This window comes from Narcine bancroftii, chromosome 1 (assembly GCF_036971445.1).
Source record: "Narcine bancroftii isolate sNarBan1 chromosome 1, sNarBan1.hap1, whole genome shotgun sequence".
Lineage (NCBI taxonomy): Eukaryota > Metazoa > Chordata > Chondrichthyes > Torpediniformes > Narcinidae > Narcine > Narcine bancroftii.
The window spans coordinates 223064368-224217800 of record NC_091469.1 but is presented as its reverse complement, the minus strand read 5'-3'; the positions used below and the strand labels follow the sequence as shown (position 1 = coordinate 224217800).

The 1153433-nt window shown below is 40.6% G+C and overlaps 10 protein-coding genes and 6 long non-coding RNA genes across 38 annotated transcripts in view; 10 read left to right on the top strand and 6 right to left on the bottom strand.

The window, feature by feature from the left end:
* The window catches only part of pcsk1 (proprotein convertase subtilisin/kexin type 1), a 220175-nt gene extending 28377 nt beyond the window's left edge, over window positions 1–191798 (top strand). For 3 of the 6 annotated variants that reach the window (XM_069892155.1, XM_069892147.1, XM_069892163.1), the window contains exons 3-15: window positions 129683–129787; window positions 131805–131927; window positions 137462–137608; window positions 142332–142408; window positions 149856–149944; window positions 166840–167012; window positions 167746–167958; window positions 169713–169813; window positions 170998–171231; window positions 176343–176500; window positions 184084–184217; window positions 185378–185539; window positions 190349–191798. In XM_069892155.1, the coding sequence (XP_069748256.1) occupies window positions 129683–129787; window positions 131805–131927; window positions 137462–137608; window positions 142332–142408; window positions 149856–149944; window positions 166840–167012; window positions 167746–167958; window positions 169713–169813; window positions 170998–171231; window positions 176343–176500; window positions 184084–184217; window positions 185378–185539; window positions 190349–190720 (2088 nt within the window). In that variant the 3' untranslated portion in view covers window positions 190721–191798. Of the gene's footprint in view, window positions 1–69332; window positions 69560–108047; window positions 108300–115761; window positions 115898–129682; window positions 129788–131804; window positions 131928–137461; window positions 137609–142331; window positions 142409–149855; window positions 149945–166839; window positions 167013–167745; window positions 167959–169712; window positions 169814–170997; window positions 171232–176342; window positions 176501–184083; window positions 184218–185377; window positions 185540–190348 lie in introns of those variants that run through there. The other 3 variants (XM_069892136.1, XM_069892171.1, XM_069892125.1) reach the window with 3 other exon arrangements.
* A 23178-nt stretch (window positions 191799–214976) lies between these two features.
* LOC138739586 (uncharacterized) lies at window positions 214977–441709 on the bottom strand. 3 transcript variants are annotated; one of them, XR_011342334.1, is made up of 5 exons: window positions 441315–441709; window positions 364207–364350; window positions 236347–236452; window positions 235878–235948; window positions 214977–218852 (listed from the first exon to the last, which is right to left on the bottom strand). It is a non-coding gene; the product is annotated as an uncharacterized lncRNA (long non-coding RNA). The 3 variants fall into 3 exon arrangements; XR_011342333.1 differs by lacking the exons at window positions 214977–218852; window positions 235878–235948; window positions 236347–236452 and adding an exon at window positions 309833–309970; XR_011342335.1 differs by lacking the exons at window positions 214977–218852; window positions 235878–235948; window positions 236347–236452 and adding an exon at window positions 362915–363990.
* On the top strand, window positions 239171–246775 carry LOC138749611 (uncharacterized). The gene is made up of 3 exons (XR_011348781.1): window positions 239171–239226; window positions 239580–239735; window positions 246634–246775. It is a non-coding gene; the product is annotated as an uncharacterized lncRNA (long non-coding RNA).
* A 115-nt stretch (window positions 441710–441824) lies between the features above and the next one.
* Window positions 441825–572744, top strand: ell2 (elongation factor for RNA polymerase II 2). Of its 2 annotated transcripts, XM_069891901.1 has the most exons (12): window positions 441828–442342; window positions 473368–473415; window positions 499236–499360; window positions 502422–502585; window positions 512734–512990; window positions 524203–524327; window positions 539639–539732; window positions 545688–546243; window positions 560291–560357; window positions 561998–562169; window positions 563982–564026; window positions 568470–572744. In XM_069891901.1, the coding sequence occupies exons 1-12, from the start codon at window positions 442199–442201 to the stop codon at window positions 568578–568580; spliced, it is 1908 nt and encodes a 635-aa protein (XP_069748002.1). In that variant the 5' UTR covers window positions 441828–442198; the 3' UTR covers window positions 568581–572744. The 2 variants fall into 2 exon arrangements, with proteins under 2 accessions (XP_069748011.1, XP_069748002.1); XM_069891910.1 differs by lacking the exons at window positions 563982–564026; window positions 568470–572744 and having other exon boundaries at window positions 441825–442342; window positions 560260–560357; window positions 561998–562085.
* Window positions 572745–574642: 1898 nt separating this feature from the next.
* LOC138739571 (uncharacterized) lies at window positions 574643–593374 on the bottom strand. Its single transcript, XR_011342323.1, has 3 exons — window positions 591939–593374; window positions 590799–591050; window positions 574643–576956 (listed from the first exon to the last, which is right to left on the bottom strand). It is a non-coding gene; the product is annotated as an uncharacterized lncRNA (long non-coding RNA).
* Window positions 592270–616317, top strand: glrx (glutaredoxin (thioltransferase)). Its single transcript, XM_069891880.1, has 3 exons — window positions 592270–592762; window positions 601913–602029; window positions 616129–616317. Exons 1-2 carry the CDS (start codon window positions 592556–592558, stop codon window positions 602027–602029), a joined length of 324 nt encoding a protein of 107 aa, XP_069747981.1. The 5' UTR covers window positions 592270–592555; the 3' UTR covers window positions 616129–616317.
* On the bottom strand, window positions 615862–797389 carry rhobtb3 (Rho related BTB domain containing 3). Of its 3 annotated transcripts, none has more exons than XM_069891828.1 (12): window positions 797354–797389; window positions 763692–764058; window positions 719697–719889; window positions 683309–683466; window positions 664143–664248; window positions 659912–660274; window positions 657582–657694; window positions 648583–648709; window positions 635661–635834; window positions 631317–631483; window positions 629934–630030; window positions 615862–616278 (listed from the first exon to the last, which is right to left on the bottom strand). In XM_069891828.1, the coding sequence occupies exons 1-12, from the start codon at window positions 797368–797370 to the stop codon at window positions 616163–616165; spliced, it is 1998 nt and encodes a 665-aa protein (XP_069747929.1). In that variant the 5' UTR covers window positions 797371–797389; the 3' UTR covers window positions 615862–616162. The 3 variants fall into 3 exon arrangements, with proteins under 3 accessions (XP_069747929.1, XP_069747947.1, XP_069747938.1); XM_069891837.1 differs by lacking the exons at window positions 763692–764058; window positions 797354–797389 and adding exons at window positions 755345–755570; window positions 755753–756253 and having other exon boundaries at window positions 616046–616278; XM_069891846.1 differs by lacking the exon at window positions 659912–660274.
* LOC138739554 (uncharacterized) lies at window positions 638797–648121 on the top strand. 2 transcript variants are annotated; one of them, XM_069891868.1, is made up of 4 exons: window positions 638797–638891; window positions 643226–643306; window positions 643918–644011; window positions 644273–648121. In XM_069891868.1, the coding sequence occupies exon 4, from the start codon at window positions 644443–644445 to the stop codon at window positions 645475–645477; it is 1035 nt and encodes a 344-aa protein (XP_069747969.1). In that variant the 5' UTR covers window positions 638797–638891; window positions 643226–643306; window positions 643918–644011; window positions 644273–644442; the 3' UTR covers window positions 645478–648121. The 2 variants fall into 2 exon arrangements, with proteins under 2 accessions (XP_069747969.1, XP_069747959.1); XM_069891858.1 differs by lacking the exon at window positions 638797–638891 and having other exon boundaries at window positions 643119–643306; window positions 643918–648121.
* LOC138739570 (uncharacterized) lies at window positions 696898–699925 on the bottom strand. The gene is made up of 2 exons (XR_011342322.1): window positions 699000–699925; window positions 696898–697070 (listed from the first exon to the last, which is right to left on the bottom strand). It is a non-coding gene; the product is annotated as an uncharacterized lncRNA (long non-coding RNA).
* On the top strand, window positions 702718–727446 carry LOC138739566 (uncharacterized). The gene is made up of 4 exons (XR_011342321.1): window positions 702718–702965; window positions 718157–718281; window positions 719817–719935; window positions 725714–727446. It is a non-coding gene; the product is annotated as an uncharacterized lncRNA (long non-coding RNA).
* Window positions 797390–804041: 6652 nt separating the features above from the next.
* Window positions 804042–804509, top strand: LOC138749580 (uncharacterized). Its single transcript, XR_011348763.1, has 2 exons — window positions 804042–804163; window positions 804269–804509. It is a non-coding gene; the product is annotated as an uncharacterized lncRNA (long non-coding RNA).
* A 42568-nt stretch (window positions 804510–847077) lies between these two features.
* LOC138754180 (uncharacterized) lies at window positions 847078–850910 on the top strand. Its single transcript, XM_069918109.1, is given in 3 exon segments — window positions 847078–848008; window positions 849675–850760; window positions 850763–850910. Coding segments are annotated over 3 exon segments (2160 nt in total). The 3' UTR covers window positions 850906–850910.
* Window positions 850911–855115: 4205 nt separating this feature from the next.
* arsk (arylsulfatase family, member K) lies at window positions 855116–918936 on the bottom strand. Of its 4 annotated transcripts, none has more exons than XM_069891791.1 (10): window positions 918784–918936; window positions 904116–904245; window positions 888737–888896; window positions 886920–887075; window positions 881062–881344; window positions 878975–879146; window positions 864779–865003; window positions 862274–862495; window positions 856308–858242; window positions 855116–855200 (listed from the first exon to the last, which is right to left on the bottom strand). In XM_069891791.1, exons 1-9 carry the CDS (start codon window positions 918913–918915, stop codon window positions 857965–857967), a joined length of 1758 nt encoding a protein of 585 aa, XP_069747892.1. In that variant the 5' UTR covers window positions 918916–918936; the 3' UTR covers window positions 855116–855200; window positions 856308–857964. The 4 variants fall into 4 exon arrangements, with proteins under 4 accessions (XP_069747892.1, XP_069747907.1, XP_069747915.1 ...); XM_069891806.1 differs by having other exon boundaries at window positions 886968–887075; XM_069891814.1 differs by lacking the exon at window positions 886920–887075.
* Window positions 918937–919129: 193 nt separating this feature from the next.
* On the top strand, window positions 919130–1067156 carry skic3 (SKI3 subunit of superkiller complex). Of its 3 annotated transcripts, XM_069891773.1 has the most exons (42): window positions 919146–919198; window positions 921604–921695; window positions 925939–926032; window positions 927941–928084; window positions 943870–943961; window positions 956967–957042; window positions 958640–958780; window positions 962581–962679; window positions 963118–963226; window positions 965425–965565; window positions 968086–968187; window positions 972428–972564; window positions 973095–973175; window positions 973534–973637; window positions 978676–978802; window positions 983752–983931; window positions 992373–992497; window positions 993040–993293; window positions 998504–998606; window positions 1002581–1002763; window positions 1011398–1011542; window positions 1019815–1019893; window positions 1021020–1021081; window positions 1021251–1021307; window positions 1021488–1021556; window positions 1021931–1022005; window positions 1022897–1023038; window positions 1024134–1024227; window positions 1027306–1027383; window positions 1030621–1030745; window positions 1034124–1034247; window positions 1034744–1034965; window positions 1038006–1038078; window positions 1040479–1040532; window positions 1040686–1040797; window positions 1045472–1045600; window positions 1049318–1049442; window positions 1051937–1052095; window positions 1053188–1053340; window positions 1058091–1058221; window positions 1060731–1060854; window positions 1066649–1067156. In XM_069891773.1, exons 3-42 carry the CDS (start codon window positions 925943–925945, stop codon window positions 1066724–1066726), a joined length of 4698 nt encoding a protein of 1565 aa, XP_069747874.1. In that variant the 5' UTR covers window positions 919146–919198; window positions 921604–921695; window positions 925939–925942; the 3' UTR covers window positions 1066727–1067156. The 3 variants fall into 3 exon arrangements, with proteins under 3 accessions (XP_069747865.1, XP_069747874.1, XP_069747884.1); XM_069891764.1 differs by lacking the exon at window positions 921604–921695 and having other exon boundaries at window positions 919130–919198; XM_069891783.1 differs by lacking the exons at window positions 919146–919198; window positions 921604–921695 and adding an exon at window positions 919199–919271.
* A 4510-nt stretch (window positions 1067157–1071666) lies between these two features.
* Window positions 1071667–1123211, bottom strand: fam81b (family with sequence similarity 81 member B). Its single transcript, XM_069891717.1, has 9 exons — window positions 1123012–1123211; window positions 1115374–1115449; window positions 1094682–1094931; window positions 1090509–1090627; window positions 1082072–1082201; window positions 1077488–1077591; window positions 1076448–1076583; window positions 1073354–1073549; window positions 1071667–1072011 (listed from the first exon to the last, which is right to left on the bottom strand). Exons 2-9 carry the CDS (start codon window positions 1115412–1115414, stop codon window positions 1071887–1071889), a joined length of 1101 nt encoding a protein of 366 aa, XP_069747818.1. The 5' UTR covers window positions 1115415–1115449; window positions 1123012–1123211; the 3' UTR covers window positions 1071667–1071886.
* Window positions 1123212–1123503: 292 nt separating this feature from the next.
* The window catches only part of mctp1a (multiple C2 domains, transmembrane 1a), a 534415-nt gene continuing 504485 nt past the window's right edge, over window positions 1123504–1153433 (top strand). For 2 of the 7 annotated variants that reach the window (XM_069891661.1, XM_069891604.1), the window contains exons 1-2: window positions 1133579–1137033; window positions 1142648–1142711. The gene's annotated coding sequence lies outside the window, so the exon portion shown is untranslated. Of the gene's footprint in view, window positions 1123635–1133578; window positions 1137034–1142647; window positions 1142712–1153433 lie in introns of those variants that run through there. The other 5 variants (XM_069891645.1, XM_069891672.1, XM_069891635.1 and 2 more) reach the window with 5 other exon arrangements.

The following is a 1153433-nucleotide window of genomic DNA, read 5'->3' as shown; positions in this document are numbered from 1 at the left end:
TTGAAACATCTAAACCCTGGTACATGTAATCTTGTCCTTGCTTCAGCCAAGTCTCTGTACAGCCACAACATTGTAATTCCACATGCTGATCCACGTTCTAACTTCATCTCCTTTCTTCCTAAAACTTTTTGCATTGGAGAAAACACATTTCAAGCCTCCAATTAACTGCATTTATTCTCCATCCACTACCTGTCTTTCCTCATCCTACATATTGCACAAACCTTTCCATCAGTCCTGTTCTCTGCCCTATTTCATTCTGGTTCTCTTCCCATTGCTAAACTAGTTTAAACCTTTCCCAACAATTCTAGCAAACCTCTCTCTGCCAGGATATTGGTCCCTTTCCAATTCAGATGCAGCCATCCTTTTTTTTACAGATCATATCGAGGCACGAATAGATACCAAAGATCCATAAACCTGAAACCCTGCCCACTCCACCTATTATATAGACACTGATCTGCCATAACATCCTATTCTACCCACACTGGTGCATGGCTCAGGCAGTACTCCTGAGTTTACTATCCTTGAGGTCCTGTCTCTCAGCTTTCTTTCTAGCTCCATGTATTCTCTTTAGATCTCCTCCTTTTTCCTACCTATGTCATTAACACCAATATATACCATGACTTCTGGCTGCTCATTCTCCCTTTTCAGGATGCCATGGACCCCAAGATGTCCTTGACCCTGGGAGGCAACAAACCATTTAAGTATCTCTTCTGTATCCAATGAATCTTCCTAGTCATAAGCCAGGCTCAGTACCAGAGACCGCGGCTTTGTCCTAGTGGGTTGTTCTCCCCAATAGTATCCAAAGCGGTAGGTACCCTCTACTACCTGCCTGCTTGCTTTTGCTTTCCCTTTCCTGTCAGTCACCTAGCAACCTGCTTCCTGCAGCTTCGGTGTGACTGCCTCCCTGAGGCTCTTGTGAATGACTCCACATTCTCCCATATGAGCTGAAGATCATCGAGCTGCATCTCCAGTTCCCTAATATGGTCTGTAAGGGGTTGCAACTAGACACATCTCATGCAGATGCAACTTTCGGGGAGATGACAAGTCTCCTAGAATTCCCACATCTCACAAGGTGACAACTCCACTAAACACCTTACCATTCTGACCATTTCTATCTTGACACTCATACCAGGTGAGAGAATAAATAAAATGTCACCAGAGACTCAGCTTCTTCCCCTCAAAACCTCTTGAGCAAAAGCCTCAACTTACCCCTCTAACTCTGGCCCATAATTACTGCTTGCATAATGGTTGGTCTGTTTATATTTCTTACCTTCTTAAACTGTCCCACTCTGGCAAGCTCCTGCTCCATCTCCCATTCGCTGGAAAAGAAACTTTCCGAAAAAGGTCTTAAGCTGTAAAGGCACATTTTCAAATAAATTAAATATTAAATAGTAATTTCAGAATCAATTTTCTACCAAACATATTTTTATCATAGGGCTCTAAGTGAATTGTCTCACTGCCATCTAATTCACTATCTGAACATTAGCTCTATGTACTCCGATTTTCAGCACTCTTCACCATGTGATTCCTACCCACGATCTTCAGTATTCATATGATTCAACCTTCAACAAATTTAGATCTTCACCCATCACTTCCTTCGATCTTTAGCATTCCCCAATAATATGAGGTCTTCAGTATCTCTTATATTGAATATTCAGCCTCATGAGACCTGACCTTCACTTCCCTACATCCAATATTAGTTCCCTGAGAACTGAACTTCAGCATACCATGTAAATGATATTCAACTTTGTGTGATCCAAACTTTAGCTCTCCCAAATCTGAGCTTCAGCAGAGCAGTTTTATTTTACAGGAGAAAATACAGTCTCTCCTGTTGGTCAAATATAAGAAACCAAACTAACTCCACCTTCCCACACTGGGTCTATAGTCCTGCAGATACCAGCTCTTCAAGCACCTGTAATGTCATGAGAGTTTCTGTTGCAAAGACTCTTTAAGACAGAGTTCTAGACCCTCATTATCCTCTGGATGATTTGTTTCTCCATTTTCAGATATCAGATTTATTGTCAGAGTACATATATGACATCACATTGTTGCGGAGAAAGAATCAACTACTGATACCAGGGTAACGCTTCAGAAGTGTTTTATTAGCAAGATATCTTGGGAGAGCATGCCCAGCACCCTAGCCTGAGCTTGTTCTGCTCACAGCCAGTTTTAACAGAGTTTATATTCAATAAATGGAAGTGCCTTCCTGCATGCGGGCTTCCTGTTGCGGTCAACCTGACAATAGTTTATCATTGTCAACATTTGGCAATAATTTAATCATTGTTTCACAGATTTCCAAAGATTATCATGTCTGCAGATAAATCGCAACCTTGAGGTTCCCTGCCTCCACTTAAGCAATATGCAACTGACTCTTGTATGTTATAACATAACATAACATAACATTTACAGCACGGAAACAGGCCATTAGGCCCTTCTAGTCCACACCGAACCAAACACCCCTTTCTAGTCCCACCTCCCTGCACAATGCCCATAACCCTCCATCTTCTTCTCATCCATATACCTGTCCAACCTTTTCTTAAATAATACAATTGACTCCGCCGCCACTATTTCTCCCGGAAGATGATTCCACACAGCTACCACTCTCTGAGTAAAGAAGTTCCCCCTCATGTTACCTCTAAACCTCTGCCCCTTAATTCTTAACTCATGTCCTCTTGTTTTAATCTTTCCTCCTCTTAACGGAAATAGTCTATCCACATCCATTCTGTCTATCCCTTTCATAATCTTAAATACTTCTATCAAATCCCCTCTCAACCTTCTACGCTCCAAAGAATAAAGACCCAATCTGTCCAATCTCTCCCCATACTCCAGATGCTTAAACCTGTTCTTGTAAGCAATTTATGGGTGAACCCTTAACCCTTTGTGTTCAGATTTTCCTCCACACACATACAACCTTGAGATTCTTTTTTCTGCAGGCGAGGCAGAATTACCACTTATTGGTAGTGCAAAAAGACTGTTCAAACCGCCCACACATAAACAAATAAAATGTAAACAAATTGACTGTGCAATACAGAGAGAAAAAAATCAGTAAAGTACACAAGTCCTTAAATGAATCCCTGATTGAGTTTGTTGTTGAGGAGTCTGACGGTGGAGGGGGTAGCAGCTGTTCCTGAACCTGGTGGTATGAGTCTTGTGGCACTGTCCCTCTTGCCTGATGGCAGCAGCGAGAACAGAGCATGTGCTGGGTGGTCTGGATCCTTGATGATTGCTGCTGCTCTCCAACAGCAGTGTTCCCTATAGATGTTCTTGATAAGTTGGGAGGGGGGTGGGATGGGGGAAAGAAGATGGGGGTTGACCTTGATGCAGCCAGTTAGCACACTTTCACCACACATTTCTAATCCTTCCTCCAATTTCTAAATCTCCTTGGTCACTTCTTCTCTGCCAAGAAAAGCAATTCCTTCCTGTTTATTCTCTCTTAATCTTACCCCTTTGTTAAAATTCCCCAGTCTTGGCAACACCATTTTAATTTTCCACTTCACCACCACCATTTACATTCACATCTTTCCTCTAACATGATCTGAACTGCATACAGTACTTGAGCCATGGGGAAACTCAGGGTGTATAACCTCCTTACTCTTTTATTCTATGTCTCAGCCAAAATTCAAAATATTCTGTGTATGTTTTTAACCACCTTATTTCCCTGTCCTGCTACTTTTTGGGATGTGTGGGTGTTCATGCGACAGTGGCTTTGTTTCGTCACACTGCTCAATATCCTATCATTTGTTCTGCGCTTTATTGCACCTCCCTATTTAATATTTTTCTGTCCAAACTGTCATAACATCCTGGAATCGAAAATCCCCTTCCCCAGAAGCCATCTGAAAATCTCTTCCCTCCCCTCTCATATAAACCCGTTGCCTCTAGTTCTAGAATGATCTACCTTGTGAGCATTCACTTATCCATGACTGACATGAACCTCTTTAAGATCACACCTCAGCCAGCTGCACTCCAGCCATTAAAGACACAGTCAATATAACCTCTCCCTATAATTCAATCTCTCCAGTTTGGCAACAACCTGGTGAATCTTCTCTGCATCCCTGGGTGACCAGAACTGCACACAGTGTGGTCTCATCAATACTCTATACAACTGTATGATGAGGTCTAACGTTTACATGGAACATTACAACACATTACAGGCCCTTCAGCCATGATCTTGTGCCGACCTACGGAAACCTATTCCACAATTTAATTTTCCCTACCTCACACCCATAACCCTCATACTCAATACCCAGGCCAATGAAGGGATCTTCAGCACTCTGTCCACCTAAGTTGCCACTTTTAGGGAACTGTGCACCTGTGTTCCTCGGTTTCTCTCTTCGACAACACTTTCCACAGTCCTGCTGTGTAAGTCCTACCATGGTTTGACTTACCAAAGTGCGGCATCTCTTTCTTGTCAGTGCAAATTATCATGACCAAGTACGTAAATGGGAGAGTCTCAGAGGAATTGAGAGAAATGTGGGGAAAAAAAAAATGGGATTAATGTATGATTAAAGTAAAATGCTTGATGGTTTAAACTAGATTTACAGGGGGATGGGAACCAGAGTACCAGAGTAGATGGTGGAGTGGAGGAGGAAAAAGATGATGTGAAGATTGCATGTAAAGTCAGAAATCAAAGGATTGTATGTGGTGGAAATGTTCTCAAGTGCAGCTATTTCAATGCAAGGAGTATTGTAGGAAAGGGAGACAAGCTTAGAGTGTGGTTTGGGACATGGATTTATGACACTGTGGCCATTAGTGAGACTTGGTTGCAGGTGGGGCAGGACTGGCAGCTCAATGCTCCGGGTTTCCATTATTTCATATGCGAGAGAGCAGGAGGGATGTAAGGGGGAGGAGTGTCATTGCTCTTTGGGGAATATATTACAGCTGTGTTTAGGCAGGACAGACCAGAAGGCTCCTCTACTGAGATTATATGGGTGGAGCTAAGGAACAGGAAAGGAATGACCCACTCATGGGGTTGTATTATAGACCCTCCCCAATAGTCAGTGAGTATTGGAAGAGCAAATCTGTAGAGATTAACAGCTGCAAATTGTGATAGTGAGAGATTTTAACTTTCCACATATTGACTGGGACTCCCTAACTGGATGGCTTGAAGCTTGTCAAATGTGTTCAGAAAAGTTTTTTCAGATTTCAGATTTATTGTCAGAGTATATGCATGATATCATATACAACCTTGAGATTCTTTTTCCTGCATGCAAAAAAAGCAAAAAAACCCTGACTTAACATACTCTTGTAAACAAATAAAGAACTGACTGTAATAGAGAGATAGAGAAAAAATCAATGAAGTGCAAAAGTGATTGAGTTTGTTGTTGAGAAGTCTGATGGCGGAAGAGTAACAGCTGTTCCTGTACCTGGTGGTGTAAGTCCTGTGGTATCTACACCTCTTTCCTGATGGCAGCAGCGAGAACAGAGGGTGTGCTGGGTGATGTAGATCCTTGTTGATTGCTGCTGCTCTGCATAGCAGCTGTCCCTGTGTATGTTCTCGATGGTGGAGATGTCCTGGGTTGTGTCCATTACCTTTTGCAAGGTGTTATGCTCAGGGGCAATGGTGTCCCCATACCAGACTGTGATGCAATCGGTCCGCGCACTTTGCACCACACCTCTGTAGAAATTTTCCAGTGTTTCTGGTGTTATGCCAAACCTCTGCAAACACCTGAGGAAACAGAGGCATGGAGTGTTTCCTTCATAATACCACCGTGACAGAGGTGCACCAAAGAAAAGGTACAAGGACTGCCTAAAGAAATCTCTTGGTGCCTGCCACATTGACCACCGCCAGTGGGCTGATATCGCCTCAAACCGTGCATCTTGGCGCCTCACAGTTTGGCGGGCAGCAACCTCCTTTGAAGAAGACCGCAGAGCCTACCTCACTGACAAAAGGCAAAGGAGGAAAAACCCAACACCCAACCCCAACCCACCAATTTTCCCCTGCAACCGCTGCAATCGTGTCTGCCTGTCCCGCATCGGACTTGTCAGCCACAAACGAGCCTGCAGCTGACGTGGACTTTTTACCCCCTCCATAAATCTTCGTCCGCGAAGCCAAGCAAAAGAAGAAGAAGAACCATTAGAATGTTGTGTCCAGGAAATATCCTCCGAGATAATGACTCCCAAGAACTTAAATTTGGTCACCTTCTCCACCTCTGATCCCCCAATGATCACTAAATCGTACACCTATGGTTTTCCCTTCCTGAAGTCAATAATCAGCTCTTTGGTTTTGGTGACACTGAGTGCAATGTTGTTGTTGGTTCACCATTCAGTCAACTTTTCAATCTCCCTCCTGAATGTGGACTCATTGGCCCTTTTTATACAACCCACTACCGTGGTATTATCAGCTAATTTGTAGATGGTGTTGTTGTCGTAGCGAGCCACATGGTCGTAGGTGTAAAGCAAGTAGAGAAGGGAGCTAAGAATGCAGTCCTGTGGTGCTCCGGTAATGATGGGGTATGTGGGGGAGATGTTCTTACCAATCCTCAATGATTGAGATCTGGAGTGAGGAAGTTCAGGATCCAATCACATAGTGGGGTGTTGAGGAGATGATGGGGTTAAATGCTGAACTTCAGTCAATAAAGAGCATCCTGATGTATACATATTTGCTGTCCAGTTGTTTCAGGGCTTTGTGGAGAGCCAGTGAGATGGCATCCGCTGTAGACCAGTGGCTATGATGGCCAAATTGGAACAGATAATTAATTTGAATCAAAATATAGAAGTACCAATTAGAGAGAGTGCAATACTGGTTCTCCTATTAAAGAACGAGATGGGACTGGAGACAGAATTATGTGTAGGGGAACATTTTGGGTCTTGTGATCATAATGCCATTGATTTCAAGTTAATTAAGGACAAGGATAGGTCAGGTGCACAGGTTGAGATTTAAACTGAAAAAAGGTCAATTTTGAGGAAATAAAGAAGGTTAAAAAAAAAGCATGATTTGGGAGAAGTTGTTTTCTGACAAGGATGTGTGAGATGAGTGGAAGGCATTGAAAGGCAAAATTTTAAGAGTACAGAGTTTCTATGTTCCTGTCAGGATTAAAAAGCAAAGTTAACAGGCATAGAGAGCCTTGGTTTTCAAGAGATATTGGGGATCTGGTTCTGAAGAAGAGAGCGTATAGGCAACACAGAGCAAATAAGGTTCTAAAAAATGCAAGAAAATCTCAAGAAAGAAATCAGGAAGGATTAAAGAAGACATGAAGTTGCTTTGGCAGACAATGTAAAGGAAAATGCGAAGGATTTCTACAGGTACATTAAGAGCAAATGGATAGTAAGGGACACAATTGGTTCCCTTGAAGATCAGGGTGGTCGGCTATGTATGGAGCCAGAAGAGATGAGGGAGATTTTAAATGTTTTTTTTTTGCATCAGTATTCACTCAGGAAACAGGCACAGATTCGTTGGAAGATAGGAAAACAAGCTGTGAGGACATGGAACCTATACATACTAAAGAGGAAGAGGTGCTTGCTGTCTTAAAGTAAATAAGGGTGGATAAATCCCAGGTGCTGATAAGATATTCCCTCAGAAATTGAGAGAGACTAGTGCAGAAATTGAAGGGACCCTGGCAGAAACATTTGAAATGTTCTGAGCCACAGGTGAGTTTCCGGAGGATTGGAGGGTAGCTCATGTTCCTCCATTGTATAAAAAATACTGCAAATATAACTCAGGAAATTATAGGCCAGTGAAACAGACGTCAGTAGTAGGTACATCAATGACAGTTGTCTTTAGAGAAGGGATATATAAGTGTTTAGATGCCAGGGACTGATTTTATATAATCAAAATGGCTTTGTGCACAGTAGGTCATGTTTAACCAATTTAATTTAATTTCATTTAATTTAGACGTACAGCATGGTAACAGACCATTTCAGCCACGAGTCTGTGCCACCCAATTAATCTACAACCCTCATATGTATTAAAGGGAGGAAGGAAACAGGAGCCGCTGATAAAACCCAGGCAGAACCCCAGTCCTGACTGCTGGCGCTGTAAAGGTGTTGCGCCACTGTTGCACCAATCTTATAGAGTTTTTCAAGGAGGTGACCAGGAAAGTTGATAAAGTTGTCTACATTGATTTTAGTAAGAACTTTGAAAAGGTGCCACATGAGAGATTAGTAAGTAAGGTTCAGACCTAGATATTCATGGTGAAGTAGTGAACTGGATTCAAAAATGGCTGGACAGGAGAAGCCAGAGAGTGATAGTGAATGATTGCTTCTCAGACTGGAGGCCTGTGACTAGTGGTGTGCCTCAGAGATTAGTGCTGCGACCATTGTTGTTTGTCACCTATATCAATGATCTGGATGTTAATGTGGTAAATTGGATCAGCAAGTTTGCAAATGACACAAAGATTGGAGGTGTAGTGGACAGTGAGGAAGGTTTTCAAAGTTTGCAGAGGGAGATAGGCCAGCTGGAAAAATGGCAGATGGAATTTAATGCAGAAAAGTGTGAGGTGTTGCATTTTGGAAGGGTAAATCAAGAAATGGTGAATGGTATGGCACTAAGGTGTAAAACACGAAAGTCTGCAGACACCATGATTAAAGTAAAAACACAATGCTGGAGAAAATCAGCAGATCAAACATTGTCCTTCATATAGCAAAAATAAAGATACATAGATGACATTTATCAGAGGGATCTTGGAATATAGATACATAATACCCTGAGAGTAGTGTCTCAAGTGGATTGGGTTGTAAAGAGAGCTTTTGGCATATTAGCCTTCATAAATCAAAGTTTTGAGTTTTGGAGTTTGGATGTTATTGTCAAGTTGTATAAGATATCAGTGAGGCCAAATTTGGAATATTGGTGTCCAGTTTTGGTCACCTAACTACAGTAACATTAACAGTAAGATTGAAAGAGTGCAGAAAAGATTTACTAGGACGTTGCTGGGGCTTCAGGAACTGAGTTACAGGGAAAGGTTAAACAGGTTAGGACTTTATTCACTGGAGTTCAGAAGAATGAGGGGAGATTTGACAGAGATCAAGAAAATTATGAGGGGTCTAGATAGAGTAAAGGCAAGTAGGCTTTTCCCACTGAGATTAGGTGAGATACAAACCAGAGGAGATGGGTTAAGGGTGAAAGGAGAAACATTTAGGGGGAAAGTGAGGGGGGAATTTTTCACACAGAGAGTTGAGGGAATGTGGAACGAGCAGCCAGCTGAAATGGTGATTGCAGGCTCAATTTTCACATTTTAGAAAATTCTAGGTGGTATGTGGATGGGAGAGATATGGAGGGCTATAGACTCGATGCAGGTCAGTGGAAGAAGGCAGAAAAATAGACTAGAAGACCCGAAGGGTCTGTTTTCTTTGCTGTAATGGTCTATGATAGTAGGCTGCTCTGGAAACTACAGATACATGGAGTCCACTATGAATTGATAGTTTGGATATAGAATTGGCTGGCTCATAGAAGACAGAGGGCAATGGTGGAAGGGTGTTAATCTGACTGAGGCCATAACCAGTAGTGTTCCACAGGGATTGGTGTTGGAACCCTTATTGCTTGTGATGTGTGTGTGTGTGTGTATGTGCGTGCGTGCATGCCCACACGTGTGCACGTGCATGCGTCTGCAGTTGGTTAAGTTTGCAGATGCCACTAATAACACAAATATTGTTGGAGTTATGGACAGTGTAGAGGCTATCAATAAATACAGCAGAATATAGATCAGTTATAGATATGAGCAGAAAAATGGCAGATGGTATGTAATCTGGTCAAGTGTGAGGAGTTGCACTTTGGGGTTGGGGTCAAATGTAAAGGGAATATATACTGGTAATGGCAAGACTCTTAAGAATATTAATGTGCTGTGGGTGCAGGTTCACAGCTCCTTAAAAATGCCCATGTAAGTACATAGGGTAGTAAAGAAGCCAAATTGCGTTATCTTCATCGGATGGGGGAAAAGATATAAAAGTAAGGAGCATCTTCATATAACTGTTTCGGCCAAACTGTCTGCAGTTCTGTTCGCTCCAATGCAAGAAAGATGTGAAGGCTTTGGAAGGGGTTCAGAAGACGTTTTCCAGGATGTTGTCTTGTTTAGAGGGTTTGTGATTTGGGGAGAGGTTGGACAAGCTGAAGTTGCATTCTCTAGAGTGTGGAAGGCTGAGGAGGTGTTCTGTTGAAAGTCAGAACGATTCACACAGACTATAGGATATGTGATCAAGGTGAGGGAGAGGAAGTTTAAAGGACGTATTTGAGGAATTTTTTTTAATGCAGGTAATGTTTGATGCCTGGAACGAGCTGCCAGAAGTAGTGGTTGAAGTAGATACCATAATAGCATTTAAAAGGCTTCTAGATAGACACTTGAATACAAAGGGAATATCTATCAAATTCAAGCAGCAGAGGTTTTGTTTGATTTGGTCATCATGTTCAACGCAGACAAGTGCATGAAAGGGCCTGTTGCTGGGCGGCACTCTTCAATGTTCTCTGTGGATTTGGTGGGTGGAAAAATCTATTCCCATACGGCGTGATCTGTGACTCCATGACTCGAAGATGCAAGATTGACTAGCTCTTACAAATGATTTGGGTGGCCTGAAATTTCTTGGTTCACCTCTTCCTCCCTCTTCAAACAATGTTAGCAATCATCTGACCCATTTCCCATCATCCCTATAACAAGTTTTGGGGAGTGGGGAGGCTTCATTTCAATTTTTACCTCTACTTTTAGAAGTGCCTGTTCTATTGGGTGATTTATCAGTTTTCAGTAACCCAGATTAGCTTTATTAGATTCTGTTTTACTATGTTTAACACATCCATTATTTTGTACTCATCTACCTGAACTACTACATTAGTACTGCACCCTTAGGTGAAAATGTTTGCAAAATATTCATAAATAACTTTGCTGATAACCTCCAGCTTCATGCACAGATGAACATATTGGTTTTTAATCATGGCATGGTCATTCTCTTGCTTACATACTTGGAAAAATACTTCTTACATTTTGCCATTTGCTGAAATTCATATGATTTCACATAACTTCTTGGTGACTGCTTTGTGTCAGATAGTTTTAAGTTTATTTGTCACAAATACAATGAGAAGGGTTCTTCTGTGAACAGACCAATAAGTTATCTCTAACATCCATGCAGCCATGTAAAGAGTACAACTTACAGACCATGGGATTACACTGAAAAGGGAATTCAATTAGCACCAAGCAAGGGCACTATGATATCACTGCTATGGGGCTAATTCAAGAGCCTGACGTCTGCAGGGAAGAGCTGATGGTGTTCATTTTCTCATTCTTGAGCCTTCTCTCCGACGGGAGGAGGGGAGCAGGGTGTATATGGGTCTTTCAATAATTTGGCTGCCTTTCCTAGATAGTGGGAGATGTAGTCAGACTCAATGGCGGGGGAGGGAAGTTTGAGTTATGTTCTGAGCTGCATTCACTATCTTCTGCAGCTTCTTTCGATCTTGAGCAGTGCAGCCTCCCATGCTATGCTGGGATACATCCAGCAAGTACCCTTTTGATAGTGCTGAGGGACATGACGAACATCCTTAGTCTTTTAAGAAAGTAGAGGTGTTGTTGCACTTTCTCTGGAAATACTCACGTATTTATTTTTAATTAAAACATTTGTAAGGAAAGGTTCAAATTACCTTAAAAGAAAATTGATCTGAAAACAGTACCAATTGCAAAAGGGATAAAAATAGATAAAACGTTTTTTTGATGCAGACTTTTGCTTGCTGGCGTACATTTACAGACAAGTAACCTGGAAATGAGATCTGAAATTTTTTTTATTGAGTTGAATAAAGGTATTGATAACATAAATCAAATCATATCATATACATATCAATTGTAAATTAGAAGCATAACCATAATTTATTAACTAACTTATTTTGTTCAGGACATCAAATTCTGTAATTATAATAATTAAACAATTAAATCATAACTTGCAATATGTCCAAAAATAATATTGAATACAAATATTATACAAATAATACAGATACCATTCCCTTGTACAAGATATTTTATACTTCTCCAATGTGATCATGTTTTTTCTGGCAAACTCCCAGTCCTGTTCACTGGCGCTGTAAAAGCATTGCACTAACGGCTACGCCAACCATGCTGCCCAATCAGCCAGGACCCATGGAAGGAGATATAGTATGAATACTTTAGCTTAAAGACCCTTTCTCTGAACCAGAAGAAGGAGGAAACAAGTAACTTTTTGCACAAGGATTTCTGTAAACATTAAATATCTATATTCTATATTTATTGTCATTTTTAATTGAATTCAGTTAGTTTACTACTATAGGTTTTCTTGACAAGTACCTGTTCAGCTGAACCAGGTAAGAATTTTGGTGTATATTTACACTGCACAGGGTGTACGACAATAACCTCATTATCATGAGTTCCAAGTTTCAAAGAGAGAGAGAGAAGGGTTAAAGAGACAAAAAGAATATCTGCATTAGGGTGTAGCCAGAGTTACGATGGTGAAATGCTGTTTACAAAGATGATCATTTGACAGACAAATAAGAGACTTTGAGAGATCCAAAACAAATAAAGGATTACATAAAAGCTGTGAAAATGTAATTCAAAACTGTTGGAGGTCCTCAGCAATGCAAAAAAGGTGCTGAACAAAATCAGCAGGTCAGGCAGTATCCATGGAGAGCAATAGACAACCAATATTTTGGGCCCAAGCATTTCTTAATGGATGCCAAAGATGGAGCAAACGCCTGAATAAGAATGAGCAGAGTGGGGTGGGAAGGGAGAGTAGCACAAGCTTACAGGTGAATGTTGGTAGGTGAGGGAAGAAAGGAAGGGATGTAGTAGGTGATGGGGAGGGGGGCAAAGGGCTTTGAAAGATGCTGTGATTGGAGGAAAGAAGGAAAAGGGCGGGGAACTAAAGGAAGGAAGGTATAGGTGAAGGGCAAGAGAAATAAAAGGAAATTAATCAGAGGGATGAGGTGGAGGGGATAAAAATAAGGGGGTGGGAAGAACTCAATAATGATGCTAGCTGTTAAGAGACTGCCAAGACAGAATACAAGGTGTTGTTCCTCCAATTTACATGTGGCCTCAATCTGCCAGTACATGAGGTTATGGACAAACATGTCAGTGTGAAAATGGGATGTTGTAGGCCCATCCTCACCAAAAACTCCCTTTTTGTGGCACAATGGTGGGTAATCACAGGTGATACAACCCTAAAGATTCCTTCCTTCACACAGTCTAGGGAACCAAGAACTTTCACTTGGACTCCTTCTAAACCAGCATAATGATTTAGTTCTTCTCCATTCCAGTGTCAGATTGTTAGAGGGTTTAATATTCATAAACATCTCATAATACTCTGATTGCTCTGATTATTACTAGCCTTGTTTTGGCTATGTTAGTGAATTCTCAATGCCATTTATTTTATTGTTGTATTACGCTCACAGTAGATTGCTTGCCTGCTTGAATTTTACTTAACAGCTGCCCTTTTGATTTTAACCCTACTTCTGCCAGGGGGAGACTGTGGTGAATCTATGTGGAGCTATCAGTACTGCCGGAGTCAATTAAGCAATTGACAGTCTCACCATTCACCTCCCCCTTCATAGTCAACCTTTCTAGTCTGTAACAACCTCCAAGCTTCACAGTCAATTGAGCTATCACAGGGGAACTTTGTGTTGATCTCACCTCGCCATCACTTGAAGTCGATTCAGTCGGCTCATCTGAAGACTCCCCCCTTTCTTAGTTGTCTTCCATCCCAGCGGCCCCAGGATGAATTTTCTTGGCACTCTTCTTCTTCTTCTTCTTATCAGTCGGAGTATTTTTCGCCCTGCATGCTCTAGTGAAGTGGCCATGTTTCCCACAGTAGCTGCGAATCGAGCCAGGCACTTCTGTCTGGGGTGCAAGCTCTCAACACAGAAGTAACATTTGTCAGGGGTTCACCCTCTTCCTCTCCTTTGGGGTTCCAGCACTCCTAGATGTTTTCTTTTCAGTTTCCAGCATTTTGCTGGACTGTAGAGCACTTCTCAGCATTTTGGCTAGTGTGACTGCCCGGCCATAGGTCAGGGGCTCTGTCTCTAGTAGCCTCTGATGGATGTAACTGGAGTTGATGCCGTTGACAAAAGCGTCCAGCTTCAAAGCATTGCAGTGTTGTTCCACGTTGACTGCCCCGACATCACATTAATTTGCCAACGAGTTGAGGGCCAGTGCATAGGCAGCATTGCTTTCCCCAGGTTTCTGGCATCTAGTCAGCAACTGGTGTCAAGGAAGTACCACATTCCATGGCGCCGCATAGTAAGCGGTCAGTCGCCAGAGTTGTAGCTCCTTGTGCTACAGCAAAAGGGATCTCACCCAGTAGGGAATTCAGGAGGCCCCACTATATCACCTCATCGACCACATTGTTCCGAGCCATGTAGTAATCAAAACAAGTAATCCAATGGTTAAAGATTTCTCTATTTCTCAGGGCAGACTGGTTGATTATCAGCCGCTCTAGCTTGAGTGCTGCATCCATTTCTGCTAATAAAATTGAAGTGCCAGTTAATGAAGAAGACGAAGGCTGTGTAGTTAACCAGCAACTAGTGGTACAATATTGAAAGACAATGGGTGCATACACAGTTATACCCAAGGGGAGTGTCTTAAGTGGTAGAGATAATACACGTCCAATGTCAGTAAAGCAGGGCTAAGCACAGAGAGAGACTGACAGCTCCACATAGATTCACCACACATTACCTGTGAAAAACGTTTTGAGAGATTAACTATTAAAGGAGGAAGAAGATTAATATCCTTATTTTACAATCAGAATTGGCTGGCCTTAAGTATTAGGTATAAAAAAATTACAAATCATGTTTGAAGATGACCTAATTTTTAAAAACTTAGACATACAACCCGTAGCAGGGCCTTTGGTCCCATGAGCCCATGCCACCCAATTACACCTTAATGACCTTCAACCCCCGGTACATTTTGAACAATGGGCAGAAACCGGAGCCCCTGGGGAAAACCCACACAGACATGGGGAGAGCATACAAACTCCTAACAGACAGCGTGGGATTCGAACCCTGGTCCCAATCACTGTATTAGCATTGAGCTAACTGCAACACCAACCATGCCACTCGCATCTAAATTGACTGTTTCATACCCAGGGAATGGTATACCAGTAAAAAACTCCCAAGAGTTACAAAATGTTTACATTATTCTTCTGACCAATAATCAAAGTCATGGGTCTTTCTTCTGAGATATAAAATGAGTCATAGAGTCAGAGACTTCTGCAGCATGGAACTTGCCCATGTTGACCAAGCTCATCCCATTTGCCCTTGTTCAGCCCATATCCTTCCAAGTCTTCCCTAACCATGTACCTGTCCAAATGTCTTTTGAATATTACAATTGACTCCACTTCTACCACTTCCTCTAGCAGCTTGCTTCATATACCTGCCATTCTTTGTGTGAAGAAGGTAGCTCTCAAGTCCCTTTTAACTCTTTCCCCTGACATCTTAAATCTATGGCTTCTCGTTTTAGATTTCCCTGGGAAATAGCCTATGGCTATGACCTTATCTATGACCCTCATTATATCTTAAACCTCTATAAGTCACTACACAACCGGGGAGAAAGGTCCCAGAATATCCAGATCCTACTTATAATTCAAGCTGACCACTCCCAGCAACAATCCCATGAATCCTTCTGCACCTTTTCCAGCTTAATAGCACCTTTCATGAAGCAAGGTGACTGAAAGTGCACAGGTACTGGCGGATTGAGTCAAACATTTCTCAGGATGTATCTTGAGCCGTGTGTCCCAATGCTTATTTGATTGAGGATTGAATTAAGAGATACAACATTAGTTGAGTGCTAAAACCTTCAAAAGGAGCAAAGAGGAAACTGGCAAGAGATAAAGCCATGACAGTCATCCACCAGACAGCACAGTACAGAGACAACTCCCTTTAAAGCACCTGAGGAAATAGAAAATATTGAAACAATTCCTGCAACATCAACATATTTACTCTGCAAAGACCTGGAGTCAGTTTGTGCTCTTTTTTTAAAATGTAGAGTAAATAATGTGTTTGATTTAAAATGCAACGCTCTGTCACTGATATATTGTTTCTGTTTTTTTTCAATATTCATCTCAAATTGTTAAGAAATATATATTTAGCAGCAAGAAGTTGCATTGATATAATGTTTACAATTAGCAAACTTGCCAAGGCAACTTCTGAGGACATTATCACGCAAAATCCACACCAACTTGCATGAGATTCGAGTGAAAGAAGGAAGTCTCCAACACTCACTGGGGTTGAGTGCAACACACAGATACAGGAGAAACGCAGCATCTACAAAAATGGAAAAGTAACCAAAGTTTTGGGCCTGAGCCCTTCCTCAAACTAGGAGCAAAGAAAACCAGGCGGCTAACTGGTGTGAGATGGGGTGGGGGGGGGGGAGGTGTGGGGAGGGGGGTGGGGTGTGAAGAGGAGTGGAGGCCCCTTCATCCCTCCACCTTTTTTATTTTTCCTCCCTCTCCAGCACTTTTCTGTTTTGCTTGAGATTTGTGAACACTGCACCTTAAAGATGGCCACAAAAGTGATTTTTAAGGATAGCTTTAAATGAGTAAAAAGAGGTAGTGGACTAGAAAAGTCTGGAGCTTCAAGCCTTGGCATCTAAATGTAGGGTCAGCAAAAGTGGAGCAATCAAATTTGAGATTTTAAAGTGGCTTGAGCGAGAAGAATATTATATCCTTGAAGGAAAATATACTGCATACAATTCTCTACACTGTAACTAAACAAGTCTTCCTGTGAAGAATACTTTTAAATTCAAGTTAATTATTGGTTGTTAACACCCAGGATATTGAACTAGCACATGCTCTGTAACGTGATCCATGTAGAGGAGAGGAAAATAATAAAAGAAAGATTCACGTCAAATTAATCCCCATTCTGATGACTATAACTGGACTATCCCCAACCTCAAATTAATCCCCATTCTGATGACTATAACTGGACTATCCCCAACCTCAAATTAATCCCCATTCTGATGACTATAACTGGACTATCCCCAACCTCAAATTAATCCCCATTCTGATTACTATAACTGGACTCTCCCCAACCTCAAATGAATCCCCATTCTGATGACTATAACTGGACTATCCCCAACCTCAAATTAATCCCCATTCTGATTACTATAACTGGACTATCCCCAACCTCAAATTAATCCCCATTCTGATTACTATAACTGGACTCTCCCCAACCTCAAATTAATCCCCATTCTGATAACTATAACTGGACTCTCCCCAACCTCAAATTAATCCCCATTCTGATGACTATAACTGGACTATCCCCAAACTCAAATTAATCCCCATTCTGATTATTATAACTGGACTCTCCCCAACCTCAAATTAATCCCCATTCTGATGACTATAACTGGACTCTCCCCAACCTCAAATTAATCCCCATTCTGATTACTATAACTGGACTCTCCCCAACCTCAAATTAATCCCCATTCTGATGACTATAACTGGACTATCCCCAACCTCAAATTAATCCCCATTCTGATTACTATAACTGGACACTCCCCAACCTCAAATTAATCCCCATTCTGATTACTATAACTGGACTATCCCCAACCTCAATTAATCCCCATTCTGATTATTATAACTGGACTCTCCCCAACCTCAAATTAATCCCCATTCTGATGACTATAACTGGACTCTCCCCAACCTCAAATTAATCCCCATTCTGATGACTATGACTGGACTATCCCCAACCTCAAATTAATCCCCATTCTGATGACTATAACTGGACTATCCCCAACCTCAAATTAATCCCCATTCTGATTATTATAACTGGACTCTCCCCAACCTCAAATTAATCCCCATTCTGATGACTATAACTGGACTCTCCCCAACCTCAAATTAATCCCCATTCTGATTACTATAACTTTACTCTCCCCAACCTCAAATTAATCCCCATTCTGATGACTATAACTGGACTATCCCCAACCTCAAATTAATCCCCATTCTGATTACTATAACTGGACACTCCCCAACCTCAAATTAATCCCCATTCTGATTACTATAACTGGACTATCCCCAACCTCAATTAATCCCCATTCTGATTATTATAACTGGACTCTCCCCAACCTCAAATTAATCCCCATTCTGATGACTATAACTGGACTCTCCCCAACCTCAAATTAATCCCCATTCTGATGACTATGACTGGACTATCCCCAACCTCAAATTAATCCCCATTCTGATTACTATAACTGGACTCTCCCCAACCTCAAATTAATCCCCATTCTGATTACTATAACTGGACTATCCCCAACCTCAAATTAATCCCCATTCTGATTACTATAACTGGACTCTCCCCAACCTCAAATTAATCCCCATTCTGATTACTATAACTGGACTCTCCCCAACCTCAAATTAATCCCCATTCTGATTACTATAACTGGACTCTCCCCAACCTCAAATTAATCCCCATTCTGATGACTATAACTGGACTATCCCCAACCTCAAATTAATCCCCATTCTGATTACTATAACTGGACTCTCCCCAACCTCAAATGAATCCCCATTCTGATGACTATAACTGGACTCTCCCCAACCTCAAATTAATCCCCATTCTGATTACTATAAATGGACTATCCCCAACCTCAAATTAATCCCCATTCTGATTACTATAACTGGACTATCCCCAACCTCAAATTAATCCCCATTCTGATTACTATAACTGGACTCTCCCCAACCTCAAATTAATCCCCATTCTGATTACTATAACTGGACTCGCCCCAACCTCAAATTAATCCCCATTCTGATTACTATAACTGGACTCTCCCCAACCTCAAATTAATCCCCATTCTGATTACTATAACTGGACTCTCCCCAACCTCAAATTAATCCCCATTCTGATTACTATAACTGGACTATCCCCAACCTTGTCAACGTGACTCCCAGTGTTATGTGCACGAATCATGTGCACATCCTTCATACATTGTATGACTAAAAAAGAAAATATTAATTGCATGTACTTCCTACAATAAACTATGCTTTCTTTAACTCCAATTGTCCATTCCTCTCTGTGCAACTCCCTACATTGTCTTCTACTGTTCATGGCTAAACACTCAGAAAAGCTGCAGAACATGTTTCTTTTGCAGTTTCTTTAACTATTACATCAGCAGATTATCCATAAGCACTCCTAACTGAAATAAACGCCTCACCCAAAATGAATGCCAGGAATCTTTCATAACTAAGTGCCTTCTAATTAGGAATTTCTGCGGCCGTCTGTTGGCTATTTGTGGTATTCCATGCTGTGCAGATTCACAAAGATTGCTGAACACAAATAAATGCTTTCTTCTTGCTTTCTGCTCATATACCTCATCTATCAAACAAATGATCAAAGTGGGCATCAGATCCAACTCTTGCTTTCAAACCCATTCCATTCTATTATTCATGCTTTACATGAAAATGCTTTCTGATACAAGTTAGGAGTAACCTTTTCATTCAATTCTTACCTCGTCTACTGAAGGCACAGTTTAAATTAAAACGTTAATTTCATTTTTATTTTCTGTGTTTTTATATCCCTATTCATCTACTTTGAATTATTTCTGAATGATACACACAATTTGATAGCACAATCAGATTAAAAAATTTGAGGATAGAAACAGGATTTATTACTTAATGCAGAAGTAGCCCATCAATGTGATTTGATGGGTTAGATCACAGTGGTGGTAAATTTTGGGTAAAACCAGCGCATTGCAAAATTTGATGCACATTTGAATATTTGCCATTATTCTATCATGTGTCTCACAACAATGACATTCAAGATTCTTTTATTGTCATGTATTAAAACAGATGTCATATTACATTAAATTGCATTTACTCTATCATAAGGCAGACAAAGATTCGCCATTAGCAGAAATTGTGCAGCCCCTTTATGGTCAGAGAAAGAGAAGCAAAAGTGAGTCCTTTCAAAGTCACTGAGTATCTGTTAATTCGCCTCCAGCGCTCCCATAACCTCTGCAGCCACACACAATTCATCGGCAGCCCAAGCTCCAGATCCAATTCACTTGCCGTGATCAGAAAGCCTTCAGCGCCTGAGTCACTTCAGGAGTCCCTCCTGCCCTCGGCACCTTCTCTCATCCTGGTTCCGATACCTGGTACTGTTTCAGCCAGTCTCCAGCCGTCTGCAGCCTGGTCTGAGTCTTCTGACCACATCACCAGCAGCCTAATGTCACCTCATGAATGCCCCTTCTGGTATGCAAGACATTGGTGGAACAAGAGAAAGTGTTAATTTTTAATCATGATCATTTTTTCTCTATCTAAACTGTTTTAAGAAATTTTCCTTTAATTTTTTTTAGTACTAAGATAAACTTTTGACTAACTGATGCTGAATAAGAACTATATGTACCTGATCTGACTTATTTACAAATCCGACAAAGACAGACGTAGGAAAGGATCTCGTTCATAACTCAGGGACTATCACATATGTACACACATATATTAAAAAGAACATTCTAATGAGATTGGGAGACTGAAACTAAAATTTTCACAACTGACTGCAGCCTGATTAAGTGCCTTCTAAAGTTCTCAGGATGTGCTCAACCCAACATTAGAGTATTTTGTTTCAGCATTCAGCAGATGTTTCAATGGAAGCTTGAGTGGTGATACTATTGGCAGTCTTCCAGTACCTGAGTAATTGTTATGGCAACAACTGACCAAATAGAGTGTGTCAGGAAGTTTAGAGCAGCAGGAAAGGCAACTCTTCTGAAAAGGCGTTAGACCCACATTGACAGGAAGATCACACCACCAGACATTCAGTGACAAGCCCTGCCTGGCAGGATGGCTCCTGAGGTGCAAGTGCTACCCTCTACTGTCTTGGATTCTCACACTAATTGGTTGGTCCCACCACAGATGATGCATACACCAGACTCATTGTGAGAAAAGTCTACTGGTGAAAATGAGATCTTGGTACCTGCCTCTCACATGAGGAAACTTCAATATTATGTGCTCTATGTTACACAGCCTGACAATCTCACAAACCTAGTAAAAACTGTAGTAGTATTGAAAGAAAAGCAACATGTAGACTTCTAGTCTGGGTCATATAGCATGGAACAGGGCCTTCATACAGACTTGGCCCAAACTGGCTTTCCACTCCAGTTTCTTTTGCTTGCATTGAGTCTATTTCCTTCTAAGTCCTTCCTGTTCCTATTTCTAAATGGATGGGGTATTGAGTACAAAATTTGGAACCTCATGACTCATGATTCAGTTGTACGAAGCATTGGTGTGACCACATTTGGAGTACTATGTATAATTCTGGGAACACAGCTGGAGGAAGGATATCAAATGTCTTTATAATATCGTAATTGTACTCTACTCTCGCTTTTGCTGGCAGGTCATTCCAGACACAAACCACTTTCATCGTGAAAATGTTGCTCCTCGGGTCTCTCTTAAATCTCTTTCCTCTCACCTCGAACTGATGTTGTCAGCTGTCAAATCATTTACCTTGAGTAAAAGACTGTGAACATTCACTTTAACCCCATCTTTCATTATTTTATAAACTTCCATTAGCTCATCTCTCTGCCTTCCATGCTTCAGAAAAAAAAGATCTAATCTCCCCCTAAATCCCAAGCCTCCGTGGTCCTGGAAGCAACCTGACGAATTTCCTTTCTAACTCTTCCAAATTACTGATATCCTTCCTATAGCTGGTTTACCAGAATTATACACAGTGCTCCGAGCATGGTCACACCAATGCCTCGTTCAGCTGAATTATGAGGTTCCAACTTTTGTACTCATACCCACCCAATGAAGGCAAGTGTGCCAAACACCTTCTTCACCCGAGTCGTCACTTTCATGGAACTATGCACCTATACCGCAAGGTCTCACTCTTCTACAGTACTCTCCAAGGTCTTGCCCTTTACTGTGTAAAACCTACCTTGGTTAGACTTATCAAAGTGCAGCCCTTCATGCTTGTCAGATTTAAATTCCTTTTCCAGTACATTAGCCCATCTTCTCAACTGATCTAGATCCTGTTGTAAACTTCAATATCCTTCCTCAGTGTCCAATATACCACCAATTGTGGCACAATCTGTGAATTGTTAACTGCATTGCCATCCAAATCATTAATGTAGATAACAAATGACAATGGACCCAGCACAAAGCCCTGCGGTACATCACAAATAAACAGCCTCCAATGAGTGATATGAGGTTAATGCAGTAGAGCAAGTGGATGAGGAGGGGGTTGATGTCACCAGCCTCTCATTATTCTGTAGATTCTGTCAGGGACTTTGTGACATTGAAATACCCTTCACAGTCTTCAAATGTATTCTGATAAATCATACTCACCAATATGAATTGACAAACCCTTGCATTCACTCTTATTAGTGTATTTTTTGGACCATTCCATAATTTTTGTTGGGGGACCAGAATGGCCGTTAGCTCTATGTTCAGCACGTCTAAGGCCACCAAAAGGTCCAAAGTACATTTTATAAGAAGATATTTTACAGGCTTTGAATCTAGATTGTTTTAATATCCACCAAATATTGGCTGTTCTTCTACATGAATAAATTTCCAAATAAAATTCAGTAGTGATGCTGGCCCTGCCCTGCCTATCAAGGACTCTTCTTTCTATCATTAATTCTGAAAGTGTGACTGCGTGTGGCATGACCATTTGGAAATGTGTGTGGTGAGGCTCAGTGGTGGGGGTGGTAGGATTGGAATGGCTGAGTGAATCTCCAAAGATAGCTTTAATTGGCAGAAAAAGAAGGATGAAGTGTGTGTTTAATTCAGTAGTAGAGTGAGGGTGGGGGTAGGGAGAAATATGTCCACAAGAGATGGAAAAATTGTACAAAATGGAGCTAATTAGGAATTAAATAAGGAAAAAGGGATTACTCCTTGAGAAATGGAAGGAGAGATCAGAATCAGAATTTATTATCATGAACAAGTCACGAAATTTGTTGTTCTGGAGGGCAAACATTCATATAAACCACCTTACAACAATAAATAAAAATAGTGCACAAAAAGTCAAAGTACGGCAGTGTATTTGGTACATTGATCATTCAGGAATTTGTTGGCAGCAGGGAAGAAGCTGTCTTTATGCCACTAAGTGCACATCTTTAGGCTTCTGTACCTAGCAGAGTGAAAAGGGGATTGGCCTGGTTGGTGGGGGTCATTGAGGATAGAGGCTGCCTTCTTAAGGCACCACCTTTTGTAGATGTCCTCGATGGAGTGAAGTCTAGTGCCTATAATATTGGAGGCCGAATTAACAACCCTCCAGAATATTTTCATGCCCTGTGTGTTGGCACCTCCATACCAGGCAGTGATGCAACCAGCCAGAATGTGGAACTTATCGAGAGTCTTTGGTGCCATACTGAATCTCCTCAGAAAGTATAGCCACTGGTGAGCCATCTTCATGATTGCATCGACATGGAGGCTCCAGGGCAGATCCTCAGAGATGTAAACAACCAGGGATTTGAAGTTCTTGACTCTCTCCGCGACTGAGCCCCCAATGAGGACTGGGTCATGTTCCCTTGACAAAAATTGTATTTCTTTCAACCAAAAAGAAAAAAAAACCTTTTCAATATTGATGGCTGGGCTGCATTATTGAATGCTCCAATGTAATTTTCTCTGTTTTTGCATAAAATGATTAAGAAACATGATAATTGATTGAGCAAACTAATATTATAAACCATTGGAACCTTTGAAGTGTTACCTCATTAAATTGAAACCAGACTGTCTTAAATAAAGAATCACTCCAGAGTAAAATGCCTGACATTTAAGATGACAGTCAGAAAACGTATCTTCTCTTCATGGATTGTGAAGTTTTCATATTATTAAATATTTGGATTTGTAAGATCAGACAGCCTTAGTGAACATCAGAATAGATTTGCTCCTCCTGAAGTTCCTATTCAGTCCTATTTAACCTATTTTAATTAATATTCAGTTCATTCATGTGGAAGGATATTTGGCTGTTGGACTACTGAGCTTCCCATCATTTCCCAAAGGTGTTCTGTAGTTATTAAGGGATTGCTTAAGGTGGCATGTGTGTGTGGGGGGGGGGGGGGGGTGGGGGGGGAAAGGTTGAGAATCATTGGTGTCGACCATATCAAGAAATCACTGTGACAGATTTATTTAAATAGCCAGGGAAGGTGATCTGGCCTTGTGCAGGCAGCACAAAGTTGCATCAACAGGCAAGAAAATTGGATCCCTGCTGTGCTGTTTAACTACGATAATGTTCACGACATTCACTAATCCTGAGTAACAAGCAGTACCCAAAAATCTTCAAGATGGGGCTCAAGCAAGAAGGAAGTCACGTGATGGAGTAGAAAATACCAGCCCTCTCCAGAAAAGTTTAAGAAAAGTGAAGAAAAAACAAAGCTACAAACGCAAAAACCATGACAAATTAAAAATAAAAGAGTGGAGAAAATGGCAGCAAAGAAAGAAAAATCAAAAACAATGGGAAGAAAAGAAGAAAGAAAGATGTGGGAAGAGAAAGGTGAAGGCCTTACCTGTACGAGGAGGCCCGCCGTGGAGAGAGAAGCCTGCTCCCTGAGGTCAGTGGAAACCCCGAACTCAGGACTACAAATATGGCAACCACGCATGCGAGAATCCTCGTGCATGCGCGATGCACAAGACTAAAACAACACTGATGGGAGGGGGAACCAGCTGAGGAGTAAATCTCCACAGCTGAAACAGACAAGTATAACACGACAGCAAGACTCCCAACAGGAAAACATAGAAAATAACGGGAACAAGCAGGAAGAGAATAAAAAAAGGAAATCAGAGAAATAACAGATGACCAACCCAGAGGAAGACGACCAACACCAAGACACAATTAATAAAAATAATAAAAACAAAAATACCCAACAAAATAAAATCAACAACCCAACAAGAAAATCAGAAGAGACAGAGGTAAAGGACACAGATCCTGGAGTGGACTCAGAAGAAGAGGAGGGAGAACATCAAACTCTACACAGAGAAATGGAAGATGAAGGGAAGGGACAGTACATGGGTAAAAAAAAAATTAAAGAATATATGGAAACATTAAAAGAATGGCTGACACAAGAATTCAGTGAAATAAAACAAAGAATAAAAGGTACAGAAGAAAAAGTGAATAGATTAGAGATGATCATGACAGAAATAGGGAAAAGACTAGACAAGGTTGAAGAACGAAAAACAGCCGTAGAAATGGAGGTAGATGACTTAAAAAAGAAATTAGAAGAATCTGATAAAAAAGATAAAGAAACACAGGAACTGTTAACTCAGAAGATAGATATAATGGAAAATTATAATAGAAGAAACAATATAAAGATAGTGGGCCTTAAGGAAGATGAAGAAGGCAAAAATATGAAAGAATTTATAAAAGAATGGATCCCCAGAGTCCTAGGAATGTCAGAATTACAGGAAGGAATGGAAATAGAAAGGGCACACAGAACATTAGCCGCTCAACCACAACCACAACAAAAACCAAGATCCATTCTAGTAAAATTCCTAAGTTATACGACAAGAGAAAATATATTGGAGAAAGCAATGAAAAAAATAAGAGAAGACAAAAAGTCACTGGAATACAAAGGTCAAAAAAAATTTTTCTATCCAGATATAAGTTTTGAACTCCTGAAGAAGAGGAAGGAGTTTAATGCAGCAAAAACGACCCTATGGAAAAAAGGTTATAAATTTATGTTAAAATATCCAGCGGTGCTTAAAATAGTTATCCCAGGGCAGCAAAGCAAACTGTTCTCGGATCCGGAAAAAGCACGAAAATTTGCAGAACACCTACAAAACAGACAGAGAGATGAAGAGATATAACAAGAACACAAATGACAACAAACTATATATGAAGAAGAAGAATAAAGAATAAGTAAGAACTAAGAAGAGAAAGAAAGGGAAGAAAGGAAGTAAGGAGGGAATTAAGAGAATGAGCTTTGTTATATATGAAGATTAAAATCTTTTCTGGGGGGGCTGGGTGGAGAAGAATAACAGTCACTGCAAAATCAGTTGAAGCTTGCGAGCGGGTTCGCAAATCCAAATGAAGAGGGGAGATGTGGTTGCCCGACAAGGGACAAAGGGCAACTCAGAGAGGGGAGGGACTATTGGGGTTAAAGGAATTTTAAATATGGGAATAGTGAAAATATTTTATGTTTTAGAAATGTTGTCTTACAATGTGTTTAAAAAAAGAAAACAGAAATGGATAAGAAGGGAAGGTGGTGATGAGGAAATGGAAAGGAAAGATAAACAAAATATGAAATGGCCATGTTGAACTATATGACTTTAAATATTAACGGAATACATAACCAAATCAAAAGGAAGAAGCTGTTAAATTTACTGAAGGAAGAAAAAATTGATATAGCGTTCGTGCAAGAAACACATTTAAGTGAAGTGGAACACAAGAAATTAAAGAGAGATTGGATAGGACATATAACAGCAGCATCATATAATTCAAAAGCAAGAGGAGTGGCTATATTAATCAATAAAAATGTACCAATCAAAATAGAAGAGGAAATAATAGATCCAGCAGAGAGGTATGTAATGATAAAATGTCAGATATATTCAGAATTTTGGAATTTACTCAATGTATATGCACCTAATGAAGAAGATCAAAAATTTATGTAACATAACTTTTTGAAGATTGCAGATACGCAAGGGAATATACTAATAGGAGGGGATTTTAACCTTAATTTGGACTCAAGCATGAATAAAACTGGAAAAAAGACTATCAGAAAGAACAAAGTAATCAAATTTATAATTAAATCGATGCAGGAAATGCAACTTTTGGATATATGGAGGAAAAAACACCCAAATGAAAAGGAATATTCATATTATTCGAGTAGACATAAAACATACTCAAGGATAGACCTATTCCTGTTATCAGCCCACATTCCAGGAAGAGTTAAGAAAACGGAATATAAAGCTAGATTGTTATCAGATCACTCACCCCTGTGATTGGCAATAGTGCTAGAAGACATCCCACCAAGAATGTATAGATGGAGATTAAACTCCATGCTACTTAAAAGACAGGATTTTAGAGAATTCATTGAGCGACAAGTTAAAATGTATTTTGAAATAAATATGGAATCAGTGAAAAATAAATTTATACTATGGGATGCAATGAAAGCATTCATCAGAGGACAGATAATAAGTTATGTAACTAAGATGAAGAAGGACTACAATCGAGAAATAGAACAGTTGGAAAGGGAAATAACAAATACAGAAAAAGAATTAGCAATAAAGGAAGATACAACTAAAAGAAGAGAATTGACAGACAAGAAAATAAAATATGAAACACTACAAACATATAAGGTGGAGAAGAACATAATGAATATAAAATAGAAATATTATGAGCTAGGAGAAAAACGCACAAAATACTAGCGTGGCAGATTAAGACAGAACAGACTAAAAGAACGGTATTGGCATCAAGGAAAAAGGACAAACAAATTACATATAACCGAATGGAAATCAACGAAAACTTCAGGGAATTCTACGAACAATTATATCAAACTGAAAATGAAGGAAAAGAAGACAAAATAGATGAATTTCTAACTAAAAATGAACTACCGAAATTTCAAACAGAGGAGCAAAATAAATTAATAAAACCATTTGATATAGAAGAAATACAGGAGATATTAAAAAAAACTACCGAACAATAAATCACCGGGAGAGGATGGACTCCCAATAGAATTCCATAAAACATTCAAAGACTTATTAATTCCTCCTCTCCTGGAAGTAATGAACCAGATTGAAAAAACACAAAACATACCAGATTCATGCAAAACAGCAATAATTACAGTAATACCAAAGTCGGGGAAAAATCCACTAACACCAGCATCGTATAGACCAATATCTCTACTTAACACAGATTATAAGATAATAGCTAAACTATTAGCAAACAGATTGGCCGACTGTGTACCAAAAATAGTAAAACTAGACCAAACTGGATTTATTAAAAAAAGACGAACAATGGACAATATCTGTAAATTCATTAACTTAATCCATGCAGTACAAGGAAACAAAACTCCAACAGTAGCGGTTGCTTTAGACGCAGAGAAACCTTTGACAGAGTAGAATGGAATTATTTATTCAAAGTACTACAAAAATTCAACGTACCAGAGAAATATATTAATTAGATTAAAGCATTATATAAGGGACCATTGGCGAAAGTGACAGTAAATGGATATATATCAAACCAATTTAAATTAAGCAGATCAACAAGGCAGGGATGTCCACTATCTCCCTCACTGTTCGCGTTAGCTATAGAACCACTAGCAGAACTAATAAGAACAGAAAATAAAATACGAGGAATAAAAATAAAAGAGAAGGAATATAAAATCAGTCTATTTGCAGATGACGTTATAATATACTTAAGAGAACCAGAAATATCAGTAAAAGAATTACATTAAAAAATTGAAGGAATATGGAGAAGTATTGGGGTACACGATCAATGCAAATAAAAGTGAGGCAATGCCAATGAATAATGCAGATTTCACAAAGTTTAAGGAAGAATCACCATTTAGATGGAAAACACAATCAATTCGATACCTAGGTATACAACTAAATAATAATCTCGGCCATCTATATAAACTAAATTATCAGCCATTAATGAAAAAATTACAAGACGACTTAGAGCACTGGAAAGACTTACCACTAACACTGATAGGAAGGATAAACTGTATTAAAATGAACATCTTCCCAAGGATACAATACCTATTTCAATCATTACCAATTCACCTAACAGAGAAATTCTTCAAGCAGCTAAAGAAAATAATAAGGAAATTCTTATGGAAAGTGGGGAAACCAAGGATAGCACTAGATAAATTAACAGAATGGTACAAACAAGGAGGCTTACAACTACCAAACTTTAAGGATTATTATAGAGCAGCACAATTAAGAAACCTATCAGATTTTTATCTAACAAGGGAAATACCAGATTGGACCAGATTAGAGCTAGATAAAATAGGGGAGAAGATACCTGCGCATATATGAAGAAAAATTGGTGCAACGTAGGAATTCACCAGTATTACACCATCTGCTCAACATTTGGAAGAAGATTCATGTAGAAAGGAATAAAATAAATTATCAAATACCAATATTAATATTGACACAAAATCAATTAATCCCTTTCACAATAAATAACCTTTCCTTCAGAGAATGAGAGAGAAAAGGGATCAAAAGAATAGAAAATTGTTTTTAGGGAAATAAATTATTATCTTTTGAACAAATGAAGGACAAATATAATATAACTCATGATACAAGGCTTGCATACCACCAACTGAAAACCTACTTGAAGGACAAATTGGGAAAAAGTCTGAGGTTACCAGAAGGAAGCAATTTTGAATATGTGATTACAGACACAATGATAATTAAAAAATTTATAACAAACATGTACATCAAACTGCAAGAAAAGGAGAATGAGGAAACAAACTGTAAACCTAAACAAAAATGTGAACAAGATCTAAACATAAAGATAAAGAATGAAACATGGGAAAAGCTATGCTCCGGAACCATGAGAAATACAATAAACACAAGGTTACGCATGATACAATATAATTGGTTACACAGGCTATACATCACACCCAAAAGTTAAATAAATGGGACCCAACAGTATCAGACAGATGTTTTCGCTGTAAAAAGGAAACAGGAACAGCAATACATGCAATTTGGACATGTGAGAAAGTGGAAAAATCTAAACCAGATATTAAATAAAATCACAAAAAGCAATATACCAAAAAACCCAGAGATCTTCCTTCTAAGTAATATAAGAAATAAAGTATTTGGACTCGATTTGGATGGAGCACAGAAAAGATTTATTATGATAGCCTTAGCTGTAGCAAAAAAATGTATTATGTCAACCTGGAAATTAGAAGACAACTTGAGAATACAACAATGGTACATAGAAATAAATAAATGTATTCCATTAGAAAAAATAACATATAATTTAAGAAATAACATCACAATATTCAAACAAATATGGGAACCATACATGAAATACAATAGAGAAATCCTACCATGAACCTCCACCACCTAAAATGACAGAAGGAGAAGACAACAAAATGAACTGACTCAGTATATAAAAGTAAAAGATAAAAATTTCTTGTTTATTTTATTAAGTGACAACATTGTTTAATGGATTTAATGTATCTTATAGATTGAACTTTGAATAAATGTGAAGCGGGGAGAGGGAGGGAGGGAAGGGAGGGGGGAAAAAGGGGAGAAAATGACACTGTCTATATTCAAGAGAAAAATGTCTGTATGTATTTTGGTCAAGATGGTTTATCGTGTAAAAAATAAAAATTTTTTTAAAAAGATGGGGCTCAAGCCCAAAATGCCGACTGCCTTTGACTTGCTATGAATGCTATGTATTCTTCTGAATTTCTCTACCACTTGTGTGTACTGTGCTTGAGCCCAAATTTATTTGTTTACCTCCCCATTTTGTAATTGGTATTGTGACAGAGTATATAGAAATATTTTTGGGAGATAAATTGGCAAAGGTTAGAGTAAGTTACATACAAACATTTTAAAACAGATCTTATTTGAAATACTGGTGACTTCATGTCCATAGTGACTTTACAGAAACTTTGAAGAATGCCTATGGAGACTTCATAAGTACGTATTAATTGGACTGATGTTGTGGAATAAATGGACTATTGTCTTTTAAAGCAACAGAAGAGAAATAGTGGCTTCTCACACCTTTTTGTAGGAGCTTTGAAGAATGCTGAGAGAGGTGACTGATGGGTTCTTTTTACCAAAAAGCAACAGATGAAAGAGCAGGTTGGTGGCCTGTTGTCTACAGAAGACTTGCTGTTGTAAGAGGGTCATGTGGTTTTGCAAGCAGAGAGAGTCAAACAGGCTGTCTCAGCTTCAGAATGTGTGAGAGAGGGAGAAACAGCAGTGTCAAGCAGTAGAAGTTGCTGGAACTGAATCAAGCTCCAGTGTGGAAGATGACTTAGTCAGCCCTTGTGATTCATGCAAGAGGAGAGGTCTGGCTGTGTAATGTTTCACTTGAAATAAGAGAAACAGAAAGGAACTCTGTTATGACCTGAAAGAAAGAAGTTATCATCTGGAGAACCCTGATGGGGAAGTTTCATCAGCAAGACACTGACGTGACTGAGGGAAGTCCCTCAGTTGTGGATGTCTTAGAACAACATATTTCTCTCTGAAAACCTTCCTGAGCGGTAACCATTTATCTTTAGAGCACTAAAGCCTGGTGAATGTTATACATGTTAAATTCTGTGCACAGTCTAGGAATTGACTGCAACCAGTGAACTTGGAGGAATGAGAAGTGAGATTGAACTGTGAACCAAATAACCTTTCTGGACTTACACACACGTGCGCTTAGAATTAGAAGGGGGTTGTTAGGTAAAGAAAGTTAAAGTGTAATTCTGTTTTCATGTTTAAAGATAATTAAATTCAACTTTTGTTTAAGTAACCATTTGTCTTGGTGAATATCTATTGCTGCTGTGTTTTGGGGTCCTCTGGACTCGTGACAGTAAAACATAGGATGGTTAGAAAACTACTACAAAAATGCATATCAATTTGGAGAAAAAAAATATTATTTTTAAGGCTGAGTGTATAAAATCTTGTGCAACTAAGCAGCAGTGTATATGTGCGGACACTGACACCTTTGTAGCTGGTTCTGGTAGCATTTGAAGCTGCCTTTTGTGAACATGTGGTTGCATTATGTGTGAAAATAAACTTTCACATAACATTGCTTCAGCATTACTTCAAAGTAAATATATACTGAAAAACCTTGGCAAAAGGCATCTTAAAACTCTGTAATTGGTTTGCATGGAAACTGTGCCAGCTGATTTGGATCATGCAGTAGATCATTTACTTTCCATCAATATTTGTTTTATGATTACTGCTAGAATTCACTAAATTTCTCTTTCTCTCAATAGTGGAAATTAATGATACAGAGCTCTGGAACCCAAGAGACTGACGATGCCAGAATCTGGAGCAAAATAATGCTCTCTTCTGGATGATCTCAGTGAATCGAGCAGCATCAGTGGGGGTATTGATGAGGGGTTCCAACCCAAAACATCAACAGTTCTTTTCTCCCTCTGATGCTTCGTGACCAGCTGAGTTCCTCGAGGTTGTGTTTCAAAGTGGTGCTGTGGGTTGCATGAGAATTTTGCATTGATGTAGAAGAGGAAAAGTAAAGAAATATTTTGCTTCTTCGAAATGACATCACTTGCCTTCACATTGCAGCTAACACCATGACCAAATGTACCTGGGGGAATATGGCGACCTCTTGATGAGGTCGATCGCTCCACCTCATTCTATGTCCTCTGTTCCTCATCAATGCTCAGAGCCGAGGTGGATTTTTTCCTTTCTGCATGCTCTTGTGCTGCCTAATCCAAAACCCCCTCCTCCTTGTAACAGAAGTAATATAACTACATTAAAATAGGATGCCTGAAAGAGAACAAGGCTGAGTTTACCTTGAACAGGATGATTGGGGAGGAGTCGCGTGATGGAGTAGTGGCCGGTAGGAGAATACCAGCCCTCTCCAGAAAAGAAGGAAAAAAGTGAAGAAAAACCAAAGCCCCAGACACACAAATCACAACAAATAAAAAATAAAGGTGTGGAGAAAATGGCACCTAAGAAAGAAAAGTCAAAAAGAACGGGAAGAAAAGAAGAAAGAAAGATGCCAGAAGAGAAAGGTGAAGGCCTCACCTGCACAAAAAAGCAGGGACCCACCATGGAAAGAGGAGCCCACTCCCCGAGGTTAGTGGAGACCCCACAGGGTCGTGACCCAATAACCGGAGGACTGCAAAAATGGCTCACTGAGCCAAACAGAGGTGCGCAACTGCGCACGACAAGGACAACACCGACGGGAGGGGGGAACCAGATGTGGAGTGAAACTCCACAGCATGAACAGCTGAGAGAGGCCCAACAGTAAGGCTCCCAGCTGGAAGATAAAAAAGCAACAGGAAGAGGAGGGGTGAGAAAGAAAAAAGGAAACTAGAGACACAGCAGATAATCAGCCCAGAAGAAGAGGACCAACATCAAGAAACCATGGAAAAAAAACCCAACAAAATGAGACAAGCAGCTCAACAAGAAAGTCAGAAGAGACACAGATACAAGGAAAAGAAATAGAAGACACAAACCCAAGAGCAGACAAAGAAGAAGCAGAAAAAGAACACCAAGCTCTGCACAGAGGAATAGGAGGTAAAATGAATGGATAAAAAACATTCAAGAACAAATGAAAGCATTAAAAGAATGGCTGACACTAGAATTTAGTGAAATAAAAAGTAAAATGAAAAGTACAGAAGAAAAAGTGAGTAGAATAGAGCTGGTCATATCAGATGTAGGGAAAAGATTAGAAAATGTGGAAGAACGTGTAATGGCAGTAGAAATGGAAGTGAACAACTTAAAAAGAAAATTGGAAGAAAGTGACAAAAAAGTTAAAGAAACACAGGGGTTGTTAGCTCAGAAGATGGATATAATGGAAAACTATAATAGGCGAAACAATATAACGATAGTGGGCCTTAAGGAAGATGAAGAAGGCAAAGGTATGAAAGAATTTATAAAAGAATATATCCCAAAAGCCCTTGGAATGCCAGAAATACAGGAAGGAATGGAAATAGAAAGGGCAAACAGAACATTAGCCCCGAAACCATAGTCACAACAAAAACCAAGATCCGTTTTAGTAAAATTCCTGAGATACATGACAAGAGAAAATATATTGGAGAAGGCAATGAATAAAATGAGGGAAGACAAAAAACCACTGGAATACAAAGGTCAAAAAAATTTTTTCTACCCAGACATAAGTTTTGAGCTCCTTAAGAAGAGGAAGCAGTTTAACGTAGCAAAATCGATTCTATGGAAGAAAGGCTATAAATTTATGTTAACCTATCCAGCGGGGCTTAAAATAGTTATCCCGGGGCTGTAAAACAGACTGTTCTCGGATCCGGAGAAAGCACAAGAATTTGCAGAACACCTGCAAGACAGAAAGAGTGATGAAGAGATGTAACAAGGACAAAGAATGACGACAAACTACATATAACGAAGTAAAAATAATGTAAAAATAAGAACTAAAGGAGGGAAGAAAAGGAAAGTAAGGGAGAAGGGGGGTGGAAGAGGAGAGGTTAAAAAATTAATAATAAATAAATAAAAAAGAACAAGAAAAAGAGAAGAAAAGAGGGGGAGCTTTGTTGTAATGTGAAGATAAAAGTCTTTTCTGGAGGGGGTTGGGTGGGAGAGAATAACAGTCACTGAGAATTCAGTTGACACTTGCGAACGGGATCACAGTCCTAATGGAGAGGGGAGTTGTGGATGCCCGGCAAGGGACAAGGGGTGACTCAGAGGGGGGGAGACACTTGGGGTTAAGGGAATTTTAGATGTGGGAATGGTTGAAATTTTTAAATGTTTTATAAGTGTTGTCATACAGTGCGTTCAAAAAAAGAAAACTGAGAAATGGAAATGAGGAAAAGGGGAAAGATGGTGGTGAGGAAGCAGAAATGAGATGTAAACAAAGTATGAAATGGCCATGTTGAACTGTATGACTATAAATATTAATGGAATACATAACCAAATCAAAAGGAAGAGGCTATTAAATTTACTGAAAAAAAATAGATATAGAATTCGTGCAGGAAATGCATCTAACTGAAGTGGAACACAAGAAATTAAGGAGAGACTGGGTAGGGCACATAATGGCAGCATCATATAACAAAATCCAGAGGGGTAGCTATATTAATCAATAAAAATGTACCAATCAAAATAGAGGAGTAAATAATAGATCCAGAGAGAGATACGTAATGTTAAAATGTCAGATATATTCAGAACTCTGGAATTTGGTCAATATATATGCACCTAATGAAGAGGATCAAAAGTTTATGCAAGATTATTTTTTGAAGATTGTAGAATCACAGGGGAATATATTGATAGGAGGGGACTTTAACCTTAATTTGGATTCAAAGATGGATAAAACTGGATAAAAGACTAGCAGAAAGAACAAAGTAGCCAAATTTATGGTTAAATTAATGCAGGAAATGCAACTTTTGGATATATGGAGGAGACAACACCCAAAGGAGAAGGAATACTCATATTATTTGAGTAGACATAAAATATACTCAAGGATTGACCTGTTCCTGTTGTCAGCCTATATCCAAGGGAGAGTTAGGAAAACAGAATATAAAGCTAGATTATTAGATCACTCACCCCTGTTATTAGCAATAGAGCTGGAGGACATCCCACCAAGAATGTATAGATGGAGATTAAACTCCATGCTACTTAAAAGACAGGATTTTAGAGAATTTATTGAGCGCCAAATTAAAATGTACTTTGAAATAAATACGGAATCAGTGAAAGATAAATTTATATTATGGGATGAAATGAATGCCTTCATCAGAGGGCAGATAATAAATTATGTAACTAAGATGAAGGAGGTATACAATCGGCAAATAGAACAACTGGAAAGGGAAATAGTAAGTACAGAAAAAGAACTAGCAACAAGGGAAGATACAACAAAAGGAAGAGAATTGGCGGACAAAAAAATACGAAACACACAAACGTATAAGGTGGAGAAGAACATAATGAAGATAAAGCAGAAGTATTATGAGCTAGAAGAAAAAAATGCACAAAATGCTAGATTGGCACTTAAAACAGAACAAGCTAAAAGAACGGTATTGGCATCAAGGAAAAAGGACAAACAAATTACATATAACCCAACAGAGATCAATGAAAACTTCAAGGAATTCTACGAGCAATTATACCGAACTGAGAACGAAGGGAAAGAGGACAAAATAGATGAGTTTCTAGCTAAAATTGAACTACTGAAATTATAAGAAGAGGAGCAAAACAAACTGGTAAAACAATTTGAAATAGAGGAATTACAGGATATATTAAAAAAAGCCACTGAACAATAAAATGCCTGGAGAGAACGGACTCCCAAAAGAATTATATAAAACATTTAAAGACATTAATTCCTCCTCTCCTGGAAGTAATGAACCAGACTGAAGAAACACAAAACATGCCAGATTCATGTAAAACAGCAATAATTACAGTAATACCAAAGACGGGGAAAGATCCACTAACATCAGCATCGTATACACCAATATCTCTACTTAACTCAGATTATAAGATAATAGCAAAGCTATTATCAAATAGATTGGCTGACTGTGTACCAAAAATAGTAAAACTAGATCAAACTGGATTTATTAAGAAAAGACGAACAACGGACAATATCTGTAAATTCATTAACTTAATCCATGTAGTACAAGGAAATAAGATGCCAACAGTGGTGTTTGCTTAAGACGCAGAGAAAGCCTTTGACAGGGTAGAATGGAATTACTTATTTTTTTTAAAGACTTTATTTAAAATTTTATAACATGAATACAATAAAGAATTACATTTAAATAAAAATAGATAAAAAGAATTTAAAAAGGTATGATTACAATATTACATCAGAAAACTACACAAAATAACCCCCCCGTTAATTGTAACACAATATTAATAGTCTAACTTAAAATTAGTCCAACCCTCCCCCCCAAAATAAAGAGTGAAGAGTTAATAAAATTGACAATATTATATATGAAAAAAAATACCCACTTACAAAAAAAAGAGATAAAACTTAACCTAAAACAATTCTAACAACAACAAAAAATATTGTCAATACTAAAATATCACACTTAAACATATATTTAAATCAAACTTAAATGCATATAATTAGCAAACGGAGTCCACTTTAACTTATAAAAAGACATCTTATCCTGAATTGAAAAAGATATCCTTTCCATAGTCAAACAAAATTTCATTTCCAAATATCACTTATCTAAAGTTAGTATATTTCTATCTTTCCAAGTAAGTGCTATACATTTCTTAGCCACAACTAAAGCTAAATAAATAAATGAAATCTGATAATCCTCTAAACCTAAATCGATTAATGATTGCATGTTCCCTAATAAAAATATATCGGGATCTAATACAAGATGGATATTATATAAACTGTTAAAAACAGATTGAATACCTTTCCAAAACTGTTGCAATCGATCACAAAGCCAAACAGTATGCAAAAAAGTATTGGCCATCTGATCACATCGAAAACAAGAATCCAACTTACTAAAACCAATTTTTTTAAATTTCTCCGGCGTTAAATATAGCTGATGAATAAAATTATAATTAATCATCACTAGTTTAGCATTAATTAATTTCCGAATACTATTCTGACAAATTTCCATCCAAGCTTCTTCAGCTATTTTATGTCCTAAATCTTTTTCCCATTTCAACTTATCTTTATCCCAGTCTTTTTTACTATCACTTTCTTGTAAAATACAATACAAATCAGATATATATCCCTTTTTTGGTATTAAAAGTACATATTCTTCAAAACTAGATTCAGGCAATAAAATCATATGTCGACCACATAACTGTTTTACAAAAGATCTTAATTGATAATATACAAATATAGAATTTGCACTAATATCATATTTCCTTTGTAATTCGTCAAAGGAACAAAAACAACCCTCAGAAAAACAATCAGATAAATTTTTTATTCCCTTCTTTTCCCATTGTTTCAAAGTGGCATTAGAGACCGTAAAAGAACAAGTTGATTATTATATAATGGCAATCTTCCAGAATATATATTTTTAAGTCCCAATTTTTTAAGTTTACTTGTCCATAAATTCAATAAATGTTTCAATATTGGCACATCATAAGTTCGTAATAAATTTTTATTCCATTGAAACAAAAACTCATGAGGACATTTTTCTAAAATAACCGCCATTTCTATCTTTACCCAACTAGGTGGGTCGTCCATATTCATTAATGCACTAAGAAATTTGAATTGAGCTGCTTCATAATAATGCTGAAAATTCGGTAATCTTAAACCTCCAAATTGAAAATCCCACATCAATTTTCTCATTGCTACTCTTGGAAATTTTCCCTTCCATAAGAATTCTCTAATCGCTTTATATAAATCCTTAAAAAAACTTTTTTTTTAAAAATAAGGAATTGATTGAAACAAATATTGTATTCTAGGAAAAATATTCATTTTTATGGTATTAATCCTCCCTAGTAAACCCAAAGGTAGATCCCTCCACCTAATCAAATCTAATTTAATCCTTTTTATTAAAGGAAAATAATTAATTGAATATAATTCTTGAAATTCCGTATTAACATTAATTCCTAAATATTTAATTTGTGTAGTCCACTTCAAATTTGTAATATTTTTATATACTGAATAATCACCTTTACAAATTGGTAAAATTTCACTTTTAGCCCAATTTACTTTGTAACTAGATAACCAGCCTTCGGATGAACGACGCCTATCTGGTGTAGGCTTCATGGTCAAGAGCTTCATTGCCTCCAAACTCGAAAACCTTCCGACAGGCCTCTCGGACCGAATCATGTCCATGCGACTCTCCCTTCAGAACAAGCGTCACATCACCCTCATCAGTGTCTATGCTCCAACCCTCCAGGCGGAACCAGCAGAAAAGGACAAGTTCTACACCGACCTGCGCAACCTCATCCAACGCACCCCTACAGCCGACAAGGTTGTCATCCTGGGCGACTTCAACGCTCGTGTCGGCAAAGACTCAGAAACCTGGCCAGGAATCCTGGGCAAGCATGGCGTCGGCAAGTGCAACGACAATGGGCGCCTCCTGTTGGAGCTCTGCGCAGAACAGCGGCTTGTCATTACAAACACCCTTTTTCAGCAGAGGGACAGCCTTAAGACCACCTGGATGCATCCCCGATCCAAACACTGGCACCTCCTGGACTACATCCTGGTGCGAGAAAGTGACAAACGAGATGTGCTCCACACCAGGGTCATGCCTAGCGCGGAATGCCACACTGACCACCGGCTGGTTCGCTGCAAGCTCAACCTTCACTTCAAACCAAAGCCCAGGAACAATAAAGCCCCCAGAAAGAGGTTCAATGTTGGAAACCTGCAGTCAGACGAAGCGAGAAGAAACTTCCAGGCAAACCTCAAAGCAAAGCTCGACGATGCAATCCGCCTCACGGACCCGTCCCCTGAAACCCTCTGGGATCAGTTGAAGACTACCATACTGCAAACCACTGAAGAGGTACTGGGCTTCTCCTCCAGGAAAAACAAGGACTGGTTTGACGAAAACAGCCAGGAAATCCAGGAGCTGCTGGCAAAGAAGCGAGCTGCCCACCAGGCTCACCTTACAAAGCCGTCCTGTCCAGAGAAGAAACAAGCCTTCCGTCGCGCATGCAGCCATCTTCAGCGCAAACTCCGGGAGATCCAAAATGAGTGGTGGACTAGCCTCGCCAAACGAACCCAGCTCAGCGCGGACATTGGCGACTTCAGGGGTTTCTACGAGGCTCTAAAGGCTGTGTACGGCCCCTCACCCCAAGTCCAAAGCCCGCTGCGCAGCTCAGACGGCAAAGTCCTCCTCAGCGACAAGATCTCCATCCTCAACCGATGGTCAGAACACTTCCAATCTCTTTTCAGTGCCAACCGCTCAGTCCAAGATTCCGCCCTGCTCCAGCTCCCTCAACAGCCCCTAAGGCTAGAGCTGGATGAGGTTCCCACCCTGGATGAGACATATAAGGCAATCGAACAACTGAAAAGTGGCAAAGCAGCAGGTATGGATGGAATCCCCCCAGAAGTCTGGAAGGCTGGCGGCTAAACTCTGCATGCCAAACTGCATGAGTTTTTCAAGCTTTGTTGGGACCAAGGTAAACTGCCTCAGGATCTTCGTGATGCCACCATCATCACCCTGTACAAAAACAAAGGCGAGAAATCAGACTGCTCAAACTACAGGGGAATCACGTTGCTCTCCATTGCAGGCAAAATCTTCGCTAGGATTCTACTAAATAGAATAATACCTAGTGTCGCCGAGAATATTCTCCCAGAATCACAGTGCGGCTTTCGCGCAAACAGAGGAACTACTGACATGGTCTTTGCCCTCAGACAGCTCCAAGAAAAATGCAGAGAACAAAACAAAGGACTCTACATCACCTTTGTTGACCTCACCAAAGCCTTCGACACCGTGAGCAGGAAAGGGCTTTGGCAAATACTAGAGCGCATCGGATGTCCCCCAAAGTTCCTCAACATGATTATCCAACTGCACGAAAACCAACAAGGTCGGGTCAGATACAGCAATGAGCTCTCTGACCCTTCTCCATTAACAATGGCGTGAAGCAAGGCTGTGTTCTGGCACCAACCCTCGTTTCAATCTTCTTCAGCATGATGCTGAACCAAGCCATGAAAGACCCCAACAATGAAGACGCTGTTTACATCCGGTACCGCACGGATGGCAGTCTCTTCAATCTGAGGCGCCTGCAAGCTCACACCAAGACACAAGAGAAACTTGTCCGTGAACTACTCTTTGCAGACGATGCCGCTTTAGTTGCCCATTCAGAGCCAGCTCTTCAGCGCTTGATGTCCTGTTTTGCGGAAACTGCCAAAATGTTTGGCCTGGAAGTCAGCCTGAAGAAAACGGAGGTCCTCCATCAGCCAGCTCCCCACCATGATTACCAGCCCCCCCACATCTCCATCGGGCACACAAAACTCAAAACGGTCAACCAGTTTACCTATCTCGGCTGCACCATTTCATCAGATGCAAGGATCGACAATGAGATAGACAACAGACTCGCCAAGGCAAATAGCGCCTTTGGAAGACTACACAAAAGAGTCTGGAAAAACAACCAACTGAAAAACCTCACAAAGATAAGCGTATACAGAGCCGTTGTCATACCCACACTCCTGTTCGGCTCCGAATCATGGGTCCTCTACCGGCACCACCTACGGCTCCTAGAACGCTTCCACCAGCGTTGTCTCCGCTCCATCCTCAACATCCATTGGAGCGCTTACATCCCTAACGTCGAAGTACTCGAGATGGCAGAGGTCGACAGCATCGAGTCCACGCTGCTGAAGATCCAGCTGCGCTGGATGGGTCACATCTCCAGAATGGAGGACCATCGCCTTCCCAAGATCGTGTTATATGGCGAGCTCTCCACTGGCCACCGTGACAGAGGTGCACCAAAGAAAAGGTACAAGGACTGCCTAAAGAAATCTCTTGGTGCCTGCCACATTGACCACCGCCAGTGGGCTGATATCGCCTCAAACCGTGCATCTTGGCGCCTCACAGTTTGGCGGGCAGCAACCTCCTTTGAAGAAGACCGCAGAGCCTACCTCACTGACAAAAGGCAAAGGAGGAAAAACCCAACACCCAACCCCAACCCACCAATTTTCCCCTGCAACCGCTGCAATCGTGTCTGCCTGTCCCGCATCGGACTTGTCAGCCACAAACGAGCCTGCAGCTCTCGTGGACTTTTTACCCCCTCCATAAATCTTCGTCCGCGAAGCCAAGCCAAAGAGAGAGATAACTGGCCATAAATTTCTAAACATTCTTGAATTGCAGGTAAAGAAATATCCGGATCCACCAAATATAATAAAACATCATCAGCAAATAAATTAATCTTATATTCCTCATTCAGAACTCTCATACCTTTAACATTTTCATTTTGACGTATTAATTGTGCTAAAGGTTCAATAACTATAGCAAATAAAGCAGGTGACAATGGACATCCTTGTCTAGTAGATCTTGTTAAACTAAAAGATTCTGAAATTTGGCCATTAACAGCAATTCTAGCCTTCGGGCTATTATATAAAGCCTTTATCAACCCAATAAATGAAGAATGTTTGGCCTGGAAGTCAGCCTGAAGAAAACTGAGGTCCTCCATCAGCCAGCTCCCCACCATGATTACCAGCCCCCCCACATCTCCATCGGGCACACAAAACTCAAAACGGTCAACCAGTTTACCTATCTCGACTGCACCATTTCATCAGATGCAAGGATCGACAATGAGATAGACAACAGACTCGCCAAGGCAAATAGCGCCTTTGGAAGACTACACAAAAGAGTCTGGAAAAACAACCAACTGAAAAACCTCACAAAGATAAGCGTATACAGAGCCGTTGTCATACCCACACTCCTGTTCGGCTCCGAATCATGTGTCCTCTACCGGCACCACCTACGGCTCCTAGAACGCTTCCACCAGCGTTGTCTCCGCTCCATCCTCAACATCCATTGGAGCGCTTACATCCCTAACGTCGAAGTACTCGAGATGGCAGAGGTCGACAGCATCGAGTCCACGCTGCTGAAGATCCAGCTGCGCTGGATGGGTCACGTCTCCAGAATGGAGGACCATCGCCTTCCCAAGATCGTGTTATATGGCGAGCTCTCCACTGGCCACCGTGACAGAGATGCACCAAAGAAAAGGTACAAGGACTGCCTAAAGAAATCTCTTGGTGCCTGCCACATTGAACACCGCCAGTGGGCTGATATCGCCTCAAACCGTGCATCTTGGCGCCTCACAGTTTGGCGGGCAGCAACCTCCTTTGAAGAAGACCGCAGAGCCTACCTCACTGACAAAAGGCAAAGGAGGAAAAACCCAACACCCAACCCCAACCAACCAATTTTCCCCTGCAACCGCTGCAATCGTGTCTGCCTGTCCCGCATCGGACTTGTCAGCCACAAACGAGCCTGCAGCTGACGTGGACTTTTTACCCCCTCCATAAATCTTCGTCCGCGAAGCCAAGCCAAAGAAATGAAGAACCAAAACAAAATTTCTCAAGTACTTTGAACATAAACTTTGAACAGAAAAGCCTTTTCTGCATCCAATGAAACTACTATTGGATAATTCAACTGAAATTTAGATTTATTTATCAAGGTTATTAACCCTAAAATATTATCTGACGCATACCTGTTTTTTTATAAATCCCGTTTGATCACCATGTATAATTTTAGGCAGATATTGAGCTAATCTATTAGCCATAATTTTAGCTACAATTTTATAATCTACATTTAACAACGAAATTGGTCTATAAGAAGAAACCTGTAAAGGGTCTTTATCTTTTTTTGGTATAACCGTAATTATTGTGTTAGAACAAGACTCAGGTAATTGAAAAGTATTGTAAGTTTGTTGTAGTACATCCTTATAAATAGAAGATACATCAGCATAAAAAACTTTATAAAACTCTATAGAAAACCCATCTTCACCAGGTGCCTTTCCATTTGGCATGTCTCTTATTGCCCTTTCTATTTCATCTTCTGTAAAAGGTTTATCTAACTCTTGTCTATCTTCTTGATTCAATTGTGGCAAGTTAATATTTTCCAAGAAAGAATCTATTGCGTCACCAGTTACATCTTTACATTCCGAAGTATACAATTGTTTATAGAAATTACAAAATTCCTCATTAATCTCCTTTTGATTAAAAGTAATACCTGATTTCTTTCTAATCACTGGTATAATCCTAGATAATTGTTCCTTTTTTAATTGCCATGACAAAACTTTATGAGCTTTCTCACCCCATTCATAAAACTTATGCTTAGTTCGGTTCATTAATCATTCAAACCGATATGTTTGTACTTCATTATATTTAAATTTTAAATTAGTTAACTGATTCTTTTGCATTTCGGTAGCATGTTTTTGAAATTCTTTTTCAGTAGCAGTTATCTTTTCCTCTAAGTCTTTAATCTCTTTAATTCTCTCCTTCTTTACTTTAGAGGCATAACTGATAATTTGACCTCGCAAAAAAGCTTTCATTGCATCCCATAAAACAAAATGACTAGAAACAGAATTACAGTTAATACCAATAAAAATTTCAATTTGCTGTTTTAAAAAACTAATAAATTCTGGTTTTTGCAATAGCATAATATTAAATCTCCATCTTGAAGCTTTCTGAACATCTTGTGAACTCAAATATTCTAATAATAATAATGAATGATCCAAAACCAATCTAGCCTTATACTCCACAGATGTAACCCTATCCTGCAAATGTGCTGATATTAAAAAATAATCAATTCTAGAAAAAGAATTATGTCGCGAGGAATAAAAAGAAAAATCTTTCTCTGTAGAATTAACTCTTCACCAAATATCAATTAAATTCAAATCTGCCATCATATTAATCACTTGGATTGCCATCTTAGACTTCTTAATTACTCTTGGGTACTTATCCAATAAAGGCTCCAACACCACATTCAAATCTCCCCCAATCATCACATTAGAGTTCGATTGTCCAAGTAATAAAGACATATCCACAACAAAACCTGTATCTTCAACATTAGGAGCATAAACATCAAGCAAAGTCCATGCCTCATTAAAGATTGTACAATTTAATTTTAATAATCTTCCACCATTTTTCTCTTCATTCTGTAACTGAAATTCTTATGTACCAAAATTGCCACACCTTTTGCCTTAGAATTAAATGAAGAATAAAAAACTTGCCCAACCCATTCACGTTTGAGTTTCAAATGTTCCTTATCTGTTAAATGAGTTTCCTGTAAAAAAGCAACATCAACTTTTAATTTTTTTAAATAAGCAAGTACTTTCTTACGCTTAATAGGATTATTTAAACCCTGAACATTAAGAGAAGCAAACTTCAATTTAGACATTTCTTACACTCAATAAAACACAAGAAACAAACTAAAAAAAGGAAAAAGAGAGAAAAAAAGAAGAAAAAAAAGAAACCCCCCAAAAAAAGAAAAAAAACCCTTAATTCCCCTTTGAAATTACAACCAAAAACTAAAAAAAAGTTATATATAAAAAAATTTTAATTATTTAAAAAAGATTTAAAAAAAGCTTCACTCCCTAACCCAAAAATTAAAAAGAAAAAAAAAACAGGTCGGAGGTCACAATTACCTCCTCCTGTTTAAACTGCCTAATGCGGTACCTCCCCCAAAATATAGGGTGTGAGATAACTCACACGCAGCTGATGACTTCTGGAAACTGGTGCCCACCCAGTTTCCTTTCCCAACTCCCATCACTATTTAAAATCTTCTCAACAAAAATAATATATTAAAAAAATTTTTAAAAATTTTTTTTAATCAACTTTGCCATTGCGACCACCATTTCTTCCATTTCTTCCAGAAATCAAATTCCCTTCTTGCAGCTCTGCCCCCTTTGGAGACTGTGGAGGACTACGTCATTCCTGGAATTGCATAATTGGCAAAGACTGAGCAAAATCCATAGCTTCTTTAGGATTATCAAAGAACTTTGGTTGATATCCATCCTGAAAAATCTTCAGTACCGCAGGGTATCTAAATGTTGCCTTATATCCTTTTTTCCACAATAATTCTTTCACAGAATTAAATTCACGTCGTTGAAACATAATTTCCTGACTCAAATCCGGATAGAAGAAAACACGATTACTCTGAACCATCAAAGGAGATCTGTTTTGCTGTGCATTTCTATTAGCCATATGTAAAATAGTCTCTCTATCACAGTAATTTAAACAGCGAACCAGAACAGGTCTTGGATTCTGTCCTGAGAAAGGTCTCCTTCTCAAAGCTCTATGAGCCCGTTCCAATATTAAACCTTCTGGAAACTTATCTTGTCCCAACACTTGTGGAATCCATTCAGTGAAATATTTTCTTGGATCTGACCCTTCTATGCCTTCTGGCAAGCCAACAATTTTCACATTATTCCGTCTGGATTGGTACTCCAAATAATCAACCTTTTTTGCTAAATTTTTATTCTGAATCTGTAGCATTTCAATTGTTTTATTCACATTTTGCAATTGATCTTGTACATCAGATAATCCTTGATCACACATCTCAAATCTTTCAATAGTTTCGACTTTAAAAGCTCCATAATCAGCCATCTGTTGAGTATTGACATCCACCAATGCATTAATCTTAGAAGTAAGATTATTCATAGAATCACCTAAATGCATCATTGAAGAAAATATCTTATGTTCAAGACTCTTGAAAAGTATATCAACATCAGTAGATCCAGACATGGTGGGATTCTGCTGTTCTTGTGGAATCAGAGGACCTTCTATCCCTTCTTTTAATTTAGTAGCTTTTCTTGCAGTTTGACTCCGTGTAAGAGCCCCTGCCACAGACCCCCCAGAAGTATCAGGAGGCTGATGATCAGGGTTATCTTTGATCCAAACCTCCTTTAAAAGCTTCGTTACGTCAGTATCTGGAAGAGCTGATATAACTGGTGGTATAGCAGTCAAATAACAACTCTTTAACTCTCCAACTGGTGGCGCCCCAGCTAATTCAGCAGTCAAAGTCTCAGTAGACGTTGTTTGAAATACTGGCATCCGGCCAGCCCTTTGTTCTAAAGGCAGCTGAAAACGACCTTCGGAAAGACTTACGGAATCAGAACGGAGCTCCAAGGCCGAATTCTTCGCTTGTTTTCCTGGATCCATTTCACGCTGAGTCGTGGCTTTTTGTAAACAAGCAGGCTCAGATAATTTCGGAAAATATAATTTTTTAACAATCTGTTGATGTTTCCTTTTACTTTTTTTAAACAAATGTACCATTAGGTATTAATTCAACACCTCATACTATTTATAAACTTTAAAAAAAAGTTTTAACGGGCACTTAAAGACAAAACAAAAAGTTAGAGTCAGGAGAGGACTGGAAGGCACATCTGTTCCTTATGCCATCTTGCCACGCCCTGAATTACTTATTCAAAGTACTACAGAGGTTCAATCTACCAGAGAAATATATTAATTGGATTAAAGCATTATATAAGGGACCATTGGCGAAGGTGACAGTAAATGGATATATACCGAACCAATTTAAATTAAGCAGGTCAACTAGGCAGGGATGTCCACTATCTCCCTCACTGTTCGCTTTAGCTATAGAACTCTTGGCAGAATTGATAAGAACAGAAAATAAAATAAAAGGGATAAAAATAAAAGAGAAGGAATATAAAATCAGTCTATGCAGATGACATCATAGTATACTTAACAGAACCAGAATTATCAATAAAAAAATTACATAAGAAATTGAAGGAATATAGAGAAATATCGGGGTACAAGATCAACTCAAATAAAAATGAAGCGATGCCAATGAATAATGTGGTTTTCACAAAGTTTATGAAAGAATCACCATTTAAATGGCAAACACAAGCAATCCAATACCTAGGTATTAGACTAGATAATAACCTAGGCCATCTCCAAATTAAATTATCATCCATTAATGAAGAAATTACAAGATGACTTAGAACATTGGAAAGATTTGCCACTAACGCTGATAGGAAGGGTAAATTGCATTAAAATTTATATTTTCCCAAGGATACAATACCTATTTCAATCGTTACCAATTCCCTTAACAGAGTAATTCTTCAATGAGCTAAAAAAATAATAAGGAAATTCTTATGGAAAGGGAGAAAACCGAGGATAGCGCTAGATAAATTAACAGAATGGTACAAACAAGGGGGCTTACAGCTACCAAACTTTAAGAATTATTATAGAGCAGCACAATTAAGATATCTATCAGATTTTTATCAAATAAGGGAAAAACCAGATTGGACCAGGATAGAGCTAGATAAAATAGGGGAGAAGGTACCAGAACATATACTTTATAAGTGGGATGAAAAACTGGTGCAATATAGAAGTTCACCAGTACTGCACCATCTGCTCAACATTTGGAAGAAGATTCACGTAGAAAGGAAAAAAAAAAGAAATTATCAACTACCAAACTTATTATTGACACAAAATCAACTAATCCCTTTCACAATAGATAACCTTTCCTTTAGAGAATGGGAGAGAAAAGGGATCAAAATAATAGAAAATTGTTTTTTGGGAAATAATTTATTATTAAATAATTTAATAATAATTAAATTGGGAAGCAGGCTGAGGTTACCAGAAGGAAGTAGCTTTGAATATGTGATTACAGATACAATGATAATTAAAATATTTATAACAAACATGTACATTAAGATGCAAGAGAAAGAGAATGAAGAAATAAGCTGTAATCCCAAACAAAAGTGGGGACAAGATCCAAACATAAAGATAAAAAATGAAAAATGGGAAAAGCTTTGCTCTGGAACGATGAGAAATACAATAAACACGAGGTTACGCATGATACAATATAATTGGTTACACAGGCTATATATCACGCCCCAAAAGTTAAATAAATGGGACCCAACAGTATCAGATAGATGTTTTTGCTGTAAGAAGGAAACGGGAACAACAGTATATGTAATTTGGGCATGTGAGAAAGTGGAAAAGTTTTGGGAAGATCTAAATTAGGTAATAAATAAAATCACAAAAAAGCAACATACCAAAAAATCCAGAGATCTTTCTTCTAAGTAATATAAGAAGTAAAGAATTAGCCCTCAAACTGGATGAAGCACAAAAAGATTTATTATGATAGCCTTAGCTGTAGCAAAAAAAATGTATAATGTCAACCTGGAAATCAGAAGAGAGCCTGAGAGTACAGCAATGGTACATAGAAATGAATAAATGTATTCCATTGGAAAAAAAATAACATATAATTAAAAAAATAAAGTCACATTATTCGAACAAATTTGGGAACTGTACATGGAACACAACAGAGAGGGCCTACCGCGGACCTCCACCCCCTAAAATGACAGAATGAGAAGAAGACGAAATGAACTGACCCAGTGTGTAAAAGTAAATGATACAATTTTCTTATTTATTTTCATTGTGTGATGACATTGTTTAATGGGTTTATTGTAATATATATGTTGAATGTTTAGTGGGTAGGGAGGGGGGTGGGAAGGAGGGAGGGAAGGGAGGGGGGGAAAAAGGGGAGAAAATGACACTGTATATTCAAGAGGGAAATGTTTGTGTGAATTTTGGTTAATGTGGTTCATAGTGTGAAAAATTTTTAAAAAAATTAAAAAAAGAACAGGATAATTGGTTGTAGCAGCCAAGGTGACTGAGGCCCAACTGCTTTTTAATTTCCAAGAAACAGTTTGCCCTCATGATCATCCCTTTCTGCAACAGAAACCTTCCCTTTTAATATACAGCTATTCCCCGGCATATGTCCGAGTTCCATTCTGAATGACTGGTTGTATTTTGGCAGCCTGTACTTCCAGATTAGGTAACAGTTTTCCACCCCCCCCAAGCCATCATTCTCCTGAACCTATGTGGACAGGGTACTGTGATCTTTTACTGTATACATCTTAATATTTTAATGTGTTTAACTTCTATTCTAACTTGTATTTATGTAAATATGCTCTGTGGTCCTGGAGAAATGCTCTCTGTCTTTACCGTGTGGGCATGGTATGAATGATAAATAAAGCTGACTTGTGAAGTCAGAAGTATGTTAGAATGGCATGTAGAAGTTGTAAATCAAGACATTTAATCAAATTCCAAATTGAGCGTCTTCCTCGCCTTCTTTCCAGGTCTATCAACGGGGTTGGATTTTTCCTCTCGCACCCCATCTTCTTTGGCGAGCTTACCGCGCTTACTGAATGGCAACTGAGGGACGGTCACTGTCACATGCACACAGCTGTTATTTTTTTCAGTCGTATGTAAGGATGGTTGTAAATCGTGTAGGTTGTAAGTCGGGGAGAAGCACTGTATTAAAAAGCATTGCTATTTGACCAGCTCCAATGGCCCTCCATTATTTATTTTCTGGCTTGTTTCAATATGAGTTGTCAAGTTCTTCCAAATATTTCTCATTATCTTTTAATAGCACAGGGTGTGTTTTACAAATTCCATTGATCCTTGCTGTTGTCATTGTATTTTGTATTTTGTATTAAACAGGTACTCTGATGTTGGGGTGGGGTTGTGAACTTTACCATACCTTTGTCATCTTTATAACATGCTGCCAAACTTGCAGAATTCAGCTGAAGGGCATTATTTGCCCTTCAGGTGAAGGTCAATGGCTTCTACAACATAGTCCTTGAATTGAAGCAAATCAGTCAGCAAGTGCATCTTGTATTGACCAGTACAATATTAGAAATAGATAGCACTTTTAGAAAAAAATGTTTATTGTCATCCACAGTTTAGGTTATGATTCAATAAAATGATTGTTACTTTGGTTGGAATATAATATTAATAAACAATGCTATTAATTGTTAATTGATGAGGAATTGGATTTAAAAAAAACATTTGCTGTTTAACAGATTTTTAAGGAGATGGTTAAAAGATGAGTTTTTAAATTTCAATTTTGTGGTTTGCCTTAGTCGGAAGATGCTGTTCAACCAGTTTCTCAAGTATGGAGATAAGCTGTAACTTGCATCTAGCTAAAGTTTCTCTACAGGTTGCTACCTATGACACAACCAGCACTGATACAAATCCAACTCTTTTTTTATAAATAGAACTATGTATTTTTCTGACAAACTGATCAGATTATCTGAAAGGATAGTGAGTAACTTCATTGCCTGCTGATTATAATTACCAAACACACATCCTTCATTTGCCAGTGTTGCTCTATTTGCTGTGAAATAAAATGCCAAAAATGCACATGCTGGAAATCTGAAATACATGCACCAAAAAAGAAAATTGTTTGGAGCATTCCCTTGACTATCGAGGGAACACAGATGGTGATTTAACTCCTGACCTATTTTCCCCATTTATTGTTTTTTTTCTGTTCTTTAATCTGCCATAAATTCATAGTGACTTTTAACTTCTGCCTTACTGCTTCCTCCTGCTGGTACAGATAATGCATTACCAAGCCAAAGAATACTGAGCCACGGCTAGCTGCAGAATGGAAATTTGTGATTTCAAATCCACGGGATTGATCAGTAACATCTCCAATCCAATTCTCTACAGCCATTCCTCGACTTAAGCCCGATCGAGTAATGTCCAATCGCAGATATATCTGAGGTCACTATCAAGGCTTAATAAACATTTTAAAATTTATGCTGGGACTGATGTTGCCGGGTGTTAGTGGATGTCAAGTCACACATCACGCATTTGACATGTGGGGTCAAAAGCAAAAACAAAGTGAATGCACTGCCAGCCTTATAATGGTACACTGTAGCAGCGGCTACACTGCTAATTGAACGATCGCATGACCAGATGGGTTGAGTTCAGTGAGCAAAAACTGATTTATTGCAGGCTGCCTGGCTGGTTTTATAATCCCAACCCCGACCTGGCTGAGAACCGTGCTGGGGGGCCCCGACGTCACCGGGGCATCACGTAGGTCGCCAAGCGCAGGCTTCTGAGCCCGGTGCCAAGGTCGGGAGGAAACCCCCAACGGCACAGTTTTGGCTGGCTGCCCCTGGCATGCGTGACAAGTGGGACCAGTTCGCCTGCCTAATGGTGTACCGCCACACAGCCACCACCACACAACACCCCCCCCCCCAGAACCGGCGCCAATGTTCTCTTTTGCTGGGCAGCCTCGCTTCTTGGGTTGGGCCATAACTACTGGCTCAGTGGGGTCGAGGTGGGCTGGCTTTAACCTGTCCACTGAAAACAGTTCCCTCTTACCACTGATGTCCAGTGTAAAAGTGGATCCTGAATGCTGGATGACTTTGTACGGCCCTTCATATGGTCTTTGTAGAGGTGCTGTGGACAGGCCCCACCTGATAAAAACGTACTCTGCGGCATACAGCTCACTGAGGACATAAGAGGCCCGTGTGCCATGTCTGGGCGGCAGTGGGGGTGTGAAGGAGTCCAACTGGGCCCGGAGGCAGGGAAATAGACCGTGCGGTGACTGCTGGGGGTTGTGAGGTGCGTTGATGAACTCACCGGGTGGGGCTGGTGTTGCACCGTAGACCAGCTCGGCTGATGATGCCTGTGGGTCTTCTTTGGGTGTCAAGCAGATGCCCAGGAGCACCCAAGGCAGCTCGTCCACCCAGTCGGGCCATCAGTGCCGAATTAAGGTGGCGGTGCAATCGCTCGACTAGCCCATTGGCCTGTGGCTGATAGGCCGTGGTGTGATGTAGCTCGATTCCCAATCTCTTGGCGAGCTGTGCCCAGAGTGCAGAGGTGAACTGAGCGCCCTGATCACTGGTGAGGTGGTTCGGGATGCCAAACCGGGTAACTCAACCATTCAAAAGCGCTTGGGAACAGGGGTCCGTGGAGGCATCTGGCATCGGGATCACTTCGGGCCAATGAGTGGTGCAGTCTATCTCTGTTAAAAGGTAACGGTTACCTCGGGAAATGGGTAAGGGTACGACAATGTCCACATGTATGTGGCTGAACCATTCCCAGACGTGTTCGAAATCTTGTATGGGCGCTCTGGTGTGCCTGTGTACCTTGGAAAGCTGGCAATGGGTGCAGGTTCTGGCCCAGTCCGCAATCTACTTCCAAAGCCCGTGCCAGATGAAAAGTTCTGCCACCATACGGACCGTGGACCTGATGGAAGGGTGGGAAAGGTCATGGATATGGTGGAAGACTTGCCTGCACCACTGCTGGGGAACCACTGGACGCGGGGTGCCCATGGAGACATCGCACAGGACGGTGCCCTCACCGTGAGGAATTGGGAGGTCCTGGAACTGCAGGCCCATGATGGCAGTCCTGAAGGCCCTCGTCTTATCGTCGGACTTCTGGTCTCGGGTGAGCTGGTCAAAGTCGAGGCTGAGTGTCAGCACGCAAATGGCCGGTCGTGATAGTGCGTCGGCGACCACGTTGTATTTCCCTGCCTTGTGCCGAATGTCGGTGGTGAACTCCGACACGAAGGAAAGGTGATGCTGTTGGCAGGCCAACCAGGGATCTCTTGCCATAGCGAGCACCTGAGTGGGGTTTGTGGTCGGTAAAAATGGTGAAAGGCCTCCCCTCCAAGAAATAGCGGAAATGATGCACCACCAGGTACATGCCCAGCAACCCACGATCAAAAGTACTATACTTGCGCTCTGGCGGGCGAAGAAGTTGTCTAAAGAATGCCAGTGGTTTCCACTGTCCATTCACATGCTGTTCCAGGATGGCGCTGACGGCTGTGGCAGAGGCATCGACGGAGAGTGCCATATGCAGGTCGGTGTGTGGGTGGATGAGCAGGGTAGCCTTCGTGAGGGCATCTTTCGTGGCTTCAAATGCCCTGCTGGCCTCTGAAGTCCAGGCGAGTGTCTTGTCTTTGGCTGAGATGAGGGCGAAGAGCGGCTGCATGATGCACGCAGCGCCTGGAATTAAGCTGTTATAGAAATTGACCATACCCGTGAACTCCTGTAGCCCCTTGAGGTTGTCCGGGTGTGGGAACTCCCTGACTGCAGCGACCTTCGTAGCGGCAGGTGTAGCTCCTTCAGCCATGGTGGTATGGCCAAGGAACTGCTTGGATTCTTTCCCGAACTGGCATTTTGTCAGATTGATCATTAGGCCAAAGTCAGCCAGTTGGGAGAAGAGGGTGCGCAGGTGAGACTTGTATTGTGCCTGGTCTCTGCTGCTGACAAGGATGCCATCCAGGTAAATGAATACGAAATTCAAATCCCTGCCCACTGTGTCTATGAGGTGCTGGAAAGTCTGGGTGGTGTTCTTGAGCCCAAATGGCATGTGTAGGAACTCGAACAAGCAGAAGGGGGGTGATGATGGCCGTTTTGGGTATACCCTCATGGTGCACTGGGATTTGGTGATACCCGCGCACCAGGTCAACCTTGGAGAATACCCTTGCACCATGCAGGTTGGCCGTAAAGTCCTGGATGTAAGGGATCGGGTAACGGTCAGGTACTGTCGCGTCATTAAGCCATTGATAATCTCTGCAGGGGCACCAGCCGGAGGCTTTCTGGACCAGGTAGAGTGGTGAGGCCCAAGGACTGCTGGAGTGTCGATTGATCCCCAGCTCCTGCAGATGCGAGAACTCTTCCTTCGCTATCTGGAAATAATCGGTGGGAGCCGGCGTGCCTTGGCATGGACTGGCAGGCCTTGGGTGGGGATGTAGTGAAACATCCCGTGGCGTGGTAAGGTGGCGGAGAACTGTGGCTTGAGGAAGGATGGGAACTCGTCCAGGATATGCTGAAACTCGTCCTTGGGTGTGATGACCATGACCATCTGCGGCTGCTCAGTTTGGGAGGCATTGAGGTGAATGGATTGGAAGTTATGGGCATCTACCAGTCGCCTACCTCGAATGTCAACCAGGAGTCCATGGGCGAGGAGGAAGTCAACATCCAGAATGGCATTTGGGAGGGACGAAATGGTGAACCTCCACGAGAACTTCCGCTGGCCAATCTGGAAGTAATCAGTCTTGTCTCCATACGTTGGGATCTCCGTCAAATTGGCTGCACGGAGGGGAGGTCCTCGAGGCCGGTTCTTGGACTCGATGGCTGTGGCTGGGATGACGCTGATCTGGGCCCCGGGGTCGACAAGGAAGCATCGGCCGCTGACTGAATCCCGCAGGTAGAGAGGCTGTGTTGTTGGCCAGCCGCTGCAGCCATTAACAGCGGCCGGCCTGCTTGTTTCCCTGGAACGAGCAAGGCTGATGACACTTCTGAGCCTTGGCTCCCCAGTGCTGGTGGAAGAAGCAGAGGCCTGAAGTGGATGGCTTGCTTCTGGCTATGCTCTCTGAAGCCCCTACAGGGGCCGAGTGTTCCACCGCAGCGCTAGAGGAAGGCTTGGCATGGTCATGCCCATGACTCGTAACCTGCTGGACTGCTGAGCCCTCTGGGAATCGTTCGAGCCATAGCTTCTGAGCCTTTTGAGCAACCTTCCTAGGTTCGACGAAACTCTCCTGGGACAGTAACGGCCGGATGTCTTCAGGCAGATGGTCAAGGAAGATGCGCTCGAAGAGTGGGAGGTTGGTGTGATTGTCCATGAGCACAAGCATCTCGTCCATCAACTCGATTGGAGTTCTATCCCCCAAGGCATCGAGGCGCAGCATCCAAGCAGCACACTGGTGCCTGGAGAGGCCGAGGGAGCCAGTGAGCACCTGCTTGATAGTCCTGTGCTTATCTTCCGCGGGTGGGTGCTGAACGAGGGGCAGCATTCATTTTGCGGTGGCCTGATCCAGGGTGGCGACCAGATGGTAAAACTTGGTTGAATCCAATGAAATCTGGCGGAGGTGAAACTAAGCCTCTGCGTGGCTGAACCAGGTCTTTGGCTCCTGAACCCAGAAGACAGAAAGCTTGCTGGCTATAGCGTTGATCGAAAGGTCTTTCATGTCGGGTTCAAAGACGTTTGAACCTGTCGGGGTCACCAATTGTAGCAGCGGCTACACTGCTAACTGAAGGATCACACAACCAGACGGGTTGAGTTCAGTGAGCAAAAACTGATTTATTGCAGGCTGCCTGGCTGGTCTTATACTCCCATCCCAGACCTGGGTGCCCTGTCGCGTGCGTGATAAGCGGGGCCGTACAGCCACAACACAGTATAAAGCTAAATTATAGTACAGTACATATATAGATATATAATTGAAATCTATAATGTATGTATGTACTTATTATTGTTATTGTGTTATTACATTAATGTGCATTCTCTCTATTTACTATGAAAAAGCCAATGGACTATATAATATTTTTCTAGTCTCTATCATATGAGACCCCAAGATCTGGCATCAAATTACATTCCTTGTGGTCTCCTGTTTGCATGCTATCTCATCGGCTAACTTTTATCTGAAAATATACAGTGCATTACGGCCCCTAAATACCCCCAAGGCAAGCCTCAATAGAGGTTTAGGTAAATATGTATGTGTGTCATGGTATCTTATGTTGTACAGTATATTTCACCTATAATGATTAACTTATGGCCAAATCAATTTGTGTCCCCATTTACAGAACATAACTTGCATGCAATTCGATGCATGGCTGTATTGTATTAATTGGTTTACCTCATTACTGGATTGTTAAAGTAGCTGAGGAGATTCCCTGCTGCTTCCCTTTCTCTGACTGCTAGGGACACTGTGATGGTGACTAGCATCAAATCACACAAAGCAGAGTGAGGGTAAAACATTAGTTTCGTAGGCTAATATATACAGCTAGGTCTTGAGGTCTTGCCTCTGTGCAAGCCTAGGCCAGAATGAGGGGAGATGAGTCTCCACCGGTTTATATATGCAAGGTCACCAGGTAAGCCACCTGGTGACCTAGTGATGTAATAACATACTACCACACACTGGACAATGCTATTGCCGAATCTTTGTCTCTGGCAAACTAACATGGCTGAATGGTACATCAACAACAACCTCACACTCAGTGTCACCAAACCCAAGGAGCTGATTGTTAACTTCAAGATGGGAAAGCCAGAGATATAAAATCCAATGATCAGTGGGCGATCAGAGGTGGAGAGGGTGAGCAAATTTAAGATGTTCTGACTCAGTATCTTTTGTGGACCCAACACACTAATGTCATCATGAAAATAACATGTCAGCCCATCTAATTGCTCAGGAGTTTGTGGAGGTTTGGTATGACATTGGAAACCATGGAAAATTTCTACAGAGGTGTGGTGGAAAGTGTGGTGATAGGCTGCATAATGATCTGGTATGGGGACACCAATACCTCTGAGTGTAAAGCCCTGTAAAGGTTAATGGATACAGCCCAGGACATCACTGGCAAAACCTACCCCCACCATCAAGAACATCTACAAGGAATGCTGCTATCAGAGAGCAGCAGCAATTATCGAGGATCACTCCATCCCACACATCCTCTGTCTCACTGCTACCATCGGGAAAGAGGTATAGGTGCCACAAGACTCACACCATCACCCCTCAACAACAGACTCCTCAACAACAAACTCAATCAGGGACTTATTTAAGGACTCTTAAATTGTGCACTTTATAGATTTTTTTATTGCACAGTCAATTTGTTTATATTTATTATCTGTTTACAGTTCTTCATTTGTTTACATGTGTGCACTACCTGTAAGTGATAATTCTGCCTCAGCCACAGAAAAGAGAATCTCAAGGTTGTTTGTGATGTGTAGTATGTACTCTGACAATAAATCTGAAATCTAACGGTAACTTCATGTAATATTACATTTCTGTATTATTGCAATAATTCAATAATATCCGATCTGATCTGAACATAAAAACAGTTTTATATCTTGTTCACGCCTTGAACTAATTATACAGAGCTAGAGGAATTGAATAGATCACGTAGCATCTGCTGATGCAGAGGAATAATTGATATTTGGCATTGAATGCCTGTATCAATTCTGATGCCAGGTCAAGAACCAAAAATCCCATCATCTTTTTGCCTTGACCGATGCTACTTGATCTGCTGTGTTCCCCAGTAATTTGATTTCTTTTGCTTCAGATTCCACATTTTATGTCTCTTGTGTCTTTAATTAACAAAAAAAAAAATCAGATGCTCAAAAACTGAAGTTAAAATACTCAACGGATCAGGGAGCATTTGCCAAAAGAGAAAAACTGAGTTAGCCTTTCAGGGCAATGACTTCTCAACAGAACCAGAAAAAAAGTAAAAAATTAAGCAAAGTTTTCTGAGAAGCATTCAACGTGTTTTTGATTCACAGGCTGACTAATTTGTGGGAGGAGGTAAAAATGACTATCTCACCTCTGAAATGCCTATGCTCATTTTGTGGTCATTGCATATGATTTAGCCAGGCCTAAGTGAGCTCACTAACAAAACTGATGTGCAAGGATTCATCATGAAGAACAGTCCCTGGGATATTTGTAACTTCTCTGGAAGAGTTAATTTGCTCTTCAATCCCTTGTGGATCCCAGCCGGAGAAACCATCAGCTGATTTAATTTGCAAGAAGATAATGAACCAGAGCTGTCGGCATAAAGTTAACATCAGTCGATCCAAGATATTCAAGCATCTTCCATCAAACATGACACACTGACATATGGAGAAGGCAGAATCCAGACACCAATAATTAGTGATATGTGTGTTAAGTATTTTGTAATCCAGCTACATTAGGCAGAATCCCTGAGATCAATTTAGTCCACTGGAAATGATCCCGATCGTCACTGTGCCTTTTATAATTTGTTTAATTTTCTATGCTTTCCCTTTCAGTTGAACTGTATCTTACCTGTGTCTTACCTTAGCCAGCAACCACCCCTTAGAAAAGAACATCCAGGCATCATCCCCGTAGATAGTGTACCTAAAACAGGATCTGTATGCTTATCTCCAATAGATAACAGAGTCTCCTGGAACACCATTTATCACGGCCATACCCTCAATAAATATATTTGTGGAATAGAACAGCATAAAGCAAGAGAGAAAATGGCAGTGAAGAATGACCAAGTTGACTCTTCAGTTCTGATGACCAGTCATTGGGGTTTATTTGTGGTGGGGGTGGGGGGGTGGGTTGGCATTTATACCAACATGTAATGGATTTGATATTCGTTTCTCATTATTATGTATTTTGTATCTGGCTATTATGGAAATTATAACATTTTCAAAAAAACCCAGAATGAGCAAGAGTTGGACTAATGCATCATTAATAAAATACAAACCAATAAAATCATCCTTCTAAAGACATTGCTAAATGAATAAAATAGGGTGTCATCAAACTTTATATGACAATGAAAGAGGTATAGGTCCACAAGACTCAGGTCCAGGAACAGTTGCTCCACCTGCTAAACAACAAACTCAATCAGAGACTCAGTTTAGGACTCTTAATTTGCATATTCTTTATTGTTAAATATTTAATTTATGTATGGCACAGTTGGTTCAGATCTGTATACTTATCTTTTCTTGAGCACAGTTTTCTGCACTACTCACTGGTAAGTAGAATCTCTGCCTGGAAAAAAATAATCTCAGGATTGAATAACAATACATTTTAAGTTTGAGCTGATTTTCAAATGTGGTTGTTTAGCATCATTTCAAATTTAATTTAAAACACAAAGAGAGTTGACAAATACTGCCACTAGGTGGCTCGCTGAGATCAGCAAAGATGAAACAATATTGATGACATCAAGCCAGGCCTTGCTGGGAAGGGCTCATGGTTCCCTTCTGTAATGTCAATACTTCCCTATATATGTGTCAGAAACTTAAACTTCCTCTCAAATACAGAGATCCAGAACTTTTATAATTGTTTTTATGTTAGTATGATTGATCATGATGTAATATTTATGTCAGTTCTAGAATTTATATATAAAAAATATTTCTTTTTGATATAATTATTGAGGTTTTTTTTTAAATAAAGAAATTCAAAAGCATTCAATCCTTGACAGCATTGTTCTAGAGGCCTGGCTTAACCAGGCATCCCAAGCTTTTTATAGATTTTTAAAGGTGAAAACTTTATAAGGCCACTCAATCTCTTGATATTATACAGCACAAAGTTCTGCTGTCCGACAGCACCTTGACATTTTGGATCATCTTGACATCAGCAGATAAAAAGAAGATGCACATATTGTCAGTTATGAGCAGAGGGAATCAAGTTCTGGCTAGGTTTAAAAAATTATTTTATTTAAGTTTGAAGAAAATACAGAACATAGGACTCAATTAATATAATGTGAGAAACAGAAGTACCTTCACAGATTTCGCTCAAGACAAAAATTGAGAACAAAGAACATTTATTGTACAACAGTGCAAAATTGGGTGCTTCCCCTTACCCTGGGAATACACACACATACTGGGGCTCACCCAACTTTTATACAGTTCATTTCAGTGTAGAGGTACCCTCCCCCCCCCCCCCCCCCCTAACATTCTTCTGCCTCCTGGATTGGTTTGGCATTTGGTAATTCTGTCTGCCTAAGTGCAGTTTCTGTAAACTTGAAAGACCATGGGGTATCCTGTCTGGGTCCTATCATATCATTGTCCTTATTCATGAATCTGCCTTTGTCCTTATTCACACATCTCAACCCCCAGGACTTACTAATTCTATATGCAGAACTTGCTAATTCTTTCTATCACTATAAGACCCTTATTCTATTATATTTCCGTAACCCTTCCTCACACTCTTATCGGAATTCATCCCTACTCAGCACTGGACTAGTCCAGTCCAGTATTCCTTATTTCATTCATACTAGCTTTACTCCCTATATTCTATTATCTCTCACAATAACAATAATACATTGAATATAAATCAGAGAAAAACATTCATAAGATGCCAAAAAAAATGTAAAAAGGAAAGGAGAGTCCTTCTTCTAGATCCCCCTCCCCAGATTCAAAAGAAAAGGGGACAGATAGCAGGTGTTAAAGGGGACTTAATTAAGGTATTAAAAAAATAGAAGTTTAAGTTTATTTATCATCTGATTGCACAAGTACAACACGACAAGTACAATTCTCTGGTCCATGGTGCAAAACATGCAAACATACAAGCAGACATAACACACATACGAACAAACAATACATATACAGGACAATTCAGAATGAGAATCAGAATTTATTGTCATGAACAAGTCATGAAATTCAGTGTTTTGCAGCAGTATCATAGGGAAAACATTCATATTATAACCATCTTACATTACTATAAAAATAAAAATAATAGAGCACGAGAAGTAAGGCAGTGTCTGGTTCATTGATTATTCAGGAATCTGATAACAGCAGGGATAAAGCTGTCCTTGTGCCGATGAGTGCTCATCTTTAGGCTCCTGTATCTTTTCCCCACTGGTAGCAGTATGGTGGGTGTGGCCTGGGTGGTGGTGGTCTTTGAGGATAGAGGCTTCTTTTTTAAGACACCGCCTCATGTAGATAACCTCAATGGAGTGGAGTCTGTAGCCTGTGATGTCACAGGCCGAGTTAACAAGCCTCTGGAGTTTTTTCTTGTCCTGAGAGTTGGCGCCTCCATTACAGACAGTGATGCAACCAGCCAGAATGCTCTTTACGATACACCTTTAGAAGTTTACTAGAGTCTCCGGCGACATACCGAGTCTCCTCAGAGACCTCACAAAGTATAGCTACTGGTGAGCCTTCTTCATGATAGCATCAACATGTAGGCTCCAGGACAGATCCTCAGAGTTATGGATACACAGGAATTTGAATTTCTAAACCCTCTCCACTACTGAGCCCTCAATGAGGACTGGGTCATGTTCTCCTGACTTCCTCCTGAAGTCCACAATCATTTCCTTGGTGCTGTTAACATTGTGCGCAAGGCTGTTGTCATTACACCATTCAACAAGCTGGTCTATCTCCCTCCTGTACGCTTCTTTATTACTGTTTATGATTCTGCTAACAACTGTGGTTGTAGATGGTAATGGAATTGTGCCTGGCCACATAGTCATGGGTGTACAGTGAGTAGAGCAGTGGGCTAAGCACACAGCCTTGGGGTGTGCCTGTGTTGATAATCAGTGAGGAGGAGACGTTGTTTCCAATTCGTACTGACTGTGGTCTTCCAATGAGAAAGTGAAGGATCCAGTTGCGGGGGGGGGGGGGGGGGGGTGTGGGGTGTACGGAGGCCCAGAGTTTGTAGCTGCTTGACAAGCACTGAGGGAATAAAGGCCAAGCTGTAATTATGAAGAGCAGTCATATGAATGAATTGCTATTTTTGAGGTGATCCAGAGGTAAATAGAGAGCCAACAATATTGTATCTGCTGTGGAGCGATGGTGATGATGGGTGAATTGCAGTGGGTCCAGATCTTTGCTTAGGTACGTGTTAATTCTGGCCATGACCAGCCTCTCAAAGCATTCACAGTAGAAGATAGTGCTATGTATGTGTATATAAAAATAAATAAGTATTGTTTAATAAATAGAAGAGAATTGGATGGTTAGTGTGAGTAGTTTATTTGGTCGTTCAGCATTCTCACTGCCCATGGGAAAAAGCAGGTAATGGTGGTTCTGAAACTCCTGTATCTCTTTCTCAACAGGATTAACTGAAAGATGCTCTGTGAGGAGTGGTAGGGATTCTCGATTATTTTGCGCACCCTCTTCAGACAATGATCCTGGTTGATAATGTTGAAGAGGGGGAGACCCCAGTGATCCTCTCTGCCACTCTCATAGTCCTGTGGATTCACTTCTCCAGAGCAACTCGACCATACTTTGATGCAGCTAGTCAGAACACTCTCGATAGAGCTCCTGTAGAAAGTTGACATGTTGGTGGCCAGTAGCCTTGCCCAATTCAGTCTTCTCAGTAAGTGCAGTTGCTTTTGCACCTTTCCAACAGGTGAGGAGGTGTGTGTCCAGGATAGGTCATTTCTTTAATGGACTCTGAGGAACTTGGTGCTTTCTACTCCCTCCACTACCGAGTTATTGATGTGTAGTGGAGGGTGGTTGATCTTGGACTTTCTGGAGTCTATGATCATCTCCTTGACCTTGCCAACATTGTGACTCTGGTTGTTATGTTCACATTATATCATGAGATTTTCCACCTCTTCTCTGTAGTGCAGCTCATCATTGTTGCTGATGAAGCCAATTACTTTGTGTCATCTGCAAATTTGATCACTAGATCACGCAAGGAAAAGGAACAGAAGTAGGCCATTTGGCCCATCAAGTCTGCTCCACAAATCCACTCTGAGCTAAACTGTTCTCACATCTAGTTCCAAGTTCTGGCCTTTTCCCCATATCCCTTGATAGCTTGACTAATTAGAGGCCTGTCAGTCTCCCTCTTAAACTCCCCCAGTGATCGGGCCTCCACAGCTGTATGTGGCAATGAATTCCACAAATCCACAACTCTAGATTTGGATCTGACAACGCATTTGTGGGTCAGTAGCATGAACAAGTCCAGGCTGAGCACGAGGAGTTTGGATAAGCTAAATAGTGAGAAAATTTAACCCTTGAAAGAGGTTAATTCTCATGTCCCCTCTCAATCTCCTACACTTGACCTCAAACTGAGGCTATAGGTAGGAGACTTAAAGGGGATATGAGAAAGATTTTATTTTCACCCAGAGGAAGTTGGAATCTGGAACTCATTGCCTGTGATGCTGGAATCAGAGACTCTCACAACACATGGCAAGTACTCAGAACATCATGGCATTGAAGACTGTGGGCCCTGCACTAGAAATTAGTTTAGATGAGTGTTCATGGCCAGTATAGACACAGGGTTTATGTTGGTGAGCTTGAAACTCCATGAAGTTGAGGAAGAGGTGCTAAAGTTTAGAGATATTAGATTTACTTGAGAGAATTCTTTGGGAAAGTGGGGAATTTCCCATCAACAGTCCCAATGACACCAACAGAAGGTTCGTCTCTCTCCTCGTGTAATTAAGTTGAGACCCATTTTCCTTTCTCTTTGCTCCAAAGCAGTGCAATTTATAGGCAATGTATTGTTAATAAGAAACAAAATGCATTTAAAGGTAGTATAAAGATTGAAGACATATGGCCTACTGAGCTACTTGAAAAATTAAGTAGAAGCCTAAGTCATTCTATTATTCAATGATTCTATCATCTACCTCAATTCTTTTGCAGGATTTTGCTGTCATACCTGGGTTCCTTTTGCAATAATATTTCCATACTTAGGAACATAAGAATCTTCGCCATTGTTGGAGGAGTGGACCTCAAAAATGTTTAAGCCTTCTTTAGCATCTTTACTTGTCATGTGTCTCAATCACTTTTCAACCCAAACCCCAAATTTTCTATTTTCTTGATGATCCAAAATATAACAATCTCCACCACAGGCATTTGACAATGGATTTCAGGAATTTACAGAACATTGTGTGAATGGCATCTCCTCGTCTAAGATCTAAATGTTCACCTCTATAGTTCTGAATTAATGAGAAATACAAGCATCATTTGCTAATTTGTATAAAAGGCAAATATATATACAGGTATCTATGTGATAGATAGATACCTGTACACACACACACACACACACACACACACACACACACACACACACACACACACACACACACACACACACACACACACACACACACACACACACACACACACACGGATATATTATAGGTATTAATTAAGGTGGTACATCCGGTACCGCACGGATGGCAGTCTCTTCAATCTGAGGCACCTGCAAGCTCACACCAAGACACAAGAGAAACTTGTCCGTGAACTACTCTTTGCAGACGATGCCACTTTAGTTGCCCATTCAGAGCCAGCTCTTCAGCGCTTGACGTCCTGCTTTGCGGAAACTGCCAAAATGTTTGGCCTGGAAGTCAGCCTGAAGAAAACTGAGGTCCTCCATCAGCCAGCTCCCCACCATGACTACCAGCCCCCCCACATCTCCATTGGGCACACAAAACTCAAAACGGTCAACCAGTTTACCTATCTCGGCTGCACCATTTCATCAGATGCAAGGATCGACAATGAGATAGACAACAGACTCGCCAAGGCAAATAGCGCCTTTGGAAGACTACACAAAAGAGTCTGGAAAAACAACCAACTGAAAAACCTCACAAAGATAAGCGTATACAGAGCCGTTGTCATACCCACACTCCTGTTCGGCTCCGAATCATGGGTCCTCTACCGGCATCACCTATGGCTCCTAGAATGCTTCCACCAGCGCTCCATCCTCAACATCCATTGGAGCGCTTTCATCCCTAACGTCGAAGTACTCGAGATGGCAGAGGTCGACAGCATCGAGTCCACGCTGCTGAAGATCCAGCTGCGCTGGATGGGTCACGTCTCCAGAATGGAGGACCATCGCCTTCCCAAGATCGTGTTATATGGCGAGCTCTCCACTGGCCACCGTGACAGAGGTGCACCAAAGAAAAGGTACAAGGACTGCCTAAAGAAATCTCTTGGTGCCTGCCACATTGACCACCGCCAGTGGGCTGATATCGCCTCAAACCGTGCATCTTGGCGCCTCACAGTTTGGCGGGCAGCAACCTCCTTTGAAGAAGACCGCAGAGCCCACCTCACTGACAAAAGGCAAAGGAGGAAAAACCCAACACCCAACCCCAACCAACCAATTTTCCCCTGCAGCCGCTGCAACCGTGTCTGCCTGTCCCGCATCGGACTTGTCAGCCACAAACGAGCCTGCAGCTGACGTGGACTTTTACCCCCTCCTTAAATCTTCGTCCGTGAAGCCAAGCCAAAGAAAATGTGAATGGAAAGAAAAACATTTGAAAACCACTGTTTTGATCGTACCTAATTGACTTGTTATGTACACCGTTTTATAACTCCAAAGGAAATGGGCCAATGATGATTTTTATCAAGCAAATTATTTCAGTAACAATTGGGTCTAGAACAGTGATTCTCAACCTTCCCTTCCCACTCACATACCACTTTAAGTAATCCATTAATAATCACAGAGCACCTATGGCATAAGGATTACTTAAGGTGATATGTAAGTGGAAAGAAAAAGTTTGAAAACCACTGGTTTATTCCTTGTTTCCTGCCAATCAGCCAATGGTCTACCCATGCCAGTATCCTTCCTGTAATTCAATGGGCGTTCATTTTGTTTAGCAGTATCAGGTGTGGCACCTTGTCGAAGGCCTTTTGGAAGGTCCAAATGCATAACCTCCATTGCCTCTCCCCTGTCTATCCTACTGGTGATCTCTTCAAAAAATTGCAATAGGTTTGTCAGGCATGATTTTCCTTTAAGGAAACCTTGCTGACTTAGGCCTACCTTTTCATGCACCTCCAGGTATTCTATAACCACATCCCTTACAATCGACTCCAACAGCTTCCCAACCTCCGACGTTAGGTGAATAGATTCCTTTCTGCTGCCTCGCTCCTTTCTTAAACAGTGGAGTGGCATTTGCGATTCTCCAGTTTTAGATTAAAAAAAAAAATAGGATATTTTTTTTAAATGTTCCCCACCTCTGACATAATAAATGAAGGCAACCATGTTGGACACCTTCTTCATAACAGTATCAACTTGAGTAGACTTTCAGAAAACTAGGGACCTGGACTCACAGATCTCTCTACATTTGAGAAACTAATCTTCAACTAATTTGTGTCACTTCATGGGTATGGTTAGAAATGAGTAACAATAATGCATGGGGGGGTGGTGGGTTTGGAGTTGCTGAGAACAGCAGTGAAGAAGGAGGGAAAAGAGAGGGGTGTAAGGAAAGAGTATGACATTGAAACATAAATCGGAAGGCAGGACCAATGGGGGTGGTGATCAAAAGGAACTCAGCAGGTCGAGAGGCATTGTTGGGAGAAAAAAAATGTCAACATATTGGATTGGAACCCTTCCACAAGACTGAGAGTGCAAATGGAAGGTGAGGATGGAGGGAGGGATTGGACAGCAGCCAGTCAGGAATTGGTGAACAATTGATGAGTGAAGGATAATGGACAGAGAGTGGTTGGTTGGCAACTGTCAGACAAAAGGAGAAAGGGCCAAGAGTAAAAAAGGGGTCAGATAGAAGAAACTAAGCATGGGTGATCAGTGATCAGTGGAGACAATGCTAGCCAGCGCAGGAATACAAATACACAGCTTTAAAATATACACTGGAACAACAATACATCCACATGTACAAAAGTGAACATTTTTTGGGAGGATTTAAACCTAATATTAAATAGAATTACAAAAACTAGGATACAAAAAGACCCAAAATTCTTCCTGTTAAGCAACATAAAAGACAAAGATTAAGCCTAAAATTAGACAGGGCCCAAAAAAGATTTATCCTGATTGCACTTGCAGCACCAAAAAAGTGCATAATGATAACTTGGAAAACAGAGGCAACCTTAAAAATACAACAATGGTACATAGAAATGAATAAGTGTATTCCATTAGAAAAACTTGCATACAATCTAAAAGACAAATATGCTTTATTTGAACAAATTTGGGAACCATACATAGAGCATATTAGAAACCGCCAATTTCAGACCTCCATCTCTTGATGTGATGTTACAGTTATGAAAATAGTTAAATATGAAATATTGGAGAATGCAATTTCTTTCTCTTTTTTCTATTCTTCTATTGTTTATTTATTTCTTCTTCCTTTTTTTCTTTCATTTCTTGTTTTAGGCTATGAGACCTTCCTGATGGGGGGGAATAAAGGTGTACAGTGAATGAACCTCCATGGAGAAGATGAGATGATGGAAGCCAGGAAATCAGAATGGTCAAAATGGAGGAGGGCATGCAAGATATCCCAGACATAGGTGGTAAGGGACTGGACAAGGGGAGAGAGACTCAAGGTATGAGGTGATAAGATCAATGGGGCAAGAGGAGGTCCTGTTTTAAGTTGAGATAGAAGTGGGAAATGTGGAGTTAGGGCTGTAACAAGTTGGAGATTGTGAAGTGGAGATCTCCGACGGTGTGGGAGACATGGCCTGGTGTTCATTGGTGAAGTTATAGTTCAGGGGTAAGTATCAGGAGGTATCCAAGAGCTGGCATCTGGCCTCTGCAAGGGAGAGGTCAGTCTGTTCTCTGCAACTTTGATAAGATTGAAGGGTGTGTGAAGACCGTGGAATGCCACATGTTCCAAGGTGATGGGATTAAATTGGGTGAGGGGAGTGGAAAAGTAAAAGTGGCTAATATCGCATCTGCATGTAAAAATGTAAAGGTCAAGAGAGGGCAAAAGACCCTCTTGGTAGGGGTGTCCAACAGGACAGGGAATGGAGCAGCTGTGAAGGTCTAAATGGTCGAATACCTGCATGAGCACTCTTTTCTCCATACATGAATGGCTTTCTCTTTCTATCTGAACCAGCCCACTCAAGACCTCTCTCTTCCACTAGCATGGCTCCTGCATCACTTTTACTCCCTTTCGCTGCTGTTTGACATTCATTATGTTTCCTTTGAATATATGTATTTATTTAGTCTTGCCCACAGTTCTCTCATAATATATCAGCTCCAAATCCTGGCACCTTTTTCATCTCACATCTAATATTAGTGTATTTTTTAAGGTTGGTCTTACTTTTTTTCTGTTATTTCTATTTTTAAATTAAATACTTTCCTTTGACTTTCTGTTTCTTGTCTTTTCTTTAAATAGGTAGCTCCTAACATACTTAGTTAGTTTTGGTCCTGGTCCTTATTTTCATTCTGCTGTTTCTGGTATTTCTGTTTTCTTTGCTACCACTGCCAGCTTTTTCATTTAAACGATGCACTCCTTTGCCTTTTAACATTCATGTGGGCGGTAGTATTTCTTTTTTTATTCTCATTACCTTTCTGCCATCTTCCTTCCTCCTACCTCTGTGTTCGCAATTTAAAGCCACTTAACATAGAACCACAGAACATTACAGCACAGAACCAGACCCCTTTGGCCCTTCCAGTCTGTGCCGAACCATTTTTTTTCCTGGTCCCACTGATTTGCTCCCAGTCCTCCATACCTCTCCCATCCATGTACCTGTTCAAATTGTTCTTAAATATTAAAATTGAGCCCGCATTCACCACTTCAGCTGGCAGCTCATTATTCTTACATATTCTAAAATCATATTACTTTTGGATCTTTTAATTACCACTCTGAGTTTTATTCTTTTTATAAAGAACACAAACAGTGAACAAAAAAGGCTCATATTACCACTGCTTATAAAAATTACTAGGCCATAAAGTTCCTGGCTGAACTTGGTGCCTCCCCATGTTCCTTCTCTGGCCAAGATTTTATCAGAAAACAAAATGAAGTTGAACCTATTTTTCATCTTTCCTTGGATTTCCCATTTCTTATGATAAAAAACAGATGAACCCTTTCCCAGCTTTGATGGAAGTTCTCAGATCTAAAACATTAATGGTTTCACTTCTCGCCGGTGCTGCCTGTGTGCTGAGTGTTTCAAGTGTTTTGTGGTTTTACTTTAGATTTCCAGCATCTGTAGTTTTTTTTAAATGTTTATTCTTTTATTTCCTGTTTAGCTGTTTCATTGGTTCTGACATATCCTACATTAACTGCATCCAGTTATGTTTTTGTGGCCATAACCAAGTTGTCAATGAGAGAAAAATAAATCTTTGCTTGTATGGGGTGAGGCCCTGTGGTAAGAAGGAAAACAAGGAAGAATACATTTCTTGGGTAACTCCCAAAATTAATTCTAAAATTACTTCAAGGGGACCTCTGATCTGTGATGGCAGCTTGAGTGACACCAAAGAGACCTTTGTGCTGTATATCTCTATGGCTTTCACAATAGGATGGGGGTTTTGGGAGGGGGTGGTGAGCAGGGGGAGTGTTTTACCATGAGAACTACTGTTGGTTCACAAATAATACCTTGAAAATGGATTCTCAATAGTCCTTTCCAGCTACTTCCACCTTTCATGTTTCCTGAGGCCTGGATTATATTAAAATTTAATTTTAATTGATCTTGGTAACAGGCCCTTTTGACTCACGAACCTGCACACCAATTAATGTATGATTAGGGTACAACTTGAAGGTTGGAGGAAATCAGAGTCCCTGAAACAAAAACCCACACAAACATGGGGAGAGCGTATAGACTCCTTACAGGCAGAGCTGGATTCGAACCCAGTTTACTGGTGATGTAACAGCATTGTTCTAACTGCTAAGCTAACCCAAATGTCCGGTTGATATAAGTTTCAATTATGATGACTGAAAAATGAAGTCGTGTATCATCAATCATCCTTGATTGCCCATTCTTTGACCACCCTGTTAAACGTGGAAGTGAGCTTGTGTTCCTGTTTCAGTTTATTTGAATTATAATCTCTGAGTTTACTTCTATTTTACAGTTTAGTATCAATTCACTGAGAAATTATTGCTGATAAACATTTACTCAGAGTATATTTTATCAGATTCTACCAAAAACAGACAATTCCTGCCTTTTCAGTAAGGGGGCTGTTTTAAGTTTAAAGGAAAAAATATTTTGTCCAAATTCCAAGCTCAGAGTTGGACTATATTGGCTGGACTTCAATTTCTGTGTTTGTCTTTATATCGCTGAGCCTAAACTTGCTCCAGCTCTGTCTCCAGTGGCAAACTTCCAGTGTAGTAAGTCCCCATGATTTTCTGCCCTGCCTTTTCCTTGAATTACTTGGAGTACACCATGATTTTATCTCTAATAGGCTAACCATTAGGCTGAGCCTGATGTGACAGTAGGTATGGATTTTATTTGCTGAAATAATTCAATAGGATTTACTGCACAATGGAAATATATCTTCCTTGATGCACTATCAATTAATCTGACATCAGTGAGTCAGAGTCCAAAACTGGTCATCGAAAACGTGCAGTAATAGGATGTGGTTGTAGGTCAATGAGCAAAATTGCTGAAATAATATCAAAAATATCTTTCCAATATTTTTTCTGTGAAGGGCACCTCAGAATGACATCTGTCACAGCTGGAGTTTTCCTTCCCTTTCCCTCAGGACCCTAATATACGTACAAAATGCTCTCTTCACATTATGGGCAGTGAAATGAAACATGAAATTTAGCAGACACTGTGATTGTAATAAAGATGCAAAAATGCTGGAGGAACTCAACAGATCTCATAGCATCCAGAGGAGGTGGGAATATACGGTATTACCAACGTTTCAGGCCTGAGCCCTTCACCAAGGTATGACAAGATATTTTAACACAACAATGGAAGTTGTTATGAGACCATTCAAAACTTATTGCTCCTTGGAAATGAAACAATTTGTGATTTATTATTCAAAATGGACAGAAGTTATTTATTGTCACTGGACATTGACAACATCAAATTAATATATGATAGGTTTCACATACAGAAGCAATTTAAAATAAAAAGCATTCATTTTATTTAGTAAAGTGCAGTTTGTAATCAAGTTTATAAAGAAGTAGATCTGCTTCAAATCCATATAACCCAAAATAAAAATGGCATACTGTAGGGAGAGCAGCTGCCTCTTGCTTACATGTCCAGGAAAGGTTAACTTCCTCTGTTTGGTTTATTTCATGCCCACTGAAATCTGAGTTTGGGGTTACCCAGGTAATCTCGTCCAGTGTAAATAAATGCAGCTGGCATGACTGACATACTTAAAATGTCATATATCCCAGCAAGTCATTTGTTGAAAAATTAGTTGTTTCATTGTGATCATGTGAGAGGCACTCAAGGATCATGTATTAGAAAATGAGACCTTAATTATTTCAGTCAATTAAATCATTGGGCAGATAGGAAGAATCAATTTATTTTATTCCCCAGAATATACAAGATACGAACAGCTAATGTCAGAGCTGTCTATGCCAAGGCAACACTGGAAAAACAAAGAAGCTCGTTGAACCAATATATTCAGATCAACGTCATAAAAAATCTCAGAAAGCTTATTGTAAATGCCAATAGATAGTTCCATATTGCATCAACTCAGGTGGCAGGAATTTCTTGTTGAAAACTTGGAAAACGTTTTAAAAAACTATTTATACCTTCCTCTCTACTGTTGGCTGCCTTTCTCCATTTGTTATTGCTTATCTAAGCATCGGTCAGCTACTATTGTAAAAATATAAGTGACCTCCCCAATCAAAACTTTCTTTTTTAAACCCACCTGTAAGCCCTGACTATGTACGGATTTATACTGTCTTCACAGTTTTGTTTTGTTTTGTTTTGTAAGAAAAGGTTATATATTTATATCTATAGACTTTGAAAATGGAAAATTTTGATATGTATATTCACGAAAAATAAGAAAAAGAAAATATTCATAAAACCCCAATAAGTGTTGGCAGCTCATTAGAACATTACAGCAAAGAAACAGACCCCTTCACCACTTCTAGTCTGTGCTGAACCATTTTATTTTTGCCCAGTCCCACTGATCTGCACCCAGTCCACAGCCTTCCATACCTCTACCATCCATGAATCTGTCCAAATTCCTCTTAAATATTAACATTCAGCCTGCATTCACCACATCAGTTGGCAGCCTGTTACACACTCCCACCATCCTCTGTCTGAAAAAATTCCCCCTAAACTTTTCCCCTTTCACTCTTAACCATGTCCTCTGGTTTGTATCTCATCTACCTTCAGTGGAAAAAAACCTACATACATCTAAATCTCCCCTCATTCTTTTACACTCCAGGGAATAAAATCCCAACCTGTTTAACCTTTTTCTGTAACTCTGTTCCTGAAGTCCAGGCAATATCTTGGTAAATCTCTGCACTCTTTCTATCTTACTGATATCTTTCCTGTAGTTAGGTGACCGAAATTGCACATAATACTCCAAATTTGGCCTTACAGATTTTTTATACAATTTTAACATAACATCCCAACTCCTTTACTCAATTCTTTGATTTATGAAGGCCAATATGCCAAATGGTCTGTTTACAATCCTATCCACCTGTGATGCTACTTTCAGGGAATTATGTATCTGTATTCCCAGATACCTTTGTTCTACTGCACTCTGTTCAGAGCTCTTCCATTTACCATGTATGTCCTTTCTTGGATTGCCCTTCCAAAATGCAACACCTGACACTTGTCTGCTTTAAATTCCATCTGCCATTGTTCAGCCCATTTTTCCAGCTTGTCAACATTGCTCTGAAAGCTTTGAAAACCTCCTTCATTGTCCACAACACCTCCAATCTTAGTGTGATCAACAAACCTGCTGATCCAATTTACCACATCATCATCCAGATCATTGAAATAGATGACAAACAACAATGATCACAGCACTGATCCTTGAGGCACGCCACCTCAGCCCTCCAGTCTGAGAAGTATCCATCCACTACTACTCTCTGGCTTCTCCAGTTCAGCCGATATCGAATCCACTTTACTACTTCATCATGAATACCGTGTGTCTGAAGCATCCTGATTAACCTCCCATGACATACCTTGTCAAAGGTCAAAGGTCCATCTAGATAACATCCACAGGCTTCCTTTGTCAACTTTCCTGGCAACCTTCTCAAAAAACTTCACAAGTTTGGTTGAGCATGACCTACCACACACAAAGCGATGTTGACTATCCCTAATCAGTCCTGGCTATCCAAATAATTGTATATCCGATCTCGTACAGCACCTTCCAATAATTTACCTACTATTGACATCAGGCTCAAATTTCCAGGGTTACTTTTGAAGCCTTTTTTAAACAACAGAGCAGTTTAAACTACTCTCCAATTCTCCAACACCACACCCATGGCTAAGGACATTTTAAATATATCTGCCAGAGCCCCTGTATTTTCCACACTAGCCTCTTTAAAGGTCTGAGTTAATAACTTGTCAAGCCCTGGGGATTTATCCACTCTTATTTGCTTCAAGACAACAAAAACCTCCTCCTCTTTAATCTAAATAGATTCCATGACCTCACTGCTTGTTTTTCTTGAGTGAATACTGATGGAAAAAAAACCATTTACGATGTACCCAATCTCTTTTGGTTCCATAAATAGCCGACCACTCTGATCTTCAAGGTGACCAATTTTGTCCCTTACTATCCTTTTATTCTTAATATACCTGTAGAAAACCTTAGGATTTTCCTTCACATTGTCTGCCAAAACTACCTCATGTCTTCATTTAGCCTTCCTGATTTAGTTCTTGAGGTTTTTGTTCCATTTTTATACTCCTCAAATACCTCTTTTGCTCCAAGTTGCCTATTCTTGCTATATACCTCTCTCCCCTTCCAAACCAGATCCCCAATATCCCTCATGTAGTCACATGACAATAAGTGCTGACAGATGATTACTCTGTAGTCATTTTAAATCTAAGCTTACCCCAGTTCTCAGCCAATATCTATGCAAGCACTCTACACATAGTTATAGGAAACACGATCCTTAACTCCACTCTACTCTCCCGAGCTGAAATGCAACACCACAATTACTGCCAAAACTGAGATGAGATAATACCCATTTATGAGTGTGCTGTGAGTCATCTCTATCATGGTCAGTGCATTCACATAGACGTCTCATAACAGCTAGAATGTTTTGAATGGTTATTCAATGAGATAATTATTTGTGACAGGTCAAATAATTAGGATAGCATTGGTGACTGGTAATACCACTGGACCTGAGGCTTCGATTAATAACTAAGCATGAGTCCTAATCAAATAATGATAATACTGGACAATGAAGATTTTGCTTCCTGAACATTTTTGGATGTATTTTATGGATTTTGGGCTGCTGATCAAGAAAATTGCCTTAGAATGTTACTATTGTGTACTGTTTTTAGATATAATTTAATTTTGTGATTTCCTATCATATTTTAAGTCTACTTCAAGCAATCAAAACCATGAAGTTCAATATGTCATTGAAAATTCATTTTCTTCATTTGCACTTGGACCTTTTCCCTGCCAATCTTGGTGCAGTCAGTAACGAACATGGTGAAAGGTTTCACCAGGATATTGCAACCATGTAAAAGTGAGTAACTGGAATCCATCAATACTTGCTGTTTATTGTTGGATACTGACATGAGAGACATCAGATGCTAAGTACCAATGAAAATCATCATCAAAACATTCTTTTGGTCAGTTGAACTAATGCAATGAGTCGGCATCATTATACGATTAAACATGCTAAATTCAATAAAAGGTAATTTAATATTCCTCCAACTTCCTACGTGATATGACATATCTGAAATTATCTTTGTGTTCAGCTTGAAGTTTTTTATCATAATCCCCTCATTTTTTTCAGGAAGCAAACTTTTTTTAAAAAAAATGTAGTCCAGAGTAATTGATCTGATTAATTCAATATTGGAATGAATAAGTGACAATCAGTGTTGATGACCTTGAGGGTTTCGTTTGTTACTTGGTTACTAATTTCCTTCAGGGATCAAAACCTATTGTCCTGACCTAGTATGTCATTCCAGACACAACTGCTCTCTGAAGTGGTCATGACAGATAATAGAACAGATGAGTATATAATAATAAGAGTGAAAAGCTGGATAGTCATTATTGGGTGCTTTCATGCCAATCCACCATCCATCATCACTCATAACAATTTCCAGGTAGCAAAACAGTCCCAGTAAAGATAGCAAATAGTGGAATAGTCCTCAACATCAATCTTGGAGGTCTGTGCCCATTGCGGTGACTGTGCTTGGCAGCGGCTACAAGGGATTGCAGTCTCTGGGGATTCAGCAGACTGCTGCAGGGCATCAGAAATGGGGTGAAAAGTGTTAGCAGTGGTAGATCAAACAAGAAGTTCCATGTCTGTGTCTCAGTGATTCCATTTTTTGCTTGAGCTAGCTCATTTCTAAATCATATCAATGCCAGATGGAACATACTGGTCAAAGAATTAGGATTGTAATATTCATAGTAAACTCTTCAGTATCAAAATATACATACATATAATAAAACTTTTTCTTACAAAAAACAAACAAAGCAAAATGACCCCCCCCCCTCCCTTTTCACAATATAAATCCACACACCACCAGGGCTCACATTCATGTTGACCATAAAAATTTCTACATGGGGAAGTCATTTGCATTTATTCTAGAGAAGCACCTATTATTGTCCTTTTTATTATTGTATTTATAATTATAAGTGAGCCCCTATAAGATACAAATATGGCTACCATATCTTAATAAATATGTCATATTTTTCTTTGTTACATGTAATTTTTTTTAGCACAGGGATAATCGATCATGTCCCAAAGTGGCAGTTGGACTTTAAAACAATACCAGCCTCAGTAATTGTGAAATTGCTGGATAGTTGTAAAAGCCCACCTAGTTCAGAGAAGAACAGGTGTCTGGTGTACGATTCCAGATTCACCAATATACTTGAGCTTCAACTTCCTCCTCAATTCAGCAGGAATTAGGACTGAGCAACTGATTCCTTTGATGTCTATTGTCCATGAATGAACAAACACTCATTAATACGATAGGTAAGACCATGTTTTTGGTTATAGGGCACATCCTTCAAAGTGGCTTGGCACCAATTTTTTTTTTGTTTTGAAGGCATTTGCTAGACTTTTACTGCATTAAGACGCCACTCAAAATAATTGTATTTTTTTAAAAAAAACTAGTAATGATAAATGAGATGCTATTTTCTGCAAATATCTGCCTATCTGGTTTTATAAGGTCTAATCAGAGGCAAGGCTTTTGTTGGGAAATATTACAATTCGCGCTTCTTGCATTAGCTTATTTTAAATTTAGACGTACAGCACGGTAACAGACTATTTAAGCCCATAAGCCCGTGCCGTCCAATTACACTCAATTAGCCTTCAACCCCTGGTACGTTTTGAACGGTAGGAGAAAACTGAAGCCCCTGGGGAAAACCCACGGAGAAATGGGGAGAATGTACCAACCCCTTACAGACAGCATGAGATTCGAATCCCGGTCATTGGTACTGTAACAAATCTGCACTAACCACTACACTAACCATGTTGCCCCGATGTTAATCTGGTTTTGTTTGCTTTATGAAATAATATTGAAATTTCCATCTGCTTCCTGAAACTCCCTACAATGTTTTTCTTCCAAACTTTATTTAAAAGAAAACAGAAACATAGCATACAATATAAAAATAGTCAAATAAATTTTTTCATTAATACCCATCCCCCCTCCTACCCTTACAGCCCTTAAGGGCAGCAAAAAAATAAAATAATTATATATAATTTTTAAAAAATGTTAACAACATTTCAAAGTATACCTAAATGCATATATTTCAAATATGGAGAGCACTTACTAACAAAAGAAGAAGAATTATTGTGTAAAGTATAAGTAGTTTTTTCCATAACAACACATCCTTTCAATTCATTATGCCAATGAGCTATATTAATCTCAGTATCATCTTTCCAGGTACCAGCAACACATTTACGTGCTACTGATAATACCAAATGTACAAAAGCAATTTGAATTTTATCCAATCCCATTCCTCTTAACAAATATAAATTTGCCAACAAAAAAATTGTTGGATCTAACAGTAGTGTAAAATTATATAATTTCTCCAAAACTACTTTAATTCCTTGCCAAAATGATTGAACTTTAACACAATTCCATACAACATGTAAAAATGTTCCAATACATGAACCACATCTAAAACAAGAATCCGAATGACTAAATCCATATTTTTTAACTTTTCCGGGGTCAAATATAATTGACGTAAAAAATTATAATTAACCATTCCATATCGCACATTGGTCAATTTAATTACATTGTCTTGACACATACTTGCCCAATCTTCTTCAGGAAAAATAAATACTAAATCACTCTCCCATTTAAGTTTAGATTTCTCCCAATCTGGCTTATCCATACTATCTTGTAACAAATTATACAAAACTGAAATATAATCCTTTTTCAGTATAGAGGAAATCAAAGATTCAAATCTCGACAAAGTCGGTAAAACCATCTCTCTACCATAATTATCTTTTATCAAAGCTCTAAGTTGATAATATGCAAACAAAGAATTTACAGGTATATCAAATCTTTCTCTCAATTGATTAAAAGAAAGAAATTGCCCTTCTACAAAACAAACTTATATTGTCTTTATATCTTTAGAATCCCAAATCTTTAAATGATTGTTGAACATTGAAAAAGGAATAAGCTGATTATTATACAGTGGAGTTAAAATAGATAACACCCTATTTTCTTTGGCAAATTTTTAATAAATGTTTCAATATCGGCATATCATATTGCTGTAACATATTCAAATTCCAAACAAAATATAAATTCATGTATTTCAACCCAAGGAATATACGCCATCTCAACTTTAGCCCAGCTAGGAGACTGATCTAAATCCATCAATCTACTGATGAACTTCAACTGGGCCACTTCATAATAATTTTGAAAATGTGGTAGTTGTAATCCACCCAATGTATACATGTAAGTCTATGCAACACCATTCGAGCTAATTTACCTTTCCATAAAAACTCTCTCCCTGCTTTATTCAAATCTTGGAAAAAAAAACCCTTAGAAAGTAAACAAGGTAGTGACTGGAATAAATATTGAATTCATGGAAAAATATTCATTTTAATACAATTAACCCAACCAATCAAAGTTAATGGAAGATCTTTCCACTTAATCAAATCTGCTTTAATCCATCTTAATATAGGTACATAATTTAATTGATATAATGACTGATAATTTGTATCCATAAACATACCTAAATATTTAATTTTACTTGTCCACCTTAATTTTATAATTGTTTTAAATTCAGAATAATCTCCCACTCCAACTGGTAAAATTTCACTTTTATCCTAGTTAACTTTATATCCCGATAATTCTCCAAATTTCAACAAACACTCTTGCAATTGTTTCAACTACTGTTCCGGTTCCGTCAAATATACCAACACATCATCCGCAAATAAATTAATTTTATATTCTTCATTCTTAACCCACATCCCTCTAATTTCTTCATTTTGTCTAATAGCCTGAGCTAACAGTTCAATAACCAATGCAAATAAGGCTGGTAACAATGGGCAGCCCTGTCGAGTTGAATGAGTCAATTTAAATGGTAACGAAATCTGTCCATTCGTCACCACCCTAGCAGTCGGGTTCATATATAAAGCCTTAACCCAACCAATAAAAAAAGGGCTGAATTTAAATTTCTCTAACACCTTAAATAAAAAAAATCCCACTCACCCTATCAAAAGCTTTTTCTCCATCTAGGTTGTTTTCAATATGCATTAACCAAAGTAATTAATTGAAATATATTGTCTGATGTATTTCTATTTTTAATAAAACCTGTTTGATCAATATGTACCAATTTAGGCAAATATTTAGCAAGTCTATTAGCTAATACTTTCACTATAATTTTATAATCCACATTTAATAAAGAAATAGTTCTATACAAAAACATTTTTAATGGATCTCTATCTTTTATAGGAATGACAGTTATTAAAGCACTAGAACATGATTCTGGTAGCTTCTGATCTTCAGTAACTTGATTCAACACATCTCCAAATTCATTAGATAAATCATCATTAAAAAATTTATAAAATTCCACAGGAAATCCATCATCCCCTGGGGACATTCCATTTGGTATTCCTGAATAGCTTCCTTAATTTCAAAATCCGTAAATGGAGATTGCAATTCCTGAACATCAATTCCATCTAATACTGGTAACTTTAATTTGGATAAGTAAGAATTAATAAAACCATTATCCTGCTTCCCCTCAGAAGTACATAATTTTTGATAAAATGAATAAAATTGGTCATTAATTTCTTGAGGCTTATAAGTTGTTATTGAATTCTTAACAGCATTAATAGTCCGAGATGTCTGTTCAGCTTTCAATTGCCAAGTAAGTACCTTATGAGCTCTTTCCCCAACTCATAATAACGTTATTTAGATCGATTAATTAAGCACTCAAACTGATAAGTTTGTAAAGTATTATAACGCAACTTCAACCTCTCCAATGCATTTTTTTTTTATCTTCTGTTACCCTTTTCTGAAAGTCCTTCTCTAAGTCAGCAATCTTATGTTCTAACTCTAAACTTTCTGCCATATATTTTTTCTTAACTTTTGTAGAATAACTGATGATCTGCCCTCTCAAATAAGCTTTTAAAACATCCCATATTACAAAATGACTATCCACAGAATTAACATTTTCAGTCAGAAATAAAGAAATCTGCTCTTTAACATAAGTAACAAACTCTGTTTTTTTTCAATAACATTGCATTAAACCTCTATCTAAACAACAGATGCAATTCCTCCAAACTTTCACAAGAAAATAATAATGAATGATCTGATATAACTCTACTTTTATATTCAGCTCGTAATACTCTACCTTGTAAATGTGTTGATACCAAAAATAAATCAATTCTAGAAAATGAATCATGTCTCGAAGAATAAAAGGAAAAATCCTTCTCTGTCGGGTTAACTTTTCTCCAAATATCCACCAAATTTAAATCTTTCATTAACGCATTAATTTGTGTTGCCATCTTTGATTTCCTTATACTTTTTGGATTTCTATCCAATAAAGGGTGAATCATCACCAACTAAAACATTTTCATTAGCTTGTGTTAACAATAAAAAAGCTTCTGAAATAAATCGCTCATCATCTACAATAGGGGCATAAAGATTCAACTAAGTCCACAATTCCAAAAAAATTTTACAATTCACTCTTAGTACTCTACCAGCATACCCCTCTAAAGATTCCAATTCAAAGTGTTAATTTTTATGAATCAAAATAGCTACTCCTCTTGCCTTAGAATTAAAAGAAGAGAAAACATGACCAACCCAATCCTTTTTCAATTTCAAATGTTCTTTCTCAGTCAAATGTTTTTCTTGTAAAAAAACAATATCAATTTTCATTTTTTTAAATATATGCCAATATTCTCTTAATTGGATTTTTTTACCCTTGCACATTAAAAATTGCAAAATTCAATTGAGACATCTTTTATTAAAACTACTAATATAATTATACACTATAAAATATTTAAAATGTCCTTAGCCACAGATCTGTTGCCAGAGGTTTGCAGGGTAGCTCATGTTGTTGCATTGATTAAAAAAGGCTCCAAAAGTAACCCAGGAAATTATAGGCCATTGAGCCTGATGTTAGTAGTAGGTAAGTTATTAGATAGTGTTTTAAGTGATTGGATATATAAGTATTTAGATAGCCAGAGAATGATGCGGAATAGTCCACATGGCTTTCTGCATAGTAGGTCGTATTTAACAAATCTTTTTTTGAGGAGGTTACCAGGAAAGTTGATGAAGGAAAGCTTGCTGATGTTGTCTATGTGGATTTAGTAAGGCTTTTGACAAGGTCCTGTATGGGAGGTTAGCCATGAAGGTTCAGATACGGTATTCATGTTGAAGGAGTGAATTGGATTTGACAATGGCTGGATGGGAGGAGCCAGAGAGAAGAGGTGAATGATTGCTTGTCAGATTGGAGGCATCAGGGATTGGTGCTGGGATCATTGTTATTTGTCATCTATATCCCTGCAATGCCTGCAGAGCAAGTGCAAGCAGGCATCCAAGTAGCCCCCCTGGCGCCACCGCAGCAATGTGAGCTGGAGGCCGGATATAGGAATGGCGGCGCCAGCTCTGATGCCCTGGCCAGGCCACAGCCGCCGACCAGAGCTGGAGCAGCACACTGAAGGCATGGGCAGTGAACCACAATGACCGGCCCGGAGGAGATGAAAGACAGGTTTTATGAAGAGCTAGATGCCCTTCAATCAGCAGTGAGCAACACCGATAAGCTGATCTTGCTTGGCGACTTCATTGTAAGAATAAGGAAACATGGAGTGGCCTACAGTAATGGCCTACTCTTACTAAAGACCTATGCAGCACATGAACTCCTCATCACCAACACAACTTTCCCCCTCCCTACCCACAACAACACCCCTTGGAAGCATCCCCACACTAGGCATTGGCATCTTATTGATTATGTTATTGTCAGGAGAAAAGACAGGCAGGATGTCAGAGTGACCAAGGCCATGTGTGGTACTGACTGTTGAAGAGATCACAGTCTCTTTGACTCCAAAATGAAGCGCTGCATCAGACTTAAGAGGCAACCACAAAGAAGCAAAAAAAGAAATCAATGTGGCCAGGCTGAAGAACCCCAGCACTGGCTGAAGACTTAGAAACCAAGTTACTGATCTACACCTTGCAGGTAGTGCTGAAGATACTGGGAATGCTTCAGGGATCCTGTCCATTCATCTTCACTGAAGATGCTCGGGCCCTCTCCCTGCAAGCAGCATGACTGGTTTAGTGAAAATGATGGGGAGATATAGGCTATATTTGTTGAGAAGCATTGCCTACATCATACCCATCAGAATGACGCCTTCACCAGTGCTCGTAAGACAGTCCAGAATAAAATGTGTAAAATGCAAGATGGCTCACTGAGCACCAAGGCACATGAAATACAGGGATACACTGACAGAAATGACTTGAAATTGTTCTATGAAGCCCTCAACACTCTCTGCAGACTTCAGTCTCTTGGTAGCTCCTCCCCTCCTGAGTACAGATTGTACAACTCTTATTACAGAGAAGGCTCAAATCCAGCAGAGATGGGCTGAACATTTTGAAGCCTTCCTCAACTGACCATCATCTAACAGTGATGAGGTGATAGACAGGATTCCCCAGGTGGGCATCAACAGCAGCATGGATAACCCACTAGTAATAGCCAAAGTCACAGAAGCTGTCAGCCAGTTATCCAGTGGCAAAGCTCCAGAGAGTGATAGAATATGTGATAAAAGTATTTGGGAGATAAATTGGTAAAATTAGAGTAGGTTACATACATATACACACTTTAAAACAGATCTTATTTGAAATACTGAAGAATTCATATTCAGTGATTTTACAGAAACTATGCAGAATGCTATGCACATTTCACAAGTAGCTGCTAATTGAAATGATATCATGAAATGAATGGACTGGAGACACTCTGGCTGTTGAAAGCTCTTTGCAAGGGTTTTGTCACAGTGCACAGAAAGGTAACTCCTGGGTTCTTGTTTACCTAAAACAATAGATGGGAGCAGAAGACTAAAGGGAGAGAGAGAGAGAGAGAGAGAGAGAGAGAGAGAGAGAGAGAGAGAGAGAGAGAGCGCGAGAGAGAGAGAGAGAGAGAGAGAGAAAATTCTTTTCTCTCAGCCAGTGTGTGCGACACTGAAAGCTTGCTAAGCCCGCAGAAACTGCTTTTAAACTGAATCAGAGGCTTCAGAGTGGTGGATGCCTGGAAGTTCTATTTGTCTGATGTTTCTCTTGGAATTAATGAAACAGAAAGGAACTCTGTGATACCCTAAAAGAAAGAGCTTATCATCTGGATCCTGGACCAACAATTCTCTCTCTGCAAACCCTAAGACAACCTTCCTGAGCAGTAAACATTTACCTTTTGAGCACTAAATCCTGGTGAACTTTATACATATTAAATTCTGTTCCCATTATAAGAATTGCCTGCAACCAGTGAACTTGGAGGAACAAGAAGTGAGATTGAACTGTGAACCAAATAACTTTTCTAAACTTACACACACATTACATACACGTGTGCTTAGAATTAGAAGGGGGTTAAGATGGGTTAGTTAAGTTAATAGAGATAAGTTAAAGTTTGATTCTTGTTTTTATGTTTAAAGATAATTAAAAACAATTTTTGTTTAAGTAACTACTTGTCTTGGTGAATGTCTATTGCTGCTGGGTTTTAGGGTCTTTTGGGTTCGTAACAAGGGGAAGACGCCATTCCTGCAGAGATCTACAAAGCCGGTGGTCCTGTACTTATAGGGAAGCTTACCAAGTTGTTCCAGTCTTTTTGGACACAAGGATCCATTCCTCAGGAGCCTAAAGATGCATCCATCATACAGCTCTATGAGAGGAAGGGCAATCAACAAGTATGCAATAATCACCAAGATATCTCGCTGCTTTCCATTGCAGGAAAAACTCTGGCAAGAGTCCTGCTATTATCATCTGGTGCTGGGCCTGCTGCCAGAGGTTTCCACAAAGGTCGTGAACTATTGACATGATTTTTGCCAAGTGCCAACTTCAGGAGAAGTGACAGGAGCAGAATTGCAAATTCTACACTGTTGCCACATGCGACTCAAAAGAAGACACACACATGTAGTGTAGTCAGGTTAAACTCTGAGTTTTATTAGGGCTCAGGCCTAACTTTTATACTTGCACTGTTCCCGCTGTGGCCCTCTTTGGCTGATGTCACAACATACATAACAAAAGTGGGTTTCCTGCATGCGGGTACTTTCCTGCATAACATTGCCCTTCTTCCCCACGTGCTGTCCCTGTCTGTTGGCTCCACAGTGAGGCCAGTGCCATTTTGGCATCACTGACTTTTAAGCTGCCCTTACTGTTCACTTGACAGTTCGCTTGTTGGGGCCAGTGCCACTGTGCAGGCTGCTGGCCTTTGGTTGCGCTCATCATCTGGAGCGCCGGCTCGATCAGGGCAGTAGTGGGCCACCACAACACAACCTTTGTTGACCTCGTAAAAGCCTTTGATAATGTCGGCAAACCAAGCTCATGGAGGATCACGTTAAAGTTTGGCTGTCCCACCAAATTCTTTTAGATGGTATGCCAGTTGCATGCTGGCATGATGTTCAGAGTGCTGAATGGCAGAGAATCCTGTAGGGCTTTCCCAGTCACCAATGGCATCAAGCTTACTGCCATGCTGAAGGATGTCTTCCAGGACAGTGATACTAGAAGCAGCCTCAAGTACGGAGTGGATGGGAAGCTCTTCGACCTGAGGAGACTTCAAGCTATTACCAAAGTGAAGAAGACTCTTCTGAGAGACTTCACCTTCGACGATGACTGCACTCTTGTATGCTGGCTCGGAGCCAGAGATGCAAATCAGTATGGAGAAATTTTCCATAGCTTCTGTCAACTTTGGACTCACCAGCAACATTAAAAAGACTGAATTCATGTACCAGCCTGCTCCTCATGCTCTGTACACAAGACCCAAAAATAAAATCAAAGGGCAGAAACTACAGGCAGTGGACCAGTTCACTTACCTTGGCAGCACCCTCTCCCAAGCATTGACTATTAATACAGAAGTTAACAGCAGAATAGCAAAGGCAAGTTCTGCTTTCGGAAGGGTGCATTCCACTGTATGGGAATGTTGAGGGATCAGTCCAACCCTAACAAAGCTGAAGGTCTACAGAGCCATGGTACTCACTACCCTCTTGTACGCCTGTGAGATGTGGACTATGTATCAAAGGCATACCAGGCAGCTGAACCATTTTGTCATGACTTGTCTTCACAGAATATTAGGCAAGTCATGATGCTGAAGTTCTCTCTAGAGCAAGGCGACCAACAGATCACACACTGCTGATGACAGCACAGACCCGGTGGAAAGGTCATGTCATCCATATGCCGGACGAGCATATACCCAAGCAGCTCATTTTTGGAGAACTCTCTGCTGGTAGACGCTTGCATGGAAGGCAGAAGAAATGTTACAAAGACATATTAAAGGCCTCCCTAAAGTTACTTGATGTAGTCACGACAACTTGGGAAACACTGGGACAAACCGCCTTACCTGGCTGGGCCTTATCGACAAGGGTCAAGCTTACGAAGAAAAGCGCATTGCCGAAGCACAATATAAGCACAATCTACGCAAGTCCAGAGCCACCAGCACAGCAACTGCAGTGCCTACACATGTCTTCCCAACGTGCCAGGACATTGCATGCCCCAATTGGCTTGACCAGTCATCTTGGGACACACTACCTCCAATCTTAAAGAGACTAATGGAGAATGGGTTTAGTAGGATATGGGCCAAACGCAAGCAGATGGGACTAGTATGAGTGAGACTTTGTTCACTTGGCCATTAATTTCCGATGAAGGGTTCAAGCTTAAAACATCAACTCTTTTTTTTCAAAAGAGACAAAAGTGACTAATCGTGTTGAGGTCTTCATTGAAGATGATGGACGAATGACAACATCGATATTAATGATCTGGATGATAATGTGGTGAATTGGATCAGCAAGTTTGCAGATGACATAAAGATTGGAGGTGTTGTGGACAGTGAAGAAGGTTTTAAATGGAATCTGGACCAGCTAGAAAAATGGGTTGAAAAATGGGAGATAGAATTTAATGCAGATAAATGTGAGGTGCTGCATTTTGGAAGGACAATCAAAGAAAGGACATACACGATAAATAGTAGGGCACTGAGGAGTGTGGTAGAATAGAGGGATCTGGGAATGCAGATACATAATTCCATGAAAGTGGTATCACAGGTGGGAGAGCTTTTGGCACATTGACCTTCATAAATCAAAGTATTGAGTATAGGAGTTGGGATATTATGGTAAAGTTGTCTAAGACATTGGTGAGGCCAAATTTGGATTATTGTGTGCAGTTTTGGTCACCTAACTACAGGAAAGATATCAATAAGATAGAAAGAGTGCAGAGAAGATTTACCAGGATGTTGCCCAGACTTCAGGAACTAAGTTACAGGGAAAGGTTAATCAGGTTTGGACTTTATTACCTGGAGCATAAAAGAATGAGGGGGGATTTGATAGAGGTATTTAAAATTATGAGGGGGATAGACAGAGTAAATGTAGGTAGGCTTTTTCCACTGAGGGTAGGTGAGATACAAACCAGAGGACATGGGTTAAGGGTGAAAGGGGAAAAGTTTAGAGGTAATATGAGGGGGAAAATTCTCCACACAGAGAGTGGTGGAAGTGTAGAATAAGCTGCCAGCTGAAGTGGTGAATGCTGACTCAGTTTTAACATTTAAGAAGAATTTGGACAGGTACATGGATGGGAAAGGTATGGAAGGTTATGGACTGGGTGCAGGTCAGTGGGACTAGGCAAATTAAATGGTTTGGCACAGATTAGAAGAGGCTTTTCCTGTGCTGTAATATTCTATGGTCCTATGATAGAGCTCCGAGAGAAGGTTGATATAATAGTGGCCGGTAGCCTTGCCCACTTCAGTCTTCTCAGGAAGTGCAGTCACTGTTGCACCTTCCTGACGATGTTGAGTGTTGACAATAAGGCACTATTTAAGTGAACTTAAAGGAACTGGTGTTCTCCACTCTTTCCACATTCTCCATTCTTTCCACAACAGAGTTGTTGATATGTAATGGAGGATAACATTCCTGGTCCTTCTGAAGTCCACGATCATCTTTTCCTTGTCCATATTTAGACTCAGATTGTTAATCTCACACCATTTCATGAGATTTTCCACCTCATCTCCATAGTGTGACATCCTTGTTGCTGATGAGGCCAATGACTGTTGTGTCATCTGTAAACTTGATGACACTGTTGGAGCCAGATCTGGCAAAGGAGTCATAGGTTAGTAATGCAAACAGGAGTGGGCTGAGCACAAGGGCCATGGATAGATTAAATAGTGAGCGCCAGTGCTCAGCGTGCGTGATGGTGCTCAATATCTTGCTACCAACTGGGACAGACTATGGTCTTTCCGTTAGGAAGTCCAGGATCCAGTTACAGAGAGAGGTGTTGAGTCCCAGTGAGGACAACGTCTCCACAACCCTCTGGGGAATGGTTATATTAAATACCGAGCTGAAGTCAACAACTAGCAGCTTGCCACATGAGACATCATCTCCAGGTGGGTCAGAACGGAGTGAAGGGCAAGGCTATAGCATCATCTGTGGAAAAGTTTCTTCTCTGTGCAAAGTGAAATGGTTCCAGGATCTCTGGGAGGAATGAATTAATGTGTTCAATGACCATATGCTGAAACCATTTCATAATGGTGGAGGTCGGTGCCATAGTGGTGGAGGGCAGTAGTCATTGAGTTCTGTTATGGTCACCCTCTTGGGTACTGGGATGATGGTGGCTGTCTTAAACCCCGTGGGAAGGATGGAGTGCTGCTGTGAGATGTTGAAGACATCCATGAAGATCTCTGTCAATTGGTCTGCACAGTCCTTCAGTACCCAACCAAGTATATTGTCTAGTCCTGTCTCCTTGTGTGGGTTCACTTTGGATAAGATACTCCTCACCTCAGCCACAGCTATGCAGGGGCCTGATCATTAGGGGGACATGGAGCTTTCTTTGGCGTCATTCTGTACTTCTCATCAAACCGTGCATAGAAGGGGTTCAGTCTGTCTGGAAGGGAGGCATCATTGTCCTTAAGCCGCAAGGTTGACTTGCGATCTGTTATGTCCTTGATCCCTTGCCACATGTGCCTCATCTTGCCAGTGTTGCACAACTGTCTGTGGATCTTCTCCGCGAATGTCTGTGGCCACCTCCCTGAAACAGTTCCAGTCCATGGTCACAAAGCAGAGACAAATACTGCCTATGAATTTATGCCCAATGCTCCCACAGTCTCTACAGATGCATAGACTCCTGTTTGATTCCAAGCAAAATTGATGAAAGTAGTGGGGTAGATGTGGACTACATGGATTTTAGCAAGGCATTTGACAAGGTCCCCCATGAGAGACTCATCCAGAAAGTCATGAGGTATCAGTGGAACCTCAGCTGTGTGGATTTTAAAAAATTGGCTTTTAGGAAGAAAGCAGAGAGTAGTAGCACAAGGAAAGTATTCTGCCTGGAGGTTGGTGACTAGTGGAGGGGCCACAGGATCTGTGATTTTTATAAATGACCTGGATGAAGAGGAGGAATGATGGGTCAATAAATTTGCAGATGACATGAAGGGTGGAGGAGTTTCAGATGAAGCCGGAGGTTGTTGAAGGTTACAAGAGGATATAGACAGAATGCAGAGTTGGACAGAAAAGTGGCAGATGGAGTTCAATCTGGATAAGTGTGAGTTGATATATTTTGGAAGGACAAACCAGAAAGCTGAGTACAGGGTTAATGGTTGGTTACTTAAGAGTGTGGATGAACACAGGGACCTGGGACCTTGGGTTCAAATCTATACAGTCCTCAAGGTCACCGAACAGGTTGATAGGAGAGTTATGAAGGCCTATGGAATACTGAGCTTCATTAATAAGGGAAATGAGTTCAGGAGTAGAGAGGATATGTTACAACTTTACAAATCTCTAGTCAAACCATATTTAGAGGTGTTCAGTTCTGATCACCTCATCATAGGAAGGATGTGGAAGCTATGGAGAGGGTACAGAGAAGATTTACCAGGATGTTGCCTGGATTGCGAAACAAGTGTTATGAGGTAAGGTTTGCGGAGCTAGGACTTTTCATTTTGGAGCATAGAAGGATGAGAGGAGACTTGATAGAGGACTACAAGATTATGAGAGGCATAGATAGGGTGAACAGCCAGCACCTGTTTCCCAGGGCAGGATCAGCGAACATCAGAGGACATGTGCACAAAATGAGGGGAGGGAAGTTTAGGGGAGATAAGTCAGGTGTAAACACTTGTTTTTTTTACCCAGAGAGTTGTGGGGGCCTGGAATGCCTTGCCAGGGATGGTGATGGAGGTGGAAATATTCAGGGCTCTTAAGAGACTCTTAAACAGATACATGGATGAAAGAAAAATAGAGGGTTATGGGGTAAGGAGGGTTTAGTGGTTTTATTTGGAAGGAATATAGGGTCAGCACCACATCAAGTGCCGAAGGGCCTGTACTGTGCTGTATTGTTCTATGTTCTATGATTCATCAGCAATCTGAGCTCCAGATCCAAACTTATGAAACAATCAAGAAGCTTTCTGTGCCTGAGGCCTTTTGGGAGCCTTTCTTGCCCCCAGCACCCTGTCAAACCCCAGTCCCGCTGCTGTACCATCATGAGGAGGTGTTGTGCATCAGGACAGGTCGTCCTTTCCATTCACAATAACAAATTTTGTACTTTCCACTCTCTCCATGATGGAACCATTGATGTGTGATGAAAAATGGTCAACCTTCATCCTCCTGAATTCCACAGTTATCTACATGTATTAAATTTAAATTTTAAATGTTTAGACCTACAGCATGTTAATGGGCCATCTCGGCCTACGAGTCTGTGTTGCCCAATTAAACCCAATTTTTGTACAGCCCCGGTACATTTTGAAGGGTGGGAGGAAACCGGGACCCCCATGGAAAACCCACGCAGACATGGGGAGAAATTACAAACTCCTTACGGACAGTGTGGGATTCGAACCCCATTTGCTGTAAAAGCACCGCACTAACTGCTGCGCTAAATTTGCCACCATTTTTCTTTGTCTTCTCCATGTTTAGACTCAGGTTGTTGTTCTTGCACAACCTTCTATCTGTAAGTCCATTGTTGTCAATGAGGCTAATTCCTGTTGTGTTATCCACAAACTTGATAATTCTGTTTGAACTGAATCTGACAGTCGAGGTCATGAAGCTGTAGTATGAACTGTAGCGGGCTGAGCACACAGCCCTGAGGTCCACCAGTGCTCAGTGTGATGGGACTTGAGATTATGCTGCAAACCCAGATGGACTGTGGTCTTTCGGTTAAGAAGAGAGGGCTGTTGAGTCCCAGTAAGGACAGATTATCAACCTGCCTCTGAGTTAGTGTGCCTGAGTTGAAATCAATGAACAACAGTCTGGTGTATTCTCTAGGTGGGTCAGAATGAAGTGGAGGGTCAGGGTTATAGCATCATCTGTGGATGAATTTGATCAGTAGGAATGGGTGCAATGTCACTGTAAGGTGTGATGCATTTCATCACCAGCCACTCAAAGCTCTTCATGATTGTAAAGATCGGTGTCACTGCATAGTGGTTGTGTAGACCAGTTACCATCCCTCTCATCACAGGGAATTCTGTAGGGACAGTGGACTGCTGCAGTGAGATGTAGAAGATATCTGTTGGGACCTCCATCAGCTGGGCGGGTCAGACCTTCAGCACCGACCAGGTATGTTGTCTTAGTCCTGCTGATTTGCATGGGTTCACCCTGAAGAGGATCCTTTCCATTTCAGCGGTGGCTATGCCGGGTGCCTGCTGTTGAGAGGGAGATTTTGGTATCGCATTGCTTTTCTTTTTGAACCATGCGCAGCAGGTATTCAAACCATCAGGAATGGAGGCATCATTGTTGCTGACCCGTAGGGTTGGCTTATAGCATTGGTGGTGTCACACTGATGACTGTGGATTCTCTGTGTTCCCATGTTTGCCTTCATGAATGCGCGGGAGAGTTCAGACCTTGCAGATCTTAATGCTATCTGTCACCTGCCCTGAAGGAAGCATCACAAGCTCTGAGCAACGCATGAACCTCCATGTCTAGGCATGGTTTCTGATTTGCTCTGACTGTGTAGCATTTGATCACTGTAACATTCCCCGTAGTTAATCTTTTAGCTCATATACTCATCAGTGTTGATGTGGAAATTGTAGGCGTTTGCCTCCCTAGATCAATTCTGAAGGCAGTCGTGCAGGGCTTCTGTGGTTTCCTCTGGCCAGGTCTTATCTCCCTGTGAACTGGTTTGCCTCATTTAACCCTGAGGGTGAGTTGCCAGCATTTCACAGGTGGTCCCGTAAAGCTCTTTCAGTGCTTCCCCAGCATTCATTGAAGTAAATAATCAGTGTGGTGGTGAATTCCCTGGATAAGAGAAAGGAAGTTACCAAATGTGAAAGTGGAGGACTAATATGATCTCTGTCACAGGCAAGATTACCCACTGTGACATAAAATTCACATTCTTGTGTCGGAGGCTGACGGCGTCATTGCAACGTCATCAGCCCAGCCCTTTGGAACCACATTCAGCAGAAATCCTTTTACGGAGAAGGTGGAGCATCTTTGCTTCATCTCTGACACTATCCCCCCCCACCCCCCCAACCCCGTAGGAGGAGGGAACGTGGAGCAAGTTGGACCAGCCAATCCTCCTTTGGACCTTTTATGGAGGTTAGTGGAGCACACTTTAAAAGCAGAGGAAACCAGTCTTTACACCATAAAAGGGCCTTGTGCTTCAATCACTGAAACTGCATACATAATCTAATGTCAATACTGAACTCTGTGATGCACTCCTGGCACTAATTATCTGATCCCTTTCATGCCTATGTATTGAGCATCATTATGGAAAGAAGCAATCTTTCTGATGTAAACTTAAATTAATTACAGCATCTATCAGTATCAAAGATTAATAAAACATGAATTTTTATGAAGAGTAATTTTATGGTGAACATTTTTGATATAATGCATAGAATCAAAAACCATTCAAAAAGTATGTATGAAATAATTTTCAGAAATTGTTTGAATTGTTATGAGACCTTTGGGAATTGCAATGGAATATTTAATAAGAATGGAATGAAAACAGTGCATCTTCTGTTATGTTTCTTTTTTAATATCCCATTCTCACTCATTCATCTAACTGATTTTTCATCCATATCCCTTTATTATAAGTCATCGGTGGTTTCTATGGATACTGCCTTCACAATCTAAATTAAATCCCGTGAGCAAGTCAATTGAATTGAAAGCAGAATGATGCCATCTGCTTTGGTTATTGGTCTAAACTTCCCCTCACACCTTTTCTCAAATATAATCCACTGACATATGAGGCATTTCCACAATGACACAACACAATGTGTCCATACGTAGGCCTTTCCAGAATAGCATGGATTGTGTGTTTGCGTTCCATCACCCTGTTTGAAGGGGTGTTGTCATTCCATTTTATCAGTAAATCAAATCTAGCCACACAGTTGCCCGCAGTTTCTATTTAATATATCTGTTCTGTTATTCTTCAAATACTAGGCAGACATTTATCACTGTCAATGTTAAGATTTTCCCATTTTCTGTACAAGTTAAAGGAATTTAGAAAATAAACACCAAACATTTGCCATCTCCATTGCTGTAAATAAATGGTTATAACAGTGAGAGCCAGCTCAAATTTTGACTGTATGATGGATTTTATAGAAGAGTCCAAATTTTCTTCTCAGAATATGAGAGAGAAATGCTTCCCCCTTTTTAATCGTATTATGGTATCGTTCCTAATTTGTATTCCTCATGCTAGACACCAACTTTTAAAGCTGGAGGATCTCAGCAGGCCAGGCAGCAGCCATGGTGAGAAACTGACAGGCAACATTTTGGATTTGGATCCTTTTTCGAGGGTCTCTTCCTCTTCACCTTAATTATTGATGAGGTATCAGTTGCCTGGACTCCCTCCCCAGCCACTTCAACCTGACTGCTCTGAACCAACCTTGACTTTGTCATTAAAACTGCAAAGGAGATTCCATCTGGTAGACTGACCTCTGCCTTGCAGAGACCAGATGGCAGCTCTCAAATAGACCAGGACCCTGCTAACTACTATCTCCTATATTATCATGGATCTCATTGCCTCCAACCTGTAAGTTCCCCAGCCTCGTACTGCCCAGTTCTATCTATTTGGGATTCACAAGCAAATTGCCTTGGTAGGCCCATTGTTTAACCTGCTCTTGTCACAGAAAATTCATCTCCTCACACCTTTTCTCCATCTTGTCCCTCTTGTCCAGTCATTCCCACTGACATTCATCTATATCTGTGACATCTCACATGCATGTAATCTTTTTGAACCCTTCTGACCCCCTGGCCTCACCACTCATCTTTTAGTATAGATGTGCATCTGATACACTTCCATTTCCCATCAGAAAAAACTCAGGGCCCTCCATTTCTTGCTGGAATACAGATCTGATCAGGACCCCCCCCCCCACCTCCCACCAACAATCTCATCCACTTGTTCACATCCTAAACAATTACTCCCATTTTCTCCAAATCCCTGATTGAGCCATGGGCACACACATGGGGCCAAGCTCTCCCTGCCAACATCTCGAAAAAGGGTCCACCCCCAAAGCATTGCCTTTCCATTTCTCTGTGTTGACCTGCTGACTCTCTCCAGCTTCTCAGTTTACTCCAGGTTCCAGCATCTGCAACTCTTGTGTTTAACAAGCTCTCTAAAGCATGAACAAAGTGTTCTTTATTTTATTTTCATTTTATCATTTTCATAGAATTATTACAATTGAATAAGATTATATTTAAACTACCTTCTTTATTCATGATAAAGCAGCAAACTAATGTAAGCTCAAGAAAGTGCTTCTGATCTTTTAACTAGACATGTTGCAGTCTTCAAGATTCAACACTGAATTTAATAATTTCAGAGAACAATCCTCTCTGGTCTCAGCAGGTCACATAGTGGCTATGGGAAGCAAACGGATATAACCAGGCTTTCAAGCATGAGCCCTTTGTCTGGGAAGCAGAAAGTGGGCTGGTGTCTGAATAAAAAGATAGAGGGAGGAGGAGAGAAGGGGCAGGGGGAAGCATAGGCCAACGGGCAAGAGTCATAAGTAGAGAAGAGTGGGATAAAAGAGAGATAATGGCTGAGGAGTGATGGGGGAGGCAGTGGGTCTCTGAATGGAGAGGGAGGGAAGGGAGTGGGGAGCTGGAGGAATGGAGACAAAGGGATAGGATAAGAGAGAGAGAGAGACAAGGGAGGGAAAGCAGAAACCAAAGAAGTCAATATTAATGCCATCTGCTGAGTGCCCAGATGGAATATTAAGTGTTGTTCCTCCAATTTGCCGTGGCCTCATTTGACAGACATGTCAGCATGGGAGTGGGGCATGGAATTCAAATGGTTTGCCATTTCCACATTCCCACATCGGTATGATGGTCCATGGCCTCCTGCACTGCCAAACCAAGGCCACCCGCAAATTTGAGGAACAACACCAAATATTCTGCCTGAGCACTCTCCAACCAGATGGCATTAACATCAACTTCTCCCATTCTGTTAAGCCCATACACACACTCTCTCTCTCCCCCCCATCCTTCTGATTCCTTTCCTCTAGCTCTCCACCCCCTTCTGTCTCCAATCAGAGAGCTACCTCTTTACCCCCTACTCCATCATTCCACAGCTTTTTTTCTCTTCTCCCCTCACACCCTTTTCCTCCTATGACCTCTTGCCTGTTGGCCTGTGCTCCTCCTCCTCCTGTCCTCCTTTTTTTTCAGACTCCAACCTGCATTCTGCTCATACTCTAACAAAGGGCTCAGGTCCGAAATGTTCATAGTATCCCTTTGCTTCCTACATATGCTGCGTGACCTGCTGCGGTTTTCCAGAACTTTTGTGAATCGCCCAACAATCTCAGCATTAACAGACTTTCCTGTATAACATCCCATCTAGTTTGTTTTAGGACTGGCCACTTCTGGTGAAGGGTCATCAACGTATCATGGAAATGTTCATTTTTCTCTTTCTACAATTCAATGTCCTGCAACTATTTCCAGAACACTGATATCTAACATTTGCAGCATCTTGTATCTCATAACTCCTTATTCACCTCCTTCCATTTGCATCTTCTCTTAGCTGATCAGCTGGGATGAACAACCTCTCTCGACCAGCCTCACCCCCACTTGTGTCATTTATTCCATCCTGCTCACCATCCAGGCATGGCCATTCTCTTTGTCCTCTCCACTCTACCCCCCTTCTCTGTGACAATCAAACATATTTATAAGTTTTAGTCTTTCCAAGATTTGATGAAAGGTCAATAACCTGAAACGTTAACTCTGCTTCTCCACAGATGCTGTCTGGGGGCTGCTGAGTGTTTCCAGCTTTTACTGATTCTGTGTTCGGTCCTTAGCCCTTCCCCATTTATTATTCCTGTTTTCCCCATAAAAAACTAACAGCATTTACCATTATTAACAGAAGCCTAATAGCCTAAATACACTGAGAATGTCTGATCTCAGATGCTAAGCAGGCTCAAGCCTGGTCAGTACTTGGGGGGGAGACTACATAGAAACACCACGTGATATAGGTTTCTGTGAGGGGCGCTGGACAAAGTTTAGTAGACAAAGGTTAAAGAATTTCAAGTATATTACATTCTAAATGTAGTATTACTTGACAATAATGGAGCCTTTACCTTCATCTTTTACCTTTAATGCAACCTGAAAGTGGAAATAGAAAATGTCAAGAGCTCAGGAAATGGCATCCCAGCGGCTATGCACTATTAATTCATGTTAAACCAATGTCTTTATATTGCAGATTAAAGGTTACATTGAGATTGCTCTTCCGCCACCAGCTATCAGTGTACCATGAAGTACTTTTCTCTCTGGATCCCTAATTCCTGATGTTTGCTAGTGTCATTTTAATACCTCACTGATGCACTTTCCACTGCTGTGGCTGTCTGAGCTAAAGATCTCGGTAAACAATTTGCAGGCTCGTTGCTAGGTTAAAAGATTAGAGTTTCTCTTCCAACTGCTTCCTGTTTGCAGATAGCGTACAAAAAAAATGAATCTAATCCACGCAATCCACTTAAACTCAATTGAATGTTTTCCTGTAAGTGCATATTTGCATACATTTCACTGAGATACTAATAAGCTAGATTTTAATATTTGCTCGTGACCTGAATTGAAAACGCATCACAAATATGAAAGACTGGAAATGCAATGTCCGGAAGCATCTGCAGACTATTAGGTAGTGAGAGAATTCTGTGTAACAAGCAGTGTTTGCTCTACATTAGAAATGCATAATAAAATAAATCCACATTATCTCCACTCACCTTTTGTTTTTACTTTCCTATATACTTTATTGCCACTTTCCACGCCGCCATCTGAGAAATTAAAGAGCTGGAGACATTATCTTTTGGTACTTTCAATGAGCAATTATGTACACAGACATGCAGTAGAAAAAAATAATCAGCTTATATCATTGGTATATTCTGTCAAGAAGTAATACATTTGCAGAATCTGGACCAACACATGACAAGCATGAATACAGATCAAAATACATGCATATGATTTGTATACTTAGAAATTATTGTCAAAAATCTACCAGGAGAAAAAAACTAAATGTTACTGTCTGGCATTGAGAGGAAGAAATGATCCTTGTGTAAACATCAATAAATGTAACTGTCAAGTAACTGGGTAGATTATAATGCAACCATTGGTAAACAAAGAAAACTGACTATTGATACTGTAAAGCAGTAGAGTAATAAATATCATTTAGATGTGCAGTGACCAAAACAAAAACACACAGAAGTCTCAAGTCAGAAACAAGCCATTTGCCCATCTACCCATAATGATTTCAATGACCTGACCATTCAACTGTTTTAAATAATTCATTTTTTTTATTTTTTTTTCTTTCACATAGTCCTAAATACATCTACTTCATTGCCACATAATCTACATTGTCTTATAAACTGCTTAAATCTTTGACCCTGTGTGAAACTCCAGGATCAGGATAACTTAAGTGCTACCCTGTAGCTGGCCATATTGTGGCAACCATTTGACTGAGTGTGAGAAGCTGTACTTCACCATGGCATCTTGTGGCAGCATTCCTTGGACCACCACGATGTCAAGGGAAATCATTAAGAAAAATACAGAATATGGAAACATTTTGTTGTGCTTCTAGTTGTATCAGCATTGTAAAAAGACATTACATGGTTAAATTCTTACTATTTGTGCAAATTATAAGAAAGATTTTAAAGATCAATTTTCCACTTGTTTGTGATTGCAGATCAATTCTGTGAATGGAGTTATTGTTGGCTTGGGTAAAATAGTTTTAATTGGTTCAAATCAGTTTTTTGATTTGCATTTACTCAGGAATTTGGCACAAAGTATATGGAAGTGCGGTAAACAGCAGTGAGGTCTTTGAACTATACAGATTAAAGAAGAGGAGGTGTTTGCTGTTTTAAGGCAAATAAGGGTGGATGAATCCCCAGGTATTTCCTCGGATCATGAAGGAGCCTAGCACAAAGGCTCTAGCAGATATATTTACCATAACTTAGCCACAGGTGAAGTGCCCGAGTATTGGAGGGTAGCTCGTGTTGTTCCATTGTTTCAAAATGTCTCTAAAAATAATCCAGGAAATTATAGGTCAGTGAGTCTGACATCAGTAGTGGGTAAGTTATTGGAAGGTATTCTCAGAAATACAAGTATTTGGATAGACAGGCACATGGCTTTGTGCATGGTAATTTGTGTTCAACTAAGTTTATATATCTTTTTGAAGAGGTTAGCAGGAAAGTTGATGAGGGAAAGGCAGTGGATATTGTCTACATGGACTTTAGTAAGAACTTTGACAAGGTTCTGCATGGGAGGTTTATCAGGAAGGTTCAGCAGCTCGGTGTTCATGGTGAACACAAATTGGATTTGATGTTGGCTGTACAGGAGAAGCCAGAGAGTGATCATGGATGATTGCCTCTCTGAATGGATATCTGTGACTAATGGGATTCCTCATGGATTGATGCTGGATCCATTGCTGTCTGTCATTTATCTCAATGATCTGGATTAGCAAGTTCACAGGTGACAAAAAGATTGGATGTATGGTGGACAGCAAGGAAGGATTTCAAAGCTTGCAGAGGGATCTGGAGAAATGGGCTGTAAAATACCAGATGGAATTTAAAATAAATGTGAGGGGTGGACTTTGGAAAATCAAACCAAGGTAGGACATACACAGTAAATGATCGGGCACTGAGGAGTGTGGTAGAAAAGAGGTATCTGAGAATACAGATACACAATTATCTGAAAGTGGCATCACAGGTAGATAGGGTTGTAAAGAGAACCTTTGGCACATTGACCTTCATAAATCAAAGTATTGAACATAGGAATGATATTGTAGTCGGCGCACAGTGCGGTATTGCGAACCACCACCGTCAGTTCACAGATATACCTGACACATCGTGGGCTAACAGTGCTGGGTGCCAAAGTACAACAAGTGGATCAGATGAAGCCCCTGCCTAAAGGCGCGGGGCGCTAATGGCTCATAGCTTTAACCTGCTGGTCCTGTGGACCAGAAGCTGTTCACTAACGAGCTCATTAACAGGCAGGGAATAAAAGGTCTGTGAATGTCTGCAATAAACTGGTCTTAAGGTGTCTACCTCTTTTGTGTGTTTGCCTTTATTTAGTAGCATCTACCATAGTAGCCGCTACAAATTGGTGACCCCGAAGTTAAGATTCAATGAATTTGAATCATTATATGGGAAAGGAGGAAATTTCAACAGCAATAATAATTGCAGTTAATGCAGTTGGGCTTCATTTGCTTCCTTTCTGGACACATCAGCCTCGAATTTGGTTTCTTCAAGCTGAAACCCAGTTTTGTCTTCAGGGTATAACAGCGGAAGACACAAAATTTTGGCATATCGTGAGTACATTGGATGCGGCCACTGCATCGCGAGTAAGCGAATTTATTGCTCATCCTCCAGCAGAAGACCAGAAAACCAGGTTCCGCCAGTTTCTTCTTGACATATTGGAACTTACTAGGCATGAGCGTGGCATGCGTCTTTTGAACATGGAAGGCCTAAGTGTCAAGAATCCATCAGACCTGATGAATGAGATGCTGGCATTGTCACATGGTCATTCCCATTGTCTGCTTTTTGAAACCTTATTTCTGTCAAAACTTCCAGCTCACGTTGCCATACCCATTAGTAACATGGATTTCTGCCGTCACCATGGCTCGAGAGGCAGACAGGCTATTGTCTGAAATGTCTGCCTAAACCAGATTCATGTGCACATGCTCAAATCTTCTGCGTATTGTCGGGAAAGCCTGCAGGGGTGCCTTGGTGTGGTGTTGAATTTTTGCAGATTGGCAGGATATACACATTCGTGCCCATTGCCCAACATTTTATTTCAGCCCATGCCAATGTACTTGTTTGACATTATGTTGACTGAAGTCCTGATGGATGGGTGTGATAGATTGTGAATGTCATCAAAAAGACGCCGTCTCCAAGATAATGGGACCAATGGTTGAAAATAGCCCAATGATACATCTCAAAGGAGTTCTGGACTACCTTGTTGTGGTGCCACCTGTTGAATGTCGAGTCCAGTAATAGCTGTACTGTATGTCTGTATATCCGGATCTGCTGATTGTGCCACAGTCAGTTCAGCAATGTTGAGTTCACCTTGAATATGGCACACACTTGATCTAGAGAGCACATCTGCCATTAGATTGTCCTTTCCCGAAATATGATGTATGTCCATAGAAAACTCTGGTCGGATTACATTAGCCAGCGACTGCTAGAACAGGATGAGCTGAAGCTGCAGAAAGCCATCGGACTGGCTAAAACCCAGGAAGTAGCCCTCCGCAAATCTAAGCAACTTTCTAATCCAAGTAGCACTGCATAGGGGGGAGTGGGGTCTTCCACTAACTTGGACAACGTCACTTCTGACGGGGCCGTCGCCATCTTGGACAACATCACTTCTGATTAACCACAGCACCCCGTGCTTGTCATGGGAGCCGCCATCTTGGAGGGTGCAATCTTCCCAGACCACAAGCCAGTACACCGGATCAGACAGCAACTCTACTCTAGCTTCGGTCACGCTTGACCAAAGCAGCCCTCATCAGCTTGCCAGGACTATGATGGACATAGAGGTAAATGGGCACAAGGTAGGCTGTCTGCTGGATAGCAGAAGCACGGAAGCTTCATCCACCCCGACACGGTGCAGCATTACTCCCTCTAGGTCCCACTAGGTAGAGATCCATGGCAGCTGCGTGGTGACGTTGACCATGCGTGGCACAGAGTACAAAATTTTAAACTGCTTGTGATACCACAGCTCTGTGCGCCCACATACTACTGGGGTTGGACTTCCAGTGCCACTTTAAGAGAGTCACCATGGCATATGATGGGCCCCATCCACCCCTCACAGTCTACAAACAACAGTTTTTAAACTGGCCACCCTCCTCTCCAAACATGCCCAACCAACAACATGATCTCTCCACCCTCCAGGTCCCCCCAGCACCTCTGTTAACCAACCTCACCCCCAAATGTAAGCCCGTTGCCACCAAGAGCAGGCAGTACAGCTCTGGGACAGGGCCTTTATCACATCAGAGGTGAGTCACCTCCTGACAAGGTGAATCATGGAACCCAGTATCAGTCCCTGGAGGTTAAGAGTGGGGAAAACACCGAATGGTTATTGACCACAGTCAAACTATTAACAGATTCACGCAACTGGACGCATACCCCCTCCCTCACGTAGCCAACATGGTAAATCAAATCACCCAATATTGGGTATTTTCCATCATTAACTTAAAATTGGCTTGCCACCAGCTCCCTATCTGCCCGGAGAACCACCAGTACACTGTGTTCGAGGCAGATGGCCACCTCTGCCACTTTCTGAGGGTCCCTTTCAGGGAGATGGATGGAATGGTGGATGAGCACGAGCTGCTGACCACATTCCCTTACCTCGACAATGTCACTATCTGCAGCCACAATCTGCAAGACCTTGATACCAACCTCTTGAAATTCCTCCAGACAGCCAAAACCCTTAACTTCACCTACAACAAAAATAAATATGTATTCTGCACATCACGCCTGGCTATACTCAGCTGTGTCATGGAGAATGAAGTCATTGGCCCTGATCCTGACTGCACGCACCCCCTGTTGGAGCTCTCACAGCCTCAAGGTCCTGAAAAGGTGCCTGGGGTTTTTCTTCTATTATGCCCAGTGGGTCCCAACAATGCAGATAAAGCCCACCCCCTCATAAAAGCCACCTCCTTTCCCCTGTCAGCAGAGGCCCAGGAGGCCTTCAACCACATCAAAGGTGATATTGCCAAGGCTGAAATGCACACTGTAGTCGAATCCACCCCATTCCAGGTGGAGAGCGATGCATCTGACTTTGCCCTGGCTGGCACATTTAGCCAGGTGGGCAGACCCATAGCATTTTTCTCCAACACTTTCCAAGGCCCTGAGATCCAGCACTCCTCAATTAAGAAGGAGGCCCAGGCCATCGTTGAGAAGGTACAGCACTGGAGGCACTAACTTGCCAGTAAACAATTTACCCTGCTGACTGACTAACGTCCAGTTGCCTTCATGTTCAGTAACAAGCAGTGGGGTGAAATCGAGAATGACAAGATTCTGAGGTGGAAAATTGAACTCTTCACCCATAACTATGATATCTTGTACTAACCCGGAAAGCTCAATGAGCCTTCAGAATCCCTGTCCTGAGGGACTTGTGCCAGTAAAACTGTTTACAAGCTCTCCGCAATGACCTCTGCCACTCCAGGTTCTACCAATTCATCAAAGGTCGCAACATTTCCATTTGGTCAAGGACATTAGGACGATGACCAGAAACTGCCAGGTCTGTGCAGAGTGCAAACCCTACTTCTACCAGCTGGACAGGTCACACCTGATTAAGGCCACCCATCCCCATGAGTGCCTGAGCATGGATTTCAAGGGGTCCCTGCCATCTTTGAACCACAGTGTGTACTTCCTCAACATCATTGATGAGTACTAACATTTTCTATTTGCTATTCCATGCCCGAACATGACTGCTGCCACCGTCATTAAAGCCTTGTGCAAACTCTTTATCCTGATCAGATACTCATGCAACCAGGGGTCCTCCTTCATGAGCAATGAGCACCAATATCTCCTGGCCAGAGGTTTTGCCACTAGCAGGACCACCAGCTATAATCCCTGAGGGAACGACCAGGTAGAAACGTCCACCATCTGGAAGGCCGTCCTCCTCACCCTGAGGTCGAAAGGCCTGTGTGTCTCCCACTGGCAAGAAGTCCTCCCTGAATCCCCCCTCACAATCAGACTCCTCTGTGCGCCACCACCAATCCCATCCCACATGAAAGATTGTTTCCCTTCCCCAGGAAGACCGTGTCGAGGACTACGCTGCCATCTTGATTGATGTCCCCAGGGCCAGTCCTGCCCCAGAAGCATGTGCAAAGCCAACGGTCTGACCCACTGGTTGAGAGGGTCCACCAACTCCAATATACCTATGTGGCATACCCGGATGGGCACGAGGTCACTGGGACCTGGCACGTGTGGGAAACCCCGGGACTCTGGCTAACCAACCCCCCACCCCCACCCGATCACCCATCACATACCATGTCACCCGACCCCAACCCCCAACCCAATTGTCTCAGTTCAGTCACCGGACACCCCACCAGACCAACCAGGAGTCAATAGCTGAGCCACAACTGGCACTACAATGGTCACAGTGGCAGATAAGACCACTGGACAGACTGAATCTGTGATGGACATGGAACCCACTTTACCCCACTGGACTTCCTTTCAAAAGAGGGGTGAATCCGGTGGAACCATCATATTACAGTTTGTACGTGTACGGCCGGCCTGTCCCTTGCTCATTGAACATATGGCTCCTCCCCCTTGATTCCCTTCACAAAAGTGGCAACGCCATAACCCCTCCCCCAGAACAACCTTGGGTCTTGGGTCAGCAACATGAAACATGCCATCAGTTTATGGTAATAAAAGCCTATTAGCCAGGTAATTTCTAGTGTCTGGAGTTATTGATAGGGTATCAGATAGGAAAAAGGATGAAGTTCTGAAGTTAGGAAGGAAGCTAAAAAGCAGGAACCCAAGGGTGGAAACTCTGGAATGCAGCCTGTGCCACATGCCAGTGAGAGCAGGAAGAGGAAAATGTGGCCGTTGAATCTGTGGCAAAAGAGTTGATGCAGAGGGCAGGTGTACAGATCTGTGAATCACTGGGATCTTCTCTGGGGAAGTTATGATATGCACAGAAAGGACGGGTTGCACCTGAACAGGAGGGAGACTAATATCCTGGCATTTACATGTGGCCTCAACTTGGCAGTACATGAGGCCATGGACAGACATGTGGGATGTAGGAGGTCCTCGCTGTTGCAGCTCTCACTCTGTCTCTGCTGCATCTACTGCTTTCCATGGATGCTCCATGACCCTGCAGAGTTTTTCCAGCGCTTTTGTGTCCCACTCTTCTGTTGAATCAAGAGTGCTGGTCTTCAGGCTTCTGTACATACTGCCCAAGCACGGCACAGAGAAAGTGTGATCAGAGTGATGGGGGCCCTTTATGATGTCGACTGCCTTTTTGAGGCAGCGCCTGACATGAATGTCTTCAGTGGATGTGACAGATTTGGGTACGTCTGGACAACAACGATATTTAGCTGATAAATATCAAGCGATTAACTTGGGCTAACAGGTGACACACAATAACAATTTATAAAAGAATGCATTCACCTCGTTTGATGTTCATTGGTATGGCGATTGTCACATACCCAGCTATCAAAGTCTGGCATTTGGTGTTCTACTTGCACCTTTCCTTCTCTCTTTTGAACTACTATATGTTTTAATATTTATGTGTTTTTTTTTAATTTAGGGCTGGGGGCCCATTATAACATATGCTGTAGGCCCATTTGCTTAATCCAGCCCTGGTTGGTTCATTCTCCCTGCGTCAGCGTGGGTTATCCCCGGAGGGGCCTCCGGTTTCCTCCCACCATTCGAAATGTACCAGGGGTGTAGGTTAATTTGATGTATATTTGGCAGTATGGACTCATGGGCTGAAATTTTTAAAAATTGAATTTAAATTCATAGAAACAATAACAGGGAATGTCAAAATGTCACCTTCACCAGGCTACCAGTTAAATCTCATAAGGTCTTTATGCATATGCCTGTCATAAATCAGATTTAAAATCTGATTCACTCAGGAAAGGATACTTCCTGTGGCTTATGTGGATATTTGTTGAAGCATATCAAAATAGGTTTTCTGGGTTAATTCTTTACAACGATAATTACCTTGGACATTGTAAATGTCTAATATTTAGTTGAGTCTGCCTATTCTCTCTCAGCAGTGGGAGTTGGGGAATCAAGCAAGCTTAAAAACATATCTGGGCCATACATTCTCCTTCAGATTCACAATGTGACAGATTTGGTAGTGAATTGCCTGGGACTAAATGGCCCATGGCAAAGAAGAAAGCACAGAAAATAATTAACAACGGTAATGAAATAAAGCTTATGATAGAGATGGTTCTTCTCAGAGCTGTCAAATATGTTTTCTTGAATAAACCACTAATCAACATTATTTTTCAGTTTATAATAAAAATTTCTGTAACTGATCAAATGAAAACACATTGTTTTTATATTAGAAATAAGAACATAACGAAATAGGAGCCATCCGGCCCATTGAGCCCATTCAAACTGATCATGTCTGATCTGATGATAGGCTCATCTCCACCTATCTGCCTTTTCCCCATAATTCACTTACTATATAGAAATCTATCCAACCTGGTCTTAAATATATTTGCTGAGGTCACCTCCTCTGCTTCAATGGGCAGTGAATTCCACAGATTCACCGCCCTCTGGGAAAAGCAGTTCCTCCTCATCTCTGTCCTAAATTTATTACCCTGAATCTTGAGGCTATGTCACCTAGTTCTGGTCTCCCCTATCAATGGGAACAACTTACCTATCTCAATCTTATCTATGCCTTCTATAATTTTATACATTTCTATAAGATACCTTTCCCATTCTTCAAAATCCCAGTGAGTACAATCCCAAATGACTCAATCTCTCCTCATATTGTCTGTTCTAAATATATATATATATAAAATCAATTTGTTAAAACTTTTGTAGCATATCCATTACCGGTTGTCTCTGACTCATGCATTCAAATATAAGTATTGTCAGTCCTTCTTTCGTCTGTATGAGCTCACTATGGGTTAGGAACATGGTCTCTATGGCTACTGAACTAAAACGGTGCTCTACTTACATCAGCAGCAGGAGCAGTGTTTTATTTTTTATAAAAAAACATTAAAGGCATAGAGCATAAATTGTTTTTCTTGGGTGTCATAACATATTTTTATTAGTATTTATCTCCACCTGCACAGCTGAAGTCATAAATATTGTAAAGTGGGGAAAATAAAGCTCACCCTCCAGGCACTAAATATCACAAAAAAATAAAAAAATCCTGTGCTAGTTCTTCACAGGAGGAGATGCTTCTGCCTTGGGCTGAACGTTGACGTTATATAATTTTCACTCAGCAGTGGAGATGACATGAGAGAATGGACATGTTTTTCATCTGTACTTTTAAAATGACAGATTTGGGATTGAGTTGCCTACTCTACCAAGTGGCCAATAACACAGAGAGAATTGAAAGGTATTAATTACATTATTCCATCATCATTTCAAAGTTTTGGGCCATCAATTAATATCTTGCATTGCAGCAATTAGTATTCAACCATTTTATTGTACTGCTATCAACATGAAGGCATATTATCAGGTAAGAGATCTAGAATGTTCAGGCAATTTCATTTCATGTCAGGATGTTGTGTGTTTAGGACATCCAATTATCTTTGACATATGCCTTCTAGTTATGGTAATCCTGGGCTTGGGACAGGCTGTTCGAAAACCCATGGCTGTGAAAGATTTTCATTTCTTAGTGTTAGAAGGAGGTCAAGTATATATAAATATTTAATTGGTTTCCATACCAATGGTCTTCAGGCAATCTCCTTCATCAGAGATTGAAATGAGCTACAGCTGGTGATGAGCATTGCAGTCCTTAAATGTTCTTGCTTCTTCCAATATTCAAAATTCATCATTTCAGGGAAGCCAGTATGTTGTGATCATTAGAATGAGATGCCCTAGCCCATCTTTAACCTGATAGGAGCACAGCAATAGGGTTAAGAGATCTCTGTAATTGGTATCAATATGACTCCATGGAGTCTGCGGTCGATGTTGAAATCCTGATTGTCCTGAGTGGATGCCAATGAAGTAAAATAAAAAATAAACTGCAGATTCAGGAAATTTGACAATAAAAAAGGAAAATGTTGGCAAAACGCATCAGCAGATCAGGCCGCATCCCGGTTAAGGGTTTTCAACTTGAAATATAGTTCTGTTTCATTTTTATACTAATTACTTGTTATTTCAATCTCTCCTTTAATATGGATTCCATTCCATTTCTTACTTGTAAGATGACTGGTCTATAAATCCCTGGTTAGTTTCTATCCTTCTTCTTAATTATAGGTATACATAAGCTGTCTGCCGGTTTTCTGGTAGCACCCCCTGTTCTAATTCATTTAAATATTAACGAAAGCAATCCATCTGGACCAGGGTTTTTATCCTCTTTAAGTCTGAGTCGTTTATTTAACACTTAATCTGTCTCTTTTCTTGTCTTTAATTATTCTTTTCTGTTTTGTTATAATATATGCATCACTTGAACATTTCATTTGCTCTGTCCTTATGGCAGAATATATTCTTTGCTGCAATCTATTGAACTTCATTTTAAATGTATTAAATTTGGGTTTTCTCCAATCTGCTTTTTATTCATAAAATGTTGGGAACTTCATGATGAACTTAGTTGACTGTATTTAGGATGAATTTCAGCAACAGAGGTGGCACGGTTGGCCTAGTGGTTAGCACAACACCAGCGATTGCGACCAGGGTTCGAATCCCACTGTAAGAAATCTGTAAAAAGTTTGTACATTCTCCCCATGTCCGTGTGGGGTTTCCCTGTGGGCTCCAGTTTCTACACACCATCAAAATATACTGGTGGTTGTTGGTCAATGTGGTGTAAATTGGGCAGTGTGGACTCGTGGGTTGACATGGCCTGTTAGCTGTTCGTCTAAATTAAAAGAATATGAATGTGCTGCATTGTCCAATCTTTTTATAAGCTTAAAAGGAGGGGTTTTTTTTAGCAACACAGAAAGTAGATAAGAATAAGAAATAGCTTTTAGTCTGTAAGATATTTTTTCTAGGGGGATTTAATGTTTCAGAAGTCTTTTAATTGTTGGTTGCTCTTATTTTTCTATTTGTTGATTTGATTTTTTTAAAATAGTTTGTGATTCTCCTGCTTGTGATTAGAAACAGCAGTCTTTCATAAAACTGTGAAAAAATATTAAAATTTACTCACTAATTGAATATAAACAATTATTTGAGATATTATGAAAGCCAGTTGGACATCTGATTCGGGTTGAACTAAACACTATTTAACCACAGATGGAAATATTTTTTTCATTTGCTAAGTTCTTGGGAGTCACTATCTTGGAGGATCTTCCCTGGACCCAACACACCAATGGCATCATGAAGAAAGCTTGACATTGTCTCTACATCCTCAGGTGTTTGCGGGGGTTTGGTATGACATCAGAAACCCTGGCAAATTTCTACAGAGATGTGGTGGAAAGTGCTGACTGGCTGCACCATGGTCTGTTATGGGGACACTAATACCCGTGAGTGTAAAGCCCTCCAAAGGGTACGGGACACGGCCCAGGACATCACAGGCAAACCCTCACCACTAGTGAGACCATCTCCAGAGAATGCTGCCATCAGAGAGCAGCACCAATCATCAAAGACCCACATCACCCAGCACACGCTCTGTTCTCACTGCTGCCGTCAGGAAAGAGGAATAATAGCTGCCACAAGACTTGCACCACCAGGTCCAGGAACAGCTCCTACCCCTCCACCATCAGACTCCTCAACAACAAACTCAATCAGGGACTCATTTAGGGACTCTGACCTGTGCACTTTATTGATTTTCTTTTTTGTTCTCTCTGTATTGCACAGTTAAATAAAGAATGAATATTCTTTATTTGTTTACATGTGTATGCTGTTTTCAGTTTCTTTTATTTGTTTACATGTGTATGCTGTGTACAGTTTCTTTTGTGCTACCAATTAGTGGTAATTCTGCCGCGCCTGCAGGAAAAAGAATCTCAGGGTTGTATGTGATATCATGTCTGGACTCTGAAATCTGAATCGAACAATGATAGCCAAAACACATCTGGTCAGAAACAGAACTTTAAAAATAAAATACTGAAAGCACTTCGGATCAGAACAATATCTTGGATTGGCTATCCTGCTTTTGAAATAAAATCACGTTATGCCATTTTTATAAAGCGTGATTTTTATTAGCTTTTACTATATTGGCTAACTTTCTACGCGTCTTTAAAGCATCTTTCACACTTGCCAGTGATCCCAGGTCGCCAATCGGCCTTAAATGTGGCAAGTGTGAAAGCAAAATGCTTTCATCTCATGCCGGGGATTGCCGGCCTCGACCCCTGCAGACGCCAGCGTTGTGATCAGGCAAGTGTGAAACGGGCAGCAACATTGCAGGCACTTACTATTAAAGGGAGAACAGACAAAACGCGGGGATAAACCCTTGCAAGTGTGAAAGCTTTCAGTGTCCCGGTTAGGAGAGGTCTTGTGCGAAAGGCCAAACCCCCATTCCTATCCCGGGACACTGGACGGCCGATTTACTGGGATGCAAGTGTGAAAGGGGCTAAAGATGCCTTTTTAAACGTGGCTCCGAATAGTTTGAACTTCTGCATCAGGGCACTTAACCCTTAGTGTCCCGCTGCAGATCTAATGCTTTCCCGCAAGGGTATGTCGATTTGAAAGAACTCAGATTCTTCATGACAAAAGTTTCGTCTAGATTACAATTATGGAAAAAAAACTTATGAAGAATATGAATTGTACCAATTTATTGCGATTTTCACCCTCGCATGTTACAAAGACCACAAATAGTTTAATTCATGGCATTTAGCCAGAACTGGCCATAATTGATTCAACCGGATTCACCGAAGAGTTCCCAATTACACCCATTGCAGCCATTCCAATACAAGAATAGCCTCTATCGATTCTGTTCGGCCATTCATTACGCCGACTGTTTTCCCTCTCCTGCTTCGTGGTTCGCGATTGAGTACTGTAACCGTTCGAGTCGTCTGGCCCGACTTCCGATTGTTGTGAACACTGCGCTTTTGGAAATTCGGACCCTACCTAGCCCATCGTTTACCTTTCTCGACAGCTGAAGAGCTGAATGCTTTATTTGTCAGGGAGATAGAGGGGGGTGGGGGGGGGGGATCAGCAAAATTCGTTTTCGGGAAGTGACCTCTCTGTATTGCATTTATTTTGCATTCTCCTTCGAATGGTAAAAAGCATCTTCCCCGAAATTAGTTGGCAACTCGCTATCTCCAGCGGCAAAGCTGCCTCTGAGAGGTCATTTGTTGGGGGACGTGAGCTGTTGGCACATGACGACGGCCGAGCTGGGCGATTTCAGCACTGGACAGTTCCCGTTGGCCATGTGTCACGTTGGCCATGTGTCACGGCACTTACACCACGAGTGCCTCAGACCGCTTTTAGCAGTTCCCCCCTTGGGAACACATGATCAACGCTGTTGGAGAAGGGACAGTGATTTGACGTCAGGACGATGCCTTTCGTCGCATTCGGTGCGTAGACACTATTTTCGATTCCCACTCGGGGGAGGGGGGTTAGGGAGGGAGTGGGGGGGGGGGGGTACCGTTCTTACATTTCGTCTGACACCATCCAGCCCATCGCAAACGCAGGTTGCCGCTTCCTCAGCTACACCGGGACTCCACACTGGGCTGCGGCGACTTCTCTCTCCAAGCCCCAGTATTTCACGGCATCGAAGCAACAATGGAACAGAGATGCCCTTGGCCGCGATTTACTGCTCTCCTGGTGTTTGCAATGTGCGCCAGCCCGGGCAGAGCCAAAGCAGACAAACAATACGTGAATGAATGGGCAGTGGAAGTGGTTGGAGGACCCGAGGTGGCGAGAGCTATTGCCGAAGAATTGGAGTATGATTTCGTGGGTCAAGTAAGTGTTCTTTCCTTGCAACCTTTATTAACGTTTTCTCCGAGGAATCTAGTTTCTTAAATGAGTCGTATGAGACTGTTTTCCCACCCTCAGTCTGGTGACGCTGGGGAAATGTAGCCCCTGATGTGCGACTTCCTTGGGTGTGGAGCTAAAGCAACAGTGGGAGTCGAAATCCGAATTCGAGACTCTTCCGACGTTTTCATTTTACCTGGGAGATACGAAGTATCATTCGGACCACGGTTCCAGATAGGGGACTTAGCAGTTCTGCAGAGAAAATGATCGCAAACATTCAATTCCAGGGCTTGTGGTCCATGGTTAGTTGAAGAGCGGAGGATCTGCTGGAAGAAGCCAGTTGGTCAAGCAGCATCTGTGGAGGCGCAACTGTTGCCCGACGTCGCGCTGAGTTCTTCCAGCAGTTGATTTGCTCCAGGTTCCAGTCACATTCCGTTTATGGTCACGGTGACTTGTCCCACTTCATGGCAACATAGTCGAGTGGTCCACTTCTCAATCTCAAATAGATTGCTTTAAAAAAAATTGTCTGTACTTATTAATAACATGGACGTTTGGAAGTCCTCGATCCAAAAGAGACTATTTACACGCCCGTCGCCCATCTGATTCCAATTGTACGTAGTAATAGGTGTCCAGCGCTCAACACCTTCCTTAACCGAGACCACATCGTTTAGACATATATTTAGGATGATGGGATAGAACGAATTAACAATTTAAATGTGGGTGTAATGCGATTCCTTTTATTACTAAAAGTTGATAACAGAAAACAAAAAGCGGCTCGAATACCGAGAACAAATGACAACCTGAATCACATGAGCTATTCTTAAATGAATTCACGAAAGGGATTTTGGAAACTTCTGCGCCGTTGTTAACTTCAATCACAGCCGCGCAGATTTTTTAAAATCCAGATACATCTTTTTTTTGAGCGCAGAACATTGACAGGATGGATGCAGATAAAATATCTCCGTCATGTGATTCCGAGAAGACTTTAATTGAAGTTATGCACGGGAAATATTGCCACATTCTGCATCATTTTCAAATATCCCATCGGGTTGTTTTTGTTTTGAAGCAGGGATCCGGTCGTTTAAGCGAACGCAAATTGGAGTTTATTATTAAACATTTGGTTTGCGAGGAAAGAGTTAAGCACAAACGTGGGAGAAGTGTCACCCATTACATTGATGTTGGAAGCGAATAGAAAAGGGATGCATAGTCGGCTAGTCACGGAGAACAGGCAGTTCACGATAGAAAGATCATCCCCAATGAATACAATTCAAATATTTTGTTGCACAGGTGTTTCTTTAAATTGTCGTCGCGATGTAACGGGCAATGTGGTAAAACAAAATGCAGTTGAATGTAATTCCTCCAGATCAAAAGGAATCCTGGTCCATCATAGATCTGGATTTTTTTACATGAAGAAACTCGATCAATAAATGTCAGTTGAATGATTTTTTTTAATGACTCACCAGCAAGAGCTTTTTGGCAATTTGAATTCCTAAACACCCCAATCAGATATTTGGCTATTTAATTTTGATCCTGCTGTTTGGATGAACCCCATCTGGTAATTTCTCAGCGTTCTCATGGTGCAAGTTCTGCTTCTTGTAACCTTCATTTCTGTCTTAGTTCAAGAGTAAGGTAGGGTTGTAGACATTCAAAAGAGAGAAGTTTTAAAATGACACCTGCCATGAAATTTAAGGTCCTATTTTGGCGATTTATTATTGGACACAACCAGTTAGAGGAAGTCCTTTGTTTTGCTGATGTTGACAGTAGGGTCCACTCCATCCATTTACCAATCCAGCCACTCATCCATCCACTGTCTATCACCAGTCAGTCATCTATTCATTCATCAACTTTACTCAATTTAATAACAATTAATTGGAGCTCAGTTAAATGTCTGCAAATGCTAACATCATCTGTACAATGCAACTTGATTACTGAATTTGGAGTTGACCATAGTTCTGGAATTAAAAAAACCTGAGATGAATATATTTTTATTGGTCCTCTCGAAAAGATCCACACCACAGTGAATTTTGTTGGAGGCAAGCCATAGCACTGTGGTGAGAAAGGCAGATAAAGGTATTGGGAAAATGATGCAGGTGTGATGGATTATATCATATTTTATATTGTATACAGTTATGTTTTTGAAGGAGATAGATTGTGGGGGTAGTGTAGGTCAGAAACAAACACAAACATCGCATTTAAAATGCAAGAGCTTTGCTCAAACCAGACATTCTGGACCCAGGGCCTTTGTAGGGACAAGGAAAACTGCTTTACTAGAGGTTTTCATAAGGAGGTGCCAGTAGAAGAACCAGAGCTCAAGGAACTTCACAAGTAGGTGTTAATTGAACCTGCTGCGGAGTAATTGATTATTCTTTTAAAAGCAACAGATGAATGGGCTCAGGAGTTTGGTTCTGGTTCTGTAATCTGTCTGATTGCAGTTTGTTGTTTTAAGAAGGTCATGTGGTTTTACAAGCAGAGAGAGAAAAAAACCCTGGTTTCTGCAGTCATGGCAAGCTGGAAACTTGTTGAAATCCCATTTTGAAGACGGTTTGTGAGTTCTGAGTTCAGCCCGTTGAAAACCCTTGTGGTCTATACAAGAGGAAATGGCTGGCTAGAGTGCTTCACCTGAAATAAGGGAAACAAAAGGAAGTCTGGGGTGATCTGCAGAAAACCCATGATGGGGCAAGTTTCTTCAGCATCTGAAGTGGCTGATCGGAGGGATTCAATTTGTGTGTGTCCAATGAGCAACAACTCTCTCTCTCTCTCTCTCTCTCTGAAACCAACAAGAACCTTCCTGAGCAGTAAACATTTATCTTTAAGCACCAGAGCTTGGTGAAAATTGATAAATGTTAAATTCTGTGCACAGTATAAGAATTGTCTGATTCCGGTGAACTTGGAGGAGTGAGAAGTGAGAGTGGACTGTGAACCAAAGAACTTTTCTGAACTTACACACATTACGTACTCATGTGCTTAGAATTAGAAGGGGGTTAATAGTAATAAGTTAAAGTTTGATCCTGTTTTTATGTTTAAAGAAAATTAAAAATCACTTTTGTTTAAGTAACCATTTGTCTTGTTGAATTTCTATTGGTGCTGGGTTTTGGGGTTCTCTGGGCCAGTAACACAAGCTTGTTTGATTCCAATCTTCACTGGGTTGTCATTGTGGACAAGTTGTGGAATTAGGGTCATGGCTTACATGCCAATACAAGCAAATATAAAATGGATGTGCAGACCAGTCTGCTTAGACCAACAAAATTGCCAAAGACATGCATATGACTATTCTAAACTTAAATTTCAGTTTGATTGATTTGAAAATTGCTGTCCTGTTTTATTCAGGATACCACTGGTTTTAAGTCTCTTTCTAAGTTTCTCAGTTCAATTCATTTATTCTATTAATATGTCACATGGATGATCAATGTGCATTATTTTTACATATATATATATATATATATATAGCAGGAAATGTGGTACAGATCATTAATTTAAGGATTTGCATAAAATGATTAACTTTAATGGTGCTGTGGTACATGAGCTGCCACACAGTTCCAATGGCCTAGGTTCAATCCTGAACTCCAGTGCCGGAGTTTGCACATTCCCCTGGGTGTCCCAGTTTCCCCCCACTTTGATGATAATTTACTTTGCTTTGGTGATAATTTACCAAAATTCTCAACTCTGGGCAGGTCCTGGGGGATTGGATGATGGTGAATATTATGTCACTATTCAAAAAAGGCTGTAGGCAAAAAGCACGGAACTATAAGCCAGTTACTTTAACATCTGTAGTTGGGAAAATACTTGAAGCTATCAATAAAGAAGAAATAGTGAGGCATCTGGAGCAAAATGGATCAAGCAGACACAGCATGGATTCAGAAAAGGCAGGTCCTGTTTGGCAAATTTACTGGATGTAGATAGAGGAGAGCAGGTGAACATTGTTTACCTGGATTTAAAAAGGAATTTGATAAGTTGTCACATAAAAAGACTTATTCAGAAGATAAGAATGCATAGGATTAATGTATTAGCATGGATAGAGGATTGGTTAACCAATAGAAAGCAGAGTGTGGGGATACAGGGGAGTTTTTCTGGTTGGCAATCGGTGGTGAGCAGGGTGCCAAGGGGGTCAGTGTTGGGCCTGCAACTGTTCATGATATACATAAACAATCTTGAAGAGGAGACTGTGTGTAGTGTGACTAAGTTTGCTGAAGACACTAAATTGAGTGGAAAAGCAAATTGTGCAGAGGATATGGAGCGTCTGCACAGAGATATAGATAGCTTAACTGAGTGAGCAAAGGTTTGGCAGATGGAGTAGAATGTTGGCAAATGTGAGATTATCCACTTTGGAAGGAAAGTAGTAGATCAAAATATTATTTAAATCACAAGCAATTGCAGCATGCTGACATGCCGAAGGACTTGGGAGTGCTTGTGCATGAATCGTAAAAAGTTGGTTTTCACATGCAGTAAGCTAACAAAAAGGGAAATGGAATGTTGGCCTTTATTGCTAGAAGGATTGAATTTAAGATCAGGGAGTTTATGCTGTAACTGTAGTTATGTAGACCCCAACAATGAAGACGCTGTTTACATCCGGTACCGCACGGATGGCAGTCTCTTCAATCTGAGGCGCCTGCAAGCTCACACCAAGACACAAGAGAAACTTGTCCGTGAACTACTCTTTGCAGATGATGCCGCTTTAGTTGCCCATTCAGAGCCAGCTCTTCAGCGCTTGACGTCCTGCTTTGCGGAAACTGCCAAAATGTTTGGCCTGGAAGTCAGCCTGAAGAAAACTGAGGTCCTCCATCAGCCAGCTCCCCACCATGACTACCAGCCCCCCCACATCTCCATCGGGCACACAAAACTCAAAACGGTCAACCAGTTTACCTATCTCGGCTGCACCATTTCATCAGATGCAAGGATCGACAATGAGATAGACAACAGACTCGCCAAGGCAAATAGCGCCTTTGGAAGACTACACAAAAGAGTCTGGAAAAACAACCAACTGAAAAACCTCACAAAGATAAGCGTATACAGAGCCGTTGTCATACCCACACTCCTGTTCGGCTCCGAATCATGGGTCCTCTACCGGCACCACCTACGGCTCCTAGAACGCTTCCACCAGCGTTGTCTCCGCTCCATCCTCAACATCCATTGGAGCGCTCACACCCCTAACGTCGAGGTACTCGAGATGGCAGAGGTCGACAGCATCGAGTCCACGCTGCTGAAGATCCAGCTGCGCTGGATGGGTCACGTCTCCAGAATGGAGGACCATCGCCTTCCCAAGATCGTATTATATGGCGAGCTCTCCACTGGCCACCGTGACAGAGGTGCACCAAAGAAAAGGTACAAGGACTGCCTAAAGAAATCTCTTGGTGCCTGCCACATTGACCACCGCCAGTGGGCTGATAACGCCTCAAACCGTGCATCTTGGCGCCTCACAGTTTGGCGGGCAGCAGCCTCCTTTGAAGAAGACCGCAGAGCCCACCTCACTGACAAAAGGCAAAGGAGGAAAAACCCAACACCCAACCCCAACCAACCAATTTTCCCTTGCAACCACTGCAATCGTGTCTGCCTGTCCCGCATCGGACTGGTCAGCCACAAACGAGCCTGCAGCTGACGTGGACTTTTTACCCCCTCCATAAATCTTCGTCCGCGAAGCCAAGCCAAAGAAGTTATGTAGTCCTGGTAAGACCACATCTGGATTACTGTGTGCAGTTCTGATCTCCTTCCTGGCTTTGGATACAGTGCAGAGGAGGTTCACCAGGTTAATTCCAGGAATGAAGGAGTTAGCCTTTGAGGAGAGATTGAGTGGTCTGGGACTGTACTCACTGGAATTTAGAAGAATGAGAGGGAATCTTTTATAAACATATATAATTATGAAAGCCATAGATAAGATTGAGATATGTAAGAAAGGGCGATCAGAGATGGGGGACATCACCTCAAGATTCAGGGCAGTAAATTTCGGACAGAGATGATGAGGAACTGCTTTTCCCAGAGAGTGGTGTATCTGTGGAATTCACTTCCCATTGAAGCTGTGGAGGCGACCTCAGTAAATATATTTAAGACCAGATTGGGCTGATTTCTACTTACTAAGGGAATTAAGGGATACAGGGAAAAGGCATGTAGGTGGAGATGAGCCAGTCATCAAATCAGCCATTGAATGGCTTGGTGGGTCAGATGGCCTACTCCTGCTCCTATTTCTTATGTTCTTACTGAATGTATGGATGGTTCATTAATTGGCAAGTGTTAAATTTGACTGCTTCTTTTGGCCATTTAAATTCAGTATTTCTTCAACAATGGCTATAATCTCCTTGTGAAGGGGCATAATTTCACTTTTTTCCCTAATTTATTTTATAACATGAAATCTTACCATATTTTTCCAAATTTAGATGTAGTTTCCACAAGGTCTCAGGTTCTGTCAAATTATTAAAACATCATCTGAAAATAAACTAATTTTATACTCTTCCTGACCAACCTTGAACCCCTTAATTTCTAAGTCACTCCTAATTACCACTGCTAGTGGCTCTATAGCTAAAATAAATAGAGTTGGGTATAAGGGACAACCTTGTCTTCTAGATCTCACCAATTGAAATGGAGTGGACATTTTTCCATTAGTTACTAGTTTTGCTTTAGAGTTATTATATAGTGCCTTAATCTAGTTCATAAAAGTTTGACCAAACCCACATTTATCTAACACTTTAAACAAAAAGTTCCACTCAAGTCTATTGAATGCTTTTTCTCTATCTAGAGTCTCTGCTACACTCAGACCTTTCCACCCTTGTGCTGAGTGCATAATACTAATTAGCCTAGCCACATTGTCTACTGATTGTCTCTTTTTTCATGAATCCTGTCTGACTACGTTTATTAATTCAGGCAATAATTTAGTAATTCTATTCACCAATATGAGAGTCTTTTTTGGTATCACAATAATTATTGCTGTTGAAAATTAATCTGGAAGAGTATGAGTTGTTGATGCTGGATCTCACATTTCCATAAAAATAAGAATCAATGCGTCTTTAAATTATTTATAAAAATTCAGATGGGAAGCCATTTTCCCCCAGAGACTTGTTATTTTGTAATGAACTCATTGCCTCCTTCACCTTTAATTGTGTAAAGTGTGAGTTCAAATCTGTTTGTTCTTCCACATTCAATCTAGATAAATTTATACTGGATAAATATCTGTCTATTTTATTATTGTCTTTAAAGTACTCTGAACTATATAATTTTGAATAAAAGTTCTTAAAACATTCATTTATTTCTTGAGGTTTTATAACTAATGACTTTCAAGTCATTTTTAATTGCATTAATCGTTCTTCAAGCCTGTTCTGATTTCAATTGCCATGCAAGTACTTTGTATGCTCGTTCACCTAACTGGTAATATCTATGTTTAGTTCCTGTAATGACTTCTACTGTTCTGTAGGATTGTAATATATTGAAGTTTTTTTTGCTAATTAATTGCAGTGACCTGGAAATCAGGCGCATATTTAGGTATGGAGAGATGGAATGTAGAATTTCAAAGTTGTATTCCTTTGGAGAAAATTACATACAATTTAAGAAATAAATACGCTACCTTTTTGCAAATTTGGATCCCATATATGCAAAGTTTAGAGGTAAGTAGATTAAATTGTATGAACAGCCTCTTGAGACTTGTAATAATCTTCCCTAAAATGGCCATACAAATACTGTGGGATCCCAGTGTGTGCACCGATCATTTGACCAATCCAGGAAACTATTTTCTTCTTCCTTTTCTATACTTCATTTATATACCTCACTTATATTTTTCATTTTGTTTTTGTGTGAGGGGGCATAGGGAGTGAAGGAGAGGAGGGCAAGGGTGGGGTAAAAACCATGATGTAACCATTGTAATTTTTAAAACAATCATTACTGTTTTTTTAAATGTTTATTAATTACATGTATGAAATTTTTAAAAATAAAATACTAAAAAAAGCAAAAAGTTAAAACTGGAAGTAACAAAGAAGTAAGTGTAAAGTGTTTCAAAATAGAAATAAAGTAAAGGAAGAAAATAATGATATTTAATGTTGACTGAAACCAAAGACTGTAGGCTGAACTGTGGGAATGAAATTTAAGACTCCGTCACCATGAGCGCACTGCTTTATTTTACTGGAAACTCCATAACAAATATAACTTCAACTCCCATTACTCCATAATTCTCCATTGACTTGTTGATCTACATCTTGTGAGTTGATGGAATGCTTTGTGTTGACAGTTGCTTCAACTTGTAGATGAAATGCCCATACAATTGAATGCTTTGTTATGAATGGGATTCTTAATTATTGTTACAGCCACTTAGGTAACTGATCACAGTAATAATAAAATAACTAATTCAATTGCTAACTGAACAGAATGCATCAGAAACTTCAGCCAATACAAATGATACGGCGGCATGGTTAGCTTAGCGGTTAGTGCAACGCTGATACAGCACCAGTGATTGGGATTGGGTTTCGAATCCCACTCTGTCTGTAAGGAGTTGGCATGTTCTCCTCGTATCTGGGTGAGTTTTCCCAGGGGCTCCGGTTTCCTCCCACCGTTCAAAACATACCGGGGATTGTAGATTAATTGGGTGTAATTGGGTAGCACGGGCTCATGGGCTGAAATGGCCTGTTACCATGCTTTATGTATACTTTTTTTAAAAAAATGAATAAATTTAAAAAAACATATAAAATAAACCAGTTATTAACTTTCAATATTTTGACAAATTAATTAGCTCTGATTGGTCAGGTCATATTTTATGACAGTTTGTAGATTTGTCCCAATGATCTTTTCTTTCTGTTGAAACCAATCATTATATAACCCCTTCTTATTTCCAGTTGTAACCCATGATTATAATTGCCATTAAAATATTTGTTTTTTTAAAAAAAATCATAGCTATGTTTCATAATCTAGCTTCAATGGTGAGAGTCTGAAACCTCATGTGTTTATACTCATAATGTTAAAATTTTTCAAATGATTACATTGAAAAGCAATTCTGCTGTTGAGATATACTGGCAGCCTTATTCCGTATTTAATGTAAAAGATGATATCATGGACCAAATAGCCAGAAGAAAGATTTCCAGGTTAGTTATCAGAGGTTGGATCAGAATATTTTGGTGCACATTATATTGACAAATGAATAAATGAATGCTTCGAGCAATATTTCTCAATGCATTAAATTATTTAAAAACACAATTCTGGATAAAGACAGCAGGTCAAGCAGTGTTCTCTATGTAGCAAAGATAAAGATGCATGACCAAAGTTTTGGGCTTGGACCCTCCATACCTTGATGCAAAAAGATTTTAAAATGATCTAGCAGGGCATGCTGCTTTTTTTATATATACAAGAGGACAAATGTTTTTACCCCCAAATTCATTGTTGTGGTATTTCAGAGGTAAATTTTTTGCATCCATTCACTGTTTTTTTCAATAATAGTTAAATTGCCACCCTAAGGTTCACTGTTATGATCTTACTCTGCAGTTAAGTTTACTCTGTTTGAAATACATCAGCCAACTGTTGAAATCAACTAGGATTCGAGTTCATTCATTAGTAAAACACGAAAGACTGCAGACACCGTGGTTGAAGTTATAGAGCAAAAATAAAGATACTGACGTTTCGGACTTGAGCCCTTCATCAAGTGCTTATATTAAAATTTCCAAATTCTGATGTAAGATCATTAGAATGAAATGTTAGCTTAGTTTCTCTTTTCACAGATACACTTTCAGCACTTATGCTTTTATTTCTATCACTGAGCCACCTTGACATGTAAACCAAAATAAAGTATTGCAGATATTATTTTTATTTTATTTTATTTGTGATTTACCAATCTTTGTTGCAATTAGATTATCAAATTGAATGGAATGTTCAGAATCAGAATCTATTGACAAGAACAAGTCATGAAATTCATTGTTTTGTGGCAGCATCACAGTGTAAACATTCATATAAACCACCTTGCAACAATAAATTAAAATAATGCGCAAAAAGTCAAAGTCAGGCAGTCTTTGGTTCACTGATTACTCAAGAATCTGATGGCAGCGGGGAAGAAACTGTCCTTGTGCCATTGAGTGCACGTTTTTAGGCTCCTGTACTTTTTGGCCTGATGGTAGCAGAGTGAAGAGGGCGTGGCCTGGCTGATAGGTGGGTCTTTGAGAATAGAGGCTGCTTTCTTAAGACACCGCCTCTTGTAGATGTCCTCGATGGAGTGAAGTCTGGTGCCCGCAATGCCGCAGGCCGAGTTAACAGCCCTGTGGAGATTTTTCTTGTTCTGTTTGTTGAGCTTGCCATATGTTTGTGAGCTTGCTATATGTGTGGTAAACCACTGTTATACTGTGATTGGCTACTGCTGGCTGGACATGCCTCAAGAGTCTGATCCTACCTATTACCTCTTTGCCTGCTCCCCACACTTTCTGCCATGATTAGTTGATGAGGCTGGGTGCTGCTCCAGTCTACAGTCGAAAGAAGCCCATCAGTTTCACAACCTCAGTCTTGTGGTAATTGATGGTCACACAAGATCACAAGAGAAAAGAACAGAAGCAGGCCACTAGGCCCATCATGTCTATTCTGTAAAACTTCACTAAGCCACTGTACACTAGTTCCAATTTCCAGCCTTTTCCCCATATCCCTTGATGCCCTCACCAATGAGATACTTGTCTATTACTTGTTTAAATACTCTTAGTGATCTGGCTTCCACTGCTGTATGAAGACATTCACGGTATTCAGGACTTTCAAGGGTGTTAGGGAAGAGAGGCGAATACAGTCAAGCTCACTGGCAAGAAGATGCTTGGGTAGCTGAAAGGTCTGAGAGTAGATAAGTCTTTTGGACAAGATGGTTCTGAAAGAAGTAGCTATAAAGATTGTGGAGGAACTAATAACAATCTTCGATTCTGGCATGGTTCCGGAGGATCGAAAAATTGCAAAGGTCACCCTGCTATTTAAAAAGGGAGAGAGGCAGCAGAAATCAAATTATAGATCTGTTAGCATAATATCAGTGGTTGGGAGGTTGTTAGAGTTGATTGTCAAGGATGAGGTTAGAGAATACTTGGAGGTGCATGAAAAGATGGGCCAAATTCAGCAAGGTTTCCTTAACGGAAAATTCAGCCTGACAAGCCGTCCTCAGTTTTTGTTTGAAGAAACCACATGCAGGCTAAACAAAGGACATGAAGTCGTTGTTGTATATTTGGATGCTCAAAAGGCCTTTGATAAGGTGCTGCACACGAAGCTGCTTCACAAAATGAGAGCCGATGGAATTATAGGAGAGGATAGACAGTACGGTGGATAGAGCATTGGCTGGTTGGCAGGGAATAGAGATTGGGAATAAAGGGTTACCAGTGATGTATCGCAGGGGTCCATGTTGAGGCCACTACTTTTTATGTTGTATGTTAATGATTTGGATTGAGGAATAAATAGCTTTGTTGCTAAGCTTGCAAAATCAAGGATAGGTAGAGGGCCAGGTAGATGAGGAGGGAACAGGACAGGAAATCTGCAGAGGAACTTGGGTGCATTAGGTGAATGGGCAAAGAAATGAGAAATGAAATACAATGTTGGAAAGTGTACAGTCATGAACTTTGGTAGAAGAAATAAAAGGGCAGGATATTATATGGATGGGCTGAAAATTCAAAATTTTGACATGCAAAATGACTTGGGAGTCCTGGTGCAGGATACCCTAAAGATGAACCTCCGGGTGAGTTAGTGATGAAGAAAGCAAATGCAATATTGGCGTTCATATCCAGAGGAATAGGATATAAGAGCAGGGATGTGACGTTGAGGCTTTATAAGGCACTGATGAGGCCTCATTTGGAGTACAGGCTCCTCATTTAAGAAAGGATGGCATTGGAGAGGGTTCAGAGAAGATCCACAAGAATGATTCCTGGAATGAAGGGATTAGCATATGAGGAACATTTGACGGCTCTTGACTGAACTCCTTCAAATTCAGAAGAATGAGGAGGATCTTATAGAAACGTTTTGAATGTTGAAAGGCCTGGACGGATTAGATGTGGCAAAGTTGTTTCCCATGGGAGGGGAGAAAAGGACAATAGGGAACAACTTCAGGATGGAAGGGTGCCCATTTAAAACAGAGATGCAGAGGAATTTCTTTCACCAGAGAGTGGTGAACATCCTGAATTTTTTGCCACGGGCGAGCGTGGAGCCTAGATCATTGGGTATATTTAAGGTAGAGATTGATAGCTATCTGAATAGTCAGGGTATCAAAGGTGATGGGGGCGAAGGCAGGACAGTGGGGCTGAATGGGAGAATGGATCAGCTCATGATGGAATGGCGGAGTGGACTCAACAGGCTGAATGGCCTATTTCTACTCCTCTATCATATGATTTTACGGTATTTTCCCAAGTGAACAGTTGCCATGGCCTGGGTGTTAACTTCTTTTTGGTGTAGATGTGGGAGAAGTCAGACACTGAATGCATTGAAAGTAACACCATGTCAGGAAGCCACCCCCAACCAGTGACATCTGTATTTAACCCAAATATTTCAGTCTGCCTGTGAGCCCCACCCTTGGGATGGGCAGCTTGCCAATTTTAATGGGCTAATGGCTATAAGTAGGGAAATTACAGAAGTTTTGAACTTAAAATTTATGTGCAAAGATGCCAATGAAAACAGAACAAGAGTGTTGAGGGGGCTGAAGATTTGACAGGCAAAAATTTCAGTCCACAAGGTAACCTCACAATTGCTTTCTTGAGTGACCCTGTGAAAGGTTTACTTCACAAAACATGTGGCAGGAAGCTGGCTAGAAAACCTTGAAGCAAAGTATGTAACATATATTTAAGTCCCAAACTTTGAATTGCTTGTGTATGGTAGGCCTCTAATTGGGTAACACTGATGTTTTGAGAGTCAAAGCAGGACCTCAGCAAATTTCAATCCCAGCAGTAAATGATCCTTTATTGTAGCTTCATCTGCGCAAGAGAAGCACTCAACAGGTGGGAGTTGAACCTAACACTTGACCATATTTGAAGACCAAAGCTGCTGGAAGCACAACTACAAACATGCACTGCATAATGTTCGTTTGGACAAAGTTCGACCACATCTACATCCGTGGTCCCATAAATGAGTTCAGAAATCCCGATCAGAGAACGGGACCTACCTCACGTAACTGGACTTAGCAAATGCAACAGCTTCCCGCACGCAACACGTATATCTCATGCCTCTTGTATGCAAAACAATTGTGCTGCCAGGCATATAATGGTGCTGTACATATTTAAGGCTTGATGGTCATAATAAACGCCTATGTTACTGGCTAAGTGTATGTACTGATTTACTTTCTATTGTTATTTTAATGAGAACTTTCCTTACTTACAAATAAAAAGTTTATCATATAACAGTGTGTGCTTTGACTTGTAGGTAACAGCATCCAATCTCACGTATCGCAAATCTCTTGAGTTTTGTAGTGTTCTCTGTTTAAATATCACTCGAAAATAATACCGTGAAGTGCATCATGGCTCCCAAAGGCAGCAAAACCAGCGCTGGTGATAACAGCAGCAGCAAGAGGCAAAGGAAAAGTATTGATTTGGAAGTGAAAAAGATTATTAAACGACAAAGGTGGAAAAACAGTGAATGTTGTTGCTTGTGATTTAGGCAGGTCGTACTCGACAATCACGACGATCCTCAAAAACAAAGAAAAAAATTCTCCAAGATGTTAAAGGATCGGCTTCACTGAAAGCTACAAGGCTAACGAAAATGCGAGAGGGACCTATATCAGATATGGAGAAATTTCTAATGACGTGGTTTGAGGACCAAATTGGTTGGCATGGGATAATGGGCCGAAATGGTCTAAAAAAGAACAATTAGGCCATTCAAGTTTGCAACTTTGATTATTTTCCTCCAAGTGTAGGAAATTAGTGATTATATACATGCAGTAATAATGGATTCCCAGGTTATCCAGGAGTGGAGATCAAGGGGAAATCATTCTAAGACATTAAAAAGTGGGGCTTGTCTGTGCCACCAAAGGGTTTGATGCAAATGAGCATAGGAGTTATGATCAACTGCCTTTAATTTGCAGCAATTAAGAATTTGAAGCAGTCTTATCACTTGGCTGTTCAAAGGGAGTGAGTAACATTTTAAATGAGGTGGACAGCGACTTGTTTCCAGAGGGAATGCAACTAAAGTCACTCAACAAGCAGAGGTGTCAATGCCCGAGGATCAACGTCTCCAGCAGCATTCAGATCTCCAGGAAGCACAAGCCAGAGAGGCAGAAGCTGAATTAAACAATGCGGGGAAGTGAACATTGATCCCCATGATGTCTTCGATATCCTCTATTCATCAGAAATCCTTTTTTTTTTACCTTCACCACTTTCTCCAACACAAACCAGTCCTCTGTACAGCCATGCTCTCCTTCCACAGCCCCCTTCATTGGCATAAATTCATGACTCACTTGTTGAAAGGCCAGTTGCCAGCTGTTAACCAAAAGTACATAAAACTAGCAGAGCCAATAAACATTTATGCGGGTCAAAATAACAGGAATGCAACACTGCACCATTGTGTACCCTCGTTCAGGCTCCTCTGTATAGAATCCCGCACTGTGTTTGATTTCAGCACTGACAAAGATAGATGAGATCACTGTCTGAGGTGCTTTTGTCCTGTAGGTTTTGGAGGCCTCATCTCACGCTTTTCCAGCTGCAACTGCAGGGGACATGCAAGACAGGATGCGAGCGACTGAATAAGGGAGTGAGCGGAGGGTAAGATGTGTTTGAGGAGAGCCCCCACTTTTAAGACCCCCTTTTGTCAGCCTTTTATTCCTGGCCCTTCTACACTAGAACTGAGATACTGATAACTGTTGTGCAGATTAGTAGGTGTTACGGGCCCAGAGGACCCCAAAACCCAGCAGCAATAGAAATTCACCAAGACAAATGGTTATCTTTAAACATGAAAACTTTAAACATTTAAACTTTAACTTATTACTATTAACTTAACCCGCTTCTAATTCTCACCACATGTGTATGAAATGTGTATATAAGTTCAAAAAAAGTTCTTTGATGCACACTCCAATCTCACTTCTCACTCCTCCAAGTTCACCAGTATCAGGCAATTATTATACTGTGTACAAAATTTAACATTAATGAATTCCACCAGGCTTAGATGCTTGAAAGGTAAATGGTTATCACTCAGGAAGTTCTTGTCAGTTTTCAGAGAGAGATTTGTTGCTCATTGGATATCCACAACTGATCCCTTTAGATCAGCCATTTCAGTGTCTTGCTGAAGAAACTTGCCCCATCAGGGTTTTCCAGATGATAACTTCTTTCTTTCAGGTAACCGCAGAGTTCCTTTTTGTTTCCCTTATTACAAGTGAAACATTATGCAGCCAGTCCTCTCCTCTTGTATGGACCACAAGGGCTTTAACCAGGCTGAACTAAGAACTCACAACCCATCTTCAAAATGGGGTTTTCCACAAGCTTGCCAGCTTGTCCTGTTCCAGTCCCAGCTGCTACTGCTGAACTGTAGCACTGAATTTTCTCTCTCTCTCTCTCTCTCTCTCTCTCTCTCTCTCTCTCTCTCTCTCTCTCTCTCTCTCTCTCTCCCTCTCTCAGAGAAAACTACATGATCCTCTTAGAACAGCAAACTGCACTCAGACTGTGGCACCGGACCCAATCTTCTGAGTTCATTCATCTGTTGCTTTCCAAAACAATCTGTTGCTTTACTCCACAGCATGTCCAATTGACATCTACTTATGAAGTCCTTATAGGCATTCTTCATAGTTTTGCAAAGCTTACACTGTCTGGCTTGAGCAGAGCTCTGGTATTTTAAATGAGATCTGTTTTGAAGTGTTTGTATCTGTGTGTGACCTAACTAAAAAAACTTGCCACAATTTATCTCCCAAAAAACCTATCTATATTCAATATAAAATATAACATAATCTGTCACATAGGACACTGTGCAGCTGAGGTGTGAGGGGAGCCCTCTCAAAATGGCATTCATGCTGCACAAGCGCTCAATGAGAATTTGCACACATTGTGTTTCATGGTCCATCCAGATGGTCACAGTCTCCACGGATGAAGGGTAGTGACATCCTTTCAGCCATGGGAGGCACAGCTTTCCTCATTCTCTCTGTAAGGGTAAACAATGCAAGTGAGATATCTGCCTGTATATTCTATATTATTTGCCGTAGTGCTACAGATTGCCAACCCTGAAGTGTCGTATCTGTATGCAGCTGAATGGAGTTGGAAATCCCTGAGCCCTCCAACTCTGCTTCCCATCTGCCTTTGCTCATTCTTCATGTGACGTTTACCGATTGAAAGCACAAGGATCTTTCTGGGCAGATGGGTTTGGATGGTTATACCCTCAGAGTGAGGGACATCTTCTAAGAAGGAGTCAACTTCGTCCTTCCATTTAATATCGGGAATGGAACTTTGGGATGTTAAAGACTTAAAGAAGCACCTAAATCTGTCACAAAGACTGGGGTGTTGTGGGCATGATTATTAATGTTCTGGCACAACCAGCAGCTGGGAAGAACTAGAGTGGTGCCACAGTGGGAGGGAAGGCAGGGAATCTAGTGACACACAGAAACACAAGAGGTTTTGTGTAACATGCTCATCAATAGTTTTTTGATGGAAATGATGCATTAGCTTAGCCAGTCAGGCAAATAGGAAGGCATTGTTCAGTGTCTTCAGTATCTTACAACGATAGAACATTACAGCACAGAAAACAGTCCATTCGATCCTTTTAGTCTGTCGAAACATCATTCCACTAGTCCAACTGACCTCCAGACCTCTCCCATCCATGTATCTATTCAATTTATTCTTAAAACGTAAGTGTTAACCTGTACTTACCATGTCAGATGGCAGCTCATTCTGCACTCCCATCACTCTCTGAGTGAAGAAGTTCCCTCTGAACCTTTCCCCTTTCACAATAAAGTCATATCCTCTTCAATTTATCTCTCCTGATCTAAGTGGAAAGAGCCTACTCACATTTACTCTTTCTATGCCCCTCATAATTTTGTAAACCTTTATTAAATTTCCCCTCATTCTTCTACACACCAAGGAATAAAGTCCTAACCTATTTAATCTTTCCCTTTAACTCAACTCCTGAAGACCTGGCAACATCCTAGTAAACATTCTCTCAACCTTATTGATGTCCTTCCTGTAGTTTGACAACCAAAACTGCACACAATACTCGAAATTTGGCCTCACCAATATCTTATACAACTTTACCATGACATCCCTACTCCTATACACAATACTTTGATTTATGAAGGCCAAGAAGCCATAAGCTTTCTTCACACCCTGTCCACCTGCGATGCCACTTTCAGGGAATTATGTATCTGTATTCCCAGATCCTTTTTTCCTCCACACTCCTCAGTGCCCTACCATTTACTATGTATGTCCAACCTTGGTTTGTCCTTCCAAAATGCAACACCTCGCACTTTCATCAATATAGAGACTCAAGGCCAGATCCTCAGAGATGTTGACACTCAGAAATGTTCTTGACCCTCTCCACTACTGATCCCTCAGTGAGGACTGTATCCTGTTCCCTGACTCCCTCCTGGAGTCCACAATCATCTCCTTAGTTTTGCTAACGTTGAGTGTCAGCTTGTTGATGTGACACCACTCAAAGAGCTGATCTATCTCCCTCCTGAACACTTCTTCAATGTTGTTTGTGATTCTGCCAACAAGTGTGGTGCCATCAGCAAACTTGTAGATAGCATTGGAATTATGCCTGGCTATAACAGTCGTGGGTCTTAGGTTCTGTATTTTATGGATGCACAAGGAGGGGAGAAGAGCCCTATGACTGAGAACAATGGCATGTGTTAATGAATAGACAGACAGAATCTTTGAATTACAATTTTGACCCAGGTGGTCAGTGGTATCTAGATACAGGAAATCTGCAGAAGGAAAAATGAATAGGATATAATGTCATGAGGATAGCCATAAAAAAAAAATCAAAAAGTTACGGATGCTGGAAATCTAAAATAATTTTAGAATCACCCAGCAGGTCAGATAGAATCTATGGAAAAAGAAACCATATTAACATTTCACATCAAAGACCATTCATCAGAACTGAATTCATCCTTCCTGGTCAGATCTAGATATTAAACTATTTGCATTACTGAATCTAGGTGAGGCCGAGTAGAAATATCCGAATTCCCTGCTTACTCCTAGAATGTCTTTTTCCCCTGCCACTGCAGTGTTCATAAAAACCTCCCAATAAGTTTGATAAAGATCTTGATTTCCTGTTTGTCAGCAAACACCATCATGTCCCTGTTCCCTTACTCTTCCACCTCTTCCTTGCTTCTTATGTGTCAGCTTATTAAAAATCACCGCTTTCCTTATATACCTCACAATCAGAATGTCATGAAATTTGTTGTTTTGTGGCAGGTTCACAGTGCAAACATTTATATGAGCCACCTTACAAAATAAATAAAAAATAATGCAAGAACAAGTCAAAGTAAGGCAATGTCTGGGGTTCATTGAACATTCAGGAGTCTGATGGCAGCTGCAAAGAAGCTGTGGTTGTGCAGCTGAATGCTCATTTCGTTCTTATTCTTTTTAAAAAAATATATTTTTCTCACTGTGAACCATATCAATCAAAATGCACACCAATATTTCCCTCTTAAATATACATAGTGGCATTTTCTCCCATTTTTCCCCCCTACCTTCCCTCCCCCCTTCCCACCCCCCTCCAAACCCATTAAACGTTCAACATATACAATACAATAAAACCATTAAACAATGTCATCACACAATGAAAATAAACAAGAACATTATGTCATCTACTTTTACACACTGGGTCAGTTCAATTCGTCTTCTCATTCTGTCATTTTAGGGGGTGGAGGTCCGCGGTAGGCCCTCTCTGTTGTGTTCCATGTAAGGTTCCCAAATTTGTTCAAGTAATGTGACTTTATTTTTTTAATTATGTGTTATTTTTTCCAATGGAATGCATTTATTCATTTCCATGTACCATTGCTGTACTCTCAGGCTCTCTTCTGATTTCCAAGTTGACATTATATATTTTTTTGCTACAGCTAAGGCTATCATAATAAATCTTTTTTTGTATTTCATCCAGTTTGAGGCCTAATTCTTTACTTCTTATATTACTTAGAAGAAAGATCTCTGGATTTTTTGGTATGTTGCTTTTTGTGATTTTATTTAATACCTGATTTAGATCTTCCCAAAACTTTTTCACTTTCTCACATGCCCAAATTCCATGTACTGTTGTTCCCATTTCATTCTTACAGCGAAAACATCTATCTGATAATGTTGGATCCTTTTTTATAACTTTTGGGGCGTGATGTATAACGTGTGTAACCAATTATACTGTATCATGCGTAACCTTGTGTTTATTATATTCTTCATAGTTCCAGAGCATAACTTTCCCCATATTTCATTTTTTATCTTTATGTTTAAATCTTTTTCCCATTTTTGTTTGGGTTTACAGCTTATTTCATCATTTTCCTTCTCTTGCAGCTTGATGTACATGTTTGTTATAAATCTTTTTATTATCATTGTTTCTGTAATCACATATTCAAAGCTGCTTCCTTCTGGTAATCTCAGTCTGCTTCCCAATTTATCCTTTAAGTAGGCTTTCAGTTGATGATATGCAAACATTGTACCATGAGTTATTCCATATTTGTACTTCATTTGTTCAAATGTTAATAAATTATTTCCAAAAAAACCATTTTCTATTCTTTTAATTCCTTTTCTCTCCCATTCTCTAAAGGAAAGGTTATCTATTGTAAAAGGGATTAGTTGATTTTGTGTCAATAATAATTTTGGTAGTTGATAATTTGTTTTTTTTCCTTTCTACGTGAATCTTCTTCCATATACTGAGTAAATGATGCAGTACTGGTGAGCTTTTATATTGCACCAGCTTTTCATCCAACTTATAAAGTATATGTTCCAGTATCTTCTCTCCTAGCTCTATCGAGCTCTATCTTAGTCCAATCTGGTTTTTCCCTTGTCTGATAAAAATCTGATAAATACCATAATTATGCTGCTCTATAATAATTTTAAAGTTTGATAACTGCAAACCACCTTGTTTGTACCACTCTGTTAATTTATCTAACACTATCCTCGGGGTCCCCCCTTTCCATAAGAATTTCCTTATTATTCTCTTTAGTTCATTGAAGAATTTCTCTGTTAAGGGAATTCGTAACAATTGAAATAAGTATTGTATCCTTGGGAAGACATTCATTTTAATGCAATTTACCCTCCCTATCAAAGTTAGTGGTAATTCTTTCCAATGTTCTAAGTCTTCCTGTAATTTCTTCATTAATGGCTGATAATTTAATTTGTACAGGTGGCTTAAATTATTATCTAATCTAATACTTAGGCATCGGATTGCTTGTGTTTGCCATTTAAATGGTGATTCTTTTTAAATTTTGTATAATGCACATTATTCATTGGCATTGCTTCACTTTTATTTGTGTTGATCTTGTACCCTGATATTTCTCCATATTCCTTCAATTTATTATGCAGTTCTTTTATTGATATTTCTGGTTCTGTTAAGTATACTATGATGTCATCTGCAAATAAACTGGTTTTATACTCCTTCTGCTTTATTTTTATCCCTTTTATTTTATTTTCTGCTCTTATCAGTTCTGCCAATGGTTCTATTGCTAATAGTAGCAGAGTGAAGAGGGCATGGCTTGGTTGGTGGAGGTCCTTGGTGACAGAGGCTGCTTTCTTAAGACACCACCTCTCGTACATGTCCTCTATAGAGTGAGCTCTGGTGCCAGTGATGTTGTTGGCCAATTTAACAACCCTTTGGAGCCTTTTATTGTCCCCAGCATTGGCACCTCTGTACCAGACAGTGATGCAACCAGCTGGAATGCTCTCCACAGTACAGCTGTAGTCATTTTTGAGAGTCTTCAGTGAAATACCAAATATAATTATTAGGTTCTTCCCTTCCTAAATAAAAGAATGACTTTATCAGATTTTCAATCCAAATACACAAACCTGAATTTATAAAGATCAGCAGTAAATACAGAAAGAAAACTTAATGAATGAAATTCCATGCTAATGACCGTGCACTTATGCACCGTAATTCTTATTGCAGCTGACCAGGTACTTTGCAAAAAAAAACACAAAAACCATTATGATAGTATACACAAAAGTACTGGAGAAACTCGGCCGGTCCCACAGCATCCACAGGAGGTAAACCCTGATGAAGGGCTCTGGCCGAAATGTTGATTATGTTGGACAGAGCCGAAATGATCACCTGGTCTGTGTCCAGTCTCTCTGATGAACCCAAAAGTGCTAGTCTTCAGGTTTTGTATCTTCTGCCCTAACGTAGCAGTGAGAAGAGGTTGTGACCAGAGTGATGTGAGTCCTTTTTGATGGTGGCTGCCTATGTGGGGTGGCACTTCACATACGGTATTCAATGGACAGGAGGTCAGAGCTTGTGAAGAATTTTGTTGTGATACAATGTATGTTAATCATTCTCTTCCATCTTTAACTTCTCAGATTGGAGAACTTCAAAATCACTATTTACTTCGACACAAGATTCATCCCAGAAGATCCCGAAGGAATGCTGACCATATTACAAAACGATTATCAGAAGATGAACGGGTATAATGGTTTTCTTAAAATATTAAAATGGGACATAACAGATTCTTTGTTTTCATAGTTGCATGGAAATATAGATGACCAATACGGAGTTCACAAACAATCTTGTATGATTTAGTAACATCAAATTTTAATTATATGATCTAGTCTTATATTTACCTTTTGAAAAATTCATAATGTTAATTTTTTTTTCCACTTGGGTGGGAATCTTCTGGGGTTGATTAACCATTCATATATAACATATCTGATTCTGTGTCCAATGAAATTAAAGTCAGTTATTTCTAACCAGAAAAAAAATGTCCTAAAGGAAGTGCATTTGTATAGATAAATAGTCAGTAAAAGATCAAGTTGAGTCATGTGGTTAAGTCAGCCCCACCCCACTTCTCAACATTGAGTCTTATTTAAAAATGTTATGAGCCCAGAGGACCCCAAAACCCAGCAGCAATAGAAATTCACCAAGACAGATGGTTACTTAAACAACAGTTACTTTTAATTTTCTTTAAACATGAAAGCAGGATCAAACTTTAACTTGTTAATATTAACTTAACCCTCTTCTAATTCTAAGTGCACGTGTATGTAATCTGTATATGTTCAAGAAAGTTCTTTGACTTACAGTCCAATCTCACTCTCACTCCTCCAAGTTCACCAGTATCAGGCTATTCTTATACTGTGTGCAGAATTTAACAGCAGGCTCTAGTGCTTAAAGGTAAATGGTTACTGCTCTGCAAGATTCTAGTTGTTTTTGGAGAGAAATTTGTTGCTCTTTGGACACACACAAACTTATTGCCTCCAATCAGTCACTTCAGTGTCATGCCGAAGAAACTTGACCCATCATGGGTTTTCCAAAGGATAATCTCTTCTTCCAGGTCACCACTGAGTTCCTCTTGTTTCCCTTATTTCAGGTGAAACACTCTAGTCAGCCATTTCCTCTTGTATAGACTACAAGAGTTTTCAACAGGCTGAACTCACAACTCACAACCTGTCTTCAAAATGGGGATTTAACAACCCTCAAAAAGCAACTGCAGAATTCAGTTCTCTCTCTCTTTCTCTCTCTCTGTCTCTCTCTCTCTGTCTCTCTCTCTCTCTGTCTCTCTCTCTCTCTCTCTCTCTCTCTAAACCTGTTTGTTTTCCCCCCTCTCTCTCTGCTTGTAAAAACCAGAACTTCTTGCAGGGCTAACCCAATCCTTGAAAGATCTTATCAGCACTTTGAGCCTGGAGTGTTTATTTGCACCTACTTTTTAAAATTTCATCCAAAATAGTTTTATTGTCTTTGCAAAGGCAGTGCTCAATATCTCACTTTCACCAAAGCTCTTGTATTTTAAATGAGATCTCTTTTGTGGTGTTTCTGTTTGTAAATTGACCTACATCCTAAACCCCCCACAATCTATCTCTTTTAAAAAACATATATATAATATAACCTGTCACATAAGAAACATGGATGCGTTATAGGTTGTTAACACAAAGAGAAATTCTTTGATGCTGTAGCCAAATCAATTAGATTAAAAAAAAATGCCTCATGAAGTGGCCATGTCTGAGAAATTGGTCACCCTTAACTTCCTATGGATTCTGTGTGACCTACTGATTTTTTTCCAGCACACTTGTATATTGCACACTTCTTTTAATTTATGAAGCTTAACAATAAAATCAGAGGTAAAACTGAAGGAGGCAATTTAAAAAAAACAAAGTATCTTGAGAGGTTTTTAATTAATTGTTGGTGGGGCTTTGAATCCCTGATTCATATAGGTTTAAACATTGAAATCAAATGCTGTTTATTTCAATGTAGAAGAAATCATGAAGAGTAGCATCCACACCAAGTTATGGCAGTGGACGGAATCATTTCTGTGGAAGTTCACCGCACGTGTTTCTGCCATCAGCATATGAATAACAATGAAGGAGGACATTTAAAACAAAAGAGAATTGCCAAGGTTCACTTATCGATCAGTGTTTGTGAATAATAAAGCAAATAACGTTATCATCCAGTGACACCCGTCTTCTCTTTCTGTGTGCGACTTAACTATAGGTATCTTGGGCAGAACAGCAGTATGAAAAGCAAAGAAGTAAGCGCTCTCCACCAAGGGATTGTGCAGACTGCAGCGCAGAGAAATTGTTCAGAGATCCCATGTGGAATCAGCAATGGTATCTTGTAAGTGCTTTAATTAGTATTAATAATATATGTAAGATAAATAACTGCCTTCAGTTTAGCTTGGAGACTCAACCCTTTATTTGGCTCCACGAGAGACCAGAGACATCATGTATGGTTTTTGTCTATTTAAAAGATTGAATAGCAGCTCAATTCCAATGAATGTTTGTTGGGTTGACATGCTCAACAGTGGATGATAATCATTTGTAAGAAACTGTTCTTGAATTTAAAGTTTCTGGTCTTCAGGATTCTGTGCCTTCTACTCTAAGGTAGCAATAAGAAGAGGCTGTGACCAGGGTGATGGGGGTCCTCTATGATATTGGCTGCCTTCTTGAGGTAGTACTGCAGATAGATATTGTCACATTTGTGGCCTGAAATGTGAAGTTAATAAAACATTAAACACAAGTTTATCAGGTAAACTTCTTAGTGTCTTTTTATTCTCCGGTTTCCTTTGTTCTCCTGCTTGTGTTCTTATCTCCCTCTCATACCACGTGACTTCCGGTACATCTCATACATATTCATTATCATGACATCCCTCCTTTAATCAGAAATAAACTTTACCTTCACTTATCACTATCCCTCGGAAACATACAAACATCGTAACTAATGGTAATACTATAACTCAACTACATAAAATTTACTTCCTACAGCACTCATACATGCACTTTATGATATAAGATTAAATACTGTCCCAAAGTTCTTATTAAAACTATGGCACAAAGTCTTCGTATCGTTTGGGCACTTTCCAGTTTCGTTTCGGCCTGCCTGCGATATTGTCGTCGCTTCTCGGTTGTTCACTCTCGGTGTCGGAAATACTGCTCACCACGGCTTCGGGTGTTTCTGGCGCTCTAGTCACTTCATCAGGAGTGCTGGTAACTGCCTCTGGAACATCATCAGGTCTCTCAGTTTCAGCATCTCGTATTGGCCTTTCAACCTCTTCGTTCGATGTATCTCTGGACTGGTACCTTTTTACACTTGATACATTTCTCTTATACAGGACTCCAGTCGGAGACTTGACTGTCACCATACTGCCACTTCTGGATACAACAGTATAGGGTTGATGGTAATAAGGTGTGTCTAGCTTACCGCCAGTTTCATGCCTCACTAGAACATTATCTCCTGACATGATGTCTGAGTACTTGGCTCCACGTTTTGAATCTGTGTACAGCTTTGCTGCACCTTTCTTTTCAGCATCGTGGTCCCTCATCTCCTGGTCGTCTCAGATTTTCTTTATTTCTGGCATTTTTGTGCGGATTTTTCTCCCAAAAAATGCTTCTGCAGGACTTTTTCCAGTGGTTGCATGAGGCGTTGCTCGATAGACAGCCACATAAGATAGCAATGCTTCTCGCCAATTTTGTCCTTCTGCGTGTGCAATCCTCAATCGTTTTTCAATGGACTGATTTCTCCATTGGCTTGCGGCCATTTCAGAGTTACTTTATGATGGTGGATACCTGCGGTCCTCATGTATTCTGCAAATGTCTCTGAAATGAACTGTGGACCATTGTCAGAGTATAATGTAACAGGTAATCCATATCTTGCGAATATCTCTGCTAATGCTTGTATTGTTTTTTCAGTGGTTGTGGACTTCAACACCACGTACTCATTGTATCTGCTGTAGTAATCTATCACTACCATAATTGATTCACCCGTCGGTAAAGGTCCAAGAAAATCAACAGCTACGTCGATCCATGGTCCTGTTGGAAGTTGCGTACTCCGGATCGGTTCTGGCGGATTACTCCTACTTGTGATTTGACATCCGTGACAAGTTTTAACAAATTTCTCGGCGTCTTTATCACAACTTGGCCACCATACCTTGGTCCTGAGGTTTTTCTTGGTACCAACAATACCTAGGTGTCCTTCATGCGCTAAGGATACGATCTTCGGTCTCAATCTTTGCGGAATCACCAATCTGCGACCTCTTAATACACACTGTCCGATGCAACAAAGTTCGTCTCTAATGGGAATGTAAGCCTTGTGAGTACACTTGTCCCATTGTCCACTCTGTATGCATTCTCTTACTTCCATGAGTTCTGGATCACGTTCGGATTCTCTCTCGACTTCCTTCGTAGTCACAGCTTTCGGTGTCGCCTGAATAGCTATGAAGCGTACAAAGCTCTCTGTTTCTGTTCCCAATTCTGACTTGGATTGTGGACCTCCATCCTTCACAAATCTGGACAGCGGATCAGCAATGTTTGCTTTCCCTGCAATGTGGATTACTTTATATTTGTAGGGTTGTAGTCTGAGAACCCATCTCTCTATTCTGGCACATGGTTTGGATCTAGGTACATAGATCACCTCTAATGGCTTATGATCTGTGATGAGTTCAAATTCAATGCCGTATAAATATGCATGGAACCTCTCACAGGCCCATACAAGTCCTAGTGCTTCTTTCTCTGTCTGAGAGTATCTTCTTTCCACATCTGATAACGATCTGCTGGCATAGGCAATGATTCTTGGTCCTCCATCATGCATCTGGACCAACACGGCTCCTAAACCAACCGGGCTGGCATCCACTATGACTTTGGTTGATGCCGCCGGATCGTAATATCCAAGAGTTTTTGCATCTGTCAGGCTTTGCTTCAGCGCTGTGAACGCTTTCTTCTGCTCAGATCCAAAATGAAAAGGTACACCTTTCCTGTTTAGTTTCCTTAGTGGTTCTGCCATTGTAGCGAGATTAGGAATGAACTTTGCACAAAAATTGACTAATCCCAGGAAACTCCTCACCTCTGTTGCGTTCTGAGGTGCACGTGCCTCTGCAATAGCTTTCACCTTGGCCTCTGCAGGGTTTAGTCCTTCTCGTGTAAGTCTGTGTCCCATGAAGTCCATTTCTGACACACCGAACTGGCACTTGTTTCCATTCACGGTAAGGCCTGCCTCCTGTAGTCTAGATAGTACACGCCTCAACCGTTTGTCATGCTCTTCCTTCGTTGGTGCATGGACTATGATGTCGTCAGAAATGTTGGCAACTCCAGGAATGCCTTGAATCACTCGATGGATTTCATACTGGTAGATCTCCGAAGCTGCATTAATTCCAAATGATAGTCTCTTGTAACGATACAATCCACAGTGAGTCACAAATGTAGTTACATCTCGGGAACCTGGATCCAGCTCTAATTGATGATAGCCCCATTTCAGATCAATTTTTGAGAATATCTTACTGGTAGTTAGTTCTTGAAGTATTTCTTCCACTGTTGGTCTAGGGTGTCGTTCTTTAATTATAGCTTCATTGGCCATTCTCATGTCAACACATAGTCTTATGTCACCCTTTGGTTTGGGACAATCACTACGGGACTGACTCATTGTGTCGAATGTTCCACAGGTTCAATAATGTCTTGTTCGATCAATTCTTTAATTTTGGCTTCGACTTTCCCACGAAGTCCAAACGGAGTTCGGCGCATTGGTTGTGCCTTGGGTTTGACCGTTTCATCTACCGCTAGCTTCAATTGTCGACCTTTCAGCTTTCCTACTCCTTGGAAGACTGCGGGGAATTCTTGCTTCATATCCTCGTATGACTGAATTGAATTGACACAAGCTCCAATATGAAGTATTGCCAGGTCTTGCGCTGTGCTTCTACTCAGCAATGGTTCTCCCCTCTCTTCTATGACCATAAACTCTGCTTCGGTGTACTTATCTCCAGCTTCAACAGTTGCAGTAAAACATCCAATGGTCTGCAATGGCTTTGTTGCTGTGTATGGATACAGTTTCTTGGAACACTTCTTTGAGGTACAGATGATCTTTTTCCTTTTCAACTTCTCCCATAAATGTCGATCAATCACATTACTGTCACTGCCTGAGTCTACAATGACCTGAACTGTCACTCTACCAATGATCACTGGGACCTTCTCATGACGTACTTCATTCAACGTAAATTGGTAACAACTCTGTTCCTCCTGGGTATCATCATCGTCACCGTCTATCTGGCGAATGGTATCTTTCTTTCCAGGATTCTTTCCTTTCCCCCAGGCTTTGCCTTTGGAAGTTGTACTCTTCCTCTTCTGGTCTGCATTGGACTTGCTTTTGCACTTCTTTGCAAAGCGGTCCTTACCTCTACATTTTCTGCAAACTTTGCCTTTGGCCGGGCAATATGGGTCTTTTCCAAAGTGACCTCGGTTTCCACATCGATAACACTCCACGTCCTGTGTCGACGTATATCTTGGCTGATTATGGCGATGTGAGAGCCTCTTAATTTGCTGGCTTGAGTTGTCTTTCAGGGTCATGGTATGAAATTGCCCTTCAACAGCCTCTAATCCAGCAGCAATGGTTAAAGCATCGGTGAGTTCCAACTCACTCCCTCTTTCCAGTAGACGTCTTCTGAGTTTATCTGATCTGCAGTGCTGTACGACTTGATCCAATAATTGGTTGTCCAAATCAGCTGGCATGTAATTGCATCCAACAGCTAGCTGGCGTAGTCTCGTCATGTACTGAGCAATTGTCTGGCCATCTTCTTGTCTCGTTCTCCGAAACAAATGGCGTTGAAATGTAGCATTCGGTGTCACTATATAGTGTGCATTTAATGCATCTACCGCTTTCTGGTACTCATCCTTTCTTCCAGTATTCAAAAGTGTCTTAAACGTTTCCCAAACTGCGGGTCCTGCGGTGAAAAGAAGTAACGCCCTTCTCTGCGCTTTTTGTTCAACTGTACCGGTATCTAGAAATAGGCCACGACTGTCGGCGTAGGATTCAAATTCTTCCTGCCATGCCTTCCACTTCACACTTACAGTACTTGCATCACCCGTTAGGTCAAAATGAGCAATTCTACTATGTGTTAGAAAGTCACTGTCTGCCCCAGCCATGAGGAAATATTCCAGCCCCAAAAGTACTGAGACACAGAGAAAATTCTTATCACCTTGAAGTTGTCTGTAAACCTCTGTAATCTCGTTTAGTCTTTAATTTTCTTCAAGCTTCTTTCATCCTCGTCGCCAATGTCACACTTGTGGCCCGAAATGTGAAGTTAATAAAACATTAAACACAAGTTTATCAGGTAAACTTCTTAGTGTCTTTTTATTCTCCGGTTTCCTTTGTTCTCCTGCTTGTGTTCTTATCTCCCTCTCATACCACGTGACTTCCGGTACATCTCATACATATTCATTATCATGACAGATATGATTTATAGATTTTACCCAACAATGACTAGCAGTTGCACTGATTTCAGTCAAATGTATTAAATATCACCAATAATATGCTGTGGCTATTTGACAATAAATACAGAATTGTTTTATTCAGAAAGAAAGAAATCTATAATAGACGAATGTGAAATTGTAAAGTAAATGATGCAACATCTAAGAGTCATCCCTATAACAGCAGAGCAGAGGTGGATGAGTCAATGTAATTTCTGTTGATCAAGGTACATTTTTGTAACCGATGAATCAACAATCTCCAACAGCCACCCACAACTTTCAATTATTTAGCTCCAAATTAATTATTTTCAGCTCAAATCTGTTAACTTCAAAAATAACTTGCCTTTGAGAGATGCAACTTGTTATAAAAGTTGAAAAAAAACCCACAACATATCATTTTACATATCCGTCTCTCTAAAGCAAGATACAAGAACTTCATCATCCCTCCCAAAACTGGACCTTCATGTTATCCCAGTGTGGAAAAAAGGAATAACTGGCAAAGGAATTGTCCTTACTGTGCTTGATGATGGATTGGAATGGAACCACACAGACATCCAAGCAAATTATGTGAGTAAAACTAAAAGGTATATTTTTACATTTACTTTCTTTCATGGTTAATGATCTCTTTCCCAAGAACAATGCAGAGATTCGGTGACACTTTATAAATATTTAAAAATTTAAAATTTAGACATAAAGCATGGTAGTAGGTCATTTTAGCTCACGAGTCCACGCCATCTAATTTACATCCAATTAACCTATACCCCCACAGTACGTTTCGAATGGTGGGAGGAAACCGGAGCCCCTGGTGAAAACTCATGCAGACACGAGAAGAACATGCAGACAGCGTGGGATTCGAACCAAAGTCCCGATCATTGGCCCTGTAAAGGCGTGGCGCTAACCGCTACGGCAACCACGCCGCCCCAAGTAACCTCAGATTTGGGGAAAAACAGATGGCCGTGGTTCACAAATCCCATACCACAGTTTCCAAAATGTCTCCTATTTCTCTCTTGAGACTCTCACAGTTGATTAAATTCCTACTATTATGGAAGGTAAATCCTTGATTTTGGAACTCAGTACTGAATCACATTTTTACATGTATGCACACGCTGAATTTAATGAGTTGTTCGTCATTATCCTTAAATATCATTACACGAGTGAATTCGCAGGGAAGTCGGCAGACTAGGTCTGAGAATTTGCATGGATTTACATAATAATAAACTAGAATGTAATTCTTAAGGCGTTCTCTGTGTGGATAATACAAATGAAAGGGTTGCAAATCAGGCTCATTCTGCTCCTACCTTGCAATTGTTTTAACACAAACCCACTTCAACCAGATGATAAGCACCTATCAACATTACTTGTTTGTGAAGGTAGAGGATGAGTTTCTAATGGCTGAAACACTAAAGATGGGTGGTGCATGAAATGTCTATGACTGGATGATGGACCACCGTGTCCGAGTGTGTCTATATTACGTCCAGAGGAAGGGTTCAGTATGAAATGGACACTAAGCATGAGAAAGGGGAAAGAAAAAGAGAGCCAATGAATACAAAAATGCAGAGCCAAGATTACATGATAGAAATTGATCATCAGCTAATAGGCCACCATGGAAACTGAGCTCATCACCATTTGAACTGCAAGAAGAGAGCATACATTTTTTAAATTTATTTTTAAAAAATTTAGACATACAGCACAGTAACAGGCCATTTTGGCCCATGAGTCCATGTCACCCAATTACACCCAATGAACCTTCACCCCGGTACATTTCAAATGGTGGGAGGAAATCGAAGCCCCCAGGGAAAACCCACGCAGGCATGGGCGGGGGGGGGGGGAAACGTACAAACTCCTTACAGACAGTGTGGGACTCGAGCATTGGTCCATACGCTGGTGCTGTAAAGGCGTTGCGTTAACAGCTACACAACCATGCTGCCCCACTAGCAGCCATTACTAATAACTAATAGACCATCACCAATGCACTGTGTAGATGCTATAAAACTACGAGTTTGGCTGTGGCAGACCAGAGCTGTACAATTGCTGTTAGATATCTTGAGTCACACATCATAAATAAAAAGACAAAAAGAAATACTGCATATTTGTTTTGATCTTTCAGTTTATAAAAGCTTGTTCAATGGCCAACTCTTCAAAAGGTATTGCCATATTTCCCCTCCACATTCATTATGGTTTATCTTTTATGAGGTAAATGGTCATAAATATGTCACCCTCTTTCGCTCCCCAACACCCCTCCCCTCCCTTCTGAGCTTGCTCTCCTTTGCAGTGTCTGCTGCTCTTTCTTGGCTGGATCACATGATAGTTTGGAAAGGCACATGGTAACCTCATGGAGTAAAGGCAACAATTAAGTCCTGCGTAGTTTTGGGTGGCTTGATTTCAAAGTACAATTTTAAGGATAAAGAGAAATATATATTTGGGCTTGAAATCTATAACTAGAACTCCATTAATTGCATGTTTTATTTCCTTTGAATTTTAAGAAAATTCCTTTTTAATACATCTTATTTATTTTTGTGTGTTAAAAATTCTAAAACCATAATGAACAAATTAGCATGTATTAATAATACAATACAACCCTGAAATTGTTGGGTCTGGGCCTATGTCAGACGGTCATTTTTTAAAAACAGCCCAGTAGCAACAGCAAATCTCTTGTAACAGTGTTTAAACAACAACAAACAACAAGGGAAAGATTTTTAAGCATTAAAATAATGTTTAATTCTCACAAAAAAAAAATGCTGGCTTCTGCCGATCACTGACACCTCCCCACCAAGGCCCTGCTCCTGCCTGGGAACCCGGCATCCCCGCTCCTGCCCAGGAGCAAGACATGCCTGCTCCTCTCCTTGATGAAGCCGAGACAAGGGATTCTTCCAACCACTTATGGCTGGGAGACAGCGGCACACAGTTTGAGAGAAAAAGTTAATAGGGGAAGGTAAAGAAGAAATAGAAAAAAGAAAGGGGAAGGAGTTACCTGAAACGAGAACAATTGTTGTTCTAATTTCATGTCGGGTGAATTTTCTTTTCAACCTGTGAGGTCAGTTGGTTTCTAAAAATATTTCAGATAAATGAGATTTTTGGAGAATCTGATTTCAGATAATCAGAGTTCTGTAAATAGATAAGTATATTGTTAAATGATCTTGATGCTTGATATTTGTCTCAAACATTTTAATTGTACAGATAAAATTGAGGCAATGACAATTGTAAAATTATTGCATTGTTCTTTCCACTTACTTTGCACCCCTTTAGAAATCCATTGTGATAGAAATTATCTGCTTTACAGTTCACTGTAATAACAAGGATATTAACCACTTCTAACCTCCATTAAAAATACTCCCGCATATACATATATGTCATGTTGAAGGAAGAGTCCACATGCTGCTGTGCTGAGTGGTTAGTGTCCAGGTGAAGGGCCAGGTTTCCCATTCAGCAAAACAGCTCAAAATGTATCAGGGGTCTCGGTTAATTGGGTGTAATTGGGCAGCATGGGGCAAAATGGCCTGTAACGGTCATATGTCTACATTTTTTTAAATTAAAAAAAAAGCTCAGGGTCTTGCCAAACCAAAATGACAGGTGATGCTGGCAGAAAGGCTTTAATACCCAGTAAAGCTGTATTCCCAGGGCTCACTGGCAATGACGTACTTTGGCATTTACAAATTTTGGTTTGGCGAGACCCTGAGCTTTTTTTTTAAATTAAATAAAATTTAGACATATGACCGTTACAGGCCATTTTGCCCCATGCTGCCCAATTACACCCAATTAACCGAGACCCTTGATACATATTGAGCTGTTTTGCTGAATGGGAAACCTGGCCCTTCACCTGGACACGAACCACTCAGCACAGCAGCATGTGGACTCTTCCTTCAACATAACATATATGTATATGCGGGAGTATTTTTAATGGAGGTTAGAAGTGGTTAATACCCTTGTTTACAGTCAACTGTAAAATAAATAACATAAAATTATGAGCATATTAATATAAACACAAAAATGCTCGCACACCAAGCCAACGTAAATTTACTGAATTAAACCAAACAGAAAGGAAATGAGCCAATATTTACTGTTCTGTGGTCTGCCTCATGGTTCCACTGATTTCAGTGAGTTGCTTTACATAAATTAGGATGACAATGTTCTATTGTATATCTTACTTGTATTTTTGGACACTGGAGGGTGTGAAGCTGAGACACTTGAAGCAGGAGACTAAGCCTCTAACCTGGTGTAGCAGCTGAACTAGTTATATAGGTGCTCCAGTTAATTTTGTAATGATTGATAGTCGGGTAGAGCTGGTAATGCTACTGACTATTATAGGGAGGTGATTAAAATTGTCTGGCACTAGTATGACATGAAACCTATTTGTGGCCACAAGCAGCAAGATCTGTGAGTTATTTAATTAGCCTAATCCTGAACATTGTGCAGGTTTTGCTACACGTGGCCCAAATTACTTTTATCTGAACAGAGCAAATGAAAATACAATTTATGATTTGTACTGACAATAACTACAAAAGCAGTGCGAGTATAAGACAGCTTTATTAAACGAATATGTACTCTAAGAGGTCTTGTCTCTCTGCAAGACAAACCTGGAAGGCTAGACTGTAGCTCTGGACTGCTTTATATACAAGGTCACCGGGGTGACCCCTGGTGACCTAGTGGTGTAATTACATATCACCACATTATTATCAGCAATTATTATGGAGAAAAAGAATGGAAGTTAATTGGAGCCAGACTTCTTTAGATCATCTCTATGCCCATGCCTAGATATTTCTCCCTGCTGGGAGAGGTCATGTTCAATGTGTCGTGAGCAGAGGGATGTTTTGTTCTAGGCATGGAAACCAGTGCAATATTTTACTTTGCAATGATGCCCAATAGACACCAGGCTGTGAATGGACTGGAAACCTCTTCAGAGAGAAAGGTCAAGAGATTAATAAAGACTGAGATCACAATAAACTTCTCAAGGTAGTGGGTGAAGTTGCAAATGGCAGATTTTGCGATTGGATGTATGTCGAAGGGAATCACTGCAAGTTTTCAACTTTAAAGGCACTTACCTGCTCCTAATTTCCATGGCCTGAAAGAAAAATTATGAATTTTGTGAGAGGCTCAACAAAGGAATGTTATGTGATTTGTTTACCTGAAGAAATCTCACCCATCCCACACAAAGATTTTGCTCAGACCGTGGAATTTCTAGGCTCTGAACTTAAAATACACCAGAGAAATAAACCAAAATCCCAAAGTTGAAAGATAAGTTGTGATATTTGAATACTAATGAATTTCTTTTTCTTTTTTTTAATTTCTATAGGATCCAGAAGCAAGCTATGATTTTAATGATAATGATCCGGATCCCTTTCCTCGATATGACCCAACTAATGAAAATAAGTAAGTTTCCCAATATTAAAAAAATGTATAATTGAACAAAACCTCCCACATGCCAAGGTATAGATGTAGTTTTGAAGTAAGATTAATTTGTAAAATATGGCCAGTAGTTTTCTTCATGACCAAGCTTTACTGGAAGTTGTACCTAAATTTCCTACAATTCTGAGAAACTTCCTGTGGATTTGCTTTTACTTTTAGATCAAAAGGACAGTAGAACATTTCTGTTAAAAATAACTCAAGAAAAAAAATTGCCTAAGTACAAAATGAGATCTTTATCTCATCTTAATATTCTCAATTAGTTTATTTTTTTTAGTAGAAGATGATTTAGGTCAATCTGTTGTACTTTATTGTACATGCCCAAAGCTAAACCCTACCACATGTGTCGAGAGTCAGAAATATCTTTATATTATACTTCGTACTACTCTGCATGTGTCCATGGTCTAATTTTTAACTGTGTGAGAGCAGAATTACACCCAAATGATTCAGGACTCACTTGAACAGTTTCTTGTGGCTACCCATAGCCAATGAACTTCACTGCAGTGTTTGGTACCAATACACAAACGTGCTGGAGAAAATCAACCGGTCAGGTGGTATCTGTAGGAATTGAAAGGCAGTTTCAGACCTGAGCCCTTTGTCAGGAATCTAGAAAAACAGAAAGGGGTGTGGGGAAGAGGTGAAGAGAGGAGGGGGAAAGGGAATCAAGGGGGAAACACAGGCTAGCAAGTTGTTACATCTCAGAGAGCAGCAATAGAAAATTTCCAAGACAGTGTTATATTTAAAATATCATTTTTATAATTAATTACTAATAATATAACAACTTATCTAAACTTAACCTCCAACTATGCACGAATATACATGTGTATGTGTATGTGGGGCATACCCCAAACCATTACAGTTTAGGCTCAATTCTGGATGGTCAGTTCAAAGTTCAGTCTCAGAAATCCAGTGTTCACATGCTGTAATGTGAATAAAAGCTCTCATGACTGGAGGGAAAACAACAAGTGCTTTTATTAGCTTATAACTATAGGTAGGGTCTCACAGTAGTCTTCAGAAGGGTTCTGGGTTTAGGCGGGAAACCAGGGTTATATGTGGGGAGATGGGGGTGGAGCCAGGAGGCGGGGCCAGCTATCAACACAACACACTACCTGTGAATCCCAGTTCACTGCATTCACCCCTTCCTGCAGTATTTAGGGTCTGTGAATGAAGACAGAGAACATGGATTCAGAAACAAGTAGTAAAAAAGTATACAGTTATTTACAAATTTACAGATTAAGCGGTCCGGGGGTCTGGAGATCCTGGTGGAGCACCTTAGCACAAGGGGGCCTTGGATTCCTTGGGTCTCCTGGTCCCCTTGTGAGGAAGAGGGGTGGGCTGGGTCTCTGGCTCAACAGTGGAGGGGAATGCTCTTTCCTCCTGAACCGAATCCCCTGAGGCCCTGACTGGGGGTGGAGAGAATGAGCTCCGTGGCTCACAGGGCACTTCAGGCAACGGACCCACTGTTACAGTGGGTGCCAAGTCCCTGATGGAGATGGTGTCCTCCCTGCTATCTGGGTACTCCACAAAGGCGTACGTGGAATTGGCATGGAGCAGTTTCACCCTTTCCACTAGGGGTCGGTCTTGCTTCTCTCACGTGCTTCCTGAGAAGGACTGGACCAGGAGTGGTAAGCCAGATTTGGAGTGTAGTTCCCAATGCCGACCTTCTTTTGAAATTGAATAGGAGCTCATGAATCGTAGCGTTGGTCGCCAAACATAGTAGTGGCTGGATAGAGTGGAGCACCATAGCGTGTCTCTGGAAGGCTTCCTGACATCAGGGCCAGTTTGACAGCCTTCCAGACTGTGGCGTTCTCCTCTTCAACATGCCCATTCTCCCGGGGGTTGTAGCTAGTAGTCCTGCTGGACGTGATGCCCCTCACTAGCAGGTACTGATGTAGCTCATCATTCATTAAGGATGAGTCCTGGTTGCTATGAATATAGCTGGGATAACCGAACAGGGCGAAATTTGAATCTAGGGCCTTTATGACTGATGATGTGAATGTGTCTGGACATGGGATAGTGAACAGGAAGCGGGAGTACTCATCAATGATAGAGAGGAAGAAAGTGTTCGCGTTCGTGGAGGGGAGAGGTCCCTTAAAATCGACACTGAGCCATTTGAAGGTCCTGGAATACTTGATCAGGTTCGCCTTTATGGAGCGGTAGAAGTGCTGCTTGCACTCCGCGCAGACCTGGCAAGACCTGGTCATTTCCCTGACGTCTTCCATGGAATAGGGAAGATTGCGCGCCTTGATAAAATAAGCCATGCAGGTAACCCCTGGATGGCAGAGCTCATTATGCAGAGACCACAGTTGGCCAGTGTGTGCAGAGGCACAGCTTCCTCTGGTTAAGGCATCTGGAGGGTCATTAAGGGCTCCTGGCCGATAGGCAATGTCATAATTGTAGATGGGGAGCTCGATTCTCCACCTGGCAATCTTATCATCCTTGATTTTTCCCCTTTTGACATTATTAAACATGAATGTGACTGAACGCTGTTCAGTGAGGAGTGTAAATCTCCTACCAGCCAGGTAGTGTCTCCAGTGCACTACGGCTTCTACAATGGCTTGAGCCTCCTTTTCCGGAGCTCATGTCCTTGCAATGTCCAAGAAAAAAATGCAACCTGCCTGGCCGCTTGGTTGAGCCTAGCGGCCAGGGCTATGTCTGAAGTGTCGCTTTCCATTTGGAAAGATACATTCTTGTCCACCGTGTGCATGGCAGCTTTCGTAATGTGGTTCTGGAGATAGTTAAAAGCTGTTTGAGCTTCAGCAAAGAGGGGAAATTTAGTGGCTTTTAAGAGAGGGTGAACCTTATCAGTATATTGAGGGATCCACTAGACTTAATATGAGAAAAACCCCAGGCATCTCCTCAAACCCTTCGTGGTCCTGGGAATGGGAAGCTCTAAGGGGGGCACATCCTGTTGGGATCGGAGCCAATGATGTCATTCTCCACCACGTAGCCAAGGATAGCCAGACATTTAGTCCTGAACACACACTTGTCAGAGTTATAAGTGAGGTACAGGGTTTTCACCGTGTGGAGAAAACTCTGGAGATTGGCATTATGGTCTTCTAAGGTGTGGCCACAGATGGTGACATTATCGAGGTAGGGGAAGGTAGCCTTCAACCCGTACTCATCCACTATTTTGTCCATCTTCCTCTAAAAGATAGAAACTCCATTAGTGATTCTGAAAGGGACCCTCTGGAATTGATAGAGATGACTGTTAGTCTCAAATGCTGTATATGGATGGTCCTCGGAACGGATTGGCAGCTGGTGATAAGCAGCTTTCAGGTAAATGGTTGAATAAATCTGATACTGCACAATATCATTCACCATGTCTGAAATTCAAGGGAGGGGGTATGCGTGCAGGTGTGTGTACCAATTAATAGTTTGGCTATAGTCAATTACTGGTCTGGACATGGGCTGGTGCCAGGTTCGATGATACCGTCATCGAGCAGACGTTGTGACTCAGACAGGATGAAATCTCGGACTGCTGTGCTGTACCTCCTGCTCTTGGTAGCAATGGGCTTGCAGGCTGAGGACAGATTCGGGAAGAGAGGAGGGGGGTTGATATTCAGTGTGGAGAGGCTGAATGTGGGTTCTGATTTTTAGGGGCCCTCCAATCTGAACCGTTACAGGGGGGAGGGGACCAGAATACTCCAAGGACACGCTTTTAAGGCGGCACAGGAAGTCCAGACCCAACAAGACCAGAGTACACAGTTCATCAAGAATATACAAGCAAAATTTACAGATTCACCCCCCATTCAAATGACAGGCGAGCTGTACAATTGTTGTTGACACGCGTGGAATGCGATTGAAACGCGAGAAATATGCGGTAATTAGAAGGATCCATCTTCAGGTTGTATTCTTGCACAGTCCATGAGTCTATGAAGCTTTTCGTAGAGCCTGTGTCGATTACTCATTTAGTGGAATGTCCATTTACCTTCACAGTCACTATGGAGTTGCTGAGCTGGTGAGGTCTGTCCTGATCTAGAACCATCAAGGCTAGGTCCCCAGAGACTCCATACTCCTCACTTGAGTGGCCCCCACTATCCTGGGTTGCCCTGTGTGGGTAAGATGGCATCAACCTCATGGCACGGCAAGAAGGCTGCCTTCCTTCCTTGTGTGGGTAAGATGGCATCAAAAAGGCTGCCTTCCTTCCTGCGACGATGATAACGCCGAATTTGAATTTGGGTTGCAGCAAGATGGCCACTAAGCCTTTTCATGCTGTTTCCTCACCGCCATCCTCCGTTGGCATGTCATGCAGTAAGTGGGTTGGGTGAATTTGGGCAGACGGCTTTGGGCTGGATTCGTATGTGGGAGCAGTGCAGGCCGCAAACTTCCCTGGGTTTCCCCTCGCGAAGCCAACCTTTGCCCAATGTCCTTTCTTGCGACAGCTGGAACACACTGAGTCTTCTGCAGGGCAGCGAGATAGGGGATGTCGGCTCTTGCCGCAGAAAAAGCACTACTTGGCATGTGAAGCAGCAGCTGTTAGGGCAGTGGTAGTGGGATCAGCTGGTCCTTGGAAGGGCTCACCTGGGTGGGTGAGCTTGTTGGCTTTGAGGTCTTTGTTCTTGAGCTTGGCCTTTCCAGTGATTTGGCCAGCTTGACGTAGCTGGCCAGATCCTTCTTACCTGACTCAAGCAGTCAATGCCCCAGGTACTTCGAGTGGACCCATGCAACTAGAGCATCCCGGATCTGTTCTTCCTCATGAACGCAACCCATAACCGCTTCATACGTGCACTTCTTGGCAACTGTCCACAGATCCAGCAGGTAATCATCGATGGTCTTTCCTGGCTGCTGACAATGGTGCCTCGCTAGGACCTTGTTTTGTGATTTCAGGTACTGAGCCTTCAACGCCTCTATAGCAGCGTCATGTGTAGTGCAGTCCCTGATGACTGCACACCCTTTCGTTCCTACCTTTGAAACGAATGCGGACCTCTTGAGTTCATTGGTGTGGAAGACATCTCTGATCATGCTCAGGTAGGGCTGGAAGCAGTCTAGCCAGTGTGTGAACTCCTCAGCTGCATTGGGTGACAGAGGGTCTATCAGTAGCATTCCAGGCTTGAGTAGTGATTCCATTGTTAGGGAATAAGGTAATAAAATTATAGCGTGAATAAAAGCACTCACAATTGGAGGGAGTACATATGCTTTTATTAGCTTATAACTGAGGGTAGCGTCTCACAGTCATCTTCAGAAGGGTTCTGGGTTTCGGCAGGAAACCAGAGTTATATGTGGACAGGTGGGGGCAGGGCCATCAATCAGCACAACACCTGACCAGTGAATCCCAGTTCACTGAACACACAAGCTTGAAATTGGTGCCAAGCAGTGATCACGAAGTAGGTGGGAGAGACTGGGTGACAGACTGTTGTAAACTCACAAAATCCTTGTCAAGTGCTTCCAAAGTAAATGTCCTTTCAGACGAGTGGTGGCCAAAACTTCCCTTTTTGCATGGGGGATCGAAGCGAGTGGCCTTCACAAAGTGCCCAACCTCTCATGGGTCAGTTGAAATAATCGTTACAATGGTCAGAATCCCAATGCAGTATTTCCTCTGCTTCCAGAATCCTTTCGTGGATCAGCTGAAATGACCGTCACAGTGGTCATGGTGTGGTACACTAATTCTCCTTACAGGGCGAAAACAAATTGTCCATTACCTCACGGGGCCACTTCAACACAGTATTGCTCCAAAGAGCTACTACTCCAAATGCTACTTCCTTAAAATGGCCCCTGATCAAACAATGCACTGTTTTTTTTAATATGTGTCCCTAGAACACATTCTCTTTCTTCAGAGGTAGCAAAATGAGGACATGCTGTCCCAGTCTGCTGTCAGCCACAGTCATCTCCAAACTTGCAGCTTGATTTGTTCGCTGTTAAAGTCACAGACCCACTCAAATGGAAATGTAAATGGGATGTGGGTGGGAGTGTAGAAGAGAAATCTGAGGTGATAGGTCTCTGATCGAAGCAAGTGGATGGGGTGGGGGGCTGGAGGAAAAGAGACAGGGGAAGAGGGAAAGAGAGAGACCAGGAAAGGGGGTTATCAGAGATTGGAAGTCAATATTGATACTGTCTGGCTGGAGATAGATGAGGTGGAATTTAAGGTTTTGTTTCTGCAACTCACTATCACAGCCAAAAGGTTCATACCTCCTTCTCTCTGAACCTGCTGTCTGCAGGATGCAAATAGCCAGGAATATCTGTATTTCCAAATGCTGATAGGACTCTATGGTTGCTTCCTGTTGCAAGACAGTGTGCTCTCAGTGAGTGGTATTTGAACAGTTTTGAACCATTTCCCTGGATGTTAATGAATTTTACATATGTGTCTGATCCATTTATGTCTGACTAGAATACCTACCGCGGCCCAGTGGAGTGGTGGAAAAAATTCCAGGGCTCGCCTGGTTTAGAATGTTGCAGTTTACCCACATCAATTTCCTCCTTTGGGAAATGAAACATTTAGTTCCACTCCAAAACTCTTTGAAATGCAGATAGCCAGAAATTCTCAGTTATATCTATTGCATCCATCATTGGACACTAAACTGAAGACACGCCGAAAAATGTGTCAGACTCTTTTTACTTCACTGGAAAAGGATTATGTTAGCCTTGGCATATTAGGCGAGAGGGTGGTTGGTGGGGGGGAGGGGTGGGGAACTACATGATCTTCACACTTTGGTTTTAGATATCCACCAAAGCAGTTCCCACAGGTCATCTTAGTGCATCTATCCTTGCACAAGAGGTGTGAATACGATTTTGGAGAATGTTTGAAGATTCAGACGACGGTCATTGTATGTTCAGGGAAATGGAAATTTAAATTGCTTAATTATTTACATCTAGCACTCGGCATTGAAAGGTTTTTGATACAAAATTCTCGTCATTCTTTTTCCTGTATGGCTTGAATAGAGAGAAGGTTTTCTTTGTTTCTTGCTTTATTATGTTCTTTCATATAAAGACCTGAAGTTGCAGCTGCCAGTATCGTTTGTGTGCGATGAAGATATTTCTTGGCCTTTTTGTAATTTGGGCTATGATCAACAACCAGAAACGGCAGGGAGCATTGCCTATTCTCTAAATTATGGTCAGCATAAAGAGGTCAAAGGTCTCCCATGGCAATCATATTTACATTTAAAGGAATGATGGAAGTGCCAGTTTAAGTGATGGATCCAGTTTCATCAGTGCCTCTGGTCACCCGCCAATCAGAAAATGTCCTCAATGCCAACTGCAACTTACACTGTACTTTTTCAGCAGAAGTGCTGTTTACGTTGGATCACAAGCAAGAGAAGCATTTTTACATTACTGCGTTGAGCTTTATGTAAATATGGGCACATTACACTTGAGTACATTTTGTACATCATTAGCTATATATAATAGTGACACCAAAATAACAGGCTACAATTTCTCTTCCGGTTTTGACCAATTCTAATCTGCTTAATTTTTATAGACACGGTACCAGATGTGCTGGAGAAATTGCAATGCAAGCCAACAACAAGAAATGTGGAGTAGGCGTGGCATACAATTCAAAAGTTGGAGGTACAATTGAACAGAAATATTTCTGGTTTAAGAATATGTGTGATCCAGAAATAGTGGAGATACAGATTTTCTGTATTCTTTGTCTTTGTGTGAAATGTAGAAGGCTGGGCTGATCCACATTTCTTATGAAGCTCTGTTCTAAAATCCACTTGGAGTCCATTGTCAGAGATCATGTTTGGTGCGATTCCCCTATACTAATCCAAGCAATCAACTCTCAGATCCAGCCCAGCAAGGGATGGGAGACCCAACTGAATGCAATGGGAATTCTAGGTCCATGGACTCCTTCCCCGGCTGGTCTTCGGTGTTTATACTTAAACCTTTCTGTTCTTTGCTTATTCCTTGAAGGGCTCAGGCTTGCAACATCGGGAATATATCTTTACCTCCTATGGACTCTGCGAGTCCAGCAAGGTTTCTCCAACATTTCTGTGTGTTTTTACTACAATCACAGTCTGCAGACTTTCGTGTTTACTCTGGACTAGAAGGCAAAGTGAATGTCCTGAAATCATTTTGTTTTAGTTTTCAGTTTTTACTAAGTGTTCATTTATGTTTGACACATTTCCTTTGAATTTAAAAAAAAATACACAGTGGGTGGTGATTGTATGGAAAGGTCTGCCAGAGGATATGGTTGAGGCAGGGTCTATTACAATGTTAAAGAAAAACTATTTGGATAAATGGTTAAGATAGGGTTGGAGGGATATGGGTCAACTGCAGGCAGGTGGGACAAGAGTGGGTGGAAAATTTTGGTTGGCTAAAGGGTCTGTTTCCATGGTCAATTTAAATAGAGTAATTCATTTTTATTTGCATTAACTTTTATGGTTTTTTTAAAATATCCCTGAATATCAAGGTGATGCATTATCATTAACTCCAGTCACTAGAAGTTACCTGACTGATAGGCTTTTATTACCATAAGCAGAAGGCACATCTCATGTTGCTGACTTGGGTCCCAAACTTGTTCTGGGGAAGGGGTTATGGTGTTGCTGCCTTTATAAAGGGGAATCGGGGAGGGGGGGGGAGGAGTCACAGGTACAATCAGCAAAGGGTGGGTTAACCGTACATGTACAAACAGCATTAACAGTGGTTCCACCGCATTCCCCCACTCTTTTAAAAAAGAAGTCTGGAGGGATGAAGTGGATTCCATGTCTACCACAGATTCAGTTTGTCTGGTGGTCTTGTCTGCTGTTGTGAGCACCAGCTGTAGCTCAGCTGTTGACTCCTGGACTTTCTGGTCATTGTCGGTGGGTGGCGTATCTGGTAACTTAACTGAGAAAGCTGGGTTGGGCTCTGGGATAGGGTGACATGGTATGTGGTGGATGATCGTTGGGGGGGGCAGATCTACTGGTTAGTTGCTGGAGTGCCGGGGTCTCCCGTGTGCACCAGGTCTGGGACGGACACAGTGTCCTTGCGCCCATCCAGGTACACCATATAGACGTATTGGGGGTTGGTGTGGAGGAGGCGGACCCTCTCAACCAATGGGTCAGAATTATGGCTTCTCACATGCTTCTGGAGGAGGACTGGCCCTGGGAACGTCAATCAGGATGGCAGCGTGGTCCCCGATGCAGACTTCCTGGGGAAGGGAAACAACCTTTCATGTGGGGTGGTATTGGAGGCAGTAGACAGAAGGGATCTGATTGTGAGGAGCACTTCAGGGAGGACCTCTTGGCAGTGGGAGACAGGCAGGCCTTTTGACCTCAGGGCGAGGAGGACGGCCTTCCAGATGGTGGCGTCCTCACTTTCTACCAGGCCGTTCCCTTGGGGGTTGTAGCTGGTGGTCCTGCTTATGGCAAAACCTCTGGCCAGCAGATATTGGTGTAACTCATCGCTCATGAAGGGGGACCCCTGGTTGCTATGAATATAGCATGAGTATCTGAACAGGGTGAAGAGGTTGCACAAGGCTTTAATGACAGTGGTAGCAGTCATGTCCAGGCACAGAATAGCTAATAGGAAATATGAGTACTCATCAATGATGTTGAGGAAGTACACACTGTGGTTCCAGGATGGCAGTGGCTCCTTGAAATCCATACTCAGGCACCGGATCTCAGGGCCCTGGAGGGTGCAGGAGAAAAATGCTATGGGTCTGCCTGCCTGGTTAAATGTGGAGGCCAGGTCAAAGTTGGGTGCATCGCTCTCCATCTGGAATGGGTTGGATTTGTCCACTGAGTGCATTGCGGCTTTGGCAATATTGCCTTTGATGTAGCTGAAGGCTTCACAGGCCTCTGCCCACAAGGGAAAGGAGGTGGCTTTTATGAGGGTTTGGGCCTAGTCCACATAGTTAGGGACCCACTGGGCATAATAGGAGAAAAATTCCAGGCATTTTTTCAGGGCCTTGAGGCTATGGGGAAGTGAGTCCATGCAGTCAGGATCGGGGCCAATGACTCCATTCTCCACGACACAGCTGAGTATAGCCAGGCGTGATGTGCGGAATACACATTTATCCTTGTTGTAGGTGAGATTAAGGGTTTTGGCTGTCTGGAGGAATTTCTGGAGGTTGCCATCATGGTCTCACAGATTGTGGTCACAGATAGTGACATTGTCAAGGTAGGGGATTATGCCAGTAGCCCGTGCTCATCCACCATTTGGTCCATCTCCCTCTGGAAGATGGAAACTCCATTGGTGATCCTCAGTAAATGGTAGAGGCGGCCATCCGCCTCGAATGCGGTGTACTAGCCTTTGGGCGGAAAGGGAATTGGTTGTATGCCAACTTTTAGTCAATGGTGAAAATACCCTATATTTGATTTACCATGTTGGCTATGTGAGGAAGGGGGTACGCGTCCGATTTCGTTAATCTGTTAATGGTCTGACTGTAGTCGATAACCCTGTCAGTGTTTTTTCCCCACCCTTAACCACCACAACCTGAGCTCTTCAGTGGCTGGTACTGGGTTTGATGATCCACTCAGTCAGAAGCCATCTGAGCTCTGATTTAATAAAGGCCCTGTCCCAGAGTCATACTGCCTGCTCTTGGTGGCGACAGGCTTATATTTGGGGGTGAGGTTAGTAAACAGAGGTGGGGGGGATCTGGAGGGTGGAAAGCCCACAGGTTGAGTCCGGTGTGCGTTTCGCGGGTTACTGGTTGGACACATTCGGAGGAAAGGGCGGGTAGACTGTGAGAGGGGTGGATGGGGCCTGTCATGGTGATTCTCTTAAGGTGGCATTGAAAGTCCAACCCCAGTAGTTTGGGGACACAGAGCTGTGGTATCACAAGGAGTTTAAAATATTTGTACTCTGTGCCATGCATGGTCAACGTCACCACGCAGCTGCCATGGATCTCTATCAAGTGGGACCTAGAGGCCAAGGAGACTCTCTAACTCACTGGTACCACCACGAGGGAATAATGCTGCACCCTGTCAGGGTGGATGAAGCTCTCTGTGCTCCTGCTATCCAACAAGCAGTCTGCCTTGCGCCCATTATGTCCATCATCAACCTGGCAAGCTGATGAGGGCTGCTTTGGTCGAGCGTGACTGAAGCCAGGGTACCGTTGCTGTCTGATCCACTGTTCTGGTTGTGGTCTGGAAAGATGGTGACACCCTTGGTGTTCTAGCGGTGCTGCTGTTGTTCGTTGGAAGTGACATCATCCAAGATGGCGGTAGCCCCCACGGCTCGCACGCAGTGCTGCTTGGGTTAGAAGGTTGTTTAGATTTGCATACCGTTGCAGAATGTCCCTTCTTACTGCAGTCAGAACAAAACCCTGACCTTCGCTGGACAGTGCTTACTGGGGTGTTTCTGCTGGCCGCAGATGTAGCATTTCGGGTGCTCACCGGTGGTGATGGCTGAAGTCAAGTCGGGGCATGAGGCGGCCTGCGATACCGTTTCCCAAGATGGTGACACCCACGTTTCCCACATATCGGTCGAGAAAGAATCCACATTGCAGAAGGCTACTTCTAGGATTTTAGCCAGTCCAATGGTTTTCTCCAGCTTCAGCTCACCCTGTTCTAGCAGTTGCTGGTGAATATAATCTGACCTGATGCCTGCTACACAGGCATCTCGGATCAGCCTCTCCTTATATGGCCTTGCAGCCATAGGCCTGTCTGAGGTCTCAGAGGACCTGAAGGTAATCATCAATCGACTCTCCGGGTTTCTGCTTAGGGGGCTAGGACATACCTGGTGTATACTTCATTCACCTCAGCCAGGTACTGGCATTTCAGAATGTCCATTGCTGTGGTGAATGTCTCGCAGTCTCTGACCATTGGGTAGACCTTGTACATGATCCGTGAGAACAGTAAGTTCAGCTTGTCCGTGTTGAATTAAACAGTCGCTGTGGAGACCTCCACAAACATGTTGAAGCAGCAAAGCCAGAGTTCAAACTTGTCGGATGCTTCCGGTGATCGCAGTTTGATTTCAACCATTTCTGGTCTCAGCAACTTTTCCATTACAAAAAAAAAATCATGGTAATAAAATTGATGTGCTATCAATAACTCCAGACACTAGAAGTTACCTGACTGATAGGCATTTATTACCATAAACTGATGGCACATCTCACTTTGCTGACCCAAGACCCAAACTTGTTCTGGGGGAGGGGTTATGGTGTTGCCGCCTTTATGAGGGCAATCAAGGGGGAGGAGCCACAGGTACATTCAGCAAGGGGCAGGCTGGCCGTACATGTACAAACAGTATTAACAGTGGTTCCATGACACAGGGATAGTTAAAAGATAAAATAATTTACAGCTTGTTTGGCTGATAAAGCTCTTAAGCTTTCCAGCTGTTAGGGACATGGATTATGTATTTCATCACCAACAGCTCAAGTCAATAGTTGGCTTTTGCCTGTGATCTCAAGTGTATGCAGAAACAGTGAGATATGCCGTCTTCCTCTGTCCCTGGATAAATTCAGGCTTGCAGGAATCACATTTGGCAATTCGAGACCATGAGCCTTCATTGGCCAGGTAAACCGACTGAAGTGGGGAATTTATAGTAATGGGAATATTGTTGTCTACAGTGACACTTAACTGTCTGTCTCCAGTCTGACTTTGCCTTAGCAAAAGAAATTAATTGACTTCATCCAAAATGGATGAACTAGTTCCAGAAGACTAAAGTGTTGGGGAGACTCAGCAGATCAAACAGGACGTTAAAGGAAATCAACCTCGAAGGACTTAAGCCTGAAACATTGATTGCCTTTTACTTCTTATGGATGCTGCGAGGTCTGCTGAGCTTCTCCAGCACTTTCATCTTCTGTGCTCGACCCCAGCATCTCCAGATGTCCTTGTTTAACTGGTTTAACTTGTCATTCTCTTATTGTTCTTTGCGAGTTGCTTCTGTCAGTCCAACTCGGTGTTGTATTGACCCACACGAAAGTAGGGATGACAGTTCAAAATAAACCTTTGTGTAGAGCTTTTCGGCAAAACTTTGTTACGATATTTTCTTTTGTCTTTGTTTAATTTCCCCTGAAGCTCTTCCCAATTAGGGGAAGTCACGTGATGGAGTAGTGGCTGGTCGGGTTGAACCAGCCCTCTCCAGAAAAAAAGAAAAAATGTTTGGAAAAGGCAGAGCTCATCGAATACAAAACTCAAGAAATAGAAGATAAAGTTACAGAGAAGAACAAGAAGATGGCACCCAAGAAAGTGAAAGTAAGAACAATGGGAAAAAAAGAAGAAAAGTCACCGGAGAAGAAAGAAGAAGGCCTTACCCACAAGCAGGAGCAGGGAGCTGCGGTGGTGAAGAGCAGCCGATCTCCGAGGTTGGTGAGTGCCCTGCGAAGTCGTGACCTCCCAACCGGTGGACTCCAAAAATGGCTCTCGGAGTCAAACAAAAATGCTCAATCAAAGGAAAAAGTGAACATCAGCTGGAGATGGGCTCAGCCGAGGAGCGGACAGTTACAACACGACCAGCTGAGGGACGCCCGGCATCAGGGCACTCAGATGGAGGATAAAAACTACAGCAAGGAAAGGAACGAGGAGCCAGATAAAGGAGAACGACAGCAAGGTGACCGACAACAAGAGGATCAACACAGGAGGCCAGACAGACAGACAGCCCGTGAAAGGGAGACCAACAGCAAGAGGCCCAGCAAGAGGAGGCCCAACAAAGACATAGAAGCAATTCATCAGGAAAAACAGAAGAGACACAGATACAAAAAAGAGAAGAAGACACAAACGCAGGTACAAATACAGAAGAAGAATTTAGTGCAATTAAAAGAAAAATGAAAAGAACAGAAGATAAAATGCAAAGATTAGAACTGGTCATGACAGAAATAGGGAAAAGTAGAAAATGTGGAGGAGCGGGAAATGGCTGTAGAATTGGAAGTAAATGATTTAAGAGAAAAATTGGAAGAAAGTGACAAAAAAATTTAAGAGACACAAGAGTTGTTATCTCAGAAAATTGATATTTTGGAAAACTATAGTAGGCGAAACAACATAAAAATAATAGGCCTGAAGGAAGAGGAAGAAGGTGCAGACATGAAGGAATTTATAAAAGGATGGATCCTGAAGGTTTTGGGAATGACTGAATTGCATGAAGAAATGGAAATAGAAAGGGTACACAGGGCACTAGTACCGAAACCGCAGACACATCAAAAACCAAGATCCATCTTAGTAAAATTTTTAAGATATACGATAAGAGAAAGTATACTGGAGCGGGCAAGGAATAAAGTTAGAGAAGATAATAAACCATTGGAATATAAGGGACAAAAAATATTTTTTTGCCCAGACATAAATTTTGACCTCTTAAAGAAGAGGAAGGAATTTAATACAGCGAAAACAATTTTATGGAAAAAAGGTTATAAATTCATGTTAAGACATCCAGCCGTACTTAAAATATTTATACCTGGGGAGCAAAACAGACTGTTCTCGGGTCCAGAGGAAGCACAAGAATTCGTAGAATGTTTGCAGGACAGAAGAAGAGATGAAGAGAGGTAACAAGAAATAAGACTGGCAATAAAGTATATATAAAGATGTAAAAATAATGTATATGTAAAAGAGAAAAAGATGGAAAAGAGAAGGGAAAGAAAGAAGGGGGGAAGAAAGAGCTTTGTTATATGTATTAAAAAAAAGTTTTCGGGGGGGGAGGAGAATAACCGTCACTACAAAATCAGTTGATGCTTGCGAGCAAGGTCATAAACCAAATGGAAAGGGGAGTTGTGGTTTCCTGACAAGGGATAAGGGACAACTCAGGGAGGTGGGGGAGGGGTGCATTTGGGGTTAAGGTGTTATTGGGTGTGGGAATTGTTGGAGTATTTCATGTTTTAAATGTGTTGTCATACATTGAGTTTAAAAAGGGAAAACTAAAAGGTAAAAATGGGAAAAAGGGGGATGGAGGTGGCGAGGAGGCGGAAAAGAGATGTAAATAAGATATAAGATGGTCACGTTGAAGTATATGACTATAAACATCAATGGAATACATAACCAAATTAAAAGGAAGAGGCTACTAAATCTACTGAAAAAAGAAAAAAAATAGATATAGCATTTTTGTAGGAAATGCATCTAACTGAAGTGGAACATAACAAATTGAAGAGAGACTGGGTAGGACACGTAGTGACAGCATCATATAATTCAAAAGCTAGAGATATAGCTATATTAGTTAACAAAAATGTACCAATCAAGATAGAAGAGGAAATAATAGATCCAGCAAGGAGGTATGTAATGATAAAGTGTCAGATATACTCAGAATTTTGGAATTTGCTCAATATATATGTACCTAACAATGAGGATCAAAAGTTGATGCAGGATATTTTTTTGAAGATTGCACACACACAAGGAAATATATTGATAGGAGGGGATTTTAACCTTAATTTGGATCCGTTGTTGGATAAAACTGGACAAAAGACAAGCAAAAAGAATAAAGTTGCCAAATTTATGGTTAAATCAATGCAGGAAATGAAACTTATGGATATATGGAGGAGGCACCACCCAAAAGAGAAGGACTATTCATTTTATTTGAGTAGGCATAAATATATCAAGGATTGATATATTTTTGTTGTTGGCCCATATTCAAGGGAGAGTTAGGAAACTGAGTATACAGCTAAACTACTTTCAGATCATTACCCCTGTAATTAGCAATAGAACTGGAGGTCATCCCACCAAGAACATATAGATGGAGGTTAACCTCCATGCTACTTAAAAGGCAGGAATTTAGAGAGTTTATTGAATGCCAAATTAAAACATATTTTGAAATAAACATAGAATTGGAGAAAGATAAATTTGTACTATGGGACGCAATGAAAGCTTTCATTAGAGGGCAGATAATAAGTTATGTAACTAAGATGAAAAAGGATTACAATAGGGAAATAGAGCAGCTGTAAAGGGAGACAGCATGTATAGAAAAGGAACTAATGAAAAGGGACGATATAAAGAAAAAGAGAAAATTGGCAGACAAAAAAATAAAATGCGAAACATTACAAACGTACAAGGTGGAGAAGAATCTATTGAAAACAAAGCAAAAATATTATGAAATGGGAGAAAAAAAACACATAAAATATTGGCCTGGCAACCTAAAACAGAACAAGCTAAAAGAACTGTATTGGCATCAAGGAAAAAGGACAAACAAATCACATATGACCCAATGGAGATTAATGAAAACTTTAAGGAATTTTATGAACAATTATACCAAACTGAGAATGAGGGGAAAGATGATAAAATAGAAGAGATTTTAGCTAAAATTGAACTGCCAAAATTGCAAGAAAAGGAACAAAACAAACTGATAAAACCATTTGAAATAGAGGAAGTACAGGATATATTAAAAAAGCTGCCAAACTATAAAACACAAGGAAAATATGGATTCCCAATAGAATTTTATAAAACATTTAAAGAGTTATTAATTCCTCCTCTCCTGGAAGTAATGAATCAGGTAGAAGAAACACAAAACTTGCCAGACTCATGTAAGACAGCAATAATTACAGTAATACCAAAGACGGGGAAGGATCCATTAACACCAGCATAATATAGACCAATATCTCTACTTAACTCAGATTATAAGATAATACCGAAATTATTAGCAAAATTATTAGATTGGCCGACTGTGTACCAAAAGTAGTAAAACAAGATCAAACTGGATTTATTAAGAAAAGACGAACAGTGGATAATGTCTGTAAACTTATTAATCTCATTCATGCAGCTCAAGGAAATAAGAAACCAATGGTGGCTGTTGCCTTAGATGCAGAAAAAGCCTTTGACAGGGTAGAGTGGAACTACTTATTTAAAGTATTACGGAAGTTCAATCTCCCAGAAAAAATATATTAATTGGATTAAAGCATTAAATAATGGACCGTTGGCAAAGGTAGTAGTAAATGGATATGTATTGAACTAATTCAAATTAAGTAGATCAATTAGGCAGGGATGTCCATTATCCCCCCCTCATTGTTCGCCTTAGCAATAGAACCATTGGCAGAGCTGATAAGAATAGAAAAGGGATAAAAATAAAGGAGAAGGAGTATAAAATCAGTTTATTTACAGATGACATTATAGTATACCTAACAGAACCAGAGATATCAATAAAAGAATTACATAAGAAATTGAAGGAATATGGAGAAATATCGGGGTACAAGGTCAACGCAAATAAAAGTGAAGTGATGCCAATGAGTAATGCGGATTATACAGAACCATTTAAATGGCAAGCACAAGCAATCCGATACCTAGGGATCACGTTAGATAATAACTTAAGCCACTTGTACAAACTAAATTATCAGCCACTAATAAAGAAATTGCAGGAAGATTTAGAATATTGGAAAAAAAACCACCACTAACGTTGATAGGGAGGGTGAACTGCATTAAAATGAATGTGTTCCCAAGGATACAATACTTATTTCAAACGTTACCAATTCCCTTAACAGAGAAATTATTTGATGGACTAAAGAGAATAATAAGGAAATCCTTGTGGAAAGAGGGGAAACCAAGGGTAGCATTAGATAAATTAACAGAGAGGTATAAACAAGGTGGTTTGCAGTTACCAAACTTCAGAAATTATTATAGATCTGCATAATTAAGGTATTTATCAGATTTTTACCAGATGAGAGAAAAACCAGACTGGATTAAGATAGAACTAGATAAAATATGGGGGAAGGTACTGGAACATATACTTTATAAGTGGGATGAAAAGCTGGTGCAATATAAAAATTCACCAGTATTGCATCATTTACTTAATATATGGAAGAAGATCCACGTAGAAAGGAAAAAACAAATTACCAACTACCAAAATTGTTATTGATGCAAAATCCACTAATCCCTTTTACAATAGATAACCTTTCCTTTCGAGAATGGGAGAGAAAAGGAATCAAAAGAATAGAAAATTGTTTTTTGGGAAATAATTTATTAACATTTGAATAGTTGAAGTACAAATATGGAATAACTCACAGTACAATGTTTGCATACCATCAACTGAAAGCTTATTTAAAGGATAAATTGGGAAACAGACTGAGATTACCAGAAGGAAGCAGCTTTGAATATGTGATTACAGACACAATGATAATTTAAAAATTTATAACAAATATGTACATTAAGCTGCAAGCTAAGGAAAATGATGAAATAAGCTATAAACCTAAACAAAAGTGGGAAAAGGATTTAAACATAAAGATAAAGAATGAAACATGGGAAAAGTTATGTTCTGGAACTATGAAGAATATAATAAACACAAGGTTACGCATGATACAGTATAATTGGTTACACAGGTTATATATCACACCCCAAAATTTAAAGAATGGATTCAACATTATCAGATAGATGTTTTCGCTGTAAGAAGGAAATGGGAACAACAGTACATACAATTTGGGCATGTTCAAAAGTGAATATGTTTTGGGAAGAACTAAATCAGATATTAAATAAAATCACAGAAAACAATATACCAAAAAATCCAGAGATCTTGCTTTTAAGTAACATAATAAGTAAAGAATTAGGCCTCAAATTGAATAAAGCGCAAAAAAGATTCATTATGATAGACTTAGCAGTAGCAAAAAAAATGTATCATGTCAACTGGGAAAATGGAAGAGAGCCTGAGAATACAGCAATCGTACATGGAAATGAATAAATATATTCCATTGGGAAAAATAACATATATAAAAAATAAAGTCACATTGTTTGAACAAATTTGGGAACCATACATGGAACATAGAGAGAGCTTGCCTAAGACCTCCATCCCCTAAAATGATAAGAAGACAAAATGACTAGATTCAGTGTGTAAAAGTAGATGACACATTTTTCTTGTTTATTTTCCTTTGTGTGAAGACATTTTTTTATGGTTTTATTGTCTTGTATATGTTGAATATTTTTTAGTTTTGGAGGGGAGTGGGAAGGGGGGAGGGAGGGAAGGGGGGAAAAAAGGGGGAAAATGCCACTGTGTATATTTAATGAGAAATGTTTGTACATATTTTGGTTGATATTGTTCACAGTGTGAAAAATTAAAAAAAATTATTAAAAAAAAGTTCTTCCCAATATGAATCCATAAAGAAAGGCCTCAAATAGCTCAATATTTTCATTATCCTTTGTGAATCTTCCTTGGTTAAAATTATAATGAAAAGTTGTTGTAAAAAAGCCCTTTTGAAATTTTGATTTTGATGCTTTAATAAGGAATGTTAACTGCTGGAGTTACCTCTTCAAAGTGTCTTCCCAGTTTTGAACACCACTGTTAGTTTTCCTGTTAACCTTCTCTGATTCAGTATAGTGAATTCCTGGTATTGTCCTGTGGGACGACTTTATGCCAACTCCAAGCAGCAGTTGCCACTATTGGTTGCTATCCAGTGAAATCCATCAGTACATGACTCTGGGAAAGAAAAATTAGGGTTCAGCTGTGTTAACCTCCAAGATGCAGTGATGTGGGAATATTTACAGAAGGGTATAATTTTAAGTCAAGGTATATGTACATAGACATGCAAGTTTATCCCAACCATTGTAATCAGGTTGCAGGTGAACCCTTGTGAGGAACTGCAAGGAAAGTAGAGAAATTTGGAAGGTGAAAAGCATCATAAACCAAAATTACTACCAACATAATTAGGATGGCACAGTAGCAGATCAGTCAGTCCTGATGCCTTACAGTTCCAGCCATCCTGATTTGATTTTGACTCCTCAGGCATTGACTGTGTGAAGTCCCTGTGGTTGTGTGGGTTTTCACTGGACTATTCTGTTTCCTCCTACGGCCCAAGAATTCTAATCGATAAATGGGAACTGGAAATGAGTCCTGGTGAAGATAAGTGGTGAAGAACCTTTGATAAGTATTAAAGGGTAGCTGATGAGTCTGACAAAGAGAATAAATTGTGGGACTACAGAGAAATATGAGAGGGAATAAGACCAATGGGATTATGCTGCTGAGAGCTGGCATGGATCCAATAAGCCAAATGGCCTCCTTTGGTATCATAATTAGTCAATCATTGTATTGATCTTTCTCATATCAAAAATGTTTCGCTAACATTTTGTGAGGATTTATTTGATAACCTTGCCCTGCCTTGACAGTCTGATCCAGCTGGAGTTAACAATTAATTCAATGCTATTGGAATGATTGAGAACCAAACACCAAGCTTATTGTGCCTAGAACAGGATGTAAAAGGGGAACACTCATCCTGGAGGAGGAACCGATTGATTTGCATGGGCGATTTAACATAAACACCTGTTCAAGTTATCCAGACTGCAGTGGAAATGGAGAAAGCAACTCATATCCTGGTAGTACTGCCAATGTGTAAAATGCATTGTTTTACTCATTTTTAAATCTTATTTTTAAATTGCCAGTATCTGTTTGGACAGTCCATTGCTGTTCCATTGCAAATATCAAGCCTCTGTCTCTCCAGATGTCAAATTAAAAAACTCTCCAACAAGAAATTAGGGAGGTAAGAGAACGACATCACTCTGAATGACTTTCTTTGCTGTGTAGCTTAATTTGAAAGGTCTATTGATAGAATGATTGCCTTTCATCAACATTCTGAGTTGATATGTGCCTAATTGTATCTTTGGATAATCAAGGCTTCCCTGCAGACTGGCACAGCATCTTCTCAGCCAGCATTCCAACAACTCCAACCAATGTGCTGCATTGCGATCCCTGATCTGCAATTGGCTGGTTTATTGGAAGTGGATTATTGGCAAATTTGTAACATGCATTGGGTTAATATCAGAAGAAGGGTATTCCTGGTACAATGACCATTTGACAATGGAAATAAGTATCAAACTCAAGAATCATAGAGCATGAAAACAGGCCTCTCAGTCCACTATGCCCATGCCTGCCATCAGGTCCCCATTTACACTAACCTACTCCAATCCCATTTTATTCTCTTACTTGAGGAAGAATGTACTAGCCTTGGAGGTTCGCCAGGTTGATTCCAGAGATGAGAGGAGAGATGAGAAAGATTGAGTTGCCTGGGACTGTACTCACATGAATTTAGAAAAATGAGAAGCGATCTTAAATTTTACATTTAAATTAAATTTAGACATGCTACACAGCAACAGGCCCTTTCAGTCCATGAACCTGCGCCGCCCAATTACACCCAATTAACCTACAACCCTGGTACATTTCGAAAGGTGGGTGGAAACCAGAACCCCTGGGGAAAACCCACGCAAGCTTGGAGAGAACATACAAACTCCTTTCAGACAGCGCGGGATTCGAACACCGGTCCTGATCGCTGGTGTGTGGCGCTAACCTCTACACTATGAAAGGCATAGGTACCTTAGAGGTAGTGAAGTTGCTCCCATTGGTGGAGTAGACTAGAACTAGAGGACAAAACTTCAAGATCCATGGTAGTAGATTTAGGACAGAGAGGAGGAGGAACTTATTTTCCCAGAGGGTGGTGAATTTATGCAATTCACTGCCCATTGAAGCAGTTGAGGTGACCTCAGTGAATATATTTAAGACCAGATTGAATAGATTTTTACAAAGTCAGGGAATTAAGGGATATGGAGAAAAGGCAGGTAGGTGGAGATGAGCCTATCATCAGATCAGCTGTGATTACTCATTTCTGCTCATCTTATGTTCTCATTCCCATCAGCTCCTCCCAGATTCCAACACTCACCTATAATTAAGGGCAATTATTAACAAGCACATTGACTTGCCTTGATAGCACACAAATCAATTTTTCGCTGGTTCTTTGTTCATGTGGTAATAAATAAATAGTTCAAAAATCTGCAAGTTCTTGAAACATGGCAGGTCACTTGCCGAGCCGCAGGAAATGCACACCGACACAAGGAGAACGTGCATACCCTGCAAGCACACAACATTGGAGGTCTCAGCATGTCACCCAGATCACTGAAGCCATGTGGCCACAGCTCTGGTAACTGCATCATTATTCCAACTATTTATTTCTGCATTTAATTCCCAGATTTTAATTTCTTCACAAAATTATTCAGTAAATATTTTATGCTCAAATATATAAGCTTATCTTTATACTATGGGAACATTTTGGTGAATATTTCTAGTGTAATGAAGATAAGGTGGGTCAGATTATGTTGATTGCCATGGATAGGGTGAAGATGGAAATCAGTATGATCATTCTAGAAAGGTTTGATACAATTAAGATGCAAGATTCAATGTATTGTCATGTAATAAAACGGTATCATATTACATGAAATTGCATTTGCCCACTGTAAGGCAGACAGATTTGCCATTGGCAGAAATTGCCTGAAGTGTCTCTTGCAGTCAGAGAAAGAGAAGCAAAAGAGAGTTCCCCCCAGAGTCACCAAGCATCTGTAGATTCGCCACCAGCGCTCCCTCAGCCCCCACAGCCATACAGAGTCCAGTCCAAACCATTGGCAACCGGAGCTCCAGATCTGAATCTCCAACACGGGTAGGGACCCTTCAGCGGCTTCAGAAACCCTTCGCATCCCACGTTCGATGCCTCGAGTCACCAGCAGCTCACCGCATGCATTGGTCTTTCAGCCTACAGAGCCCCCTCACTGGTCTGTCACCGTGGTCACCATCCTGTGGATCATCTCCTCTGCCTCTCCTCAGATGGGGGATGGTCTCCCTGTTTTCAAGTGCCCTGTGCCTGTCCTCTGCTCCCCCGGAGTCTGCACCGCCATCTTGAATGCAGACACTGTGGTCGCGGGATTTTCTGTAAAACCGCTGTCGGCTCCATTAATGGGGTGTTCAAAGCCTGTGCGGAGCTGACAGCAGTTGACTGGGAGAATGGACCCCCCGGAGCGCTGTAGCTCTGCTCCTCGCTCCCCATGGGTCTGCACTGACGGCAGTGCTGCCGTTACAGCGGCTCTGTCAGTGCTACCATTTTCACGAATTAAATGCCAAGCATATGCCAAATTACACCCTAATTACACACTCTTCATCCTAGTTAGAAATAAATTATCTATAGGTTTAGTAATTCACACCACATGGCTCCAACACAGGCTCTGGTACATTGAGAAGAGTGTACTTTGCCAGCTTATTATTTACAAGCTGCATCATGCAGAGTTTAGAATCTATATTGCTGTGGTAATTTTATTTCCCATGTTTTAATACAATGAAGGAACCTTTATTCATTGCGTCTAAATATTTGTTATGGCACCATTGAAATTTGATATATCCTGATACATTTTCTGAAATTCAGCTATGGTATGTTACTATTGTTTATATCTGTAATTCATTACCATAATTCGCATGGAAAAATGAACTGATACATTTATGAAATATAACTTGATAGAGCAACCAAACAAAAGTGAAGAAGGTCTTCAAATTTACCTAATTCATCACTTCTGATTAAGCAGCAATTCAACTGTAAAAATTCTGGAGAAGTGTTGTGAATGTTTTACCTCTCGAGCCCTTGTGTCCTGTGCGGACAGTTCCAAATCATACTGCAGATAACGGGACATTTGTAGACCAGTCTAATTACTTCAAATGTGCTGATGTTTTGATTTATTTAGTGAAGAGGGAAATTTAGAACAAACAACAACTTGCTTTTACATAATCCAATGATTATGAAAATCATGCTTAAATGCTATATGGAATGCGCTTTTACAGTAAAATTGCTAACTTTCAGATTTCTAAAGTCATAGTTTAAATCATTGTACTTGTAGCCTATCATACCCCCTCTCTCTACTTCAACCTTCCCTTCTATTAATTATCACAGCGCTTCCTGAATGAAAGATTGGACAATAATCTGCACCCTGGCATTTGCCATTAAATTAATGGAATGACAAGTGGCTCACTCTCGGGTTTATCTCATTCCTTGAAGAAAAATATCTACCACTATGTGACAGAGGATAGGAGTTTGTTGAGTATGAAATTCAGGCCACAAACCTACAATTATCTACAATCTCACAGCGTGTTGAAGATTCTAAGTTCTGATGTGCACATAGCTGCTAAAAGGTGTTGGAAATAAAACGCGAAAGTCTCCAGACATGGTGGTTGAAGTAAAAACACAATGCTGGAGAATCTCAACAGGTCAAGCAATGTCCTTTATTTTTCTTTGGCTTGGCTTCGCGGACGAAGATTTATGGAGGGGGTAAAAAGTCCACGTCAGCTGCAGGCTCGTTTGTGGCTGACCAGTCCGATGCGGGACAGGCAGACACGATTGCAGCGGTTGCAAGGGAAAATTGGTTGGTTGGGGTTGGGTGTTGGGTTTTTCCTCCTTTGCCTTTTGTCAGTGAGGTGGGCTCTGCGGTCTTCTTCAAAGGAGGTTGCTGCCCGCCAAACTGTGAGGCGCCAAGATGCACGGTTTGAGGCGAGATCAGCCCACTGGCGGTGGTCAATGGGGCAGGCACCAAGAGATTTCTTTAGGCAGTCCTTGTACCTTTTCTTTGGTGCACCTCTGTCACGGTGGCCAGTGGAGAGCTCGCCATATAATACGATCTTGGGAAGGCGATGGTCCTCCTTTATAGAGCATAGGTAAAGATACATCACCAACATTTTGGACTTGAGCCCTTCATCAAGGTATGAAACATGTCAGAATACATTTTAGACAATTACATGTTCTATTTACAACATACACTTTACAAATGCACTTTAATGTTTTAATTGAAATGATGTGACAGATGAATACAATAGTGGCTTATGCAGAGATCTGGATTTTGCTCTAGGTATCAGAATGCTGGATGGTATAGTAACAGATGCAATTGAAGCTACTTCAATTGGATTTAACCCACAGCATGTGGACATTTATAGTGCAAGTTGGGGGCCAAATGATGATGGGAAGACCGTGGAAGGTCCCGGAAGACTTGCACAAAAAGCATTTGAATATGGTATCCAGAAGGTCAGTAGGACATCTTTGAGTAGATGAAGGTTTATTCTCCAGATTTTAATCGTTGCCCTTGGATACCCCTGAATGTGAATAAGAATAATAGTTAAATATCTGTGAATAAACCTCTCATGAGGTGAGGAATTTATGTTATTATTCAAACAGTTAGTTTTAACACATTATTATCAGGTGCTTTATGAGCTCTTTTAAAGATATAAAATGTAAGCACATTATGAAAGAGAAGGTAAAGTCATTCATGAATGAATGAGGAATCTGAATTTGAGGAAGCAAAGTCAAATTTTGAAAATATCAAGCCGTTATAGGGAAGTATGAGGCTTCTCCATGAAAGCAGAAGGGTTTAAGAGATTTAATACTCCAGCATAAGGAGATTTAATAGTGTATGTAAAGACTGTTCTCCTGGTTGAAAAATTGATAATGATGGACCATCAATTTAGTTTTGACTAAGGGAGTGTGGAAAATATTCTGCAAGTACTATATAAGATTGTTAAATATGGAACAAATTATTGGTACCACTATTTTTTTCTATGAATGCATTGCTGAAGTTTCATTGAAAAAAATAGATAAATCGTTGAATTGAGAAAGATGGAAAGCTATAAGATAGCAGGATGGGATAATTCACAGTCAATATCTCATGAATTAGATGAAAGAAGTACTGTGATCTGCTATTGTTTTATAATATGATGTCCAGGCCAATGGTAATATTGACTTTAAAATTATGCTGTTCCAGGGTAGAGGAGGAAAAGGGTCTGTTTTCGTCTGGGCATCTGGGAATGGGGGTCGTCAAGGTGATAACTGTGACTGTGATGGATATACAGACAGTATCTATACTGTGTCCATAAGCAGTGCATCACAACAGGGATTATCTCCATGGTATGCGGAAAAGTGCTCTTCAACACTGGCTTCAGCTTACAGCAGTGGAGACTACACTGATCAAAGAATTGTAAGTAGCCGCGTCTGAAGGGAATATTGTTCATTTGTTTTATTGTAATTTAGAAATGGGTGTGATACTATTATTCCAAAATCACTCGGACTCTCCCTGGGAGCTTACACTATGATGAATCTCAACATCATTAACTAGTAGAAAATCATTGAATTTATAGAATTCAACTGCAAATTTCATCATGAACAGTACTGTATATAAAAGGCATAAGGAAATGATTAAGTTAATTAAACCAGGAAGATGTGATCTAGAGCACTGAAACACAATATTGAGGTTCTAGATAAAGTATGATGCAAATTCACCTTGCCTAAAATATAAAAATGCAGAAGAAAGACTTGGGAAATTAGACTTTGTTTATAATGTAATTATTATAGAGAATGAGATTAAAATTCTAAGTGAATAGATGAAAGACATTTTTACCAAAATATGAGAGGCCTAAAAATTAGGCAGAAGAAGATTGGAATGGACACCATACTTGCAGCGCACTGATTCAATAAAATAGATATATAATTCCAAGGATATCTCCATTTCAAATTCAATTTGGATAGGAGATAGAAGGGAAAGGTTCAAATGATTATGAGAACAAATGGACAATATGAATGTGGATGATTTGTTCATATGGACATTGAGCAATGATACTCACTCATCAGAAAACAATTGGCCAAACCATAGCCAAAGATCAAGGCAATGCATGTGTGTATCGGTCAACATGAAAATCTAAATTAATTCATTATGTTTTTAATTTAAATTTTTGCGCATGAGTCCAAGCCTCCCAATTTACACCCAATTAACCTACACCCTCTGTACATTTCGAACGGTTGGAGGAAACTGGAGCCCCCGTGGAAAACCCACAGAGTCATGGGGAGAACGTACAATCTCCTTACAGACAGTGTGGGATTCGAACCCTGGTCCTGATCGCTGACACTGTAAAAACATCGCACTAATTGTTACACCAACTGCATTGCAAATGAAGCTCCATCCAAGTGAATTTAATTGTCATATCACATGATTACATTTGTGATTTGATAGCAGCTTGATCCTGCCCACTGCACTGATGCCCTAAAAGTGCCTCTTATTGTCAGACGTCTCCTCCTCATTAGACCATCTCATAACGTGGGTGTTAAGGAAGGAAAAAGTAATTCGAGTGGAATCCCTGAGTCTCAATTACAGCCAGGATACTCAAGCTGCGCTCTAGATCTCTCAGTGTCAATGATGTACATTTACCAACATTTTAAGTCTTTTACCGATTTCAAAATTGATTATAAACATACATTTAGGTTATATTATAGAAAATATCTCAAAATGCACAAATGTCAGTAACACGGACCTTTCAAAAAATAAGCAATTGTGGCGGTGTACTCGCTCAGGGCGAACCGGCCCCACTTGTAACGCCATGTGGCGGGGCAGCCCTGGGAAGATGGTGCCATTGGGGGTTTCTTTCCCAGTTGAATCTCCCATGTGGTGTACACCCCAGGCAGCGTCTGTGACATCATCACACACCAGGTGACTGAGCCAATGCAGCCCTTAAAAGGGAACGCGCCAAATTTAAAAAAAACAGTCGTTAACGACCCTCAACGTGGTGGCTGTGTCACACAATGATATAACTTTGAGAAATATTTGTATTTTATAGCCTAAGGCCTGAATATATTTATTGTATATTGTCCTATCATGATTTTTAAAGAATAAAGCATGATTTAATAATATACTATAAAATAATAACCCAAGCAATGATGCTCCTTTCTGTTCTTTTTCAGACAAGTGCTGACCTTCATAACGACTGCACTGAAACTCACACTGGCACCTCAGCCTCAGCCCCCCTGGCTGCAGGAATTATCGCCCTTGCTCTGGAACAAAAGTAAGTCAGCTGTCAGAATCGAATAATAACTTGAAAGTGGAAGGCTTGATCAGCTTTGTCGTATTTTAAGAGTCTCGCAAAATGCATTGAAACTGTATTAGTGTCCAGTTGAAGGGACGTACTCAGAGAAGCAGCCAGTATAATGTTTATACAATTCCCTCATTTAGCTACATGGCTAAATTCAAAGTGTCAGAAGTGTGCACCCGGGTCATTTTTTTTTGTTGGGAAGATATGTTTTGCAAACTGCAGTGAGTTTGGCTGAAGTGGGTCAGTTATGGAATACAAGAACAAAATTTAAACAAGAAATCTTGACACACTTGGAAGCAGGTTCCTTTGCAGAAGTCCAAAGTGAATACCATATTCGATCCTGCTAATAATCGACTGCTTCTTTTTTGACCCCAAAATATTCTGTATGACCCATGTAAAAGTTCACTCACCCCTATGCAGATTGGTAGATGCCAATAAGTGTATTTTCCAGTTGCTTGAGACTTACTCTTACAATGTCAATCTAATGCTCCTGCATTAAGAATAAACAGTTTAAAAGACAAAAATACTATACTGTACTTAGGTGAATGTATAATTGTATGAATATATAAACTTTAAAATATTTTATTTTCAGTCACATTCTGACTGAAGGTTTCTCCCCCTCCACGGAGCTGCCAAAAAGACAAAAAATGACATTATAGGTAATTCACCTCCCTCCCCCAAGTTTACAGATAAAGCCTCTGACTGGGGCGATTCTTACTAATCAGGGATAAGGAGGCACTTTAAGAGAGTCACCCCAATGGCGAGTGGCATCAACCAGCTCTTCATTCTGGGCGATGCCATTTTATTCAAACACAACTTTATTCAAACAGCTGCTACAAGCAAAGCACAACCAAGGCACACCACTGGCTGAATATTTGCTCTCATCTTCACCAAAGGTTTATGTTTTACATTTACTTTTACAATTTTAAACATGTATTTTTTTTACCTATTATTTTATTCTTATTTATTGTAAATTTTTAAATTTATTTTCCTCGATTGTTTTTCTGGTTACCTGAGGCTGCCAAATGTTTGAATTCAGGATTCCAGGAGTTTTACTGTAGTTGAATTGAATTAACAATCAGAAATACATGGTTATTTCAACTATCTCACCAGCATAAATCCTAATTGAATAAATCTTGCTCTTCTTTTTACAATAGTCCAAATCTCACTTGGAGAGAGTTGCAACATTTAATTGTCTGGACCTCTGAATATGATCCATTGGCCAACAACCTGGGCTGGAAGAAGAATGGCGCTGGTTTAATGGTGAACAGCAGATTTGGGTTTGGTTTGCTGAATGCCAAGGCATTGGTTGATATGGCAGACCCTAAAAAATGGAAGGGTGTGCCAGAGAAGAAGCAATGCATCGTCAGTGATAATACTTTTGAATCTAGGTTTGTAATTTTGTCTTCCTTTCATTTTCACATAAATGTATTAAAATATTAATATTTTACCAAAAATAATTCTTAATTTTAAGTTCCAATTATCCTGTTCCTGAATTGAGTACATTTCAAGTGTTAGGAGGAACTGAAAGGAAGAGGATTGGCAACATTCTGCTCCAGTCTATTCATTCCTTCAATGGAGATGGACAATATAACTTGCAACATGACTTTAAGTCCATTCTTCCTAATTTCCTGTGAATCTGTCTAACAGATGGCCTAGTTTGCAACAGCCAACAAGATGCGGGGAAGTTAAGTCCTACTTCTAGGCCTAACGAATTCCTATCCTTCAGCTTCTATCTGATTGAATAACTATATGTTGTTGCTTCCTCCAAATGATTCCAGAGTTACCTCTGTCTTAATAATTAGGGATCATTGTTCCCTTGTTTCCATGCATTAACTTTGGGAATCTTTTCTGCCTTTGTCTCTTTAGACGATAAACCCATTTTTACTGTTTCTTTAAATATCATGATAGAATTCCTATTTGCTTAATTTTTAAAATTAATATTTTGGATGTAGGTTTCCCTAGCACAATGATTCTCAACCCTTTTCTTTCCACTTACATACCACTTTAAGTAATCCCTATGCCATCGGTGCTCTGTGATTAGTAAGGGATTGTGTAAGGTGGGATGTGAGTGGGAAGGGAAGGTTGAGAATCACTGCTCTAGACCCAATTGTTACTGAAATATTTTGCTTGAGAAATATTATCATTGGCCCATTTCCTTTGGAGTTATGAACCCGTGCACATAACGAGTCAATTAGGGACGATTAAAAGAGTGGTTTTCAAACTTTTTCTTTCCACCCACATGCCACTTTAAGCATCCCTTACTAATCACAGAGGACCGATGGTAAAGTGTTATGTGAGTGAAAAGAAAAAGGTTGAGAACTACTGCCCTAGCAGCATTTATTGGCCTTCTTGAGGAAGTAGTGGTGAGTCACCTTCTGTAATTACTGCAGTATAAACCATGAAGGTATTCACGCAATGCTTTTCACTGAGTTCCAATTCAGAACAGTGTGTTGCTTGGTGGGAAAGTGTAGACACTGCTGTCCCCATTTACCTGTTGTGGGTAGAGGCCAAGAGCTTGAGAGATGCTACTAAAGGAATTTTGACAAGTCCTTTCACAGAGATGCTACACTGCAGCTACTTGTGGTGCCAGTAGTAGAGGAAGTTAATGTTCAGGGTAGAAGATTAGGCACCAATCAAATAAGTTGCTTTCTTTCAAAGCTGAGAGCTCCTTAATAGTTGGTGCTGCACAACTCCAGAAAAGTTGAAAGAATTTAATTTTCTGACATAAGAAATAGGAGCAGGAGTAGGTCATCTGGCCCATTGAACCTGCTCTGCCATTCAATAAGATCATGGGTGAAAGTTGACATTGACTTGAAGGTTGTAGACAATGGAGTGGATTTCAAGAGTCAGGAGGTGAGTCAGTCCTCACAAGATGCCCAGTCTGTGAGCTGACCTTGTGACTTCATGTATGGATGTTCTACTCAGGTTTTTGATTAACAATTATCCTGAGGACATTGATGGTGTTGTGGACACTGAAACTGGTAAAGATGTAAAAGGTCTTTATTGTACCCTGCAGACCTCGATAGAACGCCAAAGTTGAAGTACATCAAGTTTTTATAAATTTAAGGAAGAAGATAAAGGCAGGTGATCCAATATAGTTTAAATAACTAGAATAGTTCCTTTGAATAAGACTCTCTCTCTCTCTCTCTCTCTCTCACACACACACACACACACACACACACACACACACACACACACACACACACACACACACACACACACACACACACACACACACACACACACACACACACACACACACACACACACACACACACACTTTTTCCAGGGCATAACATTCAATATGGTTGGAGTAAAAAGCTTCCAAAGGCAAAGATTCTGGCCACCCATGTGTTGTGACATCTCATTTTCTTCTTTGGCTTGGCTTCGCGGACGAAGATTTATGGAGGGGGTAAAAGTCCACGTCAGCTGCAGGCTCGTTTGTGGCTGACAAGTCCGATGCGGGACAGGCAGACACGGTACAAAATAACTTAGCTAAGGGCGTCTGAACCGTGGTTTGGCACTACAAGTCCCCAGGAGCACAAAAATCTACAGAAGGTAGCAAACATAGCTGGACCCATCACTGGCTTTAATCTCCTATCCATTGCAGTCACTGCCTCAAGAAATCAGCCAACATCATAAAGGACCCCTACCACCTTAGTCATGACATCTTCTCACTGCTACCTTTGGTCAGAAAGCACGGAAGCCTGGAAACCAGCACCGCGAGTTCAAGAACAGTTTCTTTCCAACCATTATCAGACTCTCGAACTTCTCCTTGTTACACTAATCATGCTCTGTCTGTATTATTGCAAATCACCTCTTTGCTTGAGGATTACTGCGAATATTTATTATCAATCTTTTTGCATTTATTGACTAAATTTAATTCAATAAGTTTATTATTATAGTTTTTCTTTACACGTAGCTGTTTGACTGCAGGAAATAAAAATTTCGGGCATATATTCATTGTACAATGTGTACTTCATTATCATTGTAAACGAATTGACGCAACCCCATGGTCTTAAGTGAAATGGCCACAGGAGGGTGTGTGCTCTTGATTAAAAACACACAGAGATGCTGGAGGAACTTAGCCGGTCTCACAGCGTCCATAGGAGGTAAAGGTATATTACCAACGTTTCGGGCCTGAACCCTTGAGAAAGACTGCTGTGAGACCAGCTGAGTTCATTCAGTTTGCTGTTGCGAGCGTGTGCTCTTTAAACAGTACTGTACTGTCTGTTACAAGGCTGTCTTTTTAATTTCAAAATGGATCACTGCTTGTAATATGTTTTAGAGCAGGTTTTATGAAGACTGGTTCTCAATGAATTCATCTCTCATATTGCCACATAATTCCATAGTCCATAAATCCTAAATAATCCCTAACATTTGGTTTGGAATGGTTAACGGTAACACAATCAAAAATTGAGAGAAGATGGTCATTTTTCTTGCTGGTAGAGGTATCAGCCCTGCAGGTTAAGATCCACATTCATATGCCATATCAATATTGGAATTTTCTTTCTGATACAAACAGCAAGAAGCTGGAGTGAGTTAATGGGTCAGGCAGCATGCATGGATTGAAACGGTTAGTCAACACTTATGGTCAGGACTCTTTATTGAGACTGATAGCTGAGCATTAGCTATATTGGCTTTTAATGTTGGGCCTGTTTGCGGATGAAGGGTGGCATGGATGGCGTAGCAGTTACCCAACGCCTTTACAGCGCCAGCGATCGGGACCTGAGTTTGAATCCTGCGCTGTCTGCAAGGAGTTTGTACATTCTCCCTGTCTCTGTGTGGGTTTTCCATGGGGGCTCCCAACAATTGAAAAGTACCAGGGGTGTAGGCTAATTGGGTGTAATTGGGTGGCATGGACTCGTAGGCTGAAATGGCCTGTTACTGTCTAAATTTAAAATAAGGTGCGCAAACTCAAGAAAGCAATTAATAAAGATATTGTATGATTAAATGTGTTAAATATGAAACTTCTCACCAATTTTAATGGAATTACAACAGATTCTCCTATAGCCATTTGTGGAAATTTATTAATAAAAATAAAGATTGCAAGAACATCATTTTTAAAAGATGCAAGAACGGAAACTTGAAAATCCTTGAGTGTAATTCGGGTCAACAGTGATCATTAAGTTGAAACTGATCCAGAAAAGATTCACGTGATGTTACCAGGACTGGTAGGCTTGAATGATAAGGAGATGCTGGGACATTTTTTCTCCCTGGAGCATAGGAGGATAAGGGGAGAACTCATTGAGGTTTATATTGTCATGAGAGGGACAGATAAGGTAAATGTTTGTGGCCTTTTTCCCAGGGTAAGTGAATCTAAAGCTAGAGGGCGCTGATTTAAAGATTTGCAAATTACTATTTTTACCTTCTTCCTACATTGGGTGGTGGCTGTATAGCACTGCATGAAGGAGTGGTAGAAGCAGGAACAATGGTAATACTCAAAAGGCATCTGGACAGATTCTTTGATAGGAAAGGTTTAGAGCAGTGGGTCTCAATCATACTTTTCCACTCACATACCACCTTAAGTTATCCCTTACTGACCACAGGGCACCTATGCCATAGGATGCCATCGGTGCTCTGTAGTTAGTAAGGGATTACTAAAAGTGGCATGTGAATGGGACAAAAAAGGTTGAGAGCTGCTGGTTTTGAGGGATATGGGTCAAACACAGGCAAATGGGGCGAGGTTGGTTGGCCATGGACGAGTTGAGCTGAAGGACCTGTTTCTAAGCTGCAGTCTTATATGATTCTACAATACAATCTTGCCAATTTTGGGCTAAATATCTCAAAGACTAGTACATCCCACTCGTAGGTAAGTCATGAAATAAAAATATTGATCCAATAAGCCAAGGTAAATTATGGAGATCTTGAAAGTTTTGGAGCATTTGAAAGAAAAAGTCAAATTTCTTTGTTGGTATCTTCATCATTTTAATTATGTGATTACATTAAAACCCTTAGTATCCTGTGTCTATGGGATTGGTAGATGGCGGATAAGTGAATTTTCTGATTACTTGTGACTGCGTGTTGTGTGGACTGGCGAACTGGCCAGAGGTCCAAGGGTGGGGGGGGGGGGGCACCAATTTTAAACTTTTTTATTTTTTACCTATTTATTTTCTACTTTTATTTTTGCCTTTTGCTAAAATTCCAGATAGCTGGGATTTTACTGTACTTGAAATCAGTTTGAAATCAAAATGTGTAGCAATATATCCTTACAAATATTTAATAAGTTGACAAGCTTTCATCGTTGTCCCCAGTCTTTGAAAGATCAGATGGTGGTAACTTTGCTCAAAAGTTGTAGTCTCACGTTCACGGATCTTGAATGAGGGAAGATATCAATTTCAAAGAAACTTACTTATCTACTAACTTACTCAAGTAATACATTGTATCCATGCCTCAATTTTAAATCCACCAATGGAAGTTGTTTCCGAGCATGCAGTGGGAATCTTGGGTCATTTTTGTTATAATTGCTGCATGCCAACCATTGAATATATTTCCACAGGCCTTTGAAAGCTGGTGGAGAAATTACAGTAGAAATCCCCACCAAAGCTTGTGAAGGGCAAGAGAATCATATTATAGCATTGGAGCATGTGCAGCTGGAGGCAACCATCGAGTACACCCGGAGAGGGGACCTTCATATCACTCTCACATCACCAGCTGGTGAGTCAGCCCTGCATTCTGCGTTACTAATATCAAAACAAATTGTGTTGAAATGGTGGGGGTTGGGAGGTGAAAGGGGCATTGAAGGGAGTGTCATGGGGCTATTGGGGAAGGTTGGTATTGAACTACTGGGAAATATCTTTGATGATGGCAGTTCATTTTTACCCACCTTAGAATCTCAGAAATTATAAAAATGTTAAGATAGAGAAAAATAAGGAAAATAAAGCAAACCATTTATTTACACTTCTCTTTTTACTCAAGATCAACAAGTGCACTAGAATGAATGGGGTCGAAATATATATTTAGGTGTTTAAATTTAGACATACAGCACGGTAACAGGCCTGTGCCACTCATTACACCCACTTGACCTAAAACCCTGGTACGTTTTTGAACGGTAGGAAGGAATCAGAGCACCGTGAGGAAACACACACATCGACAGGGAGAACGTACAAACTCCTCACAGACAGCGCCAAATTTGACCCCTGGTTGCTGGCGCTGTAACAGTGTTGCACTAATTAACCACTATTCCAATTGTGCTGCCCTTATACTTAGGTCAGGTGTTGCTGATGTAAAGCTGAGAGGCTGGTTGCATGTGGATTGAGTTGCATAAGAGATTATGCACTCAGCATCTGACCACCAGCTCATTTCAGACCTGTATTTCTGTATGCAGCTGTGGAAGCCTTCACTGTCCCCCAACAGACCCAGATCTGATTCTGTGGAGTAGGCAGGTTCCCCTGTGGCTCCATGAGATTCCTCTGGGTGAAATAAGCTCCTTTTCCACTGGCACTCTGTCCTTGGAATGAACTGGGAATTTACTGGGACAGGGTCCAGTGGAAAAGGAACATTGTCCAAATGCCGGCATCATATGGCCTCATTTCACGCCGGGGATTAACCATCTCTGTCTCTACTCATATCCCTGCCGTTTGCTGACACCAGCGTGCAGATAAAACCACTGGAAAATGAACAGCAGAAAGTCACCTGTTTCCAGTTGAAGGTAGAACAATCTGATCCACAGGGATGAGTGTGTTCAGTGGAAAAGCAATTAGACTCCCAGTTAAAGGTTGCCCAGTGGAAACGGCACAAAGAGCTTCTTAACCTGGGACACTGCACAGCCAATTAACTGGGATGCCTGTGGAAAAGGGGCTTTATTTAGTTTCCCTGCCAACCCAAAGAACTTACTCGGCTACTCTAAATTACCGTGAGTGTTGGAAGGTGGTCGACAAACTAGATGGCATGCGTGAGAGAATAAGTTACAAATGGGGGAATGGAATTACCCTGAGAGCTGACATGAATGCGGTGGACCAAATGTCATTATGAAATATATGGGTAACGCTTTATATACACAGCTGTGAGTTTTTATGTGTACAGTGAGTGGGCTGGAGGTCAGCCACAGATATCATAAATATTCTTGCAGTAAGATTGCCAATCCATTTATTGTTTCCAAGCGTGATTTTTGTGAGGCTGTCAGGAAATTATTTTCTTTGTTGACTGCTAGTTACATGTCCCATCTGACTATTCCTTCCATTGACCTCGACGGAGTTTAACACGAAAGTCTGTACTCGCAATGAATGTAGTAAAAACACAATACCGGAGAAATTCAGCAGGCCACACGGCACACCTTAGACAGCAAAGATAAAGATACATGACCGACATTTTGGGCCTGAGCCCGTTATCAAGGTGTGAGGAAAATGTAGGCAGGAGTTGTATGGGTCAGGAAATAAAATCAAGGGTCACCCTGATGTCTCCAGAAGTGAAAATCATTCTCTTGGTACAAGCCAAACTCTTATCTCAGCTGATTATGTTGGACACTCTCAGAAAATCAGACATTTGGAAAGGAAATATAGACAATTTGTATGTTCAGTCCCTCTTCATAATTGAGTTAGTGTTTATATGTGAAGAACAATTCAAACATAACAGAAGAAGGAAAAGGATAGGCATATTGAGATGATTCAGGTCAGCTGATTCACTTGTCATTTAAAATCCATGTGTGGGATTCTCTCAGATCAGAATCAGAATTTATTGTCATGAACAAGCCACGGAATTCGTTGTTTTGCAGCAATATCAGAATGAAAACATTCATATCAACCACTTTACAATAATAAATAAAAATAGTGAACAAAAAGTCAAAGTGAGGCAGTGTCTTTCATCAGTGTCAACAGATTCTTGTTGCTTAGAGGACTCGATTCTAATTTTGAACCTTTCAATTAAGGTCAACTAACTGCAAACTAGATGGCAAATAATTCAGTAAATGAATAATATTCAGTTTCAATACTCTTTGTTTAGATCATAAAAGAATCAACGTCTTCTGTATTGCAGACTTTTTTTCAAATTCATTCTTTTCCTTTTTAGTTTTTCCTAAAATTTCTTGTCAAGTTTCCAATTTGTCAAGGCAAAGTCATCAGTAGGGCAACCGTTTTGCTTTTGTTTGAACACCTTGCTCACCAAGCCCAAATGGGTATAAATAAAATGTGATATAGGCAGAAGTAAACATGTTGATTGAAAGTTACCTTCGCAATAAGAAATCCTTAGCTGGTTAATAATTAAACCTATGTTGGATTTTGAATTTCATCAATAAATAAGTTCCATTTGTATGCTGGCTTCGACACAACAAAATGTCGCAAGATTCTGCACGGGAAGGCTTTCAGAAATTAGCAGTGTTAGATGGTGATACACTTGGTCACTATAGATGGTTACAAGAGTATTTTAGAGATGGAAGAAAAGTTAGAAAAAAAGGGTTTTGTAGAAGAATTTCAGAATTTCAGGTCAGGACAGTCAAGAGTTTAAAATTCAGAGTAAAATCAGATAAAATTTTTGATATAGAGGCCATTGAGTTTTGTGACAGTCAAAGAGCGACTTAACCTTATCCCATCTTCCAGCATTGTTGATGTGCAATACACAAATGTACTGGAGAAATTCGGTATCCACGGGAAGTAATGGCTAAATAAATAATGCTTCGGACAGGGCTCTTCGACAGGAATAAGGAAAAGCATCTAGCCACCTGAATAAAAAAGGTGGGAAGGGTGGGGATGAGAGAGAAAGATGCAAAAGACAGGTGCGAAAGAGAGAGGAGAGAGGGCTGGGAGAGAGAAAAAGAGTGTAGACAGGTTAAGGGTGGATACAGATGGGAGGGCAGATGAGAAAGCTGAGAAGCGAGGGAAAGGGAGCAGAGGGCTAAGAAGGGTAGCTCTCTGAAAGGATAAAGAAGGTAGGGAGCTGGAGGAAAGGAGGAAGAGAGAGCAGGGGAGGGGATTAGCAGAACTTGGAGACGTTGATATTAATGCTGTTTGGTTGGATTTCCTCTGGCACATTTGTGTATGGCACTCGACCCCAACATCTGCAGAATTTCTTGTTTAGCACTGTCCATGTCCCCGATGAGGGTTTCTGGCACGACAACTCATTCAGGTGGTGAGGCCCTTTAGATGAAAAGATTTTTCCTCATCTCCCCACTCATTCTTCTATTAACTACTTCAAACATTTGCCTCTGCATTTTGATCCTTCTGCTAAGCGTTTCATCTTGTATTCGTATGTGTGAGTTCTTAGACAACACATGGATGAAGGAAAAGGTTCTTTAAGTTGTGGTACATAGTTCATGAGGCATGCCATGAGGTTTTCAAGGCTCCATTACAGATCTCTCATACAGCAATCTCTTCATCTGCAGCCAAGTATAATCAAACAGGATCTATAATCCTTAAGACATTGCTAGTTGCATGAAAACGTGATCATTATCAGTAAACTAAGTATAGAAGCTTATTCCTATTTAATCTTTCTTGGACCTCATGATTTTGGACATTACATTTGCTTCCCCTCAGCCTCCTCCCTTCCAAAGGGAGGAAACATTAGCACACCTTTCCAATAAATCCTGGCAGCATCTGTGGAAAAAAAAGCAGAATAAATGTCTGCGTCCGATGACCTTTCAATCAACCTGGTGAACGTCCTCAGCTCCACCTCCAAATCCAGTTCATCCGTATGAAGAGAGGTCAAGTCATCTGGGACTGTACTTTCTGACATTTAGAAGAATGTCATCAATTTGAAACAGTCATTCTCTCACTACAGATGCTACCTGATCTAGATCCATAATCAAGGTTGTGGAGAGATATAGCATGGAAGCAAGGACCTTTGGCCCAACCATCAAGTACTTGTTGTATTCTCCATCCCCACTCCATTCCCATCAGATTTTACCATCTGTCTGGAGACCATGAGGCAGCAGATGGTGGAATCTGGAGCAAAAATGCAAACCGCTGGAGGAACTCAGTAGGTTGAGCAGCATCTGTGGAGGGAAAAGAACCTGCTGAGAACCTGTATCGGGGCTGAACAAAAACCAGAAGCTGGAAATCTGAATTAACAGCAGAAAATGCTCAAAGCCATGATACAAAGCCTTAATGGAAGTGTTGATAATTCCTCCCCCCACGCCCTCCCCCTCACAGATACTGCTCAACCCATTGAGTTCTTCCAACAGTTTTTCTTTTCTCTAAGGAGAAAGGGAAGGAAGGCCATGAGAAAAGATCAGCACAAAATATAAAAATGAGCAGTCAATGTTTTTATAATTATATAAAGTGCAAAAAGTTGGCGAAGGATGGACCCTTGGAAGATGAGAAGGGGGAATTGATATTAGGTAATGAGGAAATGGCTGAGGCTTTGAATATCTATTTTGTGTTGGTCTTCACGGTGAAGGACACATCAAACATGCCAAATACAGATGTTATGGATGTGATGGGAGGCAAAGTTCTGGATGTAATAGCTATTGCTAAACAGAAAACTTGAGGGTCTAAAGACAGATAAATCCTCTGATCCTGATGGAATGCATCCCAGGGTACTGAAAGAAATGGCAGAATTTATAATCAAAGCTTTGCTGATAATTTACCAAAATTCTCTGGACAGGTCCCAGTGGATTGAATGACAGCTAAAAAAAGGATGTAGGCAAAAGGCAGGGAACAACAGGCCAATTAGTTTGACATCTATAGTTGAGAAAATGCTTGACATTGTCATTAAAGAAGAAATAGAGAGGCATCTAGAGTGAGATGTATCCATCAGGCAGACGCAGCATGGATTCAGCAAAGACAGGTCCTGTTGACAAATTTACTGGAGTCCTTTGAGGATATAAATCTGAGGTTATCCACTTTGGAAGGAAGAATGGAAGATCAGAATATGATTACAGCGTGTTGCCATGCAGAAGGACTTGGGAGTGCTTGTACATGAATTGCAAAAAGTTGATTTTCTGGTGTAGCCGGCTATCAAGAAGGCAAATGAAATGTTAGTTTTCATTGTTGGAGGGGTTGAATTTAAGAGCAGGGAAGTTATGCTGCAACTGTACAAGGTACTATTGAAACTGGATCTGGAGTACTGCGTGCAGTTCTGGTCTCCTTACTTGAGGAAGGATGTACTGGATTTGGAGGTGGTTCGGAGGATGTTCACCAGGTTGATACCAGAGATGGATACTAGGAGAGATTGGAATTTAGAAGAATGAGAGGGGATCTTATAGAAACATATAAAATTATGAAAGGCATAGATCAGATTGAGGTAGGTAAGTTGTTTCCATTGATAGGGTAAATCAAAATTAGGGGGCATATGCTCAAGATCCATGGTAGTAAATTTAGGACCGGAGATGAGGAGGAACTGGTTTTCCCAGAGGGTGATGAATCTGTTGCCCATTGAACCAGTGGAGGCGACCTCTGTAAATATATTAAAGGCAAGGTTGGATAGATTTCTACATAGTCAGAGAATTAATGGATGTTGGGGAAAGGCAAGCAGGTGGAAATGAGCCTATTATCAGATTATCCATGATCACATCGAATGGCGTGAAACATGGTAGGGTTAGGGTTGAATGGCGGTCAGGCTCATCAGGCCAGATGGCCTACTCCTGTTCTCACGTGTCTACTATGAGTTACACATTAGACATTATTTACAGCGTCAAATTACCTACCAACCTTTATGGTTGTGAGATATGTGAGAAAATAGGGTGAATATGTAAACTTCACCCAGACAGCACCGGAGGTCAGAACTAAACACGAGTTGTGAAATCAGCATAGCAGCTTCTCTACCAATTTTCTTTTGCTTTGCTGAGTACTTAGAGTGGTTTCTGTTATTCTTCAGATTTCCAGGTGTTGTTTACCATATATTGAGTTAACTTGTCAGGGTCCTTTCTCAACTATTTTACATCATTTTGGACTTCTTCCAACATTGGCATATATTCTTTCTCAGCCTGTTCTTTTTTTTTTAACTTTATTTAAAGGTTTTTTCATAGGAATAAAAAGAAAAATTACATTTAAAGAAAAGATATAAAATAAAATAATATAATTACAATACAACATTGATAACCTAACTTAATTCAACCTAACCCCCCCCTACATATACAAGAACTAAAAAATCTATATATTAAAAAAAACCCACTCTTCCCCTCCCCCAAAATAAAGAGTGAAGAATTAGTAAAATTAATATTATGTATTAAAAAAAAACACACACAAAGAAAAAGAAAAATATGACAAATAAAAATAATTTTAAAAAGATTTATCAGATCTAAAATATCACATCTAGGAACATACTTAAATCAAACTTAATTGCATATACTTAACAAATGGAGTCCACTTCAACTTATAAAAAGACATCTTATCTTGAATTGAAAAATATATCCTTTCCATAATTAAACAAGACTTCATCTCTAAATACCACCTATCCAAAGTTAGTATATTTCTATCTTTCCAAGTAGACGCTATACATTTCTTGGCCACTGCTAAAGCTAAATAGATAAAAGAAATCTGATAATCATTTAATCCTGAATCAATTAATGATTGCATATTCCCTAATAAAAATATATCAGGATCTAATACAACACAAATATTATATAATCTATTGAATATAGATTGAATACCTTTCCAAAACTGTTGCATTCGGTCACAGGATAACGAAAACAACAATCTGACTTACTAAGACCAAATTTTTTTAAATTTTCTGGTGTTAAATATAATTGATGTATAAAATTATAATTAATCATCGCTAATCTAGCATTAATCAATTTCCGAATACTGTTTTGACAAATTTCCATCCAAGCTTCTTCAGCTATTGTAGAACCTAAATCTTTTTCCCATTTCAACTTATTTTTATCCCAATCTTTCTTACTTTCATTTTCTTGTAAAATACAATACAAATCAGATATATACCCCTTTTCTGGTATTGAAAGTACATATTTCTCAAAGCTAGTTTCGGGCAATAAAGTCATTTGCTGACTGTTTTACAAATGATCTTAACTGATAGTACACAAATACAGAATTTCCACTAATACCAAATTTACTTTGTAATTCCTCAAAAGAACAAAAATGTCCTTCAAAAAAAAACAATCAGATAAGTTTTTTATTCCTTTCCTTTCCCATTGTTTCAAAGTGATATTGGAGACCGTAAAAGGAACAAGTTGATTATTATATAATGGCAATCGCCTAGACCATTTATTTTTAAGCCCCATTTTATCAAGTTTACTCGTTCTCAGCCTGTTCAATGAAGCAAAGCGCCTTTACATTTTTCTTCCAGAGCCTTTAGACTAATCTTAGAACAGCACATCTGTAACACTGCATCGTTATTTTTGTTGAATGCAGGAACTAACACTGTACTGTTGGCAGAACGTGAGAGGGACGCCTCACCTAATGGCTTTAAAAGCTGGGCTTTTATGTCAGTGCACACCTGGGGAGAGAATCCAGTCGGCACATGGCTTCTGAGCATTACTGACATGGTATGTATGAACATTCACTTCCACTCTGAGTTACTTGAAGTGTGGAATTTTTAAAATTAAATTTAAATTTAGACATACAGCACGGTAACAGGTCATTTCGGCCCACAAGTCCATGCCGCCCAATTTACGCCCAATTCATCTACACCACCCCCCTCCCCCCCCCGGTATGTTTCAAATGGTGGGAGGAAGCTGGAGCCTCTGGGGAAAACCTAAGGAGACATGGGGAGAACGTACAAACCCCGGTCCCGATCACTGGAACAGTAAAGGCATTGTGCTAACCGCTACACCAACCCGTGCAGCATATAATGTCTCAATATATTTTGTTAATTCTTCAGTGAAGTCAAAGAGACTTGAAAAGGGCCACGTACTTGGCCTATTATTTAACATTACTTTTATAAAATGATTAATAAAGGACACTCTTAGACTTTCCTTGGTGCTTTAAATAATAATTGGATTGGAAGTTTGACAATAATTTATTTGCAAATTACTATCCTATGCCCCATGACAATTACCTCATAGCGACATGAATTGAGCAAGGTATGGTACAGAAAACAAAGGGCCCATTGAATCCATATGGACTATGATCTATTCTGTGTTCCAGAGGATGTGGCTTCCTCCTGTGAACACCTTATCAATGGGCAAGAATTCTCAGTCATATAAGATGTAATAAAGATATCAAAAGAGTTATTTTCACATTTCTACAATCCCTCTGCCCTTGAGGGTTTATTTCAGAAGCTAGGAGGAACATGGCTTATAATTTTTATCTTCTGTGTTGAATCGTAAATTTCCAACTAGCATGTGGGATAATATGCCAACATGTCATTGTTTAGTTAATCAGCCAGATCAGGCAGATAACTTGTGACTGTTCTGTAAAGGACTGCTGACGTTTCTTGACTTGTATTACCATGCTCTGGGGTTGCATGCCTCTGCTCTACAATATAGCAAGAAATGCAGAATGTATTGAAAGGTAGATCTGCCCCCCATCTGACCTTCTGCTCTGTCCCTGAACTCAGCATTGTGGCCTGAGCTGATTGGTTGTGACTAATTTCAATGAGGCCTTATGGCTTTATCCACTGAAGGATTGCCAACAGCTTATGTCTCTTCATTCAAATATTCATATGTGATATGTTTGTCTAAATATTCGCTCTCTATCCTCAAAGTCTGGAAGATGGGAAAACAAAGGGAAAATCATTAATTGGAAGCTGATTTTACATGGCACCTCCACAAAGCCTAAACATATGCAAAAACCCAGGGTGTATACACCATACAACGCTGTGCAGAATGACAGGAGAGGTGTGGATAAAACAGAAGAGCGAATAAAGGTAAATATGTGCTCTTACTGAGAGGGCGTGAAGCCTCAATATAGTTATTAAATTCTGTGCATGAGAAAAGTTTTGGCACCGAAATGTAATGCTTCAAAATGTGAAAGAGCTAGGGGTTAGGTAGAGAGTTGGCTAACTCTTTCAAAGGACTGACACTGGCACAATGGGAAAGATGACCTTCTTTGAGAATAAAAGATTCAATGTTTGAAAAAGGTCACTGAACATTCAAAGTGCAGTAATTAGTCACAAGGATTTTACTTACTATTCCAAATCTTCATAGCTATGTTTAGTCAATTGAAACGACATAAACATTGAGATTCAAATGCTATAAATAAGTATTACAATTAAATGTGGTCATTTTATAATCAGTATCACAATGGAACATTATAGTCTGGTCGATTCTCCTTTTCTATCTCAGACAGAGTGCAGCATTAAGGCTATCACAATCCAAGCAACCAGCTGTATTGACAGAGTAACTTTGACAGGTGAAGCCCCATCTCCAACTGATATCACTGTTATTCAAAATCATTCAAAACATATTTTTTGAAAAATTACCCACATTTAAAACCAATTAAATCCTTTAAATTCTTTGAAAACAAACAAATCTATTTCCATTTCTGCTGCAAGCCTATTTCCCCTATTCATTTTGGTAGGACTGCTGTTCCTTCACCAGATGCAGGCTTACAGGCAGACATCCCAGTCAGAGAACTCAGGAAGAGCTCAGTCACGGGTTACCTGTCAACAGTTACCCTTCTGAAGATTTATTTCTTTTTCAATATTTTTATTAACATCAAAAAAATTACAGAGTATATAAGGATACATGTTAAAAGTCAGAGAGATACAAAACACTTAAATCGTATCATTGCATCCAAGGTACCTCACATTCTCAGTCAAATAAATTGCTTTGTATTAATATTTTATTGTAAAAAGAAAATCTAAATCCACTACCATGAAAGAAGCTGTTTGGCCAGAAAAAAAAAGACAGGGTTCTTATCAGGAGTGATAAATTACCTCATTATTCAACAGTTTTATCTTCATATCAAATCAAAGATTATGAAAGAAATTCAAAAGGGTCCCCACAGTGTTTGAAAATTTAAATTCAAATCAGAAATTGAACATCTAATCTTCTCTAAATTTAAATATGACATGGTATCACGTAGCCATTGAGCATCATTAGGCGGGGTAACGTCCCACTATCTGAGCAACACCACCCACCTAGCCATAAGAGAAATGAAAGCTAATACATGCAGATCAGATGCCATTAAATTTATCCCACTCTCTCTAACAATACGAAATAAAGCAGTTAAGGGATTAGGTCTAAAATTAATTTTAAAAAGTGTAAATAAAGTTTGAAATGCTTAGTTCCAATATTTCTCAAGATTCTGACATGTCCAAAATTATGAATTAATGAAGCCTCTCCATTGTTGCATTTATCACAACAAGGAGATACATCCACAGAAAAACGAGATTGTTTGAATTTGGACGTGCAAGCCTTATTGACGACTTAAAATGGTAGGAGAGAGTTGCGGGGCACATAAAGATGAGGTATTGACCAATTTGAAAATTACACTCTAAGTTTATTCAGAAATTAATAGTCATACATCCTGTTCCCAGGCTTTTTAAAATTTTACCTGAGGGAGCCTCTCTTATTCCCAACAATGTATCATAAATGTTAGATATTGAACCATTATAGAAACCATTATAGAAAAGTTGTAAATTAAATTCTTATCTGTCCTCTTAGGAAATCTATGTAATTGAGATCATAAAAAAATCTCTAATTTGTAGATGCTGAAAGAAATGAGTATTTGGTAGTCCGTATTTAACTGAGAGTTGTTCAAAGGAAGCGAGACTCCCCTCGACAAATAAATCTTTAAAACATATAATCCCCAATCTGTTCCATTCTTTAAAAGTTAAAGAAATAATTAGAAAAAATAGGACTGGAAAGAGAAAATCTCATTAAACCAAAATGTTTTCTAAATTGTATCCAGATCCTCAAAGCATGTTTAGCCATCAGATTATTAGTTAATTTATTTTAAGATATAGGAAGTGAGGATTCAAGAAGAGAAATAAGAGAGAATTTTGTAACAGAATTATATTCCAAAGAGACCCATATTGGACAATCTTCTCAGTTAATATATAACCAAAACACAAGGTTTTGTGTATTGACTGCCCAATAATAAAATCTGAAGTTTGATAAGGCTAAACCTCCATTCTTTTAAAATTTTTGTAAATGGACTTTATTTAGGCAAAGATGTTTATTCTTCCATATATATGTGAAGATAAGATTGAATCAAGGAATCAGAAAATAACTTAATTATAACAGGCAATGCCTGAAAAGGGTAAATAAATTGAGGTAAATATTCATTTTCATAGTTGATTTGACCAACCAAAGATAAAGATCAATATGATAGTACCCCTTTCATGTGTTTGATTATGGTGAGAAATTTTTCTTTGAATACGTTTTTATAATTTTTAGTAATTGTTACACTCAAATAGGAAAATTGATTTCTTATAATTTTAAAAGGTTAGTATTGATCTGTGCTAAATTAGTCAAAGGAAAAAGTTCACTCTTATGTAGATTTAATTTATAACTTGGAGATTGTCTAAAATGAGAAATTTGAAGATTTAAACATGCTGGCCACAAATGCATGGGCTTCAGAAATTCTGCAAAGGATCAGGATAGACCGGTAAGGGCCAGGGCTGGATAAAATATTCCTCATTTCGTATTAACTCTGCAGGTCCAGAGAACAGATTAAACTACCAGGTAGTGTTAGGTCTGCTTTGTTCATGAATGAGTGAGACAAACACCAGGCTGAGTCGAAATCAGGGTTCTTTGTTCTTTATTACCGGATTGTAACACTTGCGACCAACCAAGTTAGTCGGAGAATGCATTCTGCCGTTATCAGCAAAATGGTGATTTTTTATACCCTTGGATACATGCTTAGAACATCATCATATCATTACTTGTCCAATGACTAAAACTGTTGCTATCCTTTCCCTGCTAGCTTCCTGCCTCTCAATCCATCAATGTCTCTCTTAAACTGTTGCTATCCTTTCCCTGCTAGCTTCCTGCCTCTCAATCCATCAATGTCTCTCTTATCTTGTAAGTACAAGGATGCATTCTGTTACTCCTTAGTACTGGGTGACTCCTTCTCCGGTCCCATCTCATGATGTTTTACCTTACAAGAGTACAAGGACACCTCCCCTTCTTGTTACTGCCCTGTACAGGGTAACTCCCTACACATTCCCATCTCATGATGTTTTACCTTACAGTAGGAATGGGAAAAACCCACATTATGGCATTATGGCACCCTCTCACTGATCATTTGATTCTATAACTTTGCCTAAGAATTATTGACTATCTAATCTGAAGCCTGCACATTGCTTAATCAGGTAGTACTTTCACAGTGTACTCCAGCGGCCGAACTCTGTAAATTTGTTCAAAATTGACACAGTTATAAAAATAATATTTGTTCTTTAGTGACAATTATTTATTTCCGGCGTGGAAACATCAAATGCCAAAACGGATAGGTTTAAGGGGAAAGGGGCGATTTACAAGGCATTTTTTTTTGCACATAGGTGGCTGCTGTAGGTGTTGGAGGCAAAAACAAGAGCAACATTTTCAAGACAATCAGACTCTTCAACCTCACCTTGTTACACTAATCAGGAACTGTTCCAACACCACAAAAAGACTGTCCACTTTTTTGCACTGGGATAACTAAATATTTATTATCCATCTCTTTATTGTCTCTTTTTAATTCAATAGATATTCCATTGTAGCTATTTTTGCAGTCTTTTTTTTACAAAGTACCTGCTCTGTTGCAGCAAGTAAGAATTTCAGTGCATATTTACATTGAACAATGTATAAAACGACAAACTCATCATTATTATCGTTATATGTGAGGAGCGAGCTCGGGAAGGCAGCCAACATCATGAAACACCCACATCACCCTGGTTACAGTCTCCTCTCACTGCTACCCTTAAGCAGAAGGTACAAAAGCCTGAAGTCCCACATTTCTTGGTTCGAGAACCATCTTTATCCAACAGTTATCAAGTTCTTGAATTTCCCTGCACTACTCTAACCATAAACTGCTCTGGGCCACCAAAAGATCGACAGTATCTGCAAAATTGCGATGCAACTTTTATAATGAATAACTGCAGATGTGACTATTTACCTCTCTATCCTTTTTTTAGACATGCACCATGGTATCAGGCCATTTTGGCCCAGGAGTCTGAGCCGCCCGTTTACACCCAATTGACCTAGAACCCCTATATATTTCATATGGTAGGAGGAAACCGGAGCCCCGGTTGAAAACCCACCTAGAGACGGGGGTGAACATACAAACTCCTTACGTACAGCGCGGGATTTGAACCCCAGCCCGATCACTGGTGCTGTGAGTTACTTGAAGTGTGGAATTTTTAAAATTAAATTTAAATTTAGACATACAGCACGGTAACAGGTCATTTCGGCCCACAAGTCCATGCCGCCCAATTTACGCCCAATTCATCTACACCACCCCTCCCCCCCACTATGCCACCCCACCACTATGCTAACCCTTTATACCTTTTTAATGTCTTTTTTTAATCTCTTTATCTCTTTTTTTCTGTTGGCATATTGTTGTAATTTAATATTCTCTATTGTAATTGGTACTCCTTAGGTATACCAATTTTGGCTGCAGCAAGTAAGAATTTCAATGCATTGTACTTATGTATATGACAATAAACTCTCATAATTTATTACTCACAGTCATTCAATATGATCTGAGTAAGCAAGATTAACTTATTTTGATTATCCATTTTGTTTTGCAGGATGACATTTCCAAGAATAATGAACCTGAAAATCTATACATGAAGGAAAACACCAGCAAAGAGAATGTGAACATGGAAGCAACTGAAGAAGAAGTAACCTTACATCCTGTTGAAAAAACTTACATTCATCAAGCTCAAAATAATAATGCTCTGCATTATTTCCATAATAGCAAGTACCATGAGGATGTGGAAGTGCCCATTCAGAGTTTGCATCGTGCCACTGGAAAATTCAACCAACAGCCCCAGTTGAAAGACTTTGAGGAGGATGCATACAGTGATTACAGTGACCTGTTTGATGATACCAAATCACATAAGCATAGAGACGATAGATTGCTGCAAGCTTTATTAGAGAGGCTGGCAGAGAGCCAGTAATTGTTAGCATGTGGTTAAGTTTTGTGTGGAGCATTTAATTGTTTAGTCTTGGTATTTTTTGTGATTCTGTGTAAAGTAAATGAATTTGACAAGAAATAATCTTGACAGATTTATATTATATTTTCATTATTTATTTGTCGGCGGTCTGTGATTTTAACCATATCTATCCATATGCAATGTGACTTTGTACAGTAGATTTTGTTTCACAACAGGCCTTAGGCCTGAACACAAATGTTAAGATCACAAAGTGATTTGAACTATGATACCAATAACATATAGTTTAGTAGATTCAGGCAATCATTAGGATGTTATTAGCTAATAGTTAATATTAATACTTAACTATTAATACAAACTATTAATGGAGTACCAAAAAAGTGATAATGATTTGTTTTGCTATTTATGAGCAAGAAATCTAGTGCCGATTTAAAAAAAATACCAAGTTATTAATGTTTCATAATCTGGAAAGTTTGACAATCATTTCTACACAACATGTTTTATTTAAAAGTAAGCTTATTTGCCTTATCACTAACTTTTGTAAAGTAGGTTTTGTTTCAAGACTCTGACGAGTAAACTGTTGGCTTGAGCACAAACACAAAGATTTCAATGCTACAAGATTATCTTGACAATCAACTGAACATAGATCCCAGGCCCTGAATAATTTCCTTTCATTATCTACTGCTACTGTAGAGATGATTTTGGATTCCATTTGATGATTTCACCAAATAAAGAATACCTCATGACCATGAAGATTTCAACCTCGATCCTTCCATGTGCTAATCCCAAGTGACATCTGTTGATGAGGACACATTCACAGGACCAACCTTTAACCAAGAGTTGAGTTCAGTGCATGATATTGAGGGCCATTTTGAGGGCATATACAAGGTCTGTTCGCACAGTGTTAAAAATCTTGGACCATTGGTTTAGCTGTGCATTTGGATTAAGCTTGGTGTTAAGCCACTCAAGATCAATGAGCATTTCTGAATGGCACTGTCATTCGCAAAAAGAATGCAAAGAACACCCAAATAAATTACAAATCAATGAATTATATTTTTATAAATTAATAAAGACAAGATGAAAAAGTAACATTCTAAAAATGCTTAAAATGCAAAGCTTTTGATTAAACATTTTTTTAAGTAAAATATTTAATCCTTCTCCTTTGCCATCTATACTGAACACATGACCACAAAAAATGAAAATGTTGGAATCAAACAAAAACTAAAGGGACTCAGCAGGCCTAGAAACATCCATGGGAACAAATGGCCAATCGATGTTTCATGGTGGGACCCTTTATTGAGACATCTGGATTTTTGGACCTTAGGGAAATCAATGTTCAGAAGACAAATGTCTTTCTTCTGAGGAATTGCAACCAGGTCCCAGGCAACATTGAATTCATTCAGGTACACCCCATTGTAGAGTGGCCAAGAAAAGTCAATAATACCTGTATTCCCACTGGAATCCATAAATCCTGTCACTCAGATAGTATCGGCTCCTAGTTCTTCCTGAAACCACTGATTGTGTGAGAATCTGCACTCCAGTTCAGAAGTGCTCTCTGATATTGTCACTTGTTATAGTCACAACTGCAATTTATTATCACTGGTAATTATCTTTTATGCAAATAGATTTTTCCAGATTAGAAGTGCAATCATTTACAATATCATATTATTTGCATCAGGGAAGTATGGATCCTCTCTTTTCATGTTTATTATCCTCTGATTGTACACAAATAACTCGACAAAGCAGCATCTCTCCAGAACATGTTGCACGTACAAAACATGCAATGCACAGTATGTAAAGATCACATAAACAATCAAAATACAAATATGTAAATATGTGGGATGATTGTCATGGTTGCATCAGTCTCACAACCTGTGGGAAGAAGCTATTTCACCAGCCTGGAGACCTGATTTTGATTCCCCTGTTCCTTCTACTTGATGCTAATGGGTTGAAGATACTGTGCACTAGATGGAAAGGTTCTTCTATATTTGCTTCATCCCTATTTAGACAATTTTCTCAGGAAATGCTGTGTATAGAGGAAAGTGATCCTCTCGTCTGTTTTAATGATCCTTAGTATAGACTTCCAGTCAGAAGCTTTGTACCTACCATGTCACACGATGATACATTCTCACTTTTCAAAGATAACATTATTTTTCAGTCTATTCCTCTACCGTAACCCTTTCAGAGATGTCAAAAGGGAGAGATTATGTAGCTTTGCTGTAATTGCATTTTTCTTCATAACTGCACGGACATCACTTTGCAACTACCACTCTTCCCTATACTGGAACATAAATTATTCTATTCCCTCTTTGTCCAACCATAGGAAGTGAGTCATTAATATCCTGCCAGTTTTTTAAATGCCACCTTTCTGCAATTCAGACTCCCTACACAAAATCTCATTGAACCAAACACGGACTTGATAAAATAATACTTCCTATCTCTGGATTGCTTGAGAAGACTGGGATTGTTCAATCCCACTCAAGATTTTGGCTGGTCTACAAAATGGTCCATACCTTCAACATCTAGAGGCCACGTCTTACCACCAGCTACACAGTGTGCAGTAGGGAACAGGATCGTGAAAAGGATGAAGAAGGAGAAAAGCAATTTAAAGACTCCAGTACCCAAGAATGCTGGAATAGCTCATCAGGTCACGCGACAATGCATGGAAAGGAATAGGCCGTTGACATTTTGGGCCTAAGCCTTTCTTCAAGTATGCTGAAAATCAGGCAGACACCTGAATAATGAGGTAGAGAGAATCACAGGCTAGCTGATAGGTGGGAGGTGATAGGTGATTTCCAGCTCAATTCTCAGCTGTCTGCAGGAAATCACCACGTCCAGTACTTGGAGACCATTTCCAAATTCTGGGAATGGTGGGTATTTATTTTGTTCTGTCATTGAACATCACCTTGTCTACAGGTCAAATTCTTCTTCAAGGAGGATTACAGTATTTTTTATACCAAGTCAAAGTGATGAAGTAAAAACACAACATGCTGGAGAAGCTCAGCAGGTCCAACAGTGTCCCTTATGGAGCCAAGGTAAAGATGCAGACCCAATGTATGTGCAACATGTTCTGGAGAGATGCTGCTTTGTCGAGTTATTTGTTATTTGAGCCCTTCATCAAAGTATGAAAGAAGGCCGGCAAGCATCTGAGCAAAAGGGTGGGGGGGGGGGTGGGTGGTGGTGGCAAGGCAGGAGATGAAAGGTGGAGAAAGGAGGGAAGAGGACAGCGGCAATGAGGGGGAGGGGTGAAAGAACTGGAAGGACAGGAAAGGGGGAAGGGAAAGAAAAGGCGAGCAGGTTTAATGGAAAGCAGTGACGTCGATGTTCATGCCAGACAAAAAATAAGGTGTTTTCCTTCAATCTGCGTCACTTGAGGTTTAATGTCATAACCTTTCAAATGTTGCACTCCACAGTAGTGTAAAAAGGCATCTCAAAATCGCAACTTGTTTTAATTTTGCACTACTCATGTCTTCTGTATGCTTCAAACAGAAGAGGTCACAACCAAAATAATTAGGGGAGACAGTTAAATATATGGTTGATAAGACAAAATCTGTCAAATTTCCTTCAGCTCTACTGAAAGGGTGTATGGAAGATAGCCATTATAAAAGGATGAGGGGGAGGAACAGAGTAGGCGATAGGTGAATCCAGGTGAGGAGAGGTGATGGCAGACAGTGAGGTGGGAGAAGGAAGAGAGGAGCTAGCAACAGAGGCTGACAGGTGATAAATGAAAGCAACAAAAGGCAGATCATGGTACCTGATCAGGAAAGCAAAGAGTAGAACCAAGTAAAGCAAGAATGATGATCAGATCGAAACAATGATGAGATATAATAGGGGGCCCATGGAAGGAGAGTTTGGGTGATGGGCAGATGCAATAGGTGGGGGAGGAAAAAGACATTGGGTAATGGGACTGCAAGCAGTGTGGTCAAGATCTAGGTACATCAGAAGGGGAGAAGAAAGGATGGTGGGGGGGGAAAGGTTGGGGGGGGAGGAGTGGAGGGCAGCAGTTTACCTGACTGGAGAATTCAATGTTCATGCTGTTGGATGTAGATTCCAACATTTGCAGTCTCTTGTGCCTTTATGGAGATTAAAGGGACAAGAGGGAGTTTCTTCTTTGTTGGAATTTATTACAAGATGATATTGATTTCAGAAGAAGAGAATTCAGCTTTAAGAAGGACATGAAGAGGAATTTATTCACTCAGAGAACTTGAATGTTTAAAATTCTCAGAGAGTTGTGAATGATAAATCATCCAATGTATTAATTCAGAATTAGAAATATTTTTGATCCAGATAAGAATAAATCCTATTAGCAAATAAGTGAAAATAAATAAAACTGCCAATGCTGGAAATCTAGAACAATAACAGGAAATGCTAAAAATACTCCGAGGTCAGGCCACATCTATGGGAAGAGAAACCGAGTAAAATTCAGGCAATTTTCTGTTTTAATTTTCTCAACAAATTGATTTTCCAGAAATTGAAGTAATAATCAATTGCCTATTTTCAGTTCCTTTTAGTAATTTATCCAAACTTTAAACAGTGTGGAATATATGTGCGGGATATACCGGAAAGTCTTGCTGAACCAAAGATCAGATTGAGCCCCTTTTTATTGGGTGGTAGAGGGCATCCACAGTTTACTTCTGCTCCAACTCCTTTCGTTTTGCTGTTGGCTCATGACCTACCGGAAGAGCAACTTGCCAATCTTTTTCAATGCTTTCATCATGTGGTCATCTCTTAATTGTGATACAAGATGCTGCACATATGCTATTTGTTTCAAATAATTATGACAACTTGTGACTGTTAATAAATGCCAGCCTTGTCTGTGAAGCCTATATCATTACAATAATTTTCAGCAAGCATTCACTTACCTTTTCCTTGGTGGACATCAGTTCGCAGTATAATGAAACAACAGAGGAAAGAATTAATTAATTCTTTTGTGATGTGTGACAGAGTATATAGATATAGTTTTATATATATGTTTATGGGAGATAAATTGGGAAAAGTTTGTTAGAGTAGGTCACACTTTAAAACAGATCTTATTTAAAATGCTGGTACTCTGCCCCATGGTAGACATATCGGCTCCAGAGCTTTTGCAAAAGCTTTTGAAGAATGCTCGAGACTTCACAAATGGATTGTTGTTTGCAAAAGGCAACAGATGAAAGAGCATGCTGGAGCTGCTGCTGTCTGGAAGAGAACTGGCTATTCTGAAAGGGCCATATGGTTTTGGAAGCAGAGAGAGTCAAACAGGCTTTCTCTCAGAGAGAGAGAGAGAGAGATCATTTGTACAGTGTTACAGCCAGCGAGACAGTAGCTGTAACTGGAACAGGACAAGCTGGCAAGCTTTTGGAAAGCCCAGTTGTAAGACACCCTGGTCAAAGCCCTTGTGGTTCATGCAAGAGGAGAGGACTGGCTGTCTGATGTTTCACTTGGAATAAGAGAAACAAAAATGAACTCTGTGGTGACATGAAAGATAGAGGTTATCATCTGGAGAACCCTGAAGGGGCAAGTTTTGTCAGAATGACATTGAAGTGGCTGATTAAAAGAGAACAACAAATCTCTCTCTGAAAACTGACAAGAACCTTCCTGAGCGGTAACCATTTACCTTTCATGCACCAAAGCCTAGTGAATGTTAAAAATGTTAAATTCTGTGCACAGTATAAGAATTGCCTGCAACCAGTGAACTTGGAGGAATGAGAAGTGAGATTGGACTATGAACCAAAGAACTTTTCTGAACCTACACACTCATTACATACACATGCGCTTAGAATTAGAAGGGGGTTAAGTTAGGATAAGTAAGTCAATAGAGATAAGTTAAAGTTTAGTTCTATTTTCATGTTTAAAGATAATTAAAAGCAACGTTTGTTTAAGTAACCATTTGTCTTGGTAAATATCTATTCCTGCTGGGTTTTGGGGTACTCTGGGCTCATAAAAGATGACTCTCACTTTTATGAATATATCAATAAGTGGGGTATTTTTAATATCTTTTTTTTCAGGCCTGAGCCCTTGTTCAGTTGTTCAGAAGAGAGGGTGGGCAGGTGGGAACCATAGGGGGTAGGGCAGTGGTTCTCAACCCCTATTTTTAATATCTGATCTTTGTACTTGCAGCAATTAAAATGTAATTTTAATTTCTCTCCCTTTGAAGTTCATTTGCACAGTTATGTGCATAAAATGTTAAAGACCTAACAATCAAACAATAAAGAATATTAATGTTTACAGTTTGGATATACAATTGAGAGCAATTGAAAATCCGCAATTTGTTACTTCAAATTCTATTAAAAATATCAATAAAACTTCATCATATCTGTATGTTTCAAACCTAGATTAAGATCAAAGACTCTATCAATAAATTAAAAAAATACATCAATTAAAAATGTTGCTAGTACCAATATTTTGTGGGCATTTCAGACATTAAGATATGAGCAATCTGTTAGCAGACTCACAATCGGCAATGAGGAAGTGTTCAGGAGGGAGACAGATCAGTCAGTTGAGTGGTATCACACCAACAACCTTGCACTCAACGTTAGTAAAACCAAGGAGATGATTGTGAACTTCCGGCAGAAGTCAGGAAAATATGAACCAGTTCTCATTGAGGGCTCAGCAGTGGAAAGGATCGAGATCTTCAAATTCCTGGGTGTCACCATCTCCGAGGATCTGTCCTGGAGCCTCAATGTTGCTGCAATCACGAAGCTGGCTCGCCTACAGCTTTACATTGTGAGGAGTTTGAGGAGATTTGATATGTCACTGAAAACTCATGAAACTTCTACAGGAGTACTTTCAAGAGCATTTTATCTGGCTGCATCATCATCTGGTACAGAGGTGCCAACGCTGAGGTCGAGAAAAAACCCCAGAGGATTGTTAACTCGGCCTATGACATCTTCACTCCATCGAGACATCTACAAGAGACGATGTCTTAAGAAAGCATCCTCTATCCTTATCGACCCCCACCACGACCCAGGCCTCTTCACTCTGCTACCATCAGGAAAAAGGTACAGGAGTCTGAAGACAAGCACTCAGTGGCACAAGGACAGCTTCTTCCCTGCTGCCATCAGATTCCTGACTAGTCAAAGAACCACAGACACTGCCTTACTTGAACTTTTTCTTGCACTATTTTGATTTATTGTTGTAAGGCAGTTGATATATAAATGTTTGTCCCATGATGCTTCTGCAAAGCAACAAATTTTGTGACTAATTCATGAAAATAAATTCTGCTTCTGCTGCTGAATCTTTACTTGGGGAACCAGTATTTTTGTAAGAGGCAACGATTTCCAAAAATCAAAAGGTAAAAGCCATGATTCTCTCAGAATAATCAGTCCCATTCTGAGTTGAGTTAGTTTATGCAAGTTTTGCGGAAACTGCCAAAATGCTTGGCCTGGAAGTCAGCCTGAAGAAAACTGAGGTCCTCCATCAGCCAGCTCCCCACCATGACTACCAGCCCCCCCCCCCACCCCCCCCACATCTCCATCGGGCACACAAAACTCAAAACGGTCAACCAGTTTACCCATCTCGGCTGCACCATTTCATCGGATGCAAGGATCGACAATGAGATAGACAACAGACTCGCCAAGGCAAATAGCGCCTTTGGAAGACTACACAAAAGAGTCTGGAAAAACAACCAACTGAAAAACCTCACAAAGATTAGCGTATACAGAGCCGTTGTCATACCCACACTCCTGTTCGGCTCCGAATCATGGGTCCTCTACCGGCATCACCTACGGCTCCTAGAACTCTTCCACCAGCGTTATCTCCGCTCCAGCCTCAACATTCATTGGAGCAACTTCATCCCTAACATCGAAGTACTCGAGATGGCAGAGGCTGACAGCATCGAATCCACGCTGCTGAAGATCCAACTGCGCTGGGTAGGTCACGTCTCCAGAATGGAGGACCATCGCCGTCCCAAGATCGTGTTCTATGGTGAGCTCTCCACTGGCCACCGTGACAGAGGTGCACCAAAGAAGAGGTACAAGGACTGCCTAAAGAAATCTCTTGGTGACTGCCACATTGACCACTGCCAGTGGGCTGTTATCGCCTCAAACCGTGCATCTTGGCGCCTCACAGTTTGGCGGGCAGCAACCTCCTTTGAAGAAGACCACAGAGCCCACCTCACTGACAAAAGACAAAGGAGGAAAAACCCAACACCCAACCCCAACCAACCAATTTTCCCTTGCAACCGCTGCAACCGTGTCTGCCTGTCCCGCATCGGACTTGTCAGCCACAAACGAGCCTGCAGCTGACGTGGACATACCCCTTCATAAATCTTCGTCTGCGAAGCCAAGCCAAAGAGAGAGATGAATTTACGATAGTTTTCATTGCATGTCTAGTCTTGTCTTTTTCATCTGTTTTCATAATTGGGCTGTTAGTTATATAATCCTGAAGTTGATAATATGATTGCAGTTTTAATAAAGGTTAATAAATGCATACAATGCTCCTTGCAGATCATAAATTGGAATCTTTGTAACAGAAAATGAACCATTACTTTTGTTTCATAATATTGGTTGTGATCAATAGCTATTTGTGTTGCTTTAGGGCTGTCACCTTCCTAAGGATTGTACCACTTCTTCTTGTGGCTTGTCTGGCAATGCTTTCCTTAATTACCTCTTCTCTACTTTCCCTTCTTAGACTTGTGGAGAGTTAGCCTCTCATTTTGTTTTGGACCAATGCTGCCAATCCAGGTTTTGTGGTGAAGCCAATCAATTTGCTTTCTCAAAACTTTCAATATAAAGCAGATTGTTTTCCTTTATCTCTGAAATAATACAAATGAATAAATACAAATAATTTTAAATGATGTGCATAATATGAAATATGATGTTCTAATTCATTACAGTTCATGAGTTATTAAACAAAGCCTACTTAAACTGTATTATCTGATGTGATGTCTTAACACTCCTTTAACACTGTGGCAAAATAACATTTCATAAACTTTACTTCAAATGGCTGTCAACTAACACTAAGAAGATATCCATTTCTTTTTTTCATAATAGTCGCTATGGACTCATTGGAATGGTCCCTAGGGAGTTTCCATGCCTGGAGTAGTAACTCACAGGTTACACACCATCCATAGAAAGTTAAAAACAATCAACGATTCTGGTCTGAGCCCATCGTCAGGGATGTGGAAAATCAGTCAGATGTGGGGGAACATGAACGAGGAGCGGAGAGGAGGGGAGAAGGGGAGGATCACAGGGAAACAGTTAAGAAGGAAGAGGTGGATACAGGTGGGAGGGGAGGGGAGAAAGAAGTTGAAAAGTAATGGGGAGAGGGCTAAGAAGGATACCTGCAAGAAGGAAAGGAAGATTGTGGGGAGCTGGGGGAAGGGAGACAGAGGGGTAAGGAAAGAGAGAGGGACAGCAAGGAAGATAATGTAAATTGATGCCGTCTGGTTGGAGGCTGCCAAGATGGAATATTAAGGTTTTCTCAATTTGTAAGTGGCCCCAATCTTGCAGTACATGATGCTGTGGACAGTCATGTTGATATGTCAATGGTATGTGGAATTGAAATGGCTGGCCTTGCTGTTGCAGCGGACAGTGTAAAGGAGCTCAACAAAATGATCTGGGGAAAGCTGCTTCAGGGGAACTGGATTGCTCTCATCCTTACCTACCACCTCACCAGCCTCTGATCCAAAATATAATTCTCTGCAGGTTTTGTCACTTATGACAGGATCCCACCACCAGACATAACTTTCTCTCTCATTAAATCTCTAAGTTCAGTAGGGACTGCCAACTCATCTCTTCCTATCAATCGCCTAGCCTGGCAGTACTGATTTTGATGTTCCTGTACCTCCCTCTTGATGGTAGTGGATTAAATATACTGTGGTCTGGATGAAAAGGACCTTCTATCATTCTTTGAGCCATACTTAAGCAACACTCCTGGTAAATATCATCAATAGAGAAAAGGGAGACCCCAGTGATCATCTTGGCCATTTTGATGATCCTCTCTATTGACTTCCAATATGATGCTTTGTAGTTACCCATGCCACACAATTATACAGCCAGACATGACATTCTCACTGCATTCCTATAAGATATTGTCAAGATGGGGGCTGGTAGCCTTGCTCTCCTCAAACTCCTCAGGAAGTGTAGACACTGCTGTGCCTTCCTGACTAATGAGGAGGTGTTATGGGTCCAAGATAGGTCCTCCTTTATGTACACACCAAGGAATGTTGTGCTCTCTGCCCTATCCATGGCGGAGCCATTGAAATCTAGTGGAGAATGGTCAAACTTCATCCTCCTGAAGTCCACAATCATCTCCTTTGTATTGCCCTATCATATGAAGCAACACTTCACGTGAATCTATCGGGAGATCATTTACTGCATTTGGCGAAGAACTATTGGAGTACATGTACTTCAGTGACATCGAAATAATATTTAATAATGGTTTCATGTCTCAACAATCTTCTCTGTTATTATTTCTACTATAACAAGGGTTACGGTGAGTGGGGCTGAGTGGGAGACTTGATCAGCTCATGATAGAATAGCAGAGCAGACTCGATGGGCCGATTAATCTACTTCTGCTTTGATTTCTTGTGGACATTCAGAAAGCAAATTAAGCTGCATTAACAGATCAAATCTTCACCAAGCTGTCAGGATTGGAATTATGGCACTGATAACTCAAGGACTAAGCACAAGGGGAATGGGTGAAATGTGTGAAATGCAAATGCAATGGGTAACATTTTTCTGAGTGATTTCTGTGGTTGCTTTGCAGTTGTTCTTTCCCTTTCCATTTCTGAACAAAAATATCTTGCGTGACACTACTCGTATAATTGTATTCTGGAACATATCTCCATTATTAAATTAAACTGCTGAGGTGAAGCCTTGGACATCAGCTTGTTCCCTGAAGGTTACAACGCTTTCTTCTTCTTTGGCTTGGCTTCACGGACGAAGATTTATGGAGGGGGTAAAAGTCCACGTCAGCTGCAGGCTCGTTTGTGGCTGACAAGTCCGATGTGGGACAGGCAGACACGGTTGCAGCGGCTGCAGGGGAAAATTGGTGGGTTGGGGTTGGGTGTTGGGTTTTTCCTCCTTTGCCTTTTGCCAGTGAGGTGGGCTCTGCGGTCTTCTTCAAAGGAGGTTGCTGCCCGCCAAACTGTGAGGCGCCAAGATGCACGGTTTGAGGCGATATCAGCCCACTGGCGGTGGTCAATGTGGCAGGTACCAAGAGATTTCTTTAGGCAGTCCTTGTACCTCTTCTTTGGTGCACCTCTGTCACGGTGGCCAGTGGAGAGCTCGCCATAGAACACGATCTTGGGAAGGCGATGGTCCTCCATTCTGGAGACGTGACCCATCCAGCACAGCTTAATACAGGTACAACTGTTTTGTAAACGTCTGACAAGAATTAGCACAATGTAACTGCGTGCACACTTTCACTTCCTTGTCCGAAGAATCCACTAGGAAATTATTCATTTCCTCTCTTCTTGTTTTTATAATTTTGGGTCAGCACAGATTACGTAGCAGTTAGGGCAACACTATTATGGTGGCAGTGTCTCAATTGATCTATGAGTGGAATCAAAGGATATGGGGTGTGATTGAACAGCAAGATGGCTCTGAAGTAAAAGATTAACATGCTATTGAATAGCAGAACAAGCACAAGAAGCCAAATGGCTTCCTGCTTCTTTTTAATTAAGTGCTTAATGTACTGACACCCACTGAGAATCAGAAAGACTGTGGGAGAAATTTTGAAAAACCTTGAAGCATTGAATTATTTAACTGGAAAATTCTGACTCACACTCCTTAGGTAGAAGTCATGATGCTTTCAAAGCACATCATTTCACCTGCAGCAGAAAGATAAAGAGGTGACTCATATCCTGTATTGTTCATTTTGACAAGTGGTTTTCTTATTAAATTCCAACTTCAGTAATGCAGCTGACAATTTACTGAAATAAGCCACTCTTTTGCCTGCTGCTGGCATCCTGTTACACTTCATGGGGAGTTTCTGGATGCTGTTAAACCACAAATGATAGCGTGAATATTTGCACTCATGATTATATTTGCCATTGCAGCAACATCCCAGCATTTTGACGTCATTCAGATAATTGCATTTGCATTTCTGCTGTTCAGCTGTACAATATTATTTTAAATATAATGCATTTCTTATCCATTCATCTTGACTTATAAACAGGGGTGCAGTACTCATTTTTGTTTAAGTGCCAGAGCTCACCAAAAATGGTGGAAAAAGGGGATTCTCCTTGAATGATTCATGGACAGGGGAGTTACGGCCATTCAACCCATCATGTCCATGCTTGACAAAGAACTCCCTCACTTTATTCCTCCACACCTCCCTCCTACCCTTGTTCTAGTGCCCTGCTGGTCACAATTCTCGAAAAACACATCCAAATAAACATTTCTCCTTTAATCTATCACCTAAATGTTTTCAATGTCTCCCCCCTCTGCTGAAAGAAATTCTAGTATGACAGAAGTTCCAGAGTGATGCTCCAGTGAGCTCCAGCAGTACTGCACCCCTGCTTGTAAATATAAAGAGTTCAGTTTTGTACAAACCAGTGGTTCTCAACCTTTTTCTTTCCACTCACATTCCACTTTAAGTATTCCCCATGCCATCGGTGCTCTGTGATTAGTAAAGGATTGCTTAAGGTGGTATGTGGATGGAAAGGAAAGGTTGAGAACTACTCCTCTAGACCCAAATGTTACTGAAATATTTTGCTTGAAAAAATTGTCATTAGCCCATTTCCTTTGGAGTTATGAAACCATGCACATAGTGAATCAATTAGGGATGATTAAAACAGTGGTTTTCAAATGTTTTCTTTCCACCCACATACCACCTTAAGCAATCCCTTACTAATCACAGAGCACCGATGGCATAGGAATTACTTAAAGTGGTATGTGGGTGGAAGGAAAAAGGTTGAGAACCACTGATATAAACTGCCTTACAGAAATAAATTTTAAAAATGCACAAAAAGTCACAGTGAGGCCATGTCTTTAGTTCATTGATCATTCAGGAATCGGGGAATAAGCTGTCCTTGTGCCACTGAGTGCTTGCCTTTAGGCTCCTGCACCTTTTTTCCTGATGGTAGCAGAGTGAAGAGGGCATGGCCTTGGGTGGTGGGGGTCCTTGAGGATAGAGGCTGTTCTCTTAAGACACCGCCTCTTGTAGATGTCCTCGATGGAGTGAAGTCTGGTGCTTATGATGTCACTGGCCGGTTAACAAGCCTCTAGAGCATTTTCTTGTCCTGAACGTTGACATCTCCATACAAGACAGAGATGCAAGCAGCCAGAATGCTCTCCACGGTACCCCTGCAGAAGTTTTTGAGAGTCTTCGGTGACATACCAAATCTCCTCAAACACCTCACAATCTATAGCTGTTGGTGATCCTTCTTTGTGAATGCATCGACATGTGGGCTACGGGATGGATCCTTAGAGATGTTGTCACCCAGGAATTTGAAGTTCTTGACCCTCTCCACGACTGAGCCCTCAATGAAGACTGGTTCGTATTCTCCTGACTTCCTCCTGAAGTCCCATACTATCTTGAGCATAACATAACTCCAAGGCCACCAGAGACACTATTAAACAGCACTTTTTTGCTGTACTCCAAATTTAAATATTTATCTATCCTTTTATATTTATTATCTTTTATTACTTTAATCTTACTTGTTTTTTGTTAGTCTGTTTTGCAAATCTGTGTAGCTGCAACAAGCAAGGATAACATTGCATCTGCATAGAGTTAGAAGTCTGTCTTGGCAAGATGTGCGAATGTTGATTAATCCAATGTATCAAATATATTGATATTCTGCAAGGAGAAAAGAGAGGAATTTCCAGCCTATGAAGATAGCAGCAGTGCAATGAAAGCAGTCTCTGCCAGGGTCTTCCAGAATGTTAGTTCATCTTCCCCACTTTCCCTGTCAATAACGTTATTACAGCGCTTTGAATCCCATCCTGTCTGTAAGGGCTCTTTATATTTTTACCATGACTGCATGCTCCATTCCCTTCCACCCTTCCAAACGTACAGCAGCTGTAGGTTAATTGGGGTATTTGGTCAGCATGGGCTCGTGGGCTTGAAGGGCCTGTTATTGTGCTGTATGCCAGTTGAATCAGCAGGCTGCCCCCTACAAGAGGCCCAGGTCAAGCTTTATGATGCTCTTCTGATTCCTCCAAGGGGAGATCTCTTTACAAATTGAAGCCACGGATAAATATTTGAGATAAGAATAATTTATTGGTGAAGTGACTGAAGAATAAAAGTAAAATTGATGGTGATAAGCAGAGGGCCAATGGATCTTGCAAGATGTTAAATTCTATAGTTTCAAATGCACAATTAGTGCAGACATTTGGTAAACATGCTTGTCAGTCCAAACCTTTGTGTAAGATTATTGCACAGTCAATAAATGTGAATAATATTTCTAATGATCCTTCTTACCATTCAGGTAATAATGCTTTAACTGAAAGATGCAATTGTCAGTCATTTATATTTAAAGATTTATTTTTCATACATTGTAACTATGTTCTCAGCTTTTTGGTCTCTCTATCCTTGATGCTTCCAATTTTGACCAAGTTTTGGACAATCTTTGTCACAAAAAATCTGCCGCCACCATAGCTGCTGTAATTGCCATTGATGTGGACATGGCAGAGCAGGGAACGGAGACACAACGCTGCTCCGCAGGGTCATATTGCCTGGCCCTGATGCTGATGGCTTCGTTCAGGCTTTAAAAAGCCTGTTAAAGGAACTGACAGTTTTTAAAAAAAAAACTCCTGCAATAATGGAGAACTGTGCCCAAAGTGGCTGCACCTCTGCTGGGCCACGATGGGAGGTAGACTCTGGGGAGCAGAGGATTGGCACAGGACACTAGATAGAAGGAAAACACCCCTATAAAGGAGAAGTATTAGAAGTGACCCTACAAGAACATGACCATGCCAGCGGACCAGAAAGGGGCTTAGCAGTCGAAGGTCTCACACAGTCTATGGGCTGTTGGCGACTTGCGGTTGAAGGACCCACACTGGCTGTGGGCTGCTAGAGACTGGCTCGTGGGAATCAAGTATCGGAACCAGGATTCAAGAGTGTGCTGGGGGCAAGAAAGGCTCTCAAAGGCCTTAGGCACTGAAGGCTTCCTGGTCGAATCAGAGGTTTGGATCAGGAGCTCGGGTGGCCGATGGTTCGAACAGCAGTCTGTGCAGATACAGAGCCTGCGGGAGCACTGGAGAAAAATCCACAGACACTCAGTATCTCAGAAGTGACTATGATCTGCTTCTCTTTCTCTATTGTTAGGGGCATCAGGCAATGCTCACGGCAACTCTTTGTTTGTCTTCAGCAGGCAAAAGCTCGTATATCTAGCATATTACATTTTTAATGTATTATTACATGACAATAAAAAGAACCTTAGAACTTTTTACATTTCTTTATTTGACTGAACTTTTGATGATACATTTATTAAAAAGTCTTGAATTATTTTTGTTATAATTTGTTGTCATACAGTGTACAAAATGCAAAGTTCAGATTTATTTTCAGAGCACATACACAATGTATTTCTCCAACCCATTACTATTCTGCAAGATGAGTGTCTAGTTTTTTGTGTTTGCTGATTTTGTGCATTGTGTATTCTTTTATTAATTGGTGTACAGCACCTTGGAGCAACATTTTGTTGTGTTTAAAATATGCTATATAAATATTCAATTCAATTCTATTCAATCACATACAACCCTAAGATTACTTTTCCTGTGGCCAGGCAGAATTTCCACTTATCAATAAGTGTATACTATACTTAAGAAAAAGATACAGCATGTATACAAAAGAGAGGAATGTATACAAAGAAATAAATGTTAACAATCTGACTACAACATAGAAAAACAATTAATAATAATTAATGTGCCAAGTAAGAGTCCTTAAATGAGTCTCTAATTTAATTCGTCGTTGGAGAGGTAGCAACCGTTCCTCAACCTTGTGGTGTGAGATGTGGCACCTACACCTCTTTCCTGATGGTGACAGTGAGAACAGAGTGTGTGCTGGGTGGTTGCTGTTAATGGTTGCTGTTGCTTTCCGACAGCAGCATTCTTTGTAGATTTCCTTCATTGTAGGGAGGGTATTGCCTGTGATGTACTGGACCGTGTCCACTACCTTTTGCAGGGCTTTCCACTCAGGGGTATTGGTGTTCCCATACCAGGCCATGATGCAGCCAGTCAGCACACTTTCCACCACACATCTGTTGAAGTTTGCCAGGGTTTCTGATGTCATGCCAAACCTCCACAAACCCCTGAGAAAGTAGAGGCGCTGATGTGCTTTCTTCATGATGACGTTAGTGTGTTGGGTCCATAATTCCAAATCATGAGCAAGCAATTTACTGACACCACTATGACTATGTGAATGACTATGGGTTATGTTCAAATGGCACTAATAGGGATTAAGAGCTGATTTGAGGAAATTAACAAGAATATTTGAATAGATTTTTTATGAGCCTAATTAAGTTCGCTTCACAACAAAATAAATAGATACCAGGACAGATGCTGAATCTTCTCCGGTGGCACAGTAAAATGATCTGGGGTGGGGGGGGGGGGGGGAATGTGTGATCTTTGAGAATGATCCAGAGCGTCAGGGAGGAAAGAGACAACTTTTTCTTTAGATCAATTAAGATTAAATTTAAGAGGAGCATCATTACCTTTGTCATTTAATATGGCATTGGTTCGACCTTATCGCACACCTTCCTTTTGTTCTTTCTCCCTTCCCCACTTCTCTGCATCTAAAAACCTGAAGCACTAATGCTGGCCTCACTCCAAAAGATGCTGCTGGACTTTCTGGGTATTTCTAATATTTTCTGTTTTATTTCAGATTCCCCAATCTGTAGTCGGCTTCCCTTGCATTTTTATTATTCACTATATCTGATATTTTAGATTGTATTAGGCTTGCAAGTTTTCTGAAGTTGTCTTTTAAGCTGAATTGATTTTTTTCAACTTTTTCCATGGTGAGTTTTGAACTCACTTTTATGTCTTTTGTCTTAACCTAAGGATTAGATGTCTTGCAACATTACCACTGTACTAATATTATTACTGTCATTCATTTTCTTATAGTCAGATCTTTAAAATGTTAGCAGGATTTCTCTCTGTTTTATTTGTGTTGGGGAGAAAAATGTGGAAGGAAGGCGCTTTATCCGGGAGTTACCCGGTAGGTAAAATCTTTGACTTGAATTATTTTGTATATGCAGGCACTTACATGGATAATGCATGCAAGTTACAAAATCAATACAATGAAATAACGTTTGTGATGTAAAAGCAGAAACATCTAAATCATTAGGCTACAATCAATTCACAATTTATGCAGATTTTGGCATTGCGTTTTTGAGAAATCAGCTCTGTCTGACAGTAAACCTAAAGAAGCAAACTGCAGCAAATTTAGGGCCCATTTTAGTTTGGCTATTCATCATTACCATGTTGCAACTATTTAATTTTTCTATCATTAACTAACATATTGAGTGATTTTAAAAAAAATGTTTAAATTTCAGGCATTTGGAGCAGAATTTATTCTGCACCCTCCCCCCCAAATGACCATAAAAAAGTTGTGGTGAGACACTTCTTTATGCTACTGCAGTTTTTGTGTGAATTTTCTCCCATCGTGTTGCTATGCAGAGAGTTCCAGGATTTTGATACAATGTTAATGAAGAAATGGCAATATTTTTTCAGCTCAGCATGGTGAGTTACTTGGCATGGAACCTGCAGTTAGTAGTGTCCTTTGCAGTGGAGGATTAACTATCATCCGAGCTCCACCTAGGCTGAGCTTCTGTAAGGCTCCCCTGACCTTGTCCCCCTTGCCCCATTGAATAGAATAAAGTGATGTTACATAACATTAAATAACTTATATTAGTTATTATGCTGGAGCCTGACGTCCCCACTCCTGCCAGTCCCCCTTCCCTTCCAGGTCCCTGGGCTTAAGCCTACTCAGCCTAATGGTTAATCTGCCACTGTTCCCATGTAAAACCAAGTGTTGATTAGGTGACAAGTTTTCACAATATCTGGACTCTATCTGCCACGGTTTCTGTATGTCATTTTAACTCTCTTTCCCATTCTCACATTGACCTGTCTGTCTTTGGTCTTCTCCATTGCATTAGAGAAGCAAATGGTAAATTGGAAGAGCTTCACTTTATATTCCATGTGGTAGCATGGTTTGAACATTGAATCTTGCCAAGTTCAGGTAACCCACATACGTCGTGCTCTCCTCTCATACATACTCATCTTTCCATCTAGTTTTCTTCTCTCAAAGCCATCGATGGACTAGCCCCCTCCTATATCACTGATTTCCTAACACCCTACTCCACTTTAAGACCCTCTCAGATCAGCAATTTATGACACTTGGTTGTTCCTTGCTCAACTCGCAAGCTCAGGGGAGATCACGCCTTTGTGATAGCAGCTCTCAAACTGTGGAACAACATTCCTCCCTCCATCAAATCAGCCCCTTCCTTTTAAATCCAGGCTGAAGTTGCATTTTTACTTGCGTCTTTGGAAGTGATTGTTGATTGTTGTCTGCACAATTCTAAATCCCAGGTATCCGTTTTAAATAGCTGCTTTAAGTTAAAATGTAATTTATGATCTGTACAGCACATTGGTCAACGTGAGCTGTTTTAAATGTGCTATATAAATAAACTAAACTCTTTTTGTTCATCCCCTTCCCCTCTTGGTTCTATCTGCTACCATCCTCACCCCATCTGGTTCTACTCATCACTAACCAGCCTATATCCCTTCTGCTTTATACTGCTACATATAGCATTCTTCCCTGTTGCCTCTCAGTCCTGATAATGGTTTCAATCATGAACATCAACTTACACATTTTGCTTCCAGAGATACTGCTTAACCCACTGACTTCTTCACGCATTCTGCTTTTTATTTTTCTACATTCTAGTATCTGCAGTTTCTTTAGCCTTCTATCTAACTTGCCTTCTTCACCTTAATGTTAGATGATACTCTTAGTGGTTCTCAACCCATAGAACCATAGGACATTAGTGCACAGAAACAGGCCCCTCCTAGTTTGTTCCGAACCATTTTTTTGCCTAGTCCCACTGACCTGCACCCAGTACATAGCCCTCCATACCCCTGCCATCCATGTAACTGTTCAAATTCTTCTTAAATGTTAAAATTGAGGCCACATTCACCACTTCAACTGGAGACTCATTGCACACTCCCACCACTCTCTGTATGAAGAAGTTTCCTCTTGTGTCCCTCTAAACTTTTCCCCTTTCACCCTTAACCCATGCCCTCTGGTTTGTATTGCCCCTACCCTCAGTGGCAAAAGCCTATCTATAATTATTCTGTCCATCTCCCTCATAATTTAAATTCCTCTCTCAAATCTCCCCTCATTCTACTATGTTCCAGGAATAAAGTCCTACCTGTTTAATCTTTCCCTGTAACTCAGTTTCTGAAGTCTGGGCAACATCCTAGTAAATCTTCTTTGTAATCTTTTTATCTTATTGATATCATTCCAGTAGTTAGATGACCAAAACGGCACACAATACTTATACAACTCTACCATATCATACCAACTCCTATTCTCAATAATTTGATAAAGGAAAATATGCCAAAAACTTTCTTTACAACTCTATCTACTTGTGATACCACTTTTAATGAATTATGTTCCTGTATTCCCAGATCCCTCTATCCTACTCGACTCCTCAGTGCCCTACCATTTACCATATTTGCCCTTTCTTGCTTTGTCCTTACAAAATGCAACACCTCATAGGTGTCTGCATTAAATTCCATCTGGATCTGCACTAGTCCATTTTTCCAGCTGGTCCAGATCCCTTTGCAAGGTTTGAAAGCCTTCCTTACTGGCCAAAATGCCTCCAATCTTAGTGTCATCTGCAAACTTGCTGATCCAATTTACCACATTATCATCTAGATACCATATATCATCCTCGGATACCAAACTTTTTCTTTCAAATATGCTTAATTGACTCTCACAACTTTGACCTCTTCATTCCTTTCAAATTACCATCCCATAGAACCATAGCAAAATACAGTACAAAAAAAATAGGCCAATCGGCCCTTCTAGTCTATGTCAAAACATCATTCCTCTTATCTCATTGACCTACAATCATTCCATAACCCTGCCGACCTCTCCCATACATGTATTTATCCAATTTATTATTAATTGATGACCCATTTACCATGCCAGATGGTAGCTCATTTCAAACTTCCATCACTCATTGAGGGAAGAAGTTCTCCTTAATGTTCCCCCTAAATCTTTCACCTTTCACCCTAAAGCCATGCCCTCTCGTATTTATCTCTCCCAATCTAAGTGGAAAGAGCCTACTCATATTTACTCTGTGTATTCGCCTCATAATTTTGTAAACCTCTATCAAATATCCCCTCATTCTTTTTTGCTCTAAGGAATAAAGTCCTAACCTGTTTAATCTTTCCCTAAGTCAGCTCCTGAAGACCTGGCAAAATCCTGGTAAATCTTTTCTGCACCCTTTCAATCTTATTGATATCCTTCCTATAGTTAGGTGACCAGAAATGCACACAAAACTCCAAATTTGGCCTCACCAATGTCTTATACAACCTCACCATAGCATCCCAACTCTTGGTTAGGTGACCAGAATTGCACACAAAACTCCAAATTTGGCCTCACCAATGTCTTATACAACCTCACCATAGCATCCCAACTCTTGAACTGAATACTTTGATTTATGAAGGCCAAGATGCCAAAAGCTTTCTTTACAATCCTGTGTACATGTGAAGCCACTTTCAGGGAATATGTATCTGTATTCCCAGATCCATTTGTTCCTCCACACTCCTCAGAGCCCTTCCATTGACTATGTATGATTTACCTTGGTTAGTCCTTCCAAAATGCAAAACCTCACACTTGTCTGCATTAAATTCCATCTGTCATTTTCTGTCCCATTTTTCTGGTTGGTCCATATTCCTCTGCAAGCTTTGAATGGTTTCCTCACTGTCCACAACGCCTCCAATCTTAGTGTCATCAGCAATCTTGCTGATACAATTTACCACATTACCATCCAGATCAATAGTTTCAACACCAATCTCTGAGGAACACTACCAATCACAGGCCTCCAGTCTGAGAACCAATCATCCACTACCACTACTACTCTCTGTCTTCTTCCATTCAGCTAATTTTGAATCCATTTTACAACCTCTCCATGGATACCTAGTAACTGAACCTTCTAAACTAGCCTCCCATGTGGGACCTGATCAAAATCTTTGTCCATGTAGACAGCATCCACTCCCTTTCCTTAATCTTGGTAATCTCCTCAGAAAACTCTATAAGATTTGTTAAACATGACCTACCATGCACAAAGCATATCTCAGAACACCCTCCAATCATTTACCCACTACTAACAACAGGTTCACTAACGTGTAATTTCCTGGTTTACTTTTGGAGCCTTTTTTAAACAATGAAACATGAGCTACCCTCTAATCCTCCGGCATCTCACCCACAGCTAAGGACATTTTAAATATATCTGCCAGGGCCCCTATAACTTCTACACTAGTCTCCCTCAAGGCCTGAAGGAATATCATGTCAGGCTCAGGGGATTTATCTACCTTTATTTGCTGGAAGGCAGCAAGCAACTCCTCCTCTTTTATCTCTATATGTTCCATGCCACTCCTGCTTGTTTCCCTTCCTTCCTTATACCCCATGCCAGTTTCCTGAATAAATACAGATGCAAAAAAACTGTTTAAGATCTCTCCCATCTCATTAGGCTCTACACATAGATGACCACTCTGATCTTACAGGGGACCAATTTTGTCTCTTACTATCCTTTTACTCTTAACTTACTTATAAGGACCCTTCGGGTTTTCCTTCACAATATCTTCCAAACCAACCTCATGTCTTCATTTTGCCTTCCTCATTTCCTTCTTAGTATTTTCTTACATTTTCTGTACTCTTCTAGTACGTCATTTGCTCCTTGTTGCCTATACCTGCCATACACCTTTCTCTTCCTCTTTACCAGATTTCTAATATCTCTTGAAAACAAGGTTCCCTATGCATGTAAACTTTGCCATTAATTCTGACAGGAACATGCAAACTCTGCACTCTCAAAAATTTGCCTTTCAACTCCTTCCACTAACCTCAGACAACAATTTATCCAATGCACTCTTCCTAAATCCTTTCTCATTTCCACAAAACTGGCCTGTCTCCAATTAGAATCTCAACTCGAGGACCAGACCTATCCTTATCCATGATTAACTTGAAACTAATGACATTATGGTCACTGGACCCAACATGTTCACCTACACATAATTCTGTCACCTGACCTGTCTGGTTCCCTAATAGATCAACTACTGCATCCTCCCTCATTGGTACCTCTATATATTGATTTAGAAAACTTTCCTGAACACATTTGACAAACTCCAAGTCATCCAGCCCTTTTACAATATGGGAGTCCCAGTCAATATGTGGAAAGTTAAAATCTCCTACTACCACAACTTTTTGTTTCTTACATTGGTCTGCTATCTATAGATTTGCTCCTCCAATTCTCTCTGACTATTCGTCTGTCTATAATACAACCCTATGCATGTGTTTACACCTTTCCCGTTCCTTAGGTCCACCCATATGGCCTCTGTAAGCATGTCCTCTGGCTGTCCTGTCTAAGCACAACTGTGATATTTTTCCTGATGAGCAATGCCACTCCTCCCCTTTCAGCCCTTCCCCTGTACCACATTTGAAACAACGAAATCCCAGAACATTGAGGTGCCAGACCTGCCCCTCCTGCAGCCAAGTCTCACTAATAGCAATAATGTCATAATCCCATCTGCCAATTCATGCCCTAAGCTTGTCTGCCTTTCCGACAATACTCCTTGCATTGAAATAAATGTACCCAAGAACATTTCTATCACGTACAAACCTTTGATTTCTGTCTATACATACAGTCTTCGCATGACCTTTATCCTCCTTCAACTTACTATCTACTCGAACACATTCCCAACTTGCATTTCCTCACCTAAGTCCTCAGATGTGCTGCCTCCTTCTAAATTCCCTGAACCCTTTGTTTGAATCCTTCCAATCAATTTTATGTACATATATAAAATAGCAAAATAATTCTTATCAAAGTTGGAAATGATGTGTGTGTCTTTGGCAAAGGTCATTTGCTTCTCCTTCTGCCTTTAATTTTTGGCTCAGTCGACTCATTCTTCCCTCACCTTCTGGCTGTGACTGCGCCCACTAACTTCCGCTTTCATGCATTCATTGAGCAAGAATCACCTGACCTTTCTTCTGAGGTCAGCTCTGGATCTCGAGTGTCCTGAAAGGATTAGTACTTGGCCAGCTCCTAATTCACATCCACATGCTGGCCATCAGAACATTATCCAGAAACATAGGCTGAGTTCGCTGATGGCAGTCAGCTCTACCTCAACACTTGGGCCATTTCAATTTGTTGCAGGTGGTAGACAAATACCAGTTGTTGCTATCGGAATTAGTATGCTGAGTTCTAATTATTGTGCCCATGGCCATTCGATAGAACACAGTTTGCTTTCACACCCAGTGTCCTACTGCTGCCAGATTGGTAGGGTGCCCATTTAAACTAACATTAGACACTGATGCCTTGAAATTACTGCTGGCATTCCAAACAATGTCTGCACTATTTCTGAGGTCAGAGGAGTAATATTGGTAAAGCAACTCAGCAACCAGTTCCCACTTATTTATCTCGTGCCGACAATTTGCTATTTGTTGCAAGCAGCTTGTGGATGTTGCTGTGTGTGGTAAGTTAGTTCAGCTTATTATTGTCACAATAGTATACGGTTTGCATAAAGGCCCATTTTGGCATGGTGCATTACCAGCTCATGTTAATTAATTAAATAGATATGATTTTATAAAGTTATTAAAGTTAAACCAACTTAAGAGAAAGACCAGCAGGAGTTTGAAAGGCAGAAGAAAGTTAACAAATCACTTATCACTGATTTAAATCTTACTTTAGATAAAGAGCTCTATTAGCTGTTTCTTTAAGAGATGCTTTAGTGTCTGCCTATTCTGCTCAATAGCCTAGGCACATTGACCAATGTTTAACTATGCTGTCATAGAACCATAGAACTATTTTTTTTTGTGCCTAGTTCCACTGACCTGCACCCAGTCCATTGCCCTCCATACCTCTTTCATCCACAAACCCATTCAAATTCTTCTTAAATGTTAAAATTGAGCCTGCATTCATCTCTTCAGCTGGCATCTCGTTCCACACTCCTGTCACTATCTTATAATCCAGGACAATGCCTTGCAGGATATTTGTCTTTTGCCTGTAACCTTAACCATTTTGGTAGTGTATTAGTGAAATATTTGATCAGAATGGGAGGATATTGTTACAAGATCAAACCAGCAACCACAAAGAACACATATCACACAGGGGTAAAAATGAACAATTACTTTATTAACAAAAATTTCACCTTCAAACTTTAATTCAAAATCCCCCCCTTTTATAACAATGCCCACTGGTTACTATGCAAATTTCTATAACAGTGTAAAACTAATAAATTCCCCAGCCTAAATATAACATACGTAATTAAAGTCTAAGCTACATTTCCAACCAGCCCACAGAAAAACTTAGACACAAAATACACAAGACTCACAAAACTTCGATCTCAACTGAAGCAAAGATCATAAACAAAATTCAGTTTGTTTGGTAAACTGAAACCAAAAGATATTTGAGAGAGAGAGAGAGAGAGCACAAAATTTGAAGTTGTCTTCTTGTGTTGCTTGCAGAGAGAAGAACAACGGCTTGGTCCGGATCCTTCTGGCTGCCTTTGGAGTGTTCATCCTTTTTGAAATCCCAACATTCTAAACTGTCCTCCAGACCATGACTCATGCTCTGGGCCTTCTTCCACTCCACAGCACCACCCAGTGGTGGTTTATTGTCCAAGTCCAGAATTTTTTAGATCATTTTCTGCACTTGCCCAGTCCGTCTCCCACTCTCTCAGCACCCCACCTTCACTTTGGCTCTTAAAGGCAAACTGTCACTTTTTAACATAAAACCACACAACACATAGGCCAATACACAACACAGAACTCTGTAACAATATGAATCAACCAGGGTGATTTATTTCACAGTATGCCTACTTAAATTGAAATACACACGACCAAGCAGATTGAAGACCTTAGACCATGAAGTTATCGGAGCAGAATTAGCCATTCAACCCATTGTATCCAGCCTGCCATTCCATCTTGATTCCTCCATTAAAGTTATACAGCAACATGAATTTATGTTTTTATACAAAATAATGAGAACAATATAACTTCTGTGTCAGGTGTTCACCTTCATTAACATGCAATATTAACATTCTAATTTCCTCAGTTGTTAAGAGCTTACCATTGTGGCATGAAATAATGGAACCAAATAATGTGACAATTGGTCAGTTAGTCTCTGTAAAATTGTGCTATTGTTGCATACCCTGAGTAATGTTGTTTAGTCTAGCAATTAATACAATGCTGTTACAGCACCAGCGATTGGGACTGGAGTTTGAATCCCACACTCTCTGTCTGGAGTTTGCACATTCTCCCAATGAGTGGGTGCGTTTTCCCTGGGGCTACAGTTTCCTCTCATCCTTCAACACATCCTAGGAGTTGTAGGTCAATAAGGTGCAATTAGGTGTCATGGACTCGTGGGCCGAAAGGGCCCGTTACCATGCTGTATGACTAAATTTTTTTAAAAATTACTGGGTCATGTCAGAAATAAAACTTCTCACACATGAGTCTCTTTAAAACTGATGACACGACAAGCTTTATTTACAAGTCTGCAGAGTTGGACTCAACTGGCTTCTCACCAGTTAAGCCCCGATACATACAGTGCATTGATTTTTATACCCTTATTGTTTGCCCTTCCCCTTCTTATTAATACTGTTTTAATTGGTTAGTATTACAAAAGCATTCTAAGTATAACTGCATTTTTAATTATCACGTTCGTTACGTACGCTGTGAACTCTACATACACTAAATTCTGTTTCTCACCCTTCTTATCAATCTTTTGTCTCCTGCATGTCTCTCACTATGACCATGAAAAGAAAGGTTTAAAAAAACATATTCAGCAGAACCTTTTGGCTGCTAGTAAGCTCCCTGTCCGTTCTGGCTTCCCTTTTTATGATTAATCATCACATTTTAACTTAAGTCATTTTAACCTAAATTCTCTATATAACAATCCACCCCTTTCTCTCTTTAAAATGTGTGTAATATATATAGATATGAATGGGGATTTTAACCTGGGGAAGAGAAACGTTTTATGATACATTAATCTCGTGCTGAAGTAAAATTCTAACAGGGTCTCCCAGTACCCCTGGTTGCATAGCCTGTTGGACCATGGAAATCACCAGGCTGCGTAGACAGGGAATAATACAGGGCAAAATAAGTAGGAGGAATAAAATACCTCCGATGACCCACAAGAAGGTACGCCACCAGGTTCCCCCAAACCATTTGTCCATCCAATTTAATTGTGCAAAAGGATGCCAGGTTTGAACCGGTACATGGGACAAAGTACGAATATTATCAGCGATTTTTCGAATGGCTTGGCCATTATCATCAATCTGTAAGCAGCAGTTAGTCAAATTAAGCTTTCCACATACACCTCCTTCCGTGGCTAGGAGATAGTCTAGGGCCAGACGGTTCTGATATATAGCAGAGCGCATTTGACCTTGCTGGGATGCAAGTAATTGCAGGGCTAGAGCTGTTTGATTTGTAACAATTTCAAGGACTGCTTGTAAGCGAATAATGCGATTTAACATATAAATAGGAGTACGATAACCCCAAGATCCAACCTGAGCCCATGTAGCGGGACCATAATATTGAATTATGCGTTCTGGAGGCCAATCATCTCCCCATTGTCCCAAATGTACCGTGCTAGAGCGGGGCTGACGGTGTAATGTATCAAAAACCTTCACGCCTAATTTATGACCGTGATTGTGGGGTAGGAGGAAAAATTCTGGGCGGATTATTCCTAGGAAACAAGTTCCACTCCACTGTGAGGGAAGACGAGTATAAGCTTTATTACCACATACCCAGAATAATCCATTTGGGGATACTCCATACCCCCTTTCCCAAACTCTTTTAAGAACGGGGTTTGATTGGTATGGTCCTGTGATGGTGGAACTGGTACAATTCCAAAGCTGAATACTGCTATTAGACAGGGGTAGGCAATTAGTTTTAAAAACAGTGGATAAGAACCAAGTCAGGGGTTTAGGAAACCAAGTGAAAATACCAGGCGAAATGCGAATCCATACAGCCTTGCAGGGACTTTTTCCTACTGGGTATTTGCCGGTTCGTGAGAGACAATAAAAACCAGAGGGGACGTTAGAGAGAGACCAAGTTTCTCTTGATCTCGTTCGGTTAGTTGTCCAAATTCAGGAAATCATGGTCAATGAATTGAGGGGAACCCCCCACCAAGGCCATTGCTCTGACATCCGTGGACCCCCGCAGACCCAACAATTGGTTACATTAAAAGTTCCTGCAATTTTAGTTGCAAGATCTACAAAAAGGTTATCTCCCCCAATTGCATTACCGAAACTTTCATGGTTATTTGGATGGACTCGAACTAAGTCCGGCTGTCTTAAAGGGGCAGGCACTTTCGAGTGTGGAGTGGAACTTTTCATTGGAACAGTACGCTGGTGTATGCAAAACCAGAGTCCATCAGGGCATGGTGGGCCTGAGTCACCCTTCCAACCGTTAAGAGGGAAAGGAGTGGTATTAGGAATCTGTATATAATGACCCATATTATTTCCTTCTTTTTCCATACAAGGGGTATATGGATGTTGGGTGGTATTTTCTGCCCAGCATTTCTCAGGAACTGAGGTATGGGAAATGAAATTACCTTCCTTTCTTCCCCAAATGTGGTCCTGAAACAGGACCACTGTGTCTCTGCATTTCTTACATTTCACACCTGATAAAGACATAGGCAAACTAAGAAAAATCAAAGAACATAACAATAACATTGTGAATCAAGTCTTTCTGCGAAATCGTAAGGTAAGAGGTTTTTCTCCAGGAACACAAGTCCAATCTGAGTTCGTATCAGGGTCCTGAGGCGCCTCTACAGGTCCCTTAAATCTGGATGCGTGCGTCCACCCCTTCTCTCTTGTTCGTGCTGCAGCCTCTGTAGTTAAGAGAACTTGGTATGGACCTTCCCACTGGGGCTGGAGTTTTTCAGTTTTCCAGGTCTTGATGAGAATCCAGTCTCCTGGTTCCACTTTGTGTAAAGAAAAGTCTAAAGGCGGTGTTTGTGCCAATAGTCCTCTCTTTCGTAAATCTGCAAGAGAGCGTGACAGTGCCTGTAAATAGTTCCTAACAAATATATCCCCTTCCCCCAAGGTGGGACACCCCTCAACTGTACTCCAGAAGGGAAGCCCAAACATCATTTCATAAGGGGACAACCCTACATCTTTTCGTGGGGCTGTACGAATTCTCAATAAAGCCAGGGGCAGACACTTTATCCAAGGCATTTTAGTTTCCACCATTAATTTTGTCAATTGCATTTTTAGGGTTCCATTCATACGTTCAACCCTCCCTGAGCTTTGTGGATGCCAAGGGGTATGTAATTTCCAAGAAACCTGTAATGCATTACAAATCAATTGCTGGATTTTTGAAGAAAAATGTGGACCCCTGTCTGAGTCTATAGAATCCATTATACCATATCTGGGGATTATCTGCTCTAGGAGGAGGCGAGCTACTGTAGAGGCTGTAGTATTTACTGTTGGGAAGGCTTCCACCCATCTGGTAAAGTGATCTATTATCACCAACAGATATTTCCATCTTTGGACTTGAGGTAACTCTATGAAGTCGATCTGGATACGTTGAAAAGGGCGTATGGCTAATGGTTGACCTCCCATGGTCCCTGTCCTCATTACCTTCTTATTAATTTTTGTGCATAGGTGACAATTCTGCACCTCCTGTTGGGCCAAGGTGTAGATTCCCTTACACACATATTCTCAAAGCACTGTGTCACATAAGGCTTGGGTGCCCCAGTGGCTCTGATGATGCAGGTGTTTTAAAATATTGCGAGTTATTTCTTTATTTAGAACCATTCTTCCATCTGGTGTCTTCCATGTTCCATCAGGCAGCTGGCTTGCGCCCAGCTGAGCCATGTCCTTTTCTTCCTTAGCAGTGAAAATGGGAGCCTTCTTTATGCCTTGCCTTATTGGGATTAAGGTCAGCAAACGGACTTCTTGTTGCATGGCTGCCCTTTTGGCTTCTTCATCAGCCAGTCTGTTTCCAATTGCTGTCGGGGTATCTCCCCTCTGATGGCTTGGTATGTAGACCACTGCTATTTCCTGGGGTAATGTCAAGGCTTCTAAAGTCAGAGTAATCATCTGTTCGTGTGCCAATTCCTTTCCTCTTGATGTAATTAGACCACGCTCCTTCCAGATCTTACCAAAGGTATGCACTACCCCGTATGCGTATTTGGAATCAGTGTAAATCGTTCCAATTTTCTTTGCCAGTATTCTGAGGGCTCTTTGCAAGGCATATAGTTCACAGGATTGTGCTGACCAGCTTCCGGGTAGTCTCGTGGATTCTACTACTTTCCAAGTATTTCCTTCTATTATAGCATATCCACTTCTTCTCATTCCGTCAACACATCTGGCGGAGCCGTCAATGTAGAATTCATATCCTTCTCCCAGTGGAGTATCGCAAAGGTCTTCTCGGGTCTTGGTCTGAAGATCTGTCAACTCGACACAGTCGTGCTCCACCTCTCTCTCTGTTTCACTGCCGTATAAAAACTGAGCTGGGTTGCAGCTATTAATCTTTGCAAACTGTAGATCTTCTCCGACCATTAAAATGGTTTCATACTTTAATATGCGAGAATCAGTCAGCCATCGATGGGCAGTTTGTGTTAATAAAACACTCACAGAATGGGAGGTGTACACAGTCATCTTTCCTCCAAAAGTAAGTTTACGTGCTTCCTCTACCAACAGAGCAGCAGCCGCTACTCCCTGGATACACGTCGGCCATCCGCGAGACACTGGGTCCATCATTTTGGAAAGGAAAGCCACTGGGTGTCGCTGACCGCCTTTTTCCTGTGTTAAAACTCCCACAGCTGTTCCTTGGTTATGAGTGACAAATAGCTGGAAGGGCTGTTTTAAAGAGGGCAGAGTGAGTACTGGGGCTCGTGTCAGGCGATGCTTCAAGTCCTCAAACCATCCCTCCTCCTCCTGGGTCCATTTCAATGGATATTCATTTTCATTTGTCAGCTTTTCATACATAAACTTCACCAAAGCTGAGTAGTCCTCTATCCATAACCTACAGTAACCTAAGAGTCCCAGGAATTGTCTTATTTCCTTCTTATTACGGGGTAACGGCATTCTAGTGATTCCCGCAATCCGTTCAGGGGTAATCCGTTTCTGTCCTTTACTTATCTGGTGTCCCAGATATACCACAGTTCTCTCAACAAACTGTAACTTGTTCCTGGACACCCGTAGACCCTTTTTCCCCAGATAATTCAAGAGTCTAATTGTATCTCCCCTCATTTCTTGTTCCTTGGGTCCTGATAATAGTAAATCGTCCACATACTGCATTAGTTGGGAATCATCAGATTGTGGATAGTCCACCAGGATTTGTTCTAGCATTTGTCCAAACAGGTTCGGAGATTCAGTGAACCCTTGGGGCAATACAGTCCACCGAAGCTGTCTCCGTCTACCTGTCCATGGATTTTCCCATTCAAACGCAAACATATCTCTACTTTCCTCTTCTAATGGACACGTCCAGAAGGCATCCTTCAAGTCGATAACACTAAACCACTCATGGTCTGGGGGAATCCGACTCATAATAGTATAGGGATTAGGCACCACTGGGTGGCGGGTCTGAACAATAGCATTCAAACTTCTTAGATCCTGAATTAGGCGATAGGATCCATCTGACTTTTTCACTGGGAGTATAGGGGTGTTATAAGATGACATGCATTCTTCTAATAGTCCGTCTCGTATTAGAGTCTCAATTACCGGCTGTAGCCCTTTTCTCCCTTCCAAAGAAATAGGATACTGACGTTTCCTTACCGGCTGATGACCTGGTATTAATGTGACATGTAAAGGTGGGATGTCCAGACCTCCTCGATTTCCCTCCTTATACCAGACTCTCTCGTCAATCTGCCGTTCATCCTCTTCCTTTAAAGCGCAGAGGTGGACTCGCACTTCTCCGTCCACAGGGAGAGCACCCAAACCTAGGAGAGCCTGTAAGTCCCTTCCTAGGAGGTTAAATCCAGCCGACGGTAACAACAAGAGGTCTTGTACCCCTTCTCTTTCTTCCAGTTTCACTGTTACTTGGGGAATTATTGATACCATTCTGGGAGCCCCTTCTATCCCAGAAATTGTCAAATTACTTTTTACAGGCTCAGTTCCGATTGGCACAGTTATTACACTACTTCGTTCCGCTCCTGTGTCCACCATAAACACCACCTCTTCTCCCTTGGGACCAATTTTTAGTTTTACCAGGGGTTCCCTCTTATACTTGGTCCCTAACATTTGGAACCCCTGACACCCCTAATCTTCTTCCATAAGTTCGAGGGCACGCAATTCCCTCTTGTATCGGGGGCATTCCCTCTTAAAGTGTCCTTCCTCATTGCAGTAATAGCACTTAACGAACCTCCGGGGTCTTCCCTCTCTTGGATATCTTGGATTGTTTAGAGGAAGGTTTTGTTTTCTTTCCCCTCTGGATTCAGCATTCATCTGTCGGATAGTCTGTACCATAACCTTTGTCGCCCTCTTTTGATCTTCTTCTTCTCTCTGCACATATACTTTTTGCGCCTTTTTTAACAGGTCACTTAGGGGTTTTTCGCTCCAGTCCTCCTCCTTTTCTAGTTTCTTTCTAATGTCCTGCCATGATTTGGAAACAAATTCAATTCGAATAAGCTGTTCACCCATTGGTGTACTAGGGTCCACGCCCGCATACTGTTGGACATTCTTTCTCACCCTCTCCAAAAAATCAGTAGGGGACTCGTCTTTCCCCTGGTGGTTCCCAAATGCCTTGGTGAAATTGTGACCCTTTGGCACAGCCTCCCGTATCCCTTTAATTGTCCACTCTCTATATTGTCTCATACTTGCCAATCCCTCGGGTATTCGTTTGTCCCACCTGGGTTCATTTAAGGGATATTTTTGTTCATGGGGTCTGGGGTCCCCAGGTTGTTCATATTCCTACATGAGGAGGGCAGCCCGTCGAATCATCTGCCTCTCCTGGGGTGAGAATAATGTTCCCATTATTGCCTGCATCTCTTCCCACGTATATGTGTTTGGTCCCAGGAATTGGTCAAGCTGTTCAGCCAGTCCTATAGGATCTTCTAATAACTTTTTCATTTCTTTCTTAAATCCCCGCACCTCTGTACTAGTTAGGGGAACATTCATATATCCCGTTCCCCCTCCCGGTCCTCCCATAGGAACTTCCCTCAGGGGATTTAGGCTTATTGAAAATTTTGATGGTCCTGGACCAGTCTGGGATCTTGTCCAGGGTCGGTTTACCGGTGGAAGTTTAGGGTCCGACTCCCTTAATTCATCCTTTTTTTTCCCGGCCCCTTTCGGGGCAATCAGATTCATCACCTTTCCCCTCCGGTAATGAGCTTTCCTCGGGCGCAGTAGGCACCGGGGGAATATAAGGAGGGGGAAGGTTGTCCAGAGGTTCCCATTTCTTTTCTCCCGCTACCCTCAATTTAAAACATTTTGTTAAGGATCCTGGCCAGGGAACCCAACAACATGCATATGCTGACTCTTCTTGATTCACCTTTGGTCTCGAATTTACATATATGTTTAATGCTTGTCTAACCCAATCCTCATCAGATCCAAATTTCGGCCACCAGACCGAGGAACCTTTAATAGGTTGTTTCGACCAAAGGAGACAATATTGGACCATCTTTTTCTTGTTTTTGTCTCGATATCTTTTACTATCCCAATTTTCAAACATTCTCCCCAAAGGGCTGTCAAGGGGAACTCCCAGGAATTGTCCTGAATTTTCAGATGAGCCCTTAGATTTTGATCCTCCCATTTTCCCACCTAGATCTGTTTATCGTTGCTGAGGACCCTCTCGTTCTGGACCCTACTCCCTTCTTCTCAGACGCCTCGTCGGAGGTACTGTCCCTCCTTCGGTTACCGCTGAGGTTTCCCTGGGGTTGACCCCTCTCTTCTCGGCACTTCGTCAGAGGTGCTGTCCCTCCTTCGGTTACCGCCGAGGTTTCCCTGGGGTCTATCCTAGAGTCCCACGACAGGGTCCTCACGCCACGACAAAAGCTCTATACCTGATCTATTACGTTAGGTTTTTTATCCAAACAGGTGTATCCCGTTACACCTGTTACCCAATCCCCACACCACAATTGTAAGTCGTCACTTACCGGTGTCTTCCCGGGGATTGAACCGTCACCCTTCTCCTCTCCGTCTTGTCGTGTCACCTTGTCCGGATACCACTCGCTCAAGCCGCCCGAAGCGACGAGCAAGGGACTAGGAGCCGCTGAACTCAGCGGGGTGCACCGCCTCCGATGTCCCTCTTCTCGCCTCCCCTCACGGCCGGAGTGTAGATCCCGGACGAGCCCCCATTTGTCAGAAATAAAACTTCTCACACATGAGTCTCTTTAAAACTGATGACACGACAAGCTTTATTTACAAGTCTGCAGAGTTGGACTCAACTGGCTTCTCACCAGTTAAGCCCCGATACATACAGTGCATTGATTTTTATACCCTTATGGTTTGCCCTTCCCCTTCTTATTAATACTGTTTTAATTGGTTAGTATTACAAAAGCATTCTAAGTATAACTGCATTTTTAATTATCACGTTCGTTACGTACGCTGTGAACTCTACATACACTAAATTCTGTTTCTCACCCTTCTTATCAATCTTTTGTCTCCTGCATGTCTCTCACTATGACCATAAAAAGATAGGTTTAAAAAAACATATTCAGCAGAACCTTTTGTCCTTGGCTGCTAGTAAGCTCCCTGTCCGTTCTGGCTTCCCTTTTTATGATTAATCATCACATTTTAACTTAAGTCATTTTAACCTAAATTCTCTATATAACAATTTTTTTTTTTTTTTTTTTCTCTCTATATAGTCTCATACTTGCCAATCCCTCGGGTATTCGTTTGTCCCATACACTACATACACTAAATTCTGTTTCTCACCCTTCTTATCAATCTTTTGTCTCCTGCATGTCTCTCACTATGACCATGAAAAGATAGGTTTAAAAAAACATATTCAGCAGAACCTTTTGTCCTTGGCTGCTAGTAAGCTCCCTGTCCGTTCTGGCTTCCCTTTTTATGATTAATCATCACATTTTAACTTAAGTCATTTTAACCTAAATTCTCTATATAACAGGTCATACCCAACAAGCCAGACTATACAAATGATGGAAAAGAGGAAATAAAAGATGGCTGGATTTGTAGTTAAAGATGAGGTATCATTTCTTGAACTTGCATTGGGCCTTATTGTGTCAGGGCAAGAGTCCACAGACAGAACATCAGAGCATGAGGGTAATGGGGAATTAAAATGGCAGGCACCCAAAATAGTTGGAATCATTCCTGTGAACTGAATGTAGACACATTGCAAAGAAATCAATGTTTTGTGTGTGGTTTCTCCAATGTCTAAGAGGTCACATTGTTAACACTGAATGCAGTACACGTGATGAGAAGCACCTCATCTGGAAGATTTCACTCTGGATGGTGAGGGCATTTTACCTCTTGCAATTATATGGGTAATCTTCTAGTGCCAATGTAAACTCTGACTGATTCATAATTTTTTATTTAATTATATATTATTTATTTTATGGACTTTCTCTTAATCTTTTTTTTGTTTTCTAACAATGAATAAGTTCTAGCTTCATTATTTATAGAAATCTTAACACATTTTAAAACATTTCTGAATATCAGATGCATCTTAATAACTGTTAAAAATGCCTGTAGCTGTGACAGACACATCTGCCAGCCTCACCTCTTGTCAAAGGCTTCAGGACAGTTCCATTGTCAGGGCTCAGTGGTGCTCTGACTGAACTTGATTGGCCCCAAGGCCCTCCTGCAGCCTGCTGGCTCCCACAAAATGCTCCAACCCCTGATCTCTATCCATATGAGGACGGGATGGGGGTGGTTGGGCATGGGTCAAAAACAACTCCGCAGGCAGGTCTTGACCAATCTCTACTTGTCTGCCTTGACCCATTTGTGTACTATCTTTGGTCCATTGAACTCTTATCAATGTCAGTTAAAATTAATGTGACCTTGCATCAATTACTGTTGTTAGAAGTGGATAAACTGTATTTAGTTCAATAATAGTGTGTTATAGTTAGCAGGGTTGAATCTAGTGCTGTATATAAGGAGTTTGCAGTATTTCCCCATGACCTGCATAGGTTTTCTCCAGGTGATCTGGCTTTCCACCACCCACCAAAAATATTCAGGTTTGGTAGGATAATTAGGTGTAATTGGGCAGCATGGGGCAGAAAGGACTTCTACCGACCTGTATCGTTAAGTAAAAAAATAATTTTAAAATAACGGGCTTTGCACTGGGGCTCAGCTAACCCTATATTTTAATTTTAAATTTAGACATACAGCACGGTAACATGAAATTCTGGCCCCCGAGCCCGTGCCCCCCACAATTACACCCAATTAACCTACAACACTCTCCCATCCATTTTGAGGGATGGTAGGAAACTGGAGCACCTGGGAAAAACCCACGCTCATACAGGGAGAATATATACAACCCTTACAGCTAGCACTGGATTTGAACCCGGGTCACTGGCACTGCAATAGTTAAATGTAGTTAGTGTTTCTATATTTGCATGCTCCAAATGTTAATATGTTTTTAGTATTCATAAGAGATTTGGTACATGCAAAATAAATAGATTTGGATGTCAATTTGACACAACGAGTTCAGATCTGACTCTTCTGACTATTGTGTCATGAGTCACATTGTTAAAGTGATAATGCATACAGTCAGCAGGGAGAGGTGGTGGGGGGTGCGGGGGTGGGGGGGGGGTAAGGATGAATATGGAGTTGGGTGGTGACATGGGGATGGAGGGAGATGCAGGAAGTCAATCTCCTGTCAAGGCAAGTTAATCAAACTGTGAAGGAGGTCCTTTTCTGCTCAAAAAACAATCACATTCAAGGCAACTTCACTTGTAAGTATGCATTCCAAAAATTAAAATCAAAGCAAAATATCTTGGAACAGACTTATTCTGACTTATCCTGCAGAATGGTCAATGTAGATGGATTTCTTAACTCTTTATTAAGATTGCAAACATTTCACAGGATATTGTCATTTCCAGACTTTGCAATTTTGGACTGAAGAATGATCAAGCAAGATCATGTCAGGTTATGCTTACAAAGATGGGAAACCTTGGGAGCTCTCAGAGCTGGAAATCAATGTGCCTCCCACCTGACTTGGCTAGGCTTGGCTGATTGATGAGTAACTGCATCCATCACTGCTCCATATGGACAAACTGCTGTTACACTCACCAACCTGATTTCACAAAAGGATGACGGTTTTTTTTTAATCTCTCCTGTATTCTAGTCTTGGAAATAGCTGCTGGACATGACTGTAATCATGTCCACTGAAGAACTGAGTACAGCTAAGCAGAACTAAAGGAAAGAATACATCAGAAGGGGGAGAGTAAAGACTCAATTAATAGCCTTGCTTTTAAAAGAAGATGCTTTTAACATGCTTAAAATTTGCAGGAGTAAACCGAGAAAAAAAATAAAGAAATATTCCTTGAAAATTTTTCCCAGGGCGACAATGGCCAATCCCAGAGGACATCCATTGAAAGTGAGTGGTGAAAGGTTTAGCAGAGGTATGTTTTTTTTACACAGAGTGTAAATGCACTCCTGGTGGTGGAGACAGAGGCTGGTATGATAGGGACGTGGCTGTAAGAAAAATGGAGGGTTATGGGTGTGTGGGAGAGAAGGGTTAGATTGATGTGGTGTAGGTTTAAATAGGTGACTACTCATGTCTAGTCTATGTATTCCCTTCATAATTTTAAATACCTCTATCAAATCCCCTCTCAACCGTATACGTTCCAATGAATAAAGTCCCAGTCTCCTTAATCTTTCTCCCTACTCTAGATGTTGTAAGCCAGGCAACATTCTTGTAAATCTTCTCTGCATCCTTTTCACCTTATCTATATCCTTCCTATAATTTGGAGACCAGAACTGAACACAGTACTCCATACCTGGCCTCACCAATGCTTCAAACAGTCGCATCACTTCCCAGCTCCTATACTCTACACTATGATTTATTAAGGCCAGCATACCATATGCCTTCTTAATCACCCTGTCTACTTGGGAATCCACCTTCAAGGAAATATGTACCATAACCCCAAGATCCCTCTGTTTCTCTGTATTCTGCAATGCCCTCCCCTTAATTGCATAAGTCCTATTCTGGTTATTTTTTCCGAAATGCAGCACCTCGCACTTGTCTACATTAAATTCCATCTGCCATCTTTCAGCCCACTTTTCCAAACAAACCAAATCCTTCTGCAATCCAAGAAAACCTTCCTCACTGTCCACCACTCCCCTTATTTTTGTATCGTCTGCATATTTGCTTATCCAGTTCACCACCCCTTCTCCAAATCATTAATATAAATGATAAACAACAGGGGACCCAGTACCGAAGCCTGAGGCACACCGCTCATCACAGGCTTCCATCCTGACAGACAGTTGTCCACCATGACTCTCTGCTGTCTATTTCCCAGCCACCTCTGAACCCATGTCACTATCTCTCTATTAATCCCTAGTGACTGAACCTTCCTTATTAACCTTCCATGCAGAACCTTATCAAAAGCCTTACTAAAATCCAAATAGATCACATCAATCGCCCTTCCTTCCTCCACTTTTCTTGTCACCTCTTCAAAAACCAAGTCGTTTTGTGCAAAGTTCTCAGGCTGCCTTATTTAACTCTGGAAGAGACCTAAGACATCTGCACAAATGCGATTTACATACACTGAGGTACGCAAAGGCTTATCTTTCTTGTTTTTGATTAAACTCAGTTATATTAGTGCATAAAAAAACATGCTAGAATTTTTGGACTGGTCTTCTTCCCTATTCTTCTCTATTCTTCCCTACTGTTTATTCTTTGAAGAAGGGCTCAGGCCTAAAACATTGGCAAAGTATCTTAGTCTCCTATAAATGTTGAAAAGACCAGCTGAGTTCCTTCTTCTTCCCTATTGTGTTTTTAAAAACTTTATTTTCTATAAAAAGCTGCTCCTGCCAAGCTGATGACAAGTGTGGGTTTCCTCCGAGTGCTCTTGTTTCCTCCCACCGTTCAAAACACACTGTGGGTTGTAGGTTAATTGGGTGTAATTGGGCGGCAGCTGCTTGTGGGCCAAAAGGACCTATTATATAGTGCTATATGTCTAAGACAACATTATCCAGAAATGCAATCAAGAATGACTATCCTGCAAGTAGTGGGTCTTATCAGTCCATGATAATGGCTGAAGTATTTTAGCTGGTCTCCAACCTGACACTAGTTTTTCTTCATTTTTTGATTCATTTTTCAGAAGGAGCCCATCAAGTCTATAACCACTTTCAGGTGCATTCCCCTCCAAGTATGCACCTCCAGCAGTGGATTTAAACCTGTGGAATGGTCATTCAGGTGGTAGAGCAAAAAGCACAGCACTGGCCACCTGAAAGGGACAGCTGCACGCGAGGTGCCTGGGAGCGCACTCCGGCTCTTGTCCCTTTGGGACGTCAGGGTTGGGGTGGTCGGTGTGGGCAGTCAGCGCTGGGGCGGTCGGCGTAGGATATCAGAGCTGGGGCAGCCGGTGCAGCTGCCCTGCCCTGATGTCCCACACCGAGGGGGGGTGTGGGGTGGCAGTGGGAAGGGGGACTGTCAGGCATTTGCCAGCTAATTGTCACCCCCTTAGCAGCCGCTTTCAGGCACCTGCATTCAGGTGCCTAGGGGGACTTCAATGCTCCGGTAATTATCCCTCTCGGAGGAGGTTTAGAAAGTGCGCCGCAGAGGTGCCTCCTGCTCTTTCAGGTTGCCTCCCGACAGCCACATAGGGGTAGAATATGCGGCTTTACATCGGGGTGTTTTGGCCACCTGAAAGTGCCTCATCAGCTATCTTATTCCCTCACTAACTATTGTGTGCAGTTTTGGTCACCTAACTACAGGAAAGATATCAATAAGACAGAAAGAGTGCAGAGAAGATTTACTAGGATGTTGCCTGGACTTCAGGAACTGAGTTACAGGGAAAGGTTATTACCTGAAGCATAGAAGAATGGAGATTTGATAGAGGTATTTAAAATTATGAGGGGGATAAACAGAGCAAATGTACATAGGCTTTTTCAACTGAGGGTAGGTGAGATACAAACCAGACAACATGGTTAAAGGTGAAATGGAAAAATTTTAGGGGGAACATGAGGAGAAACTTCTTCACACAGAGAGCGGTGTGAGCGTGGAACAAGCTGCCAGCTGAAATGGTGAATGCGGGCTCAATTTTAACATTTAAGAAACGTTTGGACAGGGTACATGGATGGGAGAGGTAAGGAGGTTTATGGACTGGGTGCAGGTCAGTGGAACTAAGCAAAAACAAAAATGGAAATGATCTGAATTGCAGTAATCCATTTTGCATAAGCTACTGTGGTTAGGAATGACTCTGGTCCATGGTAGCGCATTTTCTTGCAACATTTTAGAGTCTGTGCATTTAATTGTTCTCTAAGAGGCTGTGGACTTGCATTTAAAAATGTAGTTATGGACATATTTTTGTTAATGGAACAGATTATCAGGTCTATTTTTTTATCAGTTATTTCCAGCCATTATTCTAGCACCATTCTCTGTCCTCATTGAACTTCTTTTGCAATTCAATAGCCCGACAGCCAGCTTGTCTGCCAGACCCTACATGGCATAAACTTCACTCATAAACTCCAATAATCAGGTCTGTGAGTGCACTGATGCCACAGATGGAGGAAATGTTGGTGCATCATCTGGGCCAATGCACTCTGCAATCCCACTCCCCATGAATTTTCCCAGTTGCCTATCCTCCTCTCCTCACAGTCACATCAACCCCCACCCCTCACCCCCGACCTACTAACCTGCATGTCTTTGGGATGTCAGAGGAAACTGAAGAAACCAGAGAAAACCCATTATATCACATGGCATACAATGCAGACTCCATGCATCAGAGGTCAGAATTGAACCCGGGTCACTGGAGTCATGAGGCAGAAACTCCACTAACCATGTCATTGTCCCACCCAAAACTGACCACAATGAAAATGTTTGCCTCACTTAAAACTTGACTGAGAAGTAACTATCTGATGGCATTTCACTGCAGTGTTCCTTTGAGGATGGAGGGGTATCAGGCCATTTCCCACCCCGAATGAAGGATGTAGCAAAGGAACATGAACACCTCAATCATTTGGAATATAAAGGAAATTTTGAATGACATTTTATAAATAGATCAGCACAGCTTCTGTCCTCAATTTATCTTCTGCTATTGCCCCTTGAGTTCCAGGCCAAGCTGCAGATTTAATTTAGAATTATGGGTCACACTGCAAAAAAACAGACCCTTTGGCTCACACAGTCCATGCTCACCATCAACCATCCATTTATCCAAATTTAATCCCACTTTTTTTAGTCTTTCCACATTCCTATCAACCCCTCCGATATTATACCACACTGTGGACAATTTATTGTGTCCAATTAACTTAAAAAATTTACATCTTTGAGAAGTAAGTCAAAACTGTAGGAAAAAGCTGGAGGAAACCTACATGGTCATTGGCTGGATTTATGCTGATAAAAAGGTGGAAGATAATGTAGGCCATGGGATCTTAACAGTGGACTGGCTTGAATGATGCACAGGACGGTCAGATTTGCGTTCGACATGTACATCTGCCACAATACCAATGTTTCAAGCCTTTGCTGACGGGATGCACATCAACAGAAACTAATATAATTATCAAAAGAAGAATGATTCTTATATTTCAGATTTTCAGATATTCAGATTTCAGATTTATTTTCAGAGTACATATATGACATCACATACAACCCCGAGATTTTTTTTACCTGCAGGTGCACAAAAATTATTTCTAATTAGTAGTGCAAAAAAAAACTGCACAGTGAAATCATGTGAACAAACAAAGAATTGTAAATAGATGACAAATTTAATACAGAGAGAACAAAAAAGAAAATCAATAAAGTGCACAAGTAAGAGTCCTTAAATGAGTCCCTGATTGAGTTTGTTGTTGAGGAGTCTGATGGTGGAGGGGGAGCAGGTGTTCCTGAACCTGGTGGTCCAAGCTTTGTGGCACTAACACCTCTTTCCTGATGGCAGCAGTGAGAATAGAGCGTGTGCTGGGTGGTGGGGTCTTTGATGATTGCTGCTGCCCTCTGATAGCAGCATATCCTGTAGATGTACTCAATAATGTGGAGGGTTTTTTTTTGCCCAGTGATGTCCTGGGTTATGTCTATTACCATTTGTAGGGCATTACACTTAGGGGTATTGGTGTTTCCATACCAGAGTATGATGCAGCCAGTTAGCACACTTTCCACCGCACATCTGTAGAAATTTGCCGGGATTTCTGATGTTGTACCAAACCTCTGCAAACACCTGAAGAAATAGAGATGCTGTCAAGCTTTCTTCATGATGTCTTTGGTGTGTTGGGTCCAGGAAAGATCCTCTGAGATAGTGACTCTTAAGAATTTAAATTTGATCTCCACCTCTGATCCCCCAATGATCACTGGATTGTACACTTCTGGCTTTCCCTTCCTGAAGTCAACAATCATCTCCTTAGTTTTGGTGACATTGAATGCAAGGTTGTTGTTGGTGCACCATTCAGCCAAATTTTCAATCTCCCTCCTGTATGTTGACTCATCCTCATCCTTTATACAACCCACTTCCGTGGTATTGTCAGTAAATTTGTAGATAGTGTTATTGTCATAGTGAAGTGAGTAGAGCAGGGGGCTAAGAACACAGCCCTGTGGTGCTCCGGTACAGACAGATTGAGGAGGGGCTGTTCTTACCAATCTTCACTGATAGTGGTGCACTGAGGTAGCAGCAAAAAAGACTACGACTTTATTCCTGTAAAAGTCTGAACACCAGTTCATGCTCCACGTGTGACTGGCTCAGGTTTATATTCAGGTCAGCTGATTGACAGCTGGCCAGATGGAGTCAGCACCTTAATTAGTCTTCCTACAGGTACAGAAATTTCCCCATGCAGTAGGCTGGTGGTCGTATCACCACACTGATTGTGGTCTGGAGCTGAGGAAATTCTTAATCCAATTACACAGTGGGGTGTTAATTCCCAAGTCTTGAAGTTTGCTGGTCAATTTTGAGGGGATGATGGTGTTAAATGCTGAACTGTAGTTGATAAAGAACACCATGATGCATGGATCTTTGCTCTCCAGGTGTTCCAGGGCTTTGTGTAGAGCCAATGAGATGGCATTCACCATGGGCCAGTTTCTATGATAGGCGAACTGGAATGTATCCATGTCACTGCTCAGACAGGAGCTGATCTGCTTCATCACCAGCCTTTTAAAACACTTCATCACTGTTGATGTAAGTGCTACTGGTCGATAGTCATTAAGGCAGGTTACTACACTCTTATTGGGCACCGGTATGATTGACTGACATTAATTACAATTAATAATAATAAGAAGCATCATTATTTTTTTCCTTGTCTTTCCAGTTCATTTTAAAATTCAAGCTCTAATGTTTGGTGGAAAACATGGAGTGAAACTCCTAGCATTCGATACCTACGGGGATTGGTAGATGCTGGATAAGTGAGTTTTTTGGTTGCTTGAGACTCATGTTTATAATGTCTAATTAATACACATGCATTAAGAATAAACAGTTTAAAAGATAAAAATACTGAACAAGCTTCACTTGCATGAATATATGTACCTTAAAGTATTCTACTTTATTTTCAGTCACATTTAAAAAAAACATTTAAAAAAAAACTTCTGCAGGTTCCTCCCCCTCCGTGGATCCACCCAAAAAACTAACAAAAACATTATAGATAATTAATTGCTTCCCCCAAGTTTACAGATAAAGCTTTACCAATTTACTTAATAATATACTTATAAAAATGAAAATTCTCACTAAGCAGGGGTAAGGAGATACTTTAAGAGAGTCACGCCAATGGCAAGCGACATCAAACAGCTCTTCATTTAATTCAAGCACAAATTTATTCAAACAGCTGCTATGAACAAAGCACGTCCAAGGCACTCCGCTGGCTGAATATTTGCTCCCATCTTCATCAAAGGATTATTTGTTATTTGAGAGAACATTTACTCCTACAATTTTAAACTTTTATTTAAATGTTTATTTATTCTTATTTATTTCAATATCCAATTATCTATCTATCTATCTATCTATCTATCTATCTATCTATCTATCTATCTATCTATTTATTTATCTATCTATCTATCTATTTATTGATTTATTTTCCTTGCACTTTTTTTGCAGGTTGCTTGAGGTTTCTATATGCTTGAATTCCAGATAACAGGTCTTACTGTACATGAAACACTGTCAGACAACTGCTTTGTACTGACTGATCACCATTTTCAAAAAAATTTATTTTATTTAATTTAGAGATACAACACAGTAGCAGGCCCTTCCGGCCCAGGAGCCGCGTCGCCCATCCCACTTTGTCATGTAGTAGGAAACCAGAGCACCTGCACAAAAACCATGTGGACATGGGGAGAACATTGAAACTCCTTACAGACAGCAGTCAGTTTGAAGCCAGGTGCTCTAACGGAGTTGTGCTGACTTCTGTGCTAACTGTACCATGCATAGTTAAAACACACAATCCAAAATATTAAACAAAATTGCTTTCTTTTCCTCTCCTATCTATCAGTTACAGTTCTGTAAACTGTTTACATAAAGGTCAATTTGTTAATATATTACTTTCCTTCAAATACCTGGTTGAGAACTAAGCTTCCACAAGTTGGCAATTATTACTCTTGAAACCAGCTGCTATGAGTTTTGCTTGTCCTGTCAAATTATTTGAGGACGTGGTCAACTATTTTTTATGAAACTCTCATTTTCCTAAATTCATTGCTTATGTTAGCAATGAGTCATGTGATGGATTTCAGTCATGTCACAATGTTTAGTTACATTTAATAATTTACAGGAACTGAAAATCTGGCAGGCTCTCACAGTAATTCCAGCAGGAATGCAGTAGAACGAGGAAACAGGCCAGCTCCCAGGAATGCCACATCCCAGCCATCCATGCCAGTTTCTACAGAGCTTTCTGAGAAGTGGAAGCTTTCCTTTCTATAAACAAGGGCAGGGGAAGATCCTGGTCTGCAACAACTTGAGAACAAATATTTCAATATTTCATGGTTCTCTGTGTTACAAGCCCAAAGGACCCCAAAGCACAGTAGCAATAGAAATTTACCAAGACAAATGGTCACTTAAACAAAAGTTGCTTTTAATTATCTTTAAACAAAAAAAACAGAATCACACTTTAACTTATTATTAACTTAACCCCCCTTCTAATTCTAAGCGCACATATATGTAATGTGCATATGTTCAAAAAAAGTTCTTTGATTCACAATCCAATCTCACTTCTGTCTCCTCCAAGTTCACCAGTATCAGGCAATTCTTATACTGTGCACAGAATTTAACGTTTATGAATTTCACCAAGCTTTGGTGCTTGAAAGGTAAATGGTTACCGCTCAGGAAGGTTCTTGACAGTTTTCAGAGAGAGATTTGTTGCTGATCCCTTTAGATCAGCCACTTCAGTGTCTTGCTAAAGAAACTTGCCCCATCAGGATTTTCCAGATGATAATCTCTTTCTTTCAGGTCATTACAGAGTTCCTTTTTGTTTCCCATATTTCAAGTGAAACATTACGCAGCCAGTACTCTCCTCTTGCATGGACCACAAGGTCTTTGAACAGGCTGAACTAAGAACTCACAACCAGTCTTCAAAATGGGGTTTCCACAAGCTTGCCAGCTTGTCCTGTTCCAGTTCCAGCTGCTGCTGCTGAACTTAGAAGTGAATTCTCTCTCTCTCTGTGAGAAAACCACATGACCCACTTAGAACAGCAAACTGCACTCAGACAGACTGCGGCTCCGGACCTAATCTTCCGAGTTCGTTCATCTGTTGCTTTCCAAAGCAATAATCCATTACTCCACAGCATGTCCAATTACCAGCTACTTGTGAAGTCCCTATAGGCATTCTTCAAAGTTTTTGCAAAGGTACTCAGAGCCTGGATTGTCTGCCTTGAGCAGAGCTCCAGTATTTTAAATGAGATCTATTTTGAACTGTTTGTTTGTGACCTACACTAAAAAAACCTGCCATAATTTATATCCTTTTAAAACATATACAATATAAAACATAACATAATCTGACAGAAGATAATGAGTGAAAATAGGCATTCTTACCATGCGTCAGCCAGAAGTGTGTCTCGTTGAAACCTTGTTCTTCAAAATGGTCAGTGCAATGTCTATAAACTCTATTGACAAGAAGGATAGTCACAGATGCAACTTCTTTTCACAGAATAGGGAGGGGGAAGGGGGGGGTGACAAAACATGGAACTGTAGACCATCACTTCCAGCCGACATTGTCATCAAAGATGTGGCCAAGGTGGATGTGATAGTACAGATTCTATCACCAATGTGTCTATGTACAGATGGTAGTGTAGGATGACTCTGATTGGCTGACAGTGTAGCCACACCTACTGGCAGGTCTTAAAGGATTGCTCCTAGCCAGACCAGGTCATTCTGGACTGGTCGACCTACTTGTGATATGCTCCAGTCTTTTAGTTAATAAAAGCCTTGGTTCGGATTAACAAGTCTTTGGTTCTTTCGACGTGCATTACAGTGGAATAGATGGCGACTGGTTTGAACTTACATGATCTTTCTTCCTCTTTGGCAAATGGCATTTGATCAGCACAGGTATCTAGGTTGCTGGTGGGAGTGTGGGGCCACCATCTTTATACTGAATAGGCTTGTTGACCCTTTGTGAAAAAAAAGTGAAAACAGTTACAGGCTCAGGTCAAATGCACAAGTTCACGTTTAAATTAAGATTTAAAAAAAAATTAAATAAACATCCATTGCATCTGCTGGTTGTGAGCATGAATTCTTTAGATGTCAGCTGGAGCAAATCAAAAACCAAAGATCCAAAGGAAAGTTTTACATTTATATGGTGCCCTCCTAACCTTATGACATTTCAATAATTTTATTTCCAATGCAATATCTCTGGAGTGTTGTCATAACTGTAAAGATGGAAACATTGGAAGTGTGGTGCACCTGCAAAGCCTCCCACACAGAGCAATGAGATGGCAATCGGATGCATGGTTTGTTTCAGTGGTATTGATTGCTAAATAAATATTGGATAGAAATTGAAAGATAATTCCTACTCTACTACTACTACAGGACTTTATGTTTATATTTGAGAAAGTACATGAAGCCTTGGTTTAATGGTTTAACCAATGAAAAGGCCAATATTCAGGAGGCCAATACTAATTATGTGCTCAAATCTCAATCTTTTGACTCAGTACTATCTGGCTTGTACATGGGAGCTTCCATTCCACTTCTCACAAGTGTCGACGTTGAATCATTATCTGAGTTAGGGAGCTTTGGTGCTTTCCATATGATAATGCACCCAGCACTGGCAAACAATGTCCTGGGAGACAACTGGCTATTGTCGAAGGCTTTCTCCAGATCTGCTGAAAAGCAAGATCTTAGAGACACCATGTTCAAGTTCAATGCAGCCAGCATACTAAAAGACTCATCCCACTCCCGTCATACTCTATTTAGCCTTCTCCCATAGTGAAAAAGATTCATGAGTATGAAATCACGCAACACCAGATCCAAGGGCAGTTTCTTTCCCACCATTATCAGAATATTGAACTTACATCGGTCTTGTAAAATAATGTTGTCTTTGCTCTGCTCTAACTGAACTCTCCCTGTAAGTCTTCACGCTGTGCTAATTTTTACACCTGTCTTGGATCCCACCCGCTGCCTTGTGGGCAAAGTCTCTTTAGGTAAAGGCTAAGAGACAGTAAACTCTGACTTCAAATTCTCGGGCTCGACTCGCCCAGCTGTCAGTACCTGGAAAGGGCCCTCGCTATGGGAAAATAGTACATGTCAGTCCGGCAGCCGGGGTTGGCAGCTGTGACAGAGTGCAGGAAACAGTTTCCCTAGCGGTCTGCAGCAGCAAACTTGGTGGGCGAAGAATTCGTAAGAACAACGGCCAGTGAGCATGGTCTTGAAACAGACCACTGTGGGGCAATCCCATGTCACTCTGGCTGTCGTGCCTCGCACTCCGCCAGGCTCAGTGGCGTGGGACCCAGAGGGAGGCATTCGTCCTGGGCAAGCACTCACCTCCAAGTCTTTGCCCCGGCACACGGTGTCTAAAGCTGAAAAGCGGCAAGGCACTGTGTTCATCTTCGCTTGTGAAGGGATGGGCCATGGATGGGATGGATGGATGGGACTATGCTGTACAATGCATGGGTTGACTAGCTGCACTGCTTGCCAAGCAAACTTCCTCAATGTACCTCAGTACGCATGACAGACCCACTAATTATTTTCAGAATTTTCTGCCTTTAATTCCGAGTTACTGATAATCAGAATGAGGAAGGTCATTTCCATTTCCAGACCGGTAAAGTTATGTTACTGACCTCTCCATTTTATTTTATAAATTATGAAAATATTACTGTATAATAAGATACATTAAATAATGCCACTTGTCAAAATACCTGAAATGTAAAATTGCTGGAATGTAAAATTATCTTCACGGTATGAAAATAGAAAACAATCATTCAAATTGGAATAAACAACACTGAATTGTCACCACAAGGGGGCAGAAAATACTTATCTAAGCTAATATTATATTTAAAAATTTTAAAACTGCTGCTGTTGCTATAAATCTAAAATCAAACAGAAAGTGCTGGATTCACTCAGCAGACCAGGCACCATGTGTGGCAAAAGAAACCATATGAATGCTTCAAGTTAATCTTAAACATTGTTTCTTTTTCCACAAGTACTACCTGACCTGCTGAGTGTTTCCAAAATGCTTGTTTTTATTTCAAATGTTTTGTTTTCCACCTTTCCTTTATTAGGAATACGACTGGTGCTTTTGTGGGTACAATCTCTCTTGTTCCATTTACTCCTCATGTATTTTGCCTGGGCTGCTTCTCCTTGTTGCTTGAAGGCTAAGTGTAGGTTAAAGGGATCTGGTAAAATTGGAATAGCCTGTCTGATTCCATCGGTGTGCCAAAGGATTACAGTCTACGGACAAAATCTATTCGCCCCAAACAACAGTCGACAAATTTCTGGGTATTTCACACAGTTGGCACTCTAACACGTGGACAAAATAACAAGCCTTTCCTACGGCATTATCCAGCAATAAAAAGAGACAATTAATTCCTCTTTTTTCTACAGTCTACTCTTCTGTATTGGCTACACATTCCTGTTCTTAAACATTGCTCAATTAATACCTGCATTTAAAATTCATTCTTCATCTTTACCTCACAGGGATGTTGTTATTTTTGTCTGTAATATCATTCAATGCATATTGAAAAAATTCTAGGATTATCATGTAGACAATATGTGTTCCATTCTTGAGAAATTAGATCATGATCATTTTTTTTCTCAAAAACAGCTGTTATCTTTGTACACTGCAATTTTCAAAATATTAAACAGATCCAGCTTGCATTACATTGGGCAAGCAGACAGAATTAAGCCTGATGAAGGAGAGGAGGTTGGAGATTGTATGCATATAAACCGAGTACGTTGTGTGATTTTTATTGTTCTTTTCACTTTCTAAATTTTGCTTGAAAAGTTAACAACAACGTGAAAGCAGGTCAATTGCTAATTCATTAGACTTTTAAATGATTTTAATTTTAAAGTTAATATGCCTATTTTCCCTCGCACCCCACAGCTTGAAGTAGATTGATGCTAAATTGATACCAGTCTATATTTATACCAGCCAGAAAATCAGCCAGTGGATTTATGAATTCATATAAAAATAAGCGTATGCAAGTCACTGTGTGATAAGGTAGTCTCCTGCCATGAAATATATGTATTTATATTGATGTGGTTATGAAGCTTGGCTGCTATATGTATATCTTGTCTCTACAGGTGAAGTCGGTCCATCTGGAGCCCAGGGACCAACCAAACTATCCTGTACAATGCACATGTATTAAGACTGCAACAACAGAGACACTACAAGACTCACACTAGAAACTTCACCTTATTCCATGACATAATGCATTTTGTTTCAAATACAATTGAGAGGTATATGACCATCTTGACCTAGCATTTCTAGTCATGAGTTCTTTAATCACTATGGATAGATTTTCACTTTCTCGCCATGTGGAATGACCCAGAGGGACTACATATTTACAGCTCTTTAAATTGGCCGAGTGCCAAATACCCTGCTATTTATTGAGGAGCCTGAGAACATGGCGATTAGAAACAGGAGGCAGTCCTATTTTTATCAGTTCCATATATTCGTTTGAAGTGCTTTTGTTTACTTTTATCATTAATGCACTTTGCTTATGAAGAAGGCTGGAATAAATGTAGAATCACATGAAGTTAACTAAGGTCATCAGATAATATGGCTGAAAAAGCCAAAGCAACCTGACTAATTTTCTTTGGAGGGATGAGTTAAAACACATTAACATTAAAATAGGGAAAGCAAAGATGAGCAACTTTTGTGAGGAGGGGCAAAATAATTTCTCTGCATTTGTGGACTCTGACCAGTCCTATTAGTAGGACGTTATTTTTAAAGGAGCAAATAAAGGTTTTGGAATTGCTAATTCAGCTGCTTACTTAAATCAAATTCTAGTCTGCTTGACTAAATAATATGCACGTGTACCAGTTTGCATTAATTGAAATCATGGTTTAATAATTCAAGGAAGAGAAGTAATTTGTCTGAGCAAGTTACAAACATTGCCCAAAACCAGAAAAGATCTGGAAGGTAAGCATCTTCTCTCAGATTGTGTTTGACTCCTGACTTCATGTGTCTAGACTGAAAAAGAAGAGTTTATTATCTCGATGGGTTTTTTTTGCTCGACTTCAGTCATATCATTATGAGCTGTCTTGTGGAGAAAGTCCCTGAAAAAGACTTACCTAAAGATATTCATGATGTTTATCATGATAGGTTTATTATCCAGAGATTATAACATGTAATTAGACCAGTTATTCATCCCATGATAACCAAAGAACATGTCAATGTTCACGGTAAACAGATAATGCTGGAGAAACTCAGCAGGTCAAACAGTGGTCAAAGATAAAAATACATAACTGGCATTTTGGGCTTGAGGCCTTCATCAAGGTGTGGAAAAATGTCGGCAGGCATCTGAATAAAAAGGTAAGGGGGAGGTGCATAGTCCCAAAGGCACGAGGTGATAGGTGGGAGAAGGGAGGGAGGGCACAGAAGCAAGCAGGGGGAGGAAGGATGGCTCAGTGAATAGAGAGAGAAGGGGTGGAGAGCTGAGGGAAAGAAGAAAGGGGAGAGCAGGTAAGCAGAAACCAGAGAAGTCAATGTTAATGCCCTCCAGCTGGAGAATGTCCAGAGCGGATGGTGTGGACAAAGTGAAGGTGCTCAGCCAAGCGATCTCCAAGTTGACAGAGCGAAGGTGCTCATGCCAATGACAGGGACCTACCAGTGGCCAACCATTTCAGATCTGCACCCCACTCCCATACTCAAATGTCTGTCCATGGCCTCCTGTACTATCCCACCTAGACCACCGTAAATTGGAGGAACAACACCTGATTTTCCATCTGGGCAGTCTTCAGCCAGATTGACACTTCCAGTTTCAGCTTTCCTGCTCTCCTTTTTCCCTCCTTTCCCTTCCCCCTGTCAGGTCTCCATCCCCTTCCCTCTCTATTCACCTAGCCATCCTTCCTCCCTGTAGTGCACCACTAGTAACCACAAAGACTAGGCTGAAGGAATGTTAGGCTTCAATGTACAGAAGAACCTTGCTGGCCCGAATCCAGCTATAGGAATGGCAGGAAGGGAGAGGTGGCTCAACCTCTATGGCCCAAGACCACGGGGGAGGAGTCACAGGGTATGAGTCATCAGTGAGCGGGCCAGCCCCATATATACAGTAGTCAGCAATTCCTCCATTATATATGAAACATATCACCACACTCCCCCTGCTTGCTGCTGTGCCCATCCTCCCTTCTCCACCTATTACCTCCTGCCTTTAGGACCATGCTCCTTCCCCCACCCTTTTCTCTCTTACCTTTTGGTTCCAACTCCTACTGACATTTTTTTCATACCTTGATGAAAGGCTCAAGCCCAAAACGTTGGTTATTTATCTTAATCTTTGCTATATAAAGAACACTGTTTGGCTTGCTGAGTTTCTCCAGCATTATGTTTCATGCTTTACTAATGTTAATGTTCAGAACTTTCCCATGATACATTTGCTATCATGAATTGCTTGAGTGGTTTATTCATTCTGAAACAACTACTCTTCATTTTCCATACATGAATCCAATGCATCTCAGAAGAGAAGTCAATATTTTGTCTTTCCGGGTGCCACGGTAGTGGTCAGCACAGAGCTTTTACAGTGCCAGTAATCCTGGTTCAAATCTGGCACTGTCTGTTTGTATTTTCTCCCCATGTCTGCATGCATTTCCTCCCAGTGCTCCGGTTTCCTCCCACCTTATCCAATGTACAGATGTTGTAAGTTAATTGGGGTACTAGGGGGGTGGGAAGGAGGGAGGGGAAAAAGGGGAGAAAATGACACTGTGTATATTCAAGAGGGAAATGTTTGTGTGTATTTTGGTCAATATGGTTCATAGTGCGAAAAATAAAAAATTTAAAAAAAATTAATTGGGGTACTTGGGCAGCATGGGCTCGTGGGCCAGTAGGGCCCATTACCGTGATCTATGTCTATTTTTTTTTAAATTGACAACTATTTTTCTTAAATAGTAAAAAAAAACATTATCTTCATATGAAAAATAAGTTATACCACAGAATGGCTCGTTCTTACAAATAATGGTCAATAAATGATTTGCTTGGTTTTGTTACATCGATGTGTTAATTCAATACCAGAATTCTAGTAATATAATCATACTTTGAAAAAAATCATGACTTGAGCTAAAATGATTGTGATTGAGAATAAATTGTAGACCTACATATGCAAGAATTAGTATTTACAAATATGAACTTTGTTAGAAGATAATTGAAAGAGGAATCTTATTGGTTTTATTGTAGAAATTGGCCAGGTTTTCTGGTGTAATTCCAAACCTCTGTAAACTCCTGAGGAAGTAGAGGTGCTGACATGCTTTTTTCGTGATGCCATTAGTGTCTTGCATCTAGGAAAGATCCTCCGAGATAGTGACTCCCAAGAACTTAAAATTTGCTCACCCGTTGATCTGCCAATGAACACTGGATTGTATTCCTCTGTTTTTTTTCTCCCTTCCTGAAGTCAACAATCAGCTCCTTGGTTTTGATGACTGAGTGCAAGGTTGTCGCCGGTGCACTATTCAGCCAAGTTTTCAATCTCCTTCCTGTCTACTGATTTTTGTGATATAGTCGGCAAATTTGTAGATGGTGTTATTGTCGTATCAAGCCAATAAAGTCAGTAGAGCAGGGTGTTAAGGACACAGTCCTGTGGTGCTCCAGTACTGATGGAGATTGTGGAGGAGATGTTCTTACCAATCCTCACTGATTGTGGTCTGGAGGTGAGGAAATCCAAGATCCAATTACACAGTGGGATGTTGAATCCCAGGTCTTGGAGTTTGCTGATTAGCTTTGAGGGGATGATGATGTTAAATACCAAACTGGTATATAAAAAGCATCCTGATGAATGCATCTGAATGTGTTTAAGGCAGATTCCTGCCCAGATTCTGAAAAGTGAACAACTTAAAATTATTCAAGTAGATTCCAGGCTGTTAGTGGAGGGGAATTCCATCATCTGAGTAAAATGCTTGCAAATAGTTGTCAGCAAAGTTTGGACTTTCACATTTATACTTAGAAATTCCAAATATGCTGAAAATTATGCAGGGAAATGCCTACAGTCCTGGATGAAGCTACAAACATTTCCACACAAAAAAAACAGAACTCAATATTTTGTGAACATCTTTCAGCAAGTACCACTTTACAGAATAAAAATGATAAAGAGAAAACAGAGTTTAAAATTTCCAGTGATCTCAAGCTCAAATAAATCCAAAAGTTTCCAGGTGGTTCTTTAACAAGTTGCCAACATTGCACTTGCATGTCTCCTATATTTTCAATGAGGGACGAGGTCTCCTCTACATTGACGAGATTGGACATAGACTGGGAGATCATTTTGTTGAGCACCTTGGCTCTGTCCACCGCAAAAGCGTGGATCTCGCAGTGCCCACCCATTTCAATTCTCCATGCCATTCCCTTGCTGACATGTCTGACCATGGTCTCATGCACTGCCAGACTCAGACCACCCACAAATTGAAGGAACAACACCTCATTTTCCAATGGAGCATGCTCCAATCAGATGGAATTAATATCAACTTCTCACCTTTCCCCCTTCTATATCCAATTAACAAGTTTTGTTGGTCTGAATTCCTCCCCCAGCCAGTATTGACTAAATTGTGAGATTTCCTGCTTTTGGTTCATTCTGCTTACTCCTTGAAGAAGGGCACAGGCTCAAAACATCGGCAATATTATCTTCATCTTTTATGGATGCTGAAAGACCGGCTAAGTTCCTCCAACTTTTTGGTGTGTGCTTTACATGTTGATATTTGTGCATCTTTAAATGGGATAGTTGGAGGAAATATGCAATGATCCAAGTTTGGTTATAATGCAATTGAATATTTGGGAATGTTTTTGGGAGATAAATTGGTAAAATTAGAGTAGGTTACATACGCACACTTTAAAGCAGATTTTATTTGAGATACTGAAGAATTCATATTCAGTGACTTTACAGAAACTATGGAGAATGCTATGCACATTTCATAAGTAGGTACTCATTGAAATGATGTCATGAAATGAATGGACTATTGTCTTGGAAGAACAACCAGAGCCAGGTTGTCTGTTTTGGACCTTTTTGCAAGGCTTTTGACTTCTCTGCAAAGTGCTCACTCAGAGGTCATTGAGGGGTTGTTGTTTGCCTAAAACAACAGATGGACCAGAAGACTAACTCCTATTGTTTGCTGGAGAAGGAGGGGTTTTGCAAGTGAGAGAGTGAAGGACATACTGCCTGGTAGTTTGAGTCTGAGAGAGAGAGAGAGAGAGAGAGAGAGAGAGAGAGAGAGACAGAGGGAGTCTTTGACTGTGTGTGATACAGAAATGCTGTAACAAGCCAGGAGAAGCTTATTGGAACTGAAACAGTAACTCCAGAGTGGTGGATGGCTGGAAGTGCTATCTGTCTGATGTTTCTCTTGGAATAAGGGAAACAGAAAGGAACTCAGTGGTAACCTGAAAGAAAGAGGTTATCGCCTGGAGAACTCTGATGGGGCAAGTTTCATCAGCAAGTCATTGAGTTGACTAATGGTGGTACCTCAGTTGTGGAAATCCTGGAACCATACATTTCTCTTTGCAAACCTACAAGAACCTTCCTGAGTTGTAACCATTTACCTTTCGAGCACCAAAGCCTGGTGAACTTTATACATGTTAAATTCTGTTCACACTATAAGAATTGCCTGCAATCAGTGAACTTGGAAGAATGAGAAGTGAGAATGAACTATGAACCAAAGAACTTTTCTTAAATTTACACACACACATTACATACATGTGGGCTTAGAATTAGAAGGGGGTTAAGTTGGGTTAGTTAAGTTAATAGTGATAAGTTAAAGTTTGATACTGTTTTCATGTTTAAAGATAATTAAAAACAACTTTTGTTTAAGTAACTATTTGTTATGTTGAATATCTATTGTTGCTCGGTTTTGGGGTCCTTTGGGCTTGTAACAATACAATTCACCTGATCTGTTGGGTGACTGAATTATTACACTAGAGCAGTGGTTTTCAAACTGCCCCTCTAAAATCACATTCTAGTTTAAGTAATCCCTTTTCCATAAGTGCTCTGTGATTAGTAAGGGATTGCTTTAAGATGGTATGTGAGTGGAAAGAAAAAGTTTGAAAACCACTGTTTTAATCATATGCAATTGACTTGTTACGTGCATAGTTTCATGATTCCAAAGGAAATGGGCCAATGGCATTTTTCTCAAGCAAAATATTTCAGTAATAATTGGGGTAGAGCAGTGGTTCTCAGTCTACCTTCCCACTCACATCCCACCTTCAGCAATCCCTTACTAATCAGATAGCACTTCTGGCATAGGGATTACTGAAGGTGGAATGTGAGTTTAGGGGGGCAGTTTGAAAACCACTGATCTAGAGCATTAACCTAATACTAAAATCTGATTTGCACTGGGAAATCAATTGAATAATCTGTCCCAAATTAATTCTGAAGTGAGAATAACAGCTTTAATATTTTAAATCAGTGGTTCTCAAACTTTTTCTTTCCACTCACGTAACACTTTAAGTAATCCTTATGTCATTGGTGCTCTGTGATGAGTAAGGGATTGCTTAAAGTGGTATGTCAGTGGGAAAGAAAAGTTGAGAACCACTGCTCTAGACCCAATTGTTACTGAAATATTTTGTTTGCGGAAAATTGTCAGTAGCCCATTTCCTTTGGAGTTATGAAACAGTGGACATAACGAGTCAATTAGGTACGATTAAAACAGTGGTTTTCAAACTTTTTCTTTCAACCCACATACCGCCTTAAGCAATCCCTTACTAATCACAGAGCACCAATGGCAAAGGAATTACTTGAAGTGGTATGTGAGTGAAAAGAAAAATGTTGAGAACCACTGATTTAAATGCCCAGGTGGGGTACCGAGGATGCAGGTAACACATTTAATTTCATTAAGCTACTTTAATTAAAGAATGTAATCTGTGTATTTGAAGGGACAGCTAGAGTATGGACTACTTCTTTGCATTCTCTACTGCTAATTACTTGACTCTGGTTGGCAAGCTGTCATACAAATATCATTGATCCGCTGCTGAACTCACCCAAATACGCAGGTAATCAGTGGTGCAGTAAACTCAATGGCTCCTAAAGATTGCCTCACATTCATCTAAGTGCCACAATGCAGAGTACAGTCAGTAGCCGATATTTAGCCAGCTATTGAGATATCTCTGAACTATTAATTTACCTCATGGCTTCAAAGTCCATTCCCTTTGTTTCTTTGATTTCCACAGCAACAATAAATGGCATGAATCCCAGACGGAAAACATCACCTGAAGCAAAAAACTAATTCAGGATTCATCATTAAGGCAATGTAGGCTCCATCTGTCTCAAAGAACACGGGCAGTTCTAAACAGATCCAAACAGGACACCGACAATGTGGTTACGTATTGCATGAGTGCAAATCAAACTCTTCTCTGTCTGCGAACATGGTAACCCAGATGAAGCAATAAAATATATTGTCATATATAATTTGCTAGATAATTGTTTGCAATACTGTAAACTCAATCTGCAATGGAGGTCATAGAGTGGCTTATTCAAGACTTTTTAAATATTATTTTATTGTCATATAATAGAGAAATTTACTTTTGTCTACTGTAAGGCAGGCAAAGATTTGCTATCAGCATAAATAGCCCAGCACACCATACAGACAGAGAAAGAGAAGCAAAAGAGAGACCTCCCCCTCCCCCCCCCCCCCCCGTTCCGATAGATGGTACCCCTTCAGCCAGTCTCCAGCAGTCTGCAGCCCTGTGTAGGTTCCTCGCCTCGTGTCATCAATCTGTGTGTTCTTCAGCCTCGGAGCCCGTTACTGATCCAGTGCCATGATCACCATCCCGCAGATCGTCTTTGCTTTTCCTCAGACAGGGGATGGTCTCCGCTTTCTGCCCTGCGCCAGTCCTCCGCTTCCCTGGAATCTGCAACCCCTCAAAGACCAGCACCTCTAACTTCAAGAACAGTTTCTTTCCAAAGCATTTCAGCTCTTGAACCTCCCTTTGTTACACTAATCAGGGACTGCTCGGCGGCCACACAGAGTCCAGTCCAAATCATCATCAGCTCGAGCTCCAGATCTGAACCTTCAACACGATCAGGAAACCTTCAGCACCCTCGGCATTCTCCCACATCTCGGTTCCAACTTGGTCAGCAGGGGTAAATTTGGCTGATGGGCCTGTTCTGTGTTGCATGGCTCAGTGATGCTACCTTGGCTTTATTGTGATGAACCTAAGTTGCACATTCTACAGGACCATGAACTCTCTCTGTTTTCAAGAATGAAACAAAATTTCAGGTGCAAATTATCATTCCCAAAATAATCGCTGTCAAAAGTATTTAATTGACAATAAAATACTCGTCCTGAGGGTATGAATGATGTCTGTAAATTAAAGCCCTTTATTTAACACGGATTCACCCACATAAGGTCATCATAACTTTAGGTTTCGTACTCCACTATCTCCGTAGAAGCTTCAAAATACCATTTAACTTATTAATTTTATGTCATCCACACTTTTCTGAAATTATGTCATTGAGTCATACAGCATCCCAATTAACCTTGCACATTTTTTGAGAGTGGGACGAAACCGGAGTTCCCGGAGGAATCCCATGCAGCCATCGGGAGAATACACAAGTTCATTATAGACAGCGCTGAATTTGAATCCGGGTCGCTAGTGCTGTAATAACACCATGAAAACCACTATACGAAAGCTTTAAATTACATTTACCCTTGTTATTAAAGTGGTTAAATGGAACATTTTGTACCTGATTAAATACAATTGTCAATGAATGATCTCTTATTTATCAATATTGAACAAGCATCACTGATGTAATTTAGGTCTGCATTTATTTTGTTAAAATAGTTCATGCATGAAACATCTCACCATGTGTATTTACCAGCAGATTAATTCATCATGAAGATTTTTACAGATGAACCTCTATTTAAAGAAAAGTCATTTTAAGTACAATGGCCCCAGAAATAAATCATATTTTTAGCATTACCACACGATTGAACAAATTTGCAGAAAATGGCAGTCTTGCTATTGGTGCAGATCCACGGTCCAATCGCCCAGTCAACTGCTGTAGGCTCTGCACATTGATTTAAGATCCCGTGACCGTGGGGTCTGCACCCAAGATAGTGGTGGCTGTGATTGGCAGCAACCATTGAATGAACTACTGTGGCATCAGTCTGTTGCAGACTCCAACAGAGTGAAGGACTGGTGCAGGGCACCAGAAAATGGGGAGACCATCCCCCTATCTGAGAAGGAGAAGCAGTGGAGACAGCCCAAGGGATGGTGACCATGGTGGTGGACCAAGGAGGGGGCTATGCAGCTGAAAGATCAACACATGTGGCTGGCTGCTGGTGACTCAAGGCAAGGAACCTACGGAGGCTGTGGGCTGCTGGAGACTGCTGTCAGGGGACTCGTACTGGGCTGCGGATTGCTGGAGACTGGCTTGAAACTGGCTGAAGGGGTTCCAAGTATTGAAACCGGGATAAGATGGGGTGCTGAAGGCACTGAAGGTTCCTGACCATTTTGGAGTTGCCAATAGTTTCGAATAGATTCTGTGTGGCTGCGGGAGTGCTGGAGGTGAATCTACGGATACTTGATGTCTCGGGGGGGGGGGGGGCTTCTTTTGTTTCTTTTTCTCATGGTTCTCAACCTTTTCCCTTTCCACTCACATCCCACTTTAAGAAATCCCTTTGCCATCAGTGCTCTCTGATTAGTAAGGGATTGCTTAAGGTGGTATGTGGGTGGAAAGAAAAAGTTTGAAAACCACTGTTTTAATTGTACCTAATTGACTCGTTATGTGCACGGTTTCATAACTCCAAAGGAAATGGGCCAATGACAATTTTTCTCAAGCAAAATATTTCAGTAACAATTGGGTCTAGAGCAGTGGTTCTCAACCTTCCCTTCCCACTCACATCCCACCTCAAGCAATCCTTTACTAATCACAGAGCACCGATGGCACAGGGAATAAATAAAGTGGAATGTGAGTAGAAAGAAAAAGATTGAGAATCACCGCTGCAAATGCTTCAGGCAATTTCTGCTGATGGCGAATCTGTCTGCCTTATAGCAGGCAAAAGCAATTTCATGTAATTTGACACTCTTTTATTAAAAGACAATAAACTTAATCTTGAATGTTAAAATCCCAAACACTGCTATTTAAAACTTTTGGAAGGAGTGCAGGATTCCACTCCATCATTTAATAAAGAACATTGCCAGCACTGTTACATATTTCTCAACTGTGAGCAGGCAATCTGAAGAGCTCTAATTAAATTTATTCCAGCTCCTGGCTCTACTGATACCTCATGAGTCAGCATTTAGAACTCATAAATTCACACAGACTCACTGTCCATCAAGGTCCCACTTACACCAATTCTACTCTTTTTTTTGCACACATAGTCAATTTCTCACAGATTCTACCATTCTCCTACCTATCAGAAGTCAATTACTGTGGCCAAATATCCTACCAATATTTAGGATGTGGGAGGAAATTGGAGGAATCCTATTCAATCAAATGAGCTGCATGCAGTTGGCCTTAAGTGCACCATTGTAAAGTCCAAGAAGCCAAATGGACTACAGTGTTAGAGGTTTGGCTCCAATTTCAAAAGAAACCATTGGGTCACTGAATATATTTTTTTTGTGAAACAATGACAATTTATAGCTGATGCCCCAGTAGTTCATTCAATCAAGTGGAGGTTACTAAGTGCTCCCCTGATATATTGAGCAGCCCTGCTGCTTTGAATGGTTCTGATCCTAGATTGCCATCAAACTGCACACACATCAATAACTGCTCTGATGACACTGATAAATGGGTGTGAAATATGAAAGCCTGCAGATGCTGTGAAAAAATAAAAATGATGGAAGGACTCAGTAAGTCTCACAGCATCCATAAGAAAAAAAAGCCAACGTTTTAGGCCTGAGCCCTTTTTCAAGGTATGAGCAAAAAGCAGGCAGGTAGCAGAATTTTTTAAAAATAGTAGTGAGGTGGGAGGGGGGAGGGAGTAAGGAGCAGGAGGAAGAGCAAAGGCTAACTGGTCGGAGGTCATAAGTGGAGATAGGTGGGAGGATAAAAAGATGAGGCGATGGGGAGGGGGTAACTCATTGAATAGAAAGGGCGAGGAACTGGAGGCAGGTGGATAGGAAAAGAGAGAAACTTGGGGAGGAGTTAACAGAAACTAAAGAAGTTGATGTTAATGCCATCTGGTTGGAGAATACGAATCAGAATTTATTGTCATGAACATGTCTTGAAATTTGCTGTTTTGCAGCAGTATCATAGGGCAAACATTTATATAAACCACCTTACAAAATACATAAAAATAACGAAAGACAAAGACAAAGTCAGTCAGTGTCTTTGATTTATTGATCATTCAGGAATCTGATGGCAGAGGGGAAGAATTTGTCCTTGTGCCACTGAGCGTTTGTCTTCAGGCTCCTGTATCTTTTTCCTGATGGTAGCAGAGTGAAGGGGGTATGGTTTGGGTGGTGGAGGTCCTTGAGGATAGAGGCTGCTTTCTTAAGACACCACCTCTTGTAGATGTCTTCAATGGAGTGAAGACTGGTGTCTGGGATGTTTCAGACTGGGTTAACAACCCTATGGAGTTTTGCCTTGTTCTGAGCGTTTTCACTTCCATAGTAAACAGTGAAGCAACCAACCAGAACACTCTCCACAGTACACATGTAGACATTTTCAAGAGTCTTCGGTAACATACCAAATCTCCTCAGACTCCTCACTAAATATAGCCTCTGAAGAGTCTTCTACATGATTGCATTGAAATGGAGGCTCCAGGACAGATCCTCGGAGATGCTGACAACCAGGAATTTGAAGTTTCTGACCCTTTCCGCCACTGACCCCTCGATGAGACTGGTTCAAGTTTTCTTGGTTTCTTCCTGAAGTCCACAATCATTTCCTTGGTTTTGCTGATGTTGAGCATAAGATTGTTGGTGTGACACCACTCAACTAGCTGATCTATCTCCCTCCTGTACACTTCCTCATTGCAGTTTGTGATTCTGTCGTCAATTGTGGCATCATCAACAAATTTGTAGATAGCATTGGAATTGTGGCTGGCCACACAGTCATGTTGTATACTGAGTAGAGCAGTGGGCTAAACACGCATCCTTGAGGTGCACCTGTGTTGATAATCAGTGAGGAAGAGATGTTGTTTCCAATTTGTACTGACTGTGGTCTTCCAATAAGGAAGTCAAGGATCCAGTTGCAGAGGGGTGCAACAGCCCAGGATTTGGAGCATGTCGACCAGAACTGAGGGAATAATGCTGTTGAAGGATGAGCTGTAGTCTATGAAGAGCAGTTATTGTTTAGGTGTTTCAGAGATGAGTAGAGAGCCTGTGATATTGCATCTGATTGTGACAATAAGCGAATTGGAGTGGGTCCAGTCCTTTACTTAGGTACATGTTAATTCTGGCCATGACCAACCTCTCAAACTTTTCAGCACAGTAGATGTTAGAGCTACTGGGTGATAGTCATTGAGGCAGTTCACTCTGCCCTTCTTGGGAACTGAGGTGACTGATGCACTTTTGAAGCAGGTGAACATCTCCAACTACAGCAGTAAGACTTTGAAAATGTACATGAACACTCCAGCTAATTGGTTTGTACAGATTTTCAATACCTTACCATTATGTTCTGATGCCACCCTCAGAGAGAGATATCACAGGGTCCTCAAGCTTTGTAGGGATTCTCGTACATATTGTAGAGTTCTCCTTCTCAAAGTGGACATAAAATATGTTCAGCCCATCGGGTAATGAAGCATCACTACCATTTATGGTATTGGTCCTTGCTTTGAGGATGTAATGGCCTGTACTCCCTGCCATAGCTGGCAAAAATCTGTCACTAGTAAAACACAAAAGTCTGTTGACACTGTGGTTGAAGTAAAAACACAATGCTGGAGAAACTCAGCAGATAAAACAGTGTATATAGTAAAGATAAAGATACATAATCAACATTTCAGGCTTAAGCCCTTAATCAAAGTATGGAAAAATGACACAGGTGTTCGAATAAAAAGGTAAGAGGTGGAGGGGTGGGGGATGGGGGGGGGAGAAGCATAGTCACAAAGGCAGGATGTAATAGGTGGAGAAGGGAGGGAGGGCACAGCAGTAAGTGAGGGGAGGAGGGATGGCTAGGGGAAAGGGCTGGAGACTGGGGGAAAAGAAGATTTGGGAAGGGAAGGGAGGGTGAAAAGAGAAAACAGAAAAGCTGATGTTAATGCCATCTGGCGCAACATCAGGTGTTGGTCCTCCAATCTACAGGTAGTCTTGGTGGGATAGTACATGAGGCTGTGGACAGTTATGGGAATCCAGCTTCAAGGAACTCTGTGCCATAACCCCAAGATCCCTCTGTTCCTTTGCATTCTGCAATGTCCTCCCCTTAATTGCATAAGTCCTATTCCGGTTATTTTTTCCGAAATACAGCACCTCGCACTTGTCTACATTAAATTCCGTCTGCCATTTTTCAGCCCACTTTTCAAAACAAACCAAATCCTTCTGTAATCAAAGAAAACCTTCCTCACTATCCACCACTCCCCTTATTTTCATATCAGCCGTATATTTGCTTACCCAGTTAGCCACACTCTCCTCTAAATCATTAATATAAATGATAAACAAGGGACCTAGCACCTCCCCTGAGGCACCCCACTTGTCACAGGCTTCCAACCTGACAGACAGTTGTCCATCGTGACTCTCTGCCTCTCTATCTTCCAGCCACCTCTGAACCCATGTCACAATCTCTCTACTAATCCCTAGTGACTGAACCTTCCTTATTAACCTTCCATTGTGGAACCTTATCAAAAGTCTTACTAAAATCCAAATAAATCACATTAACTACCCTACCTTCATCCATTTCTTTTGTCATCTCCTCAAAAAACTCAACAAGGTTCGTCAAACATGACTTTCCCTTTACAAACCCATGCTGGATGCCCCTGATCAATCCCTGCCTATCCAGATATGCGTATATTCTATCTCGAGGAATACGCTACATAACGTTCCCCACCACCACAGTCAAACTTACTGGCCAATAATTACTTGGCCTCAACAACAGAACTACATTCGCAACCTCCAATCCTGCGGTACCACACCCTCCTCCAGAGATCTTTGAAAAATTACTGTCAGTGTCCCCGCTATTTGCTCCCTGACCTCCCTTAAAGTCCTGGGAAAAATCCCATCAGGACCAGGAGACTTATCCACCTTTAGTGACCCTAGAATCTCCAAAACCCTCGCTTTACTAATCCCTATCCTCTCCATAACTAAGCCCTTTGCCTCCCTTATCTCATATAGCACAATGTCCCTTTCCCTCGTGAATATGGATGAGAAAAAATTGTTCAATATCTCTCCCATCTCATACGGTTCCTTACATAGTTCACCGTTCCCATCATCTAGTGGACCTACTCTATCCTTAACCCTCCTTTTACTGTTTACGTATCTGTAATAACCCTTAGGATTTACCTTCGCCTTCTTAGCTATGGACACCTCATACCTTCTTTTTGCCCTTCTAATTTCCCTCTTAAAGTTCTTCCTGTAATCTAAGTAACGATCATACATCTCTTCAATCCCTGTTTTTTTATATTTAGCATAGGTCTCCCTCTTGTCCCGAACCAACTTCTTAATTTTTCCAGAAAACCATGGCTCCCTTGAACCTTTGGTCATCCCCTTTGGCCTGACTGGAACATAAAGATTCTGTACTCTCAAAATCTCACCCCTAAATCCTCTACATCTTTTCCGGCAAAAAGATTAGCCCACACAACTCTCTGCAAATCCCTTCTCATTTCTCCAAATCTGGCCTTCCCCCACTCAAAGACCTTTAACCTCAGACCTGACCTATCCCTTTCCATCATTAAGCTAAAGCTAATGGACCCATGATCACTGGATCCAAAGTTCTCTCCAAAGCTCACCTCCGTCACCTGCCCCATTTCATTCCCAAACAACAGATCTAACACTGCTCCCCCTCTAGTGGGGATCTCAACATATTGCTGCCTCCTCCAACTCCTCCCCTGAACTTGTAGCATTCTCCCCATAACCTTTGATACCCTGGCTAATCAAGAACCTCTAAATCTCAGCCTTAAATGCAGCCAATGACCTAGCCTCCACAACCACCCGTGGCAACAAATTCCACAGATATACTATCCTCTGGCTAAAGAAAGTTCCCCGCATCTCTGTTCTAAATGGATGCCCTTCAATCCTACAGTTGTGCCCACTTGTCCTAGACTCTCCCACCATGGGAAACAACCTTTCTACATCGACTCTGTCCATTCCTTTCACCATTCAAATTGTTTCAATGAGATCCCCCCACCTCCCCTCATTCTCCTAAATTTCAATGAGTACACGAATTGAGCCATCAAAAGTTATTCCTATGACAACACTTTCATTCCCGGAATTATACTTTGAACCTCCTCTAAACCCTCTCTAGCACATCCTTTCTTAAATAAAGAGTCTAAATTTGCTCACAATACTCCAAGTGAGTGCCTTATAGAGCTTCATTCCTGCTCTTATTCATCTTGCCATGAATGCCTACATTGCATTTGCCTTCTTCGCCACTAACACAAATCTTCAATTTTACCTTCAAGTTATCCTGCACAAGGACACCCAGGTCCCTTTGTATCTGGGAATTTTCAATTATCTCCCCATTTAGAAAACAGGCTGCCCTTTTATTGCTTCTGCCAAAATGTATGACCTTACACTGATTTTCCGACATTGTATTTTATTTGCCACTTCTCTGCCCCTTCTTCTAATCTGTCTGTCTTTCTGTAGCTTCACTCTTTCCTCAACACCACCTGCCTCTCCACTCAGCTTCAAATCATAGGAAAGCTTGGCTACAAAGCCATTCATTCTATAATCTAAATTATTTATATGTAACATAGAGAGAAGCTGCCCCAACACTGACCCCTGTGGAACACCAGTAGCAAATGGCAGCCAACCAGAATATCATCCTTGCGTTCCAACTTTATGCTTCCTGCCAATCAGCCAATGGTACTGCCCATGCTGGTATGTATCCAGAAAAAAAAATTCAATATCCACTGCATCTCTTTTATCCAGTCTGCTTATTTTTTCTTCAAAGAATTCCAATAGGGTTGTCAACCAAGATTTCCCTTCAGGGAAACCATTCTGGCTTTGGCCTATCTTGTCATCTGCCTCCAAATACTCTGTAACCTCATCCTTGACAATCAACTCCATCATCTTCCCAACTAATGACATCAGGCTAACATCTATCATTTCATTTCTGCTGTCTGCCTCTTTTCTTGAGTAGCAGGTTGACATATGCAATTTTCTAGTCCTCTGGGGCAATGCCAGAGTCTATTGATTCCTGAAAAATTGTCTCGACAAGTCAGTGTTGGAATGATGTGTGGAAATAAAATGGTTGGGCACTGGGAGGTCTCTGTTATTGCACCAGACACAACAAAGGTGTTCAATGAAACAAAATCCCAGTCTGTGTCCAAACTCTCCAATTGTAGAGGAAGCCAGAACAGGAGCATGGGATGCAGTAGATGACTCCTGCAGATTCAAGCCTGGTTTCACTTGGAAGAACTTTTTGGGTGCTCAAATGGTGGGGAGGGAGGAGTTGTGGGAACAAAAGTAGCACTTCTTGTGGGTCAGTGGGTAGGCATCGACAGGGCGATTAATGGAAAGGGATGAGTGGACGAGGGAGTCACAGAGGGAGTGGTCCCTCTGGAAAGTGGAGAGGGGAGGATGGGGAAGATGTGTCAAGTGGGATCACATTGTAAGTTGGTGGAAATTGCAGGGCAGTACATGTTGGATGTGGAGGCTAATGGGGTGATAGGTGATGACAAGGGAAATCCTGTTATTGTTGCTTCTCAGAGCAGATGATGCCAGGATAGGTGTGCAGAAATAGAGGAGATTCAGGTGAGGGCTAAGTTGATAGCAGTAGAGGGGAAGCCACATTTTTGAAGAAGGAGAACATGTTAGATGATCTGGGAACAGAGGTGAAGGAGGCGAAGGAATTGAGAGAAAAGAATAGAATCCTTACAGTGGTTAGAGTGCGAAGAGGTGTAGTTGAGGTAGCTGGTGGTCAGGAGTTGACAGGTTTTAGAAAATATCTGTAGAGAGTTTGTCTCCTGAGATGGAGATGAAAAGATTGACAAAGGTGAGAGTACTACCAGATATGGATGAATCAAGGTTGGGATGAAAGTTATCAGCAAAGTAGATAAAGATGACATGCTCATCATGGCTGTGGGAGGCAACCCCAAAGTAGTCATCAATGTAGTGGAAGAAGAGTTTAGGAGCCTTGCTTGGGTATGGATTGTGCTGGGTGGTGTGGATCCTTGATGATCATTGCTACTTTCTGACGGCAACATTCCCTGTAGATGTTCTCAATGGGGGGAAGATTTTGCTGTAATGTCCTTGGCTGCGACCACTAGCTTTTTCAGGGCTTTTCCATACCAGACCCTGATGCAGTCGGGCAGCACACTTTCCAACACACATCTGAGGAAATTTGCCGGGGTTTCCAATGTCATACCAAACCTTCGCAAATGCCTGAAGAAGTAGAGGTGCTGACATGCTATCTTCATGATGCCATGAGTATGTTGTATCGAGGAAAGATCCTCTGAAATAGTGAATCCCAAGAACTTAAATGAGCTCATCCTCTCCACCTCTGATCCCACAATGATCACTGGATTGTATACCTCTGGCTTTCCCTTCCTGAAATCAACAATCATCTCCTTGATTTTGGTGAGACTGAGTACAAGGTTGTTGTTGGTGTACCATTCAGCTAAGTTTTACATTTCCTTCCTATATGCTGACTCATCACCCCTTTTTATATAGCCTACTACTGTGGTATCATCAACAAATTTGTAAATGATGTTGTTGTCACACCAAGTCACATAGTCATAGATAGTAGAGCAGGGGGCTAAGAACATCGTCATGTGGTGCTCAGCTCTGATGGACATTGTGGAGGAGATGTTTTTTACCAATCCTCATTGACTGGGGTCTGGAGATGAGGAAATCAAGTGGAGTGTTGAGTCCCAGGTCTTGGAGTTTGCTGATCAATTTTGAGGGGATGATGCTCTTAAATGCCAAACCGTAGTTGATATAGGGCATCCTGGTGTATGTATTTTTCGTGTCCAGGGCTTTGTGTAGAGCCAGTGAGATGGCATCTCCCACAAATCTGTTGCTACAGTAAGCAAATCGGAACAGATCCATACCGCTGCTCAGACAGGAGCTATCAGCATCAGCCTTTCAAAACATTTCATCACTAATGATGTGAGTGTCATTGGTCGATAGTCATTTAGGCAGATTACTACTCTCTTCTTGGGCACCGGTACGATCGATGCCTGTTTGAAACCGATGGGTACCACACCCTGAGATGTTGAAGATATCCATGAATACATTGGTAAGTTGGTCAGCACGGGTTTTAATACTCGGCTGAGTATTTTGTCCGGACCGGATTGTTTCCTCGGATTCATTCTCCTGAAGGTATCCACACATCATCCTTGGATATGGATGGGAGAGGATCATCAGAGAGTCAATATGGAACAAGCTGCCAGATGAAGTGGTAGAGACAGGTACACTTATGTAATTGAAAAGATATTTGGACAGGTACATGGATGGGAAAGGGGTAGAGGGATATGGTCTAAACACATGCAAATACAACTAGCTCAGTTGGACAAGTTGGTTGTGGCGTGTTGTATAACTATGATCTAATGTGTCTTAATAGTAAAATCCTTTCAATCACTCATCAATCAAAATGATTGACCACTTCTTTCATACCAACATTCCTATTCATTATCCTGTGCTTACCCAGTGATCACCTCTGTGATATCATGTTCTTGTGATCCTGATCAGAACTATTCTAATATGGTGTTACCTCCCATCAAGCAGCACCCTCGCCAGTATATTCACAGTTGCCTCAACTGTGCTATCCACCTTTCCCTTTCCTACCTCATTTGTATATTCATTTCACCTTGACGATATTCTGTGCAATCAAGCATCCATGTTTCTTTATGTTTCTGAGGACATCAATATAATTTCCAACTCCCCTCTTGATGTAAAATTACACAGAATGTACAGTAAGGAAACAAGCCATTTCCTGTGCAGCCTCTGACCTCCCATCTATGTGAGGAGTTGTCTCAAGAAGCCAGCTGTGATATGGTGTAGACACAATTATCAGGTGCTCCTTTCAACTCTAACTTTTTCACATCTTACCTTTCTATTTTTCAAAGTGCTATATTGTTTGTAGCTTTCCCTTTTTTTAATTATTCTTGTTTGCTTCAAAATGATTACAAGAAGTAGGAAATCTAGAAAAAAAGAAATAACAAAAGAAGCGACTGCTAGCCTAATATTAGAGGCTATTTCTACCCTACGGCTGACTTCAAAGCTTCTTTTTCCATGTTAGAAATCAAAATCTATCAAATCCAGTTGTTAGTGGAGGAGCACGACCAGCATTTGTCATCTCTGAAACATGCTTATGAATACCTAATCCCATATGTTACTGAATTAGAAGATGTCTGCCTCATCTTATGTGAAAGTAATTCAAAGTTAATGACTAAAGTTGTTTATCTGGAGAACCAGAACAGATGACAGGATCTGTGTTTGGAATCTACTGAAGAAGGGCAATTTACAAAATTCAACTTTGATTTATTATGTGAGGTTTTTGAGGAGGAGACACTCCCATCCCCGCCTGAGATTGATAGAGCTCACTGCTCTTTACGTGCTCGATCATCATTTATCTAAATTGTTATCAGATAAAGGACACTCTGTTCAGAGACGCCAGGCGGAGAGGGAAACTGTAACATCGTGGTCAACAGATTCGAGTGGTGGAAGATTATGTACCTGCAGTTATGAATTGGTGAACTGAGTACAGTGAAGTAATGTGGGAATTTAAGTCCTCCTTGCTGCTTCCTGCACGACTCCATATTACACTCTCCAGCAGCCACAAGAAGTGGTTGTGTTCAGTTGTGGAGGTCTGGAATTATATAGATGGTCTTTCTTCCACATCGTGCCCATCATAAATATCTGCTTGATGTCTGGGGCTATTTGACTATTATTATTTGCTTTTGTCATACAGTATTTAGTGGCAAGATCAGTCTGGTCCTCTCTGTTCTGGTAACACTTTATGGGGTAATATATTCATTTGGGCTGTTGTTCCGTGAGCATTCTTTTGCTTTAAATTCTGGGTTTTCTTCAGTCTTTGTGGAAAGAACAATGGAGTAACATGAGGGGGATGTTCTTTACTCAGAGAGTGGTTATTGTGTGGAATGGGCTTCTGGGAAAGGTGGTGGAGGCAGGGTCAATTTTGTCATTTAAGAAAGAGTTGGATAAGTATATGAATGGGAGGGGGATGGAGGGATATGGGCAGAGTGCTGGTAAGTGGGAAAAGAGGAGGGTACTTAGATCAGTGCGGACTAGAAGGGCCAAATTAGCCTGTTTCCATGCTGTAATTTTTATATGGTTATAAGTTTATACATTTTTTTAGTAGCAGTTTATATAACCATATAACCATTTATAGAGCGGAAACAGGCCATGTCGGCCTTTCGAGTCCACACCGGTTCACTAGAACAACTCCACTAGCTCAAACCTCCCGCTCACTGCCAATAACCCTCCAACCCCCTCACCTCCATGTACACATCCAACCTTCTCTTAAATGACAGAAGGGACCCTGATGCAACTATCTCATTCAGAAGTTCATTCCATTCTGCCACCACTCGCTGAGTGAAAAAGCCACCTCTAATATTTCTCCTAAAGTATTGCCCCCTTACCCTTAACTCGTGGCCTCTTGTTCCAACCTCCCCTGCCCTCAGGGGAAAGAGTCTGTTTATGTCTAGTCTGAAAACAACATATAACGTGAATAGGAATACAACAATTATATTAAAAATAATTACTTTTAGAATTTCTTATTCATTCTAAAAAGTATATTACAAAATAGAAATAAATTGTTGTATTCCTATTCATATTATATGTTGTTTTCAGAGTGTTAAACTTTGTTTTAATAACAATATTGGAGCCAAGATTTTATTACATGGGACAGGAAGGATGAGAAATATTTAATTTGATGAACTTGCTGCTGGGGTCTTTGGCAGCTATCTGGATTTCGGGAGGGGGGTGGGAGGGTGAGAGTGGGTTTTTTAAAGACTGTTATTGTGTTAGGAGACTACATAAACTTTGTCCTTGTGTGTTGTTTTTATTTTAATATCTGCTGTATGCTCTGTTCTTGCTCCAAGGCCAATACCTGGAGTTTTGTTAACATATGTTTTTCAACTCACTTCTCTAACCATCGACAACCAAACATTCTAAAATTTTGTTAGTTGGAATGTTTAAAGTTTGAACCACCCTGTTAAGAGAAGGAAAATTCTTTCTCATCTTAAATAACTTTTAAAAATTGCTTTTATTTACAAGAAATACATATTTGTACCACTGATAGCTCTGATGGGGGCATTAATTTCACTCCAAGTTTTATTGCCTGGGTAAGATTACTGTAATTGCACCCTACTGCTTCAATTCTCACTAACTTTCAACAGTCACAACCTTCTAATCTCCAACAGGGAACCTGTCAAAGGTGTCCTCTAAATCCATTACTTTTTGATTTGGCTATAGAGTCATTAACAATTGCATTTCGAAGCTGCAAGGATATCTCAGGGATTTGGAGGAATGGAGTGCAGCATTATGTTTTCCTTTATGCAGATGATCTTTTGGCTTTTACATCAAGCCCTAGAACTTTCCTGCCTTCTATGTTGTCATTACTTACTCAATTTAGTCAGCTTTCAGAGTACAAATTAAATTTGCATAAAAGTAATCTGTTTCCTGTGAATACAATTGCATCAATGTAAACTAACTTTCCTTTTTAAAGTTGTGAAAGATCGATTTACCATTAGGTTTTATAGTTACAAGAAAACATAAATGTAATTTTAAAGAAAATTTCCTTACCCTGGTAAAAAGGGTAAAACAACGTTTAACAGTGATCACCCTTGTTCACATTTTTGGTGGGCTGCATTAACTCTATCAAAATGAATATTTTGCATAAATTTTATATCTTTTTCCAGACTATACTAACCTTTATTCCTAATTTTTTTTTGACGATTTAGACTCTATTATATCATCCTATATATGGAAGAGTAAGTGACTTTGATTAAGTCAAGTTTAACTTCAGAAATCAAAAGGTAATGGAGGTATGGCATTGCTTAATTTCTGATTTTATTACTGGGCGGCTAATATACACAGCCTGCATTTTGGATACACTTTCATAAATGACTTAACTGTCCATTGTGGGTAACAATGGAATTGCATACAATTAAATATCTCTCCATTCCAGCTTTTCTTGGATCTTCTCTTCCTTTTTCTTTAGATAAATCTATTGATAGTCCATTTGTTAGACACATTGTAAGGATATGGGCCCAGTACAGAAACATTTGGAATTTTATGGATTTTCTCTTTCAAGCATATTCTATCCAATTATTTCTTCCAAACTTCTTTGCATGATTCTGCATTTCAAGAATGGTATAGACTGAGTATTGAGTTTTTTAAAGATTTTTTTGTTGATAATTGCTTTGCCTCATTTGAACAACTTTCTGAAAATTTCAATCTACCTAGATTGTATAGATACTTGCAAATCAGACATTTTCTCCACTCTGTTACCTAACTTTTCTGGTATACCTGATATGAACATTGTCAATCTGATTTAAAAAAAAATGTACAACCCACTCTTAAAGGTTTAATATCCGTTATTTATGATAAGATGGTAGATTTAAGATCTTCCCCTCTTGATAAAATCAAATCTGCATGGGAACAGGATTTAAGTCTTTCATTGTTGGACAAGGTTTGGGATTTAATCCTTAAATTGGTTAATTCGACATCCATTTGTTCCCGTTATTGTTTGTTGCAATTTGAAGTTGTGTGTCAGGCTCATATGTCCAAAGCTAAATGATCTCGTATTTATCCAGATGTCAATCCATGTTGGGATGAATGTAAGAGAGATGAGGCCTCTCTTTATCATATGTTTTAGATGTGCCCTAGTCTTTAAAAATGCTGGAGGGATATTTTCCAAACCCTATCCTTAATCTTTAATTTAAACCTTCAACCTAACCCTCTGGTTGCCCTCTCTGGTATCACTGGAGAGAATGACGTCCATTTGACCCCAATGAAAGCTCTGGTTCTGTCTTTTCTTTTCCCTCTCTTTTGACCAGATGTGCGATATTACTCGTTCCTCAGTGGCTGAGGGATATTATGTCCTGTTTAAATCTAGAATTCATTATTCTGTTAGTAACTTAGACATAGGGTTTCAAAAGCTGTGGGGACCTTTCCTGAGCTACTTTCAGAACCTCTATTATAAAACCTGACTTCCAATACTTTATCATATTACTCCAAGCATAAGGCATACTTCAACTTGGTAATGGGCTCAAGAAATGGGGGATAAAATGAAAATATAATATTCAGGATAAAACTGTAAGATGTTTTTATTCTTTACAGATGTACTCCATAAATTAGATAATTCTGTTCATTTCTTCATATTTTTGTTGTGTACTTTACAAATTTTCTGTATATATCTGTTATGTAAAATTTAAAATTTAATAAACATATTTAGAAAGAAGGCAGCCAACATTAAAAGGGTCCCCATCACCCTAGTCACCACTTTTCCTAATTACTACCTGTTGGGAAGAAGGTACAGAAGCCTGAATGAAGTGCAGAACCTCCAGGTCCAATTACAATTTAAATCCAGTAGCCATCAGGCTCTTCCACTTCCACTTACGACTCCAACCATAGACTACTCTGGGACCACCGAAAAGATCTGTCTGCACTATTGAAAGACCCCTTTTATTTTCTTGCACTCTGAATATTTATTATCTATCCTTTATATTTATTATCTCTTTCTGTACTGGAGTAAGTTAATGTATACGATCAGTGTTGCTGTATCTTACATACCTATTTGGCTGCAACAAGAAAGAATTTCAGGCATTAGGTCCCCATAGGTTTTGAAACCCTATGTCTAAGTTACTAACAGAATAATGAATTCTAGATTTAAAGAGGACATAATATCCCTCAGCCACTGAGGAATGAGTAATATCGCATCTCTGGCCAAAAGAGAGGCAAAAGAGAACCGGGGATTTATTTGGGCTCAAACGGATTTTCAACAATTAACTCAAATTCAGACTCAAAGTCACTTGGCCCCAACAGTGTATGTGGGCATTTATGGATAACACATTTTATGGAAATTCCTTTTCCATCTCAGCTCTTTAATACGTTCCAATTTCTCCTGCTTAGTTACTTTCTTTTTGAAGAAAGCTGAGCTCTTTGCATCAGCAATAACTCTATGTGTGATAGTTGCTCCCTGACTAAATAAATTTCTCACTGGTCTGTTACAGTCATGTAATCATGTCAACTTTCAGCCAGTCAGAAAAAGGTCCCTTTTATTCCCATTCATTGTCTTCTGCCAGTCAGCCAATCTTTTATCCATGCTAATACCTTTCCTGTAAAACTATGGGCTCCTATCTTGTCTTGAGGCACCTTGTCAAAGGCCTTCTGAAAATCCAAGTAAACATTCACTGGCTCTCCTTTGCTAGCCTGCCTGCTACTTCCTCAAAGAATTGCAAACAGATTTGTCAGATAAGATCTTCCCTGAGGGAAACCATGCTGAAGTTTGCCTATTGTATCAATGTATTATCAAGTTCCCCAAAACCTTATCCTTAATAATAGACTGAAGAATCTTGCCAATCACTGAAGTTTGGCTGACTGGCCTATCTTTTGACTTTTTCATTTCTTAAAGTGCGGAGCGACATTTGCACCACATTTCTGGAAAGATTGCTGCTAGAATGTTCACAATCTCTTCACCTCCTTCTTTCTGAAACCTGTAGTCTGTTCAGTCCAGCTGATTTATCCACCTTCAGCCCTTTCAGAAATGGCCAGTTAATTCTTTTTTTTTTAATTTTACCTGGTGTCCAGAATATTGACTGACTATTTCTACCCACATTCCTCTTGCAGCTCCGTTTGCTACTGGAACAGAAATGTTTAAATCTCAAAAATTGATGATGCAGTACAAAAAGGAATGCTTCACAGCATGGCCAGATTTCTTCACCAAACTTTTTCCCCATTCAGCTTCTTATTTTCTAAGTGAAGCAGAATGCTTTCTGAGAATAGCCAGATTGATCATTCAAAGCTCTTCTGAGTTTCCCAAAGCCTGAATTTCCAAGAAAATCTTTGCCACTGGTATCCTGATTGAAGCTAAATGTTGAAATCTTCATGGACTTCTTTCCCCACTTCTTGTAGTTTCCCGGGAATCAAATTCACTCATTTATCCTGTGCCAGATTTTACCTTGAAATAATATCTGAATGTAAAAAAACTTCTCCACCAATGGTTCTGAGGGAGATAAGAGGGCTTCACGTTATTTACAAACCTTGAATATTTATTGAATATGTTAGCAACTTTGCTTTCCCACACTGAGTTTGTGCTTAATGATGTGGGTTAAGTGCACCAAATTTCAATGGTCAGGCATTCAGAAAATAATGATCTTAATATCATACGATTTAGTTCAATTAACATAGATAAAGGGGCAAGTAACTAAAAATCATTATTTTCAATGAGATGAGGATAGATCTGGACCAAGAACTTGGATAACACAAACTGGAAGATTGCTTCATTGAGCACCTTGACTTGACTGCTGTAATAACATGGTGGCAACCCATTACCTTGCCAACATGTGTGTCCATGGTCTCATGCACTACCAAACTGAGACCACTCACAAATTGGAGGGACAACACATCTTATTCTGGCTGGGCACCCTTCAACAAGATGGCATGAATATCAACCTTTTAGGTCCAGCCCCCCCTCCATCTCTCTCTTTCCCTATCACTATGCCTCCTTTCCCCCAGCTCTATATTCACAGGGATAATCCTATCCCCCAATTTATTCTTAGCTTTTCTGTCTTGCCCTCCCTTCCATGTCCACCCATGGCCTCTTGAATGCAGATTTCAGGAAGGGGAAATCAGGAGAACACAAACCAATCTTCATCGAGTGGACAGCAGTGGAAAGGGTTAAGAAAAATTACTAGGTGTCAACATCTTGGAAGATCTATCCCATGGCCTCCATGTGGATGCAATCACAAAGAAGGCTCGCCATTGGCTTTACCTTGTGAGGTGTTTGAGGAGATTTGTTTTGTCACCAAAGACTCTTGCAAATTTCTACAGTGGAGAGCATTCTAATGGTTGCATCATCGTCTGGTACAGGACAGGAAAAGAGTACTGAGAGTTGTGAACTCAAACAACGCCATCATGGGGATCAGTCTTCACTCCGTTAAGGATATCTACAAGAGGCAGTGTCTTAAGGAAGCAGCCTCCATCCTCAAAGACCTTCACCATCGAGGCCATGCCCTTTTCTCCCTGCTACCATCAGGAAGGTACACAAACAGCTTCTGCACCTCCACCATCAGATTTCTGAATAGACAAAGAAGCACAGACACGACCTCACTTTATCTTCTTTTGCATTAACATATTTTTAATGTAATTTATAGCAATATTCTGCTGCCAAACAACAAATTTCATAAAATGTTCATGATAATAAATTCTGATTTTAATTCCTGGTTGGTTGCCCCTATTCCCTCCTTCTCCCTTCACAAGCTTCTTTACCTCCTTTATATACACAATATCACCCCTTTCCTTCAGTCTTGATAAAACCCCTGTTGGTCCTAAGCTTGAGTATTCTGGCGACTTCATTTTACAAAGAATATGCATAAGGATCTAATAGAGGAATATAAAATAATGTAGGGTTAGGATTGGTGAAGGCTTCAATAACTAGAGGTTACATATATAAAATAAAAGGGTTGAAAATTAAAGATAACATGAAAAAAAACCCTTGTTTTTGTGCTGTGTGTGGTTGGTATCTGGGACACACTAGCAAGGAAGATTCATGAAGGCCTTTCAGAAGGCATCAGACAGATTATCTTGAGAACATTTTTCAAGGGTAGAACTGGCGAGTTGCTCCTTTTATAAACAAGAAAATGAAGCCATGAGTCAAATGACCTCCTCTGAACTGCAACCATTCTGTGACCATGAGTTTTTGATTATTACTGAATGTTTGTGAATAAATAAGTTGATGTTTCAAGTCAATAACATTTTCATTCACATGGCATACAGTTTCCTACTCCTACCAATATTTCTCCCAGTGTTTATGTTCCTATTACACAAATTTCACTTTCCTGTTAATAACAATGATAATGTTTCTTGTCATATACTGTAACATTGTGCAATGTACATATTCACCAAAATTCTTATTTGCCGCAGCCAAACAGGTACTTTGTAAAGGAAATCAACTACAATAATGTACATAATTGAATTAAAGGGGACAATAATTTTTTTTAAAGATCATAAATATTCCTAGCTTAAAAAAAAGTAATTTTGCAATAGTATAGACCATCCTTTTGTGAAGTCAGAGCAGTCCATGATTAACGTAACAAGGGGACTTCAGGGCCATGATAGCTGATAGAAGGAAACACTTTTTTTTTTGAAAGAAACAGTTCTTGAACCTGGAGGTACTGATCTTCAGGCTTTCATCCTTTCTGCCTGAATGTAGCAGCGAGAAAAAGGTTTTGACCAGGTGATGGGGGGTTCCTTCATGATGTTGGCTGCCTTCTTGAGGCAGCATCACACATAGATATGTTCATTCTTCTGCCTTCCTAGGCAGTTGAATTACCAAACCAGGTTGTGAAAGTCATCAAATGTGTACATTGAGCTGGAGCCAAATTTGGCTATGCAGTCATGAATGTACAGGGAGTGGAGTAGGAGACTAAGCATGTACCTTGGGGTGCCCCTATGTTAATGGCCAGCGTGGAGGAGGTGATATTGTCAATCTGCACTGATTTTATTTTTAATTCCATTTCCTGTAATATATTTGATAATTTATTGTCCATACTTTCATTTCCAATAAATTTAATTTATTAATGTTTGATATGAATGCATCATGCTATTCCTTATCAAAGGTTTTTCAAAATTCAAAATATTTGACTTCTACCATGTAATCTTGTCAACCAATTATAGTTACTGTCTTTATATGTTCTACTCTATCTTTTAGTTTAAATTTAAAAAAATTAGACATACAGCACGGTAACAGGCCTTTTCAATGCACAAGCCTGTACTGCCCAATACACCCAAATGACCTAAACCCCCACCCCACCAGGTACATTTTGGTGGGAGGAAATTGGAGCCCACCAGGAAAACCAACATTGACACGGGGAGAATGTATGAACTCTTTACAGTCAGCGTGGGATTTTAACCCTGGTCCCAGTCACTGACGCTGTAACGGCATTGCCCTAACCGATACGCCAACCATGCCACCCATGACATGCCGCTCTCTGACATTATTTTAACCTGTCAATAGTGCCAAGTTTTTATTCTTTTTTTTTAACCTTTCTGAATAATATTAGCAATCCACCACTCATCTGCCACTACCTGCTCTTCCACTGAGCTTTGCTTACATATAAACCAGTGTCACACCTGGCACAGGATCCATGAAAACTTTGATTTCATTGGTGTAAAAGGGATAAGATTTAGAAGCCAATATTTTGCTTTAGTTAGAGGCTTTTAATTATTATAAGGATTATTTATATATATTCTTATCATCAATAGCGATCTCCAATTCCCATTAACTTCTCACCTGGTCTCTTTCTTTCCTTGGTCTTCTGTTTCCCTTCATCCAGTTCCCTACCCCTTCCATTTCTTCTTCAATCAGATAGTTACCCTTTTTTTCCCCTCTGCCCTCTCCCCATCACCTCAGCTTCGTTCTCTTCCATCCTCCCACCTGTTTGCACCATGTACCTGTCAGCCTATGCTTCTCCCCTTTCCCCTTTCTCCCTCCTCTCCTCCCCTCCCCTCTTCCTCTCATCCCTACCTTTTTATTTAGACATCTACCTGTTTTTTTTCCCAGATACTTGATGGGACTCAGGTTCAAAATATTGATTGGCTTTTACTTTCTACAGATACCCTGTAACCTTCTGAGTTTTTCCATTTCTGGGATTGTGTATTGCACTAGATCCCAGCATCTCCAGATCTCGCTAAACTTAATGTATTAATTAATTTCAGAGTATTGACTTCAATTTGAATATAATTGGGTGTGAATGCAAGATTTATTTAAAAACTATTGAAGAACAATTAAATGTTATGTGTCAGAAAACATCCTACCCCAAATGGCTCAGTTAGTGTAGTGGTTAGCACATTATTTTAGCACCATCAACCCAGGTTCAAATCCAGCGCTGTCTGTAAGGGTTTATTTTGGGATCACAGGGTCATAGGCTGGAAGGGCCTTTGACTACACATGATCTCCAATAAAATTGATTTCATGCTCTGTACACATAACCAACTGAATTTTTCCAGCAGCTTTATTTTCTATCTGTTTTATACTTATTTTTTCAGTATTTTGCATTGGGTTATTATGCAAACATTAATGCATTTTGGTTTACTTTTGTGCTTTCTTTTTGTGTAAAAAAACATCAGAGGAGGGAGAAAAAAGGGAGAGAATGAAAGAGCGAGAGAGAGAGAGAGTGTGTGTGTGTGTGTGTGTGTGTGTGTCTGTCTGTCTGTCTGTCTGTGTGTGTGTGTGTGTGTGTGTGTGTGAGAGTGAGAGAGAGAGAGAGAGAGAGAATGAAATGGTCCATTAGGGTTTACTTAACTGCAAGAAATTAACTGATATGAAAATGCATGGCTCCCTATTCTTTGGGAATCTAATTACATCGTTAATCTAATGAGCACTATGATTTGAGTAAAGCAATAAAGATTTCACAGCTTTTAACAATTGCATGGGAAATTTTAAAAACATAAAATTAACAGCACATGTGTGATCTTGCTGCAAAAGACAAGACAAATTTATTGCATAATCATGTAATATAAATGTCTGCATTGGATTGAAGAATAGAAATGTTATAACTGCAGTTTTAAGTTAATACTTTTACAGATATTTTGGATAAGTTATTTCTTTTTAAAATATTTTTATTAAGTTTAATAAAAAAACCTATGTACATAATAATCTCATGGATGGCCTCGGCCATGTACATAACATACATGAATTTTAAATCCAAAATATAACCATTAGTTAACTCAATCTTAACCAATACATTCAATCTAAGATTGGATTGAATTAACAATTCACACTTTCTTCATAATATGTCAAAAATAATATTGGAAAGAAAAAGAAAAGAAGAAATCCCCATGTAAGGGTGAGAGTTAAAAAAAATAAAATAAACAATAAAGCCTGAGACAGAAAAATATTTTCTTTTAAAATAAAGTAAGTTATAAATAAACATCCCTAATAAAATAAAGGGAATTGATGCTTCCCAGATATTAACTTAATCTTCTGTAGTAGAATCAATGTTTACAATTTTCGATTAAGCTCATATTTATCTAATATGATTCTAATAAAAAAGAAAAAAAGGAGAAAAAACTCCATTTAATCAAACTCCTCCCTCTAAACAAGATTAACATAAAAAATAATATACATATGAATCGAATGATAACATCCAGAAACCAGACAGTGCATCCCAGGAGCATTCAAACACTAATTCTTGAAATTAAGATAGTAATCCAAGAATGTCTTATGAAAATTAAACTTTACATTTTTAACTTTATATCTGTTTTTTTCTAAACTTTGGTAGGACATGATATCAGGTAACTATTGAATATGAATGAGTAGGTGGAGTGTTGTCTTTCCATTTCATCAAAATTACCCAACTAGCTATTGGAGAGGTAAAAACTAAAATTTGCTTTTGAGATGAGGTCAATAATACATCCTCTTCTTGAGAAAAACCAAAGAAAGCAATTAAGGGCAGGGTTCTAATTTGATCTTAAAAATCACTGATAAAATTTGAAAAATGTTTTTCCAAAATTTTTCTAAACTAGGGCAAGCCCAAAACATATGGATCAGTGAAGCCACAAACATTTTTACACTTATTACATAATGAATCAATATCAGAATAAAAGCGAGATAATTTAACTTTAGATATATGCACTCTGTGCACCACTTTGAATTGCAACAAACAAGGTCGTGCACAGAAAGAGGACACAGTAATCAAATTTAAAATAGTGTCCCAGTCCTCCTCTGCAAGAGATAAATTCAAATCAAATTCCCAATCATTCTTGATCTTACCTAGCAAACCTATTCTTAAGTCCATCAAATTATTATAAATAATTGAGATTGAGTCTCTATGAGACAGTTGAAAGTCAAAAAATAAATCAAGAATGTTTGTTTCAGAGATTTGTGGAAAATCAGAGCACTTCTGACTTGTAAATATATGAAAAAAAATGACTATTTTTACAAAGTTTTGCTGTCAAGTGTTCAAAAGAAGCAAAATTCTCTCGAATAAAATGATCTTTAAAACTTTTAATACCTAGTCTATTCCAATCCCTGAAACCTGTATCTAACAAAGAGAGTAGAAAAAGATGGTTAGATATAACAGGCAAGAGAAAAACTAAGTTCTAATCAGAGTTTTGCTGCTTTCAGTGTCATATTTTGTTGAAACTATAAGAGCTGTATTTATTGAGGAACACCAATGATATTGTAGCACACGGTCCATACAATTTGATTATTATTCATTTGTCTTGGAATGGCATGTCTCCATGCCTCTCCAACATATATTAGAACATATACAATTACCAAATTATTGATAAAATGAGACAAGTTTCATCTGAATACTCAAACTTGATTACTATGGTTCTGGAATGTAATTGCCAGTAGGTTTAATAGCTTCCCATTCATCCAATAAATTAGTCCTACTATCACCAGAATTGACAGCTCCACCGTTGAGGTTGTCAAGAGTATTAAGTTCCTTGGAGTGCACTTGGTGCAGAATCTCACCTAATCCCGCAACACCAGCTCCAAGGCCAAGAAAGCCCAACAGCACCTCTACTTCCTGCGAAGGCTGAGGAAAGTTCATCTCCAACCAGAAGGATTCATTGAGAGCATCCTGTGAAATTGTATCACCGCCTGGTTTGGGAACCACCTCAGACTGCAAGACCCTGCAGAGTATAGTGAAGTCATCGGAAAAGATCATTTGGGGGCTTTCTTCTACCATGAGGGACATCTACAACAGTCGATGCAGGCAAAAGGCATTAAGCATTGTGAGGACTCCACACACCCCTCAAATAAACTGTTCACCCTTCTGCCATCTGGTAGGAGCTATTGTAGCACTAGGGACCCATATGTATAAATTGGGCATTTTTCCCCCCAGGCCATCAGACTCCTGAGTTTCCTGAACACATGTGCACAGAGTACCTTGGGACTGGGGACTCTTATAATATACATCTTAATATTTAATATTTTAATGTGTTTAACTTCTATCTGAATTATATTTATGTAAATATGCTCTGTGATCCTGGAGAAACACTGCCTCATCTTTACCATGCAAGCACGGTGTGAACGATAAATAAAGGTGACTTGACTTGACTTGACATTGCTGTTTGAAAGATAAGAATACTGTCAGGGCAAAGATACTGCCTTGCTTGAAATGGTTCTTTGCGGAAAATGGAGATGACTTCTATGGGCAGCAGAATCTCGGGAGACTGTCCCAAATAATTGGGGTAAAAATATTTCATGAGACCAAGAAAGACCAGATGGTGATACTGCCTGCATTTCTGCTTGAGTTACTGTACAGATTATGTCCACCATGTCTCAGGATGAATGGAATCAAAGCCGATATAAAGGGAATCACAGGTTCATAGAACCATGGAGTTTTACAGCAGTGAAACCAACACTTTGGTCGAATTTATTTATGCCAAATAAACTGGTTCCAACCCATATCCTTCAATCTTGGATCTAAGTGAATGTCTTTTGAGTGTCATCACTTTCTCTAGCAGTTCATTCAATATACCCATCACCCTCTGTGTGAAAAAGGTGCCCCTTGGGTCACTATTAAATCTTACCCTTCTCACCTTGAATTTATGCCCTCTACATTTAGATTCTCCTGTCCTGGGGCAAAAGTGATGATCTTCATGATTTTATATCTCTCTGTAAGAACCCCTGTGATGGGCCCAGAGGACCCCAAAACCCAGCACCAATAGAAATTCACCAAGACAAATGGTCACTTCAACAAAAGTCATTTTTAATTTTCTTTAAACATAAAAACGTGATCAAACTTTAACTTATTACTATTAACTTAACCTAACTTAACCCCCTTCTAATTCTAAGCGCACGTGTATGTAATGTGTATAAGTTCAGAAAAGTTCTTTGATTCACAGTCCAATCTCACTTTTCACTTCTCCAAGTTCACCGGTATTGGGCAATTTTTATACTGTGCACAGAATTTAACATTTATGAATTTTCACCAAACGCTGGTGCTTAAATGGTTACCACTCAGGAAGGTTCTTGTTTATTTCAGAGAGAGATTTGTTGCTTTTTGGACACACACTGATCCCTTCCAATCAGCCACTTCAGTGACTTGTAGATGAAACTTGCCCCATTAGGGTTTTCTAAATGATAACCTCTTCTTCTGAAGAGTTCCTTTTGTTTCCCTTATTTCAGGTTAAACACTCGAGCCAGCTATTTCCACTTGTATGGACCACAAAGGTTTTCGACAGGCTGAAATCAGAACTCACAACCCGTCTTCAAAATGGGGTTTCAACAAGCTGCCAGCTTGCCATGACTGCAGAAACTAGTTCCCCCCCTCTCTCTCTCTCTTAGAGATAGCCTGTTTGGTCTCCTCACTCTCTCTGCTTGCAAAACCACATGTCCTTCTTAGAACAGCAAACTGCAACCAGACAGATTGCGACACCAGACCCAAACTTCTGAGTTCGTTCATCTGTTGCTTTCAAAGCAATCATCCATTACTCCACAGCATGTACAATTAACACTTACTTGCGAAGTATCTATAGGCATTCTTCAAAGATTTTGCAAAGGCACTCAGAGCCTGGACTGTCTGGCTTGAGGAAAGCTCTTGCATTTTATATGAGATCTGTTTTGTGAAGTGTTTGTGTTTGTTTGTGACCTACACTACCCCCCACAATCTATCTCCTTCAAAAACATATCTATATACAACATAAAATATGATATTATAGTGGGGTAAGCGGCTCCATGAGTAAACAGGCCAAATCGCCACAACACGTGACCGGTCCAACATGGCGCAGGCCCCCCCTTCACTGCCAAGAAGGAGCTCATGCCAAGCATCATGGGCTGGCTAAGGATCCCTCCACTTCAGTGTAGCAGCCCGCAGGCCGGAGAATGACTCTGGGACACGATGACGTCACTTCTGGAAGATGGGGAGTATGTCACCAGAAATGGACGGGCCAGCGAGGAGATGCAGAAAATTCAAACCAATAAAGTCATTCTTTGGTTCACCCTCACGCTGTGTGGACGTCTCTTTACTCGGTAGTGCTGCCACATCAGTCACTACAATATAATCCATCACACCCCCCCTTAGTTTACTACATTTCAGGGAGAAAAGACCCGGCTTATCCAGCCTCTCCTTTTAATTCAGGCTCAGCAGTTCGGTAACATTCTTATGAATTTTTTCTGCATCCTTCCTGCTCAATGATATCTTTTCTACAGCTGGTTGACCAAAACTGCGAACAACTAATATCACACCAACTTCTTGTGCAGTTGTAACTTGACACCCCTGCCTCAATATCCTGATCAATGAATGCAAGCATGCCAAATACTGCCTTCACCACCCAGTCTTCTTGCATTGGCACTTTCATGGAATTAAGTACTTATGACCCCCTCCCCCATCCCCCACCAAGTCTCTTTGTCCGATAATACTCCCTAGGGCCCAAACATTTACCATGTAAGTCATAGTCTGGTTTATTCTACCTAAAAGAATACTTGTCAGAGTTAAATTCCACCTGCCCTTTCTTGGTCTACTCTCCTAGTTCATCTCAATCTTCTTGTTATCTGAGATCACTGTCCATTATACCACCAATTTTGGTGTCATCTGCAAACTTACAACCATGCTAACCACATTGTCATTCAAATCATTAATACAGATGACAAACAACAGTAGATACAGCACTAATCCCTGCCACACACCACTAGTCACTGACCAATCTAAGAAACCATCTTCCACTCTTATACCTTCTGTCTCCAACCATTTGCTAATTCTGTATCCAATTGGCTAGCTTACCCGTGATCCCATGCAATCTGATCTTCCAGACCAGCCTAGTGGGACCTTATCAAAAACCCTGCTAAAGATAATGTAGATAATGTCTACAACTCTGCCTCATCAATCTTCTTGGTCACCCCTTGTTCAACTCAAATATATAGACTGTTCATTCATGAAATCCAAATAAATATTGCTCAATTTATTGATTTCTTTAAATACAGGACTTTTTTTATACGCCTTGAGATGAAATGGCCTCTCCTGAAGAATTGGACACTTTTCCACTATTTGTGTTTTAGATAGAAGTCAGAGATAAACCGTTTCTCCTGTAAAGTATTTCTGTGCAAATTTCTGCCCAAGGAATCAGTAGAGGCTGCCTCACTCACTGAATACATTTAAGATACAGATCCTTTTTTTTTAAGAATAGGGAAATTAAGGATTATGGGGAATAGAAATGTAAATGGAGTTGAATCCATCACCACATTCTATTGAATGGTAGATCAGGGTTAATGGGCTAGGTGGCCTCCTCCTTTCTTATGTCCTTGTGTATCCAATGGCAGCAATACAATAAAAGTAAATATTTTAGGAACTTATGAAATGCTATTGTAATTGCAAAAGGCACCCCAAATATAGAAAGGTAGTTAGATTGTATTATAGACACAAGGAATTTTAATACAAAACAGGGCATTCAAGGTTATTGTGACTTCCACAGGTAAGTGTATTTGGTCAGGACTCTGGATTCCTGATTACCTTGAATGTTTTTGTAAGAAAAAGGCATATAGTTCTGCCAGACTTTGTTTTAGTTTGAATTTCCTGGCTTTGAGTCAGAAGGTGGAATGTTCCAATGCACTGTTGCAAAAATGTCAAAAGAAGGATGGAATTTTCCACTCCTCTGTGGGCAAGAATGGCAAAAGAAGATTAAAGCTCTAGCTCTAGGATCTGTCCACATCTAGTGAAGATAGAGATGGAAGCTGACCACTTTTCCATCCCATTCCCAACCTACTTCCCATCAAACTTAATGGGCTCCATAAGCCCATTAAGTGGGTCATTGGAGCCCAATAAATTGCTAGGGACTATCCACCTTATTGACAATAAAAAAGGTGATCATAGCATTAACTGACTGTCAGAACTGTAGCATTACAGACTGATTACTTCCAACATCTTATTCAGGAAGTACTATTGGACACTTAGTGAGGTGAAGTCAGGAAAGAAAAAGTTTATTTCCACATATTCCATTCTCCTTACCAGTATTATCAGCTGACTCAAGTTACAAAGGCCTGATTTGTTGACACCCATACATACAAATGAGCATAATATTATTCAATTCAAAAGTCCAACATACATTCTGAAATGCAAAACTAGTTTCCCCCCCTCTCTCTCTCTCTACCTTCAGTAATTGTTCTTTATTATCAATCTGACTTGCTTTTGCTGATATTTAGAACAATACTCTGGAGATATGCTTACCATCTCAAGTGATTTTTCAACACGAACAAAATCGATTAATGGAATTCTGTTAAAACAGAACCTATTTGTCACCCAAGAACAGCCTGTTTTGAGATCCAATTGTGGAAATATTAATAGGTTTCTTACAACACCCCTCAGAAAACATCTTAAGCATATTATTTAGTTGTCTACAGTTAGTCATTTGTTTTTGCTTATAAGCTGATACATCTTTGGACCAAATTGTATTCAGTATATAGATATCAGAATATTGTATCTCCATCTGATTGCCCTGAAATGTGACATTTTTCTAAAGCTGTTCATTCCAATTCAATTTAGAGGTTAACCTTCTCTTTAGCACTGCAGTAGCTCTCTCTTTCTGCTGATGGCAATTACAATTCTTGATGATCAGTTGAAATGTGTGACATATTTCTTAATTCCTTAGAGTCAAACTGCAAGAGCACATGCTCTGTTCTTGCTGCTGCCATCAGGAAAGAGGTATAGGTGCCACAAGACTCGCACCACCAGGTTCAGGAACAGCCTCTACCCCTCTACCATCAAACTCCTCAACAACAAACTCAATCATGGATTCATTTAAGGATACTTACGTGTGTACTTATTGGTTTTTAAATTTTTTCCGTATTCCACAGTCCGTTTGTTTATATTTGTTATCTGTTTACATTTCTTTATTTGTTTACATGTATATGCTGTGTACAGTTTTTTTTTGTACTACCAGTAAGTGGCAATTCTACTTCACCTGCAGGAAAAAAAATCTCAGGGATGTACGTGATGCCATGTATTTGCTCTGACAATAAATCTGAAATCTGAATCTGAACAGAAGAGCACAGAAGTTCATAGGTTTAGTTATTCAAACCTTCAGCAGTGGGCAGAAAAATTAAAAAAAAACAAGTGGGATTCTTGATTTATAAGTTGCTCAAATATTAAATGTGAACATATCCATTGTTATATTGTGGTTAAAATATTGCATTCATTTTTAACCTTCCCACTTTGAGAAAGATGCCAAAGCAATGGCATAAGAGTGAAGAGGCTTATTGAAAAAATTAGGAAAGAATTTTATTTTGTTGATCAATGATAGGAATAAGGAAAAATTTCCATTCATTTGAGAGGGGTGGCAGTATATCAGCGGTCACATTCAAAACTATTAATTTATTTAATCTGTAAAGTAAATTGATAAAATTATATTCACAATTTAAGACAGTAACTGAAATTAATTTAAGATTTCTTGAAAAATGAGGGAAGGGATTAGAGAGGTTATTTTGTGCTCTGAGCTATCAGTAGATAACATACATCCTAACAGATTCAGAAGTAGAAGCAAGTCTATAACATTATTCAAGAGGCAAGAATGCAAATATATGAAGAATAAAAATATTGAAAAAAATATTTAGGGAGCAAAGGGGTTGGGGAGGGGGGTGAAATTGAATCTTTTCATAGTTAATGAAAACACAAGAGCTCAAGTAGACCTTTTCAGTACTCCAAAGTCAGGTAAGTTGGAGCCGTAGCCCAAAATCTGAATTTTAACTGCTGCAGTATATGACCTAAAGTGTTTCTCTGGCTGTTATATTTATTTAAATAACATTAAACATTCTCTTAGGCATTATGCCAACTTTTGCTGTTGCTGGAAAGTGTTCAGGCACTTTTCTCTCAGTTCTCCCTTCTTTTGACCACAATTTTTACAGAAGTGAGGAGTGAGTCACTGATTTTAATGGAGTTGTGTTCCTGCTTTCAAAATGAATTTGTGTATCTTTCTACAGCTGGTTCTTAATAACAAATAGTGAATTTTTACTCCTGTTATGCTGGTGATAGAGAATGTTCCAGCTGCAACAGCAGATACACTATTTTATCAGTTAAGTGTGAGGTAGGTTGTTGAGTCATGCCTATCAACAATTACTTAGCAAAAAAATCCCCAGTTACTCAACATACAGTCACTCTTGTGTTTTTGCATGCTGACAGAGTATGTTCAAATTTAATGATGCCAAGTCATGCAACAGTTAACATTTGCAGCTTTTCATTTTTTCTTGTTACACATTTGTCACTATATAGCTGACAACTACGGTCATTCAACTGAAAATAGAGATTAAAATGACTACATATTATAGCATTAAAACTGAATGAATCAACAGTCAATGAATAATGATGATGAGTTTGTTATTATATACTTTGTACAAATGCACCAAAATTCTTGCTGCAGCCAAAAAGGTACTTTGGATCTAAATAGTGTACATAATTGAATTAGACAATATATACAAAAGATATAAACAAAAATCACAGTTATCTTAATGCAAAAAAAATTGAGCAATAATGTATAAACATTTTTATGGCGTCAAATTAGTCCATAGCAAGGGGAAGTTCAAGAGCCTGTTGGCTGTTAGAAAGAAACTGTTTTTGAACTGAGAGTTGCTGGTCTTCAGCTTCTGTGCCTTCTGTACGAATAGAACAGTTAGAAGAAGTTGTGACCAGGGTGACCAGGGTGATGGAAGTGCTTTATGATGTTGGCTGCCTCACATAGATGCATTCAATGGATGGGAAGCTGGAGCCTGTGATTGTCTGTTACCCTCTGCAACATTCTGCTCTCCTGGGTATTTGAATTCCTAAGCCAGGCTGTGATGCAACTGGTCAGTAGAGTTCCACAGTGTGCCTGTAGAGGTTTTATAGAGTATCCAACAACATGCCAAATCTTCTCAAAATTCTTAGAACATTGAGATGTGGGGGAACAATCTTCACGATGTATAATATAATAAATTATTTAAAATTGTAGGATTTTTAACTTCTAAAATAAACAAATACAATTTCTGAGCAGATCATAACTCATTATCATTTTACCACCAACAATCTTGCTCCAGAAATGTAATGGATATAAATTAATTTATGTCACAATTCTAACCAAATCCTGCAACATGAGATCTTGGGGTAAACCTCTCTATGACATTGTCAAAATTAATGGCTCATTATTGTATTAAATAACATGGGATCAGGGAAAGAATTTGCTTAAGATTTATATATTTAAAATTGATTAAATGAAAAGTACAATAAATGTGAGATATTGGGTAGTTCAATATAACTATTCATCAGTTATATAACACTACAAAAGTTACATAATATGAACTAAACTTACTCAGATTTATGTTTTAGATGTATACAAGAAGTGGTCACATTTTTTTTGCATTCAGTTTAGCAGTGTTCCACAATTAAACCTTTTTGACTTGAAATGGGTAATTCATTAGAATGAATAACTGGAGTAAAATTCTTACAGGATCCAAGGTTATTTTTACAGGAAGATATTTACCTCAATTAAAACTGAATATGTATCAAGTAAAATTTGTTCAAATTGCTTTGGCAATAGCTTGAAAATATATTGCTATAACATGGAAGTCTGATATTAATTTGGGAATGGACAGATGGCATGCAGAAGTTCAGAGTTGTATTCCATTTGAGAAGATTAGTTATAATTTAAGACACAAATATCATGTAATTTGGAAAATATGGAGCCTATATTTCTCCCTCTTATAGGCCTCCATATATATATACATAAAGGTATCAGAAGTGAAGTACTCCTGTTGTGGTTCTCTTGTCCCATATCTTTTTTTTTCTTTTTTTGAGTTCGTAGGGGGTTTGGGGATTAATAGGAGGCTTTTTCTCTTTTTTTAATGTTCTTTTTATTTTCTTTCTTTATATATAAATACCACATGTATTTGGATTAAGTTTGAAATGTTGTAATATGTTTGCTTAGTGGTTTTAAATTTTAAATAAAGTTTATCTTTAAAAAATAAACTGATTATATACAATTTACTGTAGTTAACCTAAGTTCTAAATGACATCTAGATTCTTCATCTGCTCTTCATTAGCCAGGTGCTAAATTAAGAACAAGTAAGGTTGTTCAACCAATTGTTTCTGAATTCACATGATGAATGTTGACACTTGCTTTTCCTGTGCTGTAATCCAATTATCTGCAATCAGCCTGAAACATTGGTTACCTTTTACCTCATATGAATGTTGCATGACCTGCTGAGTTTCTCCAGCACTTGACCCCAGTCTCTGCAGCTTTTCTTGTCTTACTGCTTAAATAGATTCCAACTTTATACAGAGAGAATAAAATGAATGTGCTTCCTCACTGGATATCTACTGAACAAGCCTTCTTTTCATCTGGAATGGCAAGTTCTCCTCGATTGTAAACAGCGATACCTAAATGTTTCTTTGAAAAAATTATAAACCAATGCCTACCTAAAGAAGAAACCCCTTTCCTTTTATATCTCAGAATATTGTTGCTGTTAAACATGGAGTTTGATGGAAATGCCTAAAATAACAGCTTCCTTGCAGAGAATTATGAGATGGCATAAATTAGATCCTTCTGGAAAAGCTGCTTTAAATGATGTAATACTGGATAAGACAATCATGGATTCAAGCTTTGGAAGGCTGCCTTTCATCTTCAGGTCCATGCATCACTGGTCTTGTCAAAGTAATACACAGGTAATTATTTTGTGTTAAAGGCATTTATTGAATTTGAATTTTATTGAATTTGTACTGAGGATTTTTAAAAAATGATACCATTTTAATTGAAAGAAAATAAATAATAACCTGGAATGGAAAATTAACAAAGCTGGATAAAGTAAAAATAGACTTTATAAAATAAAGGTTGGAGAACAAACATAATTATTTTCCATAAGGTCAAAGATAACATCGTATTTATTGGCAAAATAAAATCTGAATCTGTCCAGATAATTTCAGGTGATTATAATTTACAGATGTACTTATTATAGAAGTAAAATTAATAATTTGAAAAAATGTCATAAACATAAGTTATTTTTGCCACCAATCTTTAGATAAGCAATCATCTTCAAATAAACCTAATTTTAAACTTTAGAGGAATTAACCTCCACTGACCTTGGGTATGGTGTTAAAACTAATGAGACAGGATAGTTATCTCACAGCTGCACTTTAACAGTTGGATAATATACATAAAGTATACTATCTCATAGGCTGATACTTATCCCTTACCTCTGACTTTCTGTAAGGATTCCATATCAATTCTGTTAGATAGCAGGGACCAGCAGGGACAAACAGGTAATGCAGGAGTCTACTCTGCCTGTTCCCCTCTAAAACAAATATGCTATTTGAAATACTGATGGGAGTGAAGTGACCACTCTGGGGGAAATGACAACAGCAGCCAGCTCAGTGGCAATACTCTAAAGTTCTGGGGAAAGTTAGCAGGTCACACAGCATTCATAGGAAGTAAAAGGCAATCAACATTTCAGGTTTGATTCCTTCATCTGTCCGATTTAACTCCAGATCAGTGGCACAATGACTGGCTCTGTTATACAGCAGTCTAGACAAATAATAGTGACAGGGGACTCTTTAGTCAGGGACACAAACAGACATTTCTGCGGCTGCAAGTGAGAATACTCACTGTTGCCAAGGTTAAGGATAGCTCTGAGCAGGCACAGAATGTTCTGAAGGGGGAGAGGGAATAGCCAGAGGTCATAGTACTAATGACATAGGGAGAAAGAGAGATGAGGTCTTGGGATAAGGAGATAGGTAGAAAGTTAAGAAACAAGATCTCTAGGCTTAAAATCTTAGTTTTAGTCTCTGTGCTGCATGATAAAAAGATAGCAAATAAGAAGAGAGTACAGTTAAATGCATGTCTTAGGAGTTCCTGCAGAAGGAAAGGCTCCAAATGCATGGATCATTTGGCTCTCTTCCAGGACAGACGGGACCTGTAAAAAGTGATAGGTTACACCTGAACTAAGGGGAACCAATATCCAGAAAGGCAGATTTGTTGTATTACTTGGCTAGTTTTAAAGTAATCTGGCAGGGGAGTCGATTTCAAAGCTTAGTGTGTCCATTGGGAAAGTTTAGATCAGTTCAAAAGATAGGACGGGCAGGGACAGAACAGGGAATGTGGAAGGTTTGGTGAATAAAACTGCATTTATTTTAATACAAGAGGTCTGACAGGTAAGGCAGATGAGATCAGAGCATGGAGGCTTATGTGAAACTGAGATATAAAAACTATTACAGAAACATGGTTAAGTGAAGGGTGGGACTGGCAGCTCAGTGCGCAAGATGTCAGATGCACCAGGCAAGGTAAAGGTGAAGGTAAGGAGAGGGGTTTTGCATTTTTAATTAGGGAGAACATTGTGTCAATACTTATTCTTGGGTATTCTTAGGATTTTCCCCCAATCAGTCTATATGAATAAAAATGGGATGATCACTTTGATGGGATTGTACTATATGCCCCCAGTCATCAGCAGGAATTGGAGGAGCGAAAATGTTGGAAAATTGCTAACAGCTGTAAGAAGTATAGGGTTGTAATAGCTGTGATTTTAATATTGATTGAGGCTTCCACAGGGCTAAGTGTTTGACTGGGGCTGGATTTGTTCAATGTGTCCAGGAGAGTTTTCTCAAGCAATATATAAGTAGCCCTGATATAGAGGGAGCAATACTGGACCTACTATTTGGAAATGAGGCAGGGCAAATCACTCCACTGTCAGTGAGGGAGAACTTTGAAACTAATGACCACAATTGTAAGGAAAACCCAGGGAACTATAGGCCAGCCAGCTTAAAGTCACTCATAGGCAAGTTCCAGGAGGATATTCTGAGAGACAGGATCAACTTGCATTTGAAAAGGCAAGGACTGATTCAAAATAGTTAGCATGGCTTTGCATGAGAAATTGATTTTTGAAGATAAGACGAAAAAATCGATGAGGGCAGGAGGATAGATATTGCCTGCATGGACTTTAGCAAGGCCTTTGAGACACTCCCCCATGATAAGCTAGTCTGTAAAGTCAGATTGCATGGGATCCAGGTTGAGCTGGGCAATTGGATATATAATTAGATTAATGGTAGGATAACAGATAAAGTTTTTTTAGAAATTAATGAACACTTAGTAGCAAATAAATTTATTATATGGGACTCTATGAAAGCCTATTTAAGAGGACAAATAATAAGGTACACATCTAAAATAAAAAAGGAATATATTAAAGAAGTAGATCAATTAGACAAAGATATATTGTATTTAGAAAAGGAAGTGCATGTTCATAAAAATGAAGAGAAACAAAGATTATTGGAATCAAAAAAATTGAAACTTAATACAATACAATCTTATAAAGTAGAAAGAGATGTACTGCACACAGGATGGAAATATGATGAATTAGGTGATGGAGGCAACTCGAAGTGGAGCAATGATCAAGAACAATAATAGCAACAAAATGAGAAACTGGTCAAATTGCATATAAAATGCAAGAAATGAATGATGATTTTAAGAATTTTTATAAACAATTATATCAATCCGAATCTTTAAACGATGAGGGAAAAAAAGATGAATATCTATCACAAGTTATATTGCCAGAATTAAGTGTTGATGTAAAATTGAAATTATCCAATTCCTTTATATGATACTTTGATGTCTTTGCCAAATAATAAGGCTCTGAGAGAGGACAATTTCTCTCCAGAGTCTTATAAAGAATTTAAGGAGTTGTTCATTCCTGTTTTTATGGGACTTTTGGATCAAATGAGAGACTCTAATGACTTATCATCCAATAGCTAAAGTGGTCACAGATAGGCAAATATCTAAACCTTTTCCATTAGAAAGGTCATCTAGACAACAATGCCCATTATCACCATTTTTATTTGCATTGGCTATAGAACGATTGGCAGAAGTGATAAGAAGAGATAATGAGATTAAAAGTTTAATGATAGAAAATAGAGAACATAAAATTAGCTTGTTTGCAGATGATGTTATATTATTTCTTACAGAACCAGAAATATAATTGAAGAAAATAAATGTACGATTGACAGAATATGGATTGATATCAGGTTATAAAGTCAATGTAGGAAAGAGTGAAGTGATGCCTATGAATGATAGGGACTATGCATTAAGTAAGCAGGTGATGAAGTTTAAGTGGCAAAAGGAAGCAATTAAATATTTAGGAATTAATATTGAAAAAAAAATTAAATAATTTACTTAAATTGAATGATCTACCTTTACAAAAAAATCAATGAAGCTTTAAAGAAATTGAAAGATTTACCAATAACTTTGATAGGAAAGATAAACTGTATAAAGATGAATATTATTTTTTCCAAGGTTGCAATATTTATTTCAGTCATTATCCATTCCCATACAAACAAAGTTTTTTTCAAGAATTAAATAAAAGTGTAAGAAAATTTATTTGCCTTGATAAAATGCCAATGATAGCTTTGGAAATATTAACTTGGAAATTTGATCAGGGAGGATTATGGTTGCCGAATTTAAAAAAAAATTATTATAAAGTATCTCAATTAAGATTTCTCTCCTCCTGTTATCAAATTGGGGAGAAGACAGCATGGGTACATATTGAAATGAATAACATAGGAGAAACTAATCCAGAACATTTTTTGTATAAATTGAACAAGGAACCTTTGAAAGGAGTTCCAATTTTAAAACATTTATTCAAGATATGGAATGAATTTCATGTACAAAGAGGAATTAAGAACTACCAAATAGCTAAGATGATGTTAAAGCAGAATCCACTTATTCCTTTTACTTTAAATAATCCTTTCTTTGATATCTGGCACAATAATGGGATGAAGATGGTAAAAGATTATTTCTTAGGTTCTTTTTTCTTGAATTTGAACAAATGAAAGAGAAATACAATATACCAAATAATACTATTTTTCATAAATCATATTTTAAAAAAAGTAATTAGGTGCAAATTTTAGACTTCTGGAACAGAGCCCATTTGAGTATTTAATAATTCACACATTTATTGAGAAATTTACAATTACAAGATACAATGCAGAAAAAGAAACTATTTAAGTCAAGAAAAATATGAGAAAAAGATTTAAATATATAAATTCATGATGAGGCCTGGTTAAGATTGTGCTAGGAGAGTGCAACTAATACAATTAACGTTAGATATCAAATGGTACAATATAATCTTTTCCACCAATTATACTCCTTCTTCTTCTCTTTGGCTTGGCTTCGCGGACGAAGATTTATGGAGGGGGTAAAAAGTCCACGTCAGCTGCAGACTCGTTTGTGGCTGACAAGTCCGATGCGGGACAGGCAGACACGATTGCAGCGGTTGCAGGGGAAAATTGGTTGGTTGGGGATGGGTGTTGGGTTTTTCCTCCTTTGCCTTTTGTCAGTGAGGTAGGCTCTGCGGTCTTCTTCAAAGGAGGTTGCTGCCCGCCAAACTGTGAGGCGCCAAGATGCACGGTTTGAGGCGATATCAGCCCACTGGCGGTGGTCAATGTGGCAGGCACCAAGAGATTTCTTTAGGCAGTCCTTGTACCTTTTCTTTGGTGCACCTCTGTCACGGTGGCCAGTGGAGAGCTCGCCATATAACACGATCTTGGGAAGGCAATGGTCCTCCATTCTGGAGACGTGACCAATTATACTACACTCCACATAAATTACATGGACTCAATTCAAATTGTTCTGACAAATTTTTCAGATGTAACAAAGAAACAGGAGCCTTATTACATGCAGTTTGTTTTTGTGAAAAAGTGGGAAAATTTTGGGAAGATTTGAATATATTATTGGGACAAATTATGAAGATGCAGATACCAAAAGATCCCAGAATATTTTTGCTTTGACATCGATACTAAATTGAAGTTGGACAAATATCAATGAAAATTTTTGAGTGTTGCAATAGCAGTGGCATGGAAATGTATGGCAGTAACATTGAAGTCAGATAGATGGCATGTGGAAATTCAAAATTGTATACCATTAGAAAAGATTACTTATAATTTAAGGAATCAACCTGAGCATTTTTATATGATGTGAAAACCATATATGGATTTCATTAGTAAGAGTCCATCCACATCGTCCATAACACCCACTAGTCCCAATTAATATATACAGGATAGAATAATATGTTAGGAATATATGAATAGTTAATGATAAATAAATACAGACGTTTTCTCTTTTTCTCTCTTTTCTTAGGGGGAGGGGAGGGAGGGGGATAAAAAGAACAATTTATATATATATTTTGTATCATTTTTATTATATTGTATTGTTATATGGTGAAGAATTTATATGTATGTATTGGTGCAAATGAAAAATAAAATTTTCATAAAAATAAATAAATTATGAAAAATTATGCACATCTGAATTGTTACATAATAAAGTGGCTATAGATGAATATTTGTCACAAATTGTACTACCAAGATTAACAGAAGTAGGTAAAGATGATTTAGATAGTCTTTTTACTAAACAAGAGATCTATGATCCAGTTAATTGTTTACAAAATAATAAATCTCCAGGAGAAAATGGGTTTCCCATTGAATTTTACAAAGAATTTAAAGATTTATTGATTCCTCTATTTATGAATGTAATAGAACAAGCTTTTGAATTACATTATCTTCCAGAAACCTTTTCAATGGCAATAATCATGATTATTCCTAAAAAAATAGATATCCATTAAAATAAGCTTCATATAGACCTATATCATTATTAAATGTTAATTATAAAATTATAGCAAAAGTGTTAATTAATAGGATTAATGATTATCTTCCTGAATTAATAAATATAGATCAGACAGGTTTTGTTAAAAATAGACAAACTTCAGAGAATATAGTAAGGTTACTAAGTATAATTCATTTAGCACAGAAGAAAAAAAGATTTGAGTGTAGTAGTGGCTTTAGATGCAGAAACAGCTTTTGATAGGTTAGAATGGGATTTTTTTATTTAAGGTCTTGAGTACATTTGGATTTGGACTGAAATTTATAAATTAGATTAAAGTTTATAAATCCTAAAGCCAAAGTAATAACAAATGGATAGGTGTCTCAATCTTTTAACTTAACTAGATTGAGTGGACAAGGATGTCCTCAATCACCAGCTTTGTTTGCTCTGTCTATAGAACCAATTGCACAAAAGATTTATACTGATCAACAGTTGAAAGATTTTGTAATAAACTAGATTGAACATAAAATTAGTTTATCTGCGGATTTAACTCAGCCACAATTATCATTACCTAGACTTTATAAGCAGTTGTTAGAGTATGGAGAAATTTCAGGATATAAAATAAACTGGGGTAGAAATGAAATAATGGAATTCAATTTAAGTGGACAGTTAAGATGAAATATTTAGGTATACATATTGATAATAATCTGAAAAATTTATTTAAATTAAATTATATTCCATTATTTAAGAAGACGGATGAAGATGTTAAAAACTGGGTGAATCTTCTTATTTCCTTAATTGGTAGTTAATTGTATTAAAATGAACATTTTTCAGAGAATTCAATATTTATTTCAGACTTTTCCTATTTCTATACCTCAATATTGTTTTAAGGATTTAAATAAACAAGTTAGGAAATTTCTTTGGAAAAGAAAAATGGCAAGAAAATCATTAGAAAAATTAATATGGAAATATGAACTAGGAGGATTAAAACTTCCTAATTTTACAATTACTATAAGGCAGAAAAACTAAGATTTCTTATTTATTTGTTTGCGAAAACTAAACTATCTTGGGTAGTAATTGAATTAAATAAAATTGGAGAAACTATATCTGAAGAGTTCATTTATAAATGGGAACCAAAATTAATAACAATTAATAGAGATGCTCCAATATTGGAGCATTTGCTTAATATATAGAATAAAATTAAGTTAGAAATTGAGGAAATCTTTTATTGTTAAAAATGCTATTAATTAATCCTCTCTTAATTTTTTCAAAAGATAACCTTTTTTTAATATTTCGAATAATGAAGGAATTTCTAAATTAGGAGATTGTTATGATAATGATAGATTGATGTCATTTGATCAATTCAAAATTAAGTATGATATTCCTTGTAACATGCTATTTTGTTATTTTCAATTAAGACCCTATTTAAGAGAGAAATTAGGATCTGATATAATTTTTTAAAATCTTACAGATTTAGAACAGATTATTGTTGATGGAATGACTAAAAAATGTATTTAAATAGTATATATGTTGTTACAAGAAAAAGCATCTAAATTAGGTTTGTTTAATTCAAAGGAAAGATGGGAACAAGATTTAAACATAACAATAGATCAGCAGGTTTGGCAAGATTTATGTAAAGAAGTTATGTCCAATACTATTAATGTAAGGTATAGATTACTCCATTACAATTTTTTTACATCAATTATATATTAAACTTCAGAAGTTGGATAGATGGAGATTGGATATATTGGACCAATATTTTAGATGTGGAAGAAAAGTTAGAATTTTTGTTCAAAGGTTAAACCTTTTTGGATTTCTGTTAGTAAGTTTTTACAATGAATTACTGATGTTGTTTTTCCATTAAATCCTAAATTATTATTGTTGGGAAATTTTGAGAATATAACTCTAAAATTATCTTTATCATATTTTCAATTGAAATTTGTTGGTAGTTTTGGTAACAGCAAGGAAATGTATTGCTGATACTTGGAAATTAGATGTTTCATTAACACTAGGAAGATGGCATACAGAGATTTAAAGTTGTATTTCTTTAGAAAAAATTACATATAATTTAAGGGGTAAATATTCTGTATTTTTACAAGTTTGGAGCCCATACGCTAGAATAATGAGATTAAAATTATAATTTTTTTCTTTGATTTGAATTCCCCAAACCAGTGATGTTTTCCCTAAATGAATAATAGTCTTTGGAAAAATGTTCCTTTTGAGATTCTTGAGTATCATCTGAAGCAATCCAAATTAAATTATAGTTATGTTATCATATATTTTAGATTTAGGTTTTAGTTATTGTGGTTAGTAAGGGTTGGGGGGAGGGTTTCATGTTTTTTAGTTTTTGTAGGATTTTTTAGTAGTTTTAATATCTTTTTGAAGTTTTAATAGTATTTTTTCCTTTTTGTTTCTTTTCTTTACTATATATTATCAACACATTTGTAAACACTGTAACATTGTGATATGATTTAAAAAACTGTTATAATTATCATATATGTGTTGATTTAAATAAAATATTCATAAAGACAGATTTAGGCATGGATATGAAAGGTTTGGAGGGATATGGGCCAAATGCTGGCAAATAGGGCTAGCTTGATTATCATGGACAAGATGTGCCAAAGGGGCTGATTCTGCACTGTAGAAATATAATTATTTGAAAGAAGTAACACAAGTGGATAGAGTGATGAAAAAAGGTATATGACAGTCTTGACTTCATTGGACTGGCATTGAATAGAAAGATTAAGACGTTATGTTACAGTTATACAAAACTTAAGGTATTATGTGCAGTTCTGGTCACCACATTACAGGGAAGCATTGATTAAGCTAGAGAGAGTGCAGAAAAGATTTACAAGGGTGTCACCTCAATTGGAGAACTTGAGTTTTAAGGAGTGATTGTACAGGCTGGGTTTGTTTTCCCTGGAGAAAAGTATGCTGAGCGGTGACACGATAGAGTGATATGAAATTATGAGAGGCAGAAATAGAGTAGATAACCAAAGTCTCTTTTCCATAGTAGTGGTACCTATAACTAGAGGATATACATTAAGTTTAAAGTAAGAGAGAGAAAAAGCTTAGAGAGGACTTGAGAGATAAATATTTCACACAAAGTGTGGTTGATGTTTGGAAAGTGGAGGCAGTGGAGGTAGGAACATTAACAACATTTAAATGGGATCTGGACAGGTAATTGAAGGAACAAGGCCTGGAAGGATATGGAATTAATTCTGGTAAATGGGATTAGTATAAATCTGCATGATTGCCATAGATGAGATGGCTTAATAGTCTGTTTCTATGCTGCACAACTTCATGACTTGATGAGAACGATTCTTTTTCAGGATGAGTGGTTGGAGTTGAGTTTCTGATATCACCCTTAAATGATAATTATATCATTCCTCTCCATATATTATGTGTGGTTTACTGAATAGTTCCATTATTTTCTGTTTTATCTCAGATTTCTAGCATCTTTGTTATTTCACCTGCAAATTTTTGACATTGTTTTCAATTTGTCCACCAAAAGCTAAATTTATTTCTTGTTAACAACTACAATCATAATCTTATTTACACATGACCTTCACAGTCATAACACACTGTACCAAAGACAAATGGTACAGAACTGAACCTTACGTTTTAATTTTTAACAGTCTATTTGCTATTTTGATAAGGCTTTTAGCCTTAAATGTTAAAAAAAACTGGTACTTTTCAAAAATGATTTAGCCTCACACAATTCATGATGAGTTCGCTAGTTTTCAAAAATGCAACATAAGGAAATTTTATTACTAATGTTAAAATATTTAACACTTGATTGATGTGTTTTTGTGAAGTAAAGGTATAAATGAAAATCTCAAATAGAGAACAATTTGCATCATTAATGATAGATTGCAAGAGTTTCTTCAGCATTTCACTTTAAATCCCACAATGCTATGTTGACTTGGGGATACTGGCTATTGAAAAGTAAAAGTATTAAATATTCTTATCCTCAAGAATGGCGACCCTCATCTTCACACTGGACAACATTTTTTTTAAAAGGTTGCTTCTTGAAAACAAAATTGTGTTTATGATAGGCAACTTCATGCTGAACACAAAGATAATTTCAGATTTGCTATATCTCATAGGAAGTTGGAGACACATTAAATGAGCTTTTAGTGAATTTAGATGTTTAATCACATGATGCTGACATTGTCTTAGTTCAACTTAACTAAAAATGTTTTGCTGCTGATTTTCATTTTATCTGATGCCTCTCATGTCAGTGTCCAACAATAGTCGGCCAGTATTGATGGATTATAATTTTTCCATGGTCGCAATGTCCTGGTAAAACCTTTTACCATGTTCGTCTCTGACTGCACTAAGATCAGCAGGGATTATATTGAATTTTCTTGAAGACAATCAATCCTATTGTCAAGTACACTCACTATGCCATTGCCTGAAGAGCATGTGCATCAACATGCATTCAATCTATATTAATGTAATGCACAGCATCTGTATATGTGAACTGCTTTTCTAGCTTGTCTGCACCTATCCTGACTAAGCATGCCCAGGCCTCAGACAACATTTGTTTAGCACCTCCACTGGGTGCATGCCCAGGCATATCTGGACTGACCAAAACAACTTGGTTTGTGGTATACAAAAAGAAGTATATGATAAGAAAATTTTAATGTGATTTTTGTGATCAGCAGAAATCCATAAAATACACCCAAAAGTTTTCAGGAAGTAAAATCTTTGTTGTCCAGTGTAATGATGGACCCAAATTTTCTTTGAAATCAATTATATTATTTCACATTTTAAATGATTTTTCTGGAACACTGTTTTAAAAATTGTTATTCATTTGAATATTATTGCATTAGAGAAAAAAATGAATAAAATATAAAATCGGGCAACTAACATTGAAGTTAAATGGAGGAAAATTTAAATGTTTTCTGGGACAGAAATGGGCTGTTCAGCTACTTGAGACTTTTCCATGATCAATTAAACTAGTAAAACAAAGCATGATAAATAAGAACAGAAAATATGGTGGAATAAAATAAGTAAGGAAGGCTGTCATTTCCTTACTGAAAAGACTTAATGGGTTGCTACCAAATCATAATTACTAAGGCTGGTTAGGAGTTTCCTGCGCATATTTTTAAAGTGACATCTTACTTATTAGTCATGTCACAAAGATTAGAATCTCTAAATCAAGTTTACTGTAATCTTTATATGAGAGATTGTAAGATGTTGTAGCGGCTACTACGGTAGATGCTACTAAATAAAGGCAAACACACACAAAGATAGTCAACTCAAGACTGATTTATTGCAGACATACACAAACCTTTTATTCCCTGCCTGTTAGTGATCTCATTATTGAACATCTGCTGGTCCTGTGGACCAGCAGTGATTAAAGCTATGAGCCATTAGAGCCCTGCGCCTTTAGGCAGGGGCTTCATCTGATCCACTCGCCGTACTTTGGCGCCCAGCACAGCTAGCCTGCGATGTGTCAGGTAAGTCTGTGAACTGATGATGGCAGTTCGCAATACCATGCTGTGCACCCGCTACAATGTGAAAATGAGTTTAAAATTGATCAGGGGTTCAACCTATTATGTATATGTGGTACCATGTCAGATGCCCACTGGCTTCTATGTGACTGCATTTAACCCAAGGAAGTCAACCAGCGTGAAGGAAGCCACTTTGGAAATGTCAATATAATAATTTATTCACTAAGAGTAATATTACTAGGACTTAGGGTTTTAATACCATCTGTTCTCCAAATTCACAAATAAGCATTGAGTAGGGAGAAATGGTGGTGTGTGGAGCATCTCAGATGCTTTCTCACAGATCCGAGATTATTTAAAGGAAACCAGAGAAGAGGCATTATAGACATTAATTCATACAAAAGCTGAAGCATGAGAACATAGAAGATTTTAAAAAATTAATTGGGACACAGATTTGAGGAAATTAGTTCAAGAACCTGAAATGTCATGAACTATTAGATTAGAAAAATGCATCCATTCACACTCTTGTACCAATTTCATTTGCTGGATTTCTTTCAGTTTTAACAATCCATATCCATCTGTTTTATTTCTAAACTTCTTATTTTTGCTACATTCACATAATTTGCTGCTTTGGAAAAATGCTCAAAATACCCAGATTCAAGTCACTATTGTCTATCCAAAAGTGAAGTGGTTCTCGCACCACATTTAGAAAACTTAACTGCATTCTTTCCCACAATCTCTCACAAAGTTTCCTGGATTCACATTTGATTTAGAGAGTCTAATAGTCATGAAAAAATGCTCAGGAAAATCATAACCACTTTTTTGACATAATGACATTGTTAGTAATTATAGTTTGATGGCTAACCATGGGGTTTATTTCAAGAAGAAATTGACAGTCTTCCTTATTTATTCTGTTCTACCATATTTTCTGTCATATTTTTTGAGAACAAAGAATTTTATAACAGTTCCTGAAAGTGGAATAACAAATGGCTGAAGACTGGCAAACTGAACTGAATCATTGTGGTGTGATTGAAAGAGGCTGAAACAGTCTAGGTTTTTTCCCTGATTGCCCTCTGCAGAGAGGTAGCAAGATCCAAACCCTCTGTAGTGATATGTATATATTTATATAGTGCTCCCACTTTGTACACAAGTGGCTGGCCCGCGCATTGATGGCTCAACCCCATATAACTCCTCCCCCTGTGACCTGGCCATAAAGGTCAACCTCCCAGCCCTCTTCTATTCATTCGAGCACATGGAGTTGGCCCAGCCAAAATCTAATGTGTATAAAAACCTATCATTTCTCACTCAGTCTTTAGAGTCATTGAGAATGCGTATCACCTTCAAAACTATCCATTGATAGGTCAAAGGGTCAATTCTGCCAATTTCTGACTGACAAGTCTGTTAAGCCAGCCCTTCCTCAAATTTCCATCACCTTCAAATAACCTCAATATTTGATATCCTGGATAAAAGGCTCTTTATATAATGAATTTAGTCCCATTATCTTGTTCAGTATTGGCAAGACTGTGCTCCTAGTATTTTATCCCTATATTCAAAAAAAATATTCTCCCCATGATCTCAGATTTTGCCAGCTACCAGCAAATTCGACTTGATCCAATTATTCCATCACCTAATGCACAAATCTATAGATCAAGCAATACATCCTGACTAATCTTCTTGGGAAAAAAAGATATTTTTTTAAATCATGGAGAATAATATGATTATTTTGTTTATAAAATTTAAAAAGTTATTATATTAAACCATAGAACACCACAGCACAGAAACAGACCATTGAGCCCATCTCATTAATGTCAATCCACCGTCCTAGACCCATCGACCTGCACCTGGACCATGCTGACGACGTATATATCCACTCTTAACTTAAATGTTAAAATCACGCTCACATCCACCACCTCTGCTGGCAACTCATTCCATACTCTCCTACCTCCAAGAGAAAAAAAAATTCCCACCAAAATTCCCCTTAATTCATGTCTTCTTGTTCTTGTCTCACCTAACCTTAGTCTATACCCCTCATAATTTTGTATACCTCTATCAAATCTCCCCTCATTCTCTGACTCTCCAGGGAACAAAGTCATAACCTATTCAAACTTTCCCTATAACCAAGCTCTTAAAGTCCTTGTGAATTTTCTCTGTAATCTTTCAAACATTGATAACTTTTCTGTAGTTATGTGACAAAACAGCAAACAATACTCCAAAAGTCACCTCACCAATACTTAGTACAACTTCAACATAATGGCCCAATTCTTGCACTCAATACCTTAATTTATGAAAACCAATGTGCTAAAAGCTCTCTTGACAATTCTATCTATGACATCACTTTCAAGGAATTATGTATCTATATTCCCAGATTCCTCTGTTCTATCACACCAATGCAAAAAAATCTATTTAAGATCTCCCCATCTCTTTTAGTTCCATGAATAGATGAACACTCTGATCTTCAAGAGGTCCAATTTTTGTCTCTTGCTATCCTTTTGCTCTTAATATTTAAAAACACTTGGAATTTTCTTTCTTCTTGTCTTCCAGAGCAACCTTATGCCTTTTAGCCCTCCTGATTGTCTTCTCAAATGCATTTCTTATACACGAGTACATCATTTGTTGCTTATTGCCTACACTTACTATGCACCTCCTTTTACTTCTTAATCAGGGCCTCAATATCTTTCCAATACCAAAGTTCCTTATATCTGTAGTCTTGCTATTAATTCTAACAGGAACATTGTATTCTCAAACTTTCACTTTTGAATGCTTCCCATTTATCAAGTACACCTTTGTCAGAAACCATCCTATGCCAATCCACCTTTGCTAGATTCTTTCTTACACCTCCAAAACTGGAGTGCAATATACAAAAGTGCAAATCTCAATCCCAAGGCTGGACCTTTCACTTTCTGTAATTATCTTGAAACAAATGCCATTATAATCATCAGATCCATAATGTTACACATGCTTCATCACCTCCCCTATACTGTTCCCTAATATGAGATCCAGTTTTGCACTCTCTCTTGCTGGGGCTTCTATTTTGATTAAGGAAATTTTCATGAAGACATCTGACAAACTCTAACCATCCAGCCCTTTTACAATGTGGGAGCCCAGTCAATATGTGGAAAGTTAATATCACCCACTATTACAATGTTTTGTTTCATGCAACTGTCTGCCATCTCTACAAATTTTCTCCTCCAATTCCAACTGACTATTGGGTAGTTGATAATATAATCCAATTAATGTGGGAGCTATGAGGTTGAAAAACATGGTGGCTGCTTTCCAAGCTTTAGTCAACTTCATTGTACAGTTACAGTCTGAAAACGGCAACAGTTAGAATTTAAAAGAAAGGCATGAGGCAGCAGCTAGAAGCTGATTGGAGGAAGAAGCTGATTGGAGCAAGAGAGATCAGTGACCTGAGGCAGCCAGGATCAACTAAATATGAAATACAAGCTCATTAAGAATAATCTTGTAATATTACATTCTTCCCTCTTAAAAAATATAAAACACCAATCAACACTTTAGGGGACTCTTCCAATTCATATAGATTGGGAGGTTTTTGTAAAAAATCGGATCTCCTTAGTTCTTGTGGAGCTACTGTTTCATCATCGGCCACACTATGGCATGTCATATCTTTCTCCTCCACCAGTATTGATACCACCAGATTTCTTTGATCTTGTTCCACAATAGGATATGTGGGGATTACCTGGGCTTCTGGACAAGGTGCCAAGTCATGAACAGACACAGTAGATTCCTGTCCATCTGGGTACCTGATGTTTGCATATGTTGCTTTACTGTCAAGTAGTTCAACTTGATCTAAAAGTTGTTTGTTTTTGTTACTCCTCACAAACCTTCTTAGTAATGTAGGTCCAGGGGTCATTAGCCAGGATCAAATTGTAACTTATTACTATTAACTTAACCCCCTTCTAATTCTAGGTGCACATGTATGTAATGTGTATAAGTTCAGAAAAGTTCTTGATTCACATTCCTCCAAGTTAACTGTATCAGGAAATTCTTATATTGTGCACAGAATTTAACATTTATGAATTTTCACCAAGCTCTGGTCCTTAAATGGTTACCGATCAAGAATGTTCTTACTGGTTTTAGAGAGAGATTTGTTGCTCATTGGGCAGACACAAACTGATTCCCTCCGATCAGCCATTTCAGTGTCTTACTAAATAAACTTGCCCCATCAGGGTTTTCTGAATGATAACCTCTTCTTCTGCAGGTCACCGCAGAGTTCCTTTTGTTTCCCTTATTTCAGTAGCCAGCCACTTCTACTTGTATGGACTACAAGGGTTTTCAACAGGCTGAACTCAAAACTCACATACCGGCCTCAAAATGGGGATTCAACAATCTGCCAGCTTACCATGACTGCAGAAAATAGTTCTCTCTCTCTCTTAGAGAAAGCCTGTTTTGTCTCCTCTCTCTTTCTGCTTGCAAAACCACATAACCTTAGAACAGCAAACTGCAACCAGACAGATTGTGGAACCAGAACCAATCTTCTGAGTCCGTTCTTTTGCTTTCAAAACAATAATCCATTACTCCACAGCATGTCCAATTAACTCCTACTTATGAGGGTAAAAACATCGGATTCTGTTGACCCCATAGTTAAGTGAAAAAACACACAGATGTTGGAGAAACTCAACAGGTCAACAGTACCTTTATGTAGCAAAGGTAAAGATACATCACCAATGTTTTAGTTTTGAACCCATTTTCAAGGTGTGGGGGAACATGAGAGATGACCAAGTAAAAGGGGGAAGGGGGAGGGGGGTCGTGAGGGTGGGAGATGATAGGTGGAGGGGGGGAGGACCGCAGGAGGAAGGGAGGAGTCTAGGCTAGTGGAGAGAGAAAGGAAGTAGGAACTGGAATAATTAGTTAAAGGGGGGAGGGGGGAAAAGGCAAGCTGATTAGTGGAAAGCAATGAACTCAACTCAATGTTCATGCCCTGGGGTTGAAGGTTGCCCAGTCGAAAAATGAGGTGATGTTCCTCCAATCTGCAGGTGGTCAGGGTGGGATAGTGTGAAAGGCCATGGACAGATATGTGCGCTTGAGAATGTGACTCAGAATTGAAATGGTTGGCTATGGGGAGGTCTCTTTTGTGGCGGACAGAGAGGAGATGCTGGGCGAAGCGATCTCCTAATCTGTGACTGGTCTCTCTGATGTAGAGAAGGCCACAGAGAGTGCACTGGATGCAGTAAATGAGTTCTTTGGAGGTACAGGTGAAGCTTTGCTTCACCTGAAAGGTCTGTTTTGGACTGTGGTGAGGGAGGAGGAGGTGTGGATGCAGGTATTATTCTTTCTATGACCACAGTGGAATGTGCCAGGGGGCAATGGGTGGAGAGGGAAGAGTGCACATGGGAGTCACAGAGGAAGTGGTCCCTATGGAAGGCTGAGAGGGGTAGAGAAGGAAAAAAGTGTCTGGTGGTGGGGTCCTGTAGTAAGTACCAGAAATTCCAGCGGATAATGTGTTGGATGTGGAGGCTGGTGGGGTGGTAGGTGGGGACGAGAGGGATTCTGTGCTTATTGTTTCTAGGAGCAGGGAGGCTAGGGCATATGAGTGTGGAATGGAGGAGATGCCGAGTTAATAGAGGTGGAGTCTCTATGGGCATTCTTCAAAGTTTTTGTAAAGGCACTCGGAGCCTGAACAGTCTGACTTGAGCAGAGCTCTGGCATTTTAAATGAGATCTGTTCTGTGAAGTGATTGCATTTGTTTGTGACCTACATTACCCCCACAATCTATCTGCTTCAAAAATATACCTATATACAATATAAAATATGATGTAATCTGTCACACTTCTAAAACAACGTAATCCTGAAACACTGAGCTCCCATTCCTGCCCCTCCTACAACCAAGATTTACTATGTCATGAATCCACATGTTGATCCATGCTCTAATCTCATCTTCCTTTCCTACAATTCTCTTTACATTGAGGTAGAGGTAATTTAGAACATATTCCCATCATGCTCAACTTTCTATTCCTATCTTTGTCTGCAGGCTTAATAACATCTCTTTGTACATCTACTCCATTATCTGCTCTAACATTCTGGTTCCCATCCCCCTCCATCTCGCATTTAAACCTCCCAGACCACCACTAGTAAATCTTTCCGCAAGGATATTTGTCCACCATAGTTCGGATTTGCAGCTATTTTATTGCAATTTATATTAGCAGATTTCTGCCAGCCGAGCAAACATTACATGTAGTGATATTTACTGTAATGAACTGCACCTTATACTGTGGAGACTAGTGGATACCAATTTTAACATTTAAAAAAAAATCTCTATAGATGGTTACCAGATGACTTATGCAAAAATATCTCACAAAATGTACTCTTCAAACTGTGCTATTTGGCAACTATAAAATATCTCCACTTCCATGCCAATTAAATAGAAACTTTTAAATGATTATTTCTCTTTGCAAATTGCTCCTTTAGTATTTAATATCAGTTAGGTATCTATGCTGTTGGTACCCAAAGTACAGGTCTAATAAACTTGCCAGATTTAAGAAATTTAGTTCAGAAATAATTAAGCAGCATTATGTATGATATCAAGTTACACTGTTAATGTCGTAGCTTGGTTCAACTGTCACTTCTGAATCAGAGGTTTGCGCCTTCCAAGAATTCAGCATGTAAATAGAAATAATACATGATTTCAGGACTGAACAAATATCTTTTGTCAGAGTCCTGCCTTTCACATAAAAGCAAGCCTTCATTTGAAAAGTAAGGTGAATGACTAATATTTTCCCTTAATCCATAGTAGCAAAAGGATCCAATTAACTGGGCTAGTTATATAATTTGTTTTATTTAAGTAACCTTGCTGGGTGCATCTAGGTTTGCACACGTAATGATGACTGCACTGGAAATATATTCTGATAATGAGGTTAAATCTGAAAGAAATACATTTTTTTGGACAGGTAAATAGAAACACTATTAAAAGTTCATGGACTAGAGATTCAGACCAAAAGGGGGATGTCCCTTTTTCTCTGCATAGCAGGCTATGATATGGAACTTGCTGCTTTTAAGTCATCTTGCAATAAAGTCAAAGGAGCTTGAGATAAGAGTTGAGGGACAAGAATTTGCAGGGAAAGGAATTGTAAATAGGATTGCTAGCCAGGACTTAATGTACCAAATGGTTTCCTTTTGTGCCATATTAACGGTAGGATTCCATTTTCCTTTCCTTTGCTGTTTAATAAATCACTGGTTAATATGGAAAATTTGGTAGAAATAGGATGAAAATTCATGCGTAATCATGTTTGCCATATTTTCTATCTGTACAGTTTGCTGTCTATTCTGTAACTTTGATCAAAATCCAAAAATGGGAATTTTTGAATTGATGCATCAATTCAGGCCAACAAACTTGTCTTCACTGTGGTTCTTTGAGATAAAAGCAATTCTTTTGGTCACACTGACCACAGATCAAGACACGGAGGATAATATTTGACTCCCTGGTGACTGGAAAGTGGGCAGTAGCTGGTAAGCTTTCCGGTTGACTCCCTGTATCATTTTCCTCAGAACAAGAAAGATAGAACTGTACTGTACAGAAATGGTTGTTAGACCCATCCTATCTGCACTGACTTTGATGCCAATCCAAACTAATCCCATCTGCCTGCATATGGTCTGTATTCTCTAAACACATCCCTTGTCACATCCAATTAACACTTTTTGTTGGTCTGGATATCCCCCCCACCCCCACCCCCACCCCCACCCCCCCCCCCCCCACCATTGTTTGTATTCTGAGACTTTCTGGTATATCCTGCTTTTGTGTTTTTTGATTTTTCCCTGAAGAAGGGTTCAGGCCCAAAATGTCGGCAATATACCTTTGTCTCCTATAGATGCTGAAAAGACCAGCTGAGTTCCCCCAGCACTTTGGTGTGTTTATTATAATCTCAGCATCTGCAGCCTGTCGTATTTCCTTCTATTCTCTGCTTGTCCATGCATCTGTCTAAATGCCTCTTCATTGTTCCTATCACATCTGCTTCTATGATCTTTCCTGGCAACATATTCTAATCACCTATGTAAAAAAACTTACAAATCTCCTTTAAACTTTCCCCCTTTCATTTAATTTGCCTCTCATCATTTTACATGCTTCTACCAAGGCACCTCACAGCTTCCAAAGTTCCAGAGAAAACAATCATGTTTGTCCAACCTCTTGTCATTGCTAATATACTCCAGTGCAAATGATAACCTGGTGAATCTCTTCTACACTCTCCCTAGGCCTTCACATCCTTCTGATAGTGTAGAGAACAGAATTGCACACAATATTTTAACCTTGATTAACCAAAGTTTTATACATTTGAAATATCACTTCACATTTTTTTATGGTCAATCCTCCTCTAAGAAGGGAATCATGGAATACACTTTTGGTACTACCTTATTCATTCTTGTTCCATGACATCCTACTCTTAAGAGTTCTGCCATTCATTGTATAGCCCACTGTAAGTTATTCACCATGCCACCAACTGTTCTGACATCTGCAAACTTACTGATCAGACCTCCGATTCTCTCTCTCTCTCTCTCTCTCTCTTTCTCTGTCTCTGCCTGTCTATCTTTCTCTCTCTCTCTCTCTCTCTCTCTCTCCCCACCTCCCCTCTCTTTCTTGGTAATGATCACTCATCATAGACTTCTGAACACTCATCTGCTATTACACTCTATCTTCCATGACTTTGGCGATTTTGCATTCAATTTACCAGCTCATGATGATTCTTGCTTCACATAACTTTCTGGATCACCCTACCATGAGAAACCTTGTCAAATCCTTTACAAAGTCCATGTAGACTTTGCCATACCCTCATCAATCATCATTTCCACAAAAAACTCAAATCAAATTTGTGAGGCAGAACCCCCTCCACACAAAGCAATCCTTCTCGTTTAAATTGAAATTAAAATTTGTCCAAAAAAACCCAAATTATTGCCCCATTAGAGGTAAAAGTTAAAACCAGCCCAGCCCATGTTTACAGAAAACTAGAAAATCAGGAAACATGACACACATTTCACAAACAGCACAGATCCCAGTGTTGCTATAATTCCATGCCTATTTTTTACTGTGTTGAATCTACTAATGTGAGGATCTGCTGAAAGGCAATTGATCTGAAACGTTAAATTTGCTCAGATAATGAGTTTCTCCAGCATCCATTTTTTTTAAAAATTCAGATATTCAGCCTCAGAAATATTTTACTTTAATATCTGGATGGATGTTGATATTTTAGAGCATTGAAAACATATTTATTTGGATCAATTAAGTATTTTACATCAAGCCATCTATGACTTAGAGACAAACCCTCATTCTTGTGTTATCTGCTGGTAAATATTGCATCATGCTTAGATTTTATCAATGATAAATCTGGACCAAGGTCAACATAGATTGACTGAGAAGATTTAAATAGGAGTTTTTTGTTAAGCAAAGCCAAAAAGATTTGATTTTTATTTTCACCTCATGACAGAAATAACGAGCACGGTACTATTGTAATGAAACCCGTCCTCAGCTGAGAAAGAGTATTCTACTGAAAAATACAAATCCCATGCTTACCACCATATATTTCAATATGCTTGTTTCAACAAATGCATGTGCATTAGTATGGCATTTATGCAATTTAAACTAACATAGGATTCAGAAATGCAAAAGCCGCAGATTCTGGAATCTTGAATGAACAAAGAGAAGCTGGATGTACTCAGCAGATCAGGCAACATCCACAGAGAGAAATGGTCAGTCAATATTTCAGGTAAGAGATGATGAAGGGGTGAATAAAAGAGGGGGCACTGGGGAAAGGACAGGATTGAAGGGATACTGAGGTGAGCGAGAAGGAGAGATTGGTGAGGGAGGAGACCATGAGGAGAGAGACAGGGGAAAGTTAAGATTCAAAATTCAATTTATTGTCATGTTCACAAGCTACACAAAAAATATTTCATTTGTTTGCCCTGCAATGACAAACAAATTGTCAGCAAGTAATCCAGTGTCATTAAGTACAAGAGAGTCTCTTCCCACCACCTCCTCCTATGTAGCCTCCTCCAACATAGTCACCTCTTGTGCCCCTCAACCTTCATAGCTGCACAGAAAGTTGTTGAGCAGTGAACCCAAACTTGAGGTCTCATATCCACAATCACACCTCTCCGAGAGAAAAATTAGAGATGAAAATAGCAAAACCAGAAAGAAGTGGGGCGGGGGGGGGGGGCGGGGGGGGGAATACCTAAACTTGAAAATTCATGGTGTTGGGTTTAGGGTAGTCCAGGAGAAATATGATGTGTTGTTCAAGTTTATGGATGAGACCAAGGACAGACACATAGTATGGGAATGGTGAGGGGAATTAAAATAGCTCACAACCAGGAGTTCCAGCATGGACCCACAGACAGGGTGGAAGTGCTTGGCAAAGTGGTCGTCCAATCTGTGTTTGGTCTCATCGATGTAGAGGAGGTCACACTGAATGCAGTACTGTAGAATAGGTTGGACAAGGTCCCTGTAAAATCCTGCATCGCCTGGAGGGTCTGTTTCGGACTCTGGATAGAACCAAAGACACTGCCTCACTTTGACTTTTCATGCACTATTTTTATTTATTGTTGTAAGGTGGTTGATATGAATGTTTTCACACTGAAGCTGCTGTAAATCAATGAATTTCGTGGCTGGTTCACGACAGTAAATTCTATTTCTGAAGTGAGGAGTCAGACTCCACTTTCTGCAATAAGTTTGCTTTAGTGAAATTCTTTCATTGGTTTTGAGGTATGAGTGTGTTTTGTCATGATTTAAAAAAAATATTTTTTCTGTCATAATTTAATAATTATTTATTTCATATGGCTGCTGGGGTACTCCAAAGACAGCATCTCTGCCCTACATCAGTTTTTTTTAAATTTTCACACTGTGAACCATATCAATCAAAATACATACAAACATTTCCCTCTTAAATATACAGAGTGGCATTTTCTCCCCTTTTTTTCCCCCCGCTACCTTCCCTCCACCTTCCCACCCCATCCAAACCCATTAAATGTTTGGCATATACAATACAACAAAACCATTAAACAATGTCATCACACAATGAAAATAAACAAGAAAATTGTGTCATCTACTTTTATACACTGGATCAAGTCATTTTGTCTTCTTCTCATTCTTATCATTTTAGGGGGTGGAGGTCGAAGGCAAGCCCTCTCTGTTATGTTTATTCAAATAATGTGACTTTATTTTTTAAATTATGTGTTATTTTTTCCAATGGAATACATTTATTCATTACCATGTACCATTGCTGTACTCTTGGGCTCTCTTCTAATTTCCAAGTTGACATTATACATTTTTTTGCTACAGCTAAGGCTATCATAATAAATCTTTTTTTGCATTTCATCCAGTTTGAGGCCTAATTCTTTACTTCTTATATTACTTAGAAGAAAGATCTCTGGATTTTTTGGTATGTTGCTTTTTGTGATTTTATTTAATACCTGATTTAGATCTTCCCAAAACTTTTTCACTTTCTCACATGCCCAAATTGCATGTACTGTTTTACATCTATCTATCGGATAATGTTGGATCCCATTTTTTTAACTATTGGGACGTGATATATAACCTGTGTAACCAATTATACTGTATCATGTGTAACCTTGTGTTTATTATATTCTTCATAGTTCTAGAACATAACTTTTCCCATATTTCATTTTTTATCTTTATGTTTAAATCTTTTTCCCACTTTTGTTTGGGTTTATAGCTTATTTCATCATTTTCCTTCTCTTGCAGCTTGATGTACATGTTCGTTATAAATCTTTTTATTATCATTTTTTCTGTAATCACATATTCAAAGCTGCTTCCTTTTGGTAATCTCAGTCTGCTTCCCAATTTATCCTATAAGTAGGTTTTCAGTTGATGGTATGCAAACATTGTACCATGAGTTATTCCATATTTGTACTTCATTTGTTCAAATGTTAATAAATTATTTCCCAAAAAAACAATTTTCTATTCTTTTAACTCCTTTTCTCTCCCATTCTCTAAAGGAAAGGTTATCTATTCTAAAAGGGATTAGTTGATTTTGCGTCAATAATAATTTTGGTAGTTGGTAATTTGTTTTTTTTTCCTTTCTAAGTGAATTTTCTTCCATATACTGAGTAAATGATGCAGTACTGGCGAACTTCTATATTGCACCAGCTTTTCATCCCACTTATAAAGTACCTTCTCCCCTATTTTATCTATCTAAGTGCAATTTGGTTTTTCCATTGTCTGATAAAAATCTGATAAATACTTTAATTGTGCTGCTCTATAATAATTTTTAAAGTTTGGTAACTGCAAACCACCTTGTTTGTATCACTCTGTTAATTTATCAACGCTATCAATGCTATCTTCGGTTTCCCCCCTTTCCATAAGAATTTCCTTATTATTCTCTTTAGTTCATTGAAGAATTTCTCTGTTAAGGGAATTGGTAACGATTGAAATAAGTATTGTATCCTTGGGAAGACATTCATTTTAATGCAATTTACCCTCCCTATCAATGTTAGTGGTAATTCTTTCCAATGTTCTAAGTCTTCCTGTAATTTCTTCTTTAATGGCTGATAATTTAATTTGTACAGGTGGCTTAAATTATTATCCAATCTAATACCTAGGTATCGGATTGCTTGTGTTTGCCATTTAAATGGTGATTCTTTTTAAAATTCTGTATAATCTGCATTCCTCATTGGGATCGCTTCTCTTTTATTTGTGTTGATCTTGTACCCCAATATTTCTCCATATTCCTTCAATTTCTTATGTAATTCTTTTATTGATATTTCTGGTTCTGTTAAGTATGTCATCTGCAAATAAACTGATTTTATACTCCTACTCCTTTATTTTTATCCCTTTTATTTTATTTTCTGTTCTTATCAGTTCTTCCAATGGTCCTATTGCTAAAGCAAACAGTGAGGGAGATAGTGGACATCCTTGCCTAGTTGACCTACTTAATTTAAATTGGTTCGATACATATCCATTTACTGTTACTTTCGCCAATGGTCCATTATATAATGCTTTAATCCAATTAATATATTTTTCTGGTAGGTTGAAACTCTGTAATACTTTGAATAAATAATTCCATTCTACCCTGTCAAAGGCTTTTTCTGTGACTAAAGCAACAGCCACTGATGGCATCTTATTTCCTTGAACTGCATGAATTAAATTAATAAATTTACAGACATTATCCACTGTTCGTCTTTTCTATGTTGTTTTACTATTTTTGGTACACAGTCGGCCAATCTGTTTGCTAAAAATTTTGCTATTATCTTATAATCTGAATTAAGTTGAGATATTGGTCTATATGATGCTGGTGTTAATGGATCCTTCCCCATCTTTGGTATTACTGTTATTATTGCTGTCTTATATGAATCTGGCAAGTTTTGTGTTTCTTCTATCTGGTTCATTACTTCTAGGAGAGGAGGAATTAATAACTCTTTAAATGTTTTATAGAATTCTATTGGGAATCCATCCTCTCCGGGTGTTTTATTGTTCCTCTATTTCAAATGGTTTTATCAGTTTATTTTGCTCCTCTTCTTGCAATTTCAGCAGTTCAATTTTAGCTAAAAAAACTCCTATTTTGTCTTCTTTCCCCTCATTCTCAGTTTGGTATAATTGTTCATAAAATTCCTTAAAGTTCTCATTAATCTCCATTGGATTATATGTAATTTGTTTTGTCCTTTTTTCTTGATGCCAATGCAGTCCTTTTAGCTTGTTCTGTTTTAAGTTGCCAGGCTAATATTTTGTGTGTTTTTTCTCCTAGCTCATAATACTTTTGCTTCTTCTCCACCTTATATGTTTATAATGTTTCGTATTTTATTTTTTTGTCTGCTAATTCTCTTCTTTTTGTTATATCTTCCCTTGTTGCTAGTTCTTTTTCAGTACTTACTATCTCCCTTTCCAACTGTTCTATTTCCTGATTGTAGTCCTTTTTCATCTTAGTTGCATAACTTATATGACCTCTAATGAAGCCTTTCATTGCATCCCATAATATAAATTTGTCTTTCACTAATTCTGTATTTAATTCAAAGTACATTTTAATTTGGCATTCAATAAATTCTCTAATTTCCTGTCTTTTCAGTAGCATGGAGTTTAATCTCCATTTATATGTTCTTGGTGGGATGTCCTGCAGTTCCATTGCTAATAACAGGGATGAGTAATCAGATAGCAATCTGGCTTTATATTCAGTTTTCCTAACTCTCCCTTGATTATGGGCCGACAACAAAAACATATCAATCCTTGAGTATGTTTTATGCCTACTCGAATAATATGAGTATTCCTTCTCCCTTGGGTGCTGCCTCCTCCACATATCCATAAGTTTCATTTCCTGCATTGATTTAACCATAAATTTGGCCACTTTATTCTTTTTGATAGTCTTTTGTCCAGTTTTATCCAACATTGGGTCCAAATTAAGTTTAAAATCTCCTCCTATCAATATAGTCCCCTGTGTATCTACAATCTTCAAAAAAAATCTTGCATGAACTTTTGATTCTCTTCATTAGGTGCATATATATTGATCAAATTCCAGAATTCTGAATATATCTGACACTTTATCATTACATACCTCCCTGCTGGATCTATTATTTCCTCCTCTATTTTGATTGGTACATTTTTATTTATTAATATGGCTACACCTCTGGCTTTTGAATTATATGATGCTGCCGCTACGTTTCCTACCCAGTCTCTCTTTAATTTATTATGTTCCACTTCAGTTAGATGCGTTTCCTGCACAAATGCTATGTTTATTTTTTTCTTTTTTCAGGAAATTTAATAGCCTTTTTTGTTTAATTTGGTTATGTATTCCATTAATATTTATAGTCATATAGTTCAACATGGGCATCACATATTCTGTTTACACCTCATTTCTGCTTCCTCACCACCACTTTCCCCCTTTTCCCCATTTTCATCTCTCAGTTTTCCCTTGTTGAACTCAATGTATGACAACACTTTTAAAACATAAAATACTTCAACAACTCCCACATCTAAAATTCCCTTAACCCCAAATCTCCCCCCCCCCTCTCTGAGTTGCCCCTTGTCTCTTGCTGGGCAACCACAACTCCCCTCTCCATTTGGATTGTGAACTCGCAAGCATCAACTGATTACGCAGTGACTGTTATTCTCTCTCACCCAACCCCCTCCAGAAAAGACTTTTATCTTCACATATAACAAGCTCACCCTCTTTTTTCCCCCTTACTTCCTTTCTTCCCTTATTTTTCCCTTCTTTAGTTCTTATTTATACATTATTTTTATATCTTTATATGTAGTTTGCCGTTGTTCTTAATTCTTGTTACATCTCTTCATCTCTCCTTCTGTCCTGCAGGCATTCTGCAAATTCTCGTGCTTTCTCTGGATCCGAGAACAGTCTGTTTTGCTCCCCCGGGATAAATATTTTAAGCACAGCTGGATATCTTAACATAAATGTATAGCCTTTTTTCCATAGGATCGATTTTGCTGTGTTAAACTCCTTCCTCTTCTTTACGAGTTCAAAACTTATGTCTGGGTAAAAAAATATTTTTTGACCTTTGTGTTCCAATGGTTTTTTGTCTTCTCTAATTTTATTCCTTGCCCTCTCCAGTATGTTTTCTCTTGTCATGTATCTCAGAAATTTTACTAAAATGGATCTTTGTTTTTGTTGTGTCTGTGGTTTCGGGGCTAGTGTTCTGTGTGCCCTTTCTATTTCCATTCCTCCTGTATTTCTGGCATTCCCAGGACCTTTGGGATCCATTCTTTTATAAATTCTTTCATATTTGTGCCTTTTTCATCTTCCTTTAGGCCCACTATCTTTATGTTGTTTTGCCTACTATAGTTTTCCATAATATCAATCTTCTGAGCGAACAACTCTTGCCATTCTTTAACTTTTTTGTCACTGTCTTCCAATTTTCTTCTTAAGTCATTCACTTCCATTTCTACAGCCGTTTCTCATTCTTGCACATTTTCTAATCTTTTCCCTATTTCTGTCATGACCAGCTCTATTCTCCTCACTTTTTCTTCTGTACTTTTCATTTTTCTTTTCATTTCACTAAATTCTAATGTCAACCATTCTTTTAATGCTCTCATTTGTTCTTGAAAATTTTTAAATCTATATACTGTCCATCTACTTTACCTTCTATTCCTCTGTGCAGAGCTTGGTCTTCTTCCTCTTCTTCTGTGTCTGTACCTGTGTTTGTGTCTTCTACTTCTCTTCCTTGTATCTGTGTCTCTTCTGACTTTCTTGTTGAGCTGCTTGCCTCACTTTGCTGGGCATCTTCTTGCATGGCTTCTTGCTGTTGGTACTCTTCTTCTGGGCTAGTCATTTGTTGGGCCTCCTGTCGCTGTTCTTCTTTCCTATCACTCCCTTTCCTGTTGCTTTCCTCTTCATCCAGTGGAGAGCCCTGATGTCGAGCATCCCTCAGCTGGTCGCGCTTTTTAGTTTATTCCTCAGCTGGGTCCGCCTCCTGCCGGTGTTTTCTTTTTCCTTAGTTTTCTTTTTCCTTTTTCCGCCGTTGCACGCTTCTGTTTGGCTCAGAGAGCCATTTTTGCAGTCCAGCGGTTGGGAGGTTGCGACTCTACGGGGTTGTCACCAACCTTGGGGAGCGGGCTCTTTTCTCCACGATGGCTCCCTGTTTCTTCATGAAGGTAAGGCCTTCTCCTTTCTCTTCTGGCGTCTTTTCTACTTCTTTTTTTTCCCATTGTTTTTACTTTTTCTTTCTTGGGTGCCATTTTCTTTCTTTTCTCCACAACTTTACCTTTTATTTGTTGTGTTTTGTGTTTCTTGAACTTTGTATTTTCATCACTTTATTTCTTCTTTTCTGGAGAGGGTTGGTATTCTCCTAACAGCCACTACTTCATCACGTGACTCCTCGCCCTACATCAGTTGAAGCCTGGTAACTATATATCTTCATGATATGAACCTCTCCTTGTTACTTGAATCAGGAACTGCTCCACTAAAAGGATTGTTGCTAAATCACTGTTTTTGGACTCGGATCACTGTGGATATTTATTATCTTTTTTTGAGTTTTTATTGTCTTTAATTCAATTAAGTATCTATCATGTACTGCATATTTTAGTGTTAAGGTTGCCTTCAGATAAGACGAGACCAATTTCAGTTTGAAGTTCATAGTTTTATTTCATTTCAGTTGTATGAAATGACCCCCAAACATACTAGTACCATACGAGTGTTGGCTGAGCTGGTGGGCGTGGCCAATATCACAGTTCAGTCTGTTGCCAGCTTCTGTCTTAACCAGCTTAAAATATTTTTTAATACCAGATTGTTATCATGGAGCCACCAGCAAAATATAAAAAGTATGAAGTAAGTTTTAAGTTAAAAGTCATTGAAGTGGCCAAGGAATCTAACTGTGTTTCAGCAAGGACATTTAACATAACTGAAAAGATCCTAAAAGAGTGGAGAAAGAATGAATGGAGAAAAAAATGCCAAAGAAATAATGTTCGGGGAAGAGGAATCATTCGTTGGCCAGAGCTAGAAAATCACATTGCAGAATGAGTACTCGAACAGAGGCAGGATTGCTACATATAACCATATAACCATTTACGGAGCGGAAACAGACCATACAAGAAATAACATCAGAGCATGTGCACTGAAGTGGGCAAGGTTAACCCAGAACAAAGTACAGTGCAATGGATGGTACAGAAGATGATTTATTGTGAGACACTGCTGACAAAGCCAAAGCCAACTCACCAGACTGGGACCCATATGATAACAATGTTAACAGTGAGACTACGGATGTGCCGGTTGAGTTCTTTGCCTCAGACAATGAGACTAGTGATTTTCAAGGAATTTAAATATGTGTGATGTGTTTTTTTTAATTTTAAAATTCTTTTATTGGTTTAACACCACTTTGGTAATGGATTTTAGGGCAAAATAAAAATTGTGTACACTACACCAGCTTTTTTAAAAATATACTAGGAACTTAAAAATTTGTTATAGGGTAGGATCTCGGTGAGTTATGGAACCAATCAAATGGTACTTTGAGTAGAATTTTAAGGTCACTGTTTTTGTATCTGGCCGATAGGACGATCCTTTTTTGGGGTGTTTCGTGTCGTTTTATCCACCAAAATATATGCTAGTAGTTTTTTTCTCTCTTTTTTTTCCAAAGTATCTGTTCATCTGCAGCAAGTAGGCATTTTGTTTTGTAATATATATGTAATATATATGCAATATATATAACAATAAACTCATTATCGTTATCATATGAAGCCAGTTAGTTTATTTTTCTGTGTTCAGATTCTGGGAAGCAAGTTGGATCCAATGCAATGCCACTCAATAAAAATTGCAATTCATTGCCACAATCTATTCTGAAGCGGAGCAACATGGTACAATGTTCATATCTGACATCATCTGGAAAAAAAAATTCTAGTTAACAAAACTAGCCTCAGTTTCAGTTAACTATTTTGAATAGACAATATAACTTAATTAGAAATAGATATACCATTTAATATCATCATTTAAGATAAAAGCATTATTCCTGATATATTGTCATTATTCATAAGAAACACTTACTATGTTTTAATGTTAATGAGCATATGTCCACAGTTAAAGGCACAACATGGGAATGTGGGAGTGAGATAAATAATAACATGTGTGGAGGGAATATTAAAGAGATAAATCGGGATAATCAACACAAACAATTTCCTAGAATTTGTATCTTAACCCCCATGGAATATTGAGAAATCACACAATGAATGGAAAAATGTCTGTGCAACTTTGTGTTGAACTGAAAAATCTCTCATTAGACTTTAAGAAAGATTACAAGGAAGGACAAGGCTCTTTGGCCATTGGATCCATACAGACTCTCTGGAAGTATAATCCAGCTTGTCCTGCTCCTGCATGTTGTTTTCTCTTATCTGACTCCACGGAAACTCTTGGCATTACATTTCTGATTCTTTGGATTTTGTGACACTTAATTCAATCTATGGACTTTAGTTCTTAACTCTTCCATCAATGGAAACTGCCTGTCTACCTACTCTATCCACTCTATTCATGACTTTAAATATTACTATCAGACCCCCTTGCAAATGCAGATTCACTGCAATGACATCAAGGGTTTGAATCTGATGTTATGCAAAGAGGCAAATCACTGACATTACCAGAGAAGCATAGAATCATAAAAAGAGATTTATTAGAGACAGAGGGAGTAAATTAGGGATTATTTCCTCTGATTAAAGAACTAGCTACCAGGAGTCAACAAAGAGGCAAAAATATAGGAAGTAATTCCTTTTCATATAAATTTGGTGGAACATTAAGTGTTTTACCACAGGGAACTTGAGATCCAAACCAAGCCATTTATGAAAGGAGTAGGCACAAGGTTTAAAGTAAAAAATTAAAACCAGTAAACTTAGTACAGTTAATGGGCTAGAGTATCTGTGGAAATGCTTTCATCCTATGAAAAATCATCAAGCTGAATTGATAACTCAGTTTCATTCTCACTGATGATACATGAGCCTCTGAATGTTCAGAATGTTGTGTCTTGACCTAAATTTCAAATATTAATCACATGTGTTTGTCTCATCACTCTAAAGATAATCCAAATGATCTGACCTCATGCAGCTGATCTTGCGTTGATTGTTGCTGAATCATTAGTTTGAAGCAACATATTATTTCATCTGCATTGCTTTGAAATTTACTTTTCAAAGAATGGCACAATTTTCAAGATGAAAATGTTTTGATAATCATGTGTTGATCATGAATTGCAGCATTTATATAATTGTTAAATCATCTTTATGTCTTAATCCTGGTCCAAATATTTCTGTGAAGATCTTCTTCTTTCTTTGGCTTGGCTTTGCGGACGAAGATTTATGGAGGGGGTAAAAAAAATTAAACCGAAAACTATTCATATTAAGTGTGTTCCTCAAGATTAACCTAAAATGCGAGTGTCATTTAGAGTATGAAGTAGACCCCATTATCCATGGGGGATATGTTTCAAGACCCCCCCCCCCAGCAGATGCCTGAAACCTCAGATAGGACTGAACCCTATATAGTACAGAGTATGCATGTCCACAATATGTCCTATGAAATTCGGTGTTATGTTATATGGACGATGTACAAACACCATATTATATACTTAGCAAAGCTATATGGGATACTGCAGTGTACCTGTAAACTTTTTATTTGTAAGTAGGGATCAGTGTGGGGACTGACACAAGGCTGTGGGGAGAAAGCAGGGCAGTGGGATCAGTATAGGGACCGACACGGGGCTGTGGGGAGAGCACAAGCCAGTTGGATCAGTGTGGGGACCGACATGGTGCTGTGGGAGAGAGCTGAGCAGTCAGATCAGGTTCGGACCACAAGTAATTGAAACTGCAGAAAGCGAATCCATGGATAAGGGGGTCTATTGTATAACTTAATCTTTGAGACTTACCATGCCAATAAAAGCACCATCTTTTCTTATTCATTACATAAAGGGATCTTGTACAGGTACACGATCCTTTATCCGGACATCTAAAATCCGGAAAGCTCCAAAATCCAGCAAGTGGGGAGAGAGGCAGCAGCACGAGTCAGGTGGGTGAGAGACCGGCAGTGCGAGTCGGGTGGGTGAGGGGGGGAGACCGGCAGCACGAATCAGGTGGCCGAGAGAATGGCAGTGCAAGTTGGGCAGGTGAGTGAGGGGAGACCGGCAGCGCGAGTCAGGCGGACGAGGGGGCGATACCGGCAGTGCGAGTCAGGTGGCCGAGAGACTAGCAACGCAAGTCAGGCAGGCGAGTGAGGGGAGACCGGCAGCGTGAGTCGGGCGGGTGAGAGACTGGCAGTGCGAATCAGGCAGCCGTGAGACCGGCAGCGCGAGTCAGGCGGCCGAGAGACCGGCAGCGCGAGTCGGGCGGGTGAGAGACCAGCAGCGTGAATTGGGTGGCTGGGAGAATGGCAGCACGAGTAGGGTGGCCAAAAGGGGGAGACCAACAGTGCGAGTCGGGCGGCCGAGAGACGTTCGGCAAGGGGGGGGGTGAGACTGGCAGTACGAGTCAGGCGATCGAGAGACCGGCAGCGTGATTTGGGCAGGTGAGAGACCGGCAGCACGAGTCAGGCAGGCGAGAGGGGGTGGGGGAGATGGCAGGGTGACTGGAAGGGGGTGAGGGTGGATATGGCAGCACAATTCGGGTGGGCTTAAATCTGGCTTTCTGAAATCCGGAAAAATCCGAAATTCGGAACACACTGTCCCCCAAGGGTTCTGGATAAAGGATCGTGTACCTGTACATCTATATAGTTAGTGTGAATTTTTGTGTCAAAGCAACTGCTGATAATTTGCACCTTTGATGTACCTTCACATCTTGTCATTGATTGCTGCAAGTCTAAACATATGCAGAGAATGGACAAAATATTTCAAAAGTTAGAAAGATTTTAATTACAAAAGCATTATTCCTCTGAAAATCCATAGGTTGTAATATTATTTTTAAGTACGTTCATACAGATTCCTATGTTACTATCTTCTCTTCTTTCTTTGGCTTGGCTTCACGGATGAAGATTTATGGAGGGGTAATGTCCACGTCAGCTGCAGGCTCGTTTGTGGCTGACAAGTCCGATGCGGGACAGGCAGACAAGGTTGCAGCGGTTGCAGGGGAAAATTGGTGGGTTGGGGTTGGGTGTTGGGTTTTTCCTCCTTTGTCTTTTGTCAGTGAGGTGGGCTCTGCGGTCTTCTTCAAAGGAGGTTGCTGCCTGCCGAACTGTGAGGCGCCAAGATGCACGGTTTGAGGTGATATCAGCCCATTGGTGGTGGTCAATGTGGCAGGCACCAAGAGATTTCTTTAGGCAGTCCTTGTACCTCTTCTTTGGTGCACCTCTGTCTCGGTGGCCAGTGGAGAGCTCGCCATATAACACGATCTTGGGAAGGCGATGGTCCTCCATTCTGGAGACGTGACCTACCCAGCGCAGTTGGATCTTCAGCAGCGTGGATTCGATGCTGTCGGCCTCTACCATCTCGAGTACTATAAGAGTATAATAAATAGGAGCAGAAGTAGGCCATCTGGACTGTCAAGCCTCCTCTGCCATTTAACATGATCATGACTGATGTGGGCATCAACTCAGCTCCACCTACCCATCTGTTCCCTGTAACCCTTAATTCCCCTATTTAAAAATCTACTTATCTGTGTCTATATCTTATCGTTTTAAGATGGCTTCTATATCTTAAGACAACAAGATATAGGAGCCATCAATTCAGCTCTGCCATTCCATCAGGAGCTGATCCATTCACCCATTAAGCTCCACTCCCCATAACCTTTGATACCCTGGCTATTCATATAGCTTAAATATATTGAATGAGGTAGCCTCTAATACTTCACTGGGCAGAGAACTCCACTGATCCACGACTCTCTGGGAGAAGCTAGTCCTTCTCATCTCTGTCTTAAATCTACTATGTTCCCATCTTCTAGTCTCACCTACTAATGGAAACAACCTCCCTGCTATCTTATCTACCTTTCATAATCTTATTTTTCTATAAAATTCTCTCCCCGCAACCTCCCACCCCCTCCACCCCATCCATCTAAACTCCAATGAGGGTAATCCCATTAGTCTCTCCATTAGTTAATCTGCCTCATTTCCAGGATCAACCTGGTAAATATTAGATGTCAGTTGAATAAATGGAAAAGATTACTTCCACAATGTAGATTATAAACTGGCAATATAGTCAACCAGACAGTGATGTAACACCCAAATCTTTTATCCTTCACCACTTGTAATCACGGCCCCCAAAAAAAGAGAATATTGTCATTTTTGTTTATGCTGCAGAGAGAATTGAAGGTAACTGGGAAGTGACATGGAAAAAGCATACATTGTCCCCCCACTCCACACAGAATCTCACATGACTAAAAGTTATGGGAATGAGGAAGGGAATGATTAGATCGTTGTGGATTAGGTTTACTTAGGCTGGCACCATATCGTGAGCCAAAAGGCCTGTGCTGCCCTGTAATGTTTAATGTTCTTCAGCAAGTATGGTTATTATTGCTGTGACAAATATTATAGATCTAAGAGGCACAAAAAACAATTATTGTTGGCATCATAAATAGGAGAGGGTATGTCAGGCTTCGAATGTGGAGCAGCAGAAATTAAGTTTAGAGTCTTTAGCCAAAATAAGAGATTTTTGTATTAAAATTGAACATTTTGGAAACTTCAGTAGGATGCACTGCACCACCTGGCTCAACTCCAAATTTATGTTGTGTTGCAAAAGAATCTTCATCTCATGTGCGAAATATTACCACCCTTTGATGTAATAGACACATTTTCCATGATACTGCACAGATAAGTTGGCTGCAACAAATGCAAGGACAGTTTTCTGTTAGTGACTGGGGAATAAATACTGGGTAAAACTTGGCTGGCATAGCAGTTAGTACAACACTATTACAGAACCAGCAACCCAGTTTGAATTCTGTGCTGTCTGACAGGATTTTGTATGTTCTCCCCATGTCTGCAAGGGTTTCCAATGAGTAGAATTTGGTTCACATTTTACATTATTTTTAATGACATCAGCATCAGCTTTAAAATACCACTACCACATGCTCCAGGTTTCTTCAATATCTGTCAATGAGACATCATTCTGCAGCCAATGGAAGCAATTTGCATTGAAGTCAGAATCTTAAGTTTCCCCCTGGAGCCTGACACATTTTCTTCAGTAAAATGTCTACCAGATTCAGAGTAAAAACCATTTTAGGTTAGAAATTCATTTTGGGTCACATACACATTTTCATACACCATACGTCAAGTCAAGTTTATTGCCATCTGATTGTACAAGTACAACCCGGCAAAATTGCATTCTCTGGTCCTCGGTGCAAAAACATGCAGTCACACAGCCTGACATAACACACATTTCGACAAATAATACATATGCAGGACAAGTATTATAGCGATAAAAATAAAGAAATAAATACATCACCTTTTCATATACTGAACATCACACTCTGTTCTGAAATGAGTCAACAGGGTTAAATTCAAGACTCATTCATGTTAAACTACTTGTTCAGTGGAACAGGCCAAAAATACATTTGTATTCCACTAGCTTTCAGGTGAATGTTAGGCTGGATAATGCTTGACCTGATCCACCATCTGTAGCTAGTTGCCTGTGTGTTGACAATGACCATTTTCAAATAAATGAGTTTTATACTACCCAATTCTGGTGTCAAACTGATGGGCAGGAGCCATGCAGGATTGGCCAACATCTGTCCTTTCACTTGTCCCTGCTATTCATGCTACGAAATGTACTGCATGTATGATTGGGTCCATGAAACTGAAGCCATGTTGACTTTCTCAGACAGAAAAATATCCCAAAACAATTGGGAGGGGAAATGTTTTTATTTTTTAAATTTTATTTATTAAAAAATTTATATTTAGACATATAGCATGGTAACAGGCCATTTTGGCCCACAAGCACATGCCACCCAATTACACCCAATGAACCTACAACCCTCCAGTACATTTTGAACAGTGGGAGAAAACTGGAGCCCCCAGGGGAAAATCCACGCAGACATGGGAAGAACGTACAAGCTCCTTACAGACAGCCTGGGATTCAAACCTGGGTCCTGGCACTGTAACAATGTTGTGCTAACCACTACACTAACCCTGTTCTCTCACTGTCTTGGCCAATATTTATCACTCAAGTAAGAATGTTTGAAATGAATATTTTTTTTAATTTACTTCTGGCTGTTTGGGGAATCCTGGTGTAAATAATTTGATGGTTGCCTTTCACTGTACGAGAATAGTATTTGCACTTCAGAAATTGGTTTTGGTGCATTATGGGATGTCCTTAGGCTAATAAGGGGATCTTTTATCTGCAAGATCCTACTTTTGGTTTTTGGTTCCATGTTGGCAACTTGCACTTTGTTATTATGAATCTATCCCAGGATCACCAGTGTTTTCTTCATTAACCCTAACGATGATGAGTCACTTATACATAATTATCTCTTCACAGTGCAAACACAGCCAAGAGTAAACATTTGTTTTACAAGTCATTCAAAAGATGGGAGCATGTGTTTGACTTGAATCTTGAACAAAAAATCATGTTGGGAGAATGTTTCGGACAAAGTGTGAGTTTTGGTAGATATGTATATTTGCATAAAATGAGGACAACTATTAGATCCAACAGCAAAATATTAGAAATGTTCATTTCAGCTAAAGGCTTTTAAACCATACATAGTTTCAACATTATCAGAAAGTTAAAGGTTTGTGACAGAGATTACTGAAAATCAATAACTAATTCACTGTCTTTTCCAGTCACACCCATCTGTAGACTTATCTCCACAGAATGCACACTCATAGCTCTTAGCAGATAACAAGTGGTCATTACTTCACAAAATTTATTAAAAAATGTTGTTGCTACTTATAACTTAGGGCTAACTATTTTGGAAATATTTTGGAAAACAAATGATGGATAATTAAACATTTAAGCTACACATTGCAAATAACAGCCAATTCATATTTCCTTTACCTAAACTAGTCATCAATAGGCTCATCTAATTAAAACTTTCAGTTTATTTGTGATCTCCAACACCATCTTCCACCTCTGGTCACTTCCCTCCCATGGCCACCAACCTCATTGTCTCCCATCTCCACACTGCTCATTTCTACCTTCTACCCAAGATACACAAACTCAACCATTCGGCTAGACCCATTGATTCTGCTTGCTCTTGTCCCACCAAACTAGTTTAATCTTACCTTGATTCTATTCTTTCTCCCCGGTCCAATCCCTCCCCACTACATCCCCGATACCTCACCTGCCCTCGATCTCTTCAATGACTTCAAATTCCCCAAACTGGACTACCTCATTTTCAAGATGAATGTTCAATCCCTTTATACCTCCATCCCCCATACAGAAGGTCTTAAAACACTTTGCTTCTTTCTGGATCAAAGACCTAACCAGTCACCCTCTACCACCCTCTATGCCTGGCTGAACTTGTCCTCAATCCAAACAACTTCTCCTTTCACTTATCTTACTTCCTCCAAATCAAAGGAGTAACCATGGTTACCAGCATGGGTCCCAGCTACGTCTGCCTGTTTGTGGGCTTTGTGGAGAAATCCATGCTGCAAGTCTACACAGGCAAGACCCCTTAACTCTTCCTCCGCTATACTGATGACTACATTGGGGCTGCTTCATGCACCCATGATGAACTTGTCAACTTCATTCACTTCATAGCTTGTCCATCTCTGACAACACTCTCCCCTTCCTGGTTAATTGTTTCCATCTCGGGAGACAAGTTTTTCACCAACATATATTACAAACCCACTAACTCCTACAATTATCTTGAATACACTTCCTCACACCTTGTTCCCTGCAAGGATTCTATCCCCTTCTCTCAAATTTTCCATCTCTGCTGCATCTGTTCCCAAGATGAGGTCTTCCAGTCCAGATCTTCTGAAGAATGTGCCTTCATCTACAAACGTTATTTGGGAATTATATATATTTATGAACAGAACAATTTTACAAGGTCAATTCTTTTCATGAAAATATTCCTTGAATATTGTGCAATATACATCATCCAAGTCAGGGAGAAGAATGTCAGCCCCCGACAGCCAATTGCATGCATCTAGGTTGCTTTGGAATTTATCCTCACATCTTTTTAAAACAATAAGCAAACCTAGGCCATCATGATTGATTTCATCATCTGGAAGACAAGAAGGCACAATGTGCTATAATTAACTGATGTTAACCCTCAAGGATAAATGATAATGTGTTTCCTTTGAAGTGTCCATTTTAAATAGCTGCATTACTTCAGGGGGCCATTGTTTGGGAATAAAATTATCTTAATCCATTGTGAAATGTATGCTCTTGCACATCTACTAAGAACCAGGGCTTGAGTGCATTAACCTTCCGCTCTTGAGATTGGTACCAATGGACTGCATAATGCTTGCTCTGAACTACCTCTTGCATGCAACCCATGGTGCTAACTGAAGCCATCCTAAACTTGTGCAGACCAATAGATCAAGTTGAGTTCCAAGACTTGGTTCAAGCAACAATTAGGCAAGGGATTGTGAGCTTCCATCCTTAAGTCTTATTGAAGCATGTAAACTTCAAAATTCTTCAACTAAAGGGGGATTAACTGAATGGATGCTAGGAGGAGATTTCCCTGAGTTGGGGATGTGGATAGAAGCAGGGGGCATATTTCAGAATAAAGATTGCCTATGAAGATGAATAGGAATTTTTCTCTCAAGAGATTGTGAATCTTTGAAATTCCTTACCCCAAAGGAAGTTGAATACAGTATATTCTAGATGGAGAATGACAGACTGCAACACAAAGGAGTCAACGTATTCGGTGAAGAGAGCAGAAAATGGATCAGCAATTACCTTATTGTATGGCAGAAAAGTCTCGAGGAGCCCACAGGACTACACCTGCTTTTACTCCTATATCCTGATATTCTGATAGATATCCCAAAACCCTTTTTACACCTCATGCAGTCAAGAATCTGATCTACTCTTTCCAAATTGCTCTGAGGTTTAGCGATTTTAAAACTGCTGAACTAGTTATATGATTAAAAGTTAAATGTTATTTAAGATAATAAATTTACTTGAAACTGTATAAGAAATCAATAATAATAACACTGAGATTGGTTAAAATAAGGAAATGAAGATTTCAACTTGGATTGGAGACTTCATTGAAATGAACATCTCTGTCATAGCTCAGTCAAACATCCCTACATAATACCACCCACAGCTCAATGGGATTGAGCTCTGCCTTCTGGATGCAGCAGATCAAGGACTTAGATTAGAAACATTTACTCTCCAACATGTCCCTGAATTCCATTTGACTATGCCCAGGTATAGAAATCAGGGCATGCTTGTCAGTGCATTGAAGTAAGCTGTTGTGGAAACTAGCAATTATTAGCATCATCTGGCCCCAGAGTGCCTTAAGCACAAAGGGAATGCAACCTCTTGCAGATACAAGAAACAAAATCAGTCTATTAAGCTTTTAAACTCTTTCCTATTATTCCTCTGTATTTGCCTATCATATAACTAAAGTTTTCCACCTACAGTCCTTGTACCTTTTTTCTTATTTCCACTTTACAACGCAAACAACCATTATTAAGGACATTGTATTCAACAACTTTGCCTGATTGTAGATCAACATTCACAGATAACTAAAAGATACCAAACATGTTAATCCATGCTCTGGGGCTGTCACGGTTGGTGTAGCAGTGATCGTCCCACGCTGTCCGTCAGGAGTTTGTATGTTCTCCCTGTGTCTGCATGGGTTTTCTCTGGGAGCTCTGGTTTCCTCCCACTCTTTGAAACGTACTGGGGTGTAGGTTAACGGGGTCTAAATTAGGCGGCATGGACTCTTGGGCCGAAATGGCCTGTAACCTTGCTGTATGTCTAAAATTTAAAATTAAATCATGAAAAAGAAATTATGTGGCCAGAGCATGGATTAGTAGATTAGGGCAGCCAGTCTCAACAGGGGCCAAATGGTGCCCTGAGGGCCAGAGCACATTTAAGAGGCCACAGACTAAAATTCTGAATAAGGTGTATGCGGGGGTGGGGGGGGGCATGGAAACTGAACAGGTCAAACGTTTCTGGGGGAAGGAAAGAACTTCGGGCTTTGCTGTATAGTTGCCAAACAATGCAAGATATTTTCAAGTTTGGAGGCATTTGGGTACAGCTGAGAATGACCTAGATATATGTGGAAAAATAACAATGTTTTCAGAGTATTCCTTGCTTCGACTGTCAACATGATTGTGTTTGACAGATGTGCAATCAGCTTTGGCTATGAATTGGCTTCCACATAATTTTCAATCTTAGTTCTATCACCTTCAACTCTGGGCAATAAGCATGCAGGGTGAAAGGTTTTAGATTATTCTTAGACATACAGCATGATTACAGGCCATTTCGGTCCATGAGTCCATGCTGCCCAATTTACATCCAATTAAACTCAACCCCCAATACATTTCAAACAGAGGGAGAAAACTGAAACTCTCGGGGAAAACCCACACAGACACAGGGAGAACGTACAAAGTCCTTAAAGATAGCGCGGGATTCACATCTTGGTCCTGATCAGTGGTGCTGTAAAAGCGTTATGCCAACCCTGCTGCTCTTTTTATTCCACATTTCTCATGTCCACAAGCATTGTTGTTTAGCTTTGAGTTTTCGTGACCGGTAGTGAATGCATGTTTTCTTCTGCTAGCTTTGATTGAAGGTAAGTATTACTCATTATTTTTCATAAAATTTAAGCTGATGTTTGAGTGGATCCTTGCTTTGTAATAATTCATTATTACTACTTTCAAAAATAATTTTACCCATGAGTACCTCAGCAACAACAAAGTGTCAACAGTATTCGATGGAATACTTTTCATATGGTTTCATTAAATCTCTGCAAGACCCTTCTCTGCCCATGTGTTTGATTTGTTTGAATACATTTTTGAACAAAAGCATGAGGTCAAGCAAGCTGAAGCAACACTTAGAGATTATGCATAAAGAGAAGAAAGATAAACCCTTGAATTACTTTGAGGTAATTTAAAAATAAGGTCAATACTCAAACAGATGATTACTGAAATATCACAGAAATTAGAGAAGGGTCTTCTTGCATTATGCAAGATAAGTGGAAAAGATCATAATGTCACTAAGTCATTTATCTTGTCTTCCGTGTCCACAATAATATCTGACATTATGAACTTAAATGCCAAAGAAACAATTCAGGTCATGCCACAATTACTAGAAAAATTGATAAGAAAGCAGGGACATTGAAAAACAGTCATTTTATTATAATCCAAGAAATTCTCTTTAAGATTGGACAACTCCACTCTGCAAGAGAACGACATTCTTCGCATGCTTTATGCCAGATTCTGAAATGAAACGAGCTGATGGAAGTTTGCAGAAAGATTAAAGCAGATACCAAGGGACTGATTGTTTTCAGAGTTACATAAACAAGAACAGTATCCCATTCGAAAATATGCCTGTGCATATGGTGCTACTTTAATAGTTGGATGATACAGAAGGTTCATCGCAAGCCTGAAAAATGTTATAGCTTCAGTCTTTACTGTTCATTGCGTCATTCACAGGGAGCACTTAATGACTAAAAACTTCAGAGAACGTGGAAGTGCTTTGGCATAAACACAGTAAACTTTATAAAATCACATCCCCTTCAATTCCATCTATTCTGACAACAGTGTGAAGATAATGATGAACATTTCTGTCCTCTGCTACTACATACCGAGGTGAGGTGGCTGTCCAAAGGAAATTGTCTTTGCCATTTTGTTGCACTCTGCAATAAGATTGCTTTATTTCATTCTCATAATAAGCATAAAGAAAAATTTGATGAAAAGGAGGACATATTTTATCTGGCAGATATCTTCGTTGAACTCAATTTATTGAACAAGACCTTACACGGGTAAACGCAATAACCTCATTGATAGTCAGGAAACCATCATTTCTTTCCTTAAAAAGTTCAAAGTCTATTGTAGCAATATCAAGAATATTTACAATTTCCAAATATGAACATGAACGCAGAGGCACCGAAGGACAATAACATTACTGTTTATGTGAAACACTTAAAGCAAATACACACAGATCTGCAGGAAAGATTTAATGACCTTTTACACCTAAATATCCCATATTGAATATTAGATCCATTTGAGGAACAAACCACTGATATTGACACAGAAATACAAGGTCAGAGTGTTACACTAGCACACCATAAATTCAATCTTTTTTTTTAAAATGGGTTAAGAGTGATCTGCTGAATAGATTTCCAAAACTAAGGGAAAAAAAGGCGGAAATATTTTTTATTTCCTTTCCTTCAATATACTCAATCGAAGGTGGATTCAGCAAGGTAGGTTCCTTGACAAAATCCAGGAACAAACTTGATATTACAAGAGGTGGCCTTCAAAAATTACTATTCAATTTGAAGCCTGACATCAAAAAAATTTGCACAGAAACATCAAGTTCATTTTATAAGAATTATTTTTTAAAGTTCTCTTTATTAGTTTTCACATCCTGGTGTTTATGTTTGAAGTTCCCCATTACGCTCTAAGAATGTTTTATAGTTTTATGTTCATGCTTTCTTCTTTCCTGCTGCATGTTCAATAAGAATGATTTCCTATTTGTTTGCTCTGCAAGCAAATAGTTGTTACACTTGGAGTAAAAGCCTTGTTTTATTTTCACCTCACATAAAATAATTTTTTTTTAAATGTTTTTCTTATGTAGTTAGTAGAAGAGAAGTATGGAAGAAACCAACTGCTTCACAGGCAAGGGGATCCATGACATTTGAGCGGAATCATGAGGGGGCCATGGCCCAAAAAAAGGTTGAGAATGGCTAGATTAGTGCAATGAATATCTCACTAAATTTAATGCAGCAAGCTTGGAAGCAACAAACTCTGGTAAGGAGAAATATACCTGGCGAAGGTTGTTCTGTTAGCCAATCATCAGTATTAACGGCATACCACTGATATGGATGCAGTATTCCTGTTCTCAATTATAATTTATCAACATATATGGAGATAAAAGCCTGAAAAAGCTGCTCCTGTCATTGTATTGCACAGTTTGAAAAAAATCATTCAACTTTCCTCATTAAAATTGTAAGAATTTCACTTGACAGAGCTTGAACTTGAACTGAAGTTCAGAACAACTGAAATGTACTTATTTAAACTTCCATCCAGCTTATTTTTGCTTGCAGAACCTCGCATTGTCATTATCTCCTGTCATTCAACTGTGCAACACTCGCAGGCTATTGCAATGTTGGAAGGCTGATATTAACTTTTTCTTGAAAGATATGTCTATTTATCCCTCCATCTGTCCATCAAAACCTCAAACATTTGTTTTGTTCTGCAAAGTCAAGCTTTGTTAGAAAACAATGAGATTACAAGCAATGACAGTTGCTAGCATTAATCTTTGGAGTCAGGAAATTGTAGGTTCAAATCTGACTTCAGGTCTCTGATCTCTGCTGACACTTCTGTATTGTGCAATCATGAAGTAGTGGTGATGTTAAAGTTTTTTTTCAGTTAGTTTAGATGGATGTTAAGAATTTTATCTAAGTTCCTTGGTCAACCAGCTTCCTCAACAATTATTAAGAAAAACAGTTTAATTTACATTTTTCTTTTGCTCGTTTTGAATTCTTAAAACCTTATTTACCTAAATTAAGAACATTATTTCAAATTATTTCAGAATGTGACATCCTGAGGTACATATAAATGTTTACTTTGTCTTCCTCAATTTTAAAATAATGATTTTTACATAATCTTTTAAAGTGTAGTGGAAACAATCTGTAGTTCCCAGAACTAGAGTGAATTTAAGAAGTGAATTTCAAAACGGAACTATTTCTGTGTTATGTTTTCTTGGAGTCTGTTTTCCTCTTAAAATTTTGAAGGAACTTAATCAGATGAAGGTAATCAAATAACTGGCAACTTCTGCAAAGGAAATAGATTTGAGAAAATTGATCAGAATTAAATCATAAATTGTGGCCTCCATTATCAATATCCACGTAAGTTCAGGAGACTATCAGGTTATCTGGTGATTTTTGCATATTATTCCAGAAGCCCAAACAACCGATGAATGGTACATAAAAGTGCTGGAGGGACTCAGCAATTCATACATCATCCATGGAAAGTAATAAGCAATCACGTTTCAAGCTTGAGCCCATCTTCAGGCCAGAAACATGCCAACTGCTTTCCATGCTTGCTGCGTGAGCTGCTAAGTTTCTTCAGCACCTTTGTGCATTGTACTAGTTCCTCTGCATCTGCAGATTTCTTATATGCCAAATGGTGAATAATGCAGAATAAATAAAAATCCATTCAAACATTGAATGAATGCCAATTCTCACTTAAATTTGAATGGACTTGAGATTCCTTTACTGTCATGTAATAGCACCGAACATATAATATTACACAAAGTTGCCTTGTCACTGCTGTAAGATAAAGAGTCACCATTAGTGTCACCCGGTGCCCTTTACAGTACGAGGGAAAGAGAAGCAAACGAGTCCCTTCAGAGTCACTGAGTGTCCGTGGATTCACCTCTAGCCTCTGCAGCATCATCAGCAGCCCAAGGTCCAGATCCAAACCTGACAGAACCCTTCATGCCCTCAGCACCCTCTAGAATCTGAGCTCCAAAATGGAGTTCCTATGAGCCAGTCTCCAGCAGCCCTTGCGGGTTCCCCGACTGTAAGTTGTCCACAGCTTGTGTGGGTCCCTCACCAGCTGAGCCTCTCACTGGTCCACTGCCATGGTTACCATCCTGTAGGGTCCTTCAGCCACTGAGCCACTTGCTGGTCTGCCGCCATGGTCAACATCCTATAGGGTCACCTCCTCTGCTTCTCCTGCTTAACAGGAGATGTCCTCCTCAATTCTGGTGTCCTGTCCCTGTCTGCTCCTCCCCATAGTCTGCAACACCTCATGGCCGCTGCTGAGCAGCGGTGTCTTAGCTCTCTGTTCCCCATGTCAGTACCAGTGGCAGCTCTGCCCTTTGCCCTCTGTTCCCCAGGTCAGTACCAATGGCAGTTCTGCCCTTTGCCCTCTTTTCCCCAGGTCAGTACCAGTGGCAGCTCTGCCCTTTGCCCTCTTTTCCCAGGTCAGTACCAGTGGCAGCTCTGCCTTTTGCCCTCTGTTCCCCAGGTCAGTACCAGTGGCAGCTCTGCCCTTTGCCCTCTGTTCCCAAGGTCAGTACCAGTGGCAGCTCTTCCCTTTGCCCTCTGTTCCCAAGGTCAGTACCAGTGGCAGTTCTGCCCTTTGCCCTCTGTTCCCCAGGTCAGTACCAGTGGCAGCTCTGCCCTTTGCCCTCTGTTCCCCAGGTCAGTACCAGTGGCAGCTCTGCCCTTTGCCCTCTGTTCCCCAGGTCAGTACCAGTGGCAGCTCTGCCCTTTGCCCTCTGTTCCCAGGTCAGTACCAGTGGCAGCTCTGCCCTTTCCTGCAGCTCCAGCACTGATACCCATTTCAACCATTTCAAAGATAGGTTTACAAATCTTGTGTGAAATTGTTGCATGGTGGAGGGGCAGGATAGGTTGGAGCAGAATCTATACCCATTAGGTTTTTTACACCATTGTCAAATTACTGGTTTGGTTGAGACCCCACAATGAGTACTCTTCAAAGGTAGTCTCAGCTCTGAACCTGCACCTGGGCCTCACTGCATGGAAGTTAGAGATGAGCTGGAGTGCAGATGCTTCGTGCCTGGCCTTCTGTTCCAATAGTGAAAACTTATTTCAAGGATGGAGTTTTGGTTGGCATGCTGCCACCAGGAAAGAGGTAGAGATGCCACAAGATTCACACCACCAGGTTCAGGAACAGCTGCTCCCCCTCCACCATCAGACTCCTCAACGACAAACTCAGTCAGACCCACTCAGTCCTTAAATAAGGACTCTCACTTGTGCACTTTATTGATTTTTTTATTCTCTCTGTTTTGCATATTCAATTTGTTAACATTTATTATCTGTTTACAGTTATTTACTTGTTTATATGTATACGCTATGTACAGCTTTTTTTTTGCACTACGAATAAGTGGTAATCCTGCTGCGCCCGCAGGAAAAGGAATCTCAGGGTTGTATGTGATGTCATGTATGGACTCTGACAATAAATCTAAAATAACATATCCATATTGGTTTCAGTAGAACAGTGACATGGATTGAAAAGATAAATACAAATAAGTGTTTTTTTTAACTTAGACTCAATGTTTTTAATTATTTTTACAGATAAAGGAAATATAAATTGTTAATTATTTTATTATTAATAATTATTTTTCAAATAATCTTTATATTTTTTAATTATGAGAATTCTTCTTATGTCTGCACCTCTTCCTTTTAGAATGGTGGGAGTTCTAACGTTGATCAGCCCCACCAAGATGCTGTCCCTGTTATGCCAATACATTTGAACAGAGAGATGGATAGAACACAGAACATGGAACAGTACAGCATAGGTCCTGGCCTTTTGGCCCAAGTGACTGTGCTGATCATGGTGTCCTAATCAAAGTAAATCTTTACAGGGCATGTAAGAGCCAAAATGTGCATATTTATTTTATTAGTTGGTGTCCTGGGGTCCATAGGCTGGGTGCAGCCATCTTGATTCCTGTACTCATGGATTTGCATGGTGAGTTTACATCTTGGAGTTTGGTTGGCGCATGCGCAAGCATTAAGGGCATGAATTCAATATCGTCAGGGCACTTAACGCTTGCGCATGCGCCAACCAAACTCCAGTATGCAAACCCACTGCACATACACCAATCAAAGACTTGCCCATGAGCACAGGAATAAAGATGGCCATGCCCAGCTTATGGACACACATTTTGGTTCTTACATGCCATTAATCCCTGTTATAGTTTGTCAACTACAACATAAACCACATAAATTTTATATTTTTTCTTATATATATGTTTTAAAAATTCAATCATATATGCGTATGGATGTAAGTCACATAGTTGCAAGTTAGGGAGTACCTGAATATATCAGGATATTAATTATCTATTTCTCTGAGCTGAACTTGAATATAAAAGTTTCACTGAATCAGAATTGAATTTCTTTCATCCTTTTGCATGGAAATATTAAAGTAAAACTGAAATATCAGAAATAATCTGGAACAAGAAAGTTAAATAAAAAATAGCAATTAGAGATAAATGGAAAGGTTATTACAAGATGTGAAAGGAGAAGGATTGAAAAGACAAGCCAAAAATGGTGGAAAGAATAGATGACTAAATGACAAACGGGGTGAAAATGAGGCAAGTGAAAAAACAAGAGCAGAATTAGACATAATTAGAAATGGTTGAATCATGATCTGTTTCTTCTGATTTTCTATAAGCTTCCTCGGTTATGTACATTTTCTTCAATTGTCATCATAAAAATAAGTCAACAGCAATACGTTAACAGCATCAAGAGTTACGTTACAGTATAGTCAAAAGAAAGAAATCTCCACTTCTGTGCATCATTTATGATCTTGCAGCATTCAAACTAACTTTACAGAAAATGAAGCTTTTGAAGTGTAATCATTGGTAGCAAGTAGGAAATCCTCAAACCAATTTACAAATATGCAAAACAACAATTTCAAAATGACCAAATAATCTATATTAGGACTGAGAGAAACCTATACAAATCAATAGACTAGATGGCTCATCTACTGAGGCGATATGGGTGGAGCTGAGGAACAGAAAAGGTATGACCACACTCATGGGGTTGTGGCGGCCCGCAATTGCGGAGATCGGGCCGGCACATCGCGCAGCAGCAGACACGGACAGAGATCGCTAAAGCAACTCCCAGAAGAATGAACTGGTGGGGCAAGAAGCTGGGGCAGCAACAGACCAACAGCCCTAAAATGGCATTGGTCAAGTTGTCCAGCTAACTCAGCAGAAACAGCCTGGGGAGGAAGGGTATTCATATGCATGAATGTTCCCACCCGCTTTTGTTATTCATATGGCTGACTCCGTCAATCAGTAAAAATGGCGGGAACTTGAACAGTATAAAAACAGCCTTTCCCGCCCTAATAAATGAGTGAGCTTAACCTGCCATCCTGTGTGTCTGTGTTTCTTTGTGGCAGTCGGCTACAATTGGTGACCCCGAGGGTTTAGAAGGAATCTAAACCTAGCGATGGAGAATGAAGCAGCAGTCAGCACATTCGGCCTGAAGCTCCCAACCTTCTGGACAGTTCGACCCGGCGTGTGGTTCCACCAGGCGGAGGTTCAGTTCCAGATCTGGGGCATCGTAGCAGAGACCACCCGGTACTACCATGTGGTCAGTTACCTGGATCTGCAGACAGAGTGGCCAACTTTATCCACAGGCCACCATCGGAAGGCACTTATACTGCCTTCAAAGAGCTATTAACTGAGACATTCAGACTCTCGCGGCGAGAGCGAGGAGCACGTATGCTCCACCTGAATAGGCTTGGAGACAGATCCCCGTTGGTCCTCATCAATGAGATGCAGGCTCTCCTGGGAGATGAGCAGTCTGGCATCATGTTCGAGCAGGCGTTCCTGGAACAGATGCCTGAAGACATCCAACTGCTCCTGGCGGATGTGGATTTCACCAATCTCCGGAAAGTCGCAGCATGGGCAGACATTCTGTGGAAACAGAAACACGAGCTCGAGCTCCATGGGGCTCATAAAGAAGTCTCACAATCAGACCAGAGCAGTCACAAGTAAGGAACAGCAGATGAGAGGCAGGAGTGAGTCCAGCGACAGATGGTGCTTCTACCACTGGAGATGGGGCACCAAGGCCCACCGATGCCATTCCCCCTGTGAGTTCCAGAGAAATGACAAGGCCAGCTGTCGCTGATGGCCATGATGGCTGGCCACCAAGAGAGCCTTCTGTATGTTTGGGACCACCTGTCCAGCAGACGCTTCCTGATGGATACAGGAGCAGAGGTCAGCATGATACCCCCAGCAGGGTTGGGACCCACGTTGAGGGCTGCCAACAGACCTATGGCACTCGTAGGGCCGAACTGCAGTTTGTGGGCAGTCACTTCTCGTGGGAGTTCATGCTGGCCGCAGTGGAACAACCCCAATCCTTGGAGCGGATTTCCTGCAATCCCATAGCCTTCTAGTGGACCTTAAGGGGAAGTGACTCATCCACACTGAGACCTACCAGACCATCTCACTGAGGGGTGCTAGGTTTCCGGCAATACACCTGGACTCCATCCACAGCTCGGAGGATGAGTTCTCCAAGGTGATAGTAGGATTCCCGGCAATCCTTTCCCCTCAGTTCACAGCAGAGATCGCTCGACACGGTATCAGACATCACATCCTGACCAAGGGCCCACCTCTCCATGCAAGGGTGAGACAACCTCCCCCATAGAAGCTCCGACTGGCCAAGGAGGAGTTCCGCAAGGTTGAGGAGTTGGGTGTTGTTCGACGGTCAGACAACCCATGGACCTCACCCCTGCACATGGTGCCTAAAGCAACTAGGGGCTGGAGACCACGTGTCGACTATCGTTGGCTCAACGAAGCCACCACCCTGGACTGTTACCCCGTGCCACACATCCAGGATTTTGCGGCAAACCTGCATGAGACAACAATATTCTCAAAAGTGGACCTCATGCGAGGATATCACCAGATCGCAGTGCATCCTGATGACATCCCTAAGACGGCTATCATCACTCCATTTGGGCTGTTCGAGTTCCTGACGATGCCATTTGGGCTCAAAAATGTGGCACAGACATTCCAGAGACTGATGGATGCAGTGGGCCGAGATCTGGATGGCACTTTCGTCTACCTCAACGATATCCTTGTGGCAAGTAGAACCCAACAGGAACACCTTCAGCACCTCCGAAATCTCTGTAGTCGTCTGCAGGAGTTTGGTCTCACCATCAACCTGGCCAAATGCCAGTTTGGCCTAAACACCATCAACTTCCTGGGCCACAGGATTACAAGGGACAGGGCCACACCACTGCCCGACAAGGTAGAGGCCACTCACAGCTTCCCAAAGCCCAGTACAACCAAAGGTCTGCAGGAGTTTGTGGGGATGATAAACTTTTATCGCAGGTTTATCCCAACAGCTGCACGAGTGATGCGCTCTCTGTTCATCCTGATGTCCTGCAAGGAGAAGGACCTGACCTGAGACGACGAATCCCCAGATGCATTTTTGGAAACCAAAGAAGCCCTGGCCAAAGCTGCACTCCTGACCCACCCCAGACCAGATGCACCCACTGCCCTCACAGTCGATGCCTCAGAAACAATGATTGGTGGAGTCCTGGAGCAGCAGATAGAAGGAAGTTGGTACCCACTAGCTTTCTTCAGCAAACATCTGCGGCTCCCTGAGCTAAAGTACAGAGCTTTTGATAGAGAGCTGCTGGCGCTGTACTTAGCCATCCGCCACTTCCGGTACTTTCTTGAGGGAAGGGCTTTCACGGCTTTCACAGACCACAAACAACTGACTTTCAACCTGCCTAAAATCTCTGATACCTGGTCAGCCCACCAACAGAGACACTTGTCTTACATCTCGGAGTACACCACCGATGTCAAGCACATCTCGGGTAAAGACAAGGTGGCCGCGGACGCCTTGTCAAGACACAGCATCCACTCCCTGGTCAATGGTCTGGACTTCGCAGCACTGGCAGAGGCAGAGCAGCAGGACGACGAGATCCCACAGTACAGGACCGCTGTTACAGGCCTTCGGCTTCAGGACATTCCAGTCAGCACAGGTACTACCACCCTCTTGTGCAACATGACCACCGGGCGGGTTCGACCTATTGTCCCAATGGCATGGAGGCGACAAGTTTTTGACTCCATCCACGGACTGGCACACCTATCCATCAGGACTACACTACAGTCTGGGTGTTAATAAAACATTCCTAAAACATTCCTGTTCAATCAGCTGCATTCAGACTCGTTACCCTTAGTACCCATCAAACCAGTTTCACACACACAAGTATATATAGTTTATCAAAGAAACTGAAGAAGACAATTTAACAATTTTGTTCCTCCTAATTTACAGAGTACATATACTTGAACTTTCAGAGAGATCTCTCCTTGCTTAAAGGCACACAGGGTGGAACTTTATCTCAATGAAAGCAAATTACATGGTAGTAAACTGCATAATTAAGTATATCAGGTATTCATTTACAATTCTAAATGGCATTTTATTTAATCTTTGTGCTCATAATTACTTCTGATTTTAGTAGAAAGTTTTCAATCTGTTTCTATTAGTTTAGATTAAAATGCAAGCTGAGTAAAAAAAATTGAATGAGTTGTAAGTAGAACCACTTACCTTTACATTTTCTGGTTAGTTTCAATCAACATAAAACATGCCTTTGACGGAAACTTATGATGGCCATGTATTAAAATTTGGAGAAATGGGCGATTGCTCTGGAGATTAAAGGTTCTTTAAATTATATTCATTTCTTAGGCAGTCTGACATTCATAGTCAATAATATTAACAATAAAATGAATGAATGTTTTAATCTAGTTTTTAAGTCATGTTCATTGATGTGCAAGTTAGTGTAATCATCAAGAACTATTTCATGTGTTACGGGGTATATTATATTTTATATTATATATTAATTTATATGGTTATATGGTTATTAATGTCTTTAAAAGAGATGGATTGTGGGGATTTAGAGTAGGTCACTTCACAAATAAACAGGTACTTACAAAACACATTGCTACAACCTATGGTTCTGCGGAGCCTATAGCGCAGGTGAGGTTATAGCTATATGCAGGTTAGCTCTGAAAGAGCACACTGTTCCCAGAAAGAACAACATGAACCCCAGTTGAGTGTAATTAACATTGAGCTTTATTAGGTTCACAGCCCTGCTTTTATTCTCAAACTGAGGGGCGTGGTCAAATCCCCCTCAGCGCTGATTGACGTATTTGCGATCTGCTTTCCTGGATAGGCCATTTAGGCTCCTTTAGATGTGGCCAATTGAAGGACAGCACTGCTGATCTCCTGCAGCCTGCTGGATCATTGCATTCATCCTTTATTTTGTGAGGCACCCAGAGGGGGCTGCGAGGGACCGCCACAACATCTCATTTAAAATGCAAGAGCTGGGGGCTGCGAGGGACCCGCCACAACATCTCATTTAAAATGCAAGAGCTATGCATAAGTAGAGACTTCAAGTCCACAGTGTCTTTACAGAAACTTTGAAGAGTGCCTTTGGAGACTTCACAAGTAGGTGTTAATTAGACTAATGCTGTGGGGTAAATGGACTATTGTCTTTAAAGCAACAAATCCCTAGGCATAAACCGATTCTAGTGCCAGCAATCTGTCTGGTTGCAGTTTGCTGTTCTGAGGGGTCATGTGGTTTTGCAAGCAGAGAGGGAGGAGACCAAACAGGCTTTCTCTAAGAGACAGAGAAGAGAGAGAGAGAGAGAGAGAGAGAGAGAGAGAGAGAGAGAGAGAGAGAGAGAGAACTGAGTTCTGCAGTGGCTTTTGGAAGCTTGTTAAAACTCCATTTTGAAGACAGGTTCTGAGTTCTGAGTTCAGCCTGTTCAAAACCCTTGTAGTCCTTACAAGAAGAAATGGCTTGCTAGAGTGTTTATCCTGAAATACGGGAACAAGAGGAACTCTGTGGTGACCTGGAAGAAGAGGTTACCATGTGGAAAACCCTGATGGGGCAAGTTTCTTTAGCAAGACATTGAAGTGGCTGATCGGAGGGAATCAGTTTATGTGTGTCCAGTGAGCAACAAATCTCTCTCTGAAACTGACAAGAACTTTGCTGAGCAGTAACTATTTACCTTTAAGCACCAGAGCTGAGTGAAAATTCATAAATATTAATTTCTGTGCACAGTATAGAATTGCCCGATACCGGTGAACTTGGGAGGAGTGAGAAGTGAGATTGGACTGTGAATCAAAGAACTTTCCTGAACATATGCACATTACATACACTTGCACTTAGAATTAGAAGGTGGTTAAGTTAGCTTAAGTTGAATTAATAGTAATAAGTTAAAATTTGATCCTGTTTTTATGTTTAAAGAAAATTAAAAGTAACTTTTGCTTAAGTGACCATTTTTCTTGGTGAATTTCTATTGCTGTTGGGTTTTGGGGTCCTCTGGGCCAGTTACACATGTGTCTAGCCATTTTTGGTCTGCATTAATCAAACTGCATTCTTAGATACATAAACAAATGGTTTCATTGGAAGGAAAATATGTTGTTCTCCTACACACATATTTTACTGGTTTCTGGAGATGTTATGTTTTTAAAAAAATAAATTAATGGAAATGAAAAACAAATCCTAGTCAGTTTTGATCACAAATTCCAACTTCTGCTGAAGTAAAAATTCTGGTCTATAAAAATTAGGAAAACAATATATGGCAAATCTTACTTTGTCAGCATATATGATTATGATGGGCTTTGTATAAGATTATGAGGGGCTTAGATAGGGCAAGCAGCCAGCAGCTTTTTCCTGAGGCAACAATATTAATTGCCAGAGGAGAGATGTTTAAGACAAGTGGAGGAAAGTTCAGCAGAGATTTAAGAGTTAAGTTTTTTTTACTCAGAGAGAGGTGGTGCTTGGAATGCATTGCCAGGAATGGTACTGGAGGTTGGTACAATATGAACATTCAAAAGACTCTTAGAAAGGGACACAGTCATAAGAAAAATAGATGGTTATGGGTGTAAGGTGGGGATGAGTAAACATTCTGGAATAATTTACTCAATCCCATTAATATGAGATACAGGATAACATTCATCAATCTCACAGCTTGTGGGAAGAAGCTATTTCCCAGCCTGACTGTCCTGATATTAATGTTCCTAATGGTAGTGAGCCAAAAACACCGTGTGGTAGATGGAAAAGCTCCTCAGTGATTCTTTGTGCCCTATTTCAGCAGTGAATTTCATCAATAGAGAAAAGGGAGACCCCAATGAACTTCTCAGCTGTTTTAATTATCTTCTGTATTGGCTTCCAGTTCAATGCTTTACTGCTACCATACCAGACAATGATATAACCTGACAAGGCACTCTCAGTTGTGGTCCTGTAAAATGTTGTCAAGATTGGGGCCGGCAGCCTTGCCTTCCTCAGCCTCCTTAGGAAGTATAGGCTCTTCTGCATCTTCCTAACTAATGAGTAGGCATTGTTGGTCCTCGGTAGGTCGTCCTTCATTTGTAAACCAAGGAACTATGTGCTACCAACTCCCTCCATGACAGAGCAAATGATGTGCAGTGGAGAGTGGTTCATCCTCCTGAAATTCACTTTCTTCTCTTTTGTCTTATACTGTACATGTTGAGACTCAGCTTGTTGTTCTTGTATCATTTGATGATCCACTCAACCTCCTCTCCATCAGCTGACTCATCATTGTTGGTGATGAAGCCAGACACAGTTGTATCATCCACAAACTTGATGATAGTATTTGAACTGAATATGGCAGTGCTGTCATGAGTTACCAGTGTGAACAGTAGCGGGCTGAACACACAGCACTAAAGTGTCTGCCAGTGCTCAGCCTGATGGGTTTTAAAATTTTGCAACCATCCCAGACTGATTGTGGTCTTTTGATCAAGAAGTCCAGAATCCAGTTGCAGAGAGGGTTATTGAGTCTCAGTGAGGGCATTTTCTGAGGTATGGTGGAGTTAAATGCCAAGATGAACTCAATGAACAACAGTGTGGTGTATGAGGCATTATTTTATGGGTGGGTGAGGATGGAGTGGAGGATCAAGCATGATCAATGGTTCAGTTTCGATGGCAGGCAAAGTGCAATCTCTCTCTCTCTCTCTCTCTCTCTCTCTCTCTCACATAATTTATCTTCTATTCTTCCTTTTGCCATCCACCATCAGATCTTACTTTCTGATCATTAACTTCTTGACGGAGACCTGATCTCCAAACGACAGTATTCTCACCACAGTGTTGATTTCCTGATAAGCGAACCAGTTCACCCAGTCTTCTTCCAATGACAAAAACATCCTCCACCCCAAAACTCACTTATCAGCCTTCTCTCCCTCCTCTCATAAAGACAAAAATTTAACCTGGCTCGTGCACTTTGCTTCATGCCTAGTGTAGGAATGGTTGGGAGAGTTTAAATGGTTGGCCACTGGAAGCTCAAGTTTCGACTCACAAATGGAGCACAGATGTTCAGTGTAGTAGCAACCCAATCTGTATTTGGTCTCACCAATGTAGAGGAGGCCACCCTGCAAGGAGGCCACCCTGCAGTGACATGTCTGTCCTTGGCCTCATACATTTTCAGGGTAAGGCCAAATGTAAGCTTGACTCTGATTTATGGGCTGTTCCCAGGGACACACACAGAAACAGACATCCAATGTTGATCATCAACTAAGTAAAGGATTCCCTTTGGTCTGCCCAAAACTTGTGTTCTTCCCAAAACTTGTTGTTCTTCCCAAAAACTGCTGGTCTTCAGCACAGTGAAATGTCAGTGAGGGGCTGCTGCTGGCTGGTGTACACTGAGGAATGCAATGAGGCTTGGCGCAACTAACTCAAGATCTCTGTGGGGAAGGATCCTTCTGCCTCTGGACATTGAGGGCTAGGATTGGTGGGAAAGTCCTTCAAATAACAGAAGAAGGTGGAACCCTGGGGATGGGGGGGTGGGTGCACATTATAGAGGCATTAGTACTATAAATGGAAAATGCAACAAGGTGCACTAACAATATACAAATGAATATGAATATGAATGTTAACAGACTTGCAATGTTCCTAACTATGAGCAGGATACTCATTTGAAAAGACCTTGGGGGAAGGGGTGTGTGTGTGTGTGTGTATGTGTGTGTGTGTGTGTGTGTGTATGTGTGTTGTAAATTAATTTTGAAATTTAAATTACATTCCTCTTGGACAGCCTTAACCTAAGAGAATGAACACCAATTATTCTCATTGTTTTCACCTCTTCTTTACCTACTCCTGTATTTCAGTTTCTCTCTCTCTCTAAGATTTCTTCTTCATCCCCTCTGCCTTTGGTTTCTCCTTCTACCCTCTCTACCTATCTCTCCATCTCCCATGCTTTCTGTCGTTAACTTGGCCCCACCCCTCAGCTTCTTTCCCCCTTCATATATGTAATTTCACCTGTTCTAGCTTGGCTTTGATTAAAAAAAAGGTTCATATCCAGAATGTTAACTGACCCTTGGATACAGTCTGACTTGCTGAGTTCCCCATCAATTCATTGCATCATATATTTAATGCAATCATTCAAAGTCAAATTATGCCCAAATGGTAACCTGATTGCTGCAGTTTCTCTTTGTAGGCTACTGTTGCAACATGGAGTTAAACAGAAAAGTCTACAGATGCTGGGATTGTAGTGCAAAACAGCAATGGACTTGAGAAACTCAGCAGGTCACACAGCTTCTATAGGAAGTAAAGGGTAACCAACATTTCTGGCCTGAGCTCTTCATCAAGGTATGACCAAAATGTAGACAGGCACCTGAATAAAAAGGAGGGGAGAGGGTCAGGAGAGGAGATGAGGGAGGGGCAAGAGTACAAGCTAACAGGTAAGTGGCCATGGGTGGATATTATCAAAGGTTGAGGTGATAAGGGAAGGAGTAGCTCTTTGAAAGGAGAGGGAAGGGAAGGGAGTGGGGAACTAGAGGAAAAGAGACAGGGATATGGAAAGAGAGAGAGACTTAGGAGAGGGGGGCTAATAGATACTGGAGGTCAATGTTAATGCCATCTGGTTGAAGAGTGCCTGGACAAAATATTAGGTTTTGTTCCTCCAATTTCTGGGTAGCCTCAGTTTGGCAGTGCACAAGGCTATGGATACACATGTTGATGTGGGAATGGTGTGTGGAATTAAAATGGTTGGCTTCTGGGAGGTTCCTGTTGTTGTAGCAGACAGAACTAAGGTACCTATCAAAATGAACTCTCACTCTGCATGCAGTCTAATGTAGAGGAGGCCACAACAGAAGCACCGGATACAGTAGATGATCCCTGCAGATTCACAAGTGAAGTGTTGCTTCACCTAGAAGGACTATCTGGGGGCCTGAATGATAGTGAGGGGAGAAGTGTGCATGTAGGTGTAGCATCTCCTGCAGTCACAATGGTAGGTATTGAGGGGGCGATTACTGGGAAGGAATGAGTGGATAGGGATTTAGAGAAATAGCAGTCCCTACACAAAGTGAGAGGAAAAGGGAAGGGAAGATATCTCTAGTGGTTGGCTCACATTGCAGGTGGTGGAAATTGCAGAGGATATAATGTTGGATGCGGAGATTAGTGGAGTGGTGGGCGATGACAAGGGGAATCCTGTCCTTGATGCTTCTCATGACAGAGGGAGCCAGAGATAGATGTCCAGAAATAGAGGATGTGGGTAAGGGCTGAGTTGATGAGAGAAAGCCATGTTTTTTGAAGAAGGATGACATCTTAGATGATCTGGAATGGAAGACATAATCCCAGAAGCAGATGTGATAGAGGTGGAAAAATTGAGAGAAAAGAATCGAATCATTACAGGGGACAGGGTTGGGGGGGGGGGTGAAAAGGTTTAGTTGAGGTAACTGTGGGAATTGGTAGGTTTTAGAAAATATCTGTAGAGGGTTGTCTCCTGAGATAGGGACAGAGAGATTGAGAAAGGGGAGAGTGTTGCCAGATATAGAACAAGTGAATTTGAGGGTGGAGTGAAAGTTAGCAGCAAAGTGGATGAACTTTGATGAACTCAACACAGGTGCAATAGTCCTCATTGTAGCAGAGGAAGAGTTGAGGAGCCTTGCCTGTGTCTACAGTAGATTTCTTCACATAGCCAACAAAAAGCCAGCATAGCTGGAGCTCATGCGGGTACCCTTGGCTAGCCATTTGATTTGGAGAAAGTGGGATGAACTAAAGGAGAAGTTATTGAAGATGAGGACAAGTTCTGCCAGCCTGAGCAGAATGCTGGTGGAGGGAGACTGATTGGGTCTGTTGTGAAATAAACAAAGGGCTTTGAGACCTTCATTATGGGGGATTGAGGTGTATGGAGATTGGAAGTTCATTGTGAAAATTAGGCAGTTGATTCCAGGGAATTGGAAGTTGTTGAAGTATTGGGTGTAATTGGGTGACATGGGCTCATGTGTCAGAAGGGCCAATTATCATGCTGTATGTCTAAATTTAAATTAAAATAAAGATTAAAAGGAAAAAAAATCAAATTTAAAAATTTGATGGTGGGCATGTGAGGTATCATGGATGTAAGTAGGAAGTGAGTGAACCAGGAGGGACAAAATAATCAAGGTAAAATGATAGCTGTTCAGAGCATGTAGAAACAATGTATCTAGTTGGATAATTGGGTTTGTGGATCTTGGTTTCGAGATAGAATCGGGCAATGCAGGTTTGGGAAACAATGAGGTTAGAGCCTGTTGAAGGTAAATGACCAGAAATGATAAGGTTAGTGAGCCTCGGCAAGGTAGAGATCAGTGCTCTAGACCAGAACAGCACCACTCTTGTACACAGGTTTGTTAGTCAGGTTGGGATTGGTGCAGAAAGAGTGGAGTGCAATGGGTTCCAAGGGGGCGAAACTGACTCCAACCCCGACTGCAGTGGTTCTCAACCTTTTCCTTTCCACTCACATACAACTTTAAGTATTCCCTATGCCATAGGTGCTCTGTGATTTGTAAGAGATTGCTTAAGATGATATGTGGGTGGAAAGAAAACCACTGTTTTAATCGTACCTAATTGACTCAATATGTGCACGATTTCATAACTCCAAAGGAAATGGGCCAATGACAATTTTTCTCAAGCAAAATATTTCAGTAACAATTGGGTCTAGAGCAGTGATTCTCAACCTTTCCTTCCCACTCACTTTCCACCTTAAGCAATCCCTTACTAATCACAGAGCACTTACGGCATAGGGATTACTTAAAATGGTATGTGAGTGGAAAGAAAAAGGTTGAGAAACCTCTACCCTACTGGATCTTTACTATCTTCCAACCTTCCCCTCTCTGAGAAAGAATACTCAAATTAAATTATTTACCTTTACTTCATAAAATTAAAAATGACTTGAATCGATGGAAATATTTACTGATAACATTAATAGGCAGCATTAATTGTATTAAGACTAATATTTTTCCTTGAATACAATATTTTTTCAATCCATCCTTTGTAAAGTTGCTCAAATTTTTTTAAAAAATTGAATTCTATTGTAAGGAAGTTTCTGTGGAAAGATAAAATGGTAAGGGTATCTTTACAAAAAATAACTTGGAAATATGAATTATGAGGTTTACAGCTTCTGAATTTTAAATATTATTTTAAAGTGGGACAATTAAAATTTATTAACAGAATGTTTGATCTGGAAAATCATTGGTATGGGCAAATATTGAATGAACTCAAATTGGTGAGAAGAAGATTAATGGAATTCCAAGTTATTATGTAAATATAATTCACCTATTTTGATACATTTAATGGAATATGATAAATGAAGCAATAGGTACACAGGGAAAATTACAAGCAAGACACCTTTATATCAGAATAAACTTTTTTCCTTTTATGCTTAATCGGTTTTTGAAATTATGGGATCAAAAGGGGATTCAATTTGTATAAGATTGTTATGAAGTGGGTTATTTTATTTCTTTTCAAAAAAAATGAAAGAAAAATATGAAATACCATCAAATACTTTTTTTGTTATTTTTTTGTTTATTATTGGATCATTTTGGACATACCAAGACAATTTCAATTTGAAATTTTACTTACAGAAGGTAGGAAGAAAAAAATTTGTATCTGAAATATATTCGTTATTACAGAATAAAATGCCTAAATTAGATTTACAAAAATCTAGATTAAAGTGGGGAAAAGATTTAGGGATTAGTAATTAATCAAGAAGATTGGAGGAACTTATGTAAAAATAATATGACAAAAATTGTTTATGTTCATTTATAATTTTATACATTAATTATATTTAACTCCAGAAAAATTAAAGAGATATAATTTAATTTCTTCAGATTTATGTTTTAGATGTCAAAAGGAAGTAGGCTCTTTTTTACATTCAACTTGGCGATGTGATAGGTAAAACCTTTTTGGATGTGACTTAAAGAACTTTTAGAAGGTATTTTTAAAGTTAAATTTTCATTGGACCCATCAGTATTTTTGTTAGGTAAAATCAGAAAGTTGAGTTTGGAATTGAGATTAACTAGGTTTCAAATTGCATACTCACATTGGCTGTAGCAAAAAAGTGTTTAATAATTACTTGGAAAAATGAGACTGATTTGAGTTTACATAGATGGCATATGGAATTGAGATCTTGTAATTTACATGATAATTATTTTTTAAATTAGAAAATTTGGAGCCCTTATTTGGATTATATGGGTTTAAAATTTTGGATTTTCCGCCCATGCTGTAGTTACTCTAATCCATGGTAAATAATTATGTTATCGTGGTTTATATTTCCTTTCTTTCTTTTCTTCTTGGGGTTTAGGTTAGTGGGTTAGGAGAGATTTTGGGGAAGGGTATAGGGGAATAGTGTGTGGGAGAGGGCTGGAATGGGGGAGGGTGGGTAGGAGGGGTTATTGTGTTTATATAAACCATGTATTTTTTATTAATCATATGTTATTTTTCTGATTGTATGTATCATGGTTTTAATATTTTAAATAAAATATTCATAAAAAAGAGAAAGAATACTCTATCTTCAGTAGAGGCCTTTACCCGCACTTCAACGAATTCTGCACAAGCCACGATGCTGAACTCATCTTTCGTCATCTCTATCTCTGTCCCGACTTCTTCAACTAAAATTTTTCAACCCCTAATGAAGACCCCTTTTTCTACCTTAACCCTTCTTTCTCCTCTTGGACATCCCATTCTGGCCTTCTGGATTTTTTAAATATCCAACTGCTGCTGAGACATCAACATTCCCATCACTTTTTTGAACCTCAGACCCAAAGCATTGGTTACCCTATTGCAACTTGCTGCATTTTTCCAGCTATTTATTTTTGTATGTTCAGCATCTGAAGTAATTTCTTTTTAAATATTACTGATGGATTTTTATACTCTCATCATGGGAAATTTGCTGATAATTCCCAAAGTGACATCATGAGCTGCTTTGTGAATTTCCACAATGTCACTAAACTATGACTCTATGCAAATGACTGTTTCCCTGGCTATCTTTAACTCATTTATATTGTACGAGGTCTGTATTACTGGTGTTGATTTCCAATTGTGTGGGAGTTGTGAATTTGGCTCTGAGTTGTGAATTTGGCTCTAAGTCACAGATGTTTCAATTTATCAAGATACTGGTCAGGAAGACTAGGAGAAATGATTTTCGTTAAAGTTGCAGCTGGTTATTTACATATGTATGCTGGAAACCAGAACCTGAAACAGGATGCATTGCGTAATGAGTTTGCAGTTTCAAACTTTAAAGCAATGAATGTATGGAAACAAGAAAGAGCTAAATTCAGCTACTTAATTGATATAACTTTGATCAAATTGTAGCAATCTGCAACTTCAGTTTGACACACTTCCATGTTAATAACCATCAATTAAATTAAAGAACATTTGAAATATTAGAAAAGTAATTTGTGCTCATATACACAGTATAAAGATATATGTGCTAATATGTGTGTGTGTGTGTGTGTGTGTGTGTGTGTGTGTGTGTGTGTGTGTGTGTGTGTGTGTGTGTGATATTGTCTAGACGTATACCCATAGGTATACAGAGAGATATATGAGTGCGTGTGTTTATATACACACACAATATATATGTATGTGTATGTATATAAACACACACACACACACACACACACACACACACACACACACACACACACACACACACACACACACACACACACACACACACACACACACATACACACCAAGATAATCTAAGCCTTTTAATTCAGGTTCTAAAAATTAAGATCAAAATTTAAATATATTAATATCAAAAACCTTCATGTAGTTGTATATGTCAGGAAACAGGGTGGCATGGTTAGTGAAACACGGTGACAGGTTAATGTAACTGGGTGGCACGATCAATGTAAGAGGGCAGCACAGTTCATATCGTGGCTAGCACAACGCTATTACAGTGCATTCTAATCTGGCACTGTTTGTAAGGAGTTTGTATGCTCTCCCTGTGTCTGTGTGGGTTTCCTCCAAATGCCCCAGTTTCCTCCCACATTCCAAAGCTGGAAGGGACTTTTACTGTGCTGCAGCCTGCAGCTGACGTGGACTTTTTACCCCCTCCATAAATCTTCGTCCGCGAAGCCAAGCCAAAGAAAGATCTCTAAATTACAATAGACATTTAATTTGGTCTTGTATAGATGCTGTATTTTTCCAGCTTTGAGAAGTCCAATGTAAATTTTGCCACTTTACATTTCAAAATGAATAAAAGTTGTACTATTTTGCCTGGTCTTGTCCTAATGTTTCCTTTCAATTTACTCTCAGAATGTTTATTCTCAAGACATGTGATCTCATTTGACCTTGTGTGAAAAGAAAATTGAAGATTAGAAAATTAAAGATGCTTGTATTGCTGTATGAGATTTGTTAATAATTTATTTTATTGTTATGTATCTATGGAACATTTATTTAACAAAACCAATAAAAATATTGAAAAAGAAAATTGAAAATGTGCAAGAAATTACTTGAAAGCAAATTTGCATTGACATTGATGAACTCTGTAATGGAAATCTTAAAAAATGTTTTCAATTTTCTTTCCTTTCATGCAAAGCTTATAGCTTTTTACAGAAATATAACAAAACATTATTTGCAGCTGTTTCATAAAAATTCTCTAGCTACACTGATGGTTTACATATTCAATGTTTTGACCATTGGCATCTATTTGGTTGTTTAATAGAATGGTCTATCTTAATTAGCAGGAATAACACAAATATGGCATTTACCTCTACTCAAAACGGACATTATTGGGAAATGGGCTCAGGAAGTGAAGGGTGATGGTCTTTCTACACATTAAAAAGTAATTCAGATAAAATGCCACTGTTTCTTTTTCTCTTTCTGCACATACTGAATATTTCTAATAGTTTCAGTTTCTATTTTAGATTCCCAATATCTATTTTATTTTATTTTTTTTAACATAGCACTGTTTCATTTTCCTTTACAGTTGGAAACCAGGATCATAAAATCTTTTTCAGGATTTGTCTGGATATAATGCCAATGAAATGCTATGAAATCAGATTTTTTCAAATTTTAGTTTTATTGTCAGAGTACATACATGATTCACACACAACCCTGAGATTCCTTTTTCCTATGAGCAAGGCAGAATTACCACTTATTGGTAGTGCAAAAAAATAAACTGTACACAGGGTAAACATGTAAATAGAAAACAAATATAAACAAACTGACTGTGCAATACAGAGAGAATTTTTAAAAATCAATAAATTGCACAAGTAAGAGTCTTAAATCAGTCCCTAATTGAGTTTTGTTGTTGAAGAATCTAATGGTGAAGGGGTACTAGATGTTCCTGAACCTGGTGGTGTGAGTCTAGTGGCACCTGTACCTCTTTGCTGAAGGCAGCAGCAAGAAAAGAGCATATGTGGGGTGCTGTGGATCTCCAACAGCAGCGTTCCCTATAGCTGTTCTCAATAGAGGGGTGGGTTTGCCTGTGATGTCCACTACTTTTTAGAGGGCTTTAGACTCAGGGGTATTGGTGTCCCCATACCAGTCTGTAATGCAACCATTCAGGACACTTTGCACCACACATCTGTAGAAATTTGCCAGGGTTTCTGGTGTCATATGCAACCTTCGCAAAGTCCTGATGAAGCTTTCTTCATGATATTACTAGTTTGTTAGGTCCAGGAAGGAACCTCTGAGATAATTACTCCCAAGAACTTAAATTTTCTCACTCTCTCCACTTCTGATTCCCAATGACCAATGGATCATTGAAGTCAAAAATCAGCTCCTTAGCTTTTGTGACGTTGAATGCAAGGTTGTTATTAGTGCACCATTCACCCAAGTTTTCAATTTCCCTCCTAAATGCTGATTCATCACCTTTTTTTATACAACCCCGCTACCGTGATATCATCGACAAATTTTTAGATGGTGTTATTGCTGTACCAAGCCACACAGTCATAGCTGTAAAGCAAGTAGACCAGGGGGTTAAGAACGCAGTCCTCTGGTGCTCCAGTACTGATGGAGTGTGTGGAGGAGATGTTCTCATCAATCCCCACTGATTGTGATCTGGAGGTGAGGAAATCCATGATGCAATTACGGTACTCAATGGGGTGTTGAGTCTTTTATTGACTTTTGATGATTGATGTTACAGGATTTAGAAAACACTGTTCATACCCCATGACACTAATGAAATTAATTAAAGGGATGACTGAAATGAAGGATGGGGCAAATATCTGCAGGTGTAATTTTTATGGGCCCTTAGAAGGCAATTAATTGACTTTTTCATAAGATTCTGTTAGAGTTCATGAAGGTAGAGGCAAATTATTGACCTGGTTAGAACATTGACTGAATGCAGAAGACCAAAAATTGTATCAAGTGTTCATACTCCAAATATGTCAGCAATGATTTATGTCAAGAAACTGTTCTGGGAAAGTAATTAATTGATATCGTAATAAACAATTTAGCTAATGAGTCATTCTGGTCATAGTTACAGAAACAGGTTCTCCAAGCTTACTTCATCCATGCCAACCTTTTTGCCAATCTACATTAATTCCATTTGTCTACATTAGATCTGTTTCTTTGTTTGCTGTGTCTAAAAGTGGCTGCCTAAGTGCCTATTAAAGGTAGCATTTGTATCCAATTCCACAACCTCCTCCAACAGCATGTTGAAGTTAAGAATGAATCTCTATGTAAAAAAAAAGCTTCCCCTCAAATCCCTTTTAAAATTCCTTCTCACCTTAAACCTATGTCCTCTCTTTTTTTGATACCTCTATGAAGGGAAAAAATATTCTATCTTCCCTATCTATAACTAATTTAATCTTATGTGCTTCTATAAAGTTCCCCTTCAGCCTCTCTCACTTCAAGGAAAATAAGCACAGACTTTTCTATGTGTCCACAGAACACATTCCTCCAATCCAGGAAACATCCTGGTGTATCTCCTCTACATTTTCTCTCCCAACACAATGGAACAGCAAAATATAAATTTGTGCTTCCTGCAGACATGAAGATGAGCAACATTTTACTGAGTATAAGAGAAGCCTTAAATTACTGACTGTTATTAATAGATTAGTAAATGTAATGAATGCACAAAATAGAGTACTGTTACAAATCTACAAAGCTCAAAGGAATCAGGGATGAATGAGATTTAAAGATCTATAAAAATGCAATGAAGAGCAAGAGAAAATAATAATATATTAAATTCATTGGAGCATAACTTATGCTGCATTTATACAAAGCCCTGGTCTGGACAAAACCTGAAGTGATATGACCAATTATGAACAAAAGAAATATACAGGTATGTTAACCATAAGGGAATCCACTAGAGATTAACCAGAGCCAAAAGACTAGAGTCAAGTTCCCTGGAATACAGGAAGTTCAGTGATAAAAACACTGAAATGCTAGAGGCACTCAGCTGGTCTTTTCAGCGTCTATCAGAGATAAGATATATTTCTGACGTTTCAGGCCTGAATCCTTCTTGAAAGAATAACCAGAATAAGCCAGAAGCAGGAAGTCTCAGAAAGTCTCAAAATGGTTCAGTAATAATCTAATTAAAGTTTACAAAATAGTAATAGGAATTCATCAGGTAGATAAAGAGAAATATGCAGAAGACCCATGCCATTTAGGAGTATAATTTTGATCTATAAGGAAAATTAGTACATAAGGGAAGTTCACAGTTCATTCTGCAAATAGCAATTGCTGTCCAATCAATTATTATTTTTAAATAATAGGTAAAAAACAGAGACTTTTGTTTATCATAAGCTTGGGGCAAATATTGGTAAGCAGATTTAAATTGCAGATAACCCATGACGCGGCACAGTTGGTGTAGCAGTTAGTGCAGTGCCAGTGATCAGGACTGGGGTTTGAATCTGTAAGGAGTTTGTATGTTCTCCCCATGTCTGCATGGGTTTTCCCTGGGGGCTCCGGTTTTCTCCCACCTTTCAAAACCTACCGGGGGGTGTAGGTTAATTAGCTGTAAATTGGGCGGTACAGGCTCGTGGGCCGTAATAGCCTGTTATCATGCTGTATAAATAAATTAAAAATTTTAATGAATTTAAATTTAAAATTCATTGAACAGTAGACAACACTGAAGGGCTAAGTAGGGTATTTTTGTTCCTTTATTCCTAAATTCCTAACAGGAAATTACATAGAGTTATAGAATTGTACAGTACAGAAACAAATGAGAACCAGATCAAAGTAAATTCAATTAGCAAACTGTGGTGATATGACTGTTTGTACTGGTTGGCCCGCCCTCCAGGGTCTCCCGACTTTAGCTCCTCCCTTGATCCTTCCCATGTGACCCCTGGCCATAAGGGTTGAGTCCCCTCTCCTTCCCGCTCATTTTCCTAGCCTAGACCCGGGTCAGCAGTCTCTTGCTCAATAAAGCCTATCATTCCCCTCATTCTTCTGTCTGTGTAATTATTGGGCTATTGACAGCGCCCAACAATTTATTGAGCAAGATTTTTAAAACTCTCCGGTTATGGAGAAATTGTTGCGCCCCAAAAGGCTGGAAGTAGACCCCCAAGTCCCAGGTGCATCGGTACTCTTTGAGAAGTGGGTGAATTGTTTTAATAATTACCTCAACGCTGCTGCGGAAGTGGTTGACTACGACGAGAAAAAACTCACGATCCTTCAAGCACGAGTCGGCCTGAAAGCCTACCTGACCATCCTAGGCTGTGCAACCTACACTGACGCTATGGCTGAGCTACGGGTGCTCTATAAACCCAAGGTGAACTTGGTTTACTCCCGTTACCTGCTGGCATCATGGAAACAACAGCCTGGTGAGTCTGCCGAAGAGTACATCCGATCCTTGGTTACACTGGGAAAAGACTATTTGGGGGATTTCTCAGGCCCGGGCACGATATTGGTGAACCAGTACGTGGAAGAGCTGATCAGAGATGCCTGTATGTCGGGGTTGCGGTTGGACTACATCCAGCAGAGACTCCTCCAGGAGGACCCACTCCCCCTTAAAAAGGCTATCAAACTGGTCAGAACTCTGGACTCGACCCAGCGCCAGGTGGTGTCGATTGTGGGCAGAAGTGGGCCGACAGTGTATGTTCCACCATGAGGCCCATCGGCCTGGGCATCAGCAATCTGACTGCGGCCACAATCGCACCAACCGCGTTGTCGAAGTGAAACTTTTGTGGGCAGGCTAGGCACGCGAGGCATCTCTGCCTCACGAAAGGAGCGACATGCTCGGGTTGTGGTAAGAGGGGCCATGACCAGAGGGTCTGCAGGTCCCAATCGCAGGCGGCGAGCAGTGCAGCGTGTGTCCCCGAAGAACTTCAGGCGCTGACCACATGCGCAGTGAGGGGAGCACCATCTTACCGACCTCCGCTCCCAACCTCGATACCTCTGCCTACCGCGCTGGTGACATCACTTCCGGCCACCTCGACTCCACTACCGGCTTCTTCTTCGTCTGATGCTGCATGGTCAACATGGAGGTCGCCATCTTGGGCTGGCCTCCCCACCGACAACGACGATGGAGAAACACCTCTTCTCACTTCTGTGACTCTAAACCAAGCTAGTCCTCACCCAATCTTGAACTCAATGATGCAGATCGAGGTGAATGGACATAAAATTAACTGTCTTTTTGATAGCGGCAGTAGAGAAAGCTTTGTGCATCCTAATGTGGTCCAAAGACTCTCCCTCCCGGTCCGGCCCATGACCGGGATGGTTTCAATGGTGGCCAGGGACCAACAGATGAGTATCCGGGGGTTTTGTGTTGCATCGCTGATGGTGGGGGGGAATGTTATAATGACTTTGTGTTACTGGGAATGCCCAGCCTCTGCGCACCAATCCTCCTAGGCCTTGACTTTCAGAGTCAGTTTAGGAGTGTGATGATGGCGTTTGGAGGCCCCCAACTACCGTTGACCATTCGCAGCCCTCAGCTTTCAGGTGACCATCCCCGACCCCTGTTACCATCCTGTGGCCCTGACACCCAGTCCACAGCAACGTCCAGCGGCCCCGGCACTCAGTATCTGGCTATGACCTGTGGCCCCCTCAACCTCACCTCAGACTGCAAACCCATTTCCACCAAGAGTTGGCGCTATAGTTTGGAGGATATGCAATTCATCCGGGCTGAGGTTCAGCGACTTCTGGTGGAGAGCACAGGTCTTCATGGTTAGAGGGATGGGCAAGCCCCAGAATGTAATTGACTACTGTCAAACCATTAACCATTTCACCCAGTTGGATGCGTACCCACTCCCCCGCATTGCTAACTTGGTCAACAAGCTTGCCAAATATAGAATTTTTTTGACTATTGACCTCAAGTCGGCTTACCATCAACTTCCCCTCCGACGGAACGATCAAATCTATACCGGATTTGAAGCCGATGGGAAAATTTTCCACTTCCTGGGGGTACCCTTCGGTGTTACTAACGGTGTTTCTGCTTTCCAGAGTGATGCACCAGATGGTGGAGGAGCATGGGCTGATGGTGACTTTCCCCTACCTCGAAATGTCACCATCTGTGGCCATGATCAGCAGGACCACGACGCAAACTTCGCCATGTCCTTGCGTATGGCCAAGTTGCTTAACTTGACGTACAACAAGGACAAGTGTGTGTTCAATACGGAGCGCCTGGCCCTTCTTGGATGCATCGTGGCCCATGGTATCATTGCTTCCGACCCTAACCGGATGTGACCACTTCTAGAACTCTCTGTCCCAAGCACTCTGAAGGCGCAGAAGTGATGCCTAGGGCTGTTTTCATACTATGCACAGTTGGAGCCCAACTACGCTGATAAGGCCCATCCCCTAATTCGGTCGACCACTTTTCCATTATCGGCGGAGGCCCAGGCTGCCTTCAACCAAATTCGAGGAGACATTGCTAAGGTCACGATGCATGCCGTGGATGAGTCCATCCCCTTCCAGGTGGAAAGCGATGCCTCCGACGTTGCACTGGCCGCCACATTAAACCAGGCACGCAGGCCAATAGTGTTTTTTTTTCCCATATCCTTCATGGCCTCGAACTCCAGCAGGTGATCGTTGAGGCAGTGCGCCACTGGTGGCACTACCTAGACCTTAAAAGATTTACCTTGTTGACTGATCAGAGGGCAGCTGCCTTCATGTTCAGTGCCAAACAACGGGGTAAAATCAAAAATGACAAGATTCTGAGGTGGAGAATTGAGTTATCTACCTACGATTATGACATCTTGTACCGGCCAGGTAAGATCAATGATCCCCCGGATGCCCTTTCCTAAATGACATGTGCCAGTGCGCATCTCGACCATCTCCAGGTCCTGCACAACAGTCTTTGCCACCCTGGAGTCACAAGGCTCTATTATTTTATTAGATCAAGGAACCTCCTCTACTCTGTTGAGGATGTCCAGTCCACGACCAGATGCTGCCAGATCTGCACCGAGTGTAAGCCTCAGTTCTACTGGCCAGAGAAGGCACACCTCATCAAGGCCACCCTCCCTTTTCAATGGCTCAGTATCAATTTCAAGGGCCCCTTCCCTACCACAAATAGGAACGCCTATTTCCTGACGGTAGTGGATGAGTTTTCTAGGTTCCCCTTTGCAATCCCCTGCCCGGATATGACCTCAGCCATGGTCATCAAGGCCCTGACCAGTATCTTCACTTTGGGTACCCCGACTATATTCACAGTGACCAGGGAACCTCATTCATGAGTGAAAGGCTGCGTCAGTACTTCCTAACCAGAGACATAGCCACCAGCAGGACCACCAACTATAACCCCAGAGGTAATAGCCAGGTGGAAAGGGAGAACGTCATCATCTGGAAGGCAGTACTCCTAGCCCTCAGGTCCAAAAATTTACCAGTGTCCCACTGGCAGGACGTTTTGCCAGAGACCCTCCATGCTATCCGGTCATTACTCTGCAACTCAACTAACACCACTTCGCAAGAACGCCTCTTTGCTTTCCTAGGAGATTGGCGAATGGTTCTTCCATCCCTCCATGACTGACATCCCCAGGGCTGGTTCTCCTTCAGAAGCATGTCAGAGGCCATAAGATGGATCCACTGGTTGAAGTGGTATGCCTCGTTCATGCCAACCCCCAGTACGCATTTGTGAGGTACCCGGACAGCCACGAGGACACTGTGCCCTTACGAGACCTGGCAAGTGCCAGAGACCCTGAGACAGCCTTGTTGGCTGCTGACTACGCCGTGGTCCCGATGGTGCCATACCCAAGCACAGCTCTGGAATCCAAACTGCCAACCCTGCAGCTGGACACTTAGGCTCCTCCCGCTCCTACAGCTGCGGAGGACTCCCCAATGATTCAGGAGTCCACTGCCAGCACCTCAACCTCTACAGTTCCGGCAGTGGACACTCCCTCGTCGGCCCCCTCTTATAGGAACATGGTACTGAAATGCCGGTTCTCTGGCGGTCCGGCAGACAGAGAAGTCACCTGTACGACTCAACCTCTAGCTTGGGGTGGGGGGGGCGCCCACCTCCTCTGCCAGGTTGTTGATTATTGATTGTTAAAGTTACTGTTTTTTCACTGTGGTATTTGCCTCTGGGTTTTGCAATTACCGGTGGGTTTTTTGTTAAAAAGGGGGGTGATATGACTGTTTGTACTGGCTACCCCGCACTTCGTGGTCTCCCTACGTTAGCTCCTCCCTTGATCCTTCCCATGCGACCCCTGGCCATAAAGGTCGAGTCCCCTCTCCTTCCCGCTCATTTTCCTAGCCTTGACCCAGGCCAGCAGTCTCTTGCTCAATAAAGCCTATCGTTCCCCTCAGTCTTCTGTCTGTGCAATTATTGGGCTACCGATAGCACCCAACACGGGGTAGGGGGAAACTTTTCACAGTGGACCGCCTAAAGCTAGCTCATTTGGACAAAATCCAGCCGGTCCAAGTACAGCAACCAGCGCGCAGAGGCAGGCCTCCAAAGCGCCAAGATGCCACTGGTGCCAGTTCTGTGGGGCAGGGGGGTTATGTAACAAAGCACAACTATGCCATGACGAACCAGCCCCACTTGTTATGTGCGGTCAGCGGGGCAGTCACGACAAAGATGGTGACGCATATCAGTCTCTTCCATTCCAGAACGGAAGTTGGTGTGCGTGCTTGCATGAGTGTAACACAAGCGGCAGGACGTATGCAGGGTCCGAACTGCCAGCCTAGTAAGCGAGAAGTTTGAATAAACATTGTGTTGTGACAATCAGGCTAACAGCCTGTGTCTCCAGTCTGAACATTCACTCTCTCACAACACACTAGTTTCCTCGACCCTCAATGCTTTTCATTAGCCCATATATTCCACTTACATTTATTCATCATTTTGGCCCAAAACAACTCCAGTTCCAGTGCCTATTTTTTTATGTGACTCTGGTAGCACACACTCCACTAGAAGATTGCAAAATACAATGGCTCTCAGGGGTACAAATGAGCTGACCTATAGAATTCGAAAATTGCAAATTCTCCCATGTATTTTTACAGTAGTAAAAATAATATATACGACAAAATATTTTAGTATTAGTGACTGGGTAAAGCAATACATTCCAGTAGTTTATGGGTAGAGTTAAGGTGATTATTCAAAGAAATGAAGAAATTATAGCTAGTGTATGAGGAGTTACTATTAGAAAATTGATGTTTCTGACTTAAGAAATTAGCTGTCATAGGAATAGAGGCCTTACATAACCTTATTTGAACAAATAAATTATTCTGTATTTCTCAGAACAAATCTGAACTGAAGGACCTATTAAAGTTCACCTAATGTGCTTACCAATGGAAATGCAACAATTGACGTCAGTAATCCTCAGCTAGAGAATGTAAAAAACATTACTGAATGTTTCTATTCTCTTTTGTTGCCAAGTCGACCTTGTTGGACAATGGAAATATGTAGATATTGGTTTGGGACTGGATCATTCCTTCTATCTTGGCCAAACATTGGCTAATTAAACTTCCAAAAAATGTCATTCATGGCTTAGCGTTATACTGTTACCTCTAACTCACAAGGTCAATGATTTATACCACACTTTGCACATTTAACTATTTCAAGGTTCAAAGTTTAGAGAAGATATCAAGGGTAAATTTTACACAGGGAGTAGAGGATGCTTGGGTGCTAAGTGGTGGAGGCTGGTACAAAGGGGTAGGAATACACGAAAAATAGAGGGTTATGGATGTGAGGTAGGGAGGTTTAGTTTGTTGAGTAGGTTTCTATCGGTTGGCACAACATTGTAGGTTGAAGGGCCTGTATATTGTTGTAAAGATTCTATGTTCTATTGTCTTTGCATCAATCTTGTATAAGTGCAGTAAGGGCAAAATGCTAAGGTAAAATGCATACCAGGAACATTAGTCATTTGATTTTTCTTCCATTCAAATTAAGTCTTGCCATCATTTTTTTTTTCATTCTATGCTCTAGCTGCCAATTCTGTGCCCAAAAAGATATGAATACCAATCTCAATATTTTAAATGTATTCTAATGTTGAAGAAAAACTTTAATACATCCACGGGGCACCTGAAAAATTCATAAAAGTGGTGGGGCCAACTGCTTTTCTAAACCGCCGTTTAATTGATAAACATAATGTAAATCAAACTTGTCAATTTTAATGCCAAAAAATATTAATATATCAAACAACATTTTGGAAGAGCATAGCTCTCAGCTGAGATACCTATTGTCTGTGTTAAACATCTGGAGCTTATTAAATTGGTTCCAACATTTCATTCACATTGCTGATTTGTTTTAGTAAACAATTCTCTGCGTGGAGAAAGTTGGCAATAGAGTATAAAATCCAACATACGTTTCTTGGCTAAAGCAAAGGTTTGCCTCACAAAGAGGTTTAAAGATCAATATGGTGCTCTTTTTACACCATTTTTTGTTTTGTTTTATTACAGTGTGAATCAAGAAATGTAGCTATGTAATTCATTCGACTTGCCTCACCTCTGATGAAACCATGGAAAGTTGAGGAATGCAGACAAGCATCAAAATCAACAGCGTTCCTCTAGACTTCATCTCCGTATCTCTCTGACGGCTTTTGTCTTTATTCACTTATAAATTTCAAAAGGGTTGGCAAATCTAACCTACAATTTTGTCAAAGATTCTTACTGTTTTTAGTGACTATAATTGGATGTTGATGCAACAAGAATAGAAACAGTAATTTGACAAGAATTTTAAGGAAAATAAATACTGGTGAAAAAAAAGCAAAAATCTCGAGTATTTTTTTTGTTTTTGATTGATATTGAATTCGTTCGCAAGTATGCTGTTTAGAAACTTCATAACAGCCCAGTAAAACCATTCTAATTTCTTTCTGCAGATTAATTAGATCCGTCAGGCCAGAAGTCGAGATTAATGGGAATTAGGTGGTACCACCTTTATTAGGGATCCTGGAGCAAGAGGAGTTACAGTATCAGAGGCGGGTCAACCAGTATAATGACAGTAATACAGTGTTCCACCATATTCACCCCTTCTTTTGAAATAAAGTCCAGCAGGGTGAAGTGTCAGAGTCAATTTAGAATCCATTCAGAGTCTATTTGCAGGTTGAGCCTATCCAGTGGTTTTGTCCATCGAAATGACTATCGCTGTGGTGTTGCTGTAGGCTCCTGGGCAGTGCACTGTATGATGGGCTGTGATTCAGATGGCTGAACAGAATCAGTTGGGGCTGGTTCGGGGGGGTGGGTGGGGAGGGGGGGTGAAGTTTGGGTTGGGGTTGGGGCGGTGCAGCTGGTGTTAATGGTGGGGTCAGATCCTCAACCATGTCTCTGCTAGTTGCAGGGTAGGGGAGGGGTGCTGGTCGATCAACCATGGTGAGTTCAGTGAGTGCCTCAATTGTGGAGGGCCCTGTATAAGCCAGGTCCTGGACAGAGACAGTGTCTCTTGCCCATCCTTGATCAGGGGGTCTGCTTTGTAGGCTCTGGTGTGTCTCCGAAGTAGCATGGGTCCTGGTAGCATTGTTCACAATGTCAACCTCCTGGGCAAGGAAAATAATTTTTCATGCAGGGTCGCATTTGCATTGTATAGAGGAGGGACTTGGTATCATGCAGTGCCTCTGGTATGACCTCTTGCCATTGGGATACAGACAGCCCTCTTGACTTGAGTGCCAGGAGGACTGCCCTCCAAATAGTGCTGTTCTCCCTTTACACCTGACCATTCCCTCGAGAGTTATAGCTGGTGGCCCTACTTGTGGCTATGCCTTTGGCCAGCAGGTATTGGCACAACTCTACTCATAAATGAGGACCCTCAGTCACTGTGAATGTAACTTGGGTATCCGAAGAGCAGGAAGAGGGTCTTTAATGACAGTAGCTTTAGTCATATCTGGCCAGGGGATGGTGAACGGGAATTGTGAGTATTCATCAACAATGTTGAGAAAGTATACATTCCGATTCGTGGAGGGGAGGGGGCCCTTGAAGTCCATTCTTAGATGTTCAAAGGAGCAGGTGGCATTGATCAGGTGAGCTTTCTCTAGCCGGTAGAAGTGCAACTTGCACTCTATGCAGACCAGGCAGCTGCTGGTCAGTTCTCTGATGTTCTCCACCGAATATAGGAAGTTGTGGGCTCTCACAAAGTGATGGAGCCTAGTGACCCTGGAGTGGGAGAGGCTGTTGTGAAGAGCTTGGAGGCGATCTGCTTGTGTGTTGGTGCAAGTACCCTGGGACAGGGCATCAGGAGACTTGTTGAGTTTCCTGGGTTGGTACAAGATCTCGTAGTTGTAGGTGGTCAACTCAATTCTCCACCTCAGGATCTTGTCATTCTTAATTTTTCCTCCATGTTTGTTGTTAAACATAAATGTGACTGCACTTTGATCAGTCAGCAGGGTGAACAGTTTGACCACTGGGTAATACCTCCAGTGGCTCACAGCTTCCACTAGGAACTGGGCATCTTTCTCAATGACTGAGTTCAGGGCAATGGAGACATGGGAGAAAAATGGCACCGGCCTGCCTGCCTGGTTCAATGTGGCATCCAGGGTGGTCAGATCCATCACTCTCCACCTGCGCAATTCCTTTGACATTGAGTTATATGGTGTGGAAATCAGCCCTTCAGTCCAACTTACCCACACAAACCAAAATGTCTCACCAACACTAGTCCCACCTGCCTGCAATTGGCCCATAACCTCTAAACCCATCCTATTCATTTATCCCTCCAGGTTTTTCATAAACATTGCTAAAGTACCTACCTTAACCACCCACTCTGGCAGCCCGTTCCATAGAGCCACTATCCACTGTGTAAAAAAGTCACCCCTCAGATTCCTGTTAAATCTTTCCCCTCACCTTAAACCTATGTCCGCAGCTTACTAATTCCCAACTCTAGACAAAAGACTGTGTTCACCCAATCTATTCATCTGGTGATTTTGTATATCTCTATGAGGTCACCCCTCATCCTCAAAGGAATAGAGACCCAGTCTGCTCAACTGTCCCTAAAGCTCAACCCCAAAGACCTGGAAACATCCTCGTAAATCTTCTGTGCACCCTCTCCAGCCTGACAACATTTTTCCTATAACTTCAGGAGCCAAGACTAAGCACAATACTCCAAATGGAGCCTCATCAATGTCCTATACAACAGCAACATGATCTCCCAACTTCTATACTCAATACTCTGAATGATAAATGCTATATGCTGAAAGTCTATTTGACCACCCTATTTACCTGTGACATCACTTTCAAAGTATTATATACCTGTACTCTGAGATCCCTACCATTCACTGGTCTATTATGTCTATTATGCTAGTTGAATATACTGCTGAAAAGAAATGAAGTTTACAATATACATTACATGATTTCTATGTGATTATTCTCTTGTGATGAAATATTTGGGAATGTTTTTGGGAGATACAATAATAGACAATAGACAATAGGAGCTGGAGTAGGCCCTTCGGCCCGTCGAGCCAGAACCTCCATTTTACAGATCATGGTTGATCACTACCATCAGTACTCCTTTCCAGCCTTATCCCCATAACCCCTAACTCCTTTGCCCACTAGAGTCTTATCTAACTCTCTTTTGAACATAATCAGTGAATCTGCCTCTACCACCCTCTGTGGCAGAGCATTCCACAGATTCACACTTCTCTGGGTAAAAAAATGCTTTCCCATCTCCGTCCTAAAGGGCCTACCCTGTATTCTTAAACTATGCCCTCTAGTCCTCGTCTCCCCCATCATTGGGAACAAGTAATCCGACTTCACCCTGTCTATCCCCCTGATAATTTTGTATACCTCAATCATGTCCCCCCTCATCCTTCTAAACTCCATTGGATACAAGTCCAGTTTTTCTAGCCTTTCAGCATATGTCAACCCCGCCATCCCTGGAACTAACCTTGTAAATCTACGCTGCACACCCTCTATAGCTAGTATGTCCTTCCTCAAAATTGGAGACCAGAACTGGACGGAATACTCCAGGTGGGGTCTCACTAGGGCCCTGTACAACTGCAGAAGGGCGTCTGTTCCTATACTCCAATCCCCTCTTTATGAAAGCCAACATGCCATTAGCCTTCTTCACAGCTTTCTGAACCTGCATGCTAGTCTTCAGTGACCGGTGAACAAGTACTCCCAGATCCATTTGCTCCTCCCAACTCCCTAGCTTATCTCCATTTAAATAATACTCAGCTTTCCTATTATTTCCCCCAGAATGGATAACCTCACATTTGCTTACATTGAATGTCATCTTCCATTCAGCAGCCCACTCCCCCAACCTGTCCAAGTCCCTCTGCATTTTCCTCACACCCCACACCGCCACCCAGTTTCGTGTCATCTGCAAATTTGCTCAAGTTATTAATAATCCGAGGTGGGGTAGCTCTGTTGGTAAGAAATGAAATTCAGGCTTTTGAAAGGAAAGACATTGAAACAGGTGGGGTAGAGTCTGTTTGGATAGAATTAAGAAATTGTAAAGGCATAAGGACCATAATGGGGGTCATTTACAGGCCTCCAAAAAGTAGCTTAGATATCAGTAGAAGTATAAATCAGGAATTAAGAGTGGCATGTCAAAGTGGTAGCAATACAGTAGTTATGGGGGACTTTAACATGAAGGTGGACTGGGATAATCAGACGGGGGCAGGAGCACAAGAGACTGAGTTTATTGAATGTCTACGAGATACTTTCTTGGAGCAGCTAGTGGAGGAATCTACCAGGGGGAAGTCGATTCTGGACTTGGTGCTGTGCAGTGACGCAGAGTTAATAAGTGACCTCGATGTAGGGGAGCCATTAGGGAATAGTGACCATGGTATGGTTACTTTTGAGCTGCAATTAGAAAGGGAAAAAGAAAGGAAGTCAGAAGCATCTGTACTGCAGTTAAATAAAGGGGATTATGCAGCTATGAGGGAGGAGCTAGTCAAAATAAAATGGAAAAATACACTAGCTGGGAGGACAACTGGGGAGAAATGGCAGGTATTTTTGGACATTTTTCACAGGTTTCAGGACAAATTTATTCCAAAGTGGAGGAAAGGCTCTAGGAGATGCAAATGGCAGCCGTGGCTAACTAATGAAATCAAGTGTAATATCAAATCCAAAGGGAGTAAATATAGGATAGCGAAGAAGAGTGGGAAGTTAGAGGATTGGGAAACCTTCAAAGAGCATCAGAGGATAACTAAGAAAGTCATAAGAGAGGGGAAAATGAAGTACGAGAGGAAATTAGCAAATAATATAATGGAGGATAGCATAAGCTTTTTTAAATATGTGAAGAGGAAGAAATTGGTTCGGTCTAAAATTGGTCCATTAAGAATGGAAAAGGGTGAAATTATTACTGGAAACAAGGAGATGGCTGAGGAATTTAACAAATACTTTGCAACTGTCTTCACCAAGGAGGATATAGGTTATAGTCAGTTAGGGGGTAGTGGTCATGCAGTATCAAGAGACTTGGGGAACTTTCCTGGGGAAGTAGGGGATCTAATGGATATCCGGATCCAGAAACAGGAGGTTGTGAGTAAATTATTGGGACTGAGGGCTGATAAATCCCCAGGGCCTGATGGGCTGCATCCCAGGGTGCTTAAAGAAGTTGCTATGGAAATTGTGGAAGCACTGGTCGACATTTTTCAAAGTTCCATAGATTCGGGGGAGGTCCCTGAGGATTGGAGAGTGGCTGATGTGGTGCCGATTTTTAAGAAGGGAGGGAGGGAGAAAACGAGAAATTATAGACCGGTCAGCCTGACGTCGGTGATGGGGAAGATATTGGAGTCTATCATAAAAGGAGTAATAGCAGAACACTTAGGCAGAAATAATAGTATAAGGGCTAATCAGCATGGATTCCTTAAGGGTAAGTCATGGTTGACTAACCTTCTGGAATTTTTCGAGGATGTGACAAAGAGGGTGGACTTGGGAGAGCAAGTGGATGTGGTGTATTTGGACTTCCAGAAGCCCTTTGATAAGGTACCGCACAGGAGACTAGTGGGCAAGATCAGGGAGCATGGTATTGGAGGTAAGGTGCTGACATGGATAGGAAATTGGTTAAGAAATAGGAAACAAAGGGTTGGAGTAAGCGGGTCTTTTTCAGGATGGCAGGATGTGACGAGTGGAGTGCCGCAGGGATCGGTATTGGGTCCTCAGTTGTTTGTAATTTATGTAAATGGGAAAAAATCAAGTAGGTGATATTTGAAATACTGAAGAATTCATATTTAGTAACTTTACAGAAACTATGGAGTATGCTATGGAGATTTCACAAGTGGCTGTTAATTGAAGTGAATGAATGGACTATTGTCTTTAAAGCTACAGCAAAAGACAGGCTGTCTCCTAATACCTCTTCACAGAAAGGACATTGAGAGGTTCTTGTTTACCTAAAAACAACAGATGAACCAGAAGACTAACTCCTATTTTTTGCTGGAGAAGGTCAGGTGTTTTTGGCAGTCAGAGTCTCAGAGTCTCAGAGAGAGAGAGGGATACTGAACAGTGTCAGCCAGGAGAAGCTTGTTGGAACTGAAACAGAAGCTCCAGAGTGGAGGATGGCCTACTCTTGTGTGTCATGCAAGGGGAGAAAATTACCTGTCTGGTGTTTCTCTTGAAATAATGGAAACAGAAAGGAACTCTGTGGTAACCTGAAAGAAAGAGGTTATTATCTGGAGAACCTTATTGGGGCAAGTTTCATCAGCAAGAAATGGAGGTAACTCAGTTGTTGAAATCCTGGAACCACACATCTCTCTCTACAAAACCTACAAGGATCTTCCTAAGCAGTAACCATTTACCTTTCGAGCACCAAAGTCTGATGAACTTTATACATGTTAAATTCTGCGGACAGTATAAGAATTACCTGAAACCAGAGAACTTGGAAGAATGAGAAGTGAGATTGGACTGCGAACCGAAGAACTTTTCTAAATTTACACACACATGACATACATGTGCGCTTAGAATTAGAAGGTGCTTAAGTTGGGTTAAGTTAAAAATAGAGATAAGTTAAAGTTTGATTCTTTTTTCATGTTTAAAGATAATTAAAAACAACTTTTGTTTAAGTAACCATTTGTCGTGGTGATTATCTATTGCTGCTGGGTTTTGGGATCCTTTGGGCTTGCAACACTCCACACTGAACATTATACAGAAAATATCCTGTTTTATTGTTGGAAGTTACTCCTGTGTATTTCAACGTTTTTGTTGTACAATAAATTGCATGCTGTGAGTCAAACAGCCCATTTGTCTCTAATGTGTTATTTGATTTGCTATCAATGAATACACTACAAAAAAAGAGGTAGCAGAATTCTGAAGGTATGCAGCCACAATTTTCCACAGTTGACACGTGTTCAGACTAAAAAGTCGAGATTCTCAGTCATCATTAACCTTCTTACGTATAAAGAGAATCACTCATCATACTATTAGAAGTTAACTACTGAGATTTGTGCACAATTGTGGTCACCCAGCTATAGCAAGGATATCATTAAGCTTAAAACTGTGCAGAAAAGCTTAACTTTGAATGTTACTGGGACCAGCAAGCTGGAATTATAAGAAGAGGCGTACAGGCTGAGACTTTTCTTAGAGGCTGAAAAGGGAACTCATGGACCTTTATAAACTCATGGAGAGCAGAGATAATGCCTTAAATTTTTTTTAAATTTCAATTTAGACTTACAGGACAATAATAGGCCATTTCGGCCCATGAGTCCGTGCCACCCAATTTACACCCCATTAACCTACACCCCCCCAGTACGTTTTGAATGGTGGGAGGAAACCAGAGCACCAGTAGAAATCCCATGCAGACACATGCAGAATGTATAAATTCCTTGTATACAGTGCAGGATTTGAACCCAAATCCAGTAATCACTGGAACCTAAAACTAGAGGGTATATAATTCAGGTGAGAGGGATAAGATTTAAAATGGACCTAAGAGAAATGTTTTTACAGATTGTAATGGTGGGTAGAAACAGCTGAGTAAGTGGTTGAGATGGCTATATTTAAAAGATGCATTACCAGGTACATGCATAGGAGAGATTTAAAGGGATGTTGGCTGAATACAGGCAAATGGAACTAGCTTGAACACACAATCCGTTTGGCATGGATAAGTTGGGTCAAAGAGCTTGTTTCCATGGTATTAAATTCTATGGCTCAACAACACCATAAAAAAAAGTAGCTAGCTCCATTTGCCACTTAGAGAGGTGGAAGGAATTATTGTGGACACTCGGGTAAGGGTGGAAGTAATGGGAAAAGGTGTCATTAGAATGGATTTCAGTCAATTTGAGAGTGACTTAAAAATGATCTTTGTTCAACATAGAATATTGCAATATATTTGGATTCAGACCAAAATAGTCCATAGATGGTCCTTAAAATTATTACTTCATCCTCTGAAGGGAAGTAACTACAAGTATATGCAATAGATCAAATGATCTTCTAAATATTAAGCTGCACATCGATCTTCAATTTCCCATGGCAAACATTAAAGTAGCACAGTACCTTGTTAAATCGTTGATTTACTGCTGAAATAATGGCTTAAGCAAATAGAACAATAAATAGGCAAGAATCTATTAGTATTTTGTTCAATGTAGTCATTATATGCCATGGAGTAACTATCGTATCTTCACTCATATAATGTGCATGTGCATATAATGCATTGAAAATTTTAAACAATATAAAAATATTCTTGTATAGCGCACACATGCATATACCACATGTGTGTAATATTCTACATTCCAACTCACAAGAGCAATTTGTATTTACTTAGGACATGAGACAAAATGGATTCCACAGTTCCTCTATCTGCCACAGTTAATCTCCCACAATTTACAACCTATTCAACATCCCCCAGAGGTATCAATCGCCCATTATATAGATGATATCCTCCTGCAACACATTAACAAGTTTTGGAGAGGATCTGGAGGAAAGATATGCAGTAGTTATTTGCAAGGATAGAAGGAATCAATTAAATACATCAAAGACAGGCTTCAGAATTAAGCAGGATTTTAATTCTGTCATGATCTAAAAAGCCTTTCTTTAAAAAGAAACCTTATTTTGTTAAAAAGAGTGTGCAATTAATAATTTGTGGTTTGATTTAATGTAATGAGGATAATTAAACTGATGCTATAGGGCAGAATCATCATAATATTTTCTCAGATCAGAGACACTTGATATGTTAATCTCCAACAAGGGATGGATTAACATTGATAAGGTGCCATGCCCTAGCCAGAATATCCTGTTTGTCAGAATTCCATGGCACCCATATTCCCAAGACTGCCAAGATCAAAATGTTGAATTTTTCCATTTTGTATGTACTCAATTCCCACGTTCGTCTGTAAATTGTACACATATGCTTCATTGCCGCTATTACGATCCCACACCGACTATAAATTGTATGCATGTGCTTCATTGCCGCTATTACATTCCCACGCCCACTATAAATTGAGCGTATTGTTTCATAGCCACTATTACTTTTGCACATCCATTATAAATTATGAGCATTGTTTCATTGCTGTTATTACTTTCCCACGCCCGCTATAAATTGTGCACGTTGTTTCATTGCCATTATTACTTTCCCATGCCCACTATAAATTGTATGTGTTGTTTTATTGCCACTATTACTTTCCCACACCCACTATAAATTGTATGTGTTGTTTTATTGCTGCTATTACTTTCCCACGCCCTCTATAAATTGTGCACGTTGTTTCATTGCCATTATTACTTTCCCATGCCCACTATAAATTGTATGTGTTGTTTTATTGCTGCTATTACTTTCCCACGCCCACTATAAATTGTGCACATTGTTTCATTGCCATTATTACTTTCCTATGCCCACTATAAATTGTGCACGTTGTTTTATTGCCACTATTACTTTCCCATGCCCTCTATAAATTGTATGTGTTGTTTCATTGCTGTTATTACTTTCTCTCACCCTCTATAAATTGTGTGTGTTGTTTCATTGCTGTTATTACTTTCTCTCACCCTCTATAAATTGTGTGTGTTGTTTCATTACTGTTATTTCTTTCCCACACCCACTATAAATTGTGTGTGTTGTTTTATTGCTGCTATTACTTTCCCACATCCACTGTAAATTGTACGTGTTGTTTCAACATGCAAAAAAAATTCTTGTATATAATATGCAGTGGCTTACTTGGTTTGTAAAAAATGCATATAATGCACATGTTATATCCATAAAAATACGATACTGTGGCGACATACATAATTGTAGTGTGAACCAGCCCCACTTGTCACGCGTGGTCAGTGGAGCAGCCGTGGCAAAGATGGCATCGCAGGACCTTCTCTTCCAGTCCAGACTGGAGGAGCGCATGCACATTTGCATTAGCGTGATGTAAGCTCCGGAATTAAAGGAGCAGGCTAGACAGAGCCTTAAAGGCTGCAGCACGGACTTCAAAGAAAAGGAGATGTGTTAAACAAGCTCACAGCCTGTTGTCTCACTCTTTTTGCTGCACTTGTGTATAATCCGCTACAGTAACGATGTTTGTAAGACAGTTAACATTGAATCCCATTCATGTTTGCTTCTGGAGCAGATAAATGACAAGCTTCATTTGCGGGCTTTGACTAAGTTGAACGTTAGCTTTTGCAGTGGGTGTTGCTCTACTGTGGACATCCTCAGGACATGAAAGAGTCAATCACTTTCCTCCCTGCACGTGATGCTAATTTTACATATGGATTTACCTGCTGCACTCATTTGGCTATTTGACGGGCTATTGAAAGAACTCTAAACAATATGTGTTCAGAATCAGAATTTATTGCCATGAACAATCATGAAATTCAGTGTTTTGGAGCACCATCATAGTGCAAACATACATACTATAACCATCTTATAACAATATTATAAAAAATAAAATAACAATAATAATAACAATAAGAGTGCACAAAAAGTAAGGCAGTGTCTTTGATTCATTGATTATTCAGGAATCCAATGGCGGAGGGGAAGAAGCTGACCTTGTGCCGCTGAGTGCTCATCTTTAGACTCCTGTATTTTTTCCCTGATGGTAGCAGAGTGAAGAGAATATGGCCTGGGTGGTGGGGCATCTTTGAGGATCGAGGCTGCTTTTTTAAGACACTGTCTCCTGTAGATGTCCTCGATGGAGTGGTCTGATGCCTGTGATGTCACAAGTTGAGTTAACAACCCCTCTGGAATGTATTATTGTCCTGAGAGTTGGCACCTCCATGCCAGGAAGTGATGCAATCAGCCAGAATACTCCCCACGGTACACCTGTAGAAGTTTACGAGTGTCTTCGGTGACATACCAAACCTCCTCAGACACCTCATAAAGTATAGCCACTGGCGAGCCTTCTTTGTGATTGCATCAACATGGAGGCTCCAGAACAGATCCTCGGAGATATTGACACCCAGGAATTTGAAGTTCTTGACCTTCTCCACTACTGAGCCCTCAATGAGGACTAGGTCATGCCCCCCTGAGTTCCTCCTGAAGTCCAAATCATCTCTTTGGTTTTGCTCACATTGATTGCAAGATTGTTGTCATTACATCATTCAATGAGCTGATCGATCTCTCTCTTGTACGCTTCCTCATTGTCATTTGTAATTCTGCTGACAACTGTGGTGTCGTCGGCAAACTTGTAGATGGCATTGGAATTGTACCTAGCCACAGTCATGGGTGTATAACGAGCAGAGCAATGGGCTAAGCAAGCATCCTTGGGTGTGCCTGTGTTGATGATCAGTGAGGAGATGTTGTGGCTGCAAATTACTGATAATGTGGTGGGTGGATATTGGATCATACAATCAGGACCAATATTACTAAAACAGACCACATTCTGACAAAGGTTGCAGTCCCAAATGATTCATTGTTTCTTTGTCCACAGATGCTGCCTATTTGTTGAATCTTCTCTACCCTATGGAGATCAAGTGAAGTTTGGATGATTTATTTGAGGAAAACTCAGAAATATTAATATTTAACAGGATTATGATCATGTCACTTTAATTACCTACACTCCCACATTTCAGTTCCTTACAGTATTCCAAATGAACGCAATAAAAACTCATTTGGATATCATTCAGCCATGTTATTTTCAATGAATATAAAATGTAAAGAATAACCAGGCACTTACTGGAGAGTCTGCGATTTTTCTTTTAGGTCCTTTGCGTTCTAATGCACACGTCAATGCATTTCTTGAATTTACGTTATCTACGGTACAGAGGTAAATGTTGATGTCTGCTCCAGTATTAAGCTGATCTGCTTTGAAAGGTCTAGCCTGTAAAGTAAGAAGATACCTCAGTTACGTCCTGTTTAAGCAATGCACTTACTTGATGCTCCCGCCAACCCTCAGGCGAGATCTATAAATTCTCATCCTGCCTGCCAATCAACTGTTCCAGACATGCCAAACTCTAACTCTTACCCAACAATTCTACCACCTTCAGGGCCTAACAATCCATCACTAATCCTGATCAAATGACTCCATAAAATCTTTTACTGCATTTTCTGTTCTCATCATACTATTACAATAATTTGTCTATAAAATGTAAAAAGCATAACTTTACTTATTATTACAATGATTATTAATCACCTTTTTAATGAAAAGTTTCAGTCAAAAACTTAGTATATTTGTCCAAACATCCCTCACAGGCAAATAAAGAAAGCAATCATAATTCAAAATTTTTCATTGTTTCTTCATGGCCTAATATTGATGCATTCCTAAGATGGGATACATCAAACATTGGAATTGTCCAAATGCAACAGCTGAATGGTGTAATAATTTTCTAACTAGTTTTGTTCTCTGTGGCATAAAGGCAGAAGGAAGTTGAAACATTCTGCAGATCTGAGACGCTCTGTAGATGGGCTGGTTTGTCACATTACATCTTATACAGATTTTCATGGAACTATGCACCTGTAGGCTTCAGCACCAAGTTTCTTTATTCTTTAACAGTCCCCATCTCCTCCCCTGCCCTCGTTCACCTTGTAATTCCTGCCCTAAGGTTGAGAGACAAATCTTTTTCTCATGATGAAAATATCACATACTTGAGGACATGCATTTAAAATGAGGGGAATTTAAAGTAAATTTGTGGGGCAAGTATTTTGTTTATACCTGACGGACTGTCAGGTATGAGATATGCGTTGCGCGTCGACCCAAAGACTTGTCGACTCAAACCAAGGCTTTTATTAGCAAAAGACTGGAGCATAGTACATCGAGGTCGACCAGTCCAGACTGACCTGGGTCTGGTTAGGAGGAGCCCTTTATGACCTGCCGGTGGGCGTGGCTACAGCTCTCAGCCAATCACTACTACTATATGTAAATATATACAAATATATACATTGGTGATAGTATCCATACTATCACAATATGACAGGAGTATTCAAGATCCTTAAAGATATACACTTGAATATGCAAGAAATGTAGAGGTATACACAATGTGCAAACAGTATCTTAATGTGATTCGGATATCATGTTCAGTGTACAGGTATTGTGTGCTGCAATGTTTATTTTTTGTTCCCTATTCATTAACCATTCAATAATCGTGATTATTTTTGTTTTCATTAATAAAATCCAAACAGGAGACAACCGGCTAATAAATTTGATAATACATTGATGAAAAGTCTGGACTCAAATCCATGTGAATGATAGAATTTTTTTTGGCATGAGAAACTTCATCCAAAACTGGTTCATGGTTTTATTTGTGAATATTTTTATTTCTACAGAGATATTTGCTCTTTAAAAAAAGCTTTTCTTTTCCACTAAAATGCCGAAAAGCTAAAAAAATATGTCCACTGAGTCCAGTTCACATATAATAATCCAAAAGTTTAAGAAACATGTATTGCATGTAATTACTTTTAAAATAATGACATGTTGTAAGCAGTACTTTGAAAGAACGAAGAAGTTTGGTGCTAATGTGTGAGATAAGGTTTCTAAAGTTAGTTGTTATAGTGATTCCAAGTAGAAAATTTATCCTTTCTACAGTTAAGTAATTTCAGGGGCAAACTATTAATGTAAATAAATGAAATGCAAAATTTCTTAAACAATTGTGTTTAGAAGTAACTAAAGTAGAGGATAATGTAATATTATCTAAATGGGGAGAGACTGCACATCTCTGAGATGCAAAGGGATGTCAGTGTCCTAATGCAATGATTACAAACAAAATTGTATGCAGATATAGTAAGTAATATAAGGCCATTTCATGTCAGGCCTCTGCCTGGAGGCCAGCTATAACAGCAAATCGAAAACTTAAAACTTACCTTTCAGACAGCAGCCCTAAAAGGCTGCTCCAGCATCGCATTGATATCAAGAGGCACCTAGTAGCGCTCTCTGGAGCCAATGGAGGTGAGGCCACTGGTGCCGTAGTGCCATCTGTCATAAATATGCCACAGAGCAATGGCCATCTTCCCTACCCATAATCCCACATGCAGCTGGAACCACTCTGTGGGGGATTATGGGTAGGGAAGACGGCCATTGCTCTGCTGCATTTTGAGCCACAAAGAGTGGCCCTGAAGGCCGAAGTGACCCAGTGAAGCTGTCACAGCCTGCACCGGCCGCCTCCTGATGGCTCCTGCCTGCTCCAATGGCTCCCGCTGCACAGCCAGCTCCCGCTGGCCCCCGCTGCCCTGAAGGCTCCCACCTGCCATCCCTGCCTTGATGGGGTCATGGAGGGAGGGGGTAAGTGGTGAGATGGGTTCGCAGGCTGACGCATTATCAGCCTGCCCCTAACCAGCCGCTTGCAATGGTTGTGCATTCAGGTCAGGCAGTGGAGCACCGCGGTCTGCCGATTATCCTTTCCCGAAAAGGGTTGGAATCGGTGCCTCAGAGCCAGCCACGGTGTATTCAGAAAGGTACATCTTCAGGCATAAGGGCAAAGAACCTCTGACTTTACAGACTGGTGTTTTCCCTGCTTGAAAGTGCCTAAAGAAAACTAACTGTATAATAACAGTTACTACTTGGGGAATTATACAAAAGTAGGAAGGGAAATTAGACTTCAGTTTATAATTTTTTTAGAAATACAGCATGATCACAGGCCCTTCTGTCCCATGAGACCCTGCTGCTCAATTGCACCAATGTGACTAATTAACCTACTAACTACATATGTCTTTATTATATGAGAGGAAACTGGAGCACTTGGAGGAAACCCATGCAGTCACAGGTAAAATAAGCAAGCACCTTATAGACAGCAGCAGATTCAAACCTGGGTTGATGGTGTTGTAATTGTTAAGCTGACTTGTGGAAAAACATCTACTGTACAGGATACAGACTTGGACTTCTGATTAAAAAAAAGGTTATTGCTTTGGAAGCAGTTCAAAAATGGTTTCCAAGACTCATACCTAAGAACACAAGAACATTAGGAGCAGGAGTCACAATCTGGCCCTTGAACTTGTTCTGCCATTCAATAAGCAATCTGGCTATGAACTCATATCCATATACCCATCTTTTCTCCATAATCCTTACAAATTTCCCAGCAATGCAAAAATATATCTCTGTCTTAAATATTTTTAACAAGCCAGCCTCTTTTCCTTCCTTGAACAGAGATACTTGGAATTGAAATGTTATTGTAGTGCCAGTTGATGAAGTAGACTAAGACAATACGGTCAAACAATATTCATGGTTTTTATTAGCAGAAACTTCTGGTACAATAATGAAAAACAATGGGTGCATACACAGTTATACCCAAGGGGAGTGTCTTTAATGGCAGAGATAATGCGCAGCAAGGCTTGCCAGAGAGGAGACAGGCAGCTTAGCAGAGATTCACCACAGTTTCCCCCCGGCAGAAGAAGAGTTAAAATCAAAAGGACAGTTGCTAGGTAAAACTTAAGCAGGAAATACATGGATACCATATTTGGCATTGAGAATTCTCTGACAGCCAAAATAGGCCAGCAACTAGCAGCAATCAAAATATAATGAGATGTTTTATAAATACTGCAGCTTCTCAGGTTGTCTATGAATTCTAGTTGACTTTCTCAGAGAAACAGGTTCAGGCCTTGTACGCTTTGCAACCTTGGGAACTGATACAGGTCCTGGGTCCGTAGCGTGGGAAGGTTGGACTTCTAGCTCCAGAATCGCCAGCGTGAGGCAGTGGAGCCTCAGCATGGCCATCTGAAAGCTTACCGGGGTCACAGGCTGGGGGGGTGGGGGGTGAGTCCACCTCTCAGGCTCACTTGGAGTAGGGGTGCGAGGAAGGGGTGAACCAGGCGGGGCCAAATCTCTTAGGGGTACAGTGTCAGTGCTCCCATCTGGGAATTTAACATGAGCATAATTGGGGTTAGTATGCAGTAACAGAACTGGTTGGACTAGAGAGTCCATTTTACTCATCCGAGCGTGGCTCTTCAGCAGCATGGTTCCAGGCTCAGATAAACAGGCTGGCCAGTCCATCATAGTTCCTGATTTCCTAGGAAAAGTATGAGGTGTTTGATTTGTTGCAGTACACAATAAAGACTGAATAGAATGTAGCACCTCAGGCAGCACCTCCAGCCACCGGGTAACAGGGTAATCATGTGTCTTTAAAGCAAAGTTAACAGTCTTCCAGACTGTAGCGTTAGCCCTTGCGACCTGCCCAATCCCCTTAAGTGGCAATCCCCTTTCGTAGCAGGGCTTGGCGGAGCTCAGCACACATAAATGCTGAGCCTCTATCTGTATGAATGTAATTGGGAAAACAAAAAACACTGAAAATTCTGTCAAGTGCCTTAATGACAGACACTTATGAGACATCAGGGCATGGAATCTCAAAGGGAAACCTTGAATATTCATCGATTGCTGTCAGGAAATATACATTTTTGTTGTTGGAAGGTAACGGCCCTTTAAAATTTAAGATAATCCTCTCAAAAGGATGGGTTGCCTTGATGAGAGTGGCCGGAGCTTTAAAGTACTGAAAGAAAGGTTATGAAGAAAGGTGGATAGGCTAGGTTTAGATCTGTCAAAGTTTAGAAGGGAGAGAGAGGAGTCTTGATTGAAATATATAAGGTCCTAAGAGTCTTGCCAAAAGAATGTGGAATAAATATTTCTTATTGTAGCTTGGTCTAAAATTAGGGAGCATTGTTTAAAGATATAGAGCAGCTCACTTAAGGCAGAAATTAGTCAGGTATGGGGAGGCATGGGGTTCTCTCGCATATTGTAAGATTAGGAACTCTCTGTGGAAAGTAAAGTGCCCAAATGTTTTTAAAGTAGAAATGCAGATTCTTGCAAGTCAGGATTGAAAGATTATTAGAGTAGGCAAGAATGAAGAGCTGAGGTTACATCCACAATTCTTTTGAAGGGCCAAAATTCTTAAACCTGCTCCTAAATAGTACATTTACATGTAAATTTGTGTAGGGAGCTGATAACAATAAAGTTTGTAATTAAGCTTGTAGGATTAATTATAAACTTTTTTTTATTAACTTCCTACACTTCTTCAGGATCTAGGCTTCAGCAGCCCACCTGCAACAGTCCACAATTAGCAAAGATGGGTAACATCTCCATGATCACAGTCAACACTGTGAATGTCAAGGATCTGTACTTACTCCACTTCTATATTCTTTATACCCACAAAGGTAGTGCTAAATATCATTCGAACCCCATCCTCAAACTGCTGACAACACCACAGGATGACAATGTGAATACTGGAAAGAGACTGAAAGTCTAGTGGCAGGGGGCCAAGATAATATCCTCTCCCTCAACATCAATTAGTTGAAGGAGATTATCATTGATTTGAGGAAAGGGGGCAGACAAAATGCACACCCCTGTCTACATTTGTAGCACTGAAGTCAAAAAAGTGGATAACCTCAAGTTCTTAGGAATAAATATTTCCAATGACCTGACCTGGGACAAGCACATTCACACAACACTCAAGAAAACACTTCCACTTTCTAAGATGATGAAGGAAATTCAGTGTTTCCCCTTTTCTTTCAACTTCTTTTACAGATGAAGCATCAAAAACCTACATACTATTCCCAAATTTGTTCGAATACAGTGATGTTATATCTTAAATTATATGATATTTTTTCCAATGGAATACATTTATTTATTTCTATGTACCATTGGTGTATTCTCAGGCTATCTTCTAATTTCCAGGTTGACATAATACATTTTTTTGCTACAGCTAAGGCTATCATAATAAATCTTTTTTGTGCTCCATCCAAATCAAGTCAAAGTTCTTTACTTCTTATATTACTTAGAAGAAAGATCTCTGGATTTTTTGGTTTGTTGCTTTTTGTGATTTTATTTAATACCTGGTTTAGATCTTCCCAAAACTTTTCCACTTTCTCACATGCCCAAATTGCATGTACTGTTGTTCCAGTTTCCTTCTTACAGCGAAAACATCTGTCTGATACTGTTGGGTCCCATTTATTTAACTTTTGGGGCGTGGTGTATAGCCTGTGTAACCAATTATATTGTATCATACGTAACCTCGTGTTTATTGTATTTCTCATAGTTCCGGAGCGTGGAACACAACAGAGAAGTCCTACTGCAGACCTCCACCACCTAAAATGACAGAAGGAGAAGAAGACAAAATGAACTGACCCAGTATGTAAAAGTAGAAGACACAAATTTCTTGTTTATTTTCATTGTGTGATGACATTGTTTAATGGGTTTAATGAATCATATATTTTGAACGTTGAGCGGGTGGGAAGGGGGGTGGGAAGGAGGGAGGGAAGGGAGGGGGGAAAAGGGGAGAAAATGACTGTGTATATTCAAGAGGGAAATGTTTGTGTGTATTTTGGTCAGTATGGTTCATAGTGTGAAAAATTTTTTAAAAATTTAAAAAACCCACGTATTAGATACATCAGAGCTTGATATGGGAACTGGTCTGTTCAAAAGAGAAAGAAGGTACAGAATGTAAAGAATGCATCTCAAAATATAATGAAAACCCCTCCATCTAGATCCTCACCTCTCATCACATCCATAACATCTGTCTTTGGCATGTTTGGCATGTCCTCCACCACGAAGACCAGCACAAAATAGATATTCAAAGCCTTAGCCATTTCCTCATTACCCACTATCAATACCCCCTTCTCATCTTCAAAGGACCAACCTTCACTTTAGCCACTCTATTGCACTTTAGATAATTATAAAAACTTTTACTGTCGCATATTTTGTGCTAATCTTTTGTCATGTTCTACCTTCCTCTCCTTATTGCCTGCTTCGTGGTTCTTTGTTTCCCAATCTTCTAGTTTTCCACTGCTCTTGGCAATTTTGTACGCATGAGCTTTTAGTTTCCTTCGTTATCCAAGGCTGGCTGTCCCCACCCTTACTGTCCTTGACTTTAACTGGAATATACTTTTAACATAACATAACATAACAATTACAGCACGGAAACAGGCCATTAGGCCCTTCTAGTCCGCACCGAACCAAACACCCCTTTCTAATCCCACCTCCCTGCACAATGCCCATAACCCTCCATCTTCCTCTCATCCATATACCTGTCCAACCTTTTCTTAAATAATACAATTGACTCCGCCGCCACTATTTCTCCCGGAAGATCATTCCACACAGCTACCACTCTCTGAGTAAAGAAGTTCCCCCTCATGTTACCTCTAAACCTCTGCCCCTTAATTCTTAACTCATGTCCTCTTGTTTTAAACTTTCCTCCTCTTAACGGAAATAGTCTATCCACATCCATTCTGTCTATCCCTTTCATAATCTTAAATACTTCTATCAAATCCCCTCTCAACCTTCTACGCTCCAAAGAATAAAGACCCAATCTGTCCAATCTCTCCCCATACTCCAGATGCTTAAACCCAGGCAACATTCTGGTAAACCTTCTCTGCACTCTCTCCACTCTGTTTATATCCTTCCTATAATTAGGCGACCAGAACTGCATACAGAACTCCAAATTAGGCCGCACCAACGTCTTATACAATCTCAACATCACCTCCCAACTCCTATATTCCATGCAATGATTGATAAAGGCCAGCATACTAAAAGCCTTCTTCACCACCCTATTCACGTGAGTTTCTACCTTCAGGGAACGATGTACCGTCACTCCTAAATCTTTCTGCTCTTCTGTATTCCTCAATGCTCTCCCATTTACCACATATGTCCTATTCTGATTCTTCTTACCAAAATGAAGCACCTCACACTTATCAGCATTAAATTCCATCTGCCATTTTTCAGCCCACTTTTCTAAGCAGCCCAAATCCCTCTGCAATCCTTGAAAACCTTCTTCATTATCCACTATTCCACCTATCTTAGTATCGTCTGCATATTTACTAATCCAATTCACCACCCCATCATCTAGATCATTAATGTATATAACGAACAACAATGGGCCCAATACAGATCCTTGAGGCACACCACTGGTCACCGGCCTCCAACCTGACAGACAATTATCCACTACCACTCTCTGGCCTCTCCCTTTCAGCCAATGTTCAATCCATTTGACTATCTCAAAATTTATACCTAAAGACTGCACCTTCCTAACTAACCTTCCATGTGGTACCTTATCGAAGGCCTTACTGAAGTCCATATAGACAACATCCACTGCGCTACCCTCATCCACATTCCTAGTCACCTCTTCAAAAAATTCAATCAGATTGGTCAAACATGACCTTCCTCCCACAAATCCATGTTGAGTGCTCCTGATCAGACCCTGTCTATCCAGATGTTTATAAGTAATATCTCTAAGAATTTTCTCCATTAATTTACCTACCACAGACGTCAAACTTACAGTCCGATAGTTGCCAGGCTTCCTCCTTGAACCCTTTTTAAATAACGGAACCACATGCGCAATGCGCCAATCCTCCGGCACTATCCCCATATCTAATGACATTTGAAAAATTACCGCCAGAGCCTCTGCTATTTCCTCCTTCACTTCTCTCAATGTCCTGGGGAAGATCCCGTCTGGTCCCGGAGACTTATCCACCTTTATATTCTTCAAAAGCCTTAAAACTACACCTTTTGTAATCTCTATATTCCCCATATTTACCCAATTTGCTTTTTTTAATCCCACATCTCCCAATATCCTTCTCCTTAGTGAATACCGAAGAAAAGAAACTGTTCAATATCTCCCCCATTTCTCTAGGTTCCACACACAGTTTTCCACTCTGATTTTTCATGATGTTGAGCATCATGAAGAATCTTGTTGAAAGTCCTCTACTATTCCTCAAACATCCCTCCATATTGCCTGTATTCCCAGTCTAGCAACTCCTCCCTCATCCGCTTGTAGTTTTCCTTGTTTAAACATAACTGACTTGATTTAGATCGAACTATTGAACCCTCCATTTGCTTGATAAACTCAATGATCATGCTGTGATTACTCTTTCCAAGAGAATCCCTAACTATAAGATCACTAATTTTACCTCATTGCTCAGGACCATATCCAAGATATCATGCTCCCTTGTAGGTTCAGTAACATGCTTTTCTAAAAAGCCATCAGGTATGCATTCTATGAAGTCCTCCTCAAGGTTGCCTTGACCAACCTGATTAACCCTATTTATGTGCACATTAAAGTCCCCCACGATAACTGCTGTTCCATCCTTCCAGGCCTCTGATATTTCTTGGTTTATTGCCTGTCCCACTGTAATGTTATTATTGAGTGGCTTATAGACAACTCCCACTGGTATTTTTTTTCGCTTTACTATTCTTAATCTCTACCCAAATGGACTCAACGTTTTGCTCCTTCTATCTTAATTAATTTCTCACTATTGCCCTGATCTCATCTTTAACTAAGAGTGCTACCCCATCACCCTTACCTTCCTGCCTGCCCTTCCTTATTACCTGATATCCTTGGTCATTTAATTCCCAATCCTCTCCATCCTGTAATGACCACTAAATCATACCCCTTTGTACTGATTTGTGTCACAAGTTCACTGACCTTGTTTTGAATACTATGGGTAATCAGATATTGAGCTTTTAAAATCTGGTAATCTTCGTCTCATTTGCATTTGACTTTTATCCCTCTGCTCTTACTTTTCTCTTTTTAAATTTTTGCTTTTACTTTATCCATCCCTCTCCAATCTGTTGAATCCAGCCCCCTACTATTTAAAGCCCTGTCTGCAGTCCTAGTTATGTGATCTGCAAGGATCCAGGTCCAATCATGGTTCAGATAGACCCCGTCCCCTATGAACAATACCTTCCTTCCCCAATACTGGTGCCAATTTCCCATGAATTGGAATCTACTTCTCCCACACCAATCCTTGAACCATATATGTAACTTTCAAATCTTTTGGAAGAAGAAAAGAATAGAAGCTAAAAAAAAAACTCCATAGCTGGCAATATTATTTTTCCAAGATGCTGCTTGTCCAAATTTTCTTGCATTCCCTGTATTTCAGATTTGCAGCCATCTGCAATATTTTTTCAATTAATTATGATTCTATTTATTGAATTCTTAAAATGGAATCAGAAACTATTTGTTCAAATTCTACTCCAGAATCTTAATCAAATAAATCTGACTTAGCAGCAAAATACTGAAAGAGTTCTGTTCTGAAAGAGTGAAATATTGAATATTAAAATCATTGAATGTCTACCCTCGCAGATGAATGAAAAATATATTTTGCACAATTTCAAACAGGAATACTGTCCAATATTTATCCATCCTGTCACAATGTTTTAAAATAGTTTATTTGGTCTTTATCATATTGCGAATTGTGGAAACTACCTTTGTGGAAATTACATACAGTTTAATTAGCTGTAAAATTTTGGAATTACCCAAGGCCTTACAAATACAATATTAATTACATTGCAATTACAAATGCAATACAAATTTATTTTTTTAAATGTTCTCCTTCCATCTCTTTCTCTCTTTCCTTCCTTATTGATTTTGACTTTTTTGTACACCTTCCACTGCTATTTTTTCATTAAACATATAACCACTTTACTCCCATCATTTATTTATCCAACATTTATTTTAAACTATTTTTCTCATTCATTTATTTATTCTGTCCATCCTTCTGAAGTATTTTAGGAGTTTTTTAAATTTTTGCCAAGCCCTCTGGCTATCGTTAACAAAAATCGACTCTGACCTGCTGTATCCAGGTCCATATCATCGTGACAACCCTCATTAGCGGTCGCAGGAGAAGCAGCTTTTAATCCATTTTAGCAAACAAAGTGCATTTACCACAAAAAATATCCTCTCCGTCAAGTTGAGTTGTATCAATGTTTCTGTTATGGGTGTTTCTTTTCCAGAGTGCAAACCAGAGCAAACTTCCATAACGTCAAAGTTCAAAGTCAAAGTCTAAATTGGTAAGAGTACCTCAATGGCATCACATACAACCCTGAGATTCTTTTGTCCTGCTGGCTTATTGGGAGTGAAAAAAATCTGTACTGAAGGAAAGATACATATAGAAAAGGGAGAAATATAAGCAAAAGAAAGAAATGTAAACAAACTACTGTGCAAACAGAAAAAAAACTATCAGTCATAAATAATGTGCAAAGTGAGAGTCTTTAGATGAGTCTCTGATTGAGTTGTTGTTTAGGAATCTGATAGTGGAGGGGGGTAGCAACTGCTCATGAATCTGATGGCATGAGTCTTGTGGTACCTATACCACTTTCCTGATGGTAGCAGCGAGAACAGAGCATGGTGGTGTGGATCCTTGATGATTGCTGCTGCTCTCCAATGGTAGCGTTCCATATATATTTTCTCATTGGTGGGGAGAGTTTTGACTGTGTGGTCCTAGGCTGTGTCCACTACCTTTTGCAGGGATTTTCACTCAGAGGTATTGATTGAGATATAGAGGTTGGGATGCAGCTGGTCAGCCCATTTTCCATTACATCTGTAGAAGTTTGCCCAGGTTTTCCTGTGTCATATTAAGATGCTACAAACTCATGAGAAAGTGGGAACACTGATGTGCTTCCTTCATGATGACATCAGAATGTTAGGTCCAAGAAAGCTGCTCCAAGAGAGTGACTCACAGATATTTAAATTTGCTAACCCTCTCCACCTCTGATCTCCCAGTGGTCACTGGATCATATGTCTCTGGTTTTCCCTTTCTGAAGTCTACAATCGGCTCCTTGGTTTTGGTGTCATGAATGAAAGGATGTTATTAGTACATCATTCAGCCAAGTTTTTAATCTCCCTCCTACATGCTGACTCATCACCCCTTTTTATACAACCCACTATACAACAGTTGGTACTGTTGTTTCATCAAAAATTTGCAGATGGTGTTGTCCTACTGAGCCACACAGTCATAGATGCAAATTGAGTAGAGCAGGGGCTAAGTACACAATCCTGTGGTGCTCAAGTACTGATGGAGATTGTCGAGAAGATATTCTTATCAATCCTCACTGATTGTGGTCTATAGGTGAAGAGATCTGGGATCCAAGTAAACAGAGGGGTAGTAAGACCCAGGTCTTGGAGTTTGCTGATTAGTTTTGAGGGGAACATGGGGTTGAATGCCAAATTGTAGTTGATAAAGAGCATCCTGATGTATGTTGTCAGGTGTTCCAAGGCTTTGTGTAGAGCCAGTGTAGCGATAGGCAAATGGGAACAGATCCATGTCACTGCTTAGACAGGAGTTGATGTGCTTCAACACCATCCTTTCAAAACACTTCATCACTGTGGATGTGAGTGCCACTAGTCAAGTCATTTAGGCAGATTAACACACTCTTCTTGGGCACTGGTATGAATGAGGCCTGTGTGAAACATGTGGATACCAGAGGGAGATGTTAAAGAAGTCTGTGAATACATTAGCCAGTTGGTAAGAACAGGTTTTCAATACTTGGCTGGGTACGCTTTCCAGACCAGATGTGTTCCTTGGGCAGAAAACTCTCTGGAACAAAACACAGCACTGCTTCAAAACTTGAAACATTCTCTTCATAATTACTCAAATGGTTGCAACAGGCTGATTCCAAAGTGATAGAGCTTTTCCAATATTCATTCTTCAATTGATATCCTCAGGAAAAAAAAAAGTACTAACAACAGGATATGTGCACAGCAAATCAACAAGACATTAGTGATCTAATTTTGACTGCAGTTGCATCTTATAGCCTGTACCCCACAACCCTTGGCTCCTCAATGGGCAAGAAATACAATGTAGATGAGAAACATTATCATGATTATATTTTTTATGATTATACCACATGCCCCATTTTTTTTGCTGCAGCTGAACTGATAACTTGCAATAAAAATCTACAAAAATAATGAATGCAATTACAATCATGTACTTAATTGAATTAAAAAGAGACAATAAATGCAAAAAAAATAATTAATATTCACAGTTATCCAGTACAACAAAGTGATAGCCGTAATGCAGAGAATCATGTTGTGGCATCAGAATAGCCCTTGATTAGTGTAACAAAGGGAAGTTCAAAAACCTGATAGATTCAGGAAAGAAACTGTTCTTGAACCTTGAGGTGCTGGTCTTTAGGTTTTTGCATCTTTGTCCTGAAAAGAGTAGTGAGAAGAGGTCATGACCAGGGTGATGAAGGTCCTTTATGATGTTGGCTGACGTCTTGAGACATGGCCTCACATAGGCTCATTCAATAGATGGGAGGTTGGAGACTGTGATGGACTTGGCTCCATCTGTTACCTTCTGGAGTTTTCTGTATTCCTGGGCCATCGAATTGTGATACAGCCAGTCAGTATACTTTCTTCAGTGTACTTGTAGAAGTTTGATTAAGTATCCGACAAGATGCCAAATCTTTCTAGTCTCCTTCTCTACGGTTGCTTTTATGTGCTGGTTTCTGAAGATGTCTTCTCAAATATGGACTTCCAGCGTCCTAACCCCTTCACCCAGATTCTTCATCTCAATCTGAATTCTTACTCATCACTTCCAGTTAATCAGCCAACAATGTTTGTGTCGTTAGCGAAATTGTAGATTGAGTTGGAGCTGAACTCGGCTACACTCAAGAGTGCACAGAGAGAAGAGCAGGGGACTAAGCATGCAGCTTTGGTATGCCCCTGTGTTGACAGTCAGTGTGAAGGAGGTAATGTTACCAATTTGCAATAATTGGGGTCTGTCAATAGGTCCTTTACCACTGCCAACCTGTCCCAGGAATTAACTGGGAATTTACTGGGACAGGGTACTGTGGAAAAGGAACATTTTTGAATGCCAGTGTCAAATGACATAATTTCACGCCGAAGATTAACCACCTCTACCCCTACTCATATCCCTGGTGTCTGCAGACACCAGCATGCTGATTAAACCAGTGAAAAAGGGACTACAGAAAGTCACCCGTTTCCATTTGAAGGTAGATCACTTTGATCCCCAGGGATAAGCTTGTTCAGTGGAAAAGCAATTACTGTCCCAGTTAAGGGTGGATCAGTGGAAACGGCATAAAGGGCTTTCTATCCCAGGACACTCCACAGCCAATTAACTGGGATGCCAGTGGAAAAGGAGTTAATGAGTGTGGTGTGCTGTGGTGCAGCAAGCAGAAACAAACACAGAAAAGAATGTTCTACAGGCTTTAATCCACTTAAACTCTGTTATAAACCAGTAGTAGTCTCGATGGCTCCACATGTGACTGGCCCGGGAGGGGCAGGCTCATCTATATACAGGTCGGTGATTGACAACTGGCCAGGTGGAGTCAGCCTCCCAGGTGGTCTTCCTGCAGGTACAGAGGTCACCCTTCTGCAGTAGGCTGTTGGGCACATGGTCCAGTGCTGAGGACACTGCACAGCCAATTAACTGGGATGCACTGGGTATAACAGAGACCCAGATCCTTTAGCTTGGTCATGGGTTTTGCTGGTATGATGGTTTTGAAGGCTGAGCTGTAGTCAACGAACAACAGCTTGATGTAGGCAATACAGAGTGGAGGGCCAGTGAGATACCATCTGCTGCTGACATGTTGTAACCATAGGTGCATTGAAATAGGTCCAGGTCCTTCCTGAAACTCGAGTTGATTTACTCATTAACCAACCACCCCCCACCCTCCTTTGTGCATGCAGAATATAAAACTAGGATTTTATCTGATCATTCACCACTTTGATGCCATGTATAATTTCTGAAAAGGAAAAATTGTTTTATAGATGGAGATTTAATTCTACATTGTTGAAAAGGGTAGATTTTTGTGAATTTAAAAGAAAACAAATTCAAAATTTTTTAGAAATTAATTCTAATTTTGTAGATTAAAAAATTATTTTATGGGATACTTTGAAAGCTTATTTGAAGGGTCAGAAAACATTGTTCAGCAAAAATTAAGGATTATGTTAAAGAATTAGATTGTTTGGAGAAAGTGGTAGAAAATTTGGAAAAAAGATTTGCAGAGAGATGTTTCTGAGAAAAAAGGAAAAGTTCAATAAAGGAGAAATTTTATTATAATTCTATATAGGCATAGAACTGAAAAAGTAATTGAGGAAACTAAACAAAAGTATTATGAATTGAGGGAAAGAGTGCACAAACTTTTGGCTTGGCAATTGAAGACAACAAACCAAGAACAATTAACACTATTAAAAAGAATTCTAAGATTACTTATAAATCTCAAGAAATAAATGACTCTTTTTAAGATTATTATTTTAATTTGTTTAGATCTCTGTTCGATACTGATGAAGTTAAAACCAATAAATTTTTGACTAAAAATTGTTTACCTGTTTTGGATTATCAGAATTGGTAAGATTTAGATGCTCCATTTATATTAAGAGAAATTATTGAGGTTCTTAATTCTTTGCAAAGGTTTCCCACCTGAATTTTACATGAAATTTAAATATTTATTAAAACCTCCTTTTGTGGAGGTGTTGAAACAGGCAATGGAAATCCATTCTCTACCAGAATATTTTTCAAATGCTGATACTGTGATACCTAAGAAAGATAAAGATATATTGAATTATATTGAATTGAAATGAATTGAATCATATAGGCCAATATCTTTATTAAATGTTGATAACAAAATTATAGCTAAAGTTTTGGTGAATAGAATAGCTAGATATTTACCCAATTTAATTCATATGTATCAAACTGGTTTTGTTAAAAAGTGTCATTCGGCTGGTAAGGTTGCAAGATTGATTAGTTTAGTACACATATCTCAAAAGATGAGTGATTGCGTCTGCCTGTCCCGCATCGGACTTGTCAGCCACAAACGAGCCTGCAGCTGACGTGGACTTTTTACCCCCTCCATAAATCTTCATCCGCGAAGCCAAGCCAAAGAAGAGATGCTGAGAAGTCCTTTAATAGATTAGAATGGAATTGTTTATTTAAGAAAATTTGGAATTGGATCTATATTTATTAATTGGGTTAAAACTTCATATAAAATTCCATCTGCTAAAGTTGTGACTGACAAATTACTTCTGCTTTCCATTGACTAGATCAAGTCGTCAAGGATGTCCTTTATCTCCTGCTTTGTTTGTTTTAGCAATTGAACCTTTAGCAGAGTTAATAAAACAAGATTCTAATATTAAGAGTAATAAAAATTAGTCTAGAAGAAAATAAGATTAATTTATTTGCTGATGATGTTTATATTATGGATCCTATAAATACTTTGTGAAAATTATATGAAAGATTAGAAGAATATGGTGATATGTCAGAATATAAGATCATTTGGGACAAAGTGAAATTATTCCCTTCATTAAAGGTGATTATACTTAGTGTTGGGAATTTGTTAGATTTAAGTGGTCAGATGATTAAATTAAATATTGAGGGATTAAAATTAAAAATAATTTAAATAATTTATATAAATTGAGAAGGATTTAAATAGATGAAATGATTTGCCTATAACTTTAGTAGGTAGAATCAATTGCATTAAAATGAATATTTTTCCAAGGGTTCAACATCTCTTTCAGTCAATTCCTTGTTGGATCCCTCAAACATATTTTAAGGATTTGAATTTGAGTATTAGGAAGATTTTGTGGAAAGGAAAGATGGTGATCGTTTGTTTGGAATACTAAATTGGAAATTTGGATTAGGAGGTTTGCAACTTCCCATTTTAAGAATTATTATAGAGCAGCTCAACTCAAATTTATTAAAGGGATCTTTGATTTAGATAAACTTTTAGCTCGGGTTAAAATAGAATCAAGTAAAATAGGAGAAGGTTTTATGCAGGACTTTATTTTTAAATGGAATTCAAAACAGGAATTAGAGATATGCCTATTCTGAGACATTTGATTGAATTATGAAATAAAATAAATTTTGAAATAGGTCGAAAAGGTTTGATTTCTTGAAAAAATTCCTTTGTACCAAAAGAGACTTCTTCCTTTCTCTAAGAATAATCAATTTTGAAAACTTGGAATCAAATGGGAATTAAGAAAGTAGAGGACTATTTTGAAGTTTGTAAATTTATTATTTTTCAATGAATGAAATAAAAATTTAATGTCCCAAATAATACTTCTTTTGTTATCATCAGGTTAGAGCTTTCTTGATTGATAATTTAGGTCATAATTTGATATTACTTAGGCAGAATGAATTAGAAATATTGATAAGTAAAGGAGGTACAAATATGTTTATTTCAGAAATGATAGATTACGAGGGAGGAGTCACGTGATGGAGTAGTGGCCAGACGGTGAACTCCAGCCCTCTCCAGAAAAGTCGGGAAAAGCAAGGGAAAGCACAAAGGCACAGAAATAAAAGTTAAAGAAAAGTGAGTATAAAGGTGGAAAGAAGATGGCGACAAAAAAAGAAAAATCAAAATCAACGGTAAGAAGAGAGGAAGAGAAGACAACGGAGGAAGAAGGAGAAGGCCTTACCTGTCCGAAGAGGCCCGCTGTGGAGAGAGAAGCCCGCTTCCTCAGGTCGGTAGAAATTGGACTACAAAAATGGCTCGCTGAGCCGAGTAAAAGTGCGCAACCGCGCATGCGTGACCCCTCGAGCATGCACGATGCACATGAAAAAAAACACACCGACGGGAGGGGGGACCAGCTAGGGAGTCGATCTCCACAGCTGGCAACGACAGCTGCAGAACACCTGCAGCAAGAAGAGAACACAGAAGACAATGGAAACAAGAAAGAAGAGAAGAAAAGGGCAACAAAGAAACAACAGATGGCCAACCCAGAGGAAGAAGAAGAGGAAGAGTACAGTGAAATAGAAGAAGAAGGGAAAGGCAAGATAAAGGATATACTTTCTCTTGTTAGAGGATACATGGAGTCATTTAAAGAATGGCAGACACAGGAATTTAATGATTTAAGAAGAATAAACAACACAGAAGAGAAAATGAACAAAATAGATATGACCTTAACAGAAATGAGAAAGAAAATGGACAAGATGGAAGAGCGGGCAGTAGCAGCAGAAATGGAGGTAGAAGACTTAAAAAAGAAATTGGAGGAATCTAATAAAAAAACTAAAGAGACACAAGAACTACTAGCTCAAAAAATAGATATAATGGAAAATTATAACAGAAGAAATAACATAAAGATAGTGGGCCTTAAGGAAGATGAAGAAGGCAAGAATATGAGGGAGTTTATAAAAGATTGGATCCCTAAGACCCTAGGATGTCCAGAACTACAGCAAGAAATGGAAATAGAAAGGGCACATAGAGCATTGGCCTCTAAACCACAACCACAACAAAAACCAAGATCTATTGTAGTAAAATTCCTAAGATATACTACAAGAGAAAAGGTACTGGAGAAGACAATGGAAAAAGTAAGAGAGGGCAACAAACCACTGGAGTATAAAGGGCAAAAAATCTTCATTTATCCAGATATAAGTTTTGAACTCCTAAAGAAGAGAAAGGAGTTCAATACAGCAAAGGCGATTTTATGGAAGAAAGGGTATAAATTTATACTAAAGCATCCAGCGGTATTGAAAATATTTATTCCAGGACAACAAAACAGACTATTCTCGGATCCAGAAGAAGCACGAAAATTTGCAGAACAATTACAAAAATAGACTGAGGGATGAAGACGGGTAATGAGAGTAAAAATGATCACGATTGATATGTATGTGGGTAAAGAGGTATAAGAGTGAATAGATGCAATGTGCATACGTGAATGTATCTGTACTTAGAGGAAAATATAGATAGTATAGACAAGAATTAATAAGGGAAGGTAATGGAATAGAGAGAATAAGGAGGGAATTAAAAGAGTGACCTTTGTTACATATGAAAAGTGAAATCTTTTCTGGGGGGGGCTGGGTGGGGGGAATAGCGGTCACTGCAAAATCAGTTGACGCTTGCGAGTGAATTCGCAAACCCAAATGGAGAGGGGAGATGTGGTTGTCTGACAAGGGATAAAGGACAACTCAGGAGGGGAAGGGGAGATTGGGGATAAAGAAGATATAAATAGGAGAATAAGGAAAATGTTTGATGTTGTAGGAATGTTGTCTTATAAAGAGTTTAAAATAAGAAAACAGAAATGGAAAAGGAGGAAAGGTAATGATGGAAAAACGGAAAGAGAAGAAAAACAAAGTATAAAATGGCTACGCTGAACTATATGACTTTAAATATTAATGGAATACATAACCAAATTAAAAGGAAGAAACTACTAAATTTACTGAAAAAGGAAAAAATTGATATAGCATTTATCCAAGAAACACACTTAACTGAATTGGAGCACAAGAAATTAAAGAGAGATTGGGTAGGACATGTAACAGCAGCATCGTATAATTCAAAAGCAAGAGGAGTGGCTATATTAATTAGTAAAAATGTGCCATTTAAAATAGAAGAGGAAATAATAGATCCAGCAGGGAGATATGTTATGATAAAATGTCAGATATATTCGGAGTTTTGGAATCTACTTAATGTATCTTCACCTAACGAAGAAGATCAAAAGTTTATGCAAGATATCTTTTTGAAGGTAGCTAATACGCAAGGGAACATACTAATAGGAGGGGATTTCAACCTGAATTTGGATTCAAATATGGATAAAACAGGGAAAAAAATTAACAGAAAGAACAAAGTAACCAAATTTATAATTAAATCAATGCAAGAAATGAAACTTTTGGATATATGGAGGAAACAAAACCCAAAAGAAAAGGAATACTCATACTACTCGGCTAGACATAAAACATACTCAAGAATAGACCTATTTTTGTTATCAGCTAGTATGCAGGATAGAGTAAGAAAAACAGAATATAAAGCTAGAATACTATCAGACCATTCACCCTTAATATTGACAGTAAAGCTAGAGGACATCCCTCCAAGAATGTATAGATGGAGATTAAACCCCATGCTACTTAAAAGACAGGATTTTAGAGAATTTATTGAAAAACAATTAAAAATGTATTTTGAAGTAAATACGGAATCAGTGGAAGATAAGTTTATACTATGGGATGCAATGAAAGCATTCATTAGAGGGCAAATAATAAGTTATGTAACCAAGATGAAGAAGGACTATAATCAGGAAACAGAACAGTTGGAAAGGGAAATAGTAAATATAGAAAAAAAATTAGCAATGAAGGAAGATACAACTAAAAGAAGAGAATTGGCGGATAAAAAAATAAAATATGAAACATTACAAACATATAAGGTAGAGAAGAATATAATGAAGACAAAACAGAAATATTATGAACTAGGTGAAAAAACGCACAAAATCCTAGCATGGCAGCTTAAGACAGAACAAGCTAAGAAAATGGTATTGGCATCAAGGAAAAAAGACAAACAAATTACATATAATCCAAAAGAAATTAAGGAAAACTTTGGAGAATTCTATGAACAATTATACCGAACTGAAAACGAAGGGAAAGAAGAGAAAATAGATGAATTTTTGACTAAAATTGAACTACCAAAACTACAAATAGAGGAACAAAATAAATTAACAGAACCATTTGGAACAGTAGAAATACAAGAGATAATAAAAAAATTACCAAATAATAAGACACCAGGGGAGGATGGATTTCCAATAGAATTCTACAAAACATTTAAAGACTTATTAATTCCGCCCCTCCTGGATGTAATCAACCAGATTGATGAAACACAAAGCTTACCAGATTCATGTAAAACAGCAATAATTACAGTAATACTAAAACAAGGGAAAGATCCACTCTCACCAGCGTCATATAGACCAATATCTTTGCTAAACACAGATTATAAGATAATAGCTAAACTACTAGCAAACAGATTAGCAGAACAGGTACCGAAAATGGTAAATTTAGACCAAACTGGATTTATCAAAAAAAGACGCACAACAGACAATATTTGTATATTTATTAACTTAATTCATGCAGTACAAGGAAATAAAGAACCTGCAGTAGCAGTTGCTTTAGACGCAGAGAAGGCCTTCGACAGAGTAGAATGGAATTATTTGTTCAAAGTATTGCAAAAATTCAGTTTACCGGAGAAGTATATTAATTGGATTAAAGCATTATATAAGGGACCGTTAGCGAAAGTGACAGTAAATGGACATGTATCAAAGCAATTTAACTTAAGCAGGTCAACGCGGCAGGGATCCCCACTATCACCTCTATTGTTTGCGCTAGCTATAGAACCACTAGCAGAATTGATAAGAATAGATAATAATATAAAAGGAATAAAAATAAAAGACAAGGAATATAAAATCAGTCTATTTGCGGATGATGTTATAGTGTACTTAACAGAACCAGAACTATCAATAAAAGAATTATATAAGAAATTGAAGGAATATGGAGAAGTGTCGGGTTACAAGATAAACGTAAATAAAAGTGAAGCAATGCCTATGAATAATGCGGATTTCTCAAAATTTAAGATGGCAAATGCAGGCAATAAGATACCTAGGTGTACAAATAAACAAAAATCTAGGCCAATTATATAAACTCAATTATAATCCACTAATGAAAAAATTACAGGACGATTTAGAGCATTGGAAAGATCTACCACTAACACTAATAGGAAGGATAAACTGTATTAAAATGAACATTTTTCCAAGGATATTGTACTTATTTCAGGCATTGCCAATACAACTGACAGAAAAATTCTTCAAAGAGTTAAAGAAAATAATAAGGAATTTTTTATGGAGGGGGGGAAACCGAGGATAGCACTAGATAAATTAACAGAATGGTATAAACATGGAGGCTTACAATTGCCAAACTTTAAAAATTATTATAGAGCCGCACAATTAAGATACCTATCAGATTTTTATCAAACAAGGGAAAAACCAGACTGGACGAGATTAGAATTAGATAAAATAGGGGAAAAGATACCTGAACACATATTATATAAATGGGATGAAAAATTGGTACAACATAGAACTTCTCCAGTATTACATCATCTCCTCAATATTTGGAAGAAGATTCGTGTAGAAAGAAATAAAACAAATTACCAATTACCAAAACTAATATTGACGCAAAATAAGCTACTCCCTTTTACAATAGATAACCTTTCCTTTAGAGAATGGGATTAAAAGAATAGAAAATTGTTTTTCAGGAAGTAGATTCTTATCCTTTGAACAAATAAGAGATAAGTACAATATAACTGGAGATACAGCGCTGGCATATTACCAACTGAGATCCTACTTGAAGGATAAATTAGGAAGCAATTTGAGTTTGCCAGAGGGAAGTAACCTTGAATATGTGATTACAGATACAATGTTAATCAAAAGATTTATAACAAATATGTATATTAAACTGCAAGAAAAGGAGAATGAGGAAACAAATAGTAAAACTAAACAAAAATGGGAACAAGATTTAAATATAAAGATAAAAAAGGAAACATCAGAGAATTTATGTTCTGGAACGATGAGAAATACAATAAATACGAGGCTACGTATGATACAATATAATTGGTTACACAGACTATACATTCCACCTCAAAAGTTAAATAAATGGGACCCAACAGTATCTGATAGATGTTTTCGATGTAAAAAAGAAAGGGGAACAACAATTCATGCAATCTGGACATGTGAGAGAGTAGAAAAATTTTGGGAAGATCTCAATCAGATATTAAATAAAATAACAGAAAACAATATACCAAAGAATCCAGAGATCTTTCTCCTAAGTAACATAAAAAACAAAGAATTTGGAATTGATTTGGAGGATGCACAAAAAAGATTTGTTAAGATAGCCCTAGCCGTAGCAAAAAAATGTATTATGTCAACCTGGAAATTGGAAGATAATTTGAAAATACAACAATGGTATATAGAAATGAATAAATGTATTCCATTAGAATAAATAACATATAGTTTAAGAAATAATATTGAAATATTCGAACAAATATGGGAGCCTTTCATTAAATACAATAGCGAAAACCTACCGGGGACAAACATTACCTAAGTTGATGGAAGGAGAAGGAAAGAAAAGAATGGACTCAATAGAATTTCTGGTATATTTTTGTTGAATGACAACATTGTCTGACTGGTTTAATGCAACCTAGATTGTATACCTAAAATGGATGAGAGGGGGGGGTGGGGGGGTGGCTTGGGAGGAGGGAGGGGGGGGAGAAAAAGTCACTGTAAATGTGTGAAAAAGAAAAAGTGTATATCATGGCTAATGTGATTTATGGTGTGAAAAATAAAAAATTTTTAAAAAAAAAGCTGAAAGAGAAAGAGAACGATGACATAAGCTGTAAACCCAAACAAAAGTGGGAACAAGATCTAAAAATAAAGATGAAAAATGGGAAAAACTAAAAAAAAAATGATAGATTACCGGTACTTCAAACATTTGCTCCCAATTTAGGAATTCATGGATCAAGATTATGGTGGGAGGTTGATTTAAATAGATAAATAGATGAAAATGACTGGAATCAATTATGTAAAGTAAATATGACAAAAATTATTAATGTTAGGTATTGACTGGTTCAATCTAATTTTTTACATCAATTATATTTAACTCCTCAAAAATTTTTAGAAGTTGAATCCAACATTGTCAGATTAATGTTTTAGATGTGATCAGAAAGTTGGTTCCTTTTTTAAAATTCTATTTGGGAGTGTTCTAAAATAAAGCCTTTCTAGTTAGAGGTTAAATAATTTTTGGAGAAAATATTAAATGTTAAACTCCCACAGGATCTGATGCTATTTTTGCTGGGTAATATTAAAGTGGTTAGTCCTAAAATATGATTAACTATGTATCAAATTGAATTTTAATGATTGGCTTTATCTGTTTCTAGGAAGTGTATAGCCATTACTTGGAAACCAGATATGGATTTTGGGATGGAGAGATGGCATGCTGAATTGCGTTCTTACATTCCACTTGAGAAAATAACATAATTTATGTAATAAATATCATTTTTTATTGAAAATATGGAGCCCATATTTCCAGTATGTTGGTTTCAAGTTGCGAGGGTCTCTTGAAGGCCTATCCTGATGGTAACCCTTAACTCCATTATAGTTTGTATTTAAAATAAAAATTCTCTTTGGCATTCTCCCTTTTTTCTTCTTTTCTTTCTATATTTAGCATAGGATTGCTGGCAGAGGGATGGGGAGGGTGGGAAGGATGAGGGTTTTATATATATATATATATATATATATATATATATATTTATTTATTTATATATATATAGCATACACACCTTTATTGATCATGTATGTATGGATATGGTTTTAAAATTCTTAAATAAAATGTTAAATAAAATAACCAACCCCTCAAAACACTTCATCATGGAGACATCAGTGCCACCAGCCAATAGTCATTGAGGCAGGTCACCTTGAAATTGATCAATGTCTTTTTGAAGCATCTGGGGACATCTGCCGTGAGGTTGGAGATATCTGAATCAACTCCACCCAGTTGGTTCACATAGGTTTTATGGACACGACGAAGTACACTGCCTGGGCCACGTGCTTTTCATGGAATTACTTGGCCTTTAATTTATTCAATGTTTCAATGTATGGGTTACAAAACTACAAAAATACAGTCCCACTGAAAGAAAGTCAACCTCATCTCTGTTTTAAATGAGGCTTCCCTTGTATTAAAGCTCTGCTTGCTTCTTTCATAATAACACACAAATGCAAGAAAGTAAGAGTAGACCACTCAGCCCCTCCAACTAAAAGCCACTATTCAAAGTGATAATGGCTGATCTATGACCTCTCAAATCTTCTTCTGAATAGTTCCCCATAGCCCTCAGTTTCAAGATCTTTCAAATATTATCCATATCTGTCTTAAATATTTCTAATGATCTGATCTCTACCACCCTGAGGCACAGAGAATTTTGGAGATTCTCTGCCATCTCGGAGAAGAGATTTGGAAGTAGTTTTAAATGACCAGCCCCTTATTTTATAACTATGCTCCTTATTTGTGGCTCTTAACCAATACCTTACTTCCAACTGCATTACAATCTGGGAGAATTGCAGTCTTCTTTTGTATGGATTTTTTTGTTTGCTATATTTTTGCCAGCCTATTCTTGCAATCTATTTTTCTCCCTGTTTATAATTATTCACACAACCAGATTATCTGGTAATTTCCTCAATGCTGTCTTTTGGATGCTGTCCGCACACTGGTTGCTGGTTCTCCATATTACTGTGGTGATTATGATTTAGAAGTATAATCATTGGTTGTGAACAACTTTGGATATCCTGAAGGATAAGTTTCCATCTAAATGAAAGCTTATTTATTAGTGTTGGATAGGTAGACATTGGCACTCGTATTATCAAAGCAAAGAATAAGTTGTGGTCCCCTGCATGTCTTTATTTTAAAAAAGCCAATAAATTGAACTGCTGAATCTGAGGGCATTAAACTGCTGACAACGAAGAAAATAGCAAACTAGAGAATGCATTGTTAGTGGACTGGATAGACAGTGGTGACATACAATTCCTCCCTGAAGAGGAACTTCAAAAGGCTTAGAAATAGAAGTATTATGTGTTGATGATGGTTACATTTGCAGCGCTCTGTAACTTGAAAGATGCAAGACAAACTTTGAATTTGTTTGGTCCTACAAGAAGTCATACAAAAATGAATAAAAAATTATCGTTTTGGAAACATAATGTCCATGGCCTGCCAAGTGCTGGAACACAGCACACCTGGTTAATATTGCAGGATTCCCAGCCTGCTGCTTGGAAAGAGGTTATGGGAGGCATGAAGAAAAAAATGAAAACGGATCACAGGGAAAACTCTGGGGAAATGGGAAAGACCAAATCATATCACATATTAGCAGATGGTTGGGAAGGGGGAATGGAAAGTTTAAATAATGGGGGAGAGGGGCATAGTAAATAGCAGGGAACTAAACAACAACAATTATGGGAGGAATACAGAGAAAAGGATTGTGGGAAAGGGGGATTAAAAGTATCACAGGAGGAAGGCTGGTCAAGAGGATCTTGGAGCTGAAAAGTGGAATGGAGAGCATCACGGGGAAAAGGGAATAAAAGGGAGGAAGAGGTTAGGGTATTATTGTAATGGTTGGAAGGGTGAGGGGTTTCCAGAAGGGTCAGAGAGAGAGAGAGAGAGACAGACAGACAGACAGACAGACAGACAGACAGACAGACAGACAGACAGACAGATAGACAGGTTCAAAATGAAGGGGGGAGGATTATTGTGGGTGTAAGGAGGTATGGAAGAATATGGGAGAAAGGGAAAAAAAGTTAAAGGAGAACCGATAGGGTCAAGGGAATGGAGAGGGATCAAGAGCAGAAAGGGAAGAGGGCAAAGAAAATTGTGAGTGAAACAGAATCGAGAGATTTAGAGAAAGCCAAATGGATAAATAGAACAGAGAGGATCACTGGAGAAGTGAAATAGAAAGAATTGCATTAAGTACAAATTGAAGTTCAATTTTATTGTCACATGGATCAAAAATATTCTGGTAGATGTTGTTTAATGAGCAGACTGGTATATAACTCATTCTTTGTACAGGTAAGACACAGTACAAATGTAACAAAGTGGAGAGTTCCAGAGAGAGATCAGATGGTATGGACCAATGGCAACATAATTTTACTCTTTCGGGGTTTATTCAGGGGTCTTATAATGACAAGAAAGAAACTGCTCTTGAATTTGGTGGTGTGTGATCTTATACTTGTCAATCTTCTTCCTCACAGGATGGTGAAGAGAATGTGGCCATAATAGGATTCATTCAAGCCAGATCAAGAGAAGTGAATGGAAATGAAAATAGAGAGAATCACAGAGAAAAAGAGATAGGATGACAACTATTGAAATAAGAAAGTGTGAAGAATACATGAAGGGGTAGCACAAAATGAAAGGTTTTGACCTAAAAGATGAAAAATTCTTTTCCTCCCCCACTCTTCCTCTTGAAGATTGATTTTTGCTAAATATGGGGGGCAGTGGAGAGATTCATAGATAAAAGTGAATTGAGAAGAACACAGGAGAAGGTGCTAGATAAGATTGCAGGAACGGTAGGAGGGAGGCCTTAGAGAGCAGTGGATTAGAAAGGATTGTAGGGGAAGGAGGTTGGAGTTGATTGAGGTGAAGAGGAGAGGAAGAACACAAAGAAAAGGGGAAATTTCCATAATGTGTGGAGAGGTTGCAGTAGCAAGGGGATAGAGATGATCACACAGTAAGGTAAGGTCACAGAAAAGGAGGAGATAGAGTATCATGAAGAGAGCAGAGGGGAGTTTTGATATTTCCTGTTATTATTTCATATTTTCATCACCTGATTTTCAGAAGGAAAAAAACACAATCAGAACTTTTCTCCTATAGTCCTGCAACATATTCTCTCCAACATATCCATCAACAGTTATGAGAAACTCTAATTGAAATCACCTATTTTAATTTCTTAAATGAAAAATGCAATTTGTAGGAAGGTAACCTAAGGCATTTAATCTTTATGCATTTCATCCAGCTGCTTCCTTTCTCTTCATTTGTGTGAAAAAAAATGCTCTCTGAATTCAGAGAAGCCAAGCTGTTGAATTACAACTTGCTGGGAAAAAGTCACCAGATAAAATGTGATTTTATTTAAAACTGCCCAATTCAGCATTCCACACTGTTTATTTAACTTTTTTCTACACTTGATATAAGCATCACCTCCACTCTAAATAAACGCTCTGCTACTGCTGATGTGGCAATGAAAAATGGCAGAGCAAGACACGCCTGGAGAAATCTGATACTATTGAAATGTATTATCAAAATGAACACCAACACACTTGATAATCAGTTTCATTTTGATGAGGAAATCAAAATGTAAATATGAAGAGCCAGACTTTAATTTTTAATCTCTGGGCATAGAATGGTGCTTAAATGTATTGCAGGTAGGAAAGTTAATAGGAAAGCATTGTATAGCAAAGATGTACTGTATATATAAAATTGCAAGAGGCATAAATTAGATAAAAACCTCATCTTTTTTTCTCCCAGGATAGGTGAGTCCAAAACTAAAGGGCACAAATCTAAGGTGAGAAAGGTAAGGTTTGAAAGGAATGTGAGGGGACAGTTTTCCACTCAGAGGGTCCTTGTTATGTGGAACAAGCTTCCAGGGCAAATAGTAGAGATGGGTAAAATTATAGCATTTTAAGAAATATACATCAGATAATTCAGGACATCATAGATAAGAGTTTTAGTGAGGAAGTATTGCTGAGAGACCAGACAGGAAGTAGGGGGTGATCTCCCAGATAGAGGGCATAGCCAGACTGGACAGGAACCCCCCTACCTTCTCTACCCCCCAATGGCCTCCCCTTGGTAACAGTACCCATGATTGTGTGGCTAGGTACAATTCCAATGCTACCTACAAATTTGTCGATGACGGAGATAGATCAGCTCATTGAGTGGTGTCACACCAACAATCTTGTGCTCAACATTAGCAAAACCAAGGAGATGATTGTAGACTTCAGGAGGAAGTCAGGGGAACATGACCCAGTCCTTATCAAGGACTTAGTAGTGGAGAGGGTCAAGAACTTTAGATTCCTAGGTGTCAACATCTCCAAAGCCTCCAAAGTCCTGGAGCCTCCTCATTGATGCAATCATGAAGAAGGCTCACCAGTGGCTATACTTTGTGAAGTATTTCAGGAGATTCGGTATGTCACAGAAGATTCGCTTAAACTTCTACAGGTGTACTGTGAAAAGCATTCTGGTTGGTTGCATCAGTGTCTGTTATGGAGGCACCAAATCTCAGGACAAGAACAAACTCCAGAGAGTTGTGAACTTGGCCTGTGACATCACAGGCACCAGACTTCACCATCAAGAACACCAACATGACGCAGTGTCTTAAAAAAGCAGCCTCTATCCTCAAAGACCTCTACCACCCAGGTCACACTCTCTTCACTCTGCTACCATTGGGAAAAAGGAACAGGAGCCTACAGTCAAGCATTCAGCAGCACAAGGACAGCTTCATCCCTACCGCCATCAGATTCCTGAATAATCAATGAATCAAAGACACTGCCTTACTTTTTATGCACTATTATTTTTTATATATATATTTATATGTTGTAAGATGGTTTAAACTAAGATGCTGTCACAAAACACCGAATTTTATGACTTGTTCATGACAAATTCTGATTTTGATTCGAATACTGTTTTGGATTCTACTGGAGGGGGAAATTACTTACCAGGAGGAAGTCACAGCAGCCATGTCTCTATCACAAAATCTGGTTCTGAGGCTCAGAAGGGAAAGTAGAAAAAAAAGGAGAATGGTAGTGACAGGTACTCAATAGTCAGAGGAAATGAAAGAAGATTCTGTGACCAAGATTAAGATGCCCATAAGGTATTTTGCTTCTGGATTCCAGGGTCAGAGAACATCTCAGAATAAATCTATACCATTCTGAAGGAGATGGCGAGCAGCCAAAAAATGTAGTTATACTTGGCACTAATGATGTACAAAGGGAGTGGGAAGAGATGAGTTTGGATGTAAGAGTTCCAAGGTGGTAATCTCCTAATGCCACATGCCAGTGAGAAGAGGAATGGGAGATAGAGCACATGAATATTTGCTGAGCAGTTGCTGCAGGAAGTTGGCCAACTACTGTCATGTCATCTGCAGATTTATAAATAATTGGGATCTTTATTGGGGCAGAGGTGACCTATACAGAGGTCAGTGGAGAAGATGCACTCAGCTGGGCCTGACCCCCTCTCTGCAACTGGATTCTGCATTTACTAACAAAAATAAAACCACGGGGTCCAACCAGTTGACAGTGAAACGTCGAACATAATCTTTTTTTTTCCAAACTTTATTTAAAATTTTCAAGAAAAAACTTTTACAAAGTCCATAACATAAAAATGAAAAACTACAACTAACCCACCACACCGCCCCTCCACACACCCTCAGCAAACCCCGCAAGGGAAGCATACAAAAAACATCATAAAAGAAACACATACAACAGTTTAAGATATTACTAAATCCATACATTTCAAATATGGCGACCACATCTTAATAAAGAAGTTATAATTATCATGCAGATTATATGTTATTTTCTCCATATAAATACAAGACCTCAACTCATTATGCCAACGAGTTACATTTCTCCATGAAATTGCCACACACTTACAATGAAAAGCTGTCTGAAACTTGTCCAACCCCAAATCACTAAATAGGACAGTTCAACCCAACAAAACAATTTTTGGATCTAATAAAAATTTAATCTTAAAAAACTTTTGAAAAACATTCCCTATTTTTTTTGCTAAAATGGTTGAACCTTATTGCAAAGCCAAACTGAGTATAAAAATGTTCCTACACATCTTCTTTCGCTTGGCTTCGCGGACGAAGATTTATGGAGGGGGTAAAAAGTCCACGTCAGCTGCAGGCTCGTTTGTGGCTGACAAGTCCGATGCGGGACAGGCAGACACGATTGCAGCGGTTGCAAGGGAAAATTGGTTGGTTGGGGTTGGGTGTTGGGTTTTTCCTCCTTTGCCTTTTGTCAGTGAGGTGGGCTCTGCGGTCTTCTTCAAAGGAGGTTGCTGCCCGCCAAACTGTGAGGCGCCAAGATGCACGGTTTGAGGCGTTATCAGCCCACTGGCGGTGGTCAATGTGGCAGGCACCAAGAGATTTCTTTAGGCAGTCCTTGTACCTTTTCTTTGATGCACCTCTGTCACGGTGGCCAGTGGAGAGCTCGCCATATAATACGATCTTGGGAAGGCGATGGTCCTCCATTCTGGAGACGTGACCCATCCAGCGCAGCTGGATCTTCAGCAGCGTGGACTCGATGCTGTCGACTTCTGCCATCTCGAGTACTTCGACGTTAGGGGTGTAAGCGCTCCGGTGGATGTTGAGGATGGAGCGGAGACAACGCTGGTGGAAGCGTTCTAGGAGCCGTAGGTGGTGCCGGTAGAGGACCCATGATTCGGAGCCGAACAGGAGTGTGGGTATGACAACGGCTCTGTATACGCTTATCTTTGTGAGGTTTTTCAGTTGGTTGTTTTTCCAGACTCTTTTGTGTAGTCTTCCAAAGGCGCTATTTGCCTTGGCGAGTCTGTTGTCTATCTCATTGTCGATCCTTGCATCTGATGAAATGGTGCAGCTGAGATAGGTAAACTGGTTGACCGTTTTGAGTTTTGTGTGCCCGATGGAGATGTGGGGGGGCTGGTAGTCATGGTGGGGAGCTGGCTGATGGAGGACCTCAGTTTTCTTCAGGCTGACTTCCAGGCCAAACATTTTGGCAGTTTCCGCAAAGCAGGACGTCAAGCGCTGAAGAGCTGGCTCTGAATGGGCAACTAAAGCGGCATCATCTGCAAAGAGTAGTTCACGGACATAATGTGTAGTTCCTACACATAATCCACATCTAAAACACACTTCTGAATTACTAAATCCATATTTTTTCAATTTCTCAGGGGTCAGATACAACTGATGCAAAAAATTACAATTAACCATACTATATCTTACATTAAGCAATTTAGTCACTCCATCAAAACACATAATCCCCAATCGGCCTGATTAATATCGCAAATTAAGTTATTTTCCCATTTAATCCTAGATTTATCTAAATTTATTTTATCCATAGTGTCTTGCAACAATGCATACATCTCAGAAATAAAACCCTTATTAAATCAAAACCTCAAATTTTGTTAACTTAGGAATTTTCATTTCTCTTCCAAAATTATCTTTCACTAATGCTCTAATTTGATAGTACACAAATAAAGAATTCACTGATTTACAAATTTCTCTCTAAGTTGATTAAATGATAAAAATTGACTTTCTTCAAAACAATCCTGCAACAACTTTATTCCTTTAATCTGCCATTCTCTTAAAAATCTATTATTCAGCGAAAAAGGTATGAATTTTGATAGATTGGAGCCTGAACCGATATTTTACCTTTCATACCTATCAATAAATTCCTTTTAGTCCAAATTTCTAACAAATGTTTTAAAATCAGTATGTTATATCTCTGTAATAAAACAGAATTCCACTTAAATATGAAATGATGTGAGTAAGGTTCTGAAATACTAGCCAATTCTACCCTAGCACAAATAGGAGGATACAATGAATAAATCTTAATTGAGCTGCTTCATAATAATTTTAAAAATGAGGCAATTGTAAACCTCCCAAGTCAATTGATGTATCGCTATTCTCACTAACTTCCCCTTACATAAAAATTCTCATACTACTTTATTTAAATCCTGAAAAAAAGATTTCAAAAGTAGACAAGGAATCGACTGGAAAAGATACTGAATTCGCGGAAAAACATTCATCTTAATACAATTTACTTGACCTACTAATGACAAAGGTAAATCCTTCCATTTAATCAAATCAGCCTTAATCTTTCTCAATAATGGTACATAATTTGTTATACAATGATTGAATATTTACATCAGTCATTATACCCAAATACTTAACCTTATCAGTCCAATGAAATTTAATAATTTGTCTACACTGATCATAATTTGCATCAGAAATTGGTAATATTTTACTTTTGTCCCAATTCACCTTATATCCTGACAACACACCATCTTGTTCTAAACATTCTTGCAAATAAATTAAAGATTGTTCCGGATTAGTTAAATATATCAAGACATCATCAGCAAATAAATTAATCTTATATTCATCGTATTTATATTATACACCTCTAATATTCTCATTCTGTTTTATAGCTTGAGCTAATAGTTCAATGCCAAACACAAATAGAGCTGGTGACAAAGGATAACCTTGATGAATTGAATGCGATAATTTAAATAACAAAGAGGTTTGACCATTCGTCGCCACCCTAACAATTGATTATTATATAGTGCCTTTACCCAACCAATAAAAAAGGATCCAAATTTAAATTTCTCCAAGACTTTTTAAAAAATTCCATTCGACCCAATCAAAAGCTTTTTCAGCATCAAGAACAACTACTATTGGTAGGTTGGGTTGCTGACATGATCAACGAAATCACTCTAAGAATATTATCAGAGGCATACCTATTTTTAATAAAACCAGCCTGATCTACATGTACTAATTGAGGTAAATACTTAGCAATTCTTTTTGCCAATAATTTTGCTATTATTTTATAATCTATTATTATTTTATAATAAAGAAATTGGCCGATATGAAGCTACATTCAAAGGGTCTCTATTTGTTTTGGTATAACCATTATTATTGCACTCAAACACAAATCTGGTCAAGTTTTTTCCTGCACCACTTGCTGAAGAACGTCCATAAATAGAGGAGACAAATCATAATAAAAAGCTTTATAAAATTCTACAGTAAATCCATCATCTCCTGGAGACTTCCCATTAGGCATTTGTTGAATAACATCCTTTATCTCTAAATCAGTAAAAGGAGAGTCCAATTTCCTCACATCATCTTCCCCTAATATTAGCAAATTTAAATCAGACAAAAAAGATTCAATAGAACCATAATCTCGAGCTCCCTCAGAAGTATATAATTTCTGGTAAAATGATAAAAATTGATCATTAATTTCCTGAGGTTTATAAGTAACTGAATTATCTTTTCTCACAGCATTAATAATTCTTGATGCTTGTTCTGTTTTCAATTGCCACGCTAAAACTTTATGAGTTCTATCACCTAACTCGTAATAACGTTGCTTAGATCTCTATTATCTTAAACAAAAAAGATTCAAATGTTCATACTGTATGTTTGTAATGTATTATATTGTAACTTCAATTTAGTTAAAGCTGTTTTATTATCATCCGTACAATTCCTCTGGAATTCTTTTTCCAAATCAGCTCTGTTTTTCCAATATCTTACTCTCCATCAAAAAATTCTTCTTTTCTTTTGTTGCGTAACTAATAATTTGACCATGTAAAAAGGCCTTTAAAGCATCCCATAAAGTAAAATTACTCTGAACTAAATTCTTATTCAAATCTAAGAAAGAAGCAATTTGATCCTTAATAAATTTACAAATTCTGGCTTTTTCAGTAACATTGCATTAAACCTCCAATGAAAAGTTAAATGAGTGACTTCTGGCCCAACCCAAGAAGTAAGTAACAATGAATGGTCAGAAACTATTCTACTCTTATATTCAGCTTCAGTAAAACGTGATTGCAAATGTGCTGATGCCATAAAACAAATCAATCCTTGAAAATGAATCATGACGCGAAGAATAAAATGAAAAATCTTTCTCAGTTGGATTTAGCCTTGTCCAAACCTCTATCAATTTTAAGTCTTTTATCAGAGAAACTAATTGGACCGCTGTTTTTGATTTTTTCAAAGTTTTCGGAGATTTATCCAATACTGGGTCTAATACACAATTGAAATCTCCCCCAATCAAGATATTTTCCTCAGCTTGACTCAGAGTTAAAAAAGATTCAGACATAAATTGGTCATCGCCAACATTAGGTCCATACACATTTAACAAAGACCATGACTCGGCAAACAATTTACAATTAATCATTAAGATTCAACCAGCTGTTTCCACCGAGGATTTAAGTTCAAATGGTATTTTCATATGAATCAAAATCGCCACTCCTCATGCTTTCAAATTAAAAGATGAAATTACATGATTGAACATTAAAAGTTGCAAAATTCAAACTAGACATTATTTTAACAATTAAAGAAAACCGTCTATTCACTCAATCAATAAAAAACCCCTCAATAAAACAAAATAAAACTCCCCTTGCCAAGAAACTCCTGAATTAATCAAGTATTAAACCCTTCCCAATAAACAAAATAGAGATTACACAAATAAAAAAAAGTTTTTTGGATATAACTAAAAACTACAAAAAAAGTAGTAACTACCCAATTAACTGAGTGTGGAAAGAAATAAAATCCACCCCCCCCCCCCCACAGGTGGCAGATGACTTCCAAAAGCTTCAGCGGCATCCATTCCCCCCCACAACCAGACTTTAAAAATTATGAATCTAAATCAGTTCATAACCCCAGTGAATTCAATCCCAAGGCTTGTTCTAGGTCATCAATGTCAATCAAACTCTTTGATATTTCTGCCTTCCCATTCCCATTTCCATTCTTCTTATTGCAGGTCTTCCTCTTAGGTGAAGAATGCCTTTCAGTAGCCCTGTCTAGCAAAGAATTAGCAAAAATCAAAGCATCATCATCACTCTCAAAGAACAGTGATTGGAAATTGCCATAAAAAATCTTCAAAACTGCAGGATATCGAAAAGAAAATTTATATTCCTTCCTCCAAAGCACCTCTTTAGCAGAATTAAATTACGCCTTTTAATAATTTCTTGACTTAAATCTGGGTAAAAGAAAACCTTATTACCCTGCCCCATCGTAGGAGACTGATATCTACATGCATTTTGCAAAATAGTCTCCCTGTCTTGATACCATAAGCAATGAATAAAAGCTGCTCATGGAGGTTGACCTGGATGTGGTTTGCTTCTCAAAACTCTATGTGCCCTATCTAATTCCAAACCCTCCAGAAAAAATTCAGGTCCCAACACTTCAGGGATCCACTTTTAAACATTTTTTATTTGATCTGAACCCTCATTTCCTTCTGGAATTCCCACTACTTTGACATTATTCCGGCCACTTTGATTTTCCAAAGAGTCTATCTTCTTCAATAAATCCTTCTTCTGAATTTCCCATCCAAGAAAAGAATTTTCCACTTTTTCTATTTTTTCTTTATTACGTTCCACTTGTTCTCTACAGTCTTGAAAGGTGCCTTCCATTTTCTTAAAATTATCTTGAACTGTAATCATCATATTCAAACATCCATTGACATCAGCTTTAACAACAGAAATATCTTTCTTAACAGAAGAAACATCCTCACAAATATTATTCATTTTTTCAGTCATATTCATAAATCCATGGTCAATCTGAGTAGACAATTGTGTTGACATGTTGCCCATTTGATGAACTATAGATTCAAGAATTGTAAAGACAGCATCAAAAGTAGATTCACTTGTCTCTCCTTGAGGCCTACCTTCTCTCAATTCCACAGTCGTCGATGTTTCTTCTTTCATATCTTCAATTTGCAAAGAAGCTTTCCCTTGCTGTTCTTTCAGTTCCACCAACGATTTACTCACCTTACTCCTGGTCTGCATGCCGACAAACCCGGAGCCAACATGTTCGGCCCATTGCCGGCCAGCGTCACCGAGAAGATCGCGGATCCACAACGCACTGCACATGCCTGGCAGAGCCAGGGCCCGCGCATGGGCGTCTTCTGATATGCTGCCTTGGGCTTCCGCGCCACCAGGTCCCATAGCCCAACATTGCACACTCCAGCAGTTCCACAGCGTGTTCAACATTGATCGTGCTGATCGAGATAAGAAGAAAAAATCGGTAGCTCAGTGCCATCATGCAAGGGCGCCAGTATAATACTCAAACAGGCTGGAGTATGACGGTGCTTGGATGACTGACCAATCGATTCCATGGATTCCACTTGGTAAGTAGGCCTCAGTTCTTCAGTACTCTTGAAAGGACGTTTCTTCTGAATCTGAGCTTTCGTCTTCTTTATATTAGTAGCCATTGTAGTCTTGTAATATTCAGACAACCTCAAAGTAGATTTTCAGAACTTTAAAAAAATCTTTAATTTGGTTATTTATTATTCCAACTGGGGGAAGGTGGAATTACACTTCTTCTTCCTTCGCCATCAGGCCACAACCCCACAATGAATATCATCATGCTGGTGCACCTCAGGGCTGTGTGCTCAGCCCACTCCTATTCATGCTACTGATTGCAATGCCTGATCTAGATCCAACAGAGGCATCAGGTTTGCAAATAACATGACAGTAGTTGGCCTCATCAGCAACAATTATAGAAAGAAGAGGTAGAAAATCATGAGAAATGGTGAGAGAATAACAACCTGAGTCTCAATGTGGATAAGACAAAGGAGATGATTGTGGACTTCAGGAGGATCAGGGACAACATATTAATAGCTCAGTAGCGGAGACAAGTAGAGACCACCAAGTTCCTGAGAGTCCACTTAAGATGTGACCTATCCTGGAAACATAACATCTCCTCATTTGTCAGGAAGGCGCAACAGTAACTTAGAAGGCTGAGGAGGGCAACACTACTGGACACCATTCTATCAACTTTCTACAGGAGTTCTATTGAGAGTGTCCAAGCCGGTTGCATCACAGTGTGGTACAATTGCGGTAGAGAATTGGATCAGAGGTCAATCCACAGGACCATAAAAACAGCAGAGACATAGATCAGAAAGAAAAAGGAGGCAAATATCAGATAAAGGCAGACAGGTTGAAGGGAATTCCTTGAGGGGTATAAGATATGTAAGGAAGAAAGAGGGAAATAAGGAGAGACAAAGGAGGTTTTGAGATGGCTTTGACAGATTGTGTAAGGGAGAATCTAAAAAGACATTATGTATATTGAGAACAAAAATGTCTTGAGGGAAAGTATGGATTCCCTTAAGAAGCAGGAAGGGTGTCAAGTGAAGAGCCAGAAGAGATGGAGAAAACCTTATTTTCAAATATTTTGTGAATCTGTTTACTGTAGAGCAGAGAGGTGACTAAAGACAGCCTTGGGCTTGTCATCAGTAGTGAAGAGATGTTACCAGTCTTCAATCATATCGGTGATAGGAGTCAGAGTGACTATAGAGGGCAGTTTTGCAGACTGAAGGACTGTGATTAATGGAATGCCTCAGTATTCAGTTTTAGTATTTTTTTGTAATATACATGAATGATTTAGAGAAGGATGTTTGTGGCAAAGTGAACAAGTAGGCTAATGTTACAAAGTTATGTGTTACGATGGACAGTGAAGGTTACCTGGGTTTGCAACGGGATCTAAATCAGATGGGGAACTAGGCTAAGGAATAGTATTTCAACTCAGAGAAGTGAGAGGTGCTGCATGTGAGTAAATCAAACCAGGGCAGGCCTTATTCTGTTAATGGCACTGCCTTAAAGAGTATTATAGAGCAGAGGATCCCAGGGGTGCAGGTAAATACAGTAGTTCTTTGAGGATGGCATAACAGGTAAACAGAGTAGTGAAATAGCCAAGGCATTGAATATAATTGTTGGAATGTCCTGTTGATGCTGCATGACCTGCTGAGTTCAGGAGTTGAGAGGTCATGTTGAAAATCTGCAAATCTCTCATGAGACCACACTTGGAATATTGTGTGCAGCTTTGGTCATCCAGCCATAGGAATAATACTAAAAAGTTGGAAAGGGTACAGAAGAGGTTCACAAAATTATTGTCAGGATTAGGGAAGTTGAGGTACCACAAGAGACTGGAAAAACTTGGCCTGTTTCCCTTATAGCATAGGAGGATAAGAGGAGATCTTATTGAGGTCTATAAAATCATGAGGGGCATAGACAAGGTGAATAGCGACGTCTGCTTCTTAAAGTTTGAGAATAAAGATTGGATTTAGAAGGACATGAGATAAACTTTTTTCACTCAAAGAGTTCTGAGTGAACACATGGAATGAGCTGCCAGTCAAAGTGATAGAGGAAGGTACTGTACGTTAGTTTGCTTCAAGAAGCACTTGGATAACTACATGGATTGGAGTTGTAAGGGCCTAATATGGTCAAGTGGGGCTAAAGTAAGAGGGCACTTTGTTTGACATGGGAAAACTAGACCTGGGGGCCTGTTTCCATGCTGTAAGACCCTATGACTATGATTCTATGACACAGGGAGAAAGGTTTTAGCGGGTCATGGCCCAAACTGAGCAAAATACCTCTAGCTTAAGTCAACATTTTGTTTGACATGAATGAGTTTGGCCAAAGGAGCTGTAATCATGCTGTAAACCTATTCTATTCTTGCAAGATTAGTCTTTTCTTTAAATGTAGCTAATTTCATCCATTGCACCAAATGCATCAGCTACTTTCTTAATGAGACAGTTCACTAGCATGAGCCAACTTACTTCCCCTCTGAATATGGGAAATAGATTTTGTTTCAACTTAAATTAGATGATGGAAAACAAACACTGAAAGAATTGGAATAGAGGTGAGAATGGATGAGAGTTTTAGAGGAGCTGAGGCAAAGCAAAGTTGAGCAACACAATGAAGGCAAAAGTAGCGAGTCTTGATGGATAAAAAATATGTGATTAATGCAAATGAGCAAAACAGACTGAATAAAGAATATTGAACACTACAGTACAGTAAGGCCCTTCATCCCTCAAACCCTACCAAAAAAAACTAAACCCTTCCTACCTCATAACTCTCTATTTTTCTTTCATCATGTACCTGTCTAAGAATCTCTTAAATGCCTCTAATGTTTCAGCCTTCACCACCATCCCTGTCAATGAATTCCATACACCCACAACTCGCTGTGTTAAAAACTTACCCCTGATGTCTCCCCTAAACTTTCCTCCCTTCACTTTGTACATATGTCCTCTGGTATTCTCTGTTCTTGCCCTGGGAAATAGGTGCAGGCTGTCCACTCTGTCTATCCCTCTATAATCTTATAGACCTCAATAGAGGTCTAACCCTAACCCTAATGTCTCCTCTTGTCCTTCTTCACTCCAGAGAAAAATCCAAGCTCTGTTAACCTTGTCTCATACTTATTTTCCAATCCAGGCAACACCTTAGTAAATCTCCTCTGCACCCTCTCCATAGTTTCCACTTCCTCTCAATAATGAGGTGACTAGAACTTAACACAATATTCCAAGTGTGGTCTCACGAGAGATTTACAGAGTTTCAACATGACCTCTCAACTCCTGAACTCAGCAGGTCATGCAGCATCTTTGGAGGCAAAGGGATATCTGACAATTTAAATTGTGACCCTGCATCAGGATTAAGAGGGTAGAGGGGAGAGAGCCTGCATAAAGAGATGAAAGAGAGGCAAGAGCTGGCAAATAATCAAGCATGAGTTCCTCCGGCATTTTTGTGCTTTTATAAATGATCGATAGATCTAGATGGAGAGAAGTTGATGGGCAGATAGAGCCAGGGAAGGGTGGAGAAAGGGATAAAATCTAGGAAGTTATAAGCAGAGACCACAAAGAGGAGAGATGAGTAAACCAAAGAGACACAGTCCCTGCAGAAAGCAGAAGGGGCAAATGGGTAAGATGTGATGTAGAGAGTTCACATAGCAATTGATGGAAATGGCAAAGAATGTTCTGCTAGAAGCAGAGGCTGGTATGATTTGGAACAAAGATTGCTCCATGTAGCCAATAAAAAAGTAGACATATCTTGGGCCATGACTACACTTTTGATGGTAGAAGGTGAGAGGAATCAAAAGAAGAGTTTTTTGGAGTAAGGGTAAGTCCTGCCAGGCAGAGAAGAGTGTTAGTTGAGGGGTACTATTTGGATCTATGTTCCTGAATGAAACAGATGCCCCTAATGGGGATTGATGTTTATGGTCTGAAAAAGTGTTGATGAGGCAAGGGTAAGGGATTTTGAAGTAGGTAGGGAGGGAGTGGAGAAGGCAGGACAATGCTTATATGTTAAGTGTTTGTCGTTGAGGGAATGGGGCGGGGAGGGAGAGAGGGGAAAGGGTGTTAGGTTTGGACAATAGAAAATTCACAAAGATTAGTTGTAAATGACACAGATTTGTTGATGACAAAGTTGTGAACCGTTGAGTTCAAATCTGAAAACTATAAGTAAACTATAAGTAAAATATTCAAAAAAAGAGAAGGCAGGACCCGCATTAGGAGATAATTTCAGTAAGACAAGAGCAGGTAGAAACAATAGGCCTACTTGGACAGTCTTGTTTATGGATCTTTGGTAAGAAATATGCTCTGAATTCAACAAAATAGTATGGGGTTGGATCAGTAATAGGTTGGAGGCTGGAGAAATGTGGTTGGGGGCAGGGACTCAGGGGGGAGGAAGAATTTAAAGTTTTGAGGGGGGTGATGTCTGAGCTGGAGTGGGATATGGGACCATTAGAGGAGGATAGAGAGACGTGTGGTGGGAACAGTGGCAGAAAAAGAGGGGGAAGCTCCCCACCCCCGCATAACATCATATCCTGGAGCAGCTTACATGTGAGTTTACAATCCTTCAAGGAAGCCAAAACCACAAAAAGAAAGCACTAATTGAAAGAATGAAGAATTGTGGTCTTTGGCCTATTTGGGAAAGCTGGACCAGAGCTGTGGGGGAGAAAGCAGAAGGAAAGAAGTTCAAGTGAGCTTCTTTTATTCCTTTATTCCCCTCTCCTTGCTTACAGATCCACCAATTTGATTTTAGCTTATCTCACACAAGTCCTACATAATTACCCGATGAAGTGATATGTCAGATAACATATATATGTATTGTCAACATTTTGTCGCATAGTGCATCAAAATCTTCATAAAAATGAGATAATTTAACTTTGGACATGTGTATCGTATGCACCACCTTAAATTGTAACAAACAATGTCATGCACAAAATGACAAAACTCCAAAATTCAAAGTTAAATTATCTCATTTTTATGCAGATGTTGATCCACTATGTGATAAGTGTAAAATCTTTGAATCTTCATTGATTCGTATATTTTGGGAGTGCCTTAATTTAGATAGCCTATATCATTAAGAACCAATTAAAATGGAGCGGTCATGTTGTTTGGATAGAAGATAAACATTTGCCAAAAGAAATCTTCGACTCCCTCCTTAAAGAAGGCAAACGTAAAAGAAGTGGACAACAGAAAAGATTCAAAGACGTCTTAAAATCCAACATGAAGAAATGTAAAATCAACAACAATAATTGGGAAACCAATGCCAAAGACAGAAAACTCTGGTAAACTATCATCCGAGAAGGAACAGCTACTTTCAAAGCCAACAGATATGAAGAACTAGAAGAAAGGAGAAATAAATGGAAAGAGAGGCAGCAACAACCAAAGCCTGACTTGCCATCTGGAACTGCTTGTCCTGAATGCGGAAGATCTTTCAAAGCCACAATTAGACTTATAAGCCACTTAAGAGCTCATAAATAGTTCAATGGAACAAAATCCAACATCCTCGACGTTGAGGAATAGACACAATGACGACGAATTTAGAAAAATTTTGGAAGATATTTTTCAAACTTTATCAAGGATTCTTAAGTTTAAATTAGAATCATGCCCTTTTGTTACTTTGTTTGTTTTTTCTTGAGAAGAGGATATACTCTTGACTTCAACCCAAGAGAAAATTTTAACTTTTACCTTGTTGATAGCTAGACAAGCAATTCTAATAAAATAAAAAGATAACTCTCCACCCACTCATGCCCAGTGGTTACATTAAGCTTGGAGAAAATTAGATACAACATTAAAGATAAAATTTTAAATCTGACATGATGTGGGGCCCAGTCATAGAAGTCTGGACACTCTGTCTTGTATATGAAGGCTGCTATTCGATCCATATCTTTACAATTTTACATGTTAACCTTAGTTAGAGGGAGGGGTTAGATTAGTCAGAAGATTTTTAAAATCTATTAATTAGTTAAACATGAGTTTAAATATGGTTTATCATAATTAAGATATAATTTACCCTTTGTTTATATAAAGGAATTATTAATTTAGTCTTATCTACTTTCTATCCAGAATTATACTGGATATATTATGAGAAAGTGATAAACTGTTAAATACCATATTTATAGAATTTGATGTCTTAAAGAAACAAGTCAAATAAACAATTATAGATAGGTTTTTGATTTACGTTATTTTTTTTTGTTTGTTATTATTAGATGACTTTGTATGTAGGATTTATATATTAAACTCAACAAAAATATTTAAAACTAAAAGAAAGAAACATTTTCTCTTGCACCACAGGTCAATATGAATTCCTGAACCTTTGTCACTCCCAGATGTTATTCTGAGGTAGTGAAAGAATAGCAACGTCTTCCTCTCTTGCCATTCCTTGTAAAACATATACAATGATGTTTAATTGCAGACAATATAATCACAATTAAAATCCTCTAAGCTGAGATGGAGGAAAATCCTGCCTTGATACCTGTTCAGGATATCAAATAATTACTGAATTTAGCTAAGGTCTGGATATGCTCATCTGTCATGTCTCTCATAGTTCGCAGGCTTGCTGAAGCTCACTACTCAGGTTAACATGTGAACAATGAGCATTTGGCTGAAACCATCCAGTGGCTTCAAGCCTGCAACCACCAACAGGAAGACTGCTTTCCTCCAGTTTTTTTTAAACTTTAAACACAGATCAATTAATCATAATATTGTTGACATATACCTGCTTTTTATAGCTTCTATGGCAAGCATCTGGGTTATTATCTCTCCAATTCATTACATTAAGGAAAAACTTCAGTTAAAAGCCAAATCTCTCGTTGAAAGCAAAGTGCTTGGTAAAATGTAATTCAATCAACATTTCCAGTGTAAAGTTGGTTCTTTCTTCCCTCAAATAATTGCAGGTAATGTCAACAACTGTAAGTTAGTAGAGATGTCAAAAAGCACAATTTTGATGCTTTCCCTCTTCCTTCATTCAAAACATATACCCACACTGAAAGAAGCATAATAATTTGTTGTATCTTTAAGAAACCAATAGAACATCACCGCCCCCCACCCCCAGTCAATCCAGGCTTTTCCATTGAATTGTAGTAGCCATATCAGTGGCCAGAAGACCAACAGATACATAACTAATGCAGCCACTGCGACTCCCATGTCTCTTGACACAATTAAACCATTAGCTGATTCATATGATCCAAATACATGTTAAAAACATTATTTTTTGCATTGAACTAACAAAAATAAATAGAGCTGGCATTCATGATGCTTGAAATACCTAATCCTGATAAGTTTTTTTTATTCCCTTTACACAAATAACCTACAAATCCAGACACACATAGCTTTAGTCCAGAAGTTCTCAACCATTCAAATACCATTTTAGGTATTCCCTATGCCATCAGTGCTCTGTGATTAATAAGTGATTGCTTAAGGTGGTATGTGAGTGGGAAGGGAAGGTTGAGAATCACTACTCTAGACCCAACCGTTACTGAAATCTTTTGCTTGAGAAAAATTATTATTGGTCCATTTCCTTTGTAGTTATGAAACCATTCACATAACGAGTCAATTAGATAGGATTAAAACAGTGGTTTTCAACCTTTTTCTTTCCATTCACATAACACCTTAAGCAATCCCTTACTAATCACAGAGCACCTATGGCATAGGGAATACTTAAAGTGGTATGTGAGTGGAAAGAAAAAGGTTGAGAACCATTGGTTTTACTGACAAAATGTGGATTGAACCACAAAATCCTCTAAGCTAAATCAAACATATAATAACAGCTGCACAAACTAGGCTTACTATGAACCACTCTGTTAATCAACTAAAAATAAGCGCTAGCAAGTCACAGGTGAGTCTCATCCTACTGGGCAATCTCAACACAAATTAAAAACTAGGCATAAAATACTCAACCTGCTCTGTGTGAACAAGATGCCTCTCAAATACTTTTTTAATTTTTTTCCCCTCTCACCTAAAATCTATGCCTTCAAGTTTTAGATTCCTCTATCCTCTATCCTACAAAAAAGCTAATGACTATTTTACCTTACTATTTTATATGCTTATCATGAGTATATTATTTTGAGCTCCTGTTTTAGTAAAATGGGATTATCACTGTAAGAGATAATTTAGACAGAAGGAACTGAATGGACATAGTTAACATTTAACATTTCACACAAGCAGCATCACAACACGTCAAAGCCCATCAACAATTCAATACATTGGAAGAACTAAGGAAGGGCTTGTCACAGTCTGTTTCAGATTTGATACATTTGCAAAGATGTGATTTTGCGAGGGAGAACCATTCTGATTGCTGAAGAGAAAACAGCTTTTCGAAGCAGCTCTTGTGGCCAGCTATTTTGTTGAATTCAGAGCATAGCTTGCTCTATGAATGTCTGGGCCTTTTCGGTGGATTGACTTGTGCCATGAGGATCTTTTGGGAAGCAAAGTGCTTCATTTTGATTGTTTCTAACAGTGAAGGTCACTTGGAGAGACTGCTTCATTTTGAGTGAGACTGTTAACAGTGAAGGTCATTTGTTTAGTCTGGTGCTATGGTCTTGGAAGCTTCATGGAAGCTGCCCAGTTCGAGTCTTACAGCTCAAAGGCAACACAAGGAGAATTAGTGAATCGGTAGCAGCCACAACTTCAATCTTCCCATCAGTTCATCATTAATTCTGGGCAGCAAATTTCAAAGGCCTACCCTTAAACACTGAATTTAAAAGACTGGACTTTGAAGTAAGTTTGTAGATTGGGGCCTGGATTCTAATGGTTTGGCTATATCTCAAACACGCACACACACGCACACACAAACACACCTGTGCATAGTTAAAGATAGATTTAGTGTTAAGGATAGTTTGAGTTAAGACTATAGTTTAAGGTAAGAAATAAAATGAGTGTTTTAAAATTAAACATTGTCTGGTTCATTGTCTATTGTTGCTCGTTATATGCAGTTCATAACAATATAAATTCCATAAGGTCCCCCTTAGCCTCCTACACTCCTACAGCCTATCAAGCCTTTCCTTATCATTCAAGCCTACCAGTCTCAGAAATATTTTCATGAATCTTTACTATTCTACAACATTTCCCAAGGGCCCTATTATTCATTGTATAAATCCTGGCCTGGTTTAATCTACCAAAGTGCAACAACTTGTACTTTTCTGAGTTAAGTTCCATATGCCATTCTTGGCCCACTTTCCCAGTTCCCCATTTTAATAATATATTTTGTGTAGCTGGGTGACCAAAACTTTACACAAATATTCAAAGTGTTGTCTCTCAAAAGTTGTAACATGATGTCTTTGCTTGTATACTCAAGGCCCTAATCAATAGAAGCAAGAGTGCCAAACATCTTCAATCTGCATCACCACCTTCACGAACTATGTAAGTGTAGAACCAAATGTTCTACAGCTCTCCCCAGGGCCCAACCATTCACTATGTAAGTCCTGCCCTAGTTTAGTCAATCTAAATCCTGTTATAATTGTTGATAACCTTCTCTGTCCATGGTGTCATCCAAAAACATGTTAACCATGCTAATTATATTGTATCCATCATTAATATCGATGACAAAAGATGGGTCCAGAACCCTTCCCTGCAGCATACCACTGGTCACCATTCTTCAATCTTAGCAATAATCTCCACCACAACTCTCCAACTCCTACCATCAATCCAGCTCACCCTGGATCCTATGTGATCTGACCTTCCAGACTAGTCAACCATGCAGGACCTTGCTAAAGTTCATAAAGATAATATCTACCATCCTACCCTCATCACTCTCCTTGGTCACCTCTTCGAAAAACTCAATCGTTTGTGAAACGCCATCAAAGCCCTAATCAGTCCTCGCATGTAGATTCTGCCTCTCAGAATCCCCTCCAGTAACTTACCCAAGACCAGCATTAAGATTACAGGTAAATAGTTCCCTAATGTATCCTTACAGTCTATTTTTAAAGAAAGGAACTACATTAGCCACCCACCAGTTTTCAGGCACCTCGCCTGTGATTAATGATGGTGCAAATATTTATGCCACGGCTCCTGCAATTTCTTCCCTAGTTTTTCATAACATCCTAGGATACACATGATCGAGCCACAAGGATTTATTTATCTTTATGCCTCCAGTCCCTCCTCTTCTCTAATGTGGTCTCTCTTCAAGATAAAGCCATTTTACTTCTCTGACCTCCCTCGCCTCTATGTCAATCTCTTTTTTTAAAAAGAAAACTTCTCCCAGTAACAGTAATAAAGTGAGTTTCTGTGAAAACTTATCTGGTTCATTTTTTTCAGGAAAGGAAATTTCTTCTCCTTATCCACTTAAGACTTCAGACCCACCAATGTGATCAACTTGTAACTGTCTCTTCAATTCAAAGGCAATTAGAAATGGACAATAGATTTTGGCATCATCTGCAATGTATTGTTCCTGTATTAATAACTTTTTAAATTTTCCTCCAAAATATGTTGGGAAGCATCCCCCATGAGCACTGCACATGGTGGAACCAAATTAAGAAGAGTGAAGGATTATCAATCTTTTAAGACTCTTTTTGCCAATCACATTAACTTCTCATTAATACACTAGGTTCAAAAACAAATGGATGCTATAAAAAAGGAAAGGAGGGTAATATGTATTTCTCCCCTCCTCCTAATCGCCCATCTTTCCACACAGGGATGGGATATTAGGTCAGGGGTAAAATCACAGTTTCCTGTCTTATTACTAATACAGAAGCTCTCAGAAGAACAGTGTAAACTTCCATTCTGCTTAGTGGAACATACATTGCATATTAATAGTCACACCTGACAGCAAAGGGTGTTTGAAACCAAGTTTATGGATTGTAACATTTGCACTCATCACTATGAATGAGTGATGAGCCTTCTGAATATGGCAGTGGTATCAGAAGAGTGGAACATGTGGCATTCACTCAGCATGGTTGCTCCCCTGTCATCTCCTCAATGAGTCCTGATAAAATAAGCCACCTGAACTATTTAAGGCACAGGATTCTCAGTTAAAGAGCCAATTGTATTGAAAGTGATCCTTGGGGCTTTGTTTGTCTCCTAGGAGTTAAACTAACATCCCCAAAATGAGGAAATAGTACCAAGAGAGCTGACAATGGAAAATGAAGGAAACATGACAGGTATCTGGAATTCTGGCATAAACTTACATTATTCAGTTTTAGCGAATACTGGATGGCTACACATTGATTGAATTAAATCTTTTACCACTAACAGATGCTTCTGGCTGGTTTTTTGTTCTTTGATGGCCACCAGATCACGGTTTATGATCACTGCCAGCCAATGCAGCAGACCGCTGAGCTATTTCATTTTGATTGCTGACATCCATTAAATAGACTATGAAATTGATGGCTTTGGCAAACAAGGCTCTAATGATGACCTAACTGACAAATACAGGAAATATTGCCTGTAGCACCTTGGAAAGAGCCTCAGGCAAAGACATGTGAATTATAAGATATTTCTTTACAGGTGGAAGAAAATTGACAGACTACTTTCTCCCATTCTAAATTATATTTTTCAAATGTGCCCCTTCTTATCCTGGCAAATATTTTAAATGCAGCAAACCCTTACTGTAATATCACTGACATAATATATCTATGAATGGTCATAAATACAAACAAGGTAATGTTGGGTGGCATGGACTTTCTACATTTTACCTGGCTGTGCATAATTCCCAGGGCCACAAAATGACAGAGACAGTACACCTCAACATGTAGCAAAAAGAACACTGGCTACCCCAGTGGCTTTTTCTCCATCCCTTAGGAGTGACAACTTCCTTATTACTACATCTTTGATCAGCAACGTGAGCAATGCAATTCCACTGAAGAAAATACTTCACATTTCCAGTAATGCCTCAAGATGTATCAACATTTTGAGAGATTTGGGAAGAGAAGCCATAAGCTTTATTCGCATTTTATTCTCAATACAATGTACTTGGTGACTCATTAACTGTAAAGACTTCAAAAAATAATTTACAGTATCTTTATGTAACCACAGGTCTTTCAATAACAAATTCAAAGGCAGTAAACAACAAAAGTCTACAATATTAGGAAAATTAATGGAATAACATTAAGAATGGACATTAAACCATAATGTTTTTCATATTACAAGCATAACAGGCAAACTCATCCTCTGGACCCACGTGGCAGCAAAAGATTACTCATTGTCAGCCAAGCGACCACCAGTGATTAATAAATGAATTTACCTCTGCAAATGGTTGAATCAGTAAATCTATAAAACAATGGAACTCGCCAATTAAAATTCATTTCAGACAAACATACACATTTATAATTATTCATGAAGCAGCAACCAAAAGTGAACTAAATAATTTCATAGCAAGTATTGGCAAAACATTACCAAGATGATCACCACATGAGCGAATCATTCAATAATTTTAAGGAGAATTAAGCACAAATGAACTTGTAGTGGCTCACCGAAGGCTTAATCGAACCGGTTCGGGAGATTCCGAGTGACATCATTTGGAACACTGGGGGTTTTCAAAAGCTACAGGTTTGAGTAACGACGCTTACTGAACTTTGACTCAACTACGTCTGATTATTTCCTTGTTCTTCATTTCGCATTGTGACACGGTTGCTACAAACTAATATAACTGTAAAATGGCAGCCTCTAGCCAGTCAAAATAAACATATGTTACTTGAACAAATTATACTGAAAATTTAAGTAAGATTTGTTGTTGTATCCTGCGAAAGAAAGCATACGGTATCTTGAGTAATAAAGTTTTATTAATGGAACAAATCTCATTCAGCTTTGAGTTAGTGATAACTAAGACTGTAATAAGCCATCTTAATACTTTCAAAATATAGAAGCCTTTTGTTGGTTTAAAATTGTATTTTATTTAGAGATGGAAGCAGAAGTAGGGAAGGGGAAAGTCTGATGTAAACTGATCTGGCAGTAGGATTTTGAAGACAATGCACTTGGAATGGCAAAATGAAAGCCATATATCTGGCCAGAAGTTTTCAAACACTCATAAAATGAGATAACGCTACAGTCACTATGCAGAAAGTATGGCAGGCAGGGAGTAAAAAAACTGCCAAGATCCAAAGGAAAGAAGCAAGCTAGATATACAAAATGGCTTAGTAAGATAAAGTAGAGAAATCCTGAACTGAAATTTTAGTGATGTGGGGGTGGGGGTTGGGGGGGGGGGGTTCCACATGGTTCAGTATTGAGTCCCTCACCTTAAGTAGTATACATGAGCTATTAGACTTTAAGGGAAGAGTCATGATTAAGAAATTTTCCAATTATAACAAAATTGGCAGATGATTGATCGCGAAAAGCAATGTTCTCAGCTGCAAGAAATATCAAAGGCGTGATAAGACGATCACATAAATCGCAACTGGAATTCAATCCAGACAAGTGAGATATACATTTGGGGAAAACAAACAATGTAAAGAATATACAAATGATGCAGGTTTCAAAAAAATATAGAGATCTGTAAAGGTAGCAGGCCAAGGAGATGAGGTGGTTAAGAAGACATAGAAATAATCTGCCTTTACTGAATGAGACAAAGAATACAAAAGATAGAATAGGAAATAAAACTACTTTGGAAGAAAACATTACAATCCTTTCAGAAAAGGCTAGCACCAAAAAGGATTTTACATGTTTAAGCACAATGCTTAAAATATGAATGTGATTGTCATTCAGTATGGTATCATTGTTGACTACAGATAAATTAAACAATGATTTGGTGGGCATAGAATATTTCTAGTTGTATTTATATTTATTTTGTGGCAAAAGGCTTACCAATATAGTTGTGATAATATACTCTCCTGAGAATCCAATTTAAAATGAAAAAGAGAAATCCCTGTTGCAACAAGACAGGGGTCCATTATAGTTAATTATAGACATTAGATGTAATGTAAGTAAGAGTCAGTGAAAGCTTAAAAACTTGGGTTATCATGTCTTGATACCTTACTGTGACAGACGTTGCTACTAGTTATGAGAAATTGCCTTCAATAAAAAGTTATAGAGTTAAAGAGCAGAGAAGAGGAACATCTCATAGAGGTTTATAAAATCATGATGGGCATAGATAAGATAGATTTATGTATTTTTAAAAATTTAGACATACAGCACGATAACAGGTCCTTTGGCCCATGAGTTTGAGCTGCCCAATTACACTCAATTGACTTACAACCACTGGTACGCTTTGAACAGTGGAAGGAAACCAGAGCACCTGGAGGAAACACATGCAGACACAGGAAGAGGGTATAAATTCATTGCATACAGTACGGGATTCGAACCCCAGTCCCAGTCGCTGGTGCTGTAAACTAACTGTGCCGTCCTAGTCAAAGCCTTTTTCCCAGGGTGGAGTATCTAAAACTAGAGAGCACAGATTTAAGGTGAGAGGGAAAAGATTTAAAAAGGACCTGATAGCTACTTGATGTTTCAGAGGGCAAACAATGTATATGAAAGAGGTATAAATAGGAAAAATTGTTATGTTGAAAAGGCACTTAGACAGGTACATAGACAGGAAAGGTTTAGATGGATGCGAGTTGAATACAGATGAATGTGACTAACTTGGTCACATATACATTTTGGACCAAAGCTTCTGTTTCTTTGCTGTAGACCTCTATGACAATGACTCGATGACTAGATCATGTTGTAACCTAAGACAATCTTCCTGACTGCACCACCAATTTTAGTGTTGTCCACAAAGTTACGAATCATACCACCTATGTTCTCATCCATTTTCTTAATATACATGACAACTGATAGCTCCAAGTCTGTTATTTGCTCATGCAAGCAATGGAAAAGAGCCCAGAGACATTACCTTGGCATTAAGCTTTGGGTTTTGAAGTTTACAGGAGCAGGAGGCAGTGGTTTAGTGGAAAGAGAGAACAAGGATCTCTAGTTCAAGCAGTGACAATGGTAATTAATATGTTGGCTGTATCAGTGACCTGGAGAGATGTGAGTAAACACAGCCACCTTCCATTTATATGGAATTAATGGAAATGTTTGTAAGATAAGATTGTCAAGGACTTAGGTGAGGACAACGGATAGACAAATGTGATGATGTACAGAAAGAGGAAGATGGGGCTGGGTCTGGAGACATAAAATGTTGTTGAATCTGCTAATGCCATAAATTCTGTATGAAATCTCACACAAGGACATAGTAAAAAACTTAAAGGGACACCAGCGATTTCAGAGAGCTACAAATTTAACATCTTCATTTGGCTGGTGAATGTGCCATTACACTAAAGTTGTAACTTCCCGATATTTTTGTAAGACTTTGTATGATCACTTATTTAGTGGAGTAATGAATGAGAGAATTTAAGCAAAACTACTTATGGTGGCATTGACAGAGTCAACTAGAATCTGAGAAAGGAGACTGACCAACAGCATTGTCATAATACTAAGCCAGTGAAGCCCAGCTACAGGATGATCAGAGGAACATGCATAAAAGATCAGTGCTACGTTGAATTCATAGTTTGCATATAAATAATATTTCAAATATGTGTTGTGAATGAAATATTAATTTGAAATCCATATAATTTTCCAAAACGTAGATCTATGTCACACTGACATAAATAGTAAAATTAAGCTAGAAATTTTAATTTTAATTTTAAATTAGACATACAGCACAATAACAGGCCATGTCGGCCCACGAGTCCATGCCACGCAATTACACCCAATTAACCTACAACCTCTGGTACATTTCAAAGATGGGAGGAAACCTGAGCCCCTGGAGGGAACCCAAGCATATACAGGGAGAACATACAAACTCCTTACATACAGTGCAGGATTTTGAACTCCAGCCCCAATCACTGGCGCTGGAATGGTGCTGTGCTAACCGCTACGTAAACCATGCCATCCTGTGTAGCATGAATTATGCTATCTTTGCTCTGTATTATAACATAATTTCAACTTAGTTAATGCTGCTTTTTTAAAATCTTCTGTAACATTCTTCTGAAATTCTTTTTCCTACTCAGTTAACTGTTTCTCCAAAGTCAAACTTTCTGTCAAATACTGTTTTTTTTTAACTTTTGCTGAATAACTAATGATTTGGGCCTGTAAATATGCTTTTAAAGCATGCCATCAAATAAAATTATTCCATACTGAATTAGTATTTATACTCAAAAAAGAAGCTATTTGTTCCTTAATAAAAGTAATAAACTCAGGTTTTTTCAATAACATTACATTAAATCTCCATCGATAAGTTGATTTTAGTGTTGTCCACAAAGTTACGAATCATACCACCTATGTTCTCATCCATTTTCTTAATATACATGACAACTGATAGCTCCAAGTCTGTTAACATGGAATAACATGGAATGATCAGACACAATCCTACTCTTATATTCAGCCTGAACAATTCAAGCTTGAAGATGTGCCAATATAAAAAAAAACAAATCTATTGTAGAAAATGAATCATGCCTAGATGAATAAAAAGAAAAATCTTTTTCTGTTGGATTTATTCTCTTCCAAATTTCAACCAAATTCAAATCTTTCATCAAAGACCCCATTTGTACAGCCACCTTAGATTTGTTTATACTTTTCTGAGATTTATCCAATAATGGATCTAAAACACAATTAAAATCCCCTCCAATTAAAATGTTTTCATTAGCCTGATTTAATGTCAAAAAGGTTTCAGATATAAATCACTCATCATCCACATTAGACGCATAAACATTCGACAATGCTCATGATTCTGCAAAAATCTTACAATTCACTATTAAAACCCTACCCTCAGTTTCAGTAAATGATTCCAACTCAAATAGTATTTTCTTATGAAACAAAATCATCACTCCTCACACCTTAGAATTAAAAGAAGAAGCAACCACATACCCGACCCAATCTCTCTTCAATTTTACATGTTCTTTTTCAGTTAAATGTGTTTCTTGCAGAAAAGCAATATCAACCTTCATCTTTTTAATATAAGCCAACACACATTTAATCTGATTATTCTGATTATTAATCTGATTATTTAACACACTTAATCTGATTATTCAATCCCTGTTCATTAAAAGTTGCAAAATTCAAATTAGACATTTCTTTACTAATTCAAAGATCTAAGCAGTGTTATTATTAATTGGATGATAGAGCTCATAAGGTGTTGGGAACTATTAATGCTATTAAAAAGAATTCAATAGTTACTTATAAACCTCAGGAAATTAAAGATGATGGTTCTGTTGAATCTTTTTTTATCTGATATACATATTCTGGTTTTAGGAGAAGATTAAGTGAAAGAATTGGAGTCTCCATTTACAGATTTTGAGATTAAGGAAGCTATACAGGAGATGCCAAATGGGAATTCTCCAGGTGATGATGGATTTACAGTAGAGTTCTATAAAGTGTTTTATGAGGACTTGTCCCCTATATTTATGTATGTGCTTCAGCAAATAACAGATGAACAATCATTACCAGAATCCTGTTTGAGTGCGATAATTACAGTAATTCCAAAGAAAAATAGAGATCCATTGAATATGGCTTCATATCGGCCAATTTCTTTATTAAATGTGGATTATAAAATAATAGCTAAAATATTGGCAAATAGACTTGCTAAATATTTACCTCAATTAGTACATACTGATCAAGCAGGTTTTATTAAGAATAGGTATGCTTCTGATAACATTCTTAGATTGATAACATTGATCAGTGCGTCGAGACAGCAACCCAACCAACCAATGGTTGTTGTGCTTGACGCGGAAAAAGCTTTTGATCGGGTTGAGTGGAATTTTTTATTTAAGGTGTTGGAGAAATTTAATTTTGGAACTTTTTTTACTGGTTGGGTTAAGGTATTATATAAAAATCCAGTTGCTAGGGTGGTGACAAATGGCCAAACTTCTTTGCCATTTAATTTAGCATGATCAACACATCAAGGTTGTCCATTGTCACCAGCCTTGTTTGCATTGGTTATTAACCACTAACTCAAGCAATTTGACAAAATAATAATATTAAAGGGATAAAAATTGCAGATGATGAATATAAGATTAATTTATTTGCTGATGATGTATTGATTTATTTGACACATCCAGAACAATCTTTGAAGCATTTACAAAAATGCTTGAAACAATTTGTTGTGTTATCTGGGTATAAAGTAAATTGGAATAAAAGTGAAATAATACCAGTTTTGGATGGGAATTATGATGAATGTAAACAGATTACGAAATTACGATGGTCTGATAAAATTAAAAATTTAGGAATAATTGTGGATGTGAATTATCAATCTTTATATAAACTAAATTATGTACCGCTATTGAAAAAGATTAGGATGGATTTGATTAAGTGGAAAGATCTTCCATTAACATTGATAGGTCAGGTAAATTGTATTAAGATGAATATTTTCCACATATTCAATATTTATTTCAGTTAATTCCATCTTCACTCCCAAAAGTGTTTTTTCAAGATGTGAATATGGCAGTGAGGAAATTTTTATGGAAGGGAAAGCATTACAGAAATTGACGTAGAAATATGCTCTGGAGGACTTCAATTACCTCATTTTCAAAATTATTATGAGGCTGCACAATTAAAGCTTGTTAATAGAATGATGAATATTACGCAACCCCCTAGTTGGGCTAAAGTGGAATTAGCTTGTATTTCTGAATTTCAGTTTCATCAGTTTATATTTAAGAGGAATCCCTGTTTATTACAGGGTTAAAATATGCCAGTATTAAAACATTTATTAGGGGTTTAAATAAAAGGAATTTTGTTATAGGTATGAGGGATAAGTTATCAATTCAAACTCTGTTATATCAAAATAAGATTATACCTTTTTCAATGAATAATAGGTATTTAAAGGTATGGCATTCTGAGGGTATACAAGTGATTCAGGATTGCTTTGAAGAAAGACAGTTTCCTTTTTTTAATTGACAGAGAAAAATTTGGGATACCATTTAATTCTTTGTTTGTGTACTATCAAGTTCGAGCTTTGATAAGGGATAATTACGGAAAGGAAATGAAACTACCTGAATTAACAAGTTTGATTTTTTGATTTCTCATAAATTAAAAAAGGGTTTTATTTCTGATATGTATGTGTTGTTACAAGATGGTAGGGATAAACCGAATTTAGAGAAATCTAGAAATAAATGGAAAAGTGATATATTTTATGATATACCTCAGGAGGATTTGGAGGTTATGTGTCATGAAGGGGTCACTAAATTGCTTAGAGTAAGATATAGTTTGGTTAATTATAATTTTTTACATCAGATGTATTTGACTCCTGAGAAATTGAAGAAATATGGATTTAGTCATTCGGATTTATGTTTTAGATGTGGATTACATACTGGAACATTTTTACATGCAGTCTGGTTTTGTGATAAAGTTCAGCCATTTTGGGGGAAAAAAATCAGAATATTTTTTGAAAAATTATTTAAGATTAAATTATCTTCAGACTCAGAATTTTTTGTTGGGTTATACTGTTTCATTGACTGGTTTGGGGTTGGATAAGTTTCAGATAGCTTTTGTTCATTTAGCAATGGCAGGGGCACGGGAAAAAAAATGTAAGGCAGAGACTTTATTTCATTGAATATTCAGGAATCTAATGGCAGCAGGGAAAAAACTGTCCTTGTGCCATTGAGCACTCATCTTTAGGCTCCTGTACCATTTTCCAAATGGAAGCGGAGAGAAAAGGGCATGGTCTGGGCAGTGGGGTCTCTTGAGGATAGAGGGTACTTTTTTTAAGGCACCGCTTCATGTAGATGTCCTCGATGGAGTGAAATCTGCTGCCTGTGATTTTGCAGGCTGAATTAACAAGCCTCTGGAGTTTATTCTTGCCCTGAGAGTTGGCACCTCCATACCAAACAGTGATGCAAACAGCCAGAATGCTCTTCATGGTACATCTATTAAAGTTTTTGAGAGTCTTCGGTGACGTATCGAATCTCCTCAAACACCTCACAAAGTATAGCTGCTGTTGAGCCTTTTTCATGATTACAATGTCATGGAGGCTCCAGGACAAATCCCAGGAATTTGAAGTTCTTGACCCTCTCCACTACTGAGCCCTCAATGAGGACTGGGTCATGTTCTCCTGAAGTCCACAATCAGCTCCTTGGTTTTGCTAATGTTGAACGCAAGATTTTGGTGAGATACCACTCAATGAGTTGATCTATCTCCCTCCTGTACACTTCCTTATTGCCGTTTGTGATTCTGCTGACAAGTGTGGTGTCATCAGCGAACGTAAAGATAGCATTGGAATTGTTCCTGGTCACATAGTCATGGGTGTATAATGAGTAAAGCAATGGGCTAAGCACGCATCCTTGGGGTGCACCTGTGTTGATAATCAGTGAGGAGGAGATGTTGTTTCCAATTCATACTGACTGTGGTCTTCCAATGAAGAAGTGAAAGATCCAGTTACCGAGGGGCCTGCAGAGGTGCAGAGTTTGTAGCTTTTTGACCAGCTCTGAAGGAATAATGGTGTTGAAGGCTGAGCTGTAGTCGATGAAGAGCAGCTGTACATGAGTTGCTGTTTTCAAGGTGATCCAGAGCTGTGTGCAGAGCCAGCGATAATGCATCTGCTGTGGAGTGATTGTGACTATAGGCGAATTGCAGTGGGTCCAGACAGGGTCAGACCAGAATGAATGTTAGAGGGGGGCATTAGAGTGTTGGGAGGGGCGCTTCTGATGCTTGGTACATGCTAATGACATGGTCGGAGGTAGGTGGAGAGTTGCTAGCGTGCCTCAAGCTTGATGCTAGTAATGCTTGATGCATGCTAGTGACACGGGAGAGGATGGGGGCAAGTCTTATGGTGAGCAATGGCCGTGACCGTATGGGGGCACAGAACTTCGCTGGGGGGGGGTCAATGTCCATGAATTCTACCCCTTGGCAGTGTCCCTGGGTCCAGACTTTTACTTAGGTACATATTAATTCTTGTCATGACCAGCCTCTCAAAGCATTTCATCAGAGTTGAAGTTCATGCTACTGGTCAGTAGTTGTTGAGGCAGCTCACACTCCTCTTCTTGAATGATGCCTTTTTGAAGCAGGTGGGAACCTCTGACTGCACCAATGAGAGATTGAAAATGTTTATGAACACTCCAGCTAGTTGCTTGGCACAGATTTTCAGTACCCTGCCAGGTTTGCTGTCAGGGCCTGACACCTTACGCAGGTTCACCCTCTTGAATGATGTTTTGACATCTCCCTCAGAGACAGGTATCACAGGGTCCTCAGCTTTAACAGGGATTCTAGTAGGCCTTGTCACAGTTCGACCCGAGCAGCAGCATGACAGAGGACTCTCTGATTTACAGGCTGTTCCAGGGCTGCCCACAGAATCAGACATCCAGAACTGCTGGACACCTTGGTCTGCTTGAAACCTATTGGTCCTTCAGCATGCAGAGATGTTGGTGAGGGAATGATGTCAACTGGAGCATTTCAGGTTGCAGGAGCACATGCTGAGGGATGCTCTGAGTCTTGACACGTCCAACGTGAGGGAGCTATGGGGAAGCTCACAGTCTAGAATCTTCCCAATACCAAACATTGAGGGGATGAAATGGAGGGGAAGTCACTCAAACAACAGGGCGGGGGGGGGGGGTGGTGGGGTAGTATGAACAAGGTGCCACAGTGGTGTAAAATGAATGCAACAATGTACAGTGATGGAAATGCATGAGTAAAAACTAAGGGTAAGAATAGACTCTGAATAGCTCTTCTTTTGTAAATAACTTATTGTGTTAATTTTATCTCTTCCAGTCACTGGAACCTACGACAATCCTCCGTCAGCGGGGTAAAGGAATTAAAGCTTGATAAAATCATTGGTGCCCTGTACCCTATCCAAGTACAATCCATTATCTCCATCTTAGTTTTTTTTTCTCTTTCTTCCTTTCTTATGTTTCTATATTATTATCATTCTTTTTGGGGGGAGGGGGGTGAGGGAGGGACTATTAAGTGCACTATTAAGTATCTCTTCTTGTTGTCAGAAATAATTTGTTTAAATATGGTAAATGTATAAATAGGTATACATACTGCATGTGTGAAAATTTTAAAATAAAGCATTAAAAAAAATTATTGTGAATAATGTCTATTTATGGGAAAAAAATCTTTACCTCCTATGGGCGCTGTGAGACCCGCTGAGCTCCTCCAGCATTTCTGTGTTTTTACTACAATCACAGCATCAGGAAACTTTTGTGTTTCACTACAATCATTCGTATGTGTGATGGATAGATGCATGTTGAAGATTGTAGATACTTGCATATCTTCTGTAATTATAGCATCTTCAGTTGAGAGAGAAGTTCAAATTGATTGACCCAATACTTACTAAAAAGAGCAGCCTGGTTTATCTTTTGAACTGGAAAGGTCCGTATCAAGCTTGTGACATACATCTGTTAAAAGATGCTTTTAAATCATTGAATGATGTAGCTTAAGAGTGTGTGTGTGTGTGTGTGTGTGTGTGTGTGTGTGTGTGTGTGTGTGTGTGTGTGTGTGTGTGTGTGTGTGTGTGTGTGTGTGTGTGTGTGTGTGTTTGTTTTTAATGGTATGAAAACTGCTGTAAAGAGTCAAAAATCTTATGTACTTTCAATCGTGCAAACTACAAAACTAAACCAGACTTTCATTGGAGAGAGTTGGAGGGAGGAAGCCTACTTTGACATCAGTTGAAGAGACCCTGACTATATCTGGAATGTCACTGGGAAAACATCATATCCTCATAAATTCCAGGAAAGGCTTATTGTCACAAACTTCCCTGCTATCTCCTTTAACTCCAAATCCTATGTCCAAATAGCCCCAGATCATCTGATCCTACCCTCTCCCTGATTCTATGACATTTCTTTCCAGCAAACATTCCGACTGACAATTTCAATTGTGATCGATTCTTCTCTAATCCAGCTCTTTTTAGGGCTACCACTCTTGCACCCACATGTGCCCAAACATCAAGACTACCAGCCTTCCCATCTTCCTCTTTCTGCTCCATATAAGTCCTTATGAGCACAAAGCTGGAAGAAATTCATTAACCTTTACAGGCGGAGAAAAATTTTGTCTATAATGAATCATATGAATAAATAAAGTGATCATTTTTACCACAGTTTTCAAAAGATGTTAATTAATTTGGTAGTCAAAGATGTGCAAAAGCAGTTTGGTGTGTATAAAGCAACAAGATCAAATTTAGGTTGAATTATATAATTAACATGACAAAATATCCTGAGGTTCTTTCCATGGATGATTAAGAAAACTCAACAAATGCACAATGAAGGCACTCAGGAGACTGTAGATGCTGGAATCTATAGCTAAACACAATGTACTGGAGGAACTAAGTGGGTAGAACAGCATCAGTGGGAGAAAAGAATGATTAATGTTCCAGGTTGGACTCCTTTGTCAAGACTGAATGAACAAAGAAAGTGGAAGATTCCAAAGAGATATGAACAGGAAGAGAGAGAAATAGCAGACTATTGGATAAAGTTTCACATGTAGAGATAAGCTAGCTTAAAATACTGTCATGAAAGCCAGGCATTTCCTTGGAGTTGTTTCTGTTCAACCACCAAAATTATGCTGAACTAACAATATGAAACATATTTAGTAGTTATATGGATTTCCTGCAAAGGCTTATGGCAAAATGTTCAAACCACATTCAGTTTAAGACAGCATGATTAGTGCAGCAATCATGGCAATGCTGTTACAGTGCCAGAGACTCAGCTTTAAATCCAGGGCTGTCTGTAAGGAGTTTGTACATTCTTCCCATGACCTGTATGAGTTTCATCTCGGTGCTCTGGTTTCTTCCCTCCCTCCAAAAACATACAGGGGTTTGTAGATTAATTGGTGTATTTGAACAGCATGAACTCATGGGCTGGAAGAGCCTGTTACCATTCTGTAACACTTAAAAAAAATAAAATTTATGCTGATATTATAGTTGCTTTAGATCCAGAATTATAAGATTGAACATTTGTCGAGTTGGAAATGATTGCAGGGACAGGACTGTTATGTTTGTAGCGGATTTATAATTAAATACTAACATTTTGATGCATTGAGAATTAGGAAATCATTAAATGGTGATAAGTGAAAAAAGTGTAATGCAAAAAATATAATAAAATAAAGTAGGGTTAAAGTTACGAGAAGGATTTGGGAAAATGCAAAGAGAAATGTCTAATATAATTGAGGTCCTTTTTGATAGCTGTAATTATAAACACATGGAGATAATTTCTCTTCTTGGTTACAACAGTGTTTGGTAACTGCAAGCCAGACTTTCCACTAAATCAAACGACTTGTAACTAACATTTTAAGTTCATGTGGCTAACATTGTATAAACAGGTTGTTTACGGTGATGAAAGTTAGAAATGTCATGATGAAGTCTTCAAATGCATGTATGCAGCAAATTCAAACAAAGTGAATTTGCTCACCTATCCAGTCATAGCATAGCATCTACACAAATATCTTAATTGAATTATCCCACTTTGCTCAAGTTCTTATTTATGTGTGATCTTTTGATGCTATCAGAAGACACAAGATGTATATACCATGTATATACTTCTTTCTTCTTTGGCTTTGCTTCGCGGACGAAGATTTATGGAGGGGGTAAAAAGTCCACGTCAGCTGCAGGCTCGTTTGTGGCTGACAAGTCCGATGCGGGACAGGCAGACACGGTTGCAGCGGTTGCAGGGGAAAATTGGTTGGTTGGGGTTGGGTGTTGGGTTTTTCCTCCTTTATATATACTATATAAGACCATAAGACCATAAGGAATAGGAGAAGAAATAGGTTATGGAGCCCATTGAGTCCACCCCACCATTTAACCATCAGCTGATCCATTCTCCCACTCAGCCCCACTGCTTCGCCTTCTGTCCATAACCTTTAATGCCCTGGCTAATCAAGAACCTATCAATCTTTGTCTTAAATACACCCAATGACCTGGCCTCCACACCACCTGTGCCAACAAATTCCACAGATTTACCATCCTCTGGCTGAAGAAATTTCTCCACATCTCTGTTCTAAGCAGGTGCCCTTCAGCTCTGAAGTTGTGCCCTCTTGTCCTAGATCTCACCATGGGAAACAACCTTTGTGCATCTTCTTGGTCCATGCCTTTCAAAATTCAAAATGTTTCAATGAAATCTCCCCCTCATTCTCCTAAATTCTAATGAGTACAGGCCAAAAGCTGTCAAACGCTCCTCACATGATAATCCTTTCATTTCTGGAATCATCCTTGTGAACCTCTCTGAACCCTCTCCAATATTAGCGAATCCTTTCTGAAATAGGGAGCACAAAACTGCTCACAATTCTCCAACTGAGGTCTCATCAGTCCCTTATAAAGCCTCAACATCCCTGCTCTTATATTCTATTCCTCTTCACCACTGACTCAATCTACTAATTTACCTTTAGGCTACCCTGCACAAGAACTCCCAGGACCTTCTGCTTCTCCCTATTAAAAAAATAATCTGCCCATTTTTTTTTTCTACTCAAGTCCATGGCCGTACACTTTCCAACACTGCGTTTCGCTTGCGCTTAACTCAACATCTCCATGATAATACAGTTAAAATGCCTTGGATTGTCAAACTAAAATAATTACAAAAAAATTCTGATAATACTGAAAAGATGAGGCAACATCTTCCACAACTTTAATTTTAAAAATCCATATTTACATCTATCCCATATTTCTCAAGCCTATACTCCCAGATTCAAGTACCATTAAAAAATGGGAACAGCTTTTCTATGTTTATCTTATCTATATTTCTCAAAATTTCTCCTCAGTCAATGACTCCAAGGAGAATGATGTCAGACTTCACAACCTAAACATGAAATCTTTTTGTCCCTGGAATCATTCTGATCAATTTTCCTGCATCCTCATATTCTTCCTAAATATGTGGACTTTCCATAGCTTTGAAAATGTTTGGTATAACTTTCTCCAATTTTATCATTAATTTATGAAACCTAATTCCCAATATGCTTTGGTAACTGCTCGCTTATATGTTCTTCTACTTTCAAAGGATACCTCGTTCCTGCTTATTATTCAGAACTGTGTCATTGCCCACAATGTTGCTCCCAATATTTTCTGCATAAAGGCACAACCTCACTTTTTCTTGTGTTACATTCTTCCTATCTGCCAATTGTTAAGTTAAATCAAGTCAAGTTTATTATCATCTGATTGCTCAAGTACCACCCAATGAAACAGCATTTTCCAGTCCTCGGTACAAAACATGCAGATACACAATCAGACATAACACACCTACAGAGAAACTATACAAACGCAGGACCAATATTCATATATACAAATAAATATTTTGTTTCATAAATATGAGCAGTTCCTTTGGTTGCTCAGCATTACCACTGCCCGTGGGAAGAAGTTGTTCCTCAGCCTGGTGGTGGAGGCTATGATACTCCTGTATTTCTTTCCCAGCAGGAGCAGCTGAAAGATCCAGTGTGCAGGGTTCAAGGGGTCCTCAATGATTTTGCGCGCCCTTTTCATACAATGATCCCAGTAGATCATGTAGATGGAGGGGAGGGAGACTCCAGTGATCGTCTCTTGTGATCCTGTAGATTGATCTCCGATCCATTTTTCAGCAACAACCACACCACTCTATGATGCTGCCACCCAGGATGCTCTCGGTAGAGCTGCTCTAGAAGGTTGACATAATGGTGGCCACATCAGTCTTCTCAGGAAATGCATTCACTGATGTGCCTTCCTGGCAAGTGAGAGAATGTTGCGTGTCCATGATAGGTCACTCCAAGGAACTTGTGTTGTTACGTTGTGTAATTAAGTAGTGGAGGTTGGTCATTCCTAGTCCTCCTGAACTCCACGATCATCACCTTGATCTTGTCCCTGTTGAGACTTAAGTTGTTGCTCTCACACCATTTCACGTGATTTTCCACCTCTTCTCACTAGTGCGACTCATCTACCATTGTTGTTGCTGAACAGGTCAACTATTGTTGTGTCATCTGCAAACTTGATAACACTGTGGCAGCTGGATCTGGTGATGCATTAGTGGGTCAATAGCATGAACAGAAGCAGACTGAGCACACCGCTTTGAGGTTTGTCAGTGCCAAGGTCAGCGCCAAGGGGGGAATCTGCAAGCATTGCCTACCCAAATGAGTGCTATACCTCCCCCAAATGAGGTGCGGTGCCCCCCATATGGTCGCAGTCATACCTGGCCATCAGACCTGCCCCACTCCCTCCCATGCCAGTAGCATCTAGACACGCTAGCAATGCTCCACCTGCCCCGGGCCATGTCACTAGTGTGCAAAAGCATCAGTAGGGATGCTTGATGCAATAAAAAGAGCATCCTTGTGCCCCACATTGGAGAGGTGGATGGTGTTAAAGGTAGGTAGGTCTCTGCCAGCACCCACCCCACCCCCTATTGACAAGTCCCTGCTAGCATCCCCCAACCCCCTCCCCTCATCATTGACAGATCCCTGCTCATGCCCACCCCTCTACTGAATGAGCCCCCCTCAAAATTGCCAATGCTCCCTTCTAAAATATGTTCTGGCAGTGTGACAGTGCTCAATCTTCTGCTATCAACCTGGACAGATTGTGGTCTTTCCATCAGGAAGTCCAGAATCCATTTACAGAAAGGCACGTTGAGACCCAGCAGGAATAGCTTCTCCACCAGTCTCTGGGAAATTATCGTATTAAATGTCAATGTGAACAGCAGCCTGACATATGAGGCATCATTCTCCAGGTAAGTCAGGATAGAGTAAAGGGACAAGGCTATAGCACAATCTGTGGAATGGTTTCTTCTATAGGAGAATTGAAATGGGTCCAGCATCTCTGGGAGATGAGCTTTGATGCATTCCATCACCAGGTGCTCGAAGCTTTTCATAGGGCATTGGTGATTGAGGCCTGTTATTCTTCCTCGATGAAGGTGGCTGTCTTGAATCTGTGGGATGATAGCTTGTTGCAGTGAGGGGTTGATGATGCCCATGAAGACCTCCATCGATTGGTCTGCATAGACCTTCAGTACACAAGGTATGTTGTCTGGTTCCACTGCCTTGTGTGGGTTCACCCTAGATCAGGTTCTCTTCACCTCACCCACAGCTATTCAGGGAGCCCATTCATTATGGGGACATGGAGCTTTCCTTGGTGTCATCCTGTTCTTCTCATCAAACCATGCACAGAAGATGTTCAGTCTGTCCAGAAGGGAGGCCATCATTGTCTTTAACTCGCAAGGTTGACGTGATCTGTTATTGTCTTGATCCCTTCCTACAAACACTTTGTGTAGCTAGTGTCACATAGCTATCTGTGAATCTTTTGTGCTTACTCATGCTTTGCCTTCCAGATTGTACAGGAGAGTTCAGCCCTGGCTGATCTTAGTCCCATCTTGTCCCCTGTCCTGAAGATATCTTCAAGAGCTCTGAGAAGGTCCCGGACCTTGGCATCCTACCATGGTTTCTGGTTAGCCCTGGTTGTGAAGCATTTGATCTTGCTGACATCCTCAATGCACTTTCTGATGTAGTCAGTCGCTGAGCTCATGCACTCGTCGATGTTTACATGTCATTGTAGGTGCATGGTCTTAGTGGTCTTAGCACTGGCCCTTGGAACACCATTGCCTACCTTCCACAATTCCTGATTCACTCTCCGCTCCTAAAGCCTTTATTTAGCTCAGCTGCTATTGACTCTCCTGTTTCATGAGCCGCAACTTTCTTTATTTTTCTTTTATATGATGCTTTGTACAATGGTTTCTTAAAATTCGCACAAATAACATCACTGCACTCACATCACCTAGCTCTTTTGAACCTTTGTCAATCATTTCAAATATTCAGACATAATCCACATTACAAAACCATGCTGGTTCTCCTTAAATTAAATGGCACAAAACTCTCCAAGTATGTGTTGATTTTTCCCTGATTATTTTTTTTTTTGGATCATCCTTTCATGCATGATAAACTAACCATCCCATTCACAGATTTTTTTCAGATATTTATCGTGTTTTCAAGGGGATTTAAAAAGAAATAATTTTTGTATGGAGTGGTAGAATGGACTGATATGTCAGTGGAGAGAAGGTTTAAGGATAATCCTGACATTTTATACATTATTAAAATCAAGAAAGTAAGTGGAGATGTAGAACTACTCAGGAAAAAAGGGAGAGCTGAACCAGTGCTTATAAATATATTGATCATGAGTTACTTGTTTTTGTCCTCCTTTCCTCTATTTATAAAACTCAGAACCTGTGTACTTCTCTAAAACTTTGTACCTTTCCATGAAATATATCATGGCTCTTCCACATTTCATTTTTCCTGCTCCCGTTTAGAATTGTGCCCGAGGGTTTATATTACCATCTCATTCTTCCTGGAGAACTGTACTTCTTCACATTTCTCATATTAAATTTCATCTGTCGCCTAACAATCCCTTCTGCCAACACTTCTATGGCATTCCTCCTTCAGATCTATGTCCATCCTCCTTATTTCACAACATCTCCGAGTACGTGTGATTTGCAAATGTGGAAATTGTGCCTATATATCCAAGTCCAAATCACTAATATAAAAGAAGAAACATTCATGGCGAGTGCCACAATACACTTCTGAAGAATAATCCTTTATTACTATTGGCAAAGGAGATGCTGGAAACTGGAGAAACACAAAATGCTGGGGTACTCAATGGATCAGGCAGCATCTTTAGAACACTATAAAATTCTTAATAAATACTGGCACTCACCAATCTTACTTCACATCCCTAGCTTTCATAAGTGCCTTGTATCCAGGAATACTTAAAATCCATTTTTGCTTATTTACTGAGGTACACAGCATCTTTCAACTGCTCCCATCAGGGAAGAGAAACAGAAATATCAGAGCCAGCACCACCAGAATGAGGAACAGCTTCTTCCCAGGGGCAGTGAGATTGCTGAACGACCAAAGGAACTGCTCACACTAACCATCCGAGACTCTCATTTGAACAAAACAATATTTATTTATTTTTATTGATGAAATACGTTCTTCGTAAGTATTATTTGACTGTATGTGTGTTATGTCTGGTTGTGCGTCTGCATATTTTGCACCAACAACCAGAGAACGCTGTTTTGTCAGGTTGTTCTTGTACAATTAGATGACAATGAACTTGACTTATTCAAATTCAAGTTTATTATCACCTGACTACATATACAACCTGACAAAACAGTGTTTCTCTGGATCACACTGCACAAACATACTGTACACACACAATTCTTTGGCTTGGCTTCGCGGACGAAGATTTATGGAGGGGGTAAAAAGTCCACGTCAGCTGCAGGCTCGTTTGTGGCTGACAAGTCCGATGCGGGACAGGCAGACACGATTGCAGCGGTTGCAAGGGAAAATTGGTTGGTTGGGGTTGGGTGTTGGGTTTTTCCTCCTTTGCCTTTTGTCAGTGAGGTGGGCTCTGCGGTCTTCTTCAAAGGAGGTTGCTGCCCGCCAAACTGTGAGGCGCCAAGATGCACGGTTTGAGGCGTTATCAGCCCACTGGCGGTGGTCAATGTGGCAGGCACCAAGAGATTTCTTTAGGCAGTCCTTGTACCTTTTCTTTGGTGCACCTCTGTCACGGTGGCCAGTGGAGAGCTCGCCATATAACACGATCTTGGGAAGGCGATGGTCCTCCATTCTGGAGACGTGACCCATCCAGCGCAGCTGGATCTTCAGCAGCGTGGACTCGATGCTGTTGACCTCTGCCATCTCGAGTACTTCGACGTTAGGGGTGTAAGCGCTCCAATGGATGTTGAGGATGGAGCGGAGACAACGCTGGTGGAAGCGTTCTAGGAGCCGTAGGTGGTGCCGGTAGAGGACCCATGATTCGGAGCCGAACAGGAGTGTGGGTATGACAACGGCTCTGTATACGCTTATCTTTGTGAGGTTTTTCAGTTGGTTGTTTTTCCAGACTCTTTTGTGTAGTCTTCCAAAGGCGCTATTTGCCTTGGCGAGTCTGTTGTCTATCTCATTGTCGATCCTTGCATCTGATGAAATGGTGCAGCCGAGATAGGTAAACTGGTTGACCGTTTTGAGTTTTGTGTGCCCGATGGAGATGTGGGGGGGCTGGCTGATGGAGGACCTCAGTTTTCTTCAGGCTGACTTCCAGGCCAAACATTTTGGCAGTTTCCGCAAAGCAGGACGTCAAGCGCTGAAGAGCTGGCTCTGAATGGGCAACTAAAGCGGCATCATCTGCAAAGAGTAGTTCACGGACAAGTTTCTCTTGTGTCTTGGTGTGAGCTTGCAGGCGCCTCAGATTGAAGAGACTGCACACACAATACACAGTCATAATAATCACATATATGCATTAATAAACATTTTTTTTTTTGGATGATTTACTTGGTTACAGAATACTATTCATCAATCACACAGCCTGTGGGAAAAACCTATTTCCCAGCCTGGCAGTTCTGATTTTGATGCTCCTGTATCTTGATGGTAGTAAGTCAAAGAAACTGTGCTGGATGGAAAGGGCCTTCCATAATTCTTTGAGCCCTATTCAAGCAATGCTCCTGGTAAATGTTCTCAATGGAGGAAAGGGAGACCCCAGTGATTTTGTTGGCTGTTTTGATGATTCTCTGTATTGACTTCCAGACCAATGTTTTGCAGCTACCACATCACACAATGAGGCAGATAAGACACTCTCAATTGTACTCCTGTAAAATGTTGTCAAGATGGAGGCTAGTGGCCTTGCTCTCCTCTGCCTCCTTCAGATATGTAGATGCTGCTGTGACTTTCTGATTATTACCCCATCATCAAATTCCCACATCGTAATTATACTTGAAGTGTGACAAATTTGCATCATAGCCTTCTTGCATTCACAGAAATGGATTTCAAACACTCTCAGTCTGATTTTGTCTAAAACTTATGTGGAAAGTTTTTGTTCTGGTATTAACTCTCTCTCTTAAACCTTCTTATTGAACTTCGTCACTGGAGCCTGACTACAGCAGAACTACTTGGTCTTTGTCCATTTCCTGTTTTTTTTCCCTAAGCCAAAAAATCAAATCTGTCTCTCACCCTTGCAGCACCCCTCTAAATCCATACATCTCTTTTGCAGCTTCATTTGCAAAATAATAGGGATTTGCCTGCTAAAGTTTTAAAAAAAGGCAAATTCACTTTTTATGCTGACGACCAAAAATGGGATCATGTGGTGTGGAGTGAATTGTGAACCGGCTTCCAAAGCTGATGGAGGTGGGACATCGGGGCCTCAAACAAATGGTCTGGGAAGGGAAAGCAGCCTGTATTGAAAATGGCGGCTGAAGACCAGGTACAATCATTAGTGGAGATCTGTGCAAGCAGTCTTAGGACTCAGACAGATCTGTGGAACATGTAAAAAATGTACTCCTAATGCATCCCTTAAATTTTATTTCCTTCACTTTGCTGAGATGTCCTCTGGTGTTTGCAGATCCCGCTCTGGGGAAAAAAGTGCTGACTGGTTCCCTTATCTATACTTCTCAGAATCTTGTAGATCTCTATTAAGTCACCTCTCATCTTTCTTTGCTCCAAAAATGTATAAATTATTTGACAATATGGGTTCTTTAAAATTCACGCTTTTGGGTCGCTGGCTGACGGCGTCATCACAATGTCATCAGCCTCCCCTTTGGAGCTGCATTCAGAGGCAATCCTTTTACAGAGGAGTCTACCCACCCCCACCCCAGGTGGATGGAAGATGGAGTGAGTTCGACCAATCAATCCTCCTTCACACCTATTATGGAGATAAGTGAAGCAATTTAAAGACAGAGAATATTTGTCTTTACAATCGCTTGTTTTTCTACTATAAAAGGGCCTAATTTAAAGTTGTGTCCAGAACTCTAGTTGTAGTCTAATTTACATTTAATGCATTCAAGAATGACTTCTCTATTCTGGTATTCCATGCCTTAATAAACATACATTCTGTTCATCATTTATATCTATAATTTGGCTGAGGTGACCAAATTATAATTTTCCAAACTGAATGATGATATTAAACAAGATGGGATTGTAAATATGAAGAGATGGTGGAGAGTCTGCAGAGGAGATTTACCAGGATGTTGCCTGGATCAGAAAATAAGTCTTATGATGCAAGGTTAGCTGAGCTACGACTTTTCTTTTTGGAGCAAAGAAAGATGAGAGGTGACTTAATAGAGGTCTACAAGATTCTGAGAAGCATAGATAAGGGATCCAGTCAGCACTTTTTTCCCCAGAGCGGGATCTGCAAACACCAGAGGACATCTCAGCAAAGTGAAGGAAATAAAATTTAAGGGATGCATTAGGAGTACATTTTTTACATAGAGTTCCTGGAATACCTAGCCAGAGGCAGTCGTGGAGGCTGAAACATTAGGAGCATTTCAGAGAATCTTAAGACAGGCACATGGATGATATGACCACCAGCCTACTGCAGGGGACGATCTCTGTACCTGCAGTAAAACCACCTAAGGGTCAATCAGCCAACCAGAATATAGACCTGAGCTGGCCCCTCCTGAGCCAGTCACACAGGAGCCATCAAGGCATGAACTGGTGTTCAGACTTTTACTGGGATAAAGCCTGTGTACAGTCTTTTGAGTTTATGCTTGCTTGCTGCTACCTCAGTGCATCACAATTTATTCCAGTAAAATTTTAAAGAACGACCATGAAGAAGTTCCTGTCAATTGGGAGCCTGGAGATCAACTCTCAACTCTCCTGGAGAGCATGTACAAGCCCCCAACAAACATGGTCTATGCCAGGTACCTGCTCAGCATCAGGTCTCAGCAGCCAGGTGAAATGGCAGATGCCTATCTGGGGGCCCTGAGGGAGTAAGCTCGCCCGTGCCTGGCTGAGACCGGGGTGACCAAAGGGGAAGTGGAGCGATTGATCCAGGGCGCCTGTGTGTGAGGGCTGCACTCGAGGAGTGCCTGGCAGAAACTGCTAGAAGAAAACATCGCCTCACTTGCCAGGAAAATGGAGGTGGTCCACTCCCTGGAGGCTGCAGCTCTTCATGCTGAGGCTTTCGATGCCCGACTCCCCCAACCTCCAGTCTAGCAAAAGCAGATGACTGCCATAGCCGAAGGGCCTCACGTGGGGGAGACTATTGCTGCTGCTGGCAGCCTGCGCTCCTGTAAGTACTGCGGGTCCAGGTGTGGGTCAGATAGGCAATCCCTCAAAGGCTGTCCAGCAAGGAACTCTTACTGCTCCCATTGCAGGAAGAAAGGCCCTACGCGAAGATGTGCCTTTCCAGACCTGTCGGGAACACTGCAGCCCTCCGTGACCAGCTGGGAGCCCCCCCAAACATTGCCACGTGCGAGGACCGGGTGATGCCATCACTCACCCCTCCTCTTCCGCCCGCACCGTTGACGTCACTTCCAGCCCAGCCACCGACTAATACCACTGCAGTGTGCTTTCCCCAGGTGCTGCCATCTTCCCCTGGACGACTTCCACCCACACCAATGACGTCACTTCCACCAGGACCGAAGACGTCACTTCCACCAGTACTGATGATGTCACCTCCTGCTTCACAGCCAGCCGGGTTGCCCGACCGCATTGACACCACGTACGTCTGCTGAGCGGCACCACCTTGGGCCAGCCGGGCCCCGATGGCACATTGACGGGATGACATGGTCAACATGGGCACATACACGATCACCCACCCGATGCATCCCATGCCTGGGAAGCAAGCCACTGGGCACTATTTGCCTCATCCATCGGGGAGCAGCCACTTGGACCCCAAGATGGTCCTAGCGTCCACCACCTTAAAAAAGGACATTCCCCACAGACCCAAGTGCTCAACGATAGACATCGCTGTCAACGGGAACCTCACAAAATGCCTTTTCGATAGCGGTAATAGTGAGAGCTTCGTGCACCTGAATGTGGCCCGGACACTAAAACTCAAAATCTACCCCACGAACTTTGCTATTGCTTTCGCAGCCCAAGACAGTTCCATCACAGCCATCGGGCACTGCTCAGTGGATAGCCAGACCATAAACCGGTACACCCAACTGGATGCCTACCCCTTATCCAGAATAGCTGACATGGTCAACAAGATAGCCCGCTATAAGGTTTTCTCGACAATTGACCTCAAGTCGGCCTACCACCAGCTCCCTATCCATACGCAGGATAAGCCATATACTGCCTTCAAGGCAGACATGCACCTCTACCAATTCCACCGGGTTCCATTTGGGGTCATTAATTGGAATCTCCGTCTTCCAGCAGGAGATGGACCGCATGGTAGACCAGCACAACCTAAGAGCGACCTTCCCGTACTTGGACAACATCACAACTGCGGCCACGACCAGCAGGACACTGATGACAACCTAGAGAGATTTCTCTGAATGGCCAAGGAGATGAACCTCATATATAACAAAGAGAAGTGCGTATTCAGCACCAACCACCTCGCCATCCTAGGGTACATCGTGGAACATGGTGTCATTGGTCCTGATCCAGAATGCATGTGCCCACTAATGGAACTGCCCCTCCTCCACATGCTCAAGGACCTGTCTTGGACTTTTCTCCTATTACTCCCAGTGGGTCCCCTCCCCCCCACTTCTTGGACAAAGTCCGCCCACTGCCCCAAGCAACCACATTTCTTCTCCCCCCCCCCCCTCCACACCCTGAGGCGCACGCAGCTTTCTCTCACATCAGGCAGGACATTGGCGATGCCATGATGCATCCCGTGGAAAAGGACACCCCTTTCCAGGTGGAGTCCGATGCCTGTGATGTTGCTCTCGCAGCCACCCTCAACCAAGGGGGCAACCTGTGGCCTTTTTCTCCAGGACCCTCCACGGTTCCGAGCTCGGACACTTGAAAAAGAGGCCCAGACGATCGTGGAAGCGGTCCGCCATTGGTGATACTACCTGGCAGGCAGGAGGTTCTCCCTCCTCACTGACCAGCGCACAGTGGCCTTCATGTTCAGTATCACTCATAAAGGCAAGATCAAGAATGATAGGATCTTGCTTCGGAGACTTGAGCTGGCCATGTTCAGCTACGACATCCAGTACAGACCAGGGAAGTTCAACGACTCCCCGATGCCCTGTCCTGGACCTGCGCATCGGTATAGTCCAACCAACTGCAGGAGCTGTATGACACCCTTTGTTACCCGGGCATCATGCACCTGTACATTTCATCAAGTCCCGGAACCTCCCCTTCATCATACAAGAAGTCCGGACCATGACTGTGTCATGCAGGATCTGTGTGGAGTGCAAACCGCACCTCTTCTGCCCACCACAGGCCCACGTCGTCAAGGCCTCTCAGCCCTTCAAATAGCTTAGCATCGAGTTCAAGGGCCCCCTACTTTCCACGAACAAGAACGTCTACTTCCTTGCAGTCGTAGATGAATACTCCCATTTTCCCTTCTCCATCCCTTGCTCTGACACCTCTACAGCCACCGTTATCAGGGCTCTGACGCAGATCATCACCATGTTCAGATACCTGGCGTTCATCTACAGTGATCTGGGGTCCAGCTTTATGGGTGAAGAGCTACGCCAGCATCTGGTAGCGCGAGGCATTGTGACTAGTCTTACAACTAGTTACAACCCGAGGGGCAACGGGCAGGTGGAGCCTGAAAACAGGGTGATCTGGAAGGCAGTCCTCCTGGCCCTGAGGTCCAAAGGTTGGTCCGTCGATTACTGGCAAGAGGCCCTCCCCGAGGCACTCCATCCCATTAGGTCGCTCTTATACACGGCTACCAATCAAACCCCTCATGAGCGCCTTTTCTCATTCTCCAGACGACTGGAATCTCACTCCCAGCTTGGTTCACATCTCCAGGACCAGTGTTCCTACACAGACACCTGCGGGCCCATAAGGCTGACCCGCTGGTGGAGCAGGTGCTCCTCCTCCACGCCAACCACAGCTACGCATACATCAGATACCCCAGTACTCGATGAGGGATCTGGCACCAGCAGGGTATCACGACTACCCGACCCAGCCCCCCCCCACCATGGGTATCATTGGCCCACCCAGGATCCGGGGGCCAAACCACTCCCTCCGCCCCTCCAGCGAACCTACTCCAATCAGTCCACACCTATCTGGCCAACCCCGCAGACAAACCTGCAGATAGACACCACACTGCCCACACCGACGCATGCCACGACTACGCTGAACCCAGCCAGCCCTCAGGCAGCAACCACACCCTCGCCGACCTTTGACCAGAAGCCAACCCTGCGAAAGACCCAGAGACTTCAATGGCCACTGCACCATCTAAATTTGTAAATATCACCCAGCACCATCCCACAAGCCCCGTCCCAGGACAATTTTAAGGGGGTGAATGTGGTGATACGACCACCAGCCTACAGCAGGGGGCGATCACTGCACCTGCAAGAAGACCACCTGTCCAGCTGTCAATCAACCGACCCGAATATAGACCTGAGCTAGCCCCTCCTGAACCAGTCACACGGGAGCCACCAAGGCATGAACTGGTGTTCGGACTTTTACTGGGATAAAGCCTGTGTACAGTCTTTTGAGTTTTGTGTTTGCTTGCCACTACCTCAGCGCACCACAGTTATGAAGCAAGAAGGGTTTCTTTTTTTTTGGTAGGAATATATAGGTCAGCATGGCATTGAGGGCTGAAGGGCCTGTACTGCGCTGTAGTCTATATTCTATGTAATTAAACTTTAGGGAGAAATAGATGAGCTGAGTGAGCACCATCATGGCAATATTATATAGAAAATGTGAAGTTATCAACTTCAGTGACAAATCAGAAGATTAACATTGTTTTTAATTAGTGAGAGATGGTATAATAATCTTGCCAACTTGCTGGTGCAGCAGGAACTTAGGAAGGCAAATTGTATGTTGGCACTTATTACCACAATATCCAAATCAGTAAAATTGGCAGGCAAATGAAATATTGGCTTTCTTTTACAAGAGAGTGGGAGTTTATAAATAGGAAGTATTATTGCAATTGTAAATGAGTGCTAATGAGGCAGCACACTTTTGTCACCTTAATTAAGAAAAAATGTGCAAGCATTACGATGCAGTCCAAAGGAGATTTTTTGGCTTAATTCCTTGCAATACAGGGATGTTGGAAGAATAAATTGGCTCTGTATTTCTTGGAATTTAGTAGAACGAAGGGTTATCTGATTGAAAGATACAGGATCCTACGGGAAACTTATGTTAGATGTTGAAATATTTCCACTAGAACAAGAATCACATATGAGAGAACATTGGTATAAGGTAAGAGAGCAGTCAATTAAAACTCTATTGTGCCTTCCTTTATAAAATGATCAAAACATCCCCGAGCGTGATCGTTTCCAAGTCGTCATAGGCTTGAAAAGTTAAATCAATGCTTCAAGTCCAAACGTCAGTGATGTGTCTTTATCTTTGCTATTTGAAGCATGCTGAGTTTCCCCAGCACTTTAAAAACACAAAGAAGCTCAGGCAGTGTCCTTCAGATATAGTAGCAAAGATAAATATGCATTAATGAATGGATCAAGCCCGAAATGTTGGTTATGTATTTAAAGGGCACTGTTCTCCAGCATTGTGTTTTTACTATTCTTAAAGAAGAGGATTTGACGTTGGATTGGATATTTCTGTCAACTAAGTAACCTAGTACCCTCTCCAAATAAAGAGCAAGCTATTTAGTCCTGAAATGAGGAGTGATTCCTTCAGGAGGTGAATCTTTGGAATTCTTTACTCAGGTGGGTGGTCAGGCTCAGTTGTTGAGTTTATTAAAATTGCTGGGTTTCTAGGTATTCACGAAATCAAGGATAGGGAGATAATGCAGACAAAAATTGCATTGAGGGAAGGAGATCAACAACAATTTTAACAAATAACCAAACAGGCTTGAACAGCCAGTTGCTCTTTAGGTTTTTTTTCTCCTAAACTAGATACAAGAATATATTATTCTTGTCAATGTGACATGTTCATGGGATAGGAATTTTTTTTTAAACGCTGGCAAAATTCAACAAACAATCGGGATATCTGTGAAAAAGACTAAAAACGAAAGTCAGCAGACAGGGTGATTGAAGTTAAAAAACAATGCTGGGGAAGTAAAATACAAAAATCTGTAGACACCGTGTTTGAAGTAAAAACTCAATGCTGGAGAAACTCGGCAGTTAAGCAGTGTCCTTTATATACAGTAGCAAAGGTAAAATACATAACTGACATTTCAGTCTAGGGACCTTTTGTTCGGATGCCCACCGACATTTCGAATACCTCGGGCTAGAGACCTTTTGTTCGGATGCCCACTGACATTTCGAATACCTCGGGCGAGAGACTTTTTGTTTGGATGCCCGCCAACATTTCCTATACCTTTGGACAATGCAGTGGTTTCACTCAAACTGCCTGTCTTTTGGACCACTCAACCTGAAGTTTGGTTCAGACAGGCTGAGGCACAGTTCCACATTCACAAGATAGAAGTGGACGTGACGCCACTAAGTACCATCATGTAGTTAGCACCATCGACCAGGACATGACTGGTTAAGTAGTGGATTTCGTTCAGGACCCACCAGCTCTTTGCAAGTACAAAGACCTAAAAGCCTTCCTCTGGATTTACAGTCACTCATGAAGTGAGTGAGCTGCATGGCTCCTCTATATAGATGGCGTCACATCCACAAGTACTGGCAACAAGGACGCACGTTCCCTTGGACAACCATGACTCCGTGACAATGGCTACAGTAGCTGCCCACTGTAACAGTCTACTCTACATCTGGGATGAACTTCCCAGCACAAATTTCTAGTCAACACGTGTGCAGAGGTTAGTGTCCTTCCTCCTTCGGGCTTTGACACCAGTACCAGGAGTGTGGGTCCAGCACTCACTGCAGTGAATAACAGTTTGATTTGTACATATGGCACACGGATTATACCCTTGAAATTCAGTGATAATAAGTTCACATGGAAGTTCCTTTTTTCTGCTGTGTCCAAGCCATTGCTGGGTGCCAACTTCCTCAGAGCCCACTCACTGATGGTGGACTTAAAACAGCGCCAGTTAGTGAACACTACAACATTCCAGACATTCCACCTGGGAAAAGCCAAATTACCCACCCCGCACCTAGACACTGTGGAGGACTCAAACAACAAATTTGCCAAACTTCTTGCAGAGTTTCCAGACATTGTCATTCCCGAGTTCTCCACTGCCACACCCAAACATGGCGTCAAACACCACATTCTCACCCAAGGGCCTCCTCTACATGCCTGAGCCTGATGCCCGACAAGTTGCGGCTTGCAAGAGTTCCACAAAATGAAGGAACTTGGAATCATACACAGGTCTAATAGCTGACAAGGCTGTATGGCATGGACTCAAAAAGCAGGTCACATACTGGGCAAAGACATGCACGGACGGCCAACCTGCAAAAGTCCAAAGGCACATGAGAGTGCTGCTTCAGCCTTTCCAAACACAGCAGCACAAATTCAACCAAGTGCATATCGACATTGTCGGCCCACTTCCGATGTCACGAGGGTCTAGGTACTTATTAATGGTCATCGACATATTCACTGGAGGCAGTTTCTATAATGGATTTATCAACTGATTTATGCACCAGAGCTTTTATTTCTGTCTGGGTTTATTGGTAAAGTGTACCCACACAAGTCACCTCTGACAGAGGCCCACAGTTTACCTCCACACTCTGGGACATTTTGTCGTGACTGCAGGGAATGCAGCTCCACCACCTGTAGTTGAATGGTCTGGTGGAGCGGTTCCATATGCACAGGAAGGCTACATTGATAGCCCGCCTCCAGGGACCTGATTGGGCAGACGAGCTGCCATGGATCCTGGGAATAAGAATGGCACCCAAGGAGGATCTCAACTCCTCATCAGCCGAGTTGGTTTATGGAGCCCCGCTCATTGTATCTGGGGAGTTTGTGCCCACAGCACACAGACAGGAGGTGCTGCTGACTGAAGTCTTAGGCAGACTATGGGAGCGGCTTGGAAAATTGGCCCCAGTTCCCATCTCAAGGTACTTATTAATGGTCATCGACACATTCACTGGAGGCAGTTTCTATGATGGACTTCTCAATGACACCCTTCATCCCAAAGGAACTGTGAAATTGTGTTTGTGCGTAGAGGTGCACGCAGAGCATGTATGAGGGGCTGGTCATGGGGGGGGGGGGGCATCCAGTGACATTTATGATTGACTGCTCATCTCAACTTCGATCAGCCCTTGCCACGACCCCTGACGCAAAGGTGCGGTCGACCGCCCAAGAGCGGTGGACACTGATGGTGCCAGAGGTTGAGCCCCCTAATTGCCAATTCTAGGTGGGGTGGGAGCGGCCATGCAGCGGCTCACCGGGGGCTTAATCGGGAAGTTCCGAGAGACGTCATCAAACCACAATGCGAAGCACTCATTTGGAACGGTGGGTGATGGGGGGGGGGGGGGGGGCGGGTTTCAAGTAAACGAACTTCGACTCGACGACGTCCGATCATTTTTTCGTTCTTCATTGCGCTCTGCGACACGGTCTCCAGCTCTGTGTTTTTAGAATGCTGGGGAAACTCAGCGTGGTTCAGGTAGCAAAAAGACAGACACATCCCCGACATTTGGGCTTGAGGCATCCATTAAACTTTTCAAGGCCATGACGACTTGGAAACGCTCAGGCTCTGGGATGTGTTGGTCATTTCATAAAAGGAAGGCACAGCATCATTCACAACCGCAGCATATCCCGAAGCGTAGTCACTGTGGCAATATAGGGTTTGAGTAATCCGCCTTAGTTTTGCTTAGGCTACCTTATCCCTTTGGGAGTTACTTGCGAATATGCATCATTCCCGCTGACAGTTCACCGCAAGGCTGTGACGTCCATTATTTAAATATTTAAACTGACGTCAATGTACGTCATACCTTTGCAACCAATACCATTGTTTGTTTTGTTGGTGTCCAGCCCGTGACATCCCGTCGCCGCCAATCAGCTGCCCGAGGATCAGAGGGCGGTCATTGCTTCCAAAGACGGGCTTCGACCCACGGGGTGACGTCATTAACTCCCGCCCGCCCTTCGCCAAATGGATTTTCCCGTCCGTTCCGAGGGCCGAGCGAGAAAGACGGACGTCTCAACCGGCCAATCACCACGCCGAGACGTCCAGCGGCGGCCGAGGCGGAATGGGCCAATGAGAGAGCCCGGGAGGCGGTGAATTGGGCGGGATGTGCCGGTCCGAAGAAGTCGGGTGGCAGGCGTTTGCCCCGCACTCGCCTCCTCGGTGGTTCCGCTGCATGGTGCCCTCAGGGCCCGGGGAAAGGACGGCGGACGTGAACGATGAGAGGCGCGTCGAACTGATGCCGGCGGGCCGAGTCCAAGATGGCGGCAGCAGCAGCAGCGCTCGCTGAGGATCAGCGTTACGGGCTGTCGTGCGGGAAAGCGAACCCTGGCCGAGTCACCGTCTTTCATGTTAAATTGACAGAGACAGCCTTTCGGGCATTGGAAGCCTTTCAAAATGCAAAGGTGCGGGTGGGCAAGGTTTATCATTTCTTTAAATGCTATTGGAACTTCTAATTAGTGGGTCTAGTAATGACTGACACCTCAGATGCCGACAGTATAGAGGAGGGTGGGAGTAAAAGTAGTGTTTTAAAGAGAAACTTGTACCATCGTTACGCAACCTATTTCAATTTTGGGAAAAGCTGCCCTGTTACCCACTTTTTTCTCTCCCTCTGAGCTGTTAAAGAAAAACGCTGCCGGTACCGTGGACTGGATTTTATTTCTATATTTGCGGGGGGGGGGATTTGAACCTGTAACTTGCCAACCCTAGTAAAACTTGACCAGCTGGGATTGTTCCCTTGAACACAACTCAACAAACTCAATCGGCCTCCGGTGTCTCCATAGCCCACTGCTTCTGTTAAATCGTTAACAGATGTTAATTGATATTTAATTTCCAATATTACACGCCTTGCACACTTTGGCAGCAAATGGGCCAAGTTTTGATACGATGGTCCGATGCTGAAAATGTTTTTTGGCAATAGAAATAATAAACTTCGCTATTTTAAACTAGTTTCGCGTGGCTGTAGACGATTCTCTGTCAACATTTATTAAGGGAGACACCGAGTACGTGATGTGTGTTGGGAAGCGATTAGGCGAGGCTGATTAACCTCTGCAGTAGCCATTTCAATCGCGACATACTGTATTTCAGTAGTTTTTAACCCGTTACAATGTAATGACTTATAACATTGTCAATTTCAGTGAGTTAAAATATTTTTAAATGATCTTTCGGAATATCTGGTAGATACTTTTAATCTGAGATGTATTTACTGAACCGTATCTTGGGGATGGTGGCCTGGCACCAGCAGTAGCCAACCCAGTAGGGTGATTGAATCTAAACTAATGCACACAGGCTTGATTAACCAAAAAAAAAACTTGATCCCCGTTTTAATCTGGAAATCTTTTTGCATTTGTTGATGTGGTTGGGAGATGTAAAGGTTTTATTTCTTTCTCCTCCCCCCACCCCCGTTCGTTTGCTTGGCTTTAGACACTTTTCCCCCTGCAGGCTGTTATTTTGCAGATTAATTTGCGTAGGGAATATTGACACAGCAAACGTGGCCTCGGTGTACGAATCTTATTGCAAAAGTGTAGAATGTTTTATCTTTTCGTTGCTATTGAAATAATGTCATTATTCATTAAACGACTATTTGCTATGGTGTCTAATTTTATGAATAATTTATAAAGAAGGCGTTTGTCATTGTATTGGCTGCTTAACCTGCCCAGACGCCAGGCTGACCTACAATTGCAGTTCCGTCCATTTAAAAAAAAATGGTCTACCTCAAACCCTCAAGTCGTAGCTTCACTTCATAAGCGAGCTCTGGTTTGGGCGCAAATGTTTTCAAACCGACTCTAAGTTTTAATTTTTAAAAAACGTACAGCATAACATTTGAGGTTTCTTTAAAGCTGAAGGAAAAAGAACCTACGGATCCAGATCACACGGTGAACTGCTGGCAGACTTGGCTGTACAGTATTTTTAATCGGTGGTCTGACTTGTTACATGTATGGTAGCGGAGGTATGTTTTGTTTTCCAGGTTTTGTGTCATTAGGTTGGGAACGAGTTTGCTCTATGTTCCCGATGTGTCAGCAAGTTTGATCAGAGCATGCTGTTTAAATACTGCAGCAGTCCCTAATCAATTTAATTCTGGACATTGACACTAATTTGTTCGCTAATTTGGCACTCCCAACAGGACCTGTTTTCCCAAATCTGTTTAAAACTTGGCTTTTTGATCTAAAGTCCAAACATAGGATTTGTGGAGTTTCCGTAGCTTTCAAAGCCAACTGATATTGGTTAATGTAGAGCAAATTTGAGTATTTATTCTTGAATATTGCGTTTGAGTGGCGAGCTGGTTGAATCCGATTCTTTTTTTATTTGCACATTAGTTTTCTTACAATGTAATAATTAAAAATTTATGTTAAATGTAGACATACAGCACGATAATGAGCCTTTCGGCCCACGATCCCATGCCATCCAGCTTACACCCAATTACCCTACACTCCTGGTACGTTTTGAACGGTCGGAGCCCCCCAGGGAAAACCCACGCAGACACAGCGCGGGATTCGAACCTTCCCCTATCGCTGGCACTGTAACAGCGTCGTGCAAACCGCTACGCCAAACGTACCAACCAATATTAAATATCAATAGTTAATAAATTTTGATTTCTACTTTTTTTAATTACAATGTCCGCCAGCTTTCTAGTGAAACTGTATTTTATACCAGAATTCCAAGGCTGAGTTCATTAATTTTACCTAAAAGTTGAAGGACCTGGTGCTATTTGGGAGAGGTCGTCACTCTGCGGTTCTAGTTGTGGTTGGTAATGAGCAGTTTGCTTTGGATATCGTGAGCACAATGTCTGATGCATTCAGAAGTACCTCTGGCATTATTCTTTGCAAAAGTTAATAGGATAATTTCCTGCTTTCCAAAAGATGCTGATTTTATTTTTCCCTTGCAGGACACAATTTAATTATCTCACCAATGGGCCAGTTTTTACTGAGCAGTGAACATCATGACAAAGTCTTGACTTTTATTTCTTGTCAGCCAAAGTTACAGAATGCACATTTCAGAAAATCCTATTTTTTTCTTTCTTCCTCCCACTCTGACCCAAATACATGATTTTTAATGCAATTGTATCATCTGTCTGTAACAGGGTTCAGATTAAATTTAGTCCAGCAACTAAATTGAGAACTTCCATTCACTGTTCTCTCAAATCTACTTAAGTTATTAACCTTATCCTCATTTCCATCCAAATCTGACTTTTCCAATGTTGTTGTGTCTGATGTTTTACTTGTTGATGCCTAACCATCTCTAAATACATGAGTATTTAGCTAATTTGAGCTAATATTTTCTTTGTGTCCTAAATTTTCTCACCCTTACACTGACTTGCACTTTTTATTTTTGCTTTCAAATTACCCATGTTTGTATTTTGTTCAATCTTTAGATCACTTAAATTCCATACTCTTGCAAGTTCTCCTTTGATTTTTCTCCTTTCATTTCCAGAATTTGGTTGGTGCTGGGCAATTCTAGCATGTATTGTCATTGAAAAGAATGGCTTTACAAGAGCATTTTACAGGGCTGCAGTGCTGTGGGCCATAAACATAACAGAATGGGTAGGAATGACAATTTTTGTTTCCATAAACAGGCTCTGGTGGATATGATAATATGGTTGTTTCACAGCAACACTTGGATTACAAATCTGTTACTTAAATTCCAAAATTCTGTGGTGCATTCAAACTTGTGTTTGGACCATTGAATGTTGCCTTTTTTTTTTTTTGCTGCTTAGCCCCTCAGCCCTTGATTAGTGAAATCTAATTTATTTTTAACATTTTCTTCCTTAAGGTACTCATTACCATCTTTTGACCACACTTTAGGACACCCAATGTACTAATTCCTGTCGTCCTGTGCTAAATTTTGCATTGGGCATTTAACTTTGCTTTTAAACTATAAGATGTAGATTGTACTTGTGTATTGAACAAGTTGATTTCATTTTTGATTCTAAAGAATTTTCATGTGGTATGATATGATGGAGTGCTTTAATCTACTCAACTAGTTACAGACAAGTGTAATTTTATTTTGATATTGTAACTAGTTTTGTTTGAATTTTTTTGAGCATCATTAAATAATGGAATGAAAAGTCTGATAGCCCCTCATTCTCAACCCTCTAATAGGATGAGAACTGCCCATTTTTGACCAGTTAAATGCACCACTCCTTGCAGCCAAAATTTGCGCTTTTTGCATTTTCAGTTGTAAAATGTGAAATGTTTTTAAGTATTAATGCTAATATCCCAATTAGTTTGATATTTAGCATTTCATTGATTAAACAATTTGATGGTTAATGGTAGCATCCAATTTTATCAAATTTTCCAAAATATGTCTGGGAAAAGTTGCTTTACCATTTGTCAGCAAATTAGACCATGCATGGTGTATGTATTTTGAGAAGTACTGAATATAAAAATCGAATTTTGAAAAGATATTGAAGTTTTATTTTGCAGACAATTTTGGCTTAATTGTTATTTCCCTCTTTTACCCCCCCACCCCCACCCCCACCCCGATTGTACCATTGCTTTCAATGTAGCTGAAATTTGAATGTGAAAACATTTTAGTTTTAAAATGTACAATGTTGGTTGTTTAATATAGCCAAGGACCATTGCTTTTTAGTTTCATTGAAGTTTGTGTACACAAAGCTTTGGAGTAGAATGAAGTTGAGATTCAGTGTTGCAAAAATTCAGAATGGGGGAAATTAAAGGAACAGCCTAATAGTCAGCCATTGTTTACATTAGAGCAAATATGATTTCACTAATTTCAATGTTGGATTGTTCTTGCCAATTTGCCTTGAAACTCCAAAAGATTTTTTTTATTTGTTTTTAGCCTTTTTTGTGAATTATTGGAAATTATGCAAAATGAGATATTGGAATGTTCATGTTAATTTCCCTGTTTTCAATTGGGCCTTTTAAAACAATTAGGAATTGATTAGTGTGGTAACTATCTGTGTGCTAATATCCTCTTTACCAAACTAAAAAAGGATGTTGATTGCTGCTATATAAAGACCTGCCTTAAGTATATAAATAAATCCTTTGAAATGCTTTTCTTACAAATCAAATGCATGTGCATAATTGATAGTAGTACAGTATTCATGTGAAGCACTGGACTTCAATTTGATAAGAGAACAGATCATAAGTCCTTGCTTATTAGGAAGAAACTGGCATCTATTTATTCCTTGAATCAATCATTAAAAGTTGGTTAAAATTGAGGGGAATTGTACTGTAGTGCCCTACCAACAAAATAATTTTATGCCCACAGATTTAAGTTTGGCTGCCTTTACCAGTTTGACTTGCCCAATTCCAACTGCAAAGTTTGATTCTTTTTAAAAAAAAAGCATTTTTTTTATAATATGTTGCTTAAGTTGTAGTGCATTTGCAAAGCTTTTCCTTGCACCATGAATCTGACAGTGAAACAAAGGAGTGAGGAGTGGGACTTTGAATTAACTGTAAGTTAATGTATTGTTAAATATAAGTTCACTTGAATATGAACTTTCACATTTCCATCCTTGATATAAAGTGTCTGGTGCAGAGATGACATTTTTACTTTAATCTTTCATTAATTCCCCCCAGAAATAATTTGCAGTTAAAGTTGTGGCAGAGATGAAAACTATTTCGTTTATTATGTTCATACCAGGTGAAGATATCCAGCCTGTTCCTCTCAGCTATGTGTGTTTTTAATACATTGAGAATTTTGGTCTCAAATGCCCTTTAAAGCAGTAAATTCTTTATCCTCTTGGCAATTTCAATCATTTAAATGCCAGAAAACAACCCCAGCCTATACAGTGATAATTCAGGTGCCTGCCTGCTTTTTGCACAGGCCTGAAATGTTGGTTATGCATCTTTAACATTGATTGACCTGCTGAGTTCCTCTGGCATTTTCATTTTTTTTAACCCCAGCCCATCTAATCTTTTTTCACAACTAAACTTCCTGTCTAAATCATCTTTGAAATCTCTTGTAATATTATATTCTGTACGGAGTTGACTGGAACAGTATGCAAGACTGTTTCTGTGGCATAACTGCAGTCTTGTTCAGTTTTAGCATTACCTTCTGGACCCCTTCTACCTTGGACAATAAACACAAGTATTCTAAAAAAAATTGTAACTGGCTTGCTGCCTGGAATCTGTGCAAGTCCCCACTGTTATTAGAAATTGTACTTTTTGCCTAGTTTTAAACACATTATCTTCCTTGTGGAAGTCCATCCAAAGCTTTCCTGATCATCTGAAGTTCAAAGTATCTCCTGAGTCTACAATTTTCTTTCCTTCCAGTCAACCAACTTAGCACGTTTTGTACTTTTGCAAGCAATCATGGTCTGTACATTTAAGTTGTTGAAACAGTCTAAAGGATCTAGCATTGAGCCCTGCAGAACCTCTACAAATATAGATCCAGGCACTAAAACTTGTGTTAGCCATTATCCTTTTCCCCTCCACTCTCCCTTGGATCTCAGGATTAACATGCACTTTGTCAAATGCTTTGCTGAAGATTGTTGATAAGAAATTAGTTTTTTTTCCTTGTTACTTCAATTGCCTATGCTTGAACTGGTTAAACTTGCATGGGAACATTCAAATGTAGATGCATAGACATATCTTCTGTCAAATATTTCAGCCATTCACAGTTTAGAACAGCCCCTCTAGAAGTAGTGCTATAAGCAATATAACAAGGGAAAAGTGTTTCTGGGTGTTCCATCATTGACTTCTGATTACATGAAATTTCATGCCATTAAGTTCCATACAGGCAAGTAACCCTGATAACCACTTAATGCCTTCTCTTGGGTAATGTTTAACATCAGCTGGAAGAAGCAGTGAAAGTGATAAATACAGAAAGGCATTCTAGCTGGGATATAAATGTCCATGAAGTATTGATATGATAGCATCAGCTGAATTTGGATAGAAACAGGTTCTTGGCTGACAGTGAAAACCACATAAAGGGGAAAAAACTTCTCTATGTCAATTGCTGTTGAGTTTGACTGTGACAATGGTGGGAATGACCTCCAGTTAATTGAAGAAAATGAAATCTTGTCTTCATGGGTGTGGATACTTTCTTTCAAGTTGTGTGATGTCACATACAGGCTAAATAGAAGCGCAAGGTATAGATGCGAATGAGAAATCCTTGAACCAGTATGATATGACTGCAACATCTCCATCCCTAATGATGGCAGAACCAGCAGATGAGTACATGAAGCAAGGCTGGTGCAACTGTTAACAATCTCTGCCATTCTGAAGGATTTTAATCATTCTAAATAAATCTTTGGCCAATTCAATTTGTACCACATAACTGCTAGAACAGATTAAACCTATAGAGCCTAATAGTACCCAGCTGTAATACCCAAGGCCAGTGCTTCCAAACTAGCTATATCTTCAGCCAAGCTATTTCAGCATAATTACTGAGGTAATTGCCAGTGTGCGTGGAAGGGGAAGGTGGAATAACCAAGTATTATCTACAGTTCTGGCCATCTCATTGCAGGAAGGATGTAGAAGTTTTAGAGAGGGTGCATAGAGACTCACCAGGATGTTGCCTGGATTGGTGAGCAATGACTTGTGAAGCAAGGTTGACAGTACTTGGGCCTTTCTCTTTGAAGCAATGAAGGATAAGAGGTGACTTGAGAGGTATACAAGATTGTGAAGCATAGATTTCCCTGGGGCAATAATTGAGAATACCAGAAGACATCTTTAAGGTGAGTGGAGGAAAGTTTAAGGAAGATGTCAGAGTCTAGTTTTTTTTTCCCCCCACAGTGGTGGACTTTTGTTTTACACTGGATGCATGCTAAGGATGGTGGTGGAGGCTAGGAATGTTTGAATAGGCACATGGATGTAAGAGTGTTATGGTCTGAGGTGGGGAAGGATTAAATTATTGTGGAACAGGTTTATATAGGTTGATGCAATATTGTTGGCTGAAGGGCCTATGGTGTGCTTGTTCTGTTTGTTCTTAAGCAGGCTGTTTAAGCAGTTATGTTTTCACCTCTCCATTTTTACTTATTTTTCATTGCTCTTGATTATCATTTCTCATGGCTTGGCTTCTCAAATGAAGATTTAGGAAGGGGCTGTCCACATCTGCTGCAGGCTCACTGGTAGAATACAAGGCCATTGCAGGACCAATATGCCCAGTGGCTGCAAGGGAAATTCTGTTTTGGGTTTGGTGCTTCTGTGTCATAGTTCTTCCTCCATCTCCTTTCGTCCTTAAGGGCAGCCCTGGGTGCATTCTCGATGGAAGAGACACTCTGGTGAATGGTGTGTCACCAGGCTACATGATCAAAGGTTAGAGCAGACCACTGGCAATGGTCAATGTGTCAGGCACCAAGGGATTTCTTCAAAGAGTCCTGGTACCTCTTTCTCGGCATCCCTATGTCACGGTGGCCAGTGGAGAATTTGCCATATGGCACAATCTTGGGCAGGCGATGATCCTTCATCCTAGAGACATGCCCGACCCATCGTAGCTGCATCTTCAACAGCATGGTCTCAATGCTGGTAACCTCTGCCTATTAGTAACAAAGCCATTCCAGTGGATGTTAAGGATGGTGTGAAGCCAGTACTGGTGGAAGCGTTCAAGGAGTTGTAGGTGGTGACGGTATGTGACCCATGACTTGGAGCTGTACAGGAGGGTGGTCAGTAAAATGGCTCTGTACACACTGATCTTTATGGCTCTGTACACAAAGATCTTTGTGGCTTTCTTCAGGATGGTTGTTTATTTTGTACAGCCTGTCAAATGCGCTGTTTGCCTTTACCAGTCTGTTGTCAACCTCTATCGATCTTGGCATCTGATGAGATGGTGCACTGTCTTCAGCTCAATCTTGCCAATGGTAATGCGGGGAAGATGGTACTCTTCCTGAGATGTGGGCTGATGAAGAACTTCTGTCTTCTTCAAGCTGACTTCCAGTCCAAAGAGTTTGGCAACCTTCAAAAAGCAGGATGTTATATGCTGCAAGGTTGTCTCTGTATAGGCAACAAGGGCTTCATTGTTGAAGAGTAGCTCTCGAATGAGTTGCTCCAATGTCTCGGTGTGGGACTGTAGTTGCCTCAGATGGAACAAGCTGCCATCGGTGCAGAATCAGATGTAGATAAATGACTTATCATTTAGTTTATAATTAACCCATCAATTACCTGCCTACTAATACTCTGTACCTTGGGCCTAAAACAAAGGCCAAAAAAAATGACATTCAGAAGCTGGTTATGATGATAGTTTAGAATCAAAGGAAAAACTTTTCACTGGTTGGAATTGCACTTCCCAAGAGGGAAAATGATTATGGCTGTTAGAAGCTGTCCTTTCAGCTGGGAGGTTGCTGTAAAAATTCTTCAGCATAATGTTTTGGGTAAACCATAATATTGGTCTCCTGACCATTGGACAACTGCTACTTCTGCCATGAAAATTAGTGAGCGATATTGCCTTCAATATCTTGACTGTGACGATTGACCAGAAACTTAAATACATCAGTGGCTGATATTCTTAATGTTTTCATATCGTGCTGTTTGATAATGTAAGATAAAATATTTGCTGATTGGATGAGCAGTTCCAACAGCACTTGAAAGTGGACAACTTCCAGGAAAAAGGAACCATTTTGCAAATCTGCTGGAGGAACTCAGCAGGTTCCGCAGCGTCCATAGAAGGTAAAGATATATTACTGACGTTTTGGGCGAGCCCTTCCTCGAGCTATGAGTAAAGTCAGACCGGCATCTGTATTGAAAGGCTGGGGGTGAAAAGAGATGAATGGGGGAGAAGGAGTAGTGCAGACTAATGGACAAAAGGTCTTATTGGATACAAGAGGTTGGGAGAGAGGAAAGGTGAGAATTGATTGGGGTGAGGGGGTTGGTGTTTTTTGGCTCTGTGAGACATAGGGAAAGATGGTATGGGGGGGGCGGTTCTCTCAGACTGGAGAAGGCATGTTAATGCCATCTTGTGGAGGATGTCCAGATGGATGATTAGGTGGTGTTCCTCCAATTTGCAGGTGCTCTCAGTCTGGCAGTGCATGAGACCATGGACATGCATATCAGCAAGGGAATGGGGCGGGGAATTGAAATGGATAGCCACTGGGAGATCCATGCTATTGCTGTGGAGTGAGCCAAGGTGCACCCAGTCTCTCCGATGTAGAGGATCTCACCCTTGCTCTGGCATCTTACAAGACCAATGTGCACTCTCAGCCTGACCCTGGCTGCCTATAGAAGTGAGCCTCTGACACAAACTCTCACCTTAACCCCGGTTGCGTACAGGAATAACCCCCCATTGTGAGCTCTGACTCTGGCCCCAATGATCCACATGACTGAGCCTCTGTTGTAAGCTCTCTATCCCTGTAGCCCCTCACCTCCCTCCCTTGAATCCTTCCCCTCCCGCCCCCCACTCTATCTTCCTCCCAACACCTTCCATGCTATTGACACCCCATCTCTCACAATCTTCCCAAACACTGTCTAGTCTTCACCATCCCTTTCAACTTTCCCCTCTTGGTGGCTGATTGCTCTATCCTTGGTAGAGGCCTCACCTTCACCCACACATTGAGATCTGTACACGTCATAATGCCGTCAACTTTTTCCATCAGCTCCATCTCCGTGCCAAGTTCCACAACCAGGATTTTTGACTCCCCCCCCCCCCCCCCCCCCACACACACACACACACACACACACACACACACACACACACACACAACCTTTATATTTCCAACAGCTGCTGAGGCATCAATGGTCTCAAGTTCACTACTCCCCTCACTCATTCCAGTCTCACCCCATCGGAATGCCTGGCCCTCCATTCTCTCTGCACCAATCCCAACCTCGCCATCAAACCTACAGACAAAGATGGCACTGTTGTGGTCAGTAGCATTGACCTCTATCTGACCAAAGCCGGTGACCACTCTGTCACCTCCTCTTACTTAACCCTCCAAAAGAATCCCACCAAAATCATCAAACCACTATATCATGCACCATCTCTGAATTTCTCACTTCCAGTCATCTCCCAAGCATGCCCTCCAACCTCATTGTTTCCAAACCCCACACTGCCAGTTTCGACCTCCTACTCAAAATCCAAAAACCCCTTTGTTCAGCAGGCCCATTGTGGCCACGTGCTCCTGCCCAACCCAACTAGAATTTGCTTACCTTAACTCTGTTTTGTCCCCCCAGTCCAGTTGCTTCATACCTACACCCATGATATTTCACATTCCCTCCATCACTTCAACAACTTCTAGTTCCCTGAACTTGACTGCCTCATCTTTACCATGGATATCTAATCACTATACACCTCTTTTTTTTTTAAATATATTTTATTTTTTTCCCTCCCATACTTAAGGCCTCAAAGTCATTCAATTTTTCTCAACAGACCCAACCAGTTCCCCTCCTCCTCCACTCTCCCCTGGTGGCAGAACTTGACCTCACCCTCAATAATCTCCTTTAACTCATCTCACTTTCTCCAATTCAGAGGGTGGCTGTGGGTATCTGGATGGGCCTCCGCTACGTCTGGCTTTTTGTTGGCTACATGGAGCAATCCATGCTACAAGCTACACAGGCAAAGCCCTTCAACTCTTGCTGCGCTACATCAATAACTACTTTGGTGCTGCTTCATACACCCATGATAAGCTCATCGACTTTATCTACTTTGCTGCCAACTTCCTTCCTAACCTCAAATTCACTGGTCCATCTCTAGCAATGCACTCCTTTTTCTTGCTCTCTCTGTCTCCATCTGAGGAGACAAACTCTTAATAGACATCTACAAACCCACCAACTCCCACAGCTATCTCAGTTACACACCCTGTCCCCTGTAATGATTCAATTCCTCCATTTCCATCACATCTGTTCCCAGCACAAGGTCTTCATGCCAGGTCATCAGAGATATCCTCCTTCAAACAATGTAGTTTCTCCTCTTCCACCATCAGCTCTGCCCTTACATGCCCTGACCACCTCTGCCCCCACATGCAATAAGGACTGGATTCTTCTTGTCATCACTTACCACCCCACCAACTTCCTCATATCATCCTTTGCCATATCTGCCACCTTCTACACAATTCCACCTCCAGATACGTATTCTCCTCTGCCTTCTGGAGTGACCAATCCCTCATCCACACCTCCCTCCCCACCAATTGCTCCATTAGCTCCTACCCCTGTGACCACAGGAGATTCCCCACTTGTACTCAAACCTCCTCATTCACCACTATTAGGGGCTACCAAACAGTCCTTCTAAATAAAGCAGCATTGCATGATTATCTAGTGCATCCAGTGAACCTGTTGTAGTCTCTTCACTGGAAAGACTGGGCGTAGAGTGGAAGAACCCTTCATTGAGTGCCTCCGTTCTGTCCTCCAAAATATCAAGGATCTCCCAGTGGCTACCCATTTCGGTTTCCTGCCCCATTCCCTCACTGACATGTCTGTCCGTGGTATCGTGCTCTGCTGGACTGAGTTCACTCGCAAATTGGAGGAACTGCACCTCGTTTTGTCCTCCATGTCGGCCCCAGTGTGATGTTCAAACTTCTGTCATGTTTAAAGAAAAATATTAGTTTTTAAAGCTTTAGTCAATTTGGGCACCCTCCATCTAGATGGCATTAACATCAACTTCCCTGGTTTTCATTGGACTGCCCACAACCCCCCTTCCATTTTTTCCCCTATGTCTCCTTTCCTCTAGCTCTATCTCTCTTTTTTCCCTCTTTCCTTTCAGAGCCAAAAGCAACCTCCTCCCCCAATCAATTCTCACCTATCCTCTCTCATGTCCTTCCTTTTATTATATCCATTGAACACCTTTTGCCAGTTGGTCTGTACTCCTCTACCTCTCATTCTTCCTTTTACCCCAGCCTTTCAATTCCTTGCTCTGATTACTACAAAACTCTGGAAAAAAATATTTCAATACAGATGGTTGTCTTTTTTTACTCCTACCTTGAAGGGCTCAGGCCAAAATGTCATTAATATATCTTTACCTCCTATTGGACGCTGCGAGACCTCCTGAGTTCCTCCAGCATTTGTGATTTGATTTTTTTTTTTGTTCCTACAATCACAATGTCTGCGGACTTTCACCTTAAATGTTCAATAAATTTCTGATGCTTTTTTTTATTGATGTATGCCCTTTACTAACCTTGCTAGCAGCTTTTAAGTGCATTCTCTGCCTGCCCATCTGCAGCTCGGCTGCAAAATACTTCTTTTGTAAAATTAAGGAATCTACAATATGTATCAAAAGCATCTGTTCAATTTGTTAAAACGAAGAATGAGAGTTCTTGAAAAGACTCAAGACAGAGTTCTGTAGTTAAATGTTTTAAGCAGTTTAGACTTGAAGGAAGATTTTTTAGCTGATAAGCAGGAAGAAGTTGAAGTGACATTAGATGAATTGGCAGCGTTTTAATTTAAAAAAAAATTAAAATAAAATCTGATATTCTCAGCTATGTGCTTTAATAGAATTCTGATCATTATATTTCCCTCAGGATTTGGTGTTTCCCTGAGGATTTGGTGGACTTTCACCTACTCTGATTTGACCTATTTTTAAAAAATTATATGGCAATCGAGGTTTGAAATAAAATCTCACTACATAAATTGTGAAGTTAACTTGCAAAAATATTTGATGTTGAATCTGGAGCATGAATTGATTTAAGCAGTACTTTATCAAGAGCAATCATCTTTTTCAAATCGATGGAGCCTTGGAAAGGGTGTTTTTGATATGAATTGCTCTGGTATAAAAGTTATTGAATTCTAATGCTTATCACTGTAAATGATTGATTCTTCATAATTTGCTATGAAAAGGACACCATTGGAAGTTTTTGCTTGACTTCACTTCATCCAAGAACACATTGTTCTCAGTCATCATAGTTTCAAAATGACATTTAGCCGAGATTTTGAGTTAGGCTTGTTCTTAAACTTGCTACTGTTAATTCCATTACATATCTATTAAATTAATCAAAGTTTCCTTTAAGCATATCAGATAACTGGTGAAAATTATTCCATTCATGCAATAATTGTTGCTTTTATTAAATAAATGCAAAATACCTCTACCAAGTTTTAACAACACTTGTTTTGTCTGGTAGCAGGATTCAAAGGTGGCAATTTTACTTTAAACCAAGTTTTGCAGTATTAAAGTGTTTATTGCACACCTGTTAACCCTTAAAACAAGGTCAAAACCTGCAGAGTTGATAGTTTCAACGCCACATGCTACTTAACCTGACCTGATGACTATTTTCAGTATTTACTATTTTCATCTATTGTGATGTGCTGTATTTTTTTTTAATAGTTGTCTTCAGTTTCTCCACTGAAGTCCACATTTTGATTTACTGTAAACTTTTGATAAAGATGAATCATTAAGCAGCTGAACTGTTTTTTTTTTAATAAAGGACATAAATTAAGTTGAGAAGTAAATTAGCAGTGTCGAATGGAAGGGATATGGGAATCCTGGCTTCAATGTTCATAATTACTGAGGTCTTGTCATAAATGTACCATTTTGCTATTGTACAATTTAAAAGAAATTATTTGTATTGTTAATATTCAGTCCAGTATGATATGAGGTGGGAATAAGGTCTTTTAATTTTTGGGGCATGGAAATAAAAAATGGGAGAAGCAGGTGTGGTAGAGATTGTTGGAGAAAATATTATGGCCTCTGTCTTTCTCATCACATTAATTAAAAAAACAATTTGTAGTATTTTTAGTGACACTGGAGAAGGAACTTCATGCTTTTCTAGTATCCAACAGCCTTCAACAAAATAAATGTAAAGTAGTGCATTTTATCTTTAGAGACTAGTACTTCTAACAACTTGTAGATTTATTTCCCAACCCCAAAGTATGGGAATGACACATTAGCTAACAAAATTTATGGATTGGTCTTTGACCACAAGGCCATTAGGAAAAACTTTCTTGGACAAGGTTGTTGCAGAGGTAAATATGGTGAGTTTTTAAATCTGATGGATGCAAAGTATAGTATTCCAAAATGAGGTCAGAGCAACCCTTTGGAAGCTAATTTAATTTTTCTTGTATCTGATTTTTTTTTAAAAGATATCTGCAGATATCACAAATGCAGTATTAAACACAGTGCACCTTTCCTGTTTGGACGAGGTGAATATATGCAAATATATTTTTGTCAGGCTGCAAATTTGTATTGCTACAGTTGAACTTGAGATAGCCAGGTTTACTTCTGTGGGAAAAAAAGTGTGTGTGTTTCTATAGTCTTCAGTATGATGAGAAAATAGATGCAACTTGTCCCAGATGCTGATTGTGCAAAACATTTTTATATCTTTTATGTGGAATTATTGCAACTTGTATCTGGTATAGGTGTTTTCTATTTATAATTATGAAATAATATAAGCAACTGAAAGCATGAATGTTTAGTTTGTAAATTTAACTGGCAAGATTGACACAATAAATTGGAAATTCTTCTTCTTTCTTTGGCTTGGCTTCGCGGACGAAGATTTATGGAGGGGGTAAAAGTCCACGTCAGCTGCAGGCTCGTTTGTGGCTGACAAGTCCAATGCGGGACAGGCAGACACGGTTGCAGCGGCTGCAGGGGAAAATTGGTTGGTTGGGGTTGGGTGTTGGGTTTTTCCTCCTTTGCCTTTTGTCAGTGAGGTGGGCTCTGCGGTCTTCTTCAAAGGAGGTTGCTGCCCGCCAAACTGTGAGGCGCCAAGATGCACGGTTTGAGGCGATATCAGCAAAAGAGCGCATCGGATGTCCCCCAAAGTTCCTCAACATGATTATCCAACTGCACGAAAACCAACAAGGTCGGGTCAGATACAGCAATGAGCTCTCTGAACCCTTCTCCATTAACAATGGTGTGAAGCAAGGCTGTGTTCTCGCACCAACCCTCTTTTCAATCTTCTTCAGCATGATGCTGAACCAAGCCATGAAAGACCCCAACAATGAAGACGCTGTTTACATCCAGTACCGCACGGATGGCAGTCTCTTCAAATTGGAAATTAATGGCTAATGAAAAGCATTATTTATTTAAAAAGTCTTTTCAACATTTTATTTTGGCATCCAATCTGCATGGAAGAAGATTAGACTAACACTGAATAACTGCAATTTTCAATGAAATCTGAATGAATAAATTTAAAAGTAATTTTTGGTGCTTACAACAATGGATTGAAACTATATAAAATTATGCACATTTTGTTAGATGAAGGGGAAATTAGGAGCTATTTTGAGTCGAAAGTGTTATGATAAAAGATGTGAGAAACCTTGTTACTTCCAAGTTTTAATGGTGACTTCATTTGAGATGTGATACAAGGATGCATATGTAAGTATAAAATACCATGATTAAAATGTTGAGGTCATTCAGGCCTAAAGGACAAAATGCACAAACTTAAACCTACCATTCATTACTTACAAAATACTTGACTCGAGCTAGAAGCACTTGAAACTGATATTAGGTGTAGCGACTTTCCTTTATAGTCACTTGGAGGATTGAAGAATGTTGTTGTTGTCTATGACATGTTTATACAAATTTGTACTAAAGTTAAGATGAGCTTTCCAATGTTTATTAAATTATAACATTATTATGTTCCTAAATGTTGTTACAAGATGTTAGGCAGTCAATAGAAGAATATTGGAACATTTTCTGATTCCTCCATTTAGCAGAAGAAAAACTAAATTGAACATCTTTATCTCTCAAACAAGCTGAATGACCCTGGCTCAAAGATGTTGCTAGGAGACAGCATAAAAATATATTAAACAAAGCCACAAACAGACTGCTTTTGAGCATGAAATACATTTTAACCATTTCAATATGGCTGCAATGTTCAAAAAATAATTACCATTATAACAAAAAAAGTCAAATATAGTACACGGAGTACATATAGTAGTATATATCGGTTTAATTTCTAAAGAAAATAAAAGTCAATTATCAAAGCTTCTGCCTCTTGTCATAGACAGATTTTGGTAATTGGTCTGTTCAGAAAGCCAATTCTAGTCTTGATTCGAACTTGACGTACAACTCTTCTTTTGTCTTGAATGATCAACAATCTTCCCCATCAACCAGGAATTTTGAGGCACTGTATTGTCCATGATGATCACCTAGTGTGAATTGGTGCCTGATATTGGACTATTTTTTTTGTCGCGTCTGGCAATAGTGGAAGATATTCTTTCACCCATCTTTTTCAGAACAAATTTGATATGAATTGCACCTGATATGAGCATGTACATCTTCCCTTTGAAACAGCCCTGGCAGCTACAAAGGCTTAGTCTTAAGCAAAAGGTGATTTGGGGTAAGTGCCCATAGATCATTTGGATCTATAGAAGTCTTAGTAATTGGTGAAGATCCTCCTTGTCCATCCAAGATAGAATTGAGAACTTTTCCCCACTGATCTAATCAATCTTTCCCATACACCTCCATGGTGTGAGCCAGCAAGGGATGGAAGATCCAATTAATTCATTTCTAAAGTAGTTCATCATGAATCTCATCCTGATTCCAGTACATAAGTGATTTCTTAAATTCGTATTGAGCCCCTCCAAAGTTGGTACCATTGTCAGATCATAGTTCTTTTACCTGATCACATACAGCAATAAAACTCCATAAGTGATTTCTTCAATTCGTGTTGAGCCCCTTCAAAGTTAGTACCATTGTCAGATCGTAGTTCTTTTACCTGACCACGCCCAGCAATAAAATGCCGAAGGGCATTCATGAAGGAGTCTGTTTCAAGAGGTGATGGCAATTTGATGTGAATTGCTTTTATGGCTAAATGTGAAAATAGCACCATAGCATTTCACAACACTCCTTCTATGCTTTACTCCAAATGGTCCAAAATAATCAACTCCAATATGTGAAAGGAGGTTCATCAGGAGACACTCTGTCTAGGGGCAAATCTGCCATCTGCTGTTGTCCAGGAGGACCATTTACACACCAACAAATAACACATTTTGACATAGTTTTTCTGATTGACCCAGTGAAACTAAGAATCTAATTTTTGGGCATAGATTGGATAACATATGGTTGCAACCACGATGGCCCACCTCTTCGAATTTTGAAGAATAAAATCAAGATATAAAGAACCTTGGCAATATGGCGGGACGTTTTATCTCTTCTGGCAATGCTGCTCTGCTATATCACCCCCCCATCCCAACTCTTAATATGCTATGCTCCAGAATGGGTTTGAGTTGATGAATGTGGCTTGTCCTTTTAATATTGATTCCCTTTCTCAGACTTGAATTTTCATCTTCAAATTTCTTCCTTAGACTAAAGCAAATGATCGCCTCAGCATTAACCAGTTCTTCAACTGTGAGATCACCATTTTCTTGAGTCACAAGATCTGTCTTTTTTTGTAGTAGATCTCTTTGGACGTTATCTGATTGAAATTGAACAAGAGCACACCCTGCTTGTTTTTTTTTTCTTTCTGCTACGATTCAGAAGCAGTCTTTAAGTGTGAACATCCATGCTGTTGCTTTTTTCGAATGATTCTAGGATGAGAAGTAATGGATTAAGCAGGTAACTGAAAACATTTATCTGAGCAACATTTGGAGTCTTGCTCCTGATTTCAAGGTCTTCTGGTAAGATTTTGAGGACATTCTTCCTGGAAGCTGTAGAAGAACCAGAGCCCTGGAGACCCAAATTTCTTTCTCCTGCAAAAATTTGACTTTCAAACCTCAGAAAGCCAGATCGGCAGAATTGTTAACATATCTCTGCTGTATTGGAAGTGAAACTTTATCAATTTCAGTGATTCAGTTAGCTGCGAAAGTTCGAAACCTTGTGGTTTTATTGTTGATGTATTTGAGCACAAAGGTGTTATCAAGTCCAAAATAGAGTCTGTTGGTTCCATTTGCAACATTTTTCAGCATTGTGTCCATTCTGCTCGACATCGTAATGGCTGTCAGCACCATTCGAGGGATAGTGGGTGATTTCAATGGAGCCCCTCTGGCCTTTCCCATTGCAAATCTACAATGTACCTGATCCTGGTTATCGTGCAGTAATAGGTAACTAACAATTCAATGACTGCCTTCAGTCATGATGCAATTAAGCTGATATAATTTTTCCAAAATTTGTGTGTTTGAAGCATCTGTCAATCTTGAAGTCTTCCAGCATATAAAGAACCTGAATCCAGCATGTCCATTCTTGTACAATGGATTCTGGTATTTCACCATCCCAACCAATCCTTTTCCTATACAAATCTTGCAGGATTTACTTGGCAGTCAAGACTACTGGTGCCAATATTCCGAGAGGATCATGTATCAAACTGACTGTTGATAGTATCCCACTTCTTGTGAGGTCAGTCCTTCAAAATGATTTTGAACTTAACATTACACTGAGCACACCATTGTTCGTCTAGCACCCTCTCCACAGGAAGGTTGTCAAGGTCAAAATCTTGATTTTTTCATTTATTTTGCCCTGTCTGCATCAGGTATGGCAGCCAAGACGTGACAACTGTTAATTATCCATTTGAAACCGATTGCTCAGAACTCATGATAAAGAGCTCTTCTTCTATAGCTACAGAAGCAAGACTATCAGTCCTCCACATAGAAGTTATTCCTGATGCTGCTTATAGCTTGAGAGCAAAACTGTTCCATATTGTCCTCAGCACAGTTCCTCAGATCAAAATTCACACAACTTGGTGATGAAGTCACTCCAAATAGATGCCCTGTTGTTCTGTATTCCACCATGTTCTCGTTGCAGTCTCCATCAGACCACCAAAGCAATTGTAACAAGTCACAGACTTGTTTCATTACTGTCACCTGGTGGAACATTGCTTCAATGTCAGCAGTGGTTATGATATCTAGTTAAGACTCCTATCAACATACTAGTCAAATCTGGATCTTGTAAAAGTTGAGTATTTAGTGAAACTCCCTGAAAGGATGCTCCACAAATCAAACAACTCATCAAGTTTCACAATCGATAGCTTGTTGATGCTTATAGCCAACTGGCCCTGAACCTCATTTCTTCCTCCTAATGGTCCGTTAATCATCCAACCAAGCATAGTTTTGACAGCATAAGGTCAATCTCCCACACTCCTTATCATATCTAGTAGTTCCAGAGCTTCTGATGCATATGAACCAATCTCAGAGTTGATTTTGTGTAAATAAGTATTTTTCAAATGCATCCACAGTTCAATGTTGTTTGATGTGGGATGTTTGATGTGCGCGTGCATAGTTTTCTGAGTTTATATGCCTGGGAGATCACAAAAATCATTACTATCTAGTCCAGCAATCTCTAGCCCCGAAACAACATTGTGTTAAACCTGACCTATAATTCTCAATAGACTTTGACCTTATTGAAGATTAAGCTTATTCATTAGTCCCACAGTGGAAAAATGGTGCATACTACCTGGGTCAAGAAATGCACAAGTATGCATTATTACACTTTTTTTTCCTTGGACTTGTCTTAATAGGTACTATTAAAAGTTTGCAGTTGTTCTCCCCGGTCGCCAGTAGTTCCATTTGTCTGTACTGAGACTTCAGCACTGTTTCTATCTTTTTCTTGCAGTGTGTTCCTTTTCTGTATTCTTTTCCTGGAAGATGAGTAGCATTTCTGGATGCTTTATGCAGCCAGCATATGTCGCAGCAGAGTCGCTTTTTGCTGATGTGTCCTTTACGCAGACAGCTAAAACATACTCTATTTTCCATCAGAAAACCAATTTTTTTTTTCCTGTCTTCTTTCCAACTGTACACACTTCTCCAAAGCATGCTTATCTTTACAGAACAAACATATCTTCACAGCAGGTAAACTTTCCTTTTCTTTAATTTCTTTATTCATAACTGCCAGAGAGGTGAAAAATGTTTTTTTAAAAATTTTGGTTGAGGATATGATTTGGATCTCTCAACTTCTTTGCTTACTGTCTGAGTGCCTTTGATATTTCCATACACTGGGTCTGTGACAACATCCATTTGGTCTTCAATGAACTCTACCAAATCCATAAAAATAACTTTTATCGTATCTTTTCTGGTATTCAACAACTGAACTTCTCTATAGTTCTCTCCTCCATTAGGGTAATTTATTTAAAATGATTATTATATTTGTAGATATTTCAAACTCTTGTAGTTGGCCAATCTCCACCATGACATTGCAACATCCTCTTAGAGGGTGTAAGCTTGTAGAATTTTTGTGTCATCTGGTTTTATTGATGACCATAAAAGCCTTCTGTATATAAACTAGCAATTTTATGCTTGTTGCCAAAATGCTTCTTTAGGTAAAGACTTCGCTTTTTTGAATCTATCATTTAGGGGCATCTGATGGAAACTCCTTACAAGTTCCTGTGATTGCTTGTGAACTGTTCCAAATAATATAGACAAACCTCCAAATTTTGGCTGTTACTTTCTATACTATGTACAATGTTTCTCATGAACGCTGGGAACTGAATTGGGTCACAATCAAAAGCTTGAATCTATCTCTTGAGCAGAGAAGAGTGGGAGTGTAACTGGATTAACGACACAGCCATTTAATCTTTCTCATGCTTGGCCATACATTACTTTGTTCACCCAGATTCCTATTACCTGACGGGAGCATCATGTAGCCTTGTAAGATTGTATTTGGCTCACGTCTCTGTCCACTGGGTCATTATTGAGGTTCAAGGTTTGGCACCATTGTGCCTTAACCTGCTTTGTTCTGGTATATAGACATCTTGTAACTATGGCACTGGCTCTACTTTGGTATTAAATATTTTCTTTTTCTGTTGTCCTTCTTCAAAACATCTCCAAAATGTTGGACTTTTTAGATCATTTACTTCAAACCTCTGAGCTTTCTAGTGCCTTTGCCCTGCCCTGACACATGTAACAGCAATTTTTGTTTCCAGTTGCAGCTCATCCTTTTACCTTTTTAGCAGCCCTTCCTCCCTCCTTTGCTGCTCCTCCTGCAGTTCCTTTTCCATCCTTAGCTGCTCTCTTATCCTCCTTAACTACTACTCCAGGTGCAGTACTTGAATCTCTGGATCCTGCTTGAGAACTTCTCTTGCTTCCAGCATTTTGTCATTCTGTACGTCAGATGTCTTCTTCATATCTGACTTTAGACTCCACTTTGGATTACCCATCCTCCACACCTCCATTTTGTGGCACTCCTTAGGACAATTCCAAGTGGCTGTTCTTAGACTCTATTGATTTTTTTTTTCCCCCCACAGTATTTCTGCAGGGTTTGTTTCCCAGCAGACTAAGCCTTCTCTTCTCTTTCCTTCTCTTGTCTCTTTCAATCTTGTTTGAAGTACAGTTTTGGGTCCACTTGAATCCAAATCCCAATGTTGAAATTCTTTTAAGTTCCTTGACCTTCATCACCTCGACATGTCGCACCTCAAGGGCAGAAGCCTCAGCGGCAGCTGCCATTTTATCTTATGCATTCAGCTGACTGTCACAGTCAGGCCTCAAACTCTCTCAACAATAACTCAAACCAAAACAGTCCTCAAAGGGAAAGTGGCAGTTTCTTCAAACTGTTCTAGCTTGCAATGAACACAAAAAGAATCCTCAAGTTAAGCTTATCACTTCTTCATTGGTCTTGATGCTGTTGACAATCGTGCCTCCTTGAGTTTGAAATACTCTAAACAGAGCCCAATCGATCCAGGACAAATCCAATTTCCAATTCTTCTTTTAACTTGATTGTAGTGACTGATTTCCTTTATAGTCACTTTGAGGTTCAAAGAATGTTCTTGTCTATGACTTGTTCATACAAATTTGTAATAGTCAAGTTGAGCTTTCCAATGATTACTAAACATTGTTAATGTTATGTTGTTAAATGTTGTTACAAGCTGTTAAAACATTGTTAAATGGTCAATAGAAGAATGTAGGAACATTTTCTGATTCATCCATTTTGCAAAACAAAAAACTAAACTGAACATCTTTATCTCTCAAACAAGCCATGTGCGTCTGGGTCAAATATGCTGCTCGGTGACGGCATAAAAATATGCTAAGCAAAGCCATAAACAAACTGTTTGCAAGCATGAAATATATTTTAACCCTACATTAGGGGTTGCATACACTGCTGAATGTTCTAGATGAGGAGATTCATCCACGTTACTCCTTTGCTGCTTGTTCTTTAGGAATTGAGTCTTGCCCCCTGCCATACCATATCTTGTTTTTTTTTTAAACTATTACAAATACTTAGCAAGTCCAGCAGGATCTGAGTGAGGGAAAAAAAAACAAAGATAAGGTTCCAGGTCAATGTCATGTCATCAGAATTTGGATTATATACAAATGAGTGAGGTGTATGATCCAATGATCATAGGGGGATCAGAGATGGAGAGGGTGAACACATTTAAATTTGGAGGACCTTTCCTGGACCTAACACAATAAAGTCATTGTGAAGAAAGCATGTCAGAGCCCCTACTTCCTCAGGAGGTTGCAGAGGTTTGGTATGATATTACAAACCTTGGCAAATTTCTACAGATGTGTTGTGGAGTGTATGATAACCAGCAACATCAAGGCCTGGTATAGGGCACTAATACCTCTGAGCGGAAACCCTGCAAAAGATGGTGGACATGTCCCAGTAGATCACAGGAAAAATACTCCCACCTGTGAGGAAAATCTACATGGAACACTGCCTTCAGAGAGCAGCAGCAAATATCAAGGATCAACATGACACAGGACATGCGCTGTTCTCACTGCTGCCATCAGGAAAGAGGTATAAGTACCACAGGACTTGCACCAATAGTTTGGGAACAGTTGCTGCGTCCCTGCCATTAGACTCCAAAAAACAAACTCACTCATTTAAGAACTCTTATTTTGCACATTATATATTATTAATTATTTATTTTCTGTATTGCACAGTCAACTTGTTTATATTTCTCTCTTTTGCATGCATATATTTTCTTGAGTACAGGTTTTTTTGCATTACCAATAAGTAGAAATTCTGTCTGGCCTTGGAATATAATCTCATAGTTATGTGATGTATGTATTCTGACAATAAATCTGAACTTTGAACTTTAGAATGGCATGCAATACTCCCAAGTGCGGTCTCATCAGTGTTTTGTCAAGTAATGTCCTAACTTTCATATTCTATGCCCCAACCTTTGAAGGCAGGTATGTAATTTGCCACCTTTGCCCTATTTACCTGTATTGCCACTTTCAGGAAACTAAGAATTTGAATCCCAAAGAAAATCTGTTCATTAATATTCCTTTACACTCGGGGGTGTCACGTGATGGAGAAGTGGCTGGTCTAGTAAAACCAGCCCTCTCTGGAGAATAACTCAAAGTTTAAAAAAAAAACAAAGTGCAAAAAAAACTATATGAAACTGGTCATAAACATTGAAAGAAAAGAATGAAAATGGCTATGAAGAAAAAGAGTCACGATGAACATCAAAGAAGAGCCAAAGAAATTGCTTGGAAATAAAAAAGGGCTTACCTGCACGTCAGAACCAGGAGCTCTCTTGGGTAAGGCAGCCCAAGCTGTAAAACTGACAGGTGAGCAATATTGGGGAGAGAAGTCGCAGGACGGGCTCAAGCAATAGCGTTCCACTTTCTTTTTTGGACAGCCAATGTGCATGCGCGATGAGTTGCAGTCCAGACACTGAAGAGAGCAGTCACCAGCAGCAAACTCCTTCAAGCCCAATAAAGAATAAAGCAGGAGAAACTCCCCTGGAAACACTCTACATCAAGTGAAGGTGCGGAGCAAGAGATCGAAGACTTGGAAGACAAGAAAGGTACAGAAGAAAATTAAAGGTAAAAGCCAAAAACAAACAGTAGATATAAAGTACTTTGACAATTAGATGAGAGTGATGATGGAAACATTAATGTCAGAAATCGGTTAATAGAGAATGTGTACTAGAAGCAGATATAAAAATTCAACACATGGAAAATGTAATAAAGGATATGGAAAAAAAACAATGTGAAGAAGTAGAAGAGAGAGTGAAAGGTATGGAAATGACTGTCTTAAAGGAAAAAGCAGAAGCAAGGAGTAAAGAGGTCATGAAGTCACAGGATTTATTGGCTCATAAAATTGACATTCTTGAAAACTTTAGTAGACATAATATTATTAAAATAGTAGGCCTGAAAGAAAGTGTAGAAGATACGGACATAAAAGGATTTTTAAAACAATGGATCCCACAAATTTTGGAGAAGGAAGAACTTCAGGAAGAAATAGAAATCGAAAGAGCCCATAGAGCATTGGCATCGAAACTGCAGTTGCGACAAAGATTACGCTCCATCCTGCTCAAGTTATTAAGATATCCGACAAGGGAAAAAATATTAGAGCTGGCGGCCAGAAGAACAAAAGAAATTAAAGTTCCATTGGATTAAAATGGGAATGAAATCTTTTTCTACCTGGACATAAGTTTTAAACTTTTAAAGAAACGCAAAGAATTTAACCCAATAAATGACACATTATGGAGAAAAGGTTACAAGTTTGTCTTCCAGCACCCAACAGTGTTTAAAAATATTTATCCCGGATGGACAAAATAGACTGGTGACCCAAGAAAGGTTCGAGACTTTGTTGAACAATTGACAAATATTCAACAAGGAAGAGAGTAATTGACAGAAATAAGAGACAGTAAATATGTTTGGAGGTTAACCAGTGTTAGGTCTGCTTTGTTCATGAATGAGTGAGACAAACACCAGACTGAGTCGAAATCAGGGTTCTTTGTTCTTTATTACCGGATTGTAACACTTGCGACTAACAAAGTTAGTCGGAGAATGCATTCTGCCGTTATCAGCAAAATGGTGATTTTTTTTATACCCTTGGATACATGCTTAGAACATCATCATATCATTACTTGTCCAATGACTAAAACTGTTGCTATCCTTTCCCTGCTAGCTTCCTGCCTCTCAATCCATCAATGTCTCTCTTATCTTGTAAGTACAAGGATGCATTTACATCTTGTTACAGCCCTGTACAGGGCAGGGTAACTCCTTACACATTCCCATCTCATGATGTTTTACCTTACACCAGTTGATTAATAGTTGGATTATATGAGATCTTTGTGTTGAGAAAATATGCTATAAATTCACCAGGGGAGGGCTGGGGCAGGGAGGGACCATCTGCTGCAAAATCAGTTGACAATTGCAGTTTGTACCACAGCCCACAAAGTTAAGGGTGTTATGGTTTTCCCGTAGGTCAGCAAAGGCAACTCAATAAGGTGGGGATTTTCTCTGTTTTCTTATTTTTACAATTTCTTAGTCTTTATGGCTCTTAATTTTTTCAGGCTGTTTGTATAGTAAGATATGTTAACTTTTGAGATGTGATGGGAGAAAGAGAGTTGGAGGATCTGAGAAGGTCCATGGGTTAACAGAATGAATACGTTGAAGTTTATGACTATTAATATTAATGGAATACATAAGCAAATTAAGAGAGATTATTGACATCACTAAAAAGGAAAAAATAGATATAGCATTTGTACAGGAAACTCATTTAACAAAAGAAGAGCATCTTAAATTGAAAAGAGACTGGTAGTCATGTGGTAGCGTCATCTTGCAGCTCAAAGGCTAGGAGGGTGGCTATCTTGATAAAAATATGCCAATTAAAATAGAAAAAGTAGTTACAGACCTGGCTGGGAGATAGGTTATGATAGTATGCCAGATTTACTTGGAATCCTGGAACTTATTCAATGTATACGCGCCCAACTTGGATGATCAGGAATTTATGCAGGATTTTTTTTTTTTACAATTAGCAGATGCACAAGGACATATCTTACTGGGTGGAGATTTTAATTTTTGCTTTGATCCATTATTAGATAAAACCAGGAAAAATACAAAAAAAAGCTAAATTTACATTGTTCAATGCAAGGTATGAAAATAATAGATATATGGAGAAAACAATACCCAAAAGATAGAGATTACTCGTAAGACATGAGACTTATTCCAGGATTGATATGTTTTTACTTTCAGCCCAAATACAAGGGAGAGTCCACTATGTTGAATATAAAGCAAGATTGTTATCAGATCACTCACCCTTATGGCTAACAATTGCTCTGGAGGATAATGCAATTAAATGATATAGATGGAGACTTAACCTCATGCTGTTAAAAAGACAAGATTTTAGGCAGTTTATAGAACAACAAATTGAAATATATTTTGATATGAATGCAAATTCTGCAACAGATAAATTTATGTTATGGGATGCAATTAAAGGCTTTATTAGAAGGAAAATAATAAGTTATACAACTAAAATCAAAACAGAACATTACCAAGAAATAGAAAAATTAGAAAAAGATATAGTAAGTCTAGAGAAAGATTTAATGCAAGGAGAAGATGTAGGGGGAAAAAAGACAATTAACAGAAAATATTAAATATGATGTGTTACAAACATGCCAAGTAGGGAAAAACATAATGAAAATGAAACCAAGATATTGTGAATTAGGAGAGAAAACCCACAAAATCTTAGCATGGCAACTGAAGACAGATCATGCAACAAGAACTATTGTAGCAACAAGGAAGGGAAATAATCAGATTTCATATAAACCACAAAAAATTGATGAAAATTTCAGGATATTTTATAAGCAACTATACCAATCTGAGGACTTAGAGAATAATAAGTAAATAGATAATTTTTTGTCGAATATAGAGTTACCCCAGTTAGATTTGGAAGAACAAGGTAAATTACCAAATCCCCCGACGAGTATGTAAGTATATGACACATTAATGATTCTACCAAATAATAAAGCACCAGGTGAAGATGGATTTCCCACAGAATTTTACAAAACATTTAATAACTTATTAATTCCACCCTTTCTAGATATAATAAAATAGGTGGAAGAAACTCCAAATCTACCTGAATCTTGAAAGATGGCAATAATCACAGTAATTCCAAAAACAGGGAAAGACCTGTTGTCACCATCTTCATATGGACTAATTTCCTTATTAAATACTGTTTATAAATTAATCACAAAATTACTAGCAAATAGATTAACAAATTGTTTACAGCAGTTGGTGAAATCTGATCAGACGGGATTTGTTGAGAATAGAAGATCAGCAGATAATGTGTAAATTTATCAATCTGATGCATACAACACAAGCAAATAAATAACCAACAGTGGCAGTAGATTTTGATGCAGAGAAGGCCTTTGAGAGGCTTGAATGAAGATTTCTCCATAAGTTACTACTGAAATTTAAATTACCAGAAAAATTTATTAATTGGATCAAAGCCCTATATAATAAACCCAAGGCAAGAATGGTAACCAATGGTTATATTTCAGATTATTTCAAAATGAGTAGGTCAACAAGTCAAGAATACCCATTATCACTTTTGTTTTTTGTCTTGGCAATAGAACCATTGGCAACAATAAGAACAGAATGATAAAGGGAATAGGATTAAAGAGGAAGAATTTAAAATTAGTTTATTTGCTGATGACACTATAGTATATTTAACATCCTGAAGAATCAATAAAGAGGTTACATAACAAATTGAAAGAATATGGGGCAATTTCAGGGTACAAAGTTAACACTGATAAAAGTGAAGAAATGCCAATGAATATGGCAAACTATAAACAATGTTTTTAAAAAAAATAAAAAAAAAATAACTAAAAATCTCCTTTTAAATGGAAGGTTCAGGCAATACGTTATTTAGGCATCAGAATAAATAATAATTTAAACATTTGTTTAAATTATCATCCATTAATGAAAAAAAATACAAGAGGACAGAGAAATGGAAAGACTTGCCGATAACTCTAATGAGAGTAAACTGCATCAAAATGAATATATTTCCATGGTTTATAATATTTATTTCAAACTCTACCTAGACCAATAATGGGAATTTTTTCAAAAATTGAATAAATTGATACGAAACCAAGAATAACCTTGGAAAAGCTGATAGGGACATATAAACAAGGGGGAATTGCAGTTGCCAAATTTTAAAATAGGGTTGTGCCCAGTTAAGATTCTTGTCAGATTTGTATAAGGAGAAAAGTCAACCTGGCTTAGGATGGAACTATATAAACTAGGGGAAAATGTTTTGGTACATGTACTTTACAAGTAGAATGACAAGATAGTGCCACATAATAGTCTATCAATACTACACAATATATTGCTAAATCAAAACCTTTCACAATATAATATATATTTTAAGGAATGGTCAAGAAAAGGAATTACAAGAATTAAAAAAAAAACTTTTCGGGGCAATAACCTACTGACATTTGAACAGCTAAAAGATAAATATGGAATATCACATGCTTCAATATTTTCATACTATCAATTAAAAACATATTTAAAAGAAAAACTGGGAAACTATCTAAATGTAGTAGCTTTGAATATATAATCACAGAAACTATGATAATTAAAAAGTTTATTACAAATCTGTATTAAGTTACAAGACAAAAGAAAAGATGAAGCAATATATGGACCCAAATGCTGTTGGGAAAATGATTTAAACATACAAATAGTGAAACTTGAAAATAAGGAATTGTGTGTGGCCACCATGACAAATATAAAAAATGCTTGATATCGAATGAATCAACATAATTGGCCTCAAAGATTAAAAGAATGGTACCCGACATTAACTGACAAATTCTTTCACTGTAAACAAGAAATTGGTACAATGGTACATTCAGTTTGGACATGTGCAAAAGTGAAACCCTCTTGGGAGGATTTAAATTCATTGCTAGATCAAATTACCAGAAACAAGATACCAAAAAACCCCAAAAAATTCTGTTAAGCAATATAAAAGACAGAGTTCAAATTAAATTGAAATAGATTCCGAAAACGATTTATCAAGATTGCATTAGTGGCAACTAGAAAATGGAAACACCCCTGAAAATACAATGGTGCTGCACAGAAATGAGCAAATGTATTCCATTAGAGAAAAGCACTTCTAACTTGAGAGACAATTATGCACAATATGGAAAAAAAATTGGGACCCATGTCTAAAATTAATTGGTAACCGCAACCTCAGGCCTCCAGCTCTTAATGAGAAATAGTATATGTAAGGAAAAAATGAATCACACAATCACAATATTTAAATGACATGCTCCCTTTTGTTATTTTGTTTTCTCTTTCAGTTTTGTTGTTTCTTCTCTTTATAGTTATGGGGGGGGGGGGTGGAAGGGAGGGGAGTTGGGAGAAAATGGAAAAGTCGCAATATACGTGCAAAGTTTGTGTAAATATTGTTACAGATTGTATTAAATTAAAAAAAACATTCTTTTGCATTCAATCATTTGCTATACATGTTCTACTCTTGACTTCTCGACATGCTTCATCTTATACTTGGGGTTAACTTGCAATTGCTAGCACTGTCCAAGTTTCCATCTGATCTATATCTTGCTGTAGCCTTAGACAAACTTTCTCCTTTTCTAAACCACCAACTTTTGTGCCATCTTTAAACATCCTAATTTTGCTTCTGGCAGTCTCTTCCTAACCTTTACTACGTATCACAAACAGCAAGAGGCCTATTACCAATTCCTGTAATACACCACTTGCAATCATTTTGGCAGTCCATGTGTGCAGTTAAATTACTCTGTGGATGCAGATTCCTTAAATTTGCACAGGCAGAATTTTTGGTTAGTTAAACACCAGCAGTTCTATACATGTGATTCATAATTCTACTGTGACATATTGTATTATTGTATATAGGTATGTTTTAAAGGAGATGAATTGTGGCAGGTGTTTTTGTTTAGAGAGAGAGAATTCAGTTCAACAGTTCAGCAGCAGCAGCTGGGACTGGAACAGGACAAGCTGGCAAGCTTGTGGAAAAACCCATTTTGAAGATGGGTTGTACGTTCTTAGTTCAGCTTGGTCAAAGCCCTTGTGGTCCATACAAGAAGAGAGGACTGGCTGCATAAGGTTTCATTTGAAAAAAGGGAAACAAAAAGGAACTCTGTGGTGACCTGAAAGAAAGAGGTTATCATCTGGAAAACCTTGATGGGGCAAGTTTCTACAGCAAGACACTGAGGTGGCTGATCAAAAGGGATCGGTTATGGGTGTTCAACGAGCAAAAAATCTGTCTGAAAACTGACAAGAACCTTTCTGACCGGTCGCCATTTACTTTTCAAGCACCAAAGCCTGGTGAACTTCATAAATGTTAAATTCTGTGCATAGTATAAGAATTACCTGCAACCAGTGAACTTAGAGGAATGAGAAGTGAGATTAGACTGTAAATCAAAGAATTTTTCTGAACTTACACACACATTACATACACATGCTTAGGATTAGAATGGGGTTAAGTTGATAGTAATAAGTTAAAGTTTGATCCTGTTTTCATGTTTAAAGATAATTAAAAGTAACTTTTGTTTAAGTGACCATTTGTCTTGGTGAATTTCTATTGCTGCTGGGTTTTGGTGTCCTCTGGATTTATAACACTACATTAAAATTCCACTGTGAAGATAGGATTTTGCACGATATTTTTGTCAGCTGGATAATTCAGTTTCTGTCCCAATATTCTTCAAACTCTTCTACACTCCCTATTCTTTTGCCTACACTTCTCCTTGCATACATAACTGTTCTGTCAAGGTGTAGTTTGGTGTTAAATTTATACTAACTCCCATGAAGTATTCTCTTTTGCTAATATTAATTGTATGGCTAGAAATGCAAATTGTCAATGTAATATATTGACTTGAAATTGAAATTAATTGGGAAAATATATTTTAAGTGAAACTTTAAATAGTTAACTGCTTGCAAAAGCAAAATGTGTAAGTAAATTAAAATTGATTATTGCAGTTATTTTAATTTTTTATTTTAGCTTAATTATTGTGCTTTCTTTTCAGAATTCATCTGTCTCTCAACCAACAATAAAATTCCAAGGACTACAAGGGGTAAGGAGAACTTGCTATTTTGAATAAATGAGCTTAAATATTTTACTAACATCTTATGGTCATTAAATGGCTCAATTCTATCATTAGAAATTATTGTCAAATACTTGAGTCTGGTAAGTGGAGTGCCGATTTGCTCCCAGCCTTCCCAGTAGCAAGACTCTCAGGACATGGATGCAAATTCATGACTTTTGATTTGAGGAGCTGAGTGTAGGTTCCCAATTCTTCTGTTACCACAGTCAGCAAGAGTTGATCCTGTATGTTCCAGTAGGCTCACACTTCCTCATTTTCTAAACATCAAAATTTTGGCGAGTTTTGGTGATTTTTAAAAAAAAAAATCTAAACCTCCAATTTAGATTTAATTTAATCGACTTGAAAAACAAATTTTGCGATTATAATAAACCTAATTCTGAAATATTTTCCAATCTGAATCGACCTATTTGATAACAAGTTATCTCCTCTCCAGGAGCCTTGTACGGCTGCTTTTCTAAGAATGTAAAAGGAAAATAGCAAGTTTGAAAGCAAACCTGACAAGTGTTTGACAGCAGTGATTTCTGTTTTGATTTACAAATTTCTATTTTGATTTAAATGCATACATCTTTGGATTCTCTGCTCTACTGCTAACAGCACTACAGTAACCCTAATCACTGACTCAAACAAAAAAGTTCCCGTTCCCTGCTTTCTATCATCCACACCATATAAAAATACAATTTTTCACAAATCTAGAAAAGTTGGTGCTTTTAAGTGGATTCGTAGTGTGTCAGTTCCTTACTTTAAATAATATTTAAAATTGTTACAAACATTAAAAATGAAATATTGAACAAAACTAGGAAGTAGACAGTACAAAACTACATTTTACCAAGAGCAGGAAACAATCTGGAAGAAAGCAGTAGGTGAAAAAGAATGGTGAATGATTTTTCTTACACTGATGCCACTTGGACCTGCTCAGCTTCTCCAGCAGATTTTCTGCTCCTGATTCCAGTATTTACAGACTTTTGTGCGTCCCCACATTTAATATGGTGTGTTTAAACATTTTACTCCGCTTGTGGATGATAGGAAGCAGGGAACGGGAACTTTTTTGTTTGAGTCAGTGATCAGGGTGACTGTAGTGCTGTCAGCAGTAGAGCAGAGAATCCAAAGATATATGCATTTAAATCTAATTAAGCTAAAGAAATTAGTACAGTGCATTGCTGTAACAGATGGGCTTTTATTCGAGTAGGACTGACAAACTTTTGAACTGTCTACATTTAAGCAAAGTCAACAAAAAATATTGCTGAATCTGACAAGCTTTTAAGGCATTTAAATTAGTGATGCTACCATTGCCTATTGGAATTAGTAATCCTGATGCAAGATCAGTAAATACAAAAAACCTGGAAGCCCTAGGAGCTCTCCATTGTGCCTAACAATGTTGCTGGGGTGGATCCAGGTGAGACTGAAACTCTGGACTGCATGCCTCCTAGCATCCTAACGGCAGGTGTCCAATCCTGACGATCCTGTTAGGCACCTGTACCATCAAATAGAGTCTTGGCGGGGACTTGATTTCCCACTCACTTGATGCTACGTGGGAAATCAAGAAAGCTCCTTGTATTCTGGATGACTAAGTATTGAGGAAGTGTCAAATAAAAACCAAAGGTCTTGCATTTTAAATCTTGTGTAGCATTAAGCACAATTGCCATGAGCAGGTACAGCTCAGAGTTGCCTGGAATAAATGTCTTGGGAGCTATTCATCCTACGGATTAAGAATCTGCAGGCAGAGAGAGTAGATGAACCACACAATGCAGCTGCTCTTCAAGTACATTCTCTTCGGGTATTTGCCACTGAATTCTGGAGAAAGTGAGAATTCTTTGGAGGAAAGCATACGGAGCCAAGCCATAATTGGGAGAGAAAAGTAGTGATAAGAAATTTGGTAGTTTACTTAGAGTGGAGGCATGAGGACTAAGAATTTCTGATCACAGATGTGATTCCAAAATCGTAAATTAACTCCTGAGCACCAGTATTTAAAAATCACTGAACTATTGCAGGACATTGAAATGGGTGGTGTAGTACCATTGGTTCAGGTTGGTGTACATGATTGGTAGAAAGGGCCATAGTACTCTGCAAATAGGATGTAATGGATGAGATTATAAAGCTGGATCTCAAAGTTAGAATCTCCAGATTATTGTCTGTTCCATGTGCCAGTGAGTACAGATGTAGGAAAGTGCACATGAATGAGTGAATGGCTGGAAGATTAAAGGAGAGACAACTATGGATTTTCTAGGTAATTAGATCTGGTTTATTGGAAGGGCATTTGTGTAAAACAAATGGGTTACATGTTTTGGGTCTGGGATCTGCATCCATATGGAGAAGTTTATTGTGCTATTTTGATAGACATGTGAACCTGATAGTAGTTTCAGAAGCAAGCAAGCCAAAATAGAATGTTAAAGGTATGGGTTTTAAATGAGTCTGGAAAGCAAATGAAATAAATGTTGGAAAAGAATGTGATGAAGGAGAAAAGGAGTCTCGGCCTGAAGTATTGACCCTTTTTCTCCCACTGGTCCTTGAACTGCTGAGTTCCTCTAGCAAATTGTTTCTATAGAAGCAAGTAATTTAGTAGTGTTTTTAATGCAAGAAATACTGAAATTTGAATTAAACTCATGTATGTGGCAATTATCTTGGTCATTACTGAAATACAGTTCTCTTCCTGGTCCAAAGCATTTTCAGCAAAAGTGAAATAAGGAGGTAAAAATATCCAGGTTGGTTAGCTGCAGCTATGTCATACAATTATCGAAATGACTTGATGGAAAAATTAACAAATGAAGCCATGTGGGTTAAACTGGAGCGAAAGGGAATTTACATTTTTTAAAATGTACTATGGATCTCCAAGCAGTATGAGGGAGGAACAAATATTGGCAAGTTCTAAACAGCAACCATTTACAATAAACAGGAAATGTTGACCAACAATAATATTAATTTGGGGAAGAATACGTTAAAATGTATCTGAGGGAATGGCTTTAAGGTGATGGGGAAGATTTCAAGGGGACCGGAGAAGTACTTTATTCACATATGGTGATGGGTAAATGGAGTGAGCTGTCAGAGGAAGTGATGAGGTGGGTACAATTGCAAAGATTAAAATCTATTTAAACAGATGCATGAATAAGAAAGGCTGAAAGGGATACGGGCCAAATATAAGATAATAGGACTAGATTATAAAAGCATCTTGGTGTGGACAAATTAGGCCCAAGTTCCTGTTTTAATGCCACATAAATCCTGCAAACTCTCATAGTGAGAGTTCATTTTAGGGAGTTAACCAGGTAAAATTGAAAGTGGCCTTATGCATGTTTTTGGAGGCAGCTATCATATTTCAGCCCCATTGAGCCTGTTCTGACATTTTAATAAGATTGTGGCTGATCTGGCTGTGGATAGCTTCGTTTACCATAAACCTTTAATTCCCCTACTAAGCAAAAATCCATCAAACTCCATGTCTTAAATATATTTAATTAGGCAGCCTCTGAACTTCCTTGAGTAGAAAATTCCACAGATTGACTACTCTGGAAAAAGCAATTTCTCCTTGTCTCAATACTAATTCTACTCTCTCAAATCTTGGGGCAGCATTTCCTAATACAAAGAAATTGCCTCCCAATACAAAGAAATTCATGCCCCTAACTTATCTATCCTTTTTATCATTTAATGTTTCTATAAAATTCCTTCTCATTTTTCTGAATTCCAGAGAGTAGTCATAGGTTAATGCCCTCACTTTCAGAATGGTGGGAAAAAAATGGTAGTGCTACCAGAGCTGTGAATGCACAGAGCAGGGGGCAGAGACACAGAGCTCATGATATTTAAAAAAAATCTTGAACCTCTTCTGCATTGCCTCCAAAGCATTAATTAAAGAGAGCAAAATTGCACACAGTTTACCAGGTATAGCCTCAAAGTACACTGTACAGTTGTGTAGAGCTCTCGTGCTCTTAAATTCAATCCATCTAACATTCCATTTGTTTTTATTATCTGTTGCACTGGCAATCAACCATTTGCAATTTATACACAAGTACTCTCAGTTCCCTCTGCAGAACAACATGCTGCAATCTTTCACAATTAAAATAATCTGATCTATATTTTTTTTCTTCCAAAGTGGATGACCTTGCATTCATATGTTGTATTCCATGTGCCAGATCCTCTCCACCTAGGTAATTACTTCACCTATCTATATCTCTGATGACTTTGCATTCTCTGCCCAATTTGCTTTTTTCACTTCATTCAGCGTCATCATCAAACAGTGTCACAAGATATGGAAACGGGCCCTTTGGGCCACTTTGCCCACACTAACCAAAACTTCCCACCCACACTATCCCACCTGCCTGCATTTGGCCCATATAATATTGTTCTAAATCTATCTTATCCATGTATCTGTCCAAATCTTTAGATATGATACACACTGTTCCAGTTGCAGGCCTAGCACTGACCACTGCGGCACTCTGCTCACCTCTGTTCCAGTTGCAGGCCTAGCACTGACCACTGCATAATTTTACATTTAAAATTAAATTTCATCTCCCCATGCCATCATATGGTCCTCTCACTTTGAAGACTGGTACTCCATATTTACAACTTTTGTATTCTGTAATTACAATTTTAAGATTCTCCCACAATACCTCTTGCTTTGCCTTGAGGTAAGTGTTTTGGTCCGGGTACATGTATTGAAATGATGTGGTCTTGCTGCACTTGAATCACTGAAATAGATTATCAATGTTTACAACATGTAATGAAGGCTTGCTCAATGGTAGTGTAGCAACCCTGCACGTTCCAAATGACATCTTCTCATTGTGATATCTTGGCATCACTTGGAACCTGCCAAGCCGGTTTGATTAAGCCTATGGTGAAACACCACATGCATCCCCCGGCCTCAGAATTGGTGATAGGCTAAACCTCGTGTGCCATCACTGTCCACCACTCTTTGGCGGTCGTCCACACCTTTGCATCAGAAGTCATGGCAAGGGCTGATCTAGGTCGAAATGAGCGGGCTTTAGTTGGTCAGTGGTAAATGTCTTGGATGCCCCCCAATGTCCAGTACACAAGTTTTACAATTGTTTTGTAACACTCTGAAGGGGCCCTCATACAACCTCTGTAATAGTGGCCCATGTGCACTTCTACACACACATACACTCACAGTCCCAGAGTTCCTTTGGAACGAATGGTGTAATTGTTCCATGCCTTGACATGAAAACTGGGCCAATTTTCCAAGCCGCTTCCGCGTTCTGCCTAAGACTTCAGTGGGTAGCATCTCCTGTCCGCATGCTGTGGGCATGAACTCCCCAAGTACAATGAGCAGGGCTCCATAAACCAACTCAGCTGATGAGTGACGATCCTCCTTGTGTACTGTTATTATTCCCAGGAGGATCCATGGCAGCTCATCTGCCCAATCAGGTCCATGGAGGCGGGGCATCAGTACAGTCTTCATGTGCCTATGGAACTGCTCCACCAGGCCATTCAACTGCAGGTGTTAGGCTGACAAGTGGTGGAGCTGCATTCCCAGCAGTCAAGACAAAACATCCCAGAGTGTAGAGATAAACTGTGGGCCTCTGTCAGAGGTGACACGTGTGGGTAGGCCAAACTGAGATACCCAGGCAGAAATAAAAGTTTTACTGCATGAATCGGTTGATGAGTCCATCATAGGAACTGTCTCTGGCCACCTAGTGAATCTGTCGATGACCGTTAACAAGTACTTAAGCCCTTGTGACGCTGGAGGTGGGCTGACATTGTTGACATGCAAGTGGTCGAATCTGCGCTGCGATGGCTGGAAAGGCTGAAGCGGCACCTTCACGTGCCTTTGCAATTTTTTAGATTGGCAATTTGTGCATATCTTTGTCCAGTAGGTGACCTGCCTTTTGAGTCCATGCCATACAAATGTGCTAGCTATCAGGCAGACCGTCGCTCAAATTGATGGGTGGGACAGTCCATAAATGGCATTGAAAATGCAAAGTCTCCATGCAGCAGGGACAATAGGGCGAGGCTGACCTGTGGAAACATAGCATAGGAGAGTGGTACCTTGTGCCCCAAAGGCTACATCCTCGAGTTGAAGGCTCGTGACAGCAATTCCATAAGCGGGAGTTTTTCATCCTGGTGCTGAATTTTGGTGAACACCATGTAGTCTACATCTGGAGAGGGGGCAAGTACTGCTTGAATGGAGGAATGGGACAGGGCATCTGCCACCACCTTACTCTTACTGGAGGTGAAAACTCGGATAAGCAAGATATGTGGTGTTGCTAGCAGGCTGACCAGGGATCTGATGCCTTTGCGAAGGCAAACGTTAGCGGTTTGTGGTCAGTAAAAACAGTGAAGTCCCTGCTTTCCAAAAAAAATAGCAGAAGTGTCTGATAGCTAGGTACAGCGCCAACAGTTCCCTATCGAATATGCTGCATTTCGTTTCTGGAGGGAGGAGATGCCTACTAACACTAGAGGTTTCCTGCTACAGAAGACTAAAATTTTGCAGAAATTTCTAAACTATATTTGCATAGCAGAAAATATCCTTTGCATCTCAGCAAATGATATTAGTGGTTTTTGTCACCTTTTACTGCCAGTGTGAGGACAATAAAATGATTCTAATACAATTTATGGTGATAGTTGAAAAGATATCTTACTCAATAATGATGTTAATTCTGCTAAATTTTATCCCACTTGCTGTATGGCAACCGTATCTTCTCCCTTGATTTAAAAAAAAATAGTGGTGCAGCCGGATCTGCCATAACGGAAGAATGGGGAGCAGAGACATAGTTCACCTTCAGAGTCCTGATCCCCAGTCCAACTTCCGATAGCTCCATAGAGGCTTTGAATGGTCTGTTGATAATGTTTTCTGCAACTGCAAGGTCTGAGCTGAAGATTGCGGCGCCTGTTCTGGCAGCAGCCTTGAGTGGTTGTAGACTCTAGGGAAGCGGAGGACTGGCGCAGGGCATAAGACAACAGAGAGAACAGCCCCTCCCTCCCTATTTAAGGAGGAGCAGAGGAGATGACCCTATGGAACAGTGACTCTTTAATCCAGAGACAAATGTGACTATTGCTCTCATTAATGAAGATGTGGTCCTCTGTGAAGGACTAGATCAGCAAAATAGCATCTGCCATTGACCCATTGTGACTACTGGTGAATTAAAGTGGGTTCATGTTCTTCCTAAGATGGGAGTTGATTCACTCCAAAACCAACCTCTGAAAACACTTCATTGTAGAGTCAGGCCACCAGCCAATTAATGGAATAATAGATATATTTTTATAAATAATGTTGTAGTGAGAAGTTGAAGATGTCTGCAAAAACTCCAGCCATTTGGTTCTCACATGTTTTAAGGATGTAGCTGGACATTTGCCCTTTCTGTAGGTTCTGTTCATGTCTCCTTCAGAAACTGGGAGCCCAGAGTCATTAGGGCTGTGGGGGTCTTCATTATTTTCCCTTTTAAGGCAAGTTCAAAGGCTTTGAGTTTGTCTGGAAGTGATTTATCATAGTTAATGATGCTGCCTTGTTTCATCTTGATGGATACAATATTGTGCAGGTCTGCCATAGCAGTCAAGTGTCTGACACTCTAGCTTGGAACTGAATTGTCTCTTTGCATTGGTAATATGCTTCTGGAGATTCTTCCTATCTTTCTGTATATTTCTGAATCTCCTGTCCTAAATGCACAGTTTTGGCTTTAACCAGGAGTTTACAGATCTCTTGGTTTGTCCATGGCTTCTGATTAGAATACACTTGGATTGTTGTTCTGTCTTGTTTGTCCACACACACATATTTATACAGATCTGCTGCAGAATCCTTGAATGTTGCCCAGTCCACAGACTCCAGACATTCAGAAAGCTTATGGTGGTACTCTTGAAATGTCTTTCCTTGATGGAAAGCAAAATTGTCTCTGGTAGCAACCACTTCAAGTTTGTTGCAATATTATAGAATTTTAACTTGTATTATCTGCTGCTCAAAATTCATACCATTGGGTATATGCCCTCTACCTTTCAAATAGAGTGCAGTGGATGAACAAGATAATGCATTGATGGTCATATTCCTATATGGCTTTAGATAATGTGATTCAAGTGTAATTTGACTAGCCCCTGTTGTACATGGCGATCTGTCTATTGTGTTCCCTTTTGAAATGTGAACAACATTTCAAATATTCTTACATCACATTTGTAGCTTCAAACTTGCATTTTAATTTGTGTAGTTTGTTTTAAGTTCCCAATTCTGCTTCTGGTCAAAGTGAGAGTGCACAATTTGAAGCAGACCGTAACACTAGCTGTGCCACTCACATGGGTTTCCTTTGGGTGTTTTGCTTTCACCTTTCCTTATAAAGATGTGCAGGTTTTTTTTTGAGTGGTGGGTGCCAGGACTGCACTGCTGGGAGTAATGGTGGAGGTGGATAAAATAAATTTGAAAGACACTTGGGTAAATGACTGATGGAAGGAAGGGCAGGGCACGGTCAGTGTAGCAGTTAACGCAATACAGCACCAGCAATTGGGACCAGGGTTCAAAATCAGCCCTGTCTAAGAGTTGTACATTCTCCCTGTGTCTGTATGAGTTTCCTCCCATCGTTCAAAATGTACCGGGGTGTAAATTGGTTTGCGTGGACATATGGGCTGAAATGGCCTGTTGCCGTGCTACATGTTGAAATTTAAAAATTTTTAAATTCAGAATTTATCGTGGAGTAGGTTTATATTGGTCAGCACATCATGTCTGAAGAGCCTATAATGTGCTGTAAGGTTGTATGTTCTATGCATGTTTTATATTCTAATTGTTCTCAAAAACCTGTCAACATTGAGTGATAGAATTTGGGTGAATTGATGAAAAGTGGGGAAAAGAAGAATAGAAAGGGATTAGTGTAAGAGAGTAGTTGATAGTCAATATTGACTTGTATAAGACCCATATCCATCCTAATTGATTTTGATTTCTGCACTTCTGTATTTGTTAAATTCCCTTTTTCTTTGAAAAGTTCTTGTTATGTCTTTGGGGTGAACATCAGTGGAAATTATGTCTGATTAAACAATCTGCTTAAGCCTTCGTGCTTTTAGCAATAGTTTATTGTCTCTCTGCTACATTCTTTCTCATTGTTACATTGTCTTTGTGGCATCCAAAGCTGCAGCTACATATTGGGATAGCCAATAATTCACCTTGAATTTATTGCAGTGATTAAATAATAGTGGATTTCACGTTGGGGAAAAGAGTTTCCCCACAATGATTTTGTGGTCTTCTATGGCAAGAAGATGCCCTTTTCTGAATGTGAAATCAGAATTCAAAGAAGCCCTTGACTCTCAGCAGGGTGTATTGTCTTTGGTTAACTGAGCAGCAAGTCCTATTGAAGAAGTCATTGAAAAGTAAAAATAAAACTATTAAATTTTAATCATGGAGTGCTAAGTAAACTCAGACATTCATGGGATTAAAGTAGAATCTGAAATATCATGTATATTAAGTTTAATTTTAAAGCCTTTATTTTGAAATATTAATTCTTTTGATTTTTAAGTCGTATATAATTTAAGTGGTAAAAATTGCTTAAGGCATATGTGAGACCGCAAGTGTTGATATTCAAGTAAAAAAATGCTGGAGAAGCTAAGCAGCATCTGCGGAGGCAAAGAAATGGTCAAAGTTTCATATTGAAATCTGCATCAAGATATGGTGCTTCATTTTAAATGCCAGGGAGCATGTGTGTAGTTAAGTAGATTTTCATTTTATTTTACTTTGATAGCAGTTCATAAACCTAAAGCAGAATTCAGTGCATCTTCAAGATTTTTGCATGTCTTACCAATTCTTAGTAAAAAATCTTAATTGTAGAATTACAATTATCCGAAACTCTCTTGACTGGACATGTATCAGTTAACTGCATTTTCTGGATATCTGATCTACAGCCCATTTTAAGCAGCATATAATACTGATATCAGCCGTGGCTGATCCTGAAGCCACCCCACTACCATTGCTGAACCTGCCCGGGAGCTTGAGGTCTTCGCTCGGATCCCTGACACCTCCCTACCACCGTCGTGGAACCTGCCCAGGAAACTCCAGCCCTAGCCCTGGCTGCTGACCCGAACTCTAGCCCCGGCCGCCGATCCGACGAAGCCTGCCGACGTGAATGTTAGCCCCAAACTACCAACCCAACGGAGCTCCCGCTGACACAAAAACTGACTCCGGATGCCAACTCACTGGAGCTCCCGATGCCCCAGCTGCCGACTCACCAGAGTTCCCAATGCCATGGCCGCCGACTCACCAGAGCTCCCATCACAACCTCCGACCCGAACCCCAGATGCTGACCCGACCGAGCTCCCGCCGACACAAACTCTGGTCCTGGCCAACGACTCAACAGAGCTTCCAATGCCACAGCCGTCAACTGGAGCTCATGACGCCACGGCTGCCAACTCTAACCCGGACCATGACTACCTACTTACCGGAGCTCCTGAAGCTTTGATCTCTGACTCCAGTGTTGAACCAGTCCACCTACGTGCAGGGGATCCTGATGCTGATTCCCAGGTGCCCAAGGTCCCCACTCTGATCACAGGCCAGTAGCATCAGCATAATGCTTGTACAGTATCAGCAGTTAAAACAACAAAGAACAGGAGAAAGATTTTCAAGCATGAAATAAAGTTTAATTCTTACCTTGAGTACACGAGAGCTCTGTTGGATTCAAAATGGTGCTAACGGCACCTCAGTCCCACTTGAGCATGACAGGTAAAAAAAAAAATTTCAACTTGTGATGTCATGTCATTGCCGAAAGTTTTCGCAGATTACTGGTAATTTCAATAAAGTGGGTTTTGGATAATCAGAAATATACTGCAATAGTATTGTCCTGTAGTATTACTGTAATCATTACTTTGGGTTTTCTCCACAAACTCTTCTCCATCTACTAATTCTTGTCTTCTATACCAACTTGTTCAAAAGTGCTATGAAGTCATGAACACTAATTCTGAGCAACAAACAATAAGTATTGTATATGTTGGTATATAAGACTGTATTTGAACCTTAAAAATTGTACCCCAAAATCAGGGATTGTTTTGTATGCCAAGTATAAAATCCAAACCTTAATACACTGTCGCCACAGTTTCTGTGGCAGAGAATGATGATTGCCTCCAGGTGGACTTCTTCAGCCTTTAAATGCATGTAGTATCACACATTCATTGACATTACCTGCATTCATCTTTTTTCCTAGGATTCAGACCAGGATCACAATGGTTGTGTGGCTTCTTCATCAATGTGCTGATAAAGAATAAACAATAGATTTTAACATTCATGTTTAATTGCTGCATATGTCATATTATTTGTTTTTTGAACAAATAAATAAAGTTTAAAAAGAAAACAATAGATTTTAATCCCTCTGCTCAGTTGTGTATCATATTTTCGCTTGTATAGAGTGCACATGCATATAACGTGCAGAAAATCAAATTGTGTAAAAATGTTCTTGTATTGCGCACACGCATGTAGAATTAGTCGCTTTTGTCCAGCACCTTAATATGTCCTATAAAAGTCACAAAGAAAACAGTGAATCATGTGCAGATAACATTATCAGCCTGTATTGCTATTACTATATGTAGTCTAATCAGCCATAATTCAAAAATTCATATAAAAGACCCTCTGCATATATTACTTTCTGAGATCTTGAGTGGTTTTGACAATGCAAGGAATCAAATGCAAATCTTAGACTGCTAACTTCAACTTGAAAGTAGTTACGAGAGCAGAAGAAACTGGCAACAGAGCGGCAACAAGAGAGTAAAAAGGTTGGCGACTCGTCCATTCGTGAATGAAGGAAAGAGAAAGATGAGCTTGAGAATTCACAAAAATGTGCATGTCATGGCCCCAGTTAGAGTCTACCTTGAAGGAATGGGTTCTTAGTTGAAGAGAACAAAATCAGGTTGGATCTACAGTTGCCATTCAGATGAAAACGAAACTATTGGCAGGTGAAAGAGGCATCCCGGATTTCAAGGCGGCTTTCCCATGGATATCAAAGTTGATGCTCAAATAGCTTCCAATTTTATATTCAACTTGTAAGAAAAGGTTATGGTATAGTGTGCTTACAGATATAACGCACAGTGGTTACCCGGTTTGTTTAAAAAAAAAAGCAATATAACCAAATCGCACTGTGTTACAGACATCTTCACGAGTTTGCTGTGACCAAAATAAAATATCTCTTATGGTCGGAAGCGATGCCAGGTTTTAACGCTCACTCGATACTATTTTTGCGCTAAATGCTATTAGAATAAAACTGACTTAATTTACTTCTGATCGGGAGGCAGCGGTAATACATTCGGTCGCTGCCATGTAATAATCAAACATAAGAACACAGGAAATAGGAGCAGGAGTAGGCCATCTGGCCACTCAAGCCTGCTCCACCATTCAAGGAGATCATAGCTGATCTGATGATGTGTTCATGTCCACCTTCCTGCCTTTACCCCATAATCCCTTAATTCTCTCTAACCTTTAATATATTTACTGAGGTTGCCTCCATTGCTTCAATGGGCAGCAAATCCCACAGAATTACCACCCTCTGGAGAAAAGTATTTCCTCCTCAATTCCATCCAAAATCTACTACCTTGAATTTTTAGTTGTTGTCCCCTAGTTCTAGTCTCTCCTACAAATGGAAACAACCTGCCTACCTCCATCTTATCTGTGATTTTTCATAATTTTGTTTCTATATGTTCCCCTCTCATTCTTCTAAATTCCAACGAGTGCAATCCCAGCTGACTCGATCTCTCCTCATAGGCTAACCCCTTCATCCCTGGAATCATCTGGTGAACTTCCTTTGCCCCGTCTCCAAAGCCAATACAGGAATGCACTGCTTAACTTCCACAATACGTTCTGTAAAAGTGGATGTTGTGTGAATACCATATATCCTTAGCAAAGCTATATGGGATATTATAATGTACCTGTAAACTTTTTATTTGTAAGTAGGGATCAGTATGGGAACTGACATGGGGCTGTGGGGAAGAGAGCAGGACAGTGGAATCAGTGTGGGTATACAATTTCCTATAGCTAGTGATTGCTTTTTCTAAATTGCTGCAGACTTGCTCACAGTAACTGAATAATTATGGGACCACAGATGTATATGCAATCGAATGTTGCCCGAACAGATGTTAAGTGGTGCATACCTTCACATCCTTCCTCAAGTAACAAAACTAGAACTGCACGTAGTACTCCAGATGCAGTCTCAATAGTACCTTGTTCAGTTGCACCATAACCTCCCTGCACTTGAATTCAATCCCTCCAGCAATGAAAGGTAACATGGCCTGCTGCACCTGCAATCCAACCTTTTGCGATTCATGCACAAGCACTCTCAAGTCCTTGCAAAGTGGATAAACTCACATTTGCTGACATTACACTCCATCTGCCACATGCCCACTCACTTAACCTATCTCCATCTCTCTGCAGACTCTCCGTATCCTCTGCACAATTTGCTTTTCCACTAGTGTCATCATCAAACTTGGATACACTACACTCTGGACCCTCTTCCCTGCGGCACCCCTCTCACCACTGATTGCCAACCAGAAAAACATCCCTGTACCCCAACTCTCTGCTTTTTATTGTTTATCCTCTATCCATGCTAATACATCAACCCCAAAACTCTTTGCATCCTTATCTTTTGTCTTTAACGTAGCACCTTATCCAATGCCTTCTACAAATCCAGGTGAAAAACATCCACCTGTTCCCCACTGTCTGCTGCGCTTATTCACTCCAGTAAATTTGTCATACAAGACATGCCTTTGCTGAATCCATGCTGTATCTGCCTGATGGATCCATTGCGCTCTTGATACCTTGTTCTTTCTTTAATGAGCATTTTCCCAAATACACATATTGAGCTAACTGGCCTATATTTCCCTGCCTTTTTTTGAATAGCAGCGTGACATTTTCTGACTTCCAACCCATTATGACTTGCTGAGTGTCCAGAGAATTTTGGTAAATTATCACCAAAGCCTTGATTATGTACCCTGGGATGCATTCCATCAGGACCTATAAAGACTTATTTATCTTTAGACCCTCAAACGTTTTGAGTACCTGTACTACTTTAGTTATATATATTACATCCACCACCCATCATATCCATAATGTCTGTCTTTGGTATGTTTGACTTGTCCTCCATCGTGAATAATGACACAAAATTGTTATTCAGAACTCATAATTACCCATTATCAATTCCCTTTCTAATCTTCCAAGGGACCAATCTTTACTTTAGCCACCCTTTTGTGCTTTATATAATTATAAAAATGTTTACTGTCGCTTTTTGTGCTAATCTTTTCCCATTCCACCTCTTTATTGCTCGCTTCATAGTTCTTTGTTGCTTCTTAAAATTTTGCCAATATTCTAGTTTCCCGTTGCTCTTGACATCTTTATGCGCACAAGGTTTTTGATACCTTCCTTGATTTCCTTAGTTATCCAAGGCTGGCTGTCCCCATCCTTACTCTTTGTTTTTAGCTGGAATATACTTTTGTTGAGCACCTTGAAAGATCTTTTTGAAAGCCATCCATTGTTTCTCAACTGTCCCTCCATTGAGCCTGCATTCTTAGTTAACTCTAGCCAACTCCTCCCTCATTCCCTTGTAGTTTCCCTTGTTTAGGCATACCACTCTGGTTTTAGGCCAAACTATTTTATGATTATAAAGTGATCCCTAACTACAAGATCACTAATTTTACCTGCCTCATTGCACAGGATCAGATTTAAGCTAGTATGTTATGAACCTACAAAGGAATACGCTGTTTAAGATAGCTATCACGTATGCATTCTATGAAATCATCAAGGTTACCTTGACCAACCTGATTCACCCAATCTATGTGCATGTTAAAAGCCCCCCAATGATGTCTGCTGTTCCATTCTTGTGTGTCTCTGTCACACTGTAACAATATTATTGGATAGCTTACAGACAACTCCTACTCATGGTTTTTTCCCCACTTTATTATTTCTGACCTCTACCCAAATGGACTCATTATTTTGCTCATTAGATTTTATATAATCTCACTATTGCCCTGATCTCATCCTTAACTAAGAGCGCTACCTCACCTTCCTTACTTTCCTGCCTGTCCTTCCTTGTTAACTGATGTCCTTGGATATTAAATTCCCAGTCCTCTCCATCCTGCAACCACGTTTCTATAATGGCCACTAAATCCTACCCCTTTGTACTGATTTGTGCCACAATTTCACTGACCTTGTTTCTAATACCACAGGCATTCAGATAAATGTCCAGATTGTGGGGAAAAGAACAATTAATTTTCAATTGGATCTTTTGCCAATTAAATCTAGTGGTTTTGCATTCCAAGTTATACCTGAGGACACACCCATAGGCAAGGGTGAATCACAACTGTCTCAACAGTTGATTGGCAGTAAAATTCAGCATTCTCACCCCCATCTACATCCAGAGAATGGATTGAAGTAATGAGTAAAGGGAACTGATTTCAAAGCTTTCATTCGATCCTGGTAACATTGTGCTAAATGCTAATGTTCAACATCTACACAATTATGAATGGTGATGCAGAATTGGAATGTTTGAGCTGACTCGCGGCAATAAACAGATTTTTCAAATAATGAAGGGAGTGAAACCCAGCATATGAATTTTGTGGAAACAGGTTTTCACATTTGCACTCCTTAACAGCATCATTTGATTTGTCAGTGGGATGGTTGGTAAAGGACAATTGGGGAGTGAGCTCTCAGTGGTAAGTACCAAACTTGTAGAGCTTAATACCTATATTTTAAGTGGAAATTCTGGTGGCATCTTTTACATCAACCATTTTGTTCACCAACATGTACAGTAATATTCCAGGCACTTAGTTGCTAGCCAAATTATGGATAATGATGAATCGGTGTGGATCAGATTTCAGAGTACAGACATGACATTACATACAATTCCCTTTTCCTGCAAGTGAGGCAGAATTACCAAATGCAATGAGTGCAAATAAACTGGACTAAATGTACGCATAAAGAAATGTAAACAAACAATGTTATTAGTGTGTTTGGTCCTGGAAAGGTAGTGACTCCCAAGAACTTAAATTTGCTCACTCACTCCAACTCTGATCCCCCCCCCCCCCTCAATAATCACTGGATTGTGCACCTCTGTTTTTCCCTTCCTGAAGTTAACAATCAGCTCCTTGGTTTTGGTGACTTTGAGTGAGAGGTTGTTGTTGGTGCACCATTTAGCCACATTAATGCTGACTCATTACCCCTTTTTGTATAACCTCAGTACTGTGGTATCGTCAGCTAATCTGAGGATGGGGATGGAGAGTCTGGTGCAGCACTGCCAGAACAATCTTGCTCTCAACGTCAGCGATACTGAGGAGCTGACTGGACAGGTCTTCAACGTGCAGATGACTGTGGAGAGTGAAATTGATGGCTGTCCACACATTGGAGCATCTCTCCTGGGGCCAGCATATCGAGACAACTGTGGGGGGGGAAAAAAAAACACCTCTACTTTCTCAGCAGTTTGAGGAGATTCGACATATTGTCGAACAATCTATTGAAATGCTACAGGAATACTGAGGAAAATAGAATGACTGGTTGTATGGTGGCTTGGCTTGGAAATTTGAGTGCCCAGGAAGTGACATTTATGGCAACTTCTATCACTGGTATTGACCCCATCCTCTGAAGACATCTAGGTAAGCTGCTGCCTCAAGAAAGCCAACATAAGACACAAATCATCCTGGCAATAATAGTCTTGCTGAGAACTTCAGGCAGAATACTGCAGCTGACACCTGAAGGTCAAGAGCGGGGTTTTTTTTTCAGCAGCTTTCAGGCTCTTGAAGCTCCCTGTATTACCTGAAATGTGTCACAACACAAGACTTCCAAAGATTTATCAACAGAACAGAGAGCACATTTTTGCACTACTGGTCAAATATATGAATATTATTTATTTTTCTTGTGTATTTATAATCCATTTTCTCTTTTGTAATGTTTTAATTGTACGGTGTGATTTACACAATTGGGAAGCTGCACCAAGTTAAATTTTCATTGTATCTCTGCTTTATGTTTGTGTAAATGGCAAACTTATTCAAATATGGAATGCACCATTTAATGGTAGGGTGCTGCAGGGTAAAGCACTCTCCCATTTCAAGTCTTTCTGGAATGAGAGTGTATTGTATGAGATTCTTGGGACTTGTGTGTTTTCTCTGGAGCAAAGGCTTCTGGATTTCTTCTGGACAGAAAAAAAATTTTGTAAGTGTGATGCTTGCAAGGAAAGATATGTTTGTAATTTCACTGTCTTCGGGGACTAATTTCATTACTTTTGATTGCAGTTAGTTTTAGTAGAACTGTGCATTATTTAAAATCTCAATAGTCAAACCTGGAAAACTGCAGTTGTCGTTGACTAACTATATAATCATTTGTAAAGAGAGGAGTAAATAGAAAAAGTCACTAGGCCAATTATTGTGGAAAATGGATGTGTTCGTTAACCTTTTTGGTAGACTGGGAAGATTAAAACCAAAATATTATTTGGGAATTTGTTGTTTTGGTCAAAACTAATTCATTATTTGCTGAAATGATTAACAATGTGGGTGAAAATGCTGTACCTGAACTTTGTGAGAACATAGTGTATGTAAACAGGAGTAGTTAAAAAGTCTGCTTAAGTTTGACAAAGTACTACAAGATGGTAAAAAGAAGCCAACACAACCAACCACCAGCTGCTTTAAAAAAGGATATTGTGACAAGGTGTGTATTTAAGACATCAAATAAGCATCTTTCTCAGAAGTCTCTCCACAAAGTATGATATCGCAGATTTATCACTAACATTGAGATAGTTAAAAATTATAATTGTATTAAATATTGTTGAAATTGTTTTATTTTCCAATAAGAATTGGATGCAGGTCTGTTTTGCTGTTGGGTAACAGATGAAATCAGCAAAAAAAAAAGCAGTACGTATCTTAACACAGCTGACTGTGCCCATTACAGAAGCCCTCCATATGCTTGTGAAGTGGTTGTGTGTGGTAGGTAGCATTTGGGGTGGAGAATTGGATCTGGATGAGAGGTCCCAAGGTAAATGGCAGATTGATTATTAGAGCCAAGAGATTACTTGTGCAGTTGCTTGGCAGTTTTGGAGCAATTGGAATATTTCCTGCAAATGGAGCAGACAAAGATTTTAATGTACACTGATAGGTAGAGGCTTGGTTCACAGGAATTTTTGTGACCTTTGTACAACTCTGCAGTGAAGATGGAAACCAATAAGGTTCAGTGCTGAGAATGTTTCACTTGCATTTGATGTAAATGGAAATGCTGCAGAAAAACCAGATGGAGTTTTAAAGAAGAACCTTGTTTCTGAGATTTTGTTTCATGACCAAATGTCCTGAATTGCTGATTAACTAGGATGTGTTTAGATGACTGCATTACTGTGGAGGGTTCACATGTTTCAAAGATCCAATGAAAAATGGTGCAGAAGGCATAGAACTTGCTGTTAACCCTTTCATACTTGCAAGTGATCCCAGGAATCAAACGCCAATTGGCCTTTGAAGTGCCAAATGTGAAAGCAAAATCAACTCAACTCCAGCATCAGATGATGTCATCTCATGCTGGGGATTGACTGCCTCTACCCCTAATACAATTCCTGACATCTGCAGATGCAATCAGGCAAGTGTGAAATGGGTAATTGCACCAGTAGAAGGTAGAACCCCAGGGTTGGCACCTTGCAGATGTGAAAGCCTTCAGTGTCCCAGTTAGGACTGGTCAAATGTGAAAAGCCAAACCCCTATCCCAGGTCACTGAATGGCCAATTTAGTGGGATGCAAGTGCGAAAGGAGATTAAGACTCATCATAACAGAACTGTAAGCATTGAAGACATTGTAGAGAGAAAGTCAGAGGCATGGAAAAAAGGAAGCTTAAAAAAAAAGGAAGGGCAGTGTCCACAAGGAATAGTGTGGAATTCAGGATGCAAGAGAATGCGATTACCACAAAATTGGAGTGTTTTAAGAGAATCAAAGTTGAAGTTGTAACTGTAGCCGGCTCTGTCATTTTCCTGAGGATCCCCTTCGGCATCACCAACATGGTCTCGGTCATCCAGCGGGATGGTAGATCAGTATGAGCTGCAGGCCACATTCCCATATCTAGAAAATGACACCATCTACGGCCATGACCAGCAGGGCAATGATGCCAACCTCCAAAAATTCTTCTTGACCACCAGATTCCTTTAACCTTGTGTACAATAAGGATAAATGCATATTTCTCACAACCCGCCTTGCCATCCTTGGCTGTGTTCATTGAGAACTGAGTCGTTGGTCCCACCCTGACTGCATGGACCCACTTTTGGAAATCCCTCGTCCCCACAGCTTTAAAACCCTAAAAAGGTGCCTGTGTTTTTTCTCTTACTATGCCCAGTGGGTCCCCAACTATGCTGACGAGGCCTGCCCCATTTTAAAATCCACCTCCTTTCCCCTAACACCAGAAGCCCGTGCAGATCTTCAGCTGCATCAAGGTAGACATTTCCAAAGCTACAATGCATGCCATGGATGAATCCACCCTGTTCCAGGTGGAGAGCAATGCATCGGACTTTTCCCTGGCTATCACACTTAACCAGGTGGGCAGACCCATCACTTTCTTTTTCAACACCCTCTAGGGCCCTGAAATTCGGCATTCCTCTGTTAAGAAGGTGGTCCAAGCCATTGTCTAGGTGGTAAGGCAAACAATTTACCTTGCTGACTAACCAACATGCAGTTCTGTTCATGATCAATAACCAGCAGCAAAGTAAAATCAAAAATAACAAGATATCGAGATGGAGAATTGAACTTTCCACTTACAATTATGCTATCTTGTATTGGCCTGGGAAACTCAATGAGCCCTAGATGCTCAATCCCACAGAACCTGTGCCAGTGCACATAATGATCACTGACAAGCCCTCCACAATGATCTCTGCCACCCTGGAGTCACTAGGTTCTTTCCCTTTGTCAAGGCTTACAATCTACCTTACTCTATTGAGGTGGTCAGGTCAATGACCAAAAACTGCCAGGTCTGTGCGGAGTACAAACCACTCTTCTATCAGCTGGATAGAGTGCAGTTGATAAAGGCTACCTGCCCCTTTGAATGACTGAGAATTGATTTCAAAGGACCCCTCCCCTCAGACCGCAATGTGTACTTCCTCAATGGAATTGATGAGTACTTGTGTTTTTCGTTTGCCATCTGCCCAGGCATGACAGCTGCCACAGGCATAAATGCCCTATGCAGTCTCTTCACCCTGTTTGGCTTCCCCTGCTATATTCATCGTGACAGTGGGCCCTCCTTTATGAGCCACAAGCTGCACCAGTACCTGCTGGCCAGAGGCATTGCCATGAGCAGGTCTGCCAGCTACAATGCCCCGAGGGAATGGGCAGGTGGTAAAGGAGAACACCACGATCTGGAAGGCCTTCCTCGTCCTGTGGTCTGGAGGTCTTCCCATCTCCCACTGGCAAGAGGTTCTTCATGAGGCGCTCCACTCAGTAAGGTCACTCCTGTGTACTGCCACCAATACCACACCACATGAACAAATGTTTTAATTTCCTGGGAAGTCTGCAACAAGGATCACACTACTGGCATGGCTGATGTCCCCAGGGCCGATCGTGCTCCAGAAACAATTACATCTCTCACCTTTCATCTCATCTCCATGATGCATCAGGGCTATGGCATGTTATCCCAGCCCCAACATCTGGCATCCCAGACTCGATGCTGCACACACCCACCAAGTCAATGCCGACGACTGCATACAGGCACCTCAGACTGTCCAGGACCCCATCGCTGCACCGCAGTCACAACTGGTGCTATAACGATCATAGCGGCAAATCAGGCCACCCAAAAGACTTGTGATTGTATCTAATGCACTTCACCCCACTGGACTCTTTATTTAAAAAAAAAAACAAGGGGTGAATGTGGTAAACCACACTGTCTGTTGGGGCACACACATTGGCTGACTGTACCTATGGCTCAACCTACAGACTCCTGAATAAAGGTCACTGTTCCATAGTCCCCTCCCCAGTTCAGGACAGTCAACCAGCATGGATGCGTCTCCATTCTTGAGTGAATAAAAACCTGTCAGTTTTCAGAACACTTCCAGTCTTTTGGAGTTATTGATGATGCATCAGTAACTTTCCAGTTAAAGCTGAGTTCTGGAGTGTTTGAAAATTTACTGGTCCCTTCAAACTCGTTCATTTATTTTACCCCTACACAAAGTTAAAATAAGTGAATGGGTATTAATTGAAGTATCATTGAGTAGCCCAGAAAATTTCCTCATCCAGCAAAGTAACCAAATTATCAGAGTTTTACTGTATAACATACTTATGATCCAGCATGTTTATTGAGACCACACTGATAACAACTGGAACTAATGGTTGGGATGGGTACAGAGGTTAAATACAGCTTAGATTTTATTAAGGGGAAGTAATAAGGGTTGTGTAAGTTTAACAATGAGTATATCAAATGGTGTGACTTTTAATGCACTGTAGTTTATGCTGCTGTTGATTTGCAGCTGTCTTTAAATTAAGGTATTCTTTATGGATCTATAATTTCATTCTCAAATTTACCATTGAGAACATCTACAGGGAACACTGCTGTTGGAGAGCAGCAGCAATCATCAAGGATCCACACCACCCAGCACACGCTCTGTTCTCGCTACTGCCATCAGGAAAGAGGTAGAGGTGCCACAAGATTTGCACCACCAGGTTCAGGAACATCTGCTACCCCTCCACCATCAGACTCCTCAACAACAAACTCAATCGGCTGGTCGGGTGGAACCAGCCCTCTCCAGAGAAAAGGTAAAAAAGAAGCGTGGAAAAAAACAGAGCTCAATGAAGAGAAAGATAAAGTTACAGAGAAGAGACAGAAGATGGCACTCAAAAGAGAAAAAGTAAGAATAACAATGAAAAGGGAAGAAGTAAAATCACTGGAGAAGAGAGAAGGCTTTACCTGCACATCGGAGCAGCGAACCACCGTGGAGAGAAGCGGATGATCTCCGGTGTTGGGGAGTTTTCAGAGGAGCGGTGTCCTCCAGACCGGTGGACTTCAAAAATGGCTCTCAGAGCCAAGAAGAGGTGCGCAGTGTGCAAGTAAAAGAAAAGGTTAACGCCAGCGGGAGGGGTCTCAACTGGGGAGCGTCCAGCTGAGAGACACCCAGTATCGGGGTGTTCGGCTGGGGGAAGCAAGCAAGAAAAAAGAAAAGTGGTGAGAAAGAGAATGAAGGGCTGGAAGAGGGTGAGTGGCAACGGGATGATCGGCAGGGGGACAACCAGCGGCAGGGGGCCCGGCGGCGGGACGACCTGCAGCGGGACGACCTGCAGCGGGGGGCCCGGCGGCGGGACGACCTGCAGCGGGGGGCCCGGCGGCGGGACGACCTGCGGCGGGGGGCCCGGCGGCGGGACGACCTGTGGCGGGGGCCTGGCGGCGGAACGACCTGCGGCGGGGGGCCCGGCGGCGGATACAGAAGCAGCTCACCAGAAAAGGATGAAGATACACAGGTACCAAGAAGAGAAGAAGATGACACAGACATGGATACAGACACAGAAGAAGAGGAGTAAGAAGCCCAAGAATTTCAAAGGAAAGAAGGTAAAATAGAAGGACTAAGTTTAGATAAAGCCTTTTTCAAAGAACAAATGAGGTCATTAAAAGAATGGCTATCATTAGAATTTAGTTCAATCAAAAGAAAAATGAAAATAGCTGAAGACAGAATGCAAAGCTTAGAGTTGGTCGTGATTGAAATAGGGAAAAGAGTAGAAAATGTGGAGGAACAAGAAGCTGCTGTAGAAATAGAGATAAATGATTTAAGAGGAAGTTGGAAGAGAGCGAAAAAAAATTAAAGAGACACGAGATTTATTATCACAAAAAATTGAAGTATTGGAAAACTACAGTAGGCAAAACAACATTAAAATAGTGGGCCTGAAAGAAGGCAAAGAAGGGTCAGATATGAAGGAATTTATAAAAGGATGGATCCCGAAGGTGCTGAGATCGACAGATTCACATGAAGAAATAGAAATCGAAAGGGCACATAGAGTGCTAGTACCGAGACCACCACCACATCAAAAACCGAGATCCATATTAGTAAAATTTCTAAGATATACGACAAGAGAAAACATAGTGGAGCAGGCAAGAAAGAAAGTTAGAGAAGACAATAAGCCGTTGGAATATAAGGGACAAAAAAAAAATATTTTTTTTTACCTGGATGTAAGCTTTGAACTTTTAAAGAAGAGGAAGTAATTCAACACGGCGAAAACAATCTTATGGAAGAAAGGGTATAATTTTATATTAAGACATCCAACAGTACTCAAAGTATTTATTCTTGGGGAGCGAATAGACTGTTCTTGGACCCAAAGAAAGCCCAAGAATTTGCTGAACATTTGCAGGACAGGAGGAGAGAGGAGGAGGAGTGACAAGAAGGATGACGGCAAGAAAATATACAAAAATATGTAAAATATAAAGTATTTATATAATGTATATATATAAAGATTTAAAGATTGATAAGAGAAGGGGAAAAAAAGAAAGTTTTGTTATAAGTATAGGAAAATAGTGTTCTCTGGGAGGGGCTGGGAGAACAATGGTCACGTGAAATCGGTTGACGCTTGTGAGTAAATTCACAAACCGAATGGAAAGGGGAGGTGTGGTTGCTGTCAAGGGACAAGGGGCAATTCAAGGAGGGGAGGTTCATTTGGGGTTAAAGGGTTATTGCTTGTGGGGATTGTTGGGGTATTTCATGTCTTAAATGCGTTGTCATATATTGAGATTAAAAAGGAAAACTTAAAAAACAGTAATGGGAAAAAAGGGATGGAGGTGGTGAAGAGGCAGAAAAGAAGTGAAAATAAAGATATAAGATGGCCACGTTAGACTATATGACTATAAACATTAATGGAATATATAACCAAGTTTATGTGTATCCCATTGGAAAAAAAAAATCACATATAATTTAAAAGACAAAGTTAAAATGTTTGAAAAAACCTGGGAACCATATATGGAACATAACAGAAAGAGCAGGCCTAGGACCACCACCACCACCTAAAATGCTAAGATAAACACGATCAGATTTAATGTGAATAAATAGATGATACGTCCTTTTTGTTTGTATTCCTTTTGTATAAAGAAATTGTTTTATTGTATTTTATATGTTCAGTATTTACTGTTTTTGGAGGGGGGAAGGGAGGGATGGGGGAAAAAAAGAGAAAATGTCACTGTGAATATTTAAAGGGATGCATCTATAAATATATTGGTTGATATGGTTTGTAGTGCGATAAATAAAGAATTACCAAAAAAAAACCAACAAACTTAATCAGGGTCTCATATAAGGACTCTTACTTTTGCACTTTATTGAATTTTTAAAAATTCTCTATTGCACAGTCAACTTTGCATTCATCATCTGTTTACAGTTTATTTGTCTACATGTAAATGTTGTGTAATTTTTTTTTGCACTACCAATAGTGGTAATTCTGCTTTGCCTGCAGATAAAAGAATCTCAGGGTTGTATGTTATGTCATGTATGTACTCTGGCAATTAATCTGAAATCTAATTGGGTTGGCCCAAAGACTTTGGGATGGGAGTTTCCTTTCAAAGGCTTGCAGACGAAAATTACTTTGGAGATAGACCAGTAGTGGTCAGAATGGTCTTTTGATGGAGTTGATAACCAGTGCCAGACCCAAGTTGTTTCCAAAGATCAAAGTTCTGAAAAGAATAGGTCAAACATTATAAATGTTTTGTCAGTAGATGTGATTCAATGAAAAGTTGAAGCATCATTTAATGAACAATGAAGTCAACATAATTTGAGATGAAATTAAGTCTTGATAAACAAGAGAAAAAATAACACTTTGTATTTGACTAATCATATCCTTTAATATAATTAATGGAGATAAATATTTCCTTGTGAATGGGTCCTGGTGTTTATTTAACAACTTCATGTTGAAATTTCTATGATTCTAGGTATAAATATGGGCTGCTGATGCCCTAACCTATAAACGGTTGATATTTATGTCTGAATTTCATTGCTAGTAAGCAATGACAGACAGTACAACTCTGATCATCCAAAATCAGATTCTCCAAAATCTTCATTTATCCAAAATCTTTTTGAAACTGAACTGAGCTCATAGGGTGAAAATAAATTCAACTGACATGAAATTAGAATGACAATTGTCTTGTTTCAGGCAACTCCTCCCTCCTCTCTTTCCATTTCTTCTTAACCTTCCCCTATTGACTCTTCTCTCCTACTCTGTCTCTCAAACTGTATGCCGCTGTCTCCCAGCTACTAGCAGTCAGAAGAAACCCTTGTCCCGGCGTCATCAAGGAGAGTGGCCTTCCAGGCAGGAGTGGGACCTCTGGCTCAGTGGCGCTCCCTCCCTCCTCGGCACACTGGACACCAACTCTGAATCCTCCCCTCAGCCTATTTCCCCAGGATTCAGAGTCAGGACTCTGGTGTCAGGAGCTCCAGTGAGCGGAGAGACAGGAGCCCATTGACTCACCAGTGAGTGTTCCACCAGCCCAGGAAGCCTCCTTGGGGATGAGCAGCAGTGGTAGGTTTGTGTCGGTGATGGGTAGTGGAGGTTGGGTGTTCTCGGTGATCGGAGGCAGCCAGCATTTTGTGGTGAGAATTAAACATTATTTTAAAGTGTAAAAACCCTTCCCTTGTTGTTTGCTTGTTTAAACATTGATACAAGTGATTTTGCTGTTGCTGCTGGGCTGTTTTTTTTTTAAAAATGACAAAATCTCCCAAAATAAACATTCAACATGGGCCTGATCCCGACCATTGCCCGGAGTTGTACTGTCGTTGAATATTAATTTTGGCCAACAGTGCTAGCTAATTCTTCAGTTTTTTATCGTAGATAGTTTTAACATTTTTATGTTCTATTGCTCATCAGATATTATGTAGGAGTTATACATTAATTTATCTGAGGAAGGACTGTTTGTCATCAAAAATACTAATACAATTTTGTTTTTATCTCTATAGTTGATAAAGATTCCAAGAACGGATAACCGTAATGAAGGACGAAATTTTGATTTTTATGTATCCAATGTTGGAAAGGATAATCCTCAGGGAAGCTTTGATTGTGTTCAGCAGCAGTATATTTCCAGGTATTCTAAACTAGCTTTCCCATACAATATTTTAGATAATAAAATTCACTTTGTTTTAACGTATTCATTTCATTCTATATATTATATCCAAGTCCTTTAGTTGCATTTATATATGAGATCCTTTGAACATTTGGTTTCATACTTGTTGTTTTAGAGTAGGGAAATGGGCCCCTTGGCCCAACTTGACCAGAGCAATCCACTTGTTTAGCTAAGCTCATCACATTTGTCTGTGTTTGGCTCATACCTCTAACTCTTCCCTGTCCAAATGTATTTTTGAATATTGCATTTGGACCCACCATTGGCAGCTCATTCCACATGCTGACCACCCATTATGTTAGAAAGGTGCTCCTTGTATCCCTTTTAAATCTTTTACCTCTCGCCTCAAACCTATGCCTTCTATTTTTGTACTCTCCTACCCAGGTAAGAAGACCATAACCATTGACCTTATCCATACCCGCGATATTTTCATTAATATCTGTAATGTCATATCCTCTAACATGCCGAGGAGAAAAATCCCAGCCTCTCCTTGCAATTCTATCCAGACAGGATAACAATCTCCTATCTTTTATGAAGTCTCTCCAGCTTAATAAGATACAGTAAAATTCCTGGTTGTCTGGCACCTACGGGAATTGGTAGATGCTGGATGAGGGAGTTTACTAGTTGCTTGAGAATTCCTATTGTGGGAATGGAGAACTAACAGCAAGGCACGCCAATTACAAACCTCAGCACTTTTTTACTCATTTATTTTCCACTTTTTTTTGATGGCTGCTTGAGGTTGCAAGTTGCTTGAATTCTGGATACTGTATTTACTTTTGGTGAAAACTGCAAATTTCCATATTCTGTGGACAAAAATATCATGGGCAGGAGTTAATCTGTAGACTCAATTTATTAATCTTATCAAATTCTATGAAATTAACAAGTACATTAGCAACTTTTCCTTTCACTTAAAGGGCTTATCTAACTTAATGAAGCATGGAAGTCTGTAGATGCTATGATTGTAGTAAAATCACAGATGCTGGAGAAACTCAGCCAGTCTCGCAGCATGCGTCAGAGGTAAAGCTATATTACCAATGTTTCTGGCCTGAGCCCTTCTTCAAGGTATGAGTAAAAAAGAGAACCGGGCATCTGTATTCAAAGGCTGTGGGGTGGGGGGGCAGGGGGAGAACAGGTAAGAATGGGAGGGGGAGACCAGCAGACAAGAGGTGTTAATTGGATATAAGAGGAAAGGAGAGAGAAAATGTGAGAACTGATTTTGGAGACAGAGGGAAAAGTGGAGAGAGAGACAGACACAGGACAGGTTCAGCAATGACAAAAAGGCAGTGGGGAGGGGAATTGAAATGGGTAGCCACTGGGAAATCCATGCTGTTGTGGTGGACAAAGCCAAGGTGCTCAACGAAGTGATCCCCCAGTCTTTGTCCACTCTTTCTGATGTAGACGAGATCACAACTGGAGCATCAGATGCAGTATTCACAAGTAAAGTATTGTTTTATCCACTTTGCTGCCAACTTCCACCCTAGCCTCAAAATTATTTGGTCCATCTTTTTCAACACTCCATTTCCTCAATCTCTCAGACTCCATCTCAGGAGATAAAGCAGTCCAATTCCCTTGCTGGCCTGTCTATTTATGGTCTCGTGTACTGCCAGACAAAGACCAAACATAAATTAGAGGAACAACAATGTTTGAGTACCCTCCAACTGGATGGCATTAACAACAACTTCTCTGGCATTCATTCTCTCTTTCTCTTCCCCACCCCACCAATCACTTCTTCCCCCATTCTCCTGTATCCAATTATTCCCTGTTGTCTGCACTCCATGAAAGACTCAGGCCTGAAATATTGATAATTTATCTTTACCTTCTGTGGACTATGAGACTGGCTGAGTTCCTCCAGCATCTAACTTAGTGCTCAACTTATTTTGAAATTTGAATTTAATAAAGGAAAATTAGCAAGCACTGGCATGCCAAAAAATGGCACAGATTATTGCCTTCCAGTTTTGCCACTTTAATGGAGGGATGATGCAGTGTGTTGGCCAACAATTTTCGTCTCTAGGGTCTGAATTGATTGGCTGCTTTTTCTGACAAAGTTTCCTTCATAATTGTCATAAAGTAAATTGAGATTGCATGTATTAGGACATTTTATACAAATTAGAAGTAAGGCAATGTATCTTTAAGATTACAGATATAATTGCATTGGAGAAATCTAGCTGGTTTCACCAGTAGATTACTCGGAGGACCCAGTGGGATATCTTTTTGATGGAAGCGTGCTGACCCCATTGAAAGATGGGCATCAATTTTTGAGATAAAAGATGTACCTAATTTTCTCATTGACATTTTTATACTTGTGTTGTCTCAGCATTAGTAAAGAAATGATAATACAACAAATTGGTTGAAGATAGCGACCCAATTTTAATTGGAGGAGATTTTATATGTCAAATTACAATGCACAGTGCTTCAGGACTAATTCACCATTTCAATTTTTTCCCTTGAAACTTACCAACCAAGTAAGGGCCAATCACATCATATTAATGTGGTTCTTGAATGATAAGCTAGACAAGATGACAGATTTCTTTCTCTGGATTGTGGGGGTTTTCATGATTGAGAACTTGATGGTAGTTTTTCTTTGAATTTCTTAATAAGTTAGCTGAATTTCCATGTCCTACCTGTTGCTCCGAATTTGTTAATCCAAGCCTCTGGACAATAATACAGCAGCAGAAGAACTGTTCATTGGGGAGACCATAGTTGAAAGATGATTACAACATTTAATAGCAAAAACAAACAAAAAATAATAAACTGTTAAATTCCTTTCCCTCAATGAACTGAGGCAACTAAAAATATATTCTCAGAGTATCTATCATTCCGTCATTTACACTTTTTCAAATGCATAATTGCCATTTAATTATAATAGAACTGGGAAATGCAATAAAAAGCACAAACAACCGAGTTAATGCATTTGTGTGCTTCAACACAAATCATCATAAATTGTGTGTTTAAATGCAAATTTGAACAATTTGAGGGTAAATGCCACATCAACCACATTTAATTTAACATTCCAAACTCTCTGTAGGGATGGTGTTGCAGAACTGGATTGTTTTGGAAGCATACAGGATAAGATTACAATATGTGCAACAAATGACTCTTATCTTGTCACTCGAGAGCGCATGACTCAAGCAGAGGAGGAAACGCGTAGTCGAAGTACAAAAGTTATTAAACCTGGTGGGAGATATGTAGGTAAGAGAAAATTTTTCATTTGATGAAAGTAAGAATTTCTCAGGATCACGTAGGAGTACTAGAAGATCCCTTGAGCTTGTTCAGCTTCTGTGTGCAATTGGAGATCACCTGTAACTTTATTCGGGCACTTGCCTGCTTTTTCTCATACCTGATAAAGGGGCGCAGACCTGAAACTTTGGTTTCCTTTTACTTCCTAAAGAAGCTGCGTGACCTGCTGAGTTTCTCCAGCATATTTGTGTATTTTGTCTGTAATTTATCCTCATTGTTCTTATCTTTTTCCTGTGCCTCTTAATAACTTTTGAAAATAAAGTTATAATTGAAAATTGAATTACTTTGGTTCCAGCTGCAATTTGAAAGACAAATGGTGTTAATTCCCATTTTCATTCCTGAAAAAAGATATTCCCTTTATGTAAATCTCATTTAATTTAAAACATATACCAGCCATCAGTCCATTAAATTCGCATTATATTTATTCAAGCTCAACAAATTTTTCTTAAAGTGAGTACTCAAAACACCACAGTATTTGTGTCAAAAGAAACTGTAGAAGCTATAAAATCAGAATAAGACTCGTGCTGTAACTCTGCCTGCCACAAGTGCTGCCCACCTGAGTGCTTCCTATATTTATAGGTTTTGATTTCTGTCTTGACAGGTTTGCTCTACTTGAGTCTTTATACTGCCGTACCATAATTCGTCATTTTATAAATGGTGTAACAAGAGAAGTTCTTCCATGAACAGTTTATTAACATGTTGATGAGAAACATTTTCAACTCTTGCTTTATATCCTTTTACATTTTTAACATTTTAACAAAAGGGAGAGCATTTCCTGAGAATTTTTACAACAGTCTCAAGCTATTTATCATATTTTAACCTTTGTTCACCCAAGTATACTTGTACTTGCATTGTTTCGGGATTTTCACTGAGTTTGCACTATTTTGGTCTTGTGTTCAAAATGAATGAAATCTGACTTACCAACTATTATACCATTATTTTGCCCATTTCATTAATCTATAAATATCCTTGTGAGGATTGTAGATGCATTAAATTACAGCATTCTCTAACATTGTGCTATGGGGCAGATCTGGCTATGTAACTGTTGTGAGTGAGAAAACTGGTTTGGTAGGTCTCAAAGGCAAGGACTCTGAACACAGTTTTGGTAGGGAAGGACTTTATTTACAGAAGGCAAGTGTTGGAAATGGTAACTGGTGCAATACTCGCACACTTCACGGCAGCCGTGGGAAAGAAATAGCGAACAATTAATAACGAACATGAGGAAAATAGTGTGGGCACACACACCCCTTGACTCAGTGCAGACATGGCTCTATGCTACAAGGGACACTAATTAAATGCTCCCAACCTTTTTAACAGTGCACATCTTACCAACAGTTTCTCCAGCACCCTTCCACATTTCTAGGCCTGGAGTGAAGCATGGTGGTCCCAAGCTGGCAAAAAGAGAGAACAAAGAACACATGGCACCTTTATAGTCCTGGAGGGTCCAGCCCAAGTCGTTAGCAGAAAGTCAATGGCTCTGTGCCAGGATTACATCTATTACAACAGCCAATATGCCAAGGCCAAGTACAGGCAGGCTGGAGAGTCCAGTACAGGTAATTTACATGGGTACCAACAGCAAGGTGTGCACTAATGGTGGGGTGAAACCAAACCTTGATTGGTAGCTGGTGTGTCCTCTGACTAGGTAGGGGGCAGTGCTGCCACATGACAGGCATAACCCTTCCCAATACAGTTACATTCTGCTCTGTTATTTAAAATGAATACAGTAAAAGTCTTAAAATCTGGACTGCTTGGGGATTGGATCAGTCTGGATTCTCAGGCAGTACTTTTAAAATTAAAATTTAAGGGTAATGAAGAAAAGTTGAACAGGTAAATGTTGATAATTTATTTATGAAACATTTTTCATACAAAATACAAAGTACAAAAAAAATTAATTTCCACATCTTCTGTGCATCTGTGGTTCTTGTGCATGCACGCACACAAAAGGCCGCTAAATTTAAAAAAAATTCAAGAATTTGAGAAATCCAGATTCTTGAGTTGTCTGGATTTTTGGACTTTTATTCTAGTTTCTGTTGCTTTGTTGGATGCCACTAATCAGAATCTACCAATTTAAATGCCTGTCAATTATTCCTATTTCTTAACCAGTTCCATAATTTGGCTTCAAATTCATGACGTTTCATTTCTTAGCTATCATGGATGTTCCATCATTCACAATTTTAAATTTCTCTTTGAAATGCTTTTTTTGTCCAGCCTGTCTTCACAAATACATGATGTTTCACTCTGATCTGAAAGTTTCTATTTATGAACCCTGTGTAATTATAGATTCTCATCACTTCTTTGTGTACCAGTCAGCTTATGATTGTTGTAGCATCCGAAGTGTCCATGCTACTCTTGACCACCTTTTTTTGTATATTAGATGTCATCTTCAGAAATATTAGAATCCCAAATGAAAGGCTTGTTGTCCTTTACACAGAGGTTAACATGGAAAAATAGTTTAAGAAAAGGGTTTCATGATCATCTTAGATTCTTTAGTCTGAAAAGTAGTGGTGTTCCTTTGGTTAGCGCTGAATCAATTTTTAGAGGTAACGAATGCTGTAAAAATTAGTTTGCAAGATAAAATTGCATAATTTGCAGAGAATGAAGGTACTTAGAGGTTTGGACAACAATGAAAGAGTTGATAACCTGGAAGAATGTGAAAACTGAACAAAATTTAATACAGAGGAGAGTTGAGTGTTAAACCTGACATCAGACTGCTCAACAACAAAGGGAGAAAGATGTCTGTTTGCAGAGGAGATAGGGTGGTCCTTTTTTAATATTTTATTTAAAGTTTAAAATCACATAACATTAGTTACTATATTTTAATACAGACATAATGTGATTAGTCATTTATATATTTAAACACCCCCCAACCACCCCACTAATACCCTCCCTCCTCCCTTCCTCATCTACAGTAAAGGAGATCATCATCTACCACAATCACATTTAAATTTTTTGGCCGCAGGAGCGGTGCCACCTATCGAAGTGGACCGAGAGTTCAAATTCTAACACCAATAGTTTTCAAATAAGGGCTCCAAACTTTGGTAAAGAAAAAAATATTTGTCCCTTAAATTATATGTAATGTTTTCGAAAGGAATACAGGCTTTCACTTCATTATGCTATCTTTTCATACCTAAAACTGAGTCAGATTTCCAAGTAATAGCTAAATACCTTTTGGAAACAGCCAAGGACAAATGCAAAAATTCAATTTGGTACCTAGTCAATCTCAATATTAAAGCCATCGACTTAATATCTCCTAATAAAAACAACAGTGGATCAAAAGGTAAATTTACTTTTAATACCTGGGGTGGTCTTTGATGAATACTTCAGAATTCATCTGGGAGATAGACCTTGATGAATGTGACATCACTGTAGAACAAGCTAATGTGTTGGACATATTGAGGTTAAGAAAGAGGTAATGTCGGAGCTTCTGAAAAATATCAGGATAAGTTCACAGAGACAGACAAGGATATATCCCAGGTTACTACAGGAAATAAGGGAAGAAATTGCTGGGATGTTGACTATGATCTTGGAGTAGTCATTGTTATAGGAGTGGTTCTGGAAGATTGGAGGATAGCAAATATTGTTCAAAAATGGGAGAGAAAATGGGAGTATTTACTCTGGAAACTGCCACAGAGACTAGGGAAGTAAGGAAAATGAGCAGTGAGGTCTTGAAGCCTATTACATATTAAAGAGGAGGGAATGCTTGGTGTCTTAAAGCAAATAAGGGTGGATCCATGCCCAGAGCTTGATAGAATATTCCCTTGGACCTCGATGGGAGCTAGTTAGAAATTACAGGGGCTCTGGCAGAAATATTTAATGTCCTTAGCCACAGGTTTGGTGCAGGAGGATTGGAGGGTTCATGTTTTTCCATTATAGGCCTGATATCAGTAATAGGTAAATTATTGGAAGGTGACCTAACAGATTGGATATAGAAGTATTTGGAAGTCAGGGATTGATTATGGATAGTCAACATGGCTTTGTGTGTGGTAGCTTAACCAATTTTATAGAATTATTTCAAGGAAGGTACCAGGAAGTTTGAAAGAAGGCTGTGGATATTGTGTACTTGGAGTTTCGAAAGGCCTTTGATAAGATTCCACATGGGGTGTTAGTCAGGAAGATTAAGATGCTCAGTATTCAAGGTGAGGTAGTAAACTGGATACAACTTTGGCTATACAGGAGAAGCCAGAGAATGGTAGTGGATGATTGTCTCACTGACTGGTGGTGTGTGATTCATGGTGTCCCTCAGGGATCAGTGCTGGGACCATTGTTGTTTGTCACCTATATCAGTGATCTGGATGATAATGTGGTAAATTGGATCAGCAAGTTTGAAGATGACACAAAGATTGGAGGCATTGTGGGCAGTGAGGAAGGCTTTCAAACCTTGCAAAGGGATCTGGACCAGCTGGAAAAAATAGCAGATGGAATTTAATGCAGGCAAGTGAGGTGCTGCATTTTGGTAGGACATGGTAAATGATAGGGCGCTGAAAACAGAGAGATCTGGGAATACAACTTAAGTCCCTAAAAGTGGCATCACAGATTGGGTTGTAAAGAAAACTTTTGACATATTGAATATAGAGTTGTATGGTTAAGTTGTATAAGACATTGGTGAGGCCAAATTTGGAATATTGTGTACAGTTTTGGTCACCTGACTACAGGAAAAATATCAGTAAGAAAGAAAAAGTTCAGAGATTTACTAAGATGTTGCCTGGAATTCAAGAACTGAGTTACAAGGAAAGATGAAACAGATTAGGACTTTATTACATGGAACATAGAAGAATGAGGTGAGATTTGATAGAGGTATTTAAAATTATGAGGGGGATATGCAGAGTAAATATGAATAGGCTTTTTTTCCCCCACTGAGGATAGGCCAAATACAAACCAGAGGATATGAGTTAGGTGTGAAGAGGTAAAAGTTTAGGGGAAACACGAGGAGAAACTTCTTCACACAGAGAGTGGTGTGGCTGTGGAACAAGCTGCCAGCTAAAGTAGGGAATTTGGGCTCAATTTCACCATTAAAGAAATTTTGGGTGAATGGGAGACACATGGACTAGGTGCAGGTCAGTTGGACTAGGCTGACTAATAGTTTGACACAGACTAGAAGAGCTGACTTTGTGGGTAAGGGATTTGACTGTATTCGGAACCAAAGTGGTGGCTATCACCTTGTGCAGCCTTGCTCTTCTGTCTTGCACCCTCCCTGCCTTTGCTCTTCTGTCTTGCGCCCTCCCTGCCTTTGCTCTTCTGTCTTGCACCCTCCCTGCCTTTGCTCTTCTGTCTTGCGCCCTCCCTGCCTTTGCTCTTCTGTCTTGCGCCCTCCCTGCCTTTGCTCTTCTGTCTTGCGCCCTCCCTGCCTTTGCTCTTCTGTCTTGCTTCCCCCCACCCTCGTTCTTCTGTCTTGCTTCCCCCCGCCCTCGTTCTTCTGTCTTGCTTCCCCCCGCCCTCGTTCTTCTGTCTTGCTTCCCCCCGCCCTCGTTCTTCTGTCTTGCTTCCCCCCGCCCTCGTTCTTCTGTCTTGCTTCCCCCCGCCCTCGCTCTTCTGTCTTGCTTCCCCCCACCCTCGCTCTTCTGTCTTGCTTCCCCCCACCCTCGCTCTTCTGTCTTGCTTCCCCCCACCCTCGCTCTTCTGTCTTGCTTCCCCCCGCCCTCGCTCTTCTGTCTTGCTTCCCCCCGCCCTCGCTCTTCTGTCTTGCTTCCCCCCGCCCTCGCTCTTCGTCTTGCTTCCCCCCGCCCTCGCTCTTCTGTCTTGCTTCCCCCCGCCCTCGCTCTTCTGTCTTGCTTCCCCCCGCCCTCGCTCTTCTGTCTTGCTTCCCCCCGCCCTCGCTCTTCTGTCTTGCTTCCCCCCACCTTCGTTCTTCTGTCTTGCTTCCCCCGCCCTCGTTCTTCTGTCTTGCTTCCCCCCGCCCTCGCTCTTCTGTCTTGCTTTCCCCCGCCCTCGCTCTTCTGTCTTGCTTCCCCCCGCCCTCGCTCTTCTGTCTTGCGCCCTCCCTGCCTTTGCTCTTCTGTCTTGCTTCCCCCCGCCCTCGCTCTTCTGTCTTGCTTCCCCCCGCCCTCGCTCTTCTGTCTTGCTTCCCCCCCGCCCTCGCTCTTCTGTCTTGCTTCCCCCCCGCCCTCGCTCTTCTGTCTTGCTTCCCCCCGCCCTCGCTCTTCTGTCTTGCTTCCCCCCCCCGCCCTCGCTCTTCTGTCTTGCTTCCCCCCGCCCTCGCTCTTCTGTTTTGCTTCCCCCCGCCCTCGCTCTTCAGTTTTGCTTCCCCCCCGCCCTCGCTCTTCTGTTTTGCTTCCCCCCCGCCCTCGCTCTTCTGTTTTGCTTCCCCCCGCCCTCGCTCTTCTGTTTTGCTTCCCCCCCGCCCTCGCTCTTCTGTTTTGCTTCCCCCCCGCCCTCGCTCTTCTGTTTTGCTTCCCCCCCGCCCTCCCTCTTCTGTTTTGCTTCCCCCCCGCCCTCGCTCTTCTGTTTTGCTTCCCCCCCGCCCTCGCTCTTCTGTTTTGCTTCCCCCCCACCCTCGCTCTTCTGTTTTGCTTCCACCCCGCCCTCGCTCTTCGGTTTTGCTTCTCCCCCACCCCTGCCTTTGCTCTTCTGTTTTGCTTTCCCCTTTGCCCTTGGTCTCTCCACAGTTTTGCTTTCCCCTTTGCCCTTGGTCTCTCCACAGTTTTGCTTTCCCCTTTGCCCTTGGTCTCTCCACAGTTTTGCTTTTCCCCCAACCTTTGCTCCCTCCTCCTGCTTTTTCTTCCCCTTCACCTTTAATTTTGTGAGAAAAATGAAAAACTGCCATAATCTTGTAACTGCATATTATCTAAATTTTGTAGAATTTAAAGGTTCAGCATTTTCGTATTTTAGTTTTTCCAAAATGTTTTGAGTGCAAGTTGTGACGTTCTCTTCAATTTTGATATTTACCCCCCCACCAAAAAAAAAACTTCAATTAATGTTTTTCATGTTGGTTGAGTCCTTGAATTCTGGATTGTGTCTCACATGCAGACCCATGCATGATTAATAAGCATTCACTTGGTGCTCCATGTTAACTTGAATTTGTTAAGTGATTGTGTTGACTCCATATAATCAGCACAGAAACAGACCATGTCGGCCCTTCAAGTCCGTACCGGTTCACTTGAACAACTCCACTAGCTCCTCCGCAAACTCCTGAGGAAGTAGAGTACAAGGATTGATAGCACTGTAAAATATGATGAAACAAATTAAAATTATGTTGATATTTTTGACCAACCTTTTATTTTCAGTTATTTGAAAGTGATTCTATTCTTCCAACCACAATCTTGATCTTGAATTACTTAATTGATTATACCGCATAAAGAATGTTTTTACTTGACTGAATCAACATTTTCTCTTTAAAACACTTGGAATAATTTAGGTGTTGCTTTATGTTGTGAATTTTTGTCTTACCACATTTGCATCCCTTCAGTTTTAGCAACTTTGGCAGAATAGTTAAATGCCGAAGAGGGCACAAATGCTCTTTGCTACTCTGATTTTCTGTGGGCATTGTTGTATACTATTGGGTCAGTATCTGGAAATTCAGTTGCGCCACTTCAAATTTTGCTATTCATCTGCATTTTGATCTAGTGATGAATATTTTGTCATGTATGGTACAGATAGATAAGAATTTATTTCAAACATCAAAAAATCTCCATCACATGAGAAGGCTGGTTAATCTGAAATATTAAACATTTTCTATTTAATAGAATTAGATTATGATAAAAGGCAAAATGATTCAATCAGTAAGTAGTTATAAACCAGAGGTTTGGATAAACAATCTGCTGGTCTGTGAGTGCAAATCAACATGTAGAATTTAAATTCTATTATCTGCAATTTAGTAATCTTAGCTTTTTTTTTGTTACTTCCACAAAACTAAGATTTTTAACAAGACATTAATTGACTAATTTTATTTTGAGGAAGATATCTTGTGTCCTCGTCTGATGTGACCAAATGCGATTTGGAACCCACAACAAAGTGGTTGATTCTTAAAATATATCTCAAAATCTTCCAAAGTTCCCTATTCAGGTGACCTCACAGGATGAGAAATGACGGCCTTGTCAGCAATGCCTGCAGCCTGAATTTTTTTTTAATTGTGTCCGAAATCCTAGCTGATCTATTGAATGCTATTGGTCATTTGTACTATTCATTAAATGTGGTTGATTTAACATTGAATTTTAGCAGTTAATATACAGTGTTTAAGATGTAAATTATGAAGATGAATTAAAATAGGATTTTTATAAAAATACATACTTGCAGAATGAGTCATCAGGGCCTAACTTTTAGTGGCATTTTGGCTTCAGAGCTAATTAGAAGTTAAGCGGTAGCCTTTGGCCTGGTTTGTATCCCAAAATCGGATGTTGTTGGAGTTGGTTGCAGTTGCAGATTTCATTCTGGTGCAATGTGACTGTTGAGAATTTAGGTGGCAAGAAAACGAACATACATTGTATTATTCTGAATTCTGCTGACACAGTACCTTAGCTATCTTATTGAAATTCTGCTAAAGGCTGAGAAGATTCTGAATCATAAACTCCATTTGGAAGGCATACCAGGAGTTGAGGGTGGTCAGTTTTATTTAACATGGCAATAATGTAGAGTGTCAGATTTAGCCTGAATCTACTATAAACCAAGCATATTTTGAAATGTTATATTGGCTTGGAGCGCATTAAAGGTGAGAAATAACAATGGAGTCAAAATAACTGCAAGATTAAATTTTGTGGATATTTTTTGCAGTTATTTCATCTTGAGATGCAACTAAATTCTGAAACTCGTCTGTAGATTAGATGCAAAATCTACATTCGTTATACTTGGTTTCATGGGCATTGTATTTGGTTCTATTGTATAAAGTATTTTAAAAGTGGGCATTGTTGAAAAATTTAATCTTCATTTACAACGTTCAAGACATTTAGGCAGGTATATGGATAAGCTGGAAGAATACAAGTCAAACTCAGGAAAATGAATCTAGATTGGGTAAATGACCAGATCAGCATGGACAACTTGGGCCAAAGGGCATATTTCTGTGCTGTTAAACTCTGACTATATTATAAATCACTTGATTTTTTTTTGTCAGTTATTGATCTTTTCTGATGATGTTTCTATAGACTGGAATAGATTTAATTGTGATTTGAAGCTGTTAAATGTCTTACTTTTGGGAGTGAGGTATCTGTTGAAAAAAGTGAGTTGGTTGGAAAATCTGGAAAGGGTTGAATTATTTGCATAAAATGACCATTTTTTGTTTTGAAATACTAATTGACCTTTTTAAACTAGCTGCACCCTTTTTAAACTTGCTGCTTGCTTGATTTTTCTCTTGCCTTAAATTAGTACACTCTGAATAGGTTTATTCTATGTCATGACAAATTGCACCTGCCTTCTCCCAGAATATCCAGCTTGTGCCATAGGCTTTTGGCCTGTCTATTTTTCAGATGTGTCACTGATATCTCGTGAAATTAATTTACTGATGTGATGCTTGTGTGAAATGTTACATTTAGCATGTACCTGTATAGCATTAAATAATGGGTACGATTAAACTTGTACTTTATTTTAATAATTTACAATTGTACTAATTTTAGTAGAGTAGGTAGTCATGGCACTTTTTCTACATGTTATACAACTGATTTCTTTGGCTTGGAAGATAACCGATGAGAAAATTAATCTGCTTATAGAGTCCAAGTTTTATAGCATGGAAATGGACCCTTGGCTCAACTTGAACACTCCACCCAAGTTAGTCCCATTTACTTGTATTTGCCAAGTTTCCTTTTAAACCTTTCATATCTACTGTCTAAATGCTTTAAAAATGTTACAATTGTCCCTGCAACTTTCACTTCCATTGGCACTTCCATACTCACCACTCACTATTAAGTCTATGACTCCATTACTCTTTGGCAGATGATGAAAATTCATTTGCTTATTATATAACAAGGTAGATTCATAGTTCATTATGTGCATGGACAAGTATGTTCACTTAATTACAAAGTATTTATACTGGTCATTAAAAATATTGAAATAGCATTGACCAAAAATTGTTTATTTACTTCAGACTGGAAGATTTTTTAATTTTACATAAATATACATTTTGACTTTCTTGTGATTAGGTTTTTTAATTTAAAAGTTTTTTTTTGTGCTATTTCTAGGTAAGCGAGTGCAGATTCGTAAACCAGCACCGGGCATCCCAGATGCTGTACCTGAACGGAAACGGTCAACCCCCATTAATCCTGCAAGTACAATAAGGAAGTGCAATACAAACAGTGTTTCCCAACGGTCGTACAGGGATAGGGTGATCCACTTATTGGTATTAAAACCTTTCAAGAAGCCAGAGCTTCTGGCTCGATTACAGAAAGATGGTGTTAGTCAGAAAGACAAGAACTCTCTTGGACCAATTCTACAACAGGTCAGTAGTGTCAGATGCAGTTTTCATATTTCACTCTTCAAACTATTTTTTTGGTCATAGAAATAATTAAAGCTCTCAATTTGTCATTAATTTATCATAAACTTATTTTTCTAGATGCATTACCTAATGATGTGTATGTAAATTGAAGATGTTTGAAACTGAATGAAATTTCTACCTATAAACTGGATCAGTTAAAAATAGTTTCACAGACAATAAATATCTTTGAATCTAAACTTGTGTACTTTCAAATTTAATTTGGTAATTTCAGTAAAGTATAAAGAGGCCAATCATTCAAATCAAGGAAAGGAATGGTGGACAGTCTGTTAGTATTTTAAAACTAACACTTTTTTATTGTAGCTTGATGAATGTGGTAAACTTTTAAACTCAGTGAATTATCATTGAGTGTACCAGACTATGCTCTCATGATCTAGTCATTTAGTAGGCTTCAACAATAACCTGAAAAATCATTTCCTGTTGTGTACTATAGACTTTAAATTTTTGCTTTGTTTGTGGTTGATATAATTACAAGAAATTTTAGTGCCTTTCAAATAATAAATACAAACTCAAGATTTTCCTGGATCAATGCAATTGATTTTCCATATGCATTCCATCTTTTGTGCCAGAATTATTCCATTTTAAATTTGCTATAACTTTCAGGATAAAGTTCAAAGTTTAGATATATTCTCGTAGTGCCTTTGTGATATCACATACAACTCAGATTTTTCTGCGGGATGTGACTTTTGTAGCACACCAGAAATATGCCATTTAGTTCATCAACTTTGTTGTTTTGACAATATTTGATTTTTTTTAACCTTGACTTCAGACCTGTGCCTTAGCTTCATATTCTTTGAAGCTCTTTCCAAATACAAAAGATTGATCTTCCATTTGAACAAATTCTAGTCATCATAGCCATGTGGTAGAAGTATATCCTGATTTCATTTCAGAATGGCCTGCCTCTAAAAATTTCTTTTGGTGCAGGCTTTCCTGGAGAATTGATCAAAAATTATTCACTATCTTAATTATTTTAAATATTTTAGACAAGTTCAAGCTCAAACATTAGTCTTTTTCATTGCATTTTCTCCTAGTGTACCAAATTTAAGTTCCTCTACACTGTAAATATTGATAATTGTTGATAGAATTCTGAATTCCACCAGACTCTGATTACTTTTGTAAAATCATGAACCCACTCAGGTGCTGTTCACAATTTTACATGGATGACCTAAAAGGACAAGGATGAAATCTGTGCTGAAAAGTGGTTATTATATAAAGGGAAATTAATTTAATTTAGACATACAGCTCGATAACAGGCCCTTCCAGCCTAAGAGTCCATGCTGCCCAATTAACCTACAATTCCTGTGCATTTAGTTTAATGGATATATGGAAGCTTTATAAATGAACAGATGGTTCAGGTTCTATTTACTCAACCTCTGAATTTTTAACTATTGTTAGAAATCTAGTGCTTTTTGAATCCTGTTGAGGCTTGCTCTGGTATTTGAAGTACCACCACGTTTAGGAACACTTGCTATTCCTCCACCATCAGACTCTTAAATAACAAGTTCAATCAGAGACCCATTTAAGGATCATTGCTTTGCACATTACTTATGACTGAATATTTTTTTCTGTATTGCACAGTCAGTTTGCTTACATTTCTTTATATTCCTTTCTTGTGCATTTTTTCTTATACTTTTTTTTGCATGACTGAGAAGTAGAAATTCTGCCTGGGCCACAGGGAAAAGAATCTCAGGGTTGTATGTGATGTCATGTATGTACTCTGACAATAAGTCTGAGCTTTGAACTTTCTTAATAAGAATGGGGGCCTAATGTTTTCTGGAAGTGAATGAGATCAAATTTTGTAAAGTGAAGGAGAGGATAGAACAGCAGAGAAACGGTCCCTTCAGCACTTGTCTGCACAGAACACAATGCCAAATTAAAACTAAATCTCTGCTGCTTGCGCGTGAACATAGCCATTCTTTCCTGTATTTTAATGTGTCAATCCAAAATCTGCTTAAATCCTACTATTGTATTTATTTTCACCAGTGACCCTGCCAACTGCTCCTGGCATTGACATTTTAAAACTGTGAGCTGCCCACACCTCTTTTAAACTCTGCATCCCACCCCCATATCCCCAGTTTAAACATGTCCTCTAGAATGTGAAATCTCCAACCTGGGGATAAAAAAGACTCTGCCCTATCTCTGCCTCACATAATTTTATGAACTCGAGGGCCTCCCTTCAACCTGCATAGCTCCAGTAAAAATAACTTGCATTTGTCCAACCTCTCCTTGTGACTCATATCTTCGAATGAAGCTCATCCTGTACCCTTTCCAAAGCCTCCATATCCTTGCAATGGAACAACCATAATTGCATGCAATACTCCAAGTGTGGCCTAGCAAAAGTTTTATAAGATTATAATTGGACTTCCTTTACTCTTGTACTCAATGCCCCAACCAATGAATGCATGCATGCTATATGACTTCTTTATCACCTTTTCTATTTGTATGGCCACTTTCAGGATGCTATAGACTTTAACCACAGTTCCTGCTGCACATCAATGCTGATAAGGTTTGCCATTAGTGTATGCTTCCTCCTTGTATTTGACTTCCCAAAGTGAAATATCTCAAACTTATTCAGATTAAATTCCATCTGCCATTTCTTTCCCCATATCTAAAATTGATCTATATCCCTTCATCTTCTTTGATAACTCCACCAATCTTGTTATCCACAAACTTGTTAGCCCAACCACTTGCATTTTCATATGTATATCTTGACATTTAACCCTGGGGAACACCACTAGTCATAACATTTAGCCACAATAACATCCTGTTGTTTGGGTTTGTGTGGGTCCCACAGGTTAAGAACCAAACCAAAGTTGAGGGACAAAGCGCATGCTTATTTTGGGGATGCAAACTCAACAACAGGGTCAAACCTCGGCACACATACACAATATGCAAGGGGTAAATATACATCAGATAATGAGGGAGGAACTGACAGGACTGGGGGAAATTACATGAACATGCACATTAAATGGTCAGGATCAAGGTGATACTACGTGCCCCCACCCCTTGAATGGTACGGACATGGATCTTGCTACCTGACCTCGAGACTTACCTCAACCCAGTTTGAAAGGTGCTACTTACATGCCACGAGGAGTCCAAAGAGGCAGAACAAAGGGACACATGGTCCTTTATAGTTCTGCAGGCAGTACTGGGGGGCCAATCACTCTGGGCAGGCTGGGCCCTATTGGTTGCTGTGGGCAATGGCTCGAAGCCAAGTGCAGGGGGTCAGCTGAGCTGAGTCTGGACAGGCTGCCTGGACTGTAGCACCTGGCGATTTAGGTGGGCCAATTGCAAGGGTCAGAGTGAGTCTTTGACTTTGATTGGCAGGTAGTGTGTCCTCTGAACAGGAACGCAGCAGCGCCACCAGGTGGGGACGCTGCCTGTCCATTACAGTCAACCCCTTCGGAAGACACACTGCACGCCAATAATATGTGACCGGTGATAACTAAGTCTAAGGGGATAATGATGAGGTGCGAATAATTTGACAAGTGCAATAAAGGATAATTATGGCTAATAATAAGAATAAAAACAGTCTCCCAGTGTATGATAGTTGCCCAAATATCCCTAATGGAGCCAAATGGCCACCAGTCTCCCCATGAGGTGGTGTGGTGGTCCCTGGATTTTTAAATTTTGGCCACTGAGTCCCAAATATGGTGAGCCAGATGGGTGATGTTGACTCCTGGCCACTAGCCATGAACATTTAGTCAGAATAACATCCTTACACCAATACCTATGGGCAAGACAATGCTAAATCCAAACTATCAATTCACATGTCTTCTGCATCACCCTATCATGAAAGACTTTGTCAAACGCCTTACTGAAGACCATGTAGTCAACGTTCACTGCCTTACCCTCATCAAAGACTTTTGTCAGCACCTCAAACTCAATCAGATTGGTAAAATTCCCAAAATCCTTCTCTAATCTGAGCCTGCCTTTCCTACCACTGAGGCACACAGGATATCTGATCATCAAGATATTTTTGTCTGACTAGATGTTTATTCCTTTCAACATTTACTCAAAGGTTTTGTGATGAATGGCCAATACCAGTTATGAATGGAAACCAGAATCAAGATATATCATTTTGTTTCGTGATTGAGTTGTTTTTGAGTTCTTGGGCTCAATTGACTGGATAACTTCGGGACCTTTTAAGTTTACCACCTCAAGCAGCAATAGGATATTAATTATTTTATTTTAGTGCAACATAAAATTTCGATCAGTCAGCATAATGCTTTTTTTTAAAAAAAAATACAATCAAAATATTTAAAAATAAGAAAATTGTTTTTGTGATTTTTTTTTCTATTTTACATTTGTTTCAATGCTAAATTTATAAACTATCTCTCTAAACACACTCCATTGTTTCCTCTGTGATACTCAAATCTTTTCATGTGCACTCAATTTGAATTTGCTTCAGTAACATTGGCTCTAACTTCTACACCAGAGATGTGTAAATCGTGTACAATATTTGCAGAGTCATGACTGTCATCATGTAACTGTATATTCTGTTAACTCACATTGCCAATGGGCCTGGTTTTAACCATGTTTGGAAATGTTGGAGGGGAGGATTTGGTAAGTGTAGTCTTTTCTGACTTCACAACTGTCCCATATGCTGCTACTATTGCTGCAGGCCAACTTGTGGCCAAGAATTTATGCAGTTTATTTATAGCCAAAGTAATTTGATTGACCTTATTTGCAATTTTGAAGTGCATTTTTATATAGACAGATGGTAATTCTTTATTGCAGGTGACTATCGCACTTGCACTGAAATTTCTGCTTCAATATAATATGCAATCTGTTCTTTAATGTAGCAAAATGGTGTTTTGCAGAACTGCAAACATAATGTAATTATAATCAATTAATGCAATCTTACTTTTCTTGACCATGCACTTTCTTCATTTTATTGACAAATTCTGCAAGTGGTGGAGGTTTATGAGTAAGTTACTGTGCAGGAATTTTTTTTTTTTTTTTTTCTTTGGCTTGGCTTCGCGGACGAAGATTTATGGAGGGGGTAAAAAGTCCACGTCAGCTGCAGGCTCGTTTGTGGCTGACCAGTCCGATGCGGGACAGGCAGACACGATTGCAGCGGTTGCAAGGGAAAATTGGTTGGTTGGGGTTGGGTGTTGGGTTTTTCCTCCTTTGCCTTTTGTCAGTGAGGTGGGCTCTGCGGTCTTCTTCAAAGGAGGCTGCTGCCCGCCAAACTGTGAGGCGCCAAGATGCACGGTTTGAGGCGTTATCAGCCCACTGGCGGTGGTCAATGTGGCAGGCACCAAGAGATTTCTTTAGGCAGTCCTTGTACCTTTTCTTTGGTGCACCTCTGTCACGGTGGCCAGTGGAGAGCTCGCCATATAATACGATCTTGGGAAGGCGATGGTCCTCCATTCTGGAGACGTGACCCATCCAGCGCAGCTGGATCTTCAGCAGCGTGGACTCGATGCTGTCGACCTCTGCCATCTCGAGTACCTCGACGTTAGGGGTGTGAGCGCTCCAATGGATGTTGAGGATGGAGCGGAGACAACGCTGGTGGAAGCGTTCTAGGAGCCGTAGGTGGTGCCGGTAGAGGACCCATGATTCGGAGCCGAACAGGAGTGTGGGTATGACAACGGCTCTGTATACGCTTATCTTTGTGAGGTTTTTCAGTTGGTTGTTTTTCCAGACTCTTTTGTGTAGTCTTCCAAAGGCGCTATTTGCCTTGGCGAGTCTGTTGTCTATCTCATTGTCGATCCTTGCATCTGATGAAATGGTGCAGCCGAGATAGGTAAACTGGTTGACCGTTTTGAGTTTTGTGTGCCCGATGGAGATGTGGGGGGGCTGGTAGTCATGGTGGGGAGCTGGCTGATGGAGGACCTCAGTTTTCTTCAGGCTGACTTCCAGGCCAAACATTTTGGCAGTTTCCGCAAAGCAGGACGTCAAGCGCTGAAGAGCTGGCTCTGAATGGGCAACTAAAGCGGCATCATCTGCAAAGAGTAGTTCACGGACAAGTTTCTCTTGTGTCTTGGTGTGAGCTTGCAGGCGCCTCAGATTGAAGAGACTGCCATCCGTGCGGTACCGGATGTAAACAGCGTCTTCATTGTTGGGGTCTTTCATGGCTTGGTTCAGCATCATGCTGAAGAAGATTGAAAAGAGGGTTGGTGCGAGAACACAGCCTTGCTTCACGCCATTGTTAATGGAGAAGGGTGGAGGTTTATGAGTAAGTTACTGTGCAGGAATTACCTCAGACCTATCAGTTTAAACTATCTTCTTAATAGAATTTTTTGTAGAATAAATTATTTTTGATTGATAGAAATGCCTTGCATGTAGCAGGACTTCATAGTATCCTTGCCTTGATTAATGGGGAACTGTGAGTGACACAAATGTATCTTTGTTTCATTTAATTGAAAGGTAGTCTCATTCACAACCTATTGCAGCCTATTACAACTTTAAACATTGGTGTGAATTTTGTTTATAGCAGAGCATTTTCATGTGCCACAGAACTCTAGGAAGCTGGCCTAAAGTAATTGATCCAATTTGTTGGCATGGTCTTCACCTTTTCTGATTTTGCCAATTGTACCATTTCTCAGGAACCAAGTTGAATGGGAAGTAAGAAAAACTTTAAAGTATTTTACAAGCCTTTTTTGTGATTTTTTTTTTTTGCTTTTTTTTTTAAATCACTTTTTCAATAGTGTATACTTTCAAGATATTTTGAGTATCTTTTGTAAAAACTTTTGTTCTTAAGATTTTGTTGGACAAGGTTGCAAATAGTTTACATTAATGAGGACTAGCAACTTGGCAGCAGCTTCTATATTTGGACTTAACTGCCTGCGCACAATTTTCGAATTGTAGTTGGCTATTGCAAAACAAGGCCCATGTAGGATCTTGCCTTATATTGAAACTTAATTTATATTTTTTTGTGTCCACTCCTGAACTCTGCTTTCAAGTAAGAATTTACAGTAATTGGTTACATTTTTACCAAAGTTATGCTTGCCATACACTTTCAATGTTTTGAAGTACATTGTGGCAGGAAATTGCAAGTACAATATTTTTTCCTCCAATACACTTTTCCTAAATGAAAAGTCTCCTCTTTCCTTTTTATTTTGCATGAAATACATTCTTTAATGAAAAATTAATTACAGCTTGCCTTAATTCAATTACTTGCAGGATAATGTTCAGAGATCACTTGCTTTTTTGGAGGTGAATGCTCTGAAATATTCCAGCGTAAATTAGTTATCCATGTGTTAGTTTTTGCTGTAAATTTGCAGTGAAGTGGGTAGCAGTCATTGCAGAAGAGGAAATGTTAAATTTAATTATTCTTGACCCTTTTTAAAAATTACAAGTTGTGGAAAGTTTTAATGACCTGGTATTGTTTTACTTTGACATTTTGGAGGTGGGGATGCAAATCTATAGACAAACTATGGAGAAATCTGAATAATAGGGTTTTCATGGTTGGGGATTTCAAGATACCCAGTTTTGGCATCCATTACCATTGTGTGAAAGGCACAGAGGAGATTGTGTGTAAAGAGCATGCAGGCAAGCTTTTTAAAGCTGTGCCTAATCCAACTAATGATGGGACAATTCAGAACTTTTGATGTAACAAAATAAACTGAGGGCAAAAATGGATGATACTGTCTTTGAAGACTTCAGTGAGACTTAACAAGATCAAACATTGGAAACTGATCAATTTGCCAAGGGAATCCAAGGCAAAGTAGATCCAAATTTTCATTGGAATTGGAAGACAGCAGGAGATGGAGGATTGATTTTGCAATTTGAAGATTGTCTAGTAGTGTATCACAGGGATTTGTGCTAAGGATCTGAGGAAGACATATGGGACGACTGGTCTTTCTTTGCTGTGTAATAAAGAAGCAAGGAGTTTATGCTGTATTCTCTTGCTGACATGTCTGTCTGTGGTCTCGTACTTCCAGACTAAGACCATCTGCAAATTAGAGGAACAAAACCTCGTCTTCCATCTGGGCACCTCCTACAGTATGGCATAGACTTCTCCAGTTTCTGTTTATAAAAAAAAAAACACCCCTTCTTCCCTGACTCCTTACCTCTAGTTCTGCCTCTTTCCTTTTTCCCCTCTACCTTTTCACAGAGCCAAAATCAATTCTCACCTTTCCTCTTATCATATCCAATGAACAGCTTTTGGCTGTTGGTCTTGACTCCTCCCCATTCATTCTTACCCCTTTCTCTCTCGTCTTTAATTAAGATGCCTGTCTGCAATTTGCTTGTACCTTGAAGAAGGCCTTGAGCCTGAAAAATTGGCAATATATCTTTACCTCCTGTAGTCACTGCAAGACTAGCTGAGTTCCTTAAGCATTTCTGTGTTTTTACAAACTCAGTGTCTTCAGACATTTGGGTTTCATGATGTATGGAGTCCAGCAAGGGGTAAACTGAAAAATTCACCCTCCTTCCTCTCCTTCACTGACTGAGTCTTGGACCTTTCTACAGCTGAACATCAATGATATCGAATGAAATAAAATAACTGGAAAAATGGAAATTCTGGCACTGGACAAGAGATGCTGTGTTAGGAAGTTCTTATGTGCAACAAATAATGACTTGGAACATGCTACAAGGTTGTACAAGTGAAGACCATCAATAATTTCAAATGAAAATGGGGTGTTAAGGAAGGGAAATGGGGCAGAATGGTGTATCTGCTTCAATTGTTCTTCAGAGAGCCATCATAAATTCCTTGGGTTGAATGCTTTCCTTTTGCATCGAGTCTGATTTTTAATGATTTAGAAGCTGATTCTCTGAAGATTTGGTTCCTGGAAATAGGTTCAACAACTAAAAGGATTAGAATTGGTACAACAATGCAGCTGTTTATTTTAATTCCTTCAAATGACTTGCCTTTTATATTGTACATCTTGTGCAGAGCAAAGTAACCACAGTAAATTGTTCATGAGTGATTAAAAATAACCAGCTTGAAATAGAGAACAATGGTGAAACATTTTTACAAAATCTGCCTGATTGTAGCGTGAGATTATGTTTTAACTGAAATGTTGTACTAAAAATCAATGATGTGTTGTATTTTTGATTAGTTTTTAATGCCAGAACAAACAGCTGTTTGAAATTGATGATTTGATTTCAGTTTTGATATTGTATGCATGTTCAAAAATTATTGGTAAAATGTCTTTCTTCTTTGGCTTGGCTTCGCGGACGAAGATTTATGGAGGGGTAATGTCCACGTCAGCTGCAGGCTCGTTTGTGGCTGACAAGTCCGATGCGGGACAGGCAAACACGGTTGCAGCGGTTGCAAGGGAAAATTGGTTGGTTGGGGTTGGGTGTTGGGCTTTTCCTCCTTTGCCTTTTGTCAGTGAGGTGGGCTCTGTGGTCTTCTTCTAAGGAGGTTGCTGCCCGCCGAACTGAGGTGCCAAGATGCACGGTTTGAGGCGATAACAGCCCACTGGCAGTGGTCAATGTGGCAGGCACCAAGGGATTTCTTTAGGCAGTCCTTGTACCTCTTCTTTGGTGCACCTCTGTCACGGTGGCCAGTGGAGAGCTCGCCATAGAACACGATCTTGGGAAGGCGATGGTCCTCCATTCTGGAGATGTGACCTACCCAGCGCAGTTGGATCTTCAGCAGCGTGGATTCGATGCTGTCGCCTCAGCCATCTCGAGTACTTCGACGTTAGGGATGAAGTCGCTCCAATGAATGTTGAGGATGGAGCGGAGACAACGCTGGTGGAAGTGTTCTAGGAGCTGTAGGTGATGCCGGTAGAGGACCCATGATTCGGAGCCGAACAGGAGTGTGGGTATGACAACGGCTCTGTATACGCTTATCTTTGTGAGGTTTTTCAGTTGGTTGTTTTTCCAGACTCTTTTGTGTAGTCTTCCAAAGGCGCTATTTGCCTTGGCGAGTCTGTTGTCTATCTCGTTGTAAACTGGTTGACCGTTTTGAGTTTTGTGTGCCCGATGGAGATGTGGGGGGGGGGGGGCTAGTATTCATGGTGAGGAGCTGGCTGATGGAGGACCTCAGTTTTCTTCAGGCTGACTTCCAGGCCAAACATTTTGGCAGTTTCCGCAAAACAGGACGTCAAGCGCTGAAGAGCAGGCTCTGAATGGGCAACTAAAGCGGCATCGTCTGCAAAGAGTAGTTCACGGACAAGTTTCTCTTGTGTCTTGGTGTGAGCTTGCAGGCGCCTCAGATTGAAGAGACTGCCATCCGTACGGTACCGGTTGTAAACAGTGTCTTCATTGTTGAGGTCTTTCATGGCTTGTTTCAGCATCATGCTGAAGAAGATTGAAAAGAGGGTTGGTGCGAGAACGCAGCCTTGCTTCATGCCATTGTTAATGGAGAAGGGTTCAGAGAGCTCATTGGTAAAATGTAAAGCAGTGGCTAAAGTTTTTAATATTTCCCTTCTCCACCACTGTTTCGGAAGCCTATGTGGTCTTTTCTTTGCTGTGTGATGCACCATGCACTCTTGGTGTTTGAGGTCCCTAAGCTGGGCATACATAGATTTGGGCATTCCTGTGTTGCACAGGAGAAATATTGGCTGAGGGAATTTGTTTTCGTGTAATCTTTACACCTCCATAAATTACCCGAGATTTATTTTGCAAATATATTAGTTTAAATGAACCAGTGAAATTTTCCAACATTCTTGAGGCCAAATCATTTAATATCTTAAGGAAGTTGATATGGCTCTAAAAGTTAGAAATATCAAGAGATATTGGGAGGAACTGGAACAAAGTATTGAATTTCATTAACCAGCCCTGATGATATTGAGTTGTGAACCAGGAACAAAGGGTGGAACAGCCTATTTTTTTGTTTCTCTGACTGTCCAATTTATCTTTTTAACAATATTCAAAGTATAATATTTTGAATTTTAACTGATTCAATAAAATCTAATCAATTTTATCCCTCCATCTCTTTCCTCTTCAATACTTTTTCAAATAGTTTTCAGATGATCCTAATTAGAAGCTTACTTATTGGTTGAAGGGCCACTGAATTTCCGTATTTACTCCCTTAAGATGCGATCTTGATTGTGAAATATTCTGTATTAAACTGGTATATTTTGTAGATATGCCTCTCTCTAACTTTATATAATGCTGCATTAAGCAAGATCCAAATGTTTTGTTTATAATTCAGTATTTTGTTATACTAGTCTTAATGTCTCTGCTTTTAATTTTTTACCCTTGAATAGCCGACCCCTTGGTTTCAAAACAAAAATGTTTACTTTCTAAATAGGTAGCTAATCTAAACCCAAAAGACAACTCCTACACTGTGAAGGATTTTGTGTACAAGGATGTTCAGCGGGATTGGCCTGGTTATTCTGAAGAGGATCGGCGATTATTTGATAAAGTGGTTTCCAGGTAAATCAAATCTTGGTTAGTACAATACTCAAGCATTCATTACTGAATAATTCTGAAGATTATTTAAAGGAAATATGGTTCAGATTCTGAGGGAAAATTATTTTACTGAGATTATGTTCATAATCCTTCAGATGCAACTGTGGTTCAGCGAGCCATTCAAGAGGGGAGGAGAGGAGAGAAGAGAAACATAATAGTGACGGTGTAGACAGGGGAATAGACACTTCTCTGTAATGAAGATTGAGAATCCTGAAGGCTTTGTGCCTGCCCGGTGCCTGGGTTCATGACATCTCATCTGACCTGCAGAGGAGAAAGATCCATGGGGGGCTTGGTGGGCATAGCGGTTAGCGGAATGCCTTTACAGTGCCAGCGATGAGGACCAGACTTGGGTTGGAATCTTTCTGTAAGGAGTTTGTATGTTTTCTCCAGGGGCTCTGGTTTCCTTCCCCTTCAAAAAGCATACCAGGCCGTAGGTTAATGGGGTGTAAATTGGGCATCATGAACTGTAACATTGGCCTGTTACAGTGATGCAAGTCTAAATTTAAAAATAAATGTCATGGTCCATATGGGTACCAATAACATTGGTAGAACTAGGAAAAAGGTTCTGCTGAAAGAATTTGAGCAGTAGGGACTAAATTAAAAAGCAAAACAAAAAAGTTATAATCTCTGGATTGCTACCTGAGCTGTGTGCAAATTGGCCCAGGATTGATAAGATTAGGGAATTGTATGCATGGGTCAAATGCTGGTGTGGAAGATGTGGTTTTGAATTCATGGAATATAGGCACCAGTATTAGGGAAAGATGGAGGTCTTAAGATGAGACGGGCTCCACCTGAACTATGCAAGGACTAGGATCCTGGTGAATCACGTAACTAGGGCTTCGAATGGGGCGTTAAACTAAATAGCGGGGGGTGGATTGAACAGATTGGAAAAGTATGGATAATGTTAAAGGGAAGGAAAGTGAAGAATAAATTATTGAAGTCTCCAGAATAAAAGATGGGACAGAAAGTTTAGAAATGGATAAACATTTAAACTCTAGCAACATCAAGACAAATGTGGGAAGGATGATAAACTGGATTGAAGATGCACTTAAATGCACACAGTGTACGAAAGAAAGTAGATGATCTTAAAGCACAGTTAGAAATTGGCAGGTATGACAGTGTAGGCATTACGGAGATGTGGCTGAAAGAGGATCACAGCTGGGAGCTAAACATTAAAAAAAGGTAGGTGGATGGGTACCTTTGGTTTTTAAAAAAAGTATGAAATCAAATCCACAGGGACTGAGGATCAGAGGATGTAGAATACTTGAGGGTAGAGTTAAGAAATGGAAGGGTAAAATACCCTGATGGGAGATGAACACAGACCTCCAAATAGCAGCCAGGATGAAGGATATAAATTACAATGAGTTGGAGGTGGCATGGAAAAAAGGCAATGTTATAGTGGCTATGGGGGACTTCAAAATGCTGGTAGACTGGGGAAAATCAGGTTGGCACAAGAGCCCAAGAGAAGGAATTGTGCAATGCCTATGAGATGACTTTTTGAAGCAGCTTGTGGTGTTGTGCAATGGATCAGGTATGATTAGGGAACTTTAAGTAAAAGAACCATCGCAATTTCATAGAATTCACTCTGCAGTTTGAGAGTCCGGGGGGTGGGGGGGGTGGGGGGGGGTGGGGGGAAGTAAAATCAGATGTGTTGGTATTACAGTTCTGTAAAGATAACTGAAGTTATAAGAGAGCTTCTGGCCAAAGTTGATTAGAAGGGCATCCAAGTAGGGAAAAGAGAGAGTAGCAAAAGCAGGCATTTCTGGGAATTTTTTTTAAAAATGCAGGTTTGTTTTATTATGAAGAGCATTCTAAAGAGAGAGTGAGGCAACTGTGGCTGGCAAGGAAAGTCAAAGACAGTATAAATGCATGTGTAGGTGAACAGTACTAACAAAAGTTTGTGGGAAGCTAGAGGATTGGTTGGCATTTTAAAAACTCAAAGGTTCTAAAGAGGTAGCTGAGGTCATTGGGAACACATTCGTAATGATCTCCCATTAGTAGTTACTAGTATTGGGAATGGGTTCAGAAGTTGGGAAAATTGCAAATGTCACACCACCCTTTAAGATGGGAGAGAGGAAATTATAAGCCAATTAGCCGAACTTCAGAGGTTGGCAAGATTCTGGTCTATTATTATGGATGTGGTTTCAGGGTACTTTAAAGCACAAGATAAAATGGGTCAGTTAGCATGATTGCCTTCAAGCTTCATCTTGCTCAAGAAATCTCTTGTTCTTTGAGGAAGTAACAAGCAGGATAGACAGAGTCGATGGATGTTGTTTACTTGGTTTTTCAGAAGCTCTGTGTCACAAATGAAGCTGCTAAACGTACGACCGTGGATAGAAGATTGGCTGATTGGCAGAAGGTATTAAGTGTGAATAAAGGGGCCTTTTCTGGTTGCCGACCAGTGACTAGTGCTGTTCTCCAGGGTCATTGTCAGGTCCCTACTTTTCATGTTGTATGTAAGTGATTTATATAGCAGAATTGTGGCAAGTATACAAGTGATAACATTGCTGGAGAGGCAGATAATGCTGAGAAAGTAGGAAATCTGCAGAGGGATTTAGATAGGTTGGGAGAATGAGCAAAGGTGTGGCAGATAAAATACAGTGTAGAGAAGTGTATGGTCATGCACTTTGGGAAGAAGGAATAAAGAAGTAGACTATTTTGTAAATGAAAAGAGAATTCAAAAAGCAGAGATTCAAAGGGACTTGGGAGTCAAATTCCATAAAGTTTAATTTACATTTTGAGGCAGTAATAAGGAAGCCAAATACAATGTTAGCATTCATTTCAGTGGGACTAGAATATAAAGGCAAAGTTGTAAAGCTGAGGCTTTACATGGTGTTGTTCTAAACACATTTGGATTATTGTTGTGGTGGAACACTAATACATGCATTGTGCTGGTTGGCCCGCCCCTGATACAAACTCCTCCCCCTAAAGATCCCTAATGAAGGTGGTACCGCCCAATCCTCTCCCTCAGTACTGCCTTGGAATCGGGCCAACAGCATGCAAGATTTCTCTGTGAGTTTATAGTAATTAAACCCTATTAATCTTGACCTGGTCTGTTTGGTCTAAGTCATACATGTCAAACTCTGGCCCCTTGGCCCGCAAGATCATTTCAAAAATGTATTAGAGGTGGCCCGCCCTGCAGCGAGAGCCGATGCTGTTTTTTGGTAATGTCACCCCCACCATCCTCCCCCTTCATTGCACATCCTTCCCCATTGTAACACGAGAAATTGTAACACGAGAAGTCTGTTGGAAGGCTCCCCACACAACCAGTCACTTCTCCCACCTGTCGAGCGGTGCGGCGGATGGGCGAGCGCCTGTGATTTCCTGTCGGCGGGACGGACATGGCAGGCTGCGCACGACCCCCGGGCAGCGCGAGCCCTGCGCGACTGGCACTGGACGGCCCTTCCACAGCGCGAGCGCACTTCTCCCAGTCGCCACGGCCTTCAGCGCTTGCACCCGCGCGGACCCCAGGGACGGCTGGTTCGGCCCTGCATGTGAAGAGAGAGATGGTGGCTGTCCGCAAAGGCTGATCGGCACCGTGCTGGGCCTGAGTGGGTGGGTAAGCTGGGGTGGGCAGAGGGTGTAGGTGAGGAGTAAAGGGCAGGGGAAGTTATGGTGGTGTGAGGGGCAGTTAGAGGGAGGGATGAGTAGAAGGAGGGGTGGATAGGGAAGAGGTAAAAGGGGAGGGGCAGGGCGAGTAGGGGAGGGGTGATTAGAGGGTGAGAGACGGGTAGAGGGAGGAACAGGTTGAGGGGAGAGGCAGTAGAGGGGTGTGTATAGGATGGGGTGGGTAGAGGCAGAGCGAGTGGAGTGAGGGGTGAGTCTTTGTCTTTGGCTTGGCTTCGCGGACGAAGATTTATGGAGGGGGTAAAAAGTCCACGTCAGCTGCAGGCTCGTTTGTGGCTGACCAGTCCGATGCGGGACAGGCAGACACGATTGCAGCGGTTGCAAGGGAAAATTGGTTGGTTGGGGTTGGGTGTTGGGTTTTTCCTCCTTTGCCTTTTGTCAGTGAGGTGGGCTCTGCGGTCTTCTTCAAAGGAGGCTGCTGCCCGCCAAACTGTGAGGCGCCAAGATGCACGGTTTGAGGCGTTATCAGCCCACTGGCGGTGGTCAATGTGGCAGGCACCAAGAGATTTCTTTAGGCAGTCCTTGTACCTTTTCTTTGGTGCACCTCTGTCACGGTGGCCAGTGGAGAGCTCGCCATATAATACGATCTTGGGAAGGCGATGGTCTTCCATTCTGGAGACGTGACCCATCCAGCGCAGCTGGATCTTCAGCAGCGTGGACTCGATGCTGTCGACCTCTGCCATCTCGAGTACCTCGACGTTAGGGGTGTGAGCGCTCCAATGGATGTTGAGGATGGAGCGGAGACAACGCTGGTGGAAGCGTTCTAGGAGCCGTAGGTGGTGCCGGTAGAGGACCCATGATTCGGAGCCGAACAGGAGTGTGGGTATGACAACGGCTCTGTATACGCTTATCTTTGTGAGGTTTTTCAGTTGGTTGTTTTTCCAGACTCTTTTGTGTAGTCTTCCAAAGGCGCTATTTGCCTTGGCGAGTCTGTTGTCTATCTCATTGTCGATCCTTGCATCTGATGAAATGGTGCAGCCGAGATAGGTAAACTGGTTGACCGTTTTGAGTTTTGTGTGCCCGATGGAGATGTGGGGGGGCTGGTAGTCATGGTGGGGAGCTGGCTGATGGAGGACCTCAGTTTTCTTCAGGCTGACTTCCAGGCCAAACATTTTGGCAGTTTCCGCAAAGCAGGACGTCAAGCGCTGAAGAGCTGGCTCTGAATGGGCAACTAAAGCGGCATCATCTGCAAAGAGTAGTTCACGGACAAGTTTCTCTTGTGTCTTGGTGTGAGCTTGCAGGCGCCTCAGATTGAAGAGACTGCCATCCGTGCGGTACCGGATGTAAACAGCGTCTTCATTGTTGGGGTCTTTCATGGCTTGGTTCAGCATCATGCTGAAGAAGATTGAAAAGAGGGTTGGTGCGAGAACACAGCCTTGCTTCACGCCATTGTTAATGGAGAGGGATGGTGGGTCGAGGGTGAAAATAGAGGCCTAGAACCTGAGGAGTGAGCAGGAAATGCTGACCCTGATGCAGGCCAAAATGGACACAGCCTGTGAATGCTGACTACATCTCCACAGGGACCAAATAGATTTCCCTCAGGTCAAGCAAAGGGTGAACTTGAGCTACCTACTCCTGACCTGTAACATTATCCTCCTAAAGTTATATCCTAAAGTTTAACATTACATATGTTGAAAGAAGAGAAAACATGCAGATGTTGTTGAAAATCTTCAATAAATATTTAGTTCGGCCCTCGACTTAGTCCAAGTTTTTAATTTTGGCCCTCCGTGAATTTGAGTTTGACACCCCTGGTCTAGGTGATAGCACTAAAATTGTGAACAGTTTTGGGCCCCATATCTAATGAGGGGTGTGCTGGCGTTGGAGAGCATACAGAGGAGGGTTACAAGAATGATTCCAAAGATCAGTTAGTATGTGGCTGTTTGATGGCTTGGGGCCTGTACTTGCTAGAGTTTAGGAGGTGGTGGGTGGGGGGGAAATTTTGTTGAAACATACCAAATATTAAGTGTATGTGGAGAAGATATTTCCAGTGGTTAGAGAGTTTAGGATTAAAAGGAGATCCCTTTAGAACAGATGAGGTTTTTTCAGAGGGTGGGGAATTTATTGGCATAGTGTGCATTGGATGTCATAATTGGGTACATTTAAAGTAGAGATTAATAGGTTCTTGATTAGTAAGGGTGTTAATGTTTATGGGGCCAAGGCAGGACAATGGAGTGGAAAAGAAGAATACCTCAGCTTCGATTCAAATGATGATGTATACTCAAAACCAAATGAATTAATTTTGGTCCCAAGCCTTAAGGTAAACAAACCAGCAGGCGATGTCATAGAGCACCAACCAACACAAGACTGCTTAATTGTAGTAAAAAATAACTTGACTTCTGTCTTCACTGGTGATGGTACTTGACGACTTTTAATTGCTGGTGTTTACTTTTCAAAGAATATCATTATGATACTCTTATCTTAAACTGAATTAAATGGTATGTAGTTTATTGGAATTTCATTCCAATTTCTGCTTTTTATTTCAACATCACAATAAGGGGCAATTCCTCCAATTTTGTTGTGTACTCCACTAAATGTCAGTCAATTTAAACTCTCCTGCTTCATTTCTAATTCACTCGAACTCCAACCACCTGTAACATTTGTGCTTGGTTTATTTGAAATGTGCTGTTTTTTGACATATCATTTGTTTTTAAATTTCTTCATAGATTTATAACATTCTAAGTGCATTGTGTGCTCATTAAATTGTGACAGTCATCTAAGTTTATCCACTCTTTATGCTGCTTTTTTTTTGGTCATCTCCACTAATATTTCTTGATGTTAATTTTTTAATAACATGCCTGTAATGCAAATTGATGATTTGCCATGTTCTTGTGCAAGGTTCTTATTGTCACTGCTTCAGAGGCTCTTCCTCAATACTTCTACTTTCACCCATCTTAATAATTTAATGAGAGCTAGCCACAACTAAACATGAGAGCCATTATCATTTTTTCAAAAGGTTGCCATTAGGATCTTGTGTTGATTAAAACAGCAGTACATTTCCATTAATTTATCTGCATGATGTAGCCAGTAAACAATGTAGTTCAGAGTTAAGTTTCATTGTCTTGAATTATTGAGTTGTTGGAGATGCAATGCAATGCCAGGCTTGTAAAGATTCATTCATCAGGTAGTTTGAGTTATATTTGTACTTCAATTGATGAGAATTTTGGCCAGGCTATGTTGTCTTCATATAGATGGTATACAAAATGCTTCCAGAATTTCAAATAGATGAAGATTCAGTTAATTGCATCTAAAGCTACATAAAAATTCTGTAGGTATCAATTTTGTTACCTCTAATTTTTAAAGAGAATATCATCTCAATTTAATCTCTTCGTGACCAAACCACCAACCCAACAATCAAACTGGTAAGCCTTTACTGCCCTCCATTGCAAGGTTGCTTTCTTTAATTGGGAGATGGATCTTCACCAGGGCCTATACAATTGGATGAAGATATCTCTTGTTGGTCAAATCCAAATTTGCAATAAAGGCCAATAAACTGACTTGCTTCCGAATTGCTTACTGATCTGGCATCTTTATTTTAAGTGATGTACGAGGACCTAGTTCTCTCTGAATACTAAAATCTTTTGATTAGTCACAATTCCTCTTTGCTCTGTCTGCATGTGCTTGTGCATCAACTTGTCCTGTCTGAATCACTTCAAGGCTCTTCTTTCTGTGCAGCCCAATTAATTACTCTTCATAAATTCATATGGGCTCTATCTACATTGCCTCTGTCCTATATGTTCCAAGTACACTGAATAACTATCACAGCATTTCTAATGATCTATAGCTTTCTGCTTTCTCTTCCTTGCTTAATTAGTGGGTTTGTATTTGCTACCTTTCAGCAAGTAGGACCATGCTAGATTCTAGAATTTTGGTCAATGAATACATTCTTTATCTCCGTAGCAGTCACCTTCAAGATCCTTGGCACATATTTGACGTGGGTGAAAATTCAGGGAGCACTTTTGTCACTTAACAGCATAGAAATCTATACAGACCCTTTGGCCAACAATATTGTGCTGACCTAATAACCAACACTAACAACTGCCTGAAAATTCCCCACTGCATAGACCTCCATTTTTCTCAGTTCCATGTACCTATCTAATAGTCTCTTAAAAGATCCTGTTGTACTTGCCACCATTGTCACCAGCACTTTCCATGTGCCCTTCACTCTATGTGAAGAAACTTGTCTTTTGCATCTCACCCCCACCCCCACTCCCAAGCACCTTTAAAATTATGCCCCCTCATGTTAGCCATTTCAGCCTCTGGCGATCCACGTGATCAGTGGCTCTTGTACACTGCTATCGGATTATCCTTGGCTTCAGTGAGAAAAGACCCAAGTTCATTCAATCTATCCTCATGAGGCATGCTCTCCAATCTATGCAACATCCTTGTAAATCTCTCTGCACCCTTGCTATAGCATTCACACCTTTTTTGCAATGAGGTGACCAGAAATGAACACAATATTCCAAGTAGGGTGTGACCAAGGTCTTGTATATCTGCAGCATTACCTCACTGCTCTTGAACTCAATCCCATGGTTAATTAAGGCCAACACACCATATGCAGTCTTACCAACACAATCAATATTTGGAGCAGCTTTAAGAGACCCATCGATGTGGGTCCCCAAGATCTCTGTTTGCCAACACTGCTCAGTATCCTCCCATTAACATTGTATTCTGCCTTCAAATTTGGCCCATCAGAATTAGCCTCTTCACACTTTTCTGGATTAGTCTCCATCTGTCACTTCTCAGCTCTGCAACCCTCCAAACTATTCAGAACACCACCCACTTTCATGTTATCTTCAAACTTACTAACCTGACTTTGTACCCTGGTACCAATTCTCCTTCTACCTACACAAGAGTCAACTTACAGTAGCCAATTAATCAAGCAACCTGCATTTATTTGGTATGTGGGTGAAAACTAGATCTCTTGCAGAAAAGCAGAATCATAGGAATATTCAAAATCCAAACACAGAACCCATTTCCATATTGAATCCAGAGCTGTGAAGCAGCAGTGCTAGTCATTGTACCACTGCTTGGTCTATATCACACATGTCAAACTCTGGCCCGCGATATAATTATATTTGGCCCGCAAGATCAAATCAAAAATGTATTAGAGGTGGCCCGCTGGCCGGTGCGCCAGAATAGCGCATGCACAGTAACCGCTGTGTCCCAGGGTGAGAGAGAGAGAGAAAAATCCTGGTCCTTGAAAAGTAGTGGTGGGTGGTTTTATAAACACGCTGTCGTGTCCCCCCGCCCACCCCCCCCCCCACCGCAGCGCGGCCTGGCCGGTGTCAGGGGAAGCCAAGGCTGCTTCCCAGCGCCCGGAACCCCAGTGGCACAGCGTTTCTTGGAGCTGCAGATGGAGTCAGGACGCCGGAGGGAAGATTGGGGCTCCCCACCGGGCGATGGGGGCGCCGGCCGCCCTGCACCTTCCCACCGGACCAGCGGCGGGTGCCCGGAGTACACGTGGAGAGCGAGGTTGGTCGGGCAGGTAGGGTGGAACTCCCCGCCAATCTCGGGAGTGGCGTGGGCTGCATCGGGATTAGCCACGCTCACCTGCTCCTCCACCACTGACCGGGATCCCAGCACGTTCCTGAGCGCGGAGACTGCCCTGGAAAGGTCCTGGGATACCGGCACGGAAAGAAGAGCAGGGTCCGTAGAACATTACAGATCAGAAACAGGCCCTTCGGCCCTTTGACTCTACCTTGTGAAAACCCAACACTGGAGAAACTCAGCGGGTTAAACCATATCCTTTATCCAGCAGAGAGGTACCTGACAATGTTTGGCCCTTGATCCCCCTCATCAATGTATGAGCAAAAGTCTGTGGTTCTCGTAAAAACACCAGAAGGGAGAAACTCAGCAGGTCAAAGGGGGTCCGGGAGAAACTCAGCAGGTCAAAGGGGGATCCGGGAGAAACTCAGCAGGTCAAAGGGGGGGTCCGAGAGAAACTCAGCAGGTCAAGGGGGAGGGGTCCGGGAGAAACTCAGAAGGTCAAGGGGAGGGAGTCCAGGAGAAACTCAGCAGGTCAAGGGGGGTCCGGGAGAAACTCAGCAGGTCAAGGTGGGTCCGGGAGAAACTCAGCAGGTCAAGGGGGGTCCGGCAGAAACTCAGCAGGTCAAGGGGGGTCCAGGAGAAACTCAGCAGGTCAAGGGGGCTCCGGCAGAAACTCAGGGGGGGCCTGACCTCGCCAGGACCGTTGCCCACTCCCCCTCCCTGCCGTAGGCCGACCCGCGACTCACGGTGACGGGGCCGCTGATCCGCCGAGATGCCGCCCTGCAGCGAGAGCCGATGCCCCCGCACTGTCGTTGTCCAACCCGATCGCCCGCAAACCCCGCCCTCCCGCACACAGGCCTGAGTAAGGATTATGAACTTTAATCTCAGGATAAAATGATCTTCCAATAGTTTCATGTCACAGTGATAAATATATTCCTGGTTAAAAATGGTCCTGCTCCTGGATACAAGCTCATTAGGCATAAAACTTGAAAAGTGTGTAAATCAAAGGATATCTGTACCAATGGAAAAAGGGCATGCCAAATAACCCTGCTAGAGTTCATGCCCACAATCAGTCACCCATTTGATTGTTTCAGGAATCATGTTATTCTCCCACAATCTCAATAGCCCTCAGATTTTACTATTCGACAGCACACTAGCAACATTTGACAAATCCTCTATAGAGAAATATTATTTATTGAATATTTTATTTCTCATTTGTTAATGCTTCTGGAAAAAGTTTATCCAAAACTATTATTAAACATTTATTTTAATAAGAAAAAGTTTAACATTACATATGTTGAAAGAAGAGAAAACATGCAGATGTTGTTGAAAATTTTCAATAAATATTTAGTTCGGCCCTCGACTTAGTCCAAGTTTTTAATTTTGGCCCTCCGTGAATTTGAGTTTGACACCCCTGGTCTATATGATGAATACTGCAACCACTCTTCCTGTAGGGTTTTTTGCCATTGTGGCATGAACAGTACAAATCCAATTATCCAAAATGGTCGGGATCAGGCCTATGTCAGTTTAATGATTTTTTTTCAGACAACTGGTCATTTTTTAAAAACAGCCCAGTAGCAACAGCACATCATTTGTAACAGTGTTTAAACAACAACTAACAAGAGGAGGCATTAAAATAGTGTTTTTAATTCACCATAAAAAAAATGCTGGCCACTGCCGATCACTGACATCTCCCCACCGAGGCCCCGCCGCTGCCAGCAGCCCGACATTCCTGCCACTGTCTTTGATGGCGCCGGGATAAGGGATTCTTTCAATTGCTTGCAGATGGAAAACAGTGGCTCGCAGTTTGAGAGGGAGAGTTGAAGAGAAAAGTCAATGAGGGAAGGTAAAGAAGAAATGGAGAGGGAGGGGGGAGGAGTTACCTGAAGTGAGGACAATCGTCATACTAATTTCATGTCAGGTGATTTTTTTTTTTCAACTTGTGAGGTCATTTCTGCTCCAAATAATTTTGGGATAAACGAGGATTTCTGATTTGTTTTGGATAGCCTCATTTATCCAAATTTTTAAAAAATTTTGGATAAATGAGGATTTCTAAGAATCCAATTTTAGATTATTGGAGTTGTTCTGTATTTATAAGAATGCATTAATTCATTAAATGTTAACCATTACTTTAAAAATCATACTTGTGTACTATATTGTCCCCAATCTGCCATAGGTGACTCGTACTTTATACTTTATAGATTGGTTTGGATTGAACTAGATCACTCAATTTTTATACATTTCAATCATATTTTCATCTTTGTTTCTTGGAAGATCGCCTTACATTATGGATCATCAATTAACTTTCTTACTACACGATACAAGATTTAAAATGGCCTATTCCCTCACTAGTTATTCTCTACTCACTTCGTGAATTCAAATGCCACAGATTTTGAAGCAAAGATAGATAGGTTCTTTGTTGGCAAGATGAATAATTATCAAGGAGAGACAGGAATGTCAGGTTGAGATTGCAATTTGATTATTAACTATGATTATATTAAATGGCAGAGTGGGCATGACTATACACCTACCCCTAATTTGTATGTATGCAATCACCATTAAAATGTTTTAAAAATTGTAAGTAATTTGAAACAAATGAAATACTAAAGTGTACAACTCTTGTGATTGGTGAAAAAACACAAAAATGCTGGAAATACTCACCAGCTCTCACAGCGTCCATAGGAGATGAGGATATACATATATTACCAACATTTCGGGCCTGAGCCATTCTTCAAGATGTGGGCCATTGAAGATGGGTTCATTACCTTGAAGAAGGCTCAGGCCCAAAACTGACTTCCTCTGTCAGTTTTGTGAAACATATAAATATTTGGTTAGAAATCACAGATTAGTGTGAAACTAATGAAGACATCAATTTGTTGTAAATTTTGACTGGAAAAACTCAAGTATAAAACTCAGTACCAGTACAATCACCCATCCTTTCCACAATCACTGTACCACCTCACATAATGTATTCTGCCTCTAACCTTCACTCTTGCTCATTCTTGATCTGATCTATTTTAAACAAGATTGAATCCAAAGGTGCAGTGTTAATGGTGAAAATCAGTACTGGATAAAACAGTTTGTAATTTATAACTTAAGGGCTATCTAGAATGTGGTATTTCCACTTTTTTTTAGCCACATGCTACATTAATTTTTAAGGTGTGACCTAAATAAGCCAAAATTTCTTGGGCTTTTAATGTATTGCAGTACACAACTTTGTTATGTGTAATCTGAAGTGAATGTGTTGAAATTTAATGCTAGATTTGTGTTGAGGGAATGTATGCAAAATAACTTTTTTTGTCCAATGCTGTCATGGAATTTATCTTAATTAAAATCTTTATTCAATGTGTTTGTGTTATCCAGTTCATTTTGGTAGAATAGTTACAGCCTTCATTATTCAGAGATGTAATGCCACATTACTTAGCCTGGAGTTAAATTGTTTTGGAATGGGTGGTAATTTGACTATTGGTGAAAGATTAAAGTGTAAGATAGCCACTGGGAGTAATATGTCTTGTATTTGGGCAAATTCTGTTCTCTTTAGTGTGTACTCCATGGTTGGTAGACATGAATTGCAATCATAGTTCTACATTGCACTACATATTGAGGTGGTATTTGGCATCTGAATGGTTAGTAAATTTAATAAATAGAAGGCTTGGCATTCTCCTAGAATAATAAAGTTCTAACATTAGTTCAATTTAAAGTTGGAATGAAAATATTATGGACTTTTAGTACCAATGTTTATGAGTCTCTTGTCACTCAGAGGAAAACACAAGGAAGCTTCTTGAGAAGTATTGGTCACTGTCAAGTAAATACAGAGTTAAAAGGGGATTTGAATGAGTTCCATGCTGAGGGAAGGGAAAGGGAGCCTAGAACAAACAGACACACAAAAGACTGCATATGATGGAATCTGGAACAATGCACCATCTGCTGGAGGAACTCAGTGGGTCGTGTAGCATCACTGGGAGAAAAAGAATTGTCAACGTTTTGAGCTGCAACCCTTATTTAGGACCTGTGCTGAGCCTAGAACTGATGTGGTCGAGAGGAGGCAAAACAAAATTGCAAATCATTTTCACTTGTGGACCTCTAGCTCCAGATTCTCTCATCACTATATTGACTTGCTGAGGAGCTGCAACAGGCAGAATTAAAATGTAACCATGACTTTGTTTTTTTTTAAATTAGCTGGTCTGAACAGCTTAAGAGCATTTTTTGTTTGACAGGAACTACAGAAAATAGTTCAGTGGGCATTCCAAATAATGCAAAATGAGAGAGATTATGTATCATTTGTTCTTGCAGCTTTGGATCTAACTTCTAATTTTGCCAATGTTGTACCAGTAACTCTATAAGTTTCATGGTATTAAAAGAACCATTTGAAACCTTGTTATGGAACATGATAATGCAAATATCTAGTGGTATGATTTTTGTAAACTTTATATACAGATGTGTGCTGGAGTATGTTAAGGTTAAGAAGGAGACAATGTTAGACCTTGTGAAAAACATTATGATGGCTAAATCCCTAGGGTTCAACTGGAAAAACCCCAGGAAATGAGGGAAGAGATGGCTGGGGCATTGACAATGATGTATGCATTCTCCCTGAACACAGGAGTGGAACCAGAAATTTAAAAAATGGCAGTTTTTCAAGTTGGTTTTAGGGTTAGAACAGAATTTTGCATCAATAGTGGGAAAACTATTGGAGAGGGTTCTTTAGGGACAGGATTTACAAGCATTTGGGGAAGCATAGCCTTGTAAGGGATACTCAGCATAGTTTTATGAGGGGAAAATCATGCCTCACAAGCTTAAATTGAGTTTTTCAAGGAGATGACAAAACAAATTGAAGGTAGAACAGTGGATGTGGTGTATGTGGATTTTATTCATATGTCTGATAAAGTTCCCTGTGGTCGGATCAGCCAGAAATTAATGAGGCCTGGGGAAATGTGGATTTAAAATTGACTTGCCCACCAAAGACAAAGGGTGATAGCAGATGGAGTGTATTCTGTCTGTAGGTCGGTGGCTAGTGAGATTCTGCAGGGTTCTGGGACCCCTGCTCCTTTTGATTTTTTTTTAATATGCAGGTCCTCCTCAACTTACAATGGGGTTATGATCCAGCAAGTCCATTGTAAGTCGAAAAAGAATACCACATCTACTATTTTTTTAGAATAATTAAATTTAGATACCTTTATTCTACACTAGAAAAAAAAATAATGTACGCAACTGAAAGCACACTGGGCATGAATGTTTGAAGCATTGAACTAAAATTAATTGCTGGATGGTGGGGATGCTAAAGCAACAGGGTCTGCGAGCATGGTTGGGTCAGCATTGCGAGAGAATATGCTGTACAATACTCTCATGCAATGCTGCCATCACCCAGCATCATGAGAGGAGGGTACCACAAATCGCAAATGCAGGAATAGTTCAGAATTTGAAATTGAAAGTACAGATTCAAACCATCGTAACTTTGAAAAATTGTAAGTTGGACCATCTTAAGTAGGGGAGCACCTGTATATATAAATGAGAAAATGGAGGGTTGAGTCAGTATGTTTACATATAATGAGAAGATTGGATATATTGTAAGAGTGTGGAAGTTTGTCGTAGGTTATAGTGGGATATAGATAGGACAAAGAAAGCACACATGAAGTTCAATCTGGAAAAGAGTGAAGTGATACTTTGGAAGATCAAATGGAAGCAGAGTACAAGGTTAATGGAAGGATTCTTAATGTGGAGCGATCATGGAGTTCAAGTCCATAGATTCCTCAATGTTGCCACCCCAAGTTGTTCGGATAGTTAAGAAGGCATATGGTGAGTGCCTGAAATTCACTGTGGGGAGTGGTGGTAGAGGCTTGTACCTCTTGGTGTAACAAGAATGTAAGAAAAATGGAGAGTTATGAGCTGAGGGAGGGGGTGGTGAGATTGATCATGGAGTAGGTTTATATAGGTTGGCACACATTGTGAGCCAAAGTTCCTGTTATGTGCTCTGCTATTCTGTTTATTGACTTCATTCTGCAGGAATATTTGTACCTTGTAAGTATCCACATGGCAGTAAATTTGTTTTGGTAACAACAAAACTTTGGTTCTCTGAATGGAGTGCAGGTTTGGGGGACTAACTGCATGGGGCCCATGGTGAGAAGAAAGCTCTAAAATGTTTGTTCTCTGAATCTTTAAATCAGGAAATTATCTCAACTGCAGAATTCCAACAACCATCCAACAGACCATGTTCCATCAAACTCCCCTAAAGGTAGTGAATCTGCATCCCTGCCAGAGGTTGGTAAATATCAATTGATAACTTGTTTATAATGACTGTACAAATAAATTTGATTCATCTTGTCTGTCAAATTACATCAGAAACAGGTCAGATGGCAGCAGGGCAGCGAATCAGTTGCTGGTTTGGTTTCTAATTTCTTCATGGTGAAATGTCATTGACTTGAAACTAGTTCTGTTTCTCTTTTCATAGATAATAAAGCATGTTATGCTTGGATTTCTTGCAACTTGGAAGGGCTACTTGGGGCCCCGAATGGTGGTTAGGGAGGAGGTGTGGGCGCAGATATTTAGTTTTTCAAATATTTGGTTGTTATTTTTAACTTTGAAAATGTGAAGAAAACAACTGACAAATTTACAACTTGGTTGATTTTGTGCTGAATACACATACCTGTCGGCATTTCTAAATTATGTTTCAGTTGACGATGACTTTTTAAAAAAGCAGGCCTTCAATATTTTTTTATTTACAAAATGGTGGAAGCTAATTCCGGCCTTTGAAACTGGTGCAGCACAATTACACATAATTAACCTGCAACCCCAAACTAGAGCGTCTGGGGGAAAACCCACACATGTCATGGGGAGAATGTACAAGCTCCTTACAGACAGTGCTGGATTAGAACCTGGGATATGGGCATTGTAATTGTGTTGCACTAACTATGCCAACCTTGATGCACTAAAGGGGACAAGCTTCTTTTCAAATTGCTACTTGTCTTGGAGAGAAGTTTTTGATTTTATGTTTTTAATATTTTCAATTTGAATTTTATAGCAGGAGCACAAGTGCCATTGGAATGACTTGGCAATGAAAGAGGCTAATAACCACTGGAACGTAGAATGACATTTTGGAATCTTCCATCAAAATCTTGTGGGTTATAATCAATCAGAAACTTATCCATGTAATCATAAAATGGTTACAGCATGGGAAGCCATTCTGCCCGTGTTTGCATTCCTCTCTGGTTTTATGCATTGGGCCTTTCTTAGCCTTGGAAATTTTTATCCTGACATTTAATTCTCTCCCTCAGCCCACAATGGAACTTGCTCCCACTGCTTCAGGAAGCAGTACCTTTCTGATTCCACTTTTATGTAAAAAAAATTCTCTCACCAAATTTCATTTTCCAACTTCATATACTGACTTCTGTTCTTTGACCCCTTCATTAAAGTGAACAGCCTCCAACTATCCATTCTGTCCCTCATTTACATGCACTTTTATAGAATCTCCCCCTGCCTCATCTTCCAAAGAAAGTTGTAGACGCTCCAATCTATCCTTGTGACTGTGGTTACTCATTCAAGGACCATCCTTCAAAATATCTCCTTGACTCTGCTTAATGCTTTCATGTCTTCCCTGCAATGTGGTAGTTAGAATTGAACACAATATTCCATTTAACGCTAGACCCATGTTTTTTGAATGTTAAGCATGACTTCCATGTTTTTGTACTATGTCTCTATTGTTAAAGCTCATAGTTGTTTAAGCCTTGTTAACTGCTTTGTCAACCTATACTGCCACTTTCAAAGATGTATGCATATGTACTGTAGGCCCCTCTTCTACACTCTTTTTAGAACAATATCCATTATTCTATACTGACCACTGACCAAAATGCATAACGTTTTATGTCTAAGCATACTATTAAGAGCCCAGAGGACTCCAAATCCCAGCAGCAATAGAAATTCACCAAGACACTTGTTAATTGAACAAAAATTTCTTTTAATTTTCTTTAAGTATAATAAGATCAAACTTTAACTTACTACTATTAACTTAACCCCCTTCTACTTCTACGCGCACATGTATGTAATGTGTATATTTTCAGGAAAATTCTTTGATTCACAGACCAATCTCACTTCTCACTCCTCCAAGTTCACCAGTATCAGGCAATTCTTATACTGTGTACATTATTTAAAGTTAAATGATTACCTCTCAGGAAGGTTCTTATTGGTTTCAAAGAGAGATCTGTTGCTTGTTGGACACACACAAACTTATTTCCTCCAATCAGTCACTTCAGTTTTGCCAAAGAAACTTGCCCCATCATAGGTTTTCCAAATTATAACCTCTTCTTCCAGGTCACCACAGAGTTCCTCTAGTTTCCCTTATTTCAGGAGAAACACTCTAGCCAGCCATTTCCTCTTGTAAGGACTATAGGGGCTTTGATCAGGCTAAGCTCAGAACTCACGGCTTGTCTTCAAAATGGATTTTCATCAAGCCTGCCAGCTTGCCATTTTGAAGCCTCAACTGCTTCTGTAGAACTGGTCTCTCTCTCTCTCTCTCTCTCTCTCTCTCTCTCTCTGTCTCTCTCTCTCTTTCTCTCTCTTTCTTTCTCTCTTTCTCTCTTTCTCTCTCTTTCTTTCTCTCTCTGACAGATTATCCTCATTCTCCTTGTAAAAATCAAATTACCTCTCCCAAGGCTCCAAACCCAATGTTTGAAAGATCTTATCAGCACTTGAGATTGAACTTTTCCACTTGCACCTCATTTTGAAATTCTTTCCAAAGCAGTTCCATTGTCTTTTGCAAAGCCAACCGGCACCTGAATGTCTAACTTTGGCAAAGCTCCTGCATTTTAAATGAGACGTCTTTTGCTAAGTATTACTGTGTTTGTGAAGTGACCTACACTAAAACCCTATAATCTATCTCTTTTAAAGACATTTTGATATTATATGTAACATAACCCGTAACAATACAATTTAATCTACCCATTTAAATAGATTTTTCATGTTGAGAGATAATCTGTCATTGTACTCTTTACAGTATTCAATATTGGCAACTTTTCAGTTTTTCTCAAATTGAAATTGTGGTATGCTTCACCAGGTTTGGGTCACTTTAATTTCTAGTAATCCTCCTACCTATCTGTGTAAAATGCCACTATACTCCTTCCTTAACGCTCTGATACTTTGTATTGGGCAATGAACTTGGACTTCGATAAAGTGCAACATAATAAATAGGCTTGTTAGTGAAGTCTTAAAAGTGCAAATCCACAACATCCACTTTCCTGCTCCATTTGACCTGCTAAAGTTCAACACCTCACTGATGCTCAGATTAAATTCTAACTGTCATTTACGCTCGTATCTGTAACTGATCCATATCCTGCTGTATTCTTTGATAGTCCTCTATGCTGCCACAACTCCAATCTTTGCATTATATGAAAACTTGCTAACCCTGTGTCATTTACTGTTTCCTCCTGTATTGGCCTAAAAATCCTAAGATGCATCTCATCTGGCTCCAGTGATTCATCCACTTTTCAGTTCAGCCACCTTTGTTATCAATTTTTAGCATGTGTGTTAACACTGACCTCAGGCTCCATGTTTAAGTTCCTATTTTTGTCCATTAGTCTCCATTCACAGCTCTTTAATATTTGTCTGTAGAATATTTTTGGCTATCATGTATGTTTATGGTGTGTACTCATATGTTCTCTTTGCATCTCAGTTTTCACTTCCCTTTGTATTCTTGGTTACAAAAGAGTCAAAAACAACAAAACTGAGTAGTCTCTCTCTTTCAATCTTTTTATTGAGTGTTGTAGAACAAGCACACATTGTATAGAGAATACAAGGTTACCAAATATGAAGAATATAAGTACATACTCAAAAATAAAACAATAGTTATATATCTCTTCCTCATACAATGTTGTCAGGATGATTAAAAAAAAAGAAAATGAAAACAACCAAAGAACTCTAGCCCCCTATTGAGAAAAAAAACTAAACTGAATAGTCTATCAGGCTCCTCAAATCTGCTATGTAGGCCTCCGCTTCTGTTCTCTGATATTTCCCACCACTTCTAATCCCCTTTCAAGTTCAAGTTTATTTACCCTCCGTTTACACAAGCACAATGCAACGGAAACAGCGTTCTCTGGTCCTCGGTGCAAAACATGCAAACACACACCAGACATAACACATAATACTTATGCAGGACAAATATATATGTATATAAATAAATAAATATTGCTTAATAAATGGTTAGTGTGAGCCGTTTTTTTTGTCGTTCAGCATTCTAACTGCCCATGGGAAGAAGCTGTTTCCCAGCCTGGTAATGCTGGCTCTGATACTCCTGTATCTCTTTGCTGATGTGAGTAGCTGGAACTTGCTGTGTGCAGGGTGTACCCTCTTCAGACAAATATTCCAGTAGATCACATCAATGGGCGGGAGATCCCAGTGAATGTCTCTGTCACTCTTATGGTCCTGTGGATTGACCTCTTATCCAATTCTCTACAACAGCTATACCACTCTGTGATGCAGCCAGCCAAGATGCTCTCGATAGACTCCTGTAAAAGGTTGATATGGTGTTAGCCTTGCCCACTTCAGTCATCTCAGGAAGAACAGTCACTGTTGCACCTTCCTGACAAGTGAGGGAGATGTGTGTCCAGGATAGGTCACTTCTTAAGTGGACTCTGAGGAACTTGGTGCTCTCTTCTCTTTCCACTACTGAGTGTATAGTGGAGGCTTGTCATACCTGGTCCTCCTGATGTTCACGAGCATCTCCTTTGCCTTGTCTGTGTTGTGACTCGGGTTGTTATTTTCACACCATGTCATGAGATTTCTTTCGAAATTGTATCTCTTGTCTGTTTTAAAAACATAATTATCAAGCTCACATAACCACTATTTGGTGTAAAGAATTCAGTGAAATATCAGTCTGTGAAAATAAATTTCTAACCACCTCTACTTTAAATGACAGGCCCTTTATATTATAGATGTCTGCTCATTAGGGAGAGTGCCACAGTAAAAAAAAATTCCATCGTCTATTTGCATCCATCCCTCAGGATCTTGTATATCTCAGTAAAGTCACCCCTCATTGCTCTAAATTCCTTGTTCGAAGCGGATATTGGAGGGATTTTTTTGTGTGCTAAACAAAGTTAGCTTGCAGATCCACCAAGTTAACAATCCATGTCCTCTGGCACTGCATTTTTTTTTTAAATGACTTGATACATGTGCATCAGTGGGTCTCATCTTCTAGATTCTCTTGTTTTTGTGGATACCTTTTGGACTCATTTGTCTGTGCAAAGGTATTGATGAAGTACTTGGGTGAATCTGAACACAGAGTTGATGATCCCACATCATTTGGTCTGAAAATGATGATGCCTCGAAATGAAGTGTTGGTGCTGGATAGAAAACTTCAGAAATGTCTTTGCTTGTTTCCCTTTTGACTTCCACGTCGTAAGAAATTGTGGATACATGAAAGATTTCAAGATGGCCTCTGCTTTCTGTCAAGTTCCTAAATGCATGTTTGCTTTCCAAATTTGTGCGGATCCTCCTTTCCCCACCCTCCTCTTGTTTGGGGCTTCTGTTCGTAGTGTCAGCATCAAATAACTTTACCAAAGTTACCAATTCAATCCTATTTGTCAGTGATTATGGTAAACTAAACTTTTTACTTTCCCAAGCTGCTTGTAGCCTTTGATATCATTGCCTATTTCTTTGTTCTTGAATGCCTCTCCGTTGTTGGGTGAGACTACCTTCAATGGTTCAATTTTTATGTTGCCAGAAAATTGTCTAAAATGACTTCTTTTGTATCATTAAGTCCTTGGGTTTTTACTTTTGTTCCTTTCCTATTTTTGGCAAAATCCTGTACTCCTCTAGGCAAATTATGCCTCTCTTGACCACTCCTTTCCTTTTGATTTGTCCTCCTGTACGTCATCATTTTCTCCAATTAAATGTTGCAAATACTGAGATCATTCTCCTTCGCCTTTGTCATAATCCTTTCCCAATGGCTGCCATGTCTTAAGCTACACAATTCAAAGATAGTTCCTGATGAATCGTTTCTACTTGTTGTAAAATAATTTGCTGGTTCTGACCAAGATCCTAAATGTCAGTAAGAGCTCATTGGACTCATTCGTAGCATTGCTGTTGATTTGTGTATATTTGTCTGAATCTGAAGGGAGCTGCTGTAAAGTATACATGTATGCATGCAGTCTAAGTCGCCACATTTTCTATTGTATTTGGGTTTGAAATAGAATCAAACAATGCTCAATATTATCAATGTTTTTGCAGAAGCGATTGCTACCTTCAGATTTCATTGATCCACTAGCAAGCAAGAAGCCCAGAATATCTCATTTGACCCATCATGTGCAGCCAACCCTTAATGGTGATTTAACTTCTTCTGGTGGGAAAAACAATGTTACTGCTCCAATCATTCTTCCTCATCTTTCACCACCTTCTCCCCCTGCTCCACCACCTGTGCCACTTCCACTTTCTATTACCCACACTGTGAATTCTAACTCCAATTCCCCATGGACACCTGAAGGAAGGGGAACTCAAGATTTGCCAGTTGATGCCATTAGTCAAGCTGGTGAGGGTTATGAGGACCAGCAAGAAAAGCATACCTCTAGGACTACAGTAGGAAGTCCACCACACCAAATGGAGTGCTCAGAAGTCATCAGCAAAGACTGTTCTTCTATTGGAAAATCAAAAAAGAAAGCTAAAAAACACAAAGACAAAGAAAGAGAAAAAGAAAAACATCATCTGAAAACTGAGGATGATAGAGAATACAGAAGTGAAATTGAGGAACGCAAGCCCATTAAAGTTAAAGATGCTAATTCTGATTCAGGTGTGTAATAAAGTTGTACATGTTTAGATATCAGTAGCCAAGTACATGAAAGGAAAATAGAAATTTTTCAGTAATCAATTGGCTGCAATATAAATGTAGGATGTTATTATGAACAGCCAGTAAGATGTGAATTTGCATTTATTTGAGGGCACATTGCAGAGCAAGGCTGAAGGTATTTGCAAACAATGCTTATTCTGCCTTTTAAGATGATCTCTGGGTCATAACTGCCATTGCAGGTTGAAGCAGTGTTATATATTTTAAGGTCCCATCTTCACAGAATGCTTTGCATCTCTCTGCATCCAAATATTGCATATAAAGTTGACTTAACTGTATCTGGATGTTGTACATAAAGAATGGAAAGCTACTTGATTAAGATGCATCTGATGAATTTTTTTTTTGGTGAACATAACATTCATAATCTAACCTTGGGTTTTGGAAATTACCTATTGAACAAGACTCAAAATTACGGGTGGTAGTTGGTGCTGCTACTTCAGAGATTAGAGTTGAGTTCTGGTTTTTGAATACAGAGTTGTTCATATTCTGTAATTTCATAGGTTCCCCTCTGATCTGATTTTCACCCACATTCCATAGATGTACTGTAGGTTACAGCTACCATATATTGCTCCTCTGTGTAGATTAATAGCAAAAAAAGGGAATTGATGAGTATATGTGAGACCAAATAAGTTGCCACAGCTGGAGGGAAACAAAAGCAGGTGATATGGGATAACTTGGAAGTTGGCATGGATCAGATGTTCTCTTTCCATGTCACTGAGTTTGAAGACGCATTTCTACTCTTAGTTATACTGCAGAAATAGGGCCCTTTGGCCCACATGTTCATGATAACCATTTATGCTAATCTCATTTACCAGCACATTGTCTACAGCCAAGTAAGTGTTTGTTCAGATACTTTTAAAATGTTATTGGTGTACCTGCCTCTGCCTTCTCAAACAGTGCTTACCAGTTGTAAACAAGAAGTCTGCAGTTGCTAGAAAACTGGGGCAATACACAACGTGCTCAATTAACTCAGCGCAGCATCCAGATTTCCACACTGCTTTCCAGATTTAGCCACGTTCTGGGTGAAAAAAGTCTCTCCCCGCCCCCCCCCCACCCCCCCTCCCCCCCACCGCATCCCCTTTAGCCCTTAATCCTTGCTATAAACAAATGCCCTCACGTTTTGGAGTCAATCATACAAAACAGAAATGCTCTTCAGCCCAATTTGTCCATGCCTCACAAGTTGCAAACCTTAGCAAGATCCATTTGCCTGTGTTTGGCCCCTATTCCTCTACCCCTTTACTATCCATATATCTGTCTAAATTACTTTTGAACGTAACTGAAATTGTAACTCCCTCTCCTGCTCATTCCATCTCCCTCAATGTGGAAAAAGTTGTCCTGTGAGTTCCCTTTAAATATTTAAATCTATGCCTTCAAATTTTATACTCCACTGGGGGAAAAACTGGTTAGTTACCTTGTCTCTACCCTTAATAATTTCTTCAACTCTCTAAAAGCATCAACCTCTCAGCCCCTTGTGCTCCAGGAGAAAAATGCCCCTGCTTATTCAGACTGCCCTTGTAATTCATGCCCTCCACTCCCAGTAATATGTGAATCTTTTCTGCACCCTTTCCAGCCTAATGAGATCCTTAGCTAGGTGACCAGAACTGAATATTATACTCCAAGTTTGGTCTCGCCAACATCTTGTGCAGTTGTTATACTATCTCCCAACTCTTGTACTCAGTGCCCTGACCAATGCAAGCAAGCATACTATACCACCCTGTCTACTTGTATTGCCACACATGTTCAAGTTGAATTCCATCTGCCATTCTTTGGTTCACCTTCCCAATTGATCTAGATCCTGCTGTAATCTTGGATAACTTTTGTCACCCTATATGATACCACAAATTTTGGTGTCATCTTTCTTTCTTTTTCTTTGGTTTGGCTTCGCGGACGAAGATTTATGGAGGGGGTAAATGTCCACGTCAGCTGCAGGCTCGTTTGTGGCTGACAAGTCCGATGCGGGACAGGCAGACACGGTTGCAGCGGTTGCAGGGGAAAATTGGTTGGTTGGGGTTGGGTGTTGGGTTTTTCCTCCTTTGTCTTTTGTCAGTGAGGTGGGCTCTGCGGTCTTCTTCAAAGGAGGTTGCTGCCCGCCGAACTGTGAGGCGCCAAGGTGTACGGTTTGAGGCGATATCAGCCCACTGGCGGTGGTCAATGTGGCAGGTACCAAGAGATTTCTTTAGGCAGTCCTTGTACCTCTTCTTTGGTGCACCTCTGTCACGGTGGCCAGTGGAGAGCTCGCCATATAACACGATCTTGGGAAGGCGATGGTCCTCCATTCTGGAGACGTGACCCACCCAGCGCAGCTGGATCTTCAGCAGCCTGGACTCTATGCTGTCGACCTCTGCCATCTCGAGTACTTCGATGTTAGGGATGAAGTCGCTCCAATGAATGTTGAGGATGGAGCGGAGACAACGCTGGTGGAAGCGTTCTAGGAGCCGTAGGTGATGCCGGTAGAGGACCCATGATTCGGAGCCGAACAGGAATGTGGGTACGACAACGGCTCTGTATACGCTTATCTTTGTGAGGTTTTTCAGTTGGTTGTTTTTCCAGACTCTTTTGTGTAGCCTTGGCGAGTCTGTTGTCTATCTCGTTGTCGATCCTTGCATCTGATGAAATGGTGCAGCCGAGATAGGTAAACTGGTTGACCGTTTTGAGTTTTGTGTGCCCGATGGAGATGTGAGGGGGCTGGTAGTCATGGTGGGGAGCTGGCTGATGGAGGACCTCCGTTTTCTTCAGGCTGACTTCCAGGCCAAACATTTTGGCAGTTTCCGCAAAACAGGACATCAAGCGCTGAAGAGTTGGCTCTGAATGGGCAACTAAAGCGGCATCGTCTGCAAAGAGTAGTTCACAGACAAGTTTCTCTTGTGTCTTGGTATGAGCTTGCAGGCGCCTCAGATTGAAGAGACTGCCATCCGTGCGGTACCGGATGTAAGCTTATTAACTATGATAACTATGTTCTTGTCAAAATCATTAATACTCTTGACCCATCACCAATCCTGATGGAACAACAGGTCATGGTCCTTCACTCTGCAAAAACAACGTTCATTGTCACCCCCTCGCAGGTGACATTCTGATAATATTCCTTGCACCCTCTCTAATGCAATCACGTTCTTCCTGTGAGGCAACCAGTACTGCACATAACCAAAGTTTTATAAAGTTGTAAGATGATCTATGTTCTTTTAGAAACTTGTTTAATCATCAGTTGCAATTGAAAACTTGAGTATGAGAGTGAGGAATCAAAATCAACTAAAATGTTAATATATTGGCTGTGGGAGAAAATTGGTTGGCCAATCTGTTGAATTAGCAACCAGAAATATTTCACAATAACGATAAATAATAATGTCCTTTAAGCTTTCAAAATTAACTGCTCATACTGCTTTTTACATTTAAAAATGAAATGAATGTACTTTTTTGCCATTATCCTTTATTGTGCTTGAAAAAAACTGAATAATCAACTATTTGAGATCAGTACCTTAAAATTTGAAATTACATGAGAATACAGAATTTTGAGTTCTATTTCCACTATTTGCTACAAATTCCATTCAAAAATTGACTAATGTTGAAATAGAACATTTATTCTTGAATATTTTAAGACAGGGATTAACTATTTGGACAAAAAAATTGCTTGAAAGATACCTTGGTGTAAAGGAGGTACAGAGAGATCTGATCAGTAATTGACACCCAGAGAGAGTCCAAAGATATTCTGGATTCTATTTTCCTGATCTGGTTAACCAACAAAGACGGATCACAATACCCAGTACTGTAAATTTCAACTGCATACTTGCTCCAAGGTCGAATGCTCGATTTATATACCTGCTCCCAAACTTCAAAATTCCACCAGATTTGTCAACTTTCTCATTTATATTTTTAGTACATCTTAAATCCAAGCTTGAAACCACAATTCCATATAATTTTCTCTCTGAGCCTCGGAGCCCTTGAAGTAGTACAATCATGCTTGATTTTAAATGCTGTTTTAATGTGGTTGACAAAAAAAAGCTGAAAATTCTCTGCACCAGACAAGATCAGGAAATGCTCAGATACTGAGGAAATTAATGCATTATTTTCATGTACAGTTGTTTGGGAAGAAGCTAACCTTTGGGGACCTCCTTATCAAGAGCTGCAGGCAAATTAACTTGGTAACTTGGGAAAAATGGCAGCAGTAGGTTACTTGCGATTCAAGCTGTTCTGCCATTCACAATGATTTTCTATCTTAATACCTATTTCCTATTCAATCCCAATAGCCTTTGATGCCTTTTGGGTCTAGAAATGTGTCTATTTGCTATCTGAAATGGATTCAGTGAATCTTTCTGTGACAGGGAATTCCATAGGCTCATTTCAGTCAGAGCCAAGTCTATGACCAGATCAGCCATAATCTTATGAAATGGCCAATTCCTATTTCTTATGTTGTTGTGACCCAAATATCATATCTTTTATCCTAAGGCTGTGAACCTGTTTTTTGACATATTCAGCTCAGGAAAAACAATTTTGTACTGTTCAATGATTTCTCAGTCTTTCATGTTTTAAGGAATGGAGGGAAAATCAACCACTCATGGTAATGTTTCACTATCCCAGGAATCAGCCAGGTGAATGTACATTACACTTGCTGAGTGGCAAGTATATCTTTGTTACAGAAGTAGTTTTGGTGTAGTCTCAGTCCTGTGTAATTATTGTAAGATATTCTTTCTGTTGTACTCAAAAAATCTTGCAATATATGCTAATTGCACATTTCCTGACTTATTTGATCACAACACTTGCATGCATATTTTCAATGATTGATATGCTATAATACCATGATACAAACACAATATGTTTGTACATCTATATTTTTTAAAATATCAACATTAAAATAATTTTCTGCCTTGTTGTCCCTACCAAACTGGATAGCGTCATCTTCCTATTGAACTGTAATAAATTTGCCCACAGCCTATATTGCCCCTAACTGTTACAATTTACTAAAATTAAAAATGCATTCGTCCCCCCTTATCCATGGGGGATAAGTTCCAAGACCCCCAGTGGATGCCTGAAACTGTTGATAGTACCAAACCATACATATACAATTTTCCCTATAGATACATACCTATGATAAAATTTAATTTATAAATTAGGCACAATAAAAGATTAACAATAACTAATAAAATAGAACAGTTATAGCAATATTTTTAAAAGTTACTTGAACGCAAGCAATGCGATACCGCTACAGTCGATCTGATAACCGAGACAGCTACTAGCAGGCAGGTAGCGTATACAGCATGGATACGCTGAACAAAGGGATGATTCACGTCTTGGGCGGGACAGCACGTGATTTCATCATGCTACTCAGAACGCTGGGCAATTTAAAACTTACGGATTGTTTATTTCTGGAATTTTCCATTTAATATTTTTGAACCGCAAGTAAGGGGGAGACCACTATATTACATTCCAATACTTTAACCAAATTGTTTGTGCAAGGAATAACTGGAGCCCAAACAATGATGTCTGTGGTTTATCACTAGTCAGTGCCTACTACCTTGAAAGTACATTTATGCCAACTCTATTTCTCATCTGTCAGCAATTTTCAATCCATGGCACTTACCACATTAGTGTCCAATGTAGAACTTTTACGGTCCTAAAAATCAATATCCTCCTGTGGTGTAGCAGGTAACACTGATCCTCACAGTTCTAGTTCATTTCTGACTTGTGGTGCTGTCTCTATAGAATTTGGAAGTTCTCCCCAAGATTTAATGGGGATATCTGATTTCTTCCTACCTCTTAATGATGTTCTGTTTGGTAGTTACTTGGCTACTGTAATTTCCCACTATATTTGTTGAGTGACAGAGGAAACAGAGTTGTTGACATTGTTATGAGAGTTTTAAGTTACCAGGAAAGGAGATTGTACTGAAACCTGGCTTTGGGCTGGCTGAATCTGATTCTTCCATATTGGAATAAAGTACGGAGGGGGAAACAAAACATCCATTGGCTCTTTGAATTTTTTTTTAACCAGTTATATTCCAAAGGAAAACTCGCAATATGTTTGTTAAATAGAATTCACTGTTCATACATTATAAATCCATGTTTACTTTGTCTAATCCCATGGATAGTTTAAAAATATCCTTTGTAATAACTCTAGTATTTTTCCTACAAAGGAAGTTAGGCTAACTGGTCCTGAATTCTCTTTCCCTCCATTTTCTTTAAATTAACCAAATTACACTTGGCACCTTTTAGCCTGTAGGAACAATTTTGATGATCTATAACATTTGGAACATGACAACCTGTACATCCACTTTTTTTAATGGCTATCACTTTTCATATGCTGTGAATGCTGATTATTAGACACTGAGGATTTAGCTTTCAGTCCATAAATTTTGCCCTAATTTTTAAAATAAAATTTCCTGACCTAAGGTTGCAAATAAATTCACCCAACTTAAAATTAGAATGACCATTGTCCTCATTTCCAGTAACTCCCTCCCCCCTCCCTTCCTATTTCTTCTTTACCTTCCCCTATTGACTTTTCAATCCAATTCTCCCTCTCAAACTGTGTGCCATTGTCTCTCAGCCGCAAGTGATCGGAAGAATCCTTTGTCCCAGTGTCGTTAATGAGAGCTCCCTCTGGGCAGGACTCGGGACCTCTGGCTCCCTGGCGGGAGTGGGACCTCGGCCTCAGTGGCGTTCCATCCCCTTCCCTCCTCTTCTCATCCCTCCTTCCCACCTTGGCACATCGGATGCCAACTCCGAATCTTTCCCTTGGCTTATTTCCCCAGTGTGCATGTGCTATAGACCTAGGGGAGAATTCTGAGTCAGGAGTTTCAGTGACCGGGGATACAGGAGCTTGTTGACTCACCAGTGCGTGTTCCACTGTCCCGGGAAGCTTCCCCGGGGGTCAGCAGCAGTGGTTAGGTGGTCTCGGTGATTGGTGGCCACGTTGGGTTCATTTTTGTGAGAATTATGATAAACATTATTTTAATGTTTAAAAAGCCTTCCTTTGTTGTTTGTTGTTGTTTAAACATTGATACAAATGATTTGCTGTTGCTACTGGGTTGTTTTTTAAAAATAACCAGTTCTCTGGGGGCGGGGGGGTGGAGTTTAAATAGGCCCGGACCCAAGCGTTTTGGATAATTGGAGTTGTATTACATTTAAATGCTTGGCTGTTTTGCTATTCACAATGATAAAAAAAATCTCTCATTTGAGTGTATGGTAGCTACATTTGTCCTCACTAACTTAGTTTTTGAAAATGTGTAGAAGCATATTTTTGGTCTCATCATTTTGCTGTGTTCTCAGTTGCTCCGTCCTCCAATCTGTTAACTCTGACAGCTTTGACCACTTTGAAACCAATACTGTACTGAAAACTATTCTGTTGGGACCATGGTTGGGACACTTTTTTTGCTCAATAAAGAAATGTATTATAGTTTCTGGTGCGCTATCGGACAGAAGCAAACACACAAAACCTAAAGACTGTCCAACAGGCTTTATTCGACATAAACTTCCACAGAGCCAGCTGTGAGGAGAGCTGCTGTAAACTCTGAGAGAATCTTCAAAGGGCCGGCTCAAGTTTATATCCCGGAGGGTGATTGACACCCAACCGGCTGGGGCTTGGTCTATTCAGGTCGGCTGATTGACAGCCGGTAAGGTGTTGTCTTGTCCCCATGCTCTTCTGCAGCTACAGAAGTTTCCCCCTGCAGTAGGCCAGTGGTGTACCACCACATTCACCCTCTTCTTTAAAATTGTCCCGGGGTGGGGGGAGGAGGTTGCAGTCAAGAGCCCCAAAACATATATACACAGTATTTACAGATTGAGACATTCCGGTGGCCGTTGGAGTCTCTGTGACCGTCGTATGACTGGCTCATGGTCACTGGTCAGTGAGGGTGTGTGGGGGCCGGAGAGGCTAGTGTGGTGCAGCGCGGAGGAGTGGCAGGGGTTGAGGTGTATATGTGTTGCATCGGATAGGCTGGGGGCAGGTTCGTCCCCCACAATCGTCGTGAGTCCTTGGGTACCCCATAGTTGTCCGGGGTTGGGGGTGTGTGTCAGGCCAGCGTGGTCCTGGGCTGGAGGATGCTGTCCTCCTGCTGGTGGCAGGTCCCTGGTTGAGATGGTGTCCTCCCTGCCGCTGCTGAACCTAACGTAGGCATAGTTGTGGTTCGCATGTAGGAGGAACTCCTGCTCGACCAGGGGTTCGGCCTTGTGTGCCCGCACAGTCCCAGGGATGCGAACCATGCTGGGAGAGATGTTCCCATCGCTGATTTCCTGCACGTTGATTTTTATGCCTATTCTGGAGTGCCCGAGGTCGTGGGGAACGTTGCTAGTCAGAGTGGTGGCTGCTAGGACCATCTTGGGGTCCGAGTCGTCGTTCCCTGATGATGGAGGCGATTTGTGGTCGTCGGTGTCCTCTGCAGGCATCGTGAGAGGTGAGCGTCGACTGGTGGTACTCTCCGTAGTCATGGGGTGCAGTGTGCGGTGGTTAGCAGTATCCGGAGGGATGGGGTGCATCGGTAGGGTGGACTGGTCAACACCCGTGTTGACCACGTTGTCATCATTAGAGGCCTGGGAGGGCGTCAGTAACAGCGGCGCCCGCGCCTGTCCGGCCCAAGGTGGCGGTGCTACATGGGAGGGTGAGGCATGGCTGGCCTTCTTCCACCGCTGCGCTAGTTGCGCTGGGGGAAGTGACGTCACACTGCTGACTGTCGGGGAGAACAACATCATCACGGCCGGTGGAAGTGATGTCATTCTGTAGATCGGAAGTGACGTCGTTGTATTCTTTGGGAGGCAGCGCTGGCAAGAACGAGGGCTGGTCCGGGCGCATGGCGCACACGTGGTGATCATTGCCGGCGAGACCAGAAGTTGGGGCGCAGGGGTTGGGGAGGTCAGAAGTAGCTGCGGACCAATGGCGTCGCACGGAAATTGCATGTGGTGGGGATTGTGAGGGAGGGGGTGAGGTCGTAGAGGGCCGCTGAGCTGCCAGCTGGCTTTGAGAGGCATACCTTCGCGAAGTGACCTTTCTTGCCACATCTCCAGCAGTACTGGTTTTTGGCCGGGCAGTTTTGGCATGATCGACAATCAGTCCCACAGTACTTACAAGGGTGCTGGGCACCTGCAGCAGCAACGTTTTCTTCCCCAGCTTGATCCAGGGCCACAGCAGCCAATTGTGTTGACCACGTGGATGCCTAAGGAAGCCTGGAGTCAAAGTCTTTGATGTGCAGGGCTGCTGCCTCCAGGGTTCAGACTACCTCCACTGTTTTGGCCAGGGAGTAGATATTGTCCTCCAGCAACTTCTGCCTGATGGTCCTCACACGTAACCCTCGAACGTACGCATCTCTGATCAGCCTCTCGACCTCCCTTTCATTTACCCCTGGTTCAGCCAGACAAGGTCAGGCCAACTCGCGCAGGGATCCCAGGTAGGACTCTGCCACCTCCCTGGGCAGTTGGGCACAGATACTCAAGAGGTACCTTGCAAAGACCACATTCGTGGGAGGTTTATACATGGTCTCGAGGGTGTTCATCGCTTCCAAGTAGCTGGTGCAGTCTTTGAGTGCCTGGAAGGCTCAGGGACCCAGCTTTGATCGAAGTAAGACGAGACTCTTTCGATCGGAGTCCAGGATGTCGTTGGCGTAAGCCTTGATGATCGCTTTGACCGTGTGCTTCCAGATCTCGAAGCACATTTGTGCTTCTGGGTGGCGTGGGTCAATTTCAAGGCTCCCGGCACACAGGAGCTTTTCCATAGCAGCTTTAATAATTTATGTTTGACAAATTGCGGTGCGCTATCGGACAGAAGCAAACACACAAAACCTAAAGACTACAACGGGTTTTATTCGCCGTAAACTTCCACAGAACCAGCGGTAACATTGTACTGTTGTAAACTCTGAGAGTGACCTCGAAGGGCCGACTAGGCTTCTATCCTGGAGGGTGATTGACACCCAACCGGGTGGGGCTTGGTCCATTCAGGTCGGCTGATTGACAGCCGGCCAGGTGTTGTCTTGTCCCCATGCTCTTCTGCAGGTACAGAGGTTGCCCCCTGCAGTAGGCCAGTGGTGGACCACCCCATAGTTGCATTACTTAAGCATTAACAATTGCCTATCTGCCATGCCTTTCACTGAAACTCCGATTGCAGATTTATTGTCAGAGTACATACATCACTTCATATATAACCCTGAGATCCTTTTTCTAGCAGGCGAGGCAGAATTGCCAGTTATTGGCAGTGCAAAAAAAAAACTGATTCAACATACACATGTAAACAAATAAAGTGAGAAAAAAAATCAGTGCAAAAATAAGAGTTCTTAAATGAGCCCTTGATTGAGTTTGTTGTTAAGTCTTATGGTGGAGGGGTAGCAGCTGTTCCTGAACCTCTTTCCTGATGGTAGCAGCAAGAATGGAGCATGTGCTAGGTGGTGTGGATCCTTAATGATTGCTGATGCTCTTTGACGGCAGCATTTCCTTTAGATATTATAAAATACCTTGAGGTGCATGTCATTGATAGGTCCAAGCCAGCACGGTTTCATGAAGAGAAGATCCTGCCTGACCAACTTATTGGAATTTTTTTGAGGAAATCTCAAATATCATGTCATTGATAGGTCTAAGCCAGCATGGTTTCATGAAGAGGAGATCCTGCCTGACCAACTTATTGGAATTCTTTGAGGAAATCTCAAATATCATGTCATTGATAGGTCTAAGCCAGCATGGTTTCATGAAGAGGAGATCCTGCCTGACCAACTTATTGGAATTCTTTGAGGAAATCTCAAATATCATGTCATTGATAGGTCCAAGCCAGCATGGTTTCATGAAGAGAAGATCCTGCCTGACCAACTTATTGGAATTTTTTGAGGAAATCTCAAATAGGATGAACAAGGAGAGGCTGTAGGTGTGGTGTATTTGGATTTTAAAAAAGCCTTCAATAAGGTGCTGCATAAGAGGCTGCTAAATAAGATGGGAGCCAATGGAATTACAGGAAAGATATTAGATTGAGTGGATCATTGGCTGACAGACAGAAGGCAAAGGGTGGGAATAAAGAGATCCTGTTCTGGTGAGTAGATTGATGATTTAGATTATGGATTAAATGGTTTTGTGGCTAAATTTGCAGATGATGCCAAGATAGGTGGAGGAACAGGAAGTGTGGAAGAAACCAAATGGTTGCAGGGGAAACACGGACAGTTTAGGAGAGTGAGCAAATAAATGGCAGATCAGATGCAATGTTGAGCAATATACATTTGTACATTTTGGAAGAAGAAATAAAAAGGTAGATTATTATTTGGATGGGCAGTAAATTTGGAAGTGCAAAGGGACTTGGGGGTCCCTGTGCAGGATACCCTAAAAATTAACTACCAGGTTGGATCGGCAGTAAAGTAAGTGAATACTATATTGGCATTCATTTCAAGAGGAATAGTGTATAAGAGTAAGGTGGCTCCCTGGGACATTGGTGAGATCTCATTTGGACTACTGTGTGCAGTTTTTGGCCCCTTATCTCAGAAGGGATATACTGATGTTGGTGAGAGTTCAGAGAAGATTTACGAGAATGATTCCTGGAATGCAAGGCTAATGTATGAGGAGCGTTTATCGGGCTCTAGGAATGTATTCATCCATATATAGCAGGAGGAGAGAGGATCTCCTAGAAACATTTTGAGTGCTTAAAGGATTAGACAGAGTAGATGTGAATAAGGTGTTTTCCTTGGTGGGTGAGTCCAGGACAAGAGGGCACAATCTTAGAATTAGAGGGAACCCATTTAAAACAGAGATGAGGAGAAATTTCTTTAACCAGAGGGTTGTGGATTTGTGGAATTGATTGCCACATACAGCTTTATAGGTCCGATCATTGGGGGGAGTTGTTAGGTATCTAGTTAGTCAAGGTATCAAGAGATATGGGGAAAATGGAACTAGAGGTGAGAATGGTTTAGCTCATGTTGGAGTGGCAGAGCAGACTCGATGGGCCGAATGGCCTACTTCTGTTCCTTGATCTTGTGGTGTTCTCAGTGGTAGGGAGAGCTCCTTCATTTATTATTGCAATTCATTCCTCATACCTTTCTATAGCTTATTTGGACTTGGTTATAAATAATTCATAATAATTCTGTCAAGATAATGTCACTTTTCCCTAAATTACTCCAAACAATTGAACCTTTCACAATGTACAGTACCTATCCAGTACAGACTTCTTGCCTCATTATACCACTTTAAACAAAAAAATGGTGTAGATACACCAGGAATTCATCTTAATGATATTATTGCTAATGTGGTTTGAGCAGATTATATATAGGTTAACTGCACTCCTCTTCTATTTGATGCCATTCCCGACATTACTGTTTGGAAATCTGTGGACATCTCCTATCAATGATAGTGCTGCTTAACTTCATCCAGACTGATTCAGCATCTTGATTTTTTTCTTTTTGACGCAATATTCTTTTTCACTATTGCTCAGGTTGTATTTTTCATAATAGTTCCAACCCAACTCCTTTATCTCTTTGTCCTTCCTATATATTCAATCTATTTGAACATTCAACTCCCAGCCTTGGTCACTCTGCAATTAGAACCATGGGACATTACAGCACTGAAATAGGCCCCTCCGCCCTTGTAGTCTTTGCCAAACTATTATTCTGCCGAGTCCCACTGAATTGTATCCAGTCCATATCCTTCCGTACCTCTCCTATCCATGTGCCTATCCAAGTTTTATGTTAAAATTGAGCCCACTTTCACTTCTTCAGCTGGCAGCTTGTTTCACACTCCCTCCCTTCTGTGTGGAAAAAGTTCGCCCTAAACTTCCCTTTCACCCTTGACTCGCGTCCTCTGGTTTGTATCTCGCCTAATCGCAGTTGAAAAAGCCTATTTGAATTTACTCTTATCTATACCCCTCATAATGCTGAATTCCTCTATCAAATCTCCCCTCATTCTTCCATGCTCCACAGAATAAAGGCCAAACCTTTACCTTCTCCACAAGTTCAGTATTTTACATTTATTTGCATTACTAATGTATTTTTTGTTATGAATTCAACAGAACCTTTAAGTGATTTGACTGTGCCAAGGCAGCATTCATTATAATCGCTCCCTAACTTACTTGCATTGTTTCTATGTCCTTTCTCTGTAGCATTCTAAATTTCTCTCAATCTTGCCCTAAAATGCATGGAGAATTATAATTGGACTGATTTTAACTGGAAGGAATGCAAGGAAGCAGGACCCGAAAATTCTAAGTATTTCTCAATCCAATAAATTAATGAAAAATAACTTGCTTTGACCCATAAATCCCTTCAGAAGGAAAAGTATATCAATGGTGATATCAGTGTACTCCTATAAAACTTACTATAATACTACAATCCTTTGAAAAATTGTTGTTCCAGGTAAATACATTAAAATGCAAAAACTTTTATAGCTGATCAATACTCAACCCTAATTGGCAAGTACTCAAAATATCACTTTTAAATTTCTCTGGTACCTGTTTTGAAAATTGGGTTTTTTTTTATGCATAAGAGAATTTGTAGCTTCCTGACTAGTGTTGTGGGGGGGGGGGGGGGGGGAAGTTATTTGTATTTTACAGCTGCAGAAAATTTGGCATCGGCATGAGACCTATGTACTTTAAGCTAGTTTTAGTTTAAACCACGCTGTGTTATCTTTAATTCCTGAAATGCATGGGGTGGGAAAGGCCCTAAAATTAAATTCTTCATCATTATACTCACATCTGCTGCTTTTAATAAATTAATCCCTGAATGGTCCTTTGTCTGGAGGATTTAGAAACAGTAGGAGACTGGCTGTGGGTGGAGATTGTAAAGCTTTGACCTGCATTGTGTTAGTAATTCAGTTAATGCCGTTACAGATTTGAGAGCCCTTATGGTAGTGACTGAATTGACCATATGGCCACTGTTGTTTGTAATCTGCCAAGGTTAAAACAAGTGCATTATTTCCATGAGATAATAAAATGCAACACAGCGATTTAAAAACATTCCCTCAAGTTTTAGCTGCCGGTGTGACAAGGGTCAAAGGTTTACCGTTTTTGTACCTTCTGCTGTATTTTGACAGATATACACAAGGCTCTCTGTCCTTTTTACAGGATTGAAAATGAAGTGCACTGGTTCCAGTAATTCGACATCACCAACCAAAAAACCTGACTATTTAGTGTGAGTAAATGAAGTTTCCTTTTGCATACTTCCCTCAGTTAAGTAAATCAAATAAACTACCACTAGCTATTTGATTTCTTCCATTTTTTTTCCCATAGCTCTATTTTGTTTTCTGTTATTTGTTGTAATAAGTTATTTTACAAAGTGAAGTATACAGTGGGGATATCTAGCTTGCATTGATTAACAAAAAATTTGAATTTTTATTCAAAAAACAGAGAAAGGAAAAATCTATGATGCCAAGATGCGTGAAATCACTTCCTTAATCTCCACCAGTTTCATTTGAGTGATTATCAGATATAGAAAGATTCTGCAGAATGGTTCACTTAATGACCAATTTCAAAAAGCTAAGCAACATTTTGAAAATGGGACTCAAACAAGTTCTTTGTTCTCATATTTTTATTTGCAAATAAAGTTTCCTTTACAATCTTGGCATATCACAAAAATTTTCCAATCAATGGAGAACTTTAGAAGTCATGGTTATACAGTAGAGGAATGTGGCACCCCATTTTCAGACAGCATGATTCCTCAAATACTGTATAAATGATTTTTCTTTTAAGGGCAACGTGGACATGTAGAGAATCTTTTAAAATAGCCTTGTATATTTGCCCATGAACTCATTCAAGAATTGAATGTTCAAGCTTACTTGAGTAAAACAAAATCCAATGACTCGTAACCCTTTAAGTGAATTTCCCTCTGTATTCAAGATTCCTTTGTCATGTAATAATACTGAATGTGTAACATTACACAAAATTGCCTTCTGCTGCTATAAGGCAGACAGAGTTCCCATTAGTGTTACTGTGCAGGAGAAAGAGAAGCAAGACTGTCCCTTCAGAGACAATGTGTGAATTTGCCACTGCCTCTGCAGCCACACAGACTCTTGTTCGATTCATTGGCAACCTGAGTTCCAGATTCAATCCTCTGATACAGTCATGAAGACTTCAGCTTCTGGGCCTTTTTTGCTCTCAGCACCCTCTCAAATTCTGGCTCTGATAAATCATTCCCATGAGCCAGTCTCCAGCACCCATACAGTACGGGGTTCAACTCTTTAATGTGTTCTGCAATTTTTTTTTTGTTCTACAACATCAAGGTTCAAGATTCTTTTTATTTTCGCACAATAATACATTAAATATTTAACTTTTGCCTGACGTAAGGCAGTGTCGCCATTACCATTGTTCAGTGCCCCTAACAGGAGAAAGAGAAGCAAAAGAGAGTCCCTTCAGTCACTCACTCTCAACAAAATACCTTGCTTCCTGCAGTGTTTTTATAAATTAAATATGGGTCATTCTTGTTGTTTCCTCTTTGATCCATAAGACTGCCTCATGCTTTTGTCTTAGTATTGAAGTAATTCGCTAACAATTCGAATCATTTAAGTAACTGAATTGTTTGTACTTCTGCAGAGTACAGCTTGAATCAAGATTCTGAAACTAGTAATGACAGGCATTTTGCATGTTTGAATTATGGTTATGCCATCCCAAGTTGGAAATGTCTTCAGAAAAATAGTGGAGACATCTACTGTACCAATTGTTTTTCACCTTTACTTATTTCTGTCAAGCCATCTATCCTAATTCAGTTGAATTGTAGCTGAGAAAGCAAAAGGAATACATTTAATGGATAATGTTCGTAATCATTTTGCTCAACAGCAAATATGCAGCCATTATGTCACATGAACAGAGACAAAACTACAAAGATGATTTTAATGCAGAGTATGGTGAATACCGAAGTTTGCACGCCAGATTAGAGAGGGTAACCAAGCGATTTTTGGAGCTGGATGCAGAACGGAAGCGTGTCTCTCCTAACACTGAAGAGTACAAGGTACTGGCATTAGCATTTCCACTATAGCAAATTCTAGTCACTTGTTGTTCTAAATTATTATAATTTCCATACACGTGAGGCTATTCATCAGGGCACAGACCAAATCCTGAGTGCATAACTTATCCTGTGCATTTGATTTGCAGGAACTTGAAAATTGCCTTTACTGTACTGTGAAATTTACATGTAATGAAATTAATTCTTAAATTCTCATGGAGGAGAAATTGCATATTCATAGACATCACTTTTTTGTAAAAAAAAAAGTCAAATTTTCTCAGATTTTTTTTTTCCCCTGTTCTTACATTGACTCACACCAGTCAACCAGAATGAAGAGTCAACTGAAAAGTAGGAACAATAGACTATTTGGGCATTTAGGCAAAGTCCCTCATTCAATATGATCACAGGGGATCTTCCAAATTTGCTGATTCAACTTTGCCACACGCTGGTGAAGTTTTGCTTCATCTCAGATTGCAGTGGCTTTTCCATGGACTGACCTCTGGTCCTTGACCATGGGGATAATCCGTGCTACATTTAATCTGTCCTGTTATAGTAGAATGTAGTTGCTTGTATTGCCACGATCTTTTGAAATCTAGTGAAAATTAACCTAATTGATCTTTATCTGTTGATCTTGCTATCCCATTGCTCACTCGGGTGAAATAGTGAGGCCTCAAATTTAATTGAACCCCACAGGGCCACAAGATTAGTGTATTTGAGGGAAAAGTGAAACTGGTAGATGTAACTAGAATCATAGAAGTGTAAGAGGAGATCATTCAGATCATTTTTTATTAATCACTTTCTCAAAAGGTTTTTCCACTTTCAATAACCTGTGTGCTCATACCCCTGGTCCCACTGCTCCTACACCCTTTGAGAACAGTATGCTTTATTCTATAGAGCATCTCTTCATTCTTCCTCACATTTCCCCTCATTAAACTTCATCTGCCATGGATTTGCCCATTCTATGATCTTGCTTACAATTCACTGAAATTTATTATTATCTTCCAAACAGTTCACAATATTGCCCAGTTTTATCAACTGCAAATTTAGAAATATTGGTTTGCGCTCCTAAGTCTAAGGTCATTAAGATTTTTTTTTTAATTCAGCAATGGCCCAGACACACTCCTGGAGAATGCTGCTATTTATCATCTTCCAGACTGAAGAGCAACCATTCACAATGATATTCTATTGTTTGTTACTCAGCCATTTTGGTGCATATGCTATCAGTGTCCTCTTTGCATCATATGCTTCAACTTTCTTGATCAATCTGTCATAACTAATCCTTCATAAACAGCTTTCTGGAAGTTCACTTTCACCACAGTAACCCTTTTACCCTCAAGTCCATCCAGAATATCAAATTCTATCAAATTGTTTAAACAAGATTTGCCCTAAAATTACAATAGAGAAATAATGTTGATTATTAAATTTTGCATACGTGATGGAACAAACACTTCACTACGTCTTAGCATCTGCAAAAATGACTTTGGTAAGGAGATCCTAGGTATGTTTCAGTTACTTGACAAAAATTTTAAATTCTCCACTGAAACATTAAGCAATTAATAGTTCACTTGAGTTGTAAGCTAATATGGATTAATAAATTCCAGGAGAGATATTTAAAGTCTACTCAATTAAATATTTCTTGGCAAATTTATTTACATTGATTTGCAAATCAGAGCATCCTAACAAAATATAAAAAGGAAATGCATTGTTACTTTAAAAAAAATTACCATCAAATTAAACAATATGGCATTTAAACCTTGTGATATGCAATGTATTTTTGGCAACATTTGGCTCCAGTAATAGATCCCAACTTGTTTGCAGATTATTGATGAAGAAGTTTTACAAGAATACTGGAAAATTACAAAGGTTGGTGATTAGTTTTGAAGTAGTACACCATCTTCACAGTGTAATTTGCATCTTATTATGTTGGTATCAAACACTGCCGCATTCTTAAATTTTATACAAACTAATTTTAGAATCCGAGAGTTGCACAGAACAGAGCCTTTGTCTGTGCTCGCCAAATTAGCATTTTGGGCTTGTCCCATTTGCCTGCATTTGCTTCATATTCTTCTCAGACCTTCCATAAGTATCTGTCCAAATGTCTTTAGGCTGTCAGAATTGAATGTGCTTCTTCAGTTTCCTCTAGCAGCTCATTCCAGATTCAGACTGCCTTCTGAATGAAAAAAATTGCTTCTCTGATCCCCCTTAAATCTTTTCCCTCTCACTTTAAACCTATTCCCCTCTATTTTTGGAATCAATGACCCTGGGAAGAAACTAAGCGTCCAGAACATGACAGCACAGAAACAGGCCCTACAGCCCATCTAGTCCTTGCTGAACTATTTTCCACCTAATCCCATTGACTTATGTTTGGACTAGAACCCACCATACCCCCTCCCATCCATGTGCCTATTCAAATTTATTTTAAATGTTGCAATCAAACCTGCATCCACTACTTCTGCTGGCAGCTCGTTTCCCTCTGTTACCCTTTAACTGTCACCCTAAATGCATGTTCTCTAGTTCTTATCTCACCTGACCTCAGTGGTAAAAGCCAACTTGCATTGAACTTGCTGTATCCCTCATAATTTTGTATATCTCTATCAGATTTCCCTATTTTCTGTTGTTCCAGTGAATAAAGTCATATTCAACCTTTCCCCACAACTTGGCTCCTCAAGTCCTGGTACCATCCTTGTAAATTTTCTCTGAACTCTTTCAATTTTTTGTTCTCAATAGCCATATAAAACTGCCCACAATACTCCAAATTTGGCCTCACCAATGCCTTGTATAATTTCAACATAGCATCCAACTCCTGTACTCAATACTTTGATTTATGAATGCCAATACCTGGTGCTACTTTCAAGGAATTATGCATCTGTATTCCCAGATCCCTCTGTTCTACCCCACTGCATTGTCCCTTACTGTGCAAGTCCTACCCTGGTTTGTCCTCCCAAAGAGGAATGTCTCAAACTTGTCCACATCTGCCATTTTGTATCTTTTTTTTGGTCCATTTCCCATTTGAAGCTTTGAAAACCTTCCTTGTGGTCCACTGCATCCATAATCTAGTGTCATTTGCAAATTTACTGATCAAATTTACCACATCATCCAGATCATTAATATACACGACGAACAATAATGGATCTAACACCGATCCCTGAGACACAACTCTTGTCACCGTCCACCAGTCGGAGAGGCATTCGTCTACTACCACTCTTTGGCTTGTCTCGCCAAGCCAGTGTATAATGCAATTTACTACATGGTCACGAATACTGAGTGACTGAAACTTCTTGACTAACCTCCCATGCAGGACTTCATCATAGCTCTTACTAATGTGGACCATATTCACTGCCTTTCCTTCAACGTTCCTGGTAATCTCCTCAAAAAATCGAAGGTAGACTTCTAATCCAGGCACCATCCTGGTTGAATCTCCTTTCCTCCACTTACTGATGTCCTTCCTATAGCTGGTCAACCAGAACTCCACACACTATTCTTTAGTGGTTTCACTATTGCCTTGTATAGCTGAATCATAATGTCCAAAATATTGTACTTGATAGCCTGCCAAATGCTGCTTTCATCACCTTGTTCACCTGAGTTGCCACTTTCAAGGAACAATGCATCTGTACCCCTTGGTTTGTCTGTTCAACAACTTGTATCAGGCCCTACCACTCACCATGCAAGTACCATCTTCATTTGGATTACTGTAATGCATTTGTTCAGTTTAATATTGAACTGTATTTCATATCTATCTATGTAAAGTTAGTTATGGGTGGACAGGACAATATACAGGTCACAGCACATTTACAGAAACACCATTGCACCTAGAGAGAGAGAATGCATTTTGGAATCACCAAGTCTGGAAGGACCAGGCTCTAATGGAGCTGAAATGGGTCTTAATTGATTCCAGGACAATGGGTGTGTATGAACAGCCTTCTGCTGGCAGCTGTTCACTTAAGCATGTTCTTCCTTGAGTGACGTGATCAGGCTTTCAGGAATCACAACCACTTAAACCTCTTGGACAGGGATGAGGTCAGATGTTTTTATGATGTGAAGTGATAATTTAAAGGAAAAATGAAACTGGAACGGTGGTGATGTCATGTCACATGATTCAGAGAAACATAACTGAAGGAAGAGAGACGTTTTGAAACCATACTGAAGAGATTGACCATCCTGTGAGTAAGACAGGACTGAGATGCAGTAACCAGAAAAGGTACTGTTGTGGGAAAAGGGGAACACAGAATAAGTGGCTTTGAAGTAAGAAAGACCACTTTGCTCTTGATTAAGAAAGCCATCATTGTGGAGATCACAGTTCTGTAACCCTGACAAGATGGGGGGGACCTTGTGAAAACACAAATTAAGAATATCTGTCGAAAAGGTAACATCAAAAGACTTGAGTTTAGAGATTTGAAGATATGATGTTTAAAAGTGCTTCATAATTACCTCTAAACTGTGATTAAAAAATCTTCAAGCAACACAAGATGTTTGATCCTGAAGTTTAAAATTGTCTTTTCAGACAAGCTCAAACTGTAATGGTTTGGATTTTCTCTCTCTCTCTCTCACACACTCACAAGAAATGTTATGTTATTAATAGTTTAATAAAAACTTTTGTTTTGAATTTACTATTGTCTGGTGAATTTTCCATTGTTAGTTCATAAACAAAAATTGTTAGTAACAGTTACCAAAGGCAACAGCTCATTAGTTAGAGTTAAATTCAGGTGGTCCTTGACTCACCTTCCCAACTGATATTGATACAGTTATAAACTTGAAATTCCTTCCTCACTCTCCACTGTATCACCAATTTTGGTGTCATCTGCAAGTTTTTACTGATCATGTAAACTATATTGCCATTTAAATTGTTAATATAGATAAGAGCCAACAGTGGACCCAGTACCGATTCCTCCAGTACACAATGATTACATTTTTCTCAAACATCTGATGGCATCATTTGTATTTCTTAGCTTGCCTCTTTCCTGAATCAGATTTATGATTTTAGACCCTAATTTAGCACTTGATTATCAAATACAGCTTGGTGTTCTTTTGCAGCACAGAGTTACAGCAAATGTACATTATTTGAATTTATAATTTCTGAATATGAATTCAATTGTATCTAAACTTTTGTGCTGGGCCTCGCGAGATCTTGCGTGCACAGCATTGTATCTGATCTATGGTTGTCCCATCATTTTGCACCTAATAAACCCAAGACATCAGCTTGCCATTATTCCACAAGTGAATCGGGCCACACATCCCATCCTGCCTTTAGATAAATACCATTGATCCCATTTCACTGATTTTTAGTTTGATAGAGATATTTTTTGGAATAGAGTTGGAATTGACTCATTAACAGTAATTTGGTCCTTAACTTTTTTAATTAAACCTGCAAGCAAAGAAAAATTCAAAAGTGATCATTTTTAATGAAAGTTGACAATCACATTCAAATGAATGGAAATATGCAGAATATTCAACCCCTTGACCCCTCAACAATTGAGTGTTACACTCTTGGGCAAGGACTGAGCAGAAAGGAATGATCCCCATTTAACCTCTGTTTGTTCTGCACTGCATCAACAGAGTAGTCTGAATCATGCCAATGTGTACATTAGAATGTTAAAATCACGTTGCAATGTGTTCTCTATGGATGTGCCAGTTAGCCATCAGCATAATGAGACATAATGTGCCATATGGATGGAAATTTTGCTAACTCCCAAATACACATCTGCTTGTTGATGATTTGGGCTGCTTTTAATTGTTTTAATGAGCAAAGAATAACAAGCAAAACTAAGATGCAGTCATGTCCTTGAATGCTAAAAGAATCTGAAATACCAAAATACGGTATTATTATTTTCCTGGCATTATTTCCCTTTGCTGCAGAGGTTGGATGTCAAAAATTTCACTATCTTGTTAGTACAGTTTTTGTGCTTTCAAGAAAGATGAAAATGTTTACCATTTTTTAAATATTGGCCAGAAATAACTAAGGAAAGCGAAACAGTGGAATAGATGTGCAACATGAAATCCCCTGAAATATACAAATTGTGCACAACATTCGTACTAATAGTAGAGCAATTCGATGGTGTGGTGTGGAATAACTTCTTGAAAAAAAAATTTTGGTGTAGGAAATTGGAGAAGATCATTGTAAAAGGAATGAGATGAATATTTTGCTTAGAGAATTTCATTTACATACCATTATTGAAAGAATATTTACCAGTAATAATGCACAACCATTCACAGTATAATTAATATTTATATGGATAATATTGTTAATTGGTGGCATGAGTTGAAGTATGTATCCAGCTACAATTTACATGCCATTCCTTTTGTCTTCAGAACAGTCCCAACTACCATGAAGAGAAACATAGATGTGAATATCTGCATAACAAATTGGCTCACATAAAGAGACTTGTAGCAGATTATGACCAGCAACAACAACAATCGTGACATGAGAACTTGCAGGACGTTTGCAACATTGGTTTGTGATCAGAAAGAGATGTGTAATAAGCTAATTTATTTTGAAATTTTGGGAAATGTTATTATAGTGTCTGATATTTCTGAATATTTTCAGAGGTTTTAATTATTTTGAGTTCTGTTACTCTTGAAACATCCAAACTATACCATGCCTCCTTTATAGATGCTGTTTGCTTTAGAACTTCCATCCTTTTTACTTGTGTACACATTTTGTTTATTCAAATTCCTGGCATTAGACAAAGTACTTGGACTGCCCTTCAGCCTCGAATATTATTTGTACATTAACAATTAATAGCACTAACACTGTAACAGTTGAATAAATACAAGTATGTCGAATTTTCTATGTATTTTGCTGATTTAAACATTTGCCTTAAGTGGCTGAAGCTTCCCAAGGTAATGTGCACATTCTCAAAATATTCTTGGAAATGAAGATTTGGAGAATGACAAAATTGAAAAGCACGATGAACTTCCTGATTCTTTACACTATGCTACAATTGCAAATTGTATACTAAAATTAAAACAAGATGGTCAGCCCCTATACCCTTTGCCTTAAGATGTTTGCTTATGTACACTTAATATTGTGGCCATTGGCCACATATAGTTTCCTATTTTCCCGTGCAGTTGGGGAAACTGTGTGTGTGTGTGTGTGTGTGTGTGTGAATTTGCATCTTGAGAGGCAAAAGAGAAATCTATCAATAAATGCTCAGGAGAAAACATCTGATGTGTTATTGTCGGTATTTTCCTACAACTGAACCACTTCCTCAAATTTTGAAGCCTCTCCATTTCAAGTAATTTATCAGCTTTATTAAGGAAGAAATACTGATACCGTGAAAAATTTGAGATCTATAGTTTTTGGAAAATTGAACTAATCTTCATGTAGGAGACTTGTTTGTATGCTACATTAAAGTATTTTTGGAGAAAAAAAATATATACGAAGAACCAGTCGCCTGCATGTACTAGTTTATTTGTTCTCCTGCGTGCCAGGAATATAATTGAAAAAAAAATGTATTTAATAACATTGTAACCATCAAATAGCACAAATTTATTTGAATTTGTAACGTCTCTGTACTTAAAACAGTGCATTATATTTCAGTTGATATGGTTGTTAATTTATCATATGGGAACATTTAACTTATTTGGTTGAAAGATGCAAGGTTTTGGATAAATATCAAGATTAATACTGTAATGTAATTTTTGCCTTTCCAAAGTGCTGCCAATTGAAAGGGGGAGTATTGTTTACAAATGAATATTGGGAAGCTTGCCAAATTGTTTGTTGAATCTTTAATAAAATGTTGTCTCCTAATTACTTCAAATTCTGGTATCTTCAGCCATAACTGTAATACAAATCACTCAAAATGTAAGTTTCAATGAAAACAAGTCCAAATACAATGCATTATTAGGCAGTGGATAGTTGCAGGACTCATCACTGAAGTAATTCACCCTAAACTTAATTTGCACTTCACCTTCATTGTATAGCAATGGTTTCTAGTTATTCCCACTTTAAAAGTTCTTAAAAGGAAAGGTCAATAAAAGATTCAGTCCAATGATCATAACTATTACATCAGATCCAGTTTCACTGATTTATACATCCCTTATCTTTAAAAAGAAGCTTGGGTATCTTTAGATCAGCATATCCTGATTTGGATCTGTGTTTATTCATATAGTCATCTGCCAACATGCAATTTATCTGCATTGGGTAGGGAGATAACATTTAACACCAGTATTGCAATTGTTACCTAACTGAAATGTAATTTTACGGTTTGTTGCTTTGAATGCCTCTTGCGGTCTTGAGTGATAATCCAGGGTTGTTGTTTAATCACTTTCGATAAATATACCCTTGGATCTGATTTAAAATATCAGACAATGTGAGATTCTCTGAAAGGTCTTGAAGCCATTTGATTAAGTATCAAGATCATTGTAAAACTATAAATTGCTTTAATGTTTAATGTCTGCAGTGAGATTTTGGAAATTCTGGGCAATGATTGTTACATATGTTTACTTCAACCATCCCATTGTGCAATAAGCTTGTGCGCGAATGCTAATTTTGAAGTTCTCTATTATAGAGTGGCACAGTTGGCATAGCGATTAACGCAATGCCCTTCTAGCATCAGTGATCAGGACTGGGGTTTGAATCTGTGCTGTCTGAAAGGAGTTTGTATGTTCTCCCCATGTCTACGTGGGTTTCCTCCCACCATTCAAAGAGCACCAGAGGTTGTAGGTTAATTGGATGTAAATTGGGTGGCATGGGCTCGTGGGCCGAAATGCCCTGTTTGCAATGCTGACAGTCTACATTTTTTAAATCTATAAAATTACTTTGTTACAAACTCCAACATTAAATACACAGGTGTTTATAATTCATTAGGGATAAGTGCCAAATTGTATTTTGTGGCAATGGTGTTTTTTTTAGAAAAAGTCTGGAGGTGCCTAACATGCTATATAAAACACTGATGAGTTGTCTATTTTCTTTAATTTCTCCCCCACCCCCTCTCCCCACACTATTTAACATTTGAATAATCCAAATGTGGCCTTTCAGAATTCATGGGTTTTAAGGAGATTAGGAACAGAATAGTTTACTCTTGCAGGTTCGCTCTGTAAAACATTGTTTCCACATCAGTTTCACTAAATGTTAGAGTTTCTATAAATTCAAATCTTTATGTAACAGAATTACTTTGAAAGGAGAATTCTCAACTCACTCTGCATCCTTGTAATATGATGGCTTGATGATTTTTTTTTTGTTTGCATATAATCATTAAATTTTACTAAATTTTGACTACTTAGTATTCAAATTTTGGTCCAAAGCCAAATTCAAACCTTAAACCACAAAGTCCTTATTTCTTATTAACTAAAGTTTGGCTTTAAAAGCTGTACTGCCCAAATTCCTACCAGCGCTTTGAACTTTGGAAATCGATCTTAAGTTAATGAAGCAAATGTTAGTATTAATTAAATTTGCAAACCACACTGTTCACACCAAAGCTGCCTCTTCTAATTCCAAATGCATTGTGTAGCACCTGCTGGCTTGATGCTTTGTGCAAAGTACAAGTCTTATTTGTGTTTTTACTTGTAATCTGTTCATTAAAACATGTAACCCATTAAATTATTGGAAAGCTTTCAATTGTACTGTAAAAAGGGGATGCTCAAGCCTTTGAAACAAGCAGTACATTGTTGCAAGTGTCTGGCTTACCTCCAAGATGTTGCATTGCAGCTATCAGAAACCTAACTTTGTATGTTGTGTGTGTGGAAAGTTAAATCGTCCAAGCAGTGGTACTTTATTCATGGGTTTATAAAATTATTTTCATACATTGTAATCAAAGTTCCTCAGTGGAAAATGTTACAATCACTTTCAAAAGTGACCCAATCTAACTTAAAAATCTTTGACAACTTGTCATCACTAAGATTTTCATCAGGCAACATTAGTGCATATGCAGTGCCTAAAAATGTTTAATTTCTATTTTTATTGTAATCTGCTTCAGTAAATTAGAATAAAATCTTTGCATTTAACAATTCGGAAAATATGAACTACTTTTTAAAAAAAAAACTAATTGCTATTTACTTGCATATAGTATTACACTAATACAAAGACTTTAGTATAAACGTTATTTAATTCTGTGCTGTCATTTTCATTTATCAGCAGTGTTGAATATTTTTGATTTAGTAGTAAAGTGAAATTTAAGTCTTTGTAATACAGTATTTTTTTGTGAAACAGGGCTTCCCTGCCACTTCCATTCTTGTATTGCTTCCTTTTAATGTCTTAATCTTATAAGTTGTGTGCCAGGAGAAAAAGTTTACCCTCAAGGCTCAGAAATCTCATTTATTTAATTGCATCTCATTTAATATCTCTGGATGCAGTTAAAGCCAACTCTTCAAGTTGTTTTAGAAGCACATGCTACACTTGATAAGAATGGATGGAATTAAAACCCAACAGGAATGTGTTAAATTTTCAAGAGCCTCTTGTAGCAGATGTGAATGTCTTTGATTTTGGAATTGCACAATAAATCTTTAATTTGGACCATTGAAACTGGAAATATTGCAAGAGTGTTTATACTGATTTAAAATATATTTGAGCCACAATGCCTCCATTCCACGTATATTGTAAGCAGTTTATTTAAAATGTACATTAAAAAGTCAACTTTGCAGATGTGAGAAGTCTTGTGTTTTGTAATAAATAAGTACATTTTTTGCAGTTTTTAATGTCATTATGAAACGCATTTCCATATTCTGAGAATTTTTTTTAAGTTTCTGACTTTAAACAGAATGGTCAGTGTTTTCTTTCTGGGACACTGGCTGGTTTTTTTTCGTACTGCTGACCAAAGGATTGTGTGTATTTTCTATGGAATGTGGACATACCTTATTTCTTATCAGGTTAGTACCTAGCAGTTGACGTCAATCAGGGACTCTTTGAATAGATACTTCCACAGTGTGTTTGGGTAGGGAATGCCAGCATTTAAATCCAGTTACAATGAAGGCAAAATTAAGTGTTCTACTTGAGGAAATTTCAGGTGATCTTGCCTCGTGTCATTCTACCCTTGGAAGAGATTGAGGGTTTGGAAGATGCTCTAGAGTAGGAGTTCCCAACCTGGGGTACATGTACCCTCAGTGGTACATTTGCACTTTTCAGGGGGTACATTGGGTTTGAGAGAATAACCACTACTGTACGATACATGGTGTAATCTGCAGTCAGATTGCACAATGTCGTGTTTTTTTTAATCCTTAATTTTTAGGGGTACATGGGAACCTATAAAAATACCCAAGGGGTACAGAGGAACAAAAAGGTTGAGAACCCCGCCTCTGGAGTAGCTCAGGAAGTAACTGCAATGTAACGGCAGAATGTGAGGGGTGAGGGAATAGCAATCATGATGACTGCTACCTTACGAACAGTTGCACTCGTCCCAACAAGTGGAGCAATAGAAATCTGCCCAGACAGTGGTATATTTAAAATAGTATTTTAATTATTAATTAACATTACTATAACACCATATCTAATTTATCCAAACTTATCTACTCAACTCCAACTATTTGTGAATCTATTTGTACATATGTGGAATACACCAAGCCACTACAGCTAGGGCACAATTCTCAAAAGGCAGTTCAAAGTTCAGTTTCAGAAATTCAGTGTTGATGTGTAGGCTTGAAATTGATGCAAAGTTCTCAAAGTAGGTGGGAAAGTCTGTTTATAAACTCAAAATCCTGGTCAAGATGCATCCAGAGAAGTGTCCTGTTCAGGTGAGTGGCAATCAAAACTCCCCTTTTACTTGTGTAGGGAACACAACATGTGTGATTTTTCACAAAGCTTCCAGAACCCTTTCGTGGGTCTGCCGAATTGCAGAATTACTTCTGCTTCTCAAACCCTTTCCTGGATCAGCCTTTCCAAGTGGTCACAATGGTAACAATCCAACCACAGAATTCCTCTAGTTCCAGAACCTTTTCAATGGTCAGCCATTCAAAGTGACCTTCCCTTTTGATCACTGAGTGGTATACTCATTCCCCTATAACACTGAGAAATCTGACAAATTGTCTATCACCATATGAGGCCACCTCAGCACAATATTATTTCCAAGAGCTGTTGCTCCTGTGCTGTCTCCTCAAAATGGCCCCTGAGCAAGCAGTGCATTGTATCTTCAACATGCTGATCACATGGTCTCTGCACCTGTGCCTCCAGGCTCTCCCTTTTTCTTCTGAAGTATCCAGTACACGCTGTCCTAGTCTGTCAGCTCAGTGTCCCAAACTTGTAGCTTGATTTATTTTAAAGTGACAGTCACACTCAAATGAAAATAAACTGTAAATGGGAGCCTGAAATACCTCCCACCAACAAAGAAAATTTTGAGCTGTGAGCAAATTTTTAACTGCAATCCACAATGTTTGAAATAATACATTCACTATTTACGTGACATAATACAGAAAAATATAACATTTTTCAGTAATGTTGCAAATTTAACTTTTTTTTAAAAGCAATCAGCAATTACATTATCCTTGCCCATAATTTACTTTTAACTAAATTAAGAGTAAGGCTTGCTTTTGAATTTTTGTCAAATAGTTTCTCTAACTCAGAGATATTTGCTTCCATGTAACTAAATTATCAATGTATGCTCTAAACCTTGAGTTACAGAATTAATAATTCTTTGGAATGTCCTTGGAGCATTCTTTATTCCAAATGGCCAAATATTCATAGAAACCTGATGAGGTCATAAAGGAATAAATTTCCCTCCCCCCTCTCTGTTAAGGTAACACACCTGTAACCTTTTAAAAAGTCTATCTTTGCAAGAAACCTTCCAACCTTGTCCACACAATCATCCACCCTAGCGATAGGATAAGCACCTGTCTTTGTTACCACGTTAACTTACCTATAGTCACTCAAATTAGACAGATGAACTGGACAATGTTTTGCTTGAAGTGACCCTCACAAGTGTCAACTTGTGCCATCTCAGAGTCCCTAGACTCCTTAGTGCTATCAACAACCAAGACCTCTGGTGAAGGCTGTTCTTTGCCGCCAACCAAATTCTCAAAATAACATGTTGACATGGCAACTGTATTTTATGTCTCTGATCAGGTGTTTTAACTACATAGTTAACTTCATTTGCTTTTGATTCTATCTTGTATGGGCCTGAAAATTTTGCCATAAGGGGATTAGAATTGGTTGGGAAAAGAAGTAATCCTTCATCCCCTTCCTTAAAATAACATACATCTGCCACTTTCTTAATTTTCTCCTCAGGGCCAGCCTTACTTCTCACCTCAGCAAGATCAGGATTTCCATTCTGCTCCACCATAACCTCTCCTTGGGACAATGACAAGTCCTTATTCTCAGGTTTACCACCAGAACACATTTTGGAGATAGCTCACATCACTGCACAGGCTGTATGGATGTGAGTGTGTCTGAATATCTCTTTGCTTCCTCAATGTCTGGCTTGGCAGTCAACCTCCCTGCAGGGACAACCTTACCCTCTGCAAGGTAATTTCCCAATTTGTTTTCTAACTTATGTGGATATTCTACATTACCCCTTTGAAAGGTTATACTTGGCACACAATTTAACCCTTTAGAAGGCTCCACATATCACAAACCCTGTAGGTTAATCGTATTCATCTGCTAATTTAGCAGATTCCTGCCATTTCCATTTCTGCCTCAAACTGTCTTTGCCTCTCAGCTTTCTAAGTTTTTCTAATTCCAGCTCAAACCACTTCTGTTTTTTCTCACATTTCCTTTGCTTCTCTGCATCTCTAAGGTTCTCTAATCGAAGTTTTTCTAACTCAAACTGCCTTTGTCTCTTGGCTTCCTCCTTCTGCTTGTCGGCTTCTTTCACCTCAAACCTAATTTGCCTCTCTGTAAATCTAAGTTTTTCTAACTCAAATTGCTTTTGATTCTCAGCCTCCTCCACCTCAAATCTCCTTTGCATCTCTGCAAATCTAAACTTTTCGAATCCAATGTGTTCCACTGATGACTGCTGTGCATAGGATTCACTTTGAATAAATTGTTTTATTTCCTCTCCAAACTTCCCTTTTTATTACATGATAGTCACCAATAACTTTTTGGATCTCTGCCTTTTTCATCAATTGTTTTACCACAGCACGTTCCAACTTTTGTGCGATAGTCAACAACTTTATCTTTTTTGCCCCCTGTAAATCTGTCAAGGTGGTTGATCCCAAAAAAAATTATCAATGTCCATCACTGCTTTCACTTAACACACAAGCCTTTTTTGTGTTTTTTTTTAAATTTAATCACTCAAATTGGGAGCCAAGTGATCGATTAATTTCATTTTGGTGTGATCCCAGACAACAAGCTTCCAATTTTGTTACATGATAGACAGTAGCAATAGAAATTAGCCCAGACAGTGGTATATTTAAAATATTTTAAATTATTAACAATAATATAAAACTGTATCTAAACGTATCTACTTAACCCCTGACTATGAGCAAATACACGTGTGTGTATGTGTGTATGTTTGTGTGGAATATCCAAGCCACTACAGCTCAGTCACAATTCTCAAAAGGCAGTTCAAGGTTCAGTATCAGAAATTCAGTGTTGATATATAGGCTTGAAATTGATGCAGAGAAATTCACAAAGTAAATGCGAGAGACTGGAGTGACAATCTATAAACTCACAAAATCCTGGTTGAGATATTTCCAGAGAAATGTCCTTTGCAGACAAGTACCAATCAAAGCTCCCTTGTTATTTGCAGAGGGGACATGAAGCAAATGATTTTCATAAAGCTTCCAGAAGCCTTTTTTGGGTCAGTCATTCCGTGACCTTCACAACGGTCACAATCCAACTGCAGAATTCCTCTGTCTCCACAACCCTTTCAATGATCAGCCATTCAAAGTGACCTTCCCTTTTGATCAAGGAGTGGTATTCTCATTCCCCTATAACATGGAGAAATCAGACAAATTGTCTATCACCACACGAGGCCAATTCAGTACAACATTCTTTCAAGTGCTGCTTCCTTAAAATGGCCCATTCACAATGGTCACAATCCAAATGCAGTACTCACACTTCCAGAACCCTATCAATAGTCAGCTGTTCAAAGTCACCTTCCTTTTTGGTCACAGATGGATAAACTCTAATGTTCAAAACATTGAAATTGGACCTGCCTCTACTACCTCACCTGGCAACTCTGTTTATATGGCCCACCTGTGTGGAAAATGGTGCCCCTCTGGTTTCTTTTTAAATCTTTCCCCTCTCTTAAATCTCTGCCATCTGGTTTGTCCCATTCCCAGCATAGGGGAGTTGATGATTATTTACATTTTCTATGCTCTTAGATCACCCATTAGTCTGTGGTTCTGGGAGAAATGATCCAGCATATCCAGTCTCTAGTCATTCATTTTTTATGGTAGGAATACATGGGTCGGGGGGTGGGGAGGGTGGAGGTGAGATGGCGTAGGAGAGAGACATGGGTAGTCACCTCTTCCGACAGATCAATTTTAATAGAGAACTATTGGAACAACCTGAAATAATGTAAAAAGCAAATGTTGAGATTGGAAGAGGTGAGGCCTACCTTTGAGATGGATCCAGGCAACTCAGGTAATATTCCTCCTTGCTCCCAGTGACAACAGCCGGTTACTCTGAGGTTAACACTGGCGCCTGCACCACGGAGCCCCGGGAAAGATGATGCCAACGCGAAGTGCCATTCTTCCACAGATGTTGAAGAGACTTCACGCATGTGCACTATCCCTAGTATTTTTCTCCCGGGGGTGGGGGCTGGTGCTCGCCGATCCAGTGAGTCTGGATTGGTGGAGGATCAGTCTAAGACCCGGGGGTGGGTGGGGGGGGGGTTGGGAAGTAAAAAAGTAACAGTGGTGGAAGCAGAAAAATTGGGAGCTGGAGCAACGGAAGAATTTGAAGAGCCAAGTTCAGAAGAACAACTTCAATTTAGTGAACAGGAAGAAATGCAAGAAGAACCTGTTGCAGCTCAGGGTTGGCATTTACCTAAATGTAAAGACTATTTTGAGCAACAATTACAGGCAATGTCTCAGCAGATTTCTTTGGGTTTTACATCTGTTAATAATAAGCTTTCAAATGTTATGGAGGACATTGCAACTGTTAAAGATGATGTGGCAAAATATGCAAAGGTTGTTGATAAAGTACAAGAGAAGGTAAAGAAGATGGAAGACAAGCTGGAGGATTGTGTCTGTGATATTGATCAGTGTCAACAGAAGTTGAATATTTTTGATGATTCTTTTACTGGATGGAGGATAATGGATTCATTGGAAAATCAGAGCCAGAGGAATAATGTGAAGATAATGGGTCTTCCAGAAGATTTGAAGCTCTGAACCAGTAAAATTCTTTCAAAAATGGATACCTGATTTGGATTTGTTTCTGAATGGATTGGAACTAGATAGAGCCCATACAGCACTCAGAAGGAAACCACTGCCTGGTCAACCACCTCGATCTGTTTTGGTCAGGTGCTTATGACATCAAGATAGAGAACTGATTTTAAGTTTGGCAGTTCAAAATGCACGGCAACATAAAGGCCCGTTGATGGTTCAGAACATGAGTTTTTTTATGCGGATTTTAGTCAAGATATTGTTAAAAGGGTGTAAAGAATTTAACTGAGCAAAAACAGTCCTCTGGCAGAAGGGTTACAAGTTTGCTTTTAGATTTCCTGCTATTTTAAAAGTTTTTTTTTATGGGACTATTAATGGTGAAGCATTGATTTTTGATAATTCTTTGCCCGATCTTACAAAAAATCTGTCTTTGTCCTCTCAATTGCAAAAACTGAATGAAGTTGTTAAAAAAAATGGTAATGGTGTCCAGAAGGAGAAAATACAGAAAGATCGATTAGAGGAGATGCAAAAAAAGGGAATCTAATGATTCTGAAGGGATCTTGATTAATGATGAGCAAATGAATAGAGACTTGGAAGAAGCTCATCATTCCTGAACTTTTTGTTCATATATTCTTGTTATTTCTGTTCAAAGAGATGAAAAATCTCATGCAGCTCAACCGACACCTTTGCTCTCTTAGTCTTAATGGCTTAGACCACTCCCTATACAGTAGAGGGGAGTAGTATTTTTTGAACTTAAGGTGGGGGGAGAGGGTTTTTTACGTATTATTTTCGGTGTGTCTTTGATTTTTTTTTTCTTTTTTTATTCTTTTGAGGAGATTTGGATTAATTTTATAATTGTTATGTGGATGGAGACCCTGCTGTACTCTATGAAATTAGATAGCTAATTCCAAATTTGCTACATTTAATGTGAATGGGCTCAATAACCCAATTAAATGCAAGAGAGTGTTAACTTTAATTATGAAATTAAAAGTTGATATTTCATTTTTTGCAAGAAACTCATCTAACTGAAATTGAACATCAAAAGTTAAAAAGAGACTGGTGGGTCAGGTTTTCTATTCTTCTTTTAATTTAAAGCTAGAGGGATGGCAATCTTGGTTCATAAAGATTTGCCATTTATTTTGGAATCATTAAATAAGTCAATAGGGAGAGTTTTGTTAGTAAATTGTAAAATATATTCTGAATCTTGGACTTTGGTGAATATTTATGCAACAAATGTGGATGATGAGATGTTTTTTACTTAATTTATCAATTTCTCATGATCAAATTATGATATTGGGTGATTTTAATTGTTGTTTGGATCCTTTAGTTGATAAATTTGGTAAGGTGATGCCTGGAACAAAGATGGCTAAAAATATTATTTTTGATGAAGGAATTTAATTTGATTGATATATGGAGGAATTTAAACCTGAAAGAGAGGGACTATTCTTTTTATTCAGCCCAATATGATACTTACACTAGAATTTTTTTTAATTATCTACTCACTAATTGGATAATGTATTGACTGAATATACATCTAGGATTTTTTCAGATAATTCACTTGTATTATTGATATAAACAATAACAGACAAATGGTCTCTACATATCACTAGAGGTTTAATTCTTTATTATTAAAAATGAAAAATTTTGTAAATATATTAATGAACAAATATAACAGTTTTTAGACATAAATAAAAATTCCGTGAACAGTAAATTTGTATTATGGGATGCTTTAAAAGCATATTTAAGAGGTAATATTATTAGGTTTACAGTCAAACTTAAAAAGCAATATTTAGTTGAGGTTAATATATTAGAGAATGATATAAATGTTTTGGAAGAAAAGTTACAGAGGAATCCATTTGATAAAGAGAAAAAAGTACAATTAGATTATAAGAAATTGAAATATAATACATTACAAGATTATAGAGTTGAACATTTATTAAAAAGATATAAACAAAAATATTATGAATTTGGGGGAAAAGGCACATAAAATTTTGGCATGGCAATTGAAATCTGAGCTAGTATCTAGAACAATAAAAGCAGTTAGAAAAAAAAATTAAAATTCTTATAAACCCCAGGATATTAATGAGCAGTTAAAATAAAATACTTCAGAAATGCAGCAAGATCAAAGAAAAATAGATGGATTTTTAAATAAGTTACATTTATCTATTTTGAATGATTGCATTAAGGAACAATTGGAGAAGACAATAGATTTTAAAGAGATTATGTTAGTTCTTAATTCAATGCCAAATGGTAAATCTCCAAGAGAGGATGGTTTTACTGTAGAATTTTATAAGAAATTTCAAAAATTATTACTTCCTTTGTTTGTTGAAGTTTTACAGCAGGCTAGAGATACACAATCTCAACCAGAATCTTCTTCATAAGCTATTATAACAGTCATTCTTAAATAAGAAAATTATCCTTTGAATCCTTGATCTTAGACCAATTTCATGATTAATTGTTGATTATGAGTTTTTGACTAAGATTCTAGCTAATAGGTTAGTGCAATTTCTACCTAAGTTGATTCATATTGTTCAAGTGGGTTTTATTAAGGGTAGATATTCTGCTGATAATGTAACTAAATTAATCAGTTTAATTAATATTTCACAAAATGGTCCTTCATTAGATGTTGAAAAGGCATTTCAAAGGGTAGAAATGTGGGTTTTTTTTATTTAAAGTATTGGAAAAATTTTGGTTTGGACCAATGTTTATAAGTTGGATTAAGGCAGTATATAAACAACCAAAATCTACAGTTATGACAAATGGGCTTTTATCTGAATCATTTAATTTAGAGACCAGCATATGCATTGGTTATAGTACCTTTAGCATAATTAATAAGGCAGGAAAGGGATATAAAAGGTAGGATGAATTTAGGATTAGTTTGTTTGTTGATATTGTGTTGATTTACTTAATGGAACCACAAGAGTTGTTAAAAGTTTTACAGGAAAACTTAATACAATATGGAGAATTATCGGGTATAAAGTGAATTGGAATAAAAGTGAAGTTACGCCATTGTCTGAAGCCAATTGTTCTGTTTGTAAAGGAGTGGCACATTTTAAATGGACTAATCATATTAAATATTAGGTATTAAAATAGATAGACACATAAATCATTTATATGCTTCAAATTATTTGCTGTTATTTTCTGTAATTAAAGAGGATTTAATTAAATGGATAGATTTGCTGATAACTTTATTTGGTAGAGTGAAATGTATAAAAATGAATGTATTTCCTAGACTTCAGAATTTTTTTCAAACTATCCCTTGTAAATTCCTAAAAAAGTTTTTTAAAGATTTGAATGGAATAGTTGGGAAATTTTTATCGAAGGGTAAATTGTCAGGAATTTCTTCTCATAAGTTAACATGGAAATATGAATTAGGGGGATTACAACTTCTAAATTTCTAAAATTACTATAAGACCTCTGTTAAAATTTATTAATAGAATGTTTGATCTTGGTAGTTCTTTTCACTTGGGTGGATATAGAATTAAATAGAATTAGTGAGGATAGAAGGGATCAATTTGTTTATAAATGGAATGTTAAAAATTTAAGTTCTTACAAGTCACCAATTTCATCTCATTTGATAGATATTTTGGATGGGATAAATAAAGAAATTGGTACTCAAGGTAAAATATCTAGATATACTCCTTTGCATCAGAATAAACTTTTTCCTTTTATGCTTAATAATTACTTTCTTATAGTGATATCATGGAAAGATAAAAGAGAAGTGCTATTAAGTAGATGGTATAATGAGATGGAAAATTGTATACCTTCGGGGAAAAAATTACGTATAGATTAAGGAATCAAGTTGAAAATTTTTATAGTATTTAGAAACCATATGGATTTTATGAACAATTTTCCATCCACCTCCTATCTTATCCACTCCTCTTAATTATTAATTTTTAATAACAATTAATGATTGTACAAGCTAATATTATTGTATATTAAATGGTAGGTGTTTCTTACTTTTCTTTCCTTTTCTTACTTTTGGTAGGGGGATGGGGAGAAAAATATAATAGTTTTTTGTATCATTGGGCTATGGACATTTGATTAATATTTTTTTAATTCATTTTTTTCCTGTAATGATGCAAACAATTAAATAAAATTAAAAAAAAGATTTGGGAGAAGGAGGTGCACCAAAGAAGAGGTACAAGGACTGCCTAAAGAAATCTCTTGGTGCCTGCCACATTGACCACCGCCAGTGGGCTGATATCGCCTCAAACTGTGTTTCTTGGCGCCTCACAGTTCGGCGGGCAGCAACCTCCTTTGAAGAAGACCGCAGAACCCACCTCACTGACAAAAGGCAAAGGAGGAAAAACCCAACACCAACCCCAACCCACCAATTTTCCCTTGCAACCGCTGCAACCGTGTCTGCCTGTCCTGCATCAGACTTGTCAGCCACAAACGAGCCTGAAGCTGACGTGGACATTACCCCTCCATAAATCTTCGTCCGCGAAGCCAAGCCAAAGAAGAATTGCTATGAATTAGGCCAATTTCTTTCATTTAAAAGAATGAAAGAAAGATAATCAAGTACCAATTCAGACTCTTTTTTGTTAATATCAAATTAAATCGATGTTGTATGATTCCTTTGGGAAGAAGGGATTTATATCTGAAATTATTGCAACAGAAAATGTATAAAATTGATTTGCACAAATCGAGACTAAAATGGGGGTAAGATTTGGGAGTTGATTTAGATAGAGATCATTGGAAAACTATTTGTAATGATAGTATGACAAAAATTATAAATGTCTGATATCACTTGTAACTTATAATTTTATACATCAATTAAATTTAACTCCAGAGCGTTTAAAAAGATATTATTTGGTTCTTTCTGATTTGTGTTTTTGATGTAATGGTCAGAAAGGTACGTTTTTACATTCACTAAACCTTTTTGGTCTCATGTTAAGGATTGTTTACAGAATATTTTGAAAATAAAACATTCTTTTGATTCAAAAATGTTTTTAATTGGTGATATAAGTGGAATTTGCTTGGTATATAAGTCAGTTAAATTTCAAATAGCTTTTCTGAAACTGGCATTAGCAGTGGCGAGGAAATGTACAGCAAGTTCGTGGAAAGATCAGGTAGAACTTAGTTTACAGAGAAGGCTTTCAGTATTAAGGACCTGTATTCCTTTGGAGAAGATAATGAATAATTTAAGAAATAAATACTATATTTTTGGGAAGGTTTGAACCCAATATTTGGATTATTTTAATTGGAAAATGTGAAGATTTTGATCTGGATGTTGTGGGGTTTCCTCATTCCACAATGTATTAAATTTTGTTTTGGTTTTCCCTTTTTTTTTCTTTTCTTGTTCTTCTATTTTATGGGTTAATTTGGGGTATGTGGGGTAAGAGTGGGAGGAGGGGGCATATTATTGTAGGGGTTAGCAGTGGATAGAAGAGTTTTTGTTTCTTTGTTTGTTTTTATATAAAAACCATGTTAAATTTAAGGATATATTTGTATTATTGGTGTAATCATTGTTGCTTATATTTTAAATACCCACACTCCTGTTTGGCTCCGAATCATGGTCCTTTACCGGCATCACCTACGGCTCCTAGAACGCTTCCACCAGCGTTGTCTCCGCTCCATCCTCAACATTCATTCGAGCGACTTCATCTCTAACATCGAAGTACTCGAGATGGCAGAGGCCGACAGCATCGAATCCACACTGCTGAAGATCAAACTGCGCTGGGTAGGTCACGTCTCCAGAATGGAGGACCATTGCCTTCCCAAGATCGTGTTCTATGGCGAGCTCTCCACTGGCCACCGAGACAGAGGTGCACCAAAGAAGAGGTACAAGGACTGCCTAAAGAAATCTCTTGGTGCCTGCCACATTGACCACCGCCAGTGGGCTGATATCGCCTCAAACCGTGCATCTTGGTGCCTCACAGTTCGGCGGGCAGCAACCTCCTTTGAAGAAGACCGCAGAGCCCACCTCACTGTCAAAAGACAAAAGAGGAAAAACCCAACACCCAACCCCAACCAACCAATTTTCCCTTGCAACCGCTGCAACCGTGTCTGCCCGTCCCGCAACGGACTTGTCACCCACAAACGAGCCTGCAGCTGACGTGGACATTACCCCTCCATAAATCTTCATCCGCGAAGCCAAGCCAAAGAAGAAAAGATATTTTAAATAAAATATTTTAAAAAAGGAATTTATGGGTCAGTACAACATCGAGTGCCAAAGGCCCTGTAAGCAGTCATTATCTGCATTCAAAACAGATCAATAATTTCTGTTACATTAGAAAATCAAAAGATAATGGGGTACGTGTGGAAAATGGTACTAAGGAGAAAATTCAGGAATGATCTTGATGAACGGAACGTACTCGAAAGGCCCAATTGCTTATAATCCTCATGAATTTATATTCCATCTGGAGACATTGTGGCTCAATAATAAATATGGCTTTTTCAATCACCATTTTATTTCCCAACATTATTGCTGGATGATTTAGCTTTAGTTTGTTCTTTTTTTCCCCTCTAACTGCTATAACCTAAAGTAATTCCGCACTCCTCCGTATAGTCCTACTGGTCCGTCATCCTTCCCGACGGACCCGTGCAGACTTATACTGCCTGCTGAACTGAGCTGGCATCTTTACACAGAGATTCCACTAAATTGGCATGACAACGACACATGTTTAAAGCCAGGATGGGTCAGATCGGAGCCTTCACACTGAACCAAGATCTCAACATCTTCAGTTTTCACCCGGATAATGCTGTCCAGATGCAAACTCCATCTGCTGCTTTGATGAAGGGCATTGACCTGAAATATTGGCCCTGCTTCTCCATGGGTGCATGATGTGTACATGAGTCCTAGAATTAGACAATGGAAATGGGACTTCCAGCCCAACTTGCCCACACCAACCAAAATTACCCACCACATGTCCCCAATACCTGCGATTGGCCCATATCCTGCTAAACCCATCCTATCCATGCATACATCTGTTTTTCTTAAAGGTTGCAATAGTATCTGCTTCAACCACCTCCTCTGGCAGACCATTCCATACACCCGCCCCCATCTGTCTGACCTCCTCTGGCAGACCACACACCCCCATCTGTGCGACCTCCCCTGGTGGACCATGCCATACACCCACCCCCATCTGTGCGACCTCCCCTGGCGGACCATTCCATACACTCACCCCCATCTGTGTGACCTCCTCTGGCAGCCCACACATCTCCATCTGTGCGACCTCCCCTGGCGTACCATGCCATACACCCACCCCCATCTGTGCGACCTCCCCTGGCAGACCATTCCATATACCCACCCCCATCCGTGCATAAACAAAATACCCCCTCGATTTCTATTAAGTCTTTCTCCCCTCATCTCAAACTTTTGTCCTCAGCTTATCAATGTCCCCTTCTCCGAGCAAAAGACTGTGTCCACCCAATCAATTCCTCTCGTGATTTAGTTCATCTGGGAGATCACCCCTCATCCTCCCGCGCTTCAAGGAATAAAGCTCTAGCCTACTAAACCTCTCCCTGTAGCTCGTGATCCCGAATTTTTTTTTCCCCCAAGAGTTCAGGAAAGTTATCATTTCCCTGATACGATATTCTTTCTTCTTTGGCTTGGTGTTCTTGTGTAAATGGCAGGAATATTTACTGGTAATATAGTGCCATCTGCTGGTATCCTGGTTATCAGCAGTCATTTAATTGGCATTCAAGATTTCTTGCAATAAGTTGTATCAACTTGTTCGAAGATTTTGCATCTGTTTGAAAGTGTTCTATACTGACAATAACCACACCAGCAGTGTGAGTATAAGACAGCTTTAATAAACTAATATGTACACTAAGAAGTCTTGTCTCTCTGCAGGACGAACCTGAAAGGGTAGACTGTAGCTCTGGACTGCTTTATATGCAAGGTCACTGGGATGACCCCTGGTGACCTAGTGGTGTAATTGCACATCAAGACACAAAAGTGAAAACAAAAGACAATCCAATCAGAGACCGTGTGTTCAGAGATTTTGCCTCCTGCACCCCCGTAAACCATTCGGGTCCCAAATTTGAAAAGCGAACAAAGCGTGTTTTTTTAAGATATAAGAATATGTTGTTCCCTTCCGCAGTTTCCCTCTGGACCTCTCTGTATACCGTGAAGGGCCCAACGGAGATCATGGAACTGTACAGCACAGGAACAGGCCCTTCAGCCCACAATGTCTGTCCCTACAGGATGACATTTAAACTGCACATATACCTGCACATAGTCTATATCCCCACCATTCCTTCCTTGCCTGTCACTCAAACATTGCAGTTTTATGTGCTCCCAGCACATTCCCCTGACTGTGTGTGACAGAAGCACCTACCACACTGTGGGGGAGAAAGGACTTGGCTTGTAAATCTCCTTTAAACTTTCCCCCTCTCACCTTAAATTAATACTCTCTACTGTTGGGCATTTCCATCTATGGGAAAAAGATTCTATCCAGCCTATCAATACATCTCAATGTGGCAGCCTGGCTACCGCTGGTACGAACAAGAGGAGCAGCTTTCCGCACTCCTCCGAATAGTCCTACTGCTCCATCATCTTTCTCGACGGACCTGTGCAGACTTAAACTGCCTGCTGAACTGAGCCGGCGTCTTTACACAGAGATTCCACTAAATTGGCATGACAACGACTCGTGTTTAAAGCCAGGACGGGTCAGATCGGAGCCTTCACACTGAACCAAGAAAACCCTGGCTCAGTCTGACCTTTTACATAGGGACCCGGCAACCCCAGTGCAAAAGGAGGTGGGACCTGCAGCATTACAGTGTTGACATCCTGGGAAGGCAGGTAAGCCTTTTACACAGGATTCGATGCGAAACACATTGGCTCTGATACTACCTACCTTGGTGGGTACATACTGGGATGAAAATGACACCCCCCCCCCCCCAGCCCATGTTTGTCATGTTCACACAGGCAAGTGAAGTGGTTAAAAAGTGATTAATTACCATCCTTCAAGGGCAGTGTAAAAGGGCATTCAGTTTTACATTGAAAATCATGAAGGTTCACACCCGAGACAGTGGTGCCCACACTCAGCAGTCCAGATCACAAGGTTGCAGGGTCTGGGTGAGCAGCAGTCCTGCAGAGGGCACCCCCTTCGCAGAAAAATCCTTGAGTGAATCCTAAAGGCCAGAAGATCACAGCAGAGGACTAATGTAGAGCTTAGCAGTTGAGGGCCCACACCAGGTGGCAGACTGCTAGAGGTTCTGGAAACAAGGTAGTTTGGGATTTATCAGGGTGATGGTGGTGAGCAACTCTCCTGGAGGACCTCAGGTACTGATGGTTTGTTGATCTCACTGGGATTTCAGAACCAGTGGCTGAGGAAGGTGACTTGGATTCTTCACCACTGGAATGGACCAGAGGCCATGCACCTACAGAGGTTATGGGAGATACAATAGTCTATAGACACTCTGATTGTAGTAAAAGCACACTGGAGGGACTCAAATGGTCTTTTACACAGGAGATGGAATGGAGAGAAAGGGACAGGGAAAGGCACTGGGGAAGAAGTGGGGGGTGGTGGCACCAGAGAAGTCGATATTAATGCCATCTGAGGGTGTCCAGTCGGAAGATGAGGTGATGATTCTCCAATTTATGGGTGGTCTCAGTCTCGTAGTGCATGAGGCCATGGACAGCCAGGTTGGCGAGGGAAAGGAATGGGGAATTGAAATGGGTGGCTACCAGGAGATCCACGCTATTGCAGTGGACAGAGCTGAGGTGCTCAACAAAGCGATCTCCCAGTCAGCGTCCAGTCTCCCTGATGTAGAGGAGACCAGTAGACGGCCCCTGCAGATTCACAAGTTAAATGTTGCTTCACTTGTTTGGGGCCCCAAATGGTTTACAGGGGTGCAGGAGGCAAAATCTCTGAACACGCGGTCTCTGAATGGATTGTCTTTTGTTTTCACTTTTGTGTCTTGATATTGGGATTAACTAATTACTCCTCTTTGCTCTTCACAGAGCAAATAAAGGTAAACAAATTTTATGTGCCTAACAGTAAATGAAATCTTGATGATCAGGTCTGTCTCCCAAGCTCCAGAGAAACAAATCCAAGTTTGTCCAACTTATCCCTTTAGCTGGTACTCTCATCCAGGCAACATCCTGGCAAACCTCTTATGCACTCATTCCAAAGCCTCCCCAGAGAAAAATGGTGGCATAGTTAGTGCATTGGTCAACCCAGTATTTTTACAGCACCAACAACCCGGAAGGAGTGTGTACATTCTCCCCCGTGTCTCAGTTTCCTCCAAGTCCTCCAGTTTCCTCCCATATTCCAAAGGCGTATGGTGTCAGTTGGTTAATTAGTCACATGGTTGTATTTGGGTGGTGCAGACTTGTGGACCAAAAGGACCTGTTACTATGTTGTGTCTCTAAATTTTTTTTTTTAATTTAAATCTAATAGGTCTGTTCTGCTGACTTAGTATTTTTTGCACTTCAGCCAACTATATGAGTACCGGTTATTCATTTATATTTTCTTTCTTTTATATTTATTATATTTTTCTCCATTTTTAAAAATTTATCCGGGACATTAAGGAACAATTTCATTTCATCTGTACATTTTACTTATGGAAATGACAAATTTAATTTGTTAAGTGAGTGACAGATGTGAACAATGTTGGCAAGTCTGAAATGACTTTGGAAAGAAGAATGGAAGATCAGAATACTATTTAAATGTCAAGCGATTGCAGCATGCTAATGTACAGAAGGACTTGGGAGTGCTTGTGCATGAATCACAAAAGGTTGGTTAACAGGTGCAGCAGGCAATCAAAAAATGGCCTTCATTACTAGAGGGAGGGAGGGAGGTTGTGCTACAACTGTACAAGGTGCTAGTGAGACTAAAAAATTGCGTGCAGTTCTGGTCTCCTTACTTGAGGATGGATAGACTGGCTTTGGAGGTGATCCAGAGGAGGTTCACCAGGTTGATTCCAGAGGTGAAGGGGTTGGCCTATGAGGAGAGATTGTGTTATCTGGGATTGTACTTGCTGGAATTTAGTAGAATGAGAGGGGATCTTAATAGAAACATAACATTATGAAAGGCATAGATAAGATAAAAGTAGGTAAGTTGTTTCCATTGGTAGGGGAGAACTAGGGGACATAGCCTCAAGATTCAGGGTAGTAGATTTAGGATGGAGTTGAAAAAGAATTGCTTTTCCCAGAGGGTGGTGAATCTGTGGAATTTGCTGCCATTGAACCTTGATAAATACATTGAAGACCAGGTTGGATAGATTTCTACATAGTAGGGGAATTAAGTGATATGGGGAAAAAAGAGGCAGGTAGGTGGACATGAGCCAATCATCAGACCAGCCATGATCACATTGAATGGTGGAGCAGGCTCGACAGGTTGAAATGGCATACTCCTGCTCCAATTTCTTATGTGGCGACTGGAACTGAATACAAATGTGGCCTGACCAAAGTTTTATACAGCTGCAACATGAATTCCCAATGCCCTGGCCAATGAAGATAAAATATGTCCTGCCCAGACCTTTCTTTTAACACCATGTCAACTTGTATTGCCACTTTCAGAAAGTCCAGGACTTGCACTCCTGATTCCATGCCTCCTGTTTCCCTTATACTCCTCAAGGGCCCTGACTGATTTCAGCTTCCCAAACCTTATATATGCTTCCTTTTATTTTCTGATTATATCTCATGTCATCCAAGTTTCCTGAATCTTCCATCCTTGTCTTTATTCCAACAGGAACATATTGGCCCTGAATTCTGATCAGCTGGGCTTTAAACAGTTCCCACATGTCAGATGTTGCCACACCTAATTTCCTCTCCTCAGCTCCCATCTCATTACCTTTTCCCCCAACTTAGTGCTTTTGCCCAATCTTATCCATAACCATCTGAATGCCTATTGGAGTTATGATCACTGTTCCCAAAATGCTCTCCCACTGAAACTGCAGTCAAGTATGGCCCCATCCCTGTCTGAATTATTGGCATGCTGTGTCAAGAAACCCTATTGTGATATATTGCAACTTTGTTTGTTCCCTTTTTATGTTGCCATATAATACAACATCACACTCAGCAAAGTCCAAATTTTGCTCTATTTGTTTTTCTGCATGTTGCTATCACAGCTGAGCGCAGGAAACCAAACAGACCCAAGTGTTTCTCCGAAGGTAGCAAGACAGATATTTATCTACAATGCCAATAAATGTGTGTCTTGCACATTATCTTTAGCAGTTACCAATACATTAAGTCCTTATCTTTACCAGTTAGTAGGACATAAAGTTTCAACTTGGAACCAAGTCCTGGGGTGTCAAAACAATACTCCTGATTATGGCAATTAAATGTGAGACATTTCAAACAGCAACTTCACACAGCATTCACGTCAGGTGACACATTCCCTGAACTTCACAATTGGGTACACCTAACAAATTCTGTCCCATCTTCAGGACCTCCACTGCCTTTAGGCAGCCACCTAGGGTGCAGACCTCAGGAGGTGGGGCAGACGCCGGATGTAGGGGCCAAATGTGCAAAAGTGTACTTACTTTATTAGTCGGTGCCTCAGGGTCTGGTGGCTGGATCTGACCCCATTACCAGTTCCAGAGATTCCCTCACTGTTGGGTACATGGGAGAGTGATGATCCTCCAAGGGATGTCCCAACAGGAATGACCCAATCTCCAGGGTAAGCTGATGAAGAAATGGTATTTTCTCCTGTGAGACCAAAAGTTTCCCAGAGAGACCAAAGGGTTCTCCTGTGAAGTCAAAAAGCCTTCTAAGTCTTCCATTGCCGATGAGATCTAAACGTGAGAAATATCCCTCGTTACATTTGAAGGACTATATCCCATGAGTGATTGAGAAGTACCATGCTTAATAGTTTACTTGTTGCCACTAACTTATATTGCTGTTATTCTTAGTTTAGTTTTAATTTTTTTGGGGGGGTGGAGTGTTATGGAACATGCATGCATGTGTCATCAGATAACAGCTTTGTATTGTGGGACATAGTAGAACCATTTTAGATTGAATAAAGAACACAAAGGATTAACCACGTCTTGTGTGAGTGCATTCTAAAATGGAAGGAATTTACAGCAGAACTCAGTACTGCAAGTGTGGTCTAAGCAGAAGTTCATTGAGCTGCAACATTACCTCAATCTCGAACTCAATTCCTCCACACCATGTGCCTCCTCAACCTACATTAAACTTCTCCACCCCATCAACTTGGGCTGTAACCTTGAGGGATGTATAAACCTAGACCCCAAGATCCTTTTGTTTCACCACTGTTAAGAATCCTGCCACTAGCCACATACTCTACCTTCAAGCTCGACCTTCCAAAATGCATCACTTCACACTAATCCAGATTGAGCCAATTCTCTGGCCAACTCGATGTCCTGTCTATATCCTGTGGTAACCTGAGGCAACTTTCGACACTATCCACAGCACCGCCACCCTTCGTGTTATTTGCAAACATAAGGACCCACCTTTTCAGTTCTTCAGGCAAGTCACCTGCAGAACAACACTTGAAACCGATCTCCAGACAGACAGCAGGCAAGCCCATTCTGAATCCAAGGTTTCATGGATCCCATTCCTCATGACTTTCTGAATAAAGCCTACCATGGGGGGGGGGGGGGGGGGGATAATTATCAAAAGCCTTCCAAAAATCGATCTATAACCAATATCCACCACCCTACCTTCTTTGGTTTCTTTTTTCACCTCCTGGAAAAACTGAACTGGCCTTCATCTTGAAACTCAAGTGATTTTCTATGGCCTTGTGTTGGATGTTCCAGAGTTAGAGATTGAGAAAAGATTCTTTTGCACCAGATTCCAAGGCAAGAAATAGACTGTATTCTGGCGCATTTTCAATGTTGAACTCCAATACATTGTACATTTCAAATGAAAGGGAGCTGTATTGATATATTTTGTATACGTTTGTATCTTTTTGGGAACAATCGATATCATTTAACTGCGAGTGACATTATTTGTGGCAAAATTCGACGTGGAGCGTGAGATGTTGGTTCATTGACAAGGTTGGCGAGGGCAACGCTGTTCGAGCGGCGGGGCCGCGGGTTCGAATCCAGCGCGGTCGGGACGGAGCTTCTTCCCCGTGGCTTTTCTCCCGCCCTGAAAAACGTACGCGGTTGCTTGGTTAATCGGCGCGGGTTTCATGGGTCTTCTACCGTTCTGTATCATTAGATTCAATTAAAAAGAAGTAGTCTTGCTGCTGAATCCCCGCTGCGCCAGCGGGTGCCTCACGGAGAGGTAGCTCCTCCCAGTTCCGAGAGGCCGGCGGCGGGAAGCAGGGCGGACCATGGCGCGGGAGTACGTGGAGGCGAAAATCCAGGCGGAGAAAGTGGTGGTCTTTGTAAAGGAGGCCTGCCCTTACTGCACGTTGGCGAAGAGCGTGCTGGAAAAATACGACTGGAAGCCAGACAGGCTGGAGATCCACGACATTACCGGCCACCCCGACATGAGGGAGATCCAAGATTACTTCAGAAGTAAGACCGGGGCCTCGACGGTGAGTTGACGTCTGGAGCCGCGTCGAAGGGACGTTTCCCCGCTCCTCTGCATTGTGCTTCCTATCTGAGGAGGAGGGGTGGGGTCCTAAGGTTAGAATGAACCCCGCAAGCTGTCAACAGGCCTTCGGAGTCCTTGGTGCACAGTGGAATTACATTTCTTTGGTGGGAGGTGAGCCGTCATTTTAATACAAACGCCTGCTTGAACCTCCACGTTTTAAGAAAGGCTCTTCATCCGTTGAAGGGGCTCCTGTGGGGGAATCCATGCTGCCAGCCCACAGAAGGCGAGCTCCTCCATTCTTTGCTTGGCAACAGCATCCTCCATCGGCGGGGTCACCTTTCTCAACTTGGCGCCCTGAACCTCGAATGTTATACAGCTCTCGCCCTTGATCCATTTGGAGAGCCAAACCATCTGCAGGTAGTGGGTGGGTGGGTGGGTGGGGGACGTCTTTGCGTTTACCAAGGCTCGCCCCGCGAATTTCCCCTTCACTCACTGCTATTCTGGGTCCGTGGAGCTTCCCACGTGGCCCCTCCGTGTTGGGGAGACTGGGCGATTGCTTCAACAGTGGCCGACCACTTGAATTCCACACCCCATTGCCACACTGATATCTGTCCATGTGCTGCCAAGTTGAGGTCACCTGTAAAATGAAGGAACATCTTATTTCCTGTCACTTGGGTGACTCAGCAGGACACAAACCTATCGACAATGAGTCTCAGCCAGACGGGATCAATCTCCAATTCCTGTTAAAGTGCTCCTTCCCTCATCCCTCTTTCTTCCTTCCCCTAGCTCGCCAGCCTCTTCCCTTCCTTCTGGTATCTTTCACTTTTTCACTTCTTTCCCTTATCTGCTTAACTATTATTCTCTACTCCTACCCCTCCCACAATTTTATTGAAGTATTTCCCTGATTTTTGGCTCTCATGACTGGAAGCATGGACAGTCCTTTACTTTGCATGAATGCTGTGTGACCTGCTGAGTTTCTCAGCACTTTTGTGTACTGCATTATATTCCAGTACCTGCAGATTTCAGGTTTACTTCACAGTTACTATTGAGTTTAGGCACACAATCTCTATTGTGGGCATTGGACCCATCTGCTCTCTGATTTCTTGCCACTTTGAAGGTGTTATTTAAATTTAACCTTCTAGGATGATAACAGGCCTTTTCAGCCCACAAGACCCCCAATCTATTGGAGCTTTGGATCTGGTTGCCAAGGGGTTGAACAGAAGTTTGTGTGGCTGCAGAGGCTACGGGAGCATGAAGACGAATCCACGCACACTCGGAGCCTCTGAGGGGGCCTCTCTTTTGCTTCTCCTTCTCTTACACCCAATTAACCTACACCCCCTGGTATGTTTCGAATGGTGAGAGGAGCAGACAGCGCAGGATTCAACCCCTAGCCCTGATTGCTGGTGCCACACATAACTAGGGACATTTGAAAGTGGGCTTTTCTTTTGCAACAGAAGACAAATCCACGCACACTCGGAGCCTCTGAGTTTGTGTGGGAAGACAGGCAGATAGGGCAAAATTGCATCCATGGGGATGAGTTACAATGCAATTAGGACATAGAGTCAAAAAAGAGGAACAAGCCTCTTTTGCTTCTTCTCTTATAGTGAGGGATGCTGGACGATACTTTGCTTTATGGCAGAAAAAAGTTGAAGTATATCATGTATATATTACTGTGTGTCAACATGAACATGAATCCAGCATAGGAAGTGATGCCGGTGGCAAATCCAAAATAGGAAGCTTTGTGGTTCCAGTTAATGTGGAAGCTGGTTCCATCTCAGTTAGCCAACATTTCCTGTTGGAATCCTTTCTCCAGTCCCGACTCGTCCACTTTGACTGATCAAAGCCTGCGGTTATTGAGAGTCAGTAGAGTATGTTTCATACCAAATCTAATAACTCATTCTTGGTTTGCAGCATTAAACATGCCATATAGTCATGTCAATCTGTTGCAATGTGCTATCCCACCTGAATTTCAAGGCAAATACCTTTCCAACTGTTCAGCATCACTTTTCACGGTTATCCTATGGAAGTGTTCTTTATTGCATTCAAAAACTCAAATTCAATTTGCAATCTTCCAGGAGCAAGTTGTCTCCAAAACCAGCACCAACTCGAGCCTTTCAACTTTAATCCTATTAAAATCCTCTGACAGCAGTTAACCATGTTCCAAAGACAAACAGGTTGTTGGAACAGTTTAAATGATCCTAAATGCACAAGCACTCAACGCTGCCAACAGTATATTAAATTAACAGACCTTAAAAAAGTTAGAAAATTGACATAAATACCTTCAAAGGATTTAACAAATTGCAAATTACCTGGACCCTCCCTTGTGCCCCCCACCACCCCCCACCCCCCCCCCCCCCGCCACGCCCATAGTTATAACCAGGATGATTGTCCACTGCCAGATCCCACTGTGGCTTCATGGGGATATCGTCAAACTGCAAGGTTGGAAATTGTGTTGGATATTTGGGATCTCCATGTTCTTGCAGGAGTCCTGAATATCTTGACGATCATGTTGGGAAATGCAAGTGTTTCTTGGGGAAAATCCAAGAGACTTCAGCTGTGTCTAATGCAAATCTTGTGGAGTTCTTCGTTGATAATTAACAAATGATGCAGTACTGTTTACTCATCACAACTTGGAAATTCATTTATGCTATTTTTCTACTACTAAAATGGCATTGGCAATCTCCCAAACACTGTATCCAATTTATTTTCTGTGTTAGCATAACACACTAGGTATTGGGGATCAAATTGTGACATTATCAATCCTCAACAACTCTGGATCTTTAATAGCTAGTTGGTTGAAATGTAGGTAGGGGTGCCCCAGTGTCAGGAAGGGCAGTGCCAGTAGGTGGTGGTCCAGGAACCGGAGTGGAGTGTTTAAAGCTTTTGTTGAGAAGTTTCGCTAAGCAGAGGCTGAAGCCACAGGTAAATTCAGGTAAGATCTTTTTATAGTAACCCAGAGCAGGTAGTGGAGATGGCAGCTTGGGCAGTGCTAAGCCCCAATTGCAGCAAGTGGGATATCTGGGACAGCACAAGTGTCCCTGATGACATCACCTGCAAGAGGTGCATCCAGCTGCTGCTCCTCACAGACCTTGTTAGGGAACTGGAGCTGGATGAATTCTGGATCATTCAAGTGGGGTAATAGACTGAAGCTGTAAGGAGGCAGTTACACCCATGAGGCAAGTACTGGGTGCCTCTTAGGAGAGGGAAGGGGAATAGGCAGTCACTGCAGTGCACCCCTATGTCCATTCCCATCAGCAATAAATATACCACTTTGGATATTGCTGAGCTGAATGTCCTATCTGGGCAAGGCAGCTGCCAAACTAACAGCACCGTGGTTATCTCTGAGCCTCAGAAGGGAAGGGTGAAGTCAGGCAGAGTGAGACATAGGGGACTCAATAGTCAAGGGGACAGATAGGAGATTCTGTGACTGCAAAAGATAGTGCTTGGATCCAGGAGAAATTGCAGGTATTTGAAAGGGGAGGGTGAGCAGCCAGAGGTCGTGGTACATATTGGTATCAATGATATAGGCAGGAGGTCCTGCAAAGTATGTTTAGGGAATTAGGAAAGATGTTGAAAATTGGACCTCCAAAACCATAACCTCTGGATTACTTACTCCCAATTCATGAGCGAAGGAAGGTCAGAACAGAAAGATGGTACAAGGGGCAGGGTTTCAAGCTCTTGGATCATTGGAACCTTTTCTGATGAAGGGGTAACCTGTACAAGGGGAACCAATGTCCTGTCAGGGAGTTTCCTGATGCTGTTGAGGGTGGTGGTTTGCATTAGATTCCCATGGAATGGGAACCAATGTTAAGAGGCGTTTGGTGCACAAGTAGACACAGCTGGTATGGAGTTTGTGTGGGAAGACAGGCAGATAGGGCAAAATTGCATCCATGGGGATGAGTTACAATGCAATTAGGACATAGAGTCAAAAAAGAGGAACAAGTACAGGGCTAAAGGTTTTGTATTTAAACGCACACAGCAGAAATAGTGGATGACGTTGTAATACGGCTACACATTGACAGGTAATGATGTTATGATCATCATGGAGTCGTGGCTAAAGGATTGATGCCATTGGGAGCTGAATGTCCAAGGATACACAATGTATCGAAAGGTTAGGGCAGGTAAGCAGAGATGGTGGTCTGGCTCTATTGGTAAGGGAAAACAGTAAATCGTTAGAAACAGGTGACTAGGATCAGAAGATAATCATTATGGGTTGAGCTAAGAAATGGCAAGGGTAAAAGAAAACTGTTGGCAGCTAGCTGAATACAAACCTCCAAACAGTAACTGGGATGTGTGTTATGAGCCCAGTGGACCCCAAAACCCAGTAGCAACAGAAATTCACCAAGACAAATGGTTACTTAAACAAAAGTTGCTTTTAATTATCTTTAAACATGAAAACAGGATCAAACTTTAACTTATCACTATTAACTTGCTTAACCCCCTTCTAATTTTAAGTGTACATGTATGTAATATGTATACAAGTTCAGAAAAGTTATTTGATTCATAGTCCAGTCTCACTTCTCACTCTCCCAAGTTCACCAGTATCAGGCAATTCTTGTACTGTGCACAGAATTTAACATTTATGAAGTTCACCAGGCTTTAGTGCTTGAAAGGTAAATGATTACCGTTTGTTGGTTTTCAGAGAGAGATTTGTTGTTCACTGGACACAAACTGATCCCTTCAAATCAGCCACGTCAGTGTCTTGCCGAAGAAACTTGCCCCATCAGGGTTCTCCAGACGATTACCTCTTTCTTTCAGGTCACTACAGAGTTCCTTTTGGTTTCTCTTATTTCAAGTGAAACATTATGCAGCCAGCCCTCTCTCCCTCTCTGAGAAAAGCCTGTTTGACTCCCTCTGCTTGCAAAACCACATGACCCTCTTAGAACAGCAAACTGCACTCAGACAGCCTGTGGCACCGGACCAAATACTCTGAGTTCTTTCATTGGTTGCTTTCCAAAACAACAATCCATTTGTGAAGTCTCTATAGGCACGCCCCAAAGTTTTTGCAAAGGCATTTGGAACTGGCCTGTCAGGCTTGAACAGAGCTCCAGTATTTTAAATGAGATCTGTTTTGAAGTGTTTGTATGGGACCTACACTAAAAAAAATCTCCTCCAATTTATCTCCTTTAAAACATATCTATATACAATATAAAATACGACATAATATGTCACATGTGGACAACAAATTATAACAGCAAATTTAAAAAATGCCTGTCAGAAGGGCAATGTTATGATAGCCATGGAGGATTTTAACATACAAGCAGATTGGAATAATCAGGATGGGACTGGAATTTGAGAGAGCAATATATATAGGATTGCTTTTTAGAGCAACCTGTTAATGAGCCCATGAGGGGATTGGCTACACTCGATTGGATGTTGTGTAATGTACTTGTGGTGATTAGAGAGGTTGGGGTAAAGGTAAAGGAATCAATAGGGAACAGTAATCATAATATGATTCAGTTCAATTTGAAATTTAACAAGGAGAAACTAAGGGCAGATGTGTCAGTATTTCAGTGGTGTAAAGGGAATTATAGTGGGATAAAAGAAGAACTAGCCAAATTAGATTAGAAGTGGGCTCTAGTAGGGAGGATGACAGAGCAGCATATGATCAGATTTCTGGAAGAAATGAGTGGAAATATTCAAATGGGAAATTGTCACCATTGTGGCTGGCGGGAAGTCAAAGCCAACTTAAAAGTAAAAGACATACATGGGATGGCACGGTTAGTGTTGCAGTTAGTGCAATGCTATTACAGTGATTGGGACTTGGGTTCAAATCCTGTGCTGTGTGTGTGGAATTTGTATGTTCTCCCTGTGTCGGCATGAATTTTCCCCAGGGGCTCCGATTTCCTCCCACCATTCAAAAAGTGTACTGGGGGTTGTAGGTCATTCGGGTGTAAATTGGGTGGCATGGGCTCATGTGCTGAAATGGCTTGTTACCATGCTGTATGTCTAAATTAAAATTATACACAGAAGCAAAAATTGGTGGGAAGATAGAGGATTGGGAAATTATTTAAAATTTGCAAAAGGCAACTAAAAAACATAAGGTGGGAAAAGATGACATAAGGAAAATAGAGTAGCAAATAATATCAGAGGATACAAAGAGCTTCTTCAACTATATAAAAGGTGAGAGAGGATATAGGACCATTAGAAAATTGCATGAGAGAAATAATAATAGGAGACAAGGAGATGGCAGAAAAACTAAATGAGTATTTTGCATTACTGTGGAAGGTATGAACAGTGTGCCAGATGTCCAAGGGTATCAGGAAAGGGAAGTGAGTGCAGTTACTATTTCAAGGCCCTCAGAAATCTGAATCATTTAAGTGTAGATAAATCTCCTGGACCAGGTGGATTGCACCCTCAGGAAGTAGCAGTAGAAATTGTGGAGGCATTGGTGGGGATTGTTAAGGAATCAGTGGATTCAGGCATGGTCCCAGATGACTGGAAAAGTGCAAATGTCACCCCAATATTCAAGAAAGGAGGAGAAAGGAAGTCATAGTCTGGTGAGCCTGACATCAATGGTTGGGAAGATGTTAGAGTGAATTGTCAAGGGTGGCGTTATGGAGGCATATTACAAGATGGTCCAAAGCCAGCATGGTTTGCTGAAGGGAAAATCTTGCTTGACCAACTTGTTGGAATTCTTTGAAGTGACGGGGTTGTTGTGCATTTGGATTTTGAGAGGGCTTTTGACAAGGTGCTGTACATAAGGCTACTTAACAAGATAAGAGCCTGTGGAATAACTGGAAGCAGAGTAGAATTGCCTAATTGACAGGAAGCAGAGTCAGAATACAGGGATCATATTCTGGTCAGCTGTCATGTGCTAGTGGTGTTCCACAGGGGTCATTTTTGGGGCCACTTTTTTATGTTGTATTATCAGTTATTTAAATTATGGAAGAAATTGCTTTGTGGCCAAGTTTGTAGATGGTAGGTGGAGGTGCAGGTATTGTTGAGGAAAAGGGTAAGCTACAGAAGGACTTGGAGAGATTAGGAGAATGGTAGAGAAGAGGCAAATTAAATACAATGTTGAAAATGTATGGTCATACACTTTGGAAGAAGAAATAAATGGGGAGAAAATTGAAAATTCCCAGATGCAAAGGTTCCTGGGAGTCCTCATGCAGGATTCCCTGAAGTTAAACGTGCATGTTGAGTCAGCGGTGAAGAAGGCAGATGCAATGCAGGCATTCATTTCAAGTGGAATAGAATGCAAGAACAGGAATGTGATGTTGAGGCTTTATAAGGCACTGGTGAGATCTCACTTGGAGTATTGTGAGCAGTTTTGGGCTTTTCATTTATGAATGGATATGCTGATGTTGGAGAGGGTTCAGAGGAGGTTCACAAGGATGATTCCGGGAATGAAAGTGTTATTGTATGAGGAACATTTGACAGCTCTTGGCCTTGCTTGTTGAAATTTGGGAGGATGAAGGGGAATTTCAGTGAAACATTTTGAATGTTAAAAGGCATGGACAGAGTAGATGTTGAGCAGTTGTTTCTCATGGTGGGAGAGTCTAGGACAAGAAGAGATATGTGGTGGAATTTCTTTAGACAGAAGGTGATGAATCTGGAATTTGTTGACTTGGAGGCCAAGTTGTTGGGTGTATTTGGGTTCTTGATTAGCCAGGGGCATCAAAGGTTATGGAAGAAGATCAGGTAGTGAGGCTGAATGAGGAAAATGGGTCAGCTTATGACTGAATGGCAGGGCAGATTAGATGGAGCAGAAATAGGCTATTCAGCCCAATGTCTTGTGATCTTTCTGGTTTTATGGTCTGCACTTTGCACTAAGTGCGAACACATTCGAGGGTGGTGCGCACTTGAAATGGGTTATGTTAGCATTGCTGAATTTTTTTTGCAGTGGTAATGTATCCTATTTCAAGCTATGTTTATGAAGGTTGGATGGAAGATTACTGACCCAAAACATTAACTATGTTTCTCTTTCTGGAATTGAGATCTGGCCTGCCTGATTATTTCCAGCATTGTTCTATTTTGTATCAAGATCATGCTAATGCAACTGTTACATTATTAGAATCTCACTTGTGAAACACCTTTCATCAATTTTCTGCAAGTTGAGTGCACCATGTTTTCTGGATTTCCTTCCTTCCTTCATTTATTTATTCATTCATCTTGTGACATCTTTAAAACAAATCTACTTTGTTGTGTGCATTGGTTTTCTAATAGTTGTCGGTATTTTAAGTAGGTCTCTCTCTCTCTCTAGGCACTTTCAGATAGGGAAAATGTCCAAATGTAAAGGCGGAGAACCTTTGCCAAAATGCATAACCACATACCGCTCTGAATGTGCCGAAGCCGTCTCCGAGCCGTATAATCCAACCTCTCTCGGAGAAGGATAATCGACGGGGCTGTTTGGGGGCGGGCTGATGATGCTGTCAGCCCATGACCCATCTCCCCACTCATCCCTCTCCCTCCAAGTTAGGGGCCGGCAGGAGATGTTCACAGGGGTGGCCCGGTGTGGGCTGGGGCAGCCACATCGGGCCACTCTCTGCGGCTCAAAACACAGGAGAGTAATGGCCGTCTTCCCTACCTGTAAACCTCCACACAGCTGGAACTGTTCTGGGAACCACAGGGTGGTTCCAGCTGCCTGGGGGATTATGGGTAGGGAAGCCGGCCATTGCTTTGCTGCGTTTTTATGGCAGGTGCTGCTACAGCACCAGTCACCCCGCCTCCATCGGATCCGGAGGGCACCGCGAGGCACCTCTGGAAATGAATTTGATGCTGGAGCAGCCTTTTAGGGCTGCTGTCTGAAAGGTAAGTTCTTAGTTTTCCATCGGCTCCTGTAGCCGGCCTCAAGGTAGAGATCTGATCTGAAACGGTCTCTTTTTCTCTCTTTCCCCTCCCATTAAAGTAGATATCAAGTACAGTAAAGCCTGTAGTTTACTGGCTTTATTTTTTTTTTTAATGGGCTTCATTTGAGCTATATTCCAACAAGGGACATTTCCATTTCATCATGATTTGATTTCATGAGCAAGGGGCTGAGGAATGTTCCATCTTCCCTTCACAGTTGACCTGGTTCACTTATTCCAATTATTACTATTTAAGCAGTATTTAAAAATTGTATCAATCTGTTCAATAATAGAATTGAGGAACCATTTATTGTGAGAATTGTCCTTTCTGACTGAAAGTAATATTTTTGATTCTATTGTAGGTACCTCGTGTATTCATTGGGACAGAATGCGTGGGAGGTGGTTCAGATGTTCAGCAGCTGAATGACCATGGACTGCTGAAAGACAAACTGACTGCCATTGGTGTCCTATCATCCTAGGTAAGATGAGAATCAATGAAATTCCAATGGCTTGAAATTACCATTTTTTAAAAAAAGTGGTAGTTCTGTGAAGACCAGCCAACATTTTATCGGCAAAACATTCAGAAAGTTTGGAATTCTAGGGCAAGTGTGGTGGCAGATCAAGTCGCGTGCTTACCCACAGTTGATTATCTGCAAATAAAACTGGATTTGGAGTTTGGACTCTGCTCGGAGTGCAGTGGTGGAGCCTCAATGTCCATTGGGCAATGAAATTTTTTAAGAATGCAGTTGCTGAAGTCTGAAATGAAACCAGAAGATAGTGGAAATACTCTGCAGTCATACAGCATCTGTGGGCAGAGGGAGTTAACATCAGAAGAGATGAAGGAAAACTGTTGGTTTCAGTTGGTGATTGGGTTGGGAGGGATGGTTGGGCCAAAAAGAATATTGCTTGAAAAAGGACATGGTTGCCATGGGGCTAAGCTGTTGTTGCAATAATCTGGTGGGTTTGTTAATGGTGCCAAATAGAAATAACACAAAGAAACCTAGAAGATCAGGGATGTAGTGTTAGAGAAAACACGTTAATGTGAAAGGTGCTGTAGGCCATGCTAATGAATGAAGGAAAAAAACAGTCAATATTACATATGTTTGACCTGGTACAGAGAGAGAGCACGTTACCTATCGATATTGATTTGGAAGGCTGAGAAGTCTATAATAGAAGTGCTGCTCCTCAAGTTTACATTAGAATGATGTGTCCAATAGCCAAATCTCCTTTCAGCATTTTGAAGTGAATGTACTCTTCACAACTCTCTTCATTTTCCACCAACCATCCCCGTATGGCATTTCCTCATTCAACCACTAGAAATACCATACTGATTTTTTTAAAAATTCAGATGGAGGGAAATTAAAATATAAGCAGAGAATGCTAGAAATAACAGTAGAAATGCCATACATCCTTTAACCTCAGAAAAAAACACTGTTGGTTGAACTTGGTGGGTTGGGCAGCATCAGTAGTGATGCGGATGGCCCCATTGATGCTATTCCACCTGCTCATTTGCTTGCAATTTGTTACTTGCTCCACATTCAGTGTCTGCAGTCATTTTACCTCCTTCCACTGTCTCTGGACCTTTCAGGTGAAGTAGCAATTCTGATGTATCACATTTGGCACTCACGATGCTATCTCTCTATTGGAGATGCTAAATACGGATTGGTTGACCTCTTTGCAAGGCACTTGAGTTTGCTTCACAGAGTGAACCAGAGTTCCCCAGTTGCCAACCAGTTTAATTCTACACCCACTCCAATCTATCTGAATGTGGCTTCCTGCATTGTTGTAATGAGGCCCTATGTGAACGTGAGGTATAACACTTCACCTTCAATCATGGCAAATTGAAGCCTTTTGGATTCAATATGATACTCAAAAGGTTCCAGTAATGCATTTTCTTGACATCAGAAACAGCCAATTCTATATTGTTTAACATTACATAATGCTGTATTGGAATTTTTTTTTCCCTCTCACCTGATCTTCTGGACCTGATGAAGCTTTGTAATAGTGGCTTCTACATACTTTTGTTTGTTTCCTCTGTCTAACTGGTCCTATCAACTCATCAAGCTAATTATTTTGTTAACAACTCTTTCTCACTGAATTTCTGACCTTGACCAGAGAACTTTTTTTGTGTTATCCATCTTTTCCCCCAACTACTCTGCATTGTAAAACTGACATGTTCTTTCTTTGCCAATTCTGATGAAGGATACTTGATCAGAAACACTAGCTCTGATTCTCTTCCTGCTGCCTACCCTGATGAGAATGTTCGGCATTTTGTGCTTTTAAATGGAGCTCTATCAAAATCTTGACCTTCAGATGCCTTTTAAATTTCCCCCCTCTCATCATAAGCCTGTGGCCTCTCTAATTTTAGACTCCCCTACGCTGGGGAAAAGACCATCTGTCATGTATATGCCCCTCAATTTTGTAAACATTTATATAATCACCTCTCAACCTAATTTGCACCCAGTAAAACAGTCACAGCTTATCAACCTCTCCTGTCGCTCAAACTGTCCAGTCCAGGCAACATTGTTGTGAATCTTTTCTGCACCCTCTCTGGCTTAATCACATCCTTTCTGCATCTTGATGACCAGAACTGCACAATATTCCAAATGTAGTCTCACCAGTGTCTTGTACAATTGTATCGTGGTGTCCTTAGTGCTGTACTCATTGTCTCAGTCAATGAAAGCAAACCTGCCATAAGCTTCTCCACACTGTCTGCCTGAGTGGTGCTTTCATCCTTTTTTATCCCTTGTTCTCTCTGTTCATCAATACTCCACAAATACAGTTAATGCCAGATACGAAATCAATTATATTATACTCCACAAAAATTAAATGGACTTGATTCTAATTATTCCAGTAAGTGTTTTCCATGTACAAAAGAAACCGGGACTTTTTTTACATGCGGTATAGTCTTGTGGAAAGGTTTTGGGACGATTGGAGTGTTTTACTAGGGCAAATTATGAAGATAAAGGTACAAAAGGATCCAAGAATATTTTTACTTGGGAATGTACATGAAAAGGATGTAATGTCAAGAAAATTTTTTTAAGTGTAGCAATAGCGACGGAAGAAATGTAGAGCAATAACATGGAAAACTGAAAATGTAGTCTCATTAAGTAGATGGCATAATGAAAAGCAAAATTGTACATCTTTAGGAAAAAAATAACATAGTTTAAGGAATAGAGTTGGAAATTTTTTATAATATTTGGAAACCATATATGGATTTTATTAATAAATTTCCATCCACCTCTTCTACCTTATCCACCCCTCTCAATTAGAAACTATAATAACAATCAGTGAATATGCTGACAACATAGGTGTTCTTTCCTTAAATTTTTATCCCTAAAGAAAGAAAAAAAGTGCTTTTTATTGTATCACTATACATGACTAAATGATTAATGTTATATTATTGTTAGAGTTTTGTGTTGTGTATTGGCCTATGTGTTGTGTGGTTTTATGTTAAAAAGTGACAGTTTGCCTCAGAGAACCAAGGTGAAGGTGGACTGCTGAGTTAGTGGGAGACGGACTGAGCCTGTGCAGAAAATGATCTAAAAAATTCTGGACTTGGATGATAAACCACCAATGGGCGTGTTGTAGAGTGGAAGAAGGCCCAGAGCATGAGTCATGGTCTGGAGGACAGTTTAGAATGTTGGGATTTCAAAAAGGATGAACATTCCAAAGGCAGCCAGTTTACCAAACAAACTGAATTTTGTTTTTGATCTTTGCTTTGGTTGAGATCAAAGTCTTGTGTGTTTTGTGTCTAAGTTTTTCTGTGGGCTGGTTGGAAATATAATTTAGACTTTAATTACATATGTTATATTTAGGCTGGGGAATTTATTAGTTTTACACTGTTATAGAAATTTGCATAGTAATCAGTGGGGATTGTTATAAAAGGGGGGATTTTGAATTAAAGTTTGAAGGTGAATTTTTGTTAATAAAGTAATTGTTCATTTTTACCCCTGTGTGATATGTCTTCTTTGTAGTTGCTGGTTTGATCTTATAACATAATTTGGGGAAATCGTCCAGGATCAAACCAATTTGGAAGTTTTTGGGGCGATTGACTTGTGCTTAGTTATCATTCATCTGAGTTTGACTCAACCTCCAGCTTGAAATTAAAAATAAACGGTGAGGGTATAAATCACCAGCAGAAAAACCAGCAACTATGAATATTGACCAGTTCATAGCTAACCCTTCAGTGGTTAATTTAAAAATGGCTAAAAAGTCAGAACTGATGGTTATGGTTGGCAAGTTAAAACTTCTTGCAGTAAGACTGGGATGAAAAAAAAAGGAAATTGCCTGAATGATTGTTAAGCACTATGTACGAAAGTGGGTATTTGAAGAAGCTGCATTAGAACAGTTTCCAAAGGAGAAAACTTCAGAGGAAGTAAAGTTGGCTTTGAGAAAACTAGAGTTAGAGGGAAAAAGAGAAACAGAAAGGAAAGCCGAACGAGAAGCAGTAAGGCAGGCAGAAAGCGAAGAGAGAGGAAAAAAGAGAGGCAGAAAAGAAAGCCGAATGGGAAGCAGAAAGGGAAGAGAGAGAGGAAAAAAGAGAGGCAGAAAGGAAAGCTGAATGGGAAGCACTAAGGCAAGTAGAAAGGGAAGAGAGAGAGAGGAAAAAAGAGGCAGAAAGGAAAGCAGAACAGGAAGCAGTAAGGCAGGCAGAAATGGAGGAAAGGGCAGCCGCAAGGGAGGAGAGAGAGAAAGAATGGAAACATGAGCTAGAACTAACTAAATTGAGGCAGACCCTAACCCAAGGAGAAGGAGAAGCCCAAAACCCACATGCTGGTCAGGAGGAGAGGTTTCTGGTCAGTAGAGAAGTGAGGTTAGTTCCTCCATTTGAGGAAGCTGAAATAGACCAGTATTTCCAGCATTTTGAGAAAGTAGCTGTAAATTTAAAATGGCCACCAGACCAGTGGTCACTCCTGCTACAAAGTGTTCTTAAAGGGAAAGACCAACAGGTGTATTTGACTGTACAACAAGCAGCTGATTACAAATTTGTAAATCGGGGTATACTCTGATCTTATGAACTAGTTCCAGAGGCTTATAGACAAAAGTTCAGGAATTTAAAAAAGGTAGCAATCCAATCTGACCTGGATTTTGCTTATAGGAAGGTTGTATGTTTTGATCGGTGGTGTGCAGCAATGAAAGTAGAAAATAACTTTGATTTATTGAGGGAAATCATTCTGATTGAGGAGATTAGTGTTCCTGACGATATTCAAGTGTACTTGGCAGAGAAAAATATAAAAACTTGGCAAGAATTGGCTAAATTCGCAGAGGAATATGCTTTAACCCACAAGCCTAAGTGGACACCATGGAAAACCTTTCAAAGGAATACTGCTGATAATCCAAGTAGAGTAGAAAGAAAATCTAGAAGTGAAGTTAGAGGAAGAGAGGAAGAGAAATGGGTGAAGGAAAAATTTTCGAGTGTTATTTGCCACTATTGTAAGAAGCCAGGGCACATAACAGCAAATTGTCCTGTACTGAAAAGGAAGAAAGAGAAAGGGGTGGTGCCAACTGCCTATGTTCAAAGTGAGAAAGTTAGGGATATTTTTAAACCATTCATGACTGAATGTTTCATTTCGGTTAAAGAAGGATCCAATCAAGTGCCAGTTAAAATCCTGTGGGATACTGGAGCAGCCCAATCACTTGTATTAAGCAATGTTTTGAATTTTGGTGAGGAGACCGATACTGGAGATGTGAATTTAATTAAAGGCATTGGTAGTGAAGCAGAGTCTATACCTTTGCATAGAATAGTGATGAAATCAGACTTAGTTAATGGCCTGGTTATGATAGGGATAAGATCAAGTCTGCCAGTGGATGGAGTTTCTCTTTTGTTAGGAAATGATTTAGCAGAGAGTAAAGTCATACCTGCAGTGAAACTCACAATTAAGCCATTGGTTTATGAGTCTGAAAAGGATTTGGAAATCTCCCCTGTGTGTCCCATTACTGGAGCCTTGTCTAGAAAAAAGGTAGAGGTAGAGAAAGTCTGTGATGATCCGTTAGCGGAGGCAAGCATTGAGGACAAACCTAAGGATCCAGCTTTGCTGTTGTCAAGAGAGGAATTAATAGCCAGACAAAAGCATGATCCTGATCTTGCTGGGATAAGAGATAAGATTCTTTCTAAACAGGAAATAGAAACTGTGCCAGTAGGTTACTTTGTTCAAGATGGAATATTGATGAGAAAGTGGAGACCACAAGTGATGCCTGCCAGTGAAAACTGGGTGGTAGTAAGGCAAGTTATAATTCCCAAAACTTACAGGAATTAAATATCAAAGTTGGGTCATAGTACACCTTTAGGAGGTCACCTTGGAGTGAAGAAGATGGTAGAAAAGATAAGGAAACAGTTTAATTGGCCAAAATTAAGAAAGGATGTTGTGAACTTTTGTAGAACCTGTCACACTTGTCAACTGGTGGGAAAGCCTAATCAAGGACCACCAGTGGCACTTTTACAACCCATCCCAGACCAAAACTGCACACAGTACTCCAGGTGTGGTCTCACCAGGGCCCTGTACAATTACAGAAGGGTCTCTTTGTTCCTATACTCAACTCCCCTTATTATGAAGGCCAATATGCCATTAGCTTTTTTCACTGCCTGCTGTACCTGCGTGCTTACTTTCAGTGATTGATGAGCAAAGACATCTAGTTCTCATTGTACTTCCCCTTTTCCTAACTTGACACCATTCAGATAGTAATCTATCTTCCTGTTTTTGCCACCTCACATTTATCCTCATTAAACTGCATATGCCACTCACCCAACCCATCCAATTCACCCTGCATTCTCATAACATCCTCCTTACATTTCACACTGCCACCCAGCTTTGTGTCATCTGCAAATTCGCTAATGTTACTTTTAATCCCTTTATCTAAATCATTAATGTATATTGTAAATAGCTGTGGTCCCAGCACCGAGACTTGTGATACCCCACTAGTCACTGCCTGCAATTCTGAAAGGGACCCATTAATCCCTATTCTTTGTTTCCTGTCTGCCAAACAATTTTCTATCCATGTCAGTACCCTACCGCCAAAATCATGTGCTCCAATTTTGCCCACTAATCTCCTATGTGGGACCTTATCAAAGGTTTTCTGAAAGTCCAGATACACTACATCAACTGGCTCTCCCTTGTCCATTTTCATAGTTCCGTCCTCAAAAGAAATTCCAGAAGATTAGTCAAGCATAATTTCCCCTTCATAAATCCATCCTGACTCTGGCCGATCCTGTTGCTACTATCCAAATGTGCTGTTATTTCATCTGTTATAATTGACTCCAGCATCTTCCCCTCCACTGTTGTCAGGCTAACTGGTCTATAATTCCCTGTTTTCTCTCTCCCTTCTTTCTTAAAAAGTGGGACAATATTAGCTACCCTCCAATCTGCAGGAACTGATCCTGAATTTATAGAACATTGGAAAATGATTAGCAATGCATCCACGATTTCTAGAGTCACCATCTTGGGATGCAGACCATCAGTCTACCCAACATCATTTTCTGCCTAATGTGAATTTACTTCAGTTTCTCTGTTACCCTAGGTCCTCTGTCCGCTATTACATCTGAGAGATTGTGTCTTCCCTAGTGAAGACTGGTCCAAAGTACCTGTTCAACTCATCTGCCATTTCCTTGCTCCCCATAATAATTTCATCCTTTCTGTGTTCAAAGGCCCAGCTTTGATTTTAACTAATTTTTTTTCCTCTTCACATACCTAAAGAAGCTTTTACTAACCTTTGTATTCTTGGCTAGCTTGCGTTCGAATCTCTTCTTTTCTCCTTGTATTGTCTTTTTAGTTATCTAAAAGTTTCTTCCTCATCTTTGCTATGTTATACTTATTGTTTATTTTTGTACTGTCCTTGACTTCCCTTGTCAGCCACAGTTGCTCCTTACTCCTCTTAGAATCTTTCTTCTCAGTATTATTCCCAGAAATACCTGCCATTGCTGTTTTGCTGTCATCCCTACTAGGGTATCTTTCGAGTCAACTTTCGACAGTTCCTCCCTCATGGCTCCATAGTCCCCTTTGTTCAACTGTAATATTGGCATTTCTGGTTTTCCCTTCTCCCTCTCAAATTGTAGATTAAAACTTGTATCTCATCCAAGGCTAATGAAGGTACAAAAAAAAAAATCCTACCAGATCTTTACTGTTTCCCCATAATATCCTTGGATGCACCTTGTCAGGCCCTGGAGATTTTCCATCTCTTTGTGTTCCAAACTGCCACCTTTATAATGTTGATATGTTTCCGGATATTACTATAATCCTCTCTGAACTCAGTATCTTGTATATCCTCTGAGATAAATATGGGAATCGGGTTTTATTATTGTGAATGTGTCACAAAATTTGTTGTTTTGTAGCTGCATTTCAGATGTAAAATAGCTATAAATTACTTTTTAAAAATGATTGTGAAAGAATAGAAAGTGAGGTCGTGTCGATGGTTCATTGTCATTCAATAATCTGGTGGCTGAGGGGATGAAGCTGTTTCTGTTCGTCTTCAGGCTCCTGTTCCTCCTTCCTGATGGTAGCAGTGAGAAGAGGGCGTGGCCTGGGTGGTGGGGGGTCCTTGAGAATGGAGGCTGCTTTCTTGAGAACCGCCTCTTGCAGATGTCCTTAATGGCGTGAAGATTAGTGTGCATGATGACCTTGGTCGAGTTCAGTCTCTGTAGTCTTGTGCATTGGCACCTCCATACCAAAAAGTGATTCAGTCAGACTGCTCTCCATTGTACACTGGTGGAAATTTGCAAGGAGTTTTTGATGATGCACCAAATCTCCTCACAAAGTATAGCCACTGGCGAGCCTTCTTCATGATTGCTTCGACATGGAGGTGCCAGGATAGATCTTCAGAGATGTTGGCACCCATAAATTTGAAATTTTCGTTTCATCTGTTGATCTCTCAATGAGGACTAGTTTGTGTTCTCCTGATTTCCACCTCTTGAAGTCCATAATCATTCCTTAGTTTTGCTAATGTTGAGTGCAAGGTTGTTGTGACACCACTCAACCAGCTGATCTTTCTCCCTCCTGTACACTTCCCCCTTGTCATCTGATTCTACCAGCACCCGTGGTGTCACGGGGAAATTTGTAGATGACATTTGAATTGTACTTACCCAGTCATGGATATATTGTGAGTGGAGCAGTGGACTAAGCATGCATCCTTGAGGTGTACCTGTGTTGTCAGTGAGGAGGAAACATTGTTTATGATTCATACTGACTGTGGTCTTTCAATTATGAAGTTAAGGATCCTGTGCAGAGAGAGGTACAGAGGCCCAGGTTTTGAAGCTTGCTGACCAGTACTGAGGGTATGATGGCATTGAAAGCTGAGCTGTAGCAAATAAAAAGTAGCCTGATGTTATCTAGCTGATCCAGGGCTGAATGGAGAGCATATGAGATTGCATTTGGTGTAGAGTGATTGTGAAGGTAGGCAAATTGCAGGATGATCCGATCTTATTTACCATTAAGAAATATTAATTTAAGACCTCACCCATTTCCTATTACTCTACTCCTAGCTCTTGCCTTCTCCTTAAACAACAATCTGGATCTTGCAACGGGTCTGTATACAGGTCACTTCTGGCCCTTAATCAGTTCTGGGTAGGTATTGGCGACCAGGCCAGACTGTGAAAGGAATTCTAATGCAATAATTTCAAATCCGAGTCATCAAATAATGTCTGGGGATGGGAGTGGTGGGGGGCGGGGTGGGTGGGGTGGGGTGTGGTGGTCTGCCCTACAGAGATTGGTCTTTTTTTACTTCTTTCTTGTCATTCTTTTTGTTTCTCATCTCCTTCCTCCCTCCTTTCCTTCTCACTCCAAACCCCCTCATTTGCTTCCTCTTCTTTCCATCCCTTTCTCACCACCATCATCTTGCTCTTAACCTGCTGAGTTTCTGCAGCACTTTTGTTTATTTGAAAGTAATCATTTGTCTCATTCTAGGTTCTATTTTGTGATTATATTGACGGTTGTAATTATAGGGGGTTATGCCTGGTAAGTGTATGCAATTTACATGAACATTGGTGGTATTGTGGAGAGTGAAGAAGGTTGACTTGAGCTACAACAGATTATAGATTAGAAAATTGACAAATGGTATTTACTTGCAGCAAATGGAGTTTGTACTCTCCAAAATTGTAAAGTGATGCCTTTTGGAATTTCAGATTGGGGATGGCCTGCACCATTAATAGTAGGGTGCAAAGGCATGCTGATGAATGGAGCAACCCATGGATCAGATCATTATCACAAAGTGTTAACTAATGCATCAAAGGTGGTGAAGAATCCAGTTGGCAATGGATGCCTTAGTAGCTCAAGGCATAGAAGATATGATGATGCGTTGGTACTTTACAAAGCATAGATCAAACAGTTCTTGCACTATTGTGTGCAGTTCTAAAGAAAAGGGGTTTCATTGGAGAGAGCACATGGTAGATTTACCAGGATGTTGGTTGGTTTGGGGACTGTGGAGAAAGTCTGGAGAAATGTTCTTCTTGGAGAGGAGAAGTTTGAGGAATTATCTAACAGGGGTACATAAAATTCTAAGAAACATAGACATAGTTGATCCCCCCCCCCCCCCATGGTAGGTAGGGTAAATCAAAAATAACACTGGACAACAATTTTTTTTTCCAAAAGCTTTTCTTCCTGGAGGAAAAAAAAATTAAGAGTTTTGATAGACAACTTCAAGCTGAACACAAAGATAATTTCAGATTTGCTGTATCACGTGGGAAGTTGGAGAAACATTAAATGAACTTTTATTGAATTTAACACATTGCGTTAATTCATCTGACCTAAAAATGTTTTGCCGATGATTTTTGTTTGTACTCAGCATCAGATCCTTCTCATGTCAGTGTCCAATAATAGTCGGACAGCATTGATGGATTCCAGTTGCCCCGATAGTGCTTTTCTGTGGTCGCAATGTCCTGGTGAAACCTTTCACCCATGTTCGTCACTGACTGCACCAAGATCAGCAGGGAGGAAGTCCAAGTGTCAAACAGAAAATGAATTTTCAATGACATGTTGCACTTTGTGGTTTTGGATGCTTGAAGCATGTTGTCAATCAACTGGATGTAGTTTGGTGCTCTATAGTTGCCAAGAAAACCTCAACAACCTCTTTAAATGCCTTCCAAACATGCCCAGGCATGCATGGACTGACCAAAACATCTTCCTTTATGGGCAATATACCAGGAAACTTAAAATATGACAAGAAATCACAAAATAGGTTATATCTTAAATGTTCCTATCATGTACTTTTTTTAATAAGGTGATTTTCATGATTATTATAAATTACACCGAAAAGTGTTCAGGAAGCAAAATCTTTGTCCATCGTAATAGGATGTGAAGGTTTCAGGTGAGAGGAAGGGAATTTGAGGGGAACTTTTTTTTTATGTGAATGGTTGATATCAGGAACTTGCGGTGGAGTTGAGGAGCATAGATAGTCACTTAGAGAGATAAAGACCAAATGTGAGTAAATGGAATTAGTGTAGATGGGCAAAACTATTGTTAGCGACAGTCGGTTGACTTTTTTAGCTGATGAAAATAAGAATGGCAAGTTTCAGATTATGGAGAATTTTTATTTAATTTGATGAATGTATTGCATTGATTTTATCTTTGTTTTGATTTTGATTTAGTTAGCTTTTGTATATCAATAAAGATGAGAGATGTCCACAAAATGCAAGTTTTATGAGCGCCTGTTCAGCCAAAAGGAAATATTAGGTCCCAGTCAATGCATTTCTGTGGCAGCTGCAACCATGTGCAAAGTCTCAGCGGTTGTTTCAGAGCTTGTCCATTCAGGGTGTGCATGAACAAGTTTAGCAAATGGGCGAGTGTGGGCGGAATGCCACTTTGATGACATTCCAGACTGTTTCGTACTGTTATAAGCTATTCCACGGATTAACAAATTATGTTCTAAGTGCCGGTGTCTATGGACCCCAAACTTTGAAAATAAGTTGATTAAAATTCAGAATACCAATATTAAAGAATGCGCTTGCTTTCTTTCATTGAAATTTAATTATAGAGAGCAGATTCTTTGAAAACTGGTAATATTTGGGTTTGATTATCCGTGGGCACTCTTGACATATATGCATCTGTTCCACGACTTGGCTGTAACGCAGTTTGAAATCTTGGACCCCAAGTACCGCGTTCTAATGAGGTTTTACTATACATTGTACAACAGCCATCTACATTGACTTAGTTACATGTTGATACCAAAACAACTTAAGAAAACCCTTCTCAAAAGATGCTCCCAATTACTGGGGAAAAAATATTACCCTCTTTTAAAATGAAATTTCACCATTACAATTGCACAATTTGGTAGGATATTTAGGTGCCACAAATATTATTCCCTGCAAGTTGTAATATGGTGAATAGAATATGATTAGCTGTTTAAAATCTGTGAGCTTATAGTTTCTGGGAGGGTGGATTGGCTGGTGGTGATAGGATACATTTCAATTGTATTTCAATTACAGAACGATTGAAGTTTTGAGCAATGAAGTAGGCTTTTGAATGTAATGCAGTAGGAAAGCATCTTTGGCCACTGTTAAAAGGTTAATTGTACAGATTACCTGTTTACTTTTCCTAATATTTATTTCCTTAAATCAAAGGAATCAGGTTGACCAATGCTTTAAGACTTTTAGCCTTAGCAACTAAAGATCCATTTCTAACCTGTGTACTCATTTCACATATTTGTTCTCTTGCCAAGAATTAATTCTGTCTTGGTTCAAACAGTTAAAGCAAAACGATCTATGCTCTTAATAAAAATTGCACTTGGTAAAATTCATTCTGAACCTTTTCCTCACTCCTGATAACTTGTATTGAAAATCTCATATTGCAGATCCTCTCAGAATAGAAAATGGTCTTTCATTATTCTCTATTTCAATAACTTCTTTTTCTGGAAATGTTAAAGTTAAAAATGATGTAAATGTACATTAGGTCAAAGAAAAAAAATAATTAATGAGTTAAATCAGTTGTAGATTGTTTTGTGTAATTTTTAATCTTGACTACAATATATACTTGAGACATTAGCATGTTTATTTTTTGAATTGACAAATGTTTATTTCCAATACATTTTAAATTGGCTAATGTTAATTATTCAAATGTCAGCAAAATTATGTTTGCTTTACTGCAACAATAATTTCATTCACCAATGGAAAGGAAGCAATAATGAATCACATCAGCAGAAGGGGCAGTGTGCTCTAAGTGGCCATGCTAGCCAAAAATGAACTTCAGGTTACTCCCACTACTCAGTCCTTGGTCCATAGCCCTGCAAGCTGTGGCTCTTCACTGGCTTACCCAGGTCATTTTAAATGTGATGAGTGTTTCCACTGCCACCACCCTTTTGACTGACTTTCATTTTTACCACCTCTCAATTCATGTCTAATCCTTGTGCCAACTAACTTTAGCTCCATGTTTCCTATTTATTGACCTTCCTCATAATGGAAATGGACCTTTCAGTTTATCTTTTAAATCTCCCCTTTGTTTTCTTTGTTCAAAAGAATCCCCCACCATACACCCTCTCCTTCATAACTATAATTCTCTAGCCCTGGCAACATGCATACTTTTTTCTTTTACTTGGTCTTCAGTTATCACATTTGTCCCAGGATCCGTAGTCCAGCAATGTACACAAAACTCAACCTACGGCCTAACTCAAGTCTAAACACTACATCACCATTGTAATTCTAGCTGATATAAAACAAGTTTGAATGGATTTGACAACATGCTGCAGTTAATAATTGATATGATTTGGGGGGGGGGGTACAGATCATGGGTGAGATCTCTCTAGCCTATGTAAAAATTCTGTAAAACACATGGGTAAAAATGCTCCATGAATGATGTTCTCCTTGCTGGTCAACTTGTCTCTGACTATGTAAAGTCTGAAATAAGTAGCAGGTCAAATGCCTGCATATTTGTTCTCTTACTGCCCATGATGTTAGAAGCACAAACCTATTCATTTGAATTCTGTTGTCAACCTGGACTTAAAAGGATAGGTGCAGATAAATGAATTGTTTACATTATCTTTATTTTTAATTAGTGTTTAGTAGTTCCAGCTACTTTTAAGTCATTTTGTTAGTTTAAATTCTGTTTTTGCACATCTCAGTTTATCTGAGCTAAAATAAAGTATCAGGCTATTGTGAAATGGGGCCTAAGAATATGCCACCTTGAACATAATCAGGTGTATTATAAATTTATTAAGATTCTAAGGAATATTTTCCCTTATCATTAATCAGCAATGGCAAAAAGGCCACATCTTTGACATTCTTTCTATGAGGAACATGGTTGCTGTCTGTTGTGTGACCTACTTCATGGGCAACATGTAGTGTAATGGCATCTGAATTAATCTGACTTGCTCAATGGTTAAAATCCAAGAGTTTATGTTGTGCATCACAGTTTATTCCCAAGATCAAAGTCCTACCAGTGAGATGGTATGTAATATCCTGTTCTGCAGATATAATGGGCAAGATGCATACCTTTGCCATTCAAATAAGTCTTGATGTTCGTGTGTATTTCAGAACCAGACTGGGGTAGACACAAAAGCTTCTTGCAAGATGACAGTTGCCATTAGGAATGCAATTTAATTGTCTTCGGTCATGTTTTACCATAATAGAATGAGGTTTTCTAACTGTCTGATCTTTCAGCCTTGATAGGTATCCAACGACGTGCAACAAAATGTCACATGAGAATACAACGAGATCTCCCAGAGTGAACATGGTGCCTGTATTCAGTCAATTCCTGCAAGTAAGAACTTGATGGCCATCTATGACTTTCCACAAATGCTTTTTCTTCATCTGCACATAAACAAAATAAATAAGAATATAATTAATAAAGCTGCTCTCACAGGACTTATTTTATTGTGCTGTTTGATCTTTTTCTGAGGCATTCCCTTGTGAAAAATCGATTTGAAATTATTCAAAGGAGGTAAATGGGCATTCCTAATTAACAGAAATGTTATCAGTTCATTTAAGATGTTATACAGTACAACTCTGATTTTTGAAAATCGTTGGGACCGGGCCCATTTTGGATAAGCGTTTGTTTTTTTTTCGGAGAACCAGTCATTTAAAAAAAAATCCCCAGTAGCAACAGCAAATTACTTGTAACAGTGTTTAATTGCACAAAAGAAAATGCTGGCCGCCGCTGATCACTGACACCTCCTCGAGGTCTGCTGCTGCCACCACCGGGAGCCTAGGTCCTGTCAGTTCAGCTCCGAAAAAAATTTGGATACATGAAGATTTCGGATTTCCTCATTTATCCAAAATTTTTAGAAACATTCATATAACTGAGGATTTCAGAGTATCTGATTTTGTATCATTGGAGTTATACTATATTAGCAAATTTCAGGAATCACACTATTTCAAGCATCAAGTACAAATGCAAGGAAGCAATAATAAAACATTGATTCATTTGTGCACACTACATTTCACAAAAAAACTATTGCGAGGATGCAAAGGAGATTTATTTAAATGATTCCAGAGTTGAGAATCTGGAATTACATTGATAGACAAAAGAAGATGGGGTTGTTCTCCTTAGATTGAATTTTTAAAGACTGGCCATTTAAAATCCTAAAGAGAATGGATTGTTATGCCGCAGACCAGCAACAATAGAAATTCACCAAGGCAAGTGTTAATTTTTTCTTTTAAACTCTATTTATTAATTACTACTAATAATATAACACACAAGTCAAATCAAACCCAACTATGAGTGAATGTACTTGTGTGTGCCTATGTTTGGGATACCCAAACCATTACTGCTTAGGCCGGTGGTTCTCAACCTTTTTCTTACCACTCACATACCACTTTAAGTAATCCCTTTGCCATAAATGCTCTAGGATTAATAAAGGTGGTATGTGAGAGAGAAGGGAAGGTTGAGAATCACTGCTCTAGACCCAATTGTTCCTGAAATAATTTGCTTGATAAAAATTGTCATTGGCCCATTTCCTTTGGAGTTATGAAACTGTGCACATAACAAGTCAATTAGGTACGATGAAAACAATTCCTTACTAATCACAGAGCACCTATGGCATAGGGAATACTTAAAGTGGTATGTGAATGGAAAGAAAAAGTTTGAGAACTACTGGCCTAGGCACAATTCTGGAAAGTCATTCCAAATTTCAGTCTTAGAAATCCATTGTCAAAATGCAGGCTCTTAAACTGATGCACAGAAGTAATTACAAAGGAGGTGGGAAAGACTGAGTAATCTGACTGCCAAATCCTTGTTGAGGTTTTTTTCCAGAGAAAAGATCCTTTTGTGCGAACAGTTGTCACAACTCCCCTTTTCCTTATGTAGGGGAAACAAAACGAGTGACTTTCATGATGCTTTCCAAAACCCAGATATGGGTCAATCAAAATGACCAGTACAGTGGGCACGGTAGGGTACAATAATTCCCCTGACAGGGGGAAATCATCCCAATTGTCCATTATCACACAGTCATTCCTGCTCTTGTTCATGGCTGTTCCTTCAGTGTTCCACTCACATGACTTTCACCACTTGTGACCCTGGAAAAAGCAACAAATGTTCATTCTTCTCTCCAAAGTAGTGAATCGCCAGTGCTATTTGTTGCCACTCAGTCTCTCCACGGCTATGAATGGTTGCAGCCTGTACTAGCCTTTAGACTGACATTCACACTAAATGAAACAGGATATAGAGAAACTTGGTGGAAGAGCCAATAAACAGAGGAACTGGAATGGTGATTGACCAAAGAAACCAAAAGTGAAATTAAAAATTCTTTGCCAATGAGTGGTTATGATCTGGAATGCACTTAAAGATTAGGTTGTGGAAGCAGAATCAATTGTGACATTCAATAGAGAACTGGGTAAGAACCTGAAAGGAAGAAAAAATGGAAGCCAAGGAGAAAGGTCTGAGAATAGGGATGAGCTAAATTGTTCCTGCTTTAATTCAGTATGTGCTGGATGTTAGAAACAACAAATCACTACTCTTGCATCTGTTCAACAATATATAGCTTATCAATGTTGGTGTCATGGTTTGTGATCATCTTCAGATCAAAAACATCTCAGAAATGAGAAACACATGAGCATTTTACTGATTTTCATCACAAATAATTTCATGTCATATACACATCACTTTAGACTTATTGCTTTCTTGAAAGTGCTTTCTATGTCATGTCAAGCCTGATTGCCTCTCTCATTAGGTCAAGGCAATGTATTTTCCAGTGCCACCACATGGCCAGCTACTAATGTATACAATTCAGATTTTTAAATATTACTCCAGGTATGCAGTGACAAGGTAGATCCATGATGCATTCTAGCCATTGACTAAATATTCACCTAAAATATAAATCAGTCCATTGACTCAAGAAATATTGTTTAAAATTGCTTCAGTTGTATTGGTGCTAAATGGTAGCAAGGCCTCTTCATTTGCACCTTATTCTTCTGCATCTTTACAAGATTGGAATATGGAATCCTTTGACCTTAATAATGGTCAAGTTTATCATCATCTGATTGTACAACCTGACAAAACTCAGTGCAAAATATGCACACAACCAGATATAACACACATACAGACAATACATATGTAGGACAAGTATTTCATCTCTACAAATAAAATAAATATTTTGCACATACGAGAGTCTTGGATAGTTAGAGTGACCAGCTCCTTTGGTCATTCAGCATTTGCACTGCCTGTGGGAAGAAGTTGTTCCTCAGCCTGCTGGTGCTAGCTCTGATACTCCTGTATCTCTTCCCTGACAGGAGCAGCTGAAAGATGCTGTGTGCAGGGTGGAAGGGGTTCTCATTGATTTTGCGCACCCTTTCCAGACAACGATCCTGGTAGATCATGTCATTGAGAGGGGGGGAGATTCCAGTGATCCTTTCTGCCACTCTTATGGTCCTGTCAATTGACCTCTGATCCATTTTTCTGCAGCAACTTACAGCAATATGATGCTGCCAGCCAGGATGCTCTCGATAGAGCTCCTATAAAAGGTTAACTCAATGGTGGCCGGTAGCCTTGCCCACTTCAGTCTTCTCAGGAAGTGCAGTTACTGTTGCGCCTTCCTGTCGAGATGTTGAGTGTCCATGATAGGTCACTAGTTAAGTGAACTCCAAAGTACCTAGGGGTCTCCATTCTCTCAACTACAGAGTGGTTGATGTGTAGTGGAGGGTTGTCATTCCTGGTCTTCCTGAAATTCACAATCATCTCCTTTGTCTTGTCCACATTGAGTATCAGGTCATTACTCTCGCACCATTTCACAAGATTTTCCACCTCTTCTCTGTAGTGCAACCTATTGTTGCTGATGAGACCAACTATTGCCGTGTCATCTTCAAACTTGACATTAGTGATACAGTTGTGGGTCAGTAGTGTGGACAGGAGCTGACGTGCTCCAGTGCTCAGCGTGCTACCAACCTGGACAGACTGTAGTCTTTCTGTTAGGAAGTCCAGGATCCAGTTACAGAGAGGGATCTTGAGATCTAGCGAGGACAACTTCTCCACCAGTTTCTGGGAAATGATCATATTATCCGCCCAGCTGAAGTCAATGAATAGCAGCCTAGTGTATGAGGCATCGTTCTCCATGTGGATCAGGATGGAGTGAAGCGACAAGGCAATAGCATTGTCTGTGAAATGGGTCCAGCATCTCTGGGAAGTGTGCTTTGATGCGTTCCATCACCAGATGCTCGAGGCATTTAATTATTGTGGAGGTCACTGCCACAGGGCGGTAGTCATTGAGACCCATAGTTGATTACCTGGATGATGTGGTTGACTTGAAACCTGTGGGAGCTATGGACTGCTGTAGTGAGCTGTTGAAGATGTAAAGACCTCCGTCAATTGGTCTGTGTAGTCCTTCAGGACCCAACCAGGTATCTAGTTTGGTCCTGCCATCTTGTGTAAGTTCACCTTGGATAAGATTTTCCTCATCTCGGCCACGGCTATGCAGGGGGCCCATTCATCTGGGGGACAAGGAGCTTTCTTTAGATTCATCCTGTTCTTCTCATCATACCATGCATAGAAGATTGGTTGGTATATCATCTGACAGTGGAACCATAGAAAAGTGAAGCTCTTGCTCAGTTAATCCTGCTGAAGGTCATGCAAATCTGCTGGAAAATGTTCATCTTTAAAATCTAGATTTTCCACACTATTCATTATTATTCCTGACCTTGCTTCTTTTAGTTGTATGTAATATTCAATCGGTATAAATATTTAGACAAAATAAGGTTCTAGTTTTCATCGCCAGCATTTATTATGCATGTTATTTTTCAGTAAAAGTCCTCTTTGACTAAAAATAAATTAATGTGGAATAGTGTATTGATGTTAAGATTTATTTTCCTGTTCTAACTTCCTTAATGCAACTAAGTTAAACAGGAAAGTCTGCAAGAAGTCTGCAGAAAAGAGCTGGAGGAACTCAGTCAATCGATCACTCAGCAACCAGAGGAAGCAAAGGGTAACCAATGTTTCGGGGCTGAGCCCTTCAATATATGAGCAAAAAGCAGACAGGTGCCTCAATAAAAAGGTGCAGGTATGGACCTAAAGGTGTGAAGGTGATGGACTTCCCACATCCTTGTTTATCAAAGGGGGTTGGCTGAAGAAGATGAATCTAGGTACTTCATTCCTCAGGAAAGCAGTCTGCTGATTGAGATCTCACCCCAGAACTTGCATGAGATATCAGCGTGAAAAGAAATAACCAGGCAGGGCAAGTCCATATCAACCGGGCTGTGAACTCTGCTCAACTCTTAACTCACCAATCGCCTTCTGTAGGTGTGAAATGACAACCAGTCCTACCAGGTACAATGAGTGGTGTTAGTGCCTGTGTGCTTGCATCAGTCTGGCAGGTACATTTCACAGAGGTCTAACATGCCATCACATAAGGCTTGCTATATAAAATGATGCATTGACCCAGAAAAAAGCTGGCTTTGTTCTTTTCAGTACAAATGACCAATGCCAGCATATTGGAGGCTCTTCCTAATGGAAAAATCATGCAAATGTTGTGTGGGAGAAAAAACATATTTTGCTCTTTCCATTTCCTGCCTCTTTAACAACCTGCCATGCGCACAAGTACATCATCGTCGCATCATTAATGGGACCCGGCGTTCCAGGTCGCCCATTCACATTGGGTAACCCAGAATGCTGATTCGAAATGGGGGAATCAGCAATGATATAGCGTCCCTAGGCGGTTAATTCCCAGGTTGATTTGGGACCCCCCCCCCCCCCCCGATAAAGTGGCAGTGAACAGATAAATTGGCAGTTAATTCCCATTTTCAAGTGCCAGTGTGAAAGGGGCTTTACTTATCGAGTATGTAGATGATCACCTGCTATGCAGCCCATCTCTTACTGGAAGTTAGCAAGGCTCTTATTAATCTGCTGGCCAAGAAAGGGCATAAAGTGAAGCTCCAATTCTGCTGGGAACAAATTAAGTATAAGCCAGTATAGGGCACGTATTAGATAGGGAATCAAGCAGATTCTCCAAGACCAAATTGAGGCCATCACGACACTGCCAAAACCAGGAGCGGTGAAGGAAATGCAAAGTTTCCTGGGAATAACTGGTTATTGTAGGCAGTGGATTCTTGACTATGCAGAAATGGCAAGACCACTCAGAGACTTGTGCCTTGGCAAGACCAAATCCCAGAGGCTGAAGGGAATCAACATTTGAAGACCTGAAGAAAGCTCTGCAAAGGATATCTACATTCGGACTCCCAGACGATGGGAAGCCTTTCTATCTGTTCAGCAGTGGAGAAAGGGGAATTTTCAACATCCGTTCTTACCCAGAAGGAAGGTGGAAATCACAAAACTGTGGTGTAATGTAGCACACGCATGGACTCAGTCAAGAGGGGACAGGGTGCGAGAGGATTGGCAGCAGCTGCATTCACAGTGGACGAGGACATTCCAATAACCACTGGACATGAAGTTTCCCTTTATGTATGACAAGCAGTAGAACCATTATTGCGCAAAGGAAAATCTCTCATGCACAGGAGAGTAATGGGCTATGAGGTTCTGCTGACACAACTGGGACTGACAATTGAGGTGTAAGACTGTCAACCCTTCAGAATTGATGATGACACCAGATGATGGAGGAGAGCATGAGCACCAGGCCATTGTGGATTAAGACCTCCAAGCCAGAAGTGACCTGTATACAGACCCGTTGCAAGATCCAGATTGTTGTTCAAGGATGGGTCATCCTTTCTCGACTATGGTACTGGATTATTGAAGAAATAGCACTGAATTTAGGTCACAATGCAAAACAATCCAAACTCGTAGCATTGACAGAGGTATGCAGGAAGATGGTTCATAGCTGGGGTATGGTTTGGGCTAGGAAAGGGCTACTCGCTGCAGGAGAAAACCCTGTTAGGTACATGCATGAAATTAGAGAATTGCTTGAGGCCATAAAACTACCACCCAAATCAGCAGTGATGAAATGTGTGGGAATTTGGAAGAGGCACTGATCCAGGGTCCATTGGTAATGACCATGCTGACAAGGCTGCAAAATCTGCAGCCGAGAGTTTTGAACACTGTCAGGCATTCACTGGCAAATCAAGCAGTGTTGGTAGAAATAAAAGAGGTGCCTTTACAGCATTTCATTGAAGCACAACAGGCCACAATAGTTAGTGGAAAAGCTGAGGGTGCACCCTGGACAAACAGTAGGCCTGTGGAGACAAACTATGACAGGAAAGATTGTGGCACCAAGTTCATTAATACAGGAAATTTGCAGAGCACCTCATGAAGTGAGCCACTTTGAAAGGAGAGAGAGGAATAAAATTCGGAACCAAATTGATTTATACAGAAATTGACTGAATATGTGAACAATACAATTTCAAGATGTCAAATTTGCCAGGAAACAAACATAAAGAAAGGAATTCCTAGCACACTAGGGTCTGTGGGTTAATTTATTCATCTCATAATGGACTACATACTCATGGTCAACCACGCAGATGGAAAGCACTACTGCCCAGTAATAAACAATTGGTTGTTGAGGTGGGTTGAAGTTTCCCATCATGCATGCAGACACCAAAACAGTAGCAAAAAGGCTTACAAAAGAAATCTTCCCAAGGTTTGGAGTGAGTCAGATGGTTAGCAGTGATAATGGACCTCATTTTGCAAATGAACTTACAGATACACTGTGTGAAATTAGGAGAATTAGACAGAAATTTTCTTGGGTGTATCATCCACAACCAGCCAGCATAATAGAAATGTGCAATGGTAGCCTGAAAGCCAAACTGGCAAAAGTCTGCAGCCAAACAGGTTTGAACTGGATATAATGCTTACCGTTCGCATCAATGGCCATTAGAAACAGTACCCATTTAACTCCATGTAAGATAGTGACTGGATGGGTGATGTCAGTGCCAGTGATTAAGCTCAGTAGCAATGAGATAAGTTTAGATGTGTTGGAAGAAGAACTAGGAAAGTTCTTGTAATGATTAACATTGTCTGTCAGATCTGTTTATTCCTAGGTAAAGGACCTCCAGTGAAACACAACAAACTGCAGGTAAATCCCAGAGATTTAGTGTACATAAAGAAGTTTAATAGAAAGTGGAAACAGCCGAGGCATATTGGACTATTCCAGGTGATCTTGTTGCCACCCACTGCAGTCAAGATAAAGGTGACAGGACTATGGATTCATCTCAACTAGTGCTGGAGAGTTGTACCAGCCAGGAATCCGAAAGAGAGGACTGAAAGAAAAGTCTGCATGAAAAGCATCACTGCAGAATATGCAGAAACAGACTGTTTAGATTTGTCTATTTTGTTCCATAACCTTTTGCTTTTATTGGGTTTAGAAGCGGGATGTGGAGCCCCAGTAGGGAAAGGGAAAATAGGGACAGAAAATTAAGTCTCCATTTTTAAAAATGAAAGTGGAAAAGAACAGCTGGTGGGGATTTATGAAGTGGCTAAAAAAGGGAACCATTGGGAATAAAGTGGACGGAATCCAAAACAATGGAAATCCGTATTTAGAATGAAGCCAAGGGTCCCAGAATGTAGCGAGCTCAGCATAGCTGCACAAGGGCCATATCACTTTAAGCACCATGCCTTTACAGTTCCCTCAGCACTTTCTCAGTTATCTGTAGGGCTCTGGATAAAAACTACACCTCACAATCTTGGCAGCCAAATATTACACATTGCAAAGACACCTTGAATAGGGCAACATATTGTGGCACAGAAAATGCAATGTCATATATCAATACAGCCTGCTCCAAAGCCCAGTCCTTGATAGAATCTAATGATAATGAGAAAAGTGTATCTGCTGAACTCTTAAAAGAGCAAGCTTTCACAGCATGAGATTGCACTAGACTATATTTTGACACGACAAAGTGGACTCTGCATTGCAATGAATTTGACAGATGACACAGGTGTCACCTTGATTCCTGACTCAGAAGATAGCATGACCAATGTTATTGATGCATTGAGAATAATTAGCGAAGCATTTGAAAAGTGTCCTTCAAAAAGTGTGGGAAACTCATTCTCAGCGTAACTCACTGATCCTTATGGACCCTGGGGAGCTATGTTAACACAAATTCTGATCCCCATAGTTGTAGTCTTGGGCATTGCTGTTTGTGGATGCACCACAGTACTAACATGTGTGAAGCCCATGTTGGGTTACTGAGTGGGAATGATGTTGGAAGGAGGGAGTGTGATGATTCAAAAGGATGAAAGAATAGGGGAGCGTGATAGCTTGTGTGGTTATACAGATGGAGGAAGGAAGCCATGCTCATATTTGGGAATGTAGTTCACCTGATACCTTTGGACCCAGAATCTTTTTAGCATTTTCAGCTTAGATGTCACTTATTAATTTATTTGCTTATAAAACTGTAATAGTAACCTCTCTCTGACCTGGGGATGTAAGGCTTAAGGTTTATCATCTCTGACTGAGGTCATGTGTGAGACTGTAAAAGTCTCAAAGGTTGGAATGTGGAGGTAAGGGTCTATTAGTTGAGACTGATGTTGATTCATACAACTTAATTAATGCTTATGCTGTGATAGTTGCAGATACCCAAGGGAAGTTGGGGGGGGGGGGGGAACACTAGGATGTGTGTTGCCTAACAATGATAGCCTAGCTGATAAAATTGCAATAGCCCTGATCTAATATCATCTGACTTACAAGAATTAGGGGAACAAAAACTAAAAATACCAGAGGGGAAGGGCACGCATCTCTGGAATTGGTCCACAACATAATGCAACTTGTAGACAGACGTTACTTATCTTAATATCAATAGGATAATGGTTGCCACATAGGAGGAGATTGTTTTGCGATTGGTTAATTTCAGATAGTGCTGGGAGTATAAAATACATGCATGTGTATGTTCAGAGAGCTCCTCAATCCTCTGAGGAGGTGTGGATCTTGTGTATCAAATAGAGAATTGGCTGGAGAAGACAAGTCTGGGTCCTTTGTTCCTCAGGAGAGTAGACTGCTGATGGAGGTCTCGCCTCAGAACCTGGACGAGTTATTGATTGCAATCCTCTACAAGGCCAGGTCAATTGATCAAAGGATGTGTTAAAAAATACCAATGGCACCTAGGGTTTCTGGATCAAATAAAAGAATTTGGAGAGGAAAGAAGCAAGTCTCAGTAATGGTGACCATGAGACTATTATTTAAAAATGGAAGGAAATTTGTAGATGCACTTGTGACTCCAGACTGACAGCAGAGTGGACGAGTCGTAGCTGAAGTAGTCTAACAAGTCTCTAGTGTGGATAATAAATGGACGGATAAAACAAAGCTGTTAAAATCATAGATACAGAACAGGAAAGTCCAGTTACTGCACTGCTCCTCTCTATAGGAGTCTCTTAATATTCACATTATAATTCTGCTTGCCAATTTTTGATTCTGATCCAACTGGGTGAGGTTTAATTTCTACTCTATGGAATTGTTTGCCTTCTATTTTTATTATTTATTTGCCCATAATTTAGGATCACCTGCACAGGCTTTTATGTAAAATTCACATATATTTTAAAAAATTGCACATCCTTTCCATAGATTTTGCAAAAAAAAAAAATTGCTGTATACAGTGACTTCATCACAACCAATATACACATTGGAGTTACTAATGGAAATTAAATTGTTAATGGTGCATCATATGGACCTTTTGAAACAGAATGACAAAGATGTGAATTAAAAGGCTCCCTATGGTTCTCTCTGCCTTTCCACTCTGCATCTGCAGGTTTCTCATTCCCTTATCCAACTCCCTCCAGTTCCCCACCCTTCCCTTCTGCCCCAGAGCGATCTTTCTTTGCCTTCTCCTCCTCTCACTTGTTAGCATCTTTCTCTTCTAACCCTCCTACCTGCGTTTACCTCTTACCTGTTAGTCTATGTTCCATCCCCTCCACTTTTTTGTTCTGATATCTGCCTGATCTTCAGCAATTTTGTGTACTGCACAAGATTTTCTTGTTTTTCTGCCAGTTTTTATTGTTCAGTGTATTTCAAGCAATTGTTCTATATCCCATCAGGAAAATTGTGTTGCCCAATTATTTTAAGATGTAACTGTGGATTAATTCAGTCACTCCAATGGACATGGAGTATTTAAATTCTCAAAATACTTTAACGAGGCCCCATACAGTAATTCCAAACTTGCAGCATTTGGGGGAACATTTTGATGAAGACTGAGCATTTATTAACTGGCAAAAAAAATTTTTTAAAACATACCTTTTTGCTCTGATGCTCAAATTAGTGAGGTACTGCAAGGATTTGTTTTTAAGAACCAGCCATTCACAATCCATATTACTTATTTGGCTGAGAGGAACAAATGTAATGCTTTCAGGTTTCTTCTTTTTCTTTGGTTTGGCTTCGCGGACGAAGATTTATGGAGGGGTATGTCCACGTCTGCTGCAGGCTCGTTGGTGACTGACAAGTCCGATGCGGGACAGGCAGGCACGGTTTCAGCGGTTGCAAGGGAAAATTGGTTGGTTGGGGTTGGGTTTTTCCTCCTTTGTCTTTTGTCAGTGAGGTGGGCTCTGCGGTCTTCTTCAAAGGAGGTTGCTGCCCGCCGGACTGTGAGGCGCCAAGATGCACAGTTGGAGGCGATATCAGCCCACTGGCGGTGGTCAATGTGGCAGGGTAAAAATAAAACTGAAGTGGATTATGAATAAGGTAGATATAAAGAATAGACAAACTCAGCAAAAGACGAAAAAAAATGTGACATCATCATCTTTGGTTCACAAAACAGAAATACAGAGCATCTTTACAAGTGATGACAGAGTGAGAAATGTGATTGTTTAAAGGATCATTGGTGTCCTTGTACAAGTCACTGGAAGCATGTGGATAAGGAAGTCCAAGCTATTGGGAAAGTACAGTGAAAAGAGGTTACAATGGGATATGTTACGTGAGCATGCAAAATATCTGCCAAGTAGAATATGTATTTGCCTATTTTGGCCAAAATAAAAAGGAAACACATAAGTAGTGAGATATTGCAATTGTAAGATTCAATGAGATCTGGATGTGCAAATGTCTGGTACTGCAATTAGTTCAGAAAGCTAATGGAATGGTTGGCATAGCGGTTAGCACAACATTGTTATAGTGCCAGCAATTGGTACCGGGGTTCAAATCACATGCTGCCTGAAAGGAGTTTGTTTGTTTGTTCTCCCTGTGTCTGCATGGATTTTCCCTTGGAGCTCCAGTTTCCTCCCACCCTTCAAAATGTACCGGGGGTTGGAGATTAATTGGGTGTAATTTGGCAGTATGGGCTTGTTAGCAGAAATGGCCTGTTACCATGGTGTATGTCTAAATTAAATTAATTATTTTTAATGAAAAATTAATTGCAAGGGGAATTGAATCAGAGGTAGGGAGATCATGCTTCAGTTTTATAGAGCACAGGTGAAACTACCGGTACATCTGGAGTAGGCTGCAGTACTGGTCTCATTAATGGAAGGATATTAATGGACTGGGACTAGTTCATAGGGGGTTTATTAGACTAATATCTAGACTGGGCGAGTTGCCTTATGAGGAAAGGTTAGACACGCTGGGCTTAAATCCACTGATGTTTTGAAGAGAGAGGGCTTTATTGAAACAGACAAATTTCTGAAAGGCTTGCCAAATGGGTGTGAAGAGCACATTTCCTCATGAGAAAACTTAGCACGACACTATTTAAAAATGAATCATCAATTTAGGACAGAAGATTTCATTTATCTTTGAGGCTTTTTGGAATTCTCTTCTTCAAAGAATGGTGTAAGCAGTCTGAATAATTTTTAAAGCAAAAAAAAAAATACTTGATACAAAAGAGATGAAAGGTTACTACGTCAGAAAGAATGGTGGGATCTCGTGCTCCAAATTCTTGTGTTCTATCCATATGCCTGTAGAATATGGCATAACAAATCCCTGCCAGGGTGATCACCCAATTCCTCGCAGTAGCATGGGGCATCTCATAACATTGTAGAGATGCTATGGCAAAGGAAGACAGATGCACCACCTCATCTGTATTTTCTATTACTGTCGACAAGCTTTGCTGGAGCTGCTTAAGGCTCTGATTTTCTTATGCTTTATAGAGGCAACGATGCTGCAGTTATAATTCTTGGAGGTAGCTGAATCACGTGCTCTCCTTTGTAACAGTTCAATGCTATTACCTGTATATTAAAGTCCCATACACTTCCTTGCAGTTATAATTCATCAAGCACATACTTCAAATCCATTTTGAGTTAGCTTGTTTTAGTTCCTGTTTCCTCCTTCCTCTTTATAAACTTTTTTTTAAAAATATAATTGCTTTGCCAAATTTGAACTAATTCTTTGGCTTGGATTCGCGGACGAAGATTTATGGAGGGGGTAAATGTCCACGTCAGCTGCAGGCTCGTTTGTGGCTGACAAGTCCGATGCGGGACAGGCAGACACGGTTGCAGCGGTTGCAGGGGAAAATTGGTTGGTTGGGGTTGGGTGTTGGGTTTTTCCTCCTTTGCTTTTGTAAGGAGGTTAGTGTATGCTCCAGAACTGGTACCTTGTGTCTCAACCCCATTTAAAATTGGCAGAGGAAATGGTGATTTTCTGAGCACCGCACTATTACAGTACCAGCGACCTGGATTCGAACCTGGTGCAGTCTGTAAGGAGTTTGCACGATCTCTCCATGTCTGCGTCACTTTCCGCCGGGTGCTCCAGTTTCCTCCCACCCTTCAAAATGTACAGGGGTTGGAGGTTAAATGAGATATTTGACCAGAACGGGATCATGGGCTGGAAGGACCTGTTACCGTGCTGTATGTCTAAAAAATTATGTTGAACATTATTTTTGTAATTCACAACATTTAGAATACCAGTGAAGAAAGAAGACTGTAGAAAATATATTTGCTTTCATAGAAAAGCTGCTTAACAGTGAGGTAAAAACTGAAAGAAAGTGGGAAAATACTTGGCTCACCTTAAAAAGATTATGAAAACATTTGATGCAGAACCTGATCAATGTGACTGCCCTTGGAGGCAGCAGCACCACCTCAGTGGAAAGCTAAGTTAGCTGGCTATATGCGGGAAAAGAATAAATCTTTATAGAGAATGTAAAATTGTTTGCTTGCCTGGAGATATATATGCAAAAGGAACCCTTACCAGAAAGCTCCTGAAATTCCAGCTTCTGACTGAAGATGAGGTAGTTGTTGGCAATGAAATGCAGTAACCAGGTAGACAATCGTGTTGCATTGTGAAACTAAAATAAAATATTTCAGATCAAAATGCATCCTACAAATGGTTTCCATTAAAATCCTGAAACAGGCACAATAAGTGCATTACAGTGTTTAGGTATTGCATGGTCACCATAGCTTAATAAACACAGACAGAAATCCAGAGCAAACTTATCCAGGAGACTAAGAATGGCATTTGCAGTCCCAGGAGTAAAACTAGCATTGAGAATTGTTCACAAGTTCTCAGTCATACAACTTCCCTTCAGCAATGTTTCCCTGGTCATTGTCACATTGTCAATGTCCAGACTGGGAAGTTCATTGACTCCTCCGATCTCAATAATGGGTGGTGGTAATTCTAGGGAGAACTGCTGGGTGTGCAAGTCACTGTATTCTTGACATCTGTGCCTGTGAACAACAATATCAAGTGTGGAACACACATCGAGATGAGATGTTGGCATATCAGACCTCCCACTCCACTGCTGGACTCTGCACTGAGCTTAAAAGCTGAAGAGTTGAATACTCTGCAAATGGCACTTCAGCTCTACACCTGCCACAATATATGTAAAACAGATCATTTCAGTACCTGGCATCACAGATTTGGATGGAAAATATTATCAAAAGTATTTTTCCTGATTTAATATTATTGTTTAGATTAATTACATCGGTTAGTTGTGCTTTTCAGTGTTTATTTTTTATTGATTTTAATTGCTTAATTTTATTTCAACTTTTTAAATGTTGCTAATTATTATAGGCCTTTAGGAATGATCAAAATGATCTTAACAGCATCAGCAGTCTAAAGGCAATGGGGTGCATCAGCGATAGGGCATTGGTATCTGCCACCTCCATCATCGTTCTGTCTCACAGGATAACTATATCAGAAAGGTCTTCAACTAAATTGGATCCATGGGACCATAAAAGTTAGGTGCATCATGGGCAATGCATCAAGGTGAAAAGAGATGGTGGCCTGTGCAGACACAATATTGTAGAGCTCACGGAGACAGCATTAGGAAACAGTCATTCAAAATAATTCAAAATTGCAAATAACGTGATAAACATAAATTACACAAAAATGTATTGACAGCATTTCATGATAAGATTGTGAGATTCAGCACAGAACATGCTTTTTCTCAACTTGTCATTCAATCAAAATGGAAACGAGTGTGTTATCTGAATTGGCCTGGCAAAATTAATGTTTTCAGCTTTCTATGAGGCTAAATCAAATTTAAGAGTTAATTCAATACTTATTTTTCAAAAGGTATATTCCTGCTGTAAATGGCAGGAACCCTTCCATTCTCAGAACGTGCTGGCTTACCTTGGCCTTGTTTAACAAGTTCACAATGCTGAGATTGGTTGATGCCAGCTCTCTGCTGGGCATGCTCTGTAACTGTGTAACAATGTACGATTCACATATCTGCTGCAGTCTATGTATCTGATACATTTCAGCACATATTAGTAGAGCCATTGCCTGGAGAATGCTGGCTAGACAAAAACAAGTTAAAAAAAAGTTATAAAAAAGGAAAACATCAGTAACCATGGCACACATATTTAAACATGCTGCGTTACATCTGTCAACCTAGCTTTCTTATCACAATGACACCGTAGTTCCCATCTGCTAGATACAAATGATGTGGAGTTGGCATAACCTCAATGAAAAGCTCCAGTGTATCTTGCAGATGAAATGCTCCATAGCACGTTATGCTGGGGTTGAAGAGAGTGACCAGTTAAGGTGTGGATGGGCTCCAAGTGACTGTTTTCTCCTCAATGATGTCAGGTTTCCTGGATGTTCTTTGTTCCATTCATCGAGACAAATGGCATGGTCTCCATCACACTCCTGACGTGCTTTGTACGTGCTGAAATGCTTTCGTAGTCATGGGTTGAATTATTTGCAGCGGAGTACTTAGACTCAGGCCTGTAGGCCAGGCCTACAGCTTTTATGTGACTGTTCAGGTGGTGAACTTGGCAATAGTAATGTTCCTGAATAGGAAGTTAAACTCCGGTAGAGATAGTCATTTCCGTGTATGTGCATTGCCATGAATCATCCCAAGCCTTAAGGGAAGTTTAGGGGACACATCAGCAGTAAGTTTAGTTTTTACACAGAGAGGTGTGGATGCCTGGAATGCCTCGCCAGGGATGGTGGTGGAGGCTGAAACATTAGAGGCATTTAAGAGACTCTTGGACTGGCAAATGGATGATAGAAAATTAGAGAGTTATGGGGTAGGGAGGGTTTAGTACATTTTTAAAGGAATATGTGGGTCAACACAACATCCAGGCCCGAAGGGACTGCACTGTGCTGTAGTGTTCTATGTTAAAGTTGCCTTGGATTTGCAACAGTCCCTCACAGTCTGCATTACTTACTAAGTAGCTGTGAACAGAATTAAATATTGTCCAATTAATGAACATTCCATGTCTGACCTCGTAATGGAAGAAAGGTTGTTGAAGATGCAACTAAGAATAGCTGTCTATATCACACTGTTCTAATAAACAATAGTACTGCATCAAGGTCTTGGACTGTAAATTATTAATCTTCATAACTTCATAAATGTTTTCCATTTTTAATGTTTGACTCCAGCCAGAGGAGAGATTCCCCTGATTTAATGATCAGTTTTACCACAGTTCCTAGATGACACGTTAAATTAATTGTTGTTTAAACCTCAAGGATGGCTACTTTCACCTCATTTTTGGAATTCATCTGCTTTGTCAATATCTGGACCAAAGCTATACTGAGGACTGGAGCTGAGTGGTCCTCATACATTACCAATTTACGGCATGATGCTCATTGGTAATATGCCACTTGATGGTAAAGACTACATATTTCATTATTTTGCTGATAAGACAGATGGAACAGTAATTAGTTGGGATGAAAGCTTCTTGCATTATGTGGAGAGGACAAAGCTGGGTAATTTTGCATATTAGAACATTACAGCACAGTACAGGCCCTTCAACCCTCGATATTGTGCCGACCTATATATTCCTACCATAAAAAAATCTAAACCCTCCTACCTCATAATACCCAATTTTCTTTCATCCATGTGCCTCACTAAGAATCCCTTAAATGCCCCTAATGTTTTAACCTCCTGGCAAGGCATTCCATGCACTGTGCATTAAAAATGATGTCTCCCCTAAACTTACCCCCACTCCTTCATTTTGTAGAGATCTCCCCTGGTGTTGCTATTCCTGTCCTGGGAAAAAGGTGCCTCTCAGAATCTTGTCGACCTCTATTAAATATCTTCTTATCCTTCTTTGCTCCAAAGAGAAAAGTTCCAGCTCTGTTAACCTTGCCTTATAAGACTTATTTTCTAATCCAGGCAATATTCTGTTAAATCTCCTCTGAACCCTCTCCATAGCTTCCGATAATGAGGTGACTAGATCTGAACACAATACTGTAAGTGTGGTCTTGCCAGAGATTTGTAGAGTTGCAATGTGATCTCTCAACTCTGGAACTCAATCCCCCTATTTTTGAAGTCCAGCATCCCATAGGCCTTCTTAACTATCCTATCAACCTAGACGGCAACCTCGAGAGATGTATGGATGTGGTCCCCAAGGTCCCTCTGTTCCTCCACACTGATAATATATGACCATTAATCCTGTACTCAGCCTTCTGGTTTGACTTTCCAAACTGCATCACCTCACATATATCTGGATTGAACTTCATCTACCACTTTTCCGCCCAACTCTGCATCCTATATATATATATATATATATATATATCTTAGGACAACCTTCCACAACTCCTCCAACCTTCACATTATCTGCAAACTTATTGACCCATCCTTCCACTTCTTAATCTAGGTCATTTATTTTTTTTAAAAAAATCACAAAGAGCTGGGGTCCCAGAGCAGATTCCTGTGGAACTCCACCAGTCACTGACCTCCAGGCAGAATACTTTCTGTCCACTTCTACCCTCTGCTTTCTACATGCAATCCGATTTTTAATCCACACAGCCAAACTTTCGTGGGTCCCATGCCTCATGACTTTCTGAACCAATCTCCCATAGGGAATGTCAAATGCCATATAAAATCTATATAGAGCACATCCACTGCTCTACCTTCATCATTTTCCTTTGTTACCTCCTCAAAAACCTCAATTAGGCTAGAGAGGTATGACTTGCCCTTCTATCGTTGAGTAGACTGTACATCTTCAAATGCTCATAAACCCCATACTTAAGAATCCTCTCCAATAGTTTTCACACCACTGACGTAAGACTCATTGGTCTATAACTCCCAGGATTCTCCCCATTACCTTTTTTAAACAAGGGTGCCACATTTGCCATTATCCAATCCTTCAGCACCTCCTGTGGCCAAATGCCATTTATTGCGGGTCTCTTGAAGCTCCCAATATCACCATTGCTTGAAACTACCTTTAAGAAACTTCCAATTACATTACACCAGGTCACAAGACCACAAGTGTGACACCCTTGCTACATGGGGTTGTGTTCCGAGAAAATAGTCCACATTATGGTGCATCATCTGTGGTGGGTTCAAGTCAAGAGAGTTACTGTTTATTTACTTTTTTCACGCAAGATTCATGAGAGCAATTTTCAACATATATTTGAATTTTTAGGTCATGATTTGCAATGGTTGTATCATGGGAGGTTGAGTTGCCTGCATTCTTAAGGCACAGGTTGAGTACCCTTATCCGAAATGTGTGGGACCAGAAGTGTTTCAGATTTTGGAATAATATGTTTAGGATAACTAAGCAGTACAGTAGCATCAGCAGACACTTGTATCAGCTGTTAAACAACAACAACAAACAACGCCAGGCTTTTTAGTCTCCACCTATGATGTGTTTTGATCAAAAGGTTACAGTACACTGTATGTTATTTTTCCAACACAATAATGTTACTGGTCATGTTACACTCAAACATGGCATTTTAGGAGGAGATGAATTTCAGATTTCACATGAAAATATGTGTTGTACTTTCCAAAAAAATCTTGCTCTCTGCTTACAAAGAAGATAAATGCAGCACCAAACACCAAATTCTGCTGGATGGCTTTTTTAAATGTTTAATCCAGAAACATCTGCCTCATTAACATTGGTTTTTGTCTGATGGTGACGATGGTTAGTAACATACTGGTGCCAACGAAGCATGAGAGCCCCACATGGGCAAATGAGGTCAGGTGTGGAATTTCCAATTGTGACATCAAAAAGATTTGGATTTTGGAGCATTTCAGGTTTTTAGTTAAGGGGTACTCAACCTGTTCTCAATCCATCTCATTTTTTTTTTAAATCATGCAGTAATATTAACTGTGCCTCTATATCTTAGAAAGGAAGTATCAGTGAATACATTGGTATTGCTTGGATATTGAGCCAATGTGGTTCCTACATCAATGGTTAACTTTGGGGATGAAGTAATAAGAGACAAATGAATTCCACCAGTAATTCATTTGGTAGCAGGCTAGAAAAAACAAAAGTACAGCATATGCGGAGAAAGAAACAAAATTAATGTTAACTGTGGCTGGACTGTTGATGGAGTCCTTGACTTGTTTGTGTCAGCGATCTTGTTCATCTGATTTCTGACCAATAGTCCACTCAGTATTATATTCATATCTCGTAAATAAAGTTGAAGTTAAATATTTGTCACATTTGGAAACAGATCGATCACGTTGTTATTTTCTTGCAAATCACTCCGTCTACTTCTACAGAATTGATTCCTCACCTGTGCAGCATGAATCAGTATACAGGTACTCCAAAAAAAAGAGGAAGGTTTCCTTGGAAACACCATGAATAGGAACGTGATATGCTTTTGTTTCAGCATAGTTTCCGCTAAACATTGCAGCCATTACCTCACAACGGGCCACCAGTACTGCTTTGTGAGCATATATGGAGATACCTGGAGAAAAAACCAAACCACAAAATTAAAGCAAATAAAATATTTCACTTGGTGCAACATTGTTCTTTTTAAAAAAAAACCTTAATTTAAAATTTTCAAAATACATAAAGAATAATACATATATATAACAAAATAAACTAAAAAAAATCCAAACCCACCCCTCCACCCCCCCAACCTCAGCAAGCCCTGCAAGGGGAGTAAAAAAGAACATATCAATTAATTACATACATAGACTGTGTGATATCTCAAACTTATGATAAAAAGATTTAAGGTATTTCTAAACCCATATATTCCAAATAGGGTGACCACATCTGAACAAAAAAAGAATAATTATCATGCAAATAATATGTTATTTTCTCCATATAAATACATGATCTCAATTCATCATGCCAATGAGCTATGTTTACTTCTTCATTATCTTTCCAAGTAATCGTGATACATTTCCGTGCTACCGCCAATGCTAAACGAACAAAAGCCATCTGAAACTTGTCCAACCCCAAACCAGTTAAAGATACAATATAACACAGCAAAAACATTTCTGGGTCAAATTGCAATTTAATCTTTAACAGTTTTTCAAAAAATACCTGCAACATTGTTCTTCATTATAAATTTTCAAAAAATAGCTTTCACGCACATTATATTTAAAATTTTTGTGGCAATAAATGATTTTGAGGCGCTAATGCAGTTTAAAATTTCTTAAGATAGGTAATATTCATGAGTAGATGCACTTACAAATGAGAGGCGAAACTTAAGCTACATATTTATTGCAGGAAATAATAATCTTGATCAAAAATTTTGAATCAATGTGAGAGCTCCATTGAACAGGAAAAGTAATCTGACCACAACTAAGGGCTGGAACTCCTTGGCCTTATAGAAGTAAATCACAAAGATCTGTAGACACCGTGGTTGAAGAAGTTCAGCAGTATATAACTAACATTTTGGGCTTGAGGCCTTCATCAAGGCATGAGAGAATTCTGGAAAGCATCCGAGCAAAATGGTAGGGTGAGGGGTGGCAAAGGCAGGATATGATAGGTGGAGAAAGGAGGATGGCTGGGTGGATAAGGGGGAAGAGAGGGGAGAACTGGAAAGACAGGAAAGGGGGAGAGCAAAGAAAAGGCGAGCAAGTTTAGTAGAAAACAGGGAAGTCCATACAAATGCCATCTGACTGGAGGGTGCCCAGACAGAAAATAAGGTGTCGTTCCTCCAATCTGCGGGTAGTCAGGGTGGGATAGTACGTAAGGCTATGGACAGACATGCGAGTCTGGGAGTGTGACTCAGAATTGAAATGGTTGGCACTGAGAGGTCGGTGTTGTTGCAGACGGAAAGGAGGTGCTCAGAGGCTTGATCTCCCAATCTGCAACCGGTCTCTCCGATGCAGAGAACACCACAATGTAGAGAATAAATACCTGGGTTTATAGTTGTCATCACTCGTGTTTCTAATTCTAGTTAATTTATCTTTTTTATATTTCAGTAACAAAATTATACATATTGACAAAATAGTCATGAAATGCATTGCTCACCATGGGGGAAACTGGTTCAAAGCCTTTGAGATTTAAGGCACAGAATTTAGATTCAAGGCACTGGAGAGTATCTGTGGCAGATAGCACCAGGCAGACTGGCAGTTGGCAAATAAATATCAAAAATGTGAGGAGTTTGTACGTTCTCCCCTCCGGTTTCCTCACACCATTCAAAATGTACTAGGGGTTCTTGAATAAGAACCTCCATTTTACGGCTTGTGACCAGTCTCTCTCACACACACACACACACAAAATCCTGTAGAAACCAACACCTCCAACTCATCCCATATCCCTTGGTATATTCAATATATAAGCTTTAATCACTTAATTCAATTGATCAACATAAAAAGAACGTAATCACCAAATTCTTCTATCTCAATTATGAAATCAATCAAAGAAAGAAAAACTAGTTAATTGCATCAAGTCTGTGGTAACTAAGGGTTGAGCTTGAGGTAGACTGAACATATTCTTCTGCTTGAGCAAAGTTTGTAAAAAATATATTCTGTTGTCCCGGAACAAAGATCTTCAAGGTAGCAGGGTATCGAAGAACAAACTTGTAACCTTTATCATCTTCTTAGCAGTATTAAATTATTTCCTTCTCTTCAACAAATTTTCACTCAAATCAGGGTAAAACAAGATCCTAACCCTTTCCCATAACTAAGGACCTTCTTGTTCCTTCACATTTTTCACATCAAGATTCAAAACCTCCTCTCTATCTTGATAATGCAGAAACATTATTATTATAGAACATGGTTTTTGATTAGGTAGAGGCTTAGGTTTCAGGGCCCTATGAGCTCTTTCAATTTCAATCTTTTTCTCAAAGTAATCTCCTCCAAATATTTTAGGAATTCAATCTAAAAAGAAATGAGTCACATCTGGGCCTTTTTCCTTTCTAACAGACCCACTATTTTGATATTAATTCTTCTCCTAAAATTCTCCAAAACATCCACATTATCAGAAAGTTTTTCAATTAATGTAATTAAACCATTTGTTGTATCTTCCACATTAGTTACCCTTTCTTCAACATTTTGCATTTTAGTAATTGTTTCTTCCAATTTCTCTAACTCTTCTTCATTTTATTAACCACGTCCAATATTTTATCTTTCATCTCCTTAATTTCAGCTTTAATCTCAGTCTCAACTTCCTTTAATTCTCTCATTTCCCCCTTTCATTACTTTAAATTGTTCCATTAACATTATGGATAAGTCCTCTTTCTTAATATAAGATCCAAATTTAATTTCCTCCATTACCTCCTCTTGTATCCCCTCTTCCTCATCTTCAGCTGAAGAGCCTTCTCTTGTACCCGACTCTTCCTCCACTTGTGCAGAAGTCGAGGTCCCCAACTTTCATCCAAGGGACTGCTGCACTCCTGGTAGTGCTCTAGATTTCGTCGCACCGCACATGCGTGACACACTTATGAGTTCTCCACTGATGCCATCTCTCCACAATAGCAGTGGGGAGGTGCCGACAGGAGTCCCCTCCTGAGCAATCACCGAGTCGGGAGGAAGAATGAAGTCCAGCAACCTGCTTCGATGTCAAGGTAGGCCCAAGTTATTTTTTCTTCTTATCTTCCCGTCAGGTTCCCGATCTCATCGCTATCACTTTTTCTTTTTTGGAGACATCATAGGACAAAGGTAAGGAGGTTTAAGTATACTTCTAAAATATTTTAAACTTGAAACAGTACTTATTTAAAACTTTTAATCTAATTTCTCAAGGGAGTCAGGAGCCTATGTGTTCATCCTACGGTATCTATCCTAGAGCATCCATGTCAATGCAATAAAGAAGTAAGATTTTCAGAGATGTTGTCACCCAGAAATTTGAAGTTCTTGACCCTTTCCACTGCTGATCCCTCGATGAGGACTGGTTTATCTTCTCCTGAAGTCCACAATTAGTTCTTTAGTCTTGCTAATGTTGAGTGCAAGGTTGTTGTGACACCACTCAACCAGCTGATCTATTGCACTCCTGTACAATTCCTCATTGTCATCTGTGATTCTGACAACACTCATGGTAAATGGCATTTGAATTGCGCCTAGCCACACAGTCATGGGTGTAGAGTGAGTAGAGCAGTGGGATAAGCACACATCCTTGAGGTAAAAATACAATGCTGGAATCACAGCAGGGTAAACTGAGTAAAGATAAAGAGACACAACCAACATTTCAAGCATCAAGGTATGAGCAAAATGTAGGCAGGTGTCCGGAAAAAATATTGGGGGGAGGGGTTAGTGCGGCTATGTTGATTGTAAAGGTAAAGGTTCCATTATATTTATTTTATTTTTTATAAACTTTAATTAAAATAAAACCACTAAGCAAACATATTACAATATTTCAAGCTTAATTCAAATACAGGTGGTATTTATATAAAAAAGAAAAGAAAGTAAAAAGAAATTGAAAAAGAAAATCTTCCTATTGATCCCCCTCCCCCCCATCCCCTACAAACAAAAAAAGAAAAAGAGGGACAGAAAAACCACAAAAGGAGTACTTCACTTTCTGATACCTTTAAATAAGAGAGAGAGAGAGAGATAAGAGAAAGGGATTATTTAAGATTCATTTCAATTTTAATACCAACACTTTGTAAATACGGGGTCCATATTTTACAAAATGCATGATACTTATCTCTTAAATTATAAGTAATTTTTTCAAGTGCCATACAACTCCGAACTTCTGCATGTCATCTGTCCATTCCTAAATCATCATCAGTCTTCTGTAGCACCGCTAAAGGCAGAGCTGCTGAAATAAATGCTGTCCACACCAAGCAAGTAAACCAGTAACTGCTGTTTACTCAAACCCCGAAAGTTCCTTTTTTGGGGGGGGGCGACAGACTCACGGGAGTGATGTCAATAATGCTGCTGTGAGGCCTGGCTGTTCCCCTAGCAACACGCTCCTGCAGCCTGGAACTTCTGCATGGTGGGGGGAAAGCCTCTGTGCTCTGGTGCGCTGGCTGTTCACTTTGGCGATTCGGCCCATCATGTGTGGGGTTGACCCAGCCCACTACACTTCCAAGTTATAGCAATACTTTTTTCTAGCTATTGCCAAAACAATTTGAAAAATTTTTACTTGATACATATTCAGTTTTAATTTAGGTTCAATCCCTCTAATATCTCCCAGTGAAAATAACATATGATCCTGTTGAATTTTACTCGTTATTTGTTCTAATAAATTACCCATTTCAAGCCAGAAAAGTTTAATTGTGGTATACTGCCAAGTTGAGTGCAAAAAAAAGTACCAACTCTTGTCCACATCTAAAAACATAAATCTGAATATGTTTAGTTCATATCATGTAATTTTTGTGGTGTTAAACATAACTGATGAATAAAGTTATATTGAGCAAACCGATATCTCACAATGATTGTACTTTTCATACTCTCTCTACATATTTGAATCCATCTACGTTCATCTATTTGCTTATTTAAATCTACCTCCCATTTATGTCTTGATTTATGAACTCCTTTTAAAGCCTTCTTTTGTAATAATTTATACATCTCTGAAATAAATTTCTTTACATCTCTAGTACATAATAATATTCTTCAATTTTCTTCCCCCAAGATTCCAGGAATACATTTCTGTAAAAAATTCCACAGGGTCACCGTTCCTTCAAAATCTTCTTTAAGGCCAATAATCTTAACATTATTTTGTCTACTTTGACTTTCCAGTATATCAATCTTATCCATCATTTCTTTTCTCTGTTCTTCCCCCAGAGTATATCTGAATTTTAGACCCTTTCAATTCTATCCATGTAGATGCCCATATATTTTTAACCATCTACAGATCCAAATCAACTCTTTGGATTGTTGCTTTAACTTCATTTTTGAAGCATTCTTCAACACTTCACTTTTAACCTCATTCATATCAGATCTAACATCTTTAATATCAGCTCATAACTTGATATTGACATTATTAGCAAGTAAAGATCTTTCCTATTTGGTTCTTTTTTTCCAAGACCCGAAGCCCCTGGTATTTCCTCTCCATCTTCTTGATCCTCTTCATCTTGATCTGATTCTCCTTGATTTCCCTTCTTCTCTTGATCACCAGCTGTCAAAACTGCAGGTACTCCTGACAGCTATGGCATGTTTGGATATCTGGTATATCTGTCTGCAGTTCCTTCATTCCACCAGCACTACTGGAAATGGTGCTATGAAGCAACTATTCAAGAGCATATTCGACCTCCATGCATGCGCGCAAGGTTAGTATATTCTTCAGGGGACATCTGGATCTATCCGGCATCATCTTCCCCAGTATCCTTGAGAAGTGGTGCTGGCTTCAGTTGAAAATAGACAGTCATCGCTCAAGTTATTCGCGGGGGCTTCGGAACTTAAGGCCCAGGCTCCAACTATAAGGTAGGCCACTCTTCTTCGATTTTCTTAGTGTCTTTACTTACAATTTTCTTCTCTTGCTGCTTTCCTTCCTCCAGTTGTCATATCCAACAGCTTCCAGGTAGATTCCAGAGGATTTTAATATATTTTAAAATTAAAATTAATTTTTATTTTGGGCTTTGTATTTTAATCCCACGGGAGAGTTGTGAGTCCATCTCCTTCCCCTTCACCATTGTGCTCTGTCCCCAAAGGTTCATTTTTGTCACACAATACTACATTTAGAATGTAACATACATGAAATTCTTTAACTTTTGTCTGAAGTAAGGCGGACAGAGAGTCCCCATCTTGTCCAGCGTCCCTCACAGAAACCTACAGCACCTGGTGTCTCTACGCAGCCTCCCCTCCAAGTACTGACCAGGCCTGTGCCTGCTTAGGTTCTGAGATCAATCCCAGGTGTATTCATGTTATTAGGTGCTGTCAGTGAGGAGTAGACATTGTTTCTGATTCAAGGTGACTGTGGTTCTTCCATTACCTGCTCCTATTCTACTTTTCTCAAATCATACTCCCTTATGCCTGCCCTGACCCCTCTCTTCCTCAATCTGTCTCTTCACAAACCTGCCTTTATTTTTCCCGTACCTATCGATTCTTGGACCCCACCCCAAATCCATTTTTTATGCTTGCTGTCTCCTCCCCACTTTAATCTAGATAAAGGATACTGACCCAAAATACTTGAGTGACCATTTCTCTCCGGGGATCCTACCTGACCCGCTGAGTCCCTCCAGTCGCACAAGATTGCAGCATCTGTGTAGTGCACTAAGATAGCAGCAAGTCTGTACAACAGACTTTATTCCAGTAAAAGTCTGAACACCAGTTCAAGACTTGGTGGCTCCTGTGACTGGCCCAGGAGGGGCAGGCTCAGGTCTATATTCGGGTCGGCTGATTGACAGCCGGCCAGGTGGAGTCAGCCCTTAGGTGGTCTTCCTGCAGGTACAGAGATCGCCCCCTGCAGTAGGCTGGTGGTTGTATCAGCACATTCTGCAGTTTTTGTTTCTCTGCACTTTGAAATGGTGGGATGAATGCCTGCTTCTGTCCTAATGAATGATGGCATTTGAAGGAGGTGTAAACTGCCCTCTGACTCCCCACACTTCCTGCATCGAAAAACATTCCTCACAAATTTCTCCAAGTATTTTGTATTTTCAATCACAGCTACAAAAAAGAGATGATTTGCTGACTTTTCTGGAGTGAGAAACATTTCCTGAGAGATAGGAAATGTTATTTAATACTTTCTGCAGCATTGTTAGTCATATAATTACATTAGGAATAAAATATAGCAGATACTAACACAATTTCATTGCTGATTTCTTAAAATCTGCTTTTCCTAATTGTTTCCCAGCTTCTCATAACATACTTCTTTAATATTTCGAAAAGTAATATTTTATATTTGATGTCTCAGGAGATATGATTAATTGATTACAAGCATTTCTTTACAATGTATAAATATGTAGCATTTAAAAAGAAAATTAAGTTACTCTAACATTTTTACTGCCTCTGTGAATAATGAAAGCTGTACTCAAGACAGAAAATCCTGGAGAAATTCAACAGGTCAGACAACATCTGCAAGAAACTAGATGTTTTCACACTGCAGGTAAGCGGTGACCCTACTTTGTCCTGTAGAAATTCTCAGGAATTAGGACCTCCCAGCCCTTTCACATTGTGGTCCAAGTTCCTGGAAATTTGCCCTCCCTGGAAATTTAAAGGGAGTCCCGCCCCAACCGATGATGTGTTTCACACTCACAGAAATAAGAGCAAGCCCCCCCCCCCATCCATTGATTACCCACCTGCTCCCTCCCCGCCTGTCCATTGTTCTCTCACCTGCCCTCTCCCTCCCTCCCATTTGTCCGTCAGTCGGTCACTCACCTGCCCACTCCCTCCCAGTCTTCTGTAGGTCGGCCGCTTGCTTGCCCACTCCCTCTCCCTCTCCCCTGGCCATCTGTCGGTCAGTCAGTCACTCGCCTGCCTGCTCCTTCTCCCCAGCTCACCCCACAGCTGACAGTCAGTCACTTGCCTGCCTGCTCCCTCCCTCCCATCAGTAGGTTGGTTGCTCATTGGCCTGCTCTTTCTCCCACTCCCAACCCTGGCCATCCATTGGTTGGTTACTTTCCCAGCCCACCCACTTCAGGGCTGCTTTGGCCCATCACGACGATGGCACAATGCGGGATGAATAGCCGACTTTGTTTTCCATAATCCCTCACACAGCTGGAACCACTTGGGGAAATACATCTGCGTGAGGGACTATGGTTAACAAGGACACATTGTGCAACGTGCTGAAGTGGCCCACTGTTGTCAGGGGGTAAGTATATTTTAATTGCCTACGTGATGAAACACACAAGCACTGGCATCACTGTGGTGATATATAATTACACCACTAGGTCACCACGGGTCATCCCGGTGACCTTGTATATAAAGCAGTCCAGAGCTATAGTCTAGTCTTCCAGGTTTGTCTTGGAGAGAGACAAGACCTTTGGTGTACATATTAGTTTATTAAAGCTGTCTTATACTCGCACTGCTGTTGTGGTTATTGTCAGTACAATTTAATAAACTAATATGATAGCTACTAGGATGGAAGCTGCTTCTGCTCCAACATGCATTCCCAACCACCTGGAGACTCTTCCTGAGGAATGGAATCTGGGGACGACTAGCATGCACGTGCTTCCAAGGTCAGAGATGGTGAGGAACCACTATATTGGAATTGTGGTGGAATGCAAGTAAGACCACAGAAGTATGATAGGGCAGGTAAGAAACGGGCAAGAGCCATGCCTCCCTGTGGGTTCGCCGGTACAGGTGCCGCTGACCCTAAACCCCGGTCCGATCAGAAAGGGGCCACTACAATTGCGGGTGGAAGGATCTCCACAAGTCGTGCTCCCGATCCCCAGGTATGTGCAGAATTCCCAACCACACCAGAGCCAGGGAAAGCAGACACCACTACTGTCACTCCCCCAGCAGCAGTTTCCCCAGTACCACGGAGTAAGCCCACTGCAAATGTCCCAAAGCCAGAGACTCAGCCAACAGCCCCAAGCACCCAGGTTACTCCTCCAGCAGACACAAGCCCCACAGAGACTCTACCAGCAGCTCCCAGTACCCCAGGGTCAACCATTGATACACCTAAGGGACCAGAGACTGTGGCTTAGCCATGTGCTGCGACCAGACAGGCTGGAGCTCAACCCCAGAAAACCCAGAGCTGGCATGCACTTTGGCCGCTGGCAGAGATGCTTTCTGAAATATGTGGAGGGTGCTGAGGCATCGGATAAAGAGCTATTAATGCTGCTGTTAGCCCAGCTGGGAGACCACCCTTACTCCCTTATACAGTATGCCAGGTCCTCCCAAGAGGCAATGAGCATTTTACAGAGGCATTACAGTAAGGGGCATAGAGAACTCCACTCCCGGTACAGGGTCATGACCAGGTCACAACAAGTAGGGGAGTCCGCCAGAGACTTTATACTCTCTCTGAAAGACCTGGCGAGAGGCTGCAACTTTAAAGCAGTATCAGCTCAGGAGTATACGGAGGACCTTATTAGGGACAGAATTGTTGCGGGCATACGGTCCACTGAGACGAGACATCGATTGCTGGAGAAAGGAATGGTGGGGCTAGAAGAGGCAGAGACTATTGCAGAAGCTTTAGAAAGCACCAGGAAAGAATTGGAGGAGTACTCACAGGACCCTGGGACTGGGACAAACGTCATACTGCTGGACTCTCTAGCCCCACAAAAAGAAAAGTATGTTGCCTCACAGGAATTCACAACAGCAGCAGCACCTTGAGGGTCCCAAGTGCTTTTTCTGTGGACAAAGAAAGCACCCCAGAGCCCTCTGCCCTGCCAGAGAAAATGTCTGTTCCAACTGTGGAAAATGTGGACATTATGCAAAAGTCTGCAGAAGCCCCAAGGCCCATTCTCATGCTAATGAGAGGTGGGAAAGATCTTCTTTCTCCACAGACAAACAGAAGAAGAAGAATGCCATGTGCAGCCGGCCATCTTGGACAAATGCTATGGAGCAGAGGACACAGTCTTCAGGAGTTGAATATGACTATCAGATGGAAGGACACACCAGACTTGCTTCCCTACGCATGCATCAGGCGAGTCCACACAATTTATCTGACACCACTGTGTGCATCAAAATTAATGATGGGAGGGTAAATTGCTTAATAGATAGTGGATTACAGCCAGACAATCAACAAATTTACACAAATAGATGCCTATCCCCTGCCATGCATAGCAGACATGGTCAACAACATTGCACAGTACAAGGTGTTCTCCACCATAGACCTGAAGGCAGCATACCACCAACTGCCCATTAGAAACAGCGATCACATTTACACAGTATTTGAGGCAGATGGCAGGCTGTATCAATTTCTGCGACTTCCCTTCGGTGTCACCAATGGAGTTTCAGAGAGAAATGGACCAAATAGTAGATGAGTTCCAACTGAAAGCAGTGTTCCCCTACTTAGACAACGTGGCAATCTGCATCTTTAGCGCCAGGAAGTTGCCAATCCTGGGCTACATAGTGCAGAATGGGGAAATCAGCCCAGACCCAGCTCGTATGCACCCTCTCCTAGACCTCCCAGTGCCACACATGCTGAAAGCACTAAAAAGGTGTTTGGGGCTGTTGACTTACTATGCCCAATGGATCCCCAACTACACCGACAGGGCCCGCCCATTTATAAAAGCCTCAGTTTTCCCACTGTGCCCAGCAGCCACCAGAGCATTCAGGGACATTAGGGACCATATCGCTAAAGCTACCATGCGGTCCATAGATGAGTCGATCCCATTTCAAGTAGAAACGGATGCATCCGATGTGGTTCTGGCAGCCACCCTAAACCAAGACAGATGACCGGTGGCCTTTCTCTCGCAAACCCTACAGGGGTCAGAAGTAAGACACTCAGCAGTAGAGAAGGAATTGTGGAAGCAGTAAGGCACTGTCGACATTATCTGGCATGCAAACACTTCACCCTCATCACGGACCAACAGTCTGTGGCTTTTATGTTCGATAACCAGAACAGGAGGAGAATTAACAACAACAAAATCCTGTGCTGGTGGATAGAATTGTCTACATTTAACCTCAACATTCTATACTGCCCTGGGAGACTCAACAAGCCCCTGGATGCACTGTCCAGAGGCACTTGTGCCATCCTTAATCACACGTTCCAGTTGCAGAACTTGAACAATGAGCTGGGCCACCCAGGGGTCGCTAGACTGTTTCACTTCATTAAAACCCAAAACCTCCCATTTTCATTCAAGGAAGTGAGGTCAGTGAACAAGAGCTGCTACATCTGTGCGGAATGCAAACCGCTATTTTACTGACCAGACAAAACCACCCTGATAAGAGCTACCAAACCCTTTGAGCGCCTCAGCCTCGATTTTAAAGCCCTGCTCCCGTCCAATAATAGAAATGTCTATTTCCTAAACGTGATAGATGAATATTCCCGTTTCCCCTTCACAATCCCGTGTTCTGATGTATCAGCAGCCACTGTTATAAAATGCCTCCAACCCATCTTCAGCATATTTGGGTACCCGAACTATATACACACAGACAGGGGTGCTGCATTCATGAGTGCAGAAGTACAACAGTACCTGCACGAGAGGGATTGCTACCAGCTGCACTACAAGTTACAATCCCAGGGGGAATGGACAAGTTGAAAGGGAAAATCACACTCTCTGGAAAATGGTCCTCATGACCTTTAAAGCAAAAGACCTGTCTGTTACTAGATGGCAAGAAGTGTTGCCAGAAGCCCTACACTCTATACATTCTTTGTTGTGTACTGCCACTAACATGACCCCACATGACCGTATCTTTTCTTTCACAAGGAAAGCTACGACGGGCATAGTGCTGCCTCAATGGATGATGACACCAGGACCTGTTCTCCTCCGGAAGCACTGCAGACCCACAAAGTGGACCCACTGGTGGATCAAGTGGACTTGAGGCATGCAAACCCTCAGTACGCCTTCATCACATTCCCAGATGGAAGAGAAGACTTGATGGCCAGCAGGGATCTCGTGCCGGCCGGATGTGTGAACAACGCAGAGGAAACACAGATGTCTACAGATCAACAAGGAGCGCAGCAGCAGTCACTAGAACAGTCATCCATCGAGTCACCCCAGATGACTATACCACCCACCTCGAAAATCAGGACCCTGGGTATGCCCGGCCCCACAAAATATCACTACCCTAGACTTGATGGCAAGACCTAATCCCATACAAGAGGATCCCCAGCCCACATGACCAACCAGTACTTCCCACTCCCACACCTCCACCAAGAAAGGCCAAAAGGTAGACCACACTCCCCACCTCTATACCACTACTGAGGAAATCCAGAAAGCAACGGAAGCCACGAAAAATTTTGGATTTATGAACGTACATACAAGGGAAGGAAAGCTGTGGGGGGGGGGGGGGGGGTGGATAACAATTTTTTAAGGGGAGGTGAATGTGGTGAAATGTAATTACACCACTAGGTCACCAGGGGTCATCCCGGTGACCTTGTATATAAAGCAGTCCAGAGCTACAGTCTTACCTTCCAGGTTTGTCTTGCAGAAACCTCTTAGTGTACATATTAATTTGTTAAAGCTGTCTTATACTCACATTGCTGGTGTGGTTATTATCAGTACAATCACAAGGCTTCCCTGCTTGGCCATTGGCTCTTCACACCGTAGGAAGAGGGCAGTCTGGGAAAATTTACCAGGGCTGCGGCTCAGCTGCAGATCTGTTTAAAATTCTCAGGCCAACCTTTTCACACCACAGGTTCATTGGAGAGTTCCCAGGAAAATTTCTGGGGAAATTTCCATTTTACAATGCAGTTTGAAAAGGCCAAGGATTTTTTTCCCATTTGTAGACAATCTATCTGCATTTATTTGCTTTGCAAAGATATCTTACCTTGCACTTTAAAGATGACATCAGCCAAGTCAGGGTTTCTGAGGAAATGACTTAATGAACAGCAACCACTTTGAAGTTGTTCCTTTCTTTTTGCACTTTGAGTGTCAATCCCACTGGAATAAACTGCCTGTGAGATATAAATAAAAAGACATTGGATAATTTGTTTTCATCATTTTCAGTTTCCCCAAATAGCCTAACTTAGTCCATTATTCTAAAATGTATATATTTTTCTTTTTAAGGAATTCCACCAAAATGCAACAAACTTAAGACTGAATTACGCTGAAGGTCAACATATCTGTTGTAGTAGTAAAAACTTAATTGTTAATGTACAGCACTGAATTTTTTTTCTTTCCCAAGTGTACAGTTATTTGGGAGCTTATTTGCAGGAGACTGCAAAGGAAGGAGACACATTCTTACTATTTAAAATTTAAAAGGAAACATCAGGGTCAGTGATTTAAAAGTTGCATTTTTCAATTCAACGCTTGTAGATCATTATCATTAGACTAGCTCCTTTTGAAAATATCTATGTATCACAATCAAGACATTTGCTTTAAATAGAAACATTGTAATTAATCACAGCAACTTACTATTTTGTGACTATGAAGCACTCATTAGAAGCTGAAGTGATACAATTGTGTCTATTGTGCAAGTATGAATAACTGAATACAAACCATTGCCAGTACATTTTGATGAATAAGCTGCCTCTACACAAAAATAATATGCCCCAACTTCTTTGGAGAGGGAAGACAGCCAATTGTAACTCTGACTGGAACTTACCCAGAAAAGCAATATAGTATCATCTTCTTCTAATAGGATTAATCTACAGTGCATCTCTAAATGATATACATTCACAAATTAAGGAACTTTTGCTTGTTTCACTAGTTCGAATCCTCTTAAACTGAAAAGTTAAAGTATTCAAGAAAGAAATAATTCACTTCAACATGACATCATTTGCATATTTTAAAAGTTCATGAAAATGCCTGCAAAGGCTTTTTAAATATAGCAACATATTTTGGAACTAAAATGAATAATTTATGTAAAAAAGAGTGATCTATATCAAAACAAGTTTTCCTTGATGTCCACCAGTAAATCATTTATTTCTCCATTCCCTTTAATAATTTCACCACTCGAGTTCTCCAAAAAAAAAATTACTGTTCCACTGTAGTTAGTAAAAACACAACGCTGGAGGAACTCAGCAGATCAAACAGTGGGCACTTTACGTAGCAAAGATAAAGATACATAACCAAAGTTTTGGGATTGAGCCCTTCATGAAGATGTGCACAAAATGTAGGCAGGCGCCTGGACAAAATGGTGGGAGGTGGCGGGAAAGAGTACAGTCGCACAGGCAGGAGTTAATAGGTGGATAAAGGAGGGAGGGCACACCAGTAAACATGGGGAGGGGTAATGGTTTAGCAATAGTTTTTAGTTTCTCACAGTTTAGAAATTACTTGGATTTTCTTTGATGAAAAAATGCCTGCTGCCCATTTACAGCAGCACTGAATATTCACAACAAAATAAAATTTGAGCCTTCATTATAATTGGGGGCCTGATTTAAAGCTGACTGCCGCTGTGTGGCAGACAGAGGAATTCCACAGGGATAGGGAAACAGGGGCAACCATTTGGAGCCTTCCTCGTCGGTACCAAAAGCAGAAGTGCCTCCATTCCCCTGGTGCAAGTCTTTTTAGCTTCTCTCTCTCAAATTAAATCTCTCCATCACTCTGTCCTGATCTAAGCCCTCCTGATTGCACCGTGCTTTCTGTAAACACAGTTCTCTCCCTCTTGCTGTTTATGAACTTACACTCTCCATTCAGATTGTTTTCTCAACCCTTCCAATTATATTCTCGCACCCCCCCCCCCCACCCCATAATCACTATTATTGTTTTTAGACTGAGGGCATGTAACGCCATAATCGAGAAATTTTACCACTACACGGGCAGTCTAAAAAGGAACGTGCAGGAATTTTGTCAATTCCTGAACCGCGATTTATCCTGCAGGACCTCGACAACTTTTTGGAGGAAGCCTGCAGTGCAAGTCATACCAAAAAAAATTGTTGTTGGTCATTCACTCTACTGCACGTCCAACCCCCGGGATTGTTCCACTCAGGTACTTGCAGTCTAAAAAGGTGCCCAGTGTGAACAATCACGTGGGCAGTGTAGTGCAAATCGAAAGAATCAAAAACTTGTTGATCCGAACCAAGGTTTTTATTAACAAAAGACTGGAGCATATCACATGTAGGTGGATCAATCCAGAATGATATGGGTCTGGCTAGGAGCAACCCTTTAAGACCTGCCAGTAGGTGTGGCTACACTCTCAGCCAATCACAGCCATCCTATACTACAATATACATATATATATATATACATCAGTGATAGAATCTGTATTATCACATTCACCCCTTCTTTGAGAATTGACCTTGAGGTGAATGGAGGGGCTTTAAAAAAAAAGGGGGGAGAGAGAAAGACTGGTGGGAGGTGAGGGGCAGTAACAGTCGGGGGGGCCTGATCGTCCAGCACGACCGCAGTGGTGCTGGGATTGGGGCCACTGGAGTCGTGTCGCTGGCGGGATCATTGGGTGAATACACTGCCTCACTCAATTCCCCGACGGTGTTGTCGACAGGCTGGTCCGAGTTGTTGCCACAGCCGCTGGTGGGGTAGTGCTGATCCCTCTGTTCAAGCACATGACCTAGGGGAGAAGGATTTGTAGGAGGTTGGGTTGGGAGCAATGTGGATCCAATCCGGCTTGGGCTAGGCCCCTTACTGAGACCGTGTCCTCCCACCCGTCCAGGTACTCAATGTATGCAATAATGAGGGTTCGCATGGAGTAGCATCACCCGGTCAACCAGAGGGTCGTTTTTTGAGTACCGGACATGGCGTCGCAGGAGGACAGGTCCAGGAACCGTGAGCCATGCCAGCATGGTTGTTCCTGATTTGGATTTTCTCGGGAAAGAGAACATCCTTTCATGGGGACTGGCATTTGTCGTGGTGCATAGGAGGGAGCGGATAAAATATAGGGCACTAGTGAGTATGTCCTGCCAGTGAGCGGTGGGGAGGCCTTTGGACTGGAGGGAAAGTGTGACCGCTTTCCAGACGGTGGCATTCTCTCTTTCAACTTGCCCATTACTGTGTGGGTTATAGCTGGTGGTCCTGCTCAAAGCAACTGAGGTACTGCCGCAGCTCAGCACTCATAAAGAGGACCCCCAGTCACTGTGGATGTAACTGGGGTACCCGAAGATGGCAAAATGCTGTGCAAGGCCTCTATGACTGAGGAGGCAGTCATGTTCAAGCAGGGCACAGCAAACGGGAAGCGAGAGTACTTGTCGATCACCATAAGAATGTAGGTCAATGGTAGGGGCCCCTTGAAGTCCATGCTTAGACATTCAAATGGCTGAGTGACTTTGATGATGTGGGTGTTCTCTGGGTGGAAGAAGTGGGGCTTGCACTCAGCGCACACCAGGCAGGCTTGGGTCATGGAGCGAATCTCCTGGACCGTGTAGGGCAGGTTGCGGACTTTAATGAATAGCGCGAACCTAGTAACCCCCGGATGACAGAGCTCCTCCTGGAGTTTCTGCAGCCTGTCCAGTTGTATGTTGGCACAAGTCTCCCTGGAGAGTGCGTCTGGCAGGTCATTAAGCTTTCCAGTCCAGTACTGTTTGTTGTAATTGAAGGTGGAGAGTTCTTGATCTTACCTCACTGGGTGGTGCTAAACGTGAATGAGACTGCGCATTGGTCAGTCAGCAGTGTAAAGCACCTGCCAGTGAGGTAGTGCCTCCAACGACCTACCACTTCGACTATGGCCTGGGCCTCCTTCTCGACAGAGGAGTGTCGGCTCTCTGGGCTCTGGAAGGTCCTGGAGAAGAAGACTACCGGCCAGTTGGCCTGGTTCAGGGTGTATCGCTCTCTACTTGGAATAGAATGGACTCGTAAATGTCTGATTTGATGCAGTCGAAGGCTGCTCTGGCTTTGGTTGACAGGGGGAAGAAGGCAGTCTTGATAAGTGGCCATGCCTTGTCAGCATAGGGTGGAACCCATTGGGCGTAATAAGAAAAGAAGCCCAGGCAACATCTGAGTGCCTTTTGGGTGTGGGAGGGGTTGACAGGTCCATGAGAGGACGCATGCAGTCAGGGTCTGGCATTACCACCCCGTTCTCCACCATGACACCTAGAATTGCGAGCCTAGTGGTCCAGAAAACACACTTGTTGAAATTGTAGGTTAAGTTCAGCCGAATCGCTGTCTGAAAAATTTTCTCAAGGTTGGCATCATGATCCTCCGTGTCAGGGCCGCAGATGGTGACATTGTCCAGATACGGAAAATTAGCTGTTAGCCCGTTCTGGTCTACCATCCGGTCCATTTCCCGCTGGAAAACCGCGACGCCATTCGTGACCCCAAAGGGTACCCTTAGGAATTGGTAAAGCTGCCCGTTCACTTCGAAGGCTGAGAAAGGTCGGTCTTCTTGGTGGATCGGGAGCTGGTTATAGGCCGAACGTAGGTCAATGGTGAAGAACACACAGTATTGGGTGATCTAATTCACCACATCCGTCATCTGTGGGAGGAGGAATGAGTCCAGAAGTGTGAAGCGGTTGACTATCTGGCTGTCCGCAGCTTCTCCCCGTTTTTAACAACCACCACCTGTGCCCTCCAGGGTCTTGTGCTGGGTTCGATAATGCCCTCATCCAGCAGTCTGCGCAGCTCACTTGTGATAAATTTCCTGCCTTCATAACTATACTGCTGGCATTTGGTGGCCACTGGTTTCCAGCCAGGGGTGAGGTTTGCGAAGAGTGCTGGAGGAGCGACTTGGAGGGTGGAGAGGCTACGTGGGGCGCAGGGGTTGGTGGTGTGAACCGTCGCTGGCAGGAGGCGTCCAAGGTGGAATGATTACAGACAGAGAGTGGAGAGTGGGCCCCCCATCGTGCAGGGAAACAGTTCGGAACTGGCATTGAAAATCCAATCCCAGCAATACAGGTGCGCACAGTTGAGGGAGGACTAACAGCTTAAAATCAGTAAATGTGATGCCCTGGACTTTCAGGGTCACCATGCAATACCCCTTCATCCCAGTCGAGTGTGATCTGGTCACCAATGAAATTTTTTGGTCAGTGGGGAGAATGACCAATCCGCTACATTGGGCCAGGTCTGGACGGATAAAAATCTCATTTGACTCCGAGTCAAATAATTTGTACAGTGTCCGTGCACTTTAATCAATTCCATCGCTTCTGTAAGGGGATGGGGGCAGTCCTGTTCCAGGGTCACTGATGCAGCAACCTGTGCTGGGGATTGTGGAGTCTTGCGTGATGATGTCACACAGCATCGGGCCTGAAGTGCACCACATGTGCGTGGTGACGTCACTGGAGCAGTCGGGCTGGAGTTGTCAGTGGCGAATGGCTGGGGCTGCTGCTCTCAGGCTGCCAACAGTAAGTGCTGGGATGCGCTGCTTGCAGTCGGCGGTGTGAAGGTCAGTCGGGCAGTCGTCAGTGGTAACGGCAGTGGGTACTGGGTCGGCGGTGTCGGTGGGTACCTGGTCGGCAGTGGCAGTTGCTGAAGTCAGGGCCAGGGCAGTCGTCACCGGAGTCGAAGCTGAGGCGATTGTCACTGAGGTCGGAGCTGAAACTGGGGCGGCCGTCACTTGAGTCAGAGGTGGGGCGGCCGTTATCGGGGTTGGGGCCGGGGCTTGGGCGGCTGTTGTTTCGGGTGGGCGGTCCAAGCAGGCCAATGTCATCGCAGCGAGGGTGGAGTGTCCCTTCTGTGCGTGGTGCCTGCATCGTGATTGGACAAGAGCTCTGATGAAGAGAAGTTTGAATGAGGGGATGATGATTGGGCCTCACACGAGAAACTGTGTTAGGCAGCAGCCATTTTGGAGCGACAGACTACAGCAAAGTGGCCATTTTTAAGGCACTTCTGGCACCTGGTTTTCCTTCCTTGCTTGTCCCTCCCGCAGATGTAGCACTTTGGGGTCGCATCAGGCAGGGTAGCAGTGGCAGCCAGGCCATCAGAGGGCCGTGGGGTAGTAGGGTTAAGATCAGGCATCCGACTCACTTCATAGCACGGGGTCCAACCTGAGAGTAAGCGTCCATACTTAAGGCCGCAGCCTCCATCGTGTCTACAATCCGGGTCGTGTCCTCTAGGTTTTCTCCCCCGTGCTCTAGCAGGCGCTGCCTCACCTCATTCAATCGGACCCCTGCCACATAAGCATTCTGAATGAGATCGTCGGTGGTTTCAGCTGCAGTTCTGTCTGTGCAGGCACAGGTTCTGCCAGGTAATGTTAGTGCTTGGAGGTAAGCTCTACAAGATTCACCGGGCAGTTGCCTCCTGGTCGCTAGCTTGTACCGGGCGTAGACCCTGTTCACAGGTTGCTCAGAGTCCTTTCAGCACCTTCATGGCTGCTGTGTAGGTGGCTGCATCCTGGATGCTCTCGTAGACCCTCGGGGACACCATAGACATCAATACTAGCTGTCAATGGCTATCCTCCACGACGGCAGGGTCAGTGCTGTAGGTAAGCCTCAAAACACCTCACCCAGTGCTTGAAATTATTCAGGGCAGTAGCTGACTATGGGTCAATGTTGAGGCGTTCCGGTCGCAGCATATGCTCCATCCCTAGAAAATTTTTTGTTAATAAAATTGTAGTGCATGTCGAAAGAATCAAAGAGGTGTTGATCCGAACCAAGGTTTTTATTAACAAAAGAATGGAGCGTATCACAGGTAGGTTGACCAGTCCAGAATGGCCTGGTCTGGCTAGGAGCAACCCTTTAAGACCTGCCAGTAGGCGTGGCTACACTCTCAGCCAATCACAGCCATCCTATACTACAATATACACATATATACATCAGTGATAGAATCCGTACTATCACAGCCAGTAATTATGTTAATTTTCTTCTGTTATTTTCCAGACATTGCACCTTTCTAAAACCATAATTCCCTCTCTCTCTCTCCCCCTTTCTAACTGGACCCTCTTCCCTTCATCTGGTCATTAATTTCTCCCGTTTTTATGCTTCCAATCCAATAAGTGCCCTATTGCTGGTTTCCTGTCCTAGTCACTAGTCAGACCATTAATTCTACTTGTCAGACCATCTATTGGCCAGGAAAAGGAGCTGGAAAATAGCACTGAGATTCAGATATTGATAGAATCTCAGTGTCCTCATCCAGATCAAGCACCTGGGTGCCAGATTGATTCATTCACTTCACCTATTTCTACTTTAAACACTTTTGCCACCCTTGAAAGAATTTTTAAAAATTTAAATGTAGACAATACAACATGAGTCCATGATGTCAAATTATACCCAATTAACCCCAGTACATTTCAAAAGGTGGGAGGAAACCAGAGTCCCCAGGGCAAACCCACACAGACATGGGAAGAACGGTACAAGCTCCTTACAGTCAGTGTGGGATTCGAACCCAAGTTCCAATTGCTGGCGCTGAAAAGACATTGCGTTAACCATTACACCAACCATGCTGCTCAGGAAAGAAATCAGAAATAAATATAAAAGTGCTGGTAATATTCAGCAGGACAGGGAAAATTTGGAGAAAGAAAGAAGAGTTAATGGTTCCAGGTGTATGATTTTTCTATCAGTACTAGAAAAAGTTAGTTTCAATCTTCTTCAGCATGATGCTGAACCAAGCCATGAAAGACCTCAACAATGAAGACGCTGTTTACATCCGGTACCGCACGGATGGCAGTCTCTTCAATCTGAGGCGCCTGCAAGCTCACACCAAGACACAAGAGAAACTTGTCCGTGAACTACTCTTTGCAGACGATGCCACTTTAGTTGCCCATTCAGAGCCAGCTCTTCAGCGCTTGACGTCCTGTTTTGCGGAAACTGCCAAAATGTTTGGCCTGGAAGTCAACCTGAAGAAAACTGAGGTCCTCCATCAGCCAGCTCCCCACCATGACTACCAGCCCCCCCACATCTCCATCGGGCACACAAAACTCAAAACGGTCAACCAGTTTACCTATCTCGGCTGCACCATTTCATCAGATGCAAGGATCGACAACGAGATAGACAACAGACTCGCCAAGGCAAATAGCGCCTTTGGAAGACTACACAAAAGAGTCTGGAAAAACAACCAACTGAAAAACCTCACAAAGATAAGCGTATACAGAGCCGTTGTCATACCCACACTCCTGTTCGGCTTCGAATCATGGGTCCTCTACCGGCATCACCTACGGCTCCTAGAACGCTTCCACCAGCATTGTCTCCGCTCCATCCTCAACATTCATTGGAGCACTTTCATCCCTAACGTCGAAGTACTCGAGATGGCAGAGGTCGACAGCATCGAGTCCACGCTGCTGAAGATCCAGCTGCGCTGGGTGGGTCACGTCTCCAGAATGGAAGACCATCGCCTTCCCAAGATCGTGTTATATGGCGAGCTCTCCACTGGCCACCGTGACAGAGGTGCACCAAAGAAAAGGTACAAGGACTGCCTAAAGAAATCTCTTGGTGCCTGCCACATTGACTACCGCCAGTGGGCTGATATCGCCTCAAACCGTGCATCTTGGCGCCTCACAGTTTGGCGGGCAGCAACCTCCTTTGAAGAAGACCGCAGAGCCCACCTTACTGACAAAAGGCAAAGGAGGAAAAACCCAACACCCAACCCCAACCAACCAATTTTCCCCTGCAACCGCTGCAACCGTGTCTGCCTGTCCCGCATTGGACTTGTCAGCCACAAACGAGCCTGCAGCTGACGTGGACATTTACCCCCTCCATAAATCTTCGTCCACGAAGCCAAGCCAAAGAAAAAAGAAAGAAGAAAAAGTTAAAAGATCTTGATTGAACACAGAGACAACAGAAAGGAAGGAAAGAAAAAAGGGTAGAAGAGAGGAGGAAGGATGACAGCAGAAGAAAAGAATGAATAATTTTGAAAATTTAAGTATTAGAATAGAGAAACACACAGTTATGGAGTAGATGTAATTTTATACCACATTTTGTACCATTAGAACATAGTTTTAAATAATAGTAGAACAGATTAAAAATGAAACCAAGTTTCCAGACCAAGTAGATGTCTTTAACATACCTTAGTATTGGATTTGAAGAGTAGTTTGAGTGTTTTGAGCATTTGCCTGACTTCTTCTGGATTTTTTAACTTCTTGCAGAGGACTGTTTTCAGTCCCTCCCAGCTGTCTGTCCCTAGTCACAGATCAGACCTTTTAATAATTCATTATCAAACCAAATTACAAATGGTAAAATTTAATACATTATCTTTTAATTAATTCTGCATTTACATATGTCAAGCTTTCTGCAATCTTGTGGCTAAAAACAAAGCCATTAAAGCAATTTACTTTTAATTTTATCTTCCCATTTTAAATTTTAAAATTAATTTCAGACATATAGCACAGTAACAGGCCATTTTGGCCCACGAGCCTGTACAACCCAATTACACTCAACTGACCTAAATGTCCTCTTGGTACATTTTGAATGGTGGGAGGAAATTGGAGTTCCTCGGGAAAACCCACACAGACATAGGGAGAACATACAAACTCCTTATAGACAGCACGGGATTCGAACGCCAGTCCTAATCGCTGGCATTATAAAGGCATCACACTAACTGATACATCAATCATGCCGTCCACAGTTAACATAGTATAATGATCAGAGTTTATTGTCATACACTTAAGTACAATGCGGTGGCACGGTTGGCATAGCAATTAGCACAATGCCTTTACAGTGCCAGCGATCGGGATGCAAATCCCACGCTGTCTGTAAGGATTTTGTATGTTCTCCCCGTGTCTGTGTGAGTTTTTCCTGGGGGCCCCAGTTTCCTACCACCTTTCAAAATGTACTGGGGATACAGGTAAGTCAATTGAGTGGTACAGGCTTGTGGGCCAAAATGGCCTGTTACTGTGCTGTATGTTTAAAATGTATTTAAGTTTTCAATGTACAAATGCACTTCAATTATTGCTTGCCGCAGCTACACAGGTGCATTATATTTGGACCACAAAGTAGCAACTCTTGGGAATTAAGAGCAAGCAGTAATTTTATAGTAAGTACCAATTTTTTGACCAAGCACATGATTCCAATAGGCTCTGCCAATCATGCTCTTGCTTAGATGGTAAGTGGCCAATACTCCAGCCACTCAGTTGGCAGCTGCATGTGGATCAACATATCAGAGATACGGCTTGGATGCTCAAAGTCAACTTGCAACTTTTTAATGGACACGATTAACTGCTGTGTCGGAGGAGGGATAGAGTGAAGACAGGTAGGTAGAGAATGGGGCAATTGCCCCACAACTTGATTCACTTCCTTTTCAGTTGGCATGTGAGAGGAAAAGGGGGAAGACAACAATAAGCAGGAACTCCTTCAAGATATTTGATTCCAGGAAATTGTCTCAGTTCATCAATCCAGTGAAACCAGGTAAACACAAGTAAGGACCAGTCTTGCTATGTAATATTAGCATTCTAATTCATCAATATGTTCACTGGAAGAAAAACATGCATGTCATGTTTTTAATGTTGTTAATGCAGGGCATAACATCACCGCGATGTCCAAGTAAAAAAGTATATTATGCGAACTCTGGGGGAAACACTGAGATTGCACAAATTTATCTCATTCAGAAGCACTTCAGTATCACCTGAACATCTTAACTGTGTGTAATATTCGCAAGTGTTGAGTGGACATTAAAAGTTTGAGGAAAGTGAAAAACTATAACACAATGGCTGGGTTTGTCAAAGAGAATCCTACAGGCTAGATCATTATGGTTTTTTTGTAAAGAAAGGATTGAAGAAGTTGAGTGAGAACTGGAAAATCTGTTGCACTGAGTAGAAAAAAGTTTATTTAGCTAGATTTAGCAATAGAATGGAACTTCAGGTCAGCATAGGAAGCAAGAGATATGACTTGGTGTTATCATCACATAAAAAAACCTCCTCTGTGCTATACATTAATGGGAAGAGCAACCTATTAATTAAGCCTCAGCGGAGTCTCAGAAGTGACCTGTTGCTGGCAATACACAAAAGTGCTGAAGAAAACTCAGCAGGCCACAGGGCATCCATAGAAATTAATAGGCAAGAAATGTTTCAGGCCAGAGCCCCTCATCAGGATTCCTGACAAAGGTCTCAGGCCTGAAACTCTTATTCCCTTTTACTTCCAATGGATGGTACCTGACCTGATGAGTTTCTCCAACACTTTTGCATGTTATACTCTATCCCAGTAACTGCAGATATTATTTTTTGACCTATCACTGGTCTCTCAACTGTCTATAATTACAATTCAATTACTCCATTTGTATTTTAACCTTTGGGAAGGCATACAGGAAGTTCTAAAATAGCTATTCAACAAAATAATGTAAAGAAAACTCTCTGGGATTGTCAAGCCCTGCATCTTAACTCTTCAGCAGTACAGGTTCTATACCTGCATAAATGAACTTCAAGACCTCTGAGAAGCAGGCACAGAGCAGTGAGTCTAAAATGATGACCCTTACTGGCTGGCTGTTATGAAGTAAAGTTTGGCTGGAGTTCAATGCAATGTCCTTTTCTATTACAAACAGATTGTCAGAAATCTTTCCAGGTAATTCATGAGGGTTGTTGGGGATCTCCACACCAAATAGAAACATGAAGATATAGCTTGCTGAGCACAGCACAATCCTGTGAGCTCGAGCCACCTCTTGTCCATCCTTGGAAGAAAAGAGCACATCCATACACAGAGAGTTGTGGTAAAGGCTTCGCAAGTCAGAATGGTATCGGGATGTCTCAATCTTTAAACATGGTAGTTTGACTAGAGGAAAAACAACAAAGTCAATAATCAATTTCAGTTTAAAACTAAAAATAGGTATATGCTCTGTGTGTGTGTGTGTGTGTGTGTGTGTGTGTGTGTGTGTGTGTGTGTGTGTGTGTAAATAATAAAAACATGTTAAGACCTGTGTGTGTAATAGAAACATGTTAAGACCTGTTCCCTATCCACAAGGTTAATAACCTAGCAAATAGATTAAGCCAGTATCACTATGCACATTTTCACAAGAGGAAAAACCTAGCACAATAACTTACCACCATTTAATAATACTTTTCCACTCCAAATGTCTGTGCAGTAATGATAATTCTTTTGAAATAAATGGGAATGTAATTTTTTAAAGCACATATTTTTTTTAAATAGAAATTTGGATGTCAATTCACCATACACCAAAAATTGTCTGAAGAATATCTTAATGTTGGAGGAGACCATTTTTGAGTGTCTCTTGTGACCACTCGAAACAGGCAATATGATCATTAGAAAAGCAAATATGGAGCATAATACCAGTTTTAGATTCCCTCTGGAAAAATAATTGCAGAGCTGACCTAATGCCTCGGCTCACAGCGTGATTCCTGGAAGGATTTGGCCTGTTAAACTTTTACCGACTGTATGTTGCAACAATCCACCAACTCCCACTCTGCCCCTTGCTCCCCTTGGATCTGCAAATTCTTTCCTTTCAAGTATATCTCTAGCTCCATATGGAAGGCTGGAATTTAATTGGCTTTCATTATTATCTTAGCAGTGTGTTCTAGCCCTTAACAAATTGCTGTGAAAAAATATTTTTGTTAATTTCAGTTCATTTGACTTCACCTTCATCCAATGACTTCTAGCTCTTTATTTCTCTGCCAAAAGCAACTGTTTCTCTCCATGAATTCTCCCCTTATTCTTTGTAATTTTAAATACCTCTCTAAAAACTTGCATACTCCCAAGGAGTACAGGGTGAAACACGAAAGTCTACAGATGCTGTGATTGAAGTAAAAACACAATGCTGGAGAAACTCAGTGTCCCTTATAGAGCAAAGATAAAGATAAAAAAAACAATGTTTTGGGCTTGATGATGGGCTGAAGCTCAAAACGTCGATTCTGTATCTTTATCTTTTCTATATGAGGGACACTGTTTGACCTACTGAGTTTCTCCAGCATTGTGTTTTTACCCCAAGGAGAACACTTCAGCTTCTCCAGTCTATCCACATTGTTAAATTCCCTCCTATCTGAATAATTTTGCTGGCTCTCTTCCACATCCTCTCCAAAGCTGTCACATCTCTCCCAAGTGTGCTGCCCAGAACTGGACTCCTCACTGTAGTTATGGTCAAATCAGTGTTTTATAAATATAGTAAAACCTCGTTAGAACGCGGTAGTTGGGGTCCAAGATTTCATACCATGTTACAGCCAAGTCGCGGAACAGATGCATATATGTCATGATTCAGGAAGCAGGAAAACAGAATACTGTGACTCAAACCCTATAATAAGTCCTTTAAGACCTTTAAACTCCACATGTTAACAAACACATCTGGTAAATGAGACATAAGAATCCATTTATGAGTTTGTGGCTGTTAGCCACTGTTAGCCTGGCATCCTAAAATCAATGTTTGGTGTCCACAGACACCGCGCTATAAGCAATTCTGCGGATCAATGAATCTCGTTCTAATGAGGTTTCACTGTATTTATCGTAACTTCTCTGTTAATGTTGTAAAATGATTATAATATGAATGTTTGTACCATGATGCTGCCACAAAACACCAAATTTCATGATTGTTCATGACGATAAATTCTAATTTTGAAATGAGTATGTACCATTTGAAACTTTCGAATGCTCAGGCATCATCGTTGAATCCCACAAAGATCGTAGCTACAGCCTCTGGAGTTTCTGCCTTGCGTTTTGTTTTTATCAGTTTGTGGCCCATGCAGAATCTAAATGACATCTTTTTATTGACTCAGGGCGAAGAAGACTCATTTTGTGCCTATTTCATGCCCTCCAACTCCAGGACTAATTATTGGTCCCTGATCTTCCCCACCTCCCACAATTCTTTTGCTGTTCACATGTGTAAAGAAGAGTTGAGGGATTTCCTTTCATGTTTGCTGCCCATCTTTCCTCAAGCTTTCTATTTGCCTCTTGTTTATTTCTTCACATAACATCTTCACTTTCTTTTCTCAGCCTCGTTCTTACTTACATTAATAATTGGGCACTTGATTGTTTTTTTAACTGCTTTGTTCCACTCTGTCTTTTTGGATATTCACGGAGTTGATTTAATGTCCTTGTCTTATTGATTCATGAGAAGGTACGTGAAATGCAACTGAGGTCACTGTACTCTTTGGTCAATTATCTTTTTGCTTGCCTTACTTTAATTTCTATTCACATGGGCTTTGATTTTCACTTTGGCATCCTTTCTAATAGCATAAGGTTTAGCCTTATGATTTTTATTTCCTTTTCCAGGATGCAGGGCTGCCAGAGGCAGTGGTAGAAGCAGATATGATAGTAGCATTTATGAGGCTTCTAGACAGACACAGAAATATGCAGGGAATGTGCAAGGAGCAGAGAATTAATTTAGTTTGGCATCATGCTTGGCGCAGACATCATGGGTTGAAATGCATGTTCCTGAACTGTTCTATGTTCTACAGGCCCACTCATACTTGCTCATTTGGCCTGCCTCATTTCCTAACAGTACCATCTACCCTACAATGCCAGAAAGACAACAGATTGAAGAAAGTTCTGGACATCTTTCAGACTGTGGTGATATGTAATTACACCACTAGGTCACCATGGGTCACCCCGGTGACCTTGTATATAAAGCAGTCCAGAGCTACAGTCTAGCCTTCCAGGTTTGTCTTGCAGAGAGACAATACCTCATAGTGTACATATAGTTTATTAAAGCTGTCTTACACTCGCACTGCTGGTGTGCTTATTGTCAGTACACAGACATTGGTTCCACGCTTTCTTCCCTCTGGTATTATTGTGCCATCTCTGGATAGTTCCTCATACCTCTCCTACACATAATATTCCTTCTGTCAACAGTGGTCATGAATACAACATGGGATTTATGTCATTCCTCTCACAGCCATTTGTATCTGAAAACTATTGATGGGGGGAAAAAACATCTTAAAGCCCTCAACACTGGAAAGCACCTTGTGTTGACCACGGCCACCTCTCCCAACCACTCCTCACCCCTCCACACTTGGTATCCTTTTGTGTTTCAACAGAGAGCTCCATTTAAACAATGAAATATTAATCTCTTAACTGGTGTGTTAATTATTTTTAAAAATATATATATTTAGACATACAGCACAGTAACAGGCCATATCAGTCCATGGCGCCCAATTTACACCCAATTAACCTACACCCCGGTATGTTTCAAATGAGGGGGGAGGAAACTAGAGTCCCTGGAGAAAAACCATGCAGACACAGGGAGAACGTACAGACACTGGCGCTGTATCAACAGTGCGCTAATCCCTACACTAATTGTGCCTCCCTGATAAATTATAATTAAGTAAATAATTTTGTTAAATCTTTAAATACAAAATTAAGGGTTCTTTATGGTCTGCACCTTAAATAACGAAGAACAATAGTGTGGTTACCTTGCACGTCTTACTCAGCTCTTACAATGAGCTGAAGTTTTACCTGACCAGAATGGGTTGAATTCATGGCCGACTTATAGAAATAGTCCTCTGAAGTAGTTTACTTATTCTCATGATTAGTCAAAACACTGAGTTGATTATTCAACTGTAATGGTGAAATAATCTTAGTGATATAAATAAAATTAATTTTTCTGGAGTTCATTGTCAAAGGAACAATTTGGCCATTGCCCATATTCTCATTACATATCCATACAAAAGCACTTTCCTTCAATATATTCTTTTACCTGGCTCTTTAAGTCTTGGCGGAGGAACTAGTTGGGGTCTGCTACTCCTTTTCTTTTTCTTCTGAGAGGACTTCTGTTTCAAACATTGGATGATGAAGTATTCTAGCTGTTAAATCAAACAAAACGTAAGGACAGGAATCTAAATTACACAGATCCAAATAGCTGGGGAATGAACCTTTTGCATGCTTTTCCCAAATGCTGCACCTCTCTCATCAACAATAGTTCCTTTACCCTTAACTCCCTTCCTTGTCTCAGTGGGACAAATCTATACAGAGTTCCATGCAAGTGGACCCGAAACAACTCCCGCATTTCTGTTGTGGATTTTCCCATTAACATTGGATCTCAATTAATGCTCTCAAGTTTCTGCCCAACACAATTGTAGATAGCCCTTCCCTTATTAAATACTTTCCTATATTGTCTGTATCTGTCCTTGTCCACGGCTACACTAAAGGATGAAGAGTTGTAGTCACTATTCCCATAATATTCGCCCACAGCGAAGTCTGTCAACTAATCAGGTTCATTGCCCAGTACTAATTTAGACATACAGCACAGTAACAGGCCATTTCGGCTCACGAGTCAGTGCGGCCCAATTTACACCCATTCTACACCCTGTATATGTTTTGAACTGTGGAAGGAAATCAGAGCCCCTGGGGAAATCCCACGCAGACATGAAACCATGTAAAAACTCCTTACACACAGCGTGGGATTCGAACCCCTGTCCTGATCCCTGGAGCTGAAAAGGCACTGCGCTAGCCAACTTTGTCACCCAGAATGTTCTAGTACACCTATACTAGATCCAGTATGTCCTCCCCTCTGATTGGCTTATTAACATTTAGTCATGAATCCTTCTCGGACATTCCCAGCAAATTCTTAACCATCCAAACCCTTGGCATTAAGGAGATACCAATCAATATTAAGGAAGTTGAAGTCACCCATGACAACACTATTATTTTGCACTTTAACAAAATCTGCCTATTTATCTCTTCCTACGTGGCCGGATAACTATTTGGGGGCCTATAGTATACTCCCATTACTGCTTCCTTTTTTATTTCAGACTTATACCCACACCGACTCAGCAGACAATTCTTCCATGACATCCTTTCTTTCTTCAGCTGTGATACTGTCCCTGATTAGCAAAACTGTTCCCTTCTCCCTTTATTACCTCCTTCCTTTTTCTGTTGGAAACACCTAAATAACGAATCATCAAGCAGCTAATCCTTCCCTTGTGTCAGCCAGGACTTTGTAATGACCAGCACCCACTGTATCGTAATTCCATGCACTAATTATCACCCTTAGTCTTAATACATCTCACATTAAAGTAAGCTCATTTCAACCCATCCAACTGCCTGCAGTTACGCTTCATTCACTGCCTGCCTTCCCTTACTGTCTTCACTTCACACTGCATTTACCTTGACACCAACTGTTCCATCTCTGACTGAACACTCTGGTTCGTCTCCCCCAATAAACTCATGATTTCAGATGTGAGGTGTACCATATCTGAGTTAGCTGAGTTTCTTTGGATTAAGAGAGAAATTGTTGACTTTTCTTCCAGTGGCTAAAAAATTAGTTTAAGCTCATTGTTTATGGGTGAATCATTCAAGCACAGAATAGTACTTTAAAATAAATCTGCCCTCCACAGAGTGAATCTAATGAAGAGTGGTGTAAACCATAAGTCCAAATTGGATTGATTGCCAATTCACGGTAAGGTGATAAAACCCTAGAACTTTAGAAGATGACAGCAAAGAAACAGGCCCCCTCATAATTTTAAATATCTCTATCAAATCTCCCCTCATTCTTTTACGCTCGAGAGAATAAAATCCTAACCTGTTTAACCTTTACCTGTCAAATATCAGAATCAATAAAATTACTGCAAAAATACTAAATGTCAAACCTGATTTTTCAGAAATTGTAAAGGAGTTTTGTGAGTTTTTAAAAAATAATGTAGAGATACTGCTCAGTACCAGGCCCTTCTGGACTACGAGCCCATGCCACACAAACACACCAATTAACCTACAAACCTGGTATATTTTTAGTGAGTGGAAGAAAACTGGAGCATCTGAAGGAATCCCACACAGACATGGAAAGAACTACAAATTCCTTACAGACAGCACCAGACGTGAACACGGGTCGCTGCCACTATAACAGTAATGCGCTAACTGCAATGCTAACCGTGCCACCCTATGCTAACCGTCATAAAATATCTATGTAGTTTGTACCTCCACTTCCACAGGAGGCCTAGTTTATTTCCAAAATGGACCCCTTCTCCTTTGACACACCTCTTCCAGCAGGACATATTCAGCATCAAATGTTACCAGCACGACTCAGTACACCACGATGATCATTTATGCAACATTTCTATTCTGATCAATTTTCCAGCTGCCACTATTTTCATTTAATGTATTCTTTACCTGACATTAATAACTTCCCATTCCTGGCAGTCCTTGTCATTTTAGAATGATAGAACCATAGAACATTATTGCACAGAAACAGGCCTGTTATCCATTCAAGTCTGTGCTAAACTGCTATTCTGCCTAGTCCCACTGACCTGCACCCAGTCCATATCCCTCCATACCCCTCCCACCTATCTAACTGTTAAAATTGAGTCCACATTCACTACTTCAGCTGGAGATTCATTACACACTCCCACCATTTTCTGCTCAAGTCCAAGTTTAATCATCATCCAACTGTACCAATACAACCTGATGAAACAGCGTTCTCTGGTCCCCAGTGCAAAACGCACAAACAGACATCACATACATACAGATAAATGATACATAGACACAGACCTATGCACATATAATAAAATAAATATTATTTAAAAGTAGTAGAGTCACCAGTAGTTGTTCAATAGTCATTCAGCAGTCTCACTGCCCATGGGAAGAAACTGTTCCAAAAGCTGGTGTTTCTGGCTCTAATACTGCCTTATCTCTTTCCCGACAGGAGTAACTGGAAGATGCTGTGTACAGGGTGATAGGGGTCCTCAGGGATTTTACTAGCCATTTTAAACAGAAATCCCAGTAAATCACACTGATAGAGGGTTGGGAGACCCAAGTAATTCTCTGCTGCTCTTATGCTCCCAGGGATTGACATCGAATCCAATGCTCTATGCAACCATACCACACTGTGATTCAGCTCACTAGCATGGTCTCTCTAGAGCTCCTGTAGAAATTTGACAATAATGCTGGTTGGTAGCCTTGCCTACCTCAGCCTTCTAAGGAAGAGCAGTTGTTGTGCCTTCCTGACAAGCGAGGAGATGTTGTTTCCAGGACTCCGAGGAACGGTGCTCTTTGATCTCCCCAAATCGGAGCTATTAATGTGTAGAAGAGAGTGGTCTTCCCTCATCTTCCTGAAGTCCATAATCACCTCCTTTGTCATGTCCATGTTGAGTCAGTTTGTTATCCTCGCACCATTTCACGATATTTTCCACCTCTTCTCTGTATTGCAATTCAATGTTGTTGCTGATGAGGCCAACGACTGTTGTCACATCTGCAAACAATTACTCTGTTGAAGCATGATTTGGCAATGCCACCTTAGCCTTGAGGTGTTGCAATACTCAGTGTGATGATGCTCGATGCTCTGCTGCCAACCCGGACAGACTGTGGTCTTTCCGTTAGGAAGTCCAGGATCTAGTTACAGAGAGGGTATAAGAGTATTCCAGTGAGGACAACTTCTCCACCTGCCTTTGGGGAATGATTGCATTAAACATCGAGCTGAAGTAGCCTCGTGGATAAGGTGTCATTCTCCAGTTGGGTCAGGATAGTGTGGAGGGACAAGGCTATAATATCATCAGTGGAATGGTTCTGTTTGTAGTCAAATGTAAATGGGTCCAGTGTCTCTGGGATGTGTAAAGAAGCTATTCCTATTTTTCACCTTAAACCTATCCCCTTTCACTCATGGTGAAAACATGTAAATGTTGGAGAAACTCAGCTGGTCTTGCAGTGTCCATAGAAGGGAAAGATGTAGATGTTTCAGGCCTGTGCCCATACCTTGAGGAAGGACACAATATCCCAAAAATGTTTTGTACAACTTTACCATAGCATTCCAACTCCTATACTCAATACTTTTATTTATAAAGGCCCATATGCCAAAAGCTCTCTTTACAACTCTTTCTATCTGTGGCATCACTTCCATGGAATTACATATCTGTATTCCTCAATCCCTCTGTTCTCCCACAATCCTCAGTGCCCTATAATTTACTGTGATTGTCCTACCTTGGTTTGTCCTTCCAAAATGCAACACCTCACACTTGTCTGCATTAAATTCCATCTGCAATTTTTCCAGCTGGTTCAGATCTTTCTGCAAGCTTTGAAAGCCTTCCATGTTGTCCACAACGCCTCCAATCTTTGTGTCAAGAGCAAACTCACTGATCCAATTTACCACATTGTCATCCATATCAATGATCTGGATGATAAACAACAATGGACCCAGCACTGATCCCTGAGGCACATCTCTAGTCACAGGCCTCCAGTCTGAGATACAACCATCCGCTACCAATCTTTGGTTTCTTCCATAAGGCAAATGTCGAATCCAGTTTACTACCTCACCATGAATACCGACATCTGAATCTTCCTGACTAACCTCCCATGTAGGACCTTGTCAAAGGCCTTACTAAGGCCCACACAGACAACATCCACAGCCTTTTCTTCTTCAACTTTCCTGGGAACCTCCTCAAAAAAAATACTTTCAGAATGGTTAAACACGACCTACCACACACAAAGCCATGTGGACTATCCCTAATTAGTCCCTGACTATCCAAATACTTGTATATCTAATCTCTTGGGACACCTTCCAAAAATTTACCTACTACTCACATCAGGCTTAATGGCCTATGATCTTGAGGGTTACTTTTGGAGCCTTTTTTGAACAACAGAACATTTGCTACCCTCCAATCCTCCGGCACTAGACCTGTGGCTAAGGACTTTTTAAATATTTCTGCCAGAGCCCCCTGCAATTTCTACACTAGCCTCCCTCAAGATCCAAGGGAATATTTTGACAGCCTCTAGGGAGCAAGCACCTCCTCCTCTTTAACCTGTATAGGTGCCATGGCCTCACTGTTTTCCTTACTTGCCACAACTCTGTTCTCTCCCATCTCTTCTAGTTCAGTATATAGCTAACCACTCTGATCTTCAAGGGTCCAATTTTGTCCCTTACCATCCATTTGCTCTTAATATACCAGTAGAAACCCTTCGAATTTTCCTTCATATTTTCTGCCAAAGCAGCCTATGTCTTCTTTTAGATTTCAGAATTATAAATTATTGTCAGAGCACACACATAACATGATTCTTTTTCCTGTGGGCGAAGGTAGTGTAAAAAATGTACACAATGTACACCTGTAAACAATAAAGAAATGTAAACAAGCTGTGCATTGCAGAGAGGAAAAAAAAACAATAAGGTGCAAAAGTAAGACTACTGGATTGATTTTATTGTTGAGGATTCTGATGGTGGAAAAGTAGGAGCTGTTCCTGAACCTGGCGGTGCAAGTCTTGTGGGACTTACACCTCTTTCCTGATGGTAGCAGGAAAAATAGAGTGTGTACTGGGTGATGTGAATCTTTGATGATTGCTGCTGCCCTCTAACAGCAGTGTTCCCTGTAGATGTTATCGATGATGGGGTGGGTTTTGCCTGTGATGTCCTGGACTCCGTCCATTACCATTTGGAGGGGCACCATTTGGTATGGACTCCATCCATTACCATTTGGAGGGACACCATTTGGTATGGTGTCCCCATACCAGACCATGATGCAGCCGGTCACCACACTTTCCACCATTCCTCTGTAGAAATTTGCTGGGTTTCTGATGACATACCAAACCTCCACAAACTCCTGAGGAAGTAGAGGTGCTGACATGCTTTCTTCACAAAGCCAATAGTGTGTTGGGTCCAGAAAAGATCCTTCGAGATAGTGATTCGCAAAAACTTAAATTTTTTCACCCTCTCCACCTCTGATCCCTATGATCACTAGATCGTACACCTCTGGTTTTTCCCTTCCTGAAGTCAACAGTCAGCTCCTTAGTTTGGTGATAATAGGTGTGAGGTTGTTGTTGGTGCATCATTCAGCCAACTTTTCAAAATCCCTCCAGTATGTGGACTCATTGCCCCTTTTTATACAACCCACTATATGGTTGTATCATCAGCAAACTTGTTGATGGTACTATTGTCAAACTGAGCCACACAGTCGTGGGTGTGAAGTGAGCAGAGCAGGGAGCTAAGAACGCAGCCCTGTGCTGCTCCAGTACTTTTAGCCTTCCTGATTTCCTTTGTTTTTCTTGCATTTTTATACTCCTCAATTAGCTCATTTGCTTCTTGTTGTCTCTACCTGCTATATACATTCTTAACCAGATTCCCAATACTCCTTAAAACTGAGGTTCCCTATGCCTGCTAACATTGCCTTTAATCCTGACAGGAACATACAATCTCTCGCTTCTCAAAATTTTGGCTTTGAATGTCTTCCACTTATCCAGCGCATCCTTGCCAGAAATCATCCTATCTCAATCCATGCTCTCTAGATCCTTTCTCATTTCCTCAAAATTGGCCTTTCTCCAATTTGGAATCTCAAACTGAGGAGAAGTCCTACCCTTATCCATTATTATCTTGAAACTAATAGTATTGATCATTGGACCCGTGCTCCCCTACACATGCAGCTGTCATCTGTTCCCTAATAGGAGATCCAGTATTGTATTTTGTTAGTGATGTACCTCCCTGAACCACTCTAATCCACGACGATTCCCCCAAAGCTCTGAACAGATAGTTGCTGCATTGTTATGTGCAGGGGATGAGGTAGTTACAGCACCTGGTCCAGTGATGTGTGCAGGGCTGGTGGGGGGGTGTCACATGGATATTTCTACTGGTTTTGTATGTTCATCAAGTTGTTCTATTGCACTCCATGAAAAAGTGAATACTCTGCTTATGGAGGTATGTTGGAGGCAAAATGAAAAGATTGAAAAGCAAACCATCTTATCTTGGATGGTGATGAGCTCTCGTTTCATGGTAGCTCCAACCATCACAAAATATTCAATCACGCTGCATGACTCGATGATATTACACCCTTACAAAGTGCTGCAGGAAGCAGGAATCCAAGAACAGGACAGAACATCAAATTCTGTAACCTACAGGAGCAGGTCAAAGTCCGAGTATCCTGCCATGACATGCCAAAAATCCTTCAACTATCCAGATCATCCATTCTCAATTATTCTTTGGCTCTGTCCCTCTTAAGACTCTGCTCAAAGTTTATGGGTCCCCTTCCCTATGAAGCAGTCAAGTTTAGTTGATTACTTCTGTACTCTTCTACCAACTGTATAAAAAACTTTTAAAATATATTTTGATTTAAATCCATGGCCCCCTCTTAAATGTGCTGTGATTTCCCCCGACCTTAAGCTGGGCTGCTCGGCACCGATTGAGAATGGCTGATCTACCTGACCCAAAGCAGGAGCAAAATGGGCAACACTATGCCTTCCTGGCTGAATTAAACTCCAACAACATCAGGACAAAACAATCCTCTTGATTATTATCCCATCCAGAATCATAAACATTCATTCCCTCTACCACCAGATGTATGCTATCTGCAACAAGAATGTTTACTCTCCTAAGCTACTCTGACAGAATCTTCCAAACTTCTAACCTCTGCATTAAGTATAGGTGCCTCAGAACATCACCGTGTGCAGGCTTTCCTTCAAGATGGACATTTTCTTGACTTGGAAATACATGTTGGAAACATATCACTGTTCTTTCATTGCTGCAGGGTCTAATCTAAACCTTTAAATCCTAAAAACCACTACTCGCGTTCCTTCACCAAAAGGCTGTGGCAGTTCAAGAAAGTGTCTCACTATCACTTTCTCAGGGGCAATCGTGGGTAGGAAAAATACTGACTCTGCCAGTACTGACCATCGCCTGGAAAAAAATTAAAAACTTGCTTGATGTAATCAGCAACTCCTATGAGGCTCATTCCTAAGAAACCTTTTTATTACAAACCATTCCAATTTTCCTCCACAATAAATTCCTTTGATGAATTCTTTCTAAAGCTGGCAAGCTAACAAGCCTTTGAATGCTTCGTATTTATGGTCATGCAGCAGTTTGCCAACAAACTACCACTGAGAGGAGCAGAAATCATGTGGGGATAAGTTTAAATAAGAAAAATTACAAGTGTATTCTGATGATGGATATTCCAGGGAACTCTGTTCCCCCTTTTCTGCATTCACATACTTTGTCATTGTTCTGGAACAGAAAATCTTTTGTGATGGTTGCAGCAACTGTGAGTGCACATGAAGTTGTTTTATTCAATTTCAATAGTCAACAATTAGTCTTATTTAAAATTTTTGCATCTCTGCTGACGTTGAGAATTACGAACCACTTATTTCTGACAAAGCCAGAAAAGTTCCTACATTCTGATTATATAGAATTCCTTTCTCAATTTGTGTTTAGAGGAACAGATTTATTTTTGCAAGGCACCGAGGGAATGGAGTTTCACACTGAGCGAGAATTCAACAAGTGAATGATACAGGGGTGGAGGAGTGGGCAGCAAACTCAATGGTATTCGCTGTAATTATGAAAGCTGTCACAATTGTCAAGGGGTATTGTTTGCAATCAAAATTTTCCACATATGACTGACAATGCTTTCATTTGAGAAAGTAATGAAGTTCACTCTGGGAAAACATATACAACTACCAATATGTCATATTATTGAGTGGTTGGGCTGAAGGATTTGACTGGGGTCTGCTCCTTGTCTGTGCATCAGGGGTGGCCAACCTTTTAATTTTTAATTTAGACATACAGCACAGTAACAGGCTATTTTGGCCCATGAGTCTGTGCCAGGCACGTAGGTTAATTCAGTGGCACAGACTCATGGGCTGAAATGGCCTGTTACCGTGCTGTATGTCTAAATTAAAAATTAAAAGGTTGGCCACCCCTGGTTTAGATAAAGTGAATACTGGAGACTATTCCTATTGGTCGAAGGAAAGAGGACAAAAGGTCACAAGTGTAAAATAGAGGGGGAAAAATTAAGAATTTCATGAAGGAAAAGCTTTTCACACAGCGTATTTGAAATCTAGAATGCACTGGTGGATGTGTAAATGGGATAATATAAGGTGAGGAAGTATCTACAAACTCCTTAGGGACAGTGCTGGATTTGAACCCTGATTGCTGGTGCTGCACTAACCTCCATGCTAACTTTGTTATCTCTTTACATCAACTCCATTAACCCTGAAAATATTGAGTCCTCCCTCCTTCTGGATAAGATCATGAGAATTCAATGCTACCAACAAGCCATTTTGACTTTCCATAATATGGAATGGAGGACTCTTTCAAATTCGGGTAAAAGAATCATTAAGAAATTTGGTATTTATTTTGCATTTTCACTCGCAGAGGGCTGTGAATCAAAGTGAAAAGGCAGTTGGTGTACAAGTAGGGACAGCTAGTCGGGAGTATCTAGGAATACTGCCCATTCCCCAGATTACAGTGCATGGGCAGTAATCTGCGAAGCATACATTACCAAAGTTACCTTCTTGATAAATAAAGGTGAATGACCCAAATGAAAATTTCACTTCCTCGGTAGTAAAGGTGAAATCTACCCACTCATGCCAATGTGTTCCCTTATGTCAGCTAATTTAGTGTACCCTCAAGTCATGCTTGCCTTCTTTGTTGGCATATTGAATAGAACAGGGGTTCTCAACCTTTTTGTTCCTCTGTACCCCTTGGGCATTTTTATAGGTTCCCGTGTATCCCTAAAAATTAAGGATAAAAAAAACACAACATTGTCCAATCTGACTGCAGATTACAACACCATGTATTGTACAGCAGTGGTTATTCTCTCAGACCCAAGGTACCCCCTGAAAAGTGCCAATATACCACTGGGGGTACATGTACCCCAGGTTGGGAACCCCTGGAATAGAAGATATGGGATTTCATGTTACAGCTGTGTAAGACATTGGTGAGACCACATTTGAACTTTGATTTGCAGTTCGGCTCATCCAGAAACACATCACTAAACTGGACTCATTGCAGAAATGATTTAGAATCAGAATATATTGTCATGAACATGTGTCATTAAATTTGTTGTTTTGTGGCAGCAGTATTGTGCATTTGCAGGTACTACAAAATACAATTCCATAAATCAAGATTGAAAAAATATAATTAGTGCAAAAAAAGAGATAAAGTGAGGTCATGTCCATAGGTCCAGTATCCGTTCAGAAATCTGAAGGAGGAGAGGAAGAAGCTGGTTTTGTAACGATGGATGTTTGTCTTCGGGATCCTGTACCTCCTTCCTGATGGTAACCAAGAGAAAAGGGCATGGCCTAGGTGGTGAAAGTCCTTGATAATAGAGGCAGCTTACTTGAGTCACTGCCTCTTAAAGATATTCTTAATGGGGCAAAGACTAATGCTCATGATGGCAGTGGCTGAGCTCACAATCCTCTGTAGCCTTTTCCTGTCCTGTACATTGGCACCTCCATACCAAACAGTGGTGCAACCAGTTAGAATGTTCTCCATGGTACTCAGGTAGAAATTTTCAAGAGTCTTTGGTGACATATCAAACCTCCTCAATCTCCTAATGAAATATAGTCGCTGGCGTGCCTTCTTCAGGATCCATTGTCATGGTGGCTTCAGGACAGATCTTCAGAGATGTTGACAGCCAGGAATGTGAAATTTCTTACCCTCTCCACTGCAAAACACCTCGATGAGGACGGGTTGGTGTTCTCCTGGTTTTCCCTTCCTGAACTCCACAGTCCACTCCCTCTGTTTTGCTAATGTTAAGTGCAAGGTTGTTGTTGATGACATCTTGCATTTCCAGGATCCCATTCATGCTTATTTACCTTGGGCAAGCACTAAATTACTCTATCTCCAATTTGTACAACATAAAATTATCTCAAAATTTCCCACCACAACACCACCCCAAACCAAAAAAAATAAGTGAAACACCGATTTAACACAAATTTGGACCTTTTATTGGCCCTTTCCAGAATTGAAAAGTTTTTTGGTGAGTTAATTTCATGTGTTCTTTTTTTTATAAGATCAAAATGTTTATTAAAATGCTTTACTAAAAATTAATTTGTGTTTTTAATTTCTACTGTAACAAAAACCGTTTATTCACAAAATTCTTTAATTCAAAGAAAGTAAACATGCAAAAAAAAGGCCAAATAGGGATGTTTTTGGATATTATGTCAACATTGGTCAGTTTGAACACTGATTTTCTTGAACCCTGATTTAGCGCACCCCCGTTTTTTTAGAGATGATATTTTACGTTATAGTGGAGCCACACTATAGAATGGTGCTCATTTCCTCAGTTCTTTAACATTGAATGAGAATGGATGCTGAGATCGTACAGTCAGCAAGAATGCAAATTGTATGATGGTTTGTAGTCAGACCATAGGGAATTGAGATAATGTATGTCTTTTGCCCTTTAACACCCAAAAGTCTACAAAGGGAGAAAGCAGTGTGGGAAAAAATCAGTGGAAATCTGGTACTGCACTTCAATGACAGGGGTATCTTCTTGCCATAAAATATACCTTTACAGGTGAAAAAATTGCTATAATTAACATTGAAATAAAATTAGTGCAAAAGTGAGGTGGTGTCTGTGGTTCATTGTCCACTCAGAAATCTAACGTCAGAAGGAAAGAACCTGTTTTTGTAACAGTGGTGTTCATCTCCCAGATCCTGTACCTCCTTCCTGAAGGTAGCAGTGAGAAGAGGGCTTGACCAGGGTGTTGAGGGTCCTTGAAGATAGAGGCTCCTTTTTTGAGATGTCCGTAAGGAAGTGAAGACTATCGCCCACAATGATGCTGGCTGAGATCACATCTCTCTGTAGTCTTTTTCCTGTTCTGTGACCAGACAGCGAGGCAACCAGTCAGAATGCTCTCCTCAAACTCCAAACAAAGTATAGCCACTAGTGAGCCTGCTTCTTGATTGCATCGACATGAAGGTCCCAGGATAGGTCTTCAAAGATGTTGACACCCAGGAATTTGAAGTTCCTTACACTCTACACTGTTGACCCCTTGATGAGGAGTGGTTTGTATTCTCCTGATTTCCCCTTCCTGGTACACAATCAGTTCCTTAGTTTTGCTAATATTGAGTGCAAGGTTGTTGTTGTGACACCACTCAATGAGCTGATCTATCTCATTCCTGTATGCTTCCTCATTTCCGTCTGTGATTCTGCTGACAACCGTGATGTCAGTAGCAAATTTGCAGATGGCATTTGAATTGTGCCTAGCCACACAGTCATGCGCGTAGAGAGAGGAGAGCAGGGGATAGGCATACATCCATGAGGTGCTCCTGTGTTGATCATCAGAGAGGAAGAGATGTTATTACTAATTCGCATTGACTGTGAACTTCTGATAAGGAAGTCAAGGATCCAGTTGCAGAGGCCGAAGTTTTGAAGCTTGTTGACCAATACTGAGGGGAATGAGGCTGTAATTGATGAAAAGCAGACAGGGGTATGTGTGGTTGTTTTCTAGGTGATCCAGGGCTGAGTGGAGATCCAGCGAGATTGCATCTGCTGTGGAGCGATTATGATGAGTGTGAATTGCAGTGGTTACAGGTCTTAGGTATGAGTTAATTCTGGCCATGACCAATCTCTCAAAGCATTTCATCACAGTTGATGTGAGTACTACTGGGCAATGGTCATTGAAGCAGCTCGCACTACTCTTCTTGGGTACCGGTATGATTGGTGCCCTCTTGAAACATGTGAGGAAACTCTGACTGTAGCAATATCCATGAACACTCTAGCTAATTGGATGGTACAGATTTTCAGTAGCCTACCAGGGACTGACACCTTGTGAGAGTTCACCCTCTTGAAGGATGTTATGGCATTGGCGTCAGAGACACATATCCGAGGGACGACAGTTTTTGCAGTTTTCTCACTGGTACCATTGAATTCTCCTTTTCAAAGTGAGCATAAAAAGTGTTCAGTTCACTGGGGAGTGAAGCATCACAGCCATTCATGATGTTAGGTTTCACCTTGTAGGGTGTAATGGCCTGCAATCCCTGCCAGAGCTACCGAGAATCTGTTTCTAGCTTCCCTTGGAAATGCCTCTTTGCGACAAATATAGCCTTCTGTAGGTTGTATCTGGACTTCCTGTAGAGATCTGGATCACTGGTCTGAAACAACATTAACCTTACCACAACTTTTGGGGTATTCATGGCATTTACACGTGGCCACACACTCATCAACACAGGTCCTGAAGTCAGTGATAGCGTGGCATTTTCATTCAAGTTTGAAGATGAATCCTTGAATAGGGTTCTGTCTTCCGATTTAAAACAGCCTTGTAGGCACTCCTCTGCCTCCTACGACTATACTTTCACCATTTTTACCACTGGTACTGTAGTTCTGGCTTGTACGCCAGGAGTAGAAGTACAGCCAGTTGATCAGACTTGCCAAAGTGCAGGCAGTAGAAGGTGAAGTCCTCGGGCTGTCACACTGTGTCTGGAATGCTCTCATTCAGCCATGTCTCAGTGAAGCACATCACACAGCAATCCCTGATATCCCTCTGTTGCTGTAGTCTGGCTCACCCAGTTTATTTTCTAAAGATTGCACGTTGGCCAGTTTAACCTGTAGCCCCTTCACTCCTGCATCTGCATAGTCAGGTCCACTTTAAAAGGATTGTGCGCAGGCCACTTGAATTGTCTAAGTCTTCCAACATGCTTCAGATTTCAGATTTAGATTTATTGTCAGAATATATACATGACATCACATACAACCTTGAGATTTCTTTTTCCTGCGGGCGCGGCAGAATTCCACCAATTGGTAGTGCAAAAATAAACTGTACACAGCATAAACATGTAAACAAATAAAGAGCTGTAAACAGACAATGAATGTAAACAAACTGACTGTGCAATACAGAGAGAACAAAAAGAAAATCAATAAAGTGCACAGGTAAGAGTCCTTAAATGAGTCCCTGGTTGAGTTTGTTGTTGAGGAGTCTGATGGTGGAAGGGTAGCAGCTCCTCCTGAACCTGATTGTGAGAATCTTGAGGCACCTATACAGGTACACATTCCTTTATGCGGAACCCTTGGGGGTCAGTGTGTTCCGAATTTTGGATTTTTCCCAATTTCAGAAAACCAGATTTAAGCTCACCCGAACTGTGCTGCCGTATCCACCCCCACCCCCTTCCAGTTGCGCTGTTGTCTCCCTCCCCACCTCGTCCGCCCGACTTGCGCTGCCAGTCCCCCCAACCCCCTCACCCGCCTGACTCGCGCTGCCAGTCTCTCCCCCTTGCCCACCCAATTCGCGCTTCTGGTACCCCCAACCCCCCTCGCCTGCCTGACTCGCGCTGCCGGTCTCTCCCCCTTGCCCGCCCGTCTCGCGCTGCCGGTCTTCCCCTCTTCCCCGCCCGACTCGCGCTGCCGGTCTTCCCCCCTCGCCCGCCCGACTCGCGCTGCCGGACTCCCCCCCTCGCCCGCCAGACTCGCGCTACCGATCTCTTCCCCTCGCCCGCCCAACTCGCTCTGCTGGTCTCTCCCCCTCGTCCACTCGACATGCGCTCTGTCTCTCTCCCCACTTGCTGGATTTTGGAGCTTTCCAGATTTTAGATGTCCGGATAAAGGATTGTGTACCTGTACCTCTTTCCTGATGGCAGCAGTGAGAACAGAGATTATGCTGGGTGGTGTGGATCTTTGATGATTGCTGCTGCCCTCTGACAGCAGCATTCCCTGTAGATGTACTTAATAATGGGGAAGGTTTTGCCTGTAATGTCCTGGACTGTCTCCACTAACTTTTGGAGGGCTTTACACTCAGGGGTATTGGTGTTCCCATACCAGACTGTGGCACACTTTCCTCCACACATCTGTAGAAATTTTCCAGGGTTTCAGGTGTCATACTGAACCTTCGCAAACTCCTGAGGAAGTAGAGCCACGATGTGCTTTTTTAATACAATGTTACTTACAGGTATGTCACTTTCTGTGTCTGTGGGTTCAAGCTGTAAGGGGAATATCTGATGATTCCCCTCGGAGCTGCACAGAAAGAGTTGCTGCTGTAAGGCGCTCTTTTTCCACAAGGATATTACAAGTTATGAGCAGAGGATGGATAGTTTTGGGCTTTTGACCCTGGAAAGTAGGAGACTGATGTGTATAAAGTCATAAAGTAGCTTAGATACGGTGAATGGTCACAGTCTTTTTCCAGGGTAGGAGGATCTAAACCTAAGGTGAGAGGGGAAAGATTTAAACACCCCTGGGGTGCATCTTTTTTTTTTTTACACAGAGGATAATTGGTACGTCAGAGGTAGAGTCAGGTAAAATTGCAATGTTTAAACAACATTTGTACAAGTACATGGATAGGAAAGATTCATAGGGATGTGGTCCAAACAGATCAAATGGGATGAATCTAGGTGAACAAATTGTTTGGCATAGACTAGCTGCGCCAAAGGTCTCACTTTCATGTTATAAAATTCTCTGACACCATGGCTCATAAAAACATAAGTAATAAGAGCAGGAGACGGCCATGTGGCCCATCAAACTTGCTCCACCATTCAATGAGATCATGGCTGATCTAATGATGGGTTCATCTCCACCTCCCTGCCTTTACCCCATATCCCTTAATTCCCTTACTCTGTAAAAATCTATCTCACCTTCTTTCTTTTTCTTAGTCATAGTATAGGTAAACAATGCATGAGGAGAATAGGGGAACAATGAAAAAGGTAAAAATATTGTATTACACCACAATTAATGAATATGTTCTCATCTCTACCAAATGAAATCTTCAAAAAAAGAAAAAAAAATTATATAAAAACCCACCTAATCTAAGGGAAAAAAGACTGGCAGCCTATCAAGAGAATTTATTCATAAAAATTAATTGTCTGGTCTTCACCAACAAAGAGAAAGGAAATAAAATTAAATATAGTCTGGAAAACCTATCCAACCTTGTCTTAAATAGATTTACTGAGGTTCCCTCCACTGCTTCAATGAACAGTGAATTCTAGATTCACAACCCTCTGGGAAAATCATCTGTGTCCTAAACTGACTACCCTGAATCTTGAGGCTGCATCCCATAGATCTGGTCTCCCCTACCAATGTAAACAACTTACTGACCTCGATCTTATTTATGCCTTTTATAATTTTATGTTTCTATGAGATACCCTCTCACTCTTCTAAATTCCAGCAAGTACAGACCCAGTTGACTCAATCTCTCCTCATAGGGTAAATCCTTCATCTCTGAAATCAATCTGGTGAACCTCCTCTGCACTGGCTCCAAAGCCAGTACATCCTTCCTCAAGTAAGGAGACCAAAACTGAACACAGTACTCCAGGTGCGGTCCCACCGGTACCTTGTACAGTTGCAGCATAACCTCCCTGCTCTATAACTCCAGCCCTCAAGCAATGAAGGCCAACATTCAGTTTGGCTTTGCGATTCGCCAGGATCCAGGTCCCATCACAATTCAAATGGACCCAGTCACCTTTGACTCCATAACACCAATACAGTGTTCTACATGTTAAGTAGCAAACCATGTGAATTCACTGCCACTTAGCTATCTAGTTCTTGTCTCTATGGGCTCATAGAAGTCAGTTTGTCAACCTTTTGATGGACTGATCCTCAAACTATACTTTTATAATGCTAAAGCAAAGATAATTTGCAATGTAAGCTGCTGAAAGGAAAAAGTGCATGTTAAAATTTTAGATTCAATCCTGCTAAACCCTCATTGCTTTAAATATTCAATTTCTTCATAAAATTGAGCAGCTTGATGGCTATTATCATTTTTTTAAATTTGAAGTTGCAAAATTAAAAGTTTCTCTTTTTATCTTGAATGTTAAAGATTAATGTTAGAATATCAAAAGTATTTTCCAGTTCCAAATAAGCTGAACTTAATTACATCTGGAACTTCTGTCATTGCGAATAAGCTTTTCTGGTAATAGAACCAGCACAAACAAATTATGAAAGGGCATATATTTGGTCAGGAATTGGATAGTCGATGTTGAAGCTTTTAACATTATCGGCAATGAGGACAAGCACCCTGAGTGATAGTAATGCCCACTTTAGAGATTCAGGCAGATACATAAAAGATTTGTGTAAAGCAACACACTTTCCCTGGAAGGCAACATGTATGGTTTCTTTTGTGGGGAGAGGCTCTGAATATATTTGTAATGGTATAAACATGTTAGAAAAAGGTACACCTCCAACCCTTTGGTCTTGTTGTGTTAATGGCAGAGGCTATAATTTTGTTCAAAAGCAAATACAATGAGCTAAAAACTGGAATAATTTCCAATGCATTCATTTGAACTAAAAGTAGATGGTGAAACAAATAACACTGGACAACAAATTTTTTTAAAAAGATTTGCTTCATGAAAATGATTTGGTGATTTTAATAGACAACTTTAAGTTGGCTACAAAGATCATTTCAGATTTGATGTATCACGTAGGAAGTTGGAGAAACATTAAATGAACTTTTATTGAATTTAGCATGTTAATTGCATAATGATGCTGAAACATTGCGTTAGTTCAACTGACCTAAAAAATGTTTTGCCGCTGACTTTCATTTGTACTCAGCATCTAATGCCTTTCAGGTCAGTGTCCAACAATAGTCGGCCAGCTTTGATGGATTCCAGTTGCCCTGATACTGCTTTTCCATGGGTACAATGTCCTGGTGAAACCTTTCACCATGTTCACCACTGACTGCGCCAAGATCAGCAGGGATGAACTCCAAGTGTGAATCGAAAATGAAATTTCAATGACATATTTCACTTCATGGTTTTGTGTGCTTGAACACAGAACATTACAGCACAGTTCAGGCCCTTCAGCCCTCAAAGTTGTGCTGACCCATATATTCCTTACAAAAAAACTAAACCCTCCAAACCCCGTAACCCTCTATTTTTCTTCCATCCACGTGCCTGTCTAAGATTATATTAAATGCCCCTAAGTTTCAGCCTCCACCACCATCTGTGGCAAGGCATTTCAGGCACCCACAAATCTCTATGTAAAAAAGAAACTTATCCCTGATATCTCTCCTAAACCTCTCTCCCTTCACTTTATACCTATGTTGTCTGGTGATTAAAATTCCTGCCCTGGGAAAAAGGCACTATCTGTCCACCCTATCTATGCCTCTCATAATCTTGTAGATCTCTTCAGTCTCCTCTCATCCTTCTACACTTTCAAGAGCAAAGCCCTAGCTCTGCTAACCTTATTTCATAAGACATTTTCCAATCCAGGCAACATCCTGGTAAATCTTCTCTCCATAGCTTCCACATCCTTTGTTTGATAAGGTGACTGGAATGGAACACCATACTCTAAGTTTGGTCTCACCAGAGATTTGTAGAGTTGCAACATGACCTCTCAACTCTTGAACTCAATACCCCATTATTGAAACCCAACATCCCATTATCCTTCTCAACTATCCTATTAACCTGCACAGTGACCTTAAGGGATATATGGATTTGGACCCCAAGATCCCTCTGTTCATCCACATTCTTAAGTAACTGACCATTAACCCTGTACTCAGCCTTATGGTTTGTCTATCCAAAATGCATTACCTCACACTTATCTGGATTGAACTCCAACTGCCACTTTTCCATACAACTCTGCATCCTGTCTAGATCCTTTTTTTTAATTTAAAATTTAAATTAAAAAATTTTTTTAGACCTAAAGCCCAGTAACAGGCCCTTCTCTTTTGTGTCGAGCGGTCAGTCTATGTGCCAGAGATGTGACTACGTGTCCCTGGTAGATCATTTCCCCCCCACCACCAAACAGTATCCCAATAAATAGTTATTGATGAGGGGAATGGCCTCATGGGTGATCTGCACTCTCTGTCTATTCCCCTTCTCTCTCCTAATAGTCAACTAGCTACCTGCCTCCTAATGTTTGAGGTGACTGTCTCCCTGAAGCTCCTCTTTATCATTGCCTCCAACTCCTGAATGATCCGGAGTTCATCCAGCTGTAATACTCACTCTTAACAAACACTGTTCTGCTTAACCCTTAAATTGCCCTCTGCTCCCTTTTTAAATACACTCACCAAAGTTGGTTCCCAACACCCACAGCTCTCCCGACTTAAAATATTATAGAAAATCACAAAAATAAATTATAGCTAAAAAATGGTACATGATAGAAAATTTTTAAGCTGATTTTCGTGGTCAGCAGCCCAAAATCCATAAACACCCAAAAATGTTCAGGAAGCAAAATCTTTGTTATCCAGTGTAATGTTATGTTAAAATATAACTTTACAGATATAAGTGCCAAGTGAAAGCATGACAATCTTGCTCACCACTCCTCCGAAGTACTTCCTCACATTGAAGTCATTGAGACTATGAAGCTCCAAGTAGGCTGCTCCGATTTCTTTTGACAATTCTAATCCTTCGTAGAATGGCACGTAGTTCTGCTTATCTGATGTGCACAATGGGCATGAACAAGGTGGACTCTCTTCTGTTGAAAATTTTGAAATTTCATGAATTTCATGTAAAAATATTCCTCACAAATAAACAGAATAATGAAAGATATGATTAAATTCTCTGTAATTTAGATCTCCGAAGGCAATGCCTTTATTTATAAGGCACCACAAGTACATTTCTAGAGCACTTTCCTACAATTATTTAATTGTATTTAATTGCATAGCTTGTAAAAAAAAGTATTTTTCTACACAGAAAAATCCAGCAGGTAGCAATGAGATTAATAATTAAATAATCTGATTGCACCAGTTTTAGCGGAGGGGCAAATATCAACGAGGATTCTCAGGGGAATCACTCCTCACTCTTGAATAAAATTATGGGATCATCCCTACCAATCGGTAGCTAGATGGGACTCCCAACAACTTCATAGAATCTTGCAATGATTGCAGCAGAGAAACCATTAAATCTACACAACTACAAAAGATCATTCCAGCTAATCCTGCTCCCCATACATATCTGCACAACCTGACAAACTCTTTGCATCCAGATACAAATCTAGCTCCCTTTTGATGCTGCAATTGAATCTGCCTCAAACACTAACCATAGCAGTGAACTTCAGATTTTACTCATTCATTGTGCTTAAAAGTAAATTTTCTTCATGTCACTTTCAATCACCTTTCTCTGAGGCAACCAGAACAGCTTTTCTCTATCTACTCTGTCTTTACCTGTCATGAGTTCAAATAACTAATAGATCTTTTCATAATCTTCTCAATACCGAAAGGAACAATTTAAATTAGATTTGGACATAAAGCATGGTAACAGGCCCTTTCGGCCCATGACCCCATGCTGCCCAATTACACCCAATTGAACTACAATCCTTGTATGTTTTGAATGGTAGGAGGAAACCCTTGAAGACATGTACAAACTCCACACAGCCAGCATGGGATTTGAAACCTGGTCCTGATCACTGGTGCTGTAAAAGTATTACTCTAACCATGTTGCCCTATTTAGTCTTTGCACATAACTAACCTCATCGCAGGAATTTGTCTTGATTTACAGCAGAGTGATTGGTATGGCAAATTCATCCAAGTGAGTTCAGCTTATTTTTAGTAGGTCTGTTAAATAAATTTATACCCAGGAGAAGAATCTTGCTTGTGTTCTTTTCACTTACACAAGGCCAAGACTTTGAAATGTGAACGAAAACAATGAGAATTTTTAAATTATTTATTTATTCTTTTGGATCTGGGAATTATTGCCAAGGACAATATTTATTGCTCCTCATTAACTGCCCTCAAAAAAGTGATGGTCAGCTGCTGACTTACACCACTGACATTGTCCTGCTGAAGATACTCCCACAATCCTCTTTGGTAGAAAGTTTCAGGATTTTGGCCAAATAGCAGAAATATCTTTCCAGGTCAACACGGTGAGCACCTTGACGAGGGGCCTGTATGTAGTAGTATTCCCAATGCGCTTGAAGTCTTTGTCCTTCTTAGTGGCATTAATCATGGATATGGAAGGCATTGAAAATAGCCAACATGAGCAATTGGGAGTCAGAGTCAAACTGGAGTTGTATAGAGTTCCACAGAATGAGAACAAGCTCTTTGGCCCCATTTGTTTGTGCCTACCAAACTAATGAATTGCTTGTGTCTAGCCCAGATTCATCTAAAGCTTTCCTTTCCATGTTCTTGTCTAAGCATCTAGGATAGGCAAATCTAAAACTAGGACATAGATTTAAGGTGAAATGGGAAAATTTAAATGGAGCCTCAGGGGCACCTTCTTCATACAGTGTAATGAGCATATGGAAAGAGCTACAGATGAAGAGGTGGAGGCAAGTACAATTATAATGATGAAAAGGCATTTAGACAAGACCGTGGAAAGGAAAGCTTCCCTAGCACCCAAGTTATTTTCTGGCAAGGATGTGTTCCAGTAAGCAGAAGGCTTTAAAAGGTGACATTTCATGAGAACAGAGTTTGAATGTTCCTGTCAGGATTGAAGGCAAAGTTAACAGGCATAGCGAACCTTGGTTGAGGTCCTCAAGGAGCAGATGAAGTACTTGAGGAGTATAAAAATGTAAGAAAAAAACATAAGCAGGAGAGTTATGAGAGACAAGAGATTGTTTCTGCAGACTATGCGAAGGAAAATCCTAAGGGTTTTTATAGGTATATAAAGAGCAAATGGATAATAAGGAACAAAATAGGTCCCTCGAAGATAAGAGTGGTTGACTATGTGTGGAGCCAGAAGAGATGAGGGAAATCTTAATTTTTTTTTGCATCAATATCCACTCAGGAAACTGGCACAGAGCTGTGGGAAGTAAGGAGTTCATGGAATCTGTACAGATTAAAGAGGAGGAGGTACTTCCTATCTTAAAGCAAACAAGGGTGAATCAATCCCCAGGACTTGACAAGACATTACCCTGGACCTTGAGGGAGGCTAGTATAGAAATTGCAGGGGTCCCAGCGGAAATTCTTAAAATGTCCTTTGCAATGGGTGTCGTGCCGGAGGATTGGAGGATTCCTTGTGTTGTTCCATTGTTTAAAAAAAAGGCTCCAAAAGTAACCATGGAAATTATAGGCTTGGCATCAGTAGTAGGTAATTAGGGATAGTCAACATGGCTTTGTGTATGGTAGGTTGTGCATAACCAATACATTTTTTAAATTTTATTTATCATTTGTATCAATACAAATTATAAATTCAATAATACAGTAATTATGTTAAGTCATACAAAATGATACAACATTTTTTATTTTTTCTCCCTAAACCCCCTCCCCACAAAAGAAAGAAAAGGAAGGAAAAGAAGAAAGAACACCTACTTCTACATATATAATATTATTAACATATATAATATTCATTGATTATTTTTTATAATTTCTAATTGAGAGGGGTGGGTAAGGTGAAAGATGTGGATGGAATTTTATTCATAAAATATATATATGATTCCAAAATTTTATAAAAGTTTTCAATTTGATTCCTTAAACTATATGAATTTTTTTTTAAATAAAGGTATACAACATTGCATTTCAATATGCCGTTTGTCTAATTGTACCACTCTCTCAGTTTCCCATGTTACTGCTATACATCTTTCTGTTTAACCAAACTTATGGAATTTTCTGAGGAGGTTACCAATAAAGTTGATGGAAAAAAAGGCTGTAGATGTTGTCTACATTGGTTTTAGTAAATCCTTTGACAAGGACCCACATGGGACATTAGTCAGGAATGTTCAGATGCTTAGTATTCATGGCGTGGTAGTAAACTGGATTTAACATTGGCTATGCGGGAGAATCCAGAGAGTGGTGATGGACGATGGCTTCTTAGACTGGAGGCCTGTGACTAGAGGTGTGCCTCAGGAATCAGTGCTGGGCCCATTGTTGTTGTCATCCACATCAATGATTTGGATCATAATGTGATAAATTGGAACGGCAAATTTGCAGATGACTTGAAGATTGGAGGCATTGTGGATAGCGAGGAAGGTTTTTCAAAACATGTAGAGGGATCTGGACCAGATGCAAAATGGGCTGGAAAATGGCAGATGGAATTTAATGCAGACAAGTGTGAGGTTGTTGCATTTTGGAAGGAAAAACCATGGTGAATGGTAGGGCACTGAGGAATGAGGTAGAACAGAGGGATCTGCAAATACAGATACATAATTCCCTGAAAATGACATAGGTGGATAGGGTTGTAAAGAGACTTTTTGGCACATTGGCCTTCATAAATCAAATTATTGAGTATACGAGTTGAGATGCTATGGTAAAGTTGCATGAGACATTCGTGAGGCCAAATTTAAAGAATTGTGTGCAGTTTTGGTCACCTTGTGACAGCAAAGATATCAATATGGTAGAAAGAGTGCAAAGAATATTTATGAGAATGTTGCTGGGATTTCAGGAACTAAGTTATAGTGAAAGGTTAAGCAGGTTAGAACTTTATTCCTTGAAGATATGATAGAGATATACAAAATTTGATGAGTAAACTGCTGCTGTTACCACCTTCATCAGTGTGTAGAAGACTGCAAGAAGATGATGAAGGTGTTCGTCAATTGGAAATCATAGATGAACTGGGATGTCAACTCACTGCTGAAGACCAGGTTAGAGCCTCTACAAGAAATCCAGATACCACATTTCCACAAGGCTATCAAAGAAGCAAGGGATGGCATCTCACCAAGCTCGAGTCCCAAGAGAATATCACAGACATACGGTGAATATGCAGGGCAAGCATGCTATCATGCAATACAAAGCAAAGCCCAGCAGCATAGAATCCAATAGCACAACACTCCCTGTTGAGTTTAACATGGTCTATGCTCACTCTGAATGGGCAGCCAGCAGTGAGGTGACATCATCAACTACTGCAAGCCAATTCCACCACGGTAATATGGTGGGTATCAAATAACGTCAAAACAGAATACAGGAAAGAGATTGAGTCTATAGCATGACACCAATATAACAAGCATCAATAAGATGAAAGTAATGATCACTGACTTCAGGAGAAGGGGCAGAGTTCATACCCTTGTCCATATTAATAGTGCTTAAGTTAAGAGTAAATAGCTTCAAGTTCTTGGGAACAAATTCTCCCCCAACCTGACAAACGTGTTGACAGGACGGTCAAGAGAGAGCTCCAATCCCTCTACTTTTTTAAAGTCTAATGAAGTTCGGCATGCCCACTCTGTCCCTCAACAATTTCCACAAGTGCACCATTGGAACCTTACCTGCTGGATGCATCACTGCCAATTATGGGAGCTGCTCTGCTCAAGATAGGAAGAAACTGCAGTAGAAGGCAGTGAATGCAGCACAGAACATAATGAAAACTACCCTCCCTTCCGTGGACTCCATCCACACTTCTCACTGTCAAGGAATGGCAGATAATATACTGAAGGACCCCCTCAAACCCTGAACATACTCTCTTCTCCCTACTCCCATATGGGAAAAGGCTTAAGAGTGTGAAGCCACGCAACAGAAAGCTTTATAATAGTTTCTTCACTGCAACCATCAGGCTCCTCAATGAATCCCAAAAACAATGTTATCTATGCTGTTCTTGCTTGGTGCAAATTAAGCTTTCTTTTCAATGCAATACTATACTCTGTAATTGTGCTCTTTACATGGAAGTATAAATATCTGAATTAACCTGCAAGTCTGCTCACAGAAGAACTCCCCTCACTGTACTAGCTGTTTTTTGACAAACAAACTTAAACTTAACATAAAACTTAACTCTATTAATATAAACAGCATCTTATTTTTGATGAAGTATTTACTAGCTTGTGTGGACTCAACACTGCCATGAAGTGGCATCCAATGAGTTTGTTCCTCATTTACAACTCCCCACCCCCCACCCAGACTCCCCAGTTAATGACTCTTTCTTCACAATTCATGCCTCCTATAATGAGATTCCATCACTCGGCACATCTTTCTCTCCCCTTTCCTTTTCAGCATCCAATCTTCTGCAATGACTCTGCTTCTCATGTCATCTTCCCTATCAACCACAGAAGATCCAACACTGCATGGCTGAAAACAAATTGCAGAGTAGGCAGCCACTTTGCAGACCAGGATTCAGTCTGCGAAGGCTGTCTTGAACTTCCAGTTGCCTGGCAGTGTATTCTCCATCCTATTCTCATCTGTAGCCACCTACTTTATTCAGTCAAAGCACAAATTAAGATGAATAATGTGACTAAGGAAGGTCAAATCTTTATTTTGGATTGTTATGTATGGAGATTGGATTTAAAGTAATATAATTAACCAATTGAAAATCAGACACATCTTTGAAATAGTCATCAAAATAAAAGGCATTTAAAAAGTTACTGATGTAAAATGTACAGACAGTAATACGTACAGGTTCTTATAATGCTAGAAAATCAATAAAATGTATTATGAAGACTTCCCTGCATGGGTTAGTAAAATAGAAATGAAGAATTCTGGCTCTGTGCTGTAAGAAAACAAGTTTAAAAATATTTTCCCATGGGAAAGTCCTGCTGAGTGACAAAGTTCTCAACTTAGAACAAAGAAAACACTACATTTATATTCATGTCACCAATTTCTGTGGACAATAAGTTTTTGTCTGAAGAAGTACAACAGATCCCAAATGTTATATTTTTAAGACTATTTTTGAAATAGACCTCAAATGGAGAGCTACATGTTAAATTCATAACTTACAATAAAAAACTATTTATCACACAAAGAAACAAATAAGCTATACTTTATGACAAGAAGATACCCCTGTCAGTGAAGTGCAGTACCAATTTTCCAATTATTATCCCACACTGTTTTTCCCCTTTGAAGGCTTTTGGGAGTCAAAGGACAAAAGGCATACAATATATCAATGTGGGACTATAATACAGGTATTATTCCCGATAATCTGACCACAAACCATCATACAGAGGATTCTTGGTGACCATTCAATCTCAGCATCTCATCCGTTTCAATGTTACAGAAATGAGGACCAAACTACTGTTTTTTTTTGTTTGGAGTGGTGCTGTGATGGGAAATTATGAGATATTTTTACATTGTACAGATTGGAGATAGAGTAATTTAGTGCTTGTCCAAGCAAGAATGGGATCCTGGAAATGCAAGCTTTCATCAACAACAACCTTGCACTTAAGATTAGCAAAACAGAGGGAGTGGACTGTGGAGTTCAGGAAGGGAAAACCAGGAGAACACTAACCCGTCCTCAACGAGGAGTCTGCAGTGGAGAGGGTAAGAACTTCACATTTCTGGCTGTCAACATCCCTGAAGACCTGTCCTGAAGCCACCATGACAATGCATCATGAAGAAGGCATGCCAGCAACTATATTTCATTAGGAGATTGAGGAGGTTTGATATGTCACCAAAGACTCCTGCAAATTTCTACCTCATGGAGAATATTCTAACTGGTTGCATCACTGTTTGATATGGAGGTGCCAATGTACAGGACAGGAAAAGGCTAGAGAGGATTGTGAGCTCAGCCACTGCCATCATGAGCATTAGTCTTTGCCCCATTAAGAATATCTTTAAGAGGCAGTGACTCAAGTAACCTGCCTCTATTATCAAGGACTTTCACCACCTAGGCCATGCCCTTTTCTCTTGGTTACCATCAGGAAGGAGGTACAGGATCCCGAAGACAAACATCCATCATTACAAAACCAGCTTCTTCCTCTCCTCCTTCAGATTTCTGAACGGATACTGGACCTATGGACACGACCTCACTTTATCTCTTTTTTTTTGCACTAATTATATTTTTTAAATCTTGATTTATGGAATTGTATTTTGTAGTACCTGCAAATGCACAATACTGCTGCCACAAAACAACAAATTTAATAACACACGTTCATGACAATAAACGTGATTCTGATTCTATGATGTCCAGTGGGCTTCACATCTTCTAGGGTATATTATTGGAGGAAATAAAAATCATCCTAGAACCTCCAAAAATTTGTATGCACTAGTTTTTTTTTGTACTAACAGCAACAGTGAATATTTTTTGGTATTTTTCATCCTCTTTGCTGTTTTGCATTTATGGCAATTTATATTTTAACTATTAGAGTTGATATATCTTACCTACCTATTTGTCTGCTACAGGTAAGAAATTCAATGCATATGGTACATTTTAGTTATATGTATGACAATAAACTCACATTGAACACTATATGCATGTCCAACTTGATGTGGTATATGATTTGGAGAGCATTTTTTTTTTAATTTTTTTATTTTTCACACCATAAATCACATTAGCCATGATACACACTTTTTCTTTTTCACACATATACAGTGACTTTTTCTCCCCCCCACCTCCTCCCAAGCCACCCCACCCCACCACCCCACCCCACCACCCCCCCCCCTCATCCATTTTAGGTATACAATCTAGGTTGCATTAAACCAGTCAGACAATGTTGTCATTCAACAAAAATACACCAGAAATTCTACTGAGTCCATTCTTTTCTTTCCTTCTCCTTCCATCAACTTAGGTAATGTTTGTCCCCGGTAGGTTTTCGCTATTGTATTTAATGTAAGGCTCCCATATTTGTTCGAATATTTCAATATTATTTCTTAAACTATATGTTATTTTTTCTAATGGAATACATTTATTCATTTCTATATACCATTGTTGTATTTTCAAATTATCTTCCAATTTCCAGGTTGACATAATACATTTTTTTGCTACGGCTAGGGCTATCTTAACAAATCTTTTTTGTGCATCCTCCAAATCAATTCCAAATTCTTTGTTTTTTATGTTACTTAGGAGAAAGATCTCTGGATTCTTTGGTATATTGTTTTCTGTTATTTTATTTAATATCTGATTGAGATCTTCCCAAAATTTTTCTACTCTCTCACATGTCCAGATTGCATGAATTGTTGTTCCCATTTCTTTTTTACATCGAAAACCTCTATTAGATACTGTTGGGTCCCATTTATTTAACTTTTGAGGTGTAATGTATAGTCTGTGTAACCAATTATATTGTATCATACGTAGCCTCGTATTTATTGTATTTCTCATCGTTCCAGAACATAATTTCTCCCATGTTTCCTTTTTTATCTTTATATTTAAATCTTGTTCCCATTTTTGTTTAGTTTTACCATTTGTTTCCTCATTCTCCTTTTCTTGCAGTTTAATATACATATTTGTTATAAATCTTTTGATTAACATTGTATCTGTAATCACATATTCAAGGTTACTTCCCTCTGGCAAACTCAAATTGCTTCCTAATTTATCCTTCAAGTAGGATCTCAGTTGGTAATATGCCAGCGCTGTATCTCCAATTATATTATACTTATCTCTCATTTGTTCAAAGGATAAGAATCTACTTCCTGAAAAACAATTTTCTATTCTTTTAATCCCTTTTTTTCTCCCATTCTCTAAAGGAAAGGTTATCTATTGTAAAAGGGAGTAGCTTATTTTGCGTCAATATTAGTTTTGGTAATTGATAATTTGTTTTATTTCTTTCTACATGAATCTTCTTAGTATGTTCCCTTGCGTATTAGCTACCTTCAAAAAGATATCTTGCATTAACTTTTGATCTTCTTCGTTAGGTGAATATACATTAAGTAGATTCCAAAACTCCGAATATATCTGACATTTTATCATAACATATCTCCCTGCTGGATCTATTATTTCCTCTTCTATTTTAAATGGCACATTTTTACTAATTAATATAGCCACTCCTCTTGCTTTTGAATTATACGATGCTGCTGTTACATGTCCTACCCAATCTCTCTTTAATTTCTTGTGCTCCAATTCAGTTAAATGTGTTTCTTGGAAAAATGCTATATCAATTTTTTCCTTTTTCAATAAATTTAGTAGTTTCTTCCTTTTAATTTGGTTATGTATTCCATTAATATTTAAAGTCATATAGTTCAGCGTAGCCATTTTATACTTTGTTTATCTTCTCTTTCCGTTTTTCCATCATTACCTTTCCTCCTTTTCCATTTCTGTTTTCTTATTTTAAACTCTTTATAAGACAACATTCCTACAACATCAAACATTTTCCTTATTCTCCTATTTATATCTTCTTTAGCCCCAATCTCCCCTTCCCCTCCTGAGTTGTCCTTTATCCCTTGTCGGACAACCACATCTCCCCTCTCCATTTGGGTTTGCAAATTCACTCGCAAGCGTCAACTGATTTTGCAGTGACCGCTATTCCCCCCCACCCTGCCCCTCCCAGAAAAGATTTCACTTTTCATATGTAACAAAGGTCACTCTTTTAATTCCCTCCTTATTCTCTCTATTCCATTACCTTCCCTTATTAATTCTTGTCTATACTATCTATATTTTCCTCTAAGTACAGATACATTCACGTATGCACATTGTATCTATTCACTCTTATACCTCTTTACCCACATACATATCAATCGTGATCATTTTTACTCTCATTACCCGTCTTCATCGCTCAGTCTATTTTTGTTTACCTTCCCTTATTAATTCGTCTATACTATCTATATTTTCCTCTAAGTACCGATACATTCACGTATGCGCATTATACCTATACACTCTTATACCTCTTTACCCACATACATATCAAACGTGATCATTTTTACTCTCATTACACGTCTTCATCTCTCCATCTATTTTGTAGTTGTTCTGCAAATTTTCGTGCTTCTTCTGGATCCGAGAACAGTCTGTTTTGTTTCCCTGGAATAAATATTTTCAATACCGCTGGATGCTTTAGTATAAATTTATACCCTTTCTTCCATAAAATCGCCTTTGCTGTATTGAACTCCTTTCTCTTCATTAGGAGTTCAAAACTTATATCTGGATAAATGAAGATTTTTTGCCCTTTATACTCCAGTGGCTTGTTGCCCTCTCTTACTTTTTCCATTGTCTTCTCCAGTATCTTCTCTCTTGTAGTATATCTTAGGAATTTTACTAAAATAGATCTTGGTTTTTGTTGTGGTTGTGGTTTAGAGGCCAATGCTCTATGTGCCCTTTCTATTTCCATTTCTTGCTGTAGTTCTGGACATCCTAGGATCCTAGGGATCCAATCTTTTATAAACTCCCTCATATTCTTGCCTTCTTCATCTTCCTTAAGGCCCACTATCTTTATGTTATTTCTTCTGTTATAATTTTCCATTATATCTATTTTCTGAGCTAACAGTTCTTGTGTCTCTATAACTTTTTTATTAGATTCCTCTAATTTCTTTTTTAAGTCTTCTACCTCCATTTCTGGTGCTACTGCCCGCTTTTCCATCTTGTCCATTTTCTTTCCCATTTCTGTTAAGGTCATATCTATTTTGTTCATTTTCTCTTCTGTGTTGTTTATTCTTCTTCTTAAATCATTAAATTCCTGTGTTTGCCATTCTTTAAATGACTCCATGTATCCTCTAACAAGAGAAAGTATATCCTTTACCTTGCCTTTCCCTTCTTCTTCTAATTCACTGTACTCTTCCTCTTCTTCTTCCTCTGGGTTGGCCATCTGTTGTTTCTTTGTTGCCCTTTTCTTCTCTTCTTTCTTGTTTCCATTGTCTTCTGTGGTCTCTTCTTGCTGCAGGTGTTCTGCAGCTGTCGTTGCCGGCTGTGGAGATCGACTCCCCAGCTGGTCCCCCCTCCCGTCGGTGTGTTTTTTTTCATGCACATCGCGCATGCGCGAGGAGTCACGCATGCGCGGTTGCGCACTTTTACTCGGCTCTGCGAGCCATTTTTGTAGTCCTATTTCTACCGACCTGAGGAAGCGGGCTTCTCTCTCCACATCGGGCCTCTTCGGACAGGTAAGGCCTTCTCTTTCTTCCTCCGTTGTCTTCTCTTCCTCTCTTCTTACCGTTAATTTTGATTTTTCTTTTTTTGTCGCCATCTTCTTTCCACCTTTATACTCACTTTTCTTTAATTTTTATTTCTGTGCCTTTGTGTTTTCCTTTGTTTTTTCCGACTTTTCTGGAGAGGGCTGGAGTTCACCGTCCGGCCACTACTCCATCACGTGACTCCTCCATTTGGAGAGCATTTGAGCACGAATCTTTTCATACCCATACCACCCATTTCTTTCAGGTAGACAGATCAGTTTGTGAAGTACTGCTAAAAATGAGGAACTCTCTACAATGTATCCTTCTAAGATGCAGGGGCAGTGAAATGCCAGTGTTAAAGTGAGTGGACTGTGAAGTCAGCAAATGGAATGTCAGCAAATGAATCAGTTTGATTTAACATTTTACATAGGAAGATCCATAAAGGCCCCAAAGTGCTCAATCCCCATTTTGTACTTCTGCAATATTTATAACTGGTCTTGCTTGGCAATGTTCTGCATTTGCTATTTTAGTTGCTTAGCTAGCTCCAGAAGACTAAAAACTGCTTTATGGGTCCAGTGTGGAAAACAAGTCTTTTACTTTAGTCTGTTGATTGAAAGTAAAATAAAAACTGGAACAAATAAAACTCTGCTTAGGAAGTAAAATACAAAAATCTGCACACACCATGTGGAAGGAAAATGACACAAAGCTGGAGAAACCCAGCAGGTCAAGGAGTGATCTTTATATAGCAAAGGTAAAAATACATAACTGATGTTTTGAGCTTGAGCCCCTCATCAAGGTATGGGAAAAAGTTGGTAGGTGTCTGAACGCAAGAGTAGGGAAAAGGGGTGGTCACAAGGCAGGAGATGATAGGTGGAGATGGGAGGGAAGGGACAGCAGAGATCAAGGGGAGAAAGGATGGCTGGGTGAAGAAGAGAGGGATGGAGAAAAATGGGAAAGTGGAAGAGAAAGCAGGTTAGCAGAAACTGGAAAAATCTACGTTAATACCATCTAGTTGGAGAGTGCGCAGACGGAAAATAAGGTGTTGTTCCTCCAATTTGCAGGTGGTCTTGATGGGACAGTACATAAGGCCCTGGACAGACATGTGAGTGTGGGAGTGTGACACAAAACTGAAATCGTTGGCTGCTGTTAGATCTCTGTAGCATACGGGGTGCTCAGTGAGGTGATCACCCAATTTATACCCAGTCTCTCCAATGTAGGGAAGGTCACAAAGGGAAGTCCGGAGGCAGTAAATCAGCCCTGTGGATATAGAAGTGTTGATTCACTTGAAAGGACTGTTTGGGAATCCAAACTGAGGTGAGGAAGGAGGTTCGGGCACAATTGTTGCACCACATGCAGCCACAGGGAAAGGTTCCGGGGATGGGGGGGTGGAATTAGTGGGGGGGTGGAATTAGTGGGGAGGTGGAATTAGTGGGGAGGGATGAGTGCACAAGGGAGTCACAGAGGGAGCAGTCCTTACAGAAAGCAGAGAGGGGAGGAGAGGGGAAGATGTGTCTGGTGATGGGATCCTGTTGTAAACTCAGTATAAGTTATAAAACCAGTGGTTGCAAAACCTTTCAATCCTAGACCAGTGTAAGTATTGCTTTTTTTTAAACCACAGGCCATCTGTAACAAACCCATGGACCACCAGTTTGAGAACTAGGGAGGGCTAGTGAGCTCAATCTCCTTCCCAGAACTCTGATAGGAATTTTGTTTTATTTTGGTGGGACAATATGTTAAAGAGTTTTTGTCTTTTTTAAATCATCAAATTTATCACTTTGTTTTACTCATTACATCACTAAAAATCATCTGTCACATGTCAGCATAGATCACCCAAAGCAAACCCACAGGTTAATTCCTTGGTGTGGAGGACCACTACACATCAATATCTCTGCTATTGAGGATACGCAACATCTCTTATTAGGAAGGCATAACAGCGACTGCACTTCCGGCCACCATTATGTCAACCTTCTAATAGGAGCTCTATTGAGACTGTCCTGGCTAACTGCATCACAGTGTGGTATGGATGCTGCAGAGAAATGGATTGGAGGTCAATCCACTGGACAAGAAGAGTGACAGAGAGGATCACTGGAGTCTCCCTCGCTCTTATCGTCATTATCTACTGGGAACGTTGTCTGAAGAGGGTGCGCAAAATCATTGAGGACCCTTTCCACCTGCACACAGCATCTTTCAGCTGGTCCAGTTGGGGAAGAGTTACTGGAGTATCAGAGCCAACTTCTTCCCACGAGCAGTGAGAATACTGAACGCCCAAAGGAACCGCTCACACTAACCATCAGAGACTCTCATTTGTAGAAAACAATATTTATTTATTTTTAAAGATATAATACTTGTCCTGCACGCAGATAGGGCATGTATTCATTGTCTGTGTTTTATGTCTGGTTGTGTGAACCGAGGACTGGAGAAAGTAGTTTTCTCAGGTTGTACTGGTACAATTAGATGACAATAAACTTGACTTGTCCTGCAGTATAATTGAAAATCACAGTTAGAGAAAGGATTCTCTCTAAGGGGCTATACATTACACCTGAGTGGGCTTCACCATCCATGGACTAATGATGCAGAAGCAGGCTTTTACAGCACATTTAAAGCCTGTTTCAGCAATTCTAGGCTGGCAAAAACAACTCCACCTTCACAAGAGCTTATCTCTTCTTTAATAAACTGATCTGCCAAGACAATAAAAAATTGCCATCTTGATTTCAATAGCCCAATGACCTCCATTCATTACCAACCATCTGTCCCTGGCCAAACATTTCCTGACACCCACCCACTTCATCCAGGCAACACACTCCAATGATCAATCACACCAATCAGGTTTCTGATTCAGATTTATTGTCAGAGTTTATGCATGACATCACATACAACCTTGAAATTCTTTATCCCGCAGGCACTGCAGAATTACCACTAATTGATGATCCAAACAAAAGTGTACACAGTGTGAATATGTCAACAAAGAAATGTAAACAGATAATGAATGTAAACAAACTGACTGTGCAATACTGAGAGAATAAAAAAGAAAATCAATATAAAGTGCACAAGTAAAAGTCCTTAAATAAGTCTCTGATTGAGTTTGTCATTGAGGAGTCTGATGGTTGAGGGGTAGCAGCTGTCACTGAAGCTGGTGGTGTGAGTCTTGTGGCACCTACACCTCTTTCCTGATGGCAGCAGCAAGAACAAAGCAGGTGCTGGGTGGTGTGGGTCTTTGATGATTACGGCTGCTCTCCAACAGCAGTGTTCCCTGTAGATAATCTAAATAATGGGGAGGGTTTTGCCTATGATGTCCTGGGTGGTGTCCACTATCTTTTGGAGGGCTTTATGCTTAGGGGTATTGGTGTCACCATCACAGACACTGATGGGCAGCTGGTCAGCCCACTTTCCACCACACCTCTGTAAAAATTTGCCAGGGTTTCTGGTGTGAAACCAAACCTCAGCAAACTCGAGAGGAAGTAGAGGTACTGATGTGCTTTCTTCACGATGTCATTGGCGTGTTGGGTCCAGGAAAGATCCTCCAAGATAGTGAATCCCAAGAACTTAAATTTGCTTACCCTCTCCTTTTCTGATCCCCCAATGATCACTGGATTGTATACCTTCAGCTTTCCTTTCCTGAAGTCAGCTCCTTAGTTTTGGTGACATTGAGTGCAGTCACACCCCACACTATGAATTCTGCCTCATCACTGACTACATCCTAATTCTCAATGATCCTTGAAGACTGATGTCCAGAGCCTCCTATTTCTGATCCCTCATTTCTTGTTACTTTGTCTTGTGTCCCTACAAACCTGGCACCAGACTAATCCCGGTCGATGATAACTTCTTGAAGCACTAGAATCTAAAGCCACCATGCACCTTCAGTCTGATGCAACAGAAAAGGCTTGCTGGGCACCAATAGTTGAATAGGTTGAAGGACAGGTCCTCCAGCATTGAGATCTACTCATGACACGTGTTCGTGGGGTTAGAAACAGGAGAATAATGCAGCTCATCATATGGCTAAAGAGATTGTGCAAGAGGGAGGGATTCAGATTTCAAGGATTTTGGGATTTTTTCCAGGGAAAGTTGGACCTGTACCTGTGAGATGGTATGTATCTTGAGGGGGACTAATATCTTTGTGGGGAGTTTTGCCAGTGCTGCTTCAGAGTGTTTAAACTAGATTTGCAGGGGGACAGGACAAAGCAGAAAGTGGAATAGAGGAAGAAAGAGATGATGTTAAAACTGCATAAAAATGCAGACCCTTCTACCTGTCCAGGGAATTCATGGTCATACTGATTACTGCAGTTTACTTATGCCTTCGGCAAATGAGAGTGAAGCAATGAAGGAGCTATAAATTGCCATGTGCCAAGCTCAGAGATCCCTCCCTGATGATTGCATAACTGTGGCTGGCAACTTCAAACTCACCAACCTAAAAACTGTTCCTCGATGGTTTCAACAGCACGTCAGCTTCGCCACGAGAGGAGAGAACATCTGAGATTGAGGGTGCTCCAACATCACTGGTGCATAAAGGCTTCCCCGCACCCATCCACCTTGTATACTTGGATCACATATCTGACCTGCTAACATCGTCATACACACCACTGGCAAAATGAACAAAGTTAGTTCACAGGGAGATCAGGAAATGGACCAGGGTGGGTTGGTTTCTATAACAACATTACAAGACTGATTTGAGACCACAAACTGGAGCTGTTCAAGTGGGGCGGTGACCTACAATGGCCACGTAAACATCAATGAATACACGAGTTCAGTGATAGGCTACTTTAGCAAGTGCATTGAGGATGTCACAGAGATCAAATGCTAGCAGGGCTAATCAGAAACTATGATTGGACGAAAAGGTCTGTGCACTTCTCAGAGCTCAAGATGCAGCCTACAGGACAGGATTAGCAATAAGATCAGCCAGGGTTGAACTTTCCTGTGCAATCCAAAAGCCAAAGCTTAGGTATGCATAGAGGATCCAGAGTCAGTTGTGTGACACCAGCATCATGAGGCACATGTAGCAAGGGATCAAAACAATAACAAGTCACAAGACATCCTTGCAAGTCAACAACAACAGTGATCCCTCCAATCTGAACAGACAGAATATATTCTGCACACAGTTTGACTTGAAGAAGAACAAGCTGATGCCAAAGAAAGCTCTGTGTACCACTGAACAGGCCCCTTGCATAACCACAGCCAAGGTGAGGAGAATCCTATCTAGGATGAACCCACACAAGGACACAAGACAGTGGGACCAGACAACATACCAGGTCAGATACTGAAGGACAGTGCAGACCAACTGAGTGAGGTACTAATGGAGACCTTCAACGTGTCACTGCAGTCCATTGTCCCTGCAGGTTTTGAGGCGGGCACTATTATCCCAGTACCAAAGAGGACAACAGTTACAGGCCTCAACAACTACTGCCTAGAGGCATTAACCTCCACCATTATGAAATTCTTTGAGTGTCTGGTGATGGAACACATCAAAATGCAACTCCCAGAGTCACAGGACCCATTTCAATTCATCGACAGAAGGAACTGTTCCACTGACGAAGTATACCCTTGTCCCTCCACTCTATCCTGATCCACCTGGAGAACGATGCTTCATATTGCCAGTTACTGTTCAATAACTTCAGCTCAACATTTAACACAATCATACCCCAGAGGCTGATTGAGAAGCTGTCCTCGTTAGGCCTCAACACCTTTCTCTGTAATTGGATTCTGGACTTCCCAACAGAAAGAATATACTCTGTCTGTCTGGTCAAGCGCCATCATGCTGACCACTGGCATAACTCAGAGCTGACCCACGACTGCATCACCAGATCCAACTCCAAAAGAGTAATCAAGTCTGCAGATTAGTCGACAGTTGTTGGCCTCGTCAGCAACAAAGATGAGTCACAATACAGAGAAGAGGTGGAAAATCTTGTGAAATGGTGCAAGAGTAACAACGTGAGTCTCAATGAAGGAGATGATTGTGAACTTCAGGACAATCAGGGATGACCACTCTCCACTGCAAATTAAAAGCTCAGTAGTGGAGAGAACCAAGTTCCTTGGAATCCACTTAAGAAGTGATCTATCTGCATCCTTGACACACATCTCCTCATTTGTCAGGAAGGTGCAACAGCGACTGCACTTCCTTAGAAGGCTAAGGCGGAAAGGCTACCGGCCGCCATTCTGTCAATTTTCTACAGGAACTCTATCAAAAGTATCCTAGTTGGCTACATCACAATGTGGTGTGGTTGCTAGGGAGGACAATAAAAGTGGCAGAGAGGATCAGTGAACTCTCCCTTGCCCCCATCTATGTGATTTATGGGATCTTTGTGTGATCACAAAGAGGGCTTACAAAATCTGTGAGGACCCCCATGGAGCATCTTCCAGCTACTCCTGTCATGCATTCATATTGTTATTTTTAATAATTGATTTTTTTGCTTTTACCTGGGTTGAAGTGGGAGGGAGGGTGAAAGATGGAGGGGCGGCAGGTGGGGGGAAAGAAAAGGGGAGGACTCAGCAAACAATGACCTGTAAAAGGGGAGGATTATTCCCCAATAACACCTGGCTAATACAATTCTGTAAAACTATGTAAAATTTTCAAAAAAAAGAAAGCTTCTTCCCACAGGCAGTAAGACTGCCAACTGACTTTTGAAATAGTAAAACAACTCCCCATGACTCAACTACTTATTGGTAATATGTATTTGTCCTGTATATAGGTACTATAAATACCCTATGCATTGTTTATTTGTATGTATGTGTGTTTGCACTGTTTTGCATTGTGGACGTTGTTTCGTCGGGTTGTACTAATACAATTGGACATAAATAAACTTGAATTTGAACTTAAAGGCAAAAATTTGGGCAGCACGGTTAGCGTAGTGGTTAGCGCAATGCTGTTACAATGCCAGTGATTGGGACTTGGGTTCGAATCCTGCATTGTCTGTGAGGAGTTTATACGTTCTAAATTTAAATCAAAGGGCTGTGTGTGGTGGAAATAATGCTCTTAGGTGCATCTAGTTTAATGCAAGGAGCACTGTAGGAAAGGGCGTCGATTGTCACATAGAATTATGATATTGTGGCCATTGGTGAAACTTGGTTGCAGGAGGAACAGGACTGGCAGCTCCATGAGCCAGGGTTCCATTGTTTCAGGTACGATTGAACAGGAGGGATGAAAGGGAGGAGTGGCATTACTTGTCAGGGAAAATAATCACAGCAGTAATCACACAGGACAGACCAGTGGGCTCATTTACTGAGGCTACGTGGGTGAGGCTCAGGAACAGGAAAGGTATGATCACACTCATGGGGTTGCATTACAGAAGGCCCAATAGTCAGCGAGAATTGGAGGAGTAAATCTGTGGAGAGGGAGCAGACAGCAGCAGGAAACACATGGGTGTGACAGTCGGAGATTTTAACTTTCCACATATTGACTGGAACGTTGAGACTCAAAGGGCTGGATGGCTTGGAGTTTGTCAAATATGATCAGGAAAGTTTTCTAAATCAATATATTCGAGGTAACAACAAGAGCAGGGCTTCCCAAACCTTTTAGCTCACGGAACTCTTTAGGAGAGCACTTGGAAATCGCGGAACCCCAATCGTCAATTAGTTTAAAAAGCCCGGCATATACACAGGGACGGCGTCATGGAGAGCATTTGCAGGCCATGCCCCCCCAAATGAGTTATTGTGCCCACCCCACCCACCTGCAGCACCAGCGTCTGGAGTTCTGGGTTGTATTACTGCTTGAGAAGACATGTCCGAGACCAAGGGTCCCCCATGCCCCAAATCCCAGTCACCACCTGGTGTTCTGCCCCGAGTTCAACAACTGATCATTTCTCCCAAGGATGCTGTCTGATTCCAGGATGGGCAAGCTTTTGTGATTCTCAACAACTCCTTTGTTGACCTTTCAGCTCCAGGGCAGGTCAAGACAGTATCTGCTCAACTCCTTGTGAAACCCACAGTCACGGGGCTCTTGCAACTATCTTTCCTCACCTCTCATTCACTTTTAAAAAATTTTCCAAATCAAGCCTCTCCCCCTACCCACGTGTAGCTCCACTGCACTTGCATGTCAAGGTGGCACGGTTTGCACCATCAGTCAATGAGAAATGGAGCACACCACACAAGTGGGGGGGGGGGGGGGGAAGAAACAGAGCTCAAGAACTCCTGCACATGGGGAGTGAGTGCTGTGGATTAGACAGAGAGAAGCTTCTGGACCTTAACCCCCAATCGAGCTGTCCGCCTGCTGACATCACAATGGGGCTGCGGCCCAGTGATTGGCTGCACGGGTGGGGAGGAGATGTCACAATCTCCACTACTCCCTCCCCCATCATTCCGCCTGCTAATTGGTCCAGAACCCTGCCACCGGACCCTTTGACAGACAAGCCAAACCTGGAGACTGATAGGAGCGGTGGGGCAGGTAATTGTGCAAATGAATGGCCAAGGTGAACATCAGCGGAAGGTCATGCGCGTTTTCCCCTCCATTGTCCCCCCCCTGCGGCTGCCATCTTATCTTCCCCACCCACCCCCCCCCCCGGAAACAAATAGAACTAAAAACAAAATGGAATTAAAGGTAAAAATTAAATTAAAGAAAAACAGATAGATCTCTGTTATTTCTTCTGCAGAACCCCTAGGCTTTTCCATGGAACCCCAGCATTCTGTGGAACCCAGTTTAGGAAACACTGAACTAGAGAGGAAGCAATAGGGAATGCGACAGGTCAGGGGACAGATCTGTGTGTGGGGGAACACAGTGTTCAGTGATAATAATGCCATGAGATTCAAGATAATTATGGTGAGATTAGGTCTGGTCCTCAGATTGTGATTCTAAATTGGAGAAAGGCCAATTTTGAGGAAATGAGAAAGGATCTAGAAAGCATGGATTTCTGGCAAGTATGTGCTTGGCAAGTGGGAGACCTTCAAAGGTTAAATTTTGAGAGTATAGAATTTGTATGTTCCTGTAAGGATTAAAGGCCAAGTTAATAGACATAAGGAATCTTGGTTTTCTGAGATATATTGGGGATCTGGTTAAGTAGAAAAGAAAGGTGTATAGCAGATATAGGCAACAAGGAGCAAATTAAGTACTTCAGGATTATAAAAATGTAGGTAACAACTGAAGAGGGAATATTGAAAGTTAAAAGAAAACATGAAGTTGCTTTGGCAGACAATATGAAGGAAAATCCTATGGGCTTCTCCAGATATATTAAGGGCAAAAGCATAGAAAGGAACACAATTGGTCCTCTTTAAGATCAGTGTGGTTGGCTATGGATGGAGCCAGAAGAGATGGCTCCATACATTTGCATCTGTATTTCTTAAGAACACTGGTGTAGACACAAGGGAAATAAGGAAATCAAGCAGAACGGGCATGGAGCCTATACAGATTAAAGCAGAGGAAGTACTTGCAGTATTAAAGCAAATACAGGTAGATAAATCCCTGGTGGCCTAACCAGGTATTCCTCTGACCTTGGGGGAGGGGGCTAGTGTAGAAATTGCAGGGGCCTTGGCATGTACATTTAAAATGTCCTTAGGCACGCGTGAGGTGCCAGAGGATTGGAAGATAGCTCATTCTCTCCCATTGTTTAAAAAAGGCAATAACCCAGGAAATTTTAGGCCACTGATAAACAAATTTTAGTTTGCTGTTTTAACAAATCTTATAGTTTATTGAGGAAATTAACATGAAAGTTGATGGAGGAAAAGCTGTGTATGTTGTCTACATGGATATTACAAGGTCACACATGGGAGGTTAGTCAGGAAGGTTCAGTCACTCGGTATTCATGGTGAGGTAGTAAAATGGATTTGACATTGGCTTTACAGGAGAAGCCAGAGAGTTGTAGTGGAGGATTGCCTCTCTGACTGGAGGCCTGTGACTAGTGGTCTGCCTCAAGGATTGGTACTCAGTTCATTGCTGTTGGTCATCTATGTCAATTGTGACAGAATATAGATATGTTTTTGGGAGATAAATTAGGGCAGGGTTTTTAGTGTAGGCCACATACAAACACTTTAAAACAGATCTTATTTAAAATACTGGAGCTCTGCTCATGCTAGACATGTTGGGACCAACAATCTTTGCAAAAGCTTTGGAGAATGTCCAAGAGTCTTCACTGATTGATTGTTTACAAAAACGCAACAGATGAAAGAGCTTGTCGGAACCACATTCTGTCTGGAGTGGAACTTGCTGTTCTAGGAGCGTCAGGTGGTTTTGTAAGCAGAGAGAGTAAAACAGGTTTGTGTGTGTGTGTGTGTGTGTGTGTGTGTGTGCTTGTGGAAAACCCCATTTTGGAAGAGGGGTTGTGAGTGCTTAGTTCAGCCTAGTCAAAGTCCTTGTGGTTCTTGCAAGGGGAAAGGACTGGCTGTCTAATGTTTCACTTGGAATAAGCGCAACAAAAAGGAACTCTGTGGTGATCTGAAAGAAAGAGGTTATCATCTGGAAAAACCTGAAGGGGGCAAGTTTCTTCGGCAAGTCACCGAAGTGGCTGATTAAAAAGGAATCAGTTGTGGGTGTCAGCATACAACAAATCTCTCTCTGAAAACTGACAAGAACCTTTCTGAGCGGTAACCATTTACCTTTCAAACACCAAAGACTGGTGAACTTTATAAATGCTAAATTCTGTGCACAGTATAAGAATTGCCTGCATCCAGTGAACTTGGAGGAATGAGGAGATTGGACTGTGAATCAAATAACTTTTTCTGAACTTACACACACATTACACACCTGTGCGCTTAGAATTAGAAGGGGGTTAAGTTAGGTTAGTTAAATCAATGGTGATATGTTAAAGTGTGATTCTATTTTCATGTTTAAAGATAATTAAAAGCAACTTTTGTTTAAGTAACCATTTGTCTTGGTGAATATCTATTGCTGCTTGGGAACCTTTGGGCTCATAACACAATGATCATGTAGTAAATTAATCAGTAAATGTGCAGATGACACAAAAAATAGAGGTGTAGTGGACAGTGGGAAGGCTTTCATAGCTTGCCTAGGGTCTGGACCCACTGAAAAAGTTGGCTGCAAAATGGCAGATGGCATTTAATCCAGAAAAGAGTGAGGTGCTGTATTTTGAAAGGACAAACAAGGTAGGACATACACAGTAAATGGTAGGGCACCGAGGAGTGCGGTAGAACAGAGGGATTTTAATTTTTAAAAAAATTCAATTCAGACATACAGCACGGTAACAGGCCCTTTCAGCCTACAAGCCCGTACTGCCCAATTACACCCAATTGACCTACAACCCCAGTACATTTTTGAACAGTGGAAAGAAACCGGAGCTCCCAGGGAAAACTCACGCAGACACAGAGAGAACATACAAATTCCTTACAGACAACGTGGGATTCAAACCCCAGTCCTAATCACTGGCGCTGTAACAACATTGTTCTTGTGCTAACTGGAATACCAACCCTGGGAATACAGATACATAATTCCTGAAAGTGGAGTTACAGGTAGACAGGGTCACAAATAGAGCTTTTGACAATATTGGCCTTCATGAATCAAAGTATTGAGTATAAGAGTTGGGATGCTATGGTAAAATTGTATAAAACTTCAGAAGACCTACTAGGATGTTGCTGGGACATGAGGAACCGAGTTACGGAAAAAGGTTAAAATGGTTGGGACGTTATTCACTAGAGCAGAGAAAAATAAGGGGAGATACCAAGTTATGATTAAAAATTATAAATGCAAGTAGGCTTTTTCCACTGAGATTAGGTGAGGTATACACCAAAGGACAAGAGTTAAGAATGAAAAGGGAAAAGTTTTAGGGAACATTAGGGTGAATTTTTTTCCACACAGAGAGTGGTGGGAGTGTGGATCGAGCAGCTAACAGAAGTGTTGAATACAGGCTCAATGAAGAAAATTATGGACAGGTACATGGATGGGAGGTGTATGGAGGGATATACACCTCCCATCCATGCAGGCATTCAGGATGCCTGTTCAGTGGGACTAGGCAGAATAATAGATTGTCAAAGACTAGAAAGGCTGAAGGGCCTGTTTCTGAAAATACACAACTTATTAAAATATAGTCTTACTTCAAATAAAGAAAATAATGGATGAACTTGCAGGATTTCATATTTTCCTCACCTTTCAAAGCATTTTACAACTAATTATTGTAAAAATTATTCATTCTTGTGCCATTGGCGAAATAGCTTGTTGGAATGGAATTAAATAAAGTTCACTGATGACAACAGTTCTATAGTATTTCTGTTGAATCAAAGCCATTCATTTTAAGAAAAGCTTACTCGTCAAGAAGAGGAGTCAGCTTATGTATTTTAGAGGAGATTTTTAATATTGTCCAAAACAGATGCAACATAGTGGTGACTCTTGTGTGTGTTCTAAATATTTGAGAGAGGTGTGGCCATTTATAAATTTACCAAATTTAAAAAAAACAACCAGAGAGTTGCCAGTAACCAATAAAAGCCAGAAAAAAATTTGGTAAGCTGGCAATGCCAACTGAATGACTCCATGAGTGAACAAAGGTGGAGGTGAACAGTAAAACAGTATATATGAAGGGCAGCGGGATCAGAAAATAAAATAATTAAAGTGAGATTTGTGCGTGAGGGGGTGGGATTGGGGATGTTGGCCACATTCTCTGATATTCACACCATTTTTGTGCTCAGATTATGCTTTAAAAATGGACCTGCAGAATTATAGCATGAAAGACACTTACTACATGGATTTTGCCATTTGTAGGAATTTCAAGTCAGTTAGATAGATTTCAAAGTATCAATTAAAGAAAAAGTTTCCATTATTGTCACATAATACTACATTTAGAATGTATCATACATGAAATTCTTTAACTTTTATCAACAGAGTCACTACTTTGTCCAGCACCCCTCATAGAAACCTACAGCACTCTACAGGAACATCAATGGTTGTTCACCAGCTCAAATGAGTTGGGAGAGGAGTAAAAGTCTGTGGTGGCGCACATCTTCATGACGAACCGGCCCGCTTGCATCGCCAGGTGGCAGGGGCAGCCATGGGGAAATGGCGTCGTCAGTGGTTTCTCTCTGACTCCAGTATCCCTTCCAGCGCACACCCTGGGCACCAATTATGATGTCACAATGCACCAGGTGACTGAGCCCATGCTGCCCATAAAGGGGCACGGTGAATTTGAATAAAAACAGTCGTTAACGACCCTCAATATGGTGGCTGTGTTTCTTCCACTGCTCACACCACCACAGTAGTGACCCCGACAAGCCCAGACATTTTTCTGGACTCAAAACACCAAGGATTGAGCAGAGGTTAACGCTGTCTCCATCAACCTTCCCCTCTTTTGGACCCACCGACCGAGAATGTGGTTCGGGCAGGCGAAAGCACAATTTCAAATCCCCAACATCTCCTCAGATGCCACGATGTTCTATCATGTCGTGAGCACTCTGGACCAAGATACGGCAGGGTGGACGACATCATCCACCATCCCCAGGCTCACACCGCCCTCAAAGACCTGCTGCTTGGAACTTTTCGGCTAACTCTCCAGCAACGGGCTTCCAGGCTCCTTCACCTAGATGGGCTTGGGGACTGCAGTCTGTTGGCGCTGATGGACGAAATGCTGTCCCTGGCGGAAGACCACAAGCCTTGTTTTCTCTTCCGCCAGATTTTCCTGGAACAGATGCCAGAGGACATCCAGCTGCTCCTCACAGATAGAGACTTCTCGAACCCGAGAAGAGCAGCAGTCAACGCGGATGCCTTCTGGCACACGAAGAGGGAGAACGAGGCAGGTCTCAACCAGGTGGCATGACCAGGAAGCATGAACAGGAAGCAGCCAACCGCATGCCGCTCCCAAGACCAAGCCGGAGGAGGGCCAGTCAACCTGGTGTTTCTACCACCAACGTTGGGGTCAGCAAGCCCATAAGTGCCGCCAGCCCTGCGGGTTTCAGGGAAACGACCAGGCCAGCCACCATTGATGGCTGCGACAGCAGCCCACATAAACAGCATTGGCACCTCTGCACCAGACAGTGATGCTACCAGCCAGGATGCTCTCCAGGTACTCCTGTAGCAGTGGCGTAGCCAGGGTTTGATGTTGGGGGAGCGAGAGCACATAAAGAAGATGTCATGACCATGGCTGTACATGTGTGTGAGTGCACACAGATTTTCCAACCGGCACTAAAGCCTTCATGTCCTCCTCTGCCCTCCCCGCCACCACTCTCCTCTCCCCTACCCTCCTCCTCTCCCCTTCACTCCCTCCTTCCCCTTCCCTCCTCCCCCTCCCATCCCCTAGACAGTCCTCTTCCCCTCCTCTGCCCTTCCTAAAAAGAAACAATGAATGACTTGTGGTGGTGTGAGCAGTGGAAGAAACACGGCCACTATGGTGAGGGTCGTTAACGGCTGTTTTTATTCTAATTCACCGTGCCCCTTTAAGGGGAGCCTGAGCTCAGTCACCTGGTGCATTGTGACGTCATAATCTCTGCCCCAGGGTGCACGCTAGAAGGGATGCTGGAATCAGAGAGAAACCTCTGTCGATGCCATTTCCCCATGGTGCCCCGCCACGTGGCGATACAAATGGGGCCAGTTTGCCATGAGGAAGTACGCCGCTACACAAACGCCCCCCCCCAGAACCGGCTATGTGTCCTGTTGCTTTGGCGACCGGCCCCGGCACTTGGGTGCGGCCTTCTGCACCGGCTGTGATAAGTCCGGATGGGCTGCCTGAAAAAGTTCCTCTCTTCCCCCAACGTCCAGGGTGGGGGTTCCGCCGGACCGGTGCAGGACTTTGTATGGCCTCTCGTACGGTCACTGTAGCAGTGCACCTTGTGGTCCCTCCGCATGAAAAAGAACTGGGCCGAGTTGAGCTCTTTGGGGAGATGCAACACCTGGGTGCCTTGGCGTGCCTTAGCTAGGGAGGCTAGTTGCCTGCATAGGTCCACCTATGTCAGTGGCCGTGGTGTCAGGATCTGGGCCAGAAAACTCACCCAGTAGGGAAGTGGTGCGCCATAGAACATCTCCACTGCTGAAGCCTGCATGTCCTCATTGGGTGCTGTTCTAATCCCAAGGAGGACCCAGGGTAGTTTGTCCACCCAGTCTGGTCCAGAGAGCCTGGCCATAAGCGATGCCTTCAGGTGCCTGTGGAACCTCTCCACCAACCCATTGGACTGCGGGTGGTATGCTGTTGTGTAGTGGAGCTTGACCCCCAGGAGCTTCGTCATCTGAGTCCAGAGGGCAGATGTGAACTGCGCCCCTCTGTCACTAGTGATGTGTGCTGGGACTCTAAAACGGGTGATCCATTGGCTGACCAGAGTCCTGGTGCATGTCTTCATGGAGGCCTCCTTAACTGGGACAGCCTTCGGCCACCTTGTGGCCCGGTCCACCACCGTGAGGAGATAATGAGCCTCCTTGGACACCAACAGGGGCCCGACGACATCAACGCGGATGTGTTGGAATCTGCAAACGGCCGGGTCGAAGTTCTGGATGGGGGCTCGAATGTGTTGCTGGACCTTGGAGGTCTGGCACCTGGTACAGTTCCGCCAGCTCCTTCTTCAGCCCGTGTGACACAAACCACTCCGCAACCATCTGCACGGCTGTCTTTACCGCTGGGTGAGCGAGGTCGTGGATCAGACTGAAGACCTTCGCCCACCAGTGCGGCGGGAACACCGGGCGCGGCGGGAACACCGGGCGCGGCGGGAACACCGGGTGCGGCGCGCCTGTTGAGACGTCACAGAGCAATGTGTCCAGGCTGCTGGGCACCCGGACATCCTTGAATTTGAGGCCTGAGATGGCAGTCCGCAAGGCCTACGTCTCCGCATCATTCCTCTGTGTCTGAGCCAGTTGCTTGTAATCCAGGCCGGGCGTGAGAGTGTTGATGGCTATGCTAACCTTGCCTCATAAGCCTTACTTTCCAATCCAGGCCACATCCTGACAAATCTCCTCTGCACCCTTGCCAGAGCTTCCAGATCTTTCATGCAATGAAGTGATAAGGACCGAAAACAAGATACTAAGTGTGATCTCACCAGAGATTTATAGAGCTGAACATTACCTCACGAATCTTGAATTGAATCCCTTAATTAATGAAGCTCAGCATACCATAGGCCTTCTTAACTGTGCTATCAACCTGTGTGGCGACCTTAAAAGATCCATGGATTTGCACACCAAGGTCCCTCTGTTCATTCATACTGTTAAATATCCTACCATTAACCATGGACTCTGCCTTCAAGTTTGACCTGCCAAAATACACCTCACACTATTCTGGATTGACCTCCATTAAAGGATATGTTAGAAAAGTCAAGGGTAATATATGTCTTTAAAAGAGATAGATTGTGGGGGATTAGAATAGGTTATATTTCACAAACAGAGTAACACTTCACATAATATATCTCATTAAAAAAAATGCAAGAGCTTTGCTAAAGTTAGGCATTGAGGCTCTGGTTAACTTTGCAGAACTTTGAAGAATGCTGATCTATTTTGTATGGGCAATAAAGTCCAGGTTTAGAGATACTTACAAGATCTTTCAAAGATTGGGTTTAGAGCCCTGAAAGAAGTTGTATGGTTTTTACAAGCAGAGAGAGGAAAAACAAAGATGATTTCTCTTTTAGAGAGAGATCAGTTCTACAGTAGGAATTGAGGCTGCAAAATGGCAAGCTGGCAGACTTGTTGAAAACCCCATTTTGAAGATGGGTTGTGAGTTCTGAGTTCAGCCTGTTCAAAACCCTTGTAGTCCTTACAGGAATAAATGGCTGGCTAGAGTGTTTCTCCTGAAATAAGGGAAACAAAAGGAACTATGTGGTGACCTGGAAGAAGAGGTTATCATTTGGAAAACCCATGATGGGGCAAGTTTCTTCGGTAAGACACTGAAGTGTCTGATTGGTGGAAATCAGTTTTTGTATGCCCAACAAGCAACAAATCTCTCTCTGAAACCAACAAGAACATTCCTGAAGGATAACCATTTAACTTTAAGCACCAGAGCTTGGTGAAGATTCCACCTGCCACTTTTCTGCCCAACTCTGCATCCTGCCTATATCCTGTTGTAACCTACAGCAGCCTTCAACACCATTCCCAACCTTTGTATTATCTAGAAACTTACTTATATAAAATTAATCCATATTCAGGAATTCATAATTTAGAAACACACCTTTTAAAGACCCAAATAATTGGCAAAAAGCTATGGAATGTACACTATCAATTTCTAAAGGGTCAGCAACATTGGACAAAGTTCTGATTTACAAACTAGGCACCAACATGTAGCTAATAAGTGAATCCATTAGAATTTAAGATCTGAAGTAGATGAACAATATAATGCAACTAAAAATATTGCTTTGATTTGCAAGGTCAAATGTAGAAAATTAATTATGGATTTGAAAATGAATAAATACCCATGTAGTCCTTTTAATTTGAATGTAAATAGTACTTTGTGATTTGACAAAATCTCTGATTAAATTTTCCAGAACTTTTCTGGTCTACTTTTTAAAGATTAAACTGGAATAAAAAGCTGACCAGAGGCTGAGGAGGGTAACCTGGATGCCTCGATCACGGGTTCACCGCTGGACCAGTCAGGGGGCCATGCAGAGGTTACAGGTGTTCAGGAGGCAGCAACACCAAAGGAGGTAGCAGAATCCATGGACACTTTATGTGTCTGAAGAGCATCTCTTTTGCTTCTCTCACTCTCTCTCTTTCCACCCCCCTCCCTCCCTCTCTCTCTCTCCTCTTGACAATGGCTCTGAGCTCATAGTGCCTTTTTGTGTGCCTTTACAGGGCAAATGAAGGAAAACAACGTTCTGTACTTTGTGACATGACAATAAATGGAATCTTGAATCTTAAAACTGACAGTTGCAATGTACCAAAATGGTGAAGTAACTTGAAATGGATCTTTTCTACAGCTAAAATCTCCTAAACTGCTCCTTAGAGAAAACTTTGAAGGAGATGAGCTTTCTGAATATGCAGCGAATATAACCTTTTTGTTATGCACCATGTGGTCCATGTACTTTGATTTGTAGGATGCATGAAACCAACGAGCTTATATCTATTAAAATTGCACATTCACACAAAAGTGCTCATCATAAAAATGATTTACTTCAAAGGTACTGGGGGTTTTTTTTCCCAAAGAACAAATCTGGAAGAGTTTTCAATTTGCATTTCAAGTCGTTCAGCAGGCTGTCTGCATCACTCTGCAGTGCCAGTACAAGTCATAACAGTAAGCTGAGCAGACAGCAGTATCATTCAGCTCACAGTTCCAACTAGATGAATGATTTATCTGTTAAGCCCTACTGTCTTTATTTTACCCTTTTAATTTATTTTCATTTTCAATTATTTATCCACCTCGATATTAAAACTCTCCATGGATGTAGCTTCTCGTAGAATATTAATTTGCTCGAGCAAATCTGCATATGGAGTAAAGTTCCATTTCACTGCTTTTCTGATGAGTTTGTAACCATGACCTCCAGTTACTGATTTACCAACTGAAGAAACACAATAAGTGGAGATGCTGGAGCACTGAGTGAATAAAGAGAAGCTGGAAAGACTCAGACAGCATCCATGGATAAAAATATTAGTTTACATTGCAGATCATGTAAGAATCCTGACCTGAAATGTTGAATTCTCATTCTGCTTGAGAAATGGTGTAAAAGGAAATCATATAGCTTTTTACTTTAATCATCTTATCAAGGTATAACTGAACTCTTTCTACCAACAATAGTGAATTCATCTGAGAGGTTGTGGAATAAAACAGCATCACATATGGTCACATAGTTTATTTTGATTGATAGGGACTATTTGTAAAATATGATTTTGCCAAAATTATAGACAAGAACAAAGTTAGTTAGTAGAATATTGATGTTTGGCACATGTAGGCTCAGCATAAGCATGTAGTCGGTGAAAGATTAATGAGAATAATGGACGAAGGCTCAAGGTACTTGATATCACATGACTCAAATAATGGCAATAAATGTTTTTCAGGAAGTATATTGCAAGCCATGTATTACCATCAGCATTCAGTACTGAAATAAGATAAAGCAGAAAATTGGATATGAACGTTCAAGGTGTTAAGATGACTGTAACTACTTTCTTTGCTTTTTTCCAGATCCATTCTTTTCATTTATTTTTCATTACTATTTATTATTCATTTATTTTCTTGTTCTATTTTTAATACATCCATGCAGCTAATGGTAGAATTCCATTCAGTTATTGGACTGTACCAAGAATACTTACAAATATTCTTTTGTAAAGTGAATGTTTGTCACACACACACACCCAAACCCCCTCTTAAAATATTACCAAAAATGTGTGTATTTCAATTTAATAGTTTATCAATGCTCTTAAATGTCAAAGATTTTCACAAAAATGTACGAGGCCGAGCATCATATTATATTATGAAAAATTGGGTCCAGTAGTCTTTTCACCAATAAATTCTTCTGGGTGGTAACTCTAGGAGAAGTGCTCACCTCTACAGAGCCTGCTATCAAAAAATGTGTCAAAATCAAATACAGTAGCAAATGTAGATAATGAATTTATTTTTTTAATTTGTATGTGTTTATACAATTAATTTGTAGTAGTTTGATATTTTAAGTAACTTCTCATATTTTAAATAATTTTCATATTTGTTAACATTTTAAATCCTTTGAACTGATTTCATGTGTTTCATATCGAGGCATTCTGAGGGCAGGATCTCAGGAGCTGCTGGTGGAATCCTTTCTGGACAGCAGGAACATCCTAGCCTTCAGATTAATTAGTACTGCAGACCCACGGAAGGTGAACATGCCCAATGAAATGCCTGAACAAAGTAGTCTGGTAGCCAGATCAAGCACTTGATCTCTATTATGATTCCTAAACTTCTCAGGCTACAGACTGCAAAATTAAATATGCCACACAGTTCACACTTCCAATAAGTTGGCATGCTCTAATAATTAAAAACACTGCAGTCTGAATTAATCTTCTTTGAGTGATGAGACAATCAACGGCCTTTTTAACACCTGCACGATTTTTCCATTCAAATTCTGTTGATTGTATACTTTGTTCTAAAACCAGTTTCATCCTATTGTGTCTTATTTATAGACAAACTATAATTCTGAGCAATGTAACTGAAATCTCAGTTACAGAAACCTGGCCTGAAATCAAAGTTAAAAAGTGTCTCAATGGTGAAATTGCATTATAATGCAATTATCATGACTAATTTAATTTAATTACTAATTACTACAATTTTCACAAAAATGTATAGGTCAATACTAAGCTGAAAAACACAATATTCATTCACAGTAGTTTATTAAACCATAAATGGACTTTGTAATCAGTTAGAATACTGTTAATTAAATTCTTGTGTTGTTAGTTTGAGCTAATAATTAAAACTGAGATTGCAAAGCAACATTGCTAGATAAGCTGCTCCATATAAAATATCGAGCCCAGATCTTCCTACTTTATTTCTCAGTCTAGTTCAAAAAATCCCATGAATCATATGGATACGTAGAAATCCTGCCTGAATAAGAATCTCAGGGTTGTATGAGATGTGTATGTACTCTGACAATAAATCTGAACTTTGAACTTTTTGAACCTTTATGGAACAAAAGCCCTCATTTAATATCCAGGTTAACATTTCACTCTCAACATACATCCTCCAAGTAAAGGATTATTGGCCATTTTTCTGTTTGTTGTGGCTGGAATACTGACAATTATGAAATCTGCATTTGTTTACAGATAGAACTAGTTATATTAGCTTATGTCATTAAAAATAACAATCACATTGCAGTTATTGGGAAAAAAAACCTTAATAGTCCTGAACTGAAATAATGTGATCATCAGATGAAAGCTGAAATTTAAACATCAATGGTCCAGTGAACATTTATCTTATTCAAAAGTAAGCTACTGCTATTATACGCATGAAAAAATACATATTATTTGTCATTTTATAAAACAGGTAGCTTGCCCTCCCTGTTGATAGTTAATTAGTTGCCAGTTTTGCATGAGGCTGTTTTGAATACAGTTGAATTTTTTTTTTTAAGTATAGTTCTTATTTGATTTTCCTTTTATTTGGTTCAATATTATTAAGATTTGTTCCCCAATATCACGCAGGACAGCCAATGGTTATTTATTATATGCTTTACTAATCTATATTATGTATGCTTTCATCTGCAAATAAATAAGGTTAAATTATTGAGAACATGCCAACAAATTGCAAGCAGTTAAAATGGGGGGGGGAGGGGGGGGGAACAACATAGCTTGAAAGTAGAACATTAGTCTAGATGTGGTGTAATACACATCTTGCTTTGCTGCTGGTGTGTCTAGTCCATTACTAATACTGGATCAAGATGAGCTCAAGGACATTCATATTTTACTGTTATGTTTGCCATAGTTAGCATAAATCTCATTAAATTGAATGAGGCTGGACCTTCATTAAAGTGGTAAATTCAGGTTAAGGTTTGGCTTACTTCTCTTTATTTCACTTTGCATATGTGATTTTGTGAATTCAATTATTTTACTGTAATGTGGATTTAACTGAATTTATTATTTTTATTTATAAATATGTCATGTTCATTTTAAGGGATAAAAGTGGATAAGGATTTGTGCAATTTATATCAACTTAATTATCGATCTTTGTTCAGGAAGATTGAGGAAGATCTTATTATCTAGGATTCCACCAGCAGCTCCTGATGGAGGACTCTGCCCATAATTTTGGTGGACAGGGTCAATTGTATTAAATTGAAAGTGATGCCAAGATTATAGTATCTATTTCAGTCCTTGCCAATTTCATTGCCCAAGGGCTTCTTTAACTTGCTCAACAGATGTGTCAGAAAGTTCTTGTGGAACGGTAAAGTAGCTGCAACCTCCATGGCAAAGCTGACCTGGGATTATAAATTGGGAGGTCTGAAATTGGTGGATTTTAAAAAATAAAATTGGGTAGCCCAGTCGAAGTTTATGGTGGTACAAGCTCAGAGGTCCCCAAAACCCAGCAACAATAGATGTTCATCAACACAAATGTTTACTTAAACAAAAGTTGTTTTTAATTAACTTTAAACATGAAAACAGAATCAAACTTTAACTTATCTCTATACTTAACTAACCCAAATTAACCTCCTTCTAATTCTAAGAGCATGTGTATGTAATGTGTGTGTAAATTTAAGAAAAGTTCTTTGGTTCACAGTCCAATCTCACTTCTCATTCCTCCAAGTTCACTGGCTGCAGGCAATTCTTATATTGTGCATAGAATTTAACATTTATAAAGTTCACCATTCTTTGGTGCTTGCAAGGTAAATGGTTACCGCTCAGGAAGGTTCTTGTTGGTTTTCAGAGAGAGATTTGTTGTTCCTTTTTAATCAGCCACTTGCTGACAAAACTCTCCCCTCAGGATTCTCCAGACGATAACCGCTTTCTTTCAGGTCACCAAAGAGTTGCTTTTTGTTACCCTTATTCCAAGTGAAACATGAGACAGCCAGTCTTGCAAGAACCACAAGGGCTTTGACCAGGCCATCTTCCAAAATGGGGCAATCTACAAGCTTGTGAGTTTGTCCTGTTCCAGTCCCAGCTGCTGTCTGCAACACTGTACAAGTGATCTTTGTGTGTGCATCTCTCTCTTTCTCTGAGAGAAAGCCTGCTTAGCTCTCTCTCCTTGAAAAACCACATGACCCTCCCAGAACAACAAGTTCTCAAGCAAGATCTTTCATCTGTTCCCTTTTGTAAACAACAATCCATTAGTGAAGTCCCCTGAGCACTCTTCAAAGCTCTTGCAAAAGCTGTGAATCCCCGATTTGTCTAGCATTGGGCAGAGCTCCAGTATTTCAAATAAGATCTGTTTTAAAGTGTTTGTATGTGACCTACTCTAACAAACCTTTCCCAATTTACCTCCCAAAAACATATCTATATACTCTATCACAATAGCTTCATTCTTTGAGGGAGCTGGGACCCCTCCTGGGCACAAATTGGGCTACACATGGCAAGAGAAAATATAGCAGGAGAGTTTATATAAAAATGGGACATCAAATTGATACCAGGGAAAATAGATAACCCAATATTAAAGCATGTAATGTAGACGTGGCAAAAAATAAATCAACTGTGTTGGACTAAAGGTGGGGATATTTCCTAAAATGCTGTTGTCCCAGAACAAATTAATATGACTCTGGTTGATAAAATCCCCAAATGTCATAATTTCGGTGCTCCTCTTGTAGAGACGTCAAGGAAATGTGCTTTGATGGACACAGCGCCATTTTTTGTTTAAAAAGGTGATGTGGAACTCATGAGCAGATTGCCATTGCAGTGGAGGAGAGAGATTGAAGAGGGAGAGAGAGCAATGGCAATCTGTGCATGCATTCCAAATCACAGCATAGGTTAAAATGCAAGGTTACACCACTGCCCATAGTTACCCAGCACTGCCTTGGGCTCCCGGTAGCAGCAGGGACGTCACCCATCACCCCCCCCATCCCGGCAGGGAAAAGGTTGTTTTCTACAGCACAGGTAGATCCCGACATGATAATTTCTACTTACAGTGCAAGTCCTGGAACTGAACCCAATCATAAGTCGGGGCCTACTTGTCAGGAAGGTGATGAAGAACTAGATAGGGGACACATGATGATAGTCAGCAATAAAACAGGTGGGGGAAAAAGGAATGAAACTAGATTACAGGGAGTTTCGGAGAATTTAGGTGAATCAAGAGGATAGTGAATGAGGACAGTAGGTGCAGGTTGCCTGAAATAATAAGATGATAATTCTTACTCTCCCAGATTTTACAACCATTCCATTGATACCTATAAACACAGCTGGACTTTTCAGATATCAACTCCATATTTTATGTTGACACCACAAATTATACCTTCTTTCTCTTCAATACCTATCCATCGAATACTCGGTAAGTATTCAGATTAAAATGTGGTTCTCTTTGTCTTGGTGAGAATACTTAATTTTTCTTAAAGATGCACAACTTTCCAACTAACACATGACATTGCCCCCTTCCAAGACATTGTACTGAGAAAGATACTGAATTAGAGTAAATCTACACAGAGAAATTCACAGAGTGTGGGGGAATTTCAGGATGGCTTGTTGCAATCATTTCCCTTGCTGCCTAAGATTATTTAGTGTAGCTATAGGCCAATTAATACACAGAACCTCTCCTATCCCACCATCCCAAAAGACATCCAAAAATAATGTACATCTGGGGTTATGGACTGGTGTGCACATGCTTACACCAGGCAGACTTCCAACAGCTGCCAACTTAAAATGATATTGTTTCCCATGTACCTTTACAGTTTTGAAGGCCTCCCATTGTTCATTCATAGTCGTAATGGTTTATGGACTGCCTAATTTATTATGGCCATTTCCTGCTTTACCTTTCAAAATGAGCCTTGTTTAATGACACACTTACTTTTCAAAAATAAAATCAATTTTAAACATGTCATGTTCACTCTAACCTGGGTGTTCCTTTACTTATAAATTATTGATTAATTCAGGATCATTACTCAAAACTCAATTTAACATGGTGTGTTATGGGAGGGTCACACCTTACTTCCAGCATATTACATGGTTTGGTCATTCTTTCCAGCAGGCATCAAGAGACATTCAACAGCAGAAAACACCAATATGATCCCCCACAACTCACAACTGCCATTAACCTTTGCCACCAATTTGCTGAGTTCAGCTGACCTTAAACTGGAAAATAAACTCATTTGTTTGTTTTGTGAACCATCAAAAGAAATGCACATTTTAAACACAGAGAAAGTTGATTTGATTAGATTTTTTTTCATTTTTGGTAAATGAATGAAGCATCAAATTTCCAGAATGATTTGCTCAAGTACTCTAACAATGGCAAACACAGTTTTCCTGTGAAGTACAGTCATACCTCAATTTGCACCCGATGGAATAACGTCCGATCGCAGATACATCCGAGGTCACCATAAGGACTTAATAAAAATCTTTAAATTTATGCCGGAACTGATGCGGGTGAGCGTTAGCTGCCTTCAGCACCAGTCATGGTAAGTAGAGTACATATATAGTCTTTTTACTATTATTACCTGTGTATGTATATTTTTATAGGTACTCTACAGTATTTACATTTTATTAACTCTGGTATTTAGACGTGCATGTACAATATAAAGGTTTAGATAAATACGTATGTGTGTCATGGTATCTTATGTTGAACAGTATATTTCTATTATAATGATCAACTTACGCCCAAATCAATTTGCATCCCCATTTCCAGAACGAAACCCGGCCGCAAGTCAATGCATGGCTATATTTGAAAGGAATGTGCACGACTTCTTTACTCACCATTTTCTCTTGTGCCCACTGCAGCAACTATGACTGGAACTGTCCACTGATTCAGTATCCTCTTAATGATTGTCACATAGTTATCTTTAACTTCTTGAAATGTGGCTTTGTCGTTGATAGAATATTTGAGAACAATGATGTCTGCCAGCCCAACTACGTTCCATGACCTGTACCAGTCATTGTCGAATAATTCCTAACAAAGAAATGGTGAGAATGTTCATTGACACTGAAAACAAAAGGTAATTCAATTGACAGAATCTTCTCATGCAGTTTCCAATGTTTTACTCTTTACAGAGCCCAGCACAAGTTAGAAATGCTAACCTAAGCATGTACAGAATTTGAGCATGTTGCCATCAGGATCAGAGTCGTAAATTTGCCACCACAGTGGTTACCATATGCTATTTACAGGAAACATAATTGGCAATCACCCATGAAGCACTGAAGGGCATACCCCCAATACACTACCTGTGCCACGCAACAGTGAGGGCAGGAAGAGTAGAAGGTGGAGGATGAATGCGTAGCTGATGGGGTGGAGCAAGGGGCAGGGATTCAAGAGTTTGGATCACTGAGACCTTTTTTTTTGGAGGCAGTGAGACCTGTACTGAATGGACGAACATCTGAATCCCAGAGGGACCAAGATCCTGGCGGGGTAATTTTCTAAGGCTACTCAGGAGGCTTTAAACTAGAATGGTTGGGGGAAGGGAACCAAATAACAGCAAGGAGAGGGTTAGACTGCAAACAGAGAAGGCTTGTAGACAAATTTGGGGGTGGATAAACAAGATTGAAAAGGAAAATGATCAGTACAGTGATGGAGGGGAGATGATGGAAATAAATACCAGAGTTGACTGTAAAGATAGGGGCAAGCAGAGAGAAAGATGTGAGAAATCTCTGAACTGCATTTACTTCAATGCTAGGAGTATTGTAAGGAAGGTGGACGAGCTGAAAGTGTAGATAGACACTTGACGGTATGACGTGGTAGTGATTAGTGAGATGTGGTTGCAGGAGGGTTGTGACTGGCAGCTAAATATTACTGGATTTTGCTGCTTTATGTGTGATAGAATTGGAGGGCCAAGAGGGAGTGATGTAACATCACTTATCAGGGAAAAATACTACAGTGGTGCTTAGGCAAGATAGATTAGAGGGCTCGTCAAGGGAAGCAGTATGAGTGGAATTGAGAAATGAGAAAGGAGGAGTTACACGTATAGGGGTGTATTATAGACCACCTAGTGGGGAGCGAGAAATAGAGGAGCAAATTTGTAAAGAAATAGCAGATATTTGTAATAAGCACAGGGTTGCGTGAGTGGGAGATTTTAATTTTCCTAATATAGATTGGGAAACACATTCTGTGAAGGGGTTGGATGGATTAGAGTTGTAAAATGTGTGCAGGATAGTTTTTTGCAGCAATATGTTGAAGTACCAACTAGAGAAGGGGCAGTGTTGGATCTACTGTTGGGGAATGAGCTAGGGCAGGTGACAGAGGTATGTGTTGGGGAGCACTTCGGTTCCAGGAATCATGGTACCATTAGTTTCAATGTAACTATGGAAAGCGATAGGTCTGGTCCAAAGATTGAGGTTTTTGAGTGGGGAAAAGCAAGATTGGAAGAGATGAGAAAGGATTTGTGAGGAGTGGATTGGGCTGATTTGTTTTATGGGTAAGATGTAGTTGAGAAATGGAGGTCTTTTAAAGATGAGATTTTGAGGGTACAAAATCTTCATGTTCCTGTTAGGATTAAAGGCAGGGTCAAAGGATCGAGAGAGCCAAGGTTTTCAAGGGACATTAGAAATTTGGTTCAAATAAAAGGGGAGGCCTACATTAAATATAAGAAACAAGATGTAAACAAGATGCTTGGAAAATACATGGATTGTAAAAAGAATCTTAAGAAAGAAATCAGGAAACTGAAAAGAAGGTACGAGGTGACTTTAGCAAACAGGGTGAAAATAAATCTGAAGGATAAAAATGGTCCCTAAGAGGCTCAGAGCGGACAACTGTGTGCGGTACTAAATGAGACAGGGGAGATATTAAACAAGTTCTTTTTTCTTTTTTTTTGGTATTCACTAGGGGGAAAAATATTGAATTGTGCAGGATAAAGGAAGCAAAAGGGGTAATTATGGAAAATGTAGGGATCAGGGTATTGGAGCTTTTGAAGCATATAAAGGTGGGTAAGTTTCCAAGTCCCGAAGGAATCTTGAGGGAAGTCAGGGAAGAAATAGCAGAGGCTCTGACAGTGATTTTTCAAAAATCATTGGAGAGGGGCATAGTGGCGGAAGATTGGCGTATCACACATGTGGTTCCTTTGTTTAAAAAGGGTTCGATGAGTAAGCCTAGCAATTATAGGCCTGCAAGTTTGGCGTCGGTGTGAGCTTATGGAAAGTATTCTTAAGAGATAATATATTTAAGTATCTATAGAGACAGGGTCTGATCAGGAATACTCAAAGTGGGTTTGAGCGTGGAAGGTCATGTTTGACAAATCTTGTTGAATTTTTTGAGGAGCTGACGAGGAATGTTGATGAGGGTAGAGCAGTAGATGTAGTCTATGTGAATTTCAGTAAGGCCTTCGATAAGGTTCCACATGGAAGGTTGATAAGGAAAGTTCAGGCGCTAGGTATTAATTTTGAGATAGTTAAATGGGTTCAACAATGGCTAGAAGGTAGATGGTAGAGAGTCATGGTGGATAACGGCCTGTCAGGATGGAAGTCAGTAACAAGCAGAGTGCCTCACGGATCTGTTTTGGGTTCCTTGTTGTTTGTCATTTACATTAATGATTTGGATGATGGAATGATAAAGTGGATTAGTAAATATGCGGATGATACAAAAAATAGGGGGAGTTATGGAGAGTGAAGAAGATGGAGTTTAATGAAAATAAGTGTGAAGTGCTTCACTTTGGAAAAAATAATCAAAAGAGGACATATGCAGTAAACAGGAGGGCACTGAGGAATGCAGAGGGACAGAGAAATCTAAGAATAATGGTTCAGCTTTCTTTAAAGATGGAATCTCATGTGGATAGAGTGGTGAAGAAAGCTTTTGGTATACTGGCCTTTATAAATCAAAGCAGAGACTATAGGAGTTGGGAAGTGATGCGGAGACTATTCAAGGCATTGGTGAGGCCAAATTTAGAGTACTGTGTGCAGTTCTGGTCACCAAATTGAGTAGATTAGTCTTTATTCATTGGTGCATAGAAGGTTGAGGGGGGGATTTGATAGAGGTATATAAAATTATGAGAAGGATAGATAGAGTAGATGTGAATAGGCCTGTTTCCATACTGTAATTGTTATATGGTTATAATAGTTTTCTTACAGAGAGATCCTGGGTTCCAAGTCCATGGATTCCTCAAGGTTGCTGTGCAAGTTGATAGGGTGGTTAAGAAGGCATATGGAGTGTTGGCCTTTATTAGTCAGAAGATTGAGTTCAAAATCTAAGAGCTAATGTTGCAAATTTATAAAACTTTGGTTTGACTACACTTAGTATATTGCATGGAGTTCAGGTTGCATCATTACAGGAAGGATCTAGATACTTTAGAGAGGGTGCAGATGAGATTTACCAGGGTTTTGCCTGGATTGGAGAACATGTCTTATGAGGCAAGATTGACAGAGCTAGTGCTTTTCTCTTTGGCATGAAGGAAGATGGAGGGATGACTTAATAGGGGCATATAAGATTATGAGGGGCTTAGATAGGTGGACAGCCAGCACCTTTTTCCTGGGGCCACAACAACAAATGCCAGAGGACATCTGTTCAAGGTGAATGGAGCAAATTGAGGGTAGCTAGAGGTAGGTTTTTGTTTTGCACAAAGTGGTGTAACAGACAGGAATGCCTTGCTAGGAATGGCTTTCCCTCTAAGCTGTGCATACGCACACTTGAACACAAGTCTGTTGAGTTCCCTTGTGTGCGAGTGCCTAGACCATTTGTGCATGCATATGCGTGCACAACTTAAAAGCACTGGTATGTACATAGATGTTAGAAAAATGAAAGATTATGGGTGTGAGGAAGGGAAAAATTAGATTGTGATGGAGTAGCTTTACATGGGTCAGCTTTACATGGGTCAGCACAACATCGTCAACTGAAGGGCCTGTTATATTCCTTGTACTATAAATGAGGACTGCCTGTTGCTAGAACTTTTGATAGTATTAAATGGTGATCTTATTTTTATGTAAGTTTTCATAGAAAATGGAAAAATGCATTTAATTCTTTAATACTGCAGAAAGCAAAAATGATTAAAAATGATCAAAAGTTGTATGTTTGAATGAACTGCGACTAACAGCAAATGATGCACTGGCATGCAAGAATATTGGCTGTGCTGACTAACTTAGATAGACATAAAATCAGTTCATGGCAATCCCTAATATTATCGATCGATGACAAGATAATTAATTAAAATTAATAACTTTATTTATTCTTCAGTCCAATGCGTTATTTTCAGGAATTACTTTTTTTTTAATTTCAAATTTCCAACAACATTTTATTAGAAATGTTATTGAGAGTGACAACCTAGCCACTAACAAAGTCTGATAGCCACCCAGATAAGTGGACAACATTTCTGTGTCTTGCTTGTAATATGACCACAGCTTTTTCATAACTTTTTAAAAATGTTACTATCCATTTATTTTAACAGGCCTCATTCACAGAAAGGATGTGCAAAATACAGAGGGAAAAAAAAAATCATGTCACATTGGTTGGACATCAGACCTGCATTTTTTGGAATAGCTTTTTTTTCCAACTCAGGACAGCAACTTGACATGAATTAGTCAGAAACACTTAGTACAAAACAGCCCACGCAGCCCAACTCATCCATGCCAACCAAGGTGGCATGCACATGCTCTATATACACCCGAGTAATTCCTATGCATAATCTGTCCAAATGTCTTTTGAGTGTCAGAATTCTACAGTTTTTTCTGGGAGCTCGTTCAAGATATGGGTCACTTTCTGTGTGGAAAACATTTCCCCTTAGGTCACTCTTAAATCTCTCCTTTCACCTTAAACCTATGCCCACTAACTCTAGAATTGTCTATCCTGATGAAAATATTATGAGCATCCACTTTATCTATTTAACTCATGATTTTATAAACCTTTATAAATCAACCTTTAATCTCCTAAAATGTAGGAAATATAGGCCCTTGAGGTCTTGCGTCTCTCTATAAATCAAGCCTTAACATCCTATTAAATCTGTTCTGTAACCTTTCCCAATTATTGATATCCTTCCACAGCTGGTGACCAGAACTGCATATAGTATTTTAAATGTGGTCTCACTATTTCCTTGTCCAGCTGAGTCATGAGGTCCCAACTTTTGTTCTCAAAACCCCACCCAATGAAGCCAGGCATGCTAAATGCCCTCTCCACTACCTTATCCACCCGAGTTGCCACTTTCAAGGAGCTATGCGAACATTATCAGATTGTCATCAGCAAAAATTTGCCACTTGGGACTTTAGAATTATCAGAGGATTTTAGAGTCCCTGTATGAGAAATGGAAGAAATCAGTGGGCCAGCAGACCAATAATGGGTCATTTTGAGGAAGTCAGGCCTCAGGAAATGGGATAGTCAAAGCCTGGACTTGGCACCATTGGGGGTGGGAGTCTTGATGATTCAAAGGTTAAAGCTGGTAAGGCACAAATCTGGTGTTATATAGTTTTTTTAAAAATTAGTTAGATTAGGATTGCCCATAAATACTATAATTTTTCTTGCAGTTTTGACAAAAGATGGTTACAAAGAGAGTGACAAAATGTGATGTACATCAAATTCAAAATCAAGTCAGATGTGTACACACATTAGGAAGTAGCACAAAATGATCAAGAATTTTCATCTTTCATGATTTTTTTTTCTGTTGTCCAGAGCATTTTCAGTAATGTGTAACAATGCTGTATGGTCTTCATTGATATTTTAAAAGGAATAGAAGGGAAAGGATATGACTAAATCTGAAAGATTTGATTCTAAACATAGATATCAGAACCAGAATCAGTCCACATTAAATAATATGATTAGCTTTTTGTTTAATCTTCTGTTGTACATTTTCGAATTATTGTCATAGGTACAATCAGCCAGAAGAAATGCTGAAGAAACATGGCAGCAGATGGTTGTAACAAAAAGTGTCTATCAATATTGATACAACACTGTATTCTAATCTCAATGATCCATGAATAAACTGGAGTTTGGCAATTACTGGATGCAAAATACAGTGTATACAAATTCTTCCCAAGTACTCTACAGGCAGAATTGAAGATGCTCTGAAAGATAATGATGTAATGGAGATCTCGAGAGAAACTTTTGTTGTAATTTTCAGGTGAGTTTCAACCAGTTCAATAAACATTCCATGAAAACAATAATGAGTTTTAATCTCCAATGGACCTCCAGGCAAATACATATCAAAGTAATCAATTTCCCTGGACAGAATTAGACTTTTTTCTTGTTTCAGGTCAATCTTTTTAAGAAAGTCAATGCAAATTCAGTAAATTATATGGCTAGAATTGGCCAACTCATTGCCTGTTTAAAACACTCAAGATAAGATTATCTAAAAATGCACACAAATGTATTGAACCATAAAACATAGTTAAATGGAATTATGCAGCTAAATTCTACAGACCCTGCCATTTAGATTCTTTTTTAGAAATATTTGTTTATCTATTTATATACCTGGGGGAAAATAATTATATTCCAAATCCTTGTGCTGTGGAAGACTAAATAAAACAACTGCTTTATTACCACAAAATATTGTGACCTGATAAATTTGACATATTTTCCCTTTTATCCTGTGGAGACTCTAGTGAAAGCAATTGTCTTTTTATTGTCTCAACATCAAAATGCCAAAAAAAATCTGTATTATTAAAACAATATAATTATCCTTCATTGTAACTTGTGGGATTCATTTAGTACAGCAGCTGAATCAAAGCATCTTGATTTCAATGGAACAATGCACAGTATTATTATCTATTTTGCATGCACATCATTGATGAGAATTCATGCAATATTAATGATGTGTGTCATACCCAGTTCTGGCTGCACTAGAGATGACTCAGCAATCTGTGGGACCACAGCAAAAAAAATTAAATGGTTCCAATAATACTTCACCGTCTTTACAAGAATAAATTGCTTCTTTTAATGTTAGAAAATTCTAGCTTGTTAGCATGTTAAACAACAAGTCAATATTAAAAGTTAATAAATCCATTTCACATCCATTAAATGGTTTCATCTCAGTGGGAAAAGCTTAAAAGATGGGTGGCTGGAAAGTTTTGTTCTCAAAGGTCCAATTTCAAGCTATATTATCACATTTATCTCCATTCCACAGGGTCCAAAACTAGAAGAGTTTAAAAAATTGAATTTTTAAAAGCAATATATTATTGCTTAATTCCTTGGGGTTGGTATGGTTAACTAATTCTTGCATCTAATAAATGATTCCTATTGCTTTAGATGTAAACATATTGAGGAAGAACATTAATTCTGTGAAATAATACTTTTCACAGGGTTACTAACCATTTTTTTTAAATTTAAAGATAAGTTTAGAGTAATAGGCACTTCCAGCCCAATTAAGCTAGAAAACTTTTTTTTTGGAGGGTGGGAGAAACCAAAGCACCCAGAGGAAATCCACGCAGATATGGGGAGAATGTACAGACTGCACCAGATTCGAACCCAGGTTGCTGGCGCTGTAATATCATTGTGCTGATCACTACGGTAATCGTGCACCCATACTATAGTTTCTCAAAACGTTTTGTAGCAGAAAGTCGAGAATCTACATTTGTGATCAGATATTTAACCCGTGCATATTGTAATAATGCTGTTGTCAATTCACAAGTTCTCAAATATAACTTCTTTTATTCAATGTTCTTTCTTAAAAATAAACTATATTTGGATTACTTACATCTTGCTCATTCTGATGTTTCTTCTATAACAAAAAAGAAACTTCGGTTCTTTTTAAAACAACTGGATTTATTAGCTAAGCAAACAGCATGAAGGGCAAAAAATACACATGCCAGAAATGCAACAGCATTTCCCAGATACTACACACTCCATCTCTGACTCCTCCTGGTGGTAGCACTCTATCACTACATTCCCTTCCCTTGAGATGTTTAATCAAACATGACACATTAATATAGTATTCCTTCAATTTAAAGTTCAGCACAAACGTAACATGAACATCAGCAGCATAAACTTTTAAGTGTGCAGTTCTTTTCCTTTTATAGATTCAGTCTGTCAGCTGCTTTGATAATGCATGTGGATCTTATTAACGCAGGTGCTGTGTCAGCTCTGCAGGTTCACTACTGTCCAGCACAGGTAGTGGTACCTCAGTTTCTGTGCGGGCTGGATCTTCTGCACTTATCTGTTCGTGCAGTATCTCGGGCATTTTCAGCAGACTCTTTCGATTCCTCCTCAGTATTTGACCCTCTTCTATTCTGACAACACTCAGCTCAGCTCTGATGTTCTAGTATGGCGGACATTCACCTCTTGGCCATTCTTCATTCAGATTCTTGGTGACCTTCTGTAGAATGGTGTCCTTTTCTATTTCAGCTGTGATCTGCTTGGATTTCATGTCACATATGGGAAGAGATTCAGTGATCAGATTCACATGGAGATTTACATTCATCTCTGTGGAACTCTCATTGTGTGCTTCATTTTGTATCGTTGCCCTGGATAATGCACAAGCTAACACAATAAGTTTTCCTGGTGTGAATAATAGTTCAAAGTCATGATGTTGTAGATTCATCATCAGTCTCTGGATTTTCAGCGACATTTCACTGAGATTTTTCTTGATTATGTCTATTAATGGCTTGCGGTCTGTCTCTGCCATGAATGTAATAGACCATGTACATAACTGTGGAACTTCTCAAGTTCATTAGACCAGACCTAGGCACTCTTTCTCGATCTGTGCATATTGACATTCAGATGTTGTCATTGCCCTTAATGTGTATGCAACTTCCTCCAATCTTCTCCCTCAGCCTGAAGTTGTACAACACCTATTCTATCTTTTGAAGCATCAGTGAATATTTTTGTCTTTCTGGGAGTGTCAAAGAATGTCAAAAGTACTGGCTCTGTAATTAGAATGGTCTTCATTCATCCATATTCTTCCTCATGGTTGTCTGTCCAGTTGAATTCACTTTTTTCCTGTAACAACTCCTTAAGTAATTCTTTTGGAAGACAGGCTTGGTATGAATTTACCATTGAAATTGATCATTCCCAGCACTCTCAATGTGCCTTTTTGTCAGTGGGTCTGGGCATCTCTAAAATTGTTTTCATCTTGCTGCTCTTGTCTGGCAGTTTATCCTGCAGAAAGGTGGTTTCCATCACACCAAACTGACATTTTTCTCTGTTTAATTTTAATCCATACTTCTAGATGGGTTGTAGCACTTTTATAAGCCTCTCGTTGTGTTGCTTTTGTGTGGATCCCTAGAGGATCATGTCATCCGTGTACACACGTACCCTATTTATGCCTTCTATGATGTGCTCCATTGCCCTGTGGAACACTTCTGGAGCTGAGGAAATTCCAAAAGGCATCCTCAGACAGCTGGTTTGTTATTATTCTCATTTTCTTTCCTATTTTCCCTCTGGAAGAGGAGGACATGCCCACCTGATCTCATAAAAATCGACCAACGTGAGAACAGGCTATTTGGCCCAATTCATCCATGCTGACCATAAGAACTAACAGCAGGAGCCATCTGCCCCCGTCAAGCCTGCTCCACTATTCAATAAGATCATGGTTGATCTGATGATAGGCTCATCTCTACCAACCTGCTTTTCCCCCCAATATCTCTTAATTCCCTTACTATGTAGAAATCTATCCAACCTTGTCTTGAATACTTTTCCTGAGGTCACCTCCATTGCTTCAACGGGCAGAGAATTCTATACATTCATGACTCTTGAGGAAAAACAATTCCTCCTCATCTCCAACCTAAACTTTGAGGCCCTATCCCCGAGTTATAGTCTCACCTACCAGTGGAAACAATCTACCTACTTCTATCTTATCTATGCCTTTCATAATTTTATACATTTATGTAAGATCCCCTCTCCTGAATTCCTGTGAGTACAGTCCCAGATGATTCAATCTCTCCTCATAGGCTAACCCCTTCATCTCTGGAATCAACCTGGTGAACTTCCTCTGCACTGCCTCCAAAGCCAGTCTATCCTTCCTCATGTAAAGAAGGAAAGACAGTACTGGAGATGCAGCATCACCAGTACCCTGTACAGTTGCAACATAACCTGCCTGCTCTTAAGTTCAATCCCTCTAGCAATGAAAGCCATTATTCCATTTTCCTTCTTGATAACTGGCTGCACCTGCAAACTAAACGTTTGCAATTCATACACAAGCACTCCCAAGTCCTTTTCATGACAGCTTGCTATAATTGCTTTCCATTTTTCATTCCAAAGTGGACAACCTCACATTTACCAATATTGTACAGCAGATGACTGCAACAAACGGCAAGACATTCTTCATCAACACTTACAGCAAGTCAAACGAGTGATCTTGCGTCAGTTTGAAGAACGGAGAGCTAAGCGAAGAGCACAGTGGACAGAAGACAACAATTCAACGATGCCCTATATTTGCAGCAACTGGGGCAGAGCCTGCTGTTCCAGGGATAGCCTCCATAGCCACAGTCGATGCTGCTAAACAAACTACCAGAGGTGCAATACTCACGGTCGACCACAACCGACAGAGGCCAAGAACACTCATCTGCCAGACCCTTGCCCACTCACATAACTATCTAGATTTCTCTGCAGACTCTCCATATCCTCTGCATAATTTACTTTTCTGCTCAAATTAGTGTCTTCCACAACACACAGTCCTCTCATCCAGATCATTAATATATATCGTGAACAGTTGTGGGCCCAGCACTGACACCTGCAGTATCCCACTCACCACCAATTGCCAACCAGAAAAACACCCCTGTATCCCAACTCTCTGCTTTCTATTGGTTAACCAATCTTCTACCCATGCTGATACATCAACCCCATCATCTTATGGATGTCTTTTATGTGGAACCTTATCAAACACCTTCTGGAAATTCAAGTAAACAACGAATATCTCTTCGCCTCCACTGTGCTTGTTATATCTTCAAAGAACTCCAGTAAGCTAGTCAAACAGGACCTGCCTTTGCTAAATACATGCTGCGTCTTCCTGAGGGATCCATTTTGTTCCAGATGTCTCGTGATTTTTTTTCTTTAATGATAGCTTCAAGCATTTTTCCCAACTACAGATGTTAAATAAACTGGCTAATAGTTATCTGTTTTTTGCCTACATACCTCTTTGAAGAGAGGTGTGACATTTGCCATCTTCCGCTAGATTGGAATTCCTTTCCAAAGGAAATGATCACCAAAGCCTGCTATAAATTCTGCCATTTCATTCACTACCCTGGGTTGCATTCTATCACGACCAGTGGATTTAGGCCAACAAGCTTGGTCATGACTGTCTCTTTAGTGATAACTATTTCATCCAGGTCGTCAACTCCCATTGCATCCATAACTTCAGTCTTTGGCATTGTAGACACGTCCTCCACTCTGAAAACCAACATGAAATAGTAATTCAAAGCCTCATCCATTTCCTCATGACTCAATATCAATTCCCCATTCTCATCTTCCAAGGGACCAAACTTTATTTTAGCCACCCTTTTCTGCTTTATATAATTATAAAAACTTTTACTGTCTGTTTTTATATTTTAAGCTACCATATGTTTTGGCGTACAAGTCAAGTCTTGAAACCCAAAAGAAATCTCTCAGAAAATAGGGTCAACTTATACACCAGATATACTTTTGAGTCCTTAAATTCAACTCAAAATCTAATCAGCATTGATCCAGCGTACAAGTTGACTCTTGAAAAACAATAAAACCCTGATATTTAGCACCCTTCAAATCCCTATCATTGTCTGAAAACAACACCACATTTAGAACACTTCAAAATCACTCACTCTATCATAATCTGAAGCAAAGACGGCAGAAAGCACATTATTCTCTCAATGTTTAAACAGCCATCATATGGGTCCCAGTCTGTATCTGATGAGGCAGTTTTTGCTTCACCCACCTCACTGACAAAAGGCAAAGGAGGAAAAACCCAACACCAAACCCCAACCAACCAATTTTCCCCTGCAACCGTGTCTGCCTGTCCCGCATCGGACTTGTCAGCCACAAACGAGCCTGCAGCTGATGTGGACATTTACCCCCTCCATAAATCGTCGTCCGCGAAGCCAAGCCAAAGAAGAAGTGTTCCACAATAAATCATCTTCCGTGCCATCAATTGCACAACAGATACCTCACTTTTTAAATGATTTTATTAGTGTCTAACTTTGTCCCATGCCTTGAGCACCAAGTTACACAGCACATCAAGTGATGCAGCACACATTACCCAGTCTTTTGTAAAATACTTTTCTGCACTCGACATCCATGTATCCCATTCCTTGCGCACATGGTCCTTGAATGGCTTGTTCAAGCAGAGATTGAGAGATTGCAATAGAGATGTCAAACCACCTGGGATAACAGCCATGTAAGTATTATGTAGTGCTAATCCACTTTTAGTGTTCTCAGTTAAGCGGCTACAAAACATATCCGAGACCAGCAAACTCCATTCTTTGCGTTAAACTGCCTAGCCTCCTATTCCACACATCATCTATCCCTAGTTTTATACCATTTTCATCCATCCATTCTTTTTCATGAAAATGTACAAATAATACCTGCTGGGAATTTTATTTTTGGTTTAATTTTCCATTTGAAGATTACTATGGGTCTTAACTTCATCCCATCTGCCATGCACAACAACACCACAGTAAACTTGGTCCTTTCATGGCCTGTACTCCTGGTTTGCACAGTTTTAACAGTTTCAATTCCACTGTTCTATTGTTGAAGTTCATGGGGCTTCCTCCATGTTTCTGATATTTGCCAATGCAAACTGGTGCTTCTGCCAGTTCCGTATAATAAACTGATGAAAACTTACAACTTTATGATCAAAATCTTTTGGTAATTTCTGTGCAATTTTTGTTTTTTGTTGTAATACCAGATTTTTCCTTTTTGTGAAATGGTTGCATCAGCCAACTCTAGCATCAAAATCATCACTGAGGTCTGGATGCAACTTGGCCCACTGCAGTGCAAATGTTCTCATTTTATTTTGGGTGACTATGTCGCAATTTTGCCGCTGTTCACCTACCCATTCTGCAACACAATTTTCCAACTCTGGTCAACGAGTGATTCCTTTTCTCAATGAACATTGCTTTTTTGGTACTTTTCTTAAAGTCTCTTCTTTCTTCTTCCAATCTCTTACCAACTTCTCACGCACATCAAATTTTCTTGCAGCGGTGCAGCTGTTGGTTTTCTTGGCCATTTCTATCACCTTCAACTTAAAGCTCACCATATTTTCGTCATGTGCTGCATTGTGTCGATGGACCCTCCGTGATAGCAATCACCTCCATCAACAGCCAGCAGATCAATCCATGCAATCTATTCAGCTCGATGTATACGCTGGTCAATGGGCCATCTCTGGCATCGCACACTTTGCGGGGGGGGAATTGACATACACCAGTCAACAGGACCCCTCAGGCATCCAAAAAATGGGGGTCGACTTATACACCGGATATATCATAAAATGAGGCTGAAAGGTGGGGGGGGGTGGGGCAATCTCAACTTGTACGCCAATCAACTTAAACACCAAAATATACAGTAATATTTTCTATCTTCCCTTTTTTATTGCTTCCTTTGTGATTCTTTGTTGCTTTTGTGATGGGTTATATCATATTTCATATTATTTGTCTTTAAAAGAGACATAAGTGGGGCTTCAGTGTAGGTCACTTCACAAACAGATACTTACACTTCACATCTCATTTAAAAAGCAAGAGCTTTGCTAAAGCTGGACATTCAGGCACCAGAAACTTTGCAAAAACAATGAAACTGCTTTGCTAAAGAATTTCAAAAGCAGGTGCAAATGGAAGAGTCTGGCTTTAAGACACTGATAAGATCTTTCAAAGATTGGATCTGGAGCCTTAGGGGTCATGTGGTTTTACAAGCAGTAAGAGAGAAAAATATGATTCTTTGGAGGGAGAAAATTCAATTCTGCAGTGGCTTTTAAAACTGCAACATGACAAGCTGGCAAGCAGTTGAAAACCCCATTTTGAAGACAGGTTGCGAGTTCTGAGTTCAGCCTGTTCAAAACCCTTGTCCGTTCAAGAGAAAACGTCTGGCTAGAGTGTTTATCTTGAAATAAGGGAACAAGAGGAATTCTGTGGTGACCTGGAAGAAGAGGTAATCATGTGGAAAAACCAGATGGGGCAAGTTTATTTAGCAAGACACTGAAGTGGCTGATTGGAGGGAATCAGTTTATATGTGTCCAATGAGCAACAAATCTCTCTCTGAAACTGACAAGAACCTTCATGAGAAGTAACCATTTACCCTTAAGCACCAGAGCTCGGTGAAATTTTATAAATGTTAAATTCTGTGCACAATATAAGAATTGCTTGATACTGGTGAACTTGGAGGAGTGAGAAGTGATTTTGGACTGTGAATCAAAGAACTTTCGTGAACATATACACATTACATACACATGCGCTTAGAATTAGAAGGGGGTTAGGTTAAGTTAATAGTAATAAGTTAAAGTTTGATCCTGTTTACATGTTTAAAGAAAATTAAAAGCAACTTTTGTTTAAGTAACCATTTGTCTTGGTGAATTTCTTTTGCTGCTGGGTTTTGGGGTCCTCTGGGCCCGTTACACTTCTTAAAAGTTTTCCAATCTTCTGGTATCCCCCTACACAGCGACTTTGAATGCTCTTTTAGTTTGATGTCTTCTTTGATCTCCTTAGCTATCGAAGGCTGGCTTCCCCCAGCCTTACTGTCCTCACTTTTAACTGGAATATACTTTTATTGAGCACTGAAAAAACCTCGTTGAAAGCCTTCCGCTCTTCCTCAAACATCCTCCTGCATTCAGAGTCTACACCTGCCAACTCCTCCCTCATCTCCTTGTAGTTTAGCAAAATAGACTGGTTTTTTACTGAACTGTTGAACTCCTCATTGCACAAGAAACTATGAATCCTCTTTCCAAGAGGATCCCTAACTACAAGATCACCAATGTTACCTGTCTCACTGTACGTTCCCTTGTAGGTTCAGTAACATGCTGTTCAAGAAAGCTTTTACAGATGCATTCTATGAACTCCTCTCAAGGTTGCCTTGATCAACTTGATTCATCCAGTCCATGTGCATGTTAAAGTCTCACACAATAACTGCTGTTCCATTTTTACATGCCTACACTATTTCTTGGTTTATTGCCTGTGCCACTAATGTTATTATGGGTTGTCCTTTAGACAACTCCCACCAGTGTTTTTATTTCCTTTACTATTCCTAATCTCTACCCAAATGGACTCAACATTTTGCTCCTTAAATCTCTTACTATTTCCCTGATCTCTTCTTTAACCAAGAGCGCTCCCCCTGCACTGCCCTCATCTTCCTGTCTGTCCTGTAGTAACTGATGTCCTTGGATATTAAATTCCCAATCCTCTCCATCCTGCAACCATGTTTCTATAGCGGCTACTAAATCATACCCCTTTGTGCTGACTGGTGCCACAAGTTCACAGAACTTGTTTCGAATAATACAGGCCTTAAGTAATCTGGTAATCTTTGCCTCTTTTCCACTTTCCTTTCATATGCTCTACTCTTCACTTTGTTTTTTTAAGCTTCTTCTTTTACTTTATCCACATTCTTCTCTTTTACTTTATGCATCCTTCTCCAATCTGTGGAACCCCACCCCTCACTATTTAATATAAAACCCTATCCACCATTCTACTTGTGTGATTTGCCAGGATTCAGGTCCCATCACGGTTCCAATGGAGCCTGTCCCCTATGAACAGTTACTTCCTTCTCCAAACCTGGTGCCAATTTCCTATGAATTGAAACCCTCTACTCCCACACCAATAATTGAGCCATACATGTAACTCTCTAATCTTCTTGACCCTGTGCCAATTTGCACATGGTTCAGGTAGTAATCCAGAGTTTATTTTTTTTGGTTCTGCTTTATATTTTAGCCCCAAGCTCCTCAAATTCCCTCAGCAGAACCACTTTCCTGGTTCTACCCATGTCATTAGTACCCATATGGCCACGACAAATGAATATTTCCTCTTTAATTACAAATACATCTTAAGGTCTGATGAGATGTCCTGAACCTGGGCATCAGGCAGCCAACACAGCCATCATCCTTCCTTCAGCCCCCACTCTCATCCACACAGGGAATAAGAATCTCACACCTGTCAGACAAGCTCAAGGGCTGATCCTCCTCCAGCACTGTCTCCTGGATCCCACTACCTATCTCACTCACAGTCACACCCTCTTGTCCCTGATCACAGGCAAAATTTGAGGCAGCTATTCTAATGGGTGTGATTACCTCCTGAAACAAAGTGTACAGGTACCTCTCTCCCTCCCCGATGTGTCACAGTGTTTGAAGCTCAGATTCCAGGTCATCAATTTGGAGCCCGAGTTTCTCGAACAACGAACACTTGCTGCAGATGTGGTCAGCAGAAACCTCAACCAAGTCCACCAGCTTCCACATCATGCCATTACAACTCATCACATGATCCTGCATGCCTACTTTAATTATTTGGTGACTTTTATATAACCACTTCTAAAAAGATAGTGTCTGATCTTGGCCTGTGGTAAAGCCTGCCTCCCATGGGCACCCTTGCATATTAACACATTTATCTAGCACGTGGTCCAAAGCCCTCTACCCCTAAGTGATACAAGTGTTCAGCTGGACACTTTTTAAAAGCTGTTAACAACCAAGCTTCAACTACTCAGTGTTTCCAAGTACTTAACATTCTCTGGATGAAAGATGTGCCCTTTTATCCCCTTTGACTGTATTCACCTTTACCCTAAAGCCATGACCTCTAGTTTTATCTACCTCAATGACTTCTGGTTCTGCCTTTCACAGCTTCCACATTTGTTTTTCTATTTTTTTTTAGGCTATTTTGCAAATCTTCTCATTCTCTAACTGCTCCCATTCAGTTATTGACCAATTACCCAAGAACCATTGGACACTAGAACATAGAAGCACGCCCTTTGGTACATCTAGTCTGAGGTATACTATTTATTCTACACATTCCCATTGACGGACCCCTGGACAACAGCCATCTGCACCCCTCCCAATCTTGTATCTATCCAATCTTCTCTTCAATGCTAAAATCTAACCTGCATTCACTACCTTCCCCTGCAGTTCATTCCATCCTCTCACCGTCCTCTGAATAAAGAAGTTCCTCGTAAATTCAAGTCAAGTTCATTGTCATCTGATTGTACAAGTACAACCCGACAAAACAGCGTTCTCTGGTCCTCGGTGCAGAACACACTAATGATAGATATGCAGGATACGTATTTTATCTATAAAAATAAATAAATAGATTTTGTTTTGTACAAATGAGTCTTGGATGGTTAGTGTGAGCAGTTCCTTTTGCCCTTTTCCCCTTAAACAATTCACTTTTCACCATTAAAACATGTCCTCCAGTTCTTGTCTCACCCAATCTAAATGGAAAAAGCTTGCTTGTATTTACCCTATCTCTACCAATCATAAATCTCATCTCATTCTCCAACACTCTAAGGAATCAAGTCCTAACCTAGTCAACCTTTTCATATCACTCAGCTCTCCAAGTCCCGGCAAGATCCTTGTAAATTTTCTCTGCACTCTTTTACTCTATTGATATCTTTCCTGTAGTTTGGTGCACACAATACTCAAAATTTGGCCTCACCATCGTCTTACACAACCTCAGCATACGTCCCAAACCTGTATTCAATGATTTATGTACCTGTTCTCAATGTCCCAACCCTATTAAAACCCTGTCTACCTGTGATGATCTTATCCACATAGTCACCCAGGTTTTAACCCATCAGAGAGGCACTACTGGGCTCGACCCACACTACAGATCCTCAGAAATTTAGCTGAATTGGGGGAGCTTAGTGAACTTGAAAGATTGCAGGACTGGAACATTGGAAAGAGGAAGGATGTGGATTAATTTAAAAATAATGTCGAACTGTTAAAGTCAAGGTGTCAGCAAACCAGGAACAAGGAACATAAATTTCAGGATTGCCCATTTATCTGCCCATTCTTCAGCTCAGCAGTACCAACTTTGAAATAAACTCATCAGCCCTCTCCCTTAAACCTACTCTGAAAAAGAGTTTGAAGACGAGAAAACATATTTGCTTTCCATGGCTCAGGGACACCAACTTTTCTTAAGTTACTCTCATAACTATCGATTCATTTCATAACTTAACATTTCAAAATATACTCTAATTTTGGAGTTGAATCTGTCTCAGCTCCTGCTTTTACATGTATTTCAGCAACTCAAACAGCTTCCCAACACTTCAGAGTCAAATTTATTGGCAATTAAATCCTGTCACCGCCACTTTGAAAGGAGGAATAACACAATATATATTTTGTTTTTCCTTCACTTTTATTTTGAGTTGCAAAAGGTCTTATCTTGCCTAATTACATGTAAAGATGTTAAACCTTTGTCTAGGATTCTACATTCCTTATATGTAGCTGGTCTTGTGGTTGGGCTTGATCTGCCCAGCCTGTAGAAAAAAGAGTCTCAGAGTTGTACGTGATGTCATGCATGTTCCCTGCCAAAAAATCTGAACTTTGAACTTTTGAACTGTTGTCGAGCCCACTCGGGAAAAGGCAATTTGGGTTTGGTGCAGTGCAATGAACTAGATTTGATTTGCGAGCTGAAGGTACAATAACTATTACAAGGTTGTGATCACATGATAGAATTCACTCTGCTTTTTGAGAGCAAGAAGCTAAAATTGGATGTGTCAGTATTTCTCTTGAGTAAAGGTAACTACAGAAGCATAAGAGAGGAGCTTGAATTGGAAGGAGACTCTACCAGGAAAGATGGTAGAACAGCAATGGCAGGAGTTTCTGGGAATCATTCAGAAGATGCATCCCCAAGAAGGAAAGAAGCATGGTAAAGGGAGGGTCAGGTCATTGTTGCTGACAAAGGAAGTCAAAGAAAATATAAAAGCAAACGAGAAGGCATACAGTATGTAGCATGAATAAAAGATCTCACGACCGGAAGGAGAACATGCACTTTTATTAGCTTATAACAGAGGGTAGGGTCTTATAGTGGTCTTCAGTAGGGCTCAGGGTTTAGGCGGTAAACCTGGGTTATATATGGGTAGATAGGGGCAGAGCCAGTCATTAGTATAACACACCACCAGTGAATCTTAGTTCACTGCACAGTATTACAAACATTAGCAGGAAGCCAAAGGTTTGGGGAGCTTTAAAAAAAAACAACAAAAGGCAACAAAATAAAAGTATTATGGGAAGAAATGATAAAAATATGAAGGGAAGTTTGCCAATAATATAAAAGAGGACATCAAATGCATTTTATTTTTAGAAATGTATAGAGTAAATGAGAGGTAGGAGTGGACAACAGATGCTGTAAAATGATACTGGAGAGGGATTAATGAGGAACAAAAAAAAAAGCAGATGAAACTGATTACTGAAAACTGTCAACTGCTCTCTAATTTTCATTATTCAATGACATCAAATCGACTGTACGATGCATCAAGTATGCATATATCATTAACATTTTGGGGGAGTACGAACGGTTTATTTTCAAAATCCGAGTATCTAACACGGTGGTGAATCTCTGCTAAGCTGCCTGTCTCCCCTCTGGCAAGCCTTGCTGTACTAACATTGGCTGTGCATTATCTCTACCGTTAAAGACACTCCCCTTGGGTATAACTGTGTATGTACCCATTGTCTTTCATTATTGTACCAGAAGTTTCTGCTAATAAAAGCCATGAATATTGTCTGACCACATCATCTTTGTCTACTTCATCAACTGGCACTTCAATTTTATTAGCAGAAATGGATGCAGCACTCAAGCCAGAGCGGCTGATAATCGACGAGTCTACCTCGAGGGCTAGAGAAATTTTCAACCACTGGATTGCTTGTTTTGATTACTACGTGGCTCGAAACAATGTGGTCGATGAAGCAATACAGTGGGGCCACCTGAATTCCCTGCTGGGTGAGATCTCTTTTGCCATAACGCAAGGAGTACCACTCTGGCTATAGCCCAGGAATGTTTGACAGCTTACTATGCGGCACCACGGAACGTGGTGCTTGCTTGACACCAGTTGCTGACTAGTTGCCAGAAACCTGTGGAAAATGATGCTGCCTATGCACTGGCTCTCGACTCACTGGCAAATGAATGTGATGTCAGGGCAGCCAATGTGCAACAACACCGCAATGCCTTGAAGCTGGATGCTTTTGTCAACAGAATCGACTCCAGTTACATCCGACAGAGGCTGCTGGAGACGGAGCCCTTAACCTACGATCCGGCAGTCACTCTAACCAAAACACTGAGAAGTGCTATGCGGTCCAGTGAAATGCTAGAAACCAAAGGGGAAACATCCAGGAGTGCTAGAACCCTGAAGGAACGAAAAAGGTGAACACCTGGCAAATGCTACTTCTGTGATAAGAGCTGGCACCCCAGACAGAAGTGCCTGGCTTGGTTTGCTACCTGCAGCTATTGTGGGAAACTCGGCCACTTCGCTAAAATGTGTAAGGCAAAAAGTACTCCCACTGATAAGAAGAGAAGCACCAATAAAATTCATCATGGGGCTATGGGAATGAAAGACAACTGTGAAAAGGAAGAATCTTCAGATGAGCAGGCTGAATCGGCTTCACGTGACGGCGAGGTGAGATCAGCACAAAGTGCCTGTGATAGCTCAATTGACTGTAAAGCTTGGGGGATGTTACGAACTGGAACAGTCGACCATTATGGGGGAGGTAAATGGTAAGACTCTCGATTGCCTAATAGACTTGGGGGATACTGACAGCTACATCCACGAGAAGGTCGCCAAAGCCTTAAATTTGTGGAGATATCCAGCGAACCAAAAGATATCGATGGCTTGTAGTGAACTTACAAAAACTGGATGGGACAAGTGTAAAGTTACTTTAAACTTGCTGGGACATTGCCTTGCTGATATTTGGCTTTTTGTAATGCCTGAGCTCCGTGTTCCTGTGTTACTGGGGTTGGATATTCAATCTCAGATGAAAAGTGTAGTGTTAAATTTCGATGGGCCACTACCCACACTTACCATCCCCCACGTTAGTTACTGCAGTCATCCACATTAAAGATCAAAGCTCTCTCCCTTTACAGTGATTTTTCCCTCAAGTGTCGGTCTATTGCCACTAAGAGCCATTCTTACAGCAAAGAGGATCGTGAGTTTATCAAAGCTGAGACCTAGAGATTGCTTAAAGAGGGAGTAATTGAACCTAGTAAGAGTCCGTGGCAGGCCCAGGTGTTAGTTGTGAAAAATCACACTAAGAAACGACTGGCTGTTGACTACAGCCAGACAATCAACCATTACACCAACCTGGATGCCTACCCCCTGCCACGCATCAATGAAATGATTAATCAGATAGCACAATTCAAAGTGTACTCCACTCTCGACCTCAAAGCAGCTTACCACCAAATCCCCAAAAAAAAGGAAAAACCCTACATGGCCTTTGAGGCTGATGGTGGGGTTATACCAGTTTAAAAGGGCATTTTTTGGAGTGATACCCTTTTAAATGGAGTGTCAGTATTTCAGAGGGAAATGGATAAGATTGTTAGGACATACGAGTTACAGGGTGCGTTTCCCTATCTGGATAATGTCACTATCTGTGGGAAAACACATGCTGAGCATGACAATAACTTAAAAAAATTTTTAGCAACAGCTAAAGAACTCAACCTTACATTTAATGGGGCAAATGTATTTTCAACACGACAGAGCTACCCATTCTGAGTTACATTGTCCGCAAGGGCGAAATCAGCCCCAATCTGGAAAGAATGGCTCCCTTTAAGAAGTTACCACTCCCAGACTCAGCAAAAGCCCTTAAAAGGTGTATGGGATTATTTTCCTACTACTGCAAATGGGTACATGACTACGCTATGAAAGCACGCCCTCTGTTTGACACTAAATCTTTTCCTCTCTCTTCAAAGGCCTTGAAGGCTTTCAAGAGAAAGCTGCACTCTCGTCCATTGATGAGGATGTCCCGTTCCAAGTGGAAACTGATGCCTCAGATTGTGCTTTGGCAGGAACCCTTAATCAAAAGGGCAGACCGGTGGCATTCTTCTCCCGCATGTTACACAGACCTGAACTAAAACATTGAAAAAGAAGCCCAGGCTATCATTGAGGCTGTTTGCTACTGGAGACACTTTCTAGCCGGCAGAAAATTTACCCTGGTCACTGATCAGAAATCTGTAGGCTACAAATCAAAAATGATAAGATGGCATGCTGATGAATAGAATTCTCAACTTACAATTATGCTCATGTTAAATTCCCAGATGGGAGCACTGACACTGTGCCCCTAAGAGATCTGGCCCCACCTGGTTCGCCCCTTCCTTGCACCCCTACTCTGAGTGAGCCTGAGAGGTTGGGCTCACCCCCCCTCCCCCAGCCTGTGACCCCTAGTCAGCATTCAGATGGCCATGCTGAGGCTCCACTGCCTCACGTTGGTGATTCTGGAGTGAGACCAGAAGTCCAATCTTCCCAAACTTACAGATCTGGAGCCTGCATTAGCTCCCAAGGTTACAAAGCAATCTGTTCCAATTAGAAAATCAACTAGAATTCGTAAACAACCTGAGAGGCTGCAGTATTCATAAAACATCTCATTATATTTCGATTGCTCTGCTAGATACTGGCGTGTTTTGACTGTCAGAGAATCCTCAATGCCAAATATGGTATCCATGTATTGCTTGCTTAAGTTTTACCTTTTGATTTTAACCCTTCTTGTGCCGCGGGGAGACTGTGGTGAAAATCTGCTAAGCTGCCTGTCTCCCCTCTGGCAAGCCTTGCTGTACTAACATTGGCTGTGCATTATCTCTACCGTTAAAGACACTCCCCTCGGGTATAACTGTGTATGGACCCATTGTCTTTCATTATTGTACCAGAAACCAGAAGTTTCTGCTAATAAAAGCCATGAATATTGTCTGACTACATAGTCTTTGTCTACTTCATCAACTGGCACTTCAAACACTTCACCAGTAATGTGCCAGAAATTCAAGAGTCAGGGGACAGAAGTGAGTGTAGAGGCTTGATTTGGAAACTCAAGTGTCCAGGAATGCAGAAGCCTGCAAAAAAAAAAAAAGAAACAAATAGGCACTGCCCTTCTGTCTGTTAAAGGCATCTACTTGAGGCACTGCCTCAACACCATAAAGGACCCCATCACTTTGGTCACACTTTCTTCTCATTCAGGCCAAAGGTACAGAAGCCTGACATCCACCACCTCGAGGATCGTCATGGGTACATTGAGTGGGCAACTGGGAATATTCACTTATTCTTTCATATTTATCATCTTTTCTTATTTTGTCTGATAATTTAACTTATACTTGTTGTTTATTAGTTTATCTTATGTACTATGTACTTGCTGTGGGCAAGAATTTTAGTGTATCTATATCTTCACGTGTATAACAATAAATTCTAATCTCATCATCCTTATCAAGTACTCTCCCATATAATCATGTCAATAAAGTTCTTAATTTATATTCTGCTATGGCAAACTTAAGCATTTTGTTTATCTTCACATTCTTACTGAAATTCTGACCTGCTCTCTAACTTGCATTATTCATTGACATCAGATCTACTGTGTATGATGCATCAGGTATGTACCGTATATATCATTAAAACTTTGGGGGGTGGGGTAGAAATATGAATGGTTTATTTTCAGAATCCTGGCATCTAACACTTATCCAGACTGGAGTCAAAATTTGAACATTAAGGTAGTATTAGGGAGCTGAAAGGTTTTACTGAAGTCATGGTCTATAACAGCTTCTTCTCCTCTGCCATCAGATTTCTGAAAGGACAAAGAAAGTGACTCTGCATCATTTTCAGATTGATTGTCAGAGTTCATACATGACATCACATACAACCCTGAGATTCTTTTTCCTGTGAGCGAGGCAGAATTATCACTTACTGATAGTGTAAAAAAAACTGTACACAACTACACATGTAAATATATAAAGAACAGTAAACTGATAACAAATGTAAACAAACTGTGCATTAGAGAGAATTTTTTTTTTAAATCAATGAAGTGCACAAGTAAGAGTCCTTAAATGAGTCCCTAATTGAGTTTGTCATTGAGGAGTCTGATGGTGGAGGGGTAGTAGCTGTTCCTGAACCTGGTGGCATGTCTTGTGGCACCGACACCTCTTTCCTGATGGTAGCAACGAGAACAGAAGGTGTGCTGAGTGGTGTGGATCCTTGATTATCGCTGCTGCTCTCTGACAGAAGCGTTACCTGTAGATATTCTTGATAGTGGTGAGGGTTTTGTCATTGATGTCCTGGGCTGTGTCTACTACCTTTGGAGAGCTTTACACTCAGGGGTATTGGTGTTCCCATACCAGACCATGATGCAGCCAGTTAGTACACTTTCCACCACACCTCTGTAGAAATTTGCCAGGGTTTCTGATGTCATACCAAATCTCCACATACTCCTGAGAAAGTAGAGGCACTGATTTGCTTTCTTCACAATGCTCAGATCCTCTGAGATAGTGACTCCCGAGAATTTAGGGCAGCATGGTTGGCGTACCGGTTAGCACAATGCTTTTACAGTGTCAGTGATTAGGACCAGGGTTTGAATTCCACGTTGTCTATGAGGAGTTTGTACATTCTCCCAATGTCTGCATGGGTTTTCCCAAGGGGCTCTGGTTTACTCCTATTGTTCAAAACGTACCGGCATTGCAAATAAATTGGGTGGCACAGACCCGTGGGCTGAAATGGCTCTGTTACAGTGCTTCAAGTCTAAATTTTAAACACCTTTTAATCCGCCAATGATCACTGGATTGTATACCTCTGGTTTTCCCTTCATGAAGTCAGGAATCAGTTCCTTACATTTTGTGAAGAGTGCAAGGTCGTTGTTGATGCACCATTCAGTCAAGTTTTCAATCTCCCACCTCTATACTGACTCATCACCTTTCTTTATACTACCGTGATATTATCGGCAAATTTGTAGATGGTGTTATTGTTGTACTGAGCCACACAGTTGTAGGTGTAAGTCGAGTAGAGCAGGGGGCTCTGGCACCGATGGAGATGTCTTGGTAATCACAATGGTTATGGTTTGGAGGTGAGGAAATCCAGGATCCAAATCCACAGTGGGATTGCTGGGTCCAAATCCACAGTGGGATTGCTGGGTCCAAATCCACAGTGGGATTGCTGGGTCCAAATCCACAGTGGGATTGCTGGGTCCAAATCCACAGTGGGATTGCTGGGTCCAAATCCACAGTGGGATTGCTGGGTCCAAATCCACAGTGGGATTGCTGGGTCCAAATCCACAGTGGGATTGCTGGGTCCAAATCCACAGTGGGATTGCTGGGTCCAAATCCACAGTGGGATTGCTGGGTCCAAATCCACAGTGGGATTGCTGGGTCCAAATCCACAGTGGGATTGCTGGGTCCAAATCCACAGTGGGATTGCTGGGTCCAAATCCACAGTGGGATTGCTGGGTCCAAATCCACAGTGGGATTGCTGGGTCCAAATCCACAGTGGGATTGCTGGGTCCAAATCCACAGTGGGATTGCTGGGTCCAAATCCACAGTGGGATTGCTGGGTCCAAATCCACAGTGGGATTGCTGGGTCCAAATCCACAGTGGGATTGCTGGGTCCAAATCCACAGTGGGATTGCTGGGTCCAAATCCACAGTGGGATTGCTGGGTCCAAATCCACAGTGGGATTGCTGGGTCCAAATCCACAGTGGGATTGCTGGGTCCAAATCCACAGTGGGATTGCTGGGTCCAAATCCACAGTGGGATTGCTGGGTCCAAATCCACAGTGGGATTGCTGGGTCCAAATCCACAGTGGGATTGCTGGGTCCAAATCCACAGTGGGATTGCTGGGTCCAAATCCACAGTGGGATTGCTGGGTCCAAATCCACAGTGGGATTGCTGGGTCCAAATCCACAGTGGGATTGCTGGGTCCAAATCCACAGTGGGATTGCTGGGTCCAAATCCACAGTGGGATTGCTGGGTCCAAATCCACAGTGGGATTGCTGGGTCCAAATCCACAGTGGGATTGCTGGGTCCAAATCCACAGTGGGATTGCTGGGTCCAAATCCACAGTGGGATTGCTGGGTCCAAATCCACAGTGGGATTGCTGGGTCCAAATCCACAGTGGGATTGCTGGGTCCAAATCCACAGTGGGATTGCTGGGTCCAAATCCACAGTGGGATTGCTGGGTCCAAATCCACAGTGGGATTGCTGGGTCCAAATCCACAGTGGGATTGCTGGGTCCAAATCCACAGTGGGATTGCTGGGTCCAAATCCACAGTGGGATTGCTGGGTCCAAATCCACAGTGGGATTGCTGGGTCCAAATCCACAGTGGGATTGCTGGGTCCAAATCCACAGTGGGATTGCTGGGTCCAAATCCACAGTGGGATTGCTGGGTCCAAATCCACAGTGGGATTGCTGGGTCCAAATCCACAGTGGGATTGCTGGGTCCAAATCCACAGTGGGATTGCTGGGTCCAAATCCACAGTGGGATTGCTGGGTCCAAATCCACAGTGGGATTGCTGGGTCCAAATCCACAGTGGGATTGCTGGGTCCAAATCCACAGTGGGATTGCTGGGTCCAAATCCACAGTGGGATTGCTGGGTCCAAATCCACAGTGGGATTGCTGGGTCCAAATCCACAGTGGGATTGCTGGGTCCAAATCCACAGTGGGATTGCTGGGTCCAAATCCACAGTGGGATTGCTGGGTCCAAATCCACAGTGGGATTGCTGGGTCCAAATCCACAGTGGGATTGCTGGGTCCAAATCCACAGTGGGATTGCTGGGTCCAAATCCACAGTGGGATTGCTGGGTCCAAATCCACAGTGGGATTGCTGGGTCCAAATCCACAGTGGGATTGCTGGGTCCAAATCCACAGTGGGATTGCTGGGTCCAAATCCACAGTGGGATTGCTGGGTCCAAATCCACAGTGGGATTGCTGGGTCCAAATCCACAGTGGGATTGCTGGGTCCAAATCCACAGTGGGATTGCTGGGTCCAAATCCACAGTGGGATTGCTGGGTCCAAATCCACAGTGGGATTGCTGGGTCCAAATCCACAGTGGGATTGCTGGGTCCAAATCCACAGTGGGATTGCTGGGTCCAAATCCACAGTGGGATTGCTGGGTCCAAATCCACAGTGGGATTGCTGGGTCCAAATCCACAGTGGGATTGCTGGGTCCAATTCCACAGTGGGATTGCTGGGTCCAATTCCACAGTGGGATTGCTGGGTCCAATTCCACAGTGGGATTGCTGGGTCCAATTCCACAGTGGGATTGCTGGGTCCAATTCCACAGTGGGATTGCTGGGTCCAATTCCACAGTGGGATTGCTGGGTCCAATTCCACAGTGGGATTGCTGGGTCCAATTCCACAGTGGGATTGCTGGGTCCAATTCCACAGTGGGATTGCTGGGTCCAATTCCACAGTGGGATTGCTGGGTCCAATTCCACAGTGGGATTGCTGGGTCCAATTCCACAGTGGGATTGCTGGGTCCAATTCCACAGTGGGATTGCTGGGTCCAATTCCACAGTGGGATTGCTGGGTCCAATTCCACAGTGGGATTGCTGGGTCCAATTCCACAGTGGGATTGCTGGGTCCAATTCCACAGTGGGATTGCTGGGTCCAATTCCACAGTGGGATTGCTGGGTCCAATTCCACAGTGGGATTGCTGGGTCCAATTCCACAGTGGGATTGCTGGGTCCAATTCCACAGTGGGATTGCTGGGTCCAATTCCACAGTGGGATTGCTGGGTCCAATTCCACAGTGGGATTGCTGGGTCCAATTCCACAGTGGGATTGCTGGGTCCAATTCCACAGTGGGATTGCTGGGTCCAATTCCACAGTGGGATTGCTGGGTCCAATTCCACAGTGGGATTGCTGGGTCCAATTCCACAGTGGGATTGCTGGGTCCAATTCCACAGTGGGATTGCTGGGTCCAATTCCACAGTGGGATTGCTGGGTCCAATTCCACAGTGGGATTGCTGGGTCCAATTCCACAGTGGGATTGCTGGGTCCAATTCCACAGTGGGATTGCTGGGTCCAATTCCACAGTGGGATTGCTGGGTCCAATTCCACAGTGGGATTGCTGGGTCCAATTCCACAGTGGGATTGCTGGGTCCAATTCCACAGTGGGATTGCTGGGTCCAATTCCACAGTGGGATTGCTGGGTCCAATTCCACAGTGGGATTGCTGGGTCCAATTCCACAGTGGGATTGCTGGGTCCAATTCCACAGTGGGATTGCTGGGTCCAATTCCACAGTGGGATTGCTGGGTCCAATTCCACAGTGGGATTGCTGGGTCCAATTCCACAGTGGGATTGCTGGGTCCAATTCCACAGTGGGATTGCTGGGTCCAATTCCACAGTGGGATTGCTGGGTCCAATTCCACAGTGGGATTGCTGGGTCCAATTCCACAGTGGGATTGCTGGGTCCAATTCCACAGTGGGATTGCTGGGTCCAATTCCACAGTGGGATTGCTGGGTCCAATTCCACAGTGGGATTGCTGGGTCCAATTCCACAGTGGGATTGCTGGGTCCAATTCCACAGTGGGATTGCTGGGTCCAATTCCACAGTGGGATTGCTGGGTCCAATTCCACAGTGGGATTGCTGGGTCCAATTCCACAGTGGGATTGCTGGGTCCAATTCCACAGTGGGATTGCTGGGTCCAATTCCACAGTGGGATTGCTGGGTCCAATTCCACAGTGGGATTGCTGGGTCCAATTCCACAGTGGGATTGCTGGGTCCAATTCCACAGTGGGATTGCTGGGTCCAATTCCACAGTGGGATTGCTGGGTCCAATTCCACAGTGGGATTGCTGGGTCCAATTCCACAGTGGGATTGCTGGGTCCAATTCCACAGTGGGATTGCTGGGTCCAATTCCACAGTGGGATTGCTGGGTCCAATTCCACAGTGGGATTGCTGGGTCCAATTCCACAGTGGGATTGCTGGGTCCAATTCCACAGTGGGATTGCTGGGTCCAATTCCACAGTGGGATTGCTGGGTCCAATTCCACAGTGGGATTGCTGGGTCCAATTCCACAGTGGGATTGCTGGGTCCAATTCCACAGTGGGATTGCTGGGTCCAATTCCACAGTGGGATTGCTGGGTCCAATTCCACAGTGGGATTGCTGGGTCCAATTCCACAGTGGGATTGCTGGGTCCAATTCCACAGTGGGATTGCTGGGTCCAATTCCACAGTGGGATTGCTGGGTCCAATTCCACAGTGGGATTGCTGGGTCCAATTCCACAGTGGGATTGCTGGGTCCAATTCCACAGTGGGATTGCTGGGTCCAATTCCACAGTGGGATTGCTGGGTCCAATTCCACAGTGGGATTGCTGGGTCCAATTCCACAGTGGGATTGCTGGGTCCAATTCCACAGTGGGATTGCTGGGTCCAATTCCACAGTGGGATTGCTGGGTCCAATTCCACAGTGGGATTGCTGGGTCCAATTCCACAGTGGGATTGCTGGGTCCAATTCCACAGTGGGATTGCTGGGTCCAATTCCACAGTGGGATTGCTGGGTCCAATTCCACAGTGGGATTGCTGGGTCCAATTCCACAGTGGGATTGCTGGGTCCAATTCCACAGTGGGATTGCTGGGTCCAATTCCACAGTGGGATTGCTGGGTCCAATTCCACAGTGGGATTGCTGGGTCCAATTCCACAGTGGGATTGCTGGGTCCAATTCCACAGTGGGATTGCTGGGTCCAATTCCACAGTGGGATTGCTGGGTCCAATTCCACAGTGGGATTGCTGGGTCCAATTCCACAGTGGGATTGCTGGGTCCAATTCCACAGTGGGATTGCTGGGTCCAATTCCACAGTGGGATTGCTGGGTCCAATTCCACAGTGGGATTGCTGGGTCCAATTCCACAGTGGGATTGCTGGGTCCAATTCCACAGTGGGATTGCTGGGTCCAATTCCACAGTGGGATTGCTGGGTCCAATTCCACAGTGGGATTGCTGGGTCCAATTCCACAGTGGGATTGCTGGGTCCAATTCCACAGTGGGATTGCTGGGTCCAATTCCACAGTGGGATTGCTGGGTCCAATTCCACAGTGGGATTGCTGGGTCCAATTCCACAGTGGGATTGCTGGGTCCAATTCCACAGTGGGATTGCTGGGTCCAATTCCACAGTGGGATTGCTGGGTCCAATTCCACAGTGGGATTGCTGGGTCCAATTCCACAGTGGGATTGCTGGGTCCAATTCCACAGTGGGATTGCTGGGTCCAATTCCACAGTGGGATTGCTGGGTCCAATTCCACAGTGGGATTGCTGGGTCCAATTCCACAGTGGGATTGCTGGGTCCAATTCCACAGTGGGATTGCTGGGTCCAATTCCACAGTGGGATTGCTGGGTCCAATTCCACAGTGGGATTGCTGGGTCCAATTCCACAGTGGGATTGCTGGGTCCAATTCCACAGTGGGATTGCTGGGTCCAATTCCACAGTGGGATTGCTGGGTCCAATTCCACAGTGGGATTGCTGGGTCCAATTCCACAGTGGGATTGCTGGGTCCAATTCCACAGTGGGATTGCTGGGTCCAATTCCACAGTGGGATTGCTGGGTCCAATTCCACAGTGGGATTGCTGGGTCCAATTCCACAGTGGGATTGCTGGGTCCAATTCCACAGTGGGATTGCTGGGTCCAATTCCACAGTGGGATTGCTGGGTCCAATTCCACAGTGGGATTGCTGGGTCCAATTCCACAGTGGGATTGCTGGGTCCAATTCCACAGTGGGATTGCTGGGTCCAATTCCACAGTGGGATTGCTGGGTCCAATTCCACAGTGGGATTGCTGGGTCCAATTCCACAGTGGGATTGCTGGGTCCAATTCCACAGTGGGATTGCTGGGTCCCAGTTCTTGGAGCTTGGTCATCAGTTTTGAGGGGATGCAAGTGTTAAATCCTGAACTGCAGTTGATCCTGATGAATGCATCTTTGCTATCCAATTGTTTCAGGGCTTTGTGCAGAGTCAGTGAGACAGCATCTGCCGTAAACGATAGGTGAACTGGAACGTATTCCTCCCCCCTCCCACTTAGACATAATTTGATTATTTTTAAACATGAAAATTTCCCTTTATAAGCACAAGTGATCATCAGTACTTTCTGATTAATTTAATTCTAAATATGTAAGACCCAAGAAAAGTGACCTAGATATTATGTTGTGTTGCATCTACTGTAGTTAAAGCAAAAGATCTTCATATGAATACTAAAAAATATAGCAAGAATATAGAGAAAAAATTTCTCATTATCTTTTCCATTAAAAAAAATGGAAATTATAGCAATTTCGCACATGTGATGCTGCCACAAAACAAATCATTTTAGTGACATGTTCATGACAATAAATTCTGAAGTTTCAGTCATTCAGGAACATCAATTTTTGACTGTTAAACTAACATTAAATGAAATGATGTCACAAAATTATTGTAAGCTTTTTTGAATAAATCTCTTTCTGCATTTGAAATAATATGATCCAAGATGCCAAACCTTAGTTGTGAAATCATTTGTGATAAAGGCCTACTTTAGATTGCCCTTTCCATTAATTACTAACCATGCAGATGAGAACACAACTTTGCAGCTTAAAGAAGGTGAAGATGTATTTGTCACCTCACCAATTTTGATGGATCCTGGGAATCCCTTATCTTTCTCATGGGAGTTAACAGTTCTGAGACTTGTATAAGACAAGGATAGTAAAATTAAAATTTATCATACCATGTAATCTTCATCCCTTCAGCAGAAAAGCTCATTGCTTTAGTATGCTCCATTCAAAGTATTTTCTTTAACTGTTAGTAATTTTTCTAAATGATGAGAGAAATTCTCAATCCATCTTTCATAACAAAAAGATGCCACCAAAGCCTAATTTTTGGAAGTGTCTCTTCTGAAGCCTCAATCCACACATTTCTCTTGTTTATATTCACCTCTGAATACTACTTTAGAACACTGCATTTTCCCTTTGTTTCCACTGAAATTATTATTTTTTCCCCATGTAATGCTTTACTCAGCTATGGCCAAGAAAGAGGTTGTGATCAAAATTCTGTGCCATTCATCATCCTGAGCACTCATTAAGCAGAACCCAATAGGAACATAGCAGTGGTTTGGATAGTAATGTTCCATTGCCTTTAATATATACAGCAGGGGTGGCCAAACCACGGCTCGCAAGCCACATGCGGCTCGTGGAAAATTCGAATATTCTATAAATATTCCTTGCCCGCCCAACTCACGCTGACAGTCTCTTGCCTGCCCAACTCATGCTGCTGGTCTCTCGCATGCCCGACTAATAACACTAATTTTGTAAGGTGGAAGTCTGATTAAAATATCTCTAATATTTTGGTTTACCTTTTTTTTTTAACCTATTTGTGTCTGTGATGACTGAAACTAATACAAATTAACAGTTTAAAAACTGCATGCATGAATAAATATTGCATTTAATATGCATTTCTTAAAATTTATATAAAAGTTTGGTAACAAAATGTGTATGTAACAATAAAAACGTATGTGTGAATTCTGTTCATGTCCTGCAGCTTTCAAGCATCTGAGCTTTATCTTTTGAGGCTCTTACCTTAAGCAAGTTTGGCAGCCCCTGATATACAGTATATTCTCCCTTTTGGAAGAAAAAAAAGCACTGCCATTCTTAGCTTTGTTAATTGGATAATAGAAGTACTCAATTTCTATCATGATTCAATTATTTGTTACATCAAACTTGGACCTTATAAGCACAAGCTAACAATAGGTGCTCAAAACAGTTCAGTACTTGCTGATTAATTTAGTTCTAAATACTACCCAAAAAAAGTGACCTACCTATTATGTTGTTGCCTCTACTGTAGTTACTGCAAAAAAACGTCATATAAATAGTTGAAAATATAGCCAAGAATATAGATGAGAAAACTGTTTTTTCTCATTACCTTTCATAGATTTGTAGCTAAGTTTTATCTTCATGAACTTTAAGAAAATTCCAGATGACAAATTTAAACTATTTTAGAACATAGGACATAGAAACGTACAACAAAGGAATAGGCCCTTCACCCCATGATGTCTGTGCTGTTTGTAATGCCACATTAAATTAAATCTGTTCTGCCTGCTCACATGATCCATATCCCTCCATTTCCTGCAAATACATGTGTCTATCTAGAAGCCTCTTAAATGAGACAATTGTAACTGCCTCCATCACTACCTGTAATAGATATCTACCCCTCTGTGTGTGTAAAAAAAAATTCCCCACACATTTCCTTTAAACTTCGCCACTCCCGCCACCATCCCCCCCCCCCCCCCCGCACCATAAAGGTAAAAAAAAGTTAAGATTCCATTATTGTCACGTAATACTACATTTAGAATGTAGCATACATGAAATTCTTTAACTTTGTCCACCGTAAGGCAGAGAGAGAATTGTCCAGCTCCCCTCACAGAAACATATAGCACCTGGTGTTCCGAGGCGATATTGACCAGACCGGTGTCTGCTGAGCTTCCGAGATCAGACAATCTCAGGCATATTCAGGCTATTAGGAATACATGACCTCTAGTAATTAACACTTTTACCTGGGACAAAGTTTCTGACCATCTTCCTTATCCATAAACTTCTATCGTCTCCCTTCAGCCTCCAACGCTCCAGAGAAAACAGCCTGTTTGGCCAATCTCTCCTTTCCCTTTAATCCAGGCAGCATTCTGCCACATCTCCACATCTTTCCTAGAATAATGCAGCCAGAATTGTACACAATTCTTGAAGTGCCGCCCAACCAAAGCTTGATATAGCTGCTGCTTAATGTTTTTACTCAGTGCCCCCACCAATGAAGGGAAGCATGCTTTTTTTGCCTATCAGCATGCATGGCCATTTTCAGAGAGCTATGGACTTGGACGACTAGATCCCATATTCTTAATGGTCCTGTCATTAACTATATACTTCCTCCTTACAATTGACCTCTAAAATGGAGCAGCTCACCATTGTATGGATTAAACTCCATCTGCTCTTTTTCTGTAAATGATCTATATTCTTAAGAATATATCCTTAAGAATTAAGGGGCAGAGGTTTAGAGGTAACATGAGGGGGAACTTCTTTACTCAGAGAGTGGTAGCTGTGTGGAATGATCTTCCGGGAGAAATAGTGGCGGCGGAGTCAATTGTATTATTTAAGAAAATGTTGGACAGGTATATGGATGAGAAGAAGATGGAGGGTTATGGGCATTGTGCAGGGAGGTGGGATTAGAAAGGGGTGTTTGGTTCGGTGCGGACTAGAAGGGCCTAATGGCCTGTTTCCGTGCTGTAATTGTTATGTTATGTTATGTTATGCTATATATTTATAGCTGTCTACACAGTCCACAAACCCATCTATCTTTGTGACATCTGCAATCTTATCTATATTCTCATTCAAGTCATTTATTAACATCACAAAGAACAGGTGTCCCTGCATCCATCCTGCAGAACATCACTCATCACGAACGTCCAGTCAAAATAACATTCTTCCACAACTATCCTCTGTCTTCTATGCGCAACCCAATTCGGAATTCAAGCTATAAATTCATCACGAATATCGTGCACCCCTTCTGGATCTTATCAAATACCTTGCTAAAGAACATGTAGACAACCTCCACTGCCACCTCCTCAAAAAACTCAGTCAAGTTTGTAGGACAAGACTTGCTCTGCTCAAAACCATGCGGACGATCCCGAATCAGGCCATTCCTTTCCAAATGCACAAGACTTCACTTCAATCTCTGGAAGCCATTTTTTTAAAACGCCATTAACAGAAACAAAATATTCTTCTGTAACATAGATCATAAAGGCAAACATTTATTTTCCCTGGTGTTGTTCACATGTAAATTTAGGATCTGAAGCATGGTTTTTTTCAATGAATCTTTAAAAGGAATGCTGTTCGCCCTGGCCTTCTCCTTTCATGTTACTTAATAGGAGGGGGAGATGGAGTGCTGGAAAAAGGCATCTCTTGAAGTCAACTGAATAGTTAGGGGGGGAGTTTCTAGAGTTGCAGTTGTTGAGAGATATTGAATTTTAAGACCTTGAAAGAAAACTAGATAAGGTAGAAAATAACTGTTTTCTTTCCCTGAAAAAAATGTTTCTGATTTATGTTACAAAATAACGAAAACGTATGCAAGACTGCGTCTGCAAAGTTTAGAAGAATGAGAGATGCAAACTTCTTAATTGGCTTGACTGGACAGATGTGGAGTTGATAATTCCTCTGACAAAGGTGTCCTTCAGTCTGAGACGAGATTTATTTTTCTCCCAAAGGGTAGGGAACCTTTGAATTCTCTACCGAAGAGCGCGTGGACGCCTGGACCATAAGTGACAGAGGAGATCACTGATTTCAAAGAGAATGGGGTACTCAAGGAAGGTGGGAAACGCACGAAGAATAAACTCCTACTTCCATTTCTTGTAGTTTGACACTTGCGACATTAAGACCGTGTGGGGAACAGATTGAAATTCCACAACGTTGGAGAAATGGAAAACAAATGTGCCCAAAATAAGGCAACGTTTACTGTCCACACATTGAACAACTCTAATTTTTTTAAAAATCATAGTTTGAAATTGCAAACTTTAAAACTATTCGCCCTCAGGCCAACTGGACTTCCTATAGCAGACTACTGAACTGAGGCGGTGGGATGGGATGTCCAGCAGTGCTTGAAGCGGACGCCTGTGCCGTCCGGCACAGCGCTCGGATGGCCCGAAACGGAGTCCCGTTCGGTACCCGCTGCTCCCTTACCCAACTTGCACAGTCGTGAATCAGCCCCCTGACTCTGCCGAAGACACAGGCTTGGTACTCGACGAAGGCAGGGCATGTCACGGGGGCGGCAAAGCCCAGCAGTCGCCTCTCCTCCATGTGCCGAATGATTGCCCGTCTGCCGAAATAGGCGGTGATCAGATCCGGCTGCTGCGGGGTTTCTTCAAAGCCCCCCTTCTCGTTTCCCAGAGCCACGATACGAACCGACCTAAACGAGTGAGGGGGGTGGGGGGAAGAAGAGTCAGTGGAGCCGGCATAAACACTCCGGAGCAACGCGCTCGCCAGGCTGGCCGGCGCTTTGTGCCTGAGATCCAGCTCCCCAGCCTGATCGGGCCGAAACAAATTTAAACCAAAATATTCACGCCGACAAATCGGTGCCTGCCAACTTACATGATCACCGCTGCGGCTCCTCGAAAGCCGAATGCAAACGGCGCGGTTCTTTCATCGTCCTTTCAATCCGAATAACAAAGAAACGAGAAGTGAGTTGAAGCGAGTCGCCAGCGGCAGGCGCTGAACTTTACTCCCCTCCGCAGTTGCCCCGACGTGCTCCGGGCGCTCGGCGGTGCCTGCCGGCCGACCGACCGACCGACCAAATCACAGGGCGGCCGGCAGAGCCAGTGGTCGCCGCGAACCGGACAGAGGGTCGATTTCTATATATATACATCCACAAGCCCCGGTCCGAGTCCTGACGTCAGTGAAACTCATCGGGCGGACACATTCGATTTCAACCCTTTCCAAAACCATTCCAATGCAAGCAGAGCGACTGGGAGATTTAACCACACTGGAAGTGTTGGCAGCCGTTTCTAAAACAGTGGTTGATTTAAATAGAGGGAGAGTTCATCTGCAATCCGGTCATTTGTAAAGAGAGAGAGAAATCGAGGATTGCAGCAGGTGGCTGAGATCAATGTGCCCCGTGTCCTTTAAACGTGTGGTGCAGACAGCTGCGGCGGTCACTTAACATCATTGTTTGCTGCTGGTGACCTAAGTGAATGAGGCCAAGAGTCGTCGGGAATCAGCAGATTTGATACAGCGGATAGCTTTCGAAACTCCCCCCCCCCCCCCCCCCACCCCACACCCCATGTAACTCATTCCACCTTAATTGAAAGGACTGGTCAACGCATCCCAATAATTGTATTGTCCCTGCAAAGTCTTAGAAGGTCCGACCCACGTTTGCAATTCATTATAGCCCACTTGCATCCCAGTAAATCGGCCGTCCAGTGTCCCGGGAAAGGAACGCTTTCACATCACAGGCTGATCCCCTGCGTTTGGTCTGTTCTCCCTTTAATGGGAAGTGCCTGCAATGTTGCTGCCTGATCTCAACGCCGGAGATTGGACTGGGGTCGAGGCCGGCAATCCCTGGCGTGAGATGACGTCATCGCACGCCGGGGCGTTGAGCAGATTTTGCTTTCCTCTTTGGCTTGGCTTTGCGGACGAAGATTTATGGAGGGGTAATGTCCACGTCTGCTGCAGGCTCGTTGGTGACTGACAAGTCCGATGTGGGACAGGCAGGCATAGTTGCAGCGGTTGGAAGGGAAAATTGGTTGGTTGGTGTTGGGTTTTTCCTCCTTTGTCTTTTGTCAGTGAGGTGGGCTCTGCGGTCTTCTTCAAAGGAGGTTGCTGCCCGCCAAACTGTGAAGCGCCAAGATGCACAGTTGGAGGCGAGATCAGCCCACTGGCAGTGGTCAATGTGGCAGGCACCAAGAGATTTCTTTAAGCAGTCCTTGTACCTCTTTGGTGCACCACTGTCTCGGTGGCCAGTGGAGAGCTCGCCATAGAACACGATCTTGGGAAGGCGATGGTCCTCCATTCTGGAGACGTGACCCACCCAGTGCAGTTGGGTCTTCAGCAGCATGGATTCGATGCTTGTAGACTCTACCAGCTCGAGTACTTCGATGTTGGTGATGAAGTCATTCCAATGGATGTTGAGGATGGACAGAGACAGTGCTGATGGAAGCGTTCTAGGAGCCGTAGGTGATGCCGGTAGAGGACCCATGATTCGGAGCTGAACAGGAGCGTGGGTATGACAACGACTCTGTACATGCGGATCTTTGTGTGTTTCTTCAGGTGGTTGTTTTTCCAGACTCTTTTGTGTAGTCTTTCAAAGGTGCTATTTACCTTGGTGAGTCTTTGTCTATCTCTTTGTTGATCCTTGCAACAGATGAAATGGTGCAGCCAAGGTAGGTAAACTGGTTGACCGTTTTGAGTTCAGTGTGCCCAATGGAGATGTGGGGGGCTGGTGGTTATGGTGGGGAGCTGGCTGATGGAGGATCTCAGTTTTCATACTTGCCACTTGAAAGGCCAATTGGCGGACGATTCCTGGGATCACTGGCACGTGCGAAAGGGGCTTATGTTTAATCTTGTTCTCCAAACTGCAGTATATTTACAGCATTCTTTAAGCACTCGAAGTTCATGTTTCCACAAAACTATAACATGCGGCAACAAAGAGAGTGATAACACTAAAGTCACTGGGGATCAAAGGGAAATGGCCATAGTCATATCTCGTTCTTCCCTAATTCATTCGTATCATCCTCAGGGCAGTGTCCTTGGCCCAAACCCTCAGCTGCTGCTTTAGCAACCTTCCCTCCAGCAATAAGGACAGATGTGGCTGCATGATATTCAATGCCACTTGCAGCCAATCAGCAAATGAAGCAGTCCAGGATTGCCTGCGGTAGCAAGACTCAGACGATATTCGGGAAAGATCAGAAGCGGGACAGAATATTCTTGCTTGCCCAGATGAGGGCAGCTCCAACCTTCAAGAAGTTTGACATAATCCAGGACAATCATCAGCGCCCTGGAACATCATCATCTGCATGATTCCATCGAAATCACACACATTCTGTCTTAGACATATATCAGCATTTCTTCCTCACTGCTGGATCTGAATGTATGCAGGTGCTTGCTACTCAAGGGCATTTTAAAAGTACCTTGGCTAGAAGGATTATAACTGTTCAAAATGGTGACACCATCTTCTCAAGGGCACTTATGGGTGCAAAATAAATATTGGTCTTGCAAATAATGTACACATCTATAAAATGGAAAAAAAAACCAGCATGACGGAATGCCATCCACTCACTTGGAGGAGTACATTTCCAATAACACCCAAAACGCTTGAGATCATGCAAGCTTCCTTCATTTGACCCCATTCACCACAGTAAACATTAATTCCTTTCACCACTAGCTGTAGTATTTGTTATCTTCAAAATATGCTACAGTTTCTTTCCCATGGTTATCCAACAGCAAAATCAGAATTTATCATCCTAAATATGTGTCACAGAATTTGTTGTTTTGCGGCAGTATTACAAGTGCAAAAATTCCATTTAAAAAATATATATATATATAAAACTTAGTGCAAAAGAAGAGGAAAGAGTAAGACAGAGTCTGTGGTTAATTGTTCTTTCAGAAGTCTGATGGTGGAGGGGAAGAAGCTGTTTTTTCTTCCATTGGTAAATGGACTATTGTCTTTAAAGCCACAGAAATTGATTCCAGTGCAGCAATCTGTCTTGTTGCTGTTTGCTGTCCTAAGAGGGGTCATGTGGTTTTGCAAACAGAGAGAGAGAGAGAGAGGGAGAGAAGGAGAGAGAAGGCAGTTCTGCAGTGGCTTTTGGAAGCTGCAACATGGGAGGCTTGTTAAACTCTCATTTTGAAGATGGGTTGTCAGTTCTGAGTTCAGCCTGTTGAAAAGCCTTGCAGTCTTTACAAGAGGAAATGGATGACTAGAGTGTTTCTCCTGAAATAAGGGAAACAAGAGGAACTCTGTGGTGACCTGGAAGAAGAGATTATCATTTGCAAGTTTCTTCGGCAAGACACTGAAGTGACTGATCATGGGAGATCAGTTTGTGTGTGTGTCCAACAAGCAACAAATCTCTCTCTGAAACCAACAAGATCCTTTATGAGTGGTAACTATTTTCCTTTAAGCACCAGAGCCTGGTGTTACGGAATCCAGAGGACCCCAAAAACTAGCAGCAATAGATATGCACCACAACACAGGGTTAAACAGAATTAAATTTTAACTTATTACTTAACCTACCTAACTACTTAATCCCCCCTGTAACACTAAGCGAAGATGTGTGTAATGTACATTTAAGATTAGAAAGGTTCTTTGGATCACAGTCCAAATCACTGGTTGTAGGCAATTCTTGTACTGTGCACAAAAGTTAGCATTAACAAAGTTTACCAGTCTTTGGTGCTTAACAGGCAAATGGTTACCACTCAGGAGGGATCTTGCTGGTTTTCAGAGAGAGATTCCTTTTCCAGGACATCGCAACTGATTCCTTCTCAATCAGTCTTGCTGACAAAACTTTCCCCCTTCAGGGTTCTCCAGATGATCATCTTTCTTTCAGGTCACTTTTCAGACTGCCAATCTCCTCCTTTGACCAGCAGCCTTCCAAAGTTTGCCAGCTTGTTCTTTTGGAACTGATTTCTGTCTCCTCTCTCTCTCTGTTTCACACCCTCCCTCTCTGAGAGCAAAACTGTTCTCTTCTCCCTGCAAAGATCACATGCTCTCCCAGGCAAGCTGCTGTCAATACTTTGTTGCCTCCTGCAAAAAGCATTCTGCAAAATTCCTGCAAATATTCTGTTTTAAAATGTGTGTGTGTGCAAGCTGCTCTAACAATTCCTCCTCAAGCCACCTCTAAATACTCTGTCACACAGGTGAAACTTTGTAAATGTTAAATTCTGTGCACAGTATAAGAATTGTCTGATACTGCTGAACTAGAGGAGTGAGAAGTGAGGTTAGACTGTGAATCAAAGAACTTTCCTGAATATGTACACGTTACATAAACGTGCTTTTAGAATTAGAAGGAGGTTAAGTTAATAATAAGTTAAAGTTTGATCCTGTTTTTGTTTAAAGATAATTAAACACAACTTTTGTTTAAGTAACCATTTGTCTTGTTGAATTTCTAATACTGCTGGGTTTGGGGTCCTCTGGGCTCGTAACAATTCACTTCAAGTTTTTTTTAACAATAGAGCAGATCCTGGAGCCAGAAAAGCTGGATATCGGCCTTCAATTGCCAGAGGCATCCACCAACTTTGAGCTATGATTGAGCTTTTTAGAAGCATTCCTGCAGGCTTCCTCCACCACTGTGTGATCAGAAACAGCTAAATTACAAACCCTCTTGGGTTTGCATCCTGGTATATTCCATGATCAGGGATGCCACATCAAACCAGGAAGCCATGGACATACTCAAAGGACAGTATCTGTGTAAGTTTAATGTTGTCTATGCCAGACACCTTTTAGTGACCCGCAAACAACGACCCAGTGTGTCCAACACTGAATATCATCGGCCCCCACGAGTCCTTGCCAAGGCCTGTGAATGCAAAGCCGCATCCACTGTGGAGTGCACAGATAACCTGATCCAGGATATCTACGTCGCAGGGATCAGGTCAAACGACATTTGACAGAGACTCTTGGAGCAAGAGGAGCTCAGTGTGCTGAGAGGAGTCGAGCTGGCAGGTATGCTGGAGGTGACTCTCCAGAACACGGAAGCCTACTCAACAGATAACACAGCCTCCTCGTGATTACCCCTGGCATTGCCATCTTGGGACGTGCTGCCAGCCCTTCACTCTGCTAACGACTCGACCACGGCAACAGTGCTCCGCAATCACCTCCCATCACTTTCCCGGCTCTGGCAGCGACTCGACCACAGACGCAACAGGAGCATCCAAAGTGCTATTATGTGGCCTGGGCAAGCATCAGAGGAAATGCTGCCCAGCGAAGGGTTCAACCTACTCCAGCTGCGGGAAGAAGAGCCACTATGTCAAAGTGTGTAAGTTGAAACCTCTTCCTAGCAGCGCTGCATGCGGATCATGGGGGCTGCCAACCTAGACACTGTCATCACTCGGGGCCAGAGCACCATGTGCTATCCGTGGGGGCCGCCATATTGGGTGGCATCTTCAGGATCTAGCAGGGCCCTGGGGGACACCATCTTTGGCACCACCATCTTCCACAACAGTGATGAGCAGCGACCTGATACTGGCCTTCATCACACTTGACCAGGACAGTCCACATCAACTTGCCTGGTCAATGATGGATATTCAGGTAAATGGCCATGCAACGAGTTGCTTATTCGATAGCGGAAGCATTGAGCGTTTCAAACACCTGGACACAGTGCGGTATCGTTCCCTTACAGTATTGCCAGTGAATCAGAAGGTGTCCTTGCCATCCAAGTCACACACAGTAGACATCTGGGGCTTCTACACAGTGACTCTAACAGTGCAGAGTACTGAATATAAAGAGTTTAGACTGATGGTAATGTCGCAGCTCTGTGCTGCTGTGCTATTGGGGCTTGATTTTTAGAGTCACCTTAAAAATTTGACGGTGGAGTTCGATGGGCCCCATCCACCCCTCACTGTATGTAAATAGCAAGTTTTGAACTGATCATTGCACACCCTCCTCAACCCCCCATCATACACGGCACAACCTTTGGACTTCCTGCACTTAAAATGATCCCCCCTTCGTTATTCACCAACCTCACTCCTGACTGTAAACCCATTGCCTCTAAAAACAGACAGTACAGATCTGGGGATAGGGACTTCATCTGGGTAGAGGTACAGTGCTTGCTCAGGGAGGGGATTATTGAAGCCAGCACTAGCCTTTGGAGAGCGCAGGTAGTGGTAGTATGGAATGGGGAAAAGAATAGGATGGTCATCAACTACAGACAGACCATCAACAAATACACACAATTGGATGCATACCCCCTTCTATGATCACCAACATGGTCAACCAAATTGCCCAGTATCAGGTCTTTTCGACCATTGGCCTGAAGTTAGCATACCACCACCAGTATATGGCATTCGAGGTGGATAGCCACCTCTACCACTTCCTGCAGGTCCCCTTCGGTGTCACGAATGACACTTCTAGTGGGAGATGGACCGCATGGTGGATCAGTACAAGTTGCGGGCCACTTTCCCATACCTTGACAACATCACCATCCCTGGCCACAGCCTGCAGGACCACGATGCCAATCTCCAAAAATTTCTCGAAGCAGCCAAGCTCCTTAACCTTACATACAATAAGGCCAAGTGCATGTTTTGCAGAACCCCACCTGGTCATCCTTGGCTGTGTCACGGAGATTGGAGTAATCGGCCCAGGCCCTGACCACATGCAGCTGCTCCTGGAGCTTCCCCTTCCATGCAACCTCAAGCCCCTGAGGTGCCTTGGGATTTTCTCCTATTATGCCCAATTATGTGGACAAGGCCCACCCCCTCATCAAATCCACATCTTTCCCCATGATGGCAGAGGCTTGTGCAGCCTTCACTCACATCAAGACAGCTATTGCCAAGGCCACAATGCATGCTATGGACGAATCCACCCCGATTCAGGTGGAAAGCCATGCATCAGACTTCATCCTGGCAACCACCCTTAATCAGGCAGGCAGGCCAATCAAATATTTTTCCCCATACCCTGCAGGGCCCCGAAATTTGACACTCCTCAGTCGAGAAAGAGGCCCAAGCCATTGTTGAGGCAGTGCAGCACTGGTGCCATTACCTGGCCAGTAAAAGATTCACCCTGCTGACTGATGAATGCCCAGTTGGATTGATGTTTAACAATCAGCAGTGGGGCAATATCAAAATACTGAGGTGGAGGTAGAACTGTCCATCTACAATTACAGTATTTTGTACCGGCCAGAGAAACTTAATGAGATGCCAGATGCCCTGGCCCGCAGGATCAGCGTGCAGATTGACTGGCTACAAAACCTCTACAATGATCTCTGTCATCCTGGAGTTAACAGGTGTTTTCATTTTGTCAAAGCACGCAACCTGCCAGTACTCCAAAGATGAGATCTGGTCCATGACAAAGAACTGCCAGGTCTGCACTGAGTGGAAGTTGCACTTCTACCAGCCAGACAAGATGCAATTAATTAAAGTCATCCACCCCTTCAAGCGACTCAGTCGATTTTAAAGGACCCCTGCCCTCCACTGACCACAATGTGTATTTTCTTAACATCATTAACGAGTACTCCCATTTCCCATCCCCTGCTAGGACATGACTGCTGACACAGTCAAGGCCCTATGCAGCCTCTTCATTCTGTTTGGCTTCCCCAGTTATATCTATAGTGACTGGGGGCACTCCTTTATGAGTGATGAGCTGTACCAGTTCCTGTTGGCCAGAGGCATTGCCACAGCAGGACCACTAGCTGCAACCCCCGGGGTAATGGGCAAGTGGAGAGGGAGAATGCTATGGTTTGGAAGGCAGGCCTCCTGGACCTCCATCAGTCGTACCTGGACTTGCTGTAGAGATCTTGATCACTGGCTTTAAATACCATCGACCTAGCCCCCAGTAGGTTGCGAATCCTTTGATTCATCCACAGCTTTTGGTTAGGGTACTCACAGTAATATGCACATAGGTCCTGATGAAGTTGGTGACAACCATGGAATAATCATTCAAGTTTGAAGATGAGACCTTGAGTGGGGTCCAGTCCTCCAATTCAAAGCAGTCCTGGAATCCTGCAGGCAGGTCCCACGACCATACTTTCACCGTCTTCACCCCTGGTGCTGTAGTCCTCAGACTCTGCTTGTATGCCAAGAGTAGTACAGACAGATACTCAGACTTGCCGAAGAGTGGGTGTGGGATGGCTTGGTAGTCTTTCTTGATGGTGGCAGAATAGTAGTTAAGTGTGTTGGTTCCTCTGGTTGCACAAGTAATATGTTGGTGATAGGTTGTCAGAGATTTCTTCAGGTTGGCCTCGTTGAAGTCCCTGTAAATGACCAGGAAGGCATCTGAGTGTGCTGTCTACCCAAACCTGCAAACTCTACCATCAAGAAGGACAAATCAGCAGGTACATAGAAATGTCACCACATGCATATTTTCCATTAGCTGCACATCATTCTAATATGGTGATATATCACAGAGCCTTCATCATTACTGGACTTGCATACAAAAACTCCCTGCCTCATAGCACTGTGGAAATAGTTTTACCAGAAGGAGTAGCTTCCTTCTTCGACTTCTTAGATTATTCCAGAGATCTATATGACATCAGTTAAAACAGTTCCTCTATATCAGTGATTCTCAACCTTTTTCTTTCCACTCACATACCACTTTAAGTATTCCCTATGCCATAGGTGCTCTGTGATTAGTAAGGGATTGCTTAAGGTGGGATGTGGGTGGAAAGTAAAAGTTTGAAAACCATTGATTTAATTGTACCTAAGTGACTCGTTATTTGCACGGTTTCATAACTCCAAAGGAAATGGGCCAGTGACAATTTTTCTCAAGCAAAATATTTCAGTAACAATTGGGTCTAGAGCAATGATTCTCAACCTTCCCTTCCCACTCACCTACCACCTTAAACAATCCCTTACTAATCACAGAGCACCGATGGCATAGGGATTACTTAAAGTGGTAGGTGAATGGGAAGGAAAAGGTTGAGAACCACTGCTCTATATTCATCCATCAGTAGCCTCAAAGCTGAGAGGAGAGTTGAGTCAAGAATAGATCAGCCATGATCATAAGGCATAGCATGCAAGGTTTAAGGTGCTGAATAACATATTCCTGCTCCTGTTTTCTTGTGTACTTGTAATTTTGAATGGCAAAGTGAATAAGATTTCACTGTTTTTTTTAAACTTATGCAAAAAATAGTGTATCAAGGGTAACTGTGACATTACTCTATCAAAACCTTTACACCCTTTATTTTTGTTAATTCTTGCAATTAAAATACTGAGTTGACTAATTAGTATGGAATTTAAAATATTGTATTCCAATTACAGGGAATGGTTCTCTATGATCAGAATAAGTGGATAATTTATGGATTCTAAAGCTGATTGAAAAATTAACATACACTGCCCTCCATAATGTTTGGGTCAGACACTTTTTTCTTTTATTTGCTCCAGAGCTCCTAAGTTTTTAATTTGTAATCAAACAATTCATATATGATTAAAGTGCACATTCCACATTTTTATGAAAGTTTATTTGTACACACTTTGGTTTAGACATTTAGAAATTACAGCACTTATACACAGTTCCTCCATTTCAGGGCACTATAATGTTTGGTACATTGCAGTGTCTGTATATTAAAGTAGTCTCCAGAGCCAATACACCCTTCCTAAGGACACCAGAACTGCATGCAGTATTCCAGATGCAGTCTCGCAAGTACCTTGCACAGTTCAATCCTAAATTCAATCCCTCCAGCAATGGAGGCCAACATTCAATTTGCCTTCTTGATAGCACTTTCAAACTAACCTTTCGCAATTCATGCACAAGCACTCCCAAGTCCTTCTGGGTGGCAGTGCACTGCAGTCATTTGCCTTTTAATTATAATCTGATCTTCCATTTTTCCTTCTAAAGTGGATAACCTCACATTCACCAACGTTGTACTCTTTCTGCCAGACCCTTGCCCACTCATTTAACCGATCAATATCTCTCTGGAGACTCTCCGTATCCTCTGAAAAATTTGCTTCTCCATTCAATTTAGTGTTATCAGCAAACTTAGATACACTACAATCTGGACCCTCTACCAGATCATTAATGTACTGTATATCATGAATAGTTTCAGGCTCAGCACCATCTCCTGTGGCACCCTGCTCACCACTGATTGCCAACTATAAAAACATCCTGGCAACCCAACTCTCTGCTTTCTATTGGTTAATATTCTTGCTAATGCTTCACCTCAACTCGATGCATCCTTATCTTCTGTATGCCTTTTATACATATCTCATGTCTCCTGTTCACCTTCCTAACAGCTTTCTTAAGATTGGTAAAATATCCTCTATTAACTTCCCTTGATAACAATTTCCTGTAAGTGGCATAGCCTTCCATCTTTTTCTCTGATTAAGCCCTTAATTTCCTTTGTTAAGCACAGTTCTTTAATCTTATCACCTTTACTTCTTACCCTTAGAGGGACGTGACCTCATTGGAACTTTTACTATTTTGCTTTTAAATGCTTCCCACTCATTGGATGCTGGCTTTTGCCGAGCTGCTGCCTCCAGATTAATTTTTTTTCTATATGTTTGGTCTTAACCACTAAAACTAATCCTTCCCCGACTTAAGATCCAAACTCCAGGTAAAAGGTTTTCTATGAGTAGCTTAAAGCTGAACCTTTTATCTGGGAATAAGAAACACAAAATAAATGTCTATTTTTGGAAGCAGCTCATAAGACTAATTCAGCATTGTCCTTCTCAATAGTGTGGATACTATGTTGGAAAAACAAAAAGGAAAAACTGCATACAATTCCATTCCTTACATTACTCGGTCTGTCATTTGGAGTGCAACTAATTAGAAAAAGCAAGTGCTGGCTGCATGATGCCATGACACCTCAGAATTGGCCATTTCCACATTGAGGCTTGTGTTCAGTTTCACCGCCACTTTTATTTTTGTCAGGGCTGGAAAGAACATACAAAATTGGTGACTGCATTATTCTATGCCAATTTAAAGCATGTTAGGCTAAAGCAGTAAACAAATACTGTACCAATGTGTAGTCTAATTCACACAGTTCAGTTTTTGTTTCAGCATTTCTGTTCAATATGAAATGTGAGTGCGGCTCTGACATTTCTCGCAATGATTCCTACCAACAATAAAAGTACGAACATTAAGTCACTGTGAGTAGTTTTTTCAAGTTTAAATTATATGAATTTGCTTGAACTTCATTCTTGGAAATATGATACTTACTGCAGACTTCAAACAGGCCTATTGTATATTAAAACAAATATCTGCCTTTCGTGGCAATATGTGGGATAAACTACAAACCAATTTTCTATGCTCTTGCACTATTTTCTCCTTTGTAATATCCAAGAAGTATGAAAGGGCAATGTTTGGGTCTGCTGCAGGCAGAAGCAATTACACTGGCTTCAAATTAATGCATTCTACTCCCTCTTCCAACACTGAGCAAGTGTTGATGAGGAGTGACAGCTAGAAAAAATGGGCCTTAGGTCTTTTGCCCCTTGTACTTCAACTGAGGATCTGAACAGGGCTCAGCTACTGGGCAGTTGGAAGCAAGCACCATTTTATGCAGATGAGGCAAAAGAATCAAGATTGAAACTTGCTAGACCATGACTCCACATTTTTTTTCTGGTTAGTTCCTTTTTGCTATTTCCACCAATCTTTGATCAAAGTATAACAGAGCTTAGTATTAATTTGCTATTGTTAGTTTTCCAGAAAGTTCAAATCCTTCAGCTGGTACCATAGAAGCATCATAAGAGGATGACATCTAGCCCGTTAAGACAATCCTAGTACACTTTAAACCAGTCCAGTTGATGCCACTCCTTTCCTTCCACCCTGTAGTCTTGCAAAACTATTTTTGTGTAACTTCATCCAATTCCTTCACGATAGCTCTGAGACAGAAAATTTCATATCATAGCTAATCTCTCTGCCCAAAGTAGGTTAGCTATCCCTAACTACTTTACTCAGAAATTTGAATATTTGTGCCCCTGTTCTTAAATGATCTGATAATTAAACCACTTACACTGTCTAAAGGTATCTTACTATTTTTTAAAAACTCTGCTGCAAGCAGAGCAATCGCAGAACCTCATTTAACCTCACACCTGAAATACCTCACCCTTGCAACCATTCCATTAAATCCTGTTTAGCCTTCTCCCTCACACTTTCACATGCTTCCTAATATGTGGTGAGCAGAAATGGATGCATTGCTCAGATTGTAGCCTGACCAAAGTTCTATGGAAGTTCAGTAAAACTTCCCTGCTTTTACATCCTCCACCCCTACTGATGAATCTGAGAATCTCATTGACTTTACTAATTACAGTAAAAACCCTGCTATCTGGAATTCAAGCAACCAGCAAAAAAAATCGAGGAAAATAGATTTTAAAAGTTAAAATAAATAATAATAGGTAAAAATACGTAAGTTTAAAATTGGAAATGTTCTCTGAAGTAACACATTAGTGAAGATGGGAGCAAATATTCAGCCAGTGGAGTGCCTCAGTCATGCTTTGCTCGTAGCAGCTGCTTGAATAAAGTTCTGTGAAACAGCAATGGTGTCGGCCAGTTTGAAGAGCCAGTTGATGCTGCTCGCTGTTGTGGTCATTCTCTTAAAGTGTCTCCTTATCCCTGCTTAGTAAGTCACACTGGTCAGCAGCCTTATCTGTAAACTCGGGGGGAGTGGGGTACATTAATTATATATAATGTTATTAGTTATCTTTTGGGCGGCTCCATTGAGGGGGAGGAACCTGCAGATTCAGTGACGGTTAAATGTTTTCAAAGAATATGACAGAAATGAAAGTAAAATGCTTTGTTTATATATGCAGTGTAAGTATAGTATATTATTGTTGTCTTTTAAGCTGTTTATTCTTAAAGCAGATGCAATAATTAGGGATTTTAAGAGTACGTCTCAAACAACTGGAAAATACACTTATCCGACATCTACCAATCCCCATAGTGTCAGATACTATGGGTTTTAATGTATTTTCTATATGTGGCCTGCTACCTTTAAAGATCAAAATTCACTTATATCCATTACCCTCCTTCATACCCCTTATTACCAGGTCATTTGGTCAACATGGTGGATCCTCATTCTTTCTGCCAAAATATATCACCTTGTGTACCTTGGTGAAATTGTTGCTTCAGTTTGTGTGCACCTTTGTTTTGCTGATCTGAGGATGGATGGTGTTGCTATAGAGGAAATTCAGTGAAGGGGCACCTGACAGATGGCAGGACTGATAAACGAAGAGGATCGGGTCAGCTAGACATATTTGCTAGATTTCAGAAGAATGAAAAGGTGCCACAGAGAAACCTACAAAATTCTAACAGGACTGGACACAGAGGCAGGAAGGATGTTCGTGTTAGCTAGGGGTAGACCACTTACATTGAGATGTGTGGTGATACGACCACCAGCCTACTGCAGGGGGTAATCTCTGTACCTGCAGGAAGACCACCTAAGGGCTGACTCCACCTGGCTGGCTGTCAATCAGCTGACCTCAATAGACCCCCTAGGGGCCTGACTCCACCTGGCTAGCTGTCAATCAGCCGACCCAAATATAGACCTGAGCCGACCCCTCCTGAGCCAGTCATATGGGAGCCACTGAAGCATGAACTGGTGTTCAGACTTTTACCTGAATAAAGCCTGTTGTACAATCTTCTGAGTTTTGTGCTTGCTCGCTGCTACCTTAGCGCACCACAAGATGAACAGAACATTCTTCTCCCAGAGAATGGAAAACTTGTGGAATTCTCTACCACAGAAAGTTGGCAAAGCCAGTTCACTAAATAGGGTTGGAGGGATTAAGAGATGTCAGGAGAAGGGTGAAAAAGGGGAATGAAAATGAATCATCAGGCATGATCATATTGACTGGTGGAGAAGGCTCAAGGTCAACAGACTTGCTGCTTCCCCTAATAGCCTGAATATACCTGGGACTGTCTGAAGCTAAGCAGGCTCAGGCCTGGTCAATACTTGGAGGGGAGACTGCTTAGGAACATCAGGTGCTGTAGGTTTCTGGGAGGGACACTGGACAAAGTGGTGACTCTCTGTCTGCCTTAAGGTGGACAAACATTAAAGAATTTCATGCATGTTACATTCTAAATGTGGTATTACGGTGACAATAATGGAACCTTTACCTTTTTTTTAACTTGATAATATGTTTAATAGTTTTCTGCATTAACTTCCATCTGCAATTTTCTACTGATCTCTATCCTTTTGCAGTTTGCTGCTATTCTCGTCATTGTTTAATTTGGTGTCATCTTCAAAATTACCTGTACATCTTGTAAGTACATTGGTCCCAGCACTTATCTTTGCGAAACATGACAATCTATCAAATACTGTATTTTACCATGATTCTCTGCCTTCTCTCCTCAAGCTTTTTTATTTACCCATTCTGCCACTAATATTTCTAACGCGTAGGCTTCAGATTTGCTAACAAAACATGCGCAGGGAACTTTGGCCAATACCTTCTGCAAATCCATGTAGGAATCCTTTTGCAGTTGGAATCCCATGCAGACCATTTGGCACGTTTGCTTTAAGCATGGTCAGCCTTTCTAATACTTCTTCCTTAACAATTTTCACCATATACCTGCAATATATAAACCAACAAAGAATCCATAGGAGTTTGACAGCATTCACTTCCTCTGAAGATTGAGAGAAAGGACTCATTAAGTATTTCACCTTTGCCTTTTGCTGTTCATTACTTTTCTAGGTCCTCTCCTAGAAGGGTTCTACCCTTTCTACTGTTTAGATGCTCACAAAAGGTGAAAGGGTTTTCTTTATTATCTCTGGATATCAATTGTCTCTCAACCTGAAACTATGTTTGGATTTCCTTAACATTATCAAGGTTCTTGCTGAATGATTTTGCACTTTGGGTCTGTTCCACCCAACCTGGAACTAGGCCATGAGGACAGAAAAGGGAGGAGGCTCCCTTCTAAAAGGGTGTGTTTATACTTCTGCATTGATTTGAAACAAAGTTATTGTGCATTACAACAACATGAAGGCCTGGAAATTCCATGACAATTCTCCTTTCTTACACTATATTTATAACCTAGCACACGCTCATATTTTTTTTGAATTATTTCTTTCTGACTAGTCAACATAATTGTCAATGTTGGCTCTTCGGATTTTGTCATTACTGGACACTAAGGGATTGGGCCTATGTAACAGCCTCTCAAATACCTCACAGATGCATTATTTAAGGAGGAAGCTTTTACACTGACAAATTGGAAGAGAATGTTATGAACAAATAGTACAATGAAAATGGAGAATGGCCTGATTTTATTTACTGTATACATTTTGAACAGAAGATATATATTAAAACTCCTGGTATCTAGCACCTACAGGTGCTATGCCAGATAAGTGAATTTTCTGGTTACTTGAGAAATGTGTGTGATTGATGAATTAATGGAAAGGTCCGCTAATTTACACTTCCGTATTTTTTACCTATTTATTTTTTGCAATAATTTTGCCAATTGCTTGAGGCTGCCGGTTGCTTGAATTCCAGATAATAGGGGTTTTACTGTATTTGAAAAATAAAAATACACCCATATAACCATATAACCATTTATGGAGCGGAAACAGGCCATGTTGGCCTTTCGAGTCCGCACCGGTTCCCCAGGCAGTTAAAAGGTAACACTTTGATAGGTCTGGAGTCAGATCCATGGCAGGATAACAGAAATCATTCCCCGAAAGTTATGAGCAAACGAGAGATATTTCAATGTCAATCATTTTATATTTACAGTGTAACCTTGATTTTACACGCCCCAATTTAACACAAATTCGGATATAATTCAATGAGTCATTGGACTTGGATGTCAGGCTCCTGGCAGGAGCAGGAATCTTGGGCAAAATGCAAATACAGTGAAACCAAATTTAGCGCGATGAGATTTTATGGACCACAACGATCGTGTTATAAATGGGTTTCACTGCATCATTTCTGAGTATCTTTTTACTTAAAGTCTTGAATTTAAATACAACAGCTGCCATGAAGATCCACACACAGCTGTGTAGCACCAGTGATGTGAGGCACCTGTGGCAATGGATCAAGACTATAAGTCAATCTTACTAGTTCAAGACAACGATCCCTCTCTTCTGGATATGACTGAACATCTTCTATGCACAATTTAATGAGAAGAACAGGATGAAGTGGAAGAAAGCTCTGTGTTCCCCTGATAAATGGGCCCCTTGCACAGCCATGGCTGAGGTGAGGAGAACCCTAACAAAGATGAACTCACACAAGGCAATAGGACCAGACAGCATAACTGGCTGGAAATTGAAGACCAATTGATGGAGATCTTCATGGATATCTTCAACACTTCATTACAGCAGACCATTGTTCCTGCAGAGTTCAAGGCAGCTACCATCATCCTGGTATCCAAGAGAGCAACAATAACAGGCCTCAATTACTATAGTTCTGTGGCACTGGCCTCTACCATTATGAACTGCTTCGAGCATCTGGTGATGGAACACATCAAAGCACACCACCCAGGAACGCTGGACGCATTTCAATTTGCCTATAGAAGAAACAGTTCCACAGAAGATTCTTGTTCCTTCACTTCATCCTGGCCCACCTACAGAACAATGCCTTGTATACCAAGCTGCTGTTCATCGACTTAGCTTGGCGTTTAATACGATATTCCCCAGAGGCTGCTGGGGAAGTTGTCCTGGCTGGGACTCAACACCCCTCTCTGTAATTGGACCCTGGACTTCCTAACAGAAAGACCACAGTCTGTCTGGGTCAGCAGCAGAACATCGAGCACTGTCACCCTGAGTACTGGCACACCTCAGGGCTGTGTGCTCAGCCCGCTCCTGTTCATGCTACTGACCCATGACTGCACTGCCAGATCCAGCTCCAACAGTGTCATCAAGTTTGTAGATGATTCAACAGTAGTTCGCCTCACCAGGACACTAATGAGTTAGAAGAGGTGGAAAATATTGTGATATGATGCAAGAGTAATAATCTGAGTCTCAATATGGACAAGATTAAGGAGATGATCGTGGACTTCTGGAGGACCAGGAATGACCACCCTCCACTGCACATCAACAAATGTAGACAGCAGAGGCATCTCTCAGCAAAGAAAGAGGTCACAAATTGTTGGGTAATCACAAAGACTGCAGAAAGATTTCTGTGTGAAATTTTGTAATTTTAGAATTTGATCGTTTGCAGAGTAGGACTACAAGTTTTAATCACTCAACTAATAGATTAAGCATTTCCTTAGATTTCTTTTGACTCCATGACCATGACTTATTTGTGAGTGTGGTAGAAAGTAAACACCATATCCATGAATGATATGGCTGCAGAGCAGAACTGACTCAGTTTTTAAGTTTTGCTAATGTCACTAGAAAGTTTAAAAAAAAACACTGCTTACTTCCTTAATAGGTGGAGTCCTGTGTTTCTATATTAGCAAGTTTGTGTATAGCTTCCTTCTTGTTGAGAGAAAACACTAATCACGGGCAGATGCTGGCTTCAGTAAATTCACAGGCAGGTGCTGGACTCAGTTAATTCAGACAGATGCTGGCTTCAGTAAATTCACAGGCAGATGCTGGCTTCAGTAAATTCACAGGCAGATGCCGGCCTCAGTTAATTCACAGACAGATGCAGGCCACAGTAAATTCACAGGCAGATGCAAGGCTCAGTAATTTCATAGGTAAATGCAGGTCACAGTTAATTCAAAGGCAGATGCTTGCCTCGCTAAATTCCCTGACAGATGCAATCCTCAAAATGACTTGCTCTTCATGGGTTTCTTTTTAACTACAGTTAGTTGGATTGCTTAATCATGTTGGATTTCAATAAAGAGCCCCTTCAAAGCATTAGAAATGTCTCTGCATGCATTGCAGTTTTGTAATATCAATACTGTATGACTCTACATGCAGCTCATGTATTGCATTCATAGAGCACAATATTGACATGTAAAGTCAGCTTCAATATGCACAAACACTTAGATTAAAATAATGATGTGAGAAAATATGAACTTGTCATTGTATTGAATTTTAAGGTAAGAGGGAGACATTATTCTAGCTAATACTCAATTACTCTCTCAATTTCTCAAACAGATTTGAAATCGGTGCTGTTCGTAAGGAGTTTGTACGTTCTTCCCATGTCTGCCGGAGTTTCCTCTGGGTGCTCCGCTTTCTTCCCACCTCTCAAAGCATCCAGTAGATGTGGGTTAATTGGGTGTAATTGGGCGGCACGAGCTCATGGGTCGAAAGGGACTGTTACTGTGCTATATTCTAAAAATTTTTAATTTAAAAATGTTAAAGAATCAAAGGAAGATAAAGATAACTTCTGTTGGTCTAACTTTCATTTTTTTCTATTTCATTTTCTTCCTTCTTCGACACCACTTCGCAACCTGGGGTCTGGCAGGTTTTAACATCTGCCAATTATTCTTTTGATCTTGTCCTCAAAGATATAGAAAAATACTTAAAAGGCTTTTCAGATGCGGACTTTCATAGCGTATTTGAAGAGTCAGTGTACAATATTTCTGCAGCAACTTCTTGAGGAGATTTATTTCTCATGACATTTGCATTATGTAATGGAAGAGGGTCAAGCCAGGAATCTTATTACCGTATGTTTTATCCCACTCCCTTTTAATTGATCTCGACTGGTGAAACGAACACCACTAGGCATGAAGTAATGGAGTTGATCCCAGAGAGAAATGTGAAATTCAATGGGCGGGATAAACATATAATGTGTACTGCAAAGATTAAATAATGGTAAATCAACAATGAGTTTGCATTTCATTGTTGTGATATTAATCAGGCAGCTATTAACAGAAACATGTGAAAAGGCTTCTCAGAAAAACTCTTATAAAATTAGTTACTCACACACAAAGCCATGTTGCCCATCCCCAAGCACTAACTACTTTGTTTGCCTCTACTATGCAAATAGAGCATACAAGTAGCAACAGACCATGCTTGCATCCTGTAGGTCAGTGTTAGGAAGATTTAAACTACACTAACTGTTTGCAAACAATGAGATTATCACTGATTAATATTGTCATTTTACTTTTACAAGCTTTCTGAGAATTTGTAAATCCAAAATGGTTTCAGAGAATGGCAACTTTTGTGCAATGCCTGCACGAGCACACGAAATTCATGATTAATTATATTTTGCTGCTTGGGTGAGACGACAACTTCGCCCTGGCCATTGAAGCTTAAGATGCTCTGACTCTTAATCTTGGCCTACTGGCAGATAGTTGAATCATGTACATATGGCCCAGATACCAAGATCAATGCATATATGATACATTTTTGAAAAAGTGACAAAGAGAATTGATGTGGGCAGGAACATGGATGTTTTTAAAATACTGCAAATGTATTTCAGCAAGGCCTTTGACAAGGTCCTGCTTTGCAGGTTGTCTGGAACGTTAGATAAAAATGAGTTCCTTTAGATTCAAATTGGGCTTAGTGGAAGGAGTCAGAGGGTAGTAGTGGAGGAATGTTCTCTGATTGGAGGCTGTGAAGAGTGGTGTGCTAGAGGGGTCGGTGCTATACTCTCTGTACACGCACGACTCTGTGGCTAAATACCACTCCAGCTTCAGCTATAAATACAGAGATGACACCGCTGTCGTAGGCAGGATCTTAACGCCAATGAGTCAGACTACAGACTGGAGATATAGGGATTAGTGATTTGGTACAGGACAACAACCTCTCCCTCAATTTCAGCAAGACCAAGGAGCTGTTATAGACTTCCAGAAGAGAGATGCAACTCACTCTCTGGTCTGCATTGACGGTGATAAGGTGGAGATTGCAGACAGCTTTAAGGTCCTGGGTGTAAACATTTCCAGTGAATTGTCCTTATCCACCCACTTTGACATGCTGGTCAAGAAAGTGCATTAGCACCATGACTTCCTGTCACCTGAGGAAATTTGGCATGTCACCAGCATCCCTAAACATCTATAGACTTACCATTGAAAGCATCTATTACAAAATGTGTTAAGGTGTGGTGCAGGAACTGCTCTGCCCAAAAACGAGAGAAAAATGCAGAGGGTAGTGAGCACAGCTCAGACCATAACATAGAACCCCCTCCCCTCCATCAATTCCCCATCTATAACTCCCACTGCTTTGGAAAACAGCCAACACATTAAAAGACTCATCCCAACCTGAGTCCACTCCCATCAGGAAAAAGATTCATGAGTATAAAATCAAACACCACCAGAATCAAGGACAATTCTTTCTATCTGTTTCTAAACTTCTGAATGAACCTCAAAATAGTAAAATTATACTCCCTATTCTTTGCGATGGTGATCTCTCCCTGTAATTCTGCACTTATACTGTGCCTTATTTCTTGTACAATGTTACGAGATGTCTAATTGGTCTGCTTGCAAAATAAATACTGTCATTGCATTTTGAAAATTGTGACAATAAACTTGAACATGAAGATTAATATCTGTTATCTATATTAATGATTTGAATGGAAGTGTAATTAACATGATTGGTAAATTTGCAGTTGACACCAGAATTGGTGGAGTAGTGGACTGTGAGGAAAGATAACAGGATTTGGATCAGTTGGGAATGTAAGACAAGGGAAATAGAGTTTAACTATGACAATTGTGAGGTTTTGCCCTTTGTTCAAGTTTATTATCATCTGTCTGTACATATACAACCAGATGAAACAGCATTTCTCCAGACCACAGTGAACACACATACACACAAAACATGTTTCTCACATGGCAAATAAAAATCACATGCATATATAAACATATTCTGAAATAATTTATTCTATTGTGGTGGCGCACATCTCTGTGAGCGAACTGACCCCGCTTGTACCGCCACGCTGGTGGGGCAGCTGCAGAAAGATGGCGCCGTCGGGGCTTGCTCTTGCCTCGTAGCTTAGGCCACAGCTCGCACCCCGGGCAACGTGGCGACATCACCACTGCACGGGGTGGAACTCCTGTTGGTCTTAAAGGGGCGGGTGTGAAATTCAAATAAACAGTTCAACTGAAATCCCCATCGTGTTCAGTGGTGTGTTTCTGTGTGTAGCAGCTGCTACACTGTTTTATAAATAAGAGACCTAAGGTTGAGGATACATTCAATCTCATGCCCTGCGGGAAGAAGTAATTTCTTCTGATTTTAATGCTTCTGTAAAGGGTAAAACTTTGAGTTTATGACTTTCCCTTTAAGAAAGTTGACTGTTTTGTAGAGTTACCATTAGTTACTATGACTTCACATGTCATAATATTCCAGCAGACGAGGAGCTCGTTCTCATTCTTAGAATAACCATGGAAGGAGAGTAAGCTCACTCAAGAAACTTTCTTAGAATTCATTATTAATCATTTATTATCATTTTAATGTGTTTGGTTGAGTATCGTTATCATTTATAATATGCTTTGTTTTACTCATCGTTATGAAGTACGATGAAAATGTTTATTCGCTTTTATCAATGAAAAATTAAACCTATTTACAGCTGCAATGATGAAATTTGATTTATTTGGATGAATAAGATGCAATTCAGAATATCGAGGCTTATGTTTCTTGAAGATGACATGTTTTGAAAGTGGGACATATTAGAAAGAGAGAAGTGTCGTCTATAGCTTCTGTACTTCTTTCCTGATGCTAGTCAGATATTGTGTGATGGATGGTAAAGATCCTAAATAATTATGCCCTATGCCCTATTTAAACAATGCTCCTGATGTCAACAAGGAGATGTCAGTAATCTTCTCTAGTGTCTTAATAATCCTCTGCACTGACTTCCTGCCTGGTGATTTGGAGCTATCACAGCACAGTTGGGGTAGTGGTCAGCAGAATGCCTTTACAGCACCAGCGATCGGGTCTGGAACGGGATTCGAGTCCCACACTGTCTGCCAGAAGCTCGTACATTCTTCCTGTGTCTGTGTGGGTTTTCTGTGGGGGTTCCGGTTTCCTCCCACCATTTAAAATGTACCAGGACTGTAGGTTAATGGGGTGTAAATTAGGCTTGTTACCATGCTGTATGTCTAAATTTAAAATTTAAATTTAAAAATAACAATGCACTCTTATATGTCAAATCTGGTCAGGACTTACAAAGAAATGGCAGAGCTCTGGAGAGTGTTGTACCACCTTACAGTACAGGTGCACAGTACTCGGAAAGTGGTAATTCAGATGGGCAAGGTGGTGAAGAAGACGTTTGTCATGCTTGTGTTTATAAGGTGGTGTACTGATTACCAAAGTTGAGACCTGATGATTCATCAACACAAATTCAAGAACTGGATTAGGTTTAAGGTGAGAGGGGAGAGATTTCAAAGAAACCCGAGGAGCAACTTATCCGCTCAGGCAGTGGTTCATATCTCAAACAAATAGCTGGATAAAACTGTGGAATCAGGCATAGTTCTGACATACAAAGTTATTTGGACAATTACATGCATTGGAAGGGCTAAAAGGGATTCGGACCAAATGCAGGCAAATAGAACTAGCCCTGAAAGCAATTGCTTTGGATTATTTCCTGAATCTAGAACAGAGACACAGTAGATTCACAAACTGATCTAAAGGAATTATACTTAAATGCACACAACAGTAGAAACAAGGTGGATGATCTTGATTACAGCTACAGATTGGAGGGTACGATCCTGTGGCCATAACTGAAATGTGGCTATGGGATAGATGTCACTGGGAGTTGAACATAGAACACTCGAGCACTGTACAGGCCATTTTGCCCTCGATAATATGCTAACCCACATAATCCTTAATACAGTACAACTCCATTTATCCGAAATGGTCAGGACTGGGGCTATTTCAGATAAATGTTTTTTTCCGGAGAACTGGTCACTTTTTAAAAACAGTCTATTAGCAACAGCAAATCACTTGTAATAGTGTTTAAACAACAACAAACAACAAGGGAAGGCTTTTTAACTATTAAAATAATGTTTGATTCTCACCAAAAAAAATTCTGGCTACCGCCAATCACCGACACTTCCCCACCGAGGCCCCGCTCGTACTGGGTGCCCTAGAGTCCTGCTCCTGCCCGGGGCTTGAGGTCCCTGCTGTGGCTGGGAGCCTGAGGTTCGCTGCTGCCACTGCTGGGACCCTGGGGTCTGCTGCTGCTGGCTCCAGGAGCCCGAGGTCCACTGTTGCTGGTGCCGGGAGCCCAAGGTCCACTGCTGCCACTGCCGGGAGTCTGGGATTTGCTGCTGCCACCACTGGGAGCCCAATGTTCCCAATCAGTTTGGCCCCAATCAGTTTGGCTGCAAAAAATTTCAGATAAATGAGGATTTCAGTGAATCCGATTTCAAATAATCGGAGTTGTACCCTGTAACCCTCTATTTTCTTCCATCCATGTGCCTTTTTAAGAGTCTCTTAAATGCCCCTAATGTTTCAGCCTCCATCAGTAACCCTGGCAATGCATTCTAGGTACACACAACTCTCTGTGTAAAAAAGATTTACCGAGATGGCTCCCCTAAACTTCCCTCCCTTTGTACAAAAGTCCTCTGATGGTTTCGATTCCTCCCCTGGGATAAAGGCACTGGCTGTCCACCCTATCTATGCCTCTCATAATCTTGTAGACCTCTATTATGTCTCCTCTCATCCTTCTAAGCTCCAGAAAGAAAAATCCCAACTCTGCTAACCTTGCCTCTTACGACTTGTTTTCTGATGCAGGCAACATCCTGATAAACAAGAAGATATCAAAGGAACTGAATGAATATTTTGGATCAGTCTTCACTGGGCAAGACTTGAGTAGCATACTGGACTTTCATGGTTCTCTCAGAAGAGGAGTAATCGTGGCCAAAATCAAAAGAGAGAAGGTACTTGGGGTAAGGGTAGATAAGAGGATTTGGGTCTAAGGGTAGATAAGTCTCTTGGATCTGATGGAACGCACCCTCAGGTTCTGATGCAGGCAGCTGTAGAGATTGAGGAGACATTGGTAATAATCTTCCAGGAATCAATGGAGACTGGCATGGTTCCAGTGGACTGGAGGATCGTGAATCTCACTCTACTGTTTATGAGCCTGAATGTTGGTAGTTGGGAAGCTGTTGGAGTTGATTGTCAAGGATAAGATTACAGAATACTTCGAGGTGCATAAAAAAGATAGGCCCAAGTCAGCATGGTTTCCTTAAAGGAAAATCATGCCTGACAAACCTATTGCAATTTTTTAAGAGATCATCAGTAGAATAGACAGGGGAGAGGCAATGGATGTTGTGTATTTGGACTTTCAAAAGGCCTTTGACAAGGTGCCACACAAAATGAGAGCCCATTGAATTACAGAAAGAATTACAAGAGCATTTGCTGGTCGGCACGAAACAGAGAGTGAGAATAAAGGGATCCTACTCAGGTTGGCTACCGGTTACCAGTGGTGTTCCGCAGGGGTCGATGATGGGGCTGCTTCTTTTTACATTGTGTATAAATGAATCCAAAGGAGGTGTGCAGTGAACTGGAATTCACTGTCTGCGTGTTGTTCAGATGTTTGGCTCCTCCCTTGGCTCCACCCTCACCTACCCCAATATAAACCCTGGCTTTCCTGACTTACCTCAGATTTGCTTGAGGACTATTGTATCTACTGGCCATTGATTGTAAGCTATTAAAAACGTGTTTGTATTCCTCTTAAGTCTGTGAGTACAGTCAGTCACATTACAATTTTAAAGCAGGATGGAAGCCCTGTTGATTGAAGCCAGACATGCTCCAAGTCGACCCTCTGTCTCCAGAGGCCCCGGAGGAATTTGCCAACTGGAGTACATCCAGTTCTACCTGATGGCCACACAAGACGTCTTCAACTCGGATGGTCTCTGGAGATCGGCACTTCTCTCTCGAGTCGGTCCCAAGGAGTTTGCTGTCATCAAAGACTGTGCTACTTACGAGTCGGCCATAGAGAACTTGAAGGTCTACTACATGAGGCCCCAGAATGAAGTGCTGGGAGGCATCAATTCTCTCAATGTCGGCAGAATCCAGGTGAGTCGCTGGGTGATTATGTCCTTGAACAGTGCCACTATGAAGTGGCCTCGGCCCGGATGAGAGAGGAGGAACAAATCCGGGACACCCTTGAGGCAGGGGTGAGGTTGAGGTACGTTAGTCAGCGACTGCTGGAGTTGGGAAAGAATGACTTGGCCAGAACCCTGGAGTTGGCAAAAGCACTCAAGCAGGCCCAACTGGGAGCTGATAACCTCACAGGCGAAAGCAGCATCTTATCAGAGGACCAGGTCATTGGGACGTCTGTGACCCCCGCAGCCCCAGCGCTGACTACTGTTGCCACCCGTGACCGGGGATGCTACTTCTGTAGATAGGCACAGCACCCCCACTCCCATGCCCTGCAAAGGACTCCGTGTGCTCAGGATGCAGTAAGCGAGGGTACTGGGTGAAGGTCTGCCGGCTGAAGGGAACCCAAAGAGGGTGACCGCATGTGCAACCTCCAAATCATCCCTCGACCCATGTCTGGATCCCAAAGTGCCGGCCTCAGCCTCTCCATGCAACTCACCACCAGCATCTTGCTGCGCCTCATGGTGAAACCCGCCACCGGACGGAAAGCACCACAGGAAGTAATGGCAGCCATCTTACCACTCCTCATGATCAACGCTCCTAGTCCTCCCTCAGATCAAGAAGGGGGCAGCCATCTTGTCGCACCTCGTGTCTGACATCATCTTGTCTGCTCGTGGGCCAAGAGGAGAGAGTTGACATCAACATGGGGAGCAACGGGGTTACTGGAGCACTGGCATTGGTCATCCTGGATCAGGCAATAACTCACCAATTGAATATATCAACGATGGAGGTGAGGGTAAATGGACACTTGACTGATTGCTTAGTCGACACTGGCTCCATATATTGCACAGTCTCTGATGACAGCGAGTCCCTTGAGACCGACTTGAGCGAGAAGTGCAGATCTCTGGAGTCCATCCGCTTGAAGACGTCTTTTGTGGTCAGCAGTAGGTGAATACCTCCGGGGTCTCTGTGGACAGAGAATCGATCTGGAGCATACCTGGCTGCAACAGGGCTTCCGTCCTGTTTCAAAGTTAAGCTATTAAAATTGTAATGCGACTGATTGCACCCAGAGACTTGTGAGGAGTACAAATAGCTTACCATCAGTGGCCAGTAGACACAATAGTCCTCAGGTGAATCTGAGGTAAAGTTTAGAAAAAAATTAGAAGCTGCACTTTTGATACCTCCGTTATGATTGAAGAGACTTGACGTCCTTTTATAAACTATTTTCCTACGAGTTAATTTGTATTTTGGCTTTAACTTCCAGATTGTTCTGGATTTCTGTTGATTTTTTATTGGCAAAAACCAGATAAATAGTTTGTACTGATGTGTTGAAGTGAACTCTCATTTTAGGATGCCCAGCCATGGGGTTTTAACAATAATTTTTTCTCTCTTTTTTGAATATTCCAAATTGAGAGAAAGGGGACCATGTTGTTCAATGTTATAATTTTATATGTTGTATTATGCATTGCAAAATATTGATGTTTCTGTGTTTTTACTATGATATTTTGTATTCTATTCTATTCTCCTCATGCATCAATTACTATAATAATATTTAATAAAAAGATTGAAAAAGAAAGAAAGAGACTCTATAGGGCACTGATGAGTGCTCATTTGGAGTACCGAGTACAGTTTTGGGTACCTTATTTGAGAAAGGATGTGCTAGCATTGGAGAGAATTCAGAGAAGATTTACTCAAATGATACCAGGAATGAAAGGGTTAGTATATGAGGAACGATTATTGGCTCTTGGCCTGTACTCGTTGGAGTACAGAAGGATAAGGGGGACCTTTTAGAGGCTTTCGAATGCTAAAAAGCCTAGACAGAGATGTGGCAAGGATATTTTCCAGGGTAGGGGATTCTAGTTTAGTTTAGTTAGCACATTTAAAACAACTCACGTTGACCAAAGTGCTGTATAGGTCACAAATTACATCTTAACTTAAGCAGCTATTTAAAGTGCAGTATAAAACGAGTTTTAGAATTGAATGTACAACATGGTAACAATCAACAATCACCTCAAAACACTTGTAAAAATACAACTTCAGACTAGATTTAAAGAGGTAAAGGAAGAGACCCATTTGATGGAGGGAGAAATGTTCCTCCACAGTTTGGAGGCTGCAATAGCGAAGGCGCGATCTTCCCTGAGTGCGATTTGAGCGCGGAACAAACAAGCACCCTAAATTGGCTAATCTGAGGGGTTTTGAAGTGGAGTAGGGCATTAGAATACCAGTGATGCAGGACAAGAGGGCATAGTTTCAGGATTAAAAAGGTGTCAATTTAAAATAGAGATGCGGAAAAATGTTTAGTCAAAGGGTTGTGAGTCTGTGGAACTTGTTCCCACGGGCAGCCGTGGAAGCAATGTCACTGCGTGTATTTAAGGCAGAGATTGACAGGTACTTTATTACTGAAGGCATCAAGGGTTACGGGGAGAAAGCCAGGGAGTGGGGCTGAGTGGGAGGATGGATCAGCTGATGAGTAGAATGGCAGACCAGACAATGGACCTATTTCTGCTCCGATATCTTGATCTTATGACAATGCAGTGTTCAGCAAAAAGGTAAGGAATTTTTAAAAATATTAATATTTGCTGCACGCTACAGTGATGTCATTTATGTATTAACAATTGAAAGACATTTAATATTCTGCAAATATTTGAAATTATTTACTGTATTGCAACTAAAAAGCTTTCAAATCTGCAAATATAGGGGCTTTCTAAATTAACAGACTCACCTAAAAAATTTTTTTTCAAAAGTGGAGTACTACGAATTTAGTAAGAGAAAATCTAAACTGTTTTCTAGGAAGGGGTTTTCATAACTTCCAAAATGAATTTCAAATTTCATATTTATTGTCAGGGTACTTGCACATCAGATACAACCCTAAGATTCATTTCCCTCAGGCCAGACAGAATTTCTATCCAACGGTGGTGCAAAAAACTGTACTCAAGAAAACATATGTACACTAAAGAGAGAAATGTAAAGAAAGAAAACAAACAAGTCTGTGCAAGTAAAAAAAATAAAATGCTGGAGAAACTCAGCTGGTCAAACAATGTCCTTTATGAGCAAATGATATAGTACATAAATGACATTTCAGGCTTGAGCCCCAAGTCTGTGCTCGTCAATAATAAATAATGTGCAAAGTAAGTGTGATAGGTCTTTGAGTTTGTTGTTGAGGATTCGGATGGTGGAGGGGTATCAACTGTTCCTAAACCTGGTGGTATGAGGCTTATGGCACCGATACCTTTTTCCTGATGGCAGCTGGGTGGTGTGGATCCTTGATGATTGCTGCTGCTCTCCAGCGGCAGCATTTCATGTCGATTTTCTTGATAGTGGGGAGAGTTTTGTCTGTGATATACTGGGTTGTCTCCACGACCTGCTGCAGGGCTTTCCCCTCAGAGATATTGGTCCCTCCATACCAGGCTGTGATGCAGCTGATCAGCACACTTTCCACGACACATCTGTACAAGTTTGCCCAGATTTTCAATGTCATCTGTAAACTCCTGAGAAAGTAGGTGTGCTTTCTTCATGATAACATTGAGGTGCTGGGTCCAGGAAAATGACACCCAGGGATTTAAATTTGCTCATCCTCTCTATCCCTGATCCCTTAATGATCAACAGATTGTACACCTTGGGTTTTCTCCTCCTAAAGAATTTGGTGTTGAAATTTAAGTCTAGACTCTGTATTTCACAGGACTTAGATTTAATATTGGAGACTTCAGATAAATAGGAAAAATATATTGCAATCAGATGTTTTCAAAACAAAATAATGACCAAACAGCTATTTTCTCCACTGTGCATTGAAGACACAATTAACAGCTGGTGCTGGGAAGAGCATATGTTTTATACAGGTACTTCTTAGAAATGTGGAGTTGAGAACATTTTGGAGAGATGATGCAATTTAATGTCAAAGCAGTCATTTTCATGTGTTTTTAGAACAGTTTCTTGCACTGAACCTCAATTACTAGAAGCACAATAGGAGCAGAAATCATCTCCCCAGTAAATACCAATCACTCCTACCAAAACTGAAACTTCTCCAATTCCAATATGAATTCAATACTTTTTCACTTTTTTAAATTTTATTTCACATGTTGGATTTAGGATTTATTGAAACTTATGGTGTGATATAGAAGGGCCTAATGGCCTGTTTCCGTGCTGTAATTGTTATGTTATATGTTATATATATCTTTCACCATCTTGTGATTATATTTCATGCTTGATCTTGTCACTGTTGAGTTGTCCTGTTTAGTTTGCAATTTAAGGTATCTATTATATCAGGACACCACAGGCCTGACTGTTCACAATGTGTATTAATGATGTGAATGGAAGACCAAGTACAATGTTTGCTCATGATACAAGGAGAAGTGACAGTATGACTTGTAAGTATAATTCAGAGTGCGCTCGGGGAGAGAGAGAAAAATTAAGTGAATGGATAAGATAATGATTGATAGGATATAACTTAGGACAATGTGACATCAAGAAAAATTGGGTGGCACAGTTAGTATAGCAATTAGTGTAACGTCATTAGAATGCCAGTGACACGGGTTCAAATCCAGTGCTGTCTTTAAGAAGTTTATACATTCTCCTAGTATCTATGTGGTTTCCTCAAAGTGCTCCAATTTCTGCCCACCCTTCAAAAATGTATGGGCATTGTAGGTTAAGTGGTGTATTTGGGGGCTATGGGCTGCATGTCTATGTCTATGAAAAGAACTGCAGAATATATTTTACATGGCAAGAAGTTGAACAGTTTTGGTGTCCAGAACAACTCGTCTACCATCCAGGTGCAGCCAGCAAGAAGAAAGGCATCTGATAGGCTAGGCTTTATTGGATGAGACTGTGAGTACAAGATTAAAGGCATCTTACTGGAATTATTTGAGGCTCTGGTGAGACCAAATCTCGAACAATGACAAGGTCTCCCTTGTCAATGAAATATATATTTGTGATAGGAGGGAGAACATCCAACATTTACCAGATTGCTTCCTGGGATGACTTGGTTTTTCCTCAGAGGCAAGATTAAGCCGATTTGCACCTACTCTTGAGTGCAGAAGAATGAGTGGTGAAGCATTGAGACATTCAAAATTCTCATAAAGTTTTATAGGCTGGAGATGGAGATAATAATGACCTTGGCTGGAAATCAAAATAATTACAGATTGGGAAATCCAAAGCAATATCAAAAAATGCTACAAATCTCAGCAAAGCAGGATGCATCTGTGGTAAGACAAAATCAAGTTTATGGTCACCTGACTGGACAAGTACAATCCGATGAAACAGCGTTCTCTGCTCCTCAGTGAAAAACATGCAGACACGCAACCAGATGTAACACACATACAGACAAACAAAACATATGCAGGTCAAGTATTCATATATACAAATAAATAAATAAATATTGTTTCATGAACATAGTGTGAGCAGTTTCTTTGGCCATTCTTACTGCCCATGGGAAGAAGGTGTTCCTCACGCTGCTGGTGCTGGCTCTGATACTCCTGTACCTTTTTCCTGATGGGAGCAGCTGAAAGATGCTGTGTGTGGGGTGGAAGGGGGTCCTCAATAATTTTGGGCACCCACTTCAGACATTGATTTCAGTAGATCATGTTGATGGGAGGAGGGCAACTCCATTGATCCACTGGCATTCTTATGGTCCTGTTGATTGGCCTCTGATCTATTTCTCCACAGTAGCCATATCATTCTGTGATGCAGCTGGCCAGGTTACTCTCGCTAGAGCTCCTATAGAAGGTTGACATAATGGTGGGCAGTAGCATGAACAGGAATGGGCTGACCACACAACCCTGAGGTGTGCCAGTGTTCAGCGTGATGGTGCTTGATGTTCTGCTACTACCCGGACAGACTGTGGCCTTTCCATTAGGAATTCCAGAATCCAGTAACAGACAGAGGTGTGATCATACCAAATGCCGAGCTTAAGTCGATGAAAAGCAGCCTAGCGAATGAGGCATCGTTCTGTAGGTGGCCAGGATGGAGTGAAGGGACAAGGTGAAAGCATTGTCAGTGGAATGGTTTCTTCTATAGGTGAATTGAAATGGGCCCAACATGTCTGCAAGGTGTGCTTTGATGCATTCCTTCACCAGACATTCAAAGTATTTCATAATTGTGGAGGTCAGTGCCACAAGGTGTTCAGTCATTGAGATCTGCTATCGCCTTTCGCTTTGGTACTGGGATGATGATAGTTGCCTTGAAACCCACAGGGATGATGGACCACTGCAGTGAGATGTTAAAGATATAAGTAAACACCTCTATCAATTGGTCTGAGTAGTCCTTCGGTAACTGACCAGATATGTTGTCTGACAACATATTAGTACCGGTGTGAAACAGACCAGAAACGTTGACATTGTTTCTCTTACCATGGTCCTTGCCTGATGAGCTGACTATTTCCAGCATTTTCTGTTTCTCTTGGCTGGGATATTTGAAACCAGGAATCACTATCTCAAGATCATGATTTTCCCATTCAGTCTGAGATGTGGAGAAATTTCTTCCCTCAGAGGATTGCCAATCTTTGTAATGATCTCTCAAATATTGCTCTGGAGTCCTATTATCTGAGTACATTCAAGACAGGTTTCAATGAATTTTTGGATTTTAAATGCATTATGGGTTATGGGGTTAGTGCAGCACCATGGTGCTGAGGTGAACAATCAGCCATTATCATCTGTTTGATGATTAGGATTCCAACATGCAATTTCTGTATGATACTATTGAAGTGTCCTTCTAATATGAAACTGAATTTGAAAAGCTTTAAGTGAGTATTTACTATAAAACTAAAGAAACTTTATTTTATTTCTTTCAATACAAACAGTCCTGACAAGACTGAAGTGGGCAAGTCTACCAGCCACCATTTTGTCAACCTTCCACAGGAGCTCTTTCGAGAGCGTCCTAGCTGGCTGCATCACAGTGTGGTATGATTGCTGCAGATAAATACATCAGAGGTCAATCCATAGGACAAGATGAGTGGCAGAGAGGATCACTGGAGTCTCCCTCCTCCATCGATGTGATCTACTGGGATCATTGTCTGAAGAGAGCGTGCAAAATAATTGAGGACCCCTTCCACCCCGCACACAGCATCTTTCAGCTGCACCCATCGGGGAGCAGATTCAGGAGAATCAGAGCCAACACCTCCAGACTGAGGAACAGCTTCTTCCCACGAGCAGCAAGAATGCTGAATGATGAAAGGAACTGTTCACACTGACCATTCAAGACTCTCGTATGTACAAAACAATATTTATTTGTAGAGATAAAATACTTGTTCTGCATATGTATTTTTTTTGCCTGTATGTGTGTTATGTCTAGTTGTATGTCTACATGTTTTGCATCGAGGACCAGAGAACTCTGTTACCTCGAGTTATACCTGTACAGATGACAATAAACTTGACTTGATTTGACTAAAGCAATTGTTATAACATTAAAACAGAAAAGATGTAAAATCAACTGAGGAGAAATTAACTGAATGTTAACTTTCATACTTTTAAAATATCTTGAGAGTTGTAACCAAAAATATGGTTTCTGTCTAAGAATTTGCATTGAAGGCATTTGTTTGAACTGAAGCAATAGCAATAAGTGTGCCCATTCAATGGTCCTGTTTACTTATATGCATCACTGAATTTAGCCCTCACGAAAACAAGGGCAGCAGGATGTGCAAGTCTAATGATTTGAAGCCCAATTTTCAGATTGGATGAGAAGTCCACAGGACAAAACTGTTGCTGGTCCTTAGAAGTGCATTATGTGTTTAGAACAAGGCTGTTCGGCATCCAGATTAAAGGCGAAAGGCAGAAATTTGACATCACTTACTCAAAATTCAACTTCAACTATAAGGCTAAATAGAACTGTAAAGTTGGTCTCAACAGAAGAAATTAAAATTCCTTCAGCAATACATAAAGTGCTCTACCTGGACTGCTGTAAGGAATGAAAGATCAGTTCTCCACAAGGGGAGACAGCCCACATCATGGAAGTCTTCCTCATCAACTAATTATCTAACAAAATGACCAACATGAATGTGAAGAGGCCCACACTTAATCGCCAATAACTTTAAGAATAAGCATATCAAACTCTCCAGTAACTGACATATGTAAATTCATATATTCACCTCATCTTTCAAGATGGTCCAAGTTAGGATATATTGATTGGTACAAATTGACAACAGAGAGCAAGATCTTCCCGAAACATTATTCTTTGAAATCATGATACTCACTGAGTCATTAATGCCTAATTTACACAGGACATTATGTAATCGAACCATAGAATATTACAGCAAAGACAACAGGCTCTTTGGCACTTCTACTCTGTGCCAAATTACAATTTGCGAGGACATTGCAGGGAAGGAGCGGTGGGTCCTCCCCCCCCGCCCCCCAACCAATTATCAGGCTCTGAGGGGCTGACACTGAGGTGAATCTCCCTAAACCAACAAAGAGAAGAGAGAAACAGCAGGTGCCATGGGGTGGTGACTGAGCAGTAAAGCAACAATGTCAAACGTACATCGACGAGATGACAGACAAAATGTAAAAAGTTTCTGAATAGTTTTTTCTGTATTGTAAATAAGTTACTCAATATGAGATAACTGATGCTACATAAAAATTTGAAAATATCTTACCCAATAGGAGTGAAACTAATGAATGTAAAGTCTGGAACAGCTTTTGGTCTTGTTTTGTACATAATTTATTGTGAATAAAGTTTAATTTTTGGAAAAAAAATACAATTCTGTCGGGTCCCACTGACCTGCACCCTGTCCATAGCCCTCCATACCTCTCCCATCCATGTACTGTCCAAATTTTTTTTAAATGTTAAAATTGAGCCCGTGTTCACCTCTTCAGTTGGCAGCTCATTCCACACTCTCACTATTCTGTGTGAAGAGGTTCCTCCAAATGTTCCCCCTAAACTTTTCCCCTTTCATCCTTAACCCACGTCCTCTGTTTTTTATCTCACCTAATCTCAGTGGAAAAAACAAATTTGCATTCACTGTCTATCCCCCTCATAATTTTGTATACCTCTATCAAATCTCCCCTCATTCTTCTACGCTCCAGGGAATAGTCCGAACATCAGTTCCTGATGTCCAGGCAACATCCTAATAAATCTTATCTGCACTCTATCAATCTTAATGATATTGTTCCTGTAGTTAGGAGACCAAAACTGGACACAATACTCCAAATTTGGCCTCAGCAATGTCTTATACAACTTTACCATAACATCCCAACTCCTGTACTCAATACTTTGATTTATGAAGGTCATATGCCAAAAACTCTCTTTACAATCCTATCCACCTGAGTCGCCACTTTCAGGGAATTTTGTTTCTGTATTCCCAGATCCCTCTGTTCTTCCACGCTCCTCAGTACGCTACCATTTACTGTGTATGTCCTACTTTGGTTTGTCCTTCCAAAATGCAACACCTCACATTTGTCTGCATTAAATTCCATCTGCCATTTTTCATCCTATATTTCCAGCTGGTCCAGATCCCTCTGCAAGCTTTGAAAGCTTTCCTCGCTGTCCACAATACCTCCAATCTTTGTATCATCTACATTATCATCAAGTTTATTTAGATACATGATACACAACAATGATCCCAGCACTGATCCCTGAGGCACACCACTAGTCACAGGCCTTCAGTCTGAGAAGCAATCATCCACTACCACTCATATAGCTAATGTCGAATCCAGTTTACTATCCCACCATGAATACTGACATCTAAATTTTCCTGACTAACCTCCCATGTGGGACTTTGTCAAAGCCTTACTAAAGTCAATGTAGACAATATCAAGTTTCCTGGTGACCTCCTCAAAAAAACTTTTATCAGATTTGTTAAACACAACCTACTACGCACAAAGCCATGTTGACTATCCCTAATCAGTCCCTGGCTTTCCAAATACTTGTATATCCAATCTCTTAGGATACCTTCCAATAATTTACCTACTACTGACGTCAGGCTCACCGGCCTTTAATTTCCTGGGTTTCTTTCAGAGCATTTTTTAACAATGGAACAACACGACCTACCCTCGATCCTCTGGCACCACACCCATGGCTAAGGATATTTTAAATATTTCTGCCAGAGTCCCTCCAATTTCTATAATAGCCTCCCTTAAGGCCCAAGGGAATATTTGTCAGGCCCTGGAATTTATCCACCCTTATTTGCTCTCAGACAGCAAGCACCTCTTTCTTTCATGCAAAAATACACTACTTATTTTCCTTACTTCCCTAGATTCCTGAGTAAATACTGATGCAAAAATCCCATTTAAGATCTCTCCCTTCTCTTCTGGCTCCATACATAGCCAACCACTCTGATCTTCAAGGGGACTAATTTTGCTCTTAATATACTGTACCTCTCAAAACTGTGACAGATTATGTTGTGTTTTATATATAAATGTTTTAAAGTAGATAAATTGTGGCAGGTTTTTTTTATGTAGGTCACATACAAACACTTCAAAACAGATCTCATTTAAAATACTGGAGCTCTGCTCAAGCCAGACAGGCCAACTCTGAGTGCCTTTGCAAAAGCTTTGGGGAGTGTCTTTAGAGATTTCACTAATGGATTGTTGTTTTGAAAAGCAACAGATGAAAGAACTCAGAGGATTAGGTCCGGAGCCATATTCTGACTGAGGGCAGTTTGGTGCTCTAAGAGGAGAGAGAATTCAGTTCTACAGTTCAACAGCAACAGCTGGAATTGGAACAGGACAAGCTAGCAAGCTTGTGGTAAACCCCATTTTGAAGCCCTTGTGGTTCATACAAGAGGAAAGGACTGTCTGCCTAATGTTTCACTTGAAATAAGCGCAACATAAAGGAACTCTGTGGTGAACTGAAAGAAAGGGTAACAATCTGGAAAACCCTGATGGGGCAGTTTTCTTTGGCTACTAATGTGGCTGATCAGAAGGAATCAGTTTTGTGGGTGTCCAGCAAACAACAAATCTCTCTCTGAATACCGACAAGAACCTTCCTGAGCGGTAACGATTTACCTTGCAAGCACCAAAGCCTATAAATTTAACATTTATAAATGTTAAATTCTGTGCACAGTATAAGAATTGCCTGCAACCAATGAACTTGGAGGAGTGAGATGTGAGATGAGACTATGAATTAAAAAAAAATTCTGAACTTACACATACACATTACATACATGTGCACTTAGAATTAGAAGAGGGTTAAATTAGATTAAGTAAGTTAATGGTAATAAGATGAAGTTTGAGCCTGTTTTCAAGTTTAAAAATAATTAAAAACAACTTTTGTTTAAGTAACCATTTGTCTTGGTGAATTTCTGTTGCTGCTGGGTTTTAGGGTCCTCTGGACTTGTAACAAAACAATAAGGATTTTCCTTCATATTGTCTGCCAAACCAACCTCATTCTTTTAGCCTTCCTGATTTAATTCTTGGTTTTACACAATTTTTTTTATACTCCTCAAGTATCTAATTTGTTCCTTGTTGCCGAAACCTGCTATTCACCTCTCTTTTTCTTACCCAGATCGAAAATATCTCTCAAAAACCAAGGTTCCCTATGCCTGTCAACATTGCCTTTAATCCTGACAGGAACATACAAACTCTGTACTCTCAAAATTTTGCTTTTGATGGGCTTCCACTTACCAAACATATCCTTGCCAGAAAACATGTCCCGATCCATGCTTTTTAGATCCTTTCTCATTACCTCAAAGTTGGCCTTTCTTCAATTTAGAATCTCAACCCAAGGACCAGACTTATCCTTCTCCATAATTAACTTGAAACTAATGGCATTATGATCACTGGACTCAAAATGGTCCCCTACACATACTTCTGTCACCTGACCTGTCTCGTTCCCTAATAGGAAATCCAGTATGGCACTCTCTCTAGTTGGTAACTCTATATATTGATTTCAAAAACATATTTGACAACTCCAAGCCATTCAGCCCTTTTACAGTGTTTGAGTCCCAGTCAATATGTGGATAGTATCAGATTTTCAGATTTATTGTCAGAGTACATACATAACATCACATATAACCCTGAGATTCCTTTTCATTTTTTCCTGCAGGTGCAGAATTACCACTAACTTGTGCAAAAAAAACTGTACATAGCATAACAAACAAAGAGCTGTAAACAGATAACAAATGTAAACAAACTGACTGTGCAATACAGGGAGAACAAAGAAAATCAATAAAATGCACAAGTAAGAGTCCTTAAATGAGTCCTTGATTGAGTTTGTCGTTATGGAGTCAGATGGTGGAGGGGTAGCAGCTGTTCCTCAACCTGGTGGTGCTAAGTCTTGCGGCAACTATACCTCTTTCCTGATGGCAGCAGCAAGAACAGAGGATGTGCTGGATGATGTGGGTCTTTGATGATTATTGCTGCTCTGCAATAGCAGTATTCAATAGTGAAGAGGGTTTTGTCTGTGATGTCCTAGACTGTGTCCACTACCTTTTGGAGGGCTTTACGCTCAGGGGTATTATGCAACCAGTCAGCACACTCCTCTGTAGAAATTTTCTTGGGTTTCTGATGTCATACCAAACCTCCGCAAACTCCTGGGGAAGTAGAGGCACTGATGTGCTTTCTTCACTATGCCATTGGTGTGTTGGGTCAGGCAAAGATCCTCTGAGATAGTGACTCCCAAAAACTTACATTTTCTCACCCTCTCTACCACTGATCTCCCAATAATCCCTGGATTGTATACCCCTGGCTTTCCTTTTCCTGAAGTCAACAATCAGCTCCTTAGTTTTGGTGCCATTGAGTGCCAGGTTGTTGGTGGTGCAGGTTTTCAATCTCTATCTTGTATGCTGACAGCTTTGTTTCCTGCAGCTGTTCGTTATCTCTCTGTAGATTTTCTCCTCCAATTCTCATTGACTATTGGATGGTCTATAATACAACCCCAGTAGTATGTTGATACCTTTCCCATTACTCAGTTCCACTCATACAGCTTCTGTAGATGAGCTCTCTGGTCTGTTCTGCCTGAGCACAACTGTGATATTTCCCCTGATGAGGAATGCTACTCCTCCCCCTTTCATCCCTCCCGCTTGATTGCATCTGAAACAATGAAAACCCAGAACAGTGAGCTGTCAGTCCTGTCCCTCTTGCAACCAAGTTTCACTTATGGCCACAATGTCATAATTCCATGTGACAATCCACACTCTGACTTTCCTACCATACTCCTTCCACTGAAGTAGATACAGCTGAGAACATTTCCATCACATACAACCCTTTGATTTCTGACTTTACACACAGAGCACCTTTTTCCTCCTTCAATCCACTATCTGCTCTGGCACTCTGGTTCCCATATCCTTGCAAATCTTGTTTAAATCCCAGAGAGCAGCACTGGACCAAAGCCTCAAATTCCCTCTCCCATTGTGGCTGCTCCCACACAATGGCCAATATAAAACCAAGAATAATATCTTAAAAATACATAATAATGTATTTACCACTAACTTGTGCAAAAAAAACTGTACATGATCTATCAATGGGCTGAGATTTAACAGTTACAATATAGAACATATCATAATCTACATGTTAAAAATATAATGATCATTGCAAGGGCAGCGAAATGATAAATTTCAGAATGCCTTTCCAGCTGACCTTAGACAACCTACTTTACGATCTATGACTCCAATGTTTTTATATAATATACTATACACCACTGAATATTCTCCATTTTGAACTCTTATTCCAGTACAATCTTTGTTCTTTTCCATAACTTGGGAAAACTTAATTGAGTTTGATCGACATGACCAAAGTGCAGATTTCCCCTCCCACCAGCCCCATTTCATTCTCTAGCATAAGTTGAGAACTGTCCTTTTTCTTTTTAGTTATAGTTATACAACACCAAACAAACCCTTGAGGCGCACTTGTCCACGCCAATCAAGCTAGGGTCCTAGGCTGATCCCATTTTCATGAATTTGGTCCATATCCTTCTCATTCCTTTCTATCTATACATTTGTCTAAATATATTTTAAATGTCAAAACTGTGCCCGTTTCTACAGTCTGTTCTTGCTGTTTGTTCTAGACACAGACCTACCTCTGGGTGGAAAAAAAGTTCTCACCTTAAACTTATCTGGAATCATCAACCCAGGGAAAAAGACCATGAGCATTCACTTTATCCATGCTTCTGATTGGGACTTCAAGATTCATCTGAACAAGGCTTGGTGAGACTACACTTGAGTACTGTGTGCTTTTTAGGTTACCCAGGTTGTGAGGTTAAAGATTCTGGTATTGTTTCTCTTGCAGCAAAAATGTAGAAGAGATGATTTAATAGAGGTATATTGGGTTTAGATAGGGGAAATGGAGATTAGATGTTTCAAGAACCTGGGCACAAGAATTCAAATTGTTGGGCAAATTCAGGGTAGCTGTGAGACAAAAAAAAAATTCTAGAGAGTGTGGCTATGATCTGAACTCCACTGCCTTTAGATCTATTGGAAATAAAATCAATCATGGCTTTCAAAGTGGAATTGGATAGCTAATACTGCAACAAAAAAAAAATCTGTAGGACTGCAGGTTAAGGATAGAGGAATAGGATGGATTGGATTGCCCTAAAGTGGACTGACTGAATAAGCCAAGAGGCCCTCCTTTGCAGCAATGATTCTACAGTTTATTTTCTCTGATGCAGAAAGACAAAAGCAATTGTCAATAATATTGAAAATGGTGCTGGGAAAAGACTACACAAAGAACAGTGATTAAAACCAAAGAGATAAAAACTCAATCAGTGATAAGATCATCAGAGAGATATGTTGTTGACCCTACTTTTTTAACATTCTTTTATGCCCACTAGGTAATTATTGAACATAATTATTCAAGAAACTATTAGGAATGTAGCAACAGCTAACTGTACCCAAGCTGGAAGTGTGCAAGATGGTAGGGGCTCACTTGAATAGTGTCTAAACAAGATGATGAAGTAATATTAACTCATGGTAATTAATGGTCTTCAACCTATTTCTCTTAGCATAGAAGATGCCCAGCATTTTCTGCTTTAATTTCAGATTTATATCATTTTTTTTCCACCACATTTTATCACACATCCACTGTCATTATGATTATACTTTTAAAAAATATTTATTATAGCCATTAAATAACAGGTATTGATTTCTAAATTAATATTTAAGTGTTTATCAAAACAATAATAGAACACAAGACAAGCTTTAGAGTCAACGACAACTCCTTTCCAGACAGACTGAACATTTTCTTATGCATGGTTCGACATGGCTGACACCAAAGAAAACACCATTTCCCCTGAAGAACAGGCCCTTAGCTGAGGTGAGCAGAATCCTATCCAGGGTGAACCCACACAATGTAGACAGTATACACAGTGAAGTACTGATGGACTGTGCAGACCAAATGACAGAGGTCCTTACGGAGATCTTCAGCATGTCATTACCGAAGTCCATCATCCCTGTAGGTTTCAAGGCAGTTACCATTATTCCAATACCAAAGAGGATGACAGTAACAGGCCTCAACAACTTTTGCCCAGTGCCACTCACCTCCACCATTATGACATGCTTGAAATGTCATGGCCATGGAATCTATCAAAGTACACCTCCCAGATAAACTGGACCAATTTCCATTCACCTACAGATGGAACCATTCCACTGTTGATGCTATAGCCTTGTTCCTCCACTTCAATTGACCCACCTGGAGAATGATGCCTCATACACTTGGCTGTTGTTCATTGACTTCATCTTGGTGTTTAATAAAATCATGCCCCAGAGGCTGGCAGAGAAACTGTCCTCCTTGGGACTCCATTCCCCCCTCGGTAACTGTACTCTGGACTTCCTAACGGTATGTCCGGGTTGGCAGCAGGACACTGAGCATCTTGCACTGAGCAATGGTGCACCTCAGAGCTGTGTGATCAGCCCTCTCCTGTTCATGCTACTGACCCATAACTGCATCACCAGATCCAAATCCAACAGTGTCAACAAGTTTGCAGATGACTCGACAGTCGTTGGCCTCATCAGCAACTATGATAAGTCAGAATACAGAGAAGAGTGGATATCTTGTGAAATGGTATGAGAATAACAACCTGAGTCTCAATGTGGACAAGGCAAAGGAGACGATTGTGGACTTCAGGACTAGGTACGACCACCCTTCACTACACATTAATAGTTCAGTTGTGGAGAGTGTGGAGAGCACCAAGTTCCTTAGAGTCCATTTAAGAAGTGACCCATCCTGGACACACAACATCTCCTCACTTGTCAGGAACACGCAACAGCGACTGCACTTCCAGAGAAGACTGAAACGGGCAAGGCTACCAGCCACTATAATGACATCCTTCTATAGGAGCTCTATCGAGAGCATCCTGGCCAGCTGCATCACAGTATGGTACAGTTGCTGTAAAGTAGTGGCTTTTAAACTTTTTGTTTCCATGTTATATAGTCAGGATAATGTGAACTATTTTGTAACCACGTAAGAATACACCCTTTTCATTGTAGTAAATGTAGTGCACCACTGTGGGGTGTATATGTATAGGGTTTGTGTGAACAGTTTCCTGAGAGGGTGGAAGACATCAGTAAGTAAGTCTCTTCTGTTATTTGAATCTTGCGTCTCTAAGTTAATTAAGAAGCCTCCCAAGTAACACAGAGGTATAACATCACCCAGATACTACCTTAAGTAATCCCTATGCCATAGGTGCTCTGTGATGAGTAAGGAAAGGGATTACTTAAGGTGGTATGTGAGTGGAAAGAAAATGTTTGAAAATAACTACTGTAGAGCATTGATCAGAGGTCAGTCCACAGGATGATAAAAGCAGCAGAGAGGATCACTGGAGTTTTCCTCCCCCCGTAGAAGTGATTTACTGGGATCCTTGTTTAAAGAGGCCTCATAAAATTAGTGAAAACCCTTACCATCTTGCTCGCAGCATCTTCCAGTTATTTCCAGTTATTTCTGTCAGGAAAGAGATACAGAAGAATTAGAGCCAGAACCATTGAGGTTAACATATAAACATAAATACAAAATTGACAATTACATAATAATTCATTTGTATACAAGTAAGCAAGCACACAAAAAAGAAAAGTAGATGAAGCTCCATCAATAATTTTGCTTGTAATACAGTTCCTCAAAAACATTTAATTGAATTGATCCATACAACCATGTTAAACCCTTTTATTGAAATAACGTATAAAATAAAGATAAAACAAAATCTCACCCCTCCCTCTAATGAAGGTTACCTTTTGAATTAATTTAAAAAAAAATCAATAATATGGAACCACTAGCGACCCCCAGAGAACAGGCAATGAATGACTGGAACATACAGTAATTGTTAATTTTTCCAATTCTAAAATAATTCTAAGAATGGGCCCCACAATTGCATAAATTGAAACTTTCTATCTTTGATATTATATCTAATGTTCTCTAAACTATAATATTTATTTTAATATATGTATGTAAGTGCTGTGTATACATATCATTTGTCTATATTTCGCTATATGTGTGTGCCCTGTTCTGCACTGTGGACCGAAGAATGCCGTTTCGTTGGATTGTACTGTTATAATCAGAAGATAAATAAAGTGTTGATTGTCATTTGTAATTCATTATTTGCCAAAATCAATAGGCAGACCATGACCCAAGTTTTACAAAAGATCCTGCCAACATCAAGTTCAATAATTGTATCATTTCAACAAACTCTCTGGATAGCTCAGCTGTTAGAATTGGTGGATTTGCTCCAGTGATGTGTGAAGGTTACAGCATTTCTAATACTTGGTTTAGACGCAATCTCATTTGGCATTCTGTTCAAGATGGGAATGAATTCCTGAAATGCTTGAACCAGAGTTTGAGGATATATTTGTTGTTCTAAAAGGCAAACCTCTAACAGTGTTGTCTTGAAAGGAGAGAAAGCATGAAATTGGACAAAGCAGTCCTGCATTGTTGGCTGAAAGGAAAGCAATGTTATCTTGAAAAGAATGTAAATACATGAGTGTCTTTCTTATAACTGTCTCAAATTCTTTGGTTCAGCTTAAGATGTTGATAGTTAATAATTGATATCCTCAAAGTATCAATGGATATTTGAAGCCTCAGTCAATTGTGTTGGCATGTGTACCAAGCATACAATTTGTCACAGACTCATTTTGCTAAATTGGTATTAATTATTACCAAAATAAACTAAAGTTAGATAACTATCATATTCATATATTTCATAGCTATTTTTGACCATGTTCAACTTTTGCTTGGACCATCGTAAAAATCTAAGATTGAAAATAAATATAGATTTAAGCATAAACAAAGCAAATAGTGACAGATTTATTATCTCTGATTTTACACCTGCCTGTCAATTCTGAAAAAAAAACTCATGGAAGGTCAAAGTTCAAGTTTCACAACAACCTACTTTTTAGTGGTCGTATTGTGTTGCTCTATTTTTCTGAATAAGCCAAAAAATTGTTTAGATAAATTATATGATACAATAATTTTGAATTTAATCCTTAATTTACAAAATAAATTTGCTCTTATAAATTTTTGTTGGCTATATCTTTCAATTTACTTTAGGGTGGTACGATTGGCATGTCAGTTAGCGCAACGCCTTTACCGCGGCAGCAATTGGGACCAGACCGGGGTTCAAATCCCGCGCTGTCTGTAAGGAGTTTGTGTTCTTCCCATGTCTGCATGGGTTTTCTCCAATGGCTCGTTTCCTCCCACCATTCAAACCGTACCGGGAGGTGTAAATTGGGTGGCACCGACTCGTGTGCCGAAATGGTCGGTAACTGTGCTGTATGTCTAAATTAGCATTTAAAAAAAATTCTGCATCCAACAGACTTTATCCTGTACTCGATACGAGTTAATGGTATATGCACTTAATATATAATCGCCCCCAAGGGCCAAGAGTTCTGCATTAAAATGTGCCCAAGTTCAGGATCTTTATTCAAGTAAAACGTGGAAGTCCTAAACATTCACACAACTATCATGACATCTGGAGTCTCTAGAACCACAGATGTCAGGAAATCCAGCAGTGGAGTGAAACATGTAGATTACTGGAAAATGCTAAACATACACAGAAAGATGCTAGGAATACTCAGCTGGTCTTGGGAAGTGGACAGCAAAAGCGAGGCAATGTTTCAGGTTCATGAGCTTTCGTCAGAGGTAGGAAAAGCTGGGAAGAAAGCATGTCTTGCATTGTAGATGAAGAATGATAAGGAGGGCAAAGGCATTATGAAAGAGAGAGCAGAGACAAAAAAAGGCTAATTGGCACTGGTGGTGGTGATGCCAGCTGAGAGAGGATGTTGAAGGTCTGTTAATTGTGGTTGATCTCTCTTGAGCAAATGGGAGATAAAGGAAAAAAATTGCTGACATTACAAGCAATAAAACACTGCAGTAGCTGGAAATCTGAATTAAAAGGGAGTGTAGGAAATACTCAGCAGAGGTGAAAACACAAAATTAATTTCACATTTCATCAGAACTGGAAAACCAATGCCAATTAGATAGGCTGATTATCTGAAAACATCAAGTTGAGTCTTGAGGGCTGTAATGTGTCTGGGAAATCTCCCAGCTGAACATGCACCAGGTTCATTCATTTCATTGGAGATGAGCAACTGCAATTAAGAAATGAAGGTGACAAGGAGTTTTCATTTTTAAATTAAATTACCAGGTAGTTAATTTAATTTTAGTATATTTTTATGGTGTTCTTAAGTGTCTTCTCTATTTTAGTTGTTTTAAAATTATCAGACCATGTTTAACATTTAATATCTATGTTATATATTTGAATGGTTGTAAATGGACTTACAAACATTCAAACTCTTTGACAGCTTTGACTGACAGTTCAGTCAAATAGCTGAGAAATTCTTTACTTTTGAAGATTAACCAGAAGAATCAGATCAGAGCTGGAACTTGGTTCTCTTGGAATCGGAGAACTGTTGGACTCATTCCAATGCAAAGCAGTCAGCCACGTGTGATTACAGTTATAGATTTATTTAGAGGCCATTTGCAGAACACTAGTGACACAAGCGAAAGTGGTGGCTGTCGAAGCATTTATATTCTTGGACCTCACTGGATAAAAGGATAACAGTCAACTGTTTCTACTTTTTCTTTCTCCTTGTTTTTTGTTTTTCCTTAGGAATAAGGAGAGCATTAAGCGACGCTCACTTTCAGGTTCACTCTTAGAACCCTTCTCTTAAATATCGACATGGACACAACCTCAACCCACATTTTATGTTCTTCTTGCTCAAAACATTGGATGTCTTATCTATTTTATTGCAGTTGTATTCTTCTTGTTTTATGATCATTCAGTTTAAATATCTGGAAATGTGTATTGATGTCCTCAAACCTCAACAAGTTATTTACCTGCTGTATCTACAGTGCCCTCCATAATATTTGGGACAAAGGGACTTTTTTCCTTTATTTGACCTTGTGCTCCACAGTTTTAAATTTGTAATCACACAATTGACATGTAATTAAAGTGCACATTCCTGATTTTTTCAAGGTTATTTCTATGCATTTTGGTTTGGGACATTTGGCTTCACAGGTGTTTGTCAATTCACAGGTATAAGAAAGCTAGGCTTGCTTCTAATCACCTTTGGAGTCTCTAGTTTCCATTTTTCAACACAAGGACCAGAGTTGTGCCAATAAAAGTTAAAGAAGCCATTATGAGGCTGAAAGACAATTTTTTCCTTTATTTGCCCCTGTGATCCACCATAAACTAAAACCATAAGAGACATTGTCCAAACCTTAGGACTACCAAAATCAACAGTTTGGAACATCATTAAGAACAAAGAGCGTACTGGTGAGCTCAGTAATCACAAAGGGAAGACCTCCACTATTGCTATCAGAAGAATTCTTATCATAACAAAGAAAGAATCCCCAAATGAATGTCTGACAGATCAGAAACCCCCTTCACGAGGCAGGTGTGGATATGTTAATGACTACTGTCTGCAGAAGACTTAATAAACAGAAATAGAGGCTACATACACAGCAAGATTCAAATCATTAGTTTGCCACAGAAAATATGGCAAGATTACAGCTTTCCAAGAAGTATTTAAAAGAGCCTGCAGAATTCTAGAAAAAAGGTCCTCTGGACAGAAAAGATCAAGATTAACCCGTATCAGAGTAATGGCAAGCAAAGTGTGGAGGCATAAAGGGACTGCCTAAGATCCTCAGCATACCACCTTTGGCATGGTTTGCATATTGCAGTCTGGCCTTTGTATTTCTGTTCATAATGTCTTCTACAGACAGTGGTCATTGACATATCCACATGTGCCTCCTGAAGAGTGTTAATGATCTATCAGACATATGTTTGATGAGAATTCTTCTCTCATCACCTGTGGAGGTCTTCCATGGAATACCAGTCCCTTTGTGATTACTGAGCTCACCAGTACGGTCTTTCTTCTGAATGATGTTCTGAATTGTAAATGTGTTTTGGTCAAACCAAAATGTATACAAATAACCTTGAATAAAATCAGGACTGTGCACTTTAATTACTTGTCAATTGTTTGATTGCAAATTTAAGACTGTGGAGCACAGGGGCAAATAAAGGAAAACAGTGTTGTTGCCCCAAACATTATGGAGGGCACCGTATCTCTAGGTGTTAGTTGTTGCTATTTTGATACCCTGAGACTTTCCAGCACTCATATATGGTGGAAGTTTTGCAATGGCTATTTCGCATTTCAATTTAAACAGATTAATCTAAACCTTGTCATGGAGAGGCAAAAAACATAGCAGACATATATATTTCATATTTTGGCAACATACATCTTTCCTCTTCAAGTGATAATAAAGTAAGAAATAGAAGCAGGGGTAGAGTATTTGGCCCGTCATACCTAGTTCATCATCCATGGCTGTTCTTTAAAAAGCTCAATTGTCGTTTTCTTGCTCTAATCATATTACTCGGTTTCCTTTATATAAAATCTCTTGACCTATATCCTGAGCATTTTCAGTGATTGATCCTCCACAGCTCTCTTGTATAAAGAATGCCAAAACTTCCCTCCTCTCTGGGTGAAGATGCTTCTTCTTATCCACGCTCTGAATAAATGAACTTTATTTAGAGTCTACTGGTTCCAGACAGCCAAGCTAGGAAAGTCATAATCCCTGAAACTACTCTGTAAAACAGGTAAAGAATTCTGTATTTCTCAATAAGATCTCCTCTTGTTTTTCTGAACCTTGGAAAGGATAGACCCAATCTACTCAATCTCTCCTCATAGGAAAATCCTTTCAGGATGTGGAGTGAAGCACGTACCCTGTCTACATCAACAGTGCTGAAGTGGAGATGGTGGAGAGCTTTAAGTTTTTATGTGCAAATATCACCATCAAATTGTCCTATTCTGACCACGTTATTGCAATGGCCAAGAAAGCACACTTCCTCACCAGCCTAAGAAAATTCAGCATTCCCTCAGTGTCTCTTACCAGTTTCAGCTTGAGAAAGGAAGTGCTCTGCTGAGGTTTCAAGAAACTGCAAAGAGCTGTGAACAGAGCTCAGGCCATCACACTAACCAACTTCATCTCCACTGACTCCATCTTCATCTCCCAATGCCATATTAAAGGATACTTTCCCAACTCAGTCACACTCTCTTGTTCCCCCCCCCCCCCTCCTGTCAGGAAGAAGAGATATGAGTTCGGAAGATGAACCTCCAGATTCAAGAATCTGTTTCTTTTTTCCTGCTATCAGACTCTGGAAAGGATGTCTGATTAGTAAAAAATGATTATGTACTGTTTAACCGTACATATCTCCTTAATTCCATACCCTGCTCTTTTATCCTATATGATGTTATATCTTGTACCTTTGTTTAATTGGAACACAATTTGCATCTTTTGCTTTTATTCTTGTATATCTGTTGTATTACATATAGGCTGACTTGACTGGATAGCAGGCAAAACCAAGTTTTTCATTGTATCTCAGTACACTTGACAATAAACAATTCAATTCAATTCCCTTTCCTACAAAGAAATATAGTCAACCTTTATGTAAACACTAATCACACATGCCAAAGGTGCCCTTGTCATAACTTTCTCCATAACCTTCTCCTTCATAGATGTAAACATTCAATTTGTGCTGCAGAGTTCCTTTTTAATGGAAGTTAATACCTTGTTGGCTTGAATACACATATTGTTGTACTGTAGAAAAATTCTGGGACTTTGCTCAAAATAGCTCTTTGAAAAGTAAGACAATGAGCAGGTAAAGGACAGGTGGAAATGGCAAAGCCAGATCAGTGTGCAGGTCACCTAACACTGGACAACCCAACGTTCATGCTGCTTGTGGGAGTTGAAATGGCTGCCAACTAGATGTTTCAACTTCCATCAAAGGACAGGGAGCTGGTGCTCCATGAAGCTGACACCCAATCTGCATTTAACCTCCTCACCTGTGTTAAGGAGGCCACACTGAGTACACTGAAATTAGTAGATTAGGATGAACGAAGTACAATCAAATACTAGCTAAGAACTAAATTCACAATCTTTTAGCTCAGAGGAAAGAGCAGATCAAACCAAGACAGAGCAATTTAAAACCACAAACATGCAAATTTTTGAATTGCTGTTCTATCCATTCATGTCGCTACATCTGCATCACAATTAGACATATTATTATCCACTGCTGCATTGAGGATTGACTTAGTCACAAGCAGAAGACTCCCTCTGGCTGCATTTTGTTTTTTTTCCAGTCTTTACTCTTAAACATCCATTGACCATTTCACTATGATAACGTGCTCATCTCCTGGGAAGGCCCATTGGAATTGACACTGGTATGTTCACAAGACCAATAGGGTGGTTAAGTGGTGAAATTCTCTCTAAGTTTTCAGGGCATGGTGAGTTAAATGTAACTCCATTTTTCTTAACTTTTATTGCAGGAATCTAAAAGGGTTAGTCGCTCACCTTCATTCTGAGATTTGGCTTCAAATCCAGCTCCTATTAACAGAAGGCACATCTCCTTTTGACAGATTCTATGTGAAATGTGTTTGGTCATCTCACTCCACTGTTTGGTAGGCAGAGGTCAAAAGCTTCACACCTCTCCCAGTTTAATAGCTTCTGAAAGTGGCTGATGCAGAAAATGGGAGAATAAAATGTGGAATGCTGTCTTGAGGTTGACAACTTCTGGAATGGTCATTATTCTGCATTGAACATTTCAATGTTTGATCTGGAAGGACTAACAGGAAAAGTAATTCATCTTGGGATATTTATGGAATCAAATCTTATGGGTTGCTGCAAGAAAGTAGCTCTGAAATTAAAGAGCACTCATAAATGGTGAGGCAGGTACAATGGGCAACATGGCCCACTCCTGCTTTTATGTTCTTATCATTCAGGTTGAAAAGATACCTGTTTTCACCTTTGTGATTATATTTCCATTTTTTAAAAAAACAAGTGAGGATGTTTGGTTTAGCTCATTCAAACCTGAACACTAACTAATTCTGTTGGTAAAAATTGAAATCAACTCCTTAGCAAGAATAAATATAGGATGAGAGGATGCATAATCCTTGTTGGTAGAGTTGAACAACTGCAAAGGTAAAAAGACCCAGATGGGAGATACATCGAGGGCTCCAAATAGCATACAGGATGCAGGTTGCAAATAAGAGTTAGAGAATGCATGTAATCAAGATTATATGATGGTGAACCTAGCGATCTTCAATATTTAATTTTTTTTTAGAAATACAGCACGGTAACAGGCCACTTCAGCCCACGAGCCCATGCTGCCCAATTAACCTACACCCCTGGTATGTTTCGAATGGCGGGAGGTAACTGGAGCTTACAGGGAAACCCCATGTAGACATAGGGAGAACATACAAACACCTTACAGACAGCGCAGGATTTGAACCCCAGTCCCAATCGCTGGTGCTGTAACGCCATTGCCCTAACCACAATATCAACTGTGGCAGCCCCTTTTTTTCTGTAACAGCATGGTAACAGGCCCTTCCAGATCATGAGCCTGTGCCATCCAAAAACCCCAATTAACCTACAACCCCATACATTTTTTGAAGGGTAGGAGAAAACCGGAGCGCCCGGAGGAAACCCACACAGACACGGGAGAATGTCCTTACAGGCAGCACTGGATTCAAATCAGGGGCCTGGCGCTGTAATAGCATTGCTCTAACTGCTACGCTAACTGAGTTGCTATTGATTAACTACACTAATGCAGGTAGATTGGGAAAATTAAATTGGTGCTAGATCCCAAGAGAAGGAATTTGTGGAATGCCTATAAGATGGGTTTTTAGGGCAGCTTGTGGTTGAGGATGCTACGGAAAGGTCAATCCTTGATTTGGTGTTGTGCAATGAACCGATTTAATATGGAAGCCCAAGGTAAAAGAAGATTCACGAGGCCATGATCACCATATGAAAGAATTCACTCTGCAGTTTGAGAGGGAGAAGCATAAATGAGATGTGTCAGTGTTACATTTGTCTAAAGGTAACTACAGAGGCAGAAGAGGGGAGCTAGCCACAGTGGTTTGGGTGGGCACTCTAGCCGGAAAGATGGCAGAGTAGCAATATCAGGAGTTTCTGGGAATAATTTGGAACATGCAGGATTGTTTCATCCCAAAGAAGAGGACGCAGCATTCTAAGGGGAGGGTCATGTGAATGTTGCTGACAAAGGATGTCAAAGACAGCTTGAAAACAAAAGTGAGGGCATACAGTATTGCAGAAATTAGAGAGAAGTCAGAGAATTGGATAGCTTTTAAAAACCAACAGAAGGCAAACATAAAAACAAGCAATAAGGGGTGGAAGGACGATAAGACAGCCAAAGAATAAAACAGCATACCCAAAGTATTTTTTTCAGATATAAAAAGTGTGAAGGCGAGGCAAGAGTGGACATTGGACCAGTGAAAAACAACATTGGAGAATGATAACGGGAAATGAAGAAATGGCAGATGAAATGATCAAGACTTCACTGTGGAAGATACCAGATCATGCCAGAAATTTAAGAGGGTCAGGAGGAAGGAGTGAATGTAGGTGCAATTACTCAGATTTAGATTTATTGTCAGAGTACATACATGGCATCACGTACAACCCTGAGATTCCTTTTTCCTGCTGGCGAGGCAGAATTACCACTAATTGGTAGTGCAAAAAATAAATTTCACACAGCATGAACAATCAAAAGAACTGTAAACAGATAATGGATGTAAACAAACTGAATGTAAAATACAGGGAGAGCAAAGAAAATCAATAAAGTGCACAGCAGGAGCCTTAAATGAGACCCTGATGGAGTTTGTTGTTGAGGACTCTGATGGTAAAGGGGTGGCAGCTATTCCTGAACCTGGTGGCGCGAGCCTTGTGGCACCTGTACCTCTTTCCTGATGGCAGCAGTGAGAACAGAGCGTGTGCTGGGTGGTGTGGATCCTTGATGATTGCTGCTGCTCTCCAACAGCAGTGTTCCCTGTAGATGTACTCATAGTAGGGAGGGTTTTGCCTGTGATATCCTGGGCTCTGAACACTACCTTTTGGAGGGCTATGGAAAAGGGGGTGAAGGTGGATAAATCACCAGGACTGGATCAAGTACACTTCAGGGTTCTGAAAGTGGTAGCTGAAGAGATTGTGAATGCATTGGTAGTTATCTTTCAAGTAGTGCTAGAGCTGGGAATGGTTCCAGAGGACTGGAAAATTGCAAATGCCACTCCACTCTTTAAGAAGGAAGAGAGGTAAAAGAGTGGAAATTATAGGCTGGTTGGCCTAAATTCAATTGTTGGCAAGATTTTAGAGTCCATAATTAAGGATGAGGTTTGAGAGTACTTGACAGCACAAGTCTGCATGGATTCCTTCGGGGGAAGATCTTGCCTGATGAGTCTATTGGAGCACTTTGAAAAACTAACAAGCAGGACAGATAAAGGAAAGTAAGCCAACATTGTTTACTTGGTTTTTCATAAGGTCTTTGACAAGATGCTACATGTGTGGCTGCTAAAAATATTGGAGCGCAGGTTTGTGGATGATAGAAAGATAGGCGGAGGGGCAGGTAGTATTAAGGAAGCAGGGAGTTGGGGACTTGGAAGTTTTGGAGAATGGACAAAGAAGTGGCAGAAGCAATACAGTGTTGGGAAGTGTATGGTTATGCACATTGGTAGAAGGATGAGGAAGTGATCTATTTTCTAAATGGGGAGAGAGTTCAGAAGCAGAAGTCCAAAGGGGCTTAGGAATCCTGGTGCAAGGAAGGCAAATGCAACATTAGCATTTATTTCGATAGGTCTAGAATATAAAAGCAAAGATGTAATGCTGACATTTTATATGGCATTGGTCAGATCACATTTGGAATATTGTACACAACACTCAGCATCCAGAGGATGTAAATGACAGTCTACATTGTCCTGTGTCCATTGTCAGGAATGTCAAAAACTTGGCAGATATCTGAATCAAAAGGTAGTGTGAAAGAGGGGAAGGGAAAGGAGAACGGCTAATAGATAAATAGGTGGATACAGGTTGGGGGTGGTGGATAGATGGGGAAGAAGTTAAGAGGGGGAGAGGGCTAAGAAAGATCGATTTAATAGGAGAAGGGGTTGTGAACTGGAGGAAGGGAGGGTTAGGGCAAGATAGAGAATAGTGGGAGAGTGTTAACAGAAATCTGAGAAGATATTGATATCATCTGGTTTGAAATTAATGTGATCCACATTTTTGGACCCCTGGCCCAAGGAAGGATGTAATGGCATTGGAGATGGTTCAGAGGAGGTTTACATGAACGATTCCGGGGATCATGAGGAACGTTGAAAGCACTGGGAAAGTATGAGGGGAGATCTCATTGAAATATTGAAAGGCTGGAAACAGTGGACATGGAAAAGATATTTCTAATGGTGGGAGAGCCCAGGACTAGATGACACAGGCTCAGAATAGAAGGACATCCCTTTGGAACAGTGATGAGGAAAAATTTCTTTGTCTGGAATATATGGTGAATCAGTGGAATTCATTGCCATAGGTGGCTTTGGAGAGCCAAGACATTGGGTATATTTAAAGCAAATGTCAACAGGTTCTGATTAGTAAGGGCATCAAAACTTATGGGGAGAATGTAGAAGAATAGGGTTGAAAATAAATATACATCAGCCATGATTTGAATGGCAGAACAGACTTGATGGGCCAAATGACCTTGTTTTACTCCTGAGTCTTGTGTTTTTTAACAACCTTAATTTTATGGGCTTCATTTGTTGTTCTTGAATTAAAGATTTCAGTTTGTTTTAAAAAGTGATAAAGTAGGTTAATAATTCCTGAACTGGTTCTGAAAAATTGTTTTTTTTTTCAAGTTTTTTGTAAAGAATCACATGCTGATCATTTTGTCAAATTAATCTTTGACCTGTCTTTTCTCTGTTCACATGCTACTTATTTTCAAATTTCTGCTGTTTCAAAGTTTTTTTTTGCATACATTTAAAGTTTGCTGCATTTATCATAAAAATGGACTACTCCAACTTACAATAGTTTATGTTTCGATAAATCACATGAAAGTTCTTTTCTAATCTGTTGAGAAAACAGTTTTCTGTGATTCTGTTGATCTTGCAGCCTCTGCCATCCAACGGGCAGCCTTGGGTATTGTGGATGAGGCGAAGGACGAGTTTCCAAATCTGACATCATTGGTGCAATCCCAGGTATAACACATGGCTGAGAATGGGAAATCTGTACTTCTATTGAAATTATCTATACATGATAATAACGTGATCAATATGTGAACTGAAGTCCTTGCTCCTCAAACTAATAAATTATACTGAGATTTTTTTTTAATGGAGTGTTTCCCATACATTAGCAACCAGCTATGTAGTAAATGGAAAACCAGATGCAGTTTCTTGGAATGTGATCAGTAATATTAAAAAAGTAACAAATAAGTAACCTCTTAATAACTACATTTAAAAGATATTTGGACAGGTATACAGATTGTAAAGTTTTAGTGGGATGTGGCCCAAACACAAGAACATTGGACCTGCCCAGTCCAATTCTGCAGTCCCTAATTAAAGACTGATTATTTCCCCATCCCAACTAATCTAGAAAATGGGGCCCCATCCAAAATGTTGACTGTCCATTGATATTGCCTGACCTATTGAGTCCCTCAAGCTTCTTATTGTTTGCTGAAGATTTCGGTATCTGCATTTTTCGAGTTTCAATCAGTAACTGTGGTTGGGCATGTGATCTTTATACTAATATTTAGTGACCTAGAGGATTGATTACGGCAGGGTGGTTGACATTGTCAACATGGACTTTAGCAAGCCTTTTGCCAAGGTCCTGCATGGTAGGCTGATCTGGAAGGTCAGATCACATGGGATCCAGGTTGAAATGGCCAATTAGGTACAAAATTGGTTTGGTGGTAGTGGAAGGTTACTTTTCAGATTAGAGGCCCATGACCAGTAGTGTGCCACAGAGATTGGTGCTGAGTATTCTATTGTCATATATTTTAATAATTTCGATGAAAATATAACTGGCATGATTAGTGAGGTTGCAGCTGAGGGCCAGTTGGTGAGATCAAATCTGGAATAATGAGTGCAGTTCTAGATTCCTTGCTATTGGACAAATGCAATTAAGCTACAGAAGGGTGGAAAAGATTCACAATCATGTTTCCAGGACAGAAGAACCTGAGTTATAAAGCAAGATGGGATGGGATGGAGCTGTTTCCCTGGAGCAAAGAATACTGGGGTGCTTCATTAAAGCGATGCATAAAATTATGAGGGATGTAGAGAAAGTGAGTAATCATGGTCTTTTCCCTAGGGTTTGATGCCTCAAATTTGAGGGCATAGAGTTGGGAATGGGGACTGGAGGGGCAGCTTTTTCACAGATGATGGTGTGTATGTGGAAAGAGCTGCCACAGGAAGCGGTAGAGATATGCTTAGAGATAATTTTAAGAGACGTTTAGGTATGTACCTGGATAGAACAGGCTTGGTACAATATGACCCAATACAGGTCAATGGAATTAGATCTGGAAGTCAACATGGTTGGCTTGACTGAGTTGGTCAGAAGAGCCTGCTTCCATGCTGTATAAACTTATGATTCACTAAAAAAACATTTTGCGTGTACTTTAATTTTTGTGAACATTTGCTGATAAAACAGCAGGGTGTAAAGCAGAGAACATTGAGCTTATAATTACAGGAGATTCTATGGATGAGATTGAATAGCTGAAGATTTGGGGCAGAGGTTCAGATTTGTGGATCATTGTTATCTTTTCTGGGGAGGATAAGACCTGTACCAAAGGGATGGGCTGCACCTGAACTCAAGAGAGAGAGCAATGTCCTTGTGTGCAGGTTTGCTAAAGCTGTTGACAAGGATTTAAATTAGGTGGGCAGGGAAATTAGAACCAGAGTGTTGGGTCAGATGATGGAGCAGTTGGCAGAAATGGAGATGTATTGTGCAGTGTGAGAATGAGGAAAGGCAGGCAGTGGATAGGTTATGCGAAGGCCTTGGAAAGTAGGATTAAAGAAAACCCAATGCTTCTGCGTTTATGTGAAGAACAGGAGGATGACTAGGGTGTGCATAGGACCACTCAAGGACAAAAGGAGCAACAATATTTCTGGAGTTTGGAAATATGGAGGATAAACTTAATTAATACTTTGGTTTGGTGTTCACCAAGGAGATGGACCTTTATGAATGTGAGATCAGCATAGAGCAGGCAAATGCATTGGAGCATATCGAGGTAAGAAAAGCACTGAGCAGTTTTCAGGTGGATAAGCCAGACAGGGTATGCCGCAGGTTACCATGGTAACCAAGGGAAGAGATTGCAAGGTCATTGACAATTATCTTTTCATTCTCCCTGACCACAAGGAGTGGTGCCGGAGGATGGCAAATACTGTTTAAGATTATCTGGGAATAGTCGGTGACTATTGGAGAGGATTCTCAGCGACAGGTTTTATGAGCGTTTGGAGAAACAAAGTACTATCAGGGATAATCATAATGGCTTTGTGAGGGCAGACCATGCCTCAAGGGCCTAATTGAGTTTTCCAAGGTGACAACAAAAAAAACTGATGAAGGTAGGATGGTAGATGTTGCGAATATGGATTTTAGTGAGGCATTTGAGAAGGTTCCCCTTGGTAGGATTATCCAGAAAGTCATGAGGTATGGAATCCATGGCAATGTGGCTGTGTGGATTCAAAGGTAGAGACTGGTAATGGAAGTAGCATATTCTACCTGGAGGTCAGTGACTTGTGGTGTTCCACAGAAATCTTTTCTGCAATCCTTGCTCTTTGTGATTTTTATAAATGACTTGGATGAAGAAGTGGCAGAGTGGGTCAACAAGTTTGCAGAGGACACAGATGTTGTGGGTAGTTTAGAACATTGCTAAAAGTTGCAATGGGATGCAGGGTTGGGTAGAGAAGAGGTAAATGGAGCTGTTCAGATATCAGATTTATTGTGAGAGTACAGTAATGAAATCACATACACATCACACGTTATTTTTCCTGCAGGCACAGCAGAATTACACTTATTGGCAGTGCAAAATAAATGTACACAGCGTATACATGTAAATAAAGAAATGTTCACAAACTGACTATGCAATAAAGAGGAAAAAAATAAAGTGCACAAGTACGAGTCTTTAAATGGGTCCCTGATTAAGTTTGTTGTGGAGGAATCTGATGGTGGAGGGGTAGGAGCTGTTCCTGAACCTGGTGGTGTGAGTCTTGTGACACCTGTACCTCTTTCCTGATGGCAGCAGAGATAACACAGCATGTGCTGGGTGGTGTGGATCCTTGATGATTGTTGCTGCTCTCTGATGGCAATGTTCCCTGTAGATGTTCTTGATAGTGGGGAGGATTTTGCCTGTGATTTCCTGGGCTGTATGCAATCCAGAAAAGTGTGAAGTGAATCTCCTTGGAAAATCGAACTTGAAGGCAGAGTATATGGCTTAATGGCAGGGTTCTTCAAAATGTGATGGGACAGAGGGATCTTAAGATCACATCCATACACTTCTCAAATTTTCCACGCAAGTTGATGGTGCGTTTAAGAAGATGCATGGTGTGCTGGCCATGATTCATCATAACACTGTTGGTGAGACAAGACTTGGAATATTGTGTGCTGTTGTTGTTGCCTAGCGATAGGAAGGATGTCATTCAGATGGAAGATGGTGCAGAAAAGATTTACAAAGATACTGCCAAGACAGAAGGCCTTGAATTATAAGGAGAAATTGAATATTCTGGGGCTGTTTTCCATAGGATACAGGATGCTGACTGGTGACCTTCTTTCTTTCTTTCTTTGGCTTGGCTTCGCGGTCGAAGATTTATGGAGGGGGTAATGTCCACTTCAGCTGCAGGCTCGTTTGTGGCTGACAAGTCCGATGCGGGACAGGCAGACATGGTTGCAGCGGTGTGTATAAAATCATATGGTGAATGGTCACAGTCTTTTTCTCAGGATTTAAAACTAGAAGGCATAGATTTGAGGTGAGAGGGGAAAGGTTTCAAGGGGACCTGAGGGACATTTTCCACAGATGGTGGTAGGTACTGTATATGGAAATGAGCTGTTTGAGCATGTTAGAATTGGGCTAAAGGGGCCATTTCTATGCTTTATGACTTCTGTATACAATCTTTCTCTCTTTAATTTAAAAAAAATATTCGAACGCTGGAGGAGGTCCAAAAGAAATTCAATAGGCCAATTGCTGTGATGTGCTGGCTGAATCTGTATTCTTTGCCATTTGGAAGAATTAGGTGGAAGAGTGTCAAGGGAGGGAAAATAGGGACAGGAAAAGGGGCAGTTATTTAAAACTGGGATGCAAAAACATTTCTTCTCAAAGAGGTAGATGAATCACTGGAATTGCCCACTCCAAGGCTTGTGGAGGCGAGATTATTAGAGGTATTTAAGAGGATATAGGTATATTTTTGAAAGATTCCTAAATTGAGCGATGGAAATGGGCTCAGACAAGGAATTAAGGCCCACAGCAGATCACCCATAATTGTACTGAAGAGTGGTGCAGAATTGAGGCCTACCCTTGCTCCGATTTTCTTTTTTGTTTGTCTTCTCTCAAGTTCTTTGGCATCAGTGTGCAACTTTTCTTACCCCATGCAATAATCTCTTTCAGAAATAGCCTTATCAATGCTAAAAACAGAAAAAAAAACCTACTTTTTTGATCCATTGCCCTGTATCCCAAACTTCTGGCATTGAATTTCAAATGGTGACAGAATTATTGATCGCATTCATTATGTACTGACACTGCATCCATCCGGTCAATTTGAAATTATATCTATTTTTCTATGGATAATCAATGGCATGAATACAAATATGCAATCTTGCGTGAATCTTCTCAATCAAGCAACATCCAGCTCGATTTGTATCTGGAACTCGAGGTGCATGCATTCAGAATGAGACAGATGGTACACAGCACCTTCCTTGCTGCTTGCTCGGCCAAAAAAAAATTCAATATTTTTTTTTAGTATTCCCTGCCCACCGAAGGTGGAATACAGAAAATGAGCTCTGCAGCATTTTTTCTTCTTAAAATCTGGTGTGATCTCCGCAAGAACCAGTGCCTACCTGAACCTTTGATTTACCCCCAGTTGCTGCTAGTTTGCCTAGAATTTGTATGCCTTCCACGTCACATTTTACCATTAAAAATAACGTGAAAGATGAAAATTTTTAATTCAGTTTTTTTGCTGTTTGCTGCCCATTGGTAAATTTTGGACATTAGAACAGATTGAACATTGCTTGTATTATGTTTATCTTTCCTGCCAACTTTTATAGAATTAAATGCAGTCCTGACAGCTACCACAATTTTCACACAATGCCGATTTGAATGAGAAAGACTGAAGCTAGAAATTACTAGTGAAGGCTTCTGGTGTTTACCTGCCATGAAAATGTAGCAGCCTGTACTTCTTTAACCTATGACCTAATGCAAGTTACTTCTTAGCTTTACTTCCAGCTCTTCTTAAAAGCTACCAAGCGGAAAGACCACTCTGGCTTCTACCAACCTTCATTAATATTGCCACATGTTTATTTGTTTTAATCCTTCTATTTATTCATGAAAGAATAGTTTTTTTCTTGACCATCATGTTTCAATTAACCATAATCAACAAACGTTTTTTTCCTTTTCTCCAGTACATTAATTTAAGCTGACTACTATTGCCAAATTTATTTTTCCTAAAAGGTTCAGATCAACTTTCAACATTTCATCATGCCCAGGACCTGATTGCAGAATTCTAAAAACTTCTCCTTTAAACACCCTCATTTCATCCAAAGGTGGATCAGGCTACCCTGAATTAAGCTGCTCAGTAGGGAAAAAAAAGTTAAGTAAAAACAAAATACTGAGAAACTCAACAGATCTTTATCTAGCAAAGATTTTTAATTTTAAAAAATTTAGACATAGAGCACGACAACAGGCCAATTTACACCCAACTAACCTACACCCCAAGTATGTTTCGAATGGTGGGAGGAAAGCTGAGTCCCCGGGGAAAATCCATGCAGACACAGGGAGATCATACAAACTCCTTACAGATAGTGCCGGATTTGAACCCCAGTCCCAATCACTGGCGCTGTAAAGGCGTGGTGCTAACTGCTACGCCAATCGTGCTGCCCTATCCAGTGGAGTGGATTGCAGAGATTGCAGAAGATTATATGATCCCAGTGGGAAAATTGGTAAGTGGAGAAGACCGGGCTGAGGGAAAAGGTCAATCACTGAGATTCCAAGTGTACTAGAAAGAACATCAGAGTGGGCTGGGAGAACACTGGGGATGGTCAGAGAGCAGGGAAAACGACAAAGAGGCACAAGGTCAGGGTTTAATTAAATAGACATGGAAAAAATCAGTTACATCTGCCGCTTGGAAGTAAAAAGAGACCCTCCGGGTCAGATAACAGATTCCAACTGTCAAGTGGAGGGCCAGCACTTGGATTGCATCTTTTGGACTTATGGGAAGTCAAATGATGGGCTGATGTGAATGATCAGCGAAATAGATAGCACTACTCTAACCATGATCTACTGCAAGACCACAAAGAGGCATGTCTGCACTATTGAACTACCACGTTATTTTCTTGCACTAACTGTAATTATAATTATTATTTAGCTAGCTATCTTTTATAATTATTAACTCCTCGATTTAATGTTTAGTATTGCATATTTTGCTTTTACAAAAAAGTACCTGTTTGGCAAGTAAGAAATTTGATACATGTGGACATTGCTGTTATGTGAATGACAATGAACTCATTATTATCACCATTGATGGAAATTAGGAGATCAGTGGTGAAGTGCTAATTGAGCAGAGGCCATGGTGAATGGTGAGCCCAGGGTCCAGGTGTAGAATTAAGTAAAATTAGAATATGGAAGGGAAAGCATTACAAAAAGTAACAAAGCCACACAGAATGGAACTGGCCCATTGACTTAATGTCAATGCCATCCAAGCTGGAGTTCTAGGCTTAATCCCATTTGCCTGAATTTGGCCATAACGTTATCTATAAATACCTTCTTTTGAGGGGGTTAGCCCTCAGACAGCTCCAAGAAAAGTGCAGAGAACAAAACAAAGGACTCTACATCACCTTTGTTGACCTCACCAAAGCCTTCGACACCGTGAGCAGGAAAGGGCTTTGGCAAATACTAGAGCGCATCGGATGTCCCCCAAAGTTCCTCAACATGATTATCCAACTGCACGAAAACCAACAAGGTCGGGTCAGATACAGCAATGAGCTCTCTGAACCCTTCTCCATTAACAATGGCGTGAAGCAAGGCTGTGTTCTCGCACCAACCCTCTTTTCAATCTTCTTCAGCATGATGCTGAACCAAGCCATGAAAGACCCCAACAATGAAGACGCTGTTTACATCCGGTACCGCACGGATGGCAGTCTCTTCAATCTGAGGCGCCTGCAAGCTCACACCAAGACACAAGAGAAACTTGTCCGTGAACTACTCTTTGCAGATGATGCCGCTTTAGTTGCCCATTCAGAGCCAGCTCTTCAGCGCTTGACGTCCTGCTTTGCGGAAACTGCCAAAATGTTTGGCCTGGAAGTCAGCCTGAAGAAAACTGAGGTCCTCCATCAGCCAGCTCCCCACCATGACTACCAGCCCCCCCACATCTCCATCGGGCACACAAAACTCAAAACGGTCAACCAGTTTACCTATCTCGGCTGCACCATTTCATCAGATGCAAGGATCGACAATGAGATAGACAACAGACTCGCCAAGGCAAATAGCGCCTTTGGAAGACTACACAAAAGAGTCTGGAAAAACAACCAACTGAAAAACCTCACAAAGATAAGCGTATACAGAGCCGTTGTCATACCCACACTCCTGTTCGGCTCCGAATCATGGGTCCTCTACCGGCACCACCTACGGCTCCTAGAACGCTTCCACCAGCGTTGTCTCCGCTCCATCCTCAACATCCATTGGAGCGCTCACACCCCTAACGTCGAGGTACTCGAGATGGCAGAGGTCGACAGCATCGAGTCCACGCTGCTGAAGATCCAGCTGCGCTGGATGGGTCACGTCTCCAGAATGGAGGACCATCGCCTTCCCAAGATCTTATTATATGGCGAGCTCTCCACTGGCCACCGTGACAGAGGTGCACCAAAGAAAAGGTACAAGGACTGCCTAAAGAAATCTCTTGGTGCCTGCCACATTGACCACCGCCAGTGGGCTGATAACGCCTCAAACCGTGCATCTTGGCGCCTCACAGTTTGGCGGGCAGCAGCCTCCTTTGAAGAAGACCGCAGAGCCCACCTCACTGACAAAAGGCAAAGGAGGAAAAACCCAACACCCAACCCCAACCAACCAATTTTCCCTTGCAACCGCTGCAATCGTGTCTGCCTGTCCCGCATCGGACTGGTCAGCCACAAACGAGCCTGCAGCTGACGTGGACTTTTTACCCCCTCCATAAATCTTCGTCCGCGAAGCCAAGCCAAAGAAAGAAATACCTTCTAGATCTATAATCATCTTCCTTCATGAACTTGAATACCTCTAAGTAAAAACTCAATGCTGGAGACATTCAGCAGGTTAAACAGTGTACTTTATAGAGCAAAGATAACGATACACAACCAATGTTTCAATCACAGTGCCTGCAGAATTTTGATTTTCTCCTACCTCTGTAAGGTTTCCCCTCTACCTCTTACAGGGGATAAAGAACCAGCCTAACCAGTTCTCCCTATAACATTTCCCAATAACATCATGGCAAGCCAGAGATGACCTAATCTGACACAATGAAAGCACTGAGGTTTGAGAACATGGTGAGAGCAAGGAGCAGTCGGAAACCTGAATGGCAATTCATATGTAGAGAGAGATTTAAGCAAAGCAGGAGGACAGTATACTCTGAAGAGAGAGAGAGCGCACACAGTAAATTTAAATGATGTTCCAGGGACATAATCAAGTATATTGCTTTGCCTTGAATGGTGTTGATGTTTCTGCAGAATGATGCTACCCACTTTAGACAAGTAATGATTTAAGCCTTACAGATACAAAGAGTTCTTGAAAGGATTCATTCTTCAAAGTGTTTCCAGTCTTGCTTGTACTTTTGTAATCATAGTGTTACATGGATTATAACTGATAGTTCAACTATGTTTCAATTAAGTGGATTCCCAAAAAGTTAATGGTAAGGGATTTATAAGATTATAAAGACATTCAAAGTTGTGGGAAAATTGTTGCAAATATTCCTTCAGATACTCCGACAGACGTTGCATGCACACATGCACTCTCTGATCTTTTTTTTATATATAAAACTTTATTTAAAGATTTTATCACAAGAATAAAAAGAAAAATTACATTTAAAGAAAAGATAAAAAAATAAAATAATAAGATTACAATACAACATTAGTAACCTAACTTAAATCCAACTAACCCCCCCCCCCCCCAATACGGCCACTAAGAAAAAATAAAATCTATATATAAAAAAAAACACCCTTCCCTCCCCCAAAATAAAGAGTGAAGAGTTAGTAAAATTAATAAAATTATATATAAAAAAACACTCACCTACAAGAAAAATAATAATAATAAAAAAAGAATCATCAAATCTAAAATATCACTCTTAAAAACATATTTAAGTCAAACCTCTCTGATCTACTTGAATTGTCCTTAACTAATGAGTATTATTTCATCGCAGAAGAGAGAACAGGTATTAAAAAGATCAAGAAATATAATGTCTAAAGTCATGAACGTGCACAATGATGAGGAGCTTGCTAACGGAATGACCAATATCTTCAAATTCAGCAGATCAACACCTCAACTTCTACAGAACAAATTATTTCCGAAAATGGTGAACCTGCCACTCAGCACCCACCAATCGCCAATAGCCAAACCACAAGTAGAAACATGCCTTAAGGAAGGGAATTTGCATTTCTGTGGAATATATTGTTCGGCAGATTGTTGTTTGTAAAGGGTGAAACTAAAAGCAAAGGATGAAACTAAAAGCAAAGGAATGGTTATTTAAAATATCGATAGATGGAAAGACTGACACTTGAAAATTCATTGTCGTGGACTTCTAATGGACAACATCAGAATTGCAATCCAATTTTAACCAAAATTATTATTTTGTCTAGTTTTGGATGAAAATACTTCTAATATGAGATAAACTCAGGACAATCTAGGTGGAAATTGCAAAGGGGTAAATTTGAATTTAGTGTATTTCACTGTTTCTATACATATAGAATTATTTTCCTGTTCATGAATTTTCCTGGTGGTATGGTTGGCATAGCAATTAGCACAATGCCTTTACAGGGCCAGAAATTGGGATTCGAATCCCATGCTGTCTGTAAGGAGTTTGTATGTTCTCTCCATGTCTTCATGGGTTTTTTCTGGGGGCTTTGGCTTCCTCCCACCATTCTAAACATCTGGTGGTTTAGGTTAATTGGGTAGCATGGACTCCTGCGCCAAAATGGCTTGTTACCATGTTGTATGTCTAAATTTTAAAAAATTCTACAGTACACAGTCAGCACAATCTTCTCCATTTCATGGCATAATTTCCTTGTGCTGCCTCCTCGAAGTCAGTGTCAAGGATGTAATTGAATGGCTACAAAGGATCCCTATAGGTAAACATAAACAGCAGTGTGGCCCACTTCAGTACCAAGAAACAGAGGTAGATAAGCAGAATGATGTCCAATGAACCAATTTTTGGGAGCGTGGAAAAAAAAAGATTAGGACTTCAAAGGTAACAATCTCAGAATTACACCAGTATAGAAATAGATAGATAAAGCAAATGAATACAGAGCTGATGGATAGCGAAGGGTTAGATTTTGAGGCATTGGGGTGTTTTCTGGGGAACGTGGAATGTAGACAAATGGATGATAATAGGTAAGACAGGAGCAGAAATGAGATCAATATCCAGGTAAGAGAGTCCAATTTCCTCAGTTCTGATGAAAGATCTTTGGCTCTAAAATCGACCAAACTCCTTACAGACAGCATGGGATTCGAATCCCAATTGCTGGCCCTGTAAAGGCATTGTGCTAACTGCTATGCCAACCATACCACCAGGAAAATTCATGAACAGGAAAATAATTCTATATGTATAGAAACAGTGAAATTCACTAAATTCAAATTTACCCCTTTGCAATTTCCAGCAGTTTATACTCAACTTCAGAACCCAGCATCTGCTGACTCCTTTGTTGATTAGGTCAGCCACAGCCAATCAGGACTTTGGTCATTCAATCAGATCTTAACCAAATCCGATTGTAACTCAGTCAACATTCCTGCCTGCCTGCGATAACTCTTATCAAAATTTATCTTCCTCCACCTTTTAAAATATCCTGTTTTCATCAACCCACGAGGAAAAAAATCTCAAGGACTGGTATCCCTCCAACAGAAGAAGAATTTGCTTTACGATAAGTTAAGTAGATTGTGCCTAGATCTTTTTGTCTTTGAAAAATTGGAAGGAGATCTAAATGAAATGTGTAAAATTCTCAAAAGGATTGACAGGATTGGTATTTTTCTCGGCAACAAAAGTGATTGCAGAGGTTAGTAGTGAATCTTTCCCATTCTCTGCCCAAAAGAGCAGTGGAGGCTCAGTCACTAAGTATTTTAAGGAAAGCCATTGATAAAGTTTTAGATATTACAGGAATCAAGGAACGTAGATTATTGCTATAAAATGAAACTGAGGCAAGTGAACAGCATAACAGCCAATAAGGAGCCAAATGAACTTGTTTCTGAAAAAAGTGTTGGGACTCCTTATAGAGCAAAATAGATTAACATATTTTGAAACAATTTAATAAATGTTTATTATGACTATTTTTAGGAATGGGAGGGTTGTCTGTTGAGGATAGGTTGGTAAGTTGGTCAGGATAGGAGTGCATCAGCTAGAGTCTAGAAGAGTGAAGTTTTTCCTCCATTTATGTCAGTGGTTCTCAACCTTTTTCTTTCCACTCACATACCCCTTTAAGTAATCCCTATACTATTGGTGTTCTGTGATTAGTAACGGATTGCTTAAGGTGGTCTGTGAGTGGGAAGGGAAGGTAGAGAATCACTGCTCTAGACCCAATTGTTACTGAAAAATTGTCATTGGCCCATTTCCTTTGGAGTTATGAAACCGTGCACATAATGAGTCAATAAGGTATGATTAAAACAGTGGTTTTCAAACTTTTTCTTTTCACCCACATACCACCTTAAGCAATCGCAGAGCACCTATGGCATAGGAATTATTTAAAGAGGTATGTGAGTGGAAAGATAAAAGTTGAAAACCACTGATCTCCATAGAACTACAGTTGCTTCGACATCTGCAAAGCCCAAATGTCCCACTCTGATGGTGCTATGATTGTAGCTGGCAACATCAACCACTCCAACCTGATAAATGTTCTATTACAGTTTCAACAGCACGTCAACTTTGTCACCAGAGGAGAGAAACACATACACATAGATTCTTTGGCTTGGCTTCGCGGACGAAGATTTATGGAGGGGGTAAAAAGTCCACGTCAGCTGCAGGCTCGTTTGTGGCTGACAAGTCCGATGCGGGACAGGCAGACACGATTGCAGCGGTTGCAAGGGAAAATTGGTTGGTTGGGGTTGGGTGTTGGGTTTTTCCTCCTTTGCCTTTTGTCAGTGAGGTGGGCTCTGCGGTCTTCTTCAAAGGAGGTTGCTGCCCGCCAAACTGTGAGGCGCCAAGATGCACGGTTTGAGGCGATATCAGCCCACTGGCGTTGGTCAATGTGGCAGGCACCAAGAGATTTCTTTAGGCAGTCCTTGTACCTTTTCTTTGGTGCACCTCTGTCACGGTGGCCAGTGGAGAGCTCGCCATATAACATGATCTTGGGAAGGCGATGGTCCTCCATTCTGGAGACGTGACCCATCCAGCGCAGCTGGATCTTCAGCAGCGTGGACTCGATGCTGTCGGCCTCTGCCATCTTGAGTACTTCAATGTTAGGGATGAAGTCGCTCCAATGAATTTTGAGGATGGAGCGGAGACAACGCTGGTGGAAGCGTTCTAGGAGCCGTAGGTGATGCCGGTAGAGGACCCATGATTCGGAGCCGAACAGGAGTGTGGGTATGACAACAGCTCTGTATACGCTTATCTTTGTGAGGTTTTTCAGTTGGTTGTTTTTCCAGACTCTTTTGTGTAGTCTTCCAAAGGCGCTATTTGCCTTGGCGAGTCTGTTGTCTATCTCAACCGATGGTCAGAACACTTCCAATCTCTTTTCAGTGCCAACCGCTCAGTCCAAGATTCCGCCCTGCTCCAGCTCCCTCAACAGCCCCTAAGGCTAGAGCTGGATGAGGTTCCCACCCTGGATGAGACATATAAGGCAATCGAACAACTGAAAAGTGGCAAAGCAGCAGGTATGGATGGAATCCCCCCAGAAGTCTGGAAGGCTAGCGGCAAAACTTTGCATGCCAAACTGCATGAGTTTTTCAAGCTTTGTTGGGACCAAGGTAAACTGCCTCAGGATCTTCGTGATGCCACCATCATCACCCTGTACAAAAACAAAGGCGAGAAATCAGACTGCTCAAACTACAGGGGAATCACGTTGCTCTCCATTGCAGGCAAAATCTTCGCTAGGATTCTACTAAATAGAATAATACCTAGTGTCGCCGAGAATATTCTCCCAGAATCACAGTGCGGCTTTCGCGCAAACAGAGGAACCACTGACATGGTCTTTGCCCTCAGACAGCTCCAAGAAAAGTGCAGAGAACAAAACAAAGGACTCTACATCACCTTTGTTGACCTCACCAAAGCCTTCGACACCGTGAGCAGGAAAGGGCTTTGGCAAATACTAGAGCGCATCGGATGTCCCCCAAAGTTCCTCAACATGATTATCCAACTGCACGAAAACCAACAAGGTCGGGTCAGATACAGCAATGAGCTCTCCGAAACCTTCTCCATTAACAATGGCGTGAAGCAAGGCTGTGTTCTCGCACCAACCCTCTTTTCAATCTTCTTCAGCATGATGCTGAACCAAGCCATGAAAGACCCCAACAATGAAGACGCTGTTTACATCCGGTACCGCACGGATGGCAGTCTCTTCAATCTGAGGCGCCTGCAAGCTCACACCAAGACACAAGAGAAACTTGTCCGTGAACTACTCTTTGCAGATGATGCCGTTTTAGTTGCCCATTCAGAGCCAGCTCTTCAGCGCTTGACGTCCTGCTTTGCGGAAACTGCCAAAATGTTTGGCCTGGAAGTCAGCCTGAAGAAAACTGAGGTCCTCCATCAGCCAGCTCCCCACCATGACTACCAGCCCCCCCACATCTCCATCGGGCACACAAAACTCAAAACGGTCAACCAGTTTACCTATCTCGGCTGCACCATTTCATCAGATGCAAGGACACATAGATTACACACATAAATATATACACAAAGACACACACACAGATATACATATATATATATGTATACACACACAGATATATATATATATGTATACACACACAGATATATATATATATGTATACACACACAGATATATATATATGTATACACACACAGATATATATATATGTATACACACACAGATATATATATATATGAATACACACACAGATATACATATATATATGTATACACACACAGATATACATATATATATGTATACACACACAGATATACATATATATATATATATGTATACACACACAGATATACATATATATATATGTATACACACACAGATATACAAGGACTGCCTAAAGAAATCTCTTGGTGCCTGCCACATTGACCACCGCCAGTGGGCTGATAACGCCTCAAACCGTGCATCTTGGCGCCTCACAGTTTGGCGGGCAGCAGCCTCCTTTGAAGAAGACCGCAGAGCCCACCTCACTGACAAAAGGCAAAGGAGGAAAAACCCAACACCCAACCCCAACCAACCAATTTTCCCTTGCAACCGCTGCAATCGTGTCTGCCTGTCCCGCATCGGACTGGTCAGCCACAAACGAGCCTGCAGCTGACGTGGACTTTTTTACCCCCTCCATAAATCTTCGTCCGCGAAGCCAAGCCAAAGAAGAAAAAAAAAAAAAAGATATATGTATACACACACAGATATACATATATATATGTGTGTACACACACAGATATACATACATATATATATGTATACACACACAGATATACATATATATCTTCTTTTCTTCTTTGGCTTGGCTTCGCGGACAAAGATTTATGGAGGGGGTAAAAAGTCCACGTCAGCTGCAGGCTCGTTTGTGGCTGACAAGTCTGATGCGGGACAGGCAGACACGGTTGCAGCGGTAAATTGGTTGGCTGGGGTTGGGTGTTGGGTTTTTCCTCCTTTGTCTTTTGTCAGTGAGGTGGGCTCTGCGGTCTTCTTCAAAGGAGGTTCCTGCCCGCCGAACTGTGAGGCGCCAAGGTGCACGGTTTGAGGCGATATCAGCCCACTGGCGGTGGTCAATGTGGCAGGCACCAAGAGATTTCTTTAGGCAGTCCTTGTACCTCTTCTTTGGTGCACCTCTGTCACGGTGGCCAGTGGAGAGCTCGCCATATAACATGATCTTGGGAAGGCGATGGTCTTCCATTCTGGAGACGTGACCCACCCAGCGCAGCTGGATCTTCAGCAGCGTGGACTCGATGCTGTCGGCCTCTGCCATCTTGAGTACTTCAATGTTAGGGATGAAGTCGCTCCAATGAATTTTGAGGATGGAGCGGAGACAACGCTGGTGGAAGCGTTCTAGGAGCCGTAGGTGATGCCGGTAGAGGACCCATGATTCGGAGCCGAACAGGAGTGTGGGTATGACAACAGCTCTGTATACGCTAATCTTTGTGAGGTTTTTCAGTTGGTTGTTTTTCCAGACTCTTTTGTGTAGTCTTCCAAAGGCACTATTTGCCTTGGAGAGTCTATTGTCTATCTCGTTGTCGATCCTTGCATCTGATGAAATGGTGCAGCCGAGATAGGTAAACTGGTTGACCGTTTTGAGTTTTGTGTGCCCGATGGAGATGTGGGGAGCTGGCTGATGGAGGACCTCAGTTTTCTTCAGGCTGACTTCCAAGCCAAACATTTTGGCAGTTTCCACAAAACAGGACGTCAAGCGCCGAAGAGCTGGCTCTGAATGGGCAACTAAAGCGGCATCGTCTGCAAAGAGTAGTTCACGGACAAGTTTCTCTTGTGTCTTGGTATGAGCTTGCAGGCGCCTCAGATTGAAGAGACTGCCATCTGTGCGGTACCGGATGTAAACAGCGTCTTCATTGTTGAGGTCTTTCATGGCTTGGTTCAGCATCATGCTGAAGAAGATTGAAAAGAGGGTTGGTGCGAGAATACAGCCTTGCTTCACGCCATTGTTAATGGAGAAGGGTTCAGAGAGCTCATTGCTGTATCTGACCCGATCTTGTTGGTTTTCGTGCAGTTGCATACATACACATACATTATATACATACATATATGCATACATATATACACAAATACATATGTATATACACACACACATATATATACATATGTATATACACACACACATATATATACATATGTATATACACACACATATATATATACATATGTATATACACACATATATATATACATATGTATATACACACATATATATATACATATGTATATACACACATATATATACATGTATATACACATACATACACATATACATATACATACACTCATATATACATTCTCATATATACATATACATACATATATACACATACATATATATATACATACATCTATATACACACATATATATACATCTATATATACATATACATACATATATGCACATATAAATACATGTATATATACACATACATATATATATACATACACATATATACATATATACACATACACATATATACATATATACACATATATACATATACACTTATATAAATGCATATACATATACATATATACACAGATATACACACACATAATACACAAACACATGCACATGCGCAGACACATACACAATGCATGAATACACATGCACACATGCGCGCACTAACAACCACATATACACATGAACACAGATACATACAGACACACATACAGAGACACACAAACATGCATACACATACATATATACCCACATACAAACACATACATATAGATTTCACACATAAATATATACACAGACACATGTGTGTGTATATATATATATACATAGATACAAATACAAACATAATCATACAGTATATACAAAAACATATCACACACACATATCTACACAAAAACACACATGTACACACATGCATGTGCACATATATGTTGGTGCTGCACAATCACTCATCAAAAGGAGGTTAAGGTGCACCTTTCATCCAATAGCCTGCAGGTCACTCTTGGACAAGGTGTAGAACCTGTTTACCCTCTCAATCAGGCTCACGTGAAGTCATGAAATGCCTATAGTGGATGGTTTTTAAAGGCAGAATTTATGTTTTTAAAACTAAAATCACTAGGCAGATAAATCTGCTGTTCAATAGCCAGGGTTACCTGTCCACTTTGGATACTGCAATTGAAGAAGGCAACGGGAAACCACATCAGTATTTTTCCCTTGTATAATCATGAACTCAACATCGTCTATGGTCTCAGCTCAAAAATGGAGCCTTCACCAAAGAACAGGGAAAGCAACTGCAAAATTTGGAGGGTCAGAGATCGTGACCCATGCTGATTGATAGATATACACACACAAAAATACAGTAATATACACATATAAAAACACACACCTAATGCAAGTACACACACATGCACAAACACACACCTAATGTATGCCACACACATTCACAAACACGCACACATATACACAAGTTTAGTGGTAGCTACCAAGGGAAGCGAAATAAGGAGTTGCTTGCACTTCCAATGGTTTTTTTTTTAAAAGCCCGCGCTGCACCTTATAAGGCAGCCAATAAGTCAGTGACGTCACGATGCAGCCCATTTGAGCAGGGGAGAAGATGCACTCAGCGTCATCTTCCGCGCCATATCCCTAACAGTGTGGAGCCAGATCATCTGCATCTCTATGTGCACTGCCACCGCCACCCCCACCCCCAAGAACTGGCTCTAGCGTCCCATTAACTCCTGAGCACAGTGGGACTTGGGTTGCACTGGCATGACCAGCTGGCTGAGGTCGAGATGTATGGCTGTGAACAGTTCCTCCCTACCCCCATTGTCCAGCATGAAGTTTTGCCCATGCTGTGTAGGACTTTGTAGGGGCCCTCTTAGAGTCATTGGAGGAGGGCAGAATGCGGTTCACGGTGGACTAAAACAAAGACTGCGGTTAATAAGTCCTGAGGAATGGACATGGGCCAGCGCCCATGGTGTGAGGGTGGGGCAGGGGGGTGTTGCCAAGGAGGCTAACCTGTCCCGTAGTTTCTGTAATACTGCTTTCCCCTTGGCATCTGGGTCTTGGGATGATGGGAAGAATTCACCTGGAAGGATTAATGGGGCACCATACACCAATTCTGTGGAGGAGGCCTGCAGGTCCTCTTTGGGTGCAGTTCAGATGCCGAGGAGGACCCAGGGGAGTTCATCCACCCAGAAGAGGTCAGGAGTGCTGACTTCAGGTGGCAGTGTAAACATTCAATGAGGTCACTGGATTGTGGGTGGTGGACGGTGGTGTGGTGTAGCTTAATGCCTAGGAGGGTTGCTAGCTGTGTCCACAATACCGATGTAAACTGTGCCCCTCTGTTGGTGAGCAGTGCCCTGGTGCAGAAATCAGTGGGAGTGTCTTCTAACAGGATCGCTTCTGACCATCTTCTGCTGCAGTCTACCAACATTAGCAGGTACCGGGCCCACGATGTTGACAAATATGCTCAAACTGCCTTTTCGAACTGATGGACGGGGGTCTTGACATGACATTGACCTTGGAGGCTGACATTAGGTGCAATTGTGGGCCAGTTGGGCAACTTGTTTTCTCAGGCCATGCCATGTGAACCTCTCCACCACCATGCGGGTTATGGATGGGTGGGTTAGGTCGTGGACAGCCTGGAAAACCTAGCGCCTCCATTGCTGTGGTATGACTGGGCACAGTGAGCCAGTGGAAACGTCGCACAGCAGTGTGTCAGAGCTGCCTGGCAGGCTGACATATTTGAAGTAGAGGCCGGTGATGGCTGTACGGAAAGCCTGCATTTCTGTGACCTCTTTTTGGGCCTGCACCAGTTGGGAGTAGTCCAGACCAGGGGACAGGGTTTGGATGGCGGGTCGAGAGATGGTGTTGGCCACAACATTGTCCTTACTGGAGAGGTGCTGGATGGCGGTGATGAACTTCGATATGTATGTTAGGTGGCATTGCTGGCGCATTAACCAGGGATCCTTAACCAGAGAAGGCATGCGCGAGAGGCTTGTGATCAGTAAAAACTGTGAATGGCCTGCCCTTCAGAAAATAGCAGAAATGCCAATGCCAAGGAAGAGAGCCAGGAGCTCCTTGTCAAATGTACTGTATTTAAGCTCCGGTGGGGGGGGGGGGGTTGGGGAAGGCACAGATGACAGCTGAAAAAAGCTATCAGCCTGTTCAATGTCGCCCCCGATGCCTGTTGCTGATGCCTCAATGGTGAGAACTGTGGGCACATCTGATCTGGGGTGTACCAACAAGGTTGTGGTGAAAGCCGTGTCGGCCTCCACTATCCAAGCTAGGATCTTGCATTTAGCCGACATCATGGTCGCATGATGTGGGCAACCCCTGGGAATGAAGCAGTGGTAGAAATTAACTATCCCGGTGAATTCCTGGAGGCCTTTGAGGGTGTTAGGGTGGGCAAACTGATGTATGGCTGCAAATTTTTCCCAATGAAGGTGTTACCCCGTTTGCAGTGATAGTGTGGCCCAGGAATTGTATGGAGTCTTTCCTGAACTGGCACTTCGCCAAGTTGATCGTGAGGCCAAAGTCAGATGGGTGTGTGTAGAGTCTGCAGAGACAAACTTTGTGCTCTTTGTGATCCTTGTTTGTGATGAGTATGAAATCAGGTAGATGAACACAAAGTCCACGTCCATCAAGCGCTGGAAGGTTTGCGCCATCTTCTTGATGCCAAACGGCATGCGAAGAATTCAAAGAGTCCGAATGGGGTGATGATAGCCGTCTTCCCAATGTTGTTTGGGTGGATGGGAATCTGGTGAAAGCCATACACTAAATCAACCTTTGAGAAAACCTTTGTGCTGTGCAGATTGGCCATGAAGACTTGTATGTACAAGAATGGATAGTGGTCGGGTGTGATGGAGTCGTTAAGATGGCGGTAATATCCACAGGGCCGCCATTCGCCTGAGGAATTGGGGGCCACATGAAGTGGAGATGCCCATGGACTGTTGGATCTGTGGACTATGCCCAGCTCTTGCATCCAAAAAATTTTTTCTTTGGCCAATTGCAGTTTATCAGGGGGAAGCCTTGGGTCGGGATGTGGTGTTATACCTCATGCTGTGGCATGGTGGAAGTAAACTGCGGCCTGAGGATGGATGGGAATTCATCCAGGTTGCAGCTGTACTCGTCTTTTTGGGTGCTCTCCGTGGCCACGCTTGCACTGCGAGCGTTGGTTGCTTTAAGTTGAACAGTCTGGAATGTCTGGGCATGGACCAGGCATTTGCCATTAACGTCCACCAGCAGGCTGTGTGCTTGTAGAAAATCTGCACCAAGGAGTGGTGTGTCCACTGCGGTGAGTGTGATATTCCACCAAAAGTGTTCTCTGTCAAGTTGTATTTGGATGTGTGAGTGCCAAAGGTCTTGATGGTGGTGTTGTTGGCCGCCCTGAGAGTGGGACCTCGAGGGTGCATTCGTGTCTCTAGCGTGGTTGGTGGGATGACACCGAGTTAGTCACCCATGTCAACTAGGAACCGCTGGCCTCTAGCCTTGTCGGTGACATGCAGGTAGATGTGGTGTGGTCAGCCACCATAGCCATCAGCAGCGGCGGCTGGCCTGGGCATTTTCCAAAAATGAGCAGGGATGTCTGCATCTTCATGCTTGTGTCCCTCAGTGTTGGTGGTAAAAACACCAGTTAACGTTTGGTGTCTCTGCTGGCTTGCTGGGGTGCGATTGTGCTCAGTTCGGATGGGTCTGCTGACCCAGGTGGGGACGAGTCAACTGGTTCATGGCGGACTTGATTATGCATTTCGTGCACCACAGAACATCTGCTCTAGCCGCGATCTTACGTAGGTCTGAAAAATCTTCATCCGCCAACAGCAGTTGTATGTCGTCTGGCATTTGTTCCAGGAAGGCCTGTTCAAATGTGACATGGCTTGTGGCCCTCTGCTAGTGCGAGCATTTCATCCATAAGGGCACATGATGCCCAGTCACCTAAGCCATCCAGGTGCATGAGCCTGGCTGCACGCTGTCATCTGGACAGGTCAAAAGTACTCAGGAGGAGTTTCTTGAGGGCTGGGTATTTACCTTCCTCCAGAGGGTCGTGCATCAGGTCGTCCACCCTGGCTGCAGTCTCTTGGTCTCGGGAACTGATGATGTGGCACAACATTATCGAGTCAGAGGTAATCTGCCAAGTGCAGAAGATTGGGAATTTCATAGCTACTGCAATGACTGCTGCAACGTCCATGGTGTAAATTCCAAAACTGACTAGGCTTGTCGGGGTCACCAATTGTAGCGGTAGCTACTATGGAAAGGAAATAAGGAGACTACACACAGTGAGTCGCTTGCACATCCAACAGTTTTTTTCAAAAAGTCTGCGCTACACCTTATAAGGCAGCCCATAAGTCCCACCGACACGTGGGTGGTGATGTCACAACGCATACAACTGCGCGTGCATGGCCCGTTTGAGCACGGGAGAAGATGCGCTTGGTGGCACCATCTTGATGTAGCTGGTCAGATCCCACAGCTGTAACAGTTTGCCTGTGTCTCAATGTGTGCACTACACACACACACACACACACACACACACACATACACACACACACACACACACACACACACACACACACACACGTGTGGATGCTTTATGCATTACTCGACCTCAATATCTAGTATCTGGAGTGTAGAACTGTTATCTGGTACAGCCAGTGGGATGAGGTATAAAGGACAGAATTCCTGATTGGAGGTGACAGTTTGGTATGCATCTCGATGCAAGTGATATAAGCAAACATATTATCTAAGTTCCATGTCAGGATTTCCAGGTTAAAAAATTTAATAAGTAATAATGATTTATGCACAGCTCAGAGTTATAATTGTATCATCAGATAAATATGTATCATACCAATCCTTCAAAGGGGTTTCTATAGTTGGTAAACATTTGAAGGAATGGAGTGGAGGATTTAGAAACTATTTTCACCTGTGTTTCTCTTGAGCAATGGTGAGAATCAAAGCACAAACATTAACTTTGTCCATTGTGGTAAATAGATTAAGCAGCTGTTCAAATTGAATTAAAATATATGATTATGCAATTTTAAGGTGGACTATCTATTTAGCATTGATCCACAGCAGACATGGGAACAGAATTATGCCATTAGACACATCAATTCTGTCCTGCTATTCTCCTGCCTTCTCCCATAATCTTTGACATTCTTTCTAATCACAGATCTATCCACCCCTGTTTTCTTTTTTTTTAAAATTTTTTTATTTTTCACACCATAAATCACATTAGCCATGATACACACTTTTTCTTTTTCACACATATACAGTGACTTTTTCTCCCCCCCCTCCCTCCTCCCAAGCCACCCCCCACCCCCCCAAGCCACCCCCCCACCCCCCCGCCCCATCCATTTTAGGTATACAATCTAGGTTACATTAAACCAGTCAGACAATGTTGTCATTCAACAAAAATACACCAGAAATTCTACTGAGTTCATTCTTTTCTTTCCTTCTCCTTCCCTCAACTTAGGTAATGATTGTCCCCGGTAGGTTTTCGCTATTGTATTTAATGTAAGGCTCCCATATTTGTTCGAATATTTCAATATTATTTCTTAAACTATGTGTAATTTTTTCTAATGGAATACATATATTCATTTCTATATACCATTGTTGTATTTTCAAATTATCTTCCAATTTCCAGGTTGACATAATACATTTTTTTGCTACGGCTAGAGCTATCTTAACAAATCTTTTTTGTGCATCCTCCAAATCAATTCCAAATTCTTTGTTTTTTATGTTACTTAGGAGAAAGATCTCTGGATTCTTTGGTATATTGTTTTCTGTTATTTTATTTAATATCTGATTGAGATCTTCCCAAAATTTTTCTACTTTCTCACATGTCCAGATTGCATGAATTGTTGTTCCCATTTCTTTTTTACATCGAAAACATCTATCAGATACTGTTGGGTCCCATTTATTTACCTTTTGAGGTGTAATGTATAGTCTGTGTAACCAGTTATATTGTATCATACGTAGCCTTGTATTTATTGTATTTCTCATCGTTCCAGAACATAATTTCTCCCATGTTTCCTTTTTTATCTTTATATTTAAATCTTGTTCCTATTTTTGTTTAGTTTTACCATTTGCTTCCTCATTCTCCTTTTCTTGCAGTTTAATTTACATATTTGTTATAAATCTTTTGATTAACATTGTATCTGTAATCACATATTCAAGGTTACTTCCCTCTGGCAAACTCAAACTGCTTCCTAATTTATCCTTCAAGTAGGATCTCAATTGGTAATATGCCAGCGCTGTATCTCCAGTTATATTGTACTTATCTCTCATTTGTTCAAAGGATAAGAATCTACTTCCTGAAAAACAATTTTCTATTCTTTTAATCCCTTTTTTTCCCCATTCTCTAAAGGAAAGGTTATCTATTGTAAAAGGGAGTAACTTATTTTGCGTCAATATTAGTTTTGGTAATTGATAATTTGTTTTATTTCTTTCTACATGAATCTTCTTCCAAATACTGAGGAGATGATGTAATACTGGAGAAGTTCTATGTTGTACCAATTTTTCATCCCATTTATATAATATGTGTTCAGGTATCTTTTCCCCTATTTAATCTAATTCTAATCTCGTCCAGTCTGGTTTTTCCCTTGTTTGATAAAAATCTGAGAGGTATCTTAATTGTGCGGCTCTATAATAATTTTTAAAGTTTGGCAATTGTAAGCCTCCTTGTTTATACCATTCTGTTAATTTATCTAGTGCTATCCTCGGTTTCCCCCCTCTCCATAAAAATTTCCTTATTATTTTCTTTAACTCTTTGAAGAATTTTTCTGTCAGTTGTATTGGCAATGCCTGAAATAAGTATAATATCCTTGGAAAAATGTTCATTTTAATACAGTTTATCCTTCCTATTAGTGTTAGTGGTAAATCTTTCCAATGCTCTAAATCGTCCTGTAATTTTTTCATTAGTGGATAATAATTGAGTTTATGTAATTGGCCGAGATTTTTGTTTATTTGTACACCTAGGTATCTTATTGCCTGCATTTGTCATGTAAATGGAGATTCCTTCTTAAATTTTGAGAAATCCGCATTATTCATAGGCATTGCTTCACTTTTATTAACGTTTATCTTGTACCCGACACTTCTCCATATTCCTTCAATTTCTTATATAATTCTTTTATTGATAGTTCTGGTTCTGTTAAGTACACTATAACATCATCGCAAATAGACTGATTTTATATTCCTTGTCTTTTATTTTTATTCCTTTTATATTATTATCTATTCTTATCAATTCTGCTAAGGGTTCTATAGCTAACGCAAACAATAAAGGTGATAGTGGGCATCCCTGCCGCGTTGACCTGCTTAAGTTAAATTGCTTTGATACATGTCCATTTACTGTCACTTTCGCTAACGGTCCCTTATATAATGCTTTAATCCAATTAATATACTTCTCCGGTAAACTGAATTTTTGCAATACTTTGAACAAATAATTCCATTCTACTCTGTCGAAGACCTTCTCTGCGTCTAAAGCAACTGCTACTGCAGGTGTTTTATTTCCTTCTACTGCATGAATTAAGTTAATAAATTTACAAATATTGTCTGTTGTGCGTCTTTTTTTGATAAATCCAGTTTGGTCTAAATTTACCATTTTCGGTACCTGCTCTGCTAATCTGTTTGCTAATAGTTTAGCTATTATCTTATAATCTGTGTTTAGTAAAGATATTGGTCTATATGACGCTGGTGAGAGTGGATCTTTCCCTTGTTTTAGTATTACTGTAATTATTGCTGTTTTACATGAATCTGGTAAGCTTTGTGTTTCATCAATTTGGTTGATTACATCCAGGAGGGGCGGAATTAATAAGTCTTTAAATGTTTTGTAGAATTCTATTGGAAATCCATCCTCTCCTGGTGTCTTATTATTTGGTAATTTTTTTATTATCTCTTGTATTTCTACTGTTCCAAATGGTTCTGTTAATTTATTTTGTTCCTCTATTTGTAGTTTTGGTAGTTCAATTTTAGTCAAAAATTCATCTATTTTCCCTTCTTTCCCTTCGTTTTCAGTTCGGTATAATTGTTCATAGAATTCTCTAAAGTTTTCCTTAATTTCTTTTGGATTATATGTAATTTGTTTGTCTTTTTTCCTTGATGCCAATACCATTTTCTTAGCTTGTTCTGTCTTAAGCTGCCATGCTAGGATTTTGTCCGTTTTTTCACCCAGTTCATAATATTTCTGTTTTGTCTTCATTATATTCTTCTCTACCTTATATGTTTGTAATGTTTCATATTTTATTTTTTTATCCGCCATTTCTCTTCTTTTAGTTGTATCTTCCTTCATTGCTAATTTTTTTTTCTATATTTACTATTTCCCTTTCCAACTGCTCTGTTTCCTGATTATAGTCCTTCTTCATCTTGGTTACTTAACTTATTATTTGCCCTCTAATGAATGCTTTCATTGCATCCCATAGTATAAACTTATCTTCCACTGATTCCGTATTTATTTCAAAATACATTTTTAATTGTTTTTCAATAAATTCTCTAAAATCCTGCCTTTTAAGTAGCACGGGGTTTAATCTCCATCTATACATTCTTGGAAGGATGTCCTCTAGCTTTACTGTCAATATTAAGGGTGAATGGTCCGATAGTATTCTTGCTTTATATTCTGTTTTTCTTACTCTATCTTGCATACTAGCTGATAACAAAAATAGGTCTATTCTTGAGTATGTTTTATGTCTAGCCGAGTAATATGAATATTCCTTTTCTTTTGGGTTTTGTTTCCTCCATATATCCAAAAGTTGCATTTCTTGCATTGATTTAATTATAAATTTGGTTACTTTGTTCTTTCTGTTAATTTTTTTCCCAGTTTTATCCATATTTGAATCCAAATTCAGGTTGAAATCCACTCCTATTAGTATGTTCCCTTGCGTATTAGCTACCTTCAAAAAGATATCTTGCATAAACTTTTGATCTTCTTCGTTAGGTGAATATACATTGAGTAGATTCCAAAACTCCGAATATATCTGACATTTTATCATTACATATCTCCCTGCTGGATCTATTATTTCCTCTTCTATTTTAAATGGCACATTTTTACTAATTAATATAGCTACTCCTCTTGCTTTTGAATTATACGATGCTGCTGTTACGTGTCCTACCCAATCTCTCTTTAATTTCTTGTGCTCCAATTCAGTTAAGTGTGTTTCTTGGACAAATGCTATATCAATTTTTTTCTTTTTTCAGTAAATTTAGCAGTTTCTTCCCTTTAATTTGGTTATGTATTCCATTAATATTTAAAGTCATATAGTTCAACGTAGCCATTTTATACTTTGTTTATCTTCCCTTTCCGTTTTTCCATCATTACCTTTCCTCCTTTTCCATTTCTGTTTTCTTATTTTAAACCCTTTATAAGACAACATTCCTAAAACATCAAACATTTTCCTTATTCTCCTATTTATAACTTCTTTAGCCCCAATCTCCCCTTCCCCTCCTGAGTTGTCCTTTATCCCTTGTCGAACAACCACATCTCCCCTCTCCATTTGGGTTTGCGAATTCACTCGCAAGCGTCAACTGATTTTGCAGTGACCGCAACTCCCCCCCATCCAGCCCCCCCAGAAAAGATTTCACTTTTCATATGTAACAAAGGTCACTCTTTTAATTCCCTCCTTATTCTCTCTATTCCATTACCTTCCCTTATTAATTCTTGTCTATACTATCTATATTTTCCTCTAAATACAGATACATTCACGTATGCACATTATACCTATACACTCTTATTTATACCTCTTTACCCACATACATATCAATCGTGATCATTTTTACTCTCATTACACGTCTTCATCCCTCAGTCTATTTTGTAATTGTTCTGCAAATTTTCGTGCTTCTTCTGGATCCGAGAATAGTCTGTTTTGTTGTCCTGGAATAAATATTTTCAATACCGCTGGATGCTTTAGTATAAATTTATACCCTTTCTTCCATAAAATTGCCTTTGCTGTATTGAACTCCTTTCTCTTCTTCAGGAGTTCAAAACTTATATCTGGATAAATGAAGATTTTTTGCCCTTTATACTCCAATGGCTTGTTGCCCTCTCTTACTTTTTCCATTGTCTTCTCCAGTACCTTTTCTCTTGTAGTATATCTTAGGAATTTTACTAAAATAGATCTTGGTTTTTGTTGTGGTTGTGGTTTAAAGGCCAATGCTCTATGTGCCCTTTCTATTTCCATTTCTTGCTGTAGTTCTGGACATCCTAGGATCCTAGGGATCCAATCTTTTATAAACTCTCTCATATTCTTGCCTTCTTCATCTTCCTTAAGGCCCACTATCTTTATGTTATTTCTTCTGTTATAATTTTCCATTATATCTATTTTCTGAGCTAACAGTTCTTGTGTCTCTATAACTTTTTTATTAGATTCCTCTAATTTCTTTTTTAAGTCCTCTACCTCCATTTCTGCTGCTACTGCCCGCTCTTCCATCTTGTCCATTTTCTTTCCCATTTCTGTTAAGGTCATATCTATTTTATTCATTTTCTCTTCTGTGTTGTTTATTCTTCTTCTTAAATCATTAAATTCCTGTGTTTGCCATTCTTTAAATGACTCCATGTATTCTTTAATAAGAGAAAGTAAATCCTTTATCTTGCCTTTCCCTTCTTCTTCTATTTCACTGTACTCTTCCTCTTCCTCTTCTTCTTCCTCTGGGTTGGCCATCTGTTGTTTCTTTGTTGCCCTTTTCTTCTCTTCTTTCTTGTTTCCATTGTCTTCTGTGTTCTCTTCTTGCTGCAGGTGTTCTGCAGCTGTCGTTGCCGGCTGTGGAGATCAACTCCCCAGCTGGTCACCCCTCCCGTCGGTGTGTTTTTTTTTCATGCGCGGTTGCGCACTTTTACTCGGCTCAGCGAGCCATTTTTGTAGTCCAATTTCTACCGACCTGAGGGAGCGGGTTTCTCTCTCCACCGCGGGCCTCTTCGAACAGGTAAGGCCTTCTCCTTCTTCCTCCGTTGTCTTCTCTTCCTCTCTTCTTACCGTTGATTTCGATTTTTCTTTTTTTGTCGCCATCTTCTTTCCACCTTTATATTCACTTTTCTTTAACTTTTATTTCTGTGCCTTTGTGTTTTCCTTTCTTTTTTCCGACTTTTCTGGAGAGGGCTGGAGTTCACCGTCCAGCCACTACTCCATCACGTGACTCCTCCCCTCCACCCCTGTTTTCAATGTACCTAATTACTTGAACTTACAGCAGACAGTGGCAATGAACTTCACAGGCTCACCAAACTCTGGCTGCAGAAATTTCTCTTCATCTCGGTTTTATTCTGAGACTCTGATCTCTAGTCCGAGACTCTCCTACCGGGAGCATCTTCTCCATGTCCATTCTATCCAGCCCTTTTAATATTCCATAGCTTTCAATGAGATCACATCTAATCCTTCTAAACTCTAGCCAATACAGGTTCAGAGCTGTCAAATGCTCCTCATACATTAACCCTCTCATGCCTGGGATAATTCTTATAAAACTCCTCTAGGCCCTCTCCAGTACCAGCACATCGTTCCTTCGATATTCCTGCTCACAATAGTTCAAATGTTGCCTGTCCAAATCTCAGCATTTACATCCTTGCTTTTATATTCAAGTGTTCTTGAAATGAACACTAATGTTGCATTTGCCTTCCTTACTACCGACTCAACCTTCAGAGAATCCTGCATTCAAACACCCAGGTCCCTTTAGATCCCTGGTTTCTGAATTTTCTCTTCATTTAGAAACTAGTCTGCTCCTTTACCTCCTTCCACTAAAGTGTAAGATTATACACTATCCTGCATTCCTTCTGTCAGTTCTTTGCCCATTATCATTGAGAAGAATAGATCCTGTACACATGACATGCCTTCACTGAACCCCCTTCCTACCACTTCCAAATTGAACCCTTTTGACTCTGTTAATATTATATGCTTTCTCTTTTAAAAAAAATATAAAGATGGTACACAAGTATCTGTTGAAGGTGAACTCTTTACCTGCAAGAACAGCCGTCATCAACTTTGTCCGTGCAATATTAATTTGGATGGTAGGTAAAAATAATATAAATAGATTTTCAACAATTTCTCTATTTGTATTAATCTGATCCATTGAATGAGTATTTTTTTTCTCTCAACTCCACAGAGGCAATTAACAGCAAAATGGCATTAGGACTTTTGAAGGAATTTGCCTTCATTTCACCAACTCAACAGGGAAAAGATGGCAGCACTAGTAATTAATATGATTTTTTCAAAGCATCACACGACAAAGAATGAATCACCATTTAGAAACTAGCAATTAAGTTCTGAAGAAATTAAACAACGACACGGTCAGGATGAAAGTAACAAAATGTGCAAAATGGGCCTGTTTAAAATTGCTTTGGTGCACCAAGAGATATGCAAACAACCAAGATTGAACCAGCGCAAATATTCCAAGTGTAATGCAATTTTCAAGGCTGTATTTTAAGATCCAGTGTTTTCTCTTTTTCTCACTGACAATGAAAGAAGTAAACATGGTTGAGAAAGTTTTTATATCAGTTTTGTCTAAACGAACACCCAAGCAGTCGCTATCCTTGCAACATGTACATGCAGGGAAAGTTTTTTTTCTTCAATTAAACCAGTATCTGTTACACCAAAATGTATCAAACTGTTAGAAAAAGTAATACAGTACAACTCTGATTATCTGAAATAGTCGGGACTGGGCCCATTTCGATTAACTTTTTTTTCCAGGGAACTAGTCATTAAAAAAACCCAGCCCAGTAGCAACAGCAAATCACTTGTCACATTGTTTATACAACAAACAACAAGAAAAGGGTTTTTAACCATTAAAATACTATTTAATTCTCACCAGAAAAATACTGGTGACTGCCCATCACTGACACCTCCCCGCTGAGGTGCCGCTCGTGTCGGGAACCCAAGTGTCCCGCTCCTGCCTGGGAGCCCGAGGTCCGCAGCCGGGAGCCCGGAGCCCGTTACTGCTGTCGCATCCGCCGGGAGCCTGGGGTTCGCTCCTGCTGCTGCTGCCGCCGGGAGCCCGACGTCTCAGTCTGATAAATGAGGATTTCGGAGAATCCGATTTTGGATAATCGGAGTTGCACTGTATAAGTAAAAACACAACACGAGAGAAACTCCGCAGGTCAAACAGTGTACTTTATATAGCAAAGATAAAGATACATAACCAACATCAAGGTATGAAAAAAATGTAGGCAGATGCCTGAACAAAATGGTGGAGGGAGAGTCAAGGGAAGGAGCAAGGTCCCACAAGCAGGAGGTAATAAAAAGATGGATAAGAGAGGGAAGACATACCAGCCAACAGGGGGGAAGGAGTGATGGCGCTGTGAATGGAGAGGGGAAGGGTGGCGAACAGAAGGAAAGTAGACAGAGGGATGAGAAAGAGAGGGGGAACAGGGAGAAGGCTGCAGAAATCAGAGAAGTCAATGTTGATGCCATCCAGCTGGAGAAAGCCCAGATGGAAATTAGATGTTGCTCCTCCAATTTACAGGTGATCTGGGTTTGTCAGTATATGAGGCCATGGACAGACACGTCAGCATGGGAGTGGGGTGCAGAATTGAAATGATTAGCCACTGGGATATCCCTGTCACAGATGCAGTCAGTGCAAATGTGTTCAATGAAATAACCTCCCAGGATTCATCCAGTCTTTCCACTGTAGAGAAAGCCACAACAGAAACACCAAAAGCAGTCAGTGATTACCGTGGATACACAAATGAAGTGTTACTTCACTTGACTGAACTGTTTGGGGCCCTGAATGGTGGCGAGGGAGGGGGTGTGGGCGCAAGTGTGGCATGTCCTGTGGCTGCAGGGGAAGGTGCCATGGGGCTGATAAGTGGAAAGGGATGAGTGGACAAGATAGGAGGAAGCGGTCCCTATGGAAAGCGGAGAGGGTACGAGAGGAGAAGATATGTCTGGTGCTGGGATCATGTTGTAGGTGGTGGGAGTTATAGAGGATAATCTGTTAGAAGCAGAGGCTGGTAGGGTTATAAGGCCAAGGGGAATCTTGTTTTTGTTGTGTCTGGGGTAAGAGGGAGCCAAGGCAGATGAGTGGGAAATGGAGGAGATGTGGGTAAGAGCTGAGTTGATGATAGTGGAGGGAAAGCCACATTTTTGCAATGAAGAGGACATGTCTGATGATCTTGTGAAAGAGTATATAGAAATATTTTTGGGAGATAAATTGGGAAAAGTTAGAATAAGTTGCATACACACACTATAAATCAGATCTTATTTGAAATACTGGAGAATTCATATCCAGAGAGACCTTACAGAAACTTTGAAGAATCCCTATGGAGACTTCCCAAATAGGTGTTAATTGAACTGAGGATTTAGAATGAATAGACTATTGTCTTTAACGCAAGAGCAGAGTCTTGATGGCTTTTCACAAGAGTGCTCAGAGAAGTCCCTGATGGGTTCTGGTTTACCTATAAACAACAGTTGAACCAGAAGACTGACTCCTATTGTTTGATGGAGAAGGTCAGGTGTTTTTTGCAAGCAGAGGGAGAAAGCAGTCTCTGACTGATGGTCCAGTGTGTGTGTGTGTGTGTGTGTGTGTGTGTGTGTGTGTGTGTGAGTGTGTGAGAGAGAGAGAGAGAGAGCTGTGACAAGCAGCAGAAGCTTGCTGGAACTGAAACAAAAGCTCCAGAGTGGAAGATGGCTAGAGGACTGGCTGTCTAATGTTTCACTTGGAATAAGCAAAACAGAAAGGAACTCTGTGGTGACCTGAAAGAAAAAAGTTATTATCTGGAGAACCCTGATGGGGCAAGTTTCATCAGCAAGACACTGAGGTGACTGATGGAAGTCCCTCAGTTGTTGAAATCTTGGAAAAACACATCTCTCTCTGCAAAACCTACAAGAACCTTCCTAAGTAGTAACCATTTACCTTTTGAGCACCAAAACCTGGTGAACTTTATACATGTTAAATTCCATGCACAGTATCAGAATTGCCTACAACCAGTGAACTTGGAGGAATGAGAAGTGAGATTGGATAGTGAACCAAAAAAAACTTTTCTAAACTTACACATGCACTTAGAATTAGAAGGGGGTTAGGTTAGGTTAAGTAAGTTAAAGTTTGTTTCTACTTTCATGTTTAAAGATAATTAAAAGCAACTTCTGTTTAAGTAACCATTTGTCTGGGTGAATGCCTATGGCTGCTGGGTTTTGGGGTCCTTTGGGCTCGTAACAATCTGGACTGAAAAAGTCACGCTTACCATTTTGTTAAGAGTGGGACTCAATTAGTCACAAGTGGAAGTTCGAGCACTCAGTCCATATATAGCATGTACTGAGTGCTATGAATGGATTCCATTTTCCTGAGCTGAGGAGGAATAAAATTCAGTTATTCTTGCTGAAAGTTTTTGTAGCAGATATCAGCAGTAATATCTGGCTTTGAGCATCTCCATTCTCAATCATCCAATAACTATCATTAGCTAATTTGACATAAAATTACAGGTTATTAATTTTTCTGCTTCCAAGATATTAAAATCTTAGCAAAAACTGGTGTCACAAAATTCCATATAATCAAACTTTCAAATCTACTCTTGTCTAATTAAACATCAATAGTGATCCCAATGATTTTGCAACTTTACTAGATAAATATCTAATGACCGTGTAAGCTAATAAAGTTGCAGTGATAACCCAGGTGTATAAACTGGGAAATTTGTTAAGTTGAAAAAGGAAATAGAATCTCAAATCAAATACACAAGGGGAAAATATTGGATTAAGAAAAAGATGTTAAAAAAAGACAGAAAAGTTAATAAATGTTTCTTTCATGCCCGACAAGCACTTTAGCAGGTGGTGAAATCTGCCCAGCGGATTATCGGCATTCATCTGGCCACCATTGAGAACATTTATCAAGAACATGGGGCAGGGCAAAGAGCATCATCACCTCATCCAAACTAGGGACTTTTTACTCTTCTTCCATCCAGTAGACACTACAGGAGCCTTCACTCTTGAACCAGCAGGCTCAAGGGGAGCTTTTATCCCCCGAGGCTGTAATCCTCCTGAACCTTAAATCACAGCGTTGAGTGGGACCCAGCTCACATTGTTTGGTTGCTAAATGTGCTTGTTTTTAGTTGCACGTAATGAGAAAGAGAAGTAAAAGAGAGTCCCTCTGGAGTCACTGAGTGTCTGTGGATTTTCCTCCAGCTCTCTTGCAGCCACACAGACTCTCATTCAATCCATTGGCAACCATGTCTCCAGATCCAAACCTCCAATATAACCAGAAAGACTTCAGCACCCAAGGGCCATCAGGAGTCATCTTGCCCTCGCCACCCTCTCGAATCCCAGTTCCAATACCAGGTCCCCATGAGCCAGCCTCCAGCAGCCCATGCAGGTACCCCAACACCAAATTACCTGCAGCCTGTGGGGGTCTCAGCTGCTGAGCCCTTCGCTGGTCACCATCCTGTAGGGTTGTCGCCTCTGCTTCTCCTTCTCAATGGGGTGGGGGGGGTGTGAGTGTTCTCCCCATTTCTGGTGCCCTGCGCCGGTCAACTACTCCCTGGAGACTGCCAAGCACAAGTGGTGTCATCTTGGGCACAGACGTGTGGTTGCAGGAGATTTGGTTAAAAACACCATTGGCTTCTCTAACAGGCTGTTTAATGTCTGTATGGTGCTGCCAGCATTAGGACCAGGTGGTTGAAATCTTCGGAGCAGCACTGTGTCTTCGCTCTCCTGGGTCCACCAGCACTGCCATTATAGCAGTACCAGCAGGACTGCCATTTTATTGAGCCATTATTATGCTATTATTTTTATTTTAACAGCAAGTTATAATTCATCATATCTGAGAGCGAAATACTATTTTTGAACTAATATCAATAAAAATTTCTTGTAAAGCCGCAATACTAAAATGAAATTAATGCTCGAGTCGTACAAAGGGAGTGAACAATAAATCCTTACATTTTTGAAACACTGACAAAATAAAAACAGTTGGACTACAATAATCAAGGAATATTTTGGCAAATACATCATAAGTGAGCCACCATAAGAATACCCTTCTCTCACTGGACATCATGGAATTTCAGAGTTATATTGCTTTATTATCAGTTCTTGCATTCTGAGATAGCTCTGCACGAATACATAAAAACTTGCCAAATAATGTTTGGAATACTTACAAGGTTAATGAAAATTAATAAAAGCAAGTATAACAAAGAAAATAGTACAAAAACTGAAAGAAACCAGAAGGGCAAAATAAAATGACCACAACAAAGGAGCTGTCTGTACGTCCAGTGAATGTCCCACTCACCAGTTATCTGAGCAGAGTAACCACTTTCTGAACCCAAGGGTGTCACAGCTGGTGTGGCGGTTAGCGCAACGCCTTTACAGTGCCAGCCATCAGGACTGGAGTTTGAATCCCACGCTCTCTATAAGGAATTTATACACTCTCCGCATGTCTCTGTGGGTTTTCCCCAGGGTCTCCAGTTTCCTCCCACCATTCAAAAATGTACCAGGATCATAGGTTAATTGGGTGTAAATTACGAGGCACAGATTTTTTGCGCCAAAATGGCCTGTTACTGTGTTGTATGTCTAAATTTAATTTAAACATTTAAATTTTAAAAATAATAAAAAATTGAGATTACTTAAGTTCAGTGAATCTTCTTTTTCTTTTCAGTAACATCCTTCAGGGGTTCTTTCAAGCATGTCAATCTCCCTCTCTTAAGAGGATTATTTTTAAAATAAACATTAACGTGGACTAATTTTGCATTATTGGTGTGGTGAGAAAATTAATATCCGGTCTTACATCTCTACAGGAGAAACAGATCACAGCTGGATATTTAAAAACATCCCGCTGCTCCTCTTGCACTCACAGAGGAGATCAAGTGCTGTTTTAATGAGCTCTTAACCTTCAGTTTAAATTTCTTCAAACTTTCAGACATGTATTATTCATCACAGGAAAGTAACAGCAAACCTTTTACTCATTAGTGTGTGCTTTCTGACAACCACAATAAATGCCATTCACAAGTTTCCACAAGTAATGAAATATATTGCATCACCAGTGAACACACAATTGGGGAGTCAGCACAGTATTCCAGTAGTGATTATTTGATATCATGCAGCTTTTAAACAAAACTATTAATTTAAAAGGAGAGTTGGAAATAGAGATCAGGTCATTTTAAACAACCATCTGATTGAAACATAGTTGGGGGATTAAGAAAACTCATTTGGGGTAGATACAACAGAACATAATATAATGGTGTAGCAGCCAAGCGACTTCGTGAGTAAACGGGTTGAATAGCCGCAACACACAAGATGGCGTAGGCTGCCCTTCACTGCTGAGAATGAGTTCGTGGCAAGCGCTACATGTGGGCTAAGGAGTCCCCGACTTCTGTATCTCCGCCAGCTGGAGATTGACACCGCGACGCGATGACATGGCAAATTCAAACCAATAAAGTCATTCTTTGATTCACCCTCACACAGTGTGGAGGTCTCTTTACTTGGTAGTGCTGCCGCAGCAGTTGCTACAGTGGTGACCCAGACGGTTCCGATGTTTTGGAACCAGCATCACTCATACGGAATGCAGCAACCGGCTGAATCCACAGTCGCACTGCCGGCGACCAACACAGTGGGTGTACATCTCCCACCGTTCTGGGCGAGCCATCCCAGGAACTGGCTACAGCTGGCTGCGTCCCAGCTCCACTTCAGGGGAATTGTTTCAGAGGACACCAAGTTCTGGTACGTCGTCAACACCCTGGATGCTGCCACAGCTGCTTCATAGAGAAGCCACCGATGGAGTGCAAGTACGAGCAGTTCCGACGTTTTCTCCTCGACACCCTAGAGCTCAACTGGCACAAGTGTACTGTCAGAATCCTCACCATGCAGGGTCTGGATGACAGAAATCCCTCGAGCTAATGCATAAGATGGTGGCCCTGGTGGACGGGCACACAAAATGTTTCCTGTTCGAGGCCCTATTCCTCTCAAAACTACATGAATCCCTGGCAATTTCGTACATGGATTTCAGTGCCCCTCGTAGCCAAGGAGGCAGACAGGCTGTTCTGCACACCATAGCAGAGCTCCCTCCACATGCAACCAGCCTACGTGATCAATGCCGCCAACCCGTCCAGTCCACCAGAAACACCAATGGTAGCTGCAGCACAGCGGCAATGCAAAGGGCGCGCAGAGCAGAAAAGTGAGTACTGTTTCTATCACTGCCGATGGGACAGGAACGCCTGGCAGTGCACCCCCCCCCCCACCCCCCGTGCTCGTACCCCACCACCAAAACCAACATTGCGATGGGAAACGGGCAGATTGTCCATTGATAGTGACCTCGGCAGTTGGCACACAGAAAGGACTACTCTACCTCATCCCACCCACATACTTTGAGGCAAGACACAACACCAAAGGCTTTCCCCTGCAAGCGGCCATTGGGTCCTCCATTTCCAGCTATGGTCACCATCCACATTGCAGATGCTGTTTTTCAGTGAGAGTGCACCATCGCGGCCGTACGACAGGTACTATTTGGAGCAGATTTCCTCTGGGCTCATGAATTGCTGCTAGACATGACAAGATGCTGGTTAGTAAATGCCACAACTTTCCAGTCTTTCCCTCTCACCCTGCGGAGACACTCTTTCCTGCCACTTGGGAAACCACACCCTTGTCCAAGACGAGTATGTCTCCCTACTGGCCAAATACCCAGCTTTATTGGCACCAAACTTCCATGACTCCAACCTGTCACATGGTGTGGAGCACCACATAGAGACCGATGCGCCCTCCCCCACCCCACCCCACTCTGTGCATGCACGAACCTGGTGCCTCCCGCCAGACAAACTCCAGCAAGCCAAGGCCAAGTTTGCTGCCATGGAGGAGTTAGGGATAGCCCATTGTTCCAACAGCCTGTGGGCCTCCCCGCACCACAAGGTGCAGAAGAGCTCCACAGGTGGCGTCCGTGTGGAAACTACCATTGTCTAAATGAGGCAACCATCCCAGATAGATACCCCATCTCCCGCAATCCAGGATTTTGCCACGAGGCTACAGGGTATTCTCCAAGGTGGACTTCATAAAGGGGTACCACCAAATCCTGGTACACCCCAGTGATGTCTAGAAGATGGCCATCATCACACTCTTCGGCCTCTTCAAATTCCTAAGAATGCCTTTCAGATTCAAAAATGTGGCCCAGATATTCCAGCGGCTAATGGACGTGGTCAACAGGGACCTCGACTGCTATCTTCATCTATCTAGATGACATCGTCATTGCCAGACCCGATACTAGCACCCACAAGACGCACCTCACCTGTCTGTTTGACAGTCTGCAGCAGTTCAGGCTCACAGTGAACCTGGCCAAGGGTCAGTTCAGCCTGCAAACAATAGACTTCCTGGGGCACCACATCACCTCAGAGGGTGCCATGCCACTACCCGACGTGGTGGAGGCAATCCAGAATTTACCTAAGCTGAGCATGACCAAAGGACTACAGTAGTTCCTGGAGATGGTCATCTTCTATCAACGTTTCCTCCCAGGAGCGGCCACCCTCATGCAGCCCCTGTTCTGTCTCATCAATGGACACCAGAGGCCACGGAGGCCTTCCACACCACCAAGGCGGCACTGATGAAGGCCACAGCATTAGCAGACCCGGATGCCACCTCCCCCCGCCCCTCACAATAGGCGCTTCAGACAGAGCGGTGGGCACGGTGCAAGAGCATTGGCAACCCCTCATCTTCTTCAGTAAGCACCTCCTTACACCAGAGCTCAAATACAGCATGTTCGACTGTGAACTGCTGGCCTTGTACCTGGCGATATGGCACTTCCACCATATGCTAAAGGGAAGAGTGTTCACCGCCTACACAGACCACAAACTGTTGACCTATGTGCTGAGTAAGGTCTCGGACCAATGGTTGGCAAGACAACAACGGTACATCTCCTACATATCAGAATTCACTGCGGATATCCGCCATGCCACCATAGTCCTGGCCTGTTGTCACCACAACCTGCTGAGGGTTTAACATCGCCCAGCTCACCAAGGACCAGAGGAAGGATGCAGACATCCAGGTGTACCAGATGGCCATCACCAGCCTGAAGGTCAGAGTTTTCAGCCCCACACCAGAACCAACCCAGCTGTGCAACATCTCCCAAGGCCGATCCTACCCATGACCTGGTGATGGTAGGCTTTTGACCAGATTCATGGTGAATCTCACCCCTCCTTAAGGTCCATGGTCCGTCTGTTCTCGGACAAGTTCATGTGGCATGGATTCCATCAAGATGTTACCCTGTGGGCTTGAACCTACTTATAGTGCCAGAGTACCAAGGTGCACCAGCATACCAAAGCCCCCCCTACAGACTTTCAAGCTGGCACAACACAAGTTCAAACATGTCCAGGTTGACATCGTCGGCCCCCTCCCAGTGAGCCAGGGTATGAGGTACCTGTTCACAACCATTGACAGATTCACCCGCTGGCCAGAGGTGTTACCTATGTCTGTGTGCAACACAGAGACATGTGGCTGGGCTTTCCTCGCCACCTGGATCATGTGTTTCAGCGTCCCAACCCACATTACATCAGTCCGAGGAGCGCAGTTCACCTCCCCCCTCTGGTCCAACCTGGCAAAATTCTGTGACAGCCAGGTCCACCATACAACAGCCTACCATTCCAAAGTAAACTGTCTGGTCAAACTATTCCACTGCCACCTGAAGGCTGCGCTGAAAACCCAACTGACCAGGCTGAACTGGATGGACGAGCTCCCATGGGTACTGCTCATGATCCGCACAGCACTGAAGGAGGACCTGCTAGCATTATCCGCAGAGATGGTGTACAGCACACCGCTTACCATCTTAGGGGACCTACATTTCAACCTCCCCCGCCCACAGACCAGCACATTAGATGTCCTGCACAGGCCGAGAGAGCAAGCAGGTGGAAACCCCCCCTGCTACCGTATAGATATAGCTTGCCACCCAGCCATGTTCCAGCGGATCTGCAGTCCACCCACTATGTTTTCATATGCAGAGGACAGTAACGGACACTCCTACAGTGCCCATATGAAGGCCCCTTCAAGGTACTGCGGAGAGACAGTATGGTGTTCACATTTGGACATGGGCAACCAACAGGACAGATTCACAGTCGACCGCCTCAAAGTCATGCACCTGGATTCCGACCTGCCAGTCCCCCGGGTCAAACACAAAGGTAGACCTTCAAACACTGTACATCTTTGAGAGTGGTGTCTCTTTACTCGGTAGTGCTGCCACAGAATCACTACAGTGGTAATTGTATTGTAAGGATTCTTCTTGTTTGATAACACAGAAGAGGCATATGAATTTGATGGGTGGGTAGCTGCTTTGTTCTTCCATCATTTACATTAGGCTTCCTTGTGCCCCCATGTATGAACTCAATATTCCAATGCCATCTCCAATATTACTCCTCCACCTTGAATGGTCATAGGTCAGGAATTCTTACAAGTCAATGGGGATTTTGCACTCCCAATAAAGCTTTGACAACATCCTTTCATCTTTTGGGTTGCTCACCTGCTGCTCTCACCATTTTCTCACTGGCACAGCCTTTGGGTCTCACATCAGCCTCGTGAGCAATCCCAGAACAGGAGAGCTTGCTTGCTGCGGTTGATACTGAATTATCAACCAAGAAGAAGATTATTTAAATTATTATTACCATTACATCAGATAATCAGGGAGGTGACATCACTTGTAGGAAATATTAACTTCTCCTTCCAGTGCATATGATTGGGACATATGTAACAAGGGAGTTTTATTACATTTATTTAGGAAAAATAATACTTGTTTAAAGATTTGCTATTTGCTCACCATCTACAAAACATCATGTTATCAATTTCTTATCAAAGTCAACTGTTTTCTCCACATAAACTCCTCAACTACTATCATTGCCACATCTTTCAAAATCAGGCAAGGTGTAAGTTGCCATTTACAAAATCATCGGCGAAAACTTTAAAATTGACTGAAGCATCAATTAAGGCAGAATGAATAGACCAAATTTCAGCTTTATACATGACATTTCTGTTTCTTGCTGGCGAGGCAAAATTACCACTGATGGCACTTGCAAAAAGAAACTGTACACAACATACACAGTTAGACAAAAATGTAAATAAACTGAATGTGCAATGTAGAGAGGAAAAAAAACAATAAAGTTTAAAAGAGTCCTAAAATGAGTCCCTGATTGAGTTATTAATGACGGCATTAATATTGAGGTCTCTGGCTTTTATTAACCCCCCACACACACACTTGGTCTCTCCATTCCCTGTCTCCTTTCACACAGACATAATAAATTCTACCTTGTCTCTTATCACATCCAATTAACACCTTTTGTTGGTCTGGATGCTTCCCCCATTATTTGAATTCTGAGACTTTCTGATTTATCCTGCTCTGCCTTTTCTGATTTTCCTTGAAGAAGGGCTCAGGCCTGAAACGTCGGTAATATATCTTTGTCTCCTATGGATGCTGAAAAGACCTGTTGAGTTCCTCTAGCATTTCCGTGTTTTTACATTGACCTCTTCTGCATACTTGAAATGTCATGCACGGCAGATATGGTGATCGATTGAAGGGAGAGCTCCAGTAACCGATCCATTTACGTGGAAGGTCTTCAACCTGTACAACAGTAGTGTCATTCGAGGTAACAAACGCGAGGTTGTTTTTAAATGGAGACGCGCAGAAGGGAGAAGACGAGCAAAAAAAGCCCAACGCATTTCACAGTCAAGACGTCAGAGACGGTCTCCCGCTAACTTGAACCATTTGGCTCACTGAACCCACTTGCGTCGACAGATGGAGCAGGTATAACACGCGGACAGAATCTTTCTTTCTGTTTCTTGGGCTCTCCGGGACAGCGAACGGAGACAACTTTATAATCCGAGGACGTGCCGTGGAGATGGGGATAACTTTGGACAATGCGCTTCAAGCAAACCTCTCTCCGCTGATGTGGACGATGAACGTGTTCGGTAATAAAAGCGAAGTAATTGAACTCCCATTCTACAACAGACAGATCAGGATTGTCTCCATGACTATCATTGCCACCCTGGCTTTCGTGGGGAACCTGGCAGTACTGCACAGAACCTGTTGCAAGTGCAAGAAGCGGAAAATTGATTTCCTCGTTACTAACCTGGCTGCTGCGGACCTGTGTGTGTCTATCGTGACTTTGCTCCCTCAGATAATTGGGGAATCGTTGGACGGCGAGTGGCCGGTTGGTGATCTTGCATGCAGATTTTTCAGAGTTCTCCAAGCTTTTGGACTCAGTGCGTCTTCCAATATTATAGCGGTGATCGCATTGGAAAGGCACCATGTCATAGTCACTCCAATGGACTCTCCTTTCCCCGCCAGGATCTTAGCTGCAGTTCCCTGGATCTGCGCTCTCTTTCTCGCAGCTCCCCAAGTCTACCTCTTCAAAATGGCAGTGCGGGGAAAAAGCAGGAAATGCTTGTATACTTTTGACCAGCTGCCCTTGCAGATGTTTCTAATATTTGAAGCTACGGTCGCGTTTTTGGCTCCCTTTTGCACTTTGTGCGTGGTGTTGATCAGAATCCTCTGGACTATTTGCAGGAAAGCATGTCTCATTGAAAATTGCAAACTAAGTGGAGAGGGTGACCAAAATCAGATCAATCGGTCAACTGATACCAGCAGCTCTCTTCCGAGAGCCAAGATAAAGACATTGAAAATGGTTCTCGTCATTTGCATACTCTTTATAATTTGTAGGTTGCCTTATTTTATAATAGAGCTGGAAGTTGCCTTTGGGGCATTGCCCGAGGCAGACGTGGAGATGATCGGACTCCTCGGAATCTTCGTGGTTTCCAACAGTGCCGTCAATCCATATGCCTACCTGTTTTTCAAGACCGACAACATCCACTTGAGCCGACTGGAAAAGAGAGTATGTTTCTCGTGTTTGAAAGGTTGCAGAGAGAACACCTTCCACAGGCGCATTGGGGAAAACACACGGAACACACCAGCATGACTGCCCCCGAGTCCGGGTATGATTTCCGTTCCCCAACCGTTAGACCGCCTCTTGTGTCACTTGTCGGTGAAGATTGCTTTGTCTTAATAGCTAGTGGAGAGTGCGCCCCATAGATTACACAATTCGATTCCTTGGATTGTTTCAAGTAGTAAGGGAGATATGGTAGTTAAGGATTCGATTATTTTCGTTGCATTCTTTGTTCAATCTTGAACTATTCAACCGTGTTGAACGACAGAAATCACATTTTAGAAACTTGTCTTCTATTTTCCGTAGACTGGGAATGCAGTCCGCAGGAAAGCTTCCACCCCCCCCCCCACCCCCACCCCCACCCCAACCCCAATATTTTGATACGATTCTCCTAACAAGGGAGTAAATTTCCTAGTCTCGGCAAAATCTAAGTATCCGAACCCGTTACACCGACTGTAGCATAATTAAAGACGTTTCGGAGTCAAGAACGAAGATGTCGAATTTCAAGCATACTCTCGAACAAATCATTTAATTCGTGTTGCACCTTTTAATTAAAGGTCATTAAATTTCAGAGCCTGGAAGCACGCCTGTCAGCCCGAACATTCCACGCGGACAAAGCAATTCTCATTTGCCCCCGTTTTCCTGTCCGTCCAAAAGCCATATGAATATTGTGATTGTATCCGCTCCATCACTCCGTCTGGCAGCTCCTTCCATTTGCCTCCCAGCCTCTGGTAAGTTTTTCCTTTGTCTAGTTCTTGCTCCTGCTCTTCACCTACATCAGATGCCTTGTTTTCTTACCAAGCCCTTTTCACTATTCTAGTTCTCCTCTTTCCCTCAAGTTCTTTCCACGTCACAATTTCCAGTTTCCTGAAGTAGGGATAGAATTTCCGAACTGAATCTTTGCGCCCTGTCTATATTTTGCTTCCGTCTTCCTTTTGACCAAATGTTCCGCCTCTTTTGTCAACCTTGGCTCCTTTACCCTACCCTCCTTTCCTTATCTCAGCAGAACAAATGTATCTAGAACCACCTGCAAGTCGTCCCAAAACAACCGTAACATTTCTGTTGTGCATTTCCTCAAGTCCATCTGTTTGCAATTAATGCTCCCAGGTTCCAGATTTTCAGATTTATTGTTAGAAAGATATACATGACATCACATACAACCTACATATTTTTTTTCCTTTAGGTGAGGTAGATTTACCATTCATTGGTAGAGCAAAAAGACTGTACACAGCATATACTGTACATGAAAACAAATAAAAAACTGTAGATGTTAAACAAACTGACTGTACAATACAGAGAATTTTTAAAAAATCAATAAGGTGCACAAGTGAGAGTCCTTAAATGAGTCCCTGATTGAGTTTGTCCTGGAGGAGTCTGATGGTGGAGGGGTAGACACTGTTCCTGAACCTGGTAGTATGAGTCTTGTGGCACCTCTACCTCTTTCCTGATGGCAGCAGTGAGAAAACATAGCACATGCTGGGTGGTGTGGATCCTTGATGATTGCTGATGCTCTCCAATAGCAGTGTTCCCTGTAGATGTTCTCCATGGTGGGGAAGGTTTTTTGCCTGTGATGGCCTGGGATGTGTTCACTACTTTTGGAGGGCTTTACACTTTAGGGTATTGGTATTCCTGCCCAATTAATTATTTTCCCATATTGTCTGCTTCTGTCCTTGGCTATGCTAAAGGGTGCCTGGAATTTAGTGGTGAATGCTGGAATGCATTGCTCGGGGTGATGGTGAAGGGGTACAATAGAAAAATTAAAAAGCTCTTGAATAATGACATGGATGTCATAAAAATTAGAGGGTTAAAGTATGAGGTAGGGAAAGATTAGATGGCTGTGGAGTCAGTATATACAGGTTGCCACAACAAAGTGGGATGAATGGCCTGTTTTGTGCTATAATGTTCTGTGTTCTGAAGGTCAAGGAGTTGTGGTCATTATATCTAAAGTGCTTGCCCTCAGATCTCACACCTGACCAGGTTCATTGCCCAGCATGAGATCCTGTGTAGACTCTTAACAAGCTCTTCCCCTTCCAAACCATTAATGAGATGCCAATTATAACAACAGCCCTCTTATTTTTGCACCTTTCAAAAATTTGCTTACGTATCTGTTCCTCATGGCTCACTGGCTATTTGGGGGCCTATAGTATAATCACAATGGAATAACTACTCCCTCCCCGTTTCTGACTTCCATCCACTGTTTCAGATCACTCCACTTTTATAGCTCTGATACCATTGCTGATGAGCATTCCCACCCCTTTTACTCCCTTCCCTATTCCTTTTGAAACATCTAAATCCCAGAGCATCAAGCAGCGAACTATGTCCTTTCATTAGGCAGGTCTCTATAATTTTATGTACTAATCCATGCCCTAAGTTCATGGCCCTTATTCTTAATACTGTTATGGATTATATTGGTGTGGTTAAGGATGAATACATGGGTTATATTGGTGTGGTTATGGATGAATACATCTTTAAAAGAGATAGATCGTGGGGGGGGGGGGGGGGGAGGAAAGTAACACTTCACAAAAGATATCTCATTTAAAATGCAAGTGCTTTGCTGAAGCTAGATATTGAGGCTCCAGTTGGCTTTGCAGAAGCAATGAAGAATGCTGATCTATTGTGTATGGACAATAAAGTCCAGGCTCAGAAGTAATGGGTTTGGAGCCTTAGGAGAGGTTTTTGATTTTCACAAGCAGAGAGAGGAAAAAAAAACCAAACCGGATTCTTCTCAGAGAGGGAGTCACTTCTGCAGTAGCAGTTGAGGCTGCAAAATGGCAAGCTGGCAGGCTTGTTGAAAACCCCATTTTGAAGATGGGTTGTGAGTTCTGAGTTCTGTCTATTCAAAACCATTGTAGTCCTTACAAGAGGATATGGCTGGCTGGAGTATTATTCCTGAAATAAGGGGAACAAGAGGAACTCTGTGATGACCTGAAAGAAGAGGTTATCATTTGGAAAACCCATGATGGGAAAAGTTTCTTCAGCAAGACACTGGTGACTGATTGGAGGAAATCAGTTTGTGTGTGTCCAACGAGCAACAAATATCTCTCTGAAACCAATAAGAACCTTCCTGAGCAGTAACCATTCAACTTTAAGCACCAGAGCTTGGTGAAGATTCATAAATGTTAAGTTCTGTACACGGTGTAAGAATTGCCTGATACCATGAACTTGGAGAAGTGAATGACTGGACTGTGAATCAAAGAACTTTCCTGAACATAAACGCATTATATACACAATCCCCTTCTAATTCTAAGTGGAACAAGTTAATAGTAGTAAGTTAAAGTTTGATCTTGTTATTATGTTTAAGGAGAATTAAAAGCAACTTTGTTTAAGTAGCCATGTCTTGGTGAATTTTTATTGCTGCTTGTTTTGAGGTCTACTGAGCTTGTAACAATACTACTTGCATTAAACACATTGCAACCCATAATTTGTACGGTGTTCACTGCATTTCTTTTTTCAGTCTCACTGCACATTGCATCTCCCTCTCCCCCAGCTACTCCATCATCTGTCCTAACACTTACAAACTTAGTTTAGACTCTCCCGAATAGCTCTAACAAACCTGCACACCTCTTGAGTTAAAATGCAAGCCATTTTTTTTTTGCACAGGTCACGCTTTCTCCAGAAGAGATCCAAATGATCCACAAATCAAAACCCCTGCTTCCTGCACCAATTATTCAGCCATGTCTTCAACTGCCAAATCTTTCTGTTCTTACACTTACTGGTTCACAGCACAGGCAGCAATCCAAAGATTAATATCAGTGTGGCCCTACTTTTTAAACTTCCTTCCTGTGTCCTAAGTTAACTCCCAAGGACTCATCCTTGTTCTTACCTTTGTCATTGGTACTTACATGTACCAGGACATGTGGCTGCTCATATTCCCTTGCAAGTATGCTGTGGACTTGATCAGACACATCCCTTATGCTGGCACCTGGAAGCATACCATCTGGGAATCTAGACAATAGAATCTCCTGTCAGTTCTCTTAATTACTGAGTTCCCCATCACTATCGTTCTCTTCGACTCTCCCCTTCCCTTCTGACCCAAAGACCCAGGCTGTGCCAGACACCAATAAACCCTTTGCAGCCAGCAGAAAAAAAGTTTTGGTTTACGATCTCAATTGAAGAATGGAACCATCAGCTCTAGTATTGTCTCAGAGGAGGAATATCAGTCTTGATTACATAGTCATGCCTCTGGAGAGGCAAATTAATTATCAACCTCTGATTCAGAGACAATAGTACAACCACTAATCCACATAGGTATCAAAGTTAAACAGGGTATTGATAGCAAATATACATGAAAGTTAAATTTAAAAAAAATTACATTTACATTGCATCTTTCACACCCTCAAAATGTGAAAAATATTTACAGGTAATTAATTACTTTCTGAAGTGCAGTCATTTTGTACAATTATTTCAATGAAGGAAGCACAAAAAGCAGTGCACCCTAGCGCTGAAAAAAAAATGAAATATCAATTAGAACAATATAGCACAGTACAGGCTTATGTTGTGCCAGCCCATTCCACCATCGAATTGAACCCTTACAGCACATAACTGCATTTCCTTTACATCCACATGTCAATCTTAGAGTTTTTGAAATGTCCCTGTTGTTCATCATCCTGACAATGAATTCCAGGCATCCACCACACCTTGTGTAAAAAAAAAAATCTACATCTCCCCTAATCTTTCATCCACTCACCTGAAACTGATGTCTTCTGGTATTGTCCATTGCCGCACCGGGGAAAAAGGTGCTTGCTATTTACAGTATTGATGCCCCTCATAATTTTATACACCTCTAGAAAGTCACCTCTAATTTTCCATTGATCCAAAGAGAAAAGCCCTAGCTTGCTCAACCTTTCCCCATAAGACATGTTCTCTAATCCCGGTTACATCCTAGTCAATCTCCTCTGCAACATCTTGAAAACTTCCACATCCTTCTTTTAATGAGGTGACATGAACTGAACACAATACTTTAACAGTGTTTTAATCACAGTGTTTTCAAGATGCATTGTTGCCTTGAGGACTTTAATTCAATCTCCTGACTAATGAGGGCCAACACAACATGCACCTTAACCACCCTATCAACTTTAGGGGTTTTTGATGAGTCCATGGACATGAACCCCAAGATCACTCTGTTCCTTCACACTGCTAATATTTCTGCTATTAACCTTGAACTCTACCTTCGTTTGATCTTCTAAAGTGTATCACTTCACAGTATTCAGAATTGAACTGCCATTTCTCTGCCCAACTGTCTAAATCCCACTCTAACTGATAACCGTCCTCTACACCATCCACAACAGTTCAACATTCATGTCATCTGTACACTTACTGACCCACCCCTCCACTTAATTGTCCAAGTTATTTGTAAAGATCACAAAAAGCAGGAGTCCTTGAACACCACTAATTACTGACTTCCAGGCAGAAATCGCTTCATCTACGACCATCATTTGCCTTCTGCGGACAAGCCAATTCAGTGATGTTGTCTGACAAATAAATATGACCAAAACATTTGGGATCAACATATTTTCCAAAATAAATCTTTAAAGATTAATATACTCACATATTTGATTAGTCCAAGAAACAGTTGAGAATTGTGGAGAAGTACATGCAATCATGAAGAGATAAACCATCATCCAAATGTGAAATGTAATTTGCGTCTTCAATTTCTCTTATGCTGGTATTATATAAAATAGTCGCAATGATTATTTATGGACCTCTTTGCAGATAGTTGTTTTATTAATGTTACTAAAGAATACAAAACATTCTGTAAAGTAGCAAGCAAAAAAAAATACAGTACTATGATAAAATAGCTTGCTCAAAAACAAAAATACAACATACCAAGAAGCCATCAAACTGGAATGTTGATAAAGCAATAATAAGAAATAAAGTAGTTCACTAATAAAACTAATCATTGCATCATTAAATTGAAAGAATAAAAAGTGTAGGTTTTGGTATTTTAATGCTTAACTGGAATATATGACAGGAATTCTGGCAAACTCTAACAACATGGTAAAGGAGATGCGTTGCAGTGTTGAGATGGAGTTGGGTAACATCAGCATAGATGTACATTTGAATAGGTAACTTGGGCAATGATACTTCCTTGGAGCATTCCAATCACATTGATGCACAATGAAAAGCAAAGATCACTACATTAATACTCCACTTTTGGCTGAATACCTGTAAATGAAACTGAGTGGGAGTATCCAATTGATAGACCAGAGTTATTGTGTAATTGGTTCAGGATACCTTGATTGACTTCAATAACATTGCTTCCCCTGGATAGTTTAACCAAATTGTGACTAAACAGGCAACCTTTACACTGATTAATGCTGTTATATAGCATTTGAATTTTCCCAGTTTGCTTTTTGATTCAATGAAGCCGTCTTTACTAACAACCTACTATTCTCACACAATTTACCTTCAAAGTACAAACTTCATTCCAACCCATGTTTATCTGTAGGTTTGGAGATTACACCAAGTTCACTATCTTTTAGTATCAACAACATACAAGAATAATTAATATTTAAGCTTACCACTCCTTTGGAGTGACTTGATTCCCCAATATCCTTGACAATATTGAACACAAAATATAATTCAGCATTGGAACAGATCCTTCAGTCCACAATCTCCTCACAGAAAATCAAATACAATAATGCTATATTCCACTTGACCCAAAGCCTTACAAGTTTTGACAATTTAAATGCAGGTTCAGATACTTAAATGCTGTGAGGATTTGCTTCCATCATCTTGTCAACCAATGTATTCCAGGTTCTAGCCACCCTCTGGGTGTAAAATATTCTTCCACAAATCATCTCTAATCCCCTAATCAGAACCTGTTTATAAGAATTTTATAAGAATTAAGCTAGTAGTAAGGAAGAGAAGAATGTAAAGATGATGGCTATGGTCCTTCCAATTGAATCTCAGATAACCTGAAGGTAGAGAGTTTAAAAGTTGATGCAGAGATAGACTTGCTTGTTAATTGCAAGTATATAGCAGCTGACTCTACATTTGTGGATAATATCTATCATCTCCAAAGATTAGCAAGTAGATACAAGGACTACACTTGGATCCCTGAGGTAAATTAGATATGTAAAACTATAGCAAACAATGAGATGTTGGCGGAACTCAGCAGGTCAGCTAGCATCCATGTACAAAAATGGTCACTCAATGTTTTGGGTCAGGACCTTTGATCGAGACTAAAGTAATATGATATAATGCTAAACATCAGTTGAATTTAACCAGTTTTCAATAGCTTTTTGATAAGATACAGGATCTTTTTGCCAGTTCTCGTGCCATCTGAGATTGGCAATAATATTTGAGTAATTCTTTCCGAGACCTTCCTTCCATTTGATGAATTGAAGTTTGTTATATTGATGAACAGCTTTGGACACCTCTGGGTAATTTAATATGGAGCGAAGTTTCTTATCAAGAGAGCTTGTAATTTTTGTATACTTAGTAGCAACATTTATCAATTCATCTGGATCAGCAATCAGATCTGCAAGGAAGTGATAACAGTACGATCAGCACAAAAGCTTTTGAAACCAACTTGATTGCAAAAGGATAGTTGACATCCAAAATATATAGAAGTTTCAGTCACCATTCATTTCATTGCAAATATTTTACACCTAGTTACCATGCCAAAACATTGGAACAGATTCAGGAAGTAAACAACCTTTGGTTTATCTTTGGTTAACAAGGATGACTTTGTACATCAGGCCTAGAAGCAGACAATAATTGTGGGCACAAACTTAGTTCTGCACAACTGGTTCAACTGCTTTTATCCTTGCCTAAGAATAACACGTGGACTTCTCTGGAAAATAATAGACACACAACTTGCGAGTCATATTAATATTTTAACAAACCCCAGTTTATGCCCAAATTCAGTACTGAAATGCAACACTCATCCTCAAACTGACATCACCAAAACTAGATTAACTAAGCACTCTTCTACTGGCTGGACATTTATTGTAGACAGATTACCTGTTGGCTTCACTGTATAATACTTCATAAGATTATACATGATAAATAGTAGAAATATTGAATTAAAGATACTGAAAATGCAGCAAGTCAGGCATTGTATACGGGGAAACAATGTTCTGTACAATTATGTTATCTTAAAACTGATAGTTGTATCATTACAAAGAAGAACTAGAGAAGTATGGAAAAGGAGTTTAACAAAACACAACTTTGGTTAGAATAACCATTCCTTCCCATTTTCCAGGAATAATAACTGAATTTCTGAATCCTTCAGCAATGTCCTTAGCAGGCTAGAAGCTCTTTTCCATGGAACATATAATGGAAGTATCTACTTTAAGTTGACATAATCAGCCATTGACGATGAGACACAAAGTATAGTAAACCCCCTGGTATCCGGAATTCAAGTAACCGGCAAAAAAATAAATCAAGGAATATAATAAGATTTAAACTTGTACAAGTAAATGTTCTCTGAATTAACACATAAACCTTTGGTGAAGATCGGAGCAAATATTCAGCCAATGGAGTGCCTTGGTCATCCTTTGCACATAGGAGTTGTTTGAATAAAGTTGTGTGAAACAGCAATGAAGTCACCCAGGATGAAGAGCTGGTTGATGCTGTTGGTGGTTGGGGTGACTCTATTAAAGCATCTCCTTATCCCAGCTTAGTAAGAATCAGAGGCTTTATCTCTAAACTTTGTGGGGGGGCGGGGGTTAATTTATCTATAATGTTATTGTTTGAGTTTTGGGCAGCTCTGTGGAGGGGGAGGAACCTGCAGTTTTCAAAGAATGTGACTGAAAATAAAGTAAAATGCTTTAAGGTTTATATATTCATGCAAGAAAAGTTTTTAGTAGTATTTTTACATTCTGTCTTTTAAACGGTTTATTCTTAATGCAGGTATATTAGTTAGGCATTGTAAGAGCAAGTCTCAAGCAACCAGAAAATACACTTATCCACCATCTAACCCCTTAGGTGCCGGATACCAGGGGTTTTACTTACAAGTAATTGACAGGGTAAGGGGAGGGGGAGAAAGGAGCCTAACCTTGCAAAACTTAGTTGAAGAGAGAACATTTCATTTTGGTATTCTCATAGTGAATCCCCATCCCAAAGCTGGACTTCCCCATTCTAACCCTGAAAAGCAGAAACTTCTCTGATTTTTAAACATTGAGAAAGCAGAAGATTGCTCATTGTGGCAAATGTACAATTTAATTTATTGGAGGATTGGAGGATGGGAAATGTAGTCCCCCTGTTCAAGAAAGAAAATAAGGGAGAATCCTGGGAATTATAGACCAGTGAGTTTTACGACAGTGGTGGAAAAACTATTGGAGAGGATTCTGAGGGACAAGATTTACAAGCATTTGGAGAAACTTCATCTTATCAGGGATAGTCAGCATAACATTGTGTGGGGAAGGTTGTGCCTCATGAACATAATTGAGCTTTCTGAGGTGATGACAAAAGAAATTGCTGAAAGTAGGGTGGTAGATGTGATGTATATGGATTTCAGTAAGGTGTTTGACAAGATTCCCCATGATGGTCTCATCCAGAAAATCATGAGATGGGATCCATGAAATCTTGGCTGTGTAAATTCAGAATTGGCTTGCACACAAGAAGGCAGAGCGTGGTAGAAGGAGCATATTCTGACTGCAGTTTGGTAACTAGTGGCATTCCACAGGGATCCATTTTGGAATCCCTGCTTGTAGTGATTTTTTATAATTGACATGGATGAAAAAATGGAACAATGGGTCAGTAAGTTACAGATGACAAAGATTGGAGATCTTCAGTACTATTACTGAAGGTTATCATAGGTTACAACAGGATTTATACAGAATGCAGAGTTAGGCAGAGAAATGATAGGAGGAGTTCAATCCATAAGAGTGTGAAGTAATACACTTCAGAACATTGAACTTGACAGTGGAGTACATTGTTACTGGAAGGATACTTCATAGTATGGAGTAACAGAGGAATTCTTGTGGTCTAAGTCAATAGATCCCTCATAGTTGCCATAAAGGGAAATTAAAAAAGGCATATGGTATGCTGGCATTTATTAGTCAGCAGATATAGATCAAGAGCCGGAAAGTAATGTTGCAGCTCGATATTATAGTTAGTCCACAATAAGAGTATTCAGTTCTTGCCATCTCATTATAGGAATGAGGTGGAAACTTTCGAGAGAGTGCAGAGAAGATTTATCAGGATGCTGCAAGGATTGGAGGAATTAAGTGAGCTTAGCATTTTGTCTTTGGAATGACGGAGGATGAGAGGCAGACTTAATGGAGGAGTATAATATTATGGGAGATCTGGTAGGGTGGATAGCCATCACAGTTTACCCAAAGTGGCAATGACCAATACCAGAGGACATCTGTTTAAGGGAGAAGTCAAAGGATTTTTTTTTAAAAACACAAACAATGGTAGGTGCCTGGAATGGTAGTAGAGGCTGATACAATAAGGACATATTAAAAAAACTACTAGATAGGCAGGCCTGAGGATATATTATCGCAATTCCTCAGATGTTTCACAAATATACCATGCTCCACTTTATTACCCAAACTAGATCCAGCCCTTCTTCCTTTCTCATTGTATTTAAAAACATATTGTCCAATGTATATATTCTTCTATAAATCACAGGAGTTTCACTTCCTCTTTGCACTGTTAGCCCCACTAGAACTGAAGTTCCCCACTGTCTCTACTGTGTAGGTCTTGGATCTTTCTGAAGTCTGCCTACAAATTACAAAATGATACTGATGAGCTATAGAGAATGCAAAAGAGATAAGTTATAAATAAGGAATGGTCAAGATGTTAATTCTTAATACACTGAAAATACACATATGCACCACTTAACGTTCATAATACGTTGTGAAATTGGGCATTATGTGAACATATTATATACTTAGCAAAGATATATGGAATACTCTAGTGTACCTGTAAACTTTTTTTATTTTTAATTAGTGATCAATGGGGACCTACATGGGGCTGTGGGGAGAAAGCAGGGCAGTGGGATCAGCGTGATGACTGACACAGGGCTGTGGGGAGAGAGCAGGGCAGTGGGATCAATGTGGGGAGAGAGCAGGGCAGTGGGATCAATGTGGGGACTGACATGGGGCTGTGGGGAGGGAGCGGGGCAGTGGGGTTAGTTCGGACTGATACAGGCCCGTGGGGAGAGAATGGGGCAGTCAGATCAGTTTGGGTATACAATATAAAATTTCCTATAGCTAGCGATCGCTTTTTCTAAATTGCTAGGGACTTAGCGCGGTAACTGATTAATTATAGGACCACAGATGTATATGTGCATACATGTATACAAACCTTATTGGCATATTAAAATAATGAAAATGACAGATTATTTTGGAAGGCACAGTGGAAGTTAGTAAACTTTATAAATGGTTAATATTTTGAAACATTCCAATATCCATAAAATACAAAACAGAAAATTGGTAACAAACAAAATTAAATATTCTTATTAAGAACAAAACACATATATATTTGGAATAATTGCTAATATCATAAATTTTAAATAAAAACTTAGAAAATGTCAAAGTTTAAAATAATCACACTTACCAAACAGTTGGCAAGGTACTGAAATTCCATCAGCATAGGTTATGTACTTCCATCTGCCGGTTGTAATCATGTAAGTGGAGGCATTAACATTGCAGCCATGGTATTCACTAAAAATCCAGTCAGGTCGTGGGTTTTTGACAAAAATGTTCTTTGGTGATTTTCTTATCAATGGAAGTAGAGAATGACCACTCAAATTCTTGGAAGGAGAAATTTCAGCAATATCTGATTGTAAAGATAAATGTTCTTTTTTTCTAAATATGTTTGAAATTCATGCAATCAAATTCAGTGAATACAAAAAATATTTAACTTAATAAAAATCTATTCAAAATTATTCTAACGATAAAAATGTATAAATAGAAACCCAATCTAAAATTGCATAAAAGGAATAATTAGGTTAGTTTCTGCTCAGTGACATACTGGTAAGGCAAAAAAAATCACTTACTGAAAGAACCATGGTCCCACAATTATCCATGTCCCATAATTATGCAACAACCTTATTTTACCTAATGCTTTTAACTTGTGATGGAGATTCAAGATTTGAGATTCAATTTATTGTTATATGCACAAGATAGCCCAAAATCTTTCCTTCATTTGCCCTCACTAAGAGCTGGCAAGAATTCCAGCATTATTAAAACAAGCAAGAAAAGCAAAAGGGAATCATGAATTACTGACATTTAACTGGCTAAATGATGGCAGCTCTATCCATAATATAGAAATTAGACAGCAACAAATGAAACCCATCTGCATCAGCTGCTCCAGGGAGTGCTCATTCATGCAGAATGGTCCTCATTCTAATCTACAGACAGAGCAAGTGTCCAGATGTCAGATAGTGGAAATTCTATTACAGTGATCTTGTGCATTAAACAATAGAATTTTACCCAAATAAATCTGTTGAATGTATTCGGATAAGTAGTGTGCTGACATAGCATTTCCTGAAATTAGATATGAATCTTATACTGAAACTGCTGGGGATATCATGATGTCAATGAGCATTCATTTCTAGTTAACTTTTTCAGTGTCTCTTCCTGCTCCATCCTCTCCCCCAAAACCACCTACATCTTGATGACAGACTCCTATCCCATATTTTTATTTTACCCTTTCCTCTCCTTTCCACGAGCTCTAAGCCTCACAATGAGAAGTGCTTGCAGAAAAAAAAAGAAACAGGTGGCACAGTTAGCCGAGTGGTTACCACAACACTGTTACGGCACCAGCCATCAGGACTGAGGTTTGAATCCTGCACTGTCTATAAGGAATTTGTACATTGTCTCCGTGCCTGTATGGATTTTCCCTGGTGATCGGTTTCCTCCCACCATTCAAAATATACTGGAGGGATTGTAGGGCGATTTGGTGTAATTGGGTGGCACAGGCTTGTGGGCCGAAAGGGCCGGTTACCGTGCTGTTTGTCTAAATAAATAAATCAATAAACAAATAGCTAAGAAAGGACTAAATTTGAGATTAACAGACTCCACTAAAGAAATAGTCAATACTTTTTCTTCCACTAATAGTGCTTGGACCCACAGAGTTCTTCCAGCAGAAATGGGTTTGCTCCATATTCTAGCATTTGTAGTCTGTTGTGTCTCTCTGTACGGGCTTTCCTGACCAAGGCCCATTTGATATGGATGTCTATGAATAACTGAAGTTTCGCTGAAAATTGCCCATCACATAAGCACTTTACAATTTTCAGATCATTTGCTGTTTGTACACTTACTGGAAGAACTATTAGTACACTTCTAAATGTTTATAATTTATATATTGACTATAAAATATCAATAAACATTAAAAATAAATAACTTCATAAAGATAATTTTCTCAAAACAAAAGCTTGATAATGTAAATGATTTTGACATGAAAAGACATTTTATTGGCATTGCAACTTAAGCTATTTCAGTATATTACATTCTTAATGTGCAACACACAGAAAAAAAAGACACGAGGGAATACAAAAAATTGAGGCAAAAATCTTAGGATGGGTTTTGTTGGGGTAGGGGGTGAGAGGGAATGCTAGCTTCATGGTGGACCATGCAGCTTTTCTACCCATCAACACTGTGCCCAAATTGAAAATTGGTCCCAAAAACAATTATTGAATTTTGGTCAACCTTGGTTCTGATGTTATGGTGCATACACTACGATGACAATAAATGAATTTCATCAACCTCTAGTCATGTTCAATATTATAAGTTCAGTCTTGAGGATAGAATAATAATATTGAAGCATATTGTTACTCCAATTACAACAAATAATTCTAGTCAAATTTGAGAATCTGTACAAATCCAGGATTTCTGACTGCTGAATTGTTTATTTAGTGATGGTTTAAAAAGGTGATGTCAAGCAACTAAAGATGATGAGCTTACACAAATTTAAATTCCTTTGACATTGCAATTCAAGAAAATTCTCTCAGGATTATGACAAACTAAAATAATGTGATCGTATCATTTACATGACCAAAGTCTGACCCAATATTTGCTTTATAAACTCATTTATCTCAGATATCAACAAATTACATACCGAGAAGAGTCGGATAGATGTCCACAAGAGATACCAAATTAGAAATTTGTTGTCTTCCCAAAATACCTGGTCCGGTTATCAGTAAAGGAACATGAGAACTTCCTTCATACATGCTCATTTTATAGAACTGACGATGCTCCATTGCTAACTCGCCATGATCAGATGTAAAAATTAAGAAAGTATTGTTTTGGAGCCCAGCATCATGAAGAGCTGTTAAAATCTTACCTGTGCAAATAGAAACAATTATTCAAAAATAATAATTTTAACTTGAGCTGCAAAATCCATGATAAAAAGTTTTAATTTTATCTGATGATGTTCATATTTTTGGATCTGATTTTGCTTCTCAGCTCCACCCTGCCCCTCTCCGCCTGCACTTTGTTGACTTTCAAGTTGAGGTGTTGCAATGGAACAGTGCATATTGGTTTTCTTTGGTGTAGGGGAATACATAAAAACTGGTACCATGATTGTATAGCATATTAGAATTTAAAAAAAATAAACAGCATCATGTTGACAGTTTTTTTATACCCATCTTAACACTTCATCAGAAATCACTTTGTTCTGGTTGGGACATTTTCAGATGGAGACAGAGGTTTACCATGACTTCCTCTTCAAAATAGTCTCATCAATTTGTCAAATATCTGTTCACGCATCCTCTTCTTTAATCATAAACAGAGTCCTTACTTCTCACTCCATCAACCTTTGCATTTGTTTTATCCTCCATGAATTCTACTGTTTTAAGATGAAAAAGATACCAGAAATTTTCCTGTTTCCTTTCAGAATTCCGAAGTAATTATTTCCAATACAATTCCCTCATTCGCCCTTCCACCTCTAATATCTACTCTCCTTTTTTACTTCCTCATGCAATTACAGCCTTTCCACCAGCGCATCCAGGACCCAAGCAAAGCAACAATTCATTTGTATCTCTTGCAAATTGGGATGCTGCATTCTGCCTCTTAATTTAGTTTCCACACCTCTATCGAGTTCACCACTTGAGTTTCTGGTTGCCTGTTACTTTAATTCACCCTCCTACTTCCACTCTCAGCTCTCTGGCTTTGACCTTTGGTACTTCAACAAATCCTCAAGGAACAAGAGCTAATTTGACATTACAGTTCTCAGGACTGGATGACAATGTTGAACATTTATTGACATATACAAGGTTCAAGATTCCTTCATTGTCATGCACATAAAAATAGAATTTTTAAAAACTTTTGTTTGTTTGTTTGAAAGGCACACAGAGGTGTTACTAGTCCAGCACCCCTACAAAATAGCAAGAAGATCCTGTCAACACATCAAATATCTTGGGATCCCACCACCTCCACTGATCTCCTTTTGGGTTTCTCACATCTCTGTAGTCACATGGAGTTCTGTCTGTTCCAGCACTTATTTCAAACTCCAGGTATCCAAGTCACCCATGTCGCAGTCACATACTTGCCTTCATCTGGAGCACTGCTCATAACTGCCGATTAAGTAAGTGATGCAAAAGGGGGTAATTGCACATGTGTGTGGTTGCATTAAGCATCAGTATATAGGTAATGAATTTCAGATGCAGGAGGAGGAAAGAAAGTATCAGGGTCACTAGTCTGTGGGTAAGCCATTGAAAAGGTCACAGGAGTTTAACCAGGAGGTGTTTGGTGAATTGAATAATGCAATGTTGTGTCTAGTGAATAATAAAAGAAAGTTGACTACATGTTATGCTGTAAGAAATGAGTGAGTATATTTTTTTATTTGTTTGTAAGCTATGGCAAATCAGTGCCATTACACCCTCCTCATCCCTTGGTTCCGAACCCTCTATATGATTATGGAGCTGTTAAGGAGGCCCTTTGGGAGTTCTACTTGCCATCAGCACCATCACAAATCATAGTCCTGATATCCTGATCCATATTCCTGATATTCACACAAACCACTCTCCCACAACCTGGTGCAAGTACTTAGATGCCAAACCCCTCACCTATACACTGGTTTGGCTTCCTACCCTGCAGTCTTCTCCCAAGCTTCTCCTTGTTGATGGGGTTGTGTTCTCCCACTCTAGCCCCCTGCAGCAGTCAATTGCTCTCCAGAACCCACACCCTTGTGGTCTGGACTGCCATGCATGGGCACTGTCATCTAGGGGTCAAACTTCTTTGGGTTCTCTGATGATAAGATAAACGCCGCCAGCCCTATTCTACGAGCAGTTAAAACCTGTCCAAGGCAGTCGGCATAATGACTGGGCTTCAGGACCCAGCTGAGGAGCACCAAAAGACACGTCTTGGCTCCCAGCTCCTCCTGGGTCTGCAATGTACTGATGCACCAATGTTTTTACTTGCTTCAGCCAATGCAAGATACAACAACTACAATAGTATACATTAAATTAACACAATATATCAAGGCAGGGGAAAAAATAAATAAATTCTTAGTTGTAGTTCGAAAAAAAGTCATCTTTCAGTTGTACTGACAGATCATTTGTTGCCCCTGGTGTAGTTTATGGTTAGCATGTTTATATTTAATTTACATTTTGTTTATTGTTGGGGAGATTCAAGACCCTCAGAGCTGTTGAGAAAGCAAAATGTTTTTGAACCTAGAGATGCTGGATTTCAGGTTTCATCTGCTTTCTTGATGCAGCTTCTCACATAGATGTTTTCAGTGGATGGGAGATAACTACCTATGATGGGCTTGGCTATGATTGTCATTTTCTTCAGTCTTCTGTATTCCTGGGCACTCAAGTTTCCAAACCAGACCCTGATACAGCCAGTCAGTATATTTTCCACAGTACAGCTATTGATGTTCAATAGAGTATTCGATGACATGCCATATCTCCTTAAACTTAGAAAGTAAAGGGATTAGTGTAAAAACACAATGCTGGAGAAACTCAGCAGGTCAAACAGTGTCCTTTATATAGGAAAGATAAAGACATAATCGATGTTTCAGGCTTGAGCCCTTCATCACAATATGGAAATTTCTTTCCATATTTCCATACCGTGATGAAGGGCTCAAGCCTGAAACATCAATTATGTCTTTATCTTTCCTATATAAAAAGCATTGTTTGACCTGCTGAGTTTCTCCAGCATTGTGTTTTTACACCAACCACAGTGTCTGCAGACGTCCATGTTTTAATAGAGGCACTGGTGCACCTCCTTCAATGTTGTCTCAATGTGCTAGCTCCAGGAACTTTAAGTATTGTCAATGAAGAAGAGCAAGAACAAAAGATTGCTCCATCCTATACTTTGACATCACTTCCTGCTACTCAGCTGACAATAGTGATGTGGTCAGTGAATTTATAGATTGCGTTGGCTGCACAATCACTAGCATATAGGGAATAGAACAGGGAACCAAGCATGGAGCCTTGAGGTGCTTGCGCTAATGATCAGCAGGGAGAAGGAATGTCGCCCATCCACACTGATGGAGTCAGCCAATGAGGAACTAACAGATCCAGTCTTTTAACATCAGCCTTAGTAACTGGAAGCACAGAGATGACAAGGGCTGTGGGGGAGTTGTGAGGATATATTGTTGTTTTTCCTTTCAAAGTGGGCAAAAAAGGTGCTGAGCTTGCAATGGAAGTGATGTTTCAGTTAATCTCTCAACCTTGTTTCGCCTTATAGGAGGTGATGGTTTACATTGAATTTAGCAATTTTAATTAACCCACCATACTAATTTGTACCACAAATGGCAAGTCATCGACCTGGATAATTAACTGGTTTTATTTGCTCAGCAACTGCAGTGTTTTGTCACTCAAGTTTTCACAGTAACAAGCCTTCATTACTCCATCTCAAGAGGAATCATCCTGTCAAGTGCCAGTCAGTTCCTCTTTGTCTTCACTTCAGAGAACTGTAGAAAACTACAGCGCAGAAATAGGCCCTGTGGCCCATCTAGTTCACACCCAACTATAATTCTGCCTAGTTAAATTGATCTCCACCCATACCATAGCCCTCCATACCCCTCCCATTTAAGAAAAACCTTTCCAAATTTTTCTTAAATGTCAAAATTGAGCATATATTCAGCATTTCAGTTAACAGTTCATTTCACAATCTTAACACTCTCTACATGAAGAAATTCCCCCTAAACATCTCACCTTTCACCATGAACTCATGTCCTCTAGTTAATGTTCCACCTAACCTCAGTGGAAGGGGGGGGTATCCTCAAAAACTCCAGCCTGGACAGTGTAATTAGCTGTGTGCAAATCAACTAAATAGAGTTTTTGCTGACATCTTCAACCTTTCACAGCAATGATCGAAGGTTCCCATCTGTATCAAAAGAACATTCATTACTCTGATGCCTTCGAAGAGCATGGTGACATACCTTAATGACTATTGGTTGGTGGCACTGATACCTGACGATCTTACTCGCAAATTTAACATTGCTAGAGAAGAAAATGGATTACTTGAGGCTGCATTTATGCTGTGCTCTAGTGATAACAGAAACATGGCTTTCGGAGCCCATTCCTGATTCATTGATCCAGCTTGATGGAATTTTCTCCATCAGAACAGACAGAGATGCTGCTGCTTCTGGCAAGACTCAAGGACGTGGTGGGGGTGGGGGGGGGAAACTATTCATTTATGTCAGTGAGAACTGGTGCACAAATGTCTCTGTTGTAAAGACCTTCTGCTCCGCAGAGCTAGAGTTCCTGATGATGAAATGCACACCCTTCTACCTGGTCAGGGAATTCTTGGCCGTGCTGATTGCTGCAGTTTATGTCCGCCTGATGCAGGTGAAACAATGAAGGCAATTTACGGTGCCATCTGTGAAGTCCAGATGTCCCACCCTGATTGACTTTAGCTAGCGACTTCAACCATACCAACCGGAACATAGTCTTTCCATGATTACAACAGCATGTCAAATTCACTACCAGAGGAGAGAACATTCTGGATCAAATATACATCAAAGTCCCTGGTGCATTCAAGGCTGCCCCCATCTCCACCTTGGAAACTCGGATTACATATCCATCCTACTAACCCTGGAATATAGACCATCGGCAAAACAAACTAGGCCAGTTCGCAGGGAGATCAGGTCATGGCCAGGGAGCAGGGATTTGGGGGGGGTGTCATGATAATGAATATGTATGAGATGTACCGGAAGTCACGTGGTATGAGAGAAATAAGAGCACAAGCAGGAGAACAAAGGAAACTGGAAAATAAAGACATCGAACACAAGTTTTATCAGGTAAACTTCTCAATGTTTTATTAACTTCACATTTCGGGCCACAAATGTGACATTGGCGACGAGGATAAAAGAAGCTTGAAGAAAATTAAAGACTAAAGAAGATTACAGAGAACTTCAAGGTGATAAGAATTTTCTCTTTGACTCAGCACTTTTTGGGCTGGAATATTTCCTCATGGCTGGGGCAGACGGTGACTTTCTAACGCATAGTGGAATTGCTCATTTTGACCCAACGGGTGATGCAAGCACTGTAAGTGTGAAGTGGAAGACATGGCTGGAAGAACTTGAATCCTACGCCGACAGTCGTGGCCTATTTCTAGATACCGGTACAGTTGAACAAAAAGCGCAGAGAAGGGCGTTACTTCTTTTCACTGCTGGACCCGCAGTTCGGGAAACATTTAAGACACTTTTGAATACTGGAAGAAAGGATGAGTACCGGAAAGCGGTAGATGCATTAAATGTACACTATGTAGTGACACCGCATGCTACATTTCAACGCCATTTGTTTCGGAGAACGAGACAAGAAGATGGCCAGACAATTGCTCAGTACGTGATGAGACTACGCCAGCTAGCTGTTGGATGCAATTGCATGGCAGCTGATTTGGACAACCAATTATTGGATCAAGTTGTACAGAACTGTAGATCAGATAAACTCAGAAGACGTCTACTGGAAAGAGGGAGTGAGTTGGAACTCACCGATGCTTTAACCATTGCTGCTGCATTAGAGGCTGTTGAAGGGGAATTTCATACCATGACCCTGAAAGACAACTCAAGCCAGCAAATTAAGAGGCTCTCACATCGCCATAACCAGCCAAGATATACGTCGACACAGGACGTGGAGTGTTATAGATGTGGAAACCGAGGTCACTTTGGAAAAGACCCATATTGCCCGGCCAAAGGCAAAGTTTGCAGAAAGTGTGGAGGTAAGGACCACTTTGCAAAGAAGTGCAAAAGCAAGTCCAATGCAGACCAGAAGAGGAAGAGTACAACTTCCAAAGGCAAAGCCTGGGGGAAAGGAAAGTATCCTGGAAAGAAAGATACCATTCGCCAGATAGACGGTGACGATGATGATACCCAGGAGGAACAGAGTTGTTACCAATTTACGTTGAATGATGTACATCATGAGAAGGTCCCAGTGATCATTGGTGGAGTGACAGTGCAGGTCATTGTAGACTCAGGCAGTGACAGTAATGTGATTGATCGACATTTATGGGAGAAGTTGAAAAGGAAAAAGATCATCTGTACCTCAAAGAAGTGTTCCAAGAAACTGTATCCATACACAGCAACCAAGCCATTGCAGACCATTGGATGTTTTACTGCAACTGTTGAAGCTGGAGATAGGTACACCGAAGCAGAGTTTATGGTCATAGAAGAGAGGGGAGAACCATTGCTGAGTAGAAGCACAGCGCAAGACCTGGCAATACTTCATATTGGAGCTTGTGTCAATTCAATTCAGTCATACGAGGATATGAAGCAAGAATTCCCCGCAGTCTTCCAAGGAGTAGGAAAGCTGAAAGGTCAACAATTGAAGCTAGCGGTAGATGAAACGGTCAAACCCAAGGCACAACCAATGCGCCGAACTCCGTTTGGACTTCGTGGGAAAGTCGAAGCCAAAATTAAAGAATTGATCGAACAAGACATTATTGAACCGGTGGAACATTCGACACAATGGGTCAGTCCCGTAGTGATTGTGCCCAAACCAAAGGGTGACATAAGACTATGTGTTGACATGAGAATGGCCAATGAAGCTATAATTAGAGAACGACACCCTATACCAACAGTGGAGGAAATACTTCAAGAACTAACTACCAGCAAGGTATTCTCAAAAATTAATCTGAAATGGGGCTATCATCAATTAGAGCTGGATCCAGGTTCCCGAGATGTAACTATATTTGTGACTCACTGTGGATTGTATCGTTACAAGAGACTATCATTTGGAATTAATGCAGCTTCGGAGATCTACCAGTATGAAATCCATCGAGTGATTCAAGGCATTCCTGGAGTTGCCAACATTTCTGACAACATCATAGTCCATGCACCAACGAAGGAAGAGCATGACAAACGGTTGAGGAGTGTACTATCTAGACTACAGGAGGCAGGCCTTACCGTGAATGGAAACAAGCGCCAGTTCGGTGTGTCAGAAATGGACTTCATGGGACACAGACTTACACGAGAAGGACTAAACCCTGCAGAGGCCAAGGTGAAAGCTATTGCAGAGGCACGTGCACCTCAGAACGCAACAGAGGTGAGGAGTTTCCTGGGATTGGTTAATTTTTGTGCAAAGTTCATTCCTAATTTCACTACAGTGGCAGAACCACTAAGGAATCTAACCAGGAAAGGTGTACCATTTCATTTTGGATCTGAGCAGAAGAAAGCGTTCACAGCGCTGAAGCAAAGCCTGACAGATGCAAAAACTCTTGGATATTACGATCCGGTGGCATCAACCAAAGTCATAGCGGATGCCAGCCTGGTTGGTTTAGGAGCCGTGTTAGTCCAGATGCATGATGGAGGACCAAGAATCATTGCCTATGCCAGCAGATCGTTATCAGATGTGGAAAGAAGATACTCTCAGACAGAGAAAGAAGCACTCGGACTTGTATGGGCCTGTGAGAGGTTCCATGCATATTTATACGGCATTGAATTTGAACTCATCACAGATCATAAGCCATTAGAGGTGATCTATGCACCTAGATCCAAACCATGTGCCAGAATAGAGAGATGGGTACTCAGACTACAACCCTACAAATATAATGTAATCCACATTGCATGGAAAACAAACATTGCTGATCCGCTGTCCAGATTGGTGAAGGATGGTGGTCCACAATCCAAGTCAGAATTGGGAACAGAAACAGAGAGCTTTGTACGCTTCGTAGCTATTCAGTCGACACTGAAAGCTGTGACTACGAAGGAAGTCGAGAGAGAATCCGAACGTGATCCAGAACTCATGGAAGTAAGAGAATGCATACAGAGTGGACAATGGGACAAGTGTACTCACAAGGCTTACATTCCCATTAGAGACGAACTTTTTTGCATCGGACAGTGTGTATTGAGAGGTTGCAGACTGGTGATACCGCAAAGATTGAGACCGAAGATCGTATCCTTAGCGCATGAAGGACACCTAGGTATTGTTGGTACCAAGCAAAACCTCAGGACCAAGGTATGGTGGCCAGGTTGTGATAAGGACGCAGAGAAATTTGTTAAAACTTGTCACGGATGTCAAATCACAAGTAGGAGTAATCCGCCAGAACCGATCCGGAGTACGCAACTCCCGACAGGACCATGGATCGACGTAGCTGTTGATTTTCTTGGACCTTTACCGACGGATGAATCAATTATGGTAGTGATAGATTACTACAGCAGATACTATGAGTACGTGGTGTTGAAGTCCACAACCACTGAAACAACAATACAAGTGTTAGCAGAGATATTCGCAAGATATGGATTACCTGTTACATTATACTCTGATAATGGTCCACAATTCATTTCAGAGACATTTGCGGAATACATGAGGACCACAGGTATCCACCATCATAAAGTAACTCCGAAATGGCCGCAAACGGAGAAGTAGAGAGACAAAATCAGTCCATTGAAAAACGATTGAGGATTGCACACGCAGAAGGACAAAATTGGCGAGAAGCATTGCTATCTTATGTGGCTGTCTATCGAGCAACGCCTCATGCAACCACTGGAAAAAGTTCTGCAGAAGCATTTTTTGGGAGAAAAATCCACACAAAAATGCCAGAAATAAAGGAAATTCGAGACGACCAGGAGATGAGGGACCACGATGCTGAAAAGAAAGGTGCAGCAAAGCTGTACACAGATTCGAAACGTGTAGCCAAGTACTCAGACATCATGCCAGGAGATAATGTTCTAGTGAGGCATGAAACTGGTGGTAAGCTAGACACACCTTATTACCATCAACCCTATACTGTCGTATCCAGAAGTGGCAGTATGGTGACAGTCAAGTCTCCGACTGGAGTCCAGTATAAGAGAAATGTATCAGGTGTAAAAAGGTACCAGTCCAGAGATACATCGAGCGAAGAGGTTGAAAGGCCAATACGAGATGCTGAAACTGAGTGACCTGATGATGTTCCAGAGGCAGTTACCAGCACTCCTGATGAAGTGACTAGAGCGCCAGAAACACCCGAAGCCGTGGCGAGCAGTATTTCCGACACTGAGAGTGAACAACCGAGAAGCAACGACAATATCGCAGGCAGGCCGAAACGAAGCAGGAAAGTGCCCAAACGATACGAAGACTTTGTGCCATAGTTTTATTAAGAACTTTGGGACAGTATTTTAATCTTATATCATAAAGTGCATATATGAGTGCTGTAGGAAGTAAATTTTATGTAGTTGAGTTATAGTATTACCATTAGTTACAATGTTTGTAGATTTCCGAGAGATATTGGTAAGTGAAGGTAAAATTTATTTCTGATTAAAGGAGGGATGTCATGATAACGAATATGTATGAGATGTACCGGAAGTCACGTGGTATGAGAGAGATAAGAGCACAAGCAGGAGAACAAAGGAAACTGGAAAATAAAGACACCGAGAAGTTTACCTGATAAAATTTGTGTTCGATGTTTTATTAACTTCACATTTCGGGCCACAAATGTGACGGGGGTGGGGGAGAGTGCATAGCAGCACTAATGGACTGCTTTGAGTCCATGGACTGGAGCTCTTTCAGGGAAGTGGCCACCTACAGCAGTCATGTAAACATAGAGGAGTACACAAGCTCAGTGACTGGCTATATCAGCAAGTGCACTAAGGATGTCACCGAGATCAAATGTTTCACATCCAGAGATAACCAGAAACCATGTTGGATGCAGTGGTCTGAATCCTTCTCAGAGCTTGTAATGCTACTTAAAGGACAGCAGACAAGATGGCACTAAGATCAGGGCTGAACTCTCCCATGCAATCCATAAGGCAAAGCATGGGTAAGCACAGAAAATTCATAGCTGGTTGTAGGACACCAGTGACACAAAGCACATATGGCAAGGAATCAAAACTGTAATGGATCACAAGACAACCTTGCAATTTAAAAATAACAACACATCAGAGAGCAGCAGGAATCATCAAGGATCCACACCACCCAGCACGTGCTATGTTTTCTCAATGCTGACATCAGGAAAGAGGTACAAGTCCCACAAGAGTCACACCACCAGGTTCAGGAATAGCTGCTACACCTCCACCCTCAGACTCCTCAACAACAAATTAAATCAGGGACTCATTTACAGACTCTTATTTGTGCACTTTATTTTATTTTTTTAAATTGTAGTCAGTTTGTTTACATTCATTATCTGTTTACAGTTCTTTATTTGTTTTCATGAATATGCTGTGTACAGTTATTTTTGTGCTACCAATTAGCAGTAATTCTACCTTGCTCATAGAAAAATGAATCTCAAGGTTGTATGTGATGTCATGTATGTACTCTGACAAGTCTGAAATCTGACCACACTTTTGGACAGACTGAACATCATCTATGCATGGCACAATGGGAAGAGCAGATTGACGCCAAAGAAAGCTCCTCATCCCCCTGATGAATTGACCCCCTGCATAGCTGAGGATGAGGTGAGGAGAACCCTATCATCACAACAGGTCAACAGCAGATGGCATCTCGCTGGGCCTCCACTCAACATTAGATAATGTATACTACAGGAACTTCTACGTCAAGCTGTTGTTCATTGACTACAGGTCAACATTCAATACTATCTTACCAGCTTATGACCAAACTAAAGGATCTGAACCCAGTTCATCCCTTTGCAACTCTGAACACTGATGACTGTGTAGCCAAATTCATCTCCAACACAATTTACATACAATGATGACATCACCATTGTTGGCCCAATAACTGGAAATGACGAGTCAGTCAACGTTTCCAAGACAAAGAATCATCTTGTTGATTTCAGGGAGGAGGAGGCATTTGTCTGCACTGTCAGATACCCTAAGGTTCTACAGATACACTTTGGAAAGTATACCTATTATTGCATTGGAGCTTAGATTTGGAAGTCAACTGCACAGGAATGCAGAAGCTTCCTAATGTAGCAACCATAGCCAGTCTATCACAGGCTCTGACCTCCCATCCACTGAATGCATCTATGTAAGACAGTGCCTCAAGAAGACAGCTAACATAAAAAAATCCTCATCACCCAGGTCACAACCTCTTCTCACTGCTACCTTCAGTCAGAAGGTGCAGAAGCCTGAAGAGCAGCACTTATAGGAACAAGAACAGTTGCTTTCCAACTGCTATCAGGCTCTTGAATCTCTCCTTTCTGCACCAAGCAGGGTATGCACAAAAGCACCATCTGCACAATTGCAAAGTCACTTTTTTCTCAGTTGGATAAGTGAATATTTATTTTTGTATTTATTGTCTTTTTTAAATTCAATTGTATACTACTGTAGTTGTAATTTAGTTGTTTTGTTTTTCTTTTAAAGTACCAGTTCGGCTGCAGCAACTGAGGATTTTGGTGGATATGTACATTGAACAATGTATATGACAATAAACTTACCATCATTATCAATTAGCCTGTCTTTTGTATTTCATGGCCCTTCCCAATTATTTGCTATAATTGCATGTAAACTTTCATCATTTCAGCCAGAAATTCTGATGGCATCGTTCTCCAGTCTTCTTCCATTAAAAAAATAACCTTAGCAACTTTTCTTACCAAAATGGATACATTGTCATCCCTACATCAACCTGCCATAACTTTTGCCCATCACTTAATCGATCAACTAATTTTGCCATACTCCATGAATGGGAATGCTAGAAAAGAATGATGTGGACTAAAAATGTGAGTGGCAGAAATTAATATTTGAATTATGATGGTTACAAAAAGAATCTGGCAAGTGTGGAATGGAACAGATTGTTTTACTGACAAAGATGTGATGGAAAGTGGAAGGCCATCAAATGTGCAATTTTGAAAGCAGAGTTTGTATATTTCTATCAGAATTAAAAGGTAAAGTTTAAGGTATACATAATCTTGCTTTTTGAGAGACAAATTGATTAGGACCAATTTTAGAGATTTTTGAGGATTCCAGGGAAGTTGGACAAAAAGGTGTTATCTACATGGACTTTAGTAAAGCCTCTGACAAGATCCTGTATGGGAGGTTGGTCAAGAAGGTTCAGTAGCTCAGAATGAAGGATGAGGTTGTACATTTGATGAAACATTGGTTTTTTCCAGAAGCCAGAGATTGGTAGAAGACGATTACTTCTCTGACAGGCGGCCTGTGACTAGTGGTGTGACTCAGGGATTGGGAATTAGTCCTTTGTTGCTTATCATCTACAGTAAATTAATGATCTGGATGATAATATGGTAAATTGGATCAGCAAATTTGTAGGTGACACTAAGATTCAGGGTGCAGGAAGGAAGTCTTTCAAAGCATGCAGAGGGCTCTGAACCAGCTGGAAAAATGGACTGCAAAATGGCCGATGGAATTTAATATGAACAAGAATGAAATGTTGTACTTGGAGAGGACAACCCAGAGTTGGAATTACATGGTAATTAGTAGGGAACTGCAAAGTGCGATAGATCAGAGGGATCAGGGAATAGATACACAATTCCCTGAAAGTGAAATCACAGGTCGAAAGGGCCGAAAAGAGAACTTTTGGCATACTGGCCTTCATAAATCAAAGTACTGAGTACAGGAGTTGGATTCTTTGTTGACATGTAAAAGAAATTGGCGAGGCCAGATTTGGAGTATTGTGTGCAGTTTTAGTCACCTACCTATAGGAAAGATATCGATAAGATTGAAAGCACGCAGAGAAAATTTACAAGGATGTTGCCAGGTCTTGAGGATTTGAGTTACAGGGAAAGGATGAATAGGTTAGGACTTTTATAGCCTAGAACATCGGAGAATAAGGAAAAATATTATAGAAGTACAGGTAGTCCTTGACTTATGACTGTAGTGGGGACCGACGAATCGGTCGTATATCAGAATGGATGCAAGTTGGTGTGGACACACATGTGGTGTACCGAAATATTAAAACAAACTTTTTAATTAAATCATTTTTTCGTTGTACATTTGATGATAACGACTTAAGGTTTCCTGAATTTATTGATTAACCTTGGTGAATCTTTCCACATTCTGGTCCATGCTTACCTTGTTAATCGGTATTCCAGGGTGCTGATGCTGGGCGTGGCCATCTTTATTCCTATGTGCATGCGCGAGCCATCAGTGGGTTCACATATTGGAGTGCCATGGGCGCATGTGTGAGACTTAAGCGCACAAACAATATTGAATTCACATCCTTAGCTCTTGTGCATACGGCAACCGAACTCCATTACAAAAACCCACTGCGCATGTGCCTATGGAAGACTCACACATTCGCACAGGAATCAAGATGGTCGCACCCAGCCACGGACCCTAGAACGCCAACTAACAAGGTAGGCATGCATATTTTGGTTCTAACATGCTCTCTATCCTTGTCATAGTTTGTGAAATACAACATAAACTATGTAACATTTTTATATACAAATATTTTTTAAAATTTGGCCATATGTGCGGATGGTCGTAATTCGCATAGGTCATAAGTCGGGGACAACCTGTATACAAAATTATGAGGGATATACATAGGATAAATGCAAGCAGGCTTTTTCTACTGAAGTTGGGTGAGAGAAGAACGAAAGTAAATGGAATAAGGGGAAATGTTTGAGAGGAATATTTAGGGGAACCTCACTCAGAGGATGAGAACATAGAACAAGCTGCATGGAAGTAGTGAAAGCAGGTTTGATTTCAACTTTTAAGAGAATTTGGATAGCTACATGGATGACAGAAGTATGGAGGGCAATGCTCTGGGTGTAGGTCAATGCAACAAGGCGGATGAGAGGGGTATGGAGGGCTATGGTCTGGATGCACGTCAATGAAACTAGATGGGTTGAAGGGCCTCTTTCTGTGCTGTAGAGTCTAGGTTTATAATACTATCAAGTTGTAATACCATGCAACAAGTGAAATCCACTGTTGTTATGAACTTGACAGATAAGTAAGTTAACTAAAATACATTACATCGTCATCAGCCACAGCTAAACTGTGTCAAATGCAACTTTTCACAACTAATAAATCACTTACCTAGCATTGAGTCTGTTTCAGCACACATTGCATAGTAAAATGCTCTGATGTCTTTGATTTCCTGATGTGTGAAATTACTGGTACAGTTCTTGGTATAGGAGGAATAAAAGTCCACAGGATGCATTTCAGAGAAAGAAGGCCACTTTGGAATTCTGATTGATTGATAATTCACCTTTAGTTACAGAAATCAAAATGTATATAGAGTGGATGAAATTAAAAATTATGTTTTGCAGGTTAAGAATTTAAAACAAAGAAATAATCAGAATAAAATGTGCACATAACATTGTAAATTTCATTTATGGACTTAGGACAGTTAGAGAGACATGTTTGGCATCAAAATTAAAGACAAGGTTCAACATATCAATACAATACAGTGCTGGGAAATGAATTTTCCAAAAGGTTTTAAGGTAACTGCTGGAACAGTAGAAAGAAATAAGCTTTTTGCATTTGCTCAAAATATAATGCTGAAATATTAAAATATTTGATGACATACAAGACCCCCCCCCCACCTCCCCTCTTTTTAGCAGGAGATTTTAGGAAAAAATTGTTTTAGTGTATTTATTGGTAAGTTGGCAATCCTGCAAGGCCTCTTGTAGATAACGGATGTGTGTGTGCGCCTTCACTCACCTTGATGGAAACCCTCCAGCCTTCAGTGGTCAAGACGCTGAAGCCTCCTTCCACACGAGCAACAGCAGCAACACGTCCTCCTTCCCGAGGCTCAAGCCACTCCCCCCGCCCCCCCACCCCCCACCGACCGTGTAAATGGCAATTGATCGACAAGCTCACCGAGACCTGCAGGCATGTGAGGGCCAGGGGGAGAGAAGGCAGTCATCAAGGGCCCACCATCGCAGGGAGCAGACAGTCGATTGCTTCCTTTGAGGGGAGCACTGGGCCTCAGTGATAAGGCTCCACGCTTGACGTGCACGGCCCCCAGAGAAAATTGAATAAGGCAGAGGGGCGGGTGGCAGAGAGTGAGCGGTATGAGTGTGGAGCCCGATCAACCGAGGCCCAGTGCTCCCCTCAAACAAGCGATTGATCCGCACCATCAGCATGTACTACAAACACAGCCATTGCGCTACTGGCGGGGGCCACCATGGTTGGCCTTCTCACTGGGGGAAGTGAGCGGCAGCAGTGGTTCCAAAAAGCACAGGCCACCTGAGGGAAGGTGGTCCGCGAAGGTGTGGGCCCACCTCCTGGAGTGCTGCAGCACCTCCATGGGGTTCTTGAAGCTGGGTGAGTAGCTTGAGCGCTTTTTTCCAGTTGCCATCTTGTGGATAAAAGCTTCCACTACGTTTCTATTTCAGTGCGTAACACAATGTCAGGAGTTGGGGGGAGGGGTTTTGTATGCTGTCAAATACTGTATTTAAAGTGTCCCCCAAATTGTTTGACTACAGCAGAAATAATTTGGGTGCACATGTACCTTGTGTAATACATGTGACAATAAACTAATTATCATCGTTGGTGTATTTAAGGGAGAGATTGATAGGTTCTTGATTAACCAGTGCATCAAAGGTGATGGGGAGAAGGCCAGGCAGTGGGGCTGAGTGGGGAAATGGATCAGCTCATGATTGAATGGTGGGGCGGACTCAATAAGACTGAATAGCCTATTTCTGCTGCTATGTTTTATAGTTATCACGTTTGATGATTTTCACCACTCTTCTATTATGCTTAGAACCACAGAACTATAGAGCACTAGAACATAGAAAAAGGTCCTTCAGCCCATCATCTGTACTGAACTATTTTCTGACTAGTCCCATCGACCTGCACTTGATGGGGAACATGAAGACAATAAATGGGAATATAGCAAAATCAGTGTAAATGGATTCTTGATGATTGCCATGAACTCAAGTGGGCCAAAAATTAACAACTTTACTACCTTAACAATAGTCATTTTTGTAGCATGAAACAGACCCTATTATCATACCAAACTGCTTTCTGTAGAATTGTGTCAAAGCATGAGCATTTAATTATACTTTACTATTAAACATATCGAAATAATGTATCAAAACTAAATAATGAATTTTAAATCATACATGAAAAATAAATGTATTTGAAAGCAAGGGTCTTAAGTCAGGCCCACACATTACCTTTTTAAGCCAATACGGAGAGGTTTTAAACGTGGATCCTCCGCATGCTTCTCCCATGCTTGGAGTAGGATAGGGATGAGGCAAATTCAGACCCAAGCTAAGAGCAAATGGTTGATTTAACTGAGTTGCTTTGTATCGTATCCATTCAGTTGCTTTATCTACATTCTGCCAATCACGGTCCATGATTCTCACAGTTGATTCATTACCAACCAGTGCTGCTGTCGGTCTCCCTTCTTGTCTGAGCAAAAATTTGACATCTCTGGTCCAGGCTTCTACACGGTTACTGAAATCAATGAGAAACAACGGCTTTGTTTTGGCTCTGTAAGAAGTTATTCATGGAGCAGATACAAATGATTGTAATACAACACAAAAACAGCAACTTGAAGAATTTTCCTGAAAACCTATAATACTATTTGCCTTGAATACAAGGCCATAAGACTTAGGAGCAGAACTAGGGCATTCAGCCCATCAAGTTAGCTTTGCCATTCAAACCATGACTGAAGGATTTTTTTCCTTTCAACTTCATTCTCCTGACACTCATCACAAACCGATTAACCTCGGATTTAAAAAAATATTCAATAACTTGGTTTCCCCTTCATCTGTGACAATGAATTCCACAGATTCACCACCCTCTGGCTTATAAAAATTCTCCTCATCTCTGTTTTAAAAGAACAACCTTTTATTCTGAGGCTGTGTCCTCTGGTCTCAGAGTATCTCACTAGTGAAAACATCTTCTCCACATCCAATTGATCCAGACCTTTTATTCTTTGGTCTGTTTCAATGAGATCCCCGTCATCCTTCTAAACTCTAGCAAGAACAGACCCAGAGCCATCAAATGCTCCTCGTACGTTAACTCTCTCATCCCTGGGATCATGTTCGAATGGCAGTGCATCCTACCTTAGGTATGGCACCCAATGTGATCTGACCAATACCCTGTAGAGCCTCAGCATTACATCTTTGCCTTTATGTTCTAGTCCTCTTGAAATGAATGCTAACATTGTATTTGCTTTGCTTGCTACTGACTCAACTTGCAAGTTAACCTTCATGGAATCCTTCACTGGACATCCAAGTCCCTGTGAACCTCTGATTTTTGAATTCTGTCCCCATTCAGAAAATAGTCTTCATTTTATTCCTTCTCCCAAAGTGAAGGACTGTACAGTTTGAACTTGTAGGTGGAGTTTGTAGAAAATTAAAGTATTCTTAACAGCGTGGAGGAACAGACAGATCTCGGGGACCAGGTCTCAAGTTTGTTGCACAAGTTGATAGGGTGAAAGAAGGCACATACAGTGCTGGCCTTGATTAGTTGGGGAATTGAATTCAAGAGCTGTGAGGTAATGTTACAGCTCTATAAAACTCTAGTTAGGCACACTTGGAGTAATGTATTCAGTTCTGGTCATCTCATTACAGAAAAAATTTACCAGGATTTGCCTGGATTGGAGAACATGTCATATGAAGCTAGGACACTTCTTGGAGTGACAAAAGATGAGATGTGATTTAACTGCACTGACAAAGATTCCAAAATGAACCACACAACAGTGTACTGCTCTTGCTTGATACAAATTGATCTATTTTTCATTACAACTCTACACTCTGAAATTGAGCTCTTGTTCTTTTACTTTATACAGCTGAATGTTAGAGCTAATTTGTGGGAGTGTTCGCAGAAGAACCCATCTCACTGTACTATAAATATTACAACTAAATTCTGTCTGTAATAGGGCCTATCAGATTGAGAGCAAAAAAAAACTGGAGATAAAACCTCCATCCCCAGTGTATGTGCCTATCACAATTTAATAGGTGTATGCTGTTCAATAAATACATACCCATTCTGAAAGGTAAACAAGGTTAGGATTGCAGTGAATGAGAACACCTGCAAGCTAAGAATAATTTAATGTGATCAACCTGCGTGCCTTTGAAATGTGGAAGGAAAGGAGTCAGGAGAAAGCTGCGCAGACACAAGTGGAAATGTAAACTTTCACAGTTAGAATCAGAAGTCAGAATTAAACCTAGATTGGCAGAGAATGGATAAGCACTAGCTCTAATCATTCTCCTGTAATGCAATATGGAGCTCAAATTAAAGGTAAGTGCTGTCAGTTGAATTTCTTGGAATTCTGGAGAGCTGACAATGAATTTATTGTCATACACACCAAGTATACATGTGCTGAAATTCTTACTTGGCAGTAAAATGGAAATGATAGATGCTGCTTTACAAGGCAAGTGATTTTTGGAGCACCCCATGGAAGTTATGAGGAACAGAAGTGCTTCAAGTCTTTCAATGAGGGTTTCGACCATTCTTATTCCAATTAGGGCCTCTCCTCATTGGATTAATTAGCAAATCCCCACCCACAAAGCTTCCCAATGACCTTTGGCCCTGACTACATCCCCACCTTTCTGAATTACCACAGTATGATTCAGGAGCATTCCATCCCTCTGGCCAAGCCTCCATAAAGGCCTCAATTTGTCCATCTCGACAACAATCCATAGGGAGGCTAGTTTAAAAAAAAAAATTGTTGCTTGCTTTCCTAAATAATTGACTTGGCCAACAACAGGGCATGATACAGAGAAATCAAATAACGAAAAGGCTTATAAATATCAACTTTCACATCCACTTCAACTACCATCATTCCTAGATGATCCTTGCTTTATCTCAAATACTGGCATTGAGGTTGTAATTGAGAATCAAAATAGAGTTAAACAAGCAAATCTTCAAATGCTGGGGTCAAGTGCAATACACAAGAGTGCTGGAGAAACTCAGCAGGTCACTCAGCATCCATTGGAAGTTCAAAGTTCAGATGTCATTTAAAGAGACATCCACCTTAATGGCAGCAGCAAGTCACACTTATTTTCACCTTCAATCGCTGATTTTTTTTAAAACATAGCAATATATGGCAAACTAATGTTATTGAATGTCTTCAACCTTTTCATGCAGATGGACATTTTAGCAGCTTCACCTTTCTGTCACACACATGACTTACCTGCATCACACAGAATTCGTGACTTTCAGATTTTACATTTTATTTCAAAAAGCTTTCCCAAGCTTCCCTCAGTTATCTGCCAAACAACCCTGGGAAGATCTAATGTCAGCTAATCCAAGAGTGAGATGGCTAATTTCTAAAACTTACGGCTCTAACCTATCAGTTAAAAGTCATTCACTTTCCAAAACAAAAACTAAATGGGAGCAAGAACTGGAAATGGAAATTGAGAAGAAACTGTGGGAAGATTATTGGAGGATCGGAGGTGGAGAGGGTGAGAAAATTTAGGTTGTTTGGAGTCACTATCTCAGAGGATCTTTCCTGAACCCAACATACCAATAGTATTGTGAAGAAAGCACCACAGCGCTTCTACTTCCTCAGGAGTTTGTGAAGGTTTGGTATGACACCAGAACCCCTGGCAAATTTCTATGTGTGTGGTGAAATGTGTGCTGACTGGCTGCATCATGGTCTGGTATAGGAACACCAATACCCCTGAGCATAAAGCCCTCCAAAAGGTAGTGGACATAGCCCAGGACATTGCAGGCAAAACCCTCCCCACTACCGAGTCCATCTGCAGGGGAACACTACCGTTGGAGGGTAGCAGCATTCATCAAAGACCAACAGCACCCAGTATACACTGTCCTCGCTGCTGCCATCAGGAAAGAGGTTATTTGTGCCACAAGACTCGCACCACCAGGTTCAGGAACAACTGCTATCTCTCCACCATCAGACTCCTCAACAACAAACTCAAATAAGTCCCTGAATGAGACTCTTACTTGTGCACTTTATTGATTGATTTTCTTTGTTCTCTCTGTATTACAGTTCTTTTATTTGTTTACACATTTATGTTTAGGAATAATTGCTAGTGCAGGAAAAAGAAATCTCAGGGTTATATGTGATGTCATGTATGCACTCTTGACAATAAATCTGAAATCAGTAGCTAATGAGAGAATTTATTCTACCACCTCTAGCGCTCGCTTGGGAGTCATTCAGTTCAAAGATCTGCACGTGGTTCACTTTTTAAAATCAAGACTGTCAGCCATTTATCCTGAAATAGAGGACAAATGCAATCTGTGTAATGGCTCCCCTTGCCACCTCAGTCTCATGTTTTAACAGTGCTCCAAAATACAAGGAGCAGAGTCTTCAGCACACTATCTGAAATATTTCAAATTTGTTTGCAACCCTGCCCATTGATGGCAATATTTGGAATCTCTGACAACTCTTTAAATTTCCTGCAGAAAGATGTGATAGCTATTACAGTATAACTCTGATTACCTAAAATATGATTCTCTGAAGTCCTCATTTAACAAAATTTTTTTCAGAGCCAAATCAACCTGTGACAGCAGCAGCAGATATCAGACTCCCGGCACGAGCAGGGCCTTGGTGGGGAAGTGTTGGTGGCCAGCATTTTTTTTTGGTGTGAATTAAACATTATTTTGATGCTTAAAAAGCCTTCCCTTGTTGTACATTGTTACAACTAATTTGCTGTTGCTACTGGATAGTTTTTAAATAAAAAGACTGCTTCTCCGGAAAAACAGTTTGTCCGAGATGGGCTCAGTCCTCACCATTTTAGATAATCAAAGTTGTACTGTACATCCCTATTAGCCAAGTGTCTAATCTTGTTACACTGGAGGTCTGACAGGGGTCTTTCTACTGTATTACACAAATCATTAAGGATATCAGTTCCTTTATTAAACTGGAGAATATCAAATACACATCAAGAGGGTCCACTGGAAAGTTTTTCCACAAATGGCAACCTTTTATGTGTTTTTCCACCAAATTTCGAGTGCTTTCGGAGTAAAAGACTAACTGTGAGACAGTTGTACCAGTACAATTGGCAATATACCAATGATACTGTCAGCAAAGGTGCCAAGGTGGTCAGGGGTGGGGCGTCTGGGCATATATTTGAGTGTGTATGTGAACATTTATGTATATGTATGATGGTTCTTGGGTTTAAAAAAATTTAAAATAGGAGCCCAATGTACATCTGTGTAATGTGTACTAAGTTGTTTTTGATGGTCAATAAATACATTTTGAAAAAAAAAAATCAGATTCATCTTTTTTGTCAGAGTACATCACGACATCACATACAACCCTGAGATTATTTTCCTGCAGGCCAGACAGAATTGCTACTCATTGGAAGTGCAGAAAAAAAGGTACTCAAGAAAGATATATATACACAAAAGAGAGAAATGTAAACAAAACAGAAAATAATATTCAGTAATAAATAATGAGTCCTTAAATGAGTCTCTGATTGAGTTTGTTGTTTAGGAGTCTGATGGTGGAAGGGTAGTAACTGGTGGATGAGTCTTGTGGCACCTGTACATCTTTCCTGGTGAGAGCAGCCAGAACACAGCACATCCTGGTGGTGTGGATCCTTGACGACTGCTGCTGCTATCTGACGCCAGCTCTCCATGTAGAATTTCTTGATGGTGGAGAGCCTGTGATGTACTGAGCCGTATCTGCTACCTTTTGCTTGAATTTCCAGAGATATTAGTGCCCCCATACCAGGCCATGATGCAGCCAGTAGCACACTTTCGACGAAGATCTGCAGAAGTTTGCCAAGGTTTTTAATGTCATACCAAATCCCTGCAAATTTCTGAGGAAGTAGGGGTGCTGACATGTTTTTTTTCATGTTGACATTTGTGTTGGGTCCAGGAAAGCTCCTCATAATGACTCCAAGGAATTTAAATTTGCTCACCCTCTTCACCTCTTATTCCCCAATGATCACTGGATCATTGACCTCAGCTTTTTCCTTCTTAATGTCCACAACCCATTCCTTGGTTTTGGTGACACTGAGTGTGAGAATGTTGTTAGTACACCATTCAGCCAAGATTTCAACACCTTCCTGTATGCTGACTCATCACCCTTCCTTACACAACCCACTACCATGGCACCATCAACAAATTTGTAGATGGTGTTTTTGTCGAACCGAACCACTCAGTTGTAGGTGTAAAACGAGTAGAGCAGCCTTGTGGTACTCCAGTACGGAGGGAGATTGTGTAGGAGATGTTCTTATCAATCCTCACTGATTGTGGTCTGGAGCTGAGGAAATAAAAGCCAATCAATGTTTCGGGACTGAGCTCTTCATCTGTGTTAACTGCTGAGATTTTCCAGCACTTTTGTGTATTGCATTATAACTTTGAATTTGTTTCTGTGTACCATGACACATTACAATCAAAATAGCTGGATTTTCAAAACTTAGTGTTTGATTCAGATTCCTGGTATATTTTTAGTAACATTCTGGGAGTTGGTATGCCAAGCCAGGACATTAAGAGGCCAATCCCCATAAACAGATCAGTTTGGCAGCAAGCATTATAAATTGGAATGAACAGGATTTTGGCAAGGCAGAAAATTACATTTTAAAGGCCCTAATTCTGTAATAATTTGCTGGATAGCTTATTTAATTATTCCACAAACCTTTTACATTTAATTGACAGCCTTCTTAGAGGGTACTGCAGCATTACACGCATTAAAGAACAGACTACAAAAGATTCGGAATCATATTCTTCCTTAGAACAAGAGAACTATAGAATGCTACAGCACAAAAAACAGACCATTTGGCCCTTCCAGCCAGTGATGACCACTATTTCACTAGTCCTACTGACCTACTCCCACTCCATAATCCTCTAGACCTCTCCCATCTACCACTCTCTAAGTAAGGAACTTTCCCCTAATGTCTCCCTTAAACCTTTCCTCTTTCAACTTGAAACTATGACCCCTTGTAGTTATCTCCCCCAATCTGTGGAAAAAGCCTACTCACATCCACTCTGCGTATACCTCACATGATCTTGTAAATCTATCAAATCTCCCCCCTCCAATTCTTCCTCACCCCAAGGAAAAAAGCCCCAACCTGTTTAATCTATCCCCGTAACTCAACTCCTGAAGACCCAGCAACATCATAGCACATCTTCTCTGCGCCCTCTCAATCTTACGGATATCCTTCCTTTTAGCTAGGCAACCAGAATTGCACACAACACTCCAAATCTGGCCTCAATGTCTTATATAACATAGCATCCCAACTCCTAAACTCAATATTTTGATTTAGAAAGGCTAATATGACAAAAGCTTTTACAATCCTGTCCACCTGCAACACCACCTTCAGGGAACAATTTATTTGTATTCCCAGATCTCTTTGCTCCTCCACACTCCTCAGTGCCCAACCATTTTACTGTGTATGTAAATCTGAATCTGAAAGTGTACGGTCATGTACTTCGTTAGGAAAAAAAAAATAGGCAGTGTATTTTTTTTTTTAAATGGGGAGAAAATTGAAATAGATACAGGTTCAAAGGAACCTGGGAGTTCTCATGCAGGATGGCCTGAAGGTAAACTTGCAGGCTGAGTCGGTGGTGAAGAAGGTGAATGCAATGCTGGCATTCCTTCTAGAAATTAGCAGAATGGGCTTTTCCATTCTGTACAGCATTTTAAAATATTAAATTGGGTTGACTTGGAAAAAAGCATATGATCAAAATATTTTACTTGTTTACTTGGTAGAAGTGTACATCTTAATACAAATAGAACCATTTCTGTGTTAAAATATAGATTGTTCTATGAAATAGAATGATCAGTGCAAATTGTATTTCATAGCCATTGCTCGAGGAAGAGTACCCAACTTGTCAAAACAATCATATCTAAGACTGTGGATAAAGACCATCTGTTACTAAAAATTAACAGATAGCACTTCCCAAAATAAATTCTCTTTTTACCTTACTGAGTGGTGTCCTGAAGTATAATCAGTCTTTCCATACACTTTTGTATAATAACCATAATTCTGCAGTACTTTCATCCAGGTAGGGTAATCAGGGTCCAAGCACTTGAAATTATTCCAGGATTTTGTTAAGTGTACAAATAGACCACTCCACAAAGCTAATTTAAAAAAAAAAAGGTAATCAATTAAACACATTTAGATCTGGAAGTGAAATGAGAAAAAGAAGCAAAGCACAAGAAAAACTATGGATAGAGCATTGAGACCCGGGTGGGGATACAGCGTGCCAGAGCACAAGAGGTTAGGAGGTAGCCAGAGAAAACTTGCAAGGCTGACCAGTGATTTTCAGTGCTGGAGATATTCAACAACTTGAGTTTTGACAACAGAATTTCAAATACTCCCTGGGCAAAGAAACTTATACTCATCTCCGATCAACCTAAATTGCTCATGAGACTGATGAAGCTTTTTCTCAGTATCTTCACTGTAAACTTGTATCAGATTTTTTTAAAATTAATCAAGGAAAGAATCGCCCATTAGTTTGAACACCATTAGCCAAACTTACCCAATCTCTCCTCACAGTACATTCCTCTTATCCCAAGAAACATTCTAATGAAACAACTTTTTTTTAAAAAAAAAGGCAGAGATCAAAACTGCACACAAAAATGTCTCAATAAAGATTGCACAATCTCAGCTACATTTCTTGATGCCCTCTTGTATGTTTACTTTCTATATTTTGTGAATTAGCAAATCCAAAATATCTGTCCTTAAAATTAGAAAATGTTCATGTAAAAAATGGTTCCTTTCTATTTCCTATCAAGTGTCCAAATTCACATTTTTCATAGAACATTACAGCACAGAAACAGGCTTCTTCGGCCCTTCTAGTCTGTGCCTAACCTATTTTATTTTTACCTAGTGCCACTGACCTGCACCCAGTCCGTAGTCCTCCATACCTCTTCCATCCACATACCTGTCCAAATTCCTCTTAAATGTTAACATTGAGCCCGCGTTCATCATTTCAGCTGGAAACTCGTTCCACACCCGCACCACTCTGTGGGAAGAAGTTTCTGCTCATATTCCCTCTAAATGGCTTTGTTCCACTGTTCAAAAGGGTACCAAAGGTGTAGATTAATGCTGTGTAAATTGGGCAGCATGGACTTCAGGCTGAAATGGCCTGTTACCGGGCTGTATGTTTAAATATAAAAATTAAAAAAAATGTTCCCTTTCACTCTTAGCCCATGTCATCTGCTTTGTATTTCACCTTTCTTCTTTGGCTTGGCTTCGCGGACGAAGATTTATGGAGGGGGTAAATGTCCACGTCAGCTGCAGGCTCGTTTGTCCCGATGCGGGACAGGCAGACACAGTTGCAGCGGTTGCAGGGGAAAATTGGTTGGTTGGGGTTGAGTGTTGGGTTTTTCCTCCTTTGCCTTTTGTCAGTGAGGTGGGCTCTGCGGTCTTCTTCAAAGGAGGTTGCTGCCCGCCAAACTGTGAGGCGCCAAGATGCACGGTTTGAGGCGATATCAGCCCACTGGCGGTGGTCAATGTGGCAGGCACCAAGAGATTTCTTTAGGCAGTCCTTGTACCTTTTCTTTGGTGCACCTCTGTCACGGTGGCCAGTGGAGAGCTCGCCATATAACACGATCTTGGGAAGGCGATGGTCCTCCATTCTGGAGACGTGACCCACCCAGCGCAGCTGGATCTTCAGCAGCGTGGACTTGATGCTGTCGACCTCTGCCATCTCGAGTACTTCGACGTTAGGGATGAAAACGCTCCAATGAATGTTGAGGATGGAGCGGAGACAACGCTGGTGGAAGCGTTCTAGGAGCCGTAGGTGATGCCGGTAGAGGACCCATGATTCGGAGCCGAACAGGAGTGTGGGTATGACAACGGCTCTGTATACGCTTATCTTTGTGAGGTTTTTCAGTTGGTTGAAAAAGCTTATCTACATTTACTCTGTGCATTCCCTTCATAATTTTAAATACTCGTATTGGAGTTCGGTTGGCACATGTGTGAGAGTTAAGCGCCTGACGATATTCAATTTGCACCCTTAAATCTGCATATGCACCAATCAAACTCGAATACGCGAACCCACTGCGCATCCGCCAAACAAACTCCACTATGTGAACACATCAGGCATGCGCCAACCAATGAATCACACAGGTCCACAGCAATCAAGACAGATGCTCTCAGCCTATGAACCACGGAAGGCCGACTAACAAGATAAGTATACACATTTTGGCACTTACATGCCCTGTAACCCTATTATAGTTTGTCAAATACAACAAAAATCTACGATGAAAAAAAAAATTGATTAATAAGTTTGCTTTGGCAGAAAGAATGAAATTTAAAGAACATGTCAAAAATCTATCAAAAACAACTTTACCTTTTTCTTTGATTCCCTGCATATCTGAAGATTTTCCCTAAGAATGGTCCCCCTAAATCAGTGGTTCAACCTTTTTTCTTTCCACTCACAACCACTTTAAGTACTCCCTATGCCATAGGAGCTCTGTGATTAGTAAGGGATTGGTTAAAGTGGAATTTGATTGGAAAAGTTTGAAAACGACTTCTTTAATTGCACCTAATTGACTCGTTATGTGCATGGTTTCATAACTCCAAAGGAAATGGGCCAATGACAATTTTTCTCAAGCAAAATATTTCAGTAACAATTGGGTCTAGAGCAATGATTTTCAGCCTTCCCACTAACATCCTACTTTAAGCAATCCCATACTAATCACATAGCACCAAAGGCATAGGGATTACTTAAAGTGGTATGTCAGTGTAAAGAAAAAAGTTGAGAACCACTGCCCTAAATGGTTTACTACTCCGGATCAAGCTTGGAAGTATCTGGAAGAAGGTGCATCTACTCTGCAATAATCTATGTGGACTGTTTCCTGGTTATGAGATTAAATTGCTAAAGATATTTATGGATTCATTCTTTTCTTTTTTTCTCTTTCTATATTCTAAAAAGTAATAGGGATTTCTCTCCTATATGTATGTTAATTTTATAGGTTGTTACCTTTGGTTATTTTTCTTATTAATAAATGGTTGATATTGTTCAGGGTTTGTAAAATGGTGATCATTTCTTCTTTAGCCTTGTAATTTCAATACAGCTATTCTTGTTTGATGGCTTGTTATGCAGAATTCCGTTTGTTTTGTCAAGAATGAATGGGAATGAACATAACTTTGTAATTCATGTTTGGTTCACCACCCAGATGGAGTTAGGGGTTAAGGGATGAGTAGCTTTAGTTTGTTTCCCTCTTATTGGGTAGGTTTTGGGTTGGGGTGGGGGTGGGGTTAGTTTGTGTTAGCTTTTCTTCTCCATGAGCAGCTTTTGAGTAGTTGTGGAACTTATCATTTGTTTCTATTACAGTTCATCCTGTGCTCTATCGCCATCACTGATGTATGCTTGTATATCCATGACCAACTTTCATTCTTAATTTTATTGATCTTAATATTAATATGGCCTTATATACATATAATTTTATTTAATGGAATTTGAAAAGCCTTTATCATCCTATTAAATGCAAATAAAATATGTTAAACTATTTCAGGCTGATGTTATCTTTGCGCAGGAGATGCACATTCATAAAGAGGACAACTATCATTTTATTAAATTTTGGAAGGGTTTACAATTTCATTTCCTTTCTCAAGCTAAAGTTAGAGGTGCCATATTTTTTTTATTGATTTCATGGTTCCATTTGTACATTTTAATACAATATCTGATGAGGCTGGAAGATTTTTAATAGTTACTGTTTTTTTGGAAAATAAGGTTATAATGGTCATATATATACTAATATCTAATGTCCTGAATTTTATTTTATTTATTTATTTTTTTTAAAAAGGTTTTTAATTTTCTACCTAATTTGAATGAATACAAGATGATTATGGGTGGAGACTTCAACCGTTGCTTAAATCTTTCAACTGACAGATCCTCTGCCATTCAGATGCTTCCAAATAATTCATATAATTAGATTAACTTTTTCCAGATGGATTATGGTTTTGTCCAGTGATTCACAACCTTTTTCCTTCTATTCACATACCACTTTACGTAATTCCTATGGCATTGGTGCTCTGTGATTAGTAAGGGATTGCTTAAGGTGGGATGTGAGTGGGAAGGGAAGGTTGGGAATCACTGCTCTAGACCCAATTGCTATGGAAATATTTTGCTTGAGAAAAATTATCATTGGTCCATTTCCTTTGGAGTTATGAAACCCTGCACATAACGAGTCAATTAGGGACTATTGAAACAGTGGTCTTCAAACCTTTTCTTTCCACCCATGTCCCCTTAGCCCCTTGCTATTTGATCTAGCTTTTCAACCTCTGGCAATAGCCCTTAGAGATACTCATGAGGTTCAAGAGATTGTCAGAAACAGAGTTACTCAAAGTTTCTTTGTATACAGATGACCTATTAAGTTTATATTTCAGATTTTGAAAGATCCATCCCAGTTATGTTATGTGTTTCCTCAATTCAGCTCTTACTCTGGATATAAATTAAACCTTCATAAAAGTGAACATTTTCTGATTAATATGCAGGTCCCTATCTACACTCAAGTCCCATTAAAGATTGTCAGATAATTTCACATACTTAAAGGTTAAAAATTCACTAAACAATTTAAAGATTTATATAAACTCAATTTTTCTCCTCTATCTTAGTATGTGAGATTGTCTTTTTTTAAGATGGTCTCCTTTATCGTTATCTTAAATAGGTATTAATAGTTAAAATGATAATATTACCCAAGTTTTTATATCTATTTCTAGCGATTCCAGTTTTCAACTCAAAGTCTTTTTTTTATATATATAATATTGACTGAAAAGTTTAATCTTTAATTGGAAGAACAAAAATTCTCAAATTAGTACATTTAATTTGCAAAAATTGAAAAAAGATGGAGGTATGGCCCTATCTAATTTTAGATTTTATTACTGGGCTGTTAATATTAACTTATCTAACTTTTTGGATTTTTTATTCTGAAAAATTGGATCGTTCATGATGTAGAAATTTAGAATTGAAATCATTACAGCAGTACTCAGCGGCCTCTTTATTGGGTACCTCTCTTCCAGTTAGTCCTTGCAAGATCAATAAGGATATATTTAATCCAATACACAAACATATATTGTGAATCTGGTTCTAATTTAGAAAAACTTTTAATTAAAATAAAATTGTTTTATCTAGTACTATCTCTCAATTTTTTTTAAACCATCAATCAAAGGAATTATTTATTTTGCAAATTTATTTAAGGAAGATTGTTTATGCCTGGCAAACAAATGACTTAGATATTTACAGATTAGAAATTTCCTAAATACCATATTAGCGGACTTTCTATTTGAATATCCACCAGATCTAGTTGACAATATTTTTCAACTGAATCCTTCTCAGAAAGGATTAATTGGAATTATAAATGACAGATTATTGAAATTACATCCAGTATTTCATAATAAGATTAAAAAAGCTTGGGAATTATATTACGAGTCCAGAGGACCCATAAGCCCAGCAGCAATAGATATTCACCAAGACAAATGGTTACTTAAACAAAAGTTGTTTTTCATTATCTTTAAACATGAAAATATAATCACACTTTAACTTAACTAACCTAACTTAACCCTCTTCTAATTCTAGGTGCACGTGTATGTAATGTGTATATAAGTTCTGAAAAGTTCTTTGGTTCACAGTCCAATCTCACTTCTCATTCCTCCAAGTTCACTGGTTGCAAGCAATTCTTATACTGTGCACAGAATTTAACATTTATAAAGTTCACCAGGCTTTGGTGCTTGAAAGGTAAATGGTTACCACTCAGGAAGGATTTCAGAGAAACTTGTTGGTCCAGGACATCCACAACTGATGTACTTCCATCAGCCACTTCAATGTCTTTCTGACAAATCTTGCCACTTCAGGGTTCTCTAGATGATAACCTTTCTTTCAGGTCACCAGAGTTCCTTTTTGTTTCTCTTATTCCAAGTGAAACATTAGACAGCCAGTCCTCTCCTCTTGTATGAACCACAAAGGCTTTCACCAGGCTGAACTAAGCACTCACAACCCATCTTCCAAATCTGCTTGCAAAACCACAAGACCCCCTTAGAACTGCAAGTCCCACTGCAATCTGCAGCTCCATCAAGCTCTTTCATCTGTTACCTTTTGTAAATAACAATCCATTAGTGAAGTCTCTTGGACACTCTCCAAAGCTTTTGCAAAGGCTCTGGGCTCCGACATGTCTAGCATTAGCAGAGCTCCAATATTTTAAATAAGATCTGTTTCAAAGTATTTGTATGTGACCTACACTAAAAACCCTGCCCCAATTTATTTTCCTAAAACATATCTATATACTGTCACACTACCCTTCTCCATAATTAACTTGAAACCAATGGCATTATGATCACTGGACCCAAAATGTTCTCCTACACATACTTCTGTCACTTGTCCTGGTTCGTTCACTAATAAGGGATCCTGTATTGCACACTCTCTGGTTGGTACCTCAAAATATTGATTTACAACTTTCCTGAACACATTTTTTTTTTAAAAAAAAAAGCACAGTAACAAGACATTTCCGTCCACGAGTCTGTGCCGCAAATTTACACCTCATTAACCTATACCCACTGTATGTTTTGAACTGCAGGAGGAACTGGAGCCTCTGAAGAAAACTCATGCAGACAGAGGAAGAACATACAAAGTCCTTACAGACAACCATATAACCATTTACGGAGCGGAATCAGGCCATGTTGGCCTTTCGAGTCCGCACCGGTTCACTGATTTTGTGCGCCCTCTTCAGGCATTGGTCCCGGTAGATCTTCATTCAATAACAACATGGGATTCAAACCTGGGGTATCCAGTCCTAATCGCTGATGCTGTAAAGGCACTGCACTAACCGCTCAGCCAACTATCCAGCATTTTACAGTATGGGAGTCCCAGTCAATATGTGGAAACTTAAACTCTCCTACTATCACACCCTTGTGTTTCCTGCAGTTGTCTGTTAGCTCTCTACAGATTTGCTCCTCCAATTCTCACTGACTATTGGGTGGTCTATAATACAACCTCATGTGTGTGGTCATATATTTTGCTGACTAGAAATGCCACTCCTCCTCCTTTTATCCACCCCCTTCCCCATTCTATTGCATCAAAAAGCAATGGATGCCTGAAACAATGAAGCTGTCTATCCTGCCCCTCCTGCAACCAAGTTTCACTAATGGCCACAATGTCACAATTCCACATGCCAATCCACGCTCTAACTCGTCTGCCTTTCCCTCAATACTCCTTGCATGGAAATAGATGCACCTGAGAATATTTCCACCATATTCAACTTGTTGATTTCTAACAGTGCATGCAATTCTAACATCATCTTTTACCTCCTCCACTCCTCTATCTGCTCTGGGACTCTGGTTCCCCTCCCCCTGCAAATCCAGTTTAAATCCACCAGAGCAGCACTAGCAAACCTTTCTGCAAAGATATTAGTCCCCTTCCACTTCAGATGCAAACTGCCCATCGTAAAAGGACCCACCTTCCCTGGAAGAGAGCACAATAATCCAGAAACATGAAGTCCTCCCTCCTTCACCAGGTCTTTAGCCACATGTTAAGCTCCATTATCCTCCTATTTCTAACCTCACTAGCTCGTGGTATAGGTAGCAATCCTGAGATCACTTCCTTGGAGGTCCTGTCCTTCCACCTAGCACTTAATTCCCTGATATCTCCTTGAAGGACCTCCTCACTCTTTATACCCATGTCAATGGTCCCTATGTGGTCCACGACATCTAGCTGCTCATCCTCCCTCCTGAGAATGCCGAGAACTCGATCTGAGATATCTCACACTCTGGGACCAGGGAGCCAACATACAATCCAGGATACTCGATCTCTTCTACAGAACCTCTTATCTATGGAATTCCCTATCACTACAGCTCACCTCTTTTCCCTTCCCTTCTGAGCCATTGGACCAGACTCCATGCCAGAGACTTGATCACATGGCTTGTCCCCAGTAGGTCATTCCCCCAACAGTATCCACAATGGTATACTTGTTATTGAGGGGGACAGCCACAGGGGTGCCATGCATTGCCTGCCTGTTCCCTTTCCCTCTCCTGAATGTCAACCACCTACCCTCCTTCTACCTCCTAGATGTGGTAGAGTCCCTGTAACTCCTGTCCATCAACCCCTCTGCCTCCCGAATGATCTGAAGTTCATCCAACTCCAATTCCTTAACTCAGCTTGTCAGAAGCTGCAGGTGGATGAACTTCTCGCAGATGAAGTCATCAGGGATACTGCTGGTTTCCTCGACTATCACATTTTGCAAGCATTCCCATGCCTTGGTTGTCATTCCCACTGTTGATGACGAGATAAATAAAATATATATCTAAAAATTCTTTCCTTACCTGCTGAATCATTTTCGTTCCTCGAATAGGGTGGCCCTTTCTGACTTCAACTCCGACTATTCCTCGCCTCTTACTAGTTCTCGCCGAAGCCTGTTCATGATTCATGCCGCATTCTTGCACAATTACTCACGGTATTTATATCCATTTTAGATTTTTGCACTCACCTCATGATTCATTTTTCTGCATGGCACTGTCTCATCAGCAAATTTGGATACATTAAATGTCCTTTATATTCCATATAATCAATGTACAAGTTGTCGAAGACCCAGTACTGATTCTGTGGTACCCCACAAACAACAATCAAAGACAGTAGAATCACAATTTTGTGATTACATCTGCTTAAAAAGTCTGAAACAAAAAACAACTTCCATTTGAAAGAATATGGTCATTGCAGCCAAGTTGACAGAGGAATATTAGCTCCAAAAGATAGAAAGAAGGCTTTTTTAAAAAACTAAAGGCAAGTTATCGTAGGCTTCATAGTCAGACATGAGAGATAGGAATGCAAATCCTAATGGAGTACAAAGATGAAGAACCAAATAAAAAGCATTCATTTAACCAGATTATTAATGCTTGATGCTGTAGATTACAAATGAAGGCTTTTGATGATTTGCAAATAAAAAACAAAATTATTTGACTGATTAACATAACATTTTGGACCAGTTTAATTGTCCTGTGTTATTGCAATTATGCAACACAAAACATGTTTAAGTTCTATAGAGATTTTAAAATCTAATATTTATAAAGTAATGATTTCCAAAATCATAACTGTTGATGTTGAAAACAACATGACCTGATATATTTTATTTTACATTTAAATTTTGACATATAGCACAGCAACAGGCTCTTTCAGCCCATGAGCCCATGCTGCCCAATTAACCTGCACCCCTGGTACTTTTTGGATGGAGGGATGAAATCGGAGACCCTGAGGAAAACGTACAAACTCCAAACAGACAGCACTGGATTTGATCCTGGTCTCTGGCGCTGTAACAGCATGGCATCGCTACAGTTGATATTATCACTAGGAAGATCTTACTAGCCAACTTTGCTTATGCTGTGTGCTGTAAACATTAGGTGGCAAGACAGTATTCAAGCAAAAGCATTTTAAAACACTAAGTAATCCAACTGCAGTGCGATCATATGTCCATTAACCAAAGTTGAAACAAACACTGTTTGATAACACTGGACAACAAAAATTTTGCTTCCTGAACACTTTTGGGTGTATCTTAATGGATTTTGGGATCCTGATCACAAAAAAAAATTCCTATCATGTACTGATTTTTAGACACAACCTATTTTATTTCAAGTCTACTTCAAGTATACTAAACCATGAAGTGCAATATGTCATTTGAAAATTCATTTTCTGCATTCGCACTTGGACTTCTTCCCTTTTGATCTTGATGTCAGTGACGAACATGGTGAAAGATTTCACAAGTACATTGCAACCATGGAAAATTGGTATCAGGGCAACTGGACTCCATCAATGTTGGCCAAATATTGTTGGACACTAACACAAGAGGCATCAGATGTTAAGTACAAATGAAAATCAGTGGTAAAACACTTTTAGATCACTTGAACTAACACAATGTCTCAACATCATTATGCAATTAAACATGCTAAATTCAATAAGTCAGTTTAATGTTTCTGCAACTTCCAATGTCATACAGCAAATATGAAATTATCTTTGTGTTCAGCTTGAAGTTGTCTATCATAATCCCCAATTTTTTTCAAGAAGCAAACTTTGAAATAAATTGTTGGCCAGTGTAACCACAAACAGAAAATAATGAAAATATATGCCCTTTCATATTTAACTATTTTGATGGCCAAGTTTTAATTCTTTCTATTTTAAAACTATCCAACAATTTGAATCAATATATCCCCAGCAACTACCTCATACATATTGCTTCTCATGCAAGTTAGAAAAGGAGCAGATGAATTCAATATGTGGGTCAATATGTGAACGTTGTGGCCATTTCAGAGACTTGAGGGGGGGGGCACAGTTAGGGTAGCGGTTAGAGAAACACTGTTACAGTGTCAGCGATCGGGACTGGTGTTTGAATCCCGCAGTCTGTAAGGAGTTTGTACATTCCCCCTGTGTCTGTGCGGGTTTTCCCAAGAGGGTCCAGTTTCCTCCCATCATTCAAAAATGCACTGAGGTGGGGTTGTAGGTCAATTACATTGGGCTGCATGGGATCATGGGCCGAAAAGCCCTATTACATACTATATGTCTAAAAAATTGTTTGGATGTCTCTGGGGCATGAATGGCTGCTAAATGGGCTGGGCTCTAGATGTTTCAAAAAGGTCAGGGAGGGAGGTAAAAGTGGAGAGTGGCATTGCTGATCAGGGATACTAGCAAGGCTTGAGAAAAAGGGGAAGTAGTGGAGGAATTTTCTATCGAGTCAGAGTGGGTGAAATGAAGGAACAGAAATGGGACAATAATGATACTGGGTGCGTATTATGGGACAATTTCCCCCCCCCCCCCCACCAATAGTAACAGATACATCAAGTACATAGGGAAGCGGATTCTAGAAAGGTACAAATATAATAAAGTTTTAGAGAAGGGTGATTTTAACTTTCCTGATAGTAAACGGCATCATCTAAGAATGAAGGGTTTGAATGAAGTAGAATTTGTTAGGTGTGTTCAGGAATGTTTCCTGACACAATAAATAGATAGGCCAACTAAGGAAAGGGCTATACTTGATATGGTATTGGGAAATGAACCAGGTATCTCAATGGGAAAACATTTCAGAGAAAGTGATCATCACTCCCTCTCTTTTACCATGGAGTTTGAGAAGGACAGGATTTTTGGGAAAACATTTAATTGGAGTAGGCAAAAATATGCTATGAAACTATAGGACAACCATAAACCATAGGACATGATAGCAGGCAGGAGCTTGGGAGCATAAACTGAAAACAGATGTATTCAGGGAAAAGCATGGCAGAAATGTGGTAAATGCATGGCACTCTGCACAATTTCCTATTAAAGCAGGGAATGGACAGTAAGGTGAAAGAACCATGCTATACAAGGAATGAAGAAAATCTATTTAAGAAGAAAAACTTCAGAGAGGTTTAAGAAGCTAGAAACTGTTAGAGCTCTAGAGAATTACAAAATTGCCAGGGAAGTCCTTAAGAAATGACTTAAGATGGCCTTGGCAAGCAGGATTAAGGTGAAGGCCAAGGCATTCAGCAAGTATGTGAAGAACAAGAAGTGGAGTCAAGTGAGGACAAGACCCACCAGAGGTCATAGTGGAATGGCATGAAACGAGATGGAGGACACGGTAGAGGTCCTTATTTAATACTTTGCTTCAGCATTTATCAGAGAAAAGGACCTTGGAAATTGTGAGAATGACTGAAACACTTGAGCATATTGACATTAAGAAAGAGGATTTGTTGGAACCTCTGAAAGGCATGAAGTTAGGCAAGTTGCCAGGACCAGACAAGATTTATCTCAGGCTATTGTGGGAAGCCAGGGAGGAGTTTGCTGAGCCACTGGCAATGATATTTGCATTGTCACTGGGGAGAAGTATCAGAGCATTGGAGGGCTGCAAATGTTGTTCCCCTGTTCAAGAAAGGGAGCAGAGATAACTCAGGAAATTATAGACCGCTGAGTCTTACTTCAGCAGTGAACAAGATGTTGAAGATCCTGAAAGACAGGATTTAGAAGCATTTAGAGGCTTAATCTGATTAGGGATAGTCAGTATGGCTTCACCAGGGGAAGGTTATGCTTCATGAGTCCTGATTGAATTCTTTGAGGATGAAAACAAAGATCATTGATGAAGGTAGAGCAGTGGACATAGTGTTTATTGATTTAGGTAAGGCAATTGTTAAGTTTTCTCATGCAAGGCTCTTTCCGAAAAAAAGAGGCCTGGAATCCAAGGGAGCCTTGCAATAAGGATACAAAATTAACTTGCAGAGAATGGTTTTAGATGGGTCATATTCTGCATGGAGGTCAGTGACCAGTGGTGTTCCACAGGGATCGGTTCTATGTCTTTGTGATTTTTATGAATGACTTGGATGAAGAAGTGAAGGAGTGAGTTAGCAAGTTTGCAGATGACAAGAAAGCAAGTAGTATTGTGAATAGACTGGGGGAGTAGTGCCAGAGGTTACAAGGAGACATTAATAGAATTGGGGTTGAAAAGGGGCAGATGGAGTTTAACCCAGAAAGGTATGAAGTGGTTCATTTCAGGTCAAATTTGAAGGCAGAATACAATGTTAATTGGAGGACATTAACTAGTGTGGACAAACTGAAAGATCTTGGGGTCCATGTCCACAGGATCCTCAAAGCTGCTGCACAGGTTCATAGTCTTGTTGAGAAGGTGTATAGTGTGTTGACCTTCATTAAACGAGGGATAGAGTTCAAGATGCATGAGGTAATATTGCAGCTTGACAAGATCCCATATGGAATAGTGTTCAGTTCTGGTCATCTCTGCATTCTCAGAACCCCCACCCCATCAATTCTCATCTTTCTACTCCTGCCTTCCTCCCCCACCCCTTCTTCCCTCTTCCCCCTGCCTTTTTGATTCAGGCGCTTGCCTGCTTTTGGCTCATATGTTGACCACAAGATTATAAGACAGAGGAGCAGAAATAGATTATTCAGCCCATTGAGTCTGTCCCACCATTTCATCATGAGCTCAATCCCACTGCCCTGCCTTCTCCCCATAACCATTGATCCCTTGGCTAATCAAGAACCTGCCTGCCTTAAATATACCCAGTGATTTGGCCTCCACTACTGCTGGTGGCAACAAATTCCACAGATTTACCATCCTCTGGCAAAAGAGATTCCTCCACATCTCTGCACTGAAGCTATGCCTTCTTGACCCAGGCTCTCTCACTATGGGAAACCATCTTTCTATATCTACTCTGTCCATGCCTTTCAACATTCAAAATGTTTCAATAAGATTTCCCCTCATTCTCCCAAATTCCAGTGACAGGCCAAACACTCCTCATATAACTCTTTCATTCTAGTAATCATCGTCATGAATGCCCTCCAAACCCTCCCTAACCTCAGCACATCCTTTCCTAAACAAAGATCCCAAAACTGCTCACAATACTCCAAGTGAGGTCTCACCATTGCCTTACAAAGTCTGAACATTAGAACACTGCTCTTAAAATTCTATTCTTCCTGAAATTAATGGCAGCATTGCATTTGCCTTCTTTACCTTCAGAATAGTCTGCACAAAAGCTCGCAGGTCATTTTGCATCTGGGAATTTTCAATTCTCTCTCCATTTAGAAATAGTCTGCCCATCTATTTCTTCTATCAAAGTGCATGATCATTTCCAGCATTATATTTCATTTGCCATTTCTCTGTCCATCCTCCTAATCAAAGTCCTTCTGTAGCCTCCCCATGTCCTACCCACTACCTGCTCCTCCACCTACCTTTGCATCATAGAACAATTATAGCATATAAGAAGTGGCCCCAACACTGAACCCTTTGGAACACCACTAGAAACTGGCAGCCAACCAAATTTTGATCTGTGTTCTGAATCTATGTTTCCTGCCGATCAGCCAATACTCTTCCCCACACTAGTATGTTTCCTGTTATACCATGGACTCTTATCTTGTTAAGTATCCTCATGTGTGGCACAAAGGGCTCAGGCCCCAAACATTGGTTATATATATTTGCCTCCTATTGATGCTGCGGGACCTGCTGAGATACTCCAGCATTTTGTGTATTAACTACAATCACAGTGCCTGCAAACTTTCTTGTTTTGCACTGTCTGGCCAGTTGCTTTCTGCAGGTTCATCTGCATGAAGACCACCCTGACTTCAACAGCAGTAACATCGCTTGTGGTAGATGATGTGGATGTCACCTCCCTGCTGCCTACCTGTTCAAAGCAACCACACAACATATTTAACTAATTGGGAAAGTTGTGGTGTTGCTTAGCTATAATGTTAGGAATGCCGTATAAAATATGCTGTTTGTCCACTATGTTCTCTTAGGACTCCGACATGGTGCAGTAATGTCTCTTGGTTTCTCTGATGGCCTGCCGAGATTGCCCTTGGATTTCTTGCAGAGGGGTGGGTTTCTAACCAAAGCTTTCATATATTTTGTGCTCTCAGAAATTTTTGGATATTAAGAGAATAAAAAGACAAATGTAGGAAAGGGGCACTAAGGTATGAATCAGCCATAACCCTTCCAAATGGGAAAGTGATAGAGGGGCTGAATGACCTACTCCTGGTTCTACTCCTGATGAACTTACATCCATGTATTAGAATTTTTTTCAATGTAAAACATCTCCTTCTCCAACATACTGCCTAGCCTATTCCCCATTTCTTTTCCTGCACAGATCACATTTCATTCACTTGTTTATTTTAATCATAAAATGCTGGGCTTGCCTGCCACCTTGCTGGAAAGTGTGAACTAATATTAATCTGTTGCAATGTGGTCCATGATCTTTTTCTTCCTTTCTTTGGCTTGGCTTCGCGGATGAAGATTTATGGAGGGGGTAAATCTCCACGTCAGCTGCAGGCTCGTTTGTGGCTGACAAGTCCGATGCTGGACAGGCAGACACGATTGCAGCGGTTGCAGGGGAAAATTGGTTGGTTGGGGTTGGGTTTTTCCTCCTTTGCCTTTTGTCAGTGAGGTGTGCTCTGCGGTCTTCTTCAAAGGAGGTTGCTGCCCACCGAACTGTGAGGCGCCAAGATGCACGGTTTGAGGCGCTATCAGCCCACTGGCGGTGGTCAATGTGGCAGGCACCAAGAGATTTCTTTAGGCAGTCCTTATACCTTTTCTTTGGTGCACCTCTGTCACGGTGGCCAGTGGAGAGCTCGCCATATAACACAATCTTGGGAAGGCGATGGTCCTCCATTCTGGAGATGTGAAAACACGTGACCTTATTTTTCCTTTTTGGCAAAATTAGAACCTGACTTCTGCTCTGTAACTTTCTGCCTTGTTGACGTATTGAGGTCTGAAAATAGCTCAGTAAGTATGTGCACAGATCAATCAACACATTTCTGGTCTGGAACATTTGCAAATTATGCAATACTACATTGGATTTAGAATGGCCCCAAATATAAAAAGCTTTTAAAACCATACCTGCTCGAGAAGGGCAGCAGATGGGAGAGTTACTATAGGTATTGAGAAAAATTGCACCATTGTCTTTCATCTTGTTTATGTTGGGAAGATTAATTGTTTGGTTCTGTGGGTTATATGTCAACCTTCCATCCTGTAAAAAGATTTAAAGATTAATAATGTCACTTTATTAGAATATTGTATAATGTGAAATAAAATTATGATCCTATATGACTTAAATGTGGTAATCATTTTAAATTTTAAAAATTCAAAAATGTTCTCTTCCACTCATGACTAGAAATGATCTGATACTTTTTGCATTTGGTCATGTAGTGTGAAGAATTTTGGTTTGGATTCAAAATTATTTGCCTAATGTAAATGTAAAGCTAGGAGATTATCGGAGGAAGAGACAGAGGGCTGAGGATGATGCACTTTAATTGGAGGAAGAAAGAGAAAGGGATGGGGAGCTGGGGAGAGAGGCAAGAGAAGGAATGGGGCCAGAGAGATAGCAGAAAGCTGTGGGATGCACAGGAGGTGTAGAAAAGCTCAGAAAACGAGGGAGGTTACCAGTAATTGGAGAAGTCAATGTTGATGCTGTCTGGTTGTGGAACTCATCCGATCATGTGGGGTTGCGTTGGTAGCAGTGCATAACAGAGATCGTATGGCAATGGAGTGCTTCCAGCAGGACTTCTGCCAATGGGACTTTTTGATTTAAGAGCCAGGAGGACAGCTTTCCAAACTTGTTTTTTTCTCGCTACCTAGCCATTCCCCTGGGGGTTGCAACATCATCCTACTAGTGGCAATGCCTCTAGCCAACAGGTACTGCTGCAGTTCGCCACTCATAAAAGAGGACCTCCGATCACTCAATGTTATTCGGATATCCGAAGAGCATAAATATGCTGCGAAGCACCTTTATGATGGTGGCTGAGGTCATGTCAGGACAGGGGATGGCAAAAGGGAACCGAGAGTACTCATCAATGATGTTCAGGAAGTATATATTCCTGCTGGACTAGGCCAGGAACCCCTTGAAATTGATGTTTGTGGTCTTTATGAGTTGTGACCTATCGGGCCAGAAGAACTGTGCTTTGCATTCCACACAGACCCGACTGACCTGACACCCTCAATGGAGTAGGGAAGGTTCTGGGCTTTCAAGAAGTGAAACATTCTCATGACTCCGGGATGACAAAGGTCATTGTAGATGGACTGGCACGTCCTCTGGGATAGGGTGTCGGGGGGGGGGGGGGGGGGGTGAATTGTTGAACTTGCTCGGCCAGTATAGGATATCGTAGTTGTAGGTGGAGAGCTCGATGCTCTACCTCAGGATTTTGTCATTTTTGATCTTACCCTGCAATTTGGTATTTTACATGAACACATTGGCTCATTAGTCTGGTAGCAGTGTAAATCTCTTCCCAGCCAGGTAATGATGCCAGTGGCATACCACCTCAACAATGGCCTGCTCTTCCTTCTCAACAGGAGTGCCATGTCTCAGTACCATGAGGGGTAGGGGAAAAGAAAGTTTACTGGCCTATCTGAGAGTGGCAGTTTGCATGAAATTGGAGGCATCGCTTTCCACGTGAAACAGGATGGATTTGTCCATGGCATGCACCGTGGCTTTGGTAATGTCTCTCTTGATCTGAGTAAAGGCTGCCCAGGTTTCTGTCAATAAGGGGAAGGTTGTGGATCTTACTGGGGGTAGGCTTTATAAGCAGGGTTGGGCACCCATTGGGAGAAATAGGAAGAGAACCCCAGGTACTTTTTTAGTGCCTTGAGGTTGTGTTGGATCGGGAGTTCCATAAGGGGACACATGCGGGCGGGGTGGGGGGGCAATGACACCATGTGCCATGACACATCCGAGGAAGACCAGGTGAGTTGTGCTATACACACATATGTCCTCATTGTAGGTCAGATTTAGGGACTTAGCAGTGTGGAAAAATTTGGCACAGTTCACTTTGTGGTCCTGCTGGCTGTGGCTGCAGAGAGTGACATTATCTCGATAGGGGAACGTGGCCGTCAGCTTATGCATGACAACCATCCGATCCATTTTCCTTTGAAATACAGAGACTCCGAAGGGTACCTGAAGGAAGTGGTAGAGCCTGCTGTCTGCTTCGAGCACAGAATACTGGCGGTCTCCGCGGAAGAGGAGTTGGTGATATGTCGACTTTAGGTCACTGGTGGAGAACACCCTGCAGTGGGCGATCTTGTTGACATCAGCGATCCAGGGAAGGGGGTATGCACCCAGCTGCTTGAAGCGGTAAATTGTTTGGCTATAGTCAGTCACCATATGGGGCTTACTTCCGCCCCTGATCACCAAGACTTGGGCTCTCCATGGGGTGGAGCTGGGTGCTATGACTCCTTCCACCAGGAGTCACTGCACCTCGGACTTTAGGAATGTCCTGTCCTCAGCATAGTAGCATCTGTTCTGAGTCGCTATGGGCTTACAGTCCAAGGTCAAGTTCCCAAAGAGCGAAGGTGGGGGGTATGTTGAGGGTGGAGAGACCGCAAGTGGGGTATTGCTGCAGGAGGTCCATGAGCTGGGGTTTGTTTACAGTCGTTTCTCCCCCCACCCCCCCCCCCCCACCCCCCCCCCCCACCGCCCCTGTCCCCGAATGCCATTATGATGCTCCTGAACTAGCTTTGGAAGTCCAGCCCAAGAAGGATCAGCACATAGAGCTGAGTCATTAACAGTAAATGGAAGTGGTCATAACATTTACCACACACTGTTAATAGTACAATAAAATACCCCCCAGATCTCGGTAGATTGGCCCTTTGCGGCCATTGATATTGTAACACTTGTTGGTCTGAAGGGGAGAGTTTGTGAGCAATGTCTGGGTGGATAAGCTTAGAGTGCTTCCACTGTTGAACAAGCAGTTGGTTCATTTTCCATTTACCTCGATCTCCATCATCGACTGGTTGAGGGCTGCCCAGATCTAAGATTCTGTCAGAAGAGTTGTTTTGTTAAGATGGTGGCCCCCATGTTGACCATGAGAGGTGAATGAAGAAGGTGGAAGTGACTTCGTCCAAGATGGCGGAACTGGAGTGGAGTACGACGGCAACCCCTGGGTCGCGCATGCACTCGAGCCATTCAAGGCCAGAAGTGACATCGTTGCTGCGGGAGGAAGTGAAGTCAGGTTTGATGGCTAACCCCCTGGGGGTGCACGTGGCGCTGCTGTGTGGGAAAGGCTGCAACTTACACACTCTCTTGTAGTGTCCTTTCTTCCCATATCCTGAGCAAGTGGCTTCTCTCGTCGGGCAGAAGTAGCACTTCGGGTCCATGGCTGTGGGCCGGTGGTGTGTTCGGGGCCTTCCAGTATGGAGACTGTCTGTGATGCCGTATCCCAAAATGGCTGCACCAGCAGCCCATATATGGAGGGCCTGTTGCCAGCAATGATGGATTTAGCATTATGGTGAGCTGAATCTAAAGTCTTAGTGAGCTGGAGGGCTCTCTGCAATGGCAGCCTGTCTTCCTTTAGCAGTCATTGGTAGATATAATCAGACCTCACCCCAGCCACGCAGGCATCCTGGATCAGCTCTTCCACATACTGGTCCGCTAATACTGGGGCGGGGATAGTGCTCTGTATTCTCGCCCCAGATTGTGCAGGACCCAAAGAAATCATGCAAAGTCTCACCAAGTTGCTGTTGTCTCGAGGCCAGGAGGCATCTTGTTTACCAGCAGTCTGTAAAGGTTGTGGAGCTTGGTCATGGTTGCAGGGTAAGTCGTGCAACCCCTGATCTCCAAGTACACATGGCGGCTGACCCTCGCTTGCAGTAACTTGAGTTTCTCTTTGTTTGACTCCACAAGATCCTCAAAAGCTTTCAGGGAGTATGTGAAGCCCTCAATCTACCACTTGTATATCTCTGGGGCTCCGGGCATCTGTAGGTCAAGGTCTAGTCTGTCGGGTTGCAGCAGTTGGTCCATCCCATGTGGAAAATTTAATGTATCATAAATTGAGAGGCTCTATCAATAACTCCAAAGCCATAGAGTGAGAAACTATAGGCTTTATTATATTTAGATCCGTAGCTGGAGGGACGCCAACCTTTATTCCAGTGTCACAAGGGGAAGAGTTACCAGGGAGTGAGTCACCAATGGGGGACTGGCCATTTATCCTTCAGCAGTCATATATTCGTATCATCACATTGTCTTTTTTTTTGTATTTCTTTATTTATCACACTATGAACCAGATCAACCAATATTTACAGATGCATCTCTTTAAATATTCAGTGACATTTTGTCTTTTTTTTCCCCTCATCCCTTCCTTCGCCCTTCCCACCCACCTCCAAAAACAGTAAATATTGGACATATAAAATACAATAAAACAATATCTTTACACAAAAGGAATACAAACAAAAAAGACGCATCATCTACTTATTCACATTAAATGTGATCGTGTTTACCTTCTTATCATTTTAGGTGGTGATGGTCCTCGGCCTGCTCTTTCTGTGATGTTTCATATATGGTTCCCAGGTTTTTTCAATCATTGTACTTTGTCTTTTAAATTATATGTGATTTTTTTTTCCCCAGTGGGATACACTTAAACTTGGTTATATATTCCATTAATGTTTATAGTCATATGGTCCAACATGGCCATCTTATATCTTTATTTTCACTTCTTTTCCGCCTCTTCACTACCTCTATCCCTTTTTTCCCCATTAAAAAGGAAAACTTAAAAAACAGTAATCTCAATATATGACAACGCATTTAAGACATGAAATACCCCAACAATCCTCACAAGCAATAACCCTTCAACCCCAAGTGAACCTTGGATTGCCTCCTGTCCCTTGACGGCAACCACAACTTCCCTTTCCATTTGGTTTGCGAACTTACTTGCAAGCGTCAACCGATTTCGCAGTGACCATATTCCCCCGCACCACCGAGAACACTATTTTCCTATACTTCTAATAAAGCTCTCTGTTTTTTTTCCTTCTTCCTCTTCTTATCCATCTTTAAATCTTTATATATTATCTTTATATTTTTACATATTTTTGTATATTTTCTTGTCTCCTCCTCTCTTCTCCTGTCCCGAAAACGTTCAGCAAATTCTTGGGCTTTTTTTGGGTCCGAGAACAGTTCATTCCATTCCCCAGGAATAAATACTTTGAGTACTGCTGGATGTCTTAATATAAAGTTATACCCTTTCTTCCATAAGATTGTTATCGCCGTGTTGAATTCCTTCCTCTTCTTTAAAAGTTCTAAGCTTATGTCCGGGTAAAAAAAGATTTTTTGTCCCTTACATTCCAACAGCTTATTGTTTTCTCTAACCTTCTTTCTTGCCTGCTCCAGTATGTTTTCTCTTGTCATATATCTTAGAAATTTTACCAATATGGATCACGGTTTTTGATGTGGTGGCGGTTTCGGTACTAGCGCTCTATGCGCCCTTTCGATTTCTATTTCTTCACGTGAATCTGTCGTTCCCAGCACCTTCGGGATCCACCCTTTTATAAATTCCTTCATATCTGACCCTTCTTTGCCTTTTTTCAGGCCAACTATTGTCAGAAAATAGTTGTTTCGCCTACTGTAGTTTTCCAATACGTCAATTTTTTGTGACAATAAATCTTGTGTCTCTATTTTTTTTCCCCGCTCTCTTCCAACTTCCCTCTTAAATCATTTATCTCCATTTCTACAGTAGCTTCTTGTTTCTCCACATTTTCTACTCTTTTCCCTATTTCAGTCATGACCAATTCTAAGCTTTGCATTCTGTCTTCAGCTCTTTTCATTTTTCTTTTGATTGAGCTAAATTCTAATGATAGCCATTCTTTTAATGACCTCATTTGTTCTTCGAAAAAGGCTTTATCTAAACTTTGTCCTTCTATTTTACCTTCTTCTTTCCTTTGAAATTCTTGGTCTTCTTCTGTGTCTGTGTCATCTTTTTCTCTTCTCTGTATCTTCATCCTTCTCTGGTGAGCTGCTTCTGTATCCTTGCTGTGCCTCCAGCTGCTGTGGCTCCTGTTGTTGGGCCTCCCGCTGCGAGAGCTGCTTCGGTATCCTTGCTGGGCCACCCGCCGCTGGGCCACCCGCCGCTGGGCCACCCGCCGCTGGGCCACCCGCCGCTGGGCCACCCGCCGCTGGGCCACCCGCCGCTGGGCCACCCGCCGCTGGGCCACCCGCCGCTGGGCCACCCGCCGCTGGGCCACCCGCCGCTGGGCCACCCGCCGCTGGGCCACCCGCCGCTGGGCCACCCGCCGCTGGGCCACCCGCCGCTGGGCCACCCGCCGCTGGGCCACCCGCCGCTGGGCCACCCGCCGCTGGGCCACCCGCCGCTGGGCCACCCGCCGCTGGGCCACCCGCCGCTGGGCCACCCGCCGCTGGGCCACCCGCCGCTGGGCCACCCGCCGCTGGGCCACCCGCCGCTGGGCCACCCGCCGCTGGGCCACCCGCCGCTGGGCCACCCGCCGCTGGGCCACCCGCCGCTGGGCCACCCGCCGCTGGGCCACCCGCCGCTGGGCCACCCGCCGCTGGGCCACCCGCCGCTGGGCCACCCGCCGCTGGGCCACCCGCCGCTGGGCCACCCGCCGCTGGGCCACCCGCCGCTGGGCCACCCGCCGCTGGGCCACCCGCCGCTGGGCCACCCGCCGCTGGGCCACCCGCCGCTGGGCCACCCGCCGCTGGGCCACCCGCCGCTGGGCCACCCGCCGCTGGGCCACCCGCCGCTCGGCCACCCGCCGCTCGGCCACCCGCCGCTCGGCCACCCGCCGCTCGGCCACCCGCCGCTCGGCCACCCGCCGCTCGGCCACCCGCCGCTCGGCCACCCGCCGCTCGGCCACCCGCCGCTCGGCCACCCGCCGCTCGGCCACCCGCCGCTCGGCCACCCGCCGCTCGGCCACCCGCCGCTCGGCCACCCGCCGCTCGGCCACCCGCCGCTCGGCCACCCGCCGCTCGGCCACCCGCCGCTCGGCCACCCGCCGCTCGGCCACCCGCCGCTCGGCCACCCGCCGCTCGGCCACCCGCCGCTCGGCCACCCGCCGCTCGGCCACCCGCCGCTCGGCCCCCTGCCGCAGGTCGACCCGCCGATGGGCCCCCTGTCGCAGGTCGACCCATTGCCACTCACCCTCTTCCAGCCCTTCATTCTTTTTCTCAATACTCTTCTTTCTTGTTTACTTTACCCAGCCGAATGCCCCGATGCTGGGCGTCTCTCAGCTGGCTGCTCTGCAGCTGGCCACTCCTCAGCTGAGACCCCCTCCCGTCAGCGTTAACCTTTTCTTTCACTTGCGCACTGCACAACTCTTCACCCATGTGCAGTTGTGCACCTCTTCTTGTCTCTGAGAGCCATTTTTGGAGTCCGCTGGTCAGGAGGACACCACTCCTCTGGGGACTCACCAACACCGGAGATTGGCCGTTCCTCTCCACAGTGGCTCTCTGCTTCGATATGCAGGTAAGTCCTTCTTCTTTCTTCTCCAGTGATTTTCCTTCTTCCCTTTTCTCTGTTATTCTTATTTTTTATCTTCTGGGTGCCATCTTCTGTCTCTTCTCTGTAACTTTATGTTTCTCTTCCTGTATTTTATGTTTATTGAGCTCTGCTTTTTCACACTTTTTTTTTTCTTTTCTCTGGAGAGAACAGCCACTACTCCATCACGTGACTCCCCCACATTGTCATTGTTGAGAAAGATTGAATTGTTGTTTTGGATTTGTGTGAGCCTTGGAAAATCAAAAATAAAATATTCAAAAAGAGACAGAGAATGCCTACAAGTTGGCTTCTGAGAACACCTTGTAACTGAGCTAACCAGGGAAATGGCAATTCTGGATTCTGTAATGAATCAAAGTTGATAAGGGATCTAAATGTAAGGGAACTCTTTGGATCCAGTATTCAGAATATGATAAAATTCAACCTGCAGAGGGACAAACTAAAATAAGAGTTGTTAATATATCAGTGGAATAAAGTGGATTAAAGAGGAATGAGAGAGGAACCAGTAAAGTTACTTGGACGACACTCTATCAAGGAGTTTAACAGAGCAACAATGGCTGGAGTTCCTGTGAGAAATAAGGAAAGTGCAGGACATGTATATTCCAAAAAAGAAATATTGAATTGAAAAATGACAACTGTGGCTGACAATAAAAGTAAAGGAAAAAGAAAGGGCATGCAAGGAAGCAAAAAATTAGTGGGAAGAATAGAGGACTGGGAAGCTTTTAAAAGCATACAGAAGGCAACTAAGAAAGCCATGAGAAAGGAAAAAAATGAACTTTGAAAGGAACTGAGCAAATAATATCAAAAAGGATACTAAAAGCTTTTTTAAGTACAGTAAAACACTTGGTATCTAGAATTCAAGCAACCAGCAAAAAAATTGAGGAAAATAAAAAATCATTGAGGAAAATATAAAAAAAGAGAAAATTAAGAATAAAATATATAATAAAATGCGCAAGTTTAAAATTCTAAAAGTAAATATTCTCTGAAGTAAAGGTAAAGATGGGAGCAAACATTCAGCTAGCAGAGGGCCTTGATCGTCTTTGCACGTAGCAGCGGTTTGAAAAAAGTTCTGGAAACAGCAATGGCATTGTCCAGGATGTTGGGGGTCACTTTTTTTTTTAAAGATGTCTCCTTATCCCTGCTTCGTAAGAGTCACCCCAGTCAGAAGCTTTATCTGTGAACTTGGTGGGGTGGTGGGGGGGGGGGGTAGAATTAATTATCCAATATATATATGTCTGTTTCTTCGTCAGTTTTTCATGCCAATCAATATGAAGCACTGTAAAATTATGCAAGGAGGTTCAGTAGGGGTAACATTTGATGCTGAGTGTCACGACCACATTGAATTTCATTGAATTTAACCTTTAAGGTCGTATGAAGTTCAAAAGTGTTTTTTTGAACAGCTTCAACTGACTTGCATTACTGTTTACTATAACTGTGGTAACATTTGATACTGGATGCCATGACCACATTGAATTTAACCTTTAAGGTCATATGAAGTTCAAAAAAAATTTGAACTTGCACCAAGGACACCTCAATTAGTTACAGTGCTGTGCATCAATGTACATTCAGAATAAAAACAAGTGGCCAAAGCCAGTTCAATATGGCCCCAAAAAAGTTAAGCAACATTGGCAGAAGCACTTCACAAGCCCATAGAGTTGGACAATGGGAAAAGCAAGAGACAACAGAGGAACATCAGTCTTGCCTCACTGTTGATGCTTCCAGACATTCAAGGAGCAGGCAGCAGGAAACAGAACATCAGTGATACGCCCGTCTCAGTGCTCAGGCCTCCAGACAGGCAAGGGCAAGCATGTAGTCAATAATTGAGTGTTTTATTTCCTGGGCAATGCCGGGTATCCTGCTAGTCTGTAATATTAATGTGTTATTGTTTGTCTTTTGGGCGACTCCATGGAGGGGGAGGAATCTGCAGATTCAGCAATGGTTAAATGTTTTCAAAGAATATGACTGAAAATAAAGTAAAATGCTTTAAGGTTTATATATATTCATTCAAGTGAAGTTTGTTCAGTGTAAGTACAGTAGAGTATTTTTGACTTTTAAACTGTTTATTTTTTGCAAGTTTGTTAGTTAGGCATTATAAGAGCAAGTCTCAAGCAACCAGAAAAAAACTTATCTGACATCTACCAATCGTCATAGGTACCAGATACCAAGGGATTTACTGTATATTAAGAGTAAAAAAAAAGGCAACGGTAGATATGGGACCAAAAGAAATTGCTATTGGAGAAAGGGCAGCACAGTTAGCACAACAGTTAGTGCAATATTGTTACAGTGCCAGCAATCGGAACAAGGGTTCAAAGCCCGCTCTATCTTTCAGGAGTTTGTATGTTCTCCTAGTGTTAGTGTGGGTTTTCCCCAGGGGCCCCAGTTTCCTCCCACCTTTCAAAAAAATATATTGGGGTTTTCAGTTCAATTCAGTGGAAATGGGCTGCATAGGCTCGTGTGTCAAAAGGGTCTGTTACCATGATGTATGTTTAAATTAAATTAAAATTATAATGGAGGACAAGGAGGTGGGAGAGAAACTGAATGAGCATTTGAGTATTTTGCATTAGTCTTCATGGGAGAAGACAGCAGAATTCTGGATTTTCAAGGGAAAGGTGCTGAGGGAGCTACAAGATATCAGGGGAAATAAAGTCTCCCAGGCCAGAGGGAATGCACCCTCTGGTTTTGTAAGAAGTAGCTATCGAGTTTGTGGAGGCATTAATAATAATCTGCCGAGAATCAATAGATTCTGGAGGACTGGAAAATTGCCAAGGTCACTCTGCTCTTTAAAAAGGGAGGGAGGCAGCAGAAAGGAAATTATAGACATGTTAGCATAACATCAGTACTTGAGGTTGTTAAAGTCAATTATCAAGAATGAGGTTACGGAGAATCTGGAGCTGCATTTCAAGATAGGCCAAATTCAGCATGGTTTCCTTCAGGGAAAATCTTGCCTGACAAACCTACTCCAATATTTTAAGGAAACCACAGGCAGGCTATACAAAGGACATGCAGTGAATGTTGTATATTTAGACTTTCAAGACGCCTTTGACAAGGTGCTGCACATGAGACTGCTTCACAAAATGAGAACCCATGGAATTACAGGGAAGATACTAGCATGGGTACAGCATTGGCTGATTGGCAGGAAATGGAGAGTGGGAATCAAGGGATCAGTATTGGGGCCATTTCTTTTTAAGTTGTAAGTTAATGATTTGGTTTCAGGAAAAAAATGGCTTTATAGATAAGTTGCAAATGATACAAAGATAGGTGGAGGGGCAGGTAGCGAGGAGGAAAAGGAGAGGCTACAGAGACACTAAGATTAGGAGATTGGACAAATGAAATACAATGATGGAAGTGTTTGGTCATACACTTTGCTGGAAGAAATAGATGGGCAGCTTATTTTCTAAATTGCAAATTCCCAGATGCAAAGGGACTTGGGAGTCCTCGTGCAGGATACCATAAAAGTTAACTTCCAGATTGAGTCGGTGGGAAAGGAAGTGAATGCAATGTTGACATTCAGTCCTTGAGGAATAGGTTACAAGATTAGGGATGCGATGTTGAAGCTTTATGAGACTCTGGTGAGTACAGGGCACAGTTTTGGGGTCCTTATTTCGAAAAGGATGTGGTGGCATTGGTAGAGGATTCAAAGAAGATTTATTTCTTGACTGAAGAGATTAGCCTATGAGGAAGGTTTGACAGTTGGTGTTCAGAGAATGAAGGGGGACCTCATAGGAGCATTTTGAATGTTGAAAGGCCTGAATAGATGTGTCAATAGAAGTTGTTTCTCATAATAAGAAAGTCACAAGAGGACACAACTTCAGGAATGAAGGGTGCCCATTTAAAACAGAGATGCAGAGGAATTTCCTTAGCCAGAGAATGGTGAACCTCTAGAATTTGCTGCAACAGGTGAAGGCCTGATCGTTGCATGCATTTAAGGCAGCAATTAATAGCTATCGGAAAAATCAGGGCATCAAAGATTAGGGAGAGAAGGCAGGAGAATGGGACTGTGTTGGAAAATTGATCAGCTGATGACAGAATTGCGGAGCAGACTTGACAGATTTATGATCGTCATTGTCTTTAATGGTTATTCAACGGTGCCACCATCCAACGTAGATTATGGGGTTGAAAAAAAGCAAATACCGGATATCTGAACTAAAAGGAAAACATTGGAAACTTTTGGGTCAGGCAACGTCTTGGGGAGAGTCACAGAATTTACATTTCAAATCACTGTGTTCTCATGAAATTACATAAAAAGTAGAAAGCAAGCCTGTCTTAAATTGTGTAGAAGATGTGGTAAAAAGAAAATACATATTAAAGAACAAGAGAAATAGAATGATAGAAATACTCATGGTGTTGGCTGAGAAAACCAGAGTACCACAGAACACTATAGCACAGAAAAAGGCCCTTTGGCCCATCTAGTCTGAGCCAAACTATTATTATGCCAATTCCTAATGACCTGTACATGGTTCACCGTATTCCATACCCATTTCCCATCCATGCACCTATTCACTTAAAAAAAAAATTTGACATACAGCACAGTCACAGGCCCTTCCAGGACATGAGCCCATGCCACGCAAAGACCCCAATTAACCTACAATCCCCATACGATTTGAAGGGCAAGAGGAAACCCACACAGACATGGGGAAAACGTACAAACTCCAAAGAGACAGAGTCGTATTTGAACCCATGGTATTGCGCTAGCTGCTATGCTAACTGTGCAGCATTTTTTTTTTAATGTCAAAACTGAGCTCACTTCAGCTGGCAGCTTGCTCCACAATCTCACCACTTTCTGCATGAAGACTTTCCTCTGAATATTTCCATTAAATATTTTATCTTTCACCCTTCACCCACATCCTCTGGATAGAGGGTGGCAAAGGTTCATTAATACAGAGAGGATTCATTTTGGAGAAATGAAAGACAAGAGGAGCAAGAAAATAAAAATGCTGGAATTGCAATACATTGCAGTTGATAAAAATTTAAAATCAAAGGGAATGATAGAAGTGGATTCCAGAGCGGGATGGCATTTTGTGCTATTGTCTTGCAGGTCCAGTGACCTGGATTCAATCTTGACATTAGGTGCCATCTGTGTGGAGTTTGAATGTTCCACGAGACTACATGGATTTCCCTAGATGCTCTGATTGCCTCCCAATCACAACAATGTGCTGGTATGTTAGTTGGTTTTTTTAAAATTACCCCTAGTGCAGAAAAGTAATATAAGAATGAGAGAAGAGTTAATTATCAGGTGAGAGAAAAAAAAACTTACTAGAAAATAAATAAAGGAATGAGATTGCTCTGGTAGAAATCAGCTTGGATCAATGGCCTCCCAATGTGTTGTAATAAACCCAACAAGCCAGGCAGCATCTATGGAAAAGTGAAAAACTGAATTGATGTAACATCAGAACTAGTTGGTTGTGCCCAAACTGGAAAGGGTGGTTATGTGAAACTACTGAATTTAATTCCAGGTCCTGTGGACTATAGGATGTATCATCAAAGAATGAGACAACAGGAGTACTCTGTCCTCTATCCATAACAATGAACTAACCTGCTTTTTATACAACATATTTTGTGAACTCACAGCACTCCAAGACCTATGTCGGATGTCCAATCACTATGTAATGGAGAGAACAGTGGTAGTTTTTTTTTTTGGGGGGGGGGTCATCAATTTTCAGTGTCATGGGGGTGAGGAAAATATTAATGAGAATTCTTGCACTTTTTCTGTTGGCTCAATATCTCATGTGGTACCCTTGCTTTAAAAAGGTAATAAGACATATATATTTTTTTGTGGATGATATGAAGATTGGAGCAGTTGTGGATAGTGTTGAAGGCTGACATAGATTAGACAGAATGCAGAGTTGGGCAGAAAAGTGGGAGGTAATGCAATTTGGGAAGGTCAATCCAGAAAGCTGGGTACACAGTTAATGGTCAGATATTTAACAGTGTGGAGGAACAGAGGGACCTTGCTTGGGGTTCAAATCCACACATCTTTCAAGGTTGCCACGCAGGTTGATGGGATAGTTAAGGCCTATATGATGCTGGGCTTCATTGCTCAGGGAACTGAGTTCAAGGGTTGAGAGGTCATGTTGCATCTCTACAAATTTCTGGTGAGACCACACTTAGAATTTTCTGTTCAGTTCTGGTCACAACACCATAGGAAGGATGTGGAAACTAATGGAGAGGGTGCAGAGGAGATTTACCAGGATATTGCCTGGGTTGGAAAATAGCTCTTGTGAGGCAAGGTTAGCAGAGGTATGATTTTTCTCTTTAGAATGTAGAAGCATGAGAGGTGACTTAATAGAAGTCTAAAAGATTCTGAGAGGTGTAAATAAGATAGATAGCTAGTGCCTTCTTCCCAGGTTGGGAGCACCAAACACCAGAGGACATCTGTACAAAGTAAAGGTAGGAAAGTTTAGGGGAGACATCAGGGGCAAGTTTTATTTATACATAGAGTTGTGGGTGCCTGGAAGTAGCTTGCCAGGGGGTGGTGATAGAGGCTGGAACATTTGGGAAATAAAAGACTCCTGGACAGGCACATGAATTAAAGGAAAATTGAGGGTTATGAGGTAGGGAGCATTGTTATTTTGGTAGGAATATATGGGTCAGCACAACATTGAGGCCCAAAGGGCCTGTACTGTGCTGTTCTATGTTTATCCAAAAGCTAGAATTGCCAACAATATAGATATAATAAAATATAATCCAGGTCAAGTGGGCAAGATCTGTCGGGTGAGGCTGAATCAAAGGTCGCAGTCTGTGACAGGACAGTTCACCAGACTACAACAGCATCACCTTGTCTGCAGGCAACATTCGAATTTTGGCATTCCTATTGAAGAATTGAGGCTCAAAACAATGATGGGCTAATGCTGAGTCTTCCCCCACCCCACCGCCTTTGTGTATTGTTGAGGTTGAACCAAAAATCTTTTGGCTCAGTGGGGAGACAATAATAGAAGCAACAACAAAAAAAGCACGCCGTCAAGTTTTTGTGTGGAATTTTGGCAAAAAGCCTTTTGGAAAATGTTGGTGCATGACAGCATAAAGGTTATTTGCTCCAACTAAGAAGATAATTTTGACAAAGGAGGATATTTCTTCCAATAGTAACAATAACAAACTCCTTGGGAATACTCAGTTCAAAAAGTGCAAAAACCCAATGGGAACCAAACATTGCCACCACATTCCGTTATTTGTTCCACATGAAGTTGTTGGCTTGACAGTCCTGGCAACGAGCCGCGGAAACCTGTGCCTGAACTCTCCACAAACTTCTGAACTTCATTTTCCACTTCCCCAAGTTGCCCAGAAGCAACTCTGCTTACCAAAGAATCACAGGTGACCAGTACAACGTTGGGACCCCTCCGGGAGGCCCTGGCATCGTTCGGCCGGCTCTCCACCCCGAGGACGGCGAGCAAAACCCACAGCCGGGCGAAGATCGCGCACTTCATGATCATCAGCCACGCGGCGGAACTCCAAGTCCCGTCGGCCTCCCGCATGACCCTGGTCACGTGATCGTAGACTCGATTAATTTCCCCCGACCGCCAAAAAAAAATACAAATCGTGGAAAATAAGGAGCTAATGGACTGAATTTAACTATATTTTTGGAGAAATTCTATAATTGTAGTACGTTTGGAGCGAGCGGAATGTGACCCCTGCCCCGAGTTACCACGTGAGTTGCCGCCGAGGATGCTGGTCTTCGTGTTGCTCAGGAGGGGAGGCAGCGCGGACGGGGAACGGGTAAGTGACACATCAGCATGGAGTATCTGCTGATTTCAGAGGGGGAGAGAAACAGCAATGTGCCACAGTGACGGTAACGCAGTCTTAAGAGAAGAATGTATAGTGATGAGAATGTATTGATGCTATCAGCTTCCTTTATGTAATGACATATAAATCATTGCTGTACAAGTCAGGAGTTGATCCCACCCATTTCAATATCTGTTTTTATTCCAGCTTAACATAAAATATTGAAAATACTCAGCAACCCATGTAACATGTATAGAGCGGAATATTGTTTCGGTTTTAATGCCCATTCATCAAAGTTGAAAGTGAAAACACCAAATACTGGGGAAACTTCAGCAGGTCAAACAGTGCCAAGGATCTGTGATTATAGGCTTTAATCACCTTTAGATGTCAGCGCATCTTGCATGTTGCTGGCCCGGTTCCAAGGCAGGTACTGAGGGAGGGGTTTGGGCGTAACAGCCTTCATGGGGATATCTGTGAGGGAGAAGTCACAGTTCAATGGCAGGCCAGCCCATAAGCACATACATACAATATACATAGTGGTAACACCACATTCACCCCTTCTTTTAAAACAAAGCCCTGGCGGGGGTGATGTGGTACAATGTTCATTACAGATTTAGTTTGTCCAGCAGTTTTATCTGTTGTTGCGACCGTTGCAGGGTCTGCTGTGGCGCAGCTGCTGGTTTCCACGTGGTGTCTTGTGTGACAGCTGGTGACTTCAGTGGTTGAGGGAGGATTGGTACAGTGGGATTGATCCGGTCAGTTTGTGCTCGGGGCACCATTGGCTGGGGCGGTTGGTCAGGGTTGAGTGCCAATGGTGAGACTGGCTGGTCAGGGTTACCAAGGAGTGGCGTGAGCTGGTTGATTGCAGGGTCCCCTGCATGCGCCAGGTCCTGGAAAGAGTCCTGTTGCCCATCTTAGTACTCCATGTAGGCATATTGTGGGTTGGCATGGAGGAGGTGAACCTTCTTGACCAGGGGGTCAGTCTTGTTGTGCCTGACGTGCCTCCGGAGCAGTATGGATCCAGCGTTCATCAGCCAGGATGGCAATGTTTTTCCCAATGCTGACTTCCTGGGGAAGGAAAAGAGCCTTTCATGTGGTGTGGCATTCATAGCGGTGTAGAGGAGGGACCTGGTAATGTGGAGTTCCTCAGGGAGGGAGGCCCTTTGATTTTAGGGCTAGGAGGACTGCCTTCCAGACGGTGGTGTTCTCCCTTTCTCCTGTCCATTCCTCCGGGGGTAATAGCTTGTGGTTCTGCTCGTGGCTATGCCCTTTACCAACATGTACTGGCACAGCTCCTTTCTCAGGAATGAGGATCCCCGGTTGCTATGAATGTAGCAGGGATATCCAAACAGAGTGAAGATTCCATGCATTGCCTTTATAACGGTGCCTGTGGTCATGTCCGAGCAGGGGATGGCAAAGGGGAAACAGAAGTACTCGTCTATGATGTTGAAGAAATGCACATTTCTGTTTGTGCATGGAGAGGACCCTTAAAGTTCATACTCAGCCGCTCTAAGGGGCAGGTGGCTTTGATAAGGTGGGTTTTGTCCGGATGGTAAAACTGGGGTTTATATTCACCACAGACCAGGCAGTGCATGTCAACTTCATGATGCCTTCGATAGAGTAGGGGAGGTTACAGGCTCTGACAAAGTAGTAGAGCCAGGATGGGAGAAATTAACGTGAAGGGCTTGGAGACTGTCCAACTGCGCGTTGGTGCATGTCCCCTGGGACAGTGGATCGAGAGGCTTGTTGAGGTTCCCAGGCTGGTACAAGATCTCATTGTTGTAGGTGGATTCCTCAATTCTCCACCTCAGGATCTTGTCATTCTTGATTTTTCCCTCTTGTTTGTTATTAAACATAAAAGCAGCTGCATATTGGTCAGTCAGCAGGGTGAACATTTTCCGGCCAAGTAGTGTCTCCAGTGGCGCACAGCTTTCACTATGGCCTGGGGCTCTTTTTCAATCACTAAGTGCCAACTTTTTTGGGTCCTGGAGGGTTCGGGGAAAGAATGCCATGGACCTGGCCGCCTGGTTGAGCGTGGTGGCCAGGACGAAGTCAGACGCATCACTCTTCACCTGGAAGGGGATGGATTCATCCACAGCATGCATTACCATCTTGGCGTTGTCGCCCTTGATGCATGTGATGCCTTTTGGGCTTCTGCTGACATGAGGAAAGTGGTCGATTTCACCAAGGAGTGGGCTTTGACCGAGTAGTTGGGGACCCATTGGGCGTAATAAGAACAGAAGCCCAAGCACCTTTTTAGGGCCTTGAAGGTCTAGGGCAATGTGAGTTCCAACAGGGGGCGCATGTAGTCAAGGTCTGGCCCAATGACCCCATTCTCCACCATACAGCCCAGGATGGCCAATTGTGAAGTGCTAAAGATGCACTTCTTTTGATTATAGGTCAGATTGAGGCTTTTGGCTGCCTGGAGGAAATTCTGGAGGTTGGCGTCGTGGTCCTGCTGGTAATGGCTGCAGAAGGTCACATTGTCCAGGTAGGGAAATGTGGCTTTGAGTCCATAGTCTTCGACTATCCGGTCCATCTCCCTTTTGAATACGGAGACCCTGTTGGTGACCCCCGAAGGGGACTCAGAGAAAATGGTAGAGGCAGCCACCTACCTCGAAGGCAGTGTATGGGTAGTCCAGTGGCTGGATGAACAGTTGCCGGTACACCGACTTGATGTAATTGGTTGAGAAGACCTGGAACTGGGCGATCACATTTACCATGTCGGTGATGCAGGGAAGTGGGTAGGTGTCCAGCTGGTTGAGGCGGTTTATGGTCTGACTATAATCAATGACCATGCAGCGTTACCACCATTTGGACTCTCCAGGGACTGGTGCTGGGCTCTATGATCCCCTCTGCCAGAAGCCATTTGACGTGCTTTGATGAAGACTCTGTCCTCAGGGCTGTATCGCCTGCTCTTGGTGGCAACAGGCTTGCAGTCAGGGTGAGTTTCTCAAACAGGGGTGGAGGCGGGACCCGGAAGGTTGAGAGGCTGCAGGTCGTGCTCTGAGGGGGCAGGCGGCTTGAGTTTGGTGTTGCAGACTGTGAAGGGCGGGTATAGGTTGTCTGATGATGGCACTGGAAGTTCAGTCCTAGTATGCCTGGCGTGCAGAGGTGGGGCATGATCTGGAGTTTAAAGTTCTTGTACTCTGTGCCCTGTACAGTCAGTGTCATGCTGCAACAGCTGCGGATCTCGGCCAAGTGAGATTTGGAGGCCAAGAAGACCTTGCATCATGCTGGGGTTAGTGCAGGGGAGTAGCATTGTATAGTACCTGGGTGGATGAAGCTCTCAGTGCTTCCTGTGTTGAATAAGCAGTTCATGGTGTGGCAGTTTACCTTGATAGTCATCGTGGGCTTGGCCAGTTGATATGGGGTGTCTTGATCAAGGATGATGGAGGCCAAGTCGTTGCTGTATTGGTTCAGGGGCACCCGCCAAGAAAGCCGCCCCCATGTTGCAAACATGGTGCTGTTCTTCACTGCCGGAAGTGGTGCTTCCCCAGCTTGCTGTCCCCAGGGCCCCATCTAGCCTTTTCCCACGACCGAAAATGACCCCAAAGGTGGAACTGAAAATGCTGTGGCCCGAGATGATGGGGACTGCCAGCCATACACGGCGCTACTAGTGAAAGGTTGGAACCTTCTTCTCGCAGGTGAAGCATGTCGCATTTCGGGCTGGGCAGCTCTTCCGGGAATGTTTCCTGCGCCTGCAGAAGTAGCTCTTCGGGTGCTCTATGGCGGCAGCAATGATGTGGGACCCCGTGTCCCAAGATGGCGATGCCCACGTTACCCACGTGGTGGTTGCATTGCCTGAGAGTGATTTGGTGTTCTGTCTCAAGCGATTTCACCAATTCCACAACCTCCTGCAGGCTCTGATTGCCCTTTTCAAGCAGTCTCTATCTGATTTAATCAGACCTGAATCTAGCCACGCATGAGTCGTGGGGCAGTTGCCGAGACTTCTCAGCAGTCACAGGCTTGCCCCAGCTCCCACAGCACCTGCATGTATGCGTCAATGGCCTCACTGAGTGCTTGTTTATGAATGCCTAGGAGAAATCAGACATAAATGACATTTGTCAGGGCCTGGTGCTGTTTCTGCAGGAAGCCCATCACAGCAGTGTAAGTAGGATAATCTCTTATTGTTTGAAAGATCCAGTAGCCGACCTGAGCGAAAAGTAGATCCATTTGTTGTCTTTGCTTTGCACGTTGTTGTGCCGCATAAATGCGTTGAGGCAGTGTACCCACTGGTCAAATATGACCGAGGCCTCTGGATCCTTAGAGTTGGCATCGAGTTGATCTACCCGTATTACCTTGTCCTTGGCCCAAACTTAAAGGGGATTAAATTGTGCTACCAACAATCACGTTAGACAAGGATCTGTGATTAACAGGCTTTAGTCAGCTTTAGATGTCAGCACATATGTTGCTGGCTCAGTTCCAAGGCAGGCACTGAGGGAGTGGTTTGTGTGTAACAGCCTTTATGGGGATATCTGGGAGAGAGGAGTCACAGGTTCGTGGGTGGACTAGTCCATAAACACATACATACAATATACATAGTGGTAGGACCACACTTGTGTTTTTTGGAATTCACAGCAAAGAAATTAGGAAGAGGAGCAGGCCATTCAGCCCTTTGAGTCTGTTCTGCTGCTCAATAATCTCTTGAGTGATTGCCAAAATTCAGTACCCGATTAATTATTTTCATCTGAAAACAAAATCAGACTGCCTACTTGTTCAAGGAAGTTTTTAAAAACATCAATGAGACAATGAGCAGATGATATTATCAAATGAGGGACCGACTTTGATATGTGGAATAATTTTTTTTAAAATAGAATACTGGGCTTTTCCAACTTAGAGAATTGACCTCCAAAAGTTGCCTCATCGAAACATCTCCGACAGATCAGCGGTGCACTAGAACGTTAACCTATATATATTTTTTAAACTTTATTTATGTCGTTCAAAAAACAATTAGTACATGACATATACAACAAGTAACTCTAAACATGAACGTTATTTTTTATATATAGAGAAAAAAAAAGAAACCCCCCCCCCCCTTCAGCCAACTCTCCTAAGGAGAGCCATAAAGAAAAAAAAAATTAAGCATACATATTAAAATCTAATCAATTTAAATTGAAATGTAAATATTCTGAATATAACAACCACTTATTAATAAAAAAAACTAATTATCACGTGAAACGTATGTAATTTTTTCCATTTTTAAACAATATTTCATCTCATTATGCCATCTATTAATATCAATCATATTTGTATCTTTCCACGTACTAGCAATACATTTTTTAGCTATTGATAATGCTAAATATACAAAAGCAAGTTGAAATTTATCTTAATCCCAAACCTTTCAGAGGTTGCAAACTACCCAATAAAAATACTGTCGGATCTAAAGGTATTTTAATCTTATACAGGTATTCTAAAAACAATTGAATTTTCTTCCAAATGGATTGTATATATGTACGTGACCAGACAGCATGAAAAAAAGTTCCAACAGAATTACCACATCTAAAACACAAATCTGATTCATGAAAACCATACTTTTTTAGTTTTTCAGGTGTTAAGTATAATTAATGTAAAAAATTATAATTAATCATTGCATAACGTGCATTTATCAGTCTAGTTACACTATCATAACAAATATCTAACCAATCATCCTCGGAAAAAATAAAACCAATATCCACTTCCCATTTACTTAGATTTATCCCAACCCTTTTTATCCATACCATCCTGTAATATTTGATACATAGATGAAATATAACCCTTCTCTGGTACCTTCAGAAGAAAAGTCTCAAATTTAGTCATTTCAGGTAAAATCATATCTCTATCGTTAACCTATATATTGTGCTCCAGTTTTTGGAGTGAGAATCGAATGCATGATTTTATGATTTGTTCATTGAGATTTGGTCTCAGCCTCGGTTAGATTATAATTGATCTTAACAGCTTTGTCTCCGTGTACAGTAACTTACCAGTAGAGTTAAATTGAGAAAAGAATTGCTATCTTTGTTGCCTGATATGAGAGTTTATTATTAAACACATAAGTAGAATGTATAGATGCACCAAAATTCTGATTTGCTGCAGCCGCACAGGTTTGCAAAATACAGCAACAATTATACAAATTAAGTTACTGTAATGTTCTATGAAACAAAATAAACTAAATATAAAAGCATAGATAAATCCTCACAATTTAATTTATTTTTAAAAAAAATTCAATAGTGCTAACAGGTTTTTTGGTGATCCTGGTTTACGATTAGGGTAGTTTGTAGCATTTCAAGAGATTGATAGCTGTGGGTCTTGAACCTAGACCTGGACTTTAGACTTCTGTTCCCTTCCACATGAAGGTAACACCAGGAAGGGATTGTGACCAGGCTGATGGTGATCCTTTGTGATGACGGATTTCTTGAGGCAGCGCCTCGCTTAGATGATCTGAATGGACAGGAGATCTGTCCTCATGATGGGTTTTGCTATGTTTGCCACTTTCTACAGCCTTCTGTGTTTCTGTGCATTTGAGTTTCCAATCCACAGGTTTAGGAGAGTAGTCAGTGGGCCTTTTGAAGCATTGAGCAGTTTAGTGCTCCAGGGAATGTCTCTCTTTCATACCACCAGTAACCTCTTCCCTTTCTTGCTAACTCTTCCAAAATAGTTGTGTTGTTAAAGAAAATAGTCATAAAATTGAAACACATAAAATATTTATTATATTTATGTTTGTCGTAATCTAATTTTTCTGTTCTATTTCGTAGGAAAATGTCTAGTAAAGAAATTAAGGCCACTTTGAAAAATGCAAGGGAAGCTATAAGAAAAAGAGAATATAAAGAGGCACTTAAACATTGCAAGGTACATTGTCACATTTTTTTTAGTCTGGTCCACTTGAATATTGCTTGTGTATGTCATTTCAGCATTGGAAGTTGTACAATATTGTTTTGTCACAATGTGTTTTCTAAAAACATTATCAAAGCAAAGGTAAACGAGAGAGTGCAGATGCTGGACCAACTCAGCAGTTCCAGAAGCATCCATGGGAGGCAATAGATAGTCAATGTTTCAGACTGAAACCCTTCATCAGGAATAGCAAGAAGCAGGAACAAATCTGAATAAAAGGATGGAGAGGGAGGAGCACAGGCTGGCTGCAGATGGGTGAATACTGTATGTGTAAGATGGAGGATAAAAGTTGCATCAAATATAATTTTGTAAAGTGAAGGTATGCGTGGTTATCATGCCATAATGTCAGTTGCAAGGTCTTGATCAATAAATTGAGTTTGCCGAAGATATTGCGTAAATGCTTGAGGAACCTGGCAGGTCTTGCAGCGTCCATAGGAGGTAAAGATCTATAATTGACGTTTTGGGCTTGAACCCTTCTTCAAGGTTCAAACAGTTGTGTCCCAGAGTGTAAGAAAGCAATGAAGACTATTTCTTTTGGACCTCACCTCAGTAAACAGCAGCAGCATCTGGAAAAATTAACGTAGCTGCCAAAATAAATAATCCTGAAGTTGATGTGATTTTACACAGTTTATGGATTGTATGACAATTGAAAGCAAAGCATTTAAATGTCCTCCTAGAAAAAAGTGGAATTGGCTGAATTCTTTGTTTCACATTTAAGTTCATGATGTCAGATATTATTATAGATATGAAAGGCAAAATAAATGACTCAGTGATGTTATAAGCATTTCCACTTTTAGCAATCATTTCACTTATCTTGCAAGAAGACCCTTCTCTAATTTCTGTGATGTTTCAGTAATCATCTGTTTGAGCATTGGCCTTCTCTCAAAGTTATTTCAATGGGTTTTGAAGTAATCCAACTGTTTATCTTCTCTTTATGTACAGCCTCCAAATGTTGTTTTAACTTGCTTATTCTGATGCTTTCGTCTTAAAATGTATTCAAACAAGTGAAACACATTGGCACAGAAGGGTTTTGTGGAGATGTAATGAAACCATACGATAAGTATTCCACCGAATACTGCCGACACTTTTTTGCCAAGGAACACATAAATAAAATTATTTCTGAAATAACAAAAAAAACTATTACAAAACTAAAGCACTTTTTACAAGGATTAGCTCGAAAATCGGCTTAAATTTTATGGAAAATAATGAACAATACTACTTCAATGAAAGCTAGCAGATGGAGACATGCATTCACTGTCTGCCACAACAACCCGAAGCAGAATGAGTTTGTTTTCAGATGTGAGAAATGTGGAGCAAAACGTTTTGGCCTGCATGCTATTTTCCTGGAATTGGAGGTGATAGAACAAAAGAGAAAATATATGAGGGAGGAAATTCATAGCCAAAGCTGGTTCCATGTCTGACAAACACAATCATGTTGAAGCAAGGAATGCTCTGAAAATATTAAGTTCCTGCATTTATCCAGATCATTCTTGGCTGTCTCCAAATGCCCCCAACCATGGAAAAAAAATCACGAGTTATTCAGAAACTATACAGCAAAGCCTAGCAGTAAAGCCCTTTCCTTCCCCCAAAAATGTTTAATCTGTTCAGTTTCCATGCCATTTATACACCTTGGGGGCCTCCCTTATTAAGGATTTCAGTCCATGGCCCCCTTAAAACCCCCATAGAGGGCAATTGGTCCTGTTGAAAATGACTGTGTTGGGTATTAGATAGTTTTATAATTTGCTTATGGACTCATTTAAAGTGCAAAAAGCTAATTTTAGATCCTACCATTTTTCTGTAAGAATACCATCAGATTTCTACTGGGGCTAATTCCAACATTTGATCTATAATTTTCTTATTGTGCAGATGGTGTTGAAACAAGACAAGAATAACTACAATGCTTGGGTTTTTATTGGAGTTGCTGCAACAGAGTTGGAACAGCCTGATCAGGCGAAGACTGCATATAAAAAAGCAACCGAACTTGACCCAGACCAATTGCTGGCATGGCAGGTATATTAGTAATTTAATCGTCTTTACAAATAAATGAGCATGATCCTGTAATTCAAAAATGCTTTGAATAAAATTATATCAAGCTTTAAGTTTTATCATATTTCCTGTTGCTCAACTACTTTCATTTTTGTTACAGTGAGATCAAAAGTGCTAAATTTATAGAAAATGATGTAGTTTAGTTTGTTACCTGATGTGGTAAATGTAGGCTCAAATTACATTTAATAAACTTTGAGGTGAATTTATGGGGTTATTGCTTCAACAAAAACATTTTATGAAATTTAATTGCAAAATTTCTTGAGTTATTCCAAATGGCCACTTGAAATTGTCAGCTAGATTATACTCTAGTACATATCCCTTGTTTGTGTTTTCCTTCAGTTTTGTCTCACTACTTTTATTTGACAATGTTCTCTTTTGTTCTGTTGTTATTTTGTTTACATATATAATTTGGAATGGGTGGAGATTGCAATGATAGGAAATAAGTGAAAATGGCATGAATTTTAATGGGACAGTGGTAAAACATCTAGGTTATGGCTGATATTTCTGCAACAGGAGCAAGTGGATGAGTTTAAGAGTATATGTATTACTTACAAAGGTATCAAATTAGAGTGGTTCACCAAAAATCTAAAGAAAAATCAAGCCATTGTTTTGGGTGCAAGTAAGTAATGTTGGGCTTTACAAATCTTATTGGGGACTGTGAATGAGAAGAGGAGCATTTCAAAAACACCGTCATAAGTTGTGTTTGTTTAAATTTGTCCATTGGCTAATTAGCTATAGCTAATACAAGGAAGGGTAGATCAAGCAGAGTGGAACAGTAGAGTGAGCAGTGTAGGAGTGGGGCTTTGAGATTTTGGCTTGTGATGCTTCAGCGAGCAGAAGTTGATGTAGTGGAGCACGAGTTGAGGTAAGGACAACCATGTTGAGGAACAAAAGGGTTCTGAAAGGAGCCATAGCTGAGGACAGTTGTTTATAACTTTTTTTTCATTTTCATAAATAGAGGGAATAGCATCCTGGGCAAGGATATGCTCCTTCCAGAATGTGCATAGTCAGGGAAGCCACAATGTCCCTGATGACTTAATCTGCTAGAAGTGCATCCAACCACAGCTTCTTGTAAACAGAATTATGGAAATGGAGCTGGAGTTGGATAAACTCCAGACCATTTGATAGGCTGAGGGGTTGATAGACAGGAGTTAGAGGGACGTGATCACATCTAGAAGGCAGGAAGGAGGGAGTTGGGTCACAGTCAGGAGAGGGAAAGGGAACAGACAGGCAGTGCGCGTGTGCAGCACTGCGTACTGAGTATGGAGAAGCCAGACCAACAGCATTTTGGTCAGCTCTGAGCCTCAGAAGGGAAGGGTGAAGTTAGGTAGAGTAATGTTCATAGGGGACTTGATAGTTAGGGGAACAGCTCGGAGATACTGTGCCTGAAAAAGAGACTCCAGGATATTTTGTTGCCTCCTGGGTGCTCAGGTATGGGATGTCTGAGTGGGTGCAAAATATACTTAAGGGGAGGACTCGGAAGTCGCAGCACATATTGGTGCTAATGACAGAGGCAGGAATGGGGTAGAGGTCCTGCAAAGTAGGTTTAGGAAGTTGGGCTGAAGAGCAAGACTTCTGTTGGATAAAACTGGACAAAAGACAAGTAAAAAGAATAAAGTAGCCAAATTTATGGTTAAATCAATGCAGGAAATGAAACTTGTGGATATATGGAGGAGGCAACACCCAAGAGAGAAAGAATTTTCATATTATTCGAGTAGGCACAAAACATATTCAAGGATTGATATGTTTTTGTTGTCAGCCCATATTCAAGGGAGAGTTAGGAAAACTGAGTATAAAGCTAGACTACTATCAGATCATTCACCCCTATTATTAGCAATAGAACTGGAGGACATCCCACCAAGAACATATAGATGGAGGTTAAACTCCATGCTACTTAAAGACAGGAATTTAGGGAGTTTATTGAACGCCAAATTAAAACGTATTTTGAAATAAACACAGGATCAGTCAAAGACAAATTTATATTATGGGACGCAATGAAAGCCTTCATTAGAGGGCAGATCATAAGTTATGTGACTAAGATGAAAAAGGATTACAATCGGGAAATAGCAGTTGGAAAGGGAGATAGTAAGTACAGAAAAGGAATTAGTAAAAATGGATGATATAACGAAAAGGAGAGAATTGGCAGACAAAAAAATTAAATACGAAACATTACACACGTACAAGGTGGAGAAGAACATAATGAAAACAAAGCAAATATATTACGAACTGGGAGAAAAAACACATAAAATATTAGCCTGGCAACTTAAAACTGAACAAGCTAAAAGAATGATACTGGCATCAAGGAAAAAGGACAAACAAATTACGTATAGTCCAACAAAGATTAATGAAAATTTTAAGTAACTTTATGAACAATTGTATCAAACTGAGAATGAGGGGAAAGATGATAAAATAGAGGAATTTTTAGCTAAAATTGAACTGCCGAAATTGCAAGAAGAGGAACAAAACAAACTAATAAAACCATTTGAATTAGAGGAAGTACAAGATATATTAACACCAGCATTAACACCAGCATCATATAGACCAATATCTCTACTTAACTCAGACTATAAGATAATAGTGAAATTATTAGCAAACAGATTGGCCGATGTGTACCTAAAATAGTAAAACAAGATCAAACTGGATTTATTAAGAAATAAAGGAGGATGAGTATAAAATCAGCTTATTTCCAGATGACATCATAGTATACCTAACAGAACCAGAGGTATCAGTAAAAGAATTACATAAGAAATTGAAGGAATATGGAGAAATATCGGGGTACAAGATCAACGCAAATAAAAGTGAAGTGATCCCAATGAGTAACGCAGACTAAACAGAATTTTAAAAAGAATCACCAGTTAAATGGCAAGCACAAGCAATCCGATACCGAGGGATCACGTTAGATAATAACTTAAGCCACTTGTACAAACTAAATTATTAGCCACGAATAAAGAAATTTCAGGAAGACTTAGAACATTGGAAAGAATTACCGCTAACGTTGATAGGGAGGGTAAACTGCATTAAAATGAGAGTGTTCCCAAGGATACAATACTTACTTCAAACATTACCAATTCCTTTAACAGAAAAATTCTTTAAGGAATGAAAGAGAATAATAAGGAAGTTCTTGAGGAAAGGGAGGAATCCAAGGGTAGCGTTAGATAAATTAGCAGAAAGGTATAATCAAGGTGGTTTGAAGTTACCAAATTTTAGAAATTATTACAGAGCCGCACAATTAAGGTATTTATCAGATTTTTACCAATCAAGGGAAAAACCAGACTGGACTAAGATAAAACTAGATAAAATAGGGGAAAAGGTACTGGAACATATACTTTATAAGTGGGATGAAAAGCTGGTGCAATATAAAAACTCACCAGTACTGCATCATTTACTTAATACATGGAAGAAGATCCACTTAGAAAGGAAAAAAACAAATTATCAAATAGCAAAATTACTATTGACGCAAAATCTGCTAATCCCTTTTATAATAGACAACCTTTCCTTTAGAGAATGGGAGAGAAAAGGAATCAAAAGAATAGAAAATTGTTTTTTGGGAAATAATTTATTAACATTTGAACAGTTGAAGTACAAATATTGAATAACTCATGGTACAATGTTTGCATATCATCAATTGAAAGCTTATTTAAAGGATAAATTGGGAATCAGCTTGAGATTACCTGAAGGAATCAGCTTTGAATACGTGATTACAGACACAATGATAATTAAAAGATTTATAACCAACATGTACATTAAGTTGCAAGATAAGGAAAATGAAATAAACTATAAACCTAAGCAGAAGTGGGAAAAAGATCTAAACATAAAAAATGAAGTATGGGAAAAGTTATGTTCTGGAACTATGAAGAATACAATAAACACAAGGTTATGCATGATACAGTATAATTGGTAACACAGGGTATATATTACCCCTCAAAAATTGTAAAAAATGGGATTCAACATTATCGGATAGTTGTTTTCACTGTAAGAAGGAAATGAGAACAACATTACATGCAACTTGGACATGTACGAAAGTAAATATGTTTTGGGAAGAATTAAATCAGATACAGAATAAAATTACAAAAAATAACATGCCAAAAAAACCAGAGATATTTCTTTTGTAACATAAGAAGTAGAGAATAAGGCCTCAAATTGGATAAAGTGCAAAAAAAAATTCATTATGATAGACTTAGCGATAGCAAAAAAAATGTATGTTAACTTGGAAAATGGAAGAGAGCATGAGTATACAGCAATGGTACATGGAAATGAATAAATGTATTGAAGTGCCAGTTGATGAAGTAGACAACCCTATTCAGCCTTTGAGGCTGATGGGGTAGTTATACCAGTTTAAAAGGGTACCTTTTGGAGTCACTAATAGTGTGTCAGTGTTTCAGAGGTGTATGGGATTCTTTTCCTACTACTGCAAATGGGTTCGGGACTACGCAACGAAGGCACGCCCTCTGTTTGACACTAAATCTTTTCCTCTCTCTCCAATGGCCTTGAAGGCTTTCGAGAGAATTAAAGCTGATATTGCCAAATCTGCACTCTCGTCCATTGACGAGGATGTCCCATTCCAAGTGAAAACTGATGCCTCAGATTCTCCCTTGGCAGGAACCCTTAATCAAAAGGGCAGGGCTGTGGCATTCTTATCCCTCACGTTACGCGGACCTGAACTTAAACATCTTGCCATTGATAAAGAAGCCCAGGCTATTATTGAAGTTGTTCGCTACTGGAGACACTTTCTAGCCGACAGAAAATTTACTCTTGTCACTGATCAGAAACCTGTAGCCTACATGTTCAGTACTAAACACAGAAGTAAAATTAAGAACAATAAGATGGCACGCTGGCGAATAGAACTCTCAACTTATAATTATGAGATCCAGTACAGACCGGGCAGGTTAAATGATCCCTCTGACGCATTGTCACGATCTGCTGCTGGTGCTCAGCTGGAGGGGCTAAAAGAGATCTGTAGCAGACTGTGCCACCCAGGAGTCACGATATTCTTCCACTACATAAGGGCTAACAACCTTCCTTACTCTCTGGAAGAAGTCAAGAAACTGACTAAAAGCTGTCCTGTTTGCACAGAATGCAAACTGCAATACTTTAGAGCTCCAGAGGCCACTCTCATCAAGGCAACGTGACCTTTTGAGAGGATTAACTTCGATTTTAAAGGGATGTTACCTTCCAATAACAAAAATGTATATTTCCTTACTGTAATTGACGAATATTCCAGGTTTCCCTTTGCAATACCCTGCCCTGATGTCTCGTCAGCGCCTGTCATTAAGTCACTTGACAGAATTTTCAGCATTTTTGTTTTTTCCAGTTACATTCATACCGATAGAGGCTCAGCATTCATGAGCGCTGAACTGTGGCGAGCCCTGCTACGAAAGGGGATTGCTACCAGCCGTACCACGAGCTACAACCTGCAGGGCAATGGGCAGGTTGAAAGGGCTAATGCTACAGTCTGGAAGACTGTTAATCTTGCTTTAAAAACACATGGTTACCCTGTTGCCTGGTGGCAGGAGGTGCTTCCTGAGGCACTACATTCTTTTCGGTCTTTATTGTGTACTGCAATAAATCAAACACCTCATGAATGTATGTTTGCCTTTCTTAGGAAATCAGGAACTGTGATGGACTGGCCAGCCTGTTTATCTGAGCCTGGAACTGTGCTGCTGAAGAGCCACGCTCAGGCACGTAAAACAGACCCCCTAGTCCAACCAGTTCAGCTACTGAATACTAACCCCAACAATGTTAAATTCCCAGCTGGGAGTACTCACATTGTACCCCTAAGAGGTCTGGCCTTGCCTGGTTTGCCCCTTCCTCGCACCCCTACTCGGAGTGAGCCTGAGAGGTTGGACTCACCTGTGACCCCTAGTAAGCTTTCAGATGGCCATGCTGAGGCTCCACTGTCTCACGCTGGTGATTCTGGAGTGGGTCCAGAAACCAGCCCTTCCCTCACTACAGACCCAGGACCTGTACCAGTTCGCAAGGATGCAATCGTTTTGAGACGAAGCACCAGAATTCGTAAACAACCTGATAGGCTGACATATTTATAAAACATCTAATTATATTTCGATTGCTTGCTAGATACTGGCGTATTTTGACTGTTAGAATATCTCCAGGCCAAACATGGTATCCATGTATTACTTACTTCAGTCTTTCCTAGCAGCTGTCCTTTTGATTTTAACCCTTCTTCTGCTGGGGGGAGACTGTGGTGAATGTCTGGCAAGTTGCCTGTCTCCCCTCTAGCGAGCCTTGCTGTACTAACATTGGCTGTACATTATCTCTACTGTTAAGGACACTCCCCTTGGGTATAACTGTATATCATCTATTGTCTTTCATTCTTGCAGCTCCAGGACGCATTTTCTTGGTGGTTCTCTTCTTATCAGTGGGAGTACTTTTCGCCTTACACGCTTTAGTAAAGTGGCCGAGTTTCCAACAATAGTTGCAGGTAGCAAATCAAGCCAGGCACTTCTGTCTGGGGTGCCAGCTCTTATCACAGAAGTAGCATTTTTCAGGAGTTCGCCTTTTTCTTTCCTTCGGGGTTCCAGCACTCCTGGATGTTTCCTTTTTGGCTTCTAGCATTTCACTGGACCGCATGGCACTTCTCAGTGTTTTGGCTAGAGTGACTGCCCAGTCGTAGGTTAAGGGCTCTGTCTCCAGCAGCCTCTGTCGGATGTATCTGGAGTCAATCCCATTGACTAAAGCATCCAGCTTCAAGGCATTGTGGTGTTGTTGCACGTTGACTACCCTGACATCACATTCATTTGCCAGTGAGTCGAGGGCCAGTGCATAGGCAGCATCACTTTCCCCGGGTTTCTGGCGTCCAGTCAGCAACTAGTGACGAGCAAGCACCACATTCTGTGGCCCTGCATAGTAAGCAGTCAGACGTTCCCAGGCTGTAGCCAGAGTGGGAGCTCCTTGTGTTACGGCGAAAGGGACCTCACCCAGCAGAGAGTTCAGGTGGCCTCACTGTATCGCCTCATTGACCAAGTTGTTTTGAGCCATGTAGTAATCGAAACAAGCAATCCAGTGGTTGAAAATTTCTCTGTCCCTCGGGACAGACTGGTCGATTATCACCCCCTCTGGCTTGAGTGCTGCATCCATCTCTGCTAATAAAATTGAAATGCCAGTTGATAAAATAGACAAAGACGAGGTGGTCAAACAATAATCATGGCATTTATTAACAGAAACTCATGGTACAATAATGAAAGACAATAGATGCTTATACAATTATATCCAAGGGGAGTGTCCTTAACAGTTGAGATAATGCACAGCCAATGTTAGTACAGCAAGGCTTGCCAGAGGGGAGACAGGGAGCTTGGCAGACATTCACCACATATATTCCATTGGAAAAAATAACACATAATTTAAAAAATAAAGTCACAATATTTGAACAAATTTGGGAACCATACATGGAACATATCAGAGAGAGCTTGCCTACGATCTCCATCCCCTCAAATGAGAATGAAAATGATAAGAAGACAAAACGACTAGATTCGGTGTGTAATAAATAGATGATACATTTTTCTTGTTTATTTTCCCTTGTGTGATGATATTTTATGGTTTTATTGTATTGTATATGTTGAACATTTATGGGTTTTGGAGGGGGGGTGGGTAGAGGGGAGGGAGGGAAAGTGAAAAAAAGGGGGAGAAAAGACCACTGTGTAAATTTAATGCGAAACGTTTGTACATATTTTGGTTGATATGGTTCATAGTGTGAAAAATTTAAAAAAAATATATAAAAAAAAAGAGCAAGACTTCCAGGGTGGTTTCTCTGGATTACCTCCAATGCCACGAGTTGGGGGAAGGTCAGAACAGTAAGATAGTGCAGATAAATGAGTGCTGAAGAGATGGGGCAGGGTTTCAAGTTCTTGGATCACTGGAACCTTTTCTGGGGAAAGGGCAACCTGTATAAATGGGACGGCCTGCACATGAACTGGAGGGGAACCAATATGCTTGCAGGGAAGTTTGCTGATGCTGTTTGGGGTTTAAATTATATTAGCAGGCAGATGAGAGCCAAAGTGAGGTGGGTAGTTAGTAAGGGAGTTTATGTGTAAGGATAGGCAGATAGGGCAAAATCACCACATTGGGATGAGTCACAGTTTAAAAAATAAAGTAATGAGTGCATAAAGTGGATGATCTTGTAGTTAAGATACACAGATATGATGTTGTGGCAATTACAGAGTCATGGCTAAAGGTTGGATGTCACTGGGAGCTGATTGTTCAAGGGTACACAATGTATGGAAAGAACAGGCAGGTAAGAAGAGGGGGTGGAGTGTATCTGTTGGTAAGGAAGAACATTAATTTGTTAGCAAGAGGTGACATTGGATCAGAAGATATAGAAGCATTGAGGATTGAATTAAGAAATGGCAAGGGTAAAAAGACACTTGACAGTTATAATTTGACCTCCAAACAGTAGTCAGGATGTGACAACAAATTGCAATAGCAAATAGAAAAGACTTGTCAGAAGGGCAATATTATGGTCATCATGGGGGATTTAAACATACAAGTGGATTGGGAAAACCAGGTTGGATCTCAAGAGAGAGAATTTGTATAAAGTCTGTGAAATAGCTTTTTAGAGCAGCTTGTTGATGGGACTTCAGCTGCACTGGATTGGGTGTTGTGTAATGCACCAGAGGTCATTAGGGAGCTGAGAGTAAAAGAACCATTAGGAGGCAGTGATTACAATATGATTGTGTTCTATTTGAGATTTAACAAGAAGTGTTCCCCAACCAACCAATTTTCCCTTGCAACCGCTGCAATCGTGTCTGCCTGTCCCGCATCGGACTGGTCAGCCACAAACGAGCCTGCAGCTGACGTGGACTTTTTACCCCCTCCATAAATCTTCGTCCGCAAAGCCAAGCCAAAGAAAAAAAAAATTGTTAGTAGAGCAGTGTTCCTCAACCTTTTTCTTTCCACACACATACCACTTTAAGTATTTCCTATGCCATAGGTGCTCTATGATTAGTAAGGGATTGCATAAGGTGGTATGTGGGTGGAAAGAAAAAGTTTGAAAATCACTTTTTTAATTGAACCTAATTGACTCGTTATGTGAACGGTTTCATAACTCCAAAGGAAATGGGCCAATGACAATTTTTCTTAAGCAAAGTATTTCAGTAACAATTGGGTCTAAAGTAGTGACTCTCAACCTTCCCACTCACATACCACCTTAAGCAATTCCTTACTAATCACAGAGCACTTATGGCATAGGGATTACTTAAAGAGGATTGTAAATAGAAAGAAAAGGTTGAGAACCACTGCAATTGAGTAAAGGAATTAGTGACATGAGCGAGGAACTGGCCAAAGTAGATTTTGAAGGGGACACTCGTAAGGAAGAACAATAATGGATGGAGTTTATTGCAAGAAATGAGAAAGGTGCAAGATAAATATATCCAAAAAAGAGGTAATGTTTGAATGGAAAAATGTCACAACTGTGGCTGACAAGGGAAGTCAAAGCCAACATAAAAGCAAAAGAGAGGGCATACAAAGAAGCAAAATTTATTGTGAAATTAGAGTGGATAAGGGGACCAGTAGAAAATGATGCTGGATAAATAATAATAGAATATATTCAAGAAGGGCAGGTGGCAGCAGAAAGGAAATGATAAACTAGTTAGCATGACATCAGTAGTTGGGAACATGATGTTGTCAATTGTCGAGGAGCTTACAGAGTACTTGGAGCCACATAACAGGATTGGCCAAAGCCAGCCTTGTTTCTTGGCAAACATATTGGAATTCTTAGAAGTGACAAGCAGGCTAGATAAAGAAGATGCTGTGCATTTGGATTTTCAGAAGTCATTTGACATGGTGTCACACATGAGACTACTTAATAAAATAAGAGCTCATGGTATAACTGGAAACATACGCATGATGCTTGGCTGATTGGCAGGAACCGGAGAGTCGGAATACAGGGAATTATTCTGGTTGGCTGCCATTTGCTAGTGGTGGGGGGGGGGGGGGTGGGAGGGGGAGTATTTGCAGATGGTTTGAAGGTAGTGTTGAGGAAGCAGGGAGGCTGCAGAAGGATTTTGATTAGGAGAAGGGGCAGAGAAGTGGCAAATATAATACCAGGTTGGAAAGTATATGGTTATGGACATTGGTAGAAAAAATAAACGGGCTGACTATTTTCTAAATGGGGAGAAAATTGAAAGTACCCAGATGCAAAGGGTCTTGGAAATCCTCCTGTAAGAGAGCCTGAAGGTAAACTTGCATGTTGAGTTGGTGGTGAAGAAGGCAAATACAATGCTGGCAATCATTTCAAGAGGAATAGAATACAAGACCAGGAATGTGATATTCAGGTACTGGTGAGACCTTACTTGGAGTATTGTGAGCAGTTTTGGGCTCTTCATTTTAAGAAAGGATGTGCTCATGTTGGAGAGTGTTCAGAGGAGGTTCACGAGGATGATTCGAGAAATGAAAGGGTTATCATATAACAATTTTATCATATAACTGACAATATCAATGTTTGTCTGTTCTTGACTTGTACTTGTTGGAATTTAGGAGAATTAGGGGATCTCATTGAAACATTTTGAATGTTGAAAGGCATGGACAGGGTAGGTGTAGAAGGGATGTTTCCCATAGTGGGAGAGTTTGAGACAAGAGGGCACTTCAGGAATGCAGGGCATCCACTGCAGAAATGCAGAAGAATTTCTTTTGCCTGAGGGTGGTGAGTTTGTTGCCACAGGTGTTTGTGGAGGCCAGGTCATTCGGTGTATTTATGCAGACATTGATAAGGTTTTTGATTATCCAGGATATGAAAGGTTATGCGGAGAAGGCCAGTCAGTAGGGCTGAGGGAAAATAACTGGCAAGGCAGACTTGATTAGCTAAATGCCCCACAGCTGCTTCTATGTCTTTTGGTCTTCTGACACATGTGAGCATAAGTGCATTCCAACTTGGTGCTTTATCTTCTGGTACTTTTGCTAATGAAAGCAGTTTCTAACCACATATTGATAATTGTCTGTCTTTTTGTCTTCATGATAAATAACATAGCTCTGTATGAGCTCTGTAACATCACCTTTGTTGACCTCACCAAAGCCTTCGACACCGTGAGCAGGAAAGGGCTTTGGCAAATACTAGAGCGCATCGGATGTCCCCCAAAGTTCCTCAACATGATTATCCAACTGCACGAAAACCAACAAGGTCGGGTCAGATACAGCAATGAGCTCTCTGAACCCTTCTCCATTAACAATGGCGTGAAGCAAGGCTGTGTTCTCGCACCAACCCTCTTTTCAATCTTCTTCAGCATGATGCTGAACCAAGCCATGAAAGACCCCAACAATGAAGAAGCTGTTTACATCCGGTACCGCACGGATGGCAGTCTCTTCAATCTGAGGCGCCTGCAAGCTCACACCAAGACACAAGAGAAACTTGTCCGTGAACTACTCTTTGCAGATGATGCCGCTTTAGTTGCCCATTCAGAGCCAGCTCTTCAGCGCTTGACGTCCTGCTTTGCGAAAACTGCCAAAATGTTTGGCCTGGAAGTCAGCCTGAAGAAAACTGAGGTCCTCCATCAGCCAGCTCCCCACCATGACTACCAGCCCCCCCACATCTCCATCGGGCACACAAAACTCAAAACGGTCAACCAGTTTACCTATCTCGGCTGCACCATTTCATCAGATGCAAGGATCGACAATGAGATAGACAACAGACTCGCCAAGGCAAATAGCGCCTTTGGAAGACTACACAAAAGAGTCTGGAAAAACAACCAACTGAAAAACCTCACAAAGATAAGCGTATACAGAGCCGTTGTCATACCCACACTCCTGTTCGGCTCCGAATCATGGGTCCTCTACCGGCACCGCCTACGGCTCCTAGAACGCTTCCACCAGCGTTGTCTCCGCTCCATCCTCAACATCCATTGGAGCGCTCACACCCCTAACGTCGAGGTACTCGAGATGGCAGAGGTCGATAGCATCGAGTCCACGCTGCTGAAGATCCAGCTGCGCTGGATGGGTCACGTCTCCAGAATGGAGGACCATCGCCTTCCCAAGATCGTATTATATGGCGAGCTCTCCACTGGCCACCGTGACAGAGGTGCACCAAAGAAAAGGTACAAGGACTGCCTAAAGAAATCTCTTAGTGCCTGCCACATTGACCACCGCCAGTGGGCTGATAACGCCTCAAACCGTGCATCTTGGCGCCTCACAGTTTGGCGGGCAGCAGCCTCCTTTGAAGAAGACCGCAGAGCCCACCTCACTGACAAAAGGCAAAGGAGGAAAAACCCAACACCCAACCCCAACCAACCAATTTTCCCTTGCAACCGCTGCAATCGTGTCTGCCTGTCCCGCATCGGACTGGTCAGCCACAAACGAGCCTGCAGCTGACGTGGACTTTTTACCCCCTCCATAAATCTTCGTCCGCGAAGCCAAGCCAAAGAAAAAAGAGTATGAGCTATGTTTTCTGTTTCTTCATGGATCCTATTAAATAATTGTCAGTCAAATTTGGAAACTGTTGGGAATTTATCCTTTTATCTGTGACCATGGGAGTTGCCTCTTGAAACAAAGTTGACAGGTCATTTAATTAAGACGCATAGCTATGCATCAATATTTGATTGCGCTAATCTCTGACTGTGTCTAAATTGCTTGTTAGTGAATATACTAGTTTATCAAGTTGAACCTTTTACTTCCTATCTGTGGAATTAATGCTGAATCCTGCAGTTAACTCATCTGGAGCACTCACTTTTAAATAATTCAGCCTAATTTTAATTTTGTCCTCTATTAGTCTTGTGATAGATTTTCCAAAATGAGCAAAGATGCACAGTAGATATTCTCTAAATTCAATGGATCTCTTTCTCTCTCCTTCCCCCCACCCGCCACAGTACCAATCAAGATTGACTCTGTCAAATAAATAACTTCCTGCTTCATTGCAATTTTAAATTTAAATTTAGACATAGAGCATGGTAACAGGCCATTTCAGCCCATGCCGCCCAATTTACCTATACCTATACATTAACCTATACCCCCAGAACATTTTGAATGTTGTAAGGAAACCAGAGGCCCTGGGGAGAACATACAAACTCCTTACAGACAACGTGGGATTCAAATCCCGGTCCAGTCCTGATTACTGGCATTGTAAAGCATTGCACTAACTGCCCTATGGCTCAATTTTAAAAAATTGTTAGAAATTTTCTTTCTATCTGAAACAGCTGGTGAATTAGTTATTAATATTCTACACTGATTACCTGATATTTGGTGAAGGAACTTGAAAATGTATTTGTTAAAATAAACGATTCATCAAATAAAAAGTGTTATCTGTCATTTACTCAAAATCTTTTCGACTATTTCTCATGAAGCAAATTGGTGATGTTATTCACAAAGAAGATGAGCATTTAGGGAATTTTCAATTGGAACCAGATTTCTTCTGAACTGAAAAAAATCCATTTGTGTTTGTAATATGACATCTAATCCAGCAATTCACCAAGGTGTCTTGATGACAGTTCCCAAAGCCACAACCTCTATCACTAGGCACTTTCAGATGGCTACAATACCCGACTGTAAAGCTGCACATTGTACTCCTGTGTGGCTGTCGGGTGGCAATCTGAAACAGAAGTACCCAGCCAGGAGGTCGACTTACCTTACCCTTCTCCAGTAGGTATAATATCCTGCTCGGAGTATTCCCCATTGCAGCTGAAAGCAACTCAGGCAAAGCTGGTAGCAGCTTTCAGGTGCCTAGCAGCGGGCAGGCTGTTGACAACCACCCTCCCTGATGGTGACAGCCACCTTCCCCGCTGCAGACACCTCCCCTCCCTGCTGCCTGACAGTCCCCTGGCATGGGACTACAGGGCTGGGGCGGCCGGCAGGGGACTATGGGGCTTACGCACGCACACAAAATCCTGCTAAATTTAAAAGGTGAGAGCTTTCAATGTCAGGATTCTCAGGGATGGCCGCCCCAGCCCGTACTCCCCCGCCGGTCCCCCCAGCCCCGTACCCCCTCCCCCACCCTGGCTGCCCCAGCCACGAACTCTTTCCACCCCCCCCCCACCTGTTAGGTCTGCTTTGTTCATGAATGAGTGAGACAAACACCAGGCTGAGTCGAAATCAGGGTTCTTTGTTCTTTATTACCGGATTGTAACACTTGCGACTAAACATGTTAGTCGGAGAATGCATTCTGCCGTTATCAGCAAAATGGTGATTTTTTATACCCTTGGATATGTGCTTAGAACATCATCATATCATTACTTGTCCAATGACTAAAACTGTTGCTATCCTTTCCCTGCTAGCTTCCTGCCTCTCAATCCATCAATGTCTCTCTTATCTTGTAAGTACAAGGATGCATTCACATCTTGTTACAGCCCTGCACATTCCCATCTCATGATGTTTTACCTAACAGGAGTACAAGGACACCTCCCCTTCTTGTTACAGCCCTGTACAGGGTAACTCCCTACACATTCCCATCTCATGATGTTTTACCTTACACACCCAAGGCTGCCCCAGGCCCGAATGCCTTGTGCATTCCTGATGCTTAAATCACTAATATAATAGAACAAAATGGAAGACTGCTAAATTTGCCTATTAACTGACATTTGAACTGTGCATCTTTCATTTGCCATGGTGCCTTTACAAATGATACGCAGAGTGGTTAATATTTTGTGTATTGTGACATAAACTTCAATTAAAGTTGTCATGGTGTATTATGTTTATTATTATACAGGACCATAACTGTTAAGAAAATTGGAGTGCTGCTCATATTTTTCTTTCATTATCTTTTAAAGTTTTTTTACATTTTCAGCAGCTTCACTTTTGTGTCTTTCTGACATTTTCTCTTTTGTCTTGTGTGATTTTATTATTTTGACCTACATTATTATATTAGGATTTGTAAGGGAATTCAACCAAAATTTAAGAGAATTTATTTTCTTTTTGAACTATAAAAATGATGTTTCATAAAGTTTAGTCTTTTACTCTTCAAATGAATGATGATGGAACATTATTATATAATGTTGAGGGAGCAAAGGATGATAGAATGTTGAATGTTTAGCAACGAAGAATTGAATAATGTGAGTGAACCAACATTTGGGAACAGGGACAGTTTAGATAGTGATGATTAATGATGGTGTTATTCGCAAAGAAATGTTGACTGTTAATATTACAGAAAATGAGATCTATATTCTTTGTGAAGATTTTTTTGTATAAAGTCAGATGGTGAATGCCCGACTCGCGCTGCTGGTCTCCCCCTCCTCGGCCGCCCGACTCGCGCTGCCGGTCTCCGCCTCCTCGGCCGCCCGACTTGCACTGCCGGTCTCCCCCTCCTCGGCCGCCCGACTCGCGCTGCCGGTCTCCCCCTCCTCGGCCGCCCGACTCGCGCTGCCGGTCTCCCCCTCCTCAGCCGCCCGACTCGCGCTGCCGGTCTCCCCCTCCTCGGCCGCCCGACTCGCGCTGCCAGTCTCCCCCCTCCTCGGCCACCCGACTCATGCTGCCAGTCTCCCCCTCCTCGGCCGCCCGACTCGCGCTGCCGGTCTCCCCCTCCTTGGTCGCCCGACTCCTGCTGCCTCCTCTCTCCCCATTTGCCAGATTTTGGAGCTTTCCGGATTTTAGATGTCTGGATAAAGGATTGTATACTTGTACTTCATTATCATTTTGTTTTGCCTTTTATCTGGCCCGCCTCCTGACAACCACCATATCTTCTCCATTCCCTCCCAAACAAATGTCCTATTTATATTGAGGGGATACCAATGTGAGTACATTTTCTTAAAGTTCTATTGTTTATATTTGTATAAAAATTCCATTAGAAGATTTCTATGATAATACAATTTCACTTTCTTTAGGGTTTACAAAATTTAGGTGAGAAGAATAATACATCTGATAACAGGGATGAGCTGTTGGGGGTTTACCAGAAGCTAATGGAACTGTATGAAAGGTAATTGGAATTTATTTGGATATATTCAAAATTCATTTATTACATGCATTTTGTTGTCTTTCCTTATTCTAAGAAACAAATAGAATATAAATTTGCCAAAGAATGCCACTTCACTTGGTGTGAGAAATTTAACACTCAGATCTCCTTTTAAATTTCCCCCCTCTTACTTTAAACCTGTCCCCTCTTGTTCTAATTTGCTTTGCCCTGAGGAAAAGACCCTGGCGATTCTATCGATGCACTTCATAATTTTATACGGTTATCCCCTCAGCCTATTCAATCTCGTCTGATGCCTGCAGCCCTCCATTCTTGGCAACATCCTGGTGATCTCTTCTGAACTTTTTGTGTTGCTCTCACATCCTTGCTGTAGTGTGGTAACCAGAATTACATACAATACTGTTGTACTCATCAAAGTACAGCTGCAACATGATTGAGATGTTGCAACTCTAATGGTTTGGCAGATGAAGGCAAGCATACCAAATACCTTCTTCACTCTACCCTTGCCTCCAGTTTTAGAGAGCTATCCTTTATCCAGAACCCTTGGGGACAGTGTGTTCCGAATTTCGGAATTTTCCAGATTTTGGAAAGTCCACCTGAATTGTGCTGCTGTATCCACCCCCAACCCCTTCTAGTCGCCTGGTCGTCTCCCCCAACCACGGTTCCTCGGCCGCCCAGCTGCCTCCCCCGACCGCCGGTCCCCACTTGCCGGATTTTGAGCTTTCCGGATTTTAGATGTCCGGATAAAGGATTGTGTACCTGTCCTTACACTCTGAAGTTGCTCTTACGTTGACATTCTTAAGGTCTGTAATTTACTTGGATTTAGTCTTTGAATATTACAGCACAGGTATAGTCCCTTCAGCCCATAATGGCTGCATCAACCTTGATGACAATCTGAACTGCTCCCTTCTGACTTATAATGCTCTATATGTCCTCACAAGATTGGACTTCTCAAAGTATATTACCTCACATGTGGATTAAATTTCATTTACAATTGTGCTGCCCAACTTTCTAGCTGATCTATGCCAACTGTGTGCAAAGGCAGCATTCTTTGCTATCTATGGTTCCATCAATGTTTGAGTTGACTGCAAATATACTAATCAGGTTTGCATTCTGTAATGAGACAGACACACACACCCCTAAAGATTTTATATTTAAATGCAAGCAGCACCAAGATATAAAATGGATGACATTGTAATACAGCTGCAGATTGGTAGGCATGATGTTGTGACCATCACAGAGATGTGGCTAAAGGATGGATGTCATTAGGAAGTGAATGTTCAAAGATACACTGTGTATCAAAAGGATAGGCAGGTAAACTGAGGGGTGGCATGGCTTTGTTGGTAAGGAATAACATTAAATCGTTATAACGAGGTAACTTGGGATCAGAAGATTTGGAATAATTTTGGGTTGAGTTAAGAAATGGCAAGGGTAAAAGACACTATTGGCAGTTATATATATAGACCTCCAAACAATAGCTGGGATGTGGATAACAAATTACAACAGCAAATAGAAAATGCATGTCACAAGGACAATGCTATTGTAGTCATGCGGGAATTTTAACATTCAAGTAGATCGGGTCAACCAGGTTGAGACTGGATCTTGAGAGACAATTTGGAGTATGCCCACTTGATGACTTTTTAGAGCAACTTGTTGATGAGCCCATGAGGGGATTGGCTGTACTGGATTAGATGTTGTATAATGAACCAGAGGCAATGAAAGAGTTTAGAGTAAAGGAACTATTAAGGGGCAGTGATCACGATATGATTGAGTTCAATTTGAGATTTAACAAGGAGAAACTAAAGTCAGATCCATTGGTATTTCAGTAGAGTAAAGGGAGTTATGGTGACATGAGAGATGAACTGATCAAAGTAGATTGGAAGAGGGCACTAGTAGGGAGGACGACATAGCAGCAATGGATGGCGTTTTTGCAAGAAATGAGCAAGGTGCAGGATATATACAAACTAATAGGAAATATTCAAATGGAACATTGTCATAACTATGGCTGACAAGGGAAATCAAAGGCAATGTAAGAGCAAAAGAGAGAGTATACAAGGAAGCAAAAATTAGTGCAAAGATGGACTTTTGTTGTTTATGAAAATTTTCCAAAGGCAATTAAAAAAAAACTCATAGGAGGGAGTAGATGAAGTATGGAAATAGCCTAGCAAATAATATCAGAAGATGCAAAGGCTTTAAGTATGCAAAGATTAAATAAGGTAAGAGTAGATGTAGGACCACTAGAAAATGATGCTGGGGAAATAACAATAGGGGATAAGGAGATGGCAGAGGAACGAAATGAATATTTTGCATCAGTCTTCTCTGTGGAAGATATTAGCAGTGTGTCGTGTAATGGAGTCCAGAGGACCCCAGAAACCAGCAGCAATAGATATGCATCGCAACACAGGGTTACTTAAACAAAAGTAGTTTTTAATTATATTTGAAGAAGAAAACAGAATTAAATTTTAACTTATTACTTAACCTACCTAACTACTTAATCACCCCTCTGATACTAAGCGCAGGTGTGTGTATTGTATATTTAAGATTAGAAAAGTTCTTTGGATCACAGTCTAATCTTACTGGCTGCAGGCAATTCTTATACTGTGCACAGAAGTTAGCATTAACAAAGTTCATCAGTCTTTGGTGCTTAACAGGCAAATGGTTACCACTCGGGAGGGTTCTTGCTGGTTTTCAGAGAGATTCCTTTTCCAGGACATCTGCAACTGATTCCTTTCCAATCAGTCTTGCTGACGAAACTTGCCCCCTTCAGGGTTCTCCAAATGATCCTCTTTCTTTCAGGTCACCTTTCACACAGCCAGTCTTCTCTGTTGACCAGGCAGCCTTCCAGAGTTTGCCAGCTTGTCCCTCTGGAACTGATTTCTGTGTCTCTCCTCTGTTTCACTCCTTCCCTCTATGAGAGCAAAACTCTTCTCATCTGCCTGCAAAGATCACATGCTCTCTCAGGCCAGGTGCTGTCAATATTTTGTTGCTCCTCTGCAAAAAGCATTCTGCAAAAGTCCTGCAAAGATTCTGAGTTTTTAAAATGTGTGTGTGCAAGCTGCTCTAACAATTCCTCCCAAACCACCTCTAAATATTCTGTCACAGCCGGATGTCGAAGGATATCAGGGAAGTGAATGTGGTTTCCTTTTCAAGGGAGAGGATGCTGAGAAAGCTGAATGGTCGAAGGATAGATAAGTCTCCCAGACCAAATGGATTGCACCCTTGGGTACTGAACAAAGTGGTGGTAGAAATTGAGGAGGCATTGGTAATGATCTTTCAGGAATCAGTAGATTCTGACATGGTTGTGGAGGATTGGAAAATTGAAAGTGTCACCCAGCTATTCAAAATGGATGGATGGGGGCGTGGGTGTGGGAGGGAGCAGAAAGGAAATTATTGACCAGTTAGCCTGAGATCAGTGGTTGGGAAGATTTTGGAGTTCGTTATCAAGGAGGTTACTTGGAGGCACTTGACAAGATAGGCCAAAGCTAGCATAGGTTCCTTCAGGGAAAACCTTGCTTGACAAACCCATTGGAATCTTTGGAGAAAGGGACAAGCAAGCTGGATAAGGGAAATGCAGTAGATGTTGTGTATTTGGATTTGTAGAAGTGCTGCGCGTGAGGCTACTTCACTACTAGCATGGGTAGATCTTTGGCTGATTGGCAGGGAGCAGAGAGTCAGAATACAGGGCCCATAATCTGGTTGGATGCTGGTTATTAGTTGTGTTTCACCAGGGTTGGTGTTGGGGTCAATTCTTTTTATGTTTATTGCAATAATTTAGATCATTATTAGTTATATGGCTTTGTGACCAAGTTTTCAGGTGATATGAAGGTAGGTGGAAGAGCAGGTAGAGTAGAGGAAATACAGAAGCTGCACATGGACTCAGTCAGTGTTGTGTTCAAGAATAGGTTCATTGGGTTCAAAGAGCATCAAGGCTGGACACGTGTTATGAACAAACAGTGGTCTTTATTTATACACAGGAGTTTGCAAAAAGGGGCACATTCACAGTCTTGCATACACAACAATGCACAAATAACCACACATTGGGTGCAAGTAAATCACTGCTAAACATTCTTCACTCCAGATTGGGAATGCAAGGGTTAAACACATAATAACAATCTACCCATAGCACAGCACGCTAATGAAGAGTAAATTATTTACAACTAACAAGTATATCAAATGAACCTGATATCCAGCATTGACTACAGCTCAGGATCTGGGATGCGCTCATTGCAGTTAACCCTTAGTACAACCAATGGCCTGCAGCCTGAACTTCAGTGATGGTGTTGAGGCAGCAGCAAAAGAAGGTGAGCAGGGTCTACATGTGGCTTTTCAATGCAGGGCCAGTTCACATGACTTGCTCAGGCCAATTGCGTGTCAACTTCACCTATGGGGCAGATCTATCAATTGATCGACACCCAGAGGACCAATCACACATCAGCCTCACAGATGGGCAGATCTAACCCTTGACTGGCAGATAAGGTCACTTCCGATCTCAGGCACTCTGGCAAGGTCACATGGCCCTCCCCAATTCACATTCCGGATGAAGAGGTAACATGACTCTCCACAGTCCACACCATAGAATTGGCAGAGAAGTAGCAAATGAAATGCAATGTTGGAAAGTGTACAGTTCTTTGGTAGGAAAAATAAATAGGCAGTCTATTTTCTAAATGAGGAGAATATTGAAAATTCCCAAATGGAAAGGTACCTGGGAGTCCTTGTGCAGCATTCATGATGATAAACTGACAGGTTGAGTTGGTGGTGAAGAAGCCAAATGCAATGCTTGCATTCATTTGAAGAAGAAATGGAGGTACTGGTGAGATCTCACTTGTTCTGAGCAGTTTTGGGTTCCTCATTTAAGAAAGAATGTGCTGACGTGGAGAAGGATCAGCAGAGATTCAAAAGGATAATTCAGGATTGATAGGCTTGTCATATGAGGAATGTTTAATGGCTCTTGGCCTCATTGGAATTTAGGAGGTTGAGGGGGGGATCTCATTGAAATGTTTCGAATGTTGAAAGCCATGGACAGAGTAGGTATAGAGCGGTTGTTTCCTACGGTGGGAGAGGGCACAAATTCATGATTGAAGGGTATCCTCTTAGAATAGAGATGCAGAAGAATTTCACAAGATCACAGGATGTAAGAGCAGAAGTAGGCTAATTGGCTCATTGGGTCTGCTCTGACATTTAATCATGAGCTGATCCTTATGACAACCCCACTCCCTGGCCTTTTCCCTGTAACCCTTGATGCACTGACTACTCAAATACCTTTCAATTTCTGTCTTAAATACACCCAATGACCTCACTTCTACTGCTGCCTGTGGCAACAAATTTCACAGACATGACCCTCTGGCTAAAGAAATTTCTCCTCATTTCTGTTTAAATTGGCGACCATTTATCCTGAAATTGTGGCCTCTTGTCCTAGACTGCCCTATCATGGGAAACAATTTTGTCGCATCTACTCTCTCTTGGGCTTTCAGCATTTGAAATGTCTCTGAGGTCCCCACTTATCCTTCTGTGCTCCAACGAGAACAGTCCAAGAGTTGACAAATGTTCCTCATATACTAACCCTTTCATCCTTGTATCATTCTAGTTATTCTTCTCTGAATCCTCTCCAATGCTAGCACATCTTTTCTCAAAGGAAGAACCCAAAACTCGACACAGTACTCCAAATAAGGTCTCACTAGTGCCATATGGAGTCTTATTATAACATCCCTGCTCTTGTATGCTATTCCTCTCTAAATGAATGGCAACATTGCATTTGCTTTCTTCACTGCTGACTCTACCTGGAGGTTAAGCTTTGGGGTATTCAGCATGAGTACTTCCAAGTCCCTTTGCATCTGGGAATTTTGAATTTTCTCCCCATCTAAATAATAGTCTGCCCATCTATTTCTTCTACCAAAAAATATAACTGTTCAATTTCCCTACATTGAATTTCATCTGCCATCTCTTTGCCCGTTGTCCTAATCTATCCGTCTCTCTCCAGCCTTTCCATGTCCTCAGCACCACCAGCTGTACCACCTATTATGGTGTCACTGCAAATTTAGCAGCAAAGCTCTCTCTTCCATTATCCAAATCATTTATATACATTAAAAGAAGCGATCTCAACACTGACCCCTATGGAATGCCACTAGAAATAGGTAATCAGCCAGAATAGAATTCCCTTATTCCCACTGTTTCCTGCCTATTAACCAATGCTGTACCCATGCTTGTATCCTTCCTGTAATTCCATGAGCTCTCATCTTGTTAAACAGCCTTGTATGTGGCACTTTGTTGAAGGCCTTTTGAAAGTCCAAATACACAACATCCACTGCTTCTCCCTTGTGTATCCTGTTATCTCCTCAAAAATTGTAGTATGTTTGTCAGGCATGATTTTCCTTTAAGAAAACCATGATGACTTGGACCTATCTTGTGTGGCTTCTCCAGGTACTCAGTAACCACATCTTTGCCAGTTAATTCCAGCATCTTCCCAACCACTGATGACAGACCCTTAAGTATATTTTTTCTGCTGCCTCCTTCCCTTTTTAATTTCTTTAACCAGTGAGTGGGGAATCTGGAATTTGTTACCATAAGCCATTGTAGAGGCTAACTTGTTTGGTGTATTTAAGGGAGAAATTGATAGGTTCTTGATTATGCAGGGCATCAAAGATCAAAGAAGGCTGGGCAGTGTGGCTGAGTGGGAAAATGGATCAGCTCATGATTGAATTGCGGGGTGGACTCGATGGAGCTGAGTGGCCTGTTTCTGCCATTGTGGTCTTGTATGTGTCTATGTGTATTTGTATATATTAAAACATTTACATTGTTTTCTGTAAAACACCACTTCTTGTCAACTTCCAGTTAGAAAAACCCACATTACCAAGCCAATTTTGGATCCTGCATGTCCACATGCCACAGATCCCTTATCCCTTAACCTTCTCAATCAGCCTGTCCTGCCACACTTAGTCTAAAGCCTTACCAAAGTCCATGCAAATATCATCTAATGCTCTGCCTTCATCAATTTTCTTACTTATCTACCATGTATGTACAGTACAGACCTTTCCTTAATTTAGGTCGTGAGTTAAGGTAAGGTCTGTACCTGTACATACATTATGTGATACTATTCTATACAAATAGTCTGAATGCTGGAATTATTAAACAAAGTTTAAATTCCAAGTATTTTTTTTTAACTTGTATAGATCTTCACTCAACAGTAGAAGGTGAAAACAAATACCTACCATCAATGCAGGGTACCTGATACAACATTTTGATTATTTAATTTCTGTCTGCCATGTTGTTGGTGTGAGATCAACTACAACAGGTATTTATTTGGGTTCTAATTTACAACAACAACAACAATCTCTTGGAAGCATTGATGGCAGAGGATTGCATAAATTTCAGAAGCACTTTTTAAAATTATTAAGTTAATCAATACTGCAAATTTAGCACATGAATTGACTCTTGATGCAGGCAAAGTTGCAATAAGGTAAGATCAATCTTATTAATGTTTGGATGATTAGAGAGCAATCATGGTAGCTTGACTGTAGTTCATAGATTTATGATATTGAAAGAGGGTAGTTGGTTCATTATTCCATGCCAGTTTTTTTTTAAAAAAAGAGCACTTAATCCTAATGCTGTCTCAGATGTGATTTCATTTCTTTAGGTACATGTCCAAGAACTGTTGAAATGTGATGAGGGCTTTTGACTCTACTTTCATTTCACACGTTGAGTTCCAGACTCTTGTATCTCTCTGGTTAAAGTTCTTCTCTTTAACCTATGCTTTCTTCCTTAGACGTGAGCTCATTCATGTTCACACATCCACATCTACTGTACATCCCGACATCTCCCACACCATCTTCCCCCTCTCCCTACCATTAATATTTTTCTCTTCCAATCTCCCGTAGTAGTCAAGCGTTCAACAGACAGAAGCTCAATGTGTTTCATTTCCTTCAGTTAGGTAAAGATGGGAAGGAATGAGAGATGTCAACACCACCATAAATGTGTTTTGAGTGCAGGATATGAAGCCAAATGTCTTAAAAATCCTTTGAGCATTTCTAGTATTTTCTGCACCTGTGTATGCTCATGTACAAACACATTCTACTAAAGAAAATAATATTTATCTAGGGCCCTCGTATCATTGCACACCTCAATCAAATCTTCAGTCTTTGTCAGCTTATCCAGTCTTTCCTCATAGCTACAATTTTCACATTGATGAGTTTATTGTCATACACATTGTCCAACGTGCATATGCGCCAAATTTCTTAATTGCTGTATTCAGCAGTAAACTAATTGAATTAAATTATGAGATAGTAAATAAAATTTCCTAGTGCAAGAGTGCAAACAACTCTGTGATGTTGGAGCTATCTACGGATAATGAATCAAGGAAAACTTCAAGAGTCTTATAGATGTTGGAAAGAAAGGTACTATTTTTCAGGTTTTTGTACCTTCTACTTGAAAGTAGCAGGCAGAAGAGGTTGTGATCAGAGGTGGTCCTTTATGACCTTGGCTGCCTTCTTGAGGCAGTGCCTTGTATTGATATCTGCAATGGATGGGAGATCAGAGGTTGTGCCTTCTCCATTCATGGGCAGTAAAATTCTCAAACCATGCTCTGATGCAATCAGCCAATATACATTGCACAGTGTATCTATAGAAGTTTTGTAGAGTGTCTGATGACATGCCAAATCTCCTCAGGCTTCTTGGGAAGTGGAGGTATTGGTGTACCATCTTCATGGTTCCCTTGTTGTGCTATTCCAGGAAAGGTCTTCTAAAAATTGGCTCCCATAACTTTAATATTCTGATTCTCTACACCTCCTGCCCATCAATGCAGATGGGTGCATGATCCCACATTCTCTCCTTTCTAAAATGAACAATCAGCTTTTTGGACTTGATGACAATGAGAGCAAGATTGTTGTTCTGGCACCACCCAACCAAATTCTTGATCTCCATCCTATATTCTGATAATCATTTCAAGTTATTTGGCCAGTAACAGTGGTGTTGTCAGCAAATGTGTAGACTATTTTGAAGCTGAACTTGGCTATGCAGTCAAGGGTACTGTTACAAGTCCAGAGGACCCCAAAACCCAGCAGCAATAGAAATTCACCAAGACAAATGGTTACTTAACAAAAGTTGTTTTTAATTATCTTTAAACATAAAAACAGGATCAAACTTTAACTTATTACTATTAACCTAACAACCCCCTTCTAATTTTAAGCACACGTATATGTAATGTGCATATGTTCAGGAAAGTCCTTTGATTCACAGTCCAATCTCACTTCTCACTTCTCCAAGTTCACTGGTATCAGGCAATTCTTATACTGTGCACAGAATTTAACATTTATGAATTTTCACCAGGTTCTGGTGCTGAAAGGTAAATGGTTACACTCCGGAAGGTTCTTGTTGGTTTCAGAGAGATTTGTTGCTTATTGGACACACACAGACTGATTTCCTCCAATCAGTCACTTCTGTGTCTTGTCGAAGAAATTTGCCCCATCATAGGTTTTCCAAATGATAACCTCTTCTTCCAGGTCACCACAGAATTTCTCTTGCTTCCCTTATTTCAGAAGAAACACTCCAACCAGCCATTTCTTCTTGTAAGGACTATAAGGGTTTTTCAACTGGATGAACTCAGAACTCACAACCCATTTTCAAAATGGGGTTTTAACAAGCCTGCCATGTTGCAGCCTCCAAAGGCCACTGGAGAACAGCCTTCTCTCCCTCTCTCTCTGTTTGCAAAACTGCATGACCCTCTTAGAACAGCAAACTGCAACCAGACGGATTGCTGGCACCGGAATCCATTTCTGCCTGGGCATTTGTTGCTTTAAAGACAATAGTCCATTTACTCCACAGCATCAGTCCAATTAACACCTACTTGTGACATCTATGGGCATTCTTCAGAGTTTCTGTAAAGTCACTGTGGACATGAAGTCTCTACTTATGCATAGCTCTTGCATTTTATATGAGATGTCTTTTGTGAAGTGTTACTTTGTGAAGTGACCTACACGCTAAACCCCCCCCCCCACAATCTCTCTCTTTTAAAGACATATTAATATATAATATACCCTGTAACAGTACTCAAGGAAAAGAGTAAGCAAACAGCCTTGAGGTGCCCCTGTACTGATGGTCAGAGAGGAAGAGGTGATGTTTCTGATCTACACTGATCAGAGTCTGCCATTGAGGAAGTTGAGGATCCATTTAAAGAGGATGGACAAAATCCCATACCCATTCACTGAAACATAGTCATTGAAAAAAGGTTCAACGTGCATGTTCTTATGGCCTAGGTCACACATGTCAAACTCTGGCCCGCGGGCCAAATTTGACCCGCGATATAATTATATTTGGCCCGCAAGATCATTTCAAAAATGTATTAGAGGTGGCCCGCCCTGCAGCGAGAGCCGATGCTGTTTTTTGGTAATGTCACCCCCACCATCCTCCCCCTTCATTGCACATCCTTCCCCATTGTAACACGAGAAATTGTAACACGAGAAGTCTGTCGATGTCATCAGCCGGCAAGCCAGTTGAAAGGCTCCCCGCACAACCAGTCACTTCTCCCACCTGTCGAGCGGTGCGGCGGATGGGCGAGCGCCTGTGATTTCCTGTTGGCGCGACGGACATGGCAGGCTGCGCACGGCCCCTGGGCAGCGCGAGCCTCGCACGACTGGCACCGGACGGCCCTTCTACAGCGCGAGCTCACTGCTCCCAGTCGCCACGGCCTTCAGCGCTTGCACCCGCACGGACCCCAGGGACGGCTGGTTCGGCCCTGTGAAGAGAGAGATGGTGGCTGTCCACAAAGGCTGATCGGCAGCGCGCTGGGCCTTGAGTGGGTGGGTAAGCAGGGGTGGGCAGAGGGTGTAGGTGAGGAGTAATGGGCAGGGGAAGTTATGGTGGTGCGAGGGGCAGTTAGAGGGAGGGATGAGTAGAAGGAGGGGTGGATCTTTGGCTTGGCTTCGCGGACGAAGATTTATGGAGGGGGTAAAAAGTCCACGTCAGCTGCAGGCTCGTTTGTGGCTGACAAGTCCGATGCGGGACAGGTAGACACGATTGCAGCGGTTGCAGGGGAAAATTGGTTGGTTGGGGTTGGGTGTTGGGTTTTTCCTCCTTTGCCTTTTGTCAGTGAGGTGGGCTCTGCGGTCTTCTTCAAAGGAGGTTGCTGCCCGCCAAACTGTGAGGCGCCAAGATGCACGGTTTGAGGCGTTATCAGCCCACTGGCGGTGGTCAATGTGGCAGGCACCAAGAGATTTCTTTAGGCAGTCCTTGTACCTTTTCTTTGGTGCACCTCTGTCACGGTGGCCAGTGGAGAGCTCGCCACATAACACGATCTTGGGAAGGCGATGGTCCTCCATTCTGGAGACGTGACCCATCCAGCGCAGCTGGATCTTCAGCAGCGTGGACTCGATGCTGTCGACCTCTGCCATCTCGAGTACTTCGACGTTAGGGATGTAAGCGCTCCAATGGATGTTGAGGATGGAGCGGAGACAACGCTGGTGGAAGCGTTCTAGGAGCCGTAGGTGGTGCCGGTAGAGGACCCATGATTCGGAGCCGAACAGGAGTGTGGGTATGACAACGGCTCTGTATACGCTTATCTTTGTGAGGTTTTTCAGTTGGTTGTTTTTCCAGACTCTTTTGTGTAGTCTTCCAAAGGCGCTATTTGCCTTGGCGAGTCTGTTGTCTATCTCATTGTCGATCCTTGCATCTGATGAAATGATGCAGCCGAGATAGGTAAACTGGTTGACCGTTTTGAGTTTTGTGTGCCCGATGGAGATGTGGGGGGGCTGGTAGTCATGGTGGGGAGCTGGCTGATGGAGGACCTCAGTTTTCTTCAGGCTGACTTCCAGGCCAAACATTTTGGCAGTTTCCGCAAAGCAGGACGTCAAGCGCTGAAGAGCTGGCTCTGAATGGGCAACTAAAGCGGCATCGTCTGCAAAGAGTAGTTCACGGACAAGTTTCTCTTGTGTCTTGGTGTGAGCTTGCAGGCGCCTCAGATTGAAGAGACTGCCATCCGTGCGGTACCGGATGGTGGTGCGAGGGGCAGTTAGAGGGAGGGATGAGTAGAAGGAGGGGTGGATAGGGAAGAGGTAAAAGGGGAGGGGCAGGGCGAGTAGGGGAGGGGTGATTAGAGGGTGAGAGACGGGTAGAGGGAGGAACAGGTTGAGGGGAGAGGCAGTAGAGGGGCGTGTATAGGATGGGGTGGGTAGAGGCAGAGCGAGTGGAGTGAGGGGTGAGTAGAGGTTGGGTAAAGGACTGGTCAGGTAGAGGGATGGTGGGTCGAGGGTGAAAAGAGGCCTAGAGCCTGAGGAGTGAGCAGGAAATGCTGACCCTGATGCAGGCCAAAATGGACACAGCCTGTGAATGCTGACTACATCTCCACAGGGACCAAATATGTTTCCCTCAGGTCAAGCAAAGGGTGAACTTGAGCTACCTACTCCTGACCTGTAACATTATCCTCCTAAAGTTATATCCTAAAGTTTAACATTACATATGTTGAAAGAAGAGAAAACATGCAGATGTTGTTGAAAATTTTCAATAAATATTTAGTTCGGCCCTCGACTTAGTCCAAGTTTTTAATTTTGGCCCTCCATGAATTTGAGTTTGACACCCCTGGTCTAGGTGATCTAACATAGTGGAGGTACGGATACTGGTGACGTTTTTATAAATCTTTGCACATTATCAAGTTCCATCACATCTTTACTACTCAATTAGTGGAATCGTGAGGGTATGAAATATTTGTTACAGGTTATTAAAGATTGAATGTCATACACAGCCGACGTTGATATGTGAATGAGAGAATATTTCTGATCTGTGAATGACTTCTAAAGATAGAAATCAACATAAAACTCACTGCAGTTCTTTTTGCAGTGTAACAGGAACTTTAAGTTTGACTGGTGAAAAAAATAAAATTGTTTTTTGGTTTTATTTTGGTTTGACTGGTGTTATCTATATTGTTTCCAATTTCTTCATCTTTTCAAGTAGGAAATAAGGTTGTTTTATAACTGCTTAAAGATTTTGATTGGACTGATGTACAATTTCTGCCTTTTTTTTGTCTTTTAGTTCTGATAAGCAAAAATGGCATGAAGTCTGCCTAAAATTAATTGATCTTTATGACCAAGAAAAGAAATATCCAGAGGTAAGATTTTTTTTCAAAGTTTGAAATGCATTTTCTGCTTTGTTGTGGAACATCAGTGGATTATGGTTTTGGTTAATGTTTATCAAAGTTTCAATATTTTTATTAAATTTTACAGTAATAATACAAAAGATAGAAGTGATATTTATCTAAATATTAAGAGATAATATGGAAAATATGTTAATAAAGACATAAGAAAATCTGTTACATATAAACTAGATATCATAACAATCAAACAAAGAAAATAATCAAGTAAAAAATTTAATCAGTTATTACATGACTAATTGGAAAAAAAATTTTAAATTAATACTATACGACAAATTCTACTCCCTTCCCTTCCAAAGTTATTTGGTAAATACATACAATTTCACTACCATTTATATAAAAAAAACCACAAACTCACAAGGCAAGATCTAAATAATCATTTTCATTTGCCTTGAGAAGATCTTTTTCCTGTGGTTTTAATTTATTCTGTGGGAAATATTAATTTCTTGACCCAGTCATGAAGAAGAATTATAATTTTGCTATATATTGAGGCTAATCTGCCTTGTCAGTGAATATTGTTGATCCTCTGTTTCTCTGATGGGGTGGGGGGCGGGGGGTGGTCATTGGGCAGACCCAAGCTGTTGAAGAAAGTTGAGAGAATTGCCCCAGTGTTTTTGAGACAGTGGCTTGATTTAGAGTCCATTGCTGAAAGAGTCCTGATATTGACCAGCCTAATTCAGCTAGGAGTCAGAGATCTCCCTTTTTCAAAGCCTTTTCTTTAACCTGGTCTTTCCACTCAAATCTTCATCCTGTCTCTTGATTTGCTTTTAAACTCCCAAACTTCTGTTGACTGAAGTTTACTAACTGCTCTGTAATTAATTGACTAATCCCCATTTATCTTGATGGATATCATATTTGCTGACCTCCAATCCTCAGGTACCTCACCAGAAAAGACTTAAAAACCTCTTGAAGCCCAACAATCTCTTCCATTGTTTCCAATAGCATCTGGAATATAGTTCAACGTCTGAGGAATTAGCCACTTGGACGCCTCATCCTCTTAAATTACTTGTCATAGAATTTTGCAGATTCTTTTCTGAATTCTCAACTACAATGTCCTTCTTGGTGAATACAGCTGAGAAATACTCATTTAAGATCTCGTCTGTTTTTTGGCTTCACGCATGGATTGTGTCTTTGGTCCTTCCCTGATTATCCTCCTCCTTTAATACAATTATGAAATACTTGGGGTTTTCCTTAATATCTACTTTGCGTCTCTTTTTAACCCTCCTTTTTGTTTAAGTACACCCTACATTTTCTAAATTCCTCTTGTCTTTCAGCCAAAATATTTGTGTGTGTCTTTTTTTAAAACTAACCCTGATATGTTTTTACACTTGGCCTTTATATTTACCTTTAACACTTTTAAAGGTACATTGGCTCTGAACTCTGTTTCATTTTTGACAGACACCCATTCATTAGATGTATATGTCAATGGCTGTTCATAATCTGCTTTTGCCAGTTTCTTCCTCTTCACATTAAAATCTGGCTTCCCCTAATTAAATTCCTTAATTTCCAGTTCCTCATTATCCTTTCTTCAATCCTGATGACATCTCTGTTGCAGGCTGCTAAAACATGGAATCGATTAATACAGCTAAAACAACAAGATGGAGCTGGTAAACAAGAACTTTATCAGTTGTGGAAGAAGATGATCCAGTTACTTGTTGACAAAGTAGAGAGCCAAGATAATGAGATGCAGCAATTGGTAAAGACATTCTTTCCTTATGGTAGACGAGTTAAAAAAATTCATGTATGTTACATTCTAAATGTAGTATTATGTGACAATAATGGAATCTTAACCTTTATTTTAGTGGCACCACAAAAGGAGTAGTTTTGCCTCTTCAATTGATGCTGACTCTCAGAGCATTCTCATAAGTGAATTTGGCAAATAATCTTTAGGCAAATTTTCTCTTCAAATAATGGTCAATTGGTCTACGTTCATGGTGGAAGCACAACTTGCAGGATCAATATGAATAATTGGCAATATCTTCTATGGAAATCTTGAAGTTGCTTTCAGTTTTACATAATATAGTGAAAATATGAACGTTTGTTGATATAATAGAATAAACTCTGTGTTTGTTATTCACTGAGAATTGTATTTAATGTGTACAAATTAAGAATATACTATTTTAAGAAAAAAATACATTCATTTAATTTTTTTGAATAGACATTTGTCTTTAAAGGGAAATATTTCTCTGGAGAATTTAAATATACATTTTTCAGATAGATTAGCTGGAAGTTCCAAGTAAAACAACTGGTTAGCTGCAGGATGTGCGGCAAAGTATTAGATTGTCCATGCTGCACATTGCAGTGCTGATCCAATGCTTTTTTTTTAAACACAACTTGCATGTGGATATCTCGGGTAAAAACTCAAAATCAGCAGATGACACCTACATTAAAATCTTGGTAAGCAGCAAGCAGTTTGACAGGTGGCAGATGAAATAGAGGGAAGATAAAATGAATCAAGAAAGTCAATATAGACTAAATGGCAGTTCTAAAGCAATGGAGAGGCCTGGATATATGCGTTCATATGTCTTGGAGGTAGCACAACATTGAAAGATCAATAAGTAAATGACATGAAATCATTGGTTGCAATGAAGGTAGTTTACCTTGGAGCATGGGTAGCTGAGAGTTGATAGAAATTAACAAGATTGCAGTGATTTTAAACCAGGTAAATAGCAACTATTCCCGATTACAGACTGTCTGAGGATCAGAGTACTGGGTAGTAGACATATGCAATAGGAGTGGGGAATACAAGGGAACTTTTTAAAAAAGAAAAATAGTCATAGCAAGTGCTTACAATTTTGATCATTCTGTCCTCAGTGATAAATGCGAGGTGACTCAGTTTTCAAAATGAAATTAGAAAAATGGAAATAATTGGAATATGCTTACAATGAATAGCTTTGTAATATATTTCTTCAATCTGGTCTGGGAATGGCTGAGTGTGACAGAGTATGTAGATATGTTTTTGGGAGATAAATTAAGAAAGGTTTGTTGGAGTAGGTCACATACAAACACTTTAAAACAGATCTTATTTGAAATACTGGAGCTCTGCTAATGCTAGACATATTGACTCCACAGCTTTTTCAATAGCTTTGGAGAGTGCCCAAGAGACTTTACTAATAGATTGTTGTTTGCTAAAGGCAATAGATGAAAGATCTTGTCAGAACCTCCTTCTGTCTGGAGTAGAGCTTGTTGCTCTGAGGGTCATGTGGTTTTGCAAGCAGAGAGAGTCAAGAACACTTTCTCTTTGAGAGAGAGAGAGAGAACGAGATAATTCTACAGTGTTACAGCCAGTAGAGGCAGCTGGGACTAGAACAGCACAAGCTGGCAAGCTTGTGGAAAGCCCCATTTGGAAGATGGCCTGGTCAAAGCCCTTGTGGTTCATGCATGAAGAGAGGACTGGCTGTCTAATGTTTCACTTGGAATAAGAGAAACAAAAAGGAACTCTGTGGTGACCTGAAAGAGAGAAGTTATCATCTGGAGAACCCTGAAGGGGGAAGGTTTCATCAGCCTATTAAAAAGGAATCAGTTGTGGATGTCCTGGATCAACAAATCTCTCTCTGAAAACTGACAAGAACCTTCCTGAGTGGTAACCATTTACCTTTCAAGCACCAAAGCCTGGTGAACTTTATAAATGTTAAATTTGCTGGGGAGTGGAATGGAATCGACTTGTATATGTGCTTTTTTGAAAGCAATTAAGAAGACACCAGAAAAAATCTGAATATAATTCAATGTCATAATATTCTCTATTTCTTGAAGTAATATTCCAGAATTGAAATGTGATTATATTTACTCTTGGTAAAAGGAATTAAGTAGTTTATTTTCAAGATATTCCCAGTGGTTTAAATGGGCATATGAACTGCTGGTATATCAACTGATATCTAGCAATTCAAGGGTGCTTTTGATACTCAGTTTGAATTTATAAAGTACTATAATTGCAATTTGCCAATAGAATTGAAATTCCATTGCCTTATTAACTGACAATGCCATTTCTGTTACTTTTTAAGATTTATTATCTTGATTGAACATCTTTATTACTCTTATATACAATTGACACTTAAGATTTTATAAATTTTATACATCATGCAACTCTTTAATTATACATTATAAGTAGTAAGGTATTTTACATTTGGATGGTGTGAGTTTGTGTGTTAAAATGGCCTGTTAGATCTCGAAATTAAAACTCTGGGGAGATCAGATCTGACATGATCAGACCTTAGAATATATCCTGAAATAGGGTTGGGAACCCTTGCTGAAACTTTTTTAAAATTATTGCAGTGATTCAGAAATTGAGCTTCTATGGTTTATCAGGATGACAACAAAAGTCCATTTTAGCTGCTAAATTGCAGGTTTATGGCAAGTCCATATGTTGCACACCTTTAAAAGCTTTTAAGGTGGGTTTAAGTGACTGGCATCAAAAGTGATATGCCTGTTGTTTACTCTGATTCTACTCTTGTAAAATATAATTTTTAAAAGTTACTTAAATGTAATGCTTTAATTAAGAATTAGAAGTTGAGACATTTAGTTATTTTACCTTTGTAAATAAAGTTTGAATCCATTTTAATTGGGAACTCAATGGCAAATCTGCTTCAGATTCATGAAATGTTTCTTGCTGGTAGATTCCAGTTCAGCAGTGAGTGTAAAATCTAGATAGGGTATTCAAACTCTGGAACTTGAAGGATCATTTAAATGTTGGTATGGAAGCCCATAGATCAAAGGTTTGGCACTTCTGTACAAGCCCACAGATGATGCAAGCTTCAAACATTGAATCAATTCTTACCCACAGCATGGTCTGCTTCAGTGTTGGTAATGGATTTTGTTCAAGGTGGCCTATTTCCAGATAATCTAAGGAGTCTCTCTTGCTTTATAAAGGCAGCCTGTAACCCTTATTACTTGCTACTGACATTTTCAGTTAGTTCCTTCCACTCTTCATCTATCTGATCCACTCTGAGTATCTCCTTCATCTGCTATCTCAATGATAATGAGCCCTATCATTTTACCAAACCCTCCTTCTAGAATTCCTATCTCTGCCAACCCAACCCTCCCTCTGCTCGCTCGCTTACAAGGTATAGGTTAGTTATAATGAGTGTATTATCAAATACATAATATAACTTTATAATCATCTGGTATGTCTATTAATCACTATGTCCTATATCTTGAATAACAGATCTCTGAGTACTATCATTAGTGTGAGACAAAGCTCAAAACTGCATCTGCCATCATATGGGCATCAAATACCTTGTCAAATAGTTAGGAATAGCAGGTTCCTTTTTAATCTCCTGTTCTACATATTACCCATTTAATGCTACTAAAACAGATTTTGAAATTATTTGTCCATTGTTATTTGTGGATCTTTGCTGTGTAAACTAAAGCTTATTAATTTGTTGTCTTTAAACCAGTGACTACACTTCAAAACTATTAGCTGTTGAGCTTTATGGGCTGTTCTGAAGTTGAGAGCTTTAAACAAATATGTTTTTATAATGGTTTTTTTCCCCTTCATAGTTGATAACTGCATTTGAAAATGTCCTTTCATCTCTGGACAAGATTCCAAGTGACGACCATCAGAAGATTTCTACTGACTATATTAAGTTCCTATTAAAAGTAAGATAGCTCATCATTAAAATTTGACTGATTGAATGAAAAGTAACAATGCTAATTATGTACCTTACCTGCAATCTCTGTAAAGTTATGATTCCCTGTGTGAAGAACATCAGGAATTATGTATTGACAGCATATGATTTATTTTTTATGTCTGAATTTTTTTAATGTGTTTTCTTCTTCAGAACTGATTTGTTTTAGAAATTTGGATGGTACTTCTCTAAGTATTTGTGTTTGCAAATGATTCTGGAGCTGCCATATTATTTACAGAAATTAGAAAACTCTTGCAGTGATTCACAGGAAATGATTGGGACTTGAATCATTTTATAATTTGGAAACACTTTTTACTATTAATATGCAAGAAATTTGTTTTCTGAAGTGCTAATATTAAATACCCAAATTTTCAAGTTTTTGTATTATTTTTTTTTTAAATTGTTTCAGTTGCCACATGAAGGAGATAAGCTCATGCTTACTTGCAAAGCTTTGATAGACCAGTATCCTACTTCAACATCTTCACTGGAAGTACTTGGCGCACATTTCATTCAAACAGGTAGTTATTATTTCTTACAAAACAATACAACTTTTCTATTATTATATTTATTGATTGACAATTATGAATTTTGATTTCTCTCAAGATTTTGATAGAATGAAAATTGAATTCAGTGAACCCTGTTGCGAGAAGTAAATAAATTTATGATCAGTATAATCGAATATGTTTGAGATGGAACAGAATAAGCACTCCTTCATGCTTTGCTGGGTGGTTTACGATTTTAAATGTGTCTAGATTGAAAACAACTACTACTGCAGCTGTGGAATTGAAATTTAGTTAATAATCTATAATTTATAAAAAATATAATATTGAATCCTATTAAACAAGAAGTCTGCAGATGCTGAAGTCGAGTGCAATACATAAATGTGTAGAAACTCAGCAGGTCATGGAGCTTACATTGGAAGTAAAGGGTAATCAATGTTCCTAAGTTGTTTCATGGACTTAAAAATAAAATTGTAGCAAGATATGGAGAAGACAGTAGATTATAGAAAAAGAATGTTATTTCTAAAATAATAAAAATATAAGTTGCAGATACTGGAATTAGAATATGATCATAATACTTTGCAGGTCAAGCTGCATGTGGAGAAATGACTAACATTCTACATCAAAGATCCTTTGTCAGATATAATGGTTTCACTTTTATCAGTTGTAATTTGCACATGTTAGGCATATTTATTCTTGGCTGAAAAGCACAAAATACTTATTCAATGTAAAATTATCAATTTAAAAATGTGCCATTATATCCTGACGATGATGATATCCTGATTGTGGAGTGTTTTATTTGAAACTATTGCTTACTTTCCAGTACACTTTGTAATGCATTGCTCCAATCTGGGATGTGCTTGGCTTGCTTCTGTCAAAACTGCTGGTCTGGGATTAGGGGATCAGATTGCAAAATCTGGGAATGGCTGAGAGGGAGATTTTAATTTCTGGGAATCATTGAGGGGAAGATCAGAAATCCTGGGAGTGGCTGAGGAGCAGGTCAGAGATCTAGGTGGATTCTGCAATACTGGAATTTAAGAATAGCTAGTTAACAAATTGAATAACATTTAATATTGAATGCTTGTCATATTAAATGCTCTTTGTAGTGCTTTGCTTCGATCAATTGAACTTTTATAGTTTTTTTAAATTCGTTTTTCACAACATCTATCCCTTAGTCTTTATGCCTTCTGGCAACTGCCTTTTAACAGATTGCAACATTGTAAGTGAGATGGTTTTAATTTGGAAATTGATTAGGATCAGGTTGAATGCACAAGATCCTGTGCCTGGATTGGGGGTGGGGTGTCAGACTTCAAAATAAGGGATTTAAGAAAGGAAGCAAAAAAAATTTCTTCTCTGAGATCTTTTCAATTTGCTCCAAAGGTAATGTCAGGGGTTATGGGTTTAAGGTGAAGTTTGGGGGGTTGGGGGGGGGTGCAGAGCTGAATGTCACAGTTTTAGCTTGTATCCGTTCCCTGAAGTTTAGGTCCTGCCATTTTTCCCTCTCTGTTATGCTCTATCAATGACTCCAAAGATTTTGAGTAGAATTTTAAGGTCACTCTTCTCATATCTGGCCTATAGGGTGGCCCCCCTTTTTGCCCTTCGGGTGTCTTTATTTTGGGCGGGGGGCTTCAAAGGTCATTTCATCCCCCGAGATGTTGGGTAACAGGAACCCAACTGATGCATGCTGTGGCGGGCATACGGAACGGGCCGTCGCAGGAGGTGGGGTCCATGGCTTCGTTGAGCGCCTTCCCAACGACGCGGATCTCCCAGTGGCCGACCCTTCCCTCCTTCAATTCCGCACCCTGCTCCCATGCTGACGCTGACGTGTCCGCTTCATGCACCACCAGACCGAGGAACAATGCCTCGTACTCCATCTGGGCCTCCTACAACCAGACAGAAATAAGGTCCCCAGTTTCTGTGAGACCCTTTCCCATCTCGCTCTCTCTTTCTCATTCCCCAGCCCATGGTCTTATTTCCTCCAGCTCCCCAACTCTTTCCCTCTTCATTCAGAGACCTATCCTCTCTCTATCATTGCTCAGCTTTTGTCTCCTGCCCCTCCTACCCATATAAAAAAAATAAAATTAAAAAAAATTAAAAAAAAAGAAAAGAGAAAAAAAAAACAAGAATAGGATCAGGTTGATAAACTTTCTATCCTGATGATTAAACTGTGCGTAAAGAAATGATTCTATTATTGTACTCTCTTGCCTTTTGCACAGAATGCTTAAGTGATGAGGCATTGCAGTGTTATACAAGACTGAATAAGATGGAACCAACAAATGGACTGGGCCTTATTGGACTTGGGATCAAAAATATGCAAGAACAGGAATATGAAGAAGCGGCAAAAAACCTTGCTGAAGGTAGTTTTTGCTTTGGCAGTAATTTTGGGAAATTTTGCTTCAGTAATTTTTTTTAGTCATACAGCATGGTAACAGGTCATTTTGGCCCACGATGCCGCCCAAATACACCCAATTAACCTACATCCCTGAATGGTGGGAGGAAACCGCAGCCCCCAGAGAAAACACAGATGAGACACAGGGAGGGAGAACTTACCAACTCATTGCAGTGTGGTATACGATCCCCAGTCCCGATAGATGGCGCTGTAACAGCTTTGCACTAACCATGCCGCCCAATAAGAAATTCATAAATCAAAGTAATATACCATGCACATTGGCCCTGTAGTGCAGCAATCCTCTGAAGATACCATTGATCTTATTGTCAAGAATTAACATACTCTTATCAGATTCCAAAATTCTCTTTCCTGCTGTTATCAGAGCCTTGAATAGACGTTAGTAAAATGATGATGCCCTTGCCAAGTTTAACTGAAAATTTTCTCTGTAATGCTATGAGCTGCACTTTTATTTTGCAACACCTATTGAATTTATGGGTTAACTTGCCTGGATAACTTTTCCCCATATCTCTGTACATATGACAATAAATAATTCAATTTATGCAAAAATTTACTTATCAACAATATTTTATATTTTGTGTGTACTGATTACCCATTGATTCTTAGACCACCGTGCTACTATTATTCCTATTCTGAGTGTAGTTGAGCACTAAAATGGCAGAATCATTAAGAGAACTTGGCTAAAATGGAAAATGAAAATGGTCGAGTATAAAGAAAGATGCTTGAGTCGGGTATGGAAATGCAAATTGTCCACCTTTGTTTCTTCTGCTTGATTGCTTGAAATGGGAGTTAGGAACATGCTTTGATTATTGATTTTTCAATGGGTGTGTTATGCTTTTCATCAATGTTACAAGTGGTTCAATTGATGTGACAGTGGAAGGTTTAATTTGTACAATTTATGAGTTGAGAATTGACACTTGGCTGTAAGATCTGTACTAGAAATACTTTTAATGAAAATAAGTTCACTTCAAATAAATTCAGTGTTTTTGTTCATAATTTTTGGAAGGAACAAAATTATATTATTTGGAATCTGATGTGATCAGAATAAACTTCATTTTAACAATCATTTTCTGGGATCTGAGGAATTCTGGCAAGTTCATCTCCAATTGCCCTTGAGAACGTGGTAGTAAGCTGCTTTTGAAGTGCTGCAGTCCCACATTGTATACTCCCACAATGCTGTTGTGTGATGAGCTCTAGGAGTTAGACCCAGCAGTGAAAAAGGAAAGATGATATTTCCATATTGGGAGTTCAGATGATGCCTTGTCATCATGGTAGTGGTTGCTGGATTGGAAATTTGAAGTGAGAGCAGAAAATACTCATGTGAGGAAGCATCTGGAAAGTTTCAGGTCGTAGACCCTTTATTGAAACTGGTAATGACAGAAATGTTAATTTTTAGTAGCAGAGAAGATGGGGAAAGGGATGGCTAGTATACTGGGAATACTGGTCCACAGTCCTTTATCCGGAACCCTTGGGGGATAGTGCATTCAGAATTTTGGATTTTCCAGATTTCGGAAAGCCAGATTTAAAGCCACCCGAAATGTGCTGCCGTATCCACCCACACCCCCTTCCAGTCATGTTGCCGTCTCCCCCCACACCCCTCCCCTCGCCTTCCCCGATTCTTGCTGCCAATCTCACCCACCCCTCCCCCACCTCACTGCCTTGACTCGTGCTGCCGGTTTCTCCCATCCCTCCTTCCCCCCCACCGCCGGCCCGACTTGTGCTACCGGTCGCTCCCTCTCGCTGGCCCAACTCGCACTGCCAGCCTCCCCCTCACCCGCTCGACTCGCGCTGCCGGCCTCCTCCCCCTCGCCCGCCTGACTCATGCTGCCGGCCTCTTCCCCCCCCTCCCGCCCAACTCGCGCTGCTGGCCTCCTCGCCCGCCCATCTCACGCTGCCATCTCTCTCCCCACTTGCCAGATTTTGGAGCTTTCCGGATTTTAAATGTCCGGCTAAAAGATTGTTACCTATATCTCTGATCAGGTAAATCAAATGACCTAAAGTGCTGGTTAGAATTTTGTGATCTTTGATTTATGTAATGTGGTCCTCTGAGCAAAGTTGTATCAGATACAGAAAAGGCCAGACCATACTGAGAAAAACTGAACCAAAAGGATGACAGACAGAAATAGAGAATAAATTATCCAAGATTGGAGAATTTGATATTTTCTCCAAAAGTAGGTAATATGCCCTCAGAGAAGATGAGGTGTTGTTCCTTGAGCATGCATTGGTTGTTCTTGTAACACTGCAGGAGGCTGCAGCCAAGTCAGAATTAAAGTGACAAGTAACTGGAACCTTGCGGTCACTCTAGCAGACCGAACACACAGAGTGATCATGCAATCAGTGTTTGGTTTCTTGTGTGCAGAGGAGATAATATTTCAGATGAACATGATTGAGGCAACTTTTTTGTAAGATTGCTTTTTGCTGAATTCTCATTTGAACATTTTGCAATCAGAGATGATTATTTGCATTACAGGTTTAAAGCGTGCACAAGCGACGGTAATAGCCTGGCTATATCTAGCAGAAATCCAACTCCGGATGCACAAATATGAAGAAACAATTAGCTCTTGCAAGCAAGGTGGGGACTAATCTTCTGGCATGTTTAATAAGCTAATTGACAGCCCAAAATGATGTCATTGTTGAATTTTTTTTTCCTCTTTATATCTGTTTGGGTTTGGTGCTTATTTTTCTGTTTCCCATTGTCCCCATCCCTGTCTTGGGCTGCATTATGCTCACTTTTTTTTGCCTCCAACAGTTAGTTGTGGGTCAACTTAATGCCATAATTCACACCATTTCATTGTCATGACATTTAAAAATAAATCAACCCTTTAATTGCATATCCTCCCAAGATATTTCCACTGCCCTTTCCAATTTTCTATCTCATCTGAGACTCCTAAACTTTTCAAATTTTGTGCTCTTGTGCGTCCCTGAAATACAGTCACTTTGTCTTCAGTCTTCTGTCTTAAAATCTGTTTTATTCTCAACAGTTTTTTTCCATGAAGACACTCCTTAAAACTTAGCTATGAGACTGCAGATGTTGGAATCCAGAGCAAAATACAAATTGCTGAAGAGACTGGCAGGTCAGGCTGCATACATTGGAGGGAAATAGATATTTGATATTTTGGATCAGGCCTGAAGTAGGGATTAAATCTGAATGTTAACTGTGCATTTCCTTTTGGATGCAGTCTGACCTGCTGAACGAGCTATTGTTACCTGCCTTACTATCTTTGTGGATTGGAGTCAGATTTACCTTGATAGCACTTCTGCATTGTGCCATTGGCCATTTCACTATATTAACAAAGGACATTGATGTTCCCTAACAAAGTTTGTGTTATTATCTGGTTACTGATAATGCTGTCTTTCTGCGACTTCACAAAAAAAAAATCAATATACTAAATTTTATAGAAATCTACAACATAGAAACAGGTCCTTTGGCTCAACTTGCTCAGGTTGACCAAACTAGTCTTAGTTGCTGGCATTCAGCCCATAATCCCTCTAAACCTTTTCTGGCCACACAGCTGTCTAAATGTCTTTTAAACATTACGACTCTACCGCTTCCTCTGGCAGCTCATTCCACATACCCACTGTCCTTTGAGTGAAGAATGTGCCCCTCAGGTCCATTTTAAATCTTTTCTCTCTCATCTTAAATGTCTGCCCTCCAGTTTTAGACTCCCTAACCCTGGGGGGGGGGGGGGGGGGTGGTGTGGTGAAATTGACCTCATCATATTATAAAACTATAATGTTCCCCTTCACATATTGATAACTTCTCTGTGACCTCAACTTCACCTTCCTGACTCTGCCTATTAAATCTTCAGCTTCTTGTTCATTATCTTCTACTACTCATTGAGAAAGAGTCCAAAAGACTTGGATTTCTCAGAAAGATAAATCAATGACCTTAACTCTGTATTTAAATCAACAGCCTCTTGTAACACCTCATTCTGATCTTGCAGTCAATGTTCTTAAAACATTGGCTTCAGAGCTAGAAGCCACAACTCAGCCCTACACAAGTTCACTTCCTACTACAGAGACTTGAGCACGTTCTTGGACACCCATTCCAGCTCAGAGATGAACTGTCAAAAGCTGAGCTACCAAACCCTTAACTCTTTTGGGTTGATCGCAGAGCAGGGAAAGAAATGCCTTGTGATATTCTGGGATCTTGCAGTGCACAGCAGTAAAGTTTTAGTTTGATTTCAATGTCATATTGTCAGAGACAAATGGGCCAATGGGCTTGTTTCCTGTGCTTTACTGTTTTATGTCTGTGCCTGCTGCAGTTTGTGACTTAGCCATTTTTGGCTTTACATCCCCATCGTCTCTGCATTAAATAGTGTGATACAAATGCATGTCTTTCTGTCCTCTGCCAATGGGCACCCTTTTCATTTGGTCTAAGAGGGAAAGGGTCACTCTATGGAACCATGAGCAGTAGATGTTCATTTGTGAATGGGAAGGATTTTATAACTATTATTCATAGAATAGTAGAGTGTAGAAACATGTCTTTCGGCCCACATCATCCATCGTGCTATCTACGCTAATCCTATTCAGCCTATATCTGTCTGTTTTTATCCAAATACTTATCCGAATCCTATTAAATATTATAATTATCTGTCTCTACTGCTTAGTCTGATACCCTCTGAAGAAGTTACCCCTTGAATCTTTCCATTTCTTTCCTTTCACCTTAAACCTCACTCCCTTTAATCCTAGATTTGCAAGCTCTCGGGGGGGGGGGGGGGGGGGGCGGGTGGGGTAAAGGCCGTATCTATCTTATCCATAACCTTCATATTTTTATAAACTTCTATTAGGTCATCCCTCAGCCTTCAGTGAGGAAAAAAAACAAAGACTCTCCAATCTCTCCTTATAACTACAGCTCTTCATTCCAAAATCTCATACATTCTCTCGACTGCTACCACATCCTTCCTGCAATACAAAGACCAGAACTGTGCACAATATTCAATACTATTTTCAGGATTTGGAAAGGCTAGCATCTGTTGCCCAGTCCTATTTGGTCTTGAACTTGCATGCATGCAAATTCTGGATATTTTTATCCTGGGGTTATTGTGAATAGTTTGCTTCAATGAGAATGATCACAAAAGCCAGATTTGTATTCCTTTTAGATAATGTGTCATGTGGAAGCATGAAATAAATGTTAACTGGAACCCTTATTGTTAACGGAAGTTTAGCAATTTTTTCCCCCAAACTACCATTTCCATTACCAAAACACTGTTTCTCGTCAAGAGGTGCCTGTTCTCAAGAGGAAAACTTTTTTTCTTCTCACTGTCTAATTATGGCTCAAATGTACAGTGTTAAATGATAACAACAAGTTGTGAGTATTAGTTAAATTACATGACCAGCTGCCTGAGTTCTGGGCCCTTGCTTCACTTTGGGTTATTACTAATTTTTTTAAAAGCTAATTTCAGTCACTCAACATTAAAGAACAGTTATGTACCAAATTCAACCTTTTCAAGAAAGCATCTTCTCTTGGTCTGACTTGTATATTATTTCAGACTCGTCAAAGTAATTAACTCTTAATTCAGGGGCAATTAAGATTGCATAATAAACACCAGAATTGGCAGGAACTTCACATCTTATCAAGGATTAAGAAAAATAAATGTTTCTCTTTCTCCAACTGAATGTACTCCCAGCTATTTCATGTACCCACACTCAATGCTCATCTGTAGTTTAATCAAAAATATTATTAATCATAGCATCTCTACCCTTCATGTGTTTTGTTTATATTATAATAGAGGATGATACATTATAAAATATTGTCAAAAATTTCCTCTTGCAAGATTACGTGAAACTGGGCCTGAACTATTTATTTTTCCCATTAGTATGTTCGTCTTGCTCATTCAGTATAGATTGAATGAGTTATGTACTGTAGTGAATTGATGGATTCAGTATATGTTTAATTTTTTGATGTGCATATTTGTATTCTAATTTTAAGCATTCTTTTAAGTCATAAGATTGTTTCTAAATGATTATCAGTGATGTAGCTTTCATATCTTAATTGTGGATTATTTATTTCACACATGGAAAAAAAATTGCTTGTGACCTAACAGCATCAAAGCCATAAGACTGGTCTGTAAAAATGACATGAGAATTTTTACTTTTGTTATTGTCCTTTCTTGGTCTTTTCATAAATATTGAGTACCAAGTTCTATAGTTAAAAGTGTTCATACAGCATGTAGTTCCAAACCTATAAAAGGTAGTGAGAATGATCCCAGGGATTGGAGGGTTAACATATGAGGAGTATTTTGATGGCTCTGGGCTTGTGCTCACGAGTTCAGAAAGATGAGGGGGTGAATCTCATCAAAACATACCAAATATTGAAAGGGATAGATAGATGAGACGTGGAAAAGGTGTTTCCAGTAGTGAGAGACTCTAGGACTAGAGGGCAAAAATTCATAATAAAAGGACACCACTTTAAAACTGAGAGGATGCAAAATTTCTACAGCCAGAGGGCAGTGAATCATTGCCACAGACAGCTGAGTAGACCAAATCATTGAGTATATTTAACGCAGAGGTTGATTCTTGAAGGGTGTCGATGGTAATGGGGAGAAGGCAGGAGAATGGGGTTGAAAGGAAAATTATACCAGCCATGATTAAAATGGCAAAGCAGACACAATGGGCTGAATGGCCTAATTCTGCTCCGAGGTTTTATGGTCTTAAACTGCCTGTGTTTGCATTTGAAAATTATTTAATTGTATTCCAATTGTAAATTTGCTGACAAAATAAGATGTTTGCACATATAGTCATCAGAATCTAATTAAGAACTACATTTGCATAAGATTTCAGATTTTGTTCAACGCTATTACTGTCTACAGGTCTGAAATGGTTGGAAAAGTGTGTTCGTGATGGTAACAGTCATCAGAAATCCAAGTTGCTTCATTTGCAAGCAGAAGCTATGGTCAGATCTAGTGTCCCAAATAATGCAGATAAAATTTTTGGCATCTTGGAACAGGTATAGTACTTGTACCGATTAAATATCAACACTGTTTTTCCAACTTGAAGTCCATTTACAATGAATATTAACATAAATTATATCCAGAAACTTAAAACATTATTATTAGTGCAGGATAGAATAAAATCTTTTTTTTTAAAAGACACGGTATTGAAATTTTAATCCTTTTAAGCATTTATTTCTAGGTCTTTTATTACTTCTGCATGGTTACTAATCTGATAATTGGTGTATCTGATGAATCTCTGGTATCTGTTGTAATTTGGAGTAAACTATAAGAATGTAATGACTCACCAACATGATCCACTAATGAGAGGCAACCCCTTGATTCACGGCTGATGTTTACTTTTAGTTCACACTTCAAGGAAGGTCTTCTAATTGCTTTGAGGAAATCTGTTACTTTTGCAAACTGCTTGATGCAAAATTAAAAACAAATGGTAAATTTTGGAATGGTCATAATTGAAATGTTAGTCAGTTGAGAGAGTAACTCTCTGATCCTTGTCTAAAAACTGTCGCTATTTCTACCTTTCTAGCTTCCAAATAATGAACCGATATTACTTGCCATGAAAGGCAAAGCTTATTTGAACAAGAATCGGATGGAACAAGCATCTCAGGTTAGTTTGTGTTTTAAATTGTTGGTTAATGTAATGTGAACGAACACCAAGTTTATGATCTGGCAGTTATATATTATGTTCACTCTGCAAATTTTACTTTCTGGTTTCGATGCATTTTATTTCTGGTAAACAAAACACAAGTAACAATTACTCTGCAAATGTAATTTGCTAGTTTCAATTAATTTTATTTTTAGTAAATAGAGCAAAAATAAAAACGAATGTAAAATAGTTTGGAAAGATGTATATTGGTGCTTTTGCATTGATGACAATCCAATTATATATCAACACCAATACGAAGTAGAGTTGTTTTTTTTTTTGCTGAAAAATAAAGCAATTTTGTTTACTATTAACTTAATAGATTTCAGCATACCTTACAAGCTCTCATCCTGACTTGGCTGAGTCATGGGAACTCCAAGGTCTCATTGATTACAGTGAAAAAAATTATATGCAGGCAGAACAAAGGTAAGAAAGGTTATTGTGTTGACATTGTACTTACAAATGGAAACCACATTTCTCTTCATTTAATTAGATAATATACCTTAAAAAGAAAAGTGATCTTGCGTGAAGTAGGTGGATTGCAATTTACTTTGTTCTGCATCTTAAATAATTGATTAGATATGTTTACTTCAAAAATTAAGTAAAGTTGGAATGAAGCCTATTACAAATGATATTTTTAGAGTCATGCATGAATTATATTTTGCCTTGTGCTTTGGTCTTGACCTGCCTATGTGTTTAAGTCACTTTCACAAATTGTGACATGTCAATCGAATGGAACAAGTAATACTGGTAATTTTTTCAAAATCTTTGTGTGTGTGTGTATGTGTTTCTGTTTATCAACATGTACAAAACATATCCTCATTACAGTAAAGGATTTTTATATAATTTAGTTTGTGCATTATTTAATGTTTTGTTTGATAGGACAATGGGTAGGGAACATATTTAGATGCTGTCTTTCAAATTAAGATCTGTGAAAACCAGTAAAATTTAAGACTTTTTGATCAGGTTAATAGGAAGAAATTCTGTGAATTAAGGTATTTAAAATGGAAAGTAAAATAAAATAAATTATTTATTATATACAGGTGCCAAACCTTTTCTTCAGGATTCTGAAAACCACCAAACTCCAAAAACTGGCACTTTTTTGGTAGATGACATCTACTCATCAAAGATGGTGTTTGGCGCCAAACATGACCTGACGCGACCCTTGCTCAACTCCCCTGTCTCCCTTCGCGTTCCGCGTTGATAATTAGTGGTATCATTACTTATAACTAACCTACCCATATCTCAACTCACGTTGGCATATCCTGCATCGTTCCGCTACTTTATAAGCACCTCCGAATCGCCATATACTGATGCCCATCCAGTGTCGTGGTGCTTTCAGTCGGCTTGGTGGTGGCTCAATGCGAGATTAGTGGCCGTCGTTGCCAGCCATAATCCTCCATCTGGTCTAAAATGCATAAAATTCATAGTGGGTGGGAAGAGAGATGGCAGCACGACTTAGGCAGGCAAGGATGGGGAGAGAAGAGACAGCAGCATGACTCGGATGGGCGAAGGGGGTAGATGACAGTGTGATTCGGCTGGGTGAGAGGTAAGGGGAGAGACAGCAGTGCGGCTCAGGTGGGGGAGAGAGCAGCAGTGTGACTCGGGCAGTTGAGGAGAAGGAGAGATGGCTGCACGACTCGGGTGGGCGAGGGGGGAGAGACAGCAACGCAACTCAGCCGTGCGAGGTGGGAGGGGAGAGATGGCAGCACAATTTGGGCAGGTGAGGGGGGAGAGATGGCAGCACAATTTGGGCGGGTGAGGGGGGAGAGATGGCAGCACAATTTGGGCGGGTGAGGGGGGAGAGGTGGCAGCACAATTTGGGCGGGTGAGGGGGGAGAGATGGCAGCACAATTTGGGCGGGTGAGGGGGGAAAGATGGCAATGCGACTCAGGTGGACGAGGGGTGGTGGTGGGGAGAGGCGGCAGCATGACTTGAGCGGGCTTAAAGGGACCAAAATCAAAATGATTCCAAAATTCGGAAGATTGCGAACAATGGCAGGTAAAAGGTTAGGCACCTGTAGTAATAAAATAAATAGACCACAGAACATTACAGCACAGAAACAGGCCCTTCTAATCTATGCTGGATTATTTTTCTGCCTAGTCTCACTGACCTGCACCCAGTCCATAGACCTCCACACCTCTCCTATCCATGTACCAAGCCAAATTCTTAAAATGTGAAAATTGAGCCCACATTCACCACTTCATTCCCACCACTCTATGAAGAAATTCCTCTTAATCTTCCCCCTAAAATTTTCCCCTTTCACCCTTAACCCATATCCTCTGGTTTGTATCTCACCTAACCTCAGTGGAAAACTCCTACCTACATTTACTCGGTCGATGCCCTCATAATTTTAAATACCTTTATCAAATCTTACCTAATTTTTCTACACTCCCGGGAATAAAGTCCTAATCTGTTTAACCTTTTCCTGTAATTGAGTTCCTGAAATCTTAGTAAATCTTCTCTGCAATCTTTCAATTTTGTTTTTTTAAATATTTTATACATGCATTCAAATATATTTCAAAATACAGATGTATTGATTTATTCAATATCAAAATATATAATGATAATACCTCAACAAGAAGAACATTTAGAAATCTAAAAAGTTAAAAATTTAATCCTACATTCTGTAAATACAGGCACCAAATTTGTAAAAAATGTATCTTTTTTTTTCCTCAAGTTGTTTGTAATTTTCTCAAAGGGAGCACAACTGTGCATTTTGGCATTCCATCATTCCAAACTCAGGTGTGAATCAGATTTCCAAGCAACAGCAATAAATTTTCTGGCCACTTCTATTGCAATTTTAACAAATTCTATCTGATGTCTAGTTAATTTCAACTTGAGTGTTATCCCTAATAAAAAAAATTCTGGATTTTGTGGAAATTGGACTCCTGTAATTTGTTCTATAAATTTCCTAATTCCAGCCAGAATTATTATTATCACAAGATCATGTTGAATGTTTAAAAAAAAGTTCCAACCTCTTCGCCACATCTAAAACACTGATCTGATAAATCTGATTTCAATTTACCAGTATTTAATTTTTGAGGCATGAAGTATAACTGGTGTATATAAAAAAAAAATAAAAAAAAAAATTGTATTTTACCAGTCTATATCTTACATTTATTGTATTAGTCATACAGACTTTACATAAATCAGCCCAATTCTTCTCATCTATTATTACATTTAAGTCTGTCTCCCATCTTTGTCTAGATTTATGAATGCCCGGTTTAGGGGTCCCCATTTGAAGTAAATGATAAATTGCTGAAATAGATTTCTTTGTATTTCCCTTTTTTTATTAAAGCCTCTATATTCCTGCACGTTGGTAAATATATTGTGGGACCCAACTTATCCCTTAAATATGCTCTGATCAAAACTGCACACAATACTCCAAATTTGGCCTCACCAATGTCTTGTACAACTTTAATGTCCCAACTTTGATCTATGAAGGCTAATATGCCAAAAGTTCTCTTTACAACCCCACATACCCGTGATTCCACTTCAGACAATTATGTATCTATATTCCCAGATTCCTTCTGTTCTACTGCATCCTTGGTGCCTTACCATGCATTTCCTTTCTTGGTTTAGCCTTCCAAAATGCAGCACCTCACACCTATCTGCATTAAATTGCACCTGCCACTTATCAGCCTATTTTTCCAGCTGGTCCAGATCCCTCTGCAGTCTTTGAAAGCCTTCCTTACTGTTGACAACATCTTCAATCTTTATGTCATCAGCAAACTTGCTGATCTAATTTACCACGTTATCATTCAGATCATTGCTAAAGATGACAAACAGCAATTGTCCCAGCTCTGATCCCTGAGGCACACCACCCATCACGTTTCTGAGAAGCAATCATCCACCACTACTCTGGCTTCTCTCGTGTAGTCAATGTCGAAAGCAGTTTACTACCTCACCATGAATACTGAGCATCTGAACCATGTAGACAACATCCACAGCCTTATCTTCATCAACTTTCCTGGTAACCTCCTTGAAAACACGATAGGATTGGTTAAACATGACCTGCCATGTTGACAATCCCTACTTAGTCCTTGCTATCTGAATTTTTGTACATCTGATCTCTCAGAACACTTTCCAATAATTGCCCTTCTTACAATATTTAGATTCTGCAAATATTTGTATTTTTTCAATCTATTCCACAACTGAATAGATAATGTGTTATAGTTGAAGAGAATTGCAATTCTTGAAATAAAAGCTTATAATGCAGGTATATAATGGCGCAATCAAGGAATTTTTGCTGCTACACGGACAGTCTTTTTAAAAAGGAATGTGCAGGAATTTTGAGTCAATTCCTGAACTGCGATTTATCCTGCAGGGCCCCTACAACTTTTTCAAGGAAGCTTGCAGTGTAAATCGTACCAGAAAAATTAGTTGATGGTCATCTACTCTACTGCTCGTTCAATCACAGGACTGTTGTACTTGGGTACTTGCAGTCTAAAAGGGTGCCCAGTGAGAATGACCACATGGCAGTAATTATGTTAATTTTTTCCAACTTTGCAGTCTAGAAGCCATAATTGTTTACCAAAGCAACCTTGTGTCTTTTAGCTTTCCTGATTTATTTCTTGAGGATTTTTTCTTGCATTTTTAATACTCCTCAAGTATTTCATTTGCTTCTGATTCAAATCACCAGTATCCCGAGAAACCAAGGGTCCCTATGCCTATTAACTTTGCCTTTAATCCTGATAGGAACAAACAAAGTCTATACTCTCAAAATTCTACCTTTGAAGCTCTTCCACTTACTGAACACATCCTTGCCAGAAAACAACTTGAAAATGCATTCTGAACCTTCCTCATTTCCTCAAAATTGACCTTTCTGCAGTTTAGAATCTCAACCCAAGGACCAGACCTATCCTTCTCCATAATTAATTCTAAACTAATGGCATTATGATCACTGGACCCAAAATGTTCCCCGACACATATTTCTGATGGAATACTTAAAATTATAAGGGGTAGAAATAGAGTAAATGTAAGTAGGCTTTTTTTTCATTCAGGGTAGGTGAGATACAAACCAGAAGACATAGGTTAAAGATGATAGGGAAAAGTTTAGGGAAGACGTATGGGATAACCTCTTTAGACAGAGAGTGCTGAGAGTGTGAACAATCTGCTAGCTGAAGTGGTGAATGAAAGCTTAATTTTAACATTTAAGAAAAATTTGGACAGGTACGTGGGTGGGAGGTATATAGAGGGTTGTAGACTGGGTGCAGGTTAGTGAGACTAGGCATAAAAAATAGTTTGGCGCATACCAGAAGGGCCTGTTTTTGTGCTGTAATAACCTATGGTTCACTGGTTTGAAGTTTGAGAAAATGAAAGGAACTGCTTGACAAAATTGCTCAATTATTTAAAAATGTCATTGATCTTTCCTTTCATATAAATCCCACCTTTATATCTACTTAATAATTACCTCTTTGGAAGAGGAAAGCAAATAACATTTTGACATGTATTTTTACAGTTTCAAAAAAGCTCTGAAAATAAAAGCAGACTGTGGAGAATATTACTACTATGTTGGACTAACTTACTGGTTCATGGGGGAGGAGATGAGAAGAGATAAAAGTAAAGCAGCTACACATTTATTAAAGGTTTGTGTAAAGATGCTTACCACATTGCCCTTCTTACAATATTTAGATTCTGCAAATATTTGAATTTTTTCAATCTATTCCACAACTGAATAGATAATGTGTTATAGTTGAAGAGAATTGCAATTCTTGAAATAAAAGCTTATAATGTAAAGGTACCATTTTAAAATTGATACCTCGAAGCAGACAAAATCACATTAAATTATATTCTTCAAGTATCAGTTATGAAGTACCAAAGAAGAGGCTGTGGTCTGAATAAGAGAAAATGCTAGAAATACTAAACAGGTTGGGAAGAAACTGTGGAGCAAGTTAAACTTAATCTTTCAGATCAATTGACCTTCATTTGGAACTTTTTTTTAAGAACTCGCTTCACTTCAACATTAAGTCTAATTATTAGCGTCAAACAGATTTTCAAGTATTGCATCTCGTTGCCCATTAATCCATTACAGGTAAAGCATACTTTTAGCATCTGAAATTTGAATACAAGTCCTAAATTTGCTTTTTGCTAATTTGAGCAGAGACTTTATTTTGGCACCTAAAGTTTGAATACATTCTAAATTTGTTTTTTTTTACCAATTTGAACTGAGATTTCTTTTACATTTATTTTTAAGTTTGGGTCTTTGAATTGCTGCAAATGCTGGTGCTAGTCGTTGTTTAAGATGCTGCGTAGTGTCTACATGACTCCTCCGAAGCTCTTTCCACATAATTCAAAATTCACTTTTTCTTGAGTGATGGTCTTTAATTGTTGGGCAAATTCCTTAAGCATTGTCTCTTCTCTAATCTATTGTCTTTCAACTTAATACAGTGCCATCTGGGGAAAAATGGATCATTCTTACACTGACTGTCCAACCCCAGGGCATGAACATTGAATGCACTGCATTCCACTAATCAACTTGCTTTTTACCCCCCCCCCCCCACTTTAACTAGTTATTCCAGTTTCTACTTCCTTTTTCTCTCCACCTAGCCTAGACTCCTCCCCCCCCACCATGCAGTGTTTTCTCCCCCCTCCATGACATAACCCATCCTCACCAACCCCCCCCCCCACCCTTACCCCTTTTGTTCAGATATCTCTCTCATGTTCCCCCATACCTTGACAAAGGGCTCAAGCGTGAAACGCTGGTGTGTATCTTCACCTTTGGTGCTTAAAGGCACTGTTTGACCTGCTGAGTTTCTCCAGCATTTGTGTGTGTTTTCAATACTTTTAGTCATAGTTAGTATTCTCAGTAACTTAAATGATCTCCCCACACTGCATCCATGGTTTAAAATTGGGAATTAATTTTGCTTAAAGCCTATGGTGTTGAAAAAATGATTGGCAATTTTAAAGCAATAGAAATGAGAAATGCAGCAGGTCTTAAAGGGGTGTAGAGCCAGTGGAGCTACAAGCATGGTTAGGTTCAAGTCGAGCATCAAGAAAAATAAAGCTGCTGCTATCTTGTGGGGCAATGTATTTTATGAGCACAGGAATGGTAGGTAACAAAAATAATTTCGATTGGGGGTAGGTTTCAGTTTGGCTGAAGTTTAAGACATAAAGAGCAGACTGAGGCTGAGTTGGAGCCATGGAGTGTCATCATAAAGTGAGTTTTAAGCATGTAAATCAATTGCATAATATGGATTTTCAAGTTGAGCTTGCAGAGATAATTGAAAAATGTGTGGATTAGTCAAATAATGTCCAGAAAAGTAATGAATTTTGTGGCTAAATAGTAAAATAAAAATGATCACGATGAGCCAAAAGGCATCTTGCAGCAGTTTAGTGCTCTATGGATGAGTTTCTACATATTGGCATATAGAAGTATGAGAAGTAAATTTATTGAGCTGTGTAAGATTCTTAGGAAGCTTAATAGGATAAACATATTATTTCTCTGAGGGAGAGACATGACATAGTTAAATAGAACATTACAGCACAGTCCAGGGCCTTTGGCCCAAGACTTTGCACCATCCCAAATAAACCTACTCAACAATCCTCCCGACCTTCTATTTTTTTGTTTGCATCCATGTGCATCAGTCTACTTTATATGCCCTTATTTTAACAGCCTCCTCTACTACCCCTGGCAATGCATTCCAGGCACCCTCAACTCTTTGTTTATTTTTTTAAAACCCTAAGATCTCACCTGGACTTTCTGCCTCTCACCTTAAACAGATGTCCTCTGATATTTGCTACTGTCACCTGGGAAAAAAGATGCTGGCTTTCCACCTCATCTATGCTTCTCATAATATTGTAAACCTTTCATCCTTCGGGAAAACCTCTGGCTTTCTCATAAGATGCCTTCTCCAATCCACACAACATCCTGGTAAATCTGTTCTTTACCCTCTCCAAAGCTTCCACATCCTTTCTGTATAAGGTGACTAAAACTGAACATAATGTTCCATGTGAGGTCTAACCAGAGCTTTGTAGAGCTGCAACATTACTTATAAGGGATAGGAGCAGAAATAAGTCTGCCCTGCCATTTAATCATGAGCTGATCCATTTTTCCATAGCCACACTGTCTGGCCTTCTCCCCATAACTTTTGATGCCCTGGTGAATTGAAATCACTGCCTTAAATACACCCTATAAGCTGGCCTCCACAACTGCCTGTGGCAACATGTTCCACTGATTTACCACCTTCTAACTGAAGAAATTCCCACACATCTCTCTGAGCAGACACCCTTCAAACCTGAACTTGTGCTCTCTTCTCCTTGACTCTCCCTTCTTGAGAAACAACCTTTCTAATTATGCCTTTCAACATTCAAAATGTTTCAATGAGATCTCCCCTCCTAAATTCTAAGGAGTACAAGCCAAGAGCTGTCAAATGCTCCTCATCTGATAACTCTTTCATTCCCGGTTTGATGGCTGAGAAATCTGCCCCTGTTTTTGTTGTCTACTGCAATCTTCCATGTTTGAAAGAATACTTTTTCTCTGATGGTTTGAGAATACTTTAGCTCATTTATAGTTTCTGCTATAAACTGTGAAACTGGAAATCGTATGACAACAAAAACCTATGTCTTGAAATTAAGATTAAGAATGAGTACCTCAGAACTGGTCAGCAAACTTCAAAACCTGGGCCTCTGCACCTTTCTCTGCAACTGGATCCTTGACTTCTTCATCAGAAGACCACAGTCAGTGTTGTAACACCAACAACTCCTCACTGACAATCAAACCAGGTGCACCTTGAGGATGCTTGATTCGTCCACTGCTCTACTCTACACCCATGACTGTGTGGTTAGGCGCAATTGAAATGTCATCTACAAATTTGCTGATGACACCATGGTCGTCAGCAGAAGCACAGACGGCAATGGGGAAGCCTACAGGATGGGGAGAGATCAGCTGGTTGAGTAGTGTCACAACAACAACCTTGCACTCGACTTTACAAAAGCAAAGGAACTGATTGTGGACTTCAGGAATAGAAAACCAGGAGAACAAACCAGTCCTCATTGAGGGTCAACAGTGAAAGGGTAAAGAACTTCAAATTCCTGGATGTCATCATCTCTGAAGATCTACCTTGGGCCATGTTGATACAGTCATGAAGAAGAAATCATGGATGGCATAGTGGTTAGAGCAGCGCCTTTACAATACCAGTGATTGGGACCAGACCTTGGTTCAAATCCCATGCTCTCTGTTAGGAGTTTGAACGTTCACCCAGTGTCTGCGTGGATTTTCTCTGGGGGCTCTGGTTTCCTCCCGCCGTTCAAAAATGTACCGGGGTGCAGGTTAATGGGGTGTAAAATGGGCTGGACGGACTCATAGGGCCAAATTGACCTGTTACAGTGCTGTATGTCTAATTAAAATAAAAAATTCACCAGTTATTATACTTCATTATTAATTTGAGAAGATTTGTTATGACACCAAAGACTTGCAAATTTCTACAGGTGTACTGTAGAGAGCATTTTGATTGGTTGCATCACTAATTGGTATGGAGGAGCCAATGCATTGGACAGGAAAAGGCAACAGAGTTGTGAACTCGGCCAACATCATCATGGAAATTAGTTTTCACTCCCTTATGGACATATGCAAGATGTGGTATGACAAGAAAGCAGCCTCTATCATCAAGGACCCTCACCACCAGGCCATGCCTCTCACTGCAGCTACCAGGAAGGAGGTACAGGAGCCTGAAGATTAACAGCCAATGGTACAAAAACATCTTCTTTCCACCAACACCCCCCCCACCCCGCCAGCCATCAGATTTCTGAATGGACAATGAACCATAGACACTATCTCACCTTTTGTCTTTTGCACTCATTTATTTTCTTTCACTTAATTTATAGCAATTTGCACCTGTAATCTACATGCTGCCACAAAACCACATATTTCCTGATGTGTTCATGACAATAAATTCCAGTGCTGAGAACAATTTTAGATGAGTTTCACTATAGTGAAAAGAATAATTTAAAAAAAAATTATTGTTAATATTTTATGATGTTTATCTGGAATTCTATAAATCACTAATATTTCTAGAAAAGACAAGATTGTATTTTAAAACATTAAAATGTTGCAATCTTCTTGTGATTGGAGCATTTTTTTTCCCTTTTATTCTTTTTCCTTCTCTTCAGATGATTCTTGATTTATTTTGGGTGGCTTTAGTGTTGTGTTTTGACCTTTCTACAACCTGCATATCGATAGTAGTAAAACCAACATGAGAGTTTTGAAAGTGATATCTGCTTCAGCATCAATTTGCAAGAGTTTAATGTATCAGAAGCATCCAACTTCCTCATATCATTTTCCTTTGACTTGTGTGCAGGGAGGAAATTAATCCAAACTTTTCATTTAAGTAATAATCTGGGAAGAGCAAACATACTTGCAATTCATCAATTAATTAACATTGTCTTCACGTTTAACGGTACCCAAATGTACCACAAATCTTGTAATTGAACATTTTGGAAAATGTAAACAAAGTTTGATTGATTTCAGATTGATTTCAGTTACAACTCTGATTGAGATGCAGACTTGTTAATTTAAATCTTTGTTTACCAAATGCAGGCTGCTAAATTGGATGGATACAATGGAAAAACATTTTGCTACTTGGGCCACTACTATCGCGATATTGTACAAGATAAAAGCAGAGCCCGGGGCTGCTATAAAAAAGCATTTGAGCGAAACAACAGTGATGAAGATGCAGGAGCTGCAGCTGTTGATCTCAGTATTGAACTTGGAGATATGGTACTAAACTTACTCTCCTTTTTTTAAATACCAAAGGGTTTATGATTGAAACTAAAATTGGAATTAATTATTTGGCCTTTCTAGAAGTGTCAGTTTTGTTTAATGGTAGCATGTTCTAGGATGGCATCCCTAACGTCGAAGTACTCGAGATGGCAGAGGTCGACAGCATCGAGTCCACGCTGCTGAAGATCCAGCTGCGCTGGATGGGTCACGTCTCCAGAATGGAGGACCATCGCCTTCCCAAGATCGTGTTATATGGCGAGCTCTCCACTGGCCACTGGCCACCGTGACAGAGGTGCACCAAAGAAAAGGTACAAGGACTGCCTTAAGAAATCTCTTGGTGCCTGCCACATTGACCACCACCAGTGGGCTGATAACGCCTCAAACCGTGCATCTTGGCGCCTCACAGTTTGGCGGGCAGCAACCTCCTTTGAAGAAGACCGCAGAGCCCACCTCACTGACAAAAGGCAAAGGAGGAAAAACCCAACACCCAACCCCAACCAACCAATTTTCCCCTGCAACCGCTGCAACCGTGTCTGCCTGTCCCGCATCGGACTTGTCAGCCACAAACGAGCCTGCAGCTGACGTGGACTTTTTACCCCCTCCATAAATCTTCGTCCGCGAAGCCAAGCCAAAGAAAAAAGCATGTTCTAGGATGGCATCAGTATTTTGCTAAGTGAATGGTACATTGGGAAAAAAAAATTACTCTTGATTCAGGTGATCTGTTTGCATATATAGGTGATGTAATGGTTCCCCTGCACTTTGAGGGAGATTTCACGATTCCCTGTCAAATTATGTTTTATCCAAGAGCACCATAGATTAACTGCCCTCTACTGTTTATGGGATGTCGATGTTTGCAAATTGGCTTCTATCTTTGCCAACCAACAATAACCATGCTTTTAAAAAATAATTTCCATAACACTGTCAAACAAATTTGACTATTTAAATGTAAGATGATTCATTAAAGTAGTGTATTTTGATTTTTCATTTTAATTTGCATGTAATACTGGGTGAAATTTGATCGAAGTGTCCACAAAATAACATTAGGATGTACTGAGACGTGTCATAATGGTTGAGTGGTGTCACAACAACAACCTTGCCCTCAACATTATAAGAACGAAGTTTTTTGTGTCAAGCGTTTTTGTGGCTGTAGAGCTCGTTGAAAGAACCAAAGACTTGTTGATCCAAACCAAGGCTTTTATTAGCAAAAGACAGAAGCTCTTCACAGGTGGCCGACCAGTCCGGAATGATCCGACCTGGCTAGGGACACAACCCTTTAAGGCCCAGACAGTAGGCGTGGCTAAGTTCTCAGCCAATCGCTGTAAGCACAGTCATTACACTCTAGATACTGTAACTATATACATTGGTGATAGGTCTGTACTATCACAATGGCTTTTTAGACATGTAAACAATAATGAAAACAAAAATATACCTGTGATTCCTGATGTGATTATCTACTGAAGATTGACTTTAGGGTTGTACAGCAAAGAAATGGGGTCTTTTGCCCATTGTGTCGTTGCTTACTGACACTAATCCCTTTTTCCCACATTAAGACTATATCTTTTTTGCTTTTCCTATTTAAATTTCTGTTTAAATCCTTCTTTACTCTAGTAAATATATCAAATTCTACCTCATCTGGTAATGCACTCAAGTTTTAACATTTAAGAAAAATTTGGATCGGTGCATGGATGGGAGGGATAGGGACAGTGCAGGTCTGTGGGACAAGGCAGAATAATAGTTTGGCACAAACTAGAAGGGCTGGTTTTCTGTGCTGTAATTTTCCATGGTTCTATGTGAACCATAAACTTTTTTTTTGAAAAAGCATCCATCAGATTTCTTTTTTTTTAAATTTTTTTTATTTTTCACACCATAAACCACATTGACCATGATACATACATTTTCCTTTTCAAATATATACAGTGCCATTTTCTCCCCCCCCCCCCCTCCTCCCATCCCACCCTCCCTACCTCCCCCCCCCATCCATTTAAAGTATAAAATCTAAGATACATTAAACCAGTCAAACAATGTTGTCATTCAATAAAAATAAACAAGAAATTCCACTGAGTCAATTCTTTTCATTTCCTTCTCCTTTCGTTAATTTAGGTAGTGAATGTCCCCGGTAGGTTTTCTCTATTGTGTTTCATGTAAGGCTCCCAAATTTGTTCAAATATTTCAATATTATTTCTTAAACTATATGTTATTTTTTCTAATGGAATACATTTATTCATTTCTATATACCATTGTTGTATTTTCAAATTATCTTCCAATTTCCAGGTTGACATAATACATTTTTTTGCTACGGCTAGAGATATCTTAACAAATTTTTTTTGTGAACCATCCAAATCAATTCCAAATTCTTTGTTTTTTTATGTTACCTAGGAGGAAGATCTCTGGATTTTTTGGTATATTGTTTTCTGTAATTTTATTTAATATTTGGTTTAGATCTTCCCAAAATTTTTCTACTTTCTCACATGTCCAGATTGCATGAATTGTTGTTCCCATTTCTTTTTTACATCGAAAACATCTATCAGATACTGTTGGGTCCCATTTTAACTTTTGAGGTGTAATGTATAGCCTGTGTATCCAGTTATATTGTATCATACGTAACCTCGTATTTATTGTATTTCTCATCGTTCCAGAACATAATTTCTCCCATGTTTCCTTTTTTATCTTTATATTTAAATCTTGTTCCCATTTTTGTTTAGTTTTACCATTTGTTTCCTCATTCTCCTTTTCTTGCAGTTTAATATACATATTTGTTATAAATCTTTTGATTATCATTGTATCTGTAATCACATATTCAAAGTTACTTCCCTCTGGTAACCTCAGACTGCTTCCTAATTTGTCCTTCAAGTAGGATCTCAATTGGTAATATGCCAGCACTGCATCTTGAGTTATATTGTATTTATCTTTCATTTGTTCAAAGGATAATAATCTATTTCCTGTAAAACAATTTTCTATTCTTTTGATCCCTTTTTTCTCCCATTCTCTAAAGGAAAGGTTATCTATTGTAAAAGGGAGTAACTTATTTTGCGTCAATATTAGTTTTGGTAATTAGTAATTTGTTTTATTCCTTTCTACATGAATCTTTTTCTAAATATTGAGTAGATGATGTAATACTGGAGAACTCCTACGTTGTACCAATTTTTCATCCCATTTATATAATATGTGTTCAGGTATCTTTTCCCCTATTTTATCTAATTCTAATCTAGTCCAATCTGGCTTTTCCCTTGTTTGATAAAAATCTGATAGGTATCTTAATTGTGCGGCTCTATAATAATTTTTAAAGTTTGGCAGTTGTAAGCCTCCTTGTTTATACCATTCTGTTAATTTATCTAGTGCTATCCTCGGTTTCCCCCCCTTTCCATAAAAATTTCCTTATTATTTTCTTTAACTCCTTGAAGAATTTCTCTGTCAAGTGTATTGGCAATGCCTGAAATAGGTATAATATCCTTGGGAAAATGTTCATTTTAATACAGTTTATCCTTCCTATTAGTGTTAATGGTAAATCTTTCCAATGCTCTAAATCGTCCTGTAATTTTTTTCATTAGTAGATAATAATTGAGTTGATATAGATGGCCGAGATTTTTATTTATTTGTATACCTAGGTATCTTATTGCTTGCATTTGCCATCTGAATGGTGATTCCTTCTTAAATTTTGAGAAATCCGCATTATTCATTGGCATTGCTTCACTTTTATTTATGCTAATCTTGTAACCCGACACTTCTCCATATTCCTTCAATTTCTGATATAATTCTTTTACTGATAGTTCTGGTTCTGTTAAGTATACTATAACATCATCCGCAAATAAACTGATTTTATATTCCTTGTCTTTTATTTTTATCCCTTTTATATTATTTTCTGTTCTTATCAATTCTGCTAGTGGTTCTATAGCTAACACGAACAATAAGGGTGATAGTGGGCATCCCTGCCGTGTTGACCTGCTTAAGTTAAATTGCTTTGATATATATCCATTTACTGTCACTTTCGCCAATGGCCCCTTATATAATGCTTTAATCCAATTAATATACTTCTCTGGTAAACTGAATTTTTGCAATACTTTGAATAAATAATTCCATTCTACTCTGTCAAAGGCTTTCTCTGCGTCTAAAGCAACTGCTACTGTTGGCGCTTTACTCCCTTCTACTGCATGAATTAAGTTAATAAATTTACAAATATTGTCTGTTCTGCGTCTTTTTTTAATAAATCCAGTTTGGTCTAGATTTACCATTTTAGGTACATACTCTGCTAATCTGTTTGCTAATAGTTTAGCTATTATCTTATAATCTGTGTTAAGTAATGATATTGGTCTATATGACGCTGGTGCGAGTGGATCTTTCCCTTGCTTTAGTATTACTGTAATTATTGCTGTTTTACATGAATCTGGTAAGCTTTGTGTTTTATCAATCTGGTTGATTACTTCTAGGAGGGGAGGAATTAATAAATCTTTAAATGTTTTATAGAATTCTGTTGGGAATCCATCCTCTCCTGGTGTTTTATTATTTGGTAATTTTTTTATTATCTCTTGTATTTCTACTATTTCAAATGGTTCTGTTAATTTATTTTGTTCCTCTATTTGTAATTTTGGTAGTTCAATTTTAGTTAAAAATTCATCTATTTTCCCTTCTTTCCCTTCGTTTTCAGTTTGGTATAATTGTTCATAGAATTCTCTAAAGTTTTCCTTGATCTCCGTTGGATTATATGTGATTTGTTTGTCTTTTTTCCTTGATGCCAATAACATTTTCTTAGCTTGTTCGGTCTTAAGCTGCCATGCTAGAATTTTGTGCGTTTTTTCCCCTAATTCATAATATTTCTGTTTTGTCTTCATTATGTTCTTCTCTACCTTATATGTTTGTAGTGTTTCATATTTTATTTTTTTATCTGCCAATTCTCTTTTTTTTGTTCTATTTTCCCTTGTTGCTAGTTCTTTTTCTGTACTTACTATTTCCCTTTCCAACTGCTCTGTTTCCTGATTATAGTCCTTCTTCATCTTGGTTACATAACTTATTATTTGCCCTCTAATAAACGCTTTCATTGCATCCCATAGTATAAACTTATCTTTCACTGATTCTGTATTTATTTCAAAGTACATTTTAATTTGTCTTTCAATGAATTCTCTAAAATCCTGCCTTTTAAGTAGCATGGAGTTTAATCTCCATCTATACATTCTTGGAGGGATGACCTCTAACTCTATTATCAATATCAAGGGTGAATGGTCCGATAATATTCTAGCTTTATATTCTGTTTTTCTTACTCTATCTTGCATACGAGCTGATAACAAAAATAGGTCTATTCTTGAGTATGTTTTATGTCTACCCGAGTAATATGAATATTCCTTTTCATTTGGGTGTTGTTTCCTCCATATATCCAAAAGTTGCATTTCTTCCATCGATTTAATTATAAATTTGGTTACTTTGTTCTTTCTGTTAATTTTTTTCCCAGTTTTGTCCATATTTGAATCCAAATTCAGGTTGAAATCCCCTCCTATTAATATGTTCCCTTGCGTATCTGCTATCTTCAAAAGAATATCTTGCATAAACTTTTGATCTTCTTCGTTAGGTGAGTAGATTCCAAAACTCCGAATATATCTGACATTTTATCATTACATATCTCCCTGCTGGATCTATTATTTCCTCTTCTATTTTAATTGGCACATTTTTACTAATTAATATAGCTACTCCTCTTGCTTTTGAATTATACGACGATGCTGTTACGTGTCCTACCCAATCTCTCTTTAATTTCTTGTGCTCCAATTCAGTTAAATGTGTTTCTTGCACAAATGCTATATCAATTTTTTTTTTCAGTAAATTTAGCAGTTTCTTCCTTTTAATTTGGTTGTGTATTCCGTTAATATTTAAAGTCATATAGTTCAGCGTAGCCATTTCATACTTTGTTTATCTTCCCTTTCTGTTTCTCCATCATCACCTTTCCTTCTTATCCATTTCTGCTTTCTTGTTTTGAATACTTTATAAGACAACATTTCTAAAACATCAACCATTTTCCTTATTCTCTTATTTAAAACTTCTTTAACCCCATTCTCCCCTCCCCCTCCTGAGTTGCTCTTTATCCCTTGTCGGGCAACCACATCTCCCCTTTCCATTTGGATTTGCGAATTCACTCGCAAATGTCAACTGATTTTGTAGTGACCATAACTCCTCCCCACCCAGCCCCCCCCCAGAAAAGATTTCAATTTTCATATGTAACAAAGGTCACTCTTTTAATTCCCTCCTTATTCCCTCTATTCCCTTTCCCTCCCTTATTAATTCTTGTCTATACTCTATATATTTTCCTCTAAATACGGATACATTCATGTATACACACTATATATATATATATATATATATATATACACACACACATATACCCCTTTACACACATACATATAGTTCGTGGTCATTTTTACTCTCATTACATGTCTTCATCTCTCTGCTTGTTTTGTAGTTGTTCTGCAAATTTCCTTGCTTCCTCTGGATCCGAGAATAGTCTGTTTTGTTGCCCTGGAATAACTATTTTAAGTACCGCTGGATACTTTAACATAAATTTATATCCTTTTTTCCATAAGATCGTTTTTGCTGTATTGAACTCCTTCCTCTTCTTCAGGAGTTCAAAACTTATGTCTGGATAGAAAAAAAATTTTTGACCTTTATATTCCAGTGGCTTTTTGTCTTCTCTTACTTTCTTCATTGCTTTCTCCAATATATTTTCTCTTGTTGTATATCTTAAGAATTTAACTAAAACGGATCTTGGTTTTTGCTGCAGTTGTGGTTTCTATGTGCCCTCTCTATTTCCATTTCTTCCTGTAATTCTGGTCTTCCTAGGACCCTGGGGATCCAATCTTTTATAAATTCTCTCATATTCTTGCCTTCTTCATCTTCCTTAAGGCCCACTATCTTTATATTATTTCTTCTATTATAGTTTTCTATTATATCTATCTTCTGAGCTAACAGCTCATGTGCCTCTTTAACTTTTTTATTAGATTCTTCTAATTTCTCTTTTAAGTCCTCTACTTCCATTTCTACAATTGTTTCTCGTACTTCCATATTTTCCATTCTTTTTCCTATCTCTGACATGGCCATTTCCATTTTATTCATTTTTTCTTCTGCATTCTTAATTCTTTTTATCTCATTAAATTCTTGTAATTGCCATTCTTTCACTGATTCCATATATTCTTTAAAAAAAGATACATCCATTGTCTTGCCTTTCTCTTCTTCTTCCACTTCTTTCTGTTCTTCTTCTTCTTCTTCCTCTGGATTGACCATCTGTTGTTTCCTTGTTTTCTTTTTACCCTCTTATTTCTTGTTGTCGTTATTGTCTGTGTTCTGCACCTGCTGCTGTGCTGCAGGTGTCTCTCTCAGCTGCGGAGATCGACTCCGCAGCTGTTCCCCCCTCTCGTCAGTGTGGTTTTTTTTTATGCGCATCGCGCATGCGCGAGGAGTCGCGCATGCACGGTTGCGCACTTTTACTCGGCTCTGCGAGCCATTTTTGTAGTCCCAAGCCCGGGACTTCCACTGACCCGAGGGAGCGGGCTTCTCTCTCCGCGGCGGGCCTCTTCGGACAGGTAAGGCCTTCACCTTCTTCCGACATTCTTTCTTCCTCTTTTCTTCCCGTTGTTTTCGACTTTTCTCTCTTCACGGCCATTTTCTTCTCACCTTTATTTTTACTTTATTATAAATTTTAATCTTGTACCTTTGTGCTTTGTGTGTTTTTTTTTAAACTTTTCGGGAGAGGGCTGGAATTCCCTGACCGGCCACTACTCCATCACGTGACTCCTCCATCCATCAGATTTCTTAAAAACTTCTCCTTAAATGTGCTCTTAAAAGCAAAAAGCTTTTGAGTATCTATCCAATCACTCAATCTTGTGTGTTTCTATCAGATAGGTCTTGGTCTCCTTCGCTTTAGAGAAAACAAGCCCAGACCAACCAATATATTTCCATAAATAAGATAAATTTTAGCCATCTCTGAGGATTCCTCAATACAAATTTGGGGACAGAAGCTCTCAAATTTTACTAAGTAATTGGGTGAATACTTAATGTTCTAATCTCTTTAAGGCACTGGACCAAAAATTGGAATTAGCTATTTGTATCAATAGCTTTTTTTGTCCAGTACAAACACTAAGCCAGAGTCATCTCTTTCCTTGCTGCGACTTTCTTGTAATTGTTTGAAGAACATCACTAAATTTTGCCCTGGGCATAAGGTTGGATAAAAACCTGGAGCAAATCCCCTGAAACAACACTGCAGGTCAATGTATAATTGTCTTAATACTGTTTGTGAATAACTGTTAACTAAGTAAACGTTAATTTTCCTCCTCAGAAATAAAGTAACAGGCCAAAATTTTGACTTGTGGTGTTGTAACTTTGCTGCGGTAGTTAAGATAAATGTGCTTAAACACTAACTTGTATTTATTAGCAAAACAATGGAAAACTTTTAAAATTTCTTTTAGGAAACTGCTCTTACGGTTCTGAAAATAGTGACTGATCAGTCAAGTGCTGGTACTGCCAAATGGGCTTGGCTCAGACGAGGACTTTATTACCTGAAGGTCAACCAGAATTCCAAAGCTGTTGCAGAGTAAGAAATATTATTTGTTTAAGCAGCGATGGGGGGGGGGGGGGGGTGTGAAATCAGCATTTTCAATGGAGAGGTTCAAGGAAGTCAATAGGGAACATTCGGGCTTTTGGATGAGAAGGAACACATTGGAGAAATTGTGAATGCACAGATAAAGAGAAAGCAAGTGATGGAAGAAATCTGCAAAGCACCTAAACATTCTGGCTTTGAACAGTTGCTCTGTCATCTTCTGAAACCATTTGATGGAGCAATGAATATTTAAAATAGATCTAAATGTTGTGAATTATTGAGTAAACTTATTTGTAATATTTTTGTATTTAATGATATTTCAAATTCCTGATTTGTTGTGGAGAATGATCAATTTTGGAATTTTAAAAACTACTGAGTAAAGATATTCCATTTGTGATTGAGGGATTGAAATATTGAAAGTAGCAGGAAATGGCTCCAGACAGACAAGTACAAAAGTGTTGTGTTGAAATTTATTCTATAATATTGAAGGTTATGTTTTAATATTATAGCCAAATTAATGATGTTTCTCTTTTAAGCTTACAAGCAGCTTTGAGGGCAGATCCAAAAGACTCAAATTGCTGGGAATGTTTAGCAGAGGCTTACCTCAGCAGAGGAGGTTACACTGCTGCTTTAAAGGCTTTCACTAAAGCCAGTGAACTCAGTCCAAATGCTGTGTACAACATTTACAAGATAGCGGCCATCAAGCAGATTCTTGGCAAATATGCAGATGCAATTACAGAATATAAACAGATAGTTCAAAATTTGGAAAACTACGTGCCCGCCCTCAAAGGTAAGCTTTTTAATTTCCTTCCTTTAGATTCTTGGAATATGTGTTCTTCATTTTCTTTGATGAATGCCCATCAATAATTTATTTAAAAAAAGGTGTTCAGAGTGTTGCAAGCCCAGAGGACCCCAAAATCCAGCAGCAATAGAAATTCATCAAGACAAATGGTTACTTAAACAAAAGTTGCTTTTAATTTTCTTTAACCATAAAAAACAGGATCAGTATTAACTTAACCCCCTTCTAATTCTCAGTGCATGTGTATGTAATGTCTATATGTTCAAGAAAGTTCTTTGATTCACAGTCCAATCTCACTTCTCCAAGTTCACTGGTATCAGGCAGTTCTTATACTGTGCACAGAATTTAACATTTATGAATTTTCACCAGGCTCTGGTGCTTAAAGGTAAATGGTTACCACTCAGAAGGTTCTTGTTGGTTTCAGAAATTTGTTCAGTCACTTCAGGGTCTTGTCGAAGAAAATTGACCCATCATGGATTTTCCAAATGATAACCTCTCCTTCCAGGTCACCACAGAGTTCCTCTTGTTTCCTTTATTTCAGGAGAAACACTCTAGCCAGCCATTTCCTCTTGTAAGGACTACAAGAGTTTTGAACAGGCTGAACTCAGAACTCACAGCCAGTCTTCAAAATGGGGTTTTCAAGAAGCCTGCCAGCTGCCATGTTACAGCCTCAATTGCCACTGTGGAACTAATCTCTCTCTATCTCTCTCTCTCTCTCTCTCTCTCTCTCTCTCTCTCTCTCTCTCTCTCTCTCTCTCTCTCAAATCCTTGAAATGTCATGTCAGTCTATTAAAGCAGTTTATATGTTGTTATTAACTGTAATGTGGTCTGATCATTAAAATTTTAAAGACAGTATATAGTGATAGAAATTTATTATAAATTTATACTCATTGTAATTTTCAGGTCTAACATTCTGACTAACATTGACTTTTAACCTTGGACTGAAGAACATATTCAGCAATGGGAATGATCCATCCAGTGCAATTTAAAAGTATACAGGAGCAAAAAAGATGTCCAGAAGACAGGCAAGGAGGAGTGGGTGAAACACAATGGTTCTCAGTAGAAGGATGTATGACCCAGATTTTTTCTGGAAGTTATTTTTCCACTTTTAATTGAGGATCAATATGAGAAAGTGAATAAATAAACACCTATAAAACATTGGATGGTACTAATAAAGTTATTTTCTAAAAAAAAATGGAGGTATGAGGGAGTTGAGAAAGTCTGCAGATGCTGTGTTTGTAGTTCAATCCACAAAAATAATGGAGAAATTCAGCAAGTCATGCAGCGTTCCTTGTGTAGCAAAGATATGTGCCCAATGTTTCAGGCCTGAGCCCTTTGTCTAGGTATGAGCAGAAAGCAGGCAGGTAGCTGAATAAAATGAGAGGATGAGCGATTGGGGGGGGGGGGGGGGGGAGGTGGTGGAAGTACAAACCCACAGGCAAAAGGTCATATGGGTGGAAGGACAGAAGAAAAAAAGCTGGAAGTGATTAGGGGAGGAGATAGCTCTCTGAATGAAGAGGGAAGGGGGTTGGGAATGGAAGGAATGGAGACAGGGATGAGAGAGAGAGAGAAAGAAAGGGACAGGGGAGGGACCTAACAGAAACCGGTGAAGTTGATTAATGCATTTGATTGGATAGTGCCCAGATAGAATATTAGGTGTTCTTCCTCCAATTTGCAAGTGACTTTGGTTTGGAAGTGTATGAGGCCATAGACAGACATCAGCATGGGAGTGGGGCACAGAACTGAAATGGTTGGCAACTGGGAGGTCCCCGCTATTGCAGAGGACAAAATGAAGGTGCTCAACAAAATGAAAAGAGGAGCTATAATGAGGTTTATCATCTTGGAAAATGGATAAGGTTTGATACCCAGATAAAATGTATCCCAGCGAAGCAAGCGAGGACAACACAGGAATTATGCCAGGGTATTGCTGACATTATGCTACTGTTTTTTTTTTAAAACAAGGATGAACCAAGTAATTGCAGCCCAGTTAGCTATGTTTTGTTAGAGGAATGGATGTAAAGGTCAGTACAAAGCAGTGGTTTCAAACTGCCGCCCCCCCCCCAAACTTGCATTCCACCTTAAGTAATCCCTATGTCATAGGTGCTCTGTGATTAGTAAGGGATTCCTCCCTCAGGTATGTGGGTGGAAAGAAAAAGTTTGAAAACCACTGTTTTAATCATACTTACTTGAATCGTTATATGAACGTTTTCATAACTCCAAAGGAAATGGGCCAATAACAATTTTTCTCAAGCAAAATATTTCAGTAACAATTGGGTCTAAAGTAGTGATTCTCAACCTTCCCTTCCCACTCACATGCCACTTAAAGCAATCCCTTACTAATCACAGAGCACTTATGGGATAGAGATTGCTTAAAGTAGAATGTGAGTTTAGGGGGGCAGTTTGAAAACCACTGGTATAAATCTTCATTTTGGCAGACACAGGTTAATCAGGGAGCTGCCCATATAGATTTGTTTAAGGGAACTTGTGGTCACCTCATGTGATTGGCAATTTTGAGGATTGAACAAAATCAATGAGGGTAGTGTATTTGACACTGTCTATATGGATTTTTGCAATACCCAAGTTGGTCAAAAAAGTAAAAACAAATGTGATCTTTGGGTGGGGGGCAAACACCAGAGCTGCTTCAACGTCAGCACTGGCGCAGACATGCAGAGAGCGAGGAGAGGAGAGACAGCGCTCCAACACATGGTTCTGTTGCCCAATCCAACTCCCGACAGCTCCATACAGGCTTTAAACCACCTGTTAAAGGAGTTGACAGTTTATTTTAAAATCATGCAACCTCAGGGTTTGGGCCCAAATCGCGGTGCCTGTGTTCGGCAGCTGCCTCAGGGATGCAGACTCTGGGGAAAGCAGAGGACTGGCACAGGGTGCTAGAAAATGGGGAGACCACCCCTGTTTTGAGAAGGAGATGCAGAGGAGACAACCCATGAGATGTTAACCATGGTGGCTGTTGGTGACTCGAGGTGAGGAGCCCACAGGCTGCAAACTGCAGGTGAATATGGTCAAAAGATTCACACCAGGCTGCAAACTTCTGGAAACTGGCTGGAGGTGTACAGGTATCAGATCCGGGATGCGAGAGAGTCCTGAGGGCGCTGGAGTCTTCCTGATCATATTGGAGGTTCTGATCTCGAGCTCATTTTGCCGATGATCTGGACATAGTTTGCTTGGCTGCGGGAGCACTGCAGGTGAATCTACAGACACTCTGACTCTGGGGGATTTCTGTTTTGCTTCCTTTCTCTGACTGTAAGAGGTGCCCATCAAAGGGAGACTCTGTCTGCCGTATGGCAAATTAAAGCAAATTTTGTGTAATAATACACTTTTGACAATGGAATACTGAAATTGAAAATTTGATCCCAAATTGACTCACTGTACAACAATGAGTCAATAACATTTAAAAGCAATTAAGAAACACTGATTTTGCAGCCAATGAAGCTGATGATGGAGCTTTGTCAAAACTTTGGGATGTCCCTTCTCAGAACTTGCCAATGGAAACTGGAAAGTTTTGAACATGCAACGTAGCTTCTCTACATCCTGACTCAGTAAATACAAGATTTCAGAATTGAACTTTTTGTCAGTGTACATGCATGACATCACAAAGCACTGAGATTCTTTTTCCTACCGGTGAGGGAGAATTACTACTTTTTGGCAGGGCAAAAAAAAACTACTCAATATACACATGTAAACAAAAAGAGATGTAAACAAACTGCAATACAGAGAGAGGAAAAAAAAGCAATAAAGTGGGCAAGTAAGAGTCCTTAACTGAGTGTTTCATTGAGTTTGTTGTTGAGGAATCTGATGGTGCAGGGATAGCAGCTGTTCCTGAACCTGGTGGTGAGAGTTTTGTGGCACCCATACCTCTTTCCTGATGGTAGCAATGAGAGCAGGGCATGTGCTGGGTGGTGTGGATCCTTGATGATTGCTGCGACTTTCCAAAGGCAGTATTCCCTGCCATGTTCTCGATGGTGGGGAGGGTTTTACCCATGATATCCTGGGCTGAGTGTACTACTTTTTACAGGACTTTACACTCAGGGGTATTGGTGTTCCCATAACAGATCACGGTGCAACCGGTCAGCACACTTTTCACCACACCTCTGTAGAAATTTGCCAGGGTTTCCGATGTCATGCCAAACTTCCACAGACTCCTGAGGAAGTAGAGGCCCTGATGCACTTTCTTCACACTGCCATTAGTGCGTTGGGATCAGGAAAGATCCTCCGACATAGTGACGCCCAAAAACTTGTATTTGTTCATCCTCTCCACCTCTGATCCACCAATAATCACTGGATTGTATACCTCTCGTTTTCCCTTCCTGAAGTCAACAATCAACTGCTTAGTGTTGATGACATTGAGTGCAAGGTTTTTTTTGGTGCATGTTGTGTATGGAGGAAACATGGCCTCTCTATTTACCTGTCTGAAACCTATTCGGAAGTCACATCACCTGTCAAACAAGGTTGGACTCTGGCCACCCATTAATGCACACCTTGCTGTTAGATAATTTGAATCACCTAGAGTCTTTATTGGCTAGAAACACAGATTAGCACTGTATATAACACCAATGCACAGCACATTTTCTCTTTTTGCCATCTCGTTTGGTAAGGTGTGCACTAATAAAAGGGTGGGAGTGTCTTAGTGTCCCAAGTAGCATAGAACTGTGCCTGCACTGAGTCAAGAGGTGGTGGGTATTGTATTGTTCCTTTTCTTTGATTGTATGTAACAGGATTTTGTACTCTAGTTCTGTGTGTGTGTGTGCGCGCGCGCGTGCACCTTATCCCTGTTGCGATCTTCCCATGCGCGTCTTCTGTAAAGTCAGACTGTGTTCAGGGTCCTGGCTTTTGAGATTCAAGTCCATTATTAGACCTTGATATAGTTGAAGATAGTGTCATGATAGTTCTGATTTCATCTTTGAATCGAGATGCGAGAAAGAAAAATCTGTGCTACCCTCTTAAGTTTAGTAGTATGCATAATCAGTCAGGATGATTTTGATATGCCTTCATTCACAGAAGAGTTCAATTTGAAAGGAGGAGAAAAGAAATACAGGCAACCCAATCTAAATGTAATTTTTTTTCCCCAAATTCGCCCCAAAACAAATAGAAGGTTTATGTTGGCAGAAGGAGAAATTTATAAGATGCTTATCTCTGGTTTTAATGTTCAAGAACCTTCAATTTGCACTGTTTTTCTTTTCAAGGACTAGGTGAGTGCTACTTAATGATGTCACGAAATGCCCTCAGTGATTATTTGGATGGAAGAGCTTTGGATTCAGTTGAACAAGCACTTAAATACTTAGCTAGGTGAGTAAATAAAAAGGAAGCAAAATATGGCCATTTTTGAACTGCCCTCAATTCTAAATCCCCTTCAGGCTAATGAGAAAATATAGTAATTCGCAAATCAAAGTGTTCTTAAATTTTAAACGTGTTCTCTTCATGTTTTGCTGCTGTCGTATTTTTCTTTAAGTAAGGAGAGAAGTCAAGTTAAAATGCTTTTCCGTTTCACTTTGCCAACCTTTGGTTTCCAGAAGAAAATTAGCTATTTGAAGTGTGAAATCCCATGGAATTTTAAATAATGGAGAGTTTTTGAAAAATATATAAGCTCAAAGGTTTTTTCTCCTGATCGATTGCTTTTCTTCCATTTGTTCCTTTGTGCAACAGATTTGACATTAAATTTATTGTTCAGATTTACTCCTTTCAGAATCCTTTAATTGAATTCTTCTTCTTCTTCTTTGGCTTGGCTTCGCGGACAAAGATTTATGGAGGGGTAATGTCCACGTCAGCTGCAGGCTCGTTTGTGGCTGACAAGTCCGATGCGGGACAGGCAGACACGGTTGCAGCGGTTGCAAGGGAAAATTGGTTGGTTGGGGTTGGGTGTTGGGTTTTTTCCTCCTTTGTTTTTTGTCAGTGAGGTGGGCTCTGCGGTCTTCTTCAAAGGAGGTTGCTGCCCGCCGAACTGTGAGGCGCCAAGATGCACGGTTTGAGGCGATATCAGCCCACTGGCGGTGGTCAATGTGGCAGGCACCAAGAGATTTCTTTAGGCAGTCCTTGTACCTCTTCTTTGGTGCACCTCTGTCTCAGTGGCCAGTGGAGAGCTCGCCATATAACACGATCTTGGGAAGGCGATGGTCCTCCATTCTGGAGATGTGACCTACTCAGCGTAGTTGAATCTTCAGCAGCGTGGATTTGATGCTGTTAGCCTCTGCCATCTCGAGTACTTTGATGTTAGGGATGAAGTCGCTCCAATGAATGTTGAGGATGGAGCGGAGACAACGCTGGTGGAAGCGTTCTAGGAGCCGTAGGTGATGCTGGTAGAGGACCCATGATTCAGAGCCGAACAGGAGTGTGGGTATGACAACGCTTATCTTTGTGAGGTTTTTCAGTTGGTTGTTTTTCCAGACTCTTGTGTAGTCTTCCAAAGGTGTTATTTGCCTTGGCGAGTCTGTTGTCTATCTCGTTGTCGATCCTTGCATTCGATGAAATGGTGCAGCCGAGATAGGTAAACTGGTTGACCGTTTTGAGTTTGAATTAATTTAGCAGTAAACAGCTGTTTTCAGCTAGGTTCTTCAATTCCAGCTGCATGGAATATATAGAGGGGGTGTCTTTGGCTCATGGGCATCACTGCTGACCATCATCCCTACCTGCATTAATATCTTGTCCTTTAATGCCTTGTTCATTCAAGTATCAGCCCAGTTGCCTCTTAAATAGTGTTACTGTTTTGTACTTCCAGCTTCATCCAGATAGTGTCTAGAGGTGTGAAAGGTTTACTCATCAGTTAACTTTAAAATCCCACCTTTCACCTTAAAGTTGTGTTCTCTAATTTTAGACAACCCTAGTGTGAAAAATGGAGATAGTCAACCCAATCTCTCACTCTCATTTTAACATACTATACCTCTATCCTTGCCTTCATGCATTTTCAGCTTTTTTTCATAAAGTATTTTGTGAGGTACTATTTACCATTTCAAAGCCATGCTGATGGTCCCTAATCAGTCCTTGTCTCTCCAAATGCAAATAAATACTTTCTCTCAAAATGCCTTCCAATAACTTTCCATCGCTGATGTGAAGCTCAATAGCCTGTGGTTTCTGATTACCTTAAGGGCAAGTACAGCAGCTCCCAGTCTTATATATGTTTCAGTCTTCCAACGGTTAAAGGTTCCATTATTATCACGTAATACTACATTTAGAATGTAACATGCATGAAATCCTTTAATTTTGTCGACTGTAAGGAAGAAGGTCGCCGCTTTATCCAGTGCCCCTCACAGAAATGAGGCCCCAGCAAAGAACGAACTCGCGACCCCTGGTTTACAAGCTCAAATATTTGAGAGCTTCCAAAAACCTATTTCATTGTAATGTGGATAGAGTCCAAAATTACACTTTTTCCCTGATCTCAGTGGCTTCTAGATACTCTCCGTAATAAATCCAGAAAAGTATTTATTTAAAGCCTCACCATTTATATCCTTGAAGAAGACCTATTCCTTGCAACCTCCTTTGCTCTTAATATATTTATAGAATCTTTTAGAATTCTCCCTATTTGGTAGAGATATCTCATAGCCCCTTTTTCCCCTCTTAATCTCCTAAAGTGTATTCTTATATCCCTATTGCGTTTTAAGGGACTTGCTTGATTCAAACTGCCAATTGGAAACGTATGTTCCCTGATCATGTCAGCCTTGACCTTCACTCTAGCAGGAACATAATGGCCCTGAAACCCTCCTTATCTTGCGTTTAAAAGTCTCCCACTTGGTAGGCATTCCTTTACCTTCTAACAGTCTTTCCCACTCAACTTATCAAAATTAGCTTTTTCACAATTTTGGACCAGCCCTATTTTATCCATGATTATCTCGAAGGATTCCTTTACATATTTTTTCTTTGGCTTGGCTTCGCGGACGAAGATTTATGGAGGGGGTAAGGCCCCATCTGTTCAAAATTATGTTGGAATTATTTAAAATGGCTTAAACAATTTGTTTTTGAATTGTGATTCATACTTATGAATTCCAGTTTGTTCTTTGGATCGACATTCATTCAGTACTTCACAAGAAAAGGTTTAATTGCAAGAAAGACTTGGGTGGGGGGCGGGGGGGGTGGGATCTATAAATTAATTCTTTGATCCCACTGGTTTGAGTAGATATCAGTGTCATTTGAAGGTGTGCCCTCGCATTTCAGTGGGATGTGAAGCACGGACTTCATTAGTGTGAATCTAAAGTGAAATTTAACCAACATACTTTCTGTCATAAAAGGAGGACTTAGTGGACCAATTTGGTTTCTACAACAATCTGTTAACTTTATAGTTACTGTAGCAAAATACTAGCTTATGCTCCAGAATATTTTATCTTGTGGAATTGAAATATCCATTTCTTATTTCAGATTCATGGGTTACTTTTTCAGTGACACCTGCATTTGCTGTCTTAACCATTTAAATATATAGCCATTTACGGAGCGGAAACAGGCCATGTCAGCCTTTCAAGTCCGCACCGGTTCACTAGAACAACTCCACTAGCTCAAACCTCCCGCTCACCGCCACGTGATGTTCAGGTTGAAATTTTTTTGATGCATTGATAAACTCATGTTCTTCTAAACACTATCAGTAAATAAAAAGGGAAGCTCAAGCAGAGCAGCCAGCGGTACATATGTCTTTGTATCAGGATGTTCCACAATGCTTTACAGGGAAATAATTACTTTTGAAGGATAGGCTTTGTTCTGAAGTAACCAAATTGGCATACTGCAAGGACCCATAAACAATACAAGCTCTTTCATTGGATATGCCAAATTGCTTTAAAGCCATTAAATTAATAATAATTTCAAGTTTTGTTTTGTGATTGAAGGAGACCTCAATTTTTTTCAATTGCACCATCAAGTCTTGAGTTTAAACATTTCAGGTGAAAAACTTTTGCCAAGTTCTTGCAGTTGTGTCAAATTTCAAGGCCTTCTGAAGCTAAATTTGGGAATGGTAAAGTGAGCTAAACCAATAAAAGTTGTGCTGACAGTAAGCGGTGGAGACAAATAGCTTTCATTTAAAAGCATAATACAGAAATTGTTATTTGGAAATGGCTTAAACCGAGATTGATACAAAAATGAGCCACTCTGTTGCCACTTGTATGCTGTGTTAGCAAAAGAATTCCTTCACATGTCCTTATTTTAAGAACTGTCCACAACTTTATGACAAATTAGAGAAAGGCTCAATTATTTGAATGTGTTCAGTGCACCTTTCAGAGTGATGGCCTTTTGTCAGAACTGTTTTTCATTTTGTGATATTTAGTAATTTATCTTTTATTTTATTGCAGTGCTCTACAGTATCGACCTGAAATATCCTGTCTTTGGAAGCTAATTGGAGATACATGTACGACGCTCCATGATCTGTCCCCAGCAAAAGTTAGTGTTCAAGTCCCTTTTGTTCTAATTGGACAGAATGAAAATTCGAATTTGCAACCTTTAAACAAAAATGAATTACTTCGACTCGGAGGAAGGTAAATTATTTTCAATTTAACAAGTTCACTTTCTAATCTATTTTAAATAAAAAATTATTTATCAGTATCTTCATACATTGCAAATTAACTTGCCATAACATTACAAACTAGATATTAAATAATTTTCAATTTTTGCTCCCCCATCTCCCAGCATCCCTAACCCCTGCAAATAGAAAAAAAAATTATTTTAAAAAACCACATTCATTGCAATAATTATAACCACATCAGGAATTGTTATGGTATTATTATAAGTATATATTTAAAGATTGTATTGGATTAGAAGGTCTTGATTAGTTTATATTCATAAATCTCATAAGGTTCCCATATTTGACAATATTTATCATAATCATCTCTCATAAGTAATTTTTTTCTAATGGGAGACAGTATTTTATTTCATTAAACCATTCTTCTATTTTAACATTATTTTCCAATTTCCACATTTTAGCTACACACTTTCTCGTTATTGCTGTTGCTAGACTCAAAAATCTCTTTTTATATTTATCTAATTTCAACTTAAGATCTTTATATATATTGCTCAATAAAAAATTCTTGGATCTAATTTAACCTTCATTTTTAATATCTTCTCTAAAATAACACATAGTTCTCTCCAAAAATCTTTTACCTTTTCACCTGACCATACCGAATGCAAAAAAACAACCGATTTAAAAAAAATCTAAAACATTGAGTAGAGAAATTCAAATTAACTGTATTCAACATAAATGATGTATAATACATTTGATATAAAATGTTATATTGAACCATTTGATATCTAGCATTAATTGTATTAGTTATATTATCTCTGCACAATTTCTTCCATATTCTTGAATTTGTATATTTAAATCCTGTTCCCACTTCAGTTTAGTTTTACACAAATCCTTCTTTTCCTTTATTTCTCGTCATTTATTATACATAGTAGTTATAAATCTTCGAATAATAAAGGGATCTGTTATGTTACGGAGTCCAGAGGACCCCAAAATCCAGCAGCAATGGATATGCACTACAACACGGGGTTACTTAAACAAAAGTAGTTTTTAATTATATTTGAACAAGAAAACAGAATTGAACTTTAACTTATTACTTAACTTACCTATCTACTTAATCCACCCTCTAATACTAAATGTAGGTGTGTGTAATGTATATTTAAGATTAGAAAAATTCTTTGGATCACAGTCTAATCTCACTGGCTGCAGACAATTCTTGTACTGTGCACAGAAGTTAGCTTAACAAAGTTCACCAGTCTTTGGTGCTTAACAGGCAAATGGTTACCTCTCAGGAGGGTTCTTGCTGGTTTTCAGAGAGAATTCCTTTTCCAGGACATCTGCAACTGATTCCTTCTCAATCAGTCTTGCTGACGAAACTTGCTCCCTTCAGGGTTCTCCAGATGATCCTCTTTCTTTAAGGTCACCTTTCACACCACCAGTCTTCTCCGTCGACCAGGAAGCCTTCCAGAGTTTGCTAGCTTGTCCCTCTGGAACTGATTTCTGTCTCTCTCCTCTCTGTTTCACACCCTTCCTCTCTGAGAGCAAAACTCTTCTCCTCTGCCTGCAAAGATCACATGCTCTCCCAGGCAAGCTGCTGTTGATACTTTGTTGCTCCTCTGCAAAAAGCATTCTGCAAAAGTCCTGCAAAGATTCTGAGTTTTAAAATGTTTGTATGCAACCTACTCTAACAATTCCTCGCAAACCACCTCTAAATACTCTGTCACAGTTGTAACATATTCAAATTGACGATATTCTGGAAATCTCAAGTTCATTCCTATTTTTTCCTTCAAACATGACCGTAATTGATAAAATGCATGTTTATGAATGTTATAAGATTTCATGCCAGTAAATATGCAGATGCTGGGGTCTAGTGTAGTAATGGTGGATAAACTCTGCAGGTCATGCAGCATCCATGGAAAGCAAAAGGCAGTTGACGTTTCAAGCCTGAGTCCTTTTTTTAAAATTAATTTTTAATTTTTCACACTATGAACCATATCAACCAAACTATGTACAAATGTTTCTCATTAAATTTACACAGTGGTCTTTTCTCCCCCTTTTTTACCCCTTTCCCTTCATCCCCTCTACCCACCCCCCTCCAAATCCCATAAATGTTCAACATATACAATACAATAAAACCATAAAACAATATCTTCACACAAAGGAAAATAAACAAGAAAAATGCATCATCTATTTATTACACACTGAATCTAGTAGTTTTGTCTTCTTATCATTTTCATTCTCATTTTAGGGGGATGGAGGTCGTAGGCAAGCTCACTCTGATATGTTCCATGTATGGTTCCCAAAATTTTTCAAACATTGCGACTTTATTTTTTAAATTATGTTATTTTTTCCAATGGAATACATTTATTAATTTCTATGTACCATTGCTGTATACTCATGCTCTCTTCCATTTTCCAAGTTGACATTATACATTCTTTTTCTACTGCTATGTCTATCATAATGAATCTTTTTTGCACTTTATCCAATTGGAGGCCTAATTCTCTACTTCTTATGTTACTTAAAAGAAATATCTCTGGTTTTTTTGGTATGTTATTTTTTGTAATTTTATTCAGTGTCTTCCCAAAATGTATTTACTTTTGTACATGCCCAAGTTGCATGTAATGTTGTTCCCATTTCCTTCTTACAGTGAAAACAACTATCCGATAATGTTGAATCCCATTTTTTACAATTTTTGAGGGGTAATATATACCCCGTGTTACCAATTATACTGTATCATGCATAACCTTGTGTTTATTGTATTCTTCATAATTCCAGAACATAACTTTTCGCATACTTCATTTTTTATCTTTATGTTTAGATCCTTTTCCCATTTCTGCTTAGGTTTATAGTTTATTTCATTTTCCTTATCTTGCAACTTAATGTACATGTTGGTTATAAATCTTTTAATTATCATTGTGTCCGTAATCACGTATTCAAAGCTGATTCCTTCAGGTAATCTCAAGCTGTTTCCCAATTTATCCTTTAAATAAGCTTTCAATTGATGATATGCAAACATTGTACCATGAGATATTCCATATTTGTACTTCATCTGTTCAAATGTTAATAAATTATTTCCCAAAAAACAATTTTCTATTCTTTTGATTCCTTTTCTCTCCCATTCTTTAAAGGAAAGGTTGTCTAATATAAAAGGGATTAGCAGATTTTTCATCAATGGTAATTTTGGTATTTGATAATTCGTTTTTTTTTTCCTTTGTAAATGGATCTTCTTCCATGTATTAAGTAAATGATGCAGTACTGGTGAGTTTTTATATTACACCAGCTTTTCATCCCACTTATAAAGTATATGTTCCAGTACCTTTTCCCCTATTTTATCTAGTTCTACCTTAGTCCTGTCTGGTTTTTCCCTTGATTGGTAAAACTCTGATAAATACATTAATTGTGCGGCTCTATAATAATTTCTAAAATTTGGTAACTGCAAACCACCTTGATTATACCTTTCTGCTAATTTATCTAATGCTACCCTTGGATTCCTCCCTTTCCACAAGAATTTCCTTATTATTCTCTTTCGTTCCTTAAAGAATTTTTCTGTTAAAGGAGTTGGTAATGTTTGAAGTAAGTATTGTATCCTTGGGAACACTTTCATTTTAATGCAGTTTACTCTCCCTATCATCGTTAGTGGTAATTCTTTCCAATGTTCTAAATCTTCCTGCAATTTCTTTATTAGTGGCTGATAATTTAGTTTGTACAAGTGGCTTAAGTTATTATCTAACGTGATCGCTAGGTATCGGATTGCTTGTGCTTGCCATTTAAATGGTGATTCTTTTTAAAATTCTGTTTAGTCTGCGTTACTCATTGGCATCACTTCACTTTTATTTGCGTTGATCTTGTACCCCAATATTTCTCCATATTCCTTCAATTTCTTATGTAATTCTTTTACTGATACCTCTGGTTCTTTTAGGTATATTATGATGTCATTTGCAAATAAGCTGATTTTATACTCATTCACCTTTATTTTTATTATCCCTTTTATTTTATTTTCTATTCTTATCAGTTCTGCCAAAGGTTCTATTGCTAAGGCGAACAATGAAGGGAATAGTGGACGTCCCTGTCCAGTTGACCTACTTAATTTAAAGTGATTCGATACATATCCATTTACTGTTACCTTCGCCAACGGTCCATTATATAATGCTTTAATCCAATTTATATATTTTTCTAGTAGATTGAACTTCTGTAATACTTTAAATAAGTAATTGCACTCTACTCTGTCAAAGGCTTTTTCTGCATCTAGAGCAACAGCCACTGTTGGTTTCTTATTTCCTTGAATTGCGTGGATTAGATTAATAAGTTTGCAGACATTGTCCGCTGTTCGTCTTTTCTTAATAAATCCAGTTTGATCTTGTTTTACCTTTTTAGGTACACATCGGCCAATCTGTTTGCTAATAATTTCGCTATTATCTTATAGTCTGAGTTAAGTAGAGATATTGGTCTATATGATTCTGGTGTTAATGGATCCTTTCCCGTCTTTGGTATTACTATAATTATTGCTGTCTTACATGAATTGGGCAAGTTTTGTGTTTCTTCTATCTGGTTCATTACTTCCAGGAGAGGAGGAATTAATAACTCTTTAAATGTTTTGTAAAATTCTTTTGGAAATCCATCTTCTCCTGGTGTTTTATTGTTCGGCAGCTTTTTTAATATATCTTGTACTTCCTCTAATTCAAATGGTTTTATTAATTTGTTTTGTTCCTCTTCTTGCAATTTCGGCAGTTCAATTTTAGCTAAAAATTCCTCTATTTTATCATCTTTCCCCTCATTCTCAGTTTGATACAATTGTTCATAAAATTACTTAAAATTTTCATTAATTTCTGTTGGGTTATATGTAATTTGTTTGTCCTTTTTCCTTGATGCCAGTATCGTTCTTTTAGCTTGTTCAGTTTTAAGTTGACAGGCTAATATTTTATGTGTTTTTTCTCCCAGTTCATAATATATTTGCTTTGTTTTCATGATGTTCTTCTCCACCTTGTACGTTTGTAATGTTTCGTATTTAATTTTTTTGTCTGCCAGTTCTCTCCTTTTTGTTATATCATCCCTTTTTACTAATTCCTTTTCTGTACTTACTATCTCCCTTTCCAACTGCTCTATTTCCTGATTGTAATCCTTTTTCATCTTAGTCACATAACTTATGATCTGCCCTCTAATGAAGGCTTTCATTGCATCCCATAATATAAATTTGTCTTTCTCTGATTCCGTATTTATTTCAAAATACATTTTAATTTGGCGTTCAATAAATTCTCTAAATTCCTGTCTTTTAAGTAGCATGGAGTTTAATCTCCATCTGTATGTTCTTGGTGGGATATCCTCCAGTTCTATTGCTAATAATAGGGGTGAATGATCTGATAGTAGTCTAGCTTTATATTCAGTTTTCCTAACTCTCCCTTGAATATGGGCTGACAACAAAAACATCAATCCTTGAGTAAGTTTTGTGCCTACTCGAATAATATGAAAATTGCTCTCTCTTGGGTGTTGCCTCCTCCATATATCCTTAAGTTTCATTTCCTGCATTGATTTAACCATAAATTTGGCTACTTTATTTTTACTTGTCTTTTGACCAGTTTTATCCAACATTGGGTCCAAATTAAGGTTAAAATCCCCTCCTATCAATATATTTCCTTGTGTGTCCGCAATCTTCAAAACAATATCCTGCATAAACTTTTGATCCTCCTCGTGAGGCAAATTCCAAAATTCTGAGTATATCTGACCCTTTATCATTGCATACCTCCCTGCCGGATATTTAAATTTCCTCGTCTATTTTGATTGGTACATTTTTGTTAACTAGTATGGCTACACCTTTAGTTTTGAATTATAGGATGCTGCCGTAACGTGTCCTACCCAGTCTCTCTTTAGTTTATTATGTTCCGCTTCAGTTAGATGTATTTCCTGCACAAATGCTCTATCTATTTTTTCCTTCTTCAATAAATTTAGTAGCCTCTTCCTTTTAATTTGGTTATGTATTCCATTAATGTTTATAGTCATATAGTTCAACATAGCCATCTTATATCTTTCATACACCTCTTTTCCACCTCTTCGCCATTTCCTCATTTTTCCCCATTTTCATCTCTTAGTTTTCTCTTTTTATACTTATTGTACGACAACACATTTAAGGCATAAAGTACCCCAGCAGTTCCCAAATCCACTAATACCTTAACCCCAAAAGATCCCCCCCTCTCTGAGTTGCCCCATATCCCTTACCGGGCAACCACAACTCCCCTTTTCATTTGGATTGAGATCTTGTTCGCAGCGTCAACTGATTTTGCAGTGACGGTTATTCCCCCTCTACCCAGCCCTCTCTAGAAAACATTTTTTAATCACATATAACAAAGCTCTCTCTCTTCTTTTTCCTCCCTTACTCCCTTCCTTCCCTTCTCTTTTTCCTCTAGTTCTTTACATATACATCTTTATATATACTTTATCACCATTCTTCATTCTTGTTGCATCTCTTCATCTCTTTTCCTGTCCTGCAAACGTTCTGCGAATTCTTATGCTTTCTCTGGATCCAAGAACAGTCTGTTTTGCTCCCCATGTATAAATATTTTAAGCACGGCTGGATGTCTTAGTATGAATTTGTAACCTTTTTTTCATAAAATCAATTTCGCTGTATTAAACTCCTTCCTCCTCTTTAAGAGTTCAAAACTTGTCTGGGTAAAAAAATATTTTTTGACCCTTGTATTCCAATGGTTTATTCTCTAACGTTATTCCTTGGCCATTCCAGTATATTTTCTCTTGTTGTGTATCTCAAAAATTTTACTAAAATGGATCTTGGTTTTTGATGTGCCTGTGGTTTCAGAGCTAATGCTCTGTGTGCCCTTTCTATTTCCATTTCTTCCTGCATTTCTGTCATTCCCAGGACCTTCGGGATCCGACCTTTTATAAATTCCTTCATGTCTGTGCCTTCTTCACCCTCCTTCAGGCCCACTATTTTTATGTTGTTTCGCCTACTATAATTTTCCAACGTACCAATTTTTTGAGCTAGCAACTCTTGTGTCTCTTTAATTTTTTTTTGTCACTTTCTTCCAATTTTTCTCTTGTCATTTACTTCCATGTCTACAGCCGTTTCCCGCTCTTCCACATCTCTACTCTTTTCCCTATTTCTGTCATTACCAGTTCTAACCTTTGCATTTTATCTTCTGTTCTTTTCATTTTCCTTTTAATTGCATTAAACTCTAATGACAACCATTCTTTTAGTGATCTCATTTGTTCTTCAAAAAAGACTTTATCTATATTCTGTTCATCAGTTTTACCTTTTAGTTCTCTTTGTCCATCAGTTTTATTTTTCTGTTAAGATCTTGGTCTTCTTCCTCTTCTGTGTCTGTATCTGTGTTTGTGTCTTCTTCTCTTCTTTGTGTCTGTGTCTCTGTTGTTTGTATCTCTTTGTTGGGCCTCTTCTTGCTAGGCCTCTTCTTGCTGGTCCTCCCCTCCTGGGCTGCTCGTCTGTTGTGCTTCCTGATGTTGGTCTTGTCGGTCATCCCTATTTCCCACATCTGCTTCATCGCCTTCCTCATCTTCCTGCTGAGCGCCCTGGTGTCGGGCTTCCCTTAGCTGTTCGCTCTGTGACAGCCCGCTCCTCTGCTGAGCCCCCCTCCCACCGGTGTCCTCTTTCTCCTTTGATTGCGCACTTTTTGGCTCCGGCTGGTGGGTCGTGACTCCGCAGGGCAGGCACTGACCTCGAGGGTTGGGCGCTCCTCACCACCACAGCGTCCTTTTCCTTTGTGCAGGTAAGGCCTTCTTCTTTCTTCTCCGGCGACTTTTCTACTTTTTTTTCCAGTTTTTACTTTCTCCTTCTTGGAAGCCATCTTCTTTCTCTTCTCTGTATCATTATCTTCTATTTCTTATATTTTATTTTTGTTATGCTTTGCTTTTTCCTAACTTTTTTCCTATTTTCCTGGAGAGGGCTGGTTTTCTCAACTGGCCACTACTCCATCACGTGACTCCTTCCAAGCCGGAGTCCTTCTTCAGGACCTTTTGCTTTCCATGGATGCTACATGATCTGCAGAGTTTCTCTAGCATTTTTGTGTACTCTTTTAGTGATCCATAGTGGCAGTGAGAAGTGTGAAAATTTCCTCACGGGCAGCTTTTTTTTAAGATCACTCTGGTGCGCTGTTAGACAGAACCAGACACACACAAGGTAAAGCCTGTACAACAGGCTTTAATCAACAAAGACTTCCACAGAGCCAGGCTGGCTGTTGCTGCAGTCACTCTGAGTGAGACTTTGGAGGGCGGCACAGACTTATATCCCAGAGGGTGATTGACACCCAACCGGGTGGGGCTTGATCCGTTCAGGTCGACTGATTGACAGCCGGCCAGGTGTTGTCCTGTCCCCTTTACACTCCTGCAGGTACAGAGGTTGCCCCCTGCAGTAGGCCGGCGGTGAACCACCACACACTCATACAAATTAAAAGTGAATTTTTTTAAGACAAGTGAATTCTGCAATACGTTGAATGGGTTTGCTAACTTTTCGGGTGCCCAATTTTTTTTAACTTTAGTCTGTAAGCCTTGTAACATATTTCGATTATGTTACAAAATTAATTTTTAATGAAGTTGAAATTATGAATTAAAATAATCAATATTCCAGTTTTTTATTTTAAATTATTATTAAGAAAATGTTATTTTTTAGTAACTAAAATTTGTTTCTTAGATGCTACGTGCGAGCCCTTACATTGATGTCTTCATCTGCTAATCTGTGGTGTGACCTTGGCGTGAATTATTACCGACAGGCACAGCATTTAGCTACCACAGGAGAAGAAAATACGGTGCATGAGTTACTGGAAAAATCACTGCAGGTAAAAAAAAGTGACAAACCAAATTACAGGAATTAAAAGTATTCAAGTGAGATTCCAATTTTTAAAATTTTGTGGCAGTCATTTGACTTTACTGCCATTGTTTCTCTATATGAATTTGATTGGACACTATGATTTCCACTGTACTGCTTCCAATCATTCAGGTTTTATTTACACAATATGGATCATGCACTAGTTGGAGCTACATACATAAGAATTTACTCTTTAGCTTATTACATTATCATACAGTTACAAAAACTGCAATAAGTTCCTGGGTATTTGCGTTGCGGAAAAATTCTCCTAGGGCCAATACATCAATGCAATTGTGAGGAGCACATACCGAGACCTCTACTTTCTAAGGTGTTTATGGAGATCTAACATGCTTATTTGTAACATGATACCTAATACAATGAGAAGGGTTATCTCCAGCATTAAATACAAAGAAGAGGATTGCTATGAAAGGGAAGATGTATGCATTAGCACCAAGCAAAGGCAGCATGAGAGGTTCACTCAGGAGCCTGACAGCTGCAGGAAAGAAATTGCCTGTAAGTCTGTTGGTACATGCTTTCACACACTTGAGCCTTGTCCCTGATGGGAGGAGTGTGGTGGGTCTTTCAGTAGATTGGCAGTCTTTCCGAGGTAGCAGATGTTGTTGATGGAGTCCATGGAGTGGAGGGAAGTTTTTGTTCTGACCTGCAGGTACTCTGTCCAATAATTTATTTCCACTTGAGCAGTGTAGCTCCCATTCCTTCCTGTGATGTATCCAGTAAGCATTTTTACGATGGTGTATCTGTAGAAGTTGAGGGACAAAGAGGTCATGCTGAACTTAAGACCATAAAACTTGGGATAAAACTTAGGCTATTCAGCCTATCAAATTTGTGCTGTTATGGAAATCATGGTTGATACATTTTTCCTTTCAATCTCATTCTTCTACCTTTTCCTCATAACCTTTAATGCCCTTACTAATTAATAACCTTATCAACCTCTACTTTAAATATACTCAGTGACTTGGCTTCCAGGCCTGTCTGTGGCAATTAATTCCATAGATTCACCACCTTCTAGCTGAAGAAACTTCTCATCTCTGTTCTCAAGAGATGTCCTTTTAATTTGAAGCTGTGCTAACTGGTCTTGGTCTCCCACTAATGGGAGCATCTTCTGCACATCCATTCTATCTCGCTCTTTCTATATTCAGAATGCTTTGATGAGATCCTCCATCATTCTTCTAAACTTCAGTGAGCACAGGCCTAGAGCCATCAAATGTTCCTCATGTATGGACCTTCCTGCCCCTTGGATCATTCTTGTAAAGCTCCTCTGGATCCTCTCAAATATCATATCCTTCCTTAGATTATAGGCCCAAAACTGTTCATGTAATCCAACCAACGCCTTAGCATTACACTTTGTCTTTATATTCTAGTCCTCTCGAAATGAATGCTAACATTGCATTTTCCTTCCTTTCTACTAACTCAACCTGCAAATGAACCTTTAAGGAATCTTGCAATAGGACTTTGTATCTCCACTTTCTGAATTCTCTCCCGATTTAGAAAATGATCTATCTTTTTTCCATTTTCCAAAGTGCAAGACCATTTTTAGTCTTGGTGTGCTGCTATTTTGATTGTTGTATCAATGTGCTTGTCCCAGGTTAGGTCATTGGAGATATTTATTCCTAACAACTTGAAGCTGTCCATTCTTTTGTCTTCAGCACTGTTTATTTTTTGAATATTTTATTTGTGATTTTCCAAACTTAAACAGTTATCAATATTAATATTGAAAACATCAAAATTGATTGCAGTCTACAATAATTAATTCTGTACATGATTTCTGTAGAGTTCAAGTTTTTCTATTCCCTTCCCTTACCCCCCTCCACACTTAACTCTTAACCAACAACAGTTATACACAATATTCTGGACGTTCATAACAAATGTATGAAACAGATATCAGGGTTTATGGGTTTGTCATGTCACGGCGGCCAGTGGTCAGGCTGTTTTTTTTTTACCAGCCATTTGAGGGGTAGACAGAGAGGGCAAGGTGGCAAGGTATGATGGTCCACACTATAATTGTGCTCCTATGGAAATTGGGTATGGTTGCCAAATTTTCAAGAAAGTGTTGTATTTTTTCTTCAAGTTGTAAGTGATTTTCTCCAGGGGAACATAGGTTTGCATATTTGCACTCGAGCAGGAGTTGGACTTCCAGGTAACTGCTCTGCACTTCATGGCCACTGCCAATTCAATCATTACGAATTGGATTTGGACAGGTACATTGCACGTCTTATGTCCATTATGTTTCCTGACAGGGTCTGTGAGAATTCTTTACCTATGATTTGTTTTTTTCAGGGCTTAGCCCAGTTCCACCCAGAATGGTCTCACCTTGGTACTTGTTCAGGTTTCTAGCACAAACGTTCTTTCGCAATGTCACATCTGAAGCATTGGTCTGATCATTCTGATTTAGATCTGTTCAATTTTTGCGGAGTCAGGTTCAGCTGGTGTTGGAAATTCTATTGTACCAGCCTGTATTGCACATAATAATTGCAGTCATGCTGGTCCGACAGAAGTTATTCCTAAGTCAAACTCCCACCTCTGCCTTGATTTGTGAAGGCCTGATTTAGGCCCTTCCGTCAGGAGCAAGCAATAGATTGCTGAGATGAACTTCAATGTGTCCCCCCTTGGAATCAAGGACTCTGTGTCACTGCACACTGGTAGGACCAAAGTTGTCCTGTAGAAAAGATCTTATCTAAAGGTAACAGTGGAATGTCTTATTTGATAAGTCATTCTTGTTCCTAAGTTGTTCAAATGACATTAGCTATGCCTGCACGTAACAGTCCTCTACTCGCCTGATGCCATCCCAACGCCAGGTGTCCAGGATCTTGTGATCCATCGTCAATGGTATTTATCTATTTGGAGTCAGGGCTGATTTTAGGGACAGCCCCACTTTGATTCCTACATATTGGTTAATTTTATTCCAAATAGAGATTATTTGTTTTACGATGGAGCTGCCTGTTTTCCCAGATAACATTTCGTCATCTCATTTATAAATAAAGTCCTCTCCAACCTTCTCACCTACCACTTGCAGGTCAATTTGTGCCCAGGATGGTACACCTCCCCCCTTGAAGAATGAGGCGATGTATCTCGACTGGGCTGCCCAATAATATATTTTGAAGTCTGGCATTCGTGTTCGCCCAGACTGTAATTCACAGGTCAATTTTTCCATAGAGACCCTGGCTACCTTTCCATTCCATAGAAATGTCCTTATTCATAAAAGCAAATTTTGGAAGAATCCCTGGGGCAACGCCATGGGCAGTGTCTGAAAGAGGTACTGAAGTAATAGCAATACATTTATTTTAACACAGTTGACCTTGCCCACTAACGTTATGGCCAGGGACATCCACTTATTTAAGTCCTCCTCATTTCACCCAAGCCAGGAGGTATAATTTAATTTGTCTAAATTATTCAAATTATTATCTATTCTGACTCCTAGGTATTTGATCCTATTTTGTGGCCACTTTAAATGACTATTTTCTTCATATTGTCTATAATCCCCCTTAGTAAGTGGCAAGATTTCGGTCTTGTCCCAATTGACCTTGTATCTAGGAGATCTTCCCATGGTCTTTCAGAGTAGAGTGCAGCTTGGACAACTTTGTTGGGTCTATCAGATATATCAGTATGTCTGATATGCCATAGACGAGGACCAGTCAAGTATCATTCCAATATTGGGCTTTTATTAACAGATGAAAAGCCACCTCTAAACTGGCCAGTGGGAAAAGGCTCTCCATCTGTTATACCAGTAGGGTGGAGTTTCTCTACAGCCATAGCCAATAGCAAGCAGTCAGTATAATATGCCCCCTCCCCATTACATCATCACAATGTCATCGGCAAATAAATTGATTTTTATGTTCTTCCTGGCCTATTCTAAAACCCTTAATGTCTGGATCCTGGTGGATGGCTTCAACCAGTGGCTCCATGGGTAGTACGAACAGAGCTGGAGAAAGCGGGAACCCTTGTCTGATTGATCTTATCAGTGGGAAAGCTGGAGAAATTTGTCCTTTAGTCACAACTTTTGTCTTGAGTGCCCTTATCCAATTTATAAAAGTTGGCCCTCGCTATATCTTTTCTGTATCCAGGGCCACAGCTAAACCCCTCTCATTTCTGGTTTGTGCCAGATGCATTATACTCAACAATCTGCCAATATTATTCACTGCTTATCTTTTTTGCAAAAGCCCCACTTGATCTTTATTTATTAGTTTTGGCAAATGTTTTACCAATCTATTTGCTTGTATCTTGTCATTTGAGTTTAACAGATGGAATTAGCTAATCTTTGTCTTTTTTAAGGATCGTCGTAATGATTGCTGTCGAATAAGATTCTGGGGGGGTAGGGATCTCCATTGTCTGATCTACCACCTCTATATAGAGAAGCATCAATAAATCCTTAAATTCCTTGTAAAACTCAAGTGGAAACCCATCCTCCCCTGGATCTGTTAACCTGGATCCCCTGGATCTGGCACAGTGAATTCAATGCTTTTCCTATCCTTCTGTGAAGGGAAGATTTATCCCTTCCTGTTCTTCTGGGTCTAAATGACTTCAACATTATTAATGTGGATAGGGCAATGAACTCTGCCCCTCTTCTGGTTGATAATTGCCTTCGTCTTATTGATGCTGAGAGAGAGCATGTTTTCAAATAGTCTATCAAACTTTGACAAGAATACAATTGAAAGCATACTGATTGCATTATGGATTGGTTTGGAAACTCGAGAGCACTTGGAATAAGAATTAAGCCATTCTTCTGCCCAGGAATACAGAAGGCTGCAGAAAATGCCCATCATGGACATTGGCCTCTCATTCGTTATCGATACTGACATGAGACACTGCCTCAAGAAGGTAGCCAACATCATAAAAGATCCCTATCACTTAGTCATCCTCACTTCTCACTGTTACCTTTAGGCAGAAGGCACAGAAGCCTGAAGTCAGCACTCTAGGTTCAAGAACAGTTTTTCCAACCACCATCATACTCCTGATCTTTCCTGAATCACTCAAACCATGATACTACTACGAGACCACCAAAAGAGTGATCTGCACTCCTGGCTAACTGTGAATATTTATTATTACCAACCTTACTCATAATTTTATTAACTTAATCAAGTTACCCCTCAGCTTTTGGTGCCCTAGAGAAAATAACCCAAGTTGGTCCAAGCTCTCCATGTAACTCGTGCCCTCTAATCCAGGTAACATCCTGGTAATTCTCCTCTGTACCCTTTCCAAAGTCTCCACAACTTTCATGCAATGCGGCAACCAGAAATGCACACAATAATCCAAGTGCAGCCTGACCAAAGCATGATATGCAGGTGCTCCTCAACTTACGATGGGGTTACATTCTGGCATCGTAAGTTGAAAAAGCATACTGCACCTACCGTTTTTTTATAAATTAAATTTTGAATACCTTTATTCCACACTGACAAAACCATCACTACAGAGAATGCGAGCATGGTTGAGTCAGCATCACAAAAGATTTTGCTGTATGATACTCTCGCACAGTGCTGGCAGGTGCTGGCATCATCTAGCATCACGAGAGAATAGTGTACCACATATGGCAAGTGTGGGAGCAGATCAGAATTCAAAATTGAAAGTATAGATTCGATCCATTGTTAAGTAGAGGAGCACCTGTAGCTATAACATGCCTTCCTTACTTTTATTCTCAATGCTCTGCCCAATCATGACATCCATACCACATGCTTTCTTTACTACCCAATTTATTTACATAGCCAAAGGAACTATGAACATGAAACCCCAGATTCCTCTGCATGTCAATCCTTTTAAGACTTCTGCCATTTATAGTCAGCGTTCCCCTTGCATATAAGCTCCCACAGTGCAACACCTCACATTTGCCTGGATTAAAATCCATCTGCTATTTCTCTTCCCATATCTGCAACTAATCTATATCCTGTTGTATTTTTTGATGATCCTCTCCACTGTCCACAGCTCCATCAATCTTGTTGTCCTCTGAAAATTTACTCACCTATTTTTGTCATTGTTTTATATACAACAGAGGATCCTATACCCATCCTTGTGGAACACCACTGGTCATGGGGCTCCAGTCTAGAAAACAGCCTTTTACCTCTGGCCTTTGTCTTCTATGGGCCAAGCAATTCCATATCTAAATTTTCAATTCACCACTGATCCCATACATCTGCTCCTTCTGAATCTACCTATCATAAAGGAACGTAATAATTTAGACATGCACGGAAACAGGCTCTTCCAGCCCATGAGCCCATGCTTCCCAAATATCCCAATTAACCTACAAGATGTGTACATTTTGAAGGGTGGGAGGACACCAGAAACCTACGCAGGCATGAGGAGAATGAACAAACTCCTTTCAGACTGCACCGAATTTGAATCCAGGTTTGCTGGTGCTGTAATAGTGTTGTACAAACTTGTCAAATGTCTTGCGAAAGTGCATGTAAACAACATCCACTGCCCTCCCTTTGTTAATGACCTTTGTCACAACCTCAAAACTCTTAGCAAATTTGTAAGATGTGAATTGTCCCATGCAAAGCCATGCTGGCTGTCCCTAATCTGATCATGATTAACAAATATGTGTAAATCCTATCTCTAATGTGTAAATGAATATACAATGGTTTCCATTACACTCAGCAGTGTGTAATTTCCTGGATTATCACTATTTTGTTTTTGAACATTGACTATTCTACTGTTTCCTGCAACCTCGCCTGTTAATATTGAGGATATAGAAATCTTTGTCAAGGCCCCAGCAATCTCCTCGCTTCTTTCAATATCTGTAGAGATCCCATTGGACCCCACCCTTTTTCCAAACAAAGAGTACTACATCTTTCTTGGTCTCAAAATATCCCAACAAGCTAGCATTCTCCATATTGTGCTCCTCATCAGTGTCCTCCTTGTACCTCCCCTTGGTGAATTGATGCAATTCCTCAGTACCTCACTCACTTCCTCTGCCTCCAAGCATAAATTACTTTCTTTGTCCTTGCATGGTCCTAGCCTTTCCCCAGTCATCATATTGTTTAATAAGAATAGAAAATGCCTTGTGATTCTCCAATCCTACTCACCAAGGACATTTCATGGCCTCTCTGGTCTTCCTAATGCCCTTATTGAGCTCTTTCCTGCAATCCTTGTATTCCTCCAGGGCTTTAGCATCGTAAACCTTCTCATGTTTCCTTTTTCTTTTGTCATGGTGCATTGCTTTTCTAGTCTTCTACATTTCCCTTGCTTTGCCATCCCTGATTTCCTTACACTGGAATGTGCCAGTCCTGGGTTCTAATTAGCTTGTCTTTAACCGACACCCACATATCATTTGTAGACTTGCCTGATGACAGCTGATCCCCCACAGGTTCTGCTCCCGATAATGTGCTTTGCCCAATTTAGTATTTTTCCACAGGATCTAGGCTGACCCTTAAGTGTAACAATCGTGAAACTTTAGCATTTATGATAACTTCACAAAATGCTCTCTGACTAAAACTCTCATCACCTGGCCAATCTTATGTTGCTTAAAGTAACCTTCTCGATGCCCCTAACAAATTCTGCCCCATCTGAGCTTCTGCCACTAAAGACATCCCGGTCAATAGTTTAGCAATTAAAGACTCACACCATGACAGGCCTGTTAGTTTTCCACCTTTCCATCATCTGGCTATGCATCTTTTCCCCTGTCTCTGGGCAGCTATTGGGAAGCCTGTAATATAACCCTATCAAGTGCATCTACCATTGTTATCTTTGATCTTGTACAGCATCGATGGTTGAGCCTTCCTCTCCAAGTGCAGGTCAGACACTTTTCTAGATTTAATAATGCAATTCTTCTTTGTCTTTCACATCCCTCTCTATCCCTTCCAAAACATCAAACTCAAGGACAGAATTGTCTGCTCAAACATCTGTATTAATTCAACATTTCATTCATCTAATCCGTCTCTGTTGACAAAACTGGACAGGATTCAAATTGGAAAGAAGAATTTGATGTGTATTCTTATAAAAAGCCCCAGGCCAGTAGTAGGCTAATTTTCTTCATTTGGTTTGGACATGATTGCTTATTCAAGAAATTTTATATTCTTATCACTGAATCTAAATTAATAAATAGATAATTAAGCATGTCTTTTTTAAAAACTTCTAATCACTTCTAATTTTTGTTTCCCTTTTGACCTCATGAGACTTTGAAGCATATTAAATGAAATTAAAGAAAAATGTTCTCCTTGATGTTACCTAACATTTGTTTTCATTTAAAAATATTTCCAGGATAAAGTTTTTTTAAAAATATGTCTATTCAACAGTGCCTCAAAAAATCTGTGACATTAAACAGCAAAAATCATCAATACTGGAATGCGCTTGGAGTCGTTGCCTGTTACAAAGGTATTGCCAGATTGAGCTATATTTTGAGGTATAAATTGATCAAGTCTATATCTGAAATAGTTTTTGTTTTATAATCTCATATTAAGATGGGCTGGATATTCAGAGAACCTTGAGGCATAGAAAAAAATGCAGCACTGAAACACTCTTCAGCCCACTGTCCATGTTGATCTTTTTACGCTAATTTCTCATTAATCACACTTTTAAATTTTCCCCAGATAATCATCAACTCCTCCAAATTCTTTCGCTTGCCAACCCGCTAAGTGCAAATTTCACTAGAAAATTAACATGCCAACCTGCACATCTTTCAGATTTGGAGGAAACTGCAGCATCAAAAAGAACCTTTTGTTGGCACAAGGTTATGCAACCCCCATACAAATTTGCTGAATGGCCACATTGTGTGTCCATTTCCTCGTACCGCCAAGTTGAGGCGACTCATAAATTGGAGGAACAACACCTTGTATTCTGATGCAAAGTTTCTAACCAGATGTCATTAATATTAACCTCTAATTTCCATTAACTCCTTCCCCTTCCAAACCTTCCCTCATCTGTCTCCCTTCTCTTTCTCTTTCAGGGAGTTATCATTCTTAGCCTGCCACCTTCTCTCCCTATCACCTCCCAGGTCCTTTCTCCTCTCACCCATATCCACCCAACTGCTTGCTTGTGCTCCTCCACTTTCCACCCCTGCCCCCACCTCTGCCTTCGTATTGAGGAGTCTGCCTGATTTTTTGTACTCCTGAAGAAGGGATCTGGCCTGAAATGTCGACTGCCTTTTGTTTTCTATGGATACTGCATGACCTGCTGGATTTCTCCAACACTTTTGTGTACTGCACAAAGTAGCTGAAGTCAAGATTGAACCTGGGTTCTGGCCCTCTCTCTGCATCCACTACCACTGATATAGGATTGGTGCAACTTTGTCTCATTGTTCATACGCACTCTTTCTAAGTTTGATTTATAGCCTGTATTGTCTCTCTATTCTTTTGGCCGAAGTGCATCATTTCACATATCTCTACATTAAATTTCAGTTACTGCTTGTCTGTTTATCCAGCCAGCCTATCAGTGTAGATATCCATATTAATATTCACAAAACTAAGTGTGTCTTTTTATTTTCTACATTTGTGTGATGCAGGTATTGAAAATTATGCTCTTGCACAGCATGCATTTATTAAATCTATTCAGGTTGAACAAAATGTAAGTAAATTCACAACTTTTCATGTTTAACAATAAATGCAACTTACTGGTTGTCATTAATGCATTTTTACCTATGTTGAAATGATTTTCCATTGTTTTGAATTGTGAATCTTGTTTAAAAAGTTATTTTTACCTATTGACTTTTAAGTATGATGATTTCTTGCACTAGAATGTAGTGGCTTGGACCAACCTGGGAGCAACTTACTTGAAGAATGAAAATATTGAGGTAAAAAAGTCAAGATCATTGGATTTAATTTAAGGTCTGCTATTTACCCTATTCTGTACGGTGAGATAAGAAAATGATTTAAAATGCTACAAACAATTTATCTATCAAAGTGTTTTAATAATAATGCTATTTTTGATGTTAGTACTAATATTATATAATTTTCATGCATTTCCAAACTAGCTTGCCCATGAAGCCTTTAAGGTAGCCCAGTCGTTGGAACCCTCGTACGTTATGTGCTGGATTGGACAGGTAGATATTCACTCTTTGCAAAATCTCATTCATTTAAATAAGTTAGGCCTATTTTTCCTACTGCTTTCTTAATATTGGTGTGGCTTCTACAGATTTAAATTTTATCCTATTAAAGATTCAGCTGTATTATATAGTGGTATTGCTTCATTCATTTTATTGAAAAACATTATCCGAGGAAATAATATCTATTTCCTTATTTATTAAGTGTTGTGACATTCAGAAATTATGAGGGAAAGAGGTGATGCAGCACTTTAGCATTAAAAATAGTGTCATCCATAATGCTACTAATATTTTTCACATATATTGACAGAGAATTTGTTCCATTTACAGCATTTTTATGGCAATTGTAATTTTCAGTCACATTATTTTTGCAGGCACTTGTGGCAGAAGCTGTTGGCAGTTATGAGACAATGGACTTATTTCGACATACAACTGAACTTGGTGTCAATGTAAGTGTTCCATTATCTCAAAACTACAAGACTAATTATTAAGTCGAACTTGTGGAAATATGAAATCAAATTAATTACCATAGTAAACTTACAAGGAATCCCTTTCTGAGACATGGAATACTTTGTGCTTTATGCCTGAAGTAAATTTGTGTCAAAATAATATTCCTGTGAAACTGGCATGCTACCTTCAAGTGCAAGAACGAAGTGTAGGTAAAGTTAAGTACCCTAAAGTTGATGCCTGGTTTGTGCAGTTCTGCCATTGGCTTCAAAGGCAGAATTTTGCCTTGTTTAATTGTTGTGAAGCTGCTGTTTTTGCACAGTGAATGTGAACAAATGCTTCACTCTAGTGATTGATTGCATTAATGCTGTTCAAGTGATGAGATGAATGTTGCTTTCCATTGTGCTGGCCTTTGACACAGAAAATAGATTATTAGAAATCTGGTGTCTTATTCCTTTGTATTTGAGTTTATTGGAGTTTAAGCCTAACATTTTTCCCCCCTTTTGCAGTTCAGTCATTATTTCTCTGTTTACGTGATTGTGTTTATCATACTTTAGAATTTCCTATTTATTCGCCAGATCTTAAATCTCATTGGTTAAGGTTGTCCTGTTGACTTGGGCTGCAGCGAATGGCTTGCAATTTCAGCTACTTTGTTAATCCCTTTTGAAGCTGCGTTAAATTCAGTTAATATACCATACATTGATATTTGCTGCTCCCTAGGAAATGCTTGCTCATTGATATTTTGATATTAAAATTGAGTCAAAATGAAACTAGCTTCAAAATTACTTATGAATTTGATTGAGGACAGAATCAGAAGGGTTATTTACGTTTTGCTAGAATTTATTTTAATTTTACAATGTGAGAATTATTTATAAAAATATTCTTTTATACAGACAGAAGGAGCTAAAGGTTATGTGCACTGGGTGTGCACAACACTGCAGGATAAATCGAACAGAAATTCAGAACTGTACAAATACAACATTGTACAGATGAATGCAATATCTGCTGCACAAGTTGTCATGAGCAAGTACACAGGTAAAATAAAATGCATTGACAAGTTGAGCATTTAAACATGAATAAATATCTGCAGTTTATTTGAAAATATTTTCCAGCATAACATGTTACCAACTATAACTATTTATTAATACAATATTATATACAACCTGCTGAAATATTTGACAGTGCCTTGTAATCAAAATATAGTGCTAATTGTAAAACTGTCATACATCCTTAAAATAAATATTAAATAATGTTGTGATTGCAGACTCATTCGTATTTCCTAGGTATCAATATTTTCATTATTGAAAATCTTCCCCAGGCATTCCATGGAGGCACAATTAGAATTGGTGATTGGTGCCATGCCAAGCAGATAATTCAGGTCTCAAAATGGGGGGAAAAAATTGGAAGGGTTAGGAAGAAAAGTTCCAAGTGTTGAAGGGAAGTTGGTGGATCTTAAAATCAGTTGGGCATTATTTTCAGTAAGGTCTTCGTTCTTTGGGCTTGCCAGATTGCATTTAGGCCATGGGCAGTCAACAGAAATGGAGGAGAAAAGATTTCACTATTGGGGCTGGGAAGACAAGTCAATTGAATTATTTAAATAGGCAATGAAACATCCAGGTCATGGCATGAAAATGCAGTTGTAAGTTGGGTGTAACAGAATGTTTTTAAAGAGCAATTGTTAAAAATGATGCCATTGAAGAGGACACATGGGCATAGGTGGTGAGGGATAAAATAGTTGGACTTCATCTTTTCTAGATGAAGGTGAGTACAAGGATGACAGAGGATCAGATGTTTGTATGAATAACATGTCTGAATTCCATGAAGGGAGAAGTTATAGGAGGGCAATAAATTTAGAGAAAGAGCAAAGTTTGAAAACCTCCTTCACTGTGCAGTGACTAAGAAAAATGAGATGTTATCATTCAGGGAGTGATGGCATCATATGAGTTTTAGAATCAAACATCTATGCCACAGAAATATTTCTGGTAAAAGAAGGGCTGTCTATCATAATCTTAACTTTGTGGATGGATAAAACAGGGCTATCCATCATAATGCAATTTTGAGAATGGAAAATGTAATGTTGAACGGTTGGCATGGCAGGTTTGTTTGAAATAGGTTTATTTTTTTCAACAGAGAGAATTCAAACAGATCCAATTGCTTTCACAATGTTGGGTTATTTAAATGAGTACCTAGACCTGAAGAAACAAGCAGCAGAGGCATATCAAAGGTAAAGGTTATGTTGTAAACAAAAAGAAATTGTAACGCATGTGACCCTGAACCAGTTTCTTACTTGTAAATGAATTGCTTCAAGGTTCTTTTCTCCAAGAACGTAGAGAATGAGGGTATTTCTTGGGAATCAAAAAAAAAATTGCATCGTATTAGGCCAGGGAAATCTAGATTTGAGGATTAGGCAGGGTTGGTGCAAATGTCCCCTGTTTCACTTGAGGACAAGGCATGATTAAAGTTAATGACCGAGACATGAGCATGAATCAATTCCTTAAGCAAATAAGTGTAAGAAATGGCAGCAGGTCGAGAAATACAACATGCAGGCAGCTATCAGCTATTTTTAATATGAAAATAAAGTTATGCTGATCGAGTTCGAAGTCTAGTCATTGCTTTGAATGTTCACTTGCAATGAAAAAAAGCTGCTTATCAGATTGAATTACGTCTTGCCTTTCAGCTGTTTTCTCAGTATCAAGAAAGATTAGAAAGAAGGATGGGTGGTCTACAAAAGAAATTAATACCTGGTTCAGGTTACAAATTTGCATTTATTTGAACAATGTGCGTGTGATAGTCCCATTTTAAATATAGCATATCAGTAGGGTGAAATTGTTCCAGAAGATATGGCACGAGGTCCACTTATGGGAACTATTGAATCTGAGAGGTATTTGCTGTTGTAAAGTTGTATTCATAAGAGTAAGACAAATTAATGCAAGGAGAGTAAGGAAAATAGCATTATTTTGATTGTTAAAAAGAGTGCCACGCATGCATGAATTCCATGTGAAAATAAGGAACCAGCTGAGAATATCTGAACTTCGCAAATGCTGTGAGATATGGAGTTACAGGTTCATAATGGAAACTGAGCTTACTGATACCATGTCAGGACTAACTACCAATTCTCCATCCACACTAATACTATATTTAATTCCAGTTTTTGTGCACAATGAATTGTCCAAAGATCACATTGATCCATGAATTTTGTATAGCAATTAAAGTGATATGCTGACGAATGTCTTTTCATTGAGTTTCAGCACCAGCCTCGAATATTTAAGTTCTTTTCCATAAAGCATTTTCTCTTCTATGAGAAAAGTAGGGAACCATAAAGCATTTCAAAAATCTTCACTTTTACTATCAAAAATATTCAAGAATTTCATATTAGTTTTATTAAAATATAGTTCTAATGTGACAGGCCCAGAGGACCCCAAAACCCAGCAACAATAAAAACGTACTGAGACAAATGGTTACTTAAACGAAAGTTGCTTTTAATTATCTTTAAACATGAAAACAGGATCAAACTTTAACTTTTACTATTTACTTAACCTAACTTAACCCCCTTCTAATTCTAAGTACACGTGTATGTAATGTGTTTGTAAGTTCAGAAAAGTTCTTTGATTCATAGTCCAATCTCACTTCTCACTTCTCCGAGTTCACCGGTATCAGGTAAGTCTTATACTGTGCACAGAATTTAACACTTATGAATTTCACCAGGCTTTGAAAGGTAAATGGTTACCACTCAGGAAGGTTGTTGTTGGTTTTCAGAGAGAGATTTGTTGCTTGTTGGACACACACAAACTACTGATTCCTTCCGATCAGCTACTTCAGTGTCTTGCTGAAGAAACTTGGCCCATCAAGGTTTTCCAGATGATAACCTCTTTCTTTCAGGTCATACACAGACACACACTTACCTCTCCCTCTCCCCCCCCCCCCCCCCCAACCCTCTCTCTTAGAGAAAGCCTATTTGGTCTCTTGTCTCTCTGCTTGTAAATCCACACGACTTCTTAGAACAGCAAACTGTATTCAGACTAATTGCCACACCAAACCCAAACTTTTGAGTCTTCATCTGTTGCTTTCAAACAATAATCCATTACTCCATGTCATGTCCCATTAACATCTACTTGTGAAGTCCTTCAGCAAAGCAGTTTCTATTGTCTTTTCAAAGGCACTAGGAGCCTGGACTGTCTGGCTTGAGCAGAGTTCTGGCATTTTAAATGAGATCTGTGTTATGAAGTGTTTATGTTTGTTTTTCACCTACACTAAAACTCCTCTCAATTTATCTCCTTTAAAATATATCTATATACAATATAAAATATAAGATAATCCATCACACTCTGCTGGTATCTTAAGTTTTTTTACAATATTAGTTGCAGAGCAGATAAATTTGTTATTTGGCCTTAAAGAACTAGAGGTCTCAACTGCAGTCATGAGCAATATCCATCACTCTCTCCACCAATTTCCATCTACCAACTATCCACATGTTTCATTCATGGGTCCACCTCCATTTGTTTTCATCTGCTCTTCACCTCTCCCTTAACAATTCACAATATCACCATCCTGTCAGATTCCAGCATTGGTTGCCATTGTGTTCCTGCTTATCACAGTTAAGCCCCTTTTTCTCATCTTCATCTGTCTACCAAATCCACCCTTCTCTCCCCACTTGTCTCAATCCACCCATCATCCTTCATGTCTTGTCAATCAATCTATTACCTACTGGCCCTGGATCACTCCCTCCTCCCCTTCTCATGATGCTGGCTTTTTTTTCCTCTCCACTCTCAGTCCAGATATGAGATTTCAACCTGAAACATTGATAATTCTTACCCATAAGAACTTTTGTTAAGTTGTCTCCATTCCAAAGTTTTCACAACATAGCCTGAATTGAACTGATTTCTTCTTTCTGATTTTTGATTCCATGGTTTGGTATGTTCCAGAGAGATAAGTAGCTCTGATCTATCAACATTTGGTAGACCTCTCACTCACTGTGGTATGATTGGATTGGGAGAGTGGTCATATAGTAAGCTGCTCTGTTTGACAACCACTTATGAGGATCTGAGTAACACACAAGTGATGTACCAGCATATGCAAGGTACAAAGTGATCAACTAGTGCAAAATAAAACACTGTTCCAGATTCTGCAAATTATGCTGACAGTGCAATTGGCAACATTTACTATTGATCCCCTCTGAAGCAGCTACAATTTCTGGAATGTTTTTGTGGAATTAAATCGGTCTACTAGTTGTAAGTTCTATCTCATTTTTGTATTTTGAAAACTTGTTTCTTTTAAGCCAAATATTTGATGTTTTGATTTTTAGAGCAGTGGTGCTATTACAAAGTGCCAAAGACAATGAGAAACTTCCATTTGCTCAAAGAAATTGGGCCCGAGCCTTATGGTGAGTTGCTTGTAGTTATTGATGTTTTAAATGTAATATATCAAGGTAGGCATCCTGCATCTTTTAAACTTTATAATGCTAATTATATGAATTTCAAATAATTAATATCATAAATTTCAAATAATATGTATGTTTTTCTTCATTATGTTTATTTTATGCATGACAGCAATGTCTCTCACGCATGCACGCACGTCTCCCAGCCGCAAGTGGTTGGATACTCACGTCCTAGCATTCATCAAGGAGAGTGGCCTCCTGGGAGGAGTGGGACCTTGGGTTCGGTGGTGTTCCTTCCCTTCCTCTTCAGCACACCGGAGCTCCGGAAGCCGATTCCAAACCCTCTCCTCGGTTTACTACCGCACACCAGACTCCCCAGTGTGCGGTAGCCCTAGGGGAGGATTTGGAGTCGGGATTTTGGTCTTGAGATAGGGTAGACTGCAGGGAACATTTCCCATTTTAGAGGAAGATAAAACTTGAGTACATAGATTTGTGGTAAGGAGGAATATATTTAGAGGGGATCTGAAGATGACCACCTCTAGCCAGAGTTTTCCTGGAATAGTCTGCTGAGATGGTGGTTGAAGCCAAGTCTCTTAAGTAACTAGATGAGCATCTGAATAACCAAGGTCATAGAAAAGGCTATGAACCCAGTGGTGAGAAAAGTGATTAATAATCTTGGGTGCCCATTAGTCTGATTCTGAACTAGATGATTCTATGACTCTTGTCTAAATGAAAATTCCAAAGCTGTTACCCATTTTCTTCAACTGTGAACATATCCAAAACAAACTTGAGGGATAGGGGTGGTAGAAATATGGTTACAATATACTTTGTACTACTGTCCTGATACGTAGCACTTTCAAAATCTGGAATTTTAAATAAACGGCTCTGGGGTAAACAACCCTACGAATACTAACATATGGGAACTAAATGAACTTTATGAACAATTATCAATTTGTCATGTGAATATTTGTTTCCTCTGCAGTGCAGAAGGTTGATGGATTTCATGAAACTGTATTAAAGTACCTTTCCTTTCTGCCATAAGCAGTTTTACTTAGAATGAGATGAAACAGGAAGGAAATTAGTTGGAGTTTTCAAGTTGAAACAGAAAAATTTAGTGAAATCTCTATCCCACTTGGGCTTCTGGTTTTCAATATATGTTAGATTAAATCAATGCTTTTAGGCCCTAAAATAAAAATTATAAAGCCTGACAATCTACCTATTATCTCACAAAACACATACTACAATAAAATATTTTTTAGAAAAAACAAGAATCACATGCCATTATACTCTGTTATATATTTGTTTTGTATTTTAGACAGTATTGCCAAAGCATAATTGTGCTATTTTCTTGGTGCGTCCATTTTAATTTAATTGTCACTTTTTTGGTTTTTTTGTGGTTCATCTGTGTTTAAACTATAAATATATAGTATCAATGTTTATTGACATAACAGGTATGTTTATCAGGCTTTTATTATTGATATTTGTCTCAAAAATGAGTATTTCCAAATGTCGAATAAATGTTACCATAGATTTCGGCGTATAAGTTGAGTTGTGAAACCCAAGAAAATCTCTCAAAAATGGGGGTCGACTTGTATGCTGGATATACATTTGATACCTTAAATTCAGCTCAAAATTCGAGCCAATCCAGCTTATAAGTCAACCCATGAAAAACCAATTTGGTGTATAGTTTGATCCTTGGAAAAACAAATAAAAACCCAATTGCGACAGATTTTCTTTAAGATTTTTACTGAAAGCTACAACACAATTAGCACCTTTCAAAATCACTTTCATCATCTGAAAACAACACATTTAGAACCCTTCAAAATCACTCTCATTATCAACATCTGAAGCAAAGATGGCAGCGAGCACATCCAAATCTAACTGTTTAAACAGTCATCATATGGGTCATCGTCTGTATCTGATGATGTGGTTTCAGCTTCATCGTCAGTATCCCACAATAAATCATCTTCCGTGACATCAATTGCACAAGAGATACCGCGCTTTTTAAAGGATTTTATCACAGTCTCTACTTTAACTTTGTCCCCTGCCTTGAGCATGAAGTTACACAGCATATCAAATGATGTAGCATGCATTACCCCACCTTTTGTAAAAGACTTTTCTGCACAACATACATGCATTCCATTCCTCACACACATGATCTTTGAATGGGTTGTTCAAGCACACATCAATAGTTTGCAATATAGACATCAAACCACCAGGATAACCGCCATGTAAGTATTATGTAGTGCTAATCTACTTTTAGTCTTCTGAGTTAAATGGTTACGACACATATCCCAGACCAGCAAACTCTGTTCTTTGCGTAAACCCACTGGCCACCTGTTCTACACGTTGTCTATCCGTAGTTTTACACCATTTTCACCCATCCATTCTTTTTCATTTTCAGTTTAATTTTGCGTTTGAAGTTTACTATGGGCCTTAACTTTGTCCCATCTGCCGTGCATGATAACACCATGGTAAACCTGCTCCTTTCATGACCTGTACTTCCGGTTTGCACAGTTTTAACACCTTTCCATTCCACTGTTCTATTGCTTATCATGTTGAAATTCATGGGGGTTTTAGCCCATGTTTCCAATATTTGCCAATGCAAACTGGTGTTCCTGCTGGTTTTGTATAATAAACTAGTGAAAACTTACAACTTTATGATCAAAATCTTTTGGTAGTTTCTGTGCAATTTTTGTTTTTTGTTGTAATATCAGACTTTCTCTCTCTTGCCCACCCTCGTACTCGCCTTCTCTCTCTCCCTCACACGCACCCTCCCTCCCTCTTGTGCGCTCTCTCTCTGAATCTGTCTTGTGTGGAGTTCTGATAGGAACTGTTACTTTGTGCTGAGCGCCAAGATGTTTATACTAAGATATTGCCAGATGACTTCGCTGACCTCAGCGGCAGATTGCTCACAACCCCACCCAAGATCACTTGGGTGAACCGAGACATGACCTCAGATTCACCCTGACCTCAGTGGGTTGGGAAGTCTCCGTGGCCCACGTAGAAGTAAGCGTGGTCCACTGTTTGGGAACTGCTGCTTTAGGGCTTTTAACATGAAATTTGGTGAAGGCTATGTATGATATTTTTACCCAATTAACCATAGATAAGATTTGTATCTTCTGAATGAGATTATTCCTGAAAAGTATTGATTACTGTTAAATAAATTGATCTTGTGTTTTGGAAAAATTTGGTCTTAAGATTGTTTTGCTGCTTCATCAAAGTCACCTTTTCATTTCTCAGTGCTGCAGGTCACTATCAGGAGTCTATCCAGGCATATATGTTGAATTCACTCACAAAGTTTGATGACATTACTGGACTTGCCTTGGCTTACTTCAAGAAAGGCCAATTTCAGGAAAGTGCCAAAGGTAAATATGGAATTAACATAAACTGAGTGTACATCTTCTTGACAAATTCATGTCATTTTAATTGGGATTATTAGAAACTAAAACATTGTTACAGAGCCCAGAAAACCCCAGAAACCAGCAGCTATATATATATATATATATATATACATTTTTTTTTTTTTTCTTTGGCTTGGCTTCGCGGACGAAGATTTATGGAGGGGGTAAAAAGTCCACATCAGCTGCAGGCTCGTTTGTGGCTGACAAGTCCGATGCGGGACAGGCAGACACGATTGCAGCGGTTGCAGGGGAAAATTGGTTGGTTGGGGTTGGGTGTTGGGTTTTTCCTCCTTTGCCTTTTGTCAGTGAGGTGGGCTCTGCGGTCTTCTTCAAAGGAGGTTGCTGCCCGCCAAACTGTGAGGCGCCAAGATGCACGGTTTGAGGCGTTATCAGCCCACTGGCGGTGGTCAATGTGGCAGGCACCAAGAGATTTCTTTAGGCAGTCCTTGTACCTTTTCTTTGGTGCACCTCTGTCACGGTGGCCAGTGGAGAGCTCGCCATATAACACGATCTTGGGAAGGCGATGGTCCTCCATTCTGGAGACGTGACCCATCCAGCGCAGCTGGATCTTCAGCAGCGTGGACTCGATGCTGTCGACCTCTGCCATCTCGAGTACTTCGACGTTAGGGGTGTAAGCGCTCCAATGGATGTTGAGGATGGAGCGGAGACAATGCTGGTGGAAGCGTTCTAGGAGCCGTAGGTGGTGCCGGTAGAGGACCCATGATTCGGAGCCGAACAGGAGTGTGGGTATGACAACGGCTCTGTATACGCTTATCTTTGTGAGGTTTTTCAGTTGGTTGTTTTTCCAGACTCTTTTGTGTAGTCTTCCAAAGGCGCTATTTGCCTTGGCGAGTCTGTTGTCTATCTCATTGTCGATCCTTGCATCTGATGAAATGGTGCAGCGGAGATAGGTAAACTGGTTGACCGTTTTGAGTTTTGTGTGCCCGATGGAGATGTGGGGGGGCTGGTAGTCATGGTGGGGAGCTGGCTGATGGAGGACCTCAGTTTTCTTCAGGCTGACTTCCAGGCCAAACATTTTGGCAGTTTCCGCAAAGCAGGACGTCAAGCGCTGAAGAGCTGGCTCTGAATGCCCATTCAGTTGCCCTATATATACATATATATATATATATATATAATGCCTACAACACAGGGTTATTTAAACAAAAGTAATTTTTATTTATATTTGAACAAGAAAACAAAATTCAACTTTAACTTATTATTTAACCTACTTAATTAACCTACCTAACTACTTAATCCCTCCTCTAATACTAAGCGCAGGTGTGTGTAATTCTAATACTAAGTGCAGGTCTGTGTAATGTATATTTAAGATTAGAAAAGTTCTTTGGTTCACAGTCCAATCTCACTAGTGTGCACAGAAGTGAGCATTAACAAAGTTCACCAGTCTTTGGTGCTTAACAGTCAATTGGTTACCACTCAGGAGGGTTCTTGCTGGTTTTCAGAGAGAGATTCCATTTGTTCTAGAACATCCATACCTGATTCCTTTCCAATCAGTCTTGCTGACAAAACTTGCCCCCTTTAGGGTTCTCCAGATGATCTTCTTTCTTTCGGGTCACGTCAGACAGCCAGCCTTCTCCTTTGACCAGACAGCCTTCCAAAGGTTTGCCAGCTTTGTCTTTCTGGAACTGATTTCTGTGTCTCTCCTCTCTGTTTCGGAGCAAAACTGTTCTGAATCTACCTGCAAAAATCACATGCTCTCCCAGGCAAGCTGTATTCTGCAACTTTGTTGCTCATTTGCAAAAAGCATTCTGCAAAAGTCCTACAAAACTTCTGTGTTTTGAAATGTATGTGTGCAAGCTGCTCTAGCAATTCCTCCCGAACCACCTCAAAATACTCTGCCACAGTGTACAGTGCTGAACTATAGATACTGCTGTGATGTGCAGTAAACTCGTGCTTGCTGATTGCATTCCACACAAGTTCCAGACTAGCGTTGCCTTCTCATTTTAGTGATTTCATTGGGGACTAACCATGTTGCTCATTGCTGGATGATCAGTTGTGAATCAATGACATGGGTGACTCTCTGTTTAAAGATAGCCTATACTTCTTAAAGATCTTCTTGGAGAGTCTGCATTTTGACAATTGCAAGTGCTAGCAAATGGTTAGCTGCTGGAGGACTTCAGTGGGTCAAGCAGAATCCATGGGGAGAAATGGTCAGTCAATATTTCTGGTTAGGACCCTTTAACAAGACCCTTTATTTGAGTCTCAGTAAAGGGTCCAAATCTGAACGATGACTGATCATTTATATCCATGTATGCTGCCTGGCCCGCTGAGCTCCTCCAGAAGCTCATTGTTTGCTCAAGATCCCAGCATCTGCGGTTTTTCTGTTTTGTAAGTGCTAACAATTTTGAAAAGTGACTCTGACCTGTAAGACATAAAAGAATAATTATGCACAGGTTTTGAAATGTTAAACTGAAAGCCTTGATTTAAAAAGAAATGTATAAAATCGGAGATTTGGGAATGGAGCATCAGGTGCAGCTGAAGTGTACATAGATAAAGATGCCAGTTGGAGTCTGGCAACAACTTGCCACAGCTTAGAGCAAGTCACATTATTGTAGAATTGAAGGCATACTTTGTGAACCCATCCATAATGGATTACAGATTACAGCCGCCTTATATTAGTGATCCAATGAGAAGCTCGGAATACCATCATGCAGGAGTAGTCTGATGTTAAAAATACTAATATGACTGCTATTGAGGCTGCATTATGGTGTAAATGGTTGTTTTCGTGCTGTGATAGCATTATAATATGATGGCGGAAATGTTATGACAGAGGTGGAAATGGTTCCATGAAGCACAAGTCTACTTTGTTCAAAACCTTTGCTCATTGACATTGTCAATGTGCCACTGCAGTATGCAGCCAGATTTGATCTAGATCTTTATTATCTTCCAAGGATATCTGCATTCCAGCCCTCCACTTCCTCTTCTCTCGTTTTAACTGAAAATCGGTAGCCTTCTACAAGTCATTTTGCAGTTATTGGGTAGCACTGCAATATGATAAACAGATGTTCAGATGGTATCTATGGGATGGCAGCTTTACATTTTGATGTAAGATGCCCTTGTTTGATTTAAACGTTTAATTTTTAATGCCTCTGTGACTGAGAAAATGTTTTGATTTCAGAGAAAAGAAAATTGTTGAATTCTCGGTAAATTGAAGTTGTGGTTATTGGTATGTTGAAGATTTATTTTGTATATAAACTCAGGAAAAAAGGGCCATTGTTGCCAATTGGAGGATCTATCCCATTAATGTAAAAAAAATTCCTGAATTGGGACTCATTTTGTAAGTTATGTCAATTACTAAGTGTTTTGGCTCTAATCTTTTGTCAGCTTATGAAAAGGCTTTGGGTGTTGCTCACACAGAGAAAGAGAAGGCTCAAATACTGATTGCACTTGCCATGATTGAGTTCAAAGGCAACAGAATGGACAATGCTAAGACTTTACTTTTCAAGTGGTAAGTGCCTCAAACGTTGCCACTTTAATTTCAGAATGTTTCTGTACTTCTATTCTTTTTTAGTTTATGGATGTTGATATTTGGAACACCTTGAATTGTACCTAAATTTATATTTCACAATTGTTTGTGCCAGGATTGCGGTTTTGATTTAATCTATTGGTTTTGGAATTTGTTAAACCACTATTCCCACCGTTCTATTATTTGATGTGATGAGCAAGTTTATGAAATTTTTACTTGTTTAGAACCATCCTTGTGCAACAATACTTTTAAACTTTTTTTTTAACAAATCTGATTAACTTCCTGTATCATCGTAATTGCTATTTGTGAACCTGTCAGGAAATGACTAAGATTTGCAAGCAATACTTCATTTGATAAGACACCAAATAAAAATCTTTTTTCTTAGTATTTTACTGGAAAGCTCTTGAAAGCACATCAGTCATAAGTGCTATGGTGTAAATTACAAAGTTAATTGTGCTTTTTTTCAAAAAAAAAACAGCTCAATGCTTAAGGAGACCAGTATAGAAAGTCTACAGACGTTGTGCGCTCTGGGACTCTTGAAGAAGGATATCACTCTAACTACAGCAGCACTTAATGAACTGCTTAAACATTGGGATAAGATCAGTTCAACTTATGAAACCTGCCTTCTTACTTCAGGAATGTTTTCTTTGCAAGGAAACAATTTGGCAGTACAGAGGCAGGCAGCAAAAGCTGTTCATAGGTAAGAGAAACTTTAAAACTGATATTTTCATATAGTTCATTAACATCTGATTGTACATTTACAACCTGATGAAACAGTATCTCTCCAGACCATGGTGCATGCACAAAACACAATACATTGTGATCACAGAAATAATCAAAATAAATGCATGTAAATATTTGGGATGATAGCATGGTTACAGGATACTGTTCATCAATCTCACAGCCTGTGGGAAAAAGCAGTTATCCAGCCTGGCAGTCCTGATTTTGATACTCCTGTTTCTCCTCATTGATGATAGTGGGTTAAAGATACTGTGCGCTGAATGGAAAGGGTCCTTGCTCCCTAAGTTAGGAAATGCACCAAGTAAGTATTGTCAGTAGAGGAATGGAAGACCCCAGTGATCAGCTCAGCTGTTTTAATAATCCTCTGTATGGACTTCCAGTTTGATACTTGGCAGCTACCATATGATGCAGCCAGACAGGACACTCAATTGTGGTTCGTTGGTCAAGTTGGGGGCCAGTAGCCTTGCCATTCTCAGCCTACTTAGAAAGTGTAGGTGCTGCTTGTGACTTCTGACTCATGAGTCCAAGATAGGTCGTCCTTTATATGCACGCCAAGGATCTTTGTGCTCTCCACCATGGAACCATTGTTGTGTAGTGGGGAATAGTAGACCTTCATCCTCCTGAAGTCAACCCCCATCTCCATTGTCTTGTTCACATTGAAACTCTGATTGTGTTCTTGCACCATTTTACGAGCCTTTCAACCTCCTCTCTGTAATGTGACTCATTGTCACTGATGAGGGCCAACAACTATTGTTTCATCCGCAAATCAGAGGTGGAGAGGGTAAGCAAATTTAAATTTCTGAGAGTCAAAATCTCACAGGACCTTTCCTGGACCCATCAAATTTATGGCCTCATGAAGATAGCACATCAGGACCTCAACAGTTTGCAGAGGTTTGGCATGTCATCGGAAACCTTGGCTAACTTCTACAGATGTGTTGTTGCTGTATCATGGCCTGGCATGGGATCACCAATATCTCTGAGCAAAAAGCTCTGCAAAATGTATTAATCACAGGCAAAAATCTCTCCACCGTCGAAAACATCCACATGGAACGCTGCCATCAGAGAGCATAGTCAGTGTGATTACATTTTATTACTGAATATTTATTTTCTGTCTTTGCATAGTCAATGTGTTTACATTTTTCTTTTATTTGCATTTCTTTCTTTTGTATACATTTCTTGATTGCAGTTTTCAGACCCAGAAATTTTGCATGGCCCACAAAAGAAAGAATCTCAGGGTTGTATGTGGTGTCATGTATGTACATTGACAATTAATTTGAACTTCGGCTTTGAAATGTGATTATTGTTAGGACTGAATTTGGCAGACTCGATTTCATTTTTTTTTAAATGAGAAAAGTTGAACTAAAAATGAATGATCTTTATTGCTTTATGATTTTATATTCCTATAGTAAAATAATTACATAACCTGCAAAATTATGATTATTTTGGTGGAGTTGTAGCTATGTTCAAATCTCAAATGGACAAACAAAGGTGTATATTTGAATTCTTCAATTTAGTTTGAACTTTAAGTGGTTAAAACAAGTCCATATTTGTTCATGTGGTATAGTTAGTTCACATTTACCACCCTTACAGATTCAGAACCATTTATATATTTGGCTTTGTAGTTAGCACCAATAATGGAAAGTTATTGTTTTCTCAATTATACAAATTTGGGGGGAAAAAAAAGATAGGAAACAACATGGCTGAAATTAAGTTAGCATATTATTCATCATATCATTGCATGCTTGAATGAGTTATAATAGCTGCAATACAGCCAACTGCTCAGGTATGTACTTTTGATGTATTTTACAGGGGTCTTTTTTAAAGGTGGTTAGTTAGGGCAGGTATTAGCATTCTGCATTCAGTGAAAACTTGTCAATACAAGAAAGATGGTGTTTTCCAAAATCATGACTGCTAATTGGAAAAATTAATTGAGTTAATCCAAAGATCTTGAGTGAAATTATAAATAGTACAACTAGTTGCTGCAGTTTTGTCTTAAATGGTTCAGTTAGATTACATAGCTCATTTCACTGTAGACTTCACGTAACTTTGCCTGGTGAGCTTATCAGAGTTATTAACAGTCCTTTAGTCAAACCTCAAAGAATGAATAAGCCAAAATTCAGGGAAAATGAAATTAATGTATAAAATGGTGTGAAATTAATGTAAGGAACATTAATTTTCTAAATTTATGGGGTCCTTCCCTTAATTATTTTCAAAATTTATAAGATTATTGGATCCCATTTTAGGGTTTGGTTGTCCTTTCTTTCATGCATTTATGGAACATATGTGTTTAATCATAACTTCACAAAGGAAGGGTCAGATTATTAGAATAGTTTTTGTTATGTGCATTTTGTTTTTTGTCTCCTTCATGGGTTGTTTACAGTTATTTGTTAATGTACATTTACTTTGTTGGCTATATTATTACCTATATTTATTATATAAAACAATAATAGTATTGGAAAGAGGAAAAAAATGGTGCAAAATGGGGTTTGCAGGAAAGGGATAAGACTAGCCCTGGAGACTGACCCTCTATTTATTATCTGCCCAAGTAGTGGTCCTGTTCACCACACCAGGATACAATCTTCATAAGTCAGATTTTTAAAATTGTTTCTGGAAGTAGAAATGGAGGCGAGGTAGCTATTGAGCATCGTAATCAGTAGTAGTATCCACGCTGCACGTCCGAACTGAAAGTTACAGCACTGCATCTGAGCAGTATTGAGCTGGAGCTTCTAAAGATTGTTGCTTTCAATCATTACCAGTTATTTAGTACATTATAGCGTAGAATCCACGCTAGGAATATCTATGTATAAAGTTGGTTTTATTCATGTTGTTGTTGGAGTAAGATCATATGAAATTATCTCTAAATGTATTTGTGTGGCATGTCAATCTTTTTAGGATAAGGATCTGAACTAGTTTTTTTTCCCCCAAGGAGGATATTTTCAGGTTAATTGAAAACATATGACAAATTTTTAAAAATTTTCTTACCCCTCCTCCCATCCCAGCAATCCAGCTGATCCTGCCCTTTGGACATTATTATCCAGACTTATTCCTCAACATACTCCCCAGAAAGCAGAAGTAAGTAGATGATGCGTTTTTGTTTTATATTTTTATAATTTGTTATTAATATTTCTAAACCATGGTCACCATTATTATGCTAATCTTTTCATCACAGTAATTTCCAATTAGTTCTGCCAGCCTGTGACATGTCAGGAAACTTCCTTGAACACTAATTATAGGCTCACTTGATGTGCTTGGTGGTGTGCAAAATTGTTTGCTCAATGCCAAAAATATATTAACAATGGTATAGTGATTGGATGGGGTTGGGTTGGATGGGGGTGGAGACTGCTATTGATGAATAACCAGGTTTGTTAAATCCTTTTTGTTATGATCTGAACTGCATGCTATATAGCACCCTAGAACGCTGACTGCAAATAACTCACTCCCACCAAATCCACCCTTGGCCACAATCTAAAATATCACTTCATCTACATTCTACAACATGTGTCACTGAACATTGATAAGATGCACTAGGATATTTATTGTGCTATGGCATGCTTCTTTTGTAATTTATTAGCAAAGATAAAATAATTAATCAGACAGTATTTAGATAATCGGGGACTGACTGGAGGTAATTAGCATGGGTTTGTGCGTGTCTCATGAATCTGATCGTGTTTTGAAAAGATGACCGAGGATTGATGAAGGGAAGGCAGTGGATGTTAACCTCAGGGTACAGGTGCATTGTTCTTTGAAAGTAGCAGCTCAGGTGGACAAGGTAGTCTAGAAGCTATTTGATATGCTTGCTTTCATTGGGAAGGGTTTAGAGTACAAAAGTTGGAATCTCATGTTTCTGCTGTACAAGGCATTGGCAAAACCACATTTGATGTACTGTGTGCAGTCCAGTTGCCCAGATATTGGAAGGACATCAATTTGCTATAGAAGGATGCAGAGGAGGTTCACAATGATGTTGCCAGCTCTGGAGGCTTGAGTTTTAGGGAGAGGCTAGATAGGTTGGGTATTTATTCTCTGGCGCAATAGTTTTCAACCTCTTTCAATCTAAGGCCCAGCTATCTTTTGGCCTAACCTGCATGACCCACTAGTGACAAAGACTGACCAATATTTCCAAGTGAAAGAATGTAAGAAATACATTTTTATCAATTTTTTAAAGGCCCATATGGAAATGTGCTGTGGCCCATTGGTTTAGAACTGTTGCATGAGAGTGTAGGATGTTGATAGTTGATCTAATGGAGGTTTGTGCATGAGTGGCAAGGATAAAGTGAATGGACCTAAGAGGCTACCTTTTCGCTCTGAGGATTGACCATATCCGGAACAAGCTGCCAGAGTAAACTGTAGAAATAGGCACATTTACAATGTTCAAAAGACATTCGGACAGAATTATGGACCAGAAAAGTTTAGAAAGATTTAGATTTAGACATGCAGCACACTAACAGACCCTTTTGGTCCATGAGCCCATGATGCCCAATTACACCCATTTAACCTGCAACCCAAGTATGTTTTTGAAGGGTGGGAGGAAACTGGAGTGCCCGGAGAAACCCTTGCTAACATGGGGAGAGCCTACAAACTCCTGACAGGTAGTGCGGGATTCGAACCCCAGTCCTGGTCACTGGCGCTGTAAGCAGCATTGTGATAACCTCAATGCTAACCTTGATGTGCATCAAATGCAGGAAAGTGGGATGCCCAGAATACCAGTTTGGTTGGACTTACTATATGACTCTAAATGTAACTTTGTAAAACATGGGAGTGGAATTAGGCCATTTGCCCCATCAAGACTGCCACACCATTCCATCTGGACTGATTTACTATCTTTTTTCAAATCCATTCTCCTCCCTTCTTCCCATAAACCGGATTCCCTTTCTCATCAAGAACCTATCTACCTCTGTCTTAAATGTACTCAGTGACTTGGCCTCCACAGCCATGTGCGGCATTAAATTCCATGGATAAGGAAATTCATCCTCATCTTTGTTGTAAAAGGACTTTTTTTGTATTCTGAGCTGTTCCTTCCAGTTCCCAGACTGCCCCCCCCCCCCCACCCCACACCATAGGAAATGTCTTCTTCAAATCCACTATAACTTGGTGTTTCATATTCAATGTTTAAATGAGATCCCCTCATCCTTTGAAACTCCAGTGAGTACAGTCCCAGATCATCAAACATTCCTCCTTTCATTTTTTGGGATCATTTTTGTCATTGACCTCTAGACTCCTTCCAATGCTAATACAACGTTCCTTGAATAAGGAGTCCAAAATTACTCACAATACTCTGAATGCAGTCTAATCAATGCCTTGTAAAGCTTCAACATTATTTTCTAGCTTTATATTCTATCCCTCCCAAATGGAATGCCATTTATGAATGTTATATGTGAATTGAACTTTGAATAGCTGGTATTGATTTCTTTATGGGTAATGGTATGATTGGAAAGTGGATCTTGCCTTTATCTAACAGTTCTTTTTGTTTTGTAGGGTGGGGTTGTGGCTGGCAGTGTAGCACAGATCCTAAGTTCTCATCATTCAAAGGTAAATTCAACTTAAAAAGTCCTTGTGCTCCTTTTTTGGTTTAGTCTTCAGATTAATATCACCAGCTGTAGCACACAATATCAGAAAAATATCTAGTATCCATCTAACTTGGGATATTTATAAATGTAGATCTTCATTTTTCTTCTCTTCCAGAGTGCACTTTTGTTCAGTGCAGTAAACCAGATGGCAGCTGGAAAACATTCAACAATTGATAAAAAAAATAATGCATTAAAAATGATTCAAAAGGCAGTCCATCTGTACCCAGGTATGCCGGTCTGAGGTTCAAATGAAAGGAAAAATTCTTGCTTTGTTGCTGTTCTCACCACCACAATCATTATCTTTTAAACATTTGTAGGTTATCAAATTCTAATTATAGACCACTACAGCACAGTACAGGCCCTTCGGAGCTCGAAGCTGTGCTGACCCATATATTCCTTAAAAAGTACTAAACCCTTCCTACCTTGTAACTCTCTATTTTTCTTCCATCCATGTGCCTGTCTTAGAGTCTTTTAAATACGCCTAATGTTTCAGCCTCAACCACCATCCCTGGCAAGGCATTCCAGGCACCCACAACTTTCTGCTTAAAGCACCTTACCCCTGATGTCTTCCCTCCCTTCACTTTGTACGTATGTCCTCTGGTGTTTACTATTCCTGTCCTGGGAAAAAGGCACTGGCTGTCCACCCTATCTAACCCTCTCATATATTGCTTCTTTTTTATTGAAGATATTTTGCTGATAGAATAATGCATTTCACATTAAATAGATTTTGTGCATCCAGTTAGGTATCATGGTTGTCAGTCTCAGAAATAACCTTCTAGGTACTAAGATTGGAGACATGACACTGCAGATACTGGATACTAGAGCGAAAACAAACATTTAGAGGAAATTGATGGGGGGGTGGGCAGGGGGAAGAAAAAAATTATTTTGGGCTAATGCCCTGATCAGGATTGAGTGTGGAGAGGGAAAATAGAATGAGGAGGAGAGAGGGCTTAAATGAAACATATAAGATGATGTCCCTTTGGCCCATGTGATTTGCCAAATATGATGTCCAAATCAAAATAAAATTTTGTGGCTTGCATTTGATAGATATCCCTCTGTTCCCTCCATGTTCATATGCCTAACTGGAAGCCTCTTAAATGGTATTTTTGTATCAGTTGCCTCCATTACTACCGGCAGCCTGTTCAAGACATCTACCATATATAAAAAAAATAAAAAGCTTGCCCCTTTTTTTAATCTTCTTCTCCACCCTCACTTTTAAAATCTTTTAGTATGTGACATATTTACCCTGGGATAAAGATTCTGACTCGCTACCCTATCAACACTTTAACGATTTTATAAAATTCGACAAGGAATTTTCAGTTACCTACACTCCAGAGAAAATAACCCAAGTTTACACTCCAGAGAAAATAACACAAGTTTGGCAAATCTCTCCCCATAAATCTTGTCCTCTAAGCCAAGCACCATCCTGATAACCTCCTTTGTACTCTTTCCAAAGCCTCCACTTCTTTCCTGTAATGGGGCAATCAGAATTTCATACAGTATTCCAAATCCCAGCTCATCAAAGTTTTAAATAGCTGCAATATGACTTTCTTGCCTTAATACTCAATCACCTATTTCTATGCTTGTTATGTTTCCAATGCAACTTTTTTTCTCCCTGTGATGCAATTGTATCAAATTCTCCCCTTTTATTTCTTATTTTAAATATTTACAACATCTTGTGTCTTTATAGTTACAGGTACATAATCCTTTATCCGGAACCATTGGGGGACAGTGTGTTCCGAATTTCAGACGTTTCCGAATTTCGGAAAGCCAGATTTAAGCCCACCCAGATTGTGCTGCAGTATCCACCCCCACCCCTTCCAATCACGCTCCCATCTCCACCCCCCCCTCGCCCGCCCGAGTTGTGCTGCCAGTCTCTCGCCCACCCGAGTCGCGCTGCCGGTTCCCCCCCCCTTGCCCGCCCAACTCGTGCTGCCGGTCTCCCCCCTCGCCCGCCTGACTCGCGCTGCCGGTCTCCCCCCTCGCTTGCCTGAGTCACACTGCCGTCTCTCCCCATTTGCCGGATTTTGGAGCTTTTCAGATTTTAGATGTCCAGATAAAGGATTGTGTACCTGTAATAATATTTTTGGAGTTTTTTTTTGTTTGTTCCCTTTATAATTTCCTTTATAACTTGGGTGTTGTGTTTATCATGGTGGCTAGCGCGATGCTATTACAACACCAGTGACCTGAGTTCTAATCCGGTGCTGATAATAAGGAATATGTTCTTTCTCCATGTGTCTGTGGGTTTCCTCCGGGTGCTCCAGTTTCCACCCACCCTTCAGGGAATTGTCGGTGAATTGGTGTATTTGAGGGGCAGACTCATGGGCCAGAAGTGCTTGTTACTGAGCTGTACGTCTGAATTTAAAACTGATCAGTTCAGTTAATTATTTTGTATTCCCTGTTTCTTTTTTTTTGAATATTTTATGTTTGATTTTCTGAAGACTCATGCAAATCCAATAAACAAAGTATTAATTCTCTTTCCACATAATATGATTTACATCCTTATTTCCCCCTCCTTACACCCTCCCCATCCCTTAAATTATACAAATACCAAAATAGAAAAATACAAACATACAACGACCATTTAAATATCGTCAAAGACAACAATCCTCCTCAAAGCTAGAGGACCTCAGATGTTAAATAAAAACAGGTTGGGGAAAAAGCATTTCATAGTCTTAATCCTTTACTCTTATTTGGAAGGGGGGACAGAGGAGGGGGTGTGAATTATATCTGTGCCACACTTCAATGGATATGTCATATCTCTTCCTTAAATTGTAGGTGATTTTCTCCAGGGTAATACAAGAGTGTATTTCCATGTTCCATTGTGCAGTATTTGGGAGTCGAACTTCCACGTAACCCCTATACACTTCCTGGCTACTGACATGGCGATCTTCTCAAACTGAATTTGGTGTTTGGACAGTCTGAACTGTACTTCCCCAATGTCCCCTAGAAAGTACAGCTCCGGATCCTGTGGAAAATCCACCTTTGTAATTTTGGCCTTCCCAGAAGGATCTCACCCTTGTACACAGCCAGGTGGAATGGACAAAGGTTCTAACCTCCACACTGCACCTAAATCACATTTCTGAAATTTCTGGCTTTGACTTGTGTAATTTTATTGGTTTGAGATTTTATCGGTACTGATGCAAGAAATTATATTGCACCTGCTTATGTCTGGCATTAACAATTCCCATCGGGCTAGTCAAACACAAATCTTCCCACCATTGTTCATCAATTGTTATGCCAAAATCCAATTCCTATCTTTCCTTTTATTGATGTAAGTCCAGGTTTGGGCCTTCACTTTGGATTATTGGAATGCATCTTGGAGGTAAATTTTCGCACAATCCCCTTTTGAATGATAATCTCCATGTCACAACAGTATGGCAGAGTCATTGTTAGTTCCAATTTGTCCCTTAGGAAAGATCTTAATTGCAGAAAGCAGAAGAATGTTCTATTTGACAACTCATATTTAATCCTCAACTGCTCGAATGACACCTTCCGGCACCAGGTGTACTCTTTCTGTTTCTTTTTTTTTTATTTTTCACACAATGAACTATATTAACCAAAATACACACCAACATTTCCCTCTTGAATATACACAATATCATTTTCTCCCCTTTTTCCCCCCTCCCTTCCCTCCCTCCTTCCCACCCCCCTCCCTACCCACTAAACGTTCAACATATTCAATACAATAAACCCATTAAACAATGTCATCACACAATGAAAATAAACAAGAAAATTGTGTCATCTACTTTTACACACTGGGTCAGTTCATTTCGTCGTCTTCTCATTCTATCATTTTAGGGGTGGAGGTCCGCGGTAGGCCCTCTCTGTTGTGTTCCATGTTTCTTGATACCGCATTTGCTAAGTTCTTTTAATTTGTATATTTATTTTGGATTCCAGTTTATTTCCTTCCTAGTTTGTGCATTTGCTTATTTATCTGCTTAGATATAACCTACCCTATAGAAAACCTCTCTTTTATTTCCATTAGGCTGCTTCCAATGCTTTGTTCTCCTTTTAATATGACCTTCAAATTAAGATCCATACACTTCCTGACATTTTTATTCTGGGGTGACCACAGGGAGTAGCCTGCAGAATGCCAATCCTAAAGTCCTGCTTTTTTTCAAAGAACCTGATAGTTCCTAACTCTTCATGCAGGCCTTAGAGCTTTCCCTTTCATATAACATTCGGTCCCTTGCAATGATGATTCTACTACTTCCAGTTTCTTAAAACTGACTTTAATCTTCCCCAGGGAGACAAAAAATATCCTGAACACTGAGCTGGAACTGCAAAAGGCTTTGGCTTTCTACTTCGTGGCTATCTGGTTATCATGCAATACATATGAAGTCAAAGAGTTGGTGTCCGTCAGCTGTAACGGTCATTCTGATCTTTTTTCTAGATTCCATCTCTGTGCTGATTGTGCCTTTTGAAGTATCCAGCAATAAATGTATCTTAAAATCATAACCATTGGGTTCATTGTTGAGCTTTAATGTGGTGTTTTCTCTCATTCGCAGCTGCAATAATAACCTTGCCCATTTTGTGGATAGATTACAACTTGAAAGACACAAATGTAATTTTATTACCAATTATCCTTGATTGAACAAAATTGACCAAAGGCTAAAGATATTCTTTTGAATTTATTTACTGGAAAGAAACTGAAATGGTGACATTTCTTTTCAAGGCTGTGAGAATTAAAGAAAAAGCTTTGATTAATCTTTGGCTGAACTTGAAACAAAACACTCTTTCAATGCAAAATCAAGTATCTCCCTTGTTAACACTCTGAATACCAAGGGAAGCAACAATTCTATTTTAAACTAACTTGTAAGCATTAAACATTCAAGAATGTTGTTAACTTGTCTTTAGAGTTAATCTAACCTTTTTTTAATGTCTGTTTCATTTTGCAGATGATCCCACTGTGTGGGCCAGTTTAATGGCAGCATCCCATATGGAAAAAACGTTATCTCATCTCGATGATAGAATTCCAAAGCTAAGTGTATCAGAGGAGTTACTAGTTACAGCAATTACTGCAAAAAGTAAAGCATTTTGAAACTTTAATTTACATGGTAGATTGTTTGACCTGCATTCTTTCATTGTACCACAAGATTTGAACTGATTTGAAATTCAGTTCGTCCATCAATTGCATTGCCTGGCTCTTATAGTAGATTAAGCCCTCATGTCATTGGAATATGAAATGATCTCTACATTGTTTGTCTTCCTTCCTCAGCTATTTTCTCATAAATTGTATACTATTTTGTTAATTTTTTTAGTGGCCTGCTAAATTAAGCTGTGATATCAATTATCTGTGCGATTGCCCAGTTAAGGGAATTCCTGAAAATATCCTCATTTTAATCCATAATTATTGAAATGTTTATGGTTCAAACTGGTAAATGTTGAGGTGGAAGAATAATGACTAATGATGCATAACACTGAGACAATTAAGATTTGGTTCTTGAACATTTAGGTGCATTTTATGATTTTGGGCTACTGATCATGAAAATCAACTTAAAAATTTTCTATCACATACCGTGTTTTAGATATACCCCATTTTTGTGATTTCCTGTCATATTTTAAGTCTACGAGAATATTGTCCAGAAATCAAACTGTTTTGATCAGTCCAAGCGTGCCTGGGCAGGCACTTAATGCAGGTGTTATGTAAATGTTGTCTTAGTAGTCAAGATAAACACAGACAAGTTATAAAAAGCACTTCACATGTACAGATGCTGTGCATTACATTGATATAGATTGAATGCGTGTTGAAGCATGTTCTTCAGGAAATAGCAGTGCTACAGATGCTCCTCAACTTACGATGGGAGTTACATAAATCAAAAAAAAAACACCTACCATTTTTTAAAATTGAATTTTGAACACCTTTGTTCTACACTGAAAAACCATTAACGTACACAGCTGAAATCACACTGGGCATGAAGAATGTTTGATGCATTGAACTAAAATTAATTGCTGAATGGTGTGGATGCTAAAGCGACAGGATTATCTATTTCACTCTCTTCTGATGATACTTGAGAATAGCTCATAGAACGCACTGGGGCATCGAGACTTGTTGAAGGCGCTGGGGCATCGAGACTTGTTGAAGGCGCTGGGGCATCGACACTTGTTGAAGGCGCTGGGGCATCGACACTTGTTGAAGGCGCTGGGGCATCGACACTTGTTGAAGGCGCTGGGGCATCGAGACTTGTTGAAGGCGCTGGGGCATCGAGACTTGTTGAAGGCGCTGGGGCATCGAGACTTGTTGAAGGCGCTGGGGCATCGAGACTTGTTGAAGGCGCTGGGGCATCGACACTTGTTGAAGGCGCTGGGGCATCGAGACTTGTTGAAGGCGCTGGGGCATCGAGACTTGTTGAAGGCGCTGGGGCATCGAGACTTGTTGAAGGCGCTGGGGCATCGAGACTTGTTGAAGGCGCTGGGGCATCGAGACTTGTTGAAGGCGCTGGGGCATCGAGACTTGTTGAAGGCGCTGGGGCATCGAGACTTGTTGAAGGCGCTGGGGCATCGAGACTTGTTGAAGGCGCTGGGGCATCGAGACTTGTTGAAGGCGCTGGGGCATCGAGACTTGTTGAAGGCGCTGGGGCATCGAGACTTGTTGAAGGCGCTGGGGCATCGAGACTTGTTGAAGGAGCTGGGGCATCGACACTTGTTGAAGGCGCTGGGGCATCGACACTTGTTGAAGGCGCTGGGGCATCGACACTTGTTGAAGGCGCTGGGGCATCGACACTTGTTGAAGGCGCTGGGGCATCGACACTTATTGATGGTTTAATAAGCATAGCCTTCTTCAGGAAAATAATTTTTGACTGGACTGATTATTTCTTCTTGTCATTGAAAATTTCTCTGCAGCAAGCAAGAGCATCCTGTATCTGCCTGTCAGTTCTTGCAAATCTCTTGACGTCCATTTCATCTAACATTCTTACACCAGTATTGATAGCAGCAAGCACCTCAGCCAGTTTCTTTGCTGTGAACTTTATTGGTGCCTCTATAACTTCTGCTTCCTCTGCCTCAGAGATTCTTTATTTCTTGCTTCGTCCAGTTTGATCATCTTCTCGTTGGAAAGCTCTTCAGTTTCAATGCCAACAAGCTCTTATATAAACACTAATAATGTTATGTATTTTCATCAACAGCATAATTTTTGTCAATGCCTTTGATGGAGCTCATAAATGTCTTCAAAACGTTTTTCCATATGCAGTCCATGCATTGCCTTCTGACTTCTTCCCATACTGCAGCGATGATCCGAATAGCATCTAAAACCTTCCCAAAACGTTCAGTCGATTCCACAGCCTGGGCAAACCTTAGTCGTAAATAGTATGATTTGAACATAGCTGTTGTGTCTCGGTGGAATGAGTGAGGTTGTGTCGGTGGCAAAAATGCAAACCTTACATCAGAATGCATGACACCAAGTTGCTGTGGATTTCCTGGAGGATTGTCAAAAATCAGTAGAATCTTGAATGGCATGTTGTTTTGACGACAATCAATGCCTAGGGAATAAAACCGTTCAAAAACCAGTCTTCAAATAATGCTAATGTCATCCAGGTTTTCTTGTTATGGCGAAAATGAACTGGAAGCAGATGCTTGATCACATTTTCACTGCTCTAGGACAGTGGTTCTCAACCTTTTTCTTTCCACTCGCAGGCTTCAATTTGAACCCTGCAATATTTCCACCCAAAAGCAACATTACATAGTCTTTGGCATTGTCTTAGCCTCTTGATGAATGTAGGTACATTCCGGTAAACATTTCCAGAACAAGCCCCTTTCATCAACATTAAATATTTGTTCTGGCAAATACCTTTCATCAATGATCCAAGGCAGGTCTTCCTTAAAAACTTCCAGCAGCTTCAGTATCGGCACTTGCTGCCTCACTGCTCACCTTCACATTATGAAAACTATGATGGCTTTTGAAGTGTGGGAGCAACCCATTTCTTGCTGTAGATGTTTGCATATACGTAGGATCAACAGGATGCTCTTTAAGCGTATCAAAGACTTCTTGCCCTAGTAGGCAAGAAGTTGTATTTGATCTTCCACCCATGAAACAAGTAATCTTTCCATATCATCAATTTGCCCAGATAGTTCCTTCATGATGATAGTGGAATTCATTGATACTGACGATTTCACTGCATCACTGATCCTTTAAGATGGTCGAGATCTTTGAATGCCAAAGTCCTAACTCGTGTGGTATAGCCATTACTGGCTTGCTGCCTTCATGCTGAGCAAACATCTTAAGTTTTTGCTTTCCTCTTTTTCTTCTCGCCAGAAGCAGGAGACACATTTAGTGGACATGATGGGTTGTTTGCAGTGCACTTGTTCGTGTGATTGCTACAAAGACTGTGAGTGTGGCTGAGTCAACATCAGAAGATGCTGCCATTGCCCAGCATCGTGAGAGAGTAGTGTACTGCATATCGCAAGCACAGGAACAGATGGGAATTCAAAGTTGAAAGTACAGATTTGAGCCATTGGAACATCGAAAAATCGTAAGTCAGACCATTGTAAGTAGGGGAGGACCTGTATTCTTCACAATGGCATTTAATAGCAGAAATGTCTCGTCAATGTCGCAACAGTTGTGATACATTCTCCTTACATTTATAACGAGAGTTAATTTAATGTTTCTCCAGCTTCCAATTGATACAGCAAATCTGAAATTATCTTTGTGTTCTGCTTGAAGTTGTCTATCATGATCCCCAATTTTTTTTTAACGAAGAAACCTTTTGAGAAATGTTGTTGTGTAATTCTCGCTCATTATTTTACAGTAAAAACAGAGAAGAACATGCCAACTTTCTATCTTCAGTCCCTGGAGAATTGGTCACTACAACAGGCTGCCACTGGACTAAAAGAAATGGGCAAACATTCTGAAGCTGAGGCCTTTTGCACTAAAGTATTGTATAATTCAAACAAGAGCTTTGATATTATTACCATGCAAAATTATGTTTATATTACTCTTCAGGACAAAGCATTGTGATGTATTTTATTAAGCACTGACAAGTTTAGAAACTTTAAAGAAAATTTACATATGGCATTGTAGATCATCGTCAAGTATCCACATAATTAAGGTCAGCATGTTTTTATTGAAGTAAAATCATCTTGGAAATTTTTTTTAGGTTTTTTTTTGAGAATGTGTGCAGTAGAACACATAAAGAGGAACCAATGAATGCCTCATTTAGCTTTTTTCCAAAGACTTGATAAATTGTAATTGCTGTAATTCTGGAATAAAAACAGAAAAAGCTTGGAACACAGCAGGTCAGGCAGCATCTGTGGAATGACAAACAGTTAGTTTCAAGTCCAAGACCCTTGTTCTGACAAAAAGCTTCAGACCTGAAACGTCGTCTTTACCCTTACCCCTCTCCCCTCCCTCCCTCCTGTATCCTTATACAAAAAAGAAAAACATTATATAAACTTAACAATTCAAAGAACAAAATATTGTTAAAGCCAAAAACCTTTAGGGAACTTAAGAAGAAGCCAAAGAAACCTAAAATAAAAGGATAAGGAACGAAATACAAGAACCCATCACCTGCACCACTACCCACTTCTCTGATTGCATGCACAGTTGTTGTATTCACTTTATCTAAGAGGGGTATAATTACATCTGTGCACCAATCTGCTGTAGATAGTGTTGCCTCATCCTAACAAATGTGCCATATTTCTTCCTCAAATTGTACATAATTTTCTCCAGGGGAATACAACTCTACAGTTCCATGTTCCATTGCGTAATATTTATTTAGGAATTAGACTTCCATGTGACTGCTATACACTTCCTGTCTACTGACAAGGTGACCCTCACAAACTGAATTTGGTACCTGGATAGTTTAAAAGTTGTACATAATGTTTCCCAGAAGGTACAATTCTGGATCCACATTTGTAATTTTTTTCAGAATGTAAAACGGTGATTTTCAAACTTTTTCTTCCCACTCATATACCACCTTAAGCAATCCCCTACTAATCACAGAGGATCTGTTTGAAAACCACTAATCTAGTTAGTACAATGTTATTTTCAAATATGCCTGGTATGGATGTTGATAGATTGATAACCTTGACAGGACATCTTAGAATTATAGGATCAGGGATAAGAGATCGGTTACTTAAGGCCAAGATCAGGAGGAACATTTTCTGTGAGGGGGTTTGTGAATCTGACTTTTTTTTTTGTTTTGAACATAGAAATCTATAGCACAGTAACATTCTACAGATGTTTTGCCAACCTGATGACCTACTCTTAACAACTGCCTAGAATTACCCTACTGCATAGCCCTCCATTTTGAGATCAGTTGACTCTTTTCAAAGCTAACAGGAGTAATATTTTGGAACTCTGTAGAATTAAGGTTATAGGAATTGGAAAGGGAAGTGTTGAGGAAGAGTATTAGCCATGATCTATCTGGATGAATAGTTGAGCAACTCAAAGGATCATGTCCCTAACTCCTGTTCCTATTTGTATACTTATTCAGCATTGTCACTGCAACAGTGATTTTTTTTTTAAGTACCCATTTTCAGATCAAAAAACTTTAACCCTTTGGACTCTGGCCATTGTTAACCTTTCATAATATATACTCCAGACTGGGTCCATTGGTAAACAACAATATGAACCAGCTGGTGGTTGGGTATAAAAGCAGTCCTGGAAAACTGGGACATGTGCACTTGCTTGTTGTCCCTGAAAACTGGGACATGGTGTCCAAAGGGTTAAGGGGCTGGATTCAGTTTGCCTCTTTGTGTGGCCACATGCTGCCAGTTGTACTCTTGAGGACTAGATGCTGGGGCCCATTTTGGTGTCTCTCTATATTCTAGTATTGGGTGAAACTGAGTAGCCTTAGTGGCATCTGATCCAAATGTGAAGGTTCTGCCGCTAAAATGCATTTTAAAATCTACCAGATTTTGGCAGATAAGCAAACTAAGTACAAAACTTTGGCAACTTCCAATTGAACATTTTAAAAAATAGCATTTAATTAAACTCTTGTAAAACACTTGTCATTAAAAACGTATAATCAAACTCATAAAAAGATGATGCCCCATGTTTCCTTTGAAATCCTTGGGATCCCAGTCACATTGAGCTCCAAAGTTCCTTCATCTTAAATGAAAACCCTTCAAAGCTAACAGGAGGATTTGCCTCCAAGTATATTTCCTATCACCATGTATAGTTCAATTGATTTGAAAAGTTGCTCTGTGATTTAATACAATACATTTTTGCATCAGCATGAAACTTGTAGGAAAATGTTCCAAATAGTTCACAGAAATCTGTTTGGCTAAATTACACATTTGGACAAATGAGGCAAGATTAAGACTTGGTCAAAAGTATAAAGGATTTTGAAGTAAAAGTTAAATCTTTTATTTAAAAAAAAAAGAAAAATTGCTTGATGTTTTACTAACACTTTTCTTCAATTTAGGTACTTAAGAGGCACCCAGATCACCCTGCAGTGTTCCTATTGCTGAGAGAGGTTCAATGTGAACAGCTCTTGCTTTCACACCGTCAACTACCTGATGCAGTTTTAGAAGAACTAAAGAAGGCTGTTATGTCAAATTTTACATCAGTAACTGCTTGGCATGTATGTTTTGTGCTACAACATTGTTCAATATTAATAATTCCTTTTTTATGGCAATCTTTGCACCAGTTTCAGTGCGGTAATTTACAAGCAATTCATATTTTTAAATTATCTTTAATAATATTCTTATTGTAAATTATCTGCATTTTTAAGCTTGACATTATTCACAAAGAGAATTATTGGTCTAATCTTGATTTTATAGGTTTATTTTTTTAATTTAATGTTCTGATAATTATATGAAAAATACTATGGGAATTGTTACCCATGATATTTAGACTTTAAGTGGTGTAGAAATGCAGTCTATAATCAATAAAGTTAGATAAGGTGACTCAACATAAAACATTGGTGGTGACAAAACAGACTTGACACAATTCCTTTTTTCTTTGTAATATATATTTTCCTTTTATTGTACGATATCTCTAACAGTAAGTACATATTATCTATTTAGAATGCATTTGGGTAAATTAGTGGTTAAGTAGCCACTCTCCTCATCTTACATCATCAAGGCCAATTGATGCCAGGACTTGGAACATTAATATCAGTTCCACTTATTTCTCTATAATCTAATCTTCCCCTTGATTTTCCTGCCCACAACCTAACCAAGGGCAACTTACAACAGCCAATTAATATGCCAGTGGGGCAAAATTGGAGTATTTGGGGAAAATACACGTGATCACAGGGAAAGTATGGGAACTCCACACAGAACTGAACTGAGAATATTGGAGCTGTGGCATTAGCATCATTTGTTGCATCACAGTGCTGTCCACATGTACCTGATGTGGCAGATAATTCCTCAAATTAACCTTGTACTTTTTACTTCTGAGTATGAGTTTTATTGGTATATTTCTAGAAAGCATACCAACTTCTAAACACTGATTTCAGATTTTTTTTAAAAGTAAGTCTATTGGTTTTGACAATCAGACTCTTAAAGTGATTAAACTATAATCACAGTGTCTGCAGACTTTCTTGCTTAATTACTTTAATCTGGAATGTCATTTTCCAGAAGCATTTCAGACTGAAGTGTATCACAAAATAGGAAAGATAAAACATTTGGTAGAAATCTCTGTTCATTTTTGACTATCTGTTTTCCACTAGTGGCTGGCAGAAATATATAAATCTCAGGGTATGATGGTGGCTGCAGAGATGTGCTACAGGCAAGGATTGCAACTATCTTCAAAACAAGGTGACGTGAATGGCAAGTTGTCAAGTCTACTCCGATTGGCACTGCTTGCACTTTCACTCAGCACGGTAAGGATCTCACAGTTAGTTGCAAATCTTGGAGCAGCTTTTAAAGATACTTTTGTGGCGATTGATATTTGTGCTCACACGCCATCATGTTGAAATAACGAGACCACACCTGAAGTTGTCAGCCAGCGAAGAGAAGAGTGTTTATGACAGTATTATCAGGCTTAATACCAACATACAACATGGCTTCATGACATCTGAAGTGCTCATGACCTCAGGACATAGCTGAGTTGAGAAGGCCAGTAGACCTATGGGTGCTGCTGAGTCACTATGCCTTTTAGCTGTAGTGGCTAATTGCCAGTTGTGTCTAGCTGTTACAAGACAGGAGCTGTTAGCTCCTGCCCACTCCCTCTAAACGTACCGCTACACATTTATCTTTTTTTCATCTCTCCTGGATGTTTTGATCTAGGACCTTTTTAAGAAGTGAATTCATGACAGGTTTTTTAAGTATGAAAGATTTGAAGCACTCCAAATTTGTAATTATTTCTGTGTATAAATGTATTTCAGTTTCTTGTCACATTATACAGTAAAACCCCAGTATCCGGCACCTACAGGGATTGAGATTTCTGGTTGCTTGAGCTGCATTCTTACAATGCTTAAACTAATACACCTGAATTGAGAATAAACAGTTCAAGACAAAAATACTATACTGTACTTACACTGAGCAAACTTCACTTGCATGAATATATGAACCTTAAAGCTTTTTACTTTTCTTTCAGTCACGTTCTTTGGAAACATTTAACGTCACTGCATCTGCAGTTTCCTCCCCCTCCACGGAGCTGCCTGAAAGACAAACAATAGCATCATAATTAGCCCCCCTCCCCAAGTTTACAGATAAAGCCTGACTAATATACTTAATAAACTAATAAAGGTAAAAGCTCTTACTAAAGAACAAGGAAACGCTTAAGAGAATTGCCCCAATGGCGAATGGCATCAACCAGCTCTTCATCCTGGGCGACACCATTTAATTCAAACTGTGATAAGCAAAGCACGACCAAGGCACTCTGCTAGCTAAATATTTGCTGCAATCTTTACCAATATGTTACTTCAGAGAACATTTACAATTTTAAAATTTTAATTACATTTATATTCTTATTCATTTAAATTTTATTTATTTATTTTCCTCTGTTTGTTTTGCCTGTTGCTTGCATTTCTGATAACAGGGTTTGACTCTATCTGGTTGAGTGAAAAGGGTTTGTTTCATGAGCAGTCCCACAAGTCAGCTCTAACATGTATACAGAAGTACAAAAGAGAAGATAAGAGTACACGATAATGAGTAGTATAAAAATTAATGGACCATTTAGTACATGGCAAAGGCATCCTATTGTGAGTTATGTTCAGGAGGCTGATGCCCATGGGAAAAAGTTTTCTGTGAGATTGATGGTCTTGAGCCGCCTTCTCGTTGAGAGGAGGGAGAAAAGAGATGTTGGCTGCTTATTCGAGGCAGCGGAAAGAAGAGTTGGAGGGGAAGAAGGTTGGTGTGATGTTCTGTGCTGCAATCACCACCTTCGGCAACATTTTATGATCTCAGGTGGGACAGCTCCCATACTATGCTGTGATGCATGTAGCTAGGATGTTTTTTTTTAAATTTTTTATTTTTCTCACTATGAACCATACTGACCAAAATGCACACAAACATTTCCCTCTTGAATATACACAGTGTCATTTTCTCCCCTTTTTCCCCCCTCCTTTCCCTCCCTCCTTCACCCCCCCCCCACTCACTCAACATTCAACATATATGATACATTAAGCAATGTCATCACACATTGAAAATAAACAAGAAATTTGTGTCTTCTACTTTTACATACTGGGTCAGTTCATTTCATCTTCTGTCATTTTAGGCGGTGGAGGTCCACGGTAGGACTTCTCTATTGTGTTCCCTGTACGGTTCCCAAATTTGTTCGAATACTGTGATGTTATTTCTTAAATTATATGTTATTTTTTCAAATGGAATACATTTATTCATTTCTATGTACCATTGTTGTATTCTCAGGCTATCTTCTAATTTCCAGGTTGACATAATACATTTTTTTTGCTACAGCTAAGGCTATCATAATAAATCTATTTTGTGCTCCATCCAAATCAAGTCCAAGTTCTTTACTTCTTATATTACTTAGAAGAAAGATCTCTGGATTTTTTGGTATGTTGCTCTTTGTGATTTTATTTAATACCTGGTTTAGATCTTCCCAAAACTTTTCCACTTTCTCACATGCCCAAATTGCATGTACTGTTGTTCCCGTTTCCTTCTTACAGTGAAAACATCTGTCTGATACTGTTGGGTCCCATTTATTTAACTTTTGGAACGTGGTGTATAGCCTGTGTAACCAATTATATTGTATCATGCGTAACCTCGTGTTTATTGTATTTCTCATAGTTCCGGAGCATAGCTTTTCCCATGTTTCATTCTTTATCTTTATGTTTAGATCTTGTTCCCATTTTTGTTTAGGTTTACAGCTTGTTTCCTCGTTCTCTTTCTCTTGCAGTTTGATGTACATGTTTGTTATAAATCTTTTAATTATCATTGTGTCTGTAATCACATATTCAAAATTGCTTATATATCAAACCAATTTAAATTAAGTAGATCAACTAGGCAGGAATGTCCACTATCTCCCTCACTGTTCGCGTTAGCTATAGAACCACTGGCAGAACTGATAAGAACAGAAAATAAAATAAGAGGGATAAAAATAAAAGGGAAGGATTATAAAATCAGTCTATTTGCAGATGACGTCATAGTATACTTAACAGAACCAGAAATATCAATAAAAGAATTACATAAGAAATTGAAGGAATATGGAGAAGTATTAGGGTACAAGATCAATGCCAATGAATAATGCGGATTTCACAAAGTTTAAGAAAGAATCACCATTTAGATGGCAAACACAAGCAATTTGATACCTAGGTATACAACTAGATAATAATCTATACAAACTAAATTATCAGCCATTAATGAAGAAATTACAAGACGACTTAGAGCATTGGAAAGACTTAACACTAACACTGATAGGAAGGGTAAATTGTATTAAAATGAAAATCTTCCCAAGGATACAATACCTATTTCAATCATTACCAATTCACATAACAGAGAAATTCTTCAAGGAGCTAAAGAAAATAATAAGGAAATTCTTATGGAAAAGGGGGAAAACCGAGGATAGCGCTAGATAAATTAACAGAATGGTACATACAAGGGGGCTTACAGCTACCAAACTTTAAGAATTGTTATAGAGCAGCACAAGTAAGATACCTATCTGATTTTTATCAAACAAGGGAAAAAACAGATTGGACCAGATTAGAGCTAGATAAAATAGGGGAGAAGGTACCTGAACATATACTATATAAATGGGATGAAAAGCTGGTGCAACATTGGAATTCACCAGTACTGCACCATCTGCTCAACATTTGGAAGAAGATTCACGTAGAAAGAAGTAAAACAAATTATCAAGTACCAAAATTAATATTGATGCAAAATCAACTAATCCCTTTCACAATAGATAACCTTTCCTTTAGAGAATGGGAGAGAAAAGGGATCAAAAGAATAGAAAATTGTTTTTTGGGAAACAATTTATTATCTTTTGAACAATTGAAGGACAAATATGGTATAACTCACGGTACAATGTTTGCATACCACCAACTGAAAACCTACTTGATGGACAAATTGGGAAGCAGGCTGAGGTTACCAGCTAGGATGTTTTGAATGGTGCATCTGTAGAAGTTGTTGAGGGACATGGTTAAACCATATTGATTTTCTGGAAATTTGAAGTTAGAAATGTTGCATTTGTGACTTATTCCTGAGAAACTTTATGTTTTTAACCATTCTCATTTAGGATGTTGTCATCTTATTTGAGCTTCGTTAAAAATGTTACTTCTCATGAAGCGGAAAGGGGAGAAAAAAAGTCCTCTCAGCAGTTTTACAATCCTAATGGATGTGTAAAAGCACATTGTGTGTCTAGCTCCTTAATTTGAACTAACCATTTGGATTCAAAATTGGTTTGATGGTAAAGTCAGAAGGTGACTGTGGATGGCTGTTTTTCAGATCGGAGGCCTGTGAATGTTAGTGTACCACTAGGTTCAGTACTGGATCCACTATTCTTCATCATCTATTACTGATTCGAATGAGAATGTAGTTGGCATGATGAGTTTGTAGATGACTCCAAAACTGGCAGTGAGTGTGGTAACAGGATAGAATGATAGGAATATATGTAGATTTTTCATACAGATGGAGAACAGTCATGATCCTATCAGGTGAACATTTACCCATCTATAATCTCTTTCCAATTAGTGAAATTGTATTTTTTCTATGGTGGGTTTTATATAATCTTCCAAGCAAGCTGAAGTATCATGTGTAATGAATTTAGAACATTGCCAAGTAAAATAAATGAAGTATTTGATCACTGGAACTAATTTGTCTTTTTAATTTACTTTAACAAGTCTTTGAGCTCAGATTTCAGATTTATTGTCAGAGTACATACATGACATCACCTACATTTTCTGCAGGCAAGGCAGATTTACCACTTATTGGTGGTGCAAAAAAAATTGTACACACATGTACATGTAAACTAAGAAAGAACTGGAATCCGATAACAAATGAAAAACAAGCCAACTGTGCAATACCGAGAGAATTAAAAATCCATGAAGTGCACAAGTAAGAGTCTTTAAATGAGTCCCCAATTGAGTTTGTTGTCGAGGAGCCTGATGGTGGAGGGGGAGCAGCTGTTGCTGAACATATTGTCATAATTTTACTCTTTGAATATTTTAGATAAAGCTCCAAAGCAATCGATGGACATCCCTCGTAAAGGAAGCAACCAATGAAGCTCAGAAGATCTGCTTCTGCCCTCTTGCTAGTCTATTCCAAGCACTTCTGCAATTTATAATGAAAATGGGAGCAAGGTAACTTTATTTTCAAAGTCTGAAAGTACAAATAAAGATTTTTAAAATTGTTTTAAGCTTTTTTTTTAATGCAAATACCCCATATTTTCCATAAAATTAATGAAAAACAACATCTATGTTTTCTAAGTCATGAACTTGAAACAATAGCTCGTATTTCTCTAACCACATATGCTGCCTGCTAAGTCTTTCCAGTGGTGCTGGTTTGTCTTCTGCTGCTTTTTGATAAGTCAGTTTGACAAGACAAACATGTTGCCTTTTTGTGCACATAAAAGGCATCTCAATTATTAGAGCCCTAAGATTTGAAATGACGTTTTATTTTAATGGTTAAAATTTGAAGAAATACTTTTTATTATTATTTTCACTGACAAGCTTTGCAGAAGAATCTTCAAAATTGCTCACTTTTTAAAAATAATAGTTCCATATTCAATAATACTAATCACATATAAAAGAGCCTTTTTATTTGTTGGAACTGTCTTTTTTCAAAACCTCTAACAATGGGAGAAAAGTAGCAATTTTAGTGGAGAGCAATAAGGTTTGCAGAGTGTAATAAGTAGTTAAGGTAGGTCAAGCAATCATTAATTTAAGAAAATGATGGAAAAACTTAGTAAGACAAGCAACAGTTGGTAACTAACTTCTAACTTCTACTGAAAGTGCAAATTGTACCTTTCAGGTGTCATTGGCGCAAATTGGAATTTCCTGGAGAACAGGTGGTAATTATAGACAGTGGGAATTTTATTGTACATGAATTTCTGAAAGTAGATGTGAAAGAATAGTTGAGAAAATCAGCAACTACAGCGTTGTCTCATTGAATAAGAGCATCGGAAATAGAAAATTTACAGGCCATATATCGATCCTGCTCTGCATTAATCACAATCATTATTCCCATGTCCTTGAATCACCAGAAAACAAACTTTCTTCGGGGTTGAAGCTCAATGTCTCAGCCTTTCCTCTATCCTCAATAGACTATCCCATTGCATCTAGACCCTGCCAGGAGAGACCTTCTAGCATTTGAGTCCTATCAGCATTTTCTCATTAGTTCACCTCTCGCTCTTTTTTACTCAAGGGAGTTTGTTCAATTTCTCCTCGCACAACAAGTCTGCATCCAAGGGTAACAAAAACAAAGTGTTGGAAATACTCAGCAGGTCAGGCCATATCAGGTTGAAGACCCTTTGTCAGTTCCCTGTTTCGTCTCTGTCCTTAGATGAGTATTAACAACATTTTCAGTTTTATCTGGAATTTCCAACAATTTTTTAAAATGTATGCTTGCCAGTCAATCAATGGATCTAGGGAATCAACCTTCTCTGAATGGTAAGGAGATCAAAACTGCATACTAAGGTCCCATACACTTGTAATAAGTCATCCTTATTCCTGTGGTCATATCCTTTTGTAATTAAGGCCAATATACCATTTGCATTACACATGTATGGTGATTTTCAGTGACTTTGTGGAAACAAATTCCTTTGAATTCATTATGATGCAAATTTTCTCCATTTTAAAAAGAATCAAAGTGGATATTTTTTTCAAATTATAATGCATCTGTTTTAAGAGCTGAAAGCTACACAGATGGAATTCTGAAAGTAATTGTAAATGGAAAGTTTTATGGTCAGTTTTATTCAAGGGCAATGAATAGAAAGTGCTTTTGATCATGTAATAATTTGGAGCATAGTCATTTTAAGAAACCAGCTCATTTATGCACCTACAAGCTTTCACAAATTACAATGTGGTAAACAAGATCATTTGTAATTCTGATGTTCAAGTTTATCATCTGACTGTGCATGTACAACGTTTCTCTGGACCACGGTGCACACTTAATACACGTCGCACACAGTACAATAATCACAAACCTGCATAGAAATAAAATAAATAAGTAAAAATGTGATTAAGAACCCAATATTGTCTCTGACACCAGCAATAATTCATCATGGAAATTGCACTGTAGTTTTTTTTTCTGTCAACTAAATGGAGCCTGATAGGACTTCAGCAGCTGTTGAAAGAAGGGAGCTGAAAAGTTAAGATTAAATGAGTTTTGAAAAATAGAGATAAATAATCAAGAAAATTTTGAGATGATTACAGGCATTATAAATGAATTAAAATGACTTCAGTTGGCATGATCAAAGGGATGACCATGTGTATGAATTTATTATAAAGAAAGATTTGAGGATAACGAGTGCAGTAAACTGAAGCGAGAATAAGAGAGTGTGGAAAATTTAGCAAGGAAAGTAAGGATTTGCTTCATGCAGATGCTTGAGGGCAAAATTAACTTGTATGAACAGTAAGTAGGACAAATAATGATTTTAAGGAAAGGGAAAAAAAGGATATATCAGCGTGTAAGGCGGAAAGAAGATGACCAGCTAAATTGAGGAAATGTAAGCTGCGATGTCATGCTGAAGTAATTTTAATGTAACAGGTAAAGTACAATCATTAGGTTACTTTATTGATTTCATTTGTAAACTTTGAGGAGTTTATGTCCACAAATAAAAGAACAAGTTAATGCTATGTCCATCTACAGAGAGACTCGACGTCTGTTGGAGAGAGTAGTATATCAACCAGGTTACACTGAAAGCATCGCATCTGTTGCACGTTGGTATCTCCTCCGACATTTGTGGGCCAAAAATGATGATACACTTATCATGGTGAGTGTAAACTGTTTTAAAGTTGCATTTATATTTCAGAATCCTAAGTACAGTAGAATCCCCATTATCCGGAATTCAATCAACTGGAAACCCAAACAACCAGGAAATAAATAAATAAAATGTAAGATAAATATAAAATAATTTTAAATTAAAGTTTAAAATTATAGAAATATTCTCTGAAGCAACACACAACTCCTTGGTGAAGATGGGACCAAGCATTCAGCCAGAGAAGTGCCTGCTGCAGCTGTTTGAATAAAGTTGTGTTTGTATAAAATGGCAGCGTCCAAGATGAAGAGCTGGTCGATACCGCTGGGGCAACTCTCCCAAAGTGTCTCCTTATCCCTGCCTAGTAAGAATCTTCATTTTTATTCGTATTAGGTATATTAGTAAGGCTTTAGGGAGGGAATTAATTATGATGGTAGCACAGTTAGCGTTGCAGTTATGCAACGCTGTTACAGCGCCAGTGACCAGGGTTCGAATTTAAATTTTGTAAGTTACAGTAATTACCTGATTAAAGAAGACTTAACATAATTAAAGACTACAATACTTTTTTTTATAAGTTACTTTACATTTTGCAGTTTTGTCTTTTAAACCTGGTCTTAATGCAGGTGTATAAGTTAGGCATTGTAAGAGTGAGACCCAGTCAACTAGAAAATTGGCATATGCAGCATCCGCGATCCCCATTGGTGCCGGATTATGGGGATTCTACTTTACTTTCTAGCTCATGAATTATTTTAAAATATGCTCACAGTTCTGACACAGGTTTTTTTTAAAAAAAACACCGGAATACTGGAGGAACTCAGCAGGGCTCTCAGTGTCCATGGGAGATAAAGATATACAACCAACATTTTGGACCAAGATATGAAAGCAGGCAGGTGCCTGAATAAATAGGCAGGGGAAGGGGGAGGAGCTGACAACAAACAAAAGGTGATAATCCAACATGTAAAGAAGGACATGAAGGAATGGTGAGAATTGATCAAGGATTGGATGGCTTTGTGAGTGCAGAGGTGAAGGAAAGGGGACAGAGGGTGAGCTAAATTTGAAAGGGAGCATAAGGATGTGGGAAGGAGACAGATGGGGTTGGGGGGGGGGGGGATGGCTAATGGACAATGGAGGTCGATGTTAATGCCCTCTAGTTGGAGGGTGCCCAGACAGAATATGAGACATTGTTTCTCCAGTTCGCAGTTGGTCTGTCTGGCAGTGCATGAGATCATGGATAGGTGCATAGCCTGGGAATGGGGTGGAGAACTGAAATGGGTTACGTGAGAAAACCCGCTATTGCAACAGATAGAGCGAAGGTGATCAGAAAAGCAATCTTCCAGACTGCTTTCTGCCTCTCTGATGTAGAGGAGGCCACATTGGGAGCATTGAATGTAGTTGATGACCCTTTCAGATTTACAAGTGAAATATTGCTCTATTTGGGAGGACTGTTTAGGGCCCCAAATGGTGATGTGGGCGCAAGTGTAGCATTTCTTGTGGTCACAGGTAGATGCTAAGGAGGTGATTGGTTGGAAGGGAGGAGTGGTCAACGGAGTCACAGAAGGAATGTGGAAGGTGGAGAGGGGAATATGTGTGTGGTGGTGGGATCACAAAGAAGGTGGCAGAAATGGTGGAGGGTGATGTGTTGTATGCAGAGGCTGGTAGGGTGGTAGGTGAAGGCAAAGGAAATCCTGTCCTTACAAAAGGGGTCAGGGCAGATGTTCAGGTAATGGAGGATGTGCAGGTGAAGATCAAATTAATGGTCTTGAAGGGGAAGGCAGATTTTTTGAAGAAGGGGGACATCGCGGAAGATCTTGCATGGAAAACCTTGTCCTGGGAGCAGATGGGATGAAGGAGGAATTGCAAGAAAGGAATGGAAAACTTACAGGGAACAAGGTCTGAAGAGGTGTAGTCCAGGTTGCTGTGAGAGTTGGTGAGTTTGTAGGAAATGTCTTTTGAGAGTTTGTTTCTTCTGAGAGATTGAGAAAGGGGAAAGTGTTGCTGAAGATGGACCCAATGAATTTGAGGTTGAGGTGGAAGTTGACAGCAAAGAGGATAAAGTCAATGAGCTCATCCTGGGTGAAGAGGAGAAAGAGTTGAGGAGCCTTGCCTGTGTACACTTTTAGCATGGATTGCTCCACATAGTCAACAAAAACTCGGTTCCCCATTCATGCCGAGACTGGATGCATACTGGAAGATCACTTTGTTGAGCACCTTCACTCCACCTCCTGAAATAGTGGGCATCTCCCAGTGGCAATTCCCCATTCCCATGCTGACATGTCTCAGATTTCAGATTTATTGGTAGAGAACTTACATGATATCACATACAACCCTGAGATTATTTTTCTGGTGGGTGAGACAGAATTACCACTTATTGGTAGTGCAAAATAAAATTGTACACAGTGTATACATGTAAATAAATAACTAAACAGGTAATGAATATAAACAAACTGCAATACAGTGAGGATTTTTTAAAAATCAATAAAGTGCACATGTAAGAGTCCTTAAATGAGTTCCTGATTGAGTTTGTTGTTGAGGAGTCTGATGGTGGAGGGGTAGCAGCTGTTCCTGAACCTGGTGGTACGAGTCTTGTGCTCTTTTCTAATTTCAACAGTGAGAACCGAATGTATGTGGGGTGGTGTGGATCCTTGATAATTGCTGCTGTTCTCCAACGGCAGAGTTCCCTGTAGTTGTTTTTGATAGAGGGGAGGGTTTTGTCTGTGATGTCCTGGGCTATGTCCACTACCTTTTGGAGGGCTTTACACTCAGGGTGTTGGTGACTCCATTCCAGACCATGATGCAGCCGGTCTGCACACTTTCCACTAAATGTCTGTAGAAATTTGACAGGGTTTCTGGTATCAAACCTCTGCCAACTCCTGAGGAAGTAAAGGCGCTGACGTACTTTCTTCACGATGCCATTAGTGTTTTAGCTCCAGGAAAGATCCTTTGCGATAGTGACTCCCAAGAACTTAAATTTACTCACCCTCTCCACCTCTGATTCCCCCAGTGATCACAAGATTGTAAACTCTGGCTTTCCTTTCCTGAAGTCAACAATCCACTCCTTAGTTTTGGTAACATTTGAGTGCAAGGTTGTTGTGGGTGCACCATTCAGCTAAATTTTCAATTTCCATCCTGTATGTTTTTCTTTATACAGCCCACTACTATGATATTGTTAGCAAATTTGTAGATGATGTTATTGTCATACTGAGCCACACAGTCATAGGTGTAAAGTGAGTAGAGCAGGGGGTTAAGAACGCAGCCCTGTGGTGCTCCGGTACTGATGGAGATTGTGAAGATGTTCTTACCAGTCCTCACTGATTGAGATCTGGAGGTAAGGAAATCTATGATCCAATTACACAGTGAGAAGTTGAGTCCCAGGTCTTGGAGTTTGCTGATTAGTTTTGAGGGGATGATGGTGTTAAATGCCAAACTATAGTCGATAAAGAGCATCCTGATGTATGCATCTTTACTGTACAGGTGCTCCAGATCTTTGTGTGACACTAGTGAGAAAGCATCTTCTGTAGACCTATTTCTACGATGGGTGAACTGGAATGTATCCATGTCACCGCTCAGACAGGAGCTGATCTGCTTCATCACCAGCCTTTCAAAACACTTCATCACTGTTGGTCTAAATGCTATTGATCAATAGTCTTCTTGGTCCCCAGTATGATTGACACCTGTTTGAAACTGGTGGGTACCACACCCTGCTGGAAATATTTGTAAATACATTGGTAGGTTAGTCAGCACAGATTTTTAATACTCAGCTTTGTACTCTGTCCAGACTGGATGCTTTCCTTGGATTCACTCTCCTGAAGGCAGCCTGCACATCATCCTCAGATATGGAGAGGATGAGATCATTAGTGGTCATGGTGTGCAGAGGGGTAGTTCTTCACTGTTATTGTTGTCACATTGGGCGTAGAAGGCATCGCGTTCCTCTGGGAGTGAAGCTTTGGCTGTTTGCTACTTCACCAGATTTGGTCTTGTAACAGGCTATGGTATTTAGGCCCTGCCACAGCTGTCGGGTGTCCCTTGTTCAGGGTAAAGGTTTCATTATTGTCATGTAATACTAATTTAGAATGTAACGTAAATGAAATTCGTTAACTTTTGTCTACCCTAAGGCAGACAGAGAGTCTCTACTTTGTCCAGTGCCCCTCCCAGAAACCTAAAGCAGCTGGTGTTCCTAGGCAATCTCCCCTCCAAGTACTGACCAGTCCTGAGCCTGCTTAGTTTCCAAGATCAGACAATCCCAGATGTATTCAGTATTCAAGCTATTCGGTGGTGTGGTCTCATCCACTGCCAGACTGAGACAACCCACAAAATTGGAGGGCTGAGTTCTCGCATTCTGTTTGCCAACAACAAACAGGGCATTAATATCGACTTCTTGGGTTTTTGTTAGCCCCCCTCGCCCTTCCCCTATCCCTGTTTCCTTTCCTCCAGGTCTGCAATTACAGAGCCACCTCCTCTCCTAATCAATTTTCACCTTTCTGTTCCTGTCCTATCAATGTTCAATTATCGTGTCACCCTGTGGTTCTCCCTACCCTTTCTTCCCTCCTGTCACAGCATTTTTATTTGGGCACCTGTCTGTATTTTGCTCATACCTTGAAGGGCTCAGGCTCAGAACATTGGTTATATATCTTTACCTCCCATGGACATTGCAAGACCTGCTGAGTTCCTCCAGCATTTTTTATGTTTTTACTGCAATCACAGTTTCTGCAGACTTTTGCATTTCACTCCCGTGACATAGATATCTGTTTGCACATATCAAGTTTCCTCAAGCAGTGAGAATTGATTAATCAACCAACAGGTTAAAATAAATGTTAGATGGAGTTTTTCTTGTATAGATCAGCGGGCATTAAAAGAAAAATGTAACGTTTTGATAAGTAGCACTTCAGCCTTGTTCCTCTAATTTTTCATTCGTTTTCATAGGATGCTTCAACTAAAGTGCAGAGGATTTAAATATATATGTGATCTGATCATATTGCAATGGGTCTTGATTTAATATCTTAAGATCTCTGAATCTTCCATAGTCCCTCTGTTACATAGACCTATTAGGCCAGCTTATTAGTTGAAGTCCTATCGGGAGGTTTGCACAATCAGCTTCCGGACTCTGGTATTAGCTGCAACTAAACCACATTATTTCATAATTTCTTTTAGACAATAAGTATTACCTTCATGAAAATAATGTAACAACACAAAATACTCTGCACATGGCCAAATGTTTTGCAGGATAAGATGCAAAAAGATGTCTGAATGTTCCAGAGAAAGCAGGATTTGAGGAAAAATTTCAATCAGCATTGGGTCTGAGCCCAATATATTCTATGCGACTTGCATCACAAAATGTAATTTAGACAAGGTTGAGTCTTTTTTCTGTTTTTTTCCCCCCGCTCAAAAAAAAACTGGTTTGGGAACATAATTAACTGCAAACTTCAATGACTCTATTCTAAGTGAGTGTCCTGATCACAGACGTGCTTCAGGGGAAAATAAATGGTTGAGTATCAATGAGCTCCTTAACTACAGAAATATCATAGCCAAGCCAACCCATCTCCATTCAAGTATTGGCATCTGATATAGAAGATCCATATTTTGAGGGACAAGTCCTTAGTTCCCTTTTCTGTTTTTCGTGTTCTTCCACACCTTCAACATGAACTGAGATGATTTGGTGGAACCCTGACAGTGCCTAAGCCAAGGTATATAATGTGGCACAAGCCATATAGGAAATCTGACCTTTCCAATTTATTTGAAAAACACCATGTCTGAGCAGTGACACACTTGGTCAAAGTATTTTTTTGTTTTAAATTAATTACTATGCTTGCAGGTTTTACTTCAAAATGCAAAATTGAAAGGTGATTCCAGAGTTGAAGAACTGTACCAGAAGCTTAATGATTCATCGTGATTCTAAATGGAAACAAAGACCTGAATATCTGAACGATGAACTGTAGCATGGGAATAGTGGCTTCGGTTGATAATATTACATGGACTCCTGGCTGTCCGATGGCTGCTGGCTTTTGAAGCAGTATCACTGTTATCATTCATGGCATGTTGGATGTGTAAACCAAAAAAAAGTTATCTAGATCCCTATTTCCTCTTCTGCGCAATATTCTGTGCCTTTTACATCTGTATCTGCTATCAAGGCCTTGGAGCAGGTCAGATTTTATTTTTAGATGAATCCGCTCATTGTAACTTGACCATTGATCTGTAATATTACAGTATAAATACAGAGAAATTATCATTTTTGAATATTTGTTGCAGATTCATATCAGCTGTGCATTCAGATCATAAATATCCTGCTGAGAATGTTTTATTAAAGCAATTGTTTTGTCCCAGTCTTCATTTCAAGCTTTTTGCTTTTAACAAATATTTCTTACTTTTCTGTTTATGATTGTTGAATAAACACACAAATGCAAGAGGAACTCAACAGGTCACACCCTGATGAAGGGCTCCAGCCCGAAACACTGGGGATGTATCTTTACCTTTGCTACATAAAGGGACTGTTTGACCTGCTGAGTTTCTCTTGCATTTGTGTGGTTTTTTTCCCATTTAATCCACGGTGTCACAGAATCATGATTTACCTCTGCTTATGTGATTGTTAGTCATCACTCCGATGGTCTTAGTTGTTCCAGACCAATGTTGGTTGTCCTTTGCACCAAGTATTTTCAATTATTTAATTTGTCACCGATTAGCAAAACATAAAAGCTCAATACTGAGGGTGAAATCCAAAGATCACTTCAGCAAATAAATCATCTTGTAGGAATGAAAAAATGCTGTCATGTTAGCAATATGGAATCAAAACGGGCATTCTTGGGAAGAGAAATTGTTGGTGGGTAAAATACTGTTAAAGATCCATTACCTAGAATAATTACCCATAGGCCTTATAGTTGCTTGGGCTAGATGTCCGTGCCTATCATCATGACCTTTTGCACTTTAAATCCACTAACAGGGTCCCATCAAGTTTCCACCCCCCACCCTCCAAAAGAACAACCAGACAGCCTTGCAAAAAGAGAGCTGGGGTTTTGCTAACTGAAATTTGTAAATCGTTTTTGAAATCTCAAATGTATGCAAAAAGTTAAATAGGTGGTGAAAGATCAAAAAAAAATTCCAAATGCAAAATCAAAGGAAAATTCATTCCCCCTTTCCTCATCTACCTGACTACAATGCCTTTTGGAATCATTGGGGTCTCAGATCTGGAACTGTTGGACTTTGGTGAAGGAGCACAAGAATTTCTGCCTCACCATCTGTCACGTGGCACGTCCTGATCTTCTCAATACAAATGTGCACTAAGTAAGCACTGGCTACTTAATCAGAATTACCAGCAAATCTCATCAATAGCTGGTCGAATTTTATGGAGGAATCATGACTAACTTCAGATGTCATAATGGAGGGGAACCATATTTGTCAGCTCACACCAGAAATAAGAAATAATTACTTTATGGATTGCAATTAAATAATATTTGTAGAATGAATCAATTGCATGATTTTTGGACAAAAAAGTAATGTTAAACAATTGGAAAACAAACCACCTCATTTCCCTGGCACGTTCAATTGAAAAATTTTAATTGAAGATATTTGCAATTATGATAAAGGCTACAAGTGGACATCACTACCTGAGCAAAGAGTCTAAAAATAACATTGGATGGGACTTAACAAAACTATAGTGACAGAATTTTGTTATAGTTCTGTGCACTTTTAATAACCTGTATCCTCCTTACAACTAATTAAAGGCAAATGATTAAATGCATATTTACATGTGCTTTATATGAAGGATCGACAACGAGATAGACAACAGACTCGCCAAGGCAAATAGCGCCTTTGGAAGACTACACAAAAGAGTCTGGAAAAACAACCAACTGAAAAACCTCACAAAGATAAGCGTATACAGAGCCGTTGTCATACCCACACTCCTGTTCGGCTCCGAATCATGGGTCCTCTACCGGCATCACCTACGGCTCCTAGAACGCTTCCACCAGCGTTGTCTCCGCTCCATCCTCAACATTCATTGGAGCGCTTTCATCCCTAACGTCGAAATACTCGAGATGGCAGAGGTCAACAGCATCGAGTCCACGCTACTGAAGATCCAGCTGCGCTGGGTGGGTCACGTCTCCAGAATGGAGGACCATCGCCTTCCCAAGATCGTGTTATATGGCGAGCTCTCCACTGGCCACTGTGACAGAGGTGCACCAAAGAAAAGGTACAAGGACTGCCTAAAGAAATCTCTTGGTGCCTGCCACATTGACCACCGCCAGTGGGCTGATATCGCCTCAAACCGTGCATCTTGGCGCCTCACAGTTCGGCGGGCAGCAACCTCCTTTGAAGAAGACCGCAGAGCCCACCTCACTGACAAAAGGCAAAGGAGGAAAAACCCAACACCCAACCCCAACCAACCAATTTTCCCCTGCAACCGCTGCAACCGTGTCTGCCTGTCCCGCATCGGACTTGTCAGCCACAAACGAGCCTGCAGCTGACGTGGACATTTACCCCCTCCATAAATCTTCGTCCGCGAAGCCAAGCCAAAGAAGAAAGATTGTTGGATATTGTAACAATATAAATGACATTTGAACAGCAAAATATCTGCACTTTATTCAAAAGTATGATGTAATATAGATGTAAAAAAACATATGATTTCACCCAGAATAATACTCAACTGAAAGCTATATTATTTTGAAATCATTTTTTATTTATTTTAATTTTGTAAACTATACCAATTAGAAAACTATACCAAAATAGAAACACACTTGAACATTTAATACAACTGCATCAGAATGCCTTAATTTCAATAGCTAAAAAGATTTTTTTTCTTTGGCTTGGCTTCGCGGACGAAGATTTATGGAGGGGGTAAAAAGTCCACGTCAGCTGCAGGCTCGTTTGTGGCTGACCAGTCCGATGCGGGACAGGCAGACACGATTGCAGCGGTTGCAAGGGAAAATTGGTTGGTTGGGGTTGGGTTTTTCCTCCTTTGCCTTTTGTCAGTGAGGTGGGCTCTGCGGTCTTCTTCAAAGGAGGCTGCTGCCCGCCAAACTGTGAGGCGCCAAGATGCACGGTTTGAGGCGTTATCAGCCCACTGGCGGTGGTCAATGTGGCAGGCACCAAGAGATTTCTTTAGGCAGTCCTTGTACCTTTTCTTTGGTGCACCTCTGTCACGGTGGCCAGTGGAGAGCTCGCCATATAATACGATCTTGGGAAGGCGATGGTCCTCCATTCTGGAGACGTGACCCATCCAGCGCAGCTGGATCTTCAGCAGCGTGGACTCGATGCTGTCGACCTCTGCCATCTCGAGTACCTCGACGTTAGGGGTGTGAGCGCTCCAATGGATGTTGAGGATGGAGCGGAGACAACGCTGGTGGAAGCGTTCTAGGAGCCGTAGGTGGTGCCGGTAGAGGACCCATGATTCAGAGCCGAACAGGAGTGTGGGTATGACAACGGCTCTGTATACGCTTATCTTTGTGAGGTTTTTCAGTTGGTTGTTTTTCCAGACTCTTTTGTGTAGTCTTCCAAAGGCGCTATTTGCCTTGGCGAGTCTGTTGTCTATCTCATTGTCGATCCTTGCATCTGATGAAATGGTGCAGCCGAGATAGGTAAACTGGTTGACCGTTTTGAGTTTTGTGTGCCCGATGGAGATGTGGGGGGGCTGGTAGTCATGGTGGGGAGCTGGCTGATGGAGGACCTCAGTTTTCTTCAGGCTGACTTCCAGGCCAAACATTTTGGCAGTTTCCGCAAAGCAGGACGTCAAGCGCTGAAGAGCTGGCTCTGAATGGGCAACTAAAGCGGCATCATCTGCAAAGAGTAGTTCACGGACAAGTTTCTCTTGTGTCTTGGTGTGAGCTTGCAGGCGCCTCAGATTGAAGAGACTGCCATCCGTGCGGTACCGGATGTAAACAGCGTCTTCATTGTTGGGGTCTTTCATGGCTTGGTTCAGCATCATGCTGAAGAAGATTGAAAAGATACCAGCTATACAACTGTACTAACCTTTGACTCTATGTGCAAGATAGTTTAGTTAATTGATTTATACAGATATGAAATACAAGCAATGCCCAAAATGTGAAATTAAAACAATGTCGGAAACCGTGCAAGTCAACCAACATGTATGAAGAGTGGAAAAGGCTAATGTTTCAAATGATCCCTAATTTTTTTTTCTAATCCTTAAAATTATTTTTTAAGGAATAAGGGAAGTTCTGTGATGCAGTGGAAGGGAGGGGAGTAATGGTCAAATTGGGAAGAGTTCAAAGGAAAAGTGAAATGTTGGTACACATGGATCTCAAAGAGGTGATCAAGAGAATATCAGAATCCTAAATTGTTGATTGTATGCTAATCTAGAAGTCTGTATTATGTTTGAATTAAAGATCAGATGTTTTTCAAGTTCCATTGTTCTTCCCTGGGGCAGTGTAGGATTGAGTGTCAAAGATCATCGTTGGGATGTGACTGAGAATTGGTGTTGGGTGAAGGTGTTCTACAAAATGGGCATCTAATTACTCCATGAAATTTAAATAAATATAACAATGTTCACGTGAATCAGGTGGACCACGAGAGTTAGGAGCAAGTGAAAGAGCAGGTATTTCAGGGAAGGCGTGTGGGTAATCTTTTAGAGTTGTATAGTTTAGGTGTAAATTGGATACCAATGGAAGTTTTCTGATATTCTGCATAATTCTTAGTAACCTGATTAAAAGTAAGAAATTAGCAGTTTTGAATTATTTAGTCTTGCTCGAGATGTAGTTCCCAATTGTAGTACCTTTTTTTTCCCTTCCAGTTTTTTACTGATCAACAAAGTAACAAATAAAAGCTTTCAAAACCAGTGTTAGATTTTAAGGAAATTTCTTAATTGGTTTAATAAACATGCTGATATACCTTTGAGACAAATTATCTTTATTTGTGAAATCTCTCTGACGATTAGGAAATATTGACAAACCCAATTCAAAAACACATTATTTCATTCTTTGGGGTACAGGACTCATCCAGATTTGATCAAAAGTTTAAATCCTAGATTGTGCAAATGTCATTAGAAAGGTTCAAATGGTTTGCTAGTTCCATATATCACTTTGTTTTAAGAATTTTCAGGGCAGTTTTAAAGATCATTAATCAGCCGTCTGATTCGTTCCAAGTCTTTTTGAACCTTTTCTTTGTCCAGTTTTATCTTCTTATCGTTGATTTTATTTAGTGAATGGATTGATTCCTTAATCGATTGAAATCCTGTTAAGGAAAAGTTGCATATACAACATTAAAAATAATCTATTTAAAATGCAATTTAATTTTCCACAGGCATGCAATAAAAAGTGAGATTGGCATATTCAACTCATGAAAGGTGATAAAAGTATTTAAACATTTCACTCCCACTTATTCTACTTTGCTCATGCTGCTGTTAAATTATTTCATTGCTACATAAATGTAGAAATAAGAGTATTGAAATTAGTTTATGATCTCTAGTACTAAACACTCATTGTAACATATTTATTCTAAAATGTAGTTTTGCTTCAGCTATTGAACCTTGGCCAAATCTAGCTGTTGGACTGGCAGCTCGACACCAACATCATTCAGCCAAACAGTCCTGAAATTGTGCTCTTGTGGTCAGAGTACAGGAATTACTGACATTCAACTGGATCTGAAACCCTGTTGATTAAATTGGAGTTTCAGCATCTGCAGGAAACAGGCAAATATTTTAAATTATTTGTTTTATTTTAATATTTCCAGGGGCTTTGTTTGAATCTTAATTGTACTTTTTAAACTGTTTGTTTCATGAACAGTTTTTAAATTATTCAAATAGTGACAAAACTTAAGATCATGGACAGAAAATGAAGTAGTGAGGCACCCTGGCCATCTGTTTAAAGACGTGTAGAGCAAAACCTCAACACTATGCTGCTCAGACTAAGAATTACTGGAGTGACTCAGCAAGTCAGACTGTATCATGGGTAAAAAAGGGCAGTCAATGTTTATGGTCTGGGCCTTTTTATCACCTGACATCTTGACTGGCCATTTCTACCCAGGGATGTTGTGTGACTTGCTATGTACCTCCAGAAATTATTTGTCTGTTTAAGATTCCAGCAGCTTTTGTGTTTCACCAGGCTGCTTCAGCCCTGTTCGTTGGCTGCACCAGCTCAATCTCCCAAGAGTGAGTACAGTGTAGTGACCAAGGGAATTGAATTTAGGAAGTAGTTCAATGTGTGGCTGCAACTCCAAGTTATATTAGTAATTTTTTAATATATAAAAAGGTCAACAAGGTATTTATATTTTAAAACAATGGAATGAAAAGAGGTTTGGTTGAAAAAAAATGTTTTTATAACACAATACAAAGTCAAAAGGAAAGCACTAGTCCTGCACTGATAGAGCGCGACATTTCACAAGATGTCCTATTGGGCATACCCATGAACTGTTTTCTTTACACTTCTTTGCCTATAAATTTATTAGAAGGTGAGAGTTGTTAAGGTGACAGCAAGAAAAATGGGGCATCTGATAACTTGGCTCCTAAAAATATTAGCTGACAAGAAATCAGATTCCTATGGCTCCAGAACGAGTTTAAATGGGGTTCACCACTCACCTTCCCTGTATTCGTTCTTGATGCTTTCTAGTTCATGCCAGATATTCTTCTCTACTTGAGCAAGTTTTTTATTTATCTTTGTGTCGGAATATTTCTTTCTGTGGAATTCAATATCCAGATTCTGTCTGTCTTCCAATTTTTCCAGTCTCACAGAGATGTGATTAAGTTTCTTTAGTATCTTCTTCTCTAAAAGTTCCTATAAAATAAAACTGTTTATTTGTTGCTCATAAAAATAGTTCCCTGGCTGTCTATGGTTATACTTTAGTTCAAAACGTTATTTGTTTCTCCTTTGTGGTTTTTCTGCATTGCTAATAAAGCTTATTTGAAAGTTGATGCCTGGAAATGACTTTGGAATCACCATTCTGATTCCAACCTAATTCCATAAATTATTATAAAACTGGTCAGGTGCTTAAGAATGATGAATGCCCATTTCACAGAATCAGCATACAGATATTGGGCCAAGTGGCAGCGTGAATATTTATTTTAAATGTCTCCTTTTGGGTTTCTCTCCTTTAGAGAAGAGGCTAAGTCTATTCAAAGTCTCTTGACGTGTTTAAATGAAACCTGGAAAAAAAGGATGAAGTCAGAACTATGCATCTGCTTTAGTGTTATATAAATAAGAATTCTATATGGCACACCAAGGTGGCAATATAAATCTGCCATATTATTTCAAGGCATGTTTAATAAAACACAAATGAAACAGGTTTTTTTGTCCTCAATAATGGTAGTACATGTTAAATGAGCATATATACTTACCATTGTTTTCTTATGAATCCTTCATCCAATTTTACTGGATACAGTCTAGCATTAAAGGGAAGGGACAAGTATGTTGTGCAGGAAGGGTAAAGATTATGGTCTGGACACAGGCTGAATGCAGAAATATTTTTTTTTATCAAAGCACACACAAGGGGATCGCAACAAGGATAAAACATGCAAGTATTCTCAATTGCAACCCAGTGCAGCCAGTCACATAGGAATAATACAACTGATACCAGTATGGGCTTATCACAACCAAGGACTACAATATGCTTCCCACCATTCCTTGTCTAATGTGGGGACAGCTCAGATGCTATCTACAACAACCCCCATCCCTGGGTAGTGCACACCTTAACAACAACTCCTTCAATGTTGTCTATAGCAGGATTCATTTCAGGACCGAAAAGCAAAGAGAGCATTACTTCACATGGTGGACTTTATAGTTCAGTAAGTTGGTTGATCTGGCCCAAGTAGTCACTGGATAACGGAGGTCAGTGGTCAGGTGTGCACTAATGGGTGGGCAGAGTCCAATGTTGATTGGCAGGTGATGCTACTTCCAACTAGGTGCCAGAGAGGCCACATGACCTCCACAACCCACAGTACGAAGAGCAATAGTTTCTAACTCGGTGAGTTTCAAATTGAGCTTATGCAGTCTTTTCTGCGACTCTTCAAACACCTCTATTGTCCTTTCACTTTCATCTCTTTTGTTCATCAAAATACTCTATCGTCTTTACTTCTGTGGTCATGTTTCCTCACCCTGTCTTTCATTACCCTGCTGTCACCAAATTACATCTACTTTAGTCCTCATCATACTCTTAATTTTTAAAAAGAAATTAGCATGGGATTGGTCTAGTTGGCTTTTAGCTTGTTGGCTTACTGACCCAAGTCGTATTTTTATGTTACCATAATATCTTTAACAATGTAGGTAAAACTTGTGGGGTGATATTGGCTCAAACACTTTTCTTCACCATTTTTTTCCTTCACCTTCAATATCAAATGCAAAGAACTAATGGGTTTCTCAAGTCCTGGGGTTGAAACTCTGACATATTCTCCCTGCTCTTATTCTCTCTTGACCCTGTCACAAAAAAAGTGAAAACATTAATGGCCTCCTGCCAGATCTACCATTCGGTAAAGTCATGGCTTTTATCTGAGTGCTGCTTTTCTGCGCTAGCCTCATATTCCTTGAAATCTAAATGTCCATTGACTCCAGTTTTGAATATACTTAGAGTTTATTCCAAAGAATCACTACCACAGTTGAAGAAATTATTTATTAAGTATGTCTTGATTGCCCAACTCCCTCTGAGATTTTTGAACCATGGTTCTGGATACCCCATTTGGGGGTATCAATAGTGCATTTTCCTAGACAACCTTCTTAAGAGGAGATTGGAGAGATGTGGGACGAAAATAAAAGAGGGCAGATTATTGAGCATGGACACACTGGGCTTTGATGGGCTGTTTCTCTGCTGTGAGATCACCTCATTCTTCTGAACTCTGGGAACTACAAGCCCAGTTTGCTTCATCTCTCCTTGTACAATAAAACTACCATCCCAAGAATCCATGTGATGAACTTTTATTCTATTCTCTCTATCAGATATATCGTCCTCAAGGCTACACAAGTTGTCTCTATTCTTGCACCCAACATCTTGCAATAAATGCTCTTCCAGGAGCCTCAGTTGCTTGCTCAGTTATCTTTTTCAAATACTCCCAACCAGTCTCTTGCAGTCGCCATTTTCAAGTTAATAACATTTTGACATTTATTGGCTCCTTTTGCTCATTTATGTTCAGAGTTGCTGTTGTAAACTAAATCATTGATACATCTGTCCTCTCCATCTATCAATCCGTCTTTCTCAATCTTTCTTCAATAGTTTGTAAACCTGAACTAAAGAGGCAAAACTGCACATTTTCTCTGCCTGTTTGAGCTGCTTCAGTGTAGTTACCACTGTTGTAGCAATGGAACGAGCTGAGGTAAAATTTATGAATGTCATTCTCTGTGCTACAATAATTTCTGGAATGTTCCACCTTTGACTCATGCACATTAATCTCCCATGTAATCGTCCTATTCTTCATAGGTTCCCTCTAAAATTCAGCTGAGAATTGAGTCCAACATTGAGTCATGCTCGATTGACACTGTACTCTAGTACAATCCACAAAAATTCTTTTGTGACATAGCTCCAACTTTTCTCAATGTAAAATACCTACAATTTTAGTACGTCCTTGTTTTATAATCATGAAACTATTTTGTACTCCTTTGACTACTTGTGCATACTTCATATTAGCATTGTCAAGATTTATTACCACTACTACTTTTCTTTATGTGATTATAAATGAAAGTGCTTACGGTTTTCTCTTGCGTGAAATGTAATAAGCGATCCATGCGCTTTCCTTGTACATCCTCTGTTTTATTCAGTTTATGCTCTATCCACTCATGCTGCTGTTGGATCTGTTCACGTACTTCAGTTAGGGCTGCATTAACTCTGGGATAAGGGACTTCGTGATTACTTGTATTTATGAACTTTAATATCCAAAAACATTTTTTCAGTACCATCAATAAATTAAGACATAGGCCTCAAAGATTATCAAAAGTGAATATTGTTGCTCCACAATGATACTTAGAAAAGTACTCATGTCAACATCCTTGTGTTCCCCCAGAATAGAGATTCTCCACCTTCCTCATGAACCACATTAAGCACTTCCCCCCCCCCCCCCCCCAATACACAGCTATGAGTTGGGGAGAGAGGACTTAAACTGGTGAACAACTGCTGCACAGACTATTGGTGGAAAAATTTATGTTGTCAAATTGCAAACTTGTTTCATACATTATTATTTTATTTGTATTTAGGCACAAGATCTCTTAATTTTTTCTAATCCAGATTTTACAAATGACTAGAACTTAATGGTATTTATATATTTTTTTTAATTTTAAATTTAGACATACAGCACAGTAACAGGCCATTTTGGCCCATGAGTCCGTGCCACCCAATTAACCTACATCCTCAGTATATTTTCAAACAGTGGGAAGAAACTGGAGCTCCCAGGGAAAACCCACGCAGATACGGGGAGAAAGTACAAACTCCTTGCAGACAGACAGCGTGGGATTCGAACCCCGGTCCCGATTGCTGGCGCTGTAAAGGCATTTTGCTAACCACCACGCTAACCATGCAACATAATTCCATATACATAAACCAATCAGACTATTAACCTTTCGTTACCAGACTGCAATGTACACAATGCAATCTTCATTGTTAATAGTGCAATGTGATTTTGTTCCAATTTCATGCAAAATGTCTCTAATGCATTTAAAAAAATGATTGAATTAAATTACAATACATTAATTAACAATAAAATGCTATACATGTTCTTATTATGATATACTTTTACTTGAAATCGAGAAGCTGAAGTTCATGTTGTTGCTCTCTTGCAGCCTTAAAATTTGCACTTTGCTCATATTTTGAGCCATCTATTTCGGTTAACAGTTGTATAACCTATGGTAAAATCAATGACAAATGTTAATTTCCATGTTCTAGAACAGTGATTCTCAACCTTTTCCTTTCCACTCACATTCTTCTTTGGCTTGGCTTCGCGGACGAAGATTTATGGAGGGGTAATGTCCACGTCATCTGCAGGCTCATATACCACTTTAAGTAATCCCTATGTCAGATGGGCTCTGTGATTAGTAAGGGATTGGTTAAGGTAGCATGTGGGTGGAAAGAAAAAGTTTGAAAACCACTGTTTTAATTGTACCTAATTGACTTGTTATGTGCACAGTTTCATAACTCCAAAGGAAATGGGTCAATGACCATTAAACTGAAGCAAAATATTTCAGTAACAATTGGGTCTAGAGCAGTAATTCTCAACCTTCCCTTCCCACTCACATACCACCTTAGGCAATCCCTTACCAATCACAGAGCACCGATGGGATAGAGTGGTAAGTGGTAAGAAAAAGGTTGAGAACCACAGTTCTAGATAAATAAATCATTTTATTGATGAGAATTGGATTTTTCTTAAAGTCCTGTATGTCAGAAAGTGTTTTATTGACTGACAATTTATCTTTCTACAAAGAAGAGTAAAAACTTTCTTAATGGAGGGTCAGGCCTCTGCGGCTGACGGAAAACATCAAAGACAGCATAAAAGTAAAAGGGCTCACATAGTTTAAGAAAAATTAGCAGGAAGCCAGAGGAACTAGTGGCTTTTAAAAACCAACAGAAGGCAATGAAGAAAGCAACAAGAGGAGAAAATGATTACTTATTAAAAACATTAATTTTATTATAGTTAAATATGTACTATGTATATATGTTGTTTGTATATGTGTTATGTCTGTAAGCATGTTCTGCATTGTGGCCCAGTGAACACTGTTTTGGGTTGAACTGATAAAATCAGATGACAAATGAACTTGAAAAGATGAAATACCAAGGTATGCTAGACAATAAGAGGATACCAAAAGATTTTCCAAATATATAAAGAGTGGACATTGGACCACTAGAAAATGATATTGTAGGAGTAGGAATGGGGAATAAAGAAATGGTAGATGAATTGTACACTGTAGGTATTTTGCATTATTCTTAACCATAGAAAATACCAGTGACATAACAGAAATGTCAGAGTATCAGGGAACAGAACTGAGTGCAGTTGCTAATACCAAGGAGAAGGTACTAAGGAAACTGAAGGTGGTTAATTCACCTGGATTAGATGGACCATACACCAGGGATCTGAAAGATAACCAAAGAGACTGTGTTTGCATTATTAGTGATCTTTCTAGAAGCAAGAGTCAGGAAGGTTCCAGAGGACTGGAGAATTGGACATAACACTCCAATCTTTAAGAAAGGTGAGAGACAAAAGGCAGGAAATTATAGGCTGGCTAGCCTCGAGTTCATTATTAATGAAGTTTTGAATTACTTGAAAGCATAAAACAAAATAGGTCGAAGTCAGCATGGTTTAATTCTGGGGAGAGCTTGTCTGAAAAATCTGTTGGAATTCTTTGAGGAAGTAACAAGCAGGACACACAAGGGAGAGTCAGTGAATGTTGTTCATTTGGATTTTTAGAATGCCTTTGACAAAGTGCCGCAGATGAGGCCGCTAAACAAGATAGCTCATGGTATTAGTGGTAAGGTATTGGCATGGATAGTGTGGCAGATTTCAAAGAGTTGGAATAAAAGGTGCCCTTTCCAGTTGGGTTCCAGCAGTGTTCTGCAGGGGTCAGTGATGGAGTCTGCTACTTTTCACGTTGCTTATAAATGATTTAGATGACAGAAATGCTGGCTTAATGGGCATGTTTGTTCATGATACAAAGATAGGTGGAGGGGTGAATAGTGTTGAGGAGGCAGTAAGTCTGTGGAGGAACGTGGACTGAATCACAGAAGTCCGCAAATGCTGTGATTGTAGTAAAAACAGCAATGCTGTAGGAACTCAGCAGGTCTCACAGCATCCACAGGAGGTAAAGATGCATAGCGGACATTTCAGGCCTGAGCCCTTCTTCAAGGTGTGAGTACAAAGCAGGTAGGCACCTGACTTAAAAGGCTGGAAGAAGGAAAGAAAGAGCAAGGGAGTAGCATAGATCAGGGAAAGGGGCAGCTCTGTGAAGACAGAGCTGGAGGAAAGGAAACAGAAATGGAGAGAGAGACAGAATGAGAGGAAAAGGCACAAAGGGAAAGATGGAGGTGGGGGCTAACGGAAACTGAAGAAGTCAATGCGATCCGGTTGGATATTGCCCAGACTGCATACAAGGTGTTCCTTTGATTTATGGGTGGTCTCAGTCTGGCAATGAATGAGACCACAGACAGACATGTCAGCAAGGGAATGGTGCATGAATGGTAATGGGTGGCTACTGGAAGATCCCCACTATTGTATCAGACAGAGCCGAGGCCCTCAAAGAAACAATCTTCCAGTCTGCGCCCAGCCACTCTGACATAGAGGAGACCACAATGGCAGAAATGAATGCAGTAGATGACCCCTGCAGTTTCACAAGTGAAATGCAACTTCACTTCGAAAGGCAGTTTGGGGCCCCAAAAGGTGGCAAGCGAGTAGGAATGGGTGCAAGTTTAGTACTTTCTGCGATCACAGGAATAGGTGCCAAGGGGGTGATTGGTGGGGAGAGAAGCTGGATGAGGGAGTCACAGAGGGAGCGGTCCCAGCGGAAGGTGGAGAGGGGAAGATGTGTCTGTTGGGAATTGGGGAGGATGATGTGTTGGATGCAGAAGCTAGGGGGTTGGTAGAGGAGTAAAGGGAATCCTGTCCTTGTTGCATGTGGGGGCGGAGGGGGCCAGGGCAGATGTGCGGGTAATGGACGATATGCGGGCGAGGGCCGAGTTGATTGTACTGTAGTAGAGGGGAAACCAAGTTTTTGAAGGGGGACGTCTCAGATGATCTGATGTGGAAGATCTTGTGGGAACAGATGCAACAGAGATGAAGGGAGGGAATACAGGGTGTGAAGAGGTAGAGTCAAGTAGCTGTTGGAGTCAGTGGGCTTGTACCAAACATCTGTCGAGAGTTTGTTTCCCAAGAGAGAGACAGAGCGATTGAGAAAGGGGAGAGTTTTTTCCTCTAACTTTATTGTAGAATAATGAAGCTTTTTAAAGAAAATAAATTCTCCAGACTCATAGTGCATGTGTATAGACCTCTTCCAGCCTCCAAGCTGCATGTAAAAAGCAGATTATTCATGTCTCTTCATATTGCTTTCTTCTTTGTAACTTTTTTTTGTACATGGTAACTGTAAACTCCAAGGGAACAGTATTGTTTGTGCAATACAGATGCCAGCACTGACCACTCTCCCTCTTCATCTTCCTTATGTGTAACATCATTTTACTTTATAGCAAGTACTTTCAAAGACCTCTGTACATTTTAACATAAATAAATTGCGTTAAGCTATTTTTTTTTTAAAAAAAAGGGGTGAGAGAGTGTTACTGGAGATGGACCGAGTGAATTTGCGGATGGGGTGGAAATTGGCAGCAAAGTGGATAAAGTCATCAAGCTCATCATGGGTATGTGAAGTAGTGAAGTAGTCGTCGATATAGCAGATGAAGAGTTGAGGAGCCTTGCCCATGTAGAATGGATTGCTCCACATAGCCAACGAAAAGGTAGGCCTAGCTGGGGTGCATGCGGTACCCATGACTACCCCTTTGACTTGGAGAAAGTGCCATGAATCAAAGGAGAAGTTATTGAGGATGAGGACAAATTCTGTTAGCTGGAGGAGGACTGATTGCAGAAGAACTTGGATAGTGGGGAGAATTAGCAAAGTGGCAGATGGAATACAGTGCAGTGAAGTGTATGGTCTTGCAAGTTGGTAGAAGGAATAGAGAAATAGACCATTTTCTAAATGAGGAGAGAATTCAGAAAGCAGGGATCCAAAGGGTCTTGGGAGTTCTAATGCAGGATTTACTGTCAGGTTGAGTCAGTAGTAAGGAAGACCAGTGTATTGTTAGCGTTTATTTTGTGAGGTCTTAAATATAAAAGCAAATGCTGAGGTTTTATAAGAAGCTTGGAGTATTGTGAACAGCTTTGGGTGTGCTGGTATTGGAGACAGTCCAGAGGAGGTTGACGAGAGTGATCTTGGAGATAAGAGCGTTAATGTATGTGGAGCATTTAATGTTTCTGGGCTTGTACTCACTGAAGTTCAGAAGGGTGAGAGAGAATCTAATTGAAACGTATCAAATATTGAAAGGTGTAAACAGAGAGGACAAGGAGAAGACATTCCCAGTCGTGGGAGAGTCCAGGACCAGAAGGCACAATCTCAGAATAAAAGGATGTCCCTTTAGATGAGGAGAAATTCCTTCATCCAAAGAAATCGTAAATCTGTGGAATTTGTTCCCATAGATGGCTGAAAAGGCCAAGTCATTAGGTATATTTAAAGCAAAAGTGGATAGGCTTCTATGCCAGAAAGGGTTGAAAAAATGGTCCCATTTTCTTGTTTGCATTTGATAGCGTGGATTCAAATAATTTTATGTACTGGTAAGTTATTTTTCTACCAACCTTTGCTTCCAAATCTTTCACTTGCAATTTGAGAGAAGACTTAACATCTTGAATTTCTTTCTTTGCTTTCAGTATCTCACTGCTGATTACACCAACATCACTCGCAAGCTTGGAGATACTAGCGTCACACCTTTATCACGGGAAACAAAATTTAATTCCGTGATTTTAAAGTAAAGTAGAAAATCAGACATATTTTCTAATGGAATATTGACCAACACAACCAATTTCCTTTTATGCTCTGCTTAAGTGATTCCAATTTCCTCCAGTAACAGGAAAATTCTGCCCTAATCTTCAGGATGTTATCTTTAAAATAAGATTGATGTTGCATTACCAATCACTATATATCCAAAAAATACAATCATGAGAAGTATATTTTGAAGGCAAAGAAAATAAAAATGATAACCAAAAACAGAAGAGGCTGTGGACATCAAAGAAAATGTAAACCAGGCAGTAGTGCAGAAACACTAAAACTAAAATCATTCCAGTTTTTATTTGTATGACCTCCTTTTATTTTCTAATGGATAAGAGATGCCTTTACAAACAGCACTAGCTGCTGTCTCTCCAAGCCAAGAAGTGAAAATCCAAACCTTATAACTGCACAAAAAAGAGGAAGGAAAGTTTTTTTTTTAAACTGAAATTTTAACAGATTATTCACAAAAAAATATAGATACCAAATACTGCATACTGAGTAACAACAAAAAATTTCAACACCTCAAAACCATAACTTTTTTTTAGAATTCTCAGTTACATGAAAAATCACAATTCCGGAACATTTCATGAATATTGTAGCGTCAAAGTTCTGATGCTCACTCTTTTTTGGTAAGCTCTAGCTTGGAGATTTATGCTGTTTGGAAATGTGTTTATTAGACATTGCAGTCCAGACTACAGGAATTTTAAGTAATACTCTTGAAGCACTATTGTAATTTGAATTATTGACAAATACACTAATTATATTTTCAACTTACAAGGACGTACAAGGAGAAATCAAGGAATTCAAATTATACCTTGCATACAAAGAAAATACTGAAAAAATCAACAAAAATGATTTTTTTTTCTCATATCTTTTAGTATATCATAAAAAATAATAACCAAAATAAACCTTCCACTGTAAAATGATTCTCGTGGATATGCTGCCTGAGGGATTTTACAGCCATGAAGCTACTTGATTCCATTATGTTTTGGTTATCATAAATATTACTTTTAAGGTGATTTTGATGGACAAAATTGGATGCAAAATGGGCCGAGAGGCATTCAGAGCCACACATATTCCTTACCCAGATCATTTCAGTCATTGATAAGTTATGTAACAGGTGGCTGATGCAATCATGGTTTACACTGCTATCCTGTTCAATTTCACCACAATTCTATGTGACTCTAATTCAAATTCATGTCATTTGATTCTACATATACAACCTGCGAATCTTCAGACTACAGTACACTAACGCAGATACACAATAAGTGCACCCTGCACACAAACAACATGTATAATGCCCTCCATAATGTTTGGAAACAAAGACACTTTTTTTCCTTTATTTTCCCCATGTGCTCCACAGTTTTAAATTTGTAATCAAACAATTCACATGTAATTAAAGTGCACATTCCAGATTTTTTTCAAGGTTATTTGTATACATTTTGGTTTGACCGTGTAGAAATTACAGCACTTTTTATACATAGTCTTCTCATTTCAGGGAACTATAATGTTTGAAACATTTGGCTTCACAGCTGTTTGTGAGTACTCAGATATGTTTAATTGCTTCGTTGGTGCAGGTATAAAAGAGCTAGGCTTGTTTCTAAGCTTTGGATCACCTTTGGAGTCTGAAGTTGCCATTTTTCAACATGAGGACCAGGGTTGTGCCAATGAAAGGCAAAGAAGCCATGATGAGGCTGAAAAACAAGAATAAAACTGTGAGAGACATTGCCCAAACCTTCGGATTACCAAAATCAACAGTTTGGAACAGAGCACATTGGTGAGCTCAGTACTCACAAAGAGACTGGTATTCCAAGGAAGACCTCTACCGCTGATGACAGAAGAATTCTCATCCAAACGTATGTCTGACAGATCAGAAACACTCTTCAGGAGGAACGTGTGGATGTCCCAATGGCTATTCTCCACAGAAGACATCGTGGACAGAAATACAGAGGCTACACTGCAAGATGCAAACCATGAGTTAGCCACAGAAAGGATGGCCAGATTGCAGTTTGCTGAGAAATATTTAGAAGAGCCTGCAGAATTCTTAAAAAAGGTCTTGAGGACAGATGAGACCAAGATTAACCTGTATCAGAGTGATGGCAAGAGCAAAGTGTGGAGACTTAAAGGAACCTTTGGCATGGTTTGAATCTTGCTGTGTATGTAGCCTCTGTATTTCTGTTTATGATGTCTTCTGCAGACAGTAGTCATTGACTTGTCTGCGCCTGTCTCCTGAAGAATGTTTCTGATCTGTCGGACATATGATCGGGAATTTCTCTTCATTCCGATGAGAATTCTTCTGTCATCAGAAGTGGGGGTCTTCCTTGAAATACTAGTCCCTTTCTGATTACTGAGCTCACCAGTACGCTCTATCTTCTTAATGATGTTCCAAACAGATGATTTTGGTCATCCTATCCTAAGGTTTTGGACGATGTCCCCTACTATTTTATTCTTGTTTTTCACCCCCATAATGGCTTCTTTGACTTTCATTGACGCACCTCTGGTCCTCATGTGGAAAAATGGCAACTACAGACTTCAATCATCAAATTTGATGATTTCCATTGGAGCTGAACCTAGCAGTACAGTCGTGAGTGAGCAGCGAAAACAGTAGTGGGCTATGAGGTGCACAAGTGCTCGGCGTGAAGGGGCTTGAGGTTTTGCTGCCAATTTGGACAGATTGTGGTCTTTCAGGATCCAACTGCTGAGGTGATCAAAAGCTCAAAAGCAAGCCTAGCTCTCTTATACCTGCACCAATGGAGCAATTAAACATACCCAAGTAATCAAAAATGAGGGAACTGTGGTACCCTGAAATGAGGAGACTATGTATAAAAAAAAAAGTGCTATAATTTCTACATTGTTAAACCAAAATGTATACAAATAGCTTTGAATAAACTCTGGAATATGCACTTCAATTACACATGAACTGTTTGAATACAAATTTAAAACTGTAGAGTCCAGGGGTAAATAAAGGAAAAAAAGGTCTTGCGTTCAAACATGAGGGAGAGCACTGTACATAGCAATCCAAAATAAATATATATATAAATAATTTACAGGCTCTAGAATTGTTCAACCGTTTCACAGCCTGCGGGAAGAAGCTGTTTCCCAGCCTGGCAGACCTGGGTTTTATCTACATGTTCTTCTTACTTGAAGGTAGTGACTCAAAGATTCTGTGGGCTGAATGGTAAGGGTCCTTGATGATTCTCTGAGCCCTCTTTAAGCCCCCTGTAGAAGTCACCGATAGAGGGAAGGGAGACCCCAGTATCTTCTCAGCAGTTCTAATCCCTTCACCCCCTCCCCAGTACTGTCCTCCAACCTGATGCTTTGCATCTACCATACCTTATCATCATGCAACCAGCCAAAATACTTTCTTATATGCTCCTGTAGAACATTATTAGGATGGTGGTCGGTAGCCTTGCCCTCCTCAACCTCCTTAGGAAGGGTAGGCGCTGCTGCACCTTCCTGACTAATGAGGAGGTGTTATGAGTCCAGGAAATGTTGTCCATAAAATAGATGCCAAGGAACTTTGTGCTCCCGGCTCTCTCTACGGTGGAGCCACTGATATGTAGTGGGGAGTGGTTCTTCTGTCTCCTGAGGTCCACAATCATTTCCTTTGTCTTGTCCACATTGACAATCAGGATGTTGCTCTTGCACCCCTGTGCAACCGGTAAGCCAACTCATCATTGTTGCCAATGAAGCCAAATACTGTTGTGTCATCTGCAAATTTGATGATTTCCATTGGAGCTGAACCTAGCAGTACAGTCGTGAGTGAGCAGCGTAAACAGTAGCGGGCTGAGGACACATTTTGCATCCTGCCCGTACTCAACGGCCCACCATTTCGACCTGAGAGCCAGGAGGACTGCCTTCTAGACCACCTGTTCTCGCATTCCACTTGCTCATTGCCTCCGGGTTAGTGCTCGTCGTGAGACTGGTCGCGATCCCCCTCGCTGTCAGGTACTAGCGCAGCTCGTCACTCATGAAACTAGACCCCCGGTCGTTGTGGATGAAGGTGGGGTAGCCAAACATGGTGAAAATCTGCCACAGGGCCCTGATGACGGTGGCCGTGGAGGTGTCCAGGCAAGGGATAGAGAAAGGGAAGCGTGAGTACTCGTCCACTACCGTGAGGAAGTAGATGTTTTGGTTTGTGGAAGGCAGGGGCCTTTTGAAGTCCATGCCAAGATGCTCGAAAGGCCGAGTAGCCTTTACAACATGGGCCTGGGGTGGGCGGAAGAAGCGGGGTTTACATTCCATGCAGACCCGACAGGCCTCGGTCATGTCCCTAACGTCCCTGATGGTGTACAGCAGGTTTTGGGACTTAATTAAATGGTACAACTGGTGACACCCAGATGCCATAGAGACTCCTGCAATGCCTGAAGCCTGTCATCATTCATAGACACGCAGGTGCAAGAGAGGGTATCGGGGGAGTCGTTAAACTTACTAGGGCTGTAGGTTGCCACCTCGACTCTCCAGCACAGGATCTTGTCATTCTTGATCTTGCTCTTGTGGGTAGTGTTAAACATGAATGCCATGGCCCGCTGGTCCATGAGGAGAGTGAATCTCCTGTCAGCCAGGGAGTGGCGCCAGTGGCGGACCGCTTCCACAATCGCATGGGCCTCCTTTTCAATGCCAGAGTGCCCTAGCTCAGAGCCATGGAGGGTCCTGGAGAAGAAAGTGATGGGGCACCCCCCTTGGTTGAGAGAAGAAGCAAGGGCCACCTCAGAGGCATCACTCTCCACCTGGAAGGGGGAGTCCTCATCCACAGCCTGCATCGTGGCATCTGCGATGTCTTGCCTGATGTGGATGAAGGTTGCCTGCGCCTCGGGTGGGAGGGGAAAAGTTGTAGCTTGGGCCAGTGGGTGGACCATGTCCGAGAAGCGAGGGACCCACTGCGAGTAATAAGAGAACAGGACAAGGCACCCGTGGAGGACCTTTAGCATGGGGGGGGGGGGGTAACTCCATTAATAATGGGTACATCCTTTCTGGATCTGGGCCGACAACTCCATGGGCCATGATGTATCCCAGGATGGCGAGGCGGGTGGTGCTAAACACACACTTCTCCTTGTTGTAAGTGAGGTTCAGCTCCCTGGCCGTCTGGGGGAATTTTTCCAGGTTAGCATCGTGGTCCTGCTGGTCAAGGCCGCAGATATTGATGTTATCCAGATTCAGTAATGTTACCTTCAGCTTGTGCCGGTCTACCATGCGATTCATCTCCCACTAGAAAATAGAGACCCCTAAAGGGAACTCGGCAGAACTGATACAGGCGCCCGTCCACCTCAAAGGCGGTGTAGGGCTTGTCCTTTAGCTGGATGGGGATTTGGTGATAAGCCAATTTCAGGTCAATTGTGGAGAAAACCTGGTAGCGGGCTATCTCGTTGACCCTGTCGGCGATCCTCGGCAGGGGGTAGGCATCCAGCTGGGTGTACCGGTTAATGGTCTGGCTGTAATCCATGACCATCCTCTGCTTACTTCCCCCTTTGACCACCAGGATTTGGGCTCTCCAAGGGCTGTTACTGGGCTCAATGACGCCTTCTGCCAGGAGTTGCCGCATCTCCAACTTGATGAAATCTCTGTCTGCGGTGTAATAGCGCCTACTTCTGGTGGCGATCAGCTTGCAGCCTAGCGCAAAATGTGGGAAGTGTGCCAGTGGGGTGATGCGCAGTGTGGAGAGGCCGCAGGTTGGCCGGGGCTGGTAGGTTGGCGTGCTGTGTAATGTGAGTGGAGGATGGGGTCCCCTGAAAGCAAGTGTGACATTCTGTAGGTGACACTGGAAATCTAGGCCCAGGAGGATGACATGCAGAGTTTGGGCATGACCAGGAGCCTGTACCCTGTGTAAGTCTCCCCTCCCACAGTTATATCGGCTGAGCAGCGCCCAAAAGTACCAACAGTATTATCCTTGGTGGCGAGGGTGATCGAGCAGGTGGTGGGGTGGACTTTTACTCTCAGGAAGTGGGCCATGCTCAGGTGAATGAAGCTTTCGGAGCTGCCACTGTCGAACAAGCACTTCATTACCTGCCTGTTGATTTCCATGTCCATCATTGAGTGCCTGAGGTTGTGAGGGATGTCCCTGGTCAGCATGGTGGTGGCCAAGACCGTCTCAGAGTCAGAGTTGTCACTCTCCAGCTGTGCGCAGCAATTTATGGCTTCCGGAGACATGGGGAGCGTTGGTAGGGCATCCTTGTCATCGCCCACGTTGACCACGTCAATGTCGGTCGTGGGGTGCGGCGTACCATAGTTGATGGCATCTGGAGCGTGGGGAGTATCGGTAGGGTGGCCTGGTAATCACCCGTGTTGACCACGTCGACATCAATCACTGGGTGCGGTGTGTGGCAGCTGATGGCACCCGGAGGCATGGGGAGCGTTGGTAGGGCAGCCTGGTCATCACCTGTGTTGACTACATCGTTCTCAACATTGTCGGGGGCCCTCCGTTTTGGCCGTTGCCTGGCCCAAGATGGCGGTGGCACGTGAGGGCTCGTTGAGTGGCTCGCCTCCTTCCCCAGCCATGTCCGTGGCACCAGGGGAAGTGAAGTCATCACAGGCGACAGCAGTGACATCATTATGTCAGCCGGAAGTGACGTCTCGGTGAGCAGCGGGGGCTAGTCCAGGTGCTCGGGGCACAAGCTGCAACAGTCGCTGGTGGGGCTGGATGTTGCACTGTCAAAGTCAAGGAAGGTGGAAGTCATTGTGGGGACAATGGCGCTGCCCAGCATGTGTCGTGGAGGGGTCCACGGGGGAGGTGGGGAGGTCATAGAGGGCCGCTGAGCTGCCGGCTGGTTTTGAGAGCCACACTTTTGCAAAATGGCCTTTCTTGCCGCATCAGGAACAATACTGGTTCTGAGCTGGGCAGTTTTGGCAAGATCATCGATCTGACCCACACCAAGACCCAAAGTATTTACAGGGGCACCGGGCACCTGCCGCAGGGACGTTCTCCTCCCCAGCTCGGTCTGGGGCTGCAGGTGCAGTGTGAGAGGGCCATGAGGGAACCTGGGGGAACCTGGAATCGAAGGCTTCGATGTGAAGGGCTGCTGCTTCCAGGGTTTGGACCACTTCCACAGTCTTGGTTAGGATGTAGATATTGTCTTCCAGCAGCTTCTGCCAGATGGCCCTCGAGCGTAGCCCTCAGATGAAGGCGTCCCGGATCAGCCTCTCGACCTCCTCTGCACCTACCCCGAGTTCAGCCAGACACAATCGGGCCAACTCTCACAAGTGTTCTCAGATAAGACTCAGCCGTCTCCCCGGGTTGCTGGGCTCGGGTGTTGAGGAGGTATCTTGCACAGACTGCACGCAAGTGGGGGGCTTGTACAAGCTCTTGTATGTGGAGCAGCCTTTAGTTGCCTGGAAGGCGTGGGAACCCAGCTTTGACCGGAATAGGACCAACCTCTTCTGATCTGAGTTCAGGATGCCGCCTTCGTGTGCCTCGATGATTGTCTCGACCACGTGCTGCCAGATCTCGATGTGTGTCTGGGCTTCTGGGTGGCGTGGGTCAACTTCGAGGCTCCCTGCGCTCAGGAGTTTTTCCATGCAGCCGTGGGAAAATTTTGTGGATTAAATTGTGGTGCACTGTTAGCCAGAATCAGACACACACAAGGTAAAGACTGTACAACAGGCTTTAATCCACAAAGACTTCCAACACACAGAGCCAGGCTGGCTGTAACTGCAGCAACTCTGAGTGAGGCCTCAGGAGGCCGGTGCAGACATATCCCGGAGAGTGATTGACACCTGACCAGGTGGGGCTTGATCCCTTCAGGCTGACTGATTGACAACCGGCCAGGTGTTGTCCTGTCCCCTTACACTCCTGCAGGTACAGAGGTTGCCCCCTGCAGTAGGCCAGTGGTGTACCATCACAGTGGGGGCAGAAGACACCCTTGTACATTCCAGTGAACAGCATATCTAAGATCTTCTCTCTTCTGGTTGGAAAGTTGATATGCTGTTGGAACTTTGGCAGGACTGTTTTCAGGATAGTGTAACTATCTGGGCGCATTGTTTGGGCTCCTAGATGGCCCCATAAACCTCTTTCATTACTTCGCCCCTCATTCACAGAAGGAGAAACATAAGCTGCTATCACGAAATTGCCAAAATTATTAGCATTCTGAGCAATCTTGCTGTTAAATATTTTTCAATTGTAACATCATAAAGCAACAGTAATATAAAGAAAAATGAATAAAATTAAAATACATTCTTTACATCAAATCAGGTGCAATGTTTCTGCCACATTTTTGCAAGTTAACCTGCCAATTGATGCTCCATTTCTAATACCTGGCAACTCTGCCACGTAGGTCCCCAATACCAGCCAAATGCTTGTGGTCTAGACTCAGAATTGCAGAGCTCGTTCCTGCAGTCACGCCATCTCTTGTTCTAATTTGTTGTTCCAGAATCTGGTGGAAAAATAACATGCCATTTATTTTCTGTGCTTAGCATATTTTAAAAAAAAATTAAAATGACAGCTCCCATCTTATGATACTGTGAGGGCTTGAAATGTTATCAAGTTAAGGAAGGGCTCTTGTTATTGTTTGAACCCAATGTCAGTGGAAGAGGAGCACGATGGAGCAGAGGTTACTGCTCCACTGACGCATAGCCCCAGAAACACTGGTTTAATCTTGACCTTGCCTGTGGAGTTTGCAGACTACCCAGATTTCCCTCTGGGTGCTCCAGAAACCTACCAACTATCCCAATGAAATGCTGGTTGATAGATTAACTGGTCTTGCAAATTGCCCCAATTTTAGATGGGTGGGAAGGGAATAGGTCTGATGGGGATGCAAGAGGAAAAATGAGTTGAGTGCTTGTGGTCATTGCAGACACAGTGGGTGAAACGGCCTATTTCTGTCCTGTGTAACTATGATTTATTTTCCTGGATTAAATAGGTAACTGTTTGTAAGCAGAGACTTCTACATTTAAATCCACCTGCTATGATTAATGTCGCCACACTGCAAATCCATAATGCCTTCCCACCACAGTGGTGTGGTGTTTGATCTCACTGAATAAACATGAAAAATAATTAAAACAATTTCAGACATTTCAGTGCTGTAGGATTCACCTGTTTGGTGAAAGGTGGAATTGCTCCAGATTAATTTCATGAAGGGACACAAGCATCAAAGGTTTGAAAGTACATAAAATAGATTGTGTTTCATGTCAGATCAAGAAGTGCATTCCCAATGCACCAATTTTGCTGCTATTTGAATGCATTCTATATGGAGGTAAAACCTCCCGACAGGCCACTCGGACCGGATCATGTCCATGCGACTCCCTCTTCACAACAAGTGTTGCATCACCCTCATCAGTGTCTATGCTCCAACCCTCCAGGCGGAACCAGCAGAAAAGGACAAGTTCTACACTGACCTGCGCAACCTCATTCAACGCACCCCTACAGCCGACAAGGTTGTCATCCTTGGCGACTTCAACGCTCGCGTCGGCAAAGACTCAGAAACCCGGCCAGGAATCCTGGGCAAGCATGGCGTCAGCAAGTGCAATGACAATGGGTGCCTCCTGTTGGAGCTCTGCGCAGAACAGCGGCTTGTCATTACAAACACCCTTTTTCAGCAGAGGGACAGCCTGAAGACTACCTGGATGCATCCCCGATCCAAACACTGGCACCTCCTGGACTACGTCCTGGTGCGAGAAAGAGACAAACGAGATGTGCTCCACACCAGGGTCATGCCCAGCGCGGAATGCCACACTGACCACTGGCTGGTTCGCTGCAAGCTCAACCTTCACTTCAAGCCAAAGTCCAGGAACAGTAAAGCCCCCAGAAAGAGGTTAAATGTTGGAAACCTGCAGTCAGACGAAGTGAGAGGAAACTTCCAGGCAAACCTCAAAGCAAAGCTCGAGGATGCCGTCCGCCTCACGGACTCGTCCCCTGAAACCCTCTGGGATCAGCTGAAGACTACCATACTGCAATCCACTGAAGAGGTACTGGGCTTCTCCTCCAGGAAAAACAAGGACTGGTTCGACGAAAACAGCCAGGAAATCCAGGAGCTGCTGGCAAAGAAGTGAGCTGCCCACCAGGCTCACCTTACAAAGCCATCCTGGCCAGAGAAGAAACAAGCCTTCCGTCGTGCATGCACCCATCTTCAGCGCAAACTCCGGGAGATCCAAAATGAGTGGTGGACTAGCCTCGTCAAACGAACCCAGCTCAGCGCGGACATTGGCGACTTCAGGGGTTTTTACGAGGCTCTAAAGGCTGTGTACAGCCCCTCACCCCAAGTCCAAAGCCCGCTGCACAGCTCAGACGGCAAAGTCCTCCTCAGCGACAAGATCTCCATCCTCAACCGATGGTCAGAACACTTCCAATCTCTTTTCAGTGCCAACCGCTTAGTCCAAGATTCCGCCCTGCTCTAGCTCCATCAAGAGCCCCTAAGGCTAGAGCTGGATGAGGTCCTCACCCGGGAAGAGAAATATAAGGCAACTGAACAACTGAAAAGTGGCAAAGCAGCAGGTATGGATGGAATCCCCCCCAGAAGTCTGGAAGGCTGGCGGCAAAACTCTGCATGCCAAACTGCATGAGTTTTTCAAGCTTTGCTGGGACCAAGGAAAACTGCCTCAGGACCTTCGTGATGCCATCATCATCACCCTGTACAAAAACAAAGGCGAGAAATCAGACTGCTCAAACTACAGGGGAATCACGCTGCTCTCCATTGCAGGCAAAATCTTCGCTAGGATTCTCCTAAATAGAATAATACCTAGTGTCGCCGAAAATGTTCTCCCAGAATCACAGTGCGGCTTTCGCGCAAACAGAAGAACTACTGACATGGTCTTTGCCCTCAGACAGCTCCAAGAAAAGTGCAGAGAACGAAACAAAGGACTCTACATCACCTTTGTTGACCTCACCAAAGCCTTCGACACCGTGAGCAGGAAAGGGCTTTGGCAAATACTAGAGCGCCTCGGATGCCCCCCAAGGTTCCTCAACATGGTTATCCAACTGTACGAAAACCAACAAGGTCGGGTCAGATACAGCAATGAGCTCTCTGAACCCTTCTCCATTAACAATGGCGTGAAGCAAGGCTGCATTCTCGCACCAACCCTCTTTTCAATCTTCTTCAGCATGATGCTGAACCAAGCCATGAAAGGCCTCAACAATGAAGACGCTGTTTACATCCGGTACCGCACAGATGGCAGTCTCTTCAATCTGAGGCGCCTGCAAGCTCACACCAAGACACAAGAGAAACTTGTCCGTGAACTACTCTTTGCAGACGATGCCGCTTTAGTTGCCCATTCAGAGCCAGCTCTTCAGCGCTTGACGTCCTGTTTTGCGAAAACTGCCAAAATGTTTGGCCTGGAAGTCAGCCTGAAGAAAACTGAGGTCCTCCATCAGCCAGCTCCCCACCATGACTACCATCCCCCCCACATCTCCATCGGGCACACAAAACTCAAAACGGTCAACCAGTTTACCTATTTCGGCTGCACCATTTCATCAGATGCAAGGATCGACAACGAGATAGACAATAGACTCGCCAAGGCAAATAGTGCCTTTGGAAGACTACACAAAAGAGTCTGGAAAAACAACCAACTGAAAAACCTCACAAAGATAAGCGTATACAGAGCCGTTGTCATACCCACACTCCTGTTCGGCTCCGAATCATGGGTCCTCTACCGGCATCACCTACGGCTCCTAGAACACTTCCACCAGCGTTGTCTCCACTCCATCCTCAACATTCATTGGCGCGACTTCATCCCTAACATCGAAATAGTCGAGATGGCAGAGGCCGACAGCATCGAATCCACGCTGCTGAAGATCCAACTGCGCTGGGTAGGTCACATCTCCAGAATGGAGGACCATCGCCTTCCCAAGATCGTGTTATATGGCGAGCTCTCCACTGGCCATCGTGTCAGAGGTGCACCAAAGAAGAGATACAAGGACTGCCTAAAGAAATCTCTTGGTGCCTGCCACATTGACCACTGCCAGTGGGCTGATATCGCCTCAAACCGTGCATCTTGGCACCTCACAGTTCGGCGGGCAGCAACCTCGTTTGAAGAAGACCGCAGAGCCCACCTCACTGACAAAAGACAAAGGAGGAAAAACCCAACACCCAACCCCAACCAACCAATTTTCCCCTGCAACCGTGTCTGCCTGTCCTGCATCGGACTTGTCAGCCACAAACGAGCCTGCAGCTGACGTGGACATTTACCCCTCCATAAATCTTCGTCCGCGAAGCCAAGCCAAAGAAAGAAGAAAGAAGATATGGAGGTACCAAAGTGAAATTAAACAGCCAATAGGATGGAGGGAAACCTAAGGCATCTCAGAAGGATAGATAAGCTGCTCTAACATTCATCCATGTGGATACTTGTGAAGATGTAAATAGATCAATCAAAATTCAATTTCTTGGTCTTCTCTGAATCTTGCAGCCACAGTATGGCATACAAAAGAGAAGATACTCTCATTTCAACTGAATCCATCATATTTACTGTTGATTGTACTCAAAAGAAATAAAGTACCTCTATATCCATGCTGAGTTGTTTGAGTATACTGGTTATAACTTGTACGTGGTTTTCTATCAGCTGTTGGGATACTCTCTCGTCTGTGTTTTTGCTTTGGTTTCCCCTCAAATAATTAATGATGTCCTCTTTTATCCGAAAAACTTGCTCCAGAAGTGTTGCAGTGGTTCGTTCCTGATTAGAAATTCGATCATCTGTAATTTGCATGTGGCTTCTGGGAATCAGAGGAACTTGCAGAATGGTGTAATCTCTGGATAAGAAGAAAAGCACTGAATTAATTTTATTTTGCAGCCATTTTGTATAATAAGACAAACATAAGAAAATATAAATGAGGAGCAAGACTTGGCCCTCAGGTTTGTTCCATTACTTAATGTTGTAGATCAGTCTGCAACTCATCTCAACTCTCTTTTGTTTCTTATGGGCAATGCTAATTGTGAATATTTGTCTTCAATTAAAGGCAATTTCATGTACTATTACATTTCTGTTTTATTGCATGACAATAAATAGTATTTGATATAAACTGTACTCAAGAAGAAAGCTATGTATACAAAAGAGAAATAAAAAAAAGAAAGAAATGTAAACAAACTGACTGTGCAATACAGAAAAAATAATGTGCAAAGTAAAAATCCTTAAGTGAATCACTGATTTAGTTTATTGTTGAAGAGTCTGATGGTGGAGAGGTAGCATCTGTTCCAGAACCTGACGGTGTGAGTCTTGTGGCACCTCTACCTCTTTCCTGATGGCAGCAGTGAGAACAGAGCGTGTGCTGGGTGGTGTACATCCTTGGTGATTTCTGCTGCTCTCTGATGGCAGAGTTCCTTGAGAATGTTCTCAATGGTGGGGTGGGTTTTGCCTGCAATGTACTGGGCTGTGTCCACCACCTTTTTCAGGGATTTTCACTCAGGGGTATTAGTGCCCTCATACCATACATACCATGATGCAGATGGACAGTACACTTTCCACCATGCATCTATAGAAGTTTGTCAAGGATTCTGATGACATACCAAACCATTGCAAACTCCTGAGGAAGTAGAGGTGCTGAAGTGCTTTCATGACAATGGCATTAGTGAGTTGGGTCCAGGAAATATCCGACGAGATGGTGATTCCCAGGAATTTAAATTTTCTCACCCTCTCCACCTCGGAACCCCATGATCTAAGGTTTTCCCTTCCTGAAATCAACAATCAGCTCCTTGTTTTTGGAAATTTTGAGCGCGAGGTTGTTGTTATTACACCCCTCAGCCAAGTTTCCAATCTCCCTATTGTATGCCGACTCATCACCCCTTTCTATAGCTAGTACTGTGGTATCATCAGAAATTTTGTGAATTGTGTTGTCATACCAAGCCGCACAGCCACAGGTGTAAAGCAAGAGGAGGAGGTGGCTAAGAGGGCAACTCTCTGGTGCTCCAGCACTGATGGAGATTGTAGAGGAGATGGTCTTGCCAATCTTTACAGATTGGGGTCTGGAGCTGAGGAAATCCATGATCCAATTCCACAGTGCGGTATTGAGGCCAGGTCTTGGAGTTTGCTGATCAGTTTTGAGAGGATGATGGTGTTAAATACCAAACTGTAATCAATAAAGGGCCAGTGAGATGGAATTTATCATAGACCTGTTGCTGTGGTAGGCAAATTGATATCATCACTTAGACAAAGCACCTTATTATGAATACTTCATTAAGCAAAAATTCATACATCGGGATACAGCTTTCTATCATTTCTTGTGGAAAGAATTTAAATAGGAACTTAACATTGTGCTTTTAGTAAACTGGATCAAAAGTATTTTTTTTTAAATCAGAAATGTTTGCATTTAAATACATAAAATGTTGCATTTGGAAGAAGAGGGGAGAAAGGCTTTAACAGAAAGGTGGTGTGAGACATGGGCAAGTGATTTAAATGATGTGAAAGGAGGGGGGGAAGAGGCTGTGATGAGTCAGGTGATGAGGCAGCTGATTTGGAGGATTTTTATGGGTTGAATTTTATGTTGGAGGCACTGTATCAGGTGGAGGCAAGGGATGAAAGTTGAAGGAGAGTCGAAAGAAAAATGTTGCAAGTTTTGTTCCTACTACTCCAGTAACACGCAGCTAACTCAATGCCATGGACAACCTTGATGCTACATTCCATTTTGAAATTCTCATATTTGCCAATTGCAAAGGTCTCTTCTATTTTAGAAATGACATCTTTTAATGCTTTGATGTTAAGATTTCTGGCATTCACTTTCTAGCTGAGCTGCTGTCTGCTCCTTCATTAGCTCAGTTGCAGGTTTCTCAACAGGTAACACAACAACATTCTCGACTCCTTCCATACAGACATTGTTGACGCTATGATTGCTTACCAGAAAAACTGTTATTTGTGCTGTTGGTAACCTTGGGGAGACTTTGACATCATTTATCCCCTTCAGGCTGTAACTTCTGTCAAACACCATTCATTGTCCTTTGCTTCACTTTATCCCACAGGGTTGTATGATATTGGTCAAGTCCTTTATGGAGCAATTCTTTCATTTCGCAAAGACTAATAATGTACAATCTTTCTTCTTTTCCTGATCAAATAATGTATCACACAAAGCAAGTAAATATTGAAGTGAACCTTGGTCCACTGACTGCCATTTGCTTCAAGTAATCATAGAAAAAAATCTCTGGGTTGTTTCACACATTGCTCATGGACTCGGAATGACCAGGAAAATTAACAACACTCAGTTTCATCATCCAAGTTTTGATTTCTTATGGTAACATGGCCAAAGTATCCCTTTATATGATCATGATAAAACTTTCATTGCCTTATGATTTTCAAAGAGAAAAATATGGCTTGGTTTAGATTCAGAGTTCAGATTTATTGTCAGAGTACATTCATGACATCACATTCAACTCTGAGATTCCTTTCTTCAAGTTTAAACTTGAAATCGTCATTTCCTTTGTCCACTGGCGAACAATGTGTTACTTGGGAGGCTTCTTAAATAACTTTGAGATGCCAGATTCAATAACAAAGGAGACTTTACTTACTGATGTCTTCCACCATCACATGAAACTGTTCACACACTCCCATTCATACATATACATACACCCCACAGTGGTGCACTACAGTTACTACAGTGAGAAGGGTGTATTCTTATGCAGTTACAAAATAGTTCATGTTATCCTGACTATACATCATCCACAATGTGATCATTATCTTTTATATTCTGGTGCACACTTCTTAGTCTGGGTTACTTCTGATAGTTTCTTCCAATTGGATCCTGTCTCCTTGAAATTAAACACATATTTGGACACAAAGCCAACATCCTTCATAATCATCTGCAGGTCAGAATATCATAGGACAGCCACAGCCTCTCGCGTCATCTTTTCTGAATGCAGTTTATAAACATGATCAAGCCACTCGCGGCGTCTGTCTACTCAATGTAGATATCTCACGCTTTTGTCCACCCCACTGCTTCATCAGCTCCTCCCACATGATGCGTGTCTTTTGAACGATGGAGAAGAAAAAGCACATCCAATCTCTTCATTATCCAATCTTTACCCCTCATGATATGACACGAGTCCACAGTTACTGAAGAGTATGTCATCTTTCTCATCACTTTGTTTTTCACAACAGTGATGATTATTAACTCAGCCATGTCAATGGCCGGGCAACAATTCCTTTCCTTTCCTTCCTTTTCTCAATGTCAGCTTCATCTCTAGTGCTATAGCTTTCCACCTCTTCAGTGGGACAATTGATGAAATTGTTGCTTTACAGCTGGATGACATACTTATTGGAGCAGTTGCAAATATTCACCAGAGTGTTGTTTAGCTCTTGAAGCTAATACACATTGTTATCTCGAAAAATGGTGCTCTGAGATATAATTATAGAAAAGGTTATGGTTTGTATTGTGAGAGTAGGTGTTGCCTATAAAATAGTGTTTTCTACCCTTCATTGCAGTCCTTTGTTAAATGATTTAATTACAACCCTTTGATAGGTAAATGCTGATAAACCAGGGAGAGCCCCAGCAATAAACAGAATCAGAATTTATTGTCATGAGCATATCTCAAAATGTCTTGTTCTGTGGCAGCATCGCCATGCAAATATTGCTATAGACTTGCATGTTAAAATAAATAAATTGGTGCAAAAAGAAGAGAAAGTGAGATAGTGTCTGAGTTCATTGTCCATTCAGAAATCTGATGACTGAGAGGAAGAAACTTACTTGCTTACTTCTCCCGCAGACCGATCCTTTGTGAATCATGGACAAGTTCATCAAAATCTCTCACCATTGAAATCATTTTTATTGTTTTCCCACACAACATAAGATGCACAATCAACCGCAGAAAGACTGAAGTTGCCAAAACTGAAGGCTTTTATTTGCAAGAGATGGACAGCATCCCTGTGTTGGTCGCTCACACTGACCTGGACTCGAACTGGGGGCAGGCTTGTGGCATGACACCCTTTATGGGGAAGAAAGGGGAGGAGTCACGAGCCAGCCAGTGAGAGCAGGGTCGACCGGGAAAGGTCATGGAATTCACATTCGACAAATACGTAAAATAGTGGTTTCACCACAATATATTTTCCCACATTATACTTTATTTGCCAGATTTTCTTTTGCCCATTTACTTAACCTATCTCTATACTTTGGTTATCTCTTATCCTTTGAACTTACATTTCCCCCTTACCTTTGTGTCATCTGCAAATTCAAGTCATATATACAAGTTCTTGTGGTACACACTTATCTTGTATTTTGCTGATCAAGAGAAGTCCCATTTATGCCCACTGTCAGCCTGCAACCTTGCACAATCAACTGCACAAAGACTGAATTTCCCAAAACTGAAGGCTTTTATTTGCAAGAGATGGACAGCATCCCTGTGTTGGTCGCTCACACTGACCTGGACTTGAACTGGGGGCAGGCTTGTGGCATGTCAAATTTGCTTCCTCCTACACCATGAAGTTTTATTTGGCACAATGATCTTTGATGTAGCCCCTTATCACAGGCCCTTGGAAAACTACATTTAATACCTTTCGCCACAGTATGTTATTCCTTCAAAAACTTTCAGAGAAGGTTGCTTTAAGAACAGTTGGTCAACCAATTAATTGTCACAAATATTTTTAAAAGTTTGTGAACAAGTCATTCCTAATCTTCTGGAATAAAAATTAAAATGAAGAAGGTCTACATGATTATGGGAGGCATAGATAGGGTGGACAGCTAGCACCAGCTTCCCAGGGCAGAAATAGCAAACACCAGAGCAATATGTGCAAAGTCAAGGGAGGGAAGTTTAGGGGAGACAGCAGGAATAAGTGTTTTTTTTTCACAGAGAGGTGTGAGTGCCTGGAAGGCCTTCCAGGGATGGTGGTGGAGGCTGAAGATGCTCTAAGACAGGACACATGGATGGAAGAAAAATGGATTAGAGTGTAGGGAGGGTTTAGAATTTTTTTTTGTAGGAATATATGGGGTGGCACAACATTGAAGGCTAAGGGGCCTGTACTGTGCTGTAGTATTCTATGTTCTATATGCAGACATGTCAAACAGCATGTACTGTACATAATATGGCATCACACCAAAACAGGCCTTAACTGGAATGCTGAGGACTGCCATGGCATTGGTTAATTGAGACCTACATTGACAGAATATGTTGGTGGGGAGTGCCAGCCATCGACCATTCTCCCACCCAAGACCTTTGTGGTTTCCTTAATGTTTGGTTTCTTACACACCACTGAATCCCATTGCCAATGACTCCAGGTCACTCAATTATTTATCTACCTGACTTTTCAACTTGAACCCTCCTGTGCATTATGAAGGCAAAGCATGGGTACGCAAAGACACTGGCAACACGAGGTATGGCAGGTATACAAACCATAATGGACTATAAGACAAGTGTCTTCCTTCCTCACAGACTAAACACCTTCAATGCAGAGTTGGATGAGAAAAACAATGTGACACCAAAGAGGGTGGCATGGTTAGTGTAGCGATTAGCGCAATGCCTTTACAGCACCAGTGATCAGGAGTGGGGTTTGAATCCCTCACTGTCTGTAAGGAGTTTGAATATTCTCCCTGTGTCTGCGTGGGTTTTCCCAGAGGGCTCCAGTTTCCTTCCACCCTTTAAAACATACCAGGGGTTGTAGGTCGATTGGATGCAACTAGATGGCACGGACTGGTGGGCTGAAAGGGCTTGTTACCGTGCTGTATGTCTAAATTTTAAAGTTTTTTTTTTACAGTGTTAAACGTAAAGCCTTGTCTCCCCCTGAAGAAGAAGACAGCAGCGGCTGAGGTGAGGAGCATCCTTTCCAGGGTGAACCCATGCAAAGCAGGAGGACCAAACAACATATTTGGTTGGGTGCTGCAGGGCTGTGCGGCCCAGGTGACAGATATTAACAAACATCTTCACATCCTACTGCAGCAGTCTACTGTCTCCATGGGATTCAAGGCAGCCCCCACAATCCTGATGCCCAAGAGTGCGATGGTAACTAAACTAAATGACTACCCTCTCAATGACAACACATACCTCTACAATCATGAAGTGTTTTGAGCATCAAATAACATCTTCCAGTGACATGGACCCATTCCACTTTGTCTCCCATCCAAACTGGCCCACTGATAATGCTATAGCCTTAACCCTCGACTCCATCCTGACCCACCTAGAGAATGATCTCTCATACATCAGGCTGTTCAATGGCGTTCAACATGATCATACCTCAGAAGCTGGGGAATAAACGATCCTTACTGAGACTCAACATGCCTCTCAGCAACTGGATTCTGGACTACTGTTTATTCTAGTGACCCATGACTCCACTACCAGCTTCAGTTCAATCAGAATCACATAGTTTTCAAATTATACCTCAGTAGATGGCTTCATCAGCAACAACGATGAGTCAATTTATAGAGGGGAGGTTCAGCGGCTCGTAAAGTAAATTGTGCAAGAACAACAACCTGACTCTCATTGTGGACAAGATACAGGAGATGACTGTGGACTTCCAGAGGACAAAGTTCGACCACTCTCCATTACACATCAATGGTTCCATCGTGGAGAGCACAAAGTTGCTTGCTGTGCATCTAAGGGCAACCTATCTTGGACTCACAACACTTCCTAATTAGTCAGGAGGCACAGCAGCCCCACATCTCCTAATAAGGTTGAGATTGGCAAGGACACAAGCACCCTACTTGACAACATTAAACTGACAGTGTCCTCACTGGCTGCATTATTGTGTGGTACAGTAGCTTGGACTGGAAGCCTATGCAGAGGATCATTAAATGGCTGGGGTCTTCCTTTCCTCTACTGATGATATTTACCAGGAGCATTGCTTAAATGGAGCTCAAAATTAGAGAGGACGATTCCAATGCAGTTCCTTTGTAGTTAAACAAGGAAGTCTGAAGATGGAGTGATTGTAGTTTAGACAGTATGCTGGAAAGCAGCATTCTTTAAAAGGTTAAAAAAAAGGTTCAAAAAGTTCCTTTTATTGTGAATTAATTGTGGTGATATAACCACCACTGTAGCCACACTCCTACCGGCCTACTGCAGGGGGCAAACACTGTACCTGCAGGTAGGTAACCTGTGATGCTGGCCCCACCTTGCCGACTGTAAATCACCAGCCCATATAAAGACTCGAGCTGGCCCTTTCCTAAACTAATTTGGCTACACTCATATCCGATGCTTTCTACTTTAAGCTGATTAAAGCCTGTTGTGCCGTCTTTCAGGTTTTGTGTTGCTTGCTGCACCACAGCGCACCACAATTTAATCAGCTTAAAGAAGAAAGCACTGGATACAAATGTAGCCCGACTAGTTTAGGAAAGGACAGGCTTGCCTCTTTATATGGGCTGGTGATTGACAGTCGGCAAGGTGGGACCAGCCTCCCAGGTTATCTACCTGAAAGTACAATGGTTGCCCCCTGCAGTCATATCACCACATTCACCCCCATCTTACATCTTAAAAAGAGTCCCTGAGGGTTTTGGGGGGGGGGGGGGGGGTGCTGGTGGATTCTAGGATATTTACAATATTTACAAGTTCAAGCAGTCTGGTGGTCGCCTTTGTCACAGGGCAGGTTCCTGGTCAATGGTCGATGGAGATGGGTCCACTTGAAGTTCAGACAGGTCTAGGGTGGTCAGGGTGGCTGGTGGCACAAGCAGGGTGGTGCCTGACAGACTGGGGGTGTAGATTCTGGGCTAGTCTGCGGGGGGTAGGGGCCTGTGGAGAGGCAGTAGGTAGACGTTGTCCACGGGGCGGGGTCCTGAATGGGCCAGGGGTGGCCAGGGTAGGGGGCTGGGTCCCTGCTCATGCCAGATCCATGGTCAAGATGGGGTCCTCCTGTCCATTGGGGTACCCGATGTAGGCGTAGTTTGGGTTTGCATGGAGAAAGTGCATCTGCTCGACCAGGGGTCGGACTTGTGGGTCCTCACATGCTTACGGAGGAGTACTGGGCCGGGAGATGTCAGCCAAGCTGGCAGGGAGACGCCAGTCGCCAATATCCTAGGAAAGGAGAAAAGGCCTTCATGAGGGGTATGGTTGGTCACCGTGCACAAGAATGACCGTATGGCATGGAGTGCCTCGGGGAGGATCCTGCAGGGTCTATGCAGAGTGCAAACCACACTTCTTCTGCCCACCACATGCCCAAGTGGTGAAGGCCACTCGGTCCTTCGAGCAACTCAGTATTGACTTCATGGGACCACTGCCCTCAATGAATAAGAATGTCTTTTTCCTCTCAGTCATAGTCAAATACTCCCATTTTCTCTCCACCATCCCTTGCCCTGATACCTCTATCACCTCCGTTATCAAGGCACTGACACAGATCTTAACCATGTTCAGATACCAGGCATTCATCCACAGTGACTGGGGGTCCAGTTTCATGAGTGAGGAGCTGTACCAGTACTTGACGGTGCAAGCGTTGCATCTAGTCGCACGACTAGTACAACCCCAGGGGCAACGGGCAAGTTGAATGCAAAAATAGGGTGATCTGGAAGGCAGTCCTCCTGGCCCTGAGGTTGAAAGGCTAGTCTATCAACTATTGGCAAGAGGATCTCCATGAGGCACTTCACGCTCTTGTGCATGGATACCAATCAGACCCCATCACGAATGTCTTTTCTCCTTTCCTAGGAAATCGGCAACTGGCGTCTCCCTGCCAGCTTGGCTGATGTCTCTGGAACCGGTACTCCTCCGTCACCACGTGAAGACCCACAAGTCTGATCCCTGATTGAGCAGATGCACCTCCTCCATGCAAACCCAAACTACGCCTACATCAGGTACGCCAATGGACAGGAGGACACCATCTTGACCAGGGATCTGGCACCAGCAGGGTCCCAGCCCAATACCATGGCCACCACTGGTCCATCCAGGAGTCCCCACTCGGATGACATCTACCTACTGCCTCCCCATGGGCCCCCCACCCCTCACGGACCTGCCCCGCACCTACCCCCCCACCCGTCAGGCACCACCCCTCTTGCACACCGGCCGCCCTGATCACCCCGGACCTGGCCGGACTTCAAGTAGCCCCATTGCCACCGACCATTGACCAGGAGCCTGCCCTATGACAATCCCAGTGACAAAGGTGACCACTGGACCACTTGAACTTGTAAATACCCTTGGACCCCCCCATCCTGGGACTTCAACTTTTGTCTGCATGATGTCATGAGCATCACCCGATGACCCTAACAATAGGAGAAAGGGAAGCAAAAGAGAGTCTGTGGATTCACCTCCAATGTTCCTGGAGTCTCTGAAGCTGCACCCACCCAAGTTCAAATCATAAGTGGACCTGATCCAAACCGGCGATATGATCAGGAAGCCTTTAATGCCCAAGACACTTCAGGAGCTCTTCTTGCCCTCAGAACCCACTCAAAACCTGTTTCTGATGCCTGGTGTCCATGAGCCAATTTCCAGAGCCCGCAGCTTGTGTAAGCTCTTGGACTGCAAGCTGCCAGTCGTTCGCAGACTGTGAGTCCTTTGACCACTAATCAACAGCAGCCCACTGCCTGTGTGGATCCTTCAGCTGTTGAGTCCCTCGCTAGTCTGCTGCCGTGGTCCCGGAACTGTAGGTTTGTCTCTGATGCTTCTTCTCAACGGGGAGGGTGGGGAGGGGCTGATCTCCCTGTTTCTGGTGCTCCTGCACCCATTCCCTGCTCCCCGGAGACTACATTCTCTCATGATCTACTGCCCAGCACAGGCAGTGCCAACCTGGGCATAGACACCGTAGTTTGAGGATTGAAATTAAAAAAAACACCTGTTGGCTACTTCAGCAGTCTTTTCTAGCCTATATGGAGCTGTTGGCATTAGGACCGGGTGGAAGGACCCTGTAGAGCAGCACTGTGTCTCTGCTCCCTGCTCTCCCAGGTTCACATAAGCAGCATTGCTGCTGTTACAACAGCTTTGTTCGCACCACCATTTTGTTTAGCATTTTTTTTATATCGCAAAGATAAAGAAAAATAACCGACATTTCAGCCTGAGCCTTCATCAAGGTATGAGCAAGAAAGCAGACAAGTCAGGATAATGTGAACTGTTTTGTGACCGAGTAAGAATACATCATTCTCACTGTAGTAACTGTAGTGCACCACTGTGGGGAATATGTATATGGATAAGAGTGGTGGTGGAAGGCATCACTGAGTAAGCTCTCTTTTGTTATTTGAATCTTGCATCTCTAAGTTATTTAAGAAGCCCTTCAAGTATCTCAAGAGTCGTAACAGGCGTGTGAATAAAATGCTGGGGGAAGGGGGCAGGCGGAGGAGTTCTGGCCCACAGGCAAGAGGTCAGAGGTGGATATGGATGGGACCAGAAGAGAAAATAGCTGAGAGGTGATAGGGGGATGATTTTATGCTTTGAACAGAGAGGGAGGGGTGCATAGCTGAAAGAAAGGAGATAGGGGAGGGGCCCAATGAAAACCAGAGATGTCCATGTTACTGCCAACAAGTTAGAGAGTGCCCAGACTTCTCCAATTTATAGGTGGCCTTAGTTTGGCAGTGCACAATTCCATGGACAGACATGTCAGCTTGGGAGTGAAGTGCAGAATGGTTTGGACAGAGCAAAGGTGCTCAACAAAACAATCTCCCAGTCTACATACAGTGTCTCTAATGTAGAGAAAAAAGCCACCACGGGAGCACCGGATGCAGTAATGGTCCCTGTAGATGCGCAAGTGAAGTGTTGCTTCACTTGGAAGGACCGTTTAGGGCCCTGGATGGTGGAGAGGGAGGAGGTGTGTGCACAGCCATAGCACTCCCTGCGGTTACAGGGGTAGGTACCAAGGGATGAGTGGACGAGAGAGTCACAGTCCCTAAAGAAAGTGGAGAGTGGAAAAGTGGGGCAAATGTGTCTAGTGGTGGGATCACATTGTTGGTATCAGCAATTGTGGAGGATGTGGAGGATGTGGAGGCTGGTGGGGTGGTCAGTGAGGACAAGAGGAATCCATTCCTTGTGGCATCTTGGGGCTGAGGGGGCCAGGTCAGATGTATGGGAGATGGAGGAGATGCAGGTAAGGGCTGAGTCGATGGAGGCAAAGCCACATTTTTTGAAGGAGGACACTTCATCTGATTTGGAATGGAAGACCTTATCCTGCAATGGAGATGGAGGAATTGAGAGAAAGGAATAGAATCCTTACAGGGGATAAAGGTATAGTTGGGGCAATTATGGGAGCTGGTGGGTTTATGAAAATGACTGTAGAGAGTTTGTCTTCCGAGGTGGAGACAGAGAGATTGAAAAAGGAAAGAACGTTGCCATAGATGGACCAAATGAATTTGAGGTTGGGGAGTAAGTTGGCAGCAAAATAGATAAAAACAAGGTCATCCTGGGTGCATGTGGCTGCATCAAAGTAGTCATCAATGAAGCAGAGGAAGAGTTGAGGCCCCTTGCCTGTATAGGCTTGTAGCATGGATTGCTCCACAATAGGCAAAAAAAGGCAGGCATAGCTGGGGCCCATGAGGGTACCCATGGCTACACCTTTGGCTTGGAGCAAGTGGGATGAGTCAGATAAGAAATTATTGAGGGCAAGGACAATTTTTCCAGCCAGAGGAGGGTGGTAGTGGAGGGGGACTTGTTTGGTCTATTGATGACGAAGAAACAAAGGGCTTTTAGACCTTCAGCAAGGGGGTGGGGGTGGTGGAAAGGGGGAGGTTTATAGAGATTGGATGTTCATGGTGAAAATGAGTTGGTGAAGTACAGGGAATTAGAAGTTGAAATGATAGAGGGTGTGTGAGGTATCAAGAATCTAGGTGTGGAGGACTTAGACCAGGGATTCAAAGTAAGTGGATGCCAGTTCTGTGGGGCCAGTTGCATTTGGAGATAATGGGTCAACTGGGATCATTGGGTTTATGCATTTTGGGTAGGAGGTGGAACCAAGCAGTGTGGGGATAGGAAACAATGAGATTGGAGGCCATGGAAGAGCGATAACCAGAAGTGATGGTCATGAGACGGTGGCTTGATGTCCTTTGGTGGCATCCTGTTGAAGGGGTAAGTAAGAGGAGATGTCTGAGTATTGTCATCTGGCTTTGGAAAGGTAGAAGTTGGTATGCCAGACCACAACTCCACCGCGCTTGTTTGTGGGTTGGATTGGTGTGAGACAGTGGAGAGCAGAACACTCTGAGAGGGCGAGATGAGAATAAATGAGGGGAGTGGTGAAGTTGAGATTGTTGATGTCTTGCCAGCAGTGGTTAATATAAAGATCTAGAGCAGGCAGATGGTCAGGATGTTGTGTTCAAGAGGAGGAAGATGGCTTCAAGCATGAAAACGGGTCTTCAGTAGGGAGTGGAGAATCATGGTGGAAGAAGTGGGCACAGAGACGGAGATGACGAAACAAGGATTTGACATTGTGGCGGGCACAGAATTCATTGAGGTGTGGATGAAGGGAGAAAAAGGGAAGGCCTCTACTGAGGACAGAGCATTCTGGCTTGGGGTGGAGGGGCTTAGAGGGGTGTCAGAGTTTGGCGTTGGGTCAAAGAGGTGGAAAGTGTTGTGGGAAGGCAGTCAGGGTATTAATGGGTTGGAGGTGATGAGTTGGGAATATCAGTTGGGGAAGATGGTGGGTCAGGGAGGTCAGAGGAGGGTAAGGTGGGGGGGGGTGTCAGAAGGGAGTTCAGTGAGATGAGAGGATCTGAGGGCTAAGGGGTGCGAAGAAAGAGGGAGTTAAAAGGAGTGGATGAATGGTGATCAGTGAGAGCTGTGATAGAGAAGGGTAAGGAATAGTGGTGGGGGGAGGAATGAGGCAGTGGATCTAGCTGCAGATGTATTTAGGGTGTTAGCCTTGTGGAGGCCGAGGTTGGTGTGGGAATGCGAGGGAGTTGAGGAGGATGCCGGAACATGGGTGGTCAGGACAGGGATAAGTACCTGCATTGATGGAGATGTCTGGGGCTCCAGTCTTTGGGCAGTCAGGGTGAGAGGCAGAGGTGTCAGGGGCTCTGGTGTGTGGATGGCCAGGACTGGGCTTAGCATTGGGAACTTGGGCATGTGGGCGACTAGGGTCAGGATGGTAAAGAACTGGCAGTTGAAGACATGTATTCAGCAGAGGATGAAATGCAGGGGAATTCCATGGCAGTTTGTGGTGAGTGAGGATCAGAGATGTGGTAGTGAGGTGTAATTAATATGCGTATATATCTATCAATATATATATATATATATATATATATATAATATGTGTGTGTATGTGTGTGTGTGTGTGTGTGTGTGTGTGTGTGTGTGTGTGTGTGTGCGCGTGTGTGTGGCGAAGGTCCCAAACCATGACAGTTTAGGCACACTTTTGAAAAGTCGAATTTTAATGTTCAGTATCAGAAATCTTTTGTGTTGAAACTCAGAATCTTTACTGTTGTTCTAAAAATTCATGACTTTTTGTAGAGTCGTTTTCAGAGAATTGTTTCTTCATACAAATGATTTCCTTCTCTTGCATGGAGGTTATGGAACATGTTTTACACATTGATTTCACACCCAGGCAAGGGTAACATGAAGTGACTATTTAAAAAATGGATATGATAGGGCTGCCCTCTTTTGACAAAGAGACAGTGAAGTGGCCCCTTCTCTTCAAAACAACTGATTCTGTGTACCTCCCGTGACAAGGAGAAAACAACACAACAGTACCTCTCTCACTGAAGGCTACTGCATTTCTTTCTTTCTTTTTCAATCTTTTTATTATTATTATAATTTATAAACACATACAGTTCAAAGAGATATAAAAAAAATACATAGTAAGTAATGAATTAATACAGAGATATTAAACAATAATATTACAGAATAAAAATATATCATAAAAAAAATTTTTTGATCAGTTTAGGGTGTGAACTATCTCTAAAAAAAAGATATAATTAATAACAATATATGAAAAAAGAGAAAAAAAACCCCAAAAAAGAAGAAAAAACAAATCTGAATTTAAAAAAAACTTAAAAAAAAACTTAAAAAAAACCTACAGATATAGCTAAACCATGCCGATCACTCCGATCTCATCTTACAGCCCAATTATCATACATAATCATAGAAAGAAAACAGAGCCAGATCAACTCACCACAAATGAAAATATTGAATAAATGGTCGCCAGGTTAACTCAAACTTAGAAGGGGATTCATAGACAGAGTTTCTAATTTTCTCTAAATTTAAACATAGTATGGTTTGGGTAAACCATTGGAAAACAGTGGGAGGATTTACCTCTTTCCAATTTAATAGTATAGATCTTCTAGCCATTAGTGTAAGAAAAGCAATCATACGATCCGCAGGAAGAGATAAATAAGTCAAATCTATCATAGGTAATCCAAAAATTGCAGTAATGGGATGTGGTTGTAAATCAATATTCAAAACAGTAGATATAATGGAAAAAATTTCCTTCCAATAATTCTGTAAAGAGGGACAGGACCAAAACATATGTCTAAGGGAAGCTATTTCCAATTGACATTTATCACATATAGGATCGATATGAGAATAAAAGCGATGGAGTTTATCTTTAGACATATGAGCTCTATGAACAACTTTAAACTGTATTAGTGAATGTTTTGCACATAGAGAAGAAGAGTTTACCAGTCGCAGAATTTTATTCCAATTTTCATTAGAAATATGAAGGTTGAGTTCTCTTTCCCAATCATTTTTAAACTTTTCAAAAGTCCCAGAATTTATTTTTGTAATTATATTATATAATTTAGATATCACACCTTTTGGAGGGAATTTTGAATATAGTATATCCTCTAAAACAGTCATAGTCTCCCGATTGGGAAAAGAGGGTAAAGTCGAAACTAAGAAACTCCTAATCTGCAAATATCGAAAGAAATGAGATCGAGGTAAATCATATTTCATGGATAATTGTTCAAATGACATGAAAGAGTTATCCAAGAATAAATCCGAAAAGCATGTTATACCTTTAACTTTCCAGAGTAAATAAGCTTGATCAATTAGAGAGGGATGAAAAAGGAAATTTAGTACAATTGGAGTTTCCAAGATAAAATGACTTAGGCCAAAAAATCTCCGGAATTGAAACCATATACCTAGTGTATGTTTAGCCATTGGATTATCAATTTGTTTATATAATTTAGTAAGAGTAAAAGGGAGAGCAGCTCCCAAAATAGAGCTAATTGAAACATTTTGTATCGGTTTAATTTCTAAATTTACCCAATGGGGATTTAGAAATAATTCTGAATAATTCAACCAATACCTTAAGTAACTAATATTAATTGCCCAGTAATAAATTCTAAAGTTGGGTAATGCCAACCCTCCCTCTAGTTTAGATTTCTGTAAATATTTTTTCCCCAATCTAGGATTCTTGTTTTGCCAGATATACGAGGACAGTTTAGAATTGACCTTATCAAAAAAAGATTTAGGAACAAAAATAGGTATAGCTTGGAATATATATAAAAATTTAGGTAAGATCATCATCTTAATAGCATTAATTCGGCCTATCATGGATAGGGATAATGGTGACCAATTGGTAAGTAAACTGCCGATCAGGTCCAATAGAGGGAAAAAATTAGTCCTAAACAAATCTTTATGTTTTTTAGTAATCTTAATCCCTAAATATATAAAATGGTCTCTAGCTATTTTAAAAGGTAAACTATCATAAATAGGGACCCATCCATTAAAAGGGAATAATTCACTTTTATTTAAATTCAGTTTATATCCCGAAAAATTACTAAATTGGGCTAATAAAGATAAAACTGCAGGAATAGAATTTTCAGGATTGGAAATATATAACAATAAATCATCTGCATATAGTGATACTTTATGAATATCCCTGCAACGAATAATACCAGTAATATTGGGTGCTTCTCTGATAGCAATTGCCAAAGGTTCTAAAGCTAAGTTAAATAATAAAGGGCTAAGGGGGCACCCTTGCCTGGTGCCCCGAAATAATCGAAAATATGGCGATCTTTGGGTATTAGTAAAAACCGAGGCAACTGGGGAATTATAAAGAAGTTTAATCCAAGATATAAATATCAGACTAAAATTAAATTTTTCAAGAACTGTAAATAAATAAGGCCATTCTACTCTATCGAAGGCCTTCTCAGCATCTAGTGAAATAACACATTCTGAAGACTTATGTGAAAGAGTGTAAATAATATTCATCAATCTTCTAATATTAAAGGAGGAATAACGATTTTTAATGAATCCAGTCTGGTCTTCAGAGATAATAGATGGTAATATCTTCTCTAGCCTTGTCGCTAGAATTTTAGAGAAGATCTTAGAATCAACATTCAACAAAGAAATAGGTCTATAAGAAGAACATTCGGTCGGGTCTTTATTTTTTTTCAAGATTAGAGAAATCGTAGCTCTGTAAAATGATTGTGGTAGTTTACCCAATGTGATAGATTCATCAAACATCTTAATCAGCCAAGGAGAGAGAGTAGAAGAAAAAGCTTTATAAAATTCCACAGAATATCCATCGGGACCTGGTGCTTTCCCCGAGTTCAGTGAGAGGCTACTGCATTTCTGACTTCAGTTTTAAAGATGCCTTCTTGGAGGTGTAATCAGATGACATGATATCACTCCTGGTTTTGTTTGAAGTCTCCTCTCTTCCAAAAGTATGAGTTGATTATTCCAATTTATTTGCTCAGGTCATAAGGAGATGGTTTTGTGCGTACACAGATCATTGAAGCAAAAGCCAGCTTGTTTGAACAGATGCCATCTCTCAGCAAACACCATTGTAGTTTCAATGAAGAATCACTTCTGACTTTATTGCTCTGTTTACCAGATGCTTTGTCTCTGAAGGAACTGCCATCTGCCATCTCAAAATTTTATGTATGTCTTTCCCTGTGTCCAACCCATAAAGTTCCTTTCCAAAAAGAGTAAATTTTAACTAAAGATGAATAACAGCACAATTCTGTCTCTATATATAATTCATATATCCACACACATAAATATATTATACACATACGCACATATCCGTATATCTGTGTGTGTATTTATATATGAACCATGGTCCTGTTTCATTTGGTTATACATGTGCAGTCAGATGACCATCGCCTTCCCAAGATCGTATTATATGGCGAGCTCTCCACTGGCCACCGTGACAGAGGTGCACCAAAGAAAAGGTACAAGGACTGCCTAAAGAAATCTCTTGGTGCCTGCCACATTGACCACCGCCAGTGGGCTGATAACGCCTCAAACCGTGCATCTTGGCGCCTCACAGTTTGGCGGGCAGCAGCCTCCTTTGAAGAAGACCGCAGAGCCCACCTCACTGACAAAAGGCAAAGGAGGAAAAACCCAACACCCAACCCCAACCAACCAATTTTCCCTTGCAACCGCTGCAATCGTGTCTGCCTGTCCCGCATCGGACTGGTCAGCCACAAACGAGCCTGCAGCTGACGTGGACTTTTTTACCCCCTCCATAAATCTTCGTCCGCGAAGCCAAGCCAAAGAAAGAAAAAGATGATAATAAATGTGAACTTGAAATAACCAATCTTGTTTGCTAATCATTTGTCCACCCAAAAGAACAAGCCCCACTTTGACCAAATACTTTTTGAAGTGGACCCTACCCAAACCTCTCTTTGGATGTTCAGAAGAATGGGAATATTTATTTAGTGTAGTAGAGAAATTTAACTTTGGTCCTCAATTCACAAATTGGATTCAACAGGTTATATTTATCTCCTATAGCTTCAGTCTTTACTAACTCAATTAAATCTAAACCTTTTAAGTTATATCGTGGTACCAAACAGGGTTGTCCTTTAAGTCCACTATTATTTATTTTGGGTTTAGAACCTCTAGTTGTGACTTTTTGGCAATCGGCTGATAACTCAGGAATCACAAGACCAAGAAGTATTCATAAGATGTCTCTCTATGAAGATGATCTTTTGTTGTATCTATCAAAAGCTGACCAATTGATTCCATCTATTTTATCCCTTCTTCATCAATTTGGGAAATGTTCAGGATATAAACTGAATTTGCAGAAGAGTAAGTGGTTCTTTTTGAGTTCTTCCTGATCTTTAGATTCCTTTATTCCTTTTAAAATATCTTGGTATCACTATTACTAAGAAATTCAGTAATTAGTAAGAAAATTTTCTTACTTTAATGAGTCATGTCAACAAATCCTTGACCCAGTGGTCCCCTCTTTCGATAACATTAATTGGGCATGTCAATATTGCCAAGATTAATATACTTCTTACATTTTTATAGATTTTTCAGGCTTTTCCTGTTTTTGTTCCCAAATCCTTTTTTTTTGGATTTTATCATGTTTTCTTTTATATGGAAAAATAAGCGCCCCCATCTTAAAAAAAAGTTTCCTTCAAAATACTAAAAAGAATGGAGGCTGGACATTAACTAACTTTATGTTTTATTAAGGGGCAGATAATATGAGATTTTTTTTGATCCATCACAAGAAAAATTTGGGTGCTTCAAGATGGATTAATTCAGAAATTACATGTTCCAAAAAAAATGATCTTTTTTCGATACTTGGAGCAACTTTATCTTTTCTGGCTTCCAAGCTAACTGATAATTTTGATTTTAGACATACATCAATTTAGGAAACATTTTGGGTACCATAGATTCTTATTAATTAGTCCTATTTTAGGTCATTCGTTTTATTTTACCTTCAGTTCAAGATAGCGGTTTCTAACACTGGTCAAATATAAGTATCCAATCCCTTTTTTAGATATTTTTACTGACCAAAATATTGCCTCTTTTCAACAAAAATCCACCAAAATTACAATACCTAGACATCACTTCTTTCATTATTAACAGGTTAGGAGTTTCTTGAATTCTTTAATTTTGAAGCTCCCTGAAGACATGGAACCCAATATGACAGGGATGATTTACAATTTCCAAAGGGATGGTATCTGGCCTTTATGAATTACTGATAAATTCGAGGAATAGTTCCTTGCCCAGAATTTAAAGAATTATGGGAACAGGATTTTCAAGAGTCATTTTCTGAAACAATAAGGAACTCTATTCTGAAATGAGTGCATTCATCCTCTCTTTGTGCTCCACACTCATTATTACAATTTAAGGTAGTACAATGGGCCCACTACTCCAAAGTTCAATTAGCTAAATTCTTTACTAATCTCTCTTCTAAATGTGGTAACTGTATAAATGAAGAAGGTACATTGGTTATGTCTTTCTCTGTCCAATTTTTTGGGATTTCATACCTTCTCTTTAGTTCTTAATATTATTTTGACTCCAAATCTTTTTCTTGCTCTCTTTGGAGTAATGGGTCTAATATTGACTTCTTCACAATTCCATGTAGTGGCCTTTTCCTCCCTTATCGCTAGAAGGGCCATATTGATGGAAAGATGCTGTCCCTCCCACTTACACTCAGTGGTTGTCTGATACGATGGCATGTATGACTTTGGGAAAAAAAATAGATGTTCCACTATTGAAATGAATATTAATTTTGCTTCTTAATTATTTTCAAAATGTGCAAGATTAATTATTTTCTGGTTTATGATTCCATTGGTTACCTTATTTTTTAAATTATCGATAGTGGTCTGTCCGTGTTAAGACAATAGCCTCTAGGGTGGGGTTTGATAAGTAGATCAGTAGTTTAGTGCTTTTTTTGACTTTTTTTTAATGTAACATAGGTAAAATACCATTTGTATTACTATATAAGATTTGTTAATATTCTATTTTATTCTCATGTACCTATGTAACATTTATATGATGAAACTAATAAAAAATATTGGAAAAGGATGTTCATTCTAGATTAGGGCAAAGAAAACACCTCCAGGAGCTGGTAACATTTGTGGTAAAGAAAATTGGAGCCAGAGGCCAATCATCTCAACCTTACCAACGTCAACAACGTCAATAATATTACCTGCATCAAGGTGGGCAATGCTGTCATTTACTGATGATTCTGCAATGTTTATTACCTTGTATCACTCCACGATAATAAAACTTCAAAGTCAAAACCAACAATTCTATAGTATTTATGTACAGACTAGAAATGGCTAGATAAGAATTCTGTGAAGTATTTCAGACACTGATCACCTCCAGAAAGTATAAACACATCCTCTACCCTACTATCAATTAATGGACCATTAATTTCATCTCTTCAATAAGCTGGTCAATCTAGTGCAATGTTCCTCAACCTGTGGTCCAAGGGCCACAGATTATCCATGTGTTTCTTATACAGTATGTGGCCTGTGACAATTCAATGAAGACAAATATTATCAAAATAAGCAATATATAAAACACGGTTGTAAATTTAATGACAATATTAAAAATTATCAGAAAAAAATTCTCGGACTAAACTAAAGTCCAACTGGTTGTGCGTGAGTTTGTTAGGGGTAGTCCACTGTAAGTAAGTGTAAAACAGGTTGAGAAGTGATAGAGCATATCATAGCACAACATAAGGCAATGTATCCAGTACTTACCGCTCTGGAATCTGAACCTGTAGCAAGTTTTCTTTGGACATTTTTGTGAGTAAAATTCAAATTATTCATCAACCATCTGAAAAGTTCAAAAACAAGAGGTGGCTGTAAACATTATAAGATAAAGAAATATTTTAAAATGTACCAATTGCTACATGGTAACAGGCCATTTCAGCCCAGGAGCCCATGGCAGCCAATTTATATCCAATTAACCTACAACTCCAGGTATATTTTGAAGGGTGGGGGCAAACTGGAGCCCCAAGGGAAAACCTGCATGGACAAGGGGAGAATGTACAAACTCCTTACAGACAGCTCAGAATTCGAACCCAATCCTGGTCACTGGAGCAGTTACAGCATTGCACTAACTGCTGCACCTACCAGACAATCGAGTAAGTATTCTTACTCAATTGGATTGCATTCATTTTCCTGTATTATTTGACTTCAGTATCCCATCCTATAAGCCAAAATTTTTGCACAAAAAGCTTGATACGAAGTGTAATTAGCAATTTAAAAAATGAGCTTATAATTTACGGTCTCAACATTTTTTTGTGAGAAGATGGAAGTGGCATCTGAGAGTTCAGATTTGTTGTATTGATGATGGGCTGTTCATGCAATAAACAACAAACATTAACCTCAATATCTAAAGAACATTACAGCCAACAGTTTAATAGCCATTTCTGAAAATTGAGGATTTGTGGCAAGTTTGCCAGTGTGGCTGTTTCTTGTTTTACTGTCTGTGACAGCATTTTGTCTTTTTGTCAGTCTAGTTTTAGTGATGAAAGCAGACCTATGTTTATACATTTGACAAATTTCATATTTATCCATTTATCAAATCAGGGAGATCATGAAGTTCTCACTGCAGAACCTATAATATTGTTATTTTGATCTGATAAATCAATTGCTGGAATAAGGTTTTACTATGATTTTTGTCCATCTTCCATTAATTAAAGACAATCCAAATGGCTACATGAGTGTTATTCCATTCAAAAATTCACAAAGTATTGTTCATCCCTTGTGACCTCTGATCTCATTTTATTTTGACTAGTTATGGGGAGAAAGAAAATACTTTTACTCATTCACAGAAAGGAATACTGAAGATCAAATGTGGGAGATTAACCAGGAAATACTGTCACAGGAAATACTGGAAACACTTAACAGATGTCAGATGTGATGAAACATTCAGCTGTTCCTCTTACCATTGATTCTGCCTAAACCGGCTGAATGTCTGCTGCAATTTCTCTCTTCATTGCTGTTCTCCAGCATTTGCAGTTTTTCTTTATTTGTGCAAAAGAATCACAACCGTGTCTTGTTATCTCTTCAAATATGGCAAACCTATTTGTTGCATTACAAATACTGCAGAGGACAATAATTTGAAAAGTAGTATTGCCTGTTGTATCTTTAAAATAAGAATAATGAAAATTGACAAAAGACAAAGGAGGAAAAACCCAACACCCAACCCCAACCAACCAATTTTCCCTTGCAACCGCTGCAACCGTGTCTGCCTGTCCAACACCGGACTTGTCAGCCACAAACGAGCCTGCAGCTGACGTGGACATTACCCCTCCATAAATCTTCATCCGCGAAGCCAAGCCAAAGAAAGAATGAAAATTGACTTCTGGTATAGTTGGCATAGCGGCTAGAGCAATCCCTTTACAGCGTCAGTGATCGGAACTGGGGTTCAAATCCCCCACTGTCTGCAAGGAGTTTTTATGTTCTCCCTGTGTCTTTGTGGGTTTTCCCCAGGGGCTTCAGTTTCCTACTAGCATTAGAAACGTGCTGGAGGTGTAGGTTAAATGGGTGTAAATTGGGCGGCACAGACTCATGGGTCGAAATGGCCTGTTACCATGCTATATGTGTAAATTTTTTGAAAATTGATGAACTTTAACAAGTAATCAAAGAATACCCCTGCCCTTTATAACTAACTACAGCTCAGCAACAATAATAAAATACATAACTTTGGATTTTGAGTGATAAATGCACTAGTGAAACAAATACTGGTCAAGCTCAGGCTCAAGTTCATTATCTGTTTGCGCAAGCACAACTCAACAGGCATACAAGCAAACATAACACATTAGGCACTTTCAGGTGGCCAATTGCCCCGCATGTAAAGCCGCAGGTTTAGGCAATATGTGGCTGTTTTGAGGCCACCTGAATTTGCAGGAGGTGCAAATAACCCTCCTCCGAGAGGGATAATCAGCTCAGCGGCTCCTCCAGCCACCTGAATGCAGCTGGCTGAAAGCGGATGTTAAAAGGTCAGGCTGCTGACGTGGCAGTGACATCGTCAGCCTGAGATGCCAGGCGCGAATCTTGAAGCACATCGTGCAGGCAGGCTAGTGCAGATTCAGTCGTTTTGTTTTAGCAGTGAAGGAAAACAGTGCACTTGAACAATGGCTCCAAGAAAGGCTAGTAACTGGTCTGAAGAAGAGGTAAGATGGCTTCTAGACCATTTGAATCCCAGGAAAAGGAGCTCACTGGGACAGTGAGGGTTGGTCCCACTTTTGAGCGGCTGTCTGGAGTGCTCGCTGCACAAGGGCACATGCGCAGTAAAAACCAGGTGATCACAAAGCTGAAGAGCATGAGGAAGAAATTCCATGCAGTCCTGGACCACAACAAGAGGAGTGGCAATGGGCGCAAGGAGTGGCAGTACTTTGACCAGTGCCACACTCTTTTTGGGGGGCTAGCTGCTCAGCTACTCCCTTGGTGTAGCCAGCGCTCTGGAGACCCCTGAATCCCCAGAGCTCATCCCTGAGGGATCTTAGGGTTCACACAGCGGCATTGGAGGAGACATGCCAATCCAGGAGGAGGAGGAGGCCACCGCCGAGAACCTGGCAGCCATGGATTTGGATGCCTCTGAGAGAGGAAGCACAGAGGTTACTGTCCGTGGAAGTGGGGAGGCAGCACTCTCAACAGAGAACACAGGTACAGTAGCATTGAGGTTGTGTTTATGGAGAAGCACTTAAGTCCAATGCATGCACTTTTCCTGTTTCCACCCACAGCCTCTGGTCCCAGATGCAAGTGGCAGTGACTGACAAAGGGGCAGGTTCTTGCAAAGGAGCTGCAGGTGATGATGTTTGCACTTGACAGGGTGGACAGTGAGAGAGACCACCAATGTACAGAGGAGGCACTGGACCGTGAGAGAGTCATGCTTGCCAACCAGAGGGAGGACAATGAAGCAACACGCCGCTCCGAAGTGGAGAAGCTTGCCCAGTCGATGTCTGAGTTTGCGGCTTCCCTGTGGGGACTGAGCGCCGCAATGGACAGGAAGTCAGTCATCTTCAACAGATTGGTCACGCGATTGGAGGCCTTCCCATCCCCATTCCCACAGTCATATGGTCAGCCTTATATCCCATGTACCTGGCCCCTCCATCCAGTATGCCATTTCATTCCACAACAGTGCATCACAGTAGTGGACATTTTGGCATGACTGAGATGCTGGGGTCTGGTACCGGTTCCTCATTCCACCACTCCCCCCCCCCCCCCCCCACCCCCGCCAACTCGTTCCTCTCAATGCTGGAATGAGGTTTGTGTCAAAATATACATCCTTAATGCTGTTAACTCATTTTCCACTTTTGTTGTTCATGAAGCCTCTCATAAGTGCAATGTTATGTGCGACACTTTATGGATGGAAACATTCAGCAGTGAGATGCTATGGTGCCGGGTGGTTGTGTTTACTGTTTAAGTGTTTGATCTGCTGTGTTCAAGTGTGGAGTGGATTTGCACTGTTATTTTCCATTCCATGGTTTCCTTCAAGAATGATGTGAAATATTAACATTGAGATAGCTACCTCAGATATTTATGAAGCAGGGAGGGGGGATAAAGGGGAGAAAATGACACTGTTTATATTCAAGAGGGAAATGTTTGTGTGTATTTTGGTTAATATGGTTCATAGTGTGAAAAATTTTAAAAAAATTAAAAAAAACCCAAAAAAAGATATTTATGAAGCGTTGCGATTTTGGAAAGAATGTATTTTATTAAATTTTTGACAAGCACACAAGTCACGAGTTTCATTTATATGCACCTGTTCATTCGCGAGAGCACATAACATGCCAGGCAGCAGGATCATGTCACCACATTGGGTGGGGAGGGTGGAGGGGCATAAAAGTCATGGAAAATGGGGAGCTGGCTGGCAGGGACATACCCTTACAGGATGGACATGATGGCAGAATGGATGGCCTGATCCCCATAGCCCTGCTGATCAGCACAATCTGCGCTATTGGGTGCAGGATCATCTGCTTCAACCAATGTCTACACTGAAGGGAAATCTTCTTTATTAATCTCACATATATTGTGCAGTACACAGCAGGCAAACACAACATCTGGGACTAAGGTGGTAGAGATATCTAGACGCTTGGACAGGCATCGCCAGCGGCCTTTTAGACGGCCAAATGCATGTTCCACCACTATCCTTGCTGAATTAAGAGCCTTATTAAATCTTCGCTAATCCTGATCCAGTAGTTGGTGCTGTGTGAACCCCTTCATCAGCCAGCTTCATAGGGGGTATGCCGCATCACCCACAAGATGCCCTGGAACCTCCACTCCCTCAACATCCTTGGACACCTGCAGACACAACAATGCAGACATGTAGTTAATTCATGCAACTGAACGTTGACACAGCAAGCATGCATAACATTTGAAACACTCACATCACGTAGGAAGAGGTATCCGCCCTGGTCCTCAGCTTTTCTATACAGAGGAGAGCGCTCGGGCATCATGCGTGCGGCTCGGCCACCCCACAAACATATCTGTGAAGCTGCAACATGAATGGAAATCACTGTGGAAATCACACAGTTAAGTTATAGTCATTGGAAATGTGATGTGCTGTACATCAATAGAGGCTTAACTCACCAGAATCTGTAGTCAACCACCGCTTGCAGAACCATTGAATGCCACCTTTTGTGATTGTAGTAGGCTGCAGCATCCACGCTGGGTGTGATAATGGGAATGTGTGATCCATCAATGGCACCAGCACACATTGGGTATCCCCTTTGAGTTCCACTTGGCAGGAAGATGAAACGTTTACTGAGGAACTTCCTCAAGGCGGCACTCACCTCCTGCACCACCGTATACACAGTGCTGACACCTATTCCAAAGATGGTACTGATGGATCGATACTCACAAGGCGTGGCATACCACCACAAGGCCACAGCTAATCAAAGTCCGGGCTCCAATGATGGCTGCAAGTCCAGTTTATGGGCCTTCAGGTGAGGTTCTATGAGTTCCAGCACGAAGTGAATGGTGTCACGCGACATACGAAAGTGTCTGCTCCACTCAGCGTCATCAAATTTGGTGAGGACGTTATTCCAGAACTCAGCGCCCTACGGTCGGTTCAACCTCCAGTGTCACAATAACTAATTGACTGACCAGCAGCATTCGCCTTTGTCTGCGGCGCTTACACTCCATGCGCCTTTTGACTGCTAACTGCTGTCTTCTTGCCTTCAACCTTTGCAGGAATCTTATCCTGATTGCACCCATGTGATTTTCAGATCTCAAGGACGATTGAAGAGTTTCAACAGCACAGATAGCCTTACCAAGGATCTGCCGTATCTCATTTTGAACACTCAGAAACGCGGAAATCATCGTGTCTCTTTCCTGCACAGGGTCTGCCTGTGCTCCTTCTTGTCACGCTCAAAATGACATCATGTCAGTGGGCGGGATCACAGCTGACAGTGGGCAGGAGCCTGAGTGTGCTCAGGGCTGCATCCTGTACAGCTGTGTCCTTCAGGTGGCCAGCATTGTGTTTTAAACACTGCCACCTGAATGGCAATTTAAAGGGCCACTTCTGCTTCTTCAGGCACATTCTATGCTAAGAATGCACCTGAGAAAGTCTACTTACAGACAATACATACGCAGGACAAAACAAAAATACATATATAAAAATAAATAAATCAAAATTGTTCAGTTAATATGAGAGTCCCAGATGGTCAGTGTGAGCAGTTCCTTTGGTCATTCAGCATTCTCACTGCCTGTGGGAAGAAGCTGTTCCTCAGCCTGCTGGTGCTGGCTCTGATACTCCTGTATCTCTTTCCCAATGCAAGTAGTTGAACGGTGATGTGTGCAGGGCAGAATGGGTCCTCAATGATTTTATCAACTATTTTCAGACAATGATCTTGGTAGATCATGTCTAAGGGGGTGGGGAGACCCAAGTGATCCTCTCTTTCACTCTTATGGTCCTGTGGATTGACTTCTGATCCATTTCTGTGCAGCAACCGTACCACACTGAGATGCAGCCGGCCAGGACACTCTTGATGGAGCTCCTATAGAAGGTTGACAAAATAGTGGTCGGTAGTGTGGTGCGCTGTTAGACTGAATCAGACACACACAAGGTAAGGACTGTACAACAAGCTTCAATCCACAAAGACTTCCACAGAGCCAAGCTGGCTGTGACTGCAGCAACTCTGAGTAAGGCCTCGGGAGGCCGGTGCAGGCTTGTATCCCGTAGGGTGATTGACACCCGACTGGTTGGGGCTTGATCCATTCAGGCCGAAGGATTGACAGTCAACCAGGTGTTGTCCTGTCCCCTTACACTCCTGCAGGTACAGAGGTTGTCCCCTGCAGTAGGCTGATGGTGTACCACCACAGGTAGCCTTGCCCATTTCAATCTTCTCAGGAAGTACAGTCACTGTTGCACCTTTCTGACTTGTGAAGTGAACTCCAAGGAACCTGGTGCTCTCCACTATCAAATTATTGTTGGAGGGTGGTCATTTCTGGTCACCCTGAAGTCCATGATCATCTCCTTTCCTTGTCCATATAGAAATTCAGGTTGTTATTCTCGCACCATATCACAAAATTTTCCACCTCTTCTCTACAGTGCGACTCAGCGTTGCTGCTGCTGAGGCTAATGCCTATTGTGCCATTTGTAAACTTGATGACTCAGTTGGAGCTGGATCTGGCAATGAAATCATGGGTCAGTAGTGGGAACAGGCTTGGGCTGAGCACACACTCCTGAGGTGCGTCAGCATGTTGGTGCTTGATGTTCTGCTACTGACCTGGACAGACTAGTCTTTCCTCTCGGAAGTCCAGAATCCAGTTGCAGAAAAGGGTGTTGAGTCCCTGCAAGGACGGCTTCTCCACCAGCTTCTGGGGAATGATCGTCATGAATGCCGAGCTGAAGTCAATGAACGGCAGCCTGGCATGTGAAGCGTTGTTCTCCATGTGGGTCAGGACAGAGTGGTAGGACAAGGCTATAGCATCACCAGTGGAAAGGTTTCTTTTATAGGTGAACTTAGTGAAGATCTGCAGTGAGTAGTGACCTCTCAGTTTGAATATTCCTGGATGTAATTTTAATACAGGATATCATTGTCACCCCTCTGGAATCCTTTCTATATTGTGTTGAGATTTTCTTTCACTGGGGTTATTTCAGAAACTGACTGTATATCATTGATGTTTGTGTGTCAACAATTGGACAAGTAACAACCATCTACTTTGTTTCTTTGTAGCAAGGAGTCACTATTAATCATTATCAGTTCACCTTACATGAAGGGCAGTGCACAATGTGGAATTATAATTTCAATATGCAGACACATTGTAACTTTTATGCGAACATGAAGGCGCACATCGAGGTGCAATAACACGATATTACAATCTGAATGTACTGTTTGTTGGAATCAAAGCAAGATGCTATTGCTTGAACAGCAAACTCACATGCATTTCGCCCGTTCGTGTGGGTTCGGCCGCACTTCAACACTCCTGGGTCGATGAAAGGAGGAGACGACCCAACACAGTCCCTCCAACAAACGGGGCCGATTTCCCCGGAAGTGTGGCACGGAATGCGACTTTGTTTACCGTTGTTTCCAAGCTCCGGCCGGGTGCGCGGCCCGCACGATGTGCGCGCGCACACCCCCCCCCCCCACGAGGCTGCAGCCACAGTCAAACGAACAGGTCATTGAAAAATCCTGTTACGGCTTATTCTGCTTTTTTTTAAATTGCTTCAACAAGTGGCAAAAAGGATTTGAATTAAAAGGTTTAAAAGTCGCTGCTTTTTGAATCTTTTTTTTAAATGCACAGATTCTGGGGCTTGCGAAACTGCAGTGTCACCTCAGGTTAAAATCAACGTGCAGCCCGACAAGGACCTCAGTCTCAGAGAGACAAAGTGAGCGGGCCTTGGCAGTGATTGACGGCAAGAACCGCCTCGCCTGCCCGCGAGAGGAGTGGGGGCCGTGCTCGCGCTTCCCACGTCGGCCCCGTCTGTCACTTCAGCACCTCGACGACCAGGCCTATCCCGGTCGTTACCACCGTGCGAGAAGAAGAAGAAGAGGAAGAAAGAGGTGACACACCCCAACTTTTCCACACCATCTTCCCCTTTGGCACCTCCACTAGTTCCAAATGATCGTATTGGTTATTCGCACACAACCCAAGAGACTCTTTAACATGAAGAGACAAAAACCATTTTCTTTGCTCTCTGCTGCAAGGTTCGTGTCTCATTTTCAGTCCCATTTCTTTCAAACCATTTACAAACTGGGCATCGCATTCCTCAAATTTAACCATAACCGAGTGTTCACTTACTGCTGAAACGTCCATTGTGGCCTGTGGATTTCAGGTTCAGGTTGATTGTCAGAGTACATACATGACATCACATACAACCCTGAGATTCCCTGGCCCTGCAGGCGCAGCCCAATTGGTAGTGCAAAATAGAAACTGTACACAGCATGAACATGTGAATCATCAAAAGAACTGTAAACAGATCATGAATGTAAACAAACTGACTGTGCAATACAGGGAGAGCAAAGAAAATCAATGAAGTGCACAAGTCAGAGTCCCTGAATGAGTTTGTCATTGCGGAGTCTGATGGTGGAGGGGGTTTGACTAGTCCATTGTACTCCTGAGGTGCACATTCCTCTCCATAAAGTCAGCAGGTGATCAAAACAGTGCACAATACGCAAATATGGCAGCCCAAATGTATACAACTTCAACATAACATCGCAACTCCTGTACTCAAATACTTTGATTTATGCAGGCAGATGTTTGAGAAGATGGTGATAAGCCTCTTTCTTGAATTGCTACTGTTATGTCTCTTGAATTACTTGGGAGGATTCTGAATTAACTTAGAGATGTGAGATTTCTTAACAGAAAATACTTGACTTACTAATGCCTTCCACCACCTCAGGAAACTTCACACTCACTTTTATCCATATACATACGCTCCACACTGTTGCACTACAGTTACTACAATTTAAAGGGTGTATTCTTAAGCTAGTTCACATTATCCCGACTATATTAACAGTTACAGTCTGCAATGTTGAAGTGACTATCTCACAATATACCAGGGTAAGAAATTGAAAGATTCTGAACCTGAGTTGAGTAAAATTTTGATGTATTCCAAATCTGCTTGGCATGTGCCTGGGAGGAGCCTGGCATTAGATTGGTGCTCCTAATACAATAGTCCTTATTTTGAAAAGCAGGTATTTTTTTTTTAAATTGTACGTACCACATGGTAACAGGCCTTTTTGGCAAATGAGTAATGCCACCCAATTGCAACCATTAACCTGCACCCTTGATAGGTTTTGAACAATGGGAGGAAACTGGAGTCCCCAGTAAAACCCACACAGACACAGGGATAACATACAAATTCCTTACAGACAGCATTGGATTCAAACTCTGATTCCTATCGCTGGTGCTATAAAGGCATTACGGTAACCACCATGCCAACTGTACTTTTAGTTCACTTCACCCATGGCGTGAAGTGAAGTGAAACAGTGGCGATCAGGCAAAACTAAATGGAGGAGAAGCATTCATATAGGAAACTGTGCAAAGAGAGAAGAACATTGATTCTCCAAGTCCTTTACTCAATTTGTGCAGATTGTTATGAGCCCAGAGGACCCCAAAACCCAGCAGCAATAAATATTCACCAAGATAAATGGTTGCTTCAACAAAAGTTGCTTTTAATTATCTTTAAACATGAAAACAGAATCACACTTTAACTTAACAAATTGAACTTAATCCCCTTCTAATTCTAAGCCCATGTGTGTGTAATGTGTGTGTAAGGTCAGAAAAGTTCTTTGGTTCACAGTCCAGTCTCACTTCTCATTCCTACAAATTCAGGCAATTCTTATGTTGTACATAGGATTTAACATTTATAAAGTTCACCAAGCTTTGGTGCTTGAAAGGTAAATGGTTACTGCTCAGGAAGGTTCTTGTCAGTTTTTAGAGAGATATTTGTTATTCCAGGACATCCACAACTAATGTACTTCCATCAGCCACTTCAGTGTCTTTCTGACGAAACTTGCCCATTCAGGATTCTCCAGATGATAACCTCTTTCTTTTAGGTCACCACAGAGTTCTTTTTTGTTTCTCTTATTCCAAGTGAAACATTAAACAGCCAGTCCACTCCTCTTGGTCAAACCACAAGGGCTTTGACCAGGCCATCTTCCAAATGGGAGTTTCCATTAGCTTGCCAGTTTGTCCTGTTCCAGTCCTGGTTGATTCTGCTTGCTGTAACACTGTAGAAGTGATCTCTGTCTCTCTCTCTCTCTCTCTCTCTCTCTCTCTCTCTTAGAAAGACTGTTTGACACTCTCTGCTTGCAAAACCACATGACCCTCTTAGAGCAGCAAGCTCTACTCCAGACAGAAGGCGGTTCCGACATGATCTTTCATCTATTGCCTTTAGCAAACAACAATCTATTAGTAAAGTCTCTTGGGCTATTGAAAAAGCTATGGAGTCAATATGTCTAGCATTAGCAGAGCTCCAGTATTTCAAATAAGATTTGTTTTAAAGTATGTGACCTACTCTAACAAACCTTTCTTAATTTATCTCCCAAAACCACATATATATATACTGACACAAGATAATGATTAGAATTTGTTCATTTCAAAATTCCCTTAGAGCAATTGTGATATTTTGCACTCCACCCTCAAGATGCCATCAGCTTTCTTGAGAATCAGCTTGTATGTAAAGATGCTTTTCTAAACTGGAATAACAATCAGCACTTAGATTTCAGATGTCAAAGGTTACATTGGCCAGGTTCAGATCATGAGATCTCTCAAAGGACCAGAAGCTTTGTCTTTTGGATGCTCCTAATGATGATAATAAGTTTATTATCATAATTGTTGTACAATGTACATCTGACCAAAATTCTTACTTGCTGCAGCCAACATTTTCACAAACTCAGTTATTAACAAAAATTCTAATCTATTCAAATACCAGCCAAATATTGCAGATTCTAGACATTTGCAACAAGTAAAAGACATCTTGATGCACACAGGAGTCTGGGGAACAACTGGTGCATCAAAATTAATTCTAACTTAGTGTCTTTCTGTTCTGTCCAAATGCATAACCTTGCGTTTCCTCATGTAACATTCCGGGAACATTAGGGGACTGAGGGATTAGGTATGGAGGGCAAATTAATGGAAATTGATCAATTGTTGGATTGCATTCTGTAAATTGATGGCCTTGAAGTTTGATAAATCCTTCAGGTCCAATTATCTGTATCCCAGAGTACTTAAGGAGCTGGCCCTGGACAAAGTAGGTGCATTACTGATTATTTTCCACCATCTCAACTCTCTGGATCAGTTCTTTTGGATTGGAAGGTAGATCATGTGACATCACTTTAAGAAAGGAGAGAGAGGGAAATCAGGTCAGTGAAGACCTGTTAGCTTGACTTCAGTAGTGCAAAGGATGCTCGAGTCCCTTATTAAAGCTGTCATTGCTGAACATTTGGGCAGGATTAGACCAAGGCAGCATAGTTTACAAAAGAGAAATCATGTCTGGCAAAACTTCTGGTATTTTCTTTGAGGATGTATAAAGTAGTGTGGACAAGAGTGAACCATCTTTGGATTTTCAAAAGGCTTTTGAGAAGGCTCCAGACAAGATTGGAGTGTAAAATTAGAGAGTATGGTACAGGAGGAAATGTATTAACATGTATAGAAAACTGGTCGGTGAGCAACAAGCGAAGAGTGGTAATAAATGGCCTTTTTTCAGATTGGTGGGCAATTACTAGTGGTGTACCACAGGATTCAGTGCTATGACCCCAGCCATTTCCAATATATATTAATGATCTAGATGAAGGAGTTGTATCTTTAAGTTTCCAAAATACACTGACCTGGGTGGTAGATTGAGTTGTGAGGAAGATTCCAACACAGAAATGCTGGAGGAACTCAACAGGTTTTGCAGCCTCCATAGGAGGTAAAGATATATATCCAGCTTTTCGACCCTGAGCCCTTCCTTAAGGTATGAGGAGAAAGCAAATAGGCACCTGAATTAAAAGACTGGGGAGAAGGGAATCCTCTTCCCTCACCACCATTCGGGGCCCCAAGCAGTCCTTCCACGTGAAGCAATACTTCACTTGTGAATCTGCAGGGGTCATCTACTGCATCCAGTGCTTCCATTGTGGTCTCCTCTGCGTCAGAGAGACTGGACGCGGAAGGGAGATCACTTCATTGAGCACCTCAGCTGGATAGTGGAGATTGCCTGTCCCATTCCCTTACCAATGTCTGTCCGTGTTCTCACGCCAGATTGGAGAAACAACACCTCATCTTCTGTCTGAGCACTTTCCAACCAGATGGCATTAACATTGACTTCTCTGGTTTCCATTAGTCCACCCCTCCTACCATCTTTCCCAATGTCTTCTTTCCTCCAGCTCTGTCTATTTCTCTCTCTCTTTCTCTCTCTCTCTTTCTCTCTCTCTCTCTCTCTCTCTCTCTCTCTCTCTCTCTCTGTCTGTCTCTCTCTTTTACCTTTTTTCTCTCTCATTTCACCCAGCTCTTGCAGAGCAAAAACACTCCCCATCCCCCATTCAGTTCTCACCTCTCCTCTCCTCTCCATATTCAACTGATTTTCAGGCCTATGCCCTTCATATGAGCAAAAGGCAGGCAGGTGCCTGAATAAAAAGGTGGTGGGAGGATGGAAGAAGGAGCAGCAGGAAGACCACAGGCCAGCAGCTAAGTGGAGATGGATGGGAGGGGAGGAGAGAAAACCTGAGAATTTATCAGGGGAGGAGGGTAGTTCTGAAAATCCAGAAGTGGAGGAAAGGAGGGTGGGATAAGGAAAAGAGAGAGAGAGAGGCAAGGGGAGGGGAGCTGAATGAAAGGAGATATAGGGATAGCGAAAGAGAGAAAGGGGAGAAGGCAAATGGAAACCGCAGAGGTCAATGTTAATGCTATTTGGTTGGAGGGTGCCCAAATGGAATATGAGGTGTTCTTCCTTCAATTTCCCAGTGGTCTTGGCTTGGTAGTAATGGATTTGTGTTAATCTTTAGTTATAAAGTTAGTTTGTGGCCTGGATACAGGGTCACACACAGGTCACATCACATTTACAGAGACTCAAGAGAATTCATTTCGAAGTTGCCAAGTCTGGAAGGACAAGACCCTAATGGAAATGAAGTGTGTCTTAATTGATTCAGGTCAGTGGGTGTGTACATAGCATTATGATGGCAGCTGCGCAGTTAAGAAAGTTCTTCCTAGAGTGATATGTGCTCAGACTTTATGGAGATATTAACCATTTAAACATCTTAGACAGAGATGAGGTCATATGTTTTTATGGATGTGAAGCAATAATTTGAAGGAATGTGTTTTGAAGAAATGAAACTGAAATTGTGGTGATATCATGTCATATGATTTCAGAGAAAATATAACCGAAGGCAGAGAAAGATATTTTTAAACCAGACTGAAGAAATTGACTAACCTGTGAAAGACACAGGGGTGAAATAGTAGTTTCTGGAGAGAGTGGGAGATGCTGTTCTGTATTGTATTATCCTTATCATAGGAGATATGCAAAATAAATAGCTTTAAAGTAAGTAAGACCACTCATGATTAAGAAAGAACCCATGGTGAAGATCACAGTTTTGTAACTTAACATGATAGGGGGAAACTTGTGAAAACACTCGTGTGAAGAATATGTCTCTGAAAGACAACTCATCAGAAGACTTGTGAGTTCAAATAGATCTGAAGACTGATGTTTAAAAGTGCTTCATAATTACTTCTGAACTGCAATTTAAAAATCTTCAAGCAACACAAGATGTTTGATGCTGAAGATTCTTTGGCTTGGCTTCGCGGACGAAGATTTATGGAGGGGGTAAAAGTCCACATCAGCTGCAGGCTCGTTTGTGGCTGACAAGTCCGATGCGGGACAGGCAGACACGGTTGCAGCGGCTGCAGGGGAAAATTGGTTGGTTGGGGTTGGGTGTTGGGTTTTTCCTCCTTTTCAGACAAGCTCTTACTGTAATGGTAACCTATTTTTTGTAATTCTATTTAATATTAGGTTTAAATCCTCCCAAAAGGTTTTCACTTTTGTATCTGTCCTAATTGCACGTATTGTTGTTCCAATTTCTTATTTACAATGGAAGCATCTGTCCAATATTGTTGGATTTCATTCTTTTAACTTTTGAGGTGTAACATATAGTCCATGGAGCCAATTGTATTGTATCATACGAAACCAAGAATTTATTGTATTAATCATGGTACCTGCACATAGTTCCTTCTATGTTTCATTCTTTATTCATATATTTAAATCTTTATCCCAACCTTGTTTGGGTTTATATATTGCAGCATCATTTTCCTTGTGTTGCAATTTGCTGTACATGTTTGTGATAATTTTATTTTACTTTTGCAGTGTCTGTAATTAAGTATTCATAGCAGCTAACCCTAATCTTAGACTAGTTCCCAACTTTTCTTTTAAATAAGTTTTCAACATATTCCATATTTATATTTTAATGTTCAAATGTCAATAAATTATTTCTCAAAAAGCAATCTTTATTCTTTTAATTCCTTTTCTTGACCATTCCTTAAAAAAATAGATTGTCTATTGTAAATGGAATTAATGTGTTTTGCACTAATAACGTTTTTGGTATTTGATAATTTATCATCTTTCACTCCAGATGTATTCTCTTCCATATTTTTAGTATATGATGTAGTATTGGTAGATTGTTATGTTGCACCAGTTTCTCATCCCATTTATAGAGTAAATGTTCAGGGACCTTTTCTCCTAATTTATATAATTCTACCTTGAGCCAGTCCATTTTTTCTCCTGTCTGATAAAACTGTGCTGCCCTGTAATAGTTTTTGAAATTTGATAGCTGCAGCCCTCCTTGTTTATACACCCATGTTAATTTTTCCATAGCCACTCTTGATTTTTTACCCTTCCATAGAAACTTTTTTATTAATTTGTTTAATTTCATAAAACATCCCCTGTCAAGGGAATTGGTAGCATTTGGAACAAATATTGTAGCTGTGGAAATACATTTATCTTGATGCAGTTTACTCTCCCTATTAGAGTTAGTGGTAAATCTTTCCATTTCTCTAAGTCTTCTTGTATTTTCTTTATTAACGGTTGGTAATTTAATTTATACAAATTATTTAAATTATTATCTATCCTGATACCTAAGTATGGCCTGTAATTGCCATTTAAAGGGGAATTCCCTTTTACATTTTATATAATCAACTTTGTTCATTGGCATCACTTCACTTTTATCAATATTAACCTGATATTACCCCATAATCTTTCAATTTTGTACATAACCTTTTTATTGATTTATCTGAGTCTGTTAAGTATTCTATAATATCATCTGCAAATAAGCTCATTTTAAATTCTTCCCCTTTTCCTTTTATTTCCTTTATCATAGGTTATTTTCTTATCAGGTCCTGCCAATGGTTCTATAGTGAAAGCAAACAAGGAAGGTGATAATGGGCATCCCTGTCTTGATAGCCTACTCGATTTAAAGTGGTCTGAAACATATCCATTTTTTACCACTTTTGCCACAGGACCATTATACAGTGCAGTAATTCAATTAATAAATGTTTCCAGCAATTTGAATTTCTGTAGTACTTTAAAAATATAACTCCATTCCACCCTATCAAAAGCTTTCTCTGCATCAAGAGCTACTGCCACAGTTGGTGTTTTGTTTATTTGTGCCGTATGAATCAAATTAATAAATTTTTAACAAATCCTGCCTGATCTAATGTCACTAATTTCGGTACACCATCTATTAATCTATTCGCTAGTAATTTTGCAATTAATTTATAGTCTGTATTTAGTAGAGATATTGGTCTGTATGAAGCCGGTGACAATGGGTCTTTTCCTGTTCTTGGAATTGTAGTGATTATTGCCATTTTACATAGTCAGGCAAATTCTGGTCTCTTCGACTTATTTCATTACCTCTAAGAGGGATGAAATTAATAGATTATTGAATACCTTATAAAATTCTGCAGGAAATCCATCTTTTCCTGGCACTTTATTATTTGGTAATGTCATTGGTGTATCATGTATTTCTGTAATTGTCAATGATTTTAGTAATTTATTTTGATCTTTCAATTGTAATTGAGGTAGTTCAATGTTTGACAAAAATTCATCTATTTTGTCATTCTTTCCTGGGTTTTCAGTTTGATACAGTTGCTTATAATTTTTTTAAAAATTTCCATTAATGTCTAGTGGGTTTATATGAAATCTGTTTATCCTCCTTCCTCATTGCTATGATATTCTTGTTGTTTGTTCTGTTTTTTAGTTGCCAAGCCAAAAATTTGTGAGTCTTCTCTCCTAATTCATAATATCTTTGCTTTGTTTTCATAATATTTTTCTTCACTTTGTATGTTTGCAGCATATCATATTTTATTTTTTTCTCAGTCAATTCTCTTTTTCTCTATATCTTCCCTTCTCATTAAATCTTTCTCTATAGTTACTATCTCTTTTTCCAACTGCTCTATTTCCCTATCATATTCTTTTATAATCTTTGTCATATAACTAATTATTTGTCTCCTAATAAAGGCCTTCATTGCATCCCATAATATAAATTTGTCCGTTACAGAATTTGTATTTGTCTTGAAATATATTTTCATTTGTTGTTCTATGTATTCCCGAAAGTCTTTTCTTTTTAACAAATTTGGGTTTAGCCTCCATCTATATGTTTTCGGCGGAATATCCTCTAAATCAATTGTCAATAACAAGAGTGCGTGGTCAGATAAAAGTCTTGCCTTATATTCGGTCTTTTGAATTCTCTCTTGAATCTGTGCTGACAACAAGAACATATAAATCCTAGAATTGGTTTTATGTCTGTTTGAATAATATGAATAATCTCTTTCTTTTGGATGTTGTTTTCTCCATATATCAATTATCTTCATTTCATGTATTGAATTTAATGTAAAGTTGAATGCTTTATTTTATGTAGTAGACTTTCTAGTTTTATCTATTGATGGATTAAGGTTAAAATTAAAGTGGTCCGCTCCCCCCCCCCCCCCCCTGCCCACTGAGTAAGATATGTCCCTGTGTGCCTGCTATCTTTACAAAAATGTCTTGCATAAATTCCTGGTCATCTTCATTTGATGCATAAATGTTCAACAAGTTCCAAGATTCTGAATAAATTTGGCATATCATCATTACGTATCTACCCACTGGGTCTGTTTATAATGTCTTTACCTTAATTTGCAAATTCTTATTAACTAATATAGCAATTCCCCTGCCTTTTGAATTGTATGATGATGCAGCTATGTGGCCTACCCAGTCTCTCTTCAGTTTGAGATGTTCTAACTCAGTTAAGTGTGTTTCTTGTATAAATGCTATGTCTAGTTTCTCCTTTTTAAGTAGTTCCAGTAATTTTTTCTCTTAATTTGATTGTGAATTCCATTAATATTAATAGTCATATATATTTCAATATATTCATCTTATCCATCCATTTTCACCTCTATTCTATCTCTTCAACCCCTCCATCTCCCTTCTTCTAAAATCACTCTTCAGATTGTTCTTACTCTTTATGCGATGACATAGTAGGAAAATAACAAAATTTATAAACAGATTAAAGAACAATATTAAAGAAAACAACATTAAATCCCCCTTTAATGAGTTGTCCTTGCTACCATGCAAGACAACCACAACTCCCATTTCTTCACGGGTTGCGGTGTATACCGCAAATGTCAACAGATTTCGCAGTGGACAGATCCTCCCCCCTCCCCAGCCCTCCCCCAGAGAAATCGCTATATATTATTCTTAAAAATATAATAAAGCATTTTTTCCTTCTTTTAAACATCTATAATCAAACTGTTAATGTTCAAATTTATTTATATATGTTATTAGAGGGTGTGTGGCGGTGCGCAGCCTAATGATGAACCGGCCCTGCTTGTATCACCACGTGGCAGGGCAGCCATTAGGAGATGACACCATCAGGGGTTTCTTCTTGACTCCAGCATCCCTTCCAGCACGCACCCTGGACAGCACTTATCATGTCACAATGCACCAGGTGACTGAGCTCATGCTGCCCTTAAAGGGGTGTGCTGAATTTGAATAAAAACAGTCATTAACGACCATTGGTGTGGTGGCAGTGATTAACTTCAGCTCCCCAGAGCGCCGCAGGTGATTTCTTAAGACACTGCCTCTTGTAGATGTCCACAATGGAGTGAAGACTGATGGCAATGATAGTGCTGCATTGGTGACCCCAACATGCCCAGACAACCTTCTGGACCCAATCAATGATGGAGATGGCAGAAGTTAATGCGGTAGCCCTCAAACCTTCCCCTTTCTGGCCACATCGACCACGGATGTGGTTCGGCCAAGTGGAGGCACAATTCCATCTCCGCAACATCATGGCTCATACCACCAAGTTTTACCATGTCATGGGTGCCCTCGATCAGGATGCGGTGGGGAAGGTGGACGATATCATCCATCAGCCACCAATGACCGAAAAGTACACAGCCCTCAAGAATCTGCTTCTGGCCTCTCACCCCAGCAGCATGCATCCAGTCTCTTACAACTAGAAGGGGGGGGTGGGGGGGTGGTTGGGGGACCACAGCGTTTCAGCCCTCATGGACGAGATGCTGAACCTGGCAAAGGATTACGACCCATACTTCCTCTTTAGACAGATCTTTCTAGAACAGATGCCAGGGGACATTCGGCTCCATCTGTCTGAAGAGGACTTCTCCAACCCCTGCAAGGCAGCAACCCAGGTGGATGCCCTCTGGGGAACTAAGCAGCAGAACAAGGCAGCACTCAGCCTGGTCTCCAAGCCGGCGCCCTGTCATCAGAAAGATTCCCCCAAGGGCAAGCCCAAAGAAGCCCAGTCATCTTGAACCATCAGTGCTGGGGGGGCTAAAGCCCGCAAGTGCTGCCAGCCCTGCGATTACCAGGGAAATGGCCAGGCCAACCACTGTTGATGGCTGTGATGGTTGGCCATGTGAACAGCCTCCTCTACATCAAAGACAGATCCATAGGCCGCCGGTTCCTAGTTGACAAAGGGGCTGAGATGAGCATCCTTCCCCCCACAGTGCTGGAAACATGGACTCGAATCCCCGGTCCAACCCTGCGGGCTGCCAATGGCTCTACAATCAAAACCTTTGGCACTCGTAGGGCACAGATACAGATCTGGGAAGAGAAGTTTACTTGGAGGTTCGTCCTGGCCTCGGTGAGCATAGCACTGTTGGGGGATGACTTCCTAAGGGCTCACGACCTGCTGGTGGACGTGAGGGGCAGGAGGCACAGCAGATAATGTCAGATCAGAGATTGCCACAGTCGCTGCCGCCAAAGATGAATTCATCGGGATCCTCAGTGAGTTCCCTGCCATCCTGGAGCCTTGCTTTGACATCACCTCCCTCTGACACAGAGTATTCCATTGTGTCTCCACACAAGGCCCCCCGATCCACACCAGGGCTAGACGGCTGCTGCTGGAGAAACTGAAGCAAGCCAAGGAGGAATTCTCCAGACTCCAGGAGTTGGGCATTGTTCGGCGATCAAACAGCACTTGATCGGCACCGCTACACATGGTCCTAAAGTCATCGGGAGATTGAAGGCCCTGCAGAGACTACAGATGGCTGAACGATGCCATGACTCCAGACAGGTACTCAGTCCCCCATATCCAAGACTTCGCTGCCAACCTCCACGGCGCACGGTTCTTTTCAAAGTTCGATCTGATGCACGGATACCACCAGATCCCAGTCCACCCCGATGACATTGGAAAGACTGCTATTATGACCCCCTTTGGCCTGTTTGAGTTTTTCCGCATGCCGTTCGGCCTGAAGAACACCACCCAGACATTCCAGTGCCTCATGGATGCAGTGGGTAGGGATTTGGACTTTGTCTTTATCTACCTAGACAACATCCTGGTAGCTAGCCACACTCGTGAAGAGGACAAGGCCCATCTCCATACCTTGTTCACCCGGCTGGCAGAATTTGGCCTCACGGTCAACAAGACCAAATGCCAGTTCAGGAAACTAATTTTGCAGTTCCTGGGGCACACCATCACAGCGTCTGGGGCATCTCTGGCATCGGAGAAGGTGGCAGCTGTCCAACATTTCCCCAAGCCCTCCTCCCTCAAAAGGCTACAGAAATTTGTGGGGATGGTGAACTTTTACCATCAATTCATCCCCAACGCCACCTGCATCATGTGCTCTCTGTTTGCGCTGATAGTGACAAAGGAGAAGACCTTGGCCTGGTCGGTGGAGGCAGACAAGGCTTTCACAGCAACGAAGTGGGCCCTTGCTGAGGCATCTTTGTTAGGGCACCTGCACCCGGAAGTACACAAAAGCGCCATCGGTCGATGTTACACCACGGCGGTCAAGGGGGTGCTTGAGCAGTGGCTGGACAGACAGTGGTGCCCACTAGCCTTTTTCAGCAGGCAGTTGTGGCCTCCCAAACTCAAATACAGTGCGTTCGACCTGGAGCTCCTGGCGCTGTACCTGGCCATCCGCCATTTTTGATATTTCCTAGAGGACAGGACTTCTACCGTCTTTACCAACCACAAGCCCCTCACCCAAGCACTATTAATGGCCAAGGACCCATGGTCAGCCAGTCAACAGTGCCACCTGTCCTATGTCTCAGAATTCACAACGGACATCCAGCACAGGATGGGTAAGGACAACGTAGTCACTGATGTGCTCTCCTGCCCGGCCATGAGCACGCTAGCTCCCGGTCTCGGCTACGCACAGCTCGCATAGGCCCAACTGAGTGACGCTGAAACCCAGGCTCTCTGCACCGCAGTATCAGGGCTCCAGCTTGAGGATATCTGCCTCCCCGATTCCGCCCATCCACTGCTCTGCGATACCTCCACTGGCTCACCGCACCCGGTAGTTCCACAGGACTGGAGACCTATGGCCGTCAGTTCCATCCATAATCTCACCCACCCCTCAGTAAAGACTACTGTCTGCATGGTGGCTCAGCAATTCATCTGGCATGGCCTTATGAAGGAGGTCACAGCACTAGCCCCTAACTGCATCCAATGCCAGACCTCCAAAGTCCACAGGCACATGCAGGCCCCTGTCCAACATTTTGACCTGGCACCGCGAAGGTTCCAACATATCCATGTAGACATCGTGGGCCCCTTGCCAGTGTCCAGGGAATCGCGGTACCTATTCACCATAGTGGATTGCCACATGGCGGGTCAGCCATTAGAAGATGGCATCGTCAAGGGTTTCTTGTTGCCTCCAGCATCCCTTCCAGCGCGCTCCCTGGGCAATGAGTATGACGTCACAATACACCAGGTGACTGAGCTCATGCTGCCCTTAAAGAGGTGTGCTGAATTTGAATAAAAACAGTCATTAACAACCATTGGTGTGGTGGCAGTGATTTACTTCAGCTCCCCAGAGCGCCGCAGGTGCTTTCTTAAGACACTGCCTCTTGTAGATGTCCACAGTGGAGTGAAGACTGATGGCAATGATAGTGCTGGCGGAGTTCACAATTCTCTAGTTTTTCCCCATCCTGTGCATTGGCATCTCCACACCAGACAGCTATGCAACCAATCGGAATTCTCCAGGTCAGGGGTGAGCAACCATTTTTTCTAAAACTCATATTCCACCTTAAGTAATCCCTATGCCATAAGTGCTTTGTGATTAGAAAGAGATTGCTTAAGGTGGAAAGTGAGTGGGAAGGGAAGGTTGAGAACCACAACTTTAGACCCAATTGTTATTGAAATATTTTGCTTGAGAAAAATTGACATTGGCCCATTTCCTTTGGAGTTATGAAACCATTCACATAACGAGTCAATGAGATACGATTAAAACAGTGGTTTTTAAACCTTTTTCTTTCCATTCACATACCCACCTTAAGCAATCCCTTACTAATCACAGAATATTTATGGCATAAAGAGTACTTAAGGTGGAATTTGAGTTTTTATTTAGAAAGTTGCTCATCCCTGCTCTAGGTACACCTGTGTCTTTGGTGACATTCAGATTCAAATTTATTTTCAGATTACACACATAACATCACATACAACCCTGAGATTCTTTTCTCCTGTGGTCAAGGCAGAATTACCATTTATTGGTCGTTCAATAAAAGCTGTACTCAATACACACTTGTAAATAAATAAGAGTATAAACAAACTGACTGTGTAATACAGAGAGAAAGAAATAAATAAAGTGCAAAAGTAGGAGTCCTTAAATGGGTCCCTGATTGAGTTGTGGTTAAGGAGTGTGATGGCGGATGGTTAGCAGCTGTTCCTGAACCTGGTGATGCAAGTCTTGTTGTACCTGTACCTCTTTCTCTGATGGCAGTAGCAAGACAGATCATGTGCTGAGTAGGTATGGATCCTTAATTCATATTGCTGCTCTCTGATGGCAGCATTCCCTGTAAATATTTTCAATGGTGGGGAGGATTTTGCCTGTGATGTCCTGGGCTGTGTCCATTACCTTTAGGAGGGCTTTTCGCTCAGGGTAATTGATGTCCCCATATCAGGACGTAATGCAGCTGGTCAACACACTTTCTGCCACACATCTGTAGAAATTTGCCAGGGTTTCCAATGTCATATCAAAGCCTTGAGGAAGTAGAGGGGCTGATGTGCTTTCTTCTTGATTCAATTAGTGTTTTGGGTCCAGGGAAAATCTTCCGAGATAGCAGGCCTTTTCACACCTCGAGCGAGTGGAGACCCTAATTGGACCCAGGTGAAATTCCAGTGAAGGCAGGGCCTCCTGGCCTTTCACACTGCAGCTCAAATTCCCTATAGTTTGCCCTCCTTGGTAATTTAGTTGGGGGGGGGAGGGTCCTCCTTCCCCCAGTGATGACGTAGTAAGTGACGCATTATGCACTCTCAGGAAGTCCTTTTGGAAGTCAGAAGACTGTGTGCCTATATGCTTATGTGTGTGTGTGTGTGTGTTTATCTCTATATTTATGTGTGTGTGTACATCGAGCAATTAACAATTTGGTTAAGACCAAGAGAAGGGCATACAGCTATTTAAATAGAAAATAGGTGCTGACACTCTGAAAGCTCTTGTGCAAATTACTGAGTAAACTCTTCTTAAAGGACATCAGAGTGAATGATAATGAACTGCTTATTACACACCATGCATTCTAAAATATTGGGCAAATGTGACCAGGTGAACAAAATTCTTTAAGATAATAAGAACAAAAATTATTGCTGCTTAAGTCAGAACTTTATAATTTAAAGTAACAAGTGTCAGCACAGTTGAACCTTTATGTTATTTTTGGCTTGGAAACTATTTTGTGAATTTGAATGTATCAGTCTTTAGAAATGGAAAAGGAAAATTGCAGAATGAACTGATTTATTGAAGGCAAATTGACAAGCTTAAATGCTGAAATGACAAAATTATAACGCAGCATGTAAGTGGTGACACAGCACGCAAGCTGTGGTGATACGACCACCAGCCTACTGCAGGGGGTGAACTCTGTACCTCCAGGAAGACCACCTAAGGCAGGGGTGTCAAACTCAAATTCACGGAGGGCCAAAATTAAAAACTTGGACTAAGTCGAGGGCCGAACTAAATATTTATTGAAAATTTTCAACAACATCTGCATGTTTTCTCTTCTTTCAACATATGTAATGTTAAACTTTTTCTTATTAAAATAAATGTTTAATAATAGTTTTGGATAAACTCTTTCCAGAAGCATTAACAAATGAGAAATAAAATATTCAATAAATAATATTTCTCTATAGAGGATTTGTCAAATGTTGCTAGTGTGCTGTCGAATAGTAAAATCTGAGGGCCATTGAGAATGTGGGAGAATAACATGATTCCTGAAACAATCAAATGGGTGACTGATTGTGGGCATGAACTCTAGCAGGGTTATTTGCCATGTCCTTTTTCCATTGGTACAGATATCCTTTGATTTACACACTTTTCAAGTTTTATGCCTAATGAGCTTGTCTCCAGGTGCAGGACCATTTTTAACCAGGAATATATTTATCACTGTGACATGAAACTATTGGAAGATCGTTTTATCCTGAGATTAAAGTTCATAATCCTTACTCAGGCCTGTGTGCGGGAGGGTGGGGGTTTGTGGGCGATCGGGTTGGACAACGACAGTGTGGGGGCATCGGCTCTCGCTGCAGGGCGGCATCTCGGCGGATCAGCGGCCCCGACACCGTGAGTCGCGGGTCGGCCTGCGGCAGGGAGGGGGAGTGGGCAACGGTCCTGGCGAGGTCAGGCCCGAGGCCTCCGGTTCTGGGTGCTGGGAAGCGGCCTTGGCTTCCCCTGACTCCGGCCAGGCCCCAAAACCAGAGTCCACGGTGAGACCCTGCAACGTAAACAGAGGAGGTGGGGGCGATTAGCGGGCTGACGCCAATGCATTCTGGGATTTGTTGTATTACTGTGCATGCGCTATACTGGCGCGGCGGCCAGCGGGCCACCTCTAATACATTTTTGAAATGATCTTGTGGGCCAAATATAATTATATCGCGGGCCAAATTTGGCCCGTGGGCCAGAGTTTGACATGTGTGACCTAAGGGGTTGACTCCACCTGACTGGCTGTCAATCAATCGACATGGATATAAACCTGAGCCGGCCCCTCCCAGGCCAGTCACTTGTGGAGCCATCGGGACTGAAACTGGTCTACAGACTTTTAATGGATTAAAGCCTGCAGTAATGGCTTTTCTGTGTTTTGTGTCTGCTTGCTGCACCACAGCGCACCACAATTAAAATTTAAAAGCGAGACCATGGAAATCAACCCCTCAACACCCAGATGCCCCAGCATGCTTTGAGATGTGGAAGCACGATATTGAGGCGATCATCCAGACACAGGCTGAGATGATCAACACAAACCAGATCCGACTCATGGTACTCCACACCAAGCTAGGCCCCCACACTTTCCAAGCCAATCCAGACTGCATGGACTATAAACCTGTGATGGCTGTCCTGGAGAGAATGTACAGGCCCCCAACGAATGTGGTCTACGCCAGGTACCTGCTCAGCATCAGGTCCCAGCAGCCAGTTGAGATGGCAGATGCCTATCTGGGGGCTCTGCGTGAGTTAGCTTGCCTGTGCCAAACCAAGACTGGAGGAATGAAGGGGAAGTGAAGCGACTGATCTGGGATGCCTGTGTGTGAGGGCTACCCAACAGAGGCTGCTGGAAGAATGCATCGTCTCACTTACTAGGACAATAGAGATAGTCTATTCCCTGGATGCTGCAGCACATTATGTGAAAATATTCGGTGCCCAACACCCCCAACCTCCTGCCTGCCTGAAGCAGACAACCACTGTCGCTGAGGGGCCCTACATGGAGTACACGATCACCATCACCAATGTAGCCCACTGTTGTAAGTACTGCGGGTCCCGGTATGGGTCAGACAGGTGATTCCGCAAAGGCTGCACAGCGAGGAATTCACATTGTTCCTGATGCAGGAAGAAAGGTCACTTCGCTAAGGCGTGCCTTTCCAGGCCTGTCGGGAGCTGTGGCTCTCCGCCACCAGCTGGGATCCCTCCCAAACATCGCCACGTGCGAGGACCGGGTGACACCATTAATTGCCCTTCCACTTCTGCCCTCAGTGCTGGCATCATGTCTGGCCCAGCCACCGACCTGTACTGCTGCAGTGTGCTCGATCCAGGTGCCGCCATCTTCCTCTGGATGACTTCCCCCTGCACTGAAGACATTTCTTCCGCTCACGCAAATGAATCACTTCTAGCTTTACTGCCAATCGGGTCACCCAACCAAACCAATGCCATGTGCATTGTGGAGATATAATGTATCATGCAATGGATGGGGTAATAGAGTGCTATAGTCTTGCTGGGCGATGGGACGAGGTAAAATAAATATTTTGGCTTGGACTAGCTGGGCCAAAGGGCAGTTTTTATGCTGCAGTGTTCTGTAAAAACATTTAAGGTAATGATTGTATTCTAATATACATTGTACAATATACATGTGCCCTGAAATTCTTAATGCCTCCGAGCAGGTACTTTTGGAAAAAAACAATTATAACAGTATTAATTAAATTAAATTATAAAATACAGTATTACCTCAATAGATAATAAATATTTACAGTTCCCATAATGCAAGAAAAAAATGGTGTTACAACAGTACAGACAGGTCTTTTAGTGGTGTTGGAATAGTTCTGATTAGTGAAGTAAGGGAAGAGCATGATTAGCCAATGGAAAGAAATTGCTCTTTACCTTCTTCCCAAAAATAGCAACAAGGGTTGTGACCAGGCTGATGGAATCCTTTTTGAGGCAGCATTTCCAATTGATGGGAGGTCAAATCCTGTGATGGACTTGTCTATGTTTGCTATTTTCTGCACTCAAATTACCAAGACAAACTGCAATCCAACCAATCTATATACTTTCTACAATGCATCTGTAGAATTTGATAGAGTTTTGGATCACATGCCAAATATCCCCAGACATTTTGGAAGGCAGGCCAACACTTTTACTTTCCTCATGGTTGTTTTGATGGGCTGGATCCAGGAAAGGTCTTCTGATAGATGGACTCGCAGGAACATGAAAGTAATAACTCTCACCACCTCTATCCCATCAATGTGAACAGGTGCAATGGTCCCTCAGTCTCCTCTATCTAAATCAATATTAAGCTCTGTAATTTTGGTGACGTTGATAGGAAGATTGTTGAAATTCTCAGTCTCCATCCTATATTCTGACTCATCATTTTCAGTTATTTGGCCAGTTACATTATCAGCAAATTTGTAGACTGAGTTGGAGATGACATGGGTGTAAAAGGAATTTATTTGGAGACTAAGCTGCCCCTGAACTGATGGTCAGAGAGGTAGAGGTGATGTTTCTGATCTTCCCTGATCAGGGATTCCCAATGAGGAAGTTTAGGATCCAGTTGCAGAGGATGGACAGAGTCCAGACCAATGAGCTTGATCATGTGTTTTGCTGATATGATGGTGTTGCCCACCAAACTTAGTCAATGTTAGCATCATTGTTAGTACAACACTGTTACTGTGGCACCGACACGGGATCGAATCTGATACTGTCTGTAAAGAGTTTGTAAGTTCTCCCCATATCTGTGTAGGTTTCTCTGGGTGATCCAATTTCCTCCCATGCTCCAAAACATACAGGGTTGTCAGCTAATTTGGGTGTAATTGGTTGGCACATAATTGGAATGGCCAGAATCAGATTCTACCACACTGTAAAATAAAATATATAAAAAATTAAAATTAATGAATAAAGTCCTGACTGTGGTCCTGTGGTCTAGGTGATCTCACATGGAGTGGAGAGCTGGCAAGATGACATCTGCTGTTGACCGATTATGACAAAAGGTAAATATCATATGATGTGAATATGATAAATATCCTGAGATACCTCCAAGTGAATTGACAAATGAACTGTGAGTGTGATTGATAATATTAGATGGCAAAGCAAACATATTCTGAAAATCTCAAAACCTATTGTGCACTTTAAGCATTTTAGACTGCCATATTTATTCAATAAAGCATTAATTTTGAGTGTCCTTATTCTAATTTGGCATGGTCAGACACAGTAAAAATTTCAAACAGTACATGGCATCATCAGTGCTGAAGTGGAATATATTCTAGATAAACTCCAATGGAAAGTAAACAAAAATATAATTAATATTTATTTTCCAGACTCCTGTTGCAGAATGTGATTTTAGAATAAATATTGAAGATGCGGAGAAATAATTTCAACTAATTTTATCACAAATTACCCCAGTCAGCACAGCAGAGCTCAAGAAATCAAGTGTCACTTTTGATAGGCATATATTAAATTTGTAGCATCATTAATAGTAATTTTGTCTGAATCATTCCTTTGAAATAATTTTCCACTGACTACAACATCCTCAGGCAAAGAAAAGCATACTGTTAAGACTTTTTCTGTAAAAAAAATTATTGAATGTAATAAGAAATAGATTTCTAGATCCAGTGCAGTTAATGGATTAAAGTCATTCTCATTGATTTAAAATCAGGTTATTCATAGGTGGATAATAGATAATAGAAATGGTTAATTTTTAGATTAAACTGATTTTAAGATGGTCAGTCACGCAATCTACTAAAATATAAAAAAGTCAAAGTCTTAGATAATTGTATTTTCTTGCATGACAAACAATGTTGGCTCATAGAAAATTTACATTTGTGACTATTGCAAATGACCTTGCACAAGATCATGAACAAAACCTGAACACCTGGCAGTTTTAGAGCAGTTTCACCTTTGTGTTTAAAAGGGAAAAGAAATTACTCTATGCTATCCAACATGAGCTGCGTTAATCATCATAGAGCCAAACAGCATGAAAAAGGCCCTTCAGCCCAACTTGTCCATGTCGACCAAGTTGGCATTGAGGATTGTTCTTGTGTGCTTGGATTTGGTCCCTAGACTAGGATAGGGCCCAAATCCTCCTCTCGTTTAGAATCCCTGCAAAGGCTGAGCTCCCTGTGATATCTGTCTCTGAGGCCGGTGTAAGAACATCATTCAAGAGCTTGGACCTTTGCAAGGTTTCAGGCCCTGATGGCGCACCTGGCAGGGTACTGAAAATCTATGGCAACCAACTAGCCGGAGTGTTCACGGATATTTTCAACCTCTCATTGCTGCAGCCAGAGGTTCCCATCTGCTTCAAAAGGGTGTCAATTATCCTGGTACCCAAGAAGAGTAGAGTGAGCTGCCTCAACGACTATCACCCAAGAACTCTAACATCTACTATAATTAAATGCTTTGAAAGATTGGTCATGGCCAGAATTAACATGTACCTAAGCAAAGGACTGGACCCACTGCAATTCACTGCAATTGCTCCACAACAGATGCAACATCACTGGCTCTCCAGTCAGGTCTGGATTACCTTGAAAACAGAAATTCATACTTACGACTGCTCTTCATCAATGACAGCTCAACCTTCAATACCATTTTTCCCTCAGAGCTGGTCAAGAATCTCCAAACCCTGGGCCTCTGTACCCTCCCCACCCCTGCAATTAGATCCTCAAGTTGCTCATTGGAAAAGCACAATTAGTACAAAGTGGAAACAACATCTCCTCCTCACTGACTATTAACACAGGTGCACCCCAAGGATGCGGGCTTAGCCCACTGCTCTACTCACTATACACCTATGACTGTGAAGCCAGACACAATTCCAATGCTATCTACAAATTTGCTGGTGACACCACCGTTGCTGGTGGAATCACAAACAGCAATGAGGAAGTGCATAGGAGGGAGATAGATCAGCTCGTTGAGTGGTGTCACAACAACATTAGCAAAACCAAGGAGATAATTGTGAACTTCAGGAGGAAGTCAGGAGAACACAATCCAATCCTCATCGAGGGCTCAGTAGTGGAGAGGGTCAAGAACTTTAAATTCCTGGGTGTCAATATATCCAAGGATCTGTCCTGGAGCCTACATGTCGATGCATTCATGGCTTGCCAACGGCTATACTTTATGAGGTGTTTGTGGAGATTTGGTATGATACCAAAGACTCAAAAATCTCTACAGATGTACTGTGGAGAGCATTCTGGCTGTTTGCATCACTGTCTGGTATTGAGGTACCAATGCTCAGGACAAGAAAAAACTCTAGAGGGTTGTTAACTCAACATGCAAAATCATGGCCACCAGACTTCACTCGATTGAAGACATCGACAAGAGGCGGTTTCTTAAGAAAGCAGCCTCTATCCTCAAGATCCCCCACCACCCAGGCCATGCCCTCTTCACTCTGCTCCCATCGGGAAAAAAGTACAAGAGCCTAAAGACGAGCACTCAATTGCACAAGGACAGCTCCTTCCCCACTGTCTTCAGATTCTTGAATGAACACTGCCTTATTTTGACTTTTTATTTTTGCAAGGTGGTTTATATGAATGTTTGCACTGTGATGTTACTGGAAAACAACAAATTTCATGACTTGTTTATGACAATAAATTCTAATTCTGATATATACAGGACAAATACATTTTCTATATAATAATAGGAAATTAATTTCTCACAGTCTTGATTTTTTTTTCTATTCCCTCACTAATTGACATGATAGTATATCAAATAGTGCTGTTGTCTCACAGTTGTAGTAACCAAATACTGACCTGATTGTGGATGCTATTTGTCTTGTTTGCATGTGTATCTGTGTCTGTGTGGGTTTACATTGGTTCCTCCAGTTTTGTAGAGAAACACATGGAATGGCAACAGACCATTTGGTCCATGTTAAACTTTGGGCATCCATTATATTAATCTCATCTTAATACATCTATATATGCATACGTAGAGTATATTTAAATCACTTTGTTCTAGAGTATGGTAACAGGCCATTTTGGCCTATGAGCACGTGCCACCCAATTTACACCCAATTGACCTACAACCCCTGTACATTTACAGCGGTGACAGGAAACCAGAGCACCCAGGGAAAACCCACACAGACTCAGGAAGAGTGTATATACTCCTTACAGACAGAAAGGGATTCAAACCCCTGTCCTGATTGCTGGTGCTGTAAAGGTATTGGGTTAACCACTACACCAACCATGCCAACCCCTATATTTATCACAAAAAAGCCATCCCAACACTGATCCCTGCAAAGCACCACTGGTCATGGATCTCCAGCCCATATAATTGCTTTCCACCACTAGCCTCTGACTTCCATGGGCCAGCTAATTTTGTATCTAAACTATGAACTTCCATGCATCTGGACCATTGGCTGTGCACCTCCTGCTGCCCCTCCCCAACCCTACCACTTTGTTTATGTGCCTCCCCATATTTTGTTCATACCTTGATGAAGGGGCTCAAGCCCAAAACATCGGTTATGTATTTTTATCTTTGCTTCATAAAGGACATTGTTTGGCTGTTGAGTTTCTCCAACATTGGGTTTTCACTTCAACCATGGTGCCTGCAGACTTTTGTGTTTTACTTCTCTCTCCATCATTAGCCACTCTCTAGTTCTTTAGGATCTTTCCTCTCACTGTTGAGGATGCAATTTTTTTGTCAAAGTCCCAACAATCCAATAACTGGGGATATCTTCCCATCATGCCCAGGAGACATATCCATCTTAATGATCCTCATAAGACCCAACAACACCTCCTTCTGTATATCAAGATGCCCTTATGCATAAGCATTCCCTATTGCTGTCATGTACTGTCAGACTGAGACCACCCATAAATTGGATGAACAACACCTCATCTTCTGACTGGGCACCCTCCAACTGGATGGCATTAATATCGACTTCTCTGAGTTTCGTTACCCCCCATCCCCCCCATCATCTCTCCATTCCCTGTCTCCTTTTGCACGGATATGATAAATTCTCACCTCTCCCCTTATCACATCCAAAGAACACCTTTTGTTGGTCTGGATTCTGCTCCCATTGTTTAAATTCAGAAACTTTCTGATATATCCTGCTTCTGCCTTTTCTGATTTTTCCTTGAAGAAGGGCTCAGGCCCGGCTCATTGGCGATATATCTTTGTCTCCTGAAAAGACCAGTTGAGTTCCTCCAGCATTTCTGTGTTTTTACTATCACTGTCCATATCATTCTCCTTAATATATACCACTGCAAAGTACCCATGAACACCAGTATCTCATAAGTGTTCTTAACCATGTTATCTCCCTGCACTGCCACCATCAAGGATCCTTGGATGTTAACTACAATCCCTCTGTTCATCAGTAATGTCCCAGATCTGACAAAATGCATCACCTCACATTTATCAAGATTAAACTCCATCATTCATTTCTCAGCCTATTTCACCAACACTTCTGTGATAAACCACTGTTGTGCTATGATTGGCTGCTGCCAGCTGGACTCGCCTCCTGAGATCGATCCTACCCATACCCCTTTGCATGCTCTCCATCCCACTCTGCCTTGATCAGTCAATGAGATTGATGGCTGTTCCAGTCTATAGTTAATAAAGGCCTGATTGTTTCACATCTCCAGCCTTCTGTGATTATTGATGGTGTATCAATTTTATTAACTATATTTTTCAAAAGAAGGATGTAACAGTACCTGAAACCTGAGAAGCTCAACATTGACCCTCGATCACAGACGCTCCAAACACGTTCAAACTCTGGCTATGTTGTTTTGAAGACTTCCTGGCGGTGGCTGCGGACGTTATCACCATGAATGCTAACCGGCTGAGATTACTCTTCTTGAGAGTCGAAGCCCATGTATTCCCGATGATCAGCGATGCCAGCTCATACCCGGCGCTTATGGAGATCCTGAAGGCCCAGAATTGTAACAAAGTAAATGACGTCTACGCCAGGCACTTCCTGGCCACCAGAAAGCAGTGTACTGGGGAATCAAACTCTGAGTACCTGCGGGCCCTCTGGAGTTTATGCAGAGCATGTGACTGTAAAGCCATGATGGTCCCCCATAATGCTGAGGACCTCATCCAGGACACTTACATGGCCTGTATCCACTCCAGGTATGTAAGACAGAGAATCCTGGAACAAAAGATACTTGATATACAGAGAGTGGTTGAGGCGACAGAGACACTGGAGGTGGCCCTCCAAAATTTGGATGATGACTTGGCCATCACCTAGTCGCCACGGGTGCCACTATCCTGGGATGGGGGTGAAGTGAATTGGAATTCACTGTCTGTGTGTTGCTCTGATGGCTGGTTCCTTCCCTGGCTCCACCCTCACCTACCCCAATATAAACATTGGTTTTCCTGCCTTACCTCAGATTCACCTATTGTGTCTCCTGGCCATTGATTGTAAGCTATTAAAAATAAGTTTGTACTCCTCACTTGTCTCTGGGTTCAATCAGTCGCATTACAATTTTAATAGCTTAATTTTGAAATGGGATGGAAGCCCTGTCGACCCTCTGTCCCCAGAGGCCCTGGAGGAATTCACCTACTAGCTGGAGTGCTTCCAGTCCTACGTGACGGCCATACAAGACACCTTCAGCTTCAATAGTCTCCGGAGATTGGCACTTCTCTCTTGAGTCAGCCCCAAAGGGTTCGCTGTCATCAGAGACTGTGCTACTTACGACTCGGCCATAGACGGGTTGAAGGTCCACTACATGAGGCCCCAGAATGACGTGCTGGTGAGGCACCGACTCTCTCAACATTGGCAGCATCTGGGTGAGTCGCTGGATGATTATGTCCTTGAACTGGGGCCTGACTAGAAAATACCACTATGAAGTGGTCATGGCCCGGATGAAAGAGGAGGAACAAATCTGGGACACGTGAGGCAGTGACTGTTAGAGTTGGGGAAGAAAGACTTGGCCAGCACCCTGGAGCCCTCAAACAGGTCCAACTGGGATAACCACACAGGTGAAAATGACTCCTTTTCAGAGGACCAGGTCATTGGGGAGCCAGTGACCCCCACAGCCCCACTACTGACTACTGTTGCCACGTGTGACCGGGGATGGTATTCCTGTGGATAGGCACAGAATCCCCGCACCCAATGCCCCGTGAAGGACTCCGTGTGCTCAGGGTGCGGTAAGCGAGGGCACTGGGTGAAGGTCTGCCGGGCTAAAGGGAACCCAAAGAGGGCAACCCCCAGATCATCCCTCGACCCATGCCAGAGTCCAGAAGTGCCAACCTCAGCCTCTCCATGCTGCTTACTGCCAGTATCTTGCTGTGCCTCGTGCTGAGATCTGCCACCGGAAATAAAACATCACAGGAAACAATGGTGGCCATTTTGCCGTGCCTCAAGGTCGATGCCACTTAGTTCTCCTTCGGATTAAGATGGAGGGCACCCATCTTGCCACACCTTGTGGTCGACACCATCTTATCTGCCTGTGGGCCAAGAGGAGAGAGTCAACATCGACATGAGGAGCAATGGGGTTACTGGAGCACTGGCATCGGTCATCCTGGATCAGACAATACCTCATCAACTGAATAACTCAACGATGGAGGTGAGGGTAAATGGACAGTTGACTGATTGCTTGGTAGACACTGGCTCCATGGCGAGCTTTATAAACTCTGCAACGGCTCTGTTGTACAACTTAAAAGTGTACCTGATGGACTATCATGTCTTCATAGCTTCACACTTGCACTCTGTTACAATCCAGGGGTATTATATAGTATATCTAACTGTAAAAGGCAGGTGGGGTGGGGGGGGGGGAGATTTTGTACTGAAGGATTTGTGTGCTGGGTCTGGACTTCCTGTGTCACCTTAAAAGTATGACCTTGGAATACTCTGGCCCACTTCCTCCAATCACAGTATGGAACGGAAGGTCTCAAAAGCTGATGCCACATGCCGTCTCTCAACCCTAAATATTGATATCCCCCCCATCTGTTTCCAAACCTGATTCCTGATTGCAAACCAATGGCCACAAAGAGCAGGTGACAGTGCTGGGGATCAGGAATTCATTGGAGCCAAGACACAGCGACTGCTCAAAGAAAATATAATTGAACCTAGCAACACCCCATGAAGAGCCCAGGTAGTAGTCATGAAAGTCCAGGCTAGTGATTGACTATAGCCAAACAATTAATCGCTTTGCAATCCTGGACCCCCTCCCTTGAATTTCAACATGATAAATGAAATTGCACAGTACTGAGTCTGTTCAACTATTGAACTGAAAGCTGCATATCATCAGTTACCGATCCATTCCAAGGACCACCCTACACAGCATCTGAGGCAGATGAACGGCTCTATCAGTTCCGGAGGGTCCCTTTTGGCATCACTAATGGGATCTCATTCTTCCAGAGACAGATGGACAAAATGATCGGCGAGTACGGTTGAAGGACACCTTCCCTTATCTTGACAACACCATCATTTGTGGACACTCTGTGGAAGACCATGATGCCAACCTCCAGAGGTTTCCCCACATGACCAAGGCCCTGAACGTCATGTACAACTCCAGTAAGCGTGCATTTTGGATGAAACGTCTGGCGATCCTGGGCTATATGGTGGAGGATGGTGTTATTGGCCCTGACCTGGATCAAATGCGCCCCCTGTCAGACCTCCCATTCCTGAAGACCATGAAGGCTTTAAGGAGATGCCTGGGTTTCTACTCATACTATGCCCAGTGGGCCCCTCACTACACGGATAAGGTCCACCCCCTCTTAAAGTCCACCTCTTTCCTATTGTAAGCCGAAGCCCAGGCAGCTTTCAACTACATTCGGAGCTGCATCACAAAGGCCACCATACATGAGGTGGACGAGAAGGCACCTTTCCAGGTCGAAAGCGATGCCTCTGATGTAGCTCTGGCTGCTACCCTTAACCAGCCGGGCAGGCCAGTTGTTTTTTTCTCCTGCACCCTACAAGTCCATGAGCTTTGGAACCCATCAGTGGAGAAAGAGGCTCAAACTATTGTAGAGGCCATCAGGCACTGGAGGCATTACCTGGCTGATAGAAAATTTACACTGCTCACCGACCATTTATGTTTAATAATGCAAAAAGGGGGAAAATAAAGAATGACAAGATTGCTAGGTGGAGGATCGAACTCTCCACCTATAATTATGACATAGCATACAGGCCAGGTACTTTCATTGAACCTCTAGATGTCCTGTCAAGAGGAATCTGTGCCTCTGCACACACCGGCCAGTTATGGTCGCAAGACTCATTTCGTCAAGGCACGCAACCTGCCGAACATCATTGAGGATATGAGAGAAATGATCAGGTTCTGTCAGGTCTGTGCGGAGTGCAAGCTGCAATTCTACCGCCCCGACAAAGCGCACCTGATAAAGGCATCCCTCCCCTTTGAATGACTCAGTGTCAATATCAAGGGTTCCCTCCCTTCCACCAACAGAAACGTGCACTTTCTCAATGTTATTGATGTTTTCCATTCGCCATCCCCTGCCCAGTCATGACCACCAGCACGGTCATCAAGGCCTTGCACTCTATTTTCACCCTGTTCAAGTAGCCCAGCTATATCCATAATGACCAGGGCTCACCATTTATGAGCAAAGAGCTACACCAGTATCTGCTTGTAAGAGGCATTACCTCTTACAAGCTGTTTGCTTGTAACTGTTTGCCAAAGTCTGCAAGCCAGTGGCCACCAGAAGTAGCTGGTACTGTGCAGCAGACAAGGCATTCATTAAGTCAGAAGTTCAGTGCTTATTGGGTGAGGGCATCATTGAGGCCAGCAATTGCCCTTGGAGGGCACAGGTGGCTGTGGTAAAATACAGCAAGGCGACTAGCTACAATCCCCGAGGGAACAGATAAGTTGAAAAAGAGAACGCGACTGTATGGAAGGCCATGAAATTGGTTCTCTGGTCTAAAGGCCTTCCAGACTCATGCTGGCAAGAAGTCTTACCCATGGCACTTCACTCCATAAGGTTCTCCTCTTCACGGCGACCAATGCAACTCCTCACGACTCATGTTTACGTTCCAGAAAAAATCCATGTCTGGGACTACTCTTCCGTTTGGCTATGGCACCAGGGGGAGAAAGCTGAGAAAGCACACGAGGAGGAGCAAGACAGACCCCCTGATTGACAGGGAGCACCTGCTGCACTCCAACCCAATGTGTCGTACCTTGATGGCAGAGAGGATACCGTCTCGATCAGAGACCTGGCACCTGCCGGAACTGAGGATCCAATGCCTCAAATGAGCCAGGAACTACTAAGTACCCCACTCAGGGTCCTGGAGGACACTGCTTGTGACCAGAGCTGGAGCCCTCAAGGTCCACTGGACAAGGAAGTTCCAGAAGCCCAAAGGCCTCCAGTACTGCTGCGCTTAAGTAGTTCCTCCTGACAGACTTAATTTGTAAATATTTGTAAACTATTCGTTGTTTTGAATATATGGTCTCTGTTTTCACCCACAGGTTCTATTCTGAAGGAAGGGGTGGATGCAGTGAACTGGAATTCACTGTCTGTGTATTATTCTGATGACTGGCACCTCCCTTGGCTCCACCCTTATCCACCCCAATATAAACCCTGGTTTTCCCGCCTTATCTCAGATTCACGTAAGGATTATTGTGTTTACCGGTCATTGATTGTAAGCTATTTAAAGTGTGTTTGTCCTCCTCACTTGTCTCTGAGTGCAATCAGTTGTGTTACAAGAAGATCATCGCATGCCTTGAGTGACACACACCATCCCACTTCTCTCGTGACCTGACCTTGGCAGCTGTTGCGGGTGATCTCCCCAATTGCTACTTCTGTGGGCATGGTAAGGATCTGAGGAAAAGCTGCCCTACCAAGGATGTGGTTTGTGCTAGGTGCAGGAAAATGGGACATTACACCAAAGTTTACCAGTCCAAACACCTGCAAAATCTAGTAGTGCTGCACGTGGACATTCACCACTCCAGACAGCATGATTAGCACCATCTCCTCTACAAACCAGCAATGCCACGTGTGAGTCATAGGGGCCAGTATTTTGGACAGCGTGGCAAATGGCATATTCCCAGGCATACGACCTTATGAGGGAACAGCAAGGGTGGCTATCTTTGGGTCGAGAGCAGCTATCTCGGGATCGTGAACACTCATCGGTCTCAGACAGCGAGCCTATACTGGCCTCCATTGCCCTAAACTAAGGGACACCATACAAACTCACCAGTTTCATGATGGACGTTTCATGTGTGTTACCAATTGCTTATTCGATAGCAGAAGGGCAGAAAGTTGTATCCACCCAGATACCACTAAGCACCTATCCCTTAAAGTACAGCCCGCCAAACACAATATATCACTCATGTCCAAACCACATACGGCAGCCATCCATGGGTCCTGTGTATTAACCCTGACCATTGGAAGCATGGTTTACAAACATTTCAGACTACTCATCGTGCCACAATTCTGTGCCCCCTTGCTACTGGGGCTGGACTTCCAGTGCCAAATTCAGAAAGTGACATTGAAATTTGATGGGCCCATCCCTCCTTTACTGTTTGCAATGAACAATTCACAGACGGCCCTCTATGTGCAACCTGTGGCTTATTGACCCCCAAGGTCAACACCCCCCAACTGTTTGCCAAAGTCTGCAAGCCAGTGGCCACCAGAAGTAGCTGGTACTGTGCAGCAGACAAGGCATTCATTAAGTCAGAAGTTCAGTGCTTATTGGGTGAGGGCATCATTGAGGCCAGCAATTGCCCTTGGAGGGCCCAGGTGGCTGTGGTAAAATACAGAGAAAAAAATAGGATGGTCATAGACTACAGCCAGACCATCAACCGGTACACACAGCTCAATGCATACCC

Coding starts and splice junctions, on each gene's coding strand:
- LOC138739554 (XM_069891868.1), top strand. CDS start 644,443: ATGATAGGGCAGGTAAGAAACGGGCAAGAGCCATGCCTCCCTGTGGGT.
- skic3 (XM_069891764.1), top strand. CDS start 925,943: ATGTCTAGTAAAGAAATTAAGGCCACTTTGAAAAATGCAAGGGAAGCT. Junction 1,021,308..1,021,487: donor TGAAGAATGAAAATATTGAG/GTAAAAAAGTCA, acceptor TTTCCAAACTAG/CTTGCCCATGAAGCCTTTAA. Junction 1,040,533..1,040,685: donor TAAGTTCTCATCATTCAAAG/GTAAATTCAACT, acceptor CTTCTCTTCCAG/AGTGCACTTTTGTTCAGTGC.
- arsk (XM_069891791.1), bottom strand. CDS start 918,915: ATGATCATGAAGTGCGCGATCTTCGCCCGGCTGTGGGTTTTGCTCGCC. Junction 881,345..886,919: donor AATTTGTTGATGGTGCCATG/GTAGTGGGTTGT, acceptor CATTGATTTCAG/TAACCGTGTAGAAGCCTGGA. Junction 879,147..881,061: donor CTCCGTATTGGCTTAAAAAG/GTAATGTGTGGG, acceptor CTGTAACTAAAG/GTGAATTATCAATCAATCAG.
- ell2 (XM_069891901.1), top strand. CDS start 442,199: ATGGCGGCAGCAGCAGCAGCGCTCGCTGAGGATCAGCGTTACGGGCTG. Junction 512,991..524,202: donor TTGGACCAATTCTACAACAG/GTCAGTAGTGTC, acceptor CTTTCTAAATAG/GTAGCTAATCTAAACCCAAA. Junction 564,027..568,469: donor AATACTGGAAAATTACAAAG/GTTGGTGATTAG, acceptor TTTTGTCTTCAG/AACAGTCCCAACTACCATGA.
- rhobtb3 (XM_069891828.1), bottom strand. Junction 719,890..763,691: donor GGACCTATGTGCATATTACT/GTGAGTACCCTA, acceptor TTTCTTTGTTAG/GAATTATTCGACAATGACTG. Junction 635,835..648,582: donor TGTCATCTTTAAAGTGCAAG/GTAAGATATCTT, acceptor TTTTTTCTCCAG/GTATCTCCATATATGCTCAC.
- fam81b (XM_069891717.1), bottom strand. CDS start 1,115,414: ATGTCCAAAGAAAACTTGCTACAGGTTCAGATTCCAGAGCG. Junction 1,094,932..1,115,373: donor CAGGTTCAGATTCCAGAGCG/GTAAGTACTGGA, acceptor CTTCTTATCCAG/AGATTACACCATTCTGCAAG. Junction 1,072,012..1,073,353: donor CAAGAACGAATACAGGGAAG/GTGAGTGGTGAA, acceptor TTTCCTTAACAG/GATTTCAATCGATTAAGGAA.
- glrx (XM_069891880.1), top strand. CDS start 592,556: ATGGCGCGGGAGTACGTGGAGGCGAAAATCCAGGCGGAGAAAGTGGTG. Junction 592,763..601,912: donor GTAAGACCGGGGCCTCGACG/GTGAGTTGACGT, acceptor ATTCTATTGTAG/GTACCTCGTGTATTCATTGG.